Source organism: Bos indicus, chromosome 9, assembly GCF_029378745.1.
Source record: "Bos indicus isolate NIAB-ARS_2022 breed Sahiwal x Tharparkar chromosome 9, NIAB-ARS_B.indTharparkar_mat_pri_1.0, whole genome shotgun sequence".
In the NCBI taxonomy this organism is placed as follows: Eukaryota; Metazoa; Chordata; class Mammalia; order Artiodactyla; family Bovidae; genus Bos; species Bos indicus.
The window spans coordinates 7,492,703-8,646,135 of record NC_091768.1 but is presented as its reverse complement, the minus strand read 5'-3'; the positions used below and the strand labels follow the sequence as shown (position 1 = coordinate 8,646,135).

The 1,153,433-nt window shown below is 39.0% G+C and overlaps 1 protein-coding gene and 4 pseudogenes across 4 annotated transcripts; 1 reads left to right on the top strand and 4 right to left on the bottom strand.

Annotated features, from left to right (window-relative positions):
- Nucleotides 1-7,081: 7,081 nt before the first annotated feature.
- Nucleotides 7,082-7,744, top strand: LOC109563448 (myosin regulatory light polypeptide 9 pseudogene; annotated as a pseudogene).
- Nucleotides 7,745-236,992: 229,248 nt separating this feature from the next.
- Nucleotides 236,993-1,131,970, bottom strand: ADGRB3 (adhesion G protein-coupled receptor B3). 4 transcript variants are annotated; one of them, XM_070795668.1, is made up of 32 exons: nucleotides 1,131,444-1,131,969; nucleotides 1,129,844-1,130,009; nucleotides 1,128,012-1,128,783; nucleotides 781,984-782,094; nucleotides 776,023-776,184; nucleotides 769,576-769,740; nucleotides 750,625-750,789; nucleotides 749,988-750,152; nucleotides 733,254-733,355; nucleotides 732,811-732,917; nucleotides 702,779-702,973; nucleotides 682,859-682,927; nucleotides 677,573-677,681; nucleotides 640,338-640,487; nucleotides 639,457-639,532; nucleotides 618,616-618,718; nucleotides 605,851-605,894; nucleotides 408,352-408,478; nucleotides 406,632-406,735; nucleotides 402,244-402,346; nucleotides 302,924-303,074; nucleotides 300,183-300,252; nucleotides 297,267-297,333; nucleotides 294,668-294,753; nucleotides 287,189-287,287; nucleotides 286,700-286,871; nucleotides 273,342-273,437; nucleotides 271,533-271,572; nucleotides 265,785-266,428; nucleotides 254,757-254,792; nucleotides 244,609-244,713; nucleotides 236,993-237,775 (listed from the first exon to the last, which is right to left on the bottom strand). In XM_070795668.1, exons 3-32 carry the CDS (start codon nucleotides 1,128,766-1,128,768, stop codon nucleotides 237,587-237,589), a joined length of 4,569 nt encoding a protein of 1,522 aa, XP_070651769.1. In that variant the 5' UTR covers nucleotides 1,128,769-1,128,783; nucleotides 1,129,844-1,130,009; nucleotides 1,131,444-1,131,969; the 3' UTR covers nucleotides 236,993-237,586. The 4 variants fall into 4 exon arrangements, with proteins under 4 accessions (XP_070651769.1, XP_070651771.1, XP_070651770.1 ...); XM_070795670.1 differs by lacking the exon at nucleotides 287,189-287,287 and having other exon boundaries at nucleotides 1,131,444-1,131,970; XM_070795669.1 differs by lacking the exon at nucleotides 1,129,844-1,130,009 and having other exon boundaries at nucleotides 1,131,444-1,131,970.
- On the bottom strand, nucleotides 791,868-793,535 carry LOC109563693 (elongation factor 1-alpha 1 pseudogene; annotated as a pseudogene).
- LOC109563447 (large ribosomal subunit protein uL16-like) lies at nucleotides 963,913-964,653 on the bottom strand (annotated as a pseudogene).
- LOC139184876 (cAMP-dependent protein kinase type I-alpha regulatory subunit pseudogene) lies at nucleotides 988,662-995,205 on the bottom strand (annotated as a pseudogene).
- Nucleotides 1,131,971-1,153,433: the final 21,463 nt, after the last annotated feature.

Below are 1,153,433 nucleotides of genomic sequence, written 5' to 3'. Positions count from 1 at the left end.
CAAAAAATCGATGAAAAAGAAAGAATTTCAAAGCAGCCAAGGAACAAAGGATGGCTGTCTCAGCAGAAACTCTACAGGCTAGGGGAGAGTGGAATGACAGACTCAAAGTATTGAACGCAAAATCTGTCAACCAAGAATACCCTATCCAGGGAAGCTACCCCTTTGGATATGGAGAAATAAAAGCTTTCCTGGACAAATGTAAGCTGAGGGAGTTCATCACCATTAGATCTGCCTCACAGGATATTTTGAAAGGAGCTATTCACCCTTAAAAAGGAAAAGAAAGGGCAAAAGTGCAGAAAATCTTAAGTAAGGTGATAAATAGACTGGATCAGAAAACCACAACTCTGTATCAGAAGAGGTTGTTAAACACTTAATTATAGCATAAAGATTAAAAGGAGAAAAAACAGTAAAAATAACAATAGCTATTTCAATTTGGTAACAAGCTTGCAACATAAAAAGGGATATTTGAGACATAAAAACATAAAAGAGGAAGAGAAAATGAATGGAATCTGTATAGGCAAATAAAGACAAATTCTTATCAGCAGAGAAAGGACTATTTTAACTATGATGTTGTTTTTTTTTTTGGCACAGGAGTGTTTTTTTGTATAAAATGATTATTTTAGAAAACATCGTGGCAACCACAAAACATAAATATAGCAGAGACAGGAAACATTTAAAAAGAGGGGAATCTGAAAAAAAAAATATAGAAAACAGCCAAACTAAAATGGCAGACAGAAACACAAGGACAAAGAAACAATGGAGATATAGGACAATTGGAAAACAAAAGATAAAGTGGCATGACTAAGTCATCATATGTCAATAATCATCCTAATATAAATGCATTTCATTCACCAGTCAAAAGCAGAGCAGCTGCATGAGTTAAACAGTAAGATCCAATTATATGCTGACTCTAGGAGAAACACCTCAGCTTTAAAAACAAACATAGGCTCAAAGAGAAGTGATTGAAGGTGATACTCCAAGCAGAGGGCAGGCAAAATAAAGAGGGTGTAGCCATATTCACGTCAATCAAAATAGACTTCATGCCACGAGAGAGGTAACAAGAGGCAAAGATAGACATTTTATGATAAAGGGGGTAATTTTTAAGAAAATAGAATCCGTTCAGTTCAGTCACTCAGTCATGTCCAACTCTTTGTGACCCCATGAACCGCAGCACGCCAGGCCTTCCTGTCCATCACCAACTCCCAGAGTTTACCTAAACCAATGTCCATTGAGTCTGTGATGCCATCCATCCATCTCATCCTCTGTCATCCCCTTCTCCTCCCCCCTCAATCCTTCCCAGCATCAGGAGTCAGTTTCCAAGGAATCAGTTCTTCACATCAAGTGGCCAAAGTATTGGAGCTTCAGCTTCAGTATCAGTCTTTCCTATGAATATTCAGAGTTGATTTCCTTTAGGATTGACTGGTTGGATCTCCTTAAAGTGCAAGGGACTCTCAAGTGCCTTCTCCAACACCACAGTTCAAAAGCATCTTTGGCACTCAGCTTTCTTTATAGTCTAACTCTCACGTCTATACATGACCACTGGAAAAACCATAGCTTTGACTAGATGGACCTTTGTTGGCAAAGTAATGTCTCTGCTTTTTATATATGCTATCTGGGTTGGTCATAACTTTTCTTCCAAGGAGCAAACCTCTTTTAATTTTATGGCTGCAGGCACCATCTACAGTGATTTTGGAGCCCAAGAAAATAAAGTCTGTCACTGTTTCCATTGTTTCCCTATCTATTTGTCATGAAGTAATGGGCTTCCCAGGTGGCGCTAGTGGTAAAGAACCCACTTGCCAATCCAGGAGAGAAGAGATGCAGGTTTGATTCTTGGGTTGGGAAGATCCTCTGGAGCAGGGCATGGCAATCCACTCCAGTATTTTTACCTGGAGAATCCCATGGACAGAAGAGCCTGGCATGGGGTTGCAAAGAGTCAGACACCACTGAGCGACTTTCACTTTCATTTTCACTTTCAATGGGACCGGATGCCATGATCTTTGTTTTTTGAATGTTGAGTTTTAAGCCAAATTTTTCTCTCTCCTCTTTCACTTTCATCAAGAGGCTCTTTAGTTCCTCTTCACTTTCTGCTATAAGGGTGGTATCATCTGCATATCTAAGGTTATTGATATCTCTCCCAGAAATCTTGATTCCAGCTTGTGCTTCCTCCAGCTTGGCATTTTACATGACGTGCTCTGCATATAAGTTAAATAAGTAGGATGACAATATACAGGATTGACATACTCCTACCTTGATTTGGAACCAGTCAATTGTTCCATGTCCGGTTCTAACTGTTGCTTTTTGACCTGCATACAGATTTTTCAGGAGGCAGGTAAGGTGGTCTGGTATTCCCATCTCTTGAAGAATTTCCCACAGTGTGTTGCGATCAAAGGCTTTGGTGTAGTCAATAAAGCAAAAGTAGATGTTTTGTTCTGGAACTCTTTTGCTTTTTTCTGTGATCTAAAGGATGCTGGCAGTTGGTTCTTCTGCCTTTTCTAAATCCAGCTAGAACATCTGGAAGTTCTCAGTTCACATACTTTTGAAGCCTCGCTTGGAGAATTTTTAGCATTACTTTGCTGGTGCATGAGAATTTAACAAATGCAGTGTTGAGAGGGAATTTTATAGCAATTCAGCAATTCAAAACTCAAGTAAGTAGTCTAAACTTACATCTAAAGGAAGTAGGAAAAGAAGAAGAAACAGAGCCCAAAGTCAGTATAAGGAAGGAAATAAAGATCATAACAGAAATAAACAAGTGGAGACTAAAAACACACCAAAGATCAATGAAACTAAGAGCTGATCCTTTGGAAAGAGAAATGAAATTGACAAACATTTATCTAGACTCAAGAAAATAAAAAGAGAGAAGGCTCAGATAAATAACATCAGAAATGAAAGAAGAAATTTCAATAGATAAAACAGAATACAAAAGATTATAAGAGAATACTATGATCAGCTATCCACCAACAAATTGGTCAACACAGAAGAAATGGATAAATTCTTAGAATCATACAACCTTTCAAGACTGAATCATAAAGAAATACAAAATCCAATTAGACTCATCACCAATAAGGAGATTGAGACAGTAATTTAAAAAAGTTTCTCAGAAAGCAAAACCCCAGGACTCAATAGCTTTACCAAACATTTTAAGAAGATTTAATACCGATCTTTCTCAAATTCTTCCAAAAAATTGAAGAGAAGGGAATGTTTCCTAAGTCATTTTGCAAGGCTAGCACCATCTTGATATCAATACCAGACCAGTACAGCACACACATACAAAATTACAGGTCAATATCTCTAATGAACAGAGATGGAAATACCTCAACATAATATTAGAAAACTACGACAATATATTATAGTATCATAGACCGTGATCAAGAGGGATTTATTCCAGGGATGTAGGATGGTTCAAATGTGCAAAGCACCTAGCATGATAATCAGATTAACAACACGAAATATAAAAATCAACTTATCATCTCAATAGGTACAGAAAAAGCTTTTAATAAGATTCAATACTCATTCATGTTAAAACTCTCAACAAACAGTACATAAGGAATGTATCCCACATACTAAAGCTCATTTATGAGAAATCCACAGCTAACTTCATACTCAATGGTGAAAAACTGAAAGCTATCCCTCTAAGATCTAGAGCAAGACGAAGATGCTAACTCTTGCCACTCTTATTCAACATAGTCTTAACCACAGTGTTTAGGCAAGGGAAAAGAAAAGCATCCAAACTTGGATGAAGAAGTAAAACTCATCATTTGCAGATAACATGAATATATATATATATATATATATATATATATATATATAATATATACATATAATGGCTTCCCAGGTGTTGCTTGTGGTAAAGAACCTATTTGTAAATGGAGAAGATATTAGAGAAGGAATGGAATGGAGGAGATATGAGAGAAGAGGGTTTGATCCCTGGGTTGGGAAGATCCCCTGAAGGAGAGCATGGCAATCCAAACCAGTATTCTTGCCTGGAGACTCCCATGGACAGAGGAGCCTGGCAGGTTACAGTCCATAGGGTCACACAGAGTTGGATATGACTGAAGTGACTTAGCATGTACATACACACACACACACACACACACACACACACACACACACACATGTATAACCATAAAGTCTCCACCAAAAACTGATAGAAATGATAAAAGAATACAGTAAAATTGCAGGGTACAAAATCAATATAAAAATCTGTTTAATTTCTATACACTAACAACAAACTAGTAGAATGAAAAATTAAGAAAGCAATCTCTGTATCTTCTTTGGAAAAATCTATTTCGGTGTTATGTCCAGTTTTTTTTTTTTTTTTTTAATTGAGCTCTATGAGCTGTTGTATATTTTGGAAATTAAGCACTTGGCTGCATTATTTGCAAATATTTTCTCCCATTCCATACATTGTCTTTTCATTTTCTTTATGGTTTCCTTTTCTGGCAAGCATGTGAGTTTGACTAGGTTCCATTTATTTATTTTGGCTTTTATTTCCTTTGCCTCGGAAGACTGATCTAAGAAAGCATTGATATGATTTATCACACAGAATGTTTTGCCCCTGTTCTCTTCTAGGAATTTTATGTGCTGTGTTATATTTAAGTCTTTAAGCCATTTTGAGTTTATTTTTGTATATGGTGTGAGGATGTGTTCTAACTTCATTGATTTACATGAAGCCATTCAGCTTTCCCAACAATACTTGCTGAAAGGACTATCTTTTCTCCATTGTATATTCTTGCCTCCTTTGTTGAAGATTAAATGATCTTAGGTGTGTGGATTTATTTCTGGGCTCTATTCTGTTCCATTGATGAATATGTGTGCTTTTTTTGGCCAATACCCTGTTGTTTTGATTAGTGTAGCTTTGTAGTAGTGTCTCATGGACATGAGTCTGAGTGAACTCCGGGAGTTGGTGATGGACAGGGAGGCCTGGTGTGTTGCGATTCATGGGGTCGCAAAGAGTCGGACACGACCAAGTGACTGAACTGAACTGAACTGTAGTAGTGTCTAAAGTCTGGTAAGGTTATGCCTTCAGTTTGTGTTCTTTTTTCTCAGGCTTGCTTTGGCATACAGATGACCAACAGTCACATGGAAAGATGCTCACCATCACTAATTATTAAAGAAATGTAAATCAAAACTGCAATGAGGTATCACCTCACACCAGTCAGAATTTCCATTACCAAAAGGTCTGCAAATAATAAACGCTAGAGAGGGTGTTCAAACTACCACACAATTGCACTCATCTCACATGCTAGCGAAGTAATGCTCAAAATTTTCCAAGTGAGGCTTCAACAGTACTTGAACTGAGAAATTCCAGATGTTCTAGCTGGATTTAGAAAAGGCAGAGGAGTCAGAGATCAAATTGGCAACATCTGTTGAATCATTGAAAATGCAAGTGAATTCCAGAAAAACATCTACTTCTGCTTTATTGACTACACCAAAGCCTTTGCCTATGTGGATCACAACAAACTGTGGAAAATTCTTCAAGAGATGCGAGTACGAGAACACCTTACCTGACTCCTGAGAAGTCTGTATGCAGGTCAAGAGACAACAGTTAGAACCGGACATGGAACAATGGACGGGTTCCAAATTGGGGAAGGAGTATGTCAGTGCTGTATATTGCCACCCGGATTATTTAACTTATATGCAGAGTACATCATGTGAAATGCCAGGCTGGATGAAGCACAAGCTGCAATCATGATTGCCGGGAGAAATATCAGCAACCTCAGATATGCAGATGACACCACCCTTATAGCAGAAAGTGAAGAGAAACTAAAGAGCCTCTTGATGAAAGTGAAAGAGGAGAGAGAAAAAGTTGGCTTAAATCAACATTCAAAAATCATGGCATGTGGTCCCATTACTTCATGGCAAATAGATGGGGAAACAATGGAAACAGTGACACACTTTATTTTCTTGGGCTCCAGAATCACTGCAGACGGTGACTGCAGCCATGAAATTAAAAGAATCTTACTCTTTGGAAGAAAAGTTATGATAAACTTAGACAGTATATTAAAAAGCAGAGACATTACTTTGCCGACAAAGGTCCATCTAGTCAAAGCTAAGGTTTTTCTGGTAGTCATGTATGGATGTGAGAGTTGGACCGTAAAGAAGGCTGAGTGCCAAAGAATTGCTGCTTTTGAACTGTGGTGTTGGAGAAGACTCTTGAGAGTCCCTTGGACTAAAAAATGATCAAACCAGTCAATCCTAAAGGAAATCAGTCCTGAATGTTCATTGGAAGGACTGATGCTGAAGCTGAAGCGCCAATACTTTTGCCACCTGATATGAAGGACTGACTCCTTGGAAAAGACCCTGATGCTGGCAAAGAATGAAGGCAAGAGGAGAAGGGGACGACAGAGGATGAGATGGTTGGATGGCATCACAGACTTAGTGGACATGAGTTTGAGCAAGCTCCAGGAGTTGGTGATGGACAGGGAAGCCTGGCATGCTGCAGTCCACGGGGTCACAAAGAGTCAGACACAACTGAGTAACTGGACTGAACTGAAGAGAGGATGTGGAGAAAAGAGAAGCCTCCTATTCCATGGAGAATAGTATGGAAATTCCTTACAAACTAAAAATAGAGCTACTATGTGATCCAGCGCTCCCACTTCTGGGCATATACTCAGACAAACCTTTAATTCTAAGAGAGACATGCACCCCAATATACACAGAAGCACTATTTATAATAGCTGAGACATGGAAACAATCTAAGTGTCCATTAACAGATACATGGATGAAGAAGATGTGGTCTATATATATAGTGAAATATTACTCAGACAAACAAGTGAAATAATGCCACTTTCAGAAACATGGATGGACCTAGAGATAATCAAGTGAAGTAAGTAAGACAGAGGAAGGCAAATATTATATGTGGAACCTAAAAAAAATGGTACAAATGTACTTATTTACAAGATAGAAGCAGACTCCCAGACATAGAAGACACATACATGGTCACCAAAGGCGATCAGGGTGGGGAGAATAAATTAGGAACTTGGGATTAACAGATACACATTATTATATGTAAAATAGATAAACAACAAGGACCCAGTGTATACCATGGGAAACTGTATTCAATATTTCATAATAATCTATAATGAAAAAGCATTCAGGGAAGCAATTTGGTAGTGGCAGAAAGGGCAGCAAGGGGATCCCTGAAGCTTTCGGATTCTCGCAGCTGAGCAGGGATTTAACTGCCACCGTGTCGAGCAAAAGAGCAAAGACCAAGACCACCAAGAAGCACCCCCAGTGCACAACCTCCAGTGTGGTGTCCATGTTCAATCAGTCACAGATTCAGGAGTTCAGGGAGGCCTTCAATATGATGTTTTAGAACAGAGATGGCTTCATTAACAATGAAGACTTGGGTGGCATGCTTGCCTCCCTGGGGAAAAATCCAACTCATGAGGATCTGGATGCCATGATGAATGAGGCTCAGGGTTCCACGAACTTTGCCATATTTCTCACGATGTTTGGTGAAAAGTTAAATGGTACAGATCTGGAAGATGTCATCAGAAACGCTTTTACTTACTTTGATGAAGCAACTGGCACCATTCAGGAGGATTATTTGAGACAGCTGCTGGCTGCAATGGGAAACTGGTTTACAGAGGAGGAAGTGGAGGAGCTGTACAGAGAAGCACCTATTGACAAAAAGGGGAGTTTCCATTATATTGCTTTCATGCACATCCTTAAGCACGGAGCAAAAGACCAAGATGACCTAGAACTTCAGATTCCAGTCAAACGTTTCTTTTTGCCACTCTGAGTATTTCTGAGACATTTTCCCAGAGCCTATTACATGCCCTTAGCTTTACAGTTCTGCCTTTCTTGTTGTATTTATTCTCAGCCATTTGGGGAACATTCATATCTATAATCAGACTGGATGTAGAACTTTCTGTCATCTTCAGAATAGAAAATAGAGTAAATTTAACTTACCAGCTGCCCCTTACCCTCCCTGCCCCCAATAACTGCAGTCTACAGAGGCTTTGCTGTGACTCAGTGGTAAAGAATCTGCCTTCAATGTGGGAGAACCAGGTTTGATCCTTGGGTGGGAAAGATCACCTGAAGAAGGGAATGACAACCCACTCCAGTACTCTTGCCTGGAGAATCCCATGGACAGAAGAGCCTGGCAGGCTACAGTCCATGGGGTCATAAAGAATCAGACATGACTGAACAACCCACACACACACAGGGTCAATATATTTTTTCAGAGAACGTTAGTCACTCAATGTTTTCTGAACCATAATCAAATGTTATGATAAAAAAGCATTTGAAAAAGAATATGCGTGTGTGTACACACACACACACACACACATATAAATCACTTTGTTGTATACCTGAAACTAGCACAACGCTGTAGATCAACTATATTTCAATAAAACAAGAAAAAACTCACAATCTCAAAGAATAAAAAAATACCAAGAATAAATTTAAACAACTAAAAACAACACCAGAAATGATAAGATATTGTTGAAAAATAAGACACAAAAAATGGGGAAAATATTCTGTGCTCATGGATTAGAAGGATTAAACTGTTAAAAATGTCCGTTTTTTCCTATAATAGTTTATAGATTCAATGCAATCCCTATTAAAAACCCAATGACATTTTTCACAGAAATAGAACAGAAAAATTTTAATTTATTTACAACCATAAAAGACTGCAAATAGCCAAAGTGATTCTGAGAAAAAAGAACAAAGCTAGAGACATCATACACTCTGCTTTTAAATTATAATACAAAGCTGAGTGAGTGCTAAGTCACTTCAGTCATGTCTAACTCTCTGCAAACCTATGGACTGTAGTCTACCAGGTTCCTCTGTCCATGGGATTCTCCAGTCAAGAATACTGGAGGGGGTTGCCATGCCCTCCTCCAGGGGATCTTCCCAATCCAAGGATCAAACCGTGTTTCTTGCATCTCCTGCATTGGCAGGCAGGTTCTTTACTGCTAGCGCTACCTGGGAAGCCCACTACAGATATGCAGATGACACCACCCTTATGGCAGAAACTGAAGAGGAACTAAAAAGCCTCTTGATAAAAGTGAAAGTGGAGAGTGAAAAAGTTGGCTTTAAACTCAACATTCAGAAAATGAAGATCATGGCATCTGGTCCCATCACTTCATGGGAAATAGATGAGGAAACAGTGGAAACAGTGTCAGACTTTATTTTTTGGGGCTCCAAAATCACTGCAGATGGTGACTGCAGCCATGAAATTAAAAGACACTTACTCCTTGGAAGAAAAGTTATGACCAACTCAGATAGTATATTGAAAAGCAGAGACATTACTTTGCCAACAAAGGTTCCTCTAGTCAAGGCTATGGTTTTTCCTGTGGTCATGTATGGATGTGAGAGTTGGACTGTGAAGAAGGTTGAGCACCGAAGAATTAATGCTTTTGAACTGTGGTGTTGAAGAAGACTCCTGAGAGTCCCTTGGACTGCAAGGAGATCCAACCAGTCCATTCTGAAGGAGATCAGGCCTGGGATTTCTTTGGAAGGAATGATGCGAAAGCTGAAACTCCAGTACTTTGGCCACCTCATGCGAAGAATTGACTCATTGGAAAAGACTCTGATGCTGGGAGGGATTGGGGGCAGGAGGAGAAGGGGACGACAGAGGATGAGATGGCTGGATGGCATCACTGACTCGATGGACATGAGTCTGAGTGAACTCCGGGAGTTGGTGATGCACAGAGAGGCCTGGCGTGCTGTGATTCATGGGGTTGCAAAGAGTCGGACACGACTGAGCGACTGAACTAGAACTAGAACTAGAACTAGCATGGTTTTGGCAGAAAACAGACACATGGATCAATGAAATATAATAGAAAGCCCAGAAATAAGTGCATACAGATACTGACAACTAATTTACAACAAAGGAGCAAAGAATATAACATGGAGACAGTCTCTTCAGTAAATGATATTGGGAAAATGGGACCGCCACAAACAAAAAAAAAAAGAAACTGAAGCAATATCTTACACCATAGACAAAAAGTAACTCAAAATGGATTAAAGACTTGAATATAAGACCTGAAACCATACAACTCTTAGAAGAAAACATAAGCAATACATTGTCTGATATTGGTCTTAACAATCTTTCTGGATTTGTCTTTTCAGACAAGGGAAGCAAGCAAAAATAAACAAATGGAACTGCACCAGACTAAAAAGGTTCCACACAGAAAAATAAACCATCAACAAGATGAAAAGACAGCCTACCAAATGGGAGATTATTCAAAAACCATATAATCAATGAAGGATTAACATAAAAAATACATAAAGAACTCACACAACTCAAGAACATCAGCAATAACAAAACCAAAGCTAGTTAAAAATGGGCAGAGGTTCTAAATAATAATTTTTCCAAGAAGAAAAATGACTCAAAGACATTTGAAAAGATGTTTGACATCACTAATTATTAGAAAAATGCAAGTCAAAACCACAATGAGATATCATCTCACATCCATAAGAATAACTGTTATCAGAAAGATTAGAAATAGCAAGTGTTGGACAGTATGTGGAGGAAAAGGAACCTTCACAAATTGTTGATGCAAATGTATATTGGTGTAGCCAATGTGGATAACAATATGGAGAGTCCTCAAAATATTAAGAATAGAACTTCTGTATGATCTAGCTGTTTCACTTCTGGGTATTTATCTGAGGATATGAAAACCCTAATTCAAAACTATGCCTGCACCTCTATGTTCAGTGCAACATTGTTTACAATAGGCAAGATATGGAAACAACCTCACTGTCCATCTATGGATGAACAGATTCCACACTGGAATACTACTCAGCCATAAAAAGATGAAATCATGCCATTTGTGACAATATAGATGGGCCTTGAGGGTATTATACTAATGATATAAGTCAGACAGGGAAAGAAAAATACCGTATGACCTCACTTGTATGTGGAATTTAAAAAAATAAATAAAATGAATAAACAAAACCCAGGGAGCAGATTAGTGGTCACCAAAGGGAAAGGGGAGAGGGAAGGAGGTGTAGTGGTAAAAGGGGTTAGCCATATGGTAATGGACAGGGAGGCCTGGCGTGCTGCAATTTGTGGGGTTGCAAAGAGTCGGACATGACTGAGCGACTGAACTGAACTGAACTGAACTGAATGGATGGACACCAAACCAGATGGTGAGCGCCCTGCAGTGTAAGGAGAAGTATAGTGTTTTACACATGAATCATGGACTGTTATAAGCCAGTGGTGCTGTTGTGCGGTCACTAAGTAGCATTCGACTCTGTGAACCTGTGGACTACAGCACAGCAGGCTTCCCTGTACTTCACTGTCTCCTGGAGTTTGCTCATACTTATGTATGAGCTGGTGATGCCATCCAACCATCTCATCCTCTGTCATCCCCTTCTCCTCCTGCTCTCAATCTTTCCCAGCATCAGGGTCTTTTCCAATGAGTTAGTTCTTCACATCAGGTGGCCAAAGTATTGGAGCTTCAGTTTCAGCATCAATCTTTTCAATGAATATTCAGGGCTGATTTCCTTTAGGATTGACTGGTTTGATCTCCTTGCAATCCAAGGGACTCTCAAGAGTCTTCTCCAACACCATAGTGCAAAAGCATCAATTCTTCAGCACTCAGCCTTCTTTTTGGTCCAACTCTCACTTTTGACCATAAACAGTATGAAAATCCAGCAGTACCTCAATTAAAAAAAAAAAAGATTCACTTGAATACTACTGACATATTTTGAAGCATGCTTTTTAAGTGACTTTCAAGGTGAATTTTATGCCTCCTTGTTATTAGCTACTTCAGTGTGCACAGAATTTTGAAACTGAAGATGCTTCTAAAGGGCTTTTACACTTTGTTGAGCACGTGCAATGATTTCTTAAAGGAAGTCATTAGGTTGGAAGTCTGCATAACTCAAATGTTTCTGTATTTCACAATGTATGTCTTGCTGATCAGTGTACATCATTTTCCTGTGTCCTTTTCAATGCTCACCCCAAGAATTCCAAGCCTCAGTTTGTCAAATGCAGCAGCAAGTACTATTTCTACTAATGCTGTTGTTTTAGTTGCTAAGTTGTGTCCTACTCTATAAGACCCCATGAACTGTACCCCACCAGGCTCCTCTGTCCCTGGGCTTTCCCAGGCAAGATACTGGAGTGGGTTGCCATTTCCTTCTCCTGGGGATCTTCCTGACCCAGGGATCAAACCCACGTCTCCTGTATTGACAGGTGGATTATTTACTGCTAAGCCATTAGGGAAGCCCTAATAAAACATGTTACTACTAATACTAAATATGTGTTACATACACTGTGCTAAGTACTGTTCCAAGTACTTTCAGTACATTGTTGATTAATCTTCAACAAAAGTCTTATAAAATGAGGTATATTGTTGTTTCTGTTTAGTAGATGAGGAATTTCAGGCACAGTGAGGGTAACTGCACAAATCATTCAGAGAAGTCAGGGTTAGATCTACAAAACTTCAAGTGAATCAGAAAGCTCTAACTTTATGTAAAATCTTCAGGTTTGTTAACGTTGGTAACTAACTTATAAATTTTAAATATTGTGTGAACAAAATCCCGGCAAAAGCCAATATATCTGCCCACTGAATGCAGTATGCGGTATGCATTCAGTTTTTTTTTTTTTTTAAGATAAAACAGATTTATCTTTTATTTGTATAGTTTACAAACACTTTTTTTCCTTTTGATTTATAATACTCAAAAATGGTTTTTTTCTTTTCTTTTTTTTTTAAATTAATTACTTAATTTTTTATTGAAGGATAATTGCTTTACAGAATTTTGCTCTTTTCTGTTAAACCTCAACATGAATCAGCCACAGGTATACATATAATCACTCCTTTTTGGAACTCCCTCAATTATGGTTTTTTTACATTCTTTTTTTTTATATAATTTTATTTTATTTTTTTAAATTAATTTTATTTTATTTTTAAACCTTACATAATTGTATTAGTTTTGCCAAATATCAAAATGAATCCACCACAGGTATACATGTGTTCCCCATCCTAAACCCTCCTCCCTCCTCCCTCCCCATACCATCCCTCTGGGTCGTCCCAGTGCACCAGCCCCAAGCATCCAGCATCGTGCATTGAACCTGGACTGGCATCTCGTTTCATACATGACTTTTCACATGTTTCAATGCCATTCTCCCAAATCTTCCCACCCTCTCCCTCTCCCACAGAGTCCATAAGCCTGTTCTATACATCAGTGTCTCTTTTGCTGTCTCGTATACAGGGTTATCATTACCATCTTTCTAAATTCCATATATATGCATTAGTATACTGTATTGGTGTTTTTCCTTCTGGCTTACTTCACTCTGTATAATAGGCTCCAGTTTCATCCACCTCATTAGAACTGATTCAAATGTATTCTTTTTAATGGCTGAGTAATACTCCATTGTGTATATGTACCACAGCTTTCTTATCCATTCATCTGCTGATGGACATCTAGGTTGCTTCCATGTCCTGGCTATTATAAACAGTGCTGTGATGAACATTGGGGTACACGTGTCTCTTTCAATTCTGGTTTCCTCAGTGTGTATGCCCAGCAGTGGGATTGCTGGATCATAAGGCAGTTCTATTTCCAGTTTTTTAAGGAATCTCCACACTGTTCTCCATAGTGGCTGTACTAGTTTGCATTCCCACCAACAGTGTAAGAGGGTTCCCTTTTCTCCACACCCTCTCCAGCATTTATTATTTGTAGACTTTTGGATCACAGCCATTCTGACTGGTGTGAAATGGTATCTCATAGTGGTTTTGATTTGCATTTCTCTGATAATGAGTGATGTTGAGCATCTTTTCATGTGTTTGTTAGCCATCTGTATGTCTTTTTTGGAGAAATGTCTATTTAGATCTTTGGCCCATTTTTTGATTGGGTCATTTATTTTTCTGGAGTTGAGCTGTAGGAGTTGCTTGTATATTTTTGAGATTAGTTGTTTGTCGGTTGCTTCATTTGCTATTATTTTCTCCCATTCTGAAGGCTGTCTTTTCACCTTGCTAATAGTTTCCTTTGATGTGCAGAAGCTTTTAAGTTTAATTAGGTCCCATTTGTTTATTTTTGCTTTTATTTCCAATATTCTGGGAGGTGGGTCATAGAGGATCCTGCTGTGATGTATGTCAGAGAGTGTTTTGCCTATGTTCTCCTCTAGGAGTTTTATAGTTTCTGGTCTTACGTTGAGATCTTTAATCCATTTTGAGTTTATTTTTGTATATGGTGTTAGAAAGTGTTCTAGTTTCATTCTTTTACAAGTGGTTGACCAGATTTCCCAGCACCACTTGTTAAAGAGATTGTCTTTAATCCATTGTATATTCTTGCCTCCTTTGTCAAAGATAAGGTGTCCATATGTACGTGGATTTATCTCTGGGCTTTCTATTTTGTTCCATTTATAGATTCAATGCAATCCCTATCAAGCTACCAACAGTATTCTTCACAGAGCTAGAACAAATAATTTCACAATTTGTATGGAAATACAAAAAACCTCAAATAGCCAAAGCGATCTTGAGAAAGAAAAATGGAACTGGAGGAATCAACCTACCTGACTCAGGCTCTACTACAAAGCCACAGTTATCAAGACAGTATGGTACTGCATTCAGTTTTTTGACTTAAGACTTTTAGGATTTTTTGCTCACTTACATCTTCCAAGTACTTCTGTCTTTGCTCATCACTGCTGCCTCTTCTTCATCTTTCTATGAGCCATTTATCATACTCTGATATCTACATTATTAAATTGAGTTTGTTCATGTGTTTCTTCTTACATTTCTGCAATTTAAAAGGACAAATAAGTGCAATTGAAGGAGGGAGACTGTGGGCAATGGAAATACACTTACTTATCAAAAAAATTCACATATAAGTAGACCCATGCACGTATTCAAGGGTGAACTGTACACTGAAATAAATTTATGAAGACGACTTAAGGAAAATGAAAATATTATTCTGAGATGAATCAGGCAATCTTATAAAGAAGCTGTTCCTTGCCTCTTACCCTCTAAAAGGTTTTTTGGGATGAATTACTGCAGTGCTGTCTCATTAGTGGGGTACATTGTTTATTGCAGGCTTATGTTGTCTCTCATCTCCATCCTGTTGTCTATAACCTCCTTTTAGAGCTTGAAAACCCCTCATTTGAAGTCCTTCCCCATGCTCTTTCTTGTGTGACATTGGCCACATTTATACTCTTTTCTTCCTTTCTTTTTTTTTTTTTTTCCTTGCATATATATTGCTAGTGGTGCTAGTCTTCACATTTCATCTGCACTTTAATTGGGCTGTTTCATTTGAATCTTTAGGCTTGTCAGTTTTATGCTGTCTTGCTCACAACATCCAGCAGAGAAATCAGTCCCCTCAGTTCTTTCCTTTCCGAGTTGTCATGGTTGAAGTGCTCTACAGGAAAAGTAGACTTTTAGTCCAGAAATAGAGAGCATATTCATGAACTGAAGGGCTGGTGTGTGACCTGCAAAACCAAAAACAGGATTGACTAAACTGGGACATCTCTGCCTCTTCCTGCTGCACTAAAATAGAATCTATCCAGGTGACCCCATTTGTAGTCTGCTGTTTGAGGGCTTTATGATAAGAGCTAAATAATTTCAGGGAATACAATCTAAATCATTGCAGGATTTAAAGTATATATATTTCTGGAATTCCTCTAAATGTATAACTGATGCTACATTATAATTTTTTTCAAAGAGATCATTATTGACTTCTTTTTTGTAGTTGAAACATTCCCCCTCATTTTTTGTGAATGATCCCTTTTTATTCTTTTCCAATAATGTTAGCTAACCAAATACATAGAATAATACATCATATTTTATCTATATGTTCCCAATATTCTACGTATAGTTGTTTCATACTTAGAGGGGGGAAAAAGACTTTTAAGGCCAAAGAAAAATGCTGGAGGCAAAGCAGAAAGGAAGCTCTTGAAGGAGCCTTCCTGCATCAGGATTTTGCAAGCAACTCGATGAGAAACTGCCCAGGAGCTAAGAATGATTTTTACGTTTTTAGATGGTTGAACAAAATCAAAGGAAGAATAAATTTTGTGACATGTAGAAATTATATAAAATTCCAATTGCAGTGTCTATCATGTTGTACTGGATTTGTGTGTAGTTGATGGTTACTTTCAAGTTAAAACAACTGAGTTCAGTAATTGCAAAAGTGACCATGTAGCTCTCAAAGTCTAAAATATTGATCATCTGACCATTTCCAAAAACCCTGCTGATCCCTAACCCACAGTAACTTTTTTTTGCTATAATATTTTATTCTTAATTTATAAAAATCAGTGTATTCGATGGATTGCCAACTCATTCTCTTCTAGTCCAGCTACAAGTTTTTGCATCCCAGATCATTCATTTACATGTAGGTGCTCTGCAAAAGTATTTTCAGTCTTAAAGCAAACTCTTTATCCTTATTTCTGTCTCTGTTTGTGCAAAAAACATCTTGAGGCTGCACCCAGACTATGGCAAAATGGGGAGGAAGAGACAGAAGTGAGATTGGTCTTGGGAAATACTCGCAGTGTGCCTCAATACTCTCTTTTATTGAACCTCCACAGCTCTTGATGGAAGTAATTTAAACTGCCAGCTTGCTGCCCAGCAATAATAAACTGCACATAAGGTGATGTGTAATGCAAATTCCACACTCATTATATTGGCATTCAATGCCTGCTACAACCTATTCTTCTTGTCTTGTCTTCCATATCCTTCACTTATCTTCACTTCTCTTCACTTCACTTCACAAGCCTCTCATTCCTCCCCATATGACTTTTGCCTTTCCACTGACTCAATCGACTTGAGTTTGGGCCAGCTCTGGGAGGTGGTGGAAGACAGGGAAGCCAGCTGTGCTGCAGTCACTGGGGTCACAAAGAGTTGGACACAACTGAATGACTGAACAAAAACAACCGGACCTCCTGCTCATCATTGTTATTTCTGTTTTTTAATCTACTCAAAATTTGAGATGCCATCACTCTATGGTTCAGATCATATATCATCTTGATTCATTTCATTTCAATGGTATGAAAATTTCACGTCTTCAAGATCAGAAACTGGTTGAAGTTTTCATGTCCACTTAGTTCTCAGCAGTGGCCACAGGACTGGAAAAGGTCAGTTTTCATTCCAATTCCAAAGAAAGGCAATGCCAAAGAATGCTCAAACTACTGCACAATTGCACTCATCTCACACGCTAGTAAAGTAATGCTCAAAATTCTCCAAGGCAAGGCTTCAGCAATACGTGAACCGTGAACTTTCTGATGTTCAAGCTGGTTTTAGAAAAGGCAGAGGAACCAGAGATCAAATTGCCAACATCCGTTGGATTATGGAAAAAGCAAGAGAGTTCCAGAAAAGCATCTATTTCTGCTTTATTGACTATGCCAAAGCCTTTGACTGTGTGGATCACAAGAAACTGTGGAAAATTCTGAAAGAGATGGGAATACTAGACTACCTGATCTGCCTCTTGAGAAACCTATATGCAGGTCAGGAAGCAACAGTTAGAACTGGACATGGAACAACAGACTGGTTCCAAATAGGAAAAGGAGTTCGTCAAGGCTGTATATTGTCACCCGTTTATTTAACTTCTATGCAGAGTACATCATGAGAAACACTGGACTGGAAGAAACACAAGCTGGAATGAAGATTGCCAGGAGAAATATCAATAACCTCAGATATGCAGATGACACCATCCTTATGGCAGAAAGTGAAGAGGAACTAAAAAGCCTATTGATGAAAGTGAAAGTGGAGAGTGAAAGAGTTGGCTTAAAGCTCAACATTCAGAAAACGAAGATCATGGCATCCGGTCCCATCACTTAATGGGAAATAGGTGGGGAAACAGTGTCAGACTTTATTTTTCTGGGCTCCAAGGTCACTGCAAATGGTGACTGCAGCCATGAAATTAAAAGATGCATACTCCTTGGCAGGAAAGTTATGACCAACCTAGATAGCATATTCAAAAGCAGAGACATTACTTTGCCAACAAAGGTTTGTCTAGTCAAGGCTATGGTTTTTCCTGTGGTCATGTATGGATGTGAGAGTTGGACTGTGAAGAAGGCTGAGTGCCGAAGAATTGATGCTTTTGAACTGTGGTGTTGGAGAAGCCTCTTGAGAGTCCCTTGGACTGCAAGGAGATCCAACCAGTCCATTCTGAAGGAGATCAGCCCTGGGATTTCTTTGGAAGGAATGATGCTAAAGCTGAAACTCCAGTACTTTGGCCACCTCATGTGAAGAGTTAACTCATTGGAAAAGACTCTGATGCTGGGAGGGATTGGGGGCAAGAGGAGAAGGGGACGACAGAGGATGAGATGGCTGGTTGGCATCACTGACTCGATGGACGTGAGTCTGAGTGAACTCCAGGAGTTGGTGATGGACAGGGAGGCCTGGTGTGCTGTGATTCATGGGATCGCAAAGAGTCGGATTCGACTGAGCGACTGATCTGATCTGATCTAGTTCAGTTCTGTTCAGTTCTGTTCAGCTGCTCAGTCGTGTCTGACTCTTTGCGCCCCATGGACTGCAGCACGCCAGGCTATCTTGTCCATCACCAACTCCCAGAGTTTACTCAAGCTCATGTCCATTGAGTCAGTGATGCCATCCAACCATCTCATTCTCTGTCATCCCCTTCTCCTCCCGCTTTCAATCTTTCCCAGCATCAGGGTCTTTCCCAATGAGTCAGTTCTTCACATCAGATGGCCAAAGTTTTGGAGTTTCAGCTTCAGCATCAGTCCTTCCAATGAATATCAGGAGTGATTTCCTTTAGGATGGACTGGTTGGATCTCCTTGCAGTCCAAGGGACTCTCAAGGGTCTTCTCCAACACCACAGTCAAAAGCATCAATTCTTCAGCACTCAGCTTTCTTTATAGTCCAACTCTCACATCCATACATGACTACTGGAAAAACCATAGCTTTGACAAGACGGATGGTTGTTGGCAAAGTAATGTCTCTGCTTTGTAATATGCTGTCTAGGTTGGTCATAGCTTTTCTTCCAAGGAGCAAGTGTCTTTTAACTTCATGGCTGCATCACCATCTACAGTGATTTTGGAGCCCAAGAAAATTAATCCTGTCATTGTTTCCATTGTTTCCCCAACTATTTGCCATGAAGTGATGGGACCAGATATCATGATCTTAGTTTTCTGAATGCTGAGCTTTAAGCCATCTCTTTCACTCTCCTCTTTCACTTTCATCAGGAGGCTCTTCAGTTCCTCTTCACTTTCTGTCATAAGGGTGGTGTCATCTGAATATCTGAGGTTATTGATATTTCTCCCAGGAATCTTGATTCCAGCTATGCTTCATTCATCCTGGCATTTCACATGATGTACTCTGCATATAAGTTAAATAAGCAGGGTGACATACACAGCCTCGATGTACTCCTTTCCCAGTTTGGAAAAGGCATCTGTTGTTCTATGTGCATTTCTAACTGTTGCTTCTTGACCTGCATACAGATTTCTCAAGAGGCAGGTAAGGTGGTCTGGTATTACTATCTCTTGTCCACTTATTCCTCATTAGATAAATGCCCAAGTTGCTTAGCTATGACCTTTATATTATTGGTCTTAGATTTAGGGGTAGAAAACTGAACAATATTAGGTGCCATTCTGGTTTTGTTTATGTTTGATTCATGGAATAAAAAATATATAAAATACAGAGAATTGCAGGCTCCCAACCTCAGCCACTGGAGATGATGTCTATTTTTAGGGGATAAAAGGGCAGAAGTTGTGGTTTCTGATGAGACTATTCACATCCTCCTTGAGTGTTAATCCCATTAATTCTTAACAGAAGGCAAAGTTTCAAATGAATCCTTAAACTAATAGAAGGGATTAGCCTGGAAAATGGAACTTTAAGAGGGAAATTTGGACTTATTAGCAGTCCTGCATTTTTGTTTGCTTTATTTTTATTTTTTTTTTGTTTCCTGATTATTTGATTTCTTCTTTTATCTCAATTTTTGTTGTAGTTGCTCCGTTTTGTTTATTTTTTTAAATTTATTTTATTTTTAACTTTACAATATTGTATTGGTTTTGCCATATATCAAAATGAATCCACCACAGGTATACATGTGCTCCCCATCCTGAACCCTCCTCCCTCATCCCTCCCCATACCATCCCTCTGGGTTGTCCCAGTGCACCAGCCCCAAGCATCCAGTATCATGCATCGAACCTGGACTGGCGACTCGTTTCATACATGATATTATACATGTTTCAATGCCATTCTCCCAAATCATCCCACCCTCTCCCTCTCCCACAGAGTCCAAAAGACTGTTATATACATCAGTGCCTCTTTTGCTGTCTCATATACAGGGTTATTGTTACCATCTTTCTAAATTCCATATATATGCATTAGTATACTGTATTGGTATTTTTCTTTCTGGCTTACTTCACTCTGTATAATAGGCTCCAGTTTCATCCACCTCATTAGAACTGATTCAAATGTATTCTTTTTAATGGCTGAGTAATACTCCATTGTGTATATGTACCACAGCTTTCTTATCCATTCATCTGCTGATGGGCATCTAGGTTGCTTCCATGTCCTGGCTATTATAAACAGTGCTGCGATGAACATTGGGGTACACGTGTCTCTTTCAATTCTGGTTTCCTCAGTATGTATGCCCAGCAGTGGGATTGCTGGATCATATTTTTCATTTTTTGGCCACTCTACAAGTCACATGGGATCCCAGTTTCATGATCAGGGATCAGACTTGCATGCCCTGCATTGGAAGTGCAAAGTCTTAACCACTGGACCACCATGGAAGTCCCCGTTAGCCCCATCTTATAGACAAGAGTGGAAACAACTCCATATTTACTATAAGATTCGGGATATAAAACCTGGGCTTCCCTACTCACAATCATTCTTTGCCTGTGACTTTCTGATACATCATTTAAAAGTTATCTGATTTCACAGTGGTTCAAAGTATGAGTAATACCTATAACATATAATCCTGGCAGGTTACCTCATGAGCCAAACAATTTCAGTTCAGTTCAGTTCAGTTCAGTTCAATTGCTCAGTCGTGTCTGACTCTTTGTGACCCCATGAATTGCAGTACGCCAGGCCTCCCTGTCCATTACCAACTCCCGGAGTTCACTAAAACTCATGTCCATCAAGTCGGTGATGCCATCCAGCCATCTCATCCTCTGTCATCCCCTTCTCTTCTTGCCCCCAATCCCTCCCAGCATCAGTCTTTTCCAAGGAGTCAACTCTTCGCATGAGGTGGCCAAAGTACTGGAGTTTCAGCTTTAGCATCATTCCTTCCAAAGAAATCCCAGGACTGATCTTCAGAATGGACTGGTTGGATCTCCTTGCAGTCCAAGGGACTCTCAAGAGGCTTCTCCAACACCACAGTTCAAAAGCATCAATTCTTTGGCGCTCAGCCTTCTTCACAGTCCAACTCTCACATCCATACATGACCACTGGAAAAACCATAGCCTTGACTAGATGGACCTTTGTTGGCAAAGTAATGTCTCTGCTTTTGAATATGCTATCTAGGTTGGTCATAACTTTCCTTCCAAGGAGTAAGCATCTTTTAATTTCAACCAACTTAATTACCTAAAAATCTGGCATATTTTAAGGCATTGTTAATACCTCCAACTCAATCTCATAGCTATGTTTATATTATGGAAGAACCGTTTGTATCTTATTATAGTCTCCCTTTTTTAGTGAAAACATGCAAATGTGTCACAGAAAAGAAATGGGTGCAGTGATCTTTGACATGCCCTGTTTCGGAACAGTGGTCATATTTTGATTAATATTATTTATTACAATAGTAAAATAATTATATATCAGGGTGATAGCAAGTTCTGGATTTTCTTTAAAACATCCCACACTGGGATGACCCAGAGGGATGGTATGGGGAGGGAGGAGGGAGGAGGGTTCAGGATGGGGAACACATGTATACCTGTGGTGGATTCATTTCAATATTTGGCAAAACCAAACAATATTGTAAAGTTTAAAAATAAAATAAAACTAAAAAAAATTAAAAAACTAAAATAAAATAAAAAGTAAAAAAAACAAAAACAAAAACATCCCATAGAAAACTTCAAGTTCTACTTTTAAGTTCAGTTTTTATTATACCTTCTAACTCTGCCAGGCAGAATTAGTTACTTATCTTTTCTGCTTCACAATGTTTTGTTAGTAATAGTAGTTAGTGTATTGTTCAGTTCAGTTCAGTTCAGTCGCTCAGTCGTGTCCGAGTCTTTGCAACCCCATGAATCACAGCATGACAGGCCTCCCTGTACATCACCAACTCCCAGAGTTTACCCAAACTCATGCCATCCAGCCATCTAATCCTCTGTCATCCCCTTCTCCTCCTGCCCCCAATCCCTCCCAGCATCACGGTCTTTTCCAATGAGTCAACTCTTCACATCAGGTAGCCAAAGCATTGGAGTTTCAGCTTCAGCATCAGTCCTTCCAATGAACACCCAGGACTGGTCTCCTTTTCGATGGACTGGTTGAATCTCCCTGCAATTCAAGGGACTCTCAAGAGTCTTCTCCAACACCACAGTTCCAAAGCATCAATTCTTCGGTGCTCAGCCTTCTTCACAGTCCAACTCTCATATCCATGCATGACCACTGGAAAAACCATAGCCTTGACGAGACGGACCTTTGTTGGCAAAGGAATGTCTCTGCTTTTGAATATGCTATCTAGGTTGGTCATAAGTTTCCTTCCAAGGAGTAAGCGTCTTTTAATTTCATGGCTGCAATCACTATCTGCAGTGATTTTGGAGCCCCCCAAAATAAAGTCAGGCACTGTTTCCACTGTTTCCCCATCTATTTCCCATGAAGTGATGGGATCGGATGCCATGATCTTAGTTTTCTGAGTGTTGAGCTTTAAGCCAACTTTTTCAGTCTCCTCTTTCACTTTCATCAGGAGGCTTTTTAGTTCTTCTTCACTTTCTGCCATACGGGTGGTGTCATCTGCATATCTGAGGTTATTAATATTTCTCTCAGCAATCTTGATTTCAGCTTGTGCCTCATCCAGCCCAGGGTTTCTTATGATGTACTCTGCATATAAGTTAAATAAGCAGGGTGACAATATACAGCCTTGACATACTCCTTTTCCTATTTGGAACCAATCTCTTGTCCATGTCCATTTCAAACTGTTGCTTCCTGACCTGCATATAGGTTTCTCAAGAGGCAAGTCAGGTGGTCTGGTATTCCCATCTCTTTCAGAATTTTCCACAGTTTCTTGTGATCCACACAGTCAAAGGCTTTGGCATAGTCAATAAAGCAGAAATAGATGTTTTCCTGGAACTCTCTTGCTTTTGCAATGATCCAGCAGATGTTGGCAATTTGATCTCTGGTTCCTCTGCCTTTTCTAAAACCAGCTTGAACATCTGGAAGTTCATGATTCATGTATTGCTGAAGCCTGGCTTGCAGTATTTTGAGCATTACCTTACTAGCATGTGAGATGAGTGCAATTGTGCAGTAGTTTGAGCATTCTTTGGCATTGCCTTTCTTTGGGATTGAAATGAAAACTGACCTTTTCCAGTTCTGTGGCCACTGCTGAGTTTTCCAAATTTGCTGGCATATTGAGTGCAGCACTTTCACAGCATCATCTTTCAGGATTTGAACTAGCTCAACTGGAATTCAATCACCTCCACTAGCTTTGTATTGTATCCTAATATATATTTCTGTCTTCTCAGGGCTATGAGCTTCTGGAAGAATATATGGTATATATCTGCAAAGAAAAGTACCTCACTCAAATGTTAGCTTTGCATAGATTATTTGTGATATTTGAAAATAAGTTATTTTTGTTTCTGTTTCTTAAAATTTTTTATTCTTTCTAATCAGTTCAGTTCAGTCACTCAGTCGTGTCCGACTCTTCGCAATCCCGTGTACTGCAGACCCCATGGACTGCAGAAAGAAACTATTCTTTCTAATACTTTGTCTTTTGTTTTCCTTGACAAGTGTTTATTGGCTTTTTGTCAGTTATTGTTCTAGGCATGGGCTTCCCCAGTGGCTCAGCAGTAGAGAATCTGCCTGCAAGTCAAGAGCCCCAGGAGATGACGATTCTATCCCTTGGGAAAATCTCCTGGAGGAAGGCATGGCAACCCACTCCAGTATTTTTATCTCTAGAATCCATGGGCAGAGGAGCTTGGAGGTCTAGAGTCCATAGAGTCACAGAGTTGGACATGACTGAAGCAACTTAGCATGCATACACACACATTCTAAGTATTAGGTAATATATGGAGGAAAAAACAGAACAAAATCCCTGTTCTCATGGAACTTATATTCTCATAGGAGGAATCAGACAAAGAATGTAAAGAAGAAAAAGAGGAAGGAAGAGGAAAAAAGGAGGAGGAAGAGAGAAGATGGTGAAGAAAGAAAAATAACAATAGTAATAGAGATCAGCAAAGTTTGTAGATAATTTGGAGGTGAAGCAAGCTAATGAATGATTTCTAGTGGGGTTAAATCTTGTTAAAGAGGGAAGAATGCAGAGAAGATATATCTGTGTGCTGGGTCAGACTTCTAGCTGTGAAAATTTCATTTCAGAAGAAAAAAAAAAGAAGTACCTGAAACCTCAAATCCAAAATGTGTAAAAGCCTTTCTGCTGCTGTAGGTGGTGGATAGACAGAGCACTAGCCTCTCAATCTCCCCATGACAACTCACTGGCTGCCTTTGTCCCTGAAGAAATAGTGATGTAATACACAGCATGGTGACTGTAGTTAATACGGTTACATTGTATATTAGAAAGTTGCTAAGAGAGTAGGTCTTGAAAGTTCTCATTGCAGGAAAAGAAATTCTGTAATTATATATGGTGATGGGTGTTAACTAGATGGATTGTGGTGTTCATTTTGCAAAATATACAAATATCAAATCATTATGCTGCATACCTGAAACTAATATAATATCATATGTCAATTATACCTCAATAAAAAATCTATTATCTGTAGACTTTCCAGAGAAGGTGGTAGAATGTATTTAAAGGTAAATATTTAAACTATGAAAGAGTGGATAATTCATGCATCAATTTCTCATTTTTTGGCCAGGTCATGTGGTACACAGGATCGTAGTTCCCCAACCAGGGATTGAACCTGTGTCCGGGCAGTGGAAGCATGGAATCTTAACCACTAGACCACCAGGTAAATCCCCATGGGTCAAATTTTTATAGAGACAGGTTGGGATGTTTAGAACACAACTTCAAAGAGGAAGCAGAATATAGGTCTTTGGCAGAGAGAAACAAATATGAAAAATGGGGAGTCTGTCAAAATGTAAGGATCATGTTGATTGGAGAAGTTTTTCCCTGTCTCTTACATCTAGAATTATCATCAAAGCTACAACAAAGCGGATTCATGTTGAAGTTTGACAAAAAACAGAAAAATTCTGTAAAGCAATTATCCTTCAATAAAAAATAAATTAAAAAAAAAATCACCATCATCACCATCATCTTTAAAGTGAGGAATGGCTTTTTCTTAACATTATTTAAAATGTAAATAAGTGATCTTTGGAATAATTTTTGTTCATTGGTGCCAAACAATATGATATCATTAAAGCCAGTGTACTTGCTCACAAATACAGTATCAAGATTTGGTCCTTTGTCTTCCCTTCCAGGAAGATTACCACGCTATAGCACTCCAGCTTAGAGGTCAAAAGGAAGGTGAAAGAGAAGTCACATTGGATCATTTCATCCTTCTCAGGAAAAGTAGAAGATTGACTTGAAAAAAGTGAAAAAAGAGGTCTGGAGAGGCAATGAAAGGTGTCACATAAACAAAATGGATTTTAATAATGTAGCTTACAGACATTCTCAATCCTTACTACTTAAAAAAAAAGAAAAAAAATCTTATTTTCTTCCTTATTAACGTAACAGGTAAGTAATACTCTTGCTACATCCCTGAAAATTTACTCATTTAATCTCAAAATACTTATTTATCTTTGGTCGTAAGTATTGCTATTATTACTGTTTGTGTTATTTTTATTTGCAAATATGTACTACTAATCCACAACACTAGCGAAAGTGGTTAGTGTTGAACCACTTAGATGAATACCAGAATTCTGATGAAATAAAATTTCAAATAAAGATTAAAGATGATGGGGCTCTTTAATACACTGGGAAAAAGTAATAAGTTGGATGTGACAAAAACATCCAATGTTCCAAGAAGGTTGTTGCTCTTAGCATCGATTCTGTGCTGGGATCATGATGATGACAATCTATTACCTGTCCATCCAAGGAAGGTGATTGTTATATCTAATGATTGCTTTGGGGAAGAAAAGGGTGACTATTCTTAGGTGAAATTGATGCTTCTACCCTGATGCAGATCAGGGACTAGAAATTTAGTGGGTGTGACAGTTCCTTAGCTGGAGAACACTGCTTTTTAGCCCTGGAGTCAGGAAGTAGTCAAAAGGATCGATCAGGTAACATCTGAGTTCCATATCTTTCACTCTGTGAAACAGAGAATTCAATCCCTTCTGTTTGGGAAGAAGACAATGTGATTTAGTCAACTGCAGAATAAAGAAATAATGAAACATTCAAGCCTGAAATAAGAGGACATGCGTGCATGCTAAGTAGCTTCAGACATGCTCGACTCTTTGCTACCCTACAGACTATAGTACAGCTATAAATAAAAGTGAGATCCTTCCATGTAAAATCCTCCCGTATTCAGGGATAGACATCAATCAACCGTTTTCACCTCTTGGTTTTCCCCCTCGCTCATTCCTGGGGAGATGCCCTCCTTCTGCGGCCTGAGAAGCGGGACGCCTTCATGAGATGTTACCTGTAGACCTGCCTTTCACAGGCTGCTTCAGACCCAGTCTACTCTCTTTTCTTATCAAGATCCCCAGATTTTCTTCTCTGTCATCATGATGTAGCACTGGGTTTTATGGCCTAAATATCTCCCCCTTACCCTCAATTCACATGTTGAAGTCCTAACCCTAGTACGTAAGAATGTGACCTTGTTTGGAAACAAGTTTGCAAAGTGTTTGCAGATTACCAGGTTAAGATAAGATCATCAGGGTGGGCCCTAGTCCAACATGACAGTGGCCTTATAAATTTGGGAAATTTAGACACAGAGGTGAATCACAGAGAGAGCACAGTGTGAAGATGCAGGAAGAAATTGGGTGGTGCCTCTACAAGTCAAAATAACCCAAAGATGGCCAGCAAAGCACCAAAACCTAAGAAAGAGGCATGGAACATACATCAGACATTTGAGAAAAACCTGTAACATGAATATGGAGACCCAAAGGTAAATATCAGGAAAGCAGAATTTGTGAAATAAACTCCAGAGACAATACAGGAACAGAGGGATATATCAACAAATTCTACACTATTCATAGAAGAATCCTAGAAGATGCTGCTTTTGTAATAATGATAATAATAACAATACCCAAGTAGCTATAAAAGCGGGTATATTATTCTGTAAAATGGAAAGAAGTCTCAGAAATATAAAATACAGTAGCAGAAATAGAGCACAGCTAATAGACATAAAACATTGAAGACATTTTCAGAAAGTAGGAACAAAGGATAAAATAGGAACAAAAGTGATGGAAAATAGGAGAATATATATTTAAAAAGCAGAGGCTCAATCCAGGAGTCCTAATATTTGACAGATCAGGGCTCTGGGCAGCAAAAAAGTCAATGGGACAGAAGAGATCATCAACAGATCTATCATACAGCAGCCTTCCTGTTAAAGAATCCACCCAATTTCACACTCAAATCACCAGCTGAATGTGAGGACAGAAGAAATACTTTTTATACATGCAGGGTCTCAAAACTTTATCTTCTTTATATTTTCTTAAGAAACAGATTGAGAAAGTGCTTCACCAAAACTAGAGAGTAAACAATAAAAGAGAAGGCGCAGGGTCAGCGGACAGAGGGTCTTAACAAAGGAAATGGGCGAAGGGAATTCCAAGCCTTCTGGTAGAGGGAGGTGCCAGGCCTTCAGCTGGGTAATCCTGGGTTAGAGCAGAGGAACTGGGGGCCACCCCTTGGAAGTCTCCCCCAAAAGAGCACAGTGAACTGGTGAGATACCTGATGTGTTTGTACTGAGATGAATCTGAGAGCTAGGAGATTTTTTTTAATTGTTTATTTTCCATTGAAGGATAATTCCTCTACAATATTGGTTTGATTTATTAGTGATGAATGCACAGAAGGTAAGCAAGCAAACCAGATGAAGTAAATAAATAAGCAACAGTAATAAACAAAAACATCCCAAATATAAACTCTAGGAAAAGTAAATGAAAATTAAATATTACAAAGAAAGAAAATATAATTGCATATGTACTATGTGAATGAACTGTAACAATGTATATATAATCACAATTTTTTTAAGTAAATATTGACAATAAAAAACTGTGATATAACCATATTGTGAGAATGAGGTAAGATGTATATATGTTTAAGAGATGTGGTTTAAGAGATTTAAAACACATTTTTAAAACATGTGGTTTAAGAGATTTAAAAAATGTGCTTCTGTGTAGGATGCCAATTGATAGTATCTAAAAAATGATATACTATTTATAAGTCTGCTATTTAGAAATGGGAAGGAAAAAAAAAGAGAGGTGCTCAGACGCTCAGTCATGTCTGACTCTTTGCAACCCTATGGACTGTAGCCCTCCAGGTTCCTGTGTCCATGGGATTTTCCAAGCAAGAAAACTGCAGTGGGTTGCCATTTCTTCCTCCAGGGGATCTTCCTGACCCAGGGATTGAACCCATGTCTCCTGTATCTGTTGCATTGGCAGGCGGATTCTTCACAGCTAAGCCACCAGGGAAGCCCAGAATAAAGAGATAATATAGCTTAAAATGATGACCCGTTGGTAGTGGAAATAACCAGTAAGAAAAGACGAGGCAAGACACTGATATTTTTTGTTGTAAGCCTTGCAATTGTATTTCACTTCTAAAATGTATGTTCTTGTTTAGTCGCTTAGTGGTGTCCACCTGTTTGTGACTCCTATGGACTGTAGCCCACCAGGCTCCTCTGTCCACAGGATTTCCCAGGCAAGTATACTGTAGTGGGTTGCCATTTCTTTCTCCAGGGGATCTCCCTGACCCAGTGATCGAATTCACATCTCCTGCATTGGCAGGCAGATTCTTTACCATTGAGCCACCTGGGAAGCCCTCTAAAACATATGAAAGTGAAAGTGTTAGTTGCTCAGTCCTGTCCTACTCTATGCAACCCCATGGACAGTAGCCCTCCAGGCTCCTCTATCCCTGGGGTTTTCCAGGCAAAAATACTGGAGTGGGTTGCCATTCCCTTCTCCAGGGGATCTTCTAACCCCAGGGATCGAACCCGAGTCTCCCACACTGGAGGCAGATTCTTTACTGTCTGAGCCACCGGTGTGTTATTTCGAACAAACAATGAGGGAAGGGAAAAAGGAAGGAAGGAAGGAAGAAGGGAGGGAGGAAGGGAGAGAGGGATGAAGCAGGAGGGCAGGAGTGCGTGAGAGAGAGAAAGAGGAAGAAAGGGAGAAGAAAAGAGAGAGTGACGGAGGGAATGAAAGGAAGAAAGAAGAGTTCCGAGGGGGCAGACCCTATAAATCAGTAAGAAATGTATAAAAGACCTAAAACTCCAACAAAAGAATATTGACAAAAGACATGGAAAAAAGACGAGGCAGCGCAATCACAGCATATAATGGAATGATTAAGACCTTCACCCGCCGCAGAATATATCAACTACTCGTATGTGTTAGAGGATGCTGGGGTAGAGACGAAGGGGTGAGCTTTTCCTCTTAGGAGCTGAAATCTCCACCTCTTTGTCCTTACGGTGAGAATTGAACACCCAGCCTCACTTCCATTGACACGGGAGCACACCATCGAGGCTGATTAGGACTAGCTCGTGCTTCTGTGCAAAGCGATTGGTTCAGGGATGGACACATCATTGATACAGATTGATATGGATGCTGGGGGAGGCAGTGTGCCTCTTTTACCTCTGGTTTTCTTAGCTCTAACCTGGCGGGCTTCCGTCTATGGGGTCACACAGAGTCGGACACGACTGAAGCGACTTAGCAGCAGCAGCAGCAGCAACCTGGGGTTGCTGGGGATCATCTTTGCTGTCATGTGACTGAATCTTCCCGGAATACAGCAGATGTAAGGGAAACCGGAGGGTAGAAATAGACAGTCTCAGATACGGGATGATATTGTACCTAGATTTTATCATGCTTGAACTATGTCAAGAGTCCCTTAGTTACCTCTGCCAATGTATCTCTTTTGTGCTTTGGCTAGTTTGATCTGGCTTCTGCCCTCTGCCACCCAGCGTTCTCAGCAGCAGGGAACCTTAGCCCCATTATCCATCCCCTTCTCCTGGCTTGTTCACATCACCAGCTTCAGGCATCCAGAATTCTTTTTTGTGAAAATCCACATTCAAAAAATCTTCATAAACCTAGTTTTGAAAGCAAATTAACATACTATCTTATTTGGAGGTATCTGGATGTTGATATGGCATGAAATGTAGGTGAATATTCTGGTGTCTTTTTATTTTAATTTTTTAGGATATTTAATTTATTTATGATATTTATTTCCTAAAGTATAGTTGATTTACAATAATATTAGTTTCAGGTATACAGCAAAGTGATTCATATATAGATATATACATATTGTTTAAGATTAATTTCCCTTATAGGTTATTACAAAGCATTCAGTTAGATCCCTGTGCTGTACAGTGGTCCTTGTTGGTTGTCTGTTTTTTAAATAATTTATCCATGTCTGACAGTTCTGGGTCTTTCCTCACTGTGGGCTTTTCTGTAGTTGTGGAAAGCGGGGCTGCTGTCTAGTTCTGGTGCCTGGGCTTCCCATCACGGTGGCTTCTCTTGTTTCAGAGCACGGGCTCTGGGATGTGCAGACTTCGGGAGCTGCGGCTCGTGGGCTCAGTAGTTGCAGCTCCTGGGCCCGAGAGCACAGGCTCAATAGCTGTGGTGCATGGCTTAGTTGCTCTAAAGTAAGTGGGATCGTCCCAGACCAGGGATCTTCCACATTGGCTGGTGGGTTTTTCACCACTGAGGCACTAGGGAAGCCCCGGTTATCTATTTTACATATCAGTTCAGTTCAGTTCAGTTCGACCCCATGAACTGCAGCACGCCAGGCCTCCCTGTCCATCACCAACTCCTGGAGTTCACTCAAACTCACGTCCATCGAGTCAGTGATGCCATCCAGCCATCTCATCCTCTGTCGTCCCCTTCTCCTCTTGCCTCCAATCCCTCCCAGCATCAGAGTCTTTTCCAATGAGTCAGCTCTTTGCATGAGGTGGCCAAAGTACTGGAGTTTCATCTTTAGCATCATGCCTTCCAAAGAAATCCTGGGGCTGATCTTCTGAATTAGTACTGCATAAATATTAATCTCATATTCCTAACTCACCCTTCCCCTGCTTTATTATTCATTTATATTTTCTTAAAAATTTTTGTATATTTACAGTGATGATTTAATAGTTTGATGCACACATACATAGTGGAATGTTTACTACAGTCAAGTTAATCAGCATATCTTCCTCCATACCATTCGTGTGTGTGTGTAGTGAGAGCACCTGAAATCTATCCTCTTAGTAAATTTCCACCTTAAATCCACTCTTACTAACCACAGCTTGCTGTACACTAGATCTCTAGACTCTTTCATCCTTCAAAAATGCAACTTTGTGCCCTTTGACCCATCTCTCCCATTTTCCTCACCCCCCTGGTAATCTCTGTTCTACTGTTTCTATGTATCTGACTTTTTCAGATTCCACATATAAGTGAGGTCATGCAGTTTTTTTTCTTTCTATGTCTGGCTTATTTCTCTTAGAGTATATCCAAGGGTGGAAGGAATGAAATTTGTCCATTGAACTGTGGTATATAATACCACAATTTCTCCAACCATCCATTGATGAACATGTAGGTTATTTCCATGTCTTGTCTATTATGAGTACTGCTGAAAAGAACCTAAGAGTGCAGATATTTTTTTTTCAAGATACTGATTTAATTTCCTTTAACTATAAAGCCAGCAGAGGTATTGGTGGATGAAAGTACAGCTATATTTTTAGTTTTTAAAGAAACCATATACTGTTCTCCGTTGCAGCTGCACCAGTTTGCATTCCCACCAATAGCATCCATGAGTTCCCTTTCTCCACATCCTCACCAACACTCCTTTTTTCCATCCTTAGGATATGTTCACTGTCTGGCAATCTAGGTGATAATTAGTTAAGCTTCATAAAACATAAAGAAAGAAGTATGCTTTAATTCTTGCAAACAACCTGAAATGTTGTACTCTGCATATAAGTTAAATAAGCAGGGTGACAATATATAGCCTTGATGTACTCCTTTTCCTATTTGGAACCAGTCTGTTGTTCCATGTCCAGTTCTAACTGTTGCTTCCTGACCTGCATACAAATTTCTCAAGAGGCAGGTCAGGTGGTCTGGTATTCCCATCTCTTTCAGAATTGTCCACAGTTTATTGTGATCCACACAGTCAAAGGCTTTGGCATAGTCAATAAAGCAGAAATAAATGTTTTCCTGGAACTCTCTTGCTTTTTCGAGGATCCAGCAGATGTTGGCAATTTGATCTCTGGTTTGAGCATTCTTTGGCATTGCCTTTCTTTGGGATTGGAATGAAAACTGACCTTTTCCAGTCTTGTGGCCACTGCTGAGTTTTCCAAATTTGCTGGCATATTGAGTGCAGCACTTTTACAGCATCATCTTCCAGGATTTGAAATAGCTCCACTGGAATTCCATCACCTCCACTAGCTTTGTTCATAGTGATGCTTTCTAAGGCCCACATCCTTGACTTCACATTCCAGGATGTCTGGCTCTAGGTGAGTGATCATATGATCATGATTATCTGGGTCGTGAAGATCTTTTTTTGTGCAGTTCTTCTGTGTATTCTTGCCACCTTTTCTTAATATCTTCTGCTTCTGTTAGGTCTATACCATTTCTGTCCTTCATCAAGCCCATTGTTGCATGAAATGTTCCTTTGGTATCTCTAATTTTCTTGAAGAGGTCTCTAGTCTTTCCTATTCTGTTGTTTTCCTCTATTTCTTTGCATTAATCACTGAGGAAGACTTTCTTATCTCTCCTTGCTATTCTTTGGAACTCTGCATTCAAATGCTTATATCTTTCCTTTTCTCCTTTGCTTTTCACTTCTCTTCTTTTCACAGCTATTTGTAAGGCCTCCTCAGACAGCCATTTTACCTTTTTGCATTTCTTTTCCATGGGGATGGTCTTGATCCCTGTCTCCTGTACAATGTCGTGAACCTCAGTCCATAGTTCATCAGGCACTCTATGTATCAGATCTAATCCCTTAAATCTATTTCTCACTTCCACTGTATAATCATAGGGATTTGATTTAGGTCATACCTGAATGGTCTAGTGGTTTTCCCTACTTTCTTCAATTTAAGTCTGAATTTGGCAATAAGGAGTTCATGATCTGAGCCACAGTCAGCTCCCAGTCTTGTTCCATCTTTGGCTGCAAAGAATATAATCAATCTGATTTCAGTGTCGACCATCTGGTGGTGTCCATGTGTAGAGTCTTCTCTTGTGTTGTTGGAAGAGGGTGTTTGCTATGACCAGTATGTTCTCTTGGCAAAACTCTATTAGCCTTTACCCTGCTTCATTCCATATTCCAAGGCCAAATTTGCCTGTTACTCCAGGTGTTTCTTGACTTCCTACTTTTGCATTCCAGTCCCCTATAATGAAAAGGACATCTTTTCTGGTTGTTATCCAACCAGTCCATTCTAAAAGAGATGAGTCCTGGGTGTTCTTTGGAAGGAATGATGCTAAAGCTGAAATTCCCTTATTTTGGCCACCTCATGCAAAGAATTGAGTCATTGGAAAAGACTCTGATCCTGGGAGGGATTGGGGGCAGAAGGAGAAGGGGACAACAGAGGATGAGATGGCTGGATGGCATCACTGACTCGATGGACGTGAGTCTGAGTGAACTCCAGGAGTTGGTGATGGACAGGGAGGCCTGGCGTGCTGTGATTCATGGGGTCGGACACGACTGAGCAACTGAACTGATTGACTGAACTGAAATGTTAGCAAAAGCTGAGGCTACTGTTAAAAGTCACTGACCTTGTGGTTGAATTAAAGAACTTATTTCAGTCAGTTATTTGCATCTTTTTAGAAATGAAACCATATGTTTAAAATGTGTAGATAGTCAAATAATTGATTTTTTCTTTTCAAAATTCAGATACATGCCACGTATATATGTAACAGTACTTTTCAAATATTTCTCTCCTTGATCATTTTTTCATGCCTCCTATCGTCCTATCTTTGCTAGAAATTTTAAGCCAACTGGAGATAATTTGTTGTTTCACACTTTTTCTCCACCTCCTCTTTCTCCAGGGTGAGTACCTTGACTCTGAGCTGGCCATGGTGACAAGGCATGTGTGAGATGTTTTCTTTGGATTGGTACAATGTTTGTACAGATCGCTTTTCTGAATGAACTTTTCTTGCTAAAAAGCTAGCAGAAACTGTAGTTAAAGGAGCATTAATATATAAGGCACTTTGTGATCTCTGGACTCATCCTGTTAATCAAAAGGAAGTCACTGAATTGAGCCTCTTAAAAATTTTTAATTGGAAAGTTCTCAGAAATCAGCTGTAATATAAATTATCAAATGGAAAAACTGAAGATCAGCAAAACTGAAAGTGCACTTAACTAGATAAATGCATTTGTGTTTATTTTGCACACCTTGATTATAATCATAAAATATCTGCCATAAATAGGGTGAAATTTTTGGTAACTTGGCACGATTGTACATATTTACTGCTGATGGAGTCTTTATTTAGATTTTATGAACTCTTTAAATTCTCAGTGACTTAGCCTGAAACAACATTTTCTTTGTGAATGAGTAGCTTTCTATTCACAAGTATAGCATTTTTGCAGAGTACTGTTGTCACACAACCTCCTTCCTGTGCCAGGTGAAGGTCAAGCTCAGGAACTTCCTGTTGCAGTTGCAGATACTACTGTGGAGCCTTCATTACAGGAAAGATAAAGGTCGACCTGGAACTGAGCCAGCACACAGGTTATGTGGAAGGATATGTCAGAACCAGATGGAGGACAGCGGAATTTATATCCATGATGTAGGGGTGACCCCATCACTCTTGAATGGTTCTGCAAATTGGCAATGAGGACATCTCTGTGTGTAATTAATGCCAATTCTTCAGCATGCAATATTTGTGACAAGTTCAATTATGAAGCTTTCCATGTTTAAACTTTTCCAGAGTTTAAATTTAGTGCTAACTGCTCCTAACTCCTCACTTTTAGGATTCATGCTGCATCAGAATTGACCTTCAGAAGTATGAGAGAAAGAAGAATAAAAGATATGCTTTCTTTACAATTAACCTATGAGCATAGGAAAGTTATCCTCCCCCCTTCTTCACTGCCTCATTTTGACATCTTGCTCTTTCTTTGCATCATAGAGATTTCTAATAATCAGCATTAGTGTTTTAAAACAGTAGTCCACTGGGACGACCCAGAGGTAGGGTAGGGGAGGGAGGAGGGAGGAGGGTTCAGGATGGGGAACGCAGGTATACCCGTGGTGGATTCATTTCGATATTTGGCAAAACTAATACAATATTGTAAAGTTTAAAAATAAAATAAAATAAAATAAAAAAAAACAGTAGCCCATGTACTATTGAAATAAAAAATTGTTATTTTTAAGGAAAATATTTCCCAGAGTCACTGAAAGAAGATCACAGAATATCAATTATTAAGTGCAAACTGCTAGGATACTTTTCTCTGATACCAAAGCAACCTGAGATAGATTATGATGCATCCTTCTCCAAGGCTCTCTGAGTATGGAGACTGTACTAAGGTCTATAGAAGCCTCTTTCTTTTACTGGAGGATTGATGCTTTTGAACTGTGGTGTTGGAGAAGACTCTTGAGAGTCCCTTGGACTACAAGGAGATCCAGCCAGTCCATTCTGAAGGAGATCAGCCCTGGGATTTCTTTGGAAGGAATGATGCTAAAGCTGAAACTCTAGTACTTTGGCCACCTCATGCGAAGAGTTGACTCATTGGAAAAGACTCTGATGCTGGAGGGATTGGCGGCAGGAGGAGAAGGGGATGACAGAGAATGAAATGGCTGGATGCCATCACTGACTCGATGGATGTGAGTCTGAGTGAACTCCAGGAGTTGGTGATGCACAGGGAGGCCTGGCGTGCTGCGATTCATGGGGTCGCAAAGAGTCGGACACAACTGAGCAACTGAACTGAACTGAATTGCTTTACAATGTTCTGTTGATTTCTGCCATACTACAATGTGAATTAGCCATAAGCATTTACATATGTCCCCTGCCTCTTGAGCCTCTCTCCTACCTCCACCTCCCACCCCTCTAGGTCATCACAGAGCACCAGGCTAGGCTTGTGTTACATAGCAGCTTCCCATTATCCATTATACACATGGTGCTGTTCTTATGTCAGTGATACTGTCTCAACTTGTCCCAAACTTTCCTTTCCCTGCTGTGTCCACAAGACCACACTCTATGTCTGTGTGTCTATTCCTGGTCTGCAAATAGGTTCATCGATACCATTTTTCTAGATTCCATACATATGCACTGACATGCAATATTTGTTTTTCTCTTTCTGGCTTACTTCACTCTGTATAACAAGTTCTAGATTCATCCACCTCATTTTAACTGCCTCAAATTCATTTCTTTTCATGGCTGAGTAATATTCCACTGTATACATGTACAAAAACTTCTTTATCCATTCATCTGTTGATGGACATCTAGGTTGCATCCATGTCCTGACAAAGAAGACATACAGATAGCCAACAAACACATGAAAAGATGCTCAACATTGCTCATTATTAGATAAATCCAAATCAAAAGTATGATGCGGTATCACCTCAACATTAAAAATGGCCAGTCAGAATGGCCATCATCAAAAATCTACAAGCTGTAAATGCTGGAGAGGATGTGGAGAAAAGGGAACCTTCTTGCACTGTTGGTGGGAATGTAAATTGATACAACGATGATGGAAAACAGTAAGCAGATTTTTTTAAAAAACTATTAATAAAACCACCATTGTAGTTACTGTTGTTCAGTCATTAATTTGTATCAGACTCTCTGCGATCCCATGGACTGCAGGTTTCTCTGTCTTCCACTATTTCCCTGAGTTTGCTCAAACTCATGTCCACTGAGTTGATGATGCCATCCAACCATTTCATCCTTTGTCACCCCCGTCTCTTCTTGCCCTTAATCTTTCCCAGTATCAGGGTCTTTTCCAATGAATTGGCCATCAGGTGGCCAAAGTATTAGAGCTTAAGCTTTAGCATCAATCCTTCCAAGGAATATTCAGGGTTGATTTCCTTTATGATGGACTGGTTTGATCTCCTTGCAGTCCAAGGGACTCTCAAGAGTCTTCTCTATGACCACAGTTCAAAAGCATCAAGTTTTGGTGCTCAGCCTTCTTTATGGTCCAACTCTCACATCCATACATGACTACTGGAAAAACCATAACTTTTGACTATTCCGACCTTCGTCTGCAAAGTGATGCCTCTGACTTTTAATATGCTGTCTAGGTTTGTGATAGCTTTCCTTCCAAGGAGCAAGCATCTTTTAATTTCGTGGCTGCAGTCACCATCCACAGTGATTTTGGAGTCCAAGAAAATAAAATCTGTCATTGTTTCCACTTTTTCCCCATCTATTTGCCATGAAGTGATATGACTCAGCAATCCCACTACTGGGCATATACCCTGAGAAAACTATAATTAAAAAAGACAATGCATGACATACTCCAGTGTTTATTGCAGAAGCCTCTTTTTGAATGTTATCTCTATCAACAAATCATTCTAATCTCTAAGTCTCTTCTTAATCACAATATGAATCTACTTTCCACCTTATATAGCTCTCATGGTAGGGGCAAACCTAGGAAGTGCCCCTTATATAAAAATTTCCTACTTTTTAAAGTAGTTGTCATCCCATTACATTCTTCACATTTATAACATACATGTATGTTTATTGCGTATTTTCAGTGTGCTAGGCAGTGTGTATAAAGGAAGCATGGTTCTAGTCTTTGCAAGATTTTGTGGAAAAAAAGGCTTCGCAAAATTGTAGCATGAAGATTAAACAATCCAAATGCTTCATTATTTCCTAATAAGCTTTATCATCCTACTCATAATTTTTAAATTAATTTTTATTGGAGTATGGTTGCTTTAAAAGGATGTGTTAGTTTCTACTGTACAGCAAAGTGAATCAGCCACGTATATACATATCTCCTCCCTTTTGCACTTCCTTGCTATTTAGATCACCACTGTGTAGCACAGAGAACTCTACCTACCCATAATTTTGATCTTCTTTTTCCAGCATCTTTTTCAAGTTATCCAAACTTAAAATACAGAGATCAACATTAAGAGCATGCAAGTATAGGGAAAGCAGTGTTTCCTCTCACCTGGCTGACTCCTCTAAGTAGGAGTCCTTTAATAACCCATTGCTGACTCACAATGAACTCAAGGTCTGTTATCAGTTGCACCATTTTTAAACTGTGGTCCTGATGCTTAGCTAGTCAGTGATTTACAGAATTACAATAGTGTTTGGTTTGGGACAAAGTTTAACCAAAGCTTCCTTTATTTCTAGCCTGATATTAATGATGTACTGTACCCACCTTGTGGAAGTGTCAAATTTCTTTATCCTACATTGGTGAGTATAGCCTCATTAAGAACACAAAATGTGTAAATACTTCCGGAAGAGGAGAGCTATATATATGTCAGCTAGCTTGACACTGTTGTGTAGAGACACCTCCTCAGTCAGTAGAAATAGACCTATGGTTATGTTTAACAAAAACTGCCAATCTGAAATGCTCTTCAAATTTCATATGCAATTACCTGCAATTTGTACTTTATCACATTTATAACACACATGTATGTTTATTGCATATCTTCAGTGTGCTAGGCAGTGTGTATAAAGGAAGCATGGTTCTAGTCTTTGCAAGATTTTGGGGAAAAAAAGGCTTCGCAAAATTGTAGCATGTCACAAACATAATATGCCTCTGTATAAATATGGTCACATGTGTTTAAAATATATAAATGCTACAATTCTACTTTTCTATTTTGGCACTTAAATTTTTTTTTTTTCTTATTAAGTTGTTTTTGTTTAGTTGCTCAGTTGTGTCCGACTCTTTTGCGACCAGTAGACTATAGCCTGCCAGTCTCCTCTGCTCATGGGATTTCCCAGGCAAGAATACTCAAGTGGGTTGCCATTTACTTCTCTAGGGGATTTTCCCAATGCAGGGATTGAACCCGTGTCTCCTGCCTTGGTAGGCAGATTCTTTATTACTGAGCCACCAGGGAAGCCCCACTCTTATTAAGCAGACCCAGGTAGATACACAGTACAGTACCAGACACATGAATCAAAATTTGAGACTCACTGCTTCCCAGACTCATACTTTTTCTGAAATGAGCTTGAATTTTAAAAAGATTTTTTAATGAAGGAGGAATGATGTTTTAACAGATGGCAGATGGGAACTTGTTCTAGGTTTTTGAAATAGCATAAACTGTCCTATAAAGTATCTATAGAAAGAGAGACAGAAGGGGAAGGGAGTGTTGTTTCTTGACCAGTGCACTGGAAACAGGTGGGGGAAGCGATCATGGTGATACAGGTAGGTGGGCTGTGGAGACTGATGTGGACATCCAGACTGACTGGCAGTTCAGGATAGAGTACCATCGATAGCTGTAAAGGAGGAAGATCATTCTTTTGCCCAGCAAATGAAGGACTAGCTATTTTCTAAGGGAGAAGAGATAGAATACAGAAAGTGAAAAGAGGAGACTTAGCATATGGTGAACATTCAACCCCCTAGAAAGCACTGCAGCAGCCCTCTCTAACTTCCCATTATCAGCTAAGCATCAGCCTCTGAACTGAGTGCAATGAGAAGCCAGTTTAAATGAAGACTCTACTTTCCGTAAACACACACCTATCAGCAGCCCCACGCAGGCATGCTTCAAGTCCACCGTGCTGTACTCACACTGCTGAACAGGAGATGCTGGCCCCAGTCCTACAGAACTTGTAGCCTGGGTAGAGACAAGAAAATAAGTAAGCAAGCAAGCAAATATCTAATCAATTATACTATTAATGGATGGTGTGAAAAGGAGATAAAGCATGCAGTAAGAGAGACTATTGAGAAATGTTGTGGGGGGTGATAAAACTGTTTTGGACAGCATCGTATTAATAGAAGGTGCCCTGGGGAGGAGACATTTGAAATTAGTCATGAGACCTGAGAAGTCTGCCATGAGAAGAAAGAGTGTTTCCGGTAGAAGGAACAGCCTTTGTGATGACCTTGAGGAAGGGAAGAGCTCAGTGTGCTTGATAACCTAAAGCAGGCCAGTGTGGCTGGGTCAGGAACTCAAGAAAAGGAACACGAGAGACGAAGCTGGCCTGATCACAGTCCTGTAGGCCTTAACAAATTACTTTATTTTGTTCTAAGTGAAATGGGAATCATTAGAGTGTTTCAACAGGAGTGTGACATGTTCAGACATATTTTTAAAAGACTGCTCTGGTTACTGTAGCAAAAATAGCTGTAGTAAAGTAGGAAGGATTATACATAGACTTTATAATAACTTAGGCAAGAGTCATTAAGCAGTGGCAGCTAAGAGAATCGAGACAGGTTTGTTGTTGAGTGGATAAGACTTGAAGATCAATTATACATAAGTGCTGAGAAAGAAAGAGGGATCAGAAACAGCCCCAGGGGAGTGGTGGTGCCACACAGGGAAAATTGTGGAATATATACAGCAAAAAACCTGGGGACTGAGTATTGTAGGCACTATATTTGAGATATATATGAAATTTGAGGTGCCTGTAAGACATTCAGCTGGAGCTATCAAACAGACATCTGATATCACAATGAACATCTGCGTCTGGAGCTCAGGGGAGATGTCCGAGTTACAGATACACAGGTGGAAGTTACCAACGTGTATGCGATAGAGGAGACATTCGTATGGACATACACCTGTTCTGTGGATGCGAAACACCCAGGGCACGTAAATGGGTATGTCTTACTATAAAGTTAAATTTGCCATCTTTGCTATCTCAGGTCCCATAAACTTTGGATTTTACTCTAGAATGGGTTTTAGTGCCTAACGGGATTTTGTGGAAACGTCAGGATACATTTAAAGATGGAAGGATTACTTTGTTTTGAAGACTACACTCTGCCAGGCAGAAGGTGAAGAATCCAGTTAGGACTGTCTAACAAGAAACGCCATCCGTCTTCAGTTCTGAGTTTGTTACCTTGCTTCTGCTGTTGGCCCAGAAGATTTTTTCTTTATCCCTTTCACAGATGGTTGAGGGCATCTGCATTAAGTCACCAGTTAGAATCACTGCATTATATTATTCTTCTTGCCTTTTAGCTATTATGATAATAATCAAAATTAGCATTTGGAGTGATCTTTTATAGCTTCAAATTGTTTTTAAAAACATGAACTAATTATTCCTCAGTACATTCTTGTGTAACAGAGTTTATGGATGTAAAGATGGGAGAGCAGGTAAATCGATACTGTTTTGACAGATGTTGTTTATTCAAACCAGCACTGAAATTGCTGGGTGAAATTTCTTAGCTGATAAGTACAATGCATTTACTTTTAAAAGAATGACAAAGAATGAATTCATGGCCATAGAAAAGTTATATTTCAGTTATTCTGAGAACTAAAACTGAATCTTAAATACATAATTATATGGATAAAATTACATATAACTACATATTCACTTAAAGCTTTATAATGTTATTTTTATTATATTTAACTGTACCTTTATATGGGCTTCCCAGGTGGCACTAGTGGTAAAGAATCTGCCTGACAGTGGTGGAGACATAAGAGATGCGGATTTGATCACTGGGTTGGGAAGATCCCCTGGAGGAGGATATTGCAGACCACTGCAGAATTCTTGCCTGGAGAATCCCATGGCCTGAGGAGCCTGGTGGGCTGCAGTCCACGGGGTCACAAAGGGTCAGACACGACTGAAGTGACTTAACATGCACATACCTTAATATATGATATATAAAGTATAACTTTATATACAACTATATATAAATATAATTAAAAGTTTGCCTCTTTATGAGTCTTGGAATGTCAACCATTTCACATAAAATACCTGGAATAAACCTTTATGTATTCTTAATCAGAACAAAATAATAACATAATAAACATAATTTAATGTTTTCTAGATGACAGGATCATCATTATAAACATTCGTTGTCACACTGCCCTACACTATGAGGCCCACGTCCCAGGAGCTGTAGATTTCCTTCTGGTTTGCCCACAAGAAGACAAAGAAGGGGAGGACTCTTGCCTTCATCAGCTTTTGGCACTTTGCTCCATGATCCTGCCTGTAACTATTTTCCTAAATTCTCCTTCATTTAGTTATTTCTCATCAGTCTCATGCTCAAGCCAATGCCCAAGGAACTCTATTGGGTAAAAATCAGTAAATTTTAGGAAAATGTAAATTTTTTTCTACAGTTAAATATTCATTTTTTAATAAGTTCCTTACTTTGTTGGAAAAATGAGCTATAATCAGAATAATAGAAATCCACTGTATTTATATGCATACATGCACAAAAAAATGATTCTAGATTATTAAATTCAGATGGCCATTTGGATTATCCTCCTGGTACCATAACCCCAAGCTAAGATGGTAATATAATAACTGCCTGGAAATAGTGAGCTCCATAGAGCCATGAACATGGCTAATTTAAAATTTTGCTTGCAAACAACATGGATAGACCTAGAGATCACCATACTGAGTGAAGTAAGTCAGACAGAGGTAGAGAAATATCATATAATATTGCTTATATGCAGAATCTAAAAAAAAAAAAAAAATCTGATACAAATGAACTTATTTGCAAACCAGAAACAGGCTCACAGACTTAGAGAACAAACTTATGGTTACCAGTAGGATATAGTTGGGGGAGATACAGTTAGGGCATTTGGGACTGACATGTACACACTGCTATATTTAAAATGGATAACCAATAAGTTCCTACTGTTTAGCACAGGGAACTCTGTTCAGTGTTATGTAACAACCTAAACTAGAGCAGAATTTGAAAAAGAATAAATACATGTGTAACTGAATTACTTTGCTGTACACTTGAAACTATTACAACATTGTTTACCAACTAGGAAAGAAAATGAAAGTGAAGTCGCTCAGTTGTGTCCGACTCTTTGCGACCCCATGGACAGTAGCCTACCAGGTTCCACCGTCCATGGGATTTTCCAGGCAAGAATACTGGAGTGGCTGCCATTTCCTTCTCCAGGGGATCTTTCCAACCCAGGGATCGAACCCGGGTCTCCTGCATTGCAGACAGACACTTTACCATCTGAGCCACCAGGGAAGCCCTTACCAACTATACTCCAATCTAAAATAAAAAGTTAAAATTTTTGCAATATGGATTTATTTCAGGAATGTATGATTTAATAACATTTAAAAAATTGATAAATACTGCAGCACTGTTTACAATAGCTAGGATATGCAAGCAACCTAAATGTCCATGGGCAGACAAATGCCGATGTTGTGGTACACATACACAATGGAATATTACTCAGCTATGAAAAAGAATGGATTTGAGTTAATTCTAATGAGGTAGATGAACTGGAGCATATTGTACAGAGTGAAGTAAGCCAGAAAGAGAAACACCAATACAGTAGATTAACACATATATATGGAATTTAGAAAGCTGGTAATTATGACCCTACATGCAAGACAGGAAAACAGACACAAATGTAAACAGACTTTTGGACTATGTGGGAGAAGGTGAGGGTAGGAAGATATGAGAGAATAACACTGAAACATGTATATTACTATATGTAAAATATATGACCAGTGCAAGCTTGATGTATGAAGCAGGGCACTCAAAGCTGGTGCTCTGGGACAACCCAGGAGGATGGGGTGGGGAGCAGGAGGGATGGGGTTTCAGGATGGTGGGACACATGTGCACCCGTGGCTGATTCATATCAATGTATGGCTAAAACCACCACAATATTGTAAAGTAATTAGCCTCCAACTAAAATAAATTAATTTAAAAAATATTAATAGGTAGAATTTACACCAGACCACTTTACCTGTCTCCTGAGAAACCTGTATGCGGGACAAGAAGCAATAGTTAGAACTGGACATGAAACAACAGACTGGTTCCAAATTGGGAAAGGAGTACAGTCAAGGCTATATATTATCACTCTGCTTATTTAACTTATATACAGAATACATTGTACAAAATACCAGGCTGGGTGACTCACAAGCTGGAATCAAGATTGCCAAGAGAAATAACAACAACTTCAGATATACAGATGATACCAGTTTAATGGCAGAAAGTGAAAAGAAACTAATGAACTCCTTGATGAGGGTGAAAGAGAGTAAAAAAGCTAGCTTAAAACTCAACATTCAAAAAATGAAGAAAATGGAATCCAGTCTCATCACATAATGGCAAATAGATGGGGAAACAATGGAAAGAGTGACAGACTTTATTTTCTTGGGCTCCAAAATCACTGAGATGGTGACTGCAGCCATGAAATTAAAAGACACCTCCTCCTTGAAAGGAAAGTTACGACAAACCTGCTGCTGCTGCTAAGTCGCTTCAGTTGTGTCCGACTCTGTGTGACCCCATGGACGGCAGCCCACCAGGCTTCCCCATCTCTGGGATTCTCCAGGCAAGAACACTGGAGTGGGTTGCCATTTCCTTCTCCAATGCATGAAAGTGAAAAGTGGAAATGAAGTCGCTCAGTCGTGTCCAACTCTAGCGACCCCACGGACTGCAGCCCACCAGGCTCCTCTGTCCATGGGATTTTCCAGGCAAGAGTACTGGAGTGGGGTGCCATTGCCTTCTCTGACAAACCTAGGCAACATATTAAAAAGCAGAGACATCTCTTTGCTGACAAAGTTCAAATAGTCAAAGCTATGGTTTTTCTAGTAGTCATGTACAGATGTGAGAGTTGGTCCATAAAGAAGACTGAGCACCAAAGAAGTGATGCTTTCAAATTTTGATGCTGGAGAAGACTCTTGAGAGTCCCTTGGACTGCAAGGAGCTCAAACCAGTCAATCCTAATGGAATCAACCTTGACTATTTCTTGGAAGGACTGATGCTAAAGCTGAAGCTCCAATACTTTGGCTACCTGATGCAAAGAGCCGACTCATTGGAAAAAACCCTGATGCTGGGAAAGATTGAGGGCAAGAGAAGAAGAGGGTAACAAAATATGAGATGGTTGGATGGCATCTCTGACTCAATGGACATGAAGTTGTGCAAACTCTGGGAGGACAGTGAAGCCTGGCACACTGCAGATCATGGGGTTGCCAAGAGTCAGACACAACTTAGTGACTGAACACCAACATCCACATTAATAGATAAAAGGATGAAAATAATTTTATTATCTCAACAGATACCTATAATTATCTGAAATTCAACACATCTAGAAAACTAGGAATAAAGGACAAAATCTTACAAAGGTTAGCTATTAAAAACTCTACAGAAAACATACTTAATAGTGAAATATTGAGGGCTTCATCCTAAGGTTAGAAATAAGACAAAGATGTCCATTCTCACCATTTAAAAATAAAAAAGTCATTGGAAAGCCTTTTATCCTCAAGGTATGCAACAAAGTCCATTACCAGGAGAGAAAGGACTTATTCCCAAGAACAGGAAACTGCACAGCAATATGAAACAAAGGTTAAAATAACTATGTTTAAAATCAAAAGGATAAATCAAGGGTTTTTCAGAGAGAATAACCAAGAAATAGAATCCATGAAACAAGACAAAATATTTTATGTATGTATGTTTGTAAGTATGTTGTTTGTATGTATCTATCTATCATCTTTCTCTCTCCCTGCATTCTTCAAGGTCTGTTTAAATCTAAAATCCATGTCTTATCCCTTTGTTTCAATAAATTGCCTCCACAAATCATTAAAAAATTAGGGAAACTATTTCAATACCCATACTGTTGGTATTGAAGTATTTAAAATTAGATTTTTGTGAAAGAATTAGTAAACGTAGATTAGAAAGTTGAACATTTGTTATTAAATCTAGAAAAGTGAATTTATATTCACTTTTATATTCAAATTTATATTCACAATTAGTTTTTTCAAATATTAATGAGACATAGCCATGAAATATTTTAAAACTGAAATAATTGAATCTGACCATTATAAAATTAGGTTTTTTTAAAATCTTAAACCTAAGCTAAAAACCTCATCGTCTTTTGGTGCAGGTTGAAAAGTACAGGTTGACTTTTTAATTGTACTTGTTTAAACATAAATATTAACTTTCCCCATGAAAGAAACTAATAATACAATGAACAAATTTTGTAAACATGACCAATACAGTATTTTGCATTTTTCTGATATCTGTGTCCCAAAATGTTTCATCTACTCTGACATTCTACAAATCTACAAAGAAAGTTCGTGGGGTTAGCACCTTTCAGTTGCTGCAAAGAAATATAAATAAAATGTTTACAAGATTCTAAGAGTTTATTGTTTGTATACCAGAATGCTAAACTCTAGGTCATAACAATCTAGTAAACGTAGCTATAAAAATGAGTCAAGATGGAAACACTGGCCTTTTAGCCAGAAAATGAATCACTTGATAGGCTCGGCAGCATAATAAGCTTACCATTCAGAAAACTCATCGGGATACATTTTTGTCTTATGCAGACAAGCCATAAATTCGGGCAATATGCTATATTTTACCATTTGTTTTGTTTTGGAAACTGTTACTGAGAGTGATTTATTGACAATATTTAAGTTAAGTTTTTTACATTAAGTGATGGATTTTTTGACTTGAAGACAAAGTATAGCTTCAGTTCAGTTCAGTTCAGTTCAGTTCAGTCGCTCAGTCTTGTCTGACTCTTTGCGACCCCATGAATCGCAGCACGCCAGGCCTCCCTGTCCATCACCAACTCCAGGAGTTCACTCAGACTCATGTCCATCGCGTCAGTGATGCCATCCAGCCATCTCATCCTCTGTCGTTCCCTTCTCCTCCTGACCCCAATCCCTCCCAGCATCAGAGTCTTTTCCAATGAGTCAACTCTTCACATGAGATGGCCAAAGTACTGGAGTTTCAGCTTTAGCATCATTCCTTCCAAAGAAATCCCAGGGCTGATCTCCTTCAGAATGGACTGGTTGGATGTCCTTGCAGTCCAAGGGACTCTCAAGAGTCTTCTTCAACACCACAGTTCAAAAGCATCAATAGTTGCTTTATTTTGTATCCTGAAGATTTTTGTGTTGAGTAAAGCTGCTCTCAGATCCGGAAAGAATAGAGCTAATCCCACGTGAGCTGACATCTATGCTCTTCTATTTCCTCCCTGACACTTCATTTATGATTAGTGTTAACTCTTCAACCATGCAGAGTTGCTACATTACAGAAAAGACAGCAAAGACTCATCCAGGGAGACGTGCAGGCCAGAGTTAGCTAGGCTGGGGATATATTCCCAGGTTTGGGAAAATTAGTCCAGCATTAGACTGAAGGAGGCAAGGATCTTCGTGCATTAACAGCTGGTGTTGTAGTATCTGCCTGTATCACAGTAAAGAAAGAATTGATTTTAATTTTTTACCCATTTTGGAGTGGTATAGAAGTTATTATTTATTGAGCCTTGACTAGGAAAATTTTGTCCTAACCTAGTTGATTAAATGAAGCCAATGTGGACTTTTTTCAGTTTAAGGTATTTGTGCTTTCATTTGGTTTTTGCATATATTTATAAAATATATTCATATTTATGTTGCAAATATATTTAAATATCATATTTTAAAATTAACGTACTGTAGTTGTGCTGTGCTTAGAAAATTTGGCCCTTTCTGCTCTATGTGGGTCCAGGCCACTGTTTTTATTTGAGTTATATTTGAAACTGGTATCACGTATGATTAGTTTTGTATTACTGGGCCCACTGCCTTATCTAATGAAGATAATTGTGCCAGCTATGCTGGGTTGTTGTGACACATTTAGGACAATGTGTGACAAAGAACAATATACAACAAGCAGCTGTTAAACTTCTTTTTAACATTTTAACAAGGCTTTGTTTTCACAAGGAAAGTTTCTAGACATCAGAGGTTATATTCTCTTGGTAAAATTCCCAATACTGGAAAGCATCCCGGGAGACTTCTGATAAATGCTGTTCAGCTTCTTGATTCTGAATGATCAAGTAAGAAGGATTCAGAATTTAGGAGCTTTCTGGTGCCACAGATAAATGAGTCAGTAGAATGCAGTGATAATAAATTGGAAGATCCCATGGCATAATTTAGTACCCGTTCAATGATCTGCTAGCTGTTCATTGATAATGGTGTTGTCCTGCCTTAACCAAATTTACTACTGACATTAAGTGGGGAAATTAAATTCTTGTGATTATCAACATCCTATTGCTTAGCATCAAAAAAGCAGCTTTCTGGTGGGATTGGGTGTTATCATAGACCTTAGGCCTTAGAACAGGAAGGGCCATCACTTTTAGGGAAGCATCATGGAAATGTCTATTGATTGTGGAAGTGTCAGTAGGTATTTATAGATATTACTGTTTTTTTTGCAAGACAGGCTCTATGCCAATAGACACACAATCTCACATTTATCAAGTTAAAAAAAAAAACAACGAAGTGAAAATACAGACCACTGGGGTGGCATGGAAGGCAATGTCACTGTCATATACTCAATTTCATCTCGGAAGAGATAGAAGACCTCCATGTTTCAATGTTGAGCGTCTTCTAATGGTTCTCTCCAGAATAAGCATTGTAGTTCCATTTTAGACCCAGTCGTCAAATTCTCTCTGGAGTTTTGACCATTCTGTTAACTCAGAAATGCTAATATCTTTCTGTTAGCTAATCTACAATTTATGTAGGAATTTTTTTTCTTGTGACCTTTTCAACTACATAACTGATAAACTGGGATGATCCTTTGTGTTTATTTAGTTTTAAGGCTTTCTGTTACTCTCTGTGCACCAACTTTTCTAGCATCATGTGCCTGATATAAAGTTCAACTTTTAACTTCAAGATAAAGTCAAAATCCTTTCCTTTGATAATTTCATAATATGTCATTGTGAAAATAGCTCATTATGGCTAGAAAAATTATATATATACATATAATACATATATTTTTATATGTAATTTTCTATATTTATATGTAAATACAGAAAGTGAAGTCACTCAGTCATGTCCGACTTTTTGCGACCCCATGGACTGTAGCCTACCAGGCTCCTCAGTCCATGGAATTTTCCAGGCAAGAGTACTGGAATGGGTTGCCATTTCCTTCTCCAAGGGATCTTCCTGACCCAGGGATCGAACCCTGGTCTCCTGCATTGCATGCAGATGCTTTACCGTCTGAGCCACCAGGGAAGCCCAAATACAGAAAATTACATATCTATTATTTACATATAAATATTGAAAATTACATATAAAGATATATATATTATTCATATTTATCAGGGAGAAGGCGATGGCACCCGACTCCAGTATTCTTGCCTGGAAAATTCCACGGACGGAGGAGCCTGGTGGGCTGCAGTCCATGGGGTCGCTAAGACTTGATCACGACTGAGTGACTTCACTTTCACTTTTCACTTTCATGCACTGGAGAAGGAAATGGCAACCCACTCCAGTGTTCTTGCCTGGAGAATCCCAGGGATGGGGGAGCCTGGTGGGCTGCCGTCTATGTGGTCACACAGAGTCAAACATGACTGAAGTGACTTAGCAGCAGCAGCAGCAGCATATTTATCAGCAAATTCATATGAAAAGCAAGAAATGTGTTTAATAGCAAGCATTGTATAGAAATGTTAACTCCATGGGGTAGGAGACTGATTGCACTGATATTTTTAAGATACAAATTATACATTATAGGAATTCTGGCCTTCTCTATTTTACACAGGGAGAAATGAAGAAACCAGACTCTAATTTTTGTTTTTAATATAAATTTATTTATTTTAATTGGAGGCTAATTACTTTAAAATATTGTATTGGTTTTGCCATACATCAACATGAATCTGCCACGGGTGTACACGTGTTCCCCATCCTGAACCCCCCTCCCACCTCCCTCCCCATCCTAATTTTTGTGTATGTACTCTCTTCCCAAGATTGATTTCAATTCCTAGGAATCCCGGAAAGAGATAAGCAAGAGAGAATGTCATAGACCTTCAGATTTCTCTCTCCTTTTCAGTTTATTTTCCTTTGAATTTATTTTTGGAAAGTGGTACAGGTATGTTAGAAATTTAGCTTTGCTGATATTTGAATGCATTGCTGAGTCCTCTCTTTCCCCTCTAAAGAGTCAAAGTAATCTTTCATCTCGGTGATCCTTTAGTTTTATCTGCATCTCCTCTTTTCACCTCCATTTTTTTCTCATGTAGGTTCTTTTTGTTGTTCTGCCATCATCATACTTTACAGAAAGATTTAAAAGGCAGTTTTTTTTGTTTTTTTTTTTATCAGTGTAGTACAGTCCACTAATTGCCTATTCAAATGCCATCTTTCCTACTTCCTTAGGGAATAACCCTGCATTTCCTCCAAGCTGTGATGTGTATTAGGTAAAGGCTCCTGGTCACAGCCTGCAGACCCAGTGGCCAGTGTTACTGGGCAGGACTCCCAGCAGGCTCCTCACAGGGCTTACCTTGCTATGAGGCGGGCCCTTTGCCCACCTTCTTTCATCCCTCTTCCTGCCAGGAAAACAGATGGAATGGACGGTAAGGTGACCCCAAGCAAGGAGCGCATGTTCTACTTGTAGAACAAAAACATATGAAGAGCCCTGGCCACCGGTAGCCTGGACCTGCCAGACTCCAGACTCCCTACCTTCAGACCTCAGTCAAGTGAGAGAAAAACCTTTGTCTTGCTTAGGCAATGTATTAGGATTTTCTATGGTGAGCTGCCAAATCAAATCCTGTATATGCATAAGTATACATGTATACAGGATTTGATTTGGCTGCATAAGAGAATATGCAAATATATCTCAAGTTTTAGAAATGTCTATATTGAATAGAATTTGTATGTGTGTATGGTGTGTGCATAACATATACCTGTGTAATACATATATTCATTGTAGAAATTTGTCAGAATATGAAAGAGCATAAAAAATTTATGTAGAAACCACTAATAACTCCATCACAAAGAGACCTACATTGTTAAAAATTTTTCCCTCCATTCTTATTTTTTAAGAAAATTTTTTACAAAACTTTATTTACTCTATATCTTTTTATATCCTGTCTTTTTTTCACTTACAGTTATATCATTAAATTTTGTTCCAAAATCTAATTTTAATAATCACACAGTTGTCTGTCATTTAGAGTCACTGTGATTCATTTACCTAATCTCCAACTGTTGAATATATAATTGTCTCCCACTTTTTACTAGGCTAATTTTAAATCAATCTTTCTGTACATTTATGATTATTTCTTTAGAATAAATTTATGAAAATGACATAGTTAATCATATTTTAAAGCAGTACAAACATTTCTAAAGTCCTTGACAAATTCTGTCAAATGGTCTTCTATAAAGAGCATTCTCTTCACCACTAGTACAGAGTACAGCCATTTAAAATACCTTGTGTAACTTGACTGATAAAAAGTGACCTCTCTTTTTTAAGTTGTGCTTATGTGATTACTAATGAAGTCAAATCTCATTTCATTAATTTCTAAAAAATCATCACTTTTTATTATCAGTTTATAAAAGTGCATTGTAGATTAAGAATTTTGACATTTTGGGTTGGATTTGCATTGTATTTTCTGACACAATACTGGCACCTCGTAAGTACTAACAGATGTTTCCTTTTTTTTTCCTTTGGAGAGAAAACTGTTCTTTGAAATTTTATTCTTACATAACCATAATTACTTATTAATGAATATATGAGACTTAGGAAACTGCACAACTTCTTCTTTTTTCAGAATGTTGTTACTTTTGGGGGCTTCCCAGGTAGCAATGATGATAAAGAACCCACCTGCCAATGCAGGAGACATAATCCCTGGGTTGGGAAGATCCCATGGAGGAGGGCATGGCAACCCTCTTCAGATTTCTTGCCTGGAGAATCCCTTGGACAGAGAAGCCTGGTGGTCCATAGGGTCGCAAAAAGGAGGCCATGACTGAAGTGATTTAGCATCTAGTTACTTCACAATGTTGTGTTAGTTTCTACTGTACAGCAAAATTAATGAGCTATACACATATAAATATTGCCCTGGAGGAGGGCATGGCAATCCACTCCAGCATTCTTGCCTGGAGAATCCCATGGACAGGTCATGGGGTCGCACAGAGTTGAACTGAAGCCACTGAGCACACACACATGCATATACATATCCTCTATTTGGGGGGGATTTCTTTCCCATTTATGTCACCACAGAGCATTGAGTAGAGTTCCCTGTTCTATACAATAAGTTCTCATTAATGATCTATTTTATACACAGGATTGGTAGTGTATATATGCCAATCTCAGTTTCCCAACTCATCCCACCCACTTTTCCCCTTGGTATCCATACATTTGTTCTCTCTATCTGTGATTTGGAGCATTTTCTTTTAATATTTAAAGATAGGAACACAGGAAAGGGGAGCATTTTGGTTTGTGGCAGAATATAAAAAAGAGAAATTCTGTTTTGGGTAAACTGTTTAGAGTGTCAATAGGGCATCTAAGTTAGAGTTGTCCACTCAGCAATCTCCAGGAAGGGGTTGGGCACCACTTATGGTGCATGGAGAAAATATAAGAATCTCTGATTAAATTTATTTTTAATTTTTTTTATGAAAAGAATTAAAATTTACTAAATGTCATCATGGATGGGCACTGGGGTTCCTGGGTTGTCCTTCTGTTTTTTTTTTTTTTTTTTTTTAATAGGATTGATTATACATAGTAAGTAAGATTCCCTGCATGTAGAGTTTAATTTTGCACTGAGACTGGGCTGACAGTGGCCCCTCACAAGTCTAATCAGGGCCTTGCCACACAGTAACATTATTGGATAAATGGATTTACCAAGCCTATTATGGAGTTTAATAAATATACCTCAGGGAACAGAAAAGAGGCTTAAAATATTAGTATGGAGATTACAGTTTGAAAATGATATCTATAACATAAGCACCCATGCACACGAGAAACTGTCAGAGTAACACTTGTGGCTGGAGCTCTGTGTCAGCCACACTCCGTGGTTAGAAACAGTGACAGTCTGCTCAGATCTAATAGAGTCTACCAAATGCATTCACATTATCCACATTAAGTTTTCTTTTTTTTAATTGGAGTATAATTGCCTCACAACTTTGTGATGGCCTCTGCCATCAACATGAATCAGCCATAGGCATACCTGTGTCCACACCCTCCTGAACCCCCTCCCCCTCCCCCTCTACCCCTTCAGGTTGTCACAGAGCTCCGGCTTTGGGTTCCCTACAGCATACATCAAACTCCCATGGCTGTCTATTTTACATCTGGTAATGTACATGTTTCAGTATTATTCTCTCAAATCATCCCACTCTCTCCTTTTCCCACTGTGTCCAAAATTCTGTTCTTTATGTTTGTGTCTCTTTTACTGGACATAGGATCATTAGTATTGTCTTTCTAGATTCCATATAGGTATATACATGAAGTTTTGTAATAACATTAAGTGAGAAAATAACTGCCTTGTGAACTATAGAGAAAGTATATTCAAAGTGAACATCTGGATGTCTTTCAATCATTGAGCAACCTGTGCCATTGACATACACATATATACATACACTTATACACTCACATGTACCCCACACCCATTTTTCTTTTCCCCATACACATCTAAGAAATTTGGAAAGAGAATATTCTAAATACAGAAAAGATCTTCACGACCCAGATAATCACGATGGTGTGATCACTCACCTAGAGCCAGACATCCTGGAATGTGAAGTCAAGTTGGCCTTAGGAACCATCACTATGAACAAAGCTAGTGGAAGTGATGGAATTACAGTTGAGCTATTTCAAATCCTTGAAGATGATGCTGTGAAAGTGCTGCACTCAATATGTCAGCAAATTTGGAAAACTCAGCAGTGGCCACAGGACTGGAAAAGGTCAGTTTTCATTCCAATTCCAAAGAAAGGCAATGCCAAAGAATGCTCAAACTACTGCACCATTGCACTCATCTCACACACTAGTAAAGTAATGCTCAAAATTCTCCAAGCCAGGCTTCAGCAATATGTGAACTGTGAACTTCCAGATGTTCAAGCTGGTTTTAGAAAAGACAGAGGAACCAGAGATCAAATTGCCAACATCCACTGGATCATGGAAAAAGCAAGACAGTTCCAGAAAAACATCTATTTCTGCTTTATTGACTATGCCAAAGCCTGTGACTGTGTGGATCACAAGAAACTGCGGAAAATTCTGAAAGAGATGGGAATACCAGACCACCTGACCTGCCTCTTGAGAAACCTATATGCAGGTCAGGAAGCAACAGTTAGAACTGGACATGGAACAACAGACTGGTTCCAAATAGGAAAAGGAGGACGTCAAGGCTGTGTATTGTCACTCTGCTTATTTAACTTCTATGCAGAGTACATCATGAGAAACCCTGGGCTGGATGAAGCACAAGCTGGAATCAAGATTGCCGGGAGAAATATCAATAACCTCAGATATGCAGATGACACCACCCTTATGGCAGAAAGTGAAGAAGAACTAAAGAGCCTCCTGATGAAAATGAAAGAGGAGACTGAAAAAGTTGGCTTAAAGCTCAACATTCAGAAAATGAAGATCATGGCATCTGGTCCCATCACTTCATGGGAAATAGATGGGGAAACAGTGGAAACAGTGCCTGACTTTATTTTCTTGGGCTCCAAAATCACTGCAGATGGTGACTGCAGCCATGAAATTAAAAGACGCTTACTCCTTGGAAGGAAAGTTATGACCAACCTAGACAGCATATTAAAAAGCAGAGACATTACTTTGTCAACAAAGGTCTGTCTAGTCAAAGCTATGGTTTCTCCAGTGGTCATGTATGGATGTGAAAGTTGGACTGCAAATAAAGCTGAGCACTGAAGAATTGATGCTTTTGAAGTGTGCTGTTGGAGAAGACTCTTGAGAGTCCCTTGGACTGCAAGGAGATCCAACTAGTCCATCCTGAAGGAGATAGATCAGTCCTGGGTATTCCCTGGAAGGACTAGTGTTGAAGCTGAAACTCCAATACTTTGGGCACCTCATGCGAAGAGCTGACGCATTGGAAAAGACCTTGATGCTTGGAGGGTTTGGGGGCAGGAGGAGAAGGGGATGACAGAGAATCAGATGGTTGGATGGCATCACCTACTCAATGGACATGAGTTTGAGTGAACTCCGGGAGTTGGTGATGGACAGGGAGGCCTGGCATGCTGTGATTCAAGGGGTCACAAAGAGTCAGACATGACTGAGTAACTGAACTGAACCGAACTGAAATTTTATAAAAATATTTCATTTTATTTGGTATTTGAAACCCCTTGTTAAAAACAAGCTATACTGTCTAATGAGTTTTGAGCACAGTCAGATGAGATCAAGGAAAAACATATTTAACAGTTGAGTATTTGCTTTTAATGATGGCCAGGGCCTAATGGAAAATGCCTCATGTAGATATCAAAATAAACTGAACTTAGAAACTGACCTGGAATCTAATTAATCATAACAAGATACTAAGCCAAGAGTTTAAAAAATAAGGCATTATATTTAATCATATTGTACTCAATATAGTTGGGCAGTTTTGGTAAATAAAACTTAAAAGTACTGAAAATTATTACCTTGAAAATTTTAATTTAATCTCAAGGTAAAATATTGTATATTTGGACAACTGTCACAATGTATGTAACAGTTAATATATTAGTATAAAATGATCAATAAATATACATGTATTGGTATTGCATTGTCAAAAAATTATGGACATACAGGAACATTAAGCTCAGAGACCACTGATTCAGGAGACCACTGGCAATAAGAATGTGAGACTGCCCTTTTGAAGATAATTGGGTGATTAAAGTCATCAGGGTCAGCATGTCAGAGAAGAAAAGGATTAATAAGAGCTCCTCTGTCTCATGACCATTTAGAATCAGTTTCTAGAGTAGAAGCCTAGAGGACACACAGTCCACAGAATTGATACTAGAAACCAGGGTGAAAAAATCTCCCCACATTCAGTTTTGCCCCCACCATCTCTCATTGCATAAGTCTGAGCAATGAATTCCTCAGAAATTTAGACTCTGTATTCGTAAAATGTAAATGATACCTAATTCTTATAATTACTCTGAGCATTTCTGAGACAACCTGTGCAGGATACTTCGCCTCTCGCCTGGCACACTGGTGGTGCTCAACCATAGCAGTATTTCTTACGGCATCTTTACAAGTACATTTTCAGTAGCCTGTTTGCTCAATGTGATGTTGTTGGAGAAATCGGGTATCTACTAATTATCAGAAAAGGCTGAATTTCGTCTGAGAATAGGAGTCACTCCCATTTTTTTTTTTTCATGACTCCAGCGATATGAATTGGTATTTACTCCAGTTTTGAGGTTTTTGGATGGATATGGTTCTGGTTGGTGGGTAAGATTATAAAAGGCTCATATTACCTATAGTGGGCTTCAAAAAGCACTTATGTTTAATGTCATCTCTGATCCCAGTCCGTCTTGAATTTAAATCCTTTTATTAGGTCCTTTTGCTTTTCCCCTGTGATGTTTATTAAATCATATTGCTTTATAAAAGCATCCCTGTGCACTCTTATCTCACTGCTGCGTCTCTCCACCCATCCCACTGTGCTCAAGATCCTACTGCTAGACCATCTGTTTCTGAGACAGAACACTGTTACTGAACAGTGCTGCTTCCCTACCAGGAACTCTCGAAAACATCTTTTGTAGACTTTCTAGTCTAAATACAGGGGCTGAGAAATTGATATTTTATCAGCCTCCAAAGGTCCAAATGGTACTCAGAAAATGCAGCCTTCAACCGATCTTTGTCCTTAATTATTGCTGTCAGTTAACTGTCAGAAGAAACGATGCCTTCACCTTTGGCTTTTCATCATACATCTAAAGGTCTGGGGACTTCCCTGGTGGTTCAGTGGTTCCCTAGTGGCCCATGCTTCCACTACAGGGGGTGTGGGTTCAATTCCTGGTTGGGGAACTAAGATCCCACAAGCTGTACAGTGAGGCCAAAAAATAATAAACACATAAAAAATAAAATTCAAAAAATCTGCACTTGAACAAATGAAAGTCTGGATGAAGGCAATCAAGAGAATGAGGTTGAGGGTAATGGTAGCTGATCTGAGTTTCCACCCATGTCTCCTTCCCTCAAGTCTTTCCCACCTCCTGGAAGCATCCTTTTCTTGTGACTATTAGAGACCTCTGTGTTTGGACAGAGGCAGACTCTGTGTCTGCCTCCTCTGAAGCCCCAGGGCCTTGGCTGACATCCACACCTCAGACCCCATGACATACAGAAGGGGAGCAGAAATCACCTGTGGGAAGAGCTCTCTATTGTTTTTTATTGAAATATAATTTGCCGGGAGCCAGCGTGAGGAACTCCCTCCGCCCGTGGCAAAGGTCATGAGGAAGGAGGCTCAGCATATGCAAAGGTGGGATCAAGCCTCAGGAGTCCCCCTGGAAATTCTCGAGCATCTTCCCCCAAAACCAGAGTCTGCCTACTTTACTACTTTGTGCTCTCACCTACACCTCTGACTTTATGGGGGGCTGTCCCCCACCACCTCTCTCTGAAAAAGAGTTAACTTACAGCTTCAGTTAATAAAGTTCCTAGGCGTGACAAGAATGTTTCAACCTACAAACTCCTTTGGAAGTCCTCTAGCCTGCCTGAACAGGTTCTTCCAGCCACATGTGATTGTTCACAGCCTCCCAACCGTGAGAGGCATGAGATGTTCTAAACTTTCTAAATACAGATTCCTTTGAGCAGTTAAAAGATTGATTAGAAATTGTATTGGTGAAGGGTTTTTCACTTGTTGGGCCAATGTTTGCTGCTAAGTTTCCATATCCCTTACCTACTGTGTCCCTGGGAGTGTATTGATTAATATAATTGGTGTATAGAAATGTAAGTAATAGCTTTAATGTTTGTAACCTTGGACCTTTGAGTTAATTCTTTTCTTGTTATAGCCCACCACAACTTTGCCCTATAGGAATGCAACTTTATCTAATGCTTTCGGAGGGTGGCGCCTGACTTTAGAATAATCACCTTTAGATAAAAATAAGTTTTCTGAAGAAAGGATCATAAAATGTTAACAGGCCTCCTGGCCAGAAGATGATGTAAATCACCTAAACTTTTGCATATGATTAGTTTGCAGGAAGAAAGCCTGGCTTACTGCTGACTCTATCCCTTCCCCCATTATCCTCTATGCACAACTTAAGGTATAAAAACTACTTTGGAAAATAAAGTGAGGGCCTTGTTCACCGAAGCTTGGTCTCTCCATGTCGTTCTTTCTCTCACCTTCTGGCTGAATTCCCATCTGGAGCATGGAGGCTCGTCAAGCCTACTAATTTTGCCTGGGCTTCTAAGATCTGACCAGGGAGGCCTTAGTGTCTCCATTCCTTCGGGAGAACGGGAGGATGCCTGCGGCCTATGTAGGTGACGCAAATTCCTTGTCTTGGAATTTAATTGACTTTCCACGTAAACCAAGTTATTCAGCCTCTTTTCTTCACTAAATTTCTTCGCTGCTCTATCCTTATTTAATCACTCTTTATATCTTTAATTCTATTGTACCCTGATCGCAGAAGCCGTCTCCCCTTCAAAACCCCTGAATCCTGCTGGGGCTGGACCCTGGTAATGATTGATGTAGAACGTCATGTAAGTTTACAGTATATGATGTGTGGAATCAATACATTTACATATCATGTTGCAGCAACCACTGTAGCACCGGCTAACACCACATCATATCCCATCATTGTCCTGTCTTTTTTGTGTGTGATGAAAACATTTAGGTCTAGTTTCTTAGAAACTTTGAAGTTGTTAGATACAATCACAGTGCTGTGCGCTAGATCTTCAGAACATATTTATCTTCTAACTGCAAGTTTATACCCTTTGACCAATATTTCCCCAGTTCCTCCACTCCCAGTCCCTGGTAACCACCATTCTATAGTGTCTCTGCAAATACAGTATGGTATCACTCATACGTGGAATCTAAAAATGCTCTATATTCTATGGTAGGAAAAATATTTTTAAATTCTGTTTTTAAAATGTTCAAATTTCAGAATGGCCTTTGCTTATTTATCTTTTTAATATGCTACTAGTATTACATATTTTATTTATTTATATCTTGGTTTCTCCAAGATCTTAGGACAAACTCTGTAGGATAGACTCAAGAGAAAGATGAGAGAAACGCTCATGCTGTTATACCCCCAAAGGCAATTGTTCTTATACCTGGCTGCATATAAATATCGTTTGGAAAAGGCTTTCATCTCTTCTGCTGCTAATTGATTAAGCAATAAGTAAATTTTATTGAAGTATCATTGACTTACAGTATTAGTTTCAGGTATACAATTTAATGATTCAATATTTTATTGATTATACTCCATATAAAGTTATTATAAATTAATGGTTATATATCCCTGTGCTGTACAATATATCTTTGTTACTTATTTTATCCATAGTAGCTTGTATCTCTCAATTTCCTATACCAATCTTGCCCCGCCCCCACCACCTTACCTCTCCCAACTGGTAATTACTAATTTGTTCTCTACATCTCAGTCCATTTCTATTTTGTTATATTCATTCGTTTCATTTCTTAGATTCTACATGTAAGTGAAAACATACAGCGTTTTGTTTTTTTTTCTATGTCTGACATTTCACTAAGCATAACACCCTCTACGTCCATTCATGTTGTTGCAAACGGCAAAATTTTATTTCTTTTTATCCTGAGTATTATTACAGCATACAAATATATAATGCACCTATTTTATTAATTCCTCTGTTGATGAACACTTAAGTTGTTTCCATAGCTCAGCTATTGTAAATAATGCTGCTATGAACACTGGGATTCATGTCAATGTACTAAAGATCCCTTTGTACCACATCCTCATCAATGTTTGTTATTTGTAGACTTTTTGATGATAGCCATTTTAACAGATGTGAGGTCATATCTCACTGTGTATTTCCCTGATGATTAGCAATGTTGTGCATTTTTTCATGTGCCTGTCAGTCACCTACATAGTTTTTTAGGCGGGGCGGAATATCTATTAAAGGTCTTCTGCCTATTTTAAATCAGTTTTCTAATATTAAGTGAATTAAGGAGTGTTCTATCCTCTTTATTTTATTGGAATAGATATTAGTTCTTCTTAAATATTTGGTAGCATTCCCTTGTGAAGCAGTCCAGTCTTGGACTTTTGTTTGCTGGGATTTTTTTGGTCACAACTTCAATATCATCACTAGTGACAGATCTGTTCAGACTGTCTATTTCCCTCTTGATTCCATCTTGCAAGGTTGTATGTTTCTAGAAATGTGTCCATGTCCTCTGTATTATTTGTTTACATATAACTGTTTATAGTATTCTCTTTGGAGAAGGCAATGACACCCCACTCCAGTACTCTTGCCTGGAAAACCCCATGGATGGAGGAGCCTGGTGGGCTGCAGTCCATGGGGTTGCTAAGAATCAGACTCGACTGAGTGACTTCACTTTCACTTTTCACTTTCATGCATTGGAGAAGGAAATGGCAACCCACTCCAGTGTTCTTGCCTGGAGAATCCCAGGGACAGGGGAGCCTGGTGGGCTGCCATCTGTGGGTCACACACAGTCAGACATGACTGAAGCAAACTAGCAGTATTCTCTTATGGTTTTGGATACCTCTATGGTATCAATTGTTATTTCTCCTCTTTCACTTATTTTGTTTATTTGGGACATCTCTATTTTCTTCTTGGTGACCCTGGATAAAGGTTGATCAATTTTCTTTATCTTTGCAAAAAAACTTTTTCGGTTTCAGTGATCATTTCTAATTTTGTCTCTATTTTAATTGTTTTCTAATTTTTATTAATTCCTTCCTTCTGTTTACTTTGGGCTTTGGTTATTCTTCATTTTTCTAATCCCTTTAAATAGTAGGTTAGGTTGCTTTATGATATTTTTCTTATTTCTTGATGTATTGTTGTAAACTTCTCTCTTAGAAGCTTTTGCTTCACTTCATACATTTTGGACAGTGGTGTTTCCATTTTCATTTCTCTCAAGGTATTTTTTAAAATTTCCTCTTTGAATTCTTCTTTGACCATTTGGTTTTTTGGTAGAATGTTGTTTAGTCTCCATGTGTTATATGTCTTTCCCTATAATTTTTAATAATTTCTATTTTAGTGCTTCTGTGTTCAGAAAAAATGCTAATATAATTTATATCCTCTTAAATTTGTTGAGACTTGTTTTGTGGCTTAACATGTGATCTATCTCAGAGAACATGCTGAGAAAAAAAATGTGTATTCTGCTGTTTTTATGTGGAATCCTGTAGATATCTAAGTGCAACTTGCCTATTGTGTCATTTTAGACCAATATTTCCTTATTGATTTTCTTTCTGGATGATCTGTCATTGATGTCAGTGGTACATTAAAGTTCCAGATGATAATTGTTTTATTGTACATTTCTCTCTTAACATCTGCCACTGCTTGCTTTATATATTTAGGACCTCCAGTATTGGGTGCCTATATGTTGATAAGTATAATATCTTCTTCTTTTTATGTCTTTATCCATATATAATAAATACCCTTCTTTGTTATAGGCTTTCTTTTAAAGTCTACTTCATTGGATATTAGTATAACTATCCATGTTTTTGTTGTATTTTCCATTTGCATGGAATAACTTTCCTTTCATTCACTTTTAGTCTGTGTGTGTCTTTAGCTCTGAAGTGAGTCTATTGTAAGTACCATATAGAGTTTTTAAATAAATCATCCACCCTATGTCTTTTGTTTGGAGCATTTACTCAACTGACATTTAAAGTGATATTGATAGGCATGTACTTCTTGCTATTTTGTTCAGTTCAGTTACTCAGTCATGTCAGACTCTTTGCAACACCATGGATGCAGCATGCCAGGCCTCCCTGTCCATCACCAACTGCCAGAGTTTACTCAAACTCATGTCCATTGAGTCGGTGATGTCATCCAGCCATCTTATCCTCTGTCATCTGCTTCTCCTCCCACCTTCAGTCTTTCCCAGCATCAGGGTCTTTTCAAATGAGTCAGTTCTTCGCATCAGGTGGCCAAAGTATTGGAGTTTCAGCTTCAGCTTCAGTCCTTCCAATGAACATTCAGGACTGATGTCCTTTAGGATGGACTGGTTGGATCTCCTTGCAGTCCAAGGGGTTCTCAAGAGTCTTCAACACCACAGTTCAAAAGCATCAATTCTTCAGTGTTCAGCTTTCTTCATAGTCCAACTCTCACATCCATACATGACTACTGGAAAACCCATAGCTTTGACTAGATGGACCTTTGTGTTTTCTTACAGGTCTATATCAGTCCCATTGGATTTTAACCAGCTGAGTGGACTCCTCTTCCCTGGTATTGGATCCCAGGACTTGGTTTCCAACACGTGGCTCCAACCACTCACTCTCCAGGTGGTCCTCAGGTGTGTGATAACCCTTTCCCTCTGAGCTCCTTCCCGTGCTCCCAGAGCCATGGGTCCTGACCTTGTCACTTCTCCCTCCTTACCTGGATCTGTTTGAATCTTTCTTACAGCCTTGATTGTACAGGAGTCTTTCTCCCAGTCTCCAGTTTGCTATCATTGAGCATTGCTCCATCTCTAGATGGAGATGTATTTCTGATATGTTTGTTGAGGAGATGAGCTTGCCATCCTCCTACACTGCCATATTGATCTCTTCAAGAAATTTTTCTTTAATTGTATGTTTTGAACCCTAAATTTAAGTTCCTGAAACTTACTGAGTGCAAATGTCTGTGGTGGGTCCCAAGAGCCCACCTGATACTTCATCCATCAGTGACAATCAGTGTTTCTGAACTGCATTCAAGAACCATATTTTCCTCCTGCCCAAGAGCAAGGTCTATGCTTCTTTTCTCCTTGGTACCTCCCTTTGTTGTTGTTGTTGTTTAATTGCTAAGTTGTATCTGACTCCTTGCAGTCTCATGGATTGTAGCATACCAGGTTCCTGTGTCCTCCACTGTCTCCCAGAGTTTGCTTAAATTCATGTCCACTGAGTCAGTGATGCTATCTAATAGCCTCATCCTAAGCCACCCTCTTCTTTTGCCTTCAATCTTTCTGAGCATCAGGATCTTTACCAATGAGTCAGCTTTTTGCATCATGTGGCCTCTTGGAGCTCCAGCATCAGCATCAGTCTTTCCAATGAATACTCAGGGTTGATTTCTTTTAGAATTGACTATTTTGATCTCTTTGCAGTCCAAGGGATTCTCAAAAGGCTTCTCCAGCATCAAAATTCTAAAGCATTAATTCTTTAGTGCTCAACCTTCTTTATGGTACAACTCTCACATCAGGACATGACTACTGGAAAAACCATAGCTTTGATTAGATGGACCTTTGTCTACAAAGTGATAACTCTGCTTCTTGATATGCTGTCAGAGTTTGTCATAGCTTTCCTTCTGAGGAGTAAGCATCTTGCAATTTCATGGCAGCGGTCACTGTCTGCAGTTATTTTGGAGCCCAAGAAAATAAAAACCTGTCACTGCTTCCACTTTTTCCCTTTCTATTTGCCATGCTGTGATGGGACTGGATGCCATGATCTTAGTTTTTTTTTTTTTTATGTTGATTTTCAAACCAGATGTTTCACTCTTCTCTTCACTCATCCTCATCAATAGGTTCTTTAGTTTCTCTTCATTTTCTACCATTAGATTGGTATCATCTGCATATCTGAGGTTGTTGATATTTCTCCTGGCAATCTTGATTCCACCTTGTGATTCATCCAGCCTGGCATTTTGCAGGATGTACTCTGCATAGAAGGTAAATAAACAGGGTGACTATATACAGTCTTTTTGTACTCCTTTCCCAATTTTAAACCAGTCCATTTTTCCATGTCTGGTATAGTTGTTTTTTCCTGACCTGCATGCAGGTTTCTCGGGAGACAGGTAAGATGGCCTGGTACTCCCATCTCTAAGAATTTCCCACTATTTCTTGTGATTCACACAGTCAAAGGCTTTAGTGTAGTCAATGAAGCAGAAGTAGGTGTATTTCTGGAACTCCCTTGCTTTCTCCATGATCTAATGAATGTGAGCAATTTGATCTATGGTTCCTCTGTTTTTTTCTGAATATAGCTTATACATCCTGGAGTTCTCAGTTCACATATTGCTGAAGCCTAGCTTGAAGGATTTTGAGCATAACCTTGCTAGCATGTGAAATGTGTTCAATTGCATGGTAGTTTGAAAATTCTTTGACATTGTCCTTCTTTGGGATTGGAATGAAAACTGATCTTTTCCAGTCCTGTGGCCACTGCCGAGTTTTCCAAATTTGCTGACATATTGAGTGCAACACTCTAACAGCATCATCTTTTAGGATTTTAAATAGCTCAGCTGGAATTCTGTCACCTCCACTATCTTTGCTCATAATAATGTTTCCACTTGACTTCAGACTCTATGATCACATCATCATGATTATCCAGGTCATTAAGACCTTTTTTGTATAGTTCTGTGTATTTTTGCTACTTTTTCTTAATCTCTTTTGCCTTTGTTAGGTGTTTACCATTTTTCCCTTTAGTATGTCCATCACTGAGTGAAATGTTCCCTTGATATCTCCAATTTTCTTGAAGACAGCTTTAGTCTTACCCATTCTATTGTTTTCCTCTATTTCTTGCATTGTTAATTAAAGAAAGCTTATTTATTTCTCCTTGCTATTCACTGGAACTCTGCATTCAATTGTGTATATCTTTACCTTTCTCCCTTGCCTTTTGCTTCTCTTCTTCTCAGTTATTCTCAAGGCCTCCTCAGACAAACACTTTGCCCTCTTGCATTTCTTTGGGATGCTTTTGGTCACTGCCTCCTGCACAGTGTTACGAATCTCTGCCCATATTTTTTCAGGCACTCTGTCTACCAGATCTTATCCCTTGAATCTATTGGTCACTTCTACTGTGTAATCATAAAGGACTTTATTTGACCTGCCCATCTCAAGTGGCCCTGCATGGCATGACTCATAGCTTCATTGAGTCAAGCCAGCCTCTTTGCCATGACAAGGACGTGATCCATGAAGGGGTTTCCTCTCTATAGTATCCTTTTTGGAGCTTTTCCATAAGTGGCCTTCATACTTCTCCTCCCTCATTACCCATGACTGCATTAGTTAGAACAAGGAGATTAATGTTAAGGTATAATTGTCATGACAAATTTAAAATAAGAAGCCCAATTCTCTCTGCAGAAAATAAGAAAAGAGACATCCCCTCTCTAATTTATTTAGAGCACTTACTTTAGTAAGCTCTTTCTCCATTCTGTAAGATTTTGTAAATCCTTTTGAGTGCTAGATAGGCTTTTGGTCAGCTTTATGACACAGGAATGACTTTCTCAAGACCCATCCTTTGAAATGTAAACATCAAGAGTCATATGCCCAGGCTCTCCATCTCTGTGGGAAGGCTGGAGACTAATTTTGAGGGTGCCTGCCTCCAAGCTGCAAAATTGCCTCCTGTCACAAAGAGATGAGGAGATTATTTTTCCCCTGGATAAAGCCAATTAGCTAATACAAATGGTCACCCCAATAATCAGTTGAGCCAGGATGAAGTCTGTGTAACAGACGGTGCTGTCAAGCCCTCTTACTTAAGCACTAGTCATTGTTCATCCTACACACACATGGAGCATGCTGTATCTGCACTGAGGTATAAAGGGTGAGATTTCTGTCTTTGTACCTGTTTGTGGACTGCCTGTGATGCACATCACACTCTGGTTTAATGCTTATTCCATAAGGAGGCTGTTTCTTTTCTCCTCTTCCTCTGTGGGAAGGTTTTCTGGGTTGGGAAAAGATTTGGTTTTTAATTATATTTTCCTAACATAATCAGTGAAGGGAGGACTCATGAAGTAAGGAAGAATATTTACAGTGAATAAGATAAGTTTTACAGCTGGAGAAGTCCCTGACAAAGGTGGGAGTGGAAATATGGAGAGTGGTCTATAATAGGGTATTGAGGAATGGATGGGAGCTGAAGTGTACACGTGACTTAAGGCACCTAAGAAGAACTGCTACCTTAAAAATAAAAGGCAGTGTGTAACTTTTGTTCCTGTTCCATTGGTGCTGAGGTCTCAGAATGCTCTGTGGGCTTCTGGCTTTTCTAATTTTCTAAAGTAGGCAGATCTGGGCTGAAAGTGAGAAGCCAGATAAAGGAGTATGATTTCTGTCTCAAAGTTGGCAGAAACAGTGCAAACAGTCATAACTTAATGGCATAACTTAATGACATATGTCATTAGGTCATAACTTAATGACTTGACATTAAGTCACAACTTAATGACATATTCTCTTTAAGAAAAAGAGAACTTCTGACAAGAACTTCAAGAAAGCAACAACTAATGAAGAAATCAAGACAATTTGAACAAAATGTTCAGTTCAACCTGGAGAAGAAGGCTTTGGGGATCTGGACAGGAACACTTTCACTACAATAAACAAAAGACTAGAGAGCTGTTCTGTTCCTGAGCCATCTGACAAACTGCTGCTTCTTCCATAATTTCACTCCCTCTACAGATAGGCGACTGTCTGTCTCCCCAGGAGGCTGGCCTTTGGGCTACCCTAAATGGTGAATGAAGAGAATTGGGAGCAAGCAGCTTTCATGTATGCAGAAATCAGGGTTCATGTGGTTTTCACTCACTTCTACCTTCAGCAGCTCCTGGCACTTATATGTAGGTAGGCTTTTGTCTGGCACTGAAATCAATTCATTTGTAAGAATGTTCTAAGGGCTCTGCTGTCAATTAATATGAAGAGACAGGCTACACATCACCATTTAAGAACTGCAGGCTGGGTTTTTCATGAACGGCCCTATTCCTTGTAGATAAACAAGCTTTAACCTACCTTCCGTAGTTCCACAGGGAACAAGCTGCCCGTGTCTTGGCTCAGGAAACATTTGAGCTCTGCTATTCAAGTCCTTCACAAGTCAGTACTTTCTATTTTCTTCATGAGCTGGGACAAATATAAACAGTACCTGAGTAGCTTTTTGTTCCAGCATTTAAATATATCTGTTTCATGTGCAATCACCTTGGCAGAAGGTATGGCTGTATAGCTTCCAGGGCTTCAGAGCATCTCATAAATAAAGGGAAGAACTTGAACATAGAATTGACTTACTCACTTCAGTGAGAATGTGGCACATCTGGCCAGTTTATTATCCCTCAAGGTGATGTTCATTTTCTCATGATGCTGCTACTAGACAGCATACAACTCTGCCTAAATGTCCATCACATACATTTTCAAATGACTTATCCTGGGACAGATTTTCATTTGGATAGTTTGTACATTATGATTCAGGTGTTGGGAGACATCCAGTGTTTAAAGAATGAGAGCTTGTGAGCTCATGAGTATGTATGACTACTTTTGCCAATATTTATTCAAACAAATCCACCAAACAACCTGAGGTTATGTATGGGGACCCTGGAAATAAAGATTAAACAACAACAACAAAAATAATCCCAATCTTTCATAAGGCTATGTCATCATTGAGCACAAAAGTTCAAAACACTTTACTCAAAGAATGTAATGCAGTGTATAATCTCAGTTGCCCAAATTCATTGTACTTACTCTTAAACAGGAAAAGAGAAGAAAAATACCTCAGGATGTGGCTAGAAAATCAACTGCTTTGACTAGTTCATACAATGTGGTCAGATGGACAGGAGTGAAGGACCAGTCCAGCATGAGCAAAAATATGGAGATGTGGGAGTGGGCATGGCTGATTCAGCAAGTTCTAAAATCACTGGCTCGTCTGCAAGAGAAATTTCCTCTTACAAAGTGTATCACTTGGGATGAGTTATAAGTGTGGAGAAATCCTAATTATTGGAGGGCTTTGTTTAAAATAGAATTGCATGTGTCTCTCACGTAAAATCCCAGAGCTATGCGATATGAGGGTGGTGGAAACACTCTGACACCAAAACCCAGAATCTTTCTATCTTGTGGCTCTGGTTGTGCAAGCTAGATTTTCCAGTCATTATTGGCATCGTTCTAGCTGGAAGGGAGGAGGTAAAGAAACAAAAAAGAGACTTTCAATTTTAAAGACACTTTCTTCCTTTGAGGACAATTGCTGGAAATTGCACACAGAAGTCCACTGGATTCTCATAGATTTCATTGGGACACCAGGGAAACTAAAAAATGTGGTCTTCATTTCAGGCTAGCATGTGCTTAGCATGACAAGCACATGAAAAAAAAAGAAAAGAAAATTTTCTTTCTGTTAAAAGTAGAAATAAATATAGGCATCAATAAGAATAAACTAGACATCAGTGCCACAGGGAATAATGTGGAGTAAAGTGGAGTATTTAGAGTGATTCTAGATTAGGACTCTGCAAATGTCTTCTCTCAAGGACTAGAGAGCGAATATTTCAGGCTATGTGAGTTTCTGATGTAACTTCTCAACTCTGCCACAGACAGTAATGCAAAAGCAGCCATAGACAATAGGTAAGAAAATCACTGTGGCTGAGGTCTCAAAAAGCTCAGTTTCCAAAAAGCAGGAGGAGAGCAAAACTTGGCCAATGTACTATATGTTTTTGTTTTTTTTTTTAATTTTATTCCTGGTCTAGATTATAAACTTTTCTTGGAAACGCTGTGTACAGGACAATATGAACAAAGAACTCGCCATGGTGGAAGGATCTCTGGAGAGATTTGGGGTATCCAATAATATCCAATAATAATTTGGATATTATTTGGAGACCTGGAGTCCAGTCCTAGTCTATCGGTTTAGATGTGCAAATTTAAGGAAGTTATTTTGCCAGTATGGACTTAACAGAAGAAGAAAATAGTAAGAAGAGTGGCAAAAATACACAGAACTGTACCCAAAAAAACGGTCTTAACAGCCTGGATAATCACACTGAGGTGATCATTCACATAGAGCCAGACATCCAGGAGTGTAACAGTCAAGTGGACCATAAGAAGTATTACTACAAACAGAGCTAGCGGAGGTGATAAATTCCAGGTGAGCTATTTCAAATCTGAAAAGATGATGCTGTTAAAGTGCCGCACTCAATATGTCAGCAAATTTGGAAAACTTAGCAGTGTCCACAGGACTGGAAAATGTCAGTCTTCATTCCAATCCCAAAGAAGGGCAATGCCAAAGAATGTTCAACTACCACACAACTACACTTATTTCACATGCCAGCAAGAAAGTGCTCAAAATCCTTTTTTCTAGGCTTCAACAGTACATGATCTGAGAACTTCCAGATGTTCAAGCAGAGGAACTATAAATCAAATTGCCAACATCTGATGGCTCATATAAAAAGCGAGGGAATTCCAGAAAAAAAATCTACCTCTGCTTCACTGAATATGCTAAAGCCTTTGACTGTGTGGGTCACAACAAACTTTTGACAACTCTTTAAGAGATAGGAATACCCAGATCACCTTACCAGCCTCCTGAAAAACCTGTATTCAGGTCAAGAAGCAACAGTTAAAACCAGACATGAAATAGCAAACTGGCTCAAAATTGGTAAAGGAGTACATCAAGGCTGTATATTGACACTCTGTTTATTTAAATTATATGCAGAGTACATCATATGAAATGCTGGGATGAATGAAGCACAAGATGGAATCAGGATTGCCAGGATAAATATCAATAACTTCAGATATGCAGATGGTACCACCCTAATGGCAGAAAGCAAAGAGGAACTAAAGAGTCTCTTGATGAAAATGAAAGAGGGGAGTGAAAAAGCTGATTTGGAACTCAATATTCAAAAAACTAAGATCATGTCATCTAGGCCTATACCTCATGGCAAAAATAGATGGGGGAAAATGGAAAAAGTGACAGACTTTATTTTGGGGCTCCAAAATCACTGTGGATGATGACTGCAGCCATGAAGTTAAAAGACGCTTACTCCTGGGGAGGAAAAGTATGACAAACCTAGACAGTGTATTAAAAAGTAGAGACATCACTCTGCTGACAAAAGTCCATATAGGGAAGGCTATGGTTTTTCCAATATTCATGTACAGATGTGCGAGTTGGACCATAAAGAAGTCTGAGTGCTGAACAATTGATGCTTTTGAACTGTGGTACTGAAGACTCTTGAGAGCTCCTTGGACAACAAGGAGATCAGAATAGTCAATCCTAAAGGAAATGAACCCTGAATAGTCACTGGAACAACTGGTGCTGGAGCTGAAGTTCCAATACTTTGGCCACCTGATTTGAAGAGCCTCAGCTTCTTGGAAGAGACCCTGATACTTGGAAAGGATTAGGGCAGGAGGAGAAGGGGGCAACAGAGGATGAGATGGTTGGGAGGCATCACTGAACTCAATGGACATGAGTTTGAGCAAACTCTTGGACATAGTGGACAGAGAAGTCTAGGGTGCTACAGTCCATGGGGTCACAAACAGCCAGACAAAACAGAGTGGCTGAATAACAAGTTTTGCCTCAGAGAGTAACAGTGTCCTCATTTTTCAAATGAAGAGATTGAATAGAAAGTCTCTAAAGTTATTTTCAATTCCAAAAGATGAAGGAGATAGTGGAATTAAGATGTCTAATTGGAAAAGTGCTGCCCCTGCAGCAGTTTGTCTAATTGTGAAGATATGAATCTTGCAGGAAAAGTGGAAGAAACGGGGAAAAAAAAAAAAAAAAAAACAAACAACAACTGATGATGAGTTAGATAAGGTGATTAAGGAAAATCATGAAATGCCTACCAGATTTTCACCAGATTTTCAGAGAGTTTGGTCCCACATCAAAGACAGAAACAGAGGGAGATTCCACCTTCAGTAAAAATGTCAGGAAGAATGATTCTTCCCCACTCAGATTTTTCCCCTCTTTGTCAAGGGTCAGCAAACTTCTTCTGCAAAGGGCCAAATAGGAAATGTTTTAGGCTTTCCATGCCATATAGTGTCTGTCACAGTCAACTCTGCCCCCTTGCAGTGACAGTAGATGTAGACAAATGGGCGTGGTTGTGTTACAATAAAACTGTATATATAAACTCTGAAATTTGAGCATTCTATAGTGTTCAAGGGTCACAGAATATTATTTTTTATTTAGTTTCTTTTTTAGTTTTTAAATTAAGAAAGTACGATAACACATTTACAGGAGACTTGGAAAACAGAAAGCTTGACTATATATTACAATTATTTTTAAGGAGATGAATTAAGATTTTAGTTGAAGTTTCAATATCAAACTCTCAAAAATTTATAGAATAAATAGTCCGAAAAAAGTAGGATAGAGTAGAACTGAAAAGCACTATGAAGCAATTTAACGTAATTAAGATTTTATATAATTTCCAACTGGAATTGGAAATTACAATACAACTGGAAGATACAAATTCTATTCAAGTTCCCATAGACTTTAAACCAAGAGACACTGAAACACATCCAAGAACATAAAACGAGGGGAAAAGTTGTCATGATCTAAACGTCTTGAAATCATACAGAATTTGTTCTCTTATCACTGTGGAATTATGTTAGAAATTGATATCAAAAGATATCTTAGAATAACCTACATATTTTCAAGGGCAATGTGACCTTTACCAAGAGAGATCTTTGACTTAATCATTGAAAGCCTCAATAAAGTTAGAAGACTGAAAAGACACAGGGGGTGATAACAGAGAAAAAAGCATTTAAATGAAAAATTAATATCAGAGTGAGAAATTAATATCAAACATACTTTAAAATCCCATATTTTTGGAAATTAAATCTTCACTTCTAAATGATGGGTGTTTGTAAGAACCCTTAACAAGGAAAATTAGAAAATATTTGTAACGAAATAAAAATGAAAGGAGAATTTATCAGAATTTATTGCATGCAACTGAAACTGCTCAATGCAACTAAATACAGTGTAGAATTTTGAATAAGATACGAAAACAAATAATGGACACACATAAAAGTTTGTGAAATTTGAACAAAATCTGTACTTTAGTTAATAATACTGCATTACAGGTTAATTTCTTTTTAACAGCAGAGTATTTCTTTATATTCTCAGAATTGAGTTAGAAGTTTCAAGCCTCATTCAATTTTTTTAAAAAGTCTCTAAAATAATAAACTTTCTAGACTTTTAGCAGTAATAGTATTGCTAGAATAAATGGAACTATATCAAAGTTTTATGTGAATATATATTAGAGGTACAGCATTCTATTCATATTTAGTCAAACAGTGGAATCAACATATCATAATTCTTTAGCTAGGAAAAATTCATACATTTTCTAGAATATATATTATGCATATTTTATATGTATATACACACAAAAGCTTTATTACTATCCTTAATAAAGGCCTGAGAAAGAACAACAAAAAAAGAGACAGAAAACTGGCAAGCATAAACTAAATGAAATGGGACCACTGAATATGAAATATAAAAAGTGAGACAAACTAGACAGAAGTAAAAGATCATCATATGGTTCAGTTGTTATTAAACACAGCTATTCACCAGAATCATATCTGGAGCTTTGCAGGAAAAAACAATATCTGGGCATTTGTGTTTTTCAAAAAATTCCAAGATAATTCTATTGTGCATCTGGATTTTAAAAACTGATTACAAGCTTTTCTATTAAATGGTAATTTTAGTGATAAAGAATTCTATTATTTTCTCTTGACCAATCATCTTACAACAGTAGTATTAAAAATACAAGTTACATAATCACAATAGTAAATAATACTTAATCAGTTTTCACAATCAATAGCCAGACAAAATATAGAAGATAATTACAATTGCAAGTCATAATGGAGACCTGATTAACCTAACAGTGTAAAATAACTACTTATAATTTGGGGACTTAAATAGAGTGATGTGATAAGTAGAAGTGCTTACATGCACATGTTTTCACCCACACAGCCAGTCTATATCTTTTGGTTGGTGCATTTAATCCATTTATATTTAAAGTAATTATCAATATTTATGATCCTATTACCATTTTCTTAATTGTTTTAGGTTTATTTTTTTGTCTTTTCCTTCTCTGGTGTTTCCTGCCTAGAGAATTAGCTTTAGCATTTGTTGTAAAACTGGTTTTATGGTGCTGAAATCTCTAAACTTTTGCTTGTCTGTAAACCATTGATTTTTCTGTCAAATCTGAATGAGAGTCTTGCTGGGTATTCTTGGTTGTAGGTCCTTCCCTTTCATCACTTTAAATATTTTGTGCCATTCTCTTCTGGTTTGTAGAGTTTCTATTAAGAAATCATCTGATAACCTTACGGGAGTTCCCTTGTGTATTGTCATTTTCCTTTGTTGCTTTTACTATTTTATCTTTGTCTTTAATTTTTATCCGTTTGATTACTATGTGTCTCAGTGTTTTCCTCCTTGGGTTTATCCTGCTTGGGACTCTCTCTGCTTCCTGGACTTGGTTGACTGTTTCCTTTCCTATGTTAGGGAAATTTTCAGCTATTATCTCTTCAAATATTTTCTTGGGCCTTTTATCTCTTTTTTCTCCTTCTGGGCCCCCTATCATGCAAATGTTGGCATGTTTAATGCTGCTCCAGAGGTCTCTTCATTTTTTCATTCTTTTTTCTATATCCTGTCTTGGGGCACTGATTTCTACCATTCTGTCTTCTCTGTCTCATATCTGTTCTTCAGCCTCAGTTATTCTGCTATTGATTCCTTCCAATGTATTGTTCATCTCTGTCCTTTAGTTCTTGTATGTCTTTGGTAAATATTTCTTGCATCTTCTCCATCCTTTTTCCAAGATCATGGATGGTCTTCAATATCATTATTCTGAATTTTTCTTGAAGGTTGCCTATCTCCATTTCATTTAGTTGTTTTTCTGGAATTTCAACTTGTCCCTTCATCTAGGACACAATGCTCTGCATTTTCATTTTGCTTAACTTTTTGTGATGTGGTTTTCTTTCTGGCCACTGCAGGACTGTAGATTTTCTTGCTTCTTCTGTTTGCCCTCTGGTGGATGAGGCTAGGCGGCTTCTGTAAACTTTCTGATAGGAGGGACTGGTGGTGTGAAAAACTAGGTCTTGCTCTGGTGGGCAAGGCTGAGTTCACTAAAACTTTAATCCAATTGTCTCTTGATTTGGCCTGAGGCAACCCAGCCCCAGAATCTGTAGGCTCTGTGGTGGGGTTAATGGTGAACACCAAGAAGGCTTATGCGGAAGAGTACCTCCCAGGACTACTGCTGCCATTGGCAGTGAGCCCCTGCTAACCCACACCTACACAGGAGACCCTCCAACACTAGCAGATCGATCTGGTTTAGTCTCCTGTGGGGTCACTGCTCCTTTCCCCTGGGCTCTGATGTGTGCAAGATTTTGTTTGTGCCCTCCAAAAGTAGAGTCTCTGTTTCCCCTGTGAAAAGTCTTGTGGAAGTCCTGCAATCAAATCTTGCTGGTCTTAAAAGACAGAGTCCATGAGGATTCCTATTCCCTTTGCCAGATTCCCAGGCAGGGAAATCTGACACAGGGATCAGAACCTTCACAACAGTGGGAGAATTTCTTCCGTTTTATTGTTCTCCAGTTTGTGTGTTGCCCACCCAGTGAGTATGGGATTTGATTTTATCATGATTATGCACCTCCTATCATCTCATTGCAGCTTATCTTTTGTCTTTGGACACAATGTATCTTTTTTTGGTGTGTTCTAGCATCCTCCTGTTGATGCTTGTAAACAATTAGTTGCAATTTTAGTGTCCTTGCAGGAGATGAGCCCATGCCCTTCCACTCTGCCATCATGAACCAACTCCCCCACAAGATATTACTTTTATATTAATGTTTTTTCAATCATTAAAAAATAGACAACGTATTTTTAGTTTGTAGGCTGTAGAAAAACATGTGATGGGACAAATTTGGTCTGTGGACCATAATTTGCTGACTCAGTCTATGTGTAAGCAATTCTCTAGAAAGCAATTCTCTAGATTTCTGATCTTTCTCAACAGTCTTGGTTTGGAGCTCTGGAAAGAGAAACTGGGCATGTGTAGCTCTATCTCTTCTATTCTCTTTGCTCTTAGAAGCTAGCAGTACACTCCAGTTTGCTCCCACCAAACTGGGGATGTAATCAGCACATAATAAAGCAAACTATTCTGGTTAAGACAAGGTAATTTTATTTATTTCATTTGCCTTTAGATGTAAAACGCATCCTCTGACCCAAATTTACCTGCTTGCTTTCTGATCTGCAACAAATTGATCTTATTGGATCCAGAATTTGAACCGTAAGAGGAGAGCTATTTATCAGGCAACCTCAAAGAATTTGGAAGTGGACACATGTTCCTAGAGGACAATAAGTCTTTGTTTCAGAGATTGGTCCCAGACAGTAGTGACTGGACAAGTGCCTAGGACTTAGGAGTTACTGGGTAAATGACTGAATATGTGAATACAGAAGTGTGGGAATGTCCATCTTGATACTAGAAATAGGATTCTGAAATGGGGGTAGGGGACAGAGGTAGGTTGACTGTAAAAAAGAAAAGAAAAGAAAAAACTGGGGCTATCCTCCTTCAGCTCCAAAGCTTCCCATCAACTGATGCACAGAATAATCAATGATTTTGACTCAAGCCATCAGGATCAATAAGGAAGCCTGGGACAATTAAGAACTTAATGGAAATCATTAGGATCTTCCTGTTACAGAAACACGGATTTGACTTTAGAGACATGAACATAATCAATATATATTTTTTAAATTTTGAGGAGCTGTTTGAGAAAAAAAAAATCGTTAACTCCCTTTTACTAAAAAGCACATTTTTGTACATCTCACAGGAGTGAAAATTGCTCAGTCATGTCCAACTCTTTGCAACCCCATGGATTATAGAGTCCATGGAATTCTCCATGCCAGAATATTGGAGTGGGTAACCTTTCCCTTATCCAGGAGATCTTCCCAACAGAGGGATTGAACCCAGGTCTCACACATTGCAGGTGGATTATTTACCAACTGAGCCACAGGGAAGCCCTCAGAAGGACAGAGGGAGAAAATTCATTAAAAGAGATTTATTTAAATTCTTAAGTAATGTGTATAAATACAACAGGCAAATTGACAGCAATTATTGGAACTCTTATGCAGATTTAAAACCAGTGCTAAATGAGCCTGCATTTTAGTTTTGTAAGCAATCTCGTCTCTTGTTTTCATTCACTTTTTCTTCAGGTTTTCTTGCTCTTCTAGAGAAGCTGTTCTGGAAAAGACTGGGGGCCCGTGTCTCACTCCATGCAACTGTGCATGGTGTTCCCCTTACTTGGTACACACTTCACACGGCTGGTCCAAATGCAGCCCTCTCTTTAACACAAAGTCCAAGTTTCACCTCCTTTAGGATGCATTCATTGACTACCCAACTGGCATTCATGTCTCCCTTCTCTAAACACTTAGAGCTCAAAAAATCTATTCCTTTTGTTAAGCAAGATGGATGTTGTGAACATTCAAGTTCAGTCACTGAGTCGTGTCCGGCTCTTTGCAACCCAACGAATCACAGCACCAGGCCTCCCTGTCCACCACCAACTCCCGGAGTTCACTCAGACTCACGTCCATTGAATCAGTGATGGAATCCAGCCATCTCATCCTCTGTCGTCCCCTTCTCCTCCTGCCCCCAATCCCTCCGAGCATCAGGGTCTTTTCCAATGAATCAACTCTCCCCATGAGGTGGCCAAAGTATTGTAATTTCAGCTTTAGAACCAGTCCTTCCAATGAACGTCCAGGACTGATCTCCTTTAGGATGGACTGGTTGGATCTCCTTGCAGTCCAAGGGACTCTCAAGAGTCTTCTCCAACACCACACTTCAAAAGCATCAATTATTCAGGGCTCAGCTTTCTTTGTAGTCCAACTCTCACATCCATACATGACTACTGGAAAAATCATAGCCTTGACTAGACGGACCTATGTTGGCAAAGTCATATCTCTGCTTTTTAATATGCTGTCTAGGTTGGTCATAACTTTCCTTCCAAGGAGTAAGCGTCTTTTAATTTCATGGCTGCACTCACCATCTGCAGTGATTTTGGAGCCCCCCCCCCCCACTAAAAAAAAAGTGACACTGTTTCCACTGTTTCCCCATCTATTTCCCATGAAGTGATGGGACCAAATGCCATGATCTTAGTTTTATGAATATTCAGCTTTAAGCCAACATTTTCACTCTCCTCTTTCACTTTCATCAAGAGGCTTTTTAGTTCTTCACTTTCTGCCATAAGGGTGGTGTCATCTGCATATTTGAGGTTATTGATATTTCTTCTGGCACCTTGATTCCACCTTGTGCTTCTTCCAGCCCAGCGTTTCTCATGATGTACTTTACATATAAGTTAAATAAGCAGGGTGACAATATACAGCCTTGACGTACTCCTTTTCCTATTTGGAACCAGTCTGTTGTTCCATGTCCAGTTCTAACTGTTGCTTCCTGACCTGCATACAGGTTTCTCAAGAAGCAGGTCAGGTGGTCTGGTATTCCCATCTCTTTCAGAATTTTCCACAGTTTATTGTGATCCACACAGTCAAAGGCTTTGGCATAGTCAATAAAGCAGAAATAGATGTTTTTCTGGAACTGTCTTGCTTTTTCCATGATCCAGCGGATGTTGGCAATTTGATCTCTGGTTCCTCTGCCTTTTCTAAAACCAGCTTGAACACCTGAAAGTTCACAGTTCACGTATTGCTGAAGCCTGGCTTGGAGAATTTTGAGCATTACTTTACTAGCATGTGAGATGAGTGCAATTGTGCGGTAGTTTGAGCATTCTTTGGCATTGCCTTTCTTTGGGATTGGAATGAAAACTGACCTTTTCCAGTCCTGTGGCCACTGCTAAGTTTTCCAAATTTGCTGGCATATTGAGTGCAGCACTTTCATAGCATCATCTTCCAGGGTTTAAAATAGCTCAACTGGAATTCCATCACCTCCACTAGCTTTGTTCATAGTGATGCTTTCTTAGGCCCACTTGACTTCACATTCCAGGATGTCTGGCTCTAGGTCAGTGATCACACTATCATGATTATCTTGGTCATGAAGATCTTTTTTGTAAGTTCTTCTGTGTATTCTTGCCACCTCTTCTTAATATCTTCTGCTTCTGCTGGGTCCATACCATTTCTGTCCTATATGGAGCCCATCCTTGCATGAAATATTCCCTTGATATCTCTAATTTTCTTGAAGAGATCTCTAGTCTTTCCCATTCTGTTGTTTTCCTCTATTTCTTTGCGTTGATCACTGAAGAAGGCTTTCTTATCTCTTCTTGCTATTCTTTGGAACTCTGCATTCAGATGCTTATATCTTTCCTTTTCTAATTTGATTTTCTCTTCTCTTTTTTTCACAGCTATTTGTAAGGCCTCCCCAGACAGCCATTTTGCTTTTTTGCATTTCTTTTCCATGGAGATGGTCTTGATCTCTGTCTCCTGTACAATGTCCCAAACCTCCATCCATAGTTCATCAGGCACTCTGTCTGTCAGATCTAGTCCCTTAAATCTATTTCTCACTTCCACTGTATAGTCATAAGGGATTTGATTTAGGTCATCCCTGAATGGTCTAGTGGTTTTCCCTACTTTCTTCAATTTCAGTCTGAATTTGGCAATAAGGAGTTCATGATCTGAGCCACAGTCATCTCCTGGTCATGTTTTTGCTGACTGTATAGAGCTTCTCCATCTTTGGCTGCAAAGAATATAATCAATTTGATTTTGGTGTTGACCATCTGGTGATGTCCATGTGTAGAGTCTTCTCTTGTGTTGTTGGAAGAGTGTGTTTGCTATGAGCAGTGTGTTCTCTTGGCAAAACTCTATTAGCCTTTGCCCTGCTTCATTCCGTACTCCAAGGCCAAATTTGCCTGTTACTCCAGGTGTTTCTTGACTTCCTACTTTTGCATTCCAGTCCCCTATAATGAAAAGGACATCTTTTTGGGGTGTTAGTTCTCAAAGGTCTTGCAGGTTTTCATAGAACCATTCAACTTCAGCTTCTTCAGTGTTACTGGTTGGGGCATAGACTTGGATAACTGTGATATTGAATGGTTTGCCTTGGAAATGAACAGAGATCATTCTGTCGTTTTTGAGATTGCATCCAAGTACTGCATTTTGGACTCTTGTTGACCATGATGGTCACTCCATTTCTTCTAAGGGATTCCTGCCCACAGTAGTAGATATAATGGTCATCTGAGTTAAATTCACCCATTCCAGTCCATTTTAGTTCGCTGATTCCTAGAATGTCGACATTCACTTGCCATCTTGTTTGACCACTTCCAATTTGTCTTGATTCATGGACCTAACATTCTAGGTTCCTATGCAATATTGCTCTTTACAGCATCGGACATTGCCTCAATCACCAGTCACATCCACAACTGTGTAGGTGCCCAATATGCTTCTGGAGATCAGTGGAGAAATAACTCCAGAAAGAACATTTAAGACCTACCCCCATTTGGCAAACATGAATCTTGACAAATCTAGAGGGCAATATTTTCTGAATGTGCAAACTTATTCTGTTGCACAGTATTTATAAAATCACTTAACATATGAGTAACTATAAATGGCATACTATTAACCGTTACTATTTGTGTGATTGTGCCTAATTAAGACAGGTTGTGACTCATGTTCGTTCTTCAGGGTTTTGATGTAACTCCATCCCTTTTTCTATTGATGGAAGCCTAGCTGAATATGAGTGAAGTTTGGTATTATGTGGTATTTCATGTATCTACTGCTGAGAAAGAAACCAGTCCAAATTTTGTAGCTTCAAACAACAATATTGATTTTGCTCACAAATCTGCAATGTCGGCATAGCTGTTGGGATGGGTCCACTTTGTGTCACTAGGGGTGGCTCAGCGCAGGGCTGAAGGGTCTGCAACCAAGCTCATGGATGGAACACTGATGGCAAGTTGTTGGGGGCAACTGGTCGGAAGAGTAGACTGAGCAAGGAGGGGAAAGCCTCGCTTCCTTCTATGAGGGTCTCTCCACGTTCTGCTTGGGTTTCTCACAGGGAATAACTGATTTCCAAGAGCAAACATCCCAAGAAAAGAAGGTGAGGGCACCGGAGACTTTTATGACCTTGCCTCAGAAGTCGCATGAGTCCCTTCTCCATTGGTTGAGGCAGTCTCAGAAGCCTACTCGGGTCCAAGGGGAGGGAGCAGAAATGTGGCCTCTTGATAGGGAGTAGCAATATTCTAGAAGAAGATGTGTTATAGGAGGTATTGCTACAGTTTTCTTCGGCGTGTATACCCTGTCACAATGTGTTTATTTTGAATGAATGGATTTCAACCCCCTAGTATTTTAACCACACTTTTGCTGGTTTATAACCCAGTGTTCTACATTTAATTTTATATTGGCCTTAAATTATTTTCTGCTGGTCTCAGCTGTATGTTGCTTATTCCCCAAAACCAGTTTAAAGAGCAAGGACCACATCTATAGTTTTTAACTGCTCACTAGGCTTGCTGGGATGCTGGACACCTAGGCAATTCAAAAGTACTGATTGAAAGATGAGCAGAGTTTTGTGCCATAAATTTTGTCTAAATAAAGAACTGGTGCTTTAAGCAAAATCTGAAGAAGTGGTTAAAAAAATAAAAAAGACTCTCCTACAGCCTCTCCCTCACCTCACTCACATCACACACTTATACTCAGGAGTATAAAACGGTGCAGAATTCAGGAAGCAATTATGATGGAGCAATGGTGGGGATAAAGCCCAGTGTGACTACACACCTTGAACCATTTGATAAATCCAGAAAGTTGGGCAGAGGGAAGCAGTTATGAAAATCAGATGGTTTCTATCTCTGTCCTAAGCATCACTTTTTAAAAAAATTTAAAGAAATGCCATACAATATTCTGCTCCTGTCTTGGAACTTCTATATTTTAAATCTCTCTGTCATCTGTGTGTACGTTTAATACCTTGGAATGATTATATACCTTTGAGGAAAGTTACTTTTTAAAATTCATTATTTATTTCATCTGAGCAGGGTCTTTGTTGCAGAGCTCGGGCCCTTTGTTGTGTAGGCTTTGCTAGTTGCAGTGGTCTCAGCAGTTGCAGTGTGTGGGCTTAGATGTGGCATGTGGGATCTTAGTTCCCTGATCAAGGAACAGATCTGGGCCCCCTGAATTGGGAGCACAGAGGCTTACCCACTGGACCATGAGGGAAGTGCCCAAAATTACTTTTAAAATGGAGATTAAAAATTCATAAGGCCTTGGTTAAAAAAAAGAAAAAGAAAAAAATTTGGTTCAAGATGATGGACTATAAAGACATGTGCTCATTTCTTCCTGTGAGCGCACCAAAATCACAACTAGCTATTGAACAACCATTGACTGGAAAATGCTGGAACCCATCAAAAATAGGCACCCCACACCCAAAGACAAAGGAGAAACCACAGTGAGATGGCAAGAGGGGACAATCATGGTAAAGTCAAATCCTATCCCCACCTGGCAGGTGACCCACAAACTAGAGAACAGTAATACCAAGAAGTTCTCCCACTGTTGTGAAGGTGCTGATCCCCATGTCACACCTGACCCCCAGCCTGGGGAGCTTGCAAAGGGACTGGGAATCCTCAGGCAATCTGACTTTGAAGGCCAGTGGGATTTGACTGCAGGACTTCCACAGGACTGGGGGAGACAGAGATGGCGCCATTGTGTCATTATTGGTCAAATAAAAACGGTCACTACATAATGATCAAAGGATCAATCCAGAGGAAGATATAACAATTATAAATATATATGTACCCAACACGGGAGCACCGCAATATGTAAGACAAATGCTGACAAGTATGAAAGGAGAAATTAGCAATAACACAATAATAGTGCAAGACTTTAATACCCCACTCACACCTATGGATAGATCAACTAAACAGAAAATTAACAAGGAAACACAAACTTTAGACAATACAATAGACCAGTTAGACCTAATTGATACCTATACGACATTTCATCCCAAAACAATGAATTTCACCTTTTTCTCAAGTGCACACGGAACCTTCTCCAGGATAGATCACATCCTGGGCCATAAATCTAGCCTTGGTATATTCAAAAAAATTGAAATCATTCCAAGCATCTTTTCTGACCACAATGCAGTAAGATTAGATCTCAATTACAGGAGAAAAACTATTAAAAATTCCAACATATGGAGGCTGAACAACACGCTGCTGAATAACCAACGAATCACAGAAGAAATCAAAAAAGAAATCAAAATTTGCATAGAAACGAATGAAAATGAAAACACAACAACCCAAAACCTGTGGGACACTGTAAAAGCAGTGCTAAGGGGAAAGTTCATAGCAATACAGGCACACCTCAAGAAACAAGAAAAAAGTCAAATAAATAATCTAACTCTACACCTAAAGCAACTAGAAAAGGAAGAAATGAAGTACCCCAGGGTCAGTAGAAGGAAAGAAATCTTAAAAATTAGGGCAGAAATAAATGCAAAAGAAACAAAAGAGATCATAGCAAAAATCAACAAAGCCAAAAGCTGGTTCTTTGAAAGGATAAATAAAATTGACAAACCACTAGCCAGACTCATCAAGAAACAAAGGGAGAAAAATCAAATCAATAAAATTAGAAATGAAAATGGAGAGATCACAACAGACAACACAGAAATACAAAGGATCATAAGAGACTACTATCAATAATTATATGCCAATAAAATGGACAACATGGAAGAAATGGACGAATTCTTAGTAAAGTACAACTTTGCAAAACTGGACCAGGAAAAATAGAAAATCTTAACAGACCCATCACAAGCATGCAGATTGAAACTGTAATAAAAAATCTTCCAGCAAACAAAAGCCCAGGTCCAGACGGCTTCACAGCTGAATTCTACCAAAAATTTAGATAAGAGCTAACACATATCCTGCTCAAACTCTTCCAGAAAATTGCAGAGGAAGGTAAACTTCCAAACTCATTCTATGAGGCCACCATCACCCTAATACCAAAACCTGACAAAGATGCCACAAAAAAAGAAAAGTACAGGCCAATATCACTGATGAACATAGATGCAAAAATCCTTAACAAAATTCTAGCAATCAGAATCCAACAAATTAAAAAGATCATACACCATGACCAAGTGGGCTTTATCCCAGGGATGCAAGGATTCTTCAATGTCCACAAATCAATCAATGTAATACACCACATTAACAAATTGAAAAATAAAAACCATATGATTATCTCAATAGATGCAGAGAAAGCCTTTGACAAAATTCAACATCCATTTATGATAAAAACTCTCCAGAAAGCAGGAATAGAAGGAACATACCTCAACATAATAAAAGCTATATATGACAAACCCACAGCAAAAATTATGCTCAATGGTGAAAAATTGAAAGCATTTCCTCTAAAGTCAGGAACAAGACAAGGGTGCCCACTTTCACCATTACTATTCAACACAGTTTTGGAAGTTTTGGCCACAGCAATCAGAGCAGAAAAAGAAATAAAAGGAATCCAGATTGGAAAAGAAGAAGTAAAACTCTTACTGTTTGCAGATGACATGATCCTCTACATAGAAAACCCTGAAGACACCACCAGAAACTTACTAGAACTAATCAATGATTATAGTAAAGTTGAAGGATATAAAATCAACACACAGAAATCCCTTGCATTCCTATACACTAATAATGAGAAAACAAAAAGATAAATTAAGGAAACAATTCCATTCACCATTGCAACGGAAAGAATAAAATACTTAGGAATATATCTACCTAAAGAAACTAAAGACCTATATATAGAAAACTATAAAATACTGGTGAAAGAAATCAAAGAGGACACTAATAGATGGAGAAATATACCATGTTCATGGATTGGAAGAATCAATATAGTGAAAATAAGTATACTACCCAAAACAATTTATAGATTCAATGCAATCCCTATCAAGCTACCAACGGTATTCTTCACAGAGCTAGAACAAATAATTTCACAATTTGTATGGAAATACAAAAAACCTCGAATAGTCAAAGCTATCTTGAGAAAGAGGAATGGAACTGGAGGAATCAACCTACCTGACTTCAGGCTCTACTACAAAGCCACAGTTATCAAGACAGTATGGTACTGGCACAAAGACAGAAATACAGATCAATGGAACAAAATAGAAAGCCCAGAGATAAATCCACGCACATATGGACACCTTATCTTTGACAAAGGAGGCAAGAATATACAATGGATTAAAGACAATCTCTTTAACAAGTGGTGCTAGGAAAACTGGTCAACCACTTGTAAAAGAATGAAACTAGAGCACCTTCTAACACCAGACACAAAAATAAACTCAAAATGGATTAAAGATCTAAACATAAGACCAGAAACTATAAAACTCCTAGAGGAGAACATAGGCAAAACACTCTCCGACATACATCACAGCACGATCCTCTATGACCCACCTCCCAGAATATTGGAAATAAAAGCAAAAATAAACAAATGGGACCTAATTAACCTTAAAAGCTTCTGCACAACAAAGGAAACTATAAGCAAGGTTAAAAGACAGCCTTCAGAATGGGAGTAAATAATAGCAAATGAAGCAACTGACAAACAACTAATCTCAAAAATATACAAGCAACTCCTACAGCTCAATTCCAGAAAAATAAATGACCCAATCAAAAAATGGGCCAAAGAACTAAATAGACATTTCTCCAAAGATGACATACAGATGGCTAACAAATGCATGAAAAGATGCTCAACATCACTCATGATCAGAGAAATGCAAATCAAAACCACTATGAGGTACCATTTCACCCCAGTCAGAATGGCTGCAATCCAAAAGTCTACAAGCAATAAATGCTGGAGAGGGTGTGGAGAAAAGGGAACCCTCTTACACTGTTGGTGGGAATGCAAACTAGTACAGCCACTATGGAGAACAGTGTGGTGATTCCTTCAAAAACTGGAAATAGAACTGCCTTATGATCCAGCAATCCCACTGCTGGGCATACACACTGAGGAAACCAGAAGGGAAAGAGACGCGTGTACCCCAATATTCATCGCAGCACTGTTTATAATAGCCAGGACATGGAAGCAACCTAGATGTCCATCAGCAGATGAATGGATAAGAAAGCAGTGGTACATATACACAATGGAGTATTACTCAGCCATTAAAAAGAATACATTTGAATCAGTTCTAATGAGGTGGATGAAACTGGAGCCTATTATACAGAGTGAAGTAAGCCAGAAAGGAAAACACCAATACAGTATACTAATGCATATATATGGAATTTAGAAAGATGGTAACAATAACCCCGTATACGAGACAGCAAAAGAGACACTGATGTATAGAACAGTCTTTTGGACTCTGTGGGAGAGGGAGAGGGTGGGATGATTTGGGAGAATGGCATTGAAATACATATAATATCATATATGGAATGAGTTGCCAGTCCAGGTTCGATGCACGATACTGGATGCTTGGGGCTGGTGCACTGGGACGACCCAGAGGGATGGCATGGGGAGGGAGGAGGGAGGTGGGTTCAGGATAGGGAACACATATATACCTGTGGCAGATTCATTTCGATATTTGGCAAAACCAATACAATATTGTAAAGTTTAAAAATAAAATTAAAAAAAAGAAATAGAGTTTTATATCACTAAAAATATCATTTAATTTGAAAAAAAAAGTGTAATCACCTTTTAAAATCTAGATGTATATTAGAATTACCTTGGAGTTGTTTGAAAAATGCAAATGTCCAAGTATTATTTTTTTTTTTCCAAAGCTTCAGATGTGATTCTAATGAGCTGCCATGTCTAAAACTAACTGGACTGGATGATGATCTTTTACTTCTATTTAGTTTGTTTCACTATTTCTGGTATATTCAGTTCTCTCATTTCATTTAGCTTACATTTTCCAATTTCTCTGTCTCTTTTTTCTTGTTGTTCTTCCTCAAGTCTTTATCTAATATAGTAAAAACTCTTTTGTATATAGTATATAAAATATATATTTTAGAAGACTTGTGAATTTTTGTCTAGTTAAAAATTATAATATTTTTATTTCATGTGTTTGACTAAGTATGAATAGAATGTTATATCTCTAATTTATATTCACTCAAAACTTTGATATATTTCCATTTATTCTGGCATCTACTATTACTGCCAAAATTCTAGAAAGCTTATTACCTTAGTCATTTTTTTAATTGAACAAGACTTGAAACTTCTAATCCAGTTCTGAGAATATAAAGAATACTCTGCTGTGAAAAAAAAAAGAAAAAGAAAAAAAAAAACAGGATATTAACATGTGATACAGTATTATTAACTAGAGATTTTTTTCAAATTTCACAAAATTTAATGCTAGTGCCATTATTTGTTCTCATACCTTATTCAAGATTCCACATAGTAATTGGAGCAGCTGCAGGTGCATGCAATAAAATCTGGTAACTGTTCTTTTTATTTTTATTCTGTTACAAATATGTTCTAATTTTCCTTGTTAAGGTCTTTGATACATTTTTCATTTAAAAGTGGACATTTAATTTCCAAATATATGGGGTTTGTTAAGTATCTTTGATGTTAATTTCTCACTTTGATATTAATTCATCATTTAAATGCTTTCTTCTTGGCGATCACACTCTATATCTTTTCAGCCTTTTAACTTTATTGAGACTTTCAATGGCTAAATCAAAGATCTTTCTTGGTAAAGGTCACTTGCACTTGAAAATTGGTGGGTTATTCTCAAAAATCTCTTCATACTGATTTCTAACATAATTCCACAGTGATAAGAGAACAGACTCTATGATTTCAATATGTTTAGACCATGACATTTTTGCACCTTGTTTTATGTCCCTGGATGTATTCCAGTGTCTTCTGGCTCATAGTCTCTGGAAACGAATAGAAATCGTATCCTGCAGTTGTGTAAAAATTGTATAAATGTTAATTATTTTGAGACTTCCCTGATATCTCAGTTGGTAAAGAATCTGCCTGCAATGCAGGAGACCAGGTTTCGACCCCTGGGTTGGGAAGATCCCCTGGGGAAGGAAATGGCAACCCACTCCAGTATTCTTGCCTGGAAAATCTCATGGACATTGGAGCCTGGCGGGCTACAGTCCATGAGGTCACAAGCGGCAGACAGGACTTACTGACTAAACCTCCGAAACTCAGCTGGTAAAGAATTCGCTTGCAATGCAGGAGACCCTGGTTCGAGTCCTGGGTCAGGAAGATCCACTGGAGAAGCAATAGGCTACCCAATCCAGTATTCTTGGGCTTACCTAGTGGTTCAGCTGGTAAAGAATCCGCCTGCAATGCTGGAGGCCTGGGTTCAATCCTTGGGTTGGGAAGATCCCCTGGAGAAGGGAAAGGCTACCCACTCCAGTATTCTGGCCTGGAGAATTCCACGGATTGTATAGTCCATGGGGTCACAAAGAGTCAGACACAACTGAGTGACTTTCACTTTCACACTTAATTATTTTGAATTGGTTCATAGTGTTTTTCAGGTCTACTATATTCTTCTACATTTTTGCCTATTCATTCCATTAATTTTTGAGAGTTTGATGCTGGAACTCCAACTAAAAATCTTAATTTATCTACTTTAAAATAGATAAATCTAAAAAAATAAAATAGATAAATCTACTAAATAATAATAATAATAGACAAATCTACTAAAAATATACAGGTGAAACTATATGTAAATTTTTTCCATATTTTTCAAATCTCCTGTAAATGTGTTATCATACTTTCACAATTTAAAAAATAAAAAGGATTAAAAAATTTAAAAAGCCTCATGATGAAAGTGAAAGAGGAGAGTGAAAAAACTGGATTAACACTCAACATTCAGAAAACTAAGATCATGGATCCAGTCCCATCACTTCATGGCAAATAGATGGGGAAACAGGAGAAATAGTGGCTAACTTTATTTTCTGGGCTCCAAAATCACTGCAGATGATGATTGCAGCCATGAAATTAAAAAACGCTTACTCCTTGAAAGGAAAGTTATGACCAACATAGACAGCATATTAAAAAGCAGAGACATTACTTTGTCAACAAAGGTCCATCTAGTCAAGGCTATGGTTTTTCCAGTGCTCATGTATGGATGTGAGAGTTGGACTATAAAGAAAGCTGAGCGCTGAAGAATTGATGCTTTTGAACTGTGATGTTGGAGCAGACTCTTGAGAGTCCCTTGAACTGTAAGGAGATCCAAACAGTCTATCGTAAAGGAGATCAGTCCTGGGTGTTCATTGGAAGGACTGATGCTAAAGCTGAAACTCCAGTACTTTGGCCACCTGATGTGAAGAGCTGACTTCTTGGAAAAGACCCTGATGCTGGGAAAGATTGAGGGCAGGAGGAGAAGGGGATGAGATGATTGGATGGCATCACCAGCTCAATGGACATGGGTTTGGGTAGACTCCGGGAGTTGGTGATGGACAGGGAGGCCTCGCGTGCTGCGGTTCATGGAGTTGCAATGAGTCAGACATGACTAAGCGACTGAACTGGAATTGACTTGTACAAAGTATGTACAAATATCTTTGCATTATTTCAGGCTTAGTTCCAGACCACCAGAATAAAGCAAATATTGCAGTAAAATTATCCACACAAATTTTGGGGGGTATATAAAAGTTATGTTTACACTCTAGTCTATTAAGTGTGTAGTAGCTTTATGTTTAAAAAACAATGTACATATCTTAAAACTACTTTATTTTGCAAAAATACTAACCATCCTTTAAGATTTTAACATTATGTCTAAAAAAACAACTTACATACCTTGATTAAAAAATATTTTATTGTGAAAGAACAGTAACCATCATCTAAGCTTTTAGAGAGTAAGAATCTTTTTGTTGATGGAGGGTCATGCTTTGATGTTGGTGGTTGCTGATTGATCAGGGTTGTGGTTGCTGAAATTTAGGGTTCAGTTCAGTTCATTTGCTCAGTCATGTCCGACTCTTTGCGACCCCATGAATCACAGCATGCCAGGCCTCCCTGTCCATCACCAACACCCGGAGTTCACCCAACCTCTTGTCCATTGAGTTGGTGATGATATCCAGCAAACTCATTCTCCATCGTCCCCTTCTCCTCCGGCCCACAATCTCTCCCAGCATCAGAGTCTTTTCCAATGAGTCAACTCTTTGCATCAGGTGGCCAAAGTATTGGAGTTTCAGCTTTAGCATCAGTCCTTCCAAAGAACACCAGGACTGATCTCCTTTAGAATGGACTGGCTGGATCTCCTTGCAGTCCAAGGGACTCTCAAGAGTCTTCTCCAACACCACAGTTCAAAAGCATCAATTCTTCAGTGTTCAGCTTCCTTCACAGTCCAACTCTCACTCTGGTATGACCACTGGAAAAACCATACCCTTGACTTTTGTTGGCAAAGTAATGTCTCTGCTTTTCAATATGCTATCTAGGTTGGTCATAACTTTTCTTCCAGGAGTAAATGTCTTTTAATTTCATGGCTGAAATCACCATCTGCAGTGATTTTGGAGCCCAAAAAAATGAAGTCTGACACTGTTTCCACTGTTTCCCCATCTATTTCCCATGAAGAGATGGGACTGGATTGCACGATCTTAGTTTTCTGAATGTTGAGCTATAAGCCAACTTTTTCACTCTCTTCTTTCACTTTAATAAAGAGGCTTTTTAGTTCCTCTTCACTTTCTGCCATAAGGGCAGTGTCATCTGCATATCTGAGGTTTTTGATATTTCTTCCGGGAATCTTGATTCCAGCTTGTGCTTCTTCCAGCCCAGCATTTCTCATGACATATTCTGCATAGAAGTTAAATAAGCAGGGTGACAATATACAGCCTTGACAAACTCCTTTTCCTATTTGGAATCAGTCTGTTGTTCCATGTCCAGTTCTAACTGTTGTTTCCTGACCTGCATATAGGTTTCTCAAGAGGCAGGTCAGGTGGTCTGGTATGCCTATCTCTTTCAGAGTTTTCCACACTTTATTGTGATCCACACATTCAAAGGATTTGGCATAGTCAGTAAAGCAGAAATAGATGTTCTTCTGGAACTCTCTTACTTTTTCCATGATCCAGCGGATGTTGCCAATTTGATCTCTGGTTCCTCTGCTTTTTCTGAAACCAGCTTGAACATCTGGAAGTTTACAGTTCACGTATTGCTGAAGCCTGGCTTGGAGAATTTTGAGCATTACTTTACTAGCGTGTGAGATGAGTACAATGGTGCGGTAGTTTGAGCATTCTTTGGCATTGCCTTTCTTTGGGATTGGAATGAAAACTGACCTTTTCCAGTCCTGTGGCCACTGCTGAGTTTTCCAAATTCGCTGGCATATTGAGTGCACCACTTTCATAGCATCATCTTCCAAGATTTGAAATAGCTCAACTGGAATTCCATCACCTCCACTAGCTTTGTTCATAGTGATGCTTTCTAAGGCCCACTTGACTTCACATTCCAGGATGTCTGGCTCTAGATGAGTGATCACACCATCGTGATTATCTTGGTTGTGAAGATCTTTTTTGTACAGTTCTTCTGTGTATTCTTGCCACCTCTTCTTAATATCTTCTGCTTCTGCTGGGTCCATACCATTTCTGTCCTTTATGGAGCCCATCCTTGCATGAAATATTCCCTTGGTATCTCTAATTTTCTTGAAGAGATCTCTAATCTTTCCCATTCTGTTGTTTTCCTCTATTTCTTTGCATTGATCTCTGAGGAAGGCTTTCTTATCTCTTCTTGCTATTCTTTGGCACTCTGTGCTCAGATGCTTTTATCTTTTCTTTTATCTTTGTTTTTAGCTTCTCTTCTTTTCACAGCTATTTGTAAGGCCTCCCCAGACAGCCATTTTGCTTTTTTGCATTTCTTTTCCATGGAGATTGTCTTGATCTCTGTCTCCTGTACAATGTCACAAACCTCCATCCATAGTTCATCAGGCACTCTGTCTGTCAGATCTAGTCCCTTAAATCACTTCCACTGTATAATCATAAGGGACTTGATTTAGGTTATACCTGAATGGTCTAGTGGTTTTCCCTACTTTATTCAATTTAAGTTTGAATTTGGCAATATGGTGTTCATGATCTGGGCCCCAGTCAGCTCCCGGTTTTTGTTTTTGCTGACTGTATAGAGCTTCTCCATCTTTGGCTTCAAAGAATATAATCAATCTGATTTTGGTGTTGACCATCTGGTGATGTCCATGTGTAGAGTCTTCTCTTGTGTTGTTGGATGTGGAAGAGGGTATGACCAGTGCGTTCTCTTGGCAAAACTCTATTAGCCTTTGCCCTGCTTCATTCTGTACTCTAAGGCCAAATTTGCTTGTTACTCCAGGTGTTTCTTGACTTCCTACTTTTACATTCCAGTCCCCTATAATGAAAAGGACATCTTTTTTGGGTGTTAGTTCTAAAAGGTCTTGTAGGTCTTCATAAAACCGTTCAACTTCAGCTTCTTCAGTGTTACTGGTTGGGGCATAGACTTGGATTACTGTGATATTGAATGGTTTGCCTTGGAAACGAACAGAGATCATTCTGTAGTTTTTTAGATTGCATCCAAGCACTCTTTGTTGACACTCAGACTCTTTTGTTGACCATGATGGTCACTCCATTTCTTCTAAGGGATTCCTGCCCACAGTAGTGTGTGGAAGAAGCGTGCTGGCTGCGAAGAACCATGCAGCAGAAGGGCAACTGACCACACAGAAGCGTGGCCAAGAGGAGCTACCCCACGTCCGAGGTCGGGGCGGTGGCCTAGAGGAGTTACCCCACGTCTGAGGTCAGGAGTGGTGGCCGGGAGGAGCTACCCCATGCCCGAGGTCAGGGGCAGTGGCCAGGAAGAGCTACCCCAAGGAGCAGTGGCTGTGTGGGCACGGGAGGGTTCAAGGTCAGGAGGGGCAGCTGTCAGGAGATATCCCTCGTCCGAGGTGAGGAGCAGCAGCTGCGCTTTGCTGGCACAGTCCTGAAGAAATACCCTACATCCAATGTAAGAGAAACCCAAATAAGATGATAGGTGTTGCGAGAGGCATCAGAGGGCAGACACACAAACCATAATCACAGAAAACTAGTCAATCTAATCACATGGACCACAGCCTTGTTTAAGTCAGTGAAACTAAGCCATGCCGTGTGGGGCCCCCCCAAGATGGGCAGGTCATGGTGGAGAGGTCTGACAGAATGTGGTCCACTGGAGAAGGGAATGGCAAACCACTTGAGTATTCTTGCCTTGAGAACCCCATGAACAGTATGAAAAGGCAAAATGATAGGATACTGAAAGAGGAACTCCCCAAGTCAGTAGGTGCCCAATATGTTGCTGGAAATCAGTGGAGAAATAACTCCAGAAAGAATGAAGGGATGGAACCAAAGCAAAAACAATACCCAGTTGTGGATGTGACTGGTGATAGAAGCAAGGTCTGATGCTTCTTTATGCAATAAAGAGCAATATTGCATAGGAACCTGGAATGTTAGATCCATGAACCAAGGCAAATTGGAAGTAGTCAAACAGGAGATGGCAAGAGTGAATGTCGACATTCTAGGAATCAGCAAACTAAAATGGACTGGAATGGGTGAATTTAACTCAGATTACCATTATATCTACTACTGTGGGCAGGAATCCCTTAGAAATTTAGGGTAGCTGCAGCAATTTCTTAAAATAAGACAACAGTGAGGTTTGTCACATTGGTTGATTCTGTCTTTTATGAGCAATTTCTCTGTAGTATGCAATACTGTTAGATAATATTTTACCTACAGTAGAACATCTTTCAAAATTGAAGTCAATCCTCTCAAAGCCTGCTAGTGTCTTATCAGCTAAGTTTATCTGGTAATCTAAATCCTTTGTCATCATTTCAATAATCTTCACAGCATCTCCACCAGGAGTAGATTCCCTCTCAAGGAACCACTTTTTTTCTCATCCATAAGAAGCAACTCTTTATCCATTAAAGTTTTGTAATGAGATTGCAGCAATTCAGTAGCATCTTCAGACTCCATTTCTAAGTTCTCTTGCTCTTTCCACCACATCTGCAGTGACATCCTCCACTGAGGTCTTGAACTCCTTCAAAGGTTGAAATCAATTTTTTCAAACTTTTGTTAAAGTTGATACTTTGACCATGAATGTTCTTAATGGCATCTAGAATGGTGAATCCTTTCCAGAAGGTTTTAAATTTATTTTTCCCAGATCCATCAGAGGAATCATTATATGTGACAGTTATAGCTTCATGAAATGCATATCTTAAATCATAAGACTTGAAATTCAAAATGACTCCTTGATCCATGGGCTGCCAATCGGATGGTGTGCTAGCTGGCATAAAAACGAATTGCCAGTCCAGGTTCAATGCATGATACTGGATGCTTGGGGCTGGTGCACCAAGACAACCCAGAGGGATGGTACAGGGAGGGAGGGTGGAGGGGGGTTCATGATGGGGAACACGTGTATACCTGTGGCAGACTCATGTTGATGTATGGCAAAACCAATACAATATTGTAAAGTAATTAAAAAAGTAAAACAACTCTAAATATAAAAAAAAAATTCTCATTGTCCATCTCCATCAGAGCTCTTGGGTGAACAGGTGCATTATCAATGAGCAGGAATATTTTAAAAGAAATCGTTTCTGAGAAGCAGTAGACTTAAAATATTCAGTAAACCATATTGTAGATGGGTGTGCCATCATCTTGGCTTTGTTTCTCCATAAATAGAGCATGGACAGAGTGGACTTAGCATAATTCTTAAGGGCTGTAGAATTTTTGTATGATAAATGAGCACTGGCTCCAAGTTAAAGTCACATTAGCACCTAACAGGAGAGTCAGCCTGTCCTTTGAAGCTTTACAGCCAATCATCAACTCCTTCTTCATAGCTACAAGTCCTTGATGACATTTTCTTCTAGTGGAAAGCAGTTTCATCTACATTGAAAATCTGTTGTCTGTGTAGTCACCTTTGTTAATTCTCTTAGCTACATCTTTTGGATGACTTGCTGAAGTTTCTACATTGGAACTTGCTACTTCACCTTGCACTTTCTTTAAACTTCATTAACCAACATCTTTTTGCTTTTTCATACTGTTCCTGGGGTTCTTAAGGCAAGAAAACTGAAGTGGTTTGTCATTCCCTTCGCCAGTGGACCATGTTTTGTCAGAACTGTCTACCATGACCCATCCATCTTGGGTGGCCCTACATGGCATGGCTCATAGTTTCATTGGGTTAGACAGGCTGTGGTCCATGTGATCAGTTGGCTAGTTCTCTGTGATTGTGGTTTTCATTCTGTCTGCCCTCTGATGGAGAAGGATAAGAGGCTTATGGAAGCTTCCTGATGGGAGAGACTGAGGGGGAAACTGGGTCTTGTTCTATTGGATGGGGCCATGCTCAGTAAATTTTAATCCAACTTTCTGTTGATGGTTGGGGCTGTGTTCCCTCCCTGTTGTTTGACCTGAGACCAAACTATTGTGGAGGCAGTGAAGATAATGGAGACCTCCTTCAAAAGGTCCCATGCATGCACTGCCATACTTAGTGCCCCAACCCTGCAGCAGGCCACTTCCAATCTATGCCTCTGCTGGAGACTCCTGGACACTGACTGGCAAGTCTAGGTTAGCCTCTTGTGGGGTCACTGCTCCTTTCTCCTGGGTCCTGGTGCACACAGTTTTGTTTTTGCTCTCCAAGAGCCTGTTTCCCCAGTCCTGTGAAAGTTCTGTAATCAAATCCCACTGGCCTCCAAAGTCAAATTCCCTGGGAGTTCTTAGTCTGTTTTCCAGATCTCCAAATTGGGAAATTTGTTGTGGGTCCTAAAAGTTTCTTAACAGTGGGAGAATTTATTTGGTATAATTGTTCTGCAGTTTGTGGGTCATCTGTTCAGCAGCTCTATGGTGGGGTTAATGGCAACCTCCTCCAAGAGGGCTTACACCACACTCTGTGTGACCTAGGTCTACTACACCTAGAGCCTCTGTCCCTGTGGCAGGCCACAGCTGACCGCCATCTCTGCAAGAGACACTCAAACACTCAAAGGCAGGTCTGGCTTTGTCTTTGTAGGGTCTCTGGGTCCTGGAGAGCACAAAGTTTTGTTTGAGCCCTCTGAACATCTCTGGCAGGTATTGGATTTGATTCTAAACAGGATTTTGCCCCTCCTACCATCTTGCTGGGGCTTCTCCTTTGCCCCTGGACTTGGGATATCTTTTTTGTGTGTGAGATCCATCATTCTCCTGTCAGTGGTTGTTCAGCGGTGAGTTGTAATTTTGGAGTTCTCACAGAGAAGATGAGTGCACATCCTTCTACTCCACTATCTTGATTCAAAAAATGAGTCCAAAATATAGCACTAGGGTGCAATCTCAAAAATGACAGAATGACCTCTGTTCACTTCCAAGACAAACATACAGTATCACAGTAATCCAAGTCTATATCCCAACCACTAATGCTGAAGAAGCTGCAGTTGAATGGTTCTGTGAAGACCTACAAAACTTTCTAGAACTAGTACCCAAAAAAGATGCCCTTTTCATCATAGGGACCAGAAATGCAAAAGTAGAAAGTCAAGAGGTACCTGGCGTAACAGGCAAATATGGGATTGGAATACAAAATGAAGCAGGGAAAAGACTAACAGAGTTTTTCCAAGAGAACACACTCGTCATAGCAAACATCCTCTTCTAACAACACAAGAGATGACTCTACATATGGACATCACCAGCTGATCAATACTGAAAACAGATTGATTACATTTTTTGTAGCCAAAGATGGAGAAGCTCTATACAGTAAGCAAAAACAAGACCGGGAGCTGACTGTGGCTCAGATCATGAACTCCTTTATTATACAATTCAGACTTAAACTGAAGAAAGTAGGAAAAACCACTAGATCATTCAGGAATGACCTAAATCAAATCCTTTATAAAAAAAATAGTAAAAGTGACAAATAGATTCAAGGGATTAGATCTGATAGACAGAGTGCCTGAAGAACTATGGACGGATTCATGACATTGTACAGGAGGCAGTGATCATGGCCATCCTCAAGGAAAAGAAATGCAAAAAGGCAAAATGGTTGTCTGAGGAGGCCTTGCAAATAGCTGAGAAAAGAAGAGAAGGGAAAGGCAAAGGAGAAAAGGAAAGATATATTCATTTGAATACACAGCTCCAAACAATAGCAAGGAGAGATAAGAAAGCCTTCCTCAGTGATCAATGCAAAGAAATACAGGAAAACAACTAGATGGGAAAGAATAGAGATCTCTTCAAGAAAATCAGAGATACCAAGAGAATGGGCACAAAAATGAAAGAAATTGTATGAACCTAACAGAAGCAGAAGATATTAAGAAGAGGTGGCAAGAATACACAGAAGAACTATAAAAAAAAGAATTTTCATGACCCAGATAACCATGATGATGTGATCACTCACCTAGAGCCACACATGAATGTGGAGTCAAGTGGGCCTTACCAAACATCACTAGGAACAAATGTAGTGAAGGTGATGGAATTCCAGTTGAGCTATTTCAAATCCTAAAAGATGATGCTGTGAAAGTGCTGCACTCAATATGCCAGCAAATTTGGGAAACTCAGAAGTGGCCACAAGACTGGAAAAGGTCAGTTTTCGTTCCAGTCCCAAATAATGGCAATGCCAAAGAATGCTGAAACTACCACACAATTGCACTCATCTCACACATGAGCAAAGTAATGCTCAAAATTCTCCAAGCCAGGCTTCAACAGTATGTGAACCATGAACTTCCAGATGTTCAGGCTGGATTTAGAAAAGGCAGAGGAATCAGAGATCATATTGCCAATGTCTGTTGTATCATTGAAAAAGCAAGAGAGTTCCAGAAAAATAACTACTTTTGCTTTATTGACTATGCCAAAGCCTTTGACCTTGTGGATCAAACTGGAAAATTCTTCAAGAGATGGGAATACCAGACCACTTTATCTGCCTATTGAGAAATCTATATGCAGGTCAAAAAACAACAGGTAGAACCAGACATGGAACAACAGACTGGCTCCAAATAGGGAAAGGAGTACCTCAAGGCTGTATATTGTCATCTTATTTATTTAAATTATATGCAGAATGCATCATGTGAAATGCTGGGCTGGATGAAGCACAAGCTGGAATCAAGATTTCCAGGAGAAAATCAATAACCTCAGAAATGCAGATGATATCACCCTTATGGCAGAGAGTGAAGAACTAAAGACCCTTTTGATGAAAGTGACAGAGGAGAATGAAAAAGCTGGCTTAAAACTCAACATTCAAAAAACGAAGATCATGGCATCCAGTATAATCACTTCATGGCAAATAGATGGGAAACAATGGAAACGGTGACAAACTTTATTTTCTTGGGCTCCAAAATCACTGCAGATGGTAACTTCAGTCATGAAATCATAAGACACTTGCTACTTGGAAGGAAAGCTATGACCAACCTAGATGGCATATTAAAAAGCAGAGGCATTACTTCGCCAACAAAGGTCATCTAGTCCATCTAGACAAAGGTCCATCATAGTCAAAGACTATGGTTTTTCCAGTAGTCATGTATGGATGCGAGAGCTGGACTATAAAGAAAGCTGAGCACCTAAGAATTGATGCTTTTGAACTGTGGTTTTGGAGAAGGTTTTTGAGAGTGCCATAGACTACCAGGGGATGAAATCAGTCAACCTGAAAGGAAATCAGTCCTAAATATTCATTGGAAGGACTGATGCTGAAGCTGAAACTCCAATACTTTGGCCACCTAATGAGAAGAATTGACTCCTTGGAAAAGAACCTGATGCTGGGAAAGACTGAAGGCAGGAGGAGAAGCAGACGACAGAGGATAAGATGGTTGATTGGCATCACCAACTCAATGGACATGAGTTTGAGCAAGCTCTGGAAGTTGGCGATGGACAGGGGAGCCTGGCGTGCTACAGTCCATGGGGTTGCAAAGAGCTGGACATGACTGAGCAACTGAAATGAATTGAACTGAACCAACATCTGCTAGCTCCAAAATTTTCTTCCATCATTTCCTCACCTTTCTCAGCCTTTAGAGAAAGGGAGTTAGGGTCTGGATTTGGATCAGGCTTTGGCTTACAGGACTACTTTAGCTGTTCTGGTCTTCCATCCAGACACTAAAATTTTCTCTCTCTCAGCAATATGGCTATTTCCCTGTCTTATCATTCATGTGTTCACTGGAGTAGCACCTTTACCTTTTTTCCAGAACCTTTCCTCTGCATTCATTCCTTGGTTGTTTGGCACAAGAGGCCTAGCATTCTGTTTTGGCTTTTGACCTGCCTTCTTCACTAAAATTAATCATTTCTGGCTTTGATTTAAAGTAAGAGATGTGTTCCTTTTCCTTTCACTTGAAAAACATGGGGTTTTCAAGTATAGGGTTATTAATTGGCCTAATTTCAGTATTGTTGTCTCAATACTGAACAAGGGAACAGGGAGCTCCAAGGAAAAATGAGCTGGGTGGGAGGGCTAACTTGGGAGTAGAGCAGCCAGAACACAGGCAACATTTACTGATTAAATTTGCCATCTCACATGGGCACTGTTCATGGAACCACAAACAATTGCAGTAGTAACATCAAAGATCACTGATCACATATCACCATGATAAATATAATAAGAATAAGAAAGTTTGAGATATTGTCTACATTACCAGAAATACAAAGTGAGCAAATGCTGCTGGAAAGCTGGTGCCGATAGAATTGCTCCATGAAGATCTGCTGCAAACTTTCAGTTTGTGAAAAGCACAGTATCTGTAAAGCACCATAAAGTGAAGTGCAATAAAATGAGATGTGTCTATAATTGTAGGTGAAGAAAAATTTTCCCTTCTTCCTTTCTAGATTATTTGGTTGGTCTAATACTTTGGCCCTGGAGAAGGCAATGGCAACCCACTCCAGTACTCTTGCCTGGAAAATCCCATGGACGGAGGAGCCTGGTGGCCTGCAGTCCATGGGGTCGCTAGGAGTCAGACACGATTGAGCGACTTCACTTTCACTTTTCACTTTCATGCATTGGAGAAGGAAATGGCAACCCACTCCAGTGTTCTTGCCTAGGGACGGGTGAGCCTGGTGGGCTGCTGTCTGGGGTCGCACAGAGTCGGACACGACTGAAGTGACTTAGCAGCAATACTTTGGCCACCTCATGCGAAGAGTTGACTCATTGGAAAAGACCCTGATGCTGGGAGGGATTGGGGGCAGGAGGAGAAGGGGACGACAGACAATGAGATGGCTGGATGGCATCACCAACTCAATACACGTGAGTTTGGGTGAACTCCAGGAGTTGGTGATGGACAGGGAGGCCTCTCATGCTGCGATTCTTGGGGTCGCAAAGAGTCGGACATGACTGAGCAACTGAACTGAACTGAATGATTAAATTGACATAAGACTCATTGGAAAAGACCCTGGAAAAGATTGAGGGCAGGAGAGAAGGGAACAACAGAGGATGAGATGGTTGGATGGCATCACCGACTCAATGGACATGAATTTGAGCAAACTCCAGGAGATAGTGGAGGACAGGAAAGCCTGGCATGCTGTGGTTCATGGGGTCACAAAGAGTCAGACATGACTTAGTAATTGAATAAAAGTAACAAGACACATTAATGGGGGTGGGGAGGGGAGAAGTAAATTTAATTTTGTAAATGTGGGAACTCGAAAGATAGGAGACTCTCAGACAATTAATTGTGGTTTATATATCATCCTGGGGCTTCCCCAGTGTCTCAGTGGTAAAGAATCCACTGGCCATGCAGGAATTACAGGAGACACAGGTTCAATACCTGGATCAGGAAGATTCTCTGGAGGAGGTCATGGCAACCCCCTCCAGTATTCTTACCTGGAAAATCCACCGACAGAGGATCTTGGCGGGCTACAATCTAAAGGGTCGCAAAGACTCAGACACGACTAAAGCAACTCACCATATGTACACATACCATCATGAGCTACAGACAAAGGGTAGGTGTCTGGGTGTTCAAAAGGGAGAAAGACAATTCACAGGAAGTGGAAGGTGAAATGATCACTAAACAGATGTTTCTCATCAGGTGTTGTGGGGAGAGAGAAAATTAGCCAAGATGGCTTGATCAGGCTTTCACGCCTCACGTTTTGTAAATAAGGACTATGTAACAGCTGAGATCATTTATAGCACTGCGCATGTGCATCACGAGGTACTCACGTGGAATCAGGCAAAATTACTTTTATAACAAAAGTAATTTTTACAACAAAGTTACTTTTGTTATATGCTGCTGCTGCTAAGTCACTTCAGTCGTGTCCGACTCTGTGCAACCCCCGTAGACCGCAGCCCACCAGGTTCCGCCGTCCCTGGGATTCTCTGGGTAAGAGTACTGGACTGGGGTGCCATTGCCTGCTCCTTTGTTATATGAGCTCCACCCCAAAAAGTGGTGTCATTACTGCTGCCCCACGACTGTGTCCATTGGTCAGCCGTGAGAGGAGAGAATATAGCGTGTCTGCTGCTATGACTGCTGCGTCAGCCAGGAAAGAAGACTGTTATGGCCACTGTGCTAGCCAGGCGAGAGGTTGTGCTGTGTTTGTTTATGCCATGGCTGTTGTCCTGAGAGAATAAACATGTCTGCAGTTCCTACGGGTCCTCGAGTCTTCTTCCAGCCTCTTAGCTCGCCCCTTGCCTTCCCTGGGTTCAATGAACAGTGTGAACAGCAATGGCATCATGAGCAGATCAGCAAGACAGATGTCTTTCTTACATAAAAAGTTATCTTTGGTAATAGCTCTGGTAATAGTTCCTGGTCTAGGCTCCCTGTGTAAACTTTTTTAGGCAGTTAAAGAGGAGGCTAAAAAAAAAAAAAAACAAAACACAGAAATCTTTTCCTGAGAGGCATATTTTAGGGTCACTTTTTCTGCTCATCTTCATAATACATCTCAATCTGAGCATTTTTTAATTCACAACTTCATGGTGGGCAGATTTCTAAGATAGTGTTCACGCCTTTGCTTAATCCCCTCTTTTGAGTATGGACGGAACCTAGTGACTTGGGCCTAAAAAAGCAGAATGTATTAAAGTGATAGGATGTCACTTCCATGATTTTATCACCAAAGACTCTGCTGGATATCATGGTGAGATGTTATCTCCTGCTAGAAAGTTCTCTCTTGCATTCTTGGATTTCTCACTTTGATAAAACAAGTTACTGCATTAAAGAGTTCATGCCAAGAAGCCAAATGTGTCTGCCAACAACCAGGAAGGAAGGCTCTCAGTGCAAAACCCAGAAGGAATTAATTCCTTTTGTCAAACTCACAAATAAGCTTGGAAGTAGATTCTTCTCCAGGTGGGCAGCCTGGCCAACACCTTGATTAGAGCCTGTGAGAGACCCTAAAGTAGGAAAAGTAGCTAAGTTTCATCTAGTTTTCTGACCTTCAGGAACAGAGAGATAATGAATTTTGTCACTTGAAGCCACTAAATTTTGGAGTAATTAGTTATAACATGGCAATAGCTAAATAAAGTTAATGAATACACTGTGATGACTATAGCAAATCTTAATCCTAACTTCTATAAGAAAATGAAATGCAACTGTGTTTTGGAAAATATAACTACCCCAAATCAAGTTATTGATATGCAACTATATATTTATTTTCTTTTTCATGACTGTTATTCTCTTCTTGAAATGGTTCATTAATGAAAAGACTGGTATTGGAGTGAAAAGACAAAATATACTAAGTTTAAAAGCACTGGTTGCCGGTGTAAATTATTTCAAATTTCTTCAGGTGCTGAGTTTTGGTAAATGTTTTCAGTAGCATTTTCTTTTCACTCTACACTTAATGATACAAATTTATGTTTGACCTCAATGATAATTCTGTCAGTAAGTCTATATCATAAACAAATGCTGGTTGACTAGAAAGCAATAAATGTAAGAACAAGAACTGAGGTGGTTTGGGGTTTAGGTCACTCGAGCAAATGAGCCATCCTGTGGGCACCAAAGTAATGTGTAGGATTGTAGAGTCCCCGTAGCAACAAGAATTTATATTTAGCATAAAGTTAATTGCAAATCTCTTTGGAAATCCTCCTGCCAAGCCCATGTTGAAGGAAAAGCAGTTAAATGAATTCATTTCCTTCATTAAGAAATAATTGTCAAGTGATGTTAAAATGATGATTGTATAAAATGCCAATTAGTCATTATTTCTCTCAAAACTTTGGTCTCACAAATCAAATTTGAGTTTGTCAGGCTTACTTTGCTTCCTTTGGTGTGATGAAAGATAGCTTGTAACATGAAAAGTTGCTTATGGAGGAGTGGGAAGCCCTGAAAAGGTAGGAGTAAGTTACTTTTCCACCAACAGTTGACAGTAGCTTGCAGTGATCTTTGTTGTGTGCATATTTTTAAGAAATATGGACCCCTTTATGGATTAGAAACATTCATCCTGTGCTATTTGTACCAGATTCATATTGTTTAACAGTTTTAGTCTATGAACTAGATGTTCCTGGGAAATACCTGTTATGAATGAGTTATTAAGATAACCTCATGGGAAAAATTAAAAAAGAATGATTGCTTTTCAATGATGACAATTTGTTTAATGGGGCAGTATTTTTCCTTATAGAACTTACTGCTTTCTGACTAAGGGTAAGGAGTGAACACAGGCAGAGCTGCAGCCTGATGGTTATTTTCAGGTTGTAAGGGGTGGAAAATTGCTCCCAACATCACCTGTAACTGACAGTGGGAATAAAGCTGCTGCTTTGGAATGGCTTACGACTTTTGATTTTTGTTTTCACAGAAACAATTTGGACAGGAAAATGTAAATCAATACAGAGAGTCTGTGCTAAGTGTCTGGAATTTGGTAAAAAAATTTATGTGAAGAGGGATATGCTTTTGCAATACCAATGATTAACTAGGCTCTTTTCCTTCAACTCTTACAAGAAACATTAATATTCATCTTTATAGTTATACAATTTATGGGATTTACTAATAACTGCTCATTTGGGGATATTTGGAGAACAAAAAATATGCACAAATATGAAACAAAAATGATGCACACTCCCACTGCTTAGAACTACATGTTATTTTCTGGCATAAATGTGTGTATGTGTGTCCAGTTTTGCCTCTTACCGTCCAATTTTAAGTGAATAACTTAATCTCCCTAAGCTTTGGCTTTTCTACCTATAAAATGATAACAACAGGATTTTCATAAAATTGTTGTGAAGATTAAATTTATACACAAATAAAAGCTATTTTCTTATGTACATAGATTTTGATTCAAATTGATATGTTCTACACATGATTTTTAAAGCATTAGAATTATGTTAGGAAAATTACTTCTAGTTCATGAAATAGCCTTTTAGGATATGATTTAAAATGGCTAGATAGTATTTTGTCAAGTGAATGGATCATAATTTATTTAACAAATACCTTTTTGTTAGAGATGTCATTTTGTCATTATAAATAACACCCACTCCTCTTTTTACTCCATATTTACCACAGATCTGACTCTTTCTTTAAAATAGAGGAAATGCTTTATTTAAATGTATTTATTTTTAATTGAAGGATAACTGCTTTATAGTATTGTGTTGGTTTCTACCAAACATCAACATGAATCAGCCATAGAAGAGGGGAAATTATTTAATCCAATGGTATTTATGTTTTTAAAGACTCTTTGTAAATATCGTCGTTACTCACCAACCTATACTCCCATAGGAAATCTTTGAGACTTCCTTTTACAAAAACCCAAATATACTAAAAAAAAAAAAAAATCCCTCTTACTCTTCTAACTCCTTAAAAATCCACACAAACTCCAAAACCAGAAACTTGTATCAATTTTAAGTGGATAAAAATGATATTTTAATTTCCATTTTTTGTTACTAGGGAAGCTGATTTTTGTCTTTATTGCTTATTTCTATTTATTATTGTTGTTTTGCTCTGAATAGTTACCTTAGAAAGCTTTATTTAGTTGCTTTAGATACAAGTTTAGAGACACTGATAAGGAAAGAAAAAGTAATTGTTTTCTATATCTTTGATTAAGGGCACACAGCCAATGCCACAGCAAACTGCTACTCTGTTAAAACACAGGTAAATTAAGTTTATTTCAGCTTAACTGAAAATTTAGCTTAAAATTTAACTTAAAGTTAGCTTTAAGTTAACTTAAAATTTAATTTAAAATTTCAGCTTAACTAACAACTGACAAAGTTTATTAAATCAGCTAATGTCTTTACTGATCTGTTTTAAAAACCAAACTATAAGTGAGATTTACTTGACTTGTGTCCACACGAGGGCTCTCATTGCTGTTAAACGTCACTTCTGGAGGAAACTTTTCTTTTTAGAGAAGATGCTTAATAGTAAATCTCATTTGATGATTAAATACCTTGGTCTTTAGGAATGTTCCACTATTCTATGTGAAATAAAATGTAAAGAAAAATGTTATAGATGATGTGATTAACTGCCTAGAAAATCCAAGAGAATATACAAACTATTACAACTGGGAAATGAGTGCGACAAGTTGGCTGAATACAGAAATCACTGTGTGCATTCACGCTAAATCGCTTCAGTTGTGTCGGACTCTTTGCAACCCCATGGACTGTAGCACACCAGGCTCCTTTGTCCATGGGATTCTCCAGGCAAGAATACAGGAGTAGGTTGCCATTTACTTCTCCAGGGGAACTTCCCGACCCAGGGACTGAACCAGCATCTCTTACCTCGCCTGCATTCGCAGGCAGCCTCCTTATTACTAGGGACAGAAATCACCACAAGAAATCAAATGCATTTCTATATACCATCAAAACCAGTTAGAATGTGTAATGTTAGAAGTTATTTTGATATACGAAAAAGCCCTAGGTAGTAAAATTAAAATATAAACTGAAGCACATTAAACTTTTCAAGAGTTATTTCAGCATACATCAGTTTGAGCTAGGAAGCTTGGCTTTCCCTGGTGGCACAGTTGGTAAAGAATCCACCTGCCAATGCAAGAGACACAGGTTCCAATTCCTGGGTCAGGAATATCCCCTCAAGAAGGAAATGGCTACCCACTTCAGTATTCTTGCCTAGAAAATCCCATGGACAGAGGAGCCTGGTAGGCTATAGTCCAGGGTGTCACAAGAGCTGGACCTGACTTGGTGACTAAACCAGCAACCACCACCAGCACCAAACCAGAAGTGGTTAAGAGTGTTCTAACACCAGGAGCTAGGGAAGAGATTTTTACAGAGAAAATATGGAAGTCAAGCCAGAAAATTGTTTGACTGACTGTAGCTTAAGCAGTTACCTTATTTGGGAAAGTCTAGTTGGCTGTCGGAGAGGGCAATGGCACCCCACTCCAGTACTCTTGCCTGGAAAATCCCATGGATGGAGGAGCCTGGTAGGCTACGGTCCATGGGGTCGCTAAGAGTCAGACACAACTGAACGATTTCACTTTCACTTTTCACTTTCATGCGTTGGAGAAGGAAATGGCAACCCACTCCAGTGTTCTTACCTGGAGAATCCCAGGGACAGGGGAGCCTGGTGGGCTGCTGTCTATGGGGTTGTACAGAGTTGGACACGACTGAAGTGACTTAGCAGCAGCAGCAGTTGACTGTGATTGGTTTTTATTGTTTGATTTTCTCAGACTCCAGTGTGCTGAATCTGAGGTTTTGATTGCTTATGTAGCTACCAAGGTATTGGGGCTGCCTCAGTTTTACAGCCTCCTTCTTTAATTACGGTCACAGTATCTAGGGGTAAATATAGCAAGTCATTTGGATCTATTATAGAGAAAATCTTAAACCTTTACTGATGATAGACCTTAATAAATAGAGAGAAATACCATGTTCCCCCTGGTTTCACTTTTTGTTGTTGTTGTTCAGTCACTAAGCATTTCTGACTCTTGCACACCAGGCTCCTGTGTCCTCCACTATCTCCAAGAGTTTGCTCAAATTCATGCCCACTGAGTCAGTGATGCTATCTAACTATCTCACCCTATGCCACCCCCTTTTCCTTTTGCTTTCAATCTTTCCCAATATCAGGGTCTTTCCAATGAGTCAGCTCTTCATATCAGGTGGCTGAAGTGTTTGAACTTCAGCTTCAGCATCAGTCCTTCCATTGACATTCAGGGTTGATTTCCTTTAGGATTGACTGATTTGATCTCCTTGCAATCCAAGGGACTCTCGTGAGTCTTCCCAGCACCACATTTCAAAAGCATCGATTCTTTGGTGCTCAGCCTTCTTTATTGTCCAGCTCTCATATCTGTACATGACTACTGGAAAAAATGATAGCTTTGACTGTGTGTATCTTTGTTTGCCAAGTGATGTCTCTGCCTTTTTGATACACTATCTATGTTTGTCATAGCTTTCTTTCTTGCTTTCTTTCCAAGAAGCAAGCATCTTGTAATTTGATGGCTGTGGTCACTGTCCACAGTGATTTTGGAGCCCAAGAAAATAAAATCTGTCACTGCTTCCACTTTTTCCCTTCTATTTGCCATGAAGTGATGGGACCAGATGCCATGATCTTAGTATTTCGAATGTTGAGTTTCAAATCAGCTTTTTCACTCTTCTCTTTCACCTTCATCAAGAGGTTCTTTAGTTCCTCTTCACTTTCTGCCATTAGGGTAGGGTCATCTGCATATCTTGATTCCAGCTTGAGCTTCATCCAGCCTGGTATTTTGCATGATGTACTCTGTATATAAGTTAAATAAGCAGGGTGTTAATATACAGCCAGCCTTGACGTACTCCTTTCCCAATTTTAAACCAGTTTGTTGTTCCATGTCTGACTCTAACTGTTGCTTCTTGATCTGGATACAGGTTTTGCAGGAGGCAGGTAAGGTGGTCTTGTATTCCCAACTCTTTAAGAATTTTCCACAGTTTGTTGTGACCCATACAATCAAAGGTTTTAGCATAGTCAATAAAGAAGAAATAGATATTTTTCTGGAATTCTCTTGCTTTTTCTATGATCCAGCAGATGTGGCAATTTGACCTCTTGTTCCTCTGCCTTTTCTAAATCCAGCCTGTACATTGGAGGCTCTTGGTTCATGAACTGCTGAAGCCTAACTTGAAGGATTTTGAACATTACCTTGCTAGCATGGGAAATGAGTGCAATTGTGCAGTAGTTTGAACATTCTTTGGCATTGCCCTTATGTGGGACTGGAATGAAAACTGACCTTTTCCAGTCTTCTGGCCACTGCTGAGTTTTCTAAATTTGCTGACATATTGAGTACAGCATCTTAACAACATCATCTTTTAGGATTCCACATCTTTAGCCAAGACAATTTTAAAAGAGAAGAACGATGAGGATTGTTTATTTCTTTCAGATTAAAGAAAACATAAGGAAAGGAAAGTGAAGTCACTCAGTCATGTCCGACTCTTTGCGACCCCATGGACTGTAGCCTACCAGGCTCCTCAGTCCATGGGATTTTCCAGGCAACAGTACTGGAGTGGATTGCCATTTCCTCGTCCAGCGGATCTTCCTGACCCAGGGATGGAACCCAGGTCTCCCGCATCGTAGACAGACGCTTTACTGTCTGAGCCACCAGTGAAATCTTATGCACATAAGACTTGAGACTTATGTTTATAAAAACTTGTTAAATGCTGAGTTTTCATTATAAATTAACTGAGAAACTAATATATGGTGCTGGAAAAAAATCACTACATATGAAAAACGATAGGATTTCATTTTCAACTTATACTCTCTTTACCTCAAAATTGCAGGTATAATAAAGCATCAAATATAAAAAAATAAATTCTAAAACTTTTGTTTGACAATTTTTTGTGACATACAAATAATGAAGAGCTTCTTAAATAAAATACAACGTGCACAAATCATAAATGAAAATATTTATCAATTTCTCTATGTCAAAAGACATCATTGAATATGAAAATAAGTTATAGCTTTGGTGAAGATATTTGTAAACTATAGATCTAATGAAAGATAAGTTTCCCAAATATATAAGGAACATCTACCTTCCCTTAAGAATAGGAACACATATATCTGTTATCTAGCTAGTTAGCTAGCTACATACCTATGATTCAGAGAAGAATACTGAAAAACCAGTAACTGAGGGTTGAAAATAAGTTCAACATCAGTCATTGTACAGTCAGGAGACATTATTTATACCAAACATTTGAATACAGAGATTTTAAAACAAAAATTTAAGTCTTAAAGTGGTTAACTGATAACAGAAGTTAGAAAGGACTCTAAGGGCATAGAAGTTACTAATGAAGAAAGCAGATACCACCTCCAGGCTGAGGGAAAATGAACAAGAAAGGAACTTAGGCTACTCTGTCTCCCTTCTCTGTAAAGTTGCCAACAGGAAGACATTTTCTGGACTAGAACTGGCCTATAAGAGTGTCCAGCCAGGCAGCTGAGACACTTGCCTAAGGGGAAGAGTAGGCTGGAGTCAGGCCACACAGGCCACTGAAGTGAGTACACACCATCAGGACTCTTTCACACCAGTGTGCTGGCTGCTGTGGTAGATAAGAAAAGCACACTGCCCTGAGGGAGGGACATCCCTTCCTCTTGCTGTGGCTTTACACTCCTTCCAGGGTCCTCTACAGATAGAGCCATAGAAGGATGAAAATTTAGAGGGTGCTGCTCCAGTCCCATAGAGTAGGATAAAAAGGGTGGACTTGGAGCTGAGAATCAGTAAAATTGGTGCACTGGTAATCAGGAAAATGTACATAAACCACATGGTTACCACTAACAAAACTTCAGGTGGTTACCACAAAGGTATGGTAAGGATAGCAATCATGCATTGCTGATGAGAATGTAATCAGTGAAGATGCTTTAGAACTCAAAAAACTGTCACTGATTTATTTTGGCTGTGCTGGGCCTTTGTTTCTTTGTGGGCTTTCCCTTGTGGTGGTGAGCGGGTGTATCCTTTATTGCGGTGGGCTTTATTGCATGGGCTTCTCATTGCAGGGGCTTCTCTTGTTGCAGAGCACAGGCTCTAGGCGTATGTTCTTCAGCAGTTGCTGCACACAGACTCAGTAGTGGTGGCTCACAGGCTTAGTAGTTATGGTGCGTGGACTTAGTTGCCCTGTGACATGTGGAATCTTCCGAGACCAGGGATCAAACCCATGTCCCTTGCATTGGCGGATGAATTCTTATTCACTGCACCACCAGGGAAATCCAAGATTTTTTTTTAATGTATTTCTTATTGAATGACAAATTCCTTAAATTCTGTAGTGCTTTACAATTTTCAAAAGGTTCACATACATGATTTCATATAATCCCATGATAATCTTAAAAGAAACTCCTACTGTGCTTGCCCACTCCCCTCTCCTCTCCCCACTGGTAAGCACTAATTTCTTCTCTATATCTATGGGTCTGTTTCATTTTTGTTTGGTTTACTACTTTTGTTGTACTTTCTAGATTCCACATTCAATATTTGCCTTTCTCTTCATAATACCCTGCAACTCCATCCATGTGGCTACAAACAAAATGTCATTCTTTTTTATGGCTAAGCAATATTCCATGATATTCCATACACACACACACACACATAAACAATGGAATGAAGAAGATGTAGTGTGTATATGTATACATATATATACACACAATGGAATAAAAATACACATAATGGAATATATAATATTATATCTATATAAAATATAGAATATTATATATATTATATATTATATAATAGAATATAATATGATATATAATATTATAAACATAATATTTTAATAAAATATTAGGTATTAATATTATTATATATTATTTAACAATATTAATATATTATACATCAATTATATATTAATTATAATTAATTAATATATAAATAACATATTATATAATACATAATATATTAATATTATCATATAATGTATATAATATACATTATTGTTATATTAATATTACATATTATATATCTAGTATATTTAATATATATTTTATACATTTTATATATATTAAAAAATATATAAATAATATATAAAATAAATAATATATAAATAAATAAAACATAAATATAAATTATATATATTCTATATTATATATAAATTAAATATTGTAATAATCGACATTAATATGTATTATATATTGTGTGTATATTATTTATATATTATAATATATTATAATTATAATAATATAATAAAATATTATATATTATATATAAATATTATAGAATATATATAATAATTACAATACATATATTATAATTATAATATATATATATAACATATAAATGTATATAACATATATATTATACATAGCATATATATAGTATAAATATTATATATCCTATATAATATATATGAATATATTAACATACAATATATAATTATATATAATAGATATATAATATATAAGATATATATAATATATAAATAATATAATATATAATATATGTTAATATATATCATTATAATATATAATATATGTGTGATATATATATTTTATAATATGTATATTATATATATAATATAATATATAACATGTATATGTAAATATTATATATTTATATTAATATAAATATATAAATATATATTAATGTAAATATATATTATAATATTATAATATATCATATATACTCATATTTATATATTTATATATATTAAATATATATAAATATATTTTTATATATGTGTATATACACATATATAATATTATATATTATATTGTATATTATATAAATATTTCATATATATATAAACTAAATATGTTATATAAAATATATAATTATATATATTTATATAATATATTCATATTATATATTTATATTAATATATACACAAATATATATGTTATTTATATTTTTTATATATAAAACATATATATATTAAATATATATTATATATCAGATCAGATCAGATCAGTTGCTCAGTCATGTCTGACTCTTTGCGACCCCATGAATTGCAGCAGGCCAGGCCTCCCTGTCCATCACCAACTCCCAGAGCTCACTGAGACTCATGTCCATTGAGTCAGTGATGCCATCCAGCCATCTCATCCTCTGTCGTCCACTTCTCCTCCTGCCCCCAATCCCTCCCAGCGTCAGAGTCTTTTCCAATGAGTCAACTCTTCGCATGAGGTGGCCAAAGTACTGGAGTTTCAGCTTTAGCATCATTCCTTCCAAGGAAATCCCAGGGCTCATCTCCTTCAGAATGGACTGGTTGGATCTCCTTGCAGTCCAAGGGACTCTCAAGAGTCTTCTCCAACACCACAGTTCAAAAGCGTCAATTCTTCAGCGCTCAGCCTTCTTTACAGTCCAACTCTCACATCCATACATGACCACTGGAAAAACCATAGCCTTGACTAGACGAACCTTTGTTGGCAAAGTAATGTCTCTGCTTTTGAATATGCTATCTAGGTTGGTCATAACTTTCCTTCCAAGGAGTAAGCGTCTTTTAATTTCATGGCTGCAGTCACCATCTGTAGTGATTTTGGAGCCCAGAAAAATAAAGTCTGACACTGTTTCCCCATCTATTTCCCATGAAGTGGTGGGACCGGATGCCACGATCTTCATTTTCTGAATGTTGAGCTTTAAGCCAACTTTTTCACTCTCCACTTTCACTTTCATCAAGAGGCTTTTGAGTTCCTCTTCACTTTCTGCCATAAGGGTGGTGTCATCCACATATCTGAGGTTATTGATATTTCTCCTGGCAATCTTGATTCCAGCTTGTGTTTCTTCCAGTCCAGCGTTTCTCATGATGTACTCTGCATAGAAGTTAAATAAGCAGGGTGACAATATACAGCCTTGACTCCTTTTCCTATTTGGAACCAGTCTGTTGTTCCATGTCCAGTTCTAACTGTTGCTTCCTGACCTGTATACAAATTTCTCAAGAGGCAGATCAGGTGGTCTGGTATTCCCATCTCTTTCAGAATTTTCCACAGTTCATTGTGATCCACACAGTCAAAGGCTTTGGCATAGTCAATAAAGCAGAAATAGATGTTTTTCTATTCATATAAATTATACAATATATATATAAATATATAAAGATATATATTAATATATAATATATATGCCTGGGAAATCCCAATGATGGAGGAGCCTGGTAGGCTGCAGTCCATGGTGTCTCTAGGAATCGGACACGACTGAGCGACTTCACTTTCACTTTTCACTTTCACGCATTAGAGAAGTAATGGCAACCCACTCCAGTGTTCTTGCCTGGAGAATCCCAGGGACCGGGGAGCCTGGTGGTCTGCCGTCTATGGGGTCGCACGGAGTTGGACATGACTGAAGTGACTTAACATAGCATAGCATAATATTATAATATTTTAATATATATATAATAATATTATAATAGAAAATAACATATATTATAATATTATAATGTGTATTATAAATACCATATTATTAATATATATTAATATATTATATGTATAATGTATGCATTATATTATATATAATATATTTGACAATATAAAATTATATTATATATAATATATATTGACTATATAATATAATATATATAATATGATATATAATATGATATTCTATTAGAATATTATATTCTAATATATATTAATATATAATATTATATTCTATATAATAGAATATATAATATATTCTATTATAGTCTATTCTAATATTTTAATATTATATTCTATCTTTTTTATCCATTCATCTGTTGATGAAGCAATCTAGGTTGCTTCCATATGTTTACAATTCTAAATATTGCTGCTATCAACACTGAGGTACATGTATCTTTTTGAATAGGTGTTCTTGTTTTTTTCAGATAAATACCCTAGTGGGATTACTGGGTCATATGGCAGTTCTATTTTTAGTTTTTTGAGAAGCCTCCACATTTTTTTCCACAGTGGCTGAACCAATTTGCATTCCTACCAACAGTGTTGGAGGGTTCCTTGTTCTCCACATCCTTGTCAGTATTTGCTGTTTGTCTTCTTTTTGATGATAGTCATTCTCACAGATGTGAGGTGGGGTCTCACTGTGGTTTTGATTTTCATTTCTCTGATGATTAGTGATGCTGAACATCTTTTAATGTGCCTGTTGGCCATCTGCATATGCTTGTTGGAAAAATATCTACTCAGTTTTTCTGCCCATTTTCAAATACCCAGGTTGTTTGTTTGCTTGTTGCTGAGTTGTTTGTTTATATATGTTTGATGTTAACTGTTTATCAATCATACCATTTGCTAATATCTTCTCCCTTTCAACAGACTGTATTTTCATTTGTCAATGGTTTCTTTTGCTGTGAAAAAGCTTTTACATTTAATTAGGTGCCATTTGTTTACTTTTGCTTTTGTTTCCTTTGTTTTAGGAGATGGATCAAAAAAAAATATTGGTGCAGTGTCAAAGAGTATTCTGGCAATGTTTTTCTCTAGGAATTTTATAGTATTCAGGTCTTTAAGGCATATTGTTTATTTTTACATACAGTGTTAGAGAATGTTCTAATTTCATTCTTAACTCTCATTCTTTAACATGTATTGCCATGGTTTCCCAGCACCATTTATTGGAGATACTGTCTGTTCTTTCCTCCTTTGTTTTAGACTAGTTGGTCACAGGTGTGGGTTTATTTCTGAACTTTCTATCCTGTTCAATGATCTATATGTCTGTTTTTGTGCCAGTACCATCCGTTTTGATCACTGTAGCTTTGCAGTATCGTCTGAAGTCAGATAACATGATTCCTCTAGCTTGATTCTTCTTTCTCAAGATTGTTTTGGTGGTTCAGGTTCTTTTGTGTTTCCATAAACATTTAAAAATTTTGTATTCTAGTTCTGTGGAAAATGTCATTGGTGATTTGCATTGAAATTGTAGATCCCTTGTACAGTACAGTCATTTCAACAGTATTGACTCTTTGAACCCTAAAACAGTGCATCTTACCATCTGTTTGTGTCATCTTCAATTTTTTTTGGTTTTGTTTTGTTTTTGGTCCACCATATGGCTGGCAGGATATGAGTTCCCCAACCAGACACTGAACCTATGCCCCTGGCAGAGGAAGTGTGGAGTCTTAATTGCTGGACTGTCAGGAAATTGTCTTCAGTTTCTTTCATCAGCATCTGATAGTTTTCTGACCATGGGTATAATACTTTCCTAGGTAGGTTTCTGCCTAGGTATTTTATCCTTTTTGATGCAATGGTAAATGGAATTGTCCCTTTAAATGAAGTAACTTTGAATAGTAATTGTCAGTTAAGCAAAGCTGAAGATGTGCAGTTCTCATCACCTGTAATTCCACTTTCAGGAACACACAATGCAGAAAACCTCCCACATATATACAAGAAGATGTGTATGATGGTATATATTTCCAGATGTATCTTTGATGATGAAAAATTGGGCAGAAAAAATGTACACAGGGGCATTACACAATAAATTGTGGCTTTTTCAGTATTTATGCAATAATTTGAAAGTATAAAATGTCTACAGATATCCATATTGATAATTTTTAAAAACAATGTGAGTTTAAAAAACAGAAGTCACAGAGGCCATCTTTAATATGACATCATGTATATATATATTTTAAAGATGCAAATTAGTCCTCTATATCAGAGATCAATAAACTTTTCTGTAAAGGGCCAAACAGTAAATATTTTAGTGAATATATATAGTCTTTGTTGCATGTATGCTAATTGTTTTCAACCCTTTAAAAATATAAAAACTATTCTAACTCATGGGCATACGTAACAGGCCATGGCTGGATTTGATACACAGATATATTTTGTATACCTCTTCTCTGTTTTGTTTATGGAAATGCATGCATGTGTGTATTGCTAGCCATCCTGTTTGTCACACCAATTGTCCCACAGTTGTTCACACTGTCCATACTGTTCGCTGAACCCAGGGTAGGCAAGACACGAGCTAGGAGGCTGGAAGGAGATTTGAGGAGCCATGGGAACTGCAGGCTTGTTTATTCTCTTCTGGCCGGCATGGCAGCCAAAACACAGCCTCTCTCCTGGCTGATGCAGCAGCCATAGCAGTAGCCACAACATAACCATAATGTAGCAGTAAAATAGCCATGACATAGCCTCATAACATAACCATGATACCACTCTAATGTGGCCCTAATGCTGTAGCAGCCAGGGCCCTTTGATGAAGCTCTTACAGGCATACCACACAAAGCAGCTCGTGACCGAGCAAGTACCTCGTGACCAAGCAAGAACCTCCTGATGTGCACGCACAGTGCTATAAGTGATTTCAGCTGTTACGTAGTCATTATTTACAAAACATGGAGTAAGAGGGCCTGAACACGCCATTTTGACTAATTTGCTCTCCCCCTACAATGGGAAAGCTACATACATAGGTATGTGAGAAGGCTACATAACAACTTTACAACTGTGGCTACTTCTCAGAAAGGAGCAATATTATTGGATTTGTAGGTTATGGTAGAATATTAATATTTTCTAGTCTGGGGAAGCAAGTGCATGATATTTCTCCCTTATTTTGTATCTGTATTTTCTATATATTTAGTATGTATTTCATAATTGAACATAACCTGAAAAAACTATAAAGAAAACCATTCGCATACTTAACTAACAGAGTGGGACTAGTATATTGCAGGTATAATCTAGTTGAAATAGGCAATTGAAAAGTATTTTTCTATTAATTTTTTTATTATTTATATAACTATTAGAATTAAAACTGAAAGTATGTCTCATTTTTAATATGTTTGTAGTTGTTTCCCATAATATGTAAGAAGTGATAAGGGAAAAACTACTTAAGAAAACAAAATGTGAAGAAGATAAAAGTGAGGTCTAGAGATAAAAGAGAAAATTATTTGAGACAGATAGAGCCCTTGTGATGAAAAAAGATAGAGAAGGCATAATAACAGAGAAAGCAACCATTTAAAAGGATGGGTTTAAATGGAGGCATTATCTTCATAAACAATGCCCATATCATGCATTGGGGGATAAGAAAGTTATTTCTGTTCTCAAATCCTTATGGAGAAGCACTAATACTTGAATTATAGAGTAAAACTCATGACAGATTGTATTTAACAGTGGTAGTTATTTGCATTTAAAACTATTTTGGAATCCAGTTGTTTGTTATTGGTTTGGTAATAATAAAATTCAGGTCACAGAGATCCATGCTTTGCAGAAATGCCAAGGAGATAGTCATAGTTCCTTGTCAAATGGTTGGCATTCTTAGGTTTCTGTTTCATTTTTGCTGAAGGTCACAGCACATCCTTAACTTATGTGCAGCGTAATGTAGTTTAACATTAAAAATGAGTGTCTTCTTTTAATTGTAACTTACCTAATATCATTGTATTATCTGCCAGGAAAGCAATTTTAAAAGCAATTTTAAAAATATGACCAAGCCAAAAATAGAGATCATTATGCAGAAGCTAGCACATGTTCAAGGAGGTTAAATGCTCTTCAGAAGCATTAATTAAAAATTGTAGCCCTCTAGAGAAGTAAATAAAAATAATTTTTCCTATAGTGCGGTAATCTTGACAGAGTAGAAGACTGTATTAGTGTGAACCTTAGTTCAAAGTCAAACGATGAGTCATTACCAGGGATGCATAGAAAACTCAAGATTCTCATTCCTCTTCCCTTGAGAAGCTCCTGTACAGCTAAGTCTCTGAGTGCTAATAACCAAGGAGACAGACAAACAAATAAAAAGACAATGAAGTCTAGATCTAACTACAGCACTTACATAATGATACAGGTCCTACTCTGCTTTAATCACCACTGTCCTAGCCCTCCAGGTTTGATTTCCCTGAGTAGAGTTACTGCTAAGTACTCACAGGCATTCTCAGTTTATTACATGATATATGAGAAACATCTTTAGCCTTGGGGGAGAAACCTACTCCAGGAATTTGACATTTGTTTTGGGTGATGAAACAGGTGATTACATCTACCGATGTAAATGAATTGCTCATTAAGAGTACATGTACGGTTATGTTCACAGTAAAGTGAAAATCATTGTGCATGAGGAAGTTTAACCATTTACACAAACACTTGAAAGATAAGGTCTTTTAGAGCATTTAAAAATTCATATCATTATATTTCAAGATGAAGGGGTAATTGTTTTCAGGTTCTATGATATATGGACAATAATCCCTCAGCAAGATTATTAGCCAGGTAGGTAACTGATATGTTGCAAAATCCAGAATTAGTAATATGGAACAAAGGAAATATTAACCATACATTTTTGGTTGTAACTGGGACATCCCATTGTCAAGACTGACAAAGTGATCACTTATTAGTGGTCATGAACAAGATCAATTGTTCATTAATATATTTTTATTAAATCAGTAGATTCTGTTTATAGGCTTCATTCAGGAATTTGTTTTCTTAAAAAGATATTACAATTGCTCCAACCAACTTAAAAACTAACCATAAAATCCAACCAGCAAGTATAGGAAAATCTTTCACATTTAGAGCACAATTTAGCAAATTTCCCCTTGTAATTAATTTCATGGAATATTGCCGGGCTGGCGTGTTTCCTTTTCTACTACTACTGGAAATACTGGACAGACAGGGCAGCAACACTTAGTGCAGGGTTATAATAATAAGTCAAATTAAGTTAAAACAACATTTAATTAAGATAAAGCAACATTAATCCAATGGTTTAGCTTTGAGTTTGGCAGCACCTCTTCCTCCATGTTGCCAAAGTCGTAATCTCATGAGTGTGTCTCTCAGCTTGTATACAAGAGCTGAATGTGGGTAGTATCCTTTCAGGCTTCCTTGAGGATCACGTGCTTTCCTCTGTTCAGGCCATTTTCATGTTTACTCAATGCAATTGTTTCTAAGCCTCTTGGGACCAGTAAAGTCCCATAGTCACTATGTCAATCTCATAACTGTGATACTTATCTAAAATCTAGACTCACATGACAATGAACATTTCATGATTTGCCACAGGATGAGGAACTTCTCTTTCTGGGAAAGATTGAGGGCCGGAAGAGAAGAGGGCGACAGAGGATGAGATGGTTGGATGGCATCACTGACTCAATGGACATGAGTTTGAGCAAACTCCAGGAGATAGTGAAGGACAAGGAAGCCTGGAGTCCATGGGGTTGCAAAGAGTCAGACACGACTTAGCAACTACACATCAACAACAGTAGTTGATTTACAATATTGTATTAGTTTTAGGTGTACAGAATTGTAATTTAGTTATATATATTATATAATGAATATATATAATTTTTGGATGCTTTTTCATTATAGCTTATTATAAGATATTAATATAGTTATCTGTGCTATACAGTAAGTCTTTGTTATTTATCTATTTTATATGCAGTTCACTTCAGTTCAGTTCAGTTCAGTCGCTCAGCCGTGTCCGACTCTTTGCGACCCCATGAATCGCAGCACGCCAGGCCTCCCTGTCCATCACCAACTCCCGGAGTTCACTCAGACTCACGTCCATCGAGTCAGTGATGCCATCCAGCCATCTCATCCTCTGTCGTCCCCTTCTCTGCCTGCCCCCAATCCCTCCCAGCATCAGAGTCTTTTCCAATGAGTCAACTCTTTGCATGAGGTGGCCAAAGTACTGGAGTTTCAGCTTCAGCATCATTCCTTCCAAGGAAATCCCAGGGCTGATCTCCTTCAGAATGGACTGGTTGGATCTCTTTGCAGTCCAAAGGACTCTCAAGAATCTTCTCCAACACCACAGTTCGAAAGCATCACTGACCTAGAGCCAGACACCCTGGAATGTGAAGTCAAGTGGGCCTTAGAAAGCATCACTATGAACAAAGCTAGTGGAGGTGATGGAATTCCACAGAGAAATCTTCTGGCATAGACATCAGAAGGGTATGAAGTGTTTGGGGGTCAGATGTATTATATTTTTACTTCATTATAATATAATTTGTTTTTTTACTGTGTCGGGGCTTTCTCCAGAGGAACAGAATAAATAGGATGCAAATATATTAATATAAAGAGCTTTTTTTTTTTTAAGAAATTGGCTCACAGGATTAGAAAGCCTGACAAGTCCAAAACCTCCAAGGTAGGCTGGCAGGTTAAAGATCTAAGGAAGCGTCATTGTTGCAGTCCAAGTCCAAAGGCCATTTGCTTGCAGAATTCTTTGCTCAGGGGAGGCCAGTTTTTGTTGTATTCAGGCCTTAACTGATTGGATAAATTTCACTCACATTATGGAAAGCAATCTGTTTTAGTCAAAATTAATCCACCAACTTAAATGTTAATCTTACCTAAAATACACCCTCACAGAAACATCCAGTATAATGTTTGATCAAATATTAAAACACCATGGTCCAGACAAGCTGACATAAAATTAACCACCTCATTTACCACCATGACCATCAGCTGGAAGAAAACATGAAAAACCTTATTTGTGACTCCAGTTGCTTCCCTGGAAGAGGAAGTTTTCCACTCCAGTCTGGAAAATACCATGGACAGAGGAGATGGTGGCCTACAGTCCAGGTTGTCATGAAGAGTCGGACACGACTGAGCAACTAAGCATGCACACGCCCAGACCACCCTACATAGAAAACCATGTAAGTAGTAGGAGAGACTCTGACAGCTGACACTATTGTGGTATAATTTACAACCTTTGTCCATATTGTTTTGAGAAGTTAAAGCCTCATTGCGTAGAGTCACCAAGGTGGGTGGGAAAGCATGTAAGAACAGTCTTCAAAAGAACCCTTGCAAAGTCTGAAAGGCATAAGGTTCTGTAGAAACACGTGGATTAATATCAAAAAAATTTTTTTTACTCTACAGTGGGTAGGGGGGCTTCCCAGGTGATGATAGTGGTAAAGAACCTACCTGCCAATGCAGGAGACTAAGAGATACTGGTTCTATCCCTGGGTCAGGAAGATCCTCTGGAGAAGGGTATGGTAACCCACTCCAGTATTTTTGCCTAGAGAATCCCATGGACAGAGGAGTCTGGCAGGCTACAGTTGGTCCATAGGGTTGCAGAGTCAGATATGACTGAAGTGATTTAGCACAAATGCACATGGTGGATAGGAGATGGTGCTAGTGGTAAAAAAAAGAACTTGCCTGCCAATGCAGAGATGTAAGACACACAGGTTTGATCCCTGGGTTGGGAAGATCCCCTGAAGGAGGGCATGACAACCCACTCCAGTATTCTTGCCTGGAGAACCCCATGGACAGAGGAGCCTGGTGGACTACAGTCTATAACATCCCAAAGAGTTGGACACAACTGAAATGACTTAGCACACACACATGGTGGGTAGGAAGAGGCACAAGATGAAGATTTTAACTCATGTTTTGTTCTCCACCTCAAATTTTATGGAAACTTCTGGCCATTTGATTTTTCAAAAAATCTTTGTGTATCCTCCAATAAATTTTGTATAACATCTGAATACCTTTGCTATAATTTCCACATACCCTTTAAAAAGTAGACTTTATTTTTTAGAGTAGTCTTAAGTTCACAGAAAAATTTAGCACACAGTATATTTATCTACTGACTCCACACATGCAAAGCCTCTCCCATCAACAGTCCCCATGAAATCATGGTACTTTTCAAGGAAAGTAAGACAGCCAACCTTGTGGGCAGTGAGGCTCCTCAGGGATGGTCACTGGATGCCTCCTCACTGCCATCTTCTGCTCTCTGCCAGATAAGCTTTCCCCTGAACTTTGAATCTGCAATTATCCAGATGAATCTTCCCAATACTGTGAAGGAGACTACCATCTATAACAGTTGTTGGGCATCAAGGGGATAGTTTAAAACCACTGCAATTAGCTCCTCCTTTCATCAATATTGGACTTCCATGGTAGCTCAGATGGTAAAGCGTCTGCCTACAATGTGGAAGACCCAGGTTCAATCCCTGGGTTGGGAAGATCCTCTGGAGAAGGAAATGGCAACCCACTCCAGTACTCTTGCCTGGAAAATCCCATGGACAGAGGAGCGTGGTAGGCTACAGTCCACGGGGTCGCAAAGAGTCAGACATGACTGAGTGACCCGGGAGGTGTCGAGACATCAGTCCATACATAGCCATTTGAGGTGAACAGGGATCACTTTGCTTCCTCCAAGACAATACTCCAGGAAGATGGCACGCTTCACAGTCAGCCCTCAAGAGAGTTTTAACCACCTTATTTTGCTTTTCCTCCCAGGGGTGGTAATGAGATGCTACAGCTAGTGCCAAGGTGTTTCATTAAATATTGTTTCCTCATAATTTTTCAGAAGATGCATCCTTACCCTCTGCGGACCAAAACTCACAGTCGCTTTTAACTTGAGATTGTTTCTTTTCTTCTGAATCGCATTCTTTTCCTCTCTAACTTCTTTACACTGCCTGTGGTTCTCTCCCCTCCACAGAATCATTTTCTTCCTGGTTTCCTTTCCTCAATGGGCAGGACCTCATGGTTTTGTAGTGCATATGATAATCAGTGGTATAATTATTATAATTATTGGGCTGGATTATGGTAAGTGTCCATATTTGTAAAAACGATTTACTAGGTGTTCACTCTGTGTCTGGTCCTGTAAAAGCACCTAAAAAAATGCTCGCTCATTGTGTGCCTCCGTGTGTGCATGTGTGTTTGTTCAGCTGTGTCTGACTCTTTGCAACCCCATGGACTGTAGCCAACCAGGCTCTTCTGTTCATGGGATTTTTCCAGGCAAGAATACTGGAGTGGGTTGCCATGCCCTCCTCCAGGGACCTTCCAGACCCAGGGATTGAACCCATGTCTCCTGAATTGCAGGTGGATCTTTTCCACTGTGACATCTGGGAAGCCCACTATCTCATTATCTCATTTAAATCCTTACATCAACCCTGAGGGGTAGTTACTATTATCTCCCTGACAGATGCTGCAATCAAGGCACAGAGAAGCTTTTTAAAATTTAGTTATTTATAAACAGTAATAGACACAGAACACAACATTAAAAAAAACATCTTTTCATGCTGTGTGGATGGTGTCATTTGGTCTCCTCACTTCAATATCTTTTGACATGACTGCATGGATACATGCTATGAGAAGAACACCTGTGTCTTCTTTTGACAGGTACCTGTCCAAGGCCATCCATACCACTCCATGAAGGGACTTGTGGTTACTGTTCTAACCTAGATTTCAGACCTCAGCAACAACAGTCTCTGTGCAACAGTGAATTCCATATCAGATAGAACTCTATTTAACAGCCTCAAATCACTTTCTTTCAATTGCAGGGGAAAGTCTCCATTCAAATGGAAGTTTCAGAGAGTTCACATTGCTTTAGATGGGTTGGAAAACACAGTTGGGTTTAAATGCTCACATGGTGCCTTTCTCTCTATCACTATGTAGTTTGATCTGTAAAGCCACTTTCTGGGAGGGATTGGTCTCCGTCGTAGTAATTAAGTGAGCGGGCTCTTGAGTTAGCCTGGCTCATCCTGTGCCTGCATCATCACTGTCTGGGAAATGCCTGTGGATTGCAGAACCTAAGTCTCAGTGTGTTCCTCTGTGAAGTGGGAAACATGACTGAACCAACCTCATAAAATCGTATGGATTAAATAAAATATGTAAAGCATTTAGTGCAGTGCCTGATACATAGGAAGCACTCAAAATATACAAGAAGCTATAATCATTAATGGGCTTCCCAGGAAGCAATAGTGGTAAGAGAACCCTCCTGCCAATGCAGGAGACTTAAGAGACGTGGGTTTGATCCCTGTGTTGGGAAGATCCCCTGGAGGAGGGCATGGCAACCCACTCCAGTATTCTTGCCTGAAGAAATCCATGGACAGAGGAGCCTGGCAGGCAACAGTCCACAGGGTCACACAGAGTTGGACACAACTGAAGCCACTTAGCATGCATCATCATTAATAATAATAATTATATTAATGAATAACATTATTAACAATAAATATGTGACTTCATTCTTTTATATGCAACACAGAAGTTAAAAGTCTGGGCTCCAGAGCAGGGTCCACATTTTCTGTGACCCAGAAAACCTTCACTACCTGATACTTGGCACCCTCACCTGTATAATGGAGCCAATAAGAACACAGACTTTATATGGTAGTGAGAAATAATTTGGATTAGATAATATACACAAAACACTTGCTTAAAAACTCAATAACGATTGCTATTGTTATTCTTATCTTTCCTTCTTGCATTTATTTATCTGTGATGGTTTCCTCCTATAAAGAAAAAAATATATATCATTTATTTCAGCAAATAGCAAATGCGAAGCTTATCTTGTTATAGAAGTGCCCTTTCCCTAACAGGGGTCTAAGTCTCTGCACAGAAGACTTCCTGCTAATGTTGCCATGTGCATAGACTGCCCCACATATAGCTCTATGTAATATTTGCATCTGATTGACAGCAGTGTGCATATCCTGTATGAATGCTCAGGAGATAAGTCATTTTGAGTGACTTATATATTATTCGTTCTTTTAACATACATATTGAGAATTAGCCTATTAACACACTTGTAGGTTCTGGGGCCACCACAGCACAGAAAGGGGGTCTATTTCAAAGAAGGAAGTTTGGTGTATCATCAGTTCAGTTCAGTCACTCAGTCGTGTCTGACACTTTGCAAACCCGTGGACTAAAACATGCCAGGCTTCCCTGTTCATCACCAACTCCTGGAGTTTGCTCAAACTCATGTTCATTGAGCTGGTGATGCCATCCAACCAGCTCATCCTCTGTCATCCCCTTCTCCTCCCGCTTTCAATCTTTCCCAACATCAGGGTTTTATCAAATGAGTCAGTTCTTCCTATCAGGTGGCCAAAGTATTGGAGTTTCAGCTTCAGCATCAGTCTTTCCAATGAATATTCAGGACTTACTTCCTTTAGGATAGACTGGTTGCATCACTTTGCAGTCCAGGGAACTCTCAAGAGTATTCTCCAACACAAAAAGCAATTATGAAAAGCATCAATTCTTTGGCGCTCAGCTTTCTTTATAGTTCAACTCTCACATCCATGCATGACTACTGGAAAAATCATAGCTGTGACTAGATGGACCTTTGTTGGCAAGGTAATGTCTCTGCTTTTTAATATGTTGTATATGTTGGTCATAACTTTTCTTCCAAGAAGCAAATGTCTTTTAATTTCATGGCTGCAGTCACCATCTGCAGTGATTTTCAGTTCAGTTCATTTCAGTTGCTCAGTTGTGTCTGACTCTTTGCGACCCATGAACCGCAGGATACCAGGCCTCCCTGTCCATCACCAACTCCTGGAGTCTATCCAAACCCATGTCCTTTGAGTCGGTGATGCCATCCAACCATGTCATCCTCTGTCGTCCCCTTCTCCTCCTGCCCTCAATCTTTCCCAGGATCAGGATCTTTTCAAATGAGTAAGCTCTTCGCATCAGGTGGCCAAAGTATTGGAGTTTCAGCTTCAACATCAGCCCTTTCAATGAACAACCAGGACATATTGTATTGGTGTTTCTCTTACTGACTTACTTCACTCCGAATAATAGGCTCCAGTTTCATCCACCTCATTAAAACTGACTCAAATGTGCTTTTTTAAATAGCTTAATAATATTCCATTGTATATATGTACCACAGCTTTCTTATCCATTCATCTGCCAATGGACATTTAGGTTGCTTCCATGTCCTAGCTATTGTAAACAATGCTGCAATGAACATTGGCGTACACATGTCTCTTTCAATTCTGGTTTCCTTAGTGTGTATGCCCAATAGTGGGATTGCTGGGTCATATGGCAGTTTTATTTCCAGTTGTTGTTGGTTTTTTTTTTTCCTTTGGGAATCTCCACACTATTCTCCTTAGTGGCTGTACCAGTTTCCAGTCCCACCAACAGTGTAAGTGGGTTCCCTTTTTTCCACACCCTCTCCAGCATTTATTGTTTGTAGACTTTTTGATGGCAACCATTGTGACTAGTGTGAGATGATACCTCATTTTGGTTTTTATTTACATTTCTCTAATAATGAGTGATGTTGAGCATCTTTTCATGTGTTTATTAACTATTTGTATGTCTTCTTTGGAGAAATGTCTGTTTAGTTCTTTGGCCCACTTTTTGATTGGGTTGTTTGTTTTTCTGGTATTGAGCTGCATGGTCTGCTTGTATATTTTGGAGACTAATTCTTTGTCAATTCTTTCATTTGCTATTATTTTCTCCCATTCTGAAGGCTGTCTTTTCACCTTGCTTATAGTTTCCTTTATTGTGCAAAAGCTTTTAAGTTTAATTAGGTCCCATTTATTTATTTTTGTTCTTATTTCCATTACTCTGTGAGGTGGGTCATAGAGGATCTTCCTGTGATTTATAACAGAGATGTCCTGCCTATGTTTCCCTCTAAGAGTTTTATAGTTTCTGGTCTTACATTTAGATCTTTAATCCATTTTGAATTTATTTTTGTGTATGGCATTAGAAAGTGTTCTAGTTTCATTCTTTTCCTTTTGACCAGTTTTCCCAGCACCACTTGTTAAAGAGATTGTCTTTTCTCCATTGTATATTCTTGCCTCCTTTGTCAAAGATAAGGTGTCCATAAGTGTGAGGATTTATCTCTGGGCTTTCTATTTTGTTCCATTGGTCTATATTTCTGTCTTTGTGTCAGTACCATACTGTCTTGATGACTGTAGCTTTGTAGTATAGTCTGAAGTCAGGCAGCTTGATTCCTCCAGTTCCAATTTTCTTTTACAAGATTGCTTTGGCTATTGAAGGTTTTTTGTGTTGCCATACAAATTGTGAAATTATTTGTTCTAGTTTTGTGAAAAATACTGTCGGTAGCTTGATAGGGATTCCATTGCATCTATAGATTGTTTTGGGTAGTATACTCATTTTCACTATATTAATTCTTCTAATCCATAGACATGATATATTTCTCCATCTATTTGTGTCCTCTTTGATTATTTCATCAGTGTTTTATAGTTTTCTATATATAGGTCTTTTGTTTCTTTAGGTAAATTTATTTCTGAGAATTCTATTCTTTTCATTGCAGTGGTGAATGGGATTGTTTCCTTAATTTATTTTCCTGTTTTCTTTTTTCATTGTTAGTGTATATAAATGCAAGAGATTCCTGTGTATTAATTTTATATCCTGCAATTTTACTATATTTTATCTTTTTAAATCATGTTTTTCTCCAGATATATGCCCAGAAGTGTGTTTGCAGGGTTATATGGTAGCTCTATTTTTAGTTTTTTAAGGAAACTCTATACTGTTATTCATAGTTGCTGTACCAATTTACATTCCCATCAACAGTGTAGGAGGGTTCCCTTCTCTCCACACCTTCTCCAGCTTTTATTTGTGGAATTGCATGTGATAGCCATTCTGACTGGTATGAGGTGAGATAGAAATGCTCTGCTTCACTCACAAGACTTTTGGGTAAACTATGGCCTATCTTCCTCCAATCTTATCATATTTATTCTGTCATCCAGCAGTTTCTGTTTCCCAAGTTATTTTTAATTCATTTCTTTATATCCTGGGGTATTGGGATATCATGTTCAAAGAGCAGCTTAATACTTACTGAGAGAGTTAATAGTGCTGAATGGCATCCCTGTTGGTCACTTGGATATGTTTAATGGCAAAAACAGTAATGCTGGGTTGGTGGTTTTTTGTTTTTTTCCCCCTCAAGTTTGACCTAGTCAGCCCCTGTATTTATACCCATCACACAAGGGATAAATCTTTTTTTTATCTTTACCTATCTACTCCTTCTGAACTGGAATAATATCCTGAAAGGAAAGTTTCAGTGCTTTTAACATATACTCATTTTTCTTACCTCATTACAAGCCCTCATAATTGAACATGGTGCATGCATGCATGCTTAGTCCTGTCCAACTCTTTGTGATGCCATGGACTGTAGCCCACCAGGCTCCTCTCTCCATGTAATTCTCCAGGTAAGAATACTGGAGTGGGTTGATATTTCCTACTCCAGGAGATCTTCCCAATCCAGGTTGATATTTTCAACTGAGGGCTTGAACCCACATCAAATGCAATTCCTGCACTGGAGGGCAGATTCTTTACCACCTGGAACATCCAATTGAATATGGTACCATTTCCAAATGTACAATAGGTCTTCATGAAGTTAATCTGCCTTATGTATAATCTTGAAATCATTCCAGAGAACTCACAGAAATCTCACAGGAAGTAATCAAGCCAAGAAGCTTAATTTAACAACAAAAATAAAATAAAAATGAGGTTGAATGACTGTATATTAAATATATATATATATTTATGTATATAACACATATAAGTATATATGTGTTAAATAAATATATATATTTATATATATAAACACAACCAAGACTAGCCTGTTTTCAATCATCAGATATTTTAAGCATGGATAAGTCTGCCAATTCATTGAAAGTTTTATTTGAAAAAATGTAGTAAACTTAGGGTCTTGGGTTTGGGGTTGGATGGGGTGGATGCAACCTTGGGAAGTACAGGATTCTTTTCTTGTTCTATCATTGACTTTGAGAGATCAAGACTGGAGATGTTCCATCAAAACTGTAAAAACCCAGCTGGTTCTCAGATTAAGATTTTGAGGGATCAAATTACTCAGTAAAATGATTTATTTGGGGCCTTGGATGAGTGAATTGGCTGATAACAAAAATATCTGTCTTGTATCTGATTTTTAAAAATCTTCACTTGTGACTAATATTTGTGTATTTTATATGTTATTTTTAAGGCAATGATTTAAGACTTTTTTTTTTAATAGTACAGAGCATAAGTTTCAAAACCAAACATTTAAATGAAACTTCAAAATATCAGCAAAGCATTGTTCTGCCTGATATTTTGTCTCTACTGCTTTGCCCCAGGGGTTTGTAGACCCAACAGTTTGAAAGTCACTGTACTAAGATTTAAATTCCTAACAAGCTACATAGACCAGTGGTCAAGAGGACAGGTCCTGAAGATAAATGAATTTAGGCTTTAATTTTATCTCCTAAGATTTATTAATCTTGTGAACTCATGGAAAGTTATTGAACTTTCCATGTGTCATTTTCCTTACTTCAGAAATGAAGATGATAATATTATCAATGTCATAAGGTAGTAAAATTAAATGAGACATTTTAAGTGTTCTTAACCTTTAGGTGCCATGGAACCCTTTGGTGCAATTGAAGATAAGATTTTTCAATTCATAACATAATACATATAGAATTAAAATAAATCATTTTGAAATAGTTAGCAAATATGAAAGATTGTGTGCCATAGTAATATTCATGATTCTTTACAAATTAAATAGAGACCTGATGACAAGTCTAATAATTCATAATTTCAATGAAGTAATGAGTGTAAATATTTCAAAGTATCTGTTGTAAGTGTGATGAAAATATTTGCGATTTCTATTGAAATAATTGCTAAACTTCTGTTGAAAGAAATTCCAAGTTTATGTTAAAGGCTAGTGAAAATAAAGATGTATTTTTTCCATTCAAATTTATATATCCCTGAATTATATTGCATTACTATTTAAAACCTTTGTATTAGAAGGTTTTAGCACAATATCTTATAGGTTAGTGGCTTAAGATACATCTATTGTTCTCACAATTATTATCATCATCATTGCCACCACTGTCATCATTTCAGAAGGCAGGAACATATATTTTGAATTATTAATATAGCAATAATGTTTGAAGGTTCTTAGCAGATACTGAAAATAGTTTAAAAGTTGAATATTCACTAATAATACGGAATAAAAAATGACAGTATAAATTTGGATATTTTCCTAAAGTCAAAACATAAAGGATTTTAGAAATAACAATTACATGACTTGCAATCTCAAAAACTTTTTTCATTTATATCTTTGGAAAAGTTTTCTTTCTTTTCAATTATAAACTAGTATGTTATTCCCATCTCATTACTTATTTCCACATTTTGTCACTTTAAAATAACAAATGGGACCTAATTAAAAGCTTCTGCACAACAAAGAAAAATATAAGCAAGGTGAAAAGACAGCCTTCAGAATGGGAGAAAATAATAGCAAATGAAGCAACTGACAAAGAATTAATCTCAAAAATAAACAAGCAACTCCTGCAGCTCAATTCCAGAAAAATAAACGACCCAATCAAAAAATGGGCCAAAGAACTAAACAGACATTTCTCTAAAGAAGACATACAGATGGCTAACAAATACATGAAAAGATGCTCAATATCACTCATTATCAGAGAAATGCAAATTAAAATCACAATGAGGTACCATTTCACGCCAGTCAGAATGGCTGCGATCCAAAAGTCTACAAGCAATAAATGCTGGAGAGGGTGTGGAGAAAGAACCCTCTTACACTGTTGGTGGGAATTCAAGCTAGTACAGCCACTATGGAGAACAGTGTGGAGATTCCTTAAAAAACTGGAATTAGAACTGCCATATGACCCAACAATCCCCCTGCTGGGCATACACACTGAGGAAACCAGAATTGAAAGAGACATGTGTGCCCCAATGTTCATCACAGCACTGTTTATAATAGCCAGGACATGGAAGCAACCTAGATGTCCATCAGCAGATGAATGGATAAGAAAGCTGTGGTACATATACACAATGGAGTATTACTCAGCCATTAAAAAGAATACATTTGAATCAGTTCTAATGAGGTGGATGAAACTGGAGCCTATTATACAATATGAAGTAAGCCAGAAAGAAAAACACCAATACAGTATACTAATGCATATATATGGAATTTAGAAAGATGGTAACAATAACCCTGTATGCAAGACAGCAAAAGAGACACAGATGTATAGAACAGTCTTTTGGACTCTGTGGGAGAGGGTGAGGGTGGAATGATTTGGGAGAGTGGCATTGAAACATATGTATTAGCATATGTGAAACTAATCAGTGATCCAGGTTCGATGCATGATACAGGATGCTTGGGGCTGGTGCTCTGGGATGACCCAGAGGGATGGGATGGGGAGGCAGGTGGGAGGGGGGTTCAGGATGGGGAACACATGTACGCCCGTGGGGGATTCATGTCAATTTGTGGCAAAACCAATACAATATTGTAAAGTAATTAGCCTCCAATTAAAATATATTTAAAATATTTAAAAATAATAATAAAAAAATAAAATAGAGCCACTAAGAAAAAACTAATAAAATAAAATTGAGTCACTTAGAAAAAAATAAAATGAATAGGTAAATGATTTGACTTTGTAAACAATTGAAAGTTATATAAATCTCTTCAGAAGCTTCTCAAAGAGGCAGCAGTGGGAGAATTCTATGGCAATATCCAGTAAAAATTCCTAAATTTTTCCTAACCATCTCTTAACCCTTAACCCATTTATGGGTATTACTCCCACCAGTAGATCCTTTCTTCCTGTGGTTCACAAGTCATAAGCATACAGCTCAATAAATTCTTAAGAAATTGAAGTTACAAGCACTTTGATCAAGAAATAAAACATTACCTGAAGTCCCCTCATGCTCTTCGGTTCTGCTGGCCACCAAGAAGGTAACAAGAGCTGACTTTTAGCATCTTAGATTAATTTTGTCTGTTGTGCTGTTAGAAACACACAGAACTCTGGAGTCTAGTTTAATTTAGTCAACATCATGTTTCTGAGATTCACTCACACTAATTTATGTAAAGTTATTAGTTGCTGAAAAGCATTTCATTCTGTCAACATATCATATTTTGTCCATTCTTCTTTATAAGCATTTGGATATTTTATAGGCATTTTGGATTAAGAATAGTGATGCTATGAATGTAAACTCCTGGGCCTTAGCTGAATGTCTGAGTGATTTCTGTTTGGCATTTACCTGTGAGTGGAATTATTGTGTCTGATTGTATAAGCTAGCACACAGGAAGGAACTATCAAGTGAAGGTCACATAAATGACAAAGATCTTATCCCTAAAGCAAACTTGACTAAATAATTTCATTGGAAGATGACTGACAATTTCCAAAAGAGGAAAGAGAGGTCAGGGCATCAAGGATTGCTTCTTAGGACCTGTCTTCCCTTGCCCAACACATCCCACTGGCCCAGCATAACAGATGAGAACTCCATTACATTTGCAGGGTCGCCTCAAATGTTGGGAGCATTTAAACTGTGAAGCCACAGAGCTATGTTACTTAGGTGAGATTCTCCAGAGGGCCATGGCTCATGTATCTTGGGTTCTTTTTCTATAGGTAACCCTTAACTAGGGTATCCTACCAAGGGCATATCAGATTTAAGATCTCTTCTCCCAGATATCATTAGCCTATTTATATGGAGGTCTTATTATAAAGGAGATTAGACTGGATGACCTCAAGAGCCTTTCTCCCAAGAGTTCTCCTTGGTAAGGGGCAGTGAATGGATTGAAACGCAGTTGCTTTAACTTCCTCCTCTCAGCACGGGCAGCTTTAATAGTCAATGAAATTCAGTCAATGAAATTTAAAAGTGGTTGTACTAATTTATGCAATGGCAACCCACTCTAGTACTCTTGCCTGGAAAATCCCATAGACGGAGGAGCCTGGTGGGCTGCAGTCCATGAGATCGCAATGAGTCGGACACGACTGAGCGGCTTCACTTTCACTTTTCACTTTCATGCATTGGAGAAGGAAATGGCAACCCACTCCAGTGTTCTTGCCTGGAGAATCCCAGGGACGGGGGAGCCTCGTGGGCTGCCATCTATGGGGTCGCACAGAGTCAGACACGACTGAAGTGACTTAGCAGCAGCAGCAGCAGCAGTACTAACTTACTCCACAACAGTACTGTGTGAATATTCTGATTGCTCTACATTCCCACCAACAATTACATTGCATTATTCTTTGCTAGTTTATTTTCCTTTTCACCATCATGGTAGGTATGTGATTAAATCTCCACACACCTGAAGTTTTCATTTCTGTGATGACTGATAAAATTGAACATCTTTTCATATATTCACTGGCATTTTGGATATTCACTTTTGTAAAAAGTTCAGGAATCTCTTCCCATTTTCTTTTTTGAATAGTTTACTTATTTTTAATTGGAGGATAATTGCTTTCCAATATTGTGTTGGCTTCTGCCATACATCAACATGAATCTGCCAGAGGTATATACATATTCCCTCCCTCTTTGACTTTGTGGATCACAACAAATTGTGGACATTTCTTAAAGAGATTGGATACCAGACAATCTTACCTGTCTCCCAAGAAACTTTTATGCAGGTCAAGAAGGAACAGTTAGAACCAGACATGGAGCAACAGACTGGTTCCAAAATGGAAACGGAATACAAGAAGGCTGTATGTTTTTCACCCTACTTACTTAACTTATATGCAGAGTACATCACACAAAATGCTGGGCTGGGTGAATCACAAGCTGCAATCACAAGCTGGGAGAAATATCAACAAATATTTCTTCAGATATACAAATAATACCACTTTAATGGCAGGAAGTGAAGAGGAACTAATGAACCTCTTGATAAGGATCAAAGAGGAGAGTGAAAAAACTGGCTTAAAACTCAAAAACCTAAGATCATGGCATCTGGTCCCATCACTTCATAGCAAAGAGAAGGGTAAAAAGTGGAAACAGTGATAGATTTTATTTTCTTGGGCTCCAAAATCACTGTAGATGGTGACTGTGGTCATGGAATTAAAAGATACTTGCTCCTTGGAAGAAAATCTATCACAAACCTAGAGAACATGTCAAAAAGAAGAGACATCATTTTGTCAACAAAGGTCCATATAGTCAAAGCTATGTTTTTTTCATTAGTTATGTAAGGATGTGAAAGTTGGACATAAAGAAGCCTGAGCACCAAAAGGAAATCAACACTGAATATTCATTGGTAGGACTGATGCTGAAGCTGAAGCTTCAGTATTTTGGCCATCTGATGAGATGAGACAACTCATTGGAAAAGACCCTGATGCTAGGGAAGATTAAAGGCAGAATGATCAGGCTACAGAGGATGAGATGGTTGGATAGCATCACTGACTCAATAAACATGGGTTTGAGCAAACTCCCGGAGATAGTGAGGGACAGGAAAGCCTGGCACACTGCTGTCCATGGGGTTGCCAAGAGTCAGGCAGGACTTAGGGACAGAACATCAACCTTAATTCTTGAACCTCCCTCCCATCTCCCACCCAACCCCACCCATCTAGGTTGTCACAGATCACTGGGTTGATCTCCCTATGTCATATAGCAAATTCCCACTGGCTATCTATTTTACATAATGTAACGTATGTTTCCATGCTACGCTCTCAGTTCATCCCACCCTCTCCTTCCCCCAATGTGTCCAGAATTCTGTTATGCAAATAAACCTATTTGCAGTACCATCTTTATAGATTCCATATATGTGTTCATATATGATATTTGTTTTCCCCTTTCTGACTTACTTCACTCTGTGTAATAGGCTCTAGGTTCATCCACCTCATTAGGACTGACTCAAATTCCTTCTTTTTTATGGCTGAGTAATATTCCATTGTATATATACCATAGCTTCTTTATCCATTCAACTGTTCATTGACATCTATGTTGCTTCCATGCCCTAGCTATTGTAAATAATGCTGCAATGAAAATTGGGGTATATGTGTCTCTTTAAGTTATGGTTTTCTCAGAGTATATGCCCAGTAATTAGATTGTTGGGTCACATGGAAGCTCTATTCCTAGTATGGAGATTCCTTACTGTTCTCCACAGTGGCTGTATCAATTTACATTCCCACCAACAATGCAAGAGAGTTCCCTTTTCTTCACACCCTCTTCAGCATTTATTACTTGTAGAGTCTTTAATGATGGCCATTCTGACCAGTGTAAGATGATACTTCATTGTAGTTTTGATTTGTATTTCTCTAGTAATGAGCAATGTTGAGCATATTTTCGTGTGTTTATTAACCATCTGTATGTCTTCTTCAGAGAAATGTCTATTTAGATCTCCTGCCTATTTTTAGATTTTCTTTTCTGTCTCTCATGGAAGTTTTGCAGCTTTATACAAGTATACAAATCTTGTAAGTTTTGTTAGATTTAGTCTTATGTACTTAATTTGGGGGTTATTAATGTGAATGGTAGTATTATTTTAAATTCCAATTTTTCATTTCTAATATACAGGAAAGCAACCAACTTTTGTAGATAAGCCTTGTATCCAACAACATTTCTTTTTTTTAAATTTTATTTTATTTTTAAAATTTACAATATTGTATTAGTTTTGGCAAATATCAAAATGAATCAGCCACAGGTATACCTGTGTTCCCCATCCTGAACCCTCCTCCCTCCCCATACCCTCCCTCTGGGTCGTCCCAGTGCACCAGCCCCAAGCATCCAGCATCGTGCATCGAACCTGGACTGGCAACTCGTTTCATACATGATATTATACATGTTTCAATGCCATTCTCCCAAATCTCCCCACCCTCTCCCTCTCCCACAGAGTCCATAAGACTGATCTATAAATCAGTGTCTCTTTTGCTGTCTCATACACAGGGTTATTGTTACCATCTTTCTAAATTCCATATATATGCATTAGTATACTGTATTGGTGTTTTCCTTTCTGGCTTACTTCACTCTGTATAATAGGCTCCAGTTTCATCTACCTCATTAGAACTGATTCAAATGTATTCTTTTTAATGGCTGAGTAATACTCCATTGTGTATATGTACCACTGCTTTCTTATCCATTCATCTGCTGATGGATATCTAGGTTGCTTCCATGTCCTGGCTATTATAAACAGCGCTGTGATGAACATTGGGGTACACATGTCTCTTTCAATTCTGGTTTCCTCAGTGTGTATGCCCAGCAGTGGGATTGCTGGATCATAAGGCAGTTCTATTTCCAGTTTTTTAAGGAATCTCCACACTGTTCTCCATAGTGGCTGTACTAGTTTGTTTTCCCACCAACAGTGTAAGAGAGTTCTCTTTTCTCCACACCCTCTCCAGCATTTATTGCTTGTAGACTTTTGGATCACAGGCATTCTGACTGGTGTGAAATGGTACCTCATAGTGGTTTTGATTTGCATTTCTCTGATAATGAGTGATATTGAGCATCTTTTCATGTGTTTGTTAGCCATCTGTATGTCTTCTTTGGAGAAACGTCTATTTAGTTTTTGGCCCATTTTTTGATTGGGTCATTTATTTTTCTGGAATTGAGCTGTAGGAGTTGCTTATATATTTTTGAGATTAGTTGTTTGTCAGTTGTTTCATTTGCTATTATTTTCTCCCATTCTGAAGGCTGCCTTTTCATCTTGCTAATAGTTTCCTTTGTTGTGCAGAAGCTTTTAAGTTTAATTAGGTCCCATTTGTTTATTTTTGCTTTTATTTCCAATATTCTGGGAGGTGGGTCATAGAGGATCCTGCTGTGATGTATGTCTGAAAGTGTTTTGCCTATGTTCTCCTCTAGGAGTTTTATAGTTTCTGGTCTTACGTTGAGATCTTTAATCCATTTTGAGTTTATTTTTGTGTATGGTGTTAGAAAGTGTTAGAAAGTATTCTTCACAGAACTAGAACAAATAATTTCACAATTTGTATGGAAATACAAAAAACCTTGAATAGCCAAAGCTATCTTGAAAAAGAATGGAACTGGAGGAATCAACCTACCTTACTTCAGGCTCTATTACAAAGCCACAGTTATCAAGACAGTATGGTACTGGCACAAAGACAGAAATATGGATCAATGGAACAAAATAGAAAGCCCAGAGATAAATCCACACACATATGGACACCTTATCTTTGACAAAGGAGGCAAGAATATACAATGGATTAAAGACAATCTCTTTAACAAGTGGTGCTGGGAAAACTGGTCAACCACTTGTAAAAAAATGAAACTAGAACACTTTCTAACTCCAACAACATTTCTATAATTCAGTTCAGTTCAGTTTAGTCACTCAGTCGTGTCTGACTCTGCAACTCCATGAATTGCAGCACACCAGGCCTCCCTGTCCATCCCCAACTCCCAGAGTTCACTCAAACTCATGTCCATCGAGTCAGTGATGCCATACAGCCATCTCATCCTCTGTCGTCCCCTTCTTCTCCTGCCCACAATCCCTCCCAGCAACAGAGTCTTTTCCAATGAGTCAACTCTTCGCATGAGGTGGCCAAAGTACTGGAGTTTCAGCTTTAGAATCTGTCCTTCCAAAGAACACCCAGGACTAATCTTTAGAATGGACTGGTTGGATCTCCTTGCAGTCCAAGGGACTCTCAAGAGTCTTCTCCAACACCACAGTTCAAAAGCATCAATTCTTTGGTGCTCAGCCTTCTTCACAGTCCAACTCTCACGTCCATACATGACCACAGGAAAAACCATAGCCTTGACTAGACGGACTTTTGTTGGCAAAGTAATGTCTCTGCTTTTGAATATGCTATCTAGGTTGGTCATAACTTTCCTTCCAAGGAGTAAGCGTCTTTTTAATTTCATGGCTGCAATCACAATCTGCAGTGATCTTGGAGCCCCCAAAAATAAAGTCTGACACTGTTTCCACTGTTTCCCCACCTATTTCCCATGAAGTGATGGGACCAGATGCCATGATCTTAGTTTTCTGAATGTTCAGCTTTAAGGCAATTTTTCACTCTCCTCTTTCACTTTCATCAAGAGGCTTTTGAGTTCCTCTTCACTTTCTGCCATAAGGGTGGTGTCATCTGCATTACAAGGGTTTTGTTGTCAATTCTTGGGATTTTCTACATAGACAATCATGTCATTAAAAAAGGTGGGGAGGGGCAGTGTTTTTCTGTGTTCCTGATCAGTATATACTGTATTTCCTTTTTTTGTCTCTTTGCAATGGCTAGGACTTTCAGCACAGTTTGAATAGAAATGATGAGAGACCATTCCTTCTCCCCATTTTAAGGAGATAACATCCGATTTCTCATTGTAAGTATGATGTTACCTGTAGGGCTTTTTTGTAGATGTCTTTAGTTTGGGTTGAAGAAATTCCCCTCTATTCTTAGCTTGCTGAGAGTTTTTATTGTGACCAGAAGTGATATTTTGTCAAATACATTTTTGTATCAGTTGATATTATCTTGTTTTTTCTACTTTATCCTGGTAATATGTTAAATTACATTGATTGATGTTTGAATGCTGAAACACTCATGTCTAGCTGGAATAAATCTCACTTGGTCTTTGTTGTATAATTTTTATATACATTGTTGGATATTATTTGGTAATATTTTTTGAGGATTTTTGCATATGGTGGCTCAATGGGTAAAGCATCTGCCTGCCATGTGGGAGACCCAGGTTTGATCCCTGGGTCAGGAAGTTCCCCTGGAGAAGGAAATGGCAAACCACACCAACACTCCTGCCTGTATTCCATGGACGGAGGAGCCTGGTAAGCTACAGTCCATGGGTTGCAAAGAGTCATACACTACTGAGCAAATTCACTTCTTCATACAAGTTATGGGTTTCAGTTTTCTTATTTCTTTCTTTCTTTTCCTTTTTTTCTATTAGAGTAATGCTACTCTTACAGAATAGTTAGGAAGCATTTCTTTTGCTTCTATTTTCCAGAAGAGCCTGAAAGACATTTCTTCCTTAAATGTTTATAAAATTTATCAGTGAAACCATCTGGTCCTGGTATTTGATTCAACTTCTTAAATAGATATGAAATAATTGAAGTTTTTCTTTTTCCTTATGTGTTTTCTGGTAATTTTTTTTATGCTTTTATTTATTTATTTATATTATTATTATTTTTTTTAACTTTACAATATATTGTATTGGTTTTATCATATATCAACATGAATCTGCCACAGGTATACACGTGTTCCCCATCCTGAACCCTCCTCCCTCCTCCCTCCCTGTACCATCCATTAAAAAGAATACATTTGAATCAGTTCTAATGAGGTGAATGAAACTGGAGCCTATTATACAGAGTGAAGTAAGCCAGAAAGAAAAACACCAATACAGTATACTAACGCATATATATATATGGAATTTAGAAAGATGGTAACGATAACCCTGTGTACGAGACAGCAAAAGAGACATTGATGTATAGAACAGTCTTTTGGACTCTGTGGGAGAGGGAGAGGGTGGGATGATTTGGGAGAATGGCATTGAAACATGTATAATATCATATATGAAATGAGTTGCCAGTCCAGGTTCGATGCACGACACTGGAAGCTTGGGGCTGGTGCACTGGGACTACCTAGAGGGATGGTAATTTTTGTCTTTAATAGAATTGGCCTATTTAATCTGAGTTATCAAATTCAGGGGCATGATGCTGTTTATAATATTTTACTTCCCTTTAATGTCCATGGGCTCAGAAGTGATTAATATTTTATATTTTTATTATTAGTAATTTACATCTTTTCTCTTTTATTTTCTTGGCTAGTCTGGCTAGAGATTTATGAGTTTTATTGAGCACTTCAAAGAACCAGCTTTTGATTTTGTCGATTTTTAAAATAATTTTCCGAGATGCCAGTCCAGGTTTGATGCACGATACTGGATTCTTGGGGCTGGTGCACTGGGACGACCCAGAGGGATGGTGTGGGGAGGGAGGAGGGAGGAGGGTTCAGGATGGGGAGCACGTGTATACCTGTGGCAGATTCATTTTGATATTTGGCAAAACTAATACAATTATGTAAAGTTTAAAAATAAAATAAAATTTTTAAAAAAATGAAAAAAAAAAAATAATTTTCAGTTTTACAAATTTCTCTGCTAATTATTTCTTCTCTTCTGTTTGTTTTTAGTTTAAATTATTCTTCCCTCTCATACAAGTTTAGAAAGATTATAAATGTTTAGATCATTCTTCTTTTCTAATACTTACATTTAACGCTATACATTTTCTTCTAAGCACTGATTTTCTGTATTTCACAAATTTTGATGTTCTATTTTGTCACTTAAGTTCAAAATTTGTAAAAATTTCTTTTGAGACATTTCTTTGACCTACGTGTTACTTATTAGTGTGTCATTTAGTTTACAAACATTTTTGGATTTTCAAGCTTTATGTTCAGTTAGTTCAGTCGTTCAGTTGTGTCCCATTCTTTGCAACCAAATCAGTTCAGTTCAGTTCAGTTTAGTCACTCAGTCGTGTCCGACTCTTTGCGACCCCATGAATCGCAGCACGCCAGGCCTCCCTGTCCACCCCATAGAATACAGCATACCAGACTTCCCTGTACATCACCAACTCCCGGAGCTCCTTCAAACTCATGTCCATTGAGTCAGTGATGCCAACCGACCATCTCATCCAATGTTATCCCCTACTCCTCCTGCCTTCAATCTTTCCCAGCATCAGTCTTTTCCAATAAGTCAGTTCTTCGCATCAGCTGGCCAAAGTATTGGAGATTCAGCATCAGTCCTTCCAATGAATATTCAGCACTGATTTCCTTTAGCACTCATTGGTTTGTTCTCCTTGCAGTCCAAGGGACTCTCAAGAGTCTTCTCTAACACCACAGTTCAAAAGCTTCAATTCTTTGGTGCTCAGCTTTCTTTATAGTCCAACTCTCACATCCATACATGACTATTGGAAAAACTGTAGCTTTGACTAGACAGACTTTTGTTGGCAAAGTAATCTCTCTGCTTTTTAATATGCTGTCTGGGTTGGTCATAACTTTTCTTGCAAAGCACAAGCATCTTTTAATTTCAAAGCTGCAGTCACCATTTGCAGTGATTTTGAAGCCTAAGAAAATAAAGTCTGTAAGTTTCCATTGTTTTTCTATCTATTAGCCATGGAGTGATGGGACTGATGCCATGATCTTAGTTTTCTGAATGTTGAGTTTTAAGCCAGCTTTTTCACTCTCCTCTTTCGTTTTCATCAAGATACTCTTTATTTCCTCTTCACTTTCTGCCATATGGGTGGTGTCATCTGCGTATCTGAGGTTATTGATATTTCTCCCCATAATCTTGATCCAGCTTGTGCTTCATCCAGCCTGGCATTTCTCATGATGTACTCTACATATAAGTTAAATAAGCAGGGTGACAATATACAGCCTTGATATACTCCTTTCCAATTTGGAACCAGTCTGTTGTTCCATGTCCTGTTCTAACTGTTGCTTTCTGACCTGCATACAGATTTCTCATGAGGCAGGTAAAGTGGTCTGGTATTCCCATCTTGAAGAGTTTTCCACGCAGTAACCCAAGTCTATGCCCCAACCACTAATGCTGAAGAAGCTGAAATTGGACAGTTCTATGAAGACTTACAAGACCTTCTAGAACTAACACCCACAAAAGATGTCTTTTTCATTATATGGGACTGGAACGCAGAAATAGGAAGTCAAGAGATATTTGGAGTAGCAGGCAAATTTGGCCTTGGAGTACAAAATGAAACAGGGCAAAGGATAACAGAGTTTTGCCAAGAGATCGCTGGCAAGTGAAAACACCCTCTTTCCAACAACACAATAGAAGGCTCTACACATGGACATCACCAGATGGTCAACATCGAAATCAGATTGATTATATTCTTTGCACCCAAAGATGGAGAAGCTCTATACAGTCAGCAAAAACAAGACCTGGAGTGGACTGTGGCTCAGATCATGAACTCCTTATTGCCAAATTCAGACTTAAATTGAAGAAAGTAGGGAAAACCACTAGACCATTCAGATATGACCTAAATCAAATCCCTTACAATTAAACAGTGGAAGTGACAAATAGATTCAAGGGGTTAGATCTGATTGACAGAGTACCTGAAGAACTATGAACAGAGGTTCAAGACATTGTACAGGAGGCAGTGATCAAGACCATTCCCAAGAAAAAGAAATGCAAAAAGGCAAAATGATTGTCTAAAGAGGCCTTACAATAGCTGAGAAAAGAAGAGAAGGGAAAAGAAGGGAATGGAAAGGAGAAGAGGAAAGATTATACCCATTTGCATGCAGAGTTTCAAAGAATAGCAAGGAGAGATAAGACAGCCTTCTTCAGTGATCAATGCAAAGAAATAGAGGAAAACAATAGAATGGGAAAGACTAGACATCGCTTCAAGAAAATTAGAGATACCAAGGGAATATTTCATGCAAAGAAGGGCACAATAAAGAACAGAAATGGCATGGACCTAACAGAAGCAGAAGATATAAAGAAGAGGTGGCAAGAATATATAGGAGAACTGTACAAAAAATTCTTCATGATCCAGATAACCACAATGGTGTGATCATTACCTAGAGCCAGACATCCTGGAATGCGAAGTCAAGTGGGCCTTAGGAAGCATCACCACGAACAAAGCTAGTGGAGGTGATGGAATACCAGATGAGCTATTTCAAATCCTAAAAGATGATGCTGTGAAAGTGCTGCACTCAAATGCCAGCAAATCAGGAAAACTCAGCAGTGACCACAGGACTGGAAAATGTCCATTTTCATTCCAAAGAAGGATAATCCCAAAGAATGTTCAAACTACCACACAATTGCACTCATCTCACACACTAGCAAAGTAATGCTCAAAATTCTCCAAGCCAGGCTTCAGCAGTACATGAACTGTGAAATTCCAGATGTTCAAGCTGGATTTAGAAAAGCCAGAGGAACCAGAGGTCAAATTGCCAACATCCGTTGGATCATAGAATAAAGCTTATGTTATTGATTTCTAATTTAATTGCATTGAGGTTCTAGAACATATTTGAATGATTTCTATTCTCTTAAATTTCTTATGGTATAATTATGGCCCAGAACATTGCTTGTCTTTAGCCATATTTCATATCAGTTTGAGAAGAATATATATTCTTCTCTTCTTTGATGGACTATTCTATAAATGTCAATTATGAACACATCTAGAGATAGAAAGTGCTATTAAGTTCAACTATATTCTTACTGATTTTTTGCCTGCTCATCTGTTGATTACTGAAAGAAGGATGTTGAAATCTCCAATCGTAATAGTGGATTTTTCTATTTTTCCTTGAAGTTCTAGCAGACATTTTCTCATGTATTTTGATGCTCTGCTGTTAGGTTTATCTGCATTTAGGACCATTAGGTTTTCTTTATGTTATTGTCTTTATGTTAATGTCTCTTTATATCCTTGGTTATTTTCTTTGTTCTGAGGTTGGCTTAGTCTGAAATTCATATAGCTACTCAAGCTTTCTTTTGATTAGTGTTAGCATAGTTTATTTTTACTTTCAACATATTGCTTAACATAAGTGGGTTTCTTGTAGACAACAGATAGTTGGATCATTTTTTTAAAAGTCTACTCTGCCAGTCTCTGTCTTTAAATTGGTGTATTTAGACTACTCACATTTTGTATTTAGACAAAGTATAATTTGATTATGGATATAATAGAATTATTATTTACCACACTTGTAACTGTTGTCTCTTTGTTATATTAGTTTTCTTTCTTTCCTTGTGGTGGTTTAGTCACTAAGTCATGTCCAACTCTTGCAACCCCATGGACTATAGCCTGCCACGCTCCTCTGTCCATGGGATTCTCCGGGCAAGAATACTGGAGTGGATTCCATTTCCTTCTCCTTATTTTCTGCCATATCTAGTTTGGATTGAGCATTTTATATATGAGTCCATTTTTCTCCTGTCTTACCACATCAATTATATTAAAAAAATTCAGTGGCTGCCTTACAATTTTCAGTGTACATATACAACTCATCTAAGTCAACTTTCAAATACAGTTTTAACACTTCAGGTTAGCACAGGTAACTTACAGTAGAATATCCCCAACTTCTCCCTCCTATCCCATACTACATTGCTGCCCATTTCACTTATCCATAGACTATTATCACTCTATACTATTATTTTGAACAGTTATTGATTAGATCAATTAATAATAATAAAAATTAAAAATCTAAAAGATTTTTACCTTCTTTTATGCTCTTCCTTTCTTTATGTAGATCCATATTTCCTGACCTATATTATTTTCTTCCTTCAGGAAGAACTTCCTTTAACATTTTTCATAGGCAGTTTTTATTTGTTTCAGAAAGGCTTTATCTCTTCCTTTCAAAACAGTAGATTTTGCATTCTACTCTCCCCTTGATACATATTTTCTGACAAGAAGTTCAAGATAGTTCATATCATTGTTTCACTATAATTATTTCTCCCGACATCTTGACTTTTGACTTGTTTTAAGATTTTCTCTTTGTCTTTGGTTTCCTGCCATTTGAATATGAAAAATCTAGGTTTGTTTATTTTACCTTGCTTCATGTTCTCTGAGATTCCTGCATCAGTGGTTTGGTATTACTAATGCTGGAAAATTCTCATTGCTCAGACAGTAAATAATCTGATTGCACTGCAGGATACCCAGGTTCAATCCCTGACTGGGAAGGATTCCCTGGAAAAGGGAATGGCTAGCCACTCCAGTATGCTTGCCTGGAGAATTCCATGGGCAGGGGAGCCTGGTAGGCTAAAGTCCATGGGGTCGCAAAGAATCAAACAAAACTGAAGGACAACACAAGTCATTTCTTTCTTATTTTTCCTCTGCTTCTTTCTTTCTTTTCCTTCTGATATTCTGATATTTCCTTATGATAATAGTGTATACTATACCTTTTTAAAGTGACCCACAGTTCTTGAATGTTCTGTTCTTTCATTCTTTTTTTATCTTTGCATTTCTGTTTTGGAAGTTTCTATTGACATATTTTTAAGCTCAAAGATTCTTTCCCCTGCCATGTTCAATCTACTGATAAGCCCATCAAAAGCATTCTGCATTTTTGTTACAGTGCTTCAGATTTTTGGTATTTACTTTTGATAAGTTCTTAGAGTTTCTATCTCTCTGCTTACCTTGCCCATGTGTTCTTGCATATTTTCTAGTTTTTTCCTAGTTAGTCTTCAGCATAGTAATTATCCTAACATTGAATAAGTTATCTGATAATTACAAAATCTGTCATATTTGAGTTTGGTTCTAATTTTTGTCTCTTTATTCTGTTTTTTGTTTCTTAGTATAGCTTATAATTTTTTGTTGACAGTCAAACATAATGTATCAGGTAATTTACTATGGTTTTACGTTAAGCAGGTCAGGTGTTGGGCTTTAACTTTTGCTGTAGTTGCAGGCTCCAAAGTCTTCAGTTTCCTCTAATATCCTTGGTTTTGTCCCATCCCCTTCCTCTTTTGTTTGTTTCCTTAAGAACTTCTCCTAAAAAGACTCTGTTGCTTGTAGCTCCTTTGCTTGTGAACCACTGTTTTATTCACTGGAGCTTTGCTGAGGTGGTAGGTTTGAGGGAGGGGAGAAGGTCTATAATGTTGTGATTAAACCTCAGGCTTCCAGTGGACATGTGTCCTTCACAAGTGTCCCTGACTCTTTTCTCTCCCCTCAGGTAAGACAGGAAGGATAGAGGAGACTGGAGTTGGGTAGATGCCCTTCTTCCAAGTAGGATAAGGAGCTTATAAAGTCTTTTTCCTTGAGGAGCAGCCCTTTGTTATGGGGAAAAACTCAATGTATTTCAGAATGGTTACTTTCCTCCTCCTTTCTCAGAAATGTAAGGGTGTTTTCTTTGAATCTTCCCTGTGAGAACCTGCTGGGGTTCCTGGAAGTAAAATTTGTAAACTTGTGTCAGGTATTCTTCTCTTCAAGTTAGTCCACACTCAGCCTCCAGCAACTCACCAGAATTACCATTTAACTGCTTCTACCAATTTATGGTTTCAGCTGCTTCTGCTCCAAGTGAATTGGTCTCTTCTGTGATTTTCTATATTCACCTTATTTCTCCAGATCTTGAGGTGGTGGTTTGCTCTGTGACCTCAAACCCGTAATGGGTCCAGGAAAAGTTACTAATTTTCAGGTTGTTTGGCTTTTTTCTTGTTGTAAGAATCAGAGCAACTATCAAGCTCTTCACATGTCAGAGCTGACACTGGAAGTTCAATATCTTTTTTATAATTAAAAATTATATCAAATTTTGTATTTTTTCAAACTTAGGACCAAGTAGAATATCTTTTTTATAATTAAAAATATACAAAACTCTGTTTTTTCAACCTTAGGCCCAATATAAAATTTTCACAGAGTTGCTTAGTTAAGATGATTTTAAGATGCATAAAACTGAACCTACTTTTCCGTTCAATTCAGTCCCTCAGTCATGTCCAACTCCTTGTGATCCCATGAACTGCAGCACTCCAGGCTTTCCTGTCCATCACCAACTCCCAGAGCTTGCTCAAACTTATGTCCATGGAGACAGTGGTGACATCCAACCATTTCATCCTCTGCCATCCCCTGCTCCTCCTGCCTTCAACCTTTCCCAGCATCAGGGTCTTTTCCAATGAGTCAGCTCTTTGCATTAGGTGACCAAAGTATTGGAGCTTCAGCTTCAGCATCAGTCCTTCCAATGACTAGTCAGGACTGATTTTCTTTAGGATTGACTTGTTTGATCTCCTTGCTGTCCAAGGGACTCTCAAGAGTCTTCTCCAAAACCACAGTTCATAAGCCTTAGTTCTTCTGCACTCAGCTTTCTTTATAGTCCAACTCTCACATCCATACATACTAGAAAAACCATAGTTTTGGCTAGACAGACCTTTGTCGGCAAAGTAATGTCTCTGCTTTTTAATATGCTGTCTAGATTGGTCATAGCTTTTCTTCCAAGGCACAAGTATCTTTTAATTTCACCATCTGCAGGGATTTTGGAGCCCAAGAAAATAAAGTTTGTCACTGTTTCCATTGTTTCCCCATCTATTTGCTATGAGGTGACTGGATGCTACGATTTTAGTTTTTTGAATGTTGAGTGTTAAGCCAGCTTTTTCACTCTCCTCTTTCACTTTCAAGAGGTTCTTTAATTCCTCTTCATTTTCTGCCATAACGGTGGTGTCATCTGTATATCTGAGTTTATTGATACTTCTCCCAGCAATCATGATTACAGCTTGTGCTTCATCCAGCCTGGCATTTCACATGATGTCTGCATATAAGTTAAATAAGCCGGGTGACAATATATAGCCTTGATATATCCCCTTCCCAATTTTGAACCTGTCTGTTGTTCCATGTCCACTTCTAATTGTTGGTTCTTGATCTGAATAGGAGGTCATTATTAGGAGGCAGGTAAGGTGATGGTATTTCCATCTCTTCAAGAATTTTCCACAGTTTGTTGTGATCCACACAGTCAAAGGCTTTAGCATAGTCAATTAAGCAGATGTTTTTCTGGAATTTTCTTGCTTTTTCTATGATCCCATGGATGTTGGCGATTTGATCTCTGGTTCCTCTGGCTTTTCTAAATCCAGCTTGAACATCTGGAAGTCTTCGTTCAGGTACTATTGAAGCCTGGCTTGGAGATCATAATGTAACTACCAACAAAATGTTAGGGTTTAGAAGTAATTATGCTTATCTTTAAAATAGACCAAGCTTTCTACCTTTGGGGGTTGTTTTTTAGGGGAGTGCGGTGGGGAGACAGTATATCATTACCAATTTTTTTCACATTCACCATGTAATTGTAAAATGTACATAATTTATTAAACCACATACTTTAGGGTAGTCAAATTTCAATTATTCAAAGGCTGGTTTTACTTATAGATTGTCAGTAGCTATGCTTTCTCATATTTTGCTGGAATGTCTGATTTGGGTCAGTGTTCTTATTCAAATAAGACTTCCTAAAGTGGTTGGGAGTGGGTAAAAAAGAAGAAGGAAAAAAAAAAAAAAAAACCCAAACCCTTTTTTCTCTGTTAGAAGCATCAGGTAAGAAGTGAAGAAGAAAATAGGAACTAATAAAGTGAAGTGTCAAGATTGTGGAAATGAGTTAGACTCTACCCTAGACTTGTTACTATCCTTAATTGAGTAAGGGATATAGAATTTAGGACTGGAAACAGTTTGGTGAATGTTATTAAGGGAAAGACCTTGCAAAGTATGAGATTCAGTCTCTTCACCTTGTGAAAATTTTCACTCCATTCACAATGGCTAGCAGAGTTTTCAAAGACTTTAAATCATTTTCATCATCAGAAAAGGTTATCCTATTCAAGATTTAACAGTCTTCTAAAAACGCACTTCTGTGACAATATGCCTCCATTAAAGAGGAAGGGTTATACATTAGCATTTTGGGTGTTATCTCTCAGTCCCTATGAGCTATATAATGAGGTCTTAAATTATTTTCCTGCAGATGATCAGGTGAATCTATGGAGCTTTGTTTCTGAAGAGCATAGTATAAGCTAAGTTGGAAGGCAAATAAAATGCTTCTATAAGAATTAACACTTATTTGGCAAAGTATAGCTCTGTGATTTGCATTTACAAGAAAGTATCATTTAAAGCAATTCAGATATTAAATTATTGTTACTGCTTTCAAAACACCCCAAAGTTTAGTAGATATAAAATGATAATAATTTTTACTGAATTCAAGTTTGTTCTACTCCCCACACCACAGGCCAGTAAAACAACAGATGAGTTACTGGGTCAAGGAATACAGACTTTATTTGGAAAGTCAGCAGACCAAGAAGATGGTTGACTCATGTCCCAAAGAGCCATCTTGCCTGAGTTAGAATGGAAGCTCCTTTTATACTAAAAGAGGAGGGAGTAAAGTCAAACATTTTCTGATTCCAGTCAATCTCTGGAAGAAATGTGTTTATTGCATCCTTCCAGCAGCCATTGACAGGTGGGCCTGGTCAGGATGTTTCCTGTGAACTTAACAAGGTATTCTAGCTCATGCTTATTACCGAGGAGGAAGGGTTTGCAGAGATGGGCCATTTTAAGGCTATAGGCAATCTCCCTTTAGTGATAAACTCATACTAGAACACAAATCTTCTTCTATATTACATAATCTTTTATCTTTCATGGTTTTTGTAGGTCAGGGATTTGAAAAGGGCTCTATAGGGTAAGTTCTCTCTTGAGGATTGCAGGAAGTGGCGATCAGATGCCAGCAGGAGCTGCAGTATTATCAAAGCATGCATAGGGTCGGGGCTCACTCAGCTGGCACTTTAATGCTGGCTCCTTCCATGCAGGTTTCTTCAGCAGGCAGCTTGAGTGTCCTCATGGCACAGTCACTGGCTTCCCCCCAGAGTAAGCAACCATCTTAGAACCCAAATGCCTAAGGTGGAAGTTGCAGTGCCTGTTATAACTTCACCTTGAAATTTATAGCAACTCCCACTGTGTGCTGTTGGTCACCAGTAGTGTGATTCAGCACAGGAGGGTGCTGAGCAGGGCATAAATTGAAGGAGGCATGGCTCGACGTTGCCTGAACTTCCATTGCTTGTTTTTATGAGCGTGCAATAATTGAGTTTTAAATTTTTATTTATTTTTGTAATAATTTATTTTTTAAATGTGTTATTTAAAATTACTTCCCCCCCACACAATCATTCCTTAGAAGTAAACCCATCACTATTATTCAATTTTCTTATACTTCTGCAATTATTTCATTTTTATATAGCTCAGTATGCATTGGAGAAGGAAATGACAACCAACTCCAGTACTCTTGCCCAGAAAGTCCCATGGATGGAGGAGCCTGGTAGGCTGCAGTCCATGGGGTTGCTAAGAGTCAGACATGACTGAGCGACTTCACTTTCACTTTTCACTTTCATGCATTGGAGAAGGAAATGGCAACCCACTCCAGTGTTCTTGGTTGGAGAATCCCAGGGATGGGGCAGCCTGGTGGGCTGCCATTTATGGGGTTGCTCAGAGTCAGACACAACTGAAGCGACTTAGCAGCAGCAGCATAGTGGAGGGGGTTTCCTTAGTAGCTTAACTGGTAAAGAATTTGCCTGCAAAGCAGGAGATTCCAGTTAGATTCCTGGCTGGGGAAGTTCCCCTGAAGAAGGGATCGATTACCCACTCCAGTATTCTTGGTCTTTCCTGGTGGCTCTGAAGGTAAAGAATCCGCCTGCAATGAAGGAGACCTGGATTAGATCCCTGGGTTGGGAAGATCCCCTGGAGGAGGGCATGGCAACCCACTTCAGTGTTCTTGCCTGGAGACTCCCATGGACAGAGGAGCCTGGTGAGCTAGAGTCCATGGGATCGCAAAGAGTTGGACAGACTGAGTGACTGAGCACAGCACAGCAGCCTAATGGACTAAATTTTATTCTCATTTTTCTCTCATCAATATTATATATATTCTTAAAAATAGAAGTAGAAAAATATTTCTTTATAATATCAATATGAAAAACTTGTCAGATCCATTGACTAAAATCCGGTTCTGTGTCTATAGGAAAACAGTCCACATCTATATTTCCTAAGAGGTTATTCTATGTGCAACAAGTTTCAAAGTTAGATACAATTGTGATATTTTGGGTCTTGCAAACGTAAACAGACTTTGTTTTATTTTCTAGCTGGATTCTTTCACAGCACTAATCTTTAATATGCTACATTCACTGCAGATTTCTACAAAGGGAATATAATATGGACCATTTTTCAAAGTTACAGGACCGTGGGACAGTTTCCCCTTAGGACATTTTGCATTGGTGTTTTGTGAAATACATTCTATGAAATGCTTAAATATCTTATTTCACCCATGTGTTCTCTCTCTGTTTAAAGCAGTATTTGGGCTTAAATCCTTTTGCATGCCTTCCTGTAATTCATTTCCCCTTGCCACAGCCAGCATATTCTTTTAAAATGCAGCTATCCCCCAACTGCATCCAAAAATTCAAATCAAATTCCAGTTTTGCTTATGGTTAAGTCCAGTATCCTTCATGAGCACTTGCATGGTCTGGCCCCTCCATGAGTGGGTGTGCCCCTGTCTTCACTGGGTCACACTGACCTTCCCTCGGTTTTTATTGCTTGCTATGCTTTTCCCACTGCGGGATATTTCATTGGCTCTATCTTCTACCCTTTTAACAGCTCTGTGTATCTGATTCCAGCTGATCCTTCAGATCTAACTTCAGGTGTTAATTGAAATTTGCCTCACTAATCTTACTTGGTTAAATCTCCCAACTATAAGCATGTTCTACACTTTGAAGTACTTACAATATTGACAATTTTGTAATTATTTGTATTATTTGATTACAGCCTGTCTCCCACAGTAAATTATATGCTCTCTTAGGGCAGAGACTTTTGACCACTGTATTAGATGTTCTATCACTATTTGTAAGAGACTAAAGGGACTGCTATCAGGAATTCCCCTGTTCTTTCTGTCAACACTCTGATGTGGGTTCAGGCTTTTATCATTTCTTCCTTAAATTGCCATTGACACCTCCTAGTAAATTTCCTTCATTCCAATTTATCTACTTTCTAGTTCTTATTGAACACCACAATCAGACTCCTCTTCTGAAACTACAATAATCCATGTGTTACTCTTTTATGAAAATGCTTTAAATGGCTCTCCAGGATTCAGAGAAGGATTTACAAACTCAGAAACCATCAAGTGAGGTCAAGTGGAAAACATTTGCTGCCGTTAAAACCTTCAGACCACCAGTTTATGACCTCGATTTATAAATGTCTAAATATGATGTCTAAATCCCTCAGCTTTATACTCAGGACTCAGATGAGAATTTAAATTGAATTTCCAGTTCTAATCTGCTAAACTGATACATCAATCACAGTTTCAGTCAAAAATCGCCTCTCTGATTATCACCTCCTGAACAACTTTCACCCTAACTTCTAGACAACTCTCCGGTCACTACATTCCTTGGGCTTAGAATCCTCTTCTTCCAGATACGTACCTTTCAGAGCCTTCAAAAGCAGAAATGTTTCTTATCTCCTAAATCACTACCCCCACCAGGGTTTATTTCTCTCCCTTCATTGCTAATTAGCAACAAATATAATCCCTACTATCTGCATTTCCTTGTCCAAAATGTCTATTTAGAGTATGCATAATAAATGTTTATCAATTATTTTCTTTAACATTCATCAGCAGCTGTAGTTAACAGGCAAAAAGGTAGCAAAAGCTCCTGGGAGCATTACTTGTTAAACTGAGAATTTGTCATTTTTATTTATTTTCTTCAGTGAAGCCACCAAAGCAAGTTTCTTCAATTTCCCCCATTATTAACATCAACATGTATTCATTCAACTATGTTTAAGACACTACAAATATTAGAAAAATAAAATAGCTTTTAGGATGAAAGTACAGCCAAAGGGGCTGCCATCCTATCCCATAGAAAATAATGGAGAAATTTACTTAAATTATTTCTACTGGTTCCAGGGAAAAGAATGCATGAAATAAATTTGAGATAGAGCATTGTAAACGATGCTTGTCTGGAATGTATAGAAAATATTGAACAGAGCAGCAAACCGATTTCCAAGGAAAGTGCTGTGAAAATCCTGGGAATAATCCAGTAATGAAGCATTTCTGAGCTGGGTTGGCAGTTCCCTCAGTGATGGACTGGAATCTGAAAGGACCAGTGTGATGGTGGAGAAGAAATGCAGCCACAGCAGAACATAAGGACTTCATAGCAGAGTCAGGACTTCAGTGCTACTCTTGGATCCTAGAATTATTGAACTATTACGCTTGCCATGAAGAAAAGGGTAATATCTGTTGCCCACTTTCATTTAATATACTCTTATTGTGCTTTATTTTGAACAACCAAAAGCTCTTCATTTAAAGCAGAATCAAGAATAGTCTTATGAATAGAGACACCAAGTTCTTGGAATTTCTTTCTCGCTGGGCACATAGCATGGAGTCAGTCATTAGGAATTCTTTTTTCACACCCAGAAGTAACCACATTAAAAGATCTCACCAGAAAAAGTTATTAAAATTGTGTGAGATTTTGAAATGGAAATTTTATGTTTCACTTCGGTAAGTGGTGAGGCAGCATATATATTGTATAAAGGATCTACTACATCTAGTATTCTGTTTGTATGATTCATGTAAGATTTATGTACAATACTATTCAAATTATCATGTGTAATTAATGTTATTGATTTTAATGTAAATACGCTACTTTATTGATTTTTGTGCCCAAAGGCAGCCTCTATATTTTCTTGCATTGATGTAGACTACATTATGACTAATTTCCACATTTTCTCTCCACTAACCTCTAGTCGATTTTCCATTCCTGTGGCATATTAACCAGATTGGCCTACTGAGCACCATTCCATCCCCTGCTACACCACAGAAACTAGTGGCTTGAATCACACCTGGAGATTCACTTGAAGCTGGGGTTCTGCATGTTTGTGGGTTCCTCCAAGCAGATAAACCCACAGAAAACTGGAGGTGGAAGTGAGCTATCAGAAGAAAGGGGCACCATAAAGGGAGAGGATTTCTGCTGGGCAATATGTTTGAGAAAAACTATGCAGTTCATATGTTGGAGTAGAACAGATGTGGGGGTGTCTTAGGTGGTAAAATTGGCAATCACATCCTGTAGGCACTTGCAAATGACTTTAAACCCTCTGGTTTTACATTGAGTAAGACTGGAAACCACAGAAGATTTTGAATAGAGACATCATCTGACTTCATTTTAGAGGAATTGCTTAAGCTGACATTGAAAACAGATTGTAATGTGGCAGGGTGGTATGACCCTTTTAGGAGGTCATCACAAAAATCCAAGAGGGAGGTGATGATGGCTCGAGTTGGATGTCAGCAGTGGAGTGGGGTGGAGAAGGAAATGGCAACCCACTCCAGTATTGCCTGGAGAATCCTGTGGATGGAGAGCCTGCTGGGCTGCTGTCCATAGGGTCGCACAGAGTCAGACACAACTGATGCAACTTAGCATGCATGCATGCATGCATTGGAGAAGGAAACAGCAACCCACTCCAGTATTCTTGCCTGGAGAATCCCAGGGACAGAGGAGCCTGGTGGGCTGCCGTCTATGGGGTCACACAGAGTCAGACATGACTGAAGTGACTTAGCAGCAGCAGCAGCAGGAGAAGTGGAATGGAGAGAATAGTCAAAGCCTGGATATATTTTGAAAGAATGCGGAAGGGTTTCTGGGTTTTCTCATCCTAGATGACAGATGACATTCCACTGGAGAGTTGCCGAGTGTATCCAGGAGAGGGTACACACCCATGTCAAATGCCCACCAGCTGAGGAGGGGGTGGATGAGAAACTGGCAATGTGGATGTTACAAGTGAGCAAGATAAGAGTGGTTTGGGCATAAAAGACACACTGGAATACATTGAGAGATAATCGGAGGGCAGTTGGAGGCAGTGTGGATGGTGCTGTCAAGGAATTTTGCTCTAGGAGAGCAGAGTAGTATGGTGTTATCTGACAACAGGTAGACAAAGAAAATCCTTAATTTTTCAGTATGGGAGGAATAATAGTGCATTTTAGTGCTACCAGACAAGCAGAGAAAATGTACTGATGCAGGACACACAGAAGAGAATTTCTAAAACCATGCCCTCAAGAAGGAAAGAGGAGATGGAGTTCAGGTGGATGTCCTGGCTTTGGATGGAGGCAGGGATAGCTTGTTCCTAAATGAGAAGGCAGAACCCATGGGTGCAGATGCAGAAAGGGGCTGGAAGCTCTCTTCTGGTTGCTTCAATTTTGTCAATGGATGGATTCAAGGGCCTTTGAGTTTGAGTGAGTTTGAGATGATTATTGGGTCAATTAATGAGAAGTTAGACAAGCAGTGATGTATCGTTCTCAGGTTAGTTTAGGCTGAGTCACATCTTTGCCCATTGTCTGGGCATGGATGGATGGACAGCGGGGAGGGTGAGCAAGAGAATAGAGTCTGAATTTTGCTAGGAGGACATTTGGCAGGGAGTAGGGCCGAGCACCAGGGCCTGATTCAGGAAAACTGGGGCTCAGAAGAGGTGTGGATGGCAGCCATGGGTAGGATCTGGGAAACTATGAAAATCAAAGCAAAGTGTGGGGTGGTGTTGGATAAAGAGAAGGGGCTCAGCTTTGTGTGTGTGTTTAGGATCCAAAGACCCCATCCCAGGAACAGCTAGATCCCAGCAGAGACCCTCGCTCCCATTCTGCTTCTGTCTGCTTAGGTGCTAGCAGGGCTAAACTGACTCCTGGAAGCCCTTTGTTACCTGGAGCTTGAGAATCCTGTTGAAACAAAGGGAAAACTGCAGAATTCAATTTATTTTTCATCTATCTACATAATAGTGGAATCCTATCAATTATTTTAATGTTTTCACACACAAGCATGTAAATTTAAGCAAATAACTGAACACTGGGCTTATTGCAATATGGCCTCTGTTATCTCAAAATAAGACAATAATTTCTTAGTAAAGCAGATAGTAAACTGTTGTGATAATATGTTGCCTCTAAACAACGCAAATGTTTGTATACACTATAACATGTTATTCTGGGAGGCATGCACCATGGTAGCTGAGAATGCTGTGTGTTAGAGAGTTTAACATCCAAGATCACAAAGAGATGATTGATGACGGATCCAGACCCTGATTCTGCTTCAATGAATGCATGTTACATTGCTATGGGCCAGATACCCCGATGGGTGTCTTGTTTCAGCCTCTCTATCTCCAGCCTGCTACTCATTCCAAAAAAAGATCATCTCAAGCAAGCTCCATCACCAAAAGGACTATTTTTGTTTTATGCTAAATAATGTGAAACATTGTTCATGCCTTCTGTTGACCAATATACTCCCATTATTTTCACTCTAAGTTGATTTCAAATTATATCTGCAAATATTTTCACAAGGAGAAGCTATAACTATTTCTTCTGCAGAACTGTAATTGCCTATGTTCCGATTTTTTTAAATATCATCTTCTGAAGAAGTCTTTTATAAAATGGAGACTATTTTTGATTTGTCTTTCAAAGGAGAAAAGTGTTGGTGTTTTTAGTGGTAAGGCAATTAATAGCAGTGAATTCATGTCCTGCCATTCCTCCAATGAATACTCTGTTCTTGACTTCAGACTAACGTGCATAACAGAAAAACCAGAGGCATAAGAGAACTGTGCCACTTCCGCACCTGCATTCATCTTGGAGGCAGGTGTTTATAGCTACTATATATGGGTGTTCAGATAATATGGTGTATTTTGTCATAACTATGTCAGAGCAAGTAATCAGACTTAAGAAAGAGATCTGTGCTTAAAGAAAACTGTCTACGTTGACAAAGTTGATCTCTATAAAGAGCTAATGGGTTTGACTCTTTAACTGCCTACGTGGAGAGCGTTATGAAGACAAAACTTTGAACAATGCCAGAGGCAGTGCAGGCTAAAGCTTCAATTATTTACTGTACTAGTGTTTTAAGATCAATATTCCTTTAATATATACAGTTTGGAGCCAGGATAGGACTTTATGTCTCAGTATTTCACTCTACCATCCATGGAGGTTTTTCTTCAAGAATATATGTGGCTATTTGAAAATTCCATCATGTGTGAGACTTGGTATGTGTGATAATAAAACATTTATATTAAAAGTCTTTCTTTAGGAAACATGGTGCCAGGAATTGGTACACTTGTTATGCTCTAAGTTTATTGATCACGTTTTCTGATTTTCCTCTGCCTAACCATGTTGCTTATCTGAAACTGAGCTTCTTAATAGAGTAGTGCAAATACCAATGGACATAATTACTTTAATAAAGAGCTAACACATTAGAAAAATCCCATTGGAATTTTCAGAAACTCATATTTAAAAATCGGTTTTCCTTTAAAAAATCTAAACAAACTAGAATTGAGTGATTGCATACCACCTTCCTTTACATTTTTGTACCATTTTTATTTAGATTTTGAATGAATAATGCTTTCATATATTTCAAAAATTAAAACTAATATAAATATATACATAGAAACATAGGGAACTCTGCTCAAGGTTATTTGGCAGCCTGGATGGGAGGGGAGTGTGGGGGAGAGTGCTGTGGTTCAGTCACTAAGTTGTGTCCATCTCTTTGCACCTCCATAAACTGCAACACACCAGGCTTCTCTGTCCTTCACTATCTCCCAGAGTTTGCTCTAACTCATGTCTACTAAGTCGGTGATGCCATCCAACCATCTCATCCTCTGTCATCTCCTTCTCCTCCTGCCCTCAAACTTTGCCAGCATTAGGGTCTTTTCCAATGAGTCGGCTCTTTAAATCAGGTGGCCAAAATATTGGAGTTTCAGCTTCAGCAACAGTCCTTCCAGTGAATATTCAGGACTGATTTCCATTAGGATCAACTGGTTTGATCTCCTTGCAGTCCAAGGGAAGATTGAATACCTGTATGTGGTATGGCTGAGTCCCTCCACAGTCCACTTGAAACCGTCACAACACTGTTAATCAGCTATACTCCAATATAAAATAAAAACGTTTTTAAAAAGATATACACAGAGAAGCTTTGCTACTATCTCTGTTTTCTTCCATCTCCAATAAGGAATAGTTGCAAACTATTATTTCCTTGATACTTTTTGTTAAGAATCTCTATGCTCTCTGGGAAGGTAGCCATCCTTTTCAAAGGAAGATCCATTCCAAGTGAAGCCAAGTGAGGTGTGTTCTTGTTTGTTGTTTCATTGAGTAATTACAACAAACACTATGCAAACAAAAGCTATAGAAAGCATGTGTGTTTCTCTTTCCCTCTTGGTCTGCATAAACACATAGGCGTATCCTCTCTAACAATGGATGAGTCCATCACTCCATGGATTTTAAGCACAATAAAATCACGGTATATACTGGTACATAGGAAAGGATTCAGTTGTTCAAAGGAAGAAATCAAGTCAGACAAAACAGCCCCTGCAGAACTGACCTCTTCAATAAAAATGACCAAGTTTTAAATAAATCTAATGTGTCTCTTCAACAGGACTCAAGGTGGTCTTGCGTTCATATAAACAGAAGAATTAGAAAGTGGGACAGCTTTATTTCAGATGACTTTTGATTACTGAATTTGAAAAAGCAGTCACTGAACAGCGTGTCCAACTCGCAAAGCGATCCCACGGACTGTAGTCTACCAGGCTTCTCAATTCATGTGATTTTCCAGGCAAGTGTACTGTAGTGGGTTGCCATTTCCTTCTCCAGGGGATCTTCCTGACCCAGGGATCGAACCCAGGTCCCCTGCATTGCAGGCAGACGCTTTACCCTCTGAGCCACCAGGGAAGCCCGAACAGCAGATTAGAGACCATCAAAACCTGGATCAGTGAACTAGAAAAGCAGCACAGGAAGATCTCAGAGAAGATAAAGAAAATAAATTAATAAATAAAGGACTAGGGTACAAAGAATGTGGAGGATAGATACAGAAAATCAAATATAGGCATAATGAAAAATACCAAAACATTTCCCTAATGTAAATGAGTGTGATGGGCACCTGGACACATTTAAAATGCTGTGTCCTGAGCCCTGTCTTCAGAGATGCTAGTTGAATATGTTGGGGATTGGACTGAGGTCAAGGCTATGGTTTTTCCTGTGGTCATGTATGGATGTGAGAGTTGGACTGAGTGCCGAAGAATTGATGCTTTTGAACTGTGGTGTTGGAGAAGACTCTTGAGAGTCCCTTGGATGGCAAGGAGATCCAACCAGTCCATTCTGAAGGAGATCAGCCCTGGGATTTCTTTGGAAGGAATGATGCTGAGGCTGAAACTCCAGTACTTTGGCCACCTCATGCGAAGAGTTGACTCATTGGAAAAGACTCTGATGCTGGAGGGGATTGGGGGCAGGAGGAGAAGGGGATGACAGGGGATGAGATGGCTGGATGGCATCACTGACTCAATGGACGTGAGTCTGAGTGAACTCCGGGAGTTGGTGATGGACAGGGAGGCCTGGCGTGCTGCAATTCATGGGGTCACAAAGAGTCGGACACGACTGAGTGACTGATCTGATCTGATCTGATATCTGTCTTTCAAAATAAGAACATGGAGTGATTTTAATGATATAAAAATTCAGGGAAACACTGCCACAAATAATGTATACATATATATTAACCTATGTATATCATTTATATATGTAAATATATATGATATTATTTCCAGAGGTTTTAAAAAGACAGTCTTCATATTAAAGGGGTCATAAAATACCAAGCAAAATTAATGACGAGACATAGTCTAGTAAATTGAATTTCAAACATAAAAGGGAAAGTCTTCAAATATCCAGTCAAAAAATCTTATACAAGGCAAAAATATCAGTTTTGTCATATTTCTCTTCTGACACTAAACACTAGAAGAGGAAGAAGAAATGTCAGCAATTGTGGCAAAAAAGCTTTACTACCTGGAAAGCCACTCTTCACTGCAGTAGCAGACAAACAATGGCTCAAAAAGTATTTTAACTGCTCACCTCTTCTGAAGTTATTGCACATAGGGGAACATTAATTATAAATTAGAAATGGAAAAAATGTAAGCCTAAAATTGTTAACATAGCTTAAAAAGCCAAACATAAAATGTACTGAATTAGAATATAAGTAATATCCAAAAAGAAAATAATAATAATGAAAATCTAGAATTTTTCATTTAATTTATTTTTTAAAACATTTTAAATAATTTCCAACTCTCAGAAGAGTTGCCTGAATAGCATCACGAATTCTGGAATACCCTTCTCCCAAATTCAAGTTTTGCGATTGTTCTAACAATGTTCTTATAGCAAAAGGTTCCATTCAGGACCACAGATTATATTCAGTTGTGACATCTCTCTAGCTTCCTTCAGTCTAGAAGAAATCCTAGTCTACCTTATTTTCATGACTTTGATATTTTTGAAGGTAAACTATTTTGTATAAGCTTTCTAAATTTCTGTTTGATATTTCCTCTTGATTATAAGCATGTTATGATTTTATTTGCTGAAATAATAGAGAAATGATGCTGTATTCTTCTCATTATTGTTTTTTTTTTTTTTTTCTTTTAAGGACAGATTATTTCAACAAAATCTTGGAGATGGGAAGAAACGAGGTAAAAATATACTAAAAATATACTAACCTTTCACTTTACATGTGGTTGTCAATAAACATGGTTTACTTTTTACCTTGATAGACAATATATGTTAAAATGTAATTAAAATTTGAAGATGATATGGGTTAGCTGGATGCACAGCACCTGAAATGAAGACTACATTTCCCATGTCTCTGGGCAAGTAGGTGTGGCCATGGCACCAGGAATGAATGGGAGGAAATCCCAGAAGAGAAAGAGACACAAGGATGAGCCTCCAAATTTGTGGACTAATTTCTCAAATTCTTGCTTAGCTCCAGAACTGCACATGTTTGGAAGATGCCAGCATGCCCCAGGGGAAAAACAGCAGTTGGAAGGCTGAAAAAAAAACAAAAACAAGCAGTTCAGAAATTTTCGCAGCTACCCTGATGCTGGAGAGATAGAGTTTGAAGTTTGATTCCCATCAGTTTAATGGTGTTTGGGAAACATCCCAGGTTTTCCATGGAATCCAGAAAGCAATGTTTAGGAATGAGACCCATGTCTCAGGAGTAAGGGCAGAAATCGAATGGACCTGCTTTATTTAGCAAAGCCTGATCAATTTAATTGTTTTCAGCGGGGGAAAAAAGCCTCAATACTTTTCAGAGGAAGAAAACAGTTTTTTACTGGAAGCCAAGTGCACAAATAAATCAGCAGGAGGGAACAGCTCAGAAATAAACCCAAATAAGCATAATGTATTAGGTAATACTAGGTTTGATTGCGTTTAACTGGAGAAAGAAACAAAACAAATTAAAACTCCCCAAGATAATTGCTGTTTAAAAGTTCCTCAGTTTACCACCTACCAGTCTTTGTTGTTGTTGTCCAGTCATCCAGTCATGTCCAACTCTTTGCAACCCCATGGACTGTAGCACGCCAGGACTCTCTGTTCCCCACCGTCTCAAGTTCATGTCCATTGCATAGGTGATGTCATCCAGCCATCTCATCCTCTAACACCTTAATCTCCTTCTGTCCTCAGTCTTTCCCAGCATCAGGGACTTTCCTGATGAGTCAGCTGTTCTCATCAGATGAACAAAATATTGAAGTTTCAACTTCAGCATCAGTCCTTCCATTGAGTGTTCAGGGTTGATTTCCCTTAAGATTGAATGATTTAATCTCCTTGCTGTCCAAGGGACTCTCAAAGGTATTCTCCAGAACCATAGTTCAAAGGCATCAATTCTTCAGCGCTCTGCCTTCTTTATGGTCCAGCTGTCACAACTGTACACGACCACTGGGAAGACCATAGCTTTGACTAGATGGACCTTTGTCAGCAGAGTAATGCCTCTGCTTTTCAGCACACTGCCTAGGTTTGTCAGCGTTCCTGCCAAGAAGCAAACATCTTCTGATTTCATACAATAAAAAAATCTCTAGGCCTATGATAAAACAGAAGTTGTAATTCATAGTCAAGAGGAAAATATGGTTAACAGAAACAGAACAACAGATCACCCAGACGATAAAATTAGCATGATTAAACTGTTAGAAAATCTACATGGAAAATATGGAAGTAATGAGAAGGAATTAAGAAATTTCAGGAAAATGAACCAAATGGAAATCCTAGAACTAAAAAATTACAATCTCTGAATAAAAATTTAATTGTATGATATTAATAGATTGTATACAAACCACTGTTTGGCAAAAAAAAAAAAAAAATATATGATATTATAAAGCTCAACATTCAGAAAATGAAGATCATGGCATCTGGTCCCACCACTTCATGGGAAATAGATGGGGAAACAGTGGAAACAGTGTCAGACTTTATTTTTCTGGGCTCCAAAATCACTGCAGACAGTGACTGCAGCCATGAAATTAAAAGATGCTTACTCCTTGGAAGGAAAGTTATGACCAACCTAGATAGCATATTCAAAAGCAGAGACATCACTTTGCCAACAAAGGTTCGTCTAGTCAAGGCTATGGTTTTTCCTGTGGTCATGTATGCATGTGAGAGTTGGACTGTTAAGAAGGCTGAGCGCCGAAGAATTGATGCTTTTGAACTGTGGTGCTGAAGAAGACTCTTGAGAGTCCCTTGGACTGCAAGGAGATCCAACCAGTCCATTCTGAAGGAGATCAGCCCTAGGATTTCTTTGGAAGGAATGATGCTAAAGCTGAAACTCCAGTACTTTGGCCACCTCATGTGAAGAGTTGACTCATTGGAAAAGACTCTGATGCTGGGAGGGATTGGGGGCAGGAGGAGAAGGGGACAACAGAGGATGAGATGGCTGGATGGCATCACTGACTCAATGGACGTGAGTCTCAGTGAACTCCGGGAGTTGGTGATGGACAGGGAGGCCTGGCGTGCTGCAATTCATGGGGTCACAAAGAGTCGGACACGACTGAGCGACTGATCTGATCTGATCTGATACATGTTTCATTGTCATTCTCCCTAATCATCCCACCCTCTCTCTCTCCCACAGAGTCCAAAAGACTGTAGATTTCTACCTGACACCTTATATCAGGTAAAAATATGTAAAGGAAAAAATATGTAATTTTTGTATAAAATTATAAAATATTATTATAAAATATTTAAAGTAAATCATGGAAGATTACACAAAATGTAGGTAATATTTGTATTATCTCAAGGTGGGGAAGGCTATTCTCAACATGGCACTAAACGTATAAGCAAGTCTTTAAAAAGTGAAAGATTTCAGGATAAAAATGTTTTTATTATAAAATTAATAACCCCTCAAGTGTAAATACAAAGTATAAAAAAAGGAAAAGTATTGGTAGCATATATATGTTACTGGTTTTATTGGACTGACCAAAAATTTCGTTCAGGCTTTTGAAAAAACTTGAACAAACTTTTTGGCCAACCCAATATTATAAAAGTATCAATTAAAAAGTCACATTTCAAACAGAAAAGGAGGCAAAGAGCAGGGGAAAACTTGGTAAATGAAGAAGTATAAATGGATAAGTATAAATGGATTAGAAGCATGTGGGAAATGTCCCATCTCAACAATAGTGAAAGATGCCGCTGAAAACACAGGAGTTGCCATTACATAACTGTCAAGTTAGCAAGTTTATAATGTTTACAAGGTTGGTTGACAGCAGTGTGGAGACTGGGCAAACACACAGTGTGTTGAAATGTAGGATAATACAACCTTTCTAGAAGTCATTTGTGAAGCTGCGCATGAATATCACTATAACTACAGCATTCTTAGACTTAACATTTTATCAATAATTCTAAAAATTTATGCAGAGGAAAGAAATATGTGAAGATATATATTCAATGATATACAAATGTGCATATTTATAGTACAAAAAGAAAAACACTAGCCATTAACATTTAAAGTGGTTATTGTTAAGTATATACTTATTGCCATGTTGCTACTTGTTTTTGTAGTTCTTTTCTGTCCTTTTCTTCTTTTTGTGTCTTTCCTTGTGGTTTGATGATTTTCTCTAGTTTGCTTGCATTTCTTTCTCTCTAGTTTTTGTGTGTCTATTTGTATTTGCAGTTTTTGATTTGTGGTTAGCATGGGCTTCATATGTGTTATCTAACTGTATCTACTCCTTTTAAACTGTCATTTAACGTAACATGGAAACTTACAAGGCCATTTGTAAAATAGATAGCCAATGGGTATTTGCTGTGTGACTCAGGGAACTCAAGCAGGGGCTCTGTGATAATCTAGAAGGGTGGGATTGGAAGGAGATGGGAAGGATGTTCAGGAGGGAGGGGACATGGGTGTACCTATGGCTAATTCTTGTTGACGTATGACAGAAAATCACAAAATTCTGTAAAGCAATTATCCTTCAATGAAAAAAGTAAAAAAATAAATAAAATGAATTAAAAAAAGAAGAAAAAGCATATTATAAAGATCATTTTTTACTCTCCTTTCACATATTTTTGTATCTTAATGTTATATTTTATATATTCATGCTTATCCCTTCACTATATTGTAGTTATACAATTGTAGCTGATTTTACAGTTTTTGTCTTTTAACCTTGTCATGGCTTATTTAAATGAATGATCCACAGCCTTTACTATACATTTGCTTTTCCTAGTGGATTTTTCCTCTCCTATAACTTCTTCCTTTTTGTAGTAACCTTTTGTTTTCTATCTCAAGAAGACCCTTTAATGTTTCTTTCAGGATAGGTTTAGTATTGATGAATTCTTTTGGTTTCCGCTTGTCTGAGAATTTCCTTCTCTCTCCTCCTATTTTAAATGATAATTATGCTGGGTAAGGTATCCTAGTTTGCAGGCTTTCTCTTTCAGGAGTGAATGTATTATGCTGCTGCCTTCTGACCTGCAACATTTCTGCAGAAAAGTCTTAGTATTATGGTCGTGGGTTCCCTTGTAACTGACTCTTATTTTTAATTTTTTTTTCTCTTTCTGCCTTTAACATTCTCTCTTTATTTTTCAATTTGCCACTTTAATTATGAAAAGCCTTGGTGGGGATCTGTTTGGGTTCATCCTGTTTGGAATCATCTGTGCTTCCTGTACCTGGATATCAGTTTCCTTCTTCAGGTTCAGAGGGTTTCAGCCATAATTTCGTCAAATGCTCTTTGGTCCCTTTTATGTTCTTTGAGGATCTTATAATCCAAATGTTGGTATGACTAATGTTGTCTCAGAGGTCCCTGAAACTGCTTTCAATTCTGAAAATTTTTCTTTCTTCTGTTCTGATTGGGTTATTTCCATTATTCTGTCTTCCAGGTCATGTATGTGTTCTTCTGTGCCACCTAGGCTACAGTTAATGAGACTGACCCTTGCCAAGTTGTGCTTCATTGACACAATGAATAAAACCATTAGTGATTATAACATAGATACATGCTTCTTGCTATGTTATCTCTCATATGTTAAGTGAGGAAAATCAGGTTTCAAAGCAAAATGCGTAGTATGATCATATTGTGTTAATAATTAACATTACACACATTCATACAGATGAGTACAGAAATGTCTCAGGTTTGCTAGATATACAATAAAAAAAAACTTTTGTGATTTGAACACCCACAGATTACCATGTTTAATATTTTGAACCTTATTATTTAATGACTGAGTGACTTTTTCACTTTTACTTTTCAGGTTTGCTAAGCAAAATAGAATTTAAAGATGGTTTCTGTAGATTTTTTAGGCGCTTCTTAGGTTCTGGCTATATGCCTTGTTGTGAGCATATTGAGTAAAATAACCTTTAGAAAAATGAAGGTTACTGCCACATAGCAATTAGCATCACATTTGAGGGGCACTTTGGGTTGAATAGGTTTCAGTGGGTTGGTGTGCTTATTGCATATAATGCTGTCGGTAGGGGAAAATGTGTCAGGGTTCCAATAACATTCTCAGGGATAAAAAGCATTGCAGGACAAGAACTTCTCAATCTGTTCTAGTCACTCTGTCCCTTTGGCAACCATTTGCTCTTTGGGCCATTATGAGTCCCTGAATAAACAAGAGACAATCTGTGTTCATACTTTGAGTGGCAAGTTTAATTCAGACAATCTGAAAATTTAAGAAAAAGATCCCATCCACTCTCTCTGAGCTTTCTTTTCTGCTCAAGTCAGCTAAAATTCTTCCAACTTTCCACAGCCACAGTGGGGCTCAAACTTGTGTACACAGAGCTCTTTTGGCACAATTCAGTGCCAGCATCCCATGGAACTCAGTCCTAAGCTGTCAAGAGCTCCTTTTAGAATCACATCTTTGGTTTCCTGGGTGATGGAGGCAACTGCACTCATGTGAGAACAATACACAACTTTGTTACCAGGAGTGTGAGCTGCTTGAGTTCTGTACAGGAAGGAAGAAAATCCGAACCTGCACTGCATTTAGATTAAGCTTTGTGGAAAAAATGTGGGGAATTAAACTTGGAATATGGCATTTTGCACTGAAATATTAAAACAAATGTCCATAGGAACAATATAGTTAAAGCACAGTGAGTGAATAAACCTCTTTCTTCTCTCCCCAGTTTGGAAAACTACAGGCCCCTTTTAGCTATTGGTGTTGATTTTTTTAAAACTGTTATTACAAGTCATTCTTACTTTGCACTGCTGTGCAAGAATATTAAATGGCTGTGCAAGCTAACACCATGCATGGAAATCTTAATCACAGCTGAGAAAACTTATGATTGCTCTGTGACTATTAGAAATTGTCATTAAAATTTGTTACTTTTGGTCTTAAGTGCAGAAGGAGCTGTTTTTAAAGACTAAAACTAATATTTGCTTAATATATTGCTATTTAAAATGTTAGAAACTGTTTCTTTATTTATATATAAAAAAAAAACTTTTCAAGGGTAGCTTAAACAGTGATGCCGTTACTCTTGTTGCTCACCTGCCCTGGCCAATTATCACATTCCTTTTTAGGTCTGGATCAACTTCCCATTTGCATTCTTTCAATGCTGTGAAATATCTCCAAGGATTCTTTTGGTAAGACATTTTGCCAGCATCACTTCCTCTGAGACATCATCCTTCTTTGCCTCACCACCATTTCCTCCTGTCTATCAATAGCCTCACCTCCACCAGGCTTTCTGGCTGCAGGTCTGGAGCCTCCTCAGCGGTAGCTGTGCCAACATCCCCACAGTCAGTGAGACACCATGTGAGTTCCAGTCAAATATCTCTCCCCATGTAATCACTTCTGGTTTCTTTCCTGCTCCTCCATTTGTGCTGATCAGTTCCCTCTTTGAGGATCCATTTTTGGAAGAAGTCACATGAAAGGAGCTGGATGTCTTATGGATTCACCTGGAGACACCACTGCAGGAACAAAAGGGATGGCATGATGTTACTGCAACTACCGTGATGCGTGTATGCATGCATGTATGCTCAGTCATGTCCAACTCTCTATGATTCTATGGACTGTAGCCCACCACACTCCTCTGTCCATGGGATTTCCAAGGCAAGAATGCTGGAGCAGGTTGCCATTTCCTTCTCCAACCCTGATGCATATATAGCCTGAAATATCATGTCATCTATAGGCTCATTCACCTCATTAACAGCAGTAAAGTCAATAATTTTCATAATTTGAGAACCATTTACATGCAAACTCCTCTACTAATGAGAAATTTCAGTAGTAGAACCTACTACTAATAACCTAGAATGGGAGACGAGGAGGCAACACAAGCATGTGCTTTCCTACTTGTGAACTGAATGGGCTCTACAATGGCAGGCTTTGAAAGAAGCGACATGACTGGTCATGATCATGAAGCACACCTGTGGTCTCTTATTTACTAGATGATTTGTGGATGGCAGCTGGCAGCCAAGTGAGTGCTTCATGCATTTGCTCACAGTGATGACAACAAGGTAACTGGAACTTGAACTGTGTGGTTGGGGTCTGCTGCTTTTTAAACGAAACTGTGGTGACTAAAGTTCTTACAAAGTGAGAACGGCAAGTCCTGGATCAGAGTTACATCCTCAAAACTTAGATGAGAGAAGACACAGCTCTGTGCGGAAAACTAGAGCCACTTCTGTATTTCTAGGGACAGGACTCTTCTGAACTGTCGAATCTAAAGTTGTGAATTCACTAACAAATCACTTTGGTAATCCTAAAGACTCAGTTGTGTGAATGAGCTGTCACATATGTGAAACTTTTGAAATGTGATGATGGAGAAGACTCTTGAGAGTCCCTTGGACTGCAAGGAGAACCAATTAATCTATCCTAAAGGAAATCAGTCCTGAATATTCTTTGGAAAGACTACTGCTGAAGCTGAAGCTCCAATACTTTGGCCACCTGATGTGAAGAGCTGACTCATTGGAAAAGATCCTGATGCTGGGAAAGACTGAAGGCAGTAGGAGAAACAGATGACAGAGGACGAGATGGTTGGATGGCATCACCAACTCGATGAACATGAGTTTGTGCAACCTCTGGAAGATGGTGATGGACAGGGAAGCCTGGTGTGCTGCAGCCCATGGGGTTGCAAAGAGTCAGACACAACTGAAGTGACTTAGTAAGTGTTGGCAGAATTGTAGAAAGGGAAAAGAGCTGCTCATCTCTGTGTAATCAGAAGGAAATGAGGAAAATTGGAAAAAATGTGGAGTGGTTCTGAACATCATAAGTAAACTGGTTGTTGTACAGTAGCTCAGTTGTGTCCGACTCTTTGCAATCCAATGGCAGCACAACGAGCTTCCCTGTCTTTCACCATCTCCTGGAGCTTGCTCAAACTCATGTCCATTGAGTCAGTGACACCATTCAACCCCCTCATCCTCTTTCGTCCACTTCTCCTCCTGCCTTCAATCTTTCCCAGCATAAGTGCCTTTTCTAATGAGTTGGTTGATTGTATCAGGTGGCCAAAGTGTTGGAGCTTCAGCTTCAGCATCAGATCTAATAAATATTCAGGAATGATTTTTTTTTTTTATGATTAACTGGTTTGATCTCCTTGCAGTCCAATGGACTCTCAGGAGTCTTCATCAACACCGCAGTTCAAAAGCATCAGTTTGTCTGCACTCAGCTTCATTTTTGGTCCAAATCTCACATCCATACATGACTACTGGAAAAACCATAGTTTTGACTAGATGGCTTTTCACTGGCAAAGTAAAATCTCTGCTTTTTAATATGCTGTCTAAGTTAGTCATACCTTTCCTTCCAAGGCACAAGCGTCTTTTAATTTCATGGCTGCAGTCACAATCTGAAGTGATTTTGGAGCCCAAGAAAATAAAGTCTGTCACTGTTTTCATTGTTTTCCCATCTATTTGCCAGGAAGTGATGGGACCAGCTGCAGTGATCTTCATTTTTTGAATGTTGAGATTAAAGCCAGCTTTTTCACTCTCCTCTTTCACCTTCATCAAGAGGCTCTTTATTTCTTCTTTGCTTTTTGCCATTAGGGTAGTGTCATCTGCATATCTGAGGTTATTGGTATTTCTCCTGGAATCTTGATGACAGCTTCTGCTTCATCCAGCCTGGCATTTTGCATAATGTACTCTGAATATCAGTTAAATAAACAGATGACAATATACAGCCTTGACATACTCCTTTCCCAATATAGGACCAGTCCATTATTCCAAATCCAGTTCTAACTGTATCTTCCTGAAATTCATACAGGTTTCTCAAGAGACAGATAAGATGGGCTGGTATTCTCATCTCTTTAAGAATGTTCCACAGCTTGTTGTGATCCACATAGTCAAAAGTTTTGGATGTAGTCAATAAAGCAGAAGTAGCTGTTTTTTTCTGGAATTCTCTTGCTTATTCTATGATCCAACGGATGTTTGCAGTTTGATCTCTGGTTCCTCTGCATTTTCTAAATCCAGCTTGAACATCTGGAAGTTCATAGTTCACTGTTGAAGCCTGGCTTGGAGAATTTTGAACATTACTTTGCTAGTGTGTGAAATGCGTGGAATTGTGCAGTAGTTTGAACACTCATTGGTATTGCCCTTCTTTGAAATTGCCACTGATGAGCTTTCCATATTTGCTGGCATATTGAATACAGCACTATAACAGCATCAACTTTTAGGATTTTAAATAGCTCAGCTGGAATTCTATCACCTCCACTACCTCTGTTTTGTAGCGATGCTTCCTAAAGCACACTTGACTTCACATTCCAAGATGTCTGGCTCTAGGTGAGTGATCACATCATCATGATTATCTGGGTCATGAAGATCTTTTATGTACAGTTCTTCTGTGTATTCTTGCCACCTCTTCTTAGTATCTTCTGCTTCTGTTAGGTCCATACCATTTCTGTCCTTTATTGTGCCCATCTTTACTCTTATTTCAACAAGACAGGAGTTTCCCACAGGGCCCCCTGGTATTGAAGGAAGTGGCTTACACTAACATTTTCTTCTTGTCTTTTCCTTTGTAGTACAGTGAATGCTTTTTCTGGGGTCTTTATATTATACCAAAATAGAACATTTAAAAAAAATTAAATGGCTAACATACTATCTGAATAATTAAAATAAAATTTGAAAGAAGAATAATTTCTAATAAATAAGGCAAATATTGTGTAGTGAACAAGAAGACTTTTTAAAAATGACTTGTGGTCATTAAATCAATTAGCAAAAACATTTAAAACTTATTTTAGAATAGGAAAGAATTTGTCAAAATAGCTTTCAGGAAAGTAATGAGTATACTCAAGAATATTTAACACTCAAGATACCAGATCCTGATTTTGATGCATTTTGTGAATCAGTTTTGGAGATGATAAAATGCAAGAATTCCATGAAGCATACAATTTTATTTGCAGCTTCATGAAAGGCAGGCAAAATAAAGTACAGAAATAGTATGGACTTAACAGAAGTAGAAGATATTAAGAAGAGGTGGCGGGAATACACAGAGAGCTATAAAAAGAAGATCTTAATGACCCAGATAACCATGATGGTGTGATCACTCACCCACAGCCAGATATTGTGGAATGTGAAGTCAAGTGGGCCTTAGGAAGCATCACTATGAACAAAGCTTGTTGGGGTCATGGAATTTCAGCTGAGCTATTTCAAATCTACTAATGCTACTAAAGTGCTGTGCTCAATATGCCAGCAAATATGGAAAACTCAACAGTGGCCACAGGACTGGAAAAGGTCAGATTTCATTCTAGTTCCAAAGAAAGGCAATGCCAAAGAATTTTCAAACTACCACACAATTGCACTCATCTCACATGACAGCAAAGTAATGCTCAAAACTCTCCAAGCTAGGCTTCAACAGTACATGAACTGAGAACTTCTAGATGTTCAAGCTGGATTTAGAAAAGGCAGAGGAAACTTTATTTTCTTGGGCTTCAAAATCACTGCAGATGGTGACTGCAGCCATGAAATTAAAAGGCACTGACTATAGTTCAGAAGGTAAAGAATCTGCCTGCAATGAAGAAGACCTGAGTTCAATCCCTGGGTCAGAAAGAGCCTCTGGAGAAGGGAATGGCAATCCACTCCAATATTCTTGCCTAAAGAACCCCGTGGACAGAGGAGCCTGGTGGGCCACAGTCCATGGGGTCGCAAAGAGTTGGACACGACTGAGTGACTAACACTACTACTGTGCCTTGGAAGAAAAGCTTTGACAAAACTAGACAGCATAATAAGAAGCAGAGACATTACTTTGCCAACAAAGGTCTATCTAGTCAAAGCTATGGTTTTTCCAGTAGTCATGTATGGATATGAGAGTTGGACTGTAAAGAAAGTTGAGTCCTGAAAAATTGATGCTTCTCTGTTGAAGAAGACTCTTGAGAGTCCCTTGGACTGCAAGGAGATCAATCCAGTCAAACTTAAAGGAAATCATTGAATATTCATTGGAAGGACTGATGCTGAAGCTGCAGCTCCAATACTTTGGCCACCTGACTCATTGGAAAAGACACTTATGCTGGCAAAGGTTGAAGGCAGGAGGAGAGGGGATGACAGAGGATGAGATGGTTGGATGACATCACTGACTTGATGGACATGAGTTTGAGTAAGCTCCTGAAGTTGGTGATGGACAGGGAAGCCTGGCGTACTGCAGTCTATGGTGTTGCAGAGAGTCAGACACGACTGAGTGACTGCACTGAACTGAAAGAAAGGTAAACACATGAAGTTAACATTACGTGAGATAATTATAGAAAAATGGTGCTAGTGGTAAAGAACCTGCCTGCCAATGCATGAGACATAAGCCACGTGGGTTCGATCTGTGGGTCGGGAAGATCCCCTGGAGGAAGGCATGGCAACCCATTCCAGTACTCTTGCCTGGAGGGCTACAGCCCATAGCATCACAAAGAGTCGGATATGGCTGAGTGACCAAAGAAGCTCTAATTGTACATGTAGGAGCAATAAGTAAAATACTGTGAGAACAGGTAAGAATAAATTCGGTTTCATCTTCAGCTTTGGTTCTCTCCCAAAGATATTGCGTTAGAAAATACACAGAATGTGCCTCTGCATCTGAGGTTTTCTGGAATAATTGATAGAGTGTCTTGTGAATTGGATTTATTTCCCAAAATGGGTTTAGCGGGCTTGGAGAAAGGGCAGCTGGGAATACTGCAATCTGGCTGACAAACCAAACCCTTATGATGGATGTGAGTGGGTCCAGCTGGAGGGAGGAAGGAGGTGGTGGAGTGCCTTCCCAGTCACTATTAGATATGATCATAATTAGCATTTTTATTAAGGAATCTGAATAAGGAGTCAAATTAATGTAAAGGCTGAAAAATGAAGTAGGAGCATAGTTTATAGCAGTGGGGAATGTCATAAAATACAGGTAGGGGAAACTAAAATATCATGAGAAAAAGAAAAGAAAAAAAACAAATAGAAATCTAGTTCTGTAAGATGAGTCATTTCCATAGAGAGTTTCATCTGAAGCTTAATTATAAAGTGCTCTGAAAATGCATAATAATAACTAAAGTTACCTGCATAGACAATAAACTTGAGCATACGTTGCGGTCAGGGTTTTGTCATCTGCAGTGAATTAATTATTCTGCCCGCCTACACCCGTATCTCATCTGTGCTGAGGAAAGGCTGGGATGAAATGCCTGAATTGGAGCCTCTGTAGCCAGAACTTCATATGTATTGTCACACACACACATCCAAATGGGATTTGACAACAAATCTCATAAATATTCCCATTGATTATGAGCTAACACTGGACTCCTTTTATTAATGTAATCACAGATGTAGCAAATAATCATAGCGTCGCACAGAGTCGCACACGACTGAAGTGACTTACAGTGAGTGAGTGAGTGAAGGCAAATAGAGGGTCTGTCCTGAGCACGGCCCCGGGTTGGGCCCTGAAGGAGAAGTCCTTTATTCGAGGGGTGACAGCAGACAAGCCCCTGAGGAATAGCTCCATGCCTTCCTCCTCTGTGTACCTCTGACAGTCTTTTTGTTTCCCCCTCATACATCTGGATATCCAAAGAAAACATGATGCTGGCTTTTTTTAATATCCAAACTCCCTTTTGCGATACAGTTTCAATTCTCTGATTAATTGAGAACCTTCAATGATAAAGGGATTTCAGTGTCTACACTTTGAGACCGTAGATCTATCTTTCTAAAAGAGTGTTTTCTGAAGCTCTTGGTTGTCCAGGCATGAGCCAGCTTGTAGTAGCTCTTATTTAATACCAAATACAAATTCCAAACATTTTTCTAACATTTAACATTTATACAGTTGCTCTTGTGTTCATTTTGATAGTGGAATGGGCAGACAATGTTTTTAATTGAGCAGCAAATCTAATGTAGCCAGTGGAAACCAAATTGGAACTCATAAATTCACTTGAGAAGGCTTCCTAGGTTACAGCCCCCCTAGGAAAAAAGAGAAGCATTATCAGCAAGCTGAATTAAGGGTGAATGTTTTTCTGGTCTTTAAGGAAAATTTTTTCTTCAAATTTTATTTCATTTTTTGCCTTTCTGCTCTCAAGTCAGTCGAAATCGCAGTTACAAGAACAATTCTGACAACTTTGCCCCAACGGCCAAGGCATTCAAAGCCACTCAAATCCATTCTGCCCTACTGTAACACTTGTTCTATTTTTTAACCTCAGACTAAAGTCCACTCAGCCTGACAGATTCTTTTGTTTATCATTGTTGCCTCTAAACACACCATGCCGTTCTTTCTCTTGAATAAAAGCATTTTGTGAGTGAAAATGGTATGAAAGTAAACGTCTAACTCTCTAAAATCTTTACCTTTACATCTCTACTGGAAATAAAAAACAGAATGAAAGCAATGAAGTAAAACAAAATAAAATCCCAAGGTAACCAATACAAACAACCAATGGCAACAATAGAGAAAACAATAGCAAAACATCAGGAATTTTACACTAAGAGTGCATTCAAATCAAGGGGGGAAATTAACACAAACCACAAAACTAAAATCTTTTATTGCTTATTTATGAATGCCTTTTTTTGTGTAATTACAACAAGCAGTTATTCTGCTAGTTAAGCCATATAGATATTATACAAAGAAACAGCTTATTTTATCAATCCTTATAACCTCACAAGAGTACAGTATCATTGTTCCTACTTTGCAGACAAGAAAGGAGACACAGAGAAGTTTAGAACTTGCCCAGAAACACAGAGCCTGAAAAGAAGGTGTTGAAGGACCCACAATCAACCAGCTGTTCCCACTCAGCGAGTGCCTTTTATTTCCCATTTTTGGTAACTCCATACTTAAGAACTTAAGAAACATATCTCACTCATTTTTAAAGTGAGGCTCAGTGATGCAAAAGACTCAATGGCAGTGCAGAGTGGAACTTCTCACTGCTGGGTGAAGCAAAGTGTTTGCTCTGTTTTCAACTTTTTAGTTCCAATTTAATCTCGTACAGCACAAGATGAGTGTTTATGTTGAGCTGCCCATACTCTGCAGAGCAAGAAAAAGATACAGAAACTTAGTGGGGAGACATGCGAAGAGCTGACTCATTGGAAAAGACCCTGATGCTGAGAAAGATTGAAGGCAGGAGGAGAAGGGGACGACAGAGGATGAGATGGTTGGATGGCATCACTGACTCAATGGACATGAGTTTGAGCAAGCTCCGGGTGTTGGTGATAGATAGGGAGGCCTGGTGTGCTACAGTTGATGGGGTTGCAAAGAGTCAGACACGACTGAGCGGCTGAACTGACTGATATGCTAAAATGTGATTGACAGGAAGATTTCTTGCATTCTTTCTGATGGAGGGAAGACGCAAATTGATTATGGACCTTCATGACCACTGTAAGAATCTTTTTTGCCAAATAAAGTAACATAACCCTGGGAATGAGATCTCCCACATTCAGTCTTATCCATTCACAAGGGGAGGGGATACACACAGTGCTTGCACAGACAAGCCGGGATCTTGGGAGGCCAGGTTAGGATTCTGGTTACCACAGAGTAAGAGAAGCTCCTGTGAAGTTTGTTCTGGCTACGTACAATAGAGGGGAAAAAAACCCACTGATTATGACATGTATCTGTTGACAATGTTGAACTTTCCCCAAAAGATCCTGGGAAACAGCTGTGGTCAAGATAGCTTAACCTCCAGCTTTTTGTGTTTGGGAAACTAAGTGAAAAGACTCACTCTTCCCTGTATGACTTCAGTATATAGTTCAGGGATACTGCCTTTGTTTACCTATGATTAGACAGACAAAGACCTTCCAAATTCTCACTCTGCTTCGTAAATGATTGGCTAACCTGCTTTGTCTCTACTAATTGAAGCAAAATGCCCATGAATCTGATTTGATCAAATTTGGTTAGGTTTCTCTCCTTCCCCCAGGCCCTTGAACTTTGGTTCACCATCAGCTGACAGTGACTGCAGCCATGAAATTAAAAGACCCTTGTTCCTTGGAAGGAAAGCTATGACAAACCTAGACAGCATATTAAAAAGAAGAGACATTACTTTGCCGACAAAAGTCCATACAGTCACAGCTATGGTTTTTCCAGTAGTCATGTATGGATAAAGAAGGCTGAGCACTGAAGAACTGATACTTTTGCATTGTGATGCTGGAGAAGACTCTTGAGAGTCCCTTGGATTGCAAGGAGATCAAACCAGTCAATCCTAAAAGGAAATCAACCCTGAATATTCATTGGAAGGACTGTTGCTAAAGCTGAAGCCCCAGTTCTTTGGCCACCTGATGCGAAGAGCCAACTTATTAGAAAAGACCCCGATGCTGGGAAAGATTGTGGGCAGGAGGAGAAGGAAGCAATAGAGGATGAGATGGTTGGATGGCATCACCAACTCACTGGACATGAGTTTGAGAAAACTCTGGGAGATAGTGAAGGACAAGGAAGCCTGGCATACTGCAGTGCATGGGGTTGCAAGGAGTCGGACATGACTTAGAGATTAAACAGTAACAACAGCCTGCATCAGGTCCTCCCCAAGAGTAGGCCCACCCCCAGTAACGCCTCCTCCGACCTACTGTCCTCTCACTGCCGTGTCCAGCCCATCTTGACATCCATCCACTTTCTGGAGCAGGCCCCCTCTGGTTAGCAGATCTGACAGTGAGGACATCCTCCCTACCACAGTAGCTCTTAGTCTTCTCTCTTGCAATAATCCTTCTGAATAAAGTCTCTCCTTAAATGAAATGCTGGTGTGTGGGGTTATTTTTATTTTAACATACATCTGTGCCTTTCAAAGGAATATTCTACTCAACTAATGCAATTTTTTAAGCCATTGCTCTGAGAGCAGGACAATTAATCCTCCATCTCAGCTGCTGTGCACTGAGACAATGGTCCAAATGGGTCCCACAGAAATCTCCACGGAGTCATAGTCCCTTTCCTTGGAGCAGTTAATTAAAAATCACCCCTCTCAGACTCCAGTGAATTTAATCTTGCCAGCTAAAATTAACACAACTGAAAGTAAGTAAGAATTTCAAGGAAAAAAAACTTCAAGGAAAGGTCAGAACAGTTTTAAATGTATGAGATTGCCATAGGTGTTGGCAGTGTGGGAAGACTATTTTTACTTAGAGGCTGAGATAAGATAGAAGTTATCCTACCCCTCTTACTCACTTGTGCCCTGGCATCCATAAAATAACAAGACCTCATAGCCTATCCAGAAACTATTAAAACCACTACACCTTCATTTGGAGCTTTTTAGAGTTCTGATGAGGACAATTTCAAGTTATAACTGGGTTTTAATATTTTTCATAAAGCATAGTAGTTAACCATTATTACTTTAATAATCAAATCTACTATGAGACACAAATAAAAGATGTCCATTACGTTTACAAGGACGAACTTATTCTTTGATGTCAGGTAGGTCCAGGTTTTCAAAACTTGGGTTAAGAAAGCTCTTTAGATTATTGAGGAAATTTGGACCTTCTCTGTCAAAGTTTAAGTATTCGTTTCAAATTTTGAAAGCCTCATTTCTACCCAGGAGAGTTCGCTTTTCAGATTAAGAGATTTGAAAAGCAAGATAGAACTCAAAGCTTAAAATGTATGGAGATAGGCAAGTTTTAAAATCTCTCCTGGGCTGAATTCTCAGTTATAAACATTAGATTTTTAGACTTGAATAATGTCATTTGCCATTCAACATCTATCATACAACATAGTTTATAAATGGAAAAGAAAGAAAAACAAATCAATTTAATGCATGTGTGATCTAAGACCTGATATATTTCTCTAACCAGTAGCAAAACAGAAAATCTGCTTTATTTAACATCTCTTTTTCTTTGTTAGCTTCCCTCAGGGCTCAGACCATAAAGAGTCTGCCTGCAATGCAGGCACAGATTTGATCCCTGGGTTGAGAAGGTCCATTCTTGCCTGGAAAATCCCATGGGTGGAGAAGCCTGGCAGGTTTCAGTCCATGGGGTCAAAAAGAGTTGGACAGGACTGAGCTACTAACACTAACAGTTTTGTATGTTAGCATAAGCAATGTGGTCATTTGATAAAGGATATTAAAAGACTGACTTAACGAGAATTAAGTGGGCCCATGTCAAGTCCTGTCATCATAATCTCCACCTATTTCTTGTTCACATAGGAAGGCTTTCTTATCTCTCCTTGCTATTCTTTGTAACACTGCATTCAGATGGGTATATCTTTCCTTTTCTCCTTTGCCTTTCTCTTCTCTTCTTTCCTCAGCTATTTGTAAGGCTTCCTCAGACAAGCATTTTGGTTTTTTGTATTTCTTTTTTACTGGGGATACTTTTGATCACTGCCTCCTGAACAATGTTACATACCTCTGTCCATAGTCATTCAGGCACTCTGTCTATCAGACCTAACCCCTTGAATCTATTTGTCACTTCCACTGTACAATTGTTAAGAGATTCGATTTAGGTCATACCTGAATGGTATGAAGCACAAGCTGGGATCCAGATTGTCAGGAGAAATATCAATAACCTCAGATATGCAGATGACACCACCCTTTTGGCAGAAAGCAAAGAGGAACTAAAAAGCCTCTTGATGAAAGTGAAAGAGGAGAGTGAAAAAGCCAGCTTAGAACTCAACATTCAGAAAACTAAGATCATGGTATCTGGTCACATCAATTCATGGCAAATAGATAGATAGGGAAGCAATGGAAACAGTGACAGACTTTATTTTGGGGGCTCCAAATCACTGCAGAGGGAGACTGCAGCCATGAAATTAAAAGACACTTGCTCCTTGGAAGAAAAGTTATGAAAAACCTAGGCAGCGTATTAAAAAGCAGAGACATTACTTTCCCAATAAATGTCCATCTAGTCAAAGCTATGGTTTTTCCAGTAGTCATATATGGATATGAAAGTTGAACTCTAAAGAAAGCTGAGCATTGAAGAATTGATGCTTTTGATCAATTGATTTTGGTATTGGAGAAGACTCTTGAGAGTCCCTTGGACTGTAAGATGATCAAACCAGTCCATCCTAAAGGAAATCAGTCCTGAATATTCATTGGAAGGACTGATGCTAAAGCTGAAGCTCCAATACTTTGGCCACCTGATGCGAGGGACTGACTCTTTGGAAAAGACCCTGATGCTGAGAAACATTGAAGGCAGGAAGAGAAGGGGATGACAGAGGATGTAATGGTTGGATAGCATCACTAACTCAATGGAAATGAGTTGGAGCAAGCTCCGGGAGTTGGTGATGGACGGGAAGGCCTGGTGTGCTGCAGACCATGGGGTCACAAAGAGTCAGACATGACTGAGCAACTGAACTGAGTGATTACATAATGGCTTATCGGTTTTCCCTACTTTCTTCAATTTATGTCTGAATTTGGCAATAAGGAGTTCATGATCTGAGCCACAGTCAGCTGCCAGTCTTGTTTTTGCTGACTGTATAGAACTTCTCCATCTTTGGCTGCAAAGAATAGAATCAATCTGGTCTCTGTACTTACCATCTGGTGATGTGTATGTGTACTGTCTCTCTTGTGTTGTTGTAAGAGATGTTTGCTATGACCAGTGCATTTTTTTCACCTAACTCTGTTAGCCTCTGCCCTGCTTCATTTTGTACTCCAAGGCTAAATTTGCCTGTTACTCCAGATATCTTTTGAGTTCCTACTTTTGCATTCCAGTCCCCTATGATGAAAAGGACACACTTTTTTAGTATTAGTTCTAGAAGATCTTGTGGGTCTTCATAGAACTGTTCAACTTCTGTTTCTTCAGCATTAGTGGTTGGGACATAGACTTGGATTACTGTGACACTGAATGGTTTGCCTTGGAAAAGAATTGAAATAAAATACTGCATTTTGTACTCTTTTGTTGACTATGAGGGTTACTGCATTTCTTCTAATGGGTTCTTGTCCACAGTAGTAGATACAATGGTCATCTGAATTAAAGTCACTCATTCCTGTCCATTTTGGTTCACTGATTCCTAAAATGTTGATGTTCATACCTGCCATCTCCTGTTTGACCACTTCCAATTTAGCTTTGTTCAAGGACCTAACATTCCAAGTTCATAAGCATATTATTCTTTATGTGGAAAAGCAGAGGAACCAGAGATCAAATTACCAACATCCTTTGGATCATAAAAAAGCAAGAGAATTTCAGAAAAACATCTATTTTTGCTTCATTGACTATTATAAAGCTTTTGAATGTGTGGATCACAACAAACTGTGGAAAATTCTTAAAGAAATGAGAATATCAGACAACCTTACCTGCCTCCTGAGAAACCTGTATGCAGGTCAAGAAGCAACAGGTAGAACTGGACACAGAACAACAGACTGGTTCCAAATCAGGAAAGGAGTACATCAAGCCTGTATATTGTCACCCTGCTTATTTAACTTATATGCAGAGTACATCATACAGAATGCTGGACTGGATGAATTGCAAGATGGAATTACTATTGTTGGGAGAAATATAAATAATCTCAGATATGCAGATGACACAACCCTTATGGCAGAAAATGAAGAGGAACTAAAAAAGCATCTCAGTGAAGGTGAAAGAGGAGAATGAAAAAGCTGGTTTAAAACTCAGCATTCAAGATGGCAGAGGAATAGGATGGGAAGACCGGTTTCTCCCCCACAAATTCATCAAAAGATCATTCAAATGCTGACCAACTTTCACAAAACAAATTCTGAATCCTGGCAGAGGACACTGGGAGCCCAGAAAGGCAGCCCAATCTCTTCAAAAGGAGGTAGGACAAAATATAAAAGAGAAAAACAGTGACAAAAGATTTAGGGATGGAGACTCATCCTAGGGAGGGAGTCGTGAAGGAGGAGAAGTTTCCTCACAGTATGAAACCCTCTCACAGGCTTGTCTGTGGGGAGTTTTGGAGTCTCAGAGGGCAACATAACCAGGAGAGAAAAAAAAAAGAAAACCCACAGAATACACACCTAACTGCAAATACAAGCAGAGAAGGAGAAGTGGCCCAGATGCTCACGTCAAATATCAGTGAGTTGGGGGTGGGCAGGCAGGCGTGGGCTGCATCATCGGTCCTTAGGGTAAGGATCAGGCCTGATTGCCCTGAGGACAATCTGAGGGAACTAATGTGAGATAGCAACCAAAATGATGAGATTGCCAGAAAGACAAAAAAAGAAAAAAAGCTTTCCTGCGAAAGGCTCTAATGATGTACAGTGACCCCTGGCACACTCACAGAACAAAGGATAGAGCAAATACCAAAGGAGAGCAAGCCAGTTGCATACAGGGCCCTCCCTCCCTGGAGGCAGAAAGGCAGGTGAGTGACAGCCAGAGCCAGAAGGCAAGGGGCTGCTGCAGTCTCAGCCTCAGAGACCTCATCTTCCACAAACTGTGAGCAGGCTCCCAGTTGCTAATCATGTCTTCCCGGGATGCTGGACGGTTGACCCTTGCCAGGAGTGTCACAGGCTGAGACCAGCTCTCCAGAGGAGACACATCTAGAACTGTGCTCTCAGGACACACCCCGGGAATTCGAGTGACCCAGACTGGGGAGGCGATTACGACACACGTCTCACCTGGGACAATGCACTCTCCAAGCACCTGGACGCCTGAGCTGCTCAGACCTGGGAAGGGCACAAAACACACAGCACATCCAGGTCTATGCCCTTGCAGAGCACCTGAGACCCTGAGCAGCTTAGACCTGGGAAGTGCATGAAATGCAGGGACCACTTGGAACAGTGCCCTTGCAGTGCACCCTGGAGCCTAAGCAGTGTAGACCCGGGAAGCACACGTTGCCTTGGGGTGTGGCATGGTCCTTCCACTGTGAGCGCTCCCCACACACGCCAGCATTATTTGTTTGCACTGTCCCTCCTGCCCCACAACACAACTGAACAAGTGAGACTAAATGAGTGGCCACCTTTGCCCTCTTGTCTCAGGGCAGAAATTAGACACTGAAGAGACTTGCAAACAGAGGAAGCCAAAATAAACAAAGGGGGGACTGCTGTAGAAGTTACAAGTGCAACAGATTAAAACCCTGCATTTAATACTGGAGACTGTGTATTTGATGGGCACCTATAGACCTTGAGAACAAGTACAAGCCAGAACAAGGGACTATCTGACACTGACCTGACCCCACACTGCCCACAACAGCTCCAGAGAAATCCCTAGATATATTTTTATTATTCAGTTCAGTTCAGTTCAGTTGCTCAGTCGTGTCCGACTCTTTGCGACCCCATGAATCACAGCACGCCAGGCCTCCCTGTCCATCACCAACTCCCTGAGTTCACTCAAACTCACATCCAGCCTATGATCACTTTTTAATTTTTTTAAAAACATTTTAGTTATTTATAACTCCTTTAACTTTCATTTTTAAGCTTTTCAAAAAACCTACTTTAAAAAAACAAATTCCATACATATTTTTTAAAACTTTTGTGATTATCTTTTATATTTTTATATTGTATTTTTGAGAGTCTAAACTCTATTCTAGGTTTTTAATCTTTGTTTTTCAATATTTGCTATAAATTTTGTACCTCTAAGAATCTAATCTTCAGTATCCATTTTAACTTAAGGATTTGATTACTGGCTAGATTGCTCTCTTCCCTTTTGACTCTCCCTTTTCTCCTCCAGACTTCCCTGGTGGCACAGATGATAACACAACTGCCTACAATGTGGGAGACCCGGGTTCAGTCCCTGGGTCAGGAAGATCGCCTGGAGAAGGAAATGGCAAACCGCTCCAGTATTCTTGTCTTGAAAATCCCATGGATGGAGGAACCTGGTAGGCTGGGGTCTGGTACATGGGGTCGCAAAGAGTCAGACACGACTGAGTGACTTCACTTCATTTCACTTTCTCCTCCAGGTTACATCTATCTCCCTCTTCCCTCTTCTCTTCTCTGTGTAACTGTGAATCTCTCTTGGTGTTCCTGGCTGTGGAGAATTGTTTCACCAATAACCTAGGGGTTTTATCTTCTATGCTATATGGATGGAGAAGTCTTGAAGCTACTGTAAGAGAAGGACCAAAAGCCAGAAGCAAGAGAGTTAACTCCAAAACATCAGAGAACTCCTGACTCCAGGGAACATTAATAGACACGAGTTCACCCCAAAGTCTCCACACCTACACTGAAACCAAGCTCCACCCAAGAGCGAACAAGATCCAGTGCAAGACACACCACACTAATTCTCCAGCAAAACAGGAGCACAACCCTGACCATTAAAAGACGGACTGCCCAAAGCCATACCAAACCCATAGACATGCCCAAATTCACCACTGGACACTTTTTTGCACTCCAGAGAGAAGAGATCCAGCTCTAACCAACAGAATACAAACTGGGGAACCTTGACAAGCCATTAGTCCAACCCCATCCACAGGGAGCAGACTCCACAATTAAGGGGAACCACAAACTTCCATCCTGCAGAAAGGACACCCCAAAGACAGCAACCTAAACAAAATGCAGGTAAAGGAACATGATATAAAAAAAAAACCAAAACCAAAAACAACAACAAACAAAAAAAACACCAAACCAAACAAAAGAAGAGATGGAAAGTCTACCTGAAAAGGAATTCAGAATAATGATAGTGAAGATGATCCAAAATCTTCAAAACAAAATGGAGTTACAGATAAATAGACTAGAGATAAGGATTGAGAAGGTGCAAGAAATGTTTAACAAGGATCTATAAGAAATAAAGAAGAATCAATGAATAATGAATGATACAATAACTGAGATCAAAAGCACTCTGGAGGGAACCAACAGTAGAATAACTGAGGCAAAAGAGAGGATAAGTGGAGTGGAAGAGAGAATAGTGGAAATAAATGAAGCAGAGAGGGAAAAAAAGAGAATTTAAATAAACGAAGACAACCTCAGAGACTTCTGAGACAATGTTAAACACCGCAACACTAGAATCATAGGAGTCCCAAAAGAAGAAGACAAAAAGAAAGGGCTTGGGAAAATACTTGAGGAAATAAATAAATAAAAATAAATAAATAAATATAAATAAATTAAAATTTCCTTAATATGGGGAAGGAGATAGCCACCCAAGCCCAAGAAACCCAGAAAGTCCCAAAGAGGATAAACCCAAGGTGAAACACCCCAAGACACATATTAATCAAACTAACAAAGATCTAACACAAAGAGCAAATATTCAAAGTAGCAAGAGAAAAGCAACAAATAACACACAAGGGGATCCCCGTAAGGATAACAGCTGATCTTTCAATAGAAACTCTTCAGGCCAGAAGGGAAATGCAAGACATACTTAAAATGATGAGAGAGAAAAACCTACAACCACGATTACTCTAACCAGCAAGGATCTCATTCAGATATTAAGGAGAAATCAAAAGCTTTACAGACAAACAAAAGCTGAGAGAATTCAGCACCACCAAACCAATTCTTCAGCAAATGCTAAAGGATCTTCTCTAGACAGGAAACAAAGTAAAGGTTTATAAAAAATGAACCAAAAACAACAAAGTAAATGGTAATGGGATCATATTTATCAATAATTACCTTAGATGTAAATGGGTTAAATGCTCCAACCAAAAGATAAAGACTGGCTAAATGGGTGCAAAAACAAGACCCCTTTATATGCTATCTATAAGAGACCCACCTCAAATCAAGAGACACATACAGACTGAAAGTGAAGGGCTGGAAAAAAGATATTTCATGTAAAGTGGACCAAAAGAAAGCAGGAGTAGCAACATTCATATCAGATAAAATAGACTTTGAAGTAAAGACTGTGATAGGGGACAAAGAAGGACACTACATAATGATCAAAGGATCTATCAAAAAAGATATAAAAATTATAGATATATATGCACCCAACATAGGAGGACATCAATATGTAAGGCAAATGCAAACAAGTATGAAAGGGGAAATTAATAGTAACACAATAATAGTGGGGGACTTTAATACCCAACTCACACCTATAGATAGATCAACCAAACAGAAAATTAGCAAGAAAACACAAGCTCTAAATGATACAATAGGCCATTTAGAACTTATTGATATAGGGCATTTTACCCCAAAACAATGTAATTCATCTTTTTCTCAAGTGCACATGGAACATTCCCCAGGATAGATTACATCCTGGACCATAAATCTAGCCTTGGTAAATTTTTAAAAATTGAAATCATTTCAAGCATCTTTTCTGATCACAATGCGGTAAGATTAGATGCCAACTACAAAAAAAAAAAAAAAAAAAGAACTATTAAAAATACAAACATATGGAAGCTAAACAACAAGCTTCTGAATAAACAACAGGTCACAGAAGAAAGCAAAAAGGAAATCAATATATTCATGGAAACAAATGAAAATGAAAACACAACCCAAAACATATGGTATCCAATAAAAACAGCACTAAGAGGGAGGTTCGTAGTAATACAGGCCTACCTCAAGAAACAAGAGAAACATCAAAGAACCTAACCTTACTCCTAAAGCAACTAGAAAAGGAAGTAATGAAGAACCCCAAAGTTAGTAGAATGAAAGAAATCATAAAAATCAGAGCAGAAATAAAAAAGAAACAAAGGAGACCAAAGCAAAAATCAACAAAACTAAAAGCTGGTTCTTTGAGAAGATAAATAAAATAGACAAACCATTAGCCAGACTCATCAAGAAACAAAGGGAGAAAAATCAAATCAATAAAATTAGAAATTAAAATGGAGAAATCACAAAAGACAACAGAGAAAGACAAAAGATCATAAGAGACTACTATGAGCAATTATATGCCAATAAAATGGATGACTTGTAAGAAACAGGTGTGGAGAAAAGCAAACCCTCTTACACTGTTGGTGGGAATGCAAACTAGTACAGCCACTATGGAGAACATTGTGGAGATTCCTTAAAAAACTGGAAATAGAACTGCCATATGACCGACCCATCAATCCCACTGTTGAACATACAAACTGAGGAAACCAGAATTGAAAGAGACACATGTACCCCAGTGTCCATTGCAGCACTCTTTACAATAGCTAGGACATGAAAGCAGCCTAAATGTCCATTGACAGACGAATGGATAAGGAAGTTGTGATACATATACACAATGGAATATTACTCAGCTATTAAAAAAGGAACCCATTTGAGTCAGTTCTAATGAGGTGGATGAAACTCGAACCTATGATACAGAGTGAAGTGTTTCAGAAAGAGAAACACCAGTACAGTATACTACTGCATATATATGGAATTTAGAAAGATGATGACAATGATCCTATATGCAAGGCAGCAAAAGAGACACAGATATAAAGAACAGACTTTGGACTTTGTGGGAGAAGGCAAGGGTGGGACGATATGAGAGAATAGCATTGAAATATGTATATTACCACATTGAAAATAGATAACCAGAGAAAATTCGATGCGTGAAACAGGGTACGCAATGCAGGTGCTCTGGGACACCAAAAAGGGTTGGATGGGGACGGAGGTGGGTGGAGGGCTCAGGATGGGGAGACACATGTACACTTGTGGCTGATTCCTGCCAATGTATGGTGAAAGCCACCACAATATTGTAAAGTAATTAGCCTCCTATTAAAATAAATAAATAAGTTTTAAAAATAAAAAAATAAATTTAAATGCAGGAAATTAAAAAAAAAGAAACCCAGCGTTCAAAAAACTAAGATCATGGCATCCAGTCCCATCACTTCATGGCAAATAGGTGGGGAAGCAATGGAAACAGTGACAGACTTTATTTGGGTTCCACTGTTGATGGTAACTGCAGCCATGATTTTAAAGACACTTGCTCCTTGGAAGAAAAGCTGTGACAAACCTAGACAACATATTAAAAAGCAGAGATATTACTTTGCCAGAGAAGGTCTATATAGTCAAAGCTATGGTTTTTCTATTATTCATGTATGAATGTGAGAGTTGGTCCATAGAGAAGGCTGAGTGCCAAAGAAATAATGTTTCCAAACTGTGGTGTTGGAGAAGACTCTTGAGAGTCCCTTGGACTGCAAGGAGATCAAACCAGTCAATCATAAAGGAAACCAACCCTGAATATTCAATGGAAGCACTAATGCTGAAGCTCCAATACTTTAGCCATCTGATGGGAAGAGCTAACTCACTGGAAAAGACCCTAATGCTGGGAAAGATTGAAGGCAGGTGGAGAAGGGAACAACAGAGGATGAGAAGGTTGGAAGGCATCACCGACTCAACAGACCTGAGTTTGAGCAAACTCCAGGAGATGGTGAAGGACAGGGAAGACTGACATGTTGCAGTTCATGGGGTCACAGAGTCAGACATGACTGAGTGACAGAACAACAACCTATTTCTTCTTTCCTAGCCTATGTTTGAAGACACTGAATAATAACACTTAATCATGAAAGCTGATATGATGGGTTAATATGAAATTCTTGTTATTAGGGTACTTATATATTTAAACATTTCTACAATTTACTGAATCTCATTAAACTTGTATCAGATAAATATCTTGCAGATCAAAACATGGAAGTTTTAGCATCGTAGGATTTTGAGCACCCTAGGACCAAGAAGGAACAGAATTTGCTCCTCAAATGTAATTCAGGTACCATTTCAAAAGAATAATAGGAGCAATCAACTTTGTCAAGATATTTCAATTATTAGAATATCAATACTATCAGTCTTCAAAATTTTTTTTTAATTGTGGTAAAAGGCAAATAATATAGAATGTATAATCTTAGCCATATTTAACTGTACAGTTCAGTGGCACTAAGTACACACACATTGCTGTGCAACTCTCACCACCATCCATATCCCAAATTTTTCACTTTCCTGAACTGAAACTCTATCCCGATTAAACACTAGGTCCCCATCCCCATACCCCACTTCCCAGTCCCTGGCATCTACCAATGTACTTTCTGACTCTATGGATTAGACTGTTTTATGTACCTTGTATAAGTGGAATCAAACAGTATTTGTCTGCAGCTACACTGGCCTAAAGCTCAACATTCAGAAAACTAAGATCATGGCATCTGGTCCCATCACTTCATGGCAAATAGATAGGAAAACAGTGGAAACAGTGGCAGGTTTTATTTTTGGGGGCTCCAAAATCACTGCAAATGGTGATTTCAGCCATGAAATTAAAATACACTTACTCCTTGGAAGGAAAGTTATGACCAACCTAGCATATTCAAAAACAGAGACATTACTTTGCCAACAAACGTCCGTCTAGTCAAGGCTATGGTTTTTCCAGTGGTCACATATGGATGTGAAAGTTGGACTGTGATGAAAGCTGAGCACCGAAGAATTGATGCTTTTGAACTGTGGTATTGGAGAAGACTCTTGAGAGTCCCTTGGACTGCAAGGAGATCCAACCAGTCCATTCTAAAGGAGATCAGTCCTGGGTGTTCATTGGAAGGACTGATGCTAAAGCTGAAACTCCAGTACTTTGGCCACCTCATGTGAAGAGTTGACTCATTGGAAAAGACCCTGATGCTGGGAGGGATTGAGGGCAGGAGGAAAAAGAGACGACAGAGGATGAGATGGCTGGATGGCATCACTGACTCGATGGATATGAGTTTGAGTGAACTCTGGGAGCTGGTGATGGACAGGGAGGCCTGGTGTGCTGCGATTCATGGGGCCACAAAGAGTCGGACATGACTGAGAGACTGAATTGAACTGAACTGAACTGAACACTGTATATTGGAATGCATTTTAAAGGTTAACTTAATGTATGTCCTACAAACAGATTGTACCTTCTGCCACCCTCCCCCTCCCCCACCCTGTGCTAGATAAATTATTGTTACCCAGTGTGGAACCACGATGTCAACATCATCACCACTTAGAGTCAAGACATAGCCAGTCCCACCACCAATTCCTATGACCTGATCTCAGTGGGACCCACACTTGCGTTCAGTAACTCTTTAAATGACCACTGGATGCATCTCTTATGGCATCCTGAGCATGGTGCTTTTCTGGTCTCTTCCATCTTCAACTTCACTCTTATTCTCTTTGCTCTTTATAACTGATTGCATATCAAGACTGAGATTCATGACATGATTTATTTACAGATTTTCTTTATCTCAATTTTCTGCTCCTGTTCATCATATTCTTCACCTTCACCCCAGAACAAGTGAATTCTTTATTCCATTCCCTCACTCCCTCAGGCACCTTGTACATATTAAATCTTTTTTCACTGGCTCCTGTCCATCTGCCTATGGATATTGTCAAGCCATTATTTTTTTTTTCACCTTTTATTTCAAGGTCATTTTTTCCCTTCAAGGCCTTTTTTCTAAATTTGCATATGTCTATTTACTCACTGGTTATGTAAAAACTCTGTCCTCTGCAGTTTGGCTATTTCCCAACCATCAGTGACTGTCAACATCTCCATTGATATCTAGTTTACAAGTCTTGAGAAAGAAAAAAAAGAGTAGCCCCTAAGATCCAAAAACACTCCACAACAGGGCTTTGCATATAAGCTAGTCTGACTCTCACAGTAAGGCCATGCTGTTCTCTTGTTGGACACAAACCATGTCAAAGAACATCAATATCAGAAAACGTCATTCTAAGACCGTCATAAATGGGATAAAAAAAAAGCATACAAAATACCAAACATCCCTCCTTAATTAATATGAATGACTACAACTTCTTTACCAACTACATTTTTGTTTATAGAAAGTTATCTATATGGAGAACTACATTCTAGTTTGCCTTCCTTATGGATAACAGTCATTGAGATACTCTATGAGGGTGTGTGTGTGTGTGTGAATTTCCTGGATCAAGTCACTGTAACCCATTTCCTGACAAAGATGTCACATTTCCTCTCCACATGGAGAAAAACCCCTGATAGTGAGAAAGAAGAATGAAGCTGATAAGCAGAAAACTAGGGTTAGAAATGGAGTGTGTCCTGAGGCTTCCATCGGGATTCCTGGCCCCAAAAGTTCCTGAGGCTTCATGCATCTCTGCCTTTGCAGGAGTTTGTGTGTTCAGCTGTTCCTCGGATTCTGAGGATTCATTTGTTTGTCTTATTTCCTAAGCTCCAGCTGGGTTTCTGTCCCATGGAATAGAAAAATTCCAGACTGATATAGTTATTCACATTCTTCTGCTGGGCTGCCCCTTGGTCTTTGTGACCAGACCTTTATAAAGAAGATGACCCATGTTCCTGGCTGAGAATTATAGAGGAGGATGTACTTCGAAGACAGACCCCACTGACTTTGACCCTGATGTGTAGTTTGGGTGATTATCATCGTCATGCATAGATAAGACCTATACTAGATCTTTTTATGATCCTCCAGACATTTTTAATTCTGGAAAGATATTCTAAGTGAAAAATTACTTTTTTTGATATGTATTACCCTTAGAAGATTTACATGAGATGAACATGATGGGAAAGTAAATGGTACATAAACTTCTGGAAAGGAAAACAAGACATCAACATCTAGCTAGATAAATTACATTCTGATTTGAATTTCCACTTTTTTCTAAAGAAACACACGTACATTTAGGTTACAGCGCTGCACTTTGCAAAGATAGTAAACTGAAATCTTAGTAAATAAAAATGAATGAGATCACTAACAGGTTTCTTATTTTGTTACCAGAATTTTTCCTCATCATCTGGAAAAAGATCATTGGTGTTAGTTCTAACAAGTGAGTCAATGCAGGGAAAGGGACAAGTCTTCATATTTAATTCTAGGCAATCTCTGTTTGTGATGAAAAACGGTGTTGCTCCAATCAATTGGTTCTTTCAAAATCTCATTATTTATAGACAAAGACTTACCAGAAAGAGTGAAAAAGAAGACTAGAAAAAAAGACGCTTGATTTCTTGAACACAGTCGATGTGGCATTTCAATTAAGGAGTAATAATTAGGTGAAAGAAATGTGTTTTTTTTAATATTATATTCATATGTAACATGGCCCACTAGAGAGTCCTGAAAGGTAGCACTGATTTCAGCAATCATTTATTCAGGAAGTTTTTATTGAGCACTTGCCCTATTCCATGGGCTATTCTAGGTATTCACAGTATAGTGCCCTGTCCTCAAGGAGATTACATTCTCAGGTGAACAGCAATCTATCAAGAATCCACAATATGATTGGTCTTCATATTTCTAGACAGTGCGTGTGAAAATGATCACCATCTTTCTACACACATGAGAAAGTTACACCATTCAGATGGAAGTGCAAAAGCAGGTGTCACTCAGCAAATTTTACAGGAAGCAGGACCCTTTGGATATGCTCTTGTACCTGAATACCTGTTTTGCCAACATACTGAGGCTTGGTCACATGGGGTGAGGTCAACAGTTTTCTTTCTTCTATTTATAAGGGAATGATATAATTCATGTTCCAAACTAGGAAACATTAGAAAGTAAAAGGAGGCACTAATAATAATTATGTCCTGGCAGCCTTCTGAAGACCCCTTATTCCCAGGCACTCCCTCTGCTGGTGAGGTCTGAGACTTTAGACAGCCATCCTGGGCTACCTGGCAAGACGCTGGAGCTTCCAAAAAAGCTGGCTGACTGTGTAGATACATATGAGACTCTAATTTTAACTTCCCTGGTTTGTAGAGCTAGACAAACTGTCAGCAAGGAGCCCTCGATATTTTGACAGCCTTGTCCCCAGTTCTACAAGGGGGATGACGTTCTCTCCAAAAAAAGTCCAATCTTTTTTGCTTTATCAGCTTCCAAAAGGGCTAAAGTAGAAGTTTGAAATTTGAGTCCCTGGGAGCCTGAAAATGATGAGTGAATTGTGTGAGAGCTCCCTACAGCGCCCCTGCTGGGTAATGGAGCACATAACAAACTTCCTTAGGCTACCACACCAGAGGAGTGGGACAAGAAGGTATGACTTACAACAGCCATTCAGTTTCCAATATTTACGATATAATATGTAATGCTCCATAAAGGTTACACTTGTGCTAGTCCAGGTAATACAACATGCAATCATTTTGCTTGACACATGTTAGTGCAGGAGATTAACAGCTCTGAATAGATTGTTATTATTTATTATGATTTAACCTTGATAGCATTCCACTAGGGGCTTCCCAAGAAAAAGAAATGAAAAAAGGCAAAATGGTTGTCTGATGAGACCTTACAAATAGCTGAGAAAAGAAGAAAAGCAAAAGACAAAGGAGAAAATGAAAGGTATACATTTGAATGCAGAGTTCCACAGAATAGCAAGGAAATATAAGAAAGGCTTCCTCAGTGATCAATGCAAAGAAATAGAGGAAAACAGTAGAATGGAAAAGGCTAGAGATCTCTTCAAAAAAATTAGAGATGCCAAGGGAACATTTCATGCAAAGATAAGCACAAAATAAAGGACAGAAATGGTATGGACAAACAGAAGCAAAAGATATTAAAAAGAGGTGGTAAGAATACACAGAAGAACTATACAAAAAAGATCTTCATGATCCAGATAACCATGATGGTGTGATCACTCACCTAGAGCCAGACATCCTGGAATGTGAAGTCAAGTGGGCCTTAGGAAGCATCACTATGAACAAAGCTAGTGGAGGTGTTAGAATTCCACTTGAGCTATTTCAAATTCTTTAAAATGATGCTGTTAAACTGCTGCACTCAATGTACCAGCAAATATGAAAATCTCAGCTGTGGCCACAGGGCTGGAAAAGGTCCATTTTCAAGCCAATCCCAAGGAAAGGCAATGCCAAAGAATGTTCAAACTACCACACAATTGCACTCATCCCACACACTAGCAAAGTAATGCTCAAAATTCTCCAAGCCAGACTTCAACAGTACGTGAACTGTGAACTTCCAGATGTTCAAGCTCGATTTAGAAAAGGCAGAGGAACCAGAGATCAAATTGCCAACATCTGTTGGATTATCGAAAATGCAAGACAATTCCAGAAAACATCTACTTTTGTTTTATTGACTACGCCAAAGCCTTTGACTGTGTGGATCACAACAAACTGTGGAAATACCAGATAGGAATACCAGGTAAGCCTGCCTCCTGAGAAATCTGTATGCAGGTCAAGAAGCAAGAGTTAGAACTGGACATGGAACAATAATGTTGGGAGGCACAGTGCAAAATAGCCTTGAAGGAGAAAGTCCATGGGGAAAATGGTGAAGGGTCAGAAGTACCCAGGCATTGTGTACTGATTGCTGAAGAACAGTTCCTGCCTTTGGCTATGCTCGGCGCCTAGATTTAACAATTAAACATTAAAGACGTTGCTTGAGAAAATGGGTCATAGATAAATACATGGGTCATTAAGAATGCGCTGTTCCTTGAAGTATCTTTTACTGATTATATCCTAGCCTTATACGTGTTCTGCTGACTCTATGCTCTAGGCTCTTTGTTCCTTACTCCTATAAAAAGGCTTGACTGCAGAAATAAACTTGTCAGTCCTTGCAGAGACTGTCCAAGTGTTGTTCTTTCAGGCTCACCATTTCCAAGTCCCAGAGACATATCTCCAACAAATAGACTGGTTCCAAATCGGGAAAGGAGTATATCATGACTGTATATTGTCACTCTGCTTATTTAAATTATATGCAGAGCACATCCTATGAAATGCTGGTGGATAATGCACAAGCTGGAATCAAGATTGCTAAGAGAAATATCAACAACCTCAGATATGCAGATGACACAATTATGGCCGAAAGCAAAGAAGAATTAAAGAGCTTCTTGATGAAAGTGTAAGAGGAGAGTGAAAAAGTTGGCATAAAACTCAACAGTCAGAAAACTAAGATCATGGCATCCAGTCCCATCACTTCATGGCAAATACATGGGGAAACAATGGAAACAGTGATAGACTTTATTTTTTGGGGCTCCAAAATCACTGCAGATGGTGATTGCAGCCATGAAATTAAAAGACCCTTGCTCGCTGGAAGAAAAGCTATGACCAACCTAGACAGCATATTAAAAAGAAGAGGCATTACTTTACCAACAAAGTCTGTCTAGTCAAAGCTTTTGTTTTTCCAGTAGTCATGTATGGATGTGAGAGTTGGACTATAAAGAAAGCCGAGTGCTGGAGAATTGATGCTTTTGATCCATTATTTTTGGTATTGGAGAAGAATCTTTGGAGTCTTGAGAGTCCCTTGGACTGCAAGGAGATCCTAAAGGAATTCAGTCCTGAATATTCATTGGAAGGACTGATGCTGAAGCTGAAACTCCAATACTTTGGCCACCTGATGTGAAGAACATTGGAAAAGACCCTGATACTGGGAAAGATTGAAGGCAGGAGGAGAAGGGGACAACAGTGGATGAGATGGTTGGATGGCATTACCAACTCAATGGACATGAGTTTTAGTAGGCTCCGGGACTTGGTGATGGACAGGGAGGCCTGGCGTGTTGCAGTCCATGGGCCGCAAAGAGTAGGACACGACTGAGCAACTGAATTGAACTGAGGGACTTCCCCGGTAGTGTTAGGGGCAAAGAAAGAATCTGTCTGGCAATGCAGGAAACATAAGCGACTTGGATTTGATCCTGGGTAGGGAAGTTCCCCTGGAGGAGGGCATGGAGACCCACTCCAGTATTCTCACCTGGAGAATCCCATGGACAGAGGAGCCTGGAGGGCTATAGTCCATGGGGTCACAAAGAGTCAGACATGACTAAGGTGACTTAGCATGCACGCACATGCTCCACTAGTATTGCCATTCAGTAAGACATTCTTTGTACTTTAAGAAAGATCTATTATGTTATTTAAACTCATATGCATATGTGAAAATCTGGGGGTGGGGAAAGGGTGGGAGAAATTTAGGGGGAAGCTTGCCTTATCTGGAGGTGGGGGGCTTCCCTGGTAGCTCAGAGATAAAGAATCTCTCTGCAATGTGGGAGACCTGGGTTTGATCCCTGGGTGGGGAAGATACCCTGGAGAAGGAAATAGCAATCCACTCCAGTATTCTTGCCTAGAGAATTCCATGGACAGACCATGGGGTTGCAAAGAGTTGGACATGACTGAGTGACTAACACTTTCACTTTCACACTTGCCTTATCTGGGGTCGGGGGTGGGGGGTAACCGTTCAGTAATTACCAACAATCAATTGCCTTCCTCAATCAGAAGTGTGATGTGTTGAAGAACCTCCTCCAGCCTATGTTTAATGTTCTGCAAAGACAAAGTATTTAAAATACACCGTGATAAGTCAAGGAAGTTTTAAAATGAAAATGAAATGTTCACCCAACAGGTTATAAAGGCATTGCAAAGCACCAACTGAATGATGGCTTACAAAAAGTTTAGAAAAATGTCTATGACATGGAACAAAAGGGTAAGGAGATATATAAAATTCAAATTATGAATCACCCTTTCTATATAAGTCACTTTAGCCAATTAACATTATGTAATCTTGGGCTGGCTATACATTGGCTGCAAAGCAAGACTATCTTCACCTAGAGTGTTGTTACCATTGTGATTTAGACATTCTCCTAGAGATCAGTTGGCCTCCACCACACTTCACAAACCCACATGTTCATCTCTCATCCAAATGTAACAGATCCAAGACATGCCGCTCAACTAAGACACAGAGAATGTCCATCCTGAGCTCATCCCCTTCTGAGATTTCTTAGCCCCTCTGAAAAAAAGATAGGTTTATATTTGAAAAGATGTGATAGTATTATGGACAGGTTATTTCATACAGTAAATTTGATTTCATATCTCTTTATTAACATAAGATGAAGGATAAAGCAACACAGAAAACAATAATGTGAAGTGTAAAATAAAACACTTAAATTGCTAAGGATCATTCCTTAACATAAAAATCTCAATATTTTCCTGACTCTAATATAAAATTTCTAGTTTTTATTTTCTTTTACTTTTGAAATGTATGCATGACTCAATGTCCTTCAATCTGTCTTCTTCCATTTATATTATCATATTATGGAAAGAAAGATGCCAAAGATATGCAGAGGCCAAGTCCACCCAATTTGATATTCTAAAATAACTCCCAATGATGTACAGATGAGAGGATTCCTGGTTCTGGGGCAGAAAACAGTCTTCAGCTGCTTCTCTACCACTTATTTCTCTGGGCTTGCTTAAAATATATAGTAAATACATATTTTTACAAAGGCACCGCAAAGATTCAGAAATACATGGATAAGCTGAGCTGGAGAGATTTTATGCCTGCCTCTCTTTTCCCACGTTGTGAGTGTCTTCAGGATTGCATTTATTTATTTAATTTTATCCCCAGCACTTAACAAAATGTTTGGCACGTGAAAAGTTGGTGCTCAAATATGTTTGAATGGATGAATATAAAATATGTAGAGATGAGAATTAATAAGAAAAACTGAGACGGGCAAAGGGACCAGTCAGTTTGCCATCGTTTACAGATGCACGTTTTTACTGGAGGTACGGTGAACAGGAAGGTCTGGGTTCCCTCTCTTTCTCCTTCTCCCATTTATCATCATAGAAAAATAAAGCACATTTGCTATTCACTCCTGTTTTTGCCAATTGTCTGCTGCCTGAAGGTTCTGACTCCTGTTCCAAAAGAAAGTGCATTCTCCTGGTTTTGCTTTTTTTGGTAAAAGGTCTGTGCTTCCTACTGATGCTCAGTTGCTTCAGTCGTGTCTGACTCGTTGCAGCGTTGTGGACTGTATTCTGCCAAGATCCTCTGTCCATGGAATTCTCCAGGCAAGAACACTATAGTGGGTCTCCATGCCCTTCTCCAGGGGATCTCCCCCACCCAGAGATCGAACCCGGGTCTCGTGTGTCTTCTGCATCGCAGGCGGATTCTCTACCACTGAGCAATGGGGGAATCACAATTACCTTGATCCCCATCTGAATGTGGCAGGTTCTCATGTTGGAGACTCAGGAGAGATCATGAACACACACACACACACACACACACACACACACACTGAATTACTGAATAAACCTAGTTTTGCTCAGGGTTCTCAGCGATCCATTTCCAGCTAAAATCTTCTTCCTATTTTTTTCCATATACTTGTTTAGCAAGGGGTCATGTATCTGGTTTTTACTCATCACTGGGGAACTTTATTGATGAGAACACCACCTTGACTTCTTTGAGTTAACCATCTTTGCAATTATTTCACTAAGAAAAGCCATGACATTTAGTTAACAATATTTTTGCTCATATTTTATGATTTCTTAAAAAAAAAAAAAACTTCATTGTAGGATAACTGGCATATAACAAACTGCACATATTTAAGGTGTATAGTTGGTTAAGGTTTGGTGTATACATTCACAAGTGAGGCAACCATACTCAAGAGAATTAGCATACTTGTGACCCCAAATTGCCGTTTGCTATCCAAGCCCAGTATCTTCAGGGTCTTGGATCATTTTTGAAAGAAGTGAGGTAAGAGAGTGGATCCATTTTTTTTTAAAGTTATTGTCTCTGTCCTATTCCATTCCTGGGGTATAAGTAAAACTCATGAGAAACACGTTGTTTTTACAGTTTGTTGTTGTTGTCGTCTAGTTACTAAGCAGTGTCCAACTCTTTGAGACCCCATGGACTGCAGCACACCAGGCTTCCCTGCCCTTCACAGTCTCCCGAAGTTGGTTCATACCCATGTCCATTGAGTCGGTGATGCCATCCAACCATCTCATCCCGTCGTCCCCTTCTCCTCCCGCCTTCAATCTTCCCAGCATCAGAGTCTTTTCCAGTGTGCTGGCTCTTCGCATCAAGCAACCAAATTATTGTAACTTCTGCATCAGTCCTTCCAATGAATATTCAGAGTTGATTTCCTTTAAGACAGACTGGTTTGATTCTCCCTGCAGTCCAAGGGATTCTCAAAAGTTTTTTTTTTTCCAGCACCACAATTCAAAAGCATCAATTCTTCAGGATTCAGCCTTCTTTATGGTCCAATTCTCATATCCATACATGACAACTGGAAAAACCATAGCCTTGACTATCAGTTCAGTTCAGTTGCTCAGTCGTGTCTGACTCTTCGCGACCCCATGAATCACAGCATGCCAGGCCTCCCTGTCCATTACCAACTCCTGGAGTTCACTCAAACTCATGTCCATCAAGTCAGTGATGCCATCCAGCCATCTCATCCTCTGTTGTCCCCTTCTCCTCCTGCCCTCAATCCCTCCCAGCATCAGAGTCTTTTCCAATGAAGTCAACTCTTCGCATGAGGTGGCCAAAGTACTGGAGTTTCAGCTTTAGCATCATTCCTTCCAAAGAAATCCCAGGGCTGATCTCCTTCCAAATGGACTGGTTGGTTCTCCTTGCAGTCCAAGGGACTCTCAAGTGTCTTCTCCAACACCACAGTTCAAAAGTATCAATTCTTCGGTGCTCAGCCTTCTTCACAGTCCAACTCTCACTCCATACATGACCACTGGAAAAACCATAGCCTTAACTAGACAGACCTTTGTTGGCAAAGTAAGGTCTCTGCTTTTGAATATGCTATCTGGGTTGGACATAACTTTCCTATATGGATCTTTTAATATGTTTAATAGGATTGAAGGTAGGAGGAGAAGGCGATGACAGAGGATGAGATGTTTGGATGGCATCACCAACTCAATGGACATGAGTTTGACAAGCTCTGGGAGTTGATGACGACAGGGGGGCCTGGCATGCGGCTGTCCATGGGGTGACAAAGAGTCGGACACAACTCAGTGACTGAACTGAACTGAACAAGGTTTGTCATAGCAGTCCTTCCAAGGAGAAGTGTCCTTTAATTTCATGGCTGCATTCACCATCAGCAGTGATTTTGGAGCCCAAGAAAATAAAATCTGTTACTGCTTCCACTTTTTCCCCTTCTCTTTGCCATGAAGTGATGGGATCAGATGCTATGATCTTAGTTTAAGACTTCATTAGTTCTATTTTACAGCACTGCTGAGGGTTGCATTTGGTTCTTCGTGTGGCAGAGAGAGCTGGTTGTCTCCTAATATCCATGTTTCTGCTTTTGCTTAATAAAAGCTATCCTGCATTGTAGCTGGACAGGCACATATCTTCTCAATTGACAACCAGGTTTCCCAGTTTTCCTTGCAGTTGGGTGTGACCAGGTTCAGTCCCATGGGGTGTAGACAGGAGGAGTGCCCAAGAGTGTCTTGAGGGAAGGCATGTACGGCTCCTTCAGCCTCCCTACTGGCCAGATGCATTTCAGACCAGGAGACGGAAGCTGGAAGCTGAAGCTGGGAAGCCAAAAAACAGAAGACACTATCTCAGCTTGGGACTCTTAGGAAATTGTAATGTGGGAGAAAAATAACTTTCTGTCTTCTTCAAGACACTGTTACTTGGGGATTTCATTGTTGTTCTTGCTACCATATCCAAACATATTCTAATTAGTACCCTTCTATTTTATAGATAAGGAAAACTTGGACACAGAGTGGCTAAGTTAACAAAACTGCTTTGAACTATCTTATTATAATAATTATTTGTTTCCTGTAAAACTCAAGGATAAAGTCTACAATTTGAAATCATTCCAGTGAGGGTCATAGAATCTCAGACATCTATTTAGGAAAATGTTCCAGCAAGATTGGTAACTTGAAATGCTTGCATGGCTGCTTCTTTGCAGGCTTCAATATAAATCCATAAAGTCTGTTCCTAAGAATTTTCCTTTGGACAAATACTTGGCTAGCTATACTAGCATCATTTATTATATACGGAACATTAATATTCTTATTTTTCTAGGCCTGTGCTGTTTGGCCTTCATGAGAGTGAAGTTAGAAACTTTTGTAGATTGATAACAAGTTGATTTGATATCATCAAGGAAATGGCCCCAGAATGATGGTTCCTTAACGCTCTGCCAGGAAAGACTGAGTGTTAAATATGTCATCATTTTATACTTTTTATACCCAGAAAGTCTCATCTGACATTATCTCAGTGCCACAGCTGCACTGATTTTCCTTGCTACCCTCACACCCCTCAGCATTTGAAGCTCCTTTATTAGAACGGTAGATATTATGTAATGAAGGTGGTTCTGAAAGACCGTAACATAACAGACGTTTACTGCTGCTGAATTGAAATATCAGGTTCAGCAGATGAACATGTTGCCTAGCAACTGATACTGCAGGCTCCAGCGACTGCTCATGCCCACTGAGATTGACAAGGGAGTCGTCGCAGGCTGTCTGTACCTTCCTGTTTAGCAATTCTGACAGTGAGACCAAAGCCCCTGAAGCGAAAGGGAGTGATTAAATATTCACATTTAAAGAAAGAAATATATATGTATATATCATGTATATACAAAATGCACCATCTATAATACAGTTAGAAACTTTTCTTAAGGAAACCCTATATTAATTGAGAGAGAGCGGGAGTGAGAGAGAGAAAGCCTGGAGATGAAGGAAGTAGATTAGGATTTGAAAAAGATCAAGATGGAACAGGGACCTACCACGGCCTTTGGCTGTCCATCTTACACTGAAGTGCAGTTTATTTTGGCCGTGAGCCTTATCTGATGCATGCATGACTAGGCATGTCCAGGAAAATTTATCTTTGACTACAGCAACCATGAAATGACTGTTGAATATCTGAGCAGGTGGAATTCCGTGTTCCGTGTGCTGCTTTATATGCAATCATAGCTATGACGTGTCTGCCCCAATTGTCCAGCAGTATCAGCCATCTGACTTAGCAGTGCACATTTTCATCCAATGGGGATGAGATTTTATGTTTTCTTATCGTCCAAATAATTACTATGAAGGGTTTCTTTTCTAAACTGTTTCACAAATGGCGTTCATTCTCTGAAGTTTGTGAAACATGTAAACATGAAGCATCATTTAAAATGTATTTCTTTGAAATAAATATAGAGTTTATTGTGCATGACAATCCTTTTGTAAAACGTTCAAGCAGGGAATTAAAACCTCTTTTGTTTTAGGGGAAAAGAAAAATTCACCTTAAGATGCCCCATATTTTGGAAGTAAATCATTGATTATAAATTCTGTCTTACAACAAATAAAATTAAATTCATGTTTTGCTCTCTTGAAGTTAATATTTTTAACCTCATGGATATAACACACATAACACAACTAGAGTATTTTAAAAATACATATACCTTCTGGCCTAACTGGAATTTATCTTAGAATGTGTTTCTGATTCTTAAAAACATATAAGTTCAAAGATCCTCAATAAAGTACTGATAATAAGAACAAAAATTTGATAACTTAATTGTCTATTAATAGGGTACTAGCGATGGCACCCCACTCCAGTACTCTTACCTGGAAAATCCCATGGACGGAGGAGCCTGGTAGGCTGCAGTCCATGGGGTCGCTAAGAGTCAGACACGACTGAGCAACTTCACTTTCACTTTCATGCATTGGAGAAGGAAATGGCAACCCACTCCAGTGTTCTTGCCTAGAGAATCCCAGGGACGGGGGTGCCTGGTGAGCTGCCATCTGTGGGGTCGCACAGAGTCGGACACGACTGAAGCGACTTAGCAGCAGCAGCAGCAGTGACATAATTATTGTATAACCATAAAATGAAGTACAAAGAATCTATTTTACATATACATATATATGTATAAGTGTATATGTGTGTGTTGCATGTACATATGTGTGTATATGTGTTTGTGTGTATTACATGTATGTATGTGTATATATGGGCTTCCCCTTGTGGCTCAGCTGGTAAAGAATCCACCTGCCATGCAGGAGACCTGGGTTCGATCCTTGGTTGGCAAGATCCCCTGGAGAAGGGAAAGGCTACCCACTCCAGTATTCTGGCCTAGAGAATTCCATGGACTATACAGCCCATGGGGTCGCAAAGAGTCAGACATGACTGAGTGACTTTCAGTATTATTCACTATGTATCTATATATTAATATACATACACATACCTACAACCTAAAAATATACATTTTTGCAGGAAATATATTCAAAATGCATTGTTAAGACAAAATTTGAAGAAGACAATATAAAGAGAAACAGAATACATAAAATGTTTATATGCCTTTACAGCAGTTATTTTTGGAGAAATTTTTTAGGGTGCACTGAAAGGTGAGTAGGGGGCTGTGTTTTGCTGTTTACCATAAACATTTATGCCTTTTAAAAAAGAATCACAAACATGTAAACCTTTTATAATAAAAAATGCTAAAACATGCATTGCTTAGTACCAATACATTGTTTCATTCCTGCTTTGTGCAGACATATGCAAACTGAAAAAAATTTTTTCATATCATTTCAGCACAGCATCTTTACAATCATCTTGTCCTCAATAATCCTATTAGGGAAAAGATCGTAGAGAGTGTCTCAAGGTCTTCCTTGGGTCTTATGTGTGTTTCTGGGGTCTTAAGTAAATTAACTCATGAACTTTCTGAATTACAGGCAATTATCTTTTAAAAAGTCTTGAGAAGAGTTAGGGGATTAGGAAGGAACACATGTAATACTGATCTCTTTCTTTGGAGCACCAAAGCCAGTAATATAATTACCTTCTATTGAGTCTATTTCATTCCCCAGTAAAATAATGAAGCAAGCAGCAATGAAGTGGCCCTGGAGCCTTGATGATCTCTTGTGCAAAGAGCGATTATTCAGGTATCTGCAGAGTCAATATTCTAATTGGGAGGAAACCCTGTGTCCGCCTTGGATGGTGTCTCCCCACTGACTGCTCCTATGGAAACAGAGCTCAACGCATCTATTAGAGAAAAGCCATGGACGACTTCGGTGCTGGAATTTTGACTGCTTACGAGAAAGGTCTGATTTTTTTTTTGGTGGTTTCCTAACCCTGATCTAAAATGAGATGTTTCAAATACCATCAGTTTGGTTTTTTTTATTACTGCCAGAGCATCTAGCTTCTGATTACCAAAGGTTTTCCAGAGGGAATGTTTAAGTACAGAAGCTCCTAAAGGTATGTGGTAGCCAGTCAGTGGCAGGCTAAAGGAGAAAAGCGTGAGCTATTTAAGAATTTGCACAAACTAACTCCAGTTTCTTTGTAATATCCAGGTTACCCCGTGGAAAATCAGAGTCACCCAGTGTGAAATGAATGAATGAAGAATATAGCTTATTTATCCCAGTAATGGGGATTACTTCTAAGCAGGTTTTCTTGCGTATGGAGAGGTCTGTATTAAGCCAGATGCCACAGTGGACTGTCCCCTCCCATACGCCATCAGCACTTCCTGACTACTGTATTCATGGCATGCTTACTGTAGTAATTGACTTTTCCTCCCACACAGGCCCAGAAATTTTGCTTATAAAATCAAGTGTTGCTCTGTCCCAGTCATCACTGCTGTGTAACAAACAACTCAAAACGCAGTGGTTCGAATCCATTACCGTGGATGGTGGTCAGAGATTCTGTGGGTCAGGACTTGGAAAGGGCACAGCAAGGGTGGTTTGTCCCTGCTCCTCGTCTGGGGCGGCAACTGGGGGAACTCAAGGGTTGGGGGGCACTGGCTTGTTTCAAGGCTCTTTCACTCGCATGACTATTCTGGGGGTCAAAGACCCACACCAGGCCTGGTGTGCCCACGATGTGGCCTCTCCACGTGGCTTGTTTCCTCAAGGCATGGGGGCCGCAGGGCACTCCAGCTCACATGGGCACTCGAGATTCTAAACACAGGCCTCCAAGCACACAGCTGAGGCTCGCAGTCCCTTTATGGCCCTGCCCCGAGTGTCACATGGTATCACCCCTACTGAGCACTGTTGGCCGAGGCAGCCACCAGCCTGCACAGATTCCCAGGCTAGAGATGCAGACTTTACCTCTGGGTTGGAGGAATAGCATGGGGTTTTGAGATTGTGTTTTAAATTACCACATTCTCATTTACAGAAACATAGTGACATGTTTTGTTGGCCATGGAAAGTTTCTGAACACAAACAAATATCATCCACAACCAGACCTCTGAAGGCATAATTATGGAGCATCTGCTCTTTGCCAGCCCTGTGTGAAAAACCTGCTATGTAACACCTCTACTTAACTGTAGCATTTTCAAATTGGACTCTGAAAAACAAACCTTAGAGTGGGTAGACTGGACTGGAATTTAGGGAGCCATTTTGTGTAACATTCCATGTAATACAGAAACCCTGTCTGCACGGCCCTCCCTGTCCTCAATTAAATTTCCCTTGAATCTCCCTGCCATGGGGAGCACACACATTTATGAGGAGAACTGCTCCAGCACTATAAATACTGTGACTGTTTTCATTACATTGAAATGCATCTTCATTTTCATCTTTGGTCCTGATTTTGCCTATTACAGCAATACCAATAAGTACAGCCCTCTCCTGTGTGATTGGTTCTTTTTAAACAACTGAGAAAACTGATATATTTGATGTGACTTTTCTTTTCTCCAAGCTAACTATCTTCAGAGCTTCGAGCTTTTAGTCAAATATCTGAATTTCAGGACATGTATGTTCTGAATCAACTTCCTCTGAGTGCTTTCTGCTTTGTCCATGTTCTTTCTAAAATGCAGTTCCAATACTAAACAGCAATCACATTTGAATTGATCAGTGAGAAATCAGCTACAGCTGAAAATCACCTCCTTTGATCTGGACAGTATATTTCTATGAATACAACCCAATTTTGCATTTGCTATTTAAATTAGCCACATCCTACAACTGGCTTAGCATCACTCATGCCAGACAGCTCTGCCCAGTCATTGCTTGTACAGCCCCCGAGTCAGAAGCTTGATTTGACATCTTAGGTTCATTTTTTCTACATATATGACCTTAGACTAAACACTTTGCACCTCAGCCTCCTCATCTGTAAAATTAAGATGGTAGTACTATGGCTGTGACACTGCATATAAAGTATTTAGTGCTGTGTTTGGAACAAAATCTATAATCTGTAGATATCAGCTATTCAACCAAGTCTAATTTACATAAATTGCTATTAAGCCAGCCCCCAGTCCTCCCACAACACCTGCGTTGTGCAGGGTTTTGAATATGAAGTGACCAGGTGGGTCAGTGGTAAGGAATCTGCCTGCCAATGCAGGAGACACGAGAGGCATAGGTTCAATCCCTGGGTTGAGAAGATCCTCTGGAGTAGGAAATGGCAACCTGCTCCAGTATTCTTGCCTGGAAAAGTCCATGGACAGAGGAGCCTGACAAGCTTAGCCCATGGGGTTGCAAAGAGTCAGACACAGCTGAGCACACAGAGACATACCTTCAAATTATCCCTGTATATTCCATTATGTTAGCTTGGACATCAAACCAACTGGCGTATATTTTATTCTTGTTCTGTGTTCTGTGTCTTAGGCATTTCCTCTGTTTTGTATCATCTGCTGACTTCTTTGCTGTGTCTTCTCTGTCTTTGTCAAAGCCACTGATAAAATATTAAATGTGCCGGGACATTAGGTCAAAGAACCAAGCCACTGCAAACCCTTCTCTCTTTCTCCCACCCCCTCACCCGCAAAGCCCTCCTCACGCTGTGAGTGACCCTCCTGGAGTGTCCTGTCTAAACACCAATACCGGCACCCAACAACCTCAACTGTATTATTCCTTCTAAGTCTGCATCCCTGAGGCTCTGAACAGCCCTGGTCCACTGCAGGCACTGAGAAAAGAACCAAGCCATCACTGCAATCAAAGTAGAGTTCCCTACTCTACTCAATACTCTGCAATGACCTATATGGGAATAAAATCTAAAAAGGAATGCATGTGTGTATATGTATAATGGATTCACTTTGCTGTACACCTGAAACTAACACAATATTATCAATCAACTAGACTCCAATAGAAATCAGATTTTTAAAAGTGCTATGGACACGTGAACGAGACATCTATGAATATAGCCTTCAGGAGTCAGGGAGGACTTCTTGGTGGTGGTGATGTTAGAGCTGGGCCAGGGAATCAGGAGAATTGCTCCTCATGCTGGTGCTGTTTATAGACAAGAGTACAGTAACTTCAAACCCACAGGGACAGTCCTGTGCTGGGGCTCTGAGGGTAAAGGCTTGTTACTTATATTCAGAAAACTTAGCCCTAGGTGATTAGAGTCGATGGAAGGAGTGTGTGTGTGTGTGTGTGTGTGCGCGCGTCTGTGTGAAAGGAGGGAGAGAGAGAAGCAGGGAGGGAAGGAGAGGGTAGGAGATGAGGCTGGAAAAGCAGAACTCGATTTTTCAGGGCTTTAGTTCAGTTCAGTTCAGTCGCTCAGTCGTGTCCAACTTTTTGCGACCCCACGGACTGCAGCACGCCAGGCCTCCCTGTCCATCACCAACTCCCGGAGTTTACTCAAACTCATGTCCACTGAGTCGGTGATGCCATCCAGCCATCTCATCCTCTGTCGTCCCCTTCTCCTCCTGCCTTAGAGCTTTGCTGAAGAGCTGGGCTCCCTCCAGTGGACAGAGTGGCGCCGCGGAAGGTTTTCTAAAGCATGGCTGTGGAATAATCAGGCATTGGTTTAGAAAGGTAACTGCAGACAGGAATGGGTAGAGGACCGAACCGGGGCAGTGGCAAAGGGAGAGGAGATGATGGAGCTGACTGATGCAAGAGGGTTTTGCAGGTGAAATCCACAGGGCCTGGTGGCCCACGGAAGCGGGGTGGGGAATGCAGGCAGAGAGTGGTGCGGGGCAAAGAGTGGTGCGGACCCGAGAGTGGTGCGGACCCAGCGGGCCTCAGTGAGGGTGGGTGGGACCGGTGAAGGTGAGCGACCACAGACCAAGGCAGCGGCCGGGGCTGGGAAACACAGGGGCTTCAGTCCTGTTGTCTTGGGAGTCTGTGTCAGCAAAGGCAGGCAGACAGACAGCAGTCAGGCGTTCAGGACGGGGAGGAGGTGACTACCCATGGGCTCAGAGGGCCCAGCGTGGACCGGACGAGCCTAGAAAATCAGTGCCTGGACGTCTCCCCCCATTACCTGTCCTGCTCAGTCCGGACAGCAGACTCTTACAGCTTATACAGATGTGAGTGCCTATAACATCACCTACAGGGGGTCTTTCTTTAGGATGTTAAGAGGAGACTAGAAGGAGGAGTTGAAAATAGCAGCCCCCACGCTAGGAAAGGAGAACTAAACACGGTGAAGTTCAACCCAGTGATGGGAAATCTCTAAATAGCAAAGCTTGGCACTCAGCTACATCCAAGACTAGATGTTTTTTTTTGTTATGAAACTGGTGAAAGTCTTCAGTTTCAAATGGAGCAAAGGTAATTATTTCTTTTCCTCCGGGTTCTACTGATCCTATTCTATATTCCCTGCTGTCTTTGTCCCACACCAGAAAGTGCTCAACACCAGCATTGAGCAATTGGTCTGTAATTGCTCAGATTTCAATCAGAACAGAGCCAGTATTGCATTCAGAGGTTCTTTATGTCACATGCCTTATGCTAGAGACATGCTTTCAGCTGTTACTCACTCCTGGGCTTGCTTTCCCGCATGACTGGTCTCTCCTCACCCCTCTGTCTTGACTACTTCCTCTTTATTTTGCCCTTGGGAGCTTGGTATTCATTCCCTAGGGGAGTAACAAGGAGCTAAGGAATACTGAATAGAGAATAAAGAAAGTATTCCTCCTCCCTTTTTCCAGAAACAGATGAATTCCCAATTGTAATCAAATTGTGTTACCCCCACTGGCCTGACATTTGCAGGTTATAATGCTCCCTGCATGATTTATTAAAATGTTTTACTCTCTTCTGTACTTGTGGGGTTTCACCATTTTCTTTGCTACCCTCGAGTGATAGATAAAGGCAGAAGTGTGCATGGACATCCTGCTGAGCAGACTGTAGAGGTCTGAGGGGCCCTGGTAAACAATCACACGCATCTAAAGAGGAGCGTGCAGTTTTTTACTCTGGTTCTTGAGAATCGTCAGTTCCACTTCTTTTTCTCTGAAATTATCATAAAGCCATTCACTTAATAACCTGTTCCAGAATTCTGTGGAGACAGATACTAAGCACACTGATGTATGGTTTTTGGAACTCCTGGGACTCTTGCCCATCTTGCCAGCCACATCCTGAATACACTCAGAAGCACTGAGTTCAGCATTTCTCTGCACCATCCATCTGTTCCCTTAGGCTTGTGTCCATGCAGAGGGTTGGTGCTCTATCACCATCTTCTTGCCTCTCCTGAAAATGAAAAGTGAAAGTGAAACTCACTCAGTCCTCTTTGCGACCCCATGGACTATACAGTCCGTGGAATTCTCCAGGCCAGAATACTGGAGCGGGTAGGCTTTCCCTTCTCCAGGGGATCTTCCCAACCCAGGTCTCCCACATTGCAGGTGGATTCTTTACCAACTGAACCACAAGGGAAGCCCAAGAATACTGGAGTGGATAGCCTATCCCTTCTCCAGCAGATCTTCCAGACTCAGGAACCAAACTGGGGTCTCTGCATTGCAGGCAGATTCTTTATCAACTGAGCTATCAGGGAAGCCCTCTTGCCTCTCTTATGAAATCTACATCCTGAAACTTCATATTAATCTTAGAAGTTATCTTTTAACTCTATGCTAGAAAATGTTGGGGGGAAATGAGATGATCTTAAACTCTGTGAAAAACATATAATGCAAAAGTTACATGTAATGGTCTGTATAGTCAAAGTTATGGTCTTCCCAATGGTCACATGCTGTTGTGAAAGCTTAAACAAAGAAGAATGCAGAATGCCAGAGAATTGATGCCTTCAAAATGTGGTGCTGGAAAAGACTTCTGAAAGTCCCTTGGACAGCAAGGAGATCAAACCAGTCAATCTTAAGGGAAATCAACCCTGAATACTTGTTGGAAGGACTGGTGATGAAGCTCCAGTATTTTGGTCATCTGATGTGAACAGACGACTCATTGGAAAAGTCCCTGATGCTGGGAAAGACTGAGGGCAGAAGGAGAAGAGGGCACCAGAGGATGAGATGGCTGGATGACATCACTGATGCAATGGACATGAACTTGTACAAATTTCAGGAGGTGGTGAGGGACAGGGAAGCCTGGCGTGCTGCAGTCCATGGGGTCGTAAAGAGTTGGACACAACTGAGCCACTGAACAACAGCAACAACAGTGGGAAAGTTATTTGATCCACTTATGTTAAATCTAATACTCTAACATTGTATTTTAGAGCATAGAGTCCTTCTCTAAATCTGTTTTACTTAATGTTCTTTTAGAACATTATTTTGTCAAACTATCAAGTTCCACCTCTTCTCCTCACCCTTAAAGTCTCACCCGGATTTTACCTCTGCTGTAATTTTTTCTCAGGATCTTCTTAAGACCGTTACTAGCAAGTGTAAATGCATACACTCAAAGCCCATCAAAACAACGCTTAAACTACCTGGACCTTTGTCTTCCTTACAAGTCAGAGAAGTCCAGTAGCAGCAACAACTCTTCTGGGTGTTCAAGTTGTCAGGGACCTGGGTCCCTGCAGCATCTCCAGCTGCTCCTTTTACTCTTTGGATTTGGTTTCACAGTCCCTGATGCAGCTTCACACTTGTATTACAATCAGCAGAAAGGAGCCATGGGCAACCTGTCCTTTTCCTGGGGCTTTCTAGGAGCCCCAGGTAATATAGTAACTTCTCCTCACATCACATGGCCACACAGCTGCGAAGAGGTTTGGGACACATAACCCCTTTGACCAGATAATACTGTAACCATTTAAAAATCTAGATTTTATTTAAGAAAGAAAAGGAAAGGGAATTCCTGGCAGGCAACCAGCTGTCTTTGCTATATTGTTGTTCCTAAAGTCACCTTATCCTTGTCAAGTGAAGTAAAGTGAAAGTCGCTCAGTCGTGTCCCACTCTTTGCGACCCCATGGACTATAGAGTCCATGGAATTCTCCAGGCCCTCATTGCAGGCAGATTCTTTACCATCTGAGCCACCAGGGAAGCCCCTCTTGAGTGCATTTTTTTTTTTTTTGTAGTCTTATTCTCCTTTCCATAAGACATGCAGCTTCATGGGTGCATCTTAGCTCATCATTGGATGTGTCATTCTCAGCTTTTCTCACAGCCCCTCATGGGAGTCAGGGATGTTAAGGGTGAGTGAGAGTCCCTTGATATTTATATTAAGATTCTCATGATGGACTGTATGTGATGGGTAAGCTCCTGTTTGGATTTGGTAAACACTGGAGAGCAAGTCATTAGAGAAGAGCAACTTTAACTCTCACCTCGGGGTTCTCCTGTGTCGCTAGGGAACTCCAGACCTTCCCTATGTAGAAACACAGAAACATGGAAACCTATGCTGGCGTTTCTTCTGTCGCATGAAGTTGCCATGTGGGAAGCACAGTGCACATATGAATGTTTCCTCAGCTCACTTCAGCTGTTCTGTCTCTGACACTCAGCGTTTCTCCCTTTCCTTCCTCATTGCGTTAGAGGTCACAGTTCCTGAGTTCTCATGTCCCTCAACTCTGGGGCTGACATCTAGTTCACAGGTTCAGGACCTCCATGGCTGAATTTTCACACAGTGTCCCTGCAGTGCAAGTCTTTCCACTGTGTTGCAGACTGAGGACCCCTCTTCTGTTGACAGTCCCCAGAGACATCTAAAATTAACTAAGCTGCCAATTAAACTCTCCAGACCCTCACTCATCACTCTACTTTACGACCTTCTTCAGGTGTCATCTATCCAGTGACTGCCACCACCATCCATGTGGCTGAAGAATCTAGATGTAAGGAAGCATCTCTGCACCTTCATTTTCCTCCCAACCCTAAGTTCTGTTGATCTTACTCCCTTAAATCTAATCACTCTTCTCTGTCTTTTCAGCCACGTGACAGTCACCTTTCACTTACTCTGCCACTTCCTAATGTGTTTTTCACATCTACCCCTACCTAGCTTGTCTCTATGTCATGTCCAGAGTAATGCCTTCAAAAGACAAATCAGAAGACAATCACTCTCATTAAAAAGCTTTCCCCATTTTCTCTTGGGTTTAAAGACACAGTTCCACAGCATCACTTACCACACTCCATTTAGTGGCGGCTCAAAAAAAAGTGAATGCTTATGTATTCTTCAGCACATGTCCTCCTCTGGATATTTCATTCTGGTTTACCCTTGACCACAGAAACTTTGCACACACTGCTCTCCCTGTCTTCGGCCTCCACCCAAGTCACAGGAACCAGCTCTTCAGCGTCACATCACTGCTCCATCATCACTACGAACATGCTCTTGGAGTCTGCAACAAGGTCGAATCCTGCTTTCCTTTGCTCTCAGGGCACTGATACTAGCCTTTCCCTTTTTCATGAAGCTTGTTTTAGGAATTCCTTTTCAACAGCAGTCTCCAACATGAGACTGCAAGCTCCCCAAGGTCTGGCACCATATTTGTTTTCTCCATTGTGTCATCAGTCCTCAGAACAGCTCCCAGCTCATAGTGGGCATTCAATACCTGCTTGTTGGATGCATGGACTGCTCTAGTAAATCCTTCATAATGATGAGAACACATTCTGTAAGACCTATGCTGCTTTTGGCTGATATGCAGGAGTTTAAGGCAATCTCCAAGCCAGTGGGCAGCACTGGGAGTGGACGTTTAGATGGGGCTGGGTGTCTACCTGTGGTTCATACTTGTCCACAGGAGTCTGATGGTAAACACAGCTGACTCTAAGCCAGATTGAGATGATTTTGGTCTCCTTCTGTGCCCCTTTTCTGCCTCTCTTTCTGTCCCTTTTGCTTCCTGTTCTCAGATTCCTTGCTTTCTGTTAAAACTGGAATGCACCTGACACCAGACACTTCACTTATCTTCATCACCAATCTCTGCTTTCTGTGCCATTTTTGCCCATTGGTATTGATCCTGTACCTTATCAATTTCAGGCCCTGTTTTCAGGATCTGTCTTCTGTTAAAACAAGTATGGTTCTGAGTTGGGTCATGTCATCCTTCCTTGCCCTCCCCTTTCCTAAGTTTTGTTCTAGATGGGAGCTGGGCCCTTCATGGGCCAGAGGTACTGGACACTCATTGCAGGGGCGTGTGAATGATGAGAAGTGAAAGTGATAGTTGCTGCATGGTGTCCAGCTTTTTGTGACCCCCATGGACTGTAACCCACCAGGCTTTTCTCTGTCCATGGAATTCTCCAGGCAAGAATACTGGGTGATGAAAAGGATGGGTCCCCTATTACAGACTCCTCCAGGACTCTGCCTTTTGAAGCAGCTGAGGATGGTTGGTGCAGGATTTTCCCTACAAGAGCATTTGGCCAAGTGGGAGCATGAAATTCAGTGCATACCCTGTGTGTGTGGGAGCCATCACCCAGGAAGGGGGGTCACTGTGAGAGCCACAGGCCCTGCCGTGGCCTCTGCTCTGATCCCAGGGGGAGTTCCCAGCCAGGCTCCCTCCGGCTGCAACCTTCGGGCTGCTCCAGCCCAGTCCTCTCTGTCTTTCTCCACCCTCCAGATTCCTCTCTTCAGCTCCTCTCCTGTCCTTTCTCATTCTTTCACCCACAGCTCCCACATCCATGCTCTATGTTTTTTTCCCACTTCTGATGTAATTTTATTTTCTATTTCTTCCTATAAATTTGCCTCTTAGCTTTTATTAAACTCATATGTACACATTTCTCCAAAGAAGACATACATATGGCCAACAGGCACATGAAAAATGCTTCATATTGCTAATTATTAGAGAAGTGCAAATCAAAGCAGCAATGACATATTATCTCACACTGGTCAGTTTGGCCAACATCAAAACGGCTATAAACAATAAATTTTGGAGAAGGTGTGGAGAGAAGGAAACCTTCCTACACTGTTGGTGGGAATGTAAATTGGGGTATCCACTATGGAGAACAGCACAGATGTTCATTGAAAAACTACAAATAGAATTACCATATGATTCAGCAATCCCCCTCCCAGACATATGTCCAGAAAAAAATATAATTCAAAAAAATACATGTACTCCATGCTCAATAGTGGAATTATTTACAGTAGGCAAGACATGGAAACAACCTAAGTGTCCATTGATTGATGGATAAAGAAGATGTGGTATATATATGTGTGTGTATATGTATGTGTGTGTGTGTATATATATACAATGAATGCTGTATACAGTGGAATACAATGGACTACAAATGAAGCTTAGGTTTTATATATTTTATAGATGTATAATATATACATATATATGCACAGTGGAATACTACTAAGCCATAAAAGGAATGGAATAGCATCATCTGCAGCAGCATGGATACACCTAGAGATTATTATACTAAGTGAAGTAAGCCATACAGAGAAAGACACATATCATATGACATCACTTATATGTGGAATCTAAAACATGATACATGAATGGATGTATCAGATATAACAGATGAATGGATAAAGAAGATGTGGTACATACATACAATTATTCAGCCATAAAAAGGAATGAAATTGGGTCATATGTAGTCATGTGGGTCTGTCATACAGAGTGAAGTAAGTCAAAAAGAGAACAACAAATATTGTATATTAACATGTATGTATAGAATCTAGAAAATTAGTGCTGTCTGCAGGGCAGGAATAGAGACACAGATGTGGAGAATGGACTTGTGGGCACAGTGGGGGAAGGAAAGAGAAGGCTGAATCGAGGGAGTAGATTTGATGTGTGTACACTACCATGTGCAAGACGGCTAGTAAGAGGCTGCTCGGTAGCACAGGGAGCTTAGCTCAGTGCTCTGCGATGACCCAGAGCGAGACCTGAGAGGGAGGGGATGTATGTGTACTTACAGCTCATCCACACTGTGGTACAGCAGAAACTAGCACAACATTGTAAAATGATGTTTCTGCAATTAAAAAACTTTAAAAAAAATTAAAAGTGATACAAACAACTTATTTATAAACAGAAATAGATTCACAGACATAGAAAATAAACTGATGGTTACCAAGAGGAAAGGCTAAATTAGGAGTTTAGGATTAACAGAAACACACTACTGTATATTAGATAAACAACTAGGACCTACTGTGATGCATAGACTCAATATCTTGTAATAATCTATAAAGGAAAACAATCTAATATATATACAAATCATTTTGTTGCTTATCTGAAACTAGCACATTAGAAATCATCTATGTTTCAATAAGCACTTTTTAAAAAGTCATACCGACACACACTCAAATGCCAAACGGTTCTGTAATCTTCTTGTGAGAACCTGTAGACTCTTCCCTGTATACCTCACTCTTCTGCTCCCCATTCAAGCACTATGTGTGAGCACTTCTGCAAGCCATGTAACACTCCAGGTGCTCTGGATACATCAGTCATAGAGGTCAGTCACTCAGCTGTGTCTGATTCTTTGCAACCCTGTGAGCTATAGCCCACCAGGCTCCTCTGTCCATCGAGTTTCCCAGGTGAGAATACTAGAGGAGGTTGTCATTTCCTCCTCCAGGGGATCTTCCCGAGGCAGAGTTTGAACTTTCTCCAGATACATTAGTATGCAAGAGTTGAAACCCCCTGCCAGCATGGGACTTCTATTCTTTCAGACAGGGAAGGCACAGATGAAAAATAATACCAGTGGCAAGCAAGCAAATTATATACGATGTGCCGTGGTGGGCAGAGCTGTGGGGGAGAAAACAGCAAGCAGAGGGGACTCTGAGTATGGGGGGGGAGGTGAGGCTAGAACTCCAAGACAAGCCTCACTGAGGAAGAGTTGAGGGGGTGAGAGGATCAGTTCAGCTCAGTCGTTCAGTCGTGTCTGACTCTGCGACCCCATGAATCGCAGCACGCCAGGCCTCACTGTCCATCACCAATTCCCGGAGTTCACTCAAACTCATGCCCATCGAGTTGGTGATGCCATCCAGCCATCTCATCCTCTGCCGTCCCCTTCTCCTCCTGCCCCCAATCCCTCCCAGCATCAGGGGCTTTTTCAGTGAGTGAGTTCTTCCCATCAGGTGGCCAAAGTGAGAGGTTAGCCTGCAGGTAGATATATGGGCGAGGTGTGGCCCATGCAGACCAGACAAGGCAGCAAAACAAATCAGGCAGCAGAGCTGGTGCGAACAAGGGAAACTAGGAAGGCAGTGCAGCTGGAACCAAACCAGCAGAAGGCAGAGGAAGGGATGAGAACAGACATGCGAGGGAGGCGAAACCTCGGAGAGCAGTCCAAGTTGGAACAGCAACTTACAACTTTTGGAGCAGTTTCCTTGGTTATTGAGCAGGTACTGTAAAATAATAATCTGGTTAATTTTGATTTTTAGGTTTTAAATGGTTATTTCTTTACCCTCCATTTTAGATGCCAGAGTTTAACTCTTTCAGGGGCTTCCCCAGTGACTCAGATGGTAAAGAATCTGCCTGCAATGCAGGAAACCAGGGTTCAATCCTTGGGTCAGGAAGATCCCCTAGAGAAGGGAATGGCAACCCACTCCAGTACTCTTGCCTGGAAAATCCCATGGACAGAGGAGCCTGGCAGGCTACAGTCCATGGGGTCACAGAGTCAGACAGGACTAATACTTTCACTTTTTTTAACTCGCCTACCCATACCCACCACCAACATACATTTCACCCCCTCCCCTTTCCCAATATAGTTATGTTGTAATTTATTTAGATCTATATCAATGACTTCATTATTAAAACCATGAAAGTGCTCTTCACAGTTGAACTATGTGGTACATTTTATCATTTTATTTCTGTGGAGGGTTTGCTACTTCAGTGGTTTCTCTTTGCGTGGTTCCTATACCCTGAGGGTTCCCAAGATCCTTTCAGGATGTCCAAGAGACAAAACTGCTCTAACACCAAGATGTTATTTGCCTTTCCCACTAGGTTGATATTTGTATATTGAAGATGTAAATGCAACAGCAATAAAAATTCTAGTGATTTTTAGCTTAATTCTGTTTTTCTAACCTGCAAGGCATTCTTAGTAGAAAAACAAAACAAAAATAAGTAAAAGCAAAAAGTCCACAAAGCCAGTTTCACATGAGAATGGCATTCGTGAATCTGTAAAAATTAACTGTGTTAAATCTTGACCCTGAGCACATGTTCTTTTACTGTTGTGTAGGACGGAATCCCAAAGTACTAACCTGTAACTCACTTGCAACTGCGATATAAACTGAATGATCTACTTGATTTGGAAAGTAACATGTTTACTTGAAAGAATGAATTACAAATAGCTACCCTTGGGCATTTGGGAGACATTTTCTTGAAACTGAACAAAATGAGCCTGCCACTTCAAGGAAACCGACTGACAGTATTTGTTGCCAATGGTAAAATTTTAGTGTTCAAGTGAAAACTAGAATTCTGAAAAACTCAAGTCTGCCACGACAAACTTTATAGCTTCCCCAAACTTAAAGACTGACGGTGATATGAATAAATGTGACTTTTTGATAGTATATAAATGAAGTGTTTTATTTTTTAATAAATTTTATTTTTAAACTTTACAATATTGTATTAGTTTGGCCAAATATTGAAATGAATCCACCACAGTTATACATATGTTCCCCATCCTGAACCCTCCTCACTCCTCCCTCCTCCCTCCCCATACCATCCCTCTGGGTCGTCCAAGAGCACCAGCCCCAAGCATCCAGTATCGTGCATTGAACCTGGACTGGCGACTCGTTTCATACATGATATTATACATGTTTCAAGGCTATTCTCCAAAATCTTCTCCCCCTCTCCCTCTCCCACAGAGTCCATAAGACTGATCTATACATCAGTGTCTCTTTTGCTGTCTCATACACGGGGTTATTGTTACCATCTTTCTAAATTCCATATATATGCGTTAGTATACTGTATTGGTGTTTTTCTTTCTGGCTTACTTCACTCTGTATAATAGGTTCCAGTTTGGTCCACCTCATTAGAACTGATTCAAATGTATTCTTTTTAATGGCTGAGTAATACTCCATTATGTATATGTACCACTGCTTTCTTATCCATTCATCTGCTGATGGACATCTAGGTTGCTTCCATGTCCTGGCTATTATAAACAGTGCTGCGATGAACATTGGGGTACACCTGTCTCTTTCCCTTCTGGTTTCCTCAGTGTGTATGCCCAGCAGTGGGATTGCTGGATCATAAGGCAGTTCTATTTCTAGTTTTTTAAGGAATCTCCACACTGTTCTCCATAGTGGCTGTACTAGTTTGCATTCCCACCAACAGTGTAAGAGGGTTCCCTTTTCTCCACACCGTCTCCAGCATTTATTGCTTGTTGACTTTTGGATCACAGCCATTCTGACTGGGGTGAAATGGTACCTCATAGTGGTTTTGATTTGCATTTCTCTGATCATGAGTGATGTTGAGCATCTTTTCATGTGTTTGTTAGCTATCTGTATGTCTTCTTTGGAGAAATGTCTATTTAGTTCTTTAGCCCATTTTTTGATCGAGTCGTTTATTTTTCTGGAATTGAGCTGTAGGAGTTGCTTGTATATTTTTGAGATTAGGTGTTTGTCAGTCGCTTCATTTGCTATTATTTTCTCCCATTCTGAAGGCTGCCTTTTCACCTTGCTAATAGTTTCCTTTGTTGTGTAGAAGCTTTTAAGTTTAATTATGTCCCATTCATTTATTTTTGCTTTTATTTCCAATATTCTGGGAGGTGGGTCATAGAGGGTCCTGCTGTGATGTATGTCTGAGAGTGTTTTGCCTATGTTCTCCTCTAGGAGTTTTATAGTTTCTGGTCTTACATTGAGATCTTTAATCCATTTTGAGTTTATTTATTTATTTTTTTTATTTTTATTTTGTGTATGGTGTTAGAAAGTGTTCCAGTTTCATTCTTTTACAAGTGGTTGACCAGTTTTCCCAGCACCACTTGTTAAAGAGATTGTCTTTAATCCATTGTATATTCTTGCCTCCTTTGTCAAAGATAAGGTGTCCATATGTGCGTGGATTTATCTCTGGGCTTTCTATTTTGTTCCATTGATCTATATTTCTGTCTTTGTGCCAGTACCATACTGTCTTGATAACTGTGGCTTCGTAATAGAGCCTGAAGTCAGGCAGGTTGATTCCTCCAGTTCCATTCTTCTTTCTCAAAATAGCTTTGGCTATTCGAGGTTTTTTGTATTTCCATACAAATTGTGAAATAATTTGTTCTAGCTCTGTGAAGAATACCATTGGTAGCTTGATAGGAATTGCATTGAATCTATAAATTGCTTTGGGTAGTATACTCATTTTCACTACATTGATTCTTCCAATCCATGAACATGGTATATTTCTCCATCTATTAGTGTCCTATTTGATTTCTTTCACCAGTGTTTTATAGTTTTCTATATATAGGTCTTTAGTTTCTTTAGGTAGATATATTCCTAAGTATTTTATTCTCTCCATTGCAATGGTGAATGGAATTGTTTCCTTAATTTCTCTTTCTGTTTTCTCATTATTAGTGTATAGGAATGCAAGGGATTTCTGTGTGTTGATTTTATATCCTGCAACTTTACTATAGTCATTGATTAGTTCTAGTAAGTTTCTGGTGGAGTCTTTAGGGTTTTCTATGTAGAGGATCATGTCATCTGCAAACAGTGAGAGTTTTACTTCTTCTTTTCCAATTTGGATTCCTTTTATTTCTTTTTCTGCTCTGATTGCTGTGGCCATAACGTCCAAAACTATGTTGAATAGTAATGGTGAAAGTGGGCACCCTTGTCTTGTTCCTGACTTTAGAGGAAATGCTTTCAATTTTTCTCCATTGAGGATAATGTTTGCTGTGGGTTTGTCATATATAGCTTTTATTATGTTGCAGTATGTTCCTTCTATTCCTGCTTTCTGGAGAGTTTTTTTTTTTTTTGTCATAAATGGATGTTGAATTTTGTCAAAGGCTTTCTCTGCATCTATTGAGATAATCATATGGTTTTTATTTTTCAATTTGTTAATGTGGTGTATTACATTGATTGATTTGCAGATATTGAAGAATCCTTGCATCCCTGGAATAAAGCCCACTTGGTCCTGGTGTATGATCTTTTTAATGTGTTGTTGGATTCTGATTGCTAGAATTTTGTTAAGGATTTTTGCATCTATGTTCATCAGTGATATTGGCCTGTAGTTTTCTTTTTTTGTGGGATCTTTGTCAGGTTTTGGTATTAGGGTGATGGTGGCCTCATAGAATGAGTTTGGAAGTTTACCTTCCTCTGCAATTTTCTGGAAGAGTTTGAGCAGGATAGGTGTCAGCTCTTCTCTAAATTTTTGGTATAATTCAGCTGTGAAGCTGTCTGGACCTGGGCTTTTGTTTGCTGGAAGATTTTTGATTACAGTTTCAATTTCCGTGCTTGTGATGGGTCTGTTAAGATTTTCTATTTCTTCCTGGTCCAGTTTTGGAAAGTTGTACTTTTCTAAGAATTTGTCCATTTCTTCCACGTTGTCCATTTTATGGCATATAATTGTTGATAGTAGTCTCTTATGATCCTTTGTATTTCTGTGTTGTCTGTTGTGATCTCTCCATTTTCATTTCTAATTTTATTGATTTGATTTTTCTCCCTTTGTTTCTTGATGAGTCTGGCTAATGGTTTGTCAATTTTATTTATCCTTTCAAAGAACCAGCTTTTGGCTTTGTTGATTTTTGCTCTGGTCTCTTTTGTTTCTTTTGCATTTATTTCTGCCCTAATTTTTAAGATTTCTTTCCTTCTACTAACCCTGGGGTTCTTCATTTCTTCCTTTTCTAGATGCTTTAGGTGTAGAGTTAGGTTATTTATTTGACTTTTTTCTTGTTTCTTGAGCTGTGCCTGTATTGCTATGAACTTTCCCCTTAGGACTGCTTTTACAGTGTCCCACAGGTTTTGGGTTGTTGTGTTTTCATTTTTGTTCGTTTCTATGCAAATTTTGATTTCTTTTTTGATTTCTTCTGTGATTCGTTGGTTATTCAGCAGCGTGTTGTTCAGCCTCCATATGTTGGAATTTTTAATAGTTTTTCTCCTGTAATTGAGATCTAATCTTACTGCATTGTGGTCAGAAAAGATGCTTGGAATGATTTGTATTTTTTTGAATTTACCAAGGCTAGATTTATGGCCCAGTATGTGATCTATCCTGGAGAAGGTTCCATGTGCGCTTGAGAAAAAGGTGAAATTCATTGTTTTGGGATGAAATGTCCTATAGATATCAATTAGGTCTAACTGGTCTATTGTATCGTTTAAAGTTTGTGTTTCCTTGTTAATTTTCTGTTTAGTTGATCTATCCATAGGTGTGAGTGGGGTATTAAAGTCTCCCACTATTATTGTGTTATTGTTAATTTCTCCTTTCATACTTGTTAGCATTTGTCTTTCATATTGCGGTGCTCCCGTGTTGGGTGCATATATATTTATAATTGTTATATCTTCTTCTTGGATTGATCCTTTGATCATTATGTAGTGACCTTCTTTGTCTCTTTTCACAGCCTTTGTTTTAAAGTCTATTTTATCTGATATGAGTATTGCTACTCCTGCTTTCTTTTGGTCCCTATTTGCATGGAAAATCTTTTTCCAGCCCTTCACTTTCAGTCTGCATGTGTCCCCTGTTTTGAGGTGGGTCTCTTGTAGACAACATATGTAGGGGTCTTGTTTTTGTATCCATTCAGCCAGTCTTTGTCTTTTGGTTGGGGCATTCAACCCATTTACATTTAAGGTAATTACTGATAAGTATGATCCCGTTGCCATTTACTTTATTGTTTTGGGTTTGAATTTATACACCATTTTTGTGTTTCCTGTCTAGAGAATATCCTTTAGTATTTGTTGGAGAGCTAGTTTGGTGGTGCTGAATTCTCTCAGCTTTTGCTTGTCTGAAAAGCTTTTGATTTCTCCTTCATACTTGAATGAGATCCTTGCTAGGTACAATAATCTGGGCTGTAGGTTATTTTCTTTCATCATTTTAAGTATGTCTTGCCATTCCCTCCTGGCTTGAAGAGTTTCTATTGAAAGATCAGCTGTTATCCTTATGGGAATTCCCTTGTGTGTTATTTGTTGTTTTTCCCTTGCTGCTTTTAATATTTGTTCTTTGTGTTTGATCTTTGTTAATTTGATTAATATGTGTCTTGGGGTGTTTCGCCTTGGGTTTATCCTGTTTGGGATTCTCTGGGTTTCTTGGACTTGGGTGATTATTTCCTTCCCCATTTTAGGGAATTTTTCCACTATTATCTCCTCAAGTATTTTCTCATGGTCTTTCTTTTTGTCTTCTTCTTCTGGGACCCCTATGATTCGAATGTTGTAGCATTTAATATTATCCTGGAGGTCTCTGAGATTGTCCTCATTTATTTTAATTCTTTTTTCTTTTATCCTCTCTGATTCATTTATTTCTACCATTCTATCTTCTAATTCACTAATCCTATCTTCTGCCTCTGTTATTCTACTATTTGTTGCCTCCAGAGTGTTTTTAATTTCATTTATTGCATTATTCATTATATATTGACTCTTTTTTATTTCTTCTAGGTCCTTGTTAAACCTTTCTTGCAGCTTCTCAATCCTTGTCTCCAGGCTCTTTATCTCTGATTCCATTTTGATTTCAAGATTTTGGATCAATTTCACTATCATTATTCGGAATTCTTTATCAGGTAGATTCCCTATCTCTTCCTCTTTTGTTTGGTTTGGTGGGCATTTATCCTGTTTCTTTACCTGCTGGGTATTCCTCTGTCTCTTCATCTTGTTTAAATTGCTGAGTTTGGGGTGTCCTTTCTGTATTCTGGCAGTTTGTGGGGTTCTCTTTATTGTGGCGTTTCCTCGCTCTGTGTGGGTTTGTACAGGTGGCTTGTCAAGGTTTCTTGGTTAGGGAAGCTTGTGTCGGTGTTCTGGTGGGTGGAGCTGTATTTCTTCTCTCTGGAGTGCAATGAAGTGTCCAGTAATGAGTTATGAGATGTCTATGGTTTTGGGGTGACTTTGGGCAGCCTGTATCTTGGAGCTCAGGGCTGTGTTCCTTTGTTGCTGGAGAATTTGCTTGGTATGTCTTGCCCTGGAACTTGTTGGCCCTTGTGTGGTGCTTGGTTTCAGTGTCAGTATGGAGGCGTTTGATGAGCTCCTGTCAATTAATGTTCCTTGGAGTCAGGAGTTCCCTGGAGTCAGGGTTTGGACTTAAGCCTCCTGCTTCCAGTAACTGGTCTTATTTTTACAGTAGTTTCAAAACTTCTCCTTCTATACAGCACCATTGATAAAACATCTACATTAAAGATGAAAAGTTTCTCTACCGTGAGGGTCACCCAGAGAGGTTCACAGCATTACATGGAGAAGAGAAGAGGGAGGAGGGAGTTAGAGGTGACCTGAATGAGATGAGGCGGAATCAATAGAGGACAGAGTGGGCTAGCAAGTAATCACTTCCTTATGTGCACTCCACAACTGGACCACTCAGAGATGTTCATGGAATTATACAGAGAAGAGAAGAAGGAGGAAGGAGACAGAGGTGGCCAGGAGGATAAAAGAGGGGAATGAAAAGGAGGGAGACAGATCCAGCCAGTAATCAGTTCCCTAAGTGTTCTTCACCGTCTGGAACACACAGAAACTCACAGAGTTGGGTAGAGTAGAGAGGGGTTAGGGAGGAGACACAGGCGACCTGGTGGAGAAAAAGGAGAGTCCAAAGGGAGAGAGAGCAGTCAAGCCAGTAATCTCGCTCCCTAGTGAAAATAGGTACTGAAGATTGGGTTCTTAAAGGTACAAAATTGGTAACAAATACATAAAAGCAAAAATTAAAAATCTAGAGTAGAGTTTGGAATTTCAAAAATACAATGTTAAAAAAAAAAGAAGAAGAAAAAGAAAGAGAAAAAAACAAACAAACAAAAACAAAGTTGCAAAAATTATAAAGAAAATACAGGTACAAAATTGATAACAAATACCAAAAAGCATAAATTAAAAATCTAGAGTAGAGTTTGGAATTTCAGATATACAATATTATATAAAAGAAGAAGAGAAAGAAACAGAGAAAAAAGAAAAGTCACAGAAATTATAAAAAAAACTATAGGTACAAAATTGATAACAAATACCAAAAATCTAAAATTAAAAATCTAGAGTAGAGTTTGGAATTTCAAAAATACATGTATACCTGTGGCAGATTCATTTTGATATTTGGCAAAACTAATACAATTATGTAAAGTTTAAAAATAAAATAAAATAAAAAAAAATACAATGTTAAAGAAAAGAAGAAAAAAAAGAACAAGGTCAAAAAAATTATAAAAAATATATATATGAAGTTTGCTTAAAAAAATAGGGTTTGTTTTTTTTTGCAAAGTAATAGGTTATAAAAGTGAAAATTAAAGGAATAATAGAGGATTAAAAAATTTTTTTTAATTAAAAAAAAAAAGAAAGAATGATCGTAAAAATATATCTAGGACTTTCTCTGGTTTTGTTGTGAGTATTGTGGGTTCAGTTCATTTTTGGCTAGTTTCTTGGTCTGACTTATATTTCTCAAGATCTATAGGCCCCTTCCTATGTAGTCCGTACTAACCACAGGGTTTTAATCTATTGCCTATAGCTTCCAAGGCGGTTCCCTCTGTTATAGCTTCTTCTGTTTGCTGGTCTCTTCAGTGTCTGGTTTCTGCCCTGACACAAAGGGGATGGTGGAGGACACTTTTTTTTTTTTTTTTAAGGCTCACTTGTTTAGTCGCACTGTGGGGAGGTAGGGAGGGATGCTGCAAACAAATAACACTGGCGTGTGCTCGCAGTGCCTCAGCCACACTGGGTCTGCCCCCACTCACGGCGCGTATAGCCTCCGTGCCCACACTGCTCCGGCTCTAGGTTGCTCCACCAGGAACCATCCGTGGCCGGCCCTGGGCTGCCTGCACCTCCCAGGTCCAAGCCGCTCATGTTCAGGCACTCAGGTAGTCCTCAGAGGCCCAGACTTGGTTGGGCCTGCGTTTTGTGCCCTTCCCAGGTCCGAGCAGCTCAGGTGATGAGGTGTTTGGTGAGTGTGATTGCTGCGACTTATCGCCTCCCCGCCACTTGGTTATCTGGGTGTAAAACCGGTGCACCTTTTCAGGCAGATGTTGACCGTCCAGACCCCCAAGAAGTTTTGGTTAGCAAAGAAGCCTGCTTACAGTTTTATAGATAATGTCTGGAGCTGCAATTGCCCCCTTCCGGCTCTGGCTGCCTGTCACTGGAGGGGGGATGGTCTGCAGCCGGCTATCTCTGTTCAGTCCTTTGTTCCCTGCACAGGTCTGGCGGTGTCTTAGGTTAGGGCTGGCTTTTCATGTGGTAGATATCCCACAGTCTGGTTTGCTAGCCCAAATTATTTCGCTCAGATAGCGCTCAGGGTATTCAGGCCAGATCCTTACTCTAAGCGATGCAGCCCGCACCGCATCTCCTTGCCCAGCCCCCGCTTGCTAGTGGCGTGTGCAGGCGTCTGCGCTGCTTCTCCGCTGGGGGAGTTACCATAGGACTTGCAATCTGTGGGTTTTAATTGTTTATTTATTTTTCCTCCCTGTTATGTTGCCCTCTGTGCTTCCAAGGCTCGGCACAGATTCGGCAGTGAGAAGGTTTCCTGGTGTTTGGAAACTTCTCTCTTTATAAGACTCCCTTCCCAGGACGGAACTCTGTCCCTCCCTCTTTTGTCTCTTTTTTTGTCTTTTATATTTTTTCCTACCTCCTTTTGAAGACTTGGGTTGCTTTTCTGGGTGCCTGATGTCCTCTGCCGACATTCAGCAGTTGTTTTGTGGAATTTCCTCGGCGTTTAAATGTTCTTTTGATGAATTTGTGGGGGAGAAAGTGTTCTCCCCATCTTACTCCTCCGCCATCTTAGCTCCTCCCTCCAAATGAAGTGTTTTAACATTAGGAAGAACTTCATAACTTGTCCAATATTTTCTAAATGATCAGAGTATGATATTACAAAACCATTCAGTGTGCAAGATACATTCAAAGTACAAGACAGACCAAGGCATTTAATGTAAGAGAATATGAAAGATTTACAGCTATGATTTCAGATTCCACATTAAACTAATTTTTAAGATACTCTTGCTGCTGAGTTTTGGTATAGTATCAAAGGAGAATATCCAGAATAATCGGAAAAGACTCTTTCCTTTTCCAATCACACACCTTTGTGGCCTTGATGTTTTTCATCTACTTCAACAAAAGCCATGTGTCAGAACACACTGAATGGGTGCACTGAAGGAATACAGAACAGATCTTAGAATCCAGCAGTCTTCTCTTCATTCAGGCATTCAAGATATCTGCAAAATATCTGAAATACTGCTATTCTTCTCATTAAATTTTATTCAGTTTTGGAAAATAGATTATTTCTAAAATATGTGACATGCTAACAGGTTATGGATTTATTATTTTTTTTTAATTTTACTTTTTGCCACAGGATATGCAGAATCTTAGTTCCCTGACCAGGGATCAAACCTGTGCCCCCTACATTAGAAGCACAGAGTTTTAACCATTGGGCCAATAATAAAATATTATTGTTATTTTTAAATAAATAAATATCATTTGAAGTGATCACATTAGATTTCTAATCTGCATAGTTCAGATATTTTAATAAAGAAACGATTTGGGGAATGGTCAAGAATTTTTAAGAGGTCCTGAGAATAAGAAGAATTGGGAGCCAGTGTGTATGAAGGACCCAGGACTGGGTGTCCACTCCTCACACCCCTGCAGCCTGTCCTAGTACCCCGAGAACCTGACATGCCAGCTCTCCTCTGGTGATGCACTAAGGAACAGGTACTTTGAGATGGTTTAAGTATAAGAGGAATTGTTTTAATTTTAAGAAACCTGAAGATTTCTGTATGTGGCAGAAGCATGATACAAGCCTCATCACTCTGGCAGCCACAGCTCCGGGGTTTGTATGGTTCCAGGTGGGTCAAACTCCCAGAACACAGGTGAGGGTCAGCTCCACGGCTAAAGCAAAGCAGAGATCAGAACCTTTTTTTAACCTTTAAATTTTCTTAAACATCTCCCTTTCTGTAGTAGGTGATGCTTCAGAAACAGTTTGCTGGTCAGTGTGTTTTCCTTCTTATTTTACTTGAAATACTTGGGCAATGATCAGGGGGAGAGTGAGGTACTTGCTATGGCAAATTTTTGTTCTACATTAAGTTGTGCAATCAGTGTTTGGGGATTTTAATGAAACCTTTTTTTTTTTCTTCTGGAAATTGAAGAATTCAATTGGAGGTTACGCTGATCATCAAATGGTGGTAAAACCATCTCTGTGAAACTAATTTTAATCATTTGATTGGAAGCAATTTGCCAACAGAAAAATCTGTGAAAAGATTTTTCAATCCTGTTCTAAAAAGTCTTTTAGAAAAATCTGTAGTTCGATAACATTTTTAAGGGCAGCACTAGCTCTCATTGTTGGACATTAAGTGGCTGAAGGGAATTCTCTGCATTCCTTGAGCAGATCAAGGTCCAGGAAACCTGCCCATGGGTGGAATTTCAAATCAACACTGGCAGAACTTTTTTCTTTCTGTACAATGTTCTTTTTCTAAGAAATCCTTGTGTTTGTTTTTAGAAATAACAGATCAAGCTCAGTTCAGTTGAGTTCAGCTCAGTCGCTCAGTCATGTCCGACTCTTTGTGACCTCATGAATCGCAGCACGCCAGGCTTCCCTGTCCATCAAGCTCAAAGGTCAACAAAACATGATTGCTGTGCTATTTGCAAATATTCCATTATGTCCGGAGAGCCTGGAGTCAGTCACTGAGGTGGAGGAGCTTTTCTAGAATGTTCCTGGACGTGGTGTGGTGGACAAGGTGAGATTCAGGTTTGGGGAGAAGTTGATGATGGCTGCCTTTGAGCCTCAGAGCTTGGCAAGACAGGTTATGCAGGGCTCAACTCATCAGGAACAGACTAGGTAGAAAGCAATTACTTAAGTGAACACGATCACTTTGTGTTAGAAGAATTGATTTGAGAAGCCAGATTCAACTTGTAATCAAATGGAGAACAGGCCTTTTAGAGATAAGGCAGAGGAAATAAACAAGCACACCTCACAGGGTCTGTGCTCCCTGTCACCAAGCAGTATTGGTGAGTCGTGGCAATCTGTCACTTCCAATCCTTCCCAGCCGATGTCCCCAAGCACCCTTTCAGCTTGCTGATCACATCAGGAAATGAGTTGGCTACCTGATAATCTGCTTTTTAATAACTTAGTTTCTAAATGCATTTGTTATCCTTGTCAGAAAAGAAAAAGATTTCTTTATTCTCAGGAAAAGGAGTAAATCATTGCTGCTAGTGGGTATGTGCACAGTCTTATCTTGTATTTTCAACAGCCTTTTACTCTCTCCAAAGAAACACAACATTTCCACATCACTTCTCCAGTAAGATTATGTAACCAGATTATGTTACAAAACAGCAATGGGCTCAGTGTTGTTTCCTGTAATGTGCTAGTGTGTGATGATGCTCTTAAAGTGTTTGCAGTCCAGTTTGGGAGCATTCATAGTTTCACTTTCATTAAAAACAAAAATTCAGTAAAGGAAAAAAAGTATAAACTTCCAAGGGCCTTATCAAATAGTAAACTGAGGCATGTCCTATGAACTTCTCTCCCAAGGCAAAAACAAGGGGTACTTTTATACTACTTATAAGCCATGGGCTGGTAATGAGATGGCATAGTCCATGAAGAAAATTTATATTCCAGAAACTTCTGCAATGGAATAAAAAATCACATGGCTTCTTTAATGACATGAATTTCCTCAATATGATCTCTATGTGTTTTGATAAAATGATTCATTAGAGTGTTTATTTTCTTGGGTTCTAAAACCCCTGTCAACAGTGCCTGCAGCCATGAAATTAAAAGACTCTTGTTCCTTGGAAGAAAAACTATGACAAATCTAGACAGCATATGAAAAAGTAGAGATATCACTTTGTTCAAAATGATCCATATATGAATAGAATGGGCTGATTTAATTCAGATTACCATTATATCTACTCCTGTGGGCAAGAATCCCTTAGAAGAAATAGAGTAGCCATGATAGTAAAAAAAAAAGGAGTCTGAAATGCAGTGCTTGGGTACAACCTCAAAAACAACAGAATGATCTCTGTTCATTTCCAAGGCAAACCATTCAGTAATTCAAGTCTATGCCCAATCCAGTAATGCCAAAGAAGCTGAAGTTGAATGGTTCTATGAAGACCTACAAGACCTTTTAGAACTAACACCTAAAAAATACGTCGTTTCATCATAGGGGACTGGAATGCAAAAGTAGGAAGTCAACAGATACCTGGAGTAACAGGCAAATTTGGCCTTGGTGTACAGAATGAAGCAGGACAAAGGCTAATAGAGTTTTGCCAAGAGAACACACTGGTCAAAGCAAACACCATCTTCCAACAATACAAGAGAAGACTCTACACATGGACATCACCAGATGGTCAATACTGAAATACTGAAGTCAGATTGATTATATTCTTTGCAGGCAAAGATGGAGAAGCTGTATACAGTCAGCAAAAACAAGACCAGGAGCTGACTGTGGCTCAGATCATGAACTCCTTATTGCCAAATTCAGACTTAAATTGAAGAAAGTATAGAAAACCACTAGACCATTCAAGTATGACCTAAATCAAATTCCTTACAATTAAACAGTGAAAGTGACAGACAGATTCAAGGGATTAGATCTAACAGTGTGCCTGAAGAACTATGGACAGAGGTTCATGATATTCTACAGGAGGCAGTGATCAAGACCATCCCCAAGAAAAAGAAATATAAAAAGAAAAAATGGTTGTCTGAGGAAGTCTTACAAATAGCTGAGAAAAGAAGAGAAGCAAAAGGCAAAGGAGAAAAGGAAAGATATACACATTTGACTGCAGAGTTCCAAAGAATAGCAGGAGAGATAAGAACCAATACAATATTGTGAAGTTGAAAAATAAAATTAAAAAAATAAATAAAAACTAGATTATTAAAACAAAAAGAAAGGCTTCCTCAGTGATCAATGCAAAGAAATAAAGGAAAACAATAGAATGGGAAAGACTAGAGATCTCTTTAAGAAAATTAGAGATACCAAGGGAACATTTCATGCAAAGATGGGCTCAATAAAGGACAGAAATGGTATGGACCTAACAGAAGCAGAGCATATTAAGCAGGGGTAGCAAGAATACACAGAAGAACTATACAGAAAAGATTTTCATGATGCAGATCACCACAACGGTGTGATCACTCACCTAGAGCAAGATATCCTGGAATGCAAAGTCACGTGGGCCTTAGGAAGCATCACTAAAATAAAAGCTAGTGGAGGTGATGGAATTCCAGTTAAGCTATTTCAAATCCTAAAAGAAGATGCTATGGAAGTGCTGCACTCAATATACCAGCAAATATGGAAAACTCAGCAGTGGCCACAGGACTAGAAAAGGTAAGTTTTCATTCCCATCCCAGAGAAAAGTAATAATAAAGAATGCTCAAACTATACCACACAATTGCACTTATCTCACACACTAGCAAAGTAATGCTCAAAATTCTCCAAGCCAGACTTCAATAGTACATGAACTGTGAACTTCCAGATGTTCAAACTGGATTTAGGAAAGGCAGAGGAACCAGAGATCAAATTGCCAACATCCACTGGATCACAGAAAAAGCAATAGAGTTCCAGAAAAACATCTACTTCTGCTTTATTAACTACGCCAAAGCCTTTGACTGTGTGGACATAACAAACTGTGGAAAATTCTTAAAGAAATGGGTATACCAGAACACTTTACCTGCCTCCTGAGAAATCTGTGTGCAGGTCAAGAAGCAAGAGTTAGAACCAGACATGGAACAATGGACTGGTTCCAAATTGGGAAAGGAGTATGACAAGGCTGTATATTGTCACACTGCTTATTTAACTTATATGCAGAGTATATCATGTGACATACTAGGCTGGATGAAGCATAATTTGGCATCAAGATTGCCAGGAGAAATATCAATAACCTGAGATACACAGATGACACAACCCTTATGGCAGAAAGGGGAGAAGAAATAAAGAGCCTCTTGATGAAACTGAAAGAGGAGAGTGAAAATGTTGATTTAAAACTCAACATTCAGAAAATGAAGATCATGGCATCTGGTCCCAGTACTTCATGGTGAATAGGTATTGAAACAATGGAAACAGTGAGACTGTTTTGGGGGGGCTCCAAAATCACTGCAGATGGTGACTGCAGTAATGAAATTAAAAGACACTCACTCCTTGGAAGAAACGCTATGACCAACATAGACAGCATGTTAAAAAGAAGAGTCATTACTTTGCCAGCAAAGGTCTGTCTAGTCAAAGCTATATTTTTTTCCAGTAGTCATGTATAGATGTGAGAGTTGGACCATAAAGAAAGCTGAGTGCCAAAGAACTGATGCTTTTGAACTGTGGTGTTGGAGAAGACTCTTGAGAGTCCCTTGGACTGCAAGGTGATCCAGCCAGTCAGTCCTCAAGGAAATCATTCCTGAATATTCATTGGAACGACTGATGCTGAAACTCTGATACTTTGGCCACCTGATATGAAGAGTCGACTCATTGGAAAAGACTCTGATGCTCAGGAAGGTTGAAGGTAGGAGGAGAAGAGGAAGACAGAGGATGAGATGGCTGGATGGCATCACTGACTCAATGGGCATGAGTTTGAGAAAATTCCGGGATACAGTGACGGACGGGGAAGACTGGTGTGCTGCCGTGCATGGGGTCATAAAGAGTCGGACATGACTTAATGACTGAAGAGCAGCAGCAGTGGTGTTTATAAATTGAATGTGTCAAATCCTTCTTTGGAGAACAGATTCTGAAACATCCTCAGATTCAGCACACACTCCCTTGGGTAGTATAGTTATTATTAGATCTAATTTGCCGTCCCATTTTCTACATAAATAGAAAGCGATCATGTCCATGTACACATGGCCCCTCCTGTTTTCCTGTTCCTATTCTGTTTCTCCTCGGCCACATATTTTCCTGTCCAATGGACTCTTTTCATCTCTTACACACAAGAAATCAGAACATTTGTTCTTCTGGGCCACAGGGAATACTGGTGTTTACTTTTGTAACCCAGTCAAGAGTTTAGACTGAATGAACTCTTGAAGGTAAGAAACTTTATTCTTAATCTTGATCGGTACTTTGGAAAAATATAAAAATGGACTTCAAGCAGATGGAAAACATTCAAGCATTAGTTTCTAGATACATTATTTCTGTGGTGCCATAAGTATGTTTCCCCAGTGAGTTTATACCATTTACTAGAGAACCAATTTTCTCTAGACACAGAGGTAAAATATCTGTATTGGAAAAGCAATTAAGACGCTTTATTTCTTGTTCCCAGCCACAGCTCGCCCACAGCTGGAGGTTCCCTGGACACCGGTCCTTACAAAGGATCTGTAGCTGACTATCCCGTTCAGTGTCTCGGTGTGTCCTCCGCATTCCGTTACCTCCTTGTTTCGTCCCTTCCTCCCCTGCGCTTTGCCTTCAGGACACTAACAGTGCTTCTTGCCTTTCCTTTTGTGCAGCGTTTCACAAGGACTAGATTCTTTTTGATTCCTGTGAGTCTTCATGCTCTGGGCTAGCAGAGAAAATCATGTTTGTTTGCTCATCCCAAAATGCTTTCTACATTTGCCTCTTCTATTTCTCCCAGCTTAGCTCTCAGTTCTCATCTCTCTCCCTGTTTTCCTACCTCCCTCTGCCTCTTCCATTTCCCCCATCTTCCTCCACCAGCCCCTAAAGTTAACGGTCGTGTTTTGAATCCATGTGTTGCTGGAAAACACAGGTCACCAGGCAAAGTGGCAAAGCAATATTCAGTCTCTAATTTACATTTTTGAGGCCTTCTGAAAAAAGCTTTTTATACATTTTTGAATAGCAGGAAAACTTTGATATACAAAAATTCAAAACATCTAGGCTTATCTAGGGGCTTCACTGGTGGCTCAGATGGTAAAGAATTTGTTGGCAATGCAGGAGACCTTGATTCCATCCCTGGGTCGGAAACATCTCTTGGAGAAGGGAATAGCAACCCACTCCAGTATTCTTGCCTGGAGGATTCCATGCACAGTGGAGCCTGGTGGGCTGCAGTCTATGGGGTTGCAAAGAGTCAGACACGACTGAGCAACTAACACTTTCCTCCCTTCCAACAGGCTTATATTACTTGAAACTTAGAAGAAAAAGGAGTCATTTCTACATGACCTGTATTCCTGCATTTGTGGTTGCGAACAGGAAGTAGACTGGCTTGTTTAAGCTTCTTCACCATTTTTGAGGAGGCTCTGGTCAGACTACGCAATTTTGCAAGATTTTGATCTGTGACTAGATAGATGCCTGTGAATGCCTACTGGCTTTTCTTGGATGCATATTTAAAAGAAGCAAGATGATTTCTTTTAATGATGAAGTCATTTTTAGAGAGTATTCTCTTTGAATGTCAAATAATAAATTTTTTGGGGGGGGGCGGAGGGGGAAACAAAACCTACAATGCTAGAATTATAACATTGGAAGTTAATTACACTAATTCAGATGGGGTCAGAAAGGTCTCTGCACAGCTGCAATGAAGTGAAGCATTGGAAATTATGGACAAGGGCTAGCATCTGGCTATACAATCACATGGTCTTTGTGATGTTGATGGCGACAGGAAGATGTGGTCTGCTGCCTCTCAGGAAACACATCAGGTAAACACTTAGAAAGGGTCTCTGCTTGGGCTCCTGAGAAATCTGGATGCTATGTGCTTACTTACCATTTCTTGGCTGCTCCAAAATAGCACATACACAATTACCTTTAAAAATCAAGATACAAAATAATCTCTAGAATATGATGGCCTTTTGATAACATAAAAATTATTTTTAAAAGCTACATTCCTCCTTACAATTCAAGTATTAATATTTTGAAGAGTCTGATACAGTTTTTTTACAGGGTAAATGATCAGCTCAGTCCCAGGAACCATGCTGAGGACAAATGCCTGAGGCCTGCTCAGGAGGCCCCCAGGATGGTTTTCTGTGAAGTCGTCTCTAATTTGCTACCACACTTATCAGGGACAGAGGTGGTCTCTTCCCTGAGGCTTTTCCATGGCCAGAGGAGAGAACCTGACCCACATTGAGGCTGCTGCCTCACCCTGGCTCAGTTGGACTCTGTCACTCAGTTCTGGACAGTTTCAGAAGCACCTGGCAAATGGGCTTCCCAGCCACTGAGGACGCAGCTAGGGGAACTGGGGAACCATGATTTGGATGGGAGAGCCTCGGTTCACAGCGTGAAAGGGTGTGCTTTATATTTGCACCAGGCCCTGGGAAGAAAAGTGAATCCACTTTTCACCTGTCTGATAAATGACCAAGAGTGAAATTGTGCAAAGAAAGGGTTTGATCCAAAATCTTCCATGGGCTGGGCCATTTGATACGGCTGATCTGCCTGGAGCTTGAGTCTAAGGAACCCTGGAAGTGAAGAGGAAAGGGAAAGGTACCCAAAAGGCGGCTATACTCCAAGATCCAAAACTAAAAATCATCTTCGTGATGGCTTCAGCGGGGAGGGCATTTGCTCAGAGTGTTCTGTGGGATCATCTCTCTTTTTAAAGGGAGTCCGTCTGTTGAGATGATGAGATGGCTGGACTCAGAGATGAAGAGGCCTTGCCAGGAGTTCACTTTGTTCTTTCTTGTTTTCCTGAACTTTTATCTTTTGGTCTTGCTGTGTTGTCTGTGGGATTTTAGTTTCTCTGACCAAGGATCAACCTGAGCCCCCCACAGAGGCAGTGCAGAGTCTCGACACTGGACCACCAGGGAAATCCCTCCCTTTGCTCTTTACTCTGCTTTCCTGATCCTTAGGTCCCTAGGAAGTTTAGGCAGCAAAAGAATATATATGTTGTTGTTTAGTCACTAAGTCATGTCCGACTCTTTCTGACCCCATGGACTATGGCCCAGCAGGCTCCTCTGTCTATGGAATTCTCCAGGCTAGAATACTGGAGTGGGCTGCCATTTCCTGCTCCAGGGGATTGTCCCAACCCAGGGATCAAACCCATGTCTCTTATGTCTCCTGCATTGGCAAGCAGGTTATTTACCACTCATGCCACCTGGGAAGCCCCATGAGTATATGTGTGTGTGTGTATATATATATGTCTATATATATAGATAGATGGATAAATAGATATGATCTGCTTTAGTAACTTGATAACACTCTCTAAGCGAAGCTCATTTTGAGGTAAACCCTGGGGACTCGCTCTCTCAGCTTGTGCAGAACCAGACCCAGTTTTGTGTGCTGGGGAGATTTCTGGTGGTTCTTCCTTAGCATTTTCTGCATAGAAAGAGGTCTTCTGGATGCCCATGTCTCTGCTTGATTCTGCAGGTCTGTCCTTCATTCATTCCAAACACTTGCCAGTGAGTTTACCCTTGAACTTCCTACCCCCTGATCATTATTCAGTTTTCAACAGAATAATTGGGAGCTTAGTCTCTGGGGTCAAACTCTGAGGACGTGTCCCGGCTCTGCCATTTGCTGCCTTGTGTGTGTTGGAGGAGTTACGGATCCCAAATGGGAATAATGATAGAACATGCCTCTTAGGCTTGAGGATTAAATGAATATTTATGCATAAAGTATTCACAAGCATTCAGAAAGAACTTAAGATTATTACCAAAATCTTGGTTTTTGGAAAGTCATCTTCATGGGTGATTTTTGGAAGTAGAATAATGTTCTCCATTTTTTTTTTATTCAACCAGATAATGGGGAACCTTTGTGCTTGCAGAACAATGTTCTGACTGTGAGAAACTGGTTTTAGTGATTGTACTTAAGTCTTAACTATTTACGTGTATTAGGATTCTCTAAAGGAAGAGAACCAATAGGATGTGTGTATGTGTCTGTGGGTATAATTTTTTTTTTAAGAGAGATTTGAGAAATTGATTCAGGTGATGGAGAGGGCTAGTGAGTCTGAATCTGCAGAGCAGGCAGCAGCTGGAGACTTGTGGAAGAGCTGGTGTTACAGCTCTAGTTCTGAAGCCATCTAAGGGAAGAATATTCCCTCTGTTGGGGAGCCTCAGTCTTGATCTCTGAAGGCTTCCCCCGATTTCATAAGGCCAACCCACATTATGGAGGGTAATCTGCTTTAATCAAAGTCTTATTGGTTGGAATGTTGATCTTTTCCAAAATATACCTTCATCATGACTGGTGTTTGGCCAAATATCATGGTCTAGTCAAATTGAGAAATAAATCAATCATCACATTATCCTTTAAGAAGAGACATGTCAGACACAGAAAGACAAATACTCTATGATATTGCTTATGTGTAGAATCTAAAAAGTACAACAAACTAGTGATATAACAAAAAAGAAGCAAACCCATAGATATAGAGAACAAACCAGTGGTTACCAGTAGCGAGAGGGAAGCGGGGACAGCAGTACAGGGGTAGGGGAGTGGGAGGCACAAACTATTGGGGTTAAGACAGGCTCAAGGATGTACTGTACAACAAGGGGAAGATAGCTGATATTTTGTAATAACTGTCAATGGAGTGTAATATTTAAAACTTTTGTAAAAAATAAAAAATATTTTCATGATCTCCTATATATGTATATTGGGCTTTCCAGGTGGCACACAGGTAAAGAATCTGCCTACCAAAGCAGGAGACAGAGGAGACATGGGTTTGATCCTTGGGTGGGGACGATTCCCCTGGAGAAGGAAATGGCAACTGATTCCAATATTCTTGCCTGGAGAATCCCATGGACAGGGAAGCCTGGTAGGCTACAGTTCACAGGGTCGCAAAGAGTTGGACACAACTGAGCATGCACGCATATACATATGTGTACATTTAAAATAAAACAGGGTTTGCATAAAGACAAAAGGTGCGGGGATGTGAGAATTATGTCTATAATGTTCAGGAAATATATAAGGGTGTTATTTATATAGAATTCACCTGCAGCATGAGGGTTCATGAGAAACACCTCTTGGCCTTTTCTGTTTACAGAGGAGATGTTGGCTTTTATCTTAGGGGCACTGTGAACTACAGAAGGAATTGCAGTTTCTATATTTGCACAGGTTGCTAGGGAGCTCAGAACTGTCACTTGTTTGTAGTCCCAGAGAAGAGTCTAGAACCTTGAGGCATATATTTTAAGTGTTGTTAGCCTCTGTATCACCTTGATTGTCTTTCCTCATGTTTTTTACTTATGTATCCGTGTCTTTCCCAAGAGTTCGATAGCATAAATCCATCAAATTATTGTAATTCTCTTTCTCGGTCTGTCTGTTCCCAAAGATACTAAGTCCCTGAAAATAGGGATCGTGTTTTGTTCACTGTTGAATCACCACTTCTTAGATGCTATGTTAGTATCTAGTCTGCAATGGACTCAACTATTTGTTGAATAAATAGATTAATGTATATATATTTTATAAACTATCCCAAATTCACTTCAGAATAAAGCACAATACAACTACTACATAAAATTACCTTTTAGTCTCTATGTAAAATTCTCTATGCGTTTGAGGACTGCAATTCTAGATTTGACAGGGAGAAAAAGAGAGCTACTGGGTGACGCCAGGCATTCATTTCAGAAGTTGACACAATAATCTTTGTGACTCTTTCATGGAGAATTGATTATTAAAAGTGAGCTGGCTCCTCTTCCTGGAGTTTAGTGGCTTTGGTGAGGAGGAAGCTCTAAGCAGACTCTCCTCAAGAGGGCTTGAGGCCTCTGACATTGGTGGTTGCCGCCAGAAGAGTCATTTTCAAGATGAATTGCTGTCTTTGGGAGGGATGAGAAGTGCTTGATGCTTTGAGGTGATGAACACTAGTGGATTAAGCTTGCGGATATCTTAACAGTTTAGTTAGTTTTCAGGTGTCAGTGAGTTTACCTGTGACCAGGAAGATCTTAACCTTCCCCTCACTTGACCAAACTTCAGACAGGATTCTCCTGGACTCTAGGTCCTTGACCTGCCTTGTCTCTTATTAGAGAGAACTTGGAATTCCACCTGTGCAGAGCTGACTCATTTGACTCCCTGATGCTGGGAAAGATTGAGGGCAGGAGGAGAAGGGGATGATGGAGGACAAGATGGTTGGATGGCATCACCGACTCAATGGACATGGGTTTGGGTGGACTCCAGGAGGCCTGGTGTGCTGCGGTTCATGGGGTCACAAAGAGTTGGACATGACTGAGCTACTGTACTGAACTGGAATTGTAAATTCTCTGCCTCTGTGAGATGTAGGTATTTTAGAAAGCTTCTTGCAGGTTTTACAGGCCAGGAATATATTTCTCAAGCACCTGCACCAAGTCTATGAAAGTGCAGGAAGGTGACCCCTCCATCTCCCAGTCTGGAGGGAGGGGGTTCAGGAACCTAGCATCACCAGGAGCCTGTGTCAAGGGAAAAGGTACCTCCTCATCTGTACCCATATCCCAGCTCTATCTGATTTACAAACCAAAGTGCCTTTTTTTTTTTTTTTTTTTTTTGCATTTTAGAAAGTTTAGTATTTCTAAACCAACACCTCAAGACCAGCAAGCTGTATGGTGGAAAGATACAAGGAGTCAAGCTGAACTTTAGCCCATCCTTGAGTTTAAACAACTATGAGATTAACAGGTGGTTCTAGTGGTAAAGAATCTGCCTACCAAAGCAGGAGATGCAAGAGACATGGGTTTGATACCTAGGTCGAAAAGATACCCCAGAGTAGGAAATGTCACTTCACTCCTGCATTTTTGCCTGGGAAATTCCACGGGGAAAGGAGCCCGGTGGGCTACAGTCCGTGGGGTCGCAAAGAGTCGGACACGACTGACCATGAGCATGAGCATGTGCAGGAGATTAAACGTGGAAGATGGAACAACCTCCCCTACCTGTCTGTCTGTCCCAGAATTGTCTGGCCACCAAGAAAGACACCCCCTGTTCAGTTGCCTTGTCCCCCCATCCGCTCATCCCACTCTCTGACCCAGTTCTTTCTTGTCTTGCTCAATCTTCCCTCCTGCATGATGTTTGGGATGCTCTGAGTCTCACAGGTGGAGTGTTCTCCCTATGTCAGCAGTTCTCGGCCCTACTGCAATAGTTTTTATAAACAGAGGTACTCCGTACCTACATCTGGACTTGTTTTATGACACCGATAATATGACTGCCATTTTCATCAGTTGCCAAAAGTTCTTCAGTCTCTATGTTCTTCTGGTTCTCTTATTAAACCTCTTTTCTGTTGTACCACACCAGTTACAGGTAACTACAGAAGTATCTCAGGAGGGCAAAGTGATTTTTTTCATCACTTAAAACTCTGTGTAGATTGACACGCTAGAGACATGTTTGTCCTACGTTCTTCAATGAAGTGCTCCAACGTGATAGAATTTCATGAATTAATTTTGACATAGATATCTCTGGAAAATTTAAAACTAATGAAGTTTTCTAAGAAGCTGAGAATGATTCAAAATTTACAAGCTGAATTTTCTGAAACAATGGCTTATTGACTGCACCTTTTAAAAAAAAAGTTCTTGTGACTGTGTATTTTTACCAAATGTCTGAATCCAGTCTGAAAACTCAGGTTGGATTCTCTCTTCTAACTCTGTTGCATGTGTTCAGGTAATAACACAACGCGAGGAAAACTAAATACATTTCAAGTGGGTTTGAGAAGTCAAGCAGGTGCAAGTAGAACCACACAATGGATTTTAGATCCAAATCTTTTAAGACCACCTGTTATTTTGGATCAGCCATGCTTTTCTACTCCCAGAAGCTCCCAGTCTCAGCATCCCAGGGCACCTAACGCATGTTTTCAGTTCTCTGCCTCTGTGACTCGCCTGAAAAATATCTCCACTTATCATTATTTGATTTGGGAACTTAGTAATCTAGAAGAAAAAAACTAGAAACATTATGGCATCATAGGAGAGGTCCCAGAGCAGAAGTCAGAAGACCTGGGCCCTAATATTGGGTTGTATATATTTATGGTGATCTTATGTCACCTGCTAAGGTGGTCAGCTGCTTCTGAGCTGCATCTTGGATAAGTAATTCTTTCCCATGTGGTAATCTGAAGGACAAAATGATAACATGGGGGTTATAGGAGCTTATTAATATTTAAATAATATAAATACTTGTTTCACATGCGATCTCATATTTATTTTTATTTCTTTATTTTTGGTTGCACTAGGTCTGCACTGCTGCCTGCGGGCTTTCTCTAGTTGCAGCGAACGGGGACTCCTCTTCATTGTGATGGGAGGGCTTCTCATTGTGGTGGCTTCTCTTGTTGCAGAGTGCATGCTCTAGGTTCAAGGACTTCAGTAGTTGTGGCACACAGGTTCAGTAGTTGCGGCTGTGGGCTCTGGAGAGTGGGCTCAGTAGTTAACATGGGCTTAGTTCCTCCGCAGCATGTGGAATCTTCCTGGGCCAGGGACAGAACCCTAAACAGAGTATAGACTTACAGAAATATACACATAGTGATTGTTCAGTAAACTTTTGGGGACATGTGACTTGATATGTATAACTGTAAGCAATACTAAAATAAATTCCACAAATAATTCAACACATGTTTATTGTGTGCACATTATTGTGGTAGATCCCTTATGAGGTACAAAAATGCATCAGACATGAATCCTGCCCTCCAGGCACTTACAGTCCATCAGAGAATATCAGAAATGTGTATAAGTAACAAGGTAGAAGATCTAGATCTTAAAAGTCCTAGGAGAGGTACAGAAGCAATGCCATAAGAGTTCACAGGAGAAATTATTTTCTAGTTTGGTAAATCATGAAAAAGTTTATGAGGATGAAATATAAGGTGTAACTTGAAAGTGTTAGTCGCTCAGCCGTGTCCAACTCTTTGTGACCATATGGTCTGTAGCCTGCCAGGCTCCTCTGTCCAGGAATCTTCCAGGCAAGAATGCTGGAGTGGGTAGGCATTTCCTTCTCCAGGGGATCTTCCCCACCCAGCGATCAAACCCTGGTCTCCTGCATTGCAGGCAGAATCTATACCATCTGAGCCACCAGGGAAGCCCCATAAGTCAAATCTGGTCATGAGGCAGGGACTGTCCGGCCCAAGGGCACCAGGACCCTGGCAGGTGCTGAGTGAGCTTTGAGGGACGTGTTCAGATTGTCAGGGGACCGCTGTACTCAGCACTGTGCCTGAGTCCATGTATGTAAGTACAGTGCACACTCAGAAGGCACGGACTGCAAGAGGGCGGCCTTAAAATCATGATTCCGTGATACTGACTGATTTGGATTTTCTTCTTACAGATTAAAAAACAAACAAAAGCACCCCAAGACTTCACATCCTTCTTAGAGTAACCAAAACATTTACCCTAACATTTTTAAGTATGCAATTTTTGGTTAGGTTTCATGTATTACTCTAGTATTTAGAGTTATCAGAACTAGGGGAAAATGGTGAAAAAAAGTAAGTTTTTGTTTTATGCCCTTGAATATTATGATTTTAGAAGAAATATTAGTCTAATATATTGAATTTATGTTTTAAACATATAGAATTTTCAAACCTATACTTGTGGTTTTTTATTTTCCATCAAGATTTCACAGTTTGGAATTGAGAACTGTGTATATGAATTTCATTCCCTCTAGAGGGTACTAAGATGGAGCAGAGTGTTATGGATTTTATATACATACATGTATATATATGTATATATATAGGTGTATATATACACCTATGTATAGGTGTATATATATACATGTATATATGCACACATGCATATGTGTGTTTATACATAATAGAGAAAGTGAGAGAAATTACTAAATATTATTCTTGTCACCATAAAGTCACCTGATAAATTTCATAAGCATTAAATATTACAGTTACATTGTAATTAGCATCGTTTATTTTATTAAAAAACAGTCCTTTGTTATATTATATGCTTTTTAGCATAATGATGTCATTTTATTTTTAAAATCTGATTAAAAATATACTTCTCACACCTGGAGTACAGGAAGGGTGTCTGACAGGAGTTGGGTTTTAAGGCTCGGCTCAGAGGCGTGCCTGAGATTGAAGCACCTTGGCGTCTGCCTCGTGGCCCGTGGGCTGGGGTCCCCTGGTCACTGGTAGAAGGAGCCCACCACAGAAGACCACGGAGTGCAGGCTTAACCAGCAAGCTAATCTAAATAAACATCCGAGAAGTTTTGAAGCCCCCAATATCCTCCCCACTCCCTTTATTTTTCCCTCAGACTATAAAGCACAATCTCCTCATCTCCTGAAAGGATGAGGAAATTGCCCGAATCCTCCCCACCCCAGGGCTCCCAGGTTCCTCTGGTGCCGCTTTGCAGGGTGGGGGGCATTGCTGTGCAGCTCCAAAGCCAGACAGAACACCAGGGAGGCTTCTGCAGTTGGCTCATCTCAGACTCTTCACATCAGATAAAGCATCTGCCAAGTACATCCACTCCCTTTTCCTTCTGCTAGAGGATGTACAGATACGAGTTTTTTTTAAATCCCAAGTTCATCTTCCCATATGCTGTGAAGAACAGTAGTACAAGTAGTTTCTTTTGTGGAACATGCAGTGAGCTTCATTACTTATAGCAAACACTGTCTCTGTATTATTTTTTTTGTACGGTAACTTACTATTTTCTACTAGCTTTTCTTTTTTTTTTTTGCCACGAGATAGAAAAAACATGATATTTATGTAAGAATATGATGCCAGCAGATTTCTGACAAGCCCCATTTACATGGTACATTGTTCCACAGGGTGTTTGAGTAGAAAATACAGAAGCACTATACAAACCTACTATTACATTGGAGAAATCATTAGCCTCAAAGGAGTAATAACGGTATGCTATTAAAACCATGAATACATTTTCAATATCTGTAATGAAAAAAAAACTTTATAAATATGTAAATTTCTGTTCAACAAATCCAAAATAAAATGCACTAAAAAACTGATATGTAGACAAAAGTTTATTTACACCATACAACATTTTAAATATTTTATACACAGCTGCAGCAGAGAAAGCTACTCAGAGCTTTCTAGAGAAAACTGCAATAATAAAGATGTGAAATATATTATTCATATAAAAGTGAGATTATTACTTTATTGCATTTAAAGCAATGAAGAATGTAGCTCAACAAACATTCATTTAATGACAAAAACTTTGCTTTTATATTATAAAGTAAAAAGTGTAGTAATGGCCAAACAGACTGTTATAAACTTTAAAAACTGCATAAATATGTACATTGTGCTTCATGGTGAAGTTTTTTGAAAACTAAACCATATGAAGCGGTTACAACATGAATCGTTGCTTGAGGTTTATCTATAACCACGGGTACTTACAACACAGGGCAGTCAGGACTGTACACCTGGGCCTCTTTCCACTTGCCTGACCAGAAGTTACCAAAGCAAACATCACTGACATTTGGCACGTGGAGATGCTGACGTAGGAGAGTCGCATTGTCTGGAGAGAAATGTCAGGCTTCCCAAGTCTTAAGCGTCAGTGCAAATACATTTTGTCTCCAGCGCAGTCCATTTTGATTCTGTTAAACTTCTGTTTGAAAGTCCCCCTCCTGCACGTCCAGAGGCAAACTCAGACATTTCTCCCACTCTGCTGGTCTCAGTTCCAAAGCATCTTTTGCCTCTGTGTCTAAGACATTGATTGTGGTGTAATGTTGGTATTCACTGGGGTTTTTGAAAGTGTCCCATGGATTCTTGTTTGGTGCTGGGTTTTCCTGTCAAGAAGAGAGGGGAAGGGAATCATTTATTTGATGACTTGGATGGCCGCTAGTTGAAATCTCCAGGAAGAGAGCCTGTTTTGAGCTTAATCCAGTTTATGTGATTCAGAGATGATTGGAAATTGTGGCCAGCTGCAGGAAATGGTTTTGATTTCAGTTTTCTTTCATTGAACAAACTGATGAACACCTTATTTGAGTTACCCTAAAATGTTCCAGCAATCAAAGGAAATGAATAGTAATATAACAGGCAATGTAGATAATGTTTTGTTTGGGAGCATCTTGTAAAGTGTCAGGATGGCTATAGGTTCAAGTAGGAAGGAGCATTTACACAAAATGTAGAACACTTACATATTTTGGCAGAATCTTTGGTGAGATTAAAGCAAATTGAGGCTATGTCATAAGGAATGTTGTGTAATATTAAAAACTATAACCCAAACTAGCCTTATTTTATAAAATAAAATTTTAGATCTCTATCTTTGCTTAGTTTTTCTTCAAGAAATTACCCGTTTTAGAATATGAAAATGCTACGTGGGATCTATTTTTTTCTGCTGTATATTCTTCACAATTTCCTATACACTTGCATGACACACTACCAAAAATCCTTTCAAAGAGCACAGCTTTTTGGAAGACATATCCGGCAATATAAGGGTTTAAAAAGAAATGTCTATAAGCTATTTCTTCTGAAGTTTCATAGTCCACTCCCTCTAATTACCTAAGATTTAAGATCTGCCTAATTATAACTCTGCCAAGAACTTCGATGTTGTAGGTGCTTGAGAAATGTATGAACAGACATCATTTGTGGTTTTTATATCCTGATATTGGCTAGAAGTTAGCAGTAAAATTGCTTTACTGTAGTAGCCAATATATTGTAAAGTAATTAGCCTCTAATTAAAATAAATAGGTTTATATTAAATAAATAAATACTACAAAAAATGTCATTTAAAGATTTCTATAAAGTGAGGGGCTTTGAACAGGATTTACTACACTGAGTAATATCAAAGACAAGAAGACAATCATGACTGAAATCTCCTTAGGAAGAAGAAAACAGTTCATGGTTGTTGAATCCGTTCCTTACCCCTCCACACACAAATTCTGGCCTTCTACTAACTACAATCAATTAGCAGGGGGAATAGAAAACATGTAACTGAATAATTGTTTGGATTCCACTCAGTAGATTAAACATCATTCTCCAGTATAGTCAAAAGACACAGCTTATAGAAATATTTATAACTAGATTATTTTTCTTTTTTTAAAATTTGATTTATTTTTAACTGGAGGATAATTGCTTTACAATATTGTGTTGGTTTCTGCCATACATCGGCATGAATCAGCCATAGGTATACATATGTCCCCTTCCTCTTAAACCTCCCTCTAGAACCTCCCACCCCATCCCACCCCTCTAGGTCATCATGGAGCACCGGTCTGAGCTTCTTGCATCATACAGCAAATTCCCACTGGTTATCTGTTTTATATATGGTAATGCGTATATTTCCATTGTATTCTCTCGATTCACCTCACCTTCTCCTTCCCCCACTGTGTCCACAAGTATGTTCTCTATATTTGCATCTCCATTGCTGCCCAGCAAATAGGTTCATCAGTCCCATCTTTCTAGATTCCATATATATGCGTATAAGTAGAAATTACATTATTAAAATTCTCAATATGTTAGCTATTTTCAGCACTTGTTAGCCTTAATCATGAGGACATACAAGAAAAAAAATAGCTAATAGTGAAGATTTAATAAAATGTATAACTTTAAGGCATGTACACAGGGCTGATTCTGATTTAGTCAAATACCCTAATATCTCATGAATTATAGTCCTAGAACTCTACCCTTCTCTCTCTCTTTTCTTTCCCTTTCTCCCTCTTTGCTTCCTTTCAATCCTTGTTTATTTATCAACTGCTCTATGCTGGCATCATATTAGGCACTTGGGAGAGAAAGGTGATACATCAAATATAGAAAAGCACATGGTCCATGAGGGAACACAGATTTAGAGCTCGGTACACACAGGTCCAAATTCCAGTTGCTCCATTCCATATGAATGTGACCTGGAACAACTGACTCCATCTCTCTGAACCTCAACTTTAACATCTGCAAAACAGGTATGCTTTGTCTTTTGGGCCAAAGGATTTAGCAAAAGGTGCAGCTCATCACCTACTTTAAGGGTTGCAAAGATTAAAAAAAAAATGTGGAGAAGCTGAGCATAATATTTGATTTCAATAAATACTCACTAGATAGTAATTATACTTGTTATAAGGGTGTCAATAGTTAAGTGGAGGTATAAAATATATAGATATAAACACACCTACAATCCAGAAAAAGTACTGTGGGAGTTTGGAGGAGGGTGGAAATACAGCTTCCTTTTGTGGAGAGCACAGAGACCTTTTTGAGGAAAATGACTTTAGGCCTGGCAGAGAAGAATGCGCTTTGTCAGGAAGACATATGAGTGGCTGGAGGTCAGGTGGCTGGAAAAGTATGTGTACTAAGTTCAAATCCAGACAGCGTAGAAATGGGGCCTCTCAGAACACAGACCAATTTATTTCAGTTGTAGTGAAAAAGAATATTAGAAAAAAAAATCAAGCAAAGATGAAAGTCAGATCATAAGAGGCTTTGTCTGCCAGGCTACTTTTCAATTTGGAATTTATTTTGTAGGCAATGAGGAATGGTTGGGCCTTCGGGGGCACTATAGGGATCAGAACAATCAGTCATCAATGGAAGGGTTCAAGGGCAGAAATTCTGCTGAATCAAGCCACGGAGTGGATTTATCCATCTTGGAGGAGGGTTGTCTCAAGGAGCTTTAAGGGAATCCTAAGTTTGACAGAGAGCTAATTAGTTCAATCATAAAAGAAGTCAAAATATGTAAAGTGCTAGTTCATTTGCTTTAAACATGACTTCCACAAATATTGTATATTAATGCATATGTGTAGAATCTAGAAAAATGGTATATATGATCTTATTTGCAAAACACAAAGAGAGACACAAATGTAGAGAAGAAACATGGATGCCACAGTGGAAGGGAGGGTAGAAAGAACTGGGAGATTAGAAGTGACATACATACACTATTAATATTATGTATAAAATAACCAGTGAGAGCCTACTGTATAGGAAAGGGGACTCTACTCAGTGTTCTGTGGTGACCTACGTGGGAAGGAAATCTGAAAAAGAGGGGATAGATATGTGTGTGTGTGTGTGCATAGCTGATTCACTTTTCTGTACAGCAGAAACTAACAACATTGTAAAGCAACTATAATAAATATAATTAAGTGTTTCTTCATGTTTAGAATAAGTGTGATTTTCCTTTTATATTTTAAAGATCCAGTACTGCGGATACAGGAAATAAAAAGGCTAATTTTAAACTTTGTCAGGATGTCTTGTTTCTAATTTCAAAGAGTATTGTTGCCTATACACAGCTGATTGAATTTCTGAGTTAGGAATACATTAATGAATGAGGTTCATCTCCTCTGGCATCCTACAGCACTCCCTGCGGAGCTGCGGTTCCCACCACGGCTCACAAGCGTGTGGACACCCTTGCGTGGAGAAGACCACCACAGCCAGCAAGCAGGGCAGGAAGCGGGAAGTGGGGGATGGGGGCCACCCATCTTCCTCCGTGGTCGGAGGGTGATGGACTGTCATGGAGAGACTGTGACCTGTTCAATGGTCCAAGGAACGATCACCCCTGGAACAGCCTATGGGGGTTACTGAATTCAACAGGGAGAGCCACCTGGACCAGGAAAGCTTTCAATGGAGGCCTGAATCTTGATACAAAATTCAGAGTTAGAATAAGTTCCTGAATTGATGCAGTTGTATTACATTCATTTGTTTGTTTGTTTTTGCGCTCAAGTGTAGAATGGAGATGTACTTAAACTAAAGCACGTGTGATAAAGGACTAATAAACGATAAACTCAATATAAGCCAACATGCATAAGGCTTCCAAAAATGCTAATGTGGTCTTAGGCTGTATAAATAGAAAGAGAACATTCATAGAATAGGAGAATTCAGAGCCACCTGAAACATGCCTGTTTGTTTCCCCAAATTTCCTCGCCAGGGCAGACAGATAAGTAAGACAGGTGGGTAAGTCCCTCCCCGCCTCCATCCATCCTTCTTTTCCCCCTTCACTGATCTTTTCTTCCCTCCCTCTCTTCTTTCTTTCCTTCTTCCAACCTTTTTTTCTGGGGGGAAAGCGAAAGACCCCTATGCCTATTCTGTACGTTGATGGGGCTGTTAACCACACCTATTCCTTGGAGGAGATTCAGGTGCTGTCCTGCCTAGAGGCAGGGAGATAGATAGAGAGGTCTTCTGGTTTCCCTTTTATTCCCCAGATTCTACATAATTACAGTCATTTGCATTGAAAGGCAGGTGTTGTGAGTTAGTAGCCAGAAAAAAAAAGGAAATAGACTTTATTGAGGTTTGTGTTTTGAAAATCTCTTTCTCCACCCAATTAGGCACTGTTTCATTAGCAACATGCCACTATGAATTATAGGATAATAAATTCACTCACATGTTCCTTATTAATCAAAACGGAATAAGGATGTTTTTTCCCTCTGTTCACATGTATTTAGGACAATAGTGAAGCAGCAATGACAACTATCCTCCCCACTCCTAACCTCCCAAATGATAAATATTTATAAATCTTTTCTAGAAGAGGCAGGCTGCTGCAGAGATGTGCTGTAATTAGGATGCTATTTTGGTTGTCAGGAAACTGAGATACAGATATTTGTGCCATTAATGATTTAATACCCAGACCATACAAGGGGAAATTACAATCATATTATAGCAGTCAGCCAGCTGTATCTGTTGCATAAGTCTTTCAAATTTGTAAGCATAACCTTCTCCTTTTAAAAAGAAAACAAGAACTTTCTTCATTTCAATGTTAGCTTTCAGGCTTTCAAAATGAATAGCTAATGAGTTTAGAGCTAATTTCAATGGTGCAATTTTCATTTTCCTGCTAACTAAAAATTGACAGTCTAATATTTGGTGGTGCTGGGGGGTGGGTAGATGAGAAAGAACCTACATATAGTGTTCTCTGTATGCTTCATGTTGATGATCCCACATAATGCATGATTCTTGCTGTATGGAGGAAATAGATTGATATACACAAACTGTTTAGAGACCAGTGACGAGTTAAAGTCTACAATATTTCATTTAACAAATGCAGATTAAACTATTTGACATGTAAGAAATCAAGAGTGGCCATTTATTGGTAACTTACTGTGTATGGCCATCATGCGTTTTAGTACTAAGAGGAATACAAGCAAAACACAGAGACACATAAATGCTTCCTCTTGATAAGTGAATAGCATTAATTAGAAAGCCAGGACTAAGACTCATACATGTATGAAAGAATTACTAGCATGAGAAGGTGACCAGAAACACCTCAGAGGATGTGTATTTCAGAACACCAGAGGCTGGGAGGACGACAGCCAGCCAGGGTGAAGCTGAGAAAAAGTGCCACACTTGGAGAGAAGAGGGTCAGAGGGTGGGCCATCCCAGCTCTAATTCTCAGAGCTGAGTCAGAGAGTTAGCTAGTGGCTGGTAAGGCCCCTCCCACTTTGGCAAGTGTGAAGATCCAAGGGGCACATTATCAGACTACTTTCTATGCTCAGTTTAGGAGAAAACTGAGCTTCAGAAATTGAGCTGGGTAACTTGCTGAAGCTCAGATAGTTCTTGGCTGAGCTTTCTACTACAGGTCTTCTGCAACTTACCATGGATGAATGGTAAGTTCATTCCCATGAATCTCATCATAGTTGAAAATAACATACGCTCAAAGTGCATTCAGTACACCTAATCTACTGACCACCATAGCTTAGCCAGACTTTGTTGTTGTTCGGTCACGAAGTCATATCCAACTCTTTGCGAGCCCAGGGACTGCGGCAGGCTAGGCTTCCCTGTCCTTCACCAGCTCATGTAATTTATGGAACAATGCACTGAAAGTGGAAAACAGGGTGGCTGTCTGGGTACAGAACGGTTGTCAACGTGTGGCTGTTCATCCTTGTGGTCTCAGGGCTGACTGGGAGCTGTGGATCTCTGTCCCTGCCCAGCATCATGGAAGAATACTGGACCACACATCACTAGCCAAGGAACACACCGACACTCAAAATGTAAAGTGTGACTTCTTCTGAATGCACATTGCTTTTGCACTATCATAAAACTGAAATATCTTGTTGAGCCATCATACTGATTTCTAGACCCATGATCCAGTGCTCTCACAAATAATGGCATAGCCTTCTCTGGAGCTCTGACCGTGCCATGCACACAGTAGTTGCCAAATATCATTATATATGATTAAGTCCTATGCTAGGATTATAGTTAGAAGGACCAAGTGAAGAGAGTGGTCAAAACTAACGATCAAAGCCCCCAGCACTGATGCATATCCTGAAACTCTGGGGGAAAACCTACCTCTCGAGTTTCAGGTAATAATTCTCTCTCTACAGATAGGTGTGCTTATTATCTATATGTTATATATTTATAATACATCTTATTTATATTATATAGGTTATATACATTACATGTTATGACTTTAAAATGCCAGGCATTCAAATGAAAATATTTAATCAACTCTTTGGAAATTTGAATTAACTGGCTTTTAGCTCTGATAATAAAAAGGCCAGGTGAATCCAGCACATTTATATATATATATAAAACTCATTCTAATTAGCCCTTATACTTGAGAACATTTGAACTATGAACAAAAAACTTTAAAATTCTGTTATTCCTAATTTGCCTCTGAGTACAATTCAAAGCACCACTGGGGGATTTTTTTTTTTCTTTCTATTTTCCATTCTTGTATTCCCAAGACAGCATCAGCACCAATGAAGTGATGTACACTCACCAGACTGCTTGTATTTGGTATATCCCGAAATCTGTCCAAAGTTTGAAATTTCTGATTGAGTTCCTGAAACAGCTCCATGTGCCTCTTCCTTGTATGCATAACCTTCTGCAAAAGAAAGTATGATGGCTCACATTTCTAATCTGATTTATGCATTAAAAAAAGAGATTTAATATTTTATTACACTAATAAGGGAAATCAAGTTTTGCAGGTACTAGGAGGTCCCAGAAGATGCCACAAAGGCAAATGAGCTGCACCAAGCCCTTGTCTTATAGTCAGCACTTCCAGGACATGAAGAATTGGCTTTTTCTTCCACTTACAAGATTAGCAAAAAATAGTTTTCTCTTGCGGGTGAATAAAAATGTAGCAGTCATTTCTGTGTAAGATTTTCATCATTTAAAGTTAAAGCTGTTTTACAAAAATTGCTACAATATAAAGAATGTTTAAAAATTTCAGACTGTAAAGCACCAGAGTCTCTCAGTGTTTGTCATGGGAAATATTACTTTTTATGTTTCATTTCTATGAACACTAAAATCTTGGCTGGCTCTACTAAAGAGGGAGCAAAGTCCCAGGCTATGCCAATTAAGGCTAACTCAAAGCAATAAAGTGTCTGAAATATAATGCTGAACTAAAAATCTTACACTTTCCCTGTGAATAATGATTGAGCTTCACAGAAGGAAAATCTGACCCATAGGTTTCATATATTTATTTACAAAATGGTACAGAATCTTAAGAATTAGAATTCAGAGAATAAATTGTGTGGTTGATGAGCTTCTAAAACCATAGATACAAATACATTAATACTCGTCATCCCCAATTATATCCTTTCTTCCAACTTCATCACAACTCAACAAATAGAGTCTGAAATAAAAACGACCTTGGGGGAAGTATCATGAGCTGAATCTTTTTCTATTACAGAGCATTTAAAAGAGCACTAATAAAGGAGGGATGGGTAAAAGTTCCCCTGTATTTAAAAGTGTTATTTTAAAGGAGAAAATACCTTCCTCAATTGTGATATTTGAAAGTTTAAAATATCAAAGTTTTGGTGGTTCTCCAAGATTATGCCTTCATGTTTATGTAAGATTTTATAGTCTTTTTAAGCACGGGCTTCATAACTCACTATTTACTCTTGCAGACTGCGTAGGTATACCATATTCATGTCTGAGCTATGATTTGAACATTTGGTCTATTGTTTTAATTACCAAATATTTTCAAAACTAAGAATTTGTTTTGAAAAAGAAATGCAACTTTGGGGAAAGATTTATAATGCCCAATTTTGTTCTCAAAAGACACATGTGTAGAAAACTTTATCTCCTGGAGAACAAAAAAAGGCAAAAGAAAAATGCAAATGGTATCTTTAACATTTGAAAAAGGCTTGTTCTCTCTTACGCCAACTTTAATTTCTTATATTTAATGAATCTGTGTTTAGGCAATGCTTTGTTTAGCTAATTTTTCTTTTTTCACTAGCCGACTTTAATACGAGAGAAATTCGGCTGTTTTAAGTGTTGCTCTACTGGATTATTTCCACCTCGGCTCCTCTGAGTTCTAGGAGTTTGCTGTTGATGAATCAGGTGGGGAGGATGGGAACATGGCATCATCACTCATGAAAGGAGCATAAACACAGCATGAAGCTGCAGGGTGATTAACTTCTCTTCAGTTCTGGGGAGAATACAAGAAACAGATCTGTAGGATTTACAGAGAAACACTGGGCATACACCACTTGACTAGTGATGGCTGATGCAGATTGCTGTGAGGCGAGGATTTGCAAAAGCAACGCAATGGAGGGATTCTGAGGACCAAGTAGCTGGCAAACAACGCCGTACATTCTATCCTGAGGGACACAAATATTCCCAGGCAGCAGCTGGTCCTAAGACACTGTCTAAATTATGGGTCTGAGTCACAATGAGTGCTTTAAAACAAAAGAAAACAAAAAAACTATAGTTGTCAGTATGTTGACTTCGGCTTGAACTACCATATAGTGCTTTTCCTGATAATGAATCTTATCACACAGTTATTTTGTGTTAGGGTGCAGTAGGAGTGATGTCATAGTAACGACATTTCTCTAAAGAGATTCATTCTGTCAGCTAATACATATTCATGACATCACATACTGAGCTAGACACTGGAGTAACAATACTGTGCAAAATCTGGTAGAGTCGCTGCCCTTTTATAGCTTGCACTATAATGGGGGACACACTTCAATCACATAGTTTAATTAGACTATGGTGAGGAAAAACAAGACATGCTGTTATAGGAGTAAGTGATTGGGGAATTTGCTAAGAGAAATCCAAGTGACTCAGATTCCAAAATATTTACATATTTAATTTTTTTTTTTTTTAATTTGGCCATGCTACATGGCACGTGGTATCTTAGTTTCCTGACCAGGGATTGAAGCCACATCCCCTGCACTGGAAGCATGGAGTCTTAACCACTGGATGGCCAGGGAAGTCCTACATATTCATTTTTAGGTTAAATTCTCAAATCAGTTATTCCTGCATTTTGTTTGTTTTCTTTCTTCTGTTTTATAAAAGAGAATTCCTACTGCAATTTTTAATCTTATGCCCCAATCCCCTTTCCTCAGGGAGATGATTCCTTTCTGAAGAGGACTCATTCTCTTCTAAGATGGTTGATGTTATTGGTATCACTTGCCCGCTCTGAGGTGGCTCTGTGCTGAGTTGGTCTGGGCTGTCTCTTTCCACTCATGTTTTATCTCATGAGAGGGGTCTGACTTTGTATTGGGAAACTGCCAATCAAGGTCCTGACCATCCCCTCCTGAGAGGTGAATTTTTACGTATCCTTCCAACAAATTTCTCTTTTGTCTACCAGTCAAAGTCACTCTGTCTCTTGCAACCAGATATCTCTAACAGATAAATCATGTTTAATAAAGCCAAGTGTCAAATATATTCCATGGAAAGGAGGATACTGACAGGAGTTTTTAAATCATATGCTCTGATGGAATGAGGAGCACCTTTTTCTGAACCGGGTGGATTTTGAAGAGTTGGATGGTTATGACATTCTTGTGTACATGGTGAGCACCAATCTGATGTAACCAAAGAGTAGTTTATGATGTTCTCCAGAAGCTCATAAAACTACTCTGAACAATAAAGCTCAAGGACCCTGAAATGAATATAAAATCAAATGAAAAATTTAGATGCTGAAATCTGGGCCCCTTCCTACCTAGAAAGATAACTGCAAAAACATCCTCAAACCAGATCATCAGCCTAGTTTGAAACTGCCACCTTGTCATGGCCTGAAATCACCATAGCAGTGATGGCCTGCTGGTTCCGAGAAGAGTACCACATTATGGTTGCCAAGGGACAGCGCGTGAGTCTCAGTGTGACCTTCCAGGCATGATCATCTTGTTCAAAGACTCAAGTATGTCTTTCCGTTTTTTTAGTGGGGAAAGATCCATTGGACAGCCAGCATCACAGTGAATAGTGGGTGGTTTCTAACCCAGTGATGTTCTGGGATAAAAACTTAAGCTGAAGTTTTAGTTGTCACAGGTGATATGAGATTCACCTATTTGCTTAAATATTTAATTATTTGAAGCAATTACACCTTTGATGATTTTCATTACCTAAATAGAGTTTCATACTTATAAATCTTACTGATCCATTTTGATGGCTCTTTCTGAATTTTGCTTTTTTGCTGTTGTTTTTCTTGGGGTTTTTTGTTTTTTTTTTTTCTTTCTGGACTTTTACTGACCTTAGGGTTTATCCATTTACCTTTTTCATTCTTTTTCATTTCTTTTGCAAAGAAATTGATTTCAGTGACAAAACTGCAACTTAAATAAGTGGAGTATTTAAATAGTCAAATATATTCTAATTGGCAACACCACATAAAAATCAGTTCCTTCAGTTATAATGCCTGTCAAATATTACAGGCATCTTTTGCAATAAAGACAAATACTAGACAAAGCTCACTTTCACTTAGATTACTATCACTCAGCCTTTTTTCAAAGCGGTGCTGCTATCCCATTCTAAAAGGACCAGCCACCTAACTGCACAAATGTAGTGTCTCTCAAATAGCTTTTTTAATAGGACTTTTATCCTTCATTTATATCTTTGTAACTCAAGGAAGGTAGTCTTTGTGGCCTTTTAATTGTTGAAATTAGGGGGGAATTGATATGCTGTCAAGCACTTTCATGAAATTTCAGATATTTGAGAAAAATTAGGATGTAAATAAACTTCATGTCTTGAGGTCCTACTATATTCCAGGCAGTCTCCTTGATTAAATGCTTGTCAAAGCTAGTAGTTTTAGATCTGGACAAGCTTGGATTTGGATCTTAGTTCCATGGCTTTCCAGTTGTATGGTAAAAGACAAAAAACTCAAATCTCCTTAAGCCAGAGTTTCAGTTGTCAGAATAACCTTGTAAGATTGCTTTGAAGATTTAAAAAGGGTTCTAAATCACTTATCACTGGAGCACATAGGTAAGAGCCACTTAAGAAAAGGTGGCTGTTATTATCTTTCCTAATCCTCACAATAACACTGGGAGGTAGTGGTCATTACCTCACTTGACTGATTAGGAGATTTAACTTGAGAGGTCAGTAAAGCTTGCAGCTCACACAGGTGGTGGGAAGCTGAATACCGAATCCAAGTGAATTCTCTCTGCATGCTGCTGTCTTAGGTGGACCCCATGGATTCAGGGAGCATCCTTTATCAGACTATCCAAGTTTGTGATGATGCCATCTCATTTTTCAGATGAAAAGGAGATTAAAACATTGAGGGTGGATGAGAGGGCTTCTGTTGAGAGCTCATGAACTCTGTGGGTATCAATCACCCTGCAATGGTCTCATAGCAAGCACTGCAATTTTGGCTTGAAGGCTATTCTGCTCATCTTGTTCTCTGAACATCTTGTGGGCAGTGACTTTGAATCCCTGACACCCAGCACAGTGCTTGGCATTCAGCTGGTGCTCCACAGACAGGTACGGAATAAATTAAATGAGTGAGGTGTCATAGACACATAGGTAGACAGACACAGAAGGCCATCACCAACCTCGCCTTCTCTCCTTCTGTTTGAAGGTTTTCTCTTCCAAATTCAGAGTCTAGAATTATAGAGTTGGAATCTCTTTAAGTTTGAATTACAGATAAGATAGGTATTACCACTGCATATATTAATTTTTTAGAAATGGAAGGAAGTGGTTAGAAAAAGTTGGAGAATCTCCCAACTATAAACTTTAGACTATGGGGCTGGGAAATCGTGTTAGGATTTAGACACCTGTTAGGAATTAGACACCGCTTGGCCTTATAGAGCTCTTCTGCCATTGTCCATATAATTAGTATAAAATTAGGGTTATTTTTCTTCTTCTTGCTGCTTTGAATGTGAGTCTTTAATTCAGCTCTTGCTGCTCCTAAGTTGCTTCAGTCATGTCCGACTCTGTGACCCCTAGACGGCTGCCCACCAGGCTCCCCCGTCCCTGGGATTCTCCAGGCAAGAACACTGGAGTGGGTTGCCATTTCCCTCTCCAATGCATGCATGCATGCCAAGTCGCTTCAGTTGTGTCTGACTCTGTGCAACCCCATGGACAGCTGCTCTCCAGGCTCCTCTGTCCACAGGATTCTCCAGGCAAGAGTACTGGAGTGGATTGCCATTAATTCAGCGTGGGCTGTTGAATACTAGTCTGCAGTGGTGTTAAAACTCATGTGAAGGTAACAACACATACTACAGGAATTAAACTTGATTCTCAAAGTCATATTGTGGGAAGGGGATGATTTAAGTACCTTTCTTTGGTCAGAGTCCCAGTGTACCCATAAGACAGAATCTGTTGACCCTTGAAATGCCTGGCATTACAGTGTCAAATATGTTTCTATCTGAATAACTATGTACCCAGGGCTTAAAAGAAACCAGACAAAAAAATGAAAGAGGTGTGTATATATACACACACACACATATATATACATACATGCATACGTGTGTGTAAATATATACATACATACAAATATATCTGAGTGACAATTGCTGTCACTCAGAGTATACTAGCTACAGATAAATAATTTTGCAACAGTAGTTTAAATTTAGTAAGCTAGAAGAGAAGGATATAGCCAAGTTTTCAGTGCACAAACTTTTCCCCCCAAAATATACTGATTGCATAACAAAAGGCACACACGGCTAGGGGTTGGGTCAAAGCACGAAGGGGTCTTTTGTGAATAAGACATTTGTAAGAAATCATGCTTTCAATTTAGAAATTAATATAAATATTTTCTTTTATATCACAGCTTAGCTGTGTTCATAAATGATATAAAATTAGTATAAAATAATATTTTATCTTACTTGACTATGTTCCCCCAAATCGTCCAATAAAATCAAGTGCCCACCAAGACAGGTCACAATTACCCTGGGTCTGTGCTGCCTTGTCCCCTCTGCCAAGTGGGAGAAGCGTGGATTGACTGGGTGTGGGGGCTCACCAGGAACTTCAAAGGAACATTCTAAGGTGTGTTTAAGAGGCTGCATGGTTCCCATGGAAGAATGTGACAAGGTTTATCCCCACATTTTTGCAAGAGAAGATACACAAAAGACACCTCTCTCCATGTATTTTTAACATGGAAATGATAAAAATATATATTAGAGTTTCAGGAAGGAAGTTTGTATTCCTAAGAATTCTTTGAGCTTTGTCCTCAATCCAAGACAGACAGTTTAAACCACCTGCCAAATATTTTTAATTTCACATAATAAGAGGCACCTTTATCCCCCAAGTATTAAAATACAATTCATCCTAGCTAAATGTCTCCTTGGCTTCCCTGGATCTGTTTGTGGTACTAGCAGAAGCTCAGGCTCAGACCTGCAGAGCTGTCTTTCTTTGGCTTCCTTGCCCTTTGACCTTGACTCTTCAGTGTCCTTTTAGCCTACCACCTCTGCCCTCCTGGGCTTCCCTGGTGGCTCAGAGGGTAAAGCATCTGCCTGCAGTGTGGGAGACTCGGGTTCGATCCCCAGGTCAGGAAGATCCCCTGGAGAAGGAAATGGCAGTCCACTCCAGTACCCTTGCCTGGAAAGTCCCGTGGATGGAGGAGCCTGGTGGGCTACAGTCCATGGAATCACAAAGAGTCGCACACGACCGAGCAGCTTCACTTCCGCTTTCCAACACCTCTAGGAGGTGGATGCTCATTTCTTCTTTCCTAGTCTAGTCACTCCCTAGTTTATATTTCAGCTTCCTCCCTCACCACACTACCATCTCTCCTTCCTATTACTGCCACATTCATCTTTCCATAGCCCAAATCAGAACTAAAAAAATTCCTCATTAAAAGTAAACAAAACAAAATACAACAGAAAAAACTCAGGGACTTTTAGTAATGAATTAGGTAAAAATTGTTCCTAAGGTACACAAGCCCTTCACTAGATGGTTTATAAACCGCCTCCTCGGTCTGTTCTTGTCTTCCATACGACCCAGGTTACAGTGAATTTTGACGTGCTTCTTGCTCATTAAACATGCAAGGGCAACCTCCACGCCTTTTCCCCCTCTGGGGATTTCTATCTGACATTACTAGCTCCTTGAATTATACATGACATGGTATCTTCGAAGTCTAATGTGGCTATCATCTTTGAGGTGTTGCCTCCACTGTGGTCCATTTTCTATATTGCTCTCTGCTCCAACTCAGATATAGTGTTTGACCATGTTTTATTAAAGTGGATCAGATTAAAAATTCAAATTTTCATCACTCACTCGACAAACACTTACTGGAGGGTTACGTATGCACTGTACCACCTCTCTGCTTAGAGTTGGGAATACAAACTCAATAGACAGTTTGGTCACAAAACATAGGGTCAATACTACAGTAATTTCTGTATACTTTCTAGAAAGTAAGAATCTATATTCCACAATTTTATGACCAGTTTACTTGCCATGTTCTTTGCTCAATGCTGTCTTGGAGATCGGCACTATGAAATGGCTCCTCCCATGTATGACACTTACCCACAGGGTTTTTGGATATGTGAGTTAAGAGAATGTTGTTATCATGTGTGGATTCTGGGGAGTGAGCGAGGCCTTCACCTGAAGGGAAGATGCTTTTAGGTATCCAGGAGGCAAAGTTTGTCTGGCAGTGGTTTAAATGTCTGAGTTGGCCATTGTGTGGTAAAACTAGCAGGCTCAGGTGGGTGTTATCAGAAAGTTTGACATCAACATTGTTTAATTTATCCAGCCTGAATTAAAACAGGGAGGAGACAACTTGGACTCATCCTCAAGGACTATCCATAGAGAACAGATAGATTGTATTAAAATTTGTCATCATTTAAATGCAGCAACAATTTCTCTGAACACAGTCCATGAAACATCTGTTATATAATTATAGTTGCACATATACTAAGGGGAGTAGTATTAAACCATTCAAATCATGAATCAAAGACATTTTCTGGCAAAACCTGACACCAATAGAAGTCATGCAAGAACCAAAGTAATTAAAGAGCACAAGAAAATATCCAGAGTTGCAGTGTTGCAACTTTTTGTTATCTTTTTGTTATCAGCAGATGTTTTCATAATACCCTGGTTATATGTTGGAATCCAAAGCACAGGAGGAAAGATCAGCTTAAGGAGTCTGTTACCAGTTGCCACAGAGAAAATTTTTAAAAAGAACAGTTTTTCTAATTTTCCAAAGGACACAGATTTCTTTTCAGTGCTGGCAATTACATAACTTTAGATGGTTGCATTGAGGCTTAATTTTAGATCTAGATTTTTACTGTATTTTATCAGTGATGCCTAGTGGGTTAATCTCACTTCTTCCCTTCCCCCTACTAATAACTAACTGCTTTCAGGAATATGTGTATACACACACACACCCATATATATGTATAAATATATACACACGTATACATAAATCAGGAACATATACATATACAGGATGATCCTCTCTTTTGGCTACCTGAAGAATTAATAGGAAAAAACCCTAAAATATCTGTTCCTTAAAAGGTACTAAAGAATCTAAAAGTGAAGAGTTTTGCTTATTTTCTCTTTGAATTTACAGTCTTGATACTTATATCTTAAAATTTAGGCTATAATGAAATATCTGTCCTGTGCCAGTTTAATATTGATGCAATTGAGCCACATCATTACTAAAATGTGCCATATCATCATTGAGGTCAGACTCATCATCACTATTTTGTATCTTGTACAAATTCTACTAAAATATGTCTTTAAAAAATCTAATTCTCCTTAGACTCTATTCAAGGTAAACTCTAGGCTTGCTCACCACTGTAGTAAACAGAAACTTCCATCTCCCTTTTGACACTTGATATGCATTGCTGGGTTACAATATTCATCTACATAAATGAAATGATGGAATTATGAATTTCCATGTTCTGGGAGGCTTCTAAAATTTTAGGATATCAGCTAAGAGTATTAAGTTCTATGTAGGCATCACAACAGTACAAATATGCTGGAAAAATTGATAATGCTTTATATCCAATTATGTCAGCAGGCTATGAATCATATCCAATTATCAAGATGCATAAGTGCATTTTATGTGATGCTCAAACATCATTAATTTTGTGCTTAGCACAAGCTGCTCAAATGGTATGATTTCAGTAATTTCTAGCATCAATATTACAGCATCAATATAAATTCAATGCAAATCGGAAAATGAACATCTTCATCTTGTTTATATCTGTGAAAAAGCATTTACCAAACAGAGGAGCATGTTGAAACAACACTTGCTATTGGAAAAATGAGTCTGGAATGTACCACAGGGAGCCTGAGTCTGGCAAGTCAGTCCCAAGGAAACCTAGCTACCCAGCCAAAGACCCCTCACAGGTACTCTTCACATCATCACTGAAGTAGAACAAACATGACCATTTTAAATATGAAAAATATTTAGAATATCAAGAAACCAAAATTCTTGCTTCCCAACAAACTGAGGGATTTAAACAAATTGACCAGATTCAACTCTCACCATAAATAGCCCACATGTCTTAGCATTATGAAATGGAATCTTTAATTGTATGTAATATCTCAGACTCAGCACACATTTAAAGCAATCAGAACTTACATTTTTTCTCTAAAACTAGTTATACATTATGGATTTTAATGAAAAACATGACTCCTCGTTTTAATTAAAAAACGTAGAACTCTTACATAGCTGCACAGAGTAATATGCTTAAGTAATTATACACCAATTTCAAATTCAAATAATTAAAGTTAAAACAAAAATAATTCTTAGACACTTACCTCAAAGTCAAGGTCTGAATATCGTGATTTTCTTCTCTGTTAGATATTTTTTAAAAAGAGAAAAACCAAAAAAGTTATATTTAGTATTAAAATAAAAATGATTATTTTCAATAAGATAATCCTGTTTCTTTGTGATATAAACACTTCCTTCACAAAAGAATCTCAACATTTTTATGATCTCAAACTATGCCATCCACATTATTCCATTTTCACTTTGGATTTCCTTTAAAATTGGAGAATATAAATTTATAATATATTCCTTATCTTGGCCTCAAGTCTATTTTTTTTTTTTTTCAATACAGAGAAATTTTTAAGGGGAAATTCACTTAAAAAGTTCAATCTTGAAGGAGACTTTAGGCCTGCTACAGCAAACCTACTTTACAGACACAAAGGATTCAAAGCTGTGGAGGAAAGGCATCCAGTCATCTCAACACTTTCCAGCCATCACCCCCTCAACCTTCATTTCTACCAAATTCTACCTAACCTTCTGTCTACACGCCAAAATTCTCTACAGGTCTCATCCACAAATTCCTCCGTACTTGGTAATCTTTCTTGACCGCACAGTCTTTCTCAGAGCTAGGCATGAAAGTATTTGCTCTTATTTTTCTTGCCTGCAGATTTCCCACAGACAGAGGAGCCTGACAGGATGCAGTCCATGGGGTTGCAAAGAGCTGTACACAACTGAGCGACTAAGCACAGCGCAATAAAACAAGTAACAGTCTGCACCCCAGTAGAACACAGATGTAGACGTAAATACCTCACTATGCCTCAGAATCCGGAGAAGGCAGTGGCACCCCACTCCAGTACTCTTGCCTGGAGAGTCCCATTGACGGAGGAGCCTGGTAGGCTGCAGTCCATGGGGTCGCTAAGAGTTAGATACAACTGAGTGACTTCACTTTCACTTTTCACTTTCATGCATTGGAGAAGGAAATTGCAACCCACTCCGGTGTTCTTGCCTGGAGAATCCCAGGGACAGGGGAGCCTGGTGGGCTGCGTCTATGGGGTTGCACAGAGTCGGACATGACTGAAGTGACTTAGCAGCAGCAGCCTCAGAATCTGTTAAACACTTCCTGAATCTAGTTACAGATAAATGTCTTGATAAAATCAGGAAACGGTTAAAATGAAATTAATGTGATTATTTAATATTAGTATAGGGCAGGTATTCTTAACATCTTCTCTAAATCATTCACTGAATTCGTAGAATTATTAGGTATAGAAGGAGCTATCTGATAAATATAGACAATGTCCACGAAATTATTGGCACTCAAAAGTTTCCAATACAGGCTTTTGTTTGTTTGTTTGTTTGAGAAAGTGGGAATGAAAAACAGAGGTAATTAGTAAATATTAAAAAGATGAACTATACAGGCAGTAGGGAAAATATATAAAATTTGGATATATAAAACTTCTTCTGTTTTTTTTTTTTTTTTTCTTTCCTCTTCTCCTATCCAAATAGCTATAGTGTGAAGTTCAATAACCTGAGGGAGTCATGTCCAAGATAATGGAAAGATTCTTGTAACTGTTGAATATTAGGAGAGAAAGAAAGAAACTAATGCAGTTCATTGGAAAATACGACTAAATTTCTGCAGCCAGAGTTAAAACTGTCCCTATAGACCCTGAACCTTCCCTAACCAACTTTCCAAAGCATGTTGCAGTAAACAGAAGGTGATACACCCAAAGAAAGATTATGTTTAAAAAAAAAAAAAAGGTTTACAAGTTCTGAAATAATTTGATTTTGGTGGAGCTGCTTAAGACTTGAGAATCAAATCCTTCAGTACGGTCAAAGAGAGGCAGAGAAGGAACTGCTTTATTTAAAGGAAAGTCACCCTGCTGACCCCACTCTGCTTCATGTCCCAGTTCTGGGGGCATCCTGGAAGGAGAGGTGTGTGGGGAAAGCCGTGTAACCCAGGCTTCCTTGGCCACCCCCTGCCGCTGTTATCAGCTGCCCATGATATATGAGCCAGGCCTCAGCGCCCTGCATCCTGCTTTGCTCTGAGATGTTAGACCAAAGGTCAGGGCATCCCTCCTGTTCTTGGGCACTTTGCCTTCTCGGCACTGTGACTCACCAGGACACTTTTGCAACTGTACATTAAGCAAATTTCTTTACTAATACAGCAAAATTCAAGCATGGAAACACTTAGTGTTAAGCAATTACTACAGAACATTAGTCACGCGCTTTGGGTTTCATTTGAAAATTAAATAGTGAGACCTGATGGAAAAGGTTCAGTTATCCAGCAAAGAGGCCTGTCCACTGCATGGGCTGAGGGCTTCTCTGTTGCAAAGATCCTAACAGCCATATGCTGCTCTCTTGTTTCTGAATGCAACGATGTGTTGCCTAAGAACCGGAAATGCGGATGGATACATATTGCTGTAGACCTTAGATTTCAGGCCCAAGATGGGAACCATCCCAAGATGGGAACCCAGAGGAGCAGCAGAGAGGGGTTGTCCCTGCGAGAGCAGGTGCCGGTTATGTGGCTGTGAAATATGGAAAATAAAATGGATATACGCCCATAAATAAGTTTCTCTCTGTTTCATTTCATTAATATCACATTATAATGTAAGGGATTAGGCTAAGAAATGAGCACATGAAGCAGACTTCTCAAAAGATAGTTGGGTGGACGGGGGTAGGTAGGCTGGAAAATCCAGCAGTGAAGACTTGAAATTAAAGAGTTGAAAAAATATGGCAGATTTTTAGAGTCCAAGGGTAATAAAATATGTGTAATACTGACCATGTGTTTCAACCTTTTATAAAGTGCTTTCACATTAGAACATGCTAGCTGGCCTGTAGGTTGGTTAGGAAAGAATTATGCATTTTCCCGGTTTATGAATGAGGAAAACTGAGGACCGGAGGAGTTCAAATAACCCGCCTGCTTCACCAGGGTAGTAATCGTGTGAGCTAGGATTCCCACTCAGCTCTCTGACCGCAAAATCCTGTGTTTTTTCCTCCACTGTTGCCCAGTGACTATCCCATGGTGCAAGGTTCACAGCCAAGATGGTTCATAACCAAGATTCATGTGATAGTTTGCTGACTTTACCTGGAACTCAGCAAGAATAACATTGTAGGATCCAGTCAACCCCAGGATGACAGCAGGAGCCTGAAATGCTTTGCAAGCCTGAAGCAGAATCAAGCATATGAACTGCTACATGTCAATTATATTTTAAAAGAGAAAAAAGTGATAAAATGATTCTAACATGGGCTAGTTTATGAGCCAAGATGCAACAACACAGTGGCAGACTTCACTCCACAATGGGTCTCCCGCTGCAAAATCAATTTTATCCTAAGGAAGTATTTGCATTGGAAAATCTGTGATGGAATGGAAGGACCACAATGTTAACTTCTGTTCTTCACTTCCTCATGATAACACTCACCATCTCTCAGTCTGTTTTGCAGTGTGTGGAAGAATCTTTCAAAGCACTGAAGTCTGTGGAAACTGTGACTGCCTTACATGCTTATTCAAACATACCTCTGAGCTCTCTGAGTGCTACTATAAGGTAGGAAAGTGGTTAGAAATAACCGTTACACGTTTAAAAGATGAGAATCAATAAAGAAAAGTGATCAAGTCAAAACAACTTTTCTGATAAGTTGATAATTGAAGAAATGCTACATATAATTTAAAATAAGTCAGGATGTGGCTGCATGCATACTCAGTCATGTCTTGATTCTTTGCAACCAGATGGCCTGTAGCCTGCCAAACTCCTCTGTCCATGGGATTTTCCAGGCAAGAACACTGGAGTGGGTTCCTATTTCTTACTCCAGGGAATCTTCCCGACCCAGAGATTGAAAAGTCAGGATGGTGCCAACATATTTTATGAAGATAAAAATATCCCTCTCTCTATGGCCCCAAGTTCCCAAATAACTTGATATAATTTATCCTTTTTGCCATAGTAGATGATGTTTCTTCTATGCTCTTTCCTTTTCTTAATTTCCCACTTAGAACTCATCCCAACTTGTATTCTGTCCTCAATATTCCATTAACATTCTTCTTATTGAGGTCTCAGAAGAGATCCATCTGGTCAATTTCCAAGGTTATTTTTCTCTCATCTTACTGGACTCTCAGAAGCTTTTGAGAGTTAATCACTTCCTCATTAAAGCACTCATTTGTCTCAGCTTTTCCATTTATTTTCTTTTCCTCCCTCTTATGTACTGCAGCTCAGCCAAGTCTCCATCGCTGGCTCTTTCTCATCACCCTGCTTTTAAATGTTGAGTTGCATAGTTGTCTTTTTTTCACATATTCTCTTTTGGATGAACTCATCCACTCCCATGGTTTTAAATACCATCTCTTAAGTTGCAAACACCTTATTCCCAGGTCTTCCCATCACAGGAAATGTTGCGTATCTAGTTCGTCGAGTGACGCTCTTTGGCATCACTGTTCATCCGCCAGCAGTGCCATCTGTTCATCATGTGAACACAAAACACATCTTGATCTGCCCAATCTTCTCCACCTCTGCTTCTCCTCCATAGTCAAAGGCATCCTTATCTCTCATCTGGATGACCTCAGTGGTCTCCTAACTGTCCTCCAATTTTCTGTTCTACACCTTCTCCCATTGCCACTGGATCCTAATCCTCTCTTCCACACTATCAAAGTGATGGATGAATGGATGGAGAAATGACCATGAGAAATGCTTATCTGTCTCATTTGCTTCTCTTCTTTTACAAGGCTCTAAAAAGTCTCATCTCTTCTTCCTACTCCAACTCTATAAGAAGCGTGCCCCTCACTTCACAAGTCTTCTAACCCTATGGGATTTCTTTGGAGGGAATTATGCTGAAGCTGAAACTCCAGTACTTTGGCCACCTCATGCGAAGAGCTGACTCATTGGAAAAGACTCTGATGCTGGGAGGGATTGGGGGCAGGCAGAGAAGGGGACGACAGAGGATGAGATGGCTGGATGGCATCACTGACTCGATGGACGTGAGTCTGAGTGAACTCCGGGAGTTGGTGATGGACAGGGAGGCCTGGTGTGCTGCGATTCATGGGGTTGCAAAGAGTCAGACACGACTGAGCGACTGAACTGAACTTAACCCTATGAGAACATTCCAAGCTCTTTCCTACCTCAGAGCCTCTTCACTTGCAGTTTCTTTTTCTTGAAACATCACCTGATCCCTTAGCACCTCACAAACCATGTTCCTTCTTAACTTCACTTTTCAATGGAGGTTTGGAAGTCTTCTCAGTTCTCCTCATCTAAAGAAGCCTCTCTCTCACACATTCCACAGTTATTGCCCAGCACAACACACTTTCAGATTATTCATTTGTTAACAGTTCACCTTCTATCTCTTCCATAGGGTTTATTCACCAAAGGGGCAGGATCCACATCTGTTTTGACCACTTTTATATCTCAAGCACCTTAGCCTAGAGCCTGGCACAGTAGTAGACATTCACAAAATTAGCTGAAAGATTGAAGGAGCTACACTATGGAAGCCAAACAAATTCAAAACAATGTGACTTGTTTTTCTGGTTTTATTTTTCCCAGGAAGACTCCAGGAGAATTTGTATAAGCAGGTGGACTATATACACAAAGAAAACCATTTTGAATAGATCAGCTGACAGCCAAGTGGATCAAGACCATTTAGAGGAATGCAGGCCTATCACTAATAGAAGGAAATATTCTTTAGGATGAACTCTGAGTAAGAAAATGCCCACCAATATGGGGCTACTCAGGGGAATAGGATGTGCACAGAGGTGTCTCTGCACAGTGAAGTCTTGTAGAATGATAAATAATTTCTCAAAGGGAATACTTCATTGTCTGTGTCTTTGCAGATTAAGCTGGACAAGATCCTAGAAGATTCACAGTGAGGAATAAATTCCATGGACTAATAAATGCCAATATGACTGCCATTAAAAGTTTCCATTACAGACTGAGCAATGAACTCACTCAAGTGAGAAAGCTTTGATGTCATATCCATTCAAAATATCTGAGTAAATGAAACTTGAGAATCATCCATTTTGAAAGATGACTTATTAGAGCTAATTTTGCTTGCCTAATTTTGTGTGCCTGCATAAAAGACAAAATCCCCTAACCCAGCAGCAAAAACAAAACACTGAAGGAAAAGGCTTTCTTTCACCACAGCTACATGAGGGAAAAAAGTTTACATAATAAAAAGATGCTTCTGCCCAATGGTCAGTTCTATAATTGTTTCTGTTAGTGACGGAGTCTCTAGTTCCCAAGCATGGCCATAATACTTTGTCTAATATCTTGAATATTGACTTAATTATAGCAATCAAGTTTCTGCAGCAATATTCAAGGTATAATGGTAATCAAATAATAATCACACCACCTTACATCTAAAGTGCTCTTTACAATTTTCAAAGGATTTTTCACACACATTATCCAATTTGATGTTCACCACAGCCATAAGGGAGGCACCTGTGATGTGACATTATAGCTAAAATGTTTTACCTTTCAAAGCCATTATATTGAGATCTCCAGAATTCATGTCCAGAGGAAAATTGGCATATAAAAAGTTAGCACAGAATGCTGTCCCTTTTTATGCACTTAGAAACAGAGAGAGATTTGGCTGAGCGTGTTTTGAGATACATCGTTAAATTTATACCTGAATACTCAGAAAACCTGGAGCAGCAAAACTTTGTTTAAAACAGCAATTGTGCGATTGACTATCTAATTCTGTTTAGTTACAAGAAAAGCTTAGGCCAGATATGTCAGGAGAATAAGAGAAACCACTTAAGTGCTGACACTGGAGCAAAGCGTTTCACAGGAATCCAAGTGATGGAGGAGCCGAGAAGCCACATAAGGGGCCACAGAGGAACGCAGGGATTCACAGGAGAAGAAGCTAGTGCTCCCCTCCCACAGGGACAGACAAGGGAGATGGCACAGCGACCTGACCCCGGGGGCTGAGGCATCTAGCCAAGGCTGGAGGCACCACAGAACTGCAGATAAAGACGCAGGTGCTGCCCAAAGCAGAGCGAGGAGAAACACCTTGGCTTCCCTGTTCTGACCAGCCTCCAGCCTCACAGTTTCCTCGTGGCCAGCCCTCTCACCTAGCCAGAAGCCTGCATCAACCCCCAAGAGACCCAGGGGCACGGGGGTCTCTTGACTTGGAGCCACATCCAAGTTGAGAAGACTTTTGAGTGAGGAAATATGTCCTATTTAGATATACCAGCTACCAGACACAGAGTAAAGAGTGGTGTGGCCATGAGTCCCAACAAATACTGACCTATCTTCTTATACAGATATATCTATAATTAAAAAAAATAAATAAGTGGAACCACAGCCCAAGGTTTAAACTATATCTCACAGTCCTCAGTGGCTTGAGAACGCAGATCCTCCTTTTCCCTCACTTGCTTCACAGGGTCTTGTAGTTGTCTATTACACACCATTCACTCGACACATTTTGTTCCTTAACTGAAAGGAAAGGACTTAAATCCTAATAACAACCTCATCTTTCTTAGCTTTAAGGAAAGCAACTAGATGATATCCAGGCCTGAAGCCATCATGAGAAATTCTACCATGGGCATATTGCAATGAATCCATAATTGTGGAAATCTAAAAATTTTCAGACTTGCTTAACAAGTCCGTTCTGGGAATGGATACAGTTTGGAAAATGGCAGCTAACATATTTCGTGAAAGAAAGAAACCAGAGAGTATTAAGAGGGGAGAGAAGTTGGATGTACTTTTATGCCAAAAACAAAAGAGAACGAAAAAACACAACTTGATGCATTTATGAAACTTTCTACTCGGAATAATCGGGGGTTAGCTGCACAGGCTCCCCCGGAGGTCGGAGCCTGTTCTGCGGGCACAGTCTTGGGGTTGGGGAGCCGCCCTCTCGCTTTGGTGCCTCCTGCTTACTTGAATAAACACTTCCACCCACTCTTTGGCTTTGTTTTCTCTCCTTTGCCTCTTGCTGTTCCTCGCCTGCACTTTTCCTCAGCAACACTGTATTCTGTGCAGCACTGGCAGCTTCCACCCTCTTCTTTCTTCCCCCCACCACTTCCCACCTCGGCAAATTGCGAACACCCACTCCTCTGGAGGCGACTTTCTGAATCACTGTGAACATCTTTTCATGACACCCTTGAGAAGCTCTGGTGGCATCTGGCTGTCCTCTGCTGCCCCAGCTTCCTGGGCAAGAGGCCCCTGCGGCTGGGCCCTCCTTTCTCACTCCAGGAAGACTCAGACTGCGCCAGGGCCTCATGTCAGCCAGAGGGCCGCTCCCTTCTGTCTTCCTATGCTCAAGATATCAGGTCTTGCTCAGGTCAGACTTGTCAAGGTCTCAAGACACCTCCTGGCTACTGCTGCTCCCCACGCTCCATGTTGATGCTCTAGGCATCTTTCCGCTTCTCCTCTAGTGTCAGAATATCATCTTCCCTGATGGTTGGCTACAGACATTGTGGCAGTTAACCACTCACTCTGCCCACAGAGGAAGTCACACCAGACTGGACCTTCACGGCCATAGTCCTGCTCCCAAACTTGGCTAGCTGTACACATCTACGCTTCATCCATTCCATGTCATTATTCCATATGACCAAGTGTCTGACCTGGGTTAAATGAACTTTATAAAGTGATTCTCATGTTAACATTCAGGCACATGACTGTCTCTTTGAGTCAGTGTAAAATTGGTGAGGATAGAAAGATTCAGGTCCTATACTCTCTGTGCACTTGCATGGTAACCTTGAACAAATGACTTTACTTCAAGGATTAGAAAAACTTATGCATTGTACAGAGGTGTTGTGAAGATTAATTAATTCATATTTTAAGGTGATTTGATGATCAGCTAATGAAAGATGCTATATAAATGCTAATTTTATTATTCATTCCCACATCTATATATTCAGCTGCCTCCTAAAATGGTCACCCTAAGCAATTACTCACTATTAAACTCTTTGAAAGAATGAAAATGAAAAACTGAATTTTCATTCTGAATCCTGAATTTTCTTCCTTTTCAAGATGTGAGCCTTGTGATTTCTAAGTCATTTAAATGCAGAGCTTTTGGCTGAATCATACTTATACATGATGCTTATATTTAATACAGAGATTTGGAAAAATTACCATGGAACAAAGCAGCACTTGGAAATCCAGTCTATTGTTCAAGCATACACAATCTATACAATATCAAACCCAGAAAGGTTTTTAGACATAAAACATTTTTAGAACAAGCAAAATATTGTAATGTTTCCATTCTAATCCCTCTAGCACATTTTAAAGAGTCATTCTATGTAGAAAAACCTCATATGGTCATTATGATTATTTATGGTATTATGTTCTTATATTCATAATCACTGAAATTCTTTGAGAAACTTTTCTGACTTTGAATAAATGTTATGTAGTTTGTGTTTACGTGGTCATTATTGTCATAGACCTGCGACTGTCGGGGATATGCAAGTTCGAGACAGACACAGTAGCCCTTCTGCTAGTTCAGAATGATGGCCTGTTTTTGTCTTGAGGGAGCTCCAGCCACTCAGGACTCAACTTGGACTCACTGCCCCTATGCCTATGGTTCCAAGGAATGATTTTCCTCAGAAACTGTCTTTTGTTTAACACTGATTTAGAATTTAGGGATTTATCCTAGATCTTGTCTGCATGCCTATTTTGGTCTAGAATTCCCTCAACTCAATTGGGAAGAACCTCAAAATTATACCACACAAGTTACTATAAACTTTCAGGATCTGTCTTCATCTTGACATAGTACAAGGCACAGCTTTGTGGGGAGAAGGGAGGGGTAATTTGCTCTGGGCACTTTTGAACACTAGAACCTAAGATTATCAGCAAACATCTGATAGAAAGAGCAGGCAACCAATTATAACGTATTGTGAGATAATCTGTTATGTTAAAACAATTGGAAATGCATATAAAATAAGGCATGTATTGCACTGTATACTGAACATATGCAATATATCAGTAATGTTGTTGTTGTTTAGTTGCTAAGTCATAACCAACTCCTTTGTGACACTGTGGACTGCAGCCCACCAGACTCCTCTGTTCGTGGCAAGAATACAGGAGTGGGTTGCCATTTCCTTCTCCAGGAGATCTTTCTGACCCAAGGAATAAACTTATGTCTCCTGCACTGCAGGTGTATTCTTTACCACTGAGCCACCAGGGAAGCCCATATCAATAGTGGGTTTATAGAAAAATTTTAAGGTAAAGAATATAAAAGTCACATACAAAATAGCAACAGGGTGTCTATCAAAGACTATTATACATGAGTTGTCTTATTTGACTTAGATATTACTTGATTAATTGTTATAAAATATGAGCAATATTGATACCTGTTGACTACTCTTTGCATCACTTTGTGGGTAAGAAAGAAGCTGAGGGGAGCTTGCTTTATTGCAAAAATCATGTGGTTGGACCTCAGGGTCCTGTCTCTTGGCCTGCTTAATTTATATGCCTCCCAAGAGTTCACAATTTAAGACCAAAACATTTAGTGGTCATAATTCTTCAAGAGCTAAAAGCAATATACTTATTCTGAAAGATATCAATCTATGGTAATCATACGTTTATAATAATCAGTGTAATGGTAGACCTCATTGAGACATTTCAATTTTGTTATTTCAAGAGCTGCCCTCAAACAAAAAGTCCAGACCTTGGTTAAAGTCTTCAATGTCATCCAGAAACTACTTTAACCATCAAAAACCTCTGGTACCTGAGAAACGTCAGGAGGATCTTCTGTTTGTTCAGGAATGCTCTTATTGGTTCCCATTATGACAAAATTATTACATATAAGTATCTTTTTAAAATAAAGAGGGTTTCTTTAAAAAAATATAGTCTTGAGAAAGGGGATTCTGATGCTCTACTGGAAAAACACAGAATTTTAATCCCAACATAGCAATATAAACACGCAAAAGCTAAAGCTAAGGGTGTTGCACTTCTCCCCAGTGCAGTGCCCCGTGACTCAGTTTATCTAGCTATCTATATCTCTCATCTATCAGTCAGTCTATCTACCAGTCTCTCTATTGCTCTATCAATCTATTTATTGATCTGTCCACTTATTTATCTATCAGTCTATGAATCTATCAGTCAGACTGTCTATCAGCCTATCTGTCTTTCAAATATTAAGGGAAGACTTGGTCCATTGCTTACTTCTAAAGAACTCATCGATATCGTTGATCCAGTTTCACTTCTTGATAATCCTGCATTTTCATCCAACTCAGAGGCCATGAAGTTCTTCACAGCTGTGCGAGGCTCAAAGGGCAAATTCTGCATATGTTCCTGGGGTGCGAGATGTTGCTCTAAGTTCATATTGAACTGGTCCATGACAGGAGGATTCATGTTGAATTCAGGATTCACTTTGTAGTGCAATAACCTTTCGTGGGGCAGGGTTTCCATGCCGATATTCATTTTGCTTTCTTCTTTCATTGATGGCTGGGTATTTACAGAACTTCTGGGCATCACAATATAGTCACTCTCCATCATTCTCTCTTGAGGATGGACGATGTCCATATCCGCCCCTCTCAAATTATCATCCGTACATAAGTACACAGTTCTCCGCAATTCACTGTTCTCTTTTTTCAAACATTGATTGCCTAGCTCATTCATACCCATGGGCATGTGTAGACCTGTGGGCTGCTGAATAATGACTTTGGAAATGACGTTTCCAGGCAATGTTGAATAGCTAAGTGCTTCAGTGTTTGTTCCTTTTTCTTCTTCATCATCATTCAGAGAAATCCTGGAAAGGGTGCCTGTTATTGTTGCTGCTCGGCAGGGACCAATATCCTTATGAAGAACTGTGAATCAGAACATAAAAGCAATAAAAGAAAGTTAATGCATGCTTATCGTTTATTACTATATTCTGTTGTTCCTCGTTTTACTAAACATTTTCCTTAATAAAATAAAAATTATCAAAAATTACATTTCTATTTTTTGTACCTGGTCCAGATAACTGAATCTTTCTATATTGATTCTGATATGCTCTGATTCTGATATGATAGATCTCAGGTGGCTAAAGCATATCTGAAAACTGATAAAAAGATTTGCAAAAATCTCAGTGCCCTAACCTTAAATAACTCTGCCTTACTTTCACAGGAAAGGAAGGTTCCCTGAGAAATTTTCTCCATCAGTGTACTGCAAAGGGCTTTATAAAATTATGAATATATTCACAAGAGTTTGACTTTTTCTTAAAGGGTTCCCCTCTGCAGTATTCTACAAGTTCTACTCATTAAAATACTTCTTGAAAGAGGTAATCAATGAGAATTTCATCCCACTGTGTCAGAAATACCTTCAAAATTTATGCATGTTGAAAACTAAGGAGTATTTATCTATGAAGTCCATATGGTCAAGTAGATACAGGGTTCAAGTGTATTTATCATTTTCAGTCCCATGAAAAGCAAGGTCTTTTCTTTTTACAAGATCAATTCATCCATATGCTCCAATGCTCATGAGCGGGTATTAAAAGTGCCAACTGACTTTAAGCAGAAAAAACTGTATGAGTCTCTAAAACTTCCAGTTTAAGACTGTGAAATACTGGCTTAGAAAAGTTAAAAATGCACAATAGCTTGTAGCAAGAAAGAGAACAAAATGAAAACATAAACCACATCAAAGAAAAAACCATCAACAGAGTAGTTCAGAATTATTTATTAAAATATATTTTAGTTTTTCTTTTCTGCCTCTCTATAAAGAAGGAAGCCATACTTTATGTGTCATGGAGGCAGAATGACTTGAAGCCTGCTTAGTTGTGAACAGCTATCAGTTTCAAAGTCTAAGAGAATGACATTCTGAAGAAATATTCTTGGTAATGGTCGTGTTGAAAACAGACAGACCAGCACTGTGTGCACATTGGTTCAACAGGGGCTCCCAGCGCTGCCTTATCAACGGGCAGAGCCCTTTTCACTGATTGCTTTGCTAGGCATGGAGAAGGCAATGGCACCCCACTCCAGTACTCTTGCCTGGAAAATCCCATGGACGGAGGAGCCTGGTGGGCTGCAGTCCATGGGGTCGCTAGGAGTCGGACACGACTAAGCGACTCACTTTGACTTTTCACTTTCATGCATTGGAGAAGGAAATGGCAACCCACTCCAGTGTTCTTGCCTGGAGAATCCCATGGACAGAGGAGCCTGGTGGGCTGCCGTCTATGGGGTCACACAGAGTCGGACACGGCTGAAGCGACATAGCAGCAACTAAAGTATTTGGTTTATTATCTCCTTGTGAGAAGTCTCAGACATATTCAGGGTTACCCATCATTATCAAGTTTTCAAATAGCATCTTAATTATTATGCATTAAAGCAAGGGTTGAAAATAGAAAATTATGAATGTCTTTCCCTATTACAAAGAAGAGACGCTTTCAAATTATTTCAAGACAGGTATCATTCACGTAATATCTCTTATCTTAGAGTTACTGTATTTAATTTTGCACTAGGTTTCTCTTTCTTTTTATATATTAAAGATGTTATTCAATTATAGTCCAATAAAAGTTTTTTTAAAAGAGCAGAAAAAAGCAAAAAACCAAACAAAGATGTTAAATCTACTCTACATTGCATATTTTTAGTAACCCATAATTTGGTGTGACTTTTTAAATTTAACTATTCTATTTAAGAATTAGGATAATTCCATTAAAAAATTATTTCTCAACATCTTAATGTAATGAATTGGGATTGTCAGGAGCAATTTACATAAAAATATTCAGAGATAAACTATGTTAAATTAATGCATTTAGTAATATTCCAAAAAGTAGCCCTTAAAATAATTCCAAATTCTGGCAAGAATCTTTAAATCTTAAACTGTAAGCAAATATTAATCCAAAATTTATAGCAATATAATTTAAAGGCTAGTTATGGGGACCTATTATATTTTATTAAGTACATATAGATAAGTTTTTACTTTTGTGATATATCATAAACTACAATTAAATCTTGGTACTGGATATTGATTGCATAATCTGCATTTCCCTGGTGTCTCAGTAAAGAATCTGCCTGCAGTCAAGGATACCCAGGTTCAATCCCTGGGTCAGGAAGATCTCCTGGAAAAGGAAATGGCAATCCACTCCAGTATTCCTGCCTAGGAAATCCCATGGACAGAGGAGCCAGGTGGGCTACACTCCATGGGGTCACAAAGAGTTGGACACAACTGAGTGACTAACACTTTCAATTTCAATCTGCATTTGTATAACATATATTTAGTTTGTATAAATATAATTTGTAGTTATAGTAGCACACTTTTATCAGTGCAGTGATACAGCCATCTTTACTGAAAATTTGTATATCAAATATTTGGGGAAATACAATTCATCTTATGAAGCAGTGTTGACTCTATATGAGAAATGTAACTATTCCTTTGACATGCTCAAAATGTAGATATCCAAATTCTGAACACACAACATAAACAAATTGACACCACCTACACATACAGACACGATGTTGAAGTGATGAGACTTTTGAGAGAAATAAATCAAGTAGTGAAAGGCAAAATGCAAACAAAACCAAAACAAAGCAAAAAGCACTTGAATATTTTGCATAATCAGATACGTGCCACTCTTTGGGAAAGGAAATTTCAACAAAACTTGGAGAAAGATTACTCAGAGACCAGGAATTGAGGCTTTGACACTGAATATACAATGTGGAAGGAAATCTTCAGAAAAACACAAGAGCAAGTTCTTGATAAGCTCAGCTAAAAAAGGGCACAGACCGAAAGTGAAAACATTAAAAGATTTTTTTTCTAATAAAATAATGGTACTGGCCTAATATTAAGAATACTAAATCTCTGGATGCAATGAATCTGGGGAAATGCATATTTTAACAAAAGAGAACAAGATGAGTATCATTCCTTTATTTGTAAAGTTTGGAAGAAGACTTATTTAGAAGGCATTCTTATCAAAGTTTCAATGGCCGAACAATTTCAAATGGATAGAATGGTAACTTATAACTAGTAAGATAATAGCAAATAGAGATAAATGCAAAGGCTAGTTTTTCTTTAAGGGAAAAAGAAAAAAAGCAGAACCTTTACATAATCATAGCCTAGGAAATCCCTGACAGCTACTACAAAAAGTCTTGGGATTATTATTTTACCAGCTGCTATGAAATCAGATGTGAATGTACACAACATTAATATAAGGAAAAGAGCCAACTGTGATAAGTGCTGGCTAAAATGGGCACCATACTTAAAATTTGGGTACCATAATTTTAAATGACTGACCCCAGGGGGCACGATGTCTGCCTGGGAGGATGCTGAGCAATGAGTGAAGGAACACAGTTTGCTTAATCTTAAAAAAAAAAAAAAAAAGACCTGGATTGGGCTAAATAGTATTTGCTTTCAAATATCTGGATGAAGGTTATGTGGATATTCACTGTTATTCTCAAAGGTGCCATTAGAACAAATGAACAAAAAATAAAAGAAAGTATATTTTTTCCCAGTATAAAGAGGCATTATTCATCTGCTTTTGGTGGTATTCACAGGCTGTATATTGTCACCCTGCTTATTTAACTTCTATGCAGAGTACATCATGAGAAATGCTGGGCTGGATGAAGCACAAGCTGGAATCAAGATTGCTGGGAGAAATATCAATAACCTCAGATATGCAGATGATGCCCCCTTTATGGCAGAAAGTGAAGAAGAATTAAAGAGCCTCTTGGTGAAAGTGAAAGAGGAAAGTGAAAAAGTTGGCTTAAAGCTCAACATTCAGAAAACTAAGATCATGGCATCTGGTCCCATCACTTCATGGGAAACAGATGGAGAAACAGTGCAAACAGTGTCAGACTTTATTTTTTTGGGCTCCAAAATCACTGCAGATGGTGACTGCAGCCATGAACCAGAAAGATGCTTACTCCTTGGAAGGAAAGTTATGACTGACCTAGACAGCATGTTAAAAAGCAAAGACATTACTTTGCAAACAAAGGTCCATCTAGTCAAAGCTATGGTTTTTCCAGTAGTCATGTATGGATGTGAGAGTTGGACTATATAGAAAGCTGAGGAGTGAAGATTCGATGCTTTTGAACTGTGGTGTTGCAGAAGACTCTTGAGAGTCCCTTGGACAGCAAGGAGATCCAACAAGTCCATTCTAAAGGAAATCAGTCCTGAATGTTCATTGGAAGGACTGATGAAGCTGAAACTCCAGTACTTTGCCCGCCTGATGCGAAGAACTGACTCACTGGAAAGGACCTTGATGCTGGGAAAGATTGAAAGCAGAAGAAGGGGACAACAAAGGATGAGATGGTTGGATGGCATGCATCACTGACTTAAAGGACATGGGTTTGAGTAGGCTCCGGGAATTGGTGATGGACAGAGAGGCCTGGTGTGCTGCAGTCCATGGGGTGGCAAAGAGTCTGACACGACTGAGCGACTGAACTGAACTGACAGGCTGGAGGACAGCTACTGGGGACATGGTCACAGGACCCAGGTCTCTAAGCAGGGCGTGTGCATGCTCTGTCGTGGTCCCCTCTGCAAATACAGCAATAAACCTATAGTACACACACACACACACACACACACACACACACACACACACACACACACACACACAGTGGTGTTTCATCCTTCCTACATGGATGATGAACCTGAGGCACAGAGAGACACCAAACTGACTGGACTTGCACCTGACAACCAGTGAGAGGTGGATAGAAGGCTTCCATCTCCAAGTCAGTGCTTTCCTGTGATCTGTGCTCCCAGTCAACCATTTTCACCTCCTCCCATTCCCCATTCATATTCTCTCTCTCTCATTCCCTCCTCCTCTCCCACATTTGCTATTACAATGATTCCAGGTGACTCAATTTGCTCATCTATAGGAATATATGATGTGTAAACTACAGCACTTTCTTTAAAACAAACAAAAAAAAAACCCCAAAAAACATAAAAGTGATTCAACATCTAATGATTGCATTTTCAAAATTCAAATATTCTTACCTGATCGACAAGCAATGTCTACATCCTTTTCAAAGTCTGTCTGTAACAAGAAATAATAAGACATAGAATCATCATTTAATGAAGAGCTCAAGCTTATACTGACCAGAGTATCTGACGTTAACAAATATCTGACTAGGCAGTACCAGAATATTGTTAATACTTTGTGCAAAGGAATTTTCTCAAGGAATAATCAAATGCTTTCAAGAGTATTTTCTAGCAACCATATGTTGGATAAAATCAGTTGGAAATATGTTGTACAGTTTTAATAAGGCAATATTGTACCTATGGTCCTCTAATACCAGATATGAAAGAACAGAATTTTAAGGCAATTCCTTAATGAAATTAATTAAGGAATTTCAATTCCACAATGAAAATACTAGAATGTGAAATATTGTGAAGATATGTAAATAAATGTCCTTGTTATTTACATTTAAAAAAATTCACTTTGAATATATTGTTAAAAATGTAATATCTTATAATATAGCTTTGTCAAACCCTTAAAATCAAACTAGGGTTTTCTGATGATCCCCTTTTATGCAAATCTGACAAAAGCCTTAGGGTTTACGGATTAAAGTTGAAGATTAAACAATATTAATCTGGCCCAGAGCCTGTTAGAGTTTAGTTCCATCCTCATATTTTCTCCAAACTTTTATTGTAAACACATAGTTGTTGCTGTTCAGTCACTAAGTTGTGTACAATTCTTTGCAACCCCATAAACTTCAGCATGCCAGGCTTCCCTGCTTCACTATCTGCTGGAGTTTGCTCAAACTCATGTCCATTGAGTCAGTGATGCCACCCAACCATCTCATCCTCTGTCACCCTCTTCTCCTTCTGCCCTTAATCATTCCCAGCATCAGGGTCTTTTCCAATGAGTCAGCGCTTCACATCAGGTGGCCAAAATATTGGGGCTTCATCTTCAGCATTAGTCCTTCCAATGAATAATCAGGGTTGATTTTCTTTAGGATTGACTGTCACTATTTGATTAGTTCACTTTTAATGGTGAAATTATAGTAGCCTGTTTTAATCAATATTTAGATTCAAGATATCAGTATTTATCTCTTTATTTTTAAAAAGAAATTACTCTTTCTCCTGCTTTAGTTACTAGCATATCATTTAGGCTATTTTTGTGTTGCCTAATACAAACACATTGATAATAAATCAGGTATATTATGAAGAAAACTCTATTAAGCCTTGCTGTTAATGACATAGCTTAAAGCTCACTTCATTTCTAAAATATATGGAAGTGAGTATGTGTAAAGTATCCCTTATCCGAACAGCAGTCAGAACTCAGGCACAGTGGTTGACCGTTCTGCTGGGAGCATGTTTGCCCTTCCTGCTTTTAGGGTGGTGGTCTTTGTCGTGGGTCTCCCCCCAGGCCAGGTCCCACCCCAGGGATCCTTGTTTCCTTGGTCTGGAGTGCAGCTCCTCTGAGGAGTTTGAAGGGCAGGCAAGGTGAGGACCACGGCAGGTCTGGCTTTCAGGCCAGAACTGCAGGTGCAGCATGTTTTGATCTGTAAACAAACATGATCCTACAGATATACTGCTAACCCTAATTCTGTGTGAGGATGAACATACCCCCCCGGTGTTGCCCAGAAACCCCACACTCAACACACCAGTCTGCCAGTAACACATCCAGGACTCCCACCCAGTCCGGACGCAACCATCATCTGGTATTGAAGCTCCAAGTCTGTGACTGAACTACAGTCCAACTCAAGAGAAATCTGACACTATTTTACTAGTAAGAACAATTGTTTATTCCCTTGAGAAACCATGACTGAATCAACACTCAGAGGGGAAGTTAAAGCTCACCATGATTTGAGCATGCCCGTTGGGAAATGAACTGGAAGAATCAGCATTGATTGGGTCCTGACAGTTTCTCAATCGACATCTAAATGCATCCTGAACCTGTGAAAAAAGGACAAACGTTCATTTTCATCTCTCTTGGTAATTACCAAACACTGTCTATATTGGCAATTGACTGAGAAAACCGTTATTGCTATTTTCATGATCTCACACACATTTTGTTTGCTGTTTTCTATGACCAGAGAATTCATCACTTGCCATCATCATAGACGGAGGTGCTGGGGACTCCTGAGCTGTGCCTATGGCTGTGTCTCGCTCAATACTAATCATTCTTGCCAGAGGGCAGGCTTATTTCCATTGCTACAAACAATATGCCTGTCTTTCAAGGGGGGATTTACTATTTGGTATGGCATCATCTTCATAATGGCTTTAAACACTGTGAAAAATCGAGATGATCTGTTGGCCAAAATTGATTTGGGAGTTTCCTTTTTTTGCCTTATGTAAGACATACTGGGGAGAACCTTTCTTGTCTCCCTTCAAGTACTATATGCCCTGATGTCCAAAACAAACAAACATATAAACAACGACACAAAAAGATAACAAAAATGACTGTTTCTGGTTGAGCGTCATAAAAAAAAAGAAGAAGAAGAAAAGAAAAAGCACTTTAGCAAGACCAGACTTATTTACAACTGGATTCTGAGCAAAGAGCAAACACATCGACAGGAAATGAAGATCGTTAAAGCCGTCATTAAACACCATGTGGGTAAACCTGAATAGATGAAAGCAAACCCACAAATCAACCAACAGCTACTCTGATCCCCTGGCGCCCCCTGGCCAGCCAGTCCTCTAGCTCCTGTGACTCACCAGGTCCCTAACGATGGGTGGGCGTGAGCATAGGCTGAGTCAAGGGCAAGGTCATTTTATGAACATCTGGCTTTTCCAACCTCATACCATTAATATTTCCTCCTTGTTTATTATGATCTGTCTTTTGGGGTTACAAAACAAAGCACAGATGATGTGGCATTCTACTTTCCCGAAGTACATGGTAGAGACCACCCAGGGAAACACATAATGATGTCCAGTTTTGAGAAGCACTGGAATAAAATATCCTATCATGGTTTTGTTTTTGAGATGTGCAGAACTTATCTATTGGCCATGAAAAACTCTAAGCCTATTAAGTTGTTTTCAGCTTCTCTCATCCATTTCATAAATTGTTAGCAGCCTCCTTCCCAAATGGCAAGACTTGGAAAGTGATATGAAGCTTAGTCACCACTGAGCCCTGGCTGAGCTCCATCATGAGAGCTCCACCCACATGGATTTCGCCCCTCAGGTTCTGATCCTGGTGATGCAACCACTGTGGTGTGCTCAGTCACTCAATTGTGTCCAGTTCTCTGTGACCCCCATGGACTGTGGCCCACTAGGCTCCTCTATCCATGGAATTGTCCAGGCAAGAATACCGGAGTGGGTTGCCATTTCTTCCTCCAAGGGATCTTCCCGACCCAGGGATCAAGCCCCTGTCTCTTTGTGTCTCCTGCATTGCCAGGCTGATTCTTTACCACTGTACAACCTGTTCTTCCCAGGTTGTACTTAATACACTGCTTATTTAATACATGCTTACTTAATACATTGCTCTGTGTTATTATGTTATAAGGCTTCCCTAATAGTTCAGTTAGTAAAGACTCTGCCTGCAATGCAGGAAACCCGGGTTTGATTCCTGGGTCAGGAAGATCCCCTGGAGGAAGGCATGGCAACCCACTCCAGTATTCCCACTGGGAGAATGCCATGGACAGAGAAGCCTGGCAGTTTACAGTCCATGGGGTTACAAGAATCAGACACGACTTAGCGATTATATTCTAAGGTGTGTGCTAATCAAATCATTTTGAAAAGCAATCTGAGTCACTGGCAGTACCAGCTATGATTTCATAGGTATGTTTCAAACTTACATCTGCTGCATTGGCAGGTAGATTCTTTACCACTGCCCTATCTGGGAAGCCAATGTAACCACTATAGCTATGAATTAAGAGAGGTGGGGCTGGGCTCCACATCCTCTGACCTCTCTTTCACTCTCTGATTCTAACTTTTCTTTTTTCAACCATTTTTAATTGAAGTACAGTTCATTTACAATGCTGGGTTAGTTTCAGGTGTATTGTGGGGTGATTCAGTTATACATACATATGTGTATACGTGTGTGTTAGTCACTCAGTCGTGTCCGACTCTTTGCGACCCCATGGATAGTAGCCTGAAAGGATTCTCTGCCCAAGGAATTCTGCAGGCAAGAATACTGGAGTGGGTTGACATTTCCTTCTCCAGGGGATACTCCCAATCCAGGAATTGAACCTGGGTCTCTAGTATTGCAGGCAGATTCTTTACTGTCTGAACCACCAGGGAAGCCCATATTTATACATACTTTTTCAGGTTCTTTTCCATTATAGATTATTACAAGATATTGAGTATAGTTCTCTGTGCTATACAGTAGGTCCTTGTTCATCTATTAATATTTTATATATAGTAGTGTGTATATTCTGAGAGGTTTTTTAGGTGGCCCTAGCGGTAAAGAACTGACCTGCCAATGCAGGAGACATAAGAGACACTGGTTTGGTCCCTGCGTTGGGAAGATCCCCTGGAGGAGGGAATGTCAACACACTCCAGTATTCTTGCCTGGGGAATCCTATGGACAGGGGAGCCTGGCGGGCTACAGTCCATAGGATCGCACAGAGTCAGACACGACTGCAGCGGCTTAGCATGCACACATATTCTAATATTTCTAAATCTGGAATTTTCTGGAAAAAAAAGAACAGGGAATTGCCTCACACAACCAGGTGAGGCAATTTCCCAGAGTCTCTTTCAGACACATCAACAGAAGTTTAGGCTCAGTGAGATTTAGCCTGAACGTGTTTTCCTGAAGATCTGGATAAACATTGGGAAATAAATCATCCAGCTTCTCCTTTGAAGGAGACATCATGTGGACAAACTAGACTCTTTAGAAGCAAATACTTCTTAGATTAAGAAGTCATAGCTGTAGGTCACAAAAAGACACAATTAATAATCAAAAAAGATCATTAAACACTAGGGTAATGAGTCTACTGTTAGATGATCTGTGTTTCTGTTTCACAAAAATTTGCATTTGGGGGAGAGCACTAAGAAAGCATATGTTTGTAGAAGAAAAATTCTAAGTACTAATGTCAGAAAAATAGGTACTTGCTAATTTTTTGTTTGTGCCCCAAGGCAACTGTTAAAGAAGAACAGTTTATAAAGGAAGATAAGCAGTATGTTAGAAATGTTGCCTTCCAGGGGCTGGTCACACAAATGTTTTTCAAGTCTGCTTCTAAACACCAGCATATATAAAATATGAAAGTGGCCCCTGGTAAAACAAAAACGTTAATTTAACTCTTCTTCACCAGCTACTCTTAGGTCTTTGAAGTGCAGCTGTCAAAGATATTTTTGTCTGACAATGAAATATGGAAAAGCAACTCCTCTAAATTTCTCTTCAAAATCCACCCTCTGATTGCTTGAAGGAAATATAAAAGAAATCTCTTTTTCATAACACACATACAAAAACTCGATACCTTAAACCACCAAACTTTCAAATATGACAATGGATTAAGGGTATGTCTATCCTGGAGAATGATGTCAGCTGCATGAGTCAGTCAATGCTAGTCACAAGAAATATAGAACAGAAAAGCATAAAAATTCTGCAGTAAATTCAAGGTTATTTTAATGGTCATATATCAATAAATGCCATGATTTAAGTGTTGAATTCTCTGACACTTTTAGTGCCTCTATTCCTTTTAATTCAGAAAGATTGGTAGCAGAAATTCCTCTGATTTAAAAAAAAAATCTTAAGATTGCATTCAGGCAAGCTAGATGAGCTAACCTTAAATATTTATTGAATACTGACAGGGAAGAATTATTAGACTATATCTCACACCACATACTTTTACCACAGAAAAGGATGTTTCAAGCAAGACAGTACTTGGAAGATGCATCTGTAGTTATTTGGAAACATTTTGATAATTAAATGAATATTCTATCAAGTAAGCAAAGAGACTTTTATCTTTGGTGAGTTAATTTAAATTGTTTTTGTGAAGAACAACTAAAAGTTAAAAAAAAAAACAAAAAACAAGTCTCTGAGGACTTTAATTCCAAACAAGGAGAAAGCATAAAAACAAACATAAGACAGAATTCAGATATGACTACTGCATGCTGAAATTAAAGTTTTGTGTCAAAAGTCATATTTATAAGACTGGACAACAATAGTCCTTACGCTTTTCCTGCCTCATGATTAAGATGGAAGAAAAAGAATTGTTAGAAGATTCATATTCACTATTTAAGCAGAGTCCTCCCTCGTGGCTCAGATGGTAGAGAATCCACCTGCCAATGCAGGAGACCCAGGTTTGATCCCTGGGTCGGAAAGATCCCCTGAAGAAGGGAATGGCAACCCACTCCAGTATTCTTGCCTGGAGAATCCCATGGACAGAGCGGGCTTCAGTCCATGGGGTCGCACAGAGTCTGACATGACTGAATGACTTTAACTTCACTTCACTCCTTAAGTTGACTATCTGTGGAAAACAAGTCACTTACTTTAGGTACCAATTTAAAGGTTCTTTTTAGATACTAAAATCATTATACCTCTGAGTTCTTCCAATAACAATCAATTTTTAAACTTATGTAGGACCAGTAAATATAATTCTTAAACAAAACTGTCTAGAATAATTATTTAACACAAATTGTGGCACAGTTAATATCTAGATTTCAAAACGTCTTATTTTTATAATACTCTGCCACAGATATTTCACCTTAATTGACAGCCAGACAGAGGGTTAAAAAGCATCAGTGGTGTAGCAAAGAAGAGATATGTGAATAGCCTTGGAATATTTAGGAGACTTTACAGAAAGCTGACATCATGTTGTGAAATAAAAAAAGAAGTGTCAAGAAACATCTTCAAATATATAGTGAGGTGACCACAGCAAGCTATCAGGTGTCTTCTGAGACGACCCGTCAGGCACAACCAAAGTTACCTTGGCCAAATCTTTCTGGGGGCGGCTCTAAGATCTCCTGAGAAAGCTATCCCCCCTTTTCCTGTGTATGGGTTCCTGGGAAAGAACAGCGTTCGGAGGTCTGCAGGGTGTATCTCGCTCCTGCCCCTCCCCTGGGGACACTGACTCAGTTCATCTCAGCAGCAGCTAGCAAGAGCATTTCTGCTGGGTCTTGCTCTGAAGACAGCGGGCAATGCCACGATGAAAGTCAGTGCCAGATTTAGAGTCTGCTGGGGAAGAACGCGGAGCAATGCTTGGCGGAGCTGCAATTTAGAGGGAGCTCCGGGAGAGAGCTGCACTGCTGGAGACTGGCTCTGTATTTAGCTACAGGCCCCAAATCTTCACCTTTTAAGAAGACAGCTTTACCTCCGGGTTGTCTCCCTTACTTTCTAATTTCCGAGGATCGTTTATTTGAGATTGTTAGACTAGGAGAAGAGCTTAACTTTTTTTTTTTCTTTCTGAATCTAATATCAACTATTGTTTCTATTGATTCATAGTTGAACAAATGGCTTTTAAATTACATTAAATTTCATATCATTTCACCAGTAAATGAATGAGTGTTGTCAGTTTCATGTGTATTATACCAGTTCACAGAAGCACCATGAATAACTACACATAATTAAAGTATTATTTGACCTCTCTGATAGGAAAGGAAATGAACAAACATGGTTAATCATTTCCTATATGTTGAAGGAAAAATATGGACTTTGGTCCCAGATTTCAGTCCTAATGACTTTCTATTGGAATTCTCTAACACTCAAGGGATTGTCACTTAGTCTCAAAATTGTTGCAGAGTTTTACGTTTCCTTGTATCAGATTTAAGGGTCACAGAAGCTGCCCTCCATAACATTTCACATGTGTGATCTGAAAAAGTGTAACAGCATTTCTTTAGCACAGGATGAGAAAAGAAGGAAAGGGAGTCACACACCAGACACCTCCACCCACGCCTTCCCGGAAGATACTTTGAGCCCCCTGCTGTCCATGTCAAGGCAGAAAACAAAAGCTTTATTCGTGACCTCTTCTTACATTTATCTTAAACCTTTATTCCAGATGTACTCAACTTCTCCTCACCAGTTTAACACTGTTGCAAGCTGGGGCTCTGCGGTCTGAAAGGAGAGAGAAGGGAGCTAGAAAGCCGTGGCTGGATGCTACCTGGCAGACACGCCAGAGTTTGCCAATCTCTGCCATGACCTCTCTGTGTCTTAACTTGTTCACTGATGCTATATCCTATGAGTCAACCTGGTTTCACCCTCTTGCGAAGCTCCCTGTATGGAGTTGGAGAACCACAATGTGGATCAAGATGGACAGAAATATTCATGACAGAACTGAAATTATGCTCCAATCAGAAAAGCTGAACTTGGAAGGAAAGATAAGACTAACAGTCTATTGACTAAGAAACGGCATGACTCCTGAGTGCAGGGAGGCTGGTGATATCTGGGAGAAGCATATAGGGCTATACGTGGTCCTTGCCTGCTCCTGTACACATGCCTATTTAAAGGCATCTCTGTGTTTCCTACCCTTTGTTCCAACTAAAATCCAGCTTTATTGTGGTACCTTTAGCCATTCTCCCATTTCCAGACACACATTCTGTCTTATTAAAAACTAGACAAACAAAATAAATCTTTAAATGAATTTTTTTTTTGGAAGCTTCAATTCAACCTGACAAAGATGAAGCTCTTAGCAACTCACCTCACTCTCTTTAACCCAACTCCCCTCCAAGCAAGAACCCTGACCCTCCCCACCCTGGGCTACTCACTCATTTTCTGAAATCTCTTCCTTGTGACATACAGTGGCCTCTTTTCAAGGCCTTTGCTCACCATCAAGAGAAAGCTCTAAAACACCACTTAGTGCTGCACCCTTAAATGTCAACGGTTCTGTTTTTCTCTAGGCGCCACGGTCAGAGCCATCAAAAAAAAAAAAAAAAAAATCATCCTGTTTTCCAGGATCATGCCATCACTTGCTTTATGCCTCCATGGGCCCCAGGAGGTCTCAGAGGAGAAGCAACTCTCTGCAACTCACCACAAGCTTCATTTCTAAGAAGCCATACGCCCATGGCCCTCTCTCCATTTTCCTCCACGTGAAACTTTCACTTTCTTCCTCAGGACCCCCACAGGTTCTGAAGTCTTCTATCACCCACCCCCTCATCTTCCAAGACCACTGAAGCCCCTGCCCTCTTTCCACTGAGGACTAAGATGTACCTTCTTCTGTGGTACATGGGTCCTACCAAATTTCCCTGCAAATCAATCTGGGAGAGTCATGCAACTCTCCATCTGAACTATATTATGTACAATACACCTCTTTTCAAATTGCCATTAAGTACCATTACTGGTTTCATTTTTTTAAAAAATAATATATTTGGGAGAGAATATTTGTTTTAACTGAGATAGTTAAGGTGGCTTGTCTGCCTTGTATATTCACTGTTATATGCTTGTAAATAACTTTGCTCATGTGTGTTTTTATGAAAATAATAAGTCAAAATGGGAATTTCACAAAAAAAAGGAGGCGGGACTGGAAGGGAGTGGGAGATTCAGAAAGAAAGAAAACCCTGTTCATGTTTATTTTAAGCATTTGCTACAAAATCGCTTCCCAGGTTTGGATGAAGCTTCTGGGACCTCATCTGGTACAGCCCAGCCCTCCTGCCAGCAGCAGGGAAAGAAGAGAGACGAGCTTGGCCCTGCCACTGAAGCTTCGGAGCCGCCCCAGTGTCCTCACACACCGACACGACAAAATGATCCATTTAGGCACTCTCTGTTCCCCCTTCCTTTCAGCGAGAGGGTTTTATTGTAGCTTATTTCGTACCACAGTCTTGTTATTTTCCCCCTCTGCCATCAAGCTGTACGACTGTCTCAGATCCAGGCACAGCCAGAGACAGCAGCCATGAGAAGAATGTGCAGCACCAGGGAAGCGGTTTCCTAGCAACCGGAACTATTTCAAAGCGTTCATGGCTCTGGGGTAGTTAGACTTTCCATAGCAATGCAGAGAATAGTAAACAGTGGGTATGTCGTTATGTGCTTAATGCAAATGAATTCTAATCAAGAAAGCACACGGAACTCTCCTCCGTGCTCTGTGGCGACCTAAATAGGAAGGGAATCCAAAAAAGAGGGCATACATGTAAACATACAGCTGATTCACTTTGTTGTACATCAAAAACTAACACAACATTGTAAAACAGCTCTACTCCAATAGAGATTAATAAAAAACACTTAAGATGGAAAAAAATGACGGGTAAATGAAGGAAACACCTATATTTTCTATTTTCTAGTATATCATTATTTTCTATTAGATCCTTATCCTTATTAGGTATGACACATTAGCTTTCAAGATGTAGGTTTCTGAAAGTCATGTGTTGTGATCAGATGGTTTAATTTTTTAAAAATTCTCATTCCCTCTTTGCATTTTCTCTTTTGTCAGAGACATCTGCTAAAGCAATTTAAAAGAGAAAGGGGCTTCAGAAGAAGAAACCATACTTCAAGAATATACATGTTATGAAATTTAAACATTAAGATCTCAGTCTGGAGTCACAACCAATTACTAAGCAAATAATCAATCTGATTTATTTTTTTAGAAAAGTGAAATATAATTAAGTTGAGATCATACCAGAATGATCCTTTCTCCTTTCTTTCTTGACTTGTAATAGTTTAGAAAAATTTGATCCATTGAAAGCAGTGGTGCTTTAAAAATGAATGAAGAGAACCCCCCCCCTTAACATTTAAAATGCCAGTGTTTTACAGTATTTTATTTCTTTTCTCCTTCTTAACCTGCAAAGCTCCCTTCCTCCCCTATGCACACCCACGTGCTTCAGAGAAGACTGCAGAAATAAACACGGGGAAAGCCTTTTGAATCATATTGGATGAAACATTAAAGACTAAAGACAACCAAATTATGTTAGCATGTACCAAAATACACAGAAACAGTAATATGTTTATTTGTATCCAGCCTCTCTCTAAATTGAAGGAAATATTCCTTAGTTTGCTCATATACTTTTCTTGTTTGTTTTTTAAAACAGCTTTATTGGGATGGGATTTACATATCATAAAGGTCACCCATGTAAGGTGTATAAAGGCTTTTAGAAACTAACCTAGAATCCAATTTGAAAATCTTTTCATCACCCCCAAAATAAACCCAATACCCATTGACAGTCATCCCTTATTTTCTACCAACCCCCACCCCAGCTCTAGGCAATTACTGTTGTCCTTTCTTACTATATACTTTTACAAAAGAAGTCCAGGGAATTCCCTGGCTGTCCAGTGGTTAGGACTCTGTGTTTTCACTGCTAAGGGTCCAGGTTTGACGGCTAGTTGGGGAACTAAGACCTTATAAGCCATGTGACACAGTCAAACAAACAAATTAATTAAAAAATAAAATATAAACATCTAGCATAGATGCTGGCACATAGCAAGGACACCATAAATTTTAAAGAAATAAAAAAACAAAGAGTACATACAAATTATTTTGAATTGTTGTGAAGGAAATGTTTTAAAGTGAAAAAAATCAGTAGATAAAAAACTCCTATCAGATTATCAAGTAGAGTGATAGATCGGAGTCATTACCCAATATTTTACAGGTAGCTATTGAGTTCATCTGCTCTGGTGTGTTTTTATGAAATGTTTGTTCGCAGGAGACACTAAGGACATGGAAAGGTGCCTTGTTCTCCTGGACTGTGGTTAATGCTAGGGCTGTGTGTCCACACACAGCCAGACAGACCCATCGCTAGTGTCTGGCAGTTTACATTTAGAAGGTCAAAAGAAAAAAAACCTTCTATGAATTCAGTAAGATACCCTTATGATGCATTCTTTGGAATTTGCAAAATTTAAGAGGCTCTTGGTTTTTCAGTAACAATTTCCACTGAAGAATTCTGAAAGAGACTTGTATTTCTTCTCTGTGTATTTTAGCAATGTTACAGGGTATTTTTAAGGGTTAATGCAAAACTACTGAATATGCAATTTATGATTTCAGTGTTAAAATGAGAGACATGACACTCTGTTATTAATTTATCAACAATAAAATTATTCAATTTGAACTAATCATTGAAAATGGAACAACAGGGCCAAAAATCCATATTTTGCTTCCTATTAATACAGAAAATATATATTTACAGACACGTATTTAACAGAAGTATTTCTATATGATTTAATTTAATTACTCTTAAGAGAGTCCCTCTTAAGAGATCCAACCAGTTCATCCTAAAGGAAATCAGTCCTGAATATTCTTTGGAAGGACTGATGCTGAAGCTGAAACTCCAGTACTTTGGCCACCTGATGTGAAGAACTGACTCCTTGGAAAAGACCCTGATGTTGGGAAAGACTGAAGGTGGGAAGAGAAGGGGATGACAGAGGATGAGATGCTTGGATGGCATCACTGACTCAATAGACATGAGTTTGAGTAAACTCTGGGAGTTGGTGATGGACAGGGATGCCTAGCATGCTGCAGTCCATGGGGTCGCAAAGAGTCAGACATGATTGAGTGACTGAAACTGAACTCTTAATTCATGTTTTTGATAATTTTTAATCCAATTAGCAAGTATGGAAAAGTTCTGGTGGAACTGAATTTTTGTGCCAAGTATTTTTCTTCATGTAAGCAGCACAAATTTGATAATCAGCCAACAAAATATCTGTCACTTTAAAACCTGAATATTTTGATCATAGCCTAAGGCTTTTTAGAGAGCTTATTCTTGAAGAAAAATAAAGACTTAATTTAGAGATGGGACATTTTCTCCTCTTTAACACCTAAAGTATTAATATCTTCTGAAAATCTTATGCAGATAAATCATGTATCTTCCTTACAGCCCACATTGTTCATCCTGAATCATCAATCAAAAAAGTATCGTGTCCACACACTTAGAACAATTTTGTTACATAAACATTTTAGAGATAATATTAACACAGAAGACTCTCAGGATAGTGAGCGAGTCAATTCCTAGGCAGATTGAGAAGAAGTCCAGGGTCCCCAAGGAGGAGAAAGGGGTCTGGGGCTCTTGAAGTGGAAATGCTATGCTATGCTATGCTAAGTCACTTCAGTCGTGTCCGACTCTGTGTGACCCCATAGACGGCAGCCACCAGGCTCCCCGGTCCCTGGGATTCTCCAGGCAAGAACACTGGAGTGGGTTGTCATTTCCTTCTCCAATGCATGAAAGTGAAAAGTGAAAGCGAAGTCACTCAGTCGTGTCCGACTCTTAGCGACCCCATGGACTGCAGCCTACCAGGCTCCTCCATCCATGGGATTTTCCAGGCAAGAGTACTGGAGTGGGGTGCCACTGCCTTCTACGTGAAGTGGAAATAGGGTTCTGGAATTCTCAAGGAGGAGAAAAGGACAAATGTTTTTTTCCTTCTATATTCCTTAGTCTTAGTCAATTACACAACTCAGTTTAAACTGTACTGAGGAAGGTTCAGTCATGTCTGACTCTTTGTGACCCCATGGACTGTAGACTACCAGACTTCTCTGTCCATGGAATTTTCCAGGCAAGAATACTGGAATTCCCTTCTCCAGGAGATCTTCCCAACCCAGGGATTGAACCCGGGTCTCCCGCATTGTAGCAGACGCTTTACCGCCTGAGCCACCAGGGAAATCCAAACTGTACTAGGGATTATAGAACAACAATGTATTGGGCTGGAGGACAGTTTCTCCTTCCTGAAAACCTGACTAATCCTGATACCTTAGAATGTATTATGGGAGTGGGTCTGCCAGGATCTTTCTATTGTTAAATTCTAATCTTGTTATCCTAAAATGTAAATTGTGGGAGTGGGTCTGGTAAAATTTTCACAAACTTGAGACATTCTTTTGATTCATTGTAATAACAAATTAAAAGGTATATAACTCCATTGCTAACACTAGCAAGGGGGTACTCTTTCTGCCCCCTTCTGATGCCTATGTCAGAAGCTTTCTCTATCTCCTTTATACTTTAATGAAACTTTATTACACAAAAGCTCTGAGTGATCAAGCCTTGTCTCTGGCCCCGGATTGAATTCTTCTCCTCTGGAGGCCAAGAATCCCGGCATCTTTTCATGGTTCAGCAACAACCTTTCAATAGTTATGGTCGGAGAAGAACATTTTTATGCAACTTTGGCATATGAAAAATTCAACACTTAAAAGGTTTTTAATGCTGATATTCTAGGTAGTAATTTGTGATGTCCTGGCAACGGTGAGCTAGATCAGATCTTTTAAATGATGGAATTCCCTTTCCCCTTGCAATGTGAAGTCATTCTTCTGTTTTCCTTGTTTTTCATCATACAGTGTTCTTGGAATACACTTGTGGGTTTATGGCTGACATCTGTATTATACTAAAGGAACTCAGAAACCTTGTTCTCCTCATCTGGTAAATGAGGTTAAAACCTTTGCTTACCTTCACACATCACTGAAGAAGCTATGGAATGTGTAGTCAGATGCACATGTGTCATTCTGCAATATGCACATCATAATAAAGTTTTCATGCAAGCTAGATAATACAAAATGACAGCGGATACCACCTTCTCAAAATTACTAGCATGGCACTGTGTCACTCTGTGTTTTAGTCACCACCATCCCCAGAGTAAATGCTAAAATGACTCAGAAACCTTGTAAACACTGTCGGTGCTTGCAAGCACTCAGAATAATTTTTGCACCAGTTGGAAAACAATATTTTATCCCTAAATAATTTAAGTGTGAACTCCATCACTCATCTGGATAGATTTGGTGCATGTCAGTCTCAGTTCATGAAGGATGACTTCCTTCTGTCAGTGCTATCAGCAAACCTCACCAGAACCTGGAAAAATGCTGTGATTATAGACCTACAGTCCTTGGGGACTGTCCATCATGCTCCACTGTTGGGGGGGGGGGTGGTGTGTGTGTGTTTTCTAAGCATCAAATCCATATCAAAAGCATCCCTTTTGAGTAACCTTAACCACACCTTAGTACAGAGACAAAAGAATTGCTCATTCATCTTCAACATTTTCTACCTAAAACAAAATTAGTTAAGTATGAGGAATGGGGTTACGCAGTGTGTAGAAGCACAAGTTAGGGAACAGGTTTAAGAAACAACATCATATTATTTTTTACAGATAGGCTGCCCACCCTCTTATCTATACCTGTGATTGCATCATAGCCTCTCTTGGCACCCTCTGCTGATGTTTTCCCTTGCTTCATCCCATTTGTTTTAACCTGTCATTTTCAGAGTCCAAAGAGTCCCCTTTCCCTTAACCTTTTCCTTTAACATTGACTCTCCAACAATTGTCTTTAGAGGAGACCAGCTTTAATCTCAAGATCCAGTTATTAAAAGAAAAGATCCTATTTATTAACACGGAAAATACTCTTCTAAGTATCATTCTTCATTCCTGCAAGAATGATCTTTCTCACCTCTCTTCGAAGAATGCAGTGGACCATGACTATCACAAAGCCTTGTAATGAATCAAACACGGCAAAAAGTATCTGAAACAGGATGGAGCGTTTGTCTGTCATGGCCAGAACTGCAGACATCCACGTCAGAGCCAGAAGGGGCAACACCACACAGGAGCTCCAGAGAGATGCCCTGTTGGAAGAGAAGAAGGGACGTTATGTAGCTGCACGTCCACCTCAGGCCATAACCTAATCCCCGTTCAACAAAGCATTCTTGTATGTGGCACCAATATATTAACTTGGAAGCCACAAAGCATATAAGATTCCACAGTTTTACTTATTTTTTGATAAGCAATCCCACAATAGTTATAAAAACAGTTGCAAATTACAAACATTTAAGTATGATCTTAGTTCTAATATTAGTGAATATGATTTATTTTCCATCATAGCATTTTCTCACATGCATGGTAAAAGATTTGTAACAAGAAGATGTAAATGATTGGGACTAACATGGCGTTACTGGCGGTGGTGGCTGATAAAGCTGTTGTTGAAACTACTCCACACTTGGCACATTTGAGCGTCAAACCGCTATGAGGCTCACTCATCTGACTGCAAACAAACAGAACACCCACAAAAAGAACAAAATATTGAATTGGCACCAAAAAAAAGTTGCTGCTATAAGTTAGCTTTTAAATATGATTTCATGCAGAAAAGCATATTTATCAAAGAGGAATTCTTTTGGTCGTGTTTAAAGATGCATTTATACTACACAGTATTTTTGTAACATTTACCTCTTAATAATATGGGCCTTTGTTACATGTAAATCATATTTCGATCATTTATACCATAAATGGCCCTTGTATCTACAGGTCAAAGTTGCCCAATACACTGAGTTAAACATAAGCATATATTTGTGTGGACATACAGTGAAAACCCTTTATTCAGAACCTTGATAATCAAACAGGTAAGGATTACTAGTTTCAAAGATTTTCAATGTCATTTACAGGAGGAACATAATATCAACTAAAACCTTCTGAAATACACACAGGTATCTCAGAACTCCAACATAAGGAGATACATATTATAAGCTTTTAGTCCTATGAGGAAGATGTAGCCTTTAACCCAACATATTTACATTTTGAAATTTCATTTAGCATCAGTGTACTGCCTATATTTTAGGATGATCTGAATAGAGAGATTGATAAATTTGATGAAGTATTAGTTGCTAATAAATAGAGTGGTAGCTTAGCTTTAATAAGACACATTTAATATAGTCACTAAGTTCAAAATGTTCTTTCTGAACATTTTGTCACAGACTTAAACCTAATAGTTTTTAAATGGTATATTCAAGTCTAGAGGATTCTGCAGGCAAATTCAGATTCAATCTACTATCTCATAGAAGCAAGTCACACGATGTAGAAAAACTTGACATATATTTCTTTAGAAAAGAGTATTTTTTAAATGAAAGGTTTAACAGAACCTTACCCTCTTAGGAGAAACCAAAATGGAATTATTTGAATCAAACTTCAAAACACCTTGAAATAATTTTCTGTGGTCTCTCATCCATTACTGTGTGATGTTTATGTGTAAAATACAGGCTTTCCCTATACTTTGACATTTTAGGAATCAGTGAACTAAAATGTATTGGAATGGGTGAATTTAATTCAGATGACCATTTTATCTACTACTGTGGGCAAGAATCCCTTAGAAGAAATGGAATGGCTCTCACAGTCAACAAAAGAGTCCAAAATTCTGTACTTGGGTGCAGTCTCAAAAATGACAGAATGATCTCTGTTCATTTCCAAGGCAAACCATTCAATATCACTGTAATCCAAGTCTATACCCTGACCAGTAATGCCAAAGAAGCTGACGTTGAATGGTCCTATGAAGACCTACAAGACCTTCTAAACCTAACAGCAAAAGAAGATGTCCTTTTCATCATAGGGGACTGGAACACAAAAGTACGAAGTCAACAGATACCTGGAGTAACAGGCAAATTTGGCCTTGGAGTACAGAATGAAGCAGGGCAAAAGCTAACAGAGTTTTGCCAAGAGAACACACTGGTCATAGCAAACACCCTCTTCCAATAACACAAGAGATGACTCTAAACATGGACATCACTGGGTGGTCAACACTGAAATCAGACTTATTACATTCTCTGCAGCTGAAGATGGAGAAGCTCCATACAGTCAGCAAAAACAAGACTTGGAGCTGACTGTGGCTCAGATCATGAACTCCTTATTGCCAAATTCAGACTTCAATTGAAGAAAGTAGGGAAAACCACTAAACCATTCAGGTATGATCTAAATAAAATCCTTTATGATTATACAGTGGAAGTGACAAATAGAATCAAGGGACTACATATGATAGACAGAGTGCCTGAAGAATGATGGACAGAGGAAATCATGACATGGTACAGGAGGCAGTGATCTAGACCATCCCCAAGAAAAAGAAATGCAAAAAGGCAAAATGGTTGTCTGAGGAGGCCTTACAAATAGCTGAGAAAAGAAGAGAAGTGAAAGGCAAAGGAGAAAAGGAAAGATATACCCATTTAATGCAGAGTTCCAAAGAATAGCAGGAGAGATAAGAAAGCCTTTCTAAGTGATCAATACAAAGAAGTAGAGGAAAACAATAGAATGGGAAAGACTAGAGATTTCTTCAAGGAAATTAGAGATACCAAGGGAACATTTCATGCAAAGATGGGCAGAATAAAAGACAGAAATGGTATGGACCTAACAGAAGCAGAAGATATTAAGAAGAGGTGGCAAGAAAACACAGAAGATTTTCATGACCCAGATAACTATGATGGTGTGATTACTCACCTAGAGCCAGACATCCTGGAGGGCGGTCAAGTGGGCCTTAGGAAGCATCACTATGAACACAGCTAGTGGAGGTGATGGAATGCCAGTTGAACTATATCAAATCCTAAAAGGTGATGCTGTGAAAGTGCTGCACTCAATATGCCAGCAAATTTGGAAAACTTAGCAGTGGCCAAAGAACTGAAAAAGGTCAGTTTTCATTCCAATTCCAAAGAAAGGCAATGCCAAAGAATGTTCAAACTACCACACAATTGCACTCATCTCACACGATAGCAAAGTAATGCTCAAAATTCTCCCAGTGAAGTTTCAATAGTATGTGAACCAAGAACTTACACAGATATTTAAGCTGGATTCAGAAAAGGCAGAGGAACCAGAGATCAAATTGCCAACATCTGTTGTATCATAAAAAAGTGAGAGAGTTCCATAAGAACATCTACTTCTACTTTATTGACTATGCCAAAGCCTTTGACTATGTGGATCACAGCACACTGTGGAAAATTCTTCAAGAGATGGGAATACCAGACCACCTGACATGCCTCCTGAGGAATCTGTATGCAGGTCAAGAAGCAACAATTAGAACTGGACATGGAACTATGGACTAGTTCCAAATTGGGGAAGGGGTATGTCAAGGCTGTATATTGTCACCCAGCTTATTTAACTTATATGCAGAGTACATCATGAGAAAAGCTGGACTGAATGAAGCACAAGCTGGAATCAAGATTGCTGGGAGAAATATCAATAACCTCAGATATGCAGATGACACCAAAATTATGGCCGAAAGAGAAGAACTAAAGAGCCTCTTGATGAAAGTTAAAGAGGAGAGTGAAAATGTTAGCTTAAAACTCACATTCAGAAAATTGAGATCATGGCATCTGGTCCCATCACTTCATGGCAAATATATGGGGAAACAGTGGAAACAGTGACAGACATTTTTTTGGGCTCCAAAATCACTGCAGATGGTGACTGCCACCATGAAATTAAAAGACGCTTGCTCCTTGGAAGAAAAGTTATGACCAACCTAGACAGCATATCTGGAGAAGGCAATGGCACCCCACTCTAGCACTTTTGCCTGGAAAATCCCATGATCGGAGGAGGCTGGTGGGCTGCAATCCATGGGGTCGTTAAGAGTTGGGCATGACTGAGTGACTTCACTTTCACTTTTCACTTTCATGCATTGGAGAAGGAAATGGCATCCCACTCCAGTGTTCTTGCCTGGAGAATCCCAAGGACGGAGGAGCCTGATGGGCTGCTGTCTATGGGGTCTCACAGAGTCGGACACGACTGAAGCGACTTAGCAGCAGCAGCAGACAGCATATTAAAAAGCAGAGACATTACTTTGCCAACAAAGGTCCATCTAGTCAAAGTTTTGGTTTTTACAGTAGTCATGTATGGATATGAGAGTTGCACTATAAAGAAAGCTGAGCACCAAAGAATTGATGCTTTTGAACTGTGGTGCTGGAGAAGACTCTTGAGAGTCCCTTGGACTGCAAGGACAGCAACCAGTCCATCCTAAAGGAAATCAGTCCTGAATATTCATTAGAAGGACTGATGTAGAAGCTGTAAGTCTAATATGTTGGCCACCTGATGTGAAGAACTGACTCATTTGAAAAGACCGTGATGCTGGGAAAGATTGAAGACAGGAGGAGAAGGGGACGACAGAGGATGAGATGGTTGGATGGCATCACCGACTCAATGGACATGAGTTTGAGTAAATTCCAGAAGTTGGTGATGGACAGGGAGGCCTGGTATGCTGCAGTCCATGGGGTCACAAAGAGTTGGACTGAACTGAACTGATCAGGTTTTCCCAGTAGTTTTTTAAAAAACTAATATTATGGTGGACCATATTTAAACTAAAAATGGTAGAACAGAGAAAGTGACAAGGGCCTCATAATTTAGAATGTCTGGTTTCTTTTAAAGAGGTGCCTTCATTGGTGAATTGAACTTTTTTTTACATTTTATTTTATTTTTAAACTTTACATAATTTTATTAGTTTTGCCAAATATCAAAATGAATCCGCCACAGGTATACGTGTGATAAATCTGAAATTTATTAAGTAAGCAGATTAATCAGTAGACCCCATGAGAAAGATCAAAACTCTGAGTTAGATGTGTGGGTAGAGAATATGATTCTAAACTATTCACTTTACTGATTCAACTTAGGGCAAAGGTACTAGCCACAAGTATCCAGACTTTTCCACATAATAACTAATAACAGTCTACCCAGTTTGGCTCATGAATGCTTCAGTGGCCAGTGTGTTTGCATCTGCTCCCAGAAGAATGCCTATACCAATATTCTTCACATTATATACTTCATAATAGTAGATAAGAAAGTTCCATTCAGGAAAAAAGAAGAAAATGAAATATCTTATTTGAGATGCTCTAAAAAGACACGTCATTTTATCTTATTTTCACTCTTTTCCAAATATCACTTTATATATGATATGTTGACATTTGCAGTAAATTCCCCCTTGGTAACTAACTATCCTTTATGTATTAGAAAACGTTATTCTAGTTTGGGTATTACAAAACTTGTCAAATTATTGTATTATTGTTTTAATATGCATTCACCCATTCTTTTATTAATCTTTATTGAGCATAAACTATTTGCTTGTCAGTTTCTAATAATTGATGATGAAAAGAAGAAAGGAGATTAAGAAGTAGGTAAAATGGGAAGAGGAATATGTTGATAGAATATGTTGGTACTATATTTGATTCCAAATTATAATGTTTCAAAGGAAACATATGCATATGTATATATATTCTAATAACCTGAAATGGTCTATATTTACAATTAGAGTATCAATTAAATTAATCAGTTAGCTTCTTTACTAATGTTTCTTTAGATAATTCTGATTATGTTCTTCACTGAAGTCTGTGTTATTGGTCTCACTGCTTCTCTGGGAACTAAAAATTAGCTGCAAATGTTCAGGTATGAAAAATTCATTCAGTCACACATTGGAATAGAGAGCAAATTTCAATCTTTAAGCTAAAATAGCATTTTCTATTATAAAAAAAAATTAAGCCTAGAATCATTAATTTATTAATAGTCTTTTTCTGCTGTGGACAGTAACCAACATTCTGCTGCTTTAACTTGTATTAACTTTATTTGTATTTCTCCAGTAGTGGCCTTTCAACAAGGAAAAAAAAAAACTGTTTGACTCAGTTTTCCCAGTAAAATAGATGCAACTTCTTTGACATTTTTAGAAACAGGTATTTTAAAATTAATATGTAGACTGAAATGGATACTTTCTACATTCATAAGGATAATGTCATTTCTCCTAAACCTATGTTATGCCTTACAAAGAGTTACATGAATCAAACTGCATATTACATATAAAACAATCAAATGAGAAAAACAATACTGACTGACTTTAATAAATCCTTAGCATTATGCTTATTCTGATAATCTCATCTCTTATTCTGACCTCAGTGTCATGAATGGTGGAATCATGGGTGCTTGCTTGACAGAAGTTCAGGGTCCTTTGCAAACAAACTGTCCAGCTTGGCTTCTTCATGCCACCCATCATAACAAGAGTCACCAGTGCTGAGTGAGTGCTTGCTTGCTACTTGCTAGATACTCTAGTGAATGCTTGCTTGCTATTTGCTAGATACTCTAGTGAATGCTTTACACACTTTTTTTTTCCCATATACTTTTATCATAAGGCAAGAGTTATTACCCCCATTTTATAGGTAAGAAGATTGAGCTTCAGAAAGATGAAATAACATGCCTAAAGACACACAAAGCTAAGAAATTGCAGAGCTAAATACTGAGCATGATTTTCTCTTTTACCTCCAAGCTTTATCTTAACCACTAACCCACTCCACCCTCAATTTCAGCAAGTAATTATACAACTTTACATCACTAGTGGCAGAAATGAGTTTCTATATCCAGTACCCAGTATGAACAATTTATTCTAACATGATTAACCTAGGCAGAAATAACTGAAGTAGCTGTTGCTCCAATTCTAACCATACATCAGACTATCGATTAATAGTGTGTGAAAGTTTCACATTTAAATGGCATAGGAAGCTCAGTGTCTATCCAAGCTCAAGTCTGCCTGTTTAAAGTTGCTTTAAGAGACTTATCTGAAGTGAAAGAGGTCTCCAGATGGGAAGTGATTCCCTCTCAGAAAGGAACCACCAATTATGTGTTTATTACATCATTGCAGTTCTAATGTTTGATTTGAATGATATCCAACTTCACACTGAAAGCCATTAAACCTAATCTTTTAATAGGGGAAAAATGCCCAGCCTATCTTGTCTATTATTACATAGATTATAAACACATAAATGACTTAAAATTCCCACCAGCCAGTGATAAAATACTATGACCATTAAGGATACCACAGATTATTAAAGAAATGAGAACATCTGGGGTAAGCTTTGAATGGGGGTACAGTTAAACAGAAAGGAGAAACCTATAAACATTTTATAAGAAAAGATACAAAGGGAAATTCAAAGACATTACTATTTAATTCAAGGTTTTACAAATTTATGAGTTAATGATATAACTTTTAAAAGCTGCTATCAACCTGCTTATGAAATGTTATTAAGTCATTAGATATGGTGATATTATAATAACAGTAAAATTAAAGGAGATACTTTGCAAAATTTTATAAGTGGTTAAAATGTACAAGTGAAAATTATGAGTAACTTTCTAGCAAGTTATAGTGAAAATGTCATAAAAATGAATGTATGATAAAACTAGTGTTTCCTGACTATTTCGAGTGAAGAATTTTTCTGATATATACAATGAACAAATAAAAGGCAATATTTTTGCCCTACTAAGGTTTGCTTGTCCTTATTCTGTTGTGTCCCATGCTGAAATTAGGTTCAATCTACCCTCCTTTGTGACCAAAACTAGGAGGTCTTTGAAACTCTCACCCAAGAACAATTATTCAAGTCTAGCCTTAATATTTAACCTTCTTATCTTACAAACAGGCAATACACACAAACAAATCCAGATTTTCTTAATGGACTTTTTAATTATTTTCAGATTTTGCTGACACCTCTTAAGAATAGCCCATTGGAAGCTCGAATGGCATAGTCCACCATACACACCGGTTTTTCAAGAACAAAATCCAAGGCCCAGTCAAATGCAGGCGGTGATCTGGGACTGGTGTGTGGGACGTGCTGTAAAGACCCTTCAAAATCCACCAATTGCAGCTTACCCGGCTCTGTGTTTGAGCTTTTTATCTAGGATCCCATCTCTTGAAACAAGTTTATTAAATACCAAAATGCCAATCACCATGTTGACCTGTCAGACAGAAACAAAGGTTGAAGGGAATCAGGTCCCTGATTTTTCTCAAGAACCCACTTTTATCCATTCACAACCTTGGCAGAATTATGTACTCACAACGGTAGTGACAGGAAGCCCTTCTCAAACATTTCATAAGTGCATACAGGAAAATAGGGCAATTTACCAGTAGTGTCAGTGTCCATCTCTTAAAGGATTCTCGTGAGTTGGCTAGGTGGGTTACTTTAATGTTCTAAAGTACATTCAGCCCATTTACTGTCCATGCTTTGCAGTTAACACCGAGGAAATTAATATTGCACAGGCTAACTTTTAAATTGCCATATTATGCCAATCTAGCATTCTTCTCTCTGACTCATCCTTGAATAAAACAAATGGACTAATGAGCTTCACACTGTGTCTGGGTATCAGAAGATTATGTCTTGCAACGTGCAGCCAGGGTGAGTCCTGCCAGGCAGAGGTGCTAAGATTTGTCATTGCCCGGAACTGGGAGAACAGAATGACTCTATCCTTCATGCTGTGCAACTATTTTCTCCCATGAGACTGGGGGCATTTTAATGCACCTTGCTTTTCTGGACAAAGGGGAAAGCCTATTCAATTCACCAGCAACCTTTCAGATGGACACTTACACTAATTTTTATAATGTGCTCTATTGAACCAGTCTCAGCATCTCTAAGACTCTTCTATCCATTTAAAAGGTCTCTTGCATAACACAGCTGAGATGAAATCAGACATATTCATCTTTCTCAAGTCAAATTGTAAAATGCTGCAGAGAGAGCTGCGGTCTAGTTGTAGCGGCTTTATTATAAGTGCGCTGGGTTCTCTAACCTACTGGCACTTCCTGATAAAGGAATCCAGTACAATGCTGAAACCAAGATAATCAAGGAAAAATATTTTCTCCTTTTTGCCTTCCTGTTCCTTACCCTCCACAGTCAAAGGAATCTTGGTGTGACACCCATTGCAAATGGTGAAGCCTGTACATTGCAACTAGTAGCTTGCGAAAAATCTGTTTTAAATGAAGCAGGATGACTGGTTCATAAAAAAGAAACTTCTACTTTTCCAATATACTTCGAGCAGATGGAATATAAAGCTGGAGTCTGCTTAATTACTGGTGTAAAGAAGATCCAAAGAAACTGTTAGGTAAAGACTTAGAAGGGGCTCCTCTTCACAGCTTCTTAACAAGATACCATTTGATCAAGCGAAAGACTGACTCATCTTCGTATATCTATATTTGAACTAAAAAACTGTATTCTGTGGATTCTATTAATCTATAATTTAAACATGAGAGAATTCATCACCACTCCAAAGACCTTTTGTCTTTCAATTACACACATACTCATTGTTTCTTCACTTTAGGGTTATATGTATATTAATCTAGATGCCTAGGGAAATAATTCAGTTGATTAAATAAAAATTCAATGCAGTGGATAGAACTATGTCTGATAGTTTTAGTTTTCCTATGCTCTTCTAACACTCATGCCTAGATTTTCTTGTAAATCACCAACAATTTCTGCTCCCTTTTATAATGTAGAGGAGGAAGAACAAACTTTAAAGAAAGAAAACCACATAGAACTATTAAGAAAGATATCTCCAGCTTCCAACTTATTGAATGATTCGTTCAAGAATCGAAAAGGTAACTTTTCAGTTAGAAATCTGATTGTACAGTGAAATGCATCTTTGTATTTAATTCAGATTGTTTCTTTTTTCTCTGACATTTTTCAAAGATTTATTACATAAGAAAGATCTGTAATCAATAAATTCAGAGACACAGAGGAAAGGCAAGTTTGTGGAAAATTTTCATGTTCCTATAAATAAACATGCAAAGGAATTATTTTGTGATTCAAAAAAGAAAAATTTGTAAAACTTCATGCATAAATATGGTAGGGGTTCTCAACTAGAGGGGGGTGATTTGTACCCTCAGTGAACATTGCAAAATCTCTGGAGACATTTTCTGATTATTACAACTTGAAGGGTACCATTGCTATTTAGCAGGTAGATGCCAGTGGTGCTGATAAATACACAGGACAGCCCCACAACAAAGAAATGTCCAGTTCAAAACATCTGTAGCAGTGAGGAGGAGAAACTTTGACACATGAACATACATTTTCTGGTTGATATTTGGTGTCAGCCCCAGACACCAAATTAAGAGATCTAAATAATTATGTAGATCATATTACAAAAGTATAAAGGTATAATAGTGTAAAGGTGAAATAATAATAAATGAGGAAATTCTATATGTTAACAAGGAAGAATTTACCAAAACTTACTCAAACTTCTTCACAAATGTGAAATTCCTGAAAGAGAAATCCCATACTCTCATGCTTAATATTCTTCAGGCTTCAAAATAAGAATATTTTAGTGTGATAAAGTGCTGGGTAGACATCAACATTAAAATTTAAGTAACGATTCATCAAACTTTAAAATTTCTGCACAATCAATACGGAAGTGTCACTCTAATGGAAGCAAAGTAGACTTTCTTTGTTAAGAAAAACAATTAAGCTGATTTTGGTGTTTACCAGGACAACAGCGGCTGCAGGTCCCACAAAGGCGTAGAGCAGACCTCCTTCAAGAGAGAGCCAGCAACTGGAAAGAACATCAGATAAAAACTAACACCAATTAGTGACACGTATTACATCACTAACGTGTGACACAAACAGTTTGGACTATGTGCTTAGTCTTGGAATTCTGGCATATTTCAAGGGTTCATAGTTTTTTAAAAAAATACAAGGAAGATATGGAAAAAAGCTAAAATTAGCGCACTTCGTGAGTAGCAAATACCACATACCTCTCACAGACAAGAAACTTTGATTATGAGGCTTTACTGTCAGGCAGTTAAAACATTTTAGACAAATTACTGTTGCAGCAAGATTTTTACAGTGACTTTCAGTACAAATGTAACTATTAAGTTATGCAAAATGCTGCTTTATATCCATTATGGAATTTTTTAAGTATACTCTGAAGCAGAAACAGTGTGTTTTTAGAGACTTATATGTGCCATTTACCTGTTCTTCCTTGAGGCCATTGAGATAGTGGAAGATATTGGTTTAAAAGCCATCATTGCAGGGAACAGAAAATCTACATTTTGTATGTTTTTTTTTTCTTTCTTCCAATTTTACTTTTTCCCAGACTGCTAAAAAATCACTAAAGATAAGCTTTTGAATGAAAATAAGTATAGCTGTGTTTGTTTCAATTAATAGATTCCCCAAGAGTTGCAGGTTTTCATGGACAAAGACAGTAAACATTTAGGTACAAATGCTCATTCTGTCACATCAAAGGACTGTCAAGAGGTCTTCCAGATGCAGAGTTGTGTCTACCACTTCATGCACCTCTCCTTAACCTCTGACCCTTTCATATTAGTTCTCAGTCCCCTGAATCAGCATGCTGCCTCCAAAATGAACAACAATCAACAATAAACAATACCTGGGGCTTCCTTGATGGCTCAGTGGTAAAGAGTCCACCTGCCAATGCAGGAGACACAGGTTTGATCCCTGACCCAGGAAGATCGCACAGGCCACAGTGCCACCAAGTCTGTGGGCCACCACTATCAAGCCTGTCCTCAAGAGCCCAGGCGCTGCAACTGTTGACCCCACATGCTGAAACTACTGAAGCCATTGCTCCCTAGAGCCCACATTACAGAACAAGAGAAGCCTCCCAGTGAGAAGCATCACAACTCGAGATGAGCCCATGCTCACCGCCACCGGAGAAAAGCCCGTGCAGCAACAAAGACCCAGCACAGACAAAATAAACAATCTTATTAAAAAGAACACTTAACAATACTCTTCTCTCCTCTTCTAAGAACTTTTTTATATTGGCTGTGGTGGTGGTTCCATGATTCATGCATTTGATAACTCACAGGATTATATACATTTAATAGTGCATGCTACCATGTAAATCAGTGTGTGTGTGTGTGTGTGTGTTTTCAAAGTCTGCATCTAGTTATTGCTCCTTGGTCATAACAGCAATTGATAAAATTCTACTTTCCCACTGTGAGATCAACAATGTAATGTCTATTAAAAAAAAAAAAACAAAAACCACCTGGAGGAAAAGCCCTTAGGTATGATAGAACACTTCAGTTTGGCGTCTCCAAGACTGCCACTAAACTTCTCCTGCAGTTTTGTGTAAATTCATCTTCAAATTGGTACTCTCCTGCTTGTACTGCATTCATTTTCAAATACACTCCTTGAGAGCTGGAACTGTGCCATCTATGATCCTACTTCTTTCCATATCCCCACCACAGTGGATTTCAAAAAGAGTCATGCTATTTTGAAAAATAACAGATTAAAGGCAACGGTGCTATAGGAAGACAGCTCTACAGTATACGCTCTCAGCTCATCCTGTAGGTTGTATGAGAGAAACAAGCGCTCTGATGATGTGAGTTCTTGCAATTCTTTGGAAGTTTCCTTGGGATGGCAAGTCCAGTGGTGTCTCTTGGCACACTTTCCACTTAGATGAACCCACCAAGGGCCTAATAAGCCCCAATTCCTATCTCAAACCTGAAGACAATGAAACAGGACACATCCTTTTAAGACTTACACTTCTAACAAGATGCCATCCTTCTCCCCATTTCTCAGCTGTCTCCTTTACTTTAAAGAGCAGATGAAGCAAAATATGAGACTGTACTGCTTTACATTTGAAATATTAAATATAAACTTGACAAATTCTCCCACAGAATGTTCTCAGTTTTACAGGTCTGATTAGGGTAGGCTGGTACCACATCCCCTTTTACTCCCTTCTAGTTTCTTCTGTAGCCCAGGCATTCTATAATGTGGTCTACTGATCCCCTGGCCTTTGAATTTGAATACATATCTCCCTAATACAGCAACAAAACTTGAAGTAACATGACAAAATATGGTTGCTGCCAGTATATATTATCATCTGTGAAATCAGAAGCTCAGATCAGAGTCCTATTTTAAAGTGTAAACGTGTCAAGATTTATCCAGGTCTTTAAAAATGCATCTGAGATGGAACATGCAATGTAAATATAGAAATATTTTACAAATTATGATTCTACTTAACCATTAATGCTGGAATGACCTATATGGGAATACAATCTAAAAAAAGAGTGGAAATGTATATATATATATATATATATATATATATAACTGATTAACTTGCTGTATAGCAGAAACTAACAGAACGTTGTAAATCAGCTATACTCCAACAAAAATTAATTTCAAAGAAAGAAAGAAATTAAGACTCTGGTGTTCCAAAGAAATGGGAAATTAAAAGAATTCTGAACAGCCCTGCAGCATTTAATGCCGAACTTTTGTGCATTTAAGAAACCTTACATCATTCCTCGTAATGTGACTTCAACCACCGTTAATGACTCAGTGACAGAGTACAAGCCATCAGCAGTGCCAGCCAAGACTAATGAAGCATATTTGACAGTTTACTTAATTATAAATAAGATTTATCACCGTGGACAGACTTACTAGTGATCAGTGCCATATCCTTTTGTCCTGGTGAAGCCTACGGATGTGGCCACCACTAACGCTGGTAAACCTGCAAGAAAAGCATTGTCACATTTCACATTCAGCTTCCGCCACTGTGCACACGGGCTCAAGCAAAGCCAGGACAGACCCGGAACACTGAAATTGGAGGAACTACCTATGGATGGATCACTTCATAAAATATTATAAAATTTTTTCCAAGTACAAAAATATGAGTGTGATAGCTGGGTTTTTAAGTCAGTGCATTTCTCTGATGTTGCTAGGTTACCACTGCATTTGACATGAGTTTAAAAGAAACTCATAACAGAGATTTAGTATATCTTTTTAAGTTATTTTTTCCCTAGGGGTTTACATTCCTATAAAGGAATTTATAGTTATAAAATCAGAAAGGCAAAAAAAAAAAAAAAAAGGATGTTTTGGGGTGATGGAATATCATACAAGTGGAATGTACAGTTGACCTCATATTGATCCACATCAAGCTGTACTTATAATAAGACAGAAAAAATATATCTCATCATTTAACTCTTTATGATTTACTTATACTAACAAGAATGTAGGAACAAGGTTAAAGGCCCTGAGGATCTTTAGGCTTCCCACTCATCCTCTTTTCACAATCCTGAATGAAGGTCAGCGATTTATGCCAATTTTTCTTCATGAACCTCTAGGTAGGTAACACTCCATGCCTTAGTCCCTCTTGGCATTCAAGTGCCAGCATCCCTGCAGCAACTCTGACCCGACATCTTTTACTTTATGCTTCTACGAATCATGCTTACCTTGCTCAAGTTCAACAGAAACTCCCTGTGTTTGGTGAGTGGGATTCAGTCTGACCTAAGTTGCTAACTTTTTTTTTAAGTTCTAGAAGACCATGCTTTTTTTTCAGGAAGCCCATGCTTGTTTTTTTCCGATTGAAAAGTTCATCTTCTGATCATCTACCTGTGTCCCCTCCACTCATCATTTTCCCTCCTATCATTTTTCCTTATTCTGGCTATTTTCTTCTGGAAATTTTCACATGATACCATACCCCTTCATGAGGTTTAAATTATGGGAACTCCAAGGGACACAACTTTTTTTTTAACAAATACTGGTCTGTGTGTGTGCATATATATATATATATATATGTGTGTGTGTGTGTGTGTGTGTAATATGTAATATATAAAGTATATATGTGTGTATGTATATTTATACATGTGTATATATACACATGTGCATGCATGTGCACACACACATATGTAAAATATCTCTCCTTCCCTTTTTCTTTTCTTCCTTCTTGTCCTTCTTCTTTTCAATATAGTTGACTTTTTTGATTGACTAGACCAAGTTTTTCAGAAAAAATATCCTCTTCTGGGTCCTAAGCTGAAAAGCTAACAGTCTTCATTCCATGTAATTTAGATTAACTTTTTTCTAAATTATTATGTTGCACTTTGCCATCATGAAACTCATATGCCACTCTTCTGCCCACTCTCAGACTTCCTCACAGTCTAGAACCATTGGTTTAGCTTTTTCACTACCCAGAATAGTTTAATATTAGCTGTAAACCTGGAGACCCTGTAAAGCTGTACACCCTTCTCCTCAAGATCACCTTTGGTAATGATGTTAAATAATTTAGCTAAGGTTCCTGTAAATTGCTATTCTTTATACTTCAAGGGAAGTCTTCATTTCCCTACATACTGTAGTTCTTGGATCTAGTCAAAGCCTGATTCAATACCATTCCAGCTTTAGATGGTCTTTATCATGAAATTCAGACAAAAATTGTAACACAGTGTAAGAATATTGCATTCTCCAGTCTCTTCTTAATGGCTTTCCCACTTGCCTATGCAGACACAACAGCCCTTGGCTGAAATCTGATGGATAACCTTGGTGCTCCTGGTCTTGTGTTTTTCTAGCATGGATTATTCTGACATGGTAATAAGTCCACTTATTTGTGATTCTTTAGGCTACCTCTAGCATTCATTTGTTGTATCTTTGGTCCAAATTTCCTCATTTATTTTTAGTGCAAGTCTTTTGAAACTCAAAGGCAAACGTGAAAAAATCCTGAGCTTTTTCTAAAACTAGTTCTTTAATTAATTAATTCTAATTAAACTAAATGAATTAATTAATTTCAGTTAAACTTTAGAATTGGCCCTTTGAAATGTATAAGTCCAAACTTTAGAATTGGCCGCTTGAAATGTATAGGTCCTCCAGATTCCCATTTCATACGGCACTGTGAGAGGAACTTTTACTAATGAAAAATTAATTCATCCTCAGCCTGTCAGCAATTTTTGTGCTTCCTTTGAGAACTCCATGGACTAGCCATGTGGTTTCATTCATGGTCTAGATGACTTTCTCTTGTGTCGTGAATAGCTCTCTTGAAATAGACACTTTAAAGCTTTCTGAACTTTGCACTGAACTGAACTTCTTAAGACATTTTGCATTTTCAGAACCTATAGTAGAGAATACTTTTGATTTCTTGCCTGTAGATACCTTACATCTCATTTACTACCATGTGAGCACTATTGATTACCAACTGACCAGCTATGTGGCCATCCAGTATTCACTCTTTTTAAAGTTCCACAACCTCAAAGAATGTTCCAATATGACTAACATCCTATATTTCCACTTCGACATACTGAATTAGACACAAAGAAAAGTAGCCTGGGGATAATCACAGTTTCCAACTTCATTCATTACAGCAGTGTTCAAAGTCATTTTAACAAGAGCATAAAAGAGAATAGCAATACGCTTACCCCATCCAAGGCACAAAAAGCGTTTCCTTATAAGCCGTGTTCTAATTTTTCCAGTTACAGCCATATATGATTGCCACGCTTCAGTCAAAACCCAACAGAATGAAGCCAGGAAGAAAAAGTGCAGAAATGCTGTGGTGGTCGTACAGATGCTCTGTGGAAACAGAAAGGACTCAACTCAGCATGGGGGGGGATCATGTGTCTTTCAGAGGGTTGTTAATCTCCAACTCACTGCTTTTACTTCAAATATCTACTTCTTCTTTGTGACAGAGTAATTGTTTACAGAAATTAGAAACCCTGGAGTCTTTCAGCTGTACACTATCTTACAGAATAAAAGTTATAATGTCATTTGTGTGCTCAATTTTTTATGAGAAGAAGCCTGAATGTAAATTTAAACTCAAGGGAGATTCAAGTTACTACTTTCCTTGATTTTTTTTCTTGAATCATAATTATGGGAATGGTCCTTTCTCTGGTTTAATATAAGTTACAGACATCTTGCATAATTCTTTTGGCTACACTGTTCATCCCTCCTTTTAAACCAATAATGCTTTGCTGTTTTATCTGCTGATGTTCAGATTATATCACCACAGTCTCTCAAAAGAAAAAAATTACTTTGCTTTTATACAATGTGATATTCAAAGTATAAAAACAAAGTACAAAAGGAGGTTTGGCTAATAGCCTAGAACAAAAATAACATATGTATTTTAAAGTACTTAATACATTGTGTATGTGTGTACACAGTCGTCAGTCATGTCCAACTCTTTGCATTGCCATGGACTGTAGCCCACTGCTGCTAAGTCACTTCAGTCGTGTCCGACTCTGTGAGACCCCATAGACAGCAGCCCACCAGGCTCTGCTGTCCCTGGGATTCTCTAGGCAAGAACACTGGAGTAGGTTGCCATTTCCTTCTCCAATGCATGAAAGTGAAAAGTGAAAGTGAAGTCGCTCAGTCGTGTCCGACTCTTCACAACCCCGTGGACTGCAGCCTACCAGACTCCTCCATCCATGGGATTTTCCAGGCAAGAGTACTGGAGTGGGGTGCCATTGCCTTCTTCAAAGGGGTGGAAGGTTAATGAGATATATATAGGAAGCCCACTAGGCTCCTCTATCCATGAAATTTTCCAGACAAGAATACTGGACTGGGTTGCCATTTCCTTCTCTAGGGGATCTTCCCGACCCAGGGATCAAACCTCTGTCTCTTTGCGTCTCCTGCCTTGGCAGGTGGCTTCTACCATTGCATCACCTGGGAAGATACTTACTTAACACACTGCTCTGTGTTATACATCGCTCTGTGTTATTATATTATAAGGTGTGTCATAATCAAATCATTTTGAAAAACTAGCCACTGGCAGTACCCAGCCGTGATTTCATGGATATGTTTCTTTGTGTAACTTAATCAATTAAATGTGTCACCATTAGTTACTTATGACTCATCTGCAAAGAGGAGCAGCTTCATTTGGGTAAAGGCTGCTACTTACTTCATTACTCGTATAATTTCTTTGTGTAAATCTTGCTAAAATGCAAGTCTTTGTAAACTTTCCTTTGTCATTTTCAGTCTTGGTTATTTCCAAAAATTGAAAAAAGGAAAACACGGAGCTACAAAAAAGATCACTAAAAACTCCTAACAAAGAATTAAAAGTATTAATACAATCCCACCCTTTTCCCTCCACTCTGATCCACTGTCTTTAATACCTTAGCCCAAATTATTCATATTTTTAATTCTTTCAAAATTCACCAGATGTTCAGTCCTTCTTATCCTACAGAAAGACCTTGATCATGTTTATCTCATCAGGTTGTTTTAATGAGGAGGGATAATATACAGATGCTGAGTAGGACTATAGTAGGCACTCAGCAAGTGCTTAACCGATTACAACCATAGTCATTATTTTAAGTAGAACAAAAAAAGGGTGTTATCAGTTTTCAGCATGGGGTTCCTTATCTCACGTGGTACTTAAATATACTTGGTGCTTAAGTTTATTCTTATAAAACTAATAATTTTCAGTCTGAGAAAGTCATGGATTTCCAGCATCCTCTTCCTCATCAGTTTACTCCTGTTTCAGCCAGAAACAGGAGTAGGAGATTTACCCAACTCTGATTCCTTCTGTACTTGAGACACTGAGACTTTTTCCAAGTTGAAGTTTAAACATCTGCAGGCTGATTACTTTGCTCATTCCTGATCTGCAGTCTCTTGCAGATTTGAACTTCAAAGATAACTTTTCCATTCAATTCCTGAACTAGTTACATATTCTAATTCACTTGTCATTTCTTTCCATCCTTTTGTCTCACCTCAGTAGCTTGTGTTTATTGATTTATAAACTATCAATACAGGGTTATCTAAAACAATGTAAAAATGCTGAATTATTTAAAGGCTAAGTGCTAGATGCATGGAAATTTTGTAAGAAATAATAAAATGCTCAATATCTCAATATAGAGACTTTTAATTTGCTATCTCTATATTATGTTGATTACTTTGGGACTTCCTTTAATTCTGATACAGATTGACATACTAATAACAAAAATAATTTTGGGCTATTGACATTCATATTTTAATAATTCATGCCTCTCTGGACAAAGATATGGCCACAACATGTAGGGGGAATAAATGGTAACAGGAGAAGTAAGACCCTATGGGTGGATGTATTCTACTATGGTCAGGTCAGGTGAATATTCATAAATGACTAGAAAGTGCTCCAAGTATGGAGTTAAGCTGTCTCAATCTAAGCAAAGTGTATATGTGAACTGAGAGGTCTAAAGTCAAGCGTGCAGCAAAAACCTATGATGCCGGGAGAGAGAAGGAGCTACATTCTGCTTCATTATCATATGAAGGGTCAGTATAAAGTCAGATACTGCACTTCAGGAAACACACATTGATCTTTCTACTGATACATTCGCTAAGTTGTCTTTTAAAATACAACTTTTACAAACAGCAGTCTTCAAGTAAAGTCTGTTATTTGCACATTTGTTACATCAGTTTCCACAAAGTGGCTATTCTAAGTTTGGTGTTCAGGATTTTTAAATTTCTTCTCCGGTAGAACCTAAGTCCCATCTCGGTAACCCACAGAGAGCAACCATCCTTTGGATCCTGCAGTACTGGGATTTTTTCACTTTTTAAGTCAAACGTTGATGTTCCTTTTATGTAAGTGTTGATATCATGCCATCTGTTCACCTCTTCCTACCCAGACACACTAAGGTGACCTCTGCTCTCACATTGTCTTCTTATTCAGCCTGCGTGTCTGCTCTAAGCTCCACCACAGCTGGGAGTTCACAGCTCACCACTCCGAATACAAGACTCACTAGCTCCTCCAGCTCTTCAGTCAATTCTTCGACTCCTCGCCAAACCTCAGTGTGGTCCCCCTCTACAAATGATGAGTGTTGCTGACAAATATTAGAAAACTTGAAAAGGTACTTAAATTGGCAAACTGATGGTGGTTTATACCTATAGACTTCACATACACTCTTCATCCCAAATCCATAGGAATGATAGAAAATGTTTCATAAAATAACTGGAAAGAAAAATATGTACACAGTGGTAGACTAGCTACTACAAGAAGTGCCTGAAAAACAGAAAGCCAATGAAAGTAGGATGAATACCAGGGTTAAAGCTACCCATTGGAGCAGAGATTAAGACATGGAAAGTAGGAGATTTAAGATATATGGATGGCACAGAAGTTCAATATCTGTTTAAAAGTATTTTCAGAGGGAAGAAAAAGGGAATTCTGGGAAAATGGAGCATTTAAAGAAATCTTATGGGGAAATTTCTCAATAACATTAAAGATTCTTTAGCTGAAAGATAGCTAACACACACACACGTACACACACCCTAAGATATATTGCAATGAAATTTGTGAACGTTAAGAATAAAGAGAAAATCTTAAAACCTGTCAAAATCAAAAGAAAGATCACTTACAAAAGAATAAGAATCAAACTGACATTGGACTCTTTGTGAGCCACCCAGGATACAAGAAGACAAAAGACTATCTTCTATATTTTATGGGAAAATAACTTTGTTGAATTCAACACATAGCAAAACTATTATTCAAGGAGAGGTAGAAATAAAGACATCTTTAGAATGGTAAGGAACTTTGAAGTTATTACCTTAAGAATTGCTAGAGAACATAAACCAATAATAATAAGAAATCCAGAAGTGCAGAATGAGACAAAAGCTAGTCTCATGAATATCAATATTAAAATATATTAAGTCTAAACAAATGCTTATTAAACAATAAAATATATATTGATAACATAGCCACTTGGATATAAAACTCAATTTATATCCAAAAATAAACTCAGTCTTATTTTATTTGCAGGAATATTTCAGATACTGATTAACTCTAGATTAGAAAAGGATGTTTGAACATCTATGTTAATAATGTTAAGGTTACCACAAAAAGCAGAAACAAATAATATATTTGCAAAAGAGTAGAAAAATAGAACTAAGAAAAATTTATCAGTCCAATTAAAGGCAAGCAAAAGGACAACTAGAAAATACAATAAACAGAAAAATCAAATGATGATACAGAAATTTCCAATTACAGAAATCACAATAAGTGGGAATGCTTTAAATTCACTAGTTAAAAGTTAAGAATTTTTATCCCAGATAAAAAAAATCCAGTAATGAATTTATAAGAGACCTCAAATGCAATGACATAGGAAGACTGAGAATAAAGAGATGAAAGAGCTAAATTAAGCAAATGCTAATATGCAAAAATCAGATGTCACAATGTTAATATTGAAAAGAGCATTAAAAGAGATGAAGGAGTTTTCATACTGACAAAAGGAGCAAGCCATAAAGAAGTTTCCAAAGTAACATATTTCTATGAAACTCATAAAAATTTTCCAAAGTATATGGAACAAATATACAAAAATACTTAGAAAACTGCAAGGATAAATGTCAAACTAAGTTTAAAATGAAAGACAACCTATAGCTCTCAGAAAGTCATGGAAAATGTGGAGAAAAATAGTAATATGGAATTCTATGATGATCATAAAAGTGATTAATCTTTTTTAAATATTGTAGATAAGAAACAGAGCATGTACAATTCTTTAAAATACAAATAGAATATTTACAGAAGTTAACTAGTCCTAGGACAGAAAGGAGAATAAGATAAGCTTAAGAAGTTTGATAACACATAGAACATTTTCACAAACTATAGTACAATTAATTTAGAAATCAACATTAAAAGTCTGTACATCTTCGGGGGGAAACTTTTAATAACTAATGATTTAAAGAGAAATTAATATCCAAATTACAAACTATTTAGAACTGAAAAACAAAAGAAAAACTTGTGCAATTTTGGTATGACAGTACTCAGGGTTATAAAAGCCTTAGATAGAAAACAATACAAAATGAAAATAAATAGGCCACTTAAATCAGAAGAAATTTAACAAAGGCAAAAGCAGAAATTACAAACGAAAACTCTTAAAGACAGTAAAATTGATCCATAAAATCTAAGCTGATTTGAGAGGCTGATAAAGCAGCTAAATCTTTGACTATTGTGATTTTTTTTGAGGGTAGAGGAGAATGAAAAATAAGTAACATTGAAAATATAAAAACTTTTTAAAATTATCATAAAAACAGCAGGCACTGTATATATAAAATTGAAAACCTATGTAAGATGGACATTCTTCAAGGAAAACATAAATGATCTAAATAGGACTGAGATAAAAAATTAATCTTAGATAAAATGGAAAGTTAATAAAAAGTAATAAAAGAAATCTTCAAAAATGATAAAAATTGCAGAAAATTTTACAGGCAAATTCTAACAAATGTATAGATAAGCCCCATTTTATAAAATATTACCAGGTCAAAAAAAATAAAAAGATTAGATGTACCTGACTCATTTGACAAGGCTGGTATAACAATGACACCAAAATGAACAAGAAAACTATAAGCTTTGATTCTTTCATTTTTCTACATAAATGTGAAAGTATTAAATAAAAGATAAAATCTACAAATACAGAAAAAAGATAATAAATCACTATCAAGTAAAAGTGTGTTTACTAAAACAGGACGATTTCAATATTAAAAATGACCTCAATATAAGTTATTATATTAACATTAATGAAGACAAGTGATCATATCAAGAAATGTGAAAGAATTTGATAAAATTCCAGTTATCACTTAAAATATCTTCATTATATATTAGAAATAAAGGAGAACATTTGTACTTCATAAATGTTATCTCTCCAAAACTTATGATTAAAATTGTATTTAACAGTGAAATATCAGAAGCATTCCCATCACAAATAAAAGCAGTATGGCCAACATCACCTCAACTATTCTAAATTGTTATACGAGGTCCTCACCAAAACAATACAAGAGAAAGCAATATGAAAGGAAGAAATAATATTGTCATTATTCTATAAATATATCTCCTTACTAGAAAACACAAGAAGATCCATTTTTTTTTAAGTAATGGAAACAATAAGTAGAATCAAGAATGTGGCTGGAAATAAGATCAGCATACAAAAATTGTATTGTACAGTGAGATCAATACACAAAACTAACTTCCTAATGCACCAACAATGTCTACCGGAAAATGTAATATAAAATTTATAATGAATCATGAAAGATTCATATCTCTTCTCCTTCCCAAGCCATGTTGAAATGACAAAGTTTCAAGCCCCAGGAAAAAAGAAAATAGGCTGTAGATAGGAGTGCTGACATTCAGAAGATGCTGAGGGAAGAAGGGGTGACTGACTTAGAGTGGCAGAGAGAGTTACATCCTAAGTGCTTAGGGGTAGACAGTGGGGGTGGAAATTATGATTGTAATGGAGCCAATTCACTCTGAAGACCTTCTGTGGGTTTAATGCTTTTAGATAACACTTTACTCCTCCAGAAGCAGAAGGAGGACCTAGTTTTGCATGGGACTGAAAAAGAGCCAGGTTGGCTGAAAACTCTACATACAGAAGAGCTGAAACTGTTTCCTTCCAGCTCAGGGCAGCCTAGTATAGTCACAGTGAGGTTTAGTTTCTGGAAAATTCAGTGGCTGGGTTCTGAACTCAGACACCAGTTTCATTAGGGGTACAAGGCAGATACAAATGTATGCATTAACTATTGGCTCCTCACTCTAATTTTCCTTCATTTCTACTCTCAAATTGCCAGCAGGTCAGAGGTTAAATTTCTCCCCCAAAGGGGAAAAGTCTTCATACTCTGGCTCATCCTTGATTAACATACTACACAACCTTTCAAAAAGTCTATCTACCCTAGTACAGAGCTTCAGGTCACTTTTGAGGACCTTGCTTTTATATATATAAATATAACAGAGAAGAAGAATCAGATAGCTGAGGTTATCTTCCAACATGAGAGAAAGAAAAACAAAGCCAGCAAAGAAAAAAAAAAGTGAGGAGTGAGGAGAGATAATAGGGGCAACCAAAAAATAAAAACTTCTAAAACAGATTAAGTCATTCAGAAGCTGAGAAAAGATATTGCACCAAAAACTAAAATCACTAGGGAAAGATTATCAGATGAAAGAAAAATTCCTTATTAACAACTATAAAACACCTCAAATACATTTAACAAAATGTACAGGAGGTTTATAGAAAACTATAAAATTTAATAGAAGAACATAAAACAAGACATTACTAGTGTGTGAGATGAGGGCAATTGTGCGGTAGTTTGAGCATTCTTTGGCATTGCCTTTCTTTGGGATTGGAATTAAAACTGACCTTTGCCAGTCCTGTGGCCACTGCTGAGTTTTCCAAATTTGCTGGCGTATTGAGTGCAGCACTTTCATAGCATCATCTTTTAGGATTTGAAATAGCTCAACTGTAATTCCATCACTTCTGCTAGCTTTGTTCGTAGTGATACTTCCTAAGGCCCACTTGACTTCACATTCCAGGATGTCTGGCTCTAGGTCAGTGATCACACCATCGTGATTATCTTGGTCGTGAAGATCCTTTTTGTACAGTTCTCCTGTGCATTCTAGCCACCTCTTCTTAATATCTTCTGCTTCTGTTAGGTCCATACCATTTCTGTCCTTTATTGAGCCCATCTTTGCAAGAAATGTTCCCTTGGTATCTCTAATTTTCTTGAAGAGATCTCTGGTCTTTCCCATTCTATTGTTTTCCTCTATTTCTTTGCATTGATCGCTGAGGAAGGCTTTCTTATCTGTCCTTGCTATTCTTTGGAACTCTGCATTCAGATGCTTATATCTTTCCTTTTCTCCTTTGCTTTTCACTTTTCTTCTTTTCACAGCTATTTGTAAGGCCTCCCCAGACAGCCATTTTGCTTTTCTGCATTTCTTTTCCATGGGGATGGTCTTGATCCCTGTCTCCTGTACAATGTCCTGAACCTCCATCCATAGTTCATCAGGCACTCTCTATATCAGATCTAGTCCCTTAAATCTATTTCTCACTTCCACTGAATAATCATAAGAGATTTGATTTAGGTCATACCAGAATGGTCTAGTGGTTTTCCCTACTTTCTTCAATTTCAGTCTGAATTTGGCAATAAGGAGTTCATGATCTGAGCCACAGTCAGCTCCTGGTCTTGTTTTTGCTGACTGTATAGAGCTTCTCCATTTTTGGGTGCAAAGAATATAATCAATCTGATTTCGGGGTTGACCATCTGGTGATATCCATGTGTAGAGTCTTCTCTTATGTTGTTGAAGGAGGGTGTTTGCTATAACCAGTGCATTTTCCTAGCAAAACTCTATTAGCCTTTGCCCTGCTTCTTTCCATACTCCAAGGCCAAATTTGCCTGTTACCCCAGGTGTTTCTTGACTTCCTACTTTTGCATTCCTGTCCCCTTTAATGAAAAGGACATCTTTTTTGGGTGTTAGTTCTAAAAGGTCTTGTAAGTCTTCATAGAACCATTCAACTTCAACTTCTTCTGTGTTACTGGTTGGGGCATAGGCTTGGATTACTGTGATACTGAATGGTTTGCCTTGGAAACAAACAGAGATCAAAGAATGCTCAAACTACTGCACAATTGCACTCATCTCAGAGGCTAGTAAGAAATGCTCAAAATTCTCCAAGCCAGGCTTCAGCAATACGTGAACCATGAACTTCCAGATGTTCAAGCTGGTTTTAGAAAAGGCAGAGGAACCAGAGATCAAATTACCAACATCCACTGAATCCTCGAAAAAGCAAGACAGTTCCAGAAAAACATCTATTTCTGCTTTATTGACTATGCCAAAGCCTTTGACTGTGTGGACCACAATGAACTGTGGAAAATTCTGAGAGTGGGAATATCAGACCACCTGACCTGCCTCTTGAGAAACCTATATGCAGGTCAGTAAGCAACAGTAAGAAGTGGGCATGGAACAACAGACTGGTTCCAAATAGGGAAAGGAGTATATCAAGGCTGTATATTGTCACCCTGTTTATTTAACTTCTATGCAGAGTACATCATGAGAAACGCTGGGCTGGAAGAAGCACAAGCTGGAATCAAGATTGCCCGGAGAAATATCAATAACCTCAGATATGCAGATGACACCACCCTTATGGCAGAAAGTGAAGAGGAACTCAAAAGCCTCTTGATGAAAGTGAAAGTGGAGAGTGAAAAAGTTGGCTTAAAGCTCAACATTCAGAAAACTAAGATCATGGCATCTGGTCCCATTACTTCATGGGAAATAGGTGGGGAAACAGTGCCAGACTTTATTTTCTTGGGCTCCAAAATCACTGCAGATGGTGATTGCAGCCATGAAATTAAAAGACACCTACTCCTTGGAAGGAAAGTTATGACCAACCTAGATAGCATATTCAAAAGCAGAGACATTACTTTGCCAACAAAGGTCCATCTAGTCAAGGCTATGGTTTTTCCAGTGATCTTGTATGGATGTGAGAGTTGGACTATAAAGAAAGCTGAGCACTGAAGAATTGATGCTTTTGAACTGTGGTGTTGGAGAAGACTCTTGAGAGTCCCTTGAACTGCATGGAGATCCAACCAGTCCATTCTAAAGGAGATCAGTCCTGGGTGTTCATTGGCAGGACTGATGCTAAAGCTGAAACTCTAATACTTTGGCCACCTCATGCGAAGAGTTGACTCACTGGAAAAGACCCTGATGCTGGGAGGGACTGGGGGCAGGAGGAGAAGGGGATGACAGAGGATGAGATGGCTGGGTCGCATTACTGACTCGATGGACATGAGTTGAGTGTACTCCAGGAGTTGGTGACAGACAGGGAGATCACGTGTGCTGCAATTCATGGGGTCGCAAAGGGTTGGACATGACAGAGTGACTGAACTGAAGTGAAACAAGACATAAGTAGATGGAAAATATGTACATGAATTGGGAGCTTCAATGTCATGTAAATGTCAATCTTCTCCAAATTGATAAATATGCTCAGTGCAATTCCCATCAAAATTTTTTTAAGTTGGCAAGTCACTTTTAAGTCATGGAGAAAACCAGATACAGAGAATTGTCTAGAAGTCTAAAATGAAGAATAAAGCAGGATAGAGGTTTTCCTAAAGGCATAAAACAGAGTAACATGTAGTCAGATGATCACTACCCCCACCAAGCATATGATGCTTTAGAGACACTAAATAACTTGGCCAATGTCTCACGGTTACTAAATAAGGAGGAGGGGTTAACACTGACTCCAGAGCTTGTGAAAATCGCTCAGTTGTGTCTGACTCTTTGTGGACCCATGAGCTGTAACCTGCCAGGCTCCTCTGTCCATGGAATACTCCAAGCAAGAATACTGGAATGGATAGCCATTCCCTTCTGTTGGGAGCCAGCGTGAGGAACTCTGCCCGTGGCATAGGTCATGAGGAAGGAGGCTCGGCAAACTCCTTGTCTTGGAGTTTTATTGGCTTTCCATGTAAACCAAGTTATTCAGCCTCTTTTCTTCACTGAATTTCTTCAATGAGCTATCCCTATTTAGCCACTCTTTATATCTTTAATTCTATCATATCCTGATTGCCGAAGCTGTCTCCCCTTTGAATTCCCTGGATCGACTAGGGCTGGACCCTGGCACCCTTCTCCAGGGGTCCTTCCCGACCCAGGGATCAAACCCCAGTCTCTTGCATTGTAGGCAGATTCTTTACCATGTGAGCCTGCAGGGAAGCCCCCAGAGTTTGTGCACTTCCTCAACTACCATAACTGCACTGCTTTTAGATGGTATTTTTTGCTCATTAATAGCCTAATCCTCAGTTTTTTCATTCTTTTCAGGCCTCAATTTCCCTCCTAACTCTTATATCAGATGAGTTTGCCTTCAACATTGCTGATGAGGTACAGACCACAAATAGTACTGACACTCTTCATATTCCATGGGACCCTTAACTTCCTCTACACGCTCCTCCTTTCCAGAGCTGACATAATAGAGCTAAGACAAAGGTTCACACACTGCTTCGTTGACTGTAAAAACGAGGATACTGACAGCACCTACACTGTAGGATTGTTGCAAAGATTAAATTAATATGATCTATGTGAAGAGCTTGATATACAGTAACCACTCTGGAACTTACATTTGGTCAACTCTATACTCTTTCCCTTTAATTAGCTCCTATATGCTTATAAACATAATCTCTTAGCCTACAAATCTGTTAAAATATTTATCTTCAACCAACAAACTAATCAATCAACCTTCTTTTTATTGACTTTTTTTGCACTGGTTCTCATTGGGTTGTTTTCTCTCTTTCCAACTGTCAAATTTCTTGAAAGGTTAATCTGTTTATCAATTTATGACCAGCTCACGCATTTTCTTCCTATCATCCAGCATCAGCCCTGAATTGCCCTTCCACAAGAATCACCCACAACTTCCTAATTTCCAAAGCTCATGAATGAAATTTCTTTTTAGTTTGCCACAAAAACTCTGGACCTCAACATTCTCACTTGTAAGAATGTCTTTACTATATGACCCTTAAAGGCTTCCCTAGCTCTAAAATTCTACAGAACTATGAATACTCTCTAATGAAAGATTTTATCAGGATACTTTTTCTTGAACTAATTTAGTTCTTAATTAACTTTGGACATTTATGTTTTCCCAGTAAATTATTGGGACTTCCCTGGTGGCTCAGTAGTAAAGAATCCACCTGAGAATGCAGGAGGCACAAAAGATGTAGGTTTGATCCCTCGGTCAAGAAGTTTCCTTGGAGTAAGAAACATCAATTCACTCCAGTATTCTTGCTTGTGAAATCCTATGGACAGAGGAGCCTGGCAGGCTTCAGTCCATGGGGTCACTAAAAAGTTGGACACGACTTAGTGACTAAACAACAAATTATCCATTTCATACATATTTTCCAATGTCTTACTATCTGATTGTATATAAAGTTCTCATAAGTTTTAAGAAATACCATTTGTTTATTTCTAAGATTGCATATCTGTTTGTTACTTCTTACTAGGTTTATCAAAGATGTCTGTTTTACTAATTTATTTCAAACCTTAATGATTCTTTAATTCCAACTTGAGAAATATTTTACATTATTACAGTGATGAATTTTTCAAAGTGTGAAATATAATTATTTACTCTCTTCATTTGGCAGATCTTCAAAAATTCTAAGCACAAAATACTGTGTTTACCTTATTTTCAGCATTCAAATAAATCAGAGAGAAGGGTGTTAACTCTGAAAAGTAATCTTAGAAAATTATTTTATAAATGCTTCAAAAAGCTAAAGAGAAAATGCTTTTGATGAGAGATACATGATATAATAAAACACCCATGGAATAGAGAATGCAGATAAACCTGATTTTGTTACAAACATGAAAAACAGAATATTAAGATGAAGCATTCCAGTAAAATACTTATAAACTCTCAAACACTATCAATATCTGTATACTTCAATTGCAGTATTTATGGAAAAATCAAGAATTATTGCAGTTATCACAATACTTTAGCAATCTTAGACAAAGTGAAATAATCCTTAATATAAACAAATTCTTGTTTGAATTGTTTTAACTTTCCTGTATTCACATACGGAATTGTCCATAATAAATGAATTATAAATATGTATATTTTGCTGCTGTTGCTGCTGCTAAGTCGCTTTAGTCGTGTCTGACTCTGTGAGACCCCATAGACGGCAGCCCACCAGGCTCCCCCGTCCCTGGGATTCTCCAGGCAAGAACACTGGAGTGGGCTGCCATTTCCTTCTCCAGTGTATGAAAGTGAAAAGTGAAAGTGAAGTTGCTCAGTCATGTCCGACTCTTCGTGACCCCATGGACTACAGCCTACCAGGCTCCTCCATCCATGGGATTTTCCAGGCAAGAGTACTGGAGTGGGGTGCCATCGCCTTCTCCAGTATATTTTGCTATTACCATGCAATAAAACATGTACAAGACACATACAATATAATTTTTGGATGCACCTATAACTCTTTCCATATGAATATTGCTACAGCTCATTACCATCATGATTTTCAAAGACAGTTCTTTAGAGGCTACACTAATAATTTCCTATTTATAGTATTCAGAAAGTGGTAGTTCTTAGGCTAAAATGGATTATTGTCAGGGTGAAATAAGATTATGAATAAAAAGGGATTTATAAAAGGAAATAAATAACCACACATACAGTAAGTACACAATAAAATTCTAGGTGCTAATTGGCAAAACAGACTTATTTAAAGATGTTTTACTACATTGTAAAAGATGAAGAGAAAACTAACTCGTCAAGAATCTCCTCGATCTTAAACATTAATTTTACAGCAATGCTGCTGCTGCTAAGTCACTTCAGTCATGTCCAACTCCGTGTGATCCCATAGACGGGACCAGGTCAATATTTATAATGAGTACATGAAGCCCCAGGAGGTGGTGTCTGTAGCTGCACAGGTAGCAGGTGAAGAAGCATGGCATCTTTTCATGCAATACACTGCCTTGTGTTGCAAAGAACCTGATTTCACTAATATTTATAAATATAAATATGGTGTTACCGTATCATTTCAAGCCACCAAAAATTCTTTTTGAAATAAGTGTATAGGTTTTAAATAAACAGATGTTACTAGAAACTAACAAGATGATATTATATGATTTGCCCTCACTGTTCAAATCACTATCAACTCAAACAGAAAAATGCACCATTTAAAAGTATAACTTTTCAGTAACAAACTTTGGTGAGGATGTAGAAGAGGGAACCCCAGGATACTGTTGGTGGGAATGTAAATTGGTGCAGCCATTGTGGAAAATAATATGGCAGTCTCTCAAAAACCTAAAGTAGAGCTGCCCTATGATTCACCAATTCCACTCCTGAGTATATGTCAAAGAAGATGAAAACACTAATTCTGAAAGATACATGCATCCCAATATTCCCTGCAGCATTATCTACAATAGCCAAGATATGGAAGCAATCTAAGTGTCCATCAACAGATGAATGGATAAATACTACTCAGCCATAAAAGCATATGAAATGTTGCCACTTGCTATAATATGGATGGACCTGGGGTATCATGCTTAGTGAAATGTCAGATAGGTAAAGACAAATAATGTATATTACTACTTATGTGTGGAATCTAAAAAATAAAGAATATATAAAACAAAACACAAACAGACTCACATATATAGAGAACAATCTTGTGATTAAAAGTGGGGATAGTGTTGGGGCAGAAGCTGGGGATTAAGAGTTCGGCAAGCTACAAACTTAGTCAAACTACAAGGACATATTGTACAGCACTGAGAATCCAGCCAGTATTTTTAAGTGGAGTGTCATCTATAAAAAGATTGCATCAGCATATCGTACACCTGAAACTAATATAGTAATGTAAATCAGCTATATTTTAATAAAAAGAAAAAAACTGCTGAGAGAGTAGATTTCACATTAAGTCCTCTATTAAAGAAAACAACAACAAAGGGACACAGGCAACTTTCGAAAGCGTAGGGTGTATCCACTACCTTGATGGTGCTGATGGTATCATGAGTATTTGTGTATCTTTAAACTCATCATATTGTGCACATTAAGTATGTACAGTGCTTTATTTATCAATTAGATCTCAATAAAGCTGTTTTATAAAAGCATAATTCTTATACAGATTTCATTGACACACATGCAAATATTGAATGGGATGAATCAAAAAAACCAGTAAGCACTATGGCCTTAAACATCATCATTTCACACAGTTAAATGAAAATTTTATTGTATTAAGGATTCAATCAGAAACTTTCTGTTAATGTCACTTTATTTGACCTCCCTCACTCTATAGTTGCCTTGATGTGCTACATCAACAGCAATGTCACTTGTAAATTAAGAGAAGAATGTCTCTCATAGGCCCAAATACTTAGATTATGCATTGTTCTTCTTGGATGCAATGGAAAATATCAACAGAAGAGATGTGATGGACTTCAGTTCTCTCTTGGAAACTCTTGGCTCACCATTAAAAGTTGTAATACTCACTCAAAACCAGTGGCACAAAACTATGATGAGGAAACATTATATTATTATCTCTCTGATTCATCTTCTCTGACAAAACATTGAAGAACAGAAGACATTGCTAACAGAAGAAATTGCTAAATAGATATGTATGATATGCAATAGTTGATGACTACTGCTGCTGCTGCTAAGTCGCTCAGTCGTGTCCGACTCTGTGTGATCCCATAGACAGCAGCCCTCCAGGCTCCTCCGTCCTTGGGATTCTCCAGGCAAGAATATTGGAGTGGGTTGCCATTTCCTCCTCCAGTGCATGCGTGTGACCCCACAGACGGCAGCCCACCAGGCTCCTCCATCCATGGGATTCTCCAGGCAAGAATACTGGAGTGGGTTGCCACTTCCTTCTCCAATGCATGCATGTGACCCCATAGATGGCAGCCCACCAGGGTCCTCCGTCCCTGGGATTCTCCAGGCAAGAATACTAAAGTGGGTTGCCATTTCCTTCTCCAGTTAATGAGTAAAGGAACCATATCAACATTTGCTAAACATGAATACCCAAAACAATGGTAACTCTTATTTCCTAGATTTATATAATTTCATTTTAAAATAAAGCAGTACTATTAAAAAGAAAATAAATGCTAGATAGATGTCAGAGACACAAGTGTATTCCACAGATGTCAAAAATATGGATCTTGCAAAAAATATGCTCATAATTTGCAGACCTTGGAAAGTTTGTCACAAATAACACAGAAATCCGGTTCTTTGAAACATGTCCGTTGGGAATCCAAACATTTGTACATCACACACAGCAGATGCTTCATTATATACTGTTATCTCCAGGCTTAGGAAATAAAAATTTTATTCAAAATAAAATTTAATTAGGCCACTTACTATATAAGGCCAAGAGTTCATCTAAAGCCTTACTAATAACTTGAAATCTTCAAAATGTGTTACAATCTCTATTACAATCTCTTAAAAATAACTCACATTATATTCTGTATCTGTAGAGGAAATCATTCATCAGTGAGTTTGCATCCTCTGGTGTAAGCAAGCACCATATACAGTTGCTCAAAAAGGGGTTATAGTAACTCGAGTGTCAAGTTGCCTTCAGTGTATAATAGCAGAGCAAATAAAACCCTATAGCCTTGTTGCTAAGGTTTCTATGTTTTGAAGACATTTCTTTGATGACTTGGAAGGCAGAGGACAATGACAAGAAAATATTTTTAATATCAAGAAGACATTTATTTATTTACTGTTTATCAAGTTTAGTCAACAGTCTATTTTGTGTTATGAGACTATTTCAATGTGGACTGAAAACAATTTTTGATCCAGAGACACCATGATGTGAAAGGGTCCCAGATTTTGTAAGCAGGCTAGTATTTATGAACCTTGAGTGGACAGAGTTATCTCCTAGGGAGCTCTGAAAAAAATATGCATCTATTAGTGCTATTCCCTAAGACTCTGATATAATCAGTCTGGGGTGTAACCTCTCCATTTTAGAATTGCTAAGGCCCCCCTTATGATTCCAATGTGCCTCCAATATAGTCAATGGCTCCAAACATGTGACCTTGCACCAATTACTCAACCTCTCATAGCTTCAATCTTTCATCTGTCAGATAGAGGTGAAATATCCAGTACATAGGTTCATAAAATTACATATAATAGATGCAAAGTGCTTAGCTCTTTGTGAGTTCTAAAAAGGATTAGTGACAATGACTATCCATGAGAATTCTCAACCCATTACAGTAACTTATCTAGTCTTAGTTGGTTCCTAAAATTCTAGAAAGACTAACAAAAATGGACCCCTCTGCTATACATTCATGTTTTAATTTATAATGCCATTAGAACTGATATACTTCTTTATAGAACCTCTTATGAAAAGAGAATCAAGCACCTAACAATGAACAGTGTGGAAAAAAAAAAAAAACAAGCAGAGTAACGCCATCCTTCGTGGTACTGAGGAGGAAGCCACACTCTGCAAATACCTAAGGGAAGAGGCCTGATGCTGAACAACAGCCCCCACAGGTAAGTTGCGCAGTTCACTCAGCCAGTTATGGGACTCTGGGAATGATGAGTTACAGAAATCCCAATTCTCCACAGGACCAGTTTTGACCTTGAGATTGATTGCATGGCTCCATTTGTGCTCGCCTTTTAGATATCTATTTCCTTATCTCTGAGCCATCCAGCTCCAGATATTGCAAGTCCAGTATGTCTAAAAACAAACCCTTTTACCCTTCCTCTCTAGTTAGCTTCTCTTTCTGTGTTTGCTATCAGTGACACAACACCCTCATGCTCAGGTAGAAATCTAGGTATCATCCTCATAATACCACCACATCCAACCAATTACCCATTCCTCTTTGAATACATTCAATTGGGAATATCTTTCCCTTTCTTGCTTGCCTTTTTTTTTTTTTTTCTCCTCAGCTATTTTTAAAGCATCCTCATACAACCACTTTGCCTTCTTACATTTCTTTTTCTTGGGGATGGTCTTTCTCCCTGTCTCCTGTACAATGTCATGAACCTCCGTCCATAGTTCTTCAGGCACTCTTCTACCAGATCTAATCCCTTGAATCTATTTGTCACCTCCATAGTATAATCCAAAGGGATTTGATTTAGGAGGTCCAGGGAATAGCAAGGAGAGATAACAAGGCCTTCTTCAACGTACAATGCTAAAAAATAGAGGAAACCAATAGAATGGGAAAGACTAGAGATCTCTTCAAGAAAGATATCAAGGTAGCACTTCATGCAAGGATGGGCACAATAAAGGACAGAAATGGTATGGACCTAACAGAAGCAGAAGAGATTAAGAAGAGGTGGCAAGAATACACAGAACTATACAAAAAAGGTCTTAATGACCCAGATATCCATGATGGTGTGGTTACTCACCTAGAGCCAGATATCCTGGAGTGCAAAGTTAAGTGGGCCTTAGGACATGTTGCTACAAAAAAAAAAAAAAAAAGCTAGTGGGGGTGATGGAATTCTGGCTGGACTATTTAAATCCTAAAAGATGATGCTGTTCAAGTGCTGCAATCAATATGTCAGCATATTTAGAAAACTCAGCAGAAGTCACAGGACTGGAAAAGGTGTTTTCATTCCAATCTCAAAGAAGGGCAATGACAAAGAATGTTCAACTACTGTGTCATTGTGCTCATTTCACATGCTAATGAAGTTATGCTCAATATTTTTCAAACTGGGTTTCAACAGTACATGAACGGAGAACTTCCAGATGTACAAGATGGATTTAGAAAAGGCAGAGGAACCAGAGATCAAATTGTAACATGGGTTGGATCATAGAACAAGCAAGAGAATTCCAGAAAAACATCTACTTCTGCTTCATCAATTAAGCTAAAGCCTTTAATTGTGCGGATTAAAAGAAACTGGAAAATTCTTAAAGAGATGGCAACATCAGACCATCTGAGAAACGTGTATGCAGGTCAAAAAGCAATAGTTAGAACAGCTGACTGTTTCATAATTGGGAAAGGAACACAACAAGAATATATATTATCACCCTGCTTATTTAACTTCTATGCAGAGTATATCATGCAAACTGCCAAGCTGGATGAATCAAGCTGGAATCAAGATTGACAGGAGAAATATCAACAACCTCAGATATGCAGATAGTATCATTATGATGGCAGAAATTGAAGAGGAACTAAAGAAGCTCTTTATGAGGGTGAAAGAGGAAAGTGAAAAAGTGGATTTAAAACTCAATATTAAAAAAAAAAAGACAAAGATCATGTCATCCAGTCCCATCACTTCATGGCAAATAGAAGGTGAGAAAGTGACAGATTTTATTTTCTTGGGATCCTGAAACCACTGTGGATGGTGACTCCAGCCATAAGATTAAAAGACACTTGCTTCTTAGGAAAAAAAAGCTATGACAAAACCAGACAGTATATTAAAAAGCAGAGACATCACTTTGCTAACAAAGGCCCATATAATCAAAGCTATGGTTTTTCCAGAAGTCATGTACCAATGTGAGAGTTGTACCATAAAGAAGTATGAGTACAGAATTGATACCTTTGAACTGTGGTGCTAGAGAAGACTCTTGAGAGTCCTTTGGGCAGCAAGGAGATCAAACCAGTCAACCCTAAAGGAAATCAACCCCGATTACTCACTGGAAGGACTGATTCTGAAGCTGGAGCTCTAACACTTTGGTCACCTGATACAAAGAGCCAACTCATTGGAAAAGACCCTGATGCTGGGAAAGATTGAAGGCAGGAGGAGAAGGCGGCAGCAGAGGGTGAGATGGTGAGATAGCATTGCTGATTCAATGGACATGAATTTGAGTGAACTCCAGGAAACAGTGCAGAAAAGAAGAGACTGGTATGCTACCATCCATGGGGCCACAGACAGTCAGACACAAGCTAGTGATGGAACAACAACAAAAATTTGAATACATGAAATAACATGACTCCACTGACTTCTTTCTCCAACCTTAGCTAGGGCCACTATGCACTCTCTCCTGAACTCCTAGTGATGGAGTGAGCTCTCCCTGGAGAAAGCACCCTTCTGCTGGCTGCACCTCCAGCTCCTTCAGCAGCTCCAGAGTAACGTCAGCAAGATGTCCCTGTCCCCTCCCCTCAACAAATTAATCAAGGAAAGGTCTTAGGATATCCCGGGCAGGTACAAAGAGGAAAGATGAGGTGTAGTTCTCAGTACTTTCATATTTGTTCAAAGGGAGTATGAAGACAAGATTTATTTTCACAATCAGAAATACTAAATTATGTGTGAATGTTATGTGAAGAATCCAATAGAGAGAGCAATTGTGAATCTGGAGTGACAGAAAACTGATTACATCAAGTTTGGGAAAAAATTCGACAGAAATGCAATCTGAAGCACATGAGAACAAACCTTTGAGAAGGTCCTGGTTTAAAACAGGGAAGAGAAAGACTGAGTGAAATGTAGATAAGGTGGCATATTTGTGGTGGGAAGGTAAGATCATTCCTCTCTGTGATGGCTGGTGGGTTCTTTCTGGAGGAGGGGTTGAAACAGTTGCTGAAGTTACAGAAGTAGGAAGGAGGTCAGAGGTTTGAGTACATTCAAAGAGTCTAATTCTCTCTATTGAAAACTGGAGAGTGAGATAACATGGAATTGCTAGACAGCTCTGAAGCCTCTATCCAGCTGAATGACCATGCATTTATCTGCTCATCACCACCAGAAAACCAAAGACCTAGAGCGTAGACCCCTGTCCAACTATGAAACAAGAATTCCAGCCCCCTGCAAAGGCTTCTTTCTGGGTATTTTATTGGGTTCCATCTTCCATGGACCACCCAGTACACACAAGCTTCCGTTTCCTCCCCCTTGAACTTCTCATTCCCCTCCCCTTGCTGCCGTGCCCTCAGAAGACTGAACCCAGCTCCATGGAAACAACTCACACTACTGCCAGGAGCAAATAGAGATTTCAGTCCACGGGCTGGGGTATTCTGAAATCACACTGTATCAAACCCCTCATTCTGAAGCAGGATGAAGATGTGTCTCAAGCTGCTTCTTATCTTTTAATAAACAATTACTTTTGAAAGTTCAGAACCCTACCAGGCTCGGTTCTCAGCTTCTCAGCATGTGGGACAGACAACTATGGTCAGAGTGCTGTAGTCCAGACTGGACAAAAATAACAGCTGGCAGAACAAACTATTTCTAGTACCATTACTTTTACAAGAAATGACTAGTATTTATGGAACACACTCATATATTAGGAAAGAATAGTTTAGCCCAGACAAAACCAAGGTAATCTTTTCTTTTTCTTTAGCATGTCTTAATAGGCTTTGCTGTTGAGGAATTTAGGGTCAAATATTTCTTGAGGATCCAGTGTATGCAAAATCTTGTATTAGGCAAGTTATAAGCATTTTATAGAAGAACATAAACATATAAATTATTTAAGTATAACACACACCTGCAAGTAGTTATTACCTATGTGTGTATTTAGAAGGATTTCTAAAAGGAGCAAGATCAAGAGGGTAAGGACACTTCAAGTACTGAATTTAAGTTGTTGGGTTTTTTTTTGTGCGAATAAAACACATTCTTAAAATCACTTAATTTCTTTTGCCAATACAGAATAATAGCTAAATTTTATGAGGACAATTCACTTTTAAATCTGGAGCTCAAATGATATTAGCAAAAAGTTGATTGAAAAAAAAGGAAGTAAAAACATTATTTTGCTTTATTTTCTGGGCATTAAAAATTAGCAGCATATTACATAATAGCCTCACACTTTGTTTAGAAATGGTGACAGCTGAATCACAATGTTTCTGGGTTGGCCCAAGTTTTGTTATTAAGCTCCTTTGGTTTTAATATGACGTGTCATACCTATACCATTTGCTTTTTATCATATTTAAATTTTTTATGTAAAACCAGAAAAGCAAAAAAGTGTCAACAGGAAGAGAAGCAAAATTCAAAAGGCCATTAAGTCAAAAATAGGTCTCACTAAATATTTTAAGTATAGTCCTTTATTCTTATATCATGACTTTAAATTACACAGTTTAAAGTAATGTGGATGAGCTGAGAAACTCCCTGTATTTTTACTGGCAAGCAAGAACACAAATGAGCGAGATACAGGCTCAAGGCTGAGGGGGAGAGTGTGAGGAGGGGAGGAGGAGTTGAAATGTGTTCCCAGTCTCCTCTGGACAGCTATAATTTCATTCCCCTCATTCTGAGAGGGTGAAAACTGCTCCTCTCACCCCACCTCCGACCTTGCCGCCTCCTATTCTGCTGCATGCATTTTTGCCTTCTGAGGAGAGGCGTGGCAGCAAAGTTAGTATTGGAGGAAGAAAGAGAGAAGAAAGAAAACGCAGTTACATCCGGCAACCTGTCCTCCTCCTTTGACTACAATGTCTTAATGCCAGGATTCCTCAAGAAGAGAGCTTTGCTGCAGAATCAACTCAACTCCAAGAAACCAAATATATAAATAATGATATCATTTCAAATCCAGATAATATTACATAAATAATATCTGTCTTTTCTAAGTACCTACTTATTTATCTTATTCAATTCAAAATGAGTCGCCAAGTGTATGTTTCTAAGAGAAATCAGATTATGATTCATATTCAGTTCTGAATTACAGGCTCTCAGTGCTTGAAATATTCTCTTGTAGTAAATGAAGCATTTTCAGAGGAATACACATTCTTTCAGGTTTCTAGGATCCCATTTAATCCATGACTATAGCAAATAATGATTGTATCTCAGAATAACATACCACGTATGAATTGAAAATAATTTTGTCTTGTTTATTATTGCATGATCTTCTGGAAACATATTTTTATGGCAATTTCATAGATTATAGCTTATAAGGGGAGAAGGCAATGGCACCCCACTCTAGTACTCTTGCCTGGAAAATCCCATGGATGGAGGAGCCCGGTAGGCTGCAGTACATGGGGTTGCTTAGAGTCAGGCACGACTGAGCGACTTCACTCTCACTTTTCACTTTCATGCATTGGAGAAGGAAATGGCAACCCACTCCAGTACTCTTGCCTGGAGAATCCCAGGGACAGAGGAGCCTAGTGGGCTGCCGTCTATGGGGTCGCACAGAGTCGAACATGACTAAAGCGACTTAGCAGCAGCAGCAGCAGCTTCTAAGGATCAGGGATTTTTCATTTTTTTAAATGTTCAGTGGAATATCTGACCCATAGATTTTATCTACTAATAATTTGCAATATTAAAAAGTTAAGAAAATAGCTCTGTTATCAATAATCTTAAAATTATTGGTCTGAATATTTAATCTGTTCCTTGGTGGTGATTAAGTGTGAGGAGTTACCTATCATTACTTTGTGGGGATGATAAGCTTCCTTTGATACTTGTTCATTCCTTGCTTTCATAACAGAATCTCAAAAACAAAACAAAACAACAATAACACATGTGGGCAAGTGAGGCTCCAGAATAAAGACTGAATTTTTCAATCCTTTGTTTTAAGGTTATATGATTAATCTTTTAATCTTAAGGTTATGATTCTTGCCAACGGAAGATACATAAAAGTACTGTGGGAAAATAGTATGGAAAGTGTGGAAAATGTCTTTTTTTTCCCTTTTCCTTTTTGTTGTAAGATGGAAGGTTTACATCATGGCTAAAGTTGGAGCAGCCAGCTTAGGCATTGGAAGGAAGTTGCAATGACAGAAAATAGTTGGTATGACAGAAAATAGTCTGAAGGAATTTGGTTCCTAATGACAAGGAGCTGCCTATACTTATATTAAATATGGAATAAACTTTTATATCTTTTAAATCACTCTTGTTTTGGGTTTTCCCATAACTTAGAGCCAAATTTAAGTCTCAATGTTACATTTGGTTGTCGCTGTTCAGTTGCTCAGTCATGTCTGACTCTTTGTGATCCCATGCACTGCAGCACTCCAGGCTTCTCTGTCCTTTACCAACACCCAAAGCTTGCTCAAACTAATGTCCATTGAGTCGGTGATGCCATCCAACCATCCACCCTCTGCCATCCCCTTCTCCTCCTGCCTTCAATCTTTCCCAGCATCAGGGTCTTTTCCAATGAGTCGTCCCTTTGCATCAGGTGGCCAAAGTACTGGAGCTTCAGCTTCAGCATCAGTCCTTCCAATGAATATTCAGGACTGATTTCCTTTAGGATTGCCTGGTTTGATCTCCTAGAGGTCCAAGGGGGTCTCAAGAGTCTTCTTCAACACCACAGTTCAAAAGCATAAATTCTTTGACTTCAGCTTTCTTTATCGTCTCACATCCACTCATGACTAGTGGAAAAACCACAGCTTTAACTACGAAGACTTTTGTTGGCAAAGTAACGTCTCTGCTTTTTAAAACACTGTCTAGGTTTGTCATAGCTTTTCTTCCAAGTAGCAAGCATCTTTTAATGATATGTGGTATCAATATGTAAAAGAAAGACTTATATTACCATGCTCTTAATTTATAAAATACTATATATTGCATTTAATGCACTCTGTGAACCAGTTAGAACGAATTTCACAAACTTGCCAAGCACTGAAGTAAATCCAAATATTTGCACCCCATTTAATGTACTCTGAATCATATCATTCTTGACTCCAGTAAATCTCTCTTTACTTAGCAATAAATTATATTTGTGAAGTTTGGTAGGCTTTATATAGTACATTAAAACCCAGTATCTATATTCATGTACAGATGTAAGAGTTGGTCCATAAAGAAGGTTGAGCACTGAAGAATTTGATGCTTTTGAATTGTAGTATTGGAGAAGACTCTTGAAAGCCCCTTGGAAAGCAAGGATATCAAATCAATCAATCCTAAAGGAAATCAACCCTGAATATTCATTGGAAGGACTGATGCTGAAGCTGAAGCTCCAGTACTTTGGCCACCTGATGCAAAGGGACAACTCATTGGAAAAGACCCTGAAGCTGGGAAAGATTGAGGGCAGGAGGAGAAGGGAGCAACAGAGGATGAGGTGTTTGGAAAGTATCACTGACTCAATGGACATGAATTTGACCAAACTCTGGGGGATGGTGAAAGACAGGGAATTCTGGCTTGCTCCAGTCCATGGGAACGCAAAGAGTCGGACACGACTTAGCAACTGAACAACAACATCTCCTTTGATTCTTTCACTTCATAGAAAAGAAGATATAATTACTATAATTTTTATTTTTGTTAAAAAATAAAACATGACCAGTGAAACTGAGTGACTTTCCCAAAGTCACACAGTAGAGGCTAAGTGAGGATTCAAAGCCATGGTTTTTTATTTATTCCAGATCTCATTTGCTTTCCTGGATTTGTTTCAGTTGGAAATGACCAATATCTTCTAACATTTATACACTGGAGCAGATCCTAGACATCTAAAACTTCTTGCTAAGCAAAATTCTCACCTTGTTACTCCCTGCCTTTCTAGCAGATGGAAGTCAAGATTCCTAGGCTTCATATTTTTCCTAGTGTGATACTGCCACCAGAATTTACAAGTAGTTTCAAATTTAGTTCATAATTTGGGATGAATATTTTACCAACATATTTGAGACTGGGTTCTCTGCGGCAAAGAGAATAAAGTTTGTGCAGCCACATACCTCAACTATTCCCCCATCTGCAGGACCAGTGACCCGAGTTCTTCTAGTGAGGTGACCAGTTGGGTTGGACTATTGTAATGGATTAGAGCAGCTGGGTATGTGATCTTTATTACACATCTCCAACCCAGAACTTGGTAGGTTCATAAGGGAAAAAAGTTCTTACTTGCTTTAGCATATCAAGGCAGAACTAGGACAAGTAGAGAATTTCCAAAAGGGTCAGGGAAGGGTGAAGAAGAGCCATCCAGAAGATGTGGTTACAATGCAAGCCCCCTTAAGCTATTAGTTTAAATAAGATGCTGCAGGAACTCAAAATGTATCAGTGTTCAGATTATTCAAAAACCAGAGATTGATACTTGATACTTTTTTAACCTGACTTATTTTTAATGTGGATTACTCAAGCATGAAGACATCTCTTAGCTTTGCTTAAAATGTAGCACTTAGCACAAGTGTGACTCTGAAATCCGTAAGAAATTTAACTACATTTTTAATCAGTTTCCATGTAATTGGTTCTTCAATATGATAAGTTTACAGAAGATAATGACATTAAGAGATTTTTGGAATCAAATACAATCAGTGAAAAGGAGCGATTGCTGAGAATGCAATGAGACTGGGCTTAGAACTCCAGCTTGAAACTAGAGCAAGAGCACAACTAGGAAAGCAAGAAAGTTGTCAGTGGCATAAAAGAGGTATATTTACAAATATAACCTATACAACACCTTGAGAACAAAGCACAGAGTAAGCAGAAGGATGGGTAGCACTGCCCTACAACGTGACAGAGCTATAGCAAGAAGCTACAATCTCACAGTGAGTAGGAATGAATGAGATGGGAAACTGGGAAACCTCGCTGGATCTCCCAAGTCTACCACCTGTCTTTCTATGTTCCCAGGCCCCGTCCTCCAGGATAAGCACCACTGTGTTATCATAGCTTTAATTTTCTGTCCACCCCTAGCCACATACACATTAAGATGACAGGACCAAAGAGGGAGCTTCTGTTTGCTGTAACTTTATTGCTGTTCAACATGATTAGCCTAGAATCAAGCCTAACCTGTGTTAAGAAATAAAGACCCCCAGTTGCTGAATGAATGAGTGAGTGAGTGAGTGAATCACTGAATGAATGAGCCCCTTCTCTCTTCATGCTTCTCTGTTTCTAGCTGCTAAGGTGCCTGGCTTTTCTCCCTGGATGCAAACCTCCTGAAGCAGCTCTATGTCTAGTTCCCTTCTTTATATGTTCCTGAGTCTAGCATACAGGTTCTCAGTTGATGAATTCATGATGAGAAGATATTCTTAGCTTTCTCATAACTGAGAAGAGGCAGCATTTTATGTTCTATGTTTGACAAAGACTGGTGACTTTCGATAAAGGCAAAATGAAAGAGAAGTGTTATTGGTCTTGCTTTTACAAAGAAACTATATGCTGGATGACAATACATCAAGACATCACTGAGCTTACGGAGATAATATTATGATGGTGCTGGGTGATTACTGACACATTCCTGATTTCTATGGAATAAAAGAAAATTCATGGTGATTTACCAATCCCCATTCAAACAGCAAAAAATATTTAGAATCAATGAAAACAGACTATATGAGGAATTGAAGAGCAGGAAAAAGCTCTGTGGTCAAAGAAAAAGCCTGATAGAGATTACTCTGAGGTCAGGTGGACTATTCACCTGCAGCTCCACAAATGTGACCACAACCCTACGTCTGGTCCCTGTGTGGGCTGGTTGACTCTGTTTTACTCTCCCACCTCTTCACACACTCTGATACACGCAAACTTGATGGGCCCAGCGTAACTATGATGGAACTTATGTGTAGAAAAGTGTAAATCTAACCTGAATTCTAGAAGAAAGATTAAAATGACCTGGGAGCCTCTCCTTTTCAGCAGAAGGGCTACAAGCGAAGAGAAATAAAAGATGACCTGATCATTCAAACAGAAAAGTAACTCATCTTCTATCAGCCAGTCATCTCTATCAACCAGGAAAAAAGCAGACTCTGGAGTGGTCACAATTTGAACATCTTGTAGTTAATAATCAGTTCAGTTCAGTTCAGTCACTCAGTCGTGATGGAATAAAGGATGTTACTTTCTCTTAGGATCAGACATATTTGGAATAGGTATAATTTAGGAATATTGTATATTCATTAAATGTCTTTGTTTTATTTTATTTCATTTTGAATGGCTACTCTGGGCTTCGACTTTACAATGGTCCTTCAAGGAAGTATTACCACTTGTTATTACTATTATCATATACAGATGGGGATAGTGAGGTCAGACAGATTAATCAACATGCTCAAAGTCCAGTAAATGTAATGATCCATGTTGAGATTCAAATCCAGACGCACAGAACTCCTTAGGCCATGCTCTTATATGACTATACTTCCTCTGAAGTATTTGAAAATTATGATTAATGTATGGTACACAACAGGCTTACACACCAGAACATGCTATTAGCTAGAATACTTCATTTGAAAACCATTTTAGAAAATAGACTAGTACATGCCTTCAAAACTGACAATGCTGATAGAAATAGCTACCCTTACTCTAGAGGCAGATAAACTGAGAAAAACAAAGAAATACTATACCTCCAAATATGCAGCAAGCTAAAATAGGAGTATAATTCATTACCAACTTCTGAATAGTCAACTGTAGCATTCAGTATGGCAAAAAATGGAATAGTATAAGAAACAACTGTTTGGACATACAAAGACTGACAAAATATAACTACCAAAGAAGAAAAAAAATTAACTTTCACTTGAGTTTATAGTAGCTAAGATTTCAAATCAACAGCCAGCTGGTTCCAGACTTATGGTTCAATTTACAATTTTTAAACTTTATGATGGCATGAAAATGACAGTATTCACTTCACTTTGAACCTTACTTCAAAGTTTGGTTTTGATCTTTTTCTGGGCTAGGGGCATGTGGTCTGATCCTCTTCCATGATGCTGGGCAGGGGCAGAGATCCACAGCTCCCAGTGAGACCCAAGGTCACGAAGGTGAACAACTGATACATTGACAACTATTCTGTACCCAGACAGCCATTCTGCTTTTCATTTCAGTACAGTATTCCAGAAATTACATGAGATTCTCAGCACTTTATTATAAAACAGACTTTTCTTTACATGGTTTTGCTCAGCTGTTATAAATGTCTGAGCATGTGTAAATTCGGCTGGGCTAAACGACGATGGTCGGTAGTTTCGGTGTATTAAATGCACCTCCAGTTACAATATTTTCAATGTATGATGGGCTTTTCAGGACATAAGCCCATTTTAAGTCAAGGAAGACCTGCAGTTAAAACAGAAAAAAGATAGTTGCAGCATCTAAGATATCTATTAGTAATTTCATTTTAAGCTCCAGGAGCTGTACTTACACTCCCATGTGAGTAGGAAAAGAGTCTCAGAAACAGACTGTCCCAGGGAGAAGACAGAACATTTGATTAAAAAAAAAAAAATTCTTTGAAATCCTAATATCAGAGGATTAAATTTACTTAATATGTTCAAGCCACATGGATGATATATTTTTGTTTTGACTCAAAGTCTGGAGAAAACAAAGGAGGTTTTCTACGAAGATTTAATAATGCACTAAATAAAATTTTGAGAAGAAAACCTACAACACTAATAACCCAAGGATTAAAAGTTTGAGTTGCTTTGCTATTCAGTTATGAAAGTGGTAAAAATGTGGTTAAACTTGGAAATTAGAAGTGTATAAACCCCTTTTCTTTAAACTTACGATTTGTCTAAAATGTTTTAATTAGAAGAATATTATTGAATGGAAAAAAAATAGAAAAGTCAAAATCATATAAAATTAAAAGTCTACAGTGGGGCTATAGCAGCATTTGAACCTTGAGAACAATCACAGTGTGAAGAAAAGTGTGTCGAGGTCAAGGACAATGTCCTTCAGAGAAGAAGCACAATTCATAGATTATAATTAAGCTGATGATGTGGTTCCAGTTTATGACTAAAGCAAACACCAAAGTCTCGAAAAATAAAAGCTGTTATTCCTAGGCCTCCCACGAAACAAAGGTCATCTAGAGATAAGTCAGTTTTACAGATCATTTTAAAAATAATACTTTTTATTGCGTAGGACAGAAGACCTAGACTGAAAGTCAACAAAACAAAACAACCAGGAAAAGCTGAAGAAAAAAATGCACTCCAAAAGAATCAGATGATGTGAAAGGAAGTGAATAAAAGCCACAACTTTGTGAGATGGAAAAACGCTGAGTGTGAGGTGCCCAGGATACCCATGGTGAGAAGGATCACCAAGGTCTTCCCACCCCTTCCTCGACTCAATGTCAGACAGACTTTCTCTCACTGCAGGAGGCCCATTTCCCTTTCCTTAGAGCATTCACTTTAAGAAACTTGGAATTGCAACTGTTTCTCTGACCCCTGGACATGTAAATCTTTTCTGCCACTCAGGATGTCTTTCTCAAGGACCAGGGAGCCATGTCAGGAAGGCAGCACTTGCTCCCAGTCTCTGTGCGAAGAACAATTAACCTTCCCCACCATCCCCCAGGGCTTCTCCAGTCACTAACCCCAGTGTTCAATAATCCTCTCACTTTTTGATTCAGCAGAGTTGAGTCAATCTCTTTGTCCCGTTGCAAGTGTCTTTTTCCTCTATTTCCATAAAAAGTCTTCCTTGACATTTTTAATGATTGTCCAGTGCATTTCTTTCTTTCTTTTTTTTTTTTTTAAATTTATTTTAATTTACAAGAGGAAGAGACTTAGTGCCATGGACTGCCTTGTATATGGTTTCATATGACTCACCGTAACTCCTGAGTGGCCTCAACTCACAGAATCTTCCCGAGACCAAGGAACAAAACTAAACATACTTAATAAGTGGAGGAACAGGGTTTAAACCATGAGCTCTCTCTATGGAAGGCCAAAACTAATGGCAGGAAGGATACACATTAAAAACAAAAGTAAAGTGACAGAAATTTACTTGGAATGTATCTTTCCTGTTAAAAACAGTGTCATAAATAAGCAAAACTAAAATGCCTATTTCAAGTGCAACTCAGAAAGGACCCCTCCTGTTCATTTGCTTGGCTCTTTCTCCTGAACACCAGCTGGTGCCCTTCCTTCTGAGTCCATCTTATAGGATACACGAACCTCTTGCAAACGTGCAGTTCTCCTCTCATTTAAGGCCAAACCCAACATCCATTGTCCCTCTCTCTGTACCAGCTTTAGCCACCTGATTGCTGTGGGTGAGGGGAGATGTCAGAGCTTTTCTTTGCCTTCCTCACACCCTAGTGATAGGAAATGAATGAACTTTAAGTAACTTAACCTTAAAAAGTATCCTCAAATAGAGTTTTCTTGAGGTAGAGTTTTCCAAAAACTTTAAAAAGTGATCTATAGTATTTTATTAATAAAAAGCAGGCAGGAATTTACAGAGTCAAATTTCCTTAGTATTTATTGTGCTGGATTATATTGGTTCTGTCAATGTCACATAATGAGAAACGCTGGACTGGATGAAGCACAGGCTGGAATCAAGATTGCCGGGAGAAATATCAATAACCTCAGATATGCAGATAACACCACCCTTATAGCAGAAAGTGAAGAAGAACTAAAGAGCCTCTTGATGAAAGTGAAAGAGGAGAGTGAGAAAGTTGGCTTAAAGCTCAACATTCAGAAAACGAAGATCATGGCATCTGGTCCCATCACTTCATTGCAACATGAAACATGGGGAAACAGTGGGAACAGTGTCAGACTTTATTTTTTTGGGCTCAAAAAATACTGCAGGTGGTGACTGCAACCATGAAATTAAAAGACACTTACTCCTTGGAAGGAAAGTTACGACCAACCTAGACAGCATATTAAAAAGCAGAGACATTACTTTGTCAACAAAGGTCCATGTAGTCAAGGTTTTTCCAGTAGTCATGTATGGATGTGAGAGTTGGACTATAAAGAAACTTGAGCAGTGAAAAATTGATGCTTTTGAACTCTGGTGTTGGAGAAGACTCTTGAGAGTCCCTTGGACTGCAAGGAGATCCAACCAGTTCATCCTAAAGGAAATCAGTCCTGGGTGTTCATCAGAAGGACTGATGTTGAAGCTGAAACTCCAATACTTTGGCCACTTGATGCAAAGAGCTGACTCTTTTGAAAAGACCCTGATGCTGGGAAAGACTGAGGGCAGGAAGAGAAGGGGACGACAGGATGAGACGGATGGATGGCATCACAACTCAATGGACATGAGTTTGGGTAAACTCCAGAAGTTGGTGATGGACAGGGAGGCCTGGCATGCTGCAGTTCACAGGGTTGCAAAGAATGGGACATGACTGAGTGACTGAACTGAACTGAACATATTGACAAATAATCTCCATAATCTCTACTGGGGACAGCCATGATCTCCACTATCATCACCACAAAACTAAAAGTACCAAGTGTTGTTGACCAAATTTGTAGTTTCTATGGTTGATTCAGATGTGCATCAATCAGGTTGATCCGAGTAAAGACACAAAAAAGATGGGAGTTGTGCCAAATGTTGTTTCAATGTGGCAAGACAATAATCTAAGCCTGTGATAACCAGGTTTCCCAGGTGGTGCTAGTGGTAAAGAACCTGCCTGCCAATGCAGGAGACGTAAGAGACGTGGGTTCAATCCTCTGGTTGGGAAGATCCCCTGGAAGAGGTCATGGCAGTCCACTCCAATATACTTGCATAGAGAATCCCACAGAGGGAGGTGCCTGGCCAGCTGCAGTCCACAGGGTTGCAAAAAGTCAGACATGACTAAAGTGATGTAGCATGCACACATGCATTATATAACCAAACTCTGATTTCACTCTGTGGACATGCACTTGATATCCTCAAAACAACTTTTTAAAAGGTCACAAATTTTCACAATGAAGAGTGTATATGAATGGGTCAATTATAATACTAGTATGGGGTCTAATGAGCCATGAGGTCCCATGAAATTGAGGACAAGTTGCAAGGTGGCATCAGACTATTCTCTTGAGGGTACCATCAAGTATCATATCTTGGTCTCCTCTTCCTTATGAAGAAGGAGGATAGGACAGGTATGAGGAAAACACAATTCAAGTTTTTTTTTTTTTTTTTTTAAGCTTGGTAAGTAAGGGGAGTTATTTTCTTTACTTTGAGAGTGGCCATCTGTTTTTGAGGAATTCAAGTGAGAATATGACCATTCACTTGACACGGAGTAATTTTCAGATAATAAATTTTCATCACCTTCTGTGCTGGAATGTTACTTGAGCTAAAAGATACTCTGTCTCATATTTCTCTGACATGTTGAGGGATCTAATTATTTTTAAGAAAGACATAAATTCCTATTAAAGCTTGAAAAATATTGCCATGTCCCAAAATGTGCATTTGGGAGAAGTGGGGTTAGCAAGAAGAAATAAAATAAGTAAGAAAATAATGATGAGACTGGAAATAATGCTGAGTCTCTTGTTTGTAACATTATTATAGGAAATAAACATCTATGCTGGTTATTTAACATGATTAATCTTCATGAGTTCCTTTAATTTCTTGAAATGTGTAGTGCAATTCTGTCGATTGTACTTATTACAGCTATTAACAATAATAACCCCATCTCACTTTGACAATTCAACTTAGTTAACATGGATATTATGACAGGCGGTTCCATGTTTGGAGGGAGTCACCAACAAAGCACAATTTATCAGTTGGCTTAAATTTCAACAGAAGTAGTGAGGGTAACACAGCAACTCAGACTAGCTGGAAGATATCATTAACACTCTATATATGCAAACATGATGCTACTAGTCCGTCCAATAGGAAACACATTGTCTGATCCCCCACCAAGATGTCAACATGACTTCTGGCCAACATTTGGAATAGGACAAACAACTGGAGAAAATAAATACAAGCACACAACTCTTCATGATTTTGCAGTTGATTGTATAGCTTATACATTATTGATTTTCCTTCTTTGATTCTTTGAAGAACGGTCTAGTACTGTCAACAGTAAAGGTAGAATATTGCATATCTTTAACAGTTCAGGGAGAAGGAAATGGCAACCCATTCCAGTGTCTTTGCCTGGGAAATCCCGTGGACAGGGGAGCCTGGTGGGCTGCTGTCCATGGGGTCACAACGAGTCGGGCATGACTGAGCGACTATCACATGCTTAATAGTTCAGATACAAGTGTTACGGAGCTCTGCTCCCTGCCCTGGTGTTTGCATGAGGAAGCGTCTTCTCCCAAGATGGAAGAGTAACCATGGTGATGATTGCAATCACCTCTCTTCTCTCTCTGCTGAGTGGTTTAAAGGGTTAAACACTATTGTTCCCATATGGTATGCCTTCTCTCAGCCTTGGGGGCAGGTTGCCCACTCTCAGATCGCTCAGCCCTCTGGTGAGAAAACGCAGGCCCTCTCTCTGATCTGCCTGTGTGTCCAGGAGAGGAAGTTCAGTTTGGAGACGGTGGGGGGAGCAGGATTACTAGTCACCTAAAAATTAAGGCCAATTTCCTCAGGCCAGTTTTACCTGCCTCAGTCCTGACCTATGGCTCGATCTGTTTCTCAACCACAAGGCTCTGATGACTACTTCAGAAATACTGACTAAAAAGAACAGGAAAAGTCTGTGACTATTGATCACATGCAGCTCTAGTTGTTTTGTTTCTATTGTTGTTTGTTATTTATAGATTAGGTCTTGATTTCAAAGATCTTTTCATCTCCTAACATGGATAATTGAAAATTGGCTGCAGTTTTTAGTATCATCCAGCAGTCAAGCTGATTACTTTCCTTTTACCTCTATTGTCAAGTCTTGGCAGTGTCTGCCGGGTCAGCCAGAGCATGCATGATGCAGTGAGAAAGGGTTATGAGCAAAGGCACAGAAGAGGAGAAACAGTACAGGAAAAACAGATCGTGATTTTTATCAGTAACTATGTTCCCAGTGATGATGTGGATATGGTGACATAGAATACAGAATAGAAGTTTTGGCACTCAAATTAGGATTTTTTAAAATATAAAATCTTATTCTTTAGTAAAAAAAAAAGATCAGAAGTCAGATATATGTCAAATTCTTGTGCCTTCCAGGAAAAAACAAAGAACAACAAATCTAGGAACTAAATCATTATGTAACTCAGGCAGCATATCTCCTGAAGCGTTATCAAGAGAACAAATGTGAACATTTCCAGACCCCACTGCACAGGTTTTATTTCCATTATATAAGTACCATATGTGTAGGTCTTATTTTAAGAACTAGCAGTGCACTGCCCCAGTAGAATGACACGTGAAAGAGGGCCAATGTGGGAAGTGTCAGAGCGAGTTGCAGAGAACCCAAAGGCTGCTGCTCACCATCAAAGGCTCTATATTAGGTAAGAGGCAGCATTTAGTTGAATCACTACCACTTCCCCACCCCTCTGCCTGGCATGCTGAAATATCCCACTTCTATTTTTCTCCATCTGTCCTATTTACCTTGTAACTGCACAGCAAATTTAGGTACATCTAAATATATAACGCCTTCTGAAATATGAATTATGAAATGTGCATGTGTTGGTAAAAGATTTCAATTGTCAGAAAACATTTTATATCTCTGACTCTATCAGGGGGCCTGTTCTCTTTAGTTCAGATGCATGCACAGAATGACCAACTGTGCACAGGAAAGATCACTGCAATCTATACTTTTTAAAAAGCTTTTCAATGAGCTATATCAATGATAGTACAGTCAGGAAAACAGAAAACTTTCTAGGTGTTGCAAATAGAAGTAATTCAATACAGGGGACTAGTCAAACATGGGTGAGACGAGCTGAGGAGACCAGCAGAGGACAGTGATGTGACCCAGATGGGACATGTGTGGGAAGCTTCCATCATCACCATACTCAGGGGACTCCTCAAACCCTTAGACCTGGGCAAAGTGAAAGCTGCTCTGGGCTCTTCACGTTAGAACACCTCTCTCTGCTCCTCCCCAGTGATATTTCTTCCTAGCTGGAGGGAAGTTTCCTACCTTCCAGAGAGAGAGAAAAAAAAAAAGACCTCTGAGTCAAGAAGACATACCTTCCCAGAGAACAAGCTCTGCCCCTTCCTAGACCATGTCCTAGGTCTTGGCCTTCTCATCTGAATGGACAAAGCTTTCCTCTAGGGCTGGAAGGGGTCTTTTTCCTGGGTCTGTTCTCTCTCAGATGGCACAGATACCTGGAGCCAAGAGCACGCGGTTATTCTCAGGAGACGAGTTGCTGGTAGTGTTGGGCAGGGTGAGCGTGGGGTCTGCAGTATCCATGTAAGTGCACTTGAAGGTCCTCACAGTGTGGACAGGAACCAAGAGAGGCAGGAGAGGGGGTGGGTCGCAAGCTCGCGGCCTGAGAGTTCTGAACCTGAACCTGGCCTTCCAGCTCTAGGTTCCTCTGAGGAACATAAAGCGTCAGTGTCAATGTGATTAGGGGATTAGCGGACACCTGTGGGCAGATAATTCTTGGATTGGATTGGCTAGAGTAAGGCAAAATCTCCATTTAATGGGATTCTCAGAGATCCTAGATGTGGAGAAGAGGAATGACAGACATAAGCTGCAGTGTGTGGGAAGTAAATGCCCCACCCTAAGGAGCAAGGAAAAAGGGTATTTATCCTGTGGATTCCCAAGAAAATGATTTTATTTTTAAATCTGTCATCATTCAGGTGTATTTGTCAAACAGGCAAGTGGGAAATGCTTTGAGCTTGTATTTGCTTCATATAACTTTTGATTATTTTACATATTTGGGGGCATCCTTTTGCAGCCTCACCGTGGGTCCTGCAAATGTTGGGACAGGCTGGCCAAAGACCAGTGCTGGAGCCTTCCAGTGGGAGCTGAACACATGTGAGGGCTGCTGGGTGGGAAATGGGACAGCCCAATGCGAACCAGAATCCCAGAGGCAGTGCAGCCACTGTAAGCAGAGAAAGACTGTCTTCTCACCACCTCCTCTCTCTAATCCTCCTCCAGAGTGTCCCACGAGCCAGCCTGCCCAGGAGGCAGGAGGCAGTGGAGTGTGACAAGTGCAGTTCCCTGGGATCTGGAGCAGAATAGAGTAGAACCAGGGGCGAGGAATGGAAGTGAGAGCTGACAAAGGATATCCCACAAACCAAGCAAATAAACTAATGCATTCTGTTCAAGACTCCTTGATCTGCTTCAGAAACCTTCTGAGACCAAAATGGATACTATGTACACACTCTTTTCAAGTCTACATTGGAGCAGTCTCCAGGAGAGATCACATGCTAGGCCACAAAACAAATCTCAACAAATTCGAGAAATTTAATCAAGCATTTTTTCTCTGGCTACAATGGTAGGAAACTCGAACTCAATTACAGAAAAAAAGAGGAGAAGAGCAAACATCTGCAGACTAAACATGCCACTAAAAAACAATAGGTCAAGGACAAAATCAGAGAAGAAATCACTTATACGGGGTATCTAAAAAATAAACTGTATGTAGCAAAACAGAAAGTCAGAGAAAAAAAACTACTGGTTACTAGCAGTGGAGAAAGCAGGAAAGGGCAAGATAGGAGTACAAGACTAAGAGATATACACTACTGTGTATAAAATAGATAAGCAAGAAGGATATATTATATTAATACAACACAGGAAATTATAGCCATAATCTTATAATAATAATTTAATGGAGTATAACCTGTAAAAATACTGAACTACTATGCTGTGTACCTGAAATTAATGTAATATTATAAATCAACTATGCTTCAATAGACAAAAAGAACAGTACATATACATATACATATATATATATACACACACACACACACACACACACACACTCAGACACACATATACATATACTATGCCTTCTATATTGTTTTCTAAACAAGGGAGAGAGTTGGGGTGACCTCGGGAACAATCTGCAACCTCTCTTAATAAGAAGCTTTCATTCTATTTCCACTATCTCTAGGAAATGTTTGCCATTAGGTTAGGGATTGCTATAGGCTTACCTCATTGAAGAAACCACAATCTATACAAAATTGGGGAATTCTGTAAACTGGGCTTCATGTTAGAAAAATATGGAAAATATTGTGAGTCACTCCATTCTGAATATTAAAAAATAAATGCAGTTATTTAATTCTGATGGTACTAAGGAAGCTGAATTCATAATAATAATAAAGGAAATGTGAAATAAGAAGCAGCAGAGTCTTTGGGGGAAAACTATGTATTTCTATGTTTGAATCCTAGTTCTGCTGCTTAATAGTGGGCATTATATATCTTTCAATGAAATACTAAAACTCCTTTAGCCATTGTTCTCTACTCCTTCAAATAGGGTTAATAACATCCACCTATTTAGTGACAAGTTATAATCCATGCATGTAAGCACACATCTGTTATGTAGCAGACACACTCAAATGATGGTTACTAATATCTATGATGGTAAGAATCACATTCATAATAGAGATCATTGATAGAATTCTGAGGTTTATCACAAGGAAGACACATACCCACAGGCTAAAGTAGCCTTCATTTCTATTTTCCAGAAAAGTAAATGAAGACATTCTCACAAAAATGTGAGAAACGTTAAGAACAGGATGACCAAGTTTCCTTAGAAATCCATTTCCAGTGTTCAATATTTTATTTCTTATTGCTAATCTTAATGTTTCAGTCAAAGCTTTTTCTGTCTATACAATCAGTTTTGACTAAAGTGAAAGCTTAACATAAATGGAATATCTGCTATCATTCCAGTAAAGGTCATAAACTTTGGCTTAGAATACTAGATGTTTAGAAAATGTATTTTGAGTAAAGGTCAGCCTTTTTAGGAGCTTGCTTTAGATATTTTCATGTTAACGTTAACTTTACCATATCTTTGACAAAATTATATTACTTCCTTAATGAGTGTCACAGGATTTTGCCTGTGGCACTGTTATATATGGTAAACACATAATGGCTAGAAAATCCCTTAGCTAGGGTTTTAGATTTTGCTATGAAATGTATTTACTTATTTGTTTGAGATAAAGACTCTGTTTTTATTATAACACTAATGCTTGCCAGAGAGTAAAAAGGAGATAGAGCTACATAAGTGTATTTGAACATCACATACTTTTGAATTTAAGGAGCGTTAGTTGTACACCGATGAACAGAATTAAAAACTTACTCAAGTCAGGAAGTAGTTATCCGTATCTGTAGGACAAGCAAAACGTGAACTGAAGCCACTAGTGACCTATGCTTGAGGTGTCCTACCTGTCTGCGGGGGTTTTTCCTCTGCATCTCCTGCCTTCAAGGGTTAATGTTTTGACAGCTCCACCACCAACCTTGTTACTAAGTATTTTAGAACCACCGCTGCAGCACTTCTGCTGGGTGTGATTGCTGCTTTCCTGTTTCTGTCACTCCCTTCTGTAATTAACCTTGCTATTTTTAGCCACAAAGCTCAAATCTCGTGCCAGGCTCCTCCAGGATTCTATTTTCTATTTCAATGGCCTGTTCCTGTCTGATTTTCTCCTGGGAAAGGATCTGTAATCACTCAGTTATATTAATGATTTTGCCCCATCACACACTTTTCACTCTGATAATCTTCCACACAATTCATCCTCTGAATTTAGCAACTGCAACTGAGTCGTTGACTTGCAGCCACAACTCTGGTTCTGAGGTGTGTGAACATTAATAACTGGTGACAATTAAAGTGCCTACTAAGAAAATTCAGTGTTTCTGTGGGGTTTTAACAGGCTTCTTTCCTGTTAACCAAGAAGATGAAGTCATTCTGCAATGGCCGTATCCTGCACAACCATGCATCACGCAGCTGCTGACCTTCTGTAAACGAGGTGCACAAGATGCAGGGCAATTCATTACAGACAGAAGCATACCTGAAGGCCAGACCTTGCTCTGGGCTTGGGCTGCAAAGCCCTATTTGCAGTGTAGCCAACAGTGCATGGCTGGGAGTGATGGGGGAGGTTATGGGATAGAAAGGCACACCTGCATTTGTCGCAGATCCTATGCTGAGGCCTGGGGGAAGGGGCGTCAAGACCATGCACACCTGGCAGAAACTCTATTTGGTGCCATGTGCATGTAAGTATCAGTGAGTCACAACAGGCTGTGCAAACGGGTGGCTGGGAGATACAGCTGCAAAGAAGTCTGAGGCAGAGCTACAAAGCTTGAAACAAATCTATTCTTATGGGAATTATGAAGGGGAACAGGCAGTGAAAAACATCCCCCCCACCCTTTTCTTTTTCCTTTTGGTCAGAGCAATATAAAAGTGCTAAGATGGAATTTTAGCGGTTTTGACAATTTGGGCCTTGACTGAAGCCCACCCTTGTCTAAGGAGTGGCAGCTCTGTGGGGGCTCTGGTGCCTGGAGGTATATTCAGGTGACTTAGGCTGTGATGATTGTGACAGCTGAGGCTCTAACAGCTGGCAGGATCTGATTCCCTCCTTCCTCAGTGATTGGTTTAAAATTCACACAATCGATGTCACACTCTTGGGGAGAAAACTGGGCTCTGTCTTGGGAGGGAAGTCAATGGTGGAGTGTCCTCGTCTTACTTGGGGGCCATAGGACAGATAGTTCTCTCAAGCTATTTTAGTATTTCATTAGCTACTTGCTTTTTCCTTTGGTTGTTGTTTGGGGAGGCTGCAAACAGACCACAAAGGGAATGAAGGTATGCTGGAGGCGGTTTGCTTTGGGAGCAGGGGTGTGCATAGGGACGGGGGCCATGGAGATGAGGAGGAGGTCAAACAGAGTGGGTTCGACTGCAGGAGAGATGGCTCTGCTTGTACCAACCATGGTGTCTCGACACAATAAGAAAAGTAACTCGGTAGAAGACATTTTTTTCTAACATCCCATGTACAGGGGTGCCATCATTATCAACAAAAATTGTGAAGCAGGTCTTTAATTTCAAACAAATAAATGAACAACCACAGTGGGAAAGGGAAAACCACAAAGTTGCCCAGAAAGTACACCAGTGTTTAAGCTAATGACTCCCTCAGGAAGATAGATCGGCAAGAATTGTCATTAGACTGTTGAACCTTAAGCCGATCCATCAAGATGTAATAATGGAAGAAGATTTGAGGGAAACTTCATTTCAGCCTGTAGAGAATGGTCACAGTGAACCTGAAGGAAAGCAAATGTTTTCAGTTGCAATGTAAAAGGTACGGTCAGAAACCACATTGGATTGCTGCACATGGAGAATTCAAATATCCACCTTTTTTTTTTTTTTTTTTTTAATGCTGTTTCTGAAAGTTGCCATGTGTTTTAAAATAACTTACCCTAGACATTAGAAAACAAAATGATTGCACTGAGACTTCTGGAGATATACTTTTGGGTTTTGCAATTACAGATTCACACAGAAATTCAGGCAATCATACAATTTACTTTGATCCACAAGACCACAATTTGGTTTATTGGAGGACAGACTGAGGCAAGTTTATATTCAGAGAGGAGTGTACAGTAGAAGAGAGTGTGGGGTTGGGGTCCAGGTGACAGGATTAAGTCTTGACTCTCACATGTATTCCCTCTGTGACCTTGGCCTTTATGAGCCTCAGTCTCCTCAGGAGGGAAAAAATGGGGCAATTACACTGACACTGGGTTGTTGTGGAGTTTCAATAAATCAACATTTGTGAAGGTACTTGGCTCGATGCCCACCACATAATCGCCTCATTTTTCTTTCCTACTGCAATAGTTTCTTCCACAAGAAATGGTGGTGAGTGCTGACACAACTTATTTCATTTTTTAAACAGAATCCACATGTGAAAATGTTCCCATTATCGCCTCTGCTCAGAGGAAACTTTAATCCACTTGGAGACTGGAGAGCTTGTGGCCCCTCCTCACCCAGTGTCCTCTCTACTCTGGGACAAGTGTCCAGGGGCAGACACGGCACGCTCAGTCAGTGAGGACACAGCACAGCCTTGCCAGAAAGAGCCTGCACACGCGCGCCACACACACGTCAAACCACACTCACCACAGACACACCGCACCCCCACACACATTACAGACACACCACACACACACACACACCACACACACAGCCCACACCCCCACACACGCTACAGACACACCACACACCACAAACCACACCCCCCACACACATGCCTTATACCACACACACCACATAGCACACACACATGCCTCATACCACACACACCACTCACCCCCCCACACATATGCCTCATACCACACACACCACAGACACACCACACACACATCAAACCACACTCACCACAGACACACCACACACACACACTATACCCCCCCACACACTACAGACATACTACGTACACACACCACACCCCCACACACATGCCTCATACCACACACACTACAGACACATCACACACACCACAGACACACCACGTACACACACCACACCCCCACACACAGGCCTCATACCATACACACTACAGACACATCACACACACCACAGACACACCACATACACACACCACACCCCCACACACAGGCCTCATACCATACACACTACAGACACATCACACACACCACAGACACACCACATACACACACCACACCCCCACACACAGGCCTCATACCATACACACTACAGACACATCACACACACCACAGACACACCACGTACACACACCACACCCCCACACACAGGCCTCATACCATACACACTACAGACACATCACACACACCACAGACACACCACGTACACACACCACACCCCCACACACAGGCCTCATACTACACACACCACATACCGCACACAACACACCCCCACATGCCTCATACCACACACACACCAGACACATGTCATACCACACACACCACACACACACCACACCCCCACACACATGCCTCACTACTCACCCCCCACACACATGCCTCATACCACAGACACCACACACACGTCAAACCACACACACCACACCCCCACACATGTGCCTCATACCACACACACAACACCCCCCACACACTACAGACACTCCACACACACCACAGACACACCATACACACACACCACACGCCCACACACATGCCTCATACCACACACACCACACACACGTCAAACCACACACACCACAGCCCCCCACATGCCTCATACTACACATACCATGCACACGTCAAACTACATACACACCACACCCCCACATATGTGCCTCATACCACACACCACATACCACGCACACTCCACACACACCATATACACACCCCTCCCACACATACCACTCATACCACACACACCACACAAAGTCTCATACCACACACACTGAAAACCCCACAAATCCCACACACACCTCAAACCACGCGTACCACACACATCCCCCACACACCACACACACCACATACATAATCTCATACCACACACATAGCTCATATCACACACAGTACACACCACACACACACCTCACATACCACACAACCTCCACATCCCACACATCCCACAAGTATCACACACACCTCAAACCACACAAACCAACACATGCCCCTACACTCACACACCACACAACTCCCCCACACCCTGTATCTCACACACACACACACACACACACACACACACACACACACACCATATACACCTCTCACCAACACATGTACTGTACACACCCACATACTCAAAAACTACAGCCTTCAAAGCATTTTAATTTTTCTTTGAGCGCACCTAATGTTCATATATTATGAATAAAACATTCTGTGATGTGGGTATAGGATCTAAAGCTGCAGACTTTGAAATGGTTGCTCATGTGTAATGATTGAACAGATTTCACAGAACCTGTGTGTTACATGGGCTTGATAAACAGTAAGTTAAACAAAAATGAGCAGAATGTTAGTCATGCCAACTTTAACCTCATCAGAGAGGTTAACAGAGTTGGCCACTAACACTATGTATGTAATAGAACAGGTATTATATGGTCATTTAATTCCAGAGAAGACTGTGAAGATTTTACAGGAGCTCAATTCTACCTCCCTTTTTTGAGTTATATTTCTGATTGATTCCTTTTGCTTATAATAAGTTACTCCCAAACGAACAGTAAAATGGATTCCATGGTGGATTTAAATACTAGGGCTTTGAAAACAAAGCATTTATACACATTTCAGTTTTGAAAAGGCTCCAACACAATTTCTCCTGGTTTAATGCTTGTAGGGACAACAACTGCCTCCTCCACTTGGATCCAAGGGTGCTCTCTGGCAACCCCTTCTCTGGATCATTCTACCTCACCTGACAGCCCAGTCCCCTGCACTGGGGGTGTCTGGCACACACGGCCGTGGTGACAGCAGCTAAAAAGGCACAGGTCAGCAGCATCTCCTTTTCAGCTTGGGGTTCCCACAGTGCCATCAGAAGTGAGCCCTTGTGACAAGGAGGAAGGAAGATGCCCAGCATTAATCGTGGAGGAATTAGGATAAACAAGTAGGTGAGGAGATATTAAAGCAAAGGATTAAGAGAAAGGAAAAAAGATGTAAAGTGTACGAGGGACAGTGAGATCAGGCAAATGTTAAAGAGAGATGGGAAAATATAAGGTTTATAAATGAAGGGTATATTTCTGAAAGGTGTCTAGAACCAGAAGGAAAAAATCATGATTAAGAATGAGGACTGTCAGGAAAAGCTAGCCAATGTCAGCCTTTCCTTGGAAACCTTTTTTTGTTTGTTTATTTATCTATCCCCCTCCTTTTTTTTTAGCAGCCTGTCTTGTAGAAGCATCAGTGGAACAAGAGTGGGCCAGGCTAACAGGGAGGCCCATGATTCAGAGGTGAGAAACCGAGTTTGGGCAGAAGCTGTATAAGGAAGCAGAAGCATGATTCCTTTGCCTCCTTTCATCAGGGAAGAATTTAATCAATGTAAAGCTCTTGATTTGCTTGGGGAGGCCAGTGTTGGTGGTAGAACTAAGCTGGTGTCTGCCTCAAGATAACAGGCAGGCAAACAGGCCCAAGTCCAGGAGAAGGTTCATGTAAAAAAGAGGTAAGAGGCAAGGCTGGATAGGGGAGGTGTGGACGGTGATGCAGAGTCTCAAAGCACAGAGAGAGGCTGGAAGGTGCCGTCACCGGTGCTTCTGGGGAGGAGACCATCACATCGAAGTCCCACTTTAATAACCCAAGTGCTCGCTGACAAGGGAGTCGATAAAGAAGATGTGGAACATATATACAATCGAACTCAACACAAAAAAGAATGAAACCTTGGTATCTGTGACAACATGGACCTAGAAATTATCATATTGAGTGAAGTAAGTTGGTCAGAAAAAGACAATATGATATCACTTATATGTGCAATCTAAAAAGTGATACAAATGAACTTATTTACAAAACAGAAAAAGACTCATACACATTAAAAAAAAAAAAACAACTTATGGTTAAAAAGGGAGAAAAATGGGAGAGGGCTAAACTAGGCATTTGGGATCAATAATATATACACTACTATAAATAAAACCAACAAGGACTTACTGTATAGCACAGGGGACTAGTCTCAGTATTTTTAAATAATCTATAAGAGAAAAGAACCTGAAAAATTTATATATTCAGTTCATATATATAAACTGAATCACTTTGCTGAACACTTTAAACTAACACAGCATTGTAAATCAACTACATTTCAATTGAAAAAAAAAAAAAAAGATTGGGGAGTGAGTGGGGTGGAGGACTGTGTGGAAGCAGGGCTGTGTTGAGGCTTTTGCAGGAAGACGGGTCTATGGGGATGCAGGTGAAGGAGCCAGGCCACAAATGAACTTATGAGAGGAGGTTCACGTTCTCTTCCCTCACCACTCACTCTCTAGAAGCAAAGTCACTTCTGTTTCCTTTGGCAGAATTTCTCTTTAGGCTTCTTAATATTGGAAAATGGTACCACTCTCTCAATCTCCATGGAATATTTTAACATTTATGCCTCTTGAGCAAACAGACCTAAATGAAGAACCCATAAATTGTAAAACTTTCTGTGAGTATTTTATTACTCCCCAAGGTGTTAATTTTTTTATTGTCAATTTTAATCATTTTTTTTCATTTTCAGTGAGTAACTATATTCTTAATGCTTTTTTCTAAGCAATTTCTTGCCAATTTCATTTATCAAATCCAACTTTTTATTTCCTTAGTGTTTTTCTTATAATTCTCCATTCTCTCGATTGGTTTTACACACCTATCACAAAGCCTTAATAATAATCTTTTTTTTTCTTTTCTCCATGTTTTTAATGATTAAGGGTAAACTAAGTCACACTAAATATTGGTACATACCCATGACTAGACATTTCAGGAAGCCCCTTTAGTCAAGTTAAGTGGCAAAGTTCAAATAAATCTAAATAAACCCAAGTTACTTTTGAAAGCAAGATACACAATGCCAAGAGAAAGTTCCACTTCAGTTTGAATTTCTTCTCCTTTAGAAAGATTCAGAGAACGGGACAGATGTTGAAAAGCCATAACCAGGACTCTTTGCCCAATTTCATATGATGCCGACTCGGTCTTAGCTGGGTAAGCTGTCTTCATTCTGACAGTCTGCAGCCCTCTCAAGTTGCCCGGGTGGGAATCATGATGCTGCTAGTTAAGCAGTTCAAGTCAGCTGATATGATTCTATTCTCTGACCTTTACCAAGAATACAACAAGGATCAATTATTTTCATTACCCAATAGAGTGCAAAGAAAAGCTGGACTACACATGTAGTGGAAAAATATGATGACTTTGCATAAATTATATGCCTAAAGGCAGTGGCCAGAGAAAAGAGGTGGAAAGTGGGAGCAGAATGAGGGCAGCCAAGGAGATCTCGGGACTCCATGTCAGGCCAGCACTGCCAGCTCATGAGAGGGCAGATGGACCTTCAGTTCTGCTCTGCTGGACAGGCTCCAAAGAGAAATCTTAAGAACAAAGGGGATTAGAGCTTCTTTGTCACCTACGGATAATAGAAGCAAAAGTAGTCTTGGGTAGAATCATCATTCCAGAGCCCCTTTTTGTGGAATAAACCAATAGCTGATGAGTCACTGTTATTTTTCTTTTCAGGGAAGAGATTACAGATTCTAGGAAGTGTATCCTGCTCTGGATTTTAGTAGGGGAATATATGTGAAGTTCAGCTGTTGCTTGACACCACTCTGCCTGAATATGCTTGCTTGGTCTACTAATGTCACACTTCAAAACGTGAAGGCCTTACCCACTTGGATTGAGACTTCTTTGGAATATCTGAGAATCTCTTAGAATCTGTATCAAATTAAGGAGAGTGCAGTAAACACTGAGAGTTCAGTAAACACTGGTTTACTGAAAAGGATATTCATGGACCCAATGTAAATTTACTGTCTATAGTTCCTACTTGTAGTCATAGCTGCTACAAGTAGGAACTACATAGCTGCTAGCTACTGACTTTTCTCCATATGCCAACCAATGTGCAAAACTTTCTGAACAGAAGGAAACTGAGGTGTGAAGAGCTCTGTAACCTGCCCAAATTCAAACAGTCATGCTCTGTCTGAATATAGGCTCCACCATAAGAAACCAATACAAGGTCCAGCTTCTCTGGCGGGTCTTCCCTTGTGGGCTGGAGAAGCCCTGCTTCCTGCTGCACCTTGTCTGTCTGCACAGACACGGCAGTTGTTACACAAGTGACTGGGTGGCATGATATTCATGCTCTGACCCCTGAAGAGAAGGCTGAAGCGTGCATTGTCTAAGCACCAGGACTTGCCAGCTCTTCACTGATATCATTGGCAGATCAATCTTGATTTTCATTACAGTCTCATCTCTTGCTCAAAGCATTTTCTAATTGTGTCACTACCCTGTTACCAGGCAAAAGCAAAAAAGATATATCTTTTAATATGTTTCCCAGTCCCTTTGGCAATCTTCTAGAGAGTAAAGTTCCAATAATTTTTCCAGGTGCATCTCCCTTTGTCCCGTTTCTGACACCCTGTGTCTGAAACAGCCACCAGACTGCTAACCATAGCTCTCTTCCTGCCTTGTTTTTCTCCTTTGCACATTTTCCTCATTCATCTACCTCAATATATTTATTTTTTGTCTACCCTTTCTTTGCTGGCTCACGGAATTTTACCTGAACCACCCAGCTTCCATGTATCTTAAGATGCTTGGAATTGCAATATCACTTTGGTTCTGTATTTTAAGCTACTTAAGGGCAGATACTGTGCTGTGTTCAATTTTCTCTCTCTTATATGGTTCTAATCTAGTGGTTGGGAAATATTAACATAATTACTTACTAAAGCTTCCACCTCATAAAGTCAGATTTAGTTTTGCAGCTTATGGTCATCTGATAAATACTGGGCAGTTTAAACCTCAATAATCCCATTATTAATTCTTTTACATATTTTCCCATTGTTAATCCTTTTACATATTATGTGAGGCTTTATGTAGGCTGGGACTCTTTCATTGCTCTAGAATCTCGTGTCTATTATCCTTTTATTCTCACAAAGGCCATCTCTTTATTTGGTTCTGGGAATAAGTATCAAGCATCTCACAGCTTCCTAAAACAGTGGGTGCATTTCTATGTTTAAGCCACTTTTTAAGTCAGATACTGACATCTGTCCCCTTTTCCAAGTGATTCTCATCTGGTGCCCTTTTTTTGAGAAAACTGAAGGGGAAGTGGAAGCAGGACCCTGCTGGGGGGCTGGGAGAGATGGATCGCCATCCTAAGTCTCCGAGTTCCTGGTACTCAGGCAGGGTCTTGGTGGATCCATGCTGTGAACTGCCCTTGACGCCTCGTGAGCCCTGCTTGCTGAAGGCAAGTCCCCTCAGTGAGCCCCTATTGAGCTCTACTTGTTCCCTTTCCCAAGAACACATCTGGATAGGGACCTGAATAAATTCACAAGGAGGCTAGCTTATCCTCACCATCAGGGAATTTATGTTTTGTTTCAGGGGTATGATCTGCCATGCAGAACACAACACATTTCATCCTTGGTCATAGCTTTCCATCATGTAGCTTTATTTGGCATCCAACACAGGGCAAGGCTTTTGTATTTGTCTAAGAGTGGATTCTCCCAAAAGGAACCCTCCCACACTGTGGGTGGGAATGTAAATTGGTGCAGCCACTATGGAGACAGCATGGAGGTTCTTTAAAAAACTAAAAATAGAACTACCACATGATCTAGCAATCACATTCCTGGGCATATATCCAGAGAAAAGCATAATTTGAAAAGATACATGCACCTCGATTTTTCACAGTAGCACTATTTACAAGAACCAAGTCATGGAAACAACCTAAGTGTTCATCGACAGATGAATGGATAAGGAAGATGTGGCACATATCAACTATTACTCAGCCACGAAAAGAGTGAAATGATGCCATTTGTAGCAATGTGGATGGACCTAGAGATTATTCTAGTAAGTGAAGTAAATCAGACAGAGGAAGACAAATACCATACGATCTCTCTTATATGTGGAATCTAAAAAATGATACAAATGAAAATAGTTGCAAAACAGAAACTCACAGATTTCAAAAGCAAACTTATGGTCACCAAAGGGAATGGTAGGGGAGAATGGAGATAAATTAGGAGTTTGGGATTAACAGATAAACACTACTATATGTAAAAGAGGAAAACAACAGGACCTACTATATAGCACAGGGACCTATACTCAACATCTTGTAGTAATCTATAATGGGAAAGAAACTGAAAAAGAATATATATACGTATGTATGTGTGTGTGTGTGTGTGTGTAACTGAACGCTTGCTGTACACTTTAATAAAAAAGGAGTGGATTCTCCTAAAATGAGCCTTTCTCTGTAGCCCCCTTTATCTGGCCTTCCCTGGACCTGCTCTCTCATACAAAGCAATTCTGGAGGGCCACGGGTGGTTCCCGTTTAGCGGAGCTTGGAGCTGAGAAGCACAGGCACTCCGAGAAGGTGCTACAGGGGCTTGTTGTTGCTAAGCCATGTCTGACTTCTTGTGACCCCTTGGACTGTAGCCCACCAGGCTTCTCTGGCCATGGGATTCTCCAGGAAAGTATACTGGAGTGGGTTGCCATTTCCTTCTCAAGCGGATTTTCCCGACCCAGGGATCAAACCTGCATCTCCTGTGTCTCCTGCATTGGCAGGCTGGACTTTTACCACTGAGCCACCAAGGAAGCCTACAGGGGCATGAATGCTTCCCAGCCTGAGTTGGGCCTCTGGGGTCTGCAGAGAGGAGACACCTCCACGCTGGTGACAGCTCTTCTATATGAAGTGCTCACAGCCACAACACATTCACTGTGGGTGCCACACTTTCAAGACACTCTTTTACCAGTTTCCTTCCTTAGTCCCCACATGCTCTATTACCTGTTTCTTGGAAAGCGAGTCAAAGCACTCACGCTCTGAGAATCAGTATATGTGTCTGAAAGTGGGTTCACTGTTGTTTAATTGCTAAGTCATGCCTGACTCTTTGGGACCCTATGGATTAGCCTGCTAGGCTCTTCTGTCCATGGGATTTCTCAGGCAAGAATACTGGAGTGGGTTGCCATTTCCTCCTCCAGGGGATTATCCCGTCCCAGGCATCCAACCCATGTTTCCTGCATTGGCAGGCAGATACTTTACCTCTGAGCCACCGGGGAAGCCCATATCCGTTTGTAAGTGGGTACCAGAGCCTGGTAGTAGATGCTGTTGGTCCCTATGGGTGAGCAGAGAGCGCCAGACAAGTGAAAAGCAGACCGGAGAAGGCCTGCCTTGGAGCCCACGCTTCACTGGCCGAGGATGCTCTAAATTACTATCAATGCTCTTCCTTGGTCTGTAGCTTAATTAAATGCTGCAAGGCTGCCTGAATTGCTTAGTTCTCCAGGTAGCATTGTCCTTTCCACTGAGCTTCATATTAATTAATTGGCCTGCTGCTGTATTTCAGGAGGGGATTCAGATACGCCAGTTACTAGGACATTTTAGTTTGATAGAAAGGAGATCCCACTGAGATTCTGTTTCTTTTTACAGAGAATTCTTTTTCTCCCCCCACCCTTTGTTTTTTCCCCATTTTCTTTCTTATAGATTTTGGGCTTTTTTTCTGGTAGTCACAGAAACATGCAATTTTATTTTGCCCTTGAAGCCTGCTGGGGCGTTTGCTGTTGGAGTTCGCGGATAGCTTTGTCTTTGAGAACCAACTCTGATACTCATTGTGTGCCAGTCATCATGCTGGTTTCTTGGGATGAGAGAGATTGATTAAAATCTGCTGCTTTCCAAGAAAGTAACACAGATCCTTGGCTGGCACTTACTGTGTGCCAGGCACTCTTCTAAGTGCTTGTCACATATTAAGTCATTTCATCTTCACATTAATATTGGATAGATATTATTCCCATTAGAGATAGGTAGATGGATAGGTAGATAGGTAAACGGATGGACGGACAGACAGACAGATGGATAGATAGACAGACAAGGTAATTGGGCCTAGAGAGGTGAAAACACATGCCCAAGGTCACATAGCCAGGGGTGACGGAGCCGGGGATCCAAAACCAGGCATTCTGAGGCCAGAGTCCTCAATTTTGTAACACAATACTGCCTCTCAGGAAGACACAGAGAAACGAACATCTGTACAGCACTGATTTTGGTTCCTCAGTGGGATGGGACCCCAAATGAGAGCTGAAGGGTCAGTTCTACCTGGCGAGGTCAGGAAAGGCTTTAAGATTTGTGAGCTACAAATGTGAAGTGTTTTGTGGCTTTGCCCATTGAGATCCATAGGTGATCTGGCCTCGGCCTCCTATTATAAGGAAGACTATTGCTCTGCAGAAGCAGAATAGAGAGCCAAAGTGAAAACCAGGAATGCTTACTTTTAAAAGTCCCATATCTTGCCCCTGCTCCTTCTCTGGCCATCAGCTGGCCCCAAAGAAGGCATCTCCTGCTCATCTCTAGGGAGTCTGGCCAGGAACCAGGGGCACAGACACCCCACAACCATGGGAGGCTGGTGACTCAAGCAGCAAGGGGCTTTTCTCTAATATATTTTTTCCTCCTTGGAGGTTTTGTGGAAGGACAAGATACAAAGTGGGAGTACTGGCTGCCAAGTGTAAGAAGATGAGACACAAAGGTGGTTTCAGTTTAATGCAAGTGAACAGATCCTTCTCAACCTCACATGCTGCCCTTTAATTCTGGGCACAGGAAAAACTTAGCATCTTTCCTTTAAGAGGGCTGCATTCTATAGGCATTGCAATTTTACTATGTGGTCAAAGGGGTTCATATTCCAACTGAATTGGTTATGTTACCAGGTACTAACACTGACATTGGTAATGTCAGGATGAAGCCCTTTTATCACAAATTTCAAAATCAGTTGCCCTTGGAAGTACAGAAATAAATAAATAAATAAATAAATAATATATATATATATATATATACACACACACATACATACACACACACCAAAAGATCAGAATCAGAGTCAAATTTTAAATGTAGGCAAGGGGACATTATTTGAGAAACAGCTAGATAAATATACACATATATTTTAAATGGCATGTGAGGTATCGAGGAATCAAGGAAGGGAAGTGAGAAGTGAATTCTTGGAATAGAATTCTTGTTATAGGACTGTGAAAATCAGAACACTGAAATAAAATGCTTTCATTTTCTTTCCTAAGAATTCCATGAAGTTCCTTACTTTGGGATCATATCTAAATGTGCTATTAGTGAGAGTTTAAATACAGTGAGTACTTTTCTCCATGCCAGGGACTGCTAGGTATTTTATATATCTCTTTGATTATCTTTAATCCTCCAATAACTCTCTAAGACAGACAGTAGTAGTACCCCTACTTTACAGATGAGGAAATTGAGACCAAATCAGAGTAGGAAAGCAGAGATGCAGGAGTTTGAACCTGGAACCCACACTCTTCACTAGAATGCTGAGTTAGCTCTCATAGCTGACTATGAACACATGTTTACTAATTTTTGTAAATCTGGTTGTCATATCTTAAGTCCAAAAGAATTATAGATGCAAGAAGGTTGATACAGGATTTATTAAATTTATGCTTATGATTAGCTAAGTACTATTCCGCAAAAAAAAAGATTGGATGAGGTACAGAACAGTGCATGCATGTGTGCATGCTGAGTCATTTCAGTCCTGGTCCTGTCCGGCTCTGCGACCATATGGTCTGTAGCCCACTGGGCTCCTCTGTCCTTGGGCTCTCCAGGAAAGAATACTGGAGTGGGTTTTACATGACTTCCTCCAGGGGCTCTTCCTGACCCAGGGATCTAACCCACATCTCCTGAACCTCCTGTATTGCAGGCAGATTCTTTACTGCTGAGCCACCAGGGAAGCCCAAAGAGCAATACAAGGTATCAAACAATGAGAGGAACATAATTCATGAGATAACACAGGAAGTGTAATACACCAATTGTCAAAACAAATTAATTCATCACTAATATTCTACTGTTTTGCATCATGAAGAATTTATCAAAGTTTACTAATTCAAATGTGTGATGGTTAACTCTTTTCTAAGACCTTGAAATGAAGAAGTTACAGTGAAGTTACTTGCTTTATCATAAATGCAACTGATCATAAGGTATGAATAATTTTAATGCATGAATATATAAAACTGCCTTTCCAGAATTCCACAGGGTTGGAAAATGTTAAACATCAGCCATTTTTCCACAGTGTCTGCATGGTGCATTGACATTGGAATTCTGTGAAAGTGGTTACGAATTTCGTATTGCAAAACCCAATTATTTGAAGAAACATCTTATTTTCCCTCAAAAACAGCTTTGTCAACCCTTAATAAGAAAAAATGACATAGTGTGTGCAGAGCAGGATACTAGTAAAATGTAGCATGAATGTCTCCAAGGATAGAACATTATTCATGTTACATGATAAACAGCCATAACAGTAATCATTAACATCCATCAAATAAATTCCTGCCACATTCCAGATATGATTTAAGCACTTCATTGAATTATTTCATTTAGTACTTAACACTACTACAGGTGAGTTCTATAATCACCTTCTTTTTACAGCTCCTGAAACTACAGAAAGGGTGACCAATAAGTTGCCCCAGGTCTCACTGGTGCAGCCAGTGAGCCAGACCGCTGGCTTTGTTCTTAATCATCATTTCTTCTGTTTCCTAATGATAATGATGGGGATGATGATGGTGGCGATCATGGGTGAGAGGCGCATTAGCCCCCTGGAAGTCATCATTAGCAGACCACAAGTCTAAAGCACGACTACCGTCCTACCCAAAACTCATACTGTGGCAGTTTCTGAGATGACAGTGACAAACCCCTATGAAGTCCTTTGGAAAAGCTTACACTCCAAATCCACAGTCCCACTTGAACTGAGCCAGCTCCATGACAGGCCATACAATCTGATGTTCTCTCTCCATAAGTGCATAAAATGTGTTTATGCCGATACTGGACATGAAGGACAATGATCCATTCAGCTCACGAGAGGAACAGTGCGACCAGTTAAGAACAGTGTTCCAAAATCCATTCTGGGTGCACAGATGGAGCAGGGGTTTAAGACTATAGTAATGATTTTGTGTTCCTAAAGCATCCTATAAATAAGAAGACGCCAGAAGGCCAGAAGGTCCTTAGGCGGATAGATGATGAGGGGAAAGCAGTGAGGTGAACTAATTCACATCATCTGCATATGAGCAATGAATTCATCCTCAGAAGAGCCCTATTGATTCCCCACTAGTGGCTGATAAAAAGATCCTGGAAAGTCTTCTATGGGCTCCAGAAGAAGAAAGGTTAAATATAATCTGTGGTTGCTGTTCAGTCACTAACTCATGTTCAATGCTTTGCCACCTCATACATAGATTGTAGCACGCCAGGCTCCTCTGCCCTCCACTATTTCCTGGAGTTTGCTCAAACTCTTGTCCACTGAGTCAGTGATGCTATCTAACCATTTCATCCTCTGCTGCCTTCTCCTTTGGCTTTCATCTTTCCCAGCATCAGGGTTTTTCCAATAAGTCCTCCCTTTGCATTAGATAGCCAAAATATTGGAGCTTAGCTCCAACAACAGTCCTTCCAATGAATATTCAGGGTTGATCTCCTTTAGGATTGACTGGTTTGATCTCCTAGCAGTCCAAGGGACTCTCAAGAGTCTTCTCCAACACCGCAATTCGAAACCATCAGTTCTTTGGCATTCAGCCTTCTTTATGATCCAATTCTCACATTCATACTTGAAAAGACTACTTGAAAAACTATAGCTTTGACTACAGGGATCTTCATCAGCAAAGTCATGTCTCTGGTTTTTAATGTCTCTTCTTTTTATGACAAATGCTGTCTAGGTGTGTCATAGCTTTCATGCCAAGGAGCAAGCATCTTTTAATTTCATGGCTGCAGTCACCGTCCATAGTGATTTTAGAGCCCAAGAAAAGAAAATCTGTCACAGCTTCCACTCTTTCCCCTTCTATTTGTCATGAAGGGATGGGACCAGATGCCATGATCTTAGTTTTCATTTAATGTTGAGTTTCAAGTCAGCTTTTTCACTCTCCTCTTTCATCCTCCTCAAGGGGCTCTTAAGTTCCTCTTCACTTTCTGCCATTAGGGTGATACCATCTGCATATCTGAGCTTGTTGATATTTCTCCGGCAATCTTGATTCTGGCCTGTGACTCATCCAGTGCAGCATCTCACACGATGGACTCTGCATCTATACGGCCTTGTTGTATTCCTTTTCCAATTTTGGACCAGTCAGTTCTTCAATGTAAGGCTCTTACTGTTGCTTCTTGACCTGTGTACAGGTTTCTCATGAGACAGGTAAGGTGCTCTGGTGTCCCCATTCCTTTAAGAATATTCCACAGTTTGTTGTGATCCACACAGTCAAAGGCCCCAGCATAATCAATGAAGAAGACATAGAAATTTTCCTGGAACTCCCTTGCTTTCTCCATGATCCAATGACTGTTTGGCAATTCAATCTCTGGTTCCTTTGCCTTTTCTAAACCCAGCTTGTACATCTAAAAGCTCTAGGTTCAGGTACTACTGAAGCCTAGCTTGAAGGATTTTGAGCAAAATCTTGCTAGCATGTAAAGTGAACACAGTTGTATGATAATTTGAACAATCTGTGGCATTGTCCTTCTTTGGGATTGGAATGATAACTGACCTTTTCCAGTTGTGAGACCACTGCTGAGTTGTTCAAATTTGCTGATATATTGAGTGCAGCACTTGAACAGCATCATCTTTTAGGATTTGATATAGCTCAGGTAGAATTCCATCACCGACACTAGTTTCATTTGTAGTGATGCTTCTTAAGGCCCATTTGACTTTGCACTCCAGGATGTCTGGCTCTAGGTGAGTGATCACACCATCGTGGTTATCTGGGTCATTCACATATTTTTTGTATGGTTCTTCTGTGTTTTCTTGCCACCTCTTCTTAATATCTTCTGCTTCTGTTAAGCCCTTACAGTATCTGTCCTTTATTGTGCCCATATTTGCATGAAATGGTCCCTTGATATCTTGAATTTTTCTGAAGAGATCTATAGTTTTTTCCACTCTATTTTTCCCTCAATTTCTTTGCACTGTTCATTTAAGACTATTATTTCTCCTTGCTATTTTCTGGAACTCTGCATTCAGTTGAGTATATCTTTCCCTTTCTCCCTCATCTTTTGCTTCTCTTCTTTTCTCAGCTATTTGTAAAGCCTCCTCAACCACTTTAGCAGTGTGTGAGTCCTAGTCATGTCTAATTCTTTGGGACCCTAAGGACTGTAGCCTGCAAGGCTCTTCCCTCTGTGGGATTCTACAGGAAAGAATACTGGAGTGAGTTGCTAATTCCTCCTCCAGGGGATATTCTCGACCTAGGGATTGAGCCTGTGTCTCCTGTGTATTCCTCATTGAAAGCTGAATTCTTTACCACTGAGCCACCTGGGAAACCATGGACAATTACTCTGCCTTCTTGCATTTCTATTTATTTGGGATGATTTTCTTTGGGATGTTTTGCCTCCTATACAATGTTAGGAAGCTCTATACAGTAAGCAAAAACAAGACTGGGAGCTAACTGTTGCTCAGATCATGAACTCTATTGCAAAATTCAGACTTTAGCTGAAGAAAGTAGGGAAAACCACTAGACCTTTCAAGTATGACCTAAATCAAATCCCTTACGATTATACAGTAGAAGTGACAAATAGATTCAAAAGATTAGGTCTGAAGAACTGTGTGTTCATCAGAACTCACTGAGGAACTTCTTAGTGCCTGAAGAACTATGGGCAGAGGTTTACAACAATGTACAGGAGGCAGGGATCAAGACCATCCCCAAGAAAAAGAAATGCAAAAAGGCAAAATGGTTGTCTGAGGAGGCCTTACAAATAGATGACAAAAGAAGAGATGCAAAAGGCAAAGTAGAAAAGGAAAAATATACCCACTTGAATGCAGAGTTCCAAAGAATAGCAAGGAGAGATAAGAAAGCGTTCCTCAGTGATCAGTGCAAAGAAATAAAGGAAAACAATAGAATGGGAAAGACTAGAGATCCCTTCAAGAAAATTAGAGATACCAAGGGAACATTTCATGCAAAGATGGGCTCAATAAAGGACAGAAATGGTATGGACCTAACAGAAGCAGAAGATATTAAGAAGAGGTGGCAAGAAAACACAGAAGAACCATATAAAAAAGATACTGATGACCCAGATAACCACGATAGTGTGGTCACTCACCAAGAGCCAGACATACTGGAATGCAAAGTCAAGTGGGCCTTAGGAGGCATCACTACAAACAAAGCTAGTGGTGGTGATCTAATTCCAGCTGAGCTATTTTAAATCTAAAAGATGATGCTCTTCAAACACTGTACTCAATATATCAGCAAATTTGGAAAACTCAGCAGTGACCACGGGACTGGAAAAGGTCAGTTGTCATTCCAATCCCAAAGAAAGGCAATGCCAAAGAATGTTCAAATTACTGCACAATTGCACTCATCTCACATGATAGCAAACTAATGCTCAAAATTATCCAAGCTAAGCTTCAACAGTATGGGAACTGAGAACTTCCAAAAGTTCAAGTTGGAATTAGAAATGGCAGAGTAACAAAAGATCAATGGCCAACATCCATTGGATCATCAAAAAAGCAAGAGAGTTCCAGAAAAACATTTACTTCTACTTTATTGTCTACACCAACAACTTTGACTGTGGATCACAACAAACTGTGGAAAATTCTTAAAGAGATGGGAATACCAGACCACCTGACCTGCCTCCTGGGAAATCTGTATGGATGCCAAGAAACAACAGTTAGAATTGGACATGGAACAACAGACTGCTTATTTAACTTATATGAAGAGTACGTCATGTGAGATGCCAGGTTGGATGAGGCATAAGATGGAATCAAGATTGCCGGGAGAAATAGCAATAACCTCAGATATGCAGATGACACCACCCTTATGGCAGAAAGCGGAGAGGAACTAAAGAATCTTTTGATGAAAGGAGAGTGAAAAAGCTGGCTTAAAACTCAGCATTCAAAAAACTAAGATCATGGCATCCAGTTCCATCACTTCATGGCAAATAGAAGGGGAAACAATGGAAACAGTGACAGACTTTATTTTCTTGGGCTCCAAAATCACTGCAGATGGTGACTTCAGCCATGAAATTAAAAGAAGCTTGCTTCTTAGAAGAAAAGCTAATGCAAACCTAGAAAGCATATTAAAAAGCAGAGACATTACTTTGCCAACAAAGGTGTGTCCGGTAGTCATGTGTGGATGTGAGAATTGAACCATAAAGAAAGCTGAGCACCGAAGAATTAATGTTTTTGAACTGTGGTGTTGGAGAAGACTTTTGAGAGTCTCTTGGACTGCAAGGAGTTCAAACCAGTCAATCGTAAAAGAAATCAGTCCTGAATATTCACTGGAAGGACCAATGCTGAAGCTGAAGCTCCAATACTTTGGCCACCTGACGCCAAGTGCCAACTCTTTGGAAAAGATCCTGATGCTGGGAAAGATTGAAGCCAGGAGGAGAAGGGGACAACAGATGAGATGGTTGCATGGCATCACTGACTCAATGGACATGAGTTTGGGTAAGCTCCATGACTTGGTGATATACAGGGAAGCCTGGCATGTTGCAGTCCATGCAGTCACAAAGATTCAGACATGACTGAGTTACTGAACTGTTACTGATACAATGTTATTAACCTCCATCCATAGTTCTTCAGGCACTCTGCCTACTGGAATCATCTATTTGTCACCTCCACTGTATAATCATAAGGAATTTATTTTAGGTCATACCTGAATGTCCTAGTAATTTTCCCTATTTTCTTCAATTTAAACCTGAATATTTCAAGAAGGAAATCATGATGAGCCACAGTGAGTGTCACGTCTTGTTTTTGCTAACTGTATAGAGCTTTTCCACTTTCATGTGCAAGAATATTATATAATCTGTCTCATTTTAGTGCTCGCCATTTGGGGATGTCCATTTGTAGAGTTGTCTCTTCTGTTATTGCAAAAGGGTGTTTGCTATGACCAGTGTAATCTCTTTACAAAGCTCTGTTAAATGTTGCCCTGCTTCATTTTGTCCTCCAAGGCAAAACTTGACTGTCATTTGGGTATCTTTTGACTTCCTACTTTTGCATTCCAATCTCCTGTGATGAGAAGGACATCTTCTTTTGGTGCTAGTTCTAGAAGGTATTGTAAGTCTTCATAGAATCGGTCACATAATATGATGTATGTTAAAAAAAAAAAAAAAAAACTTTGGTCATTATTAAAATGTCTACAAATAACAAATACTGGCAGTTGTGGAGAAAAGGAACTCTCCTATACTGTTTGTGGAAGTATAAATTTGTGAAGCCACTATGGAGGTTCCTTAAGACACTAAAAATGAAGTTGCCATATGATCCAGAAATCCCACTTCTGGGCATACATCCAGACAAAACTATGCTTTGAAAAGATACATGCACCCTTATGTTCATAAGCACTATTCACAGTATCAAAGACATGGAAGCAACCTAAATGTCCACTGACAGATGAGTGGATAAAGAAGCTGTGATATATATACTATTGAAGATATACTATGGACGATAACTCAGCCATCAAAAAGAAGGAAATAATGCCATTTGCAGTAACATAGATAGACCTAGAGACTGTCATACTAAGTGAGGTAAGTCAGAGGAGAAAGACAAATACCATACCGCATCACTTATATATGGATTCTAAAATACAGCAACAATGGTCAACAACAAAACAGAAATGAACCCACAGACACAGAGAAGAAACCTGTGGTTGCCGAGGGAGGAAGGTGAGGAAGGGAGGGACTGGGAGCTGGGGATTAGCAGACACAGACTACTATATATATAGGACGGATAAATAACAAGGTCCTACTGTATAGCATGGAGAACTGTATTCCATATCCTGCGATAAACCATATGGAAAAATATGAAAAATAATATTCATATATTGAGTCATATAACTGAGTCACTTTGCTGTACAGAAGAAATTAACACAACATTGTAAATCAACCCTACTTCAATAAAATTCAAAAAAACAAAGCTTTGACAATAATTCAACCATCTTCCTCTTTGACAGATACTCCCTTTCTCTCCACCTGCCTTGGAGTATTTTTATTTTGGATTAACTCAAATGTGAACTAATATATGCCTGAGAGGTTGTTTACTAGCTTCTTTTTTAAACTTCTTTGAATGCCACCTAATCACAACCCTGATTTAATAAGACAGCTTATTTCTTTTCTTCTCCTCCATTTGGCCCTTTGCTAATTTCTAGCTTTTCATGTCATTTGTGGACGTACTTAAAATGATTCTAGTTTTCCTGATGGTGTCCACTCTCCCTCCTAAGTATAAATGAAGACATTTTATGGAAATAAGGTGAATACCAGATGCGATAGAAATCGAGGGGAATCCTTTTCCAAATCACCATTATCTTTTTCTATGTTCTGTCTACAATTTTTACTTTACGAGAATGTTCAGTGGGATATAAAATTTGAATGAAGGGATATTTTATAATGTAATACAATTCAGGGCCATGCAAAAGGCCATAACTAACACTTGATTACCACGAAGATGTTGCAGTTCGAGTAAAAAGGAAGAAAGAATGGCTAGGACTTATTTACTTGGATTTGGTGAAATGATACTAAAAGAAATTTTATAGCATATGCATTGAATATGCTTATCTCATTTTTTTTGTATTCTTCTTTCCTCCATCAAGCATTGACCACTGAAACTCAGGAGAAATTATTCCATTAACCTCAAAACACTCAGAGGTCACTATAAATAAGTATTTTAATATAATCGCATGTGCCGATAAAATGTCTGCACATCTGCTGAATTTTGTAGAGTTTCATCCAGCCCTGGACACTATTTGACTTACAATTATCATTTTTTATCTTTAAGGTCTTCTTTAACCACAATATATCAAAGATAAATGAAGGGATATATCATGGCATATATTTTATAGGAAGAGATTTTCTGACTGTGTTTCACAGTGGTATCTAGATCATACAGACCACAAACTCAGATCCTTCCCCTCCTTCCCCCAACCCTAAGAAACTGAAGTTTAAAAAGCACGCTACACAGAGGCTACTGTTGGGATTTCTGGACCAACGAGGAATTATCATTACTTATATAATAATATGGCTTCCTCCCCCTCTCCCTTTTTATTTATCATGCAAATTTAAATCACCTGAGCATTTTTTTTCCTAAAGAATTGCAGTTGAAGTAAAGACGGATGAGAAAGCTATAAAGTAGCGACAACTCAAGATCTGAAACATTTGAGATTTTGAACAAGGATTTTGAATTTGATCTATTCCATGTAGCGGTCAGTAGGATTCTGGAAAGAGGCAATATTGGTCAGATCTCAACGTTCTTGGCATGCCAGGTGTACACTGCAGCACTGGGTTGCCTACTAGAAGCATAGGATGGTTAGTCTCTATAAGCCCATGACAGCCCACAGTATTCACCTTCTCTGTCAAGAAGAAGAACTCTCCTCCAAATCAAAGAGGACTGTGTGAGATCTAATTAGGGAGTCCACTGAATGCAGAATCTAAGTGGGGAGGAGTAGCACAGTGATACATTTCTAAGAATTGGTTTCATTCCTCAGTGAAGGGTTCCACTGATGTTTTACTGTGGCTCTTTCCAGACCCTCCTCAGTGAGTGCTACATGGCTTCAGTCATGTCTGACTGTGCAATCCTATGGACTGCAGTCTACTCTGTCCATGGGATTATCCAGAATACTGGAATGGGCTGCCATTTCCTTTTCCAGGGGATCTTCCTGACCCAGGGATTAAACCTGGGTCTCTTACATCTACTTGCATTGGCAGGCAGATTCTTTACCACTAGCACCACCTGGGAACCCTGCTCAGTAAGATGATGCAAAAAGCATTCCCCTTTCTTTTGCCTGATTGACTTCTTTCAGAGCGCCACCTCATCTGTCCAGTTGGATTTAGCTCCACAGTTCTTTGCTTCTTGGAATGAACATTGCAAGTCAGGTAAAAACACTTAGCTGCGCATGACCTGGGGATGGAAGAGTAAAATCTCACAAAATTGGTTTGGCTTAGAACCCAGAGAGTTTTCCCAGAGGTAAAAGGTTTGTGTTCCAGCATCACAAACATTGATTTTTGTTTCTTTCTTCGAAGACATTTTAAAATGCAACTTGGAACTGTGAACATTTCAGGGTACGGATAATGTTTTCATCTCCTTCACCTTGTTTTGCTCAAAATGCCCATTTCAGCTCCCTTTAGGTTTAAATAGAAATTTGAGAACCTGGGATGTCTCTATTCACAATTTTACTCCAATGTCTAAAGAGACCCACCAGCATCACTCCTCCTAGCTGACTCCCACAGACACAGCTTAGAATCCAGAGCTGTCCTTCCTATTCTAATTTAACGCGTCATCATCTGTGTCACTGGGTAGTACGTGAGTGATGTGAATTTACCCCAGGAAGACATGGTTTTCCATAATCACAGTCCATATGGAGATAAAGGTCCATGGACCATGACCCTGTCCTTCACCAGAAACAGAACCGCGTCATATCTGAAGTCTCTGTAAAACCTTCCACAACTACCCAAGGCTGTCTTCTTGATTTTCCTCAGCATTAGTGATTGCACAGAGTGACACAAAAAACCCTTGAAAGTCATCGTATTATTTTTAAGTGTTTAACATGCAACACTTCCAAAATGGGGCACCAAAGATAATGACAAAAACCAAGGGAAGAAACGGCTTCTGAGGCTGTTTGCCCCTACACCCACTCACTGCCCAATTCTGTCTTCTACACACTGACCCCAGCTGCTGGCCTGAGTCTTCAGATTCTTGGGTAACACAAATGGCCCAGATGAAGGATTTCCAGGTGTATAGTAAAACCCACATGAAACTAAATTTTCCAATTTTCTAAACTGCAAGCATTTACCTTTCTCATCATGCTGGATGTGGTCAATCAAACTGCAATTCTAAGTGGCCTCCTTTTCTTTTAGAGAGAACTGAATGTGGTAAATGGGTTTTATACATGTTCCCATAGGTAAACTGAAACTTGAATTAGCAGAACCCTGGTGGCTCAGATGGAAAAGAATCTGCCTGCAATCCAGGAGACCTGGGTTCAATCCCTGGGTTGGGAAGATCCCCTGGAGAAGGGCATGGCAACCCACTCCAGTATTCTTGCCTGCAAGATTTTGTGGACAGAGGAGCCTGGCAGGCTAGAGTCCATGGGGTTGCAAAGAGTTGGACACAACTGAGCGACTATGCATGTGAGGCACAGAAGTGGGTTTTGACGGAAAAAAAAATTTTTTTAAAGGTAATAAAGCAAATAATTATCAGGAATATAATAAAGGGGAAACCTGACTTATGAAATGACTGAAATTTATTTGTTCTGTGCCCAGATTATACCAGATGCAGGGGAACAGGTGAGGGTCCAGGCTGATGGTGAATCTTTCCGTCCACTCCTCTGCTCCCCAGGTACCCACCCCTCTAGCCACTCAGCCTGGGGCTCATCTCTCACCTTCTGTGGCACAGGCCACCCTTTCCTTACCCGTCTCTGCTCTCTCTTGACTCAAGTTCCTGCCACATACTGCAGCGAGCTTGGTTTCTCTCGAGTTCACTTCTCCCCTACATCTGTACCACGACACAGGGATCATGTAAACCTGGCTCCCCTCCTTCCCTCCAACACACGCTCTGGGTCCTGACTGCACTTTGATGCTGGGGAGTGTTTACTGTTTACCCACCCTGCCTTTCTTTCTTGTCAGGCAAATTGCCATGGATATATACCGGGTGAAAGTGTTAGTCGTTCCGTTGTGTCCGACTCTTTGCCACCCCATCAACTGTAGCCCTCTAGGCTCCTTTGTCTATGAAATTCTCCAGGCAAGAATACTGGAGTGGGTAGCCCATTCCTTTCTTCAGGAGATCCTTCTGACTTGGGGATTGAACCCAGGTCTCCTGTATTGCAGGCAAATTCTTTACAGCCTGAGCCACCAGGGAAGCCCCTTTGATATGCCGAGTCCTTTGCCAGATACCATGCCCTGCGTGGAGTGTTCCCTAACATCTATCTCCTCCCCACTCCCACTTGTGCTATGCAGATTGATTTCCTATCTTCTCTTTTGAGCTAGAAAACAGCCATACTGTGTCCTAATTATCTGCTGACCAGCCTGTCTCCTCCAGGGCAGGAAGTAAATCCACTTGTTTCTGCACACTTAGCACCTGAGAGAAAGGAGAGCTAAAATAATAATTCTCAACACATGTTCCAAATTCAGATGGAAATTTCTACAACTATTTGGAAAAGATTTTCCTGTACCTATCTACTGGCCAGGATGTGTGTGTGTGTATGTGTGTATGTGTGTGTGTGTGTGTGTGTATGCATGCCCACGCATGTGTGCACACACATGGGCATGATTGCTTTTGGTTTATATCGATTTTTCTTTACTTCTTTTTATTCTTAATTTGTTCAGAAATATTTTTGTGAGTCACTTTTCACCTTTCAGATAAAAAGAGATGTGTGGTATCTGCAACAATAAGAAATGCTGCAATTTTGCTAATAAACAAAGAAAGATTCGGATTTTCTTACTACGCTGTGCTAAGTGGGGAATGAATTCATATTTAAGAAAGCGAGACCAAATAACAAGGCTGAAACAAAAAGGCTTTCTTATGAATCTGAAACCCTAATTATAATATTTTATCCCTATATTTGAAGGATGTGGATTTACCTGAGCTTTCAAACAGAGCAGAGATATTCAGCCATAGTAAGGAGAAGGGGTGAAGGGTGGGGAAGAGAGAGACACAGGGTGGGAGAGGCATGGTGGGGGAGAGAGATGAATTCATTTACATCCTTTCTGATCTGAAATAAGTTAGATAATATATTTTACATGATGCTTTGGCTTTAAATAGAAAACTAAATTTCAGAATAAAATGCCATACTGCTACAGAATTAAGGGAAAGCTGATGCTATCTTGTTGACTTATATTCTACCCCAAATATTATTTATAAACAGAAAAAGAATCTGGATGAATACATTAAAAAAATTTACTTAACTTTTTGGACCTCTTGGCTTAATCTTAATCTGTGGTCTACAAAACAGTCTCATCACTGTGTGGTTCTCTCTTTTCATTCCTTGATCCATTCATTCATGAATGTATTAGTAATGTAGCATGTACTCATGACTGAGCCACCCAACACAAAAGACAGAACCTTTAAAATACTTTTTATACAGCCATCTGGTCGTCTACCAACTGACCCCCTTGATTCTTACCCTATGGTAACCAAATCTAAACACATGTTTACTGTGATCACCCTTTCCTTATTATTCAATTTTATTTCATATTAATACTTTCTCACATTTAATACCTCTCTTATGGGTAAAGGATGCTCTTTCAGTTTTTACGACAATACTGAAGAATTCTTCCATTAATGACACAATTTGTAGCTTTTCTGATTTAAGGCAAATTACGCATGCCTTTATGATCACTTAGCATTTGAAGGAGATTGCTGTCAACTGATCTAAAGCCAAGAAAGAGACTTTTCTCTGTGTCAGCCTTTCTTCTTGTCGCTGTGTAGCCAACAGAGTGCTCCTTTACCATTAATTCATTTAACTGGTAAATGTATTTGACATTATGTACCTGAAATTCTAATCTGAAAAGCCTGGTGATCTAAAACCCAACTTTGACAAGAATTCACTGCTGGAAGTCTAATATCAAAACGTCAGCCACAGTGGAGGAACCGTGCTCATTAAGATTAGCAGGCCCATCACAGACTCCAAAAGCTGCCACAATCAAGCATACAACTCTGATGAACCGAGGTGTATAGAAAAGAAACAGTGTCTTTTATACCTTTGCATTCTAAAATACTGTCCCTTAATTAACAAAATTGCTCTCAAACCTTTAATTTTACATGCTAGTTCTAGTATTTAGAGAAAGGATTCTATAGTACATTGAAGTGTGATGTAGCTTCTAAAACACATCAGTTCTTTGTAAATTTCAGAAGAAAGTTATTATATAGAGAATCCTATTTAATAAATGTAAAGTACCAAGGATATGATATAGTAACTAAATGAAACATTTTAATGATATAAATTTTACTTCTTGGACCATTTCTTAGTCCTTTCCCATAAAAATCACACAATACTACAAAATGATTATTCCTGTAAGCACAGCAATAATGAAAATTCTGGATTTGTTTGGAGATATAAATGATTTAATGCTAGTATTGGCTATTTTAGAAATGTCAAAGCTAATGCAAGCTAAAGAAATATAAACCTATTTGATAGCTGTGCATTTATGCAATTCAAATTCTGATAAAGGAGAACCACTTGAAATATAACTAATGTTGAATGAATGATTATAAGTGTAAACTACTTTGTCAAAATGTACACATCAGCTTATTTCAAATTACAGGAACAACTATCACTTTTAAGATGAATTTTTTTACATTTAAAGACATTTTTACATGATGGATATTTTTAATATTTTTTTTTAATCCTCTTCAAATGAAATCTCAAGGAATACCTGCATTTGATGAAGACAATTTTCAATGCTGCATTTTTCTCTGTATAATCTAACCAGCACCTTGGTGTTCTGCTGTAGCTAGACAACTGTTCAGCTGTTTCTGGAGTTCCACAAACTTAAGCTTAACACTTGGTTCTGTCTGAACAGCTGTATGACCTTGGGAAAGATTGTTAACGTTTGTATGTTTCAGCATGTTTATTTATAAAAGGGGGGCAGTGAAAGAACCTATTTGAATGGATAGTTGGAGGACAGAATGTGATGATTTATGAAAATGCTTAGCATCGTATGTCACAGAAAGTAAATGCTGAATACATATTGGGTGTAATAACAATGCTTATGGTGATGATGATTATAAGTAGCAGGAGTAGCAGACCAACTGCACATTTGAAATATTTGAACCAAAAGAACCTTTTGACCATCTGTTCATCTCCTTTTAGAAATGAAAACATCAAGACTCAGACAGCTTCAGTGACAACCCCACCATGTCAGCCCTTGTGTGCTCTGTAGAGCGCTCTGTTAACTAACCAGCCGACCCTCTGCCAGTCCAAGGGTTTCTCTGGTGGCTCAGTTGGTAAAGAAATCTGCCTGCAATGCAGGAGACTACCTACAATGCAGGAGACCTGGGTTTGATCCCTGGGCCTGGAAGATCCCCTGGAGAAGGAAATGGCAACCTACTCCAGTATTCTTGCCTATGAGATACATGAAGGAGCCTGGCAGGCTACAGGCTATGGGGTCATGAGAGTGGGACATGACTTAGCAACTAAACCATCACCAATGCAGGGAAATCAGCGCTAATGTTAAGGTAACAATAGGTTTTACTCTAATGAACAAAGAGAGATCACGTATGACGGAAGAGCAAAGTTAAATCATTCCATAGATTGCTCAGAAAATCAACAGAGAGTTTCTATCTAAAGAGCTGGTTTAGAGCTCAGAAAAAGAGGTCACAAAGACTGAGTAATAAAGAGCACAGCACCTCCAGGACAGGACATGTCAGCAGTTGGCATGGACGCCCATGATGCCCTGGGTGTCTGAGAGCAAACCCGTCCTCTGGCTGCTCTAAACTGTGGGGTCATCTTGTCAAAATGGTGATGGCTTAGAGAGAAGTCTAATAGGAACAGTAATAAATTCAACTGGATATAATGTCATAACCATTTAATGTAATACACTGGGCCTGACTTGGACTTCCTACTTAACCAAAAAGAAGCAGGCTCTTTGAGAGTATAGCTCTTCTTCAGTTTATGATGGCGTTACCTCCTGAGAAACCCATCATAAGTTGAAAATACCGTAAGTCAAAATGCATCTAATCCACCTCACCTACCAGCCATTATAGCTTAGCCTAGCCTACCTTGCACTGTGTTCAGATACTTACATCAGCCTATAGCTGTGCAAAATCATCTAACATGAAGCCTATTGTATAATAAAGTGTGAAATATCTTGTGTGATTTTTGAATACTGTACTGAAAGTGAAAAACAGAACAGCTGTCTGAGTACATAATGGTTGTCAGCGAATCAACTGTTCACCCTCATGATCTTGGGACTGACTGGGAGCTGCCCAGCATTGTAAGAGATGACAGGACTGCACAGCACCAGCCCACGAAAAGATCAAAATGCAAAGTACAGTTTCTACTGATTGCACATGGCTTTCACATCATCTTAAAGTGGACAAATAGAAATTCAAAACTGTAGTTGCGGACTGTCGGTGCTTAGTTCAACACTCAAGAAACTAAGATACGTTCATTACTTTGGCTTTCAAATAATTCTATTCAGAACTTGGATTTAAATATTACAATTGGACATTAGGAAAATATAAAAGTAGACTCTCACATTTAAAAACATGAAAATTATATAACAAATCTTCAGCTACTTATCCAACTGCTATCACTGGACTATTCAAATTCTTGTTGTCTGATTTTTAATAAGACTCAAAAAATTGAAAAAAATAACACAACCACACATCTATCTAAAAACATTCTAAATGCTTTCCAGGGTCAGTTATTTTCAAAAAAGGGAATCTTCACATCTTCATATTTTACAAATTGAGAGACTTGATTATGCTTTTTGGTTTGTAAATAAATACTCTACATTCCTGAGTATTTTAATACAAATCAGAAACAGACAACAATAGTGAATCAGGATTTATTTACTGATGAATCAACCATTACACAAAAGTAACATTATTATCCTCAGGCCATAATTCTCAGAGCTACTCTCAAGATTTTACAGTCATCAAAAGGTGACGGCAACACTGCCAACCCTGCTGGCAGACAGATTCACTGCTCGGTGGCCAGGCGGTGAGCATCAGTGCTTAGTGCAGGATGACCTGAGTTCCAGACCTAGTGCAAATTGCTTAATCTAAATCTCACTGAATAGTAAATGGAACTAAAATCAAGTTTTCAATTGTGTTAAACAACATTGATTTTATTACAGCAATAGTTTTTAAGTGTCCAGTGGCTTCTACATAAAATAAGCATTTTATTTGATATTTCAGGTTATATGATTATATATAATTTATGCATGTATACATATATAAATAAAATGTGGCTCTTACAAATAGTTTAATGGGAAAAGATTATTGACTAGCTTGCTGTTGAATAAAATGTGACACTGAAACTGGTGAACAGATTCATACCTGGACAAGTACAAATGACTCTTACGTTCTGTCTGTCATAATAAATCTTTTGTAGACAGAGATTAGCCTATTGTGCCAAGATCTCCAGAGAAAATAATGTGCACTGGCCCTCAAGGAGGGATGTTCCATCTATATCTCAGTAATGCTCCCAGAGACTCTGGGCTATTCCCCCACTGTTGCAAAGAGTACATAGAACTGAAAAACGAAAATAAGTACCCTTGAATTAAAAACAAGCAAACATGCAAACACACTCAGATTCTGCTTTCTTTTTTTTACCATTACAGTCAACACAAAACAAGGAACACCATTCACAGCCCTTTGACACACACAAATATCTAATTATATTCTTTATCTATCCAGTAAATATTTCAAGTCAGTCAGTAGCTCTGAACCATATTTTCCTTTTCAATTTCCTCTCTTTTTGAAATTATCAGGCAGAAAAATATAAACATAAAACTTATTGACATAAAAGTACTACTCTTTCAAAAAACTGTTTCTGTAAACTCTCTTTTTCTTAATATATTTTTTGAAAAATTCAAGCAACTTGAAATATTTTTTTATGTATATTTTTTTTTAATGTAATTTTTTTCAGTTACTAAGCATGTAAATAATAGGCCATGGAATGAAGCAGGGACTGGGGTAAACAAGCTGTATTTGCCTTGAAGGAGTCATTTGTCTTCTGTAGAAAAGCAGGTTATTTCCAAAAGGGAGGGCAATCCGTTTACTTCAGTCCATCACAGATTTGGGTTAAGCTAATTGAAAATGTGCTTCAGGACACATGTGGAGATAGCATTTGCAGAAAACAGAAAGAAAGGAAGTGACCAGGAGCAATTTCTATTTTTAAAATTAACCACTAAGCTCAGGTTTTTTGAGATCTTGGACTAGAGAAATCATATTTGGGAGTTTTAAAAACATTTGGTCAAAATTATTTATTTTTGGAACGAGTAATTTGGTAATATTCATCTAAATCGGGGTTAAATGTAGAGATGTTTTCATAAGTAGGTTAAATTTTAATAATAAAATTTACAGATTTTCTTTTAAAGAAATACATCATGTTAGGCAGTTTTTTCCACCTGGAAAATGGGGGTTGTTGGAGGAATGAAATGTGAGAGAATTTTCAGTCATGCTAATGAAGATTTTCCTTGTGGAGGCTGGGTAGGTGGTGAGGGATGCTATGTGTGGCTCTCTGCTCTATAGATAACTGACTATCCCATCCGTGTCAATCATGCGTGTAACCTTATAGGGTCTGTTAATAAACTATGTGCCCCCCTGGCTGCAGAGCAGCAACACTTGTGATGCTTTGTACGGCCCTCATTCCCTGATCTCAGCCCCACAGGCTCTGATTTAGACAACTTCATGGATCAGTCCCAGGACTCCCAGCTTTAGAAAGCTCAGTGAGTTAACTCCAAGGAGCAACCAGAGCTGAGAACCACTGTGGAAGGCAATGTTTCAGTTTATTTGTTCCTGCTGAAAGGCTATTATTTGGACTTCAGCAAGAAATAGAAAGAGGGAGAATGAGGGAGTAAGAAGGCTAATTATATTTTGGATAGTGATCTTACAAAGAGAGAAACCAAAGGAACCATGTTTCTTGAAACTCACGATTGAATTTCCAGAAATTTAGTGCATCAATAGAACACAAAAAATGAATAAAAAGTTGAGAATGCCTTTGGACCTCTAGGTTACAAACAAGTGGATATTTTTCTGGCAACTAGGAAACGATGTTTCGTTTTCATGTTGGAAAGAACTCTCATCTCAGTCCATTGTTGTTATTTTATATCCTACAGGATAGCTTGGTGAGTGTATGAGGCAAGCTGTGATGCCTGCCATTAACAGGCACTTTTGAGAGAAGATCTAGAGAAAAGATGCTAGTAAGAGTTCATGCAGCAATCTGCGATAGAGAATGTAGCACCAAATGGGTTTTGTAGCAAAATATTCAAGTTATTGTATAAATCCCAAAGAAAGGGAAGAGGGAAGACACGCCTGTCTAGGGAGAAAGATGGTCTTAGGACAAAGAAGGACAGAAAATTAAAAAGGTGAAAGATATACTAAGAAGATACAGTAATAAAAACAGAAGTGAGAAAGAACATATTTTTCAGACTGACAGTTCAAGTTAAGACTGATCACACTGAGAGTTTTTAACGCACGAAAGCAAAGCCCCGCTGGGCTTGAAATAGCCATGGCGGTTTCCAGGTCTAAATTTCCTTAGTCTATGGATCACAGATGTACCACTTGTAATTTAACTTTTGTACTACAAGTAAAATAAATTTCCCTAGAGAGATTTCCTCCTCACTTTGTAAATTGGTTTTTCCAAGAAATTTTAATTGGATATAGTTTTTGCATAATATCTGTCTTAGATTTGATTTAGAAAATGGGGAGAAGCAGCGAATAACGATAGCAGTGAATAATGATATGTCCATTCCTGATGAGCACATTTCTGTGTCCAAGGATGTTGTTCCTGAGCCTTCAGTTTTGACTTCAGAGTTAAACTGGCTGCTATGAAACATAAGGACATCAATGGAGTGGGAGGAATATTTTATTTACACAGCAGATATCTAAGTGAGGTTCACCTGGTCCGCATGCAAATGGAGGAAGAGGAGGTTTTTTTTTTTTCTGTTTCTGTTGCTGATTATTTGCTTTGATCAACTATCTACCTCTCTGCTTACTCATTTGTAAAGTGCGGTGATTTGAGCAAAGTTAATTATTAAGACATTACAGTTAACCCTTGATGATGTGGGAGTGTGGGGTACTAAGCTTCCTCACTGCCCCAAACCTCCATACAACTTACAGTCAGCCCTCTGAATGCACAGTTCCTCCATACTGGGGATTCTTCATCTGCAGGTTCATCTGACTGTGCATGGAGTAGTACTACACTATTTACTACTGAAAAAAATTGCTTTATAAGTGGACTCAGGCAGTTCAACCCATATTGTTCAATGGGCAACTGTATGTAAATTCCTGTGAGACATCACATCTACTTCCTTTACCATTCAATATGCCCGGAACCTCACTTTCCCATGAAGCTTCAAATTAATTAAAAAGCAGACAAGTGACCTGTCCACATTTTAACATGAACTTGGAACTTTGAGGGCTGCAGTTCTTGAATTTAGCCTTAACTGTGTTCTTGCCTGGAGAAGCCCAGGGACGGGGGAGCCTGGTGCGCTGCCGTCTATGGGGTCGCACAGAGTTGGACACGCCTGAAGCGACTTAGCAGCAGCAGCAGCAGCTAAACATAAAGGTAACGTACACAAGACTGACATATAGGCGACCACAAAGCAAGTATCTCCGCTGGATCGTGTGGGGTCTAGAACGGGCTGCACTGAGAGGACCTGAGAATGCTGCTTAAGAGAAACTGGCTTAACCCAGGACTCATGCTATCACCCTGTGTCAAAATGCAAAAGTCCTTTAGGGGCCACTGTGCAAAAGTCTCCCTTCTCGTCATCATGATCTTGGAAAGAAAAACTTGAAGTTTTTTGGAAACATAATTATCAATCTTAAGTGTTAGTCACTCAGTTGTGTCCAACTCTTTGCGACCCCATGGACTGTAGCCTCTGTTCATGGAATTCTCCAGGCAAGAATACTGGAGTGGGTTGCCATTCCCTTCTCCAGGGGATCTTCCTGACCCAGGGTTCAAACCTGGGTCTCCCGCATTGCAAGCAGATTCTTTACCATCTGAGCTACCAGGGAAGCCCACATCTATCTTAAATACCTACCTTAAATATCTATCTTAAATATCTTAAATTCCCTGGTAGCTCAGTTGTAAAGAATCTGTCTGCCAATGCAGGAGACACAGGTTTTGATCCTAGGGTTGGGAAAATTCCCTGGAGAAGGAAATAGTAACCCACTCCAGTATTCTTGCCTGGGAAATCACATGGACAGAGAAGCCTGGCAGGCTACCGGGGTCCGTGTGGTTCCCAAGAGCAAGGCATGACTTAGCAACTAAATAACATCAGTCTTAAATTCAGCAGATGCATGAGAATGAGGATTTGTGTCACCTACAGGCATCAATAGTAGCATAAAGAATACTCACTGAATCAGTGACACATTACTGCGTAAAGACAGAGCCGCTTCCTTCCCTTGTCTTATAGTGAACTGAAGAAAGTCCCAGAAAAGTGATGTCCATAGCTTCCCAAGAGCTACTTTCCACTGAAGATAAATGATACTTGCAATTAACTCTAACTTTAGACTCTACTTTTTAATAAAAGATTCATTATACTTCTTGAAACCTTTTCAGTCAACCAAATGGCTCCCTTTGGGGGAAATTTGACATGTGTATTTAGAAAATGCTATGTGTAAAGTCTCAGATACACTTAAAACAGCCTCAGATTTACTTAAAACAATTGTTGGAATTTTCATGTGAGACTGATGAGAAAAACTGATGACCTGCCAATAAGTGATAATTTTTTTTGGAAAGATAGTTAGAAGCAATTAAAAAGAACATGTCATGAAAACATCCTGATCACCCACAGAGAATATCATTTGTGTAAGGAAAGAACTGGTATTAAAAAGAACAAAAATGAAAAAAAAAATATATAAAAGTTCTCCTCCTTGAAATAAAAAACAAAGCTCATCATTCATATGCTTTTAAGTCTGCTTATCTTTTCTACTGAAGACTTCTGGTTTCTAAGGTACCAAAAATTTATATATGTCTAGGGAAAAAATGAAATAAAATGAAGATTCAAGAATTAATACAATAATGAAATTATCCATGTTTCTTTAAGGTAGTTCTATGACCCACAATGAAATTCTAAAGAAGAGCACTCTCTTCTATTCACCAGAATTCATGTATCTTGGACCCCATCCAAAGTGTGATGATTACAGACCAGAAAGGACTGGTTATGTCTGATCCTCTATAACAAATTGTGTTACCTTTCCTCCTACAAGTTACTTTTCCCCCTATGTATTCCTAGGAGATATGGAATGCCTTTGAAGACAAGGCATGCTAACACTGACTATAAATGCTTATAATCTATTAATACAGACCCTCTAATCTCAATTGTGTGATAAACATTCATTGACACTATATTTTTCTAACACTAACAAATAAATGCCAATGTACGTAAGGAATTCTCAGTTAATCTTGGGTTCTTTCAATTCTGGTCAGGTTTGACTGTATACTATAAAATCTTCCTTTATTCGAAACCAATGCAATATTAGAAAGCAATCCTCCAGTTTAAATATATTAAATTTCAAAAAACTATTAGAATGCTTTGGCCTTCATTGGCAATTTTCAATATGAGTGATTCAAATAAATTCTACATAATCTAAACCTGGGCTTTCCAGGTGGTGCTAGTGGTAAAGAACCTATTTGCCATGCCAGAGATGTAAAAAACATGGGCTCAGTCCCAAAGTCAGGAAGATCCCCTGGAGGAAGGCATGGCAACCCACTCCAGTATTCCTGCCTGGAGAATCCAGGATAGAGGAACTCGGCAGGTTACAGTCCACAGGGTCTCAAGCAGTTGGACAGGACTGAACAGACTTAGCATGTTTGCATGAAATATAAACCTATCATTAACGACCAGTATAAAACATCATTATATACAATGACTTGGAAAATCATTCCATGGCATGAAACATGGATTCACACATATGCATGTGTTTATTCTTTCAGGGTTTTGTCATTTTACATGACATCTGAACAGAAGTATAAAAAGGTTCTTGAATAAAACACTTGAATGATTTAACTGAGACTCCACAATTTTCTAAAAGATGAAATAAACATATAGAAATTGGCCTATTTATATAATAGTTGGAGTTATCCTGGCAGCTCAGACAATAAAGAATCTGCCTGCAATGAGGGAGACCCTCATTGCAGGTTCAATCCCAGGGTCAGGAAGATCCCCTAGAGAAGGGAATGGCAGCCCACTCCAGTATTCTTGCCTAGAGAAGTCCATGGATGGATTCAGCAGGCACTGAATCTACATTTTGAGGTCAAAGTTATTTTCAGATCCATACAACTGATAGTTCTTCATTCTAGATGAACTTTGATTCCAAAGGAATATATTAAAAGTTTTTCATTTCTGCTAATATAACCTAAAAAAAAGAGTCCAAAATTCAGTACTTGGATGCAATCTCAAAAACGACAGAATGATCTCTGTTTGTTTCCAAGGCAAACCAATCAATATCACAGTAATCCAAATCTATGCCTCGACCAGTAATGCTGAAGAAGCTGTAGTTGAACAGTTCTATGAAGACCGAAAGATCTTCTAGAACTAACACCTCAAAAAAGATGTCCTTTTCATTATAGGGGACTGGGATGCAAAAGTAGGAAGTCAAGAAACACCTGGAGTAACAGGCAAATTTGGCCTTGGAGTACAGAATGAAGCAGGGCAAATGCTAATAGTTTTGTCAAGAGAATGCACTGGTCCTAGTAAACACCCTCTTCCAAAAACACAAGAGAAGACTCTACACATGGATATCACCAGATGGTCAATACCAAAATCAGATTGATTATATTCTTGCAGCCAAAGATTGAGAAGCTCTATACAGTCAGCAAAAACAAGACCAGGAGCTGACTGTGGCTCAGATCATGAACTCCTTATTGCCAAATTCAGACTTAAATAGAAGAAAGTAGGGAAAACCACTAGACCATTCAGGCAAGACCTAAATCAAATCCCTTACGATTATACAGTGGAAGTGACAAATAGATTCAAAAGATTAGATCTGATAGAGCACCTGAAAAATTATGGATGGAGGTTCATGGAATTGGACAGGAGGCAGTGATCAAGACCATCCCCAAGAAAAAGAAATGCAAAAAAGGCAAAATGACTGTCTGAGGAGGCCTACAAATAGCTGTGAAAAGAAGGGAAGTGAAAGGCAAAGGAGAAATGGAAAGATATACCCATTTGAATGCAGAGTTCCCAAGAATAGCAAGGAGAGATAAGAAAGCCTTCCTCAGTGATCAATGCAAAGAAATAGAGGAAAACAATAGAATGGGAAAAACTAGAGATCTCTTTAAGAAAATAAGAGATACCAAGGGAACATTTCATGCAAAGATGGGCTCAATAAAGGAGAGAAATGGTATGGACCTAACAGAAGCAGAAGATATTAAGAAGAGGTGGCAAGAATACACAGAAGAACTAGACAAGAAAGATCTTCATGACTGAGAAAATCACGATGGTGTGATCACTCACGCTCACCTAGAGCCAGACATCCTGGAATGTGAAGACAAGTGGGCCCTAGGAAGCATCACTACAAACAAAGCTAGTGGAGGGGATGGAATTCCAGTTGAGTTATTTCAAATCATAAGGGATGTGCTGCACTCAGTATGCCAGCAAATTTGGAAACTCAGCAGTGGCCAAGGGACTGGAAAAGGTCAGTTTTCATTCCAATCCCAAAGAAAGGCAATGACAAAGAATGTTCAAACTACTGCAAAATTGCACTCATCTCACATGCTAGCAAGTAATGTTCAAAATTCTCCAAGCCATGCATCAACATTATGTGAACTGTGAACTTCCAGATGTTCAAGCTGGATTCAGAAAGGCAGAGGAACCAGAGATCAAATTGCCAACATCTATTGGATCATTGAAAAAGCAACAGAAACTTCAGAAAAACATCTACTTCTGCTTTACTGACTATGCCAAAGCCTTTGAATGTGTGGATCTCAAGAAACTGTGGAAAATTCTTAAAGAGATGGGAATACCAGACCACCTAATCTGCCTCCTGAGAAATTTTATGCACGTCAAGAAGCAACAGTTACAATTGGACATGGAACAACCAACTGGTTTCAAATTGAGAAAGGAGTACATTAAGGCTGTATACTGTCATCCTGCTTATTTAACTAATATGCAGAGTACATCATGAGAAATGTTGGACTGTATGAAGCACAATCTGGGATCAAGATTTCTGGGAGAAATATCAATAACCTCAGGTATGCAGACAAAACCACACTTATGGCAGAGAGAGAAAAAGAACTAAAGAGCCTTTTGATGAAAGTGAAAGAGGAGAGTGAAAAGCCTGGCTTAAAACTCAACATTCAGAAAACTAAGACCATGGCATCTGGTCCCATCACTTCATGGCAAATAGATGAGGAAACAATGGAAACAGTGAGAGACTTTATTTTTTTGGGTTCCAAAATCACTGCAGATGTTGACTACAGCCATGAAACACTGTTGGTGGGAATGCAAACTAGTACAGCCACTATGGAGAACAGTGTGGAGATTCCTTAAAAAACTGGAAATAGAACTGCCTTATGATCCAGCAATCCCACTGCTGGGCATACACACTGAGGAAACCAGAAGTGAAAGAGACACGTGTACGCCAATGTTCATCGCAGCACTGTTTATAATAGCCAGGACATGGAAGCAACCTAGATGTCCATCAGCAGATGAATGGATAAGAAAGCTTTGGTACATATACACAATGGAGTATTACTCAGCCATTAAAAAGAATACATTTGAATCAGTTCTAATGAGGTGGATGAAACTGGAGCCTATTATACAGAGTGAAGTAAGCCAGAAGGAAAAACATAAATACAGTATACTAACGCATATATATGGAATTTAGGAAGATGGTAACAATAACCCGGTGTACGAGACAGCAAAAGAGACACTGATGTATAGAACAGTCTTATGGACTCTGTGGGAGAGGGAGAGGGTGGGAAGATTTGGGAGAATGACATTGAAACATGTAAAACATCATGTAAGAAACGAGTTGCCAGTCCAGGTTCGATGCACGATACTGGATGCTTGGGGCTGGTGCACTGGGACGACCCAGAGGGATGGTGTGGGGAGGGAGGAGGGAGGAGGGTTCAGGATGGGGAACACATGTATACCTGTGGCGGATTCATTTTGATATTTGGCAAAACTAATACAATTATGTAAAGTTTAAAAATAAAATAAAATTAAATAAAAAAAAAAATAAATAAAAGACACTTGCTCCTTGGTAGTAAAATTTTGACCAACCTAGACAGCATATTCAAAAGCAGAGACATTACTTTGCCAAAAAAGGTCCGTCTAGTCAAAGCTTTGGTTTTTCCAGTAGTCATGTATGGATTTGAGAGTTGGACTATAAAGAAAGCTGAGCAACAAAGAATTGATGCTCTTGAACTGTAGTGTTGGAGAAGACTCTTGAGAGTCCCTTGGACTCAAGGAGATACAACCAGTTCATACTAAAGGAAATCAGTCCTGAATATCCTTGGAAGGATTCATGCTGAAGCTCAAACTCCAATTACTTTGGCTACCTGATGGGAAGAACTGACTCACTTGAAAAGACCCTGATGCTGGGAAAGATTGAATATGGGAGGAGAAGGGGACGACAGAGGATGAGATGGTTGGATGGCATCATCGACTCTATGGACATAAGTTTGAGTAGACTCTGGGTGTTGGTGATGTACAGGGAAGCCTGGCATGCTGCAGTCCATGGGGTCACAAAGAGTTGGACACAACTGAGCGACTGAACTGAAATGAACTGAATAAAACCAAAAAATCTAATGCAAGCTGAACTCATGGAATTTCTGAAATTCTATCTGTTCTAACAGCTTGAGACCTTTGCGTTACAAAAACATGCATTTCCCTGCAAGGTTTTGAAAAGTTTCCCAGCAACACTCATTAGGAAAGGCCACAGCTATAGATTAGCTTTGCTGCTACTATTTTCCTTTAAAAATAGACAATTTTCTATTCAGTACTGCATCTGCATATTATTATTCAAATACAAACGTCTGTTGTAGAAGAATGTGAAGATAATGCAAAATCACCAAAATCAAGTGAACTGCTATGACTTTAAGATACAATTTTGTCCTTCACTGTATTTACTGACAAATACCATTAGGAAAGATTTTTGTTTAAGAGAATAGGGCAGATTTGGTCCATATGTAGGTAGACAATATTCCTAAATAAATTTTAGATTTAGGAACTGATTCAGATGTATAAGAAATAAAATAATTTTCATCTCTAGTATGCTGATATATCATGACCAAGTTGTTAGGAAAATGAAATAGCAACTACTAATGTCCACATTTTAATACCAGGACACAGGGAAATTAGAATATATGAATAAAACAGTCTAAGATGGAGTTTATAGAAATCACAATAAAAATGTTAGACAAAAAATCATTTTTGCTTCTAGGCAGGAATCCTAGACTCTTAGAGCCATAAGGAAATGAAAGGCAGGTTCCATTTAACCCCTCCAAGCAGAGTCCAACCCTGCTTTCATCCTGGCCATCCAACCTTCACCAAACATATACCCACACATTTCCATTTTGCTGTTAGGCAAACTGCTGTTGAGATGAGCTAGACTTGCCTAAGATCATCTCTTGATGAGTGACAGGGTTAAGATTTGGGACTGGGACCCCTTTTTGCTGTGCCAAGCTTACTGTGAAAGGACGTCTGGAAGGAGGTCTAATACTAAGTAAGACAAAGCTAAAAGACTTATTTCTGCTCCCAATGAGTCAGGTCACTCCTTAGAGAAAGCCTGGTGAAACATATGGAGGTAAATGGCCTCACTATATAAAAACACAGACACGATGGACTATAGCCCACCAGACTTCTCTGTCTATGGAATTTTCCAGGCAAGAATACTGGAATGGGTTGCCATTTACTATTCCAAGGAATCTTCCCAACTCAGGGATCAAACCTGTGTCTCCTGCATTGGCAGCCAGATTCTTCATCACTGAGCCACCTGGGAAGCCCCTTAAACACCAAACAATTCCCCTCAAATCTGCACTAATCCAGTCTGGTTTGCTATGTATTAAAAGAAAAAGATACTTTAAAGTTTATTTTTAAGTTTAACTTTTCATATGTTCCTCCCTCACATCCTCTCTCCCTCTGTAATATAATTACCAAGAAGAAAAAAAAAAAAATCCTATAACTCAGCACAAAGTACAGCACACATACATACATACATTCATGAATATTATATTTAAAAATAGACTTTATACAAGGTATCCCAAGGAAGAGATGGTTTCTGTTCTCAAGAATTTGAGTTTAGAAAGATTAAGTTTTTTTAACTTCTAGTTAACTTTTCTCCAATTGCCAACTATAATTTTATAGTCAGGAAAATATGGATTATCATAACCTAAAAGCGAAAGATTACCCAGCTTAAAAAATTCTAGAACTTATTTTTATTCTCTGCTATATTCAATGCCTTCTTATATCTGATTTCAGAAGCATATATAATATTTATATGTGTATATAATATTTACATATTTGGATATTATTGAAAACAGATAAGTAGGAAGAAAAATCTACCAATATATTCTTGTTAAACTTTTCAAGGTGAAACTAAACATATTTCCCTGAACACAGGCACAGGAGAAATATTAATAAATGTAGTCAGAGGGCTGCCAAAGTTGGCTGCAACAAGGTTAGTCATTGAAGACGTCTATCTTTTACTTAAAATTATTCTCCATGTAGGCCCAGCTATTGTAGAGTCTAATTTGCTTGGAGCTTAGAATTTGCATTAATTTTCTGTGCAAGTACTGACTCACTTTCTTATTAAGCAAATTTGAAATGCTATGATATTTTTGGCTTTGCCAAATTCCTTTGTCTTAATACCTAGTGTTTTCTCCAGGAAGGTCAAAGAGTTAATATTAATCTTCATGACATTGCTGGGACATATTCTTATCCTTATCGGACACATGGTAAAGCTGAGGTCAGTAGAAGATTACACAGAATTGACCAACACTGGAGAAGTCTAACAGCAGAACTTCAGCTTTGCATTTCTTACCCACTTTTCCCCTTTCTTATACAAGCTCTTGAGACTAGTAATTCTGAACCAGGATGCTCATCAGAACCACCTGCAGGGTATTTTCAGTCTATTCATGACATTCTTGAGGGCCAAGTCTGGGGAGGATTCAGGGACAGTGAAGACCCTCCATGTGGTTCTAAGTGCCTGAGCTCCTTCACCGGAGTTGACCGCCACTGCTGTCTCGGTAGTTCCCTAATATACGCACTTCGGTTCTTTGCAACTGACATGTACATTCTAGTATATTTTAAATGGATAATCAACGAAGACTTACTGCATAGCACAGGAAACTCTGCTCAAAATTCTGTGATAGCCGAAAAAGGAAATGAATTTGAGAAAGTAATAGATACGTGTAGATATATAAAACCGAATCTCTTTGCTGTATATCTGAAACTAACATAACTGTTAATCAACTATACTTCAATATAAAAGTTTAAAAAACATATTTCCCTTTATAAATCATCTTTTAAATGCTTATCCCATTATGACAATTTAATAATTTCTACATTGGGACCCTGGACTATATACTGTTTAGTCTTTGAAAAATGGTTGTGAAATCTAATATTTTTGACATATAAAGGTAACCTATTTTTTATTGACTTTATAATATTCACTTTATTGAATGCATTTACTTTAATATTTTCATACTCTGCATAATTCTCACGGAGAAGGCAATGGCACCCCACTCCAGTACTCTTGCTTGGAAAATCCCATGGACGGAGGAGCCTGTTAGGCTGCAGTCCATGGGGTCGCTAAGAGTCGGACACGACTGAGCGACTTCACTTTCACTTTTCACTTTCATGCATTGGAGAAGGAAATGGCAACCCACTCCAGTGTTCTTGCCTGGAGAATCCCAGGGACGGGGGAGCCTGGTGGGCTGCCGTCTATGGGGTCACACAGAGTCGGACACGACTGAAATAACTTAGCACAGCATAATTCTCAACCTTTTTCATTTCTATATACCTGTGGATTGAACATGCAGACATTCTGTATGTTGACAAGTTGTCCCTTTTGTGGCTCAGCCTCAGTTGTGTCTGATTTTTTTTCTGACTCAGTTGTGTCTGATTCTTTTACGATCCCATGGACCACAGCCCACCAGCTCCTCTATCCATGGGATTCTCTCAGCAAAAACACTGGAGTGGGTTGCCATTTCCTCCTTCAGAGGATCTTCCAGATCCAGGGATCGAACTCATGCCTCTTGCTTCTCCTTCATTGGCAGGTGGATTCTTTACCAGTAGTGCCACCTGGGAAGCCTGTTCCTTTAACTAGCATTCTATGAAAAGGACTCCAAAATTATATCTTATTCATGTTCCCTTAAAGTTCCAAGAATAAGAAATAAGCATGGCTGGATGGGATTACTCTTTATATTTAAAAATATAAAAAAGAAACTCTTCTCTATTAACAATATTTTCAACTCTGAAACTTGGTAGTTGTTCTGTAATCCTCAAGAAGTTCTTTACTGATCTTAGAATTCTCTCTACCAGCAGAAGTAGTTGTCTCTTTTCTCTCCTTCCTTGTGAATACAATTCCATTTCTGAAAATGGAGTCTGAGCATTTTCTTTATGTTGCTAGCTATGGAGATTTCATTCAAATTCTCCGCTTTTCCAACAAATGGGCCCTGGAGGCTCAGATCGGATACTCTTCATGGCTGGACTTGACTGGAGGCTGAGGAAGAGGCATAAACACACTCCAGCAATCTCCACTGTAAGCTAATCACCACATCTCTACAAATGGATAGATTTGCCAACAGGCGTTAAGGATACTGTTTGAGTTGCATTGCGTGAATCCCCAAAGAATCTCATTTTCCCTTGATGTGCATGCTGCTACTGCTAAGTCACTTCAGTTGTGTCCGACTCTGTGTGACCCCATAGACAGCAGCTCACCAGGCTCCCCGGTCCCTGGGATTCTCCAGGCAAGAACACTAGAGTGGGTTGCCATTTCCTTCTACAATTGACGTGCATAGCTGAGCTCTATTATCACCACAAGAAATTACACGTGGGTATCCAGGGGAGAATGCATGCTGAAAATGCACTTTGCTCACAAAAATCACACCATCTCCTTTGGAGACACAAAAGCAGACCAGTCAACTCAATCTTGAATATAATCAGCAGACAAAAATGGAAAATAATTAACTTTTCCCCCATCTTTGGAATGCATTTTTGTCATTTGTTTTCAATCGAGTTTATCACTGCTTGCAAGTCGTGAAAATAAGTAAACAGTATTTTGTTTACTTCAGATGGCATTTCTTTTTTACTTACAACCAATAGTTAATAAACCCCCAAATGAGAGGACTGCTGGATGCAGGACTGCCATTGATGCAAATGAGTGCAAGATGGAATCTTCGCACATTTCAGGGGAAAAAAAACATATGTCCTTATTGAATAACAAAAAATATTCAACAAAGAAAATCTGGGAAATAACTATGAGTTTTTTAGCTGTAGGATTTAATGATCAAAGAAAATGCATCACTTTTTCTTGACCATATAGAAAGCAAAAGGAAAAATGATAACATAGAAATAGCTATGCTACATATTCCTATTTTTGTATCTCTGAAACAGCCTCTGAGGGGAAAATAGAAAAGGCTTTCTCATTGTAAAACACAATTTATACTCCACAAGGTCCTTTCTAGTATTTGGGAAAAAACAGGCACACTCATGGTTGCACTTTATTAGGAAAGAAGGAGCAAGCCCTATTAATGATACATGGGTAACTGTCTTATTTTACCTTTTGAATAACAACATTAATTATGTTTGCATTAATAGAGAAAGAGTGGCTATTTTCAAATATGTGGATGCTGAGCAATTTAAAGGAAGTCAGATAGCAAAATATTACCTACACTTCAAATAAAAAACCCAGTCAGTGAAATTTAAAACATCAATGGTCTCCAGACAGAACAGTCACTTACTGGATTTTTAAGCTTATTCTCATTCATTGGAAATGAAGTGAAAGGTGGTGGTCTGCTTGGCACCGATTCTGTTTATTATGCTCTTTTCTTCCCCTCAATCTGAGAACTGCTTTGCTCCCGTGCAAAACTGTGCCTCTCACTCGCTGGAGGGGAACACTCTCTAATTCTCTGCAAAGACTTTTTGTGCCTAGTCATAAAAGGTATCAAGAGACAGGCCTTCATGCCTAAAGACAAAGTGGTCTGTGAACTTTTGATCTTAGATCAAAAGCTGGTAATTAACAAGCTCAGGAAATGTAAAGAAGATAAATTCAGTCTGTAATTGCATATGTTTTGATGAAAACAGATGCCATCTTGGAAGGAAAATGCTCCACATTTTAAAGAAAACATATGTAGGAAGTAATCAAGCGAAAAGTCCCCAAAGAGTGAAGGATTAAAGAACAAAAGCAAGGGGAAAATTGGTTGGAGAAGAATATTTTCCCTAGAGCAGGACACAGATCCCCCGATGGACCTATGTTCCTCTCAAATGTTTCTCCCGCTGAAACAGGAACATTACATCAGAGCCAAAACAAAACTGCAGTTTATAACTCTAATTTCTTTCTCAACATCCTATCCAACTGGTCAAAAAATCCCAATGATTCTGCCTCATGAAGTCAATCCATACCCACTGCTACTAATTTAATAACAGTCATTGAAAGCAGATACCGGTTCTTTCCTACATTAACCAGTAGCATCAGTGCAATGCCAGCAAAACGACAAGCTTTTTTGTTGTTGTTGAAATTGACATGTTGATTCTAAAGTGTATTTGGATATTTAAAGTTTCTGGATTAGGCAAATCTAGGAAAGGATCTAGATTAGACAAACAATCTTGAAAAGGAATGAAATTCGGGAACTCAAACTTTGATTTCCAGACTTACTATAATTTTATTTTCTACAAAGGTACCAAAGTAATTCAAAGGGAAAAGAAAAGTCCTTTCAACAGACGGTGCCAGACAGTTGGGTATCCATACAGAATAAAACTGGACTCCAACCCCTATATGTACAAAATAATATAAAAACATTATTTTCTTGTACCAAAGACCTATATAAAAGCTATGACTATAAAGTTCATAGAAGATAATTTAGAAGAATATCTTTATGACCTAGAGAAGTAAACAAGGATCTCTTACAGAATACTCACAAAATAATAACTATGAAAGAAAAATGTGATAAACTAGACTTTACAACATTAAAAGCTACTTAACTTAGCAAAAGATGCCATTAGTAAAATACAAAGGCAAGCCACAGACTGAGATAAAATAATATGCATCTATATATATATCATATATGTGAAAAAATATACCCAGGTCTCCTGCATTGCAGGCAGATTCTTTACTGTCTGAACCATCAGGAAGTGATGGTGAAAATGTTAGTCGCTCAGTCATATCCGACTCTTGGGACCCTAGGCTCCCCTGTCCCTGGGATTCTCCAGGCAAGAACACTGGAGTGGGTTGCCATTTCCTTCTCCAATGCATGAAAGTGAAAAGTGAAAGTGAAGTCATGCAGTCGTGTCCGACTCTTTGCGACCCCATGGACTGCAGCCTGCCAGGCTCCTCCATCCATGGGATTTTCCAGGCAAGAGTACTGGAGTGGGGTGCCATTGCCTTCTCCATACAAAGCAATAATAAAAAGACAATCCAATTTTTAAAAGGAAGGAAAATACTTAGAGACTTCACAGAAGTGGCTCTAAAATGGCATAAAAGCACATGAAAAAGAGCTAAAAGCTCTTAATAAGCTACTACTTATTAAGATGTAAATTTAAATGTTCACAAGGGTGAATACGAACTATCGTGACTGCTGGTGCAGTGTGAAACGGTACAACACTTTTTAAAAACTGTTCTGCAGTTTTGTTTTGTTAAAAAAGAAAACTCTAATTTATCAATATTCTGTGGTAAACTATATGAGAAAATAATCTGAAAAAATGGATACATGTATTAACTTTGCTGCACACCTGAAATTAACACAGCCTTGTAAATAAAATATACTTCAATAAAATTGAAAAAAAAAAATACTTTACTTCTTTTTAACCCAGCAATTCTATTCCTAGCTATTTAACCAAGAGAAATGAAAATTCTTGTCTGTCCGTAAGCTTTTATAGGAAATTTAAAGCAGCTTTATTAAAAAAAAAAAAAAAAAAAAACTAAAGCTGGAAATAATCCAAATGTCTCTTAATTGGAGAATGGGTTAAAAAATCGTGGTACAGTCACACAATGGAATAACACTCAGCAACATAAAAGAACTAACTCCTCACACACACAACGTGCAGCTCAGAGACACTGAGACAAGTGGAAAAGGGCTGAATGGAAGGCACTCATTCTTAGATTCCATTTACATGAACTTTCAAAACAGACAAAACTGAGGTGTGATGACAGAAACCAGACCAATGGCGGCCTCTGGCAGAGGTGGTTGGAGGCAGGCAGAGAGCGTTCCAGGTGGGGGGAATGTTTCCAGTCTTGACTGTGGTGTTGCTTACTTGATGCATGTCGGTAGTAACGCCCATTCCATCATTCACTGTACCTTCCCCTGTATGTACACTGCACCTCAAGTAAAAGCTCGCTGTTTGCCAGACATTGTCTCAGGTGTCATTTTATTTGATCCCTATAACGTCCCATCCCCAACTCTAGAAGGGAGTGCTAGACCTCCTTTCCATCCATTGAGGAACATTCGAGAAGTGTCTGCTATTGTGTCGCAGGCGCTATGCTGGCACTGATTACACAGTAAACGATGTCCCCTGCCTTCTTACGGAAAGATAAGATGACCAGTCATAGTGATTATGATGAAGAAAAATAATGAGCTCCTTCAAAAGGGCATTGAGCAACTGTACTACAGTGAAGGAAAAAAATAACTGAGCGAGAAGAAAACGTGAGAGTGTTCTGGGTCGAGGAGTGGCATTCTAGGGAAGGTCTCTGAACAGGTTAGATGTGAGCTGTAGCCCTCTGTCGGTTCGCTCAGCTGGTCCAGGAGTGAGAGGCCGAGAGAAGGGTAGGGACCCAGCCCCAAGACGGCAAGAGAGCAAGGGCAGGCCCCGTATACAGAGGTGAAGGCCTGTGAGTGGCCTGCGGGCCACTGGGTCAGTACTGGAAGAGAAGCGTCACTTCTTAGCCAAAGCATTTAAAGCAGACAAGTGTCACAGTCTGATCTACAACTTTATAACATCATGAGGCTGGTGTGTGGAGAACGGTTAAGCAACTGGACAAAAGACACAGAGCCAGTGTGTGACAGAGCTTGAAGACTGAGGATGAAGGAAGCTTCCACTCCACCTGCAGGGACGAGCCAACTCACAGCATGTCCTCCAGCCAGGCAACCTCCAGATGACCGAGGCTCTCATGTCTGACTGCAGCCCCAGGACAGAGGCTGAGCACAGTGGCCCACTGAGTGAAAGTGAAAGTCACTTAGTCGTGTCTGACTCTTTGGGACCCCATGGACTATACAGTCGATGGAATTCTCCAGGCCAGAATACTGGAGTGGCCTGTCTCTTCTCCAGGGGATATTCCCGACCCAGGAATTGAACTGGGTCTCCTGCATCGCAGGCAGATTCTTTACCAACTGAGCTATCAGGGAAAGCCGGCCCACTTACGTCATGCCCAAATTTGTTACTCAGAAACTGGGAGGATGGCAAATAATTCTTTGTTGTAGGGCCATTAAATTGGAGGGAATTTGTTTCACAGCAATTTCATCTTACAAAAGGTGCTCTTCCTTTGGTATACAGGATTTATTTTGTAGCTTTCTTTCAGAAATTACGAAAATACATAATAAAAGTTTCTAAACAGAGAAACAGATGCTTTTATTTTTAATAAAAAGAAACAAAAGTAAGTATCTGTTTCAGTAAAAAAAGCAGAAAACCAGAACCAATTTAGATGTTGTAAAAGTAATATACGTCATTCTTTTCTATTAGGAAAAATCATTTTAAAATACAAATAGAATTTAATTAACAATAAGAATGTAAAATAGACACCGATAAGATTCATTCAAAATTCTTTATAGTCCTATGGGTCATCTACCACAGACACATCTATAGAGATATGCAAGAACTACGTGTATTATAGTTTGACATAGAACATATATCCAGGTCCTCATCATGAATATTTGCGAATTGAAATTTAATTTCACATATAATTTAATATTATGTTATTAAAATGATCATTTTATCATACAGTTCTACTGCTTAAGCTAATGATTTCTTCTTTACATTATAGTTGAAACTTTAATTTTTTAGTTTGCTAGCAGCCTAGATAACTATAAATATTTTAATTTATGCATTTTGAATGTCATAAATCTTAAATTTCATAGTTAGGACCTAAATGCAACTCAGTCATATGCCTAATTCATTTTTTTAAGGCTTAAGATTTTAAATGAGCCAACTAGCATCACAAAAGAAGTTTAATCTTCAAATGCATTCATGTTTTTCTGGTAAGAGGCATTAGTGCTTGTGCTTTAGTTCTAAGTTTTGCTATAGTAATGCTTATGATCTAATATACATAATAATTATTCAATTTTTAGGCTAGAGTGAGGACCAGAGGCTGGGAGGTGAAAAAGGCCATTTATGGTTGAATTCAGTGGGATTAGCTGGACTCTGCCATCCCTCCTTCCTGCGTCAGCTGTTACCTTTATGCCCAAGACTGTCAGATAAGAGACACTCTTTAAAAGGGGCTTTACTACTTATTGCTGTACTGTAAGAAGCTTTCTTTTACAAAAAGCTAGCTTTGTTGCCTGATGCACGGGCGACTGTTAGCTGCTTTCAGCTTCTTCAATTCATAAAAGGTCCTGGTTGGTTGAGAGTGATTTGATTCACATTTCATTCTAATTTTGTATATACTGGTAACCAATAGTCACCATATGTGAAGAAACTCTGGGTTTAGTCATTGCTCCAAAGAAGGAATTCAAAGTGCTTTCCCCTCCTTTATCTCTGCAGAAGCCTTTTCAAAAACTGTCAAAACTCTCCTGTTCTAGTTCTGCAGGTGGAGATTCAGAACTGAAGGTCATTTTTACATAAAAGTATCAGCCTAAAAATGGATTAGCCTCAGCTGACATTGTAGTTCTTCCATTCACTTGTACGGTAGATGCTTCTAGAAAACCCAAATTGCCCACAATCAGCAAACGATGACTTCATGCCGAATCCACCACATCCATGTCCTAATGCACATGTTGATGTAGTTTTTGAGCTACAACAGCTATGCTAAGAGTTGTGGTGGAGGGTACATGGCTCACAAAGTCCCAAATATTTATCACATGGCCCTTTACCTTCCAGACTTACAAACCTTTGAATTAGATTCTGAATTATTTATGAAAGGAGTTCTCTTTGGACACAGAGTTAGCATAACAGAATACTGAAAAATTTGTTATCATCTTATCTCAAGGGACTTTCACTTTTGTGAGAATGTGATTTAAAATGGTTCATTTTAAGGGGTCATTTTTTTAGTACTTTGGGATGTATTCAGAATTCTCATAAACATTATCAGTCATAAACATACAACACAGTTCTCGTGTTGACATTAGACAAATTTCTGACCATTTCACGTTATGTACCAAGAAGAGGGAAAGTGAAAAAATCATACATTGGGATAAACTTGTTATTCATCTGCTGGTTTGATTCTAGGAGATAAAAAACAGACAATCTTTAACCTTTTGTCGTACTCTTGGAAAATCATTCAGCATCTCAAATTCTCTCTTAGATAACTCAGCATCAAGTTAAAATCTGACTTACGGTCATCATTTAAAAACCATAAATAACAAATGTTGCCAAGGATGGGAGGAAAGGAATCCTTGTACATGGTTGGTGGGAATGCAAATTGCTGCAGCCACTATGCAGAGCAGTATACAGGTCCCTCAGAAAACTAAAAATAGAGTTACCATATGATCCAGCAATTCCACTCAATGGGCATATCTGGAGAAAAGATACAAGTACCACAATGTTCAGAGCAGCACTATTTCTAATAGCCAAGGTATGGAAGCAACCCCAGTGCTCGTCAATAGACGACTAACCTAGGAAGATGCAGTGTGTGTGTATATATATATATGTATATATATGTATATGTGTATATGTGTGTGTATATCTATACACACACACATAATTACACACACACAATTACAAAAGAATGAAATAATGAAAAAGCCATAAAAAGAATGAAATAATACCATTTGCAATAACATGGATGGACTTAGCATATTATGCTAAGTGAAATGTTACACAGAGAAAGACAAATACTATATGATATCACTTATATGTGGAATCTAAAGAATAAAATAAACCAATGACTATAACAAAATAGAAGCAGAGTCACAGATGTAGAAAACAAACTAGAGGTTACTACTAGAGAGAAGGAATGAACGGGGGGCAAAAAAAGGGTAGAGCACTTGAAGGTACAAACTGCAATGTATAAACTTAACTACAAGGATACATTATACCACACGGGGAATATAGCCAATATTTTATAATAACTGTAAATGGAGAATAATCTTCAAAAATTGTGAATCAGTATGTTGAATGCTTGAAACTTTCCTAATGGTGTATATCAACCATACTTAAATAAAAAAAATTTCCAAGTAAGCACCAAAAAAAAAAAAAAAAAAAAAAACATTGACAGCAAACCATAGTACTATAAGCTGCCCCAATATTTTGCAAAATATTTTAGCTCTCTTTGGAGAGAGGACACTGTAGGAATGTGGAACCAAGTCATTTCTAAGATTATTTGAGACTTAATCACAATCTCTTTCCTACTGCCTTGCCATGCTCTAATCACTGGAGAACTTGGCATTGCTTATTGTAAATCATATGACCTTTAAACCAAAAAGTAGATGAGATTCAGAATGTCAGGGAACTCCCAAATTATTTATTTTCCATGTATGCAAGGCTAGTATATCAAAAGAATATACAACCCAGTATTATCAGCCATGATATGTCTCCCCCTCCAAAAACAAACAAAAAAAAAACCCAAAAAACCCAAATTTATCAAAAACAAATTAAAAATTGAACAGAAAACAGATGACTCCAGGGCACCTGGAGTCAGATGCCCTACTGTTGAGCCACAAGGTCCTTAAAATATGATTCAACTAATCATCTCTTATCAAAGAAAGGTCTCAGAACAAGCCTTTAGTCTTTTTCTCAAGCTCTTTCTCTCATCATAAAACAACAAAAACATAAAAACTGATCTAGGCTGAAATTATTCCAAATAAGTCCCCCAATGTACAAGTGACTTTACTGCTGTTATGTGACCCCTCATTTCATAGATAGAGCCACAGCTTCATTCATTCAACATTTATTGATTCCATACCACGTTTAAACAAGTACTAATACTAGTGGTCTCACGGTGAGTGGGCAAAGTCGATCAGTAAATGAAAGTTATAGAATAATGTTGTTGGTGCTAAATACAGAGGTATGTATATACCACATGCTAGGGCTTCCCTGGTGACTCAGAAGGTAAAGAATATGCCTGCAGTGCAGGAGACCTGGGTTCAATCCGTAGGTCAGGAAGATGCCCTGGAGAAGGGATACTACTCCAGTATTTTTGCCTGGAGAACGCTATGGACAGAGGAGCTGGGCACAAAGAGATAGGCATGACTGAGTGACTAATATGTTCACTTACTTTCCGCCACATGCTATGGGGGTGTTGCAGGGCTACACAAGGATGATTTACCAACTTCCAGAGGGTGGTAGGAGTTTTATCAGGCAAAGTGAAGAGTAAGCACAGAGGCAAGGATGGGTCCAGTGCACATGGGCTAGGATGCTCCGGGAAGCACAGAAATGGGCCTGCAGAGTGGGCCAGAGAGCAGATGTAGGAGGCCAGATGCTCTGCTGGAGGCCATGTCAGCCTGGAGAGACATGAGGGCTTTCATAACTCATCAGCCCAGAAAGAGTGCCCTTTTTTATGTCCTACAAATCCAGTTTGCATACTAGAAGCAGCTCTGAATGTGTGTAATGTTCAGAATGTGGGGTTAACCTCATGAGTCCTACAGACCCACTGTAGAGTTAGGAGAAAGACTTAATCGGGTGGGTGCTTGCTTTTCCTTTACATTTAGGAACTTTTGCATAGTAATATGTTAATACAAACAAAGGCTAAGTGAGCAGACCAAAGCAGGAAGAATGTTCTAGCATTCTAGAACTAGAAATCATGAAAGCCAGGTCTAAGGTGGGATGGCTGGGATAGACACCAGTGATTGGCCAATCTGAGGAGTTTCTAGGTTATCTGGAAAACATTTCTGTACAACTGCCTAAGAATAAATGAGCAGAAATAGCTGGAGTATGTTTGACACTCTCCAAAGCCCTGCCAGCACACAAGTCTCCCTGATTATTTCTTGGGGAGTTTTGTCCAGCTCTGGAGACTGACCCAAGAACACAAATTGAATGTCCAAACTGGCTTCCTTGTCCTTCAAGATAATCTGCTTTCTGATACTGCAACCATTTGAGTCACTCCTTATTGTCAAATTATTCCTCTTTCATCTCCGGTGCTTGTTCCAAACCCATTCTTCACATTGATCTTTTGCTCTGTGTTGAAGTTGACTTCGACAATGTGATCCTTGGCTCATAACACACAAAACTGGAACCATAGAGTCAGGGGATAAGAAGGTTGAAGTGGGTCAAGAGAGACTCTCTAATCCCACTGCCTCCACTCTGTGAGCCCCACACCAACAGGATACAATAAACCTGACTGCCAGGAGCCAGAGGAAATCAGGAAACTAACCTACTCTTCAGTTCCATGGTCTAATGGTTTTCAGGAGCCCAGGAGAATCCTGGTAGAGTGAGTAAGATATCTCAAAATGGACTCAAATGAATCACATGTAAGCTTACTACATCCAAATCCTTTTACAAACATCATAGCAAGTCAATAAATGGGATTTAAAAAAATCTAAATAAGAAGCTTTGACCTCAGCCACAGAGATCACAAACAAATTTGAGACAAAATAGACTGGCATTTGGGACATTCTTGGCAGGAAGTGACTTCTATGAGTGAAATTATGAAAAAGCACATTTCTTTTGAAGGATGAAAACATTATTTTACATGACTTCTCAAGTGAGAATATTCACATTTGTGGGCTTTCAGAGTTTCTTTAACTAAAACCCAGAAACCAGATTGCCTTTAAAGTAAGTCATCAATCACTTGGAGCTTAAATCAGGCCTTAATAAAATAGTCTTGTTCACCATGTTGGCCTAGATTCTGTCTAGAGTCAGGGACCCTGATCCTCGTAAAACTAACCACAGCTATTAGCTCCATAGATACAAGCCTAACTGATGAATTCAAATAAATGCATTTACTCATTCATTCAATAAAGGTCTATTAGATATTTGCTGTACTTAGGTCCTATGTTGTCAGTGAATTTAAGAATGAATATAACCCAGCCTTGCCCTAAGAAGTGGATAACCTGGCTGTAAACAGGTAATAGAGTACAAGATAGCAGTCTTGCACCAGGAATCACAGAGTCTCAGAGCTGGTGAACCTAACTGTGGAGGACAGTGAAGGACTTCCCGCAGGAGGAAGAGTATCAAAGGATGAGTACGAGTCAGAGGAAGATGTTTTGGAAATCGGATGGGGTGCAGGGGAGTAACAGTGTTCCAAGTAGGGGGGGAAGCAAGAAATAAGCTACCTCCATGATTCTGATGAACTATAAGTAGATTGGTATTGCTACTGTGATAAAACAAAAGTCAAGAAAGTAGAGCAAAAATGGAAAGGTCAGCCTAGGTCATGTTTAGCATTTCTCAAGTTTGATAAACTGCAGAGCTATTTCTGAATACAATTTATTCCTGAGCCCCAATATATTAATGCAAGAAAATCAGTGACTAGAAACCTTCATAGATAAATAAAACATACTCATTTCTTGTGTCTGAGCAGAGTTTGAAAATCACTTCTGTAGTAAGTGAGACAATAACAAATATTTGTCCAAGGGAGTGGAGTAGTCAGATTTCACTTTTAGCTCCATGACCTGTGTTACAAGGTAAAGAGTGGGGTTAATGATGCTGGAAGCAGTAGACTAGTGAAAGTGATTCGTAGCTGATGGAGGCAAACATCTGGATTTGAGAAATAGGTGAGGGTACACCTGGCCCAGGCCTGGTTTATTCGATTTACCAAGTGAGGGAGAAGGAGATAACTCTCAAGAGTTCCAACACATGTAGCTGGGTTGGAGAGGACAGAAAACACATACAGTTTATATTGTATAAAACACATACATTTCTATATAATGTGTTTGAGTGTGGGGTGGAGACAAAACGGGGGAATTCAGTGGTGAACAGAAAATTTGACACAAGGCTATATGAAGCTCCAATGTATGTCCATGAGTCATCATCGTCACCATCACTATGATCACAACAACTGTTTAAGGAGTCTTACAAAGTGCCTCATATATACAGTCATGTAACCTTGACAGAAATACCATAAGGGAGATACTGAGAAGAAGCTAAGGTGTATCGAGCCCAAGATCACAGAAATAGAAAGCAGGAGAGGTAGCGTGCTTGGGTCCCTCTGGCTTAAAATGCCTGATCTTTACTTTTACCCCAAAGAGATGGATGTCTCCAGGGAAACCTGGAGAGCTCTGACCTAAGGATGGGCAGACTGTTTCAGAGGGTAGCAGGAGAGACAGATTGGTGGATGAAAACACACAGTCAATATTCCTCCCCAGAAGCTGAACACGTATACATTCAGAGGCCAAGCACGGAAGTAAACGCGTGAAGAATGTGGGTCTCTGGCAAAAGGCGGCCATGGGAGAAATGGCTGAATTAGGGAGCGCTTCAACCAATGAAAGTATTAAAATTCAAGACTTTATTTTAGAAGAACACAATTCTGACAATTCAAAGACATCTTCCATTAAAATAATCACAGCCTTCTAGTTTGGCTCAGTTTTACTGATTATCTCTACACAAACTATATAACAAAAATATGACAACATTGATAAAGGTGAAGTAAGCACCAAATGTAGGAAGAAAACTGTGTACAGTTTGTGACTTTTAAAAACTGCTCCAACACAGTTTTTGTATTTTTCGCAAGACTGAATTAAAAGACGCGGCTTATTATGTAATTCAGTGGCCCAAACATAAAGAACTATGAGAGAAATTCCTTCCAAAGAGTGATAAAGATGTGTCTGCATATCTGAAATAATTTGTGAAGTTTCCCTTGACCTGTCAATGAGAACTTTTGCTAAGTCTCCTAGATCTCCTGGGATTAAAGTTAGTATGCATCTTCACTCTCTTACATTTAACTATTATTTTTTAGAATAAGGATGTCTATTCAGGATGTCTGTAATTTATTTTATAACGTGTTGGTGTTCTTGGTATGATACTATATTGGTGCCTGTTATTTTAATCTTTAATTCTAGGAGCTGTCTAGGAATGCACAGAACAAGGTGTTCAGCTGACCTTGTATTTGAAAGGGTCATAATCCAGAGTCTAGCAGAGTCAGCTGAAAGACCTTTTGATTTGGGTAGATCTATCCACAGTCAACACTTCAATTATGAGCTAAATACAAAAGATTGATTTTTACTGATGAACTAGTGTCTAGGCAATTATTATGGTGGATGTATCAGTGGCTTCCCTTTGGTGAACATAAAGGTAGTCGACATATGCAGATGAGATATTATAGCTAAACGTCTTAATCTAAATGGACTGAATGGAAGATTCCATTGGTGCCTATATCCTGTACCTTTTAGAGACGAGGCCCATAGTTTTATCCCCAGGTGTACTGAGTCCAGACACTGGGTTAGGAGGATTCCTGATGGAAAGATGCTGACTAAAGGCACAGATGCCTGCTTCTAGAGTGTTGCTCTGTCCACCTCAAGGGAGTGTGCTTATAATATGTGATCAAAGTATCTAAAATGACAGAGACCCACAATTTCACTATGTTTACAGAACAGGTTTTGCTCTTGATTTGCTAATAAATGTTTATCTAATAAATACCTGACTATCTGATTGAAATTAGACTTGGCTTGCTTTCATTATAACCTGGTACTGAGTTTTTGGTTGTGGGGAGAAGCTCTCTCAGAATCTTCTTGGGTGTTCACTACTATATAACCAAAATAACAATTTTGCTAATTTTGGCTTCCATCAGTAAAAAGAATGTTGCTGCTGCTGCTAAGTCACTTCAGTCGTGTCCGACTCTGTGCGACCCCATAGACGGCAGCCCACCAGGCTCCCCCGTCCCTGGGATTCTCCAGGCAAGAACACTGGAGTCAGTTGCCATTTCCTTCTCCAGTGCATGAGAGTGAAAAGTGAAAGTGAAGTCACTCAGTCGAGTCCGACTCTTAGCGACCCCATGGACTGCAGCCTACCAGGCTCCTCCATTCATGGGATTCTCCAGGCAAAAGTACTGGAGTGGGGTGCCACTGCCTTCTCTGAAAAGAATGCTATGAAATGGTTAATATGATAAATCATCTCAAAGTGTTCTAGAAAAAGATAGGTATACATTTTTGTGATAAAAAAACTATTCTCTGAAAATATGTTTCCAAAATACTAGGTCCAAAATAATCTACATGGCTCAACAGAAAACATTTGCATACTTTAAAGTACAAAGTAAATTCTAAAAATAAACAACATTTGAGTGATAAAAGAACATCCTGGTTGAAATTTAAAATGCACAAAGAAATCAAAGGGCAGTGACATTTTATGAGATAACCTGAAATACAACGAAGTCAGTTATAATTACATTTTATCACTGCATTTTAAGAAGAGATATAAGAAATTGCATTTGATTCCTCTCTCTGCTGCCAGCAATTGAATCTATAGTTCAAAGATTTGAATACATCATATTTTAAACAATGGATCATTTCAGCTTGTTTCTATCCCAACTCAAAAGAAGGCAGAGATACTCAGTAGTGAGATAATTGAATCAATTATAATTCGGAAAGCAATTTAGAGAAAAATCACAGTCTGACACTTCAAAACTATTCTGGACCTCAGCATCAAATACCAGTTTCAACACAAACTACCCATGATACCTCTCAGAGGCAATACCAAAGAACCTGTTCATCAAGAAATCCTCTCAGATGTTTCCAAGTATGGAATGGTAAAGCATTAGTCAGAACTTATCAGGGAAATAAAAGATAGGAATTTGATCAATTACAAAATGCCCAGGGCAGTGATGGGATCCTACACACAACCTAAAAAATACACTGTACTCACTGATCATATATTACTTTTTAAAAATATTCTTTTGAAGTTTATACAGATCATAAATTCATACAGATATTTCATTTTGCAAGTTTTCTTTTTTTTTAATCATTGATCTCATAACAGTGAAGCAGGTATAGCTTTTCACAAACTGCTATTTCACATAAAAAATAAAGTGAGGTCGATTAAATTGAATTCAGCACGTGTATCATAATCAAATATACAATTATTTCCCCTGGAAACCTGATTTTGTTGAGAGTGATTACGAATAAAATCCTAGTGGGTTACATTTTTCTTTCAAAGTCACTCCATAGTGGATTATCCTAAGCTAAGAAGATCATTTACTCAGACTTAATAAAGCAAAATTAACATAGCATGAGAAAAAACCCCATAATTTTTCATTTTCTTCATCATCACCACCACTTACCACCCGCTCCTCCCCACAAGCATACACAACTGTAGGAGCAGAAATCAGCACAGTCTGTCTGGAACAGAACCACCAGGATCCCAAAACCACATAGAACCTATTCTGCAAAAACAAAACTATGCTGACTTTTTTTTTTTAAACCAAGCCCAATGTCAGTCATGCTGCATAATCAGAAATGAAAAGTAAAATTAGACTTGTCTTATTTTGCCTTTGATGTTATAATAATCACAGATATCCAAAAGACATTCTAACTAAAAACCAAAAAACAGGACATTGAGAAATTGGAAAAGCCCAAATGGGCAAGTAGAATGGAATTTCTCAAGACTACTCTAGTTTCTAAGTATTACTATGATTTAGACCTATCCAACATAGCACTCACTTGACATGTAGCCACTGAGCACTTGAAATTCACCGGGTTCAAACTGAGATGTACTATAAGTATAAAATACAAATCAGATTCTGAACACTTCATTAAAAAATGTTTTAAAATATTGTATTAACATCTAAAAATGTTACTTATATGTTAAAATGGTCATCTTTTGGATATACTGAGTTAAACACATTATTAAAATTGATTTGGCTTATTTATTTTTACTTATTTTAAAGTGGCCACTAACATATCACTATCAGATAGGTAGCAGGCATGTGTGGCCAACATTGTCTTTGTATTGTACAGCAATGATCCAAAAGACATAGACAATAGCCATTACAACATGTAGAACACCTCGTGGGAAATTCTACTAGTCAAACCATTTGGCTCAGAACTTGTAAAAACTTTGGCACATAGTATAAAACAGTTTTTACAGCATATTTCCTAAGGAAGACCATGATGTTGGGAAATAAGAGTGTTTGGAGGATAAAACATGACAGAAAGGGAGGCTCTGGTGGGGAAAAAAAACCAACTTCAACCACCAGCTAAAGCTAATTCTAGCTCAACTTTTTCTGGTGCCCAGATCCAGTAGGTGACTTCTGCTTCAGAGGGAAACTCTCCTTTTGCAGGGAGGTTCAAAGATGAAGAGTTAAAAGAATTATGACCAGGTGAGAACAAGTATAGGAGTTCTTCTAAGATCCTGCTCAGGGAACAGTAAGAACAGGGGTGATGTGGGCGATGATTGCCTGCTCAGTATTCTTGGGCTTCCCTGGTGGCTCAGCTGGTAAAGAATCCGCCCGGAATGTGGGAGACCTGGGTTCAATCCCTGGGTTGGGAGGATCCCCTGGAAAAGGGAAAGGCTACCCACTCCAGCATTCTGGCCTGGAGAATTCCATGGACTCGCAGAGTCGGGCACGACTGAGGACTTTCACCCTACTTGACTTCCAGGCCCCTGGGGGGCGGGTGTCTCCCACGCTACACCCGCACCCTTCCCCCTCACTGCCCCTCTCTCCTTTCCTTCCCAGCTAGTTTGAGCCCACCCCACTGCCCTGTGGCGCCCAGCGTCCCCTTGGCTGGGACTCACACTTCTTTCTCCTCTCAGTTTCAACTGCACCTTCCTCACTCTGGCCTTTCTGTCTGACTTTCCTTTTCCAGTGCCTTTCTTTGCAAACTTATGTTTAACAGTCAGAAGGGAGACCTGAAATATATTTTAATAAACTTTGCATTTTCTTATCTCATCAAAGGAAAGAAATGGGGCAGGGGGAACAAACCCTAGGCACTCAGATACATGAAAGGTGGATGCGCCTTTTACTTCTGCAGGGCCCCTTTCTGGACGCTTACTGCTGTTCCCTGTTTTGTTTGTCTGACCCTTCATTGTCTTCCAGTCTTCCTGCAGCCCAGACAGAATACAGGTCAAAACAAATCTTCATCAGAATCATCTAAGTAGTTTTCCAGGACTCTCAAGACCCAAAATCAGATCCTTTGGGTGGGAATCAGATTCTGAGGAGTGCAAGTTTAGTAAAATAATAAAACTATCTATAATTTTCTGATGTTGATATCTGTCCTACAAATACCTAATATATTAAAAGAACCAATTGAAAAGTATATTGGATGTTCCAAGAATAACAGGGTATAGGGAAAAAATTCAATTATTGACCTTAGTATTTGAAAAAAATTAAGAACAGGCCCAAATTGACGAATATTATCAAAGCATTTTTCAACATAATTTCTTTGAGATTATGGCCATTTAATTTAAGATTTCTATTAGTGGTTTCTTGGAATGTATTTCAAAGTCATATTGTAAAAAGACTGACAATCATTCCTCAAAACACACAGTTATTTAACTCAAGTCATACATTTTTACATTCTGCTGAAAATGATTATTCAGTTAAAGAACTACAATACTGTTTAAGTGTAAAAGTACTTTTTGGTTAAATTTTTTTGAAGGGCATAACATGTAGAGTCATTTTCACCTAATGTTCTCTTCGATTATTGTCTAAAAAAGCTTTTTAGTGGATTTTCGAGAGCTATGTTACACTTGTTAGCAATTTACATTTGAATTTAGGAATCAAAATGTTAATCAATTAGGCCAAAACACAGGAAATCTTATTACAATTAGGATAATGAATTAAAAATTCGTGCTTTTGATGTTTTAAAGTTTTGAACTCATAGAGCTTTGATATAATGTTTAATAAACACATATTTCTACTATTATAAATAGCCTCTCAATCCCCAAGAAATTAAGTCAAAAGCATGTATTTCTACACTGGAATACATAATACTTTTATTCAGAACAAGATATTTTTACTTTTAAAAATAATTTTGTCAGAAATTCCCCATTTTATTAAGAAAAAACATTTAGATTATCAATAAGCAACTTTAGGTCACAACATAAACACAGAAAGAGAATCAAAATCATCACCAACCATACCTTATTATGTGTCTGAGTTTGTCCAACCAGGATGAGGATGTTGGATGAGATGATAGACAGGCAGAAGTTAATTAGAATTATGGACCTCTCAGAGCGGATGTACCTAACCAGAGAGAGAAAGAGTGCCTGACTTTAAAGTTCAAAGGAAAGATGAAAAATTCTCTATTACACAAATTGGCGGAACTCATCCAGAAAAAGATACACTAAGCTGCAGGCTTTACATGAGAAAACATATAAAAACCAATCATTTTTAAGAAAGACTATGGCAAAACCCACCACAATATTGTAAAATGATTAGGCTCCAATTAATATAAATAAATTAATTTAAAAAAAGAAAGATTATTCTTTGAAACTCAATTTTATAGTGACATGTGATATCCAAAAGACCTTTAAATTTTCTTTTCTTTAGACCTTACTGTAGACAACATGGCATTTCTGACAGAGGCTAAGTTGTACCTCTGTTATCACCATACAATTTTTTTACTAGAAATAAAAAATTTCTTTGAACTATGTAAATTAGTATAAGAACTTTTACTATATATGTATATATAATATGCTAATTGTCAGCAGACTCATCAATGGGTGAAACTCTAGAACCAAAAAGAAAAAAAATCCACACAAATTCTGAAATATCCCCCAGCCCCACACCATTTACTAGAAAGATGCCATTATTTTCATGAAACCACATTTGCATCCACTACGTTATTATCTCAAGTTTTTTAAGTACTTAGGTTGTTACTCTTTACATTTTTCTTTTCCTGAGTAATTGTTCCAGAAATCAAGAAAAAAGAAAAGGAATCTTTATTGCTAAAGATCCCTTTCACTTTCATGAAACCACATTTTCATCCACTAGGTCACTGTCTCAAGTTTTTTTAAGTACTTAGGTTGTTACTCTTTACATTTTTCTTTTCCTGAGTAATTGTTCCAACCAAGAAAAAAGAAAAGGAATCTTTATTGCTAAAAACTAACCCCGTCCACAAATTATTCATCATTAGGCTAGAAAATTACTTGGCGTCTGGCACCCCACTCCAGTACTCTTGCCTGGAAAATCCCATGGACGGAGGAGCCTCGTGGGCTGCAGTGCATGGGGTCTCGAAGAGTCGGACACGACTGAGTGACTTCACTTTGACTTTTCACTTTCATGCATTGGAGAAGGAAATGGCAACCCACTCCAGTATTCTTGCCTGGAGAATCCCAGGGACGGGGGAGCCTGGTGGGCTGCTGTCTATGGGGTTGCACAGTCTGACATGACTGAAGCGACTTAGCAGCAGCCATATTTTACCCTTATGAAGAAGAGTTTATATACGGTCTGTCACATAATTTTTAAGTGCATCAAGAATGTAATTCATGGAGAAAACTGCTCAGAATCAAATATTCTACCAGCTGTTTACCCTAACAGGGTAGTAGCTATTTCGCTTTCCTGTACCCAGTGGCAAATCACTGAGTGCCAGTTAAAAAAAAAAAAAAAAGATGTATTTGTTCTTGCTGTGTATTTGAGACTGTTCGATTTGTATTAGAACATGAAATCACTGTCCACAGCACGCATGGGCTTCCCTGTGCAGGTTACATGCGGGTACGAGAGAGCAGGAGACACTTTAGAAAGTAAAATCTATCAAAGTTCTTTCTCTCTGCTGTGAGGAATATGAAGGCAGAGGCCCTACATTCCACCACATAGTTCAGAAAAGAGTGCAGAACAGAAACAAGAGTAACAATAAAATATAAAAAGCAATTTTTAACATAAGAGAAACTTCCTTTCTTCACAGAACATAGAAGGAGCCTAAGTTGACTCTCAATTAAAAAATAAAAATGGGCTCAAGAGTAGCTTAATCTTGTCCCTGCATTATCAATATCTAAAAATATAATAAACCACACACTGGGATACTGAAAACATCATCAAATGTTAAGTTGCTTCTTATTTTGTGGGTGGGATATGTATCACAAAAAGTTTAAGGTCTGCACAAACTGACCCTTTATGTGATATGAAAGGCTTCCATGACACCACAAGTACATAGATGTTATTTAAAAGTTTTCATTGATATTATTTAGTCAGTAAATAGAATAATCAGGGTAATAAGGACCTAGACTGACCAACCTGCAGAGTTTTTCCATTTTCATTTCCTTTGTAGTATTGTTGCCTTAAAATTTTATTAGTTATCTCAACTTTGAAAACTTTTTATAAAAATGTTTTATGTTTTAAACAAAATTTGTGAATGCATCATTTCAATATATGGGCTGAAAGACATGCTCAGTTGCTCTTTGATGTAATAACATAACTCCACAGAATATATTTATAGGTGGAGAGAACGTCACAGTGGATTCATTTTTTGATGAACATTTCTAATAAGCTATGTGAGATATCAACACATTTCAAAGTAGTAATTATATATAAAATAATTCTGATGTTCACACATTTTATATATCATTAGGAAAGCAAAAATTATAAATCTCTTAATTAAAAAAAAGGCAGCTGGATCCTGAGCATTCATGCTATAAGAGCCACTTAATATCAATAGTTTTTGAATCTTGAAACTTCCATCAAATTATTAATATTACTTCAATTCTTCTACCTGTAGACAATGAGCTGATGGCCACTAACTGTTAGGAATTCAAATTTATGTTGTTTCTGGGTACTGTCTTTTATACTTCTAAGTGTCATGTCAAAATTGGGTAGATACTTTCAGCTGGTAATTCCTGGAAAACTCTTACAATAGGTGATTTTCCTGGATTTTCTGTACTACAGAAAACTTTACTAGGGACTAATTAATCCCATACTTCTTGGATAAACTTTTTATATCATTTACACCAGCAGTGTTTGTGCTAGCATTAGCCATATGTGTTGAGGTGTGAAGAAAAGGTGAAACTGGTGACTGAACTCCATGTAACGAGAAATGGAACTTAGTCCTGAATATCTCAGTGAATATGAATTATGATGCTATTGATGAACTGTGATACCATTACCTAGTATCCTGGCCTGTAAACACTGCCTCATTTCCTTAGAAGAACCTTTTAGGCAACTATGGGAGAGAAAGGCTTCTTTCCAGTCTTTGCCTGTCTTGCTCTTATATTATCAGGACAATGCCTGATTGACTGAGCCCTGAACCCAGGATTCTACTGTCTACTATGCTATGCCTAGACCAAGCATCTCTTTCGTTTCATAAGACTGATCATAGATTATTAGATTGTCTTTCTTAGCATTTCACTACCCTTCATGGGAAGGCAGAACTTCTGTTACCTATCTACACCAACAGACCAAGAATGTATACATACTTTAGTTTTGTATGAAACATAAAAATTTTAATATCTTTGACAATATACTATCCTGGACAATTAACTTTTGTCTTCAAAAGAGTAAAAAATGTAACAAAAAACTTTTTTTTGAAAAATAGATGTCAATCAAATGACTTTTCTTTAATAAATTATAATTAATTTTTGGATAGAATTTTTTTTTGTATTAAGTGAAAGATAAGTAAAATACTAGGGCTGGCAATCTTTGCAATTTTAATATTTCAAGTATTCAAACAATAATATACAATTATCTAGTTATTAATATAGCAACTGTTTTTAGAATATTTTTAACTAATAAAAATGGATATAAAAATGTTTAACATTTAAAAATTTATTGGGAAGTTTTGTTACATACTAGCTAACAATATGTCAGTAGACATAATAAGCCTTACAAGTCTAATATTCTCATTAATAGAATAAGAAAAATCTTAGGAAAATACTATATTTTCACATAATATCAAGCAGATGCAGTTTCATATATTATGGAACAGTATTTTTCAATCACTTCCTCTTGTCTATGTATTTTTTCTGACTTCTTTTAATCAGTTTGTCAAAATCTGACTTATTGGAAACATTCAACCAAGAAACCTTTTCTAAAGCTTTATGGTATTTATTATGTTAATATATTAATATTATAGAAGATTTTACTCATTGTCTGGGACACATTGACTTTATGTGTTTAAAACAAGAATTTGTAGACCATATTTCTATAACAGAGAAATTAATTTGACTGCATCAATTAAACTCTCAAACTCAATAGCAGTTGGGATAAGTATAAACCACACATTGACTGAATTTTGGGTATTAAGAATACTTGGGGATAAGCAACTTGTTGAAGACTACCATCATTTGAATTGAGTGTGTGTGTGTGTATGCTTCGCTTATTTTCTTATCATAGGAAAATATAGAGAAGAAAATTAAGTAAACACTTACTTAGCACTTTTGAGTTCATTTATTATAGTTCAAGCAAAGCAATTATAGCTGTTTTAAAGGTACTTTTTTCAGTAAATCAAGAAAACATGAGACATATAGCAGTTATCATATTCTCTGATTTAACTCTGAATAACAGCATTCCATTTGAAGTGTGTTAACTGATTACATACCTCCATAACGCTGCATAGACAACTGCTAGGGTGACCAAGGCCAAGCAAGAAAGGCCACTGCCTACGATTAGGGTAACTGAAGGTGTACTGGAGGATTCCATGATCTGCAGATTAAACAAAAGAAGCACACAAAAAAGAGAGAGAGAAAGAGGATTTTTAAAATAAATTAAAATAACTTCTAAACTCAACCAAACTATCCTAACACTCAAAAATAGCCAATATAGTTGTTATAGTAACCAGATAATTATCCAGTAACCACTCTGTTCACATATTCTCAACCCCTAAAATGACTAATTCTAGTTACTCCCTCTCTCCCACTGTGAAGTAATGAAGGCCTTAAGAGTTTTCAGTGCTTGATTGTGGCATATACCCACTTATTGCTTTCTAAAATAAATCACTGAAGTTACAACTTGGTCAGCATTAACGTGTTAAATTTTCTCTAGCTGATATTTGAAGCAGTATTCATTTTTCTTCAACTTACAACAGTTCAGTTATTTTACAATATGTGCTTTTAGCGAAATGTACCTTGATCCTCCTATTTACAATCCATTATGTTATACAAATCTGGTAACTAGATATTTAAAAATGTTCAAACTTTCTGACTTTTGACAACTTTGCTTTAAGTCAAGTATCCTCTCATTTAATTTCAGTAGCTTGGCCTCCTAGAATATAGAGGAAAATCAAATTTCAGATATAAGACCTAGAATATATTTTGTGATTCTTTTTTCTGTGAACAAAATATAGAGTTAATTTTCACAGTCAATATCATTCTCTAAATATATGACCTTGAAAAGTAAAACCTTATGTTTTTTAAAAAATGTATAAAGATCACAAGCAGTCACTGATTTGAGAGATTTCTTTCTTCAGACACTAACATGGTACTAACTAGTAAAATCTACTGTTTTTTCATATTTTTAGTATTAGAAGTTTAAAGAAATATACTTTAAGATCAAGTGTGTTCCAAATCTTAGATATGTACAATGAATTTTATAGATATTTTTGGTTATCAAAATAAGTAAGAGTGATGCATATTTAGGCCAGATTTAGACAGAAAGTCACATTTATCTTAATAATTATATCTTACCATTTCAATTTCTGAAATAATTTTTCAAAATACCTTTGATGAGGATATTGTTTTTCTTTCAGACAGTTTATATAGCTGCCTGTTTCAGAAACTAGTTTTGCAAGCCTATATACTTCTAAGGAATGATTTTACAGTTTCTGATAGTCCATACTTTCACAAAAACTTCATTTAATGTTTTAAAAATAAATACCCAAGGACATCCCAGAAAACCTGTACTGAAAATATCCAATGCAGATATGCAATGTGTTTGGCTATAGTGTCTGGGGTCTTCATTCTACTACTAACAGTATCCTTACAAATCCCCCAGAACAGATTTCGAGTTCTAAAATAAAGGTTAAGCTGACAATTATTTTTATTTGAAAGTTTGCAGCATATTAGCAATATGATTGGACTACATACTTAAAACTATACTGCAGAAATTTCAAGTTAGAAGACATAAAATTGAGTAGAATTTAGTTATAGCACACCAACTAGAATTCATTTCACCAAGCCACTGTAGCTAAGGAGGAGATGAACCCAATTTTGCCACCCTGCAACATTTTCCATTTCCCCATTTAAAATGCAGTTCCCTGGAGAAACACTCTCCACAACGTCCCTGCCTTTGCATTAAAGCCGTGTTTTCCCTTTGTTACTTACTATTTCTCTAGGTTGCTGAGCCAAAATGGCGAAGGTAGAGAGACGATCACATAAGCATTTCGTATGGGATGCATCGGTAAGCACAGTTTTACATCCCTGGGTGGACCACGTTCCCAAAGAATCGTTCCTGCAAAGTGTGGGGGGAAGATCGGGATAAATACGCCTGACGGCCAATTCCGTAAAGAAGCAAATGCAGTTTAATTGAGAGAATCGTCTACTGTAATTCCCGTACAGGAAAAAGGAAAAAAAAAAATCTACTTGTTGTTGAATAGGACGTAATTTAGATGCATCTCCAGTAAGGCAAAGCGAGAGTGTTTGGAGGAAGCAGGCGGGCGGCGGTGCAGCGTGCAGAGAGCTGTCCAGCGCCGGAGGTGCTGAAACCGGGACTGACTCTGTCCAGCCCTCTGCGAGGAACGGCGGCAGCGGCGGCGGCACGAGCAGCCGCCAGAGCGTTGGCAGCCACTTCCTATGCTCATCGGATCGTTTCAAACACTCAGAGTGTAAAGAGGCTTTTCACATTTCATACCAGCTCTGATTCCCGTCCCGTATTTTTGGATCGTGAATGTTGGCTTTTAAAACGAGGATTTCTCTGAAAAGCCTGCCTAAAAGGTTAGATAGCTCGTGTTGGGTGATAGAATCTTCTCCGTTGTTGGTTAGGGATTTTTTTTTCCCCTCCCCTTAGAATTAGCTGCTGTGAAAATTTCACCCTGGAAATGGGAAGCAGCAGCAGCAGCAGCAGCGGCATCAGCTGGTTCCGACTCTCATTGCCTTTGCCTGGTATCCAGGGGAGGGGTGGGTCTCAGACAGAAGCTTCCCACTCCACACTTCACTCAGCCCGAGCTCCTCTGAAGCCCTTGACATTGCTCCCCCCATCCCCACCCACCTCTCTTCCCGGGGTGGGGCATTAAGCGTTAAGCTAACCTGGAGTCTGCTACAACATATAGCAGAATAACTCCACCTCAAAGTCTGGTAGGAAAGGGGAAAGAGGGCCTGCTTCAATGTTCCCTTTGGTGTAGCCATTCAAAATTCTAAAGCATATGGTTTATTTCCCACCCCAGCAGAACAATAAAAATGGTATCAACCTACGCCTTCTTGAGGGGGTTAAAGATGGGGGAGAATCCACCCCCGACTGAACTACTCCACAAGAAGAGGAAGGAAAAAAAAAAAAAAGCTATGGAGTTCAACCAATCAACTTGATTATCATTACACGTGTTATATACTGAATGCACCAATTGTCACCTCCCCTCCCTTAGGCATGGAAACTCTCCGATTAGCAAACCTGTGTGTATATGTGTGCTTAAAGTTCAAACCAAGTTACTATCTATGTTAAAAATGACTCTAAAACTCCAGAAGCAGAACACATGGCTTGATGTTAATTTTGATAAGGTACTTTTTATTTCACCTACTCTATATCTATGAATGCCTAAAGCCATTGGGCTAAATACGAATGCAGTCTATTTCAATGACAGAGGTTTCACTGTGATAGCTGGACCTCCAGGTTGAGTTGTAGAATATAATTCACACTATCCCTATTTTGGTATTTAGATGCAATATCTGTTTAACATTCATTAATTTTATTTTAATATTGACTTGATATCATTAATATTCATGACTCAAAATACTGTTAGTTACAACTTTTTTTAAAGAGAAAGTATAGACTATATTTGGGAAGAGGCACATAAAAATTATAACTAAGTTTACCCGAGTACTTCTAAGTATTAGCCAGCTAATATGAGTCAGTTAAAAATTTGGTAGGTCTCTTTTATGTCATAGAACCATATATATATATAATTGACTGTCTGTCTCTTATGTCTATCTTCTTGTGACAAACAGTTAAGGCCAAATAAAAAATGTTTATCTCAGTAGATTAAAGTTTAAAGAAGAATGATACATTTAAGAGAATCTGACAATTTTTAAAGCATAACATTGCATTATTCATCCTGGATAGCAGCTTATTCATCCTGGAAAGCAGTATTTCTACTCTCAAGATGCAGTCCAATACTTACACTTTTCACATTATGTAGCTATGACCAATAAACCAAAACAAAGTCTTAACCAGGAAAAAAACTTTACTGCAAATAAGGCCTCATAAGAGACAAAGTGGCATGTTTATATTTAGGTAGCAAAAGCTTGTTTACTCAAAAAACGTTAGCTATCACTAACCTTTGACTGTCAGATATAGTCTATGTTCAATACAATGTTGCCATACTCTGAAGATCATGTAAATTTTATATGACATCTTTAGAAAAGTAGGTCAATTTACTTTGCTCTGTACAATGATGTAGTGCTGACCTGATCCAGCCCCAGGCAAAACTGGGAAGTAAGTGACACTGGTTTCCATTTTTTAATCTTTCATTCCCCCCAAGCATGAAATGTTTCTAATCTCACTGGGCCCCTTTTGATGGGTCCCCTCTTAAGGTTACATAACCTCTGTCCTTAGTTTTCTTTGGAATTATTATCCCTTTGTTGACTTTATCTGATTAAACTAAGATAATAAAAGTGACTGAGTACAGTTTGATGTGTTCTCTTCAGTTTAACACAAGTCATAAAACACAAATAATGCATCTGATGGCAGAACACCAGAATATGATGATGGGTAGGAGTGAAAATTTTGATAGGTGAGGGGTAACTAGCAACTTCTATACTTGGTCACTTCCAAGAGTTGAGTAATAATAAGTGTGATGCCATCAGATGTTAAATTTTATATTGTTTCATAAAACCTCTTGATATTATAAAATCACTAGCATACACATTACTATTATTACAAAAACCATATATGTCACCGTATTTCCAAACAGTTCATAGCTATTCCAACTGTACAAAATTCTTTGAAAGCATGGCACATGTATCTGATTGATTTCAGGGAGACCTTATAAAACAAACTGTTATGGTGGTAGAGATAATGTGAAGCAAAACGGCTTCCTTAGTCTGCACAGAACAAGGTTTTAAAACACGTGGACTATTCCAGCAGTCACATTATTCTTCTAATTTCAGAGATTTGCATGCCATGATTAATGGTATAACTGTGAATTATTTTTAGTTATTAAGTGTACCTTGTCATCAATGGGGCAAGCAAATACAATGAAATATGTATGAACATTAAAGATATAATAAGACTAACAGACTGAGGACGTCAGAAACAAACACAAAATTGTGATACTGAAAAATCACATCTTTTTTTTTTCATAGTGTCTTTTCTGGACACTAATTTTTTTTCAAATAGTTTTCAAAAATAACTAGGCCTGCAGAAATTTCATATAACCAGCACATTCTTTGTTGGCTACACCTACATTCACCCATGTTAGCCATTAGCTGTCATCTATACCTATTTTCCTTCTTCCTATTATTAGGCTGGATAAAAGAAGAACAGAGTCTGCCTGTCACAAGTACTCGAAAATACATACTCACAAGCACAGAATTCTGTGAAAATACAAGACCCCAAATCTATTACTTCCCAGCTTACTATTTATTTGAGGCCTTTCCCAATTTGCTAAGAGTTTATATGATATTTCTTTGGCTCTGAATTCATTGTTGGGTTCTTGATTTCATGGGAGAACTAAGTAATATAGCAAACAATTATATTATTTAGCATTTACAATTAAAGAAAAAGATTATCCATTCACTCCAATGAAAAGTTGTTAGTAAAAAACTTGACAGCAATAACTCACAGTGACACATTTCAAAACTGTGTCAAGAAAACAAACTTGTATCTTTTGAAATACCAATACAGCTAAATATTCCTCTCAGATCAGTCTTTTATAAACTGTTTATACTGCTTCATGGTACATCAATATGTAAAGTGTTTATCATGAATAAGTGACACACTTTAGGAGATTTATTATAAAATCTCAGGATGTTGACAGTCAGTTTATTCAAAATCAAAATAGCTACAATATCACTTCAACTGGTATGCTTCAATTTATGGGGTCGCAAAGAGTCAGACACAACTGAGCAACTGAACTGAACTGAACTGAAAAAATTAATACATAGCTTCTGAGTACACTGTCCTTAAAATGTATGTGCACTGAAGGAATGTGCTTCCCGATCAGAACGGTCATTAATGTCTAAGAATTAGGTGAATCTGTATCACTTTTAATGTATATGCTACACTCAAATGAATAATATATATATGTCTCTTTGTATAAATTATTCTCATAATACAGAAATTTTGGAGTACAGATAAGGAAATGTTCTCAATTTTGAGCAGAAACAGTCTTCAAGGGCAATCTAGTTTCCAGGACATTGGAAATACTGAGAGATTTGTTATCTCTAGCAACCATTACTATGCCAGAATACAATGAATCATAAAATTAGGAAGTTTTGTGAGAAGTAACCTTAGTGATCACCTAGCCCATTGGTTTTCACCACTTATTGTATATTAAAGCCATCTGGAGACCTTTAAAAATTAAAGTCTGAGGTGGGGCCTGGAATTATTTATTTTCCCCAGATGATTCTAGTGTGCAGTCAGGGTTGAGAAGCCCTGATCTTTCACCAAACACTTACTTTTACAGATGAGGAAAGTGAAGCGCAGTGAATCTAGGAAGCTTGTGGAAGGCACAGAGTGAGACACAAGGCTGTCTTTCTCATTCCTAGAGATTTTACAGATGAGGAAAGTGAAGCGCAGTGAATCTAGGAAGCTTGTGGAAGGCACTGAGTGAGACACAAGGCTGTCTTTCTCATTCCTAGAGATTTTTCTCAATACTAAATTTTAGATGTAATCTGTTTTAAAATAGAATTAATGAACAGTCCTATGAAGTATAAGGTCTGCATGTCATGTTATCTACACTTGCAAATAACATGGCCCTTGTGTAGTGGTTTTTACCAAGTATGATTTATCAGTGGATGAATTTAGCTAAACACAGATTATAAAACTGTTGTGTTCATCTTGTTTTTTAAGCGAAATATACTATGATGTGTCACAAACACTATTTTATACCAGTTTTTCATGACATAAAGCATCTTTCATCTCTAGTGAGGTCATTTATAGTTTTGGATGATATAAAAGTTGAAATTCAAAATACTGAAAACATGATACTAAGTAAAAGTAATAAGCTCCTTTTCTTTCTAAAAGTAATATCTTCTGTATTTAGGTTCAGTAGGAGATGATTTAAGATTTCATAAATTATCATAATGGCTGCATACAGTATTATATACTAGTATACACATACATATATAAATCATTTTTACTGCAAAATGAATAAAAACAACAAAAAAACATTAATATTTCATTCACTGTCATGAAATTTAGGAGTGAGTACTTTGCAACAAGAAGGAAGAGCACTTATCATCCACTAAGGAACCTGAAATTAGTAGTGACTCCTCTACACCTTAAATACCACCAGAATCCCAATGTTTCACCTCAGTTCAGTTCAATAGCTCAGTCATGTCTGACTCTTTTCAACACCATGGACTGCAGTACGCCAGGCTTCCCTGTCCACCAACTCCTGGAGCTTACTCAAACTCATGTCCATTGAGTCGGTGATGACATCCAACCATTTCATCCCCTGTTGTCCCCTTCTCCTCCTGCATTCACTCTTTCCCAGCATCAGGGTCTTTTCCAAGGAGTCAGTTCTTTGCATCAAGTGGCCAAAGTATTGGAGTTTCAGCTTCAGCATCACTCCTTCCAATGAATACTCAGGAATGATTTCCTTTAGGATTGACTGGTTTGATCTTCTTGCAGTCCAAGGGACTCTCAAGAGTCTTCTCCAACACCATAGTTCAAAAGCATCAATTCTTCGACACTCAGCTTTATAGTCCAACTCTCACATCCGTACATGACTACTGGAAAAACCATAGCTTTGACTAGACAGACCTTTGTTGGCAAAGCAATGTCTCTGCTTTTGAATATGCTGTCTAGGTTGGTCATAACTTTTCTTCCAAGGAGTAATCATCTTTTAATTTCATGGCCGCAGTCACCATCTGCAGTGATTTTGGAGCCCCCTAAAATAAAGTTTCTCACTGTTTCCATTGTTTCCCCATCTATTTGCCATGAAGTGATGGGATCAGATGCCATGATCTTAGTTTTCTGAATGTTGAGCTTTAAGCCAACTTTTTCACTCTCCTCTTTCACTTTCAAGAGGCTCTTTAGTTTTTCTTCACTTTCTGCCATAAGTGTGGTGTCGTCTGCATATCTGAGGTTATTGATATTTCTCCCAGCAATCTTGATTCCAGTTTGTGCTTGCTTCATCCAGTCCAGCATCTCTCGTGATGTACTCTGCATATAAGTTAAATAAGCAGGGTGACAATATACAGCCTTGACATACTCCTTTCCCGATTTGGAACCAGTCTGTTGTTCCACGTCCAGTTCTAACTGTTGCTTCTTGATCTGCACACAGATTTCTTAGGAAGCAGGTCAGGTGGTCTGATATTCCCATCTCTTGAAGAATGTTCCACCTAGATATGAACTAGTTCTAGGAACACCCTACACTTAGATCTTCCCAGCACTTCTCTGTGCCTATTCATGCTTTCTGTCCAACACTAGAACATTAGTTGATAAATTCACCTTACTTTATTTATAAAATTAACACTCTCCATGCCACAATAAAATGTTAGTGCTTTTGAGAACTGTATCCTGTATGAATTTGAATCACTGAACTACCACTTTTCACTTAGTAAGGACTTAATGACAATTTTTTGTTCAGTTAATTTAACAATCATTTATATTTCAAGGGATGGATTTTTAATACTTTTGGACCCAGACAGAATGTCTTAGCTCTAAATCATCTGCTGTCCTTCAGCGTATCGTAGAAATGCAATCTGAAGAGTGTCAATGAATCTTAATAGGCTTATCTATTTGCTTAAGGTCGTTAAACATCATCTGTTGATAAATTCTGAAAGATTTGGCATCCTGCAATGATTATGCTCAATCCAGCAGTAAGGCCTAAGTCTTCACTAACTAGCCAGTGAGTGTTTTTCAAATACCAAAGTGGAAGACACACACACACACAAAAAAAATCTAACATTTTCTTTCCTAGGAAAGTCGACCTTCTGGTTGGGAAGACTATACAATCCAAGAATGTTTTCTATCTGATTAGTTTTACAAATTGTTCCAGAAAATTCTTCCAGTACTGCCCTTCTAATTTAAGGCACTATCATTTTCTCTCCAGATAAATATTATTATTGGGCTCCCTGTTCCTTCCTTGCTGAACCTTATTGAACCCTCAAGTTCAATTTCAACACAGCAACCAGAGATCCTATTGACACATACGTGAACTTTTGTTGCTCTGTTCAAGACCCTCTCAATGGTTCTTCTCACCTCACATGGAGTGAAAGACAAAGCCTGTAAGCTTGTTGTTTCCTCACCGTGGCATTTTTGTGCTGTGAATTCTCAGGGCTCAGAAGGCATTCCTCAAAGACAGTCATGTTGCTGATGTTCTCTCACATCCCAGAGGTCTCTGCCTTTATGTCATCCTTCCAGAGATGTCACTGACTGTCCAATTTAACATAGTAACTCCTCCTTTGTAGTAGGCTAAAACTAGCTCAACTCCTATACAGTTCTTCTCATCAAGAGATGGAGGTTTTCCTTCCTCTTGCTGTGAATCGTGGTAAGCCTGTGGCTTGAATTGGTCAGAAAAAATGCAGTGAAAGTGATCTGTTTGAGCTGAGGGCTCAAAAGGTCTTACGGTTTCCAGCCTCATCATCCTGAAAGTCTGCTTTCCTGTGGGGTGGCACAGGCTAGCTCCACTGAGGGTGAAGCAGCACCAACCACCAGGTATGCGAGTGAGCCCATGTTAGGTCATCCACCCCTAAGCAGAGCTGTTAGTCTACTGTAGCCTCGTGAGTGACACCAGATGAAACTGCAGAAGAACCAACCAGCTTAACTCAGTCAAAGAGCTGAATCATGGAATTACGAACGACATGAAATAAAGCCACTAAGATTTGAGGTGGTTTGTTATACAGGAAATGATGTGTTACCCAATACTTTCCTACATGCCCTGCTCTTGACCTTATTATTGATCGACTCTTGCCTGTAGCACTTACTACATCTAACACATTTATGTATGCACTTTTTAATTCACTTTTTCCTGTCTTTGCTTACTAGAATGCAAAGTTCCAGAGAATAGTGATATCTATACATTCATTTGTCTTCTTAGATCCTAAACAGAGCTTGACACATAGCAAGTGCTCAATAAATATTTGTTGAATGAATACCTGGTGTAGATTTTGACCTAGAGCAGCTGGACTTTCTGACCTCATCACTTCATTTCTCAACAAATATTATTAATCTTCAAAGACATTCAAACACTGTGCTAGATTATTTTATGGCCATACAGATTTCCACTTTGCCTTCTGGAGCTTGAGAGCTTCAGTGGTAATTATTTTGCAGGTGTAGTGTCATTGCCATTTTGTCATAAAATACACACTAAAATCAAGAATATGTTGCTCTTGAGGGTGACTGAATATCATTTGCAAGAATGGTAGCACCAGTTTTATTTCCAGTAATGGCATCTGTTCATTTACCTACTTAATTTTAAAACTGTGGTAAGAACAGTCGACATGCGAGGCACAGAATACACAGCTGACAATAGCCAGAATGTCGTTCACAGATCTCTGGAACATAATTATCTTGGATAACTGAAACTTTACCCCACAGAACAGAAACTCTCCATTTCCTCCTCTCCCAGCTGCTGGCAACCACCATTTCCAAAGTATGAGCAACAAAAGCAAAAAAAATGACAAGTAGATGATATAAACCAAAAAAAAAAAAAAAAAAAAAATTCTACTTAACAAAGGAAGCAAGAGAGTGAAGTGGCAGCCAACAGAATGGGAAAAAATACTCTTGAGCCACATAATGATAAGGAGTTAATATGTAAAATATATAAGGAACTCTTACACATCCAGAGCAAAAAGAAAAACAATTAAAAAAGGTATAGTAGTATCTTTTTTGTTGTTTTGTAAACTGGAAGCACTGAGAATAGAAAGGAGTATGGGAAGTAACACCATTAAGGGAATCAATCTACTGGCTTATAAATATGTATAAACATCTTCACCATGATGTATTAATAACGAAAGGTTAAAATATGCAAGATGCCATCATTAATTAGTCAATAGGCAAATAAAAATAATCATGCTAATGAAAATAACAGCTAACATTTATTGAGTGTCTATTCAATGTTAGGTGCTGTGGTGGATACTTTAAACACATTTACAAAAAAACCTAAAATGAAATATCAAGGTTGATAATATTGACAAAGAGACTTAGTGCCTCCGTTCAGGACCATGAGGACACTGGAGACAGAAAAAAGCCTACAGTTGGAAGGTACCTGGATATCTCCATCTGCCTAGGATCCACGTAACCATGGAGGCCTACCTTTGTCCTTATTACATATGTTTAAAATAAATAAATGTCACCAAAAGATGGTGACATTCTTAACACCATCCAGCTGGTGCAGATGTACACCAGGAGCTAAGCCTGAGCCTGTATACCTTCAGAGCAGATTCCCAACCCTCAGTTCTCTCAGCGAGGGGAAGACAGGGGAGTGCACAGCTTGAGCTAGGAACATTCAAGGGGATACTCAGAAAGGGCACCGTTTTGGGAACTGAAGTCTCAGATCATCATACTAGTGAAGTGATTCAGATGGAGAAAGAGAAATATCATACTGTATTGCTTGTATGTGGAATATTAATGGTACAAATAAACTTACTTACAAAACAGAAATAGAGTCACAGATGTAGAAAGCAAACAAGATTATCAAGGGGAAAGGAAGGGAGGAATACATTGGGAATTTCAGGTTGACATTTACACACTACAGTATATGAAACAGATAACAAAGACCTACTGTATAGCACAGGGAACTCGTTCCTTAAGACTCTGAAGGGGCCTATATGAGAAAATAATCTAAAAAAGAGTGGACATATGTATATGTCTAACTCACTCACTTTGCTGTACAGCAGAAATTAATACCACACTGTAAAGCAATGGTACTCCTTGCTGTTGTTTAGTCACTAAGTTGTGTCAAATTTGTTGTGACCCCATGGACTGCAGCATGCCAGGCTTCCTTGAATTTCACAATCTCCTGGAGTATGCTCAAACTCATGTCCATTGTGTCAGTGATGCCATCCAACCATCTCATCCTCTGTTGCCCCCTTCTTCTCCTGCCCTCAATTTTTTCCAAGCATTAAATCTTTCTCAATGAGTCGGCTCTTCGCATCAGGTGGACAAAGTACTGGAGCTTCAGCTTCAACATCAGTCCTTTCAATGAATATTCAGGACTGATTTCTGTTAGGATTGACCCATTTGAGCTCCTTGCTGACTAAGGGTCCCTCACGAATCTTCTCCAGCATGAATTCTTCGGCACTCAGTCTTCTTTAAGGTCCTGCTCTCACATCTTACCATGCCTACTGGAAAAACCATAACTTTGACTAGATGGACCTTTTGTCAGAAAGTGATACCTCTGCTTTGTAATATGCTGTCTAGGTTTATCATAGCTTTTCTTCCAAAGAGTAAATGTCTTTTAATTTCGTGGCTGCAGTTACTGTCTGCAGTGATTTTGGAGCCCAAGAAAATAAAATCTCTCACTGTTTCCACTATTCCCCCAACTATTTGCCATGAAGTGATGGGACCAGATGCCATCATCTTAGTTTATTGAATGTTGAGTTTTATGAAAATGCCAGCTTTTTCACTCTCCTTTTTCACCCTCATCAAGAGGTTCTTTAGTTCCTCTTTCTGCCATTAGAGTGGTATCATCTGTATGTCTGTACTTCTGAATTAATTTAATTAAATTAATTTTAAAAAATCTCACAGAAAACATGTGAGAAGGGTTTCATGAAAAAGTGACTGGAAAGGGCAAATACTTAAGAGAATAAAAAGAATTGTGTTGAGAATGGTCACTGTGGGCACAGAGGCCATTAAGAACATTTTAGAGAATGATTTTAGCAGAGAGCTCAGATGGAGACTAGATTTCTGGAAGTTAAAAAAGGAAGCCTGTGATATCAAAGACTTTAGCAATAGAAGAAAAAGGATTGCATGCGAGTCAACATATAAACATAAAATTTTATCAGTTATGTTTTTACTTTGAGGTAGGACTAAATCTCCTAATGTCTTCCAACACAGACCTTAACAGTTCAGTGAGAGATGATTCTGATAGGATGTAGCAATGGTGAAATAGTCGTTCAGTCATGTCCAACTCTTTGAGAACCCATGAACTGTAGCCCGCCAGGTTCCTCTGTCCATGGAATTCTCCAGGAAAGAATACTGGAGTGGGTCATTCTCTTCTCCAGGGGGATTTTCCCAACTGGGGACTTGAACCCAGGTCTCCTACATTATAGGCGGGTTCTTTACTGTTTGAGCCACCAGGAACCAACACGTTCCACAATTTGTTGAAATAGAGGTTCCATAATTTGATTCAGTGTTGGGATTAGAAAGGAAGAAGGAAAAAACAAAACAAACAAAAAAAAAACTACTGAACCTCCACAGGGAAAAGTATTATTCCTGTCAATAAAATGAAAGAACATTCAAGAATAAAATCTCATTGATATCATTTTAAGCCTTTTTTGTCCTCAGAAATTTCCCCAAAATTTGTTTAGACAAATTTAAAAGAAAAAAAAAAGAGTCAAGAGTAGTAGCAATGGACAGAAGAAAAAAGTGAGTGAGTGAGGCCATTTGAGGGATATGGAGTTCTAATTTTGAATGGAACTTAAAGGGGCTTGCTTTAATATATTTTAGTTTATTGATAAATTATTTATGGTATGTCTACTAAAATAGCAAAAAGACAATTTAGTTCTATCTATAACTAATTTAAAAAAGATTGCCAAAGTCATTCCAGGGTGTGGGTAAAGAAAGCTCCTAGAAATGATTTTTCTCTGCATTTCTTTCTAAAATAAACATTTCTTGAACCACTGAGGGTGAGTTAATCTCAAAATCACAAAACAATTCATTGTATTTGGATATTTTCCTCCCTCAAAAAACAAAACTGTTTATCTAGGCTAGTAACCAGTTTTTAGTCTGATATAATCTACAACAACTGAGTGTACAACCGTGAAACAGGAGTATAACTGAAATAAAATAGAGCAGATTTAAACATAAGTTCCTTTACCCACTAGTTCTCAGATAATCTGGACACAAAGCAGTCCTGTGTATCCATCTAAATTGCTCTTTTCCTGATTCTAATGGCTTTTGTTTCTTTTTGCAGAGGATTAATTCCAAATATGTAAAATACACATATAAAAAAGACTAAATGTATATTTGACAAATTAATTACAGTAGTTGCTTCAGGATATTGAATTATAAGTATTATTTATTGCTTCTTTATATTTTTTGTACCTTTGTATTTCTCCCATTACTATATTACCTCTATAATAAAAAAATTCTTTTGTAATTCAAAAAATTATCTGAAATAAGAGGAAGCTAATATATTATTACCATAAGATTAATTCTTTCATAGTCTTTACTTGTAAAAAATGAATATTTATTTGTAAGTACTTTTATAATTTGAACCAAAATAGTCCCCTTACCAGAAAGCTAAAAGGACAACTTTAAGAAAAAAAAATATATATATAGCTTTCAATATGTACACATATTAATGTGTGACTCAGGAATATAAGAGTTTCAATATTAAATGGATTATCTAAGTCTTTTATTCTCAAGTCATTTTGTAGTATATAAATATTTTCTCTTAAACTAAAGTAGCATTATGGCACAATGAATTGAATTAATAATGACTGGGCTCATAAACCAATATTTAGTTTTATTACTTTTCACTATTTACCAAGGAGGTGTAATATTATATAAACTTTTGCTAAAGTTAGATAAATAATCTATCCAGATTTATAGTGATAAAGCAGAGTTTGCAAATTGATATTTAACCACTGACTTACAATGGTCATCTTGAAGCTTTAGCCAGAACATCCAGTTATTACTATTTTGCAGAACATGCAGTAAAAAAGAGACAACTTATAAGAGCATGCAGTCCTACGCTTGCAAGTGAAGGTCTGCTGTTTATCCTGGAAATTTATACTACATATTTTGGGATGAGATGATAAGTGTAGTGAATTCTTAGAGTTCCTAGCACCTTGAAGTCAAATCACCATACTGTTAACAAATTATCAACCAAAAACAGTTCATAAAACACTGTGAAAGGTACAATAGTCTTCTATATGCGGAAATCCCGGTTTAAAAAAAAAAAAAAATTCCACAGCAGAATCACTGAGTAAGCATCTAAGGCAGCTATTTATATTACATAAATTTTTTATCATATTCTATTTGAGATTATAATTATGACATGGTTTGGCTGTAACCCGGTCTAGTCATGCTTTTGGCACTGGGTCACAGGTCAGCTGGTTTCCAAGTTAAAAACTGGAGCACATGCCTACAATGTTAATCCAAATTGGAAGAGCAGTTCTCAAAAATTTACAGTTGAGACATGAAACTGAAGCACCACTTATGAGTGGGAGCTTAATTCACTCAAAATTCTGATGCATTAATTCTGGGACAAAGCTAGAAATCTTTTTTTTAACACTAGAATTATCATTTCTAAGAAACCGAAATTTTAATTATTAGGTTAATCATACATCAAAAATTATGATTCATCATTGACTGCCTACACAAAAAATGAAAAAAAATGAGAATTCACTGAACATATATATATATATAGTCAAAGTGACTATCTGGGTGGTACAATATTCTCAGAACTCTGAGAAAGGGAGCCCTGCATATTGGCAGACTGTTTCTCTGCTTACTTCCCCATGGTATTACGTGCAATTAGGGAACCTGGATATTAGTAGAGAGGAAATAGAAATTACTGGAGTGGCAGAACAAATTATTAATATGTACAAACATGTGTCCATGAAATTACCTAGTCTCTGAAAAAACTGAATTCGATTAAAATATAAACTAAGAAAATAATTGGTTAACCTCAACCAAGTGGTTCCTGAAAAGTGAAAGTGAAGTTGCTCAGTAGTGTCCGATTTTTTGTGACCCCATGGACTGTAGTCTACCCGGTTCCTCTGTCCGTGGGATCTTCCAGGCAAGAATACTACAGTGGGTTGCCATTGGTTTCTGGTCATACATTTATTCAACCAACACACTAATTTTGCATCAGCCCCCAATTCCACTCATTTGCAACTATTGAATTCTTTACAAACAAATCAATATCTCAGCATTGCACTGTTTAAAGTGAAAAATCTCACTCAATGAAAACCAAGCTGCAAACATTTTATGCCTACTTGATGACAGAGATGAGTTCTTATACCAAACCAAACTTTGTAATAATGGCTTCAGTAAATATTCTTTTCATCCGTTCTTTTCCCCTTCTAATTAAGATTACACTTAGAATTTACTTATGACCAGTTTCAAAAGAGCTTGCCAGTTTTCCTCCCTTCTGTATCATTTATAGACTTAATGGGAAAATCAATGTCCTTGTCCTTCATAGTTGCATTGTTTTTGTTTTTTAAAGTCACAGATGTGGCAACAGGAATCATGGTTTCTGATTTCAGCACCACCATAGTCTTATTATCTGGAGGAAATTCTTAGCCTAAATTGGGACTCAGTACTCAGGGAGTTGGTGATGGACAGGGAGGCCTGGCGTGCTGCGATTCACGGGGTCGCAAAGAGTAGGACACAACTGAGCGACTGAACTGAACTGATCCTCACTGATAAAGTTAAACAATTGTATGTTCTATCTATCTTTTGGGGATTGCTGCTGAAAACAAAAAAGATAACAGACATTCTTGTCCTCAGTCTCTTCAGTTGTGTCCAGCTCTTTGTGACCCCAGGGACCATAGCTTGCTAGACTCCTTTGTCCTTGGGGTTTTCCCAGCAAGAATACTAGAGTGGGTTGCTGTGCCCTCCTCCAGGGGATCTTCTTGACCCGGGGATTGAACCCATGTCTCCTGCATCTCCTGTACTGCAGGTAGATTCTTTACCACTGAGCCATTTATTTAGTGGTTATATTGCCCAAGCATTATTAATGGGAACAAAAATACTTTTCTGAAAGCTAAACGCTTTATATAAATGTTGTATCATCACAATGAGGACATGTATCATTTTACCAACAAGAAAACCATATCAGAGGAGTCATGTGAGATGAACAAGATTATTGATTAAGGATTATTGTTCTTGTCATGGCGTCATAACATTTCCAGGCTTCAGAGTCCTGGTTTGGAAGACCAAAAGTTAAAAGAAGTAAAGTCATTAACGTCCTCTATGAAGAAGAAAAGAGATGATGTGATCTGATTTTTCATGAATTTTTTGATACTGTAAAGACCTTAAGAAAACAGAACCCTGAATTAGCAAATCTCTTTGTGATCACAGAATCACACAGCCAATAGCTAAATTACATATTGTTTTTAAGTCTCGGGTGGCTAATGAAACATCAAGACAAAATATGTATGTACAACCAGGGAAAGAAGCCATGTCAAATCCTTAAATGAAATGCAAAGGATGTGATCTTTCTATCTCCTAAACACTGCCAAGAAATTATTAATGGAAACCTCCTACTGAAACTAGTCTCTCTGGAAATTATGAATATTTAAAACAAATGCCCTCATAAGTATGGTCAAGAAGAAGAATGTGTAAAATTACAAAAATGTAGTAATATCTACAAAATTCTGGCTTTATGGGAATTTGAAGATAGATCTCTTTTGTGCAAGGCCATAGATTACCCACCCCTCACAAAACAAAAGGGTGCTAGGATAGAAGACTTCTACTTCTGACCACAGTTCGCAGGGAAAGCGTTGTTCCCAAAACATCCTGGATCACCCACCTGGCCAGGCATTTGCCAAGCTGACCACTCCTGACTGTGTGTCAACGTGACCAGAGAGAAGCGATGGAAGCCCGTGCTTAATTTCTCGGTCATAGCACAAGCGAAAAGGACAGTAAAGAGGCAGGAGTGGCTTTGTATGAATCATGTAATGTGGCTTTTTAAAGTTCAGTGCTTAATGATGCTTAATATGTAAGTTGATTTTTAAATTCTGACATAAAATGTGAAAGAATGGTATTTTATGAATTCATGGGTAGGTGAGATTAAGGCTTTTTCAGTGCTGATTTAAACACCATAAAATACTGACTTTTGTAATTTAGAGAATATGAAATTCTTCTTTAACCTCACTCATTTGTAAATTTATATAAAATGTTTTAATGCCTTTTTTGTGCTCTGCACAGTATAGGTTATAGAGATTGCAGAGACTGAAAGGTACACATTGTATAAAGTGAAGACAAACATGTAGCCTGTCCACTCGCACCCCCAGTTAAGAAAATTTCAAAACTCTGTAACCCAGTTAGAGTCTGTAATGGTGTGGTGAGTGAACTGGTGATAAAGGGGAAGAAGTGCATGAATTCATTTCTCCAAAGATTGGCATTTAAAGAAATATACTTAAATGTATACATACTTAAATGCACATAGTTTAATAAGTGTGTACTATCTTTCTCTTATGCTGTGATTCTGCTGGTACTATGGTTTCTTTAACATTAATAGGTTGAGATGTGAAAATTCATGGTTGAAGGACAAGCCCTGAACCCTCCATTGCATAATTAACATTTTAATGAGCAGTTGAGACCTTTCGTGTTTTGGATCTCAACCATTTGTCCCCTGAGTGGAACTCAATCTGTTGAGCTCAGAGGGTGCAGTGATTCTATCTTTGTGAGATTTTTAAACAAAAGTAGATCATACAGGCCACTGTTTTAGCTTGATACTGCTCTCTTCTTTGTCAGCAGAGCTCACTTATATTCAAAGGGGCCATGTCAGAATCCACAACTAGTCTTCAGCTTAGCTTCTTTTTTAATAGGTACAAAAACTGTATCTACCACACACATTTGAGAAGTGGCTAATTTTCAGTTACTGACCAACTAAATGCAGTTCCCTTCATTTGCAAAGTGTACTGGGCAACTGCTATTTGGAAACCCGGCAACTTGAAGAGGAAGCATTGGGTGATGCTTGTAATTTAATTATTTGTAAATCAAACTTTGCCTCACACATGAAAGGCAATAAAATTCTTCATTGGAGATAAGTTTGAAGGTCACTAAAAATCTATTTGGTTTGAGGTTTCAGAATACAAAGTAACTTAAAAATGTTCTAAAAAAACACTTTTACTCCTAGATAAAATCTTTCAAAAACATTAAAAACCAATCTCCTGTTTTCATTACTATGCAAAAAAACGTCATGAGAAAAATTCCTGTGGGAAAGTTTCAAGCATCTGAAAAATGAAGCCTATAATAGGAAAGCCTTCTCTGTCATAATTAATACAACATCACTAATATAAAATTCGGGTTGCATCTCCTGTCTTCCTGTCTCATTTCTGACTACTGCAGACCCATAACTATAATGCATGTTACACGTATAACACAATATTTGTTATATTATTATTCTTATTAGATAAAGGCTGCAGAATCTCAGGGAATTTTAACATTTATTTCTTAGTGACAAGAAAGCATAGCTCTAGTTATCTCTAAAGATGTGAACGTTAATAATGCACATAGATATCGAAGCAGTTCAACCACTGCTTTAAATTTTGCTTCCTGATTCAGGCATAAAACCAAGGACACTGTGCACATTTTACCCATGAGTTACATAATCTTTTAGCCAAGTTGCAGACTCCAGGTGTGTTCATTGTACCCTTTAGCTTTCCTTTTTTCCTTTAAACCACAGTCAAGGATATTAAAAATTAAATAAATAAATAAAAACTTAAAGTATAGAAATGTCTGCCATATTTAGTTGACTGATTTTATGAAGAATAGTTGTCACATGGTATCTGCCACTGAAGAAATATCATCTGGAGAAGAAGATTCCAAGTTCTCCAAAGAGAACTTCAACATAATGCTCCACAAGACAAACTACCAATTTTTGTAGCCAACTATCTAGGATACATAGGAGATTCCAGGAAAGCAGAATTGTTCCTATTGAGGATGCAGTTGGGAAGACTGGTATGAAGACTGCTCATTCTCAGAATGGCACATAAAATTCACTTTGTACAATTTCCAACACTGCAATTCTAAAACAAAGAAACAAATTACCTATATTAAAACTTCTCTAACTCAGGCCATTATATGTATCTTCATGTTCTAGGGTTTAACTGTGGTCATGCAGAGGGACAGACACAGGTTCAAACACAGCCCTAGACAGTATAATAAACACAGTCTGGAACAGTAGTTTTACATTAGTAAGGTGGTTTCTGGACACATGAGACAAATGCTGATAGAAATACTGTCACTTCCAAGTAAGAGTAATGGTATTCCATGAATCGGTTTGGGAAAATATTTAAGGACCTAGTAAATGTACAGAAAATCTGTTTTGGGTGACCTTGCAAATTCCTGTAGACTCCAACTGTACCTGCTGAGGGCTACCTCCTCCCCTTCCAGAGTTGTCCTCACTTAATTAGGCTACTTTTGCTACCAGTCTTGCCAAACAAAGCCTCCTCTGAAGGCAACAGATTCTCTATGGAAAGTCAAGCCCAGAAGAAGACGAAGGAGAGGGAGAACTTGCTTTTGGAATCCCATGTCTATATCCCAGGAGTTCAGTATAATTTCTTTCAGGTTCTGAGTACAGACATCTTATGGTAACTTATTTATTCATATCCTTCTGAGTTCACTTTCTTCCATATCTTATAAGAACTGTTCACTGCTACTCAGAGCCAAAATACAGATTAAATAGAGTCTTGTTCATCCATCTACACCGGGAAGCCAACTACCCAGGGCTGCGGTGTAAACAGAATGTTAGCACAAATGGGGCTTTAGAGATGGAAAAATATTACTAATGGATTCTGAGAATGGACTGTTATTTAAAATAAGAGCAACCCCCATTTGTACAAGACTCAGTCTTGATGTTAATGGGTTCAAACATTCAAGGACAAATACTTATGGACCATTTTGGACAGAAGAGTTCATATTAATTTAACAATGGCTGCTTCTTTTGCAATATAATATTTGAAAGACCTAGAGTTTTTTTTAGAAGGAGATAAGGTTTTTATAAGCACACCAAAAGATATTGAAGTTAAGTGCAAAAAGAAGTGTCTCAGACCATCTCCTAGTTATCAGAGGCCTTGAATCCCTATTTGAAACTAAATACCTATGTACTCCAGGGCTTCCCTGGTGGCTCAGTTGGCAAAGAATCTGCCTGTATGCAGGAAATGAGGGTTCGATCCCTGGGTCAGGAAGATCCTGTGGAGAAGGGAATGGCCACCACTCCGGTATTCTTGCCTGGAGAATCCCATGGACAGAGGAGCCTGGTGGGCTACAGTCCATGGGGTCGCAAAGAGTCAGACATGACTGAGCGACTATCACTAACTAACTAAGCTATGTAGCTGCAAAGGGGCACATGGGGAAAAGGGCTTAGCCTTTGAATTTTTAAAATTAATTACTCTTAATTCTCCCAGATTCAAATCTCACTTTCAGATACTCCTCAGGGAAGACTCAAGGACAGAGAACTCTCTCCCAACCCATGGCCAAGGGAGCTGTGACGAGGAACAAATTGGTTTTTGAATCAACCCAGCAGCACAAAGGAGGAAACATGCTAACGCCAAATTGCCCACGTTGCCAGGCCTCTTTCAGCCTAATCGAAGGCCCTGCGGGGCCAATGCTGAGATCCATTCATGCAGCTCACGGATGCTGCGTGACACCCTGACTCCTTTGTCTTTCTGCCAGGCCACCGTGAACAAACCACTGCCTTCCTGCTGCATCACACAGCCCTCCTCACCAGCCCATGTTACTGGCTGGAGGTAATCTATGACTGTCACATTCAGGAGTAAGCGACAGGAAAAAAAAGAGATGCTCAAGGCTGGGTTTTCCCAGTTTTATTCTGTGTGCACTCTATTGCTTCATAGAAACTTTTTCCCCTAAGTTTTAACTGCAATCACTGAACAGATGTCTCTAAGACAGTAGGGGTGAGGAGACCAGCCACTGTCGCAGACTGGCCTTGGACACCTTGCTGACAAGCCTTTGCAGGCTGCCTCCAGAAATCATGCAGAGTCTCAGAGGCTTTGTCTGTGTTGATGAGGGCCAAGTCTTTGGAAAGACCCTTTTGGACACAGTATCTACAGCCACTTGGGACTCAGAGAAGCTGAGGGCTGGCTGGACTGGATCCAGAGTGGCTGCAAGGAGATATGAAGATTTACATATCCCTCTTGTTCCAGGAAGGACTGTGCTCCCTGATGCTTTGGCCTTTTCATGAGGCCCTTCCTGGTTCCAGGACAAAACAGGCTGCAGCTTCTTTGTGAGGCTGGCTGTCCTTTGCTGTCCCAACTGTAAACCTGATGACCTGCAGTTTTTCTGTTGACTGACAGCTGATTCCATCATCCCACTGAAGACCACTAAACATCAAAGCCCCTGTGATCCCCCGGGCCCGAAATCTAAACACAGTCACTTTTAGGACTTTCAGGTGGACTCTTCCTAGTTATTCTGTCCACACAGATTCTTTATACCTTGGGATTCCGTGGAACCCTTCTAGGGCTTTCTAGGTTATTTTTCTATTGACACAGAACGGGCACCCACAGGGGTCTCCGTTTATATGTGCTTGTAATTCCTTTGCTCAGAGTACTCCATATCCCAAGGTTTTCCTGTCCTCTGGTCTTTCATGGTGGACATTCACGCAGCCCTGGGCTCACCAGGCATCGCACACAGTGTTGGCAAAGCTCACTCATCTCTGTGCCTCTCTCTGGACCGCTGCAGCAGGCTTGCATGATGGAGGGGAACTGCACCGCCTTAACCCCAACAAGCCCTGCTCTTCCCTCAACAAGGTGTTAAAATCCCTTCAAATCACTTAGCCTTGTGATTGGAACCTTGATCTTGAAACAGAGGAAGCAAATTTTCTCACTACTTCTGGGTATTCAAATGCAAATGACCCAGGCAGTAGTCTTTGAGGATGTCAAGTAGTTCTGTTTAGACCCATTAGCGCCTCTCAATCAAGCCGATTCTTTGGCCTAAGGCCTCCCATCCATCCATCCACTTAAATGAAGTGTCCACTATTGTCAGGCATTTACAAGACTTTGGGGAAGATGAGAAAGATACTCTGTCACCAAAATCACTATAATACCTTAAGGAGAGTGAAAAAGTTGGCTTAAAGCTCAACATTCAGAAAACTAAGATCACGGCATCCGGTCCCACCACTTCATGGGAAATAGATGGGGAAACAGTGGAAACAGTGTCAGACTTTATTTTGGGGGGCTCCAAAATCACTGCAGATGATGATTGCAGCCATGGAATTAAAAGACGCTTACTCCTTGGAAGGAAAGTTATGACCAAGATAGACAGCATATTCAAAAGCAGAGACATTACTTTGCCAACAAAGGTCCGTCTAGTCAAGGCTATGGTTTTTCCAGTAGTCAGGTATGGATGTGAGAGTTGGACTGTGAAGAAAGCTGAGCACCGAAGAACTGATGCTTTTGAACTGTGGTGTTGGAGAAGACTGTTGAGAGTCCCATGGACTGCAAGGAGATCCAACCAGTCCATTCTAAAGGAGATCAGTCTTGGGTGTTCTTTGGAAGGAATGATGCTAAGGCTGAAACTCCAGTACTTTGGCCACCTCATGCGAAGAGTTGACTCACTGGAAAATACTCTGATGCTGGGAGGGATTGGGGGCAGGAGGAGAAGGGGATGACAGAGAATGAGATGGCTGGATGGCATCACTGACTCGATGGATGTGAGTCTGAGTGAACTCCGGGAGTTGGTGATGGACAGGGAGGCCTGGCATGCTGCAATTCATGGGGTCGCAAAGAGTCAGACATGACTGAGTGACTGAACTGAACTGAACTGAAGGTCAATATTTAGCAACAGCTTAAAAATATGATGGGCAGAATATACATTTATTTCTAATATAATCTCCTGTGCCAGTAGAATATTTTGCATATAATCTTTGTATTCCAGAAAGTCAAGACAGATAAATCAGTTCAGGAGATTTAAATTTATTTTAACAATCTAGGTCAACTGTGAAAAAGAATTAATGTGTAGGCAACATTCTGCTTGAATATTATTGGGACCTAAGAAATTTATTTCAGTGTGTTATAAAAGACAGCTACCCACACGTCTCCTCTAATAAGAAATGACAAAAATTTTGTTTTAATTGTGGGAGGAGGTCTTTAAATCAGTAATAAAAACCACCACTAATAAATCCTATTATGATTTTTTGCTTTTTTGTACTTTTTTTTCCATAAGTCTTTAAAATGTTTAATGAGAGAATATATTAGGTCTCTTGTAGGTTTTATAATCCTTTGTTCAAGCAAAATAAGCTTGAGGTTAGTCAGTATTTTCCTGAAAAGAAAATGCCCAACTTTGGAAAGCAATGCACATTTTATAAGGTTAAAATTTGAACAAAATATATACATATATATATGTGCCCACACACACACACACACACACACACACACACACACACACACGCATGCATACACACACATGCCATTTCCTCCTCCAGGGAATCTTCCTGACCCAGGGATCAAACCTGTGTCTACCGCACTGGCAGGTAGATTCTTTACCACCGAATCACCTAGGAAACCCTCGAAGCCAGGACTAAGAATAACAAGAAATGGGAAGGATCATAGTTTATTTGTTCTCTCTCTTTAGCATTTTATTTTGAAACAATTTTAGACATAAAAAGTTGCAAAACAGTACACAGACTTCTTTTTTTCCCATAGAATTCCTGTTTATCCTTCACCCAGCTTTGCCTAACAGGTTCATCCGACACAACCACATGAAATTAACCTGAATCATGAAATTAACATTAGAACGCACTATTTCTATGCTACCAGAACATACTGGTCTGCAAAGCTTATTCAACACTCAGCACTTGTACCCCAGCGTCCTTCCTGTGATGGGCCATCTCGTCCAGGGTTCAGCCCTGCATTTAGTTATCCTGTCTCCCTCGTCTTTGGTCTGTGTCCGTTCTCACCCTTTGTCTTTGTGATCCTGACCACTGTGGAGAGTACTGCCCACTGACTTTTCAGAATGTCCCTCAATTTAGATGTGTGTGCATTTTCTAAACAGTAGGTTGAGGCTGTGCATTTTTGACAGGAATGTCACAGAAGTGATGTTTTGTCTAACTTGGTACACCGCTTCAGAAAAGTACATGACGTATATAGGTCTTATTACTGGTGAAGTTAACTCCAATCACTTGGTTCAGGTTGCATCTACCAGATTTCTCCACTTTTTCCATTTGTAATTAAGAAACATCGTTGAGGTGATATACTTTCTTTTGAGACATGTATGCTTCTCTTTTTGAAATTAAAACATGGGTTATTCCAGGGCAACATTTATAGGGAAAGGAAGCTTATTTCCTTCTTAACACCTAGCATGCCCCACAGTCATCCTTAAATGCTCACCGGAGAGTATTTGTCTTAATTTTAAACCTCAACAGATTTGGAAGTCAAGTCACCAATCTGGCTGTCGTTTCAGTCACTTTTTAGGTTGATCTTTGCCAGAAATTCCTTCCACAAATAGGGTGGAGCTCTGGAATAGAATCCATGGCTCAACAATATAAAGGTAGTCTCTTTGGCCTAGCATGAAAATAAAATAGATCTGAATCAGGAGGAACTCAGTATCTAGTCAAGCAGTCTGTCGACAGTGTTCAAGGGCTGCTGAGAACAGTACCTGATCTTGTACCCACATCAGGTACAAGACATGGTCATTTATTATCAAGCTAACAATCCAATGCAATACTAGCCCCAACTGACAACTGGCACGAAAAAGGGAACTGAAGATTTTCACATCCACTGTGAGCATGCACGTCTCTATGCCTTTGCTAATGCTGTCCTTCCTTCTCCCCTCTGCATTGGTCAGATGACATCTCCTTTTGACCTCTCACTTCAAGGATGCTGGGACCCTCCACGTCTGGAGAGCATTTATAGCAAATCACATGCTGTACAGTCGTTGTTTACTGAAGCCTGTTTCACCCCTACTCAGCTTTCAGGTCCTTAGTATCAGAAACTGTATCATTCTACTTGGAGCCACAATAAATAGCTTGGAACATATCAAGTGGTAAATACTGAGAAATTAACTACATACTTCAAAACCACTGAAACAACAAATCTTATACTTTTGCTAGGAATGGGGTCTAAATTAAGCCTTATGATAAATACGAAATACTTTTTTTTCAATATGAACTACTTTTTGTTCAAAAAATGCCATGAAACGTAAGGAACCATGCTGGGCAGCTACAGAATGTTCTGTTTGACGATGCTATAAAAAATTAACAAACTGAAACCTGACTTAAATAGAGGGGGTAGACTAGAAGAGGAACTCTCATTCTTTGTGATGATATGAGAGTCCCACAGGAAAGAGAAAGTCTTTTCTTTCCTGGCAAGGACTCAGCCAATGCAAAGCCATGGACGATTTGTTCATTCCAGCCCTCCGACCTTCCTTTTCCCTCTATAAAAGGGTTTCTTTCTCTTGTCAAGAGGGAACTTGCACATGTCTCACCGTGGTGGCACACCCTGAATTGCAATATGCTGCTGATCCTGAATAAATTCATCTTTGTTGGAGAACTATTTGGCAGTCTATTTATTTTAGGTAAACAGTTTCTTTATCCCAAAGTCAATATATGGTAAATGTTAACTTTTAAAAACAAACACAAAAATAATCCTGTATTTGTGTAAAGGTGTTTAGAGATTGCCAGTCAAGGTTGGTGAAACAATGCACACACCTGCCTCCCATTCACAACGATGAATTTGGAACAAGGCTTCCTGGAAACCAGACAGAGGAATGTCACCCATGCTGCTGCTGCTGCTAAGTCACTTTAGTCGTGTCCGACTCTGTGCGACCCCAGAGACCACAGCCCACCAGGCTTCCCCATCCCTGGGATTCTCCAGGCAGGAACACTGGAGTCGGTTGCCATTTCCTTCTCCAATGCATGAAAGTGAAAAGTGAAAGTGAAGTCACTCAGTCGTGTCTGACTCTTAGCGACCCCATGGACTGCAGCCTACCAGGCTCCTCCATCCATGGGATTTTCCAGGCAAGAGAACTGGAGAGGGTTGCCATTGCCTTCTCCAATGTTACCCATAAGTAAATGCAATATGAGAGTTAAAAGCAAAATGACTCTCTGGTTTGTTGGACTGTTCTCATTCCTAGAATGAGTATATAGGGAAGAAAATTGTAAGCATTTGAGAGCTTTTTAAAAAGAGAATGGGAGATATGAACAAACAGCCTAATTTATTTACATATGTTCATTTTAATCTTGTGCTAAATATTCACATTCATCACAATATAAAGTGATTTCTCTATGAAATCAATGCTTACCTATAACTTGTAGCTACTCAGGTATCTCATTAGATTCCTGGATTAAAGTGGAACATTATTTCATCACACTAAGGTACATTTTTGTCAAGTTATATGTCAACTCTGTTACACAAGATAATATAATTTTTTCCTCTCCTTTATAAATTTAAAACTAAAATAATGTCTGCTACCTCCTACCACCGATCTATTGCTGCAAAGAGGCATCTCAGGGCCACAGGTCAATGAGATATTTCTAAAACCAGCAAGATGAAACACTGGTTCAGTCTTGCAGATAAAGGTTACTTGCAAAGACCCTCAATCAAACACTGCCCATTCTTCTTTTCCAATCATTAAGTTTTCTTATCAAACTAGTACTTTCATTGTCTGCAATGGGATCTGAAATATGGATAACTAGCCAATTAAATATTTCAAATATTCTGCCTAACAAATCAAGGAGAAGCACAGTCAAGGAGTGTAATTTTACAAATGTTCATTAGTTTGGAGGAATGAAAGGGCTTCAATTTCTACTGGGGAGTCTTCCTTTTTCCCCTTCTTCAAATAAAACTTTTATGGAAACAGTTGTAAATTAGCCCTCTCTTGTTAGGCCACTTTTTGAAAAATTCATTGCTCCACATAAAGTGAGAATTCAGAATAGTGTGGTCTGAATTACTCCTAAATACAAACTCTAGCATTTCTTCCATTTCAGGCTGAGGAATTCAATGCATTGACTTAAATTTTTAAATGTAGCTACATGTGATTTATGCTTTCACCTATTCAGCAAAATAACTGGAGGGCAATACTGGAAAAGGCCAACATCAAGCACATTTCACAGGCAAATAAGCAACAAGTAGGATGAGTTTTAATTTTCTTTTTAAGATGTTTTATTGTTCTCAGTGTGGTTACTTGGAATTTATTTGATTTTATGCAAGTTTACTATGTTAATATTGGAAATTAATTGTTCTCCTATATCATAATTTATACAAGTCAAAAATATTAAACTTCTCTTATATCTAAGAATAAAAATAACTCCACTAAATAGAATAATAAATGATGGTCTTGGGTTTCTCTCTACTTCTCTTGATACATCTCTCTAGATTATGTAATTTCTGAACATGTATCCCCAAATCAAAAAATGCTGAGATATGTAACATGTGCAGCCAAGTTGTAATGCATAGAGAATTGGTCTCACAAAATCACAAGATGGAATGTGATATAATTTGGTGGCTAAATATTTGGCTTTTAAAGTCATGTACTCGTATAAGCAACAAATATTGCTCCAGGCTCAGCTGTAGATTCTGAGGATATGGTAATGAACAAAGAAACATTCCTGACCATACATTTGAGTAGGAAGAAGATGATACTATAAATTGATAAATATTTAGTATAATGATACATACAGAGCCGGGTATGAAATTAAAATGATACATACAGAGCCGGGTATTAAATTAAAAGACACGTGCTCTTTGGAAAAGCTATGGCAAACCTAGAGAGCATGTTAAAAAGCAGAGAAATCACTTTGCTGACAAAGGTCCATCTAGTCAAATCTACGGGTTTTTCATAGTCATGTATGGATGTGAGAGTTGGACCATAAAGAAGGCTGAGTGCCAAAGAATTGATGCTTTCATATTGTGGTGTTGGAGAAGACTCTTTGAGAGTGCCTTGGACAGCAAAGAGATCAAACCAGTCAATCCTAAAGGGAATCAACCCTAAACATTCATTGGAAGGACTGATGCTGAAGCAGAAGCTCCAATATTTTGGCCACCGGATGCAAAGTGCCAACTCATTTGAAAAGACCCTGATGCTGGGAAAGATTGGAGGCCAGAGGAGACAGGGACGACAGAGGGTGAGAGGGTTGGATGGCATCACTGACTCAATGGACATGAGTTTGAGAAAGCTCTGGGAGATAGTGAAGGACAGGGAAGCCTGGCGTGCTGGAGTCCATGGGGTTGCAAGAGGTTGGACACCAAATAGGAAAAGGAGTACATCAAGGCTGTATATTGTCACCCTGCTTATTTAACTTCTATGCAGAGTACATCATGAGAAACGCTGGACTGGAAGAAACACAAGCTGGAATCAAGATTGTCAGGAGAAATATCAATAACCTCAGATATGCAGATGACACCACCCTTATGGCAGAAAGTGAAGAGGAACTCAAAACTCTCTTGATGAAAGTGAAAGTGGAGAGTGAAAAAGTTGGCTTAAAGCTCAACATTCAGAAAACGAAGATCATGGCATCCAGTCCCATCACTTCATGGGAAATAGATGGGGCAACAGTGGAAACAGTGTCAGACTTTATTTTTCTGGGCTCCAAAATCATTGCAAATGGTGACTGCAGCCATGAAATTAAAAGATGCTTACTCCTTGGAAGAAAAGTTATGACCAACCTAGATAGCATATTCAAAAGCAGAGACATTACTTTGCCAACAAAGGTCCGTCTAGTCAAGGCTATGATTTTTCCTGTGGTCATGTATGGATATGAGAGTTGGACTGTGAAGAAAGCTGAGCGCCGAAGAATTGATGCTTTTGAACTGTGGTGTTGGAGAAGACTCTTGAGAGTCCCTTGGACTGCAAGGAGATCCAACCAGTCCATTCTGAAGGAGATCAGCCCTGGGATTTCTTTGGAAGGAATGATGCTAAAGCTGAAACTCTAATACTTTGGCCACTCACGTGAAGAGTTGACTCACTGGAAAAGACTCTGATGCTGGGAGGGATTGGGGGCAGGAGGAGAAGGGGACGACAGAGGATGAGATGGCTGGATGGCATCACCGACTCGATGAACGTGAGTCTGAGTGAACTCCGGGAGTTGGTGATGGACAGGGAGGCCTGGCGTGCTGCGATTCATGGGGTCGCTAAGAGTCGGACACGACTGAGTGACTGAACTGAACTGAACTGAACTGAGCGATTAACAACAACAAGAGCAGGGTAGGGACCCAGTCACTGACAGAGAGGGTCCAGGCCTCTACGTGGGTGAGACTGGCCTCTTTAACACAGTCTTCACATTGTTTACGATATGCCTACCTCGCAGGGTTGTTGTTACACATTAAATAACATAATCCAGGAAAATGTTTTGGCAGTACCTAGCACTTAGATGAACTAAAAATGTATACATATATTATAAACTTACAGGATTAGGTTTGGCAGAAAACCCCAGATAATATTCCTTTTCACTTATAAACTGATGGAAGGTTACCCAGGGCTATGTCAGGGACCCCAATCCCTTCTTTTTCATTACTTCATCATGTGTGACCTCTGGTTCAACACAAAGGTGCCTGATCCAGCCCCAAGCAGACCATCTCTGTTGCAGTCAGCATGAAAAAATAAGTGGAATCAGAATTTTCTCTCTTTCCTGAAGGATATTTCCTCAGAGTCACATACATCACTTCTGCTTGTGTCTTCTTGACTAGAACGTGTTCATATTTAGGTGAAAGTGAGGCTGGGACATGTAGAATTTTTGTTGCTGTTTGTTTTTAAACCTTAATATTGTGTTCCAGCGCAAAAGGAAATTGGCTATTTATCACAGAAAAAGGGGAGAACAAGGGTAACAGTTAAAATATCAAATACGGGTAGACTGTATTACTGAAAATATTTTACATAAGAACCCAGGCAAGAAGAGCCTCTGGAGCATCTGAGAACCTCCTAAAATCTTAGAGAGAAGAGAAATGTTGTAACAATGAGGACCCCAGATGGTGTGAGTTAAATAAAGCTTTCTTGCATGGAGTGGACATTAGCTAACTATTTGATTCAGTGTTTTTATAGTAAGTGCACTAAGCAATCACCCATTATACAATGATGTTTCATTAAGGCCTATTTCTAGCTGGGTTTGCTGTAACAATTACACAAATTATTTCCGTTAACTTGAGGGATGTTTTAAATGAAGAAAATATTTGAACATATGATATGAAAACATAAAATAAAATGAATTCAGCTTTATTATACTAGATTTTGCTGAATATTATATTAGGTACATGTTAACAAGCACATCATAATTTTTAGAAATTGAAAATACTATAAAGTACATGACATTTACTGTCTACTTTTAGATGTTCTTAACTTTGTCCATTAGTACCAGAACTGTAAAAGAAACTGGTGGTAATTTACAACAATCCCATAATTTTACAGTCTTAGAAACTAGGGGTCAGGGAGGTTAAAAGTCTTGCTCAAGGAAAAAACAACTAACGGTGGCAACTGGAGGGTAAGTCTTCTGATTTTTTAGTTGTTTTGCAAAAATAATAGACATAAACTAGAGGAAAAAATAGACCAAGCAGATGAATTTCATGAACCCAGTTCTTATCAGTTTCCTTAGAACACTTAATTCAACAAGCAGAGAGCACACAGATCAGATCAGATCAGTCGCTCAGTCGTGTCTGACTCTTTTCGACCCCATGAATCGCAGCACGCCAGGCCTCCCTGTCCATCACCAACTCCCGGAGTTCACTCAGACTCACGTCCATTGAGTCGGTGATGCCATCCAGCCATCTCATCCTCTGTCGTCCCCTTCTTCTCCTGCCCCGAATCCCTCCCAGCATCAGAGTCTTTTCCGATGAGTCAACTCTTCACATGAGGTGGCCAAAGTACTGGAGTTTCAGCTTTAGCATCATTCCTTCCAAAGAAATCCCAAGGCTGATCTCCTTCAGATGGACTGGTTGGATCTCCTTGCAGTCCAAGGGACTCTAAAGAGTCTACTCCATCATCACAGTTCAAAAGCATCAATTCTTCGGCGCTCAGCCTTCTTCACAGTCCAACTCTCACATCCATACATGACCACAGGAAAAACCATAGCCTTGACTAGACATCCATTTATCATACATATACACATATACATGCATATATATATATCTCAATTTCTTATGAATACATTGTTCAGATCTTTAAATATTTTGAGCTTTTCATAAATAAGAATTTAACCATTTTCATTAGTATTACAGGAAAAAAATATGATTTAAGTGCCAACTAAAAAATATAATGTCCAGTAAAAATATTTTTGCCTCATGGGAAAGGGAAAATATTTTGAGGGCTCTGGGCTTTTGTATTGCACACAGAATATTCAGGCTTGAGAGCCAAGATAAGATGCAGAGAGGCTTTGGAAGTTTAAGTTAATGTATCCAAGATAAAGGACAGGCTCGTTCTTAGTGCACTGCTGGTCAGCCAGCCAGTTGGTCCAACACCATTTATTTAAACTGAATATGTTTGGGGTACAGCTTTGGAATGTTAAAAAATATGAGAGTTCTGTTTCTCCGATCAGAACCGTTAATCATTGTAAAGGTAACTGAGAAATTTCTCAAATGAAAAACCACCAGAAGCAACATATATATAAAATTAGTAGCAATCCTCTTAGCCTCTGTACCTAAGACCAGAGGGATCACTGGAATTTCTCATATACAAAATTTTGGCAGTGAAGTGAAGACAATTAAACCATGAGATTGAAATGGATACATCTCACCAAAAGAGATTTCCAGGTCTTCAGAAGGAGGCATAATGTTTTGTTTACACAGAGTTGTGTGTAACAATACTGATATGACTGTTGGTTAGAAGAAAGATGTGTGAGACATGAGGAGGTAGGGGTCTTAGAGAACAAGGCAAGCACTGGAAGTAGAAAGCACTGTCCCTGGAGAAGTGATCAGGGGCTAGTTGCTGAAGGAATTTAAAGGCCACATTTCTAAGACTGGCCACCTTTTAGATGACTGGTCAACACTGAGAGGTTTCAAAGGAGAAGGACATGACTTCCACCAACTCCAGTAACTCCTATAACTCCCAATATGTGTGCAATCCTAGTATACTTAATCATGGGTAGAATAAAGGGAAGGATGAAGACAGAATATTGAAAAAACTAAAAGCAAAGACAAGAGAAAGGGCTCTGTCATTGTTTTGACCCTAAAGTCAAGGTCTCCACTCAGTCCTAACAATGCCTCCTTTTGCTGATAAATGATGTTGAGCAAAGTATAGTTGTTCAAAATCTACTCAAAGACAGTAACAGTAAAACCACGGCACCAGACAATGCCCTTGTATCCTCCCAGATTAGAGCATGACTTAAAACGGTTTCCACAATGTCTTTGCATAACACAGTGCTAATTTCACAAGAAATTTTTGATGAAATACATGTTTTCTTAACTGAGCTCCTTTCAGGCCTCTGCACTCATATCCTTCAGTGCTTGGGATCAATATGTTACATTACATGATTACTATCTGTCATGGTGTTAGTTTTCACATGCTATTGGCTGTTATGATTATTCACTAGCAGCTGGGAAGACTAATTTATTACTTGGCTATTTTCATTGAAGGTCATGTAACTCGAACATACTGTCAAAGCATTTTATCACATTCTGCAGGCTCTGCCAGAGAAAGGTTTTCTTCTACAACAACTCAGGTTTCTGTGGAATGTATCATTTTTTCAACCAGCAAAGTTAAACAAGTAAGTACTTCTGGTGGCTGTCAAAGTATCTGATTTCTCAAAAGCCTCTGCTCTCATATGTAGCTTTTTCTTAATTCAATTAGTTGTAAGAAATGGGGTTTATAAAAATTCAGCTATCTATGCCCTCAACCTTTACCTATCAGTTGGAGACTACCTTAGTTTTAAATATTATATGAAATCTCGACTAGTAAAATTCACTGTATTATTTCAGTACATAGAATGCTTTCAACTCTGCCTAATAAAAAGTCTATTGATATTTCAAGTATAAATTTTGGCTTATAGGATTTTGAGACAAGCAGAGAAAGGATTTATCTATCTACCTATATAAATAAATGGAATGGAAAGTATGGATTGGAATGTTGTAGAACCTAAGTGAAATAATGCAACTGGTTAAGTGTTATTGTTCTAGATGCAAAAGACAAAAACAAAATCAGAATCCACTTCAGGAGATGGAAAAAGTATGGAAGTTCTTGGGATATGTCATAGAAACTATAGAAAACTTTGCAATTAGACATTAGTTCAGTCTCAGAATTTCTAATATTGAAAAGCAGATGACTCAAAAGCATCAATTTCATGAGATAGCTTTCCCATAAATATTAGGATATTTATAAATAAAACATGGCCTCACTAGATGAAACATGTGAGTTAACATAAGCAATATATCCTCAAAACAAGCCCAAATTTAACTTCTGAATAGAGAACCCTCATGAACCTGGCCTCATCCTGGTAAACCAAGCTGGAATGTCAGAGTCATGTCCTGCTGGCATACTCTGAACAGAGTTCAACACACAAAGAATATGTTTGTATTCAAAACAACATACAACATACAAACATATAATAGAATTCAGCCTTTTACATGGAAAAGATATTTGATTATGATGGTAGTGTCATATTTCTGGATACTTCATTTGTGTAATTTTAAATTAAAAGAAGACAATAGAAGACATATTGGTCCTGGGCATACCTGGAGAAAACCATAATATGAAAAAATACATGCACCCCAATGTTCATTGCAGAACTATTTACAATAGCCAAGGCATGGAAGCAACCTAAATCAGTACAGTAATGGATAGAAAAAATATGATACATATATACATTGGAATATCAATTCAGTTCAGTTCAGTCACTCAGTCGTATCCGACTCTTTGCGACCCCATAAAGTGCAGCATGCGAGGCCTTCCTGTCCATCACCAACTCCTGGAGTTTACCCAAACTCACGTCCATCAAGTCAGTGATGCCATCCAGCCATCTCATTCTCTGTCGTCCCCTTCTCCTCCTGCCCTCAATCTTTCCCAGCATCTGGGTCTTTTCAAATGAGTCAGCTCTTCACATCAGGTGGCCCAAGTATTGGAGTTTCAGCTTCAGCATCAGTCCTTCCAATGAACACCCAGGACTGATCTCCTTTAGGATGGACTGGTTGGATCTCCTTGCAGTCCCAGGAACTCTCAAGAGTCTTCTCCAACACCACAGTTCAAAAATATAAATTCTTCAACACTCAGCTTTCTTCATAGTCCAACTCTCACATCCATACATAACCACTGGAAAAACCATAGCCTTGAATAGACAGACCTTTGTTGGCAAATTAATGTCTCTGCTTTTTAATATGCTATCTAGGTTGGTCATAACTAGTCAACCATAAAAAGAACAAATTTATGCCATTTGCAGCAACATGGATGAACCAAGAGGTTGTCATGAGTAAAGTAAGCCAGATAAAGAAGGATAAATATCACATGATAATGCTTATACATGAAATCCAAAAAAGGATACAAATGAACCACTTTACAAAACAGAAATAGAGTCATTGGATTTGGGAGAGGTGGGAATATTATGAGGTGGTTGAAATAGTCTGTTTGGGGAAAGAATAGGCTCCAAGCAGGAATTCTGGTATGTAAGGAATCTCATGGAAAGAGAGATACAGAATAGGGGGACCTGAAGCTGATGTTATCTGTGTAGCTATAATCAGGAGTGGACAAGAGTATGGTAATGCTGACAGTGATGGAGTTAAGAACACAGCATATAAAGAAGGTAAAAGGGTCTACTTTTGATAGTCTAAATCAATAAAGGAAAGATGTATAGAAGAGAACGAAGCCAAGAACAGAACTCCAGAACACAGACACTTAAAGGAGTTAGAAAACAAAACAAAACAAAAATTGCAGCAATCAGAGAAAATAAGGAGGAGGAAAGATCAGAGACAAAATACTACGAATGGGGCAAGAGACACACACATAGATACAGACACAAAGGAGGCTGGGAAAAGGCAGCAGAGAATTTCAAGGCCCAGTAGTCAACAGTTCTTACATGTCCCAGAGGAGGGTTCAGAAAGAAACAGCTGAGACCAGGTCCCGGGAGCTGGGCACTCTAAGGAGTCAGAGGAGGAAGTGAGATCCAGCCAGTGTGGGGACAGTGGGAAGGCAGCAGGCATAAGACCATCTTGGGAACACTGCTCAGTGAAGCCCTTTCAGAAATGGGGTGTTAGTTCACGAGGAGCCAGGGAAATGTTTTAAGATAACTGAGAAACAATGAAGGTGCTATTTATTGTTCATGTATTTCTTCAGAGGGAAAGAATGTGGAAGTGTGTGAAGAAATAGAGTGATTTATGGGGCAAAGTCCTGTAAGGAAAGACTCAGTGGAGGCAAAGCAGTGATCTCTGTGTTAAAGCTACAAAGAGGCATGCTCTGTGAAGCATTTTTGTCATCTTACATCATGTAAACAAATGTATATATTTCTCATTTCTTCAACAAATCAATAACTATAGGAAAGCATGCTCTCAGTCCTCTGGAATCTACACAGATACTGGGTTCTAGCTTTGGCTTAGCAAAACTTCTCTTCCATTTCTTCATCTCCAACCACTTTAAAAATTTTACTTTGGGCATATAGGAACTGGCTTCTTCTAGTTTTCCCAAAGCCACCTGCTTGCAGATTTGGGAGATCTCCCAGGAGATACAGCGAAGCAGTCTTTCAGAGGCTGCCATAGATCCACCTTCAGCTGCTCTTCTTATATCACAATGGCCACTTGCTTTTCTACAGATGCTTAGGTTTCCATTTTGAACATAAACATTCTATCTTGAATCAGAATTTTCCACTGGATAAAAATTGCATTTAGCATCTTTTTGGGAGCTTAGACTCTGACACAACTTTTTTTTTTTTTCAGGTGTCATCAGAGTTTCTGTTCTCAGACCTCTGCTCCTTTCTACTCCACACATGTCTCTCTTTAGTAATTTGGTCTGTCAACGTGGGTTTAACTTCATTTGTATACTGATGACAACAGATTGATGTTATAAAATTAGCCTTAATGTTCTCTCTGCCACATCTGTGCTACATGCTTGCCAAACTAATGTCAAGGATAGGGTATCTAGAGATTGTCTTCAACTGATCACTACAAAAATAGTTGTTTTCATGAAATGCAGGCACATTCTTATTCCTTGGTTTCTCCTTCCCAGTTTCTTCAAACTTCATACTGTAAACCAACACTTTGAACATGAGAATACCAGGCCCAATTGAGTTTTCTCTTTTAATTTTTCTAATTAAAAATTAATTTCTGGTTTAAAAAAGAAAAAAAAGCAGTATGCATAGAGCAGAAAACTGGTGACATCAAGTTTTAGCAATTTAAATATAAAAACAACACTTTATTTATATTTCAGAAAGCAAATACCAGGGAGTAAAGCCAAGATGGCAGAGTAGGCCCTAAGCTCATCTCCTCCCAAAAGCACACCAAAATTACAATTATTTGCAGAACAATTCTCTATGAGGAGGTTCTGAAGACTACCAGGAAATATTTCCCACGGCCACAGGACTGGAAAAGGTCAGTTTTCATTCCAATCCCAAAGAAAGGCAATGCCAAAGAATGCTCAAACTACTGCACAATTGCACTTATCTCACACGCTAGTAAAGTAACGCTCAAAATTCTCCAAGCCAGGCTTCAGCAATATGTGAACCGTGAACTTCCAGATGTTCAAGCTGGTTTAAGAAAAGGCAGAGGAACCAGAGATCAAATTGCCAGCATCCGCTGGATCCTCGAAAAAGCAAGAGAGTTCCAGAAAAACATCTATTTCTGCTTTATTGACTATGCCAAAGCCTTTGACTGTGTGGATCACAATAAACTGTGGAAAATTTTTCAAGAGATGGGAATACCAGACCACCTGACCTGCCTCTTGAGAAATCTCTATGCAGATCAGGAAGCAACAGTTAGAACTGGACATGGAACAACAGACTGGTTCCAAATAGGAAAAGGAGTACGTCAAGGCTGTATATTGTCACTCTGCTTATTTAACTTCTATGCAGAGTACATCATGAGAAATGCTGGGCTGGAGGAAGCACAAACTGGAATCAAGACTGCTGGGAGAAATATCAATAACCTCACATGTGCAGATGACACCACCCTTATGGCAGAAAACGAAGAGGAACTAAAAAGCCTCTTGATGAGTGTGAAAGAGGAGAGTGAAAAAGCTGGCTTAAAGCTCAACATTCAGAAAACTAAGATCACGGCATCTGGTCCCATCACTTCATGGGAAATAGATGGGGAAACAGTGGAAACATTGTCAGACTTTATTTCTGGGGGCTCCAAAATCACTGCAGATGGTGACTGTAGCCATGAAATTAAAAGACGCTTACTCTTTGGAAGAAAAGTTATGACCAACCTAGACAGCATATTAAAAAGCAGAGACATTACTTTGCCAACAAAGGTCCGTCTAGTCAAGGCTGTGGTTTTTCCAGTGGTCATGTATGGATGTGAGAGTTGGTCTGTGAAGAAAGCTGAGTGCCAAAGAATTGATGCTTTTGAACTGTGGTGTTGGAGAAGACTCTTGAGAGTCCCTTGGACTGCAAGGAGATCCAACCAGTCCATTCTGAAGGAGATCAGCCTTGGGATTTCTTTGGAAGGAATGATGCTAAAGCTGAAACTCCAGTACTTTGGCCACGTCATGTGAAGAGTTGACTCATTGGAAAAGACTCTGATGCTGGGAGGGACTGGGGGCAGGAGGAGAAGGGGACGACAGAGGATGAGATGGCTGGATGGCATCACCGACTCGATGGACATGAGTTTGAATGAACTCCGGGAGTTGGTGATGGACAGGGAGGCCTGGCGTGCTTGATTCATGGGATCGCAAAGAGTTGGACATGACTGAGCGGCTGAATTGAACTGAACTGAAAGACATAAAGGAGAAAGAACACAAGACGGGCAGGAGGAGCAGAGGGAGGCATGGTGTAGTCAAGACTCATGCTCCTGGCAGCAGATGACTGGCCAGTGGGAGGGGAATCACAGTGAAGAGCCCTGAGGAGTGAGGGACTCAAGGTTTCCACTGGGCTCCCCAGCTCAGAGGTCCAGCACCAGGAAGGGGAGCCCCAGGACGTCAGGCTTTGAAGGTCAGTGAAGCATACATTCAGGAGAGCCAGAAGGCGGTGGGAAACTGTGACTCTGCTCTTAAAGGGCAAAAGGAAAATTTCACATGCCCCAAGTTCCACTGCTTGAAAGAAGCCTGGATCAGACGCATTCTCTGGCATTGGAGAGCCTTCCTGAAAGCCAGGAGGCAAGAGAGACTCCTTCTGGAAACAATGATCCTAGTGGCAGTCATTTCTGGGAGCTTTTTCTGGGAGCATGAGGACACTGATACTGGAAAAGACCATTCTGGAGACCTCTCATCAGTCTATAGTACTCCCTCCAGCAGGCCAGAACCAGCCCGTGCCCCACTGGCCCTACAGTCAGCTTCCGTGAGACTCAGCCCCATTAATCAGTGAGCTGGCAGGTACTGCACAAGACGCTCTGGCAACCAACTGGGCCAGGGGAAGATCCAGGCTACCAGTGCACCCACAGTAGTCAGTACCACCAACGGAAGGGCCCCTGCAGCCAACATGAGGGGCATCCCTAGAGCACAGATCTGGTAACCAGAGGGGAGGGTGCTTCTGGGCCCCATCGGATGTCTCCTCCAAAGGGCCACTTCTCTAGGTTGAGAAATGTAACCAAGCTACCTCATACATAGAAATAGACCCAGAAAATCAGGCAAAATGAGGAGAAAGAGTAACATGTTCTGAAGGAAAGAACAAGACAAAACTCCAGAAGACCTAAGTGAAGTGGAGATAAGTAATCTGCATGATAAAGAGTTCAAGTAATGATCATAAAGATGCCCAACAAACTCAGAAGAATGAATGAATACAGTGAGAATTTTTAACAGAGAGTTAGAAAATATAAAGAAGAACCAAACAGAGACTGAAAAATACAATAACTGAAATAAAAAATATACTAGAAGGAATCAACAGTTGATTAGATGACACAAAGGAGTGGAAGAATTAACTGGAAGACAGAGTAATGGAAATCATCTAAGATAAACTGAGTAAAGAAAAAAGAATGAAAAAAATGAAAATAGTTTAAGAGACCACTGGGACCATTTCAAGCACACTAACATTTGCATTATAGGGATCCCAGAAGAAGAAGAGAGAAAGGAGAAGGTAATTTATTTAATAACATAATAGCTGATAAATATCCTAACATGGAAAAAGAAACAAATACCAGTCACACGAAGAAAAGAATATCCCAAATAAGATAAACCCAAACAGGTCCACATGAAGAAACACTACAATTAATTATGAATGTTAATTATAATTAATTAAAAATGAAAAATAAAGATTAAAGGAGAATATTAAATGCAGAAAGATAAAAGTAACTAGTTATTAATACATACAAGGCTACTCCCATAATGCTATCAGCTGACATTTCAGCAGAAACTTTATAGGACAGAAGAGTGCAGTTCAGTTCAGTTGCTCAGTCGTGTTCAACTCTTTGCAACCCCATGGACTGCAGTACATGACGCTTCCCTGCCCATCACCAACTTCCAGACTTTACCCAAACTCATGTCCATTGAGTCGGTGATGCCACCCAACCATCTCATCCTCTGTCGTCCCCTTCTCCTCCTGCCTTCAATCTTCCCCAGCATCAGGGCCTTTTCCAGTGAGTCAGCTCTTTGCATCAGGTGGCTGAAGTATTGGAGCTTCAGCTTCAGCATTAGTCCTTCCAGTGAATATTCAGGACTCATTTCCTTTAGGATGGACTGGTTGGATCTCCTTGCAGTCCAAGGGACAGAAGAGGGTGGCATGATATATTTAAAGCGATGAACAGGAAACACAGCCATGAATACCCTACCTGGCAAGGCTATCAGTCATATTTGAAGGAAAGAAAAACAGAAGCTAAAAGAATTCAGTACGACTAAACCAGCATTACCAAAAAATTATAAAGGGGTTTATCAAAGTAGAAAATAGATAATAACAACTAGAAATATAAAAATTATGAAAGGATTTTTCATTTGCTAAAAGCAAATGTACAGTAAAGGTGGTAGATCATGCACTTACAGAACTGGTAGGAAAGCAAGAAAGACAAAAGTAATAAAATCATCTATACACACAGTAAGTAGTAAGATCAGATCAGTTGCTCAGTCGTGTCCGACTCTTTGCGACCCCATGAATCGCAGCACGCCAGGCCTCCCTGTCCATCACCAATTCCCTGAGTTCACTCAGACTCACGTCCATCGAGTCAGTGATGCCATCCAGCCATCTCATCCTCTGTCCTCCCCTTCTCCTCCTGCCCCCAATCCCTCAATAAGTAGTAAAGGGATTCACAAAACAAAAAGATGCAAAACATTAACAACAAAGATAGTAATCAAATCACAAGAGGAAAGAGAAGAAGAAAGAACAAAGGAAACTACAATAACCATCAGAAAAAAGTGAATAAAAAGACAGTAAGTATGTACCTATCGATAATTACTTTAAATATAACTGGACTAAATGTTCCAATCAAAATACACAGCGTTGCTATATAAATAAAGAAACAAGACTCACATATGCTATTTACAGGACACTTACTTCACATCTAAAGACACATATAGACTGAAAGTGAACAAACGGATAAATGGGAAAGGTATTCTATGTAAATGAAAATGAAGATAAAAGTGGGGTAGCAATAGTTTTTATATCAGACAAAACAGACTTTAAAACAAAGACTATAACAAGAAACAAACACTGTAACAGAAAACAGAGACCAATGCATAACGGTGAAGGGATCAATCCAACAAGAAGGTTTAACAACTGTAAACGGATATGCAGCCAACACAGGAACACCTAAATGCATAAAGCAAATGTTAACAGACATAAGGGGAGAAACTGACAGCAACACAATGATAGTATTGGATTTTAACACCCTACTTACATCAATGGACAGATCATCCAGACAGAAAATAACCAAACTTTGGCCTTAAAGGACACATTAGACTCCATGAACTTAATGGATATATATATATATAACATTCTATCCTGAAGCAGGAGAGCACACATTCTCCTTAAGTGCACCAAGAACATTCTCCAGGATACATCACATGCTAGACCAGAACACAAGGCTCAGTACATCTATAAGACTGAAATCATATCAGGTATCTTTTCTGACCACATGAGACTAGAAATCACCTTAAGGAAAAAAAAAAGTGCAAATAACAAACATTCGAAGACCAAACAATATGCTGCTAAATAACCAAGAGGCCACTGAAGAAATCAAAGTAGAAATTAAATAATACAAATAAAAATGAAAACACGATCAAAAATCTATTGGACAAGGCAAAAGCACTTGTTAAGAAGGAAGTTTATAGTGATTTAAGTTTACCTCAGGGAATGAGAAAAGTCTCAAAAAAAAAATAATAACCTCACCTTCCATCTAATGGAACCAGAGAGAGAACAAAGTAGAAGGAGACAAATAATAAAGATCAGAGTGAGAATAAATGAAATAGACATAAGATAACAAAAGAGAAGATCAACAAAACCAAGAGCTGGCTCTTTGAAAAGATAAAATTGTGCCCATCGATGGATGAGTAGATAATGAAGATGTGGTAAATTATATGCAATAGAAATTATTCAGCCATAGAAAAGGATAAAATCTTGCCAGTTCTGACAACATGAAGACGTGGTGACCTATATACAATATAATATTATTCAGCCGTAGAAAAGAATAAAATCTAGCCAGTTGTGATAACATGTTTGGACTTACATTAAGTAGAGTAAGTCAGACAGAGAGTGACAATTACTTCACAATTTCACTTCTACGTTGAATGTAAAAAAAAAACAAAACAAAAAACAAACAAACAAAAAACCCAAAGAACAAAACCAACGAACAAACAAAAGAGAGACCAACTTATAAATACAGAGAACACACAGATAGTTGCCAGAAGGGAAGGGAGTGTGGGCTATGAATTAAGAGGCACAAACTTCCAGTTATAAAACAAATAAGTCAAAACATAGGAATATTGTCAGTAATACTGTAGTAACTTGTATAATGACAAACAGTAGCTAGACTTACTGTGATATTCATTTGTAAAGTACGAAAATATTGAATCACTATGTTGGATGCCTGAAACTAGTACACTATTGTAAGTCTATTATATTTCAATGAAAACAAAGAAAGCAAATGCCAGGACTGATTGGCTATATACCTTTTCATCTTAAACTGTCTTTTGATCAATATAGAAATGGTCAAACACTTTAATAACAAAATAACTAACATTTGAATAAGGTTATAAAGATTTCCAAGGACACTGATGAAAACGCTCACTTTGACTTCATATAAAAGCCTTGCAAGAGAGATGTTATTTTTGCCCTCACTTTACAGCCAAGAACAAGGAGAATAGAAAGGTCAGATAACCTTTACAAGATCAACAATAAAGCAGGTCACTGATAAGGACCAAGTCCAGTATTTTCGGGTTCCAAGCTTGAGTTGCTTTTATAATTTCACATACTCTGCAAGTCATCTGTACAGTTTTTGAGAATGGTCATGGCTTCTATCATGGTAATGCTTTGTCCCGAACCACTGAACCTGAGAACAGGCTGATCCTTCCTCTCCTACAAAGACTCGGATCCAAACTTAGCTTTTAGAATATCAGAGGAGTTACCTTGGTAAGGCTGAACATCAGGAAAAACATTATCTTTTCCTGGTTTTAATAAGAAAGGTTAATGTTTATAGAACAATAACCTCATACCAGGAACACTATTAAGGGCTTTACATGAATTATTTAATCAGCACAATAATATTTTGCTATTATTATCCCCAGCTGGTGGTTCAGATGGTAGAGAATTCGCCTGCAATGCAGGTGACCTGAGTTCCATATCTCACTCGGGAAGATTCCTGGAGAAGGAAACGGCAATCCACTCCGTTATTCTTGCCTGGGAAATCTCATGGACAGAGAAGCCTGGCGGGCTACACTCCATGGAGTCTCAAAGAGGTGGAAAAGACTGAGTGAGCAACACTTTAACTTTCACCAATGCAGAAAGTGTGGCATTGACAATTTAATTTGCCCAAGACCATTCAGCTGACTTAATAAACAGGCTGATTCCAGAGTCTGTGTGGTTAACTTCTGTATATATTCCCTTTTAGCTAAAATACTTGGAATGCAGTTTCTCTACTAAGAAATCTTCTTCTCTAGAATAGTAATGTAGCACCTAAGTAAGCACTGGAAGAGACGGACTAATCAATGGAAAAAAAAAAGTGAGAGGAAAAAAGTTTTTGGTGCAAGTCTCTCCCCTGCAGAGATATTTACTGACATACTCATTGCTGCCGGGGTATTTCTGCTTCACATCCATGGATAGCCTTAGTATTCTGGCAGAACCAACACTGGACCTGTCTTCAGTTACATACTTAGTTGCTTGAGGGTTCTCATCATTTGCTCCAATGAGTCCAGATCTTGAGTCCAGATTCTTATAAAATGATCAGACTTCTTTCGTTTTTAGGGTATGATTAGCATGCATAAAGTGATATTTTGGTAACTGCTCTGAAGTAAATGTACTTGGATCACACTGTATTTATTCATTCATTCAGTGGATTCAAAGTACTCTCAAAATCTAAACTCCTTCTAGACAACAGGCCCTATGTAATCCTACCCTGTTAATCACTCCAGACTTGTCTCACAACTTTCCCTGGTGCTCTCTTATTTGAATTTTTTCTTTTAAGCCAAATCTATTCCGGTTTCAGAGCCTTTCTAGTTAGTTGCTTCTGCCTTTGTCAGAGCTGAAGTAAACTCCCCAGTGCGCAGGTGCTCACTTCATTCAAGCATCTGCTCAGAAGTCACTTCTTCCCAGAGTCCAGAGTCCTACCTCATTGCCTTATCTAAACACCACTCCACCTATCACGACATTACAAAGTCACACCCCATTACAAGAGCTTTTCCTGTATACCACTAAGTAATAACAGTGTGTGTTCACTCTCATTTTTATCACTAGAATACAAACTCAGGGGAGTAGGGGCCCTGTCAGCTTATTGATCTCTGTAGTTACCAGCACCCTAAACAGTAACTGGTTCCCTGAAGGTGCTTGAGAACCAGTTTTTCCAGGCATTTCTCTAGATTCTGGACATAGCAATGAACAATACTGATAAAGCCTTGCTCTTACAGAGCTTATACTCTGGTGGAGAAGACTGATTAAAATTAATGATTTGTTATGTCAGATAGCAATGAATTAATAAACTGCATACCTATAGTACATGCCACCGTTAAGAGGTTCAGAAACATGGAAGCAGAAAATAGCATCCTATGTGACAAATTTACAACTATTCATACAAATATATAAGAATAAAAGACTATGAAAAGACAAAACAGTGATTAGGGAAGAGTAAGAATGTTAGGGAATCAGAAGGGGAAAGTTTTGAATTAGGCAATGGAAGATGGGGTGGGTGGATGTGAGCAAAGGGAGGAAAGGCTTTGTGCACATGAGATTAATTTCTTTCCAAAATACTGTGTGAATCCTTCTTTATTTTGGATTCTCTTATTTCCTCCCAGCCTTTCAACTGCCTAGCCTCCCACCTTTGGTTGGCATTATACCCAAGTCAATAGAACACCCACACTTGATGCCATTATAATATGAAGGTTTAATTTATACCTAACTCCAAACTTTTTTGGTGCCTCAACTAAAGATCCTCAATTAGATGAGAGAAGAGGATCAGGAGTCCTACATTTAGAGCAGGTGAGTGGAAATGTAAATTTGTAAAAATCAGTGGAGATTTACACTGAGCATCTAATATACCACAGTTATTCCTTTTCCATGAAATAGCATGTCCAAGGATACATGTGTTTATGCATATTTTCTTATCCTAAAGCCCAGAATTCAAGTTTTTCATTTAAGTGTATAAGTGGGTAACTGAAAAATCCAAGTGTAAAAAAAATCCTTAGAATAATGTTCATAAGAAGAAAGAACTTCTGTTAACTACTCTTATTCTACACACAAGAATAATAAATAAGATGTTGGTAAGAACTTTTGGAGGTGATGGATATTTTTATGGCATGGATTACGGTGATGGTTTTAAAGGTTTATACTTATCTCCAAAATCATCAAGTTGTCTACATTCAATATGTGCAGTTTTTTGTCTATGTCAATCATACCTCAATAAAGTAGTTAAAAAAAATAAAGCACATTGCTTTCAAAATTCAGACCAAACTTAAATCTAGTTACTCAATGTAATATGCATATATATGCAACATTATAAGCAATTACCATTTGTAAAATACATGAGTTGGTATGTAACAACCAATACTGGAATTGGTGATGGACAGGGAAGCCTGGCATGCTGCAGTCCATGGGGTCGCAAAGAGTTGGACATGACTGAGTGACTGAACTGAAAATATGTACATTTAAAAATAAAAATGCTAATATATTTTTGATTTGAAAAAGTAGCAAATAAACTAGTTGAATAATAGCATCGTTGAATATGAAAATAGAGAATTAATATTAAGGTGACCAGCAAAAGTTCAATTTACACCAAGACCAACTATCATAATTGTCATCTTTTATCTTCTGTCTTGCATTCAAAGGACCCCAGTGTATAAAGTATTAATATTAACAGTATGACAAAAGAGCGAGGGTAAAGAGCAATTATTTCAAGTTCTCATAGCAACCCAGCAGGACAGTAGTAGTCTCTCTGTTGCAGTTGAAATACTGGAACTCTGAGAGATAAAATATTTGCCTGCATTCAAGTGCAGGTCCGTCTGATCCTAGAGTCTGTGCCTCTTTCATTCTGCCTTACTGCCTTTCATTAGATAAAAAATAACCATTTGCGAAAAACCAAGGATTTCTTTTTTTTTTAAGAGAAAAGGCAGAAGGGATAGCAAATATGTATGAAGAATTTCCCTTGTGGCAAAGCCTTCCCCATGACTAGGGTGCAGACAATGAGAATCTTACATGCCAAAATAAAATGTTTGGGTTTTACTACATGTAGAGGGTTGTCATTGATCAGTGGCACCACCTCACATGTCTGTATCGGGGATAGTTCGCAGGAGTTAGTGTTTGTGAGGTACTCAGAACAGAACTTGGCACCTAAAGCTGTGTAAGAATTAAACAAACAAATCCTTAATCTTGTGTTTTAACTATTCACTAGAGGAACTCTCTTATGCATGTCACTTTTTTCCTCTAGGAAATCTATCCAGCTAAATACAAAATAGTATGCCCACCTAAACTTTAATTAGTTTAATCGTGTTAATTTGTTTTTATTGATGTATCATTGACCTATGATATCATATTTTTCTCAGGGATACAATGCAATGGCAATATTTGTATATATTGCAAAATGACCCTCACAGTAAATCTAGAGTATCTTTTTAAACAAAAACAAGGGAACCACAGAAACCTCATTTGCTCTGCTCGTCTATCATGCAAATGTTATGGACTGAATCTTTTACTCTCCAAATTCATATGTTGAAGTCCCAAACCCAAGTGTCTCAGAGTTTTATTTGGAAAGAAAGACTTTCAATAGGTGACTAAGTGAAAACGAAGCCCTTATGGTGAGTCCCTGATCCAACAGAAGCAGAGGCCTTACAGGAGGAGTGAAGGACACACTGAAAAGGCCACAAGAAGAGACAGTGAGAGATGGGACTGTCTACTGAAGGAGGAACCAAATCTGCTTACACCTGGATCTCAGGCTTGCAGCACCTGGAACTCTGAGAAAAGCGTCCGCATGTTTGAGCCACCCAGCTTGCGTCGTTCTGTGACGGTGGCTCTAACAAACACCAGCAACAGACTTAAGCTGTGTGACATTTTATGAAGATTGACATGATGGATCTATTATTACCTGGAATGAGAGTTAGGACTTTAGTTCCCACAACATTAGCAATGGAGAAGATCTTTGCTATGCAATTAGGAGTTTACATGCTGGTGCTTACACTATACATGTCCTAAAAAGGGAAACTTCTGTTTAGCAGTGACTTGAGATTCTCTGGGTAGTGTGCAACTTTTATCAGAAGAATATTCATTTCTCCTTTGAAATCAATAGCTGTTTCCTAAACTCCAAATTTCTCAAGATAAATAAGACCCTGTGACATGTTTATACTTTCATGAAGCATTTAAGAAAGGGAGTCGTTTAGACTGGTGTTTAGAAAAATGGTCAAGGCCAGGGAGAAAGACAGGGACTGTATGTTCAGCCAGCATTGGCACAGTGCAGCCTTGTCTGGCCTTGTGTATGGAAACTCTCTTTGTGCACTAATTGCTCCAAACAGAAACCAATTGGTGCAAATCTGACTTCCCTGGGTCCAAGAAGCATGAAGAAGGGGTGGAAAGAAGAATGAGAGAAAGACAGGTAAGATCTGGGCTTTCAGCTGCTTCACGCTGTAGGAAGACCAGGCAGTCTCTTAAATTTTGAGGAGTACAGTTTGCCATTTGTACAGTTTTGAAACGGTTCCACTAACAAAACTGAAAACTGAAAAAGTCTGATGTTTCCAATTTCAGTTCAGTTCAGTCGTTCAGTCATGTCCGACTCTTTGCGACCCCATGAACTGCAGCATGCTAGGCCTCCCTGTCCATCACCAACTCCCAGAGTCCACCCAAACCCATGTCCATTGAGTCAGTAATGCCTCAAACCATCTCATCCTCTGTTGTCTCCTTCTCCTCCTGTCCTCAGTCTTTCCCAGCATCAGGGTCTTTTCAAATGAGCCAGCTCTTTGCATGAGGTGGCCAAAGTATTGGAGTTTCAGCTTCAGCATCACCCCTTCCAATGAACATCCCGGACTGATCTCCTTTAGGATGGACTGGTTGGATCTCCTTGCAGTCCAAGGGACTCTCAAGAGTCTTCTTCAACACCACAGTTCAAAAGCATCAATTCTTCAGCGTTTAGCTTTCCTTATAGTCCAACTCTCACATCCATACATGACCACTGGAAAAACCATAGCCTTAATTAGACGGACCTTTGTTGGCAAAGTAATGTCTCTGCTTTTGAATATGCTGTCTAGGTTGGTCATAACTTTCCTTCCAAAGAGTAAGTGTCTTTTAATTTCATGGCTGCAGTCACTATCTGCAGTGATTTTGGAGCCCAGAAAAATAAAGTCAGCCACTGTTTCCACTGTTTCCCCATTTATTTGCCATGAAGTGATGGGACCAGATGCCATGATCTTAGTTTTCTGAATGTTGAGCTTTAAGCCAACATGTTCACCCTCCTCTTTCACTTTCATCAAGAGGCTCTTTAGTTCTTCTTCACTTTCTGCCATAAGGGTGGTGTCACATGTGAGGTTATTGATATTTCTCCCAGCAATCTTGATTCCAGCTTGTGCTTCCTCCAGCCCAGTGTTTCTTATGATGTACTCCTTTTCCTATTTGGAACCAGTCTGTTGTTCCATGTCCAGTTCTAACTGTTGCTTCCTGACCTGCATACAGATTTCTCAAGAGGCCGGTGAGGTGGTCTGGTATTCCCATCTCTTTCAGAATTTTCCACAGTTTATTGTGATCCACACAAAGGCTTTGGCATAGTCAGTAAAGCAGGAATAGTGTTTTTCTGGAACTCTCTTATTTTTTCGATGATCCAGTGGATGTTTCCAAGGATGCAGTGAAAAGCAGGTATAAGAGGGGAGGCTTGCCCCTTGATTCCTAGGACATCGAGATGTCTCTCTCTCCACCACTCAAGCAGAGTGGGGCCAAGGTGCCTGCCAGCACCAAGTTCTCCCTATAAAGAAGCACCCATCTCTGCAATGGAATCCAAGCGTTTGTCCACCGGATGAATGAGAAACATTAACAGCTAACATTTAACATTAACAGGTGGTGGTCCCAGCACTTTACACATAAAAGCATGTTAAAGTCTCATAATCTTGTTAGTGCATTATTACGATTACTCATTATATGATTGCTATTATGTATTATTATTACAACTCCCTGTTCAGAGATGAGAGAAACTAAATGCCTAAGGTCACACAGAAAATAAGCACCAAGTTGGTCCCAGAACCAGGCAGTGTAGCCTCAGAGGCTCTGCTCTTAAATATCAAGCTCTATAGACTCTAAGAGGGGCTACCCAGGTGGCATAAGTGATAAACAATACGCCTGCCAATGCAAGAGAGGTAAAGAGATGTAGGTTTGATCCCTGGGTCTGGAAGATCCCCTGGAGGAGGAAATGGCAACCCACTCCAATGTTCTTGTCTGGAGAATCCCATGGACAGAGGAGCCTGGAGGGCTACAGTTTATGGGGTCACAAAGAGTTGGACACGACTGAAATGACTCAACATGCATGCAGACTCTAAGAATAGTGAAGTTCTATTTATGAGCACCCAAATACCTCTCGTATGGTTGAGGGGTTACCCTACCTAGGGATTAAGAGAGTTGATCACCATTACTGAAGCCATGAAATTAAAAGATGCTTACTCTTTGAAAGAAGAGTTATGACCAACCTAGATAGCATATTCAAAAGCAGAGACATTACTTTGCCAACAAAGGTTCATCTAGTCAAGGCTATGGTTTTTCCAGTGGTCATGTATGGATGCGAGAGATGGACTGTGAAGAAAGCCAAGTGCCGAAGAATTGATGCTTTTGAACTGTGGTGTTGGAGAAGACTCTTGAGAGTCCCTTGGACTGCAAGGAGATCCAACCAGATCATTCTGAAGGAGATCAGTCCTGGGTGTTCTTTGGAAGGAATGATGCTAAAGCTGAAACTCCAGTACTTTGGCCACCTCATGTGAAGAGTTGACTCATTGGAAAAGACTCTGATGCTGGGAGGGATTGGGGGCAGGAGGAAAAGGGGATGACAGAGGATGAGATGGCTGGATGGCATCACCAACTCGATGGACGTGAGTGTGAGTGAACTCCAGGAGCTGGTGATGGACAGGGAGGCCTGGCGTGCTGCGATTCATGGGGTTGCAAAGAGTCGGACATGACTGAGAGACTGAACTGAACTGAACCCGGCTCTTAAAAAGTGGAACCAAATCTAGAAGCTAATACCTCTCACACTCACACTCCTTCTCACACAACCAAAATCTATTTGGGGCAAGAGGGTGGAACTCAATGGTACTTCATGTCTTTGCCTTAAGCTGCCAAACCATGCCCTTACTAAGAAGGAACCAGATAGGTATTAAGAAAGCCTGCCTATATTCATTCTGGAACACCTGGAGAGGATGTAGTGACAGCATCCAGGCCCAGAGAGAAAGGCCTCCTCAGCAGTGGTCCAACCCAGCCAGCATCCCCATCGCCCCGGGTCCCCATGGGAGACAGGACGGAGTACCAAGTCCTGTCACGTGCAGCCCCACGCTCTCAATGCAGGTCTGCATGGAGATGCTCGTTCCCACCAAACTTGGGTTTGGATGAAGCTTCCTTCCCTTTTCTTAACCATCAGTCATATGCCTTATATGTCAAAGAATTAAAAGGGAATCTGCATTTCTTCTCTTGTAGACATTTACAGCAAATCCTCGGGGCTTCCCTGGGGGCTCAGACAATAAAGTCTCTGTCTGCAAAGCAGGAGACCTGAGTTCAATCGCTGGGTCAGGAAGATCCCCTGGAGGAGGAAATGGCAGCTCACTCCAGTGTTCTTGCCTGGAAAATTCCATGGACGGAGGAGCCTGGTGGGCTCCATGGGGTTGCAAACAGTCAGACATGACTGAGCGACTTCACTCACATAGCGAGTCCTCAGGTAAATGGAGAAGCAAGAAGGAGAGAAATTCTAAAGTGGAATTTGTTGGCTTCAAGATTTACAGAGAGAGTGAGAAGGAAGTGAAAGACAGGGAGAAGAAAACATTCTGAAAATGCAATGAATACAGTGGATGGAGGAGACGGATAAGGGAGGTACTGGGAGCTGGAAGGACAGTGAGCACCAGGGGTCAAGGACCAGAACACACTACAGATTGATCTCATTCACTGGCTTTATTTTTCCCAACCAGACTTCACCCAGGTTTCCCATGGGTCAAGTTCTGAAATAGTGTCATCTTAATTTATGCTATATTTCGTAGTTCACATAGACCTTCTCATTCCTTAATTCACAGAACAAATCTATGACATGTTCAAAGTAGGTCATTATTTGATTTCCAGGGTAGAAAAGCAAGATCCAAAGGGTCAAATAGTTTTACAAAGGTCACACAGCTGGTCTGCGGACCAGCTCAGGTATCCCACAGTCCAATATTCCACCAAGCTCGGGTTCTCTTTTCCAAAGGATGCTCCCTTGGGGTGGTGCTCTTCCATGTGGTCTCACAGTGGCAGGAAAGGTAACCAGCATCTCACTGTTTCCAATTGTCTCTGTCTCTCCTGATGCTGTATGTGACTGAGCTGAGAAGACAGAACTGAGAAAAAAGTACATATACCGAAGTGCACCTGCATCCACCATCTGAGCTATTCCTTCATAAAGTTCTCCTTTTCAGGACAACAAAGTTTAAGGGTCATGAAGTAAGAGAATACTTAATTCATTTCAGGTTTGTTTTTTTTTTTCTTGCTGGTATGTACCTCCCATCTTGCCATCAAGCTGCTTCATCACACTCTGGCCTACTCTGGGAGAAGAGGGAGCCACAGAAGTGGGGTTGCTGAGTCAGGGGGAGCAAATGGCCTATTCAAGGAATGCAGAAGGTAGGAGCAGGCAGAATGGGTCTCACAATAACCTTGAAGAGTCAATTCAAGTCTTGATTTAAAAGTGAGAAGAAATCTAGTTTAAGGTAGCTTAACTTCATGGTTTGCTTGAACTCATGATATTGAAACATAACAAAAAGGATGATCATTAGCATCAATTCCCCATTTAAGTTCCAGGGAAATAATAGCTTAGCCAAGGATGTTTCCTCCCCAAAATATGAATTTGCAAGAAAAACCTTGCAGTTGGCAGTGAAAAGTTATAAGCATCTGTAGACAAAAGCTCTCAGTGGGTTGGGAACATGTCTGTCTTGTTCATAGTTGCTTCAGTCCTACCAACATTAGTGCAGAATATAACGAGCTCTTGAAAATCTCTCTTTAATAAAAATGAATAAATGACTATGAAGGAAACAGAAAAAAATTTCAAAATATAAGCAAGATCTCATAAGTGAGAATCAGCACTACAGACACAAAGAAATGGATAACCCAGCTTGGTCTTCTTTGAAATAAGAAAAACCAATCATTGAAAGACTTCAAGTTTTAGAATCATTTCACTGTTTCCTACTATAGATGAGAGAGGACTTGCAGGTCAGAATTCCTGAGGCTCAGATGAAAGCTGAGGATTATTAGGATGCCAGGACCATGCCTGTCAAGTTGCCCTTCCCTGATCCTCACAACCTAGTTTTAAGTTTCCAACTATAGACTTAGATAAGGAAATATTCACTCACAGTGGTCCCAAGAGTGCATGGAGCTTAACTTTCCAGGCAACAAGGTGGGGTGGAAAAAACACTTAACTAGGAGTAGGAAGCCTAGGAAATGGCAAGCCACTCCAGTGTTCTTGCCTGGAGAATCCCAGGGACGGGGGAGCCTGGTGGGCTGCCATCTACGGGGTCTCACAGAGTCAGACACGACTGAAGTGACTTAGCAGCAGCAGCAGCAGCAGCAGCAGCAGGAAGCCTAGATTCTTGTCTTAGTTTCACCACTACTGACTATATAAATAGATATAAAATTCTTAATATTTGGAGGCCAGTAGTATTTCATTTCAAGGGAGTAGCAATATTTGTTGAGAGAATTACATGCAATCAAGTATATGAAAACATTCTGTAAATGCAAAAAGCACCATACAAATATAAAACACTATTATGATTATATTCTGCAAAGGACCTCTCTATCTTAAAATAGGATTAGATGCCATTAGTAAATAAGATTAAATAAGTTGTATGTATCTTACAAAGTAAAGAGACCAGAATTTTATTGATGAGCAGTCTAAGGTCAACTGCTGACTCACTTTAGCAGAAATTGGCCTAAATTATAATAGATGTGTCTATTTATAATTCTGAGAGATTCCCTAGGGAGACTCATATTGAATAAAATGGTATTTTTACCAGACAGAATTCTTTTCCACAGAAATTAATGTGAATATTAATATGAGCTACTCCGGTGCTAGTCACTTTAATAATTCCACAACATTTCTAACAAAGCAATAATAATAGATGTTTATGACTTTTCTTGTGCTAAGTCAAGATAAATCCTGAAATCTTTCATTGCTGATGAAAAATCTTTAATATGAAACAACTCCATTGTGGACAAACAGTAGAGAGAATTCTATACATAAAAGGTGCTGGTATAAAGGCAAGCATTAAAACATAGTTGGACCAATAATTTTTAGGTGAATATTTCCCAAAGGGACTGACCCTCTGGTGGTCAATAATGAACCATTCAAGTCTTGTGACTTCATGAGAGAAAAGATGTTCTTGATAAATTTGACAGTTTTTGACATTCCTGTATTATCCCCCATTGTGGAACTATATTTATTCTTCTATTGCTATGTGTTTCTAAAGTACACACAGGGCAAAAATAAACACAACATTATAAAGCAATTATCCTCTAATTGAAAATAAAAAAAAAAATAAAGTACACACAGTTCTCCAGAACAAATGCTATTAACTTCAGTGGGCATCATTTCATGAGTGACCATGAGGAAAAATACAGACATTATTCCTGTCCCATTAAATTCAACAATTTACCTTTTACCATAAAAAACCACAGAACATTTGTGATATTATTTTTATCTTACTATATGTACTTAATTATATTATGTATGAAGAAGCATTTAAAATTAAATTTCACTTATTTGTGAAGTTCAGTAAAGATAAATGGAGGCAAATGGTTTATTCAGAGGAGCACCTTTCAAATAAACTTTGTTATATATTTTTTTAAAAATTAAAAATGCTTAATCTTGACCACATAGATAATTTTAAATGAGTTTTACGATTTTTGTTTTTAATATGATTTGGACATACAATGGCACCCCAAAATGTACCTGTTGTGAAACATCATGAATCATAAAAAGAGACTCTGGGAGGGAGACATAATGAAAATGGCCTTCAAATATTTCATGGATAGTAATCCCCAGAGTACAAGGCATTTTTTTTTTTTTTTGGCTACTCCTTGAAGCATGCAGTCTTAGTTCCCCAGCCAGGGATTGAACTTGGGCCCCCTGTAGTGGAAGTGCAGAGTCTGACCCACTGGACCACCAGGGAGATCTATAGTAGAAGGCATTTCATGGAGAATGCTCCTTGTTCTATCAGGGTAGAAAGCAAAAAACAAGAAAAAAAAAAAAAAAAGCCTTACAGTTTTATGAAAATAATAATTCACTGAATCTGGACCTCACTCCCTTCTGCAGCCACAGCCAGAACAAGGCAATATTGATCACTTAGCCTTCCTGAGAACAGACGCAGAGAAAGACGGGAGTCTTACAAAAGAAATCACTTCTCAACAGGACTGTTGAAAAGAACCAGTCTGAGTTCCTTTGGTTTACCAGCACTTTGGTCATCACTTGGACAAGCCATAGAACAATTCATTTTCTGAATGACCCCAAACTAAAGGGAGTCCACAGCCTCCAGCCTCCTTGCTTTTTGCTGATGTCAACACTGTTCTGGCACAAGGAGCTTGGTGAGCGGCCAGGCTGGCTCATTCCGGGTCTCTCACAGCTTTTCCCTTTCACATCTGCTGTGCTCTCCTCTCAAGAGCCTGTTCTGCAAAGCTGTGCAAGCTTCATAGACAGGTGGGCTTGTGGGAATGCCTACACGCAGAACATCTCCCTAGACAATGCTCTTCTTTGATTTGTGTGAAAAGTGATTTTCATTCTGCTTTGAAACTGGCTAAGTTCCAGGAAACCAAACTCATCAGGTATCAGCTTCAAAGGGGACGTGAAGTCGCAATATGAAAATGTTATTGATGGCACATGACTGCCTAAACGTCGATACTACATGAGTCATGTAATTTCAGTTGACAATCGTTTTGTTGCTGTTTTATTAGGTCACTCATTTGAAGAATGACTTGAATGCCCAATGGAGCATCACACCCAGCTTCCTTTATCCTTCTGAACAGGCTTTCCCCAACTCCCTCTGTAGAAGAAACCTCTGACAAGGCTAAGTGATTACCTTCTCCCCTTATCAACACACATGCATGCACATTCACACACACACAGAGATTTACTCTGTGTATTTTAAAATCTAGTATTCTGATTTCCTTTCTCTGTTTGATCACTTTGGTCCTTCTGGGCTATTATGACTTGATGTGTTTGTTACTAATAAAGGCATTTCTTACACAAAGATATATATATATATATATATTTTTGGAAATATAAGTCCAAAAGGCATCAGCTGCCAGATTCTTGTGTAGGGCTGTCATTTAACATTTGGGAGTTCACAATATGCTAATTGCTTCTCAGATCATACAGAACTCATCTGTATTCTTTGCATCCTAAGAGTCAATGGTAAGTAGGTTCTGCCTTTGAAAGATAAGGCACAGACATATTTTATTTCTTTCAGTTACAGGAATAGAGCCCTAAATAGAGCCTCATGAAATAAGATCAACATATGCTTCTTGTAAAAGAAACGATAAGAATGAGTTAAGAGTTCAGGAAACTCTTCACTATTCAGGGGGTATAGACAGAACAGAGGGAGATAAAATGCAAGGAGAAATTCTGAGAGAGAAGGCTCTGGTGCTTGTATCATTATGCCATGTTCTGTTCTGCACTGTGCTGAAAATGTTCCTGGATCAGTTTAACCTGATGCCTTAGCTACATAGCAGTTTTTCTTTCATGAATGACGTGGGAGGGTTTATACACTCTCCTACCAGTCCTGTGGCCAAGGAGAGGTACAGTCCAAACTTTCAAACAATACATCAGTGAATAAAAATCTGTGAATCTATAAGAAGAGTTTTCATGCTGTATTCTCCTCTGTTCTGCATTTTGTTAATACTAGAGTTAGATGAGGCAGGTTACATGTATAGTATAATCATAGATTCTTGAATTTTCATTACACCCAACTTCCAAAATGGCTATACAATATATTTTTTGCCCTGTTTTCCCATACATGTTGTTTTCCTCTAAAGAAGCATTTGGGGGCTAAATCCAATTTAGAAAAAATAAGAGAATTTATGTAATATTAAAAAATAAAACAATGAAGTGAGAATGTGAGTGCTTCAAGTCTATGAGTGTGTAGTGTGTGAATGGCTCCTGTGCTTAATTTAAAAGAATGACTGTGATTCAGAAAACAATCTTTTTGCTAGACTGTGTATGAAGAAAATAATTTAAAACTTCCAAATCATACATTTAAAAATTAAATCTCAAGTATCCTTCAATGGCATCTGGTCCCATCACTTCATGGTAAATAGATGGGGAAACTGGAAACAGTGACAGACTTTATTTTCTTGGGCTCCAAAATCATTGCAGATGGTGACTGTAGCCGTGAAATTAAAAGATGCTTGCTCCTTGGAAGAAAAGTTATGACCAACCTAGACAGTTTATTAACAAGCAGAGACATTACTTTGCCCACAAAGGTCCATCTAGTCAAAGCTATGGTGTTTCCAGTAGTCATGTATGGATGTGAGAGTTGGACTATAAAGAAAGCTGAGCATTGAAGAATTGATGCTTTTGAACTGTGGTGTTGGAGAAGACTCTTGAGAATCCCTTGGACTTCAAGGAGATCCAACCAGTCCATCCTAAAGGAAATCAGTCCTGACTATTCATTGGAAGGACTGATGCTGAAGCTGAAACTCCAATACTTTGGCTATCTGATGAGAAGAGCTAACTCATTTGAAAAAAGCCTGATGCTGGGAAAGATTGAAGGTAGGAGGAGAAAGGGAAGGCAGAGGATGAGATGGTTGGATGGCATCCCCGACTCGATGGACATGAATTTGAGTAAGCTCCGGGAGTTGGTAATGGACAGGGAGGCCTGGCGTGCTGTAGTCCCTGGGGTCGCAAAGAGTTGGACATGACTGAGCAACTGAACTGACTGACTGATTCTTCAAGTACCCCAAAAAATACACCCCATGTAAATTGTTGATTTAGAATGACAAGGGTATTTCTCAAAACATTTTCATTTACATTGTTTTCTCTTCCATCAGCAATTGTTCTTCTGGGTTCATATGAAAGCATTTTTTATCCTTTCTACAGATCCATGTATGCATTTTTTTTAAAAGAAATCAATAAGATAGAAATATATCTTGAAAGGTCAAATTCTTCCAGTAAGGCAACAATGTCAGGCCAGTTTATAACGTTAAACATAAAAATAATGCTTCTTTGAACTTGATGAATATTTTAGGATGGTAAATTCTATATGTGACAGAAAATTACAAAACTCCATGTATAACTAAGGTACACTGGATTAATGATGTATTTGGTATAGGTTTTTTTTTTTTTTCTTGTACATTATTTTTAATTTGTTACAATTTTTCTTGATGGTGGTGGAAGCTACGATGGCAACAGTCATTTTTATTTGGGATGGAGGAAAGAAAGATTACATTTGCATTTTTCCAAGTCATATGAGAAAAGTCAAACTGCCACATTCATTTTCCTGTTTCTTAGAGCACGTAGGACAGATACAAACAAATGATGAACATGACACTGAAAGCTGGCGCATAGGGACCCGTTTCTTTGTAATGGATGGACCTACACAGAGTCACTGGTTTCAATCATGGTTTGTTAAGGTTATTAGGATTCAAGAGTGCCTTGAAACTGCTGCATCCATTTCTTTATGGACAAACTGTCACGGCCAGCAGCCTCAATTGTTATTTGATTTATGAAGAGTAAAATAGTATTACTCCCTTTTGTCTACATACCCTAACATTTTCTAGAGTTATTGCACCAGCTTTTATTGAATTTATTTTTATTTCAACGGGAACAAGATGGCCATGTTAATTAATTTTCATAATAATTTTATCATAGCAGCATGGAGGGTGGAAGGCACAATTTTTTACATTATCTATATTCATAAGGTGCAAGAAATAATATGAGGATGTTTACTTCCATAAAATGAGTTTGTTCAGACCTGTGAAGTTTGTTTTCATTCCTATCTCTTCAAATCTATAGTGTTTCATCCTCCTCCAGCAAGTGCTCAGTCGTGTTCAGTTCTTTTGGGCCCCCATGGACGATAGCCCGTCAGGCTCCTCTGTCGTTTCCCAGGCAAGAATACTGGGGGGTTTGCCATTTCCTCCTGCAGGCAAACTTCCCAACCCAGGGAACGAACCCACATCTCCTGCATTGGCAAGCAGATTCTGAGCTGCCTGGGAAGCCTGTAGTATTTCAGAAATACAAACCTCTATATCTCAAAGGATCAGAATTTAAGGATGTGAGTTAACATTTAAGATTAAAATTTGGATCTATGTTTATTTTTCACACATATCATGTAAGTTCTTAATTGCAGATTGAGGAAGAAAAGAAATTAGTAATGTGACCGTGTCCTCTGAGAAGTAGCTGAAGGATTTTTAATGTATAATACTTCTTTGGTAAGGAGCTCTGTACCAGAATTTTGAGTCTACAGCATTCAGCAATTTAAACTTACTGGAGCACTTCACAAATTGGAATTCCAATTTGAAAGAATGAAGGTCTTCTAAAACTCCAAAGCACTCCAATAATTTTAAATTATTTTCTACTTCATAAGTTCAGAGTCCCTACTGCTTATAAAGAGGCACTTATAATGAAAAGGAAAGTACCACAATAATTTCAAATCACCATGTATGGTGTAGGACAATTTTAAGACTGAAGTACTTACAGGTTTTCCTGTTTCATTTGAAGACGTTCAATTTGAAAGTAAGTCAAGCAGTTTTTACAATGGAACAATGCAAAATACACTCAGTGATTTCAAACTGAAACAAAATCTATGGCAAAAAATAGAGTGCACAAGGTTATGGAAAAATATAAACATATTGTGTATCCCCTGAAATACAAAGGAAACTTAAACTGCCTTATAAATTAATTGGTATAAAATAGTGGGAATTTGGGAGGGCAACATTCATGTAACAGAAATGTCATGTTTTAAAGTGATAACTCAGAGGCAGCTGAATTTTATAATGAAGGATTAGAAGAACAAGATCTATATGCCAAGGTTGAACGTTTGATCCAGTGCTGCGCTGGGATCAGCTCCTTCAGGCTCACGAGAACTGATCACGCACACCTCTTCCTCATTCTGGGCTGTTACATAACATTATGTTGGTAGCTTGAAAGAAGTCATGGTAGCAGTATTTATACCATGGAAATTGATAAAGGCTACCAATGAGTTCCTTTTTCTCTGAAGAGTTAGTTGTTGGACATGTATCAACACACCACTGGTGCATTATATCCAATTCATTTCTATGTTAGGCTCTTTCAAGGGACAGGAGCAGGGACCCATGCAGATTGCCTCAGATAATGGAAAGGATAATGGTGCTTATGCGAAGAACAAGGGGGAAATGGCTCTCAGCCAACTGAAGAGTCCCAGGCCAACTGGGACAAAGTGACCCAAATAGTGAAGAATCAAGAACATCACACAAATAAGCGAAAGGTCCATAGCTAAGAATCCAGGGTAGCCTAGGAGCCTCAGCAGATGCGTCTTAGCTTAGCTTTCCTCGGCTAGATTTCTGTTTCTGCATGCAACTCCATGCTCATCTCCCCTCCATACCTGGTTTCTTCAGATGCTACTTTGCAATTTTTCTCTATGTCATAATTTATGCTTACTCATGGTTTTGAATTGCTCACATTTCCATCTTACATGCCTCAAGACCCCTCTTATCTTATGTGTGTGTCCATGTGGGTCTATCTTTTCATCTTATGTCCCTGCTGCTGCTGCTGCTGCTGCTAAGTCACTTCAGTTGTGTCCGACTCTGTGTGGCCCCATAGACGTCAGCCCACCAGGCTCTCCCGCCCCTGGGATTGCTTCCTACCAAACACAATTATTTCTGTATTTCCAAGTCAAAATTACTGAGTTTGGAAATCTGTGAGCCAATTTCTGCCATGAATATCCTCTTACTGGAATCATGGAATTTTGTAGAATTGAATTGTTTATTGTATATCTTCTCTAGGTATTAATGGAAACACAATGCCCACTAAGAATACCCTTAAACAAGAGAAATCATCAATATTTTTGACTATAAAAATCTACTTGGCTAAAGAACTATAGTAAAATGTACATGTAATAAAATAGAAGAGATGCAAAGATAGTGCTCTGGACATTCAAAAGAGGGAAAATATATTTCTGAATACATGAAGGCAGTTTTAAAGGAAATAGTTTAAATGATATTTGCAGATGGATAATTTGGAGTAGGAAATGGCAATCCACTCCAGTATTCTTGCCTGGTAAATTCCATGGACAGAGAAGCCTGGTGGGCTATGGTCTCTGGGGTCACAGTCAGACATGAGTGAGCACACACACAGATGGATAATTATTAATAAAACAATGAGTCAGAAGATGGCATCCTAGGCAGAAGGAGGAATCTGTAAATTTTGGGGGTGAGTGCAATTCTCCATATGTCTGTCACATTTCTGCATACATTGGGAGCAAATCACTGATGGCAATTTTTTCTGGAATCTGTTCCAAGATAGAGACAGAATCCCACTTTGGAGCAAGGGGTGGGGATTCCCCCTCTTCAGTGTAAACTACTGAAGCTTCCTAAGCTCAGGGTTGGTGCCTCTCCTGGAACACAACCCACCTTTACTGTCCCACTCTCTGTGCCGACCCGTATGAAGTGGGGCTTGAGGAGTTAGCCCCCAAAATGCTGACACTCCGCAATTTTTCTGCACTGAAAAGTCAGGTTTCCTTTGTTTCTCTTCCAAAGTCTCATGGAGCCCACCAGCACTTATGAAGCTATAGTAGGCCACCTTATTTCTGCAACTGGGAGGGAATCTTGGATGCATTACAGTTCTTGACAGAAGCATGATGTATAGGCCATGTTCCACGTACAGACCGGAACCTGCCTACGTATACAGGAGACTGGAAAGAAACACTGGAAAATCCACCAGGAGCCCCTCTGCCTTTGACTGTCAGGATGAGGTGTTTGCATTCAGTTAAATAGTTGGTGCTGAGCCACTGAGAGTTTTTTGAGAGATAAATGGTTTCAGAGACATATCTGAGAAAGGTTAGTCTGAGATCAGTGTACATATAGGACTGATTTGAGTGAGACAAGGAAGAATTAGGGAGGAGAGAAAAGAGACAGCTAAACAATGATGACACCCTTGTCTTTCAGATCTCTACTGGACCTGTGGCAAGGTAAATAAAGAGGTGGCTTTGACTTGAGGCTCAGGGAAGAAGCAGGGTTTACAAGAATTCATTCTCTATTGGCCAGACTTAAAAAGGAAGGAAGAACACAGAGTCAATCCCAGGAGAGGCTTAACAGAGCCCACATGTTTGCAGTAATTCTTCTTTTGCGAATCAAACCTAAGGAAATAATCTTGAAGACAGAGGTTTATACAGAAAGTTAGCACCTCAATATTATTTATTACAGAGAAAGACTGAAAATAATTTAAATATTCAAGTTTTAGGAAGTGATAAGAGAATTATGCCATAACCATTCAACTAAAATATTTACTAAAATATTCAAACTAAAATATTTTGTGAAATATATTTCCTTACTGAAATATTTAAAACCATATTTACATGTAAACTATTTAAATATTAAAAGTATATTTATTTGATAATAATAGAAGTAAAGGAAAAAATGGTATGATCTTGTATATGCTGTGTGCTTAGTCGCTCAGTCATGCCTGACTCTTTGTGACCCCATGGACTGTAGCCTGCCAGGCTACTCTGTCCGTGGGGAGTCTCCAGGCAAGAATACTGGAGTGGGTAGCCTTTCCCTCCTCCAGGGGATCTTCCCAATCCAGGGATTGAACCCAGGTCTCTCACACTGCAGGTGGATTCTTTACTGTCTGAGTCATCAGGGAAGCCCATGAATACTGGAGTGGGTAGCCAATCCCTTCTCCAGGGGATATTCCTGACCCAGGAATCTAACTGAGGCCTCCTGAATTGGAGGCAGATTCTTTACCAGCTGAGCTACCAGAGAAGTCCCTCAATTGTATAAAACTCTTCAAAAACTTCTGAGGGAATTTAGCCTCTAGATAATGAAATTAAGAGTATTTTCAACTCTACACATCTTTGCATCTTAGATATTTTTATAATGTATTTTCAATACCTTTAAAAGCTTAAAGTTATTTAAACCAAAAACTGAGTTTACGAATTCAACCTGTGTGACTGTCAAAATGTAGTCTTATCTGTTAAAGAGATATATTATAAAGGAAGAGTAACGAAGGAGGATATACATCATAAATAAAACATCAATAAACCTAAATGAACCATTTCATTTAAAATAATGAGAGTTTTACATATTATTTATTTTCCAGTAAATGACAGAAAATCCTTTTCTTCAGTTGTCTGGATTCTGCAGCCTACCAGCTAAAGTATTTTCTGTGAGAAGGGCTTAGATAAAACATGGAAGTGAACAAATGCCCCTTCTCCCGTGTCCACCCTCAGTTCAGTCAGTTCAGTCGCTCAGTTGTGTCCGACTCTTTGTGACCCCATGAGCTGCAGCACACAAGGCCTCCCTGTCCATCACCAACTCCCAGAGTCCACCCAAACCCATGTCCATTGAGTCGGTGATGCCACCCAATCATCTTATCCTCTGTCGTCCCCTTCTCCTCCTGTCTTCAATCTTTCCCAGCATCAGGGTTTTTTCCAATGAGTCAGCTCTTCGCATCAGGTGGCCAAAGTATTGGAGTTTCAGCTTCAGCATCGGTCCTTCCAATGAACACCCAGGACTGATCTCCTTTAGGATGGACTGGTTGGATCTCCTTGCAGTCCAAGGGATTCTCAAGAGTCTTCTCCAACACCACAATCCACCCGCACTTTCTGCTTTATCCTCTTTTCTCCTCCTGGCCACAAAACCCTCAGGGGTGCTCCCAGCATTGTTTCATTTGCCCCCCATCCTGAGGTTTTCTCCTAGTAGTGAGGATTCACACACTGTTCCACTCTATGACCTTTTTTTAAATCTACTTCCAATTATTTTTTCAGTATTTCTGCTGCTCCTTCCAGGTCCTACTCTCTGTTAGGTAATAATGAATAGTAATGACTTAGAAAAAAAAAATCAATCCTATAAGATTAATGAACTATTGGAATATCTCTTCCATTTACCCAATACTTTCATTGTATGAAAACATATGTGTCCATAAACTTATGGTTACCAAAGGGGTGGTGGATAAATTAGAGTGTGGGATTAGCATAGGCACACTACTATATAGGCAAACTATGCTGTGCTGTGCTGTGATAGTCAGTCAGTCGTGTCCAAGTCTTTGCGACCCCATGGACTGTAGCCCACCAGGCTCCTCTGTCCACAGGGATTCTCCAGGCAAGAACACTGGAGTGGATTGCCATGCCCTCCTCCAGGGGATCTTCCCAACCCAGGGATTGGACCCAGGTCTCCCGCATTGCAGGTGGATTCTTTACCATCTGAGCCACCAGGGAAAACCAATAATACTGGAGTGGGTAGCCTATTCCTTCTCCAGGGGATCTTCCCCACCTGGGAATCAAACCAGGGTCTCATGCACTACAGGCAGGCTCTTCACCAGCTGAGCTACCAGGGAAGCCCATATAGACAAAAAACCATATATAAAATGAAAACCTATAAGGACCTACTGGATAGCACAGGGAACTGTATCTGTAGTAACCTGTAGTTTATAAGGGAACTACAATATCTCAAACTATAACTCAATAGCTTGTAATAACCTCTAAGGGAAAAAAATCTAAAAAGAATAGTTACATATATATAATTGGATCACATTCCTTTTCATCTGAAACTAACACATTATTGTAAATAAGCTAAATTTCAATAAAAAAATAAAAGAAAAAAAATATAAAAATAAGTAAATAGGGTTTTCCTTGGTAACCCAATGCCTAAGACTCCATACTCCCAAATCAGAGGGCCCAGGTTCAGTCCTTGGTCAGGGAACTAGATCCCACACATAGCCACTATGAGTTCACATGTTGCAACTGAAGATCCGTGTGCCATAACTAAGATCAAAGATCTCATGCGCCTCAGTTAAGAGCTGGCACAGCCAAATAGATAAATAAACATTAAAAAAATTAAATAAGACTCAAAAAAAGAAGATACATGTATTCATCTTCATCTCTGCCATTTCCATCTTAGTCCAAGATGTAGCTATTCTTCACTTTCTCCTACACATAGTTTTCTTACTCCTGTCTTATCCACTAAATGATCCATCAAAGTATAAATTATAAGTAAATAAAAAGTTAATTTAAAAACTAGATCACTTATTCTCCTGTTTAAAAGATTACTCAGTGGCTTCCTGGTTTCCTTAGGAAAGAATCTGAATAGCTTTCCTGACCTGGAGGACTAGATATGGTCCATGCATTCCAGGCACACTCTTACGCTGTCTTCTCTCTCCTGTGGTGGGCTCCCCATCGCCCTGCAAACCACTGCTCCCATGGAGATCTCCCTAACTGTACTGAGCAGCCTTTCTCTGCTGTTAAGTCTCTCTTGAGCTTGTTCACTTATTATCTTTCTTTCCCCCAAAGTGGATCACGTTTGTGTGGGCCACTGCTGCCCGCCAGAGGAAGGGCATGGCTAAACAGAGGTGGAGCTGTCCTATAATGGAAAAGACTCGAAATATCAGTGGTTAAAGGAAAATGGATGTATATCCCCTCTCCTGTAAAAGGAATGTGGTTAAAAGTGATACGGAGGCTTAGGCAGTTAAGAGTGATTTGGAGGTCCCATGATCGCATCAGGAGCCCAAGCTCCATGCTTTCTGCTCTGCTATCCTCAGCATACAGCCTCCAACCTCAAGGGCACATCACAGTCCAGAAGGCAGCTATAATCAAGCTATGAAGTACGAGACCTCCAAGAAGTCACAGGGGACGTTCTTGCAGCTCACTGGCCAAACTGAGTCACATGGTCACATGTCTCTTCAAAGAGGACCCGGAAATGTAGTGTTAATTCTGTGTGGCCATGTGCCAGAATCAAACATCAACTTGTCTTTGTAACCTTGCTAAAAGCCCCCTAATCATCACTAACAACCTTCCTGACTCCCAATTAAGATGACCACTGCAGTAAATACCCTATAGTGTCCCAACCAGTCACTTAAAACCAAACTTCCAGCTTGAATTTTCTTTGTCTTGACACTATAAAAATTGGCTATTAACCCATGAAAATGGTCAGCTTCCCCTGGTCTGTCAGGAGGTTGGCCGACTGTATTTTCAGGGCCCATTTTATCTCTGCTCTTTGCTCTTAATAAATTCACTCCCTTCTGGAAAAAAAAACAAAAAACAAAAAACAAAACTTGTCCATAACTAACGAAAAAGAAGAAACTGGATCCAGGGTTGCAATCTCTCACATGGGATACAGAGTTAGACCAGGCTTCTTGAGGCAAGCAAGGCTTCTCTCTACGTTTTATCCACAGCTGCTTAAAATCCTGTTGTTCACATTGAGAGAGAAACAGAGTGGGGGGAGAGAGCGAGGCATGCACCCGGGCTGCTTTCTCAACAGACACAGGAAGCGCCTTTCTTCTCCATCCCAGGAAATATCTCCTCCAACCTCAGCAGTCACAACCAACAACTATATCCAGGGGAAACGACTGAACGCGTTAGCATGGGACTAAGTCTTCTGCACTTTTCTATAGAACCAGATGTTGAATTACCAAGGCTGTAAGCAAATGGACTGTGGCTGGCAGCTGAACAATGAGAACAGTTACCCAGAGCAGGACAAGACGGTGAGCAGGCCATTTTGGAAGCTGCATGTATTTCTCAACATATCACACAATATATACATGATGAGCAAAAATGTGTGTTATCTTTTATTTTTATTCGATTTATATATTTATTTCTTGTCCTCATTAATTAAAATCCTCTCAAGAACTACATTGTTTAATATGAGAGCCACCAGCCACATGTGATTGCAGGAATTGATATGTGTTTTGAGTGTAAGCTACATACTGGCTTTCAAAGACTTAGGGTGAAAAACAATGTAACTAAATATCTCCTCAATAAATTTTACATTGATTGTGTGTTAACTATTACAAGTTTAGATCTATTAGGTTAAATGAAAGTTATAATTAAAATTAATTTTACTTTTGAATGTAGTTACTAGAAAATGTTAAGTTACATAGGGGGCTCATGTTGTGTTGCTCAGTCGTGTCCAACTCTTTGCAACTCCATGGGCTGCAGGGGCACCAGGCTCCCCTGTCCTTTAATATCTCCCAGAGTTTGCTCAGATTCTGGTCCACGGAGCAGGTGATGGTGGCTCATATTATATTTCAATTAGCATTTATCAAAAAGGTTTTCAATTGTCTTCTAAGACCCTGTCTTACTTGAGCCTTCCACCTGGACTTCCTCTACCTTCAAGCAAACGTGAGCTACTTGCAGCTGACAGGCTCTAATTCCATACCTAAAACCCACTCCCTACTCCCTTTTCAAGCTCTTTGCACCAAGGCCATGTCTTCCAGAAAGTGGTACTGTGATACCTTTCCAACTTTCTTCCCTTTCTCTGACTACCATCCAATTTACCTGTGCAGGTTATGGCAGGGAACACCACTTGCTATCTATTACAGTGGATTGTTTACATGGTTCAGCACCTATATAGACATCATGTTTTCTTTTCCGGGCAAAAGTTTGGCTTCTAAACATTTGTTGCTGCTGCTGCTGCTGCTGCTGAGTCACTTCAGTCGTGTCCGAGTCTGTGCGGCCCCATAGACGGCAGCCCACCAGGCTCCCCCGTCCCTGGGATTCTCCTTTGTATCGCCCCTTTAATCCCTTCCTTAGGCACACGGGCTGCCGCACTTGCGCTCATGAACTCCAGAGGTTGGGCTCGGCAGCTGCGACGCATGCGCTTAGCCGCCCCACGGCATGTGGGGTATGCAGGGATCAAATCTATGTACCCTGCACTGGCAAGTGGATTCTTAACCACTGAATCACCAGGGAAGCTACTGAGAGTCCTACTCTTGAAGAAAAGCAGTGAAAGTGTTAGTGGCTCAGTCATGGCTGACTTTTGGTGACCCCGTGGACTGTAGCCTGCCAGGCTCCTCTGTCCATGGGATTAATACTGGAGTGGGTAGCCATTCCCTTCTCTAGGGGATCTCCCCGATCCAGGGATCAAACCCGGCTCTCCTGCATTACAGGAAGGTTCTTTACCGTCTGAGCCAGGAGGGAAGCCCACACTTGAAGAAAGGCGAGAGTGATGCTAACAAAAAGCAAGGGCCTCGAGGGATTTGAAAGTGATAAAGTACTAGTTATGTGGCTTAAAGGAAAAGCACTTGCTATGAAAGCTAAAAGTATGCAGTTAAGAATCCACATTATATGGAGCATACAGATTCAGATTTTCAGCCAAATGCCCTATTTTTCACATACACTTAGACTGAAAATGGTTCAAGGGAAAGAAATCATATACTTGGCCTTGTTATAAAAATTTGGAAAATTACTTTTGAGTGTCTCAAAGCAATTCAGTCTAAAATAATAGTAAAAATGTTCTGGGCCCCTTAAGAGCAAGGTAAAGAAAATCCATCCAAAGCTTCTCCTTTGGGTCAACTTTTGCTCATCAATGGTACTTAGAAATTGCTGTGTTCCCTGAAGCCTGAATGGTCTTCTTGAACTGACTTTCTCATAGAATTATCAGGTTTCAGAAGTGCACCAGAGAGCCTTCTAACCAATTCTAAATTTTTCTGCACTTAGTCAGTCAGGGACCCCAAGGCTGCTAAGACAGAATAGAAGCCGTGAGAAGGATGCAGCCCAAGGTCAGGCTGTAAACTATCATCTAAGCAGGCCATAGCTGCCAGGAAAAAGTTCATGAGCCACACTGCATTAGACAAGGTTTGAACCTCCCAGAGCTTTAAATTGGAAACCAATAGTTCTAAAATATTATCCTCATTGTATTTTCCCCAAATCTTTATATTTAAGTTCAAAACTACCATTTGTAGCAGATACAACTGGTAAGGTCCTTAATACCTATTGTATTTGATTTTTTTTTTTTTTCATTTATAGCACACATGTTTTGAGATAGCTTACAGCATTGTACAACATAAATTTAAAATAAATAAGAGAAACAGGCAAAGAAAATAAGGGTAGGTAAACTATAGTAGACACATTGAGCACACTGTACATGCCAAGAAACCTGAAAGCAAAAGTCACTCAGTCCAGTCCGACTCTTTGCGACCCCATAGACTATGCAGTCCCTGGGATTCTCCTGGCCAGAATACTGGAGTGAGTAGCCTCTCTCTTCTTCAGGGGATCTTCCCAACCCAAGAATTGAACCGGGGTCTCCTGCATTGCGGGCAGACTCTTTACCAGCTGAGCTACCAGGGAAGCCCCTAAGAAACCTAGATAGTTGCTAAATGTGGGTGACATCTCAAAAGAATCTGCATTTCTAGTAGTCAGCTGTAAAACTGTATAATGAAGATTTATGGTAAGTGAACAATTTTTACCAGTCCATCCATCTGATCTTGTTTCTCCTACAATAGTATTTCCTTCCTTTTAAGGTATATTTGTACCCTGGATAGAATGTCTACAAAAGAACTGTCTTTTTTCCTGCATAAACTTAGATGGAAGTTTATTCACTACTGTAGGTATACATTACAATATTAGAAAAAGCCAGTGAAACTGAATTCCTTTGAAACATATCAAATTTTCATGCTAAATATCACAAAACAAAAACATCAAGTTGAGATATTATCTTACAGTAAAATAATTAGTGATATGCTTTTTAAATAAATTTAATTTATAATCAATGTATCACTTCTTATAACCACTGTAGACTGATTTTTCAAACAGAAAATTAAGATAGAGCAAAAGACATTCTGTTAATAATTCTGGTATGATATAAGCAATTCTGCAACTTTGCTCACAAAAACTTCATGAAATCAGTTCTTGCAAAATTTGAAATTTCAGTTTGTGATTGATTTGCATCAAAATTAAATTTTAAGTTAGATATTTAATATGTAATAACCAATGAGAGACTGACTTATTAAAAGGATCTGACTGTCCTGGTGCAGATAGATGCTGCTGTGAAATGGGCAGGTTGTTTCAATGGGGACCAATTTCATAGAACATGACTTTATTGAGGAACATTTTCCTTTAAGCAACCCATGGTTCGCTATCATCATCACCATAACTTGGGTATTCAGATGGTGAAAATTTGGGTAATTAGTATGCCCCAACATTAAATAGTCATTTAACTTCATTTGTTGCATCTCCATAGATTTTGCTCATCCATGCTAGAATTCTGCTTTTACTTCCACATTTAATTATTCTGATAACGATAGTCGTCTTAGTCTGACACTGCATTTTAATTGGTGAAATCAAACTTGGCTTTTGCCCTGTTCTTTCCTAGTTGGTACTGTGCTATAACATTCCATTGATTAAACATCTTTCCCTGATGGTCACTTGGTTTTAGTTTATTTGATTCTAAAGTGTGCATCAAGTCAGAGTTTCAGGCCACATAGTGAGGTACAGACAATGTCAAACTTCCAGAATTTTCTAAGAATTGACTTGTAATATGAGTCTTGATTTTGCATCCCTGCTCCAGGGATAAAAGTAATCTTTAATGCGAGCAGATCATGCATTGTCCTGCACTCTGGACTGCAAGGTGATTCCAATCCAACTCCCTACCAGTTATTTCCCTGACCCTTCTTGGGCACACAACAAAAACTCTGCTGCTGTGAGGACCTCATTGAGGTTGGCTTCAAACTTGAACCCTGTCAGTACTAGGCACCCCAACCCCTTGCACTGGCAACTAAGAACTCTGGAGACCACCTTAGACCCTCTGCCCAGCTCCTGTCCAGGCTGCCCAGCATTTACATGGTGCAGCCTTTGGACCTCCTGGGACAGAAGAACCCTGGGCTCTGGTTACTGCATTGGACTTTCTTCAGGAATATGGCCCATGTCCCTTCTGTTCACAAACAAATCTGAGGAGATGTATTCTCCTCCTAGCTTGGAAGAGCTTATTTAAAATCAGAGGAAACCAGAAAAGCCCAAATTACTAAATCTAGATGTTTGGAAAGAAATCCAGGGAAAAAAAACAGTCAACAATCCTAAACAAACTGGGATTGAGTTTTACACACTGGAAAGATGGAGGCATGAAACAGAAAGGACAATTAGCTTTAGAAAAAGAAAACGTATGTCTTGTATATCTGAGTTTTTGTCCTGAAATCGGTATCTTCTAAAAATCCGTATCGCGTTGTGTCATTTGTTTTCTAAAACCAGCAATGACTTTCTACCAAATACAGACTGAAGTTCCTACTCATACTGGTCCTCAGATCCTCCTGACTTGGCCCAAAGCTACACTTCCAATTCATTCTCTCTGATTATAAGCTAGAAACACAATTATCTATTTGCCAATTTGCAAACATGTACAGAGCACAGTTGTACTCGAGCTGCTCTGTAGGTAATGCATAGCCCCAGCAACAAAGTATGAAAAACTTGGAAAGAAGGAAGTAAGGTTTCCGCCTCTCTGACAGTTAAACTCTAAATAAATATGCAACAGAACAGAGAAGGTATGCCAAAAAAAAAAAAAAAGAGAATGTCATCAGATCAAGACTTGAGTATAAACTAATTGTTAAAATAAGCATCCCTCAAGAAAGAATTTCTTTTTTTAGTATATATATTTTATTGACATGCAGCTATACAATATGTACAAGATGTATAACACTATACAAGTTACAGGTATTCAGTTCAGTTCAGTTGCTCAGTCATGTCTGACTCTTTGTGACCCCATGGACTGCAGAACGCCAGGCCTCCTTGTCCATCACCAACTCCCAGAGTTTACTGAAACTCATGTCCATCGAGTCGGTGATGCCATCCAACCATCTCATCTTCTGTCCTCACCATCTCCTCCTGCCTTCAACCTTTCCCAGCATCAGGGTCTTTTTCAATGAGTCAGTTCTTCGCATCAGGTGGCCAAAGTATTGGAATTTCAACTTTAGCATCAGTCCTTCCAATGAATATTCAGGACTGATATCCTTTAGGATGGACTGGTTGTATCTCCTTGCAGTCCAAGGGACTCTCAAGAGTCTTCTCCAACACCACAGTTGAAAAGCATCAATTTGTCGGTACTCTTGCTGCTGCTGCTGCTGCTAAGTCGCTTCAGTCGTGTCTGACTCTGTGCGACCCCATAGACGGCAGCCCACCAGGCTCCCCCGTCCCTTGGATTCTCCAGGCAAGAACACTGGAGTGGGTTGCCATTTCCTTCTCCAATGCATGAAAGTGAAAAGTGAAAGTGAAGTCGCTCAGTTGTGTCGGACTCCTAGCAACCCCATGGACCGCAGCCCACCAGGCCCCTCCATCCATGGGATTTTCCACGCAAGAGTATTGGAGTGGGGTGCCATTGCCTTCAGTATGCAATGGACTTATTCACAATTTTTAAAGGTTTTACTCATTGATAGTTATTATAAAATATTAGTGTACTCCCCATATTGTGCCCTATAATATCCTTATAGCTTATTTCATACATAGTACTTTATATCTCTTAATTCCCTTCTCCTCTTCTGCTTTCCCCACTGATAACTACTAGTTTTGTTTTCTGTATTTGTAAGTTTGCTACTTTTTTGTATTTTATTCACTAGTTTGTTGTATTTTTTAGATTCCACATGTAAGAGATAACATGCATTATTTGTCTTTCTTTAACTTATTTCACTTAGCAAAATAACCTCCAAATCTATCCACGTTGTTGCAAATGGCAAAATTTTATTCTTTGTGTGGCTGGGTAATATTCATTGTGTGTGTGTGTGTGTGTGTGTGTGTGTGTATATGTATATACACACACACACATACACACACGGACACCTAGTTTGCTTCCATATCTTGGCTATAATAAATAATGCTACATTGGGGGTACACAAATCTTTCTGAATTACTGTGTTTGTTTTGGTTTTGTTTTTTTTTTGGATATATTCCCTAGAGTAGAATTGCTGGATTGTATGGCAGTTCTATTTTTAGTTTTTTGAGAAATCTCCAGTGTTTTCCACAGTGGCTGCATAAATTTACATTCCCACCAATAGTGTACTAGGATTCCCATTTTTCCACATTTGTGTCAATGTTTGTTATTTCTGTTCTTTTTAAAATGTATTTATTTTTTTAAATTAAAAAAATTTATTATATTATGTTTTTACTTTACAATATTGTATTGGTTTTGTCATACATCAGCATGAATCCGCCACAGGTGTACACGTGTTCCCCATCCTGAACCCCTCTCCCACCTCCCTCCCAATACCATCCCTCTGGGTCATCCCAGTGTACCAGCCCCAAGCTTCCTGTATCCTGCATCGAACCTGGACTGGTGATTTGTTTATTATATGATATTACACATGTTTTAATGCCATTCTCCCAAATTATCGCCCCCTCCCTCTCCCACAGAGTCCAAAAGACTGTTCTATACATCTGTGTCTCTTTTGCTGTCTTGGATACAGGGTTGTCATTACCATCTTTCTAAATTCCATGTATGTGCATTAGTACACTGTATTGGTGTTTTTCTTTCTGGCTTACTTCACTCTGTATAATTGGCTCCACTTTCATCCACCTCATTAGAACTGATTCAAATGTATTCTTTTTAATGGCTGAGTAATACTCCATTGTGTATATGTACCACAGCTTTCATCAAGACAGTATGGTACTGGCACAAAGACAGAAATATAGATCAATGGAACAAAATAGAAAGCCCAGAGATAAACCCAGGCACCTATGGACACCTTATCTTTGACAAAGAAGGCAAGAATATACAGTGGAGAAAAGACAATCTCTTTAACAAGTGGTGCTGGGAAAAGTGGTCAACCACTTCTAAAAGAATTAAACTAGAACACTTTCTAACACCTTATACAAAAATAAACTCAAAATGGATTAAAGATCTAAACATAAGACCAGAAACTATAAAACTCCTAGAGGAGAACATAGGCAAAACACTCTCCAACATACATCACAGCAGGATCCTCTATGACCCACCTCCCAGAATACTGGAAATAAAAGCAAAAATAAACAAAAGGGATCTAATTAAAATTAAAAGCTTCTGCACAACAAAAGAAACTATAAGCAAGGTAAAAAGACAGCCTTCAGAATGGGAGAAAATAATAGCAAATGAAGCAACTGACAAACAACTAATCTCAAAAATATACAAGCAACTCCTGAAGCTCAATTCCAGAAAAATAAATGACCCAACCAAAAAATGGGCAAAAGAACTAAATAGACGTTTCTCCAAAGAAGACATATAGATGGCTAACAAACACATGAAAAGATGCTCAACATCACTCATTATCAGAGAAATACAAATTAAAACCACACTGAGGTACCATTTCACGCCAGTCAGAATGGCTGCGATCCAAAAGTCTACAAGCAATAAATGCTGGAGAGGATGTGGAGAAAAAGGAACCCTCTTACACTGTTGGTGGGAATGCAAACTAGTACAGCCACTATGGAGAACAGTGTGGAGATCCCTTAAAAAACTGGAAATAGAACTGCCATACGACCCAGCAATCCCACTGCTGGGCATACACACCGAGGAAACCAGAAAGGAAAGAGACACGTGAATCCCAATGTTCATCGCAGCACTGTTTATAATAACCAGGACATGGAAGCAACCTAGATGTCCATCAGCAGATGAATGGATAAGAAAGCTGTGGTACAAAATTTATTTTTAATTGGAGGATAATTGGTTTACAATGTTGTGTTGGTTTCTGCAGTACAACAACATGAATCAGCCGTAAGTATGCACACATCTCCTCCCTCTTGAACCTCTCTCCCGCCCCCTCACACCCCGCCTCTAGGGGTCACAGAGCATCAGGTTGAGCTTGCTTTGTTTTACAGCAACTTGTAATGTCTCACTGTAGTTTTGATCTGCATTTCCCTGATGGTTAGTAATGTTGAGCATCCTTTCACATGCCTATTGGCTGTCTGCATTTCCTCTTTGGATAAATGTCTATTCAGCTCTTCTGCAATTTTCTAATTAGGTTGTTTTCTGATATTGAAATGTATGAAGGTGAAGTGAAAGTTAGTCGCTCAGTCATGTCTGCCTCTTTGCGACCCCATGTTCTATTAGTCCACCAGGCTCCTCTGTCTATGGAATCTTCCAGGCAAGAATACTGGAGTGGGTTGCCATTCCCTTCTCCAGGGGATCTTCCCGACCCAGGGATCAAATCTGGGTATCCGGCATTACAGGCAGATTCTTTAACGTCTGAGCCACTTTAGATATTAATCCTTTATTGGTCAAATTGTTTGAAAATATTTTCTCCCTGAGTGTAGATTATCTTTTCATTTTGTAGATTGTTTCCTTTGCTGTGCAAAAGCTTTTAAGTTTAATTAGGTCCCATTTGTTTACTCTTGCTTTTATCTTTACTTTAGGAGGCTGCTCAAAAAAAAAAAAAAAACTGCTTTGATTTATGTCAAAGAGTGTATTGCCTATGTTTTCCTCTAGGAGTTTTATGATTTCCAGTCTTACATTTAGGTCTTTAATCCATTTTGAGTTCATTTTTTGTGTATGGTGTTAGAGAATGCTATAATCTCATTCTCTTACACACAGCTGTCCAGTTTTCCCAGCACCACTTATTGAAAAGACTGTCTCCTTTCCATTGTATATTCTTGCCTCCTTTGTCATAGGTAAACTGACAAGAAAGAATTTCTTAAATCTCACGTGGATCTGTGATCAGTGACAGAGCCTCGATCGAGCAGGCAGTCAGGAGCAAACGCTGACTGAGAGCTGACTGTACTGCTCACCAGACGGTTCCCTGTCATCACACCAGCACAAGATGGGGATGTCCCTATAATGCAGATGGAAGAACAGGTATACAGCATGTAATGCAACCCCAGGATTTAGTATCTGTGAGCGCAGATCTTTGCCTCTTTTGATCACTGTTGTAGTCCTCAGTGCAGTGAGTGGCACACAGAGGGACTCAACATTTGTCGGGAAATTATGTGCTCCTGGTAATTTTTTAGTTATGATGTAACTTCTTGTGAATGTATACATCAGGGAATGAATGATGAATTAATAAAGTATCACTTTAATTTATGTATTAATATATTGGTTTGTGATGAATTTTAAGTTGAACAAATCTTCTAAAAACTGATGACCCCTAGAAGTATTAATATTCAAGTTTGTGAACCTATAAAGCTCAGAGTAAGACCATGTGCGCACACCGAGGTCCTCTTTACTGTGGGAATCTGAGAGGTCAATTGATCTTCCCTATTCAACATCCCTTCTCCAAGCTACCAGGTGGTGAGAGTGCTAAAGAACTCCCTCGCCTATGCAGGAAACCTAAGAGGGGCGGGTTCTATCCCTGGGTCAGGAAGACCCCCTGGAGGAGGGCATGGCAACCCACTCCAGTCTTCTCGCCTGGAGAATCCCATAGAGAGAGGAACCTGGCAGGCTAGAGTCCACAGGGTCTCGTAAAGTCCAATATGACTGAAGCTACCTAGCACAGCACATAAAGAAGGAAGTGGATGAATAATTCCATTAAATATTTAATAACAAGTATACACACACACAGGGGCTTTCCAGGTAACTCAGTGGTAAAGCATCTGCCTGCTAATGCACCAGACATGGGTTGGATCCCTGATCTGGGGAGATCCCCTGGAGGAGGGCATGGCAACCCACTCCAGTATTCTTGCCTGGAGAATCCCGTGGACAGAGGAGCCTGGCGGGCTACAGTCCACAGGGTTGCAAAGAGTCAGACACAAGTGAAGCTCTAAGCTACAGAACCTTCCATTTTCATCATTATTTGTCCACAGACCAGGCTCTCCTAGTCTTCCCAAGGTTCACTTCTTCCATATTCAGATCGCATAGGAAACACTCTGTCAAAGGGTTAACAGAGGGTGTTCTCCCCACACTGCTACAGGCAGAAACTAAAGTGTGCCTTGCTGAAAGATGATTAATATTACTGATGACATAAGGTAAACTTCTAAGTGCACTGAAAGTATTTGGTACTCAGCAAATGGCAGCTATTGTAAGTATCATTTCAGCAATTTGCTGGTATCCCTAATACTGCTTTTTAATTCAGTTCATTCTAATAAGCTTTTCAGATAAACTTCTTGACTCAAGGAATTAAAATTTAACTTCTCTGTGCCTGGTTTTTCTTTCAACTATAAAATATACATACATATAATACCTACCTCATACATTTTTGTGAGGTTTAAATTGTTATATGTATGTATGCATCTATATATTTATATATAGGGCTTCCCTGGTGGCTCAAATAGTAAAGAATCTGTTAGAACAGAGCCTTATGCAATTACAAGCCTGGAATAAATATTAGCCATTATTATGAATACTATTAGCAATACTTCTAAAGTTTAGAGAACTGGCATGTGAGTAAAGATAATTATGAATATGACAGTTATAATAGTAAGACAGGGAACTGCAGAGCTATGTGAAAGGACCAGAGGTAACTCAAAGAAACAAGAGATGACTTTTATTAGGGCCCATTGAAGGAGACTTCCTGGAAGAGGTGAAATGCAAGCTTGTTTGTGAAGGGTGATTAAGGTTCGCCTAGCAGATAAGTGAAGGGATTACAAGATGACAACACCAATCCAAGGAAGACACGTGGAGTCTAGGAGACCATGGTAAGGCTGTGTGCGAGGTGAGCTTGGGGGTATGACTGCTGGGGCAGAGGGTCGTGCCTGATGGCATAGAAGGGACATCTAAACAGCTTGTGTCCTACTAAACAGTTTGCATTTTATCTTGGAATTCTTAAGGTAAAATTCCTAGACCTCTATCAGGTGTAGGAGATGGGTTTCAGGAAGATCACAGCCACCTAGAAATTAGGTACAATGTCTTGTGTTGTAAATGCATTTAAGTGGGAAAATGATACTTGGCTTTCATCAGCATTCAAAAGGGTTTGCATGACCAAAGTGAAGGACCACTGTTACCTGCTGAAGATAAAATTAAGATTTTTAAGCAGGATCACACATGGTTTTAGAAAGGCCCCTCTACTGGCAGCGAGGAAGAAGTCTGGTTAGAGATTTGAGGGATGAGTGAGAGCCTCTGAAGGGTCCAGGCAGAGATGAGGGCCTGTGGGAGGAGACAGTGGGCATGCCCCAGAGAAGATGGCCAAGTTCCCTTGGTTTTAGAAGGACGCATCCATTCTGCAAGAACCTATGAATGCCTTAGATAGTCCAGTCACTGTGCTAGCTGCTACAATAGAAGATCCTAGTCCTCACAGAGCTTTGAAACTAAAAGAAGAAACAGACAACAGAAAATCACCTAATTATTACTGTGATAGGTGCTATGCCTAACCCTTAGATAGACATTTCCAGAGTTCAGGGACTATGTCTTAATCCTCTGTTTTCTAACAATGACTTGCCCACAGGAAATGCTTGATTAATGCCTGTTTCATGGAATAAATATCTCAATTTATCCCTGTGTGGTGACCTGTTCTGAGGGCCATCTTTCCCAACAATAAATACATCCCCCCTTCATGGATTATAGCCTTATCGTGGTGATGGGGCTTGAATCTCAATGAAGCTATGGCCCATAGAAGGGAGAAAAGTGGAAACAGTCACAGATTTTCTTTTCTTGGGCTCCAAAGTCACTGCAAACTGAAGCTTCAGCCATGAAATAAAAAGATACTTGTTCCTTGGAAGGAAAGCTATGGCAAACCTAGAAAGCATATACAAAAGTAGAGACATTACTTTGCTGATGAAGATTTGTATAGTCAAAACCATAGTTTTTCCAGTAATCATGTACAGATGTGAAAGTTGGACCATAAAGAAGACAGAACTGAAGAATTGATGCTTTTGAACTGTGGTGCTGGAGAAGACTCTTGAGAGTCCCTTGGTTTGACTGATCAAACCAATCAGTCCTAAACGATATCAACATGGAATATTCATTGGAAGGACTGATGCTGAATCTGAAGCTCCAATACTTTAGCTACCTGATGCAAAGAGCTGACTTATTTGAAAAGACCTTGATACTGGCAAAGATTGAAGGCAAGAGAAGAAGGGGACGACAGAGGATGCTGCTGCTGCTGCTGCTAAGTCGCTTCAGTCATGTCCAACTCTGTGCGACCCCATAGATGGCAGCCCACCAGGCTCCCCCGTCCCTGAGATTCTCCAGGCAAGAACACTGGAGTGGGTTGCCATTTCCTTCTCCAATGCATGAAAGTGAAAAGTGAAAGTGAAGTCACTCAGTCCTGTCCGACCCTCAGCAACCCCATGGACTGCAGCCTACCAGGCTCCTCTGTCCATGGGATTTTCCAGTCAAGAGTACTGGAGTGGGGTGCCATTGCCTTCTCTGGACAGAGGATGAGATGGTTAAGTGGCATCACTGACCCAATGGACATGATTCTGAGCAAACTCCAGGAGTTGGGGAAGGACAGGGGAGACTGGTGTGCTGAAATCCAGGAGGTCACAAAGAATCAGACATTTAGTGACTGAACAACAACAACAACACAAGCTTCCTAGCTGGTGCCCATACTTGCCTTCCTATCCTTTCGGGGCAGTGTTTTGCTTTGAGAAAAATATCTTTCCCTAACCTAAAATTTGCAAGTTATAAAAAAATAATGAATTCATTTCTTCAGGTATATCATGAAATCATTTCAATGGCTGGATATGTGATTACATCTGCATGCCTCCTTTCTACTTTGGGGAAAAAAAATATAAGAGATATAGAACTGAATTAGACATAACTTCTACCCTCAAAGATCTCACAACCACATGTGGATGATTCTGCCTTTAAGTGAGACAGGTAATACTGAAGAAGGAACACGTTCATACCTGTCAGTTGTCTCATTAAGCACTTAGAAATACTGGTCTAGACTTTAGGAAACATTAGAAGAAATCGGGGGTGAAACTAGAAATGGCTCAAATAATGCAATATTTGCTCTTAAGCTTACTTACTTACTCAAATAATGGAATACTCTCTCACTTTTATTGAAAGGGTTATGCAATATTTACAATTCAACCAGCCCCTTAATCTACCCTCAGGTGATGGGAATCTATCTTACCTGGGCTTAGGGTTGCTTTACAGGAGTGGTTCTACTATTTCCTAAGTGAGTTGATTAGCATCTATAAGGCCAAACTAAAAAATGCATCTTGTCTCTCCCTCTTTTAATTTTTTTCGTACGGTTTGCATGGTTTCACTTGGTGATTTTCTGAATAATACTTGACCTTTTCAAACTTATGTCCATTTGTACTTTATTGAGCATTAATTATCCATCTCATGGCAACATGGGGAGTACTTGGTTTCAGGGGAGGTAAGAAACGTTGCTTGGTTAAAAAAAAATCGGGTCTTTGAAATATTTTCTGACAAGAGCTAACTCTTCTATTTATTTTTGCTAAGTCTGAAGTAATGCTAAAGAAAACGCTCCCTTACGCTCGGGCCGCTGTCTGCAGAACAGATTACCTGAACCTGTCTTGTGCTGACATGATGGGTAATGGTTAGGGCGTCTCTGCTCCTGTCTCTCTTTTGGAGATGGTTTAAAAAAAAAAAAAAATTGAGAACACGGTGAACTAAATGTCAGCCAAAATCAATGTCTAGGAGGTGAGAACAGACTGAAGCAAATAAGCAAGCCAAAGAAACTGAATCCTCAGCCAGAGGGGCTAACCTGCCCCCTGCTGCCGTGAAACTACTGAATGTCTCAACATTGGGCATTACTGATGGGATGAGGCAGGCTGCTCACCTCAGCTTATAGGATAGTTTCTTGGTGCAGAGTCTCATCAAACTGCTGAGCTTTCAAAAAAAAAAAAAATTAGAACATCATGTATTCCCATGCAAAAATAATGTTATTAAAATAACATTCAAGTCTACTTATGAATTTCTCACACTTTGAAAGCCACTTATTTCTACTTGTAAATTAAAATCACTTTCCCTTTATTTTATGAAATGTTGTTCCACTTTTTTATGTCCATTTTCTTAGCAAATTTAACAGTCATTGTGTCCTTGAATATATTCCTAATTCACACCCTACTCTAAGCTTTCAGAGAGACAGAGATGTGTTCAATGTCTGTACTTATGTATTTAAAACCATCAATTGCCTTTATCTTGGAATGCTGTTAGTGGTCAAACTTAAAGTACCTTTTCTGATAGTCTAGGTTGAAGCCTCTCTAGATTTAAATACATGCTTAATGGTAAATAAGGGGACAAAAGTGTACTGAAACCCTTAATGGAATATAACTCCACACAAATCTTTTTATATAATCTTGAAAGTTGTTTTCAAATATCTCATTTATAGAGGAAGTTTAGACCAAAACTTGGAGGCATAATTATTAAATATGTTGATTAAAAAGAGCTAATTTTCAAAACAAAAAAGAAGGTTAATTATACACAAATAAAACTCATCATGTAAATTATTGAAGTAGCTTTCAGAAGTCTCACCTCTTCCTTCACCTCTTCGTCACGTGGCATGCTTCCCTGTCACTCACTAGCTTAAAATTATTTACAGCAATGGTTCTTAGAATATTGCCTCTAGACCAGCACAACCATAATCACCTTGGCCACCAAAATCTCCCACCTCCTGGTGTTCACAGCCTTCCACTGAGTATGGCTGGATCGAGTGACTTATTTCTAGCAAACAGAATATGGCGGATATAACGGGATGCCACTTCCAAGATTAGGTTAGAAAACACAGTGGCTTTTACCTTGGGGCTGCTCTCCCGTTTGCTGGCTCTGAAGAAAGCCAGTTGCCATACTGTGAGGTGTTCTGTGGAGAGTCTACATGATGAAGAATGAAAGGAAATCTAAATAACGCACAATGCAATCAAATAATTGGCCTAAGACCCCAGAAAAGATATTTTTCCAAAGGAGACATACAGATGGCCAACACTGCTCATTATTAGAGAAATGCAAATGAAAATAACAGTAAGATATGATCTCACACCTGTCAGAATTGCTATCATCAAAAAGTCTACAAATAACAAATGTTGGAGAAGACATGGAGAAAAGGGAATCTCTGTATACTCTTGGTGAGGATGTAAATTGGTGCATCCATTATGGAAAACAATAGAAAGTTTCCTCAAAACAAAACAAAACAAAACAAAACCAAAAACAGAACACCACATGATCCAGCAATTTGACTCCTAAGTATATATCCAAAAATATTAAAGCACTGATTTGAAAAGATACATGCACGCCAATGTTCACACCAGCATTATTTATAGCAGATAAGACATGGAAGCTACCTAATTGCCCATCAGCAGGTGAATGGGTTAAGAAATGAACAATGGAATGTTACGTGACCATGAAAAGGATGAAATTCTGCTATTTGCAACAATGTAGATAGACCTATAATGTATTATTCTTAGTGAAATAAGTCAGACAAATACTGGATATCACTTATAAGTGGGAGATTTAAACAATACATAATGTATAAGCAAAACAAACAGATTCACAGAAAGAGAAAACAAATTTGTTGTTACAAAAGGAAGAGTGAAAGAAGAAGGGACAAATTAGGGGTAGGGTTAACAGGTACAAACTCAGTTGAGTTCAGTTCAGTCGCTCAGTTGTGTCTGACTCTTTGCGACCCCATGGACTGCAGCACGCCAGGCCTCCCTGTTGATCACAAACTTCCGGAGCTTACTCAAATTTATGTCCATAGAGTTGGTGAGGCCACCCAACCATCTCATCCTCTGTTATCCCCTTCTCTTCCTGCCTTCAATCATTCCCAGCATCAGGATCTTTTCAAATGAGTCAGCTTTTTGCATCAGGTGGCCAAAGTATTGGAGAGTTTCAGCTTCAGCATCAGTCCTTCCAATGAATATTCAGGACTGATTTCCTTTAGGATGGTCTGGATGGATCTCCTTGGAATCCAAGGGACTCTCAAGAGTCTTCTCCAACACCACACTTCAAAAGCATCAATTCTTCAGGGCTCAGCATTATTTATAGTCCAACTCTCAAATCCATACATGACTACTGGAAAAACCATACCTTTGACTAGATGAACCTTTGTTGGCAAAGTAATGTCTCTGATTTTTATTATGGTGGCTAGGTTGGTATTAACTTTTCATTTCATGGCTGCAGTCACCATCTGCAGTGATTTTGGAGTCCCAAAATATAAAGTCACTGTTTCTACTGTTTCCCCATCTATTTTCCATGAAATGATGGGAACAGATGCCATGATCTTAGTTTTCTGAATGCAGAGTTTTAAGCCAACTTGTTCACCCTCCTCTTTCACTTTCATCAAGAGGCTCTTTAGTTCTTCTTCACTTTATGCCATAAGGGTGGTGTCATCTGCATATCTGAGGTTATTGATATTTATCCCAGCAATCTTGATTCCAGCCTGTGCTTCTTCCAGCCCAGCATTTCTCATGATGTACTCTGCATATAATTTAAATAAGCATGGTGACAATATACAGCCTTGATGTACTCCTTTCCTGATTTGGAACCCGTCTGTTGTTCCACGTCAAGTTCTAACTGTTGCTTCTTGACCTGCATACAGATTTCTTAGGAGGAAGGTCAGGTGGTCTGGTATTCCCATCTCTTTAAGAATTTTCCACAGTTTATTGTGATCCACAGTCAAAGGCTTTGGTATAGTCAATAAAACAGAAGAAGATGTTCTTCTGGAACTCTCCAAAATCACTTCAGATGGTGACTACAGCCATGAAATTAAAAGAAGCTAATTTTTGAAAGGAAAGTTATGACCAACCTAGACAGCATATTAAAAAGCAGAGACATTACTTTGCCAACAACAGTCTGTCTAGTAAAGGCTACTGTTTTTCCAGCAGTCATGTATAGATGTGAGAGCTGGACTCTAACGAAAGCTGAGTGCCAAAGAATTGATGCTTTTGAACTGTGGTATTGAAGAAGACTCTTGAGAGTCCCTTGGACTGCAAGGAGATCCAACCAGTCCATCCTAAAGGAGATCAGTCCTGGGTGTTCATTGGAAGGACTGATGTTGAAGCTGAAACTCCAATACTTTGGCCACCTGATGCGAAGAGCTGACTCAACTGAAAACACCCTGATGCTGCGAAAGATTGAGGGCAGGCGGAGAAGGGGACGACAGAGGATGAGATGGTTGGATGGCATCACCGACTCAATGGACATGAGTTTGGGTGAACTCCAGGGGTTGGTGATGGACAACCGGGTGTGCTACGATTCATGGGGTTGCAAAGAGTCGGACATGACTGAGCAACTGAGCTGAAATGAACTTGCTTTTTCTATGATCCAGCAGATGTTGGCAATTTGATTTCTGGTTCCTCTGCCTTTTCTAAATCCAGCTTGAACATCTGGAAATTCACAGTTCACATACTGTTGAAGCCTGCTGCTGCTGCTGCTGCTAAGTCGCTTCAGTCGTGTCTGACTCTGTGCGACCCCATAGACGGCAGCCCACCAGGCTCTCCCACCCCTGGGATTCTCCAGGCAAGAACACTGGAGTGGGTTGCCATTTCCTTCCCCAATGCATGAAAGTGAAAAGTGAAAGTGAAGTCGCTCAGTTGTGTCCGACTCTTAGCGACCCCACGGACTGCAGCCTACCAGGCTCCTCTGTCCATGGTATTTTCCAGTCAAGAGTACTGGAGTGGGGTGCCATTGCCTTCTCCGGTTGAAGCCTGGCTTGGAGAATTTTGAGCATTACTTTGCTAGTGTGTGAGATGAGTGCAATTGTGAGGTAGTTTGAGCATTTTTTGGCATTGCCTTTCTTTGGGACTGGAATGAAAATTGATCTTTTCCAGTCCTGTGGCCACTGCTGAATTTTCCAAATTTGCTGATATATTGAGTGTAGCACTTTCACAGCATCATCTTTCAGGATTTGAAATAGCTCAACTAGAATTCCATCACCTCAACTAGCTTTGTTCATAGTTATGCTTCCTAAGGCCCACTTGACTTCGCATTCCAGGATGTCTGGCTCTAGGTGAATGATCGCACCTCCATGATTATATGGGTCATAAAGTTCTTTTTTGTACAGTTCTTCTGTGTATTCTTGCCATCTCTTCTTAATATCTTTTGCTTCTGTTAAGTCCATACCATTTCTGTCCTTTATTGTGCCCATCTTTGCATGAAATGTTCCCTTGGTATCTCTGATTTTCTTGAAGAGATTTCTAGTCTTTCCCATTCTATTGTTTTTCTCTATTTCTTTACAATGATTACTGCAGAAGACTTTCTTATCTCTCCTTGCTATTCTTTGGAACTCTCATTCAAATGAATATACCTTTCTTTTTTCTCCTTAGCCTTTCATTTCTCTTCTTTTCTCAGCTATTTGTAAGGCCTCCTCAGACAACCATTTTGCCTTTTTGCATTTCTTTTTCTTTGGGATGGTCTGGATCACTGCTTCCTGTATAATGTCATGAACCTCTGTCCATAGTTCTTCAGGCACTCTGTCTATCAGATCTAATCCCTTGAATCTATTTGTCACTTCCAAACAGATACAAACTACTATGTATAAAATAGGTAAGCAACAAGGTTACACCGTACAGCACATGTTATCTTGTAATAACTTACGTGTGTGTGCCAGAATTTAGTCGTGTCTGACTTTCTGCAACACTACGTACCATAGCCTGCCAGGCTTCTCTGTCCTTCGGATTCTCCTGGCAAGAATACTGGAGTGGTTTGCTCTGCCTTCCTCCAGGGGATCTTCCCCACCCAGGGATTGAACCTGCGTTTCTCAAGTCTCCTGTATTGGCAGGCAGGCTGTTCACCACTAGTACTACCTGGGAAGCTTGTGATAACCTATAACAATCTACAAAAATACTGCATCACTACATTGTACACCTGAAGCTAATATAACATTGTAAAGCAACTTTAGTCCAAATGCAAAAAAAAAAAAAAAAAAAAGCAAAATGAGAAGGAAGTCTTGAAAGAAAAGCAAGTCATCCAGTCAAGCTTTCCTTTCCAATAAGACCACAGCACTAGCTGACACTTGATTGCAATCCTCACTGAATTCTTCATCCACAAATCTGAGATAATATACGTTTGCTGTTTTCAGCCAGTCAGTTTCGAGATGGTTTGTCATGCAGCCATAGTTAATGAATATATCCTGACACTTGTTAGATATGCAAATTCAAGGATCTACTGCACACCTACTGAACCAAAAGTTATGGGGGCAGAGCTCAGCAATCAGTGTTTTCACAAGTCCTCCAAGTGATTCTAATGTGCTTTCAATGTGGAACCACTGCATTACAGGAGAAAGCCTAAAATCCTTAGCAAAGCCCACAAGACCCTTTATATGGGCAAAATACGTTTCATAGAGAAAAGTAACGTGCCTAAGATCACGAGGATAACTTAGAGTGATGACCCGGCAGGAGTCTGACCGTAGCCTTTGCACATGGAGCCTCCCAGAACATGCACTGACCGTTCTGTGAGCTTCCTGTATTCTCTCAAGTCCTGAGGCCCCTTCCCTCTTGATGGCAAAGTATGTGCTCATTCATTTATGTTTATTGAAAGCTTATTGTTTGCCTGGAGATATTCCAGATATTATAAATTTAGCACGGGAAGAAAAGTACACAAACCAACAAACAAAAATTATTCCTTTAAAGCTTACATTCTAGTTGGGTATTGGGGGAGACAGCCTGAAAGGAAATATGTGAAAAACAAATAGTTATTCTGGATGATTATTTTAAAATAGCATACAGTAAATCAGCGAAAGTATATAAATGATCTGGTGGTGGTGGTGGAGGGAGGGTGTTAAAAATAATAACTTGGAAGGCTGACACTAAAATATAACATTGGAACAGATTCCTGATGTAGGTAAGGGAGGCATTTTCTGGCTTGGGTGGGTAAAGGATTTCCATGGTTAGAAATAAGCAAGTCATGTGCAAAAGTCCTGAGGTAGAGATGCCTGCCACGTTGGGAAAACACAAAGGAGACCTGAGCAACTGGACTTAAGGAACAGATAGCAGGAGAGGAGGACAGAGAGAGAAAGACAGACGCCAAGAAGGGTCACATAACATATTGTAAGGAATTCTGGGTTTTCTCTGCTTGGGATGGGAGGCTGTGGAAGGGTGTTGAGCAGAGGAGATGGCTCAGTTTAACGTACAGTTCAGTAGATCACTTAGGCTGACGTGTTGAGACTTAACGGATAAGGGCAAAAGCGAGAAGCACAGTCAGAGTAGGTAGAAACCTATTTCAGTAATCTGGATCAAGGAAGCTTGGGTCCTTCAAAGATCATGGAAGCTTGGGTCATGATGACAGCAGTGGGATTCATAAGAAATCATCAAATTCTGGATACATTTTAAAGACAGCTGATAGTAATTACTAAATGATTTGATATGGAGTGGGAAAGAAAAAGGGTCAACTTTTCTGGTTTGAGCAACTTGAACAATAGAATTGGCTTTTACTGACATAGAGGAGAATGTGTAAATTGTAGGTTTGAGGGAAAAGTTCAAAGCTATGGGTTTGTAATGTGAAATTTGTGAAGCACAGTAGCTACCAAAGAAATGTCCGAGTAGAAATCAGATATACAGAGACATTCAGAGGAACAATTGATGATGCAGATATAAATCCAGTAGTCATCTGTTACTTAATAATATACAGTATTTAAAACCACAAGAGTGGCTGAGGTTATTAAGAGAATGAATACAGATGATATCCTTGGGACTCTGAAAACAAACATGTCTACTCAAATACAGCCCTTTCTCCCTGCCTCCTGTCCTTCCTAGACATCTACATAGCAAACATCTACTATCTGCTCGGCAACCAGCTGGACCTGCTTGTTCATTTCTCTCCCCAACTATAGCAAGAGCCCATCGAGCTGGAGTTCATTTATATCCACCTTTCTATTCCAGATAACTGGCATATGCTAATGCTGCTAAGTCGCTTTAGTTGTGTCCGACTCTGTGCGATCCCATAGATGGCAGCCTACCAGGCTCACCCATCCCTGGGATTCTCCAGGCAAGAACACTGGAGTGGGTTGCCATTTCCTTCTCCAATGCATGAAAGTGAAAAGTGAAAGTGAAGTCACTCAGTTGTGTCCAACTCTAGTGACCCCATGGACTGCAGCCTACCGGGCTTCTCCTTCCACGGGATCTTCCAGGCAAAAGTACTGGAGTGGGGTGCCATTGCCTTCTCCGAATTGGCATATAATAAGCCTTTATTCCATGTTTTTTTGAACATGTTGTTAAATATAATCAACACTACTAAGACTTAAAGTAAGAAAATAAAACACAAAAACTTAAAAAAATCAGTTATAGTCTGTACATAAGATTATGACCATGGTTAAAATGCTGGTGGCATGTAAAGGAAGGCCATTCATTTTTACTTTAGAACCTCTAAGTTCTACTAAATGATGGAAGGCTTTTATTAGGATATGAAACAAAAGTGGGTCAAAAAGTTATGGAAAGAATTTCAGGAACAGTGAAAGAGATACATCAGAGGGAGTTGATTTATAGTTACTTATGGGCATCTACATTTCAAATTCTCTGTCGAAGACTAAAGGATATTTTGGAACTCTAGACTTTAGACTAAAGCCATATTTCCTCAGTTTCCTTCACTTGCAAACAGGGAATAATTTCACAAGATGAGGGGGCTTGGAGCATGAGAGAAATAAGAGGAGATGAATAATGTTGTAAGAAAACTGGAATTAGGAGTTTGGTTCTGACTTATTCAGATCTTCGAAAGACTGAAAAATTGTGATAATCAAATGATATTATAGTCTGTATTACTGTATTATTTACTTTGGTGTTGGGAGAAAACCAGCTCACTCTGCAAAGTGCTCTTATGTTCACTTTGAAGTAGACGAGGAAAAGCTGAGTGGAAGCAAATGAAAAAAAATGATGTCTTCAAGCAGTTTTCAGAGAAAGCTGTCCTGACAGTTTAGTAATGTTGAAAAACCTATAGATAGGAATATTTCTTTCCTCATAAGATCCTCCAATGAGTGGTATCAGTAAGAAAAGCTTATTAGTAAGGTAAATTCAAAATAAATTTTCTTTTTCTTTCCCTACTTTTATAAAACTTTATTTATAAGTGAAGCATAATTCTTAGTTGTAATGTCTTTCAATTAGAACAATACTCATCTATTTACTCTCTTCCTGAAACTGCTCAAGCCTTGTTTATATTGCTTTCCTTGACTGAACTTTAGCTGAGGGTGAGAAAATTAATACTTAATGTAATGTGTGTTTTTCAATCTAGGTTTAATCATCTTCGGTCATATGGAATTAGAGATGGGAGAAAGCAGATTCAATTATCCAAAGCTATTCAAACAATTCAATAAACATTAATCAATATCATTTAGTACCCAAGGAATTTTATTAGGTGTTATGGAGGGAAAGGGGAGGAAGAAATGAAGAAAACAACCCATGTCTTCAAATTATTTACAATAGAATACAGAGGAATCATAGACTTAAATAGTGAATAAGAAAAGCATCATAAATTTTCATACCTATTTTACTTGTATGATAAAATTAAGTATAAGATGGCATTAAAGAGGTTCAATTACTATTTGCTGAAAAAAATGAATGCTTTTGGAGAGTATTTCAGACAGGATGATTCTACTCCAAGTAAAAAAAAAAAAAAAAAAAACTAGTCGAAAGAGGTCCAGACAAGAGAAATTTGTTAATAAATTGCACTTAGAAATAACTTCAGATATAGGTAGTTCTCTGGTTGAAGAATTCAGCAGTTCAGTGATTGCAGGACTTCAGTTATTCTTTGATATACATGGGCTTTCCTCATGGTCACAAGGTGGCTGCCACCACTCCAACCATTGATCCCTAATTCATAAACATTCAAAACCATGCATGGATGGGAAAAGAGAATCTTATCAGGAGGATTTATCTTTCTCTCTTTTTTAAATTTTTTTAATATATTTTATTTTTTAACTTTACAATATTGTATTGGTTTTGCCAAATATCAACATGAATCCACCACAGGTATACACGTGTTCCCCATCCTGAACCTTCCTCCCTCCTCCCTCCCCATACCATCCCTTTGGGTCATCCCAGTGCACCAGCCCCAAGCATCCAGTATCGTGCATCGAACCTGGACTGGCGACTAGTTTCATATATATTATACATGTTTCAATGCCATTCTCCCAAATCAACAAACCCTCTCCTGCTCCCAGAGTCCAAAAGACTGTTCTATACATCAGTGTCTCTTTTTTTATCAGAGAGAAAATTTGTTAACAGAAGCTTGAGCCTCCTCCTCCTCAGCTACACACACACACACTCTTGCCTGCAATCCCTTACCAGAATCAGATGGTCAAACCCAGAAATGAAATCGGAGAAAGAACATGTATGGCATTTGAGCTTTTGTTGTTAGACATGAGCTCCACCAAAAAAAAAAAAAAAAGGAAAGGAAATTGCTGCTGGGTAGGAAGCCAATAGGGGATTCTCTCAGAAATGGCATCATAAAGTACAGTAGTTGCTTTGAGCAATGTACAATATCCCTTCCTCTCCTTGCTGCCCACCCCCTCCCAAACTCCCTCAGGGAGTATACAAGCTCCTACACATCCATGCACCCCAGGGCCTTGGTGCCTGGTGCTTGCAATATTTCACACATCTGTACTTCTGTGGCCTACCTTTTAATATTTTTTGTGACCATTTAACAGTGTATATCAAGTACTGTTCTTAGCATTTTATAAATTTCAACTCATGCAATTTTCATACCAACTCTATTAAGTAGAGTTTTGCTTCTATCCTCTCTGCTTATAGACAAGGAAACAGAGGCCCAGTAAAGTTAAGTAACCTTCCCCCTCTTACACAGCTAATAAAAGTGCAAGGCAGGATGTGAAGAATAGAATGGACCCAGAGTGGGCAACTTGACCACTATGTTGGGCTACTTCCTCAGTGGCTGGAGGAGACCTGGTATCTGCTCTGATCTGAAGCTGAGGCCTCCTGGAAGACAGGTTGGTTACCTGTTGCTAAGTCGCTTCAGTCGTGTTCGACTCTGTGCGACCCCATAGACAGCAGCCCACCAGGCTCCCCCGTCCCTGGGATCTCCAGGCAAGAACACTGGAGTGGGTTTCCATTTCCTTCTCCAATGCATGAAGGTGAAAAGTGAAAGTGAAGTCGCTCAGTCATGTCCAACTCTTCACGACCCTATGGACTGAAGCCCACCAGGCTCCTCCGTCCATGGGATTTTCCAGGCAAGAGTACTGGAGTGGGGTGCCACTGTCTTCTCCGTTGGTTATCTAGTGATAACGAATAGACATGATGATGCCACAACTTGATCAGGAAGTAAGTTGTGCCACCTAACATTCTTGGGCTTTATTTATTCATTTGTAAAGTGAGGAAAGAAACGTGACCTCTAAGATCACTTCCTTATTAAATATTCAGCAATAGAATTGACAATTATTAACAGGAGTAAGTTTGACAAAAGTTGAAAATCAGCCTTTAGTTTCTTAGCAACACTGGTCTTTCTGATATTTCCACTTCTGTCTCTCTGTTGTCCACACAGCAACCTAAGGGATCTTTTGAAATTAAACCTATCATGTTGCGTCTTTAGCTGAAGAGTTCCTGCTGGTGATGATGTGGAGAATAGGAAACCCTCCTACACTGTTGGTGGGAACATAAATTGGTACAGCCACTACAGAGAACAGTAGTTTCAGAAATATAAAACCAGAACCACCACGTGATCCAGCAGTCCCACTCCAGGGCATGTATCCAAACAGAATCATAATTCGAAAAGATACATGCACCCCTATGTTCATAGCAGCACTATTTGCAATAGTCAAAATACCAAAGCAATCTAAGTGTCTATCAACAGATGAATGGATAAAGACGATGTGCTAATGCAGCATTACTCAACTATAAAAAAGTATGCAATTTTGCCATTTGGTCAACATGGATAGACTTGGAAGGCATTTTTCTAAGTGAAACAAGTCAGAGAGAGAAATACAAATACTGTATGATATCACTTATATATAGAACCTAGGAAAACAAACTTATGAATATAATAAAGAAATAGACTCATAGAGCACAAACTAGTGGTTACCAGTGTAGGGAAGGATGGGGGAGGGCAGTAAAGAGGTGGGGAATTAAGAGGTACAAAGTACTGTGTGTAAAATAAATAAGAGACAGGAACATATTGTTCAATAGAGAAATGTCACCAATATTTTATAGTAACGATAAATGGAGTATAACATTAAAAAATGGTGAACCTCGATGTTGTCTACCTGAAACACGTAAGTCAGCATACTTCAGTAATAATAAAAATGCACACATGCACACAGTACACACACACACAAGTATCTTCACAGAAGGAAAAAAACCAACTGATCGTGTTGTTCCTTTAGCTAAAGGGCCCATGTGACTTCTCATTGCTTGTAGAAAATATCCAAAACCCTTGCAATGTCCTAGAGACACATGATCTGATGCCAGAGAAAACCATTCTCTTACCTAATGTGTCACTACCCACAGTGGCTTGTTCTGACCTGCTGTCTCAGCCCTGCCCTCTCCCCCAGCCTCTCTGCTAACTCAGCCATTCTGCATCACGCTATCCTGCCTCTCCCTTCACAGAAGCTTTCCCAAATCATCTTGTTCATTAACTTGAGGACACAGACAGTGTCCATTTTTAAACCAACACCTTGAATAATAATACCTTGTTGAAAAGGAGCTTCTCATTACTGTGAAAGATAATTACAATATTTGGAGACTTAATTGAGAATAAGTTCTCAATTACATATTTTTAAATTAAATCAATCAACATACATAAAAATATGAATGTATCCCCAAATTATCTTTATATTTTTGTTTATTTTTGACTTTCATTAAATATTAATAAAAAACCCAAGGACATAGATAGTGTCATATTGCCAAATTAGTGAAAAGGACGAATTTGCCTTGAGGTTTTGGTCCTATTTCAGTATTCAAATAACTACTATCATGCCATTTCTCTCATTTGCAGCTTCTGAATGAAGAAAAAACTATTCTCCATCTTAATTATGTCTTTCTCTTCTCAGAGCAGTTGAAAGTTTTGCAGTTTTTAGATACAGATTGGTTTATGAAAAATTTTTAACTCATTGTGATTATTTGTACTTAGCTACCATGGCTCAGAATCTGGTAAAGAATCTGCCTGTAACACAGGCGACCAGGGTTCGATCCCTGGATCAGGAAGATCCCCCGGAGGTGGTCATGGCAACCCACTCCAGTATTCTTGCCTGGAGAATCCAATGGACAGAGGAGACTGGCGGGCTACGGTCCATGGGGTCGCAAAGAGTCAGACACGACTGAGCGACACTTTCACTTCTCTTCGTGCTTCAGAAAAGGCTCCCTTATGAAATGCCAGCATTATACTGATTGGGACTGATGGCTGCTCTCAACTCCCTACTAGTGATGACTCAATTTACTCCTGCATCGAACAATCCTTTAAAGATACTATTGGCTTCAACTTTATAATAATATAGAATTTATAATGTACCTTGGTACAGGGCAAAAAGTATGTACACTGAGATATTAATACATGATGGCTTAATGTCAAATTTATATTTTTTTGGAATTTGATTTCTTGAACTCAAAACATAGTGAACTGTTATTTTTATTTTGTCAGATAGAAAGAGCCCACACCACCTATCTGGTGGCCAGCACCAAAATGTAGAGGTTTCTATTGCCTTAAAGTTAATGGAGGTAGGATTTGGGGGAATGTGTCTGCAAGGGGAATGCTGCCAAGGAGTGAGGTATTCAATTGCTTTCTTTCTTCCTTCTTCTTAAATATATTGGACACATCCTTCCATAGGAGACAGTTTGTCACATTAGGGTATTAGCTACATGAGAATTAGCTCTCAAATCCAACTTAATAAATTAGCTCTAGATTTAGAACACTTGTAAAGACTATTAAGAGTTTCAGAACTACTTAAGTAACCAGATGCCAGCGAAATGCACTTTCAATGTTCTCTGTTCTCTTTATCACTTTGAAATTGTCAAAGCTACTACAATTTTAAAACCTTTACACTAGGCGTTCTTTACTTATAAGAATATGCCATCTCAGCAAGGAGCAAGGGCCTTGATAAACACGATGAAATTCAATACCTGTTGTTGGAATGAGTGGATAAATGGATGGATGGATGGAGACTGTTGGTCAGCTCACGTGCACCGTTCACTCCAGCTTAGCAGACAATGAGCATCTAAAGTGAGTCCTCAGGAAATTGAGTTGAAGGGTCTTTTGACATTTAGACCTGCCCTCTAGGTTGGAGACTGCTGATAACACAGAAGCTCCTTACCACTTGCTGTGAGCTAAATTAGTGGTCGGTATAAGCTCTGGAACCTTCACAGGTGGCTCAGTGGTAAAGAATCCACCTGCCAAACAGGTGATGTGGGTTTGGTCCCTGGGTCACAAAGATCCCCTGGAGAAGCAAATGACAACCCACTCCATTATTTTGCCTGGGAAATCCCATGGACAGAGCCTAGTGGGCTACAGCCCATGGGGTCACAAAAGAGTCAGACATGACTTAGCGACTAAACAACAACAAAAACAATGTAAGTTGCTCTGAGCAAGCAGAGGGACAGACTGAAGGTGTGACCTGAATTTGCCAAGAACAGATAAAGTATATGGAGAGAGCCACTGACAGCAGACAGAACAGCAGGGAGAAAAGTGTGAGTCAGCATGACTGTTGTGGAAATAACAGCTAGTTGACTGCTGGGAGGCTGAGGCAGGTGCAGCAGGAAGAGAGAGGAGGATGGAGCTGACGCTGGACCACAAAGGCATCCTAAACCACACTGAGGAGCCTGCTTATTATTTAAGGAGCAAGAGGGGAACCAGAGAAAGAGAAAATAGTATGGTGGAGAAATGGAAGAAAGATTCAAAATCCAAAGACCACGGGTCAAATCACGTGTCTTACTGCGCCTGTGGATTATAAATGCAGGTCTCTCACCATCACAGAGAGAGTAGGAACTGTCCTTAAACCCCAACATTGATCTATTAGGCAGACAACGAATAAACAAAGAGTCCAGTTTTGATGTGTGGATGCAGTAGTGAGGGTCGTCAGTAGGTCATTACAGCTCAATTTGCTTTACTAACATTTGGTAAGGCCTACTTTCACTATGTCTGTATTGCAGCTTATTATTATTATTATTTTTTTATTGGAGCATAGCTGCTTTACAATACTGTGTCAGTTCTGGTTGGACAACAGAGTGAATCAGCTCTATGAACACATATAGCCCTTATCCCTTGAGCCTCCCTCCCATTCAGCCCCCCCATCCCACCCATCTCGGTCATCACAGAGCACTGAGCTGAGCTTCCTGTGCGTTACACCAGGTTCCACCAGCTATCTATTTTGCACATGGTACTGGACATACGTCAATGTTGCTCTCTCAATTCATCCCACTCTCTTCTTCCCCTGCTGTGTCTACATGCCTTTTCTCATACCTGCATCTCCATTACTGCCCTGCAAATAGGTTCATTTATATAATTTTTCTAGATTTCACATATATGCGTTATTACACGATACCTGTTTTGCTTTGAGTTATTTCATTCTATATGACATCTATGTCTCTACAAATGACTCAATTTCATTCCTTTTCATGCCTGAGTAATTCTCCACTGTGTGTATGCACTACAGCTTCTCTGTCCCTTTTCATGCCTGAGTAATTCTCCACTGTGTGTAGGCACCACGGCTTCTCTGTCCCTTTTCAAACCTGAGTAATTCTCCACTGTGTGTATGCACCACACCTTCTCTGTCCGCTCTTCTGTGGATGGACACAGGGTGCTTCCATGTCTCGGCTGTTGTGAGTGGTGTGGCTGTGAGCACTGGGGTGCATGTGTCTTCTTACCAAACTCCAACGTTGGACTTTTCTTGGGGTGGGGGTCTGAGATAAGTCAAATGACATTTGTCTGTTAGAGTCCATTTGAAATTTCCCTATTTTCATAGAGGCATGACTTGACTAATCCTTCTTGAGGACAAAGATACTGTGTTCTACACCACTGAAAGAGCTTTCCATTTCTGTGAAAGACAATCACAACTTTTGGATGCAAAGTGCCACCTCCTCTCTTCTTGATTGTTCCCTCCATTTACCTTTCAGCCTGCTTTTCTATATTCCTTCTCAGGCTTTAAAAAAAATCCTCAACTTCCCCTTCTCCATATTATTCCATCTGCTGTCAACCTTGACAAAATACCCTATACGATTTCCTGAACCACAATGTTTTGTGTATAGAAGCAGGAGGAAGGTAGAGTCTTGAAGGACAACTGTCTCCCACCACAGGTGGATCTCTGTCTCTATGCTACCCTTTCTGGCTTTTGTAAAGTTTTTACCTTTTCATAGAGCTTATAATTGAAGATCCAATTCTGTGCTGGGTTTCTTGGTTTTTTATTTTTTAGACATACTTCTTTCAGTATCTGGGAGGACTCTGTATGCAGATTTCACTTCTAGGGCTACATATTGTTGATTATGACTCTAAACTCAGCACCTGAATTTGTTTTATTGTCTTTTCCTCAAAACTACAGCTAAAATATATATTAGAAAATAAGTGTGATCATAAATTGTCTCAGTGCAACTCCAGGACCCTTGGTTCAGCCAGAGATACATAAATGATCCCCTTTAAAATTTACTAAGACTTTACATATGTTATTACAATATAATATTAAACACATAAACTCAATTTCTCTACTTGCTCACAACCTGTCTAGATATTAAAGTAGATACTATTGTAGAATACTATATAAAATAAATGTAAATGTGTCACTGAAAATAACTGTGTCTCAGTTGTGAAGGGTCAACTTTGATATCTATAAAACAAAACGAATACTGAATTCTGCTTCTGAATTCAGGCACTTAACACTTGTAGCTTGAAAAACTGTGTAGCCAACACAACTTCCTCTCTGAGTGACTTGGGACATACAGAATTAGCTATTCGTTTTTGTGATCAGGGGCAAGTCACTAACTGCACCTGTAATGAACCACCTGTTCACCTAATTACAGAATCACAGATCAGGTATTCTGGAAAGCAATTCACTTTCTACATTTCAGATTAAAGATACAGATTTACATAATAGGAGGACATTTATCCCACTAATGGTTTCTAATAAATTCACACTCAATTTGCATTCAGGAGAGTCACATTTGGGACATGAATTTAAACTCTATGTTTCCAAGATTTCTCTCTGGTGGTAGCTGTGGAAGCTACAAAAAGTAATGGCTCCACCGATAAATCCATTTTGAAGAATTAAGCGTGGAATAATGCCTGTATTTTTGACACATAAAAATAAGATTTAGAGCTTGAAAAGAAGTACAATTACTCTCTCCTCACCCCAGAAGGCCAGCTTTAAAAATGAAAAAGAAAATTTGCTTACTTTGGTTGGGCCCTTCCAAATACATAATGTAAACAACTAGCCAAACCATTCACAGTATCAGAAATATATGAACAAGGGCCCCTAGACAGAGATTAGCTGCATTCATTCATTCAGCAAACACTTAATGAGTACCTGTTCCATACCAGGCACTGGTTTAAATGTAGCTATAAATATTAATAAGACAGACACAAATTCCTCCCCTAATAGAGCTTGCATGAGGGCAGGAACAAGTAATAAACAAAATAATTAAGAAAAATAATCCAGTATTTGGACAGTAAATGGTAAGAAGAATACAGAAAGTGAAAGAAGGGAGATAAGGACCCGGTGCTGGGGCAGAGATTCATATTTCCGAAGGGTGGCAGAGAACGTCTCCCTGAGAAGGTGATGTGTGAGAAACTGCTAACAGAAATGGGAGAGCAGGTCCTACAGCATCCAAAGGGAAAACCATCCAGTCAGGGCAAAGGTTGCTCTGGAAGGTACCAGTGTGCATGGCAGAACCAAGGAGGCCAGAGAGACATGGAGAACAAGGAAGAGAGAAGTAGGAAACCAGGAAGAAGAGGACATAACAGAGAGGGGTTCATGTACAGCCTTGAGGGTCATAGCACAGACTAGACTTAATATTTCAGTGAATAGTCTGTGAGATACTTTGTCAACTCAAAACAGGATGAAGGAAAATGTAGTTGTAAAGCTTTAGAAATTGAGAAATTGGGGTATCTGAGCTGTGAGCAAACCTGAGTCCTTTAAGACGATGAAATAAAAACTCAGAGCAGATGAGATTTACCCACATGTTATCAGTCAAAAGCTAAATTCTAATTAGACCACATATGCTGTCTGAGCGTCTGAGAGAGGTTCAGGAAGGTGTGTGTCTTAGCTTCAAGGAGCCTCAAGATTTGAAGGTCAGTATCGATGAATTTAGAATCAGCAACCTAAGCTGAACAATCACAGTAACAAAGTATTGAGGGGAGAAGGAATTCTCTAACATTATGCTTTGATCTTGCTTTTGGCAAGTACCTCCTAACTTATTGAAAGTTTTTAATCAGATCATGTCCCATGAGGAGATTTCAAATAGTTAGATTGATCTAAGTTAGATTGATCTATCCCTACATTTTCTCTCCTGGACTTAACTCAGACTGGTCTCAAAAACTGTTTACAGGACATATGACAGTGGTTTGTATGTGCAGAGTGCATTTGTCTTGTCTACAGTTAAGAATGAGTGGCATGCGTAGATGTGCAGAGCTTTCTGGGGAATGCTCCATGGCCGTTTGGCTCAGTGTGTTAGGTTTAAAGCTAATTAAGTTGAGAGCGTGAGTTCCATCCCATGTGGGCATGTACCTTGGCCCCGTCACAGCTGTAGAATGCATCCCAAACCCTGGCCAGCTGTCTTAAAAACGAATGTCCTTGATCAGAAGGACAGAATCACACAAGTCAATCACTGTGGATGAAAAAAAGATTGCTCAGCGCACTGCTGATAGTGACAAGCAGCATTCTCATAAAGCTCACAGTGATCAGTCTTGACTTGGAGGAAGCTGGAGACTTTCCTAGCTCATGACAACAAAGGCAGACGAGCAGCAGCGCTGGTTCTTGGTGTGGGTGCATCCCCTTCTGTGGGGGCCTCTGCTGAGAGTGTCTTTCTCAGTGGGTCTCTTTCTGTTGGAGTATGTACATGCTCTAATCTGGGATGTGGTCAAGTAGGATTGCATATTTGTTTTCCTCGATGCTCTACTTAAAAGTCTGAGTCCAGTTACTATTTTCATGAATTATCCTATTTAATCTTATTTATGAGGCTCTTGAATTCAGAGTATAAAATTAATGATATAATATTACCAATTAGTATGTTGCTATGAAGCTTAAGAATATTTCCACTAAGAATCCGAAAGGACAAGGTTTGAAAGAGATCAGATTCTAAAATGGCATATTCACTGAGTCATCTAGGTTATAGTACAGGAGGTAACATGTCATAGCAGCAAGAATATTCATTCTAGTTCTCGTCTGTGCTGTGTGGCTGACTTCTGGTAAAAGGGGGGCATTTCATTTCTGTGCTTACTGCTACTGCTAAGTCGCTTCAGTTGTTTCCGACTCTGTGCGACCCCATAGATGGCAGCCACCAGGCTCCCCCATCCCTGGGATTCTCCAGGCAAGAACACTGGAGTGGGTTGCCATTTCCTTCTCTAGTGCATGAAAGTGAAAAGTTAAAGTGAAATCGCTCAGTCGTGTCCGACTCTTAGTGACCCCATGGACTGCAGCCTACCAGGGTCCTCCATCCATGGGATTTTCCAGGCAAGAGTACTGGAGTGGGGTGCCATTGCCTTCTCCGTTCATTTCTGTGGGTCTCAGTTAAAAAATTGCTTTAGATGAAGTGATCTTTGTTTCCTTCAAAATATAAAAAATTTCTAGTTTGCTCACTTCATATTGAGAGTAAAGTGAAAATATGTAATTGAAGTCAAGATATACTAGTTGTTATTAACACAATGGGCATTGGTCCTAGACAATCCTGTGATCTAGGCTTGTCTCTTAGTTAGTACTGGGTGAGCTTGTGCAACTTACACAACTTTGAAAACTTGTCTTCTCATCTGTAAAACAAGTATACAAATATAAAAATGCAGAAACCATTTTTGAGAGGATTAACTTAGGTAACATACTTCAATAACTGAATGGAACATAAAAGTAAACAATGGTAGCTATAATGATCTTTGCTCACATATTTCCACATACAGTTTATGAATATAAATCATTTCATCATTAAGTAAGTTACAAATCAAAACAGTTCTTCAAGACGACCATATCTAACAGATGGGTCATAGCTGAGTTACAATGAAGATACACCCACAATAAAATGCCTCAGTGAAAGCAGAATGCCCTGAAATTCCGAGTCAGCAGGTACTCTCGACATAGTAAAGAACAGGGCACAGAAGGACCAGGCCTAATGTCAGTGGATGGCACTGTCATTTTGGGCATTGGACCTGCCGCAGAAACAAGTCTTTGTGGTGCTGCCACCGGGCAGAGGGGCAATGACCGAGGGGCCAGGGGGCATGGGTGAGTGGAGGAAGCTTGCAGGACACTCCTTGGGGAAGCCCAGCTGCCCGGGAAACCAAGCATCTGCTGTGGGGAGAGGCTGAGGTGAAAGAGGCATGAAAAAGGGGTTGAACAGTTCCAAAATCATGACAGTCACGATATTCTGAGAGGCTGAACCTGGTAAGGTACCTGCTTTCATGACCACACGAGACACGAGGGGCCCTTGTCCCATGATGAGTCATCTTTCTCAGTACTGCTCGGTTTTCAAGTAGAAATTCCTGGACTTGTAAACTCACAAATCAAGGTCTGCTTGTTCTGCACAGCGCCATGCACTGGTTAATTTTAAATTAAAGTAATATTTTCCTCTAGAGTCTTCTGATGGGAGTAAAGCAATTTTTCTCCGTGAACATTTTGCCTCTTATAACCTTTGCTTTCCTTAGTCACTTGAATTACAATGTGAACTTAATCACAGAGCTCTCTCTTTCAGTCTTAATGGCAACTTTACAAAAGAATATTCTTATTCCTCATTATAATTCATTAGCTTAGCATTTTATAAACTTAATTTTAATAAATCTCATTAATTTGGAATTCAAGGAAGAAAAAAAATAGCAACCATCAGTTAAAAAAGAATTCATAGTATACTGTAATTCACTTTAACCACCAGAGAGCCAGCCTCTTTTCTCCAAGGAAAGGACTTATGAAATAATCAAGTAAGTTGTAGAAGAGTGTGTGGAAGTGGGGGGTCGTTAAGGCAAACTTTAAATCTCACTCTCACTTGGGCACATTTATGTGTGAACACTGGCTGCCACTGAATAAGTTTTTCAGTAAGCCATGATGATGCCATTATGGCACCAGGTAAGGACAATTAGAGAGCTACACCTGAGCCCTAAACAGCTCTGGAGTTGGCAGCTGAATACACACAGACACATGGAGACACAAGGAGAACCCTGAAGTAGTTATACACAAAGTGCCCACAGCTAGTGTCTTCCAACTGCGCCTTTCCTGATGCTGAGACAGTGTCGCTGAACAAAGCAGATGTGACAGAGACTGCCAGCTAGCTTCCAAAAAGCTTTTCTTTCTTTCTTTCACCTTCGTGGGGATGGAACCAATTAGGACCCTATAGGGACTTCCCAGGACAGACCCCCTTTCCCACCCACATGTCCTCTGCCAGCCTTCTGTCTGTAGAAAAGCTTTAGTCAAAGAATCAATTTAATCAGAGAAGTGAGACGTGCAGAAAGGAAAACAGTCAGATTAAGACAGAATCATAATAGCTTCAGCCACTGAACAAAGTTAAGGACCTTTAGTTTCTCCTCAAGGGCTACAGATATTCTGAGCCATGTCCTTGAGTTGCTTTGCAGATTGTGAAACCTCCATCAGGTGGGAGAAATGAACTGAATACTGCCCCCAGACTGTCCAGAAATAGAAGGTTGATGATGTTGACTCCTGATTACCTCACCACCAACCAATCAGAAGAACGTCCAAAAGCTGACCACACATCTCACAACAGTTTGCCTCACCTTGTCTTTAAAAACCTTTCCTTGAAAGCCTTTGGGGAGTTTGAGCCTTTTAAGCACTAGCTACCTGCACTCTGTCCCTGGTGCCCACAGAAAATGCTGTGCTTTACTTCACCAAGACCTGGTATCACTAGATTGGCTTCACTGAGCATGCTGGCAAATGAATCCAACTTTGGTTCAGTAAAAGGAACATAGTATACCATAAATTTCTAGCTTCTTCCTTGTAGCTGGGTATGGTCATTATTTTGTCATTATCTCTCATACATCATGTTATGATGTTACTTTATATTATATTTATCATTGTTTTTGTTTGTGCACTTGTATGTATATTGTATGTTTGTGTACTTTATTTAGGTTTGATACAGTTTTCACCAATAAAATGTACCTAGAAGTGGTGGGTACCACTTTCAGGCCTGGGTCATTAAAACCTCCCATGCTTGTTCTTCCCTGTTATTCTCCACTTTCTCTTGCACCAAAGCAGCTTCTGCAGATACGTTGCCGGTGGAAAAACATCCTCCCCTGCGTTGCTGCATGACTGGCTGGAGGACGGTCATCCTGTTAGCCTCTTCATTTGTCTTCACCACATGAACTTTCAACAGAAGGGGAAAGGGATCTATTGGGTCTGCTGCTGCTGCTAAGTTGCTTCAGTCATGTCTGACTCTGTGCGACCCCATAGACGGCAGCCAACCAGGCTCCCCCGTCCCTGGGATTCTCCAGGCAAGAACACTGGAGTGGGTTGCCATTTCCTTCTCCAACGCATAAAAGTGAAAAGTGAAAGTCAAGTCACTCAGTTGTGTCCAACCCTTCGTGACCCCATGGACTGCAGCCTACCAGGCTCCTCTGCCCATGGGATTTTCCAGGCAAGAGTACTGGAGTGGGGTGCCATTGCCTTCTCCCTACTGGGTTTGAGCCATGGTAAATTAAGGGATTCTTTTATTTGAATTATTATTATAATAACAGCTTATTATTTGAGAAGCTGTTCCTTTAAGTCTCTGATATTTATTTGTGTGTTTGTTTTAACTTACCATAGCATAACTGATCATATAAACTAGATAACTAACCAGAGGAAATATATGTTCATTGATTCACTTTAGCATTTTATGAAATGATGGTGTCTTAGAAAAGGATAAAACTACTACATAGAACTTACTGGGCAAAGAGTAACATAACTGAGAGAAAAACAAGTCTGTATAGAGACAAAGAAAAAGTATTCAGACATTTGTCAACACTACTGAGCCACTGAACTGAAATGAATTGCTTTACAGAATTTTGTTGTTTTCTGTCAAACCTCAACATGAATCGACCATAGGTACACATATATCCCATCCCTTTTGAACTTCCCTCCCCTCACCCAACTCCAGTACTCTTGCCTGGAAAATCCCATGGACGGAGGAGCCTGGTAGGCTCCAGTCCATGGGGTCGATAAGAGTCAGGCACGACTGAGTGACTTCACTTTCACTTTTCACTTTCATGCACTGGAGAAGGAAATGGCAACCCACTCCAGTATTCTTGCCTGGAGAATCCCAGGGACAGGGGAGCCTGGTGGGCTGCCGTCTATGGGGTTGCACAGAGTCGGACACGACTGAAGCGACTTAGCAGCAGCAGCAGCCCCTCTCCTTCCCCATCGCACCCCTCTAGGTTGATACAGAGCCCCTGTTTGAGTTTCCTGAGACATACAGCAAATTCCCATTGGCTATCTATTTTACATAAGGTAATGAAAATTCCCATGTTACTCTTTCATACATCTCACCTTCTCCTCCCTTCTCTGCTTGTCCATAAGTCTATTCTCTACGTCTGTTTTTCCACTGCTGCCCTGTAAATAAATTCTTCAGTACCACTTTTATAGATTCCATATATATGTGTAAAATATACATATACATACATATATATATATATAAATAGAAGGAAACTAATAGTGAGGAATTGAAATCTGTTCTGTGAGGAATTGGAATCACTGGCCCTACAGAAGATATTATCTTTTCATATTAGATAGTATGTTTATTATACAACCATAAAACATCACAAAGAGTTGGGCATTATTCAAAGTAGAGAGATAAATAATTTCCTCTAGGTTTACATAAAAACAAAATAGGCTGTTACTTGAAGTTCTAAATGTAGTTCTAAATGAAAGGTTCTAAATCTAAAGGTTCTAAATGTAGTCTGGGTATTAAAATAAATAAAGACAATTCAAAGAGGAACCAAAATAATCAAACAAAAAAGTTAAAGACTGAAGAATTCTTCATTATGAAGATAGAAAAGGATAGTAGGTAGGGTAAAACCAAAAGGAATACAGTTATGAAGGGAATTTTTAAAAGAAAATAGATGGGCTTGTGGAATTCCAAATTTATTGACCTATAGAAGTCTACAGAAAGTTTAATATTAAATATTAAATAAAAGAAGGAAATTACTTTCAAAAGAGTAGGATGCATATTCTGTAGTGAAAAGCATTGTAAGTATTTCCTGTGGACCGGCCACTACATAAAGAAGGACTTATTTGCAATTGTAAGTGATACACTCATAGAGAAAACTAGATGTTAGATACATATTCCTAATTTGAGGGCAACTATAGATATATAATCCAGTTCATGGGGTTGCAAAGAGTCGGACACGACTTAGCAACTGAACAACAACAATCGTGGGTTATAAGTCTTTTTCCCCAGAAATTATTTTATGATGATTGTTACTTACAGAATATGGGAATGGGGAAAAATACAATTCTTTACTCATGATGATTTTTCTTATGTTCTACAGTAAGTCTCCCTCATATGAACTTTCAATTGTGAACTTCCAAAAATGTGAACGTCCCCTTGTATGTCAGCTGTTGTACGGCACTGCTGTACTTTTTAAGGTACTGTGGTGCTGGTTTAGTTGCTAAGTCATGTCCCATTCTTGCGACCCCATGGACTGTAGTAGCCCACCAGGCTCTTCCGTCCATGGGATTTTCCAGGCAAGAACACTAGACCGGATCGCTGCTTCCTTTCTCCAGGGGTATTCCCAACCCAGTGTCCTGCACTGCAGGCAGATTCTTTACCAACTGAGCTCTAGATGTGCTGAACTGTAGGTTTAAAATGTTTATTTGTTTTCTGTTTGTTTTTTACTATATTATTTGTGTGAAAAGTATCATAAACCTATTATTACATGGTACTATATAGCTGATTGTGTTAATTGGGCACCTAGGCTAACTTCATTGGACTTATGAACAAATTGGCTTACAAATGGATTCTTGGAACTGAACTTGTTCATACACAGGGCGCTTACTGTCATTTTTTTATAGCAACAGTAGTTTACATCATATTTACAATAATGCAGATATATTTTTATATGCATTCACACACTTGTATACAGACACACATGCACACATGTGGATACAATACACAAACATTTAAATATATATGTAACCCTTGTGTATGCTCAGTTATGTCTGATTCTTTGCAACACCTCTAGGCTCCTCTGTCCATGGGATTCCCCAGGCAAGAATACTGCTGCTGCTGCTAAGTCACTTCAGTCGTGTCCGACTCTGTGTGACCCCATAGACGGCAGCCCACCAGGCTCCCCTGTCCCTGGGATTCTCCAGGCAAGAACACTGGAGTGGGTTGCCATTTCCTTCAATGGATGAAAGTGAAAAGTGAAAGTGAAGTTGCTCAGTCGTGTCTGACTCTTTAGCGACCCCATGGACTGCAGCCCACCAGGCTCCTCCGTCCATGGGATTTTCTATGCAGGAGTACTGGAGTGGGGTGCCATTGTACTGTAGTGGGGTGCCATTTCCTTCTCCAGGGATCTCCCCATCTCAGGGATCAAACCTGTGTCTTCAGCTTGGCAGGTGGATTCTTTACCACTGAGCCACCAGGGAAGCCTCCATATATGCATACATACACATATATGTATACTATGCTAACTAAGAGCATATTTCTGAAATTGTTTCTTTTCATTAAAGAATATGCTAGGAAAGGCATATCACAGTTATTATTCAGTTTTGCTCCCTGTGATTTTCTTCCCTCTTCAGTGAAGACTAAATCAAAGTTATGTCTTGGTATATTTCCTTGTATTTCATCTCAATTACACAGGGAATTTCTTGTAGAGGGAAAGTTTTCTGTTTTACATTTGGTTTATTGCTGCAGACTAACCTGTTATGACTTTACCAAATTCAACATTTGGCATATTTTTCTTCTCTTAATTGTCCCTATCACCTCTTTTCTTGGTTATTATGGGCCTTTTTATCCTGAGGCAGATTTTGATAACCGTAAGTCAAAAACTACAAGTTGCTGAATTTTCCAAGTCAGACTCGAAATTGGTCCTTTGGTATCATTTAGACACAAGATACTGCAAATTCCTAGTAATTAAGATGCTTTAACTTGCTGGATTTTTCTGTGCAAGGACATTTTTTTTTTTTAATGACATAGAAACATAAATACCAGGTAATCTGTATTTACAAAATTTGTATGTAGAAATTAATTCTTTCTCCTTGCTTAATATGACAGAACATTTATTAGGTTGAATGAAGAGAATTGTTGGAAAAATAACTACACTTTTACTGGCATTAAATTAGCTGATAAAGGACATTTTTATGGGCCTTATTGAAATCGATATCAGAAGGTAAAAATCTGAATATACTTCACTTAAAAAGACCTGATATAATTTATCAAATCCTCTCCATATAAAATGTAGCTGTTATTTTTGCTTAATAGTACTTACATAACTTAGGCTACTTCTGGAAGAAACCAGAAGATAAGCCCATAATGGACAAAAAAAATCTCTAACTTAGCATAACCAGTTTTGCTACTTATTTGGAATTTACAAAGCTCCTTCCTATTTTGCTTGCCTGGAGAATCCCAGGGACGGGGGAGCCTGGTGGGCTTCCGTCTATGGGGTTGCAGAGAGTCGGACACGACTGAAGCAACTTAGCAGCAGTAGCAGCAGTTCCTATTTTGACATCTGTTGATGACCCTTTAATTTGCTAAGTACTTTAAGTCTCCTCTTAAATAAAGTTCTCAATGTGTTGAAATTTATACCCCTCAGAATACACTGTAAAAAAAATATGATCTTTCGAGAAAACCAAAAACAACATTGTCAACAGGATTGTTTGTATGCCAAAGGTGCAGTTTATATTTAGAAACATACACATTAAAATATATGTAATCCACCTTGTCTGACTAAATGTATTCTATGGAAATGCTACTCTTAAAATTCTTATGATAACTAGCTTGTATTTCCTTATTGTCCATCTGTTCATATATGCTCTTAAGTTAATTATTCTCCCATTATATTAGTTATGCATATAGAGATGCCCCCTCAATAAGAGAAGCCACTTTACTATGTTCATTAGGGCAGAAAATGTCCTTTTTATCAACCTGTATCCTCCTGTCCTCTCTTTTCAAAGTTGTTAATGTTTACTACTATACTTTAAAAAATGCAATAGAAATCATATGTGGGACATGACACAGGAAGAGACACGATAGTTAAAGAGAAGCAAAACGGTCTTGAATTTCAATTGTGTTCTCACAATTCAGTTGGCAAATAAGACTCACAAAGCTATCTGTCAACAATGTAGTGTCTGGTGACCAGAATAAACCACAAGTGCTCTAAAAGATATAGAATTTTATGGTGATGAGGAAAAGTTTTCAGAACAAGTGGGACTAAGCCTGACCCCTCAATGGAAAGTAGGACTTGAATATACAGGGAAGAGTAGAGAACATAAATAGTGATACCAGTATGTGAAGGGAGAAGACGGTCTGTAGGGAGAATGTTTATTTGAAGGATATGCATGAGTTGGAGATAAAATAGTGGAGTAGAAGGATTGAGCTCACCTCTTCTCATGAAAGAGGAGCCTGGTGGGCTATAGTCCATGGAGTAGCAAACACTTGGACACAACTGAGAACCAACTTTTTCTTTCCTCTCATGAAAACACCAAAATCACAACTAACTCCTGAAGAACCATTGACAAAAAAAGACTAGGACCTACCCAAAAAGATATTCTACATCCGAAGACAAGGAAGAAGCCACAGGAAGACAGCAGAAGAGGCATATGCAATATAACCAAACTGCACATCCCCTGGTGTGCATTCCCGAAGCTGGAAAATAATGACATTACAGAGGTTCTCCCAAAGGAGTTGGAGATCCATGCTCCACGTCAGGCTCCCCAGGCTGGGGCTCTGGCACCAGGAAGAGGAGCCCCTCAGAGTACTTGGCATGGAAGGCTGGTAGGGTTTGATCACAGGAATTCCACATTACTGGAGGAAATAAAAACTCCACCCTTGGAGGACACACACAAGGTCTTATGCACAATAAAATCCAGGGGGAAAAGGCAGTGATTTTATAGAAACCTGGGCTTGACCTACCTGTTGGTCCTAGGGGGTCTCCTGGGGAGGTGGGGGAGGGCAAGCAACTGCGGCCCACTGGTGGGGACAAGGACACTTGTGGTGAGGTACTGGTGCTCTTTAGTATGAGTCCTCCTAGAAGCCACCCTCTTGAAAACTAGATCTGGCCCAACCCAGTGGCCTGAAGGCTCCAAGGCTGTGATGCCTCAGGCCAAACATAAGAGGGAGAAGCACAGCCCAAGCTGTCAACAACTCAGGGCTGCCCAAAGTATTCCTGAGCCCACAGCTACCTCCAGACATACCCCTTTACATAGCCCTGCCCAACTGAGGGACAAGACCCAGTTCTACCCACCACTGGGAAGGCACCAGTCTCTCTACCAGGAATACTGCACAAGCCTCTAGACCAGACTCACTCACTTGAGGGCAGACAGCATAAGCAAGAAGAACTACAGTCCTACAGCCTGCAGAACACAGCTTGCAAACACAGATGTTAGACAAAATGAGATGGCAGAGAAACATGTTCCCAAAAAAGGAACAAGATAAAACTCAAGAAGAATAAACCAAGTGAAGTAGAGATAGGCAATCTTCCTGAAAAATAATTCAAAGTAGTAGTACTAAAGATGATCCAAGGTCTCAGAAAAAGAATGGAGGTACAGACTGAGAAGATACACGAAATATTTGACCAAGAGACAGAAGATTTAAAGAACAAACAAAACTGACTAATACAGTAACTGAAATGAAAAATACACTAGAAGGACTAGCAGAATAAATGAGGCTGAAGAATGAATAAGTGAGCTGGAAGACATAAGGGTGGAAACCATTGCTGCAGAACAGAAAAAGAAAAAAGAATGAAAAAAAAAATGAGGAGAGTATAAGAGACCTCTGGGACAACATTAAAAGCACCAACATTCACATTTTAGAGGCCTCTTATAAGGAGTTGAGAGAAAGGACTTGAGAAAATATTTCAAGAGATAATAGCCGGAAACTTCCCTAGGATGGGAAATGAAACAGTCACCTAAGCCCAGGAAGTGCAGAAAGTCCCATAAAGACTCACAAGCTCCTCAACCTTTTTGGCACCAGTTCTGTGGAAGACAATTTTTCCAAAGATGGGGACGGGGGATGGTTCAGGTAGAAATGCATAGACCAATACTGGTCCATGGCCTGGGGGTCGGAGACTCTTGCTAAACAGGATAAACACAATAAGGCACACACTGAGACCTAAGGTAATTAAATCGAGAAAAGTTAAAGACAAAGAAGAAATATTAAAAATAAAAAGGGGAAAACCACAAATAACACAAAGGGAATCCAAATAACATTATCAACTGATTTTTCAGCAGAAACTCTGCAGGCCAGAAGGGAGTGGCACAGTATATTCAAAGGGATGGAAGGCAAAAACCTATCATCAAGAATACTCTACTCAGCAAAGCTCTCATTCAGATTCAGTGGAGAAACCAGAAGCTTTATAGACAAGCATAAGCTAAGAGAATTCAGCACCACCAAACTAGCTTCACTACAAATGCTAAATGAATGTCTCTAGGTAGAAAATAAAAAGCTGTGACTAGAAACTATAAGATTACAAATGGGAAATTTGTAATCTTTAAAGTAAAATCAAAATATACAGCAAAGGTATGAAATCATCCACATAGAAATATGATATCAAAACTGGCAATCATGAGGAGAGCATAAATGCAGGATATTAAAAATACATCCAAAATTAAGAGACCAGCAAGTTAAAGCAATTTTGTGTGTGTGTGTGTGTAGTATAGTTACTATAGACAGACCAGCAATTTAAAACAATCTTGTGTGTATGTGTATATATATATATAGTTACTATACTATATCGAAACTTCATGGTAACTGAAAACCAAAAATCTACAAAAGATATATACAAAAAAAGAAACAGGATTACAAACTCAACATTAAAGATAGCCATCCTATCACAGGAGAAAATAACAAAAAAAAAAAGAAAAAAGGAAGGGAAGAAAAAAGACCTTCAAAAACAAACCCCCAAAATGAATAAAATGGCAATAGGAACATACATATCAATATTTTCCTTAAATGTAAATGGCTTAAATGCCCCACCCAAAAGATATACACTTGTTGGATGGATACAAAAACAAACCCATATGTGTGCTGTCTACCAGAGACCCACTTCAGACCTAGAAACACATATAGACTGAAAGTGAGGGCATGGAGAAAGATATTCCATGGAAAGAGAAATCAAAAGAAAGCTGAAGTAGTAATACTTATATCAGATAAAATAGACTTTAAAGTAAAGACTTTTGTGAAACAAAGGGCAGTACATAATGATCAAAGAATTAATCCAAAAAAGAGCTATAACAATTATATATGCACCCAATATACAATCACCTTAATATTTAAGAAAAATGCTAATAACCATACAAGGGAAAAAAATCAGTAACACAGTAATATTGAGGGACTTTCCTCAATGGACAGATCATTCAGACAGAAAATCAGTCAGGGAACACAGGCATTAAATGACGCATTACAGCAGATGGACTTAATTGATATTTATAGAGCATTCCATCCAAAAGCAATAAAATACACATTCTTCTCAAGTGCACATGGAACATTCTCCAGGATTCACCATTTTCTGGGACACAAAGCAAGCCTTGGTAAATTCTTTTTTGAACACAATACTGTGTATGAGATTAGAAATCAACTACAAGGGAAAAAAAAAACAACAACTAAAAAACACAAATGTGGAGGTTAAACAATATATTACTAAACAGCTGATGAGATCTAAGAAATAAAAGAAGAAATTTAAAAAGTATCTAGAGACAAATGAAAATGAAAGCATGACAATCTCAAACCTATGGGATACAGAGGGAAATATTTAGCAATACAGTCTTACCTCAAGAACTAAGAAAAACCACAGATAAACAACCTAAATTTACACTTAAAGCAAGGAGAGAAGGAACTAGCAAACCCAAGGTTAGTAGAAGGAGAGAAATAATAAAGATCAGAGCAGAAATAAATAGAGATAAAGAAAATAGAAAGGATCAATGAAACTAAAAGCTGATTCTTTGAAAAGAAATAAAATGGATAGACCTTTAGTGAGATTTATCAAGACAAAAAGTGAGAAGACTCAAATCAATAAAATCAGATATGAAAAAGGAGAAGTTACATCTGACACCACAGAAATACAAAGGATCATAAAAGATACTAAAAGCAACTATATACCAACAAAATGGACAAACTAGAAGAAACACATTTTTGAAGGTACAATCTCCCAAGACTGAATCAGAAAGAAATAGAAAATATGAACAGGCCAAATACAAGTACTGAAGTTGAATCTGTGATTTTATTTTTTTAAGTAATTAATTTATTTTAATTGGAGGGTGGTTACTTTACAATATTGTAGTGGTTTTGACATACATTGACATGAATCAGCCACGGGTGCACACGTGTCCCCCATCCTGAAACCCCCTCCCAACTCCGTCCCCACCCCATCCCTCAGGGTTGTCCCAGTGCACCGGCTTTGAGTGCCCTGTTTCATGCATCAAACTTGGACTGGTCATCTATTTCACCTATGGTAATATACATGTTTCAATGTTATTCTCTCACATCATCCCTCCCTTGCTTTCTCCTAGAGAGTCCAAAAGTCTGTTATTTATATCTGTGTCTCTTTTGCTGTCTTACATATAGGGTCATCATTATCATCTTTCTAAATTTCATATATATGCATTAATATACTGTATTGGTGTTTTTCTTTCTGACTTACTTCACTCTGTATAATAGGCTCCAGTTTCATCCACCTCATTAGAACTGATTCAAATATATTCTCTTTAATGGCTGAGTAATATTCCATTGTGTATATGTACCACAGCTTTCTTATCCATTCATCTGCCGATGGGCATCTATGTTGCTTCCATGTCCTACCTATTGTAAACAGTGCAGTGATGAACACTGGGGTACACATGTCTCTTTCAATTCTGATTCCTCGGTGTGTATGCCCAGCAGTGGGGTTGCTGGGTCATATGGCAGCTCTATTTCCAGTTTTTTAAGAAATCTCCACACTGTTCTCCATAATGGCTGTACTAGTTTGCATTCCCACCAACAGTATAAGAGGGTTCCCTTTTCTCTTGAATCTGTAATTTTAAAACTCCCAACAAACAAACGTTCAGGGCCAGATGGCTTCACTGTTGAATTCTATCAAATATTTAGAGAAGAGTTAACACCTATCCTTCCGTTCCAAAACACCTATCCTCAATTTCAAAAAATTCCAAAACATCGCAGTTGAAGAAACATTCTCAAACTCAATCCATGAGATGACCATCACCCTGATACCAAAACCAGACGATATCATCACACACACACAAAAACAAAATTACAGGCCAATATCACTCATGAACATAGACACAAAAATTCTCAACATGATACTAGCAAACCTAATCTAACAATACATTAAAAAGATCATACACCCTGATCAAGTGGGATTTATTCCAATGATACAAAGAGTCTTCAATATATGCAAATCAATAAATGTGAGGACACCCCACTAACAAACTGAAGAATAAAAATCATATGATCATCTTAGTAAATGCAGAAAAGCCTTTGGAAAAATTCAACACCCATTTATGAATAAAACTCTCCAGAAAGTGGGTATAGGGGGAGCATACCTCAACATAATAAAGGCCCTATATGACAAACCCACAGCTAACATCATATTCAATGGTGAAATGTTGAAATCATTTCCTCTAAGATCACTAAAAAGACAAAGATGTGTACTCTCACCACTTTTATTCAAGATACTTTTGAAAGTCCTAGCCACAACAATCAGAGAAGAAAAAGAAATAAATGAAATCCAATTGGAAAATAAACTGTTACTGTTTTCGATGACATGATATAGATAAAAATTCTAAAGATGCTACCAGAAACCTACTAGAGCTCATCAATGAATCTGGTAAAGTTGTAGGATACAAAATTAATAGATACAAATCTGTTGCATTTCTCTACACTAACAATGAAAGATCAGAAAGAGAAATTAGGAAACAATCCCATTTATCATCACATCAAAAGTAACTAAATGCCTAGGAATGCTGCTGCTGTTGCTAAGTTGCTTCAGTCGTGTCCGACCCTGTGCGACCCCATAGATGGCAGCCTACCAGGCTCCCCCGTCCCTGGGATTGTCCAGGCAAGAACACTGGAGTGAGTTGCCATTTCCTTCTCCAATGCATGAAAGTGAAAAGTGAAAAGGAAGTTGCTCAGTCGTGTCCGACTCTTAGCGACGCCATGGACTGCAGCCTACCAGGCTCCTCCCTCCATGGGATTTTCCAGGCAAGAGTACTGGAGTGGAGTGCCATTGCCTTCTCCAATGCCTAGGAATAAACCTACCTAAAAGGAGGCAAAAGACCTGTACTTCACAAACTATAAAATTCTAATGAGAGAAATCAAAGATGACACAAACAGATGGGATGATATACTATGTTCTTGGATTGGAAGAATTAATATTGTGAAAATGACTATACTACTCAAGGCAATCTACTAATTCAATGCAATCCCTATCAGGTTACCAATGCCAGTTTTTTGGCAGATTTAGAAAAAAATATTAGAATTTGTATGGAAATACAAAAGACCCTGAACACCCAAAGCAATTTTGAACAAGCAAAATGGAGCTGGAGGAATCAAACTCCTTGACTTTAAACTACCCTATAAAGCTACAATAATCAAAAAAGTGTGGCACTGGCACAAAGAGAGACTTACTGAGCAAAGGAATAGGAATATAAAGCTTAGAAATAAGGCCATGCAATTATGGTCAATTAATCTATGACAAAGGATCCAAAAATATGCATTGGAAAAAAGACAGCCTCTTCAATAAATGGTGCTAGAAAAATGCACAGCTACATGTAAATAATGACATTAGAACATTCTCTAACTCTAAACACAGAACTAAACTCAAAATGAATTAAAGATCTAAGCCTAATGCTAGATGCTATAAAACTCTTAGAGGAAAATACAGGCAGAACACTGTTTGACATAAATCACAACATGATCTTTTTTGATCCACTTTCTAGAGTAATGAAAATAAAAACATAAACAAATGGAACCTAATTAAACACAAAAGCTTTTGTACAGCACCTGAGCTATCAGGGAAGCCTTTGCACAGCAAAGAAAACCATAAACAAAACAAAAAGGCAACTTACAGAATGGGAGAAAATATTTGCAAATAATGGGACTGACAAGGAATTAACCTCCAAAATATAAAAAGAAGTTCATACAGCTCAATATTGAAAAAACAAACAACCCAATCAAAAATGGGCACAAGATTATTTTATAAATAGATATTTCTACAAGGAAGACATACAGATGGCTAGAAAGCACATAAAAAGATGCTTACACTGCTGATCACTACAGAAATCAAAGTCAATGTACAATGAGGTCTCACCTCATTGTGGTCAGAATGACCATAACCAAGAAGCCTACAAACAAAAAACACTGAAGAAGGTGTGGAGGAAAGAGAACCCTCCTATACTGCTGGTGGAGCTATAAACTTGTCCAACCCCTATGGACAACAGTATGGAGCTTCCTTTGAAAACTAAAAATAGACCTGCCATATGATCCAGCAATCACACTCCTGGGCATATACCCAGACAAAAGTGGATATATAATTAAAAGATACATACACCCCAATGATCATTGCAACACCATTAACAACAGCCAAGATATGGAAACAACATAACTGTCCATCAAAAAATGAACGGATAAAGAAGGTGTGGTACGTATATACGATGGAATATTACTCACCCACAAAAAGAATAAAACAATGCCATCTGTAGCAACATGGATAGACCTTGAGCTTATCATAATTTATGAAGTCAAACAGAGAAAGAGAAATACCCTATGATATCACCTGTATGCAGAATCTTTAAAAATACAGAATGAACTTATATACAAAACAGAAATGACTCACAGACATAGAAAACAAATTTGGTTTCTGTGGTTATCAAAGGAGAAAGGTGCTGTGCAGGGGGTTAAATTAGGAGTTTGGCATTAACATATATATACTACTATATATAAAATAGATAAACAACAAGGGCCTACTGTATAGCACAGAGAATTCTATTCAATATTCTGTAATAACCTATATGGGAAAAGACTATGAAAAAGGACAGATACATGTATATGGATAAGTGAATCACTTTGATGTACACCTGAAACTAACATAACATCGCAAATCAACTACACTCAAAGATAAAATAAAAAATAAAGCATATGTGTGAATGACTTTTCAAATAGTCCCATTTTAAATTTTTGTGCTTTAACTGCTAAGACCCACATGGCACTATACTTATTGCTATTACACACACTGTGAACTTGTATTCAAATTTAAAGCTACTTTTTTCAATACCATTTGGTGCTAGACATAATGAGAATATTCAGTGTCGTCTCTCTACTCTATTTTAAATATAATTTCCAATATTAACTTTCAGTACTCTACTATTTGACCTCCATGATAATGCCATGGTTTTTAATTAAATGTCTTATGCTGAAAAGCTATTGAGTTAAACACTCTTCTTTTTTCTGATTTTGAGCTAATTTACATTAGGTTTTAACTTTGAAATAATTAACGGCTATCTTCCAACACTTGAAATGCATGGCTTCTTCTCAGAATATCTTCTATTTTAATGATTCTTAATTCTCATCTGGAGATTTTCATAAAAATATAATTATAAATTGAGGGAAAATTAGCAAAAAACTATATCTTGTATCTTTTGCTATTGAACAAAGAATAAAAACATGTTCCAGAAATAGACGGAGAGAGGTCTCTCAGTCTTCTTGGTGGAATATCTAGTGAAGAATGTATCTCAAGAAGAAAATGATACAGAAGGAAGGAGTAAATTTAGAAGGAAATAATGAGTAAAGAATTTGTTAATCAGATGTAAGTAATTTTACTAAGCATGACTTTTAAAAGAAAAATAACAATGGCTATATTTGGAACATATAAACATAAGGTAGATATAAAAGTCTAGAAAAAAATAATGAGTAAGTCAGGATCGTGTGGCAGGAGTTAACATTACAAGTCTTTGTAATGTTCTGGAAAAGGGCTGAGATACTGAACACAATAGATTCTATTAAATCAAGTTTGTAATTTACAAATAATGGGCAACCATTAAATGAAAAGAACGTACAATTACTAAAACCAGAGGTAGGGCAAAAAGGGATTACAAAGGTTCAAATTATCTAAAAGAAATAAAAAGAAGGAGAAAAAGAAGTCAAGGGTATAGGACACTTCTAAATCTACTAAGCCCATTCAGGAAGCACCCTCTGCTTCTTTGGCAGGGTGTTGGTGTCAGTGGGTGATGTGAGCATGTCAGAGGGCACATGAGCGTTGAATAAATTTGAGTTGTGAACCCCACAGGCCCAGGTAGTCAAGATGACACACAGCAAGAATGATAACCAGGGATTTCTCATCATCTTTCAGGCCAACTGATCTCTACAAAAACTGGTTACATAATTAGAGTAGATTACTTACTGGGCTTCCCTGGTGGCTCAGAGGGTAAACCGTCTGCCTGCAATGCAGGAGACCCGGGTTCAATCCCTGGGTTGGGAAGATCCCCTGGAAAAGGAAATGGGAACCCACTCTGGTACTCTTGCCTGAAAAATCCCATGGATGGAGAAGCCTGTAGGCTACAGTCTATGGGGTAGCAAAGAGTCGGACACGACTGAGCAACTTCACTTTCACTTCACTTACTGGGAAGGGAAACCTGTATTTAGACAGAGTCTGGAAAAGGTATTCAACTTGAGGACAGACTGCATTTCTGCACTGAAAAGGATCCTTAGCAAACATTTCTTTTTCTGATTTTATAGAATATACTCAGTGAATAATAAAAGGCCATTGTTCAGTGAGACAATTTTCCTAGCATCTCACATGAACTGTTGTCTGACATTGACTGACATGGGACCAAGATGGGGAGTCTGAGCCATTATGGTGGGTGTAACTCAGGTAGCAATAATGTAACAAGTGTGTAGCTGTTTAAGAATAAATTGACGTTCCAGTCCCACCGACACTGATTTCTCACTTTTTCTGTTTAGTTTTCTCTTCTTCCAATATTCCTTTCCCCTGTCCCCCAGTACTCCTTATTCTTTTTGCAGTGCTACCCTCCAACTTCCATACATTACCTTTTTCTCTTTCACTTTTGTTTTTAGCCCGTCTGCATCATCTACAATCTAGTGGCCCAGCTGGTAAAGAATCTGCCTGCAATGCAGGAGACCTGGGTTTCATCCCTGGGCCAGGAAGATCCCCTGGAGAAGGGAATAGCAACTCATGCCAGTATTCTTGCCTGGATATTCCATGGACAGAGGAACCGGGCAGGCTACAGTCCATAAACTCACAAAGAGTTGGACATAAGTGTTTGACTTTCATTAAAAGTTCTATTAGGTTCCAGAGGAGTTTATTTAATTGCACACATATACTCTGAATTCCTACTTCCACTAGTTGAAGTAGTGGAAGTATAAGTTAGAAGGTAGAAGGTAGAACTCAAGAGTTGCCTAGTTTCAAATTTTTGTTACCTTACATACTAGCTGTGTGGCTTTGGCCAAATCACCTAGTGTATTTCAGATCAGGGCTTCCCTTGTGGCTCAGTGGTAAAGAATCTGTCTGTCAATGCAGGAGATTCAGGTTCGATCCCTGGGCCGGGAAAATCCCCTGGGGAAGGAAATGGCAACCCACTCCAGTATGCTTGCTTGGGAAATCCCATGGATGGAGGAGCCTGGTGGGCTACAGACCATGGGGTCACAAAGAGTCAGACTCAACTTAGTGACTAAACAACAACATTTCAGATTAACTCAACTGTAATGATAATAATAACAACACCTATTTCATTAAGTTGTGAAGATTAAGTAAATTAATGCATGAAAACAGAGCAGAACAGTACCTGACATACAGTCAGCATATACACGCTATCTTTCCTCACATACTCTGTGTACTGTTTCAGTCTCTTGGTACACACAGGATTCAAATGTAGTTCATGTTCATGGGGAATTTATAATCTACTGATGTCCCAGAAAGCTAAATTATCTAGCCTAGGAGGAGGCTGGCTGAAACAAGTTCATTGCATCATTATTCAAGAGAGGGAAGCAACTTAAGTGTCCATCAAAAGGAGAATGGATAAAGATGATATAAAGTATTATTCAGTCATGAGAAATAACAAAATTCTGTCACTTGTGACAACATGGATGGCCCTTGAGTGCATAATGCTAAGTGAAATAAATCACAGAAAGAGAAATACTATATGAGATCACTTACATTTGGTATCTAAGAGAGATGAGCTCATATAAACGGAGAGTAGATTGGTGGTTACCATGATGGGAGGTGAGAGAAATGGGGTGATACTAGTCAAACAGTACAAATTTCTGATTAGAAGACTAATTCGTTCTGGGGGATCTATGCACAGCATTACGATTAAAGATAATACTGTACTATATACTAGAAAGTTGCTGAGAGATTAGATCTAAAATGTTCTTATAACAATAAAAAGGTAATTATACAATGTGATGGAGGTGTTAGCTAACACTACAGTGGTAATTGTATTGCAGTATATCTGTATCAAATCAACACTCTGTATATCTTCAAATTACATGACCTTATCTATCAGGTATATTTCAATATACTGGGGTAGGGGGAGACTTAGAAGTGACCCAATTGACAGCAACCCAGAGTAGGAAGATACCTCAAGTTTATCCTTAGATTTTATGAATGTCAAGTTGTGTAGTTGTTGAGTTGCTAAGTAGCATCTGACTCTGCGACCGCATGAACTGCAGTATGCCTGGCTTCCCTGTCCGTCATTATCGCCTGGAATTTGCTCAAATTATGTCCACTGAGTCAGTCAGTGATGCTATCTAACCACCTCATCCTCTGCTGCCCCTTTCTCCTTTTGATGAAAGTTGAGTATTGTAAAGCAGTAAGAATTGTGGAATTATGATTAATGTCAAACTGGGGCAGTAAGGCCCCCAAACTGGAGGAACTACATTCTTTGAAGATAGTCTGAAAATAAACAATTTAAACAGCATCAAACTTGCACACTGAAAAAAGGTGAGAGAAGCAAGTAGCTCCATTCCATTTACATTTTTATTGTGTGGCTTGTTGAGAAAGTACTAAAAATAGATTGCTTGGCTTCAAGCCTGGATCAATGATTCTTGGAGCTTTTTTTTTTTTTCTCTTTTCCTTTGGGGAAGAGGTAGGTTTATATCTGCTATGTAGTTTGCCAAAAAGCAGAAAAAGACTTTAGAAGAAATTCTATGATTATAGTTACTATCTATTAAAGGCAAAGAGGGAACATTTTAAATTATCAGTATTATCCCTGCAGAATAAATAATTGTCTTCAAATCACGGACTACAGGATCCCCTAACAGCTTTCTTCATTTAAATCAAGGGTTTAAATTTTAATAAATGACTCTAAGCTGTGGATTTTGTCATTTTGGCTTTGGAGAATTAAGTCTTTTAAGTAAAATTGATGTAGCAAAGATACAGAAATATATTTGACTTTCAAATAAAGGGTAGCCCTCAGATACTTTTTCTTAGGAGCAGACAGGTGACAGTGAGGATAAGCAGATGTGTCTTAAATACTGATAATAAGCACACAAAGTGTTCACAGGCAGCTTGTGCTTTTCACAGATTGGGTGCAGCCTAGCTACAATGTCTCACTGGAAACAGAATACCTGGGTTTTTTGCTAATGGAGAATCTGTCCATATGTGAACACATTATGCTGATGCTTAGCATTTGATTTCTTTTTTCTGTGGGGAGACAGCTCTAGTGCCTCTTTAGGTGTGAGTATGAAGGAGACACTCAAAGGCACCTGTGTTGAAAAACCATGCCAGAAGAAACACTGTTACCTTGGCTGTAATCTTGCCCTCACCTCACGCCAATTCCCAGGCACTGGAACACATCTGGAGCAAAATTTTAACATTTTTCTGTTGGTAGAAGCTGATACCAAGGTGTTCACAGTATCAAAAAATTTTGGAATAAGAAATCACACCTAAATATGAGGTTAATATATTCTGGAATAAAATATGATCTGTAATGCAAACAAATAAAGGAAAAAAGGTTGCTTTTTAAAATATAAATACACATTAATTGGTTGATATTATACCCTCCATTTTATAACAGAGCGAACGGAGACACAGAAGGCTAAGTGATATGTCACAAATCACACAGTGATTAAGTAGAAACCAGATTAGAAGCTACATTTGTAGTTTCAAACCTAGAAATAACTAGACCATCATAATAACCATCACAATAAGAAAGGATCACAATAACTGACTTCATGTATTTGAAGATACCTGGGAAACTGTCTAAGACTCAGAGTTTACTCACGTTCGAGAATGAGAAACTAGGAAGCCACACATAAGTGACATAAATATAAAACAGCATAGTTTTTTCTTTTAGGATAAAGAAGAAAACAAAAATTATAGAAGTTTCCATTTAGGTGTAAGTATCAGTAGTTAGACTGAAAGTGGGAGGAAAAGGGGACGACAGAAGATGAGATGGTTGGATGGCATCACTGACTCGATGGACGTGAGTTTGAGTAAACTCCAGGAGTTGGTGATTGACAGGGAGGCCTGGCGGGCTGCAATCCATGGGGTGGCAAAGAGTTGGACACAACTGAGCGACTGAACTGAACTGATCAGTAGTTAATTTCCAAAAGAAATACACTATGTGATTTATAAAACACATTTTCTCTTAGCATTTTCAAAGCATCACTGCCTATCAAGACTTGAATATGATGATGAAGGTGGTAGTAATTACTGTGGGACAGATAGCACAAAGCAAAATTTAATGGCAGATTTAGACATTATCTGGTATTGAGGCTTCAGACCTCAAAAACAATTTTATGTAGTGTATGGGTCAGACTGACTTGTACAGGATCAATTTTAACAGGAGTCAGAGATCAGAAATAGACTCATAAAGAGATAGAACACAGCTTAGGAACTGTCATGATAGAAACACCTAATTTTGAATCAGAGATTTGCAGACCGCCATGCACTCTTCATACAACAGATGGCAAAGAATCCAGTTTGAAAATTGCAATTTAGGAATACCATCTTCAATGACAAATAACTCAATTCAAAGGCAAGAGTCGTAAAATTTGCTTTGTTTCAAATTCATGTCAGCCAATACATGGATTAATCGTTAATATGAAGATGTCAAGCAGGAAATGATGCCAGCAGCACTGTGTTATCATTTTCCCTCTAGTGCTGAATCAATTCATATTTACTGATTTGCCTAAAATACGTTAATGCAGAACCTGATTCGAAGTCTAAACAGAAATAATAATAAACAAAATGTGTCTTAGTGAGTCTGAAGTGAATGTTTTAACACTACTTCTAAGCTTTGGAATTTAGGATTGAGAATGGGAAGAAATCTGTTTCTAACCTACTCTTCAGTTTGTAAAGGTCTGAGGCAGATGACTTTGGGCATGCTGTGAGCGACTTTTGATGAGTCCGTGTGATAACCACGTTTGGGCCTCAGAGGTTGCTGGGACATTGATGAACCGCCATGGTGGTACCTAAACCCAATCTCAGAGGGAGACACGTGGAATATTTTACCTCTTAGCACTGAAGCACAATTACTGTTTACTTAGTGATAAATTAGGCATTTTATCAGATAATATTTGTAAAGCACCCTACTATAATGTACATTACTAGGTATGAAGAGCTCAAAAGTTATATAGTTAACATTAAGCTATGGGTAAACATGAAACTCTTTATGTGTTTATGTTAGAATTGTTCTTGGTTTTCTCTAACATGGGCCCTGTCTTTTCTCCAGCCCTACAGTTTCCTCAGTCACTTACAGATTAAAACAGTGTCCTTCGGGTGAATACAGTCATATTCAAACATTTCCAGGATCTCTTTCTCATTCAAGTCTCTCCCCAAATTCCCTTTCCTCCTACTCAAGCTTGATGTAAATATGTATCAGAAAAGTCCAAGGAATGTTTTCACAAAAGGAGCCTATAAACAAATTGGTGACAGGCTGTGAGTCTGGTTTGGGCCACTTCTCTGTTGGCCAGTCCTCATTTCGTTGGCCCTGTGAGTGCATCCAGCTTCTGACTCCAGGGTGGCTCATTTGATGGCTTTGGGGCACCCAGCTAAGTGACCATCTACAGTCTCCTGATCTCATGTATCTCCCGTCTCTCTACAGTCTGCTGGTGGTGTTAGGAGAGTGGATTAACAGGCGAGGTCCATTCTAGCCAGGGAATAGGTGGCTAAACTTCCTTTGAGTTGAAATCCTGAAATTCGCTTTCAGGATTTCACATCCACAGGTGGGAACAGGGAAGACTAAATGTCTCACTTCTCTTCACACACTGTTCTCAAAATTTCTTCTCCTCTCTCCAGCCTCTGACACCATCTCACTTTCCTGTGCTCTATCCTAGGATTAATATCTTCCTAGCAGCAAACTCCAGAAGAAGGAGATGGCACCCCACTCCAGTACTCTTGCCTGGGAAATCCCATGGGCGGAGGAGCCTGGTAGGCTGCAGTCCATGGGGTCGCGAAGAGTCGGACACGACTGAGTGACTTCACTTTCACGCACTGGAGAAGGAAATGGCAACCCACTCCAGTGTTCTTGCCTGGAGAATCCCAGGGATGAGTAAGCCTGGTGGGCTGCCGTCCATGTGGTCGCACAGAGTCAGATACGACTGAAGCGACTTAGCAGCAACAGCAACAAACTCCAGTGAAACCACCCTGCCTTACTTCACCTGTGGAAGAAGGGAGTCTGGTCTGAGGGGATTAAGGTTCTCTGATTTTGGAGCTGAAGAAGTAACCGCTATTGTTCTCAGCTTGGAGATCCCACTGTGTAATCAGGGAAGCTCATCTTAGAGGTGAAAGGTCAAACTGTATGGGAAGAGGAGGAAGGGAAGCTCTTGATGATCTGACCCCCTTGTGCTACAAACTACTATGTTAGCCGCAGACCTCTGCCACTCACGGTCCTGATTCTGAAACCCAGGCTGCGGAGTGCAGGTTAAAAGATGTGGACTTGCCTTGTGTACCCAACTGTGGGATACAGTGCAAGCTTTTCATCATTGTGTGGTCTCCCCCATTCACTGAAATGACATCAGATATACTCTGAGCACAGGTCCTGAAGTCCAGGTAGGAGTTCTGACACCACGGGTGCAGATGGGATGAGACTGGAAGGGGAACCAGCAGAACCAGCTGCCTTCAAGGTGAGAGGTGAGCCTTGTTGTTTTCAGAGATGCTCTGGGCAGCTCTCAGAGTCACAGGAGAAATTAAATCAAGAGGGACTGGTCAGGTCCCTCTTCCTATTTAGATACACATGGAATGATCTAGTTACCCTCTGAGAAGTCCCCAAGGAAACTGATTGATCTGCCTGGGGAGGGCTCCGAGACGGGGTTTGAAAGCTGGAGCAAGAACAGAGTGGAGGCAAAGGGGAATCTGGGTTCCCACAAGTGGTGCAGATGGAGGGCTCAAACAGGGAAAGGGAGCCCCTCCAAGAGGGATGTCAGAGGGCAGCTGCTCGCTTGGTCTGCCTGCTTGTCCTCCCCCGGCCTTTGGAGGAAGCCTGCCTTCCTGCTACAGTCCGCTGGTAATGGACACCCTGAAAGGAGTCTTCCCAGCCAAGGGAGACTATCCAGAGGATTCCCCTGTGTCAGATATCTGTATACAAGATAAACCTTTGTCTTTCTTCCATTAATATGGACTGACAACTGAGTACTTCCATTAATATGGACTGACAACTGAGCACTTCAAGGCATGTGAAGAAAACTCATGGCAAAATGAAAAAAAAAATACTAAGGAATACACATAGATTGGCAGACTCTTGAGGAAATAGAAACAATCTGGGGAAGAAAATAACTTCCCATTTTTCTAATTGTTTTCTCCAGGGGGATTTGATAGCATATTGCATACAGAGAAAAAGGATAGGCTTCTATGTAGAAAGAATGAGTCAAAAAGAGAGAAAATATCCTTGCAAATTGAAATCATAATTGCTTGAATTTTTCAAAAAAAATAACAGGAACTTCTCAATGATAGAATGAAGTTACCGAACACTGAAGATAAAGAGCTAACATTAATTTATCATTTTCTATGAATTAATTCATACCAAACAACATTCCTACAAGGCAAGTATCATGGTTATTATTCTCGTGTTATAGATGGAGAGTCACAGACAACACGGAGATTAAGTAACTAGCCCAAGGTCATAGAGCGAGTAAGTGACAAAGACGAAAATTCTAACTGGCAGTCTGTGGTGTAGAAACAGATAAATATGTGGAAATTATAGCAAAGAAAAGTTAGCAGACATAGGAAGAGCTAGAAAATCCATCATCCTTTTTTTTTAGGAATGTTAGAAAGGATGAGATAATGAAGAGAAAATAATCCAAGAAATTTTCATAGAATTGAAAGATTAGAATCTTTAGCTACATGAGAACAACTTTTGGAGGCCAAAAGAAAAAAAAAGAACTAAAACCCCTACCTGGGCACAAACTCTATGTAAAATATAAAGATACTGAGAAACGCTAAACATGACAGGGAGATGGAAGTCTCATCCACTAAAGACAACAAACCAGAGCTCCCACGTGATGATACATGGTTTGGAGCAACTGTGACTTCAGAGTTTATGGGAGAATGACTTAACCCCAGAAGCTTATTTCCAGGCAAGTTCTCGGTCAAATGAAAATACAAAAGAAAGAGATCCTTGGATGGAAGCCAGGTCGTGTAAGCCCTCTGCCCAAACTCTCGAGTTCCTATTTCACACCAGGAATTTCAGACCTGACAAAGGCCCACAGGGCTCTTTATATTTTGCATCTTGTCCCCATCTCTGAAATCTCAATCCCCCTCTCTGATCATACTGGCCAACTTGCTGCTCCGAGATCTGCTCCGATTCCAGGACTTTGCAGTCCCTCCTCTGAGAAGTCTCTTCTTCAAATATGTACCAGGCTCACTCCTTCACACCCGTGAGGTCTAGACTCAAATGTCACCTTCTCAGAGATTCCTTCCCCAGGCTCTGTATGTAGAATTACCTTTGCCTTACCTCTCTATTATTAATATTCTTCTCCTTGTTTAATTTTCCTTCATAGGATGTATTACACAGCACATACAGCCTATTATAAAACCTACTGATCTTACTTATCGTCTGCCTGCATACACTGGAATATAACTTCCAGACGTGTGTCTATTTAGTTCCCAGTTTAGTTCATTGCTGGGCTCCCAGGTATCCAGAGCAGTAACAGAGATACATGAGATGTTCAACATTCTTTTTCTGAATGAATGTTGAACACATTGCAAGCATACTATTAGAGAATTCCAGAGGCAGAAAATAAAAGTTTCCAAACCAGGCAGGTAAGTATTGACTTAAATTATACTTGTGTAAAACAAAACTTTTTAACACTATTATCTAATATCTATTACCTTCACTGTCTACTGAATATATAAAAATAAAAAGTGGTAGTTAATTCTTAATTTCCCAGATTAGTGATGTTAGTCTATGTTCTGAAAATTTATTCATTTCTATGCAGACCATAACAGCTCATCAATCAAAACCCTAGATTAATTAAGATTAGCATAACCAACTATGAGGTGACACTTCTGTCCGGTAATCAGTCTGGTCAGCTGCCATGGCAAGAATATGTTCAGTTCAGTTCAGTAACTCAGTCGTGTCCGACTCTTTGCGATCCCATATGTTAGTGACTTCAAATATAAAAACTCATGCTATATGACAAGTCTTTCAAACTTTAAAACATTGCTTTACCACCATGTAGACTTGGTTTTAGCAGATAACCTGAGTATTTTATAACAAAATGAAAGAAGAATGAGTTTTCCTGGAAAAAAGTGGTTCCAAGACTACATCTCTCTTTATTTTTAATTTATATGAAGACTTCTGTAAAATTCATAGACGTCATACCCTGCATTGTCTAGAAAAGTAGAAAAGTAAACCTCAAGTTTGCAAACTAAATGTAAACAGATGCTAAAAGATAAGCACATACACTTAGAGAAGCCAATTCATATTGAAGTAGGTGTTTCTATTTTGTAGTAAAAATACAGACTTCTATTTTCTTCCCATATTAATTCAACCAATTCTTCTTTCTATTGAGTCACACAAGTAGCATCATCAATCTGAGATTTGTTAAGCAATCATTTTTACTTGAGTGTTAAAATCTAGCAAAGTTTCAAGAAAAATTCTGATCTTCCATGTAATCATTACTATTTCTTCTTGAAAGCAAGAGGATATTAGTGAAAAGTACTATACCAGTTATGACCAACCTAGATAGCATATTAAAAAGCAGAGACATTACTTTGCCAACAAAGGTCCTTCTAGTTAAGGCTATGGTTTTTCCTGTGGTCATGTATGGATGTGAGTTGGACTGTGAAGAAGGCTGAGCACCGAAGAATTGATGCTTTGGAAGTGTGGTGTTGGAGAAGACTCTTGAGAGTCCCTTGGACTGCAAGGAGATCCAACCAGTCCATTCTGAAGGAGATCAGCCCTGGGATTTCTTTGGAAGGAATGATGCTAAAGCTGAAACTCCAGTACTTTGGCCACCTCATGTGAAGAGTTGACTCACTGGAAAAGACTATGATGCTGGGAGGGATGGGGGCAGGAGGAGAAGGGGACGACAGAGGACAAGATGGCTGGATGGCATCACTGATTCGATGGACATGAGTTTGAGTGAACTCTGGGAGTTGGTGATGGACAGGGAGGCCTGGTGTGCTGCGATTTATGGGATTGCAAAGAGTCAGACACGACTGAGTGACTGAACTGAACTGAACTGAACTGAACTGAATTATACCTCCCCATTCCCAGCCTCTTGTTTCCCTTCCTAATTCTTTGAAGATGCATAGGGTTGTTAGCCTACCTTGTTTTATTAGGTTTCTGATAGCAATCCAGTGGCGCAGATATCAGTATCTACCCTTGAATGAAGTGAAGTGAAAGTCGCTCAGTCGTGTCTGACTCTTTGCAACCCCATGGAATTCTCCAGGCCAGAATACTGGAGTGGGTAGCCTTGCCCTTCTGCAGGGGATCTTCTCAACCCAGGGACCAAACCCAGGTCTCCTGCCTTGCAGACAGATCGTTTACCAGCTGAGCCACAAGGGAAGCCCATCTACCCTTTACTGTTACTGCTGCTAAGTTTCTTCAGTCGTGTCAGACTCTGTGCGACCCCACAGATGGCAGCCCACAGGCTTCCCCGTCCCTGGGATTCTCCAGGCAAGAACACTGGAGTGGGTTGCCATTTCCTTCTCCAATGCATGAAAGTGAAAAGTTAAAGTGAAGTCGCTCAGTCGTGTCTGACTCTAGCGACCCCATGGCCTGCAGCCCACCAGGCTCCTCTGTCCATGGGATTTTCTAGGCAAAAGTACTGGAGTGGGGTGCCATTGCCTTCTCCGATCTACCCTTTAGTGATAGAGAAATTAAGACTCAGGTGGAGAGACCATCTTGCCCAAGTCAGGTGGGATTTTAACCCAGGTCTTCTAACTTCAGAACCCATGGTGTTCCCATTCTGTGACAGTGGCGCAGGGTCCTTGTCAACAACACACAGTGTTTCTCAAACTTGAGAAAGCATCAGAATCTCCTGGAGGGCTGGATATCACACAGACCACTGAGTGCCACGGCTCAAGTCTCCCATTGAGAAGGTTTAAGCTGGAGTTCAAGAGTATGAGTCTCTAACAGGTTCCTAGGTGACGCTTCTGCTGCCAGTCCAGGGACCACACTTTGAGAAGCACTGCAGTAGACAAAACATAACCTCCCGCCTTCTGGATTCAAGGTCCTGTTCCCATCCCACAAACCCAGTCCATGTGTCACTTTCTCCATCCTGCTTAATGGCAATGCCTTTGGTTCATATTTCTGACCCCAGCCTCTGAGGTCATTCTGGAATCCCCTTCAGCCCACGTACTGTGAATCCAGTCTTTCAAACATCCTATGGTTTCTGCTGCTACCGTCCAGATAGGGACACCCAGGTCACTGAGACGGCTTCACATTTGGCCTCTCTGCTGATACCACCCACAGCCTGTTGTAAACACAGTAGCTCCAGCAAGATGCATTTAAAATGGAAGTCTATATCACTCTTGTGCTTTAGGCCATGACATTTTCCCAGAGCCAAGCCCTGAGCCCCTGTGATGGCCTGGGAGGCCCTGCATGACATGGCCTTCAGAGTCCCTGAACCCCGCCTCCGGTTGGTCTCCCCGAGGTGCACTCCTGCCGCCCGGGGCTCCTTGCTCTGCTTGGGCAAGCCTGCTGCATTCATACTTAATACCTTTTACCCCAGGGCCCCCCTGGCTGAAACGCTCTGCTCCAGATGACCACAGGAATACATTTCCTCACTGCCTTTGCGTCTGCTCCACTCGGCCATCTCCATGAGGGCTATGCTGACCGCACCGCCCCATGATCCCCAACCGTGTCCCACTGCTCCTTTGCCCCCCACCCTTTTAGCTTCTCCACATCGTGTGTTGCCTTCTATAACCCAGTCTGCTTGTGCATGAGGTTTCTTATTGCCTCTCTACCCGTGTTAGAGTCAGTGCTCGGGGAGGACTGAAATCTTTGTCTGTCTTGCTTACCGCTATGTTCCAAATCCTGACTAGGGTCTCACACGAATCAGGCATAAATAAATATTGTTTAATGAAATGAATGAATTTCAGAAGGAATTCCTATGTGTATACATTCCTATACACAATAGGAAGGAATTCCTATTCACCTAACATGTCATTAGATTGATAAATTCCATGCCAACAATCTGCTCTAGAATCAGCCCTCATCAATATTCTCTCTGAAATAAGTTTTTTAGCTCAGCTAGACAGAGAAAATAAAATTATCAATAATTTGTGACTTCTACGTAAATCAGAGTTTTCCCGTGACAGTGATTAACTGGCAAAAAGGCATCTGTATAGGGGTATGTAGACTCAAACTACTATTAATAACAAATGCCAGTTTTGAGAAGTCTATAATCTAAAGTATCAGAATATGTCCATTACAGCAGCAGCTCTAATTCTTTTTGAGCAGAATAAAATATGAGCAAATTAAAGCTCAATTCATATTACTTTAGGGCCTATTTATCATATGCTCTTCATTTCAAGGCAAAAACAACATTAAAATATTGTCACAAAAAAACAGTTTTATTATAGACAGACCAAATATAAACTTGATTATTACATAATCACTTTGAAAACTTTGTATGGTAATATATTCCCATGTAAAATAAGTATATCCACATATTCAGGCATATTTTTTGATAAAACAGTGGTCTATGGGTTTCTGGTACCAATCAGGTATTGAGAACATCTGGGACTGTAGTCTGACTCCCTAAACAACGAATCCATCCTTCAGTCTGGGGTGATACCTTCTCCTGCAGCGGCTGGAGACCTGAAATGAAACATGTCGGAGAGGCCTGCAGGCAGAGCTGAGAGTCACTCAGGTTTCATCAGTCACTCGCCCTCATAGGAGGGCTGAATTTAGAAGTGAGGGGAAGAAGTGCACCAGGTGCCAGGCATGCAGTCTGTGGTACAGACTGGTGTCTGACTTTCCTGCAGGCAGCTTCTCGATCATATTAGAAGCATCACTTAACCCAGATGGCTGGCTAAGTTCTGTGCTGAGTCTTTGACGATCTCTTCTAGGAACTCAGCCGGTGGATTCAGTAAGCCACTTAATATCACATGCTAACCTTGGGAAAGTGAACAGTTTCCTGGTAGTTTGGCTCTGACCAGAAAAGAATCCCAGGTCCAGTATTCAGTCACCAGTGCTTGAGGTAGAAGAAGCTTCTGGCCTCCAAATGGGTGAATCATACTACCTGGAAGGTTCTCAATGCTCGTTTAGTTCAACTGTTTCATTTTACACATAATGAAAGTGGGAGCCAACTGCTTTCTCAGTGTGATTGATGACCAAGCCACAGCTAGATGTCAGGTGCCCCTGACTACCTGTTCAAAGTAATTCTTGCTATAATCACATAGACTTGGGCCCAGATTATTCATTATCCTGCTACTCTGTGACTTTGTAAAAATAGGAAAGGAAAATCTGGATGTTGCAATCAGACAATGCTGTTATCTTTACATGTCAAGAGAGGTATTCTAGAAATGAATGATTCAGCTTTGCACTGACGACATCAGTAATTCCTGAAATAGGCAGTAGTGAAGGGGCCTGCGTGACGGGACGGTGCACTCTTTCATGACAACTACATCATAAGTTCCTGAACTTAATTTTCATACAATTCAATGAAACACATCATACTCGGACACAGGAAGACAACTGTCACAGGGCATTGAAAACTTGTCTTGGGTTTGAAGCCTGCTGCCGTAAAGCTCGAGATAATAATAAAAAAAAAAAAAATCTGAAAAGCAAGTTGTTCTTGATTTATCACTCTTATTTTGGAACTGGTTGAGATAATTAAATTTTAAACTAATGTTTATTCCTGAAGTATTACCTATATTGCCAGTGAGAGTTTGGCTTACTGTAATATGGCTGTGATATTACTTATTAGAGATGATGATTTAGACGACAGAGGTGTATCTTTTCTCTTTCCTGCTTTCTAAAGACAGAAAGAGAGATTAATCTATGCCTGATGGTCTGGGAATCAGAAAAACATCAGGAATGTATGCTCTGGAGGAATAACATATCTGCACTTTATCAAGGGATTATACAGTTCAACAGTACTGGAGACTACAAATATAATGGAATTCTACACACCCCTACCAACAGTTGTAGAAATATATCTATTGTCATGGAACTATATTAATGGTACAAATAATTGAGAAAGCAGGGCATAAAACTGTATATAAAGCACAAATCCATTTTTGTAACTATATTCTCCTTGTATCCATAGCCAGATCTATAGTAACATTCTGGCTAAATTTAGAAGTTTTGAGACTGTGCATCAGCATAGGTGATGGGACTACAGGCAATTTTTTGTCTGGATTTTTTCCAGGTTCTTTCAGACAATATATATTGCTTTTGGAATAAGAAACAAATAATAGTTGGAAATGAGGAAGGAGATTTAGAAAAGGCAGAGGAATCAGAGATCAAAGTGCCAATCTGTTAGATCACAGAAAAGGCAAGGGAATTTTTTAAAAAATCTACTTTTTCATCTACACTAAAGAGTTCCACTGTGTGGATCACAACAAACTGGAAAATTCTTCAAGACGTGGCAATGCTAGACCACCTTACTTGTCTCCTTAGAAACCTGTATGCAGGACAAGAAACAACAGTCAGAACTGGACACAGAACAATGGACTTGTTCAAAAATGGGAAGAGGATGTCAAGGCTGTATATTGTCACCCTGCTTATTTAACTTAGATGCAGAGTACCTCATACTAAATGCCGGGCAGCATGAAGCACAAGCTGGAATCAAGATTGCTAGGAAAAATACCAACAAACTCAGATATGTAGATGATACCCACTTTAATGGTAGAAAGCAAAGAGGAATTAAAGAACCTCTTGATGAGGGCGGAGGAGAGTGAAAAAGCTGGCTTAAAACTCAACATTCAAAAACCTAAGATCATGGCATCTGGTCCCATCACTTCATAGCAAATAGATGGGGAAAAGGTGGAAACTGACTGATTTTATTTTCCTGGGCTCCAAAATCACTGTGTTTGGTGACTGCAGCCATGAAATGAAGACATTTGCTCTTAGGAAGAAAAGCTAGGACAAACCTAGACAGTGCCTTAAAAAGCAGAGATATCACTTTGCCAACAGATGTCCAAATATTCAAAGGTATGGCTTTTCCAGGAGTCGTTTATGGATGTGAGAGCTGAATCATAAAGATTGAGTGCTGAAGAACCGATGCTTCAAATTGTGGTGTTGGAGAAGACTCTTGAGAATCCCTTGGACAGCAAGGAGATCAAAGAAATCAATCCTAAAGGAAATCACCCTGATATCATTAGAAGCATTGATGCTGAAGCTAAAGCTCCAGTACTTTGGCCACCTGATGGAAAGAGGTAACTCATTGAAAAAGCCCCTGATGCTCGGAAAGATGGAGGGCAAAAGGAGAAGGAGGAAACAGAGGATGAGATGGTTGGATGGTATCACTGCCACAATGGACATGAGTTTGAGCAAACTCTGGGAGATGGTGAAGGACAGGGAAGCCTGGTGTGCTGTAGTTCATGGGGTTGCAAAGAGTAGGACACGATTTAGTGACTGAACAACAACAATAGTTGGAGGCGGAGGAGGCTTTGACCAATGGCTTTGACTTATGAGGTCAGCACAGCCCAGCTGGACTGCAGGGCCAGCTGGCCAGGAGCGTATCAGTCGAGGTCCAGGCCCTCAGTGCCCCTTGAAGCAGTAATGCAGCTGCACATCAGCCAGGCACGTTAGAGCAACTGGCCTGCCTGCTGCTGTAATGCGCCCAAGGAGTTCTGCCGCCTGCCCAACAACCGTCTGTCTGTTAATGAAAGCTGTCTTCTGAAAACCATATTCCCTTATTTGTTTGTTTATTTGCCCTGGCAACAAAGTTTGTTTCTTTAATTGTCCATTTATTTTCAAATTACATTTTGTTGGGGTCTAGTTGATTTATAATATTGTGTTAGTTTCAGGCGTACAGCAGAGTGAATCAGTCATACCTATACCCCCTCTTTTTTTACATTCCTTTCTCATATAGGTCATTACAAAGTATTGAGCAGAGGTCCATAGTTTCAGATTACACATATCATATGATAGAATCTGGATGGAAAGCAATATCATGTGATATTTCCCTATCTGAACTACTTCACTCATTATGACAGCCCCTAGGTTCATCCATGTTACTGCAAATGGCATTATACCTTTATTTCACTCTAGAGATGTTACCCCTAAGGAATACTATAGCTCTCAGAAACCCCCCCTTCCTCATACTACCTGGGACAAAAAACCGTCTCTAGCTTTTACCACAATCAGTGAAACCATGATTCACAATCCCCGTTTTCTCCTGTTCCCTCCTATAGCTTGTTTGGTCTCATCACAGAAGCAACCAGCCCCACCCACTGGGGCCTCTCCCGCCCTCTACAGGACCTGCGGTTTCTGAAGGAAACCCCGCACACCTGAAGTCTCTCTCTCTGTTCCAGTGTATCTGTCAACATCCTATCGGTTCTGTTCTTCTGGAGAACCCTGACTGACATATCCACACCCACCTTGACTTAGATGTAGTAAGAGCTGGGTAATATTCAAGGATTTTGGAGCCAGAGAAAGGAGAGCAAAACCATGGTCTTGAATGAGCTCATCACTTTTCCAAGCCTCAGGGTCTCTACCTGTGAAACGATGCTACTAGTCCTCACCTAAGGGTTGTTGATCCTGGAGAAGGAAATGGCAACCCACTCCAGTATTCTTGCCTGGAGAATTCCATGGACAGAGGAGCCTCACAGGCTACAGACTATGGGGTCGCAAAGCATCAGACATGACTAAGCATGCAAAGCCTGTCATAAGGATTAAAGTGAAATACTTAGGACAAAGCCTGGGACAGGGGACAATCCCTTGAACCCAAGGAGTAGTGGTTCAAAAAGAAAAAAAGAAAGCCATGTTGAGGTGTTATTGGGAGGCTCCATTTTTCCTTCCAAAATGTCACTGTTTGGGCCCGTCACTCTCCTAGGCACCAGAAATCTGCAGGATTTATATGCTAGTGTTATACTAGGGGCCTATGAGACCAAGTAATGCAACCGTCTGTTTTAAGATGCACTTGAAAGAGCTTCCTTGCTCCATAAATTCCAATACCCAGGCTGACTCAGGTGACATGATTAATGACTATCTAAATCAGATCTAAAGTAACAGTCATTGAATTATTTGAGACTGCAAAACAATATTAGGAAAAGCTGTACAGATAAAAACTAAGTTCACTGTCGCTCAGAAAAAGACTTTGAATACATCACTTAGCAGAACAAAATAATTGACTAATGGCCTTAATCATGTAAGTTTACCCTCTCATTTTCATGCCAGGAAATGTTGCAACAGTTAATATAAACTTCAGAACTAGGTAATATGTAATCATATTTAGTCATTTTGTGCAAATATTTACAATCTATTGAAGTGAAAACTTGCTTTCTCGTTTAATTTACTCAGAATTATAAAGAAACTGGAGTTATGCATTCTATTGCAGTTATTAATTATAACTTTTACTTATCTTAGCTTTTTTAGAACTTGAATTTTTGTTAGTTTGTAAAATCACATAAGTATTAGAAAAATATTTCTCTGGGAAGTAACTGGAAGCGTGCATATGTGTATGTGAATGCTAAATGCATGATACATGTAATATACACATAGATATGGGTATACAGATATGTACATGAATAAGACAAATATTTTATGGTATTAATGTTATGGAAACATGGAAAAATATGAAGGAGCTCCATACTTAAATTGTTACCAGCGCTCTCATTTCTCTAGTATTAGAGTCCTAGAAGGTTTTAGCCAGAGACTACAGTTCTCAGCCTTATGGCTACCTGGTGGGACACGTGGTTTTGAGTGAGTTTTGGTCTGGTCAGTGGGATGCGATGGTCAGAGAGGAAGCAATCAGACCAACAGCTCATCACATTCCGTAGAGGAAAGTGTTTACCATCTACCTCTTTTCTTTCCCTTTCTGCTATTCTGCTGGGTTAAATGGAGTTTCGGTCTTTGGTGCAGAGACGGAAGGCAAGCCAAGGACGACAAAGTGGTACCCCCAGTTTGGGAGTGGTCCTCAGGTGAACTCCTGGACTGAGGCAGCTACTCGCTCTGGCCTGCCTGCCCATTCACAGACTCTTAGGAACAGACAAGGTAACTTCTTCCTTGCTTGAACGCCTGCACTTTTTATTGTGTTGGTTCTGGTACCTTACTCTATTTCCTAAACATCACAGAGCCCATCTATAATCAGGAGACACCCAAGCCAAACGATGAGATCACTGCTGATTCTGAGAGAGTCCCAAGCCCCTGGGATCTAGAACTGGTTACTCCGTGGCCACTGCAAGGGACCCGCTCCCCAGTGCAAACCAAGAGGTCACCCAGGTGGAAGGTGACTCTGTCATCGAAGCTGTCACAGACAGGTTTTGAAACTGATGCTTCTTATGTGCTCAGTGGTTCTGTTTCTTCTTTTGTTCACAAGCCGGAAGTGAAATGCCATTTTCATTAAAAACTCTTCACTGCATCAGCTGCAATTATCTTGGTTTCATGTCACAGAAAACTCAACCCAAACTGAGTAAACAAAGGGTCAAGCACGTTGAGCTATTTAGCTGAAGAATCCACTGTTAATGGAAAGTGCAGGGGTGGCCTGAGGCAGACACTCACGATGTTACCAAGGATATACTCACATTCTTCCCTTTTCTCCATACTGTTTCCTACATGGCAGTTTTATCCCAATGCTGGCTTCCCGAGGTCACAGGACGGTTGCAGGCAGCAACCTGGGCTCCATTCCATCTTATTCAGGTCACAGAAAAGGGAGGCACATTGTTGCAGAAAAAGCCACGAGGTGCAGTTTTACAAACAACGCTCAGTCCAGTACCCACACCCCATCAGTCAGTTAACTTTGATTCAGGCTAGTCAGCACATACCATTGCCTTGGTCAGGAATGAGGTCAAACTGACACAAAACCTGTGGCTTTATCTGGTGGAATGAGTGGTTTTCCTAAGGACAGTGCGATATTCGTCCCAGAAAGAGTGAGAGCACATGCTGGGCAGCAAAGCAGCACTTAATGTATTTCAGCCCCAGCATGTATATCTGGAAGGTCCCTAAGTGACTGTAATGTGCCTAAGTGAGATATGATTCTAATAATGCTTCTGTGTGGAGAACATCCTATTTGTTGATAAAAGAGAGTCTCTTTATACTACAATATTATTTCCTAAAAATAATATTATTTTCTAAAGATATTAAATCATCAAAGAGAAACCAAATCCATTTGATACCCTGAATAATGATAAAAAACATAATGTATTTTCAAGAAAATTTTGCTAAATATATTCAATTTCTGTGAGGTTGAATGTCCCACAAATGGAAAGTTTAATGACGCATATTCCACAGAGAAGCTTAAGAGCAAGATTTCAAAATGTTCATCGTACGTACACTGAAGATAACAAGTATCAACATTAGGAAGGTTGTTAATTTTTCTGCTTTCTTTGTATACCCCTGGTGCTATCAACGGCCTGAAAATTGGGTGGTAAATGTTTATTGTTTACCACTTTTGATGGCTTTTGTATTATTATACAAAATAAATGGGGTTTTAAAATTACTGTAACTTTAAAAACTTATCTTCTACCATTTTAATAAGAAGAAGGGAAATGATAAGGATGAAAGAGTTGTTTAAAGAAAAGTGTTAATGACATGATTACATGCTATGCTATGCTATGCTAAGTCACTTCAGTCGTGTCCGACTCTGTGTGACGCCAGAGATAGCAGCCCACCAGGTTTCCCCGTCCCTGGGATTCTCCAGGCAAGGATACTGGAGTGGGTTGCCATTTCCTTCTCCAATGCATGAAAGTAAAAAGTGAAAGGGAAGTCGCTCAGTCATGTCCGACTCCTAGCGACCCCATGGACTGCAGCCCACCAGGCTCCTCCGTCCATGGGATTTTCCAAGCAAGTGTATTGGAATGGGGTGCCATTGCCTTCTCTGGACATGATTACATACTTGGTATCAAAATAAATTCTATGATAATAAGATTTCATCAACACAAGGTATTTTTAAACTTCTTTATTGTAAGTTCTATAGCAATTTCCTATGTAAATTATGGTGACTTAACTAAGTCACAGCACAGGGTACTATGTTCAATATTCTGTGACAAACCATAATGAAAAAGAAAATAAAAATAATGTGTGTGTGTGTGTGGGTGTGTGTATATATATATATATATATATATATGACTGTGGAGAAGGCAATGGCACTTCACCCCAGTACTCTTGCCTGGAAAATCCCATGGACAAGGTGCCTGGTAGGCTGCAGTCCATGGGGTTGCTAAGAGTCGGACATGACTGAGAGACTTCCCTTTCATTTTTTACTTTTATGCATTGGAGAAGGAAATGGCAACCCACTCCAGTATCCTTGCCTGGAGAATCCCAGGGACAGAGGAGCCTAGTGGGCTGCTGTCTATGGGGTCGCACAGAGTCAGACATGACTGAAGTCCTGAAGCAGCAGCAGCATATATGACTGAGTCACTTTGCTACAAATAAGACATTGTAAATCAACTATATTGTTGTTTAGTTGCTAAGTTGTGTCGACTCTTTTGTGACCTCATGGACTATAGCCTGCGAGGCTTCTCTGTCCAAGGGATTCCCCAGGCAAGAATACTGGAGTGGGTTGCCATTTCCTTCTCCAGGGGATCCTTCTTCTCGACCCAGGGATCAAACCTGTGTCTCCAGCATTGGAAGACAGATTCTTTACTACTGAGCCACCTGGGAAGCTGAGAGAGTCATTTCCTAGGCAGGCTGATAAGAAGTCTAGGGGTCCCCAAGGGGAGAGGGGTCTGGAACTCTCAAGGAGGAAAAAAGGACAAACTTTTTTTCCCTCTACATTCCTTAGGATTATATAACAATAATGCATCCTGCCTGAGGACAGTCTCTGGATTAAACCTTCTGGCTAACCCTGTTATCTTAAAATGTAAATTATGGGAGTAAGTCTGGTGAGGTCTTTACAACCTCCAGACATTCTTTAGATTCATTGGAAAGCATATAACTCCATTGCTAACACTAGCAAGGGGGTACTCTTTCTACCCTCTTCTGATGTCTATGTCAGAAGCTTTCTCTATCTCCTTTATAATTTAATAAAGCTTTATTACACAAAAGCCCTGAGCGATCAAGCCTTGTCTCTGGCTCCAGATTGAATTCTTCTCCTCTGAAGGACAAGAATCCCAGTGTCTTTCCGTGGTTCAGCAACAACCTTTCAAAGCCCGTAAATCAATAAAGTTTAAAAAAAATTATAATCACTTTTTTTCCATTTTCAACACAGACTGACTTGGCCATTATAAATTATTCACTGCTACTAGGGATATATATCCAAAATATGGGCATATTCCATCTTCAGCTCAATATGTGGAATGTTTTAATCTCATTGTTTAGCATGGGAGCTATTCTAGAGTGCATACCATAGCCTAAAATAAGTAGCAACAGTTCATATGATTTTTTGAAAAAGAAGGCCATCATAGTATCACTGTGCCATTTCCATTTTGAACGTACCACGGCTATTCTAAACAACAGTAACAATAACACCTTAAGACAGCGAACTTGCACACAGAATCGCCCTTAGAAACTAGACTAGGTACACCAATCTAGTTTAGTTTCTAAGGTTGATTCTGTGTACAAGTTTTCACTTTCACTTTTCACTTTCATGCACTGGAGAAGGAAATGGCAACCCACCCCAGTGTTCTTGCTTGGAGAATCCCAGGGATGGGGAAGCCTGCTGGGCTGCCGTCTATGGGGTCGCACAGAGTCGGACACGACTGAAGCGACTTAGCAGCAGCAGCAGCAGCAGCAGCAGCAGGTACACTAAGCCTAGCAAATACTAGTTAATCTTATCACCTTCTTTCCCCTACTAGATCACCAAAACAGAGCTCTGAAAGTCACTCACCTGCCATCCCCAATTCAGGGAACTGGAGCAGGGAATTTGCCATCAGACAATCTGGAATGAAGCTCAACTCTTCCCTTGCTGGTTGGGCAAGTCACCTAATCCTGAGAAAGCTCAATTTTCTCTTCTATTAAATAAGGCTAATAATACTTACCTCACAATTCGAGAATTAGATAATGAATATGACACCCAATAGTATGCTTTTTGGTAATCAACTTTAGCTGTAACTACTTTATTATTCACTTTATTGAGTTATCTCATGTCTAGCACAGTCACATACTGAAATACAAAGGACACTGAGGGGCTGGGATGGGTAGGGCTGGAGACAATATTGATTCTCACTGGCCTTCGGCCACTGATTTTGGAAGCATACCCAAACAGTTGTCAGCAGAAAGTGACTTCTCCACCCCTCTAAAACACAAAAGACACTTCTTCTTCTTGACTGTTTCATTAATGAAATAGAAGAAATCCATCCTTGGCTAAATCATGTCATTAAACTGGCTCTTACTTTGTTTATGCAAAGAGAAATAAAATCCCAGAATCTTATACACAGGCGTCTATGGTGGGTCGTTTTATTAAAGCACAGATCCAATGTGTCACCCTCTAAGTGAATGCCCTCCAGCGGCCTTCCATCACCCTTGGACACTGCCAACCAGGAGGTGCTGTGCAGCCTGTGTGCCCAAGATGTTTCCTGTGGCTTCATAATGACCCACAGCACCCCTACCACAACATTTACTCTTTACTGAGTTTCCCAGCTCAGAACATATATTATGCAATCAGCTCCAAATGAGGCCCAATTTCTTCCCCACCACACTCCATCCCCACCACACACACAGCTAGCATCTCTGATTGCTGAGGTTAACAAACCCTTTCCTGCCTGAAGGCCTACCTGCACTCTACCAAATCCCTCCCAGGATAACTATTACCTATCATCAGGCCTCAGTTTGACTTTATGTCCTCAAAAAGACCCTTGGATTTCCCCAAACTAAATTGTGACCTCCACTGCATTCTCTTCCCCCCTCTCATCTTGTCTTTACTGTCCCTGCCCTTAACACAATCTCCCACCTCTGTCTGTCCATCAGTCTCTCTCTCATACACACACATCAGATGTTGAGGGCATGTCTTTCTCATTTCTATGCTGTATTCTCAAAATATGTTTTGCATATGCTATTTGATTTCCATCTCTTCAAATCCATTGCAGAGACCTTCATATCCTCATTTCAAATACAAGACTCAAAAAAAATGAGAAGTTCACCAGCTACAGATGGAGCTCACATTAGAACTCAAGTTCATTTGACTTCATGTCCCTGCCACACATGCTAACATGCTGATCTGATACTCTAGGTACATGCTCAGTTTTCCTACACTCACTGTACCCAATCTCAGGTGTATAAGAATCACAAGGTCAGGGAATCTCTTGGCCAGGTTTGACATTTACAGTCCTTCCTAAAAGAAGGAGATATAACAGCCTCTGTGATCTGGAGCTAAGATTCCTAGTCTTTTCCACTGATTTACTCCTTCAGTTAAGTTCAGTTCATTTCAGTTCAGTTCAGTTGCTCAGTCGTGTCTGACTCTGTGATCCCAGGGACTGCAGCATGCCAGGCCTTTCTGTCCATCACCAACTCCTGGAGTTTACTCAAACTCATGTCCATTGAGTCAGTGATGCCACCCAACCATCTGATGTTCTGTGGTCCCCTTCTCCTCCTGCCCTTAATCTTTCCCAGCATCAGGGTGTTTTCAAATGGGTCAGTTCTTTGCATCAGGTGGCCAAAGTATTGGAGTTTCAGCTTCAGCATCAGTCCTTTCAATGAATATTCAGGACTGAATTCCTTTAGGATGGACTGGATGGATCTCCTTGCAGTCCACGGGACTCTCAAGAGACTTCTCCAGCACCACAGTTCAAAAGATTCAGTTCTTCGGTGCTCAGCTTTCTTTATTCTCCAACTCTCACATCCATACATGACTACTAGAAAAACCACAGCCTTGAATAGACGGACCTCTTTTGGCAAAGTAGTGTCTCTGCTTTTTAATACACTGTCTAGGTTGGTCATAACTTTTCCTCCAAGGAGTAAGTGTCTTTTAATTTCATGGCTGCAGTCACCATCTGCAGTGATTTTGGAGCCCCCCAATATAAAGCCTGTCACTGTTTCCACTGTTTCTCCATCTATTTGCCATGAAGTGATGGGACCAGATGCCATGATCTTAGTTTTCTGAATGCTGAGCTTTAAGCCAACTTTTTGCACCTTAGTCTACACAATCAAGCCAGTGTCTTCTTCCTCGGCTAATGCTTTTTAGCTCTATGATATTAAAAAAAAAAAAAAAGTATATATTTTGTAACTGCTAATAATCCACACACTCTTGGTTCACTTCTCACAATGACAAAGCTAATATAATCTAAGATGGGCGTAAGTAAGAAGGAAAACTCTTTTACTCCTGCATAATGCTTTGCACACATTAGATACAATGAATATTGGTTAAGTGAATAATTTTCAAGGATTCTAATATATATTTAATGTGATAGACTAAAATAATGTAGGTTTGAATGTGATCTTTTTATACACATTCAGTGTACTTTAAAAAGAAACATCAATGTTAAGAAAGCTGGATTTTAAAAACTCTTGCTTTTTAAAAAACTCATACCTAAGCAGAAATGTATTTAAGGTTTTTACTACTTTAAAGAGCCTAGTTAATAAGAAAAAAACACTTCAAGACACCATGTAATTTTCCTGTAGAAGGTTAACAAAGATTAGTCATATTCTATTGCTTTGCTATTTATGAAGAGCATCAAAGATTTATTTAGACATTCTTTGATGAAGGTGATTATTGAACAGATTCATGAATAATAGTAGCGTGAAGATCCTCGAGGAAGTAATACAAGTTTTGAGAGACTGGAGAATCGGGCCAGATTTATGTTCACATGAGTTCACATGATTGCATCTAAACTGCTTCCACTTGTTTCTTTCTAATAGGAAGTTTTTATCCTGGCCACACGCAGAGGCCACAGGTACAGGGTAAGGATCCTTCTTGGGGCACTCTGCTGCTGCTGCTATGTCACCTCAGTCGTGTCCGACTCTGTGCGACCCCGTAGACGGCAGCCCTCCTCCGTCCCTGGGATTCTCCAGGCAAGAACGCTGGAGTGGGTTGCCAAAGCACATTGAAATCCTGACGTGACCTCCTTCGGCTCTGCAGACCACTCGGTTCCTCTTTTCCGTGGCCGTTGGCATGCCAGTCATTCTTATACTACTGCACAGTTCAGTGTGAACAGATAATTCATGATGAACGTTTTCCAGTCACGCTGGTGTGTGCTCAGTTGTGTCCGACTCTTCGCAACCCCATGGACTATAGCCCACAAGACTCCTCTGTCTATGGAATTTTCCAAGCAAGAAATATTGGAGAGGATTGGCCTTTCCTGCTCCAGAGGATCTTTCTGACCGAGGGACCAAACCCACGTCTCTTGTATCTCCTGCATGGGCAGGCAGATTCTTTCGCACTAGCACCACCCGGGAAGCTCACAACAGAGTCCCTCGAGGAAAGTCCCTTTTCTGGCTTTCCAATATAGAATACCACTAAAGCCTTGGAAAACAGCTGAATCCATTGAATTCTCCTAGGGAACAAATAGATCTGACCAGCCACGATAACTGAAAAAAGCTGACTGAGGAACAAAAGCTTTCACTGACTTAGATACCCTTCAAGCAGTGACTGACTTCCTCTTGGGAGGGAGGGGGAAATACAAACGCATTTTCTCACATTTTTGGTGCTGCTGGGACAGGAAAAATAAGGCCCAATAAAAGTAACAGGTGGCAGAACTATGACTCTACCTCCGCCTGTCAGGCTCTGCATACCACCATCCAATTAAATGTAATTTACACCTTTTTACAACCGTATGACTGAAACTGCACGGCTAGATGGGCACACCTCAGCCAGGTGATGAGGACCACGGCAAATGCCAAAATGTGAAATGTAAACAACGTCAACATATGTAAAAATGAAACAAAATCATTATCAGATTTGATAATACTGCTATGAAATAATGTCCTTCAGCTTATTGCTATTTTTGACACAAAACTTAACTTTTACAGATGTGTTTGGTTCTCATAGCCTGGTTAAGAAAAAACCTTCTTAGAATCACAGTTACCTGTGTTTTACTTAAACAAGACTATTTCCATGTTCTCTAGTGAAGTTTGCTTCATTCTGTATTTATTGATTTCATAGTATTTTAACAACTGAGGAAAAAAATAGTGAAGAAAAAACATATATTAAAAGTGTATGATTTTCTGCAAACTGATCTGCCATGTGGGAAGGAAAACTAGTGCATGGCAAGAGGCTGACGGATGGTAAAATCAACCTTAGATTATTTTAGCTACTGTGCTGAGGCACATATATGGAGATGTGAGCTTTAGGTGAGACATTTCTTGCAATCCAGAGTGTAGAAATTATACCAACTATACAGCCATTCCCAGTACTCTTGCCTGGAAACTCCCATGGACAGAGGAGCCTGGTAGGCTGCAGTCCATGGGGTCGCTAGGAGTCCGACACGACTGAGCGACTTCACTTTCACTTTTCACTTTCATGCATTGGAGAAGGAAATGGCGACCCACTCCAGTGTTCTTGCCTGGAGAACCCCAGGGACGGGGGAGCCTGGTGGGCTGCCGTCTCTGGGGTCGCACAGAGTCGGACACGACTGAAGCGACTTAGCAGCAGCAGCATACAGCCATTCCATTTACCACTGCTATTAGTATCAACTGGCTTCCTACTTCACTTATTTAAGGATCAGTTCTTAAGCCATTTGCTATAAACCATAGCATTAAAGCATATTCACCTTCCAAATGTTATCAGAACCATAGAAAACTCATCTGTTGTGATATTGTGCTTCTCCCAATAAGAAGGTACTTTATTTTCATTTTTTAAAATTAATTGTATTGGAGTATAGTTGCTTTACAATGTTGTGTTAGTTCCTACTGTACAGCAAAGTGAGTCCATCATACATATACATATTTCTCCTTTTTGGCAGATTTCTTTCTCATTCAGGTCACCACAGAGCATTAAATAGAGTTCCCTGTGCTAGACAGTATGTTCTCATTAGTTATGTACTTTATATCTAGCATCAATAGTGTACATATGTCAATCCCATATTGTATTATTAATGCATATATATGGAATCTAAATGGTACAGATGATCCTATTTGCGAAGCAGAAATAGAGACACAGACATAGGGAACAAATTATGGACACCAAGGGGGATAGGGGAAGGGTGGGAGGAATTAGCAGACTGTGAAGACGGTATTTTAAAAGAAAAATATCTTTTAGATAAAAATGGATGGATAATAAAACAGAATATACATATTTGCATAAAATTCTTTGAGCAGGCAATAAATAACTTGTTTAAATATAAATTTTTGTAGAAATTTCCAGGAAAGTAAATTACCAGAAAATGGGTAGATTAAAAAAATATATTGACTTATTGAGTTACTAGGGAAGTTGTACTGAAATAAATATTATGTTTTTAGTGTTACCTTTTGGTACCTTATTACAAATGTGTTTGGTTAGGAGTTGCCATGTATTTTCTTTATTATATTATAGAAAAGGGAAGAATATTCTTCACACAATAATTTTATTATGTTCATAGATTTTTATATCAAAGGCTTCAAGAAATCTAATAAAAACAAACCAAAAAATCTCAAACTAAAATTTAACAACAAGCAAAATTTATGTTCTGTCTTAGACCTTTAACAAAATATGAAGTTTCAGGGAATATCAGATACAAATAAAAATTTCAATTTCATAACATTATTATCCAGTGCATGCATTTTCAGGTGTAATTTAAATATTAATAACAGGACTCACGAACACCTTGAGAGATAGGTCCTAATTGTTAATTAGTTTGCCCACAAGTTCTCCCCCGTTACCACTTGGCGATTGTTAAACACAAATACTTCTGCCTTAATATACACTTCTTTGTAATTATAAATACATTTCAGAAGTTCACTTGGAACTATAGATGACAAAGAGCTTTTCTGAGTGCAAATGTAAGAAGATCCATGCAATTTTCTTCTTCATGATTTTCACAGTTCATTATAGGGTGGAACTAAGGATGGCAGCTATAGGAAAGACTTTAAAATCTTTAATCCATTTTAGGAGCTCAGAAAACACTTTTAAAAGTTGGAGAAATGCCATAGATTTGTCATAATTAGTAAATATCCAAGGGTTCATTGCTAAATGAGATTTTTTTTTTCTTAACCATGTATTAAGAAAATGTGATTATGGAGACAGAAGGTAAGGGCTTTTTTACTTGATTGACAAGGGGCACACTCTAGTTATGTTGTGTATAATTAAATCTATAAAAATAACCCGTTTAATGTAGTCATCTAAGCAGAGCTATATAGAAGTTTTCTTGATGCCTACTTTGTTTAACAAAAATTAGCTTCTCTTGACATACTCTGTGTGTGTGTGTGTTCAGTCTCTCTGTCGTGTCTGACTCTTTGCAACCCTATGGAATGTAGCCCACCAGGCTCGTATGTCCATGGGATTTTCCCTGTAAGAATACTGGAGCCATTTCCTCCTCCAGGGGATCTTCCTGACCCAGGGATCAGACCCATGTCTCCTGCATTGCAGTTGGATTCTTTACTGCTTAGCCACTGGGAAGTTCCCTTGACATACTGGCATGATCTAAATTCCATTTCAATAAATAATGTAACACTTTCATAGTTATGACTTATTTATTTCAACTGAATGAAATATAATTTTAGTATACCAGAAATACTTGAACTCTTCTAAAAATCAGTTTACCTGAATTTCATATTTTATGCTCAAAAATGAATTGGGCCATTTCCCTTACAGAGGTCAGCAGCTTTTTTATTTGTTAGTTGTTTTGAAGACAATATCTGAGCACTTTGTAATTTCCATTTTGAGAATACCATGGAAATGAATTCAGTCTGAGCATATTTTCCCTGTTGGAATTTTTGTCATAAGAACAAATATACAATATAAATAATGCTTTTTTTTAAAGTAAAAAATACAAGAGGAAAAGAACAATAGAAGAATGAAATGAATTACACTTTGGGTTCTATGGGTTGTCTATTCTTATGGAGAAATTTGAATACATTTAAACATAAGAATAAGCTTCAGTATAAAATGAAAAACTGCATAGTGATAATTTATTCATGAACCGACACAAAGTATATCAAAAAAGGTTACAAGTTTCTTTGAAAGAGGTCAGCTATATCTGGACTCTCATTACCAGTCCAATCTGTTCCGTAAATCAGATGTGGCACCAGGTAGCGTCTTTTCTACCAAGTAATCAGTGCAAAATTATAGAAGCTCTCTTTTCCCTTTGGGCTCCACCAGGCTACCTTATTCGTCCCACTATTCAGTGATCCATAACTTAATACCACCTTATACTTAGGTGAGCCCCTCCGCTCCTGTTAGCCCAGGAACTCGGCCTCAGTCATGGAGCCGGAGACCTCTGATCCCTAACACCATGTATTCAGATGGCTATTTCTTAAAACCTAAAACACATCATAGACACAAGTTTGGATTTCTTGCAGGGAAATTCAGATGTACATGTAAAACATGAAACATATACAAAAACACACATTATTTGTAATATCTTTGGAGGTTTATTCTAAGGTGCTCACTATACTGACTTATTTAACCTTATTTGTAAAAATTTCAGGACAGGTGCATCTCTTATGTTTGGGATCACTTTATATAGTTCACTCCAGCAAATTAAATGATTCTAATGGGAAGGCTTCAAGTTGACTGACTGGGAAAATTTTGTACTTAAGTGTTTTCAAGATGGAGAGTCTTAATATGGTATATCAGGAGAAAATACAATATTCGTGCTGGAGTAGGTTGTCTGGGTTCAAATCCCATTCTATCCTCACTAGCTTAGTGATATTGTAACGGCTTTTTAATTCTCTGTGCTTCATTTTCTATTGTATAAAATGGAGATGGTACTACTTTATCAGGCTTTATGAGATTAAACATATTTATATACAAGAAACATTTAGAAAAGTATCCTGCACCTAGGAAGTACCATATAAATGTTTCTTGGAAGTATGGTAAATAGAAGTTTGAGTCTATTCTTTCATAATCTGTTGAAAGAAAGCTATAAACAGCATGAAGACCCAAGGCTCAGTTCACCTCCAACTCCTGTGTTTCCCTCTCTAGCCCATTTTTCTGTAGCATACCTTTGTGATACTGACGGTATCCAACATTTGCACTTCAAAACAAGCGGATAAAGTTGTTTTAAGAAAAAAATACACAAAAATTAATTTTGCTGTAAAGAGCTATAATCCATACGCCTATATGTATAACCCTCAGTGAACCAAATTATTCAAGTAAAATTTTTCACGCTGTAAGCATTTTAGATTTCTTGAAGGGCACTGTTAAAAGTGATCATATCCAAGCTGTCCTTAATCTACCCAAACAAAGTAGGAGATGAAATCTCATTTTGAATTTAGAAACTACTCTGTCTTCTTCGCCAACTTTGAGAGCATATCAGTGGTTTCTACACTTTGGGGGTGCTCGCCTAGGTCTGCAGCTGGGACTTCACAAGCCTCCTTCTCTCTTCCTCCCTCCTTCCTTCTCTCTCTCTTTTTTTTCCTTCCATTAAATATACACTTTTTCTAAGAAGGAAATTGATCTTAAAGTCTTCTGATATTTAACAGTATTTATCTCTGAAATTATGATACCAATTTTTAAGATATCTTCTGAAAAAGTTCAAGCAATTGGAATAGTATCAAGGCCTTATGTTACTTGAAATTAGAAACCAGTGTAATCAAGGAGACATCTGTTTATGTTCCCCTGGCCCATACACCACAAAGCATTTATTTTAGGAGAAAGGCAACTGTTTTATTTGAGTAAAAGCTCCCCAGTTATTAAAAAATTGGATAATTTAGCTTTTGCCTTTCTTTCCTCTTCCTTCCTTCCTTAAAATGAAAGCAACTTTACTTAGGAATCTAAGTCACACACACACAATATTAGTTTAGAAAAGCAGGCATTTTTCTTCATTCATGTTAGATGCTGACATTCATAGCTGTGAATATCACTGTTTCTCTGGTTATCACTCCACGTACAAAGGACATAATATACACTGCAGTAAATTGGATATACCTCTTAACTGTACAACAGAATAAGCGGAAGCATAAAATACACAGTTATTTGTTGGAGGTTATCCATGCCTCAGTATACAAATAACTTTTTGAGATTTATTATGAAGACATTATTTTCTCAGTGAACACTTTATGGACTGAAACAAATTTGTTGTTTGTTTTTATTTTCTAGCTATTCTACATCCAGTTACAGCCCTTCCAGTGAATAATGAATATGTGTTTTTCTCACAGAATATAAAGGACAAAAGCAATCGACCCCCAAAATAAGAAAGATTGAAGGAAAACATTAACATATGAGATACATTTAAGAATTATAGATGTAAAAAGAATGATTTACAGGGAATTCTGCACCACAGTGGAGCGAAAATCATCCACACATATTCCTCTGCAAATGATTATTTCTAATAAAAGTTAAAATGATATCTAGAGGGAGATCAGTAGTTGTTTATTTTTTTATAGGAGATACTCTTTCTTAATTTATTCAGGTAAATGACTTATGTGTCTAAATCCAATAACAAAGTTGATAAAATTGACTTTAGAAGAATTATCTTCATTTGGAATGAGTGCATTTTTTCCTTCCTTGTTCTTTATGGATATTAATTCAAGAGCCACAAATATTCACATAAAGAAACAAAGGACTAAGATATTCCATATGTCATGTGTAGATCTCTTTGGTTGATGATTTACTTAGTTCAGCTTACATGATACTGGGCAAGGACTAGTTAAGCAGACCAGCCCTTGGATGGTCTCACTCAGAGTATGGCCTTGCATCTAATGGTTATGAAGACTGCATTTCTGCCTTGGGGGAATGAAGGAAATGTATTTTTATCTCAAATCCCCATTGGAAGCACAAATGTGTTCAGAGTGCATGGGGAAACAGTGGAAACAGTGTCAGACTTTATTTTTGGGGGCTCGAAAATCACTGCAGATGGTGATTGCAGCCATGAAATTAAAAGATGTTTACTCCTTGGAAGCAAAGTTATGACCAACCTAGATAGCATATTCAAAAGCAGAGACATTACTTTGCCAACAAAGGTCCTTCTAGTTAAGGCTATGGTTTTTCCTGTGGTCATGTATGGAACTGAGAGTTGGACTGTGAAGAAGGCTGAGCACTGAAGAATTGATGCTTTTGAACTGTGGTGTTGGAGAAGACTCTTGAGAGTCCCTTGGACTGCAAGGAGATCCAACCAGTCCATTCTGAAGGAGATCAGCCCTGGGATTTCTTTGCAAGGACTGATGCTAAAGCTGAAACTCCAGTACTTTGGCCACCTCTTGCGAAGAGTTGACTCATTGGAAAAGACTCTGGGAGGGATTGGGGGCAGGAGGAAAAGGGGACGACAGAGGATGAGATGGCTAGATGGCATCAGTGACTCGATGGACGTGAGTCTGGGTGAACTCTGGGAGTTGGTGATGGACAGGGAGGCCTGGTGTGCTGTGATTCATGGGGTCGCAAAGAGTCAGACACGACTGAGCAACTGAACTGAACTGAACTGAATGAATGAGCACCAAGTGGTAGGAAGTACAGCAAAATGAAAAATGAAGAAGGTCACCCTTTTGGGGAACATGTTGGAAAGAAGCAGGGCCACCCTTGGAAACTAAGGATGAAAGTTTTACTGAAACTTGAGACTTTCTGCTAAAGGTCTATACTTGCCATATACTGATATAAGGAAATCAGAACTAGATGTAAGTTTTAGTAGAATCTGAAAGCAAAGAAATTTAGGTTCTGCCAGAATAGAAGCTGTCACTCTCTTTGGCAGTTTGACTCTATGGTATCACCAGCACCTTGAGTTAAACTATAACAAGGGTTCAGAATCCTGTCATTATTGCCTTTTAGACTAGATAATTCTTCCCCATCGGGGACTCTCTTGTGGATTGCAGGGTATTCAGCAGCATCTCTGTCCTCTACCCAGTAAGTAGATGCCAGTGCACCCTACTCCTGTGTGACATTGTCAGAGGTCCACTGGGTGGACCTTCACACCCTCAGCTGTGAACCTCCGGAATTGATGCTAATATCGAAACTGCACACAATATTTTTATAGATGTAGGAATTTAAAATTAAGTTAGTTACAGATTCCCCAAAACTGGTTCTTAGCGAGGGCACTGGTGAAGTGCCCTAATCAAGTGCACCAATGAAGTTTTCACTGAAATGAGATTAAATGAGAAAAATATAAGACAGCATAGTGACCTTCTGTCCTAAATAAATGTACTTCACTTTTTTCATTAACAATTTAAAGTTATCATTTTATATGAAAATTATCCTTTCTTTAATGTTCTTATCATAATAATGTACAATTTTATTTGGATTTTAATCTAGTAAAATAAGAAACTAATAGTTATTTGTTGGGAGCCAGTAATATCCCAAGCTAATACCTCATAAGTATGATTATGTATCTCATGATGGGAAGGTATCTCATGATGCGCTTCACTCATTCTTAAAAAAATTCTTGTGCAGTTTTCCTAGAGTCCCAAGTGAATAACACTTGAACTTGGTGGTTCATTTTAGTCATGATTCTGGTACTTAAAGTAGTAAAACTCAGGTAAAGCTGTATTCCTAATTTAATTAAAGTTTGACTTGTGGGTTCATGTGTGTGAACAACACAGAATAAAATAAAAGGCTGGGGGAAAATAACTGAGAAAGTAGGAGTAGTTTATTCAAGTCAGAATTCATTCATTTGGCAGTTCAAGAAAATAACCTGTTTTACCTAAATGAACCAGCTGTGTAAATGAGGCCACAAAATATGTTTCATTTGCTAACATAATTATGCTTTTTATTTTTATATGGATTATTACAACTACTTCATTCAAAATAACTCATAAATGTTTAAATCTGTTTTCTAGGTTCTTTGGAGGGAAGACTATAATTTTTAGCTACAGTGAATGTAATTGTGTATTAAAATAATTCTGGGAAACAGTTTCAAAATACTTCATAGTATATGTAGCAGCCTATGAGATACATACTTACATCTCAGGGACAAACTGTTTCAAGCACATAGACAGGATGGGTTAGGTATATTACATTGATTTCCATAGGAAATGCTTCTTATTGAACAATTCTAGGGATCACGAAAAAAATGCAAAATGTTTTCAGCAAAAAATTAGTTATTTCATTCATGACCTAGCAATTATTAAAAAAAAAATGCATTCTTTAAGTCAAATCATTTGACCTAAAGCTGTTCATTGAGTAATATTGTCGTTCATTTGAAATGTTTAAATCCACAGAATCATTTATATTATTCTTATTAATTTTACCATTCTATAGAGCTTAACCCAAATCATAGATATTCTAATATCATGATGTGGTGATACCCACATGACCTATCTTTAAAAATTATTCAACATTCTCAAAGATAAAAGGAAATAGAATGTAATATTTACCTCCTATTACTAGTTAAAGCTTTTAAAGTGAAATTGCATTCTTAGTGTCCTCTTTTAATCTAATACTTGAGGACATCATTATTTATATACTGCAAAAATTCAAATGGCTCACAGAGAGAGCTTGTGAGTTTCTTTGACTCAATGCAAATTCCATTTGGATTCCTGAGAGATCTTGCATTTCACTAAACATGTCATTTGAAATGCAGTGTGGTTAAAACACAGAACAGAACCTCTGGGTCTCTGAACGGTTCCCTCAGATTAAATGAGGCTCTTACAGAGATCAGAAAGGTATTACCCTCTTCTATGGCAAAGATGAGATTTAATATGTTTGAACAGAGTGTACCAGTGACTTTCAAAACTGGGTAGGAGCTATGACAACAAAGTCATATGAACAGAAATGACCAGAGAAAGATTTTTACAAAGGAGAAAGTTAAGCACAAACAATAAGCAAAGTTATATGGCTTGAGCTTAGGAAAGTATCAGATTTAAATGTACTTAAGGCGGTGGGAAAGCTAATATTTAGGGTTTTAATAAATTATAAGCATTTTAGTGGCATCAAATAGTTACCATAATAGCTAATGCTCCTCTTAGTCTAGGGGAAATCTGTGTGTGTGTATAGATGCATAGAATAGATATAATAGGTGATGACCACGGAAGTAGAAGAAGTTCTCCTCTTTTCTGAGCAGAAGACCATCATCAGAAATTAAAGCAAGCTCACAGAGCTCCAGGATTTGTGTTGGTTTTATGTCCTGATGTGAGGCATTGTCACATAAAAAAAAAAAAAAAAAAAATTAAACGTCTGACTATAGCAGTTTACAGTGAAAAGTTAGGAAGCCTAAGATGTTAACTTATGACCTAGAGAGACTTTCTAGATTTTGTTACATTAGAAATACTTCAGATAAGGTCTTTAGAAAGTTCCAGAGACAATGAAGATGTGGTACGTGTATACAATGAAATATTATTCAGCCATTAAAAGGCATGAAATAATGTCACTCAAAGCAGTATGGATGGAGCTAGAGATTATCATATAAAGTGAAGTAAGCCATACAAAGGAAGACAAATATATAATATCGCTTATATGTGGAATCTAGAAAAAGGGTACAAATGAAGTTATTTGCAAAACAGAAATAGAGTTACAGACATAGAAAACAAACTTAAAAGTTACCAAGTTGGGGGAGGGGTGTGCAATGAATTAAAAGATTGGGATTAACATATATACACTATTGATACTATGTTTAAAATAGATAACTAATAGACAGGAGCTGTGTGGCACCCCATCCCAGTACGCTTGCCTGGAAAATCCCATGGATGGAGGAGCCTGGTGGGCTGCAGTCCATGGGGTTGCAAAGAGTTGGACACAACTGAGCGACTTCACTTTCACTTTTCACTTTCATGCATTGGAGAAGGAAATGGCAACCCACTCCAGTGTTCTTGCCTGGAGAATCCCAGGGACGGGGGAGCCTGGTGGGCTGCTGTCTATGGGGTCGCACAGAGTCGGACACGACTGAAGTGACTTAGCAGCAGCAGCAGTGTATAGCACAGGGAACTCTATTCAATGCTTTATGGTAACCTAAATGGGAAGGAAATCTTAAAAAAAGGGTGAATATCTAATTCTCCCTGCTGTACAACAGAAACTAACCAATGTAAATCACCTATACTTCAATAAAAGTAATTTTAAAAAATAAAAATGTAAATTTCCAGAAAGAAATGGAAAATTCCACTGAAAGGTGCAGTCAGTCACAGAACAGTCAGACAAAACAATGAATACAAATGTTGATCTTTTTTAAAAATAATCTTTAGAGGTGTTCTAGGTATCCTGATCTTTATTGTATACTATTGTTCATTATTTATATCTGTTCTATGTCTGCTCCTGCTGCTGCTGCTGCTAAGTCGCTTCAGTCATGTCCGACTCTGTGCGACCCCATAGAGCGCAGCCCACCAGGCTCCCCCGTCCCTGGGATTCTCCAAGCAAGAACACTGGAGTGGGTTGCCATTTCCTTCTCCAGTGCATGAAAGTGAAAAGTGAAAGGGAAGTCGCTCAGTCATGTCCAACTCTAGCGACCCCATGGACTGCAGCCTACCAGGCTCCTCCATCCATGGGATTTTCTAGGCGAAAGTACTGGAGTGGGGTGCCATTGCCTTCTCCGGTTCTATGTCTACACAGTATTAAAAAATAAATTGTCTCAACTAGTGTCATATGGGACATACAGAAAAGGAAAAAAAAAATACTCAATATAACAGTACAAACAAGGGAAAGTTTGTGGGGAGATGGGGGAGTGGAGGGTGTACCATCCCAGGTTATTGAAATATTAAAGTAATAAACTGCAGTGGGCATCTGTTTGCCAGGTTTGGGGAACCACTGTTTCTTTCATCAGCCCAGAATTCATTAACTAAAAAGTGAAAACAATACTAAAGTATGACACTTTTTTTCCAGACAGTCAAAGCTATTAAAACATTTTGGTAAACTAAAAATCTTACTGCTAGAACCTATTTTGTTAGCCTGGACTTTAAATTTACTCATTAATCAGTCTTCTCTGACTGATCATATTAACTATCATCATTTTCACTAGCTCAATATGTTGGCTGTGACTCTGAGCAAACTTAATGACTACCCAACCCCCAATGTCACATATAAGCTATTGTCAAGCATGCCTCCCAAGGACCTTGACCCTGTGCTTCTGCAGGGCAACACTCAACCTTCATAAAATTTTATTCAGAACTCTTTGCTGAAAGCCTTCCATGACCAAACTTTGCACTCTTACTGCCTTTTTTTTTTTTTAAATTTTACTTTACAATATTGTATTGGTTTTGCCATACATTGACTTGAATCTGCCATGAGTGTACATGTGTTCCCCATCCTGAACCCCCTCTTACTGCCTTTTTGTTAATTAGAAATTGCAAAACCAATTCAGTACATCTACTGTTCTGCTTATTCTTGGCATTTAATCCAGATTTTCTTGATTGTTAGAACAGAGTGAGTGCCATATGTGAAAAGTAACCTGCAGAAAACCACAGGTCATTCAAAAACACAGAGTTTATTAATTCTGACTTGGATAATTAGAACAAAGGCATACACACTAAAGAGGGAATGAGTAATGAAACATCCCTGTGCTTAACAAAAGCCTGAATATAAGGCTGGGCTGATGCCTTCTGAGACACCTGCAGCTTTGGTTTGCTTCATGTAGCTCACTCATGTCAGAGGCGGCTTGGGATCTGCATCATTGTAAGCCCTCCTAAAAGTGTGTTGATACCTGCATCTTGAAATTCTCTAGTTTTCTGCCTCACACAGGAGAGATCCAGGCTTTGGTGATTTCTATGCAAATGGGCAGGTATCCAGATAGAGCCCCTAAGCCACATTATCTGACTAGAAATTTAGATTTTTCAATGTATGTAAGCCATTTACTTAAAAAAGAAACTATGATCTTATGTGCTATATAGTCAACCATGAATATCTGATTGATATATCATAAAGAAAGTGTATTTGAAGGAATAGTGAAAGCCAACATCTGATAACCATGTTAAAAACACAGAAGGGTACATTGCTTTCAGTATCTGCTGAGTATTTCAATCTTTCCTCTTCTGGGTACCAACTTAACTTGGGTTTATACATCCAAATGCTCAACATTAGCATCTGTGAGTTAGTCTACTAACTAATTTGGGGTTTATGCTCAATCAGAACATAGTCTAGACTAATAAACACCAGTACTAGCACCTTTGTTAGCAAACACAGTAACAACTAATAAAAAGAGTTTTGAAAAGAAAAATCTTCGTCTTTAATAATTTAAATAATTATTAGGTCATTTAAATAATTTAATATTTAATAACATTATTTATTTATTAAATCATTTAATTATATTTAATGATTTATTAAATCACTTAATAATATGATTTAACAATCATTTAAATAATTATTAGAGTATGACAGAATCATCAATTTGGATGTCAAAGTAAAACATATCAATTATACTTCCCTCCACGAGAGAACAATGGTCCTCAGAGAGAAGGTGAGGCATAGACCCTCAGACCCTCTGAGGCATAGACCCGAGCTTAGAAGCATCCTCCACTGTTCTCCGTCCCTCTGCCCTGTGCCCAGGTGGTCACCAGGTCCTGTTGGTTTTCAGTCACAGGCACTCCTCCTACCTGTCCACACCTCCTCATCCCCTTCTGCTGTCCAAACTCCTTCCTGTCTCACCTGGAGTTCTATGGGGCTCTGAAAAAGTTTCCTGCCTGCTATCTTGGTTCCTCTGGTCCAGGTTCTTTCTCCATCACTATCTAACTTTAAAAAAAAAAGGTTTCTTTGTATATTTCTCTGGTTTAAACATTTTTTGCGTGTGATTTTCTGTACCTTTCAAGAAAAAGTCCTAACTCTGTCACAAGGCAAACACAGCTCTCCCCTCTCTTTTTCTGACCACCCTTAATTCTTGATCTGTTTATCTCCTGTACTTAGGCTCCAAGCATCCCTGAGAGGCTGGATGCTCCAACATCACCATCCACACCCTTATACATGTTGCTGACTCTGTGTTGTAAACTTCCTTCCTCTGCTCCTCACTCAACACTTCCCTACTTAATTCAGGAAACAATTCAGGCATCACACCCTCTGAGAGATCATCCCTGGATCTCAGAATCCTACAGGTTCTGTATGCACAATTCTGCTTAAAAATGTATCCATGTGTTCACTTTTCTGTTTTCATCACTAATGATAACTTCTTGAAGGAAGGGTACATGATTCAGTAGATATGAGTTGGGGCAAAATCTGTGTTTTTAACAAAAGTTCTCTAATATCAATGGTTCTCAACCAGAAATGATTCTGCACCTCCCCATCCTTGGGAGCACTTGGCAACATGTGAAGTCAAGTGGGCCTTAGGAAGCAGCCCTACAAACAAAGCCAGTGGAGGTGATGGGATTCTAGTTGAGTTATTTCAAATCCTAAAAGATGATGCTCTGAAAGTGCTGCACTCAATATGCCAGGAAATTTAGAAAACTCAGCAATGGCCACAGGACTGGAAAAGTTCTGTTTTCATTCCAATCCCAAAGAAAGGCAATGCCAAAGAATACTCAAACTACGGCACAACTGCACTCATCTCACAAGCTAGAAAAGTAATGCTCAAAATTCTCCAAGCCAGGCATCAACAGTATGTAAACTGTGAACTTCCAGATGTTCAAGCTGGATTTAGGAAAAGGCAGAGGAACCAGAGATCAAATTGCCAACATCCACTGGATCATCAAAAAAGCAAAAGAGTTCCATAAAAACATCTACTTTTGCTTTGTTGACTACACCAAAGGCTTTGACTGTCTGGATCACAACAAACAGTGGAAAATTCTTAAAGATATGGGAATACGAGACCACCTGACCTGCCTCCTGAGAAATCTGTATGCAGGTCAAGAAGCAAGAGTTAGAACTGGACATGGAACAACAGACTGTTTCCAGTTGGGAAAGGAGTACGTCAAGGCTGTATATTGTCACCCTGCTTATTTAATTTATATGCAGAGTACATCATGAGAAATGCTGGCCTGGATGAAATAAAAGCTGAGACAAAGATTGCCAAGATAAATATCAATAACCTCAGATATGCAGATGACACCACCCTTATGGCAGAAAACAGAGAGGAATTAAAAGAATCTCTGGATGAAGGTGAAAGAGGACAGTGAAAAAGCTGGCTTAAAACTCAACATTCAGAAAACTAAGACCATGGCATCTGGTCCCATCACTTGATGGCAAATAGATGGGGAAACAAGGGAAACAGCGAGAGACTTTATTTTGGGGGGCTCCAAAATCACTGCAGATAGTGACTGCAGCCATGAATTTAAAAGACACTTGCTCCTAGGAAGAAAAGCTATGATCAACCTAGACAGCATATTTAAAAGCAGAGACATTGATTTGCCAACAAATGTCTGTCTGGTCAAAGTTATGGTTTTTCCAGTAGTCACGTCTGGATGTGAGAGCTGGATTATAAAGAAAGCTGATTGTCAAAGAATTGATGCTTTTGAACTGTGGTATTGGAGAAGACTCTTGAGAGTCCCTTGGACTGCAAGGAGATCCAACTGGTCCACCCTAAAGGAAATCAGTCCTGAATATTCATTGGAAGGACTGATGCTAAAGCAGAAACTCCTATACTTTGGACACTGATGCAAAAAACTGACTCATTGTAAAGACCCTGATGCTGGGAAAGATTGAAGGCGGGAGAAGAAGGGGATGACAGAGGATGAGATGTTTGGATGGCATCACTGACTCAATGGACATGAGTTTGAGCAAACTCCGGGAATTGGTGATGGACAGGGAAGCCTGGCATGCTGCAGTCCATGGGGTCGCAAAGAGTCGGACACAACTGAGAGACTGAACTGAATTGGAGATATTTTTGTTTATCACAATTAACGAGGAATGGAGGGCTCCCCTTGTGGCTCAGAGGTTAAAGCGTCTGCCTCCAATGCTGGAAACCTGGGTTCGATCCCTGGGTTGGGAAGATCCCCTGGAGAAGGAAATGGCAATCCACTCTAGTACTCTTGCCTGGAAAATCCCATGGACAGAGGAGCCTCGTGGGCTACAGTCCATGGAGTTGCAAAGAGTTGGACATGACTGAGCGACTTCAGGGTCGGGGGGCGGGGAGGGCTCCCAGTGTCTCATGGGTAGAGTCTGAGACACCACTACACATCCCATAGTCCAGACGGAGAGAAGCTGTATGTTGGGAGAGAGAGTGCTCTAGGGCTCAGCACTATCACAGCCTGGATCACATCCCTGAGCAGATAGGAGGAAGTGAGGTGCATTCTAGAAAGATGTAGCTTAAATGAACACGACTGCAAAGTGCCTCTTCAAGTAACCATAAATCTTTAACCAGGACAAATGAGGTGTCAGTAAATCATTAATTTAATTAATGCTCACAATAGAGGCTCAGAAAAGTTTCCGATATTCCCAGGTATACTGCATGGGAGATACGGGTTCAGACAAAAATGATCTAACTGTTCATTCATTGATTCTTTCAACAAAAATTCCTTTTGATGTCCATTTATTGAGTACCTAATTGACATATATCAGAAAAAACTGTAATATTCCACTTTCTTTATAAAGTTAATGATTGTGCTTAAGTTCAGGGTGCATCTCAATAAATACCCTGTGTTAATAATTTTTGATACGTTTAATGACAGTTTTAACTGATTTCTGTCCTGTTAGCATCTTATAGTGCTATTTGTTTTTTTTTTTTTAAATCCCTTACTTTCAACAGAAAGTATGAAATTTCAAATAGAAATCTGCAGATGACTTAACTGAGCATTGTAAACTTCAGAGAGCAATACAATGCTTGATATTTAGGACTTGAGAGAGTTTCCATTAATTAACCCTTTGTCTCCATAAAGTGAACATATCACTCCCTGGCATTTCAAGACAACTGTAAGCCTCCTTTTCTAAACCTGTAATATCAAAACATAAGAATCATTTCTTTCACCAACTGTGGTTGATTTACCATTTAGCAGAACAAATTAAGAACTTATCAGTAATTATGAAAATAATTTCCTTCTTTTATTGAAATGCTTTGCAGCCACAGCAGCTTAGCACATTATTATTCTGGGTGGTGTAGGTGTTGTTGAAAGGCAGTGTGAAAATAAGAGTCTGAATTATGAATTCTTCCCATGAACACTGAATACAAAGTGTTGTATTTTCTGTGGCAAAAGAGAATGCATTTCTCTCTTGAAGGGAAAAAAGAATGAGAACATTTTAACTTTTAGGAATAGATAAGACTGCTATATTGAGCTAGATGATCTATCAACACTGAAATAATATTTTATTATTTATATGTCATAAAACTTACATTGTTTAACATATCTATTTAGACAAAGGAATAACCTGCACAAATTTACTATAAAATTGAACACTTCAGTTAAATGCCTTCTCTGTCTAGGAACTGTTCTAGGTGCTGAAAAAGCTGCAATGGTATGATAATGGGATTCTCAGAAACCAGGGATGAGGCGAGGTCTCCTAAGAAAGTGAATGAAACTGTAGAAAATGTACTTTCTTGTCCTTAGTTTTTGAAAGGTATCTTACCTTTCAGGAATTTGTCATCTGTACACAGAGCAGGTTGAAAAGATCTGTCAGGATCAGACCTACATTTAGCTGAGGCATAAATGCCTTTTAATTACAGTGATTACTCAAAGGAGAGCTGCTCAGCTGTGACCTACACTCATGCATGGTCTGAGGTCATTTCAGAGGTGTTATATTTCTTTAGCTGCAACATAGGCTAATTGTCCATAAGTTGCTTTCCAACTCTATCTATACAGTTTACATAGTTTGTTTTATTTTCCCAGCATCAGTTCAGTATGTAACAGCTATTTAGAAACCAGATAGTCTATTTTCCACGTGTTTCTAAGGTGAGACCGTGTATGGTAATGGATTTAGAAAAGTCACGTTAAATTCTACCTTGTAGAATTCTACCTCAGCTGTCTTGTCCTGAGACTTTTAAGTTGACAAAAACTGAAGAACCTAAATCAGGTTCCCTCTGTAGGCAGCAGATATGGAGGAAGACTAGGCCTGTTCTCTGACTTCAGTTTTAGTACAGGCTCAAGTTTCAAGTTTTAAAGGGCCCATATATGTGTATGATTCCCCAAAAGGAGCTTACTGGTTGTAGAATTTGGTAAGTATTATTTTATTGAGACTACAAGTTACATTACAATTATGTCTCTAGTAAAATAGCTCAGCAGTGTGCAAAATTTTCCTTGCTACTAGAACACTTTTGTGTGTGTGTGTTGGGGGGGTGCCCTGCTGGATTAATAAAACTTTAAAATCTGCTTAGTTGCATGTTTCAAACACACAGGAATCCACAGATAGTGATTCTCTAAGTGGTCGCCACTATGATCCTGGAAATAGTTTATTTATTTATTTTTTTTTATGGAAATAGTTTAAAATGTACTCTATTGGAAGACTTCCTTCAATGCTACTGTTATTCTTCTCTTCCCACTCTCCATTACACCCCAAAAAAGCCCAGCACCGGGTTTCAAAACCTAACTAGATTCTCAAATATGGTTTCATAAAACCTAGTAACCTAAACCACACTTTTAAAGACTACAACCACTCCGACTAGTGAGATGGAACAATACCACCCACTTTGACTTAGCCTTCTGAGTAAGCCCCCTTAGAAGAGTGCTCTTATAACACTTATGACAATGCAGGGCAGTGAAACTCGTCCAGTTCTTGCCAAAGCCCAGTAGTATAAACAGTGTTAAAAAGCGATCACATAACAACAAGACATACAAAAACAGCTGCTTTGTAGAAAGCACAGAGCGTCCAGAAAATCTTCTGTGTATTTTATATTCCTAATACAGTGTTTAATCTTATATTTAAGATATTAACCTTGTCTATTATATATTTCCAAATTGCTTTCCTTTCTATAGGCCACATTTACACATATTTTTAAATGAGTTCTTTTGTTTTCCGTCTTTTCAAGGTAAGGCAACTTCAATAAAAACTCCAATTTGACTCCAAATAAAAATTTTAAACTATTGTGGTCATAGTTGTTCCTTGATTTATACCTCTTAAGTATACTTATGTCCATTATATCAAACAAATAAAAATGATTAGAGTAGGTTTAACTTTTTAATGAAAATCATAACTACTACACACGTTCTTATCCTGTTGTTTCTCCTCAGTGTTCCCCACAGTTCAATCAACAACTGTGTATTTATTATCAAATCTGAAAATTATTTTCCATACCTTGATCTCACATTCCCTAATGTTCACTCACACCTATATTTCAGATAATTTGGAAGAGAATATTATTTTAAAATTTTAAAGATATTAACAGATATATACTGAGTGTCTTGGTTAATGGGGTCTAAGGAGAGATGACATTACCTATCTTTAATTACTGAATGTCTTTAACACAGAAGTTGGCAAACAATTACTAACTATGGTACAATTGAACAGTTCTGAGACTTAAATTTTTTTAATTAAATAGCAAATTAAGAAATGTCCAGCCTGTTGTTTATAGGATATATAAGTTGGGGAAAATTTTGCTTACGTCATGCAAACAGCTGGGAAAAAAGTGGGGTTCTAAAATTATCTAATACAGATAACTGGTAATTTAAACCTGGACCTTTTCAGAAATAGAACCACCGACATTGGTGAATTAAGAGAGGTTCAGTAGTGCTCTGTCCTTACCAGCCAGCACACTGTTAATCCCAGGAATATTTTAACCTAATTTAAACATAATACTTAAACCTAATTTTTAAAATCCTGTCAAAAGTAATTCCTGGAATCATCCCAGGGCCTGTAATAGCAGTATAAATTGGAGAGAAATGTTGGATGAATTACCAATTTTGCTATTATTGATTTTTAAAACATTTAGTTTAAGTAAATACTTTGAAAACTGACTTCAGTGACTGTGAGGATGGCTGGGAAAAGAAGGAGCTATGGGTAAGGGGCAGAGCAGGTACAAATACCAACGAGAGTTTCCATGGTACAGACAAGTCTCTGGGCAGCATTGCTTGGTTTTACTTCATTCAGGCTATTTTTTTTTTTTTTTTTCACTTTCTGTCCTATAATCCTACCCAAGGTATCTTGACATCTTAAAAGACTATTTTTCCAGATACATGAGGCCCAATGTTGAGACATGGGAGTATGCATAGTTATCCTTCCCTGCCAGAATAGCCCACTAACTAACCAGTAGACCAAACAGCTCACCCACCCCTCCACAAAACTTTACTGAGCTTCTGCCACATTTAAGTTACCGAACCAAGCATGTTAGAGCAGTTTTTCTGTTGATTCTCATGATCCTATGCAATAATCAACATTATGCTCATTTTAACTTTTTAATCATCTGGGTTTTAGAAATATTTAATTTTATTATCATATTTTTCCTAAATTACTGATTAAAAAGTTGAAGTTAATTTTCAGTTTCATATCCTCAAATAGGTAGACAGCTTTCCAGATAAACTGAGAGCCCCTCATGGCTATAATACTTTCAATGAACTTTAAAGAGGAATATTGCGCAATATTTGGAGTAGGCAATGGCAACCCACTTCAGTATTCTTGCCTGGAAAATTCCTTGGACAGAGGAACCTAGAGGGCTACAGTCCATGGGGTCGCAGAGTCAGACGCAACTGAGCACACATGCATTGTGCAATATTCTTCCTTCAAAAATTGTAGTCTTTCGAGTGGGTCTGAAAAAAGCATATATGAGCCCTTGAAAAGACTAGTGAGGGGGGGCACTTTCCACCCCCTTCTGATGTCTGTGTCAGAAGCTTTCTGTGTTCCTTTTCGTACTGTAATAAAACTGCTGCGCACACACACACACACACACACAATTGCACTCTTTTGAGATCATTATTCATATAATAAATAATTGACTGTAGAAAATTGTAAATCTAGAAATCATTTGCAATATTTTGGATCCAGAATGCCTATGGATAAAGTCAAGGAGTTTTTCATTTCTAAATTTTAGTGGAAAGTATAAAATGAATTGATTCTGCCCCTTTAGTAATTTTTGAAAAATTTTCAACTGTTTCAATTTCAGAAAATATTTAAATTTAATAGCTTATGTCTACTGCTTCTAAGGCATTACACAATGTATAGTTGGGATAACGACTGTGGTGGGGCCAGAGGGACAGACATTCAGACCAAAGACAGAGTGTAGATGAAGAAAGGACATTCATCGATATCACAGCTATTCAGGTAACCTAGAAAAGCATCTGGTCAAACCTGAAGACCCAGGGATAGATGCTGAAGTGCTACCTTGGAAACTTGTTAAATAAATATTATATAACAAATGGTGGCATCTTGGAATAAGTCAAAGGAATATAAACAAATCAACTGAATTAAATGACATGCTCTATTCTCTTATCTTGATAAAAGCCACCATGACATTTTTACCTTTTAACACACTATATAATTTATTTATAGATTATGTTCTTATCACCCCCTACTTCACCCATCCTCCCATTTAAGTTCCATGATTCAGGTATTTTTGTCTGTTCACTAATACATGTGTCAGGCACCTTGAGCATCAGAACAAATAATAGGGTCTCAAGAAAGATTTATCATATTAATTAATGAATTTACTCAGCACTATTTGCAAATCTTTTTGCTATGCATAAAATCTAAAAAGGTGAATAAGTTACACTTCCAGTCCTCTAGATACTCAACTCTAAGGAAATATTAAATTGCTATAATGAGGCAGAAAATATAGAGTTATCAAGAGCAGACAGAAAATACTTCAGGCAGTGCTTCCCAACAAACGTACAAGGGGATAAGGTGAGCTGTTCAGGGATTATAGGTGTGATAAGGCATTGATTTAGAGTTCCAATTTCCAGCAATAAGTTCTTTTTCAGATCAGTCCTTCCATGTGAATACTAATAGAAATGCTGGGATACATGAGGAAAAAATGTGACAATGATCCAGCCCTCGTGTAGAATCGGAGCTTGTGTTGACATTACCTGGATAAATCAGGTAACCTCAAGACTGAATTGAAATCCTGGTTAGTATTATCACCAAGTGCTCAGAAGAGGCAAAAACAAATCATCCTTGGAAGATGATACCTTAATAATAGGCATCAATCCTCACAAATAATATTTTAAGAACAGATAGCATAATATAACCTAGCACATTTGGAAATAAGGTCCTATGAGTAAAAATTAAGAGAGAGAGAAAAAAAAAAAAACAGAATAGACCCACGAAAATTCAAATACAGAAATCACTAATCACCAATTATGAGACTGTACTTACTAAGTTAAAATAAATAAAACATAAGTTTAAAAATAACTGAATAAGCTAGGAAAATCTAAAAAGTAATCTAAAAGATAAAAATGGAAATTCTAGAAATGAAAAATGGCAATAACTTAAAATCAAAACTCTGTGGATAAACAAATAACAAATTAGACAGAAGTGAAGATAGAGATAGTAAACTAAATTGTTAAGATAATTTTTTCCCCAAAATACATTACTGAGAGAAAAAAGAAACCAGAGCAGAAGATCAGGAAGAGAGTTTATGATACAAGGAAAACAGGAAAAAACATTTTCAAAAGCTCTAGATACAATGAAACATTATAGGTGAATATGTATTTGAAATCAACAATGATGGAGAATTCTCCAGGATTAATAGAGTAATGGTCCCCTCACCCTTGGGCACCTTAACCTGACTCAGCTCGCAAACATTTCATTTGTTTGTCCCAATGTGTTGAGTAATTATTTTTTATGTGTGCCAAGACACGAAAAATGCTGGAGAACATTTTTGGGGGCAGGAGTTGGCAATTTTTTTTTTTAAAGGATTAGATAGTAAATATTTTAGGACTTGTGGGCCACATGATTTCCATTGCAATGACTCAAGGCAACAGATGCAGGACAAAAACAGCCATAAACAATATATAAACAAACAGACGTGGCTGCATTCCAATAAAACTATACTGAAACGGCTATCAGTCTGGGTTGATCCCACACGCTGCAGGCCATACTTTCTTGAACTTGTCCTGTGCGTGTTCAGTTGCGTGTCTGACTCTTTGTGACCGAATGGACTGAGTCCACCTGGCTCCTCTGTCCATGGAATTTTCCAGGAAGGAATACTGGAGAAGGATGCCATTTCCTACTGGAGAGGATCTTCCTAACTCAGGGATCCAGCCCAAGTCTGTTGTGTCTCCTGAATTGGCAAATGAATTCTTTACCACCAGCACCACCTGAGAGGCCCCAGTATACTTTGCCAACCCGCACTTTAGAGCATCAAGGATTACAATGAAGAGTATGTGGTGTGATTTCACTCCCAATATCAGTCCTGATAGACAGAATACCTGAAGAACTGTGGACAGAGGTTCATAACGTTGTAAAGGAGGTAGTGATGAAAGGTATCCTTAAGGAGAAGAAATGCAAAAAGACAAAATGGTTGTCTGAAGAGGCCTTACAAATACCTGAGTAAAGAAGGGCAAAAGGCAAAGGAGAAAAGGAAAGACATACTCATCTGGATGCAGAGTTACAAAGGATACCAAGGAGAGATAATAAAGACTTCCTATGTAATCAATGCAAAGAAATAGAGAAAAACAATGGAATGGGAAAGATTAGAGATCTCTTCTAATTCGCCAAAATGGACAAATTTAATTCAGATGACCATTATATCTACTACTATGGGCAAGAACCCCTTAGAAGAAATGGAATAGCCCTCATAGTCAAAAGATTCCAAAATGCAGTACTTGGATGCAATTTCAAAAACAATGGAATGATCTGTTTGTTTCCAAGACAAACCATTCAATATCACAGTAATCCAAGTCAATGCCACAACCACTAATGCTGAAGAAGCTGAAGTTGAACGGTTCTGCTGCTGCTGCTAAGTCGCTTCAGTTGTGTCCAACTCTGCTACCCCATAGACGGCAGCCCACCAGGCTCCTCCCTCTCTGGGAGTCTCCAGGCAAGAACACTGGAGTAGGTTGCCATTTCCTTCTCCAATGCATGAAAGTGAAAAGTGAAAGTGAAGTCACTCAATCGTGTCCTACTCTTCGTGACCCCATGGACTGCAGCCTACCAGGCTCCTCCATCCATGGGATTTTCCAGGAAGAGTACTGGAGTGGGTTGCCATTTCCTTCTCCATGAGTGGTTCTATGAAGACCTAAAAGACCTTCTAGAACTAAGACCAAAAAAAAAAAAAAAATGGATGTCCTTTTTATCACAGGTGACTGGAATGCAAAAGTAGGAAGTCAAGAGATACCTGGAAGTAACAGGCAGGTTTGGTCTTGGAGAACAAAGTGAACCAGGGCAAAGGCTAACAGAGTTTTGCCAAGAGAATGCACTGCACATAGCAAACACCCTCTACCAACAACACGAGACACGACTCTACATGTGAACACCACCAGATGGTCAATACCAAAATCAGACTGATTATATTCGTTGCAGACAAAGATGGAGAAGCTCTATACAGTCAGCAAAAACAAGCTGATTGTGGCTCAGATCATGAACTGGCATGCAACAGCCAGAGTGGAAGGCAGAGGGCAATCTCGGCCCCAGAGACCAGCATCCTCCACCAAACTGTGAGCAGGCTCCCAGTTGCTAACCACGTCTTCCTGATATCCTGGACAGCTGACATCTGCCAGGAGGGTCACAGCCTGAGATTAGCTCCCCAGAGGAGGCACCTGGCACACTTGAGATGGTGCTCTAGCGGCGCACCCAGGAAATCGAGCGGCCAGGACCAGGGACGTGATTAAGACCCACTGTCTGCTAGGGACAGTGCACTTGCCAAGCACCTAGTCACCTGAGCTGCTCAGACCTGTGAAGGGCACAAAATGCACACCCAACCGAGTCTGTGCCCTTGCAGAGTACCTGAGAATCTGAACCTGAGCAGCTTAGACCTGGGAAGTGCATGAAACACAGGGCCTGCTTTCAACAGCGCCCTGTAGAGCACCCTGGAGCCTGAGCAGTGTAGACCCTGGAAAGCATACACGGCTGTGAGCTGGGGCAAACCCAGGGTGGTCCACAAATTGCAAGCACTCTCCACACATGCCAGTCATATTTGTTTGCAGTGTTCCTCCCTCCCCACAACACAACTGAACAAGTGAGCCTAAATAAATGACCACCTTCGCCCCCTTGTGTCAGGGTGGAAGTTAGACACTGAAGAGACCTGCAAACAGAGGAAGCCAAAATAAACAGAGGGAAACACTCTGCAAGTGACAGCTGCAACAGATTAAAACCCTGTAGTTAACATTGACTAAGCACTGAAAGGGGCCTATAGACCTTGAAGATCCCCTGGAGAAGGGAACGGTACCCACTCCAGTATTCTGATCTGGAGAATTCCATGGACTGTATAGTCCATGGGGTCACAAAGAGTCAGACACGACTGAGTCACTTTCACTATAGACCTTGAGAACAAGTATAAGCTAGAACAAGGAACTATATGAAACCGAACTGACCCCACACTGCCCACAACAGCTCCAGAGAAATTCCTAGGTTTATTTTTACTATTATCAAACTTTTTAATGATTTTTAACTTTAAGTTCTTTATTACTCCTTTAATTTTCATTTTTATAACCTACTATTACCTTGAAAAAAAAAAGACCCTATTTTTAAGGAAAATTTCATCTATATTTATTTTATAATTTTTGCGATTTTGTTTTGTATTTTTAATAGTTTTTTTTTTTTTTGAGAGTCTAACCTCTACTCTAGATTTTTAATCTTTGCTTTTTGGTATTTGTTATCAATTTTGTACCTTTAAGAATCTAATCCTCAATATCCATTTTCACTTAGGGGTGATATTACTGGCTTGATTGCTGTCTTGCCTTTTAACTCTCCCTTCTTCCCCCAGGTTACCTCTATTTCCTCCCTCCCCCTTCTCTTCTCTACTTAACTCTGTGAACCTTTCTGCATGTTCTGGGTTGTTGAGAACACATAGGGAATTGATAACTGGCTAAATCGCTCTCTCCCCTTTTGATTCCCCCTCTTCTCCTCCTCAGAGAAGGCAATGGCACCCCACTCCAGTACCTCTTGCTTGGAAAATCCCATGGACGGAGGAGCCTGTTAGGCTGCAATGCATGGGGTCGCTAAGAGTCAGACATGACTGAATGACTTCACTTTCACTTTTCACTTTCATGCATTGGAGAAGGAAATGGCAGCCCACTCCAGTGTTCTTGCCTGGAGAATCCTAGGGATGGGGGAGCCTGGTGGGCTGCTGTCTATGGGGTCGCACAGAGTTGGAAATGACTGAAGTGACTTAGCATAGCTTCTCCTCCTGTTCACCTCTATCTCCCACCTTCCTCTTCTCTTCTTCATATAACTCTGTGAACCTCTCTGCGTATCCCTGGCTGTGGAGAATTGTTTCACCATTAACCTAGATGTTTTAACATCTGTGCTGTACGGATGGAGAAGTCTTGAGGCTATTTTAAGAATAAGTCTGAAAGCCAGATGAAGGTCTGGGAACATCAGAGAACTCCTGATTCCAGGGAACATTAATAGTCAAGAGCTCACTCAAAAAACTCCAAACTTACACTGAAACCAAGCTCCACCCAAGAGCCAACAAGTTCCAGAGCAAGACATACCATGCTAATTCTCCACCAAAGCAGGAACACAGAATTGAGCATTAAAAAGACTGGGCTGCCCAAAGCCATGCCAAACCCATAGATACCCCAAAACTCACTACTGGACAGTTCATTGCACTTCAGAGGAAGAGATCCAGTTCCACCCACCAGAACATAGATGCAAGCTCCTCTAAACAGGAAACCTTGACAAGTCACTCGTCCAACCCCACCCACAGGGAGCAGGCTCCACAATAAGGAGGAACCTCAAGCTTACGAAGTTCCAGCCTACAGAAAGGGCACCCTAAACACAGCAATCTAAACAAAATGAAAAGGCAGAGAAACATTCATCAGGTAAAGGAACACGATAAATGCCCAGCAAACCATAAAAAAGAGGAGGAGATAGGGAGTCTACGTGAAAAAGAATTCAGAATAATGATAGTACAGATGACCCAAAATCCTGAAAACAAAACGGAGTTACAGATAAATAGACTAGAGACAAGGACTGAGAAGATGCAAGAAATATTTAACAAGGACCTAGAAGAAATAAAGAAGAGTCAATCAATAATGAATAATGCAGTAAGTGAGAACAAAAGCACTCTGGAGGGAACCAACAGAAGAATAACTGAGGCAGAAGATAGGATAAGTGAGGTGAAAGATGGAATGCTAGAAATAAATGAAGCAGAGAGGAAAAAAGAATTAAAAGAAATAAGGACAACCTCAGAGACCTCTGAGACAATGTTAAATACCTCAACATTTGAATCATAGAAATCAGAAGAAAAAGACAAAAAGAAAGGGCATGAGAAAATACTTTAGGCAATAATAGTTGAAAACATCCCTAAAACGGGGAAGGAGATAGCCACCCAAGTACAAAACGCTCAGAGAGTCCCAAACAGGATAAATGTTTAGGACATTTACAAGGTGAAACACACTAGTACACAAATTAATCAAACTAACGAAGATAAAACACAAAGAGCAAATATTAAAAGCAGCAAGAGAAAAGCAACAAATAACAAACAAGGGGATCTCCTTTCAATAAAATGTCTTCAACCAGAAGGGAATGGCAGGACATACTTAAATGATGAAAGAGAAAAACCAGATTACTATACCAAGCAAGGATCTCATTCAAATATAAAGGAGAAATAAAAAGCTTTACAGACAAGCAGAAGCTGAGAGAATTCAGCACCATCAAATCAGCTCTTCAACATATGCTAAAGGATCTTCTCTAGACAGGAAACACAGCAAAGATTTATAAACCTGAATCCAAAACAACAAAGTAAATGGCAACAGGATCCAACCAAAAGACAAAGACTGGCTGAATGGATACAAAAACAAGACCCCTATATATGCTATCTACAAGAGACTCACCTCAAACCAAGGGACATATACAGACTGAAAGTGAAGGACTGGAAAAAGATATTTCATGCAAATGGAGACCCAAAGAAAGCAGAAGTAACAATACTCATATTAGATAAACTAGACTTTTAAATAAAGGCTGAGAAAAGAGACAAAGAAGGGCATTACATAATGATCAAAGGATCAATATAAGAAGATATAACAATTATACATATATATGTACCCAACATAGGAGTACCTCGGACATAAGGCAAATGCTAACAAGTATGAAAGGGGAAATTAACAATAACACAATAATAGTGGGAGACTTTAATACCCTACTCACACCTATAGATAGATCAACCAAACAGGAAATTAGCAAGGAAACACAAACTTTAAAAGATACAATGGACCAGTTAGACCTAATTGATATCTATAAGACATTTCACCCCCAAACAATGAATTTCACCTTTTTCTCAAGTGCACAGAGAACATTCTCCAGGATAGATCACATCTTGGGCTTTAAATCTAGCCTTGGTAAATACAAAAAAAACAAAATCATTTCAAGCATCTTTGCTGATCACAATGTGGTAAGATTAGATGTCAACTACAGGAAAAAAAACTATTAAAGATAAAAACATATGGAGGCTAAACAACACGCTTCTGAATAACCAACAAATCTTGGAAGAAATAAAAAAGGAAATAAAAATATGTGTAGAAACAAATGAAAATGAAAACAGGACAACCCAAAACCTATGGGATTCAGTAAAAGCAGTGCTAAGGGGAAGGTTCATAGCAATACAAGCTTACCTCAAGAAACAAGAGAAAAATAAAATAAATAGTCTAAATTTACACCTAAAGCAACTAGAAAAAGAAGAAATGAAGAACCCAAGGGTTAGTAGAAGGAAAGAAATCATAAAAATTAGAGCAGGGATAAATAAAAAGAAAGAAAGGAGACTATAGCAAAAATAAAAAAAAAACTAAAAGCTGGTTCTTTGAGAATATAAATAAAATAGACAAACCAATAGCCGGACTCATCAAGAAAAAAAGGGAGAAGAATCAAATGAACATAATTAGAAATAAAAATGGAAAAATCACAACAGACAACACAGAAATGCAAAGAATCATAAGAGACTACTATCATCAACTATATGCCAATAAAATGGACAACTTGGAAGAAATGGACAAATTCTTAGAAAGGTATAACCTTCCAAAATAGAACTAGGAAGAACAGAAAATCTTAACAGACCTGTCACAAGCATGGAAATTGAAACTGTAATAAAAAATCTTCCAACAAACAAAAGCCCAGGAACAGATGGTTTCACAGGTGAATTCTACCAAAAATTTAGAGAAGAGCTAACACCTATCCTACTCAAACTCTTCCAGAAAATTGCAGAGGAAGGTAAACTCCCACACTCATTCTATGAGGCCACCATCACCCTAATACCAAAACCTGACAAAGACGCCCCCAGAAAATAAAACTACAGGCCAATATCACTGATGAACATAGATGCAAAAATCCTCAACAAAATTCTATCAAACAGAATCCAACAACATATTAAAAAGATCATACATCATGACCAAGTGGGCTTTATCCCAGGGATACAACAATTCTTCAATATTGGCAAATCAATCAATGTGCTACAGCACATTAACAAATTGAAAGATAAAAACCATATAATTATTTCGATAGATGCAGAGAAAGCCTTTGACAAAATTCAAAATCCCATTTATGATAAAAACTCACCAGAAAACAGATATATCTCAACATAATAAAAGCCATATATGATAAACCCACAGCAAACATTATCCTCAATGGTGAAAAATTGAAAGCATTTCCCCTCAAGTCAGGAACAAGACAAGGGTGCCCACTCTCACCACTACTATTCAACATAGTGTTGGAAGTTTTAGCCACAGCAGTCAGAGAAGAAAAAGAAATAAAAGTAACCCAGATTGGAAAGAAGAAGTAAAACTCGCACTGTTTGTAGATGACATGATTCTCTACATAGAAAACCATAAAGACTCCACCAGAAAATTACTAATCAATGAATATAATAGAGTTGCAGGATATAAAATTAACACAGGGAAATCCCGTGCATCCCTATACACTAGTAATGAGAAAACAGAAAGCAATAAAGGAAACAATCTCATTCACCATTGTGATGAAAAGAATAAAATACTTAGGAATAAATCTACCTGAAGAACCAAAAGACCTAAAGATAGAAAACTGTAAAACACTGATAGAATTCAAAGATGACACAAATAGATGGAGAAATATACCATGTTCATGGATCAGAAGAATCAATATAGTGAAAATGAGTATACAACCCAAAGCAATCTACAGATTCAATGCAATCCCTATCCAGCTACCAACGGTAATTTTTCACAGAACTAGAACATATAATTTCACAATTTGTATGGAAACACAAAAAACCTCAAATAGCCAAAGCAATCTTGAGAAAGAAGAATGGAACTGGAGGAATCAAGCTGCCTGACTTCAGATTACACTAAAAAGCAACGGTCAACAAGACAGTATGGTACTGGCACAAAGACAGAAATATAGATCAATGGAACAAAATAGAAAACCCAGAGATAAATCCACACACCTATGGACACCTTATCTTTGACAAAGCAGGCAAAAATATACAATGGAGAAAAGACAATCTCTTTAACAAGTGGTGCTGGGAAAACTGGTCAACCACCTGTAAAAGAATGAAATTAGAACACTTTCTATCTCCATACACAAAAATAAACTTAAAATGGATTAAAGATCTAAATGTAGGACCAGAAACTATAAAACTCCTAGAGGAAAACAGAGGCAAAACACCCTCTGACATAAATCACAGCAAGATCCTCTATGACCCACCTCCCAGAGTAATGGAAATAAAAGCAAAAATAAACAAATGGGAACCAATTAACCTTAAAAGCTTTTACACAATGAAGGAAACTATAAGCAAGGTGAAAAGACAGCCTTTGAAATGGGAGAAAATAATAGCAAACAAAGCAACTGACAAATAATTCATCTCAAAAATATACAAGCAGCTCATGCAGCTCAATACTAGAAAAATGAAATACCCAATCAAAAAATGGGCCAAAGAACTAAACAGACCTTTCTCTGAAGAAGACAGACAGATGTCTAATAAACACATGAAAAGATGCTCAACATCACTCATTATCAGAGAAATCCAAATAAAACTCCAATGAGGTACCATCTCACACTGGTCAAATGACTGCTATCCAAAAGTCTACAAGCAATAAATACTGGAAAGGGTGTCTAGAAAAGGTAACCCTCTTATACTGTCTGTGGGAATGAAAACTAGTATAGTCACTATGGAGAACAGTGTGGAGATTTCTTAAAAAACTGGAAGTAGAACTGCCATACGACCCAGCAATACCACTGCTGGGCATACACACTGAGAAAACCAGAATTGAAAGAGACACATGTACCCTAATCTTCATTGCAGCACTGTTTACAGTAGCCAGGCCATGGAAGCAACCTAGATGTCCATTGGCAGACGAATGGATAAGAAAGTTGTGGTATATATACAGAATGGAATATTACTCAGCTATAAAAAAAGAACACGTTTGAGTCAATTCTAATGAGGTGGACGAAACTGGAGCCTATTGTACAGAGTGAAGTAAATCAGAAAGAGAAACATCAATACAGTATACTAATGCATGTATATGGAATTTATAAAGATGGTAACAATGACTCTATACGTGAGACAGCTAAAGAGACACATATAATGAACAGACTTTTGGACTCTGTGGAAGAAGGTGAGGGTGGGATGATTTGAGAGAATAGCATTGAAACATGTATATTACCATATGTGAAATAGATGACCAGTCCAAGTTCTATGCATGAAACAGGACACTAAAAGCCAATGCACTGGGAAAACTCAGAGGGATGGGATAGGGAGGGAGGTGGGAGAGGGGTTTGGGATGGGGGACACATGTACACCCATGGCTGATTCATGTGAATGTATGGCAAAAAGCACCACAATATTATAAAGTAATAGGCCTCCAATTAAAATAAATAAATTAATTTTTTAAAAAATTCTTCAAGCTAGGCTTCAAAATTATGTGAACTGAGAACTTCTAGATGTTCAAACTGCATTTAGAAAAGGCAGGGGAACCAGAGATCATATGGACATCATCTGTTGGATCATAGGAAAATCAAGAGTATTCCAGGAAAGCATCTACTTCTGCTTCATTGACCATACTAAAGCCTTTGACTGCATGGATCTCAACAAACCGTGGAAAATTCTTCAAGAGACGAGAATACCATACCACCTTAGCAACCTCCTGAGAAATCTGTATGTAGGTCAAAGAGAAACAGTAAAAGCCAGACATGGAACAATGGACTGGTTCCAAATAGGAAAAGGATTATGTCAAGGTTGTATATTGTCACCCTGCTTATTTAATTTATATGCAGAGTACATCATGCAAAATGCTGGGCTGGATGAAGCACAAGCTGGAATCAATATTGCCAGGAGAAATATCAATAACCTCAGATATGCAGATGACACTGCTCTTTTGGCAGAAAGCAAAGAGGAACTAAAGAGCCTCTTGATGAAAGTGAAAGAGGAGAGTGAAAAAGTTGGCTTAAAACTCAACATTCAGAAAACTAAGATCATGGTATCCAGTCCCATCACTTCATGGCAAATAGATGGGGAAACAACAGAAACAGTGACAGACTTTATTTTCTTGGGCTCCAAAATCACTGCAGATAGTGATTGCAGCTATGAAATTAAAAGATGTTTGCTTCTTGGAAGAAAAGTTATGACAAACCTAGACAGCATATTAAAAAGCAGAGACATTACTTTGCTGACAAAGATCCAAAGATCAAAGCTGTGGTTTTTCTAGTAGTCATATATGGATGTGAGAGTTGGACCATAATGAAGGCTAGGCATTGAAGAATTGATTGTTTTGAACTTTGGTGTTGGAGAAGACTCTTGAGAGTCTGTTGGTCTGGAAGGATATCAGACCGGTCAGTCCTAAAGGAAATTATTCTGAATAGTCATTGGAGGAACTGATGCTGAAGCTGATACTTTGGCCACCTGAGTGAAGAACTGACTCCTTCGAAAAGACCCTGATGCTGGGAAAGACTGAAGGCATGAGGAGAAGGGGATGACAGAGTATTAGATGGTTAGGTGGCATCACTGATCTGACAGACACAAGTTTGAGCACGCTTTGGCAGTTTGTGATGGACAGGGAAGCCTGGTGTGCCACAGTCCATGGGGTCGCAAAGATTCAGACATGACTGAGTAACTGAACTGAACTTATTAGTCCTCAGAATGCATATTAAAGGCAAATGCAATGTATCTTGAACTTTACATCTCACAATAATGGACATAATGGGTTGTTAATAGTATTAGATAAACATGTAAATTTTATCAGTTAAAAATGATACTTTATACACTAACAAATCCAAAAATATGCTTTAGGAAACTAGATTAAATTGCTTAGAGCTTATGATGTAATTTAAAACCTTCTAATTTTTTTTTATTATAAAGGATGAAACAGGAAAAAAACCCTAAATAAAGGTGAAAAATATAATTTTAAATTATAATGGGTTTATAAAAAAACACACATCTGTGGATACATGGAACTTCAAAAAGTAATGTACAGTCTAAGAAAAGCAAAAGTAAAGAAAGCATCACTTAATTTCATACCAATGAATCTTTAATTATATTGGTAGTTTCTCAGAAAATAAGCTTTTTCTATTGCTTTTTGCAGTGCTTTTAGAATAGTATTTGTGTTTTGTGAACAGAGGCAAAAGCTTAATCAATTATAAATCTGAACACCAGTAACTATTATGACTTTGGGCATGGTTGTTATTGACCACAGTAATATATTTAGTTTTTTAGAGATTGGTTAAATTTTAATTTATAAAACTCATATTTTGATAATGTAAGCATCTAATAATCTTATTTATGTTACCATGTGAATATTTAAGGGGAAAAAGCACATTGGTTTTATTTTACTTGAGAACTGATCGTTGAATCTTAACAGAAAATGGTAAATTCCATGAAATCCGGACATCTTAAGACACAAACACTGGTAATATAACTGCTTCTATAGGTGATCCATATGGGCCCTGAATATATCAACTGAGGCAGAATTACATCAAGCGCCATTCAGAACTAGCTATTTCTTCCAATTCTAACTGCAGAGAAGCAGACATGTACTCAGACACTGTCCAATAAAATTTAACAAACTGACACCTAGGACTTACATTGGACATATTAGAAATTGTGAATAACAAAGTCAATTTGGAATACTGAATGTCAGACATTTATTTTATACTCATGTAATTTCTTTCCAAAGTACTGACTTTATGAGGTACTCAGTTAAATTTTAACTAGTTTTCAAAGATAAATCTATTCAAAAGAGTAAAAATGCTTCTTGAAGCTAAATAGTTTTAAAATCCTGTCTCTGGTTAATTGTAAAAGAAATTCTAGAAGTACTGATGTACTGGAATCACGACTGTAAGTATGCAGAATATTTTGAAAATAGATTTTCTTTTTTTCATTGCTTCTGAAGAAAATGTTTCAGTTAGATAGCTGCAAGTCTGTAAAAGATGCTTCCCTTTTACCATAACAAGAAGAGCATACATTTACTGTTTTACATAGCAGTTCCTGTTCTTTTTTTCTTCCAGTTTTACTGACATACAATTGACATGCAGCACTATATAAGTTTAAGGTGTACAGCATAATCATTTAGCTTTCATACATCATGAAATAATTATCACAGTAAGTCTGGTGAACACCCATCATCTCATACAGGTACAAAACTAAATAAATAGAAAATAATTTTTCCCTTGTGATGAGAACTCTTAGGATTTGAACTCTTAGCAACTTTCATAATAACATCTAGCAATGTTAATTACATTGATCACATTCTACATTATATCCCTGGAATTTATTTACCTTATAACTGGCAATGTTGTATCTTTTGACTGCCTTCATTCAATTCACCTTCTCTTCACTCCTGCCTTTGGTAACCACAAATCTGATGCCTTTCTTGTATAATTTTGTTTGTCTGTTGGTTGGATTTTGAAGTATAATTGATCTCTTTTCTTTCTTAAATATTTTATAAATTTTCTCCAATAAGATCTCTTCGTTCTTCCTTTGGTTCCCTTATAATACTTGTAAGCCATTGCTATTATTAAGTTCTGCCTTTATCAGTTTTTCCCAAGTCTATCTGTCAGTTCAAAGACAGCAATTTGAGTAGAGCACATAAACTATGCCTTATCATTCAGTTATTATTCAGAGGATAAAGGTTGGTTGAAGAAGGCCTTCTTGTCTCTCCTGCTATTTTCTGGAACTCTGCATTTAGTTTGGCATACTATTCCTTTCCTCCCTTACTTTTCACTTCTCTTCTTTCCACTGTTATTTTTAAAGCCTCCTTAGACAATCAGAAAGACTAGAGATCTCTTCAAGAAAATTAGAAATATCAAAGGACCATTTCATCTGAAGATGGGCACAATAAAGGACAGAAATAATAAAGACCTACTAGAATCAGATGAGATCAAGAAAAGATGGAAAGAATTCACAGAAGAACTGCACAAAAATAGTCTCTCATTTAGAGCCAGACGAGTGTGAAGTCAAGTGGGGCTTAGGAAGCACTGATGCCAATTAAGCTAGTGGAGGTGACAGAATTCCAGCAGAGCTATTTAAAATCTTAAAAGATGATGCTATTAAAGTGTTGCAAACAATATGTCAGCAAATTTGGAAAACCCAGCAGTGACCACAGGACTAGTAAAGGTCAACCCTCATCACAGTTCCCAGGAAGGGCAGTACTAACCAATGTTCACGCCACCAGATAATTGCATTTATCTACCATGTTAGTAAGATTATGCAAAATCCTCCAAGCTAGGCTTCAGCATTACTTGAACTGAGAACTTCTAGATGTTCAAGCTGGATTTAGAAAAGGCAGAGGAACCAGAGATCAAATTGTCAACATTCGCTGGATCATAGAAAAAGCAAGGGAATTCTAGGTAAACATCTATCTCTGTTTCAAGGACTATGCTAAAGCCTTTGACTTTGTGGATGATAATAAACTGTGGAAAACTCTTAAAGAGATGGGAATACCAGACCATTTTACCTGTCTCTTGAGAAACCTGCATGCAGGTCAAGAAGCAATAGTTAGAACCTTACATGGAACAACTTACATGGAACAACAACTAAGAAGTATGACAAGGCTGTTTATGGTCATCCAGTGTATTTAACTTATACACAGAATACATCCTGTGAAATGCTGGGCTGGATGAGTTACAAGCTGGAATCAAGATTGCCGGGAGAAATATCAACAGCCTCAGATATGTGGATGATATCATTCTAATGGCAGAAAATGAAGAGGAACTAAAGAGTCTCTTGATGAGGGTTAAGGAAGAGAGTGAAAAAGCTGGTTTAACACTCTATTTAAAAAGCTAAGATCATGGCATCCTGTCCCATCTCTTCATGGCAAATAGAAAGGGATAAAGTGGAAGCAGTAACAGATTTCCTCTTCTTGGGCTGTAAAATCACTGCAGATGGTTACTGCAGCCATGAAATTAGAAGACAATTACTTCTAGGCAGGAAAGCTATGACAAACCTAGACAATGTGCTAAAAAAGCAAAGACATCACTTTGCTGACAAAGGTCTGTACAGTCGAGGCTATGGTCTTTCCAGTAGTGACGTACAGACGTGAAAGTTGGACAATAAACAAGGTAGAGCACTGAAGAATTGATGCTTTCAATTTGTGGTGTTGGAGAAGACTCTTGAGTATCCCTTGGAAACAAGATCAAACCAGTCAATCTTAAAGGAATCAACCCTGAATAGACTTTTGAAGGACTGATGCTGAAGCTGAAGCTCCAATACTTTGGCCACCTGATGTGAATCGCTGACTCAATGGAAAAGACTCTGACGCTGAGAAGGCAGGAGGAAGAGTGTGATAGAGGATGTGATGGCTCAGTGGTATCACCAATTGGATGGACACGAACTTGGGCAAACTCTGGGAGATGATGAGGGACACAGAAGCCTGACATGCTGCAGTCCACTGGGTCATGGAGTTGGTCATGACTTGGAGACTGAACAACAACAACAAAGGTTGGTTATCCAATAGTAGCAATGTTTTATATAATTGCTTTGAACTTCTAAGAGCTAGCATATCTTTATTAAAGTATATTTCCTGACAGTATATGTTTCCCTAACAACACAGGTATGTTTGTCACCTGAAGATCAAGAACAGGGATAACAAGCTCCCTGGAATGATGGGATTTGGCTAAAGTGTTAGTTTTATATTTTCTAGGAATCATACTGTGAGATCAATGAAATGATGGCTTACAATATGAATAAGAGAGAAAGATTTCATGGGTATTAAGAAATAAGGATAGCAAAAGTAAAAGAGAAGAACACTTCAATTACATGATTTTGAGATAAAACAAGCCAGTGTCAGTCTCAGTCAAGATGTGACTATTGCAGCTTGCAACTCCAATAAATCAATTTGAAATGTAGAGAAGTAAAAGTCTAGTCTACAAAAGCTTTTGGCTTCAACTATGAGGCAAGAAAATAAGTTATAAATTGATTTATGAACTTGTTTATCAATCATTAATAAGTTACAATGAAAAGTCATGCAATTAAAACTCTGGAGAGGGAGATCACGATTGGCGACTAGGAAAGTGTGGAACTCACCTTCCAGGAACACATCAAAAAGACATCTACATGTGGAGCGATTCTTACTGAAACTGGCAGAAAGGCTCCTGCACCACCAAGGCTGTAAGAAAGATTCCTATATAATCAGGCAGGATGGGGACAGAAGAGAGTGGGTGGCGGGGGGCAGGGAACACAGAAGTTAAAAATTTATCAGATGAAGAGTTCAAAGCATTAGGAATGATAGCTGAATTAGGGAAAATAATAGATTAACACCGTGAAATTATAACAAGGAACTAGAAAATATGAACAAGAACTAATCAGAACTTAAGAATATGATAACTAAAATGAAAACCACATTAGACAGTATTAGCAGACTAAGTAATATAGAAACACACTTACATGAACTGGAAGACATAATGATGTGAATCACCAAATAAGAACCAAATAAGAGAAAAGATAACTGACAACAGTTTAAGGGACCTCTAAGACTCCACATTCAAGGTTAGGAGGGGCAGCGGTGAGGAGATACCCCTCATCCAAGGTAAGGAGCAACAGCTGCGCTTTGCTGGAGCAGCCATAAAGAGATACTCCATGTCCACTGAAACCATAATCATAGAAAACTAGTCAATCTAATCACACTAGGAACACAGCCTCGTCTAACTCAATGAAACTAATCCATGCCCTGTGGGGCCACCCAAGACGGGCGGGTCATGGTGGAGAGGGCTGACAGAATGTGGTCCACTGGACAAGGGAATGGCAAACCACTTTAGTATTCTTGCCTTGAGAACCCCATGAACAGTATGAAAAGGCAAAATGATAGGATACTGAAAGAGGAACTCCCCAGGTAAGTAGGGGCCCAATATGCTACTGGAGATCAGTGGAGAAATAACTCCAGAAAGAATGAAGGGATGGAGCCAAAGCAAAAACAATACCCAGTTGTGGATGTGACTGGTGATAGAAGCAAGGTCCGATGCTGTAAAGAGCAATATTGCATAGGAACCTGGAATGTCAGGTTCATGAATCAAGGCAAATTGGAAGTAGTCAAACAGGAGATGGCAAGAGTGAATGTCGACATTCTAGGAATCAGCGAACTAAAATGGACTGGAATGGGTGAATTTAACTCAGATGACTATTATATCTACGACTGTGGGCAGGAATCCCTTAGAAGAAATGGAGTAGCCATCATAGTCAACAGAAGAGTCTGAAATGCAGCACTTGAATGCAATCTCAAAAACGACAGAATGATCTCTGTTCATTTCCAAGGCAAACCTTTCAATATCAGAGTAATCCAAGTCTATGCCCCAACCAGTAATGCTGAAGAAACTGAAGTTGAACAGTTCTATGAAGACCTACAAGACCTTTTACAACTAACTCCCAAAAAAGATGTCCTTTTCTTTATAGGGGACTGGAATGCAAAAATAGGAAGTCAAGAAACACCTGGAGTAACAGGCAAATTTGGCCTTGAAAAATGGAATGAAGCAGGCCAAAGGCTAATAGAGTTTTTCCAAGAGAATACACTGGTCATAGCAAACACCCTTTTCCAACAACACAAGAGAAGACTCTGCACATGGACATCACCAGGTGGTCAACACTGAAATCAAATTGATTATATTCTTTGTAGCCAAAGATGGAGAAGCTCTATACAGTCAGCAAAAACAAGACTGGGAGCTGACTGTGGCTCAGATCATGAGCTCCTTATTGCCAAATTCAGACTTAAATTGAAGAAAGTAGGGAAAACCACTAGACCATCCAGGTATGACCTAAATCAAATCCCTTAAGATTATACAGTGAAAGTGAGAAATAGATTTAAGGGACTAGATCTGATAGATAGAGTGCCTGATGAACTATGGACTAAAGTTCGTGACATTGTACAGGAGATAGGGATCGAGACCATCCCCATGGAAAAGAAATGCAAAAAAGCACAATGGCTGTCTGGGGAGGCCTTACAAATAGCTGTAAAAAGAAGAGAAGTGAAAAGCAAAGGAGAAAAGGAAAGATATAAGCATCTGAATGCAGAGTTCCAAAGAATAGCAAGTAGAGTTAAGAAAGCCTTCCTTAGCGATCAATACAAAGAAATAGAGGAAAACAATAGAATGGGAAACACTAGAGATCTCTTCAAGAAAATTAGAGATACCAAGGGAACATTTCATGCAAAGATGGGCTCGAAAAGGACAGAAATGTTATGGACCTAACGGAAGCAGAAGATATTAACAAGAGGTGGCAAGAATACATAGAAGAACTGTACAAAAAAGATCTTCATGACCAAGATAATCATAATGGTATGATCACTCACCTAGAGCCAGACATCCTGGAATGTGAAGTCAAGTGGGCCTTAGAAAGCATCACTATGAACAAAGCTAGTGGAGGTGATGGAATTCCAGTTGAGCTAGTTCAAATCCTGAAAGATGATGCTGTGAAAGTACTGCACTCAATATGCCAGCAAATGTGGAAAACTCAGCAGTGGCCAGAAGACTGGAAAAGGTCAGTTTTCATTCCAATCCCAAAGAAAGGCAATGCCAAAGAATGCTCAAACTACCGCACAATTGCACTCATCTCACACACTAGTAAAGTAATGCTCAAAATTCTCCAAGCCAGGCTTCAGCAATACATGAACCTTGAACTTCCAGATGTTCAAGCTGAATTTAGAAAAGGCAGAGGGAACCAGAGATCAAATTGCCAACATCCACTGGATCATGGAAAAAGCAAGAGAGTTCCAGAAAAACATCTATTTCTCCTTTATTGACTATGCCAAAGCCTTTGACTGTGTGGATCACAATAACTTGTGGAAAATTCTGAAAGAGATGGGAATACCAGACCACCTGACCTGCCTCTTGAGAAACCTATATGCAGGTCAGGAAGCAACAGTTAGAACTGGACATCGAACAACAGACTGGTTCCAAATAGGAAAAGGATTACCTCAAGGCTGTATACTGTCACCCAGCTTATTTAACATATATGCAGAGTACATCATGAGAAACGCTGGGCTGCAAGAAGCACAAGCTGGAATCAAGTTTGCCGGGAGAAATATCAATAACCTCAGATATGCAGATGACACCGCCTTTATGGCAGAAAGTGAAGAGGAACTCAAAAGCCTCTTGATGAAAGTGAAAGAGGAGAATGAAAAAGTTGGCTTACAACTCAACATTCAGAAAATGGAAGATCATGGCATCTGGTCCCATCATTTCATGGGAAATAGATGGGGAAACAGTGGAAACAGTGTCAGACTTTATTTTTTTGGGCTCCAAAATCACTGCAGATGGTGACTGCAGCCATGAAATTAAAAGATGCTTACTCCTTAGAAGAAAAGTTATGACCAACCTAGATAGCATATTGAAAAGCAGAGATATTACTTTGCCAACAAAGGTCCATCTAGTCAAGGCTATGGTTTTTCCAGTGGTCATGTATGGATGTGAGAGTTGGACTGTGAAGTAAGCTGAGTGCTGAAGAATTTATGCTTTTGAACTGTGGTGTTGGAGAAGACTCTTGAGAGTCCCTTGGACTGCAAGGAGATCCAACCAGTCCATTCTAAAGGAGATTGGTCCTGGGCATTGTTTGGAAGGAATGATGCTGAAGCTGAAACTCCAGTACTTTGACCATTTCATGCGAAGAGTTGGCTCACTGGAAAAGACTCTGATGCTGGGAGGGATTGGGGGCAGGAGAAAAAGGGGACAACAGAGGATGAGATGGCTGGATGGCATCACCAACTCAATGGACGTGTGTTTGCGTGAACTCTGGGAGTTGGTGTTGGACAGGGAGGCCTGGTATGCTATGATTCATGGGGTCACAAAGAGTTGGACACGACTGAGCGACTGGACTGAACTGAGGGCAACACTAAGCATACCAATATTTGTATTATAGGAGCCCCAGAAGGAGAGGATCGACCAACAGGCGGGGGGGCGGGGGTGGGGGGGGTTGTGGGAGTGTGACTGCCAAAAATGTATTCCATGAAATTATGGGTAAAAATTTTCCAGAGCTGAGGAATCAAACAGATATCCAGGCATAGAAATCACAGAGTGTCTCAAAGAGCATAAACTGCAACAGGCCCAGATCAAGACATATCATAATTAAAATGGCAAAAGTTACAGAGAATTATAGAGGCAGGAAGAGTAAAACAAAGAACCATACAGAAGGTAACCCCCATAAGGCCACAAGCTGATTTTTCAAAAATGTTGCAACCCAAAAAGCGTTGCTTAAAGGGAAATACTTGTAACCTAGGGTAATTTACCCAGCAAGATTATCATTTAGAATTGAAGGAGTGTTAAAAAAATACCTCTCATTCAAGCACAACTTAAAAGTTGTTATCAATAGTAAACCTACCTCAAAGAAATGTTAAAGGGTCTTTTATAAGTGCTAAAGAAAAGGTTATAGCACAAAGTAAATATATATATACATATATATATGTATATATATATAAGAGAGGAAAAATCCTGCTGTAAAAGTAAGTATATGATAAAGGCTGAGGTTCAACCACTTAAATAAGCTAGTACAAAGATGTATAGAAATAAAGAATAAAAGCAACTATAACAATAATAATCAGTATAGGGATAAACATGAAGAAGTAAAACATGTAGACAAAATGTGAGGGAAGGGAGTTAAAAATGTAGATCTTTTAGAATGTGTTTGAACTCGAAGGACAGGTAAGGACTACCTGTTTAAAACAAGTAGATACAGTTATAAGACAACATATATGAACTTCATGGTAACCACAAATCAAAAAATGTACAATAGATATACAGGAACTATAGGAGAAAAAAAAAAAAAAAAAAGCATACCACAACAGAAAATCATTAATCCATAAAGGAAGAAATTAAAATGAATAAAAGAGCAGTGAAAAAAGAAAAATAGTCAGAAACACGTAATACATGGCAATACGTAAATAGTTACCAATAATTACATAAATTTCAACAGACATTGCTCTAATCAGAATACATAAGGTGGTTGATTGGGTTAAAAAGACAAGACCCATCTATATGCTGCTTACAAGAGACTCACCTGAAATCTGAAGAAATATACAGGATGAAAGTGAGAAGATGGAAAAATGTATTTCATGCAAATGGAAATGATTTAAATAAGAATAGCTGTACTCATATCTTATAAAGATAAAATACTTTTAGAAACTCAAAACAGACAAAGAAGAGCATTATATAAGAATAAAGTGATCAATAAAAGACAAGGTTACATTCATTAGCATATATGAACACAACACAGGCACAGCTAAATATAAAAAGCAAATATTAATAGACTTAAAGAGAGAAATTTACAATAGTACAATAAAAATAGGGGACTTTAGCACCCCAGTGCCATCAATGGACAGACAGGTCATCCAGGTAGAAAATCAATAAGGTAACAATGGTCTTAAATGACACAACAGACCAATTGAACTTAATAGATATGTATAGGACTTTACAACCAGAACCAGCAGCATACACATTCTTCTCAAGTGTACATGGAATATTCTCCAAAACAGACCATGTTAGACCACGAAACAAGTCTCAAAAAACTATACAGAGTGAAGTGAGTCAGAAAGAGAAAGATAAATACCATATTCTAACACATATATACAGAATCTAGAAAGATGGTGCTGAAGAATTTATTTACAGGGCAACAGTGGAGAAAAAGACACAGAGAATAGACTTATGGACACGGGCAGAGGGGAGGGGAGGGTGAGATGTATGGAAAGAGTACATATTACCATATGTAAAATAGATAGCCAACGGGAATTTGTTGTATGGCTCAGGAAACTCAAAGAGGGGCTCTGTATCAACCTAGAGGGGTGGGATGGGTAGGGAGATGGGGGGAGGTTCAAAAGGGAGGGGATATAGGTATACCTATGTCTGATTCATGTTGAGGTTTGACAGGAAGCAGCAAAGTTCTATAAAGCAATTATCCTTCAATAAAAAATAATTATACAAAAAAATTAGAGTGTATAGAAATTACATTAAGTGTCTTTTCCCCAAAGAAAATAATACAAAACTAGAATTTGACTACAGAAAGAAAAGTAGGAAAGAATGGAAATACGGAGATCAAACAACATGCTACTAAAAAAGCAGTGGTTCAATGAAGAAATCAAAGGTGAAATCAGAAAACATGCAGAGACAAATGAAAATGGAAACATGGTTTCCCAAAAATATGGCATGCCCAAAAGCAATTCTAAGAGGGAACTTCATAGTTGGCCTTCCTCAGGGGCTTATTTGGTAGCTCAGCACTAAAGAATCTGCCTGCCAATGCAGAAGGAAATGGTAATCCACGCTAGTATTCTTGTCTGGAAAATCCCATGGATAGAGAAGCCTGGCAGGCTTCAGTTCAGAGGGTCACAAAAGAGTCAGATATGTCTTAGCTACTAAATAACAAAAACAGGTGGGAGGAGCCAAGATGGCGGAGGAGTAGGACGGGGAGAACACTTTCTCCCCCACAAATTCATCAAAAGAGCATTTAAACGTCGAGTAAATTCCACAAAACAACTTCTGAATGCCGGCAGAGGACATCAGGCACCCAGAAAAGCAATCCAACTCTTCGAAAGGAGGTAGGAAAAAATATAAAAGACAAAAAAAGAGACAAAAGAGGGAGGGATGGAGTTCCGTCCCGGGAAGGGAGTCTTAAAAAGAGAGAAGTTTCCAAACACCAGGAAACCTTCTCACTGCCGAATCTGTGCCGAGCTTTGGAAGCACAGAGGGCAACATAACAGGAAGAAAAAATAAATAAACAATTAAAACTCGAAGATTGCGAGTCCTACGGTAACTCCCCCAGCGGAGAAGCAGCGCAGACGCCTGCACGTGCCATTAGCAAGCGGGGGCTGGGCAGGGAGGCGCAGCGCGGGCTGCATCGCTTAGAGTAAGAATCTGGCCTGAATACCCTGAGTACTATCTGAGCGAAATAATTTGGGCTAGCAAACCAGACTGTGGGATATCTACCACGCGAAAAGCCAGCCCTAACCTAAGACTGCCAGGCCCGCGCACGGAACAAAGAATTGAACAGAGATAGCCGGCTGCAGACCTTCCCCCTCCGGTGACAGGCAGCCAGAGCCGGAAGCGGGCAATCGCAGCCCCAGAGAGACATTATCTATAAAACTGTAAGCAGGCTTCTTTGCTAACTAAAACTTTTTGGGGGTCTGGACGGTTAACATCTGCCTGAGAAGGTGCACCGGTTTTATACCCAGATAACCGAGTGGCGGGGAGGCGATAAGTCGCAGCATTGGCGCTCACCAAACACCTCATCACTTGAGCTGCTCGGACCTGGGAAGAGCACAAAACTCAGGCCCAACTGAGTCTGCGCCTCTGAGGACTACCCGAATGCCTGAACCTGAGCGGCTTGGACCTGGGAGGTACATGCAACCCAGGGCCAGCCTCAGATTGTTCCCGGCGGAACAACCTAGAGCCTGAGCAGTGTGAGCGGGGGCAGACCCAGTGTGGCTGAGGCAGTGCGAGCGCACGCCAGTGTTATTTGTTTGCAGCATCCCTCCCTCCCTCCCCACAGCGCGACTGAACAAAGAGAAGAAATACAGCTCCACCCATCAGAACACCGACACAAGCTTCCCTAACCAGGAAACCTTGACAAGCCACCTGTACAAACCCACACACAGTGAGGAAAAGCCACAATAAAGAGAACTCCACAAACTGCCAGAATACAGAAAGGACACCCCAAACTCAGCAATTTAAACAAGATGAAGAGACAGAGGAATAGCCAGCAGATAAAGGAACAGGATAAATGCCCACCAAACCAAACAAAAGAGGAAGAGATAGGGAATCTACCTGATAAAGAATTCCAAATAATGATAGTGAAATTGATCCAAAATCTTGAAATTAAAATGGAATCACAGATAAATAGCTTGGAGACAAGGATTGAGAAGATGCAAGAAAGGTTTAACAAGGACCTAGAAGAAATAAAAAAGAGTCAATATATAATGAATAATGCAATAAATGAAATTAAAAACACTCTGGAGGCAACAAATAGTAGAATAACAGAGGCAGAAGATAGGATTAGTGAATTAGAAGATAGAATGGTAGAAATAAATGAATCAGAGAGAATAAAAGAAAAATGAATTAAAAGAAATGAGGACAATCTCAGAGACCTCCAGGACAATATTAAACGCTACAACATTCGAATCATAGGAGTTCCAGAAGAAGAAGACAAAAAGAAAGACCATGAGAAAATACTTGTGGAGATAATAGTTGAAAACTTCCCTAAACTGGGGAAGGAAATAATCACCCAAGTCCAAGAAACCCAGAGAATCCCAAACAGGATAAACCCAAGGCGAAACACCCCAAGACACATATTAATCAAATTAACAAAGATCAAACACAAAGAACAAATATTAAAAGCAGCAAGGGAAAAACAACAAATAACACACAAGGGAATTCCCATAAGGATAACAGCTGATCTTTCAATAGAAACTCTTCAAGCCAGGAGGGAATGGCAAGACATACTTAAAATGATGAAAGAAAATAACCTACAGCCCAGATTATTGTACCCAGCAAGGATCTCATTTAAGTATGAAGGAGAAATCAAAAGCTTCTCAGACAAGCAAAAGCTGAGAGAATTCTGCACCACCAAACCAGCTTTCCAACAAATACTAAAGGATATTCTCTAGACAGGAAACACAAAAATGGTGTATAAATTCGAACCCCAAACAATAAAGTAAATGGCAACGGGATCATACTTATCAGTAATTACCTTAAACGTAAATGGGTTGAATGCCCCAACCAAAAGACAAAGACTGGCTGAATGGATACAAAAACAAGACCCCTACATATGTTGTCTACAAGAGACCCATCTCAAAACAGGGGACACATACAGACTGAAAGTGAAGGGCTGGAAAAAGATTTTCCATGCAAATAGGGACCAAAAGAAAGCAGGAGTAGCAATACTCATATCAGATAAAATAGACTTTAAAACAAAGGCTGTGAAAAGAGACAAAGAAGGTCACTACATAATGATCAAAGGATCAATCCAAGAAGAAGATATAACAATTATAAATATATATGCACCCAACACGGGAGCACTGCAGTATGTAAGACAAATGCTAACAAGTATGAAAGGAGAAATTAACAATAACACAATAATAGTGGGAGACTTTAATACCCCACTCACACCTATGGATAGATCAACTAAACAGAAAATTAACAAGGAAACACAAACTTTAAACGATACAATAGACCAGTTAGACCTAATTGATATCTATAGGACATTTCATCCCAAAACAATGAATTTCACCTTTTTCTCAAGCGCACATGGAACCTTCTCCAGGATAGATCACATCCTGGGCCATAAAGCTAGCCTTGGTAAATTCAAAAAAATAGAAATCATTCCAAGCATCTTTTCTGACCACAATGCAGTAAGATTAGATCTCAATTACAGGAGAAAAACTATTAAAAATTCCAACATATGGAGGATGAACAACACCCTGCTGAATAACCAACAAATCACAGAAGAAATCAAAAAAGAAATCAAAATTTGCATAGAAATGAATGAAAATGAAAACACAACAACCCAAAACCTGTGGGACACAGTAAAAGCAGTCCTAAGGGGAAAGTTCATAGCAATACAGGCACACCTTAAGAAACAAGAAAAAAGTCAAATAAATAACCTAACTCTACACCTAAAGCAACTAGAAAAGGAAGAAATGAAGAACCCCAGGGTTAGTAGAAGGAAAGAAATCTTAAAAATTAGAGCAGAAATAAATGCAAAAGAAACAAAAGAGACCATAGCAAAAATCAACAAAGCGAAAAGCTGGTTCTTTGAAAGGATAAATAAAATTGATAAACCATTAGCCAGACTCATCAAGAAACAAAGGGAGAAAAATCAAATCAATAAAATTAGAAATGAAAATGGAGAGATCACAACAGACAACACAGAAATACAAAGGATCATAAGAGACTATTATCAACAATTATATGCCAATAAAATGGACAACGAGGAAGAAATGGACAAATTCTTAGAAAAGTACAACTTTCCAAAACTCGACCAGGAAGAAATAGAAAACCTTAACAGACCCATCACAAGCAGGGAAATTGAAACTGTAATCAAAAATCCTCCAGCAAACAAAAGCCCAGGTCCAGACGGCTTCACAGCTGAATTCTACCAAAAGTTTAGAGAAGAGCTAACACCTATCCTGCTCAAACTCTTCCAGAAAATTGCAGAGGAAGGTAAACTTCCAAACTCATTCTATGAGGCCACCATCACCCTAATACCAAAACCTGACAAAGATCCCACAAAAAAAGAAAACTACAGGCCAATATCACTGATGAATATAGATGCAAAAATCCTAAACAAAATTCTAGCAATCAGAATCCAACAACACATTAAAAAGATCATACACCATGACCAAGTGGGCTTTATCCCAGGGATGCAAGGATTCTTCAATGTCCGCAAATCAATCAATGTAATACACCACATTAACAAATTGAAAAACAAAAACCATATGATTATCTCAATAGATGCAGAGAAAGCCTTTGACAAAATTCAACACCCATTTATGATAAAAACTCTCCAGAAAACAGGAATAGAAGGAACATACCTCAACATAATAAAAGCTATATATGACAAACCCACAGCAAACATTATCCTCAATGGTGAAAAATTGAAAGCATTTCCTCTAAAGTCAGGAATAAGACAAGGGTGCTCACTTTCACCATTACTATTCAACATAGTTTTGGAAGTTTTGGCCACAGCAATCAGAGCAGAAAAAGAAATAAAAGGAATCCAAATTGGAAAAGAAGAAGTAAAACTCTCACTATTTGCAGATGACATGATCCTCTACATAGAAAACCCTAAAGACTCCACCAGAAAATTACTAGAACTAATCAATGATTATAGTAAAGTTGCAGGATATAAAATCAACACACAGAAATCCCTTGCATTCCTATACACTAATAATGAGAAAACAGAAAGAGAAATTAAGGAAACAATTCCATTCACCATTGCAACGAAAAGAATAAAATACTTAGGAATATATCTACCTAAAGAAACTAAAGACCTATATATAGAAAACTATAAAACACTGGTGAAAGAAATCAAAGAGGACACTAATAGATGGAGAAATATACCATGTTCATGGATTGGAAGAATCAATATAGTGAAAATGAGTATACTACCCAAAGAATTTATAGATTCAATGCAATCCCTATCAAGCTACCAACAGTATTCTTCACAGAGCTAGAACAAATAATTTCACAATTTGTATGGAAATACAAAAAACCTCGAATAGCCAAAGCGATTTTGAGAAAGAAAAATGGAACTGGAGGAATCAACCTACCTGACTTCAGGCTCTACTACAAAGCCACAGTTATCAAGACAGTATGGTACTGGCACAAAGACAGAAATATAGATCAATGGAACAAAATAGAAAGCCCAGAGATAAATCCACGCACATATGGACACCTTATCTTTGACAAAGGAGGCAAGAATATACAATGGATTAAAGACAATCTCTTTAACAAGTGGTGCTGGGAAATCTGGTCAACCACTTGTAAAAGAATGAAACTAGAACACTTTCTAACACCATATACAAAAATAAACTCAAAATGGATTAAAGATCTCAACGTAAGACCGGAAACATAAAACTCCTAGAGGAGAACATAGGCAAAACACTCTCTGACATACATCACAGCAGGATCCTCTATGACCCACCTCCCAGAATATTGGAAATAAAAGAAAAAATAAACAAATGGGACCTAATTAAACTTAAAAGCTTCTGCACATCAAAGGAAACTATTAGCAAGGTGAAAAGACAGCCTTCAGAATGGGAGAAAATAATAGCAAATGAAGCAACTGACAAACAACTAATCTCAAAAATATACAAGCAACTCCTACAGCTCAACTCCAGAAAAATAAATGACCCAATCAAAAAATGGGCCAAAGATCTAAATAGACATTTCTCCAAAGAAGACATACAGATGGCTAACAAACACATGAAAAGATGCTCAACATCACTCATTATCAGAGAAATGCAAATCAAAACCACTATGAGATACCATTTCACACCAGTCAGAATGGCTGTGATCCAAAAGTCTACAAATAATAAATGCTGGAGAGGGTGTGGAGAAAAGGGAACCCTCTTACACTGTTGGTGGGAATGCAAACTAGTACAGCCACTATGGAGAACAGTGTGGAGATTCCTTAAAAAACTGGAAATAGAACTGCCTTATGATCCAGCAATCCCACTGCTGGGCATACACACTGAGGAAACCAGAAGGGAAAAAGACACGTGTACCCCAATGTTCATCGCAGCACTGTTTATAATAGCCAGGACATGGAAGCAACCTAGATGTCCATCAGCAGATGAATGGATAAGAAAGCTGTGGTACATATACACAATGGAGTATTACTCAGCCATTAAAAAGAATACATTTGAATCAGTTCTAATGAGGTGGATGAAACTGGAGCCTATTATACAGAGTGAAGCAAGCCAGAAGGAAAAACACCAATACAGTATACTAACGCATATATATGGAATTTAGAAAGATGGTAACGATAACCCTGTATACGAGATAGCAAAAGAGACACTGATGTATAGAACAGGCTTATGGACTCTGTGGGAGAGGGAGAGGGTGGGAAGATTTGGGAGAATGGCATTGAAACATGTGAAATGTCATGTATAAAAAAAAAATATTCAAAAATCAATCACATAACTGAACACTGATACCACGCACATATCAAGAAGGTGTGAACTCAGAACTCAAACAGTGGCTCCGTATCAACCTAGAAGGGTGGGATGGGGAGGGAGATAGGAGGGAGGTTCAGTAGAGAGGGGACATAAGGTACACCTATCGCTGATTCAGGTTGATATTTGACAGAAAACAAAAAAGAAAAAAAAAACAAAAACAAAAACACCTACCTCAAGAAACAAACAAAAATCCCTCAAATAAATAACCTAACCTACCACTTAAAAGAAGTAGAAAAATAAGAACAAATAAAGCCCAAAGTCAGCAGAAAAGAATAAAAATTTAAGAATCAGAGAAGAATTAAAAAAAATAGAGACAAAAAAGAAGAAAGAAGAAATAAAAATAAACGAATCCAAGAGTTGGTTTCTTAAAAGGATTTAAAAAATGAGAAATTTTTAGCTATCTCACCAAGAAGAAATGAGAAAGGAATCAAACAAAGTAAGATATAAAAGAGGAAGAGTAACCAATATTACAAAAATACAAAAATTATGAGAACATACACCAACAAATTGGACAACATAGAAGGGATGAACAAATTTCCAGAGACAAACACTTACCAAGAATGAAACAAGAAGAAACAGACAATTTGCACAGACCAATTACCAATAATGAAATTAAATTTGCAGTTAAAAAAACATTCCCAGCAAACAAAAATCTAGATCTGGACATCTTCACAGGTGAATTCTACCACACATATAAAGAAGAACTAATACTTATCCTGCTTAAAGTATTCCAGAAAAACTGAAGAGCACAGAACACTCTCCAATTCATTCTATGCTGCTGCTGCTGCTGGTAAGTCGCTTCAGTCGTGTCCAACTCTGTGCGACCCCATAGATGGCAGCCCACTAGGCTCCTCTGTCCCTGGGATTCTCCAGGCAAGAATACTGGAGTGGGTTGCCATTTCCTTCTCCAATGCATGAAAGTGAACAGTGAAAGTGAAGTCACTCAGTCGTGCCCAACTCTTAGCGACCCCATGGACTGCAGCCTACCAGGCTTCTCCGTCCACTTCATATCAAAACCAGGCAAAGATACTACAAAAGCAGAAACTTAAAGAGTAATACCTGCAATGAATATAGATGTAAAAGCAAAATATTAGTAAGCCAAATTCAACAATATATAAAAAGTATGGCACACCATGATCAATTTTGGATTTATTCAAGGATCATAGGACAGTTCAATATTCACAAATTAACCCATGTGATAGACAACATCAACAAAAAGAAGGGTAAAAATTACATGATTATTTCAATGGACACAGAAAAATCATTTGACAAACTTCAGAATCCATTCATGATAAAAACTCAGAGTGGATATAGAGGGAGCATATCTCAACATAATAAGGGCAAGTTACGGTAAATCCACAGGTAACACTCAGTGATGAAAAGCCTTTCCCCTAAAATTAGGAATAAGAGAAGGATGCCTACTCTTACAATATCTATTTAACACAGTACCAGAAATCCTAATTACTTCATGAGACAAGAAAAGGAAATAAGAGACATGTAAATTGGAAGAAAAGAGGTAAAGCTGTCAACTATTTGCTGATGTTATGATGATATACATAGAAAGCCCTTATGTTTCCACCAAAAAATCTATAAGCATTAATAAACAAATTCAGTAAAGCTGCAGGATAAAAGGCTATAGTAAACTATTTAAAAGAGGAAGCAGTAAAATAATTTCATTTAAATTATCCTCAAAAAGAAATAAATTTAGCACCTAGACTCTGAAAACCACAATATATTGATTAAGGAAAATAAAGATGATACAAAGAAATGGAAGTATACTTCATGTTCTTGGATTGGAAGTATTGTTAAAATTGCCACAATATCCAATGAAATCTACAGATTAAATGTCATACCTACCAAAATCAAATTTTTCACAGAACTAGAAGAAATAATCCTAAAATTCATATTAAACAACAACAACAAAAAAAATCCTGAATTGCCAAAGGAATCTTGAGAGAAAACAACAAAGCTAAAGTTATCATGGTCCCTGAATTCAGATAATAATACAAACCTACAGTAGTCAAAACAGCCTGATACTTACACAAAAATAAACACGCAGATTAATGGAACAGAAGAAACAAACTCAGGAACATATGGTCAATTAATACACAACAAAGGAATGAAAAATATACAGTGGAGGAAAGACAGTTGCTTCAATAACTCCTCCTTTGAAAGCCTGACAGCTAAGTGTAAAAATATGAAACTAGAACATTTTATCATACTATGTACAAAAATAATCTCACAATGCATTAAGACCCAACTATAAGGTCTGAAGCCATAGAACTCCTGGAAAAGAACACAGGTATAACACTCTGACATAAATTATAGCAATATTTTTTTTGATCTGTCTACTAAGGAAAAAGAAACAAAAAGGAAAATAAATAAATGTAATCTATTAATAATCAACCTTAAATGTGTTTGCACAGGAAAGGAAACCACTGACAAAACAAAATGACAACCTATGGAACGGGAGAACATATTTGCAAGTGATGTGACCGATAAGGTGTCCATTTCTAAAGTATATAAATAACTCACACAATTCTATTTTTAAAAGCTAACAATTTAAAAATGAGTAGAAGACCTGGATAGACATTTAAAAAAAAAAAATAGATGGCCAACAGGCACATAACATCACTATTTATTAGAAAAATGAAAATCAAAACTAAAATATGGTATCATCACCTCACACCTCTCAAAATGGTTATCATCAAAAAGTCTACAAATAACAAATACTGGTAAGGATGTAAAGAAAAGGGAATCCTAGCACACTGTTGCAGAAATGTCAGGTGGTATAGAAACTATGGAAGACAGTATGGAAGTTCCTCCAAAATCTAAAAATAAGACTACCACATGATCCCACAATTTCACTCCTAGGTATATATAAAAAAAAAAAAAAAAAGCCCCAAATACTAATTTGAAGATACATGCACCACAAATGTTCATAGCAACAATATAAATAATAGCTGAGACATAGAAGCAACCTACATACACATCAAGGGCCTCCCTGATGGTTCAGTGGTAAAGAGTCTGCCTGCCAGTGTAGGAGACACAGGTTTGATTCCTGGGTTGGGAAGATCCCCTGGAGAAGAAAATGGAAACCCACCCCAGTATTCTTGCCTGGGAAATTGCATGGACAGAGGATCCTGGTGGGATACAGTCCATTGGGTTGCAAAGAATTGGACATGACTTAGCAACTAAACAACTGCAACAAGTTCATTGACAGATGAATGGATAAAGATGTGAACAATGAAATACTGAAATATTACTCAGCCATGAAAAAGGACATTTGCCATTTGCAACAATGTGAGTGGAACTTAGAAGGCATTATGCTTAGTGAAATTAGTCAAACAACTCTGTTTTCATTTATATATGAAATATAAAAAATAAATCCAATTATATGCATATAACTGAGACTCACAGATACAGAGAACTAGTAGTTACCAGTGAGAAGAGGGATGAGAGGACTACAAAATTGGGGTACAAGATTAAGAGATACAAACTATTGTGTACAAAATAATAAGTCACAAGAACATTTTGTACAGTACAGGGAAATACTGCCATTATTTTATAATAAATTTTAACTGAAAGTGAAAGTGAAGTCGCTCAGTTGTGTCCGACTGTTCCTGACCCCATGGACTGTAGCTGACCAGGCTCCTCCCTCCATGGGATTCTCCAAGCAATAGTACTGGAGTGGGTTGCCATTTCCTTCTCTAGGGGATCTTCCCAACCCAGGGATTGAACCCGGGTCTCCTACATTCCAGACAGACACTTTAACCTCTGAGCCACCAGGGAATCAATTTTAATTGAGTACAGTCACAAAATGTTGTATCACTATGTTGTACTACTGAAACTAATATACTATAAATCAACTGAAATAAAATAAAGAAAAAAACGAATCTCTAAAACATTTTCTGAGAACAAACATAATATTTCACAGACCTGTTAGCAACAAATGGTGTTGCTGAGAACAGGATAAATATTATAGCTTCAGATGAAAGGAAGACTTATGGATTTTCTAGGGAATGTCATCAACACAAGATTCAATACCCAAAAATCCAAATTTGGAGTAGTACCAAAAATGTGCAAATTATTAATCACACAAGTGTAAAAACAAACGTTTTTGTAACTAAAATAAGCCTTTTGTGATGTGAGCAAAGTATTTTCAAGTTATTCCTTGGGTCAGCCACAAAGAAGCAAGTGCCTTTTAATTTCATGGCTGTAGTCACCATCTTCAGTGATTTTGGAGCCCCAGAAAACAGTCTGTCACTGTTTACATTGTTTCCCCATCTATTTGCCATGAAGTGATGCGACCGGATGCTGTGATCTTAGTTTTCTGAATGATGAGTTTTAAGCCAACTTTTTCACTCTCCTCTTTCACTTTCATCAAGAGGCTCTTTAGTTCTTCTTTACTTTCTGCCATAAGGGGGTTGTCATCTGCGTAACTGAGGTTATTGATATTTCTCCAAGCAATCTTGATTCCAGCTTGTGCTTCATCCAGCCTGGCATTTTGCATGATGTACTCTGCATATAAGTTAGATAAGCAGAGTTATACAGCACTGACGTATTCATTTTCCTATTTGGAACCAGTCTGTTTTTTCACGTCCTGTTCTAACTGTGGCATCTTGACCTGAAAACAGATTTCTCAGGAGGCAGGTAAGGTGGACTGGTATTCCCATCTCTTTAAGAATTTTCCAGTCTGTTGTGATCCACACAGTCAAAGGCTTTAGCATAGCCAATAAGGCAAAAGTAAATGCTTTTTGGAACTCTTTTGCTTTTTCGATGAATCAGCATATGTTGGCAATTTGATCTCTGGTTCCTCTGCCTTTTCTAAATCCAGCTCGAACATCTGGAAGTTCATGGTTCATGTACTGTTGAAGCCTGGCTTGGAGGATTTTGAGAATTACTTTGCTAGTGTGTGGGATGAGTGCAATTGAGTGGTAGTTTCAACATTCTTTGGCATTGCCTTTCTTAGGGATTTGAATGAAAACTGACCTTTTCCAGTCCTGTGGCCACTGCTGAGTTTTCCACATTTGCTGGCATATTGAGTGCAGCACTTTCACAGCATCATCTTTTAGAATTTGAAAGAGCTCAACGGAATTCCATCACCTCCACTAGCTTTGTTCATAGTGATGCTTCCTAAGGCCCACTTGACTTCCATTCCAGGATGTCTACCTCTATCTAGGTGAATGATCACAGCATCATGGTTATCTGGGTCATAAAGATATTTTTTGTATAGTTCTTCTGTGTAGTCTTGCCATCTCTTCTTAATATCTTCTGCTTCTGTTAGGTCCATACCATTTCTATCCTTTATTGTGCTCATCTTTGCATAAAATGTTCCCTTGGTGTCTCTAATTTTCTTGAAGAGATCTCTGGTCTTTCCCATTCTATTGTTTTCCTGTATTTCTTTGCATTGATCACTGAGGAAGACTTTCTTATCTCTCCTTGCTATTCCTTGGAACTCTGCATTCAAATGGGTATATCTTTCCTTTTCTCCTTTGCCTTTAGCTTCTCCTTTTCTCAGCTATTTGTAAGGCCTCCTCAGACAACCATTTTGCCTTTTTGCATTTCTTTTTCTTAGGGATGTTGTTGATAACTGCCTCCTATACAATGTCACAAACCTCCATCCATAGTTCTTCAGGCACTCTGTCTATCAGATCTAATCCCTTGAATCTATTTCTCACTTCCATTGTATAATCATAAGGATTTTGATTTAGGTCATACCTGAGTGGTCTAGTGGTTTTCCCTACTTTTTTCATCCCACTTTCTCATCATAAGAAAAAAAAGTTTGCAACTATATAATGGTGACAGATGGCTTCCCAGATGGCTTGGAGATAAAGAATATATTTCTAAGCAGGAGACATGGGTTCGATTCCTGGGCATGGAAGATCCCCTGGAGAAAGAAATTGCAACCCACTCCAGTATTCTTGCTTGGGAAATTCCATGGACAGAGGAGCCTGGTGGGCTACCTTCTATGGGGTCACAAAAGAGTCACACATTACTTAGTGACTAAAAAGCAAAACAACATTGCTGACAGATAGTAACTAGACTTTTGATGGTGGTCACTTAGCAGTGTAAACAAATATGGCATCATTACGTTTCATACCTGATACTACCATAACGTTACATGTCAAATACTTCTTAATAAAAATTTAGGGTAATCTGATTACTACACCAAAATTTAAAAAATGAATTCTAATTTCAACTGTGCTACTGCAGTCTTGAAAGCATCATTTAGATCAATGCTTTTCTGATTAAAAAAATGAGCCATATCTCTTCATTATTAACTATGCTTGGTGTCTTATACTCAAAATTAACATAACTGCATCGATAAAACTATTGTGTATGTGAACATTATCAAAATAGAAGAACAGATGTGAAAAAACAAACAAAAATTTGTTTTAACCTTCATTGTTTCAAATTCACCCAGAAAAACAATTTAATGATGAAGCAGTCTGTTAAAAAGTATGACAGGATGGAATTTCTGTCACAGAGGAAAGATTTTTGATCATTCTTCAGATACATCAAGGAAATATGAACTGCACTGATCTCTGGAGATAAGATGATTTGAAAGGCAGCTAAACACACCTCTCACTGAATAGTTTTCTTCAAGGACAACTACAAAGTTGAGGTTTGTAAAACCAAGACATGTTCTTTGTGATGGATAAGAGTCAGCAGATGTTAGAGAAAGTAAAATGTGATTGATTTGTAAACTCAGTGCTGACCTCAAGCACCAACAGTTCCATAAATTAAACTTAACACCTTAGAAAAACTGAGAAAACAAACCAGGAGAAACAAAAAATAAGGGAATGCCACGTTTTCTATAATATTCCTGTAAGTCCCAAAGATCCTTTGGAATAACCAATGCATTCTCCTACTTGGATCAATATAGAAACATATTCTATCCACTAAAAAGATAATGAAACTAAACAAAAGTTGGTTATTATTCATGGAGATATGCAAATGCCTATAATCATGTGTGTAAGATGGCATGCTTTTCTTGAGTAGAAAACAATTAGTTTTTTTTTGGTAGACTTTTATATTCCCCTTGGCTATACAACATACTAAACAGTGACTTAGAATATACTATGAACATCTTCTCTGGCTACTGGTAAAGAGGAAATCTTGCAGAAATTTTACTACAGTGGATTTCTTCATGTGGTTTTAAAAAGCAAAAAAAAAAAAAAAAAATCACATCAATGAGAGCATCCAACTCATGTTATTACCAGGGCAAGTTGAGACTCTCTTTATGTACTAAGGTTCCTAGGAAAAGAGGATCCTAGAATATCTGACTCTAAAGAAAAAAAACAAACAAACATGATTCATACCACTGAAAAGAAAAAAGGAAAGAAAAAACATGATTCATATCATTGATTTTTCACCCACATAAATACTATTTTAACCTACATCACTCTCCTAAGAATTAGCACATTTCCAACAGGTTTGTTTTTTACCTAGAAATCTAAGAACATCACTCTTCTAAACTCTCCAATAACTACAAATAGGAGACAAGCAACATCATAAAACCCTGAATACACATCCAATTAAGCGGGGAGAACACTGGGAAAATTCTTAGAATACATAGAATGTGGTGTGTTAACTGACAGCATACACGTGGTACTACTTTTTGAGATTGATTGACATTAATTTCTCCTCCATGCAAAACAAAGAAAAAGAAGATTGTATAATCTGGCTACTACACTGAAAAAAATGCACACAAGTACTTAAAGTATGGGAGTCTAATTAAGCCTTAATCATGGATTTTTCTGCTCTTTGAGACCTTAAAATCTCATAGCATTACCAATGAGATTAAGATGATTTTGACCAGATATATTGCAAGTACTTGTACAAACAAAGCAATACATGAAAGAATGATTCATCCTTATTTATTGAAATTATTTTCTTTTGTCTTCCTGAATTCATAAAATATAGAAAAAGAAAATTAAATGTCACTCAACATTTTCATAAGAAAACACTTTGAAGGGCCATATAAATATTGCATTACTCTGATAATAGATTCAAGGTTATGCAAGTAATGTATTGGCTAAATGACCATAGAGATTGCTATTTTATTCTGCAATGCTAAGCAGAATCACTAGGGCAAAATGTTGAAATAGCATTTGAGCTACTATAATTTTAAAACAGTAGAGCTTTTTTCAAAACCTCATGGAATTCACATTGCAATGTGCCTTACACATGAGGTAATGCAGTCCTATCTTGGGATATAACCTGATGGCATCATCACACACACGAACACATTCATCACGCTGTCTTGCACCTTCAAAAAGGAGACTCTTCTCAATGAGTGTAACTCTATCCCACTAACTTATCATATTCCTGTGGACTAGAAGGCAGCTGAAATAACTTAACGTGCTTTGAATTTTTAGTCCAAAGTAATGTAAGGAAACATCTGTCACTTACGTTTTTGAGTCATCCCATAACACACAATAGGGATTCAAAGTACCCTAAAAGTAAGAAGAAAAAGAATAAATTATCTTGAGTAGGTGTATTAAAAAACTGAAGTATTCTGTGAAATGCAAACAGAATGGCACATTTCTTATCTCGCAGTAAGATACTTTAAAGATTCCACCTCTGTTTTGCATAAAAATTTGCATGTCCTTCCTCATAGTTTTAATGGCTCATTTAATGAAATTCTACTCAAGAAAACTTACATCTATTCCAAATATCATAACCCATATTTCATTTTTTAAAATTATAAATGAAAGTTTAATTTACAACACAGTCTATACTTTTATATTTATACTTTATTTTCATATACAACATGGTTTATACTTTTATGATTTCTATTTGATTTTTTTCTCTAAAATACTAACTGCTGGATTATTTCCTTTAAGAAATACTTGTAGTAGTTAAATCACAGTAAAACATTCTGTATTAGGCACCCTCCTTGCCATGTCCTATTCCGTTTCCAGGGGTGTAGCTTCTAAAAGACAAGAGCATTTCCAGAGAGTCTGTGGACTTGCAATATTTTCTTAACCAACAGAGCATAGTTCTATAGAACCACATCTAATAAAGCTATGGGGGAAACATGCTAAATTTTTATTTAGTTTAATAATTATGTACTGAGTAGCCACGATGACCTTCAGGATGACACAATGAGTTTTCCACATTGGATAATCCACCGGGCACACAGTTTTGAAGAGCTCTGATTGATGGAATGTTTTACTTTTGGTTTTTCTGTCACATTCATGGGGCCTTATCATTCCCTTTGAAACTAGCCTAGTAATTCTTCTCTGTGATATCTTTAGCTATCCACAGATCCTCTTGTCTTTTCTATTAAACATACTCTGCTGCTTTCAAGTTCTCTCATTCTCCATGACACTCATCTTCTGGAGTGCTTACTTTACAGTGTGCCTAGGAAAACATCCACCTGAGCGGCATGCACAGAACAAAGCGGAACTTTGCCTCTCCAGTATAGGTGGCCTAATCCTAATAACCCACACCAACAGTGTATGGGATATTTTGGTAGTTTTCTCCTGAGCTTGACACATTGTATTCTCTCAGGAAAGATTTCTAAATCCTGATATTGACATCCCACACACTCACTACTTCTTCTAAACTTTGGGTCACTGCAGGATGAAGACACATCACATCTATGGGCTCATCCAACAAGTCACTGATATCAAAATGATGAATAAGCCAAGACAGGTGAAAGTTCCAGTCCTGAAACAGACTACAGGCACCTTCCCGCAGGTGGACAAGCTCCTTCAGTGATTGCCAGCTATGAACTTGCCCTCAAGTTCTTGTTTCCAAATAGATAATTACTGGGGTAGATCTGGCAAAGCAATATCTTCAAAAATCTAGGCAAGTTCTTTGGGAAACATTGCCTCTCTAAGTACTATTCACTATGTTCATTCTAGAATTATATTAGAAAAAGAAAAAAAAAAACACAACTTTGGCTCATTATTCTAAAGTTGGTGAAATCTATCCCTTGGACTGCAAGGAATCCAACCAGTCCATCCTAAAGGAAATCAGTCCTGAATATTCCTTGAGAGGACTGATGCTGAAGCTGAAACTCCAATACTTTGGCCTCCTGATGTGAAGAACTGACTCAATGGAAAAGACCCTGATGCTGTGAAAGACTGAAGGTGGGAGGAGAAGGGGATGACAGAGGATGAGCTGGTTGGATGGCATCACCAACTCAATGGACATGAATTTGAGTAACCTCCAGGAGTTGGTGATGGACAGGGAAGCCTGGCGTGCTGCAGTCCATGGGGTCGCAAAGAGTCGGACATGACTAAGCGACCGAACTGAACTGATCCCAATTTTATTAGCATTTTATTTGGGATTTGACTAACTCCCATATGTTAGCACTGTTACCATTCTTCAGAATCCCTCATAGACCAGATCTCTAAGATATCTTTCTTCTAATAAGACAGTCATACCTATAAACCATGCTCTCAGAGCATAAAAACATTCCCTTCCTTGAAATGGGGTATAGTCTTATAGAGATTGATGAGGAACATGTGGAATGTTCATATAACAATAGAGACATGCTCAAAAGAAATATAGCTAGTCATAATTTATTTTTTAGGGGACAAATGATGGACAGAGCATCATGGCCTGTGTTACAGCAAGTTCCATGGAAGAAGTGGGTTCTTATCTAGTCATTACGTGAGGCAGAGATATGTGGATGTTCATGAGATGAAGAGGTGATGGCATCTCAAATTTGTTTCTTTCTCTGTCCTATTAGACCCTTTCTAGTTTTACCTGAAATTCTGACACAGCTTCTGACTTCCTAACAAGTCCTCAGCAGAAATACAATATTGTATCATAAAGTTATTTTATATATATCTAGAGTTCTATTCAAAAGAACTCAAGGCAATTTATAGAAAAATTATCCTTGGAATATGACAATGAAGGGCATGGCCGTGTGTACACTGGATATAGGCAATAAGCATAAAACCTTGAAATTACAGGTCCTCTATATTGAGCTTGTTTCTTTAGGAATGGACAAGTGAGATTAAGGTCAATCTCTATATAAAACAGCACAGGATACTGATGATAGGATTAATATTTCATAATTATAATTCATAACAGGTTACAAGAAAGTTAGAAAAGAAATAGAATATAAGCTTAATTGTTTAGATATTTCTTTCTCCTTTACCCCTCTAAGAAAACTAATTTTCACTTAGGATGAAAGTATGAAGGTGAGAAATGCCTTTTCTACTCTTACCCATACCTCTGTCAAATCTTAGTTTCATCCCTACCTTCCTCACTCTAACTGCTTAGAGCTCATGCTTTTCTCTCTCTCTGTCCTTTCGAAAATTTAGAAACAATCCACATGAGAAATATTATAGGTTCTGATATGCACCGCTCCGTCTTGCTTTTTACTGTACATTCTGGGACCTACACAAAAGACAGATACACCTCTGTGAATGTTCATTCCAGAACAGTCACCCTGTGGGGCCGTGGGCTGAGGTCAATTACATAAACATCTGAAGTTTACAGAAATATGCAGAACAAGCAGATTAGAGGATCTTAGTACCTCGACAGACCAGTAACTTAAGGAATAAGAATGTGAGATGGTTATAGTACCCCAATTTTTTTTAATTTAAATTTATTTATTTTAATTGGAGGCTATTACTATGGAAGAAAAAGAGAATAAATATTGGAATGCATATTTGGTTATTAAAGTTATGAACATGAAGACCAAAAAAAAAAAAAAAAGAATGTGAGATGGTAAACAAAGCAAAATCAATGATGAATGAATTCTATACATGGAAAAAAAAACTGGCTACAAGAAACCACTTGTAAAATATTTGTTATAATTTTAAGATACTTTTCTCAAAGGCACTCTGCTGTAAGATCTGTTATGAGGAATTTATGGAAAATCAATAACAGGAAATGGTGAGCTTGACAGAACGGAGGAACATAATATAATGGCAGAAGCAAGGGGAAAACAGGCTGTGAACTAACTCACAGAAGGGGATTTAAGAAATTCATGAAACTAAAAAAACAAAGATTGTCTGGTAAATGAGCTAAATGGACTAGAAATTAATCTATAGAGCAGTCAATATAATTGATACTTAAAATATTAAGACTGAATATGTTTGAAAACTTTTTGGAAAGAATATGCTGTTCTTTAAAAATAAGTTTTTGGCCAAAAAAGTGTCTCCTGACTCCATTCAAAACTGTAAAGTTGAACAGTACAGTTGAATTAAACATTACCACTCACCCAGTTTCAAGCATTTGAAAAGTGTACCAAGGGTCACATTTTCTAGTTACCATAGATGTTCTAAACATATCATTTGTACTATCTTTAATAGTCTTTGATATTTTATTTTACTTCTTTCCTCTGTCTCAACATCAAGCAAATCAATACAGAGCATCCTTGACTGATGATGAGCAGGTTACATTCTGATAAACCCATTGCAAGTTGAAAATACTGTAAATTGACAACATATTTCATACACCTAACCTGTCGAACATCATTGCTTAACCTAGTCTACCTTAAATGTGCTCACAACACATTAGCCAAAATTTGGGCAAAATCATCTCATGCAAAGCCTGCTGTACTGAAAGTAAAATCAAGATGGTTTTATGGGTACAGAATGGCTGTATCACAATTGCCCACCCTCATGATTGTGTGGCTGGTTGGGAGCTGTGGACCACTGCCCAGCATCACAAGGGAGTAACTGCATTTCTCTAGCCCAGAAAAAGATTGAAATTCAAAATCCTAAGTGTGGTTCCTACTGAATGCGTATCACATCCCACCATCAAAAGGTGAAAAATCATGAATGAGGGGCTATCTGTATATCTATTTAACAGTATAATACATCACTGGCTTTGTCTATGTGTTTCCATACATGGTCCTCTTTTCCTTTGGTCTTACATAACTTCCCTAGTTTCTTGTTCGTAAAAAGGGGAATTTAGACATCTTTTCTAGCACTACCCCGTAGAACTACCCTAGAATGACATTTATTAATGACTTCCTTTTCTTTTTGAAAACTCTCATCCAAGTCGTTTTTTTTCACCTATGTAATATTTTCAGTACATCTCACAATGGTAAATCACTCTCACAAAAATAAGTCAGGAGAGAGCTAAGATGATGAACAAGTTCATCGACTCATGCAAAAATCGCTTAGCAAATATCTGTTACATTCCAGATAACTTGGAGGCACTGGGGACACAGCATTGAACAAAACAAAGCCTTTGCCTCACAGACTTAGCTATAATGAAGGGGGCAGGGAGAGAGACAAAGAAAAACCCAAGGAAATACATAATATGCTAGGGGGCAATACGTGCTGTGTTGAAAAGTAGATTACACTGAGTAGGAAAGACTGGGAAGTGAATGGATTGCAATTTTGTATATTGAGAAGGCTTAACCAATAAGGCTTGCCAACAAAGGTCCATCTAGTCAAGGCTATGGTTTTTCCAGTAGTCATGTATGGATGTGAGAATTGGACTATAAAGAAAGCTGAGAGCCAAAGAATTGATGCTTTTGAACTGTGGTGTTGGAGAAGACTCTTGGGAGTCCCTTGAACTGCAAGGAGACCCAACCAGTCCATCCTAAAGGAAATCAGTCCTGAATATTCATTGGAAGGACTAATGTTGAAGCTGAAACTCCAATACTTTGGCCACCTGATGCGAAGAGTTGACTCATTTGAAAAGACCCTGATGCTGGGAAAGAATGAAGGCAGGAGGAGAAGGGGACAACAGAGGATGAGATGGTTGGATGGCATCACTGACTCAATGGACGAGTTTTGAGTAAGCTCTGGGAGTTGGTGATGGACAGGGAGGCCTGGCGTGCTGCAGTCCATGGGGTTCCAAAGAGTCAGACATGACTGAGTGACTGAACTGAACTGAACTGAACCAATAAGATGATATTTGAATAAATACCTGAAGGAGCTTGTTTACAGAAAAGATAATAGTCATAATAAACATGAATTTTGACCAAGTTACTTCAAGTTTTCCTTGGAGTTTTTAAGTTCTGAATAAATTCAATTCACATGAAATCTTAATTATGTTCTTGTTACCTTAATGTTTTCAAGGTGTTTTCTCTGGACTTACTCTAGAATCACCTGGGATGCTGATTAAAATGGTAGGTTCTTTGGCTTCAGGAACTTTGAGATTGGGGCTTAACCTAGGAGGAGGCATTCTTACAACTACTTCTTCCACTCCTCATAATTTTTAATCCACATTACATTTGTAGAATCATGGACACAAAAGAGGGGCTTCCCAGCTGGCTCAAGTGGTAAAGAATCTGCCTGCCAATGCAGGAGCCACAGGAGATACAGGTTCAGTTCAATTCCTGGGTCAGGAAGAGCCCCTGGAAAGGAAAAAGCAATCCACTCCAGTATCCTTGCCGGGATAATCTCATGGACAGAGCAGCCTGATGGGCTACAGTCCACTGGGGGCTGCAAAAGAGCCGGACATGACTGAAGTGACGACTGAGCATGCATGCATGCACGCACACACAGACACACACCAGAGATAACATGGCTACTTCACTCTGCTTTTCTTTGAAGTGTTGAAATGTTTAGATCTCATATTTCACAGTAAATTCCTAATCTGGAAACCTTTTAACTTTCCTGTACCTTTCATAGCCCTCTTGAAACAAAAATGTCCTCTCATCTGTAGAGGAAAAGCAAGCTTGTAGACAACGCTTCTAAGGACGTGGAGAAGGGCAGTGACCTTCTTGTCACTGTTCCAACATTTCCAGGGCCCTGGGTCATATGTTCCAGGGCAAGTTCTTCTGTCGCATCTTCCCATGATTGAGCGCGTTGAGTTCTTGTATATATGGAGAGGAGATAGACTGTTCAACTGACATTACAAAGCCTCTATTTCTGAAATTTTATATGTAAAGGCATTACATTAAAAAGACCTGGATTTTGCTAAGCTTATCCTCCACTTCCATCCCACTTTTAATTGTAATTGTTAAATAACTGCACAAACAAAGTTTGGGAATTCCTAAGAACATTCCCAAAACACCTGATCTGACCCACCAAAGACTAGTTTATATCTTGCCTATAATTCAAATACTTCTTGAGAAGAGCGACATCTTAAAATGCTCAGGAATGCATTCTAAGGGAAGCAGAATTCTAGTAGAGGTAAATCTTTCCACACTCATATCTCTGACAGGTCACCAAAACGGATCAGTGAGCGGAAGCCCTTTCTGGAGCCCTTTCTGTATATCTTTTAACAAGTAAACATCTTTATAATCCCTGAAAGTATAATACACCACCTAAGGGGATGATGCCATTGAAAATAATATGCAGCTTAATAACAGGAAATCGTTTGTTGCATGTTCTCCACACTTCTTAAGGTTTTCAAGAATATTTTAGTATTTTTAAATGATACTTAAAAACATCTATATCTGGGTCTAACTCTCCTTTTTTGATAGGGTGGCTGAGATACACCTGGAGCCCAAAGAACTTCACTGAGAATGCAGCACTGTGTTATTGCTTAAAAGGACATGGAGACATAGAATTTTTCCATTTATTTGCATGAGTTTTATAGAAAGCAAAGCATTGAGAATATTAGCTAAATCAAGAAGAAGGAAAAGAGCTGTCTTTAGGTAAAGCAGAATGGTATATAGGGCAGTGAAGTGAGAAATGCAGAATATGGTTCTATCAGGACAAGTCATGTCCTCCAGAAGCTGGCAGCTGTTCAGTTAGTACATGGGGAGGGCATGCTTCTGCTATCTAGGTACTCAGGAATCCACATTACCCAGATGACACTGATTTTGTGGATGTGATAACAGCTTGCTTCTCTGATTCCTTAGCTATATCACCAATCACAGAATGTACATTATTTCCTGACACATATTTTTTTTATTGAAATAGAGGAAGTAGTAAAAGTAGAACCAGTATCAGAAATTATTTACATGTATATCTTTCAAAGAAAATCATTGTCTCCACATATATGTCTTAGTCTTCTTCATATGTGACTGTGAACTAGATTCTGTATAGATATAGTATACAGCTTTTCCTTCTTCCTTTAAATCCAAAACGATGTAACACTGTGTCCCAGTAGTATTTTCATGGGGTCCTGGCAGAGACAAGAGCTGGATGGACTGTTTTGGACAGTTTCAATGTATCAGCTGCCAGCAGAGAAATTTCTTCAGCTGCTTTAAGAGCACAATACATCTACAAATGTCAGAGTTGCTCCTGACATCCTCCAATTTTCCCTAACATCCCACTACCAGCTTACAGTGGCCATTCTCATTGTCTGGCATGATAATCAGCAAGCCGAAATGTAATCTGTAGTTGCTGACTGACTTTCACTGAGAAATATATGATTATTATTGTAGTTTATCTGTTAAGGTACACACATATATTATTTTCATAATAAAAACTTGATTTTGCAATGTTCCAATGCAAATACAGGTTATTAGTTTTCTACTGCTGCTACTACAAATTAACACTCTTAGCAGCATAGAACAACACAAATTTATTATCTCACAGTTTTTCTGTGTCAGGAGTCTTTGTGAACTTAGCTGGATTTCTGCTCAAGAGATTCACAAGGCTGGAATGCTAACAGGATTGGAGTCCTTTCTGGATATGAGGATGAATCTGCATCTAGGTTCATCCAAGTCTCAGCATAATTGAGCTCCTGTAGTTGTAGGACTGAGGTCCGTGCTTTCTTCTTTGTTGACAACCAGGGGTTGTTTTTAGCTTTTAGAGTCTGCCCATATTCCTTGGCTTTCGGTCCTACTCCTTCATCTTCAAAGTCAGCAATGGCAGGTTGAGTCCTTATTACCTTGCATCTCTCTGACCATAGCTGGGAAAGGCTTTCCAGTTTTAATGGTTAATGTGAATTGGACCGACTCACATAATTTGGGATATTTGCCCCATCTCAGTGTTCTTACCCTTAATCACATCTGCAAATTCCCTTCTGACCTATAATATATTCAACTTATGAGGGCTAGGATGTGGGCATCCTGGTGGGGGCACACTCTCTTTACCATACAGGGGGTGATAATATATGCAGTCCAGGGACTGAATCTGGCTTGCTACCTACTTTGGTAAATCATATATTGTTGTAACAGAACCACATCCATTTTTACATACTGTCTACGATTGCTGTCACACTACAATAGCATAACTGAGTAGATACGACAAGGACCATTATAACTCACACCCCAAATGCCTGACTCAACTGCAACTGCTCCAACAATAGCATAATTAGTCTAAAACTTTTTGAAGAATAACAATGTTGTATTATGAATAAAAATAAACTGAATTTGAGATGTAAGTGGGAAGCATGCTTACTCAAGTTTAGGAATTTAGGATATAACCAAAAAAACTGTAGCTAGAGAATAATTTCTATCTCAATTTTAGCCGCTGGCAGAACCATCAATCTGCTTGTCTAGTTAGCATTTCAAGACTCTCCCATTAAAACTACCAAGAGTTTTGAGCAGGCAAAACATCAGAAATCTCTTCCAACTGGACACAAGCTAGGGTAGAAAGTAACTTAAAAAGTAAAGGGATACAAATATCCTTCTGTGGAAATTACAATCGCATAGACTGAACTTATTCTTTAAGCTTTGCCAAGTGATTTTTAATTCCTTGGATTGTTATTGGCCTGTGCTATTCATGAAAATATCCACTAACGAACGTGGGGATTTCTCTTTATTGTTTCTCATGCTTCTTAATAGAAAAAGCATATTCATTAGTTTTCCATTGTGTTTTCCACTATGATTTACAAAGCCATGACTCATGACTAATTTTAGTTTATAAACATAAAACAAACTCCTTAATTTGTTAGGTAGATCCTATTAGTATTCAAGCAATATGGCAAAGAGAATAAAACCTACAAGCCTGATTCCCATGAGATCATTTGTAAATATGATCAATTTGAGAACTACAAATAAACCCAGTAGATTTTTCTTAATACTGAAAGATAGCAGGTTCACCCTACCTAGACTATGAAAGCTGTTACTCAGGGAAAGAAAGAAAAGGAAAGAGAAAAACTGACTGCAGAGACTGCAGGCTAGTGTGGGCCAATCTACCCATCTACAGAAATGGAACTCTATTAAGACATTTTGTTTGGAAAAAGGGGACTACAGGCTCGCAAAGCTGATAGAGCACAAGATAACTAAAGTTCTTCAAACTCATCTTTAAAGATAAGGATGTTATATATCTTGGACAGTCAGCAGGCCCAGATCAGTCAGGACCAAGGAATCCTATTGGTGGGTGTATGTGTGTGTGTGTGTGTTTCCTTATGTGTGTACTTACAGACCCGCTCAACTCCCCTTATTTAGGTCCCAATAATTACTTTCAATAAATGTATTAACTTTCCTTGCACATTATGGAGTCTAATAATACTTAAGTAATATAACATGGAAAACAAAATTACTTTTCTCAGAAAAGCAAATTTGGTATTTCTAATAATGAAGCAATTTCTGTGTTCAAGCGCTAAAGACCACAAAACTGGACTCTGCAAATTATAATAATAAAGTCATGAGCCTAGAAAACTGAACTAAAAGTAGTATCTTACTCTTTAATGACTTATGAGCTGGTTAAAACTGCAAATGGCTTTGCTGAATACAGTATGCAATTTCAAGATTCTATGTTCTTTTACCTAGTCCTACCAGTTCCCAAGGGTCTCATTATACATAACATGCTTTAAATGCTATTTGTTAAAAAGCCTGTTTAAAAAAAAAAACACACATTTTTTTTTTAAACAAACACTAACAGGCTTTTCCCTAGACTCATTAGAACTATTAATTTTCATTCTTCCTTTTTCTGCACATGGTATATGGAACAGATACAATTTGTTAGTCATTATTCTCTTCTGAGCTTAGTAAAGTGCAGCAGATACATTTGCTATAAGAAAACAGGTGAAAGTAGACAGTGTTGATATTAGCAAGATGTCATATTTGAAACAGGTCAACTTTGAAGGCAACACCAGTGATAATGTATCTGTGTCAATATAGTTATAATGAAATTTGTGTTTGTTGTAATCCACTTTAACTTCATGTTTGAGATACATCTTTTCTTCACATTTTAGTGAAGAATACTTTATGCTAGCGTAGGCTCTTCTGACTACCTCTTCAATGAAAATATAACAAAGTCAGAAGATACTTTATAAGACATTCAATAAACCAGTCATATATTCCTTCCCTCAGGGAACAATAAAGTCTTTGAGACAGTCTCATCTGCACGGTGAGTATAAATACAACAGGCACGGAGACTTCAAGCAGCAGAGTGTGAAGAGGTGTGTGAGGGAGGGATTTATAAAGTGGAGGAAAGACAAGCGAAGAAGCAGCAAGAGCGCCTCCACGCCGTGGCCTGGAGTCAGGTGGCCTTCAAGGACACGCATAGGTGGGTGCCGCTCTGACCCAGGAATGCCTCGAGGCATTTCTTCTCCAGAGTAAACTTCTCTTCTCCCTCAGCCCTTCTGTGTAACAGATTTGTCTACATTATCTCAGATCCAGGCCTTTGGCTGTGGGATAGTATTGTTTTGGGAATCTGTCAACTCAGTCAAAACACTGAAAGAACCAATTTGCAGTCACTTGGTAATCAGCTCATCCTGCTTATACTCTTGACTCAGTGCCACTCCAGAATCTAGCTAGGGCTTCATAAAACGTATTGACCATATACTCTAGTTTCCATACATAGAAAATAACTTTTTAGATGTGCTGTATCTCTTTGAAATTGAATTGACAAAATATGCTGCCAGAAAAGTGTGACTCAAAAAAGTTTACATATGTTCATTTCAAACAGTTCTATTCAATTGAAATAATGAGACTGTTTATCAACACTATTTTACAGTTAATCTTTCTTCAATTTATGAGAAAAATACCATTTAATTAACATGTTCTTTGAATTCTCAATAGTGATTTAACCTTTATTTTGGAAAGTTTTGTGAATGCTCATTTAGAGAAGTGTTTTCTCCCTAAGAAAAAGGGAGCAATGTAGGCAATTAATATCTCTTAATATTCTTCACCGATGCTTATAACTCAATAGACATTACCATGATAAAAATATATACACAAACAAATATGTAAACAAATATTTTATAATACATGTGGAACAAGCAAAGGAACAATTTCCTTATTCAAAAGTAATGTTGAAAGTATCTCTTAGTTTTCAGTTCAGTAGTGGTATTAGAGCCATTATAAGTTATGAAGAAGTACATATAATAGAAATAAGACACATTGTCAAAGTTAGAACCAGTATGGACACATTTTGGCAAAAGTGCGAAAAGACCTGATAGTTAAAATATTAATCATAATGTTTAAAAATCAGTGCTGAGAGATGTGAGGTTTACATTAAACAATCTAAGAAGCCAGAACAGCTTTTTAAAAACTGGTTTATAGGAAAGATGATTGTCATTTTTTAATAAAATGTATATGAGTTCTTTAATATCAGAAATTATAAAATACTAGGAAAAGTACAGGTTTTATAACTAAAGGATGTGGGAATAAATTCCATTATGTCATTCACTTTGGGAAAATGACAATCACTCTGTGCTTTCATTAACTGTACTTAAAAGCCAAGTTCATAGAAAATTTGCAAGGAGTAATAAAAAAAAAAGAACTATGTATGTGCAACATAGGAGATTGTCTTACTTGAACACAGGTATTGTAAAAGCATAATTAAGAAAGCCTTAATAGGAATCACCTTCTTTGCCCCTTAAATCAATGAGTTAGGTATCTGAGGTGAATGTATAAAGGATAAGTATATGGTTTAAATTTCCGTCTATGGCCTAAACAAGGTCTGAAGAATTTCATTTGCATTTGGATGAATTCTTGTTACAAGGAGCCTCCTCTGATCCTGAGTGTAGAACATTAAAAAGCCACTACACCCACTCTCCAACCCTGGGGTACCCTGCAGGACAGCACTCCCCTTTGTATTATGTCTGTAGCTTCTGCTGCTGCATGCATCTTACATCATAGTCTTCCTCACCAGGTGGCGAGACTGGTTCTCATCTTGACATCCCCCATTGCCTAGCTTAGAGCCCAATAAAGATGTAGGCACTGACAAACTATTAAGTACTATATTGGAGAAACTGAGAGTTCTATTATGAACAAAAACATAGGATAATATGTCATCTTGTTTCTATATAACACATATCTTCATAAGAGAGAAATTCATTTGCAACTCTGAAGAGTTTAGAAAATGTGTTCTGGTCTTATTAGTCCACAGAATGACTATTAACCTCTTTAAAAGGTCAATTCTATAAGAAACTCAAAGCTAAATGAATGATACTTACATTAGCCAAATGAGCTAGCTCTATCTCCAGGAATGAATCCGTTGTTTTGGGTTCAGGCCTTATGGTGACCACGATGATTTTGGAATTGACGACAGTATAATTTCTGAAACAGAATAATTATGATTAAAAGGAGAAAGGATTGAAAAGGAATATTAATTCATATGCTCAGTACATGTTGTGATGACACTTTTAATAAATGTATCTAGGCAAAGACATAGAAACTACACGAACAGATTTAAAACATGATCCTTGAAGTAGTATTCATGGAAAGATATAGTTGATTTCTTGTTATAAATATACCCTACCTGGAACTAGAAAGCTTTAGAGGGAAAAAGCTATTGCTGACTGTTACCATTTTAAATGCAGGAAAGATAGAAAAGCAATAGCACCGACAAGCTTTCGATTACTTAAATCTGATTCACCTGTGAGATAGATGCATTGTGAATTCAAACCTTCAGGCGATCTTTAAACGAATATAATCCATTTATCTCAAGGTGGACTTAACAGTTTTGCTATCCAGGAGACCAGATACTTTTCTTGCAAAGTGCTGTCTTTGAATTTTTTTAAACTTTTTCAAAATTCATTAAGATGAATGACTGGTAAGTAGTGTAGAATGAAAACAAGTAGAATTTAAATATCAATAAATGTTGTTAATTACTGACCATCATTTATTTCAATAAAAGATATTTTCAGGCCACTTCTTTATCTCAATATGCTAGATATAAGGAACACATTTGCATTTTGAAATATCTCACCAATATAGTTCACTCACAAAGAAGTTTTCAAAACAATTATATTTATAAGCTACAAAAAAAATACCTATAAGTATAAACCTATAAAACCAAACCAGATGTTTCTTGCACATGTTTTTATCCAACAGGTATAAAGTGTTTTACACCTTCTATTATATAGAAATTTAAAGATTTTATTATATTTGAGCTATTTGAAGATGTATATATTCCTTCCTTCTTGATTTGAAATAAAGCACCTGCTCTTCCATAGATCATTTACTATTCTGGGGAACTCATAACAGGTATCAAGACAAACTCACTTAATTTTTCCATCTTTTTTTGTTGTTTAAGGCAATATTTATAGTTAATAAAATTCATCAGTTTTAAGTCAGTAGTCAAAAGCTTTCAGTAACTGTACCAGCAAATCCAGACAACCCTCCAGTTTCCTTAAGACTCTTTAAACTTGATCCTTTCCCATCTCCATGGTTCCAGGAAACCACAGACAGGTTGTCATTATAATTATGCCTTTTGAGAATTTCATTTAAATAAAATCATACAGTACATACACATGTGTGTTTGATTTAATTCACATACCATAATGATTCTGAGATGCATCCATCCTGTTTCTCTTTATAGCTAAGTAGCATTTCATGACATGCAATTTCTGATCTACTCATCATTTCAATGAGCAACATTTAGGATGCTTCTGATTTTTAGCTTTTATGATTTTGAGTAGCTATTCCATATTTGCCTATTATGAATAACTGGTATGCATACATTCTGGATGACACATATTTTCACATTCTTGAGTATGATTAGAATTGCTTGCTCATGTGGTAAAAGCATGTTTAATTTTTTAAGTTACTGCCATATGGTTTTCTAAAATGTCTGTATCATCAAAGTCATATAATTCCAATATTGTAGAATCATGTTGAACCTCACATTCTTTGTGAAAATCATTTCTCTAATGAGATAATCTTTGCCACAAGATTTCACCAGAAAAAAAAAACCAAGTATACTACACTTGGAGGAATATTTAGTAGAATATTTAGTAGCAGAGAGACTATAAACAAATTCTGAGTGGGATAACATTTTAACCCATCTCTCATGTATTTAGCAATGTCAAATAAGAAAATTCTTAAACACTCAGGAAGTTTCATTGTATCCAGTCTAACAACAAATAGTAAAAAAAAAAAAAATTTGTTTTTAATATTCTTTAGAGGAGTGTGTTTGCAAACAAAGAAGGCTGGTTCACTGTTATTTATTTCATTTAATATTAATGAGCCAACTGAAGATAAGATATATTGAGAAGGATATAAAAGCAAGCTCTAAACGCCAAACTTCCTTTGCAAACTGACTTTTTCCTGTTTTTTCATGAGCAGAAGTGATCAGGGGACCAAATGAGAGTAGATGGAATTAATTGTGAGTTGATGCTAGGTGATTAATTATATTAGAAGATCTGACAGGATTCCCAGAAACAATATATACATATATATCTCATCATACATATTTGTGTGTGTGTCTGTGTGTGCATGTGTGTGTGTGTATAAAACACTTGGAGTTGGGGAAAATACTCGGGTGTCACCACCAATAAGAACAAAAATAAAATAAAATATGGAGATTTCTCCCACAGGACAGTCCTAGGACACAGACACAAGTTTCCTTCTCAGGAATGAATATATTTCAGTTCAGGGAGTTTACCTGAAACAAAAATATTTACACATTACTCAAATTCAGTCTACTGCTTTATTCTGGTCTTGTTTATAATCCTGTATTCCTGCTATAAATAAAACCAAAAGATTATAAAATGTTAATTTTAACAACTGTTAAAATGATATTATACAGAAACTGTATTATTTTAGAAGATGTATAAGTGAATAATTTATTGGAATATACAGATGTGAGGATTCCAAATAATGTCAAGATATTTATGAAGTTCTCTTTGTCTTTCGGCTTGTGGAGATTTTAGCCTCAGGAAACTGAGCTGTAGAGAACCAAGTGGCTTAGAGAAGCTAACTTCTGTAGGGTATTTAGTCTGTTGCTCAATCAGCCTGGTGGAGAAGGTTCCTAGAAGATTAATTCCACCTATGGTTTTTGGTAAGTATGTGTGTATGTGTTAGGGTTAACTTATATGCAGAGTACATCATGAGAAACGCTGGGCTGGATGAAGCACAAGCTGGACTCAAGATTGCCAGGAGAAATATCAATAATCTCAGATATGCAGATGACACTACCCTTATGTCAGAAAGTGAAGAAGAACTAAAAAGCCTCTTGATGAAAGTGAAAGAAGAGAGTGAAAAGTTGGATTAGACCTCAACATTCAGAAAACTAAGATCGTGGCATCTGGCCCCATCACTTCATAGCAAACAGATGGGGAAACAGTAGAAACAGTGGCTGACTTGACTTTCTTGGGCTCCAAAATCACTGCAGATGCTGACTGCAGTCATGAAATTAAAAACCGCTTGCTCCTTGGAAGGGAAGTTATGACCAACCTAGACAGCATATTAAAAAGCAGAGACATTACTTTGCCAACAAAGGTCTGTCTAGTCAAGGCTATGATTTTTCCAGTGGTCATGTATGGATGTGAGAGTTGGACTATAAAGAAAGCTGAGCACCGAAGAATTGATGCTTTTGAACTGTGGTGTTGAAGAAGACTCTTGTGAGTCCCTTGGACTGCAAGGAGATCCAACCAGTCCATCCTAAAGGAGATCAGTCCTGGGTGTTCATTGGAAGGACTGATGCTGAAGCTAAAACTCCAATACTTTGGCCACCTGATGTGAAGAGCTGACTCATTTGAAAAGACTCTGATGCTGGGAAAGATTGAGGGCAGGAGGAGAAGGGGACAACAGGGGCTGAGATCATTGGATGACATCACCAACTCAATGGACATGAGTTTGAGTAAACTCTGGGAGTTAGTGATGGACAGGGAGGCCTGGCGTGCTGCGGTTCATGGGGTCACAAAGAGTTGGACAGAACTGAGCGACTGAACTAAACTGTGTATGTGTAGCAGGGAGAGAAACTATGTGTTCATATGTATAATAACTTTATTTAGAATACATTTGGGAAGGGATATGCATTAATGTATTTATGCAGTTGGATGGTCTCATCACACTTATGTGAGCACCCCCTTCACTTTGCGTCATTAATATGTACTAGCTCTATCACAGCATCCACTGATACTATGCATGTCTCCTCCCATAAGATTTTAGTTCAAGGAGGACAATATTAGTATCCAGCATTTATGTATCCTGAGTACATTACGTTTGGCACATTTTAGTGATAACACATATTTGAATGACACTGATAATATACCAAAAAAATATTAAACTTTTGACCAAGTTTTAAAAAATAATGTCAGTATCACAGTATCCAAATATTTAGTGAAGGAAAAGCAAGCAAATACACATTATTCAATAGTTGCTTTTAAAAAATATGCAGTGTACAAAATTAATTTATTCCATCAACTTATTCTAGTTTGCATAAGTGAATAGCTGGCTCCTCGTGTGTCATGTCAGACTTTGTGATCTACTAATGCCTCCTGGCTGGGTTCACATTTGTATTCACTGCTGGAAAAGCAGATCTTACCGCTAAATGGATTTCATGACTAAAGTAATAAAGTTCTTTCTTGTCCTTGAGATTTGTGCTAGTCAGAACCTGAAACATTTTAAAATGTGTAGAGTTCTTTATTCAAAGAAGGCTCAAGTTATTCTTCACATTATTAAAAAGGCTTAAAGTGCAGATGGTACATGAAACATATCTTAAAGAGAGTAAAAAGTGAGAACAAAATGCAGTGCAGCTCTTTACAAGAGACTCACTTTAGGTATAAGGTCATAGACAGGCTGAAGTTAAAGATGCAAAATGATACTCCTTAGAGATGGTAACCAACAGAGAGCAAGAATGGATATATTTCTATTCACAAAACAGACTTTAAGCAAAAACTATAAGAGACAAAACAGACTTTAAGCAAAAACTATAATAAGAGACAAAGAAGAACATTAGTTAATGATAAAAGGGTCAATTCACCAGGAGGATATATAACAATTATAATGTATGTACCTAAAAAGAAGTTCTCACACTATTGTAAAAGTTTTAGGGCCCACAACAGATTCCCCAACCTGGGGATCTGGCAAACGGACTGAGAACCCCCAGGGAATTTGACTTTGGAGGCCAGTGGAATTTGATTATAGAACTCCCACAGGACTGGGGAAACAGACTCTTGGAGAGCACAAATAAAACCTGTGCACCAGGACCAAGGAGAAAGGAGCAGTGACCCCACAAGAGACTGAGCCAGACTTGCCTGTGAGCATCCAGGAGTCTCTGGTGGAGGCGTGGGCTGACAGTGGCCTGCCATAGGGTCAGGGGCCCTGAATACAACAGTCCTGGGGGTTGTGGGGAGTGCTGGCATAAATCCTTTTGAAGGAGGTCACCTATCATAGTTTGGTCTCAGGCCTAACTCCCGGGAGGGAACACAGCCCTGCCCATCAACAGAAAATTGGACTAAAAATTTACTGAGCATGACTCCCCCACCCCCTCACCCCAGATCAGAGCAAGACCCAGATTACCCAATAGCCAGTCCCTCCCATCAGGAAGTTTCCACAAGCCTCTTATCCTTATCCTTCAAAGGGCAGACAGAATGAAAACCACAGTCACAGAAAAGTAACCAAACTGATCACATCGATCACGGCATTTCTAACTCAAAGCAACTATGAGCCATGCTATGTAGGGCCACCCAAAATGAACAGGTCATGGTGGAGAGTTCTGACAAAGCATGGTCCACTAGAGAATGGAATGCCAAACCACTTCAGTATTCTTCCCTTGAGAACCCCATGAACAGTATTGGTAGGTAGTTAGAATAGGAAAAAGGAATCCAAAATGGCGGTAGCTAAAAGACACAGGGAAAAGCATGTGAAAAGGGAACAAAAGAAAATCCATGAACTGGAATTAAAAACCCAGATGAAACAAACACAGCCCCTTCCTGGCTAACCCTAATTTGCATAGAGCAAGAGAAGGGGAAGGAAAAACAAACTTATAACAGAGGGAGCCAAGTCAGGTTGAGGCCTCTCCTTTGGGGTTGACCCGCCCTCAAGCCTTGGAGACGTACTATCCTTTGTTTGCCGAATAAAGCTCTGAGCCATAAAAAAGCTGTAACAGTAGTCCACCATTTCAAATCTTTGTTGCAGTGCAACAGAATCGAGGAAATTAAACCACTCACCCAACAATATGAAAAGGTAAAAGGATATGACACTGAAAGAGGAACTCCCCAGGTCAGTAGGTGCCTAATATGCTACTGGAGAAGAGTGGAGAAATAACACCAGAAAGAATGAAGAAACAGAGCCAAAGCAAAACAACACCCAGTTGTGGATGTGACTGGTGATGGAAGTAAAGTCTGATGCTGTAAAGAACAATATTGCATAGGAACGTGGAATGTTAGGTCCATGAATCAGGGTAAATTGGAAGTGGTCAAACAGGAGATGACAAATGTGAACATCGACATTTTAGGAATCAGTGAACTAAAATAGACCAGAATGGGTGAGTTTAATTCAGATGAAAATTAAATCTACTACTGTGGGCAAGAAGCCCTTAGAAGAAATGGAGTGGCCCTTGTAGTCAACAAGAGTCTGAAATGCAGTATTTGGGTGCAGTCTCAAAAATGACAGAATAATCTCTGTTTCCAAGGCAAACCATTCAACATCACAGTGATACAAGGCTATGCCCAAACCAATAAAGTCAAAGAAGATGAAGTTCAATGGTTCTATGAAGACCTACAAGACCTTCTACAACTAACACCAAAAGAAGATGTCCTTTTCATCATAGGGGATTGGAATGCAAAAGTAAGAAAGTCAAGAGACACATGGAGTAACAGGTAACTTTGGTGTTGGGAGTATGAAACGAAGCAGGCCAAAGGCTAACAGAGTTTTGCCAAGAGAATGCACTGGTCATAGAAAACACCCTCTTCCAACAACACAAGAGAAAACTCTACACATGGACATCACCAGATGGTCAATACTGAAATCAGATTGATTATATTCTTTGCAGCTGAGGATGGAGAAGCTCTATACAGTCAGCAAAAATAAGACTGGGAGCTGACTGTGGCTCAGATCATGAACTCGTTATTACAAAATTCAGACTTCAATTGAAGAAAATAGGGAAAACAACTAGACCATTCAGGCATGACCTAAATCAAATCCCTTTCGATTATACAGTGAAAGTGACAAATAGATTCAAAGGATTAGATCTGACAGAACTATGGACAGATGTTCAGAACACTGTACAAGAGGCAGTGATCAAAACCATTCCCAAGAAAAAGAAACGAAAAAAGGCAAAACGGTTGTTTGAGGAGGTCTTACAAAGTGCTGAGTAAAGAAGAAGGGCAAAAGGCAAAGGAGAAAAGGAAATATATACCCATTTGAATGCAGAGTTCCACAGAACAGCAGGAGAGGTAAGAAAGTCTTCCTCCATAATCAATGCAAAGAAATAGAGAAAAACAATAGAATGGGAAAGACTAGAGAGCCCTTCAAAGAGATTAGAGATACCAAGGGAACATTTCATGCAAAGATGGACACAATAAAGCACAGAAATGGTATGGACCTAACAGAAGCAGAAGATATTAAGAGGTAGCAAGAATACATAGAAGAACTATACAAAAAAGACCTTAATGACCCAGATTTCCATGATGGTGTAATCACACCTAGAGCCACACATACTGGAATGTGAATTAAGTGGGCCTTAGAAAGCATCACTACAAACAAAGCTAGTGGAGATGATAGAATTACAGCTGAGCTATTTGAAATTCTAAAAGATGATGCTGTGAAAGTGCTGTACTCAATATGCCAGCAAATCTGGAAAACTCAGCAGTTGCCACAGAACTTGAAAAAGGCGGTTTTCATTCCAATTCCAAAGAAAGGCAATGCCAAAGAATGTTCAAACTCCTGCACAATTGCACTCATCTCACATGCTAGCAAAGTAATGCTCAAAATTCTCCAAGCCAGGCTTCAACAGTACGTGAACCAAGAACTTCCAGATGTTCAAGCTAGATTTACAAAAGGCAGAGGAACCAGAGATCAAATTGCCAACATCCATTGTATCAAAGGAAAAAAACAAGAGAATTCCAGAAAAATATCAACTTCTGTTCTACTGACTACGCCAAAGCCTTTGACTGTGTGGGTCACAACAAACTGTGGAAAATTCTTAAACAGATGGGAACACCAGCCCACCTTACCCACCTCCTGAGAAATCTTTATGCAGGTCAAGAAGCAACAGTTAGAACCAGATATGGAACAATGGACTGGTTCAAAATTGCAAAAGGAGTATGTCAAGTCTGTATATTATCACCCTGCTTATTTAACTTATATGCAGAGTACATCATGAGCAATGTCAGGCTGGATGAATCACAAGCTAGAATCAAGATTTCCAGGAGAAATATCATAACCTCAGATATGCAGATGACACCACCCTTACGGCAGAAAGTGAAGAGGAATTAATGAGCCTCTTGATGAAAGTGAAAGAGGAGGGTGAAAAAGTTGGCTCAAAACTCAACATTCAGAAAACTAGGATCATGGCATCTGGTCCCATCACTTCATGGAAAATAGATGGGGAAACAATGACAGACTTTATTTTCTTTGGTTTCAAAATCAAGTGGATGGTGACTGCAGCTGTGAAATTAAAAGATGCTTGCTCCTTGGAAGAAAAGTTATGACAAACCTAGACAGCATATTAAAAAGCAGAGACATTATCTGGCCCACAAAAGTCCATACAGTCAAAGCTATGATTTTCCAGTAGTCATGTATGGATGTAAGAGCAGGACAATAAAAAAGGCTGAGGAAAGAACTGATGCCTTCCAACTATGGTGCTGGAGAAGACTCTTGAGAGTCCCTTGGAAAGCAGGAGATCAAACCAGTCCATCCTAAAGGAAATTAGTCCTAAATATTCATTGGAAGGACTGATGCTGAAACTGAAGCTCCAGTACTTTAGCCACCTGATGCAAAGAGTTGATTGATTAGAAAACACCCTGATGCTAGGAAAGATTGAGGGCAGCTGGAGAAGGACGACAGAGGAAGAGATAGTTGTACAGCATCACCAACTCAATGGACATGAGTTTGAGCAAGTTCTGAGATGGTGAAGGAAAAGGAAGCCTGGTGTGCTGCAGTCCATGGGATTGCAGAGTAGGACTTGACTGAGTGACCGTACAACAACAATAATTGAAAGAACAAAGACTACATGATCATCTCAACTGACGCAGAAAATTCAGTTGAAAATTTCAATACTGTATCATGATAAAAAACTGGAAATAGAACTGCCATATGACCCAGCAATCCCAATGCTGGGCATACACACCAAGGAAACCAGAATTGAAAGAGACACGTGTACCCCAATGTTCATCACAGCACTGTTTATAATAGCCAGGACATGGAAGCAATCTTGATGTTTATTGGCAGACAAATGGATAAGAAAGCTCTGGTACATATACACAATGGAATATTACTCATCCATTAAAAAGAATGCATTTGAATCAGTTCTAATGAGGTGGATGAAACTGGAGCCTATTATACAGAATGAAGTAAGAGTAGAAAGAAAAACACCAATACAGTATACTAATGCATATATATGGAATTTAGAAAGATGGTAATGATGACCCTATATGTGAGACAGCAAAAGAGAAACAGATGTATAGAACAGTCTTTTGGACTCTGTGAGAGAAGGTGAGGGTGAGATGTTTTGAGAGAATAGCATTGAAACATGTATATTATCATATGTGAAACAGATCACCAGTCCAGGTTCGATGCATGATACAGGGTGCTCGGGGCTGGTGCACTGGGATGACCCAGAGGGATGAGATGGGGTGGGAGGTGGGAGGGGGATTCAGGATGGGGAACACATGTACTTCCCATGGCTGATTCATGTCAATGCATGGCAAAATCACTACAGTATTATAAAGTAATTAGCCTCCAATTAAAGTAAATGAATTAATTTAATAAAAAATTTTAAAAATTAAAAAAAAATAAAAAGGAAAATCAATGTAAACCTTAAAAAAAAAAAGTTCACCCAATTATGGTTTAGAAGGAATGTACCTCAACATAATAAAGGCTATTTGAAAAGCCCTCAGCTAACATCATTCCCAATGGTGAAAAACTAAAATTGTTCACTGTAAGTTGATGAAGAAAGCAAACATGCAATATATTGTCACTTCTATTCAAGCTAAACCTAGAATTGTTAACAGGTAGGGGTTCTGTAATAGCCTAACAATCAGGCAAGTAAAAGAAACAAAAAGCAACCAAATTGGAAAGGAAGAAACAAATTTATCTCACTTTGCATATGAAATGATCTTAACATGTAGAATACCCTAAAGATTCCACAAAAACCCTCTTAGAACTAATAAACACATGAGCAAGGTATAAGATGTAAAATTAACACACAAAAATCAGTTGCAGTTATGTACACTAACAATGGGGGTTTCCTGGTATCTTAGTGGTAAAGAATCCACCTGCCAATTCAGGATCCCTGGGTTGGGAAGATCCCCTGGAGAAGGAAATTGCAACCCACTCTAGTATTTTTCCCTGGGAAATCCCATGGACAGAGGAGCCTGGCAGGCTACAGTTTATGGGGTCACAAAAGAGTTGGACACAAATTAGCAAACTAAACAACAACACCCACAATGAATAATCCTAAAAGGAAATTAGGAAAGCAATCACATTTGAAACAGCATCAAAGAGAATAAAATACTTAGGAATAAACTTAACCAAGGAAGTGAAGAATTGTATGCTGAAAACCAAAAAACATTGTTGAAAGAAATTAAAGACGATAGGAGCAAATGGAAAGACATCCTGTTTTTATGAACAGAAAGACATAATATTGTTAAAATTTCCATAATGCCCAAAGCAATCCACAGATCAATGCAACCCATATCAAAATCCTAATGACCTTTTTGTAGAAATAGAAAAAAAATTCTAAAATTCATATGGAATCTGAAAAGATTCTGAATGGTCAAAACAATCTTTAGAAAGAATATGAAAGCTGGAGGTACTATACTTCTTGATTTCAAAACATGTTACAAGGTTATAGTAAGTCAAAACAGTATGGCACTGGCATAAAGACAGAAGATAGAACATATAAACATCAGTTGAATAGAATAGAGAGCCTAGAAATAAACCCTCACATATATGGACTAATTATTCTTGACAAGGCTGACCATAAAATTTAAAACAATAAACTCCTAGATTAAAACATAGAAGAGCTTTATGACGTTGAATTTAGCAGTGATTTCTGATATGACACCAAAAGTACAGGCAGTAAAAGTTAAAATAGACATATGATACTACACCAGACAAATAGTATCGTAAAGGAAATAACTGTCAGAGTGAAAAGTCAAGTATGTAATAAGACAGAATATTTAGAAGCTATATATATGATAAATGATTATTATTGAGAATATTTAAATAAATTCTAAAGTGAAAACAAAGAATAAGACTGAGAAATGGAAAGAGACTTAATTATCTCTATGAAGGTTATATGTGAAAGGCCAATAAGTATATGCAAAGGTACTCAACCATCACTAATTATCATGGAGAGGCAAATCAAAATCACAAGGAAATATCACTTCACATCCATTAGGATGGCCACTGTCAACAAAACAGAAAATCATAAGTGGTGAATAGGTTGTGGAGAAACTGGAAGCCTTCTGCACTGTTGGTGAGAACGTGAAATGGTGCAGCTGCTATGCAAAACAGTACACAGATTCTTCAAAATTCAAAAGTTTAATTACCATATGATCTAGAACTCCCACTCCTAGTTATATATCCTAAAAAACTGAAAACAGGATCCTGAATAGGTATTGACACACCCATGTTCACTGCATTACTATTCACAGTAGCCAAGAGGTGGAGGCAACCCAAATGTCTATTGACAGATGAATGGATAAAGAAAGTAAGTTAATACAGATGATGGAACATTATCCAGCCTTAAAAAAGAAGGAAATTCTGTCCTATTTTACAACATGGATAAGCTCTGAGGACATCATGCCAAGTGAAATAAGCCAGTAACAAAAAGACAGATACTGTATGATTTCACTTATACAAGGTTATCTAAAATAGTCAAATTTTCAGAAGCAGAAAGTAGAATTGTGGTTTTAGGGATTAGGAGGAGGAAGTCAAAGGGGAGTTGCTATTTAAGAAATATGCAAAGTGAAAAAATTCTAGAAATCTGTTGCACAATACGCATCATAGAGTCAACACTACTATTCTGTACACTTTACAGTGGTTAAGATGGTAAATGTTGTGTGTTTTTACTACGTTTTGGGCTTTCCAGGTGACACTAGTGGTAAAGAACTCCCCTGCCAATGCAGGATATATAAGAGAGGTAGATTTGATCCTGGGTCGGGAAGATCCCCTGGAGGAGGGAATGGCAAGCCACTCCAGTATTCTGGCCTGGAGAATCCTATGGACAGAGGAACCTGGTGGGCTACAGCCTATGGGGTCACAAAGAGTCAGACACGACTGAAGTGACTTAGCACTAAAACAATGTAATGCAGTGTTACAAAACAAATATCAGTAGAAGGGATTGTGGAACTAATCGTGCAAATAACATATAGCCAGATAAGGTACAGTAAAAAGGAGTTAATGAGGAACTCCGCCCGTGGCAAAGGTCATGAGGAAGGAGGCTCGGCATACGCAAAGGTGGGATCGAGCCTCAGGAGTCCCCCTGGGAATTCTCGAGCATCTACCCCCAAAACCAGAGTCTGCCTACTTTACTGCTTTGTGCTCTCACCTACACCTCTGACTTTACGGGGGCTGTCCCCCACCACCATCTCTCTCCTGAATAGGTTCTTCTGGCCACATGTGATTGCTCACAGCCTCCCAACCGTGAGAGGCATGAGATGTTCTAAACTGTCTAAATACAGATTCCTTTGAGCAGTTAAAAGATTGATTAGAAATTGTATTGGTGAAGGGTTTTTCACTTGTTGGGCCAATGTTTGCTGCTAAGTTTCCCTTACCTACTGTGTCCCTGGCAGTGTATTGATTAATATAATTGGTGTATAGGAATGTAAGCAGTAGCTTTAATGTTTGTAACCTTGGACCCTTGAGTTAATTCTTTTTCTTGTTATAGCCCACCACACCTTTGCCCTATAGGAATGCAACTTTATCTAATGCTTTTGGAGTGTGGCGCCTGACTAATCACCTTTAGAGAAAAATAAGTTTTCTGAAGAAAGGGTCTTAAAATGTTAACAGGCCTCCAGGCCAGAAGATGACGTAAATCACCTAAACCTTTGCATATGAAGAAAGCCTAGCTTATTGCTGACTCTACCCCTTCCCCTATTATCCCCTATGCACAACTTAAGGTATAAAAACTACTTTGGAAAATAAAGTGTGGGCCTTGTTCACCGAAGCTTGGTCTCCCCATGTCGTTCTTTCTCTCACCTTCTGGCTGAATTATTCAGCCTCTTTTCTCCACTGCATTTCCTCACTGAGCTATCCTTATTCAACCACTGTTTATATCCTTAATTAACGTTTAATTAAGCAATTGTTTCCTGATCCTCGCCGAGGCTTTCCCCGCTTCGAATTCCCTGGATCCACTGGGGCTGGACCCCGGCAGTAAACATATTAAAATTACTGTAGCCTCTTTCTATTTTTAAAAGTATAGTTCGTGCAGCTTCTAACCTGAAAGCTTTCATAATTGTTTTAAATGAGCTTTTCAATTAAAATAAAACCAAAATAAAATAGGTGATTTCATATATTCCAGGAAATGGAGACTGCATCGAAATCATTAAGCTAAATACATTTACTTAAAAAAAAATAGTTTTATATTGAAGTATAGCTGATTTACAATGTTGTGTTAGGTCAGGTATACAGCACAGTGATTCAGTTATACATATAAATACACCAATTAATTTTCAGATTCTTTTCCCATATAGATTAGTACAGAGTACATTGTATATCTCCCTGTGTTATATAGTAGGTCCTTGCTGATTATTTACTTTATATGACGTAGTGCGTATGTCTTAATCCCAAACTCCTAATTTATTTCTCTTCCCCTTTCCTCTTTGGTTACTATATATTTGTTTTCTATGCCTGTAAGTCTGTTTCTGTTTTCTAAATAAGTTCATCCCTATCACTTTTTTATATTCCAAATATAAGTGATATCATATGATGTTTGCCTCTGACTTATTTTACTTAGTGTGATAGTCTCACTTATGCTTAATACTAAAATCAGCTGATGGCTGCTAAAAGTAGTTGGGCTAACTTAGAACTTGGAAAACAAATGACAATTTCAAATTAGGTAACACCTAGATCCACAACGAAGCTAAGGGATCAGAGGTTTAAATTAACTTTAAAACAGTGTGCCCAAATTAAACTCATTAAAAAAAAATAATATACTGACTTTGTAATATTACAATAATTTATAGCATTAGTCATATAAATTTGTTACCCCATGGATAATTTTAATTTCTAATGTCCTTACCATAGGACATTATTAAAAGATACAGACTACTACAAACTACAATATTTCATTGCAAACTCAGAATGAAGAGGCAAAGTTCAAAATCTGGTCCTCAAACTGAAGAAAACATGTTCTTGGTGCAACTCAGTATTTCAGATCGATTACGTTCAAAATGTATTGGTATAAATGTGATTATGTTTTTGTTTTTCTATTATTTACACTATTTTCTGGTTCATTGCTATTCTTGTTTGCTTTTAATTCCTATAATATTAGGAACTCAGTTCAGTTCGGTCCAGTTAAATGGGCTCTACTTCCTAAATATGAAAAAAGTTAGCATCATTTATCTTTTATGTTGGTGTACTTGACAGCAAATTTATGTGATTTTGCATTATTGAAATGTTTTTTTCCTTTTTGAAAAAATAGTTCTCATGTTACTGGCTAATGAAAATGTTAGTTAGTTTGGTTTATCCATATTTTTCCTAGCACTTTAATACTATAGTGTAATTTGCATATAATTTTAATTAGGTCCTTTATAATGAATATTAATAGCTTCATTTATGCACATTTTTTCTTTTTTTAAAGCAGGACTACGTCTTCCATCTGGAGGAGGACATGGCAACCCACTCCAGTATTCTTGCCTGGAGAATCCCATGGATAGAGGAGCCTGATGGGCTACAGTCTATGGGGTCACAAAGAGTCAGACATGACTGAGCGACTAACCACAGCACAGCACATCTATACATCCTATGAGGAAAAGTACACATTACTCCCATACTCAAAAGTATTGTAATTTTCCTATATAGCTGGAACTTGGCTTTATTAGATGAATTAGAAAATGGGTTGATTACAACTGTTTCTTGAACTCTTTGGCTTGAATGCATGCTTGGATATACTTTTCTTCCTTAGAGATAATTTCTATTAGATAATCATGCATTTTTACAGGCTCCTGGATTTACCAAATTGTCCTACTAAAATGTACTACAGTTAAACCCTCAACAGGGTAAGAACTGTGGGTGGTTATTAGTTCCCTAATGTGCATAGAGCCTGTGTGGATGCTCTCAGCACCCTCAAAGGATCCCTGACCTTTGCTGGTCAGCTTTTAGCGATCAGTCTCAAAAGTGGTCATGAGGGGTAGGAAGAGTCCAGCCCTTGGTGTTAATAGCCTTGGCTGGGGCCACCAAATTGACCCCTAGCACTTTGAGGTACCCATGCATGGCTACCTCCCCCTGGGCCTTTCAAGTTTTTCTGCAGAAGATACACATGTATCCAAAGGAATGTAGAAATCTGTACTACTCAAAGAAATAGATATGTGAGCATCCAGAGGCAGCAAGAGAGTGAAAGATAATGGTTTTGGAAAACCAAAGACTTGAGATGGATTAGAATCCACCCACCTTCGGGACACAACATCTTGGGCTCAGTTCCTCTATTGGCAGAATCAGATTGTGGACAGAACTAACTTTTAAAGGGCCTGTGGCACTGGCTCTATGCTTTTTACTGTGAGATATTATTCTGAAGAATACAACTGGGAGGCTGAGAATAGCCCTCACTTAGTTTGGACTTGAGTAGAGCACATTTCCTTCAGATAAAGTCACAATCTGAATCCACTTAATTGTAAAAGGAAAAACAATCCAACAGTAAAATTGAGGTTGCAGTTTGAAGAAGAGTTGAAGGTATATTAGGGCAAGAGAGGAAAAACAAATATCTAAATGAAAGAGTCAACATGCAAAGTTATTGCTATCTTTATATTAAGGCAAAATTCTAAATGATATCTATTCGAAACATTATCAAGTTCTTCTTGGTCTGCACCAGGGCAATTATGCAAAGTATTGTTTTAAAAATACTGTATTAAAATACAAAACTCCTGGAGATTTAACAGCAAGCCTGACATTATTCTGTGTATGGGAAAATTGGCTTCAAAATATTCAACAGATAATTATTAGTAAAATGATCACAGAAGAAAATGTGTCATGAATATCTGATAAATAATAACTAAACATATAGAGGAAATTTGTGTATTTTCATGTTGAATAAGAAGATATGTCTTTTTCTCTTGGATTCAGATCGCATAGTCAAATTTTACAGTGAAGCAACAAAATATATGTATTTTATTCCTTTGTTCCTAAAATATTTTAATAGTATAAAAAGAAGGCAAAAAGCCAAAGAATTGATGCCTTCAAACTGTGGTGTGGGAAAAGACTCCTGAAAGTCCCTTGAACTTAAGGGAGTCAATCTTAAGGGAGATCAACCCTGAATACTCTTTGGAAGGACTCATGCTGAAACTGAAGCTCCAATATTTTCGTGTAAACAGCCGACTCATTGGATGCAAACAGCTGACTCACTGGAAAAGACCCTGCTGTTGGAAAAGGTTGAGGGTAGAAGGAGAAGCAGGCATCAGAGGATGAGACGGCTGGATGGCATCACTGATGCAATGGACATGAACTGGGGCAAACTCTGGGAGATGGTGAGGGACAGGGGGCCTGGGTGCTGCAGTCCATAGGGTTACAGAGACTTGGACACGACTGGAAGATGGTGAGGGACGGGGGGCCTGGGTGCTGCAGTCCATAGGGTTACAGAGACTTGGACACGACTGGGAGATGGTGAGGGACGGGGGGCCTGGGTGCTGCAGTCCATAGGGTTACAGAGACTTGGACACGACTGGGAGATGGTGAGGGACGGGGGGCCTGGGTGCTGCAGTCCATAGGGTTACCGAGACTTGGACACGACTGGGTGACTGAACAGCAGCATAAACACTAAACTTCTTTGTACCTCAATTTTTAAAAAACTGGCTTTTTATATAGAATATTTTATCAAAGACAATTATTCCAGTAAACATTTCTTATGCATTTATTATTTATAATAATAAATATAATGCACTGTTCTGGGAGTTCTGAGAATAGAGGAGACTCAAAAGAATTAAGACAGTTGGGTGAGGAGGGATGTTGCATAGTGAATATTTGTCTAGTGACTATGTAACAAAGGCATCACTCTTGTCTTCTGAAAGGCTTCTTCTACTCACTAGACTTTCTGAAACAATTTTTTGGAAAGAAAAAAACAAACAAAACTTAGTGGTTCATCATTGTACAGTGTGAAATGAAAGAAAATGAGGAGGAAATGCTAATATTTCACCTTTCAAACAGTGCTTAAACAAACTTTTTATCCTAAGCATTCTATGGTCATTATTTCTAATGAAGCGAAAGGTGAATATTGTCTTCCTATAGTCGTTTACCTAGTTACTTTATCCTTAGGAAGTGTAAGTGGGTGTTGGAGAAGGAAATGGCAACCCACTCCAGTGTTCTTGCCTGGAGAATCCTGGGGACGGCGGAGCCTGGTGGGCTGCCGTCTATGGGGTCGCACAGAGTCGGACACACCTGAAGCGACTTAGCAGCAGCAGCAGTAAGTGGGTGTACATAGTCACAATTCTTATATAAAGGTTATTAAGAACTTCAAATAAATGTGCCAGAATGCTAAAATTCTACAATTTTACTGAAATAAAGACATCACAATTCTTATATAAAGGTTATTAAGAACTTCAAATAAATGTGCCAGAATGCTAAAATTCTACAATTTTACTGAAATAAAGACATCACAATTCTTATATAAAGGTTATTAAGAACTTCAAATAAATGTGCCAGAATGCTAAAATTCTACAATTTTACTGAAATAAAGACAAGGAATTTTTGAAGTTAAAAAGAACCTTTGAGTTCAACTGAACGATTTACACACAGTCAGTGACTTGCCCAGAGGCTAATCTGAATCTCTGTCACAGGTCGTACCAGTGGAGTACAGTTCTGGACTTTTTCAGTTTATGCATTAAACTGCCCACAATGTAGCCATTAATCCTCCCACAAGTGATCACTGCTTCTGCCATGATGTAAAAAATGTTGAAAGTTTTTTTGTTTTTTTTTTTTACAAAAAGGCCTATTCAGTTCAGCTCAGTTCAGTTCAGTCGCTCAGTCGTATCTGACTCTTTGCGACCCCATGAACCACAGCACCCCAGGCCTCCCTGTCCATCACCAACTCCTGGAGTTCACTCAAACTCATACCCCTAGATAAATTTCCAATTCTCTTCACTCTGTGAATTTATGAAACTTAGACTAAAACTTAGATGTGAGAGTTGGACTGTGAAGAAAGCTGAGCGCTGAAGAAATGATGCTTTTGAACTGTGGTGTTGGAGAAGACTCTTGAGAGTCCTTGGACTGCAAGGAGATCCAACCAGTCCATTCTGAAGGTGATCAGCCCTGGGATTTCTTTGGAGGGAATGATGCTGAAGTTGAAACTCCATTACTTTGGCCACCTCATGCGAAGACTTGACTCATTGGAAAAGACTTTGATGCTGGGAGGGATTGGGGGCAGGAGGAGAAGGGGACGACAGAGGATGAGATGGCTGGACGGCATCACCAACTCAATGGACGTGAGTCTGAGTGAACTCCTGGAGTTGGTGATGGACAGGGAGGCATGGCGTGCTGTGATTTATGGGGTCGCAAAGAGTAGGACACAACTGAGTGAACTGAAGTGAATTAAGACTAATCTGACTTTGTGTAGGTAAGCGAGTTCTATGGTGTTATTCAAAATAAGATCAACCATAATGCAGCTCTGTTTGACACGTAGCAGTGAAACTAATTCACAGTCTAAAGCATTACACACTGAGTATTTCATTTGCATTCACTATGTCCCTCTGCAGCAAACAGAATGAATGTTGCACGTAAAGGTGCTTCTATTTTAAAGTTGAACTGAAGCAGATGATGACTGAGTGACTGAAAAGCTTATAAATTTCTTGTTATGTTCAACTGAAATTAAAACCCAGATCATCTGATTTTGAGTTAGTGCCTAATCTAGAATTCTTGCAAGATTAGGTTTACACAAACTGCCAATGGAAATAAGGGGCTAACTTTGAGTATCTTTTAACTTTCTCAAATAAATATCATACACAGAGATAGACGCAGTGTAACTCCAAATTAGTTTTAGCTGTGAGTAACTGTGCAGACCAATGTGTTTTAATAAAACCCGTGGAAAAACTGAAAGTGAAAGAATTAGCTTTGAGAAGGTATTAGCAGAACCAAACAAACCACAAACCTATTTAAATTCAGGAAGCCCAATTTCCATCCAGAGAGGAACAGAGTTAAAGAAAGCTAGATTTCTGAGTTGTCTCTGTGGTTGAAACCTCCCCTTGGATGACACACCGACTCTATCAATTTGCTCCACATAGATTTTCTCCAAATAATCTTGCAGTCACTGCAACTGTTGTTTCTTTCTTGGGAGGTCTTTTCCTACTGGACTGAACTCTAATTGTTTTTATTTATTAGCCCATTTGTTATACCCCTGGTATAATGTACACATCAATTTGCAGTCTCTCCCCTCGAAAAACTTAGCGCTTTACTCAGATGGGAGTGAGGAAATGCTCACAGCCCTGGGGCTGTATTTAACTAAAATACAGTTTTGTCTCAGTTCTCCACTGTGAGCTCTGCTGGAGGAAACAGATCATCAAGAGTGAGGACAGCATCATCCAGACAGATGGACACCTTGCTTTCCATGTGCGTAAGTGCTCAGTAGTTGAGTCCTGTCAGACTCTTTGCGACCCCATGGACTGTAGCCCACCAGGCTCCTCTGTCCATGGGGATTGTCCAGGCAAGATTATTGGAGTGGGTTGCCGTGCCCTCCTCCAGGGGATCTTCCTGACCCAGGGACTGAGCCCGCGTCTCTTGCATCTCCTACATAGCAGGCGAATTCTTTACCACTGCATCACCTGGGGAGCCCATGTTTTTCTTTCTTTTTTTTCTGTGAAAGTGAAGTGAAAGTGAAATTCGTTCAGTTGTGTCCAACTCTTTGCGACTCAGTCCATGGGATTCTCCAGGCTTGAATACTAGAGTGGGTAGCCTTTCCCTTCTCCAGGATATCTTCCCAACCCAGGGATTGAACCCAGGTCTCCCGCATTGCTGGTGGATTCTTTACCAGCTGAGCCACAAGAGCAGCCCAAGAATACTGGAGTGGGTAGGCTATCCCTTCGCCAGCGGATCTTCCAGACCAACGAATCAAACCGGGGTCTCCTGCATTGCAGGCGGATTCTTTACCGATCGATCTGATAAACCAGTTAAGACAGCAGAACAAATAAATTAATGTTGGTAGAATTACTATTTGTAATTGTTTCTTTTTAATGTCTGGGAGGAAAGAAATCAATGGATTTCTTCCAAAATTACTCCTCTAATTGAACAACAGCATTCTTTCTTAATGTAACTGTAATTGGATATTTATTTAGAAGCAAATTGAGATCTTGTGCCAGTGAACAAAACGTGTGTTCTCAGCCATCATGACACTGCTTTAATTTCATGTCATGCTGGTGAACAGTAACATTAAGTACAAATAAAGCAAGAAGACAGATTAATTTTAAAATGACCCATTCTATTATAGAGCCTTGAGGTTTTCTTTTTCTTACGTTTTTTCCCTCAGTCAAGGCAAGTCAGAATTACAGGGCTATAATCAGGAACTAAAATTGTCTTTCCTACTTGTTTTGCAATGCCATGATATGCTAATAAGCTGTTCATTAAATTGGTATTTTCTATTTCATTTAAGAAAAGCCCTTTGTATTACCAAAGCTTGTTTGACTATTTTCATAGAATGAGCTATAATCACATTTCTGGAATAATTTACAGAGATTACAACAGCTTATTACTTTGTAGCTTACCTCAGAGTGGGCAAAATTAGATCTAAGTTTTTGTACAGGACTGCTCCAAGAACAAAGACCGATGATTCATCTAATTCTAGAAAGAATAAAATTTAAACATATTAGCAAAACAGCAAGAAAAATACTATGTCCTATAAAACTTTTAATCTCCTAATTACAAGGGGATTCCAGTATTTTCCGATGCAAAGTCAGGAATAAGAAATGCCTTCTTAACCACGCCGGGCAATTGAGCCCACACACTGTATGTGTTAATCATGACCCAGAGGACATGTTTTCAGTGGGTTTTGTGTCATGAAGTAACCTTCCTTCAAGCTGAGACAAGAAGTGACTGTAGTTATAGCAAAAGAGCTTAAATTCCAGGTGATGTGGGGAGACAGCCTATGCTCTTTGGAGCTCTCAGTTAAAACATCAGACCTCCAAGGTAAGAATTGAGACCCCAGTGCCACTACTGAAAAGGGTCATTCAGTTTAAGAGGCTACCTAAGATGTTCTTAAAACTCAATTCTTTTCTTAGATTTGCTTTTATATATCAATTTTTTTAAGTGAGGCAGAAATAATTTATTTTTCATGGAATAGAAAACACAACCTATTTCAATACCTAAACTTAAAATAGTGTGCCACATGCTTTACACTGGGGTGAGACTGTCAACACTGAAAATCTGACCATGTCATCAGCAGGTCTACAATTTGCACTTGTATTTTTTTTTTTTTTAACATTTTAATAGATCTTTTACTCAAGTAAATTAAGATTTTAGGTGACACCAAATTGAGTTTTCTATAGTAACAAAATGACCTTAAGATCATGATTACAGACTAAATTGCTAGTGTAGTATTGAACTCGTATATTTTTTGCTCAAGGCCTAAATCGCTTCACATATTTACCTTTTGATGACACAGGAGTGAAGATGCTTTTTGGAATGACCACCCTGTCTTCTGAGTTTCTTGCCCAGTCAACCATCCCTTTCCTTCCTTTCATTGGGAAGTTGATGTCTGTTAGAACAGAGGCTGCAGGAAGCTTCTGAATGCTAGCCACTATTAAAAAAGAAGCAATGATGTTAACTAAAATCTTTCAGTGTTATCAAAATTGACCAAATTAAACCTTTCAGTACAGTCAAAAGAAAATTTCTAGTCCAAATTATGTTTATCAGAGCTATAAAACATACATACTTATTCCTCCATATTAGATGATGCTCATTAAGGCTGTGACTGTTTTTCTTATTAATTTGGTTTCTGTTGCTCTCAGCGGAGATCATACAATGATGTTCAGTGGTGCACATTCAGAGCACAAAACGTGCAGACATACTGGTTGTTTAGGATGGGCCTCCATTCTAATGGTTAGAAGCCCATGCCGTATTTTTTGTTAAATATTTTGATTAACACACTCAACTCACAGACTGACATTTTCATTTAAATCTGTACTTTGTCTTCAGAACAAGTTTTCTGTGCTCACCTCTGAACATTGCCATTGGAACAATTATTTCACGGATTGGATTGGGTATCATGAACATGAAAAACAAGCATATTGCTCTGGGAGACAGAACTGTCAGATTCAAATAACCAAGCACCAATGCCAAAACCACAGAGACAATATAATATGCAGAATTATTTAACAAGTAGAAGAGCAATAACAAACAGTTCTTAAAATGTACATCCATAATTGAAGGTAATAAATGTAATAAATATGTGAAAAAAGAATTCTGTGTTTACTCAATGAATAATATGTTTGGTAATGCCTTGGTTGGTTGGTGGTGGTGGTTTAGTCACTAAGTTGTGTCTGACTCTTGTGACCCTGCCAGGCTCCTCTGTCCATAGGATTCTTCAGGCAAGAATACTGGAGTGGGTTGCCATTTCCTTCTCCAGGGGATCTTCCCAACCAAGGAATTGAACCCAGGTCTTCTGTATGGTAGGCAGATTCTTTACCAACTGAGCTATGACTTAATATATATTTTATTATACATATATATATATACATCAATATATAACTATATGTAATAAAACTATGATAGTAAATACTCAAGCACTTATTGATTATATATATCTTCAATGATGACTTAATTTGTAAATTTTACTTAGGTCCATACTTGACTTAACATTAAAGTTTCAGATGTCCTATGTATGATTTAAATGGAAAGATAGTGGGGAAACCCTAAAAGCTATCACAACAGAAAAGCCGTAGTAAGAAACCATTAGGCTCCTCATAAATGTATTTCATTTGAAAGAAACTTGTAATTTAAACAAGAGAGAATGAAAATTATGAATTTAACAATATTAGTTGTATAAACATATTACTTCACCACTGGCTTAGTTGCAAATTAAATTGGTTATATATTACTATACTTTATGAAAGCTCTTTCAGACTATTATACACATTCATTATCAGAACAGAATAGAATTTCATTTGGCCTGTAATTTGACATAATAATGTTAAAAAAGGATTTTGTAACTAAATGTTGAAGGAAAAGGGTGCCGGGTAACATAAATTGTTATGGATGTGAAATGCTATTTTGGGATAGCATCTCTAATTATTTTAGTCTCTTTAATAATTCAAACAACATAGTCTTTATGCTCCAGAAGTCAACCCAGTTTATCTGTCCTAAAGGGTCCAAAGACTCCAGTGCATGTAGATGGACAGATCAGCACATTGGCAGCATGCTCTTTCTTAAGGGTCTTCCAGGCCTCATTCAATATGCAAAGCTAAGTGCATCTACTTCCAAATTCCTTGATTCTAACTTTGGTTGTCTTGGTGTTGAGAGGAAATTTATTTCACTTCGTTGGTCTAAAAACTGATGAAAAATAATAAAGCCTTTTCTGATTTCTGGTTTCTATTTTAAAGGAAAACAAGAGATAAACTGTTGGATTTTGAGGTCTATTAATTCCTGTGGCTTCTATATACATTGAAAAGAAAATAAAACAGAAAAAATAAACAATCAAAAAGAAATAGATGTCATATGGAAGAAGCTTATTCTGTATCAATTGTATATCACTTTATCCTAAACAAATGCGGGTTCAATACATTACTCTTAAATATATAAAAATGAGATAATTATACATGCATGCATCTCACTTTATGAAGTGCATTCATTCTTCAGTTGGAGGTACACTGGGTGTTAAATGACAACCATATAGATTTAATTGACTACTGATTCTAGACTAAAGGAATACAAAAACCACTTAGAATCACTTATCTAACTTCTGTAGGAAGTCCTTTAAATTGTGCAGTATTGCGCATAGGAAGTGTATAAAAACAAACATGTATGCATTAATTTTATAGAAATGCAGTTCATAAAGTAAGACGGCATTTTAAATAAATACATGATAAAAAGAGATACGACTTCATAGACTGACAAGATTCAAATACAGCCTCAATTACCAGTATACAAGTTCTTTAAAATAGGCAGTATTTAAATGTGCACATTTTTACCTTAAACCTACGTAGGAAGATGCTTAAGGTGACACTGTCGTTCTTTATGATGGTGCCATGATTAACAAGAAAGCCTATTTCCAAACAACAAAAATGATTTAAAGACGGCTTTTATTTTTTCCTTCTTTCTGTCCCTGTAACAGACACTTGGACCAACCCAGTCCTCAATTCCTTCCCTTTTTCACTCAGTTTCTCTAAAACCTTCATGTAAAATTTAAATGCAATTAGTCTTTAGGGAACTAGGGAGCTCAAAAGAGGTAAGATTAAAAACAAATGCCTTATATATATCCAGAGAAAACCATAGTTTGAAAAGATACATGCACCCCAATGTTCACAGCCGCACTATTCACAACAGTCAAGACCTGGAAACATCTTATATGCCCATGGATAAAGAAAGCGTGGTACATTTGTACAAGGCAATATTACTCAGCTATAGAAAAGGATAAAATAATGCCATTGCAGCAACATGGATGGACCTGAAGATCATCGTACTAAGTCAGACAAAGACAAATACTACATGGTACCACCTAAATGTGGACTCTAAAAAATAACACAAATTAACTTACTTTTACAAACCAGAAATAGATTCACCGACATAGAAAACAAAGTGACAGTTATCAAAGGGGAGAGAGTTGGGGGAAGGATAAACTAGGCAGTTGGGATTAACAGGCATAAAATATTAATAGATACTCTACAAGGACCTACTGTATAGCACAGGGAGCTATATTCAATATTTTATAATAACTGATAAGGAAAATAATCTGAAAAAGATATATATATATATGTATATACTAATATATATTTGACTCACAGTGTTGTAGACCTGAAATTAACATGACATTGTGAATCAACTATAGTCCATGATGTCTTAAGACATGTCTAGAGTATATACGTGTCTAGTGCTGCCAAAGAGCATCAGTGCAGAGCGTGAGGGCACAACCTGCATGCTTTGCTTCCATAAGTTGCTGCATAAAATCCGGTCGTGAGGATTCAAATAATATAGTGTCCTTCCTCAAAAACCGAGAAAATATCTTTCTTACAGAAGATTAAAGTGGTTAGAAAAAAAATCTCAAAGGACATAATGTCCCTGAACACATAGGAGAGTCTTGAATGCTCCAAGAATTAGCCTAAATTCACTGTATCGTGTCTTCATTACAACACTAGAACTTATTTCTCATGTAATAAAAATAGGTGACTCACCATGGATAAGCCTTGTAGCAAACCCAGCTGCCTTTCATTCTGCATGTTCACTGCTTTCATTCTGCGTTTGGAATACAGCATAAAACCCTCTGGGAGCACCATGTCTGTTACTGGCCAAGCTCTCAGAGGGTTTGAGTTTGGTATAGATTTTTGCTCATCAGAAAGCATAAGGGAATTTATACAAAGGATCTAAAAGCACATGAGTCATTCTTCTGTTTTTGTTTTTTGTTTTTTTTGTAACCACTGAGTTCTCCTTTGCTTCATCAAAGCAGATAGGGTGCCTCTAACTTGTTCCTGAGAAAAATCATGATGTTTTAGCCCTTTGTCCTTATTGACTGAGGTCCTGGACAATGGTGATTCTGTCTGATTCATCCTTGTAATGTGTATGGTCCACTACAAGTTGAATCAGCTGCATTATGAATAAGAAAAAAAATAAGGAATAAATTAGGAGCTTGGGCTTAACATATACACATCAATATTGCCAGCAAATTTGGAAAACTCAGCAGTGGCCACAGGACTGGAAAAGGTCAGTTTTCATTCTGATCCCAAAGAAAGGAAATGCCCAAGAATGCTCAAACTACCACACGATTGCACTCATCTCACACGCCAGTAAAGTAATGCTCAAAATTCTCCAAGCCAGGCTTCAGCAATACGTGAACCGTGAACTTCCAGATGTTCAAGCTGGTTTTAGAAAAGGCAGAGGAACCAGAGATCAAATTGCCAACGTCCGCTGGATCCTCGAAAAAGCAAGAGAGTTCCAGAAAAATATCTATTTCTGCTTTATTGACTATGCCAAGGGTTTTGACTGTGTGGATCACAATAAACTGTGGAAAATTCTGAAAGAGATGGGAATACCAGACCACCTGACCTGCCTCTTGAGAAACCTATATACAGGTCAGGAAGCAACAGTTAGAACTGGACATAGAACAACAGACTGGTTCCAAATAGGAAAAGCAGTATGTCAAGGCTGTATATTTTCACCCTGCTTCTTTAACTTACATGCAGAGTACATCATGAGAAACACTGGGCTGGAAGGAGCACAAGCTGGAATCAAGATTGCAGGGAGAAATATCAAAAACCTCAGATATGCAGATGACACCACCCTTATGGCAGAAAGTGAAGAGGACCTAAAAAGCCTCTTGATGAAAGTGAAAGAAGAGAGTGAAAAAGTTGGCTTCAAGCTCAACATTTAGAAAACTAAGATCATGGCATCCAGTCCCATCATTTCATTGGAAATAGATGGGGAAACAGTGGAAACAGTGTCAGACTATTTTTGGGGGCTCCAAGATCACTGCAGATGGTGACTGCAGCCTTGAAATTAAAAGACGCTTACTCCTTGGAAGGAAAGTTATGACCAACCTAGATAGCATTTGCCAACAAAGGTCCGTCTCGTCAAGGCTATGGTTTTTCCAGTGGTCATGTATTGATGTGAGAGTTGGACTGTGAAGAAAGCTGAGCATCAAAGAATTGATGCTTTTGAACTGTGATGTTGGAGAAGACTCTTGAGAGTCCCTTGGACTGCAAGGAGATCCAACCAGTCCATTCTGAAGGAGATCGGTCCTGGGTGTTCTTTGGAAGGAATGATGCTGAAGCTGAAACTCCAGTACTTTGGCCACCTCATTCGAAGAGTTGACTCATTGGAAAAGACTCTGATGTTGGGAGGGGTTGGGGGCAGGAGAAGGGGATGATAGAGGATGAGATGGCTGGGCGGCATCACCGATTCGATGGACATGAGTTTGAGTGAACTCTGGGAGTTGGTGATGGACAGGGAGGCTTGGCTTGCTGCAGTTCATGGTGTTGCAAAGAGTCGGACACGACCGAGCGACTGAACTGAACTGTATTGAACATATAAAACAGGGGTCTGCCTAGATGGCTCAATGGTAAAGAATCTGCCTGCCAATACAGAAGACACAGGAGACATGAGTTTGATCCCTGGGTGGGGAGGATCCCTAGGAAGAGGAAATGGCAACCCACTCCAGTTTCTTGCCAGGAAAATACCATGGACAGAAGAGTCTGGTGGGCAACAGTTCATGGGATCACAAATACATATATATGAACTAGATAAACAGCAAAGACCTATAAGGGTAAAGAATCTGAAAAATTATATACATATATACACACACACATATATGAATTACTTGGTTGTATACCTGACACTAACACAACATTATAAATCAACTATACTTCAATTGAAAAAAATACACAATGAGAAAAAATAAGGCCCCTGGAAAGAAAATGCTAGGGACTGAAATGCACAGATAAAGGCTGCAGGAAGGAACAGAATGGGCAAATGAGAGCCAGCGGAGGAAAGGGGCAGTTTACTAGAGTCAGGTAAGTGTAGACTCTGGATCTGGGCCTGGATTCAAATTCTGGGTGTTTTAGGCTAACTATGATGTCCTGAACTTTTAGGGCCAGTCCCAGTTCATTTCTGTTATTTTATACGATTATGATTAACACCACCTATCACCTAACACCACCTATCTCAAAAGTCTCATTTTAGAAGATAAATTTCAAGTTCATTTTACATGCTGTGTGACCCAGGGCAAATTGTCTAACCCCTCTGTGCCTCCATTTCCTCTTCTGTACCATGGGAATAATAATATTATCTATTTCATTGGAATGTTGGAGGATGAAATAACTATATGTCAAGCAGTGAGAGCTGGGGGCTGAATCAGTACCTGAAGCACGAGTGGTCCTAGGGAACTGTTGGCTATTCTAGTAGGTTTCCTCATAATTACTTCCAAGGGAACTAGGGAACCACCTCATCGTACATCCATAGGATGATAAAGCATTTGAATTTTGCATTAAACATTCCTTTTTGGTTGTCCTTCAGTGACCTTAGGCATGAAATTACATAGTCAAAACTTAATGTTGAATATATTCAGACCAAAGGCAGGAAGTGCACTTAAAAGAAATACAGGTCATTCTTCAGTACTTTAATGCATCAACTTTAATGTACCACCTCAGGAGTGACTAACAGTTCCCTTTAAATTCATCCTTTCCCTTCCTTCCCTCCTCCACTCATCCCTTTCTGTCTCCCTTCCTTCTTTCCTTTATTCTAGTAGCTTCTGACAGAGACAAGGCACTGCCTTCTCTGGTTATTTGGTTACACAAGGTCAGTCACATTAAAAATCTATCTCCTCCATTGAGAAGGGAAATGACTATGTTGTGGATGACAAATTCAGTATTTCTGTTGCAGTCATGGCCATTGCCTGCACAAAGAACTTCAAAAGCACTACTTTTAGGCAGTGACCTAAGTGCTAAATTCAATGACCCAGGTCCTGTAATGAGTAGAGGAAACTCCCCAGGGAAGGCACGTCATAATCATAAACACAAGCAGAGGGGCATACAGAACCTCTTTACGGGATGCCCTAAAAGCTGTCTTTCTCACTGCCTTCTACTACTGATGCTTCCAATATATTTAAAATTCACACTGTATTTCATGTCAATTAAGACGGGACAACTTACAAACTGGATCCTGACTCACTAGTATTAGAAAACTGGCCAGTTATCCAAATGAAAGTGCTTGTGGAAAACATCACTCAACATTACTGGATGGTTACCCGCACAGTTTCAAAGTCCCATACATAATACTTGGGACGGAGGGAATGGTGCATTGCCTAAGTGTGTTAGAAAGCAATTCAACAATGGCACCCCACTCCAGTATTCTTGCCTGGAAAATCCCATGGACGGAGGAGCCTGGTAGGCTGCAGTCCACGGGGTTGCTAAGAGTCGGACACGACTGAGCAACTTCACTTTCACTTTTCCCTTTCATGCATTGGAGAAGGAAATGGCAACCCACTCCAGTGTTCTTGCCTGGAGAATCCCAGGGACGGGGGAGCCTGGTGGGTTGCTGTCTGTGGGGTCGCACAGAGTCAGACATGACTGAAGTGACTTAGCATCAGTAGCAACCATAATGGAAAAAATATGAAAAGAAAATGTATATATATATATATGTATAACTGGATCACCTTTTATATGGCAGAAATTAATACAAGACTGAAAAATCAATGGTACTTCAATAAAATAAATTAAGAAAAAAGAACGTGACTCAGTTTTGCTCAGGAGCCCATAGCAAGCACATGGGAGCTGAGCAGAGCCTATATGTAATGTGACTTCTGTGGCACTTAGCAGCTTAAGAAGCCATTGCTTTTATACTTCTTTGGCAATGCTGAGTGGCTTGCAAAACACTGAGGGTATTTGGGAGAGAAGGGAAGGACAGCTGACTTTTATTGCATGCTTGCCATGGTCTTGGCACTTGCCACTGTTCCTTAACTGATACAGCATGCATTAATATTTATTATGTAGTTCCTCTGTGTTAGGCCCTGTTCCTAGTATAGTACTTGGCTCAGATGCCTTAAACATGATACACTATTTAATATTTAAAACAACCCTAAGAGGTACTGGTGTTATCAGTATCCGTATTGTTATTATCTGTGCTTTCAGTTTAAATGAGGAAGAGGGCTCTAAGTGGTCACATTATGATTCAAATCTCGGCTTGCCTACTCAGAAGCACAGGATCTTGCGCTGTGTGGTGCAGTTTGTACCTAACGCATAACAGCAAATTTACTTTGCCTTACTCTAATATTTTTGTGCTAAATACAAAAGACAGACATAATGATTCAATTAGAGGAAATAAAACAATCTTATTTGCCCAACAGAAGATCAAAACTAGATATCATTATAGAACCGTGGTTAGCAAAAGGGGATGCAAGAACCGTGGTTAGCAAAAAAGCATAAACTATACACACACATAGTTTAATTCATCCATCATAATCTTCATGTTCTAATATCTTTATGAACAATCACATTTCAGGTTTCTTCAACAGTGTTTATAGGAAACAGACATTCAAACGGACAGATTTTTTGGTTTCCCTTCTCCCCATCCAACTTCCCTCATTTATGCTGTCTCCTTTCCAAAGGCTGGGACTGGAGCGTTAAGGGTCTTGGGGAAACAACAGGCAACCCTGGAGCAGACTGCAGCTTCCGTTTCCTGGGAAACAGAGCTGGTGGGCGGGGCGTCTGCAAGGAGAGGGTGCTGAGCACTGAGACCATCGATCAGTTCGGCCTCCACCTTCCCTGCTACAGGGAGTAACAACCCCACATCCCAGAGCAGCACACACAGATTTAGGTGAGAAACATCCTTCCTATTAGAGAGTTCACTGACTTGTTTGACGAGAGAATGCAGGACCCTCTGATATTTAGAAATAGACAAACTCAACAGGCAGCTGAGAAAGTGGCAAGTCAAAGATCGTATTCAACATGCTACTTTCTAATGACCTGCTGTATATATATTGAAACTTTAACCGTTTTGTATATTCCTTTGTGGCATTAAAATAAAAAAAACTTGTAAATTAATTGTGCATTATCAGCTTCAGATTCTATTTTTTAATCCATTAGCCATTTCAAAGCCTGGAAGTCTCTGCACTGCAGGGCACTTTTCTGATTTCTGCTTTTGAACTTCTGGCTGAACTTCAGGGATCTCTGCAGAGGCTCCCCTCAGCTTCCTCTCAGATACTACTACTCAGCATGTATTCCTGCTGATACACATGGTCACCCCCAGCCAGACAAACACATCACCTTGTTCAAGCTGAACTCTCTTAACTAGGGGCTGGCAGACTACAGCCCACAGGCTGGATCTGACCTCGCACCTATTTGTGTATGATCTGTGAGCTAAAAATAGTTTTCAGACATTTAAGTAGTTGAAATAATCAAAAGAAGAATCGTATTTCTTGGCACATAAAAATTAAATAAAATTTAAATCTCAGTGTTCACAAATTAAGCTTTATTGGGATACAGCCACATCATTCATCCACGTGAGCCTACGGCTGCTCTCAGGCCACAGTAATACACTTGGACAGTTATAGCAGAGACTGTACTGTCCACGAAACCTTAAATATTTAGTACCTGGCCCTTTACAGAGAAGGTTTGCCTACCCCTGTTATAGACAAATGTTGGAGAAGCTATTATTAAATATTATAATCTTTCTTTAAAAAGAAATATATTGTAAAAGCATCTTAATTTCTGTACTTTTTCTGTTAACTATTGCATGTTCTGACTGCCGTTTTCTTTCTATGCTATGCAAAATTTAATAAGGGAAATTTTAAGCTGATCATACCAGTTCTATTTCAGTTTTTAAAAAGGGTATGTTTTGTGTACTTTTATAAAGAGGCACTTATAAATGGTGATCTTCTCTACACAAGTAGTTCATTATTTCATTCCTAACATAAATAGAAAATAAAATATGATATGCAGAAAATTTTTGCATGTATACCTGAATTTTAAAGCCAAATCGATAAAGAAAATGCTTTACGAAATAAATTTTCTCTCTTCTCTGAACCTGTGAAATGAAGAGCAGTATTCTTGCAGAGGAAGGACCTTCAGATGATAATAAACCAAGAGCAGAGAAATAGGCGTGCTTGTGTATGCATCATTGTGTGTGTATGCCTGTGTGATGTGTTGTTTTGAGATCTATGGGTATTTAAACCTTACTAGGGGAGTAAGAATCAGGCACCCATATAGGCAGGAAACAGCAACTGAAGTCCAGAATCCCAGGGCTTCCCAAGATAGTGAATCATCCATCCCCAGAACAGTAACAGCATCGCCAAGTGCCAAGACTTGAAAAGTGAATGATCATTGTGGACTGGAGTTCTCTCTGGAAATTCATTCCTCTAGCAAACTTCTGTTGAGCCCTGAGAGTATTCCAGGAACTGTCCCACCACTGAGGAACTAGCAAGTGAGCAAGAGATGCCGAGTCTTTGCCTTTAACAAGCTTGCAGTCTAGTGGGAAACACACATTTGGTAAGTGAAGAAACAATTTGGATGATTTGAGGTGTGACAGGTGGTATGAAAGAAAGAACCGATGAGGTGGCATGTGATCAGTTTGCCAAAGATGGCCTCTTTGAAGTGGTAGAACATGAGCTGAGATCTGATGGATGAGCATAAGTGAGAGGAAGAAGAAAGAGCCAGTGCAGACTCAAAGCCTGGAAGAGAGCCAAGATGTCCAGGAGCATCAGAACATCAGTGTCTGGGTATAAGGTGGGGAAACTACAATGCCCTTGAAAAAGAGTAACATTTTTAATAGAGTATAAAGGTTTAAGTAGACAAGTAATCAAAGAAAAGGTTGAAAATGAAATTTTGGACTAAGTGACCTGAGATCTACAGCATGATCAAATTTAGTACTTGGAGATATGAACTGGATGTCTTCTAGTAAGAAGTAATAGTTGATAATGTAAACATGGATAAGTTTCCCCAAAGAGAGAATACAATGAACAGATTAATTCATTCAACAGATATTAACTGAATATCTATCACATGCCAAGCACAGTTCTGGGCAAAGGAAATACACCAGTGAACAAAACAATCCAAGCCCCTGCCCTCATGTGACCAGCATGGTATCAGAGGAGAGACAGACAGGGTACAGACAAGCAAAACCAGACCAAATGTCAGTAACAGTAAGTGATCTTCGGGAGAATGGTGAGTGGGTAGGGACCTTTCCTAAGTACAGGAAGCTTCGGTGGTCAGGTGGCTTCTCTGCAGACATCAAGGAGATGGCAGAAAAGAGGCTGCAATGTGTATAGGAAAGATTCACTCTTAGAGGGTAAAGAGAAGCAAACAAGGAAAGATACCAAAAATAAATGGAGAGCAAAAAAAGAAAAAATAAACAAACCACAATAGTAAAGTAGCTGTGAATAATAATGACGTGTGATAAGTTGCTTCAGTCGTGTCTGACTCTGTGCAACCCCATGGACTATAGCCTTCCAGGTTCCTCTGTCCATGGAATTCTCCAGGCAAGAATACTGGAGTGTGTTGCCTTGCCTTCCTTGAGGGGATCTTCCCAACCCAGGGATCGAACCTGCATCTCTTATGTCTCCTACATTGGCAGTTGGGTTCTTCAGAACGAGTGCTACCTGGGAAACCCTTAACAATGACAGACTGGCTTTATAAGGAGATAAAGCCTTTATAAAGATTATTGAAAAGCACCACTGGTTTAGAAAAATGAGAACCATACTCTAAAATTAGGTTCCAGCCATGCTCTACTGCAGAGCTAATCAGTTTTTTAGACAGGGCCAAATAAGTAAATATTTTCAGCTTTGAGGGCCAGCAAACTTACGTTGCAACTACCCAACTCTTCTAGTAAGATGTGGAAGGTGCCACAGACAATTCATAAATGAATGGTCATGTAAGAAAACACTGTATTTAACTATAGAAGAAAAAATATCTGATGTGACTAACATAGTGGCTCTTTCATTTCGTAAACAGTGTTTTGGATCAAAACTCTAGATTTTCTGCCACCAAGCATTTCGTCTCCACAGAAGGTGCTGCCAGGTACTCAGATATTCAAATAAAAACCTAAGGGTTGTTCCAGTTTTCCTTCACTTCCTAAAACCATAAAGCAACACCTCCTCTCAATATTATCTCTAACAAGTGTCTTATCACCTCTCTTCCCTCTGTTTCCATTCCAGATCCCTCTTGAAGCCTCCAGAATGTCACCTGTAAAACTCTCACTGTTTGCAGATGACATGATCATCTACATAGAAAAGCCTAAAGATACCACCAGAAAATTACTAGAGCTAATCAATGAATAAAGTAAAGTTGCAGGATATAAAATTAACACACAGGAATCCCTTGCATTCCTATAAACTAATCATGAGAAAATAGAGAAATTAAGGAAACTATCCCAATAACCATTGTGATAAGGGAATAAAATACTTAGGAATAAATCTATCTAAAGAAACAAAAAATGTATATATAGAAAACCATAAAACACTGACAGAAGAAATCAAAGATGACACAGATGGAGAAATATACCATGTTCATGGATTGGAAGAATCAATATAGTGAAAATGAGTATACTAACCAAAGCAATCTATAGATTCAATGCAATCCCTATCAAGCTACCAATGGTAATTTTTCACACAACTAGAAAAAATAAATTCATAATTTGTAAGGAAAAAAACTTCGACTAGTCAAAGCAATCTTGAGAAAGAAGAATGGAACTGGAGGAATCAAGGTGCCTGACTTCAGACTATACTACAAAGCTACAGTCATCAAGACAGTATGGTACTGGACCAAAGACAGAAATATAGATCAATGGAACAAAATAGAAAACCCAGAGATAAATCCATGCTCATATGGACACCTTATCTTTAACAAAGGAAGCAAAAATATACAATGGAGAAAAGACAATCTCTTTAACAAGCAGTGCTGGGAAAACTGGTCAACCACCTGTAAAAGAATGAAACTAGAACACTTTCTAACACCATGCACAAAAATAAACTCAAAATGGATTAAAGATAGACCAGAAAGTATAAAACTCCTAGAGGAAAACAGAGGCAAAACACTCTGACATAAATCACAGCAAGATCCTCTATGACCCACCTCTCAGAGTAATGGAAATAAAAAATAAACAAATGGTATTATATATGTTTCAATGCCATTCTCCCAAATCATCCCACCCTCTCCTGTGGTGGATTCATGTTGATATATGGCAAAACCAATACAATATTGTAAAGTTAAATAATAAAAAAATAAAAATAAACAACAACAACAAAAATAGAACTAAAAAAAATAATAAACAAATGGGACCTAATTAAATTTAAAAGCTTTTGCACAATGAAGGAAACTATAAGCAAGATGAGAAGACAGCCTTTGAAATGGGAGAAAGTAATAGCAAACAAAGCAACTGACAAAGAATTCATCTCAAAAATATACAAGCAGCTCATGCAGCTCAATACTAGAAAAATGAAAGACCTAATCAAAAGCTGGAATCAGGATTGCCGGGAGAAATATTAATAAGATATTTCTTATATCAATATCAATAAGATATCCTCAGATATGCAGATGACACCACCCTTATGGCAGAAAGTGAAGAGGAACTAAAGAGCCTCTTGATGAAAGTGAAAGTGGAGAGTGAAAAAGTTGGCTTAAAGCTCAACATTCAGAAAACGAAGATCATGGCATCCGGTCCCACCACTTCATGGGAAATAGATGGGGAAACAGTGGAAACAGTGTCAGACTTTATTTTTGGGGGCTCCAAAATCACTGCAGATGGTGACTGCAGCCATGAAATTAAAAGACACTTACTCCTTGGAAGGAAAGTTATGACCAACCTAGATAGCATATTCAAAAGCAGAGACATTACTTTGCCAACAAAGATCTGTCTAGTCAAGGCTATGGTTTTTCCAGTGGTCATGTAAGGATGTGAGAGTTGGACTGTGAAGAAAGCTGAGTGCTGAAGAATTGATGCTTTTGAACTGTGGTGTTGGAGAGGACTCTTGAGAGTCCCTTGGACTGCAAGGAGATCCAACCAGTCCATTCTGAAGGAGATTAGCCCTGGGATTTCTTTGGAAGGAATGATGCTGAAGCTGAAACTCCAGTACTTTGGCCACCTCATGTGAAGAGTTGACTCACTGGAAAAGACTTTGATCTGGGAGGGATTGGGTGCAGGAGGAGAAGGGGATGACAGAGGATGAGATGGCTGGATGGCATCACTGACTCGATGGACATGAGTCTGAGGGAACTCTGGGAGTTGGTGATGGACAGGGAGGCTTGGCGTGCTGCAATTCATGGGGTCACAAGGAGTCAGACGCGACTGAGTGACTGAACTGAACTGAACTGAACTGAATCAAAAAATGGGCCAAAGAACTAAACAGACATTTCTCCAAAGAAGACAAACAGATGGCTAACAAACACATGAAAAGATGCTCAACATCACTCATTATCAGAGAAATGCAAATCAAAACCACAATGAAGTACCATCTCACGCAGGACAGAATGACTTCTATTATGTAAAGTTTAAAAATAAAATAAAATTAAAAAAAAAAAAAAAGAAAAAAAAAGTCTACAAACAATAAATGCTGGAGAGGGTGCAGAGAAAAGGGAGCCATCTTGCAATGTTGGTGGGAATGCAAACTAGTACAGCTACTTTGGAGAACAGTGTGGAGATTCCTTCAAAAACTGGAATTAGAACTGCCATAGGAGACAGCAATCCCAATGCTGGGCATACATACTGAGGAAACCAGAAATGAAAGAGACACATGTATCCCAATGTTCATTGCAGCACTGTTTATAATAGCCCGGACATGGAAGCAACTTAGATGTCCATCAGCAGATGAATGGATAAGAAAGCTGTGGTACATATACACAATGGAATATTACTCAGCTGTTAAAAAGAATGCATTTGAATCTGTTCTAATGAGGTGGATGAAACTGGAGCCTATTAAACAGAGTTAAGTAACTCAGAAAGAAAAACACCAATACAGTATACTAATGCATATATATGGAATTTAGAAAGATGGTAACGATAACCCTATATGCGAGACAGCAAAAGAGACACTGATGTATAGAACAGTCTTTTGGACTCTGTGGGAGAAGGTGAGGGTGGGATGATTTGAGAGAATAGCATTGAAACATGTATATTATATGTGAAACACATGACCAGTCCAAGTTTGATACATGAAGCAGGGCACTCAAAGCCGGTGCACTGGGACAACCCAGAGGGACGGGGTTTAGGATGGAGGACACATATGCACCCGTGGCTGATTCATGTCAGTGTATGGCAAAACCCACTAAAAATTGTAATATTTTAACATATTTAGCCTCCAACTAAAATAAATAGAATTTTTTTAAAAGAAAGAAAAATGTAAATGAGACCGTGTTGTTCTCATACTGGGAGTAATTCAATGGCTCACCAGTGCTTTTAGAGTAAACCCACACCTACCCGAAGGTCTTCATGTAGCTGGTGCCTGCCTGTTTGTGAGTCATGACTAAAGCACCATCCACTGCTCCCCCTGGTTGGCTGCACACTGTTTTTCCTCTCCACCACAGGGCTCTTCCTCTCCACCTAGAAGATTCTTTCTACTCTTATCCTTGAATCTCTGCTAAATTGTGCTTTCCTTAGCTCAGTCTACCTGAACCACCCCATCTAAAGAGGTTCAACTCCCCCATTTCCTCTCTATCATATAATGCCGGGGTCCAGCCCCGGTGGATCCAGGGAATTTGAAGAGGGGACAGCGTCGGCGAGGATCAGGAAACAACTGCTTAATTAAACGTTAATTAAGGATATAAAGAGTGGTTAAATAAGGATAGCTCAGTGAGGAAATTCAGTGGAGAAAAGAGGCTGAAATAAGGATAGCTCAGTGAGGAAATTCAGTGGAGAAAAGAGGCTGAAAAAAGGATAGATCAGTGAGGAAATTCAGGGGAGAAAAGAGGCTGAATAATTCAGCCAGAAGGTGAGAGAAAGAACGACATGGGGAGACCAAGTTTCCATGAACAAGGCCCGCACTTTATTTTCCAAAGTAGTTTTTATACCTTAAGTTATGCATAGAGGATAATGGGGGAAGGGGTAGAGTCATGCAGTAAGTCAGGCTTTCTTCCTGCAAACTTATCATATGCAAAAGTTTAGGTGATTTGCATCATATTCTGGCCTGGAGGCCTGTTAACATTTTAAGACCCTTTCTTCAGAAAACTTATTTTTCTCTAAAGGTGATTAGTCAAGCGCCACCCTCCAAAAGCATTAAAGTTGCATTCCTATAGGCCAAAGGTGTGGTGGCTATAACAAGAAGAAGAGTTAACTCAAGGGTCCCAGGTTACAAACATTAAAGCTACTACTTACACCAATTATATTAATCAATACACTGCCAGGGACACAGCAGGTAAGGGATATGGAGACTTAGCAGCAAACATTGGCCCAACAAGTGAAAAACCCTTCACCAATACAATTTCTAATCAATCTTTTAACTGCTCAAAGGAATCTGTATTTAGGCAGTTTAGAACATCTCATGCCTCTCACAGTTGGGAGGCTCTGAGTAATCACATGTGGCCGGAAAAACCTATTCAGGCAGGCTAGAGGATTTCCAAAGGAGTCTGTAGGTTGAAACACTATCACACCCAGGAACTTTATTAACTGGAGCTGTAAGTTAACTCTTTTTTTCAGAGAGAGGTAGTGGGGGACAGCCCCCTGTAAAGTCAGAGGTGTAGGTGAGAGCACAAAGCGGAAAGTAGGCAGACTCTGGTTTTGGGGGTAGATGCTCGACAATTTCCAGGGGGACTCCTGAGGCTCGATCCCGCCTTTGCGTATGCCAAGCCTCCTTCCTCATGACCTTTGCCATGGGCGGAGTTCCTCACGCTGGCTCCCTGCAGTGATAGAATTCCAGTTGAGCTATTCCAGATCCTGAAAGATTATGCTGTGAAAGTGCTGCACTCAATATGCAATATGCCGGGAGATGGCTCCCGGCAATATAACTTATTTATTTTTTATGGCTCTATTAACAGGTAACCTGGAGAAGGAAATAGCAACCCACTCCAGTATTCTTGCCTGGGGAATTCCATGGACAGGGGAGCCTGGTCGGCTACAGTCCATGGGATGGCAAAGAGTTGGACAAAACTGAACACACAGCACATTAACAGGTAAATACTATTCAGTTTTACATTGATTCATATATTATCTGCCTCCCACAGTAGACTATAAGCTCCAAAAGGAAAGGAAGTTTCCATTTTACTGCTGTGTACCAGGATCATAACATCTAGTAGTTTTGACACAACTCTCCATGTTTTTAATGAATGAGGTGTTCCAAAGGCTCACTAGCATGCACTGGAGTTTAATGTGATATCTTTGGGCTGTGAAGACAAATACACATGGTTTTCCAATTACTTTGTGATCTTTGGCAAGTCATTTAATTGCTCTTGCTTTTCACCATCTGTAAAAAATAAATAACCTTTCATGAGGATTAAGCCAAAGAGAGTTATCACATAGCAACCTTTTGGCTAAGATCAAGCAAAGCCAAAGACAGCTCATTTTTTATACACGGTAGGCCATGACATATGCCAATTTCCTTCTATCCTTCACTTCAACCATTCTGTACCTTGTGTAAAATACTGTGGAAGATCCAAAATTTTAGAAGAAAATAACTCTTATATAGAAAGAAACTACAATAAATGCTGGAAAGGCTGTGGAGAAAAGGGAACCCTCCTACACTGTTGATGGGAATATACATATTTACAATGTGTGCATATATATATATATATATATATATAAAACATATGTATGTGTTATATATATATGTATAACTGAATCACTTTGATGTACATTTGAAACTAATATAATGTTGTACACCAATATACTCCATTAAAGTTATTTCTTTTTAAATGAATACATAAGTTCTATATTTGTGAACATCATTTCTTTCTCTTCAAGCTCCAAAAAAACATTTTGGTTTTTGGATCGTGAAATCAAAAACCCATAAATAATCCCTAAACAACAATGTACTTTTATTCCCCATTTGCATGCATGCACAAATAAAAATGTACACTCTGAGACTGAGTGCTCTATTTCACTGCAATAATCTATGTTATTAAAAACAGCATACAAACCAATTACAGTTTTGCTTCACCTATGCAGTCTAAATTATACTGCTCAATAATATATTTACTTTGCAATTAATAGATATTTTAGAAGTAAATATTATATACTTTAATACACTATGATATTTTTGAAATATTAAGGAGTCTTAGAATACGTTTTAAGGATGATTATCCTCTTTAATAAACACTAATGTATTTTAGGGAATGTAAAAGAAAAAAAATGAAGGAGTTAGGGAAATTTAAAAGAGAATTAATTAGGCAATGAGTCTGGGGAACGCAAACGGAGATTGTCTAGAAAAAAAGGAGGTAGAGATTAATGTTCTCAAATAATGAAGACCAGATGCTTCAAAAGGAGGAAGGTTCATAATTCTAAAAATAATAAAGTAGCTCAAATGGATATCAAAGTTGATAATTAAAATGTTTTGTAGTGGCAAAGAAAATGTGTAAGTGTCTTCATCTTAACTATATTTCCCTTTTAATAATTTCTATGTATCAACTTTATTTCATTTTAGAACATATATTTGGATATATAAGCTATTGTCCACTATAAATCATTCCTTTATGAATTGTTAAGTCCCTATTATAACATCCTACTTTGTGGTTATCAGCTACAATTTGAACAAAATACTGTTCAGCATAGAAAGGTTTTCAAAGCCTGTGACTATTGCGTTTTCAAGTCAGTGTAACTTTTTTTTAAAAGTATCTTTAGTGTTTGATGTAACTTTAAAGGAAAAAAACACTAATTTTCTCCTAAGCTCAGAATATCTTAGAACATATACACACAAGCACATTCCTTCACATCAGCTCTCTCATATTCATAAGCCACACACAAAAACAGAAGATAAAATTAAAGGGAACACATTAAACTAGCCACATGTCATTACTTACATTTCTAAAGTTAAAGTTCTTCACATGAAAAATTTAAGTGAATAACTAATGCAAAAAAGTAGTTTTTGACTATTCAAAGATATCATTTAAGAATAAATGAGAACTAATTCACTTATGAATGCAGGAGGATTTAACACTGCAGAATTATTTAATGCATCTACAGAGTTGGTTTATACATTTTTGCAAACAACAGGTGACGTATTACATGTTAAGGGACAGAAATTATAAAATTAAAGCTGAAGAGATTTGCCTCTCTAAATCATTTACAAGAGCTAGGATTTGACTAATGAGAAATAAATACATGGAAGAGAGGAGCTTCTTAAGATAGCGAAGTGCAAGTACCACTGAAATGTCTGTGGATCATTAGTGGCATCCTACTACAGAAGACAGCCCTGGAACTAACGCACTTCCAAGCACACAGACACAACTCTAGTGACTTTCCAGATTTAGTTATTGCATAAACCTGTAAATATAGGATCTGGTTGCCTTGTGAAATAAACAGTATATGTACTCTTGAGATTAAAAACAACTACAACCATTCATCTCTCAGTGGACATTTAGGTTGTTTTCGCGTCCTGGCTATTGTAAGTAGTATGCAATGAACACCGGGGTACATGTGTGCTTATGTACTGTGGCTCTCTGAGGGTATATGCCCAAGCAGTGAGGTTGCTGGGTCATATGGCAGATTTAGTTCTTAAAGGAACTAACACAACATTGTTAAGCAATTATATTCCAAAACGTGTTCATAAAGCAAACAGAACAACAATCAAAAACATAGAGTCTTAAAGAGTAAATAGGTTGTAGAGCAATTATCCTTCAAATAAAAATAAATTAAAAAAAAAAAAAAAAGAGAGTAGGTAGGAACTTTAGAAGCTCCCTAGAGGGGAAGACTGTGCCTATGGGAATGGAGTGACCTAACCAAAGTCCCACATTCCATCAGCCAGATGATGTGTATATATGTGTGTGTACATATATGTATATATATAGATGTGTGTGTATCTGTGTCTATATCTACATATCTTTAATTTTTACTGTAACTCTTCAGGAAAGAGACCGTTACTTCTACTTTTGAAAGGAGCACCCTGAGGGGTTTGGAGATGAAATGGCACAGAGAAGTTCAGCTAATTGTAACACAGCCAACATTTGCAGCTGGTCAGGCTCCAAAGCCAGCAAGTCTTTCTAGGTACAAAATAGCATCCCAGCATTCACTGAAATAAAGAGCATCAGTCTTTAATTTGGGTCAGAGTTTTCTGTCAGACTCAGATGACAACATTTTTACTTATATTTCTGGAATTCAGTGAAGGAAACAATGGAGATGAGGAACAATTTAGTAAATAATTCTTGGTCTGATCAAGTAAAATATTTGCAAAGGTGAAACCATAAAAAGAAAAAAAATTTTAAATGATAAAAGGAATTAGCACTTCTTTTCACTGGTTATTGTTGTAGAGGCAAACCAGTATTGCCATAGAGATAAGCAATTATTTCCACAGAGACAGTTAAAATAGGACTGTTTTTCATATTCACACAAACTCATAGTAACATCCTTCTAATTCAGTTGAACAGCAAAATAAGAAAGATGGCCTGTGTGTGACAAATTTAGTGATTCCAAATCCTTACTGCATAAACCAATAGAGACCAGACATACACAAATGTTGCTTTTAGTTAGCTTTAGGTTTTCTATTTCTAGTCCAGTCTATAAATGAGCCTATCAGACTCTGACGTTACTGTTTCAAACAGAAGAATGAAGTCAGATTGAGAAGACCTATCATTCCAGCATCATTATATATATTCTTTTTCAAATTCTTTCCCATTTAGTTATTGCCGAATGTTGAGCAGAGTTCCCTGTGCTCTACAGCAGGTCCTTGTTGGTTACCTATTTTACATACAGCAGTGTGCACATGTCCCTCTTTTAGAGGCAGTGTCTCAGGGCACTAGGAAGCGATTCTGTCTCCAGCATGGGCCTGTGCTAATCTGAAAGCCCTTCCCTGACTGGAATCTTCCCCCTGATGTCCAGCTGATAGACTGAAGCAAAGCACTGATGCCTTTGGGCAAAGCTCTTCACAGCTTCCAGAGGCCACAAAAGGGACAGCAACTTTTTTGCTAAAACTCATGTTCCTTACCGAGAACAGTTAAAATTCAAATCCAGAATGTCTGTGGTTAGGTCTATGTGCCAACATGTGTGAAACCCAAGAAATCTCAGTCTCGTTCTCACCAGATATCTTAATTTCTGAAACTGTGGCTTTCTATCTCAGGGCAGCTTTTACCATCCGTGTCTAATAGACAAAGATGTAGCCCTAGGAAACACTTCTTCATCATTCCTGTAACATGCCTTTCATACTTTCAACTTTTTTAAGACAGAATTTATTGAAGTATAGTTGATTTACAATGCTGTATTAATTTCTTCTGTACAATAAAGTGACTCAGTTCTACATATATATGTATGCATATATATGTATATACATAAATTTACACTTATATATTCATATTTTCTATTAGAGATGATCACACTAAGCAAAGTCAGACAAAACAAATATTGCATGATGTCACATGTGAAATCTAATATATAACACAAACCATCCTTTAAGCTTTAAACTCTTCTTTCACAGACACACACAGTGATGCTAGAAGCCAGTTTGTCCTCTGCTTTTCCTGTTCCTGCTTCTACACTGCTGAGCATCCCTGTGATCCTATACGTTGTACATTTCCAACTGAGCTTTGTGTGACCTCATTAGATTTTTTCAGACAATGAGCATTTTCCCAGTACATACAAAAATCCAAAAGAAATGACAGGACTAGGCCAAAGATTTGGTCTTTATCTGGGCATTCTCTCCTGGACAGTTACTGAAGGGATGGAGAATGAATGAATGACAAATAAGCTTACGAATTTTTCCCCAGCCAAGATATGTTATAAAATATTCAGAAAAAAAGCATTATTCAAGCATCCTTTAAAATGTGCAATTGGTCAGAAAAACTATTTTGAATTTTCTAATAAAATAGAAATATATGAAAAACGATACAATAAAAGAATACAAACATTAGAGCTCATTTTACTTTGATGTGTAATAGAGACTCTATGAGTAAGATTCCCCTAGAGTCATATCAAAGGCTACAGTGAAGTTCTTTATATAAGAGAAGAAGGTTAGAACGTGGTTGGCTGAGCAACATAATCCAACCAATCCTTAACTTTCAATTACTAAGATGCCAAGGGATAAAAATGCATCCACTCTGAACAGGAAGCACTGATGAGATCACACTGCATGGGTGCCCTTAACGCTCTGGCAGCAAGGTTGCATTGGGAGCATTTGTGAAAGAGTTAATTTGGCAAACACTCTAATACTAAGGATGCTTTACCAAAACATTTCCTGGAAAGCCTGAGGAATAAAAGTAGAAACAAACAAACAAAAACATTTTCCTATGTATTGTACTCAAATGGCACCACTGAAAAGAGTTCCTTAGAATAACAGTCGCTTTATGGCTAGGGAGTTTTCATTAAAATATGTGGTCACATAATGTATATATAAGGTATTATATGAAAGGAGACATGCCAAAGTAGCAACATGCTGACTCTCTATTCTTTCTTTTTGAATATATACATTCTTTTTTTTTTTTTAACTTTAAAATATTGTATTGGTTTTGCCATGTATCAACATGAATCTGCCACAGGTATACACGTGTTCCCCATCCTGAACCTTCCTCCCTCCTCCCTCCCCGTACCATCTCTCTGTGTCGTCCCAGTGCACCAGCCCCAAGCATCCAGTATCGTGCATCGAACCTGGACTGGTGATTCGTTTCATATACATTCTTGTTAATAGTCTTTTGGAGTAGGGAAGGGATGGTTTGGGAGTTTGGGATTAGTACATACAAACTATCATATATAGGATGGATAAACAGCAAGGTCCTACTATATATCACAGGTAGCTATATTCAATATCATCCATAATAGAAAAGATTCTATTCTTTCTTAATGGTAAATTAAACCAAGATAAAGAATAGGTATGACAAACTGAGACAGTGTATTAAAAAGCAGAGACATCACTTCTACGACAAAAGCCCATATAGTAAAAGCTATGGTTTTTCCAGTAGTCATGCATGGATATGAGAGTTGTAATATAAAGAAAGCTGAGCACTAAAGAATTGATACTTTTGAATTGTGGTGTTGGAGAAGACTCTTGAGAGTCCCTTGGACAACAAGGAGATCAAAGAGTCAATCTTAAAGGAAAGGAGTCAATCAAAGGAAATCAACCGTGAATATACACTGGAAGGACTGATGCTGAAGCGGAAGCTCCAATACTTTGGCCACCTGATATGAAGAGCTGACTCATTGGAAAAGACCCTGATGCTGGGAAAGATTGAAGGCAGGAGGAGAAGGGGTGACAGAGGATGAGATGGTTGGATGGCATCACCGACTCAATGGACATGAGTTTGAGCAAACTAAGGCAGAGAGTGAAGGACAGAGAAGCCTTTCGTGTTGCAGTCCATGGTGTCGCAAAGAGCTGCACAGGACTTAGCCACTGAACAGCAAGTGTTACTTTTGTAAAAAACGCTATTAAGTAACAAATGCTATTAAGATCAGGAGACCGCATGAGAGATTTATAGCATGGCAGTAGTTAGGATTCCTGAGAAGGCAATGGCACCCCACTCCAGTACTCTTGCCTGGAAAATCCCATGGACAGAGGAGCCTGGTAGGCTGTAGTCCATGGGGTCGCTAAGAGTTGGACATGACTGAGCGACTTCACTTTCACTTTTCCCTTTCATGCACTGGAGAAGGAAATGGCAACCCACTCCAGTGTTCTTGCCTGGAGAATCCCAGGGATGGGGGTAACCCTAGTGGGCTGCCGTCTGTGTGGTCACACAGAGTCGGACACGACTGAAGTGACTTAGCAGCAGTAGTTAGGATTAGAGCGAAGAGCTGGCACAGCACAGGGACACTGGAGAAAACGTTAGGATATCTGGGTTACTTGAAATGAGAAAGAATAGTTATTAACAAGGTTTTCTAGCTTGAGTTTTTTCAGGGACAAGAAGCATTATTTTAAAATGACTTCATGAGTATGGATGTATAAAACATGGATAAACAGATAGATAAACCTGCAACTATGTAACTATTATTATATGTTCAGAAAACGAAGATCATGGCATCCGGTCCCACCACTTCATGGGAAATAGATGGGGAAACAGTGTCAGACTTTATTTTTCTGGGCTCCAAAATCACTACAGATGGTGACTGCAGCCATGAAATTAAAAGACGCTTACTCCTTGGAAGGAAAGTTATGACCAACCTAGATGGCATATTCAAAAGCAGACATTACTTTGCCAACAAAGGTCCATCTAGTCAAGGCTATGGTTTTTCTTGTGGTCATGTATGGATGTGAGAGAATGGCTGAGCACTGAAGAATTGATGCTTTTGAACTGTGGTGTTGGAGAAGACTCTTGAGAGTCCCTTGGACTGCAAGGAGATCCAACCAGTCCATTCTGAAGGAGATCAGCCCTGGGATTTCTTTGGAGGGAATGATGCTGAAGCTGAAACTCCAGTACTTTGGCCACCTCATATGAAGAGTTGACTCACTGGAAAACACCCTGATGCTGGGAGGGATTGGGGGCAGGAGGAGAAGGGGACGACAGAGGATGAGATGGCTGGATGGCATGACTGACTCGATGGACGTGAGTCTCAGTAAACTCTGGGAGTTGGTGCTGGACAGGGAGGCCTGGCGTGCTGCGATTCATGGGGTCGCAAAGAGTCAGACACGACTGAGAGACTGATCTGATCTGATCTGATCTGATAACTATTTTAACCCCAGTTAACTTATAAAAGAATATAGATCTACTGTTAATTTGAAACACAATCACATGATAAGAGTTTTCTGTGTTAAGGTCCAGGGTTATAATTATGACAGTATTACTAGTAGAAAATAATATTTTTTTAATTGGAGAGAAAAAAAGTGCCTTGCAAAGACCTTTCCAACTCAGATAATAAACCTACTTATTTTTTATATTCCAAAAAATTTTAAAAAATTACAAAGTACTTGAAGATGGACTGACAAGTTTATGGCTGGACTTAGTTGATTCATAAGTGTTCTTTCATTCTTGAGCTCCCGTGACTTTATAAAGAGAAAAATACAAAAATGGTAGGAAAGGTGGAATTTATTAAATATGTTAACTGGCAACTCAATCTGACAGCTTTAAAAAGTCATCTTAAGGAACAGTTTCATTCTAGATTTTGACCAAGGATTCAGAGGTTGTAACAATGACAGAATACTGATGGCTTCAACGGGTAAAGCTGCCTTAAGCTGTAAGGGCAAGTATTTGTGTCGGCCTCAGGAAGCAAGAGTACGTAAAAAAGAAACAGCATGGTGACTAAACAACCTCTATTATATATGTAAATTTGCTAAGAGAGTGGATCCTAAAAGTTCTCATCTCACACACACACACAAATTGCAACTGTGGTCATGAATGTTAACTGAAATGATTATCTTAATCATTTCATAATACATATATCAAATCATTATGTTGTATACCTATAACTGATACAATGTTATATGTCAACTATAAAATGAAAAGGATTTAGGAAAAAATAAACCAAACAATTTTTTTTTGGATCCTAAACTGTAGAGACATTTACATGGTCACTGAAGTAAGTTTTAGATGTTTGTTTATAGTATACAGATTTGGAAATCAACTTGTCTTATTTTTGTTGTTGGGTTCTTGGAGACATAATGGAGACATTTCCTTGACTGTCTCTTTCACACCCTAACTGTCAGGACATTTAGATCAACCATTGAAATACCTCCAGCATCTGACTTCTTGTGTTATTTCCACTGGCACTGGGTCCAAACCATAGAGCTGTCTTGCCTGGCCTATTACAATAATTACCCTCCCATCTCCACATGTCCATTCATAACCTCGACTGTCTCCATAAGTCAGAAGGGTCCTTTCAGGACAGGCATCAATCTGGTCTGGTTTTTCGGCTCAGATTCTTCAGTGGTTTTGCATCTAGTTCAGACTTACAGTCAAAAGCCCTCCAATGGTCTGGTCCTCAGCCCCTTTCTGACTTCAGCTCCTCCACGGCCCCTCTGTCAGCCACCCCACCATCACTGGCCTCCTTCAGGCCTCTCAGATGTCGAGCACAAGGACACATCAGGGCGTCTGTACTTATTCCTTCTGCTGGAAAAGTCTGTTACCACAGGTCACCATGTCTCACACACTCAGGGCATCTCTGTTCAATTAGCACTTCTCCACCATCCACCCCCTCCGCTCTCCCCTTTCTGACCCCTCCTGATGGATTCTTTTACTTGTCTTCATATCACTTAGTATCACTGGGCATGTTAGATGGTGCTTGATTGACCTCTGTCTCTGCTACAAAACACAGGTTTCACAGAACAACAGCTTCATCTGGTCTGTTCACTGAGAAATCCCCAGAACCTAGAACAGAACCTGACACTCTCTTAACACCAATTACATCCACGAGTTATTACCAGACTAGTATACTGACACTAGAGAGCATCTGAAGGGGTTTCAGTTGGGTTGAAAGGAGAGCATGATATCCCCAGGAGGAGTAGGTCTTTCCTGCCACTAGAAGCATCAGGTATGACCTTTTCTCAGCAGCCTCCCCAGACACTCACCGCCGACCATTTGGAATAATTGGTCATAGAAAATGCAATAAGGTAATTCCTACTAAACAAGAAATTATTCAAAGAACTCAATGCTGCATAGCATTCCAAACCATAGTTTTAAAAACAATGTTTGAACTATCTATTTTCCCAAGGAAACTGGTGTGTTAGTATCATTAAAAAAAAAAAAGACAAGTATTTTTAGTTTGTTCTTTCTGACCTAGAGAAACACATACCACATGCTTCACATGTCTAGCAGGAAAAAGTATAGTGAGCCAGGCAGATGAGGTAGAATCTGACGCTTTCAGACTCAAGTCTCGCTGACTTAACCAACATCAGGTGCTACAGATAAACAACCAAAAAGATGTTAAATTATGTATTTTTCAGGCTTGATGTCAACTGACTACAGGCGTCTGTTTTTTTCAAAGAAAGAAAGCTAAGCAAGTGATGGAGATGTACAAACAATGAATGGAAGCAGGGATAGGAAAATAAACCTAGAAAGAGAAGCCACTTTATTTTTATAATTACATCATCAGACTGAAGGTAGGTTTCTCAATGGAAGAACAAGATATTCTACTAAAGAAATGATTAAACTTACCTGTGAGTGTAAGAAGGAACATAGATGTGATGTTGATGAGACAGCGTTGTGGAGAGAAAGGAGATGCCAAAATTGTATTATGCCATTCTTGAGATTGAATTTGGATTCGATTCCAGAAAATATCAAGTGTGAATGTTCATTATGAAAAGCCCAGTGTCTTATATTTCTAAACCAAGAACAGACAGCAATATCTAGCTTGGCAAAGAAAAGTGTTTTAACGTTAATATTTTAAAGGCATTGGCCTTATTGGATTAACAAGGGAAAATGGAAACTATACTTTCCAGAATATTCTATGTCTTAGGGTGTATATCGGAGAAGATGATGGCACCCCACTCCAGTACTCTTGCCTGGAAAATCCCATGGATGGAGAAGCCTGATAGGCTGCAGTCCATGGGGTGGCTAGGAGTCGGACACAACTGAGCGACTTCACTTTCACTTTTCACTTTCATGCATTGAAGAAGGAAATGGCAACCTACTCCAGTGTTCTTGCCTGGAGAATCCCAGGGACAGGGGATCCTGGTGGGCTGCCGTCTATGGGGTCGCACAGAGTCGGACACGACTGAAGTGACTCAGCAGCAGCAGCAGGGTGTATATAGGAGTGACTTCTGAAATTCCTTATTAAAGCTAATAAATATAAGATATATTTTGAAACTTTTTTAGCCTAATAATATTCCTTTTTTATTTGATATTACCAACTTTGAATAGTTTTGAAGGAACAGCTGTGAGACAGCAGTAAGCAACATTGATCTGTGCAAAGTAAATCCTTAGAGATAATTGTATCAGAATGTTAAGGGTGAATCCATTTCCAAGCTAAAGAGCTTGGAAATATAGATCTTGTTCATTGGGCATGCACTTTTCCTATAAAACTTTTATGTTACACCATCAGCTATCATGCAAGATGTTTCTTAAGTCTACTGTTCTGAACTTTATTAGTAATTCATATTAACTACAGTAATCATTTTGACATGTTCTCTGTCTCCTATTAATTACATGACATTGATTTTCTACTGTCTTATTCTGGAACATTTTATACTGTCTATCTCTGACTATTCTTATTCTGACACCAGCAACCATTCTTTGGTTTTTTATTTTCCCTGTCGACATTGATTACTGTTCAATAACTTACATGATTTCCTTCCAGTATAATGTGTAAATCTTATCTGACCATATAGTATATTTCTTAACCTGGTTTATTACTATACCTACTTTTCCAGGTGAGAATATATTCTAGAGATCTCTCCATAGTCATACATAGAGATATTTTTTTTATTTGGATATAATTGAAATATAACATTAGTTTCAAGTGCACAACATAATGATTCAATATTTTTATATTTAGTGAAATGATGACCACAACAAGTATAGTTAACATCCATCACCACACATAGTCAGTAGTACTGCTTTTCTGGAGAATCCCATGGACCAAGTAGGACCAAGGCCTACTCTCCATAGGGTTGCGAAGAGTCGGCCATGCCTGAAGCAACTCAGCACACACGCGCACACACAGGCATCACCTTCCTTCTTACCCTCTTTCTGTTCTGAGAATTGAAAAAGCTTCTTTGGCCTCAACTATCACTTCTCTGCAGTTGACTACCAAGCGTATATCATAACTATTACTTCTCTACCAAAGCCTAAGACTGTTAAGTAGAAAGTTAGGCATGAACAAGGAGGGGTAGCCTCGCAGATTCAAGCTGATCTTTAAACCCCATCTCAGACAGGTCCCAGTGCAGCCCAGGAGAGCTCACAGATACCCTACAAAATAACCAGAGACTGTTCCAACTCAGGCACAGGTGCCCTAGGCACACAATGGATACAATCTAACCACAGGGGCTTCACCAACATCTGGACGTGTGCCCTTGATCGCTGCTGTGTTCTCCAGTGACCTTGGACAGCCAGGAGCCCATTAAGCATTCATAAATATTCTATATATACATATACCTTATATAACAGACTGAATTATGGGAAAAGCATGCACAATAGAGCCTGTTGTTATGTAGCTTGCAACTGTCAATCCAAACGGTCAGTCCACACCTGCCTAGATGAATATGTAAAAGCCCTCTCTTGAAAACCCCCATACCTCATCCTTCTGAAGCCAGTGCCTGTCTTGGCTTGGCCTACCTCTCCCTTGAGGTGTTCTTTCTCTTCTTTCCTTAATAAACTTGTTTTTGCCACATGTAAGACCTCAGATTCTTTGCGTTCTTACCAAGAGCTAACATCCACAAAGGAGGATCCTCTTTGACCCTCCTAAAACTGGTACCAAGACCACATTTTATTTTTCACTGGAGAGGTACATTGCATTTAAACATTAATATGTGAAAGACACTCTCAGATACTTGTTGAATGAATAAGATCCCAGTTCCTTCCTTCTTTATGACACCTTGTTCAGTTATGGAATGCCATCGTTTCTACCTTCAGAGTCTCAAACTGGTGACCATGTTTTGGGTTCTTTTCTATCACCAACTCTTAATTATCTCCTGCATGGAGATATTGTAAAATATTATTTTAAAATATATTATAAAAAACCTTCTAGTCTTCAAGTCGTTCTCAATTTCAACAAATTCTATTGCTGATGTAACTGGTGTCTCTCCGGGGCACAACTCTCACATCTGGCCAAGCCTAAGGAGCTCCCTATGCTCTTCAGAATCAGAAACTGTCTTACACCAGGTCTCAGCATGCCTCTCCAACTTAGTCTCATTTCTTTCACTTCTGTAAATGGGCGTCTTTATCAAAATAGACCACTTAGCCTATAAACACTATCTCAACTTTGAGAACTCTATTCTGTTTTTGCTAGAAGAACATTCTGGAATGTCACCACCTCCTTGCCACTCACTGTCCCTCCGACTGCTGCCCTGTCAACAATCCAGCCATCCTTCACAGTGTACTCTAAATGATTCTTTCTTAAGAAAAATTTCCAGTTCTTTGCATGGAACAGCATCTCCAGGAATGAATCTCTGTAATGTTTGGTTTACATGACACCACATACCAATGTATACGTGGTATTTTATTCATCTATGAAATCCTTTTAGGTGCACAACTAGACTGCAATATCCTTGTAAGATCATTCATACATTTTAATGACGTGAATCACTGAGGAAAGGCTTTGCTTAAGAGATAAATTCTTATTGTTTTTAATTGAACACAGTCAGTAGACCGCAGCATGCCTCACATCACTGATTATTGAATTCAGTTTGGTGACCACAATTCAGGTTTTAAGTCCAAAATTAAAACAAGCAATTTCTAAAGAATAGGGTATTCTTACCAATAAATAAGGCAAACACAAGGTGTTCCTTGAAGTGGTTATGGAAATGACTAAAAATATAACAGAAAACTATAAAACATTCTGCAGTGACTTTATGCAAATCTAGAGCATGCAGAAAGGGAAGAGGAACTAAAGAGCCTCTTGATGAAAGTGGAAGAGGAGAATGAAAACATTGGCTTAAAGCTAAACATTCAGAAAACTAAGATCATGGCATCCGGTCCCACCACTTCATGGCAAATAGATGGGGAAACAGTGTCAGACTTTATTTTGGGGGGCTCCAAAATCACTGCAGATGGTGATTACAGCCATGAAATTAAAAGACGCTTACTCCTTGGAAGGAAAGTTATGACCAACCTAGATAGCATATTCAAAAGCAGAGACATTACTTTGCCCACAAAGGTCCATCTAGTCAAGGCTATGGTTTTTCCAGTGGCCACGTATGGATGTGAGAGTTGGACTGTGAAGAAAGCTGAGCATCAAAGAATTGATGCTTTTGAACTGTGGTGTTGGAGAAGACTCTTGAGAGTCCCTTGGACTGCAAGGAGATCCAACCAGTCTATCCTAAAGGAGATCAGTCTTGGGTGTTCACTGGAAGGACTGATGCTGAAACTGAAACTCCAATACTTTGGCCACCTCATGCAAAGACTTGACTCATTGGAAAAGAATCTGATGCTGGGAGGGATTGGGGGCAGGAGGAGAAGGGGACGACAGAGGATGAGATGGCTGCATGGCATCACTGACTCGATGGACATGGATTTGGCTGAACTCTGGGAGTTGGTGGTGGACAGGGAGGCCTGGCATGCTGCGATTCATGGGGGCGCAAAGAGTCGGACACGGCTGAGTGGCTGAACTGAACTGAGAGCAGCTGGAATGCATACACTTGCCCTCTCACTCTGGTCAGGTGAGACTGCACATGCCCTGTTCTGTCTGGGACTGCAAACAACGTCACATCTCCTGCTCAGTGACTGGCTTTATGCTACTGCCTCCAAGAATTCTAAATAGTTTTGAGTCATGAGTTTGACTTTCATCCCCAAATTCTATTTTCTACTATAATAAATATGCAAATGCTAAAAGAATGGACAGTTTCAAGAGAGAATGGTTAACAAGTCACAGGGGACCTGAGGCTGAAGTATGAGAAGAGGTTTGATTTGACAATAGGGAGATTCCAGAAGGTTTTCTGAGAGGCATTTCAGGAAAGTGATGAAACATGGGGCTGAAAGGAAGAGAGGAGAAAATGTTTGAAGAGAAAGGGTAAGAAGTCAGTTTAAACTCTTCAAGGCATATTTTTCTTGACCAAAAATAACTTTAATGCAAATAACAGTAAGATATAGCCACACTGAGGTAACTGACAATATTTTTAAAAATATATTTAAAAATTCAGACTTTTACTCAAAAAAAGTCAATCACTTCCTATTCAGTATATTTAGAACATATACAGTATATTTAGAATACAACAGTTTGATAAACTAAGGCATACTGAAATTTAAGTCTCTCTGTTGACATCAATGTTTCATATTCATTGATTTATTCAGTAATTATATAAGCTATTTAATAGTGTTTACTATGTGCTCACTAAATTTTATTCACTACAACTTATCATTTGTCTATTTGAATGTCATACTCACACAAAACATACAAAAAATATTCAATTATCTTATAAATTCATTGGCTTGTTTAACATCTTTGTTCATAGAATATTTTTCCCAAGTCTTATGTTAATAAACTTCTTGAGGTCACAAGTCTTTTGAGAAAGTGATCAGGGCAATGGACCTGTTCCCTCCCACAATGAACATGCTACATTTATACGAAAAAGTTCATAGACTTTTAGCATGTAAGAGCATCTCAGTTATCAAACATACAGGTAGGGACACTTTTCAGATAAAAGGAGCTTCAAAAGTTTTCATGTGAATTATTTCCGAAGAAAGTCTAAATCTTTCTAAGACATGTCAGTCATTTTCCTGCCATCTTAATCGATTGCAGGAAATTTTATCCTGATAAACAAGTGTTGCTCCCACAGGCAGTATCGGCTCCACCCTGCTAGTTTCTTTCAGAGCTTCTTTTTCATCATCTCAGCTATTCCATTTGCTATGTATGTGATCCTAACACCACCATCTCTGCTCCTAAACCATTCTACCTAAACCAGGAACCAGGAAAAACAGAAATACTGAACCTATATTTAAACTTGAAATAAACTAAGCTATCAGCAAGGTTCTGAGACTCTTAATCATATGGTCTTTCTTTTATATGTGGTTATTCAACTCTTTTTTTTTTTTTCTCAAGAGTTTATCTCTATTCCCAGAAAAGTGAGGAGGCTGTGCATACTGGCTTTATTTAAAAAAAATTGTAATCTCTGAAAACATGATGATCTTTTAAAATTCTTTGTGGAGTCTTACTCTAACACACTAAACAAGAATAGCCAGAAGGAATAGCAAACTTTATTAGTTACTACTTTATTTTTCACTAACATGCTGTGTGTGTGTTTGGAGGCCTGCAGGCATGTATGTGTAAGTTCCATGTTGAATAACTAATATTTGGACTTAGGATATAAAATGAATGCTAACTCACACATTTCACAATTTGTCACTGCAAATTATTCTCTCTGGGTGTCCTTGTCCTAAATCATTGGACATACCTGACAAGACAGTATAGTCATGTTTTATATATATACTAGTATCAAATATGATAACATGAAGAATATGAATAGTAAGTAATTATTATTGGTATCCTCCAGCTTGATATAACTGGGTTGTGATGGCTAATTTTATGTGTCAACTTGACTGGGCTAAGGGATGCCCAGGTGGCTGGTCAAACAACATTTCTAGGTGTGTCTGTGAGTGTATTTCTTAAACAGACTAGTATTTGAATCAGCAGACTAAGTATAGATCTCCCTTACCAATGCAGGTGGGCATCATACCATCCACTGAGGGCCTGAATAGAACAAAAAGGCAGAGGAAGGGAGAATGTGCTTTCTGTTTAAGCGGGGACATTCATCATCTCTTACCCTTAGAATCCAGCACTCCTGATTCCCAGGTCTCTAAATTCAAACTGGGACTTACACCATTGGCTTTCTTGGCTCTCAAGCCTTCAGGTTTGGACTAGAACAACACCGTCATCTTTCCTGGCCTCCAGCTTGCATAGAAAGATCTCAGAACTTCTCAACCTCTAAAATTGCATGAACCAGTCTCCCCAGATAAATCAATTTCCATGTATCTATATATATCCTACTGATTCTGTTTCTCTGGAGAATTCTCACTAATATATGGATATTCTTTGGAAAAATCTTAAATATTATTGAGGATAACCTTCTTCTGGTCATCAAACAACAGTAAGTCAGTTCCTGTGCTAGTATTTGGAACAATAACAATGAATAAAATCTCTTCTGGCTAGTGTAATAACTGGGGGATATTTATGCACAGGACATAACCTTTTCTTATACGGACAGTCAGTGCTGCATAAGCGAGCAGAAGGCCAGACAACCACACTGTCCTTACACAAGGCTGAAGGCAATATAGGACGATATTGGTTTTATTTGCAACATTAAACTGCTTTGAGTTACCATGCTTAATATACTTCTTTAATAATTATAAAGGAAGTAGGTGAATCTAGGTAAAGCTTAATTTTAATAAAAAAAAATACACAAAGTTTTCAAAAATCTATTTGGGAAGTCAAAAGAAAGGTAAAGAGGAATAAACATCTGCAATTGATGTCTATTTTTGGAATTTTTGTTGTAAATAATACAAGTAACACAGGGAATTTGACATGCTACTATTCAAACAGCCTAGTTACTACACTCTGAGACTGGCTCTGTTTTTTAAAGTTTTCTTCCAAACACATTCTGAATCAGTGCCATGTTTTGATCTGATAATACTTTTAGCCAGTAATGCATTTTAGAATTAGATGTTAACATTTACAAAAATCAAGAAAACAATAGTTTTTGCTTTTACCCTTTAGTTTTTTTTTTTTTTTTCTTTGTAAATTATTTTGCAAATTGTCCAATTTTGCATAGCACACTTCCTGGTTCCTTCCTCCCCTCAAAATTCATAGTCCCTTAGATGAGTGGTTCCATCTTGAGTGATCGGCAACCCCAAATCTCTCAAGGGTTTTCCTTTCATTTGCCCCAAATTCACAGCCCAACATGGCACCCCCTTTCCCCAGAGACATTACCTTTCCTCTCTTTGCCCAGACAATTTTGAATGGATATTTAATTTGAATTTTCTCTGATTTCTGAATTCGTCCTACTGAAAAGATACTATTTTCAGTCATTTTTTTTCTCATTGCCCATAGCAAAGACTGCTCCCTTCATCCCTGAACCAGAACAAGATGCTAGACATGCACACTGGGGAGAAGTCTGGGGTCTCCACCACCTCCAGAAAGTGGACTAAGACATAAGTCTAACTCATAAGACATAAGTCTAAGCCCAGGTTCGATTCCAGGGTTGGGAAGATCCCCTGGAGGAGGAAATGTCAACCCACTCCAGTACTCTTGCCTGGAAAACCCCATGGACAGAGGAACCTGGTGGGCTACAGTCCAAGGTATCGCAGAGTCAGGTGTGACTGAGCAACTAACACTTTCAGTTTCTTTCTAACTCATAAGACCTCCAGCTGCATAAAGATGGCCTAAGGGCAGGGAACCCTCTCCAGACCTTTGAGTACTCCAATACACAGGTTCTTATCAACTGAAGAATACTCCCGGTAGTCAGCCATCCATTACCTGTTACAAGTTGAGGCTACCCTGCTGGATGATATCTCAGAGTCAAATGAGTCCCTGTAGTTCTAAAGGATTCAAGTATAGAATGAACCACCACACCATAACCATAAGGAAGTTATGTTCTATAACAGTTGAACTCCCCTGGTTAATCCCTCTACCAAGTTAGGCCTCTTTCTGATCTGCAAACTAAAACTTACATAGCCTGTGAATATGAATGTGAGGTAAGATATCTGGATTTAAGCACATTATGACCTACAGTTAAGGGTCTTTATGTGAAGACTGCAAAAACATGACAAATGAAAGAAAACGAGAGTCCCAGTAACATCATGAGAGGAATCTTTAAAGAAACAAAACTGTAAACAGTGCTGCGATGAACACTTGGGTACACGTGTCTCTTTCAATTCTGGTTTCCTCTATGTATATGCCCAGCAGTGGGATTGCTGGGTCATATGGCAGTTCTATTTCCAGTTTTTTAAGGAATCTTTACAATAGCCAGGACAGGGAAGCAACCTAGATGTCCACCAGCAGACAAATGGATAAGAAAGCTGTGGTACATATACACAATGGAATATTATTCAGCCATGAAAAAGAATACATTTGAATCAGTTCTAATGAGGTGGATGAAACTGGAGCCTATTATACAGAGTGAAGTAAGACAGAAAGAAAAACACCAATACAGTATACTAACGCATATATATGGAATTTAGAAAGATGGTAACGATAACCCTATATGTGAGACAGCCAAGGAGACACAAATGTATAGAACAGTCTTTTGGACTCTGTGGGAGAAGGCGAGGGTGGGATGATTTGAGAGAATAGCACTGAAACATGTAAATTATCATATGTGAAACAGACTGCCAGTCCAGGTTTGATGCATGAGACAGGGTGCCCAGGGCTGGTGCACTGGGATGACCCAGAGGGATGGGATGGGGAGGAAGGTGGGAGGGGCGCTCAGGATGGGGAACACATGTACTCCCATGGCTGATTCATGTCAGTGTATGGCAAAAACCACTACATGTTTAAATGCCATTCTCCCAAATCATCCCACCCTCTCCCTCCAATCCAGGTTCGATGTACGATACTGGATGCTTGGGGCTGGTGCACTGGGACGACCCAGAGGGATGGTATGGGGAGGGAGGAAGGAGGAGGGTTCAGGATGGGGAACACGTGTGTACCTGTGGCAGATTCATGTTGATATATGGCAAAACCAATACAATATTGTAAAGTTAAAAAAAAAAACCCACTACAATATTGTAAAGTAATTAGTTTCCAATTACAAAAAAAAAAGAAACAGAACTATAAACCTGTATTCGCTCAACGCATATACTATTTAGGAAGAATATTTCTTTGTTCTTGCAGTTTTTCTTTTAACCACAAAGAGAAATGTGCCTTTCAGTTAACATAACTGCTGGAGGCAACAGCAGCCAACGGACCTGTGGTTTTGCTTCTCTGTGTAATATCCCCTTATGAGAGACAGTGTTACAGGCGGCTAAAGAAGGAAAGACGCTTCCGTTTCACCTATGCTAACATTACGGATCTACTACAGAGGGATCCGAGAGACACACGGTGTCCAAGGACTCACTCAAGAAAACTTCAGCGGCAGCAGCACCGTGATAATGACCCCTAAAGGTCTCTCAAATGTCGCCCCACCCCCATGGAGACTGAGCACTCCCTTGGGACACTTAGCAAGAAAGTGGCTCCGCATCTTTGAGAACAGTGTTCAGAAGCCCACGAAGGTTTATTTTTTATATAATCACATAGCATATACTGTATATTTTCAACATGAGATTGGACAGTAATAAATGCTTGGTATATTTCTGTGCAGATAAATACAAGTAGGCCTATGTAAATGTATACATACACACATACACGTGCAAGTGTGTGTGTGTGTATGTGTGTATAACACACATGTTGTTTGACCCACTGAAAAACCAGACATGAAGTATCCATAATACATTATCCACAATACTCAAAGATATGAGCAATGGGTATGACACTTAGAAATATATGGGTCAGATACCTGCAATGATTTTTTTAAATTTCAGTAAGATTTTGGGAAAACATCCTATTTCTTACCTACATTTCCAGTCATTAAGTATGAATTCTGAAAGTCCATCATCCCCATTCCAACAATGTGTATAAAATCTTCAATCACCTGCATTAACTCTATCGAGCCTGGATAAATCTACAAAAATAAGCAAAGGTTAGATGGAATAAAACAAATCTACATAACAGAAAACATAATGAGTTAAAAAATGACACAATGAAATAATAAATCAGCTCTGATTTATTTGAACATGTTTCTACAACTAGCAAAGCTGTAATTTTTGTTTACTTCTTAAATTTATGTTTATTAATTTTATTTATTAATATTTTAAACCATCTAATATTTGTATTTCTTGCACTAGTAGTTGAGAATGATAACAAACATCACACAGCAAGAACTCTGGAGATGATATGATACCATGATTGACACTTCATAAATCTAAGAGACTCAGAAACCTAACACATTGTACACTTAGAAGTAGCATGTCTTCACTTTTGATGGGGTCCTTTCCTCACTTAATTACAACATAGAACAACCACTGAAATTTGAGGGCTTTTTACATTTTCTTTTCTTTTTTTTTTTACTTAGGATCTACATGATGAACACTGAGAGAAAAAAAAAAGAATTATCAATATCATAAATATTTACATACTGTGACATTCACTGCAAAATAACTATCTTGGAAGAGACACATTTCTAATAATTATAATAGCTACTGTATCAATAATAATGTTGGCAATACTTGCAAGATAAAAACAGCTCTAGTGTAGGCATCTTACATGTACATACACAAGATACCCAACACCAGACACTTCACAACACTGGAAACAGATGTGTGTTTGCTAACAGATGACCTGATTCTGGCAATAGCTCATAACGAGTGGAATGTGAGGTCCATTTAAAAAGACACATGAATTTTAGCATGTGTAACCCATCATGCTGAAGAATTCAGCCCTCATTATATAACCATATTAAAGCAGAAAGTCTTTTGAAGTTAGGTTCATTTCTTTTAGTCATTCAGCTTCACTGCAGCTTCTAGCCATAAAAAAGTTAAGTGGATTAGAGAGTCTTAGTGGCTTCCTATTTGCAAAAGCTTGTGCAGAAGGGGAGGACATACTCTGATTAGCAGAAAGACATGTTGGGCAGGGTGGCCAGTAGAACTGTATGTATATTTTACAGGAGCTGTGGCTGCACCAATCCAAAAATCAGACACTTCAAATGCATCATAGACTTACATATAGCTGAGGACAAGAACAATGGCTGATAGTTCAAAATGTATGCCATAGATAGCTGTAATTTTTTTAATTATGGAAAGATTTGGGGAGAAATGCTATTTCATTCCTACAGTTAGTCATAAACTATGAATTTTGACAGTTCATTCCAAAAATGTACAGGACATTTCCATCAACTCCAAACTTCCTCCTGCTACTGTATTTTTCCTTCTGTTTTTGTGTAGGTGTATGTGTCTATGAGTATGTGTAATATGTGTAAATACACATTAAATAGAAGAGGCTTAATTCTCCCTGTTGAAAATAGAGAAGAGACTCCCTCTGTAATTAACCCCTTGCTCCCCTCCCTTTTCTTAGGGGCATTTACTTTAGAAAATGTTGTTCAGTTGCTAAATTGTGTCTGACACTTTGCAACCCCATGGGCTGCAGCACACCAGGCTTCCCTGTCCTTTACTATTTCCCGGGGCTTGATCAAGTTCATGTCCATTGAATCCGTGCTGCTATCTAACCATCTCATCCTCTGTTGCCCTCTTCTTTGCCTTCAGTGTTTCCCAGCATCAGGATCTTTTCCAGTGGGTCAGCTCTTTACCTCAGATGGCCAAAAGCACTGGATTATAAGAAAATGAGTAACTGTTAAATCCTCTCTATGTCTTCTTTGAAATGTATGTAAACATTTTTGAAAGCTAAATAGCTTCTTCCCAACTTAAAGAACCAGGGATGTCTCTCAGTGGAAAGTGGTCATCAAGGAAGGCAGGACTCTATCTTGCATTGCTGTCGGGGGTGGGGAGGATCCTAATTCAGAGTTGCAAAACTGTCTGCAGGCATTAAGATACAAGAGCTTATTTTTTCTTTGAAGAAGTGAAGTGAAGTCGCTCAGTCGTGTCCAACTCTGTGTGATCCCGTGGACTGTAGCCTACCAGGCTCCTCCGTCCATGGGATTCTCCAGGCAAGAATACTGGAGTGGGTTGCCATTTCCTTCTCCAGGGGATCTTCCCGACCCAGGGATCGAACCCAGGTCTCCCGCATTGCAGGCAGACGCTTTAACCTCTGAGCCACCAGGGAAGCATTTTTTTTTTTTTTAAGTCAATTAAGTAACAAGATGGTAATCCCAATTATCAAGTGAATTTAGGATGAACTGCCTGTGACAAATGGTGTTATCAAGTCCTCTTAAGCAAGAACTAGTTACTGTTTATCTTGAGGACAGAGTGTAATGACTTGCATCCTGTTTGGATGTTTGAAAGGGTGAAGTTACTCTATATCTCTTAGTGAATTGTCAGTGATACACACCACATTCTGGCTTAATGCCTGTTCAGTAATAAAACTGCTTTCTTTGTCATCTACCTTTGGGGAGAGGTTTTCTAGGGTGGAGGCAGATTTTGTTTGTAGCAGATTTTGTTTTGTTTATATTTTCCAAGCAGATTTCAAATATCATAGAACAAGGGCTGATATATATATATTTTTTTTTTTTTTTTTTCCGTAAAGGGTCAGAGAATAGCTCTGTGGCTCATGGGGTGTCTGTTGTTCCAACACCCAGCTGTGTCCTTGCTGTACCAGAGCGGCCATAGATCCTGTGACTATGCTCCCAAACTATTTACAAAATAGGTGTCAGGCTGGATTTGGACCAATGGTCACAGTTTGCACACTCCTGTAGAGACACACGAGCTTTCAGTATAACTAAGAAATGCCAGTCACAATATTATGATTGAAAATGACCCGTCCATTCCAACTACGATCTTAGTCTATAAAACAGTGCTATGTGAAATGCAGCCTTTTTCCCCTACTTTAGGATCCTGAGATTTTGGGCTTCCCTGGTGGCTCAGATAGTAAAGAATCCACCTGCATGAAAGAGATGTAGGTTCGATCCCTTGGTTGTGAAGATCCCCTGGAGAAGGGAATAGCAAGCCACTCCAATATTCTTGTCTGGAGAATTCATAGACAGAGGAGCCTTGCAGGTTACAGCGCAAAGAGTTGGACATGACTGAGTGACTAACACATATACTGTGGTTTTGGTAGGATGCTTTAGCGAAACATAATTTAGTCCTTCATAACTGGGGCTGATGTGCCATAAAAAAATTCTGGAATGACAGTTTATTGTCCAAAAGTGTGAATTCTTGATGGCAAAACCCTTCTGACTTCAATATTCACCATTTTATGCTGCTAGTTTTCCAGGTGCACCCAGACCTATGTTTTATTGAGCTATTCCTCTAAAATAGATAAACGATTCTCTCTGTAGATTTTAAACAGCTCTTATTTTCAAAGAGTTCACCCTTAGTGTCAAAAACCTGAAGATTCTTTTATTACGTGGGTACATTTATGACAACACTGCTACAAAATAGTTGATTTATTTCAAATAGTTGTTTCAAAGAAGCATTAAAGATAATAACTACTGAAAATATATTTAAAAGATAAGAATATAGCTAACTCACAATCACAAGTAAATAGGGAGATTATGAATGTAGGATTTTCCATTGACAAAAAGTTCTGCCAATGTTCACTGATTGTTCAAGTTGGGATCTCATAGTAAATAATACCATCTGATGAATTATAGTCTTGTTTTAAATAGGGTAGTATTCATTTGATCTAAATATATCCATAGTGAATAGTGACCAGAATTCTGCTGCACTCAGCCTTTGCAGTGTGTTCTACCGAGAGACACTGTTTTCTCACAGTGAGTGAAGGAGGTTCTCCTCTAGAAGGAAGCCAAGGGCAAGTATATAATTCAAAGTAGTAGGAAAAGATAGATTTAGGGTCTTAGACTAAGCAGTGATTTTTTTATTTTTTTCTTGCTATAGCCAGAAGCACAGCACGTGTACCTGATAATGAGGTGGACCATGCGGGACTATTTTTAGAGTTCCTGTGATAACAGACATAGTGAGCTTTACTGCTGAAGGCCCAGAGCATGATCACAAAAGGAAGAGCAGAGAGAAGAGGAGCTCCCTGAACCTCAGTAAATACTCTCAGTTTCAATACTGCACTGCTGTCTTGGATTTTTTAACAAGGATCAAGTATCAAAAGAAAACTTAAAGCCATTTAACATTCAGTTAAGTTAAATTTCCACAGGGTTTATAAAAATATGCTTATTCTCCCTTTGTTAACTTCTAACCCACTTTTTTTGTGTTTAAGAAAAAATATTATTAACCACGCGTCAGTCAGTATGGCACAAATGGCATTTTTCAAATAATAACTAGAAAGATGGTAACGATAACCCTGTATGCGAGATAGCAAAAGAGACACATATGTATAGAACAGTCTTTTCGACTCTGTGGGAGAGGGAGAGGGTGGGATGATTTGGGAGAATGGCATTGAAACACGTATAATATCATATGTGAAATGAATCACCAGTCCAGGTTTGATGCATGATACAGGATGCTCGGGGCTGGTGCACTGGGATGACCCAGAGGGATGTTATGGTGAGGAAGGTGGGAGGGTGGTTCAGGATGAGGAACACATGTACACCCGTGGCGAATTCATGTTGATGTATGGCAAAACCAATACAATATTGTAAAGTAATTAGCCTCCAATTAAAATAAATAAATTTATATTAAAAATAATAACTAAACCAGTAAGGCTATTTGCTACAGTTTAACGCTTAGCAGAAAGAGAAAAAAGCAGAATACATTTTTTTTTTTACTAAGAATTCATTTTTACAACTCTTGGCATTGAATCAAAACAGACATCTGTATACATAATTCAGATTACACGTAACATTGCAGTAAATACAAATGATGTAACTAGTTAGTACCCCACAGTTTAGTTTGCAATATCTCCTTTTAGATTTGTTGTTTTTCCCTATAGTCTGTAGACAGGAAAGAAAATGATGGCTGAGCTGCATAGTCATTATCTGTTAATACCTTAAAGTTAGATATTAAACCTACACCATTTTTTCACATTTTAAATATCATTTATTCCATAGATTGTCATGATAAAGGAGCTTATTTGTTTTCTCTAAATTTAGTATGAAATAATCTAGAATGACTTAAATTTTTCATTTTATGCTCTTGGAATAGCAAGCCGTTCCTTTTTTCACAGATTAAGAAGCTTGATTTAGCCACTTTCACTTTAAGTTCTGAAATAACCTGGTCTTACCTGCTGTGCATCTTCCCATTTTTCCTTGTTGTCTTCATCGAGAAGGTTGCTAACTATTTGAAAGAAGTTCTGTAAATTAAATTAGAAAAAAAGATTTAATGTTACACGAGGGAGCATACTTGCTGACAACATCTATTTGGACTGATAATGCACTGAAGGTCTAAACACTGCCATATTGCTTGATGATACCAACATACCATCCTGGAAGATCTCTGAGGATCCCTCAAGATCCTGGGACTTCCAGTGACTTTCCTACATATATATCCACCTCGGAAGATAGCAGAATAGGTACAACAGTTCTTTTCTCTCACAGTCATTTGTCCCTGATTCTGCTGTCTCATGCCACCATATGATTATTCCTTACAAAGAAGCCCTCTTTGTGAGCACCTGTAAGACAGCCCCGTGCGTGTCTTATTCAAGTGGCCCACTTCCCTGGGACCCACGTTCGCCTCTCACATGGCTGTGTCGAAGGGCATGACGGTGAAGGCACAGCTGATGAGTGAAGCCTTCCTCGGTGGACCCGGGCTCTGCCCTTTTTGCTGGCTATATTATTTTAACGGTTACAACTACATATCGTAAAGATGGCATGCAACTTTTCAACAAGCACTCAGTAAATCTTGGCTATTTTCAAATCCTTGCTTTTGATTCCCCTGTCCCTTGCAGCAAGTCAGAACCAAGAAAGGAATGGTCACGTGGTCCTGGGGATGTTCCAAATCTTTGCCCTTCCCCACGTCCCTGATGACCCATCGGAAACCCACTGACAGCACTGTGTCCTGGCAGTGCTCACCGCCAGTTTCAGCGTCCCCTTTCCAGGCAGGCAGGCACCTTGCAGGGTTCACTTTCTGTGTCATACACCCACATGGGCGGTGTTAATGCCTGGCACCTACACAAGGGGTGGTTACCAAGGATGGACCTCCCCGTCCTCTCATCCTCTCTCTGTCCTCAAAACACAGGGGCCAGGAGAGGAAACCCAGGGTGCCAGTGACAGGGGTCACGGGAGGCCCAGGAAGTGTACAGTGAACCTGCGACGTCTGTGTAAAGCGACACGGATGGTGGTCCCCGCTGCTGTCCTTGGAGCCCACCTCTTCCAACTAGTCTGCCTGGAGTTAGCAGGAACACTGCCTCACTGATCCACTCAATACATTCGCTTGGGGCAGGTCTCCCTTTGGGGGGTTGGGGGTGAGAGCCAGAACGTTTTTACCTCCTTAGCCTTCCTCCCTCTCCAGCTGGCTTTTCAAAACAGGCCTTTATTCGAATTCTAAATTAATTGACCTGGGTGTTTTTAGAAGGAAAACAAAGCTGCTCCATTTCCTCCTGTGCTCTGAATCTGTTAGTATCTATATTTAATTGCCCTATTTGTGCTATTTATTTTAATAGTTCCTGGCAATCACATGGTTGAAACATGTTTTGAGTCACAGCCTCAATAAAAGTTACAGAATATTTTATGCAACTCTGGGGAAAGAAAAAAAAAAAAAAACAACGGGCAAGGCTGTGTGAGACTGGTTTTCTAATTCATTTAACCTTTTTGTACTACCAGCCATTTTTTCCACTTAAAATGTCCTGGTTGGAGTGATAACATTTTAAGAGCTTTGTCCATTGAGCTGTAACTCTACATAGGAGCAGAAAGAATTAACCTTCAGAGTTCTCAGATTGCCTGTGGCTGGTGAACTCAGCAGGGGATGTGATGCTAATGAGACAAAAGTTGCAGACTGTATCCCTGTTCACACCAGTGAGCAGAGCTGAGGTCCACGACCGAGCCCCTGCCAGCTCTCACACAAAATTCATGCCGCTCCTAACGAGGGTGCCACGCGAATGGGAAGCAATTTGTGCAAATGCATCTCCATTTCTGGGAAAGCATTTCACAGAGCGTGTTTTACTAACAGAGGGTCAGCGACTCCGTGATGTACGCCAAGGCCAGTGCGAGCACACGTGATTCCTTGATCAAAATGATACATCCAGAGTTAGGTTTTTCAAAATCACCAGAGCATAATGTAAAAAACACAGATTTTTAAAATATACGTTCAAGCAAACAGAGAGTCTATGAAAGGCTGTTGGACCACTCTCCAAGGCCAGTAAATAGTACTTGACTCTATCGGCGAGGAGAAATAGCACAGAATAAAGCTCTCATTCCATCTTCCTGTGGCTTAGGTTTGGAAATGGCCAGTTGTGGGGCCATGCAGGTCACAGGACTTTTCACTTTCATGCATTGTAGAAGGAAATGGCAACCCACTCCAGTGTTCTTGCCTGGAGAATCCCAGGGACTGAGGAGCCTGGTGGGCTGCCGTCTATGTGGTCGCACAGAGTCGAACACGACTGAATCGACTTAGCAGCAGCAGCAGCAGCAGCTAAGGTCACAGGGGCTAAGTCAGAACATCCCAGGTGAGGGGATGGGTAGGCATTTATGGGGATACTGGACTTTTCCTGTTTCTTAGTGTATCTTCCTCACATGCAATGCCTTTTTCACAGCAGGTGGTTAATAGGAAATAACAGAGTTATAAAGTCAGTATACCTGCATTTCTCCAAGACTCAAGCATCATTCCTTGGAGTTGACCCTGCTCTAATCTGTCTCACAGACACTGGGGAAGAGGTATATGTATGGAATCTGGAAAATTGGGGAGAGACAGACATAGAGAATGGATATGTGAATGCAGGAAGGGAAAGGGAGAATGAGTTGAGAGAGTGGTGTTGACATATATACACTACCAGGTGTAAAATATAAAACAGCAAGTGGGAACCTGCTGTCTAATACAGGAATCAACTCTGAGCTCTGTGATGACCTAGATGGGTGGGAAAGGGAAGTGAAGGGAAGTCCATAATAGTGGGGATATATGTACACATATGGAGGATTCTTGTAGCTCAGTCGGTAAAGAATCTGCCTGCAGTGCAGGAGACACAGGTTCGATCCCTGAGTTGGGAAGATCCCCTGGAGAAGGAAATGGCAATCCACTCCAGCATCCTTGCCTGGAAAATCTCATGGACAGAGGAGCTGGTGGGCTGCAGTCCATGGGGTCGCAAAGAGTTGGGCATGACTAAGCGACTAACACTTACTTAATTATTTACGGCTGATTCATGTTGTTGTACAGCACAAACCAACACAACATTATAAATCAAGTATACCTTAATTAAAAAAATAAATATGGAAAAATGTATTTCAATACATCAATTCACCTTGACCTCTGCTAAAGACCAGTGTGAGAGAACAAGGCAAAACCAAACAGAACAGAATTCTGAAGAGGGGACTCATAACATTTAGGTCACTGAATTGAATTTTTGAGAAAAATATAAAGAAACTTCCACAGCAGCAGATGCACTCCTTGTAGTTTTTTTAGGAGCGCTGCTAACTGTGGTCAGATCACTCTTTTGATGAATTATGGATCAAGTCTCTTAGCCCCGGAACTTCGTCCGACAGTGGGTTTCTGTTTGGTTTTGATCAAGCTCTGATCTCAATGACTTACACCAATTTGAAAATTGAGAGTCCTTGGCAGAGTCTGAGTTTGGAGCTTGAACTAGCTGACCTAGTTTAAAATACCCCCATTACTTATATTATTTGTGTGGTTGTGGGCTTATGTGGCCCACCACCACTTGCCTTCTCTGTAAGGCAGGGATGCCAACAGCTGCTGGGGAGAGCACTTGTGAAGCTCAGAGCTCGTTCTCCACATAGTAATCGGACACAAGCTAAGTACTCGATATATGGAAGCTTTATGATTTTATTCCCTTGGTGCTATCATTTTTATGACTGGCTGCATGATTTGTATTTACAGCCACATTATGGCCCATGATTTGTTCAGCAGAAAACTCTCCTTCCTGCTCTCCCCTGGGAGGGGTTTCAGAGCTGTGATGGTGAGACACCTGCTGCGTGGCAGGCCCTGTGCCAAACAGCGTGGGCACTGAGTTCAGGAGGCAGGACTCTGCTTGTCCTGGGCAGGAAGTATTCTGAAAATCAGCACAAGGAATGCACGTCACAAAGAGAAGCGCCAATGTCCCTGCCACATTCAAAGTGCAAGTCCTAGGTTTAGCCACAGGAGACTAAAAGGACACTCACTTTCATGGAAAGCAGTAACTAACAAATTCTTTGCTCTGTGCCTGTCTGGCTTCCACTTGACAAATTTCTTAGGGACAATCTATGATTTTCTATAAATATACTGAGGCACATCTCAGCACATGCCTTTAACTGAATTCGTTAGAGAAAGAGAGCTATAGATGAGGCTCCTAATCTGAGATATCTGAGCCACGGGAAGCATGTTCTCCTCCCTTCAATCCAGCAGCAAATGCCTGGGCACCAAGATGCAGAGACGGGCCCCAAGGAGTAAGAGTTAGTTAGAAGAATGGAATGCTTTCATGGATTGTGGTGATCCGACTAGAAATATAAGGGGATTGTAAGGAAAGCTTCAAAGACAAGCAGGGACACAGGGACACTCCACTAGGATTGAGATAAACACCTCAGGATAGTCGTGTATCCCCAGTCCAGACAGCAGATGCAGGTCAAGTGTGATCCAGCCCCTTCCTGCCTCTTCACCCCCTCTTGAGCTATCCTGCCCCCAACTCTCTCTACTCCAGGCTCAGCAGACTACTCAGAGCATCTCAAACACGATTCTACCCAGCTTCTGGATCCAAACAATGTGGCTCCCTTTCTTCAACCATTTTTCTGTTTGTTTATTCAAAGAGCCGTTTTTTTCTTTTTTCTTTTCCCTTGCCCTCCACACATAGATTTACATGCCATTTCCTCAAAAATGCTTTCAGATGACCACCACCCCCTAAAGCACATGAGGTCTGCATAGACTCTTTATTTATTTATTTATTTCTGATTAGTGACCATTTTTATCTTTCACTTACCAGTACTGTCATCCTTCATGACTGGCAAAAAATTCATGGAAGAAGGAAATAGCCAGTATATGGAAGTAATCACCTACAAGAATGTGATGTGAAGGAAGGGGTCCTATCTACTAGAAGGGCTCCTTATTCTCTGTTCTGTGAGCTGGTGTTCCCCAAAACCTGGAGAATCAGTATGACAGTCTCTGCAGCCAGGCATGAGCACCCCAGCAAAACCACCATGAGCTCACCCAGAAACAGGTAAGAGCTCCTTTACCCTAACGTCAGGCAGGCAGCAAGCAGTCATAAGCACCACATACAGGGCAGCAAACATGATGAGCTGCAATTGTACTGTGTAGGTTTTTTGTGTGGTTTATCACATTTCTTAATTATGATGCATTTATGTGATGATCGGTGTAGGGCTCTTTCTTGACCAGCCTATCATTTAGTTCAGATTATTTCTATTTTGCTCACTCTCATGCCCCTAGCATACAGCACAAGGCATAGGAAAATATAAATACTCAAATATTTCAACTTGACTGGCTTCATTCCTACTGTGTAGAAGACCCTGGGATGAGCACTGGCGGAATAAAGATCGTGGATAAATGGTCCCTTCCCCAATGTGCTGCCTCCTTTTCAACACCGTCCTCTGCTCTATACACAGGGCTCTTGTATGTTTGTATGTCCAGGGAAGGAGATAAGAGTGCTTAGTTTTGCAAGTAAGGAAGCTGGTTTTCCTGATTAAATATAGGACCAAACTCTTCCTATTTCAATGGCATTTTAAAATTAATTTTTCTTGGAACATAGTTGCTTTAAAATGTTGTGTTAATTTCTGCTGTACAACAGAGTGAATCACCCACACATATACATATATACCCCCTTCCTTGTATTCCCTTCCAATTTAAGTTACAACAGAGCACTGACTAGAGCTCCCTGTGCTATACAGTCTGTTCTCATTAGTTTATTTTATCCATAATATCAATATTATATATATGTCAATCCCGATCTCCCAATTCTTCCCACCTCCCACTTGGTATCCATAAGTTTATTTTCTACAGCTATATCTCTATTTCTCCTTTGCAAATGAGATCATCTATATCATTTTTCTAGATTTCACATGTACGCATTAACAAAAAAACACTTACACACTACTATTTATAAGCTGGGCTTCTCTTGTGGCTCAGAGGGTAAAGAATCTGCCTGCAATGTAGGAGACTCAGGTTCAATCCCTGGATAACCAACAAGGACCTACTGTATAGCAGAGGGAGTTCTAGTCAATATCCTGTAATAATCTACAAGGGAAAAGAATCTGAAAAAAAATGAGTAAGTATGTATGTATAATTGAATCACTTTGCTGTATACCTGAAACTAACACAATATTGTAAATCAACTATACAAATTCTTTGAAAATGTCATTTTAAGTCTCAAGGCCATCATGAGCACAGACACCCACTTTTGGGCTCCAAAATCACTGCAGATGGTGACTGCAGCCATGAAATTAAAAGACACTTAAGAAAAGTTATGACCAACCTAGACAGCATATTAATAAGCAGAGACATTACTTTGCCAACAAAGGTCTGTCTAGTCAAAGCTATGGTTTTTCCAGTAGTCATGTATGGATGTGAGAGTTGGACTATAAAGAAAGCTGAGTGCTGAAGCATTGATGCTTTTGGACTGTGGTGTTGGAGAAGACTCCTGAGAGTCCCTTCGACTGCAAGGAGACCCAACCAGTCCATCCTAAAGGAAATCAGTCCTGAACATTCATTGGAAGGACTGATGTTGAAGCTGAAACTCCAATACTTTGGCTACCTGATGCTAAGAACTGGCTCATCTGAAAAGATCCTGATGCTGGGAAAGATTGAAGGCAGGAGAAGAAGGGGACGACACAGGATGAGATGGTTGGATGCCATCACCGACTCGATGGACATGAGTTTGAGTAAACTCCCGGAGTTGGTGATGGACAGGGAGGCCTGGTGTGCTGCAGTCCATGGGGTCACAAAGAGTCAGACACGACTGAGCGACTGAACTGAACTGAGGTGCTATATAACTTTTAGACAGTGATTTAACCCTCACATCAGCACTATACATGGGCACCAGCATTCCACATGATGGAAGAGAATATGGCGGCATGCAGAGATCCAGTCACCTGGCGAATACAGAAGAGGATGTGTGGCCCTGATTCTTTCCCAGGAAGGAGCCACCTCTCTCACACACAGCTTGCTCTTTGTCCAATACTGTAGGCCTCACCCCACACTACATCATTGCCCATCCCTGGTGGAGTGAGAGCTGCCTTGTTTAGCAGCAGAAGGGCATCAGGAGAGAGAGAAAAATCCACTGCAGGTAGCAAAGCCGGGGCTTTGGGGAGTAAGAAGGCTGGAGAGAGGAATGTCCCTGGGAGAGTTTATAGCCCAAGGGAGAGGCTATGAGGGTGTAAGGGGACAATGGACGTGGGATGGGCGTGCGGAAAGACGCAGGGGACACTTGTGAAGCAGAAGTGCATGTGCTTTTTCCAGAATACTTCCTGCATACCTGCTATGTACTTGTCCCAATTCTGAGTGCTGGGAAAACAACAGTGAGCAAGACACTCACAGGTCCTGCCCTCGTGGACCTTACACGGTACTGTGTAAGGAAAGTAAACTTAGGAGTAAGTAATCATCTAAAACATGACTTAAGGCGATGATACAAAAATAGTGTATGGGGCCAGGGAGTCACTGGGCCGGGGAGGGGTATGCGTGTGCATGCTTACGTACATGTGTGTATGTGTGTGTGGATGGTGAGGGCGTGTGCTGTGCTAAGTCGCCTCCATGTTTCTGACTCTTTTGTGAGTCCATGGACTGTAACCACTCAGACTCCTGTGTTCGTGGGAGTCTCCAGGCAAGAATGCTGGAGTGGGTTGCCATTTCCTCCTCCAGGGGATCTTCCTGACTCAGGGACTGAAGCCGTGTCTCTTCTGTCTTCTGCACTGGCAGCCGGGTTCTTTACCTCTAGCACCACCTGGTGTGTATGTGTGGGTTTTTGTGTATAAATGTATATACGTGTATCTGTGTGTGTATGAATGTGTATGTGTGGGTGTTTGTGTATATGTGTGTCTCTGTGTATGAGTGTTTATGTGTGGATGTTTGTGTATAAAAGTGTGTATGTGTGGGTGTTTGTGTATATGTGTGTCTGTGAATGTGGATGCGTGGGTGTTTGTGTATATGTGTGCCTGTATGTGTGCGTTAGTATGTGTATGAGTGTGTATGTGTGGGTGTTTGTGTATATGTGTGTCTGTGAATGTGAATGTGTGGGTGTTTGTGTATATGTGTGTCTCTGTGTATAGGAGTGTGTAAGTGTGGGTGTTTGTGTGCATGTGTGTCTGTGAATGTGGATGTGTGGGTATTTGTGCATATGTGTGTCTGTGTGTGTATGAGTATGTGTACATGAGTGTGTATGAGTATGTGTGGGTGTTTGTGTATATGTGTGTATATGTGTGTCTGTGTGTATGAGTGTGTATGTGTGGATGTTTGTGTATATGTTGTCTGTGTGTGTATATGAGTGTGCATGTGTGGGTGTTTGTGTATATGTGTGTCTGTGTGTATGAATGTGTATGTGTACACATGGTTGGATGTGTGTGTACAGTGTCTGTATGTGTGTGCATGTGAAAGTCTGCATTAGGTTGAAGAGCCAGTAGGAAAGACCTTTCTGAGGAGATGAGGTGTGAGCTGAAAACGGGGTGAGGAAGGGGCCATCGACCAGGGGCAGGCTCAGGACGGTGCCGGGAAACGACAGGCAGGCGGGCAACCTGAGGCGTTCAAGAGACAGAAGGGAAGCAGACGCAGCCGTGCGACCTTCAGTAGGAGCTGAGGGGTGGAGGAGGAAGACTGTTAATACAGGATGCGAGAGAGGCAGGGGTTAGTTCAGAGGGGCCCAGATCCCACCAGAGTCTTGTCACACAAGTTTCAGGAAAACACAAAATCTAACAGTGGCAAACAGGGGACAGGAAAGTGAGAAAGAAAATGAGGGGTCCCGGAAGGAGCCTGTGTCGTCCACGGAGGCCGGGGGCGGTGGCTTCATTAGGGGGACAAGGCGATGTGGCGATGCTGGTGATGCCCCCTTAATCAGGGGACGAGGCAATGTGGCGATGCCCCCTTAATCAGGGGACAAGGCAATGTGGCGATGCTGGTGATGCCCCCCTTAATCAGGGTACAAGGCAATGGGGCGATGCTGGTGATACCCTCTTAATCAGGGGGAGAGGTGCCTAGGAGGCAGACGGCAGCAATGCCAGGCCCAGGCTCAGGCCCCTCAAGGACGGGCAGCCCCATGTGCACACGGCAGCCCCACGCACACACGGCAGCCCCACGCACACACGGCAGACCCTGCGGGGCGTGCCTGGGCCAGCTGGCAGCTCCGCTGCAGCAGAGCTCAGGCTCCAGGGTGGAGCTCAGAGCACGTGTCCAGCCTCCACCACCCCATAAGCCTAAAGCTCAGAATCTGTGTGTCCTGAGCCCTAGTGGAAATCTGGAGCCTTTCGCAGAAAAATAAAATTACCAGGCATAGAGCCAAATGGGATAAAATCAGGGTGCAAACACTGGAGATAAAGCAGACAGGAAGAGGACCAGGTGAGGGAGGTGACAGAGGAGGCGGGGAAGGAGAGAAGACTCTTCCCTGGGGAAACTGATCCAGATGAGACAGGCCAAGCCTGCAGCAAGGCAAGCATCCAGAGAGACTTCAGGCTGCCGTCTTGGTCACCTGGGAGGGTGCATGGCACACACCTCTCTGGCCTAAACGGGAACTCTCCCAGTCCTGCAAGATTCCCTGTGGTGGGCTCAAACTGGTCTGCCTCCTGATCCTTACCCTGAAGCTTTCAACCCTCCAAACGTCAGAAGGCAACTGTATTTGAAGACAGGGCCTTTGAACAGGTGATTAAGTGAAAATAAGGTTGGGTCCTGACCCAGCCTGACAGGCATGCTTGTGAGAAGAGGCACTGAGAACACACAGCAACATCAGGGGCGATGCACGCAGGGACGAGAGCCCTGGGAGGCCACAGGGAAAAGGCAGCCACTACACGCTGAGGAGAGAGGCCTCGGGGAAGCACACGTGCCCACACCCTGACCCTGGCCTTCCAGCCTGCAGAACTGCGATGCAACACACTTCTGTTGCTGCAGAACCACGATGCAACACCCAGTTCATGGTATTTATTACGGTAGCCCCGTGACCTGACACATTCCCTGATAATTTCTTAAGAGGAAAATTTGATAATAAATGAAACCACAAGAAAAGACTATCTGTACACTGTGCTTGTGCAAATGCCAATGTTTTCTTGCATCTGAAGGAAATAACGAGGGGTTCCAAAAGGGCAAGACTGCTTATCAGATGCCTCATCATTTTTTCTTGAGCTCCACCAAAGCCGTTCATGTATACCACATGACAGGTACCAGTTGATAAGTGGCATTCCACAAACACCCAACTTTCCTGAGTTCCTCTCAGCTTGCAGCCATCTCCCAAATTCTGTGCACAGTAGGTTTTACTCGTGTTGATGGGTGAAGCAAGATGCGTTCCTTAATATCTCCCTCACTGAAGGCAGGTATTCAGCACTGAATTTCTTCTTTCCTTCTTTATAACAGGGGAACACCCTCAACACTATCTAGAGATAGCTTTGAGTTGCATAACTTCTCTCTACCCTGGAGAAAAAATAGGGAACCTTTTCAGGCTTCAAGCATTGAAAACAGCATCTGTTGTGACTCAGACTGATTGTCAGCTGGACTCAAACTGGCTCTCACAGGGCCAGGAATCCTGGCTACTGATTCAAGCCATCCTCTCATCCACTTGCTGGTTAACTATGAAATGGTCTTGTGGTGTCAGCCTTTCGGACTAATTCTTCTTGTCAGACTCCCATGCTTCTTGACATATTCCCTGCCTTTCTCCTGTGTTAAGAGTAGGGAAAGAAAAGAAAAAAATCCAGTTACCCATTCTTGCTTAGGTAGTGCTGTGAGGAACACCTGACCTTCCTTTGTTCCCAGGAGAGACAGCAAAATATACGTCTGCAGCAGCAGCAGACACGTGTGGTCCAGAGATGCTTCAGGTGTTTGCTCCGTCAGAATCTCACCTTCCCCAATCATAAGGGTCGGCAGGTTTCTTGACCTTTTACTGTGTGCCATGTGCGAAATTAAAAGATGCTAACTCTTTGGGAGAAAAGTTATGACCAATCTAGACAGCATATTAAAAAGCAGAGACGTTACTTTGCCAACAAGGTCTGTCTAGTCAAGGCTATGGGTTTTCCAGTAGTCATGTATGGATGTGAGAGTTGGACTATAAAGAAAGCTGAGTGCTGAAGCATTGATGCTTTTCAACTGTGGTGTTGGAGAAGACTCTTGAGAGTCCCTTGGACTGCAAGGAGATCCAACCAGTCCATCCTAAAGGAAATCAGTCCTGAAGATTCACTGGAAGGACTGATGTTGAAGCTGAAACTCCAATACTTTGGCCACCTGATGTGAAGAACTGACTCATCTGAAAAGACCCCGATGCTGGGAAAGACTGAAGGCAGGAGAAGAAGGGGACAACAGAGGATGAGATGGTTGGATGCTATCACCAACTGGATGGACACGAGTTTGAGTAAACTCCGGGAGTTGGACAGGGAGGCTTGGTGTGCTGCAGTCCATGGGGTCACAAAGAGTCAGACATGACTGAGCGACTGAACTGAACTGAAGTGAGGTGCTATGTAACTTTTAGACAGTAATTTAACCCTCACATCAGCACTATACATGGGTACCAGCATCCAGTCACCTGTCCAGCATCAGACAGGGGACAAGTAGAAGAGCCATGACCAGAAGCTCAGGACTCTGCCTACAGAGCAAGCTCTCTGAGTCATCATCCTCTACTACTTCCCTACATCCCCAGGAAATTATTAATTTATACTAATTATTATTATTATTAATTATAGGAAATAATTAACTATAGGAAATATTGTAGTTATTAATTAATTACAGGAAATTATTAATCCTCCTGGTTGCCTTCTCTGAAAGAGTACTTACTAGATTGTATTTGGTCAAGAAAATTAGGCTAATCATTACATGAGGGCCTTGGATGATCACAGTCATAGATGCATCCCCATCTGTCAATCCACTCTTTTGTACACAGAAAACAAAAGGGAAATGAAAGCAGAACAGAAATGCTACTTAAGGATCCTCGCCTACTTCTTGATGGGTACATGAGAAAGATCCAACGTACCTTCTTTCTCATCAAGTGTTTTAGGAGAGAAGATGCTTACCTTATCCAAAATCATCAGCTCTATTGAGAATTTAATTTCTTTCTTTTTGTTGTGTTGGATCTTCCGTGCCGCACTGGGGCTTTTTCTAGGTGCAGTGAGGAGGGGCTACTCTTCATTGCGGTGTGTGGACTTCAGCTTTCCATTGTGGCGGCTTCCCCTGTTGTGAAGCACAGATTTCTTCTCTTGTTCTCTGCTGCTTGGGCTCAGGAGTTGCAGCTCTCAGGCTCTAGAGCATGGGTTAGTTGCTCTGCAGTATGTGGTGTCTTCTGGACCAGGGATGAACCCTGTCCCCTGCACTGACAGGCAGCGTCTTTACCACTGAGTCATCAAGGGAGCCCTTGATGTGATTTCTTGACCTCCTAATTCTGAGAATTTTCCTAAGAAGATGGTTTGCATTTAAGAAACAAATTGGAAGTGGAAGTTTTCGGCCTCCTATTTAATCTAAGTTATTGGAAAAATGAATTTTCAAGCCTCAGGAGTATGTCAGGCAAACAAATGATTTTCAAACATTGAGCGGGGAACCTGTTTGAGGGTCCTAATCAACGTTTCATAACATGATAGACAAGAACAGAAAATGCAAGAGTGCATTACCTACAGAATAGGTAAATGTTTTGTAAAAGTCTATTTTTCAGCTATATATTGATGTTAACTGTGTGTCTTACAGTCGGTCACAGTCAAAAACATTTGGAAAACACTGAGTTGGGCCAACAGAAGTTTCATCAGGGAACTAAAAGATGCTTGAAAAGAGACAAGTCCTCATATTCATCAAGTTTGAGGGCCATTGTACATGAGGAGTCTCTGTGGATACTCCATGTGTGTATTTTTTCCAATTTTTCTTTCTTTACTTCCAATGATAAGCCATCTCAGAGGCCTGCCTTTCATTCCATTAAGCGGATCTTGCCTCCTTTTCTGATCCACTATTGCTGAAACATGCTTGCCTTCTTTTCTCCGAACCTCTAAATCAGTGATGTGGCCAAGTCTTCCTCGACTCACGGATCCCCCTTCTCTACCTCAGCCAGACCACCTTTCAGAAACAGCACTCAGGTTTAGTACTTTGTTTATAGAGAATCACATCCAAACTCTTCTCTAACCTCGGTTCTCCTGCCTTTATGACCGATGTTTTCCAGTATGAATCTCATTTTTTACAAAACTTGGTCTTTTGAATGTGTCACATGCATACCATTACTATGTCTTTTCTTTTTTCTTTTTTTTTAATAAACTTTTTGGCCACACCCTGTGGCTAGTGGGATCTTGGTGCCCATATGAGGGATTCAACCCATGTCACCTGCATTCGAAGCATTGAGTCTTAACCACTGGACTGCCAGGGGAGTCCCAATTTTTACACCTTTTACTGGAGTTTGATGATTGTTTCTGCCCTAGCTTTCTTCTCCAAATTCTATCTCAAAGCCTAAGGTTCTTTTTTTATTGCTGCAGTTCAGACTCTATGTTTTGAGAGCTCCTGGAAGGGAGACACTGTAATCTCTCTTCCTCATTACTGGCCTAGCCTCATTCCTAAATTATCTTTTCCTTTAGAAATATTGTAAGCAGCCTGAGAGCAAGGCGTTAAGAGCTACAACACCAGTACTAATGGCATTACAGAGAACCTGCTATCTGCCACATGATTCACAAATGGGTTGTTACATGTATAATCTGCATTTTTTCTAAGCCTCTCAACAACCCTGAAAAACAGATATCACTGGGCTTCGTTATTCATGGATTTCATATTTGCAAGTTCAATTACTCACTAAAATTAACTTCTAACTCACAAATCAAAGTTCATAGCTTCAAGAACATGCATAGCGTGGTGAGTTTGAGTCACCCCATGTACATGCACCCCGCTCAGGTCACAGGACCATGCAGCCCACATACTGTAAACAAGTGTGTTTCATGGTCGATTTAATGCCCAGGTTTTTTCCCCCCATATATTTTGTGCTTTTTGATGGTAATATCACTGTTGAAAATGGCACCCAGCATAGTGTTGGAGGATTATCTAGCATTCCTAAATTCAAGAAAGCTCTGGTATGCCTTAGAGAGAAAATATATGTATTAGGTAAGCTTTGTTCAAGCATGATATGTAACAATAATAATGTTTTATATAAACAAATATATAATAATGAATATATGATAATAACATACATATTGTTATATATACATAAATAAGTCAAACAAAGTCATGTATTAATTGGTTGATTAAATTATACTACCAGATTCTTGTAGGAATCCATCCTGTATTTTCCCGGCTAGTAAATGATTCAGTATTCTTTCACTTATAGAATATAACTGCCATGATTAATGGAATAGACTCTACTACTATTTATTCTTTAGATATGAAGAAATAAGGTACATAAAGATTAAGCAATGTGTCTGAAAACATCAACATAATTATTGGACAAATTTCAATTTGCATGTCTGATTCAACTTTGTAAGTTCCATAGTTCCAGGCGTGGGTGGTGTAAACTCAACTTCCACTGATTATGCAACTGGGTATGAATTATCCCAGGGGTGAAAAAACAAGTAAACGGATAAATCTCTTTTTTTCTTTCTTTCTCTTAATTGGAGGCTTAGGGTACTTTTCTTTTTTGTAAAGCAAATTCCTCAAATATTACTATATTATTCACATTCACTAATTACTTGAACAAATATTTGCATGTCTACTATGCTCCCAGTGCCAGATTAAGCCCCAGGGACCTAATTGTCTTCTCAACAAGTTTAAAATTTACTGCTGAAAAGAGGCCTGGAAACAAATAATTTCACTGTTATGTGAAACACCTGCTCTAATAGGAGTACTTTGTTGTTTTTTCGGCACTAAGTTGTATCTTAGTACCAACAAAAAGATTCTTTGTGACCCAATGGACTGTAGCCTGCCAGGATTCTCTGTCCATTGGGTATTTACAAGGTTTCAAAAGGCAAGACAATTAGGAAAACACTGAATTCTGCCTGAGATCTGAAGAGAAGATTTTTGGACTAGAAATGCTTTTTGATCTGCATCTTGAAGGAATCTGCATCAGATTAGAAACAGGAAGACCAAACTACAGCAGAGAACCAATAAGAGCGGAAATATGGACATAAGGCCAAACCCCAGGGTTTGGAAAGAATATGCCTGAAGGGAAAAGGCTTTTGGAATAATTTTATACTAACCAGATACCCAAAATAAAACTACTACTATGCTCTATACTTCCAAGAAATAAAGGCACACCTTATTTTTCCCCTAATTTCAACAGACTGTGGCTATTCTATCTCACTTTCATCAATGTATCAATGGAGATAGAAGATTGATCAATGTGTTACTCTTTTACTGAATCTAGCATTAACTAGGCATTTTACACGGAGAAGGCAACGGCACCCAACTCCAGTACTCTTGCCTAGAAAATGCCATGGATGGAGGAGCCTGGAAGGCTGCAGTCCATGGGTTCGCTGAGGGTCGAGGGTCGGACACGACTGAGCGACTTCGCTTTCACTTTTCACTTTCATGCATTGGAGAAGGAAACGGCAACCCACTCCAGTGTTCTTGCCTGGAGAATCCCAGGGATGGGGGAGCCTGGTGGGCTGCCGTCTATGGGGTCGCACAGAGTTGGACACGACTGAAGCAACTTAGCATCAGCAGCAGCAGCAGCAGCAGGCATTACACATAAAAAGCCTTGCACAGAACTACACTTAAAAGAACGTATTCTCTCTAAACAGTTTTACTTAACATCTCTTTGGTCTTCGCTCTTTCCCCAGTTAAAAAAAAAAGGATAAAAATTCAGTGGTGTCTATATAATTATTAATTTTGCTGTGAATTCAACAAATATTTGTTACACACATTGTATAGTAAAGAATCTGCTAAATCCTATTCGGATGAGGGGGACTTGGAGCTAGGCTAGGATCCAAAGATTGATCAGGACTATTTTTTCTTTTGCAAAGATTCACACATGACTGCTAATAACTCAGGATGTAAAGAGATACAGGAGGAAACGTGTTTCTGGCATGCAGAGGCTGAGTACTGAGAGATTAATTTAGAAGATGGAGAGACACTAAGCCAGTCTGAAAGCAAACAGAAAGCTAAGGCCTGGAGCCAAGAAACACAGCACATCCAGGAGGCAGGAAGTGGTTGATTTAGCTCTAGGTCAGGTCCATCTAGTCAAGGCTATGGTTTTTCCAGTGGTCATGTATGGATGTGAGAGTTGGACTGTGAAGAAAGCTGAGCACCGAAGAATTGATGCTTTTGAACTGTGGTGTTGGAGAAGACTCTTGAGAGTCCCTTGGACTGCAAGGAGATCCAACCTGTCCATTCTGAAGGAGATCAGCCCTGGATGTTCTTTGGAAGGAATGATGCTAAAGCTTAAACTCCAGTACTTTGGCCACCTCATGTGAAGAGTTGACTCATTGGAAAAGACTCTGATACTGGGAGGGATTGGGGGCAGGAGGAGAAGGGGATGACAGAGGATGAGATGGCTGGATGGCATCACCGACTCAATGGACGTGAGTTTGAATGAACTCCGGGAGTTGGTGATGGACAGGGAGGCCTGGCGTGCTGCAATTCATAGGGTCGCAAAGAGTCAGACACGACTGAGCGACTGATCTGATCTGAACTGAACTTGTGAAGGGAGAGAGTGGTCCATGCTCATGGCTGGAGAGATAGGTTATCCAGGTACCATGGATACACTAGAAGGCAAGACACAGGCTTTGGGTTGTCTTTCAGGCAACCTTGGAGCCCAGGTGAAGGGTTCTGACTTAATCATGACATAATCATGGCCATCCTAGGATAGCCAATGGGGCTACCCTGGTGGATCTGCAGCAAAAGAATCCGCCTGCCAATGCAGGAGATTCAGGTTCAATCTGTGGGTTGAGAAGATCCCTGGAGAAGGAAACGGCAACCCACTCCAGTATTCTTGCCTGGGAAATTCTATGGACAGAGGAGCCTAGCCGGCTACATTCCACGGAGTGGCAAAGAGTCGGACCTGACCTAGCAACTAAACAACCAGGACAGCGGACATGATGAGTAGGGATGTAGGGAGAGATCTGAGGGAGTATGGAAGGAAAAAGGCCATGGAACTAATGCAGGCTGGGGTCACTGAAAGAAGGCAAAGTTAGGATACAGCAGTGGGAAAACAGGAAAGACAGATGGAAGAGGCACAGGATCGGCTGCCCATAAGGAAAGGAAGAGAAGGGAAAAGTCCAGATGATATTACAGGAGCAGCCTAAGGACCAGTAATTCTACCAAGGTGAAAATGCAAGAGAACATGGCACTTACGATGAATTTAGTTTACGTCATATGAAGTCTGATGAGCCCAGCCAATCACAAGTGCCCTGAGCCCCAGGGAGTAAAGGCTTAGAGGTGCTGGGTAAGGCTGTCATCAAGTAAAGACAACAAATACATCCAAAAGGTTTGTGCAAAATGGTTTGTGGAAGGTAGAATAAAAGAGGTGCAAAGTCCCCTGGGATTTTAGAGATGAGAAAGGTCATTTTCAGATCAAGTCTGGGGCTTGCAGGACTGGCCTTCAGAAAGACTTGCAGCAACTTCACCTGGAGTGGGACAGGCAGAGATGAAGAAGGACTTCCAGAAGAAGAAGGCTTCCAGGTCCCTGGAAAGACACCAGTCAAGACAGCAGAGTAGAAAAATGCAGCTCCTTTATGTGAGAAATGACCAGAACAGCACCTGCTGAGATTTTGTGTGCATGCCGAGGACTAACTACCGAGTAGGACAGAAAATCAGCAAGGTGTTTCTGATCAAGATAAAATAACACAATCACATTGCTCTATTTAAGTCAAACCAGCTGATGTCCATGACAAAGCCTCTGGTTACACTAATCATTCACGGAGTCCGTGCCCTCCAATGAGAAGTTCATTCACAACATGACCCCAACACAACCTAGTAATTGTAATTTAAGTACGATTAAAACCTTAAAGTCCTACATTCTTGACAGTACAGAGAGGCCCAAGAGCTCAATGAGTACAGCTTTCTGCCTGATGTTTCCTTTGTAAATACAAGAATCTGACGTGTTTTGAAATAACAACTTGTACCTTACGTGAAGGAGTTCACATGTAATTTTTACAATGTAAACGCTAATGGATAGAAGTATTTCAGAACTAAGGAGAAAAGTTGTACTTGGCTTACTTTATTACATTATTAAAACTGGAAAACTTTCATTCTTTGTAAAGCAGTAAAGTGTTAATTGATTAGTCATGTCTGACTCTATGCAACCCCATGAACTGTAGCCCGCCAGCCTCCTCTGTCCATGGAATTCTCCAGACAACAATAGTAGAATGGGTAGCCATTGCTTTCTCCAGATCTTCCTGACCCAGGGATCAAACTGCATCTCATTGGAAAAGACCCTGATGCTGGGAAAGATTGAGAGCAGGAGAAGAAGGGGGCAACAGAGGATGAGATGGTTGGATGGCATCACTGACTCAATGGACATGAGTTTGAGCAAACTCTGGGAGACAGTTAAGGACAGGGAAGCCTGGTGTGCTCCAGTCCATGACTTAGCCACCGAATAACAACAAAGTAATAAAAGTTTTGGGAGTTCCCTGTTAGTCCAGTGTGTTAGGAACAAGTACTTTCACTGCAGGGGCCTGGGTTTAATCTTTGGTCGTGGAACTAAGTTCCTGCAAGCACTGCAGTGCAGCCAAAAAAAAAAAAAGAATCGAAATGTTCAAATGACAGTATCTTCTACTCTTCCTCCCTGTAATGCATTTTTACAGTTAGAAATGTATTCCTGGACACAGGTAATATAATATTATATATACCACAGCCCCTCTAATTCTTATTGCAGCTACTATGAACAGAATATTTATATAATTTAAGTACTATATGAATCTCTATACAAATTAGGGCACAGGTATTATTTATGAATAATTCCGTGATACCAAAAAGCATTCTATTCCTCTTTCCCTTCAATCTCTGGTCAAAACAAAGCAAAACAAAGCAAAACAACAAACAAAATCCCTGAAAAAGCCCACCCTCTGCATTTTCTAAGTGAAATGCAAATAAAACTCCCAAAGGAAGAGTGGGCTGAAAGAAAATTACCTGATGTGGGAGTTTTGCCAAACTTTTATGTTAATGAACTTCATGCAGAGATACAGAAGAACATTATGCTGGAAACACAAAAACTAACTCAAAAACCAACTCAGTATTCTTGGCAGGAGTACATCTAGCCTACAGCACAAGAAAACTTAAGCTGAAATCCAAACTAGTGTTGCATCAAATATGCTTTGTTTGCCATTCAACAAGCTTGGTCTTAATGGCAAAGACAATTCTAAAATTGGATGAGTACTTAAACTGTACTATGGGAAAAAAATCATGCCGTTCTAGAAGTTTGCCATAACAAGACAAACAGGCTGTTGAGGAGTTACTGAACTTATTTTCCTATCCAGGACAATTCTCTACTCGCCCGGCATTTTCAGGCAATAATTCCACAAAATTAAGTATGGCCTTCCCCCTTCTAATAACAAAACTCCGAACAAAACTTAAACCATGTCTTCTTTGCATGCTATAGTCAATGTGCTTTCATTATGCTTAATGTACTTTTAATAGTCTCCTATGGCAAGATGGTGTTATTAAGTGTGGGAATAAAAGATCCATGCTACAACCTTGAATTTACTATAGTGTCTTTTAGCCGATGGCTCAAATCACTTCACACACATTCTTACTCGCTCTCTCCTTGAGGTGCATTATGTTTGTTGGGGACACTGAAGGGTAGAATGACTAAGGAATTGGGGTCACTTCCACAGCTCATACCGCACACAGCTTGGATTCTTCCCCAACAGGAGGGAGCACACCCCGCTCCAGACCAGGAATCCTCCAAGGTGGCTGTACCAGCTTCTCAGGCCCATAAGTGATCCCAAGGTCACTTGGTATTCCTTCATGGAATTGCCTCCCTTACCTGGACGCCATCAGAGGCAGGGATGTAACTTGCCCTTTTAAAGGTGTTGGTCACATTCCTGAGGATTTCAACCGACATCAGAAGATCGCCTGCATAGAAGTTTTTCCTCTGAGTTAAATCCAGCAGTGTCTTGGTGACCTGGGACATCCCATCACCCGCCAGCATTCTTTGCCCCTTTGCAAGGTGTTCTTTGATCTGTGATGGTCAACAGAACAGAATAAACATCAGAATCTTCATTACTGTTTCCCCACATAGCTTCATCAGACAAATGTGTTTAAAACTAAAGAGCTGACTTTCCAATAGCACTGCAAACCTTGGGAAGGTTTCAAAACTAAGTTGAATGTTTCCCACCCTAGCAAGGAAAAACTGCCAGAATCTGTGTCCACATTTTGGCAGGCTTGATGGACTTGCCTTTTCTAGTTTTCAGAAAACATAATTTAGCGTTTCGCAGGAAGCATGTATTAATTTAGGGTTTTAACTGAAATAAAAACAAAAAATAGCTTTGCACATGGTAAACATGGGAGGTTGTTCACTGAGGTGTGAGCAGAGACGGGAGACTATAAACACGTCAAAATATCCTTTTGTATTTAAGAAGCTGAGTTTAATGACTTTTGCCTTACTTCTTAAAGTAAACACATCTTTATGTAGCAGCAAAAAAAGTTTTCACAATAACATTTAGCTTAAGATAGACATTTAGTTAAACTTTAGAAGTCTACTATGATGAACATGACTGAACACTAGATTAATTTAGCTTTATTTTAAAAAGGAATAAACAACAACAAAATAAAAATCTCTCAGCTAGGTTTTCAGCAGCAGAATGAATCATTGAGGTGCAAGACTTAAATTAGTTTGATGACCAGAGAAATACACTGTCAGTTTTCATATTTGCTTATCATCCAGTCCAAGGGAAGAAAAGCATCTTATCACACGGAAGAATGTTACAGTAAAAGTATAGCAAGGATAAATTTACTTATTTAATAGATACACTAGCAAGGATACACTCATAGCAAGGTATATGTTTACTTATTTAATAGAAGGTTAATCTTTATCATCCCATTGCTAAATTTGTGATAACGTTAACTTATCAAAAGATCATGAAATACTTAGGAACTAACACAGCAGAGAAAGACTGGCCTAGAAAGGTTCAAGTATAATACTATAACCATCAATTTCCCATTAAGAAAAGTGTTAACAAATCCTTTGAGGTACAGCAATCAATCTGAATTAATTTTGGAGTTAGGAATTTTCTTTAAAATGCATTTTTAGGTGCTTCCTTGACACTTCAGACATTTAAATTTTCCTTAGCCTCTAAAACTCTAAACATATTTTGGGAAAATAAAAATCTTCAGAGACATGCTCTGTTATTTGTGTTACATTAAAAACATAACATGTTAATGGAGTTTATTTCTTCCCATTTTCTTATTCCTCTCCTGGTCTCCCCTCAGTGCCAGCCATCAACACCTGACCCAGAGAATGGATGGTCCAGCAATGATCCAGCAGTTGCTTATCTCTGTGGTCTCAATGCTCGTCGTTATGGAGTGATACTTAATCTAAGATGCAGACACTGTGTTGGCCAATCAGAAAGAACGCTGATCCCCCAGTAGAAGCAGACTGGGGTACTATGAAGATATGTGCTACCAGGTTGAACTCCAGGCCTGCCTCTAAACTAGTGATAACTCAGAAATTTTCTATTCAGGTTACGTGTGCCATAATGTCATATTGTTTGCACTGGATATGCCACCCATTCCTCTCTCTCTCTCTCTTTTTTTTTTTTTTACCACTCAGATAGTCCTGGTTCTTCTAAATATCTGAACTGAGTTAATCAGCTCCTTCTGTGTGGTCTTAACTCATACATCCATCAGCTACTCTATCACACTGAATTAAATATAATAATTTGCTTATATGTCTTCTGTCCCAGTAGTCTTTCTGAACTTTAAGGGTAGGCTTTCTGCCTTGTTCATAGCCTTAGAATATAGAACAATAAAAGTATGCTAGAGTGAACTCAGCTATGATATTCCGACTATATCTTTATGATGGAATACGATAGAATGGGCTTTAAAGCCAGGGTTGCCTAGGTTTTTATTTAAACATTTCAACTTACTATTTATATAATTGAAGTCATCGGAGACTCAGTTTGTCATGTCTCTTCTCAGTCTTGAAAAATATGCCTATACGGTTTCAAGTTTTAAAAACATATATATTTTTAATTAAAATAAACCCACACAAGCCTCCATAGTCAGCACAGCTATAGCATACAGAAAAGCAGCTAGTTCATCGTGATCTGCATGCCTAAGAGATCTAGTTCCTGGAGACTCACACTTGTCCTCTGATTCACTGTGTTCTGGTCACTCTGGTCTTTTTCATCGTCCTCAATTTTAAGTACATGCTTGTCTCAGGGTCTTCACCCTGCTTTTCCTTTTGTCTGGAACAGTCTTCCCACAGAGATCCACATGTGTTCTTGTCATTTCCTCACAGAAGTCTTACCTGACTTCCTATCTAAAAGGCATCCTTATCATTCTCAATTATCTTACCTTTTTTTCTTTTTACTTAGGTATTAATTTAGCTTTTCAAAAAATATCTTACCTTCTTTGTGCTTAACCTTAGCCTACCATTGTGCTAGATCTAATGTCTCATTGAGATCTTATGTCTCATTTATTTTTCTGCTTCCCACATTAGAACAGAAGCCATGTGAAAGAAGAGATTCTTGTGTATTATGTTTACAGTTATACTCTCAGTACCTAGTGGACTTAATATGTTGGACAAATTAGTAAATGAATTATTGAATGATTCCTCCTAAGCTCATTAAGTTTTTGGGATTAAGTTGTTGTTCAACCGCTAAGTTGTGTCTAACTCTTTGTGACCCCATGGACCGTAGCACGCCAGGCTTCTCTGTCTTCTACTATCTCCAGAAGTTTCCTCAAATTCATGCCCATTGAGTCCAGGATGCTGTCTAACCATCTCATCTTCTGCTGCCCTCTTCTCCTTTTACCTTCATTTTCCCCAGCATCAGGTTTTGATTTTTCCCAATGAGTTGGCAAAAGTCCTGGAGCTTCAGTTTTAGCATCAGTCCTTTTAATGAATATTCAGGGTTGTTTTCCTTTATGATTGACTAGTTTGAACTCCTTACAGTCCCAGGAACTCTCAAGAGTCTCTCCAGCATCACAATTCAAATGCATCAATTCTTTGGTACTCAGCCTTCTTCATGGTTTAATTCTCACGTCTGTATATGACTACTGGAAAAACCATAGCTTTGACTAGATGGACCTTCTTTGGCAAATGGATATCTCTGTTTTTTAATATGCTATCTAGGTTTGTCATAGCTTTTCTTCCAAGCACCAAGTGTGTTTTAATTTCTATGGGATTAAGTTAGGCACACTTGGAAAGTTGTCCTAAGCTGTCCCACAGCATAGTCCATAGAAAACACTGGTATCAGAGAGCATAAGATAAATAAACTCCCTGACCTGCAGAGACAGTGCAGCTCTTGGACTCAAAAGTATCTGCTTCAGTAGGTACAGTGTGAAATGGTAAAGAAAAATGAAGTTAATAAAGTCTACCCTAAATAATTTTGCAGACCTCAGTTCTCAGTTTGGTGCTCGCAGTACAAATCACAGCTGAGATGCTCAAAGCCAAGGAACACTTAGACAGTTCTCCACTAGGAACGTGGGGTAGCAATGATTGCCAAGGTAAACATCTGACTATTCAACTCAGCTGCCCATCTATTATTTTGTCAATCCCCTCCTATGCCCTGGAGGAGGAAATGGCAACCCACCCCAGTATTCTTGCCTAGAAAGCTACATTCATGGAGGAGCCTGGTGGACTATGGTCCATGGAGGCACAAAGAGTCAGACACGGCTGAGCAACTGAGCATGAGCACCTATACTGGTGAGAGTGTGATTCATATGGACATAATGCATCCTTCCCCTCAGACAAAAGCATCACAACATTGACTTGAATCTTGGGGAATGCACCATTCAGACATGTTTTCTGTTTGCAATAAAAATAATAGAGAGAGCTTCGGATGTCTCAACTAATCAGAGCTAGGAAAGGCAGACTTTCATGTCTGGGTCAGCACCAAATTTGGCCCAGTCAGTAGAAATTAGTCATTGCCAGCTGACAGCTGCTTAGCAGGCTTATGTAGAATGAGCTGTTCTCAGTCTTGATCTTTGAGACAGATGACCAGACCACAAACCAGCTCTCACAACTGATACTAATTAGCATCCTTCCTGGCATTGTCTATATATGGAAGGCATTCAGAACAAATACCTTGTAATATTGGTACCCAGTAGCATAGGCTACTGGTAGCGTTTTTAAAGGATATAAAGGGTATTTGGGTAAGACACATTCAGAATGTATTTAGGTGAAAAACAATTACAGTTTCTTGACCTTCCTTCCATAACACAAGAGTTCCTACCTCGGGCCTACCCTTTCACCACTTTTTTCCAGAGTGATGAATCCATGTTTATCTCCTGGACTTTTTTCTCTTTTCTGGATCATGAAGAAATAGAGTTCAAAGTGGGTTTGCTCACCTCATCTTTCTTTGTTTCATACTGTTCCTCATTTGCATCTTCTGTTCTCATCTCCATGATATAATCCTTTGGTTAAACCTCAATGATTTTGAATCCCACCCATTCTTCAGTCTTCATTCTTTTCCAGTCTTTCCTTCTCTCAAAATATAGCCTGACTTTGGTACCTTATTTATATACCAATAACTTATCTTGTTTGGAGAAAGGCATGGCAACCTACCCCAGTATTTTTGCCTGGAGAATCCCATGGACAGAGGAATTTGGTGGGCTACAGTCCATAGGGTCGCAAGAGTCAAACATAACTGAGAAACACACACACACACACCCCTCATCTTGCTATTTCCTTTGAACTAATCTTTGTTTGTCTTCAAAATCAAAATCAGAAGTATGAAATTTGACTTGAATCCCACAATTCTTTAAGCTGAAAATTAAACTCAACGATTACCTTCTAAGCATTCTCTCTGAAAATCTTAGGAGCACACTAGGTTTAAAGAACAGTTGGAATCATCAAACCTGGATTTAAATGTCGTCCAAGGGCTTCCCAGTTGGCTCAGTGGTAAAGAATCTGCCTGCCAATGCGGGAGACATGGGTCAGGTCCCTGATCCGGGAAGATCCCACATGATTCACAGCAACCACTAAGTCTGTGCGCTAGAATCCAGGAGCCGCAACTACTGAGCCCACCTGCTCCAACGACTGAAGCCCATGTGCCCTGGAATCCCTGCTCCACAGCAAAGAGGAGCCGCCATGATGAGAGGCTCTCACACCATGACTAGAGATCAGCCTCCACTTGCCTTAACTAGAGAGCAAAGTCTGTACAGCAAGAAAGATCCAGCAGAGCCCAAAACAAACAAATTAATGAATCATTGATTTATCTGCTAAAACAACCAAATATCTTCAGTTGCTAGGGTGGGCTAATACAAAGAGATTAAAAATGGATACAGCGACTGTTTTCCCTTCTTATCTTCAATTTCTAACTTCTCTAAATACTAGCTATGTTATGTTTCTTATATCCATCCCTCTTACCTGTGGGCAAGATGGAATCTGGTACAGGCTTCAAGGCCTATCATCACACTCTTAACAATACTCTCCTAACTGGTTTAACTGAGTGAGTCTTTCCCCAAGCTAATTATCCTACCTTTCACATCTCTGAACAAGTTGCTTCTCTTCTGGGGGAAAAAAAAAAAAAAGTCCACCAAAAAATCCATCCATTTTCATATTAAATCAAATATGCCCTTTATTATTTAACTTACAAGGCCAAACAAACATAATCCTAACCAACAATTCCAATCTTTTATCTGTCTCAGTTTATTCATCCAACCCTAATCTATTATTTCTATCCAGTGAGTTATCGTTTCAGTCTTTACATCTTTATTGCTCATTAATAATTCAATCCACTTTAATTTTGAACTCTTCATACTAGTCTTTACTTTTATTATTGTTGACTTTTAAAACCAGCAATATATTTAATCTATTTATTCACTACTGCTTCTCAACCACCTATTCTTTAATTCTCTTCTTCTTTCAGAGCATATTTTCCTTTTTTCTAATCGTTTATTAAGGTTCTATGAATGGTAACTCATTCAATCTCTGATGTACTTTATATAAAAATTATACTCATTTTCAATTGATCTTTTATGTGAGAATGTTTTTATTTCCCTTTTAGCATTTTTATAATGTGATTCCGTGTCTCTCTCGTTGCAAGTTACACAGTTGATCTTTTGTAGATTACCAGTCTTTTCTTAATGGTAGTTTTTAGTATTTTTCATTTTGTTTTTAGCACAATACAGATTAAGTTACTATGGACTTGCATATATTTATTCACAATTCTTTTAAATCCGAATATATTATCTGTCTTCCACATTGGAAAATTCTTAAGTACTAATTCATAATGCATCTCTATGTACTCTACTTCTGGATCACATTTCCGTTACATTATATACATTTCTATTAAATGTACACTAAACTGTCTCATTTTACTCTTATTTTTCTAAGTTCTCTATCACTCTTTTCATTTCTGTATCTATTCTGGCTTCTGCGTGATCTTTTTCCAAACTAACTTCTAATCACTAATTCTTTCTTCAACTATATCTAACTGGTTCTTTATTCTGCTCATTCGTTTCAGTGACATTATTTTCCACTTATAGAAGTTCTAGATCATTTTTTTTCACAGTGTTGCATTTTTTAACTGTGCCTTCTGTTCTTTTATTGCTCAAATTATTTTCAACAAATACATGATCATTTCTTTCATATTTTCTAATATTTCTACTTGCATCACTGATTCCCTTGATTCTTGTGTTTGCTAACTCTCCCTCATGATATTTGAAATTATTGTCAACTCATATTCATTGAGGTGTGTTTATCTTTCAGGACCTTCATGCTGTTGGTTTGTGAAAGAGTTGTTAGGGACTAGCCTGAGGGTGAGGGCCTCAGGCAATTCAATGATACTGTATCACTTTATGTTAATCTCCATGTTAATTCCTTCTATTTATAGTTCAGCTAGCCTTTCAGTTTCTGAAAGGTAATTTCTTCCCTCTTCTTCCTAAAATCTTGTATAAACTTAATTTTTTTAGACCCATCATAGACCTATAGAGTTTGTTTCATCCATGAAGCCAGAGCAGTCAAGATAGTGCCAGCTTGTTGCAGGGAGCTTGGTTCAGCTTGTTCCACAACTTAGCCTTGTGCAGGCCATGACTCATGTGGAAGGTGCTCTTGTCACCAGATCTAACAAAGCTTTAGAAACTCAACTTCCAGTACCCAGGACTCATGCATAATCAGAAATCCTCCCAGGCTGCTCCCAGGAAGTATTAACTTCCTCCTATGACTCTCGCATTCATTTCTTCTTTTCCTTCACTCCTGATATCTAAATATTTCTGTCTTTCTTTTGAGCTCAGTTATCATGCACCTTTTAAAAACAGTCTTGATGTAGTTTATGCAGAACCTCAGCATGATCTGTGAAGTATTATGTTGGTCTACCCCACTGTTCCTCTACTGCCGTGGGTCCCTAATGCCAAATAGAATAAACTACTCACCATTCCCAAAGAAAGCCCAGGGATTCTGCTGTTACTCCCTGAATTATGTGCTTCTATGACTTTAAATGTTTTCTCCAAATCCTTTTGTTAATTTGTTATCTTTCTTTTCTCCTTCCTGAATTCTTTTCAGATAACTGCAATCATGATATGATCTGTACTTTCACCTCATAGAAGTGATCTTGCTCTATCTTACAATATTATAGTGTTTGTGTTCTTATCTCATCCATTCTATTAGACTGTAAACTCCAAAGGGCCTGTAGTTTCTTTTTCAATTTGTTTACCCTGTAATTTCCAGCACATTGTCTGAGGCACAAAGGTATCTTCTCAAAGTGCTTGTTAAATGAAACCAAAACCATAGAAGAATTTTCTTTTTTCCTTCTGTAACTGTGATCTTCAAAAGTAGACAATGTAAAAACATAGCTGTCCATGATTATTCAAAACAAAGAAGTATGTGATAATTAGGGAACATTTACATTTCCTGACAGAACTGCCTTTTAAGAGCTATTCAATTAATATAAGTAGGCAAATTTTAAATTTCTACAGTTATTAAATTTCTACAGTTGGAAACCTTTTGAAAAATAATAGCAACAATTACCACAAAATATAATAGCATTTATTAAGTGCCTATTTTATGGCAAACATGGGACTAAGCATTTTACCTGATTTATCTCATTTGAGTTTTAAAACAATTGGAGGTGCTGTAATTACCCATATTTAACACAGACATGCTGTGGTGAGATGCCTTCCTGAGGAACACACAGCTCGTAAACTGTCCCAAGATTTGAGCTTAGGCAGTTGGATTCCAGGGTCCATACACTTAACCATTACACATTAACTCAGGTTTTATACAACACTTTTGTTAGAAACTGTTAAAATGCTTTAATATTTAGAAGTTATCCTCAAACATGCTTGTTTTGACACTAAATCTTTTTCATATGAAAAAAGAATATAAAAATAAAGAGGCTTGGCAAGCAACTTTCCAGGCTGCTGAGATGCTGTCAATTATTAAGTAGTGGTCGTTAATTTGAAATGCAGTGTGGAGGTGTTCCTAAAGTCATTTACCAATCTCTATAAAAGATTTTATAGATATTGGAGTGGCAGCTGCATGGTGCTGGAGCAGCACCTGCGTGGCACTGGAGTGCCTTTGAGGAGATACCCCACATCCAAGGGCAAAGGAGAAGCCCCAGCAAGATGGTAGGAGGGGCGAAATCACGTTAGGATCAAACCCCACACCTGCCAGAGACACTCAGAGGGCTCAAACATAGCTTGTGTGCACCAGGACCCAGAGATCACACAGAGACTGAGACAGACTATGTCTGAGTGTCTTTTGAGGAGATACAGGTCAGCAGTGGTCTGCTGCAGGGGCAGGGGATCTGGGTGCCGCAGACGTGGGTATGGCATAATCCACCTGATGGAGGAGGTCGCCATTAACCCTGCCATAGAGCCACCAGAACTTACACAGGACTGGGAAACAGACTCCTGGAGGGCACCAACAGAACTTTGTGCACCAGGACCCAGGAGAAAGGAGCAGTGACCCCACAAGAGACTGACCCAGACTTGCCTGTGAGTATCCAGCAGTCTCCAGTGGAGGCGTGGGCTGCGGTGGCCTGGTGCAGGGTTGGGGGCACTGACTGGGACCTTCTGAATGAAGTCACCATTATCCTCATTATCTCCACCATAGTTTGGCCTTAGGTCAAATAACAGGGAGGGAACACAGCCCCACCCTTTAACAGAAAATTGGATTAAAGATTTTCTCAGCCTGGCCCCACCCATTAGAACAAGACCCAATTTTCCCCTCAATTAGTCCCTCCCATCAAAAGCTTCCCTAAGTCTCTTATCCTTCTCCATCAGAGGGCAGACAGAATGAAAACCACAATCACAGAAAACTAACCAATCTGATCACATAGACCACAACCTTGTCTAACTCAGTGAACCATGCCAGGTAGGGCCACCCAAGACTGAAAGGTCATGGTGGAGAGTTCTGATAAAACGTGGTCCACTGGAGAAGGGAATGGCAAACCACTTCAGTACTCGTGCCTTGAGAACCCCATGAACAGTATGAAAAGGCAAAAAGATAGGACACTGAAAGATGAACTCCTCAGGTTGGTAGGTGCCGAATATGCTACTGGAGATCAGTGGAGAAACAACTCCAGAAAGAATGAAGAGACAGAGGCAAAGCAAAATCAACACCCAGTTGTGGTTGGGAATGGTGATGGAAGCAAGGTCTGATGCTGTAAAGAGCAATCTTGCATAGGAACCTGGAATGTTAGGTCCATGAATCAAGGCAAATTGGAAGTGGTCAAACAGAAGATTGGAGAAGGTGATGGTGCCCCACTCCAGTACTCTTGCCTGGAAAATCCCATGGACAGAGGAGCCTGGTAGGCTGCAGTCCATGGGGTCGCAAACAGTCGTACATGACTGAGCGACTTCACTTTCACTTTTCACTTTCTTGCATTGGAGAAGGAAATGGCAACCCACTCCAGTGTTCTTGCCTGGAGAATCCCAGGGACGGGGGAGTCTGGTGGGCTGCGGTCTATGGGGTCGCACAGAGTCAGACACGACTGAAGTGACTTAGCAGCAGCAGCAAACAGGAGATGGCAAGAGTGAACGTCGGCATTCTATGAATCAGCAAACTAAGATGGACTAGAATGGGTGAATTTAACTCAGATGACCATTATATCTACTACTGTAGGCAGGAACCCCTTAGAAGAAATGGAGTAGCCATCATTGTCAGCAAGAGTCTGAAAGGCAGTACTTGGATGCAATCTCAAAAATGACAAAATGATCTCTGTTCTTTTCCTAGGCAAACCATTTAATATCAAAGTAATGCAAGTCTATGCCTCGACAAGTAATGCTGAAGAAGCTGAATTTGAACAGTCCTATGAAAACCTAAAAGGCCTTCTAGAACTAACACCCAAAAAAGATGACATTTTCATTACTGGGGACTGGAATGCAAAAGTAGGAAGTCAAGAAATACCTGGAGTAACAGGCAAATTTGGCCTTGGAGTACAGAGTGAAGCCGGGCAAAGGCTAATACAGTTTTGCCAAGAGAATGCACTGGTCATAGCAAACACCCTCTTCCAACAACACAAGAGAAGACTCTACACATATACATCACCAGATGGTCAATACTGAAATCAGACTGATTATATTCTTTGCAGCCAAAGATGGAGAAGCTCTATACAGTCAGCAAAAACAAGACCGGGAGCTGACTGTGGCTCAGATCATGAACTCCTTATTGCCAAATTCAGACTTAAACTGAAGAAAGTAGGGAAAACCACTAGACCATTCAGGTATGTCCTTAATCAAATCCCTTAAGATTATATAGTGGAAGTGGCAAATAGATTCAAGGGATTAGATCTGATAGACAGAGTGCCTGAAGAACTATGGACAGAGGTTTGTGATATTGTACAGGAGGCAGTGATTAAGACCATCCCTAAGAAAAGGAAATTCATAAAGCCAAAGTGGCTGTCTGAGGAGGCCTTACAAACAGCTGAGGAAAGAAGAGACAGGAAAGGCAAAGGAGAAAAGGAAAGATACAGTCATTTGAATGCAGAGTTCCAAAGAATAGCAAGGGGAGACAAAGCCTTCCTCAGTGATCAATGCGAAGAAGTAGAGGAAAACAATAGAACAGGAAAGACTAGAGATCTCTTTAAGAAAATTAGAGAACCATGGGAACATTTCATGCAAAGATGTGCCTAATAAAGGACAGAAATGGTATGGACCTAACAGAAGCAGAAGATATTAAGAAGAGGTGGCAAGAATATACAGAAGAACTGTACAAAAAAGAACTTAATGACCCAGATAATCATTGGGTCATTGTGATTGTATGTGACTGGTGTGATTACTCACCTAGAGCCAGACATCCAGGAATGAGAAGTCAAGTGGGCCTTAGGAAGCATCACTATGAACAAAGCTAGTGGAGGTGATGGAATTCCAGTTGAGCTATTTCAAATCCTAAAAGATGATGCTGTGAAAGTGCTGCACTCAATATGCCAGCAAAATTGGAAAACTCAGCAGTGGCCTTAGGACTGGAAAAGGTCAGTTTTCATTCCAATCCCAAAAAAGGCAACGCCAAAGAATGCTCAAACTACCACACCATTGCACTAATCTCACATGCTAGTAAAGTAATGCCCAAAATTCTCCAAGCCAGGCTTCAACAGTACATGAATGGTGAACTTCCAGATGTTCAAGCTGGATTTAGAAACGGCAGGGGAAACAGAGAACAAATTGCAAACATCCATTGGATCATCGAACAAGCAATAGAATTCCAGAGAAACATCAACTTCTGTTTTATTGGCTATGCCAAAGCCCTTGACTGTGTGGACCACAAAAACTCTAGAAAATTCTTCAAGAGATGGGAATACCAGACCACTTGACTTGCCTCCTGAGAAATCTGTATGCAGGTCAAGAAGCAACAGTTAGAACTGGACATGGAACAGACTGGTTCCAAAAAGGAAAAGGAGTATGTCAAGGCTGTATACTGTCACCCTGCTTATTTAACTTCTATGCACAGTACATCATGAGAAATGCCAGATTGGATGAAGCACAAGCTGGAATCAAGGTTACTGGGAGAAATATCAATAATCTCAGATATGCAGATGACACCACCCTTATGGCAGAAAGTGAAGAACTAAAGAGCCTCTTGATGAAAGTGAAAGTAGAGAGTGAAAAAGTTGGCTTAAAACTCAACATTCAGAAAACTAAGATCATGGCATCCGGTCCCATCACTTCATGGCAAATAGATGGGGAAACAATGGAAACAGTGTCAGACTTTATTTTTTGGGGCTCCAAAATCATTGCAGATGCTGACTGCAGCCATGAAATTAAAAGATGCTTGCTCCTTGGAGGAAAGTTATGACTAACCTAGACAGCATATTTAAAAGTAGAGATATTGCTTTGACAACAAAGGTCTATCTAGTCAAGGCTATGGTTTTTCCAGTAGTCATGTATGGATGTGAGCGTTGGACTATAAAGAAAGCTGAGCGCTGAAGAATTGATGTTCTTGAACTGTGGAGTTGGAGAAGACTCTTGAGAGTCCCTTGGACTGCAAGGAGATCCAAGCAGTCCATGCTAAAGGAGATCAGTCCTGAATATTCATTGGAAGGACTGATGCTGAAGCTGAAACTCCAATAAATTGGCCACCTGATGTGAAGAACTGACTCACTGGAAAAGACACTGATGCTGGGAAAGATTGAAGGTGTTATTAGAAGGGGCAACAGAGGATGAGATGGTTGGATGGCATCACCGACTGAATCAATAGACATGAGTTTGGATAAACTCTGGGAGTTGGTGATGGACAGGGAGGCCTGGCGTGCTGAAGTCCCTGGGGTTGCAGAGAGTCGGACATGACTGAGCGACCGAACTCAACTCAACTCATGAAAGATGTTTGTAGTTTTATTCAAGTGGAGAGAAAGAGCCCACATGGGTACATGAAGGCTTCATTTCCCTTGGCCTGTATTTTTCAATTCTCTTCATTTAGTCACAGAAGTAGTTTAGAAATAGCTATAATTTTAACATTTCTTATAAAGTTACTATTATCAGTGATTATATCTGCACACATTGCAGTACTTTGTGTACAATTTTGCTCCAAAGGACAATCCTTAAAAGTTTCTGTGTCATTCACATTTAATAGTGTTGACAAGAGCAGCAGTGAAGGGAAAACATACAAACAAAAAACCTGAAGTCTAAAGACGGTAGCTTTTTATAGTTCTGGATTAAGCCTCCTTGCTATTTATGTAGAGAGATGTGATGAGGGTCATGGTTTAAGGAGTAGCTGTGTTCCTGAAATAACCTTATTCTTTTCACTTTATGCCTCCTTCTGGCAGTCACAGTTGCCTCTATTGTGTGAATCCTAAAAAAAGGTTTATCGTAGTTGCTCTGTGCAAATGACACACTTTAAAATCATATATTTATATATTATTTTCAGCATCAACTCCTACAGTCCATCTGTAAGGTATATTAAAGGTTCTTGCAGCTCTAAGTGGCTTCAATTAAAAGATAATTATAGAAGAAACTTCTTTTCCTAAAGCAACGGTCTAAATATGTACTTTTTGCTTCAGTTCATAACTGCCCACTTTTAAGACAAAAATCACTCCCTAGATGGTGGTCTTAAGTGGTTTACAGATCTATCTGATGTCTCCAGGAAAGATAGAGATCATCCTGCATAAAAAAGAGGGCAGCTCTTTTGTTTTAGTTATGTGAATACTTCTTAAGTTGCTCTATATTTGATACAAAAACACATAATCATCTTAGGCCTAGGAGTTCAAATTTTAAGAGAAAATTGTTTAATGACAACATGATGGGGAGATTTAGCTAAATATTTCCCTGCATAAATTAAAAATGTACTGCCCAGAACTCAGGATGGACAGTATTTGACCCCAATTTCTTGCCCCAGGAATTTCTGAAATGAGAGAGAAGATGCCATGAATTTGAAGATTGCAAGGTACTATTATGAGAACAAACTGAGTCTTGAAAACGGAGCCAGGTATATATCCATTGCCTCAGTTCAGTTCAGTTCAGTCACTCAGTCATGCCCGACTCTTTGCGACCCCATGAATTGCAGCAAGCCAGGCCTCCCTGTCCAGCACCAACTCCCGGAGTTCACTCAGACTCACGTCCATAGAGTCGGTGATGCCATCCAGCCATCTCATCCTCTGTCATCCCCTTCTTCTCCTGCCCCCAATCCCTCCCAGCATCAGAGTCTTTTCCAATGAGTCAACTCTTCGCATGAGGTGGCCAAAGTACTGGAGTTTTAGCTTTAGCATCTTTCCTTCCAAAGAACACCCAGGACTGATCTCCTTTAGAATGGATTGGTTAGATCTCCCTGCAGTCCAAGGGACTCTCAAGAGTCTTCTCCAACACCACAGTTCAAAAGCATCAATTCTTCGGTGCTCAGCTTTCTTCATAGTCCAACTCTCACATCATACATGACCACTGGAAAAACCATAGCCTTGACTAGATGGACCTTTGTGGGCAAAGTAATGTCTCTGCTTTTGAATATGCTATCTAGGTTGGTCATAACTTTCCTTCCAAGGAGTAAGCATCTTTTAATTTCATGGCTGCAATCACCATCTGCAGTGATTTTGAAGCCCCCCAAAATACAGTCTGACACTGTTTCCACTGTTTCCCCATCTATTTCCCATGAAGTGATGGGACCAGATGCCATGATCTTCGTTTTCTGGATGTTGAGCTTTAAGCCAACTTTTTCACTCTCCTCTTTCACTTTCATCAAGAGGCTTTTATTACTCCATAAAACCTGGACATTTACAAAGTAAGAATAAGAGTACAATAAACTTATCTACTTGTGAAAAAAAAAATTAATAGTCTTAATTTCTAGTGAAAATGAAGAAGCACCATTCCTGGGCAAAGGCTACTGGTAGGTGAAATTTCTTAACACCAAACAAATCTAGAATGATTATTATATTCTGAGCTAGCACTAGGGCCTGTGCATGAGCTGAAAGCACTTTAGCGGTCACAGGCGGGGACCTAGACTTTCAGAGACCTGCCCAGTGGGACGCAGGGCAGTAACTGATCTTCCTTCCTGGAGGCTTTTTCAATTCTGTTTCTGTTACTGGAGTTTCCTAGTTCTAGAGACACTGCATGAGTCAGAATGGGACAGGTTATGCTGTGACAACAACTCCAAAACCTCAGTGCCTAAAAGCAAAGCAATCTATTTCTCAGTCACACTACATACTCAACTCAGATCATCAGAGAGGCTCTGTTTATCCTAGTCACTCCAGGGCTTGGCATGACAGAGGATGAAGGAGTTTGCACTGGCAAGGACATTCTCAGGCCTGGAATAACAAAGGCACCTCCACATACAAGCAGTTGGCTGGAACTAGTCACATGTGTATGCCTAACTTCAAGGGAGTGAAGAAGTACGATCCTTCCATGTGCTTCTAGGGATCACTTCACATAGCATGTCTTGCGATGGTACAGAGCCAGCCAGAACTCACTTCTCTGAATTCATCTACTACAACTGCAACCCTAGGCAAAATCTACTACAGTGCATCTTAAATTTTAATGTTTATATGAATCACAAAGGCAAATTTTCAAAGTGCGGGTCTGGTACAAAGTGCGGGTCTAAGAGTCTGTATTTCTAACAAGCTCCCAGGTGCTGCTTCTACTTGCAGTTTTGGGAAAACATGTTAGTTCTACCACAAGCATTCACTGCACTTGAATCCCAGAAACTCAAGTTTGCTGGAGAAAAGTCACGTCTCTTCTGGCCAGCTGTACCCTGAGTTCTTCATGTAACCTGTGGCAACCCCTAAACCTACTTGTTTCAAACTATCCATAAGGTTTATCACCCTGCCTTCTCGTTTCAGAAAAGGACACAGCGTCAGTTGCATGTGCTCACTCAGCCTTAATAAAGGGCACCATCCTCACTCTTCTGGATTTTGCAGTGAGCTCCATAGCTTGCCGTCCTGCTCCTTCAGCCTATCTTCAAGAGCCCTACGACCCTCTTTCATTATTGAATCACATCCCTCCTTACTGTCAATGGCTTCCACTGCCCTTAGAATAAAATCCATACTCTCAGCAAAGGTCTTTAAGGCATAGAAAAAAATAATTTTTTCCCTACCTAGTTCTCCAACTTCATCTCATGGCACTCTCTTCTTGCTCACTACCGCTGGCTACTGGATCAAGTTCCACTTCCTTAAAGACCTCAAGGTTTTCCCACGTGCTATTCTCAACAGAGGGCTGCCCAGGTGGCACACTGGTAAAGAGTCCACCTGCCAATGCAGGAGAGGGAAGAGATACAGGTTCGATCCCTGGGTCGGGAAGATGCCTTGGAATAGGAGACTGGAACTCCAGTATTGTCTAGAAAATTCCATGGACACTGTCCGCAGTAGAATATGCTCATGCCCTGAAAAACTCATTCTCTGCACTCTTAGTATATCTGAATCTACCTCATCTTTCAAGTCACAGTTGTAATGTCATTTTCTCAATGATACATAACGCCTTTCTTATCCCAGTCAGTCCCCAAACTTTATTCCCTATGTTGGCACTTGGTTAAGTTCAGTTCCTGACATCTTGTCGTTTGGAATCATTTTCTCTCTTTTCTGGTCTACTTTATTTTGTATTTGTTGTGTGTGTCACACTCATGTTGCATCCTTACACTGTGCTGCACCTCAATAAAGTTCAATGTGTATTTGTAGAATAACTTATTGGGTAGTTGAATGGATGGATGGACAAATAATAGAGTAGGCTTTCCTTTACAATATTTTCCTTTGGCATCAGCCTAAACAGGCTGTTCTGTACAGGTTTATTCTACTAAATCATTCCGTGGATAAATTTCAAGTCAGTAGATTTCAATCCCTAAAGACTAACTCTAACATTTCTTCATCAAGCCACTAAATTCATAACTGGGACGAAGCTTCAAATTCTCCTGGGATTTATAGATATGATCAGTAATATGTTATAAGTTTTTAGAAAAGAGGAAATAAAGTATAACTTTAGATATATTTAATTATACATCTATTTAATATACTCCCTTACTATTTCCTAGGAAACACTATCATATGTGCCTAAAATATTTTTATATTTTATTAATATAATACAGTGACAAATTATTATTTTAGTAGAGTATAGAATATATACAGAGTGTATATTCCTGTACGGCCAATGTATTTGCCACTATAACTAGAAAAAAATATTGATAGATTATAAAAATCATTTTCTTTAGAGCTTCAGAAAGTTATGGAAGAGATAAGTTACATTTCCAGAAAGAAGAGATCCTTTTTGAGATAGGAAAACAATTTCAGCCAGTTTTCTCCCCACTTTGGAATCTCTGCTAAATTTTGGCAAGAAATGAGGGGCAGGTGCAGCCCAGGCAGAGGCTCTGTAGGGTAGAAAAGAAACTAATGCTTTTTGATTGCTCAGGGCTGGAGCGCTATAATGGGAATTGGAGGGCCCCTAAAAAGTCTAACTGGGATTTTTCCCAATGAAACATTTGCTGTATCTTTGGAATGTGTAGGGAGCTGAGGAGTAAGGATAAACACTTTTAAAAGGTGGACTGTAGTTTTCTCCATCCTTAAGTATGCCTTTTTCCCCTAGATCTGAAGAAGGAGTCCAGCTTTAAGCAACCAGTTGTCTCCACTCATGATATCTGATGCATTTGAAGTTGCCTGGACAGAAAGCTTGGACCCTCTGAAGGGTAGAGCTGAATCTTCTACAGTTTCTCAGGGCTGATGGGATGGCCACACATAAGCTCTCTGTCTAAAGTATATAACACACACAGTGGAGAAACGAGACTAAGGGGATACAGTCTTAAGAAAACTGAGAAACTTCTTGACCCAGATCAATCCTTGGCTGCATTAAAATTTCAGTTCCTCATTATATTTGAATAACCAAAGAAAACAGGAACGCTTTTTGGTTGACCTCAATATTGTCCCCAAATCCTACATTTGTTTTACACAATGCCTGAGATTTAATAAAAAATGATTAGATATGACAGACTATATGACTGATGAAATAAAACAAGGCCTTCACAGATTATTCAAATAATAGATTTTGCTGATAAGAAATGTAAAATGATTGGTTAAAATCTTTTAAAAATAGAGAAGAAAAGAAGAAAAAATAAAATCTGTCTATCCTTTGATGGAGAATTCTCATAGAATTGAAATGTTACAAAAGAAAAATAAAAAACTTAAAATGTATACTACAGACCAGGAGTTAGTGAACTACATACAGCCTGTGGGCCAAAGCCAGCACATTGCCTGTTTTTGTAAGAGTTTTACTGGAACTTAGCCACGTTCACTAATTGTCTATGGTTGTTCTTATGCTACAAAACCAGAGTTGAGTATTTAGAACAGAGACCATATGGAATACAAAGCCTAAAATATTCTCTATCTTGTCCTTGAAATACATTGTAAACTTTGACATATGAATTGCTTAAAATAACAAGATTTAATTAACATCTTCCTTCTGATTTTTTTTTTCCAGTCAGCTCCCTCAGGGCAGATACCATTCAATAAATGTTAACTATTATCATTTGATGAACACTCAGGAAACTCATAATTTTATTCAAGATCTCATGTTAAAAATTTTGGGATTGTGAAGTTGAACTCAGATAACAAAACCTTAACATGTGGCCTTGAATAAAATTAAAAGCCTTCTGTCCATTTTAAAGGTAGGAATGTTTTTCAACTTTTCCTTGGCATTGTTGGATTATGCAATAATTATCTGAGCTCTGGAAGTGAGGACTCCGACAAACTTGGCAGAAACTTGAAACTTCTTGAAACTTGGCATCAAAAATAGAAAGGCAGTCACATGCTATGTCCTGAGTACTTAAAAGGAGAGAAATAATGTGAACATCCATTTTTTATACATGTAAATAGAAATACATTTATATGAATGCCAAATTAATGTAATTAGTAATAATAATAACATACAGCTACTGAGTGTATTCTGTAGACTGGTAATAACTCCATGTTATTGGCCTTGAGTGAACTTCCCATTGGTATTTTTTTAAGAACTCCCACATGGTTGCAATGTTCAGCCAGGATTAAAAAGCTATTGATCTAACTTCCCCCAGAATTACCCCCATTGTTTGCTGTGTTCCAGCCACATAATACTGCAAACAAAACAAAACAAAACACTGGCAGAACAAATTCTTGTTCTCTCAGGCTCACTCACCTTTATTTAATTAGTGAATATTCAAATATTAAAATCAGGCTAGTTCCCCTGGTTGGCTAGACCATGCTGCTACTGTTGCTAAGTTGCTTCAGTCATGTCCGACTCTGTGTGACCCCATAGACGGCAGCCCACCAGGCTCCCCCGTCCCTGGGATTCTCCAGGCAAGAACACTGGAGTGGGTTGCCATTTCCTTCTCCAATGCATGAAGTTGAAAAGTGAAAGTGAAGTCACTCAGTCATGTCCGACTCTTCACGACCCCATGGACTGCAGCAAATTTTCCAGGACAGAGTACTGGAGTGGGTTGCCATTGCCTTCTCCAGGCTAGACAATAGCATGAGGTTATTTGTCCCAAAATTACTCACTCAAAAAAAAACAAACAAACAATAAGCAAATGTAAACAAAACTATGGTACCTATTGTTTTCTTCTTTTACTGTAAATAAGCTGTAGTCATAAAATGTATTGTTCTTTTTTAGGCAATATTATGGATATTTGTGCAATGAGGTGGTAACCAACAAAGTGTGATATGTAAGAAGTTGTGTTGCAATGGAGCAAAATTCACCTGGAAGGCAGGGAAAATATATTTATATAAAGCAAATGTTATGATGTGATTTCTTTTGTATTATGACTCCTACTCAGCTTCTATGAAATGGAAGGATTCAAGCTACCAAGGAATGGTATGGGGAGAGAGGAGGGAGGAGAGTTCAGGATGGGGAACACATGTATACCTGTGGCGGATTCATTTCGATATTTGGCAAAACCAATACAATATTGTAAAGTTTAAAAATAAAATAAAATTAAAAAAAAAAAGACTCAGTGGAGCAAAAGATGATCATAAATAGTTACTAATTTATGCAAATACTGTGCAAATGCAGTAGATTAATTGTTTAATAAAATAAACCATAAGAACAACAACAAAAAAGACATGATGAGAAGCTCAAAATGAATCAGTGGCCAGTGTGAACTTCTACACTAGTAGTTTTGAAACATCCTCTACAGGACTGTGATCATCTTGGAGTGATAAAGACTGTTACTTTAGATCAGAAGATTAATGGGTAATGTACCTCACTGGAAGAGAGGGAGCAACTGGCAAGACCCCTTTTCCTGGAGTAACCACTACTCCTTAAAAAGAGACCACTAAAAACAAATATAAGATATTAACACATACATATGGAATCTAGAAAAATGGTATTGATGAACCTATTTTCAGGGAAGGAATGGAGACACAGATGCAGAGAACAGACTTTTGAACACAGTGCGGAGGGAAAGAGTGGGACGAATGGAGAGAGTAGCATCAACATACATACGTACATACACTATCAGATTTAATAGGCATAGCTGGTGAGAAGTTGCGGTGTAGCACAGGGAGCCCAGACTAGCACTCTGTGATGAGCTGAAGGGATGGAAGAAGGGGAGGGGAGGGAGGCTCTGGAGGGAGGGGATGGATGCATAATTATGGCTGTTTTGAGCTGTATGGCAGAAATCAACACAACATGGTAAAAATTAAAATAAAAAAAGGAGTCCACTAAGTTGAGTGATGTGAATTAACACTCTTCCGTCGAGGACCTGAGAGATGTTCCTGCTGGGCAGATGGCAACTTCCAATTCACAGTGACTCCCAATTCACACTGTCCAAGACCTGTGCCAGACCAGAGATCATTGCCTTCTTCGTGGACTTTTCCAGGAGAGATTTGTTACCCCCTTTCTATTTTCACATTTGAGGAATTAGTGGACTAAAATGGACCAGAATGGGCACAATTTAATTCAGATGACCATTACATCTACTACTGTGAGGAAGAATCTCTTAGAAGAAATGGAGTAGCCCTCATAATCAACAAAACAGCCAAAAATGCACTATTTGGGTGCATTATCAAAAACGACAGAATGATGTCTGTTTCCAAGGCAAACCATTCAATATCACAGTAATCCAAGTCTACGCCCCAAGCACTAATGCTGAAGAAGCTGAATGGTTCTAAGAAGACCTAAAAGACCTTCTAGAACTAACATAAAAAATGGATGTCCTTTTCATCATAGTGGACTGGATGTGAAAGCAGGAACCCAAGAGATTTCTGGACTAACAGGCAAGTTTTTGGTCTTGAAGTACAAAATGAAGCAGGGCAAAGACTAACAGAGTTTTGCCAAGATAATGCACTGGTCATAGCAAACACCCTCTCCCAACAACACAAGACTCTAAAAATGAACATCACCAGATGGTAAAAACCAAAATCAGACTGAATACATTCTTTGCAGCTGAAGATGGAGAAGCTCCAAAAATGAGCAAAAACAAGACCAGAAGCTGACTATGGCCCAGACAATGAACTCCTTATTGCCAAATTCAGACTTAAATTGAAGAAGATAGGGTAAACCGGGAGACCATTCAGGTATGACCCAAACCAAATCCCTTACGATTATAAAGTGGAAGTAACAAATAGATTCAAGGGATTAGATCTGATAGACAGACACGGAAGTTTGTGACATTGTACAGGAGGCAGTGACCAAAACCATCCCCAAAAGGAGAAATGCCAAAAGGCAAAATGGTTGTCTGAGGAGGCCTTACAAATAGATGAGAAAAGAAGAGACACTAAAGGCAAAAGAGAAAAGGAAAGATATATCCACCTGAATGCAGAGTTCCAAAGAGTAGCAAGGAGAAATAAGAAAGCCTTCCTCAGTGATCAATGCAAAGAAATAGAGTAAAACAACAGAATGGTAAAGACTAAAGACACTTCAAGAAATGGGCTCAATAAAGGACAGAAATGGTATGGACCTAACAGAAGCAGAAGATATTAAGAAGAGTGGCAAGAAAAACGATGGTGTGATCACTCACCTAGAGCCAGACATCCTGGAACGTGAAGTCAAGTGGGCCTTAGGAAGCATCACTACGAACAAAGCCAGTGGAGGTGATGGAACTCCAGGTGAGCTATTTCAAATCCTAAAAGATGATGGTGCTGCACTCAATATGCCAGCAAATTTGGAAAACTCAGCAGTGGCCACAGGACTGGAAAAGGTCAGTTTTCATTCCAATCCCAAAGAAAGGCAATGCCAAAGAATGTTCAAACTCCTGCACAATTGCACTCATCTCACATTCTAGCAAAGTAATGCTCAAAATTCTCCAAGCCAGGCTTCAACGGTATGTGAACCGAGAAATTCCAGATGTTCAAGATTTGGAAAAGGCAGAGGAACCAGAGATCAAACTGCCAACATCCGCTGGATCATCGAAAAAGCAAGAGAGTTCCAGAAAAACATCTACTTCCACTTCACTGACTACGCTAAAGCTGTTGACTGTGTGGATCACAACAAACTGTGGAAATTCTTCAAGAGATGGTAATACCAGACCACCATACCTCCGTCCTGAGAAATATGTATACAGGTCTAGAAGCAACAGTTAAAACCAGACATGGAACAACAGACTGGTTCCAAATTGGGAAAGGAGTACGTAAGGCTGTATACCGTCACCCTGCTTATTTAACTTCTATGCAGAATACATCATGAGAAATGCCAAGCTGGATGAAGCACAAACTGGAATCAAGATTGCTGGGAGAAATACAAATAATTTCAGATATGCAGATGACACCACCCTTATGGCAGAAAGTGAGGAGGAAGTAAAGAGCCTCTTGATGACAGTGAAAGAGAGTGAAAAAGCTGACTTAAAACTCAACATTCAAAAAATGAAGATCAGTACTTCAGGAAAATATTATCCCTCTATTTATTAATATGATATCCCAGGGGTAAAAAATTACCCCTTTATGAAATAAATGATCTTTGATGAACATTGAAAAAAAAAAAAATGAAGATCATGGCATGTGGTCCCATCACTTCATAGCAAATAGATGGGGAAACAATGGAAAGGGTGACAGACTTTATTTTCTTGGGCTCCAAAATCACTGAAGATGCTGACTGCAGCCATGAAATTAAAATACACTTGCTTCTTGGAAGAAAAGCTATGACAAACCTGTATTTACTCACTGTTAAATGACAGCATATTAAAAAGCAGAGACATTACTTTGCCAACAAAGGTCTGTCTAATCAAAGCTATGGTTTTTCCAGTAGTCATGTATGGATGTGAGAGTCGGACTATCAGGAAAGCTGAGGGCCGAAGAATTGATGCTTTTGAACTGTGGTGTTGAAGAAGACTTTTTAGAGTACCTCGGACTGCAAGGAGATCCAACCAGTCCATCCGAAAGGAGATCAGTCCTGGGTGTTCATTGGTGGGACTGATGCTGAAACTCTAATACTTTGGCCACCTGATGTGAAGAACTGACTCATCTGAAAGACCCTGATGCTGGGAAAGATTGAAGGCAGGAGGAGAAGGGAACAACAGAGGATGAGATGGTTGGATGGCATCAACCACTCAATGAACATGAGTCTGTGCAAGCTCCAGGAGTTGGTGATCACAGGGAAGCTTGGCAGGCCGCAGTCCGTGGTTCACAAAGATTTGGACACAACTGAGCGACTGAACTGAACTTCTGTTTTCACAACTCTGTGTTGTGTGCTTATCGTGTGTAATAAACTGAGGGACTAGTGAACAGAGTGTCAGCACTGTTGGGTGAATCTCCCACCTTCCTTCCACTGGACCCTCGAGATCCAGCAAGTCCATTCTCCCCCTCAGCCTCCCTGCCTCTGTCGTGCTCTATCTCCCCTGACTTCCCATTCCATCCATCTCCATCATTCTCTCTCTCCTAATAAACAGTCATAAATGTAGAGCAAAACAGAATAAACAAAGTCCTTAAACCACAAATCAAGATCCTTGACATCCCTTCCCACAAAGTCAACCTTTTCGTGACTAGACAGATTATTGCTCCAGCCTCTGTATTTATTCACTGTTAAATGACAGCTTGAAAAATAGAAAGCAGAGGTTATAAGGCAGAATGACTTTAAAGGAAACATTTATACCAATTCTTTCCATTTCTGTGAATATAGAGGAATATCTGTGAGCTTTTTCAGTCCCCCATCACACACTCCTCTCCATGGAAGAAGTGACTTTTCTGCCTGATGAATTTATGAGATGGCATTGGCATGTCTGATTCAACTCCTTTTGTTCTAGAGCTGCTAGTTCTATGTCATCTGCCATTTCAGGTGTGTAAGTATGAACTCGAATGTGAATAAAACAGAGTGAGAGGGAGAGAATGAGAGAGAGAAATAGAGAGGAAGAGAGAGAAAGAGTCATCTTGATTGTTCAGTTGTAAGAAAGACTAAACGATCTGTTTAATTTGGGGGGTGGGGAACTGGCCCACTTAGCCCACAATATCACCCATTTTCTCCAAATCATTTAATAAGTTTAAAAAAAAAACTTAATGTATTCTTAATGTCCCTGGCCCCTGTACCTAGTTCTCAATAGGTTCTGAAGTTATTTCTTTCTTGCTGGGTATAAATTCAAAAAATTCAAAAAATATCCCAGAGTATGAAATTAAATATTACAATATGGAAAAAAAAACCCTGAATTGTACAAAACTCCCACTACATTAAACACTCTATTCCTTTATTCTCACTTTTTAAAATGTGTTCATTTGTCACTTTTTTAATAAGCAGCACTTGGATCACAGTGTTCAGTTTTGTATCTTACAAAGTTTCCAAAAGACTTCATGAAGTTGAGCTTATTGAAATTCTTCTTCAATGACCAAATTATTTCATAAAGTAAAATTGTAAAGCCCTCCACATTTCTAGATGGTTTTGGACTAGGAAAATTGCAGGTGAGGGATAATCCTATTAATTTCATGTGGTTAAAATTCACAAACATGAAATTTTGTGTATCACCTTCTTAGAACTCTCCAGCTGGCACATCCCCTTTCTGATAAGAAAAGGTGCAGTCATTTATGGAATATCTAGAACACATTTAGCACTCTGTTGAACACTAGAAAAATAAAGCTTAATAGAAATGATTTCTGTCCTCAAAGAATTCAATAAATGTTCAATATGACAGATGAGTAAGTTCCTATATTTAACTAATTAATGATCCCTTTTTACCTCAACTGGTTTATAAGAGGTCAAAGAATGCACTCAACTAATGTTTGTTGACAATATGTCATTTCAAACTTAGTCTTCATATAACTTTATAAAATAGGTACATAAAATATTGTAATCTATGTATGTGTACATATATTGTGATCTATATGTGAAAAGTTGGAAAATACAGGTCTACTTATTTTAAATAAGTTTCTGCAGTGGGTGACAATTAACATTTAATGAGTTTCACAGATGTAGAGCAGCAAGAAATTAAACACCCCAAGAGAAATAGGACATTAAATTGTGAACCAACAAACTCTACTAGAAGAGAAGGTGCAGAATCATCAAAAGTAATTTCAGAAGTTTGGGGAATTAGAACTATTCTACATTGAAGTACTACCTAGCTTTGTTACTCAAAGTATGTGAAGCCATAAGCGTACAAGCATGCAAAGAAAAGGATTTAATTCCCATCTCCAACTGACCTTTGAGAGTACATATGATGAGCTCCACGTATTAGGTAAACACTCTTTAAGGCATCCTTCAATGCTATACTTCCCTGAATTTGTAAAGGAGAAGACCATGGTCCCCAGGCAAGTACTAGATGAGTGTTTGTATGCATGTATAACTGTATGTGTGTTTCTGTATGTGCATATAAACCAAATTCATGTGCAAAAATACATATAACATCAATCCTATCCACCTATCTATCCATTCAATTATCCACCTGCCTGCCTTTCTATCTATCCATTCATCTGTATTTGTCCAGAATTTTTTCACATGTACATTTCAAGTTAACTTAAGCTCTAAAATTTTACTCTTAATTTTTTTAACTCAACGCATTTTCTGTACCTGTAGATATTAATACCTCATAGTTACATAGCACATTGCAAACATCTCACATACAGTATTTCATCTACTCTTACTCAAAACCTCCAGAGATGCTAAGACGATGCTATCAATTTCATCTTGCATAGCAAACCAAGACTTGAGTGAGATCACATGACTTTTCCAAAGGACATGCAATCAGAAAATGGTGCCTATAGCACCAGATTCTAGGGCAGAGGATTTCAAATCAAAGACTCAGAAGGGAGCATGACTTCCAGAAAGAAGGTTAAGCTTTGGAACAATTACACCTGGGATGCAGCTTTCACTCTTGCCTCACTTAGCTGGACTGCTCCCAGGATCTTCAATTTCTTTCCATGTGACTAAGGCAGGGATGCCCATATTGCAGACGGTGGTGGGGACTGGAATTAATCTGTGAAAGTGCCCAGCGCAGTTTGCTTTGGTCGTCTGTGGGAGCTGAATGCCCTGAGGCTATTTCTTATTCTGCAAAAGCATGCACTTGATTTCTGCCTGCAAGTGAGCAAGGGCACAGACACATGGGCTGTCCAATCACTAACTGAATGATTTCTACGTGACTCACAACATGAGACCATCTCTCCTATTTCACAGTGAGTTTCTATTTCTCTCCATTAGCAGATGACCTGCACTCACAGAAGGCAAGTACATTTAAGTATTATTATATAAAATGATGAATTTAAAAAGCAAACATTTTACACCAAGTGATATTATTCATTCTTAACAAATTTATAAGGCTTGATCTACGATTTACTTAATCAATACAATTATTCTCATTTATTACCAAGAATAAATAAGAACTAAACATGAATATTAAGATTAAGTAGACAAAGTATCATGTCTAAAATTATGAGAAAATAAAATTCATTTAAAATTAAATTCACAATTTGTATGGAAATACAAAAAACCTCGAATAGCCAAAGCTATCCTGAGAAAGAAGAATGGAACTGGAGGAATCAACCTGCCTGACTTTAGGCTCTACTACAAAGCCATAGTCATCAAGACAATATGGTACTGGCACAAAGACAGAAATATAGATCAATGGAACAAAATAGAAAGCCCGGAGATTAATCCATGCACATATGGACACCTTATCTTTGACAAAGGAGGCAAGAATATACAATGGATTAAAGACAATCTCTTTAACAAGTGGTGCTGGGAAAACTGGTCAACCGCTTGTAAAAGAATGAAACTAGACCACTTTCTAACACCATACACAAAAATAAACTCAAAATGGATTGAAGATCTAAATGTAAGACCAGAAACTATAAAACTCCTAGAGGAGAACATAGGCAAAACACTCTCCGACATACATCACAGCAGGATCCTCTACGACCCACCTCCCAGAATATTGGAAATAAAAGCAAAAATAAACAAATGGGACCTAATTAAACTTAAAAGCTTCTGCACAACAAAGGAAACTATAAGCAAGGTGAAAAGACAGCCTTCAGAATGGGAGAAAATAATAGCAAATGAAGCAACCGACAAACAACTAATCTCAAAAATATATAAGCAACTCCTACAGCTCAATTCCAGAAAAATAAATGACCCAATCAAAAAATAGGCCAAAGAACTAAATAGACATTTCTCCAAAGAAGACATACAGATGGCTAACAAACACATGAAAAGATGCTCAACATCACTCATTATCAGAGAAATGCAAATCAAAACCACTATGAGGTACCATTTCACGCCAGTCAGAATGGCTGCGATCCAAAAGTCTACAAGCAATAAATGCGGGAGAGGATGTGGAGAAAAGGGAACCCTCTTACACTGTTGGTGGGAATGCAAACTAGTACAGCCACTATGGAGAACAGTGTGGAGATTCCTTAAAAAAATGGAAATAGAACTGCCTTATGATCCAGCAATCCCACTGCTGGGCATACACACTGAGGAAACCAGAATTGAAAGAGACACGTGTACCCCAGTGTTCATTGCAGCACTGTTTATAATAGCCAGGACATGGAAGCACCCTAGATGTCCATCAGCAGATGAATGGATAAGAAAGCTGTGGTACATATACACAATGGAGTATCATTCAGACATTAAAAAGAATACATTTGAATCAGTTCTAATAAGGTGGATGAAACTGGAGCCTATTATACAGAGTGAAGTAAGCCAGAAAGAAAAACACCAATATAGTATACTAACACATATATATGGAATTTAAAAAGATGGTAATGATAACCCACGAGACAGCAAAAGAGACACCGATGTATAGAAGAGTCTTTTGGACTCTGTGGGAGAGGGAGAGGGTAGGATGATTTGGGAGAATGGCATTGAAATATGTATAATATCGTATATGAAACGAGTTGCCAGTCCAGATTCGATGCACGATACTGGATGCTTGGGGCTGGTGCACTGGGATGACCCAGAGGGATGGTATGGGGAGGGAGGAGGGAGGAGGGCTCAGGATGGGGAACAGGATGTATGCCTGTGGGGATTCATTTCGATATATGGCAGAACCAATACAATATTATAAAGTTTAAAAATAAAATAAAATTAAAAAAAATTAAATTCATAAGAAAGTCCTTGGTTATACTTAATTCTGAAACATTTTAATTTTGACACAAGTAAAGCTCAGTGAGGTTGAATATCACCAAATACTTATATGCACATAAGTATATATTATTAAATATATGTATTTGTGTATAATTGTATTAATGTGTATATATATAATATCATGTATGTATATACACATATGTGTGCTGTGCTTAGTGGCTCAGTCATGTTTGACTCTTTACAACCCCATGTACTGTAGCCCGCCTGGCTCCTCTATCCATGAGGATTCTCCAGGCAAGAATACAGGAGTGGGTTACCATGCCCTCCTCCAGGGGATCTTCCCAACCCAGGAACTGAACCTAGGTCTCCCACATTGCAGGCAAATTCTTTACCATCCGAGCCACCAGGGAAGCCCATGTAGGTGTATACATAATAGGTGTATACATAAATGTATATACACACAACAACAGAAATAAGGCTCTAGGTAGCCAAATAAATCATCAGTTTGATTATTGATTTGGAAAGTAAACATACTAAACAGCATTTGGTTTTCAGATATCTTAAAAATGTGCTTTTTTGGTTTTCTGATAATGAGTCAAATACATTCACTTCATTAACAAGGGTTCTACAAGCTATTTCTCCATCCACGAATGAGAACGTTCTTTAGTTTTTGGTTTTTTTAAATTATGTTTACTTGTGAACAACAGTAAGAAAATGAAAGAAAATATAAGCACAACAAAACTTCAGGGCTCTTAACTGCACAGCACCCCTCCAATGTTGGGTTCTCCAAGGCTCCACCTTGTACTTGGTTCTGAGCCCCGTAATGTGTGTTCACATAGGAAGCTTTCTCGACTGTCAGGCTGAATGACAACAGTCTCCAAAAATGACAATGACTTGCACTAGTAAAAAACCTAGCAACACTTAACTGTGCTCAAAATATTCATACAGCATATTCTGAATAATTCAATGATGTGTGGGAGGAGAGGGGCTATTTCTGGAAATTTGTCCCATGTCATCTTTTGTGAGCAACCAATTTTCTCTGATAAAATAACACTGTCTTTTTGTTTTGTTTTTGGTGTCTTAATGTCAAAATGCAGTGAAATTTTTGATACCTATATGACACAGCTTTATTATTTCCTGAGTACTAAAATATTAAAGAATTTAATTTTAATTTTAAAATGTATGGTATTTTGAAATAAGTCTTATGCACTAGGTAACTGATTTGTGCCAGTCATGATATATAGTTTAACTCATATAGATAAACCCAAGTAACAGATTTTATTCAGGACTTTTTCCCCAATAGACAAGGAATCTATTCATTTAAATAGCAGGATCCAAGCAGGATCCATAAAATCCCAAACCCTTGAAATACAACAGTTTAGCACTGATTTATAAAAGTTAGCTTTTTAGCACAGACTTTTTTATTTCAGGTGTTATTTTCAGAGATTTTATCAATTTGACTATATAGCAGCAGACTAAACTCTCACACAGAGATCATTAACAGGAATTAAACAGAGCAAGTACTAAAGCTGGCTTTGCACCTACTGAATGCTGCAAGTGTCTGTACTCATTTGATATGCATCTTGCAAAGCTCGGCTGTTCCCAGAAGGCCACTCCGTGAAGACTGAGCGAGCAGCGTCTGCTAGCGGTGCCTGCGAGTCACAAAAACAGAGAGCTTTACGACAGGGAGGCTTGGAGGCAGGCTGAAAACCTGGGTTTGTACATTTTCACGCTCTAAACATGCAAGTAGATTGTTCCTTTGATTATTTTCACAATGCATATTACTCACACTGAGAAACCATTGAATCAGCAAAATTTTCCAGATCTCTTCATAGGCTCCACTTAGGAAATCCTTTACTAAAATTGCTTTATTAACTGCTTATTAGACAGACTTAGTTTTAGATATAGGACAAAACACAACAGAAGAACACAGCAGGCTGCTGTTGGTGGGTGGTCATTGTCTGGGTTTGAGGGTCATCCTATATTACCTGTGGCATTCATTGGGCACTGATTGAAGGCAAAGTCGCCTGCCGGAGTCCTCTTCCACACCATCGACATCAGATAATCCTCTGGGCATATTTCATAAGGTGCTGCAATTTAAAACAAAGGGACTTTAACACCCGTGGTGTTTATTTTTTAAATGCTGGCAATAAACAATCCTGAAATGCAGCTCTCTGACTGAAGAGAGCTCTCTTAATTTAAGTGTGGTGTTTATTGAAATGTTAGAGATGTCTTCAGAAACAAAACACCACTAGCCTTCATTTCATTCCCTACAAAATCCTCACAGGAAAAAAGCACTTTCCAAAGAAAGCTTAGGCTTAAAAAAAAAAAAAAAAGTCATTTGACTAGTCAAGGCTATGGTTTTTCCTGTGGTCATGTATGGATGTGAGAGTTGGACTGTGAAGAAGGCTGAGCGCTGAAGAATTGATGCTTTTGAACTGTGGTGTTGGAGAAGACTCTTGAGAGTCCCTTAGACTGCAAGGAGATCCAACCAGTCCATTCTAAAGGAGATCAGCCCTGGGATTTCTTTGGAAGGAATGATAGTAAAGCTGAAACTCCAGTACTTTGGCCACCTCATGCAAAGAGTTGACTCATTGGAAAAGACTCTGATGCTGGGAAGGATTGGGGGCAGGAGGAGAAGGGGACGACAGAGGATGAGATGGCTGGGTGGGATCACTGACTTGATGGACATGAGTCTGAGTGAACTCCGGGAGTTGGTGATGGACAGGGAGGCCTGGCGTCCTGGGATTCATGGGGTCGCAAAGAGTCAGACACGACTGAGCGACTGATCTGATCTGATCTGATCTGATTGTAGGGAAGAGAGCAAACTAACCAAGATGGCGTGCTCAGGCTCTCTCACTCCACGTTTTGTAAATAATGACTATGTAACAGTTGAGCTCCTTTATAGCACTGCCCATGCACGTCACGAGTTACCCGCTCAGTCACGGGCTACTTTGTGAGGTTTGCCTGTATATGCTTCACCTGGAAAAGCCCAGAAGGGTTGTGTGTGGTTATGCTGTGTTATGTATGTCTGCTGCTGTGGCTGTCGTGTCAGTCAGGAGAGAATAAACGTGTCTGCAGTTCCTATGGATCCTCGCATTTTCTTCCAGCCTCTTAGCTCACGTCTTGCCTACCATGGGTTCAGTGAACAGTGTGAACAGTGAGATGATGTCATGAACAGGATCAACAATACAATTGATGTAGTCAACAGGAAACCCAGCTGGAAGAGGAGCCTGAGGCTCCACAGAAGAGGCGGCAGGATATCCAGCAGGTAGAAGAGCTGGAGACTCCACTGGCTGGAGGGAGCCAGCAGCCCCCACTTAGCATGTCTACCATGTGGCCACGATCCTTTCGGCATGGGTTCCAGTAGAAGACTGGGAGGCAGTGGACAGTTCACCGGATAGCACTGAAAAGGTGAACAAGGCAGCAAAGGCTGCTGCTGGCACCGTGGGACACATTTTCTTGACTACCCTGCAGGTGAATATGGATAGTACTCCCCATGAGGCTGCATCGGTGTGCAATGTGCAGTCACTTGGAAGAACTAGAGCAACATATATTGGCGTTAGAGCAAGAACCTGGTGGCCCTGAAGAACCCAGCATCTCTAACAGCAAGGCGGTAAGTGATGGTGATAATTAATGCTATGAGACCATGGATCCCACTTGGCAACAAGGCCTGTTGTGCAGCAGAAGGTGAAACATGAGCAGCCTATGGCCCGGGGTGGGCATCCTCAAGGGGCCCCAGATGTGACTGAGTTCACAACATACTGACCATATACTCAGGCGGAGTTGGTCAACTTGGTACACCATTTCGGCAAAGGCGAGGGGAACCCTTGGCAGTATGGCTCTTGAGACGTTGGGACACAGGTGGACAGTATCCTGTGTTCTGGGGATGGGGCAGAATGGCTGGCATCTATCACCATTCACCCCTCGTCGAGACAGCAGAATGCTAGGCGGCTCGCGGCTCACGCAGGGGGCACCTAACCTAGTGCACACCCTCATGGAATGGATTAACACTGCCATCTGCACCTTGTGGGTGAACGTGGGAGAGCCCCAGCATACCGGAAGTAAACGGTGTAACTATGCCGTGTTGACCCAAGTGGTGAGAAACCTGGGCATGAGGCAGTGGATATGTAACCCAGATGCCTGAGGTCCAGATGATGAGCGTTTTACTGGCGGCACTCCAGACGCCATTTGAACAGTGCCCATTGACCTCTTCTGGATCCCTGACTGCTATTCCCGCAGCCTGTGTGGGGCGCCCCATCTACGAGGTGAACTCTATGGTGGCTAGCTTGGGAGAAGAGGGATGGCATGCCAGACGCCATTTTGAACAGTGCCCGCTGACCACTTCTGGATCCCTGACTGCTGTTCCTGCACCCTGTGTGTGGGGGGGTCCCATCTACGAGGTGACCTCCATAGTGGCTAGGTTGGGAGCAATAGAGGGATGGCGTGCCAGACGCCATTTTGCAAGTGTGAAGACCCTGAAGTGGGCCTGAGCTAGCAGGGCTTCCATCAGGTATGCAGATGCCAACGTGGGCTGATTTGTGCCGAGGCATACCTTAAGGGCTGTGTCCTATGGTGTATAATGTAAATTTAGGCTGTGTGTTCCATGCTGTAGATTCAGTAGAACAGCTCTATCGCTAATCCTGTTGGGGCCGCCAACTGTCGCTCTGTTCACACTGCTGAAAGCAAGGCGTGAGCTAAGAGGCTGGGAAGTCTCTCCCCACAACAGTGTATAAAGGCTGTGTCCATGATGTGCTACTAACCTCTGACACTCTTGCAGATTTACAACACTGTGAAAGCATTTGGAATCTTGTGGGTGAGCTGTGAATGCCCTCCTCGAAGGGGTAGGCCTGGCGCCTGTGGGGTTTTCTGAGTCCTTAATAAAAAAAACCCATGGGGTAGAGTTGCCCCTTTGGAGGCGTTCCTGCAATTTCACAAGGACAGATGGTGGACTGGACTTGGCCAGGCAAGATAAAGGCACTCCACATATGGTAGGTGGTTTTCTAGCCCCATGAGGGCAAGGACTACAACATGAGTTCCAGGCGATACCTGGCATTGGGTTTTGCTATGTATTGGGGATGTAACTGTTTGTTGTTGTAGCTAATGCTGCTCCAAGAGGTAAATCCAAGGGTCAGTGTCACTCACCAAGGGAATATCACAGAAGATGGACTGCATGTAGAATGTAAGGTGAGGGAGCTTAAAGAGGTGGACTGTGGGGAGAGGGCAAATAAGCCAAGATGGTGTGGTCAGGCTCTTTTGCCCCATGTTTTATAATGAGATCCATTTATAACCGCTGAGAGCCTTTATAGCAGTGCGCATGTGCGTCAGGAGGTTTAGGCTACAGCTGAGCTCGCTTAAAGCACTGCGCATGTGCATCACGAGTTACCACTTGGTCACGAGCTACTTTATGTTCACCTGTATATGCTTCACCTAGAAAAGCCCGGAAGGGTTCTGTGTGGTTATGTTGTATTATGTTATGTCTGTTGCTAAGGCTGCTATTCCAGCTGGGAGAGAATAAATGTGTCTGCAGTTCCTACAGTTCCTCGCATTTTCTTCCAGCCTCTTAGCTCGCGCCTTGCCTACTGTGAGTTCAGTGAACGGTGTGAACAGCGGGACAATTACTGTCATGAAGAGTATCCGCAATACACCTAAAAACTGAACATTATATCATATTCAGATGTATAAATAGTCTTTCCAATATTCATCATTATTCATAAAGTTCTGGGATGTTACAAAATAAAATGATTTCTAATAAACTGAAAGTCATATCAGAATTATTAACTGTAGGTGTCAACAGTAAATAAACATAAAGGACAAAACATATAACTTTGTTTTTCTTCATATAAGAGCAATAATGGCAATCACACTACATCATATAAAAATAAATGAATTATTTTCTTTTCCTTCAAAAGCTCAATTTGATTACTAAGCCAAGAAAGATAAAGGGAATTTCAAGAATAACAGATGCATACTAGAAATGATAGAATCTGTGAAAGAAAAAAAGCATATGTTGTACTAAACCTGACACCTTACTCCTAGAAAGAGCAATTGCCACTTTTCCAGACACACCTACTGTTCTGCTCCCACACAGCACTGACATTTATATGTTCATATATTTATCCTCACAACTTGCCTGGGATGTTAGGTCCTTTCTATCTTACACATAAAGGTGTGTCTGGCACAGAGATGGCGTCCAATGTTGAATGAATACATGAATGCCTATATATGAGTGCGATACCTGTGAGAAATTTCTTGTTCTGGGGACAATATACTATATAAGTCATTCACAATAAACTATTGAGAAAACTGTATGCAGGTCAGGAAGTAACGGTTAGAACTGGACATGGAACAACAGACTGGTTCCAAACAGGAAAAGGAGTTCGTCAAGGCTGTATATTATCACCCTGCTTATTTAACTTATATGCAGAGTACATCATGAGAAATGCTGGACTGGAGGAAGCACAAGCTGGAATCAAGATTGCTGGGAGAAATATCAATAACCTCAGATATGCAGATGACACCACCCTTATGGCAGAAAGTGAAGAGGAACTCAAAAGCCTCTTGATGAAAGTCAAAGTGGAGAGTGAAAAATTTGGCTTAAAGCTCAACATTCAGAAACTAAGACCATCCATGGCATCTGGTCCCATCACTTCATGGCAAACAGATGGGGAAAGAGTGGCTGACTTTATTTTTTTGGGCTCCAAAATCACTGCAGATGGTGACTGCAGCCATGAAATTAAAAAACGCTTACTCTCTGGAAGGAAAGTTATGACCAACCTAGACAGCATATTAAAAAGCAGAGACATTACTTTGTCAACAAAGGTCCATCTAGTCAAGGCTATGGTTTTTCCAGTGGTCATGTATAGATGTGCGAGTTGGACTGCAAAGAAAACAGCACTGAAGAATTGATGTTTTGAACCGTGGTGTTGGAGAAGACTCTTGAGAGTCCCTTGAACTGCAAGGAGATCCAACCAGTCCATCCTAAGGGAGATCAGTCCTGGGTGTTCATTGGTGGGACTGATGTTGACGCTGAAACTCCAATACTTTGGCCACCTAATGTGAACAGCTGACTCATTTGAAAAGACCTTGGTGCTGGGAAAGATTGAGAGTAGGAGGAGAAGGGGCCGGCAGAGGATAAGATGGTTGGATGGCATCACTGACTCGATGGACATGGGTTTGGGTGGACTCTGGGAGTTGGTGATGGACAGGGAGGTCTGGCATGCTGCGGTTCATGGGGTCGCAGACAGTCAGACACGACTGAGTGACTGAACTGAACTGAATCTAGATACTAATTCTACTTCGGAGTTTAGGAGATCGTTAGGACCTATTAGAGTTGTTAGTAGATTAAGAATGCACTTTATTTGTCATCTTGAAATAATACTTTCTTGAAATAATAATTCACTGAGATGAGTGGTTTAAATGTGGGCATTTAGAACTGAGAGTTACACTGAAGAGCACCTAATCTATCTCCTTGTTCTTTATGGTTGGGGCACCAAGGCCCCCAAAGAAGAGGCTTGTCTAAGTGATGGGACTGGTAGAGGTATCAGCAGGACTGATTCTGGAACTCAGACTCATGCACATCTTCTCTGCTACCTTAATAATCTCCCTCATATTGAGTTTATATGTGTGTGTATAACATATATATATAATCTAGATTCTCATTAAAACCCGCAGGCATCTGTCTCTGAGTCATGGAATCTTTGTTTGGGTGGTTTAGCCGTTGATCCAACCTTCACCAGCCCCATATTCATAAATGCCCTGTCCTCACCCACCAATGATCTCCTAACAGCCAAACCCAACACACTCACCTTGGTCATCACTCTCAGAACCTTATGCATGGCACTTGTTCCTTTGACATCTCCCTCCTACCTGGAAACACTTTCTTTAAGATGTTAGAAGGCTCTTTTCTCTCAAGCATTTGTACCATTCTTTCTCCCTGTCTCATTCACTGCATTTTTGCAGAATAATCGACCCCTTACATTTTCCTTATGTTAAAAGCTTTCCTTAGACAATTTCAAACTATTAATAACAGTAACATTATTGAGCCCTTACTAACCGTCTTACATGAATGGACTCATTTAATTTCCTCAACAACTTTATAGGATAGAGACTATTAGCTGCATTGATCAAATGGGAAAACATGCTCAGAGAGATGAATTTATTTTTTATTCCAAATATAGATGTATTTATTACATGTAAGATGCAGGATATAAAGTGCTTCTATTCTTTAGCATCTTTCCTCTTCAATGCAATTTTTTTTCTTTTTTTTAAAATTCATTTTAATTGGAGGCTATTTACTTTATACTATTGTAGTAGTTTTTGCCATACATTGACATGAATGTTCAATCCAATTTTTATACCACATCAATAAAGTAATCTCTAAAATAGAGAGTAATCCCATAACGTGCTGCATGAAATTTTCCATGGTTTTCCAGTCATCTGACAGGATAAAAATAACTGTTCTGGCTGTGACAGAAAAGGCCCTTCCAGCAAGCCCTAACCCATTCTCCAATTGCAATTCATATTTATTCTCCCATGAACCAGCCAGCCACATAGAATCGTAATCCTCCAGATACTCCATACAAATTCACATTTCCTTGACTTTGCAGAAGCTATATCCTCCACTTAAAATACTCACGTCCCTCCTTGATTTTTGTTAATATTCCTGTTTATCTTTAAAACACATCTTAAACTGTGGATCCTCTGGGAAGCCTCCTCAGTACCTCAATCACTGGATGTGCAAGTATTATAGCTCTTCTCACAATGGACGGAAAGCATCTGGTTACATTTGTAAACCTTCTCAACTCCAAAATTTTGCCTTTCAGGAGACTAATTATGTTTTATTTATCTTTCACCTGCTGTAATGAACTGTTATGATGTCTAGCATGTAGTAAAGATTCAAAATATGTTTGTTGAGTAAATCAGTTTTACTGAGGAAACAATATAAGACTAGTGTCATACAGTAGAACTTTCCGCAATGATAAAGGAGAATTTCACTGTCCAGTATGGTGGCTTCTAGTCAATGTGGCCACTGAGCACTTGGAGTTTGGCAAGTAAGACTGAGAACTGAGTTTTAAATATATCTAATTTTTATTAATGTAAGTTAAAATTTTAATATCTACCATCCTGGACAATACAGTAACAGATGATAATTGTGTTTCTGTAAATGTCAACCCAAACTACTATAGAACATGAAAAGGAAAATTATGTGTTAAAATGCACAGAATGCATCTATTTTAAGAAAGCTATAGCAGTGATCAATCTAACATTATCATGACGTTTGACTATTCTTTTTGCTTATCTATATACCCAGCTTCTGCTCAACATCACCTAATTAACTCTTCCTTTGTAATCTTTCACTTCACTTATACCTTTTTACTATTTTCAAACCCAAATTTTCATCTGTTCCATTGATGAAATTTGAAATACATTTCATGAAACTTGATGCTATAGCTTTCAGTTTTCTTTCCTGATTCAGTCTTGACATAAGTCAATGATAGAGCCATCTGCACCCTGATTTCTTCATTTCCAGGTAAGGTTTCTGAAAGTTTCTCACATCCATTGTTATTCCCAAGAGCGTCCTGCCCCAGTCCACCTTGGGAGTAAGAAAATCTGGCAATTACAAGTACCCACCGATAGCTCAGATGGTAAAGAATCTGCCTGCAAAGTGAGAGACCTGGGTTCGATCCCTCGGTTGGGAAGATCCCCTGGAGAAGGGAAAGGCTACCCACTCCAGTATTCTTGCCTGAAGACTTTCACTTTCCCCACTAGATGGCAAGAGTGGGCCAACAGGGTGAAACAGTTACCCAGCTCACACCTGGAACTGATGAAGTTCAAAATCAAGGTGGGCTAGGATCAGTGCTCAATTTTTTAAAAAGGTACATTACTTGGGGGAAACTTCTCTCCATAAAAGTGCAACACTGAGCGATTTAAGGAGCATCAGTTACAAGGCTCTACAGCCTTGCTCCTTCTTCAGCTCCTCCGCTTCCACTCTCACTGCCCCCTGGAGACTTCTCCACTTCAGGAGGACCCCACTCTAGAGCCTGTGCACCTCTTCTTTCTGCCCAGGACACCGCCCAGCTTCCTTCCCTAAACCTCCTCCTGGCTCCTCTCCACTGCCTTCAAGCTCCTCTGTAACCTGTCTTCTCAGAGACAGCCTGCCTGCCTGCCCTACATATCCAGTCCTTCCTCTGCCCTTGTGTTCTTCAAGACACTCCTAACCACATACATCTGCATGATTTTCTGCTTTATATATTATTTTTTGCCTCCTCCTGGTAGAATGTGAGCACCATGAGGAAAAGGATTTTTGTTTCATCCTTAGGACACATAGCATTTACAGGTCTGCTAAAAGATAGTGGAAAACTACTCCCTGGTAGCTCAGTTGGTAAAGAATCCGCCTGCAATGCAGGGGACCCCAGTTTGATTCCTGGGTCTGGAAGATCCGCTGGAGTAGGGATAGGCTACCCACTCCAGTATTCTTGGGCTTCTCTTGTGGCTCAGCTGGTAAACAATCTGCCTGCAAAGCAGGAGATCTGGGTTCGATCCCTGGGTTGGGACGATCCCCTGGAGAAGGGAAAGGCTACCCACTCCAGTATTCTGGCCTGGAGAATTCCATGGACTCTGTAGTCCATGGGGTCACAAAGAGTCGGAAACTACTGATCGACTTTCACTTTCACGACTACACACACACAGGTATTTTTAACCCAAAGCTACCAAATATGCTCAAAAGGTCTATTTTCCCATTACTCCAGTGCCTAAGATGACAGAGAATACAGATGATTTTGCAAAGTACTGAGGACTCTGTGTATGTGTGTGTGTGAAATAGGTCAGTAGTAAATAATAAATTTCATTTAGAACCAATAAGAGTGAGCAGTTAGTTACTACACTTTTCCTAAAAATTAGCCAAAATGGGTTTCCATGGTACTGGATAATTACAAAAATTGATCTTGTATGGCTGTGCCTGACTTGGTAAGAGTCCCGGGGACCCTATTCAGAATCCTCTGATATGATCTGCATATAGTCTAACTGGTTAAAGAAAAAGCTGATTAAAAAGCTATTTTTCCAACCACACCACTCAAGTAAGTACTAATTCCCATTTGCCTATGACAATCACAAGGGGGTACTTCAGCCAATTCAAAAACAAAAAAAAAAATCACAGTAACTTTATAAACCCAGAGAAGTCAACAAACTTTGTTCTCTGCCCTGCAAATTCATGAAGCTTAGCATTCATCATGCTTTTTGTACTGAGTTTCTACTCAGTACACAAGTGATAAGAAAGGAAGATGCCAGGGGAATCAGAGATTCAAAGTTGCAAACTGGTCCAGGATTCTCAGCTTTTTAGAAGGAATGTCGAATCCCTCAGCTGTTTTAAATATTTCATCAAAAGTTATTTGACATCTTTGAAGATTAAATCTTTAAAAAAAAATTAGTTCAGAAAATAGTTATATTGCGGCTCATACCTAAAGCAGAACAGTGTAGACAGTAAAATGACATTTTATTTTTCTTCCATCTTAGGTTGATGAAGTTCCCAAGAGTGAGAATCTTTCTGGGGTCGCCTCAGTGGCAGGTATGGAACTCATTCATTCTATAAATATTTGAGCCTCTATCATGCCCCAGTCTCCTTGATAAATACTGCACACACACAAAACCAAACAAGAACAGTCAGGGCTTCTCAACTCCATGATAGTGAAGAGCGAGAAACTGCAATGCAGCTGGGCGCCCACTATGATTTGGGGAGTCTGGGCTGCTCTAGGAGCACATCAGGGGAGGACTTCCTGAAGGATGATCAAGTGGAAGTGTGAAGGACAAGGAAGTGCCAGCCAGTGAGGATGGGGAAGTCCTCGGGAACCCTGTGCAGCAGGATCAGCGGGGAAGGAAGAGCCTGGCCCATCCAAATCTTGGGGAACCTTTCAGGATGGCAAGGAGAACTGGGGATGGTCAGAGAGGGGTTACTGCAGGAGGGGGACAGGGTGAGATGAAGAGCTAAAAGAGGGCTTTGAACTTAAGGGGAGGGACACGTATTGTCATGTTTTGAAAGCCGTCCAGGCAGTTTGGAGAGTGGGTCGAGGGAGAGAGACACTGAAGTCAGGCACGCCTGTGACAATTGAAATGGGGTAACCAGGGAAGTAGGGCTGGGGGATCACAGGAAGTGGCCAGGGAAGTGGGTGGATTCCAACCCCCTTAGGAGGATGGCAGGCTCTGCTCCACAGCTCATGTGGGAGGTGAGGACAAGAGAGAGAGCAAAGATGGAACTCGGGTTTCCGGGAAGAATGTCTGGTGTGCTCTGCCCTGAGTTACAGAACACAGGGAGGATGCGGCTTAGGAGAGATGCTGAAAATAGTTTTGATGTGGAGTTACCTAAGCACATCCTGGCATCAAAAAGCTGGCTGGTGCATTAAACTAAAGTGCAGGAGAGAAAGAAAAGCTGGAAATAGAGATTTGTGTTATTTTTTTTTTCTGTTTAATGCTACCTGTGTGCATTTTGTAAATTATGAGATATATAATTAGTTCAGGCCATGGTTCTGTGCTCAAAATAAAAAACATATTATTGTGTAGCAATGTGAACCATTTGCTTTTTTATGCCTCAGCAAAATGGAACCACGACTCCGTTTTATCAGCTGAAAAATCCCACTGTTTACTCTCACTAGTGTAAAGATATAAAAACCCATCTGTAAGATACAACTGTACTTGAAGGCACAAGTACACAGTTAGCATGCTCCCTTAAAACAAGGTAGCAATTACCTAGTGATTAGCTGTTAATCTGTCTATTCAAACTGATTTTCTGTCTCTTAAAAATAGCAAAAATTATACAGGACTTAAATCAATTTGATGTGGAAAATTAGTTTTCCCCACTTATGCTAGAATTTCAGCATTAAAGAGAAATTGATTCTACACTGCAGAGCTGCATGCAGAAAACAGAAGAAAAAATATGCATGATGCATGACCCCACATTTCAAATCTGACTTGCTGCCAACTCTCTAACTCTAATGTTTCAGGAACCCCCTATCCTGGGGGTGCAGAGGTAAATGAGATCGATTCTGCCTTTGTGCTCACACTGCTCTAATTCAGCAGCGGAACCAACACATATGAAGACTTCATGGTGCTGCTAAGGTATGAGGGAAGAAGAGGGGTATTTATCAAATATGTTTCTTAAGAGCCTTCCTTATATGGAGAATGACTATTATCAGTCTCAAGCTGATACACCGTGACAACAGCAATATTTACACACCCCTATGAATCAGGCAGTCTTCCAAGTGCATTAAATATTTTTAATTCAAATAACTCTCATAACAACCTTCAAAGTGGCTGCAGTTATTTTCGTCTCTGTGATCATGGGGAAAATAAGGCTGAGAGAAATCGCTCTGTGAGGAGGTAGTAGACCTCAGTCCATCAAACAGCTCTTTCAGCCTATACCACTTAGAAGTCTGACTTTTTAACTTGTTAAACTTGTCTCTAACAAGGACACAATATTTGTATTGATAGTGATTAATTAATCCCCAGTCCTCCCCCTGGGAATGGAGGAGAATGTAAGTCGATATGAGGCCAGACTCCATCCTCCTTCCTGATACTTCCCTGATCCAGATATTACACAGCTGTATGTGTGTGCACAGAGTAGCTCTGAGCATGGAGACAGGCAGTGAAAAAGCACCTCTGCTACAGAGGATATGTGTCCTTGAGGCACACAATTCACCTCAAACGGGTTCCGGTGACACCCCAGTTCTTCCTGCACCAGGACTGTACAACCATGTGCTCTGCATAAACCATTCTTCCTTGTCCACAACAGCTGGCTAATTGCCCTATGTTTCTCTTTTATTTTGGTTGAAACAAGAGTTGGGTAAGGGAATGTGAAATGCATTACCTGTATTTTTGTTATGAGCAGATTTCAGAAATAATCCCTCCTTACTTATGAAGTGTGAATACAATAAAATCCTGCAATCTTATTAAGGGGATATTGCAACTTGCAACAGTGTGGCTGAGGGTGAGAACCATTTTCCATTCTTTGCTAGTTTTGTCACTTGTATTTACTTACTTATACTCAAGGCCAGTGCAGCCTACTGGGTCATCCGCAGCATTGCCACCAACACCTGGGAGCTTGTTAGAAATGCAGATTCCCAGGCCTAGACCAGACCTACTGAATCAGAACCTTGGGACAGGACCGGCCCATGAATCTCCATCTTAACAAACTCTCTGGGTGATTATTCTGTCCACTAAAGTTTGAGGTGCATGTATCTTTTTGAATTATAGCTTTGTTTGGATATATGCACAGGAGTGGGATTGCTGGATCATGTGGTAGCTCTATTTTTATTTGTTTTGAGGAACCTCTGTACTGTTTTCCACAGTGGGTGCACCAATTTACATTCCCACCAACAATGTGGAAGGGTCCTCCCTTCTTCACACCCTCTCCACCATTTGTTATTTTTAGTAATAGTATTTTTAACTATGGCCATTTTGGTGTAAGGTGGTATCTCACTGTAGCTTTGATTTGCATTTCTTTAATAATTAGTGATGTTGAGCATCTTGTCATATGCCTGCTGGCCATCTGTATGTCTTCTTTGAAGAAACATCTATTTAAGTCTTCTGCTCATTTTCTGATTGGGTTGTATTTTTTTGTTATTGAGTTGTATAAGCTGTTTGAACATTTTTGAAATTAAGCCCTTGCCTCCTTTGTTGAATACTAATTGTCCATAGGTGTATGGGTTTATTTCCAGGCTCTCTATTCTGTTCCATTGATCCATATGTCTGTTTTTGTGTCTATATCATGTTGTTTTGATTACTGTGGACTTGTAGTATTATCTGAATTCTAGGAGGGTTATGCCACCTGTTTTTAAATTTTTACTCAGGATTGCTTTGGCAATTCTGGGTCTTTTAAAGTCCCATATACATTTTAGGATTATTTGTTCTAGTCCTGTGAAAAAATGCCATGGTAATTTGATAGGAATGCATTAAATCTATAGAGCGCTTTGGGTAGTATGGTCATTTAACAATATTAATTCTTCCAGTCTAAGAGCATGGGATATCTTTCCATTTCTTTGAATCATCTGCAATTTCCTTTATTAATATTTTATAGTTCTTAGCATATTTTTTCACCTCCTAGGTCAGGTTTATTACTAAGTGTTTTTTGATGCAATTTTTTTTTTAAGAATTTCTGTTTTTCTTTTTTTGTTTTAATATAAATTTATTTATTTTAATTGGAGTCTAATTACTTTACAATATTGTATTGGTTTGCCATATATTGACATGAATCCACCACAGGTGTACACGTGTTCCCCATCCTGAAACCCCCTCCCACCTCCCTCCCCATACCATCCCTCTGGGTCATCCTAGTGCATCAGCCCCGAGCATCTTGTATCATGCTTGATGCAATTTTAAAAGGTATTTGTCAACTAAAGTTTGAGGAGCACAGCTCTGGACAATTCAGAGAGGCACTCAGAGAAAATAAAAACTCAAAAAATGCAAGTATGGTGATATTTTCTTCCTACTAAAAGAAAGTTAGTCAGAAACCAAATAAGTGGCTCTGAATATCTAGAGTTCAGAATCACAATAACTGCTCCATCTCTGTTTAAGTTGCTATTACAAAGATTTTCTCAGCACATTCCACCTGCAAGCTTTGCTCATCATTTGTAGACAAAGCAATGGTGACTCCAAGAAGAACATTTTGTATATAAATTAAGTGTAACATCTGCCTGTGAATGGCAGGTTCCAAGTTCCAATTTAGCAACCACTGACTAAAGATTCATGGATCCTAGAACTGGGCTCTGGGTAGAGCAAGCCCTTCCCTGGAACAGAGCAGAGAGGCCTTGTGAAGCCTAGGCTAACACAGGTGAATCCAGGGGAAAATTGGGGGAGAAAAAAACAACCAAACAAAAGACTAAAAATAGTACGTTTTCACATTGTAGCAATATAACAAAATTATTCCACTAGTTTAAGCCAAAAAGCTTGGGTATATAACGAGACTGAGATCAGTAAAATCATTATTTGGTGAGTTTGATCAATTTAAAATTTGGGCAACTTAATTATCTCCCCTGTAGCTCTTTTATTTCTTAACTAGCAGTAGTTTTTAAAATAATAATAGTTTTCTCGTTCTCTTTCTTATGAAGACAGGGACATTGATGATGCTCTTTTTAATACTTTTTGTTTATCTATTTACCAGGAAAGAAATATCCTAATCTTGTTAGGAAAATATTTCATATTTTCCATTTTTAGTAGATGTCATAAGAACTTTTGATTAAATCCAGATAATTAATCGTTATTTTCATTAATTACCCAGAGATGTGCATATATTATACTTTACTTTCTTGACAACAGAGGGTCTCTTGGCAAACTTGATTAATTTGTTTTGTATCCAAATTAAGTTAAGCATAAAAATAAATACTAATTTGTTTCCAGCAAGATGAATAAAATTAAGAATGAACAATACTATAAATAGCACTAGAAAAATCAAATTATTTCAAGAGAAACCTTCAGCTTTGACAAAACGAGAAAAAATGACTTAGCAACTGTTAAGATAATTTGAAAGCTTTCTCAATTTATATTGCCAGTGTGCAAATTAGGAGCAATCTAGTGGAAGAAATTAGAAAACCTAGGCTCCTAATTATAAAAGGAATATATACTGACCATACAGAAACAACTGCTCTGAGTTGAAAAGCCAGTATATCGTATAAATAAAGTCCACTGTGGAAAACTAAGTTATTTATTATCCCTGCCTTTTTGAAAAAAATAATCTGGAGATGACATTGATGTGCATGGAAAAGTTAAAGGATAAATAATAAAAGAAACCTACTTTTATTTTGATAAAATTTCTATACAGAGGCAGAAGTATTGTTGAAATTAGTCACATTATAGTCCCATGTTAATGGACAGTGTGATTTGTATGAAGGTGAAAGATAAGGATATATTTTCAAAAGCTTGGTCCATATGATTATCTTTTTACCCCTGTACAAGCATTAATTTGTGAACTGTTTAGCTAACTCAATAATTCATTTTAATTAAAAAATGTTAGTTACATACTTGGAGATGATTTAAATCATAGTTTTGAATAGAGAAAAATGAAAGTATCAAGGTTAATGTCAAAAGTATATATTTATATAATCTAAAAAGTGTTTACATTTTTATATAATTTTTCAATCTCCCCGAAATCATGAAAGCCAGCAAATAAGCCTAGCAAACAAGGTGTAATATCTTTTTTTGTAAATAGGTATGTAAAATGTTTTCCAAACAGCAGGTGGCAATCTTTATAAATCTGGTTACAAGCAGCACCATCTTCTATCTGTATTTGCAGATGAAAGTCAGTGTTAAAGGACTGGTTAAGAACCTTGGCATGCTCAGACTAGTTTAGATAACTTCAAATATTAAAAAGGGTCTTATTTAATTATGCTTACTGTTCCAGTGAAATTTCTCCCAGGGCAAAATAAATGCCTTTGTTTAATGCTTCTTAATTTTTATGACGCACAGGAGAAATTTCACAGTGCTAATTTGTGTAGATATCCTTCTCAACAGAATCCTCCATGCTGGTTACTTCTTATCATTCAGGATTAATATGGCTTTAAGAATGAACAAAACTAATTTTAGATTTTTTAAAGCTCTACAAAGAACACAACTGACTTATTGTTGCCCTCAGAGTCTAGTTTCTGTTGCTATTATCTCTGAACCATGAAAAGTCTTTAGAATTCTAAATATGGAGAAAAAGAAAGTTTTGATCCCAGATAACTCTTAGAATTCATTGAGTTTTTTCTAAATTGAAGTAGTCATGTTAGATAAGAGACAGAAATCCATAGTTGTCTGAAAAGAAATCTCAAACAGGTGCAGTCATCACACTCAGCAGGACCAGACAGCCAGAGTTGGCGAGCTTGCCCACAATTAACAATGGCAACATCAACTCTAATTGGGTCTTCGAATCTCTAAGTTCAGAGTTTTATACACAGCAATGAAATCTTAAAATTCCATGCTATTAGCTTTTCTGTCATGTTTACAAAATTTTGCCAATGATATCATTCTAAAATCCTAATTTTCACTTATTTATTGAGTCTTGAGTATTAACAGTGTTTTATGAAATATACACACTCATAGGAAAGAGTCTCTGTTCCACATGAACTTTCAGATATATGTGATTGATAATATGGTCAATTTCTGACCTTTCCTGTATGCTATGCTTATGTGTAAAATCCTCTAATGTAGCAATACTTCCAGGTTTTCTCTATGAATTAAGACCTGATGCTGTCATTTTAAAGTGAGTTCCTCATAGGGATTTCCTTTCACAGTGAGAATGGGGCAGGTAAACCGAGGTGTCCAAGGTCACACATCAGGAGGATTAACAGTGAAATTTACAAGTTTCTGAGTTTCAGTCTTATATTTGTATTTTCTCACGTATCTATTTTCTACTAAATAATCTAAGGCAACTTGTTCTCTCAGTAAACAATATTTCATAAAGATAGTTACAAAAATGATACCCCAAACTATTAGTAATTTTAAACATGTCTACCCATGTTATTGTTCAATATGCCTACTCATTTTGCAGCAAACAATTTAAAAACATACAGAAAACAGTCTATGACACAGAAACAGAGGAAACTTCATACATTAGGGAAAGAAGGGAATCACCATTTATCAACACCAATACTTTAACTGAGGAAACATTATCTTTAACCAACGGCAATATTTTTCATCTTTTTTTTTTTTTTTTTGAGGGACCAGTGTATGTCCCCGGGGACACTGAGCGCACTCACCAGGACAGCGCTGCTCACTGCATCTTCGCACTTCCTCGCCTGTCCCTTCGCAAGGCTGCCCGGTCACGGCCGCGCCCTGGCAGGTCCTCATCCTTCTCTCCCAGCCTCCATCACAGGACCTGGAGCAGCCACTCCAATGACCCCATTGATTCCACTGCCCATTGGCTGAAAGAAACACACCACCATGGTCAACAGCAGAAGTGCAGTGCTAACCGCTTTAGGTATTCAAAAATCTGAGGACCACGATTGTTCAGTTTTCATTAGTCTACCACCACAAATAACGTATACACAAATATTTGACTTTCTGGCCAAATTTAGAGCACTGTGATGAACAGAAGCTTCTATAGGTTTGTCAGGATCTGGACAAATGGACACTGAGTTTTAAAAGAGTACAAGTGCAGCTCTAGACTTCATCGATTTACATCAATATTTAGTATAATCTAATTAATTTCATCTAATTTAAGAAGCTGCTGAATTTTGTTGCCTTCTTAATACAACATACAGTAGAATGAGTTTTGGTACAATTGGCTTCATTGAGTAGAAATGTATAATGATCGTTTATCCCATGACTGTCCTGCATGGCTCTGTCACAGAACTTAATGGCAGGCATCCTTAAAATGCAATCCTCAGGCCTCACCTGTGCACTCGGGGTTGTAACACTCTCTGCTCTCTGCCCAAGGCCCCCTGCACTCCGAGCCCCCGTGTGCAGCTGCAGTGCACAGCCGGCTCCTCTGCTGGGTCCCATTCGAGCAGGTCGCCGAGCACTGGCTCCAGGAGCTCCACTCCTGCCACTGTCCATCGACTGCAAGGCAGAAGCAGAGATGGTATGAGGAGGTTTCCAGGAGACAAGGCTGTACACAAAGTAGACACAGGTCTTTACTGCATTTTTCAGATGCTGCACTTGTGACAAATTAAATTCTTTAGTGACCTTGTGTACAGCAAGTGTATCAGTGCCCTTTTTCCAACGACATTTGCTTCCTGTGCCACATTTTTAGTAACTCTGACAATAATTCAAACTTTTTATGATTATTATATTTGTTATGGTGGTCTATGATCAGTGATCTTTGATGTGAATGTTGTCACTGCCTTGGGGCACCAGGCACATACAAGACAGGGAACTCAACAGATAAGTGTTTTGAATGTGTTCTGACTGCTCCACCCGGCAGCTGATCCCTCATCTCTCTCCCTCTCTTTGAGTCTCCCTATTCTCTGAGACCCAACAGTAATGAAATCAGGCCAATTTGCAGAAGGAAATGGCAACCCACTCCAGTACTCTTGCCTGGAGGATCCCATGGACGGAGGAGCCTGGTAGGCTACAGTCCACGGGGTCGCAAAGAGTTGGACACGACTGAGTGACTTCACTTTCACTTTCAAAGGCCTCTAAGCATTCAAGTGAAAGGAAGAGTCATACATTTCTCACTTGAAATCAAATCCCAGAAATTAATAAGCTCAGTAAGGAAGGTGTGTTGAAAGCTGAGGCAGGCCAAAAGTCAGACCTCGTGACAGTCAGCCAAGTTGCGGATGTAAAGGAAACTCTTAAAGGAAATTAAATGTGCTACTCTTGTGCACACTGGAATGAACAAAGCCTTCCTGCTTATACAGAGAAAGTTTGACCGGTCTGGAGAGAAGATCCACACCACCATACCATTCCCATATGCAGAAGTCTCATCCAGACATAACAGGGCCCTGAAGTGAAGTTGCCCAGTCGTGTCTGACTCTCTGTGACCCCTTGGACTGTAGCCTACCAGGCTCCTTTGTCCATGGAATTTTCCAGGCGAGAGTACTGGAGTGGGTTGCCATTTCCTTCTCCAGGGGATCGTCCCGATCCTGGGATTGAACCCAGGTCTCCCACATTGCAGGCAGACACTTTACCCTCTGAGCCACCAGGGAAGCCCAAACTCCCTTCCATTCTATGAGGGCTGAGAGAGGTGAGGAAGCTGCAGATGAAAAGTCTGAAGCCGGCAGAGACGGGCTCATGAAGTTGAAGTAAAGAAGCTGTCTCCCTAACATCAAAGTGCAAGGTGCAGCAACAAGTGCTGATGTAGAAGCTGAAGCTAGTTATCCAGAAGATGTGGCTCAGATAATTCATGAGGGTGGCTACCCTAAACAACAGATTTTCACTGTATACAAATAGCCTTTGACTGGAAGAAGATGCTGTCTAAGACTTTCATATTTGGAGAGGAGAAGTAAATGCCCAGATTCAATACTTCAAAGGACATGCTGACACTCTTGTTAGGGGCTAATGTAGCTTTAAACTTGAAGCCAGTTCTCATTCACCATTCTGAAAATCCTAGGGCCCTTAAAGTATGCTAAATCTTCTCTCTCTGTGTTCTATTAATGGAACAACAAAGCCTGCATGACAGGACATCTGTTTACAACATGGTTTACTGAATATTTTAAGCCCACTGTTGACCTACTGCTCAGAAAAAAGAATTTTTTTCAAAACATTACTGCTTATTGACAATGCACTTGGTTACCCAAGAACTCTGATGGAGACAATGAGACTAATGTTGCTTTTTCATGCCCGCTAACATAATGTCCATTCTTATGGATGGAGATCAAGGAGATATTTTGACCTTTAAGTCCTATTATTTAAGAAACACATTTTGTAAGCCTATAGGCACCAGATATAGTGATTCCTCTGATGGATCTGGGCAGTGAAGAAGAAACCTTCTGGAAAGGATTCACGATTCTAGATGCCATTAAGAATATTCATGATTCACAGGAAGTGCTCCAAACACTAACAGAAGTTTACAGGAAACTGACTGCAATCTTCATTGACTTGAAGGGGTTTGAGACTTAAGTGGAGGAAGTAACTGCAGATGTGGAAACAGCAAGAGAATTGGAATTATACGGGGAGCATTAAGATGTGACTGCTGCTGCTACTGCTAAGTTGCTTCAGCCGTGTCCGACTCTGTGCGACCCCATAGACGGCAGCCCATTAGGCTCCCCTGTCCCTGGGATTCTCCAGGCAAGAACACTGGAGCGGGTTTCCATTTCCTTCTCCAATGCATGAAAGTGAAAAGTGAAAGGGAAGTCGCTCAGTCATGTCCAACTCTTAGCGACCCCATGGACTGCAGCCTACCAGGCTCCTCTGTCCATGGGATTTTCCAGGCAAGAATACTGGAGTGGGTTTCCATTGCCTTCTCCCAAGATGTGACTGAATTACTGCAATTTCATGATAAAATTTGCAGGGTTGAGGAACTAGTTGTTATATATAAGTAAAGAAAGTTTCTTGAAGTGGAATCTACTCCTGGTGAAGATGCTGTGAAGATTATTGAATGACAACAAAGGATTTAGAATATGACATAAACGAAGTTGATAAAGCAGAATAGAAGTTTGAGAGGACTGACATCAATCTTGAATGTAGTTTTATTATAGGCAAAATGCTATCAAACAGGATTACATGCTACAGAAAAATATTTCATGAAATGAAGAATCAGCCAACGTGGGAACTTTTCTGTCTCATTTTAAGAAATCCACTTCCATCTGAGCCCTCAACAACAACCACCTTGACCAGTCAGGAGCCACCAACATGTGGGCAAGACCCTCTACCAACAAAAAGATTACAATTTCCTGAAGGCTCAGATGGTGGTTGGCATTTTTTAGCAATAAAGTATTTTAAAATTAAGGTACGTACATTGTTTTTAAGACATAATGTTATTATGACACACTTAAGAGAATACAGTATAATGTAAACATAATTTTTAGGTGCACTGGGGAACCAAAAAATTGGTATGACTTACTTGATTGTGATATTCCCTTTATTGAGGTGATCTCGAACTGAACCTGTGATATTTCTGAGGTGTGCCTATAGAAGGTGAAACCAACCTTGAAGATGAAGGCCAACCAAGACACTCTACATGAATCCAATTAGATGCTATTACCCTCAAAACAACTATTACCTCATTCTTCATTTCTATTTACTTTTATGTGTCTATTATTTCATTTATTGATTTATTTCTTCAAATATATTTATTGACCACTTAAAAAGACAAGACCTTGATTTTGGAGATGGGGACAGGTAGCAATGAATATAATAAATAATGATAATTACAGAGCTCATATTTTAGAAAAGGACTCCCCAGAACAAGTTGAACAGTTAGTTACATGCCATATAAGTTAATTCTATAGCATTGCTGCAAAGGATGATTTCAAGACAGAGTGAGACAAGAGTTTTCAGGGTCTTGGGAGTCTTCCCTGACAAAGCAAGTTTTCAAGTGCACTTGAAGGATAATAGGAAGTCCCTAAGAAAGCGCTTATTCCATGAAGATACAGAGGTGCTAGGCGGGACTGAATAAGGGGCATTGTGAGCATCACCCAGACAGCCAGGTGAATAACTACCAGGGAGGTCAGGGAAGAGACAGGGGCCAGATTTCAAACTTTTTGTAACCATGTTAAGGATTTTAGCTCTTTGCTCCGATCGTTAAGCAGCCATTGGAGAATTTCAACGGGACTCGGATCGTATCTGGTGCAGGAAAGCAGAGGAGGGTCTGAGCTGGAGGAGGAAACCTGCCAGGGTGGCATCCTGGGGAGATCAGGGACGCGAGGGAAGGGCCCTGAGCAGAGAGAGGGCCAAGGGGACTACCCAGGTGTCCAGGCTGGGATAGAATACAGATGGCTGAGCCTTTCTTTGGAAGTTCAAATTGAGATGCATTTATTTATTCACTAATTCAAATGACTACTGAGAATCTTTCAGTCACCAGACACTGATAGGTGTTACAAGAAATACTAGAATTTGAATTCCAACCCCTCAAAAATCTTTTAGAACTCACCAAAGGAATTACTCTATGCACACAAATAAGTAAATAAATAATGAAAAGCAATACCAATTTAACACAACAATAAAAACACTCAGAAAACTCATCACATCTACTAGGGGGTAACTGTGTTAGACTACTATGGTAAGATTTGGATGGTTTAGACAAAGGAGAAGCGTTCATAAAGGTATAATCCCATAGGCCACAAATGAAAAGTGAGCAAAGGAACCAGGCAAAATATTTACCTGAAGGCAATAACTAGCATATAAGTGTTAAAAATGCACCAGGATATTACTGTCCACTTTTTTCCAATGTCATTCCATTGCTTTTCATCTATTTCATAAATCCGAAGTTATAAACTAATGCTTCTGTGAAGACCCACCCTGGCAGAATAGGAATGAGTACTTTCAACCTAATTTCAGATTGTGCAGGGAGCTATTAAAAAGAAAGTTATTTAATATGTATCTAGTGGTACTGTGTGATTTAAAAAATCATAAAAGGCCAATTTAATCATCCCATTCATGTCATTAAGCATCTCACTTTTAGCACCTGACACAGTCTTATTGACTATATAATCCATTTGCCAGACAAAAAAGAAGTCTAGTGAATCCATTTCCTCTAGATGCTGGCTTTGAAGATGAGTGTGTTTTCCATTTCAGAAGTTTGCTTTTCTAAGATAACACTTATTAAGTCTGCATTCAGAGGAGAGAGGTTTTTAAAAAATAAGATTCATACCTGCACTGTAGATACCACCTATTTGGCCAAAAAATGTACAGGTATTCAACTTACTGAGAACATTCAGAAAGCAACACAGAAACAAAGATGAATTAAGTGATACCAATCAGTTTAGTGCTAAGTGACTAGAATAAAGGAATATCTGCTATCCTTAAGAATTCTGCTTTAAAGTAAAAAATTTAGTAGTTTTTAGGAATGTAACAGTTGTACACTCACTACAAAGAAGAGAGGGTAAGTGTCTACAGCTAAGAAGATGTACATTTAGGAATGAGTGAGATAGACAAAGAGTAGATAATTCAGCAGGGGGCTATATTATGGGTGAGGAGAGAAAGTATCTTGCTGAAGACATATTAGACGTATTAGAAAAACAGATTATTTGTGAAGTGTTTTGCTCATGAGAAGTTTTTCTGAAAGACTGCATAATCATTGTAAAATTTTTTTTAAACATTTTTAATCCATACATTTGTAATATTATCTCAGTCTTTCTGTAAAAGTACACATTTTATGTTGTGGCTGGAGTTCAAGAACGAGTTAAATTAGATATTTGAGGGAATTTTGAACTTTGACACCACTATAAACATCAGCAAAACATACACTTTACAGGAAGTTTTGTTTATAAGTCAGTTACAGAAAACAAATAATAATGAAAATGTATCAAGTGTAAGTTTTCGATGTTTTATTTTACACTGAGAACTAGAAGTCTCTTTTTGTGAATATTCCCTGTCCATTATGACAGAATGGCTGTGACAAAGTAACTGATTATATACTTTCTTAAAAAGAAGAAAAGACCAATATTCCCTTAATGTGTTATATAGTGTGTTAAGTCAAATTCCCATTTCCAGTGGGAAAATGGACAATTAAGAAGTTAGAAAGAGAGGGGTATGTGAATTTAATTTAAAGAATTAGATAATTGACCAATTGTATACAAAAGAATTTCTTTTAGTGTCAAGTGTGGAACATTTATTTTGTCATCTTGGAATTAAAAAAAAAAATCATTGATTATGTTCTAAGGTGGCGGAAAAGGTCACTTTTCATTCCAATTCCAAAGAAGGGCAATGCCAAAGAATGTTTAAACTACTGCACAATTGCACCCATTTCACTGGCTAGCAAAGGAATGCTCAAAATCCTTCAAGTTAGGCTTAAACAGTATTTGAATTGAGAACTTCTAGATGTACAAGCTAGATTTAGAAAAGGAAGAGGAACCAGAGATCAAATTGCAAATATCTGTTGGATCACCAAAAAAGCTAGAGAATTAAAAAAAAAAAATCTGCTTCATTCACAATGCTAAAATCTTTGACTGTGTAGATCACAACAAACTGAGGAATTTCTTAGAGATAGGAATACCAGACCACCTTACCTGTCTCCTGTGTGCAGGTCAAGAAGCAACAATTACAACTGTACATGGAAAAATGGACTGGTTCAAAATTGGGAAAGAAGTATGTCAAGGCTTATATTGTCACCCTGCTCATTTACCTTATATGTAGAGTACATCATGCAAAATGCCAGGATGGATGAAGCACAAGTTGGAATCAAGATTGGCGGGAGAAATATCAATAACCTCACATATGCAGATGACACCACCCTTATGGCAGAAAGTGAAGAGGAACTAAAGAACCCCTTGATGAAGGTAAAAGAAGAGAGTGAAAAAGCTGGCTTAAAATTCAGCATTCAAAAAATGAAGATCATGGAATCTGGAATCCAGTCCTATCACTTCACGGCAAATAGATGGGGAAACAATGCAAACAGTGACAGACTTTATTTATTTTCTTGTCCTCCAAAATCACTGCAGATGGTGATTGCAGCCATTAAAGACACAAACTCCTTGGAAGAAAAGCAATGACAAACCTAGTCAGTGTGTTAAAAAGCAGAGACATGACTTTGCTGATAAAGGTCCATATAGGCAAAGCTATGGTTTTTCCTGTGGTCATGTATGGATGTGAGAGTTGGACTATAAAGAAAGCTGAGCGCCGAAGAATTGATGCTTTTGAACTGTGGTGTTGGAGAAGACTCTTGAGAGTCCCTTGGACTGCAAGGAGATCCAACCAGTCCATTCTGAAGGAGATTAGCCCTGAGATATCTTTGGAAGGAATGATGCTAAAGCTGAAACTCCACTACTTTGGCCACCTCATGGGAAGAGTTGACTCCTTGGAAAAGACTCTGATGCTGGGAGGGATTGGGGGCAGGAGGAGAAGGGGACGACAGAGGATGAGATGGCTGGATGGCATCACTGACTCGATGGACGTGAGTCTGAGTGAACTCCGGGAGTTGGTGATGGACAGGGAGGCCTGGCGTGCTGGGATTCATGGGGTCGCAAAGAGTCAGACACGACTGAGCGACTGAACTGAACTATTATATATAAAACAGATAAGCAAGAAGTACCTACTGTATAGCAAAGGAAACTATACTCTCCTGGTGGCACAGTGGTATGAATCTGTCTGCCAATGCAGGAGACACGAGACACAATGTGGGTTAGTTCTCTGGGTCAGGAAGATGTCCTGGAGTAGGAAATGGCAACCTGCTTCAGTTTTCTTGCCTGGGAAATCCCATGGTCAGAGGAGCCTGGCAGGCTACAGTTCACAGGGTCACAAAAGAGTTGGGCATGACTTAGTGAGGAAACAACAACCACAATAATAACGGACAAGACGGAAGAATCTGAAAAAACACTGGTACATATGTACATATAACTGAACTACTTGCTGTACTCCTGAAGTAAACTAAATCAACTATACTCCAATAAAACTTTTTTTTAAGAAAAGAGTATCACAATATCATGAAAATATCTGAACCAAGAAGAAAAAAAGAAACGTCTTTCTGAAATGGTAGTGTTATTTCACTAAATGAAAAAAAAAAGTTGGTTTCTGAGAGGTGGAAATTAAGAGCTCTGTTTTGGACATTTAAGCATTTCCCAATCCGACCTGTACATTACACTTCAGGGATAAATGGTGAGATACTTGAAAACCAATTATCATATGATACACCTTAGGTTTTTGTTTCATAACCACTTAGCTAAGTACCACACAAGCCACGAAGAGACTTTTTTCTTCTTATCTGATGCTTGCTGGAGAATCCGAAGCAGGGCTGATGCTGCCTCTCCCAGCTGCATTTAGGTTTGCTCTTCACCCGGGCGAGCTCAGACCAGAGACCATCAAAGCACTCCCCACCCCATCTCCACCTACTCAGGTGGGACTGTCCTACACACTTACAGGGACAACCCCAGACTCTGCAAACCCATGAGTGTGAAAACACCTCAAAGCTTTCTTTCTAGAAATCTGTGCTTGCTGCTGCTGCTGCAAGTCGCTTCAGTCATGTCCAACTCTGTGTGACCCCATGGACAGCAGCCCATCATTTTCCCCTGCCCACAGGATTCTCCAGGCAAGAACACTGGAGTGGGTTGCCATTTCCTTCTCAAAAATCTGTGCCTATTGCAACCTAATTAGGATCTTGTCGTTCTGTCAGAAAAGTCTTCCTGATGATTTGGGGAAATGTAAATAATCCAACAGACTGGTTCCAAACAGGAAAAGGAGTACGTCAAGGCTGCATATTGTCATCCTGCTTATTTAATTTATATGCAGAGTACATCATGAGAAACGCTGGGCTGGAAGAAACACAAGCTGGAATCAAGATTGCTGGGAGAAATATCAATAACCTCAGATATGCAGATGACACCACCCTTATGGCAGAAAGTGAAGAGGAACTAAAAAGCCTCTTGATGAAAGTGAAAGTGGAGAGTGAAAAAGTTGGCTTAAAGCTCAACATTCAGAAAACGAAGATCATGGCATCCGGTCGCATCACTTCATGGGAAATGGATGGGGAAACAGTGGAAACAGAGTCAGACTTTATTTTTTGGGGCTCCAAAATCACTGCAGATGGTGATTGCAGCAAAGAAATTAAAAGACACTTACTCCTTGGAAGGAAAGTTATGACCAACCTAGATAGCATATTCAAAAGCAGAGACATTACTTTGCCCACTAAGGTCTGTCTAGTCAAGGCTATGGTTTTTCCAGTGGTCATGTATGGATGTGAGAGTTGGACTGTGGAGAAAGCTGAGCACCAAAGAATTGATGCTTTTGAACTGCGGTGCTGGAGAAGATTCTTGCGAGTCCCTTGGACTGCAAGGAGATCCACCCAGTCCACCCTAAAGGAGACCAGTCCTGGGTGTTCATTGGAAGGGCTGATGCTGAGGCTGAAACTCCAATACTTTGGCCACCTCATGCGAAGAGTTGACTCATTGGAAAAGACTCTGATGCTGGGAGGGATTGGGGGCAGGAGGAGAAGGGGACAATAGAGGATGAGATGGCTGGATGGTATCACCAACTCGATGCACATGAGTCTGGGTGAACTCCGGGGTTGGTGATGGACAGGAAGGCCTGGCGTGCTGAGATTCATTGGGTTGCAAAGAGTCAGACACGACTGAGCAACTGAACTGAACTGAAACAATCCAAAACAGGCTTCCAAGCTGGCACTCATGGTCCAAAATCCACCTGCCAATGCAGGAGACACAGTGGCCTGGGTTCAATCCCTGGATGGGGCGGATCCCCTGGAGAAGGAAATGGGAACCTACTCTAGTATTCTTGCCTGCAGAATCCTATGGACAGAGGAGCCTGGTGGACTGCAGTCCACGGGGTCGCATAGAGTCAGACATGCCTGAAGCGACTTAGCACGCAGGCATGCATGCAGACATTCCAAAACTGATCTTGCAGGCTGTGGATGCCCTCCTTAGAATCCACACTGTGCACAATACTGGATGCTTGGGGCTAGTGCACTGGGACGACCCAGAGGGATGGTGTGGGGAGGGAGGAGGGAGGAGGGTTCAGGATGGGGAACACATGTATACCTGTGGCGGATTCATTTCGATATTTGGCAAAACTAATACAATTATGTAAAGTTTAAAAAAAAAAAAAAAAAAGTTGGACCAAAAAAAAAAAAAAAAAAGAATCCACACTGTGACTGGCCTCCTTCTCCTAGACTCATGGACAACTGTGCTGATGAAGACGCACTACGCTCTGCCCTCCTGTAACCCACAGTCTGAGCGGCTGTGGTGGAGACAGATGACGGTAAACAAGGAAACAAAGGAGAAACAACAGTCTCATCCGGAAGAGTTCTGAAGGCAGAATGACCACAGAAGAGCTGAGTTCCCATCACTAGGAGGAGCCAGAGACCTGAGCTCCATGGAGGGCTCCACCCAAGGTGGGGTTGGGGGCAGGAAGGCTTTGTGCATTTCAGGAAAGAGATGAGTCTGGGGCTCATGAAGAGGGCGACACAGCAGGAGGTGGGTCCTGAGGGCAACAGAAGACAGATCTTGGGGGGTCCAGCAGGTACAGGACCAAAAAGCTGAAACGCCACGAGAGGACTTGATAGTTGTGAAGAGACGTGGCGTCATTCATATTTGAGCCCTTCTATTTTGTGGATTTGTGCAGACTGGGTTGCACAGGGGCAGGAATTGGTGTGGCAGATGTTAGTGGACTAGACTACAGCCCAGACAGGGGTCAATGGTAGGACCTGTTACTGAACTGGGTTAGAGGAACTTTCAAACAGGTCAGCAGGCATATAGCCCTGAAATAAAAATGTTTATCTGGAACATGTTGAACCTGCAGTGCCATTATAGACATAACCCAGGGAATCCTGCATTGAATAAACTTTGTTTAAAGTTGTCTCTCCCAAATTTCCTCCCTCCCTCTTTTCTTCTTATTTTTTCTTTCATGGAACACCATTTGACATCACATTATAAGGCATAATTTCTTCTGTGAAGAGCCAACATTTTCTTGGGCTTTTCATTTTCTCTTCATTTCTATCATCAGCATTTGCAGTTGGGCTTTTTCATTGTCATTTTTCAATTTAAAAACTCCAAATGCCTATCACCTGTGAACCATTGCACAGAGGCATCTAAGGATGGAGAATGGGAGGCCATATTTTAAATGTGGGAAGATGCTAAGATCAGCCAGTCCTACCTTCACAGCAGTACTTCCTTATAAAACAGAGCCACTCTGCAGACACAAAGTATTTTTTTTCAGTAATGTGACACATGAGACATTTTCTGGACACAGAAAAATTAAAATTACCATGTTTAAATTGTTAGATTCCTGGGTTTTACTTTGTTATATAAGCTTCCTTCTGCAGTTGTGTTCACTTGGAAGAAAAATCTGTCTCCCATATGCAGGGAGTTAGTTCCTATGATATATTTTATTTTACTTTATAACTTTAAAATTTTTATTGAAGCACAATTGATTTAACTGTTGTGCTAATTTCTTCTTACACCAAAGTGATTCAGTTATACACAGATATACATACTTTATTATATTCTTTTCCATTATGGTTTATTCAAGGATATTGAATATAGTTCCCAGTGACTATGATACATGTTAATGAAAATACTATGCTTCAGTCTATTTTCTCATCTTGAGAATAACTAGTGACATTCTAGAACTGGTTGGATAACAATAAACACAAGTTAAAGTCATGAGTATTTTGGACACGAAAACCATCATTTCAACAATTGTTCTGGGTTGATTATTGCTGGCTGATTAAGTTACTGATAGGGAAGAGTTGGGGGACAAAAGCTGCCTTTTAGGCTATCTGACTTAGGAATGGCAAAGTTGGAGAGCCTTGATTTTTATTGAATTGAAAGTTACCCAGAAAATGGGAAAGACTCCTTTGGAATACAAGACTGAAATATGGAAGAACCATATGCTGAAGAGCTTAAACTTATGTTTCCTATCTGCCATTTTTATATAAATGACAAGAGAGGAGACATCAAAATGAAATATGCTTTAAAAAAATAGAATTAAGGATAGTCTTACCAAATTATCATGGTAAGAGTAAGGATTTAAAAAAGTAAGATTAAGTTAAGATAAAGTTTAAATGAGAAAAATATTAAATAGTAAATGAAAACAATCCAGAATTAACACAGACATAATGATTTTTTTAAAAAATTTCATAAGCTAAGCACCGAAACATCACCAGAATAGTGCTTAAACATCTGAAATGACACAAAATGAATACAATCACCACATAATAGACCAGAAGGTTAAGATTATAGACTACAAATTAATTAAAGACCAGGTTAATGAGGTATCATTTGTGTTATAAATTATAACGTCCTCACGCTGAGAGATCAGGGACCTCTCAGGTCCTGAGTCAGATAGGGCCAAGTCTCCACACCTTTCCACTCACTGTCTCCCCAGGAGCTCCCTGCAGAGGGACAGTGGGAGGTCACCCTCTCACAGATGCTGAAGAATGAAAATACTAGCACCGCAGGAGACTGAAGCCTCGTGCTCATGGTAACAGACATTTGGGTCCAGCTCCATTCCTCAGGACCTACCATCGGGTGGTTCGTTCTTTCTTCTTGGAGTTTATAAGAGTCTGCAAATGTAACTGGAAAGTACAACCAAATCAGATCTCTCTAGAAAGGTTCTGGATCCTAAGGAATGGATTTCTCAAATGCAGGACTGCTCAGTCCCATAGACTGACACTTACGTACCTACTTCTCCTTAGAAAAATCCTGCCCAAAGAATCTCTTTTGAGTATCTGGTTAAGCCTGTCCATAAGAAGCAAAGCTCAAAAACTATCATAATATCCTGAGTTTATTTCACCAAATCCCTCACTTTTCAAGTAATGCTGCTGCTACTGCTAAGTCGCTTCAGTCGTGTCCGACTCTGTGCAACCCCAGAGACGGCAGCCCACCAGGCTTACCCATCCCTGGGATTCTCCAGGCAAGAACACTGGAGTGGGTTGCCATTTCCTTCTCCAATGCATGAAAGTGAAAAGTGAAAGTGAAGTCGTTCAGTCATTCCCGACTCTTAGCGACCCCATGGACAGTCCTATCTAAATCCTGATAAATACCCTCAACTTTGTTATTTTATACTCATAGAACATTCCTAAAATATGAAGGGTAATGAATACTGGCTCTACTTTACAAATGAAAGTGGGGAATAGAAAAGAGGAAGAAGTTGCCAAAGTAAATATTTACAATTAAGGACTGGGATGAAACCTTCATCCATGTCTTGTGGATTCCAGACTACTGAACCATATTCATTCATTCAGACATAGTTCTTATAGATAAATGAAAACTTGTCAATAATTCCTTATTTCAGTCTCCCATCTGTCACTTACATATTATTTACCCCTGCCTATCTTCGATATTATTTGTCCTCTACTTCATAAATATATATCAGAAGGAGAATTGTTAAGACAGAAACAAGTAGGGCCAAACTTGAATCACTTGTTCCTCCAGTCTTCAACTTTGGACAAAGGGAAATAATTATTACTATTAATATAAAGCCAAATACTATGAAAGAAATTATAATGAACCTTGAGACTTTGAAGTAAACACTTAAACATTTATTTTCCCCAAATAATTTAATTTTGGAAAAGATAAGGTAGATTTTATTTTGCAGATACACATCTGTATAATGTTAAGGGAGGGCCTACCTGGGAAATGCAAACATTTCATAATGCCTGTTAATTTTCTCCAGATGAATATTAATCAAAATCACTAACAACAGAAACCTCTGAAGTCACCATGGAGGAGGGGTCACCATCCTGACAAACTTAGCCAAACTTCAGTGCTATAGGCAGCCTCCCTGGTGTCATAATGATGTGTTATCTCTTGTTGGGCCTAAAACCATCGCAGCACATGAATACCAGACAAGGTCACTTGGAGACTGTGATCAAAATGAGGTAAACCAAAACCACTTCATGGACAAAGACAGGTCCCAGTGGAACACACAATTCTCAGAACACACATTCTGAGAGAGGAGTTGCGTTCTCCTCTCAGCTGAGTGACACACCAACTCAGCTGGTCTTCACTTGTCCTAGATATTTACTAAGATACTAAATCCTAGAGTTGCCCCTCTCACCCTGACACCATCAAATGTGAAGCAAAGTCCTACTTTAATAAACTTTCTGTGAAATCACCCACCACAAGCCCAAACCATTGGTAAGTCTTTCCTAATACCCTCTTGGGCTTCCCTGGTACCTCAGAGGTAAAGAATCTCTCAGCCAATGCAGGAGACTTGGGTTTGATCCCTGGGTCAGGAAGATCCCCTGGAGAAGGAAATGGTAACCCACTCCAGTACTCTTGCCTGGGAAATCCCATGGACAGAGGAGCCTGGTGGGCTACAGTCTATGGGATCGCAAAAGAGTTGGACAGGACTTGGTGACTAAACTGCAATAACAACACCCTCTTACTAAGATGCCCTGCAGTTTCCTATGTTAATTCCCCCTCACTGTGGAGAGTGACAAACCCAACTTGTTCAACGACAAGTGTCATCCTGATGGACTCTCACTGGAGCGCACTGACATGATAATACTACTAATATTTATTAATAGCATTTGCGAGTTTGTTAACTACCAAGTTCTCTCCTTTAAAGCATCTCATGTGGCCTTCTCATGAAGAGGGTGTTACTATTCTGTCCTCAATGTGCAGCTGAAGAAACTAAGACCAGAGGAGCAACACAGATGTGAAATGTGATATCTAAATTCAAATATGTTTTCGCTTGCAAAAACCAAAGATCTTTCTACTACAACACATTACTGTATTTTTAAATAAGAACAGAAATGCCCTACAAAACATCTGGATGAGCATTAGAAATTTGGATATGTATAGGTGGAAAGAATCCACTTAATAATTGGATACAACCAGGAATAAAGTTGCATAGAGAGATAAACAGGAAATACAACAGCACTTCTTTGTTGTCAAATATATCAACTAATATCATTGTGAACTTGATGCTCAATTAGTGACTGCAATGAAAATTCAGAGAAAACAGAAAGCACAGGTTGGACTTCCAGAAATTCTGGGTATGGTGAGGTGATAGAAACAGATCACAAAGACCACTGGACACACAGATACATACATACATCCTTCCATAGTATGACACGTGATTGGTACTGTAGATGAGAAAAGAGGCTCCTCTGTCTATGGGGATTCTCCACGCCAGAAACTGGAGTGGGTTGCCATGCCCTCATCCAGGGGATCTTCCCAACCCAGGGATCAAACCTATGTTTCTTATGTCTCCTGCACTAGCAGGTGGGTTCTTTACCACTAGCACCGCCTGGGAAGCCCCTAAGAAACACATTTGCTGTGCTAAGTCACTTCAGTTGTGTCTGACTCTGCGACCCTATGGATTGTAGCCCACCAAGCTCCTCTGTCCATGTTCTCCAGGCAAGAATACTGGAGTGGGTTACTGTGTCCTCCACCAGGAAGAAACACATATCATCCCCATAATGAAGTGGATGCTATGTAAGAATGAAGAGTGTTGTTCACACTAAATGATGAAATGTGTTTGATCTATGCAAATTCTGATCAGTTCAGTTCAGTCACTCAGTCGTGTCTGATTCTTTGTGACCCCATGGACTGCAGTATGCCAGGCTTCCTTGGCCATCAGCAATTCCTGGAGCTTACTCAAACTCATGTCCATAGGGTCGGTGATGCCATCCAATCATCTCATCCTCTGTCATCCCCTTCTCCTCCTGCCTTCAATCTTTCACAGCATCAGAGTCTTTTCCAATGAGTTAGTTCTTCAAAATTAGGTGGCCAAAGTATAGGAGTTTCAGCTTCAGCATCAGTCTTTCCAATGAATATTCAAGATTGATTTCCTTTATGATGGACTGGTTGGGTCTCCTTGCAGTCCAAGGGACTCTGAAGAGTCTTCTCCAACACCACAGTTCAAAAGCATCAGTTCTTCAGCGCTCAGCTTTCTTTATAGTTCACCTCTCACATCCATACATGACTACTAGAAAAACCATAGCTTTGACTAGATGGACCTTTGTTGGCAAAGTAATGTCTCAGCTTTTTAATATGCTGTCTAGGTTGGTCGTAATTTTTCTTCCAAAGAGCAAGCATCTTTCAATTTCATGGCTGCAGTCACCATCTACAGTGATTTTGGAGCCCCCAAAATAAAGTCAGCCACTGTTTCCATTGTTTCCCCATCTATTTGCCATAGAGTGATGGGACTGGGTACCATGATCTTAGTTTTCTGAATGTTGAGGTGTAAGCCAACTTTTCACTCTCCTCTTTCAGCTTCATCAAGAGGCTCTTTAGTTCTTCTTTGCTTTCTGTCATAGGGTGGTGTCATCTGCATATCTGAGGTTATTGATATTTCTCCCAGCAATCTTGATTTCCTACTGATAATACATGGCATCCTATTCTTATCTGATACTTTCCTTAGTCAATGTCCAACTTTCTCCCATTCCTTTTGAGCAAAGGTAAATCACTTGCCTCCTTGCCATACGAGGAGAGAAGGAAGGAAGGAAAAGTTAGATCTGGTATTTCCTAGTTTGAGTCATTAGTAACTGATTTGTGTACTATATCTAAACAGTGACTGGTGTTGGCTGGGGGCAGTCGGCCAGAAATATACAGAGCAAAATGTGTTTCTTAAAAGCTGGGAGGCTGTTCTCACATGACCCTACACTAAAACATCACTGCCCATGATCAGAACTTGCATGATCAAATCTTGCAGAAGTGGTGACCAGAGACGCAATTTTTTGTTGTGAATGTTTCCCCTGCTTTCTTCTGCTCTGTGGCCCATGTCAGCCTAACCAAGGAGAACCAAGTGTGGGTCTTACCCACACTCTTCATCACGGTCACATTTCTTATAATGGTTTTTTTCTTTAAGAGGATATCTTAGGAATCTCAGGTAGGATGGCTATAAGAAATGTAGGTTGAAATCACTTAATATTCAAATTGCTATCTTTTATTAAGACTAGAGCATTTATTTGTGTTTTTCAGAATTGCATTCTATTTTTCACATGCCTGGGTTTCCCTTGTGGCTCAGTTGATAAAGAATCCACCTGTAATGCAGGAGACCTTGGTTCAATCCCTGGGTTGGGAAGATCCCCTGGAGAAGGGAAAGGCTACCACTCCAGTATTCTGGCCTGGAGAATTTCATGGACTGTATAGTGGGGTGGCAAAGAGTCAGACATGACTGGGTGACTTTCACTTTCATTTTTCACATGCGTGTTTCTAAATTCTCAGAAGAGATTGCAAATTTCTAGAGATCAGGGATTCTACATTATTCTCAGCAGTGTTTTACATCTAGTTGATAGTTAATAATGCTTTATATTCAGTGAAGATCCCTGAAATTAGTCATAATTAGTTCTACTTCTTCTTATATGTCTGGATATCCAACTGTAATGATCTTAGAGTGATTTCAGTGATAGTATAATACAGGTAAAACACTAGTAGCTTGAAAACACACATGGTTACTACGTGAGTGATACGTGGTGTATGTGCTTACAGAGGAGCCAGTGGGGCAAAGCTACCATCTGTGGAATTATGACTGAACACCTCTAAGTCATAACTGGATCAGCTTAGAAAAATGCATTTTCTTATCTGAATTCTAACAACTTAGCAGCTCTATGTACTCATATCTAAGCTTTTCATGTCTAGATAGATTAATGGAAAATGGACTATGAAAAACCCGGCTGACAACATTTTATTGATCGGTGCCATTTTATCTTTGTACTTATGGGGATCAACTGAGGTAAAGAATTAATTAAAAACAAATATATCCAAAGATATTCCATAGTTAGCTATTATTCTTTACTTCCAAGTGTTGTCTATTTTTTTCACATTCCATAGAAAAATGAGTGAACTCTGACTACCTGTAAATATCACAGCTTAGTTGTTAGAAAAAAATACTAAAATGTGCATAAGTTAAATCTTTGGGGAAAAGGCAGAGCATAAATATACATGCATATGTCTGGTGTGCCTATCTGTATATTTACATAGAGATAGACAAAAGAACTTAAATAGATTTTCTGGGAATGATTTGAAAATAAGGAATCATGATTTTGACACCTTAGTATTCATAATACCTGAATACTGAATCATACAGTTATATTCGCAATTCATAGGATTCATAAAATTCTAAAAGTAAAAAGTATATTACTCAGTATAACTGCTACATATTTACATGTATACTCCCAAGTGTAGGAACCCTAGTCTTCGTCTGAATTAAAAGAGTACAATTAAGCTTGTTAGATGACTGTTTCTTCTCTGCATTTTGAGTGTTTTTCATAGTCCTCAGATATTTTAGATTCTTAAAATTTCCAGAAGAACTTTAAAACATTGTATTATAAGATAAGATATTAATGTGGGGAATTTAGAGGGCAAATGGGACTCAATGTGAGTTAAGTAATGTGTCTGGAGTTCACTACTGGGATCCCAGCTGTTTACTGCATGGAGAATATGTGAGTGCATGGGTCAGTGAGAAACTCTCCCAAACGGAAGATGCTGCTTATTAATACTGGTCTGCACATTTTTGTTAGACTTTTCCATTTGCTACTCATACCTGTGTCTTCTTCTAAGAAGTGTCTTTGCTTTCCTGGGAGATTCTATCATTGTTTGTGTTCATTTTCTCCCATAAATTGCAAACCCCTTCAAGCTAGAGATCAGTCGTTTTCATTTTGTAGGTATTTGTTTTATGTGTGAATGTTACAGCATCCTAAATAACAGCATTAGGAAGACTTTTCTCTGGAGCAATGGTGGAAATTATCAAAAGGTAAAACAGAATTGAAACATTTTAAAGGAAAAGAAAAAAATGTAAATACACTTGAAGAACAGATTTTACAGTCCTCATAATCATATCAGGATTATATATCACTTATGATCTAACCATTTTGAATATCTAGCAGTGAATGCAGAAAGTCTGATTTTCTAGCAAATGTCTATAATCCTCTTATTGAAGGACCATCTCTACACCAGACTCTCTATTTACAATGTGGAAGCAACAGTCCATTCAAGTCTTTGGGAAGTCTTATAATTTTTCCAGGAGAGAAATCCATGTGTAGGATAAAAGTCTTAGTGGGAATCATTAATATGCATATTTATAGAATTTCAATAAAGGTAAGCATCCCCTGGTACACAGTATTAATTATTAATACTTCAAAATTAATGAAATATTAATATATACAACTGCATACAATAGAATCAAGGAAGGTAGCTGGCTTTATTTAAGCAAGAATCAATAAAGAAAAGGCTCATTTTCCAATGTGGCTAAATGAAGGTTGTACTCTTAAAATCTCTTAGGTATACTGGGGACCATATACAAAGATCAGAAACACAAAGCTCACCAAATGCAGAACAGGCTCACCTGGGCAGAGGGCGATATTACACGGCTTATGATGCGTCTCCGGCCCTTCGCACGGCCTCCCCCCATACTGGGGCGGAGTGCACGACCGCGTTCTGGTTCTCTGGCCTCGACCACAGGTGAATGAGCACAGACTCCACGGAGACCACTCCTCCCAGACTCCATGGACTGCAATAAAGCAAAGAAGCTTCAACAACAGAAACCGAGACGCAAAGTCAAAGATTACTTTTTTAAATACATAACTAAGAAAAAAAAACTCATCAAATAGACAAGTATGAAGGTATTTTAAAAATTCATTTGAATTACTCTTATTTGCCACAAGATGTAAGTTAACTCAAAAATCATTAAAATAATATAAACTTGCATGTACCTTTGTATTTGAACAATTACTTATGTCATATAGTTTATTATTTTTTCTTTAATGGAAATGTACGTCTCTATGTCATGGTAAAACAGTCATGAGTTACTTCACATCTATGTAAAACTAACTAAATTTCTTAGAGTAACCTTCTGGAGTTAAAGCTGAGTTTAAATAGAGAGGGTCAACTTAATTTTTTCAACATTTAAAAAGTTTCAGGATTAATAAATTTGATTAATAAATTTTTTGATGTCAGAGCATTGAAGGTACATATTTTAAACAGACTTCACATTTTATAAAATGTATTTTTGCCATTTAAAATCTGTGGGTGTTTAAAGTCACTGTTTTTTGAATAAGAGGTAAATTTCAAATTTCTATTTATTTGCTAAGAGTCCCCTCTTTCCCTAGGTTTAACATGAGGGGCAAATATGAAGACCTATTTCTAATAGCCAGGAAACCAGAAGACACCTTTCCTCTTCTAATAACTAAATGACACTGGTAATTCTCCTACTAAGTAAAACTTCTTGAAAAAACAAATGATTTAATTAAGATTATGCTTCATATAACTATCAATACATCAGTACTTCAAATATGCCATCATGATGAATTCAAACTTGACTGGAAATACTAACATAATTTGTGTTCCTCCATAATAAACACTTCACATAAATATTGATAACTTTTGCCAAAAGGCCATTAGGGTTAAAAGTTTAGGTCCCTTTCTTGAACTGTCAAATCACCAGTTCCATCCCAGTTTTTAACATTTGGGGCAGTAAGCAGTAGCACTCCATGGATAATACATGTATTATATCCACCCCATGGATAATACAAATCAAAATAAACCAGGCAAAATGTGCTCTTCAGGTCAAAAGTTCTTGTCTTGATATTGAAACTCTATCTTACTCTTGGAAGTCCATGAGCAAATGCTTGATATAACACCTACAGACATGAGTAGGGGGAGTAGAAATTTATACTTAAATAACAACAACAAAAAAAAGATGCTCATTTTCTTTTCAACATTGGTCAGGGCAAGTAGAAGTAACAGAAGAGTTATTCAAGTAAATATAGTACATCTAGAATCTTCTTCACGTATCTGCTGACCAAGTTATTTTAAAGACACAGATACAATACCCTTAATTATAAGGCAGTCTGTTCTATTTATACTATTTGCCCCAACTTGTGAAAATGTGTTCAACTATTGGAAAAATTAGCCAAATTTAGGCAATAGTCAATGAAATATTCTTTAAGATACTGTGAAACTAGCTGGCAAATATATTTCAAACACACTGTATAGAAAAAGAGAGAGAGAAATTAATATGTATTTTTCCCATTTAAGTTTAGGAACACCAAAAATAATTTGTATATATTGGCATAAGAATAAATAGTAAGTTTATATTTAAAGTCTAAGGAAAAAAATATACAAATACCTATATTTACATATGGGAATATATGATTAATTATAGCAAAATATTTTAAAGTAACATATACAAACATTTAGTTATGTAAAATGCATACCTTTAAACAATTTTTGCATTTATGTTTAGTTATCAAGTTTCTCCATTTAAAAAACACCATTTCTCCTTTATTTTCTGTATAAGATGTTAATAGGCTATATAGTATTTTTATTTCTCGTTCTGTTCGTTTTCTCTTCTATCAAACTGCATTGTTCCAAAAGCAGTGAACAATCTCAGAAGAAAAAGCTGCTAAACTGCCAGGTTTTTCTCCAAAATCTTACTGAAATGTTAATTAATCTTGATGACTTAGTTAAATTATGAAGCTAGAATCCTCTGAAAAGTAATCTTACCTCCTACTTTTTAAGTCTTTATTGTTTCATGGTGAAATTTCGTGACTCCTCCACATCATTTTTAAAAAGCAAAAATACTTTTTATTTGAAAAGGACATAAAATTATCAATAATTTTTACGATACTATTGAATTAGGAAATTAGGGCACAATTTTTTTTTTATAAATTTTATACATTCTCTTCATAAGATTTAGGATAAAGGTTAAATATTTTAATTTTAATGGGAATTCATTATATAAACTTTTCTTTTTAGAAAAGTATGAAAAGTGATCTAGTGCATTTGAAAAATATGCCTAGATGCAAATCAAATCAATCTATTTTTATAGTTTCCTCTTTAGATACCAGCTGTAATATTTCTATTTCATCTCTATTCTATCTAGAGATGAAATGAAGAATATACAATATGCAAATTATATTACTACCAGATTTTGAAATAAGTATACAAATTATGTTGTAATTTAGATTGGGATGTATAAGATAACTCTAAGTGAAAGTTTTCTTTTTTTTTCTTAAGAAAATAAATGGATATGAAAATATGACCTTAAAAAAAATTCAAAACCACTCCTTAGCCTAAATAAACATTTATTCTAAAATACTGCAGTACATATAGAGTAGATTAGTAGTTCTCAACCAGCGGCAACATTGCCTCCCCAGGGAACATCTGGGAACATCAGAGACATATTTGGTTGTCACAGCCTCAGGGGAAGAAGGAAGTCTCCTGGCATCTGAAGGGTAGGCGTCAGGGATGCTGCCAGACATCCCTGCACCTTCAGGCCAGCTCCCCACAATAAAGATTTATCCACATCAAAATGTTGATAGTACCAAGGTTTCGGAAACCCTGGAAGAGATCATAAAACTGTAAGTCAGAAAAAAGAAAGAAAGTTGCCCAGTCATATTTGACTCTTTGCTACCTCATGGACTGTAGCCCACCAGGCTCCTCCATCCATGGGATTTTCCAGTCAAGAAATTGGAGTGGGTTGCCAAAACCAGGTCAGTACATAGACAATCTCACATAGCTCTCTAATTTTCTCAATTTACTTTCTGTTTATCTCTAGCATTTTCTTCTCTAAACAATAAAAGTTTCTAAGAAACTATGATGTCAAGGCAAAACTTTTGTAAAAGGCTGGATATTTTAGGATTCATATTAGAAATAACACATTATTATGCAATTTAATTTTAAAAAACTCTTTAAATGTGAATAATATGGGTGAATGGTAACTAATATATAACACTATTGATTAACCTTTAATAGCACAAATAAATATAAGCTCTAGTTCTATCATTCCATACATTTTGTGAAAAGTGACATTTAACATTCAATTTTTCCTTGTGTCATTTTCATTAACTAAATGGCAAATGCACTTCTTTATACACAGGGTGACAAGTAGGTTATTTATTTCTGAGGTAACTTTCTTCTTGGGAATAAGCTATTATTTCAGAAAAAAATATTTACACTATTCCAAGTACTATCTCAGATTTTAAATTCATCTTTTTTTTTTTAGTGTTTTCATTGTATGTTGTATAAAAACATACATATTTACCAGCATGGCAAATAAGTGAACAAAATTTTGAACACAAAATATTTCAAACAAGCACAATCACCATCTGAAATGTATCACAGTTTCCTGTAGTGGGATAATTATTGCACATTCAAAAAATAATAAAGTTGCTAAGTTATTCTTCATGTTTGGAAAATTAAAAAGAAATCAACAAAACTCTTGTCAAGATCTTTGATTCAATATCAGAACTATAACAGTGGTTAGATGATTAAAAGATACAGATTTCTTATCATCCTTACTATTTAGAAAGACAAACCTCTATGTACGTGGAGGTGAAGAGGAACCAATAATTAGTATGTACTTCTTCAGTAGGCATCACAGTAGGAGGTTTAAGAAAATGAGGACAAACTTGACCATCATAGAATATTATTGTTTTCTGGACCTGAGACACAGAGTGAAAGGGAGAACATGCTGGTCCCACGACAGATGGTCTCCATGCCCAGGGAGGGGTGAATCAACATCGTCTGGCAGGAAGATGGAGGTTTTCATTTGCCAACCAGGTGAGTGTTTATGGCTAGTATCTGGAAAGTAAGCTCTGAACAGAGAACTGTGGGGAACTCCTCAGCCCCACTCAGACCTGCACTTAGGGATCTGTTAGCCATTAGATTTTATTCCTGTACATTGAAAGGATCTTGACTCTTCAAAAGGATGCTGACAAGGTAAGTGTATAGGTCAAGTACAACCTAAATTTCTCTTGACAGTTCTCTCCTTGTCCAGTACAGAGCCCTTAATGTAAACACTGTTAAATAGAGGCCAGATTTAAGTACTAGTCCAGACAGTGCACTGTGCACTTAACACACACTCAGCTGAAATCCACTAGCATTTTTCATGAGCTCCTTTTACCTACAAAATTTAGAAATGTTATAATTCCTAAAATGCCCATCTCCTTACTATTTGCTTTTCTGCTCTTGCCTAATGTGTATTAGAGTCCACTTTGCTCTGTGACTCCTGTTTTTGTCTTTTTTTTTTTTTGTCTTCCCCATCCACAACTTCCTTAAGCATTTTTCCCTCACTTTGTAATTTTCATTTGATGTTCCTTCTCATCTAGTCTGATGCTCACTGACTTTTCTTGTTTTTAGTGGAATTATTGCTCTTTTCCTGCCATTCCTCATAGATTTCTGCCCTGTTTATCTTTTTTTTTTAATTGAAGTAGAGTTGATTTACAGTGTTTCAGGTGTGCAGCAAAGTGATTCAGTTATATATGTGTGTTATGTATATATCTATTCTTTTTCCTGTTGTTCTGCTCTGTTTATTTAGTTATTTTTTACTTTTTGTTTTTGGCTGCATAGTGGGGCCTGTGGGATTTTAGTTTGGTGACCAGGCATCAAATCCACTGCCCCCTGCAATGGAAATGTAGAGTCTTAACCATTGGATCACCAGGGAAGTCCCACTGTTTATTTTTTAATTCTACTGCTATGTGCCTTCCAAGCCCCTGACAAAGGGATCTCCCAGCTCACCAAAGCATTCCTTCTTCAGGACTGCTCACCACTTTCTTCCCTTTTTATTTTTACCAGTGTGTCTTTCCTTTTATTGTGATAAAAATATACCAAATGGAAAATTTATCTTCGGATCCTTTCTAAGTATACAATTCAGCAGTATTAAGTATATCCATATTGTTGGGAAACAAGTCTCCAGAAAATTTTCATTCTGCAAATCAAAACTCTGTCCCTATTAAATAACTCCTCCTCCAACTTGTTTTTGAATGGGTTGCCCTTGCCCCTTCTGGGAAATCCGGACTATCCCTGCCCTGGGCCACCCACTTTGTACTTTTCCTTTTAGCAACTGTAGAATCAGCCTTCTCTGGAAGTGGAACTCTCCAGAAGCCTTAAGCACACTTCACCAGATGAAAGGCAGCGCAGTGCCCAGCCCTTTCCTTGTGCCTGTCTCACTCCAGAGGATCTAGATGGGCTGTGAATGCAAGTCCATTGTCAACTGCAGGGAATAATGAGTTTGCATCACCCATCCGTCAGATGGCTGAGCATAAGTATAAACCTGGAGATTCACAGGATTATGTGCTTTGGACTTCTTGAAAGAATCCTGTTGGTACTCATTTTACAGGAAAGTCAGAGTTCTGAGAAGAAGAAATGCTCATAATATGCATATATGCACTGCCTACCAAAAAATGAAGCAACATGGAAAAATTGGATCCTAAGTGGGTAAGCTATTATGCTATAAAGAAGACCATCTTTTTCCATTAGTGACTTTAAGTTTACAAAGCAGAGGATGGCTTTGATGAGGACAGTCACTTGAATAAAATAAACTAACAGAAAGTCCTTTGGTCAGGGGCACTTTTTTTCTGATGGGTTAAATAAGTGGTAGGAAAATAGCTGACTCCCTTAAAGGTTGTATTGCTGCATTAACCACTGCCTAAACAGTGCCTACTGATCACATTCCAGGATGCTGGCAAATTTCACTGTTCATCCAACATTCAATTGGACTTTTTCACCTTTTAAAATAAGACTTTGAACCTTAAATACCATGAGAAACAGATACAGAAATATCAAGCTTATAGTTTCAAGTGGGTAGGGAGTCACTTATATAATTGCTTGACTGCTCTGAAAGCAGAAAGAAGCACATACATAATAAAATTTCACAGCTGAAAACAAATTACACTTATTCACTCTTATTAAAATGTCTATACCCAGTTCATATGAAAATAACACATTGTTCCAAATGCGTAGCATGACACAATTCAATAACATCCACAGTTGTAGTTGCTGCTAACACTACCTGGACAGAGGGCAGTGTTATTGCAAACCCTTGATTCTCTTAATGGGCCGCTGCAGTGTGTCCCGTAAGGTGATACACAAGTTCTGGTTCGCACCTGCGACCCCTGACCACAAGTAACTGAGCATGTGCTCCACTGGGACCACTCTTCCACGCCAGATTCACCTGTGAGCAAGACAACAAACAAACATGAAATACCGTCTTGAATATTCATCTAGTAAGCATTATACCACAGTGACATTATGACATGCAAGGATAATTTCAGTGTAAAAACATGACAGTACATCAAAGCCATACAAAACCATTTCAGAGAAAAAGAAATGTAAATAGAGATCCTATGACACTGATGCAAGGTTCACGTTAGCTATAACCTTGTTAGCAAGACTGTGCTTCACAAATCCACTGGGCCATGGATGCTATGAATGGACCAGTCGGTGTTTTTCAACAAGGAATGAATGATTGTTGGAGCGATTCTTTTCAAACCAGTCTAAGGCTCTGTACTTGCTTGGAAGAGAAAGCAAAATGTATCGCTAAACTTACTCTGGCTTTGATGAGCAGGCATATATTGATGCATCCTTCCCCAATTCTTTGTTGCATAATCTCCTTTCTAATGCTGAATTAGGTAGGGCCCTGGGAGTTTGGGCATATCTAATTTTTATTGTGTTGAACATTGACACTTATTTATAATTTATTCCTAGTTCAATTCCTAGTTTTTCATCCTATAACAGTTATTCATTTGTGATAATGTTTTAAAATGTTCTGCTCACAATTTTCCTTAAAATGAATTTTAATTGAAATAAAGGAAAATTTCTCTATGATTTCTGTTAATTTAACCTGGAACTAGTTTTTACTAAAAACTAGGGTTTTAAAAGTCATTGAATGTCTGAATTCATTAATTTTCTTGGAGTAGGTATCACCCTGAAACTATGTCTCCCTTCTATTATTATCCAAAGTCACGTCCCAAGGAGATGTAAAATCAAGAATTTCTAAGACAATCCCAAGAGCTCCTATTGATAATTATATTCTGGTCATGGTGTTCAGAATAGATTTTTGAAAACTGGTTGGAAAAGTTGTAGTTGCTTTTCTCCAAATACAAAGTCAGGCCATTTACCTACTGGAAGATACTAGTTAAATTTAGACTTTGTTGAACAGTACTTTTCCATCATTTGGCAAAGTGTTTCTGAAAGCTTTGTATCACTGATTATATAAACCAAGGAGCAATTTATATTTTATAGGTTTCACTTAGAATTTGCCTTGGGAATAGAATTCAAAGGATAGAATGTGATAATCCATGTGTCCACCTTCTGTGGAAAGGTTAGTAAATGACTTAGAAATGATTTGCAGTGTAACTCAAGGCAGCTGATCCACAGGCGGGGACTCTAGGACAGAAGGAGATTGGATCAGAATGTAACTCAATGTTCTGATTTCTTCACTGAGAAGTTATTTTTTCCAAGAAAAAGAGAATCAGCTGAAATAAAACGCGCATTTGATAAAGTAGTTCTAGTTACATTCTGTTGTAAGCGTCTTATCTCAAGGCCCAGGACAATTAGGTCACAGACAAGCATGGGTCCACCACCCACACTTTGTATGTAGGAGAAACATTTGTTCTTATATTGGTCTGCATTATGCACCCAGAGGTATAAATAACAGAATGCATTTATAACTGGATGTATGTCATAGGGTACAGTGGTAACTGGGATGACAGTTTATATGAAGTAGGACATCTTTTCAGTGTTGTGATCAATGTTTGTCTTGGTCATACTCTAATCACCACCCTTGATTATTCCAGTATTTTTTGCCTCTACCAATTTATATATTACTAGTCCGTAAAATGTTATTGAATGACATTTGAATAATATTTAAAGCTATGACTAATAGTTTATGCCTTTACATTAAAGAATACTCTATCAAGGTTGAAAATCATTATTTTAGAAACCAAATAATATAACAATGGTTAAAAATATCTACACATGTATATATACATGCATATATATGTATATAGTAATCAAAATTTAAACTTAAATTTGGGGAAAATATAATGAAATTTTTTTTTCTTGTGATAGTTGAACTGGTGTTTATGATAAGACTAAGTGAAGTAGAAATATCATGGTTGAATATTATTAATTAAAAGCCAGAAAACTTTGAACATTGTGAATTCTATAATAAGTAAATGATAAAAGTTATGAATACAATTAGTTCTATTTTTCCACAAAAGCATTGCATTGTTATGATGGCAGGAAAAAATGTTTTAATTTAAGTGAGCAATGAATCAGGATCACAAACTACTTTTAAGTGCATTTTTGTACAAATATTTGAAAGTTTAGGTTGCTTCTGTATGTATGAAGCTACAATGTTGTTGAAAAAGCTAGACAGTGATGCCTAGGTTGGAGGGACTGATAATTATTCTTCAGAATTGGCTAATTCACTCTCTCAAACTGATGGTTCCTTTTGCTGATCGAAACCAAAATAAATAAATGGATAACATATATATGGGCTTTCAAATTACTAATCAAACCTTGCCATTAAAATATTGGTCAACCTATAAAAATGACCTTGTTGTATCTCCATCTATAATTTCAAGTAATACTTCCATGCAGTAGTTACATTTTCCATTCTGCCCATGGCCTCATCCCAGAAGGGCATGAAGGCTGTTCTAGTCTTGGGGCTTTGTGAGAAACACTTTCCAGCAAAATTATTTTATAAAAAATGCACTGATATTAAAATAGTAAAGTATAACACAATGTATACTCTTTTTAATATATGTGTCTTTGGAGAGAGCACAAACTACTATAATTTGGTTCCTTAACTTGTAACTGAAGGCACATTACACATGGTGTAGAAGGACTCAGTATCTACGGAACTTTTAAGGCCCTTTATTCTGACATAAAACATGAAAGGAAACTAGAAAGCACTGCACGTAGAGTCAGAAGACCTGTGTTTGATGGAAATCTAATGCATATTAGCTCTGAGACCTGGAGAAAGTTACTTTATTTTTCTGAATCTCTCAGTCAGATGTGTAACATATCTACCTCAAAACCTATTTGTGAGAATTAAATGAGATAATGTATGAGTGCATTTTAAGCTATAAACAAAAGATTAATATAAAATGTTGCTAGTATGTAAAAATTATGAAATTAGAAATATATTTACAATTTTATTTTTCTGTCTTAAATAACATGCAACGTATTAATGTATTCTCTTTTCTTCACTGGAATAAAAGACTAGTTTCCTAAACATTTTTATAACATCATTTTATAACTATGACGTTAAAAAAGCATCAGTGAGTATAATTAAAATGGCTTAAGCCATTTTGTTGGCATTTAATTTAGATGTCTATATATCTTATCACAGCATTTCATTTCATTCGAACATTGTACATGTATGCCCAAACTAACCTATCTCAATTACCTAATTGACTAAAATGATCGAGTTAGTTTGATAAAGTAATACAACCTTACTAAATATTACTCTTCTAAAAAAATTGCCACTTAATTATTATTTCATAAAAAGGGTTGACTGATCAGACTGGTTGAAGAGGCCAGGTTACTCATTTTGAAAGGAACTCTTAAATTTTAAGGTCTGATAGCTGCTGCTTTGTTTTCCCTCAGGACTAATATACAAATATATTGTATTTTATTATTCAGCTTTACATCTATTTTATTATTCTTTGTTTTTAAATTAATGTTAGCAAATGATTCATTGTTTATATGTAACACTCATTTATTTTGTTTTATAAATAGAAAAGTTTTATTTGGTGAAATAGATGTTTTATAAATAAAAGTTAACTTTCATAAAATTTTATTGTGTGATACTCAGCTGTATTTATTCCAACTACCTAAACATCTAGAGAAAGTATAACTCAAAAAATATTTAAGGGGAAAAAACCCTCTCCGTTTAGCTTTACAACTGTGAGTGTCAAATTATGCATTTTAAAAACTAATAATGCAGTTTTTTAGTCTTTTATCAGTATTATAGTAATTTAAACTTAAAATCAGTCTTATACCTGTATTTATAGTTGCTTATCTTTGGATTAAAATGAAATTAGAAATATATACTAGCTATCAAATCAAGCATTCCATCAATATTTTCAGAAGTTTAATTCTGAAGTTTATTGACATTTCCAACTTATTGTTCACAGCATGGAGAAACAGTTTTAAGGCTCTTCATGTATCTATTTAATAAGCATTTCATCTATTTTACCAAATCATGTGTTACTATATAGTAGATACAAAACAATGCTTGGAAAATAATGAGTAAATTAAAACAGAAATTAGTAATAAATCACTAAGAAAACATAATGTTCCTTGTGATTTGACTTTGCAAAAAGGTTTTTGGCTGAAAACTCTGAATTCTCTTGGTATGTGTCAGGCAAATCCAAAATTTAAGTTTATATAAAAAACTTGTGCTACATTCTTGGAAAATTAAAACTATGGTTCTTCATTTTATTAATAAGTGACCCTAGTTTTAGGAATTTTAGTAAGCCAGTGTCTGCCACTTCTTTTGCAAAAAGTCAAGACACCTCTAATCTTAGAAGGCTGAGTAGTCAGCCCATGCTCTATGCTTTATTTAGAGACAAACACTCCCTAATCTCTGGTCAGTAGTTGAATTGTTGATCCCTGTAAGGGAGAAAAATACATTTAGAAATTTGAAAATTTGCCAAAACCTAGTCATGCACTTTTGCTTTTGCACAATCAAACAGTAAAAACATAAATAAGCTCTTCTTAAACAAGAAGCTGCACAAAAAGCAATCCAGATAAGCAAGCTTTCTTCATTTCTGGATTTGGCTGTAACATGTAGTTTTACAAAGCTAAAAATATGTTTTTAATTGTAGAATTCATTCTAAATGTTATTTCTGTTCTGAGAATTCATTGACCTATTTGCCACTAATATATTCAAGTCTACGACTACTAACCCATTACTAAGAGCACAATTCATTAAGAATATTTGCAGTTTTTAAGCTGTAGATACAAATCCAGTGTTCTGAATAAATATTATCTGAAGAATATATGAACTAAAGGACATATTCATTTTTCAAGAGAATTTCATCAAAATTTCTCTGAATGTTATGTCAAAAGTTGATCATGTACTTGAAACTTCTGTAAAAATAGTAAAACACATCGTCTAGATTGGGACATATAAGACTTTGTGAAGACATAGATAAAACTGTTAGTTTGCAATTTCCTGAAATAAAAGTGATGGCTGAAAATAGTCACAATACAGTTTAGTCATATTTTCATCTAAGAACATTCTACATGCAGTACAAAGAGGTGGAACTATAGCCCACTTATTATGATGAGCCAAAAGAGGAATGTATCTATATTTGGAGGGGATGTATTTAAGAATAATCTGATTTATTTAAAATTAAAATGTTATAAACCAAAAAAGTTATTCTATTGATATTAAATTACTAGGAGTGTTTTACAGCTATGAATAAAGACTGTCAACTTTTTATTATTTAGCTCATATAAGAAAACTCTTCAAATTAAAAATATTAAATTCTAAAAAAATTTCTAATTGCTATACATTTTAACAATCAATTAATAGTTAGATGATGCAAGACATTTGAAAAAAATATTAAACATATTAAACATTAAATTTCATCATCTAAAGTCCTACTTCAAGTTTTAATTCTGAAAAGTCAAAATAATCATTTGTTGATGAAATAACTTTGTTGACTTTCTGTAAAAGTTTAATAATACATTTTAATTAGTTAATTAACATAAGTAATAATATGTAAATCCTAAATGTCTCACGCTGAAAGCAAAATAAATCTTATACATTTTTGTGCACTTTCAATTCACAGCTACTTCATTTATGGACTTTAACTGGTGACAAAAAAAAAAAATGGCTCAAAAAAAATATCAGCTCCAAAAACTGACAAATGTGCAGCAAAAGATTATGAAAACATGCAGTGGTTTCATTAAATTAACAACAATAAATAGAAAAATGTAACTAACGTATTACCAGTTTGTGCCATAAATTTAGCAGCATCAGCTTGTTCCTGAGGGACCCTTTTTTCATGAACAGATCGAGGTCGCTGACTTTTAATTGTATGATCTCCCATCATTCCAAATTCTAAAGACAGAATAAAGGTATATGAAAGCTCGTGTGTAGACATTTCTCACAAATCACATCACTGTCTCATGCAATATGTTCCTACACAGATCTAGAAGTTACTGATTCATTCCATGATTCTAAATTTTCTAGGCTCATCTGCTTGGAATATTTCTAAACTCCAGTCAAAAAAAATCTATAAACAAGAGCAAGATTTCAAGAGACAATAATAACAGTCAGTGAAATGAAACATCGGGTTTTAAGTCAGCTTAATCAACAGAAGTAGTGTATTCTTGTCTGATCATGTTTTGAAGCAATGCATCAGAAAAAATACAACCACAGTGCTAACTTGTTCTTCAGAGAATCCTGACTGCAAAGCGGTTGCTGCTTTGCCGAAGAGTGATCACCCCCACAGGTTTTTTCAGCACTTTCTTGTGGAGTGAGTAATCCTGTAACCTAGCTCACCTACGGCAAACATTCACTTGATGAACTGTTTTTCCAAAGATGAAGTTGACCTTGGTGTCCTCCAAAGCTTATAGAAAATGGTAGCTTAAATAATTCTCATCTTCTCCTGCCTTGTCCCCACATAATTCTTCATTTCTTTTCTAAGCACTTTTAAACGTTATGTTTAAGAATGAGAATGACTCCAGGTTTTTTCATTTAATCCTTTCAATGTACACCTCCTAAGAAAGGAAGAAAAATCTGGGCATAACTCAGAGACAGATGGGGGAGAGAAAAAAATAAGCTGAACAAAAGAATAGATTCCACATAATATATATTTTTAATCTATACGCTTAGAACTCTGTAAGAGTTCCATACTTTTCACTGCTACTATAAAATAATTTTTGTAGCCTTCCAGGCTCCTCTGTCCATGGGATATTCCCAGTCAAGAATACTGGAGTGGGTTGCTATTTCCCCTCACCGTGGGATCTTCCTGACCCAGGGATTGAACTGGCGTCTCCTGCATTGGCAGGCAGATTCTTTACCGCTGAGCCACTAAAAATAATTTTAATAAAAACAAAGCCTCATGAATGGCATGTTTTGTTCTGGCTCACCGGAGTGCAGGTGTTGGGAGGGCATTGCTGAGGGCCAGAGGTCAGTGGTGCTCAATGTTACAAGAAAATTGCTGGGCCTTTAAGACCAGGTCTTTTCTACATGACACAGATGATTGGGTAAAATACGTTCTAATGATTGTGCAGCTCTATTGCTAGAACTAATAATGTCAACATTTAGGAATGGGTAATTTCACCAGCTTATTGTTTTGGCTTTTCCCATCCATCTTTAAATAATCTTCTGCTAAAATACTACGGTGTACTTTGTGCAATTAAGCAGTGCATTTTTGTATGCACAGCTCTGATCTTTTGTGTGAAGAGAAAACATTAGCATGTGTTTTGTCCAGCCTGGCAGCTTTCCTCATAAATATTAAAAGTATGGCACCTGACAGATTGATTTATCAGAAATCCTTGCCAGACACTCTACACAAGTGAACATCCCATGAGAAATTTGAGAAATTTAAATGTGTGTTTTTGTCAGTTTAGATAGAATCCAAGGCAGGAAACTGAAATTTTCATAAAAAGTCAGTTGGTTGAATCTTGTAAAATCCATCACTGTTTCCCATTGCTGCCAATGACCTTTCAGTGCATTTGTTTATGTGCACTGTAGGTTCTGCCTAAATCATGCTTCATTCTACTAATAAGAAGCATCTAATCACATATCATTTAATGATTTTGGAAAGTGACTACTTTGAAAATTTATATCTAGATTCATGCACTACCCAATATTTTAAAATATTATATATAACTGAAATTTCTCTGGATCTGAAATAGCAAAGGAAATGGAGTAGTAATTTTTATTAACAGTATGCTTTACCTTCTGTCCCCTTGAATTTATCATTTAAATTGTGTATGTGAGTGTGTCTTTCACTTAGGGCATCTGAATCAGAGTACAGGTTCACGAAAATAATCTGGAGGCTCGGACACCTACACTAAGGCAGTTTGGGCACCCGGAGAGTGAAGGACAGCGAAAGAAATTATCCCATGCCTACAACATCCTAACTACTAGGTAACTTTACTACCTGCTTTAGAAAAGGCAATTCTTCAACTCAGTGGCAGTATGATAATAGCCTGCAATTTGTTTTCTAAGGAAAAACAGTTTACTGTACAGGGACAATGATGCTGAAATTTAGGAGTCTGAGGATATAAGCTGACACTGCTGAGATCATTTTAAAAGTATCATATTCAATTTTTAATAATTCTGAAGTTTAAACATGAGTTTACTTATTTTTTTAAAATAGGCATTAGTTATTTCAGTGAATATGTCATATTATTAGCTGGAATGTAATTGAAGTCTCCTGAATATATTTATATTACAAATTAGATTTCTATATTCTTCAATCTAGTCACTTCTACTTATTAATCACCAATGTTATAAAATATTAGTGCTGATGCCTTATCATGGGTCATAGTATTTTAAAAAGTCTTCAATCATATATGGACATTATTACATAATTTTTATACAACCAAAACTTTAAATGAAATTTTTATTATTGCCATCAAAACAACTTATCTAAAATTACTTTAAAAATTAAAACTATTAAGAAGTATTGATGTAACCAAATTCCTTATAAGACAGATGACATGTTAGCCATTTATTTATTTTTCTCAGATGGAAAAGCAACACTATGGTGGTATTTTTTTTAATGTTCTAGACTGACTGTTTCAGACCTAAAATAATCCCAATTTGTAAGTGACATATGTAAACTCTTATCTAATTAAATGACTTTCTCTTGCTAATGTTTATGTGCCAAGTGTTTGGAAAAAAATAAACATCTTTGTTTAAGTGTTATTATCAATGGTGAGGTTTAACAACAAACGTTATGGCTCCATCCATATCTCACAATGGGATACTTTCAAATATCGGTATTCTCTTTCAAGATGATATTATCTTCTTGACTTCTTATGAAAATAAAGGCCAATTAAATCATCCAAACTTTAAAAATAACAAGCTATTATGTTTGCTATTATTCTCTTACTTGGTGAGTATGAGAGAAGGTAAACCTTTAGAGTGTTATACTTTCTGAATAAGTAAGTTCTTCATGATTGTTGATCCATATTCAAATGATTCAAAGATCATATACTACATTAGTTACATGAGAAAATAGCATAGCCAAATAAAAAGATGATCTGCTTTGGTGAAAGCAATGAAAAGCAAGTTATGGAATCAGATGAAGTCATGTATAGCATAATATTGTGTATATACATATGGTATATGGCTTATGAAAATACAGGGTTATTTCCTGTATCTTTATACTGATACTATCAATGAAGGGGTCAATAAACAACTGTGTTCATGTATAAAACTCATATGGCTTCCATGTTTAGGCACATTTTCTCATACAAACTCTTTCGCTGCACTTCAAAAAAAAGCAGTAGCCTCTGGAAGTTAGATACAAATTTGTTGCTTTAAATATAGTTTTATGTCTTTTATTCCCCCACCCAGGACTTATAAGTAGATGACTAAGAAACAAATACACTCGTAAACTGACTCTTGGTGTTCAATTTTCAGTTATGAATTTTTTTCTGGAAATCAAGGGTTATAATAAAGTGAAATCATCAATAAGTTAACACACACATAATTCATTATTTTACCATGTGTTTATTCTTCAATGTATGGACAAGTAGAACATCGGATTATTTGATAACAGTTGTTACTGCCATCTAGCTTGCAATATAAATATTAACTTCACATTGTCAGATAGCTTTCGCTCACCTTTCCACAGAAACTATTCTAGCTCACTACTGCTTCTCAAGAAACTCTCAAAGTTATGCTGTACTTTTATGCTACACCCCATTGCACGACTTTTGGTCATGAAAATGGTCAGGCCAATACACCCTTTCTCTTAATTTCCTCACCTGAAACATCTTTTTCTCCAGGCATGCCTGCAACAAAGCCACTGCAAGTCCCACCCCCAATGGCACCACCACCATGAACTAACCAACCAATCAGCATCAGCTTCCATATGCCTTAGCTTCTGTCTGTTTTATGTCAATAATGGATTTTCAATTATTAGATTAGGTGCCTTATTCCCCCAACTAGATTATAAACTTCTATGAGAAGGAAGTACACCTTATGAGATTTAAAACCACCTCCTGCTTTGCATAGCTAGGGTTCAATATTTATTCTATAAATAAATTTTATTCTATGAATTGCTTCTTCAAAATGCAAATTTTTAGATGCTGAGAATCATTTCTCTAATATTCTTTGGTGAACAGTTCAATGGGTAAAAAATAAAATTCTTATAAAGTACTTAAATGTTAGGTATGCATGATTATGACGGTCAACATTTCTTTTGTCAACAGCATTTACTATATATTTTAATGTATAAATATACTCAAGTTATGAAAATAATTAAAGTACTATTTTATTTAGGATTTAAATCTCAGTGTCCTAAAACAAAGCTTAATGTTTTAAAATACCACTTAATTTTTGTCAATTATTTACTATGTTAAGTATTAAAATTACAAAGATAAGTAAGAAATAGTCTCTGATACTTTCACACCCAAGAAAAGCCACTAAACATGGCCTGAGCCTTTCAAGTACATAAATTACTTATCTTAATTGAAGTAATTAGCTACACTTACATGTTATTGAATTTATTATTTTTACACTTATTGGAAATAGAGTTGGCAGAGTTCTTTTTCATGCAAATTCTTTTGTGTGCATAAGATTGCTTGGAGTTCTCTAGGTAGTGACAAGGAGCCAGATTATCAGTCATTATAATATCCTTCTGTTTTCTGAGATTTTTTTAAAAAACATTTAATGTGATTAGACTTAAAAATTGAATTCTCTCCCTCACCAAGTATTTGTTGAGTGCTTGTACAAGCAGGTGATTTATGGAAACAAATAGATGATTGAGGAAAAGACTATTATCTTTTGTAGTCTGTATCATCAAAGACATTTCTAGAACTTACATGAACCATTGGAAACAAGGAATTTTAAGATTAGGCATCATTAGTTGAAATTCTAAAGGACACCGGTTACGAAAAACCTTTTACTGTTAGTTATAAATGTTGTTGTTCAGTCACTCAGTCGAGTCCTATTGTGTGCAACCCTTTGGACTGTATAGCCCGAGAGGGTCCTCTGACCATAGGATTTTTCAGGTAAGAATACTCCTGTGGATTGCTACTTCCTCCTCCAGGGGATCTTTCTGACCCAAGGATTGAATCCATATCTCCTGCCTCTCCTACACTGCAGGAGTCATCACTGAGTCAGTGAGTCATCACTCAGTCATCACTGAGTCATCGGGGAAGCCCCAATTTTAAACATACTAATACTTTAATTTCCCCAAAGAACCAAACAGGAATAGACTAAGTGAATAAATGACAATTTCCAAAGAATTAATTCAAGAATGACCATTACATAATAAATATCAGGAAATATTTAAGTAAAATACATTTTTAGAGGATCACAAAATTAACGCTAATGTCTAAAATAAATTAATTTCTATTAAGAAACACTAGAAATCTGAGCAATCCATTATTAAAAATTAAAAGATTACTTGATATCCTTTCCTTCAAATTACTTCTTGGTTTCATTGCCATAATCAGATACTTGGTTATAGGAACCAAGATGCTGTTTATTATAAAAATAGAATCTTGCTTTTGAAAATACTACCACAGAAATGATACTTTTCAACATTGGCCATTTCTCTGTTAAGTAAATGGGTGATTTTACAGCACTTCTAAATTGGATAAAAGATAGTATAATCAAAGGGTATGCTGTTAGTATGTCCATAGAAAAACTAAAAATGATCAGGTGTTTTAAGTTTTTAAATTACAAAACCCAAACTATTTTATAGAAACAATTGTCAAATATATTTAGTATCGATACTCTTAGACAACAATGATATATTTTAATTTACTGTATTTCCAAATACAAGCTTTGAAAAATAATTACATATAATAATAGATTTTTTAAATCTCTTCTCAAACATGTATTCAAAAATTATATTATAAAGCATCTTATCTAGAATGATTCCAGGACATTTGGGGTATAAACCTTTGCATCATTATTTTTATACTAACTCTGACTTCTGGGAAATGTTAGTAAATTGGGTACACAATTCCATGTAAGAAATCATCAATGTCGGAATTATTTGTTAATATTTAGTTAGTATATATTATCCAATTGCATTTTATGATCTCATCTCTTTCTAAGATAAGTTGAATTTTTATAAACTATCAGGAGTGATTTGCTTGAAAAATATTTGTTGGAGATGAGTAAAATAAATATAGTGTGTGTGTTAGTTGCTCAGCTGTGTTTGACTCTTTGTGACTCCATTGACTGTAGCCTGCCAGGCTCCTCCATCCACAGGGTTTTCCAGGCAAGAATCCTGGAGTGGACTGCCATTTCCCTCTCCAGTGGGATCTTCCCGATCCAGGGATAGAATCCGGGTCTCCCGCATTGCAGGGAGACTCTTTACCATCTGAGCCATAGTAAGGCTTAAAATAAATATAGAAACACATAAATAATAAAAGCAATTCTACTTCCAATATCAAACTAGTAGTATTCATCTCTTCTTGTTGACCTGCATCAGAATTTAACATTTTAGCACAGCAGTGGCAAAATAAGATGCTATGCTGTGAGTTCCAGCACCTTTGTAGGGAACTAAACCCCTCATATGGTAAAATGAATCTTATTGCTAATGTGACCCAATAAGATCTTAGGGAATCTGAATGAAAAGAAAGTGAACTGGGCTGTCCCTGGATGAACCATTTCTGTATTTTCCTAACAATAACAGGGCTGACTGGCTTTCTGCCAACCTCTCTGACATGACAGGGAATCAGGCACACAGAAAGCCTTTTTCGGGCCTTATGAAGAACCCTGGAAAGTATCTCTATCTAATAAAACGAGAAACTCTTGTAGGATTTTAGAGGCAATGAGTGAGAAATCATGGTTTGATTTGCATTTAGGTAGATTATGGTAACTGAAGAATGGAGAGCAGACTGTAGGGAAAAAGAATTAGAGGCAGCATAAACTATGAAGAGTGGCTGCAATTGTCCACATACAACCATCTGTGATTGGGCAGAGGGTCAGGTTCGACGGACAGGTTTCTGGCAGCTCCTAAGGGTAGAGGAGCAGATAGATGGGGTACCCCCATTAGATAAGAACCAGAAGGACACACAGAACGCTGGCCAGCCCCAGCTTACTGCAGGCTGAGTACATCTTTGGGGTCCAAATCATCGGCAATTAGAGTGCATTTCAATGCTCCAAAAGCTTACAGGAAAAGTGTTTTATAGAAAAGTTTATGTTTATAAAAGTCACACATTTTAGTATAATATTTTTGATAGATGCTACCTTTATGTACATACTTATATATTATACATATTATATAATCTATATATTATGTATTTGTTTAAAATGTTTAAGAACCTTTAAGATTTTTTTATGGTTTTTCTTTTTTTTAAATTTTATTTTATTTAACTTTACAATATTGTATTGGTTTTGCCATATATCAAAATGAATCTGCCACAGGTATACATGTGTTCCCCATCCTGAACCTTCCTCCCTCCTCCCTTTTATGATTTTTTAATTAAAGCTCATATCCATTTGGGACTTATCAACTTGCTGAAGTTCAATCTCATTTACTATGACAATATACGTGCATGTGTGATCAGTCGCTTCAGTCGTGTCCGACTCTTTGCCACCCTATGGACTACAGCCTGCCAGGCTCGTCTGTCCACAGGATTCTCCAGGGAAGATTATTGGAGTAGGTTGTCATTCCCTCCCCCAGGGGATCTTCCCAACTGAGGTATCCAACCACCGAGTCTCCTGCGTCTCCTGCACTGTGGGAGGGTTCTTTACTGCTGAGCTACCAGGGAAGCCCACTCTAACAGTAGAGCACAGAATAGTTTAACTGAAAGAAATATCACCCTATGCATATTTACTGAAAGAAATAATTTAATAAGATACTCCATGAAAAGAATTAGTGCATTCAACATTACAACTGAAAGTTAAAAGATTAGGTAAGTGGTTGTTTGACCAAAACAGTTCAATATATATACATAGTGGGTATTCCATGAAATGACTGTTTTTTTTTTTTTTTCATAAGCACTGATAATTCAGAAACATCTTTATTGCACTTAATTACATTCACTTGATTCACATGATCTCAAGGTTGTATCTGGAAGTAAGAAAAGAGCATTTCCTCTGACATTTACACTTTTTGACCTATTTTGTTCCTACATAATCTATTTTTTAAGTAAATAGTTCTATTCACGTTTTACCATTTATCTACTGCTATAGTTCTACATTTTATTACATTTTAGTTTAAAGCATTATTGTATACATAGTTACCGAAATAATAAAACTGACTTATTTAATGAAAATGATTAAGATGTACATAGAGTGTTTATAATTATTTCTAAAAATAATATAATACTATCTTTACTAATCCCTTAACACAGCTTATTTTTAAGGGATATGTGAACACATGTGAATGATATTTTCAGAATTTTTCTAGGATAAAAACTATCCTTATAATCAATTAACATATATTCAAACTTGTTTCCATAGGTTGTCCTTATCAGTATTGAAGCCCAAGAGGCATTCAAAAAGAGAACTAAAAACAATTTGCAGCATCAAAGAAGTGCTTCATATACTTCCAGAGAAGGAAGACCACTGAAACTCAGGTGGAAGCTGCAACTTAATGTCGCAGTGGACAAGTGAATGGTCAACCAGCAGAAGCAGCTTCTGTTAAGCATCACACCTGAGCTTTTCTTAACCTGCTTCCTCCTCTTGCAAAAGGGGATTCTAGAACAGGTTTCTGAGGTCTTCTGAAGCACTAAAACTGCATCATTTTCTCAGGTCAAAAGTTGGCAAATGGACCTGTGGGCCATCTCTCAGCAGACCCAGAGGCCTAGAGGCTGTGCCAAGTTTGCCTGGGGTGCTCAGAAAAAACAGGCCCCAGAGTCTAAGGAAAACATGGAGCTGTAGCTGCTTCTATACCTTTGCTCAAGTCACTCAGTGTGGAATGGAGACAAGCCTGGGGCCTGGAATGCTTTGCTGCAATGCTACACCTGGATGCACCTCTCTTGGGTAACAAAACACAAAGAAACTGTATGGGACTAAAAGTAACTGTGTGCATGCACATTTAAGGCAAATTCTGGACCCCAAAGATACAAAGAGGTGGAAAAACCCAACTGCCACTTTTGAAGAGACTGGAGCAAAAACCAGGTATCAGAAGCAAAAACAGGGTACCATATATGCCCCTGCACTCAGCAGCACCTAAGGGGTGGGCAAAGCACCTAAGCCCCTCTGTGGGTGGACTCCTCTACACACCCCTTCCCTCACCCCATATAAGGAAAAAGCTGACTCCCCGACCCGCCTTCTGAGCAAGCAGGGAAACTGTTGTTTCTTTTCCCAACCCTCTGACTCAGCAGGGGCCCCCATAAAGTTTGCCTGAATTTCTTGTCTGGCCTCTAACAAATTCCTTTAAGGAAGTCAAAAATCCTGGACTGTAACAGAACAGGTCCCTGGGTGAATGAGGTTCAATGGCTCAGTCTTATCTGACTATTTGCAACCCCATGGACTCCAGGACACCAGGCTTCTCTCTTCCTCACCATCTCCCAGAGTTTGCTGAAATTCATGTAAATCAAGTCGGTAAAGCCATTCAACCATCTCATCCTCTGTTGTCCCCTTCTCCTGAATTCAATCTTTCCCAACGTCAGGGACTTTTCTTTTTTTTTTTCTCATTAAACTTTTTTAATGGGTCTCAAATTCTGTGACAGGTTTTTGGTCAAGTTGTTTTCATTAAAAAGTACTGATTTTAAAAATAACTTAAACTGCCACACACAAAACATATGGTCCACAAAAACATTCTCCTTTCCTTCTGAAGGTTTTACGATGCATTGTTATCATTAATCAGTCTTTTACTCTTAAACTTAAATGGCCAATTGAGACAAACAGTTCTGAGACCGTTCTTCCACCACTGATTAAGACTGGGGTGGCAGGTATTGGGGATAATACTCATTTAGCCTTCTGAGCTTTCTGGGCAGACTTGGTGACCTTGCCAGCTTCAGCTGCCTTCTTGTCCACTGCTTTGATGACACCCACAGCGACTGTCTGTCTCATGTCATGCACAGCAAAACGGCCCAGGGGAGGATAATCAGAGAAGCTCTCGACACACACGAGCTTGCCAGGAACCATATCAACGATGGCAGTATCACCAGATTTCAAGAAATCAGGGCCATCTTCCAGCTTTTTCCCAAAACGACGATCAATCTTCTCCTTCAGCTCAGCAAATTTGCAAGCAATGTGAGCTGTGTGACAATCCAGCACAGGTGCATATCCAGCACTGATTTGGCCTGGATGGTTCAAAATAATCACCTGAGCTGTGAAGCCAGCAGCTTCCATAGGTGGGTCATTTTTGCTGTCACCAGCCACACTGCCATGGTGGACATCTTCCATAGACACGTTCTCGACATTAAAGCCCACCTTGTCCCCAGGAAGGGCTTCACTCAATGCTTCATGGTGCATTTCTACAGACTTCACTTCAGTTGTTACATTGACGGGAGCAAAGATGACCACCATGCCAGGTTTGAGAACACCAGTCTCCACACGACCCACAGGGACAGTACCAATACCACCAATTTTATAGACATCCTGGAGAGGCAAACGCAAGGGTTTGTCAGTTGGGCGAGTTGGTGGCAGGATGCAATCCAGAGCTTCAAGCAGGGGGGTTCCACTGGCATTGCCGTCCTTACGGGGACTTTCCATCCCTTGAACCATGGCATGTTAGCACTTGGCTCCAGCATGTTGTCACCATTCCAGCCAGAAATTGGCACAAATGCTACTGTGTTGGGGTTGTAGCCAATTTTCTTAATGTAGGTGCTGACTTCCTTAACAATTTCCTCATATCTCTTCTGGCTATAGGGTGGCTCAGTGGAATCCATTTTGTTAACGCCATCAATAGTTGTTTCACACCCAGGGTGGAAGCCAGAAGGGCATGCTCACGGGTCTGCCCGTTCTTGGAGATGCCGGCTTCAAATTTACCAACACCAGCAGCAACAATCAGGACAGCACAGTCAGCCTGGGATGTGCCTGTAATCATGTTTTTGATGAAGTCTCTGTGTCCTGGGGCATCAATGATGGTAACATAGTACTTGCTGGTCTCAAATTTCCACCAGGAGATATCAATGGTGATACCACGCTCACATTCAGCTTGAAGTTTGCCCAAGACCCAGGCATATTTGAAGGAGCCCTTTCCCAGCTCAGCAGCCTCCTTCTCGAACTTCTCAATTGTTCTCTTGTCGATCCCGCCACATTTGTAGATCAGATGGCCAGTCGTGGTAGACCTCCCTGAATCTATGTGCCCAATGACAACGATGTTGATGTGGGTCTTCTCCTTTCCCATTTTGGCTTAGGTTTAATGGTGGTTTTCACGACACCTGTGTCCTGGTGGCAAACCCATTGCGAAAAAGCAGGACTTTTCTAATTAGTCAATTCTTTGCATAAGGTGACCAAAGTATTGAAGCTTCAGCTTCAGCATCAGTTCTTCCAGTGAAGATTCAGGACTGATTTCCTTTAGGATGGACTGGTTGGATCTCCTTGCAGTCCAAGGGACTCTCACGAGTCTTCTCCAATACCACAGTTCAAAAGCATCAATTCTTTGGCACTCAGCTTTCTTTATGGTCCAACTCTCACATCCATACATGACTACTGGAAAAACCATAGCCTTGACTAGACAGACCACTGTTGGCAAAGTAGTATCTCTGCTTTTTAATATGCTGTCTAGGTTGGTCATAGATTTTCTTCCAAGAAGCAAGCATCTTTTAATTTCATGGCTGCAATCACCATCTGCAGTGATTTTGGAGCCCAAGAAAATAAAGTCTGTCACTGTTTCCATTGTTTCTCATCTATTTGCCATGAGGGGATGGGACTGGATGCCATGATCTTAGTTTTCTGAATGTTGAGTTTTAAGCCAACTTTTTCACCTGCCCCTTTCACTTTTATCAAGAGGCTGTTTAGTTCTTCTTCACTTTATGCCATAAGGGTGGTGTCATCTGCATATCTGAGGTTATTGATATTTCTCCCAGCAATCTTGATTCCAGCTTGTGCTTCTTCCAGTCCAGCATTTCTCATGATGTACCCTGTATATAAGTTAAATAAGCAGGGTGACAATATATAGCCTTGATGTACTCCTTTCCTTATTTGGAACCAGTCTTTTGTTTCATGTCCAGTTCTAACAGCTGCTTCTTGATCTGCATACAGTTTTCTCAAGAGGCAGATCAGATGGTCTGGTATTCCCATCTCTTTCAGAATTTTCCACAATTTATTGTGATCCACAGAGTCAAAGGCTTTGGCATAGTCAACAAAGCAGAAATAGATGTTTCTTTGGAACTCTCTTGCTTTTTCGATGATCCAGCAGATGTTGGCAATTTGGTTCCTGGTCTCTGGTTGTTGGTCTCTGGTTCCTCTGCCTTTTCTAAAACCAGCTTGAACATCTGGAAGTTCATGGTTCATGTATTGTTGAAGCCTGGCTTGGAGAATTTTGAGCATTACTTTGCTACCTTGTGAGATGAGTGCAATTGTGCAGTAGTTTGAGCGTTCTTTGGCATTGCCTTTCTTTGTGATTGGAATGAAAACTGACCTTTTCCAGTCCCGTGACCACTGTTGAGTTTTCCAAATTTGCTGGCATATTGAGTGCAGCACTTTCACAGCATCATCTTTCAGGATTTGGAATAGCTCCACTGGAATTCCATCACCTCCACTAGCTTTGTTCGTAGTGATGCTTCCTAAGGCCCACTTGACTTTGCAAAGAAGTCTGGCTCTAGGTGAGTGATCACACCATCATGATTATCTGGGTCGTGAAGATCTTTTTTCTATAGTTCTTCTGTGTATTCTTAGCACCTCTTCTTAATATCTTCTGCTTCTGTTAGCGCCATACCATTTCTGTACTTTTTTGTGCTCATCTTTACATGAAATGTTCCCTTGGTATCTCTCATTTTCTTGAAGTGATCTCTAGTCTTTCCCATTCTATTGTTTTCCTCTATTTCTTTGCATTGATCACTGAGGAAGGCTCTCTTCTCTCTCCTTGCTATTTTTTGGAACTCTGCATTCAAATGGGTATATAGTTCCTTTTGTCCTTTGCCTTTCACTTCTTTTCTTTTCACAGCTATTTGTAGGCCTCCTCAGACAACCATTTTTCTTTTTTGCCTTTCTTTTTCTTATGGATGGTCTTGATCACTGCCTCCTGTACAATGCCACAAACCTCTGTCCATAGTTCTTTAGGCACACTCTGTCTATCAGATCTAATCCCTTGAATCTATTTCTCACTTCCACTGTATAATCATTAAGGGATTTGGTTTAGGTCATACCTGAATTGGTCCAGTGGTTTTCCCTAATTTCTTCATTTAAGTCTGAATTTTGCAATAAGCAGTTCATGATCTGAGCCAAGTCAGCTTCCAGTCTTGTTTTTTCTGACTGTACAGCTTCTCCATCTTTGGCTGCAAATGATATAATCAACCTGATTTTGGTATTGACCATCTGATGATGTCCATGTGTAGAGTCATCTCTTGTGTTGTTGGAAGAGGTGTTTGCTATGTGCAGTGTGTTCTCTTGGCAAAACTCTGTTACCCTTTGCCCTGATTCATTCTGTACTCCAAGGTCAAACTTGCTAGTTTCTCCAGGTATCTCTTGACTTCCTACTTTTGTACTCCAGTGCCCTAGGATGAACAGGACATCTTTTTTGGTGTTAGTTCTAGAAGGTCTTCTAGTTCTTCATAGAACCTTTCAACTTCAGTTTCTTCGGCATTAGTAGTTGGGGCATAGACTTGGATTACTGTGATACTGAATGGTCTGCCTTGGAATCAAACAGAGATCATTCTGTCGTTTTGGAGATTGCACCGAAGTATTGCATTTCAGACTCTTTTGCTGACTATGATGGCTACTCCTTTTCTTCTAAAGGCTTCTTGCCCACAGAGGTAGATATAATGGTCATCTGAATTAAACTCACCCATTCCACTCCATTTTAGTTCACTGATACCTAAAGTGTCAATGTTCACTCTTGCCATCTCCTGTTCGACCACCTCCAACTTACCTTGACTCATGGACCTAACATTCCAGGTTCCTATGCAATATTGTTCTTTACAGCATCAGACTTTACTTCCATCTTCAGTCACATCCACAACTGGGCTCTGTTCTTGCTTTGACTCAGCCCCTTCCTTCTTTCTGGAGCTATTTCTCCACTCTTCTCCAGTAGCATATTGGGCACCTACTGTCCTGGGGAGTTCATCTTTCCATTTGATAACTTTTTGCCTTTTCATACTGTCCACAGTGTTCTTAAAGAAAGAATACTTAAATGGTTTGCCATTCCCTTCTCCAGTGGACCACATTTTGTCAGAACTCTCCACCATGACCCATCCATCTTGGGTGGCCTTATACAGTGAGGCTCATGGTTTCATTGAGTTAGACAAGGCTGTGATCCAAGTGATCAGTTTGGTTAATTTTCTGTAACTGCGGTTTCCATTCATCTGCCCTTTGATGGATAAGTATAAGAGACTTGTGGAAGCTTCCTGATAGGAGGTACTGGCTGTGGGGGAATCTGGGTCTTGCTCTGATGAGCAGGGCCATGCTCAATAAATCTTTAATCCAATTTTCTGTTGATGGGTGGGGCTGTGTTCCCTTCTTGTAGTTTGGCCTCAGGCCAAACTATGGTAGAGGTAATGGTGGTAATGGCAGCTCCTTCGAAAGGACTTAGACCAGGACTGTTGTATTAAGTACCCCTGACCCCACAGTATCCCACTGTTGACCCACACCTCTGCCACAGACTCCTGGATGCTCACAGGCAAGTCTGGCTCAGTCTCTTGTGGGGTCACTGCTCCTTTCTCCTGGGTCCTGGTGCACACAAGGTTTTGTTTGTGCTCTCCAAGATTCTGCTTCCCCAGTCCTGCACGTGGAGAAGGCAATGGCATCCCACTCCAGTACTCTTGCCTGGAGAATCCCACGGATGGAGGAGCCTGTTGGGTTGCTGTCTATGGGGTCGCACAGAGTCGGACTCGACTTAGCAGCAGCAGCAGCAGTCCTGTAGGACTTCTGTAATCAAATCCCATTGGCCTTCAAAGTCAAATTCCCTGGGGGTTCTCAGTCCCTTTGCCAGATCCCCAGGTTGGGAAATCTGTTGTGGGCCCTAGAACTTTCACAACAGTGTGAGAACTTCTCTGGTACAATTGTTCTTCAGTTTGTGGGTCATCTGCTTGGTCACTCTAAAGTGGGGCTAATGGCAACCTCCTCCAGGAGGACTTAGGCCACACGCCACACCTCCCAGGTCTGCTGCAGCCAGAGCCCCTGTCCCTGTGGCAGGCCACTGCTGACCTGTGCCTCCACAGGAGACACTCAAAGGCAGGTCTGGCTCAGTCTCTTAGGGGGTCCCTGGGTCCTGGTGCATACAAGGTTTTGTTGAGCCCTCCAAGTGTCTCTGGTGTGTATGGGGTTTGACTGGATACCTGATTTCACCCCTCCCACAGTCTTGTTGGGGCTTCTCCTTTCTCCCTGGATGAATGTCTGAGCACTAAAGCAAGGTTTACTTTGCATGTGAGGCTTCAGATTATGCAGTTTGGAAAGCTGTAGCCAGCATCCTCATTGGAGAGGGATTTTTTTTTTTTTTTCTTTAGAAGACAATATGTTTTCAAAGGCTTCTGAGCACTAATACATTCCATTCATTTAATAAACATTAAATTTGCACTTATTATAATCCAGTCAGGACTCTAGACACTGGTGATACACAGACATGAACTTAACAGACAAGAATTTGTTTTTGTGAGAGAAAATTTTATAGTTATTCCTAGTATGAGATACAAGGCTTATAAGTCTTACATAAATATTAAATTTATTAGCCAGTCCTTGGACAGCTTTATTATAAGTGGTCAAAAATACATTAGTCAGATTCATAACTTTTAAAATCATTGTTTCATTCATAAACTGCTGCAGATAAAGGGAATTTAAGTAATATTTCATCCGTATCATTTGATGGAGGATGATTAAGAGATCACTGAGATGAAAACTCGACACAAAAGCCAGGTTACCATGTCCAAAATCATGCTGTGGTCTCCTTGGCTTCTCTTCTATTATCCCAGAGCTTTCTTTCCTTTCAATTTTAATTGATTTTGTTATACATGGATCTAGTCTTTATGTGCACTATGCGAAAATGCTTGTTTCCTCATTCCATTCACTATTGTTATATTATACCTCTTAAATGCTTTTATTTTTGTAAACTACCCAAGAAGACATAAATATAGCTTCATTATAGCATGCCTCTCTATTTTCACGGGGTCATACATTTACATTTATGCAGCCATCAAAGGTTTGCTCTCAGAGGAAGGAGCCATAGACACAGTTTTGATGTCACCTCCCCTCCCCAAAATACTTCACAACTCATAGTTCAGGGAGGGAAAATGTTAGATTTTTTTTGGTCTACTATCTCTCAACATACATCTCTCTTCAACCTGAGTAGTGCTTCTCCTTGTCCAATTTTGCTTGATATTAATATTGTTACTGCTGCTTTGTTAACACCTTTGTCTGCTACATCTTTTTCCATATGTTTTCTACTCTTCAGTATCATTTTGCTTTAAGCATATATCTTACATAAAACATGTATAGCTGTATTTTAAAAATCACATTGATCCTCTTCCTTTTAGTAGGAAATAAAATCATCTTAATTTATCATATTTATCATAATACTGGACTTATTTCTTATATCTTAAATTTTTTACTTAGCAAATTTTCTTGTTTTTTCATTTTCCCCCTATTTAATTCTTTTGGATTGATAGCAATTTTCACTGTAATAGTTTTTATTTAGATATCCTTAAATTATTGGTGTTCACCAATTTTATCACATGTACTTAAATAAAGCTTTAAATCTATCAATATCTATAGTTAATTAGTGTTTGTACTCTTTCCCAAACCAAGACAAGAATTTTAATGTGTCATCCATGCTCCTCTGTCTTGATACTCATGTATCATTATTTTCCATATTCATTTTCAAATTATTGTACATCATTCTTCAATAATTAGACTTGACTATTAGTCTCAACTTAATCTAACTCTCATTAGTCTCAACTTAATCTAACTCTCAGTATCAGTTTCTGTGTTGATTTCCTTTCTTAGATTTGCTTAATTCTGTTCAAGTACCTCTTTTAACAGAGAATGGTCTAACATTGACCCATCTGGCTGTCACATTTGAATGCTGGTTTTACTAGACCTAGAAACTTAAGGTCAAGGATTTTTATCTTAGTTCCTGAGGCAGGGATTGAACCCGGACCCTGGAAGTGAAAAGCACCAAATCCTAACCACTGGAGCACCAGGAATTCCCGAGGTTGAGTATCGCTTTTCCTCAGTGAACACTGACGATAACTTGTACACAGAATGCGGGTATCCATTGTCGCCTGTGAGATGTCTACTGGTAAAATGGCACCCCACTCTAGTACTCTCGCCTGGAGAATTCCATGGACAGAGGAGCCTGGTGGGCTACAGTCCACGGGGTCGCAAAGAGTTGGACACGACTAAGACAGTAACACATACAAGAGAATCTGCTTTTCTTTCTGGAAGTTTCTTTGGAGATTTTTCCTTTTATCATTGGAGTTCTGAAATTTTACCAGTGCATGTCTAGATATGGGTCTTTCTCACTCAGCTTACTTGGAACTCTGTTCCCTTTCCATACAAGGACCAGCCCTTTAACTGAGCATACTCAGCAATTCTCTCTTAAGCCAACTTCCCCTTTTCTTGGTTTCTGTCCATATCTGGTGTGGAGGTTTGAAGGTGCTGCAAGCTGCCCTTTGCTTGCATTCCAGCCTCTCTGTATCCCTTAAGAGCATCCTCTGAGAAAACTGAATCCTGACTTCTGACTATTAAAGTTAAGTGCAAACCATATTACTTTCCATGTCATTCTCTGAAGAATTCTCTCTCCTACTTACATAAACCTTTCAAAAGAGTGTCCTCTGATTCTCCACTCTCCCCTCGTCCAATAATGTCAGGCAATCTGACTTCAAGCCTCCTTCCCTGAATGAAACCGCTTTCTGGAAAGGCAATTGCCTCAGAAACTGTCACATTCATCTTGATTCCTCCAGCATTTGACACCCTCCCACTCTGCCCCATCCCACAACTTTTCCTAAAATGTTCATCCCCCTTGGTTTGCAAAGCTGACAATTTGATTTTATTCCTCCTCCTGACTGCTTTGTTTCCTTCACTGCCTTAGTGAATCTTCATCCTCTAAAGCTAAGTCTTCCCCTCAACATTCTCTCCTTGAGAAATTCCACCCATTCCTACAGACTCTGGTATCACTTTTGGAAAAACAACCATCAGTCTCCCACTCCTGTAGGCTGATCTACATCTTGAGGCCACCCACACTATAGTGCCTCCTAGTTATAGTGATACAGTTAGGATATATGAAAACAAGCTTATTACCACCTTGGTGAGAGCTGGTCCTAGACATGCATTCCAAATTTATTTTTAAATAAACGTATGGTGCTCAGGATAAATCATTCATGAATAAATAAAGAGCAAAATAAAATAAAAGTTGACTAGAAATAATGCAGAAAATTTTCTTAGAGTTATCAAAAATTTCTTGATGAACCAGTTTGATTACGTAAAGATAAGCCCTAAGGTGAAATCTGGAAAACTGACAGTGATAAAAGAGAGAGATTAGTTTGCATATTAACAAGTAATAATTTGAACTTTACTGAGGCTCCCAGGGAGACAAGGTGAGGCTTCCTGAGTAAAACAGAGGAAGGAGGTGAGGTTAAAAAGAGGATTAAGGAGTAAGGGGAGAACCATCCAGAAAATGCTTGAAAACTGAGACCGCAGGAGGAAACTGTGAGATTCCACATGGAAATAATATCAGAAGCAATTTTAATAACAGTGATATTTAAGTATAAAGGTATATACTGTGAAATAAAATCCTTCTACACTACAACTAACTTTTATTAAAAGCATATACCTTATATTTGTAATATTTAAAAAGAGGTGTTACAGAAATTAAAGATTGATTTCACACTGAGGTTGGCAAGGGGCAGAATAAAGAACAGCCCCACCTACAAAATACAAAGCAATGGCCTAAATACATCTAAGATTGAACAGGCAGGAACACACATAACCCCTCCCTCAAAACATCCCTCGGGATATCGAGAGTATAATAAATTTATAGCTGCAAATTAGGCAGAAGATCAAGCCACGTGTTTGCTTAAAAATTACACTGAAGCTAGCATTTGAAAGGATGGAGAATTTGGAAACATATTGATGGTAACTTTAGGATTACAACCTGACATTCTTATATTGGGCTCTTATATATGGCTCATGCTATAATATCCATTATACACAGTCTCTCAGCTGATTTTGTACTTTCTGTACCAAATGCAAACACCACCCTGATATAGAAGGGAATCTAAAGTTGTTTACTAGTCATTGCTGGGTTCTACTGAACTGGTGGCTAAGTGGCCAAGTGGCCAAGGATTGGCAAAGGGAATTAAGGATGGCATCTCTTATGTGCTAAATTCTTTCTGATTTTGGTTTTGGGCTTTTTCTTCTTCCCTGACCCCAACCTTCACAGAGCACAATAGTTCTGATTAGCTAATTATTGCAAACTGCTCCAACAAGACTTAAGTGGGAGATGTAATTAAAATTTTGCTTCTCAGAAGGAAAAACAATGTCATCTTAGTGCTGTAGCTTTAAGTTTTTAAATGTTTTCCAATTAGTTATAATATCTCTTCAAATCTATGTATTATATAAGTTATTATTCCTTTGCCAGAAGTCTATATCAGGATATGTCTTCTAGGCTGGCATACACCTGGCGTAACAAGTTATTTTAAAGTGAATATACTGGGGTTTTTGATGACTAAAGTCTGATGAGTCAACATTGTAAAATAGCTGTGCCAAATCTCAATTTAAACTTTTGTTGCATTTTTTAAAGTATAGAATTCAGAACTTTTGGTCCACTTTATATTCAGATGTGGCCATTAGTGTTTTTAAAAGGGAAATACTGGTAAAGTATAATATGTGGAAAGAATAGTGCTCAGAGTGTCAAAAAACAGTGAGAATTTTCTCAAAAATTATAGTCTCATTTTGGAAATAAATTTTGAGTGCCTAATGGATAAGGTGCTTTAGAGAAGAGAAACCATCTAACTTCACTATAGAACTATAGGGCTCCAAATGTGATAAAAATAGATTCTTATAATAATTAAAAAAAAAACTGTGTATACTTAACTTGGGAAAAAATTCAGGAAGAAACAGTGATTTTCTTTGAATATTTGTAAATCCATGTGCAGAAGGATTAAAAATAAGTGAACAAATAAGAAAGAATACAGGGGAAAGGGTCAAATCCATAGGAAGAATTTTCTGACAACTCAGAGTCCATAAAAAGGAGTGAGTGTCCACATGAAGTACCAAAGTGTTGACTAGCAGAGGAGCTTAACTAGTGGTGTGACTAGTCAGTTCTCTACAGGAATGTATCTCTGATTCCTAGAATCTATGATTCTCCCCATTCCGCAACAAGATGCCCATCAGCAGATGAATGGATAAGAAAGCTGTGGTACATATACACAATGGAGTATTACTCAGCCATTAAAAAGAATACATTTGAATCAGTTCTAATGAGGTGGATGAAACTAGAGCCTATTATACAGAGTGAAGTAAGCCAGAAGGAAAAATACCAATACAGTATACTAACGCATATATATGGAATTTAGAAAGATGGTAACGATAACCCTGTATACGAGACAGCAAAAGAGACACTGATGTATAGAACAGTCTTATGGACTCTGTGGGAGAGGGAGAGGGTAGGAAGATTTGGGAGAATGGCATTGAAACATGTGAAACGTCATGTATTCTGTCGATTTTTCAACTGTCCTGTGTCCATCCAAACCATGTTCCAAACTTGTCAAGGTCTCTTGAGCGCCACCATCACCACACAGGTACACATCCGACTAGCTTCTCGCACTGGGACCATTGCAATGACTGTCTAACTGCCTCTTCTCCACCGCCACTTCTGCTCACCATGCAGTCTCCTCATGGCAGAAAGGCAGACCTTTTAAAAGGTAAAACAGATAATGTAAACCTCCTCTCTAAATTCATTTCATATCTTTCCAACTCTTAGAATAATATCTAAACTCCTTACTCTGGGTCTTACTAATAGGCCTGTGTAATCTGCCCAGCCTACATCTCAAAAAACCTTCTCACATTCTTCTCCCTATGATTAACCATGTTCCAGCCATATTGACCTTTTATTGCCTAAAACATATACTGATTTCTTTAATTGGGAAACTTTTCTGATCTTTTCATGGTTGTTTCATTCTTGTCATTCTTCAGTTCAGTTCAGTCACTCAGTCGTGTCCAACTCTTTGCAAACCCATGGACTGCAGCATGCCAGGCTTCCCTGTCCATCACAAACTCCGAGAGCTTGTTCAAACTCATGTCCATGGAGTCGATGATGCCACTCAACCATCTCATCCTCTGTCACCCTCTTCTCCTCCTGCCTTCAACCTTTTCCAGCATCAGGATCTTTTTCAGTGAGTCAGTTCTTCACATCAGGTGGCCAAAGTTTTGGAGTTTCAGCTTTAGCATCAGTCCTTCCAATGAATATTCAGGACTGATTTCCTTTAGAATGGACTGGTTGGATCTCCTTGCAGTCCAAGGGACTCTCAAGAGTCTTCTCTAACACCACACTTCAAAAGCGTCAATTATTTGGCACTCAGTTTTCTTTATAGTCCAATTCTCATCATCCATACATGACTACTGGAAAACCATAGCTTTGACTAGATGGACCTTTGTCAGCAAAGTAATGTCTCTGCTTTTTAATATGCTGTCTAGGTTCATCATAGCTTTTCTTCCAAGGAGCAAGCATCTCTTAATTTCATGGCTTAATTTCATCTGCAGTGATTTTGGAGACCAAAAAAAAAACAAAGTCTGTCACTGTTACCATAGTTTCCCCATCTATTTACCATGAAGTGATAGGACTGGATGCCAAGATCTTCATTTTTTGAATGTTGAGTTTTTAAGTCAGCTTTTTCACTCTCCTCTTTCATTTTCATTAAGAGGCTTTTTAGTTCTTCTTCGCTTTCTGCCATAAGAGTGGCGTCCTGTGCATATCTGAGGTTATTGATATTTCTTCCAGCAATCTTGATTCCATTTTGTGCTTCATCCAGCCCAGCATTTCACATGATATATTCTGCATATAAGTTAAATAAACAGGGTGACAATATACAGCCTTGACATACTCCTTTCCCGATCTGGAACCAGTCTGTTTTTCCATGTCCAGTTCTAACTTCTTTTTCTAACCTCCAGTTCTAATTGTTGCTTCTTGACTGGCATACAGATTTCTCAGGAGGCAGGTCAGGTGGTCTGATATCCCAGTCTCTTGAAGAATTTTCCACAGTGTGTTATGATCCATACAATAAAGGCTTTGTCATAGTCAGTAAGTCAGTAGTAGATGTTTTTCTGAAATTCTCTCACTTTTTCAATGATCCAACTGATGTTGGCAATCTGATCTCTGGTTCCTCTACCTTTTCCAAATCCAGCTTAACATCTGGAAGTTCATGGTTCACACATTGTTGAAGCCTGGCTTGGAAAACTTTGAGCATCACTTTGCTAGCGTGTGAGATGAGTGCAATTGTGCAGTAGAGTCATACAGAATAGTAGAATGTTTGAACATTCTTTGGCACTGCCTTTGTTTGTGATTGGAATGAAAACTGACCTTTTCCAGTTTGTAATTCTTAGTTAAAATCTCACCATTTTCCAAGAGGTTCTCCTTGATCACCAAATACAAATACAGTCATTCTCTAAGACCTGATTTTAATTCTTCACTGAACTTATCATTATCTGTATTGTGTTTGTTTCTGTTTTGTTTAATAACTGTATCCAACAATCCACTAAAATGTGAGCTTCATAAGACTAGGAGTCTTTTCTGTCTTGTCCATCACTGTATCATGTGCCTTGTAAGTGACTGCAAAGTATGTTGCAATGTTGAGAGAGAGGAAAAACAGAGAAAGGAGAGAAAGCTATTATTATTGAGTATCATGATCTTAATCTTACTGCGCTCTGGGTGACATCCTCTAAATCTATTTTCTGTTATGTTGCTCTGTATTTCTTCTTTATTATTTCTATTCTTTTAGAAAAATCACTTTAAACATATCTGTTTTGTGGCCTATTTAAAGATTTTGCTTGTGTGTTTTCTCATTCAGAGTGTGCTCCTTGCATTACATCTGCTGATTCTCCTGCATGGTTTTTGCTTTCTCCTGTATTTTATTTTGTATGATTCTGTGTTATTTCTACTGAGGGCTCATCTTGCACAGCACTTTCCCCCTCCATGAAACTCATATAATCCTCACTGTAAAAATATCCTTCACAGCCATAAATTTCTTGGCTGTAGGTTGATATATCACAAAACCATGCATCATATACTTGCATGGCCTGTGCTAGTGTTTGCTTCTTTTGTTGGGGTGGAGGTACCTTTTTTCTTCCCACCAAGGCTCTTGAGGAAGGCAAGCTTCTTTCTCACTCTTTCCTGCAGCTATTGAATAAAATTTCTCTAAACTCCCTTTGATAGAAAAGGGAATTCAGTGAGGCCTCCAGCTTTACATAGTTGTTTTTTTTTTCCCCGAGCCTATGCTGGCTGAGCATACTCTCCTCTCCATGCAGCAACATTGAAGTCATAAATCCTTAACCATCTAGAGCTTATAATGATCCAAAACACTCAAAAGCGCCAACTGACCCTATACCTCACTTTTGTCTTTTTATTATTGCTGCTGTATTTTATGGATACCTATATATATATATATATATTTTTTTTTTTCAGGATGGCTCATGTTTGTTATCCCACATTTATTCAGCATTTCTATGAGTTTTCATTAGGGCTGGGGTCCATCCACATCAGATCATTCTGCCATATTGTTCAAATTCTTTCCAACAAGTTAGCTACTCTATTTAAGTGCTATCATGAGTTAAGTTCTAGTTCCCTTTTAGATATTGAAATGATGAAGTATCAAGAGATTACTTGACTTGTCCATCATTATACAGTTGAAGGTGTTTGGGGTCTGGGATTAAAAAAGTCACATATAATCGATGACCACAGCAGGCTCTCAAGTATAAGGCCATATAGTTAATATAAACCCTTTCTAACTTAAAATTAATTTGATATCCTTGCACTTTGAATGGCTTATTTTCCTAAGTTGGAATATGTGGTTTCATGGTGTTAATCATGGTGGAATACATAATCAGGCTAATGTTTGCTCAGAGCTTTTATAATCTCAGCTGCAGATCCCTTCCAATTGCTTTGTGGATTTTCCATGATACACCATGGGAAGGAAAATATGTCAAATTAACAGTTTCACTTTGTGAATTAATATTAAGATGCCTCCCCAAAAGTGTAATCTTATAGTGTCATTAACATGAGTTTGGATAATGGAAATATTTTAATAGTAAGTAACATATCATACTGCTCCTTTCCTAAAATTTTCACCCTTCACAATATTAGTCATTTTAATTTGTGTCTAACAAAATTTTCTTTTTTAAGTATGAATAAAGAGATGCATTTATATTTTCAATGAAGAATTTAGAAGTGTGAGTACTAGGCCACATTAGATTCACTCTGGAAGAGGCACATAAAAAAATGAGAGGAATTTATATATTCAATCTTTAAGTTACTGAGAGTGGAAAGGCTTTAGTTTTGGTTCCTCTACAGACTGTAAAGTTTTTCTGACTCCAATTTTAATACAAGAATTAAATTCTCACAACAGTACTCAATTCTTCTTAGTAAATGGCTGAGAAAGAACTGAACTCTTTTACCAGACAAGCAATCTGTTAATCACTTATAAAGGTCAGGACTGAGCCACACAAGAACTTGATTTTTCACTTGTGACAATGCTCTATGTTCTTTTCATACCCTATGGTTTCAGAGAACCAGAATTTCCCACTACCTCAAAACACTAGGTTAACCTCAAAAACAAGTCTGAAAAAAATATTCTTTCAGACATTAAAAAACATGAAACATGAACAACTACCAAATGATGTTTGACATTTAAGAATGACCTTTGTGCAGCAAATAAAGCCATTTTCCAAAAAGCCAACGTTCAAACATTCCCAGAAACACATTTGCAAATGAAAAGACATCACCAGCTAAAAAAGTAATTACTAGCCATAAACCCTTTTTTTTTTTTTTTTTGCAAACACCATTGAAATTAGTGAAGTTAAATCCTCAGATTAAGTAGAAATTCTCCATCAATTCTCATGCCACTTTTGTAACACTGCTGAATTAGGTTTGGAAACTTCACTGAATGAACATAAACCACCTTCTCTTGCAGCCTCCTCTGAAGATGGAGCACACGTTTTGCTGGTATCCAGAGAATCTCAGTGAATTTACTGACTTACAGATTTAAAGTAGCTTCATGGTTGACTGTCTTGACCACAGGTTTTGAGGTCAAAATCTCCTACTGCTTCCATAAAAGGCAATCTCCAGGCTTCCTGGAACAGATTGTCTGGAAAACTGTAGATAGAAGCATTTTGGTCCTACCCTAAGACCAGCCAGTAAGTGATATCAATAAATACATTAACACAGTTACCATAAAATGATTATATGAAATTAATTTCAGAGTCCACATACATGTGTCAATGTTTTCTTTCTCTGGTGCTTAAATGAGGATACCTACATTTCTTTGGCATTTACTATGTCACTACCCTTTGGTGGAAAGATGGAATTTGTTACCTCTTTTATATTTAAGAATTATGACCCCCTCACCCATGTAGAGATGAGAAATCAAATGATAATGTAATAGTATCACTTGCACTATACAGAGTGGTCATTCAAAATCAGGTGTGACTATGTTCAAAGCCTATGTTTTTTTCTCTAAAGTATTAAACTAAAACAGAGGGCACAGTATCCATCCCCTGAGTAAAAGCAATTCAAGTTCATTATGATAAAGATGTCAGAAAAAATATTATGTTTATCCCTATTCCACCACCAAAAAATTCTTACCACCATTATTTCCAAATTTTAAATGCTCTTTTGGGGAGAGGCATGTGTAATAAGATGTTATGAGGTTTTCTTGAGAACTTGTACCAGAGGCAAATTAACAGTGCAAAGATTTCACTGTTGAGAATACATTCACTGAATTAAAATCTCCAATATCTCCCACAGACACAAGGACAGATTTACAATTGAAAGTCATCCCAAGGTAAGAGTATTGACAATTTTTTTTTTTCCAAAAGGAGAAAAAGAGGCCTGTGGAGAGTCACTAATAAATTTAGGGGTGACTGAAACCTCTCCTGATTGGACATTCACTTAAATCATCGGGCTGTCTTATCAGCTGGGTGCTCTCAGATAAAGAGGAGGAAGTACCAGTGGAAGACACTTCTGTGAGACCACATCAACCACAAATGCAGAGTGTGTTAGATTTTGCAGCTGAAGGAGGGGAATGAGGATCTGGATAACCTCAGGGTTTAAGGATAAGATTTAGAAGGAATGGAAATGGTACAGTCAGCAATCAGGAAGTCACAACACGGAAATACTTTTGAGAATTTTATGACTTCACTTTGAGCTTAAGGTGAGAGTGAAACTTCTTAGTGGAAATGCTAGCAGATGAACTAAGGAAGTCAATATGAGGATATAGGTTTATTGACTTTTTGCTGTGATAAAGGTTGGGTGAGGTCTACAAAGCAAAGAAGGACCAGGAGCTGCTTTTGGAGAGAGCCCACATTGGGGTTTGGAAGAGGAAAGTGGAACACTGAAATAAGATTATGAGAAACAGCGAAAGGAGACAGAACTTAAGAGGGTGTTTCATCCAGGGAAGCCCAGCCTTCAATTAATGAAAGGGAGTTGAGAAGGTTACTGGATTTGAATATTAGATAATCACTGGTGATCTTTAAGAATCAAATAATTTCCAAAAAAGGTAAAAGAAAAATAACTTGATAAGAAACAGAAATATTAGAATTGAATACTGATCAATAATAGAAACTCAATCTCTTTTTGTGATTCTAATGAATGCAGTGAATAAATAAAATATGAATAAATTAAAAGGGCAAGAGATAACTAACATTGATTTTAATATTAAGGAGACTATGATATTTGTAAATATTAACATTACAATTTCATTGAAATTAATAATTTTCAGAAAAATTTAGCAATGTTAATTCAAGAAGCAGGAAAAATATTTAATTGTCCAATAAACAAGGAGGACAGAAAATGTTGTTAAAGGACTATATGCCAATAAGGACCAGCTTCATATGCAATGGGAAGAGGTAGTTTTTAAATTTTTATAACGAAATTATTTCCTAATATAGACAAAATGTTATAGAACTTGCAAAACATTTAAAACTATCTAATTTGTTTTATAAAGTTAGGGTAACAAAGGTAGTAACATATAACAAATATGGTTAAAAATAAAAAGTGTAAAGCAAAATAATTTATGTTAAAACCCTAAATAAAACACTAGGATGAAATTAATGGTACATGAGTGGAAAAATCTCTCATAACTGGGTAGGGTCCATTTGAAGAATTAATTATGCATCAATGTTGGAAAACATTTGAGAAAACGTATAACTGAAACAGATCTAGAAAAGCCTAAAATTCATCAACTTCTTGTAATTAAAATTATTTTAAAACTAGTATAAAACAAAGACTGTTGCCCACCCTCCAGTTCTCCAATGATCAAGTCATTAGCCAAGGCAGTTGGCTAATGTCACCAAGGCAGTGACACAGTGCACTTGGAAAGGAATTCAGGATAAAAAACAGATGAGGTTCTCTGTACTTTGAAAAAACAGACCCCTAGATAGTTAGGATGTATTTCTCAGGAAAAAAATCAGGTGAGCCCTAGGCTTGCATCTTCTGATACCTAGAGGAGCACTGAAACTATTAACTGAGATACCTGTTACTCATGGCCAGCAGTCGGAGAAGGCGATGGCACCCCACTCCAGTCCTCTTGCCTGGAAAATCCCATGGACAGAGGAGCCTGGTGGGCTGCAGTCCATGGGGTCGCTAAGGATCAGACATGACTGAGTGACTTCACTTTCGCTTTTCACTTTCATTCTTCACTTTTATGCATTGGAGAAAGAAATGGCAACCCACTCCAGTGTTCTTGCCTGGAAAATCCCAGGGACTGGGGAGCCTGGTGGGCTGCCATCTATGGGGGTCGCACAGAGTCAGACACGACTGAAGCAACTCAGCAGCAGCAGCAGCAGCAGCATGGCCAGCACTAATCCTTCCCTGTGATGTATGCTTGGCTTCACGTGCCCTCTTCTCCAAGATCATATAGACACTGGTCTCTCCCCTTAGCTCTGGAGGAACAGCTCCTCTAAGTTATTGACCAGCTGTCTCCCAGGCTATAGTCCTCAATAAGGTCCCTGAATAGAACTAAAGCTCACAGCTCTCACATAGTGTGGTTTTGTTTTGTTGTGCTACTTCAGTCAAAACTGAGAGTCTTCAGATAAGGAAAAATAACTAAAAAAACATCAAGTCAATTGTTCCATCATACTTAGAAATGAGACTCTAGAGACACCCTCATAAGTAAAAAGCACAAAACAAGGATGCTTATAATAACAATGACTACTTTGCATTCAGTTCAGTTCAATCGCTCAGTTATGTCCGACTCTTTGCGACCCCATGAAAGGCAGTACGCCAGGCCTCCCTGTCCATCACCAACTCCCAGAGTTCACCCAAACCTATGTCCATCGAGTCGGTGATGCCATCTAACCATCTCATCCTCTGTTGTCCCCTTTTCCTCCTGCCCTCAACCTTTCCCAGCATCAGGGTCTTTTCAAATGAGTCAGCTCTTCGCATCAGGTGGCCAAAGTGTTGGAGTTCCAGCTTCAACATCAGTCCTTCCAATGAACACGCAGGACTAATCTCCTTTAGGATGGACTGGTTGGATCTCCTTGTGGCCTAAGAGTCTTCTCCAACACCACAGTTCAAAAGCGTCAATTCTTCAGCGCTCAGCTTTCTTCACAGTCCAACTCTCACATCCATACATGACCACAGGAAAAACCACAGCCTTGACTTGACAGACCTTTGTTGGCCAAGTAATGTCTCTGCTTTTTTGCACTGGTTTGGAAGTATTAATAGAATCAGCACAACTAGACTCAAAACATTTATACACCACAAAATAATGGAAAAAAAAACTGTCTTTATTTGCAGACAAAATTCTTTACCTAGAAAGACCAATTTTAAAACTAGTAGAATTAATAAGATTTCATTATGTCTGCATATGTGATAAAAATATCCAAAATAATAAATAGCCTTACTACAATAAAAAATAATAAAGTAGAAATATTTTTAAAATATACTAAAAATAAATTATAACACAAGTAGTTAATTTAACAATAAATATGCAGAGGCTATCTGAAACAAAACTACAAACGTCAATCAGAATTATAGAGTGTGCTAGACATAGTGCTTCATAGTATGATAATATGACATATTTATTCCTTACAATTACCCTCTGTATATTATTCCTGAGAGGCTTATAAAGATGAATAGACATGCCTAATATCTCAGAGTTAAGTGGAAGGATGAAGAGAATGGAGGTAAGAAAAAGGGAGGAAAACAATAAAGTTGAGATTACAAAGGCAAATATACATGGACATAATAGATTTTATTGTAAAAGACTTTCTGAACACAATATTTTGTTTATCGTAAACATAATCAATATAACCTAAGGTTTGGCAACAAACCAGTGAACATAATTGTGGTGCTATTATATGAATACACAATTAACAGACAAAAAATGATAATAACTAATACACATGCTGACTCCATTAGCAACCTAGATACAATAAACTGTAAGAACAAAAAGTTATTTTAATGTATTAGATTAGCAAAAATTAAATGTTAGACAATCCTTTTAAAAGCTCATTTCACAAAATGAGCACTCAAAGAATGCTATTGGAATCCAAATTATTTCTACCTTTGTCTTTAGCAATGTGGCAATTTTTATCAGGAACATTAATACTGTCAATATTGTGTATTGACTGGGAAATCCCATTTTTCTGAATATACCTGATTAAAAATATTGGAGATGTTGTCAAACATTATGATCAAATTTTTGTTAATTTCTAAAACTGAGCAATTAGAAACTAAGGAATTAGTAATTAATGAAATTAATGTAGCAAGTAAAAACTATTTCCAAGAAATTTTAGTGGCAAAGGAAAATGATCTTGCTATATTTATAAGCACAGTACAAAAACAAACAAACAAAAAACTTAAACAAAAAACCCCAAGGACAAAAATATGCCTATATCTACTCTGTGACATTATAAACAATTTTTGTGTATCTTCATAATCAACTGTCTTTTCCAAGTGATCCACAATGACTGTATGTTATTTCTAAAAGTCAAGAAGAGAGCATTTGAAAAAAATTTGCTTTCAGCACAATTTCTCTAGAATATACAGAGGAAAACTAAATTCATGTATTTAAGGAGGGTAGGTAGGGAGAAAATGGAGACTGGTCAAGTTTGTGCCTTCTATAACCGTGAAAAGAAAGGAAGAAATTGGGACAACAGCCAGAGGAAAGAATAGAGTCTGAATATTTGGGAAACTTTTTAACCTAATTTATAAAACTCATTTCCAGATTGAAGACAATCAAAGAACTGCTGTGAAGCCAGGAGCCACGGGGAGGCTCTCCATCCCTCTCTGAGCTGAGCAGTGATGACGTGGGGGATGGAGGTCATGGACCAGCCTGCAGCAGGTGTCTCTGAAGTGGGACACCTGTAATTATTTGCTTGACCAGCCAAGCAGAACAAGAAGCCTGCTGGAGGCCTCACTGCTTAGTGATTAAAAGAGATCACAGCATATTTTGCTACAAACGTATCCATTCCCAAGTAGCCTTACAGCTTAAGTCCATAATAAAGGAAGTGTTTTTGCTCAATCCTTATGGACAGGAAATTATGAGATCTCATGGAGTAAGAAACAGGATGAACTTATGCATTATTCTTAATGTCAAAGTCTTGGGAAGAGGCTTTGTGGAGTTTAGGTCAGCTGTCAGAAAGGGTAAGAGTAGCATTAATAACACAAGCTTAAGGACTAACAACGGAGAAGGCGATGGCAACCCACCCCAGTACTCTTGCCTGGAAAATCCCACAGACGGAGGAGCCTAGTAGGCTGCAGTCCATGGGGTTGCTAAGAGTCGGACACGACTGAGCGACTTCACTTTCACTTTTCACCTTCATGCATTGGAGAAGGAAATGGCAACCCACTCCAGTGTTCTTGCCTGGAGAATCCCAGGGACGGGGGAGCCTGGTGGACTGCCGTCTATGGGGTCGCACAGAGTCAGACACGACTGAAGTGACTTAGCAGCAAGGACTAACAAGGGTTTCCCTGGTGGTTCAGCAGTAAAGAATCTGCCTGCAATGCAGGAGACACAGGAAACACAGGTTCGATTGCTGGTTCAGGAAGATCCCCTGGAGGAGGGCAAGGCAACCCACTTCAGTGTTCTTGCCAGGAAAATCTTACAGACAGAGGAGCCTCACAAGGTACAGTTCACAGGGTCACAGAGTCAGACAAAAGTGAAGCGACTGAGCACACAAGGACTAGTAAGAGGGGCCCTTATTAGTATCCTAAATCATATGCTGTCCACTTTTAGGAATGGAGCTCTAAAAACACAACATGGCATGGACCTATTATTTGGGACTATTACTAAAGATATAATTATAAAGTATAATGATGCAGTACACTGGCCAGATTTTAATAACTAAGATATAGGAAACAGCAACAACAACCTAAACATACATTCTTCTTCATTACACTGTCAACCAGTATGAGCTAAAGTTGGCAGCTACACACCGTGGTCATGTCCCTCTTCACAAATGGAGCAAAATTCAATTCTCATGTAACATCAACAATGTGATAAACATGCCTTACTTTAAACTAGAGGAAAAGAAAGATCTACGTTCTTAAGTGTCCTAACATCACTGAAGCGATGGAAATCACAACACTTCATCAGGTTGTAGGCTTGAAGAAGAGATGACTCTGAGGACTACTTTCAGTATTTGAAAGAGAATTGTGAGAGAAATGGACAAAACAGAAAATCACAACAGAGGGGTTTTGGACACCCATGGTTGGAAGTTTTTCCATGAAAACATCCTAAATGTCCATCAGTAAGCAAGGGTGAAATTAGGATTCAGCTAAAATACAGACTATTCTGCAAGCCATGAACCATTTAGTAGATGCATGTGTATGGACTTGGAAGGACCTCCAAAGTACACTGTGAAGTGAATAGTGTCAGATAATTTGCACCTGATTCCATTTATTCAAAACTTCACTAAAACCTGAGTGCACTCATGTGTGTGCTTGTGAGCATGTATAAATGTCTCTAAAGAATCACACCAACTGTTACATTGGTGACTTCTTTGTATCGAGATCAGATGGAGAAATATCAAGGTATGTGATCAATATATTCTTGTACTGTTAGGGTTTTTACAATAAATGTTACAATAAAAATTTTACAAAAAAATACTAATATTCAATGATTCACCAGGATAATAGCATTTAAAAACTGTCACTGAACAGCTTTTGAAAAACAGTCCACGGATTACGTAAAAAAAGGTCAAGTACAGGAAAACTCAGAAAGGTTCTAATCTTTGTAAATCTGCATAAAAGAATGGGACATTGAGCACCTCACAGGCAATTAATTGTAAGCTGGAGGTGGCTCTGGACTGCAGGTACATACAGGAAACATCTAAAAGCTGAGCTTTAGGGAACTTAACTGAAGAGGGAGGTTCTCAGACAAGGAGGCCATGGTGCAGATTCACTCTTCATTTCTACATCACTCCCCTCATTTCACCAATGATGTGGGTATTTCTTTCCAATGAGACCAACTCATTTCTCCAGTGAAAGTAGAAAGAAATTCTGGTTCCACTGAGCCCTGTGTCACTTCCACAGACGTGGTTACACACATCATTTTGTTTCTAGCATAGGTGTACTTATATGGACATCCTCACACAGTTCTTTGCAAAATATGATTTTCAAAATGAATATTTTCATGCCTATTTTGGCACTTTTAAAACATTTTTATTGGAGTACAGTTGACTACAATATTCTGATAATTTCAAATTACAGCAAAGTGAATCAAACATACACATATATCCACTCTTTTTTAGATTCTTTTATAAAATATTGAGTAGAGTTCCCTGTGGGTACTTTTCTTAATGTTTAATTAAACTAGGTTGATATGTGCTTTATCAGAGATTGTGTGATACTGAAATCACTAAACCAGAAACGTGAGCTCACATAGAAGAATGTGACACTCCCAGCATATCTGTCTAAAACGTCCTACGACTTAAATTTTGCTCTATCTCCTTTCATTTTCAAATGTTTAGAAGAAATAAACTTACACCATGTTTTTAAAAGGTTACATTGCCAGTGAAATATCTGTTATAGTTTTTTAAATGCCTCTCAGTGCCTAAGTCAAATCTATTGAATTTATGTTGGGGAGCCCCAGGAACAAGGATTTGTAACAAGTGCCTGGTGATTCTGCAGCCCATCTCTACATCCAAAGAATCATTGGCTCCTGAAAATCATTTATCAGCACCACACACTGTTTACAAAATGATTTTGTTTGGTTTAAAACATGCCTTAACAATTTCACATGAAATCTGTATTTCTGACTTCTACCTATACGTCTGATATCTGGCAATTAAACCTTGTTCTATGAAAAAAGAAAATCTTTAGACTAAATATAGCCTTTTCCAGTCCCTAGTGTCTCTCAGTTCAGTTCAGTTCAGTGACTCAGCCATGTCCGACTCTTTGTGACCCCGTAAATCGCAGCACGCCAGGCCTCCCTGTCCATCACCAACCCCCAGAGTTCACTCAGACTCATGTCCATTGAGTCGATGATGCCATCCAGCCATCTCATCCTCTGTCGTCCCCTTCTCCTCCTGCCCCCTATCCCTCCTAGCATCAGAGTCTTTTCCAATGAGTGAACTCTTCGCATGTGGCGGCCAAAGTACTGGAGTTTCAGCTTCAGGATCATTGCTTCCAAAAACACCCAGGACTGATCTCCTTCAGAATGGACTGGTTGGATCTCCTTGCAGTCCAAGGGACTCTCAAGAGTCTTCTCCAACACCACAGTTCAAAGGCATCAATTCTTTGGCGCTCAGCTTTCTTCACAGTCCAACTCTCACATCCATACATGACCACTGGAAAAACCATAGCCTTGACTAGACGGACCTTTGTTGGCAAAGTAATGTCTCTGCTTTTGAATATGCTATCTAGGTTGGTCATAACTTTCCTTCCAAGGAGTAAGTGTCTTTTAACTTCATGGCTGCAATCATCATGTGTAGTGATTTTGGAGCCCCCCAAAATAAAGTCTGACACTGTTTTCACTGTTTCCACATCTATTTCCCATGAAGTGATGGGACCAGATGCCATGATCTTAGTTTTCTGAATGTTGAGCTTTAAGCCTAGTGTCTCTAGCAGTTCCTAAATGCCTTTCTTCTTTCTTACCAGTTTCACTAATTAATTTTACCTGTTAGAACTTGTGATTGCCAAAGGGAAGGGGGTTGTGGGAAGGATGGATTGGGGGTATGGGATTAGCAGATTCAGAGTAGTACATAGTAGTGTATAGAATGGAAACAGCAAGGTCTTACTGTATAGCACAGGAAACTATATTCAGTACCCTGTTATAAGCCACAATGAAAAAGAATACATGTATGTGCATATATATACACATATTATATATATATTAAATTACTACACAACTGCACTTATTTCACATGCTAGCAAGATTATACACTAAATCCTTCAAGCTAGGCTTCAATAATACTTGAACCAAGAACTTCAAAAATGTATAAGCTTGATTTAGAAAAGGCAGAGGAACCAGAGACCATATTGCCAACATATGCTGGATCACAGAAAAAGCAAAGGCATTTCAAAAAATCATCTGCTTCTGTTTCATTGACCATGCTAAAGCCTTTGACTGTGTGGATCACAGAGAACTGTGGAATATTCTTAATGAGATGGGAATACCAGACCACGTTACCTGCCTCCTGAGAAACCTATATGCAGGACAACAGTTAGAACCTTACATGGAATAACAGACAGGTTCAAAATTGGGAAAGGAGTATGTCAAGGCTGTATATTGTCACTCTGCTTATTTAACTTATATGCAGAACACATTGTGCAAAACACTGGGCTAGATAAATCACAAGCTGGAGTGGATTGCCAGGAAAAATATCAACCTCTAATTTGCAGATGACACAGCTTTAATGGCAGAAAGTGAAGAGGCAGAAACTTCATCAAGTTGATGAAGATCAAAGAGGAAAGTGAAAAAGCTGGATTAAACCACAACACTCAAGAAACAAAGATCACAACATCCAGTTCTATCACTTCATGGCAAACAGATGGGGAAAAAGTGGAAACAGTGTCAGATTTCATTTATGTGGCCCTCAAAATCAATGAGGACAGTAACTGCAGCCAAGAAATTAAAAGACGCTTGCTCCTTGGAAGAATAGCTACAGAAAACCTAGACAGTGTATTAAAAAGCAGAGACATCACTTTGCCCACAAAGGTCCATCTAGTCAAGGCTATGGTTTTTCCAGTAGTCACATATGGATGTGAGAGTTAAACCATAAAGCTGCAAGCTGAAGAACTGATGAGAGAGTCCTTGGACTGCAAGGAGATCAAACCAGTCAGTTCTAAAGAAAATCAACTCTGAATATTCATTGGAAGGACTGATGCTGAAGCTCCAGTCCTTTGGCTAACTGATGCAAAGAGCTGACTCCATGGAAAACACCCTGATGCTGGGAAATATTGAGGGCAAGAGGAGAAGGGGGCGATAGAGAATGAGATGGTTGAATGGCGTCACTAACTCAATGGATACGAGTTTCAGCAAATTCTGGGAGATAGCGAAGGACAGGGAAGACTGGCATAGGGCAGTTCATGGGGTTGCAAAGAATCAGAGAGGACTTAGCGACCGAACAACAACCATAAGCATATATATATATATATATATACACCATGTGGCACTAGTGGTAAAGAACCCGCCTGACAATGTAGCAGGAGACATAAGATACGCGGTTCGACCCCTGGGTCAGGAAGATCCCTTGGAGGAGGGCAGGGCAATTCATTCCAGTATTCTTGCCTGGAGAATCCCCATGGACAGAGGAGCCTAGAGAGCTATTAGTCCATAGAGTCCCAAAGAGTTGGACATGACTGTAGCTACTAGGTGCATGTACTCAGTCTCTCACCCATGTCAGTAATTCATATATATATAAGAATATATGAATTACTTTGCTATACACAGAAATTAACACATTTTAAAACAAGTTTACATAAAAAATTATTTTTTTAACATGTTAGCATCTAGACTTGAAATTTCTCATACCTACATATGATGTGGCTATTCCATTTTATAACTCAAACCTAATGCCTGTCTTTCAGACTGAACCTGGTAGTTCAGTTCAGTTCAGTTGCTCAGTTGTGTCCGACTCTTTGCGACTCCATGAACTGCAGCATGCCAGGCCTCCCAGGCCATCACCAACTCCCAGAGTCCACCCAAAACCACGTGCATTGAGTCTGTGATGCCATATGACCATCTCCTCGTCTGTCGTCCCCTTCTCCTCCTGCCCTCAATCTTTCCCAGCATCACGGTCTTTTCCAATGAGTCAAATCTTCTCACGAGGTGGCCAAAGTATTGGAGTTTCAGCCTCAACATCAGTCCTTCCAATGAACACCCAGGACTGATCTCCTTTAGGATGGACTGGTTGGATCTCCTTGCAGTCCAAGGGACTCTCAAGAGTCTTCTCCAACACCACACTTCAAGAGCATCCATTCTTCAGAGCTCAGCTTTCTTCACAGTCCAACTCTCACATCCATACATGACCACTGGAAAAACCATAACCTTGATTAGATGGACCTTTGTTGATAAAGTAATGTCTCTGCTTTTGAATATGCTATCAAGGTTGGTCATAACTTTCTCTTCCAAGGAGTAAGTGTCTTTTAATTTCATGGCTGCAGTCACCATCTGCAGTGATTCTGGAGCCCCCCCAAAATAAAGTCAAACACTGTTTCCACTGTTTCCCCATCTATTTGCCATGAAATGATGGGACCAGATGCCATGATCTTCGTTTTCTGAATGTTGAGCTTTAAGCCAACTTTTTCACTCTCCACTTTCACTTTCATCAAGAGGCTCTTTAGTTCATCTTCACTTTCTGCCATAAGGGTGGTGTCATGTGTATATCTGAGGTTATTGATATTTCTCTGAGAAATCTTGATACCAACTTGTGCTAAAAGCTGTAACTAAATTATTTGGTTTGATTCATCAAAAGGGCCTTGGGAGATTACTAGAATTTCTTCCGATTGAATAACTGAGTGAGATTTAGTTATGGCTTCTAGGGTGTTATAATTATTGTAATTGTTATCAGTATTATAGGCAGTATTATCATTTTATCAAGTTTCAGATAGCAGCCCTATACTTGCAGGTATCTTAATTAAGTAGGACTTCCATTAAAAAATACTAGTAGGCATTGGGTGGTTAACTCTTTTATAATGATTAAGTCTGATCTCTAGAATAATAAATACATAATGAAGCAAATAAGTATGTGTTGGATAGGTCATAATGTTTTTAAAATATGAAGATCAAATTGGCACTCTTGTTTTTCTGGGCTCCAAAATCACTACAGATGGTGACTGCAGCCATGAAATTAAAAGACACTTACTCCTTGGAAGTAAAGTTATGACCAACCTAGATAGCATATTCAAAAGCAGAGACATTACTTTCCCAACAAAGGTTCGTCTAGTCAAGGCTATGGTTTTTCCTGTGGTCATGCATGGATATGAGAGTTGGACTGTGAAGAAGGCTGAGCGCCAAAGAACTGATGCTTTTGAACTGTGGTGTTGGAGAAGACTCTTGAGAGTCCCTTGGACTGCAAGGAGATCCAACCAGTCCATTCTGAAGGAGATCAGCCCTGGGATTTCTTTGGAAGGAATGATGCTAAAGCTGAAACTCCAGTATTTTGGCCACCTCATGCTAAGAGTTGACTCATTGGAAAAGACTCTGATGCTGGGAGGGATTGAGGGCAAGAGGAGAAGGGGACGACAGAGGATGAGATGGCTGCATGGCATCACTGACTGGATGGACGTGAGTCTGAGTGAACTCTGGGAGTTGGTGATGGACAGGGAGGCCTGGCGTGCTGCAATTCATGGGGTCACAAAGAGTCGGACACGACTGAGCAACTGATCTGATCTGATCTGATCCACTCATTATACAAAGAAAACATACAGATAACCAACAAAAACATGAAAAAACGCTCATCACTCATTATTAGAGAAATGCAAGTCAAAACTACAATTGAGGTATCACTTTACACAGGTCAGAACAGCCATCATCAAAAAATCTACAAAAATAAATGCTGGAGAGGATGTGGAGAAAAGGGAACCCTCTTGCACTGTTGGTGGGAATGTAAATTGATACAACCATGATTATCACCCTGCTTATTTAACTTACATGCAGAGTACATCATGAGAAACGGTGGACTGGAAAAAGTACAAGCTGGAATCAAGATTGCCGGGAGAAATATCAATAACCTCAGATATGCAGATGACACCATCCTTATGGCATAAAGTGAAGAGTAACTAAAAAGCCTCTTGATGAAAGTGAAAAAGGAGAGTGAAAAAATTGGCTTAAAACTCAACATTCAGAAAACGAAGATCATGGCATCTGGTCCCATCACTTCATGGGAAATAGATGGGGAAACAGTGGAAACAGTGTCAGAATTTATTTTTTGGGGCTCCAAAATCACCGCAGATGGTGACTGCAGCCTTGAAATTAAAAGACACTTACTCCTTGGAAGGAAAGTTATGACCAACCTAGATAGCATATTCAAAAGCAGAGACATTACTTTGCCAACAAAGGTCTGTCTAGTCAAGGCTATGGTTTTTCCTGTGGTCATGCATGGATGTGAGAGTTGAACTGTGAAGAAGGCTGAGCACCGAAGAATTGATGCTTTTGAACTGTGGTGTTGGAGAAGACTCTTGAGAGTCCCTTGGACTGCAAGGAGATCCAACCAGTCCATTCTGAAGGAGATCAGCCCTGGGATTTCTTTGGAGGGAATGATGCTGAAGCTAAAACTCCAGTATTTTGGCCACCTCATGCTAAGAGTTGACTCATTGGAAAAGACTCTGATGCTGGGAGGGATTGGGGGCAGGAGGAGAAGTGGACGACAGAGGATGAGATGGCTGGATGGCATCACTGACTCGATGGACGTGAGTCTCAGTGATCTCCGGGAGTTGGTGATGGACAGGGAGGCCTTGTATGCTGCGATTTATGGGGTCACAAAGAGTCGGACGTGACTGAGTGACTGAACTGAACTGAACTGATGATGAAAAACAGTAAGGAGATTCCTTAAAAAGCTAGGAATAAAACTACCATGTGACCCAGCAATCCCCCTACTTGGCATACACTCTGAGAAAACAGTAATTTAAAAATGCACATGTACCCCAATGTTCATTGCAACACTATTTACTAAGACATGGAAGCAACCATCAACAGACAAATGGGTAAAGAAGATGTGGTACATTTATACAGTGTACTATTACTCAGCCATAAAAAGAAATGAATTTGAGTCAGTTGAACTGAGCTGGATGAATCTAGAGCCTGTTATGCAGAGTGAAGTAAGTCAGATAGAGAAAAACAAATATTGTATGTTAATGCATATATATGGAGTCTTTTTAAATGGCACTGATGAAACTTCTTGCAGGGCAGGAATGGAGATGCAGATGTAGAGAACGGATTTGCAGACACAGCAGGGGAAGGAGAGGATGGAACTAATTGAGAGAGTAGCACTGAAATATATACATTACCATGTGTAAAACAGATTGCTATCAGGAAGCTGCTGTCTAACACAAGGAGCTCAGCCTGGTACACTGTGATGACCTAGAAGGGTAGGATGGGGTGGGGTGGAAGGGAGGCTCAAGAGGGAGGGGATATAAGTATACTTATGGACAGTTCCCACTGTTGTATGGCAAAAACCAACAAAATATTATAAAGCCAAAAAATATTATAAAGTATTTTAAAACAATAATATAAAAATATTATAAACCAAGAAAATATTATAAATTTATAATAAAATTATCCTCCAATTAAAAATTAATAAAAAGACATATGTGTTCAGTACTTTTATGATAGGTGTTCATTACAACATAGATCATCTTGGCTATTTCTCAATTTTAAATAATAAGATATTTAGAGACACATTACTCTTAAACGTCATCATCATTCTATTGTAACTTGTTTAACTTCAGAATATTAGATCTGTTACGTACTGTCATCTTTTACCACTGACTGTTACTTCGAAAGTTGTTCTTTCCCCAGACAATTCATCTCCTTTCCACAAAGACCATTTTAATGTTGGATCACTGGGCCTATTTATAGGAAGCTCGTCAGAATTGGAAATCATGGGCCAATTAGTTTTTCTTAATCTTTATCCCAGATTAAATTATATGCCCTGAATTTATAAAGAAGTCCAAATTTAAAAATTGTATAATCATAAATACATATCAGAACATATGGATCGATGTGCTGTACAAAAGCTGCTTCAGTCGTGTTCAACTCTTTGAGACCCTATGGACTGTACCCTGCCAGGCTCCTCTGCCCATGGGACTCTCCAGGCAAAAATACTGCAGTGGGTTGCCATGCCCTCCTCCAGGGATCTTCCCAACCCAGGGACCAAATGCATGTCTCTTACATCTCCTGCATTGGCAGGCGGATTCTTTACCACTAATGCCACCTGGGAAGCCCCATATGGACTGATGCTTGTTTCTACGTTCCATATTCAGAGAGCCTCCACAGGCAGCAGAAATCTTGCAAAGGACTACTCCCTGATATTAAACAATGTAAAAGTACACTGAAAGCATATTACACGAGGCCAGTTGTTGTCGTTCAGTTGCTAAGTCGTGTCTGAATCTTTGTGACCCCATGGACTGCAGGATGCCAGGCTTCCCTGTCCTTCATTATCTCCTGGAGTTTGATCAAACTCACGTCCATTTGTCAGTGATGCTATCCAACCATTTCATCCTTTTTTACCCTATTTTCCTCCTGCCCTCAATCTTTCTCAGCATCAGGGTCTTTTCAAATTAGTCAGTTCTTCACATCAGGTGGCCAAAGTATTGGAACTTCAGCCTCAGCATCAGTCCTTCCAATGAATATTCAACATTGATTTCCTTTAGGATGGACTGGTTTGATCTCCTTGCAGTCCAAAGGACTCAAGTCTTCTCCAACACCACGATTCAAAAGCATCATTTATTTGGTGCTCAGTCTTCTTTATGGTCCAACTCTCACATCCATACATGTCTACTGGAAAAACCATAGCTTTGACTAGATGGACCTTTGTTGGCAAAGTGATGTCTCTGCTTTTTAATTCATTGTCTAGGTTCGTCATAGTTTTCCTTCCAAAGAGTTTGTGTCTTTTAATTTAATGGTTGCAGTCACTGTCTGCAGTGATTTTGTAGCCCAAGGAAATAAAAAATAATGCGGTCAGAGAGACTGAAATCATGTTGTCTAAGTCCTTCATTATACTCAGTCACACAGAGGTTGAGAGTTCCAGCACTAAGATCACTAGGTTGAACGTTTCTTCAGTTCATCAGCCATATGGGAAAAGAAGCATATAATTATATTTGGAATTTCTTTCACATTTATAGCAAATAATATAGTGAGTCCATCTGATGCCTTATCTAAGCAAGATTTTAGGATTTTTCATTGTTTTTTTCAATATTATCATACAAACAAGTATATAAATCACAATTTGGTGCTGAAAGTCAATCAACAGCATCTTATTTGCTAACTTTTTCTTTATTTTATTCTACATGTAAGTTTAGGGACATTTCTGAATTTTTTTCTGGTGTAGTATGTAGAAGGACAGTGGGCAAAATTATGTGACTTTTTCACAGTGAATAAAACAAAGAGTCTCCAGGCTACTTAAGACATGACATGCTATTTATTTCTTGCTTAACAAAAGATAAATTAAAATAATTTGACACTGCCATATGTTAACAATCATATTCTAGACAGAAAAATAATTACTACAGATGGTTTGATTTAGTGTTCTACAGAGGTTGAGGGAATAAACTCTCTGTTGTCAGTACAGTTTTTGGTATAATAATAGACACACTATTCAGTGAATAAAATAAAATATCCAAAGTACACGTGGCTCTTCCTGTCATTTTGAATCAGAGGTGGCAAAATGAATAACGCCTAATTACTTGGAGACTGGCTTCACAATATAGATAGAAAACATGTGGTACAAAATATGGATTCTATATACACCAGGATAATGTTACTAAAATCCTGATACCATGGGAGATAAAAGGTGTGTTGAGAATCATCTTTACTCCATCATGTCCACTTTATGACAGTTCTTACGCTGAACTCATGCATTAAGGATAATATGTTTCTTACCCTTAGGACATATAAAGGAAAGTGAAGTTGCTCAGTCATGTTTGACTCTTTGCAACTCCATGGACTGTAGCCTACCAGGCTCCTCCGTCCATGGTATTTTCCAGGCAAGAGTACTGGAGTGGGCTGGCATTTCCTTCAAGTTAATATTAAATATTATCAATAGAGTGGGTTTCCCAGGTGGTGGCTAGTGGTAAAGAACCCACTTGCCAATGCAGGAGGCAAAGAGACACAGGTTCAACCCCTGGGTCGGGAAGATCCCCTGGAGGAAAGCATGCCAACCCACTCCAGTATTCTTGCCTAGGGAACCCCGGGGACAGAGGAGCCTGGCGGGCTGCAGTCCATAGGGTCTTAGAGGGTCAGACAAGACTTAAATGACTTAGCATGCATGCATTATCAATATGGTACCACTTCTCTCATTTTATAAAATATTTAAAATATTTTTAAAATGTTAAATATTTTTGAAGGAAAAAAAAGCACTTAACCATAATACTATCATTCTAATTCAATACATTGCATTGCTTTTTGTGACTTGCCTTCCAAGTTTTGTCCTTTGGAATGTCATAGCAGTGGATGGTGGTGGTGGTGGTTTAGTCGCTAAGTCAAGCCCACCTCTTGCCATATCATGGACTGTAGCCCGCCAGACTCCTCTGTCCATGGGATTTTCCAGTCTAGAATACTGTCATTTCCTTCTGCATGTAACAGTGGATAAATAAATAAATAAATCCACAGATGACAGTGTTGGCAGGAGCCTTGTGTCTGTTCTAGGAACAATAAGTGCTGCCTCTTCCATGATGGATGTGTTTCCACTGGTAATCCTTCTGAGGAATCCTGGCACACTGTAGCCTCAGCGCTGGTCTCTACTGCTGGCAGCCAGGTGCACACACTGTTAGTGTGTGGAGGCCCATGTTGCTGAGCCCACGCACAACCTCCTTCCTTGTCACTGTGGCCACTTTAGTCATAAGGCACTTTGGCAAGGAAAGGAATGGCTGGGGATGGAGACTGAAGTTCACAGAATGAGCCATTCTATCCACTTCTTTATTAAAATTCATCTCCTCTGAGTTCACCCTTTAGTGAGCCTTGCAGTGAGAAACACATATCTTCAGACTCGTCTATCTTGAGAGGTCTATCCATGTACCTCTTCCCCAGACGTTGTGATCAATTTTTGAGGTACATTTCTCCCAAGTCCCTGATAACCTAGTCAAGAATTTAGCCATGATCTGTGGATCTCACTTGACTTGTACTTCTGGTTATATAGCACTAAGTATCAAATACACTTAAGAACATCCTCAGAAACGGGATTACAGGGCTGAAGGTAATAGCTAATGACTTTGAGTTATTATTTTCACACTACCATCAAGTTTTTTCACTGCCACCAAACAATACATGAGCATATTCATTTTACTGCCTTCTTATTGGTAATTATTATACATTTTTTAAATTGACCAAACCATTGTATGCCAGGCACTGTGTTCAATGTTTCACCTTTTAAATTTCCTTTATTACTTTCAAGACAAAATATCAAGTTTCATTTTTTGCTGTTTACCCTCAGCATAGTGTTCATGTCTTCTAAGTCATCTGTTGAACTCTTGATTTAAAATTATTAATTCACTGGAGTCTTTAAACAGTGTATTTTAAATAGTGTTACAAATGTTTCACATTTTTTAGTCAAAGGTTTAAAAATAGAATTTTTCACAAAAATTAAATTACAAATATATAAATTATACTTACAACTATATAATTATAAAATATAAACATACAATTCATTTAAAAGGGAATCATTTATAACTTCTGCTTTCTAAGATCATGTGTTGCCCTGTGCTTAGTTGCTCAGTCCTGTCCAATCTTTGCAATCCCCTGGACTGTAGCCCGCCAGGCTGCTCTGGTCATGGGGATTCTCCAGGCAAGAATACTGGAGTGGGTTACCATGCCCTTCTCCAAGGGATGTTCCCAACCAGGGGATCAAACCCAGGGCTCTTGCATTGCAGGTGCATTCTTTACCAACTGAGCCACCAGGGAAGCCCTGGTAACAGATTTAAACTTAGGAAAATATTTTTCTGAGACATATTTGATCCTATTATTGTTATATTTAATTTTTTTTACATTTACATTTTACTTTTTTTTTTTTTTTTTACATTTGGCCTACAGTTTGCTTCCTAATGATATAAGAATGGCAGATGCATTTATCTAGGGAATTTTGCTGCACACAATTCTTTTTTTTCCAAAAGGCTTTTAATATTAAGTTGTAGGTAACTGTCAACTAATTTCTTAAATAAATATTTTTAGAGTAGTCTTATTTTTACAGAAAAGTTGGGGAGACAGAACACAGGGTTCTTACCCCCACAGACCCAGTTTGCTCTGCCATTAAAATCTTTCATTACTATGGCACATCTGGGACCACTAGTAAACCGATGTTGTTATTAATACATTATCTATAACATTATTAGTCTGTCTATAACATCATTAATAAGTCCATGTTTCTCAGATTGCCTTAGATTTTTAATGTCTTTTTTAACATCTGTCCCAAAATCCTAACCAGGACACCACATTTGTTTTATACGTCAAATCTCCTAAGGGTCCTGTTGTTAAGATAGTTTCACAGACTTTCCTTGTTGTTGATGACATTAACAGCTCTGAAGAGTTCTTGTCAGGTATTTTATAGAATGCTTCTCAATTAGCATTTGCCTGATATTTTTCTTACAATTAGACTGGAGTTACAGAACTTGGGGAGGAAGGTCAGAGGTGAAGCGCCATTCTCAAAACATCATACCAAGGGTCCAGGCCATGAAAGTGCCTGGTCACTGCTGGAACTGACCGTGGCCACCGTCTGGGGCAGTGCTGACTAGTTCTTCATCTCCATCACGAAGTTATTCCCCTCTGCTTTTCATACTGTGCTCTGGAAGAAAATCACTATGTGCCATCCACACCTAAGGAGTAGGGAGTCACACTCTAGCTCTACTCTTTTTATTTTTATTTTTTAAATAAATTTATTTTAATTGGAGGCTTTATTACTTTACAATATTGTATTGGTTTTGCCATACATCAACATGAATCCGCCACAGGTGTACACGTGTTCCCCATCCTGAACCCCCCTCCCTCCTCGTACCATCCCTCTGGGTCATCCCAGTGCACCAGCCCCAAGCATCCTGTATCCTGCATGGAACCTGGACTGGCGATTCATTTCATATATGATATTATGCATGTTTCAATGCCATTCTCCCAAATCATCCCACCCTCTCCCTCTCCCACAGAGTCCAAAAGACTGTTCTGTACATCTGTGCCTCTTCTGCTATCTCATACAGGGTTATCGTTACTCTTTTTAAAATAAGAGCCCAAAGTAACTTTTCTCTCAAATCAAATACTCTGGGACTTTGCTATAATGTGTTTCTCTAAATTTCTTGTAGTAGATATGTTAAATATCAAGTGCCAATGTGTCCAATGACATTATCTTCACTCCTTTTCCTCTGCAATCCTTTCTTTACAGTATTTAACCATGCTTCCACCAGCAACACACACCAGTTGAGATCACTTGGTGGGCTTATTGCTAAATGTGTCCTAACCTGGGAAAAGCAGAGCTGAGATTAAAATCTAAAATGTCAAAGAAGCTGGGAGAAAAATTTAAGTCAAAGGTTGATCTGGGAATCTAGGTGAGGTACCTGTAGCAGAAGCTGGGTGAGGCCAGGGGACCAGGAGATTTACTGACTTTCAGTTAAATCATTTTTTTTGCCTTGTTCATTTGTTTATTTAAAGCTATTGGCTCTGATTCCACAAATCATGTGTTAGAAACCATTTTCCTTATTGTTGAGGGCAGCAACAAAACCAAGGTGCCTAGCCCAGCAGACAGGTATTTTTATCTCTGATGATCAGATGGGATCAGGTGACAATTTAGAACATCATTTTTCTTTAAAATTCTTAATAAAACATCAGATATTCAATCTTCATATACGTTATCATTCCCTTTACTGATTATCTCCTTTCCCCATATATTTTATGCTTTCCACGCAAGAAATAGGTTTGTGTCTGCAAAACTTCACACCTACAAGATTTTACCTTTGCAAGTAGGATTAATTAAGGCAGGATGACAGCTGGGAGAAGTTATAGTCAATTAAAAAGAGAAGAATTGGTTCTTGACTAAAGGGAAATTCATGTCATAATTTTCTGCTTGCTCCATAACTTTAGAATTGCAACTGTTTAAAAAGTAGTTTCTTTGTTTCTTTCTCTCTCTGATCTCTATGGACAGTCTTTTTCTTTAAAGGCCAATGAATTGTCTGGATTTATTTTATTAATGCCACCGGCTTACTGTTATATATTATATTAATTTGCATATTTTATCCATTAAAATATAAAATATGTAAATATTTTATACATACACATAAAGAATTTTTGAAAAGAGAATTTTCTACATCATTTTATGGTAATCTCTGACCATGGTCCCAGGGTAATGTGGACTTTTCATCTGGTCTTCCTTCTATAAAGTGCATATCAAGATATAAAGTACTTTAAAAAACAATTTTAAATTCTCCAGTTCTTTCATATATTTTTCAAAACCCTTTGTGATTATTAGCTGCCAGGTCAACCATTTCTAAGGGAATTATAGCTTTCAAGGGTTACTTGAACCTGAATCCTTATCCTTCTCTTACCCATCATTAGGACTTTATGTTCCCCTTAAAAGAAGCTTCCAGTTCCATTAATCTTTTCAATCCACAGAAAGGCTGTCCTAATCTTATTTCTGACTCGTATCTTTATACCAGAACTTTAAGTTCCCTCTGAAACTGCTGCCCATATAAAGATTTACTGCTGTTTTCATTTTTCTCAACTCCATGCTAAGCTGCTAAGTCGCTTCAGTTGTGTCCAACTCTGTGCAACCCCATAGACAGCAGGCCATCAGGCTCCCCCATCCCTGGGATTCTCCAGGCAAGAACAAGGGAGTGGGTTGCCATTTCCTTCTCTAATGCATGAAAGTGAAAAGTGAAAGTGAAGTCACTTAGTCGTGTCCAACTCTTTGCGACCCCATGGACTGCAGCCTACCAGGCTCCTCCATCCATGGGATTTTCCAGGCAAGAGTCCTGGAGCGGGGTGCCATCACCTTCTCTGGCTCAACTCCATAAATTCCCTTTAATAACAGATGACATATTTTGTTTTTAAAGGTATTATTTTGATTCTTTATATAGCTTTTTTTTTGTCTGATAATGTAGTACAGTTTTATTATAATATAAACTGTTTCTTCAAGAATATATACACTGATGACCATTCAGCAAAGAAATGGCATCACAACATTCCTGGCTACCACTCCACCCCCAATGTGTTCAGATCTCACTTACCTGCTGTGGGTCTTGGATATGTTGTGGTTGTAACAAGTTTCTTGGTTACTCTATTCACCAGGAGATACTGCGAAACAGTAATCTGAATATCTGGCATACTGTGTAATACATTCATTCTCTACCAATATCTTAAGACTTGATAAATGTTTAGAGAAATGGAGTATTTTCTATATGAGAAATTCAGTTTAATCCTCTTAAATGACCTAGTGCAACAAACACTCCTCCCCTCCTATAGAACACATGGCAGATCTATGGGGTAGATCACAGACAGATTTGTTCAATTTCATCCTTCTGGTACATTCTAGAACCCCAGACTAATAAAGATGCCTTCTTAAACATCACAAAAATTTGCAAAATCCTGGACACTAAATACACATTCCATAGAACTTGCAAAAATAAAACAAAGAAAAGTTCAAATGCAAAAGACATTATATTTCAAATCAGTGTGACTAATTACAAATATTTAAACAGGAAGTGTAGTCTGCACATATTGAACTTAGGAAGAAAATCAGTCTCAGCAGAATCAGCTTGTGAAGTCAATGAAATATTTTCTGAATTAAGAAAACGGGGATGTAAGTACAGCTACATCTGGGAAAGGACTATTATGCTAATGATTATTGTATGTTTCAGAAGGGAATATCTTCTAGAGTTTTTGTTTCCTGTGTTTAAAAACTATGTTTAATGTCACTTCAGTTATTTTTCCCACTAACTCCCTTTACCTATGAGACCCAGGGTTTGACAACAGTGTTGTTGTTTATTTCCAAAATGATCCTTTTTGATAAACTAAAGATGAACTCCGTTAGGATTCACCAAATGATGATGGACTTCCATCTAATTATTTACACAATAAAACACTGAAATAAGAAGCATGTTAATTCACATAGCAGTTGAATTAATTGCTATTTGAAGTAACAAATTAAGCTTCTATTTTAACTCTTATGATTTGAAGTGAAATGTTTATGCCAAAATGACTGGGGTACACCACATGTTCCTCAGACTCATTTAAATTTTTGAGATCAGAATGAGTTAGTGTTTTGATGGAGTGATCTAAATAATTACCTCATCTGCATTTCACAAGCTATTAATGCAATTTTTTCATACTAACCAATCCATCTGTGTATATAACATGAGTTCACAAGGTAATTATCTACTTTCTGACATGCCCCTTTGGGCAAGGGAGGAAGATAAAGGAAACACATGAGTCTTTTGAGGGCTCATGTTGTAATTCTCACCACTTGAAAGTCATCTGCCTTTTATTTACTCAAATTCTCTACCTAAGGAGGCACAGTGTAGCAAGAAAATAATGATACAAAATTTGTAACTCATGCAGCACAGAGAATCCTTCCCCAGAAGAGACATTCTAGAAGTTAACTGTTACATCAGAAAAATATTACGAAGCTCATAAAATATGTCCCATTTTTATGTCCCAAGTTATCATTCAGAATTCTAAAACAGAGACCCATTTTGCTTTCATTCTTTAATGTAGGACATTACCAAAATGTACCATATTCCTATGGGGGGAAGTTTCATGATTATCTAATTTAATAGGCACTACCTGGTAAGTAATGGGTCATGCAGTAACTATGTTAAATCCACGGGGAAAATGAAGGAATTAGAAAAAGATTTCAAATGAAAGGCTATTTTACAATATTATTCATAAGAGTGTCTTCAATTTGGGGACACGTTTATTGGAATATTTTTTATACTTAGGCTTAATTTTATATTACTAAAATATGTCATTTAAAAATCACATATTTTATTTATACTTAAAGACGCTTGATCCTTGGAAGAAAACTTATGACCAACCTAGACAGCATATTAAAAAGAAACATTACTTTGCCAACACAGGTCCATCTAGTCAAAGCTATGGTTTTTCCAGTAGTCATGTATGGATGTGAGAGTTGGACTATGAAGAAAGCTAAGTGCCAAAGAATTGATGCTTTTGAACTGTGGTATTAGCAAAGACTCTTGAGAGTCCCTTGGACTGCAAGGAGATCCAACCAGTCCATCCTAAAGGAGACCAGTCCTGGGTGTTCATTGGAGGGAATGATGCTGAGGCTGAAACTCCAATACTTTGGTATTTCGCATCGCAATACCTGATGCAAAGAACTGACTCATTTGAAAAGACCCTGATGCTGAGAAAGATTGTGGGCAGGAGGAGAAGGGGTTGACAGAGGATGAGATGGTTGGATGGCATCACCGATTCAATGGACATGGGTTTGGGTAAACTCTGGGAGTTGGCGATGGACAGGGAGGCCTGGCGTGCTACAGTTCATGGGGTCACAGACAGACAGACTGAACTGAACTGTCAGTTCAGTTTGGTATATTGTTTATACCAATCTAAGGAAATTTTATGCTTTTCAAACAAAATTGTATGCTTTTCAAACTTCTGGAGTTACCTATTTGGGTGTGGGTCTAAGTTTCAGATGAAGGAAGATATTTAAGTTTTTGAATAGAGTTCTGATGTCTCAGTGGATAAGGAATCCACCTACACTGCAGGACACACAGGAGACACAGGTTCCATTCCAGGGTTGGGAAAATCTCCTGGAGAAGGAAATGGCAACCCATACCAGTATTCTTGCCTGAAAAATCCCATGGACACAGACTGGCAGGTCACAGTTCAAAGGGTCGCAAAGAGGTGCACATGACTGAGCACCTAATCAACTTTGCATGCACACAAAGTTAGAATTAGAAGGCGTTTTTTAAATCCAACTTTATTTCCCAGAGACTTCCCTATTTATAAACACTACACATCAGCATAAAAATTAAATACACAGGATTTAACTTTTAACTTAGATTTGGAAATAAAATTAGAATTCAGTAAACATATTCTTTTGAGATAAAATGTTCATACTAGCATATTCAGTTAAACTTCTGTTTTCTCCTTTATTTCCTTCTTCTTTCACTGTCCTTTTCCTTTTGTATTTTTAAAACATTCATAGCAATGAAACAGGAAGCATAACAGGTGGGGGGTAGGGAAGAGCTGCTTGCCCTGGAGGGGGATTTCTTCTTCTTTTAAATCCATAGATATGAACCATCATTTTAAATACTAAGGAAAAATACTAGCTTTCATATACATAATTTCTTTACATTTGACTTAGACAAAGGCCTTTAAAAACAGAAAAAATGTACCATCAATTTCATTCCTAGTGAAATAAAATTTTATTAACAGTATCATTCTCTGGTTACTTAAGTAGTAGAAGCAGTTCAACAGGGTAGCACTTTATTTCACTCATACAATGAAGGTAAACAACTCTTTTCTGAGCGATAAATTGGTCCTTATTTCTCATGCATTTTCAAGCCAAAATAGATCTTTCTCTAACAAACTGCCAATCTGGGACCCAAAGGTTTTATTTCATTTTGTTTTCTAATTGGTAATAAAAGCAATGTCTACCTTCCATTATTACTGACAAATTAAAAAAAAATACCCTGAGAAAATGTAGAAGTGCTTTCAAGGATTGTAGATGTCTAAAGAATAGATCAGAAATAGGCATTGGAGGGGTAGCTAAGAAATAAAATCTTCCTCTGGGGTAGGAAGAAACTGAGAGGCTGGGAATTCCAGACTTGAGGCTTTTATGAATATACCATCTTATTCGACATGAAGTACTACTCAGATTGTATCATTCAATACATTATTATCTTAGTTTCTTCTTTTTAATGGACTTTACAGGTACACAATTTAACAAACTGTCTGTGTACGTTGCTCTGAGCATTTGTCTGCTGAGATGGGCTCATTCCACAGTAACAAGAAGTTATTTACGGAAACTTGCTTGCAGTTGCATAGTCTTTGTCAGGCAATCCTTGGCGGTACTTGATCAACAATGGCCCAATATTTGTTGCACACACACTATGTGCCAGGTGTTCTGAGAGGTTTGAGAAACAGAACATCTGCCCTCAGAGTTTATAGTCCAGTGAGGAGGGTGAGGGAAATATATAGATTGCTACTGCTGCTAAATCACTTCAGTTGTGTCCGACTCTGTGCGATCCCATCGACGGCAGCCCACCAGGCTCCCCGTCCCTGGGATTCTCCAGGCAAGAACACTGGAGTGGGTTGCCATCCCCTTCTCCAATGCATCAAAGTGAAAAGTGAAAGTGAAGTCGCTCAGTCGTGTCTGACCCTCAGCGACTCCATGGACTGCAGCCTTCTAGGCTCCTCCGTCCATGGGATTTTCCAGGCAAGAGTACTGGAGTGGGGTGCCATTGCCTTCTCAGAATATATAGATTATTGAATACCAATTTTGACCAGTGGCATAAAGGAAGTAACACCTACATAGAGACCTGAAATACCAAGAAGTGACACCAGAAAGGACAGGAGGAAATGGAGGATGAGGAAGGGGTAGGCATTCAAGAAATGAGAACACAGGCCAGGCCTGGAAAGTTTCAATCTGCGCCAGAGAGCTGATGGGGTTGGGGCTTTGGCAAGGAAGGCGAAATCATAGATTTCTCCTTGCAGCCATGATGCAGTAGCTTGGATCTTACTCCAGACACTGAAGAGCCTTTGGGGAATTTTAAGCAGGGAAAGGACACATTACACTTTATATATTTGGAGTGTCACTTGGTGGCTGAGTGGAAATGTGATTGCAGTGAGATAATAGTGGGGGAGAAGCCTCAGAAATACTTATCAATGCAGCAACCATCAACCACATGTGGCTGTTAAGTTTAAACTAACTGAAACTAAATTCATTGGATCATCGAAAAAGCAAGAGAGTTCCAGAAAAACATATACTACTGCTTTATTGACTATGCCAAAGCCTTTGACTGTGGATCACAATAAACTGTGGACAATTCTTCAAGAGATGGGAATATCAGACTACCTGACCCATCTCCTGAGAAATCTGTATGCAGGTCAAGAAGAAACAGTTAGAACTGGACATGGAACAACAGACTAGTTCCAAATAGGAAAAGGCGTACGTCAAGGCTGTATATTGTCACCCTGCTTATTTAACTTCTCTGCAGAGTATATCGTGAGAAATGCCAGACTGGATGAAGCACAAGCTGAAACCAAGATTGCTGGGAGAAATATCAATAACCTCAGATATGCAGATGACACCACCCTTATGGCAGAAAGTGAAGAACTAAAAAGCCTCTTGATGAAAGTGAAAGAGGAGAGTGAAAAAGTTGGCTTAAAGCTCAACATTCAGAAAACGAAGATCGTGAGATCCAGTCCCATCACTTCATGGGAAATAGATGGGGAAACAGTGCAAACAGTGTCAGACTTTATTTTGGGGGGCTCCAAAATCACTGCAGATGGTGACTGCAGCCATGAAATTAAAAGACAGTTACTCCTTGTAAGAAAAGTTATGACCAACCTAGACAGTTTATTAAAAAGCAGAGACTTCTTTGCCAACAAAGGTCTGTCTAATCAAAGCTATGGTTTTTCCAGTAGTCATGTATGGATGTCAGAGTTGGACTATAAAGAAAGATGAGCACCAAAGAACTGATGCTTCTGAACTGTGGTGTTGGGGAAGACTCTTGAGAGTCCCTTGGACTGCAAGGAGATCCAGCCAGTCCATCCTAAAGGAAATCAGTCCTGAATATTCATTGGAAGGACTGATGCTGAAGTTGAAATTCCAATACTTTGGCCACCTGATGCTAAGAACTGACTCATTGGAAAAGACCCTGATGCTGGGAAAGGTTGAAGGCAGGAGGAGAAGGGGGAGACAGAGGATGAGATGGTTGGGTGGTATCACCGTCTCAATGGACATGTGTTTGAGTAAGCTCCTTGGAGTTAGTGATGGACAGGGAAGCCTGGCGTGCTGCAGTCCATGGGGTCGCAGAGTTGGACACGACTGAGCAACTGAACTGAACTAAACTAAGATTTAAAGCTCAGGTCCTCATTTGTCACATGCTGGCCACCAACCTGGACAACACAGATGGAGAACACTCCCATGACTGCAGGACCTTCTCCAGGCAGTGACATTCGGGGACCGCATCCACGTCTTCCCAGGCTCCATCCTCAGCTCTCCACCTTCCATGGAACCTGCCAGTGGTAAGATCCCTCTGGAAGTCCCCACCTCACTCCCTACTTCCCCACTCTTCCACTTCCATGCCCCTTCCTATGCCTTCTGCCTCATCAGCTCTTTCCTCTTCTCTTCTCTGTTCCAGACACAGCTTTCCAACAGCCTATTGTGAGCTTCCTAGAGCTTCTATGATGGCAGTGTAAATTCAAGATGTCCATTTGTTGTTGTTTAGTTGCTAAGTCATGTCCAAGTCTTTGGCACCCCGTGGACTGTAGCCTGGCAGGCTCCTCTGTCCATGGGATCTTCTAGGCAAGAATATTGGAGTGGGTTGCCATTTCCTTCTAAAGGATATCTTCCTGACCCAGGGATCGAACCTGGGTGTCCTATATTGGCAGGTGGATTCTTTACCACTGAGCCACTTGGAAAGATGTCCATAATCATATTTTTCCCCATGACTACTAACTCCTCCTGATCTATTTTATTAATGGCACTACCAATTTCCTAGTCACCAGATGCAAGTGCTCTGCATCCCTTTCTCAGGCAGCCATTCAATCATACATAATCTACTTTCATGATTTCTCTTACATACTTCTCATTTCCAATATTGCCTAATTAATTGCTGCCTGGGCTAATTTAAAATTTCCCTAATAAAATTCATTACAAATCAGCATTGGAAGATTAATCTTCTTGAATTAAAAGAACTCCTTGCTCAAAGATACATACTCTTCTTCCAGTACAGCTTTGAAAATAATGTTAGATTTCCAATTTTACTACTGTTTTGACCTCTTTTCAACAGCTTGTTTCCTGTTGCAGAAACTTGTCCCCTGCATTCCACCCTCAGACTCCATTCACTCAATCCCTTTTCCATCCACTGAACATCTCCCCTCCACTTATGACTATCCAAACTCGCCTTTAAGATCCATCGTATAACAAATGCTACTTGCTCTCTGAATTCATTCTTTAGATTAAAAACCTGATATTTACTCTGTTTAATCTCCAGTAAAATTTTAATGTCCTTTTCTTGAATTTAAAAATTTTCACTCACCATTACAGAGTTTATTAATATACTATGTTTGATAATTTCTAAGCTCAAGAATAGTGTAGACATATCTGAGGCAACATCTAGCACCCACTGCACAGAATTAAGTAGAATATACACACACCTCCACATTCATATTTCATTGTGGCTCTCAAGCAATACTCTGCCTTGGTTTATACCGGTATCAAAAAAGTTTAACATCCTTGTAAAAATTGCTCAAGTATAGTGTCGATAAGCAGCACTGATATGCATCAAGATATGCTGACATCTTGATGAACCAAGTGTCTTATTGTTTCCTTAGGACTTTACTGAAAGAAAGGATTTAAAGAACAAATACCTTCATCATTTACATCGTAACACATACAGAAAATATCACTGAAGTTTTATTATTTGCATATTCCTTCAAAGAATTCACTTGGACAATTTTGAAATTCATAATTAGCTGATGGTCATGTGTAAATGAGCTTCCCAGCTGGTGCTAGTGGTAAAGAATCCACCTGCCAAGGCAGGAGATGCCAGAGATGCGGGTTCAATCCCTGGGTCAGGAAGATCCCCTTGGTAGGAAATGGCAACCTGCTCTGGTATTCTTCCCTGGAAAATTCCATAGACAGAGGAGCTAGAGGAGTCCATGGGGTAGCAAAGAGTCCGCCACGACTGAGCATGCATGCACACACATGTAGACAGATGGACAGACTGACAGATAGATACAAAAGAATATGGGAAGTTTGCTCCATGATGTTAGGTTAATCTTGCAAATACTATTAATGCCATCAGCACTCCTCATTTAGATGCTAGGGATATTTATTTGTTGACAGCTGGAGCACCAAAGTATAGACTCGAAGGCAGATATCATATACCTGGTTCTGTTTGGTACTACTGGATAAACTCATAGTCTCAGGTCAATTAACTGTCCATCAAAATCCAGGAATCCAATGTGGATACAACTTTATAAGACTTATTGTTCCAATATGCTACTTCTTGTTGTTGTCATTATAACTTAAATTAGGCATGGAAATCAAAATATTGAGTTGAAATAAAGTCTCAATTTCAATATTTGGATAAGCAGAATAATGTTGATTTATTTAGTCACTACAGGTCATTAGTCATGTCACCAAAGCATTTTTGTTAAAATTTATACACTAATCCTACTTTTGTCCCACTATTTTACCTATCCTATTTAAGCATATCTTCTCCTGATATCTACCTTACCAGTCTTTCCTTTAGTCATTTCTAACATTAAAATATATATATACCTAAAAGAACATACATTATTGAATATAATTTTTATGTTTATTACTTTATATTTATTCATTTGGGCCCATTAATGGATTTCAAGTTAAATGTGAAACATTAATTTGATAAGAAATTAAGGGAGTAATAAAAAGTCTCCAATCTCTGAACATGCACACTCCTGTTTCCACACCTCCCCATGTGCTCTTCACTCAGACTTTGATGCTCTTCAATCCAGAAACCTGCAGAGTCCTCCCAGAACGAGCTCCACTGCCAGTTCCTCCAAGTGACCATCACTGACGTCCACACAATACTAAGAACCTCAGTTCCTCTCTAACTCCTTACTGTGTAAATTTTTCTTCACAGCTCTTATCATCACCCTTCATTATCTTTTGTAACAATTTATCAGTCTGCTTGTTACTGACTTTCCACTTAGAATGCAGGTAGAGGTCAGAAGCTTTATTCTTTATCATGTATCTGACAGCCAAAATGTGTGTTTGACACCTGACAAACACAAACTGAATAAATAAGGAGAACAAAATGATTTAATCTTTGGACAGTGCAAATCTACATGATTTCTACCTGTTCCATAATCAGGAAATCTATGTTCCTGAATGGATTAAACTGTTAATTATGGAGTGGATCATTTTATACTATTACCATATCTCTTATTAACACATGGAAACAATTATTAAACTGCATTAATAAGTCAAGGCTGTATATTGTCACCCTGCTTATTTAACTTACATTCAGAGTACATTCCTGATATCTCAGTTGGTAAAGAATCCACCTGTAATGCAAGAGACCCCGGTTCGATTCCTGGGTCAGGAAGATCCGCTGGAGAAGGGATAGGCTACCCACTCCAGTATTCTTGGGCTTCCCTTGTGGCTCAGATGGTAAAGAATCCACCTGCAATGCGGGAGACCTGGGTTTGATTCATGGGTTTGGAAGATCCCCTGGAGAAGGGACAGGCTACACACTCCAGTATTCTGGCCTGGAGAATTCCATGGACTGCATAGTCTATGGGGTTGCAAAGCGTCGGACATGACTGAGAGACTTTCACTTCACTTCACTTCACTTCAGAGTACATCATATGAAATGCCAGGCTGGATGAAACACAAGCTAAAATCAGGAGTGCTAGGAGGAATATCAATAACCTCAGATACGCAGATGACAAACACCCTAATGACAGAAAGTGAAGAGGAAGTAAAGAGCTTTTTGATGAAGGTGAAAGAGGAGAGTGAAAAAGCTAGCTTAAAATTCAACACTCAAAAAGCTAAGATCATGGCATCTGGTCCCATCACTTTATGGCAAATTGATGCAGGAAAAATGGAAACAGTGACAGACTTTATTTTCTTAGACTCCAAAATCACTGTGGACAGTGACTGCAGCCATGAAATTAAAAGAACTAGAAGAAAAGCTATGGAAAACTTAGCATGTTAAAAAGAAGAAATATCTCTTTGCCAACAGAAGTCTGTAGAGTCCAAGCTGTGGTTTTCCCAGTGGTCACGTACAGATGTGAGAGGTGGACCATAAATGAGGCTGAGTGCCGAAGAACCGATGCTTTCAAACTATGGTGCTGGAGAAGACTCTTGAGAGTCCCTCGGACTGCAAGAAGATCAAACCAGCCCATCCTAAAGGAAATCAAACCTGGATATTCATTAGAAGGACTGATGCTGAAGTTCTAATATTTTGTCCACATGATGCAAAGAGCCAACTCATTGGTAAAGACTCTGATGCTTAGAAACACTGAGAGAAGGAGGAGAAGAGGGCAACAGAGGATGAGATGGTTGGATGGCATCATCGACTCAATGGACATGAGTTTGCACAAACTCTAGGAGATGGTGAAGGACAGGGAATCCTGGCATGCTGCAGTCCATGGGGGTCGCAAAGAGTCAGACACAACTGAGAGAGTAAACAACAACAAGCCTCCTTTTGTCACGAATCTCCTGCACATACTTGAGAAGTGTGGTTATGCATGCTTTGCAAAAGTATTTTCTTCCTACCCCTTATTCTGTCTCCTCTTTTTGCACCTCACTGGTTCCCGAACACCATCAAATTCTGATCTCCCACTGTCAATCTCACACTGTTCCTCTACCCCCAAATTTCCACCTACAGCTTCAGTTTTAACCAGGACACATTTTCTTTAAGAAACTACAGTTCTGTGTAAGAGACAGAAAGGCCCTCTTCTGTCCTGCAGGAAGCAGAGCTCTTGGAAAGGGGGCCAGAGAGAAAAGGGAAAACTTAGTTCTTGTCACCCACCAGGTAGGGGAGCAAAGATTTCAATTTCTATGATTACTCACGCTAACTAACTTGGAAGTTTTCCACATTATGCTGGCTGTTCAAATACTGGTGAATATAAGTTCTACCTTCAGTGGCAGTGCAGGGCTACCACTTAAATTTTGGCTTTTACATAAAAATCTCTGTTGATATGTTTGAGGTGTTTTTGTGACGACAATCCCCATAAGAGAATGGTAAAATAAACTACATAAGATATGTTGGAAATATCACATTTTTCATTTTAATTAAAACATACATTGAATAAAGAGCTTAGGAAAATGAGAGCTACTGATGTTAAACAATACCAGGTGCTTAACACCTGGAAAATACAAAATCATTCTTTTGCAATAAAAGAATAGAAATAAAAATCTAATTATTTAAGTAATCTTTTAAAGCTAGTTGTGTTGGCTGATGCTCATAAAAACATTTAAGAAATTGGTTTTAACTCTTGTGGAAAATGGGCAAAGAATAAGAACAGGCAGTTCAAAAAGGAATAATACTAATGACCAATGAACAGAAGAATATAATGCTCACCTACAAATAACTTACAAATGCAACTTAAAACCCTGAGATATATTTATTCAGCTAATAGACTCCTTATGGTTTTATTGTTGAAAGAGTGAGGAAATCAGTACTTACATATTCTACCCAGGGGATTATGACTTCTGTAAGACAGTTTGAAAATATGTATAAGACTTAAAATTGTACAACTTTGAAGTAGCATATTCTTTAGAAATTTACTCCAAAGAAATAATCAGACAAGTGTGTGAATACATGCACACGTGTGTGTATATATATACATATATATATATATATATATATATATATGTATCTATACGTGTGCCTTTCTCTATATGTGAGTATGTAAACATTTTATGATAACAACATTTACGGTAGAATATATTAAGAACCATGTAAAACATACTAGAAATGTACTGAAATAAAATTTAACACAGGTTATAGGAATGATGATGCTTACAATTTATTCACTGAAAAGACATTCAACAGCTAATTTTGATTTGAGAAAAGCAGGTCACACAACAGTAGATACAAATACTACATTTTCAATACAAAAAATATGATCACATTTCTGTAATAAAAGATATTTTATGTGCATTCAGAAGCTATAAGCTAACCCAAATCAGTGGTTATGTCTGGATGGTATGATGATAGCTGATTTCAATTCTATTTCTTTTTCCTGTTTCAGTTTGCTTAATCTGGATGAATTTTTAAAAAATAAATTTAAAGGCACTTTGAAAAATTGCCTAAAAAATAAACAAGATATTTTGGTTGGAGACAGTATGTTAAACAATGAACTGTTAAACTCATTGTTTGGAAAGGAACTGTGGATAGTTCCAACTATGATTTTGGAAAGCTATTACTAAAGGAGAAATGACAGTGTATATGTGACACAGTCCATATTTCTGACCAGTGGTCCATTTTACTTTCCAGGAAGAGAAAGGTTATCACACTTAAGGGTTATCATGGCCTAAGCCACGTCCAATGGAAGAAAACCATATGGAGGACCAAGTACAGCCACTAAGCAATGAGCACAGTCTTTCTGGTTTATGAAAAGCATTAGTTAAGCAGAGAGACTGTCAGGGAATGACGCCAAGCAGGTAGACACCAGCCACTAACACTAGCGAGGCTGAACACCTGGATTTGACAGCAGCAGCAGTACAAGGGCTCTTCCCTACCATCCTCACAATCGGGTGGCGGTGCAGGCTAGGACTGGACCACGTGTCTAGGTGATGGGTAAGCTCTATATCTTATTGGACAGCACTGCTCTGCTTAACTTACTGAACTAGATTGTGTCCAACACTCCAGTGGGTTAAACAGTGACAAAACCGTTCCCCAAATTTACAAGGTGCAGATTTTTGCTTTCTTGGACTCCTCACTTTCCCCTGAGTTCCATATCCAAACAATTATCCAGTCCTGTCTCATCTTGTATTGTTACTTTCATTTGATCTGTCAAAAATTCTCCTTACTTTCCATTTTCATATTCATCACTTCAAGCTTTATTGATGCAGGCCAGGATTCTGACTCCAGGCTTCTAAATGTGATGACAATTTTTTCCTTCCAATCTATTTGTTAAGGTTTTCACTGAATCCTTTTGACCAATTTGATTTTAGCATCTCCTGCTCCAAAGCCTACAAGGGGTCCTGTGATCTGTGTCATGACTTGATATGATTTGCAGTCAAACTGCCTGACTTCTGATTATTTCATCAAATTGCAGTGATCTCAAAACGTCTTCTGATTCCCCCTTCTATAATCTCCACTACTATTAGCTCTGAGATGTCCTAAGTTCTCCACTCACATCATTCAAATTCTGTTTTTCAAGATCCCAAAAGAAATGCCTGACCACTGCAGGCCTCTGAGGCATCATTATCTGCTCAATTGACTAAGGCATTGTACATGGCTTGCATATTATACTTCCTCTATGCTTGTCCTGAATTGTGCTTTAAATTGGTTATGATTAATTACCATTCCCTAAGTTCCAGTCTTTTCTATTCAATGAGATTGCAAACCCTCTGAGATCAGCACAGTGGTCTTCACATAGGGTATGAGGAGTCCCAGGTGGGAAAGGAAGCCTTTGAAAAAACATCTTCAGATGATTAAATTCTTCACATCTGAAAGGATGTCCTTGAGAACCCCACCTTTTCAAAAAGGCGTATCTTCACAAAGCAAACCACCAGCGTCTCTGTTCCTCTCGGGCTGCCCCTGTACTTAATGAAAGCCTTAAGCTGGCCTTAGCCATCCCATGACATACTCTCTGTCCTCTCTCCACAGACTCGTCTTCTTAGACACAGACTAGGTCCTGGATCTCTAGGTGATTTCACCGCTCTGCCTGGAGCCTGGTTCTGCTTCCCTCTACCCCCTGCGGTGTCTCATTGCTCAGATTTCTATGCTGTCAGAGAAAGTGCCAACTCTCACTCAAGTTCGGGTCACCCCACTATTGTCTCAGGACATCCCTGTGGCACTGGTCGCAATGTCCATGCAGCGGCTCATTTCTGTGACGCTGTGCTGTGTCTCTTCCTGGATCCCGGGCCCCATAGCACAGAAATTGTGTCTGTCTTGTCCACTGCTTCATCCCTGCACCCAGCAAGGTCGCTGGCAGGAAGGAAGTACTCAGAGGATAGAAAAGGCTAGTGTGATTCCTAAAATTACATCTGCCTTAGACTTAGATGAACTTTGGAGACCATGAAAACCAGACTGAGTAAGAGATTCAAATGCAGCACTTGAGTTCCAGTCAAATCCTCTTTGAATTCTGCCACTCTCTCAATACCTCACTGAACAAATATCCATTGACAGAACACGGATCGAAGCAGTTTGCTTGACTTCTTATTTGAATACAAGCCTCATTAATTCTAATGCAATTAAATAAATGCAATGTCTGTGCTACGGAAACACACATTACTATAGGTAATATGAGACAGCCAATGGAAATTTACTGTATGACACAGGGAACTCAAATCCAGTGCTCTGTGATAAGCTAGAGGGGTGGGAGAGAGATTCAAGAGAGAGGGGACATACATATATCAATGGCTGGGTCATGTTGGTATATGGCAGAAACCAGCACAATACTGTAAAGTAATTATCCTCCAATCAAAAACAATTTTTTAAAAATGAAATGTCTACATTTTTAAAGATATCTTTAAAGATATCATGGATATCAGTTATTTCCATCTGTATACTATGGTGATTCTTCTAGAAAGCAGCTTGGGGACAGCTTATCAGAAGTACAGGTTATAGCGTATCTAATTTCTTTATCCCTTATTACTTGGAGAAGAAGGGTTTTGATCTTTCTTTTAATCATTTGCCTGAAATAAAGATAAACATTATAACATGGTCAAGTAAGAATTAAGGATAATGATTCCTCACATATGCCTTTCTATATGAACAGTTTTGGAGCATCTCAGAAAGATACATTTACCATCCTGAACATTTTTCCTGCTCTGAAGGCTGGTTCTTCACACCTAACTCACAAAACCAGTAGTAGAAGCAATAGTTAATGGGACTATATTCTTTCTTACCAAATTAATCTTCCAAGGAAATAAATTTTGGGGGCCTCTTTGGTATTCCATTATTTCAAAAAGTCTTTTTAGGTGTTGTTTAAACACGTTTACAGTAAAAGCAATGAAGAGGAGGAAATCTATATTGCCACAGAAAACATCTGATGTAATTTGTACAAACTAGCATAGTCCATGAGGTCCATGGGATCGCAGACAGTCAGACACAACTTTGTGACTGAATAACAACAAAAAGCATAATTGAAGTTCCTTATGTCACAGGATAAGGGAGAAGCCTACAGATCACTGAAAAGAGGGGGTAAGCCCATCTACAGAGAAAATTCAATTCAGAGAGAGAACATAAAGGATATTATCACAGAATAGAATAAGGTGATGCAATGTGAAAGAAGGGCAACATTCTTTTAAGGCTGGAAATAATCTATTTTTTTAAAATCACAACACAGCATTAGCATTCTACTGCTCATTTTATACAATAAAATGGAAACCTACAGCTGTTCAGATGGAAGAACAGCACCGCATTTACATGGAAAACTCCCAACAGGAAATGAGACTTCAGTATCCTGTGGCTTAAATGTTACACATGAAAGAATAATAACTATTATTTGCATGCAAACTACATGCATTACCTATATTGAATCACTACTTCAAAAGATTTTTCTGAAACACCTCAGGACTCTACAATCTAAATATACTTTTCCCTTGTGGTAATGGAGCAATTACTGATAATATCCATAATTTTCTGGGAAATAAGATCCATATTATGTCCCAGGTTTAGAAACAGCATTAGAGGAATATTTATGAAATTAATGGGAATGTAACATTTCTAAGTCAAAGTCAAATAACCTGTAAGAGAACATTAAAGATTTTTAATGGATCCAGTTTATCAACACTTAAGAGGATACAATAGTGTACGGAAAAGGATTCATAGATTTCACACAAGCAATTATGAATGGATTATCATAATCACAGACCTGCATACATAAAATCAGGATGTAACTTGTCTAGTGAAATAAAAACCATAATTATAGTAACACTTAAAAATATACATCAAATATTTTATTTATTCCAGGATGGAGCAGATGAAGATGATAATCATTTTTACCATTTTAAACTGAAACACCAAGATAAAGGAAGCAAATCCTTGTTTTATTCATTTATCAAAATTGCTAATTAAAACCTATCTATCAAAAAAGAGTGCTACTTTCCAAAACAAATCAGAATGTTCCACAATGAACTCTAATCTCCAAGAGATTCCATGACCTCTAACCTTTGAGACTAAAATCTTCTAGCCCTTTGTTCAGACTGCAGTGTTGCCTTTTAATAAGATTTATGTCATGACTTATCCCCAAACACTTAGGCACACTAACTGGAAAACTTCATGAAGAAAAGAAATGTGTCGGGAGGAGCCAAGATGGCGGAGGAGTAGGACGGGGAGAACACTTTCTCCTCCACAAATTCATCAAAAGAGCATTTAAACGTCGAGTAAATTCCACAAAACAACTTCTGAATGCCGGCAGAGGACATCAGGCACCCAGAAAAGCAACCCAACTCTTCGAAAGGAGAGAGAAGAAATACAGCTCCACCCACCAGAACACCGACACAAGCTTCCCTAACCAGGAAACCTTGACAAGCCACCTGTACAAACCCACACACAGTGAGGAAAAGCCACAATAAAGAGAACTCCACAAACTGCCAGAATACAGAAAGGACACCCCAAACTCAGCAATTTAAACAAGATGAAGAGACAGAGGAATACTCAGCAGATAAAGGAACAGGATAAATGCCCACCAAACCTAACAAAAGAGGAAGAGATAGGGAATCTACCTGATAAAGAATTCCGAATAATGATAGTGAAATTGATCCAAAATCTTGAAACTAAAATGGAATCTCAGATAAATAGCCTGGAGACAAGGATTGAGAAGATGCAAGAAAGGTTTAACAAGGACCTAGAAGAAATAAAAAAGAGTCAATATATAATGAATAATGCAATAAGTGAAATTAAAAACACTCTGGAGGCAACAAATAGTAGAATAACAGAGGCAGAAGACAGGATTAGTGAATTAGAAGATAGAATGGTAGAAATAAATGAATCAGAGAGGATAAAAGAAAAACGAATTAAAAGAAATGAGGACAATCTCAGAGACCTCCAGGACAATATTAAACGCTACAACATTCGAATCATAGGGGTTCCAGAAGAAGAAGACAAAAAGAAAGACCATGAGAAAATACTTGAGGAGATAATAGTGGAAAACTTCCCTAAAACGGGGAAGGAAATAATCACCCAAGTCCAAGAAACCCAGAGAGTACCAAACAGGATAAACCCAAGGAGAAACACCCCAAGACACATATTAATCAAATTAACAAAGATCAAACACAAAGAACAAATATTAAAAGCAGCAAGGGAAAAACAACAAATAACACACAAGGGAATTCCCATAAGGATAACAGCTGATCTTTCAATAGAAACTCTTCAAGCCAGGAGGGAATGGCAAGACATACTTAAAATGATGAAAGAAAATAACCTACAGCCCAGATTATTGTACCCAGCAAGGATCTCATTCAAGTATGAAGGAGAAATCAAAAGCTTTTCAGACAAGCAAAAGCTGAGAGAATTCTGCACCACCAAACCAGCTCTCCAACAAATACTAAAGGATATTCTCTAGACAGGAAACACAAAAACGGTGTATAAACTCGAACCCCAAACAATCAAGTAAATGGCAACGGGAACATACTTATCAGTAATTACCTTAAATGTAAATGGGTTGAATGCCCCAACCAAAAGACAAAGACTGGCTGAATGGATACAAAAACAAGACCCCTACATATGTTGTCTACAAGAGACCCACCTCAAAACAGGGGACACATACAGACTGAAAGTGAAGGGCTGGAAAAAGATTTTCCATGCAAATAGGGACCAAAAGAAAGCAGGAGTAGCAATACTCATATCAGATAAAATAGACTTTAAAACAAAGGCGGTGAAAAGAGACAAAGAAGGTCACTACATAATGATCAAAGGATCAATCCAAGAAGAAGATATAACAATTATAAACATATATGCACCCAACATGGGAGCACCACAGTACGTAAGACAAATGCTAACAAGTATGAAAGGAGAAATTAACAATAACACAATAATAGTGGGAGACTTTAATACCCCACTTACACCTATGGATAGATCAACTAAACAGAAAATTAACAAGGAAACACAAACTTTAAACGATACAATAGACCAGTTAGACCTAATTGATATCTATAGGTCATTTCATCCCAAAACAATGAATTTCACCTTTTTCTCAAGCGCACATGGAACCTTCTCCAGGATAGATCACATCCTGGGCCATAAAGCTAGCCTTGGTAAATTCAGAAAAATAGAAATCATTCCAAGCATTTTTTCTGACCACAATGCAGTAAGATTAGATCTCAATTACAGGAGAAAAACTATTAAAAATTCCAACATATGGAGGCTGAACAACACGCTGCGGAATAACCAACAAATCACAGAAGAAATCAAAAAAGAAATCAAAATTTGCATAGAAACGAATGAAAATGAAAACACAACAACCCAAAACCTGTGGGACACGGTAAAAGCAGTCCTAAGGGGAAAGTTCATAGCAATACAGGCACACCTCAAGAAACAAGAAAAAAGTCAAATAAATAACCTAACTCTACACCTAAAGCAACTAGAAAAGGAAGAAATGAAGAACCCCAGGGTTAGTAGAAGGAAAGAAATCTTAAAAATTAGAGCAGAAATAAATGCAAAAGAAACAAAAGAGACCATAGCAAAAATCAACAAAACCAAAAGCTGGTTCTTTGAAAGGATAAATAAAATTGACAAACCATTAGCCAGACTCATCAAGAAACAAAGGGAGAAAAATCAAATCAACAAAATTAGAAACGAAAATGGAGAGATCACAACAGACAACACAGAAATACAAAGGATCATAAGAGACTACTATCAACAATTATATGCCAATAAAATGGACAACGTGGAAGAAATGGACAAATTCTTAGAAAAGTACAACTTTCCAAAACTCGACCAGGAAGAAATAGAAAATCTTAACAGACCCATCACAAGCATGGAAATTGAAACTGTAATCAAAAATCTTCCAGCAAACAAAAGCCCCGGTCCAGACGGCTTCACAGCTGAATTCTACCAAAAATTTAGAGAAGAGCTAACACCTATCCTGCTCAAACTCTTCCAGAAAATTGCAGAGGAAGGTAAACTTCCAAACTCATTCTATGAGGCCACCATCACCCTAATACCAAAACCTGACAAAGATCCCACAAAAAAAGAAAACTACAGGCCAATATCACTGATGAACATAGATGCAAAAATCCTTAACAAAATTCTAGCAATCAGAATCCAACAACACATTAAAAAGATCATACACCATGATCAAGTGGGCTTTATCCCAGGGATGCAAGGATTCTTCAATATCCGCAAATCAATCAATGTAATACACCACATTAACAAATTGAAAAATAAAAACCATATGATTATCTCAATAGATGCAGAGAAAGCCTTTGACAAAATTCAACATCCATTTATGATAAAAACTCTCCAGAAAGCAGGAATAGAAGGAACATACCTCAACATAATAAAAGCTATATATGACAAACCCACTGCAAACATTATCCTCAATGGTGAAAAATTGAAAGCATTTCCTCTAAAGTCAGGAACAAGACAAGGGTGCCCACTTTCACCATTACTATTCAACATAGTTTTGGAAGTTTTGGCCACAGCAATCAGAGCAGAAAAAGAAATAAAAGGAATCCAAATTGGAAAAGAAGAAGTAAAACTCTCACTATTTGCAGATGACATGATCCTCTACATAGAAAACCCTAAAGAGTCCACCAGAAAATTACTAGAAATAATCAATGACTACAGTAAAGTTGCAGGATATAAAATCAACACACAGAAATCCCTTGCATTCCTATACACTAATAATGAGAAAACAGAAAGAGAAATTAAGGAAACAATTCCATTCACCATTGCAACGGAAAGAATAAAATACTTAGGAATATATCTACCTAAAGAAACTAAAGACCTATATATAGAAAACTATAAAACACTGGTGAAAGAAATCAAAGAGGACACTAATAGATGGAGAAATATACCATGTTCATGGATTGGAAGAATCAATATAGTGAAAATGAGTATACTACCCAAAGCAATTTATAGATTCAACGCAATCCCTATCAAGCTACCAACAGTATTCTTCACAGAGCTAGAACAAATAATTTCACAATTTGTATGGAAATACAAAAAACCTCGAATAGCCAAAGCGATCTTGAGAAAGAAGAATGGAACTGGAGGAATCAACTTACCTGACTTCAGGCTCTACTACAAAGCCACAGTTATCAAGACAGTATGGTACTGGCACAAAGACAGAAATATTGATCAATGGAATAAAATAGAAAGCCCAGAGATAAATCCACGCACATATGGACACCTTATCTTCGACAAAGGAGGCAAGAATATACAATGGATTAAAGACAATCTCTTTAACAAGTGGTGCTGGGAAATCTGGTCAACCACTTGTAAAAGAATGAAACTGGACCACTTTCTAACACCATACACAAAAATAAACTCAAAATGGATTAAAGATCTAAACGTAAGACCAGAAACTATAAAACTCCTAGAGGAGAACATAGGCAAAACACTCTCCGACATACATCACAGCAGGATCCTCTATGACCCACCTCCCAGAATATTGGAAATAAAAGCAAAAATAAACAAATGGGACCTAATTAACCTTAAAAGCTTCTGCACATCAAAGGAAACTATTAGCAAGGTGAAAAGACAGTCTTCAGAATGGGAGAAAATAATAGCAAATGAAGCAACCGACAAACAACTAATCTCAAAAATATACAAGCAACTCCTACAGCTCAACTCCAGAAAAATAAACGACCCAATCAAAAAATGGGCCAAAGAACTAAATAGACATTTCTCCAAAAAAGACATACAGATGGCTAACAAACACATGAAAAGATGCTCAACATCACTCATTATCAGAGAAATGCAAATCAAAACCACTATGAGGTACCATTTCACACCAGTCAGAATGGCTGCGATCCAAAAGTCTACAAATAATAAATGCTGGAGAGGGTGTGGAGAAAAGGGAACCCTCTTACACTGTTGGTGGGAATGCAAACTAGTACAGCCACTATGGAGAACAGTGTGGAGATTCCTTAAAAAACTGGAAATAGAACTGCCTTATGATCCAGCAATCCCACTGCTGGGCATACACACTGAGGAAACCAGAAGGGAAAGAGACACGTGTACCCCAATGTTCATCGCAGCACTGTTTGTAATAGCCAAGACGTGGAAGCAACCTAGATGTCCATCAGCAGATGAATGGATAAGAAAGCTGTGGTACATATACACAATGGAGTATTACTCAGCCATTAAAAAGAATACATTTGAATCAGTTCTAATGAGGTGGATGAAACTGGAGCCTATTATACAGAGTGAAGTAAGCCAGAAGGAAAAACATAAATACAGTATACTAACGCATATATATGGAATTTAGAAAGATGGTAACAATAACCCGGTGTACGAGACAGCAAAAGAGACACTGATGTATAGAACAGTCTTATGGACCCTGTGGGAGAGGGAGAGGGTGGGAAGATGTGGGAGAATGGCAGTGAAACATGTAAAATATCATGTAGGAAACGAGTTGCCAGTCCAGGTTCGATGCATGATGCTGGATGCTTGGGGCTGGTGCACTGAGACGGCCCAGAGGGATGGTATGGGGAGGGAGGAGGGAGGAGGGTTCGGGATGGGGAACACATGTATACCTGTGGCGGATTCATTTTGATATTTGGCAAAACTAATACAATTATGTAAAGTTTAAAAATAAAATAAAATTGGAAGAGAAAAAAAAAAAAAAAAAAAAAGAAAAGAAATGTGTCATAGAATAGAGCCTTATGGACCCAGGCTCACTTAGGAAGTATTTCCTGAAGGAGTCATTGTTCACCATTCAACATATACTAGCCAACCACTTACTTGGTGCCCAAATGTGCAAATCACTGAACAAAACAAACATTGTCCTTGCCCTCAAGGAGCTGTTATAGGGAAGAACAAATCTGACTCCATATTCGATCTGTTCCTTTTACTTTAACCCTTGCACTCTATTGCCTGACCGCTGCACCTTTTGTAAAAGAATGTTGCCTATAGCCTGAAATACACAGGATAGCCCATTCTTTTTTCTTTTAGTTTTTCTTTTTTTTTATTTTCTTTTATTTTATTTTTAAACTTTACATAATTGTATTAGTTTTGCCAAATATCAAAATGAATCCATCACAGGTATACATGTGCTCCCCATCCTGAACCTTCCTCCCTCCTCCCTCCCCATACCATCCCTCTGGGTCGTCCCAGTGCACTAGCCCCAAGCATCCAGTATCATGCATTGAACCTGGACTGGCATCTCGTTTCATACATGATATTTTACATGTTTCAATGCCATTCTCCCAAATCTTCCCACCCTCTCCCTCTCCCACAGAGTCCATAAGACTGTTCCATACATCAGTGTCTCTTTTGCTGTCTCGTACACAGGGTTATTGTTATCATCTTTCTAAATTCCATATATATGCGTTAGTATACTGTATTGGTGTTTTTCCTTCTGGCTTACTTCACTCTGTATAATAGGCTCCAGTTTCATCCACCTCATTAGAACTGATTCAAATGAATTCTTTTTAATGGCTGAGTAATACACTATTGTGTATATGTACCACAGCTTTCTTATCCATTCATCTGCTGATGGACATCTAGGTTGCTTCCATGTCCTGGCTATTATAAACAGTGCTGCGATGAACATTGGGGTACACGTGTCTCTTTCCCTTCTGGTTTCCTCAGTGTGTATGCCCAGCAGTGGGATTGCTGGATCATAAGGATAGCCCATTCTTAAGGCTCTGACCTTTAAAGGTATAATACTTTTCCATTCATATAAAGATAAAATGTTTCAGAACAGAGAATAATATTTGTCTTGGAGGTTTGTTTACAGGAACATTGTGGCCTGACCTACAGGGACAATCGCAAGAACAAAGGATTCCTACACCAAGAAGTTTGCAATAACCAGCTACTGCCTACCCACTCCCAGCCCCTTGTAGTATAATAGAAGAGTGAATTAACCTGGGTAATTTGGTTCTTTGGGACACTAGTCCACCATCTCCTTGGTCTTCTGGCTATTCCTAGGCCCTACAACTGATCTCCAGATTTATTGGCCTGTTGTGTGCAAAAAGAACAATTTTGGACTTGGTAACTGCTACTGCTAAATGTTGCCAAGAAGTAACAGAGAAATTGGAATAATATGTGTTAGGTGCTCTGATACATGAACTGTGGGATGTCAGGGATACGTTTCTCAAGGCAGGCATCATGGCAAGTTGAACCCTGGTGAACGTGAAAGACCTTGACAGGTAAAGGTGGGGTGCTTAGTGCAAATGATAGGATGCTGTATTAGTGGAACTAACAGAATGCAAAGGAACAGGATTTGAGTGGAGAGATGAGATCTCAGCTGAGGCTGTAAGGACGGGCCTTGCAGTACACACTATAGCACACACTTGTTCTACAAACAAGGAGCCGATATTAAAAGCCAAATGTATGTGTCTTCTGATGTATCTTCACAAAAACAATAGAAATCATGAATATTGGGTAGTATCATTGAAATAAAGGCATCTTCACGAATACGAAGGTAATTTAGGTAATTAACATAGGTAATTCTTTCCTAAAAGGTCATATTTACTAGAAGGTAAATCTAATAATTTTAATAATGATAACCAGGTTGGTTTTTGAGAGAAATCACCCTGCCATGTAGAGAAAAGAGAGCAAGGAGGTAGAATTTGTATTTTTTAGTCATAAAACTGTGGATTTGACAACGAATATGTAAAAATATCCAATGCATACTTTTTAGGACTCCTTTTAAAGAACTTTTAAAAGCTGAGGCCACAGTAGTGTGGGCAACTTTCCCCCAACTCAGTCCCCAGGCAGTAGGGTGCCAGCTTACAAGCCCTATCAGTGCCCTTCCTGATGAAAATGGGAAATCAGATACTCCTCATATTTTCTAACCAATAAAAGTTAGGAAAATAAGCAACAAAGACGTCTTTTTTCATTATTTAAAAAATTATTTTCATTATTAATTACATTTATTTTTCTCTAATTTAAATGAAATTTCAAAACATTCTATGTTCATTGCAGACAACTGGAAGAACACAAAAGCATAAAGTAAGAAAATATTAATTGCTTTTCATCATCAACCCCTCAGAGATAACCACCACTAGTATTTTGATGCATCTTCTTGTTAATGTCTCACAAACTTGACAAAGATAGTATTGAACTATTGATTAGCTTTATAGTCCTTTGTCTTTTTACCTTTTAAGGTAAGATCTAAATTTTTATGATTAAAAATAAAAAGATCAACAACAATGCCTAGAATATTACAGGTAGCCAATATTTGTTGAATAAATATATGCATGAACTAATATTAGATTTTTCCAGAGGATGATGGCTCTTTTGACTTTCATTTTCCTGTAAATATACTGTAAAAAATGCCCTGCCTTCTCTCTGAATTGCAAAGTCCCTTCTGGTGCCTTCTTTAAATTTCTTCTTTATACAATGCACACTCTTCAAAAAGCATTGATTTGGTAGCTAGTATGAATTAGCAGAGTGTGTTTCCCTCATGATAGGGTATCTATCTAGCAAGCCTGAAATGACAGTGTTGTTAGATAGCGTGGGAAGAGTGGCTTTGGAGGATGGGGTAGCAACAAAGATAATTTAATGCAATGGAAGCTTTGACTGTATAAATTTTTTTAAGAAATTTAAGGGAAAAAACTGACTTTCAATGTCCTCTTTTTAAAGTGATAACATTATGTAATAGTACAAGAAACAAGAAGGGATGATGCAGGCCATCTTAACACTACAACTTACGGCCAAGACTCAATTCAGTTGCAGGAGTTGTTATCAGTGGGGGTGGCCCATCCTTCTGAGTCAATGTCCCAGCCAGAACCCAGTCATATCCTCCTCTTAATCCCAGGGAGCGGCCATGTAAATCTGGAGGTCAAAAGTCAGGACCTCTGGCGTACTAAACCTTTTGGTTATATAACAATATCCCATGACTTAGAAATATCTCCTCTTTATATAGTTCCAAGCAGTCTGATCATAGCTGACTACTGTTATGAATGTGCAACAACTGTACATGGCCGTTTTATAGGAACTAGTTTGCATCTCACAATCTGTGATGCTGTCATGTAGACATGCTTTGAATTCAACTGGCCTGGGTCAGCATGCCAGTGGGAAACGTGAAAAGCCTCACTGTCCGCTTTGGCTCAATTGGCCTAAATTTTATTGAACATAAGAATTAACTAGTATCCCAAGATGACTCGGATGGTGCCTGAGCTATAATTTTTCAAGGCCTGATCACAGTTTGTATTCAGAAAAGATGCACATTGAAAGACTGACTCTCTGATTTATTCTTCTAATAATTGTTTTATATATACTGTAATTTTATTTCAATCACCCAAAGTTAGCATGTAGGAAATTTAAATGAAACAGTAAGCTAGAAACAGTAAAGAACCAAAAACTCTAAAAAGGAAGTATACCTAAAGCATGAGAATTCAACATTCACTAGAGTTTCATATGTCAGTTTTGATAAACACATGACTCTTGCAAATTTTGAGACAAACTTTGAAATCATGATGACTAGTCTGAAGAGATTTCAGAACCAGCACTAAGATTTGCACATTCAGTTGGTTTGCAATTGACTTGTTATCTATTTACATAGTGTATAGTATAGATTTTTACCAGTCAGATCACATTTTAAGGAAAGAAGTATCTTCCTGCTGATATTTCTTAGCACATAAATTTCTAAAGTACATCAGAAAACCAAAGGCTATTGACACAAGGTTCTTTTAACATTTGGAAAATAGAGACAGAAATATAATGACAGGAAGCAAGTGACTGAATGCGGAGGTCCCTGAGTAAGAAGTTCACCCATCAGTAGTGTCCCTATGTAATTTCTCTTCTTCCCCTCTCTCCACCACTCTGCCTGTTGCTCTCTTCTTCTTTTCTAAAAAAAATTATTTATTTTTTAATTGAAGGATAATTGCTTTACAGAAAATTCTGTCGTTTTCCATCAAACCTCAACATGAATCAGCCATAGGTATACATATATCCCCTCCCTTTTGAACCTCCCCCTCTCCCTCTCATCCCACCCCTCTAGGTTGATACAGAGCCCCTGTTTGAGTTTCCTGAGCCACACAGCAAATTCCCATTGGCTATCTATTTACCTGCTGCTTTCTAATCTTGACTTTAAACAAGTCAGCTATAAAAAAGAAACTGTTTAATTTAGATGAGTCCAAAAAGGTTCTGACAGGTTTACATTTCAAGAATATACTGGATCTTAATTTTACTGTTATTAAGTATTAATTTTACTGTCCTTAATTTTATATATGTATAATTAGGCATTAGTGGTAAATAACCCACCTGCCAATGCAGGAGACATAAGAGACACGAGTTTGATCCCTGGGAAGATCCCCTAGAGAAGGAAATGGCAATCCACTCCAGTATTCTTGCCTGGAGAATGCTATAGACAGAGAAGCCTGGTAAACTTCAATCCATTAGGGTCACAGAGTCAGACACAACTGAAGTGACTTAGCACACACACATATTAATTATACATATATAAAATTTTGTTTTTTAAACTGATTTAAACTCTAAAAGGTGAGTCTAATAATTTTTATATACTTTATCATAAAACTGTTAACTCTGTCACTACCATTAAGGAAAATGTTCAGTGTATAAGTTTTTTGAACTCATATCTTATTTAATCTTTATCTATATATTCTTGCATTATTATATCCCATCTTGCTGAATAGGAAACTGAGTTTTAATCTAAACACTGTATGTAGCTCTACAGCAATTACAGTTAAAGGAGATGAAAGTGAATTTGAATACTGTACTTTAAGCCTCACCAATTTAGAGGATATTATCTTCTGCCATTGCCGGGAGAAATATCAATAACCTCAGATATGCAGATGACACCACCCTTATGGCAGAAAGTGAAGAGGAACTAAAAAGCCTCTTGATGAAAGTGAAGGTGGAGAGTGAAAAAGTTGGCTTAAAGCTCAACATTCAGAAAACGAAGATCATGGCATCCGGTCCCACCACTTCATGGGAAATAGATGGGGAAACAGTGGAAACAGTGTCAGACTTTATTCTTCTGGGCTCCAAAATCACTACAGACGGTGACTGCAGCCATGAAATTAAAAGACACTTACTCTTTGGAAGGAAAGTTATGACCAACCTAGATAGCATATTCAAAAGCAGAGACATTCCTTTTCCAACAAAGGTTCGTCTAGTCAAGGCTATGGTTTTTCCAGTGGTCATGTATGGATGTGAGAGTTGGACTGTGAAGAAGGCTGAGCGCCAAAGAATTGATGCTTTTGAACTGTGGTGTTGGAGAAGACTCTTGAGAATCCCTTGGACTGCAAGGAGATCCAACCAGTCCATTCTGAAGGAGATCAGCTCTGGGATTTCTTTGGAAGGAATGATACTAAAGCTGAAACTCCAGTACTTTGGCCACCTCATGCGAAGAGTTGACTCATTGGAAAAGACTCTGATGCTGGGAGGGATTGGGGGCAGGAAGACAAAGGGATGACAGAGGATGAGATGGCTGGATGGCATCACTGACTCGATGAACGTGAGTCTGAGTGAACTCCGGGAGTTGGTGATGGACAGGGAGGCCTGGCGTGCTGTGATTTTATGGGGTCGCAAAGAGTCGGACATGGCTGAGCTACTGATCTGATCTGATCTGGTCTTCTGCCATCATGCCCCTTTTACAATAATTATATTAATACTTGCATGGAATTCTCAGAGTATACATTTTTTAAAATAGTATTCTGAACCATAACTTTTAGCATGCCAATAGATATTAAATTGTTAAATTTAATTAAACAATTAAATTTAGTTAAAATTGCCACAAACTGCTAATCACAAGTTTAATATAAGTACCGTGGAACTTTATTAAGATTTGTGCATTTTAGTAATATAGCATGATATATACAAACATGCATTGTACTCTAATTATGCTTGATTTCAGCTAACTGTCTTGCTTTTGGAGCTGGCTTTAGTCATCAATATTTGATTTTTATACTGGCTATGTGATCATAATGAAGGGCTCTCTCTCATCTCTGTCTCTGTCTCTCTGATGGTATAAAAGAGTCTGTTATTTCATTTTATAGGTGCCGTGGTAGACACCTACTTTTTTACTTCTCTGCTATATACAATATATACCCCTATACACCCATTCTCCAGGTGAAAATTCTCCTATTTCCTCTGGGGAACGAATTTACTCCTGCTTTAGTCCATGTCGTCTGGGTAACACTGATGCTAACTGTCCTCCTCGGGTTGTGGAGTGGATGGAGGCCTGGGATCCTGGCCCATCCATCAGAGACTTCTTGCTGGTAATGGTAAGCTCAGGGATGGGAATGAATCTCAGGCTGAAACAATGAAACCCTCCCTGGAACTTTCACTGAGGTCACTGGGAAGAAGCACGCTTGGGTGTTTTCTGCCAGGGATGCCAGCCAGAGTGGTGGAAAACTGCTTTGTCACCAACTGGAAGAGATTCACTAAGAATGAAGCCAATCAAATGGCAATCAGAGGAGAGAGAAGGGAGAGTCCGATTTCTGAGCGCTGGCCCCAGTCAGTAAATAAACAAATCCTCTCTCTTGTTGAAGCCATTTTAAGTAACTCATGCAAATGAAAGAATTCTGACTAAAACTGAAGTGGTCACAGAATACATACATTTATACACTTTTGTACCCTGGATTTATCAAGACTACAAACATCTCATAAAAGTAATTAAAGGATTATCCATTATCCTACATCTGCTTCTTTAGTTATCTTCCAAAGTTTCTTTAATATAAATAGCACAGAAAAAAAAAATCTAAAACATGAAAGACTTCCTATAGTTTATCTTATGTCTATAAATTTTTATATAATTCTAGGTAACTATTTTTTTTGCAATTTTCAACAATCCATCAAAATCACTGCAAACACTACACCCTCGGCAAAATTACTTAATTTTTTTAGACAGACAAAATAAACAGATACACATTATTTAATCTTCTGTACCAGGCAGCTGTATATAAACACAGTTTTAATTAAGTTCCTTGAAATTTTATCTCTCTCTTATAATAGAATAGGCACTTAAAATCCTCTGAACTTAAATTAGGATAAAAATATTGAAACATTTTCAAATAAGCACAAGGATCAAAGAATATAAAACTATTATTTAAAAAGTAACTCTACAGAGGAATGGATAAAGACAATACGGTAGATTCATACAGTGAAATACTACTCAGGCATTAAAATGAATGAAACAATGCATCTGCAGTGTCATGGATGAACCTAGAGAGAGTCATACTGAGTGAAGTAAGTCGGGCAGAGAAGGAGAAATATATGACATGCTTTATGAGTGGAATCTGAAAATAAAGAATACAAATGAACTTACTTAAAATCCAGAAAAAGACTCACAGACTTACAAAATAAATTTATGGTGCTGGGGGCAAAGGATAGTTAGGGATTTGGGGTAGGTCATGTCCACACTGCTGTATTTAAAATGGATAATCAACAAAGACCTACTCTATAGTACATGGAACTCTGTTCAGTGTTATGTGCCAGCCTGGGTGGGAAGGGGCTTTGGTGGAGACTGGATACATGTGTATCTATGGTTGAGTCCCTTCCCTGTTTGCCTGAAACTACCACAACACTGTTAATTGGCTATACCCCAATACAAAATGTTTTTGGTGTTAAAAAAATTAAAATTAAAAAAAAAAGTTACTCTAAAAAATTCTCTTGAATATATTAAAATCTAAAAGGAGTAAAATAAAAGAAATTTCGAGTTTTAACATAATGAGAAGTTATAGCAATGAGAATTATAGCTATCGTGGAACAGTTGACATGATCCTATGTGAATTAGACACTGAAATTCCACTAAATATCATAGCCATTTCTTCTGATCTTGATCTTCTGATCTTGATCAGGTACTTGAATTGTGAAATAAAATTACTTGATCCAAATTTTTTAAAAAGGAAGGAAGTTTAGAGTGATAGATTAACTGAGTTATCAATCTTGCAAAACAATTTATCTTTGTGATAATAATTCTAGTTAACAACTAAGATGGTCTATGACAAGAACTGTTATAAATTAGTTGTAAACTATATTTTCCCCTTCCCTCTCTTACTATATATCAATGTAAAATGCTTGTCAACCAATGAATTGCAAGGAAGGAAATATCATTTTATCTTCAATTCTTCAGAAGGAATATTCAGATACATGTAATGAGGTAAAATTCATTAAAACTGGGGCTATGCTGGGAACAAAGGCCACTTAGGAATCTCCATGTGGAAACACCTTCCCTCCGCTGCCTTCAATGAAATCATGATCAGTGAAGATCAGTTAAAAAAAAGATGAAGGGCTTTTTATGGGGATAAAATAGTCTTATGTGGACCGGAAATATTTTTTTATCTCCAAATTATGAGATTATGCTATGGCTTGTTTAGGGATTGCTTGAATCTAAATAAATAATAAATTTTAAGTAATAATAAAATTTAAATAATAAATGAATCCCTAATCCTTTCTTTTGAATTTATGTATTATGCTTCAACATATTTTTCTCAGTGGTGGCAACTTTCTATGTAGACATATAACTGTTCTCAAATGCTGCCACCTAAAGGTTAAAATTGGGCACAGCCTAATAATGTCTGGAAATCAAAAAAGTATCTTTCTTTACCTAAGATACACAGAAATCCAATCACTTCATTATATCCAAGTACCAACTTACACATACATGTATCTATATGAATGCTTCTGAAGAGAAATATAGAAGTCAAATATTAAATAATTAATGAGTATTTTATCAATGGCCTTACCAAAAAAAGGAAAAAAATATTTTAAAGAATGACTTAAATATGTACCAAAACAGTATTACTACTACTACTACTACTAAAAATTAATGCTTTGCAAGTCATTTTACAAATGAAAAAGTTTGAAGTATGTTTTCTGATTAAACATGTAAGGTTACATTATAAATAAATGAGACCCATTACTGGTGCCGGTTACAAACTGATATTTCAGATTTTCAGAAAAGGTCAGAAAAATTCATTTTTGCAAACTAGTTAAAATCATCAATAAAAAGCAACCTTAGCCATATGCAAAAATATTGAAGACACTCTGAAAACATTTTGCAGAATACGAATGCCCAGGTCAAACCCAGCTGACATCCAGAGAAAGACAGTACTAAAATTTAACTGTTAACCTATGGAATGTTTTTATAATGGTGCTTTTGGTAATCCACAAGAAGAATGATAATACAACACAGTATTCTTACACAATGGTATATGTCAATTATAACTCAATAAAACCTGGAAAAATAAATTGTGTAAACTTACAATTAAATTATATCAAACATGAAAATAAACAACAAAGCTAAATAAACATTTTGCAGTGTTTATTCATGATTTCTCATAAGGACTAACATTATCTGGAAAATTTTGGCTAGCAAAAATGTATTGTAGCAATAGATTGGTGATATTAATATACAACTGTTGACACCATCAAAAACATTTGGTATGATTATTTACCAAAATCTTCTCCAATAATTTCAAGTCCCAGGCACTACCTATGAAGATATTACCTAGTGTCACTTTTAGAAATCAATAAAATATTGTTTTGGCTTTTATATCTCTGTCTTATGAGTTTAGTTAAGACAAGTTTATTTATCAAGGATTGATCATCTCCTGGTAGAATAATACGTTCAGCTTCAGAACTCATAAAGAATGCTCTGCAGACTGCACCAAGGGAATAAGACACCAAAGAGCAGGTCACCTTTCGGTTGGATGTCTTTTTAGCTGTGAGTCATTGTGTGAATGTGACAGCCATCGTGAGACAGGAAGCTCCTTGAAGGCAGAGACTGTCCACTTGGTTCATTCAATCTCTAAGCTCTGGTACACTCCATACACATTTATTGATTGATTGGATAAATAAATATACTGTTTATATTTAATAATTAAGTTTTTAACTATATCATATATGGATGGAGATAATTTTCAAATATAAAATTTGTATCCAAAATAACTTTTACTAAGCTTCAGTTGAGCTTATGCTTTAGCACTGAATATTAATGGAAAACATTGATAAATTACTTTCCACATACAGCATATGGACAATAATAGTGCTTGCACTTTTCTTGGGCAAACATGACATACATTATTAGCAAACTTTCTTATTTCCCCCCTTCCTATTTTTATTCTTTTAAAAATTATAATTGCTTGCCTAATAACATAGTCTCAGAAAAATTTTCACTTATTGACGTCAAAATAATTTACTTGAAATAAGCTAATTTTTCTTAAACGTGATTAAAATAGTATCAACAGAGCTAATACCTAAAATACTTTAACCCTTTGAAACCCAGAAGGCATAGACTCAAATCCCTCTTTTCTGTTATCCCAACAAAATACTCAATTTCCTTAATTCTTAAAACAGCAATAATAATACCGTAACCCACAGGAAGGTCGTGTCAGCAGAATGACTGAAACAAAATAAGATCTGAATAAATAACAGGCATATATTAGGAAGAAGAATGTGTGGAAACGGGGGCTCTTTCTCATAGATCTAAGTGGACTGTGCCCTTGCTGCTAGATGTGGTCCTAAAACGTGTCATCAGCTCGGGGAAACCACTTGTTTTAAGAGCAATGGCTCATTTTCAGGCTTCCCATTGAACTCTAACAAAAGTGTCACCTGATTTAGGCAAGTACTGATAAGAAAGAGAGCTAAGGCCCATTTTTTTTGGTAACAGTTTTGCTTTGGAGAAAGGAGAAAAAACATCTGTATCCACATTGATACTTGTCATCACGGCACTGCTCTGCCTCAGGACCAGCCATTCTAACACCCAGGCTCTTACTGGCAACATGAGGCATCATGGGACCAAGACTGTTCTCAGCGAACACCCTGGCTCCACTAAAAATAATGTTCAATCATCAACATACTTTATTCATGACTCTTTAATTCACATTTCTGAAGAGCCCATGTACTCTGTGAATCATGATCACCAAGCCATGACGCATTTGCATGGATGGACTGATTAATTGAACAATTTAATGAAAAATTCCATGAAAGTCACTAAAAGCTATTTAATACATATTTATCAATGTTATGTTAGTAACATAACATAGTCATCATGTTAATAATTAATGGACTGTGACTTCATTTGAATCTCATGTATGGAATTCTGCTAGGATCTGGCTGTATACATATATGTGACTAAAATATTAATACTGGCCTTCTCAATCTTCCTAAAATCATGTTGTTTTTGTTTTAGGTACATAAAGAACATTTCCAAGTTTGCCTAAATATGAAGCTTAACATACCAATGCACAGAAAGCTAATTCAGGGCACAGACAAATTTTTATTTATTATTAACTTTCTAAGAGGCTGGGTGTAATCCGGACTAACTGCTCCATGAGGTAGGAATTTTAAAAAGCATATTTAAGAGTCTACATTGAAATAATCCATAATCCATAACTCATAGATTTGAAAAATTTATAGTCATGAGTCAAGCTTAGAAACTTGAGTGCTACCTGAAAGAGCAATAATATGTCATAAGGTTGTAACATGTTATTTCCCAGAAGGTTATGTTTTAAGAAAACAGTTACAGTAGTAATATTTATGTGAGTTCATACATTTTCATTCTTGTCAAAAGCACCTACATAAAACAGAATATTATCCCATCCTATTAGAAAGCCCTGACATTAACAATAATGTCACCTGACATAAAACATACGCACAGGCAGCATTTCTGAAAGTGAAATCTCAGAGTTGTACCTACTGTGATGAGTGGTATGTTAGCACCCAGAGATCTTCAGTCTGGAATCATTACATTTATACTGCTGAATAACCAATATAATTTAAGCTTTCATTTAATATCTAGGATTTTCTGAGTTATGTTAATGAGCTTGGAATGAAGAAAGAATACATGCTAAATTTTATAAAATACTTTTTAGAGAAATGTAATACAGCATTTTGAATATTTAATAAATTTCCTAGTATCAGGAAGTTATGACTCCTTCACACTCCCCTTCCTAACAGTGAATATTTTATGAATGCTGCTTCTTTGGTGAAAAAACTTAGATCTTGTAAGATCTTACGCTTTTCACTGCTGGGATTTAGAGTTAAAGATTGAAGGTCAAATCTTCCGTATTATTACTTCAATGTTATTGAAAATAACAACTGAAAGCATTGGGTTATCATGACATTGCCCTCAGGGCAGACAGAACCCGCCTGCCCCATTTCTCAGCTTCACTTATTTAATCCTTCCTGCTGATGAACTGACTCTTGTCTTATCACTGGTACTTACAGCACCCACATCTGTTATCCTAAATGTTGCCCCAGTTATTTCTTCTCCAGGGATTAATGGCATTACATCCACAGGATTTTCATTAGCTTTCCGGGAGAAAAACACATGAAATACAGCTGTAATCCAAACTACAATCTTACACAGAGTAGCCAAACCTAAATCAGACTGTGTTCACCTGCTCTTCAGAAATGATTTGCATCCATTTTCTTTGCTGAGACTGGTTCAGAATTAAACAAAGCTAATGCATTTATCATACTAGATATTAATACTATATATTTTAAGACATCTTGAAGGATTTTTCATAATTTTAGTCACTGCAAACTCTTCATTTGTAAAGGGCTAACTCAGTTCTTTTGATTTCCAGCAATGCCATTTCCCAAAATCCTTCATGTCTTCCAGGAGCTAAGGACACAGAGAAACATGTGGTCGTGGGTTTGTTGAAACTAGAGAAGGATCAGTCTGTGGCCATTAGGTAAGTGCATTTATGAGTCCAAACACCCAAATACTCAATACATTTCTCTCCTAATTCCCTTTCTTTAGGAATATATACATATATCAATATAATTTTCATTATATATATATATATATATATATATATATGTAGTGCTTGTGTTTGTGTGTGTTGTGAATTGATTCTAGAATATTTGAGCTTCCTCAGTCAAGAATCAAATACATTAAAATTCTAACTGTGGTCCTGGAACTTGGCAAAATGTCTCCAAATGGGTCACCAATTCAGAACCAATGTGTCTTTCTTGTTCAGAGCAGCTAAGCATCACAAAGTCCATTGGAAGTCATATTTTGGGTTACAACCCATATTTGGGTTACAGAGCAAATATAGCCACATAAACCACAGCTTGACTACAGTTATTTTTTTTTTCAATTTCAAGAAGTATATCCTTAATTCAATGACAAAATTAAACCACCAAATTAATAAAGAATCCATCCTCAATGTGACCAAAACTTTTGATGTATTCAAAACAGTAAACACTAACAAAGCCTAATCTGGACACTTGGAAAGCTATATGTAGGTGAATAAAAAAAATGAAGCTTAAAAATTATGACAGACTTTTGATGCAAAGAATTGATTGCTCTTCTATTTCTTGCTCATCTCATATACTTATTTTTTTTTAATCCCTTTTCTAGTTGTTTCTTCTGTTCAAACCGTACCTTTCTGACAATTGTTTTCACCTTCCCCATTTTTTTTCCTGTCAGTAATTCAACTTAGCTATTGCATCATTTAAAGTATGTAACAGGTGGCTAAGTTAGCTCCCAGTATTTCCACAGGCAACAAATGGTACCTAAGCCTGGCATGCACTTAGCTTCAAAGAGGCCCTCATTTCCTGCAACCTGACAGGAGGCACTGACTGCTACAAATACAGTACATATTGCCTTATCTGAATTATAGTAAGCTTTCCAACCACTATCCAAGTGTCAGAGCCTCATACGTAAGGATATTTATAGCTTTTTAAAACCACTTTTTGCAGTTGATTTACAATGTCATGTCAGTTTCAGGTACACAGCATAGTGATTCAGTTATATATATATATACATATATAAATTCCTTTTCAGATCCTTTTTCAGTATAGGTTGTAGTAGACTGAATACAGTTCCCTGTGCTACACAGTAGGTCACTCTTAATCTGTTTTACAAATAGTAGTGTATATATGTTAATCCTAAATTCCTAATTTATCTCTTTGGTTTACACAGCTTTTATTTATATGGAAAGTACAGGAAGAGAAAATGAATTTATCAAATGTAATTAAAATTATAAAAATTACTTATAATCATTGAAAATAATTTGTTATATAAAACCTTAGCGCAAATTTAGGCATCAGAGATGATCTTAGGAAGACACATGCTTAGTCGTTCATTTGTGTCTGACTCTTTGTGACCCCATGGGCTGTAGCCCACTGGGCTCCTCTGTCCAAAGAATTCTCCAGGCAAGAATATTGGGGTGGGTTGCCATTTCCTTCTCCATGGGAAGACACAGGCCTTGTCAAAAGAAGAAACAGATGAACTCAAGCGAAGTACTATTTACTCCACAAAAATGTTCCGTCTTGCTTCCAGGTAGATGTCGGGGTGATAAAAGCTAATCTGACCAGAGGGTAATGTGGAGTCCCACTGAGTATGACATAAGTCTGATATGGTTGCACACGTACCCAATATTGGAATTTACTGTTTGCAAGGTTAGGGGGATAACAGGGACTGTGTAAACCTGACGGGAACACATCCCCCGACAGGGCTCAGCTGTGGACTCAGCTTCACCGGATGGCTACACAAGCCCATTGTGTTTTCATGCTGGTTTTGACTTTTCAAAACAAGCTGAGAATCAAGATTTCTATGTGAAATTTCCAAATATTTAAAAGGTTTTTAAATTTATTTTTAATTGGAGGATAACTGCTTTACAGCGTTGTGTTGGTTTCTGCCATACAGCAATGTGACTCAGCCATGAGTATACATGTATCCCCTCCCTCAAGCACAGCTACTGTTGAAAGCTGCCTATGAGTCACCCGTTGGTTTTTCACAGAGTCAGTCCCCCAAACCCCCTCTACGATACCATTTGGTGGTATATTTAATGGTTATTTCTCATGGGAAACTCAAGGCAATGATACCACTGGTTTCAGACACAGGATGTATACAGTAAAAGTCCTGTGGGTACTTACATCAAGGAAGATGGGCTTGCCTTATACGGCACAAGAATATTGTTGTTGTTTTTTTTTCAAAGCTCTGTATATGTCTCTTACATAAAACTGGATTTTAAAATAGCTCTTTATGATTTTCCATATGCAAGAGTGATTTCAGAACTCTAAATAAATTGAAAACATAGATGTTTTTTCCTATTTTCTGTATATTAGAAATGTAACTTTTGCTTTTATATTGTATCCATAAATTGAATGATTTAGCTGACTTGACTATACAAACATTGTTTACTAGGTTTTACTGTCAGCTTTTACTCTGTGCATCATAAATGCTCAATTTGATCTTTGATTTTCCTGCATGATTTCTCTCCTTGTTTCCAGTCTAGAAAATTTAAGCTTCTATAGATATAATTATCACTCTAAATTTGAAGTATGCATATGGCATACTCAAAAGCAACCAAGGGTACTCCTTAAAATTTCTACTGCAGAAAATCTCTCTGAATAATTTTAACTGTAGTTTTAATCATAGTTAAAATGATAAATATATAAAGAACTCTATATGTCAACTATAGGCTACTCACATTTCTGAAATGACTATGAATGTGAGGGTGTTTTTCCTACTCCTATATTTAGCAAGGAAATGATAGATGGAATTAGTAATTGCAATGATAAATGCAGAATAATTGAAATGTAAGCATCTTGTGATTAGCTTCTCTCTGATGTGCTTTAGCTTCCAGTTGACTGCTGAGAAGGATAAAATCTTTGAGGTTAAACTCATTACATTGGAATCTTCTGGAAATGATTCATTTTGCTTTGAGAGGCATCAGGAAAGCCAAAACATAAGAGTTTTAGAGCTGGATGGGATGCTGAGATGAAGTTAAAATGTGTGTGCATGTGCACGCATGCGTGCGTGCTCACACACACACACATACACCCCCCACTATCTGCCAGTCTTGTCTCCATAGTTAAATTCAGAATATAAAACACTTCGCGGTTACTGCCCTTCCAGGAGTTTGTATTTTTGGATTGCAAAGCTGCATGTCATCTCACATCTGGCATATGCCGACACAGAAATATTGCACAAATGTGTATCATAATATTTATTCAAAACATCTCAGAGAATGATAATAGTAGTTATCAAGGTTATGACAATTCCTTAACTAGATTTTCTAAAATAAACCTAAACATAGCAGCACTTTATGCTCCCTTCAAAGCAGGCATTTGGGGAGCAAGGGAAAATAAACATGTATTTTAAATGTGTGTTGTGAAGCTACTGAATAACTGCTGAAGCCAATTCTGTGGTTTTGGCTTACAAATTATATTCTGCATAAAATGATATGTGGTCCCCACAGAGGAACCTCATCCTAGAAGCAACAGCATGGGAAGGGCGACCAGTGCCAAACCTGGGAGGAACTCCTCTCTCTGAAGAGAGGGCCTGGAGCTGGGGGAGATAACAGGACCCCGCCTGTCCCAATTCTGGAAACAGAGGGGAAGAAGGGAGGTGGAGTGCCTGTGGGGAGGTCCTGTGAAAAGCTGGTGCTATTGCTAAGGAGTCACGGTGGAGAGGAGGTAGCTGTTGTCTGACCAGCAAATCTGGCCAGATTTACTCGTCTGACTCAGACCCTTTGGACAAAAGAAAACCAGAGGGAGACAGCAGGTAGGGTGAGTGGAGGGGGCAGGACGGGCAGGACTGTCACGCTCAGCATCTGGCAAAGGAAGGTGCCCATGGTCCGTGTGGACACGGAAGGTCAAGGACCGGGGTCCTTGGCTGGCAGCCCGCTCGGGACGAGCCTTGATCCCCTGGATGCAGGTGCCTCTGTGGCTGGAGGGCGACAGTGCCCCATGAGGGGTGTGGGGTCACGTTCCAGAAGGCTCTCGCCCTGCCTCACCAGGGAATTGAGCTGCAGGAAGGCCCTGCAGGACCTTCCCAAAAGACACCAGCACTGTTTCCTCCCATCAAGGAGCAGGTGAACTCTCAGAGTGAGATGGGCTAAGAAAAGCCAGGCCCATCCCTTCCACAACACTCCAGGCTCCTCAGTCGGGCCCAAGTTTGTGCTTCGGAAAGAAAAGAAATGAAACTTAAGTTTGAGAACTGAACCACGCTTTTAATTACCAAATTCACAGGAAAAGCTAGCAACATCTCCAAAACGTTGTTAGGGGCCAGGAAAGGGTCTGAGGGCAATTAAAAAGATTAAAGAACTTAAAACCACTTATTTTATTTTTAATTTCCTGCTGGGTTAAGTGTCTCTAGAAACTGGGATTTCAGCAAGAGTCAGGTTACTTTGGGTCTCTCTTCTATTCTATTCCATTCTATTTTACTGTATTCTGTTGTGTTCTAGTCTTTTAATCAAAATCTGAAGAGGCAGCTGAAACCAGAGGTACAGGTAACTTTGCAGACCAAGGTTCATGGGAGGCAGGCCAATCTGTCAGTCCTTTGAATCATTCAACAGGCCAAATATCAAAAAGAACTTAGGGTATAGGTTTACTTTTTCAACTGGAGTCAGAGCCTAAGAAGACTAAGAAAAATAGTCTTGCTCTAAACAGCACTTCATTCACGCAGTGCCTGCTTTATTTATCATCTAGCGAATTAATAAGCTAACGACAACCAACTATCTTCAGAAAACTAATGTTTCAAACCTCAGGGCCTGAGCAGATGAGACTGAAATAAAATCTCCTGCGTTTTCACTCAGAACAGATGAACCGGCCAGTAGCTTGAGCAGAGAAGCCATCTTTACACACTTAACCCTTCAGTTGCACTAATTAGGATTACGAACAGAAGCACAAAAAGACTCCAACTAATAGTGGCTTAAAGAAAAAAGACGACATATACTTTGCCCTTAGTTTGGGGTATCTTTGTCAGCTTTCTGCTCCACTATCCTTAGGGATGGTGTGACTCTCATACTCTCCTCGTCGGTGGGGGAGTTGTGAGTTCCAAGCAGCTGGGCAGACAGAGGCAGAAAAGCACGCAGCTTGCTTTAAGGCTGAAAACGGTACCCTCTCCCTTCACATCTTTGCCCAGAATTAAGGTGCATGGCTGTCCCTTCCTGGTAGCCAGGGCTCAGCTGAAGGTTCTACTACGGTAGAAGGAGACAGCGTCTAGGGGCCAAGTAGCAACCGATAGTTGCTACACACATACACCACTTTTACAACAAAGTTAACTAGACACAGATAAAATCGTATTTAGGGACTAAGTAACCATAAATTCTGGGCAGTCCAAATAAGTATTACAAGCCCTGGTACTAAGCTTTTATTCACACTAGAGCCCTTATATCCATACTACTGGCTTTTAATCTGACCAAATAATTTTGATGATATGGAATAAAGCCCACAATTCAAGAGAAGCAACCAATTGTGAGAAAGAACAGGAGATGAAAAAGGAAGAATTACTGAATTATAATGAGCATTGGTAGCCTGAAAGTAAATGTAATTAAGAAAAATGATTAATGAAGTTCATTATGAACTTTCAAAAAAGGCTGGGCTATTTTATAGAAGGCAGGGCTGAATATGATACAGTTTTGGAGTGGCTCAGTTAAGCTAATTTCTGTGCTTACAGACAACAATAATCAGGCATTTCAAAAACTCAGTTATTCAGAAAAGTTCATTCTCCATCTGAGCATTTCACCTTAATGTGTCCCTGTGTACATTCTTAAATGTGTTCATCACATTTATGTTTATGTTTTTGGACATAGAGATTTTTTTAAATGCTTGAGATTGTAAATTAATTGCATTACACTTAAGGAAGATTAAAAATTATATTGAATGTCAGTAACTAGGATTCATAATCATTATAATAGATATATTCATTTTACCCCAAAATGACATTATAACTTATTCTAATTGCTAAAATATTCAGTTACCTTACACTTGTCAATATGCAATGAGAAACATTACAGACCATTCTTATTGTATAAATATAAGGTAGTTTTAATAGCAAACATCTTTTTACATTAACCTAAGAGAGAATTTCTATTAATGCATTTCTTTTCAGTGAATACATGTGATCATTTCTTCTCATCCAAACTGATAAAATTGGATTTATGAGTATATAAAATCTCTCTGAAAATCCAAATAGGTGGCAAATACAGTGTGTCAATTAATGAAAAGAAAAGGACTAATTTATTTGCACGTCCATTATAGAATGTCTTGTGGGAAAATGTAGACAACTGGGAGACACTTGGAGATTAAAATGGTAGAAAATATGCACCAAACTTACAATTTCAAAATTGCAATAAAAATGAAAATTATATAATTATTAACTTCAGGGAAGGCAAAAAGTAGTGAATATAAGGAAAAGTAATCACACTGTAAACAGCTTCTACATACTCATAATAATGTATACATTTAACACTAACCTACACCAGAATTATGACCCATCCTATAAAGAATTTTGGGAGGGTGCACATTCATGATGAAGCAGGGAAAGGGTACCTATCCTAATCTTCTATAGTGAAAAGTTACAAAATCATTTCTACACCTGCAAATCAAGAGGAAGCAATGCAAATATGCCCTACAAAGACTTGAAGGTAAACACTGAGTGGATCATCCAAGAAGTGGTGGCCTTAATGATAAGGGGAGGGAGAAGGATGCTTATTGTCTGAACAAGCTTATTTTAAATGTTTGTCTTTTTTTTTTTTATCTTTTATTTATTTATTTTTAAAATTTTTTTAAATTTTATTTTATTTAACTTTACAATATTGTATTGGTTTTGCCATATATCAAAATGAATCTGCCACAGGTCTTTTAAACTTCCTTTGTGGCTCAGCTGGTAAAGAATCCACCTGTGATTCAGGGGACCTGGGTTTGATCCTTGGGTTGGGAAGATCCCCGGAGCAGGGAAAGGCTACCCACTCCAGTATTCTGGCCTGGAGAATTCCATGGAATGTATAGTCCATGGGGTTGCAAAGAGTCAGACACGACTGAGTGACTTAAACTTTCACTTCACTTTAAAATAAAGGCAAAAATAAAGGAAAGTGGTTGTTGTTCAGTCACTCAAGTCATGTCTGACTCTTTGTGACCCCATGGACTGTAGTACTCCAGGCTTCCCCGTTCACCACTATTTCTAGGAGTTTGCTCAAACTCATGTGCACTGAGTCAAATATGCCATCCAACAATCTCATTGTCTGTCGCCCCCTTCTCCTCCTGCCTTCAATCTTTCCCATCATCAAAGTCTTTTCCAATGAGTCAGCTCTTCAGCTCAAGTGGCCAAACTATTGGAGCTTCGGTTTCAGCATCAGTCCTTCCAATGAATATTCAGAGTTGATTTCCTTTAAGATTGACTTGTTGGGTATCCTTGCAGTCCAAGGGACTCTCAAGAGTCTTCTCCAATACCACACTTCAAAAGCATCAATTCTTTGGCACTCAGCCTTCTAATGGTCCAATTCTCACATCCATACATGACTACTGGAAAAACCATAGTTTTGACTATATGCACCTATGTTAGCAAAGTAATGCTTCTGCTTTTTATTATGCTGTCTATTTTGCATAGCTTTTCTTCCAAGGAGCAAGGGTCTTTTAATTTCATGTTTACAGTCACTGTCCACAGTGATTTTGGAGCCCAAGAAAATGAAGTCTGTCACTGCTTCTATTTTTCCCCCTTCCCTTTGATTTGCCATGAAGTGATGGGATGGGATGCCGTGATCTTAATTTTTTTAATATTGAGTTCTAAACCAGCTTTTTCACTCTCCTCTTTCACCTTCATCAAGAGTCTCTTGATGAGATAAAATATGGGGAGGGAAATTTAACACATAGAAGCCAGGTGAGCTTGGCTAAGGTAGCTGGGGCAGACACGGGCACCTGTTGATGCTTTCCATGATGTGCAGCAAGTTACTCAATCTCTCTATCATTGGTGTCCCACTCCCCCCACCCCCCTGCTGTGAGTTGTGATAATACTGTCTTCATGGAATCATGCTAAAAATGAAAGGAGGTTATGTTGCTAAAGAGTTAGCACTGCTTGCTGGCCAGTAAATACACAGGGTCTTGCTCAGTTTCATCTGCTTTCTCCTGAGTTGTTATTATTGGTACAGGATAATACACAATATTATTGAATACCAGGATGAAACACTGACTGTTCCCATTTCATTCATGGTGTCTACAGAGACATTACTTTGCCAACAAAGGTCTGTCTAGTCAATGCTATGGTTTTTCCAGTAGTCATGTATGGATTTGAGAGTTGGACTGTGAAGAAAGCTGAGCACCGAAGAATTGACTCTTTTGAACTATGGTATTGGAGAAGACTCTTGAGAGTCCCTTGGGCTGCAAGGAGATCCAACCAGTCCATCCTAAAGGAGATCAGTCCTGGGTGTTCTTTGGAAGGACTGATGCTGAAGCTGAAACTCCAATACTTTGGCCACCTCATGTGAAGAGTTGACTCATTGGAAAAGACCCTGATGCTGGGAGGGATTGGGGGCAGGAGGAGAAGGGGACGACGGAGGATGAGATGGCTGGATGGCATCACCGACTCGATGGACGTGAGTTTGGGTAAGCTCCGGGAGTTGGCGATGGACAAGGAGGCCTGGAGTGCTCCGATTCACGGGGTCACAAAGAGTTGGACACGACTGAGTGACTGGACTGAACTGAACAGGCTAAATGCAAGCATGTATGCTAAGTGGCTTCAGTTATGTCTGATTCTTTGGGATCCTATGGACTGTAGTCTGCCATGCTCCTCTGTCCATGGGATTCTCCAGGCAAGAATACTGGAGTGAGTTGCCATGCCTCCTGCAGGGAATCTTCCTGACCCAGGGATCAAACTCGGATTTCTTATGTCTCCTGCATTGGCAGGAAGGCTCTTTACCATTAGCACCACCTGGGCAATTATATAGTGTCATTTCTGCTTTATTTAATTGGTCACACAAATCAGTCCTGATTCACTGAAGAGGGGGCCACACAGGGAGTAACTAGCAGGAGGCTGGTTACTGTGGGTTTCTAGGGAAAAATTCATCCCCTGTGGGGATTTATACTTCCCTGGTGTCTCAGACAGTAAAGCGTCTGCCTACAACATGGGAGACCTGGGTTTATCCCTATGTTGGGAAGATCTCCTGGAGAAGGAAATGGCAACACACTCCAGTATTCTTGCCTGAAAAATCCCATGGACAGAGGCACCTGGTAGGCTGCAGTCTATGGAGTCACAAAGAGTTGGAGACAACTGAGCAACTTCACTTCTTCACTTCATAGGGATTTAAGAGAGAAATGCATAGAACAATAGCTTCCAAACTATGTTGGGAAGCATCCATTGACTGGACAAGCAGAAACATTTTAAATGTCTTTCTTATTTTATAATTTCCCATTAGGCTCGTTTGTCTGTAACTTTTTTGCCAAACATTCTAAAACCCGTAGTAAAACTTTGTCCTGATATAAAGGTGGAAATTTCTTACAAACCTGTAAATCAAGTCATATTTGAGCATTAACAGAGAGTTTTGCTTTTGATATGGAAGAGTAAGCTCTCAGTTCAGTTCAGTCGCTCAGTCGTGTCCGACTCTTTGTGACCCCACGAACCGCAGCACGCCAGGCCTCCCTGTCCATCACCAACTCCCAGAGTCCATCCAAACTCATGTCCATTGAGTCAGTGATGCCACCCAGCCATGTCATCCTCTGTCGCCCCCTTCTCTTCCTGCCCTCAATCCCTCCCAGCATCAGGGTCTTTTCAAATGAGTCAGCTCTTCACATCAGGTGGCCAAAGTACTGGAGTCTCAGCTTCAGCATCAGTCCTTCCAATGAACACCCAGGGCTGATCTCCTTTAGGATGGACTGGTCTTCTTCTGAAACCTAAAACCCACATCTTCTCAGAGATGTAAATCAGAACCCTAACCCGCAGAGTCAGGCCGGGCCACAGGGTGGGTGTGGCTCCTTGCCGTGACTTCTGGTTCAGAGTGAAGCTACACAGTGGAGGAGCACTTTGCCGTGCTCCGGACAGAGGCTGTCCATTGACTGGATTGATTCGAGGCTCTGTTTCCTGAAATTCCCATACAGGTTTTACCACCTGGTGGACAGAGCTCTCCAAAACAAACAGGCTCCCGCGTCCCAGCTTTTAGCTCTGTGTTGAACCCTGGCAAAGAGATGGACCATGGACTTATCATCAATGGAAGGAAATATCAGTGCTCCTTAGGTTCTACATTTGCTAAGTCCTTGCTACCAGAGGTCAAGTTCCAACTACAGAAATCAGGTAAAACTCCCAAATCTAAAGAGGTGGCATTGAAAGAAACCAGGGGAAAGGAAATAGTAGCAACTGACATGCTGAGCTTTATTTCTCAGCCATAGACATACCCTGGGAACCCCGCTCTTATCTTATAGTAAGAAGCCTTTTTAGCCATTCAAAAAATGAAATAAAATTACAGTGCTATGGTATGTTCAAAAATAACAGAGCTCTGCATAGGGAACTCTGCTCAATGTTATGTGGCAGTCTGGATGGGAAGGAAGGTTAGGGAAGAATAGATGCATGTATAGGTTGGCTGAGTCCCTTTGCTGTCCAGCTGAAATAATTACAACATTGTTAATCAACAATCAACTATACTCCATATTGAAGAAACATTGTATATTTGTTACTAATAAAGTACATTTTTAATATTTAGTAAAACAATGAAACCTATAATGTTATCATTTTTCCATTGCTCTTTGCAGAATAGTTTGTCATCATGTAACACCCTCTTACAAAATTATTTTGTTTAATAATGGTGCATATTGGAGAATAAAAATGTCTGATCATCTCATATAGAAAGGCAATACACTTTTAGCATAGTACATTTATTTTAAGAAATCATTAATAATATAAAGGCTTTAAACTAGAAATTATAAATGCTTTTAGTTGTCAGATTTTTTTTTATTTTTTGTTTTTCTTTTATACTTAAGTATTGAAATTTTAATTTTATGGTCACACATCCTATGTTCTGGCAGACTCTCATTCAGATAGTAGCCATGAAGCTATTTGAAGACACATAAAGCTATATCTGCTCTTTGGCAGTGGGGGCTTAGTCTCTAAGTCGTGTCCAACTCTTGTGACCCCATGGACTGTAGTCCACCAGGCTCCTCTGTCCATGGGATTTCCCAGGTAAGAATACCGGAGTGGGTTGCCATTTTCTCCTGCAGAAGACCTTCCCAACTCAGGGATCAAACCCATGTCTCCTGCATAGAAGGCAGATTCTTTACCACTGAGCGACCTAAGAGATCATATATCTGCTACTTATAAGTATTCAAAATTAGAGTTCTTATTGTCTTTAAACAGCCTAGTCCATAATCACCTTGGTTATAGATATTTAAAAATGTTCAGAGTTTGTATCTACTAAAAGGCAGGAGTCAAAGAGTTAAACAGAAAACCTAAACTTTCTTAAAGGAAATAATTATGAAACACAAAGCAAAAGACATGGGACTCAAGGGAAGTTTTTATGTCAAAATAAGTTTGGAAGCAGGTAACTTCTATACCCAAGCTGCCCTGCTTGGGTCTAGCTCCCCAGGCAGAGACAGGAGAAGTGAGAAGCTACATGCAGGTGGAGGGTACAGGGAGTGGTTCCCAGGGCAAGTTCAGCAAGAGCCAGGATGCCCTCCTCGGATATCCTGCCCTGAAGGAGAAATGCATCCAGCTGGGGAGAGCCTGAGTCTGCATCTGTGGGAATGTGATGGTGGAGGGCAGAAACTGGGTCACGCTCAGATCAGAAAGGCAAAGCAACCAACAGAGAGAGAAATGCACCCCAGCTTCAAAGCTGGAGAAAAAGAAGTTGAATATACAGCAGATAAGAGGTGGCAGTTGAGACTCTAAATCTGCAAAAGCCTAGCACAGACAGTACATTACTTTTCTGCATAGCCAAACCCTTTGCCAGGGTGAAAATAGTTCCTGATGGGCGAATCCTCTCTGCACCACCCAGCCCAGCTCTAAAAACTGAGTTCTTGAACTTGCAAAAATGAAAGCTAAATAGAGAAAAAAACTATTTCCAGAAAACTAGCAGCCACGGGCAGAGGTCTGCAGAGATCGCTCAAGAGAAAGAAACAATAACAGTAAGTGCTATAGCGGGACTGTTGACAGAGTGTGTGTCCATAGACTCTTTCATCATACCAGGACAGAAAACCTTTAGAATGCGTCTTGATAGGAAGAAGTAGCTGTCCTTATATAGATCACTACAAAACAAACACAGCAAGAAACAAGCAGATGGTGCAGAATTAAGAATCAGGATGATTAATAAAAGGTCTGTAAAGGATGAGGTTGAAGAAAATTCCCTCTGCACACGCGTGGTTAAGGATTTCAGCAAGACTGAAAGTAAACATCACAGCTTTACTGTCTGTAATCTATGCTATTCTTATTCATGTTTCAGTGAACTCTCTAATAAACTGTACACATTATGTTCCATGTGTAATTTCAGTCATTCTCACGTCATTTACCTTGTATTTTGCAAATCCAAGTTAGAACAATCTCTTCAGTTAGTGTTAAATAAAGACATAAAACAGATTCCAGGTTCACAAATACTGAGAACATTCCCAAACATAGCACATAGCATAGCAGTGCTGTTCTCCTCACAGAGCTATTAATTACGTTTCTTTACTCAAAATATTAACAGAAATATTTCAGATTTTAGTTAGTGACCCCACTGCCCGCATGTTTCTCTGTGTAATAACATCTTGATTTCTTTGTTTCTCCAATAACAAAATCCAGCTTGTATTTTTACTTACAAAGATAAAAATCACTACAGAATGAAAAATGTTATAGAGTGTTTTGCCAACAATTGAATGAAACCCCTAATTTATTTCAAATTTAATACCAATATTAAATATTGGTATTCAAAATATTGGTATTCAAAACCTGAAAACAATACAGGTTATGAAATCTCTACTCAATTATAACATAAGTTAATTGCATTTTTCCCAAATGCATTTTTCTTTTTATTTACTCTGGGTGATTCTGTCAGAAATTACTGTACAAAGATATATCATAATTTGTTCTGCTTTGGCTTGTCATGATTGCAGCAAAGATTAAAAGTTTACCCATGGGTAAAGATAAATTATATACACTAATGAATTACAGTTTCAGGAGAAAAAAATATCTGGGCTCTAGAAGGTAGAGAAAGCAAAGGATACATGATTTCAGGGATGAACGTAAATACTGATCCTGGTCAAACTGATCCCATCTGCACTGAGGACGTTTTTGTTGCTGAGTGATTACACACAGTTCCTCATTTAATATTCTAGTCACAAAGGTAACATGGTTTCCATTCCTGGCATTTTACTCAATTGAGTCTAAGAAGCAACTCATTATTCCATACTCAGAGCCAACATTTTCTACTTGAGACACAATTTTAACAAAATTAACGGGAGAGGAGGATGGTATTAATTCATTTCCAGCTAAATTAGTTCTCCCATCTCTGACAGTCTGCATTGTCACCATGTGCATCAGTGAAAGCTACAAGGCTTTAGTTAAAGAAAAAATTAGCACTTAAAAGACACGAGATCATGCTTCGGTAGCATTTTTTTGCAGAGGGAGACCATTAAAAAGATGCCACTAATGATGTTGACATAAATCCTAAAAGGTGGATCTTTTTTTAGATGAACATGTCCAATCAAGTCAAAATGCATTTATTTACCTCTGAAAGAAAACAATTTCAGATGACCTTAATGAGTTTTTTGTCAACAACTCAAATGTTTATCAACAACTCATTTTGTCAACAACTCTTTAAAGACACACAAGTTATTGGGTATACACTGACAGAGTTTTCTACCAATAATATAAAATAATTTGAGCATTTTAATCAGAGATCCATTACCGTAATTCTATTTTTCTATATTCAGTTCAGTTCAGTTCAGTCACTCAGTCATGTCTGACTCTTTGCGACCCCATGAATCGCAGCACGCCAGGCCTCCCTGTCCATCACCAACTCCCGGAGTTCACTCAGACTCACGTCCATCGAGTCAGTGATGCCATCCAGCCATCTCATTTTCTATATTAGGCTAACTTAATGTGTTCAACATATACTAATTTAACTACTTAAAAGACTCCTAGATCCCTGTACAAAGTACTTTTATCTGTAGAGACCTTACTAACTAAATATAATACACATGAAGTACAAATATGATTTTTCAAATATAGAGTTTAAGGCTGTAACAAAATAGCTGATAAATCTAGACACTTGTGATTGGAACATTTTTGTAAGTCCCTGATCTTTGAATATGATTTTTAATTTCATTTTTTTAAAAAACAAGAAATACAAACCATCAGTTTATTTAAAAAGTAGAATAGTAACCACTGGCTTAATGCTAAAGGACTTAAAAATCTACTGTAATAGATTATAATAATCAATGTTAAAATGAATAATAAATAGAGATTTTATATATGTGCTCTGCCTCGCTCAGGTAAGAAAAGAAAACTTGGTCATTGTACAATGCAAATAAATAGCTTATGTTTTTATGAATCAGTCAACAATACTAAGAAGAGTATAAACTGTCTCCATGAAAGTCATGTTTCGTACAACTTGTATGTACTATGCTGAAACTCTGCAAAGTCATTTTACCTGCCTATCAGAGGAAAAAAATTCAAACATATATTTGAGGATCACCCACATACGCTATGATAAACCTGTCATTAATGAAGGACTATTTTTTTTAATGCAAGGTGTTTTACTTATTATTTAAAATTATCTATTAGTTTATTTTTGGCTGTGCTGGGTCTTTGTAGCTGCGTGTGGGCTTTTCACTAGTTGTGGTGAGCAGGGGCTACCCTTCATTCGGTGTGCAGACTTCTCTGGCTTCTGTAGTTGTGACACGTGGTTCCTTGGCTGTAGAGCACAGGATCAATAGTTAGGACACACAGCCTTAGCTGCTCCATGGCATGTGGGATCTTCCTGGACCAGGGTTCAAACCCATGTCTCCTGTATTGGCAGGTGGATTCTTTACCACTGAGACGCCAGGGAAGCTGGCAGGTATTTTAAAATGCCACAGTCTGTGTAGCATAATTGTCTCTGAAATATAATGACCATTAAAAATCACATGTGGTGTTGGGAGAATCATTTGACGATGTATTGCAAAACATTAAATACTAAATAGGGACCTCAAGGTTAAGAGCACTAAAATAACTTCAGTTTTAGAATTCCCTTCACCAAAACCAAATATTGAACAACAAAGGGTCATACAAAGAAAAAAATAACCAACATACCCAGACAAGAAACTAGGCCAACATAATACAATAATCTTCAAAAATTAGCAAGCAAAACAGAGAGAGAGAGAACGCTTAGATGAAGAAAACAAGGAAGGGGTGAAGAAGGCAGTGGGGAGAGAGAGAAAGAGTAAGATGAGCCCTGCACAAGCCCTCTGGAGAGTCGTTCAGATATCAGCACTGGTACCTTCCTCTGCCTCTGAGTCACCACTGAGTCACACACACCCTTGATCTAAACGTGCTTAATCTGCAGAGAAGCAAACTTGAACTGCCATCCCTTCAGGACTACCCTGTAGCTCAAAAGGTAAAGAATCTGCCTGCCATGCAGGAGACCAGGGTTCTATCCCTGGGTTGGAAAGACTGGTGGAGAAGGGAATGGCAACCCACTCCAGTATTCTTGTCTGGAGAATCCCATGGTCGGAGGAGCCTGGTGGGCTACAGTCCATAGGGTCACAGAGTCGAACACAACTGAGCGACTAACAGTTAGAAAAGTGGAGTAGAAGTGAAGATTCTGGAAGGTATGAAATTATTGGAGGGATGATTTAAGTCCAAGGATTAACTTTTTGAAAATCATATATGCCCTCATTCATAGTTAGATATAGTGAGTCCATACTGAATAACTGACAACATTTCAGATGGAGAGAAAATCTAACAAAGACTGTGGGCCACCTCATCTCACCCTCCCACTTCCACTCACTCTGTCATTACCTCAGGTTTTAAAAATTAGCCTATTTTTCAATAGATTAAAGAAGGCAAGAATACATATAAAGAAACGACAGTCTCTTCAGTAAATGGTACTGAAAAAGCTGGAGAGTTACATGTAAAAATGAAATTAGAACACTCTCTAACACCATGTACAACAATAAATTAAAAATGAATTAAAGACCTAAATGTGAGACTATAAAACTCCTAGAGAAAAACAGGCAGAATACCCTTTGCAATAAATAGCAGCAATATTTTTTGGATCCATCTCCTAAAGTAAACCCAGAGGGATAGAGTGAGGAGGGAAGCGGGAGTAGGGTTCAGGATTAGGGGACACATGTATACCTGTGGCTGATGAATGGCAAAAATCATGATAATGTAAAGTAATTACCCTCCAATTAAAATAAAATAATTAATGAAAAAATAAAAACAAAGTTATTCTTTTCACTCCAAAAAAAAGAAAAGAAAAGCAGGAATTAAACTTGAAACTAATTAAACCAATTAAACTTGAAAGCTTTTGTACACCAAAGGAAAGCATTGAAACAATGGAAAGACAACCTACTGAATGGGAGAAAATATTTGCAAATGATATGACTGATAATGGGTTGATATCCAAAATATATGAACAGCTCATATAATTCAGCATCCAAAAAACCCAAACAATCCAATAAAAATGGGCTGAAGAACTGAACAGACATTTTTCCAAAGAGGAAATGCAGATGGCCACCAGGCATATGAAATCAACAGGCATATGCTAATTATCAGGGAAATGCAAATCAAAACCACAATGAAATATTACCTCACACCTATCATAATGGCTGTCATCAAACAAACAAACAAAACACACACACACACAAAAATGTCAACAAGGATGAGTAGAAAAGGGAATTTCCTACATTATTGGTAGGAATGTAAATTGGCACAACCATTGTGAAAAACAACATGTAGGTTTCTCAAAACACTAAAAATAAACTACCATATGACTTAGCAATTTTACTTCTGAGAATGTAGTCTTAAAAAAAGAACTAATTAGAAAAAAAAAGCAAAAACAAAAAACATGCACCCCTATGTTCAAAGCAACATTACGTAAAATTGTGAAGGTATGGAAAGAACCTGAGTACCCATCAACAGATGAATGGATAAGGAAGAAGTTGTATATTTACACAATGGAATAATACTGTAATCTAGTGAATAAAACAACAACAAAAGACGACAGACTCACAGAGAACAAAATGATGCTTATCAGTGGATTACCAGTGGTTACCACAATACAGAAGTGGGGAAGTGTGAGTCACAAGCTATTGTGTGTAAGATGAGCTTAAGGATATATTGTACAGCATGGGGAATATACCTAATATTTTGTTGTAACTGCAAATGAGAAGCAATCTTTAAAACTGAATATATATTTTTAAAATTTTAAAATACATATAACTAAAATAAGGGGATAAGAAAACCAAAGGTATAGCCCTTGATCTGCAGCTCTGAAAGAAAACTTAACTGAAGTCAGATATAGCAGGAAGAGAGTAAACATGTCCTACATATTTTATCAGAGCAGAGAACATCTCTGTAGAATTCCCAATATGGCAAATAAAGACAGAAGGACCAAGTTTGTAACAACAAAGAAAAATAACTCATGGAACAAAATGGAATTCCTCATAATTATCTCATGATATAAAATAACATTGAGAATGAGAATTCTGCAAAAATGAGCTCAAAGATGAGATGAATGGACTACATAAGATTTAAATGTCTATAAAAAGTTTGATCATACAAATCAAGAATCACAATTCCACCACTACATAACAATACACACAACTTAAGAACAGTAGAAACAAAACTGATTAAAGATCAAATAATTGATATTTAGGAAACAATGAGGTTTATATAGCGAATGCTGACTTTTTTTAATGCAAGGAATTAAAATGATTAAAGTAAAACAAATATGGAAGCAAGACTATACTCGCAAGGGAATTTTACATAAAGATCAATAATGTTTGTGCAGTACTGAAAAAGTGGAAGTGTTAATGGCTCAGTGGTGTCCAACTCTGCAACCCCATGGTCTGTAGCCCACCAGGCTCCTCTATCTATGGAATTCTCCAGGCAAGAATACTATAGTGGGTTGTCATTCCCTTCTCCAGGGGATCTTCCCAACCCAGGGGTAGAACCCAGGTCTCCTGTCCTGCAGACAGATTCTTTATCATTTGAACCACCAGGGAAGCCCAGATGCCCACAATGCAAGAGAACATGCATTTTAGCAAATCTGCAATATAAAATAGTCCCTTCCATGAAGAAGTGAATCTATACATTAAAGAATACACTGTCTTTCAAACAAATTTAATACAGAATAGTCAAGGCCAAAGCATGGCCCAGTCAACTGACTGACTCTACAGTCCTGTATTCACCCTTAAATAATTTCTTATTAAACCTCATGCTGGCAGCAAATATTTCCAACTTTCAATGCAAGAGGTAGTAAAGCAATGTCTACAATGTTCTAGGGTAACAAAAGTGAAACCTGAGAATTCTATAACCAGTAACAATATTATTTATGTAAAAAGGCAGTGAAAGTTAAGTCACTCAGTTGTGTGTGACTCTTTGTGACCCCATGGACTGTAGCCTACCAGGCTCCTCTGTCCATGGGATTTTCCAGGCAATAGTACTGGAGTGGATTGCCATTTCCTTCTCCAGGAGATCTTCCCAACCCAGGGCTCAAACCCAGGTCTCCCACATTGTAGACAGATGCTTTACCATCTGAGCCACCAGGGAAGTCACATAGGCAGTAGGCAGACACTATTCTTAAACGGGAAAACATTGAGATAATGCCATGCTCAGAAGCCCTTGTTGAGAAAGCAAAAAAGAAACAGACAATAAAAGGTAGACCGTTAATTTTTCCAATTAGGAGATAAATGAAAATTAACAGCGAAGAACTGGAAACCTATGGGAAAAGTACTGGTGAGGGAAACGAATCCAGTTACGCACAGATCACTCCATGGATCTGAGGTTATGGAACGGAAGATGAAAAACGTAAAAACGACCTGCTATATGCTTGTTAACATACGTATATATATATGTTAATATGCCTTGTTAAAACAAGTGGGAATAGATGATCTTTTAATACAGCATTGAGAAAGTTAAAATGGAAGTAGATATTGGATTGGCCAAAAAGTTTGTTCAGGTTTTCCTTAACAGCTCACGCAAAATCCCAAACACACTTTTTGGCCAACCCAACAGTTTGGAAACAATGACTCTACCTTAAAAAGGGTACACTTCCTTTTGCCTTCTCTCCTGTCTTCTCCTTTGCCTTTTCCTCCTTCCCTGACCTCCTCTCCACTCCCTCTGCCCCCTCTCTTTAACCTTACAGGCATATTTTCACTGGTACTACACTGTAGTGTAGAATTGTTAAGGGAAGCACACTGACTGAAACTGCCCACCCTGGATAGACCCCACAGCCATTTGCATGAGTTGCTTTATGACAGGTAGTCCTGGTAAGGAACAGGGAACTAATAAGCCTCCGCCAACCAGAAGAGTTCAAGAAAGGTCAAAAGGAGACACCACATGTCCAACCACCTCCCAGAATCCTCCTCTCTGGTGTCCATCTTGGCTGAACAAGGCCTGCACCACCAGGAAGGACTCTGAGTCAGAATGACTGGCTAAAGACAACCAGGAGCCTAATCCTGTCACCATAAAACCCAAGACTGCAAGCCATATGGCAGAGCTATTCTCCTGGATTACCCTCCTGCTCTCCACCCAGGCGTCCTTTCTCAATAAAGCCTTTTGCTTTGTCAGCTCGTGTGTCTCCTCAGACAATTCATTTCAAGTATTAGACAAGAGCCCAATTTCGGGCCGTGGAAGGGGGTCCCCCCTTCCTGCAACAGAATCATCTGCTGCTGCTGCTGCTGCTAAGGCGCTTCAGTCGTGTCCGACTCTGTGCAACCCCATAGACAGCAGCCCACCAGGCTCCCCCATCCCCGGGATTCTCCAGGCAAGAGTACTGGAGTGGGTTGCTATTGCCTTCTCCAATGCATGAAAGTGAAAAGTGAAAGTGAAGTCGCTCAGTCGTGTCCAACTCCTAGCGACCCCATGAACTACAGCCCACCAGGCTCCTCCGTCCATGGGATTTTCCAGGCAAGAGCACTGGAGTGGGTTGCCATTGCCTTCTCCACAGAATCTGGGTGCATGGGTGGATGGATAGATGGATAAAAACATGGAAATATTTTTATAACATGGGAAGCCTAGTATAAATAGTTTTTTAAGTTAAAAACTCAACTTTAGTTTCATTTGAGTTTCATAGAAGAAAAATACACTGATATGAAATTGAAGAAAAATTTTAGTGTTCACAGAATCATCTACTGAACACTAAAATTTTCCTTCAATATCATATCAGTGTATTTTTCTTCTATGAAACTCAAATGAAACTAAAGTTGAGTTTTTAACTTAAAAAACTATTTATACTAGGCTTCCCATGTTATAAAAATATTTCCATGTTTTTATCCATCTATCCATCCACCCATGCACCCAGATGTTTGGCTGTATTTCTGGCACAGAGAGGAAACTGGTGAATTGAAAGATGAGCTGGTGGTCAGTTCATGTTAAAAATGATTATTTTAGAGTGGTAGAATTTAATTTTTCATCTTTGATTTTCAGTATTGGTTGTATTCTTTAAGCATGTATAATTATGGCCAAAAACAAACTTTTTTTTCTTTAAAAACTGGAAGCAAATGTGTCAGCTAATTTTCAGCAGCTGACTCCTAATGGAAGATCAGTGACAGGTTTGACTTGGATAATGTGGGTGCTTAATCCCTATGTGTTTACAGCTTAGCTACTCATCCCTTGATATTTCCTCTTCTAAGGAAGAAATCATTTGAAATTTTATCAAACCATTGTAAAAACTGTAAGTCTGAATTTAACTGTGCAATTTAGCTGCCAGTGCCTGTATTCTGGTCATTCCTTAGACTCTACTGCAAAATCCCCAGACACAGATTCTAAAATGATATTAACAAGAATATGTCATAAAGTACCTCCACTGGGAAAGATTTAATTTAAGGACATTGATGTTTTCCAAAAGCCCTTTTTCATGATTCAAGAACCATTTTTCACCTACAAAACATGAAAGCAAATATCATTCCTTTTCAAAAACTGCCTGATAAAACTCAAACATTTCATTCACCACAACAAGCCTGACAGAGCATTAATATTTTAAGAAATTAATCAACCTTAGAGAACAATCTTCTGTTTTACATCTAAAAAGATTAAGTCAGGTTATGGCCTTTTTATTTACCAGGAAAATACATAAAGAATTGGGTTAGCCTTTGAAGAATCAATGTTCAAAATTCAACAGACAATGCACAGGATGCTAATATCACTCAGAAAAAGCTTTTTAATGTTATTGTATGTGTAATAATTGTTATATTTTATTAAATTTTGGTAGCATTGATCATGGAAAGAGTAATAACTATTAGGGTGAAATAAATTTCAGCAAAACAAACGAAAGCATTTTAACATTATTTTGTTCCTCAGAATTTTCCTTTTCCCTGTTGATTTCAAAACTGTGAGTCTATAAACCACAAAAACAAGCATATTTTAGTAGAATTATGTAAAACATGGTAGAAAAAATGTTTTGAGTCAGAAAGAAAAGACCCTTTAAAAATAAAAATGGCATCTTTGGCAGCTAGTTTCTTGGATTAATGCAAAACAGTAGCCATTATGTTGTTTCTATGACCTTTTACTCTTAAGAGTTAAACTTGACTTTCTACCTGTCTTCCTAGTTAGTACTTCTTAAGAGTAAAAATCAGCATTTTCCATCCTTTTTTTAGATGAAAGTATTTGTCACTGTTAATGGGAATAATAACATTCCTTTGTTCATATAGTATTTACTAAAGAGCAAGATAAACTCAAGAGATCCTGGGGAGTGAATATCCAGCCTGGAAGATTTATGCTTTTCCTTTTACCTCTCTTTATTGCTTTTTAAAAATGTTGTTTTTTTTAATAGTTATCACTGTGTTGTTTTATGTTTTAATTGCCCTAGTCCTTTTTAATGTATAAATGTTTTTCAATTCTGTTCAAAATCATTTAATTTTACAATACAGTTAACAAGTTTTAGCTCATTCATTTTTAAAAACTATTTTATTTTGAGATCTTTTTTGGACTTAATTTCTCAGTTGACTCAAGTTCTTAAATTTTTACTTTGTTAATACCTCTTTTCTTATCTTCTTTCTTCTTCTCTTTTGCAAATGTCATCCTCTGGTTCCTGTTGAACTTGTCTTTTACATTACAGTTATGCCTCTGGATTTCACATGCTTTAAAAGTGGCCAATTTGGAACAGGATTGCAAGCCTACAACTAGACAAAGTCTACACCACCAACAGGAAATTCGAACTTTATTCTACAAGGATTCGAACTTTCTTCTAGAAGCATCTGTCTAAAATTAGCTCATCAAAAGTTATATCCCTGGGTACTGGGAAGAATGATAGAGCAAACATCCTCAGGACAGTAACTGCTGTTCACATATAAATGGTAAATTTGACCTTTTAGATGGCACTGCCTCTGACATGCTACATAATCAAGTTACCATATAAGAAGCTGTACATTATGAAGTTCATGGTTTCAGATAAACTTGGAACAAATGTGCTACTAAGGTGGAATGATGGCAGATTAATATATACAACTTCACCCGACGTTCCTGAGAAGCAGGGTGATGACTAATTCCTATGAGAAAATGACATAAGAGGGTCTTGTATTTCTATCATAGGATGGATATAAAGATCATATTTCTAATTTGCACCACTCTGTTCACAACTCGTCACAGCAAGGGACAGAGAGACTCTGAGATCATGTGTCCATTTACCCTTTCCTTTTCTGTTGACTTCTCAGAACCGACAGTACGTTTAGACCCACTTTTATGCTAGTCTTTACCTTGACTTATTTTTGTTCCGTAGGCATGGCTCAGATGGTAAAGAGTCTGCTTGCAATGCTGGAGAACCAGGTTCAATCCCTGGGTCGGGAAGATCCACTGGAGAAGGAAATGGCAATCCACTCCAATATTCTTGTTTGGAGAATTCCAAGGACAGAGGCACCAGGCAGACTACAGTCCATGTGGTCGCAAAGAGGTGGACACAACTGAGTGACTAACACTTTTGTTACAATTATCTGTTCAAATTCTATACATCTCTCTAAGCTGTTTCAAACAGATTTTGGAATATAGTATGGTTACAAAAGCAAGCACACACAAACCCATGAAATTGTCACCAAATAGCCCTTTAAATTGGTTGATCCAATCAAAAAATGGGCCAAAGAACTAAATAGACATTTCTCCAAAGAAGACATACAGATGGCTAACAAACACATGAAAAGATGCTCAACATCACTCATTATCAGAGAAATGCAAATCAAGACCACTATGAGGTACCATTTCACACCAGTCAGAATGGCTGCGATCCAAAAGTCTACAAATAATAAATGCTGGAGACGGTGTGGAGAAAAGGGAATCCTCTTACACTCTTGGTGGGAATGCAAACTAGTACAGCCACTATGGAGAACAGTGTGGAGATTCCTTAAAAAACTGGAAATAGAACTGCCTTATGATCCAGCAATCCCACTGCTAGGCATACACACTGAGGAAACCAGAAGGGAAAGAGACATGTGTACCCCAATATTCATCGCAGCACTGTTTATAATAGCCAGGACATGGAAGCAACCTAGATGTCCATCAGCAGATGAATGGATAAGAAAGCTATGGTACATATACACAATGGAGTATTACTCAGCCATTAAAAAGAATACATTTGAATCAGTTCTAATGAGGTGGATGAAATTGGAGCCTATTATACAGAGTGAAGTAAGCCGAAAGGAAAAACACCAATACAGTATACTAACGCATACATATGGAATTTAGAAAGATGATAACAATAACCCTGTGTACGAGACAGCAAAAGAGACACTGATGTATAGAACAGTCTTATGGACTCTGTGGGAGAGGGAGAGGGTGGGAAGATTTGGGAGAATGGCATTGAAACATGTAAAATATCATGTATGAAATGAGATGCCAGTCCAGGTTTGATGCACGATACTGGATGCTTGGGGCTAGTGCACTGGGACGACCCAGAGGGATGGTACGTGGAGGGAGGAGGGAGGAGGGTTCAGGATGGGGAACACGTGTATACCTGTGGCAGATTCATGTTGATATATGGCAAAACCAACACAATATTGTAAAGTTAAAAAATAAAATTAAAAAAAAGATAACAGATGTAGAGAGGTGAAACTAATTACATAAAAGTCAGCATATAAGTAACAGATCTAGGATGCTAAAATTAGGACCCTGATTCCTATTTAATGAATGAGCTATTTCAGTAGCTCATTTGGCTATGCTACAATTTTAATTTTCTTTACAAAACAGTTTACCAAATCAAAGAAATACATTGTTGTTTGCTGTTAAAACCAATCTGAATAGGTAGTATTTGCCAAAGGAGGTAATGGTAGAATGAGAAATGGGAACAATGAAGTAAATCCAGTTGAGTTCAGGAATTAAAGTTGCTGTTAATGTTTGTTTCCTTCAATACTTTGTTAAGAGCAAAAAAGAAAGTGAGGCAAATTGATGCATTATGTGTTATGTTAGTCGCTCAGTCGTGTCCGACTCTTTGCAACCCCATGGACTACAGCCACCAGGATCCTCTGTCCGTGGAATTTTCTAGGCAAGGATCCTGGAGTAGGTTGCCATTTCCTTCTCCAATTGCTGCATATGCCCCCCAGAACTACATTTCTGCATCTTGTGTGGTAAACAGATGAGCTACAAGGAGAGACGGGACCAGGAATGGAGCAGGCTGCTCGTTCTGACAAGAAATTGTCACGACAGAGCTGGCGTCACTTTCTCTGTTTTGAGGGGACTGGGGGAAATGAGCCTGATAACACACGAAGGTTCTGAAAACCAGGTTTACTGCAGCATCTACGGACTGACAGGCTGACGGACTGACTGACATACGGGTAACAGTCTGCAGAGACCCTGGCATCCCTTTACCTATCATAGTTCATAATGCAGGTTGGCATTGCTCTGTATATATGCATCTTTTTCTGACTGCTTCTTTTTCCCTCTAATTTTTTTTTTCACATAAAAGTGAAAATATAGGTTTTGAAAATTCAAAATCCAGAATGAAAGCAATGACTGTCAGAATGGCCTTGGAGGTTAACATGGACGGGAGATCCAACAGGTTAGCTTGAGATACCGTTTGGTAGTTGCTACTAGAAATAGCTACTGTTAAGTCGCTTCAGTCGTGTCCGACTCTGTGCGACCCCATAGACGGCAGCCCATCAGGCTCCTCTGTCCCTGGGATTCTCCAGGCAAGAATACTGGAGTGGGTTGCCATTTCCTTCTCCAAACAAATAGCTATTAAACCTGGTTAAATCCTCAGACAGCAGCATCCTCCTTAAAGAGCATGAGTGGGAGTCCTAGTGCAAGAGTGGCTCTAAATGAAAAATCCACTCAGACAAAGCTGGGCCTTCAGAAGCCATGCAACAGACTCCAGGTCACCGAAGCAATTTTTCGAATGAGAAAGAGCATAATCCCGCTGTGGAAGGCTATCTTTAAGCTCATATTTATTTCCTGGGCTAGGACCATAAGCGATCCCCGAATGATATGACTCAGTTTTTAGCCTATTTCAAGTCTTCAAGAAGAGCAAATGAAACTTTTTATTGTTACCCTTCTATCTTTAAAGGACATGCACTTCAAAGAAATTCTGGCACTTATCTATCCTACATTGTACAAATTACAGATTAATTCTACCATATTATTTCTTAAAATACTCAAATAGTTACACAAATAGCATACACATGCTATATATAAAATGATTAATTATATAAAAGTTAATTTAAGGCAAAAATATATCAACTATTACTGACTTCTACAACCTTTGGTGCTTAAATTATAGTTTGAATTATTAGCATCTTTATTCATTCTTTTATGCTCACACATCTCATGGTGCATCACATGACAAAAGGAGTGGTCCTAAGAATCAAGACTGGTAATTAATTCCCACACCCCCAGGAAAGCTTCATAGCCAGCAAGTTAGTTACAGAACAAAGCTCTTTTTGTTTATCATCTCATTCCTGTTTTCTGGTGTGTATGATTCTAGGAAGTCATGCATTTCCTTCCTGTCCAAAGGTCTGAGCAGGAAAGAGCTGGTGAGGTGGCAGGGTCAGTGGCTGGATTGGTGAGTGCAGAGTTGCAGAGAGGAAAGCTAAACACTTTTTCAAGTTCTCTACATTAGGGTCCTCACAAAGAAGCTTCCTTTTTCTAAGACACATGGACTTTGAACACCCCGAGTTCACAATCAAATGAAAACGAACATTGAAGTTAAACACAGCAAATCTGTGTGTTCACTCACTCCACACATCCTCTTTCACAGACATTTTACTCTTGAAATAAGGTCTATGGAGATGAGGAAAGAGATTATGCATTGTTAATTGTTATTCTTTAAAAGAGACTGAGAAAAATAATTCTTCCCCAGGAGGCTAAACAGCTATCAGCACCTACAGCAAGTAACTCCTAAGAATTGCCAAGGGCCCGATGTGTGAATGTAACCTGGAACGTCCAGTTAAAGATGCAGAAGTAAGGCTCTGCTTTCTGAAACTAACCAACAAGAACACAAATACAGGCAAGAAAAACGTGTCTTGGTGAAGCTAGAAAATGGCCACAGTCCTGAACCACAATCTAGGAAGATGAGCAGCAAATTGGAGAAGTAAAAACTGGTCCAGGTCCAAGGAAGAGGTAGAGTGAGTCCCTGCCCCTGCAGCTCTCAGACAGCATACAGCCCGCAGGCCAGCCCGGCATCCCTCATCTGGAGAGGAGACAGAGGTGGGTAGACACATAGGAGGGAAATCCCTGAGCCCTCATCACAGATGGGAAGACACTCATCTGTGCCAACTCCAACACAAGGAAGGCCTTCGACTGGTCACGCGGAGGAGAAAAGTCACCTCTGCACCTGTGTTTCGGTGCATTAGCGAAAAGCAAGGTGAGATGCCCCGGACGGGCGATATGTAATGACTCACTGGGAGCCTGCCCACAGCGCCACTAGCCAAGAGCAGAGAGCTCTCCCTGCACAGTGGGGGCTGGAGAGGTGCAGCCCCGGCAGGAAGGAGCTAATAATATCCCACCAGCCCACCTCCCCCACCGCAATAACTACAAAATTGCTGGGCTGGAGAAAAGAAAAAACCTCCACCAAATGATGAGAAATATTTGAGAAGAAAATTGATCTCAACCAAAATCAAATTTTACAAATGCCACAAGAAAAACAAAGAAAAGGACATGAAAAACTAAAGACAGATGAAGAAGCTATGGCAGGAAACTTATGCTGTAAAATAAACAAAAAAACTATAAAAGACTCCTTGAAATCCAAGAAATTGCAGAAGTTTATGACCTCTCTAATACATGGGAGAGAAGAAAAAAAGAACAGGAGACAAAATTTGAGCTGGAAGAGCCAGAGTAAAAAGAAAAAAATGGTAATAGGATTATACCTCATGCTATGTGGGGTGTAATTTGGTTTCTTAATAGCTCATTTAGACAATTTTCATTTACATTTAGGATAGTTATTTTTTTCCTATGATAACTGAAAAAGAAACACAACACACATTTCTTTCTTATGAAAATAAGAGAACAAAGAAGCACTGCACATCATTTGCATATATTTTACCTAAAAATAAGCTCCATGGGAAGATCAATCACTTCAAATCACCAAGCAACATCCTAAGTTGATTCCAGTGATATCAATTCAAGATGAATCAGAAAATTAGTGTCAGACAGTGATAGTAAGTCAGTGTTTCTGCCTGCTCTGTGCAGCCTGGCAAGATCCAGCCCTGTCCCCAGAAAGCAGCACGTAGGTACATGGAAAACATCTCATACCTCACTTACTTTAGCAGACCCAACAGCAAGCATCTTATCTTGAAGTCCCTTGGTATAAGGTCATAGTATTTTATGTATATCTAAACATAAAATTTACTTTTAAAAATAAAAAATATAAAAGGTTTAAGGTAGTCTGATGATATCATTCTGTAACTAGTGTTGACAAAAATTTTTGAAGTTTCTTTTAGGTATGCTAAATATTCTGAGGGTTGAAATTATATAAATAAATATATTTTTAAAACCTTATATGGCCTAGATGTTGGTTTTTTCAACTGAAATATTTTCAATCTAACCATACAGTAATGCTTAGTTTGAGGGAAAAAATAACATTTATGCCCGATTTCTCCAAATCTTAAAGGCTTGAGGTCTGACCCAGATCTTCAAAACAGAATCTTGAACTTCATTTTATAAACAGTATTTCACAAGCCCTTCTGATTCCGGACGTGATGTTAGTACTTTCTTGCTTTAGTGACTCATCAGATTGAAGCAAGAGGCCACCCATAAATATATCCTTCTACGGTCCCTCCGCACTGAACAGATGGAGTATCCATGAATAAATTCAGCAAACTTAACTCAGAAAATAAAAGACCACAGAAACACTGGCTGAAGTATTCTCCTGAAGGAGTTCAACTTGGCTGCAATCCTCTAGATTTCTGTTCCTCCACGCAAGGTGGCTATTTTTTTAATGTGCTGTGTTTTATAACTTTTGAAATCAGATACACTAGTTACAGAATGGAACCATCAGACTACCCTGAAACCTTTGTATTATTGATTTTTAAAAGTAAATTTCATGTATAGACAAACATAAACTCTTAAGCACAGTGCCATTTATTTGCCCCAAATCCGGAGACTTTGAAGTTCACGTGATTATTCATACAGGGTTGGTTATTTGTGTTGATATGCACCTCGGCCTGGTTGAAATCTGACCCCTGTACATTATGAATGAAAGGCAGCAGAACCCGGGGACGTCAGAGCCTGCTGTGAGAGCCTGTGACTGGGTATGCTACAGAAGTTAGACAGAGCTGCACAGAATGATAGCGTTTATAAGTCTCTGTTTATGCGTTACTTTTCTTTGTATGGCACAATTATATTAATTTATAAAAAGGAGATAGTTCCCAGATTGTCAGAGTCGTTTGTATTTACTGATTGACTCTTACTAAATGCTTGGATATAAGCACTTTCCTTGGTGATGAGGGTATTGCAGAGATCAAAAAAGATAAAAATCATGCCCACATGAAGCTTACACTCGGGTGCAAAGGAAAAGGTCTTCCTCTTGACTGCTTATAATACCAAATAAATTAACATTTTTTCTCATTTTTAAAAATAATTTATAATTCCAGAAAAAAAAATTGCTTTAAGTTTTTGATGTAATAACTATATCTTTTCTTCCAACTATACCAGAATTAAATCATGTGTAAGTTATGAATCTTTTAGCAGAGTAATTGTCAAAAAACTAGTTATTTTTTCGTTTTTAATAAATTTGCAATAATATTAATAAACTTATGTTTTAGTAAGTTAAATAATATTTACATAGTGATATACTTATTTCAGGAAAATAGAGATGATAAAAATTTTGAGTTCAAATACATTTTCATGTAAAAATGCTTAACTAGCTAAAATAATAATGAATATTTTTCTTTTAACTACTTGAAAATATAAATATAATAATACTTTAGTCCAATGCTTAGATTTCAACTTTTGGATTTGATCAAAACCACACTGTGAATGACTTGATATACTGTACTCCTTTGGCAGTAAAAGGCCTTCAAAGTACCAATAAAATAAACTTAATAACTATAATATTTTCAAGTTTTTGTCCCCATACTCATTAAATTTTTTAGTTTATGTACACTTCCTTAACATTATTTTTAATAAAAAGTTTTGCATTCTATCAACTTGTTTCATTTATAAAATTGAAATTTTTCTTAAACTAATTCATCAGGAAATGTTACATAGAACTGGATCATGAAACATTACAGTATCTTAGATTTTTATATTGCCTACATATACCCTTTCCTGTACAAAATGGAGATGGCTATTTTGGTTTAAAATTAAAAGCCTGTGAAATAAACATGCTTTTTTAAAAGTCACATCTTAAAACTTACATTTTTATAAGTTTTAAGGAATATAAGGAGACATCTTTATATCCCTTAGGTGTGGGCTGAATGAATTTCTGAGCACTCTGCTGGAAACCGTACCCAGGAAGGTACATGGCAAGCAGATGCTAGCAGGTCAATACTGGAGGATCGTCAATACAGGAAATCCAGATATCAGGCAGAACAAAGATAAGGTGCTGCTCTTCAGAACAAATGTGCTACCGACCAAAAAGACAGCATTCTTTGAATTCATTTTCCAGGTATATAAATGGATTTGTAAATAGTCTCTCCACTTCTATCCACGCACTGCCCCTTTATTTTTAATCAATAATGCAAATATGACCATGGCTAAGACTTAATTTGTGTCTCTGAGCAAAGAGTTAAAGTTTCACACAGAACTCAAACCTTAGGTTGGTCGCATTAGTACCATTTTAACCAATCAAATCACTAGTCAAAGTTGTAACAAGAAAAATGAAGAAGCTAATTTTTAAAACTGTAAAACATTCATTGTGCTTTGTTTTAAATTCATTTGCTGTTTCAGGAGCAAAACTTAATCTTATTCAATTAGGTAACTAATGTGTACTGATATTTTGTTGATATGATACATTGAGAAATATTTTACTGTATCTCTAATTTTGGACTTTGGGTGTGGAGGCAAAGCAATGTGGGAAACTCAGAGATGAGTCAGAAGACTCCTCTTACCATGGAAATTAAAGATTGGCTGAAGAAGTAAAATACCTAAATGATTACAAAACAAAGTATAAATATTATGCATATTTATTAAACACTGTAATGATAGTGACTTTTAAATAAATGGTAGCTTAATCAATTATACTTTATTGATGTTTTTATACTTTATTCATGAATCATAAATAGTTATTTTAATAATTGAGTTGGATTTAGATGTAACGCCATTATTTTAAAATGCTTTTTGGGGACTTCCCTGGTGGTCTAAGACTCTGTACTCCTAATGTAGGGGGCCTGGGTTCTATCCCTGGTCAGGGAACTAGATGCCACATGCCTCAACCAAGACCTGGCAGAGCCAAACAAATAAGTATTTTAAAAATAAAATAAAATACTTTCTGAATGTCCTCAGTCTTTTTTTTTTTTTTTTAACACCAGTCCAGGTTCGATGCAGGGTACTGGATGCTTGGGGCTGGTGCACTGGGACGACCCAGAGGGAGGGTAGGGGAGGGAGGCGGGAGGAGGGTTCACGATGGGGAACGTGGGTATACCTGTGGTGGATTCATTTCGATATTTGGCAAAACTAATACAATATTGTAAAGTTTAAAAATAAAATAAAATTAAAAAAAAAACAAAACCAAATACTGTTAGGACAAATAACTTTCAGGGTTCTAATGTTTATTCAATCCTATTGGTTCTGTTGTTCAGTCATTCAGTCACGTCTGACTCTTTGTGACCTCATGGACTACAGCACACCAGGCCTCCCTGTCCTTCACCATCTCCCAAAGTTTGCTCAAGCCCATGTCCATTAAGTCGGTGATGCCATCCAACCATCTCATCCTCTGTCATCACCTTCTCCTCCTGGCTTCTATCTTTCCAGCATCAGGGTCTTTTTAAATGAGTCAACTCTTTGCATCAGGTGGCCAAAGTATTGGAGTTTCAGCTTCATAATTAGTCCTTCCAATGAATATTCAGGAGTGGTTTCCTGTAGTACTGACTGGTTGGATCTCCTTGCTGTCCAAGGGACTTTCAAGAGTCTTCTCCAACACCACAGTTCAAAAGCATCAATTCTTTGGCACTCAACCTTCTTTATGGCCCAATTCTCACATCCATACATGACTACTGGAAAAACCACACTTTGACTAGACAGATCTTTGTCAGCAAAGTAATGTCTCTTCTTTTTAATATGCTGTCTAGGTTGTTCCTAACTTTTCTTCCAAGGAGCCAGCATCTTTTAATTTCACATCTGCAGTCGCCATCCACATTGATTTTGGAGCCCAAGAAAATAAAGATTGACACTGTTTCCACTGTTTCCCCATCTACTTGCCATGAAGTGATGGGACTAGATACCATGATCTTTGTTTTTTAAATGCTAGGTTTTAAGCCCGCTTTTTCACTCTCCTCTTTCACCTTCATCAATAGGCTCTTTACTTTAGTTCCTCTCCACTTTCTGCCATAAGGGTGGTTTCATCTGCATATCTGAGGTTATTGATATTTCTCCAGGCAATCTTGATTCCAGCTTGTGCTTCCTCCAGCCCAGCATTTCCCATGATGTACTCTGCATATAAGTTAAATAAGCAGGGTGACAATATACAGCCTTGACATACTCCCTTCCCAATTTTGAACTTTCCATTGTTCCATGTCCAGTTCCCACATTATAGATCATAACCCGCCAGTCTCCTCTGTCCACAGAATTTTCCAAGCAAGAATACTGGAGTGGGTTGCCATGACGTCTTCCAGGGGATCTTCCCAACTCAGGGACTGAACCCAGGTCTCTTATGTCTCCTGCATTGGCAGGCAGGTTCTTTACCATCAGCATCACCTGGGAAACATTCAGGGTAGATTTCCTTTAGGACTGACTGGTTTGATTTCCTTGCTACCCAAGGGACTCTCAAAAGTCTTCTCCAGAACCACAGTTCAAAAGCATCAATTCTTCGGTGCTCAGCCTTCATTATGATCCAACTGTCACATCCATACATGACTACTGGAAAAACCAAAGCTTTACCTATACGGACCTGTGTTGGCAAACTGATATCTCTGCTTTTTAATATGTTGCCTAGGTTTTTCATAGTTTTTCTTGCAAGGAGCAAGCATTGGATACTAAGTCCAATTTAGACTATACACTTTAAAGTATGCACAAGTTACTAAAATTAAAGGCTCTGATTTAAACTCCTTAATATTAGGCCACCAACAAGAAAAAGGTAGCCACAAAGTTCATATTCAGTCACTGCCCATGATCCTGTTAGCAATGTCATCACTGACTCTCCAGTCCATCTGGGCTTAGATCACAGTAGGAACAGTCAAAAGTGATCTGTAAGAGGCCTTGGCATTCTAATGAGGGATGGTTGAAAATATTCCTTTGGGGCTGCTGCTGCTGCTAAGTCACTTCAGTCGTGTCTGACTCTGTGAGACCCCATAGACGGCAGCCCACCAGGCTCTTCTGTCCATGGGATTCTCCAGGCAAGAACATTGCAGTGGGTTGCCATTTCCTCCTTCAATGCATGAAAGTGAAAAGTCAAAGTGAAGTCGCTCAGTTGTGTCTGACTTTTAGCGACCCCATTGACTGCAGCCTACCAGGCTCCTCCGTCCATGGGATTTTCCAGGCAAGAGTACTGGAATGGGGTGCCATTGCCTTTTCTAGTTCCTTTAGGGCAGGGGACATAATTTACAACATAATTAGTTTAAGTATAGGTTATTTTTTCCTAATTTTTGAAGTACAACTTTTTGTTTCATTTGACTTTTTCCCTCTTCTCAACACTATCCCCCCTTGACTTCCCAACTTCATCTCTCCTGGTCCTCTTCCCACCATTGGATGACTTTCTCAACTAAAAGCTTTCCCAGGGATGCACACTTGACCATCTTCTCCCCAGAGCCCCATGGGCTGTCTCAGGGAGATCTCACTCATTACCTTATTTAAGGACTCTGAAAGCTTAACAAGACAGACTGCTGTGTCCCATAGACAGAAAATCATAGTTTTGAGTAATCTGATGAATACAACCCAGTCCTCTCTCTTGGGTTCTGCCCTCATGCTCTCAACTGCTCAATGACCTTTCACCTAAATATTCCACACAAATTTGCAATGCTTCAAAGTCAACTCGTCTAAAATCACTGAAACAAGGCTTTCCTTCTGTCTTGTCCATTTTAACATTCATCATTCACCTCAATGAGAAAGCAGCCTTGGGGTCACTGTGCCATTTTTGCTCTCTATGCTCACAGCTGGTTCATCACTGTGGTTCTTATCATGTCTCTACAACTTTTCCAAGTGTGTCCTTTCTCTACACTCCTTTTTTGATTGGGCAGTCCATTACTGACATTTTCAGGACTATGGTATTTTCAAGTATATCATTACTGGCCACCTAGGCACAAAAAGGAGATCCAACCAGTCCATTCTAAAGGAGATCGGTCCTGGATGTTCTTTGGAAGGAATGATGCTAAAGCTGAAACTCCAGTACTTTGGCCACCTCACGCGAAGAGTTGACTCATTTGAAAAGACTCTGATGCTGGGAGGGATTGGGGGCAGGAGGAGAAGGGGACGACAGAGGATGAGATGGCTTGATGGCATCACCAACTCGATGGACATGAGTTTGAGTGAACTCCAGGAGTTGGTGATGGACAGGGAGGCCTGGCATGCTGCAACTCATGGGGTTGCAAAGAGTCGGACACGACTGAGCAACTGAACTGATCAATGGAACAAAATAGAAAGCCCAGAGATAAATCCACGCACATATGGACACCTTATCTTTGACAAAGGAGGCAAGAATATACAATGGATTAAAGACAATCTCTTTAACAAGTGGTGCTGGGAAATCTGGTCAACCACTTGTAAAAGAATGAAACTAGAACACTTTCTAACACCATACACAAAAATAAACTCAAAATGGATTAAAGATCTCAATGTAAGACCAGAAACTATAAAACCCCTAGAGGAGAACATAGGCAAAACACTCTCTGACATTCATCACAGCAGGATCCTCTATGACCCACCTCCCAGAATATTGGAAATAAAAGAAAAAATAAACAAATGGGACCTAATTAACCTTAAAAGCTTCTGCACATCAAAGGAAACTATTAGCAAGGTGAAAAGACAGCCTTCAGAATGGGAGAAAATAATAGCAAATGAAGCAACCGACAAACAACTAATCTCAAAAATATACAAGCAACTCCTACAGCTCAACTCCAGAAAAATAAATGACCCAATCAAAAAATGGGCCAAAGATCTAAATAGACATTTCTCCAAAGAAGACATACAGATGGCTAACAAACACATGAAAAGATGCTCAACATCACTCATTATCAGAGAAATGCAAATCAAGACCACTATGAGGTACCATTTCACACCAGTCAGAATGGCTGCGATCCAAAAGTCTACAAATAATAAATGCTGGAGAGGGTGTGGAGAAAAGGGAATCCTCTTACACTCTTGGTGGGAATGCAAACTAGTACAGCCACTATGGAGAACAGTGTGGAGATTCCTTTAAAAACTGGAAATAGAACTGCCTTATGTTCCAGCAATCCCACTGCTGGGCATACACACTGAGGAAACCAGAAGGGAAAGAGACACGTGTACCCCAATGTTCATCGCAGCACTGTTTATAATAGCCAGGACATGGAAGCAACCTAGATGTCCATCAGCAGATGAATGGATAAGAAAGCAGTGGTACATATACACAATGGAGTATTACTCAGCCATTAAAAAGAATACAAGAATACATTTGAATCAATTCTAATGAGGTGGATGAAACTGGAGCCTATTATACAGAGTGAAGTAAGCCAGAAGGAAAAACACCAATACAGTATACTAACGCATATATATGGAATTTAGAAAGATGGTAACAATAACCCTGTGTACGAGACAGCAAAAGAGACACTGATGTATAGAACAATCTTATGGACTCTGTGGGAGAGGGAGAGGGTGGGAAGATTTGGGAGAATGGCATTGAAACATGTAAAATATCATGTATGAAATGAGATGCCAGTCCAGGTTCGACGCACGATACTGGATGCTTGGGGCTGGTGCACTGGGATGGCCCAGAGGGATGGTATGGGGAGGGAGGAGGGAGGAGGGACCAGGATGGGGAACACATGTATACCTGTGGCGGATTCATTTTGATATTTGGCAAAACTAATACAATTATGTAAAGTTTAAAAATAAAATAAAATTAATTAAAAAAAAAAAACTGAACTGAACTGAACTGAGGGATAAAAATTGTCAATGAAATTACAGAAAGTTCAAGAATGGAATTCACTTTGCTTTTCCAAATTTTTATACACCAGTTGCTTTAATTCAAACTAAAAGACATCACTGTTGTCTCTAAAAGCAAGTAACATCTAGATGTGAAAGCTGGAACAGGAAGTCCAAGTTCTATTAATATAGATTGCTTTCAGACATTGCCTCTGTGGATAGAATTGAAAGATCTAGGTTACAGAAAAATTTGGCTGCCATTATCAGTTCCAAATCTGAATATGAACCTTTTCTTACTTTGAGTATTTCTGCTTTCCCCCCCTTTATCTAGCATTGCCCACTGGAAAGTAAAAGGCAAGGTATTTCCAGGTCTGATACCATCATAGATCTTAAAACGTCAAAAGTAATACTTGTTAACGGAGACTGTTAACTGGCTCTGGTTATGACATAATTATGATTCACAAGAAATCAAAACTTTTCTTCAAACCAGACTCATATATCACTAATCTGTTCAAAGGTGAAAGTTCAGACAGCTCTTACTACATCTGCTGTGATAGTAAGATCTTAGTAGTTTATTGTGCTTCTTAATCAAGGTATAATTATACTCACTATGGATAATTTTGTAAACTCAGTATATCTAAAGAGCAGATGTAACTATTTCAAATATTCATTCTTGTCATTATGTTCTATTTCATATGAGATTAATTCATCTTCTAATAATAGCAAATTTCATTTAGAACTTGCTCTAATCAATGTGCAAAATAGTACTTCTGTTTTGAGATAGTCATTTAGATATGAATGTGGTAAAATTAATAAAAACCTGAAAAATCTGACTTCTAAGTAAGCTCTTTTGACTATACTTCAATTCAAAAGCAGACCCCAAAAAATAAGTGCCTGAAGTTACTAAGTGTATTTATTTGTCAATAAAAAATGCTTTCTGTTTTATATTCATCAAAAACAGGACATGCTAAGTTGATTCAGTCACATCCAACTCTTTCGGACACTTGGACTGTAGCACACCAGGCTCCTCTGTCCATGGGACTCTCCAGGCAAGAATACTGGAGGGGGTTGCCATTTCCTGCTCAAGGGGATCTTCCCAGGGATTGAAGCCCTGTCTCTTATGTCTCCTGCATTGGCAGGTAGGTTATTTACCACTAGTGCCACCTGGGAAGCCCAAACACAGGACACTAGATACTAATACAGTTCTACAAATGCACGTTGAATAATTAGTATTTTCTCTTCCTCACAACTTATTAACTTCTAACAAGAAGGCACTGCTAAGCATGATGATTTTGGCATGTTGATATTCTTCACTTTGAATCAACACAGGTCAAAGAATGCAACCGGCACATGACACACCAAAACACTCAAATGAACAAAATTAATACATTTTTGAAAGTAGACATGTCTTTTTTATGTTCTTTCTAAAATATTAAATTAGTTCTAAATTAAGGAGAATACTGGTCCCATCACTTCATGGCAAATAGATGTGGAAACAGTGGAAACAGTGACAGACTTTATTTTTGGGGGTTTCAAAATCACTGCAGATGGTGACTGTAGCCATGAAATTAAAAGACGCTTACTCCTTGGAAGGAAAGTTATGACCAACCTAGACAGCTTATTAAAAAGCAAAGACATTACTTTGTCAATAAAGTCCATCTAGTCAAAGCTATAGTTTTTCCAGTAGTCATGTATGGATGTGAGAGTTGAAGTATAAAGAAAGCTACGAGACAGCAAAAGAGACACTGATGTATAGATCAGTCTTATGGACTCTGTGGGAGAGGGAGAGGGTGGGAAGATTTGGGAGAATGACATTGAAACATGTAAAATATCATGTAAGAAATGAGTTGCCAGTCCAGGTTCGATGCACGATACTGGATGCTTGGGGCTAGTGCACTGGGACGACCCAGAGGGATGGTATGGGGAGGGAGGAGGGAGGAGGGTTCAGGATGGGGAACACATGTATAAATGTGGTGGATTCATTTTGATATTTGGCAAAACTAATACAATTATGTAAAGTTTAAAAATAAAATAAAATTAAAAAAAAAAAAAAAAAGAAAGCTGAGTGCCAAAGAATTGATGCTTTTGAACTGTGGTGTTGGAGAAGACTCTTGAGAATCCCTTGGGCTGCAAGGAGATCCAACCAGTCCATCCTAAAGGAGATCAGTCCTGGGTGTTCATTGGAAGGACTGATGCTGAAGCTGAACCTCCAATACTTTGGCCACCTCATGCAAAGAGCTGACTCATTTGAAAAGACCCCAATGCTGGGAAAGATTGAAGGCAGGAGGAGAAGGGGACGACAGAGGATGAGATGGTTGGATGGCATCAATGACTCAATGGACATGAGTTTGAGTAAACTCCGGAGTTGTTGATGGACAGGGAAGCCTATAGTGCTCCAGTCCAGGGGGTTGCAAAGAATCGGACATGACTGAGCGACTGAACTGAACTGAAGGAGAATACCAAATTTTCCTCCCCTCCCTCTATTAATGCTAAAATAATATAGAATTGTATTAAATTTATATAACACCTCACTCTATCTCAAGTCCTTCATTCTCTTGACTTTTTGTCATACATTTCTCTACTCATTTTATATGCCAGAAACTGACAGGACTGAATTTTGCTTGGGTACCACCACAACAACACTAGAGCAGTTATTTAAAAGGAACGTGGATTAAAGCTTCCCTGTTCTACCTGAGACGCAGGCTATGTGAGGGATCAATGAAAGGGATAGCATGGACCCTGGGGCTGCATATTTAGGGACGGAACATTTTTTAACTGAATGAAAGACTGTCTAAATTCTGTAGTGCTTTGCTTCCTTGGTAGCTCACCTGGTAAAGAATCTGCCTGCAATGCAGGAGACCCTGGTTCGATTCCTGGGCTGAAAAGATCTAGTAGAGAAGGGATTGGCTACCCACTCCAGCATTTCTGGGCTTCCCTGGTGACTCAGATGGTAAAGAATCCACCTGCAATGCGAGAGACCTGGGTCAATCCCCATGGTGGGAAGATTCCCTGGAGGAGAACATGGCAACCCACTCCAGTATTCCGGCCTGGACAGTTCCATGGTGTGTATAGTCTATGAAGTCCCAAAGAGTTGGACATGACTGAATGACTTTCACTTTAGTTTGCCCTGTCTTTTTGATTCTACACATATATGGCATCCTACAGTAGTTGCCTTTTTCTGTGTGACTTATTAATACTTTACTGGGCATAATGCCCTCCAAGTTCATCTGTGTTGTTTAATTCTCTTTTATGGTTGAATATTTTATTGCATATATATACTGCATCTTCTTTATCCACCCACCTATTAATGGAAATTAGCTTGTTTCTATACCTTGACAGTTGTACATAGTGCTACCACAAACACTGTGGTGTCTGTATCTTTACAACTTAGTGTATTTGTTTTATTCAGATATATACTCGGGCATGGGATTGATAGATCATATGTTAATTATATTTTCCATTTTTTGAGAAACCTCCATACTGTTTTCCATAGCAGATATACCAATACCACCAACAGCATATAGGAGTTCTATGTTCTCCAGATCCACAGAGCCAACACGTGTGGGTTTTTTTGATAACAGCCATGTTGACAGATGTGAGCTAATAGCTCACTGTGGTTTTCATTTGCATTCCTCTGATGATTAGTGATGTTGAGAATCTTTTCATTTGCCTGTTGACCATCTACATTCCTCCTTGGAAAAGGATCTATTCAGTTCTTCTGCCCGTTTTAAAATAAACTGTGAGTTCCTTTTTTTATGTTGAGTTGTATGAGCTATCTATATATGTTGCATCATAATCCCAAATATCAGTCATATTTACAAATAGCTTCTCCCATTCAATAGGTTGTCCTTTTCATTTTGTTCATGGTATCCTTCATTTTTAAAAAGTTATACAGCTAAGCTAGTAGGCAATCTCTTTCTGTGGAACTCAATACTTTTAATTTCCCTTTCTATCTTGTAAACTCAAACTCCAGTCACACAGTGAGCTCACGGAGAAGACCAGTGCAGCCCCCACTTCAGCTGCAGAATTAGGTCTGACTGTCTGCTGCTGCTGCTGCTGCTAAGTCGTTTCAGTCGTGTCCAACTCTGTGCGACCCCAGAGACGGCAGCCCACCAGGATCCCCCGTCCCTGGGATTCTCCAGGCAAGAACACCGGAGTGGGCTGCCATTTCCTTCTCCAATGCATGAAAGTGAAGTCGCTTCAGTTGTGTTCGACCCTTAGCGACCCCATGGACTGCAGCCTACCAGACTTCTGTGTCCATGGGATTTTCCAGGCAAGAGTACTGTCTAACCCTCTGTTGATAACCACACAAGGAGCAAGCCTCGGAACCCACACTATTATTTGATTCCTGACTTCCCTGGTGGCTCAGACGGTAAAAGCATCTGCCTACAATGCAGGAGACCTGGGTTTGATTCCTGGGTTGGGAAGATCCCCTGGAGAAGGAAACAGCACTCCAGTACTCTTGCCTCGAAAATCCTATGGACGGAGGAGCCTGGCAGGCTAAAGTCCATGGGGTCGCAAAGAGTCGGACACGACTGAGCGACTTCACTTAACACTTAAGGTTTTAGTTATTGTTGAAATTCTCCTGATTTTGGGGTATCAGTAAAATCTTTTAGCTACACTGTTTTATTCCTCATTTTGTTGTTTGTATATCATTTGAATCAATGTGAAGCCACTGATTTAATTTTTGTTTAAATATAAACACGTTTTCAACCACTTGCTCCCACAGGCCAGCACACACTTTAAGCTCAGAATCAACATGCTCCACTAAAGGTGTACTTTTACAGGCCAGTGAATGCTTTATTTCAGTTGGAAAATATTCTACATATTTAAGGCAGGGCTATCTCTAAGTTGCAGAAGCACAATTAAAAGTTCTTAAATTGAAGCTTACTTTTGGATGTCTAAATAACTTTTGCAGGGTGCGTGCTTTTCTTTCTTCTTTGAACAAAGTGGTGGAACATCTTCTTCCAGTGTAAAACAACTTGCTGGCTTATTAAGACTGCATTTTACTCATTAAAATATGTTATCCAGGAAGCTCAGAACTAAGTACAATTATGAATATAATGAGCTTAATCTGTATACCTCCTAGGCAGCCAAACTGAATAGCAGGAAGCACCTGCCTCATGTACTTGGTATAAGTTAAAAAACAGACTAAATTAAGTACATTTTTAAAAAACAAAAATGTATTTCATTCATACTATACTTGCTAATAAATAACGAATGTCACTGTTTGCTACTTAATATATACTTATGCTTTTTAAACATTTTAAGAGATGTGGTCCAGCCTCATGGGATTAAAGCCTCATGGTAAAGGCTGTTGTTAATCAATGAGCCCAGGACTGCATAGAAGGTTATATCTGCATAAAGTGCTCTGAAGATCTGAATGAAGCCTTGGAGTGGGTGCCCTTGCAGGCAGATATAACTGACATGCCAAGGTTCATGGCGAGTAGGAGGCTCTCAGGGACTGAAAGGTCACTGTGGTTGGACAACAGAGAAGGAGGCTGGAGTACACGGAGGGCTTCATGCTGTACTACCGAAGAGGACGCATTACATTCGTGAAAATACATGTCCGTTTCTGACAATATTATAGATTATATGAGCAAAATATCCATCCGTGAAATGCCTCGGAACAAACATCCATGTAAACTCTGGGTCCTGAGCACAGGCTCCTCCACTCAGGCTGTGCTGTATCCACACCCTCCTGTATACTCCTGATCAGAGTCCTGGAAGTGTCTGCTCTCTCCTGCACCATCGATTTTTCTCTCTCTCCACTTTTCTCCATCTACAAACATGCCACCTGAATTTTCACCACCTAAGCAATACCCTTTTTCACCCCCACTTCCCTCTCTAGCTAATGGTGCCATGTTTTGCTCTGTTAAAAGAATCTTTCTTCTCCTCTCTTGCACTCACAGCGATCAGCCTGGAACACCCCTCCAGCTCGAACACTAAGGTCAGGTCACACCCTCTGGTCCACACCCTCAGCTGCTTGTTCACTTGTCAATGCACCACTGCCCTCGCTTCCAGGACACCTGTCTCCTGGGCTTCCTTCTAACACGGGGCCTGCTCAGTTTCAATCCTGTACCCTGTGCCTTAAAAACAGCTCCAGAAGCTGGCCCCTCCTCTCCACCTCCGCCGCTCGCTCCAGTAAAGCCACCGCTGCCATGTGGGCACTATAAGGACCCCAGCAGATCTTCTCACTATGTCTTTGCTCAATTCCAGCAGATCTCGACCTAGCAAGCAGGTAAATCCCTTCAAAATAGACTAGATGACACCATTTCTGTTTTCAAAACCCGCCCAAAGCTCCCCGTCCCCCTAGGAGATGATGCCCACCTCCTTCCAGTGCCTCTGGAGCCTGGCCCTGTCCTGGCTCTGAGCTCACCTTCTCCTGAAGCTCGCTCCCCTCCAGCCATGCTCTCTGTTTCCTGGTCCTAAAGCACGTTGGGGCTGTTGCTGTAATGTTCCCTCTGCCTCGGGTGTCCTCCCACATAACTTCCCTACTCAGTCCCTCACTCCCTTCAAGTGTCTCTTCTCAGCGAGGCCCTCCCTCTCTCAGTATAGTTTTCAAAGCATAATTCCTGTTGTGGCTAACACTCTCTCCATTCTGCTGTTTTCTCTTCTGTAACATCTGTCCCATCGGACAAGGTCTGTGTGTTACCTACTCCCTCTAAGTACAGCCGTGGCCCTACTAGAATACAAACTCTCTAAGGACAGAGGATTTTGTCCGTTTTGCTCATTTCTGAGCTTGGAACACATAGGATCATATCTGGAACACAGTGGGCATTCAGTAACTACCTGCTGAACATGTAAACAGATGAAAGATTTCCTTGTGCGAGAAAAACTGCTGGCACAAACACAGGGAGGAAACACCACCAGTGTGAAGTGTTAGTGCTGAGAAGTTACTGTAAGTGGTGGTCATTCTGCTTCTTAACCTATGGGGAGTGAAAAATGTATTAATTTCATTATTCTATTTTATTACTTATAATATATATTACATATGTATGTATTTCCTTATATATTTGAAAATCCTATATTATATATATGAAAATCCTATATTGTATAGATATGTGAAGTATTACACAATGTGAACTCTAAAGTGATCTTGGATACCTGTGGAGTGCCTAAGGAAAAAAAAAAATGTAAACTATCCCTCAAAGACCACTTCCACAGCAAATGTCAGACAACTGACCAGAGAAAATGTGCAAAATTATACACTCACAGTGCACAAGCAGTAAAGCCACCATGAGCATAATTCATCAAAAACAACCAAATAAATATCTGACCATAATTAGGTCACAAGAGGTTCAGACTATAGCACCAACTGGATGTCCATCACATAACAAATACATCTAATATTAAGAGGGTGAGTTAATATTTGTAACATACTTGGACCAGGGCTTAATACAGAAGTACTATTCAAATATCTGTTACATAAACTTAAATATATGTTATATGCACTAACTTACCAATCACCTGGACATTTTAAAATTTATTTTTAATTGGGGAAAAACTGCTTAAAAAAAACACATTTAAAAGCAAAACACACAAAACAATGAATGAAATATGTGAAGGTAATAAGATGCCATCAGAAAAATGTTAGAAAAAAACACAAAAATAAGCAATGAAAATGATTTTCATTATGTTTATATATATATAAATATATATGTATATATAACTGTATACTTGAAATCTGTAAAGTTTATTTGATATAAATTATATCTCAATAAAGGTGACTTTAAAGAAAGTTATAGAAAGGAAAAACTGCCATTGAAATAAAGATGCAGTTCAGTTCAGTCGCTCAGTCATGTCCGACTCTTTGCGACTCCATGAATCACAGCACGCCAGGCCTCCCTGTCCATCACCAACTCCCAGAGTTGACCCAAACCCACGTCCATGGAGTCAGTGATGCCATCCAGCCATCTCATCCTCTGTCATCCCCTTTCCCTCCTGCCTCCAATCCCTCCCAGCATCAGAGTCTTTTCCAAAGAGTCAACTCTTCACATGAGGTGGCCAAAGTACTGGAGTTTCAGCTTTAGCATCGTTCCTTCCAGAGAACACCCAGGGCTGATCTCCTTTAGAATGGACTGGATGGATGCAGAGAACGGTGTAAACTGTAGGTTAATCATGATATGAAAAGTAGTGAACTAGAAATGAAGTTAAAGATGCAACTCAGAATTCTTCGAAGAGACCAAAAGAAATGGAAATATAAAGAAAGGTTAGGAGACATGGAGAACAGGTACGTCCTGCCCAGCTCTAGTATGACTTTCACAAAGGTTGGTACAAGGAAAGATGGGACATATTCAAAGTGAAAATGGATGAAAGTCTCATAAACAATGAAAGACATGAAACCTCAAATGTAGGAAGACTCAAGTCCACAGCAAGTCAGACAATTATAAAGAATTCCACATCTAGGCTAAAACTTTGACACAATAGGACAAAGGGAAAAAACTGTAAAAAAAAAAAATCCTATGAAGGAATAACTATTAGACAAGAAAGAAACAATAGAAATCTAAAGATAGTGGAGTAAAATCTTTTTTTCCAAGAAAATAACAAGATCAAATACCACACTAAATTGTCATATAACAATGAGGGAATCATTATGAGTTTTTTAAAATATAAAACCCAAGAAAGTTTACCAGTAAGAGAAACTCATTTGGAACTTCTAATGATAGAAGCAATGGTGACTTAGTTTAAGAAATTCATTTCTTATTTTATGACATGACCCCTTATTCAAAACATCTTTTCAAATTTTTCCTCACATCATCAAACAGAGAACATCAAGCATGAATGGTTTTACATGAAGATTGCTAGTCACTGACATGGTTATTAACCAAAATATGACTAGTTCTTAGAAAAAGCATCCCATAAACAACTGGAAATAATATCCATGAGAGAAAAAAATGTCCATCATTATTTATAATGAAGGCCTTTAAAAAAACAGAGAACAAGAACATAGAAGGTAAACATGTTTCCTTCCATATTACCTCAGCATCTGACGGCTTAAATAAATCATGGAATAGAGAGTCAGGAGAACTGCTGTAATATTTTTGAGGTAAATTCTTCTTCCATCTTCTTTTCCAGCATAAAAGTAATACTTCCAAGTGTAAAAACGTATGAAAAGTACCCGTACTTCTTGACTTGTTCCATTTTTCTCTATGCCCAGGTTTTCAGAATCATGATCATATTGAATTTTGTGCTCTAAACCTTTCAATGAACATTAAGAGTGCTTTTTAGTGGCTCCATGATATTCCACCGAGCAGACGAATGAAACCTGCCTGCCTCTGCCCCTCAGGAAACCTCTTTAGTTGCCGTGAATTATCTAAGAGTAGCAATCACTTTGGCGTCTAAAACATTTTGTGCTTAATGTTTATTTCTTCCAGTCAGATTCCTAGAAGTGGAATGACTTATTCTTTAGCTTGGAAACCAATACAGCTTTCCTGTCCAATGTAAAAGGAAATGATGCTTCCAAAGACTCTTCACTTAGTGGAAACATAGCCTCTTTGAATTATTACTAACTCCAGTGAGCAGAAGGTCATTTAATTCAGGGTCTAAAATGAAATGCCTCATAAAATGCTTGGATGACAATTTATATTTCTCAAAATCACTTATAGAGCTTCTTAAGGTACAGTCCAAGGCTCTAAAACTGAAACTTTACACAGAACCTGTTAAAATTGTGTTTATCTATGACAAGCTATTCCTTTGGCACATCCTTGGGGATCTGGTTCAAATAGAGATCAAATGGACCTTGCATGGCAGCTTTTGAATTTTAACAAGAAAAAACTGCTAAACAATAGGAATATTACTTTTCAGAGGACACAATAACTCTATTTGAAGACAGATTTTAAACTATTCTTATTTGACAATGCACCTCAAATATAGCAAACAGTAGGTATTTCAAATGGAACAAAATGTCAGAAAAGAAGGAAGTACTCAAAAAGGAGCCAGATCCTCTAATATCAGAAAGATCTCACCAGGCTGCTGATGGCCACTGTGTCCTGACAAATTCTAGAATTGTATACATCAAATTATAAATAATTATTTCTTTTACCCCTAACTTCTCTTTTTATCCTTCTCCTTAACTTTATTATTCATAGATTTGGGGATGATGAAATTGGTTACATAAAAAGCTGTCTGTTAAATTGTGCCTAATATATTAGGAACACACTTGAGATCAGCCTCTCATCTCTTCATTTCCTTATGGCCATCAGCGGTGCTTTTCCTCATCTCACAGGCACATACATCCCTAGGCAGACCCAGGAGAGCGACTTCCTAACAGCACAGAATCTGAAGTTACACTTGGTAGATTCCCGAGTTCTCTAAAGTTGAACAATTAACATGAACTCCTGGTACTTATGAGTTCTCTATCTGTTAACATGAACAATAATAGTTCTGAGCATCTAGGATTGCGGTAAAATATTAAATGGGTTAATATTTGTCTTAAGAGTATAAGACACATATACAAAGTACAATCTTCATTTTAACTAGTAATACCAATATCTTTCCAATTACCCAATTGCATTATGGAACTAGATTATTTTGCTTCTTAATAACATACATGTCACAAATTTATAAATAATTTCATGAATGCAACAAAAGTTTAGATAAAACACTGCAGCTTTGCCATCAATTGAGTTTACTAAAATTATCAATCTTAGCCTAAGATTTCTCAATTTATACAATAGTGGATTTTATCAAGATTTTAAAAATAAGAAGCAGATTATATATATATATATATATATATATATATATATAGTTCATATCAACCACACAAGGGCTTCCAAGAACTTCCAGATGTACAAGCTGGGTTTAGAAAAGGCAAAGGAACCAGAGATCAAATTGACAACATTCACTGGATCACAGAGAAAGCAAGAAAATTCCAGGAAAAACATCTACTTCCACTTCATTGACTATGCCAAAGCCTTTGACTTTGTGGATCACAACAAACTGTAGACAATTCTTAAAGAGCTGGGAATACCAGACCATCTGACCTGTCTCCTGAGAAACCTGTATGCAGGTCAAGAAGCAACAGTTAGAACCGACATAGAACAACAGACTGGTTCAAAATCAGGAAAGAAGTATGACAAGGCTGTATACTGTCACCCTGCTTATTTAACTTATATGCAGAGTACATCAGTGGAATGCTGGGCTGGATGAAGCACAAGCTGGAATCAACACTGAGGGGAGAAAAATCAACTACCTCAGATATGCAGATGACACCACTCTAACGGCAGCAAGTCAAGAGGAACTAAAGAGCCTGTTGATGAAGGTGATAGAAGAGAGGAAAAAGTTGGGTTAAAGCCCAACATTCAGAAAACTAAGATCATGGCATCTGGTCCCATCACTTCATGGCAAAAAAAGGGGGAAAAGTGGAAATAGTGACGAACTTTATTTTCTTGGGCTCCAAAATCACTGCTGATGGTGACTGCAACCATGAAATTAAAAGATGCTTGCTCCTTGGAAGAAAAGTTATGACAAACTTAGTGTATTAAAAAGCAGAGACATCACTTGCTAACAAAGATCCATAGAGCCAAAGCTATGGATTTTCCAATAGTCATGTATGGATGTGATAGTTGGACCGTGAAGAAGGCTGAGCACTGAAAAATTGATGCCTTTGAACTGTGGTGTTGGAGAAGACTCTTGAGAGTCCCTTGGACTGCAAGGAGCTCAGACCAGTCCATCCTAAAGGAGATCACCCCTGAATAATCTTTGGATGGGCTGATACTGAAGCTCAAATATTTTCTTCACCTGATGCGAAGAAGTGACTCACTGGGAAAGATCCTGATGTTGGGAAAGATTGAAGGCAGGAGGAGAAGGGGATGACAGAGGATGACATGGTTAGATAGCATCACTGACTCAATGGACATGAATCTGAGCAAACTCCAGGAGATAGAGAAGGAAAGGGGAGCCTGGCATGCTGCAGGCCATGGAGTCTCAAAGAGAGACTGAAGAACAACAATCACAATAAATTTTTATAGAGACAAATAGTAAACAGATGAGGTCATTAACTCATGCCATCAAAAATGTATATCAAGCTCCAAAATGAGGCCACTTCCAATATATGACAACAGTATTGACTAATATTTTATGTAAGTAATAACATTTTATCTATTATTCTAAGCCTTATTCTAAGTTTTGCATGAATATTGCTTAGTCAATTTAATAAATATTTCAGAGCATTTTATACTGGGCTAACCATTGCAAGGTTAGAAAAATAAGTAAAATGTAGTCTCTGACTTTTTGGTGCTTACCTACTGAAGGGGGGATGAAATAAATACAAAAATAAACACAGATTTGGGAGAATGGCATTAAAACATGTATAATATCTTATAAGAAACGAATTGCCAGTCCAGGTTCGATGCAGGATACAGGAAGCTTGGGGCTGGTGCACTGGGATGACCCAGAGGGATGGTATGGGGAGGGAGGTAGGAGGGGGGTTCAGGATGGGGAACATGTGTATACACATGGTGGATTCATGTTGATGTATGGCAAAACCAATACAATATTGTAAAGTAAAAATAATAATAATAATAAAATTTAAAAAAACAAAAACAAATAAACACAGCATAAAGCCTTTGACTGTGTGGATCACAATAAACTGTGGAAAATTCTGGAAGAGATGGGAATACCAGACCACTTGATCTGCCTCTTGAGAAATTTGTATGCATGTCAGGAAGCAACAGTTAGAACTGGACATGGAACAACAGACTGGTTCCAAAGAGGAAAAGGAGTTCGTCAAGGCTGTATGTTGTCACCCTGTTTATTTAACTTACACGCAGAATACATCATGAGAAACGCTAGACTGGAAGAAACACAAGCTGGAATCAAGATTGCCGGGAGAAATATCAGTAACCTCAGATATGCAGATGACACCACCCTTATGGCAGAAAGTGAGGAGGAACTAAAAAGCCTCTTGATGAAAGTGGAGAGTGAAAAAGTTGGCTTAAAGCTCAACATTCAGAAAACGAAGATCATGGCATCCGGTCCCATCACTTCATGGGAAATAGATGGGGAAACAGTGGAAACAGTGTCAGAATTTATTTTGGGGGGCTCCAAAATCACTACAGATGGTGACTGCAGCCATGAAATTAAAAGACTCTTACTCCTTGGAAGGAAAGTTATGACCAACCTAGACAGCATATTCAAAAGCAGAGACATTCCTTTGCCAAGAAAGGTTCGTCTAGTCAAGGCTATGGTTTTTCCAGTGGTCATGTATGGATGTGAGAGTTGGACTGTGAAGAAGGCTGAGCGCCGAAGAATTGATGCTTTTGAACTGTGGTGTTGGAGAAGACTCTTGAGAGTCCCTTGGACTGCAAGGAGATCCAACCAGTCCATTCTGAAGGAGATTAGCCCTGGGATTTCTTTGGAAGGAATGATGCTAAAGCTGAAACTCCAGTACTTTGGCCACCTTATGCGAAGAGTTCACTCATTGGAAAAGACTGTGATGCTGGGAGGGATTGGGGGCAAGAGGAGAAGGGGACGACAGAGGATGAGATGGCTGGATGGCATCACTGACTCATTGGACGTGAGTCTCAGTGAACTCTGGGAGTTGGTGATGGACAGGGAGGCCTGGCGTGCTGCGATTCATGGGGTCGCAAAGAGTTGGACACGACTGAGCAACTGATCTGATCTGATATGAAAGCACTATAACATAGATGCCATAAGATGGGGTAAAAAAAAATAACTAGAAGAGTCAATTATTTATTTGTTCAATTAATATTTATAGAGCATTCACTACAACCTCTTAAGGTATTTGAAGTTTTATAAGAGAGAAAAATGATACAAGTCGAGATATATAGAGCTACAATAAAAGTAACTGGGTTAAATTAAGTCAACATGAAGGCAAGTAGTGGGTACAAGGTAGATCAGCTTTTCTGTGTAGGGCCTTGAATGCTAGTCAAAGCAGAAGGTCATGGAAGCTACTCTGAAGGAAAATTATACAATCAATCCAAATCTTCTAGCCTAGCAGAGATGCAGAATGGCCCAGGATAGGAAAAGAGATGATGTGGAACCAATTATAATGGTTTTTATTACAACAGCTCAGGCTAAACATAATAAAAGATGGAAGGCAACATCAGGGGGAAAAAACAAGTAATTACTTTGAAAACCAGTCAAAGAGGAAAATTCCATAGCACAAAGCAAACAAGAAGCAAAAGGGAATGAGAAAGTAAGGTTTGCTTTGTAACTTCAAAGCTGTTATCTATTGCCAAAGTAAAAAAAGGAAGGAGAAATCAATTTCTATGGGGATATAGTGAGTTTTGCACTGGGACTTTGGGCGTTGAGGTGTCCAGTGGTACATCCTGGCAGAGATCCCCAGAAGCAGCTATTTAGACACGGGAGATGTCAGTACTGCATGTAGATATTCAGAAGACATTGCCCTAGAGGGACTGGCTAAACTCAATTTATGGGCGTGAGTGAATATACCAAGAAGGAAGGTTATCGAGAGAGCAGTCATCTGAGGATGCAATCTGATTGCAAGAAAGAGAAAGGCAGGGTAACAAAGGAGACAAGGAGTGGAGAGGAAGTGCACAGCGTGCAGAGGAGAAAGTTTGTGTGTGCTGAGTGGAAGGAGGCCAGGAGTGCAGACACGGAGGAGAAGCAGCAGAAGCAGCATTCAGGCAGCCAGAGGGCTGTGGCAGTGGGGATGATCGGTTTTAATGGAGTGAAGCTGGCGAAAGCCAGATTTAAAGGGGTGGGTGAGTGCCATGGACATGCGCATGTAATTGACAATAAGCAGCTAGTTACACATGAAGCAAGGTATGTCCCATTGCTTTCAGACATCAAGGTGAGAAAAATGAAAGAAGTCTTTATATTCTGAAGGCTGGATAATTTCTTTAGTGAAATAAACAATACACTACTCATTCAACCATCATTACTGTAACAGATGACAGCTGTGAAATTCCAGGATAAAGAAGCATCTGCCATGTGCTTTGTTCCTTTTAAGTCAAATGTTTTATATACTGAAACATGTACTTATCAAACTTTTATAGAAACACTGTTGATTTATTTGAAATACATCTTTCCTAGCAGAGCTGGCTTTCTTTAAGAATCTGAAAGAGAGAAAGTCTGGAAGATTAAATAAAGAATGGAGAGACCTTCTCGTCCTCGAATTTTCCATCTTTCAAAATTTTGTTTTGGCAAAATAGTGTAACATTTCTTTGGGGCTATCAGTTGGGGATACAAAGACTAGCAGTTTGTTTATTCTGGAATGGTAGATGATGAGAGTTGCAACTAGTAAACTGACATTTTATGGGAAGAAAATGAGGTCCAAAAAAATCTGAGGGTCCAAGGTCACAGAGCTAGGGGGAGAAAGCCAGGACTTGAACTTGTTTTCTTCTCCCAAAAAAGGTTTCAGGCTAGTTACACAAATTCTAAATTCTCCTCCTTAGTCTTCCCCACCAAAGCAAGCTGTTTCATTTCTCCAGTAGTGTATTCATAGATCACCACAGCTTGGGCAGAGGGTCAGGGAGAGGAAAGAGGAGGGAGAAACACTGGAGCGCCTGCCCCGTGCCATGCTGGGTGCTGGGTGCGTAAGTCTTGGTGTTTATGTGTCCCCCGCTCCTTCACCTCTCATTCGGGGAGGTGGGCACCAGCTTCTGATTTTACGTAAAACAGTGGTGACATTAAATGTGTGAACCAGTAAGCGGTTTGTGCGGAATTCCACTCACACTGCAGCGAGGGTGTGCAGATGGAGAGGCTGAGGGCCCAGGGAACCAGACCTGAGATTTGCATTCTTCTCACTCTAAAGTCTTTGTTCTATTCTTTGCCCTTCTCTCCAAACTTAGCAAAGGAGGAGGAATGGGCCGCAGTTGCTAGTAGAAAAGCTACTCGATTCCTCAAAAAAATAGTAACTCAGTTACTCACTTTCTTTTCTACCACCTTTCACCTCCAGCCAAAGATAAAATCATGATGCTAAACATTTCAATGACAAGCACCACAGTCATTCTGCAGTAATAAGCAGCTTGTTGTTGTTGAGTCGCTCAGTTGTGTCCAATTCTTTTGCAACCCCACAGACGGTAGCCCACCAGGCTCCTCCATCCATGTGGATTCTCCACGAAAGGACACTGGAGTAGGTTGCCATTTCCTTCTCCAAATAAGCACATCAGTTCAGTTCAGTTCAGTTCAGTCGCTCAGTCATGTCCGACTCTTCGCGACCCCATGAATCGCAGCACGCCAGGCCTCCCTGTCCATCACCAACTCCCAGAGTTCACCCAGACCCCCGTCCATCGAGTCAGTGATGCCATCCAGCCATCTCATCCTTTGTCGTCCCCTTCTCCTCCTGCCCCCAATCCCTCCCAGCATCAGAGTCTTTTCCAATGAGTAAACTCTTCACATGAGGTGGCCAAAGTACTGGAGTTTCAGCTTTAGCATCATTCCTTCCAAAGAAATCCCAGGGCTGATCTCCTTCAAAATGGACTGGTTGGATCTCCTTGCAGTCCAAGGGACTCTCAAGAGTCTTCTCCAACACCACAGTTCAAAAGCATCAATTCTTCGGCGCTCAGCCTTCTTCACAGTCCAACTCTCACATCCATACATGACCACAAGAAAAACCATAGCCTTGACTAGACGAACCTTTGTTGGCAAAGTAATGTCTCTGCTTTTCAATATGCTATCTAGGTTGGTCATAACTTTCCTTCCAAGGAGTAAGTGTCTTTTAATTTCATGGCTGCAGTCACCATCTGCAGTGATTTTGCAGCCCAAAAAAATAAAGTCTGATACTGTTTCCACTGTTTCCCCATCTATTTCCCATAAAGTGATGCGACTGGATGTCATGATCTTCGTTTTCTGAATGTTGAGCTTTAAGCCAACTTTTTCACTCTCCACTTTCATCAAGAGGCTTTTTAGTTCCTCCTCACTTTCTGCCAGAAGGGTGGTGTCATCTGCATATCTGAGGTAACTGATATTTCTCCCGGCAATCTTGATTCCAGCTTGTGTTTCTTCCAGTCCAGCATTTCTCATGATGTACTCTGCATATAAGTTAAATAAGCAGGGTGACAATATACAGCCTTGACGTACTCCTTTTCCTCTTTGGAACCCGTCTGTTGGTCCACGTCCAGTTCTAACTGTTGCTTCCTGACCTGCATACAGATTTCTCAAGAGGCAGGTCAGGTGGTCTGGTGTTCCCATCTCTTCCAGAATTTTCCACAGTTTATTGTGATCCACATAGTCAAAGGCTTTGGCATAGTCAATAAAGCAGAAATAGATATTTTTTTGGAACTCTCTTGCTTTTTCCATGATCCAGTGGATGTTGGCAATTTGATCTCTGGTTCCTCTGCCTTTTCTAAAACCAGCTTGAACATCAGGAAGTTCACAGTTCACGTATTGCTGAAGCCTGGCTTGGAGAATTTTGAGCATTACTTTTTTAGCGTGTGAGATGAGTGCAATTGTGCGGTAGTTTAAGCATTCTTTGGCACTGCCTTTCTTTGGGATTGGAATGAAAACTGACCTTTTCCAGTCCTGTGGCCACTGCTGAGTTTTCCAAATTTGCTGGCATATTGAGTGCAGCACTTTCACAGCATTATCTTTCAGGATTTGAAACAGCTCAACTGGAACTCCATCACCTCCACTAGCTTTGTTTGTAGTGATGCTTTTTCTAAGGCCCACTTGACTTCACATTCCAGGATGTCTGGCTCTAGGTCAGTGATCACACCATCGTAATTATCTAAGTTGTGAAAATCTTTTTTTTTTTTTTTTTTAATTTATTTTTTTTAAATTATTAATTTCTGAACCCTCCTCCCTCTCCCCTCCCCATACCATCCCCCTGGGCCGTCCCAGCGTACCAGCCCCAAGCATCCAGCATCGTGCACTGAACCTGGACTGGCATCTCGTTTCATACATGACATTTCACATGTTTCAATGCCATTCTCCCAAATCGCTGCAGACCTTCCCCCTCCGGTGACAGGCAGCCAGAGCCAGAAGGGGGCAATCGCAGCCCCAGAGAGACATTATCTATAAAACTGTAAGCAGGCTTCTTTGCTAACTAAAACTTCTTGGGGGTCTGGACGGTTAACATCTGCCTAAGAAGGTGCGCCGGTTTTACGCCCAGAAAATCTTTTTTGTACAGTTCTTCTGTGTATAGATGGCAACAAAACTGGTGAAACCAGATTATTCTTTTTTTTTTTTTCAAAGTTCTATCATAAGCTCTTTTTAATTGATTCTCTGCTACTCACAAATGCACTTGGCTTGAAATACAATCATAGCTACAATTTTATTTTTTAAAGTTTTTATTTGAGTATAGTTTTCTTCACAATGTTGTGTTAGTTCCTGTTGTATAACAATGTGAATGAACTATATATATATATATATATATATATACACACACACATATAACCCCTCTTTTATTATGCAGCCATAAAAATGAATCAAATTGTGCTGCATTTGCAGAGACATGGATGGACTTAATGATTGTTAAACAGAATGAAGTAAGTCAGAAAGGGAAAATAAATATATATTAATTCATATATGTGGAATCTAAAAAATGGTACAGATGAACCTATTTTCAAAGTGGAAATAGAGGCAGAGATGTAGAGAACAAACATGTGGATACCAAGGTGGGGTGGGAACCATCCAGGATGAATTGGGAGATTGGAATTGACATATACAAACTGCTATGTATAACATGGGGCTTCCCAGGTGGCACAGTAGGTAAAGAACCCACCAAGGCAGGAGACGCAGGTTCGATCCCTGGGTCGGGAAGATCTCCTGGAGTAGGGAAGAGCAAACCACTCCAGTACTCTTGCCTGGAAAATCCCATGAACAGAGGAGCCTGGCAGGCTTCAGTCCACAGGGTCGCAAAGACGCAGGCAGGACCGAGTATGCACGCACGTGTATAAAAGGGATAACCAAGGAGACCTAGAGTATGGTGCACAGCTAGTTCACTGAAAGCTTCCCACAGGTGCTAGACACTACCCCAGGAACTTGGCATAAATATTTTACCTGAAACTTGTAACCATCTTAAGGATTATTAGAAGACCCATTTTGCAGAGGTATTTTGAGTGTTGCTGGGTGTTTTGCTAGATATTTTCTACACACAAGACTTGTATGCTTTAACTCAACAGTCTTCATTTCACATTCCAGCAGCAGCCTACATTCAACACTCTTTTTATACTATACAGTGGTACCAGCTGGAGATGCATAGTGAGAAAAAACTAGCTAGAAAAATCAAAGTAATGCCTTAAAGGAAACAAAGGTGAAATACAGCATCGCAGGTCTTACACATACAAGGGCAAGTAGAAAGAATAAATACCTTTTCACCATTTGTTATCTCATGGTTGATTAAATAAACAGATCCTCGGCATTTATATCAAGATAGTTACTGAGTCTTTTCTTCCACTCATTTATTCAACAAATATATATAAAATGTTCACAGTGGCCAAGAGCCTGGAGCTCCTGTGGGGTTAGCCTCCGAGAAACACAGAGATGAGTAAAACAGGTTTTTGCTGTTCAGAAATGTTTAGTCTAGCAGGGAGGAATGTATGGAACACAAGGATATTTTATAAAAGATATAAAAAGTATGTTGTGACAATTACAGGAGTTATCGTAACGAGTCTCTTTGGGTTAGGAAATCACCTCTGTGTATTTCTCGAATAATATTTGAGAGGTGAGCACTTGGTGAATTCACAGCGGAGGAATGAGCTGCCAACAAGAACTCTAGAAGGACATGGAAGGATGGTATTCAACAGAGCTTTCAGTTTAGGCGGGGCCATGGGCATCGTGAGAAGCCTGCAGGCCTGGCTGAGGGATGTGGGCTGGGTGCTCTTGCAGGGAGCTGGAGCTGATGCCCAAGCCCCGGAAGGCAGCCTACAGGGAAGGGCATTGGATACAGGACTAAAGCGGGTACAGGCAGTGTCAGCGCTGTCAGAAGCAACTTACAAACATTTCTGGATTTAGGTTTGGGTCTGTTTTCGTTTTCTCATTCACTGTAGCCTTTGTGCAATTCATGAATAACTTCAAGGCCAACAAGGGAGAAACAACTGAAACTTTCTTGCAATAGAAAAGGTAGCTTGGAATCCATACCCATTGAGAGGAAAATAAATGATGTATTTGTGTCATCAATAAGAATTTGCAAACCAAACTAATTAGGAGAAAAAAAGAGCTTTCCTCTTTAATCTGGTTGTCATTAATACTACAGGAATTACTTTTGCACTCCTGTAGAGCTAATTGCAAATCAATTTTATATAATTAGATATTAATACTGTTATGTTTTCTAATAACTCCCCATTTAACAGTGTCGTAACTCAGTGCAGATTCTTAATCATTTTCATAATAATAAATAATCATAACTTTTATTCCAATAAGTGTTGGATACTTATTTTAAACTAAATATTTCTAGGTTTATTTCAGATTTAAATATATCTCAGTATATTCAAGAGTGCTTAAATTAGTTATTCCAAGTCAATTTAACTTTGTTTGCTAATTTAAAATCAATTAATAGCATTTATTTTCCTGTATCAACTAATTTTTATATTTTCATGAAGAGGCTGTGTGCACTGCATTTAATATTACTTGATCTTTGCCTTCTTCCAGGGATGGGTCCTTGTTCTTCAGGAACTTTCAAAGCTAAAAGAAGAAGAAAAGATGTTGGAAGACACCTCCCCCTGTCTGCCTACACTGTTGAGGGTTTCCTTTCAAGACACACAGTTTTATCACAACTAGTTTAAAACTAAAAGCACATATGCTCCAAAAAATAGGAAAGGAAGCTGAAATACCATGAATAGATCCTATTTTAAAGGCTTCTTAACTTTTAAAAATTGTAATGTCAAAAGGCAATTGCCTCTTATTATCATATTCTTTTTAAAAATATTTTGTTCCAAAGTACTTTTACAGTTTAAAATTATGACATATTGGACCATTACTACTTCCGAGAAACTGCAAAAGATTTTAGAAGTTCTTTATTCTGAGGAGAATAATTTGAAGCTTAAAGCTTAATACTGCACTAAAAGAAACTACATAAAATAATTCTGAGTCTGGTAAATAAATCTATCAATGTGAGTGTGATAAATATGTGTAATATTATGACATTTTAAAAAAGCATCAGATATAACATATATCAACCAAATTCTTACAATTTTTTGGAAATATGTAAAGCAATATTAAAGTTTTGTGGAAGATTTTTGGCTGTGTATCTTTAACATATGTCTATTTTGTGCAATTATATATGCAAAAAAGTTTAAGGGCAGTGATTATTTTCTTTGGCTGAGTTTCATAATGCAAGAAGAGTGTTCAAGGAACCATTATCTTAAGCAAGGATGACACATGCATATATTCTCACATAAGTTACATGTGGGTATCATGAAAATTGAAAGTGGAAAGCACTAATATTTTTTGTGGATTAACAAAAAGTACACTAAGAAAATAAATATTTCTTTTGGGAAGTTGATAAGAAGCATCTCCTAACTCAATTAAATTAGACAGAATGCTGTTTTACTTTTTCAAAAAAATTAGACTATTTCAGTTGACTGACAAATTTAGCCTGTTGGCTAATAATGCCAATGCTATAATTAGCTTATATAAAGCTTCAAACTACATAAGGTTCATCTTTTGAGATTCAGTATCTAGTTTGTGAAGACAGTAGAGACAGAAAGTAAGAATCGAAATTTCAGTCCTGACTTAAATTCTGTATTGAACACTTAAAGCATCTGAGTAACACTCTGAAGGGTTGGCTAAAGGGTATAAAACAAAGCATCCCTGGTTTTTCCAGTGGTCGTGTATGGACGTGAGAGTTGGACCATAAAGAAAGCTGAGCACAGAAGAATTGATGATTTTGAACTGTGGTGCTAGAGAAGACTCTTGAAAGTCCCTTGGACTGCAAGGAGATCCAACCAGTCCATCCTAAAGGAAATCAGTCCTGAATGTTCATTCGAAGGACTGATGTTGAAGCTGAAATGCCAATACTTTGGCCACCTGATGTGAAGAGCTGACTCATTTGAAAAGACCCTGATGCTGGGAAAGACTGAAGGCAGGAGGAGAAAGGGACAACAGAGGATGAGATGGTTGGATGGCATCACTGACGTGAAGGAAATGAGTTTGAGTGAACTCCAGGAGTTGGTGATGGACAGGGAGGCCTGGCGTGCTGCAGTCCATGGGGTCACAGAGAGTTGGACACAACTGAGCAACTGAACAGAACTGAATTCATGGCAAGTCAAATTCTTTCCAGCATCTGGTTCCTTCATGTGCTAGGTTAATGTGAGCCTATATACCTGCTACAAGGTGATATTAGGTCCACTATCTGGTATTTTTGGAAGCCTAATTATAACTGTGACTAACATATTTAGCTGACACTACATAGCACAATTTAGCCCAGCATGTACAAAAGTTGTGTGCTGTATTCAGGACGCTAAGAACCTTTAGATTCCACGGGCTCAATTCTTAAAGAACACTGGGGAGCAATCGTTGTATGTGCCTTGGTGCAGGCAAGGTTCACCGTTAAGTACCCAACAAATGACTCTTTGTGATGTGAATAAGCCTTCGTGTGCTACACAGGGCACTGACTTGTATAGATATTCAGAAATAAGAATTCAGGCAGACTAATCTACCCTCATCATATTTAATAATGTAAATATTTCTATTATCCCTAAGGCTTTCTTCTGCCCACAGGATAAATTTCAAGTCTACTAAGCTGGCATTTAAGGCTTTTTCTACCTCGGTCCCAGACACATATACCGTCCCTCATACGAGGTCACTGCAATAGCCAGGTTCGTTTGCTAATCTCCTCCGTGTCTCCCAAACCACTCTGAGTTGCTGTGTCCGACTCTTTGCGACCACATGAACTGCAGTATGCCATGTTTCCCTGTCCTCCACTATCTCCCAGAGTTTGCTCAAACGCATGTCCATTGAGTCAGTGATGCTATCTAACCATCTCATCTTCTGTCATCCATTTCCCCTCTTGCCCTCAACCCACTTAACACATTGCACACTCCTACTTTTATTCATGCCTTTCCCTTTGCAGCTCTTGGCACCTGTTCAAATCCCAGGTTTGACTGGCCAAATACTTCTAATTTTGCCATTAAATATTTTATTTACTACAACTGAAAATGATTCCATCTTCACTAAATTCTTATTTATTGACTCAATCACTCAAAAATATTTATATGTTTAATAACAGATCAGTCTTGTGTATGGGCTCCCCTTGTGGCTCAGCTGGTAAAGAATCCACCTGCAATGAGGGAGACCTGGGTTCACTCCCTGGGTTGGGAAGATCCCCTGGAGAAGGGAACAACTACTCACTCCAGGATTCTGGCCTGGAGAATTCCATGGACTGCATAGTCCCAGGGGTCACAAAGAGTTGGACACGACTGAGTGACTTTCCCTTTCTTTTTACTTTGTGTATGTGTGATTCTGTCTGTCATCATCATCGATTTCTGTATCTGTAGCATATCACACTTCTCCCACAACATCTTGAAAAGTACCTGGTCCATTCTGATGTAAGTAACTGCTTACGAGTAACTGCTAAAAAAAATAATTGATTTGGCATGATGGAGAGATATAAGAGTAAAAACTTTTAAGTTTTATAATAAAAAAACATGAAATACAAGCCTTAGTCAAATCCACATGATTTATGCCATACATAAACTTAGTACTTTGGTTTGTTTACACACAGATGTAGAAAACTCAAATGGTTTCCAACACACAGAAAATGCAAGTGCCTAGGAATTAAAATTTTCTTATCATTGTTATCTTACAGATATGAGTGTAGTTCAAAAGAATGGAAGTAGAATTAGATGTTAAATTGTATCAAGATTGGATATAGCAGAATATTCTGACATCAAAAAAATTATTGACCATGTGAGGTTAAGTGGAGTTGTTTGTTTTTAATTGATTTTGGAAATTTGTTTTTAATATTGAATATAACTTCCATAAAAAAGAAAGGGTGAGAAAATACAAAATGAATCCACATTGCTATTTTTGTTAAATAACTTTAAAAAACACAGTTAAAATTCCTAAAGCGTATGTGTTGAAAAACACACTTTAAAATATCATTCCATTAGTCTTCTATCTACTTGCATACAAGCTTGGAGAAATACACTGCTATTCTTTTTTATTAACGTGATCCCTCTAGCAAACACTGTCTATCATTTTATACTTTTAAAGACACTCTGGTGATACATTTTCCTATTGTTCTCACTCTTATCTCTTTTCTTTCTACCCCAACATGTTTCATATTTAGATGTTCATAACATTTTTCTATCTTTTCTTAATTTTTATTCACATTTAACCTAATTATGATCTAATCATTGTTTATCTTACCACCACATACTTTGCACTTTTCTTATCAACTCAGGTGTATTGTGCAACCAAGAAAAATTCTCAAAATTGTCTATCTCAAACCACTTTCCCTAAAATGAGGAAACAGAGGCCTGGCAAGATCCGTCCCGTTTCTCAGAATCAAAACATTAGTGACAGTGTGACCCAGAAATGAGGCTCCCCACTCTCACAGCCCCACCTGCCCCACGAAGCAGAACCCAGTCATTTTGGGATGAGCGCCTGTTTTGTTCGGGAGGGGTCCACCGTAAGTAACTAAAGGTCTTGTCATTGCTGGTGGTGTTCAGGGCAGTGATTCTAAATGGGCTGGTGTTTTTGACAGTGTGATAGTTTTCAGAAGCATTTACGGGACAAGCTGAGTTACAGACAACATTACTCCATCCTACCCTACGGGCATGACATGGCTCACTCCTCCCAGGAAGCACAGTCTGCATTATCGGTCAGGAGTTAGGTGCATGTCAACCACTGATCCTTTGAGTAATTTTCCATTTATGCGCCAACATGAGGTAATAATAACAATAACAACAGAATGAAAATGAAACTGGTACAATTCCAGGGAAAAAAAAGTCAGATGCTAACATCTTTAGACATCCATGAGGAAGTAAACACTCCTAAAAAAATGTGGTAAAACCAGGAACCCACAAAATTCTCTTACTCCAAAGCTTAGAGCACTTTTGCATAAAAAATAAAAATGAACTTTTCACTAAATTATGTATGCTAAAATATGTATTTTTTGACATTAAATTTTCAGAGCTGTGGAAAGAATTGTCTTGATTTGCATAATATCCTTGTGTTGTGATTCAGGTTCAAACATTGGAGGGAAAAGCAGCAGAGACTAATATGTTTTTAACAGAGATTAAAATGTACAAGTCAAAAAGAACACCATAGGAAATGTATTTTTCACTAATAATCAATAGTTTTGACACTGATATTGGGAATATTTATTTTTAAATGAAGGAAACCCAAAATTAGCATTTGACCTTTGGGGCTGTGAATTCATTTCTCATTTTTTTATGCTATTTTTTTCTTAGATGAGAAAAAAAACTTTTAAAGTGTATAAAGAAATAAGCTTATGTTGTCAGAAGTTATAATTAAAATATTCCCTCAAATATATTGTAATTTAAAAATCCATATTAGCAATGACCAATCAGCACTAACTGTTATTTAGATGATATTTATAATATTTGCCTGGGCAAATTATATTTCACCATCAATAGATTTATAGTAAACATGTTGGCATGCAAACAGCATTTGGTATTCAAATTCTTCAAATAATTTGTATGCTTCAGCAATTCAGATACCTACACCTTAATTATTGTGTTACTTAAACATTAATTATACTTATCATTTAGGTTCACTTGAAAGAAAAACACTCTGTAGGTAAATAGTCATTCTATCCTAATATGCTCCTGCTTGCATTTCAAGGATGAGCCTTCTAACAGGAGTGAACAATATAGGGTGAATAAGTGCTCATCAGTTTCTGCTTTCCAACGCATTCCCCATGGAACATTTATTTTCTTAGCAGGTTCTGTGCATTTACACTGTTCTTAATGCTTGAGAACAAGTCATAATATATGACTAGTTTTTCTAAGCCAATATCATCTTTCTAAATCAGGTTACGGGTCAGAATTTTCAATTCACTTTATTTACACTTTAGTGCAACAGATTTCAAACTCTAGAGGGCACAAGATCATCTTTGGTGCTCCTGGAAAATACAGGTCCTTGAGTCCCATCCCAAGGGGAGCTGACTTTGCAGATATGAACCAGCATTCAGGAAGCTCTGCTTCTAACAAGCCCAGTTGCAGGTGGTCCTCCAACCACACTTGGAAAAAAAAAAAAAAAAACTGCTATAGCTGATTCTCTACAACTGCTATGCAAGAACCTTCTTTTATTCATTATGCATTCATTCTATTCCTCTCTCCCCTTGTCTTTTCTCTTTCCTCCTTTTTGCCCTTTCCTCTGCCCTCTTCCTTCCAGCTGATATCCACATTGAATGTATACAAAATGCACTTTTTGTGAGTTACCTAGTAGAGTATCTAAGGATGGTGAGGCATTCTGAGGGAAATTATGAAATATACAAATATTGAACCTGGAGTCTAACTTGATATATCCCATTTTATCCATTCCTAGTATACAGTATTTTGGGGCAACAGTTCAGAGAAAGAAAAAAAAAAAAGAAACCATCTTCTAGTATTGAAAATGGATTTAAAAAAATCTTAAGTGTAGCCAATGTACAGTTAGGGATAGCAAGCAAAAAGTTTTGAGAAGTAAGGTGGTTTTCTCTTGCCAGACGTATATACATAACAGTGCTGGGGGACTGAAACCAGCTTCAGAGGTATTATCTGAAACAGAAGCCCAATTTCGACTTTGTGTCCAGCTGACAAGGTGACAGATGACATCACCAAAACAAGCATTGCTCCCTTTGATTGATCTGGCTGGACTTTTGACACTTCTAAATGTCAGGTCAGAAACTACCATACTGGAATCCTTGGAAGCCTGATTTAATTTTATTAAATTAAAAAAATTGTAATGGCTTCATTTTTTTCAGAGATGAAAAGAAAATCAGATCCAACTGACCTTGAAATATTCTTACTGAAATAATTTTACAAATATTGTAGAGCTTTCTTAAGGTACAACAAAGCTTTCATGACTAGGTGTTAAAGGAAATGCAAGCTGAAATTTACATACTTATATGTTTTTTTCACTCTCAGTCCTGGAAATTCTTTCAACTATTAATTAATGATACATTTAACTCACCGAGCTGTGTAAGTGGTTCCACTTATAAAGTGGCACAGTGTCCTAGACAAAAAGCTCTAGTTGCTTTTTTAAAACGTTTCACTATTTCTGAGTCCTTACTTAAGTGAAATACAGGTTTAAAAATTAATTTGGAAAAACTCTGTCTACAGCTTACGGATAACTGAGATACTACTACCTGGGCATGGTTACTATGTCTTTATTTTTATTGCGGAATTTATGCTCAAATGGCAGAGACTACATCACTAATCACTGTTGTGTTAAGAGAAATTAATATTTATTTCAATTTGATAAGAAAAAGTCCAATATAACCATTATCTAACCTTATATACAACTAAAACTGGGTTTTATTTGAGATATTTTGTAACATGTGTAAGCAAATTTAACAGTTCATGCTAGAAGAGTTCTTTTAAAATGTTCAAAAAGGCTAAGCTGTGTTACATCTTTGATGTCAGAAATATAACTTCACATAACCTTTTCTTAATCCTTTCTGGTGCAGATAGTAAAGCCTTAAAATATGCATACCTTTAACTATATTAGAATTTATTTTAAATAACTAATAAGACAGCTGCATAATGATATGGATACTTAACCACTGCAATGCAACAAAGTATATTCTAAGTGTATAATAACATATTCCAAAAAGGAAATACTATGCAGATAACTGTGATTTATAAGTGCAAAATTGGTCATAATATACTATCAATAAGATTTCTGATTATAACTTGTATATTCTTATTATATATTATATAGTCACATTAAAAAATACACAGATAATATAAATTTATGTGCCTGTTTGTATGAATATTTAATAAACTAACTAGATATATAAATATAATATTCAAAATATATTCTAATATATTAATTGTGATTGTCTGCAGGAAGTGAAATTCTAAGTACTTTTTCTTCTTAATTCAGGTTGCTTGCTGATTTATAATTCTACAATAAACCTGAATATTTTGTAAGTAAACAGTAATGAGAATATTATGTAAATTTTAGAATATCAGATCTCTAGACTACTATGTCGGAGAAGGCAATGGCAACCCACTCCAGTACTCTTGCCTGGAAAATCCCATGGACGGAGGAGCCTGGTAGGCTGCAGTCCATGGGGTCGCTAAGAGTTGGGCACGACTGAGCGACTTCACTTTCACTTTTCACTTTCATAAATTGGAGAAGGAAATGGCAACCCACTCCAGTATTCTTGCCTGGAGAATCCCAGGGACAGAGGAGCCTAGTGGGCTGCTGTCTATGTGGTCGTACAGAGTCGGACACGACTGAAGCGACTTAGCAGCAGCAGCAGTTACTACTGTGTAACCACTAGAATAATAATATAAAAGATTCTGACAATGCAGACAATTCTGTTTGGCAATATATTAATACACAGAACACTAATCCGTATATATGCTAAGATTACAATGTAGTGTTACTGAAAGGTAATACCAATGATTTATAGGTTCTGAAATTGTAAGGGCTTTTTCTTAATATTTTAAATGTTACTAGTATAATAGTTTTTTAAAAAATCTGAACTCAGATGCATAAATCCAGACATAATCTATAATATGAAATGTCTATCCTTAAGTTCAGACATTGAGAACCTAATTATTCTGAAACTCTGATAAACAGGTAAGGTCCTTACTGACTAAGAAGAAGAACATGGGCTGCGATTACATAAGTCAAAGCGTTCAGATGAAAGTTAACAACTGTAATCATGAGGACATTTTATTCATATTATGCTTAAAGGAAATGCCACAAGGTCTGCATTTTTTGTTTAAAGACAAAAACAAATCCTCAGGAGTTAAAAAATAATCCATCTTAACTTTAATACTTTAATTTCAGCAAATCATGAACACTGATTTTGCAAACATTCTAAAACTACATAGGAAATGTAATGAATGTAAGTGGGTAAAATAATTACCATGATCATCATTCATTCATTCACATCTATAATCACAGCCCCTCTGCTGAGCTCTGGCACGTAACTGCCTTATGCAGTCACGTAAGACTTGGTTTCTGCAGTTGAGATGTGACCTGGTTGGTGAAGGTAAGCTCCAAACACCTCCTCAGTGGCTACAGATAATCTGAACTTTTATCTCTGGTCTCTAGGATGCAGTAGGCGAGAATTTCAGAATGTGGGAGTTTCCCTTTCATGGGTTAAGGTAAAATAAGATGGAAGTTGCCCCATATTAGGCTTTCTTAACCATTCAGTCCCATCATTACAAGACAATTTAATTCAGTAAATCCAATAAAATTACACTGAGAAAAGAAATAGCTATCAGGTGAATGATCAACATTTGGGAGAGAGTACGAGTTTCTAAAATGTTCACATTCTGTTCTGTAGAGTACACAGTCAGTATAAATTCATTTTAAGCTGGCATTTTTCAGAACTATGGTCTACACATTTTAACAGAACATGACAAACCAGAGAATAGTCAGAGGTAAATCATGAAAGATGGAAAAAAAAAAAAAAAACACAAGAGCTACAGTTAATATTAACTGAACTTGAATGATTGGACTGTAAACTAAAAATTTAGAAATTATATTTTAAAATACTAATTTAAAATATTTAATTCTGTTGTTGTCATTACAACAAACACTTTGTCCCTAATTACTTCAAATTCACCACTTAAATTGTAGAAAAACTATTTTTTATCCAATCTCTTTCATCAATTTATTTTATAGAGATACGTAATTGGAGGAATATGGCAAAATTGTCCTCACCAAAGAGCTCTGATTGAAGACAAACTATCATTAAATAAATCAATATTTAGTGACCACTTACAGTGTGCTAAGCATTGTGAATGTAAAGGTAAATACAGACCCTAACCTGAGGAAATAGCATGATAGGAAAGAGAAAGTTTTAAAAATACTTTCAATATGAGACATGTACTATTATCGAAAATTTGTAATGCACATTAAAAAGTGTAAAAGCAACAGAGGCAGTTACTAATTTTCCACGTAATAATTAGAGAAGGCAGGTGGTACAGTGGGAGTAACATTTGGGAGATAATTTGCAAGATAAGCATGACTTTCTCAAGTTGAAAAGTGTGAAACAGCATTCTACACAGAGAGCAACAGCATTATCCAAGGCCGGAAGGTATGAGTGTGTGTGATATTTTGGAAGCCTTCTGGTGTGGTTCTAAAAGGCTGTGCAAAAGTTAGATTGTATTAAGATTAAGAAAGTCCAGGATATTCATTATGTAGGTAATCGGGACCTGATAGTTCAGGAATGGCGTGTCCAACTATATTTTCAGCTCCTAACAAACAGGAAAAAAAATCAGAAAAGTAGGAGAGGAGAGTGGATAATCCATATTCTTCAAACCGGAAGAGGGTACTATTTCATGAAAGAATGTTGGCGAAATGTGCAGAGAGTGATAACAAAGTCAGAAAGGCCATGGGTTTGGACTTCAGAAGCATGGCAGCTGTACAGGGTGACTGACGTCCGAGTGCGTGGACTGGAGGAACACACAGAACTGATGGGGTGTCACAGATGCCCACTCCAGGATTCTTGGGCTTCCCTTGTGGCTCAGCTGGTAAAGAATCTGCCTGCAGTGTGGGAGACCTGGGTTCGATCCCTGGGTTGCGAAGATCCCCTGGAGGAGGGAAAGGCTGCCCACTCCAGTATCCTGGCCTGGAGAATTCAATGGACTGTGTAGACCATGGGGTCGCAAAGACTCGGACACGACTGAGTGACTCTCTCTTTCATAGATACCCACTAGTATTCCCACACACTTGTAATCAAATAAAAAGCAAGTACTAAGCAACACTGCAGTTGTTTGAGAAAGAAGCTGAAACAGGCGGAAACACTGTGGTTTGAAATGAACAAAAATAAAAACCAGGATAGTGCAGGTTGACAGAAGAGGCCAATGGTAAGAAGGTACAAAGGTATGGGAGAGTAAAGGGCCACGTCCCGGACAAGGAAAGGGGTGCGGGGGGAGCACAGGCCAGTGATCTGGAAGGGGACACCGCGAAGTGCAGGAGGGAACCGGCGCGAAGGCGTGCGTGGACCTGCTGGGCACAGGTACAGGTTAGTGGGGCTCGCGTCTCACAGCGGGTTTCTCAGTGAGTCGTCCACTGAACGAGCCATCAGGGCAGCAGGGCTGAAAAACGTGGTACCTGTGAAACAGCCGCTTTAGAGAATGAAAGCAGAATGCAAGCTTGGACAGGGAAAGGGAGAGCTGAATAACCTGCAAGTCCTGTGAATAAGAGTCGACGAATTATAACGGGGGCCAGAAGGAGTCACTGGAGTCTCAGGTAAGTTGACATCTGATAGGAGTGTTTGGCGTCAGAGGCTTTCAGCTGGTCAAGACGAATTAGAAGAGCATTCCAACAGGAGAGAGAAAGAGAAAGAGAGGCGGGAGGCAAGCGTGCGGTGTACACATGCGAAATAACTTGGAGGCAGCTATTAACAGGCATACCTGTGAATGAAAGGTAGGTAGTAGAATAATATAAAGAAAGAAGAAAAGGATTTGGCTAGGAAAAAACCTGAGTAACAGGGGCCAGTGACACCATTAGAAAGGTAAGTCCAGTTAGACGGAGAGGACCCTGACTTCTTTAATGCCATATAAAGAAGTTTGACATTCATTCTGCGGCAAACAGGGACAAAGTTTTACATAAAGGGACTGGTTAAACAAAGGATTTTTAAAAGGTAACTCTAGTAGGAATGTGGAACCCAGATAGGATTGGTGGAGATCGAGTTTATAACCACCTAGCAGCAAAATCTAGTCCCCAGCTATTTACACAAATAAATTTGAAAATCTCTAACATTATCTGTACAAAGTTGATTCCTTAACCAAATGATTAGTTCAGTTAGATTTATATTTCGCCTAACCAGTTGTTTCTGTAAATACACATCTCTATGATTATTGTGATACTCTGCTACCCTACACAAGATTCATGAACTTCAGAAATTCAAGATTTTATACTCCTTTTCAATATTTATTGTCTCCCATCCTCTAAGCAAATCTATTCAAAACTATTGCTTCTCCATTATAAGTTGATACAATTTGAAGTTTGAAACATAAAGAGAAATTAGCCAAGCATTATTGTCCTTCTCTTTCTGAGTCTGCAGTATGATACATCCAATTATCACCATGTTTGTCTCCCAAATAGTTCTCTTGTTTCCAGGAGTACAGTAAAATTAATCGATCTACTCAATGGAAACAGTTAGACCGTATTCAAAATTCAGTTACTGTGGTATTTCTGTGTATATTTGTGTGTTTTTGCTTTATTGGAAAAGGAAATAGCCCAAGGTTTGGAAACTTGGATACATGTCTGAGTTCTAGAAAATTCGGCTTTGTGTCTTTAGATGCATCAGTTAACATTATTGGATTTCAATTTCTTCAAGTGAAAGATAAATAAGTTGGATTATTTCTTTTTCTTACCTAAGAAGAGAAGATACTATTCATGTTTGTTTTTCCTATCTGCTTCATTTTCTATCTGCTGTAGTTCAGACATGTCTGGACAGATTTGTCAGGCGAGGGGGACTGGAGAAGAGTGGATTTATCCATGCCATGTGCACCTCCTTCTTTGGCTTAACAAGGAAGGCGCCAGTACTGTGCTCTTGGCGGAGAGGTACTGGGGAGGTCAAACATGAGGAGGGCAGGACAGACACACTCTGTTGAATCTGAAGTCTGTTTGAAGTCCTAAACTGAAGAACAGTGATGCTAACACAGCCTCCAGGGAAAAGCATGACTCTAAGCAGGGGAGAGAAACATTTCTGTAAAGGAGAGAGTACCTGATGAACTCTTGTTCTCTGAATGCCCAGAAATAACACAGGACAAAGGTGACTGAGATTTACCATCGTGCACACGGGTAGCAGCAAGTAAAATATGGACCACAGCCCGCCAGGCTCCTCTGCTCATGGGATTCTCCAGGCAAGAACACTGGAGTGGGTTGCCATGCCCTCCTCCGGGGGATCTTCCCGACCCAGGGATGGAACCCACGTCATTTATGTCTCCTGCATTCGGCAGGCAGGTTCTTTACCATTAGGGCCACCTGGGAAGCCCAACTTAGCACATGCGGGAGCTGAAGAAAAGCAAAAGGAACTCTGGCTATTATCTCAGTAGCACAGAGAGTCCTTCTGTCTCAGAATCGTTTGCACCAGGCAGCTACTGAAGTGGAGGCAGGTCTCCGAGGTCCCAGGAGCCCTGTGCTCTGAAGTCGGCTGCTTGCTCCTTCTTACCCACCAGCTGCCGGTTAGACACATTTCCCTCTTTCCTGTGCTCCGAACACAGAGGTTTGTACACATCTGGAGCAATGATACTCTTCTTTTTGTATAATAATTTTACATGCACTGTTCTTAAGTAGTTTTTTTTTTTTTTCATTTTTAACATCTTCTGTGATAATTTTTTCTAAGAGAAATTCTAAACTTAAAAATGAAAACCAAACACAAAACAGCTATGGTAAGGACACAGGAAAGCAAGGGAATACTCTCCCAAATATTCCTGGGTAAGAGCCAAATGCTGCTACTGCTGCTAAGTCCCTTCAGTCGTGTCCGACTCTGTGCGACCCCATAGACAGCAGCCCACCAGGCTCCCCTGTCCCTGAGATTCTCCAAGCAAGAACACTGGAGTGGGTTGCCATTTCCTTCTCCAATGCATGAAAGTGAAAAGTAAAAATGAAGTCGTGTCTGACTCTTAGCGACCCCATGGATTGCAGCCCACCAGGTTCCTCTATCCATGGAATTTTACAGGCAAGAGTACTGGAGTGGGGTGCCATTGCCTTCTCCAAAGAGCCAAATGACTTCTTATTTTATTATTAAGTTACCAAGTAATAGTTAATTTACAGTGTTATATTAGTTTCAAGTGTACAGCAGGGTCAGGAGATATATATATATATGTTTATACACACACACATATTCTTCTTCAGATTATTTTCTATTATAGGTTACTACAAGACATTGACTATAGTTCCCTGTCTTGATATATACCTGTTTTATATATAGTAGTGCATATATGCTATCATAATTACAAATTTTTAAACTAGCTCATTCAAAGGCAGAGTTCAGCTAATTTTTAAAATTCTGCAGGAACTCAAGATTTAATTATCTGACCTGTCAGTAGCAATTGATATAACTGATCCATACCCTCTTTCCCGTGATATTCTCATCACTGAAATTCATCAGTAAGACGCCTCAGTCCTCTCTGTGTTTCTCCCCACCCCCCACTGCCAGCACCTTCTCTGACTTCTGTGTGCTTCCAGGCTCACTCTCCCCGCCCTCTTCCGCCCTCTGTCCTCCAGTCCAGAAGATTCCATTCACATCCAGGCTGATGATTCACAAGTTCACACATACAGTTGGGACTCGCTCAACACTCCTGGTGTCATGTTCCAACCATGGACCCGACATCTCTCCATGAATGTCCAAAGGCACCCCAGATTTCACAGGCCCCAAAATGAACTGCTCATTTCTCTCTTCCATATTCCGCCAAAACTCTTCCCACACCTTAACTGCTGAGTTCAACCATCTAGCATTCCTCCTCGAATGGTCCTTTTCCTCACATTGGAACTTATCCATCCATACAGCCATGCACTGAAATACATACAGAACCTAAAGACTCCTCAAATGCTCACCATCCCCCTAGTCCAAGACATCATGATATCCTCCTGAGCTGCTGAAACCGCTTCCTAACTTTTCTCTCTGCGTCTACATTACCTTCCGACTATCCGTTCTCTGTGCTCAACAGCTTGATATTTTGAAGACATAAATCAGATCTTGTCACTCTGATGGCCAAACTCTTCAGGGTTTCATTTCAAATGACATAAAATCCCAACTGTTCTCGACAGCAAGACCACTTCCTCTCTGAAACCCGCTTACCCGTTCCCCACACTGGCTGTCTCCACGGTCTGATGAAATCAGTCCTGCTCCCCAGGGCTTGGAGTCACTGTGCTCTCTTCCAGACCTTCATGCTGTTTTCTGCTTCCTACATTTCTCCAATTAAATATCACCACCATGGAGAGAAGGTATTTAGTGATTTTCTAACCATCTTGCACATAGACTGTTGTAACAGCCTTCCCAGCCTACAGCCGCTATTGGCTCACCTGCTTTAGATTTCTCTATGGCACTAACCACCACCTGGAATTACATTATACACTCTTTTTGCACACTACCTGTTTTGTCTACAGATTGTAAACTAAGAATAGGAAATTTGCCTTTTTATTATTATTTTTTTTATATGAACAGCACATAGCAACGCTAGCATTTAGTAAACACTTGATGTATTTGTTTTATTCACGGGTAATTATTCCCTCTACAACTGCTTCACTCCGCACCCCCTGTCTTGGTGAGTGGTACCACTTCCTAGTCTTCCTCCAGGACCAGAAACCTGAAAGTAATCTTGGGCTCTGTCTTTCTCACTATTCAAATCCAAAGAGCCACTAGTTTCTGGAGATTTTTCTTCCTAAATACTTTTCTTCTCCCTTCTCCACCGCACGGCCTTAGTGGAATGGTGGCTGTGCTGGAAGTTTATGTGTATTTGAGTTTTATATTTTATTATCTGCTTTGGGATTTTATAACCATTCCCTAACTCAGTGATCCCCACCCATTTTGGCAGCAGGGATTGGCTTTGTGGAAGACAGTCTTTCCAAGGATGGGGTCAGGGTGGCGGTTCAGACAGTAATGCCAACAATGGGAGCAGCAGATAAAGCTTCTCTTGCTAGCCCAGGGCTCATCTCCCGCTATGTGGCCTGGTTCCTAACAGACCAAGGACGACTGCTGGTCCACAACCCAGGGTTGAGGACCCCTGTCTGAATTAGTCTCCCTTATGTAAAATGGCACATCTTTCCCCTCCATTTGTGCTGTGCTTAATCACTCAGTCGTGTTCAACTCTTTGAGACCTCATGGACTGTAGCCTGCCAGGATCCTCTGTCCATGGCATTTTCCAGGCAAGAATGCTGGCATGGGCCGCCATTTCCTACTCCAGGGATCTTCCTGACCCAGGGATCGAACCTGCATCTCTTGCATCTCCTGCATTGGCAGGAGGATTCTTTACGACTGCGCCACCTGGGAAGCCCCTATTATGTAAGTTTGTTCAATTACCTTTCTTGCCTTAAACCTTCCTGTCTTCCCACAGCCCAGAGGGTAAGGTTAAAGCAGTCAGGTGGGTATATAAGATGTTCACTCAGCCTTGCTAGGACCCTACCTCTGCCTGTTGTCCTTCCACAGTTGGAGTTTAAGGCTAATGCACTTAACCATTCCTGACCAATTTATGGCATTTCACCCATCGATGTAATTTTTTTTTTTATTTAAGTATAGTAGATTTACAATGCATTGTTAGTTTCAGGCATATAGCAAAGTGATTGTTATGTGTGTGTGTGTGTGTGTGTGTGTGTGTGTGTGTGTGTGTGTGTATGTGTGTATAGTTACAACTGAGCAGCTTTCACACATGTGAAAGCTGCTCAGTTGCATCCAACTCTTTGCAACCCCACAGACAGTAGCTCACCAAGCTCCTCTGTCCATGGACTTCTTTCTCCAGGCCAGAATGCTGGAGTGGCTAGCCATTCCCTTCTCCAGGGGATCTTCCCAACCCAGGGATCAAACCAGGTTTCCTGCATTGTAGGCAGATTCTTTACCATCCGAGCCACCAAGGAAGTCCAAGAATACTGGAGTGGGTAGTCTATCCCTTCTCTAGCTGAACTTCCTGACCCAGGAATTGAACTGGGGTCTCCTGCATTACAGGTGGATTCTTTACCAGTTGAGCTACCAGAGAAGCATATATATATATATATATTTACACACACAAATAAAATTTCAGATTATTTTCCATTATACGTTATTACAAGATACTGAATATTATTTCCTGTGTCACACAGTAAATTCTTGTTACTTACTTGTTTTATGTATAGTAGTTTGTATCTGTTCATCCCATTTCCTGCTGCTGCTTCAGTCGTGTCCGACTCTGTGAGACCCCATAGATGGCAGCCCACCAGGCTCCCTGTTCCTGGGATTCTCCAGGCAAGAACACTGGAGTGAGTTGCCATTTCCTTCTCCAATGCACGCATGCATGCTAAGTCGCTTCAGTCATGTCCGACTCTGTGCAACCCCATGGACAGCAGCCCACCAAGCTCCTCGGTCCACAGGATTCTTCCTGCTAGGATATCCTAATTTATCCTTTCTCGTATCCCTTTTCCTTTTAGTAACTGTAGATTTGTTTTCTGTGTCTGTGAGTCTATCGCTGCCCCATTTCTTAGATTTTACGTATAAGTGATATCATATAATACTCGTCCTCTCTGACTTAGTATGTTTTCTGTCTCCATCCATGGTGATAATTGCTTAATTAGTCCTATTATATTTATCTCCTTTAAAAAAAGCTTACATTATGTATTGGATCAATACCTAATAAGATTGTCTATAAAATTTAAATATTCAATATATATTTCTTTAATTTTTGACAGGTCCGCATGTAAGCATCTACATATAAGTGATATCATATGGTATCTGTCTTTTTCTGTCTGGCTTACTTCATTTAGTATGATAATATCTAGGTCCATCCATGTTTCTGCAAGGGGCACATTTTCCCTTTTTATGGCTGAGTAATACTCCATTGTATATAGGTACCACATCTTCTTTATCCACTCCTGTCATCACTCATCAACATCTTTACAAGATGTCTTTCTGCTGGGAAGATCCTATTCAGAATAATTTGCTCCTCCTAAAAAACTCCTTTGCTCAAAGTTTTGAAAGCATAATTTTGAGTTCCTTTCCCCAGGAAGCTTCTCCTTCCTCTCCAGGCTGAGTCACCGTCTCATCAGCATCCTCTCTGCATTTTGAATGTGTTCCCACTGCTGCACTCTGCATTCAGGGTTCCAATTCACTAGCTTAAATATTTGGTTTCCCTACCCATCTCAGAGTCCTTTGAGGGTGGGGACAATGTTTTATTCATCTTTTAATCCTCTACATGAAGACAGAACGGACTCAAAGCATAGAAAGCTTGTGAATGCATGCATATTTGCCAAATGTAATGAAAATATACTTCCGCAAAATTTATATCATGTATAGGTTCACTGTTTTTCAATAAACCATCCATTTTAATGAGTTTATTTTAAATTTTATTTAAAATGTTCAGCCTTGACTTGAAAAGCAAGTCTGTCGCTGAGGAAGGGGCAGCAGGAAAGATATTCTTTAATCTTAAAAGTTCATCTTGTAGAGAACTGCTTACAACTAGAAAGGGAACAATGGCAATGTCACACTGAGAAAGGATGAGTAGGTGGAAGGAAGCCTGATGGGCATAGAAAACACAGAGGTACCTCCACTGGTGACAGGTTAGAACCCATCAAACCGAAATGCTTTTATGTGGCTCACTGATAAATCAAATGCTATTATATGGTTTCAGCTCTCAGCTTAAGGCCTACAGTCCAACGGAGATGAAAGGAACAAGACTGAAGAGAAATACACGTTAGGAACATCTTTGGCCAAAGGAGGGCCGCCTGCCCCTAGAAGCCACAGTGGTAGGAACACCCAGTGAGATGACCATATCACGAATGCAGGACCTGGAAGTCTTGAGCTCAAGGTCAGTGACTTCACAAACAGAAGTCAAGCCCACCACTCAGAACCTCTACCCCCACACCTGTCGAAAAGGAATGTGATTCCTAGGGGTTTTGCAGCTGGACCCGGTGCCCTCCCACCAGTGGATGGATGGCTTCCATGTTTCAGAAGCAGCAGGATGCCCTTTTTTCCTTCTGCTGAAAATGGTATCCTGACGCCAATCTCCACCTTCTGAGACTCAAAGGGAGAGCAGCCCCACAAAGCTTCCCCTTGCAGCTCTAGGAAGGACGGAATGCTTCTAAATGTGGTTTGTTTTCCCCAATGTGCCTGTTTGTACGTCTGTCTCCTCCTCCCCATAACCAGAAGCTTCTATCTCAGTGTTTGAAGATGCTAGACAGCCAAGCCACGTGTGTGGAGAGAATGGAATCAGGAATGACAGATATAAGCGGCCATCATCACGGCTCATTCCTTTCTAAGAATGTCTCACTCCAGCTGCCAGACAGGCCTTCAGATAAGGACAGGCAGACATTCTCGGTATAGAATATATCCCCTAAAAACCCTTGAAAATTAGGGAGACAAATACTCTTTGTGTCTCTGAAAATATTTTTAAGTAGCTCTTATCACCTGTGAGATTCCTTTCTCTTAGTTTACAAAGAAGAACGTACAGCAGAGACACAAGCATACATAAAATGTGTATGTTTTGTTCTCCTGTAATAATTTTCTCCACAGAGGCTACCTGTTTATAAGCACCTAAGAAACTGCACCCTGTGGTCTGGCAAACTCATTCTACTTTATTTTATTTCCAAAAAGAATTATGCCTAAGTTGTTATAAATGGGCAAAGGTATTGCCTGGACTGACTGTATCAGAAGATATAGAAGCAAACATTTCATTTCACGGTTCTCTGAATCGGGGCCATAATAGTAGGACTGTCACTGAGAAAGCAGAGACGGATGGAGTGAACCTCCAAGATGGGCCAAGCATATTCCCAGAAGATCCACATTCAGAAAGTGCTTCAGCTAGGCTTTTGGAGAAAACAGGGCATTCCCAGAAATCACTTGGAAAGACTGGTGGCAAAATGACTAAAGACAGTGGACAAATCTAGACACCTCGAAAGAAGAGGAAAGAAAATGGGAACACTTGTACCCCAGAATATGAGGAAAGAGTGGAGCAGCTGTCAGGCAGAAGAGGATTTAGACTTGCAATCTAAGAATGCAGTGCTTCAACAACAACAACACTGGAGGCAAATGATATTTCTGCAGACTCCAGTCAATAGAGTATAAAAAAAGAATATTCTGATAAATGGTAAAACACAGAATGGAATATGGCATATCTTGGACTGAAATGAAGTTCTGTCTGGATGCCAAATGGTATCATATATATATATGAGTGTGTGTGTGTGTGTGTGTGTATACACATATATGTATGTGTATGTCTGTATATATATATATTCCAATGCAATGGACATGAACTTGGGCAAACTCTGGGAGATGGTGAGGGACAGAGAAGCCTGGCGTGCTGCAGTCCATGGGGTCATGAAGAATCAGACACAATTTGGTGACTGAACAAATACACGTGTTTGTGTGTGTGTGTGTGCACGCACGCTCAGTCCTTCAGTCGTTGTCTGACTTTTTGCAACCCCCTGGACTGCAGCCTGTTAGGTTCCTCTATCCACGGAATTTCCCAGGCAAGAATACTGGAGTGGGATACCATTTCCTACTCCAGAGGATCTTCTCCACCCAAGGATAGAACCTGTGTCTCTTGTATCTCCTGCACTGGCAGATGGATTCTTTACCATTGTGCCACCTGGGAATACATATATGTTCAGTCACTAAGTTTTGTCCAACTCTTTGCAACTCCATGGACTGTACGGAGCACACCAGCTCCTAGGTCCTCCACTGTCTCCCAGAATTTGCTCAAATTCATGTCTATTGAGTCAGTGATGCCATCCAACCATCTCATCCTCAGCTGCCCTCTTCTCCTCTTGCTCTCAATCTTTCCCAGCATTAGGGTCTTTGCAATGAGTCAGCTCTCCACATCAGGTGGTCAAAGTATTGGAGCTTCAGTTTCAGCAACATTCCTTTCAATGAATATTCAGGGTTGATTTCCTTTAGGATTGACTGGTTTGATCTCCTTGCAATCCAATCTCAAGAGTCTTCTCCCACACCACAACTTGAAATTATCAGTTCTTCAGTGCTCAGCCTTATTTATGGTCCAACTCTTACATCCATACACGACTACTGGAAAAACCATAGCTTTGACTAGACAGACCTTATGCTACATAATCATCATTATTACAAGTAAGGAATGATGAGATTCAAAAACTTATGAAATCTAACCAAGTAGCAAGGGGAAGTTCTGAACACAAATCTACCTGGCTCAAAAGCTTTTTTCTCCTTTCACAAGCATGATTCTTAAGCATAGGCTTATTTTCACTTGGCAGCAAAAGCAGAAGTGATTCACAAAAATGGAACCTGAAATTCTAGGAGCCCATGATTACAACTTTATATAAAATCATCAACACACATTGAATATGAAGACTTCAAGCCAGTCTAGTTCACAGCCAGGTAAAAAGGGGAAAAAAATACTGTTCTTAAGCAATAATTATTAACAGTTTTTGGACTCTATTCGAAATCTAAAGAAAGAGACAGACTTTCTCTTCAGACGCTTTGCATTTTAATTCAAGGTGTTCTTGGACACCTTCAAGCTCACTCACAAGCATCTTCTGTTTACTTATTCCTTAGCTTAACCTTTTCCCAAGGACTTACGACAATTTCAGCTTTTAGATTCCCCATAAATATTCAACCTTTAAAAATTAAAATTGACTGAGGAAAAATTCTGATGTTTTGATTTGAAGAAAAACATTGATTTAACCTCTAGCTAGCTAAGAGCACCTTAAGATTTGCATTTCTATCACTGTATACTTGCAGCTGATTATTTTAAGAAATATATAACAGCTCCTGTTTCTCAGAGCATCCTCTAGCTTCTAGAATGTCTTATCGATCTGTATTTTAAAGGAATCTATCTCATTTACCTTAGCATTCTGTGCCTTTCTATACTACATACTGTGTTTTATCTCAAGATACATATGTTTTTTCCTTCAGGACTATTTCATTTGCCTTTAGTTTATAAAAGAAGACTTTAACTTCCTATTTTTATCTCTCTTTTTTCAAAATGCCACGGACCAGTTACAAGTCTTAAGATGTTGTAAGTCTCACCACACCAGTTACAAGTCAAGACTGTGGAAGTGATGAGTCCCCAGGGCACGTGCACGAAAGCCCAGGTAACAGTGAACATCCCTGAGCTCACCTGATGGTTTAGGGACTGAGGTTCTCAATGCTACACGCATGTTCACTTTCACGTTCATGGAAATGTTACTGAAAGGCCTAGCCACTTGGCTTCACCTGGGTACTTTTGACTTTAGTCTATATTTTACATAATTACAAAGTTGGCAAAAATAATGATGGTCAAGAATAATAAAGTTTATGATATTTTTCATAAACTTTATGAAAAGTTTATAACCTTCCCCAGAAAAATCAATTGAGCATGTTCTTGTTGACATATGGAAATTGAAGGAAGATATATAATATTATGCCATCTAAGGACTCCAACAGTGCCTGGTATTAAACGTTTAAATTATCTGAGCAGAGTTAACACTCAAATACAGGATTTACTCAAGCTGGATTTAAGTGATGGGTCTCCAACACCTCTGTGATCCTTCCTGCACACAGACCTCTTCGGGAGGAGCATCTATTGGACAGGGCTTCCAATCCCTGATTCAGGGTCTTCCTGAACTTCCTTACATTCGTAACAGGCATATAGTTCTTCACTGTAACTCTCACTGCCTTCAAAACTACAAAGGAAATAAAGCCACTAAAATAGACAACTGGGTGGTGGATGTGCTAACTGCTGTATCTTGGGTGAAATACTTAATTTCTTTAGGGCTTACCTCATATGTAAAGTGGGAATAAGAACAGTACTCGCTTTACAGGGTTGTTGTGAATATTAAATAGATGAGCATATAAACTGCTATGTGCTCTGAGCTCAATGTGCTGGAGCTATTACCACAGCATCAGTTTCTTTCCCAGGTAGCATCTCATTCTGCAGAAGAGTAAAACATAAATGCTTGCATTTCAAAATGACTCTACAGCTTTCATAATTCTTATTTTCATTGATCTATGTTTATATGTTACTATAAATACACACATAGTATCAAAACACGAATTAATATCACACAGCTCTCCCTTAAGGGACTATACTTTGATTCACCTATTCACTCTGGCTAGAGCTTTGAATCATTTCCAAATTTAAATGATACATAAAATCTGCTAATATACATAAGCGATTTTTACCATGGAGGACCTCCAATGTTGGATTGGTTATATTGGATAAAGTAAAAAACAGGACATTTGAGCTGAAATACTGCTTCTCACATACAATTCCCATACTGTGATTTTTTAACACAGAATCCGAATGACACAGGTTTACACGCATCTTGAGAAAGCAGCAGTGGAAAAATTCACTCTGTCCTGAATGCAAAGGTAGTAAATAACACACAAACTACAAACAGTTTCCAGATTTAAAACATGAAAGACTGTTTTCAATGATGAGTGAGATTGTAACTAATACAAACTGGTGGGTAAAAGGGTGATATTTGTATCCAATTAAATTTTAAAGGACAGAGTATAACCTTGAAGAAAATTATGACTGTCCTAAGAATAAATTCATGCATAGAGCTAAGAAAGCAATTCACACTGGACTATGGAGATAAAGGAACAACCTATGGTTGTAAATAGAGTTGACCCTTGAACAACACCGGGGTTAGTGGTGTTCATCTTTCATGTAGCCAAAAATCCGAATATAAATATAGTCAGCCCTCTGTATACATGGTTCCTCCGTATCCACGGTTACACATCCCAGCACTCAATCAACCCTGTGTAGCAGTGCCGTCTTTGCTATTTAAAAAAATCCACTTAGAAGTGGACCCATGTAGTCCAAACCCATGTTGTTCAGGGGTCAATTGTAGTATGTAAAAATAGACACACACACACACAGAATACAAAAGATACCGACTAATTTTACTTAGCAAAACACTGAATGTAGACACGATGTGTGATCTGTGGGTTGCTAGAATTATAACAACAGACAGCGAATTTTAAAGATCAAAACCCTAAACTCCTATGGGGCTGGGATGCCGGCAGGGGCAGTAAGAGCCTGGAAGACCCACGAGGCAGGCTCCAACCGCCTCCCTCTGTTCTGTCACAGCTGTGTGCCCGTGAGATCTTCTTTTAGGTTTAACAAGGATCCCAAAATGAATTGAATCATAAAGCCAATTTTTTTTTCCATGGACAAATTTACCAGAAATAATTTCAAATGCTTGATCACGAAAAATGAGGCAGAAAAATAAACAAAAGAAAAGCAGTCACTACCTAAAATGACCAGGAATAAATACATTCCCTGGAAGTAAATGACTGCATTGCTGAGGGTTTCTTTCCTGGGTCTTCTCGGCCTGTGGGTAGTGACCTTGTCAGGAAGCGGGGAGCCCAGGCCTTTGCTCAGCTCTCTGAATGTGAGCACTCTGGGTGATAAGTACTCTACTTAATAAGGTAGGGGAGAGTGTACCTGGAGCAGGACTGCAGCCATCAACCAGGGTAAGAGCCAATGGGGCCCCACAACGGATTACATGATGGCATCTCCTCCTTCTTCCCTCATCCCGGTCTTGCAGCTTCACGGGGCCCATTTAGCTCCTAAATAACAAGGAGGCATATAGCTGAACAGGGAGCAGAGATGTTCCACCTGGGATACATCTCAGCTATCACGAGGGGGAGGGGGAGGGGCACAGGGAAGAGCTGTTTATTGTTGATAGAAAATGTGTCATCGGAATGTAAGTGTCATTGTTTCTGCTCAATGTGAGACACGTTTACAGTAAACTGCTTCTGCTGAGGGGGTTTAAACAGTGAGAGGAAATGTTGACTGTGCAGAACAAATGAAGCCAAGCTGCCAGGACATCACAGATACAGACATGGGAGAATTCATATGGGAGGGTGGAGGGCTTCAGAACTATGGACAGCGTCACTGTGTAGCTCACAGAGAAAGAAAACCAAGGGTTACTCAGGTTCTACACCATTAAACAAGAGACTAGGCACTTACTGTAACTTAGCACTGAGAGCCCCGAAGCAATCCCGGGCATCCTAGCTCCCAGGACAGGGGCCACACTGGCCACTGTAAGGACCACGAGCAAAGCGAAAGTCCACCCTCTTCTCAGGAAGAGAGGAAGAGAAGGGGGCAGACAGAGTCACAGCCAATTAGCACATTTCTCCAAAGAAGACATACAGATGGCTAACAAGCACATGAAAACAAGCTCAGCATCACTCATTATCAGAGAGATGAAAATCAAAACCACAATGAGTTACCATCTCACGCCTGTCAGAATGGCTGCCATCAAAAAGTCTACAAACAATAAATGCTGGAGAGGGTGCGGAGAAAAGTGAGCCCTCTTACACTGTTGGTGAGAATGCAAACTAGTACAGCCACTATGGAGAACAGTGTGGAGATTCCTTAAAAAACTGGAAATAGAACTGCCTTATGATCCAGCAATCCCACTGCTGGGCATATACACAAGGAAACCAGAATTTAAAGAGGTACGTATACCCCAATATTCATTGCAGCACTGTTTACAATAGCCAGGACATGGAAGCAACCTAGATGTCCATCAGCAGATGAATGGATAAGAAAGCTGTGGTACATATACACAATGGAGTATTACTCAGCCATTAAAAAGAATACATTTGAATCAGTTCTAATGAGGTGGATGAAACTGGAGCCTATTATACAGAGTGAAGTAAGCCAGAAAGAAAAACACCAATACAGTATACTAACGCATATATATGGAATTTAGAAAGATGGTAACAATGACCCAATATGCAAGACAGTTAAAAAGACACAGATGTAAAGAACAGTCTTTTGGACTCTCTGGGAGAAGGCAAGGGTGGGATGATTTGAGAGAGTAGCATTGAACCATGTATATTATCATATATGAAATAGATTGCCAGTGCAGGTTTGATGTATGAGACAGGGTGCTCAGAGCTAGTGCTCTGGGATGACCCTGAGGGATGGGATGGGAATGGAGGTGGGAGAGGGGTTCAGGATGGGGAACACATGTACACCCATGGCTGATTCATGTCAATGCAAGGCAAAAACAACACAATATTGTAAAGTAATTAGCCTCCAATTAAAATAAATTAATAAAAAACACACCAACAGCCAAGGTGTTATAGAGTGTAGAACAAAGTCACTGGTTCTCACAAATATGCTTACCTTAAAAAAATTTTTTTAGTAAAATAATGTTTACTCAAACTCCAGAATACTCCATATAACACTTTTACTCAAGACTCTAAAGTCTAGAGGTGATAAAATAGGAAAACAATGTTCATCTTTCTACCAAATTCTCTTTTTTTTAATTGGAGCATAGCTGCTTTACTGTCTGAGCCAAGGTTGTGTTAGTTTCTACTGTACAGTAAAGAGAATCAGCTATACGTGTACATATATGCCTTCTATTTTTAGATTTTCTTCCCATCTAAGTCACCGCAGAGCATTGAGTAGAGTCCCCCGTGCTCTACAGCAGGTCCTTACCAGTTTTCTATTTCATACCGAGCAGTGTATATGTGTCAGCCCTGCTCTCCCAGCTTACGCCACCCCCTTCCTTCTTTGGTGTTCATATGCATGGCCTCTATTTCTGCTTTGTAAATGAGATCACCTATACCATTCCTCTAGATTTCACACATACACATTAATATACGACATTTGCTTTTCTCTTTCTGATTTACTTCACTCTGTACGACAGTATTTGCAGGGACCTGATGGGCCTAGAGACCAAATTCTTTCTTAACACAGGTTCTTTCTCTGGCCAAGCTACAGGTTCTGCTGGCCCTGCTCCAGTGGACTGCTTTTCTAGCCCTTTTGCATTGACTTTTCAGACTTTGGATTCTGATTTTCATTCCTAGAACTTGTCTTTCTGGCTTTCCAAACCATAATTTGGATTTGCTGACAAACATTATTATAATACCCTTGGCTTGTATTATCACATTTAAGTGACTTCTAATTGACGTGGTTTAAACTATATTAAAAAAATCCAAAATGTAACGTGAATATTTTGTTCATCAAAGTCTCACATTTTTTAAATATAAAAAAATATATATATATATATTTACCTTCAAAAAACCATTTTAGGTCATAAATGTGATTACACTCTTATGTGGAAAATGAGGCACAGTTTCCTCATTTAAAGTCAGCCAGCTCGTCTTCTAACTCAGAGGCTCTGTCTATACTATATGGCATTCAGTCTTTCCCAGTAGGAAATTAAATTCTAAGGAAATTTCCATAGAAACAACAGCAAACAAAGGAATGAAAAAAGGAATACAAAGCATCAACTAGCTTTCTTTATATTTTATATTGTAAATATTCATCATACTCATATGCATATATTTATAATTTGTACACAGAATTTTCACTCTTTTTAAATCAACACTTTCTAATTGTTACCTGCACAGTCATGAATCACTCTGTGAATATATATGCATATGAATACAGCGTGGAAAAGACAGAAATGAAAGTTCATTTTAGAATCATGACACTGACAATTTTAACTCTTTCCTTTAAGTAAAGCCTACTGAACATTTGATGAAGCTATTACCAAGGAAACTGGGACAGTAGAGATATAAGCTGTCATTTAAGGAGCCAAGGTTTTTCTTTTTTTCCCTTTTATCAGGCATGAAAAGTGAAAGTGAAAGACTTAGCTGCTCAGACATGTCCCACTCTTTGCAACCCCATGGACTGTTGCTCCTCTGTCCATGGACTTCTCCAGGCAAGAATACTGGAGGGGGTAGCCATTCCCTTGTGTAGGAGATCTTCCAGACCCAGAAACTGAACCCCGGTCCTTGGCATTGCAGGCAGATTCTTTACCATCTGAGCCAAGTCAATTCCAATATAAGCTCATTAATACTGAATTATTTCACTAAATAAATAGTGCTGATGAGGGTATAAGAGAATCAGAATGTCTTGCATTCCCCAGAACTGTGGTTATTGACCATAATTAAATCCAGCCACTTCCATTCTCTGCTCACCTAAACAACTTTAATCACAATATGTGGCAGCTATTAATATCTAGAGAACTTTGACATTCAAATAAATAAAATGGACACTATTAAATTCTGTGGAAAAAAAAACAAGAAAAGGACATGCACTATTTCAATACTAAGAATTCTCTCTGCTTTGCTGATATGAAGCTGCCTACATTATAACATAGATGATGTATAACTCAAATGAGTGCCTACAAGGAAGTAAATCAAAGAAGCTAGGAAAATCATTTTTCTCATGTGGTAGTGAGCAGGCCAGAAATGCATTTCTACCTCTAAAGCACCTTGCAACATAATGGAAACCAGGTGAAGCTAAGTTTAAAGCTCATATAAAAGTATTCAATAGCTTTCTATTTGCTGAAGAAATTGATATCCTTGACAAGTGACATTTCTGAGATGTAGACAATTGCCAAAGGAAAAAAAATTAAATCCATCACAAAGTCCATTACTGAGAAGTAATAAATGTGTATGTGGATATAAAAGGAAATCAATACCCAGAAAAATTGGAGGAGTTATATGGAAATTTAATTTCTTTAAATAAATACATGGCATAATTATAACAGAATAATGAGGGATAATTCAGTTTTGAACAAAGTTAATAAAGAGCCCAACCAAGCACTTAGCAGAAGCCTATTCAAATATCACCAACACCTTATCAAGAACATCTATTTCCAATGATTGAGAGGAATGAACAGTCAGTGGTCAGATGGAGCTGGTGGCATTTCTACTTGACTAGCCTAACACTTAGGCTCAAGTCTGTCTTTCCAGGATTTCCTCTGACATTCACCCAGTGCCAGAACAATGACTACGCATTATATGAACATGTCATAACAGCCACCTAACTGCAGGCAGGGGAGATCTAAAGCAAAGTGGGCCAGGGGCTAACATCCCTCCCTGCCTCTGACTGCCCCTGCCTCTTGGTCCCCCTGGAGAAACCCTCCAAGTTCAACTTGAGTGCACTGCCTCCTATGAAGTCTCCCCTGCCCCCTGGGACAAACTGGTCACTTATTCTTTGGCACCTACCCTATACCTTGAACATAGACAAAATCCTAGAAGTTGATTTTATCACACTTAGGGAGGCAATGTAGCGTAGGCCAAGGAGCATGGATTTTAGGTTTAGAAGGTTTGGATCAGAATGTCAGCTATGCTGTGTTGTGACCCTCAGTAATGCATCTGACCTCTGGAAGCCTCAGTCTTATCATCTGTAAAATGGGAATAATAAGTACAACCCAAAGGGTTAAACAAGGAACTGCATTTCAATAGTTAATTATCGTTCCTGGCACATAAGTGGTACTCAGTGGGTAGTAAATACAAGTTGGATAGTAAATACAACTGGATAGTAAATACAAGTTGGCAGCAGGAATAAGGATAGTTGTTGTTTATACGGTGCCCCCTCCCTTACAAAACGGAACCATTTCTTCCCTGCAGAGATAACGTGCACTTCACTGCTGACCTTCAAGCTGAGCAACATGCCAACATGTGGTGTTTCTGTTTACGAATGAGTACACCTGCCCAATACTATTTGGCCCGTGTGCTCTGAGATCAGCTCCCCACACTTCCTTTCTTCCACTTAGAATTCCTGTGGGTGTGAAACTCCATTTCCCTTCCTCACCAGCCTTTAGGCTTCGGCTGAGCTTGAGCTTCCCGGGTGGTGCAGTGGGAAAGAATCCACCTGAGAATGGCAGGAGTTACGGGTTCAATCCCTGGGTCGGGAAGATCCCCTGGGGTAGGAAATGGCAACCTACTCCAGTATTCTTGCTCATGAATTCCATGAACAGAGGAGCTTAGTGGGCTACAGTCCATAGGATCTGCAAAGATTCAGACACAATGGAACGACTGAGCACAGCAGCAATCTTGGCTGGTGGGAGACAATGGTCTAACAAAGTACCTCTGCTTCCTGGGACCAGCTACCCCATCTCGGCTTTTAGCCACTGCAGGGAAGGCAGACAGTCTCTGGTGCCTGCCAACCTGTTTGCTTCGCTTTCCCCTCGTGTTCTTGTTGCTCTCCCATCTAATTTTAGCTATCCTATTTTAAATGCTCCACATTAAATTTCCTCTATTGATTTATGTGGCACATATATGTCTTCCTAACTGAACCCAGTTTTTTTTTTTTTTCTGAATGGATCTGATATTTAGTCTCAGGGGCCCACAAAGCTTAAGTGGAAATAATAAAATATTTACTCAGCCTATTTCACAAGGTCCTTGTGTGGGATCCAGGAAAAGGCTGCCCATGAAAGTATTCTGAAACTATCAATCGTTGCACAAATGTAACATTTTGCTCTTGATGTTTTCAGTTGCAAAGGAAAAACTTAGCTTCACTGATCTATAGCGGCAATGTTCCAAATGATACTGGTGGCTTCCAATGACATCATGCTTATAATTTGCACAGTTGAATAAAGGGGAGGATGCAGTCCAAGAGATAACTGCGTTTGGCATAGCAGAACTCCTATGAGCTCATAAGTCAGAAGACACTGATAGAAACAGTGAAAATCATGGTTTTGCGGAAGACAAAGAATTATTTGGAAGACAGCCACCTTAGAGATTTGCTCCAAGTCTTAATTTTGCAGATGAGCAATCTCATTAAACTCCACAAGAATTCAGGCAATGTCAGGTTACAGTATCTGCTTATTTGAGAACAACACAAGAACAAAGGCAAAACATAAATGCAGATAGGAAAGATTTGCTCAGGAAGTCCAGCTTTCAAGCAAAGTTTTGAGTTCTGAACCAAGGTATATTAGTTTAAGCAGCTATCTGAAACACAATAAAATAATTTAAAAAACAATCATTAAGACATGCTAAATAATGTTTTCTAAACTGCATAAGTCTGAAATCTAAATGAAGTCTGTAGTTAATGGCAGTGTACCAATGTCACTGTCCTTGTTTTGGTAATATATTCTGATTATATAAGATGTCATCACTAAAGGAGCTTGGAACTCTGTACTATTTTTAAAGCTTCTTTTAAAACCAAAACTATTTAATTCAAAATAAAAAGTTTGTGTGTGTGTGTGTTTAAGCTTCTTTGTATGCCAAGGGGAATGTATCACACAAGAAAAAATCCATTAAAATCTGAAGTGCAAAGTTTGCAGCATTAAAAGGACTATCTGGATGAAATTAGAAATATAGTTCTTACTCTCCTACACAACCAAGCTACTTATGCATTTTTCGAATCACTTCACAAACACATACCATCAAGTCATTAAGCATGGTACTTTGTCACATTTTCCTCCTTAGGTGTTTTATCATTCGGGAGACGTCCTACCTTCTTTAATGAACCATCCTTCAGTTGGCCATGGGGTTCAAGTAATTTAAACTCCTGTGTTTGAAGTTTACTCACTTCCCCCAGGAACAACCAAGGACAACCTGTCACCAAATACCCTAACTCACTTCTCAAAATGTCAAACAGACCACCAACCTATCAGTCAAACGTGAGGCTCTGACCATTTCCCACTGATATTTACCTCTTGGTTCATACGGAAGATTTGTTTGAGGCCTAGGAAAATAAAATATCTGGACAAATAGCACCGCTCCATTCTCAACCATGTGGATGTTTGGGGACAGACTCTTAGGGAGGGTCCGCCCTGGGTCCAGAGATGCCCGCAGTCACTGGGAAGGATTCCTGGAGTCCGGCTCCGATGGGAAACATGGTGACGTGATTTCTTACAACCATCCTGACTTTCCTCCAGATGAAAAAGCTACAGCATCCTTTTCTTTGTACAATGAAACCCTTCAACCTCAAAGACATTACTTTCAAAGAAACAACCATACTCTTCGGGAAAACTGCTCTACAGGATATGAAAGTGTCTGTCCTGGGGCTTTATCTCCTTCCAAATGTTACTTTCCCACACAGCACAGCTTGGGCAAGAAGCAGGGAGAGTGAGAAGCCAGCAGTTTCCCTCTCATCCCCTTCCTCAGATACAGAGTTGCAGAGGGTTCACCACATCCAGCATCGTTGCTGCCGTCTGGCTGGGAACGTTTTTATCTCAAGTACTCTATGTTTAGTATCTGTGATTAGCTCAGATGTATTTGTTACAGTGCTTGGCACACAAGATGCCGTTTGCTTCCTGAAAACTAGGCAGTAGGAGGTAGACCTATTATTCAGAAATACCTGGGCCCTGTCTCCGCTTTCTCCGCCCTGATGAGAGATCCTGATTTTAGTGTAAGATGGGTGTGCCGTGTGCTGTCGAGGATTCCCTCCCCTGGCCCTCCACCATGTGTCAGTGCAATTCTTGTGCGATGTCTACATTATCCCTGAGAGTCAGTGGGATGCACATCTAGAAGGGAACCCTCCACGGCTTCAGAGACCCCCTGTTGCTCAGGCAGCATCACATGGCCAATGTGGGGATTCCGGGGAGTGGGCCTTGGTGGCAGGGTGGGGGGCGGTGCATGTTTGTGGGAAGGGAAAAGGGAGTAGGTAACTTTGCTCTATCTAGCTTTAAGCGTGCTTTGCTTCTACTGGGATTGCCTTTGCCTTGTCGAACACACAAACACATATATAATGTATTTACACATGCACTGTGTGTGGATCAATATAGAAAAAATTTTAAAAATCTTGATAGTAAAGTTGAGCATGTGATCTCTTCTCACCAGTCCCCATGCCCCCACCATAGCCACTGAGGCCCTCAGAGATAGTTTCAGCTGCTCTCATCTGTACCACTGTCTCCTTTCTTCACTGCAGGCTCATCTACATTGGAAGGCTCCCATTTTTTATGCCAGTCCTTAAGACTTGCCTGGTGGTTCAGATGGTAAAGCGTCTGCCTACAATGCGGGAGACCAGGGTTCGATCCCTGGGTTGGGAAGATGCCCTGGAGAAGGAAATGGCAACCCACTCCAGTACTCTTGACTGGAAAATCCCATGGACGGAGGAGCCTGGTAGGTTACAGTCCATGGGGTCACAACGAGTCAGACACCACTGAGTGACTTCAGGTTCTTTCTTTCTTTCTTTGGAAACCTGAACAATCATGATCACACAGTTTTGACAAAGTCCAAACCAGAAGTGCCTTCTGTGTTCCACCAGATGGCAGTCCCGCATCAGGGAAAAGGGGGGGTGATGGTGGTGGTGGTTGTATTTTGGATACAGAAGTATGCAATTCTGGTATTTTCTGTGATGGGAAATACTGACAAGTATACAGGTTGGTTCAGTACAAAATGAAGTGTAGGTGTTTTGTACAAACTCATCACAAGTGATCTGTAAAAATACAAAAGCAAACCATGCGAATTCCCCGAATTAAAAATATTTTGATGACTAACCTAAACTTCTGGTACATGACACAGAGTTGAAAACAAAACCCACGAAACACAGAATACGTTCTTATAGTCACTATCTGGATTTGGTTAGTATCCTAAATATACCTCTGCTTCATAGCTACAAACTGGTTCAACTTTTTCCTTTGGAAAGTGTTATGACGACATATTGCATAGCGCTAAGTTAGAACGCCGGCACACGTATGAGCAAGCAGCAAGGAATTATCTTTCTGTGGTGATAAAGGGATTCTTTAAAAAAATCTAGTTTTACCCAGCCACATGGGTGAATGAAACCTTTCCATCTGTCTCTCACAGCAACCTTTACCAAGGACCGCACAAGACAGTTCTCATCCATTCCTGGGGAATCCAGTCCAGAAGCGAACGCATCTCTCGTGCCAGAAGCCTGGCTCTGCTCCAAGACCGTGTCACTCTCTGGCAGTAAGTGATGCTAATGAAATAGCATCTACTTCAGAATGCCTGATGTGATGTCCATGACGGGCTAAAGGGCCAGCTCCACAGATAAGAATGGGCAGGCTCACGCTTGCAGCTTCTACCTGCAGAAACTGAACATGGCACTGGACCCGACAGGCTCTCTGGGTGTGTTGCCTTCAAGATACGCTAAGCTGACTGGATCCAGGTGGTCTGGCATTACCCTGTTTATCAAGATAGCATTTTTCAGGATGCTATGGACATCAGCTAAATCAATGTTTAGCCTCAGCTTCCAATTGGGTATTTTTGAAGCAAACTATTATCCATTTCTGTGCATGAGTCTTCTGGATCTTCATCTACTCTTAGCTTGAAGTCAGCTGTAAACCCCTGTGACAGATGGTTCAAAATCTTTTCTGTGGATCGGTGTTAACATATCATGCTTATCTTTAGTCCTTTTCTTACTTCCAGAAGAGATTATTTAATTGTTCCCTATTCCTTTTGTTCCCACCAGCAGCTTTCCAGTATTAAAGAAGTTTGTGTTTCCTTTTTGTAGCCATTTGCCACCATTTTTTCACGTGTCCAGAAACACTTTTCCCTTGATCTTATGCCTCTTATCATGGATTATTTATTTATTCTGTTTATCAGTGGTAGGTAATATAAGTTTGTACTTTCGTTTCCTAATATACATTTATCTTGTAGGATCCAAGTGTAGAGATATTTAGAGAGGGAAATTGTTTGGAAAAAGAAGTATTTTTATATTTCTCCCAGAACTTTGAGTCAGGCATATTTCTCTGTTTAGGTTATTAACAACCAAAATGTTAATTTCTACAGATACTTGTACTTTGCATCATTGCACAAGTGAACTAAAGCTAATTAATTTAACACAAACTCTATGAGCAATGGTAAAAGTACTCTACCACTATGTTTTTGGAGACAACACACACTTTTGTGCACCATTACAGTGCATGGTTTAATCTGCCCTGCACATACAGAAGGCATTAAAACAAAGCTTATCAAAGCCTACATTTACAACAATTGAATTACATCATATCACAAAAGCAAATTTCACATACTAAAGATTCAATCTTAACAAAAGAAAATGTAGGTCTGCTGGCTGTTTGGAAAGATTATCTATAATCAAGTAGCTAAATGGGTCACAATGTAACATTTTATATATTTTTCCTAACCCAAAGGCCCTGTAGAAAATTGACCTAATTAAGGCTCTGTAGAGAGCTTTTAATTTTTCCACTACTGTGAGTTTTACTTAGTTATGAAATGAAGCTTAATGATTTCTTTTTGATTATTTCCTATAAAAATCTTCAATAAAATCAAAGTAGATGAATAGCTTTAGAAACAAAAGTGCTACCCAACAGACTCCAGCCTTTCATTGTGAGGAGCCATTATAATCAGCAGTATCATTCTCCTTAGATTTGTTTACTTTCCATTACTCATAACTGCTTCTTTTAATTGGACCAAGCTAGCTTCCTTTAGACTCCCCTCCAGAGTGATGTTGGCAGAAATGATTGGCAGTTCCTTCTCCCACACGGTGCCATCCTGAAATTGCAAATGTCAGTTAACAGGCTTCTTTCTCTCTCCAATGTTTAAGAGTGGGAGTCTGCATTTAGCAGAAAGTAGTCTGGGTGCACATATTTCTGAATAAATGCATGTGAATCTATGCATTCAAATTCTGGAATCAAGGGCTTAAAAGAAGCCAGAAAGGTCAACCACTCCATCCATGGCTTGCGTTCCCATCTGTCATCTATTTGTCAGCCACTCCAGGCAGGTGAAACTATAGCCTACGTTCAAAAATCATTACATTTAACCCCTTCTCACTTATTTGTAGTAGAGGGTTAAGAAGAGCAGCACTGACTTAATTTTGCAAAGCATTTTTTTGTTTATACCAGGACTTTTTGCACTAAGGCTCTTATTAGATTTTACGGCCAGGAATAAAGTGGCATTTCTTAGTCCCTCACCTCCTTATTTTTTGTATCCAATTAAAATTGAGGGACTATTAGCAGTGAAATGGCCAATAAATGCAGGTAGTGTGATAAGCATAAGCTATCAAGGTAACAGAGTCTGTGTTTGGCCCAACATCTGGCTCCTAACTGAACCTGTGCTCACCATGTACTTAAAGCATGTAAGGGAGCCTCAGTCATGCTGGAGTGACATTACAATTCCACCCTAATTTCCAAATTCTTATTTATCACACCACTAAAAAAAAAAAAAAAAAAAAAACCTAAATCTATTATTAAATAAATGCTACATGAATAAAACATTTTTATAATAAATCAGCTAGATGTTTCTTTTAAGGAAAAGAAGAAAAGAAAAAAAAAATTATTTTGGCGGCCAGGGTGCCTTAGCTCAAAATGAACTAAGGTTAACAGAAGAGGAAGCTCCCCAAGTTTACGTCATAATTAGCGGTGTCTTAAGGAGAGAAATCCGTGACCAGGGTGGATAAAAAGCAAGGAGATGCACAGAAAGGAGCCTTGCTATCTTTGCCGTCATGGATGACATCAGGGACAAGCCTTGATCAGTGACTGTTATTTTATTTGAAACGGTTCCCACATCATGGCAGCAACTGTCCTGAGTACTTTACACACAGTAAGTCGTTTAATCTCGGGCCTGAGGATGAGGATGAGGATGAGGTTCAGGGGCTTCCTGCCACTGTGTGCAGAGGACCGCAGGCCCGGCCTTACGCTCACTGCTGCTTCTGGAAGGCAGGCACTGTCGGCCAGCACGCCCCGTGGCCCTCTCCAGGGGCCTGCGGCGGCCGGGGCCCGTAAACGGCCTGTGAGGTGCAGGGTCAGCCTCAGTCTGTGCCCCAGGAACGGGGTAGTGTCCCCTTAGGTCACACACATGCAGAAAGGTTCGAAAGCCCCGCCGGTCCCCACTCTTTTCGGCTCCTATTGCTCTTCCCTCACCCTCCTCCCCCACCCCACGTCAGAAGCCACTAGAAAATGCAGGCTGGAGCTTAAATGGATGAAGGAAGGCAAAAAAAAAAAAAACATTTTTTCTTCCCCCTGAGCAATTAGCTTGTGAGAGGCATGGATAAGGGTTTGTGGGATTTATCTCATTTAATCCTCATAAGAAAGGTTCTTAGTCCCGCTTTACAGGCAAGGCCGTGTTAGTCATGAGCCTTTCTTTCCCACCCCCTAGACTTCCCTGTCTCCTGCCCAATTACTCTCTTAAAAAACTGAAATGTCTCTTGCCTACAAAATAAAAAATATGCTCCTTTCCAGAACTCCTCTTCCCAAAACCTTACAAGAGGAGGGCATATTTATAGAGCAGGATTTTGCTTAGGGGCCTGAATATATTTGTTGAATCCTGAACAGGTTTCTGCTAGAATTGTGTTTACTGCTATGATAAATACACTTGTTGATAAAATGTTGCTGTCGTAACTTTCACGTGGGTGAAAAATGTTTCAAAACAACATATTTGGGGAGCCAATTGGGATACATTCCCAGGATGCCTATTATATTTCACATCTTCAGAAACGTTTCTGAGAAACAAATGTGTCCTGGAAGCATGACCTTTTTCTGAACAGAATAATCATTGGAAAAGAAAATAGCAATCAACGTTAAAAGGCCACATTCCACTGCATGTCCTGTCTCCATAATCCTTTTCCTGTAATTAAAAGCATCCAAAAACCTGCTACAAAATAACTACAAAAGCAAAATTGGGGGAAATTAATTCCATCTGAGGTTGTTACAGCTAAATTCACCTGTTCCAGGAAGGGATCCTGAGAATACTGACACCAAGGATGTTTAATCAAAACTTCAGTGATTTTACAGCCTCCCCACCCCGCAAGAAAAAGGAAATGTGACAAAGCAGAAGGTTCAATATTGGTCTGCTGAAAAAAGGCATTAAAATACAGAGGCAGATCATTACAATTCTGAATCCAATTCTCGTCCTGTTCCCTACCCTTCTTCGGTTACTTTTTTTATGACCTATGACTTAGCAGATGATAATACAAGGTATCACAGGGACACCTCACTTATTCAGGAATACCTTATTTCATACAAGGTCATTTTCCAGAAAAGTTAAAATTTAACAATAGGCTTCACAAACTTAAAAAAAAAAGAAAAAAAGAAACCTGAAATGTATTAGACACCATTCAGTTCTCTTTAGAGAGAACCCATCACATACAGTTTTATAAATTTACCTGTAGTTTAGGTGTCAAGGCACCACTTTGTCTTCCCTTATCTCTTTGAGTTCACATGTGGACAGCTCACCATCCAACCCTTTAGGTTCCTAAGCCCCCTTAGGCTTCCCATCTTTATGTCTTGCTGCTTCTTTAATAAACCCAACTCGTCACATCACACTTCTGGTCTCAGCTGTCCAAGACACTGGTTGCTGCTGCTGCTGCTAAGTCGCTTCAGTCGCGTCCGACTGTGCGAACCCACAGACGGCAGCCCACGAGACACTGGTTAGACACTGTCTAACCCAGCAGGACCCCACAGAGCCTTCCCAGGACAGATTCCTCCCCCATAACTCCTGCTTTAGCTCCTCTATCAAATAAACAGATAAAAGTGTCTGATGCACACCTCTGAGAAGTTTTACAAATGCAAAGACCCCCACCAAACAGAAGAACTTAATTTCTTGACCAGGAGCATGTAGCCCCCCTACTTGTTAGAGCCAGAGGACTGATGATGTTAACCCCTGTGACCCCACTCTGTTACCTCACCATCAACCAACCATCAGCTGGGCATGAGCAGATCATATATATCCTGCAACCCCTTCCCTCACTTGGCCTTTAAAATGCTTCCTGGAAGCCCAACTGGGAATCCAGGTGTTTGGAGAACTAGCTGTCTGTTCTCCTTGCTGGGTGCCTGCAATAAATGCCACACTTTCTTCACTACAACCCAGTGTCAGTAGACTGGCTTTATTGTGCACGGGAGAGTGGACCCAAATTTGGCTCTATAACAATATCCCCTTCCCTAAGAAATCTTCCCTGACCCTCCAAATCTGGGCTCCAGGTTATTCATGAGTACTCACAAGCACCATGGACTTTCCAGGAAAGAACTGACCACACAGTCCTTATAACTGCCTGTTTACTCCTCGGAACATTTCACTGAACACCAAGCAGACCAGGAAAGGATTAATTTCTATCTTTCTATCTTAATTTCTATCTTACACGCTTTCAAACCTCTAGAGTTAGTACACTGCCCAAAGCATGGATATTCAACAAATGCTTGTTGAATGAATGAACACATCAATGAAATAAGCTACCTCACTATGCACTAATACTGGCTTCTATCAAGGTTTGTGAACTGGACAGGTTGGTATTGGTTTAGCTGATATGTTCTAATTCAGGAAGCTGGCAGTGTTTAGGATGACATCAGTTGTGTGAGGACAAGTCCTAACTCCGCCACATATGAACTGGGAAACTTTGGGAAAATTGGTCCGTTTCTTCAAACCTCAATTTCCTTCTCGGGTAAATGAGAAGTCATACTGAACCCACAGCTTGCTATTGTGGAAAGAATGAGACAATTTATGCAAATTTTAATAAACTACGAATAGCTACTTATGTCTTGCCTGTAATTACAATTACTAATATAGGGCTATCTTTGCCTACACTACCCTGAGCTGCCTTAGTTTTATTCTAATATTTTAAATGTCTTGACTTTTCCTGTTAGAGTAACTGACACAATAGCTTCTCTCAGAATTGATTGCTTGTATGGTAAATCATTACTGGCACTTTTGTTCCTTTTTTTTTTTTAATCACATGTCCCAGCTATTTCTTTTTATGCTGAGCGTCTTCAATTCCAAATTTGCATCCTGAATTCCACACTTTCTCACAAAATCCAGCCCATAATTGCATGGGATTCCTGGGTACCTCAAGTTAAGAGCCATATCACTACCTCAAAAATCTGCACTGAAAATGATCTGTCACGTTTCCAGAAACCTGCTCCGGTGTCCACTTTCCAAAAGTCCCCTGATGGTTTCACAACCCCTTCCTGTGTTCAGGCTCAAAACCTCAGAAGCACTTCCGGTGCCCTTGTGCACACATCCAGCTGCAAGACTCTCAGTTTCAGCCCTCTCCGTGACGGCCTTACTACTCAACTGCCTGGGGAGTCACTACACCCTCCTAACTGATCCACCTCAGTGGGCTTTCACAACTCTAACTTCTCCCACAAAGTGAAATGGAACACTTTCCATTTCTTGGTAGAGCTCTCCTCACAGGAACCCTCCACTTAGAAGCGAGCAAAAGCAGAGCTGTTAGAGACTTTCCAGGCCCTTGGAAGGGCCACACTCCATACCCAAGCACTTAGGATCCCAGGCAATCTGATCCACGGTGCCTGCGAAACAACCTCTTCTCTTTCAAGTTCCATTTACTTTTGTCTGTGTTTCAACCTTCCCTTTGCCTGCCAGTCAGATGCTCAAGGGCTAGGAGACCCCTTCCCTACATATGTTATCTAGCCAAGCACACCAAGAGCATACCATCTCCATCTCCTTTTGCTATTAAATTTCTCTTCATGGCACTGGAAACTACATGATATGAATAATCTGTTTACTTGCTCCTTATCTGTCTCTCCTTGTTAGAATGTAAGGTCCCTGTACTTTGTTTCATTCACTGTTGTAGTCTCAGAACTCAGACCCAGTGTAGGCACTCAACACTTTCTGAATGAATGGATGCACATGGCTATTATCACAAGAAGCATTAAAATACAATAGCTGCTGTATTTAAATCTCTTTAAATATATGACAAATCTCTTTATTTTTTGAGTTGTTGTTCAGTCGCTCAGTTATGTCTGACTCTTTGCAACCTCATGGGCTGCAGCACGCCAGGCTTCCCTGTCCTTCACCATCTCCCGAAGCTTGCTCAAACTCATGTCCGTTGAATCAGTGATGCCATCCAACCATCTCATCCTCTGCCATGCCTTTCTCCTCCTGCCTTCTATCTTCCCCAGCATCAGGATCTTTTCCAATGAGGGGGCACTTTGGATCAGGTGGCCAAAGTATTGGAGCTTCAGCTTCAGCATCATTCCTTCCGAAGAAATCCAGGGCTGATCTCCTTCAGAATGGACTGGTTGGATCTCCCTGCAGTCCAAGGGACTCTCAAGAGTCTTCTCCAACACCATAGTTCAAAAGTATCAATTCTTCAGCAGTCAGCCTTCTTTATGGTCCAACTCTCACATCTATACGTAACCACTGGAAAAACCATAGCTTTGATTATATGGACCTTTATACGGACCATTTCTGAGTTAAATCTTTTTAAATGAATCATTTATTTAAATCATTAATTCCAATGATTTAAATAAATGTTTAGAATGTAATCTACATATAAGTATAGGCACATGTCTTACTTATATATCCGTCAATACTCAGCATGGTCTTAGCATGTTACAGATGTTCAATAAATGGTGAATTCAATCAAATCATACACAGACCTTGGTTATTTGATTTTTATGACTGCTCACTTTTCAATCCCTTAAGGGAAAATATTTTCCACACTCTGCTTATTCTGTTTTTGAAGTCACCAAAATCTGACATGTGGAAACTGAAACAGTTCGATAATTAAAGTAAAAGTTTACATAGCAAAAGTATAAGTTAAATATTTAAGATAATTCATTACAATCTGCTCATGGCCGTGTTCTTCACTTGATCAGTGTAAAAGAGCTTTCACTCAGCATCTGTGGACTAAGAGAAAGAAATGCGCTGTTCCAGCCGAACCGCACGATCACCTCTCCAAATGCAGAGCAATGGTAAGATGACCACCAACAGGGGCAATTTAGCTTTTCGGTGCCTAATAAGGAAGTCGTGCAAAAATGTTTGCTGAATGAAGTCCCCAGTGTAAAAGCAATGAGTCAAGGATATGAAGCTGGGCGTCTCTGCCTTCAGGAAAGACTCCCCGAGGCCCCCACCCCACACCCGTCCTCAGGGGTCACGGTATGCAGGTTCCAGCAGTAGGCTCACGTCTCATCTCAACTTCTCTGAACTCAGTTTTCTCTTATTAGCAACTAACAGGTTGGTGATATTTGGTAAGTACTTTTGTAGTTATAATAAAATGAGACCCAAAGAATAATGTTACATTATAGTTTCAAAATGGTGTGAATAAATTTTACTCTTTTTCTAAAGATGTTCTATAATTTTATGAAGATAGGATTATTTATAATTCAAAACAATTTTAACTAAATACTCATATTATATTCATATATATCATATATTCACCAACCAGAAATGAATTAATAGCTGCTCCCTTTGAGGGCCTTTTTTAAAAAGCTGCTTGGCAGTCTATGTCACTCGATTCTTAGAATTCAGCCTATCAACTTCATTGCCTAACTTACTCTTACGGTAAAATTCATACTTTCATATTTACATGTTTCCTTCAACATCTTCAACCCTAATTTAAACTATTTGAATTATAGTCTACACAAGGTTATTATGGCATTTTTCAAACTTGAATTTATTTTTTTATTTTATAGAGGAGAAATTTCTTTGCATTTTTAAAAAAATTCTGAGCTATTTACATAAATTTGATGTGTTCAATGTCATAGAAATAAACCAATGTCTTCTGAATTTTCATTAGAATAATCTTCAAATACATGTTAATTCTGAGAAACTAAGGTGAATAATGACCAAAACAAAATTCTTTTTGAAAAACAAGAGGGCAAGTCTGAGTAACAGAAGAGCAAAACATGACATCTTCCTTGTCAATTACCAACAGCCCATCTGAGTAACAGGTTCTCTCACTGAGAAAACAATTACTTATTCCATCTAGATTGCTTATGGGTGTGGTATTAGCAGTTATGAATCAAGTAAAAAAATATATATAAAGTTTGCCAACTGTTCTATCAAAATTTTAGTTCCTTTTTTTTTTTTTTTTTCTGGCACACATTCTAGATTGCAGATGCTAATGAGAGGCAGAAAGGCAAAAGATAATGCATAGAGTGATTAGAGGAGGGTCTACACACTCCCAACCTTAGAACCTGAGACAGAGACATGCATCACCAAAGTGATACAATATCAGTGATTCTGGCAACCACTTATCAGACAGTGAGTGTTGCTGTTCCCTTAATGTATTCCTTCCAGAGTGCCTATCTTACTGGCCAAAGAATCAATAAGAGCCCTGGGATAAAAATGAGAATGAAGTCTCAGAATCCAATTACTGAGGTTTGTGTATAAAACAGCAGAAAACAAAATATGCAGATTTCTTTTTCTCATTCTATTAGGATGATAAAGACAGTAGTTGTCTGTTCACAATGAAGACAGCCAGAGTAATTCAAAATACTGAATGCACAAAGAAATGCCATGCCATATTTTTAATGAATGAGCTTCAGTTAATTTCAATAGGAAGTCATTAAAAATTTTAGGCATTTTCTCAAGGGTGAATTCTCGGCTTCCCGCAACCAGACTTAGAATACATCGAGTTCAGAAATTACTTCTTACCTGATGGATAGCTATACTTTTATATTTCTTTAATAAAATCTATTTCAAACATTGTTATCAGAACTTCATTTCCTAAACAGTGCAAGAAAAAAATACTGTTATGTGTTATTTGTTTTCATAAAATTTAGAACTTAATTTTGAATATTTAATACTTTCAAGAACAATAAACTGATATTATACTAGATCAAAATTCATATCAATATATTTCAAATATATTATGAACCTCCATGTTAGAGTACTTAATGTAGACTGAAATGTCTTTTATAAGTTTAATTATGCCACATATCAAGTGAATTTGTTTTATAAACAAAGGGTTGCATTCAGAATAGGAACAAAAAATTGACATTTGTGCTTGTAGATATTTTATTTGAATAAATGCTTTTTAAGTTTTGACAATGAATACACATCTTTCTTCTTCATCTTCTCTAACCTAAAGGAGATTTACACACAGTCGCTAAGAAATAAACTGAAATACAGGCATACCTTAGAGATTTAGTGCAGGCTCAGTTCTTGACCACCACAATAAAGCAAATATCATAATAAAGACAGCCTTTTTGCAATATCTGTCTTTTCTTGTCTATTTGGTAAATTTTTACTCATTCTTCTATATAGCACACCTTATATATATACATATATATAACCCTAACCCTACATTATGCTGTAGTCTATTAAGTGTGCATTATGTCTGAAAAACGATGTGCATATGAATGTTAAAGCATTTTATTGCTAAAAAATGCTAACCATCATCTGAGCCTTCACCAAGTTGCAATCTTATTGCTGGAGCAGGATCTTGCCCTGAGGTTGATGACTGCTGACCAATCAGGGTGGTTGGCTGCTGAAGGGTGGGGTGGCTGCAAAACAAATTCACTTGATATATGGCATAATTAAACTTATAAAAGACATTTCAATCTACATTAAGTACTCTAACATGGAGGTTCACAATACATTTGAAATATATTGATATGAATTTTGATCTTAATCTCAGTTTATTGTTCTTGAAAGCATTAAATATTCAAAATTAAGTTCTAAATTTTATGAAAACAAATAACACATAACAGTATTTTTTTCTTGCACTGTTTAGGAAATGAAGTTCTGATAACAATGTTTGAAATGCTATTTCCTGTCCAAAAAAATTTGGACAGGAAACAGCATTTATTGGTGAGCATGATTACGGAGGGGACAGTGCTGATGCTCTCCTGCATGCAGGGCCGGCATCTGTCCAGGGGACCATGATTAGGGATGTATCTGACCCCACAGCCAACCAGGAGGAGCAGCTTTTCTGTCACCATGTTTTCAAACTAATCTGTATTAAACTGAGTAAATCCTCAGAAGATGTGGATCTTCTGGCGCCCCGGGAACTTGAACTCGGCCCGGCAGAGGGCTTGGATCACATGATCTTTGTTCTGCAGCCTGGTGCAGGCGGGCATTATCATTTGGCCAATGTGGACCCTGGCCACTGTGCCCAGGGGCTTTCCAAAGACACTGCGCATATCTGTCTGGAGTCTATCCACTCTAGCACAAGGCAACATCCTGTTGATGCGGATAACCTGGAAGGGGTGGAGCCACAGTCGGATGTGAAAACCGTCTTTACCACCGCTTTTCGCCATGTACGGATGGCACACATATGGGCAACCTCCAGGGCTTCAGAGGAGAGCTGCTCATGCGCATCGGACGCCGTGGGCCACAGAGTGGGAACTCATCCAGTTCGGCCTTCTTATGCCCCAATTCGAAGATGCAGATCTCAGCATCAGGGACACCTCGGCAGAAGCGGGACTTTGGGTACAACTTGTTCTTACAATACCAGTAACATCGGGCGGGGCGGCGGCCCATGGCGACACCAGATCTTCAGCAACATGCGGAAGGGAAAAAGCACACCTTAGCCAATGGCACCCCACTCCAGTACTCTTTGCCTGGAAAATCCCATGAATGGAGGAGGCTGGTGGGCTGCAGTCCATGGGGTCCCTAAGAGTCGGACACGACTGAGAGACATCACTTTCACTTTTCACTTTCATGCATTGGAGAAGGAAATGGCACCCCACTCCAGTATTCTTGCCTGGAGAATCTCAGGGACAGTGGAGCCTAGTGGGCTGCCGTCTATGGGGTCGCACAGAGTCGGACAGGACTGAAGCGACTTAGCAGCAGCAGCAGCAGCAGCGATACTGGGGGAGTGGCTCCTCACTACTGCAATATGGTGGATATTGCAATAATGTGAATCACAGTGAATTTTTGGTTTCCCAGTACATATAAAACTTATGCTTACATTATGCTGTAGTCTATTAAGTGTGCATTATGTCTAAAAGACAATGTGCATACCAAATGTTAAAGTATTTTGTGCATACAAATGTTAAAGTATTTTATTGCTAAAAAATGCTAACCATCATCTGAGACTTCACCAAGTTGCAATCTTGTTGCTGGTGCAGGGTCTTGCCCTGAGGTTGATGACTGCTGACCAATCAGGGTGGCTGGCTGCTGAATGGTGGGATGGCTGCAACAATTCCTTAAACTGAGACAGTGATGAAGTTTGCGGCATCTTTTCCTTTCAGGAATGATTTCTCTGTAGCAAGCAGTGCTGTTTGATAGCATTTTACATACAGGAGAAGTTCCTTGAAGTCAATCCTCTCAAACCCTGGCAATGCTTTATCAACTAAATTGATGCAATATTCTAAATTCTTTGCTGTCATTTCAGCAATCTTTACAGCATCTTCACTAGGAATCATTTTCTGTGCTCATCCATAAGAAGCAACTGCTCAAATGTTAAAGTTTTACCATGAAATTGCAGCAATTTAGTCAACACCTCAGGCTCCACTTCTAACTCTAGTTTTTTTCCATTTCCATGACACCTTTAGTGACTTCCTCCACGAAGCTTTGGACCCCTCATCCATGAGGGGAGTCATCCATGAGGACTGAAATCAATCTGAAGTCCCTGTTAATGTTGATATTTGGACCTCTTCCTGTGAATCACAAATGTTTTTTAATGGCACCTAGAATGGTGAATCGTTTCCAGAATGTTTTCAATTGATTTTACCCAAATATATTAGAGGAATCACTGTCTAAGGTAGCTATAGCCTTAAACATGCATTATTTAACATAATCTGAAAGTCAAAATGACTCCTTGATCCATGGGCTATAGAATAGATGTTGTGTTTCCAAGCATGAAAACATTCCTCTCGTCCATCTCCATTGGAGCTCCTGGGGACCAGGTCCATTGTCAATGAGCAGCAACATTTTGAAAGGAATCTTTTTCCTGGGCAGTAGGTCTCAGCAGTGGCCTTAAAATATTCAGTAATCCACGTTGTAAACAGATGTGTTGTCATGAAGACTTGTTACATTAACAGAGTTCAGGCAGAGTAGAGTTGGCATAGTTCTCAAGGGCCCCAGAATTTTCAGAATCGGTGAGTGAACACTGGCTTCAACTTAAAATACCAGCTGCATTAGCTCCTGACAAGAGAGTCAGCCTATTCTTTGAAGCTTTGAAGCTAGGCAGTGTCTTCTCTTCTCCCGCTATGAAAGTTTTAGATGGTGTCACCTTCCAATATCAGACTGTTTCATCTAAATGGAAAATCTGTTGTTTGCGGTCACCACCTCCATTTATGATCTTAGCTAGATCTCCTGGGTGACTTGCTGTTTCACCTTACACTTCTGTGTTATGGAGATGGCTTCCTTCCTTCAGCCTTAGGAACTGACCTCTGCTACCTTCAGACTTTTCTTTTGCAACTTCCTCAGCTCTCTTAGACTTCATAGAATTAAAAAGAGTTTGCTCTGGATTAGGCTTAAGGGAATGTTGTAGCTGATTTGATCTTCTAACCAGACCACTAAACCTTTCTCCATATTGGCAATAAGGTAATTTGCTTTCTTATCCTTTGTGTGTCCATTAGGGTTACATTTTAATTTCCTTTAAGACTTTTTCTTTACATTCAAAACTTGGCTAACTGTTTGGCACAAGAGGTCTGCCTAGCTCTTGGCCAGTCTTGGCTTACAACATGTCTTCCTCACTAAGCTGAATCATTTCTAGCTTTTGATTTAAAGTGACAGACATGCGACTCTTGCTCTCAACTAAACACTTGTAGGGTGATTAATTGTCCTAATACAATATTGTTGTATCCCAAGGACAGGGAGTGAGACAGGAAATAGTCAGTGGAGCAGTGCACAACAGGCATGATGTTTATCATTTAAATTCACCATCTTACATGGGTACAGATTGTTATGCCCTAAAACAATTACCATAGTAACAACAAGAATCACTGATCACGGATCGCCATAACCAATAATAAAAATGTTGGAAATATGAGAATTACCAATATGCAACAAAGATGCAAAGTGAGACGATGCTATTGGAAAACCGGTGCTGACAGACTTGCTAAATGCGGGGTTGTGAAGGTTTCTTCAACATGTAAAAAACACACTATTTTAAAAGATAATAAAACAGGCTTTGTCTGTATTATAGGATAAATTCAGCTTTATCTCTAGAAAAAGGAGTTTTAGTGTGAGGCAGAGATTCTGAAATACACCAAGCATGATATTTTAATACAGATTCTCTTGTCCAAGGTTACATGTGCTGCAGATCGGGACAGGCTGCCCCCAAATGTGCCAAAGTGGCATATTGATTATTTTGAATCAAGATTAAAGGAGAGCCAGCTGGAACAAAAAGAACACTCTGGCCCTCCTTTGTCCCCATGAGAGCAGGAAACAAAGCTCCCATGGGAAGGGGCCCTACCTTTGGCTGTGGATGGAGGGCATCCTTATTGACAGGGAGAGGGGACTCAAGGTCCCGAAAGCTGTCTGAACAAACGGTGTTACCTCTTCATTTATCTGCTACCCCAAGGAAGACCTCTTAGTTTCGTCAAATATTCACAACTACTTGATTCTTCATCGAAAAAGGTACATTAACAACCTGATGCATTCACTTCTTAGCTCCCTTACCTATAGGGCCTCCACATTTATACAAATTAAATTCGTTTTTCTCCCTTTAATCCATCTATGTCAATCTGATTATTAGATTAGCCAAAAGACCTCAGAAGGGTATAGGAACACCCCTCCCTCAAAACGTAACCTAAGCCTCACAGTGGAACTGCTGTATCTACTAACACTTTACAATTTCAGTTCCTTTATTGTCAAAACCTAGAAAATAACCTTGACAAACAAAATGTAACAGTCATGATTTTTATCATACAGGTGCATAGTATACATTTTTAAGTTTAATAATTTTTAATTTAAAGAACCGCAGATTTTTTCAACAAAAAGTTTTATTACACTATTATTTTAAAGGGAAAGATTATGCACAACTTTTCCCCTGAAAATCTTTTAAGCTGCAACTTCCCCAAGTGTAGCTAAATCAGTATTGTAATGTTATTTATTCTAATTCATAAAACTTAAAAGATGGGCCAACATATTGATTATTTTGACATCAGTGATGTAAAATAATTTATGCTTCTAGAAACATACAATTAAGGAGCTAAAAATAAATAACCTTTAATAAAGCACTTATTTTAAAGAAAGCCTAGAGTTTCAGAAAATATAGACTATTAGAGAGAATGTAATTCATCCAGCATTGGAAAATACGACCATGTGTAGTCAGAGTGTCCATGAGAAACCTAGAGAAGCTATTTATGTTGGGAACCATGGATTATAAACCAGTGCGTTATGAATGAATTATTGTTCCTTAATCAGATTTCATCAAGTTGATCTCTCCATCAGTGGCTGATTTATGTATTTATGACTCACAGTACTGCATATTTGCATCATGAATAAACTATAACTTTTTTCTATAGACAACTTTCTATTGATATACCTCTTTTGGAGATTGTTCAAGTAGGATCAGTGGTTGTAGCTAGTAGTGAAATATCTAAAGAGAAGTTGGACAAGAAATAATAAAAATATTTTTTAAATGACTACTGATTGGGATCCTTTCATGGACTTGTTAACAGTAGTCTTTAAGGGAAATGGTTCGTTAAAACAATCAAGAAAACATAAATCAAGTAAGTATACAATTATGTTCAAAATAGCTTTTTCTAAGGCTTAGAAATTGCATCAAAGGAAAATAATGTTATTTTTGTTCATTAGGTGGCAAATTGTCTATCCAATCCATAATTCCAGGTCTAGAAGTAATGCAGTACCAAAAATCCATGCATTTCTATACGTAGAACTATTGTGTATGAACTGGTGCAGACTCTGTAAAACAGTGCTCAATATGTGTATACTCCTGTGAAAAGTTCATACTACATAGGAAGCAGCTAGTACAGTAACCCCAGGAAAAGGTTTAGCCAAAAACTCATTTAATAGAAAACATAAAAAACTGAAAATAAATAATCTGAGCATTCAATAGAATAAGATATAAAAGAATACAAGACATGTAAGGAAGAGAAACGACTGAGGGAAAAAGTAATTAAATGAAATAGAACCTGAAAACAAAACAAAAACATACACAATTGATATGGTCAATAAAAATAATTTCCTGTATTTTGAAGTAGAACCCAAAATATATCTAACAAAATTGAACAAAAATAACATAATAGCTCATATAATATAAAAGTGTAAAATAGATATGTCTCTATATAAACTTTTTATTTTAAAATATGTAAGTTATCATTAAAATATTCACTATGTTTGAAAACATGAGTGAAACAATGTTTCTAGAAATTTCTTAATATTTAGAAATACACGAATTACCAAAATTGACCAAAGAATAAAAATAGGTGTCTCATCCAGAATCATTTTGCAAAAATTATTTTTCTGTAATTTCAACAGATAATCCTTATACACATTGTTCCATAATATAGAAAAAATCCAATATTATCAAAATGTATGAAACTACTATAACTTGATCTTAGGATGATATAAGGCATCTCATGTAAAGAAAATTATAAGCTTGTCAAACTTATAAATAAAGATGAATTAAAAAGGTCAAGAACCTTGCAGGGGTTGATACTGATAACACACTGTGAACTGTGCAGCATGATTGACCTAACCTTCGACTGCAGTCATATATTTAAAATATTTATATATCATAGACAAGAAAGTTTTTTTCAATAATGCTCCAAATTTAGAAAATCTACCAATGTTATTTCATCACATAAATGATATGATCAAAGTAAACAGATGAAGAAAATATAATTGATAAACCTTAATGCCTATTCATTGGAGAAGGCAATGGCACCCCACTCCAGTACTCTTGCCTGGAAAATCCCATGGACGGAGAAGCCTGGTAGGCTGCAGGCCATGGGGTCTCGAACAGTTGGACACGACTGAGTGACTTCACTTTCACTTTTCACTTTAATGCACTGGAGAAGGAAATGGTAACCCACACCAGTGTTCTTGCCTGGAGAATCTCAGGGACAGCAGAGCCTGATGGGCTGCCGTCTATGGGGTCTCACAGAGTCAGACACAACTGAAGAGACTTAGCAGTAGCAGCAGCAGCAGCAGCAGCAGCAGCAGCAGCAATGCCTATTCATGACTAAAAGCACCATAAAAAAAACTAGGAGTAGAAAGTTACTTCCTTAGTCTATGAAAGATAGTTCTCCCTCTTCCTCAAGAAGACAAATCTAAAGTAAAGATCATCTCTGACTGGTATAACTTTACTAGTATTCAGTAAGAATAAATGCATGAGTGCCTGGTATCACTTCTGCTGTTCAACACTGTCCTAGAGCTCCTTCTCAGAAAGACAAAACTATGGCGAAAGTAAAGAAAAGGTATGAGAATCACAGAGCAGAGTCAAAACTGACATGTTCTACAGAAAACATATATTAAGCCTTTGACTGTGTGGATCACAATAAACTGTAGAAAATTCTGAAAGAGATGGGAATACCAGATCACCTGACCTGCCTCTTGAGAAACCTGTATGCAGGTCAGGAAGCAACAGTTAGAACTGGACATGGAACAACAGACGGGTTCCAAATAGGAAAAGCAGTATGTCAAGGCTGTATATTGTCACCCTGCTTATTTAACTTATACGCAGAGTACATCATGAGAAACGCTGGGCTGAAAGAAGCACTAGCTGGAATCAAGATTGCCGGGAAAAATATCAATAACCTCAGATATGCAGATGATACCACCCTTATGGCAGAAAGTGAAGAGGAACTCAAAAGCCTCTTGATGAAAGTGAAAGAGGAGAGTGAAAAAGTTGGCTTAAAGCTCAACATTCAGAAAATGAAGATCATGGCATCTGGTCCCATCACTTCATGGCAAATAGATGGGAAACAGTGGAAATAGTGTCAGACTTTATTTTTTGGGCTCCAAAATCACTGCAGATGGTGATTACAACCATGAAATTTAAAAGACGCTTACTCCTTGGAAGAAAATTTATGACCAACCTAGATAGCATATTCAAAAGCAGAGACATTACTTTGCCTACAAAGGTCCGTCTAGTCAAGGCTATGGTTTTTCCAGTGGTCATGTAAGGATGTGAGAGTTGGACTGTGAAGAAAGCTGAGCGCCTAAGAATTGATGCTTTTGAACTGTAGTGTTGGAGAAGACTCTTGAGAGTCCCTTGGACTCCAAGGAGATCCAACCAGTCCATCCTAAAGGAGATCAGCCCTGGGTGTTCTTTGGAAGGAATGATGCTAAAGCTGAAACTCCAATACTTTGGCCACCTCATGGGAAGAGTTGACTCATTGGAAAAGATTCTGATGCTGGGAGGGATTGGGGGCAGGAAGACAAGGGGACGACAGAGGATGAGATAGCTGGATGGCATTACTGACTCGATGGATGTGAGTTTGAGTGAACTCCGGGAGTCGGTGATGGACAGGGAGGCCTGGCGTGCTGCGATTCATGGGGTCACAAAGAGTCAGACACGGCTGAGCAACTGAACTGAACTAAACTGATGATCATTATATGAGCCCAGAGAATCTAAAAACTCTTAGAATGAATAAGAAAGTTCAAAAGTTGCTGGATATCAGGTCAGCATGTGAAATTTAGTAGTGTTCCATTAAACCAGCATTCATCAAACAGAAATTTTAGTAGAGAAATGTTGAGGAGTAAAATTTTGTAAAATAAAATGGGATAAAGTTTACCAAACTGTGATACATTTTGGAAAGGAAAATTTAAGAAAATAAAGGGAGACATGATTAAATTAGGCATTGCAATATGTTGACATATTTAAAAATGAATTAATCAATGAACTCTATTCTAATCAAAATCCCATCAGGATTTATTTAGAGAACTTTTTTTTTTTTCTGATACAGGAAAACATTATTAAAGCAAAGAATGGAATAGAATTTTATTTATTGTTTTGGCCATGCTGTGCAGCATATGGCATCTTACTTCCGCAACCAGGGATATAACCCATGCTTTCTGAATTGAAAGCACAGAGTCTTAACCACTGGACAACCAGGGAAGTTTCGGAACATAATTTTAAAGGAAGTTTTTAAGCATCTTAATCCATCTCTAGCACCTTGCTTCTTACATCTTCCTTGAGGAAGCATGCAAGATTACTTCGACCTTTTCCAGTGCTGCTGCTTTGCCTGCTCTTAGTAAAATCATCTTCCTTTCTGATTCTGGTTCTTCAGGAGTCATATATATTTCTTTACTCTTTTTTCATTTTGAATAATGGTCTTAATCTGTTTGGCATCCTACAATGTTACAGCTCAGTTATCATATTTTGTATTTCTTTTTTTCTAACTGAATCTTGATTTTCTCTAAAACACTGACGTGTTTTAACTTTTACTTGCTCTAGAACTTTATTCAATAAAACTGAAAGATATTTTGCAGGCAAGCCTTTGCAAGAACATTAAATATTGATTATAAGAATTGTATGGGAGAACAATTGTACACATAAATTTTATAAAGCCCAATTTCTGCTCATATCTAAAAATATTATTTTAAAAAAGGAAGAGAGACAACTAAGGAAAAATAACTTTTTTTTTCCAAAACAAGTAAATAACATGAAATGATCCTTAGTAATCAATCCTCAGGTGCACTTCTATTAAAACCAAAAATATGACATAAATACTTGCTATCACTGCTAATAAAATCTCATTAACATTTAAAATGTGCATCCCCAACATCCAGTAATTCTTGCAGCAGGAAGAAATCCTTAACAGGTGGGTACATGAAAATGTTTCTTTGTAATAAGGAACATAAAAAAGCAATATAAAAGTCTACCAATATGACACAAAAGAATAAAATAAGTAGTTCATTTCTATGAATCATTAAAATACAACAGTTAAATGCAGATTTCTCTCTTAAACATGTGTTTGTGTGTGTGTATCAAAAAGTTCATCTGAGTGTCATAATATTAATAAAGTAAAACAACCTAAATAGCTACATACAGGAGTGTTTTATAGAAACATAAAAAGTTAGGCTAAAGTTTAAATTATGACAGAATTTAGTGAGTTACCTGAAATCTAAGATCTGTGTCCCTCTCCTGGAAAACACAGAGACTGTAATGTGAGAGTCACAGAGGATTAAATGTGATATTACAAGTAAACCACTTATTACAGTTTCTGACACTCTGATAAGGTTTCAGAAAAGGACAGGTGCTATCATTATTGTTAATATAATTCTTATTTTATTATTTATATCTGTAAGTCAAATTATTTGATCATTTTATTTGGATTCCAAGTGTCAGTGATCATATGATAATATCATTTAACTTCATTTATAATATTGCATTTTAAATATATGCAAATATGTTTATAATTTATTTAATTGCTTTCTTGTTTAGGTGAAAGGTTAAAATACATTCTTACCTTTTTTTTTACTTCTGTTTACTTTTCAAATAGTTATTTACCAGTCCTACTTATTAAACAATTCATTGATTCATCAATTTTGGGGCCACGTCTATTGTTATATGTGTACTCATACTTGGGCTTATGATGTGGTGGATTTATTTTGACGGAAGCTTAGGCTTCATCTGTATGATACCAATTTAATTATTGTGCCATAGTAGGTTTTAGCGCTGAGATCAAGTTGCTTATTATTACTTTTTTTTTAAAACAAAACATAGATGTATTTCTCACTTGTTTGTTCTTCCATATAAACTTCAAGGTTACTTTTACAAGTTCTTAAAAAATAAATCTAAAAAAAAAACAGAGGAAAGGAAGAATGGCAAAAAAGTAGAGAGAAGGTTATTAGAAAGAAAAAGGAGAGGAGAATGGAAAAGAGGGCAAAGATAAAAATGCTGCAATAATATGTAGGGTTCGGCTTCCCAGGAGGCGCAGTGGTAAAAATACAACCATCAGTGCAGGAGACTCGGGACACACAGATTTCCTGGGTCAGGAAGATCCCCTGGAGAAGGAAATGGCAACCCCCTCCAGAATCCTTGCCTGGAAAAGTCCGTAGATAGAGAATCCTGGTGGGATGCAGCCTATGGAGTCACAAAGAGTCAGACACAACAGAGCGACTAAGCACACACACAAAAACAGGGGGTAGTTTGGAGAGCAGTGATAGTCGTACAACACTCAGTTTAACCAGCAAGGGACGTGGTAAATCTCTCTATGATATTTAAATAGATTTGCATAGTTTAGCTTAAAGTGGATTTTAAATGTGGTGCTATGGCTTAAATCACTGGATGAATGATGAGAATAAAAATCTGTCCTTTAAATACCACTTGATATATTGCACATCACTCACATGTGGAATCTAAAATATGACACAAATGAACTCATCTTTGAAATGGAAACAGGCTCACAGGCACAGAAAACAGACGTGTGGTTGCCACGGGGAGAGGAGTGGGTGAGCTGGATTGGGAGTCTGTGATTAGTGGATGCACACTAGTATATACAGAATGGATAAACAACAAGGCCTTACTCTATAGTACAGGGAACTATCTGCAACATCCCGTGAAAAACCAAAATGAAAAAGAATGTGAAAAGGAGTGTATATGTACGTATACCTGAATCAAATACTCTGCTGCATAGTAGAAATTATACAAAACTGCAAATCACCTCTACTTCAGAAAAACAAAGAAATAAATAGGTCATTTTTATACAAAAGTATTAGGCAATAAAATGTTCATATACAGTACTTCTCAGGTAACCACAAACTTGACTTACATATTATCTGCTGCTGCTGCTGCTAAGTCGCTTCAGTCGTGTCCGACTCTGTGCGACCCCATAGATGGCAGCCCACCAGGCTTCCTCATCCCTGGGATTCTCCAGGCAAGAACACTGGAGTGGGTTGCCATTTCCTTCTCCAATGCAGGAAAGTGAAAAGTGAAAGTGAAGTCGCTCAGTCGTGTCTGACTCTAGCGACCCCATGGACTGCAGCCCACCAGGCTCCTCCATCCATGGGATTTTCTAGGCAAAAGTACTGGAGTGGGGTGCCATTGCCTTCTCCATACATATTATCTAGTTGGTCTCATAAAAACATTTCCCATCTTTCCATTACTATTTTGGAAGACAGGCAAGTATGATGATAAGGAGAAAAATCTGACAGTAAAATAGATTAGCAGTTTCATATTTAAAAAACTTAAGACTTAATCTGAGGAAAGACAAGTTGGATCACCCACCAGAAAACAGAACCTAAAAGAAGATTAAGGAGAAAATAAACAGGCTACTTAACACCAGCTGCAGTCTATACAATAAAACAGACCATACATTGACATGAATCAGCCATGGGTGTACATGTGTCCCCCATCCTGAACTCTCCCACCTCCCGCCCCATCCCATCCCTCAGGGTTGTCCCAGTGCACCAGCTTTGAGTGCCCTGTATGGTAAAAACCAGTATAATAGTGTAATTAGCCTCCAATTAAAATTAATTAATATAAAAAATAAAACAGAAAATGTATGGCTGAACCATACACAATGTGATCACAGAAGCATAGTAACGCTGTGGACGCCTTGAAAAAAACCTACTCAATATTCTCTAATAATCTATATGGGAAAAGAATCTGGAAAAGAATGGATATATCTATATGCATAACTGAATCCCTTTGCTGTACCCTGAAGCTAATGGCAACATTGTAAACCCATTATGCTATTGTTGTTGTTGTGCTTCTCTGGTAGTTCAGTTGGTAAAGAAGCCGCCTGCAATGCAGGAGACCCGGGTTCGATTCCTGGGTCGGGAAGATCTGCTGGAGAAGGGATAGGCTGTCCACTCCAGTATTCTTGGGCTTCCCTGGTGGCTCAGCTGGTAAGGAAACCACTGATAGTGTGGGAGACCTGGGGTCAATCCTAGGTTGGGAAGATCCCCTGGAGAAGGGAACTTGCTACCCACTCCAGTATTCTGGCCTGGAGAATCCCATGGACAGAGGAGCCTGGCGGGCTACAGTCCATGGGGGTCACTAAGAGTCAGACACAACTAAGTGACTTTCACTTTCTCAGTTGTTACTTAGTCGCTAAGTTGTGTCCAACTCTTTGACGACCCCCTGGACTCTAGCCTGCCAGGTACTCTTCTGTCCATACTTCAATATAAAATAAAAACTAAAATTAAAAAAAAGAAAAGAAAACCAAGCAACGCCCCTGCAGGTACTCAGAGGGGCTGCCAGGGATACTGAAGGACTGCCCAGACCACAGGAGATGTGGAGAAGATACATCAGTGGATGCAGAGTCCAATTCAGGCCCAAGGGAGCCAGCACCAGAGACTGTGGGCAGACAGAGCCTGCCCCCAGGAGGTGCCAACTAAGTCCTGGTTGAGTCAAAAGATGGAACTGAATAGGGAAGTTTACGGTGTCTGTGTAAAATCACAAATCCAACTGGGAGGAGGGGAGCCCTGCCCTGAAGGGCATGGAGCTGAGCTGGCTGCAGGAACCTCCCCAGAACTTGCTGCCCTGAGCAGTAACCTCAGGACCACCGGGCAGGAGCCAGAACGCTGGGGGAGGTTGCTGGAAAGGAAACCTGGTGAACTGACTTCTTTTTTCCCAACATGGAAATAGCCCAAGCTATTTAGCTAGAAGTCAAGATGAAAAAAAAAAAGCTGATATACTTTAAAAATTATGTTTGGCAAAAAGAAAAATGAGAGCATTTGAATAGTTTCCCTTGCTTCCCCTCTATATTATACATCTAACTGCAACTGGCAAATGTATTCAGGGAACTGAATATGCTGCTCTTACAGCATCAGCGCACGGGCTCCAATCGGACACCAAATCCTGTTAGATTTCATACCCAGTTAGGTCTTACGAGGGGAATATCACGGCAAATGGCACAGTCTTCTCTCGCTGGAATGCAATCAATAAAAAAGTCAAGCCCACCTGCACTGCAGCTGCTACTTCACAGACTCTTTGCCAGAAGCCACTATTTAATAGAGCTGTGGGTATGTTATGTTTGTGGTTTTCCTTCTGACAAAAAGTAAGATGAGTTGGACTGAAGGTTTGCCTTGACTTGCTTTTATAGTTTCTATTATTTTTTTTTTTTTTAGGCAACAATACTTGGTAGTGTCATTTTATTTAGTTCTCTTGAAAGCAATCCTTTGATATTTTATGAATTACTTATCTCATTCTAATAAGGCTGAACATGTAAAATTAACCTCCTATACATTCCTAATTAGTTTTTAATGAATTTTAGTTTCTCTGTTAGGAAAAGATTTATCCAACTAACTACTAGGAATTTAATCTCCATTACTGAAGCATATGACAACCATCCCAAGGGGAAAAATGTCCTTGAGGTGTGTGTGTGTGTGTGTGAGAGAGTGAGAGAGAGAGTCAGAAAGAGAGTCATTCTCAGAAATAACTAAAATACCTAATTTTTTCCCTTCAACTTTGATGGCATATGGAGCCAGGATCATTTACAACTAATGAATGACTTCATTATGAAACACTGAGAAAAACAAAAATTATGATATTCAGGTATACTGAATTGCTTGCTTCTGCTTACGCCCTATGCTTTTAATCAAGATTTAATTAAAAAAAAAATGGAACTAACTAGCTAATTACATAATTAAATTGAATTTTCCAACTTAAAAAGACATTGACTAGAAGGAAATCAATGGTACACATAGTGTAGTAAAGGAATAATTTTTTTAAAAATTAAGACATTACTTTAGTTAATGAACAAGCATTCATGGGATTTTCTTGGGCTAAATTTTATAATGTATGGTAATATAATGAAATAATTTGTGCTATTAACATTCATTTTCTTCAACTATAACCCTTGTCTTTTACCTCTCAATTGACCTCGTTTCTTTGACTTTTCTGGAAAGAAAAGTTTTTACATATGGAGAAAATTTTTGTTAATACAATAATCTATGTTTGAACTGTATTTGAGTTTAAGAAATACTGGATATGCATTTTGGAAATATCTTGTACACAAAAGAATCAATTTGATTTAAAGACTTTATAAGGACCATTTACATAACATTAGGCCACATCAAAAGTGAAATGTAAAAGTAATCTGGAATAAGGAAAGCAGTGGCCAAATGTTTCACACACTACACTAAAAATAAAAAGAGGCCAGACTGCAACTAATACAGACAATGGAGAAAAAGGATTTGCCAAGAACGCTAGTTAATGAGGAGCACATGTTTTTTTAGGCAAAGATAGGTGAATTATCTTTTAAGAACTGAATAGAATATCTTAAAAAAGTTCAGAGTAATAATATAAATCTTTTCTACTCATAAATAAATAGAAAATTAAATATTTTGGAATATATTGATTACATTTTCATTTTGTCTCAGATATATGGAAAATAAATGCTTTTATTGAATAGATATATACTCTATATAATTATAAATAATAATAGGGCACAAGCCATCAAAAAAACACATATTTAAATTACCCAGATTGTGTGTAATTTAGTTATTTTCTCAGCTGGTAAGGAAAACGTCAAGGTAGGCTGACACTTTATCATGGGAAGCCTCTCTCAACTGAATAATCTTTCTGGCTTTGTAAGCCATAACAGCTCACAGCATAGGATTTCATATTCTGGGTACCTAGTATATTTAAATAACTTTGAAATTATGCATGTTTGCAGGTATGTATATATAAAACTGTCAGTCTCAGAAATCACTCATTTGAGATAAAAAAACTGGTTGAAACTCAAAATGAATGAATCAATGTAGTTACCCTAAGCAGCTTTTAGGATTAGTAGAGGGGTGTTCCGGAGAAGGCAATGGCAACCCACTCCAGTACTCTTGCCTGGAAAATCCCATGGGCGGAGGAGCCTGGTAGGCTGCAGTCCATGGACTCACGAAGAGTCGGACACGACTGAACGACTTCACTTTCACTTTTCACTTTGATGCATTGGAGAAGGGGATGGCAACCCACTCCAGTGTTCTTGCCTGGAGAATCCCCGGGACAGGGGAGTCTGGTGGGCTGCCGTCTATGGGGTTGCACAGAGTTGGCCACAACTGGAGCGACACAGCAGCAGCAGCAGAGGGGTGTTCAAAAAGACAAATAAGTGACTCATAATCCCACAAGCAAACTAACATGTATGTCATAAAGCTCAAAACAGTTCTGAATACACACAATGGAAGGAACACTTAATCATTCATTCAGTATGAGGAAATAAGTTACAACTGAAAGTTTTTTAACAATAAAAGTGATACAATGAAATTAGTTCTCAGTACTGATTTTGTTACAGTTGTGTTCCTGTAAGTGGACACCTGTCAGCAAACAAGGGATAACGAGTGAAAGAGAGAAAACTGGTGCTCCAATAACTAAGGTGCTGAAAATGCCAGTGGTGATGATAGTGGTTTGACAGGGATGCTGGGATGCTGCTGCTGCTGGCGATGCCTGGACTGACTAGTTACTGAGTGCTTCATGTGTATCAAGAACTTGCTAAGAGTTAATATCCATTACCTCTAATCTTGATAGCAATTTTGCAAGGACAATTTTTCTCTGCTACGTGAACGAATGAGCCTTAGAATAATTAAATAGCTCTCCTTGGGTCACATTCATGTATAATCAGAGGCCAGAATGGAAAGGTGAGTCTGCAAAGTTCCACAGCCCACATATGTAATCTTTCACCAGGATATTTTCTGTTAGTGCTAGGAGAGGGACACATTACCAGGAACACATAATAAGGAGTTTCTCATCAAAGCTGCAAGTGAAATCAAGCAGCCAGTAGCATAAATATTGTAAACAAATAACAAAATCAGTAACTTTAGAGGTCAGTGGTAATACCAGAGAGCATAGCCATGAGTGGTAACCATGGCAACCAGACTGTACGTGACTAAAATGGTGATAAGATTCCAAGTAGTTCCAAGAGATAAGGAGACGTGGTATTATTTTGAGGGACTTGAAAGCAAGACTAAAAGAAAGTTCTTTCTTTTTTTTTTTTTTGGTTTTGCTTATTATAATAGGAAATTCTCAAGCATCTTTAGAGTTCGCAGAAAAAGAGCTGTAAAAAGCGAGGCTGAAACTTGAGGAGCATATAGGGAAATGAAGGGGCACAGAATTAGAGAAATGAAACTGCATGTGAATAAAAGCACTGGTAGATAAGCTGGTGAAACCCAAGGATTTAGAAACTCTAGGTATTTTATTTTCAAATCAGTGGTCAGGTAGATAAAGAATCTTAGATTAAGAATCAGTCAGATCAATAGATGGAGATCAGGAAATATCAAGATTCAGACACTAACTTCAGAGGTTCCACTTAGCAAATAGAGAATGCCCAAGAATGATTTTTTTTTTTTAAAGTACAGACAAACAGAGAGTCCATACAAAGATGAAGAGGGTGAACAAAACACAATGATGGGGGAATCGGGTGATGCACACACATCTGGGCAGGTCAGGGTCCTGGTTGAGATTCTGCTCTGGAAGAGGTTGTGCTCCTTCTGATACAGAACAGAAAGGCAGGGAAGGATGACTACACACAGATCTATGACCAAATTGGAGGGGCGCTGACGGCATTCTCAACACTTTGTTGTTTCTAAAAGCACAGGGTAGCAGGGATCCGGGAGTGTGCAGAAGGCGTGAAGACGGGAGAAGAGCCAGGAGGTGTGTCCCAGCCATCCTGGGGACAGAATGACAGCCCCAGGCGTGAGAAATGGAGCTCAAAACGGAAAGCACATGTTCTGTGATTAAATGTCCATTATCACACTGCAAGGAACACTGTACCCAAACAATCATAATCACTCCTGAAAGTAAAAGTGTCCTCCGCGCAGAAGCAGTGTGTGTGCAACTATTAGAAGACTGGGGTTTGGGAATAAACAGTCAGTGTTCCTTGCAGCAACTTCTTCCAGCATTAGATACAAACGTGTGAGAAACAAGACTGTCCTGAGCTCCCATCTGGTTTCTGGGCAGCGTGGGTAGCCCGTGCAGACCTGGAGAGGTTTGTCTGGTACTGAATATGGCCTGCCGGAAAGCAAGCACCTTCACGACATCCTAACGAACAGATTTCCTTTTTTTTAAAGACTTTAAATTATTTTTATTGAAATATAGTTGATTCACAATGTTGTGTTAGTTTCAGGTGTATAGCAAAATAAATTTCAGTTTGTGTGTTTCATAAATATATATATATATATATATAGGCTTCTCTTGTGGCTCAGCTAGTAATGAATCTGCCTGCAATGCAGGAGACCTGGGTTTGATCCCTGGGTTGGGAAGATCCCCTGGAGAAAGGAAAGGCTACCCACTCCAGTATTCTGGCCTGGAGAATTACACGGACTGTACAGTCCATGGGGTCACAACGAGTCGGACACGACTGAGCAACTTTCACTTCACTTTATATATGTGTGTGTGTATGTGTGTTTTAGTCTCTCAGTTGTGTCCAACTCTTTGCAACCTCAAAGACTATAGCCCACAAGGTTCCTCTGTCTATAGGGTTCTCCAGGCAAGAATACTGGAGTGGGTTGCCACTTCTTTCTCCAAGGGATCTTTTCAACCCAAGTATTGAATCTGGGTCTTCTGCACTGCAGGCATATTTTTTACCATCTGAGCCAGATTTTATACATATATATATATATATATGTATAAAATAATGAATCCATAGACTGAACAATATATATATATATATACACACACATATTATTTTGTAGATTATTTTCTGTGATAGGTTATTACAAGATATTGAGTGGCATTCCCATGCTATATAGCAGATCCTTGTTGATTATCTATTTTATATATAGCAGTGTGTATACATTAATCCCAAACCCCTAATTTATCCCTCCCACCTTTTCCTTTTAGGAACCATAAGTTTGCTTTCCATGTCTCTGAGTCCATTTCTGTTTTGTAAATATGCAACCCACCATCACTCCAGCAAACAGATTTCCTAAACAATGAGCCTGAGCACTGAGTTCCCATTTTGTGTCCATACCTGAGCATTCGCCTGCTTCCACAAGCCCAGCTTTTGGTGCTGCCTCTGTGGCCACTGTTCCCCCTGGACTGCAAGTGCTCTGTATGCACTTGAAATATTATCCTATTAAATTGTTTTAGTTCTTAACTCTCATACCCATGGGGTAGATAGGAAGGAAGCAGCGTTATTTAATTATAAAGTAACTCTCCCCTTAACCAAATGCTTTAAATTATACCAGGGCAATTTTTTCATTGGTGGCATTTAAATGAAAGTTATATACAGCTGTCTCCTCAGCAGGAATACTCTGTCCCCTACCCTTAATTTGACCTGAAGAGATTTTCCAGAGCTGAGTTAGCCAGCATGCCCATCAACCAGAACTCTAGACTTGGAATACCCATCTATCAGTGTTTTCTAAAATCTCTTTCTAACAGGGCCTGGGAAAAGGTAGAGGGGTTTTTACCCTACCTGAGAATTACCTTCCTTGAATGTGCTCACATACGAAAAGCATTTATTTTAGTGGAAATTTAAATAAAGGGACCATGTCTACAGCAGAAGGTTGACACAAACAACAAAACACCATTTATCAGAAAACAGGACGTCTTAAGAGGCAATGTTCCAAAGCAAATGCCCTCAGTTAATTCTTCAGAAAAAACACTTCCCCTGTGGCTGCAACCTTCCCACTTCCAGACAAGCAAAGCGCTCAGCCCCTGCTCTCCTCTCTTCTATCATAAAGATTTTGAATCTCCTCTTACTCTTGGGGTTTCTGCCTCCTTCCTTCAATTCCCGCGTGCTCAGCTTTATCTGGGCTGCTCTGTGTTCCCTTCAGACTCCAGCCATCTTTTTTCATCTTCAAATGGCCACCTCCCACGGGGCTGCCTGCTGACGTTTCCTTCTCCTTTCAGGTCTGTGCATCCTGGGCAGGTGAGGGCAGGGGACCCCGGCATTTAATTCTCCAAGAGAGACCGAGATGGACCATCACATCTATCGTGAGCTCATTCCTAGAATCCCCCCATTTGAGTCAGTGACCCTACGGTTTCTCACCCTTCTCTCCAAGATCAAAAATTACAGACATCCTTCCTGTTTGCTGAGGCCCAAGTTGCCACACACTGGCCAAACCCCCTCCCCAGGGCGCATTTCAGGGAAACTCAGCAAAGGCAGGACATTCGCTGTCTTATTTGTCTTGCTCCTTCCTTCACAGTTTGTTTTTTTTTTTTTTTCCATAATGTGCATCTATTTATTATTTTTAAATTCATTTTATTTTATTGAAGTACAGTTGATTTACAGTGTCCTGCTAGTTTCAGTGCACAGCAACATGATTCAGTTATGCACAGGCGTGCTCAGTCTCTCAGTCTCTCTTTGCGACCCCATGGACTGTAGCCTGGCCGGCTCCTCTGCACACGGGATTTTCCAGGCAAGAATACTGGACTGGGTTGCCATTTCCTCCTCCAGGGGATCTTCCAGACCCGGGATATTCAGTTATATATATCTATGTATCTATTCTTTTTCAGATTCTTTTCCATTATAGGTTATTACAAGATATTGAATATGGTTCCCCGTTCTAATCAGTAGGACCTCATTATTTATCTATTTTATATATAACAGTGTGTATATGTTAATCCCAAACTCCTAATTTACCCCTCACTTCCCCTTTGTAACCGTTAGTGTGTTTGTACATAGTTCAGTTCAGTCGCTCAGTCGTGTCCGACTCTTTGCGACCCCGTGAATTGCAGCATGCCAGGCCTCCCTGTCCATCACCAACTCCCAGAGTTCACTCAGACTCATGTCCATCGAGTCGGTGATGCCATCCAGCCATCTCATCCTGTCGTCCCCTTCTCCTCCTGCCCCCAATCTCTCCCAGCATCAGAGTCTTCTCCAATGAGTCAACTCTTCGCATGAGGTGGCCAAAGTAGTGGAGTTTCAGCATCAGTCCTTTCAATGAACACCCAGGACTGATCTCCTTCAGAATGGACTGGTTGGATCTCCTTGCAGTCCAAGGGATTCTCAAGAGTCTTCTCCAACACCACAGTTCAAAAGCATCAATTCTTCAGCACTCAGCTTTCTTCACAGTCCAGCTCTCACATCCATACATGACCACTGGAAAAACCACAGCCATGACTAGACAGACCTTTGTTGGCAACGTAGTATCTCTGCTTTTGAATATGCTATCTAGGTTCGTCATAACTTTCCTTCCAAGGAGTAAGCGTCTTTTAATTTCATGGCTGCAGTCACCACCTGCAGTGATTTTGTACATCTTTACACATAATCATATCAGCGAACAACTCGAGGAAATCTCCCCCTCTATCCTCACAATGTGCTTGAACTTGCTGTCCACTCACTTGTCCACTTAAGGACCCTCCGCCCTCAGATCCACTCTCATTAGTGCCCACAAGCCAGCTCTGCACCTTGTATCAGATGCAAAGGAACGTGTAGGTCTGTTCCACAAGCATGTGCAGTCACACGGCACACATGAACTCCTGAATGCATGCACATCCTGTCTTCTGAGGACTGCACCTTTGATGCTGTCACACCGACTTGTCTCGTGTCCTGTGACACCTTCAAGGCCTCATCTGTGCGGCTGGAGGTTCTCGTTAGTGATGTCAGCCTGAGAGGTCAGCCCTCGTTTCTCATCCAGGCTCCCAGCCCTTCCATCAAGAAAACAGATCAGTGCTCTGCACCCACAGTGAACACCCATACGTGTTACATGTCTACAGTCATGAAACTTCCCAAGTGCTGGTTTGTCTAACTGCCCTCCTCCTATTCCCAGCACATAACATTCCACACGGAAACTCCCTCCTAGATGAGGGTCTCCTTTAGATTTCCTTATGAGCTATTGGAGCTCAGGACCCATATTTTCTATTTCATACACTTCTTACTCCTCAGGCCCCCTTTGCAGACTGCATAATAAGGAAGAACAAATCTGACTCCATGTTGGGTCTGTTTCTTTTATTTTAACCTTTGTGTTCTGTTGTTTTCACTATAAGTTAATCACTAAAGGCAGGTTGTCTATAGCTTAAAGCATACATAATGGGCTACCTCCAGGAACCCTGCCTCCTATGCAATGAGCATTAACCTAAATATCTTTGTTTAGCTCACAGCAAACATTCTGACCAGGCCCACCTGTGAATGGCTGCAGAAAAGAAATTAACACTTCCCCTCTGGAGTCAGCAGGAATCAGCAAACATTCGCCACCACTTACCACCTTGTTTTTGCTTTGCCTCCTTACCTCCCACCTCTTTGTTCTATTAGAAACAAAACAAAACAAAAGCAACAACTAGCATCCACAGCCAGGGAAGACCGTTCTTTGGGATATTAGTCCACTGTCTCCTCAGTCTGCTGACTGTCTGAATAAAGTCACTATTTCTTGGCCCAATAACTCCTCTCTCGATTTATTGGCCTGTTGTGTGGCAAGCAGTAGGAGCTTGGACTTGGTAAAAATACTGCATATTCATAAAAATTTGTGAACCATCTGAAAAGTACTATGTTAAGTGCCAAGAAGAGAAGACAAAACACGGAGCATGGGTGGTGAGTCCAAACACGGAGCTCTGGGGATGGTACAGACCTGTGCAGAGCCTGCCGTGAGAAGGAGCAGCAGGGCAAGCCCTTTCTCCTACCTTCTCAGTTAGAGCTGGTCTCCGTCATCACCTTTAATTTAGATTCCCTGCCCCTTGACCCCCGACTTCTTGGTCCTTAAGATTCTTTTCCGCTATGCAGAGGGCTGGCAGGAAAGATGAAAAATGTCTGCATTTCCTAATCCAACACGGGGATAATAGTGTTTGTTTTGCCTTAGTCATGATTAACATGAAGATCAAATATGAATTGTACCTGAAAGCAGTTTGTAATGTTTTATCCCTGGTTTTAACCTCTGACTTTCAGAGAAAAGTAAAGCTTGCTTCCTAAGTCACGGACCCAAACCACAATGTGACACTAAGCTTTCCCTCTAGGGACTTGCTCTTTTATAGAATTCACACCTCCTCTGGATTTATATTCACTTCATATTTTCATCCGTTACCTCAAATAATATACCTTCTCGGGATACCAAAGTCCTTCTATTTAAAGTGATTTAATTTCTAAATCTCATTTTTAAATGACCTTGTGCTTTTAAAACTTGCCTGAGAGTCTAACCAAAAGTTCCAACTTGGTACTCTTCTAAGACCTCCAACCAAATCTGATATGTTGCCTTAGGGATACGCCAGCCCCTCCAATCAGCACCAGGAAGCTTTGTTTTTGTCCATGACATACTACCTTAAAAACGCACCCAGTTAGGAAAAAACAACTTCACATTCACTCTCCTACTTTCAGTTGGTTACTGAGATTATTTTTTAGACTGGTTTTTTTTCTTTATTTATATTTTAAATATACATATCTGCTTATTTAATCTTTTTTATTACTTGACCTACTGTTAAGACAATCGATAACAAAAAGAAGAGAGTGTATTAGCACGCACAGTGTAATCAGATGAGTAGCCAGGAAACAATACAAAATGGTCCTTTGTCCACTGTAATTTCTAGAGAAGTAGATCTCATAAACTCACTTAGCAGGCCAGAAATAATGACTTCTAAAGCCTTAAATATCTACTGAGACAAACGATGCCAATTGTAATCTCTCATGCATACTCAAACTGCACTAAGATAAAGCTTTAAATGTGATCATTTTAAATTCATATCTAAATTTTCTTAGATTAAAACTACAAGGGAGTAAACGGCAAAGCCAAATAACTTAAGAGCAAAACTCGTTTAAACAGCACTGTATGTATCTAAATATCATGATCACGATAACATAATATGTCAAATTGTGGAAGTTGGTGGCATTGTAAACAATTTAGTTAAGTACAATTTTACCATATAAGCAAAGATCAAATCAAACTTTAAGTTAATAAGAAAATAATTTTTATTTTTAATTTTTTAAATATAAAAAGTAATGAAAGTAAAACACAGATCACAAAATCCTCATTTAGTACAGATTATTTTGAAAAGTAAAAAATTTGTAATAAGGTAGCTTTCTACCCTACACCAAAAGGTAAATAAAATATTTTCACCAGATTTATACTCCAAACTTGGGCTTCCTAGGTGGTGCTCAGTTCAGTTCAGTTACTCAGTTGTGTCCGACTCTTTGCAACCCCATGAATTGCAGCATGCCAGGCCTCCCTGTCCATCACCAACTCCCGGAGTTCACTCAGACTCACATCCATCAAGTCAGTGATGCCATCCAGCCATCTCATCCTCTGTCGTCCCCTTCTCCTGCCTCCAATCCCTCCCAGCATCAGAGTCTTTTCCAATGAGTCAACTCTGCATGAGGTGGCCCAAGTATTGGAGTTTCAGCTTCAGCATCATTCCTTCCAATGAACACCCATGACTGATCTCCTTTAGGATGGACTGATTGGATCTCCTTGCAGTCCAAGGGACTCTCAAGAGTCTTCTCCTACTCCACAGTTTAAAAGCATCAATTTTTTGGCGCTCACCTTTCTTCACAGTCCAACTCTCACATCCATACATGACCACAGGAAAAACCACAGCCATAACTAGACAGACCTTTGTTGGCAAAGTAATGTCTCTGCTTTTGAATATGCTATTATCTAACTTTCCTTCCAAGGAGTAAGTGTCTTTTAATTTCATGGCTTCAGTCACCATCTGCCGTGATTTTGGAGCCCAAAAAAATGAAGTCTGACACTGTTTGCACTGTTTCCCCATCTATTTCCCATGAAGTGATGGGACCAGATGCCATGATCTTCGTTTTCTGAATATTGAGCTTTAAGCCAACTTTTCAACTCTCCTCTTTCACTTTCATCAAGAGGCTCTTTAGTTTCTCTTCACTTTCTGCCATAAGGGTGGTGTTATCTGCATATCTGAGGTTATTAATATTTCTCCTGGCAATCTTGATTCCAGCTTGTGCTTCCTCCAGCCCAGCGTTTCTCATGATGTACTCTGCATATAAGTTAAATAAGCAGGGTGACCATACACAGCCTTGACATACTCCTTTTCCTATTTGGAACCAGTCTGTTCCATGTCCAGTTCTAATTGTTGCTTCCTGACCTGCATACAGGTTTCTCAAGAGGCAGGTCAGGTGGTCTGGTATTCCCATCTCTTTCAGAATTTTCCACAGTTTATTGTGATCCACACAGTCAAAGGCTTTGGCATAGTCAATAAAGCAGAAATAGATGTTTTTCTGGAACTCTTGCTTTTTCCATGATCCAGCGGATGTTGGCAATTTGATCTCTGGTTCCTCTGCCTTTTCTAAAACCAGCTTGAACATCAGGAAGTTCACGGTTCACATATTGCTGAAGCCTGGCTTGGAGAATTTTGAGCACGACTTTACTAGCGTGTGAGATGAGTGCAATTGTGTGGTAGTTTGAGGTGGTGCTAGTAGTAAACTATTTGCTGCCAATATAGTCAGTGAAGTTTCTCAATCCTGTCCAACTCTTTGCAATCTGATGGACTGTAGCCTACCCAGCTCCACCATCCATGGAATTTTCCAGGCAAGAGTACTGGAGTAGGTTGTCATTTCCTTCTCCAGAGGATCTTCCCGATCTGGGGATCAAACCCAGGTCTCCCGCATTGCAGGCAGACACTTTGCTGTGTGAGCTATCAGGGAAGCTCAGTACAGGAGACTAAGAAATGCAGATTCAGTCCCTGGGAAATGGCAACCCACTCCAGTATTCTTGCCTGAGAAATCCCATGACAGAGGAGACTGGTGAGCTACAGTCCACAGGGTTGCAAAGAGTTGGACATGACTGAGTGTCTGAGCAAAAAACTCCAAACTTAGTATAACCTAAAAATTGTTCAAATCTGTGAAAAAAATCTGTTCAAATCTGTGATTTAAGTTACCTGGGAAAGGGTAAGGAGAGGAGATTAATAATCAGAGTCAGTTGCATACAGATGGAAAAAAACACTTGCAGTCACTTCCAAATATAACCCTACACATTATACAAAAGCATTAGTGTCAGTCGCTCAGTCATGTCCAAGTCTTTGAGACCCCGTGGACTGTATCCTCTCTCTTTGGAATTCTCCAGGCAAGAATACCAGAATGGGTTGCCATTTCCTTCTCCAGGGGATCTTCCTGACCCAAGGATCAAACCCAGGTCTCCTGCATTGTGGGCAGATGCTTTAATCTCTGAGCCACCTGGGCAGCCCCCCACAATGCAAATAAAAGTGCCTAAATTATGGAACTGTGACATTCGTCTAAAAATAACACTAATAAAAATAAACGGAAATCATTGGTGCACAAAGACTAATGTAATGTTGATAAGGCTGGGAAATACTGAAATACAGTTAAGACTCAAAACACAAGTTTACCCAATAAAAAGTTTTCCAGAGAAATAAAATGGTAGATAAGAAAGCAGAACTTTTCAGCAGGATGGCCTTTTAGACCAATTTGAAACACAGACATATTCTGAAAGTGAAAGTGAAAGTCGCTCAGTCACATCCAACTCTTTGGGACCCCATGGACAATACAGTCCATGGAACTCTCCAGGCCAGAATACTGGAGTGGATACTCTGGTATACTTCTCCAGGTGATCTTCCCAACCCAAGGATCGAACCCAGGTCTCCTGCATTGCAGGCAGATTCTTTACCAGCTGAGCCCCCAACCCACCATAAATCCTAGTTGATGTAAAAAGATAGGGGGAGGTTAAAGCAAAGTAAAAATTTCTCCCCCAATCTCCTGCCCCAGTGAATTTAGGGGACAAAGTCCCCAACACTGATCTCTGTCCACCTGTCGTATTTCCCTTTAGCAATCCCACCTCCCTTTCTCTGTTATCACATTTTGTCTGTTTCTCCCCAGCAAACCCTGGCTCCTGGAATCAGTGCTTAAAAAGCATATGAGATTATTATCCCAGAGTCAACTGAAGGATGTACACTAACCAAAAGCTCTAAGTTAACTACCAAGAGTGCAAACCTCAAATTCTTATTCTGAGTCCAGCATCTGATGATCGATATTTGGCACTAACTAGATAAATGCAGGTGTAATCAGAATTTATGAGCTGAGTCAGATGTAGTTAAATCAGAACCCAATATTTGCAGCTTATGATCTGGTGTGAAAAGCAAAAGACAGGAATAGACAGCCACACCTTAAATGCTTTTAGAATTGGAGAGGAAACATTAAGAACAAGATAAAAACAAAACGAGGCAAATTAGTTTGACAAATAAAAATTCTTGTTAAAAAAAAAGCAAACATGTCATATCCATCTGATAATTAGAAAAACTGCACATTTTTCTGCCCTTAAATTAAACACAGGCAGATGTCTTTCTACTATGCTAAAATTTTTCTACATGTGTTTTTCCTAATTCTCAGAGCTTAATGAGACATCGTTTATTCTACAAAGAAGTACAAATATGGCCATATATATGGCCACAGTCTAAAATATGCTTAGGATAATATGAAACTTCAGTCACTTTAAAGATCCTGCACTATTACATCATGGGTCTATGGTAACCATGTGGTGCAGGGTCTGATCTCACCAGAAAGCGTCGCCGGCAGGGCCCAGGGTGGATACTAACTCTGCACACAGAGATGCAGGAACGGCAAAGACTGTAGAACTCATCCTATTTATTTTACTTTGTAGGCACACTCAGTTAATGTTCCCAAATAAAAACCGTGCTGTAAATCCAACTTTAATGGAAACCAAGAAGCTGCAATACCAGAGGCCACCTGTCCCTGCAAAGTGGGACAGAGCCCATCTGCATTAAGAATCTGGATGGGGAGAGGCAGGCAGGGAGGCACAGGAGGCAGACTTCAGACAGACAGGGACACAAAACTGCTGTGCTGCTGGCGGTTTCACTTGAGCACGTCCGAACTCAGGCTGAGAACACATTCCAACCTCTGCAGGTCCAGCCTGACACGCTTCAACAAGCCACACGCATCCAGGGTGGCAGCAGGTGAACAACTCATCAGCAGAGCAATTTCGCCAAAACAATCTTCCCACTTCAACAAATTCTCCATTTTCTGACCGATGGCTCAGCATAGCAGCTGAACCCTCTAAAACAAAGAAGAACTTTTCTGGTTCTCCCTGCACCAGTCTTCTGGCTGTCTTCAGTCTGGACCAGTTCCATGGCATCAGCTACCCTGAGATGTTTCCACTTGTCCAGAAATGCTAAAATAGATCCCTTGCTAAAAGACTCCTCACACATCTTCAGCTTTCTTCGCACACTTCCCGATAGGATCCTTTTACAGTTGTCTTGGGGCGATGCCCCACAACTTCACATCTGTCTGGGCCTTGAAGGTAGCTGCTCTAGGTGCTCCATGATCGAAGCAATTTCCCCAACACTCCTTCCTTCCCCGACACTGGTTGCCCATTCACTGTTGACACAGACTTCCATTTCTCCTTGATCAATCACAAAGAAGTTATTCCTTTCACGACCTTGCTGAATGACAATCTCTCCAGCAATAAAGGAAACTGGAAACACGGCATCAAAATGATTGCTTCTCTCACTATCATCAAGATGTGCAGAAAGCACATTCTTTTCAACAGCTTTAGCTAAAGCAGTCATTGTCTTGTAACCTTCTGGTCCAACCTTCCTAACATAGGATGTGGCATCTTGCTTAGTGTAGACCTCAGAGTAGATGGCACCTTGTTGCCCCCAGCCCCTCATCGCTGGGTTGGTTGGAGGGAGAGAGACTTCATCCTTCCTTCAGTCTGCACAAGAGCTTACTTTCTGCAGATTCTGGATCCGTTTTGCCTCCTTCTTCTCCAACCTCTCAAAGTATTCCCTGAGGAATGTCATGGCCTCTCGGGCCGTGCAGTGCACAGCTACATGATGGACTCTTTGAACAGGGCCTGGATGTGTGCTTCTGGTCGTAGAGTTCACGTTCCCAGGAGCTGCGCTCCTCCTCAGCAGAGGTGCCACCAGGAGCCAGGGCTCTCTTCCGTCCTGGCGGTGGCCAGCGGAGCACCCTCTCTTGTCCTGTCTCCACTTGGTGAGCATCATTGATATTTGTGTGTATGGATTCTGTTCTCCCCATAAATCATGGATGGTGCATGAATATTGTTTATTAATTGGCTTCTTGTTTCTCCCATCACTAAAAGGTTTTGCAGGTATATACCAGATTTACTCACTGCACTATAATTTAATCAGTCAAGACCAGTAAATCACACATGTATAGCATATGCTTGACTCTTGGGGCAAAAACATCAGAGGTGCATCTTGAACTTGAACTGCAAAGCTCAAGAGCGCCAGACAACTGGACCTATCTTCCCATTTCATATATTTCTCTTTATTTAGACTGTATATTCTGAGACTCCCTATACCTTCCTATATCAGGAATAATCTACTATAACTGAAAAGCCTTTTTTAGGCTAAGTCAATTCTTAAAATTCCAAAAAACCTTTTTAGCCAAAAAAACCTTTTTGGGCTAAGTCAACTCTTAAAATTCCTAATTAAGTTAATTCCCTATGCCAGTTTTAATTTCTTATAATACTTATAATGCATAGCTTGTGATTTATTTATATATTACCTACAGATCACCTTAATTTTTCATGTACACATTTTTATCCAATTACATAGGTTCCTGAAAGCTAGAACTTTTGTTATAAATATTAATTTTCTATGCTCTCTGGCATAGGCTGATGTGAGATGAATAGTCAGCTAATGATAATTGAATTAACACAGAATTATAGGAAATACATAATTAGCACCCAGTTATTCATGTCGCTACATCACATCCTTAGGGCCTTTATGTTACACACACAGAGGATTTACAGTGGTGTCATACACAAAGTTTGTACTCAATAAATATACACTTAATACATACTTATATACTTATTAGCAATACTTAATAATAGAATGTGAAGACACTCAGTCATGTCCAACTCTGTGACCCCATGGACTGTAGCCCACCAGGCTCCTCCATCCATGGAATTTTCTGGGCAAGAGTACTGGAGTGGGTTGCCATTTCCTTCCCCAGGGGATCTTCCCAACCCAGGGATCGAACCCGGGTCTCCCGCATTGCAGGCAGAAGCTTTACAGTCTGAGCCACCAGGGAATCCCAATAATAGAATATATATTACTTAAAAAAATAATTGCAATATCTCTTTTCCCTTAAATTCTCTCTGCACTTGAAACAGATTTTTTCTAGCAGTGAATGGGCTCCAATTTTGACAATAGCTACAAACAGATGTGGTAAAGAATCCTCCTGCCAATGCAGGAGACATAAGAGAGGTGGGTTCGATCCCTGTTTCAGGAAGATCTGCAGGAGAAAGAAATGGCAACCCACTCTGGTATTCTTGCCTGGAGAATCCCATGGTGGGAGGAGCCTGGCGGACCACGGTCTATAGAGTCGCAAACAGCTGGACATGACTGAAGGACTCAGCACACACATAGTGCAAACAGATGGGGGACTACGGATAGGATGTATTTTTCTTTTTAAAACTATCAGCTTTTCCTACTTCTCTACAGGTTGTACTTTAAATGATTTCACTGCAAAATGCTTCCTTGATATGGGGGAAATTTTAATAAGCCTTTTGGTTATGTAAATGTGTTATAATACCTAGGAGACAGGCATTTTGCATAATAATATGTTTTAAATAAGTTTCTTCCTTTCTCCATGAATTTACATGTCTGCCGTTTTATCATTTTATTTTATTTAACTTGGAGGCAGAGCTGTGACTGGGCAAAAGGGAAGTGAGATGGGGACTTATTTTCCTCTGCTTAGGCTTGGCAGATTAAGGTCAATGCAGCAGGGGGTGGGCATGGGGTCGGGGTGTGCACAAACTGGGGGCAACCTGGGTAAGGACAGTCTTATCGACAGAGGATGAACTGGCCTCTGAAATATAAGAAGACTCAGCAAGGAGTGCCCAGCAAGGGACAAGTCTTGTCCTATGCAGCCTGAGAGCAGCGATATGTAGCCTGGAGTTGGCGTCATTCTTGCCCATGTGGCACTTTCTGGAAGTCACGTGAGACAGCAGAGCTAGGATTCAGCTATGCACTGAGTCATGGGCTTGGTGAGAAAGCTGTCCAGGAGAGAAACAGCCACCCGGGAGAGAGAGGCTGAACATGAGGGGCAAGAGAAGCTTCCAGAAGAAAGCTCAGTAACCCAGTGCAGATGGGTGGGATAGGGTAGAACTCCAATTTCCAGAAATACATGGGGAATGGAGCCTGGTAAAGGCCCCACTTCCTGCAGCCAGGCCTGCTGCAATTTAGACAGTGGCTGTTCGGGCATTAAAGGCTGAAGGCTACAACTTGAGTTACATGCTTTGAAACTGTACATTTTTCTGGCCCATGTTATCACATCATCCACCAACCCATACCTCCCTTTAGTCAGCTCCTGCACCACCAGTCTCTCCCTTTGTCAATGGTGGGTAAGAAAATACACTGAAAGAAGGCCTGAATGAATCATCCTCATGATTTATTTACAGATACCATACAGCATTCTGATTGCAAGATCCCTATATTATCCATTATAAATATTTCAAGGCAAACACACTCCAAGGGTTCTTTAAATATGGGTCCAAACTAACAAAACAGGTTATAAAAAGAAAGGCAGAGGTGAATGGAAGTCTCCCAGAACAAAGAAAATTGTTAAATGCCAGAGAGGAAAAAAATGCTATGGCCAAAGTTCTATGCAGAGACAAAATTAAAAATTAATTTACAAGGTATCTGTTCATACATATCTGCTACAGTGCAAATACACAGAAGAACTATATCTGATAACACAGACAAATAAAGGTTAATGTAATCTATGCATTCATTTATTTATAGGCTGTAAACAATGGGAATGGGTTTTTCCTGGTGACTCAGTGGTAAAGAAACTGCCTGCCAATGCAGGAAACTTGGGTATGATCCCTGGGTTGGGAAGATCCCCTGGAGAAGGAAATGGCAACCTACTCCAGCATTCTTGCCTGGGAAATGCCATGGACAAAGAAGCCTGGCAGGTTATAAAAGAGAGGGACACAACTTAGCTGCTAAACAACAACAGCAGCAAACAAAGAAAAGAAAACAAAAAGAAAAAAAAACAAAGAAAGCAAAGGCATTCTTCTTGTGGCAATAAATAACCCATATGCCCTATTTTGATTGACCTTCTTCCACTAATTCCTCTGATCCTCAGTCACGTGTGCTGAAGCTGTGTACTCAATATTGTATAGTTCAGAAACATATAAAACCTTTTATAGCAATTCAGTGATCACAAGCTTCCGTATTTAATGAAAGACCCTTGTTTAATATGAACTTCAATATAAAATATTCAGAAACTCCCTACTTCCTTTTAGAGCAATGGTTTTTATTCTTACCACAAAACATGTGGATAGTGATGTTTATGGCAGCAATGTTAATTGCTGAATTTCAGTAAAGCCAGTTTCATAATACATATGCTGAAATTTTAATTAATTTTTTTCAGTGAGTAGCATGGCATAAAATGGAAATTCAATCAAATATTCTAGCTACCACAGATATTTTACATCTGTTAATTGGGTTACCAATTAGTCAAGAATTAGAGCACACTATTATAGTCAATTCTTTCATTTTGTTAAAGTTTCATTGTTTATGAAAATGATTGTGCTTCAGAGCTTATATTACTATACCATCATATATGTTTATCAATATCCTTACAGATATTTAGAAATACCATACACCAGGTATCAAAGGCTTTACCCTAAGTTGACTATTCTGACTTATTTTTCAGTGGTCACAAAATTTGACTTGGAATGCTTTATATTCTGCAACTATGCAAGTACTATTGCTGCAAATGTTAGCAGTATTTCTTTTTTCCTGACAGACAGCCTGTCCAGTGTTACTGGACAGATTCACACAGACATAAAACTTAATCATGATACACGTATTTGCAACCAATTTTATTCAACGTTACAATACTAGACTAATTTGCATGCAGTATTGCCAACGAAATGCTAATACTGCTAATGACAATTTTTACCAAATGATAATATGAGTACTGTGGGCATTTCGTTGCCAAGAAAACGCTCAGCTAGATAATTTTATTTCTAGGTTTCACAATCTCCCATGAACTATTCACAGATTCTTTCATTACACACGTTTTTTTTTTTTTTAAATTGACATTCTTACCTACTCTGACTACTGCCAAATGTGCAAATGCCATTGGCTAAAATGGTTCCATTTATAGTACTTAGATGAATTATGCTAAAGTATATGGAAATGGTGTATCAGTTTCTGAGTCGATTCTAGGAAAGTCCTTCTGTCACTTGAAAATGCATAGGTTCAAATGAATGAAAAGAATAACTGATTAAAAAGCATGTCATCAGGCAGCAACACATTCTTAATGAATTGCTCCATTACCACAAACTCTACCTTGAATATGCATGTTATATAAATGCTTGCCTTTGAGTGACTTCACTACTTTTGCTGCTCACTGTACATGTATGGATGATTCATTACCCTGAGAAGCAAAGGAGAGGCTCACATTCTCATAAGACTATTTTCTGTCCACATGGCCAGAGTCTTCAGTTAGATAGGCTATTTTACACGAAAAGCATTTTTTCATATATAAAATACAGATTAATATATAAATTCATGCATCACATATGACTGGATAATTTAATTCACAGAAGGTAATTTAATGTCCTGTTTCCATGGGCCTCCCTGCCTCCTGTCCTGACCAGCTGAGCCCTGTGTAAGCCACCCTAGTACATGCTGCCGTAACAAGACAGTGACTTATGGCAGCTGTGAGATGACTCGGAGCCTGCTGCTTTCACGACCCATATATTCTGTCCAATAGACACAACAGCCCAATGACAGAGCAAGCTCAGTAATCCACGGGGAAAAACAACTGGACCACTGGGCTAACAGCATGGAGTGGAATGTTAGAGGATGTGAAAGTCAAATTATCTTCAAAGGTATTAAATAAAATGTGTTTAAAACGATTAGAGAAAGTCAAAAAAACATTACCAAAGAAATCAAATGAAAATAGAAGAAAGCCCAGGGATAAATAATAAAATGCTCTACTAGAAATAGAAGAGTGAAAAAGGAGAACATTTTCACACAAAAGAAAGTGGCTGAGGGCCACTGAGAAAACATCCATGTCCCAAGACCCTGTAGGGTGAGCTGTATTAAGATACCAGAAAAAGAATTCTAATTACAACTGAGTATCACATGTCCCATTAAGCAAACTCCAATTTCATTGATTATATAAAGATCACAAGCATTTCCATAAACATTTCTAGATAAAGTTACATAAAGGGTTCCTATAAACTGATAAAGAGACAGTAACTATCATAATTCAGAGTCCCTTGGACTGGATGAAGCACAAACTGGAATTAAGATTGCAGGGAGAAATATCAATAACCTCAGATATTCAGATGACACCACCCTTATGGCAAAAAGCAAAGAAGAACTAAAGAGCATCTTGATGAAACTGAAAGAGGAGAGTGAAAAAGCTGGCTTAAAACTCAACGTACAGAAAACTAAGATCATGGCATCTGGTCCCATCACTTCATGGGAAATAGATGGGGAAACAATGGAAAACAGTGAGAGACTATTTTGGGGGGGCTCCAAAATCACTACAGATGGTGACTGAAGCCATGAAATTAAAAGACACTTACTCCTTAAAAGAAAGGTTACGACCAACCTAGAAAGCATATTAAAAAGCAGAGACGTTACTTTGCTAACAAAGCTCCGTCTAGTCAAGGCTATGGTTTTTCCAGTGGTCATGTATGGATATAAGAGTTGGACTATAAAGAAAGCTGAGCACTGAAGAATTGATGCTTTTGAACTGTGGTGTTGGAGAAGACCCTTGAGAGTCCCTTGGACTGCAAGGAGACCCAACCAGTCCATCCTAAAGGAATCAGTCCTGGGTGTTCATTGGAAGGACTGATGCTGAAGCTGAAACTCCAATACTTTGGCCACCTGATGTGAAGAACTGAGTCCCTGGAAAATACCCTGATGCTGGGAAAGATTGAAGGCGGGAGGAGAAGGGGACGACAGAGGATGAAATGGTTGGATGGCATCACCAACTCAATGGACATGAGTTTGAGTAAACTCCAGGAGTTGGTGCTGGACAGAGAGGTCTGGTGTGCTGCAGTCCATGGGGTCACAGAGTCGGACAGGACTGAGCGACTGAACTGAACTGAACAATCATAATAAAAAGGCATAAGTTGGAAATGAACAAGAGGTATCCAGATAATACACAAATCATATGATACATTAAAAATTACATTAGGAAACATTTACATTATGTTTAACTATTTATTGCTATTATCCAATATTGGCAAGGTTATACCAAATATTCTCAGGTTTTTTGGAGGTTAATTTTTAGTACTTCTTTTTTTTAAAAAAAAAAGAAAAAAATTATAAATATACATATCTGTGATTGAAGATCACCTTACAGGAATGCATCAGTAAGAAAATTTGTACTGAATTGTTGACTACAATAAGACTTTACAATAAATATACCCATCACTAGAGGAATGATTGACAAATGCTATGCTGTCAGTAACTGTGACATCACTATCATCAATATCATCTTTCTTACAAACTATAATAAACAGACATAGAAGGAGAGCTGTATTATATTGTCAAGTGCAAAAGGCCAGCTGCAACACAAAGAAATAATAAACTCTCACTGGGAAGAAAAGACTAACTAGATAAATGTGTGTGTATATGTATATATTTATGTATATATATATATTCACATGTGTGTATATTTGTGTGTATATATATATTCACATGTGTATATGTTTGTATTTATATATTCACATGTATATATTTGCATATATACATATTCATATTATATATTTACATAATATATAGGGATTTTCTAAATTCATTTCAAAATATACAGAGATATAAGTACATGATGTAAGATATATAGGTGTATATATACATATATGTGTATATGTGTATATATAAATGTACAAGTATTTATACACATATATAAAAATGACATATATATATATACGTATATGATTTACAAAAATCCTGTAGGATACAAATACATACTGATTTTTAAAGTTTATTTTTTTCAACTTCACAAAAATATTTTATCTATTTTTTGATGTTTATAACAGCTTTATTCATAATCATCAGAACTTGGATGCAACCAAGATATCTTTTTAAAAATTTATATTGGAGTATAGTTGATTCACAATGTTGTGTGAGTTTCAGGTATACAAGAAAGTGATTCAGTTATACATATATATGTATCAATTCTTTTTCAAATTCTTTTCCCATTTAAGTTATAACAGAATATTGAGTACAATTTTTTATGTGGTTAAGAAACACACAGCACAGAATGGACCATCTTAACTTCTATTAAGTATGCAGTTCAACAGTGTTAAGTATATTCACATGGTTGTGAAATTGCTCTAGAACTTTTTCATCTTGCAAATCTGAAATTCTATGCTTAATGCTAATTCCAACAGTAAACAACAGTTCCCCTCTTCCTATGTTCTTTCCATTATACCAACTCAATTTTCAAACAAGAAACCCTATTTCTGAGAAGAAAGTGTACAGATAGTATTTTTATTTTTCTCTTCTCCCTGTCAGAGTCAGGTCCCAGAAGAGGCAGGAAAACCATCAGATTCATTGTTACATGTATATCACCTGCGATTGGAAGGCTCTGAAGCCCTTTTACATCATGAAGAAGCTGCTCATTAGCAATGATCTGTGTTAAGACTGGGAAAAAAACACCCAAGTAATTTATTTTCTAGGATTTCTCCAAAAGCCTGTTGCAAGCCAACAGTAGGGAAAGAAATCACTGACTTTTAACTCCTATTTCAGAGAAAGTGTTGCTGTGTTATTTTCTTCACATGTTAGGTGAAATTCTTCATACAAGATATATGTGTATTCAGCCCTGTCACTAAACTTTCAACAAAGGAATCTGTTTAAAATCTTTATGAACTTTTTCATGTTGCCCTGCTTACCAAAGCAGTATCACCCATGAATGATGATGGGAGAGTTTACACACTTAGGTAAAATACCATAAGGAAAAGAATGGAAAGAAGATGGGAAAGATTTTTAAAGAGCATTTCATCAGAAGCAATGGAGAAGGACATGGCAACCCACTCCAGTATTCTTGCCAAGAGAATCCTGTGGACGGAGGAGCCTGGTGGGCTGCTGTCTACCAGGTCACGTACAGTCGGACACGACTGAAGTGACTAGGTGTGCATGTGTGCACTGGAGAAGGAAATGGCAGCCCATTGCAGTGTTCCTGCCTGGAGAATCCCAGGGGCAGAGGAGCCTCGTGGGCTGCCATCTATGGGGTTGCACAGAGTCAGACACAGCTGAAGTGACTTAGCAGCAGCAGCAAGAAAAGCAAATATATTTAGGCTCTGAGGAATTAGCAACATGAATTCACAATGCTCCCTCAAGAAGCCAATTTGCTGCAGTAGCCCTTTTGATCTTGTTTCAAAAAAGGGACATGCCATGCTGTGTAGGAAGGCCAGGCTGCTTGTGTTCAAATGCCAGCACCTCTCCATGCTAGCTGTGTGACCTGTGTGACCTTGTGAAGCTGCCTTTATCTCCTCTGCCTCAGTTTCATAATCTGCATCATGTAGATAAAAATAGTATTTCTCAGAAAACCAAAATAGTTCATTTTTGCTGACAATTCAGTTCAGCTCTCCAATTCCTTCAGCTAAACTTCAGATCATTGCTGCCTGGTGGATTGGGAAGGCTAAAAAACAACCAGCATCCTCTCCAACTATGCTTCAGGTTCTACAAACTCACTCTTCGTTAAGAGTGTAAGAGAAACGGAAGACAAGGTTGTGTTCCAAATTAAATTTTATATATTAAAAAAAGTTACTTCTGTTCTTCTACAAATACACTGAAGCTAGTTTTCCAAAACACACAGACACAAGTAACTAGTACATTTTAATAACACATGATCTTGTAAAAGGATAACATTGCAACTATCGCATACATGGTTTTAAAACAAAAGCTCATGTAAAAATGGACGCCAACATTGGGGTCCATACAAGACCACGGTTCCCTGAGGTTAATGGTAAAAGTTGATTTTTTATAGATTTTATTATTTTATTTTAGGTCATCATTAGTTGATCTTCTTCATCTTTCTTCAAAAGATAGTTTATCTCTTTTTTCCTGATTGTTTTTGTTTATGTTTTTATTGAGGTATACTTGATTTATAATGTGTTAGTCACTCAGTCGTGTCTGACTTTTTGCGACTCCAGACTATAGCCTGCCAGGCTCCTCTGTCCATGGGATTTCCCAGGCAAGAATACTGGAGTGGGTAGTCATTCGCTTCTCCAGGGACTCTTCCCAACCCAGAGATCAAACCCGTGTCTCCTTTACCGCAGACAGTTTCTTTACCCTCTCAGTGTACAGCAGAGTGATTCAGTTATACATACATATATAAAAATTTTTTCAGATTCTTTCCCATTATAGATTATTACAAAATATTGAGTAGATTTCTCTATGCTATACAGTAAGTCCTTGTTGGTTATCTGATTTACAGTAGTGTGTATATATTAGGAGTTTGGGTTTAACATACAGAAGTTGATTTTTAAGGTGTCTTTATTATCTAACTATTATAAGAATGCTTATGTTTGTTTGTTGTTGCTATTTGTTTTCTGTTTATCACTTTATGGATTTGTGTACCCAGAGCCCTGTGAAAAGCTGGCCCAAACATTTAACACTGTATGTAACTATAACCCTGAATATTCATTGAAGGACTGATGTTGAAGCTCCAATACTTTGGCCACATGATGCGAACAGCCACCTCACTAGAGAAGACGGTGATGCTAGGGAAGATTCAAGGCAAAAGGAGAAGATGGCAAGAGAGGATAAGATGGTTGGATGGCATCACCAATACAATGGACACGAACTTGGGAAAACTCCAGGAGATGGTCAGGAAAGGGAAGCCTGGTGTGCTAGAGTCTGTGGGGTCGTGAACAGTCGGGCACAACCTGGGGACTAAACAACAACATGATTTTAAGTAGCACAGACTCCCACTCACTACAATATACCTTGAGATCTGTTTTGAAAAGAATTCTTTATTGATCAGCAGAAAGCAGTAGAAACAGAAACCATTATCCGTGCCCCGTCAAGTGTACAACATCTGATAAAACGGAGATGTTAGCAAGCTGCGTGAGGATCTCCTACTCCTGGATATTGGAATTCGTCTCCTATGGTTGTACTTGTGTAGATGAATATTGTTGTTCACTTGAAAATGTTAAATCAGCATCTCCCTTAACAAGCTACAAACTTTGGCTATCAGTAGTCCAAAAAGTTGAATAAAAGTAAAGAAAACTATAGTAAGTCTCCTACATACAAAAGTGTTTTATTCCGAGAGCACATTTCTAGACCCAATTGGTTCCCATGTCCAACAAAGTTAGACTAGGTATCCAACTGGCACAACCAGCTAAATAGTACTGTACTGTAATAGGTTTGTAACACTTTTCACACAATTAATACATTAAAAAATAAATAAATAAATAAATAAAATATTTTTCATCTTACAGTACACACCTTGAGAAGTACAGTAGTACAGTACAATAGCTGGCATACAGGGACTGGTATCGAGTGAACAGGCAAGAAGAGATACCGACTGAAGAAGGGAGAGGAAGTGGGAGATGGTAGAGCTGAAGGATTGTCAACTAAAATTGCAAGCTGCAATTCAACTCCTGCCTGACATTGATAGCACAAGTTCTGGTTCCTTGCTGGATTCAATTCTATCTAACCTTTGGCAAAAATGATCCAGTGATGCCTGGGTAGCAGCTTTTTTTGTCCTTGTCATAGATGACACAGCTGTTGTGACCTTCGTGTACTGTTCTGTGTTCAGGTCCATTGCCTCAAAAACTAACAGCACCTCTTCAAGTAAAGAACACCCCCTGCCATTTCCTGCATCCTGAATCTCTTCAGTTCTTCAGTCACTTCTTCTTCCTCCTGTCTCCCTTCAGTTTTTCTCTGGGCCTCCAATTCCATCAGGTCTTCATCAGTAAGCTCCTTGGGTGCACAGGAAGGAGATCAGGGAAGTCTTCCTCTTGCAGTTCTGGCTCCAGCTTCTTGCTGAGGCTCCATGAGTTGCTCAAGACCTCTTTGGCCTCCTCACCCACCTTCTCAAATCCACAAAAATCGTGCACAAACTGCAGACAAAGATTCTCCCAAACCCCATTCATGGTGATGGCCATAACCTGACACCAAGCAAAGTTAATGTTTTTATCACCTTGTAATTGTGATAGTCCTTCCAAGTGAAAGTGAAAGCCACTTAGTCACGTCCAACTCTTTGCGACCCCATGGACTGTAACCCATCAGGTTCCTCTGACCATGGGATGTTCCAGACAAGAGTACTGGAGTGGGTTGCCATTGCCTTCTCCACGGGATCTTCCCGACCCAGGGATCAAACCCACGTCTCCTGCATTGCATGCAGACGCTTTACCATCTGAGCCACAGGGAAGCCCATAGCCCTTCCAAAGCTGTTGCAAAGTTGCTCCTGATTCATCACTCACCTTTACTGCCTGACAAAAAGCATGGCATGAATAATATATCTCCAAAGTCACTGTAACTCCCTGGACCACAGGTTGGATAGGCAATATAGTATTCTGTGGCGGACGCACTGCTGTGACGTTTGCATGAGTCATCCATGGATGGGGGATAGCCCGGAGCACCGTTGAGCAGCAAAGCGGTGTTGAACGGGGTGTCCTCCAAGCAGTCCTTCTCTACCTTAAAGATAAAGTGGTAGAAAAACAAATCCTGGAAATGGCTCTTATAACCCCGGCTTTGGGGTGACTCTGCCACAACAAGAAGAGAGCCCTTGGCTATGTTTTCAGGGCTCCTGGATTCTCTGAATGATAAACTAAAAGAGGCTTCAGATTCACATTGTGGAAGCCTTGTCACTAAACTATACAGTTAGCATACCCTTTGCTGTTTTCAGCCTGGCGTCAACTTTACCTCCTTACTGATGTAAGCGGTCTGGTATCTTCTTCCAGTACAGTCCTGTCTCAGCCACATTAGAAACCTGCTCAGGTAAATATGTGCCTTCATCAGCACATTTCTCAAAGCGTTTCAGGACGCTCTCTGGCAGCTACCAAATCTGCACTCGCTGCCTTGCCATTTACCTTTACATTGTGAAGGCTGGCCCTGGCCTTGAACCGATGAAACCAGCCATGGCTGGCATTAAAAGATGCTCTGATGCTTCACCGTGTTTCTTCTTCAAGTCTTCATGAAGGCTTTCAGATTTCTCTTGAATCAGCATTAAGCCGAGTAGGACTGGAGACTGATGCTGACCCTGCATCTATGCACTGAAAAGTTTCTCCATCTCTTCCGTCACTTCTCCAAGCTTCTTTTATATTATTGTGAACATCATTGGCGCAGCAGACTTCACGTGTTCCATGATTGTGTCCTTGTTCTTTAGAATCTTGCCAGTGGTTGACTGATTCATGTTATAAGAACAAGCAACAACTACCATCTTTTGTTTCACACTCTCTCAATCATTTTCACTTTTGTTTCCAAGAGCTTCTTAGCAGTACCAGCTACATCACCATTGCTTTTACACTTGCTTGCATACATCCTGGGCTTGAAATAAAGATACTGTACTATTGTACTCTATACAGTAATACACAATAAAGTACACAAAAGCACAGCCACTTATAAAGGATGCACACACACGTGACAATGCATGCCAGAGACGTGAACTAATTTACATGATTAGACATGCAAATGCATGTTCTCATCTCTGAAAGTCTGAACTTGAAGGTTCGTATGTAGGAGAATTACTGTATTTAAAACCAAGCAGGGGATATAACAAAACAAAATGACCACTGATATTTTAAACTCTCCAACAAATAACAAGGTATGGCATGAGATCTATTAATAATTAACCTACAATTTGAATATGTTAACATATGTTATGTATTTTAGTCCTATGATTTTTTAAAAATAAGTCAGAGTTAAGGACAATTCACATCCCCAGACAACTAACCATATCATGTCTTTTTTTCCTAGAACTTCAACATCTCCCTGCCTCACTTGCAGCTGAGTTTATAATCACAAATTATAAATAAGCAAAAAAGAGTCCAAGGGCTCTTATCTGTGTATCTACCATCGACATACACACATACCTACAGACTCGGGTTCTTTCATCTCCTGCAAGCTCCTAACTGAAGAAGGGCTCCCCAGTTGTACACCAGGATACATTCTCCTCTCATCTATTTAAAAATAAGCTTTTATCCTCTTAACTCATTATATCACCAAACTGTTCTCTAAGGAAAAATCTGATCAGCATACTAAAGCATGCTCAACTTTCTCCCACCTTAAAAACAAATCACAACAAAACTTCTGCATGACGGTACATATTTTGCCAATATCTAGCTCAGTGTCCCTTCCCAACAAAATGCCCAGAAGGAGTTGGTTCTTCCAATCACTCTCTTCCTATTCATTCTTCAAGCTAATCCACTCAGGTAGTGGAGATTTCTGTCCTTCTATGATTCATCTCATTCAAAATATATGCAACAAAGAAGGAAAAAGGGACATTTTCAGGGGTGTCACCCCAGACGTCATAAAGGCGCTTCCTGTTGCATATACTGGCTATGTAACATTTGAAAAGGAGAAACAATATTTGGGATTCACTTACAAGTTGAATCAATTTTTTTTAATTACTATAATCACCTATACTATAAGCACTCCTATGGCAGAAAGTGAAGAAGAACTAGAGAGCATCTTGATGAAAGTGAAAGAGGAGAGTGAAAAAGTTGGCTTAAAGCTTAACATTCAGAAAACTAATATCATGGCAACTGGTCCCATCACTTCATGGCAAATAGATGGGGAAACAGTGGCTGCATTTATTTTTGGGGGATCCAAAATCACTGCAAATTGTGACAACAGCCATGAAATTTAAAAGATGCTTACTCCTTGGAAGGAAAGTTATGACCAACCCAGACAGCATATTCAAAAGCAGAGACATTACTTTGCCAACAAAGGTCCGTCTAGTCAAGGCCATGGTTTTTCCTGTGGTCATGTATGGATGTGAGAGTTGGACTGTGAAGAAGGCTGAGCACTGAAGAATTGATGCTTTTGAAAGGTGGTGCTGGAGAAGACTCTTGAGAGTCCCTTCGACTGCAAGGAGATCCAACCAGTCCATCCTAAAGGAGATCAGTCCTTGGTGTTCATTGGAAGGACTGGTGCTGAAGCTGAAACTCCAGTACTTCAGCCATCTGATGCAAAGAACTGACTCATTTGAAAAGACCCTGATGCTGGGAAAGATTGAAGGCAGGAGGAGAAGGGGATGACAGAGGATGAGATGGTTGGATGGCATCCCTGACTTGATGGACATGAGTTTGGGTAGACTCCAGGAATTGGTGACGGACAGGAGGCCTGGCATGCTGTGGTCTGTGGGGTTGCAAAGAGTCGGCACAACTGAGCAATTGAACTGAACTGATAATCACCTAATTGTAAGGTAATACTTGGGTTGTAAAGAGAAATTTCATTTTTTCCTGAAAGGAATGAAGTAACAAATAATTGTTAAAACATTTCCTCTTTATCTATTACAAAATCTACATATTAAATAATCACTTTGGTTAAAAAAATTGCATGGTAGAGAAAAACACTTAGTGAGGTCCTCATTGACCAGCATAACGCTGGTCATTGGTCACTGTCCTCATTTTACTGACCAACAGCAGAATGTGAAATGTTACCTCACATCCATTCCCTGGTCTTCTCTTTCTTTTCCCCGTGGAGGCGCACAGCCTGTTTACTGCCAATAATTTATGTCTTGTTCGTCACCATTTTCTTGGAACCTAAAGCACCCATGAATGGTTTCATGCTGCTCAAGTAATATTTTTAGTACTTTTTCTTTGGGTTTTACTGAGATAGAGTTGACATATATAACACTGTGTAAAGGTGTACTGCATAATGATTTGACTTAAATAGATCATGAAATGATTATCCCAATAAGTTTAGTGACCATCCATCATCTCATAAAGATGAAATTAAACAAAAATTATATTTTACTTGTCATTTACTCTATTAAAAACTTTCACATACAACATGCAACAGTGTTAATGATATTAATCATGGTGTACATTGTATTCCTTTCTCTTTCTTGATTGAGTACAGCACAGTACACACTTAGTTTTCTATCTTAGGAAGACTTCCTGTCTCCTTGGCTGTATCCTCGCAATATCTCCAAATGTTAACGTTGGACAGACCCAGCTCATAGTTCTCACAGCTCTTCTCTATTTAGAGTCATTTTCTTCTTAACACCACACAATTACATTTTAAATTTTAATCTTAACTATGCACTGACAATGGCAACAGCATTGCCATGGTAATGTCAAAGAATGCTCAAACTCCTGCAAAATTGCACTCATCTCACATGCTAGCAAAGTAATGTTCAAAATTCTCCAAGCTAGGCTTCAACAGTATGTGATCTGAGAACATGCAGATAGTCAAGCTGGATTTAGAAAAGGCAGAGTAATCAGAGATCAAATTGCCAGCATCCCTTGAATCACAGTAAAAGCAAGAGAATTCCAGAAAAACATCTACTTCTGCTTCACTGACTATGCTAAAGTCTTTGACTGTGTGGATCACAACAAACTGTGGAAAATTCTTAAAGAGATGGGAAGGAGTATCAGACCACCTTACCTGCCTGCTGAGAAACCTGTATACAGGTCAAGAAGTAAGCGTTAGAATAGGACAGGGAAAAATGGATTGGTTCCAAATTGGAAAAGGAGTACGTCAAGGCTGTACACTGTCACCCTGCTTATTTAACTTATATACAGAGTACATCGTGCAAAATGCTGGGCTGGATGAAGTACAAGCTAGAATCAAGATTGCCGGGAGAAATATCAATAACCTCAGATATGCAGATGACACCACCCTTATGGCAGAAACAAAGAGGAACTAAAGAGCCTATTGATGAAAGTGAAAGAGGACAGTGAAAAAGTTGGCTTAAAGCTCAACATTCAGAAAACTAAGATCATGGCATCTGGTCCCATCACTTCATGGCAAATAGAAGGGGAAACAATGGAAACAGTGAGAGACTTTATTTTTTGGGCTCCAAAATCACTGCAGGTGGTGACTGCAGCCAAGAAATTAAAAGATGCTTGCTCCTTGGAAGAATGACCAACCTAGACAGCATATTAAAAAGCAGAGACATTACTTTGCCAACAAAGGTCCATCTAGTCAAAGCTATGGTTTTTCCAGTAGTCATGTATAGATGTGAGAGTTGGACTATAAAAAAAGCTGAGTGCCAAAGAATTGCTGCTTTTAAACTGTGGTTTTGAAGAAGACTATTGAGAGTCCCTTGGACTACAAGGAGATCCAACAAGTGCATCCTAAAGGAAATCAGTCCTGAGTATTCTTTGGAAGGACTGATGCTAAAGCTGAAACTCCAATACTTTGGCCACCTGATGCAAAGAACTGACTCATTTGAAAAGACCCTGATGCTGGGAAAGATTGAAGGTGGGAGAAGGGGATTACAGAGGATGAGATGGTTGGATGGCATTCCCGACTCGACGGACATGAGTTTGAGTAAACTCTGGGAATTGGTGATGGTCAGGGAAGCCTGGTATGCTGTAGTCCATGGGGTTGCAAAGAGTCGGACACGACTGAGCGACTGAACTTATTCACTGACAACTTCCACATTTTCATCTCTACTTGGACCTTTGTGAAACTCCAGACTAGTGTACACAGGGACCTCTGTTATACACAGACAACCTGAAATGTGTTTCCCAGATTTATTATGACCCAAACCAAATAGAATCTTCTTGCAAAGACTGGGCTTCCTTATCTCATTAAGGTCAACTTCATTCTTACAGCTGCTCATCCCAAAGTCCTCAGGCCCTTCCTCATGGGTTACTCTCTTTCCTCTATATTCCATATTGAGCATTCAGGAAATTGCTGGCTTTTGCTTTTAAATATAGTCAGTCTCTCGTAATGTCCCACTGTCTCCACCATGTCTTATTACCACAGTTATTGCTCTCATTCAGTCCATCACCATGTTCTGTCCTGGGTTATGGGAATAGTCTTCCAGCTGGTCTCTTGGCTTCCACTGTGGTCCTTCAACTGTTCTTAGCTCAGGGGCCAATGCAATTAAAATGTTTGTCAGATTACATCACTTCTCTGCACAAAATACTTGGAGAATTCACATTCTACTGGCCCACTACCGGGACCTGCAAGATGATACAAGTCCTGGACTCCACTCATTACTCAGACTCCACCTGTGACAACTCCCTCCCCTACTCAGGTCATACACGCCATGCAGCTGCTGCTGCTGCTGCTGCTGCTGCTGCTGCTAAGTTGCTTCAGTCATGTCCGACTCTGTGCGACCCCATAGATGGCAGCCCACCAGGCTCCCCCGTCCCTGGGATTCTCCAGGCAAGAACACTGGAGTGATTTGCCATTTCCTTCTCCAATGCATGAAAGTGAAAAATGAAAGTGAAGTTGCTCAGTCGTGTCCGACTCTTCTCGACCCCATGGACACCAGGCTCCTCCACCCATGGAATTTTCCAGGCAAGAGTACTGGAGTGGGGTGCCATTGCCATGCTGACTCCCCTTCAAATCACCATCAATCCTCTTATTTTATGTTTTTACACTTGCCATTTCATAACCATCTACCCCAAAATCTATCTGTCACATCTACTGTATAATCCTAAGGGATATGATTTAGGTCATACCTGAATGGTCTCATGGTTTTCCCTACTTTCTTCAATTTCAGTCTGAATTTGGCAATAAGGATTTCATAATCTAAGCCACAGTCAGCTCCCAGTCTTGTTTTTGCTGACTGTATAGAGCTTCCCTATCTTTGGCTGCAAAGAATATAATCAATCTGATTTTGGTGTTGACCATCAGGTGATGTTCATGTGTAGAGTCTTCTCTTGTGTTGTTGGAAGAGGGTGTTTGCTATGACCAGTGCATTCTCTTGGCAAAATGCTATTAGCCTTTGCCCTGCTTCGTTCTGTATCCCAAGGCCAAATTTGCCTGTTACACCAGGTGTTTCTTGACTTCCTACTTTTGCATTCCAGTCCCCTATACTGAAAAGGACATCTTTTTTGGGTGTTAGTTCTAAAAGGTCTTGTAGGTCTTCATAGAACCATTCAACTTCAGCTTCTTCAGCATTACTGGTTGGGGCATAGGCTTGGATTACTGGGATATTGAATGGTTTGCCTTGGAAACGAACAGAGATCCTTCGGTCGTTTTTGAGATTGCATCCAAGTACTGCATTTCGGACTCTTCTGTTGACTATGATGGCTACTCCATTTCTTCTAAGGGATTCCTGCCCACAGTAGTAGATATAATGGTCATCTGAGTTAAATTCACCCACTCCAGTCCATTTTACTTCACTGATTCCTAAAATGCCAACATTCACTCTTGCCATCTCCTGTTTGACCAGTTCCAATTTGCCTAGACTCATGGACCTCACGTTCCAGGTTCCTATGCAATATTGTTCTTTATAGCATTGGACTTTACTTCTATCATCAGTTACATCTACAACTGGCTGTTGTTTTTGCTTTGGCTCTGTTTCTTCATTCTTTCTGGAGTTAATTCTCCACTGATCTCCAGTAGCATATTGGGCACCTACCAACCTGGGGGGCTCATCTTTCACTGCTATATATTTTTACATTTCTATACTGTTCATGGGGTTCTCTAGGCAAGAATACTGAAGTGGTTTGCCATTCCCTTCTCCAGTGGACCACATTTTTTTAGAATTCTCCACCATGACCTGTTTGTCTTGGGTGCCCCTAGACACAAGGGCATGATCATAGCTTCATTGAGTTAAGACAAGGCTGTGGTCCATGTGATCAGATCCATTAGTTTTCTGTGACTATGGTTTTTATTCTCTCTGGCCTCTAATGGATAAGGATAAGAGGCTTATGGAAACTTCCTGATGGGAGAGACTGAGGGGGAATCTGGGTCTTAATCCAATTTTCTGTTGATGGGTGGGCCTGTGTTGCCTCCCTGTTGTTTGACCTGAGGCCAAACTATGGTGGAGGTAAGGAAGATAATGGTAGTTCGTAAAGGTAATGGTAATGAAGATAACCTCCTTGAAAAGGTCTCATGCATGCACTGGGGCACTCGGTGTCCCCAACCCTGCAGCAAGCCACCAGCCACCCATGCCTCCACCAGAGACTCCTGGACACGCACAGGCAAGTCTGGGTCCATCTCTTGTTGGGTCACTGTTCCTTTCTCCTGGGTCCTGGTGCACACAAGGTTTTGTTTGTGCCATCCAAGAGTCTGTTTCCCCATCCTGTGTAAGTTCTGGCAGCTGTATGGTGGGGTTAATGGCAGCCAAGAGGGCTTATGTCATACCCAGGTCTACTGCACCCAGAGCCCCTGCCCCTGTGGCAGGCCATTGCTGACCTGTAAATCCACAGGAGACACTCAGACACAGTTCTGGCTCAGTCTCTGTGGGGCCTCTGGGTCCTTATGCACACAAGGTTGGTTTGAGCCTTCTGAGCATCTGTGGCAGGTAAAGGGTTTGAATCTAAATGCGATTTTGCCCATCCTACAATCTTGCTGGGGCTTCTCCTTTGCCCTTGGATGTGGGGTATCTTTTTTCGGTGGGATCCAACATTCTACAGAGATGGTTGTTCAGCAGTGAGTTGTAGGTTTGGAGTTCTTTCAGGAGAAGATGAGCACACGTCCTTCTACTCTGCCATCTTACGCCAGATTAGCTCTGATAGACAGAGTGCCTGAAGAACTACGGATGGAGGTTCATGACACTGTACAAGACACAGTGATCAAGACCATCCCCAAGAAAAGAAGACAAAATGGTTGTCTGAGGAGGCCTTACAAATAGCTGAGAAAAGAAGAGAAGTTAAAGACAAAGGAGAAAAGGAAAGATGTACCCATTTGAATGCAGAGATCCAAAGAACAGCAGGGAGACACAAGAAAGCCTTTCTCAGTGATCAGTGCAAAGAAATAGAGGAAAACAATAGAACGGGAAAGACTAGAGATCTCTTCAAGAAAATTAGAGACACCAAGGAAATATTTCATGCAAAGATGGGCTCGATAAAGGACTGAAATGGTATGGGCCCAACAGAAGCAGAAGATACTAAGAAGAGGTGGCAAGAATACACAGAAGAACTGTACAAAAAAGATCTTCATGACCCAGATAATCACGATGGTGTGATCACTCACCTAGAGCCAAATATCCTAGAATGGGAAGTTGAGTGGGTCTTAGGAACCCTCACAACAAAGAAAGCTAGTGGAGGTGATGGAACCCCACATGAGCTATTTCAAATCCTAAAAGATGATGCTGTGAAAGTGCTGCACGGAGTATGCCAGCAAATTTGGAAAACTCAGTAATGGCCATAGGACTGGAAAAGGTGAGTTTTCATTCCAATCCCAAAGAAAGGCAATGCCAAAGAATGCTCAAACTACCGCACAATTGCACTCGTCTCACACACTAGCAAAGTAATGCTCAAAATTCTCTAAGCCAGGCTTCAACAGTACTTGAACTGTGAACTTGCAGATGTTCAAGATGGATTTAGATAAGGCAGAGGAACCAGAGATCAAATTGCCCAACAATAGTTGGATCATCAAAAAAACAAAAGAGTTCCAGAAAAACATCTATTTCTGCTTTACTGACTACAGCAAAGCCTTTGACTGTGTGGATCACAACAACCAGTGGAAAATTCTGAAAGAGATGGGAACCCAAGACCACCTGACCTGCCTCCTGATAAATCTGTATGCATGTCAGGAAGCAATAGCTGGAACTGGACATGGAACAACAGACTGGTTCCAAATAGGGAAAGGAGTACGTCAAAGCTGTATATTATCACCCTGCTTATTTAATTTATATGCAGAGGACATCATGAGAAAGCCTGGGCTGGATGAAGCACAAGCTGGAATCCTCAGTTAAGTTTACTCCTAGGTACTTTTTGTTTTGATGGATACAAATTTAAACAAGTTTATTAATTCTTTTTTCTTTTTTTTTACTTTCTCTTCCTGGTGAAAAAGTATACAACTGACTTTTAAACATAGGGAAAACATGGAACATCACTAATAATAAAATAGATAAAAATAGTATTGATAGTATTTTTCTACTAAAAAACAAGCTACAAAATACTCAGTGCTATGAAGGATGGGGGGAGCTGGTTCCTATTTGAAACAACTCTTCTACTTTATTCATAACTCCTAATACAGTAATTCCAGTTATGAACAATAATAAACTGCTGCTGCTGCTGCTGCTGCTGCTAAGTTGCTTCAGTCGTGTCCGACTCTGTGTGACCACATAGATGGCAGCCCACCAGGCTCCCCCGTCTCTGGGATTCTCCAGGCAAGAACTCTGGAGTGGGTTACCATTTCTTTCTCCAGTACATGAAAGTGAAAAGAGACAGTGAAGTCACTCAGTCGTGTCCGACTCTTAGTGATCCCATGGACTGCAGCCTACCAGGCTCCTCCGTCCATGCGATTTTCCAGGCAAGAGTACTGGAGTGGGGTGCCTTTGCCTTCTCCGAATAATAACTTGCTGCTGCTGCTGCTAAGTCACGTTAGTCATATCCGACTGTATGCAACCCCATGGACGGCAGCCCATCAGGTTCTCCTGTCCTTGGGATTCTCCAGGCAAGAACACTGGAGTGGGTTGCCATATCCTTCTCCAATGCATGAAAGTGAAAAGTGGAAGTAAAGTTACTCAGTCGTCCCCAACTCCTAGTGACCCCATGGACTGCAGCCCATCAGGCTCCTCCGTCCATGGGATTTTCCAGGCAAGAGTACTGGAGTGGGGTGCCATTGCCTTCTCCCAATAATAACTTGAGACTTACATAAAGATTTAAGCATAGAAACAGTCATTGTTACATTATAAAGAAATGTTGGAAAACATCAGTAATTTTTTTTTAAGTTAAACAAATTATGATGTATTCACAGGCTAGAGTATCATAACCACATGTAGCATTTCCTATTACATAGAAGAAAGCCCATTATGTCTTATTGAGGGAAATATTCTTATATAAAGATATGAGACATTAAAATGCTATACATGACTAACTCAAGTATACTTTTAAAAAGACAGACTGACAGACAATACAACAACTATTAGCAGTAAGTGATTTTGGGTTCTGGGACTACTTTTCAAATGAACATAGTTTAATATATTTTTATTTTCATGGAGATATTCAAAGTGATCTATATTATAAAATTTTATTAATTATTTTTCAACTTCCTGTTACTGATAATAAGGACAATAATCACTCTTGCAATCATTATTATCATGATATCAAATATAATTAGTTTCATTTTGTTATAAAACATTGATAAGCTATTTAAAGTCAAAGCATTCTCCATCCATAATAAAAATTTCAATGCCAATAATTGTAGTAAAATATTTTTAGAGGAAAAGGAGAATTCAGTAGCCATTTTATTATAAAAAATTTTAAATCTTTTCACTTAAATGCTTTCATCAAAACTGAAGCATTCATCTATTTTAAGACAGAAGGACAAAAAACAGGTTTCCAGAGTTTGCCCCTAATATGGGATTATGCAATATCTAGTTCTTTTTCTCCATAAATTAAATCCAGTCTAATGCCTTAAGCCTCCATTGAATAGCTGTTTCAAGCAAGGCATGGTGATAGGATAACCCTTAGTATCCAGGCTAGAAACCTTCCCAGAGAATAAATTTGAAGGTGGAATTTTTCCTTCCCAATTTTGTTACATAATTTCAAAGCTTAACATGTTAAGAAAAAACTCTATATAATCAATTCAATTAAGCTAAAATTTAGTTTCCAATGTACTTTATTTTTTTCCAATATATTTTAATATAGACAAAATCACACTGTTCAACCATCACAACCTTCTCAGTACTTTCCACATTAATAGATGTATTTCTATTTTTAATTTGTAAACTTATGTTTACCTGTTTTCTTCTCTATCATATACATTTGTTGTTCAGTCATCAAATCGTATCCAACTTTTTGCTATCCCATGCACTGCAGCATGCCAGGCTTCCCTGTCCTTTACACAACCTATAACTGTAAGGCAATTTAATCAGTTTCTCAGATGCTAACAAATCGTCATTGTACCCTCCGTCATAGAAAAGCAAAATTGTGTTAGATATTCTCAGCAGACTTTTAAAAACTGGGGTAAGCCTATTTTTTTCATGTCAGACACATCTTAGATTTAACTATATATATTTTATAGTTTAATTAATAACCTCAATTCTAGAACTTGATTATTCATTCTTTCAAGTAACTTTGTATCACATGCTATGTGTGTACTAAACATGACATGTAGAGCAGTAAATTAGATAGAAGAGATTATTTCCTGAAAGTATCAGGCTAGAAGTGAAAAAAAAAACAGAGCAGATATTCCCAGGTATGTTGTGTGTTACAGAGATGGTTATGGAGCTCATAACCAGTGACCCTAGGTAGATACATCAGTCTCAGGCAAGAGGTGAAGTCGACGGTATCCAAAGCAAAGAGAACAGTAAAGACCATGAGGCAGAGGAAATCTCCATGAATTTTTAGTACCTGAAATGAGTCCCAGATGGTTTAAGCACATTATTGTGAATGAGGTGAGGAGTCAACAAGATTGAGGATGCAGATATACAGATTTTTTTTTTTTTTTCAGTTTTTACCTGCAATGGGAAACTAAGAACAGTAATTAGGAGTACCGTGGGCAGTGAGATAATCATCACAGTTTTTGAGATTTTTCTTGAGCTTTAGCATTAGCATTAGCCATTTTCATAGCAGTATTGACCTTGTGTGAGTTCTGTATTTTATCACTTCATTTCACTCAGTCAAGTATCAGATGTCCCAGAAGAAGCCCAGGTTAAACTCCACCAATAGGGTAAGAAGTAGGAGGCCTCTCATGTGGCCTGATCAACAGACCTAATCTGAACCAAATCCTGGACTCTCCTTCCTAAACCATTCCTATAAACATTTCCAAGTTGAAAAGCTGACTATTCTTCCAAAAGTCTTGTTAAAAGGGCAATCCAGCATCCTCCTCAGTCTTCCCTGGTGGTCTTTCAGTGATAAACATGCCTCTGGGTAGACTGCTGAGGAGCCTCCTCTCCACGGAATGTCCTTGCCCTCTGTATACATCCACCTGTTCCCATTTTTAATTACCATCCTCCAGTATCTGGGACACTCCTCAGTGTTCTTACAGAATGTTCTTATAGAATCCACGTTTTTCTTCTACATTACCATCACCCTGATATGCATTTAAATATCCATATGGTGCTTTCAAAATTTCATATCAAATTCAGTGTCTTCTTGTATCTACTCCTTTTGCACATCCCCAAAGCTTCCCCGTTGGCTCAGAGGGTAAAGCATCTGCCTGCAAGGCAGGAGACCTCGGTTCGATCCCTGGGTTGGGAAGATCCCCTGGAGAAGGAAATGGCAACCCACTCCAGTAGTCTTGCCTGGAGAATCCCGTGGACGGAGTAGCCTGGTAGGCTACAGCCCACAGGGTCGCAAAGAGCTGGACATGGCTGAGTGATTTCCCTTTCACAAGACTGAAACCACATCTTTGGATAACAGGCAGAACCTCTAGCACTCAACGCATTTTGATCTTTTGCCCTCTGAATTTTCAAAAACCTCAGAACTCCATTACCATTAACTTCTTTGGTATTCTTGATAAGTTATAGCCTTGCTAAGTATTACTTTCTCCAAAGGTATCCCCAGCATGAGTAAACTCCAGTCAGGATAAAGGGGAAAGATGCTAAATTTCAATATGAATACCTAGCTATGAATAGGTAGTAAGAACTTGACAGAAGATAATCTGTAGGTTCGCAGAGCTCAAAAAGCAAAAATGGGAAAGAAATGTTTAAAAATGAAACACTCTGAAGCACACTGGAAGAAGAGGGACTAAAGACATCCTCTTTAGTCCTCTCCATTTGTATTCTACATCCGTCTGATACAAGCTGTCGTTAATAGTCCTTTCTTTCTCAAGTCCTGTGAGAAACTTCTGCCCACTCTACAACTTATTTAATTAGTTTTCTGGTACTAAATATTTCTATGAACCTCATTTTATTTTCAAGTTCATATTTATATATCTATTTGTGATCTCCCCTTCTTGCATGAAAATCCCATTGGTAGAAGAGCCTGGTAGACTGCAGTCTGCAGGGGTCCCAAAGAGTCGAACATGACTTAGCCACTGAGCGTGCACGCACATACACTTCTTCCACGAAGGATTTGAGAAAGTTCCCTCTCTGTTGACTGATTAGCACTCTCGCACCTTCAAAGCAAAATTCTCATAAGGGTGGCGAGTAGTGGTTCTCAGACTATGGACCCAGACTAACAGCAAGTCATGTATTTCTGAGATGATATCAGAAATATAAATTTGGTCCAGTCCCAGGTCCGATCAGAAACACTGGGGTGGGGTCCTGTAACTTTTACTCCGGCTGATTTTGATGCTCTCCAAAGTTGGAAAACTATCAATTCTTTTCCTTAACCCTGATGGCACATTAAAAACATCTGGGCTATTTATTTATTCTTGGTTTCACTGGGTCTTCGTCACTACCCACAGGCTTTCTCTAGATGCAGTGAGCAGAGGCTACTCTTCCTCACGGTGCATGAGCTTCTCATTGTGGTGGCTTCTGTTGTGGAGCAAGGGCTCCAGGGCAGGTGGGCCTCACTGGTTGTGGCACACAGGCTTAGCAGTTGTGACACAAGGGCTTTTAGGTGCTCTGCATGCAGAATCTTCCTGGACCAAGGATCGAACCCACATCCGCTGCGTTGGCAGGCAGAGTTCCATCCACTGTACCACCAAGGAACTCCCCCGGGCTCTTTCAAGTAAGACCTTTGCCTGGGACTCACCACGGACCATGCGAAGCCCAATATGGTGGCAGCCCAGGTTCCCCAAGACTCTGATACGAGGGTGGAATCTCGCCTCTGCTTCAGCCCTGTCCCCCACAGAGCTCCTGCACTCCAGCCTGAACCCCGTCCACTCAGAGACACACTCTGTGAATCCTCCTGGACCCCCTGACCCCAGTCCTGCAGACCTCTTCTCCGTCTGCTTGTCACACATTGTCTCTCCAGTCCCACACCACATGTGATAGGATGGTATTTATTCATCTCTGAATTTCATTTAATTGTTAAAACTCAAAACAACTTCCTTTAAAAATAGTTCAGTGTTTAAATACTTTAAAACAATTAAAATTTTAAAACTAGTAAATTGTTTTTAAATTATCAATTATGTAATAAGGAATTATTTCACTATTATAAGGCCTAATACTCATATTAATTGATTTACAAAATACATCTATAAGGAGATAAGCTAAATATAACCATGAAGTTCGTACTGCATGTTTTTTTACACTATTAAAAAATAAAGTCTTAGAAAACAACTTGAAAGTACAGAATAGATATGAGTATATATGCACATATCGGTGAAGGCAATGGCACCCCACTCCAGTACTCTTGCCTGGAGAATCCCATGGACGGAGGAGCCTGGTGGGTCACTAAGAGTTGGACACGACTGAGCGACTTCACTTTCACTTTTCACTTTCATGCACTGGAGAAGGAAATGGCAACCCACTCGTGTTCTTGCCTGGAGAATCCCAGGGACGGGGGAGCCTGGTAGGCTGCTGTCTATGGGGTCGCACAGAGTCAGCAAGAGCAACAGCATGCACATATGGCAAGGTATATTGATATGCATTTAAGTTGTCAATGAACACTATTTAATTTATTCAAGTCTATTACTTTTATAAACAGTGATCAATATCTGCATATAGTGATAATATGATCCACACATCTGTAAGTTGGTAATATCCAAATATATCTCTTTTCTTTTTCATTCTTGGAATTAAATCTAATTTTACATTGTAGAAGTGACTAAAATTATATTATTCATTGTTTTACTATAAATGAAAACAACTTAATTTAGGCATATGTCAGTGCAAGCGATAAACATGCTTCTGACTAAAACATGAGTAAGCCAAAAAGTTCATAAATATCATGAGTTTGATCATTAGTGTTACTTCATATTATTAGAAAGTACATTTACTTGAAGAATATCATTTTTCAAAACATTTATGTTTTGATCTTGAAGCTTAATAAAAGAATTGGTACTGTAGATAACATTGTAATGTCATAGTTTTAAATTTTAGGCTTTTGTTTTTTTCAGAAGTTCTTTTTGTGTGACTGGTCTATACTCATCTTGACATCTTGAAATGCAACTTAAGTTATGCATTAAAGTATAAGTACGTTATAGCTGATGCTATTGCCTTGAAGCATAATGCATAAATCCTTATAGAAGACTCAAACAGAAATAATGTAAACCCTAGTGAAGCCATGTGATTTTAATCACTAAATAGTTGACTGATAGTAAGTCGGTACCATAAGAATTAAGATATCTATGGGAAAACACTCTTTTAAGAAAAAAGAAAGATTAGTTATGAGATTACTAATCAAATATTCACTTATTTATATGTCTATCTTACCATCACTATTATTATCAAGTCTCTTTCATCTTTAGCAGACTTGGAAGAAGGATTTCTATCTACATCATTTGTATTTCTTTCTGATACTTTCTTAAACTTAAACAACACATCTGACTTACTTTTTACTTGGCTGTAATCCAGATAAACCATTAATTCCTTCTTAATTTCTTCCTAAAGATTTGTTTTTCCCTTGTTTATGTGACTAACTAAGATTTTTCTTCTTCCTTTCTGAACATTACCCTGCAGGTCTGTGACTGACATCAAAGCAGTGTGCTGTCTCAATCTGTGGATTAACAAATAGGGAAAAAACTAACTCAGCCTCATGACTAACGAAAACAAGGACTCTCATGCATCAAGGAAAGCTACATATAATTAAAAAGCCCCATTTAATCCATTAGTTTTAGCATCTTCTACTACTACTTCCCCTTGTAACTGAGCTGTTGAAGATTATGGAATCTACCCTTGAGTATTACCTCCTCCCTTCCACCTCTCCTCCTAGAAAGGTGAGAGCCCAACAAGGACCAAAAGGAAGAAAACAGGAGAACGAGAGAGGACTGCATAGCCACAGCCCTTCATCAGCCAAGAGGCAACAGCGTGTAGCATTCCTCTGGGTGGTGGGCAGCATTTCAACCCTGACGAACAATGATGTGCCCATGTTTCCTTCTTCCTTTTGGCTCCACAGTGCCTCTGTATTGGATGTGTGCTAGATGTGTGTCATAACACCAACATCTTAAAATGCAAATTTCTAAAGGAAAGAGACATTAGAGTGTTTAAATTCTATACAGCAGCACAGACATATATATAGAAACAAAATGCTACTCCTCTTGTGGGATTAATTTCATTCTCTTTCCTGATGTGTTATCAGCCTCTTATCATGGATCATTCCAGAAGTCTAGGGAATGGGAATGACTTGTACAAGATCAAGATTCATTGTTTACAGTTAAAAAGCTACTAAATTTTTAAGTATAACATTACTACTGTACATTTAATTGAATGTAAGAATTTAGATATGTACCTGATTCAGCTTTGAAAAGATTTTAAGTGCCAGTCATTTATAAAGATAAATAAGACAATGGCCCTATTTCCCCAAACTTTACTGTTTAATCACAGAAGGAGACAAGTAAACAAATGGAATAGAATACAGTCTTATTTCCAAATACCAATTGCTTTATTCTTCAAGCATCCTTCTGCTACCAGACTATAAACTTCTCTAAGGCAAAGGCAATTTCTTATTCATTTTTATATTCCCAGAGCCAAGGAGACGGCTTTTACCAGTTCATAACTTGGCACAATAGATTTTTGGCTTCTAGAAGTGGGATCCATACTATAAGAATAAAGAGGAAAAAAATGTGTATTTGTAAATGGAGAATCAATAAAGCAAGGAGAAAAGCCATTATCTGACTATGCTTCCCTCAGCATGGCACTGATGTTAACTGCTCTGAAAAGTGCTACCATATCAGCAACAGTAATTGCAAGAACTACAGCTGAACAATAATGGAAACTTTGGCCCTGATTCTGTAAACAGTGTGGGAAATAGATTCTCAGGGACTCTTATGCCTGCATAAGCTAGCTCAGGGCCCTTCACTGCCTGCCCCAGAGCACAGAAGCCCCTGGGTCTCCAGAAGTCAGAGACATCCCTCCAGGCTCGGCTTCATGATGGTCACTCAGACCCCCCCACATGCAGCTTTCATCTGCAGCGTCCACCCCAATCTCGAGCACTGGATAGGGCGCTCTGCATTGGAGATTACTTGGTTGAGAAATCCGATGATGTATGTTTCCTTAAAATGACCAAGGTTCCTAAGAGAAACAGGGTCCTAACAATAAATAACAAAAGCTCATGGATTCATCAATACCTCGATACTGATTCCTAGGGTGAATTGAGCATTTAGAAAGGATTTTAAGTTCAAGATGACACTTTCCAAAGAGACATTATATTTTCTGGATGACTCGTCCAAGAGGTTCCAGGGACTGACCTCTAGACTGAGCATCAGCAACACCAACGCTTCTAACAAGGGGAGCTTCCAGGGCAGCTCTGCTATCCAAGGGTGTGGCCGGGGCAAGGCAACCAAGTGGATGGACAAGAATTCCCGTGGGGAGACTAATATCCCCATTAATGCTTTAAAAAAAAAAAAAAAAACTTGATTACAATGCAAAAATGTTCTCAATTTACTTCTAGTTTAATGTTTGAATTACTCTATGTGTTCTTGGCCTACCTGAGAGTGGCTTAGCTTAGTATGTTTCTCCCTAGTGGAAAGGAGAAAGGTTCATCAACGTCTATTAACGGAAAAAAGAAAAAAAAATAGTACACTGTGGAATTCTGGTTTCAGCAAAAACTTCTGATAGTTCTTTTGTCTCACTGGGAGCTACACACTATTTTGCTCATTTAAGTCAGAGCTGCACAGCACTGTTTAGTGATTAGGTTCAGGGGCCCTGGGGTCGAGTGATCCTGTTGACTCCTGCTCTGTCTCCTGCTGACTGTGCCAACTTGAGCTTCAGTTTCCTCACCCGAGAAATGGGGCAACAACAGTCCCTATATCCTAGGGATGCTGTCGAAAACAAATGACATGAATTACATACATAATTTAGAAGAATGCCTGGCACACAGTGCTATGAAAGTGTTCATCTCTGTGCATTTGTGTGTTTTTGCAAAGCAAAATATTTTGAAAAGCAAAGTAGACTCTATATTGTCTAGAAATTCAGTGGCTGCGAAAAAGATGACTTCATGGTTTCAGAAAGGTTTTTTTGTGTTTTTTTTTTTCAGTCCTACATTGCTAGACGGGGAGAGGAGGACTTTGTGGTATTCATAGACAGCCAAGCACTCAATTTGCATACAGAAATCCAGATACAGAAAGACGTACTACAATATTACCCAATATCATCTGGACACAGAGTGGGAAGTACGGCTCTGGGAGCTACCAGACAGCAGCAAATATGTTATCAAGCTGCAAAGGAAATCAAAATGTACTTTAAAATGTCCCTTTGGTGTACTCTGTCAATATTTTATTTTTCAAAGAACACAGCCTGTCTTCTAGAAATTTCATTAATGTGTTAAACCATCAAAATGTCAATTTGAGTGAAACTTACAAGCAAAAAGCCATTCTCATAGAAGAGATGGAAAAATCAAATCAAGTAAAATTCAATAAAAATGCCCAGATAAAATCAAAAGAAAAAAATTTATATTAAGCTTCTGACAAATACATGCCTGATTATTTCATTCTCAGAAACTATTAAAAGTTCAACAGTCCTCTTGGCGAAGGAGCTCAGCTTCACTTGGAGAATTGTTTTTTGTCATCTGATTGAAATGACAACCATTTTATCACCAAGAAAGATGTGTCAACTAGTTGGATGCAGTACACTTAAGGGAATTCACAGAAACCATTCCTAGCATCAATTTCTAGCTTTTTCACATTAGATTTTTTATTTCCAAGGAATGTCTAGAGAACTAAAAGCTCCAATGTTCCTTGTAAGACAAATCTTATGACCCTTCAAAAGTAAACTGAGAAAGTCCCAATGATAGAAGATACAGAATTGTAGTAACTCCTTACAATGAAAAACCATTCCTTAGCCTAAAAAGTGAGTTTTGGGAAAAGAGGGTTAAATTACAATGTACCGCCACAGATTTCTGTCTGTACTTCTTTTTTGTTTGTTTTCCCTAATTTTATGGAACAGTATTGAAAATAATTTGGAAAGTCTCTTTAAAAACAATCCAACTAGGAAAGAGCATCCTGCTGATTACATTGTGTTACCATTTTTTAATAACCTTTAATGCGTTATTATGTATCTATCTTTGGCTGCACCGGGTCTTCATTGCTGTGAGTGGGTTTTCTCTAGCTGTGGTGAGCAGGGACTACTCTGCAGCTGCAGAACATGTATTTCTCATTCTAGTGGCTTCCCCTTGTTGTGGAGCAGGGGATCTAGGGTATGTAGCTTCAGCAGTTGCGGAGTGTGGGCTTAGCTGCCCAGCAGCAGCATATGGAATCTTCCCAGAGGAGGGCACGAATCTGTGTCCCTTGAATTGGCAAGCCAATTCTTAATCACTGGACAACCAGGGAAGTCCAAATTTAACGTTCTGATGACCTTTGATAATTATATTAAATGATATATGCTTCTTTAACCTAAAGGATTTTTTAAAATTTTTATTTTATTGGCGTATAGTTGACTTACAATGTTGTGTTAATTTCAGGTGTACCAAAACATGATTCAGTTATTCAAATACATGTATCTGTTCTTTTTTCAGGGGTTTCCCCAGTGGCTCAGTGGTAAAGAATCCATCTGCAGTGTAGGAGAACCAGGTTTGAGCCCTGGGTCGGGAAGATCCCCTGGAGAAGGGAATGGACACCCATTCCAGTATTCCTGCCTGGAGAATCCCATGGACAGAAGAGTCTACAGGGCTACAGTCCAAGGGGTCCCAAAGAGTCAGACACAACTGAAGTTACTGAGTATGCATGCATGCACATATTCTTTATCAAGATTTTTCATTTCTAGTCTTAAATCAGTTTGCTAGGAGTTTGCAACTCTGTCATTATGGGCATTTTGGGCAACAAATAGCAAGCCTGGACAACAGTTCCAGGACTCTGAACGCTGTAATAAGGAATCATGGAAAATCCAAGCTGAAAGGGGACTGGACATCAGGGTTCACAAGCTCAAGCCCTACAGAGGCCGTTACCTGGATACATGACAACGGGACCTAAGGTAACCTAGGGGGAGCATTTCTGGTTGAAGAGATTACAACTCCAACAGGTATGTGGGTTGTACCAAACAAGTCTTCAAGGGACTTCAAAAGATCTGTTTCAAATGCTGACCTAGTGCAGCAAGATAACTAAGGCCCACAGAGTGTGAAGGGTCCACGGGCACAAAGTACCACACCTGGGGTCAGAATTCAGCTTTCCTGAATTCCACCCCAATGCTCTCTCTGCTTTATCTGTTTCTTCTGCTAAAAGCAATGCATTCTGCTCCATTTTTAACACATAAAAAGCACAGCAGGTCTAATGAGAAGACACAGAAGTCCAGAATCATATACAACAAGAAGTCAAAGGCAGTCCTCAAAAATCCCACAGCTCTAGGAATTTTCTCATAAAGATTTTGTATCTTCCATATTCCGTATCTTGAAATAGCCAAACCCCTCAAGTACAAGAGTTCCCTTGCCCTGTCCACACGGTCCATCTAAATTCAGCCCAGCAGTCTCAATTCCTAGGAGTCCAGACTGAGCTTCAAAACAGATGGCTGGAAACCATGCAGAACATTTCTGCAATGACACAGCTCATTTGTTTTTCTCTGCATAGAAATGACCTCTATCTTTCTGTTCACGGAGTAATGGATAATATACCAGACCAGGAATCAAGAGGATGATTGCAGAATTGGTTTTACAACTGACTGTGCACATTCTGGACAAGACCCTTAACCTTTTTCATTCTAATTTCCTTCTAAGTTGAATAGGTAGATAAGGTAATCCATAAAGTCTTTTTCTGTATCCCTCTTTTGTCTTTATGTGGGTGTACATACCTTTGGGTGAAAAATATTCGCACAGATGACAACAACGAAAAAAACTTTCTAGCAAATAATCCTCATTGCTGCTGTTGCTGCTAAGTCGCTTCAGTCGTGTTCAACTCTGTGCGACCACATAGACGGCAGCCCACCAGGCTCCTCCATCCACAGGATTTTCCAGGCAAGAACACTGGAGTGGGTTGCCATTTCCTTCTCCAATGCATGCATGCATGCTAAGTCGCTTCAGTCGTGTGCGACTCTGTGCGACCCCATGGACAGCAGCCCACCAGGCTCCTCCATCCACAGGATTCTCCAGGCAAGAACACTGGAGTGGGTTGCCATTTCCCTCTCCAGTGATCCTCACTAGAGAAAATCTAATCTAGACAGCATCCCTCTAACACTTACACTAACTCAACAATCTGCCTTTTACCCACAGATGTTATGGAAATATTTATAGTCAATAATATGAATAGCTTCTAGCTGCCAAAACCATAGGCCTCTGTCATAGTCTTGATTTTCTTAGACTTCTGCAAAATTTAGCACTGCTATTCGTCCTCTAGTTTTCCTTTATTTCCATCTTGATGTCTGTGACAACACTCCTGGAATCTATTTCCTTAATTAATTTACTTTCAGACTCTCAGGTCCTTTCTGTCAGCCCTCCCCTTAAACTTCTGTCAAATCTTCCTCTTCTCACCCTGTGCTGGCGACAGACTCACCCCTCCTCAGCATCAGCACTGCTATCTGGAGATACTAATGATTCTCAGATCCGAGCCCCTCACTCTGTCCTCTCTCCTAAGAGATCCTCCCAACTGCCCCCTAAATGCTGCACAGTTCAGTTCAGTGCAGTTGCTCAGTCATGTCCGACTCCTTGCAACCCCATGAACCGCAGCACGCCAGGCCTCCCTGTCCATCACCAACTCCTGGAGTTCACCCAAACTCATGTAATTGAGTCGGTGATGCCATCCAACCATCTTATCCTCTGTCATCCCCTTCTCCTCCTGCCCTCAATCTCTCCCAGCATCAGGGTCATTTCAAATGAGTCAGCCCTTCGCATCAGGTGTCCAAAGGATTGGAGTTTCAGCTTCAACATCAGTCTTTCCAATGAACACCCAGGACTGATCTCCTCTAGGATGCTACACAGACAATGCTGCACAAACAACTGAAAACCTGCCATCTAGCAAACAGGTCTTTGGTTCGCATCCTCCACATCACCCAAGCTAAATCTACGGCATCATTCTCAAGTTGTCTTGTTCTTAGTTCTGACATCTAGTCGGTCACCAATTCCTTTCAATTTGTGACAAAAATGTTGAAAAACTCCCCTTCTGGGCACTGTCTCCTGACTTTGTACTTATCTTCAGCATGTGGATAGCTACAATAAGCTCCTAAATAATTTCTATCATTCTAGTTTTTCTCCCGTCTAACCCATCAACTGAACTCCTTAATTATCATTCTAACACAAAAATCTGATCATGCCACTCCCACTGCCTTAAAAATTTAGGACTCTAAACTCCATGAAGTAAATCCTAAAACTCTCACTGCATCCTATGTATGTGCACAGTCGCTCAGTTGCATCCGATTCTTTGCAGCCCCATGGACTGTAGCCTGCCAGGCTCCTCTGTCCATGGAATTTTCCAGGCAAGAATACTCGAGTGGGTTGCCATTTCCTACTCCAGAGCATCTTCTGGACCTAGGAATTGAACCTGTGTCTCTTTGCATTTCCTGCGTTGGCAGGCAGATTCTTTATCACTTTGCCACCTGGAAAGATAATGCATCCTATATCATCCTTCAGATTCTAGACTGAGCCCCCATTTTGCTTCCTCCTGCTTCTCCAGTGGGTAGAGGGGCACAACTTTACTCTTCTTGAAATTGTGATGCATGATTCTATTACACTTTCCTTGAATGTCACATCCCTCTGCCTAGAATACTCCAACCCCTTCCTAATCTATGAAGCTTTCTTAAGCTCCCCAAAGCAATTGATGGCATGATTCTCTGACTCCAGCAGCACAACCAGGAGATCTGACAAATATAAATATATTCATGGAAACTAAAGATTGAGGGAAAGAGGAGAAGGGAGTGATGGCATATGAGATGTTTGGATGGCATCAGCGAATCAATGGACATGAATTTGAGCAAACCTCGGGAGAGAGTGAAGGACAGGGAAGCCTGGCATGCTGCAGTCCATGGGGTTGCAAAGAACTGGATACAGCTTAGTGACTGAACAGTAAGTCAGATTATTACACATTAAGGTAGCACCATCAGTGCTGGGATGTATAGCGGCTGCACACGGCTGTGTGGCAGCACTTGTAATGACTGTATTTCTGTCTAGCGTACAGGCCATGTCTAACCGTGGTGTGTACTCCCTCAACTAACAAACTGCCTAGGCACCTTCTCCATAAACTAAAGAAAATGGTTCCTGGATAGTTTCTTCCCAATGACCAAAGTTAAAAAATAGAGATAAATTGGAAAGACTCTTCCTAAGAACTCATAAAGAACTGTGAGTTTTTAAAACTGCGAGTTAAAAAAAAAATTAACCTTTTAAATAAAATCTGTGCATCTTTGTTATATGCTCTAGCCTGAATCTGCCATGATCATAAATCTAAAAAACAAAAGGACATACAAAGTCAGTAATCAGTTCTCTTCTTTTGACATGTAAAAGTTCAAATCAAAATTTTATAGTTATTTACAATTTTGTGCGTGTGTATGTGTTTAAAGACGTGTTGGTATCCAGGAAGTAGAAAAGCTTGTTTTCACCATGAGCAAGAATTATTAAATTAGACAGTTTTTCCCAGGACAATGAGCTATTGAGATTTAGAGAACTGACCTACAGTTGACCGATATTTTGGCCATTCCTAAAAGTCAATAAAAGTCCACTGAACCTCTAATTTAATTTCATAGTCCTCATTTTGCAGTTAAAATCTGTTTCTAGTCAGAAATTTGGAATCCATGCTGACTAAAAAGAATCAGTATATGAAATCTGAACTTCTTAAATGTGATTCCAGGACATCTGTACAGTTCTTGAAAGTATTTTTCAAGACTTCAGTGTTTATTGGACCAGAACATAGTAAGAAAAATATAAAATAATCAACCTGATAAAAACCACCTTTCCACTTACACTATTTCCTGAATACTTCACATGCAGAAGCTTAACTACATTTTAACATTCAGGTCAAGGTTTCTCAACCTTGGCACTCCTGGGCTGGATATCGTTTTGATGTAGAGGGCTGTCCTCTGCATTGTACAATGGTTAGCACATCCTTAAGTGGCACTAGATGACAACAAATGTCAGTACTTCTCCCAGGTGTGACACTCAAAGATTTCTCCAAACGTTGCCAATTGTTTCCTAGGAGGCAAAATGCTCTCCAGTTGAGAATCATTGCTTCAGATAGTGAGCAGATTGGCTTCTTTTGGTATCCACCATATAGCACCTCATTTAGCACTTAATAGGTATTCAATAAATAGTTCCTGGAATAAATTAGTAAGTGTGAATTACACTTAAGACTATGTCATATTCTATCTCAGCAATCCTATAATTACATATGTCTTAGCCCCAATGAGTATCCATGGCCTCCCTAGTGGCTCAGAGGGAAAAAATCTGCCTGCAATGCAAGAGATCTGCGATCAATCTCTGGGTCGGAAAGATCCCCTGGAAAAGGGAATGGCAACCCACTCCAATATTCTAGACTGGAAAATTCCATGGACAGAAGAGCCCGGTGGGCTACAGTCCATGGGGTCATAAAGAGTTGGACATGACTGAGTGACTCACACTTTCACTTCACCTTAGCTCAAGGAATATCCAGTCCATATATACTGATGAAAAGTGAGCGACCCCCGCCCCCCACTCCTGGGAATAGTTAAAAAACCAACAACATTTGACTTCCTTATGTGTAAGTATACCGCTAGGACTTCCCTGGTGGCTCAGACAGTAAAGCGTCTGTCTACAATGTGGAAGACCTGGGTTCGATCCCTGGGTCGGGAAGATCCCCTGGAGAAGGAAATGGCAATCCACTCCAGTACTCCAGGGATTGCCTGGAAAATCCCCTGGACAGAGGAGCCTGGTAGTTACAGTCCATGGGGTCGCAAAGAGTCAGACACGACTGAGCGACTTCACTTTCCTGTATGCTGTGTAATTTTTTATCTGAGCGAGACCACCACTTACCATCATTCCTCTTCAGAGATTACAGACTCCTCGTGCAACTGGGAAATAACATTGCCTTCTGAGAGTTAAACCGTCAAACCATCACTGAGCAGATACAACAGAAGTCATAGAAAGTCATCTTAAAGGGGTCAGATGTCTCCAAGACTGGCAGACCTTGGCTGTAACTTCACTGAATATATTAACATCAATGGAAGATGCCAGGGAAGAGAGAGCTGCTGAAGCTGGGGAAACATCTTGAAGGTAACCATGGGGTCGGAGCAATCCAGAGACCGACTACATGTAGTGTAGCTCTCTGCCAGTCACATCTTCATATTATGGTTTTACAAGTAAACTACACGGGGAGGCAAATTATTAGAAGTTTGCTTGTTGAGCATAAAATCTGAACAAAAGAAGTTGTTTATACAACAGAAAGCTTAATATCTGCAAACACTCTTATTTGAGTATAGCCTTGGCCACAGGCAAAAATTTACCAGATGAATGTCACCGTAGAGAGCCCTCCAAAGACCACAGGTTGCCCCCCAAAAGCACGGTGCCCTATGGGCCTTTTCTGCAAGTAACTTCTTTCTTGGGGCTTCTAAGATATTTTTCCTTGCTTTTTAAAACTGCTTGCTTGTTTTCTTGGCTCATTTCTGAATGAACATCATCATATGCAAAAATTAAATATAGACAAGGTGGGGTCACTCCTTATATTGTCTTTTAGGAAAGAAAGAATTGATTTCTATTTGAGACATTACACACTGTCTCATATTACGGGGCAATTTCTAATCACTATTTTTTCAAAATAAAGAGCTGTTTGGGAACACACGCCAGCCTGAAATGAGGTCAAGCAGTGACTTTGAAACACAGAAAGAACCTGATAGAAGCAAATAAAACAAGGGAAAAATTTTTAACACAAGTCATTATTCAAGGCACTATAACTTCATCTTTGAATAGTAATAACATTCTGGGTACCTATGAACATATATCTCACGATCAATTTTTTAAATCCCTACACTATGCAAATTGATATCTGTGGTTTGCACTGAAATTATACATAGATCCAAAGAGTGCTGTATTTCAAATAATTTGGTAGGAAGCAATCATATTGTCAATCTCATTATATAACTCACAAAATAACCTGGGTGATGATAACGAACACACAGCTCTGCACAAGATGCATATAAAAATTGCTATTTCATAAAATATGAGTGGAGAAATTATAATAAAATTTTATTGCATAATCAGTCACATTAATAAATATGATGAGTTAAAGAGATGCTTAATCTGTATCTCTAAATGTTTATTCAATGTGTCCTTCTCTTTCCGATTTAAACAGTTTCACAGTGGAAAGGGAGAATTTACCTAATATTAGGGAATGGCACCTCTTTGAGCTCATAGATCAATTTATGTATGGCCTTCCCTTCTGATTTACTTGGATGACTTAGAGGAGACCAGAGCACTTTATTTTACATACATACATACATATATTTTAAATATACATATTAAATGATAAGAGATACTTGCATGGTAAGTTGCTTTAGTTGTGTCTGACTCTCTGTGACCCTATGGACTGTAGCCTGCCAGGCTCCTCTGTTAATGGGATTATCCAGGCAAGAATACTGGAGTGGGTTGCCATGCCCTCTTCAGGGAATCTTCCCAAACCAGGGATTGAACCCATGTCTCTTATGTCTCCTACACTGGCAGTCATGTTCTTTACCACTATTACCACCTGGGAAGCCCCAGTGATAGAGATACCTATCAGTTCAGTTCAGTCACTCAGCTGTGTCCTACTCTTTGCGATCCCATGAACCACAGCACGCCTGGCCTCCCTGTCCATCACCAACTCCCGGAGTTTACCCAAACTTATGTCCATTGAGTTGATGATGCCATCCAACCGTCTCATCCTCTGTCGTCCCCTTCTCCTCCCGCCTTCGATTTTTCCCAGCATCAGGGTCTTTTCCAATGAGTCAGCATTTTGCTGACTCATCAGACAGCATTTTGCTGACTCAGGTGGCCAAAGTATTGGAGTTTCAGCTTAAACAGTAGTCCTTCCAATGAACACCAAGGACTGATCTCCTTTAGGATGGACTGGTTGGGTCTCCTTGCAGTCCAAGGGACTCTCAAGAGTATTCTCCAGCACCACAGTTCAAAAGCATCAATTCTTCAGCACTCAGCTTTCTTTATAGTCCAACTCTCATATCCACACATGACTACTGGAAAAACCACAGCCTTGACTAGATGGACCTTTTTTTGGTAAAGTAATATCTCTGCTTTTTAATATGCTGTCTAGGTTGGTCACAGCTTTTCTTCCAAGGAGCAAGCATCTTTTAATTTCATGGTTGCAGTCACCATCTGCAGTGATTTTGGAGCCCCCAAAAATAAAGTCTGCCACTGTTTCCCCATCTATTTCCCATGAAGTGATGGGACCAGATGCCATGATCTTAGTTATAGATAAATACAAATGTGTTCAAAAAACAATTCAGACAATGACTGCAGCCATGAAATTAAAAAACGCTTCCTCCTTGGAAGAAAAGCTATGATGAACCTAGACAGCATATTAAAAAGCAGAGACATTACTTTGCCTACAAGGTTTCAGTCAAAGCTATGGTTTTTCCAGTAGTCATGTATACATGTGAGAGCTGAACTATAAAGAAGGCTGAGCACCTAAGACTTGATACTTTCAAATTGTGGTGCTGGAGAAGACTGTTGAAAGTCCCTTGGACAGCAAGGAGATCAAACCAGACAATCCTAAAGGAAATCAACCCTAAACATTTATTGGAAGGACTGATGCTGAAGCTGAAGCTCCAACACTTTGATTCGAAGAGCCAACTCATTGGAAAAGATCCTGACGCTGGGAAAGATTAAGGGCAGGAGGAGACAGGGGAGGCAGAGGATGAGGTGGTTGGATGGCATCATCAACTCAATGAACTCGAATCTGAGCAAACTCTGGGAGACAATGAAGGACAGAGAAGCCTGGTGTGCTGCAGTCCATGGCATGGCAAAGAGTCAGATATGACCGAGGAATTGAACAACAATACGTAAAAGATCTATATATAGGTATATCTACATCTGTAGATACCTACTAAGATTGAGTTGGAAATTCAGGTAGAAGCCTCACCTAATTTGAAGAAGAGAAAACATTCAGAAAGCTTGAATGCCATATTATAATGACCAAGACATGAAAATGACTGCTACAAAGGAAAACATCATTCTCATTTTTCCAATGTGAGCTTTGTCTACACTGGTTGACATGACAATTCTAAGAACCCTGTGAAACACAATATTCAGTGGATGTTTGACTGCCCTGCTTACTCTCCAAAGTAACATCAGGAACAGCATCCCTTCCACCCTTCTCTTCATGTGCTGGACAGGGCTCTGAAACAGGTGCATACGCTTGATCAATCCTTTAATTTGTACTTTTCCACACCTACACAGTTCTCATTAAATGCATTCATGGCACAGGGAAGTTTAATTCAAGTTCAGTGAACACAAGTGCAGAGACGATAACTACATGTGTGAGAGCCCCCCTTTCTTCACCAGCAGTGACAATGCACACAAGCCCTGGGCCAGCCTCTCCACCTCCTTCTCACTTTGCCTTATGGTTACTGTGCGTGCAATCTTAGCACAAGCACACAAACTCACACATATAGTTTATGTGTGAATCTTTAGGTGTCTCTAATATCCTTCTTTCATGTTTATCTTGGCACATTTCATCTTTGAAACATGCCAGTTCTGGAAATGCTGAAGAACCCTAGAAAAAAAAAATGCTAACTTAAAGACTTTTTATCTGTAAGAGTGGTGGTCTAACTTCTGAAATCAATTTCTTCGTTTAATATCCAAATCATAGAATTCATAGCCAAAATACATCTAGGGATCATAACAGAGGCATAAGAGCTATCTTGTCGATTTTCAGTTAATTCTTCTCTCCCTATCCCTCTTATGCAGGCAGTTTGTCTTTGGGCAGGACTATTTTTAAACCTCTATGTTTTCCCTCTGCCTACACGGTCCACTATGCCTCAACTAGCTATCATATATTAACTGTGTATTAACTTAAATTAAAATTCAGTTATTAGGTTACACTAATCACATGGCAAGTACTCAACAGCCACTTGGGCCTATGAATTTGAAGCACATACAAAGAATACTGTCCAACATCACAGAGAGACAGAAGCATTGAATGACACCAAGGACAGGGACTCAGACACAAACTAAGGCAGGAATGGGAAAAGGCGTTAAGTCTGTATTATCTTTGCTGCCATAATAAATTTATTTTCCAACTGTTTCTTCATTCTTTTCACCAATTATTTTATACAGACCGTGTCTATGCTCAGTGGCTCAGTCGTGTCTGACTCTTTCACTCCCCATGGACGGTAGCCCTCCAGCCTCCTCTGCCCATGGATTATCCCAATATGAATACTGGAGTGGGTTGTCATTTCCTCCTCCAGGGGATCTTCGCAACCCAGGGATCGAACTCACGTCTCCTGTGGCTCCTGCATTAGCAGGCTAGATTCTTTACCATTAAATCACCTGGGAAACCCTTTATACAGCTCACAGGATAGCAAATTTCTACAAAACATTCTCTTAAACACTAATACATAATTAGTATTCTGTATTATATACAAATACAGCATATATTCTTGCTCTGGGTTTGCCAAACTCTAAGAAACCATGTGGTAACTACCTGACTTTGAGGACCACTGGCCCCTGTTGATACTACTCAGCTCTACTGTCTTAAATGATGTGCCATCAAATGGGCACAGCTATGTTCCCAAAGAAAGGCAATGCCCAAGAATGCTCAAACTACTGCACAATTGCACTCATCTCACACGCTAGTAAAGAGATGCTTAAAATTCTCCAATCCAGGCTTCAGAAATACGTGAACCGTGAACTTACAGATGTTCAAGCTGGTTTTAGAAAAGGCAGAGGAACCAGAGATCAAATTGCCAACATCTGCTGGATCATGGAAAAAGCAAGAGAGTTCCAGAAAAACATCTATTTCTGCTTTATTGACTATGCCCAAGCTGTGTGACTGTGTGGATCACAATAAACTGTGGAAAATTCTGAAAGAGATGGGAATACCAGACCACCTGACCTGCCTCTTGAGAAACCTATATGCAGGTCAGGAAGCAACAGTTAGAACTGGACATGGAACAACAGACTGGTTCCAACTAGGAAAAGGAGAATGTCAAGGCTGTATATTGTCACATTGCTTATTTAACTTATATGCAGAGTACACCATGAGAAACGCTGGGCTGGAAGAAGCACAAGCTGGAATCAAGATTGCTGGGAGAAATATCAGTAACTTCAGATATGCAGATGACACTACCCTTATGGCAGAAAGTGAAGAGGAAGTAAAAAGCCTTTTGATGAAAGTGAAAGAGGAGAGTGAAAAATTGCCTTAAAGCTCAACATTCAGAAAACGAAGATCATGGCATATGGTCCCATCACTTCATGGCAAATAGATAGGGAAACAGTGGAAACAGTGTCAGACTTTAATTTTGGGGTTCCAAAATCACTGCAGATGGTGACTGCAGCCATGAAATTAAAAGACGCCTACTCCTTGGAAGGAAAGTTATGACCAACCTAGATAGCATATTCAAAAGCAGAGACATTACTTTGCCAACAAAGGTACGTCTAGTCAATGCTATGGTTTTTGCAGTGGTCATGTATGGATGTGAGAGTTGGACTCTGAAGAAAGCTGAGCACCGAAGAATTGATGCTTGTGAAGTGTGGTGTTGGAGAAGACTCTTGAGAGTCCCTTGGACTGCAAGGAGATCCAACCAGTCCATTCTGAAGGAGATCAGTCCTGGGTGTTCATTGGAAGGACTGATGCTGAAGCTGAAACTCCAATACTTTAGCCACCTCATGCAAAGAGTTGACTCACTGGAAAAGACCCTGATGCTGGGAGGGATAGGGGGCAGGAGGAGAAGGGGACAATAGAGGATGAGATGGCTGGATGGCATCACCGACTTGATGGACATGAGTTTGAATGAAATCTGGGAGTTGGTGATGGACAGGGAGGCCTGGCATGCTGGAATTCATGGGGTCACAAAGAGTCAGACACGACTGAGTGACTGAACTGAACTGAACTGATGTTCTCATAAAATATAATTTATAAACCAAGCATGGGCTAGATTGCCCACAGACCACATTTTCCCAACTCTGACTCTAGTTGATGGATAAGCACTTACATAATAGGTATACAATTCTATATAGATGTAAGATACACTGTGGTAAATGCTACTGCATGTTCAGTATCTTTAGGAAACTTAGAGTTGAGAGACAAATTTTGATTGAATGAACTGGAGATTTCCCAGAGGAGGGGAGATACAAAATGGTCTTGAAAGATGAACATGAGCTCAGTGAGTAAATATGAAGAGAAGGGGATTTCAGGAGGAGGAAACAACTTGCAGAAAGGCTTAACAGCACAGGACTTGCTCAATGAGTTGGCGGCAGATCACTGTAACTGGAGCTGACAGAGGCACTGGGACACATACTAGTAGGAGGCCATCAGGCTGTCTAAGACTATTCCAGGACGTTCTTTCCTAGCATCAACAGAAAGCAGGATTTCTCTAAGTGGTCTATGGCTCAGCTGCATCATCTCTGTTGTTTATTAAAGTTTATAGTCGTGGCCCCAAGCCCCCAAAATGTCAATTTAGTGGATTTGTAGTGCTGCTTATAAAGTTCTATTCTGAGCAAGCACTGCTGATTCTGAGACACATTTTTTACATGTGAGAACCACTGACATACATGGTTAGTTAAAATATCTTTAACTGCAATTCCTAAATCATTTAACACAGGCTGAACAATTTTAACATTTTACATGGGCTGAACATTGAAAACAAGCTGAAGAGTCTTAGAATTATTATTGAGCTTGTTTCCAGCCTTCATCCTCCCTTCAATGAAAGTCAGTTTACTCTTCACTGTTTAAAGGAGTTTCAAGAAGTCTCTCCTCGAGCTAACTCATTTCAATTCACTGCATGAGCCTGTGTGTACTATATCACTCCACTCTACAGATGAATTTTTATAGTTTAGCTATTCCCTGTTCCAGGTTTCAGTTTTCTGAACTGAAATAACTCCTTAAAATGACTCTCACTTGCATCCCTTACTCACATGTTCTTGATCAACTGATTTGTCCAATGGAATTTTTCCATAAAACATTCTTGGAGTTTATTGTACATGACACAACATTACTGTAGTTTATCGTACATGGCAGAAATACACTATGCTTTTTATTAATTCACAAAATCATAAGAAAAATACAGTTGAACTCCATAGCTTCATTAAAGATAGCTAGTGATGTGAAGACCTCTCTAATCAATAAAAATCCATCAAATCCTTTAAAAAAAGAACAACTTCTTCCGGCCGTCTCCTGGTACAAAAGCTCTCTTGGACCTTGGTATCTTCCAAGTAGAATCACTTTTCCGTAAAAGCATCACCTTGCTTATCTACATTAAAACTCGTTTTATCTTACCCACTCAGGAAAACTTTCTATAAAATAAATTCATTTTAATCATTTTGAACATTTAAGACATTTATAGACCAAAATTTGTTATGATGGTGTAGCATTCTAAAATCGATCATTTTTAAAGCAAAGGCTTTCATTTGAATTGGAGAAACTAACATCTGCAACCGGGGCTCTAAATTTGAAATTATTATAAAATACAGTGAATTATGTATAAATCTATTGCTATAAGGACCTTCTTAGGAGCTATGCATACTTAACATTTAAAACTGTTGATACAGCAGAATTAAGAACTTTCCTTAAAGATGGTCCTTTATTGAAAGGCTGTTCAGGCAAATTGAAGCATTTATAAATATGTTCTAAAACACAGTGGCACTTTTTAAAAAAGAAGGTCCTTTCAAACAAAACATTCATGGGGAGAACTTGAAAACTGCATAGAGAGATAAGCACCTAAGTGAGATGTGAATAAAGCCTATCACCAGGTCTCTTCATGGAAATAAAGAACATGAGAAAATTAATCCTATAATAAAGAAAAACATTTGAATCTTAAGTTTACAGGCTCAGAGAAAGTAAATCACTTCCAAAAGTCAGAGCTTATCTCTAGGAAACAGGAGGGAAAATTGTTTTGCTTAGATGCAGACTCTTCACAAACATCCCAAATAGTCTAGCGGACTCCCCAGCAAGAGTTAAAAGCAGGGATGAGCTTGAAAAAGTTTAACATCTGGTTCTCCTGGGAAGTGAGGAAGTAGGAAGCTTGGATTTGCAATGTCTGCCAATTTCTGTGGTATAAATATTCCTAGTGGGTGATTTCAAGCCACCAGTATGAGGTCACTGAAAGTGGAGTCAGGAAGAAATGCCAGCTCTGTGAGCTGGTACACAGTGGTTCCACTACACCTCTAGAAAAGAAACCAAGATTAAGCTGTGACACTAATTTTAGCATGTCCAAATGAATATGGAAAATGCAGTCTGCATTATAAGACCAGTAAAACACAGGTCCACAATTGAAGGGGATTTTTAATATCTCCGGGATTCTTTCATGAGCATGAACATACTAAGTCGCTCAAGCAGTTGATCAAATAGAATAATATTTCAAATCTACTAGACTGTACTTACATATACAGTACTTTTGAATATATATATGTATACACACACACATATACGTGTATGTGTGTATGAAAGTGAAAATCGCTCAGTTGTGTCTGATTCTTTGTGACCCCATGGATTATACAGTCCATAGAATTCTCCAGGCCAGAATACTGGAGTGGGTAGCCTTTCCCTTCTCTAGGGGAATCTTCCCAACCAGGGATCAAACCCAGATCTCCCGCACTGCAGGTGGATTCTTTACCAGCTGAGCTACAAGGGAACCCTAAGAATACTAGAGTGGGTAGCCTATCCCTTCTCCAGGAGATCTTCCTGACCCAGGAATCAAACCAGGGTCTCCTGCATGGCAGGTAGATTCTTTACCAACTGAGCTATCAGGGAAGCCCTATGTGTATATGTACATGTATGAACTGTTCAGTTTTTTTTTGTTTGTTTGTTTTAGTTGCTAAGTCATATCCAACTTTTTGTGACCCCATGGACTGTAGCTTATCAGGATCCTCTGTCCATGGGATTTTCAGGGCAAGAATACTGGAGTGGGTTACCAATTCCTTCTCCATGTATATTAATACATATTATATATTCAAACAAAATAAACAATGAAAATTTACCCTACAGCTTAATGAAGCTTCCCTGGTGGGGTGGCTCAGATGGTAAAGCGTCTGCCTGCAATGCAGGAGACCTGGGCTTGATCCCTGGGTCGGGAAAATCCCCTAGAGAAGGAAATGGCAACCCACTCCAGTATTCTTGCCTGGAAAATTCCATGGACAGAGGAGCCTGGTAGGCTACTGTCCATGGGGTTGCAAAAAGTCTGACTCAACTGAGCAACTTCACTTTTCACTTTAATGGAAGCAGATGACTAGATTAACTCCATGTGTTTCCAAGGCATTGTTATAGAAGAATGGTGGTATAGTCACTGGAAGAAGCACAGATTTTAAAATCAGAAAGACAAATTGGAATGCCCTAATTATCAATCATGATTTGTGTAACCCTGAACTCATTTGACCTAGTTGTACCTATGAGTTCCTGTATTTAATCTAGATAATGCCAATTCTGATGGGATTATGCTTGGCACTAAGAGCTCATAAAGGTTTAATGCCTAAACTGTCAACAAGCCCCAAAAAACACACACATCAACACACACATTCCAGGAAAGAGTACTTAATCTCCACGTTGTCTACCATTAGTCATTTCTGCTTTTACTTCTGGATGCCTTAATATGTCAAACAGCTTCTTTTTTACAACACCTGAGTTCATTTGTTTTGTCAGATGTAGCCAATACTGTCCTAATAGAGACCAATAGGAATAAAATGGCTGATTTATAGGATCCTGGTGAAATTTATCACTATACACGTAAAGTGCTGAGGGAAATGCCTAAAATACGTTATACTAGGTGCCACACATTTACCAAAAACTTCCGTCCTTCCTTTATACATCTGGAAGGATTAGTGGCAGAAAGACTATGCATGAGAAAAGGCAGGGCCCTAGCACAGGTACACCACGTATTAGTCCCATGACCTTCTCCAGCCCCTCAGTTGTTAAATTATTTAATAGAATCCAGTATTATCGACTGCAAAATATGATTGTGAGAATTAAGCAAGAAAAAGCAAGTGAAAAGGTCTTCAAAATTGTTGGTGCTTGATAAACATCAGTAAACTTACTTCTTCAAGGCCGCCCCTACATAGATGGGCACAGAAGCTGGATAAAAATACAGTCGGCTCAAGGATGTACTGTACAACACTGAGAATATAGCCAGTGTTGTGTAATAACTGCAAACAGAAAACAACCATTAAAGATAATAGAAAGGTTAAAAAAAGATTTTTAAAGAAGAATCAATGAAATTGCACATATATATATAACTAAACACACACAGAAATAAAAAACAGTGAAAAGCAAACTTGGGATAAAAAATTCTGCAGAGCTACCAACTAGAGGCTTATAGAGACATTTACAATTCCTGGTAATTCATTCAAGTCTCTGATGCATTTCTATGCAGAGGATGTAAGGTTTATTAATATTAAAGCACATCCAATTATTTTATCAGTTTACAGCTTTGCCCTCCTACCTGCTCTTTGCCATGAAAGAAACAGCCTCAAGGTCTTGCATTTTTTTCATAAATAAATATCATGTATTTAACGCATAAGTTTAATGATAAAAATTTTGTACACTTTGCTAATACACTTTGTATGCTTTAACTCATTTGATTCCTTACAATTTCAAATGTGACATGAGTCATATTAAGCTTATTAATATAACCAGATAATATATTACATATTAACCTTATTTTGTAATTCCTGAGAACTTACTTTCCAAGGATTACATAGCTGGAACTGTCAAAGAAACAGAAAGGAATTCAGATCTAACTCCAAAGTCTATATATCTTCAAACACTGACTACAGTATAATAGAAGGCATTTTAAAATTCAAAAAACCAATGTTTTTATAGTTCCCCATGGCTTAGAAATAACTCATTGCTATTCCTCAGACATGCCATACATCAAACTATAAAATATATCTCCCATAAGCCTGCCATTTTACAGACTTTTCAGTATTTTCCCCTTTATCCTGATTGCATGTACATTTTAAATTGAAACACCCTCCAGACAATGTTTCAACATGCCAACTGTATTGTGGTACACTGAACATTCCATCAAGCTGGGTTTTCCTATCTGATCATTATTTTTCATTGCTACTTTCCAGAATGTGTACGAGGGAAAATAAACAAAGGAACCTAAGTGTGGTTAGTGCACACCTGTGCATCACATCCCACCACCACCAACTGGTGATAAAACTTTTGTGTAAACACTGACAGCAAGCAGTGCCACATGACTTGGACAGAATGAAAAATACCATGTTTAATAAGTTTTAGACAAAAAGGTCTTTCCATAATTGAAATTCTATTTATTGTTTTGGATATAGCCTCTCTTCTATCTTCTTGTCTTTTGGAATCAAAGAGAAAAGCTGCCTAGACTGCACTGATGAATGCTCAATTTTTTTGAAAATAATATACCATAAACAATAACTTTTCAAATTCGAAGGACTGTATCAGAAATTAGAGCCTTAAGTATAGATTAAAACCACACAGGCACTCAAGTATTTTACAGATGTTCCCAAGCAACTGCTTACAGAATATAAATAAGAACAAAAGTACAAAATGTTTAGACTCTATGTAACCAAAGAATACTCTTTTAGACATCACTTAGCAAGTAGTTACTGCCCTACTAATGAGCAGAAATCATTCCATAATGTTCCTTCCACTGAAAACATATTATTCATATTTTCAATGTATAATATATATTATATATCTCTGCAAATAATAATATAAAAGTTTTAATGCATTAAATGGATATAGACAAATTTTATTGGGATTAGAGACATGAATTTCAACTTTCTAGATGTAAAAACCCAATTTTAACTTCAATTTAGGTTAGATACGTGAATACCTAGACAGAAAGCAGTTGCCTTTGTTAGCCTTGGACTGTTCCAACTGTAGACGCCTGCTGGTAGCTTATAGCACAAGGGCCAAAAGCAGGCCATCTCTCAACAACAAGGCTGGCAATGGAAGACTCACAACGGGTAATGAAAGGAGAAGTCAAGTTGGCAAAGCAAATGCTAAAGTAGAGATGAGAAGTTTCTATTTGATCCAGAAAGCAACAGATAGTCAGAGACAGAGACACAAACACACACAAGGTGCAGAGATAGAAAGACAGGAAGGCAGAAACAGAGCAGTCACTCTGGACAAAATGCATGCAGGAGTCCATCTGGGAATGATCTGGTTATCATATAAAACATACCTAATAATTAAAAAACATGAACTCCCAGGGTACCCAGTGGAAAGGGAACTGGAATCTCCCAGGTATGAGGGCACAGTGTTTCAGGGGGAGAAGGTAGAACAGTATCTGGCTTTATGACCCAGAACAACATTCTCTGAATGATTTGTTCACAAAAATTGAAAACTGTGGAAAAGTGCCCAATCCATTTACCTCTGAACCTTTCTGTTTCCATCAAGGTGTCGTTTTGTTATTGCTGTTCACACCACATGTTATCTATAATTAGACCGTAAAACTGAATTTGATTTGAAAGAAAAGGCTGAGAAGTACAAAGTATCTGCTGATTCAAAATATAACCTTCAGCTATTTTTGGTACAAGGTAGCCTTAATAATCCAAAAACAAGAACAATTAAAAAAAAATTCTGCCAGTGTTTGAAACCCAAAGGTATTTAAGTTCATACAATAACCAAAATCTATAAAGTTCCAAAACTAATTCATAAAAATTTTTTTCTCATTCTTCAGCAAAACCCATCAGTATTCAATAACATTTAATTTAAAAACATAAAAATTTTGAACTCTGAAAGTTAAAGCTGGCAAACTGCTTCCAAGGAAGAAAGCGGTATTTTTAACTATTATTAAGTGACTATTCCAAATAAGTGATTAAAGTTGAGACTCATTACTATCCATGTAAATCGGAAAAAGCAAAACCCATTCAACTAGTCTAAACAACCAAAATCACAATTTACTGAACTTCCATGTTTTTCTCTGTTTCTTCTTGTCTCTGTAGTTCTCCTTTTCCCCAAGTCCTTCTTCCTATATTTCTACCTCTCTGTCTCTATCCATCCTCATTTTCACAATACTCTATTTCAGGCCCTCTCATTTTTATCCCTATATTCCTTCTCCTCCTGAAATTCTGAGTCATGCACGGTACTAGTATTAAGACTATAGATTCCTAGTGATTTTGAACTGGTAAAATAGAATACGCCCCAGGCAAAAATTCACATTTGCATTCTAGTGTTAGAAGTAGAGCTATTAAAATGCAAAAAAAGTACGAGTTAAAAAATGAATTTTAAATAGTAACTACTGAAATGCCTGTGGTGAAGATCAAGACTAAAATTGCTAATATAGCTGTGCCCTTGAAACTGAGCAAGACCCTAAGAGGCCTTGCCGATGACAAATCTTTGAGTCCCTTTGCAGAAACGAAGACCCTAGCCCAGGTGGAGGTTGCTGATTACATGTTAACACTAAGCAGATAAGACTCCAGACTGTTTGAAACCAGAAACACCACCCTGTTACCTCATCACCAACCGACAAATTTATGATTACCAAAGAGTATAGCAGTGGGGGGAGGGGTAAATTAGGAGTTTGGCATGAATAGGTAACATTAATACACATAAAACAGGTAAACAACAAGGATCTACTGTAGAGCACAGGAAACTATATTCAGTATCTTATAATAACCTATAATGGAAAAGAATCTGGAAAAGATTTTATATATATATATTTATGTATCATATGTATACATACCATATATATGTATTTATAACTAAATCATTTTGTTGTACACCTGAAATCAACACACTGTGAATTAACTCTAATTCAATTTAAAAAATTATAACTTTGTAGAAAGTCTAAGACCTGCAACGCTTGTCCCAAATCTTGCCATTAAAAACCCTTCCCTGAAACCCATTGGCGAGTTCAGGTCTACTGAGCAGTGTCTGTCCTTCTCCTTGCTTGGTGCCCTTCAATAGATGCTGTACTTTCCTTCCCCACAACTCCATGTTATGCCTTGCTACACAGCCAATGAGCAGATCCAAGTTTAATTCAGTAACACTAGTCACCAGAAATTGCTACCTCTTTAAAACCTTTAAAAAAAAAATTTTTTTTTAACCTCTGCTGAACTCGACAAGTTGCAAAATAATGATACTCCACATATAAATTAAGCCTCTGTTCGACTTCTATTTCATAAAAAATCTTGTGCACTTAGAAAGTCAATGAATGTATTAAAAATATTTTGGCCTCAATTATTTTTGAAAGTCTAATTCATACTTTTAAAGGACATTTACCCCGGAGTTATTTTTTTTGTTTCCATAGCATAATAGTTATGCCAAGGACAGACAAAATCTTTACGATATAGTCACATTAAAGTTATTAATAAATTGGAAGACTGGGATAGACATATACACACTACTATATATAAAACAGATAACAAATAAGAAGCCCCTGTATAGCACAGGGAACTCTATGCAATACTCTGTAATGGCCTACATGGGAAAAGAAGGTAGAAAAAAAGTGGATGTATGTATATGTATAACTGACTCACTTTGCTGTACAGCAGAAACTAATACAACAGTACAAATAAATTATATTTCAATTATAAAAAACTACACCTTTCCAAACTAATGTATTATTGTAAGTCAACTACACTTACATAAAGAAAAATAAAAATTAACAAAACAAACAAAAAATATGCCTTCTCAACAAATCACGTTTCCCTTAAAAGCCACTCCTTCCAACTCTATCTCATTAAGTAAGGTATTTTCCCAGCATTTAGTTCACCACGAAAAAAGAACATTCGTGCTAATAAGGGACAAGAAGCATGTTTCTTAGGGTGATGTCATGATGATATATATATGCGCAGATATAAGTTGGGTGGTGACTAGGGCCATGGTTGTGAACTAATCAGAAAGGCTGCAGAGAATGAAAGCAGCAGTGGGCCACAAGCACTCTGGACAGGAAGGGTTAACAGCTGACCCAACAGCCAGGTCAGCCTCATTCTGCTGGAGCCAAAATCTCATTGGCTTTGCTGCTACGCTGGCTGAGCCCCAGATGAAAACCAGAGGCTGGCAGAGGCACCAGTGCAGGAAGTCAGTCGTGGGGAATAGTAGAAAGCGCACTTAGCTCTTATTTCAATTTGAATTAAGACTTCAGAGGGTATGCATCTCTATGATACTCATTATTTACTAATTTTGTAAATTCTGTTTGCTTTCCTATGAACTAACCATAAAAACTCATGTAAAATAGAAATCATCTTGTGTTGTTTATAAAAAAACTGCCTGGTGAAAGAGGGATTTGAAATTATAAACAGTTTACCAATCTTCTGGAGGGGAAAGGAGTCCAAGACAAAGAAAACGCTTGAATAGGTATAAAAGAAGGAGACAGAAATGCAAGCAGTTCACAGCCTTGGTGGAAGGAAGGAAACAAGGCCCTGAGTTGTGGATCTGGGATCTGGAAAGATAATGATCATATCAACTGTCTTCATTCACAAAGATGAAGAGACCTGGCCTGGGTGGGAAACAAAGAATATACAGCTACAGATGGAGAATCCTGGGGTTAATTCACAGCAGTGTGAGGGGTCAGAATGGAGAGCAGGAAAGACAACAGTGAACTTTCTCACCAAAGTCTTTCGTTTATTTCAAGAAATGGAAGGGAAGGAGGAAAGACAAGGAGGTCCCAGAAAGCAAACTACTGCAGGAGACTGGGGTGAGGCCTCTGCTGCTGCTGCTAAGTCACTTCAGTCGTGTCCGACTCTGTGTGTCCCCATGGACAGCAGCCCACCAGGCTCCCCCATCCCTGGGACTCTCCAGGCAAGAACACTGGAGTGGGTTGCCATTTCCTTCTCCAATGCATGAAAGTGAAAAGTGAAAGTGAAGTCGCTCAGTCATGTCTGACTCTTAGCGACCCCATGGACTGCAGCCTACCAGGCTCCTCCGTCCATGGGATTTTCCAGGCAAGAGCACTGGAGTGAGGCGTCATTGCCTTCTCCTGGGGTGAGGCCTCAGGAAGATTTAAAACGATCAGTGCACACATCTGGGAGTTCAATTTCCACGAAGTGCAGCCAGCTGAACCTAAGGTAGGGGAGGGATGGGAAGCCTGCCGGCAGAGCCATCCCCTAATCTAAGGCTCTGAAAGGAAGGTGGAAGCCAGGGATGCCCTCTGATCGTTGGCAGCTCCTGTAAAACAATGGCCTACAACGGGAGTCCCCAGCCCCTGCTGGGGCCTGTCAGGAACTGGGCCACCGCGGAGGTGTGAGGGTGAGAAGCTTCACCTGCACATACAGTTGCTCACCATCTCTTGCATTACCGCCTGAGGTCCGCCTTCTGTCAGATCAACGGAGGCATTAGATTCTCCTAGTAGTGTGAACCCCTACTGTGAACCACACAGGCACGTGAGGGATCTAGGTGGTGCACTCCTTATGAGACTATAATCCCTGATGATCTGAGGGGGTTGATGCTAGTGCTAGGCAATGGCTGCAAACACAGATCATTAGCACAATATTGTAATGTACTTGAATCATCCCCAAAACATCCCACACCCCCAGTCCTTGGAAAAATTGCCTTCTAGGAAACCAGTCCCTGGTCCCAAAAAGGATGGGCACCGCTGGCCTCCGGGAAGATCCCTACTGACACACCTTCGGGGGTAGGGCGGTGCACCAGCACTCTTCCCAGGCCAGCCCTTCAAATTTCTTGTGGCAGCAAGAAAGAAGATTCTGCCTTGAACTAGAAACATAGTAACAGTGGTGTACACGTGGGAAACAAAAGCTCCACTCTTCTTTAAACAAAAGGAAAAGCACATCCACCACCAGGAGAAGAGCCAGATAAACCCAAATAACAGATGGCGCTAATCGCTAGAATGCTACACTCAAAACAAACGGGAGTAACAAGAGCAGAGACTCAGAAGCACTCAGGATAAAAGGTGCTGCAGACAGAACAGGCAGGACGCGGTGAGCCAGGGGGCAAAAAAATGGAATCCACAAAGAGAATCGGGGAGAAGAAGGGCGTGCAGGGGATGAGGGTTCTCTGATTCTTCTGACAAGAGTGTAGGTTAAAGGTTACATTTGAAACACTTTTGAAAAAACACCACCTCCATCTTTGATTCTGCTGTCTCAGCATCCACCCGCCCCTGTCAGCTCAGGAAGATGGAGAAGTTGACAGCTGGAGTCCTGGAGCCAGGCTAGCTCTGTGCACATTTGCTGCAGGACATCAGGTAAGTGACTCCACCACCACTGGCCCTGGGTTCTTTGCTTAGAAAATATAGATAATAAGAATATCCCTTTGATGTGTTTTTTTTGTGAGGACTGGGGCGGTAAGCTTCCAAAGCATTAAGCACAGAGTCCATCACTCAGGAAGTATTCAGTAAGTGTTAATGTGTCAGTTATTTTTTACTATGGTTTTCATTATTACTAAGGTAAGATTTGAGATAATAGGGCATAAACAAGCATTAAAATAAGGGGCAGGAAGAACTAAGTGGTTTTTAGCTTCTTAGAAAACAAAGAGCATAATAATCTTCACTGAAAGGAAAACCGATTTACCAGAAGTGTTAATAGTTCTTTAAGAAAAATCACATATTTAGGTCACTTCTATAAACAGAAACTTCCGTTTGCCTATGTAGTCTGATATAAACAACATATCCAAGTTTAGTATTTTAATATAGGAGCTGTGTCCCTGATGAAAATGATATACCCCCTCCAAAATATCACACTATTTTGAGAAAATAGATGCTTTCTCCTTTTGGCATAGCCAACCACACACCCTCCAAGTCCATAGGCTGTGTACTCTCAGCCAAAATGCTGAGACCCATTTTAAACACTGAAAGTTTCTGCAGCTTGACAAAGCTAATAAAAAGCCTCCTGATTCTACCAACAAATTCATTAGTGAGAAAGCATGCACTTAGTATTCAAGTAACCTGATTGTTATGTAAAATTATTTTCTTAAATCTGATGCATATTTGCATGGGATGAAAGCAACATGTCATATAATTATTATAATTTTTGCAAAGTTAGATTAATTTAAAACAGTGTGATAGGGCTTCACACACATTTTGCCTCTTATAAAAGACATTAGAATACAATTAGTATGCAGTACATATACCTCAATTGGAAAAGAAAGGAATCACTGTGACCAATGGGAATGCGAGTCCCTATTAACAGGCAGACACAGCAGCGGGGCTAATGTGTTGGCATCTCATTTTGGATTTAATTATTGAAATAACATCTCATTTGCTTCAAGGTATTACAATTATCTCCTGTTTTAAATTGAAAAGTATTTCAGAATGAATGCGATTAATGAAGCAAAGGGTTCAAAATGTTCAGAGCAGTGAGCTTTAAAGCAGAACCACCTACATTTTAAACAAATCCCCACTCAAGGAGTGCCTGAGAAATGCATTTCCTTTCATTCCAGCCGCAGTGTATGTGCCCCTGAGTGAGGCAGAACAGTTTTTTCTTGCTGCTATTAAGTAAAAAAATTAGGTACAGATTGATAATAGGCACTGATATGAGCCAAGATCTTTTAAAAAAAAGCTCACTTTCAGAAGTTAACACACCAGTTATGAAACATTTGCTTAATTTTTTGTAAGATAAAACTATTTTAAAAATGAGAACAAGTGAAGCTTCAAATCTGACATTTATCAAGAGTCAGCCATTATCTTTTCTTTAGTTACTCTTGAAATAATTCAAAATATTTTTTAAAATATTCAGCACAGGTGTCAGTGGTTAAGATCTTTCAAAAGTCAGAACTCTTTCATTAGAAGTATCTTTAGTTTTTGTATTTTAAAAACTCACTGGGAGATGTTCCAGACTTCTGCTAATTTTACGGACTGTACGTGTCCATGAACGGAGCCCTTCAGAAATGTTGGTGGAATGTTTTTCTCTTAGGTGTGCACAACAGGCTAGTGCTCTTGAGGCAGGCTGGGACCGGGGACTGGGGATACTGCAGTGCTCTACCTGGACAAATGTCTCCTGAGTCCACAGAACACAAAGAAACTAAAAGGGACTAAAAATAACTGTGCGCTTGTGCAGTCCCGGCAAATTATGGGCAACAAGATACAAAATAGTCCAAAAAGAAAAAAATCCGTCACTTCTGAAAAGCGGGGACAGAATCAGGGTATTGGGAGCGAAAGCAGGATACTATGCATTTGGCCCTGCACTCACCACTGACCCCTGGAAACACTCCTACCCTCACCCTATAAGGAACCCACTCACCTCACCCTGGGGTGAAGGCAAGGGAACCTGCTACTCATTTTTACTGCCCTTCTGCTGGGTGGCTCAGATGGTAAAGAATCCACTTGCAATGCCGGAGGCCTGGGTTCAATCCCTGGGTTGGGAGGATACCCTGGAACATGGAATGGCTACCCACTCCAGTATTCTTGCCTGGAGAATTCCATGGACAGAGGAGCCAGGGGGCTACAGTCCTTGGGATAGCAAAGAGTCAGACACGACTGAGTGACTTTCACTCACTGCTGCAGCAGGGGTCCCAATAAAAGCTTGCTTGAATTTCTTGTCTGGCCACTTAGCAACTTCTACTGACTGGGTGTTATCACTCTGACCAGGGTGCAAGTGGGGCTGGGGGTGGGGGTCAGAATAATTTCTTACAGATTGTAATATTGCTAGAATTCCTCCTAAAACTAACTCACCCAACTTTATTCTCCCATTTATTAGTTAATACAATTATAATGACATGATAAATTTATTTGGAATAAGAACAAAGGTTATTTCTTAATAATTATAATTACTTACATGAAATTATATTTTAATCTTTAGCCTATTTTACTGGATTATATTAATTGAACATGTAAACTAGAAACAACTGATATAAGGGTAAATATAAACTCATTTTCAGAGTGTAGTTTTTTATAATAATAAATTATATATACCTGAATATCATCTCTTATAAACATACACACACATATACATACATATACACATGTATGCATAAATACACAAATGATTTTACTTCACATTAACAGAAAAATATTTAACCAAAGGAGTTTCTTAAGGCATTTAGATATACAATACAGATGCAATGCTAGGAAGAAAAATATCTACAGAGCACAATTAATCCAAAAAGATGTAATTTAAACTCTATTTCAGCTTTGTTTCAAGGCTAATGTCAATATAATCCATCAGATGATCAGTTCAAATAGCCTATATAGAAACAAAAAGAGACCTTTATTTGTTTACAGTTATTGTCAGCAAAATCCTTTATTCAAAACAAGCTTAATTATAACTGAATTACTTATGGGTGGATCTATAACAACATGTATGCATTAAAATAATTACATATCTGTGGAATAATAATAATATCAAATAAATATTTATTACATCCCAGGACTTGTCCTCAGAACTTGTATATCTTATCTTATTCCATGACAAACAACATTGTTACCCGTATTTTCAAAGATGTGGAAATAAGCCCACAGAGATGTTAAGTAACTTGCTGAAGGTCACAGAGGTAGTAAGTGGCAGATCCAGGATGTGAACACCCCGAGCCTGGCTCAGAGCACCATCCAAAAGCCCCAGCCACACAGACACACAGACAGACATCTATTCTGTACACACACAGAGCCCCTGCCTTGTTCACAATCAGCATCTCTTTCTCATGGGCTAGGTAAAGCAAAAGTTTAAATTCACCAAATTAAATTGTTTTTCTGCGTACACCACACTGCCGTATCTTTAACTTCAGCCCATTCTTGATATTTTTGAAGTATGTGGTAACTCTCCAATCAGGGGAAAGTTCAAAGTTTAGAAGCTCAGAGATTCAAAATATGCCTATGCTCAGAACACCAAGAACTAGGAAATTATAGTGACTTATGCTAAGTGAGAGTTGGACTATAAAGCTGAGCACCAGAGAATTGATGCTTTTGAACTGTGGTGTTGGAGAAGACCCTTGAGAGTCCCTTGGACTGCAAGGAGATCCAACCAGTCCATCCTAAAGCAGATCAGTCCTGGGTGTTCATTGGAAGGACTGATGTTGAAGCTGAAACTCCAATACTTTGGCTACCTGATGCAAAGAGCTGACTCATTTGAAAAGACCCTGATGCTGGTAAAGACTGAAGGCAGGAGGAGAAGGGGACGACAGAGGATGAAATGGCTGGATAGCATCACCGACTCAATGGACATGGGTTTGGGTGAACTCTGGGAGTTGGTAATGGACAGGGAGGCCTGGCGTGCTGCAGTCCATGGGGTCGCAAAGATTCGGACATGACTGAGAGACTGAACTGAACTGATGCTAAGTGTCTTATATACTTTCTTTCTTTCAACCTTGCAATTACAAATTAGGTCTTACTGTTCACATTTTATTGACAAGAAAATAGCTTTCAAGGCAATAAAAAGGCAGCCTTCAGAATGGGAGAAAATAATAGCAAATGAAGCAACTGACAAACAACTAATCTCAAAAATATACAAGCAACTCCTACAGCTCAACTCCAGAAAAATAAACGACCCAATCAAAAAATAGGCCAAAGAACTAAATAGACATTTCTCCAAAGAAGACATACAGATGGCTAACAAACACATGAAAAGATGCTCAACATCACTCATTATCAGAGAAATGCAAATCAAAACCACTATGAGGTACCATTTCACACCAGTCAGAATGGCTGCGATCCAAAAGTCTACAAATAATAAATGCTGGAGAGGGTGTGGAGAAAAGGGAACCCTCTTACACTGTTGGTGGGAATGCAAACTAGTACAGCCACTATGGAGAACAGTGTGGAGATTCCTTAAAAAACTGGAAATAGAACTGCCTTATGATCCAGCAACCCCACTGCTGGGCATACACACTGAGGAAACCAGAAGGGAAAGAGACACGTGTACCCCAATATTCATCGCAGCACTGTTTATAATAGCCAGGACATGGAAGCAACCTAGATGTCCATCAGCAGATGAATGGATAAGAAAGCTGTGGTACATATACACAATGAAGTATTACTCAGCCATTCAAAAGAATACATTTGAATCAGTTCTGATGAGGTGGATAAAACTGGAGCCTATTATACAAAGTGAAGTAAGCCAGAAGGAAAAACATAAATACAGTATACTAACGCATGTATATGGAATTTAGGAAGATGGTAACAATAACCCGGTGTACGAGACATCAAAAGAGACACTGATGTATAGAACAGTCTTATGGACTCTGTGGGAGAGGGAGAGGGTGGGAAGATTTGGGAGAATGGCATTGAAACATGTAAAATATCATGCAAGAAACGAGTTGCCAGTCCAGGTTCGATACACGATACTGGATGCTTGGGGCTAGTGCACTGGGACGACCCAGAGGGATGGTATGGGGAGGGAGGAGGGTTCAGGATGGGGAACACATGTATACCTGTGGTGGATTCATTTTGATATTTGGCAAAACTAATAAAATTATGTAAAGTTTAAAAATAAAATAAAGTTAAAAAAAAAAAAAACAATCTGTCTAAAGGCATCAGCCAGTCAGAGTATGCCTGATCTGTCACCACAAACCTCTCCAGTCTCCTGTGTCCTCCTCTCCTTGGCTTTCACTCCAGAGAATGACCTCTATGCCTGGGCTTCCTCGCTGCCTGGCCTCCTGTTGGGTTGGCCAACTAGGGTTATCTACTCTCCACTCCCCAATCTCCCATCCTTACTGGGCCAGAATTCTGGCAGTGGTTGCCTCCTGTAAGCCCCAGCTTCCTGCAAGGACCTTCCCTCTGCCTCTCAGGTCTGCAGATGGTAACAGCTTCCCTTCGGCCAGATGCCTCCAAAACCTCAACTAGACCTCGACTTTTAGACTTTCACATCCATGTCTGTGTTGTCCATTGTAGCAAAGATTCTGCTAAGTCACTTTACGGAGAATTTCCCATCCTCAGTATCTGATCACCTCGATATCTGACCAAGTTCCTCATCCTTAGATCCCCTAGGTGATACCTGAGCACTCAAGCCCACCTTCAGGAAAAATCTTGTTGGGTCAGTTGAGCCAAACATTCCCCTTCCTCCACTTAGTAATATTACATCAACTGACCCCACCCTGGTCAATAAATCCCCATTGTCCATGCTGCATTCAGAGTTAAATCCAGCTTTGTTCTGAGGACCCTCTTCCTCTATTTCAACAGTTCCTGAATAAAAGCTGGTTTTGCTGCCATAAGTATTGTCCAGTTTTTTTCCCTTTTAATACTAGTTTAGTCCCTGAGTGAGCACTTCCCATCTCAGGTTGGTCAACTCAACCCTTTCCACCTCTAAATGACCCCTTCCTTAAACTTTCTTCCATGAAAAATTCACGTATGCATCTGCTTCCTGGAAGACTCAGAGAGACATAGAGTCATATACCCAGACTCCACCATGGCTCTTCAAATAAACACACACGTTATGGAGAAAGAAAGAGGAAGACCCTGATACTAGTTTTCTCTCTTTCGAGACCACTGCAATGCTGCTTGACATCAAAATGACCCTGGAGAAGAGGGAGGCTTCAGAGGGTAAGTCAGCCCTCTGAAACACGAGAGGGCATTCCAAGTCACTTGAGCACTTACTGTGTTCAGAGGGCTGGAAACAGTGACCAATGAGCCATGCATAAAACAATACCTGCCCAAATCAGGCTTAGGTTCTAGTGCAGAAAATACAGGAGTCAACATGGTAGTAAGCACTACAGGGTGCTTACTTGGGAGAAAAAAAAAAAAAAAAAACATAGATGAGCCACGGTTTCCTTCAAGGACAAGGAGACAGACCAAGAAAAAGTGACTCTAAGCTGGTACCACAGAACAAAGCAAGCACATTCCAGATAAAGGGAGCCAGAGATCCATGATCTGGTCCAGCCATAACATTTCAAAAATATAGCCCAGTAACTATTTTTAAATGTATTTGTGATCTCAAAAATAATTTCCAGTACTGATAAATACATGTAAAAGATATTCTGTGATATCATTAAATTACTAAGAAGATGTTACAACTTTCAGTGACTGGTTTTTATTTTTTTCATTTAAATTCAAGACAAAAGTATACTTCTTGTTACGAGTATAGGATTTTATTTTTTAATGGAATTTAAAACTTTCACTTTTAAAAGGAGCCCTTTGCCACAAAGGGAGGCTTCTACATGGCAAAATATTTTTACCAAATCAAAGCATAAATATATACAGTTGAGGACTGTCAATTAACTGAACATTCTGAGACTTTGGTTGTTTGCTTCTTTGTTATCTCAAGCAAACCTATATACTCTGCTTCTCTATTTGGACTGCCCTTGAAGAGAAAGAATTTTGATTCTCATGAATTTAGCCAAGATGCAAAAATGTCAGATCATTGTGAGATGGGTCTATAAACTGTGACCTCAATAGACTTATATAATCTAAAAATTATTGATGGAAATATTTTCTAAAAAGAGTGAAAAGCTTTAAAGTAGGTGAATTCAAATTTGGTTCTGTTAAAAATAGCTGCTTCGTAGAGCATGCTGTTCTCATCTTAACTTTTAATGAACTCTTGAAAGCTCACTTGAGAATGATAATCAGGTTAACATTATTCTCTAAATGCCCCAAATTTAAAAACAGAGCAAAATTTTTACAACAACAAAGATATATGATACATGAGGTTAATAAGCCTTGATACTTGATGCCATACTTACCTCAGTATTCCAGGGGTATATTTCTTATATTTTATTTAAAAAAAAATTTGGGACTACCTGTAAATTAAATGCAGACAAACAGAAAACAGTATGGCGAGTCCTCAAAAAATTAAACAGAACTACAATTTCCCTCTAATTTTTAAACTCTCTGTAGTGTGTGCTCATCACCTTCATTTTTATATCTTAATTTTTTCTGACTATAAAACTAATACATTGTAAAATGTACCACATGCATATTATAAAATATTTCAAGAATTCAAGCAACTATAAAACATTTCATTTAGAAGACTGAGGACTGGTATTTTAAAACTTAAAAAAAAAAAAAAAAAACAAAGCTACCTTACGATCCAGCAATACCACTTCTGGGTATATAACCAAATGGGATGAAAACAGGTTAGTGAAAAGATATTTGTACTTCCATGTTCATGCAGCATCATTCACAACAGTCAAACATGGAAACAACCCAAGTGTCCACCAGCAGATGAATGGATAAAAAGGTCCTCAGTTATAGCCATAATTGCTCTGAGAAATTATGTGAAATGAATAATAATGTTAATTTCTTACATTTCAATTATGAATCTGGCCTTGATGAATATATGATGATGCTCCCAAAATTTCAAAGTTACAGTTATTTGAAGTCCTACAAAACAGTGGTAGTGTATAAAAAAGACTGTTTAAATTGTATTTAAGCATGCTTTTCTTATTAACTTTTAGCTAATTAGGGGCATTACTGGTGACTTAGTACAGAATTCGCCTGCCACGCAGGACACCTGGGTTCAATCCCTGGGTCGGGAAGACTCCCTGGAGAAGGGAATAGTGACCCACTCCAGTATTCTTGCCTGGAGAGTCCCATGGGCAGAGGAGCCTAGTGGGCTACAGTCCATGGGGTTGCAAAGAGTTGGACATGACTAAGTGACTAACACTTTTGCTTTTCTTCCAGGAGAACAAAATATTGATTATGAACCATAAATCATTGATTCTGAGTGTCAAAACTGAACTTGTTTGGAATCTACAAAATTTGACTTTTTTCTAGAATTTTATCATGAACTTTTCAAACATACAGCAAATTTGAAAGATTTTTCTAGTAAACAGCTGCAGCTGTACCTTAACTCTACCATTACTATACTTGTTTTATTAATATCACGCCCTATCAATCTTTCCCAACAACTATCAAACCATATCATTTTTATGCCTTTTAAAATAAACTGAAAATATCATATTATAAACATAATGGTTTATTGTGTGTGTGTATATATGCTTAGTTGTGTCTGACTCTTTGCCATCCGGTGGACTAGCCTATCAGATTCCTCTGTCCATGGGATTTTCTAGGCAAGAATACTGGAATGGGTTGCCATTTCCTTCTCCAGGGGATCTTCCCTACCCAGGGATTATAACTGCATCTCCTGCATTGGCAGGTGGGTTCTTTACCACTGAAACACCTAGAAATCCCCACTAATGACTTTTTTACATTTATTCAATTCTTTGAATTAATTTTAAAATCCAGGTGTTACTATAAGGCACTTTCAATAATACTGCTACAAGTTCAACTTTACATATTTTTAAAAAATCATCTATTCTAAGTACTCTGTGAAATAATGGTCAAAAGGACACAAATGGTATGCCAGTTCTAACTACACATAAATGTACCCAGAATTCTTACATATTTTATATTTCAGCCAAGTGCATCAGACAATTTCCAAAACAGAAACACTGTTAGGAAAACAGAAACCACTCTAAGTGGTTCCAAAAGACGAAAATATTAACATGAGAAATTTATGATATTAATACTTTTACCTTGGCTGATGAGCTAGAGTCTCTCAGCTTCATACACATTAATGGGTTGGAAATATTAAAGGACTCTTAACACTGAACTCTAAAGAAGCTCATCAGTGTTCCCTTTTGGCCCTCAGGTCCCTCCCTAGCCCATTCCTGTGCTAGGCTGGGTTGTGGGGGGAAGTGGTGGAAGGACTGAGTATCCCCACAACAGGCTGCCTCTCAACAAGCAATTCTTTAAGGAGTTTAAAAATAATTGGATGAATCAAGTAAATGTACTCAAATACTTATATATAAAGTACACTGTGCAGATTGAAAGACAACTTACAGCTGCTTACAAACCAGAATCAATCCTCCCCAGCCTCTTTCATTTCTTCCAGTTTGGAACAAAATTAATACAAACTAAAAACCTGGGCTGGATGGCATCACCCAGTCAATGGACAAGAGTTTGGGTGAACTCTGGGAGTTGGTGATGGACAGGGAGGCCTGGCGTGCTGCAATTCACGGGGTCGCAAAGAGTCGGACACGACTGAGCAACTGAACTGAACTGAAAAACCTCAAGTGTGTAGGAACACCATCTCTATCTTTAAAGAGTGACTAGGACAACGGATGAAAGTGGAACAGGTGAATTTTCCTGGTGTCATGTGTCTGTGGCATTTGATCTGGGAAACTTATGATTTCCCTTTTTTTTTTTTAGGCAGAACAATAATGAACAGCCAATTTAAGTGGCTTTTACAGCACAGGAAAAAAATGAGTTGCCAATCAAGAACTCAGAACCAAGATGTGGTTAAAAGAGAGAGAAAAGTGAAAGTGAAAGTCGCTCAGTCATGTTGGACACTTTGCAACACCATGGACCGTACTGGAATTCCAGTCCATGGCATTCTCCAGGACAGAAAACTGGAGTGGGTAGCCTCTTCCCTTCACCAAGGTATCTTCCCAACCCAGGGATCAAACCCAGGTCTGCCACATTGCAGGCAGATTAGCGGAGCCACAAGGGAAGCCCCTCCCAAGCCATAATTTACATAAATAGATACATCAGTCTAAAATTAGCCTGAAGTGTCTGCAAATTGTACAGCATTAATTCAAAGAATAAGTTTCCCCAGCTGTATTAAAGAGGGAAGAGCTTGTGTCCATTCATATTATGGAACTCGATTCTTCAGTATTTGTGGTCCAAAATACAGTGTGTAAGGAAATTATTTCATTATAGGTAAATCTTTTCTTTTAAAACAATATTGTTAATATTCATTTGTTCTTCTGGAGGGAAAAAAACTACAGAATAGTTAGAGATTTCTACGTTGAACTGCACTAGACAGGCATAAAAATCACCTGGGAAGCTTAGCACAAACTATATATGTGCCCAGATATACTCCTATGCCTGTGTCCGTCTTGCTGCTTTGTTTTACCAGAGTCACGAAGGCTGATCACATCATCGTATCCTCCATGGACCTTTCCCTAATCCACAGACTGGAATAAATACCAATGCTATTTGCTTTCCTACCAGCCTCTCTCTCCAGCACACTTTTATGCCATTATTAATAACCACATTCTCTCTATATTACCGGTTTAATGCCCCTGTGGCCATTGCTAACCCTCAGAAAGGTAAAATGTTGAGCTATGTCTATCTCATGCTATGATGTTCAATATCATTGAAATAAACAGGAAGATTGAAAAAATAAAATAACAAATGATCTAAGATGATTAAACAAAATAGAATGATTAATAAGACAATCTTATCTATGAATCAGAGTTTTCTATTTCTTGTGAAAAATTTAAGTCACCATGGTATAAATGAACTTTTTTACAATTGGTCTTTTCTCATTAATAGCAATTCTTTGTATTATAATCTACCACATTCTTAAAGGATTAATGTCCCATTTCAACTTTGTATACGACTAGGTTTTTCTGTTTTGTTGACCTCTCCAGTATTTCTCACCTCCAATCACATAAAAGCTTTAAGTTCAAAACTGTTCTACACTGGAAGGCAATTCAGTAAAATTAAAATATAATTAGTTTTCCACTGGTTAGTTATAAACACAACACAATTATAATTATGTCATCATTATAATATTATACTATAATTTAAGTGTAATAGCTATAACAACTTGCACTTAGTAATCTATATATATGTATGTGTGTGTGAATCTATATACCCATTTGACCTTTATAATAACCTTAAACAGTAGGTATTATTCCAATTTTACAGATGAAGAGACTCAAGTTTACTTTACAAACAACATCCACAATATTATCTGAATATTAATTGGTGTAGCCACAACTCAACCTCAAGTTCCTCTGATTACACATTACATGAACTTGAAAACATTCAACAGCAAAGAAGAGTAACATGTCTGGGAATCAGGGCAATATGGAAAATGATGAAAGTGTCTGTTAAACAAATAGCTAGGTCAGTCCACTAGGATGATTGGAATTATTAATAAAATAACCAGTATCTTTTATTAGAATGGCCAAAATGCAGAACAGTGACGCCACCAAATGCTAGTGAGGAATGGAGCAACAGGAACTCTCACTCATTACTGGTGGGACTGCAAATGGTATCGCCACAGTGAAGAGCACTTTGGCAGCTCCTTAAAAACCTAAATATAGTCCCACCACACTGTCCAATAATCCTACTCCTTGGTGTTTACCCAAAGGAGCTGAAATTTTGAGCCAATCCAAAAACCTGCACACAGATATTTATAGCAGATTCATTCTTAATTGCCAAAGCTTGGAAGCACCCAAGATGTCCTCCAGTAGATAAACAGATAAACAAAGTGTGGTCCATCCAGACACTGGGATATTATTCAGGGCTAAAAAGCAATGAGGGCTGCACTGGTGGCTCAGCGGTAAAGAATCCGCCTGCAGAGCACGAGACATGCGTTCAATCCCTGAGTCGGGAAGATCCCCTGAGAAGAAACTGGCAACCCACTCCAGTATTCCTGCCTGGGAAATCCCATGGACAGAGGCTCCTGGCAGGCTATAGTCAGTGGGATCACAAAAGAGTCGGACATGACTTAGCAACTAAACAATAACAATGACAAAAAGAAATGAGACATAAAACAAACTTAAATGCATACTAAGAGAAAGAAGCTAATCAGAAAAGGCTATATGCTCTATAATCCCAATTATATGACACCTAGAAAGGGAAAAACTATGAAGACAGTACAAAAAAAAAAAACAACAATGTCCAGGGCTGGTCAGGGAAGACTTGAACAGACGAAGTACAGAGGATTATTAGGGCAGTAAAAATAATTGCCATGATACAATAATAATGGATACTTGTCATTACACATTTGTCTAAGCAAAAAATGTACGACACCATGAGTGAACTGTAATCTAAACTATGGACTTTGGGTGAACATGATGCATCAAAGTAGGTTCACCAGTTTTAACAAATGTGCCCCTCTGGTGTGGGATACTCATAAAGGGGGTTATGCCCCTGAGGGCAGTAGAAATGTAGGAAATTTCCATGTCTCTCTCTCAGAGGCATAACCCCCTTTATGAATATCCCACACCAGAGGGGCACATTTGTTACAAATTGTTGTAAATCTAAAACTGCTCTAAAAATAAAAGTCTTAAGAAATAATAATAATTTTAAAAACCCACAGATGGGTCAACAACAAAGAATGTTATTATGAGGGACTGAGCCTCCTAAAATTAAGATAAATGAGAGGAAAAAAAGAAAACCAGCATAGAAGGGCATTTCATGTGTTTTAAGAGCACAAATAATGTAACTAAACACCATTTTGCATGCTTAAAGAGAAAAACTTGGTCATTTAACACCTGAATTAATATAAGTAAGAATATCAATTGCAGATGACAAAAAGCAGATTTTATGTAAAATCTTTTAACTTTAAAAATAACAGAGTCCTTACTTTCAGAGGTCCATTCTGAAATAAACCATGAAACAACTGGTTAATTAAAATGAAACAGCAATTTTATGAAATTTACCTGTGTCAACATAAATGTAAAAATGATGTCCCACCAAAAATAATAGTATTAATTTTTAGGTTTAAGTACTGAAAGCTGTATTCTTCTTAACATAAAATCATGGTTGGACATTTTGATCTCAGGCTTGATCCATCCCATGCTCAGTCCCTCAGAGTGTATCTTCATAGGATTCTTTACATCATCTGAAGCCTTTTTATTATTCTCCCACTGACTAAGCTGACAGGTGATAATTCTCCAAAATAAGAAGCACCATACTATGATGGCACCGATTTACAGGAGAATGAGCTGTCCTTTAATTATTCAAAACAATCTGGGGTTTTCTAGACTTACTTTAAAGCTCAAGTACAGTTAACTACATTTTGGCTAAATGTGCTTTATATGAATCTTCTATAATGTACAAACAAATGGCTAATTTTCTCAACAAAGGGACTATACACTTTATGATCTCTAAAACTGTTTAATGTTCAACTCTTTGGAGCCAGATTGGAAATTATCCCTTAATTACTTATAATCATTAGGACTAAAATTACATGTTTATGATTCAGAATTTTTCATGTAACGTGAAACATTTGACTCTCAACATTTTAAACATTTTAAAATGAAGCTCAGATCTGCTTTTTGTCACAACAATAAGATATCAAATTCCAGGAGCTTCTTTATCCTGTTTCATTAATTCAGTTGTGGTTTGTGCTTTACTTTTAAATGAGGTGAAAAAAATTTCATAACTTTCACTTTTAGATTTTCTCTTTTTTTAGGATATAAAAGTGACAAAAGTCAATCTTCAAAATATAGCAAAGTATAAAATATTTCAAACCACAAATTCAGAGATTGCATTATTAATATCATTGTATATGTCCTTTTTCTAATGCAGGAAAAACTATTTACTTTTAATTTCAAAAACAGACAGCTTATTTCACAGTGACACAATAATTTGTGGAAAAAAGAAAAAAAAAATGCTTTCCCTAAAGAGAAAATGATAAATTTTAGCAGTTCCCTTTGAGTATTGGTTGCTCAAAAAGTTCATTCAGGTTTTTCCATACATTGTTGCAGAACCCAACATTAAGACTCAAGCTTGGCTAATTCAGATCATGACAGGTTACTATCAACCACTGACAACAGAATTTCAGAGAAGTTCTACCCAGGTAGGAAGACGAAGAGAAAGCCACCAGAGGAGAAGAGGAGATTTAGATAAACAGACCCCATCAACTGACCACCACTTTGACCTCAGCCAGATATCGTAGGGGCTGAGAGAAGCCACAACAGGAATTCCAGAGGTGTAGATGCCAAGAACACCTGAGCCAGCGGCTCCTTCTCCCACCGCATTTAATGTGCTACAGGCTGTTTTTTGCTTCTATAGGATCCAAAACTCTGGGAAATGATGCAGAGACTATTTGGACTCTCAGAGATCTTCACCGATGCTGACCAAGACACCAGCAGTCTGATCCCCTCAGACTAGCAGAGGTGACCAACAGTGAGAGCCACCAAGAACAGACTGGGAGTCCCAGCTGCTGTGGACTTTGGCAGTGGGGGGTAAGCCGTGCCCAGACACCAGACCTCTCCAGTCCCAGTGTCTAGGAGACCAAGAGACACAGAGATTGCATGCAATCCAGGGGACCCGTTCCCAACCCGAGGACACCTATCTGTAGGCTTTCTTTCACATCCTGAAACCTTCTTAGAAAATAAAGGAAAGGAGTCTCATGAACGATGGGGAATTCAGTCAGAAGAGATCTTTCCCTGAAAGTTTAGGTTTGTTCCCATCTGCTCCCCTTCCCAGCCGCCTGCACCCATCAGTGACAGAGGAGCACAAGGAGTGACTATCTACTGAGAGACAGAGACAAGGTTTTCTTGCAAAAGCAGTCTCAGCCGCAATGAGTCAAATTCACATCTGACACGCCATATAGCACGTCCCAGACATGATTTTAGGACTGCAAGATATTTAGGAATCTAGTCATTTCTTTAAAAGCTATGTCATTTCTCCACATTCCAGCAGTTACCTGTGCTAGACACTGGCCACATGTGGCAATTTACCTGTAAATTAAAACCAAGCAGAATTAAAACTTCAGTTTCTGAGTCACACTGGGCACACTTCAAGCGACCAACAGGCACACGTAGCCAGGGGCTGCCATACTGGATGGCTCAGATAGAGGATCATCAGAGCACATCGAATGGACAGCACCATGACAGACTATGAAATTAAAAGACGCTTACTCCTTGGAAGGAAAGTTATGACCAACCTCGATGGCATATTAAAAAGCAGAGACATTACTTTGCCAACAAAGGTCTGTCTAGTCAAGGCTATGGTTTTCCCAGTGGTCATGTATGAACTATAAAGAAACCTGAGTGCAGAAGAATTGATGCTTTTGAACTACGGTGTTGGAGAAGACTCTTGAGAGTCCCTTGGACTGCAGGGAGATCCAACCAGTCCATCCTAAAGGAGATCAGTCCTGGGTGTTCTTTGGAAGGACTGATGCTGAAGCTGAAACTCTAGTACTTTGGCCACCTGATGTGAAGAGCTGACTCATTTGAAAAGACCCTGATGCTGGGAAAGATTGAGGGTGGGAGGAGGAGCGGATGACAGAGGATGAGATGGTTGAGTCGGATGGCATCACCGACTCAAGGGACATGAGTTTGGGTAAACTCTGGGAGTTGGTGATGGACAGGGAGGTCTGGAGTCCTGCAGTCCACGAGGTTGCAGAGTCAGACATGACTGAGTGACTGAACTGAACTGAACAACAGACTATACTATGCCTGCTGCCTGATAACAGGAGATGGAAAATAACCCAACATAGAAAACAAGTATTCCTGATTTTAATTTTTGAAAGTTTAAACACATGGGCACATAGAAGTCCCAGATGTACCCACAACATTGAGGAGAAGAGAGTTTAACAAGACTGATGCATTCTCTAAAGGCAGAAACCATGGTCTGGAGAGGAAGAAGTTTCCAATTCAGGGATCCAGGGATGCAGCGGAAGTAGGCAATTGCCGGGATTTTGAAAAGCACAAAGGCTGTACTTCCTTTCCCTGATGTAGCTTGGGAGCAGTCAAATGACTGCCAACTATGAAAAGGGAGAGGGCACCAGACCTGAAGAGGCTGATCTGACACAAACACAGCATGTCCCTGAGGTTATCTATGGGAAACATAATCGAGGGCCATATGGCGTGACGGCCATCTCAGCAGACCTCTGTGTGCGCAGGCAGAGGACCAAAAACAAGACGGATAAGCCCCCACACACATCTTCCCTCCACCCCACTTCCATAACAATATCTTAACACCATTTACCTCAAACTTGGATAAATCTCAGGGAGCTGAGAGGCAAGGGCTGGATCAAAAAGTCACTGAAGTTGGGTTTCTGCCATTCTAATTGATGGTGATTCCAAATGGGTCTATATGTCTTACCACCCAAGTTGAGAAATGATACTCATACCCTTCATACTTCCTTACAAATAGGATTTAATACGTCAATTCACCAGGCCCCTGGCATTATGCCTTGTCCAAAAAAAAAAAAAGGCCATTTTGTCAACAGTGCCAAATTCACAAATGATACTTTTGAATGCTTTCCAAATTTGGGGGTAGGTGCCATGTGTTCTTGGTGATTAATGTGCATCTAATTTGTCGATTAGTATAGAACATCCAGTCCTGCTGATATCATAAGTTCAGGATGGAAAAAAAATTATTTTAGCAGTTCACAGGCACAAATATACATGAAAATAAAAAAACCAATATACATAATTGGAAAAAACACTAAAGAATAGAGGGTATCATGCATTACTTAATTTTAATCAAATCCAAAACTGTTCCTAAGGAATCAGGAGTGACTGTGCTATGTTCTAGTTAACTGATTAATATTATAAAATATGGAAGATTCTAGCACTGTCTTTTCAATAATTTCTTAAATGTTGAAGACTATCCGTAAAATACTGCAATGTTCTTCTCATGAGACTCATGACATACAGGGTATGTTTCAATAGATGGCCAAATCCCAAGCCTGGTAATTCATTTCATTTACTCTCTCTGTTACACAATTCATTTTCATAAGCTGAAGCCCTAGAGTTGGAATTATAGGGACATATGAGGAAAAATGCGGTCAATGAACTATATCACCCATTAAACTCACAACAGAGTGGAGATTTTTATTAAGAAAAATCTGATCTACAGCAATTTCCCACTATTATTTCCTTCCTTAAACTCAGTTACCTTTAAAATTGAACATGCTGTCTGTTTGCAGCTTCTGAATTTCCTTGAATTGATTCCATGAAGCTGAGCAGTCACAGAACCAACCAACAGCTTTTTTTTTTCTGTATGTGGTTTTAGATATGTCATCTCAAGAGCCCTTTTGAAAACATTATTTCATTGTTGACATTTTTAGGGAGGGAACGCTCTCTGGACGAGTAGCATCCACTTTCATTTCGCTTTACAGCCCCCTTTGCAGTAAGGAAAATCATTTTCTAAAATCTCAAAGGAGGAATGAGAGTGAAAAGGCAAACTTTTTAAAACAATGATATTGAGTTTCAAAATTCTGTCAATTTCAAATTCTAGTAACACATAGAGCAATGAAATGTCTGATAAATTCCAACAGATATATTGGTCTCAAAAAACCATCGCAAAATATCCCTAAGGTTTCACTTGCTAGTTTGATTTCAACATTAGTTAAGGATCATTGCTGATGAATGTGTATTTCATGGGCTTTTGGGTAGCTACGGCACAACTTTAACCTCTGGCATATTTCAGGTATTTTCTAACCAGAAATGGTATAACATCTGGAACATTTCAATGTAGTTCCTAACTTCTTTAAAAAAAAAAAAAAAGCACTTGAGAAGTTTAGTAGCATAAACAGCATTTGAGAAGCATGGATCACATTTTTTCAATATCCAAGCTTTCAGTAGTACTCTTCTTTGCGTTTTTTTTTTTTCCCTCTGCAATTTTAAATGTGGAAGAAAGCAGATTTCATTACTCTAAACACAAAATTAACATCCTAGGGAATAATCAAAGTAGTTATTCCATATGTAAACAGCATTTTAAATGACATCAAAGTTAATGGACTCTAAAAAAAACTGATTTCAAGAGATTTTGCATAGTTACTTGAAACATTAGGAAATGTTTACCCTATTTTAAGTTTCCTAGGGAATATATTTGAAATTATTCTAGGAATAAATATTAAAATCCTCTTTCTTTCATAATTATAGTGTGGTCTAAATATTGGAATACATCATAGATTTAGTATATATGAGTGTGTACATACACAGGTGTGTAATTGTGTACATATAGCAATTTTTTGTCAATCCTCTTTATGCTATCATTTGTGCATTAAGATCTAGCTTCTTTCAGTGAATTCATTAGTATCTGTTAGAAAAAGATACTGCATTTGAAATTTGTAAGCAATCCAGATATGTATTTTAAATGAGGGCAAAATTTACTTAGATATTTATAAATTCTGGTCCTTTTAATTAAGGCCTAGGATAGTACTCACTCTCAGACATAGAAATTGGCATTTTAATAAATGCTTGCTATTAAATGCTTGCTATTATTATTTCCTGTTAACATTAGACCCTATTATAGCTCTCCATGTGCTGAAATAATCTGTAATTTAAAATATGTACTTATGAATTTATTAATGACATGAAATATGAATTTAAGAAAATTATATTAATGTCTTTCCAATGACTGCCATCATACCTAAGACTGCTGAATATGAAAGTAACAAAGAATCGATGCTTTTCAAATCCGTTACACTTGGGTGGGTGCATATTTAATACATTAAATTTAAATATACGGTCTTCAGCCTGGGAAGTCCACTAACTGAGATAGTTGGAGGTAACGAAATTTCCACCAGTGTATATAAGCTTCTGAGAGTCACAGACACATAAATTTTAAAATTTTCCCTAGAGGAAGAAAACTCAAGACACTGAATATTCATCCATCAATTGACCAAATTCAAGTTCCTTGCTCCGAGGCTCTGGAAGGTTCCTGCAGCTGTGCCTTAGGTGCCTGCAAAGTCAGCAGCTATTTTCAGAGAGAAGACAGCAAACATGATGAGAAAACCACCACAGTGACTACCACGATTCAGGCAGTATTTAAGAAAAACAGTCATGTCCTCTATACAACACATTACATTTTAAGATCCATTCAAGTATTCAACAGATACCCCTACAACTAAGATGGGCACATGATTACATCTAAACCTATGAGTATTTTAATCTACTTTGTCCTAAAGTCTACAGCAATGATAAATGAATGAAAATCAGTGAAAAGAATTTTTGGCAAATATTTATCAAGACCTTAAAAGATGTAAAATAATGTGGCATTTTTAAAGTACCTACTTGTCTAGAAAAAAATATTCTCTTCATTTCATAAAAGGATTATTGCTACTCTTTTTAATTGTTTGAATAATTTATTCCTTTCGTTAAGAAAAGTATAACCCAGAGGTGGAGATTAAGATGGTGGAACAGAAGGACGTGGAGGTTATCTTCTCCCAAAAATACTCAAAAATACATCTACGTGTGGAACAACTCTCACAGAATACCCACTGAATGCTGGCAGATCTCATACAATCAGTTCTGCAAGAAAGATCACCACGTAACCAAGTAGGATGAAAGAAAAAAGTAAAATAAAGCATAACACAGAGTGGCTTCTTTATGAAATGAATAGGAAAACAGACATAAAATAATCAAACATGGTGAAAATATTAAAGAAGGGAACTGTCATATTTGAGGTGCCCATTGTATGCTACATACCAAATAGAGTTATCAATAGTTTAATCTGTGTAAAGGTATTTATTCCTACACAAGGGAGTTCCTATCCAAGCGCATAATATTAAAGTTAGGCTTGGGGGTCAAACTCAATGTCCGAAAACCAGTCAAGTGAATCAAATTGAAGCTTTTCTAAATCAAAGATCTACATCATCCATAACCCCAAGTGAACCGATGATTTAACATTATTCAGGGGTTAGAAATGCAAACTTTTCTTCTAAGTTTTTCTGTATATTTAAAACACAAAGGAATTTTATTTTGTTTATGGAAAGCATAGCAGTGGGCACAAACATTCATTCTGATGGCAGCAAACCTATTATTATGTCACCCAAAAAGGAGTCCTTTCAAGATTTAAATTTTTAGAGGAGGAAACTTGTAGCCCCTAAATATATGTTAAGCTATGTTTCCATGCTTCAAAAACACACAAACAAAGGGGCATTATAATATCTCCAAACCTTTTGGGGACAAACCTCCCACACACACACCAGAATTGCAGTTAGCCCCACACACTGCTCCCAGCAGCTCAGTAGCACATAAAGGCTAAGATTTGTACCCTCACTAATTATTCACTTCTCAGATTGCACTATCCAGGAACTCAGGGAGGAAAGGCAAGGCCGCCTCTCCCTGGCTGAGAAGGGTGTTTCTGTCACACCCACGAAAGCCCATCCTCATCAACACACTGGACAAGGACTCAGGAGTGATCTCTAGGAAGTCGATGGTACAGGTCAGACCCTCAGTCATGTCCGACCATTTGCAATGCTGTGGACTGTAGCCCACCAGGTTCCTCTGTCCATGGAATTTTCCAGGCAAGAATACTGGAGTGGATTGCCATTTCCTCCTCCAGGGATATTCCCCACCCAGAGATCAAACATGCATCTCTAGCATCTCCTGCATTGGCAAAAGGATTCTTTACCACTGTGCCACCTGGAAAGCTGATGGTGCAGGAGCTGTAAGTATAAGCACCAGGAATGTCAAAGGACATGAGAAGAGGCCATCAAAATGCTGTCTGAAGGCTGGCGAGGATGTCAGGGGTCTGTGTTTGCACAAGGATTCATTGTGTGCTTAAAATATAATTCACCGCCCTTTGATAAATATGCATTCTTCACACAGTCAGAAAACTGTGCATAGCTGATCACATACCCTGCAACCAGCCTCCTTCAACTGGCCTGTAAATATGCTTTGGCGAAACCCCATCAGAGAGTTTGGATTTTTTGAGCAATAGGTACCCCACGGAGAAGGCAACAGCACCCCACTCCAGTACTCTTGCCTGGAAAATCCCATGGATGGAGGAGCCTGGTGGGCTGCAGTCCATGGGGTCACTAAGAGTCGGACACGACTGAGCGACTTCACTTTCACTTTTCACTTTCATGCACTGGAGAAGGAAATGGCAACCCACTCCAGTGTTCTTGTCTGGAGAATCCCAGGGATGGGGGAGCCTGGTGGGCTGCCGTCTATGGGGTCGCACAGAGTTGGACACGACTGAAACGACTTAGCAGCAGCAGCAGGTACCCCAAGCTCCTTTTCAGGTACCCTATAATAAACGCTGCACTTTCCTTCACCACAAGCCCATGTCAGTAGACTGGCTTTACTGGGCACTCTGGCAAGTGGACCCAATTTGGTTGGGTAACAATACCACCTATGAATTTTTTATATGTTTTTCTTTTAGCCCCCATCATCAAAAAAAAAAAAAAAAAAAAAGAATAGGCAACAAAATAAACCAAATAAAAACTATAACAGTTTGCTTTCTTTTTCATGGAGTTTCAATTAGTGGTGTGCATGTGTGTGTGCTCAGTTGTGTCGGACTCTTGTGTGACCCTATGGCTCCTCTGTCCATGGAATTTTCCAGGCAAGAATATGGGATTGGGTTGCTATTTCCTACACTAGGGGATCTTCCCAACTCAGGGATGGAATTCCTGCACTCACACAGGCTGATTTTTTAACTCTGGGCCACGTGGGAAGCCCCTCGATTATGGTAAAGAGAGCTTAGTTATTGGTAATATTAAAAATTCACATAGACATGTACCCAGGTAATCCAATAGTAATGTGCATTATTCGAGACTTACTTTATTGTAGGGTATTTGGTACCTATGCTGGTTAATTCTGGTTTGTCCCCCCCAACATTTCATTACCTGCCCTTCTCTGCTCTTTGTACTCAGTGAACAGCAGCATACAGGGTCCCCGACCACTGCAGCAGCCAGTCAGGGGGCAGCAACAGGAGACTGCAAGTCCGGGTTCCAGTTCTAGGTGATCCACCTTTGCCCCCTTAGGGGCCTCCGCCTCCCAAGCTCTGGGGCTAGGACTCCCATCATCGACCCTACCAGACCTGGGGTGGTTGTTGACAACTTCCCTCCGTGCTAGACTGGGCACTTTAACTTGAACCCTGACCATACCTCCCTTCCTTAAACTGCATCAGGAAAAAACTCTGAGGGTGTCTTTTGTGTCTGCACACAAAGTGATAGAAGAAAATAAGCAACAATTAAGACAATGGGAAATCATCAGTAAAAGGATTACATAATCGTGGAAAAAAGCTTGTGTTTCTGTGTTAGCTGCTAAGTCATGGCTGACTCTTTGTGACCCCATGGACTCTAGCCCACCAGACTCCTCTGTCCATGGAATTTTCCAGGCAAGAATACTAGAGTGGGTAATCATTCCTTTCTCCAGGGGATCTTCCCAACCCAGGGATCACACCCAGGTCTCCCACATTGCAGGCATATTCTTTATCATCTGAGCCACCAGGAAAACTGGAAAAAAGCTTAGACTTCAGTAATAAACTCCAATCAGGTTCTACAGTCCATTTATAAAGGTAGGTTGCAAATCTGATTTCAAACTTTCGGAGGCCAGAGAAAATTTCAGCTTTTGGGTCCCTTTCTTTGCAGGATCTTTTTTTTTTTTTTTTTTCCATTATCTTTAAATTGAAGTTTAGTTAATTTACAATATTGTGTTAGCTTCAAGTATACAGCAGCAGTGATTAGTTATGCACGTATAGTTCTTCTTCAAATTCTTTTCCATTATAGGTTATTATTAACATAAGACATTGAGTATAGTTCCTGATGCTATACAGCAATTCTCCATTGTAAATTAGGATTTTGTGACTAACATGTAATCATTACTGCCTATCTCTGGAGTAGGAAAAGACAAGCTACTCCAATATTCTCGCCTGGGAAATTTCATGAATGGAGGAATCGGGAGGGCTACAGTCCATGGGATCCCAATGGGTCAAATTTGCATAAATAAGATACTTCAGTGGCAATCAGTTAAGACCACTGTCTCTTGGTAAGACAGTCTTGCCTCTATCATACTGGGTGATAATATAATGACCACAGGCAATCTGAGATCCAGCTATGATGAAGGTAATTAAAGGATTCATTTACTTTCAGTCTTCTGGGATCTATGCACGCAGTCAGAATAATCAATATATTATCATTTCCTTCCTCAGGTAGAAATGGATTCCTGGAATCCTCCTACTGGTTACTTTCTAGGCATTGTGACACAGAGGTTTTATCACAATAAAAGCATTTCCTACCGTGCCTAGCAATGGAAGGACGTGGGTAGTGGAGGAGAAAAAAGATTTGGAATTGTACAGACCATGATATGACTTCAGTGGAAAATTATTCCAATCATCAGGCCTATAAAACTCTAAGTGGAGAATTTGGTTCTCATCAATGCCTAGTCAAAACAGAAGTTCTCTGCTATCAGCAATAAACTTGATAAACAACCATACTTACTCTCTTATGGATGGGAATTGTATGAAATAGAATTTATCATAACCCCAGGGTTTTCGGAGCACAAACCTGAAGCAGTACTACAAACAGCACGTCTGACGTTGTGCAAAGTTGCATGTTTTATTCATCTTGGCTATCAATAATAAAATACATGCTAGAGGGAAGATTGAATTAAGTTTCTATTTTTCTCAGGGGGATAAATATAAAATCAGTGTCTTATGAAGAGGAGATTAAAAATCATGCAGTCAAAAATTTTGGAAAAAGTGTTCAATCTATCTCAGTCATTTAACTTCTGAAATGATTAAAGTATTGTTCTAAATTTCATGACATTTGTGGCATTTATCAGTTTTCAAATTTGCATTTTCTTATGAATTTGTTTCCTTGTCTCAAATATTCACATTCATATCTGTAGCTTCTTAGTCTTTCTTTTAAAGAGATTTCAAAATTAATTAAGGATGCAGATGCCACAAAACCCATTTTGTTCTGTTTCTTATTTCTCCCTGCCATGGTAAAGCTAAGATTACCAATTACATTAAATTGTTCTTAATATTTTTTTTTTAATATTTATTTATCTGACTGTGTCAGGTCTTAGTCACAGCATGTGGGATCTAGTTTCCTGACCAGGGATTGAACCCAGGCCCCTCTGCATTGGGAGCTCAGAGTCTTAGCCACTGGACCACCAGGGAAGTCCCTGTTCTTAATATTAAAAATTATGTGTATTTTTGTTAAGAGGAAGTATATATTTCCTTGCATTAGTGTCTAATCCACAATGGTGCATTAATAAAGGAATACAGAATTCAGATCAGTAATAATGATTATATTTTTTAAAAAATTTAAGAATGAATATATAATACCCAGGAGAGAAAAATTAAGTTAAAAAATTCCATGAAATTAAACATGGAATGTTATATTTGGGGCACCCCTCTATTCAACACCCACTTGAATAACTTGTTGGGAGTTATTAGAGACATAAATTTAGGACAAGCTCTCAAAGAAAACCAAGACAGAAACACAAGATGCATTTCTGCAATCTTACTGTGAAGCCTATGATTGAACAAAAATCAGTGCAAAGGACAAGCTAAGCTGTCAGCCTAAATGAATATGAAATAGCCTGGGATTTGGGGAAGAACAAACTGGAGTGGGTGAGGTGGGTGCCCTCCTTCTAACAGAAATTCCAGCAGGAGTAGAAAGATAAACATCATGACTCAGAGTAGGTATCTTAGGCGCTGTACCTCCACTGAGTTTTTCAGGCTTGGGTGACTACCAAGAATTACACCCGATAGATGGACGAAGAGAAAATTATTCTCTCTTACAGAATGGAATACTTAAATTTAAAGAGAAAGTAAAATCTTCAAAAATTAGATGAAATCTACAATTAACCTTATTGATCGTGGCATAAGGTCACAGAAGAGATCAAAAGCCTTAAGATGAAGTCACCTTCATACCTATTCAGCTCCTGCACTTTTCTGATAGCGGGCAAGTTCCTTGATGTAAACGTTATCATCTGCAAAATAATGGGGCTACAGTTGAATTTCTTAGGTTCTTTCTCTATCCAAAAGCCAAGCCTGACAACAAGGTCCTATGACTGGTGCCTGGATCTAAAGAGCCACAGCTTTCCTGACTTAATTTTCTTTGACAAGTTACTCAATCTCCCCTTGACTCAACTTCCTCAAGGGCCAAACAGAGATAACTATCTTTTTCTCCTTCTAATGTATTTGACAGGAATGGTGAAAAATTACACTGTTCTTAAACTAAAAGAACACACTAAACTTAGCATGCCATGGTGAATACTGCACCTCAGAAGGTCACTTTACAAATGCTAGTTTTTAGGGGAAAAATATGCTTGGGGACTTGCAGGTATTTTACAAGTGAAATCGAAGTATATTAAAGCACATTTGTTAGCAGTCATAGCACTCTCTCACAGAACTTAACAAATTGCTAGTTATATAATATACGTTTAAGTTATTAATATGTATTCAACATCTTCTCCTCTGAAAGGTAAGATACACAGTCAGTTGTTCCTTGTTGTTCTTCAGTCGCTCAATCGTGTCCTACTCTTTGGAAGCCCATGGACTGCAGCACGCCAGGCCTCCCTGTCCTTCACCATCTCCTGGAGCTTACTCAAACTCATGTCCATTGAGTCAGTGATGCCATCCAACCATCTCATCCTCTGTCGTCCCCTTCTCCTCCCGCCTTCAATCTTTCCCAGCATCAGAGTCTTTTCCAATGTGTCAGCTCTTCACATAAGGTGGCCAAAGTGGTATATAATAAATATCCAATGTGTTTTTACAAATATACATGGTTGAAGACATATGTTACATTTGAAGACCTTCAGAAAGAGAAATAGAACAATCTTCCACAATAATCCATTTCATCCAAAATTTTAAAAAAAATTTTTATCTCTGCAAATTGCAGCACAGAAATGTTAGATTTCCACCTTGTACACAGGATTCTCAGCTATTTGAAAATCAGCTTTATGCTTGTGTGTATGTGTGTGTGCCCAGTTGTGTGTGACTCTATGCAGCTCCATGGACTGTAGCCCTCCGGGCTCCTCTGTTCATAGAATTTTCCAGGTAAGAATACTGGAGCAGGTTGCCATTTCCTACTCCAGGGGATCTTCCTAACTCTGGGATCAAACCCACATCTCTTGTATCTCCTACACTGGCAGGCAGATCCTTTACCACTGTGCCACCTAGGAAGACCATCATCTATCCTAATTATATCTTTAGTTACATCTGAATTCTGCAGAAGTCCCTTCACCTCCCCACAAATTTCCAATTTTACGGATCCCACATCTTCCTTTCTCTTGGTTTACATATCATTTCACTGTATACCACTTAGAAACTTCCTGAGAAAGAATACTGGAGGGCAAATTCTTTCAAATACTTGGCCTTAGGGTGTCTTTAGGCAAGCATTATGTGGGATTGACCACTTAGTTGACTACAGAATTCTCAGTGGAAAATCATTACACTTGAAAAATTTGAAGGAATTTATCTTATACACAGTTGAGAATGTCTCCATGAAGTGACATTCTTCTTTTATTCACTTGATAACAAAGAATTCTTTGTCTGTTTATTTGAATGTATTTTTAAAATCTTTTTTAGAAATTTATTTTTATTGAAGTATAGTTGATTTACAATGTTGTGTTAGTTCAGGGTGTACAGAAAAGCGATTCAGTTATACATACATATTTTTTTCAAATTCTTTTCCCTTAAACAAAATATTAAGTAGAGCTACCTGTGCTAAACAGTGAATCTTTATTGGTTATCTATTAGTACATAGTAGGTGTATCTGTTAATCCAAAATTCCTAATTTATTTCATACACACACACCCATCCCCTTTGATAACAATAAGTTAGTTTTCTATGTCTCTGGATTTGTTTCTGCTAAATTCATTTGTATTTTTAAGATTCGACATATAAACACCATCATGTGATATTTATCTTTCTCTGTCTGACTTATTTTGTCGTTGTTATTCAGTTACTCAGTCGTATCTGAGTCTCTGCGACCCCATGGACTGCAGCACACCAGCTTTCCCTGTCCTTCACCATCTCCTGGAGTTCGCTTAAACTCATGTCCATCGAGTCAGTGATGTCATCCATCCGTCCTGTCCTCTGTCTACCCCTTCTCTTCCTGCTTTCAATCTTTCCCAGCATTGGGGTCTTTTCCAATGAGTCAGTTCTTCACATCAGGTGGCCAAAGTATTGGAGTTTCAGCTTCAACATCAGTCCTTCCAATGAGTATTCTGGGTTGACTTCCTTTAGGATTGACTGGCTGGATCTCCTTGAAGTCCAAGGGACTCTCAACAGTCTTCTCCAACACCACAGTTCAAAAGCATCAAATCTTCGGCACTCAGCCTTCTTTAGGCTCCAACTCTCACATCCATGCATGACTGGAACAACCATAGATTTGACTATAGGCACCTTTATCAGCAAAGTGATGACTAAGTTTGTCATAGATTTTCTTCCAAGGATCAAGCAAGTCTTTTAATTTCATGGCTGCAGTCACTGTCTGCAGTGATTTTGCCCAAGAAAATAGTCTATTTCCATTTTCCCCCATTTATTTGCCATGAAGTGATGGGACCAGATGCCACGATCTGAGTTTTTTGACTGTTGGGTTGTAAGTCAGCTTTATCTAGTCTCCCCTTTCACCATATTTTGCTTAGTGTGATAATATTTTGGTCCACCCATGTTGCTGCAAATGGTATTATTTCATTCCTTTTTTCATGGCTGAGTAACATTCTACTGTATTTAAATACCACATCATCTTTATCCATTCATCTGTCAGTGGACATCTAGGTTGCTCCAGTCTATTGGCTACTGTAAACAGTGTTGCTATAAACACTGGGGTGCAAGTATCTTTTTGAATTTTAGATTTCTCCAGATATATGCCAGAAGAGCAGGATTGTGGACCATAGTTTATTAACTAAAAATGAAATAACACTTGAATTTTCTATTGTCTCTACTGTTTATATGCCAGTTGTTTCTCTGTTATGCTTTTTTTTTCCCCTGGAAATTTTTAAAATCTTGCTTTTATTCCCAATGTTCAGAAGTTAATAATGATGCACTTATCACCCACATCCTTCAAATCACTGTCCTTGGAAATTGGGCCTAAATCTGGATACCATGTCCTGTACTCTTTATTTCTGAAAAAACTAATAATCAATTACATACTTATCTATTTATGTATTTTTTGCACATGATATTTTTCTATTTTTGGAATTTCCATCAACCATTGTTTCTTACAGAGAGACCCCATACCTTTTTGATTCTTTCAGTTCTCACTATCCATCTTTATACTTTTCCTACTTTCTATTATCTTATTTTTATACTGCCTTATATTTGAACTTCTATTTTGCTTCTCATATCTTTAATTTCTGAGAGACTTTCAGATTTGTCAATTTTTTAAATTATTATTATAGAGAAACAATATATTCTTCCATTCTCTCAGGATAATAATTTATAGCTTTTCTGAAGCTTTCTTTTGCTCTCTGAAAGTCTTCATTTTCTGTGTTCCCTTCCTTTTTATTTGGATTTGTAACATTAGAGGTTTCCCTTAACTCACTGAGGAGTAAAGCACTGAATGAGTGGTCTGTCACTGCAGCTTGTGTCCAATCAAAGGGGTTCACAAGATGCACTTCGAGCTTTTCCACCAGAGTTGAAGCTCCATGTTCAAGTGTGTGAAGGTCTTTTGTCTGAGCTGGTTCAGTTCCTGCTCAGTTTCCCAGAAGGCTGTGCAAGTGTGAGAATCAGGAGTCTTGTGGAGACTGAAGCACCATCTCTTTGTTGACAAATTTTCATTCTCTGTTTTGCAGAGCACATCACCCCACCCCACTCCATAACTGTGAGACCAAATCCAAACATTCCCTGGTTCCATATTTGTTTATTTTTAAAATACACAAAAGTATAGGCTCCTATTTTAAAAGAAAGATTATTTCCAAAAGGACATTTTATGATTATTTTAATGACAAGAATTAACATAAAATTAAATTATATGGTATATAGCATCAGTTCTACTCCAAAAGAAAGTCTATTTACGTGTGATTGTCTACTATTTTAAACATGTCCTCAAAATTTTTCTGAAAAATTACCCTTTTATTCATATTACAATCTTTCATAATTGCAATTTATACCATATTGCTCTCATTTTCCTCCCAATGGAATCAAGTCCCTCTTAATAAAGGCTATATTAAAAGAGTAAGCCCTCATTAAAAGTAGGCCAGACATCTCAATTCAGATTTCAATGACCCCATTATACAATGCAGAATTAAATCTTAAGAAAGGGCCATATTCTGCATTTTTTAAGTGTTGGGAGGTCTAAAATATACATCTTTTGTCCCTGTTTTCTCCCTGAGCTAAAAGGTTACTATTAAAAAATCAGATTGAGTTTTGTCTTTTTTTCTAACTGACTTCAAATGAACTGAAATAAACAATGCAGTGTAATTAAAAGTAAGATTTGCAAAGCAAAAAGTCATTGCAGAGGCTCAAGAACAAGCCAGATTAATAACTAAGACAGACTGGTAGACAAACCAAGTACATTAAATCCAGAGTGACAGAGAAAACTGGAGGCAGACATGAGAGCTATGAGGGAACTACTGGAAGAATACAAATTATTGTAAAACACAAGGAAAAAGAACAAGACAAAGCCTGCAAACCCACATTCCAGAGCTAGATTTCTCCCACATCTGTGTCACCACATATTGCAAAATTTTAAAGTCACAGAAAAATCTAGATTTTTTCAGCTCTTCTTGATAGTATGAGATCAGTCAACACTCGTCCCATTTCCAACCAGGGATCAAACCTGCATCCTCTGTATTGAAAGGTGGATTCTAAACCACTGGACCACCAGAGAAGTCCCAGTAAGTCATTATTTTTAATATGAATATTTACTCAATAAAAAGAAATGCACACTCACTGCAGAAATCGTTAAAAATATAGAATGTGTAAAGGAAAAATACTCATAATTTCACAATCTAAAATAATCACTATCCTGCTTGTTTTTAATACACATGTATTTTTGTTAACTTGCTTGCTAAAATTTAATAGCAATTATACAAACAGAATTTACCATGTCAGTAGAAGTTTTTGAAATAATTTTTTTCTATGACTGTATTACCTCATATCGTGTCATAATTTATTGCCCAAGGTTTGAGGACTATGTTTCTAATACAGCTTATTATAAATATTGCCATCATAAAAATATTTACTAGCATCTCATGTTATTTTTGTAGACAGATGATGGAAAAAAGAATAACGAACCAATTCGTTTGAAACTATACAGGTAAACCAACTTACATAATTTTAGCCGTGTATACCCTAAGTCATAATCTGACCAGCGTTGATTAGTTTTGTTTTAAAATATTTAATTATTTGGCTTTCAAAAATCACTGAATCAGCTACTCATGTGTTACCTGTCATTTATTTTATTTACGGTATTTAGTATACACGGAATGTGAAGTCAAGTGGGCCTTAGAAAGCATCACTATGAACAAAGCTAGTGGAGGTGATGGGATTCCAGTTAGAGTTCTTTCAAATCCTGAAAGATGATGCTGTGAAAGTGCTGCACTCACTATACCAGCAAATTTGGAAAACTCAACAGTGGCCACAGGACTGGAAAAGGTCACTTTTCATTCCAATCCCAAAGAAAGGCAATGCCAAAGAATGCTCAAACTACCGCACAATTGCACTCATTTCACACGCTAGTAAAGTAATGCTCAAAATTCTCCAAGCCAGGCTTCAGCAATACATGAACCGTGAACTTCCAGATGTTCAAGCTGGTTTTAGAAAAGGCAGAGGAACCAGAGATCAAATTGCCAACATCTGCTGGATCATGGAAAAAGCAAGAGAGTTCCAGGAAAACATCTATTTCTGCTTTATTGACTATGCCAAAGCCTTTGTGTGGATCACAATAAACTGTGGAAAATTCTGAAAGAGATGGGAATACCAGACCACCTGACCTGCCTCTTGAGAAACCTATATGCAGGTCAGGAAGCAACAGTTAGAACTAGACATGGAACAACAGATTGGTTCCAAATAGGAAAAGGAGTACGTCAAGGCTGTATATTGTCACCCTGTTTATTTAACTTATATGCAGAGTACATCATGAGAAACACTGGGCTGGAAGAAGCACAAGCTGGAATCAAGATTGCCGGGAGAAATATCAATAACCTCAGATATGCAGATGACACCACCCTTATGGCAGAAAATGAAGAGGAACTCAAAAGCCTCTTGATGAAAGTGAAAGAAGGAAGTGAAAAAGTTGGCTTAAAGCTCAACATTCAGAAAACAAAGATCATGGCATCCGGTCTCATCACTTCATGGGAAATAGATGGGAAAACAGTGGAAACAGTGTCAGACTTTTTTGGGGGGGGCTCCAAAATCACTGCAGATGGTGACTGCAACCATGAAATTAAAAGATGCTTACTTCTTGGAAGAAAAGTTATGACCAACCTAGATAGCATATTCAAAAGCAGAGACATTACTTTGCCAACAAAAGTCTGTCTAGTCAAGGCTATGGTTTTTCCAGTGGTCATGTATGAATGTGAGAGTCGGACTGAGAAGACAGCTGAGTGCTGAAGAATTGATGCTTTTGAACTGTGGTGTTGGAGAAGACTCTTGAGAGTCCCTTGGACTGCAAGGAGATCCAACCAGTCCCTTCTAAAGGAGATCAGCCCTGGGTGTTCTTTGGAAGGAATGATGCTGAAGCTGAAACTCCAGTACTTTGGCCACCTCATGCAAAGAGTTGACTCATTGGAAAAGACTCTGATGCTGGGAGGGATTGGGGGCAGGAGGAAGAGGGACAACAGAGGATGAGATGGTGGATGGCATTACCGACTCGACGGACGTGAGTTTCAGTGAACTCCGGGAGATGGTGATGGACAGGGAGGCCTGGCGTGCTGCAATTCATGGGGTCGCAAAGAGTCGGACACGACTGAGTGACTGAACTGAACTGAACTGAAAATATTTTATCTTGAGGAGTCAAATATATTTTATTTTGTTAATGGTTTCTTCCTCTGCTTTCTATGGTAAAATGTCCCAATGCCACTAAAACCAGAGAATCAATAAATTTGTTGAAGAATTATAACTATTTGTTCTTTTTTGAAAAAATTTATTAATACTTCTGAATCTTTATTTGGTATATTATGGAAAGCTTCTATACTACCTTTTTGTTTGTGGACATTAAATTTAGAGTATATGGCACAACTGAAAGTTAACAATATAAATAAAAATATTAAAGTAATTTATTATTCTGAATTTATTTTCTTAGGCTTAATTTCTATCATCAGGCTACCCTTATTGTTATCTTCATTTATGTAATAGGTTTTATGTTTAAGGATATTCCCAATTTGGAGTAAAACAAAAAATAAGATTATGTTGAGTATAACAGGCTGCATTAATTGAACACTTTAAGTATTCTTTGATCATCCAAGTGTCTGAAATATCACTGTTACGAGATTCTTGTGAAAGATGGTCAAAAGCCAGTAGAGTATATGTACCACATCTGGGTTCAGGAAAGAGAACTTTACCTGTCACACACTGAATAGAAAGACACCCATCCATACCTGGTTCCCCAAGCACAGTGCCCAGCAGTTTCATCCCTGGATCCTTGGTTTCATGGTAAGCCTTGACAGAGGAACTGTCCTTGCTGGGCTAGCAAAATCTCCCAGACACCTGCTTGTATTTGATCTGCCTGCCTCGAAAAGCCCTTCTTTACTATTCATGCCTGTTTCCTCCTTACCTGGAACCCAACACTTCAATACCGTGTCACACTAGGGCAAACATCTGACAGTATCTAAATCTGAAATGGATAGCTATAGAATCTCTCCTGTATTAAATGGAAAAAAGTTCTACAGTGCACTAACCTAGTATCTAGTCCAACTGCAGTCTGATTGCTAAGGTTGTTGTTATAATTATTATTACTTACTGCCAATATGCTACTGGGGAAGAATGGAGAAATAGCTCCAGAAAGAATGAAGTGGAGGGGCCAAAGCAGAAATGACACTCAGTTGTGGATGTGTCTGGTGGTGTAAGCATGTCTGATGCTGTAAAGAACAACACTGCATAGGAACCTGGACTGTTAGAGTCTATGAATCAAGGTAAATTGGACATGGTCAAGCAGGAGATGGCAAGAGTGAAAATCAACATTTTAGGTACAAGTGAACTAAGATGGATGGCAATGGGTAAATTTGATTCAGATGATCATTCTATCCACTTGTGTAGGCAAGAATCGCTTAGAAGAAATGGATAGTCATAGCCCTCATAGTCAACAAAAGAGTCTGAAATGCAGTACTTGGATGGAATCTCAAACACAACAGAATGATCTCGATTTATTTCCAAGGCAAACCATTCAACATCACAGTAATCCAAGCCTATGCCCAAACACTAAAAAAGAAGCTGAAGTTGAATGGTTCTATGAAGACCTACAAAAAGAAGCTGAAGTTGAATGGTTCTATGAAGACCTACAAGACCTTCTAGAATTAACACCAAAAAAAAAAAAAAAAAAAGATGTCCTTTTCATCATGGACGAATGGAGTGAAACAGTAGGAAATCAAGAGATACCTTGAATAACAGGCATGTTTGGCCTTGGAGTACAAAATGAAGCAGGGCAAAGGCTAACAGAGTTTTGCCAAGAGAACACACTGGTCATAGCAAGCACCATTTTCCAACTCCACAGGAGATGACTCTACACATGTACATCACCAAGTGGTCAATATCGCAACCAGACTGATTATATTCTTTGCAGCTGATGATGGAGAAACTCTACAAAGGCAGATCATGAGATACTTATTGCAAAATTCAGGCTTAAATTGAAGAAAGTACAGTGAATCACTAGGTCTGTCATGTATGACCTAAATCAAATTCCTTATGATTATATAGTGAAGATGGCAAATAGATTCAGGGATTAGATCCGGTAGACAGAATGCATAAAGAACTACAGAAGGAGGTCCATAACACTATACATAAGACAATGACCAAAACCATCCCCAAGAACAAGAAATGCAAGAAGGCAAAGTGGTTGTCTGAGGAAGCCTTAGAAATAGCATGTATACCCGTGGTGGATTCATTTTGATGTTTGGCAGAACTAATACAATTATGTAAAGTTTGAGAATAGAATAAAATTAATTAAAAAAAAAAAAAAGAAATAGCTGGGAAAAGAAGAGAAGTAAAAGGCAAAGGAGAGAGGGAAAGATATATCCAACTGAATGTACAGATCCAAAGAATAACAAGGAGAGATAAGAAAGCCTTCTTAAGTGAACAATGCAAAGCAATCAAGGAAAACAATAGAATGGGGAAGACTAGAGACCTCTTTAAGAAAACTGGAGATACCAAGGGAACATTTCATGCAAGGATGGGCACAATAAAGATAGAAACAGCAAGAACCTAACAGAAGCAGAAGAGATTAAGCAAAGGTGGCAAGATTTCACAGAAGAACTATACAAAAAAAGTGTTAATGACCTGGATAACCACAGTGGTGTGGTCACTAATCAATAGTCAGACATTCTGGAGAGTGAAGTCAGGTGGGCCTTAGGAATCATCATTACAAATAAAGCTAGTGGAAGTGATGGATTTCCAGCTGAGTTATTTAAAATTATAAAAGAAGATGCTGTTAAAGTGCTGCGCTCAATACGCCAGCAAATTTGGAAAACTCAGCAAGGGCCACAGGACTGGAAAAGGTCAGTTTTCATTCCAATCCCAAAACAGGTAATGCTAAAGAATGCTCAAACTACTGTACAATTGAACTCATTTCACAAGCTAGCAAGGTAATGCTGCAATCCTTCAAGCTAGGTTTCAACAGTACACGAACCGAGAACTTCAGATGTTCAAGCTGATTTTAAAAAGGCAGAGGAATCGGAGACCAAATTGCCAATATCTGTTGAACCATTGAAAAATGCAAGGGAATTCCAGCAAAGTATCTACTTCTGCTTCATTCACTATGCTCCTCCGTCCATGGGACTTTTCAGGCAAGAGTACTGGAGTGGGGTGCCATCGCCTTCTCCATATGCAGAGTACATCATGGGAAATGCCAGGCTGGATGAATCTCAAGCTGGAGTCAAGATTGCTGGGGGAAATATCAATAATCTCAGATATGCAGATGACACCATCCTAATGGCAGAAAGCAAAGAGGATAAAGAGCCTCGTGATGAAGGTGAAGAGGAGAGTGAAAAAGCTGGCTTATAGCTCAACATTCAAAAAACCAAGATCATGACATCTGGTCCTATCATTTCATTGCAAATAGAAGAGGAAAAAATGGAAACAGTGACAGACTTTATTTTCTTGGGCTCCAAAATCACTGTGGACAGTGATTGCAATCACGAAATTATTGAGTCCGCATCACAGACTAAAAAGACATGAGTTTGAGCAAACTCCAGGAGATAATGCAAACATGTAAGCCTGGCTTGCTGCAGTCCATGGCGGTCGCAAAGAGTTGGACACAACTTAGTGACTGAACAAGACAAAACAACCTGCCTAAAGGGCAGTCTGAATTTAGTCCAGCTCTATAATGAATACTCTGATACCACATTTAAAAGGGAAAAAGGAGAAAAGAGAAATAATACATCTTGAGAAAGTCATTTTTAATTGAAAGCAGTGATGAATAGTAACCATCTTTACTCTGAAAACTAGTTAAGTATATTTCTATGTTGAGTGTTTAATACTGTTCTATAACTAGATCCATAATGACTCAAAAGTCAGTCCTGATGCAAATTTTCCTACAAGTTTCTGATGGTTAATTTTATGTGTAACCTTGACTAGACCACAGAGTGACCAAATACTTGAAAAAACATTGTTCTGGGTGTGTCCCTGAGGGTGTAGCTGGGTGAGATTAACATTTGAATACACAGATTGAGTAAAAAGCCTTGGTCCTCCTCAGTGTTGTTGGGCTGCACCCAATCCACTGAAAGCCTGAATAGAAAGAAAAGGCAGAGTACATCTCACTCTGCCTGACTATCTAGTCTTGTCCTGCCCTAGGACTCAGACTGGTACTGGAACTTACACCATCTGCTCTCCTGCTTGTAGACCATGCATCCTGGGACTTAACCTCCGAACCATATGAACCAATTCCTTATACATATGCGCGCGTGCACACACACACACACATGAAAATATATAATAGAACAAATCTCTCTATACATACATGTATATATAATAGAAGGAGCAAACAAACACTAATGGTGCTGTTGCTCTGAAGAACCCACACTAACACAGAGTGAATAGTAACAACATGAAAGTTTTTTTAAAATACTTAGATAAAATGTGTCGGAGAAGGCAATGGCACCCCACTCCAGTACTCTTGCCTGGCAAATCCCATGGATGGAGGAGCCTCCTGGGCTGCAGTCCATGGGGTCACTAAGAGTCGGACACGAATGAGTGACTTCACTTTCATTTTTCACTTTCATGCATTGGAGAAGGAAATGGCAACCCACTCCAGTGTTCTTGCCTAGAGAATCCCAGGGATGGGGGAGCCTGGTGGGCTGCCATCTATGGGGTCACACAGAGTTGGACACGACTGAAGTGAATTAGTAGTAGTAGTAGATAAAATGTGTAGTTATTTTTTATGCAGGCTCAGCTGCCCAGCTGGGTCCAACTCTTGCAGCCCTAAGGACTGTAGCCTGCCAGGCTCTTCTGCCCATGGGATTATCCCAGCAAGAATATTGGAGTGGGTTGCCATTTCTTCTTCCAGGGGATCTTTCCAATCCAGGGATCTAACCCAGATCTCTTGTGGCTCTGGCATAGGCAGGTAGATTCTTTAACATGAGAGAGTTCTTGAGTGTGCTTATACATGTAGTAGTCATGAAATGTGCTTTTTTTTTTTATCAATATAAATGTCCCAATTAATTGGAATTTTCTCATTTAAGTGCCAACAGATTGCATTCAACTTAAAATATTTTCTACAAAAAGTCCTTTGGAAATGCATTTCTTCATTTTTAAAACTATGCATACCAAGTATACCATAGATATTTCTTACTTCACGTCAGCATTTTGCCCATGCACTAATGAACTGTATTGTAACGTGAGCATTGTTCTCAGACTAGGGAATACACTGGTGTCATTGGAAGAGTTCAGGTTCTGGATACAGACAATCCTTGGTTGTAAGTCCAGACACCACCTTTGGGATTTAGGAAGTCACTTACTTCTGGAATGGCTCATTTTCCCTTCAGAATTATGGAAAGAGCATTAGCCCTAAACTGTAGAGTGACTAGAAAATTTCAGATACTATATAGATAATACGTGCCACATTACATGACATTATTAGCATGACAGTTTTCCATTACCTCTAATCTGAAAAATCAGATGACCAATATTATTAGAACTTTTAGAAATTAAGTTAATCAATCAATCATTGAAACAGCTTTAAAAGCTCCTCTGATAAAGAATCTTTAGTAGCAGCGATTATGATGATCATTTCAGCCCGATTAGAAACTTTTTTCCCTTCATGCAAATATCCAGGTATCTTTCAAAAGGGCTGAATAGCTAGAAATTCAAGTTTATTAAAAGATCCTAACTTTATTAACTAATTTTGCTTTAACTAATGTATTAAAGATACTAACTTATTACATCTCAGAAGATTTTGGAAAAGTTTTATGTTTTAGAATAGTGACACAATTCATAAAGAGAATTTGTTTTAGAGAAAAAAAAAATAAAACAAAAAAGTAGTTTTAAAAATGTCCTAATAAGTTTCCAACTTTATCACCCAGACAACTTATATTTAATTTCTGTTAAAATAATGTCACAGAATTTGAACAGAATTTAACTTTATTTAGATAACAGATTAAGAAAGCAGTAACGATTGAAATAGCATTACTTCATGGAATGGTTTAGAGATTTCAAGGGCAGCTATGTAACTCATTTAACTATCACGTGTAGGCAAGAAAAGTTGCAAAGGTAATAAATAAGAAAACAGGAGCATTATTCCATAACTAGAATCTCTTTCCTTTTTGGCTGATTTTAAAGCATTGTATTGAAATCACTCTCTGTGTGCTATGTCCATATATTACTGATAAACTGATCCCTTACATTCTATCTAAATTATGGGATAAAAGCTCTGAGTTCTCGATGGTAACCCTACAATTTTGAAATAGAAAATAAATTTAGCAATATCTAGCTTAATTGCCAAGTTTTATTTATTTATATATATTTTTATAAATATGAATTCTATAAATCCACATAAGATATACACAAGTTATATGTATATAAAATATTCATATTTTGTTGATGTTATTCACTTGTATTCACCTGTTAGTAGGTATCTGAATGTATGCTTCAAGAGAAGGGTAAACTAACTATGAGACCAGTTTTAAATGATTTCATTCAGTCCTCCTGGCTCCAGATCCCCAGGCTTAGAAATTAATTTCTACCCTGTTGGGTGGCCTTGTGATTCCATTCAGAGTGGCCTAAAGACTTCAGGATGAAAGGAGATGAGGCACTCGGCTGCGTTTCAGACATAGAATCTCCACAGTCCAGGATGCTCCACAGCCTGTTACCACGGTACACAGCAGAGGCTGTGCTCAGGCCCTCGCTCCAGAACTTCCCTTCCTATACCCTGTCCGCTGTCAGCCTTTCATTCTCCTCTCTGCTTGGTTTGTGGAGGTCTATTTTTACTGCTTCTATCCTTCCTTCTTTGTTCTCTCTTTCCTGTTTCCCAGTTCATTTTTTCCAGCTTTATTGTGGTATAATTGATAAAATAAAAAGTGTATATATTTAAGGCACAGAGTGGGCTTCCCATAGAATGGGCTCAGATGCTAAAGAGCCCACCTCCAATACAGGAGACCTGGGTTTGATCCCTGGGTTGGGAAGATCCCCTGGAGGAGGGCATGGCAACCCACTCCAGTATTCTTGCCTGGAGAATCCCACGGACAGAGAAGCCTGGTGGGCTACAGTCCATGGGTTGCACAGAGTCAGACAGGACTGAGCAACTAACACACAGGCACACAAGGCATAGAATATCCTTTTTCATATATGGATACATATATGTGTATGTACATATATGTGTACATGTGTGTTCAGTCATGTCCAGCTCTTTGCAACCCCACAGATTGCAACCTGCCAGGCTCCTCTATTCATGGATTCTCCTAACAAGAATACTGGAATGAGTTGCCATTTCTTCCTCCAGGAAACCTTCCAGGTATCGAACCCGTGTCTCCTGTCTCTCCTACATTGTAGGTGAGATCTTTACTACTGAGCCGCTTGGGAATCACTGTTTCACATATGTATACCTTGTGAAATGATGGCCACATCAAGATAGTTAACATAGCCTTCACCTCACATAGTTACAAATTCTTTGTGTGCGATGAGAACAAACAGGATCAAGCCCCTTAGAAAATTTCAAATCACAGAAAATAAATAAAATCATATTAATAACTGCAGTTACTATGCTGCACAGTAGATGTTTAGATTACATAACCGAAACATAGTACCCTGGGACCAAAATCTCCCCACTTCCACCTCCTAGAATCTGGCAACCAGCATTCTGCTCTCTGCTTTTAGATGCTCCATATTTTTTTTTTTTTTGGATTTCATGTGTGAGATCTTACATATTTGTCTCTATTTGGTCTATCTCCTTTAGCAAAATCCAAGTCCATCCATGTTATTGCAGATTTATTTCTTTTTTAAGGCTGAATATATACATGTATGGATGTGAGAGTTGGACTGTGAATAAAGCTAAGCACCAAAGAATTGATGCTTTTGAACTGTGGTGTTGGAGAAGACCCTTGAGAGTCCCTTGGACTGCAAGGAGATCCAACCAGTCCATTCCAAAGGAGATCAGCCCCGGGTGTTCTTTGGAAGGAATGATGCTAAAGCGGAAACTCCAGTACTTTGGCCACCTCATGCAAAGAGTTGATTCATTGGAAAAGACTCTGATGCTGGGAGGGATTGGGGGCAGGAGGAAAAGGGGATGACAGAGGATGAGATGGCTGGATGGCATCACCGACTCAATGGATGTGAATTTGAGTGAACTCTGGGAATTGGTAATGGACAGGGAGGCCTGGCAGCTGCAATTCATGGGGTTGCTAAGAGTCGGACACGACTGAGCGACTGAACTGATATACATATATGCGGGCTTCCCAGTGGCTCAGAGGTAAAGAACTCATCTGTAATACAGGAGGCACAGGAAAGGCAGGTTTGATCCTTGGGTCAGGGGGTCAGGAAGATCCCCTAGAGAAGGAAATGGCAACCCACATCAATATTCTTGCCTGTAGAATCCCATGGACAGAGGAGCTTGGCAGGCTACAGTCCACTGGGTCACAAAGAATCAGACATGACTGAAGCAACTGAGTATACACACACACACACACATATATATATATATATATCTCACATTTTCTTATATATTCATCTATCAACAAACATTTAGGCTGTTTCCATATCCTGGATATTGTACATATTTCTGCAGTTAACATAATGATGCAGATATCTTTTCAAGATACTAATTTCATTTACTTTAGATAGATACCCAGAATTGCGAATGCTGGATTATAGGAAGTTTAATCTTTAATTTTCTGAAGAATTGCCGTACTGTTTTCCATAATAGCTATACTAATGTACATTCCTACTAACAGTGCAAAAAGGTTCCCTTTTCTCTACATCCTTGCCAACAAACTATCTAAAAAGAAATTAAAAACGAGTTCCATTCATAGTAGTGAACAATAAGCATAAAATATTTAGGAATAAACTTAACCAGATTTGAAGGAATTAAATAAGAAACAAACAAATTAATGTCTTTACATTTATCCCTGTCTTCTTTAACTCCTTCGTTAGTATTTTATAATTGTCAGTGTACTAGTCTTTCAACTGTTTGAACATTTCATGGATTACAAAATTAGTATTGTTAAAATGTCCATACTACACGTGGTGGTCTACAGGTTCAATGCAATCCTTATCAAAATCTAAATGACAGTCTTTACAGAAACAGAAAAAAACAATCTTCAACTTCATGTGGATCCACAAAAGACCCAGAATAGCCAGAGCAATCTTGAGGAACAACAGAGCTGGAGGCATGATACAAAATACATTACACAGCTATAGTAATCCAATCAATATGGTACTGGCATAAAGACAGAGACCAATGGACCAGGATATAGAGCCCAGAAATAACAACATACATCTACAGTCAACTGTTCCTAGACAAGGCGCCAAGAACGAAAAATAGGGAAAGAATAGTCTCTCCAATAACTAGTGTTGGGAAAACTGCACAGCCACCTGCCGAAAAATGAAATTTTATTCTTATCTCCCACTATATAGAAATTCAACTCATAAATAGTCTTAAATATAAGACCTGAAACCATAACACAGAAAAAAAAATACAAGGAAAAAGCTTCTTGACATTTGCCTGGGCAATGATTTTTTTTTTTTTTTTTAAGCTATGACACTAAAAAACACAGGCAGCAAAAGCAAAAATAGGCAACTGGGATTGCACCAACCTAAAAATCTGCAGCGCAAAGCAAACTGACAGAATGAAAAGGAGAAAATATCTGCAAACTAAGATGTCTGATAAGGAGTCAATAAGCAAAATATATAAGGAACTCAAACAACTCAAAAGCAAAAATAAATAACCCAATATAAAACCATGGGTTTTGGACATGAACAGACTTTTCTAAAAAGAAAATCAAAAGGAATTTCCCTGGCAGTCTAGTGGTTAAAATTTCACCTTCCAGGGAGGGAGGAGGGAGGAGGGTTCAGGATGGGGAACACATGTATACCTGTGGTGGATTCATTTTGATATTTGGCAAAACCAATACAATATTGTAAAGTTTAAAAATAAAATAAAATTAAAAAAAAAAAATTTCACCTTCCAATGCAGTGGGTGCAGGTTTGATCCCTGGTCAGGGAGCTAACACCCCACCTGTCTCACAGACAAAAAATAAAAAGGCAGAAACAATACTGTAACAAATTCAATAAAGACTTTAAAAGAAAGATAGACAAATATGTAAAGATTTCTCCTTTTCTTGCATTATATTTTCCTCCTAAATATATCTACCAACAAAATACCTATGAAAACTAAATGTTAACATTCACCGTTCTCAATATTTTCTTATAGGACAAATAACTGAATTCAGTTTTTTTTTTTCTTTTGATGATGTCTTTCTTTTGAGTGTGTCCTGAAGTTGCTTTTTATTTACTTGTTTCTCCTCAATAATGTTGACCTCTTTGCTTATCAGAGCCACTGTGATCAGTATAGAATGAGATTTCAAACAGAAGGTTACAGGAACAGTCAAAGGTAGAAGTAACTATTTCTGCCAATAAAAATGTAAGCAGAAGTGATACTCCTAGTCTATAACAAACTTACAAACTTTCCCTTTCCTCTGCTTGGGTACAAGAATCTCCATGTCCCTATGGGGTGCAGAGCCACAATAAAGGAATCTGAATCCTAATATCACCTCCTGAAGGAAGTGAGTGAGTGAAGTCGCTCAGTCGTGTCCGACTCTTTGCGACCCCGTGGACTGTAGCCCACCAGGCTCCTCTGTCCATGGGATTCTCCAGGCAAGAATACTGGAGTGGGTTGCCATTTCCTTCTCCAGGGGATCTTCCCAACCCAGGGATCGAACCCAGGTCTCCCGCATTGCAGGCAGAAGCTTTAACCTCTGAGCCATCAGGGAAGCCCTAAGGAAGCCACCCACAAAACAGGAACACCTTCACTGAACTGTTCTGTGAATAAGAAATAAATTTTTAGTGTGTTCAGCTACTAAAACTTTGGAGTCTGTTTGTTTGTTTGTTTGTTTTTCTTTGTTCATTTTATTTTTTTAAAGTTTTTATTTATTTTTTATTTTTTTAATTTATTACAACAGTAAACATTATCCAATTAACATACTATCAGTCTCTTTTTTGGTCTAGACTTAAACATATTCATAGTAATCTAACAAATATTTAATTTTATGCAAGTGCCTTCTATACAGTTGAATACTGAAATCCCAGCATAAATATTCACAAGATGATTCATAGAAAAGGTGAAAATCTAAACAATAAATAAACTGGAATAAAATTGAAAAGGAGGTTATAAAAGTCATTCACTTGTATTTATGTGCATAATACTAAAACATCTGTCAGGTAAGTCACTGGAGACTTTAAAATAACATCCTTTGAAGTTTTTTATTATAATTATAATGTTTGTTTTATTTGTTATTAGCATTATTGTTTTAATTTACATATTCTGATCTTCTGAATCCTGGAATTAATGGAGTGTTAAGATTGTTAGCCTACTGACAACCCTGAATATTAAAAAATCATACTAAAGTACAAGCATATGAGAAATGTTAACAAAGGTAGATGAGAAACTGGCTATTAGACTCAATAGGGAAGAACCCTGAAAATAATGATCCAAACCTGGATGTACTCCCCAATGTCATATATTTCACTCTACCTAATTTTCTTCTGATCACATCCACATTCCAAATTCCAAATGAATGCAACTGTTTTTTTAACCACCATTTTTCATTCTATACACCTGTTATTAACCTGTTCTACAGCAGGGCTCACAGATCCAAAAGCTTACAGTGTGTAGTGGCCTTGCCCAGGACTTCTGGTTATACTTCCAGGATAGCAGTGAGTCTGTGATGAAACGCGGGAGGCATTTCTACAAGGAGCAGATATGAGGCTCCAAGCAATGCTTGGTGGAAATGCCTGTTAAGCGATTCTGAATCTTCTGATTTTTTTTTCCAGAAAAATGAACAATTCAGAGCTCCACATGAAACTAACTTTTGAGACACTGCAAAGCAACCAAAATACATGGTGAGCACAGCCCTGACCTGTGTTCTGAAGATTCTAACTGCCTGTGAATGAATGAGGGTATATTTTTAATTGCTGAAGAAAACGCAAAGCAATGCTTTTGTTCCTCATTCAGGGGCAAAGATACTTTGGTCTCTCTTTTGATTCAACATGACCTAGAGAGACAAGATGGCATTTTCCATGATGATTTTATTAATGAAAGATCATCCACAAACAGGGGAGCCTGGTGGTCCATGGGGCCACAGTGAGTCAGACACGACTGAGCTACTGAGCACACACATCACTACTGTTAACTTTTTCAGTGTTATACACCTGATGGCATCACTTTTTTTTTTTTTTTTTCACATAACTAAGCAAAAAATTTGGATGCATCTTTTTGTGTAGTCCCCTCTATTATGACTTGAAATTACATTTTAAATTCCTATGACTCTATGTATATCAATAAATTCTGAATGTTCCACTGAAACATTCAGGTGGGGAAAACACACAAAAGGGAAAAGAAGTGACATCCCATAAAAAATTCTGAGCTAGTGTCTGCAGTGACAAGAAGAAAATAACTTCAGAAAGTAATTCTTCAGAAAACTCAGAGTTATCAAAGATTTGTATTGAACCAAAAGCCAGTAGAAATGCACTGAGGACAGCAAATATTTCACCAGTTAAGAAAAGAAATCTATATGCAATATAAAAAATAGACTTTCAGTTTTATATACAGTTTTTGATCTGTTGTGAACCTCTTAAGAAATGCAAATGTCTGAATAAAAGGACAGAATGTTGCCATATAAAGAAAACATTCTTGCCAAAAATTAATGTATGGCATACTTGCTGTTTACGTATGCTCTTTGCCAAAAAAGGAATGATGAGCACTAAATAGGATTTATTTAATATTTCCGGAGTCAAACAGCAAAATTCACTTAGAACAAACAATATTCTGAAATGGTTGGGTCCTGAGTAACTGCATCATTTTTTCTGCAAATTGAATTAGGGACTCTCGGAATTTTTTAAAAAGTATCCTTTTAAGAAAGCTATTTGTATTTAAACGCAGGAGTACTCGACTGGAAATCCTTGGCTGCCTGACTCCTTATATGCACAGAAGAAATGTATAATTAATTCAACAAATATACATTAAAAAGCACATGGTACGCATCACTGTACCAAGAGCTATGGAGAACATAAAAGCAGTAAGATACTGTACTTGTCCTGGGAGATTTTACAGTCTGTTCTGTGGGAACAGAATACTACAGGAATATTAGAAAATAAAACAAGTGCCTAATAATGTAGCTTGAAAGAGATTCACAACATAGGTAGGTGCTTAAAGCGCAGTTCTTCGGCTGTGAGTTGGCTTTATTACGGTTTCACTACTGTATTAGCATTCCAGAAAGAAAATACCATCCATAAAAATGGCACACTTTCCTTTGGGAAACAAACAACAAAATGTTGGAAGATAATTTTAAAGGAAAGTACTCTGTAGGTCAAAACATTTTGAATAAACAAATACTAAGTTTTTTTAAATATATAAATGATAAAATGGGACAAAGAAAGTAAAGCGCTTTGGGGAGGGGGTGAATGGTAAACAAAATGATGAGCTGGATAAGAGAATGGACCTTTCTATAATTTTATATACATGTTAAATGAGGATAAATCTAACCAGAAAAAAATAAAACTAAAGAAAATCATCAAAGAGCAGAAGTGACATTCAGAAACACTGAGTTTGTCAACCACTACATATCTGGGGATTGGGTGATTAGAAAGGGTCCAAATAACAGAGAGAGGACTTTTCCTAAGCTCCCGTCAGGGAGAAGCAGGGACCCCCAGCTAGGTAAGGGGCTCCGTCACCCAGGGCCTCTACTATCTGCATCTTATAGGCACATTTTAGCCTCTTACCTCACTTTGGTTTCATTTTTTCTTTGAATTATCGCATTTATTTCCCTCAACTTTATTTCTCAGCTCTAACTACTATTTTTAGATTTTAAACTCAGTTGCAGTTATTTTTTTCCTTCCTTGCTTTTGATCCTTTAGAAAGCCTATCTTAAATCTTCTGTGTACCTGTTTCTTTCACTACATTTTATTCTGGCTACTGGCTTTAAGCCTGAATTTAAATTTCATAGCAATAATTTATTATTTACCTCCTTTGCTTTCTCATCTTCTTTGAATTGACTACCAGTGAGACATAAGCTTAGATGAAGCAATGTCAACATATCAGACAAAGGACAATGGAGCTTATCTTACTCCCCACTACCCCGTGCTTTGCAATCATGGCTTCAGAAGAAAATGTTAAATTTTCTCTGACAATACCAACTGTTTGTAACTGCCAGATAAAAACTGTTGCTCCCCATCTAGTTCTTAAAGAAGGAAGTCACTGGCCACTGTAGTCACAGACCTTCAAAACCATCTGAAAGGACTTGAGAGAGGAGGTCCGGAGTAAGGCACTCTGTGCTCTGGGAAAAACTGGCAGAAAAGGTCTTCAGACAGTTAGATATTTTCAGGATATTTTATGAGCCCAACTTCTTGCCTCTTCTCATGTCTACAAAAGCACTAAAATCATTAATGATGGTATCGGCTCTTTGTGACTAGCAGCAAGCCTCTGCCAAATGTGTGGTTGACTGCAGGCACCCTATTCACCAAAATCACATGTAACACTGATTTCCACCCCTGCCCCCTCCACAGGAACTCCACCCCCTCTATGGAGCAATTCCGCAGAGCTACCTGAGAGGTTCTCTACTGTGCTATAGTCCGCAGTTCAGTTCAGTTCAGTTGCTCAGTCGTGTCCTTGCAACCCCATAGAGGGCAGCACACCAGGCCTCCCTGTCCATCACCAACTCCCAGCGTTTACGCAAACTCATGTCCATTGAGTTGGTGATGTCATCCAACCATCTCATCCTCTGTCATCCCCTTCTCCTCCCACCTTCAATCTTTTCCAGCATCAGGGGCTTTGCAAATGAGTCAGTTCTTTGCATCAGGTGGCCAAAGTATTGGAGTTTCAGCTTCAGCATCAGTCCTTCCAATGAATATTCAGGACATTTATAAACAATGATATCCTTTACCATTTACTGGTTTGATCTCCTTGCTGTCCAAGGGGTTCTCTCTCAAGAGGCTTCAGAGTCCTGATTAACTAATCTCTTGCCCTCAGGGAGCGATTCATCTTCCCTGCGGGAGTTTGGGGGAAGGGGCTGGTGTTGGCTACAGAAACTTCTAATCTTGCAATCACACTTTCTCCAGGCAACCAGCCCCCTCAGGTTACCTAAGAGTCATCTAATTAACATAAAAAAACATCTTTTCATGCTCTAATCACAGAAATTCTAAGGGTTTTAGGAGCTCTAACAACACAACAGAAGACTCTACAGGGCAACATCACCAGTTGGTCAATAGCAATATCAGATTGATTATATTCTTTGCAGCCAAAGGTGGAAAAGCTCTATCAGATCAGATCAAATCAGATCAGTCGCTCAGTCATGTCCGACTCTTTGCGACCCCATGAATCGCAGCTCGCCAGGCCTCCCTGTTGATCACCAACTCCCGGAGTTCACTCAGACTCACGTCCATCAAGTCAGTGATGCCATTCAGCCATCTCATCCTCTGTCTTCCCCTTCTCCTCTTGCCCCCAATCCCTCCCAGCATCAGAGTCTTTTCCAATGAGTCAACTCTTCACATGAGGTGGCCAAAGTATTGGAGTTTCAGCTTTAGCATCATCCCTTCCAAAGAAATCCCAGGGCTGATCTCCTTCAGAATGGACTGGTTGGATCTCCTTGCAGTCCAAGGGACTCTCAAGAGTCTTCTCCAACACCACAGTTCAAAAGCATCAATTCTTTGGTGCTCAGCCTTCTTCACAGTCCAACTCTCACATCCATACATGACCACTGGAAAAACCATAGCCTTGACTAGACGGACCTTTGTTGGCAAAGTAATGTCTCTGCTTTTGAATATGCCATCTAGGTTGGTCATAACTTTCCTTCCAAGGAGTAAGCATCTTTTAATTTCATGGCTGCAGTCACCATCTGCAGTGATTTTGGAGCCCAGAAAAATAAAGTCTGACACTGTTTCCACTGTTTCCCCATCTATTTCCCATTAAGTGATGGGACCAGATGCCATGATCTTCGTTTTCTGAATGTTGAGCTTTAAGCCAACTTTTTCACTCTCCACTTTCACCTTCATCAAGAGGCTTTTGAGTTCCTCTTCACTTTCTGCCATAAGGGTGGTGTCATCTGCATATCTGAGGTTATTGATATTTCTCCCGGCAGTCTTGATTCCAGCTTGTGTTTCTTCCAGTCCAGCGTTTCTCATGATGTACTCTGCATATCTCTTCATGCCCAAGGAAAAGCTCTATAAACTCCGCAAAAACAAGACTGGGAGCTGACTGTGGCTCAGATCATGAACTTCTTATTGCCAAATTCAACTTAAATAGAAGAAAGTAGGGAAAACCACTAGATCATTCAGGTATGACCTAAATCAAATCCCTTATGATTATATAGTCAAAGAGACAAATAGATTTAAGGGAATAGATCTGATAGACAGAGCGCCTAAAGAACTATGGATAGAGGTTCCTGACATTGTACAGGAGGCAGGGATCAAGACCATCCCTGCTGGGCAGTTAGAATAGGAAAAAGGAGTCCAGAATGGCAGTGGCTAACAGACAAAGAAGGGAAAAGCCCACAAAAATAGAACAAAGGAAGGAGTGAGGAGGTCCTCACTCCAAGGACCTGAGGGAAGACCTCAGGTAGAACAAACAGCACTCCTAGCTAGCCCAATTTACATAGGCAGGCCCAGAGAGGGGGGAAAGACATATAAAAAGAAGAGCCAAAGGGCCGGGCATCTCTCTCCAGTGAGCACACGTGCTAGCTCGCTCGCGCTCTCTCTCTCTCCCCCTCTCGCTCTCATCTCTTCATATCCTTTGGATCGGCATACCCTCACGCCTCTAGGATGTATTTTCCTTTATTTTCTAAATAAAACTGATCTGTCCCGAGAGCTATAACACAGACTGTCCGAGAGCTGTGACGCGCCGAGGGCTTTAACATCCGTCACTTCAAATTTTTGTTGTAACGAGAGAGAACCAAAGAGATTACACAGCCATACCAATTCCCAAGAAAAAGAAATGCAAAAAGGCAAAATGGTTGTCAGATGAGGCCTATAAAAAGCTAAGAAAAGAAGAGAAGCTAAAGGCAAAGGAGAAAAGGAAAGAGATACCCACTAGAATGCAGAGTTCCAAAGAATAGCAAGGAGAGATAAAAAAGCCTTCCTCAGTTATCAATGCAAAGAAATAGAGGAAAACAATAGAATGGGAAAGACTAGAGATCTCTTCAAGAAAATTAGGGATACCAAGGGAACATTTCATGCAAAGATGGGCTCAATAAAAGGACAGGAATGGTAGGGACTTAACAGAAGCAGAAGATATTAAGAAGAGGTGACAAGAATACACAGAAGAACTATACAAAAAAGATTTTCACAACCGAGATAATAACAATGGTATGATCACTAACAAAGAGCCAGGCATCCTGCAACGCAAAGTCCAGTGGGCCTTAGGAAGCATCACAACAAACAAAGCTAGTGGAGGTGATGAAATTCCACTTGAGTTATTTCAAATCCTAAAAGATAATGCTGTGAAAGTTTTGTACTCAATATGCCAGCAATTTTGGAAAACTCAGCAGTGGCCACAGGACTGGAAAAAGGTCAGTTTTCATTCCAATCTCAAAGAAAGGCAATGCCAAAGAATGCTCAAACTAATGCATAATTGCAATAATCTCACATGTTAGCAAAGTAATGCTCAAAATTCTCCAAGCCAGGCTTCAACAGTACGTGAACTGTGAACTTCCAGATGTTCAAGGTGGATTTAGCAAAGGCAGAGGAACCAGAATCAAATTGCCAACATCTGTTGGATCACTGCAAAACCAAGAGAGTTTGAGAAAAACATCTGCTTTATCAACTACACCAAAGCCTTTGACTGTGTGGATCACAAAAACCTGTGGAAAATTCTGAAAGAGATGGGAATACCAGACCACCCGACCTACCTCCTGAGAAATCTGTATGCAAGTCAAGAAGCAACAGCGGGAACTAGACATGGAACAAAAGACTGGTTCCAAATAGGGAAAGGAGTACATCAAGGCTGTATACTGTCACCCTGCTTATTTAACTTATATGCAGAGTACATCACGTGAAATGCCAGGCTGGTTGAAGCACATGCTGACATCAAGATTGCTGGGAGAAATATCAATAACCTCAGATATGCAGATAATACCACCCTTATGGCAGAATGCGAAGAATAACTAAAGAGCCTCTTGATAAAAGTGAAAGAGGAGAGTGAAAGTGTTGGCTTCAAACTCAATAGTCAGAAAACTAAGATCATGGCATCCGATTCCATCATTTCATGGCAAATACGACGGGGAAACAATGGAAACAGTGGCAGACTTTATTTTGGAGGGATCCCAAATCACTGCACATGGTGACTGCAGCCATGAAATTATAAGATGCTTGCTCCTTGGAAGAAAAGCTATGACCAACCTAGACAGCACATTAAAAAGCAGAGACATTACTTTGCCGACAAAAGTCCATCTAATCAAAGCTATGGTTTTTCCAGTAGTCATGTATGGATATGAGGCATGAATGGGATATAAAGAAAGCTGAGCACAGAAGAATTGATGCTTTTGAACTGTGGTGTTCGAGAAGACTCTTGAGAGTCCGTTGGACTGCAAGGAGATCCAACCAGTCCATCTTAAAGGAAATCAGTCCTGAATATTCACTGGAAGGACTGAGGCTGAAACTGAAACTCCAAAACTTTGGCCTGATATGAAGAACTGACTCACTGAAAAAGATCCTGATGCTGGGAAAGATTGAAGGTGGGAGGAGAAGGGGACGACAGAGGATGAGATGACTGGATGGCATCACCAAGTCGACAGACAGGAGTTTGAATAAGCTCCAGGAGTTGGTTATAGACAGGGAAGCTTGGTGTGCTACAGTCCAGAGTCACAAAGAGTTGGGACACGACTGAGGGACTGAACTGAACTAGGAGCTCTGTGTCAGGAACTGGGTCTAAGAAAAAATGAACGTTTCTTATTATAAATTATAATATCACACCTTCCTCATATCAATTCCTGCACTATGATTCTGGAGTACTAAAATCTACATTTCTCAGACTTTTCTATGTGTAGAGTTTTTGGTTTGATTTAGTTTCACATTATTAGACAGCTGTATACAGTATTTGAAAGAGAGGTGCTCTCTGCGATAAGGATGCCCATGAGAACATCTGCCTTCAGGGCCCTGGTCCCTCAATGGTCGTTGCTGAGAGACAGCATCAAGCTTCATATTATGGCTTTAGCAATTGCTGCACAGTTTTGAGCCAATATCTGATTCAGTAAATTCCTATTCTCTTACTCATACCAAAGGGATTATCTTGAGTTAGCTTATGCTCTACAGTATTTATCAGCTTAAAAACACAAACAGTTATAATTTCTCAAGATTATTTGGATCATCTGTGTGATTCTTCTGAACCTCGGGCAGTTCCAGCTTAAGCTGGATGGTCACACACCTGAGCCCATGGTGGGGATGGCCGGGAAGGCTCAATACCGGAGGGATCACCAGCGTGGCTGGATACTGTCTCCTATGGTCTCAAATTTGCAGGAGGCTAGATCTAATTACAAGCATTTTCAACGCCCCACTGGCCAAAGCAAATCACACAGCACAGGTGATAAAAACACAGGAACACTATCTCGCAGCTTCTCCCATCTAGCATCTGTTTCCCTAACTCATGGATCTGGGCTGCCCACGATGAGATGCTTATTCTGACAAATAAAATATGGCAGAAATAACATGCTTCTTAGAATCCTAGGCATAAAAATGTCGTGGGCACACAAGCCTTTCTGTGTTCCCAATTTATTGATTATAAGCAATATGCTTCATTCAGCCTTATTGACCTTCCCCTGAGTTCCGAGAGGCAAGCTCAGATACTTGTTAATCACAGAACAGAGGGGATGCCAAACAAAAGGAGGAACAGTAAGGAAACAATAGCGCAGCCTTGGATGCAAACTCAGAAACGACAGAATGATCTCTGTTCATTTCCAAGGCAAACCATTCAATATCACAGTAATCCAAGTCTATGCCCTGACCAGTAATGCTGAAGAAGCTGAAGTTGAATGGTTCTGTGAAGACCTACAAGACCTTCTAGAACTAACACCTAAAAAAGATATCCTTTTCATTATAGCAGACTGGAATGCAAAAGTAAGAAGTCAAGAGCTACCTTATGTAACATGAAAATTTGGACTTGGAGTACAGAATGAAGCAGGGCAAAGGCTAATAGAGTTTTTCCAAGAAAACACAATGGTCATAGCAAACACCCTCTTCCAACAACACAAGAGAAGACTCTACACATGGACATCTGCTGCTTCTGCTGCTGCTGCTGCTGCTGCTGCCAAGTCGCTTCAGTTGTGTTGGACTCTGTGTGACCCCATAGACGGCAGCCCATCAGGCTCCTCTGTCTCTGGGATTCTCCAGGCAAGAACACTGGAGTGGGTTGCCATTTCCTTCTCCAATGCATGAAAGTGAAAAGTGGAAGCGAAGTCACTCAGTCGTGCCTGACTCTTAGCGACCCCATGGACTTCGGCCTACCAGGCTCCTCTGTCCATGGGATTTTCCAGGCAAGAGTACTGGAGTTGGGTGCCATTGCCTTCTCTGCGCATGGACATCACCAGATGGTTAATTCTGAAATCAGACTGATTATATTCTTTGCTGCTGCTGCTGCTGCTGCTAAGTTGCTTCAGTCGTGTCCGATTCTGTGAGACCCCATAGACAGCAGCCCATCCAGGCTTCCCTGTCCCTGGGATTCTCAAGGCAAGAACACTGGAGTGGGTTGCCATTTCCTTCTCCAATGCATGAAAGCAAAGACTGAAAGTGAAGTCGCTCAGTCGTGTCCGACTCTTAGTGACCTCATGGACTGTAGCCCACCAGGCTCCTCCATCCATGGGATTTTCCAGGCAAGAGTACTGGAGTGGGGTGCCATTATTCTTTGCAGCCAATGATGAAGAAGCTCTACACAATCAGCAAAAAAAAAAAAAAGACTGGGAGCTGACTGTGGCTCAGATCATGAACTCCTTATTGCAAAATTCAGACTGAAATTAAATAAAGTAGGGAAAACTACTAGACTATTCAGATATGACCTAAATCAAATCCCTTATGATTACACAGTAGAAGTGAGAAATAGATTTAAGGGACTAGATCTGATAGACAGTGCTGATGAACTATGAATGGAGGTTCATGACATTGTACAGGAGGCAGTGATCAAGACCATCCACATGGAAAAGAAACGCAAAAAGGCAAAATGGTTGTCAGAGGAGGCCTTACAAATAACTGAGAAAAGAAGACAAGTGAAAGGCAAAGGAGAAAAGGAATATTACACTCATTTAAATGCAGAGTTCCAAAGAATAGAAAGGAGAGATAAGAAAGCCTTCCTCGTGATTAATGCAAAGAAATAGAGGAAAACAACAGGATGGGAAAGACTAAAGATCTCTTCAAGAAAATTAGAGATACCAAGGGAATATTTCATGCAAAAATGGGCAAAATAAAGGACAGAAATGGGATGGACCTAGCAGAAGCAGAAGATATTAAGAAGAGGTGACAAGAATAAACTGAAGAACTATAGAAAAAAGATCTTCATGACCCAGATAACCATAATGGTGTGATCACTCACCTAGAGCCAGACATCCTGGAATGTGAAGTCAAGTGGGCCTTAGGAAGCATCACTATCAACAAAGCTAGTGGAGGTGATGGAATTCCAGTTGAGCTATTTCAAACAGATGATGCTGTGAAAGTGCTGCACTCAATATGCCAACAAATTTGGAAAACTCAGAAGTGGCCACAGGACTGGAAAAGATCAGTTTTCATTCCAATCCCAAAGAAAGACAATGCCAAAGGATGTTCAAACTACCGCACAATTGCACTCATCTCACAAGCTAGCAAAGAAATGCTCAAAATTCTCCAAGCCAGAATTCAGCAGTATATGAATCATGAATTCCAAATGTTCAAGCTGGAGTTAGAAAAGGCAGAAGAACCAGAGATCAAATCGCCAACATCCATCAAAAAAGTGAGAGAGTTCCAGAAAATCATCTACTTCTGCTTTACTGACTACACCAAAGCCTTTGACTGTGTGGATAACAACAAAATTAAGAGATGGGAATACCAAACTACCTGACCCGCCTCCTAAGAAATCTGTATGTAAGTCAAGAAGCAGCAGATAGAACTGGATATCAAACAACAGACTGGTTCCAAATTAGGAAAGGAGTACGTAAGGCTGTATATTGTCACCCTGCTTATTTAACTTATAGGCAGAGTACATCATGCGAAATGCTGGTCTAGATAAAGCACAAGCTGGAATCAAGATTGCCAGGAGAAATATCAATAACCTCAGATATGCAGATACCACCACCCTTATGGCAGAAAGTGAAGAGAAACTAAAGAGCCTCTTGATGAAAATAAAAGAGGAGAGTGAAAAAGTTGCCTTAAAACTCAACATTCAGAAAACTAAGATCATGGCATCCGGTCCCATCACTTCATGGCAAATAGATGGACAAACAGTAGAAAACAGTGGCAGACTTGATTTTTATGGGCTGCAAAGTCACTGCAGATGGTGGCTGCAGCCAGGAATTTAAAAGCTTGCTCCTTGGAAGAAAAGCTATGACCAACCTAGACAGCATATTAAAATCAGAGACATTACTTTGCCAATAAAGGTTAGTCTAGTCAAAGCTATGGTTTTTCCAGTAGTCATGTATGGATGTGAGAGTTGGACCATAAAGAAAGCTGAGCACCTAAGAACTGATGCTTTTGAACTGTGATGTTGGAGAAGACCCTTGAGAGTTCCTTGGACTGCAAGACCAAACAAGTTCATCTTAAAGGAAATCAGTTCTGAATATTCAATGGAAGGACTGATGGTGAAGCTGAAACTCCAATACTTTGGCCACCTGATGGTAAGACCTGACACACTGGAAAAGACCCTGATGCTGGGAAAGATTGAAGGTGGGAAGGGAAGGGGACGACAGAGGATGAGACGGCATCACTGACGCAATGGACTTGAGTTTGAATAAGCTCTGGGAGTTGGTGATGGATAGGGAGGCCTGGCGTGCTGCAGTCCATGCGGTTGCAAAGAGTCGGACACCACTGAGCGACTGAACTGAACTACGGCAGGGTGCTGGTTCCCCCTCAAGGGCTACATGTAAAGATGTCTTTGAGCAATTTCACTGATACTAAAGCCCCCACCAGGTGGGAGAAGCTAACTGTATGCTCCCCATAAGCATGCAGACATCGAGCCATTGGAATCAGAAGGTTGAGGATGAGGACTCCAACTTACCTCACTGCTAACCAATCAGAACCATGTCCATAAGCTGATCACTCCCTCCTCTTTGGACCATTGCTATAAAACTCCTCCATACCCTCTCCAGGAGGGGACCCACAGTTTTAGGGCATTAGCCCGCGGGGCCCCCTTTGCCTGGTAAAGCAATAAAGCTACTCTTTTCTACTTCATTACCCAAAACTGTGTCCTGGAGATTTAATGTGGAGTCAGGGTACAGAGGAGAAGGCAATGGCACCTTACTCCAATACTCTTGCCTGGAAAATGCCATGGACAGAGGGCCTGGTGGGCTGTAGTCCATGGGGTTGCTAAGAGTCGGACACGACTGAGCGACTTCACTTTCACTTTTCACTTTCATGCACTGGAGAAGGAAATGGCAACCTACTCCAGTGTTCTTGCCTGGAGAATCCCAGGGACGGGGTAGCCTCTTGGGCTGCCGTCTATGGGGTCGCACAGAGTCAGACATGACTGAAGCGACTTAGCAGCAGCAGCAGAAGCAGGGTACAGAGGCCGCATTTGGCTTCAGCTTCCCCCATTGCTCTTTTGGGGTCTTGAGAATCATGCTGTGATGAAATGCGATCCAGTCTACGAGAGACTGAGGGCACACGGGGGAGAGTCAAAGTGCGGTCAATCAGCTGATGTAGGAAAGCCACCTTACCTCCTCCAACTCAGCCCAGACATCTGAAGAGAGCTATTGTACCCTTAGGTTAGCTGTGTAACCATCGAAACTTCTCAAGCCATTTATGCTTAAATTGCTAGTTATTTAACTGAACTTATTGCAACTTTTATCATAATATATATGTATTTCAGTAACAAAGTATGTCTTCTGGGATTGGAAAGTTTTAACATTACTACACAGTACCTTCTTCTATACTCTTTGTACTCATAAGAAAAAAAAAAAAAAAAAACGAAACACATGGAAGCAAATGAAACTGATCCATAATCCTAGTAGAAGACAACTACATTTATGTGTGTTTCTATATAGTCTATACATGTAGCCATAATTTAAAACCAACCTCTGGTATCATAGTTACAATTTTCTATCTTTTTTCACTTAACATTATATCATGGGTCATTTTTCCATTATTACATTTTCTAAACCATGAATTTGAATATTCATATTCATATAAAATATAACTGAATTAATCATCTATTTATTATTGGGCATATGAATTTTTCCAGGTACTGACAAGTATAAAAAATACAGAAGACTATTACAGAAAGAGTTCTGTGAAAATTCAGCTAAATTCTTACAATGACAAATTATTGGTTTAAATCTATTGGTACATACTGCCAAAATCCCTTTTATATATTTTCCACTAATAGTAGTCTAAGAAAAGGCACCTATGACTTCACTGTTATTATCAGTATTATCTTCTTTAACATTTTTTTGACAGATTATAAAATTGGTATCCTAAATGGCATCCTAATTACTGTATCAGTCATATTCATTACTAGTGATGTTCAGTATTCTTATATATTTACTGCCCATTAGGATTTAGTTTTTTATTTTCTATTCATATCCTTTATTCTGTCATTACAGTATTTTTTTTCTATATTAATTTAAAATAATGCTATCCAAGCAGAGTGAAAAGCAAGAATTTGATTTAAAAGAGAGCTACTTATGCAGTAAGACATTAATCTATATATTTAAAATATCTTTCCCATTTGGAAATTTGGCTTTTAAGTTTGATTATAACGTATTCTGATATGTATTAGTTTTCTTTTCCTTTTTTTTTCAGTTTTTGGTGGCCAATTTTATTAAAATTTTCTTTGCATTTACTATGTGTTTTCTAATATTAAATATCCTGAGATTAAATATAAATATTTTCTTACAAAGTTTGAAGTTATTTTTTTACATTTAACACAGTGACTTATTTACTCCATCTATACATTTTTTTCCATTAGCATAAGATTTGAGGGGAGATTTTAAATTTGTAGTTTTCCAAATAGCCTAGCCCTCCAACACTATAGGTTGAATCTTTGATTGAATGTGTATTTGTTGGCAGTGCTTCTCTTACTGAATGTTAAATTTCTAAGTACATTAGGGTTTTAGAGCTTTATATTAAATATCACTGATAAATGTAAATTGTTGGGTAAATACAGACACTTTTTACTTATAACTTTACAATTACATGATAATTAAATTCTCTTCAGAGCTCTTTCAATAAGAAGAATGTTATTAGAATAACATTTGCAAAGTTTACATTTTAAAATCGAGCAGATTAGTAATTTGACTTTGGAAAAATTTACATTTTCATAATTCTTAGTTATATCACCTAAGAAAACAGCATAGTTTTACATTTAAAATATTGTATTTTCTCCAAAGTGGTATACTTTTTCTTCAAATTTTCCTAATAAACTTTTATTAAGGTTGTCTGTAGTTACATTATGAAATTTTGCTATTGTTGCTATTGTGAATGGACTCTTTATCAAGTTGATTTCTTTTAAATTTGATTTGGAAGACATATTAATTCTAAGAATTGTTTGATTCTCTAAGGTTGCATGGGCTTCCCTCATAGCTCAATTGGTAGATGCAAAATTCATATTGTCAGAGTTTCTGAAGTTTGCTTTATGAGTTTGTTGCCTTGAGTTAAACAGAGGAGGTACCACTGCTGTTTGAGCAGATAAGGATCTATCAATTAGCATTTTCACATTTAAATTCAATTTCAGTAGAAGTGTGAAATCGCCAAGCAGTTTGATACATTCCCCTTAAATGTGTACTATGAAATGTTTGTTTGCATCATACAATGAGCAAATAATCACTGTAAAACTTAACAAATTCCCCATTTAAGTAATTTTTAAGCCATTCTAGAATTATAAATCAAACTATAACTTGATCTCAGCTAACAAAACCAAGTCTGATATTCCTGTTTTAGTTATATTACCTTTCCCTCAAAGTAAAAATAAAAAAATCATATCTATACGGAATACTGTCATTTGTTACAAGGTAATTAATGACTATAAAATAATCCACTAGAACCAGATAAACACTCTTTAATTCTACAGGTAGTACTACTAACAGCAGTGGGTCAGCTTCACATTTACAGAATACTAAAAATAATCGATCATTAATTTGCATATGACAACTTCTTTTCCAAAGAGTATAAACCACACTTCCTTTTAAATTACCTCATTATTTTGACCTTTAGCCTAACAAAATTCCATGACTTTTATATCAAGATATTTTACCATTCTTCTTAGGGTAATTATACTTATGGACTTCAAAAAAGAGTTTTGGCATTCACAAGTCTTCAAAAATTAAAAGAAAAGTGAAAATAACTAATGGCAAAATTAATAATGTTAAGATAAAATCTACAGTTGTTACTTTTTTATAGCGAATTAATAACACATTCTTTTCCTTGAAATACCTTTATAGCCTGAAAGATAATGAGCACTTACAAAATCATAATATGTCACTTTCTGGTGCCCCTGACCAAAAGAGAAACAGCTATTCTTCCCAAGAGAATTGTGACAGGTACAAGTATCCACCAAAAATTGTAACAAACAGGGCAGATGGGTACAAATAAAGACCTATTTGTTCACTTCTCTACCACAGAGGAACAGTCACATAGATACACAAAATCTTTAAAGTAGGAAGTGACCTCCAAAATATAGGTGTAGGAGTCAAAACCTCTATTTTGGCAGTGGTCACACACCTAACATAAATGTATAAAACGGCTGTAGGTAAGCTGTTGAGTGTGAAAAGAACCATGACTCCATGCCCTGATGAAGGCATTTAAACTAAAAAATGCTTTGAACATTGTGCTAAAACATCAAAACATTTCTCCAGGCAGATTCAGGTCTGTTAGTCTATGACTCTAGAACTCATCTATGAAACATGTCAATAACAAAGAACATGAGACTCACAGAAGTGTCTCATTTAAGGTGAGAATAAATAAAGCCTATAAATATATTGTGAGATAAATTATCAATAATTAAATGATAATTATTAATGATATTAAACCTTAGAATACATCTATTCATCTGTTAATGTTAGATAAACTTTCAAGAGATATTGAACCAGTAAACTTGGGAATACAGAAATTAGACACTAATATATTGATGCTTCTGTGATATAAATTTACATCAGTATGGCTGCAGCTTATAATAATATCAAATTACACTTTATGTAATATACTTCATGTATCTATCCATTGACATTAACTGCCACTCCAAAGATTAAAGATGAACTATTAGAATTATTTCATCAAGTATTACATTCAAAATATTTACAGTTACTTATTTGAATTGATTCAGAATTTAAAGTGAATTCAAACAAAACAGACATATGATGTTAGCCCCCAAAAGTTCCAACCATCATCACAATGATGGTGATGATGGTGACAGCTAAACATTATTGTGCATTTATTAGAGTACGTGTGTGCATGCTCGGTCACATCTGACTCTTTGTGACCCCATGGACTACAGCCCAACAGCTTTCTCTGTCCATGGGATTCTCTAGGCAAGAATACTGGAGTCTGTAGCCATTCCCTTCTCCAGGGGATCTTCCAGACCCAGGGATCGAACCTGCGTCTCCTGAATTGGAAGGCAGATTCTTTACCACTGAGCCACCTGGGAAACCCATTATAGCATATGGTTCTTGGCTAAGCCTCAACGCAGTTTTGGGCTATAGCTACTGTTACGTTTTTTCGTTTGTTTTTTCCCTCCAGAGGTATACAAGTTGTACTAAGATATTATAATTTTAATTCGGGGAAAATTCTTCTGAGAAAAATATTTTGGACTACAGTTAAAGGCTGCAGGAGAGCTGCATTTTTCCAAACCTTTCCTCAATCCCTGAAACCCAATGAGCACAATGAAACACATATACAGGGCAAGACTGACTCCATTTTCATCAAAGAAACCATCATAAACCCCAAACACCAGTCACAGAGAGCCTACTACAAATACCACGAAGTGGGGGAGTGTAGAGACAGAGTGATACTTCACTCCTCACCCTCCAGCAGGACACAGAGTTCCCTAGAGGGTCCTGGCCGAGACAGAGGGCTGAGCTGAGGCCTGGTGTGAGATCCAATGATTTAAATGATCTCATCTGATCCACACACTAGGCATCTGAACACAAAAAAATGAAAGACAGACCCTCAACCAACCATTGAAAAGGAATTAAATAAAATTATTAAGGATTAAATAAAATCATTAAAAATAAAATTACTAAGACTGTGAATTCTGATGCTGCTCCAATAACTCGCTTGCAACCACAATCTCTCCACCCCCAAAATCAATCACTAGTCCTCCTCCTAGGAAACTTTTCAGCAAGTATCTGGGGGCAGTGAAGTGTGGAGTGGTGAAGACGGACTGCCCTGGTGCAGACCAGCGTTCTGCCCAATGAGTCCGACATTAATTATCACACAGAACCACTGGGCCTCAACTTTCTCATTCCAGTGTTGTTGCCTGGAGAATCCCAGGGACGGGGGAGCCTGGTTGGCTGCCGTCTATGGGGTCTCACAGAGTCGGACACGACTGAAGCGACTCAGCAGCAGCAGCAGCAGCAACATGAAAACACTAAGAGGACAAGATATATTATTCTGAACACCAAACACATCTTACATATTTTCATACTGCTCAAATAAATACAGTTTTGAGAATGATGGTCCATCAGCTTTATGAACTGATGATATTGTAAAATATAAAAAATGTAATTAAGATTATTCTTTTTTTCAAATGTAGAACACACTAAGGGAATTAAAATAAATTAGGGCAAATGAGAACCCTGATCATTAACAAAATGACAAATATCACTCAGCATATTTTGCTCCATTTACAAATAATCCTTTTATCCCATGAATGGAACTTCTATGTTCAAATTCTGCTGACAGGGTGATTTTCCTATTGACTCTCATGCTTTTAGTGAAAATTGAATTTCAAAGAAACTGCCACAGTGCAGATGTTTTAGTTGGATTACTTGTAATATATAGATAATGTAACTCTAAAGATCACAATCTGTGCTATGCTAAAATGCAACACTTGAATCATCTGGCTTTCACTTAATACTGAAGTTTCTAAATGAAGAAGGCACAGCAGAAGGCCAAGGACTCAGTTCAGCTCTTTATATTTAATTCTGGTTGAAATCAAGGCAATGCACTCATTGATAGCTGGAAATTTCTATTTTAAAATTATTTCTATTCAAAAGCCTTTAACAACTTCCAAAGAAAGAAGGAAAACATTTCAAGCAGGCAACACTAAATCCTATCTTCTTTAAAGGCAAAATGTGTCTTTCAAAAATAACTCTCAGGCAGAGCACATACAGATATTAATGGCAGATTTTAGCAAACGTAGGCAATTTAAGGAGCATAAGAGTAGCTGCATAGGTTTGGCTGGATAATTTAATTCTACCAACCTCAAATTGAAAACTCCGAAAATATAAAGATTTCTTCAAATATGAAAATGTGATATACGTGTATGCATAATTTACTGTGCAAATTTTTGATAAATCAAGTTTTTAATTTCTAAAAATAAAAAAATTGTGATTCCAAAATCAAGAACTACTTTCAACAGAGTTTCAAAACACAAAACTGATGGGGAAATGGTAGAGTTCTAGGTATAAATTATGTAATGAATACAAACTATATTGTATTAAAAAACATCATTAAAATTATTTCCTAGAATCTAAGTAGTATACTTCATATTTATGAAGCTCTGAAAAATTGGAATAACAGAGGTAAGTTAAAAGAAAATATAAATTGTTTAAATTTTCTCTTATCCATTTTAGTTTTTTATTATTTTGAATAACTTGTTGAAAACTGATAAAATGATCAAAATAAAAATTTCTTGTTTGACAAACAGGATTATATCATATGTGGGAAAAAACTTGTAACATCTTCTTTCATGATATAAATAACACCAATTCTTAGAATCCCAGGTGTTAACTTTTTTCTCTTTACATTTTTCCCCTTAAAGTGACTAGTAGATCTAAAATAGTGATTTTTTTACTTTATGAAAAAGTGCTAATAAAGAAAGGCAACAAGCACTATTTTCATGATTCCCTTGTAATAAAATTAATGTTTATGCATAATATACTTTTAACAAGACTAAAAATGATATTTTTATATATGACACATTGTAGGATAAACTTTCTATAATGAATGGATTTTACATACTAACATTATTTGAACAGTACTTTTGCAATTTCTATATAGTGTCACAAGAATAAAACCTTTAACTTAATTCAGTGACCCTTAAAACATAGTGTTTAAGAAATACTGAAATTTTGATTTGCATTTCTCTAATAATTAGTGATGTTATCTTTTCATGTGTTTATTGGCCATCTGAATATTTTCTTCGGAGAACTGTCTGTTAAGGTCTTCTGCCCAACTGTTGTACAGCAGAAACCCACGCAGCATTTTAAAGTAATTTTCCACCAATTAAAAAACAAATTAAAAAAATGACAAAAGAAATATATTTTGACTATTCTCAGTTCTTTTCGCCTTGCATAGCACCATTTTGATTTTAAACATTAGATTTTAAAATGCTTTGGGAAAAAACATAATTTCTGTAATGAATGTCCCATGATAACAACTTCAAAATCCTCACCAAAAATTATTTTTACCTATGCCTTAGCATCATTTTTTACCTCTCACCACCTTGCAACCCTTGAAGACTTTCACTGATCTTGCCCTAGACTCTAGACTTGACCTTGGCTCTCTAAGTTATTGCCAATTTTGATAATATGAAATAAATTATTCTTGTGAAAATTAACTTAGAGTACTTTCTCCAATTATTTACTGTTTTCACCAAAATTATTAAGCAGAAATTACATGCAAAGAACCGTTCTAAGCTTCTTAGATTAACTGATTACTTGATTTATGTGGTAAATACCATAGCTATTAAGTGACTGAGCTACAATATAAAAGTCTAATTGCTTTTTCACAGAACAAGGCCAATTTAATTATCTGCCAAAACCACAGACTCATCATTTTTGAACCATACTGTGATTGAACTTGAACCAGGTCCCCTTTGAAAATTATGAACCTGTCCCAGGGCCACAACCATCAAAAGTCAAGCCTTTTCTTTCCCTCTGGTACTTTATTTGAAAAATGTATCACCTCATGCCATTTTAAATCTCTCAGACTGATCATAGAGTCTTCACCATTTTTTTGTTTTTTGGTTTTGATTCATCTTTGCCTTGGGGCTTCCCTGGTGGCTCAGACAGTAAAGACTCTGCCTGCAATGCAGGAGACCTGGGTTCGATCCCTGAGTCAGGAAGATCCCCTGGAGAAGGAAATGGCAACCCACTCCATTCCAGGCATGCAGGACCCAAGCTCCCCATCCAGGGACTGAACCTGTGCCCCCGTAAGTGGAAAGACAATCTCAACCACTGCATCGCCAGGAAAATCCCCAAAGGCCATGTTGCTCCTTCCTTTCTGACCTCCTACAGTGTTTGCTTCTTCTCAACAGTGGCAAAATCTTAAATACTCTTCTCATCTGTGATATACTAAGTGTACTCCCTACTTCTATTGCATGGCTCTGATTTCGAGGCCAAGAACATGATATATGCAGTAAGTACCTGTTTACCCTTTTCAATACATGTGGAACCTTACCTAGAGACACTTCTTAGAAAGTAAAGTTTCAAAACAGATATTTTGCACATAAGATAATTCAACTCAGCAGACCACCTTGAGATACTATATATATGTCAATAATTACGTACTTGTGAACTATGATATAAAAACTACATATAATCTTATTTTTGAAAAATTGTTTTAGGGAAGGAAAACTCCAAGGATCTTTTCCCTTTTTTTTTAGCAAATCCCTATAGCAAAAGGAAGCAGGAATTAATAGTACTTAATACTTCCTAGTGTTTGTGAGTGCATGGGAGATCAGTGTAAAAGACGGTCACTGCTGCGTTAACTCTCATTACTCCAGCTGTTAACCAGATGCTCAAAACAAGCAAATTGCCCTGAAATGTTTTTCTAAATCCTTTTTCTTAATCTGCTAAATTATCCAAATGCTGCAGAGAAGGCAATGGCACCCACTCCAGTACCCTTGCCTGGAAAATCCCATGGACGGAGGAGCCTGGTGGGCTGCAGTCCATGAGGTCGCTAAGAGTCAGACATGACTGAACGACTTCACTTTCACTTTTCACTTTCATACAATGGAGAAGGAAATGGCAACCCACTCCAGTGTTCTTGCCTGGAGAATCCCAGGGACATTGGAGCCTGGTGGGCTGCCGTCTATGGGGTCGCACAGAGTTGGACATGACTGAAGCGACTTAGCAGCAGCAGCAGCAGAATATTTTTAATTATGCACCTAAAGTCCTGCTACAAAATTTGCATGATATAAGAATTCAGAAGTAATTTAAATATATTTTTTGAAATAATGTAGTATAAAAATAATTAGTATTGGAGCTGACAAGATTTAAGATATATTAATATTGTAATAAGACTATAATATTATAAAATTCAATAAGAAACACAGAATAAAAAGTTATGGGGGAATATGTTTTCCTAGCACATACAAGTGTGAAAGAAACTCAGGGAAATATAAATGGTAAAAGGTAAATGAAAAGAAAATGGAAATCAACCTTAAATCTTCTGATGTGTCTGAACTTTTCAGAGAATTATTTTGCAGTTATCTTTTCCTTTTTGTTTTGTGACTGACATTTACCTACATAAACTCTGTGAATTCCTCTTTTTAGAATAAATGGAATAGCTGTTCTTTTTAAGAAGAAAAATAATTTTATTTTGATTACTTCCTCTCAAGAAACTCTTAAATCCCCAAGACACTGAATCACTACCATTCAGAAGGAAAAGTTAGCATCAGCTTGATTTTCAGTATTTGAATATTATCACAGCTAAGAAAATTCCACAGAGGATGATTTTAGTCAGACTGGATCAGGATTTATTCTTTTTCCTAGTAGGATAGTATTCATTTTCAATGCCCAAGCATATGAAAGTTGAGAATTTCAAAAGAACATATCAAAATTAATTTAAAGACAAAGATCAAATATTCTCTGAGCAAGGAATTGAACTTTTCACCTTTGTTTCTTTTTTATAAATATTCTGTATTTTCTAGTATTAGAGACGTTTAATCTAACTATAACCTATTTTTGTCTAATATAAATGACATCTTCCCAACTTAAAATCATTAAATTATACAAAAAAAGATAATTGTCATTCTAATTTTATTTTGATCTTCTATGATCATAATTACAGAAAAGATTAAGCACCTCATTGTGTTAATATGGTACTAAGTAAAGTTCAAGGTAATTAAGCTGTAGTTTTTACCAACCATACACTTGAAACCTAAGAAATTCATATTTTATAGAAAACTATTAAAACAGATTATACGTAAATCTAAATGAACATTTTTATTGTTGCTCAGTCCCTCATCGTGTCTGACTCTCTGCAACTCCAAGGACTGCAGCCCACCAGGCTTCCCTGTGGGGAAGCCTTTACTATTCCCTGGAGTTCGCTCAACCTCATGTTCACTGAGTCGATGATTGCAAATATAAACATTCAGAGTTGTATATTTATGAGTAGAAAGGATTTCATAAGCATTGGATGTCTCAGAGCAAGACAAAATCAATACTCCTATTTTCATCACTTGAGGTTTCCTGAGAGAGTTGAGATTGAAGGGTTCTGTGAATAATGGACTCGGTTGGAGAAGAAAGCTCCTTTACTAGGGAGTCTCTGACACAGGCAACAGCTTGGGAAAGTCTGAGGGCTAGCAGCATTAGCAGATCAGAGGCTACCCAAACACAGGAGGAAATGGACTTTGGAGGAATTAAAATAAAATGTTATACTCTTTAAAAACATCCTATAATTCAAGGATTCTAAGAGTCAAGCACCTTTGCAATTATTCAAAATGTCAGACTGTATTCGTCTGCACAGAGTGAAGGTATATTGTAAGGATTAAAAGAGGGATTATTTCAGCTATTGCCCTTCTCAGTGTGATCCTGGCAGGTCACTCAGTCAGCCCTGCTGTGTCCCAGACACCTCATCTGGAAACTGGAGGCAGTAATAACAATACACATCTCACAGGAGTCTTAGAACCTTGAAAGAGTTGAGATCTAAAATTATACTGGACACACAGTATTCATTACTACTATAATTAGAAAATAAACACACAAATAGATTAAAAAATTTACAAAAAACAAAGTTAAAAATTATATAAGCTTGGTGGACTATTTTGTTCCATTTGGATTCTCTTCAAAATATCCATTATGCACGGTACCTTTCTATTAATGGATTTCTAAAGTATACACCCCCTACTGAAGTCAGGCTAACTGAAAAATTTACATTTAGTGGTTAGGTTGTGCTATGCCTGGTGTAGGAAACTCTGAGTCAAAATAAATACTTTGTTAAACCTGTATTAAGGTTCATTTAAAAAATCTGAATATAGTTTTACTGATTCAGTTTGCTATACTTGTTCAAAAGCACAAAACTGAATGTTTTTAAAAACTGTTTACCAAGTATTAGGTTTGCCCAAACTCTTTACAAGTTGATAAATTATTGTAAGTCGGCATTTTACCTAGTAAATTTGATGCCATCAGAACAATTGCATGTCTGGCTACCAGATCACATTTGACCTTGGAAATATTCCCAGCTGTGACCTAGAGAAAACAGATTCCAAACTGCCGTCTTTTCAGGACGGATACAAAAATACTTCAAGAAATTATGAAGCTCTCTCCGCATGTTTCTTTCCATATTTTACTCTGTTTCAAAATCCACCTTGATGCAAAATTTACCTAATTTGTATTCCTCAAAGATTAATACATTTAATTTCAATTACTTGTATGGCATAGAAATCTTTGCTTATTTACACGTAGCCTTCTCCCCTTGAGAAAATAAGCAGTTCTGTAAAACTCCAATTTCTCCCACAGTATTTTTGGCACTGGGCATAAGGTTTTGGGCAAGCATTCATCTACTCATTCTCCTCCAATGCTAACTCTTGACACAAAAGGGAAGAAAGGATGTGTTTATTTTCAGACTATTTCTTTGACCAACATGGAGTGGAAAGCTTATTATGAAGTGATTCAGTGTACTTCTGACCTTCATCTACAGAACAGGAAAGCCAGACCTGAACACAATTGAACTCAAACTTACAATGGGCAGCTGAAAACTTAAAGCTTGATTACCTAAAAACCAGCATTAAGAGAAACTGACCACTTCTGCATTTTTCATGCATTTATCTTAACAGTGGGGTTTTTTTTTTTTTTTTTTTTTTGGTACAGAATACATTTTTTAAAAAGAAATGGCATAGAGATGATCTCTCTTTCACAGATACAGAAAATGTGATTTACATATATGAAGCAAATTGCCAAAGGTCACCAAGCTGGCAGAAGGCAGGGCTGGGAATCAAACTAAAAGGTTTGAACGTGCAGCTCAAATTGTCACTGCTTCCACTGACATCGAAAAGAAAAAGAAGAGCCAAGGGAACAGGGTTTTCCCAAGGACAAATCAGTCTCATCTGCAAATAAGTCCAACAATCCACCCAACCATCTATGATATTTATTATTGCAGGACAGGGCCGTTATTTCATATGCACATATGCCAATGAACTAATGAATTTAATCAAATCTACAAGTTAATACCATAAATAACAATAACATTTTTGGATGCCACTGTTCATTTTCTTAATGGCTTTCATATATGGTACAGTTTTACTTGCCACAGAATCCTATGAGTTTCACTCAACCAATTTTATTTTCTATAACTGAGTAAACTGGAGCTCAGACTGACTTGCCTCAAGTTATGGCAAATCTCATCCAAAAGGCAGTTATTCAGTCTTCTAAGTGCTCTTCTAAATACAAAGGATTCTAGAGTGTTAAAAATATTAGTATCTAATGCCACATTGCTAATTCTGTTGTTTATAAAGGCAGAAGTAAAAGTTTCAGAAAACTGAAAGTAAAAAGATATGATCTTTTGAAAAATATAGTATGAATTTATATTTTATTGATATTTTCTTACAGTAAGCCTTAGAATAAATGTTAAGAAGCAGGCAGCAAGCAAGATATTTTTCTAGGAGATCTGACTCTGCTCAGAAGAAAAAAGGGATTCAATGCAGGCCAGGAGGTAATTACAGCTTGCTTCATTTTTAACATGCATGCCAGTCGTGAGAAAGAAATCAGAATACAGATTTTAACTTGACTTAACCAAAAAAATGGGAATTCATTTAGACCATAATGTTATGAGGAAAGGACTCACCCAAGATACAAAAATATTTTCAGGAAAATACCCAGAAGTTGAAGCTGCTTAGGCAGACAAAATACAGTCCATAACGCTTTCTGATTCTGATTTAGAGTGGACCCGGGCCTTTGAGAGAAAATCATCTGGGGGCAATAACCATTTGTCAAACAATCTGTGAATATCACTGGCTAGTCTGTTTTAAGAGGAAAATGATGTGGGGAACAGAGTGATTCATTTCTGAAATGAGGAAGAAAGAAGAAGAGATATGGCAGCTTAACTCAGACTACTTTTCTCAGGAACGTGAAGATTCAGAGGGAAGAAAGGTTAAAGATACAGTGCGTTTTTCCAGACTGAATGACCCAGAAGGCATTTTAGTTTCTTGGAGGTCAATTAAATGAATTACTTTTTATTACAAATCAAAGTTTTATTTGTTGCACTAAAGAAAAAGCTTATGCAGGGTTTCTAAAGGGTTCCAAAACCATCCAATTAATGGAAGTTCATATGTATTGAGCCTCTATTAAACAGTCCAGGAATCATGTTAATTTTTTATGTTAATTACCTCAATCTCTCAAAGAAACTGAGGTTTAGAGAAATATGTAATATTCTCCATTAGAAGTTGAGAAAATGAGATTTGAACCCAGGAAGTCTGACTCTTAAATCACTATGAAATGTTGACTTGAAGCAATTTTCATTTTATATTAAGCTCTATAAGGAAATATCTAAATTAATGGCCATCAGATGTGTGGGATCTAATATGGAACAAGTTCCAAAGGAAGAAAATAATCAATGATTCAAGAGAATTTGAAAGTGTTAATTTGTTATGACATGATACATGTGAATTTCCCAGAAATGGAAAAGTGTACACGTTTATGAATTGACATTTGTTTTCAACTTTTAGAAACCTGCTTGGCAAACGATTTTTACTCTTAAATCCTAAGTAAAAAAAAAAATTAATTTCTGATAATTAAGAAGATCCACAGAATACTGATCTGAATGTATTTATTAAAAAGGCTCCAAGTGAATTTTCAAAATATCAACTTAAATGTTAAAGCTTACCTTGCAAAAGGCATCTTTATTCTTTGCCATTCCTGTGATCTTCTCAATAGTGAGACTAGTTAGATTTATATCTAGTAAATATTTAGTTAGTAAATACAGTTTAGCAGGGAATATATCCTCAAGCTATTGAAAAAATGTTCATCTTTTCAAATCACATTGCATATAATACCTGTGAGTGTTTAATGCCACAGATCATACATAAGTGACTATGTATGTGTATGTGTCCCAAAGATCAGATATAAAATACAGGGAAAGGGAAAAAAATTGATAATTCACTGCATACCTAAATTTTCTTCAGAACACAATATAAAATGGAAAAAAGAATATATTTGTGTTCAATTTTTTTAAACTTCTCAGCTGCTTAGTATTCTGTATACCCCCATCGGAGTCTTGGAATGTGTCTAAGTAACGAGCATATTATAATGAAAACTTGAGGACAGGAGAGTCAGGGAAATAATGCAAGGCTCAGGCCAGTATAGTAAGATTTTCCCGAGTACTACCAACATTCACTCCTGCGAAGTAGCATTCTGAGGCACGTTTAAAGTTCACAGCAGCCCAGTGCTCCCTCCCACCTCTCCTGGAAGGGAAAAACACTTCTCAACATGGCAAAAGCCCACCTACTCACAGGGGAGGTTAATTACCGCTACATAATTAACCTCACAAGAAAATTGTTAAGATTAATGAGGCAGTGCTTACTAAGTGTTTATAAGCTCCCCTTGAACGCCCATAGAAATATTTGTTTACCACAAACACCTACATGTATATTGATAACAGATTCTGTGCAAATTGTTGCAGTACAAGATCTGGGTGAACACATATATATCATGGCCTATGTATCTGGAAGGAAAAGAAGTACCCAAGGAGAAAAAGAGGAAGGGGGGAAGGAGGAATGAAGATAAAGAAGGGAGGGTGAAGGGCAGGTAACGGGCCAAGTTTTCACCTGTCAGTAAGAACCACCAGACCACAAGGAATGTCTGCTACTCAGTTCTTTGACAATCATGACTCAGCAAAAGACCACGAACCCTCGCTAACCTGGGTGAGTTTGAACATATATAAAAATCCAGTAGCTTTTGAGTGTATGTCAAAAGAATGGTCTCTTGTTATCTAAACGTACAACAGTGAGTGAAGTCGCTCAGTCGTGTCTGATTCTTTGTGACCCCATGGACTGTAGCCTACCAGGCTCCTCCATCCATGGGATTTTCCAGGCAAGAGCACTGCAATGGGTTGCCATTTCCTTCTCCAGGAGATGTTCCCGACCCAGGGACTGAACCCTGGTCTCCCGCATTGTATGCAGACACTGTACCGTCTGAGCCGCCAGGGAAGCCTAAACATACAATGCCTGTATTAATTTACTCTTTTAATTAGGCTAGGACAATTAAATATTGATAAATTAATACTTAAAATGAGGTCCAGAGTGTCGTTAACAATAAATTGAAATTCAGCTACACCAGAGTACACTGTAGAATATTCAGGTGGGCAAGATCCTCCCCACAAAATATCACAGACCTGTCTGGCCACCACATCTTCACACCTGAATTACACAACAGGTCACCAGTGTGCCCCGTCACCTTTTAAAACCATCAGTTAACGCCACTGTCCCCCAATCCTACGTAACTGGACATTTTGTTATCAGCCAGAATATGCTAGGTTAGGCTGTAGTAACAAAGACAAATCTGAATACCCAGTGTCTCGAAACAGAAAAAGAACTTCCTGGCTCAGCCTTCAGGCCACAGAAAGGGGCTCGTCTCAGCTCACATGTTTAAGGACAGAAGCTGCCTGGGGAGGCCCTTCTCTCTGGCACAGGTACCCCTGCCAGAGGCAAAGAGACCACTCTGGTGATCTTACTCCAGCAATGAAATAACCCAACTCAGAAGCAAGCAGTAACACTTCTGCTTACCACCCATTGGCCAGAACCAGTCACATGATCCCATCCAGGCACAGCTGGTCCAGAAATCAGTCACGACCCATGCCCAGAGAGAGGGAAGGCTGACACTACTGGAAGAGCATTAATAACACTCCAGTGTCCACTCATGTCCATAGAACAGATGCTAACATGGTGAACAAAGGACCTCCAAAAAAATTTTATGCCCTGATAACTTTAGTTTACTTCAAGATGTTTGACAGTCTGCAGCTGAACAGTTTGGGGAATAACTAAACAATCAGGAAGAGAATCAGAATGAGTAACACCCAAAAACAGTACATTTATAACGATTTAACACGAGGGCTTCTAATTATTCATCAGATAAAGATCCAAAAGGATCCTAATACAATATTCGTATTTATCTGGGTAAACTCCAGTCTATGAGCAAGAGGTATGATTGCAATAAGCGAATTTGCAGGTTCGGAAACTTCAGGCGAAGAGGCTCAGAATCCAGATGATGAGACAGAAAGATGGACAATTCAGGTACTAGTCCTGAAACACGACATGCAGCCCCAGGACAAACTGACCCCAAGGAAAGAGAGATCCCAAGGAAAGTGTTCACAGGACAGGCAGTAGGGGACGGGGTGTGAAACACACAGGGGGTGGTTCACCTCTGGAGGTGGATAAGGCAAGCTCTGGGCTTCCTGCTCACTTCACCAAAGAAGTCCTATTTTTAATAAACTTTTTCATATATTGACTTTTTATTTGGAAAAAAATTTCCATTGCTAAGGGGGAAAAAAGCTGTATTAATTCATATCCTATACATACTTACTTCTTTTGCATTAATCAGTTCTTGCTACTTAATGGATTAACTTCTAGTCAGCCATATCACTGTGGTTTCTCTCCCCTCGGGATGCAGAGACCAGTGGCAAGTTTATGTAATATTTATTACTGCCTAGAATTCACTTATGCCCTTTATCACCAACTGGACACCAAAGTATGGTCATAAGAAAATTCCAGGAAAACCACTAGACAAAGGGAAGCCATACATTTTTAAGAGAACAGACTGTTAATATATCACAAGCTAAGGAAGGCAATTAAAATGCTCTCAGTGGTACAAATGGAACCAGCAACCATGCTTCATGGCCATTTACTTCATTGTAGTTGGAAGTAAAGCCGATTGAAAAGGCTGCATTTGGTTAATATCTCAGGCACCACTTTAAAAATATACATAGTTTGCCCTCTAAGTTACAAAAACCAAGGCCAGCCAAAGAGAGCCGACCACAAGCTGACATTTCTGTAAAGGAAGCTGACCTCTCTGGGAAGCCAAAATAAACTGAAATCTCTCAGCCCAGATACAGAAGCAGATCGTTGAAAATTTGCCAGATTTATGTGGAAAGATTATATAAAGTAAACAGATTTCTATCTTCTCAAGGTGCCCTCTTTTCCACATTACAATTAGTATGAGGAGCCAACATTAGAAAAAAATACTTCCAAAAGCATTCACTGTAGAATAAATATTTGTTATGTATCACCTACTCAGAAAAATCAGAGCTGTATATCAACAGAAGGTCAGAAAAAAATAAAGGTTAGTCCGTTTGTTTCTTTGGAAGTTATTTTCCTTTTTCCTTCTCAAGACTCTTCTGTGACGTGAAAGGCAACCTAAACACAGAAAGAGTTAAAACTGTAATTTTCTTAATGAAATTATAAGGGTAAACTTAGCTGCCTTGGTTTCTTTTTGCAATGAAATGAAAGAAAAAAAATAAAGTTCTATATTAGTCTTGTTTTTTTTTTTTTTTTTTGTCTTTGCTTGGAGTAGGAAATGTCAACCCACTACAGTATTCTTGCCTGGAAAATTCCATGGACAGAGGAGCCTGGTGGGCTGTAGTCTATGGAATCATCAAGAGTTGGACACATGTACTTGAGATGTATAATGAAATCAACAGGCAAAAGGATACTTACATTAGCAACCGAAATTGTTTTTTCATTTTATATTTCCACTATTATAATGATATAAAATGAAAACTAAATATTAACCTGCCAGGGCTTTTTACATTTTATATGTGAGCCTTGAAATTACCAACTCACAAAACTTTCCTCGAATACCCAGGCCAGTTCAAATGTTCTGTGGTCACATCATCACTGAAAAATTGTATATGAATGTACATGTTACATGATTTTAAAACAGGCTAAGTAGTCAACAAGTCAACATGTACATATAGAAAGACTATTGGAAGAGTTCCTAAACTCAATGTAGTTATGAAGATGAACATATACTGATCCTGAGTTAGGATCAAGTGTAAAATAAACCATGTCAATTGAGCTTCTTAAAAAATGGCCAATTGGTTTTTACTTTGATTAGCTCAACTCTTTCAAGAGAAGTGAAAGTTGCTCACTCGTGCCCAACTCTTTGCGACTGCATGGATTGTAGCCCTTCAAGGCTCCCCTGTCCATGGAATTCTCCAGGGAAGAATACTGGAGGGGGTTGCCATTCCCCTCTGCAGGGGATCTTCTGGAACCAGTGACAATCCTGGGTCTCCTGCATTGCAGGTGGATTCTTTCCCATCTGAGCCACCAGGGAAGCCTAGCTCAATCCTTTCAATTAGTAGGGTTAGCCAACCTGCAACTCTGCAAATGGCTAATTATTACATAAGACTGTTAGCACATTAAAAGGAACGATTTCAGACCAAGCTCAACGTAATGAGTTAACAAAATCACATACTCCTGTACCAGTAAATGTCCCAATAAGAAACAGACGATGTCTTGTAGTAAAGTAATGTGAGAAGAGAGTAAGGCATGGATAAAGCTTGGAGAAATCTGGGAGACAGAGTACAGTCCTAGGGTAAGAATCAGGGCATGGGCCTCAAGAGTGAGAGAAGAGAGGGGTTTCCAGAGAATCCAGGGAAGCCCACCCACAGGGGCTGTGACCTTCAAAACAGGAGTGGGTTCTGGTCTGTTTCCCCCTGTAATAGCATTTCTCAATGTGCAATGGGGTAACTAAAAAATAGAACATGTTATTTTCTTTAAAGCACAGATTGCCTAGAGAATGATAATAAAACGAAAATCCAAAATAGACCTTGGTAAATCATCTTTCTAAATCTAGACAGGCTCTGCACTTCAAACACACTGCTCTTTAAACTTAATGTGCTTAGACTGAAAAATCAATAGATTTTTGAAACTTACATCACATTTGTTTAAATAATATATACCACATAGAAAAAAAAAAAACCTAATGAATGAAAGTTCTGATTTGTAAAGACGAGTCTATATTCAGTAGTAGAGCAATATACTCTGATTATTGTTCTGGCTGGATACCAGGTAATTTTTTTTTTTTAATAATTAGATCTATCCAACCATCCTAAATGACCGTGTCTCTTTTACATTATAGAAATGGCATTAAATATAAACTCCAAGAACACTTATGTTCAGTTGAAATAATATTCCCGTGATACATCTGCAGATTGGAATTCTTTTAGTCAGGTAAGATTTGGATGAGATGATGCTGAGAGGCCCTTATGAATCTGAGAATTTGTGATTCAGGTGTTCCAGAAACAGAAAGAAACTCATAGCTCTAAAATTCTGTAGTTTTTCATTTGGACCAGTCTATAGTAAAATGATGAGAAAGGAAAGCCATGGTCTTTAAGGTATAATCGGCCCATGTTGATGGAGCAAATAATAGGTGCCTCACACAGTTACTGCTCAAGTAGAATAATCTGTGCCACAGACCTCTGTGAACTGGAAAGCAATTTCTCAATGTCGGGTTTCCTTACATTCTTTTAATTTATAAAATGTTTAACAAAACACTCCACATCTTTCTTTTCTTAAAAGTGATACATAGTTGAAGTTTTCTCTTTAAAAATAGTTATTAGAGAACAAATTATCTTTATATATGTGGTATAGATATTTTTAATAAATTTTTAATCAAAACTTTAAAAATTATTTTTAAACGGAAGAACACCAGTAGAAATGTCATGAAATAGATACTCTATACCATTGACCCAGGAAAGCAAATATTTCTGTGTGCCATTTCTATCTTTTTAACCCATTCATTGCTAAAAAGTAATTCACCAAGGTAGACTCTGGTTAGGTCCACAATTGGTTTAATGCTTTTGATTATATCTAAGTGCATGTAAATTGCATCCTCAACACTGTAATCTGGTTCCATCAGTGTTTCAATGTCTTTTCCATGCACATATTTGCTCTGTTTTCCCAAACAATTCTCAGTCTTTAAAGAATCTTGTTGTCTAGAAGTAATTTGAGAATATAATATCCAAGATTAGGTTAGCAGATAAATTATTTCACTTAATATGGGAGAAACTAAGCAGTAACCATTTTGCCTTCATATTTTATAACACGCTCTAAGCATAAGGGATGTGTCATAAGGGGAAAATGCATATCAGCAAACATGTCCAATTTCAGAAAAGATTCCTATTCAGGGAATTATTTTTGAGAGATATAGCTCCACACTAATGTATTTACTATGCATTTGTTACTCATGGCACTTTCTGTGCAAACTAGAAACATATTACTTTATTAAGAATATCTTATTAATAATAAGAAGAAATATATTAACCTTTAATAAATAAGTATTAGCTAGGTCATTCTCTGCATATGAGCAAAATTCCTGAATGACAGTTGAAAGATAATTGAAAATAGATCATTTAGCATTTAATTGAACACAGAACATTTTATGCAGTCTTATAGTTGGCATTCTGTAATTCAACTTTAAGAAAACATTAGAATCTTCAAATGAGTTCTAACAAATTTTTAAATTTGTTTTCAATATCTGAATATGTAAGCCTTTGGAGGACTCTGAGGGCTCATTAGTCTATAACAACTAAACACAATTCAGTGAAAAAAATTCCAAAAATGTTCTACTTCTTTCCAAATGATTTAATATAGATTTAATCGTTTCAGGATAATACTTTTCAAAACAGAACTCAAAACATGAATTTAACTTTGCATAATGCAGCAAAAAGTAAAACACTTGGAAACTCCTTGATTTACATTTAGATTTTACAGACTTTAAAAAGGATCAGCAATGATATCCAGAGGACAGCTTTCCAGCCCTGGGATGACTCACATTCACTGGCTTGATCTATCTGATGTATTAGTCATGCCTCCATCAACACAAAGGTATCCAGATGCGACCTTTTCTTTACATAATACAAAACAGACATTCAGTCAACTAATGACCCTTTGTTAAATGCCCTAAATTCCTAAACAAGTTCAAATAATTATATGGTAATCTACTTGATTAGTTATTATCAATCATCTATCATTTATAGACAAAAGATAAGAATAAAATAGAGGTTTCAAAAACTGAATTGAGGGCCTAACAAAACTTGAGGATTAGACCAAGTGTCTTCCATATGCAATCTCATCTAATTCAGCACTTCACTATAGTACAGTCAAGCTCAGTGAAGCACTGTCCCTTGTCAAGGATGCTACGAGGTGGCTGAGTCACTCTCAGGACCCAAGGGCATCTCATACCAAAACACACCTTTCATTTCAATGAACTGACACACTTAGAAAAATTGAATACCTCTCTGATCTGTATTAGTTAATTGAATTGATAAAAGTTTCCACAGAGCTGACAGGAACTAAAATATTCCAAGCCATTAATTTCATTAGTTTTTTGGGATAATTTTTTTTTTTTTTTAACTACATAATGTCATATCCTGTTCTCTGGTACCCTGGGGAATAAGCATTTCTAACAACCCAAGAAGGGAAGCGGGGATACAGAACAGGTTCTCAGGTGAAGGTGTGGATTCAAACCCAGCTGATGGTATTTCAAAAAAGTAACAAATGTTGATTTTTTAAGAAACTATGATTTCAGATCCAAGGGCCAGATGACTTGATCTGAATTTGTAGATAATACAGATCAAACTGACTCTAAGGAACCCTGTATTTTATTAAAGTATTTCGTTTAACAAGAAAATCACTTCTATTAGGAAATGAAGTATAGGAATACATGAAGTTGGAATCTAAGTAAATGAAATTCCCATCTCGGTTTTGAAGAAAACTAATGTGTAGCACGTTTATCTGCAACTAACACTGAAGTCGGAATGACACACATATGTACACAAGATTTTTCTGTTAATATTTTTAATTTACTGCCTCCAAAAAAAGTTGCCATATAATGGAGTTTTCATTAATACTACATATCTGAGCCACTCCCTAAATTGCTTGACAAAATTCTAAAATGGCAAAAGTAAAAATTAGGGCCTGTTACTTGGCCAGGCCTAAAATTTTAGTAGTATTCTACTATTACTATACATATAGATCATAATCAGGAATAAGTAACAGAAGCTCTAAACGACATGCAAATATTCCTCTTTCTTGGAAAGACTTTGCATATGTTTCTCTTCAAACTGTGGAAAAAAGATTTGGAAAATGTCATTTCTGGATAAGAACTGCTAAAAAACGTAGATAGAAATGAAGAAAATTAAAAAAACAGGTAAAAATTGGCAAATTTTCTTACTACTGTTTTTGTAGACAGCTGTATATAGAAAGCTATATTTATCACTAATCTATTATAATAAATGCATATGGAACTAACACTATTTCTCAATGACTCCATTCTTCTTGTGCTTTTAAAAATGTTATTAAACAGTACTTTGAGATAAGGAGCTGGCTAAATAACACCTTAATTGTACTGGAAATGTTATAAATGGTATTAACCTCAATTTATTGGTATAGTCCTTAAATTTTTTATTTTGTTTAGCTCATTTAACATTCATTTCAACCAATCTTTATTGAAGCTCTGTTTAGACTGTGCTAGACAACTGGAAGACCAAGTTTGTACACTTGAAGACCTCACAAGACTAGCAGAGGAAGACAGAAAAATAAATGGAAATTTCAATGCCATATGATAGATGCTGGAACAGAAGTACAGTGTGTGCAAAGGGCTATGGGTCCAGCCAAGGGGAAGGACAAACTGACAAGATGCCACTGACTCAGGAGATCTCTGTACATCCTGATACAGTGTGGGATCACAGCATTCACAAAGGAAGTAAGAGCCAGGAGGCTAAAGAAGCAAGGGAAAAGTGACTAAAAGAGCGATGAGGCAAAAAAACCCCACAAGTAGAAAGAAATGAAAACACCTGAAAATGAATAGACACACAAATTGCTCTGGATTTGTGCCTACAAGTTCAAACACACACACACATACAGGCTAGACTTTATACAGGCACATGGTGAGACTTCCTTTGGGTGGATGATTATCAAGGATTAGCAGGGGCAGAAAGAAAAGACAAGGAAGTGTGTGTGTCCAGATTTCCTGGAATCTATACAGGGATCCCAACTCCCTGCACATAAGTAGCGCCATTGATGTTAAGTAGGAAACAAAGCTTCCATTAAGGCTTATTACATGATTTAGACACCCTGGTATGCAATTTCTCTCTCTTAACTGTTTTAATTATTTAAGTGAAGTAGTAAGAAATAAGATCATATGTGATCTTTTATACTTTAGCTATATAGTCCAGGATCATCTGTGGTAAAAGAAAGCTATAAAAAATATTAAAGACCTCATGAATAAATACCAGTCTTGCCCCTACTCACATCTGAAAGCCAGGTAAACAGCAATGTTAGTTTTCTTTTAAAAACAGGTATATAGACTGTACATAAAAAGTTATTTAATAACTGCCTGAAATAAGACGACATTATTATCAAGAGAGTCCATTTTGCCAATTTACTAGACTTTCAAAATTAAACATAAAAATTAGGAAATGACAGCTAAGTTTCTATAATCACATGGCACCCTCAAATATGTGAAATATGATCTTAAATAAGAAAATATTTAAATATAATAAAATTTCACACTTTAATGAAGCATCATTTAACAATTTCCTTTTATAATATATTCAAGATAACACCTGTAATTGTCAGTGTTGTCATTTCAAACAGTAATAGTCTTCTTACTGTTTTCTGGTTATGAAATTCTTAAGTACATGAATGTTTGTTAACAAATATCTTAGTAGAAATCCTATCTCAAAACTGACATTCCATTGCTGAGAGCCCATAGTTTTCTCAAATACTGACTAAATATGATAACTCCAATGGACAGATACAAAATATTCAGTATTCAGCATATCTTTACCATCACTAGCAGCATTACATTAAAAATTCTGAAACTGTATCTACTGAGCATAAAGACCATTCTGTCAAATTTGTGCCACCTCTGTGACATAGTACACTGGAAAATACTTCTACTCAAGGCTTCTGAGTCAGTACTGATAACAGCAAATAAAATGGGAGGCAAAAACCATGGAGGATGAACTTGTAAATATTCCCCTTATTCTCTTTTCACAGAGAATAGAAATCATAAAGTAATATACAAGTGGGACTTTTAAAACCCCATTTTAGAAGTTGAGATTACATGTTACCAAATAAAATGAAGACATTTTGGAATTAAATTAGATATGAGTAGCACCACTGTATGTAATTATTACATATAGCCCTCAAGCCCTGTGAATATCATTATGTGGTAGTTTATTCGAAACAGTAAGATTTTAGATATCATTTGTATTGACTAAGATTTAATGTACTTTTTGCATAATTTGACTAAATTAAGCATCTGCAGATTTTCACATTCCTTTCCTACAATGTAACATGGCCTGAAAGGTCTTCTTTGAATGAAGTAAGGAGTACTATATACATATTTTATAGGAATTACTTACAAATGCATCAGCCACAATTATGTCATCAGGACTTATCCTTACCTTTCTGACTCAGAACACCTAAGCAATTCAAGAGTACAAATTTAGAAGACAAAGGATATAGGCTGTGCAATTTTACTGATACAGCACATATTCTTCCCCTATTATATAAACTTTTCCTCTTCAGCTCTATTAACATGTTAACAATTTTAAAACAATCACTGATTTCTCTATGGAGGCATTTCTTTCTCATTTCACCAGCTAATTAGCCAAAAGAAGCGTACAGCCTCCCCCAGGATTCAAACATCTAATGTCTAAAATCACTCTTAGTCATTTACTGAAACGAATGGCCATCTAGTCCAACTTCTATAAATCTCAGCCCTTTCCTAACCCACACCTCATGATCATGACTAGCAAAATCTCTAAAAATCATACTCCATGAGAACACAACAACTTTGTTTTTGTCACTTGCTCCCATTCACACACACACACACACAAAAAAGGTTGTATATATACCAAGATTCTTTTTCCACTGTCATCAGCAGTCAGTTTGATGATAAAATTTTAACCACTGAAGATACAAATTTTCTCCATTTTCTTAGAACAGCAATAGAACAGACAAGCAAAACCTGGATTCTGGTGTTAATTGTCTTATTAGCCAGCTTACAACATCACACTTTCCTCATGTACTATAGCTTCTTATTCTAAGGGACACTAATCGGTTTTAAATGGTGTTAAATACCATCCCTGCAGTTGCAAGTGCTTCTCTGGGATTTTTACTAGAGAAAAGAACTCCTGTAATTTAAAACCACTTTGCTTTCTTCAGTCACAGCTGTTAGGGAAACACTGACCTGTAGAAATCTTAAAGGTTTTTTCACCCTTCTCCCAGCGCCATTAGTCTGAATTTATTTTCTAAGGCTTCTTTGCCCCGGGTGCCATGCCTCTTCCATAATTCCCATCCCCCAAAAGGCTTTCAGCAGAAAAGTCAAGGCTTTTTGCTGGTTAAGCCGTTTTCTCTCTCTTTCCCCACTGCCCCCCACCCCCTTACAAAACCTTGGCTACTCTTAAAATTCTCCCAACAACGTGTCAATTTTATGTTGGCCACAAAGACAACTTCTGTTGGGGGAGGAGAGCAAGGAGGGACTGGAGCTTAGCTGTCCCTTTCCACAGACAGAGATCTTTGTGGCAATCAGAAAACATTTCCTGCATAAAAATTCAACATGCACTCTGGGTACAGGGTTGGGGAGCAAGAGAGGCTAGATACCAGCCGTGCCCTCAAATGAACAGAATGCATCCCCTAATCTTCCAAAGGGGAAGGCCGTTTTCTCAAAATGTGCCAGCTTTCCAGCCTTATTAAACGTAATCCACAGTCTCAGATCCTGGGGCAGCTTCCCCACTAGTCTGGGTGAAGCTATAAATCACTCCTGTACTTTCCCCTTTTCTTCTGCATTTCCGCTGCATGGCTTTCCATCTAGCTCGGCTCTGACAAGCTCAAGAGGGGACTAAGAAGACAGAACCAAAAGTCATGCTAACAGGGTACCAGGTCTTGCAGGACCTGCCTGTGTTCATTTGTAACCTTACAGTCGGTACTTCCAGTGGGCTTCCGTTGACCACAGAGCCAGTGTCGGACTTACTGTGCAAAGCATCTTTAACACAATGATGGGTCTCTGGGGGAGGGGCACCCTTGCCATCCCATGTAGGGGAGTAATTTGGTTCACATCGACATGCCATTGAATCTGTGTCACCTCTCAGCTACACCCCAAGTTCCAACCCAGAAAGGGGCCACAGATGAGACAGTGGGCTGAAGCCCCAGCAAGAAGCCTACAGATCCACTCCCAGGTCTCTGAGTGTCTCCATCTCCCTCAGGGGCTGCAGCCTAAGAAAGCAATAAAGCATCACCTCCCCAGCCACCCACCTCCATATCAAACTGACTCCACATTTTTGCACCTATTTTCCCCTGAACACTCCCACTGGCATCTAAGGGCAGGTTGCTGAGCACCACCCCACCCTGCCACCCGTCTAAAACCTTGAAAAGTGAAACTAGCTTGAGAGACCAGTGAGGACCACAAATCAAACCAGAGGTGACCCAGGGATGTGGCAAGGATCCAGCCGGCGTGGGACACAGCACATTTCCGCCCTGTCGCCCCCCGCCCCCACCCAGGCACCCCTCTCGGCTGACCTTACCTTCTTTGGGCGGTCGCTTGGCCTCCCTGGTAAGATTGCAGACCTGGGTGGTTTGCAGCTCTTGGGTCAGGCAGCCCTCGGTCTGCTCATTCAGGGGCAACACCACGTTATTTAACAAAACCAGCGCCTGGTCGTCGAGCCCCCACTCTCCCAAGTGCTGAGGGCAGGTGCACTTTGTATACATGATCCCGCAGGACTCCGTTCTCCCATTTTCTGACTTTAAGCAGCTCTCCAACCAAGTGCATAACACATGGCAACCAAACTGGCTCGGGCTCACCTTGTTCAACACCAAAAACTCAAAAAAAGATTTCTGATCTTCTTCCCCTTTTTTCTGTAATCCTGGGAAATCGGTTGGAAAGACCCGACGTATTTGAATAAAATTTTTGTCATACTGTAGAAAAACGAAAGCATTCTTGGATTCGCAGAGTTGCATTATAGAATGATTCTTTCTTAAAAGATCCTTGATTTTTTCATGGGAAAAATGATCAAACTGATAAGCCAGGAGGGAAAAGTTAGAGCAGCTAAGGTCCTTTTTGGAAAATTTCAGGTAAATGCTATATTTGGTTGGATCTGGATTTTCCAGCGTCCAAGTGCAGTTTGTAAAGTTTTTGGGAAACATTTCACTTACAGAATACGATCCATAAATGACTCCCTTCACCAAAGTTGAACACCAGAAGTCTTGGGCAGCATTAAATCCAAACATAACCAGGAGATAGGTGGAAAATATATAAATCAGCAGGTTACGAACAGCCTTCATCCTATGTCATTTGGCCTGTAAAAATGGCAATGAAAGTAAAATGCAAGTAGGAGTCTATGCGCATTGATAAAAAGAAACTCCTTCCAATATTACAGCCAGCTGTTTCCAAGATTTCAGTAAAAAAGCCTTTTTTAAAAAGGGCAGGTAATTTTTTTATGCCATAAAACTATCTGTTGCTGTGTGAACAGCGCCCTCACGTGGCCCTTCGCAATGGCCAAATTCTCTACATTCAATTTTAAAATAATATTCAATAGATTACTAATAGGAATGCTCTTATCTACCAAGATTTCCTTCAAGTGCATTATGATTCTAGTGAAAGAAGAGGAAAACTCAGCTTTTTAAATATAACAACCTAAATTTTAATTTGAGATATTTTTAAGCAACCTAGACAAACCTTTTCTCCCCCTCAGCTCTCTGCCTGCAGTAAACAACATCACACAAAATCTGATAATCTAGGAACAGCTGTCGTCATATTATTTCTTTTCTTTTAAATGTGAAAAGCACGTATGACAAATGATAGCCTCAATTTAAAAAGCACAAATGATAATTTGTTGCAGCTGAAACACCATCACCCAAATGCTCCTACTAGTCTTTGCAGGGGCCACTATGTGAACTGATGGGAAATTCCTATGCAAAACTACAGGCATTCATGTAGATTAATAGAATTTGTAAACTATCACCCGAGAAAGGGCAGATACAGAAGGAAGACTAGCTTTCGGACATCATAATTGAGAACCACGATTTAAGGCAGTCATTTCAATGTGACATGCCTCCTGGGATACATAAAGTAGACCATTGTATTAGTATCTGTTTCCAAAGGCGTTACTAGTGAATAATCCCAGAACCACAGGAACTGAACTGGTTTCAGTCTTTTTTTTTTTTTTTTAATTAGGGCTATTTTACCTAGAGTTATCTACTGTAATTTAACATTTACAATTAGCATTGTCTCTTCTAGCAGATTTCAATTACTGAATTGTTGCTACCTCTCCAATAACAGCTCCAAAGCTCTTTTCCTTTCCCCCTCTATTTTTTTAACCTGGTCTTACATAATACGGTAATTCTTGGTTATATTTACCTCTGTAAGTTGTTATCCAAAAGTAACTTGAATATTTTTCAGCTTTAACCTTTAAGAAGTTATTTCTTAGAATAAATGACACTGCTTTTTTGCTTAGCCTTTGAGCTGAGAAAAGTGATGCCAAGTTAATTTTAAAAGTCTTTAGGCTGCAGTCTCTTCCACTGTTCTGTAAACAGAGACAGACATACAGACATATAGATAGTTAAGAGTTTTCATGTCTTTGCCTGGGTCCTCTCTGAACCAAAGGATAAAATCCTCTTCCTCCCCATTGCATAACACACACCAATGCATGCACACAAAATCCAGTTTTGAAGTCCCTGAAGACAGATCTGCAATCCCCAGATCATGATTCCAATTCTATGTCTTCATATAAGCAAAAACAACTCCAATTCTAAATCTCCATATAGCAGCAGTTTAAAATAACATCAGAATTGCTGGGACTATCAAAACAGTGTTCTCGGATTCAAACATACAGCTCAATGAATAATGCATTTTCTTCTTGAGAAAATAAAGCCAAAGAGGATGTAAAGGTTAAAAAATAGGGAAAGTTATAGGAAATTCTAGAAATAATCCCCCCCTTTTCCCCCTGCTGTAGCACTTTGCAGGCAATGCAGGTCTGCGCAGTGTTCTTCAGGATAGAGTGTAGGCGTTGAGAGCCAATGTGACAGTGAGTGTCTAAATTAGGAATTCCATCCATGAAAGGGGGCTTCATTTTATAATCACTAACTCAAAAAGAGGTCGTATTTCTTTTCCTAATGAAACCCGGTACTTTTGCTTCCATCTATTTGACAGTGCATGTCTGCATTGCTGTGCTCATCAAGGATGAGAAACAGTGGATAAAAGGCTCTGATTTCACTCTTCGAGCCTGCTCAAGAAAGCCCCCTCAATATAACGCTCTTTATTTCGATCACTGGTATACTCCTTCGTGTACGGAGTCTTCTTTTATTCTACATAATCACAAAGGGATCGCCGAACTCTGTCACCCCCACCACCACCCCCATCCCCCGCCAGTCCCCGACTGCAGGGCCACTTCCAACAATTACATCTTTCTCTTTAAGAAAGAAAGAACCGGGTTGCGGGTGTGTAAGGGACCCGGCCACCGAGGATTCAAGGATGCCATTTATTTATTTGTCTCCTGCTGAGAGGCAAACTGGCGTTTAGTTTAGCTCCCCTCAAAACTGATTTTCTGGGTGACACTTTAGTTTAGTCGAACATAGACGGCGCCATCACTCCACTGATTTTTTTTTTTCTTTCTCCCCCAATAGAAGACCCACGGCCTCCCCTTATCTTAACTTCCTTTTAACCTAACATTTCCCCCCACAAAATGACCCCGATCACACACAACCGCCAGATGTTCCAGGTCTCTCAGCCTATCCCTCCTGACGGAGCACATCTCTGGAAAACGAGACTTGCCTAACTTTTCAACTGCGGCGTTTAAGTCAATGGAGACCGTCAGGTCTGCTCGCAGCCCCTCCATCCGCCAGCAACAGCCTTGCCTTTCCCGATCCTTCCTCCGCAACTCCCCCACCCCGGGGGGGGGGGGGGGAGCTGGTGGCTGACCCTGGCGGAGGGAAGGTGACCCCCGGACCCCCGTCCTTACCTTCCTCTCGGAACACTCGGGGCGCCTAAGGCAGCAGCGCAGGCACGCGTCCCAGCAACAGTGACGGAGAGACGCCCCTTCGGTCCCGAGCCCCGGAGCCCATCTTTCCCCGGCTAAGCTTAAAAAATCAGGATGGATTTTTTTTTTTTTAACGCGCACATAAGAGAAGTAAAAGAACGCGGGGATCGGGGGTGGAGGGAGAGAGAATCAAAGAGGGGAGGGCTGGGGGAATAAAAGCCCCCCAGGAACCCGGAGCCTACGCCGTAGCCAAGTGAATCCAACCTCCCACCGAGGCGCCGGCGGGAGCGGGGAGAGCCCCCGAAGACAGACGCTAAGGAATTTAAAAAAAAAAAAAAAAAGGAAGTGGCTTCACAGCCACTGGAGCTGTTTTTCCAGACCTGCGCCCCCCCAGCAAAGCAATCGGCCAGGAAGCCAAGGAAGCGCGCCGAGCAGAGGCGGCGGCGCGGCCGATGCGCCGGGGCGGCGGGTTCACTCCGCGGGCGCCCGCGGCCGCCTCGGGAGGCTGGGGCTCCTGTCTTCCCCTCTCCCCGCTCTCCTCCCGCCCCTCCGTCTCCTCCCGCCCCACAGCCCGCAGGTACTGAGGAGAGGAGGGGGGAAGAAAAAAAAAAAAAAGAGCCTTGGCTGGGGATGCTGGTGATGTCGGAGAGCCGTGTGAATGCCGGGCGAGGAGGGAGGCGAGAGGGGAGCCAGATAGTAAAGCTCTGTGTCGGGCGTGCGCGCGCGACGCTCGCTCTCCCGGGCGCGCGGCGGCCGGAACGCGCGGCCCCCCAGGCGCGCGCCGGGCCCCGCGTGTGCTCGGCGGCGACGGAGAGAGCGCGCGCCCCCCAGGCGCGCGCCGGGCCCCCGCGTGTGCTCGGCGGCGCGCGCGTGAAGCGCGGTGCGCCCGGAGGCGGCCCGGGGCCCGCACGGAGCTCGGCCTGGTGGGGCGCGGGCGGCGGGAGGGGCGCGCGCGGGGAGACGGCGGGCGGCGCTCCAACCCCCGGGCCGCGGTGCCCCTCACGTCACCGCTGCTTCCAGCCCGCACTTCACGGGAGCGCGGCTGTCTGCGCCTGGGAGGTCTGTGCACCTGCAGTTCCCAGCGCCGCTGCCGGCGGGGACTGATCGCCCCAGGGAGGCCAGGCCTGGGCTGCGGAGCGCGGGAAGGCGACCCCCGGGGCTAGGGGCGAAACTGCCGCACTAGGTCGCTTTTCTCTCTCCTTTTTTTTCCCTAGCGCCGACCTGTCGCAGCTTTTCTTTTCCGCACCTGGACTCGGAGGGATGGATCTCCCACCGCGGAGGGGGCAGGTCTCGCTCCCCGCAAACGGCGCGCGTACCCGGGAGGAACAGTACTAGTTTTTTTTTTTTTTTTTCCTCTGCGAGTCTGCAATTAACATCTTACTTGTTCTGGCTGATACGGCGACCGAGGTTGGGCGTCTGCGTTGCTTTCTGCATGGCGATGGGATCGTGCCTATGGGGTCGAAACTTTTGTTTTCGTAATGCATCCAGTTCTTTTTTGAGTTTCCCTAGTAACAGTTTGGGCACGGGGGTGACAAGGAGGGAAGGACTGGAGGAGGAGAAGCGACCAGATTCTCGATTTAGCAGGGAAAGAGGGGTAAATGTCTGCCACTCCCCACCTTGGTGTTCTTGCCTCCTGGACAGTTGGCTGACAAGTATTTGATGAACTAGCTTCCAGTACGTGCAGCAAAAGGTTATTTGCCTACCGGGTATGCCTCTACTTGTAAACGCAGTTGGTGCTTTGCAAAACAGGTGATAAAATAGTGCGTTGATGTAGGGGAAGAGACCATGCTGGGGTAATTCATACAACGTGTGGAGTCTTCCTCTGGGTGAGTTGCTTGAGCGGCAGGTGAAGTTGAATAAAACACATTTCCATCATTTTCTGTCCTTCTGCATTTTTTTTTTTTTTTTTTCTTCCTCATGTTGTTCCTCACCCCTGGGTCGATTGGATAGCCGGGAACATCGTTTTTTAAAAGAGGATTGTAGTGAAAACAGAAAGGTGTCCACGATCTGTTCACAGGAGTTGTCTGAAATGTTAAAACTGGTCCTTTACTGCTTAATATATATTAATAGGGTGACCCTCTTTAAGGCTTTTTCTTTTGGGACAAATGTTCAGAATAACACTCTGTAAGGGAAACAGTTAATCATTCCCCATCCAGCCGACTTTAACCGTGTTCCAGGAAAATTCACTGCTGAGAGCTGCTTGGGTGGCGTTTTGGTTTTGTGTCGTTTTGGGTTCGTTTCAATATTTTTTATTCATTTAAGAGAATGTGAAAGGAAAATAAGGTTTATGTCCGGGGCATAATCCAAAACATTGTGTCTTCAGCAAACACATTTTTTAAAATTAAAAAAAAAATGCATTTAACAATACAAAGAAGCAGCACACATTTCATTTATTTCAACTTCCACAGAGATTGTGATTATGATACTTGCAAGACATTTTGGTCAATTCTGTTATTTTGCCAGAAGCAAAAAATAAAGAGACTAATGGCATGCAAAATAAATGGAGAAAAGGAGAATGTTGCATATGATTTGTACATAAAAAGGAACCAATGTGAGGTTTAAATATACTTTGCAACTAGAGGTTTCTCACATTTTCTCACATTATCTTGAATAGTGATTTAGTCGTTTCTTTCAAAATCTTGTGGGTCTCACAACAGTGACAAAAGAATAACAGCCAAAAGGAACAATTTAAAAAGGCTTAATCCTGAAGGGAAAGGAGCACTCACTCCCAGGGTCATTTATATTCCAGAGCAATGCGGGGCTGGGTTAGGGAGAAAGCCACCCTTAATAAAGCACTTCACCCTTCACACCGTTTCCCATAACCTTCATAAATTGCAGGCTACAGAGCCGGCCTGATGATCATCCTGCTGAGGTATATTTATAGCAGATGATTTGTGGATGATAAATATGCCAAGCAAGTGGCGGGCTCCAGTAACCCTAGGCTAGTCTGATTTGCTCAGGGAGTCAGAATCCAGAATCACAAAAAGAACGGTACATGGAGAAATCTGGTCTCTGGCCCCTGACCACAGCACAGTCCCAAGAGAAGCCGAGGGAGAACCACCCTGCTCCCGTCTGCAGAGTTCTACCAGGCAACGGCACTGCTGATACACAGACTCCAGCCCCCACCCCAAAAAAGGAGCGCAGCAGTTGAGACTCTGTATCCTGTCTCCCTCTTGAGACTGGACTATTTCGTACTTTAATGCAATTTAAATTCACCGTTTCAAAGAATAATCATCAGCCTTCCTGTGGCCTTTCACAAGAGACACAGTTTCAGTCCCTGGGCTGGGAAGATCCCCTGGAGAAGGAAATGGCAACCCGCTCCAGTATTCTTGCCTGTAAAATTCCATGGACAGAGGAGCCTAGTGGGCTACAGTCCATGCATGGGGTCACAGAGTCAGACATGACTGAGCAAGCACTCATGGTACTCTTGCCTCCAAACTGCCAGATTAATGTATAAAGTAATTTTCATTTAAGTAACCCAGATAACCACAATGATGTGGCCTTTCACCTATACCCGGACATTCTAGAGTGTGAAGTCAAGTGGGCTTAGGAAGAATTACTATGAACACAGGATTGTTGGTATCTAAAGCCTAACTTGAAGGATTTTGAGCATTATCTTGCTAGCATGTGAAATGACTGCGATTGTACAGCAGTGTGAACATTCTTTGACATTGCCGTTCTTTGGGATTGAAATGAAAACTGACCTTTTCCCGTCCTTGGCCACTGCTGAGTTCTTCAAATTTGCTGACATATTGAGTAGAGCACATTAACAGCATCATATGTAGGATTTGAAATAGCTCAGCTGGAATTCCATCACCTCCACTAGCTTTGTTCATAGTAATGCTTTCTAAGCCCACTTGACTTCACTCCAGGATGTCCAACTCCAGGTGAATCACCACACCGTCATGGTTATTTGGGTCATTAAGAACTTTTTTGTATAGTTCTTTGGTGTATTCTTGCCATCTCTTCTTAATCTCTTCCTCTTCTGTTTTGACCATACCATTTCTATCCTTTATTGTGCTCATCCTTGCATGAAAGTTTCCCTTAGTATTTCCAATTTTCTTGAAAAGATCTCTAGTCTTTTCCATGCTATTATTTTCTTCTATTTCTTTGCATTTTTCATTTAAGAAAGCCTTTTAAAAATAATTTATTTTAATTGAAGGCTAATTACTTTACAATATTGTGGTGGTTTTTGCCATACATCATCATGAATCAGCCATGGGTGTACACGTGTCCCCTATCCTGAGCCTCGTCCCTCCTCCTCCCTACCCCATCCCTCTGGGTTGTCCCAGAGCACCAGCTTTGGGTGCCCTGCTTCATGCTTTGAACTTGCACTGGTCATCTGTTTTACCTATGGTGATATACATGTTTCAATGTTATTCTCTCATATCATCCCACCCTCACCTTCTCCCAGAGTCCAAAAGTCTGTTCTTTACATCTGTGGTTTTTTTTTTTTTTTTTTTTTTTTGCTGTCTTGCATATAGGGTCATCAATGCCATCTTTCTAAATTCCACATATATACATTAATATACTGTTTTGGTGTTTCTCTTTTTGGCTTACTTCACTCTGTATAATAGGCTCCAGTTTCATCTGCCTCATTAAAACTGACTCAAATGTGGTCTTTTTTATAGCTGAGTAATACTCCACCGTGTATCTGTACCACAACTTCCTTATCTGTTTGTCTACCAATGGACATCTAGGTTGCTTCCATGTCCTTGCTATTGTAAACAGTGCTGTTATGAATATTGGGGTACACATATCTCTTTCAATTCTGGTTTCTTCAATGTATATGCCCAGCAGTGGGATTGCTGTGTCCTATGGCAGTTCTATTTCCAGTTTTTGAAGGAATCTCCACACTGTTCTCCATAGTGGCTGTACTAGTTTGCATTCCCACCAACAGTGTAAGAGGGTTCCCTTTTCTCCTTACCCTCTCCAGCGTTTATTGTTTGTAGACTTTTTGATGGCAGCCATTCTGACCAGCATGAGATGCTACCTCATTGTGGTTTTGATTTGCATTTCTCTGATAATGAGTGATGTTGAGCATCTTTTCATGTGTTTGTTAGCCATCTGTATGTCTTCTTTGGAGAAATTTCTGTTTAGTTCTTTGGCCCATTTTTGATTGGGTCATTTATATTTCTGGAATTGAGCTGCAGGAGCTGCTTGTATATTTTTGAGATTAATTCTTTGTCAGTTGCTTATTTTGCTATTATTTTCTCCCATTCTGAAGGCTGTCTTTTCACCTTGCTTATAGTTTCCTTCATTGTGCAAAAGCTTTTAAGTTTAATTAGGTCCGGTTTGTTTATTTTTGCTTTTATTTCCATTACTCTGGGAGGTGAGTCATAGAGAATCCTGCTGTGATTTATGTCAGAGAGTGTTTTGCCCTTGTTTTCCTCTAGGAGTTTATAGTGTTACATTTAGATCTTTAATCCATTTTGAGTTTATTTTTGTGTATGGTGTTAGAAAGTGTTCTAGTTTGATTCTTTTACAAGTGGTTGACCAGTTTTTCCAGCACTTGTTAAAGAGATTGTCTTTCCTCCATTGTATATTCTTTCCTCCTTTGTCAAAGATAAGGTGTCCATAGGTGTGTGGATTTATCTCTGGGCTTTCTATTTTGTTCCATTGATCTGTTTTTCTATCTTTGTGCCAGTACCATACTGTCTTGATGACTGTAGCTTTGTAGAACAGTCTGAAGTCCGGCAGGTTGATTCCTCGAGTTCCATTCTTCTTTCTAAAGATTGCTTTGGCTATTTGAGGTTTTTTGTATCTCCATACAAACTGTGAAATTATTTGTTCTAGTTCTCTGAAAAATACTGTTGGTAGCTTGATAGGGATTACATCGAATCTATAGAGTGCTTTGGGTAGTATACTCATTTTCACTATATTGATTCTTCCAATCCATGAACATGGTATATTTCTCCATCTATTTGTGTCATCTTTGATTTCTTTTATCAGTGTTTTATAGTTTTCTATATGTACCACAGCTTTCTTATCCATTTGTTTGCTGATGGGCATCTAGGTTTCTTCCATGTCCTGGCTATTGTAAACAGTGGTGTGATGAACATCAGGGTACACATACCTTGTTCAATTCTGGTTTCCTCGGTGTGTATACCCAGCAGTGGGATTGCTGGGTCGTATGGCAGTTCTATTTCCAATTTTTGAAGGAATCTCCACACTGTTCTCCATAGTGGCTGTACTAGTTTGCAGTCCCACCAACAGTGTAAGAGGGTTCCTTTTTCTCCACACCCTCTCCAGCATTTATTGTTTGTAGACTTTTTGATAGCAGCCATCCTGACTGGCGTGAGATGGTACCTCATGGTACCCCAATGTTCATCACAGCACTATTTATAATAGCCAGGACATGGAAGCAACTTGGATGCCCACTGGCAGATGAATGGATAAGAAAACTGTGGTACATATACACAATGCATTATTACACAGCTATTAAAAAGAATGTATTTGAATCAGTTCTAATGAGGTGGATGAAACTGGAGCCTATTATACAGAGTGAAAAAAGTCAGAAAGAAAAACACCAATACAGTATACTAACGCATATACATGGAATTTAGAGAGATGTTAATGATGATCTTATATGTGAGACAGCAAAAGAGACACAGATGTAAAGAACAGTCTTTTGGACTCTATGGGAGAAGGCGAGGGTGGGATGATTTGAGAGGGTAGCGTTGAAACGTATATATTACCATATGTGAAATGAATTGCCAGTCTAGGTTCGATGCATGAGACAGGGTGCTCAGGGCTGGTGCACTGGGATGACCCTGAGGTATGGGATGGGGAAGGAGGTATAAGGGGGATTCTTGATGGGGAACACATGTGTGCCCGTGGCTGATTCATGTCAATGTATGGCAAAAACCACTACAATATTGTAAAGTAATTAGCCTTCAATTAAAATATATAAATTAATTTATTAAAAAAAAAGACACCAAGTATCTGCTGCTTCCATTTTCAAGTTTGGGGATAGCTTGTTATGTAACAATAGATAACTGATGCATAACCCTATAGATTCCATACCCATTACTATAGTAATTTATTTAAAACCTTCAGCTCTTGCTTATATTTTCCTGGCTGAATGTACTGTAAAACTGCCTTCCTGAGCCAGCATCCATGCAGCAGAACATTGGTGAAGAAATCCACACCCTTGGGCACCCTAATGTCCCTGTATATACACTGGGTTCACATGGCCTCACTCTATGGGCTGTTACTCTATCATAACTTAAGACTTGTAAGCTGACTTTCCCATTACACCCCCATATGAATATTTTGCTTTGTCATTAAAGATCTGTCTAGTCAAGGCTATGGTTTTTCCAGTGGTCATGTATGGATATGAGAGTTGGACTATAAAGAAAGCTGAGCACTGAAGAATTGACTCTTGAACTGTGGTGTTGGAAAAGACTCTTGAGAGTCCCTTGGACTGCAAGGAGATCCAACCAGTCCATCCTAAAGGAAATCAGTCCCGGGTGTTCATTGGAAGGACTGATGTTGAAGCTGAAACTCCAATAGTTTGGCTACCTGATGCGAAGAGCTGACTCATTTGAAAAGACCATGTTGCTGGGAAAGATTGAGGGCAGGAGGAGAAGGGGATGACAGAGGATGAGATGGTTGGCTGGCATCACGGACTCAGTGGACATAGGTTTGGGTGGACTCCGGGAGTTGGTGATGGACAGGGAGGCCTGGTGTGCTGTGGTTCATGGGGTCGCAAAGAGTCGGACACAACTGAGTGACTGAACTGAACTGAACTGATGAATATTTTGCATTTTTTACTTAATCGTTAAAACATAAAACTTCAGTTCAATACATCAACTCTGATAACTTTCTGCATTCTTCATTGATAAAGAGATGTGGTTGGATGGGAGCTCCCTTGTCTTACAGAGCATATGAATTTTGAGGGGCAATTAACCCATGCATGTGTGCATGCTCAGTCACTCAGTTGTGTCAGATTCTGTTTAACCCCATGGGCAGAGGAGCCTGACAGGCTACAGTCCATGGAATTTTCCAGGTAAGAATACTGAAGTCGGTTGCCATTCCACTCCAGGGAATTTTCCTGATACAGGATTGAATCTGTGTCTCCTCCATTGGCAGGGAGATTCTTTACCTTGTGCCATCTGGGAAGCCTATATTCAACCCATAAAACATTTCAAAGGCATGTATCTCAAATCTAACTAATTCTGCTTTCACTTACATTTTTATTTTCCAAAGCATGTCATTTTTACTCAGTTGACTGTAGTAAGCTTCTACCTGCTATCAAATATTCTTCATTAATCCACTTTCAATCAATTATGCTCAAGGCAAAATGTGTTCTTTTAAAACATAATTTAAAATAGTCTTTTTGTTTAAACCCTAGTTGCTTTCCATCGTACATATATTAAATAAGTCCAAACCCTTAATCACAGCCTACAGACCTCACATCATGTGACTCCTGTTTCCCTTTCATCGTGCTTACTTATGCTGCCCACACTACTTAATCTTTCAGTGTCTCAAAGACACCAAGCTTTTCCATTCCTTATAGCCTCCCTGCATAAGGAATGGACTTCCCATCCCTTGATGTATGGCAAAATTTTATTAGCCTGTCCTATTCTCATCCTTCAGGTTTCATCTGAAAATCATCTCTTTAGAGAAGCTTTTTTTTTTTTTTTTAATCACCCAATCAATGGGTTCTTACTTTATATTCTTTCCAAGATACTTATTTGTCTGTTTCTTAGTATTTCCTAATTTAGGCAGAATGCCAAAGAATTGATGCCTTCGAACTGTGGTGCTGGAGAAGACTCCTGAAAGTCCTTTGGGCATCAAGGAGATCAAAACAGTCAATCTTAAGGGAGATCAACCCTGAATATTCACTGGAAGGACTGATGTTGAAGCTGAAGCTTCAGTATTTTTGTCATCTGATGCGAACAGATGACTCATTGGAAAAGTTCATGATGCTGGGAAAGATTGAGGGGAAGGAGAAGAGGGTGTCAGAGGATGAGATGCCTGGATGGTATCACCAATGCAATGAACATGAACTTGGGCAAACTCTGGGAGATGGTGAGGGACAGGGAGGCCTGGTGTGCTACAGTCCATGGGGTCACAAAGAGTCAGACACCACTGGGTGACTGAATAACAACAACAGCAATTCTTAATTATTTAATTGTTCTTTGATTTTTTAGTAGCCTACAAACTCCATGATTGTATACTCTTCCCTAACACAGCACAAGGCACATAGTAAGTGATTGCTAGATACAGTGAATTCCCTATATGATACTTCGAACTTTCAAAGATAAGAGCATGCCTTCTCATGTCAGATCACATAAGTGAATCCATATGGCTGGTGTATATTGTCATGTATTGACAATACACATGTGATTTTGTGTATTTTACTGTATAGTACTACATAAAGTACAGTAGTATAGCATCTTTAATTCATGCCCAGGATGTCTGGAAGCAGGCGTAAAAGCAATGGTATGTACTTGGTACTGTTAAGAACTGCCAAATGATAACAATGGAAAAAAAATGAAAATAATAGAGTGGGGTGAGGCAAAGAAGATGGTAGCTGTCACTCCTTATAACATGAATTGTTTAGTGATTCTAAAAAACAAGGACAAGATTATGGAACATATGAAGCCTATTGTGCTGATGATGTCAGCAATAATATTGAAAAAGTGTGGAAAAGTGATGGAGGCGATGGAGAAGTTTCTCTGTGTATAGGTGCAGGATCAGCGTCAGCACTGAGTCTCACATAGCTGAATGACAATTCAAGAGAAAGCCGGAAAACTTTACAAAGACATGAAGAAGAAACACAGCAAAGAATCAGAGGGCTCATCTTTTAATGCCAGCTGTGGCTGGTTTCATCTGTTCAAGCATAGAGCCAACCTTCACAATGTAAAAGTCAGGGGTGAGGAATCAAGTGCGGATTTGGCAGCTGCCTGAGAATTTCCTGAACTGCTTCAAGAAATTATTGATGAAAGTGGATATTTACCTGAGCAGGTTTTTAGTATAGATGAGATACGACCAAATGGGAAGAGGAGAGGTTAATGCCAGGCTATAAAGCAGCAAAGAGTAGGCTAAATCTGTTGTTTGGTGGCGATGCTTACAGTGATATGAAGCTGAAATCTCACTTAGTTTAATGAGTGGCAAGGTGGTAAATGCAGATTCGGGAGCTGCAGAGGAATTTCCTGAAATGCTTCCTGAAATTATTAATGAAGGCACATATTTACATGAGCAAGCATTTAATGTGGATGAGGCAGGACTATACTGAAAGAGAATGCCAGACCAAAGTTATATCAAGAAGGAAGAAACATTGATGCCAGGCTAGAAGCAGCAAAGGATAAGCTAACTCTGTCACTTGGTGGCAATGCTTCCATGATATGAAGCCAAAGCCTCTCTTAGTTTATCATTCAGAGAACCCAAGAGCCCTTAAAACATAGCCAAGGGCTCTCTTCCTGTTGTGTGTAAGAGTAACCCCAAAGTCAGGTTTACACAGGCCATTTTCCAGGACTTGTTTTTCCAGCACTTTATCCTGGAGGTAGAGAAATATTTCTTGAAGAATGACATCCCATTCAATATTCTTTTGTTGCCTAACAATGCTGCAGGCCACTCTCCATTCATGGACAATATTCATCCCAGTATCAAAGTAGTATATTTGCCACCGAATACTATGTTACTCATCCCACCTATGGACCAGGGAGTTACAGCAACTTTCAAGAAATACTATTCACATCACACTCTATGTCAGGCAGTAAAGGTGAGCGACAAATCAAGAACAGCATTGTGATAATTTTGGAAAAACTATCAAGGTCATAAAAAAATTGCTTGGTGTGAGGATATGGCCATCACCGTGAATGGGGTTTGGAAGAAACTTTGCCCACAGGTTATTCATGATTTTCATGGATTTGAGAAAGTGGGTGAGGAGTCCAAAGAGGTCTTCAGCAACTCAGTGAGCCTCAGCGAGAAGTTAGAGTCAGCCTCAGTGAGAGCTGCAAGAGGACAACTTCATTGAACTCCTTGCTGTACACACAAGGAGCTTACTGATGAAGACCCCATGAAATTGGAGGCCCAGAGAAAGGATAAAGAGGGACAGGAGGAAGAAGAGGTGACTGAAGAGATTCAGGATGCAGGAAATGGCAAGATAGTTTTCTTTATTTGATGGGGTATTGTTAGTTTTTGAGGCACAGGGTCAGAACACAGAATAATACAGAAAGGTTGCAGCAGCCATTCAGAATGCAATCCAGGCCTACCGTGTTACCTATGATAAGAAAAAAGGAGCTACAACCCAGGCATTACTGGATCATTCTCTCTCTCTCTCTCTCTCTTTTTTTTTTTTTTTCCAAGAGAGTCGATAGAATTGAATCCAGCAAGGAACCAGAACCGGTGCATCAACCTCAGGCGTGAGTGAATTTGCAGTTTGCTCTCCGTCTTCTGGTGCTGAGGATATTTCAGCTCCAATACCTTCCTTCTCTCCCTCCTCTAGTCGGTATCTCTTCTTGCCTGTTCACTGGGTGCCAGTCCCTGTATGACAGCTGTTGTACTGTACTACTGTACTTTTCAAGGTACTGTACTGTCAAATTAAAAATGTTTTATTTTTTGTACTTGCTTTTATGTGTTATTTGTGGGAAAAGTATTGTAAACCTACTACAGTACAGTGCTATATAGCCAATTGTGTTAGTTGGGTACCTAGGCTAACTTTGTTGGACTTAAAAATAGATTGGACTTACAAACATGCTCCTAGAATGAAAATTGTTCATATGGAGGGGCTTACTTTATTAAGCGAATGAGTTGGTTGGAATTTGCAACATGATAAACCCCATAGGTTGATATTAGCTGCGCCCACTGGAGTATTTTCTGTTTTAACAGCTGTGTAACATATATATGTGTCACAGCTCAGCTAGAGTTCTTTCTTCCCTGGACTTTATTTCTTGCAGTCACTTCTCATGTGCCTTGTCTCCATCTATATGGCTGCTTTCAGTTGACTTTATTTCAGTTTGCCACATTTCTTGGATGCCCTGATTTTAAAAATTGCTCCATACTTTAACTTTCCCATGTATAATAAGGCTGTTTATTCAGTTTGATTGAATAAATATTTGCTGAGCACCTACTTAACCAACCTCTGTAGTTGCAGGATGAATAATATTTCATGTTCTACCATTTTCAGAGAAGAAGGCTTTAAAGATCCTGAAACAAGTCAATCATTGGTCTATTTTACACATAATCACTAAGCAGGTACTCCCCTTAAGGCATGTTGTAACATGTTTGGGAGTCAGAGGTGGTAAGAGTCCCACCATTGCTATGATTGTCTCTGTTGGTAGAGGTAACCAGTGAATAACTAGCCACACTTAATTATATGTTGAAAATGTATCGAATGTCTCAGAGGAAAAAGAAAGCACATTCTGAAAAGTGAGAAGCACGTGTGGTGGTGGAGGGGGGCATACGATCAGGTATTGGTGGGCAGAGAACAGTTTTCTGAGGAAGTGGCATTTAATCAGAGAGCTGAAGGACAGTGAGAGGTGACTAGTCATCTTCGCCAAGGGGAACAAACGGTGGAAATACACTGAGATGGGTGGGAGCAGAACAGGTTCAGAAAAAGAAAATAAAAGTGTGGAGAGTGAAAAACAAACAACAAACAAAGAAAAGGGTCATGGCAGTTGATGCTGTTGATATACATGAGGGTAAAAATCAGTAGGTGTTTATCCGATAGCAATATTGATTGAAGAATTGTAAACAGAGAAGTAAGTCATTCATGTTTACATTTTTAATAGCTCATTCTCACCTCAACTTGAGCAGTTTGAGGAGGGTAAGAATGGACATGAGGAATCAACTTAGGAGGCTACTTCGTGACAATGGTGGGTTGAGTGAAGATGGAGAGAAGAGACATTTGGAGGTAAAATCAATAAAATTTGTCAATGATTATATGTAGCAAGAATGATGATTTAGATAAGGGCAAATTTGCATACTGCTGGTTCATATTCAAGTGACAGTTTGATCAATGCATTTGTGTTTGTTTTTATTTATACAATTGAGTATTTATAAAATGTGTGTGTGCGTTTCTATGAGAGAGAAGGCAGGGGGGCCCACATGTGGCTTAATAACAGTCACTTCTTTTCCTCATAAAGACAGTCTGAGGAGGGCTTGGCTGGCGGGAAGTCTTTCCTCTGGGCCCTGCAGTGCCCACTGGGATGGACTGTTGGCCGGTATCGAGAGACGCTGCTTCCACGATGGCGCGCTCAGTAACTGGCGTTCAGTGTTGGCTGGAGATCAGGGCTCAGCAGGAGCCCTTGGTAGAAGGTGTCAGTGCCTCTTCGCATTGGCCCCCTCAAGGCTGCTCGGTCTTCCAGGCAGCATTGCAGGGGTCTTACCTGAGACAGGAAAAGAAAACTGCCAGGATCTCAAGGCCTATACCTGAAAACATTACATCCAAAGTAATTCTACTAGTCAAAAGAGTCACTAAGCCTGCCCGGATTCAAGGTGCCTGTGGAACTGGTGTGGGGGATGGATAAGAGGAATGTCTTGGCTTAATCACCTCTTAGTGGAAGGAGTGTTAAAGAATATGTGATACGTGGTGCCCACTCTGTTTATTGACATCTTGTGGGTGGATAATATCATTCAACACCGTTCCACACTCAGTGACATCTGTACATCTGATGTGCTTATCAAGTCAGTGGACTGTGTTAAATTGATCAAGTTCAAATAGAGTGTCCAATAAGATACCACTAGAAGCTTCTCCCCTTTAGAATGTAAATTTCTGGAAAGAAGGGATATTGTCTTATGCTTTGATGAGGATCACCTGATGATTGTTTGTTGGCTAGTCCACTAACTAGGGTTTCCCTGATGACTCAGTGGTAAAGAATTCGCCTGTCTACACAGGAGACTAGGGTCTGATCCCTGGATGGGGAAGATCCCCTGGAGAAGAAAATGGCAACCCATTCCAGAAATATTGCCTGGGAAGTTCCATGGACAGAGGAGACTGGTGGGCTACAGTCCATGGGATTGTAAAAGAGTCAGACACAGCTTAGTGACCAAACACCACCACCACCCAACTAACTGACATTCTTTTAGTTGTTATGGAATGCTTTTTAACCAAACGACCAATGCTTATCTTTCCTTCCTCCAAGAATATGCCAGATTATGCCAAAAATCTTGTAGTCACAAGCATAGGCATTATTCTAATGACATTCCTCTCCTGCAACATCCTAAGAAGTAACCTTTAGATTAACAATATTGTTTCTTAGTATATCTAGGTTGGTTTCTATTTGTCATCATTTTATTTTCTATACAAATCACCTATTCAATAATTTATTCTATAATTTTTCCAGGGATCAATATGGAATTTGTTAAACTATGATTTCTAGGAATTAGTTCTTTTTCCCTTTTAAGAGTCAATATGTACCATTTAAAGATGTATTCTTCCTGTGCCTATTTTTACTTTCCTGTTCAGTAAAGTTCAGTCTCTCAGTCATGTCCAACTCTTTGTGACCCTGTGGACTGCAGCAAGCCAGGCTTCCCTGTCCATCACCAACTCCTGGAACTCATTCAAACTCATGTCTATTCAGTCGATGATGCCATCCAACCATCTCATCCTCTGTCGTCCCCTTCTCTTCTCGCCTTCAATCTTTCCCAACATCAGGGTCTTTTCCAATGAGTCAGCTCTTCTCATCAGGTGGCCAAAATATTGGAGTTTCAGCTTCAACATCAGTCCTTTCAATGAACACCCAGGACTGATCTCCTTTAGGATGGACTGGTTGGATCTCCTTGCAGTCCAAGGGACTCTCGTGAGTCTTTTCCAACACCACAGTTCAAAAGCATCTCAGCTTTCCTTATAGACCAACTCTCACATCCATACATGACTACTGGGAAAACCATAGCTTTGGCTAGACAGACCTTTGATGGCAAAGTAATGTCTCTGCTTTTTAATATGCTGTCTAGGTTGGTAATAGCTTTTCTTTGACGAAGCAAATGTCTTTTAATTTCATGGCTGTGGTCACCATCTGCAGTGATTTTGGAGCTCAAGAAAATAGTCTCTCACTGTTTCCATTGTCTCCCCATCTATTTGCCATGAAGATCTTTTTTGTACAGTTCTTCTGTGTATTCTTGCCACCTCTTCTTAATATTTTCTGCTTCTGTTAGGTCCATACCACTTCTGTCCTTTATTGTGCCCATCTTTGCATGAAATGTTCCCTTGGTATCTCTAATTTTCTTGAAGAGATCTCCAGTCTTTCCCATTCTATTATTTTCCTCTATTTCTTTGCATTGATCACTGAGGAATACTTTCCAGGATTCTTCAAAAATCACTGAAAATGCTTTCATATGAACACTTATTCCTTCTTTATACTGTGATGCAATTTTTCTAGACTAGGACATTTGAATCAATATAAAGGACTTAAGGGTCCTTTGAATATTTTCTTGATTGCTTGAGTATCATTTCACTCAAATATTGTCATACCATACTTTCAGGGTGAAAGATCATTTTCTTTTTAGTAGGAGATAAAAATCAAGGAAGAGATTTAATAATGCTGTTTTTCCTCTATCTCTATTATCATTAAGCATCCTGGGCTGTGAAGGCAGTATCTTCTTCAGACTTTTTATTATTACACATTTGAACATTTTGTTTCTTTTATCTTTCTTTATGTGGTCATCTTTTTCTCATCCTTACAAAATTTTATTTTATTTTGTCCTAGTGATGCAACTGACTGTCTCATTTAATTTTGGCCTTACTGAACCAGAGTTACATAGATTACCCACTGGGGCCAATTTACTTTCTTAATACATTTTTCCTTTTCTCTTGAAGTATTGTTGATTCACAATATTGTGTTAGTTTCAGGTGTACAGAGTAATGATTCATTTGTGCATATACATATATGTGTAATATCTAGATATTCCTTTTAGATTCTTTTCCTTTATAGGTTATTACAAAATATTGAGTATCGTTCCCTGTGCTGTACATTAAGTCTTTTTTGGAATTTTCTTAATACTTTAAAAACATTTTTCCTGGAAGATAAAATGATCTATTAAAAATTTCAGTGTCTTTTGGAGCGAGATTTGTTTACTGAAACCTCTTGTGCATTACCTGCATTTTAATACTGTATAGCATTTGACAGTTCCAACTTACAGAGAACGCATTTCCTCACCTAGGCTGTTCTTTGATTTTGCTTTTGGAATTTAAGTCTCAGGCAAATCTTCCATTTCCATATCAACACTGTCTCTCTATGATCTTAGTTGCTCTACTAAGGTAAAAATTGGTAAACAACTCCTTCCAAAATTCTCTTTTCAAAACCTACCTAACCTTCTTAATTGATGCTTTCAGTGTCAACATCTGGAAGAATTTCTTTACATCCCAGAGTCTGCTCAGCAGTTTAATTTCCAGATTGCAGGCAGGGCACCCAGGTGACATGTTAATCCTTAGAACACTAACTATAAAGGAATTATTCAGCAACTTAAAAAGACAAACAAAATACGAATATGATATCAGCTATCTAAATGCATCTTCATATTTTCTTTTTAGGAAAGGGAATAAGACACACCATGGATTTTATTAATCTTTTTTCTCTGTGCCTTTCTTGAATCACACTGAATTAGAACTAGTAAAACTCAACTTAATCTTCCAAAAGGATATAAAAATGCAGATTCCTACCAATATATTAAGTTTTCTAATAGGCTAAAAATGAAGTATCCTCATTGAGTATATTACCCTCTGAATTATTGAACATGTCAAACATAGGAAGAATTTGATGCTTCACACATTCAACTCTGTTTTATTTTACTCAAAATTTCATGCTGTCCATATGTCAGAAACTCCAGTAACAACAGAATATATACTGAGTCTCAATTTTGTTTTCTTCAAGAAATTAATTTATAAAATATAAAGAGAATCTAGATTAAGCACAAGTATTAGCAGCGATAAATCCTTCAGTTTATCCACTCTCCATTTTTCTACAGAAAACTCTATGGAATTATAAGATAGATTATGGATTTTCATAAGTATAAGCAACACCAGAAACAATTTACTCCTGTATTTCTGAAACTTGCCCCATCATCAGTGTCAATGAGGGTTTTCATTAAAATGTACATTCCTAAGACCCTTCCTCAAGGATTCTGATTCTCTAGATTATACAGAGTTAAATTTTTGACCTCAAACTCAAGTGATTCTTATGATCAGATAGTTCAGTTCAGCTCAGTCACTCAGTCATATTCTACTTTCTGTGACCCCATGGATTGCAGCACGCCAGGCCTCCCTGTCCATCACCAACTCCAGGAGCTTGCTCAAACTCATGTCCATTGAGTCAGTATAATGCCATCCAACAGTCTCATCCTCTGTCATCCCCTTCTCCTGTCTTCGATCATTCCCACCATCAGGATCTTTTGCAGTGAGTCAGTTCTTCTCATCAGGTGGCCAATGTAATGGAGCTTCAGCTTCAGCATCAGTCCTTCCAATGAATATTCAGGATTGATTTCCTTTAGGGTGGACTGGTTGGATCTCCTTGCAGTTCAAGGGACACTCAAGAGTCTTCTCTAACACAACTGTTTTCTTTATAGTCCAACTCTCACATCCATACATGACTACTGGAAAAACCATAGTTTTGACTAGACAGACTTTTGTTGGCAAAGTAATGTCTCTGCTTTTTAATATGCTGTCTAAATTGGTCATAGCTTTTCTTCCAAGGAGCAAGTGTCTTTTAATTTCATGGCTGCAGTCACCATCCACAGTGATTTCAAAGCCCAAGAAAATAAAGTCTGTCACTGTTTCCATTGTTTCCCCATCTATTTGCCATGAAGCAATGGGACAAGATGCCATGATATTTTTTTTTTTTTTGAATGTTGAATTTTAAGCCCACCTTTTCACTCTCCTCTTTCACTTTCATCAAGAAGCTTTTGAGTTCCTCTTCACTTTCTGCCATAAGGGTGGTGTTATCTGCATATCTGAGGTTATTGATATTTCTCCCACAATCTTGATTCAAGCTTGAGCTTCATCCAACCCAGCATTTCACATGACGTACTCTACATAGAAGTTAAAAAAAGCACAGTGACAGTATACAGCCTTGACATACTCCTTTCCCAATTTGGAACCAGTCCGTTGTTCCATGTCCAGTTCTAACTGTTGCTTATTGATCTGCATACAGATTTCTCAGGAGACAGGTCAGGTGGTCTGGTATTCCCATCTCTTTCAGAATTTTCCACAGTTTGTTGTGATCAAAGACTTTGACATAGTCAATAAAGCAGAAGTAGATGTTTTTCTGGAATTCTCTTGCTTTTTTGATGATCCAGTGGATGTTGGCAATTTGATCTCTGGTTCCTCTGCCTTTTCTGAATCCAGCTTGAACATCTGGAAGTTCTTGGATCACATATTGTTGAAGCCTAGCTTAGAATTTTGAGCATTACTTTGCTAGCGCGTGTGAAGAGTGTAATTGTGTGGTGGTTTTAACTTTCCTTGGCATTGCCTTTCTTTGGGATTGGAATGAAGACTGACCTTTTCAGTCCTGTGGCCACTGTTGACTTGATCAGACAAATTTGGGAAATAACAGCATAGCTCAAGGTCCTCACTTTACAGATGAGGAAACAGACACAGGTTTGAACAGTGAACTGCCCAACGTTACCCAGCTGGGCGAAAACCGAGTTGAGTTGGGAAGATGGTTATTCATGGCCTCTTACTCCTTCCCATTTCCAAAATCATTTCTGTTTTGACATTTATATCTCAATTCGTGAAACATGATTATTCATCCAGTTCTGCTAAGTAGATTTTTTTTTTCATTATATAAGATTATTTGAACAAAAAATATACCATATTATTTTCTCTTACTTGATGCTAGGATATAGGCACTGCTTATCTTGTTGCCCTGGAACCTGCATTATAGCTCCGGATAGTGGACAACCTTCACATGGCAGGAAGCCATCTGGTGACCCCTTTTAACTGAGCCTGGACAGAGAGTTGCATAAATATCTTGTAACCTCTGAGAGCTTTGATGGTGCACTTTGAAATTAATTAAAATTGTTGATGGAATTCATGGAAGTAGAAGAAGGCTATTCTTAAAACTAATAAATTTTTAATGCTTCCATTTAAGAAGAATATTTATTATGTCTTTGTTCCTGAAATATACTTGCTGTATTTGAAATTATCAAAAAGATCATTATAACCTACAAGGCAAAGATAACCAAATGCATTAGTGCTATAGTATGGGTTTTGAGACAGACCAGTGTTTGAATTCTGACTTGGCTTTCTAGTGACTGTTTAGGCACAGGCAAGTCACTGCACATCTGAATCTTAGTATTTTCAAAAATCAGTTATTAAAACAATACCGCTTATTTCACATCATTGTCTTGTAGATTAGTGATGACGTGGGAAGTGCTAAATATGGTGGAGGAAAGGAGAAGGGCTTCATTTATAAGAATACATAATTATTATAATTATGGCTTATATAATTGTAATAAATTACTATTATAATAAATTGGAGAAAGAAATGGCAAGCCACTCCATTATCCTTGCCTGAAAAATTCCATGGACTGAGTAGCCAGGCCTGCTACAGCCCATGGGATCGTAAAGAGTCCGACACGACTGAGCAACTTAACTAACTTAACTTATTGTAATAAATGGTAATGATTAGCACTATTTCCAAGCACATTGTATAACTCTGAGTCATCTATATTGATGCACTCATGCTGAGTCAAGCAGTGGTGATATAAGTCTGAGAACAAGAGTTTCATGTTCTCAGGGCCAAGGAGAGGTTAGACTCAGAACACCAGAGCTGAAACCAACTAGGCAGGAAAAGGGGCCCATTGGAATATTGTATGAGTCCTCAGTTATATTTTTTTAGACAATAGGCTGGGCTTGTTGTATCAAATATTCCAAGCACTTGACAGAGAAAAGTTAAATTGAGCTAACATCACACTGTTAAAATATAATTATTTAAGATTATTTGGCTATATATATTTTTTCCTTGAAAAACAAAATAAAATCCATATATAGAAAAATATTTGAATTATTTTTCTAGAGATGGTAACATTCAGGTAATAAACTTTGCCATCTGAATTATTATCAATAAATCCTAAACATATTTAAATTCTTTTCAAAAATATTACTTGTATGATAGGATATAAATTAGGTTTCATAGATCTAAATATCTAAACATAAATCTGTCTTCATACATGGATATAGTATTCAGTTACTGTGTGCTTGCTCAGTCGCTCAGTCATATCTGACTCTTTGTGACCCCATAAACTGTAGCCCGCCAGGCTCTTCTGTCCATGGAATTCTCTAGGCAGAAATACTGGAGTGGGTTGCCATTTCCATCTCTGGGGATCTTCCTAACCCAGGGATCGAACCTGCATCTCTTGGGTCTCATGAATTGGCAGGTGGATTCTTTACCACTGAGTCACCTGGGAAGCCCATTTAATTATTAGTGACATATAAAACCAGCATTCAGATATATCCTATTTATGTTGAATATTTTTATATAATCAGACTTGGCTAATGAATAATAATTCAGGAACAATGTTATCATTTTAAACTTAAATTTAGTTTTATATCTGTGAAAATAAGAGAAATAAAATATCAAGAAATCTATTAAAATTCTTCTACAGGTAAGAAAATGATACTGGACTCTTAACCTACTTTTCATTTCTGATTATTTAATTATTTAATAAAACCTTAATTTTCAAGGTGGCAGAAGAATGGATTCAAGACATATTTTTAAATTTTTATATTTTTCAATCTATGTGATTAAAAAGTTTGCTGAAAGCGGGTATGAAAGTAAAGTTCTGGTCTGAGATGAGCATTTCCAGCTAATATCAAGCTATTCATAACCTCATGAAAAACTTTCAGAGAATGTGACTTTGGTAGTATAATTGAGTGCTTCCATAATAAAACCCAAGTGGTTGGAAAATTAAATTTCCATAGTGTTCTTACAGTAAAAAGTACATTCTAATAATCATTTAAAACTTAGTTTATATGAATTAAAGTTTAATATTAAACTCTAGCTGTTTTTAGGTATGACTTTTAGAAGATGTTAGATGGTGTTAAGTGCCCACTGTTATGTACTGCTAAATAGTGATGCTTTTCAAGCAGTTACTGGGTATAAGTGTTAATTGATATAACCACCAATATTTTGTTTTTATAAAAATTGTTAAATGTATCAATTATTTTAATGTGAAAATAAAAAAAATACTCATGGGCACTTTTGAAAAGAATGTTTTAGAAATTGTGAGGCAAATACTTCTTACCCTTCTGCTGCTGCTACTGCTGTTGCTGCTAAGTCGCTTCAGTCGTGTCCGACTCTGTGCGACCCCACAGATGGCAGCCCACCAGGCTCCCCCGTCCCTGGGATTCTCTAGGCAAGAACACTGGAGTGGGTTCTCCATAAATAATCACCATGTAACCATGACATTAAATTCTTATATCATTGATTGTGGAGTTCATAAGATTTCAGAGCTTCACTGAAATGCAATATAAATTTTAGAATCAGGTTGTCTCCCTTGTTACCTAAAGAAAATTAACATTGAGATCTGAATAGCATATCAGATCTAATAAACTGCAGCAGAAGACTTTTGTTCTTCTTTGTAGTTTCATGTCTGTTGGAATATGGACTGGAGACAGATTTTAGGTTTAACAGACCTCATTTTTTATTAAATTCCTAAAACATCTGTTTGTTATTTTCAGTATTTTAATTTATGCTTTCTTTTTAACACAGATATTTTATTTCCACTTTTTCTCAGCTTGTTTAGCTATAAATTTATCTAAGAGATATAGTTATCAGATAAAAGAACACTTGAAACCTATGTATGAGAAGGGAATATTTGAATAAACTGCTAGAAACGAGAAAGAGCCAGTTGGCTTAAGTAATCTGGTGAATAAGGTAGCTTGAGCTTTGTTACCATAGGCTCTGCTATGACAATGGCTAGAGAAAGTGATAGGTGAGAGACAGGTGATGGATAGAGAGATGAGAGATGGGTGGCAGGTAGATAGATATGTATATATATACATGCAGACAGATGGATGATAAG

Excerpts from the sequence above, each read along its gene's own strand:
- ADGRB3 (XM_070795669.1), bottom strand. The coding sequence starts at position 1,128,768 with ATGAAGGCTGTTCGTAACCTGCTGATTTATATATTTTCCACCTATCTC. Across the intron at positions 750,790-769,575 it reads TAATATCGCCCTCTGCCCAG|TCGATGGACAGTGGCAGGAG; the intron begins GTGAGCCTGTTC and ends TCTGCCTTGCAG. Across the intron at positions 639,533-640,337 it reads CACTCCTGTGTCATCAAAAG|AATTAGATGAATCATCGGTC; the intron begins GTAAATATGTGA and ends TATTCTTTCTAG.